Source organism: Rhodnius prolixus, unplaced genomic scaffold (genome assembly GCF_049639745.1).
Source record: "Rhodnius prolixus isolate KJV_2025 unplaced genomic scaffold, Rpr scaffold_11, whole genome shotgun sequence".
NCBI lineage: Eukaryota > Metazoa > Arthropoda > Insecta > Hemiptera > Reduviidae > Rhodnius > Rhodnius prolixus.
The window spans coordinates 13158871-14265226 of NW_027411625.1; the positions used below are offsets into that span (position 1 = coordinate 13158871).

A 1106356-nucleotide genomic window follows, 5' to 3' on the forward strand; every position below is an offset into this window, starting at 1 on the left:
GACATCTTTTGTCTTTAATTGCATAAAATTTTGTAAAAATCTGTTAAGAAGGAAACGGGATATTTAGAGTTAAATTTCGGTTTCGTTTCAAACTGTGAAAACTTCAACTTCAAATATCTCAAAAACTATTCGATGGATTTTGTTTATATATCACTTGTATATGGAGACAACGTTTTTCTATAATTGTATATTAAATTTCGTAAAAATCTGCCGAGTAGTTAAGGAGATATTTAGAGTTGAATTTTCGTTTCGTTTAAAACAGCAAAATCTTTAACTTCAAATATCTCAAAAACTACACGATGGATTATGTTTATATTTCACTTCTATATGGAGACAACTTTTTTCTATAATTGTATAAAATTTCGTAAAAATCTGCCGAGTATCTAACGAGATATTTTCGTTTCGATGGAAGCAGTGAAATCTTTAATTTCAAATATCTCAAAAACTACTCGATGGATTTTGTTTATATTTCACCTGTATATGGAGACATCTTTTGTCTATAATTACATAAAATTTCGTAAAAATCTGTCGAGTAGTTAACGAGATATTTAGAGTTAACTTTTCGTTTCGTTTGAAACAGTGAAATCTTTAACTTCAAATATCTCAATAACTATTTGATGGATTTTGTTTATATTTCACTTGTATATGGAGACATCTTTTGTCTTTAATTGCATAAAATTTTGTAAAAATCTGTTAAGAAGGAAACGAGATATTTTGAGTTAAATTTCGGTTTCGTTTCAAACTGTGAAAACTTTAACTTCAAATATCTCAAAAACTATTCGATGGATTTTGTTTATATATCACTTGTATATGGAGACAACGTTTTTCTATAATTGTATATTAAATTTCGTAAAAATCTGCCGAGTAGTTAAGGAGATATTTAGAGTTGAATTTTCGTTTCGTTTAAAACAGCAAAATCTTTAACTTCAAATATCTCAAAAACTACACGATGGATTATGTTTATATTTCACTTCTATATGGAGACAACTTTTTTCTATAATTGTATAAAATTTCGTAAAAATCTGCCGAGTATCTAACGAGATATTTTCGTTTCGATGGAAGCAGTGAAATCTTTAATTTCAAATATCTCAAAAACTACTCGATGGATTTTGTTTATATTTCACCTGTATATGGAGACATCTTTTGTCTATAATTACATAAAATTTCGTAAAAATCTGTCGAGTAGTTAACGAGATATTTAGAGTTAACTTTTCGTTTCGTTTGAAACAGTGAAATCTTTAACTTCAAATATCTCAATAACTATTTGATGGATTTTGTTTATATTTCACTTGTATATGGAGACATCTTTTGTCTTTAATTGCATAAAATTTTGTAAAAATCTGTTAAGAAGGAAACGAGATATATAGAGTTAAATTTCGGTTTCGTTTCAAACTGTGAAAACTTTAACTTCAAATATCTCAAAAACTATTCGATGGATTTTGTTTATATATCACTTGTATATGGAGACAACGTTTTTCTATAATTGTATATTAAATTTCGTAAAAATCTGCCGAGTAGTTAAGGAGATATTTAGAGTTGAATTTTCGTTTCGTTTAAAACAGCAAAATCTTTAACTTCAAATATCTCAATAACTATTTGATGGATTTTGTTTATATTTCACTTGTATATGGAGACATCTTTTTTCTATAATTGTATAAAATATCGTAAAAATCTGTCGAGTAGTTAACAATAAATTTAGAGTTAAATTTTCAGTTTCAAGAAAATTAGAGTTAAAAACAGTGAAATCTTCAACTTCAAATATCTCAATAACTATTTGATGGATTTTGTTTATATATCACTTGTATATGGAGACAACGTTTTTCTATAATTGTATATTAAATTTCGTAAAAATCTGCCGAGTAGTTAAGGAGATATTTAGAGTTGAATTTTCGTTTCGTTTAAAACAGCAAAATCTTTAACTTCAAATATCTCAAAAACTACACGATGGATTATATTTATATTTCACTTCTATATGGAGACAACTTTTTTCTATAATTGTATAAAATTTCGTAAAAATCTGCCGAGTATCTAACGAGATATTTTCGTTTCGATGGAAGCAGTGAAATCTTTAATTTCAAATATCTCAAAAACTACTCGATGGATTTTGTTTATATTTCACCTGTATATGGAGACATCTTTTGTCTATAATTACATAAAATTTCGTAAAAATCTGTCGAGTAGTTAACGAGATATTTAGAGTTAACTTTTCGTTTCGTTTGAAACAGTGAAATCTTTAACTTCAAATATCTCAATAACTATTTGATGGATTTTGTTTATATTTCACTTGTATATGGAGACATCTTTTGTCTTTAATTGCATAAAATTTTGTAAAAATCTGTTAAGAAGGAAACGAGATATTTAGAGTTAAATTTCGGTTTCGTTTCAAACTGTGAAAACTTCAACTTCAAATATCTCAATAACTATTTGATGGATTTTGTTTATATATCACTTGTATATGGAGACAACGTTTTTCTATAATTGTATATTAAATTTCGTAAAAATCTGCCGAGTAGTTAAGGAGATATATAGAGTTGAATTTTCGTTTCGTTTAAAACAGCAAAATCTTTAACTTCAAATATCTCAAAAACTACACGATGGATTATATTTATATTTCATTTCTATATGGAGACAACTTTTTTCTATAATTGTATAAAATTTCGTAAAAATCTGCCGAGTATCTAACGAGATATTTTCGTTTCGATGGAAGCAGTGAAATCTTTAATTTCAAATATCTCAAAAACTACTCGATGGATTTTGTTTATATTTCACCTGTATATGGAGACATCTTTTGTCTATAATTACATAAAATTTCGTAAAAATCTGTCGAGTAGTTAACGAGATATTTAGAGTTAACTTTTCGTTTCGTTTGAAACAGTGAAATCTTCAACTTCAAATATCTCAATAACTATTTGATGGATTTTGTTTATATATCACTTGTATATGGAGACAACGTTTTTCTATAATTGTATATTAAATTTTGTAAAAATCTGTTAAGAAGGAAACGAGATATTTTGAGTTAAATTTCGGTTTCGTTTCAAACTGTGAAAACTTTAACTTCAAATATCTCAAAAACTACACGATGGATTATATTTATATTTCACTTCTATATGGAGACAACTTTTTTCTATAATTGTATAAAATTTCGTAAAAATCTGCCGAGTATCTAACGAGATATTTTCGTTTCGATGGAAGCAGTGAAATCTTTAATTTCAAATATCTCAAAAACTACTCGATGGATTTTGTTTATATTTCACCTGTATATGGAGACATCTTTTGTCTATAATTACATAAAATTTCGTAAAAATCTGTCGAGTAGTTAACGAGATATTTAGAGTTAACTTTTCGTTTCGTTTGAAACAGTGAAATCTTTAACTTCAAATATCTCAATAACTATTTGATGGATTTTGTTTATATTTCACTTGTATATGGAGACATCTTTTGTCTTTAATTGCATAAAATTTTGTAAAAATCTGTTAAGAAGGAAACGAGATATATAGAGTTAAATTTCGGTTTCGTTTCAAACTGTGAAAACTTTAACTTCAAATATCTCAAAAACTATTCGATGGATTTTGTTTATATATCACTTGTATATGGAGACAACGTTTTTCTATAATTGTATATTAAATTTCGTAAAAATCTGCCGAGTAGTTAAGGAGATATTTAGAGTTGAATTTTCGTTTCGTTTAAAACAGCAAAATCTTTAACTTCAAATATCTCAATAACTATTTGATGGATTTTGTTTATATTTCACTTGTATATGGAGACATCTTTTTTCTATAATTGTATAAAATATCGTAAAAATCTGTCGAGTAGTTAACAATAAATTTAGAGTTAAATTTTCAGTTTCAAGAAAATTAGAGTTAAAAACAGTGAAATCTTCAACTTCAAATATCTCAATAACTATTTGATGGATTTTGTTTATATATCACTTGTATATGGAGACAACGTTTTTCTATAATTGTATATTAAATTTCGTAAAAATCTGCCGAGTAGTTAAGGAGATATTTAGAGTTGAATTTTCGTTTCGTTTAAAACAGCAAAATCTTTAACTTCAAATATCTCAAAAACTACACGATGGATTATATTTATATTTCACTTCTATATGGAGACAACTTTTTTCTATATTTGTATAAAATTTCGTAAAAATCTGCCGAGTATCTAACGAGATATTTTCGTTTCGATGGAAGCAGTGAAATCTTTAATTTCAAATATCTCAAAAACTACTCGATGGATTTTGTTTATATTTCACCTGTATATGGAGACATCTTTTGTCTATAATTACATAAAATTTCGTAAAAATCTGTCGAGTAGTTAACGAGATATTTAGAGTTAACTTTTCGTTTCGTTTGAAACAGTGAAATCTTTAACTTCAAATATCTCAATAACTATTTGATGGATTTTGTTTATATTTCACTTGTATATGGAGACATCTTTTGTCTTTAATTGCATAAAATTTTGTAAAAATCTGTTAAGAAGGAAACGAGATATTTAGAGTTAAATTTCGGTTTCGTTTCAAACTGTGAAAACTTCAACTTCAAATATCTCAAAAACTATTCGATGGATTTTGTTTATATATCACTTGTATATGGAGACAACGTTTTTCTATAATTGTATATTAAATTTCGTAAAAATCTGCCGAGTAGTTAAGGAGATATTTAGAGTTGAATTTTCGTTTCGTTTAAAACAGCAAAATCTTTAACTTCAAATATCTCAAAAACTACACGATGGATTATGTTTATATTTCACTTCTATATGGAGACAACTTTTTTCTATAATTGTATAAAATTTCGTAAAAATCTGCCGAGTATCTAACGAGATATTTTCGTTTCGATGGAAGCAGTGAAATCTTTAATTTCAAATATCTCAAAAACTACTCGATGGATTTTGTTTATATTTCACCTGTATATGGAGACATCTTTTGTCTATAATTACATAAAATTTCGTAAAAATCTGTCGAGTAGTTAACGAGATATTTAGAGTTAACTTTTCGTTTCGTTTGAAACAGTGAAATCTTTAACTTCAAATATCTCAATAACTATTTGATGGATTTTGTTTATATTTCACTTGTATATGGAGACATCTTTTGTCTTTAATTGCATAAAATTTTGTAAAAATCTGTTAAGAAGGAAACGAGATATTTTGAGTTAAATTTCGGTTTCGTTTCAAACTGTGAAAACTTTAACTTCAAATATCTCAAAAACTATTCGATGGATTTTGTTTATATATCACTTGTATATGGAGACAACGTTTTTCTATAATTGTATATTAAATTTCGTAAAAATCTGCCGAGTAGTTAAGGAGATATTTAGAGTTGAATTTTCGTTTCGTTTAAAACAGCAAAATCTTTAACTTCAAATATCTCAAAAACTACACGATGGATTATGTTTATATTTCACTTCTATATGGAGACAACTTTTTTCTATAATTGTATAAAATTTCGTAAAAATCTGCCGAGTATCTAACGAGATATTTTCGTTTCGATGGAAGCAGTGAAATCTTTAATTTCAAATATCTCAAAAACTACTCGATGGATTTTGTTTATATTTCACCTGTATATGGAGACATCTTTTGTCTATAATTACATAAAATTTCGTAAAAATCTGTCGAGTAGTTAACGAGATATTTAGAGTTAACTTTTCGTTTCGTTTGAAACAGTGAAATCTTTAACTTCAAATATCTCAATAACTATTTGATGGATTTTGTTTATATTTCACTTGTATATGGAGACATCTTTTGTCTTTAATTGCATAAAATTTTGTAAAAATCTGTTAAGAAGGAAACGAGATATTTAGAGTTAAATTTCGGTTTCGTTTCAAACTGTGAAAACTTCAACTTCAAATATCTCAATAACTATTTGATGGATTTTGTTTATATATCACTTGTATATGGAGACAACGTTTTTCTATAATTGTATATTAAATTTCGTAAAAATCTGTCCCACGATTGTTTTACAGGGATATTTTTTTTTTTTTTTTTTTTTTTAGCACTACAGCCCGTGAAGAGCCCTGGCCTCTACAGTAATTTTCCTCCATTCCTCTCTCTCTCTCGCCTTTTGGCGCCATCTCCTTACTCCCTGAAGCCGCATATCCTCCTCTATCTCATCCTGCCATCTTCTTCTCGGCCTGCCCTCCTTACGTCTGCCTTCGGGTCGGCCCAAGAACAGCTTCTGCACACTTCTCTCATTGACCATTCTCACAACATGCCCTGCCCAGTCCAGCCTTTTCCCCTTCACTTCCCCTACCAGATCCGGTGACGCGTACAGCTGCTGCAGTTCAGAATTTTTCCTAATCTGCCATGTCCCATTTATCTGTTTTGCTCCGAAAATCCTCCGCAAAATTTTACGTTCCCATATTCGGAGCATATTACATTCACTTTTGTTTAAAATCCACGTTTCACAAGCATAGGTAACAACAGGACGTATAACTGTTTTATAAATTCTGATTTTATGCTTGCGAGAGACAAGTGTTGATTTTAACAATCTATTTAGGGCAAAGTAGCATTTATTTCCGGAAGCAAGCCTATCTTTTATCTCGGTTTTAACCTCTCGCTCCCGTGTAAATATGGCCCCCAAATATTTGAAGGATTTAACATTCTCAAAACTTATCCCATTTACCACTACAGAGGGTCGGTTGCCACATCTATTATCATATTTGGAGGACAGCATATATTTCGTTTTATCGTAATTCAGCTGTAAAACCACCGCTTTGGCACCTTTTTCTAACTGGTCATAACTTTCCTCTAACGCTCTAAATGTTCTGCAAACCAGCACCACATCGTCAGCGTACGCCAAATACTGCATTGACCTCGAAAAAATTGTACCATTTGGGTTTACATCAACGCTGCGAATTACTCTCTCCAACGTAAGGTTGAATAAAATCGTGGACAACACATCCCCTTGCTTCAGTCCTCTGCTGATACTAAATACGTCCGAGAAACCTCCTTGTACTCTCACTGTTGCAGCCGAATTATTTAAGGACATCCGCACCAACCTGATTAGTTTATCGGGGATACCAAAATCCTGAAGTGTCTTATACATTTTTGACCTGTATATACTGTCGTATGCCTGTTTAAAGTCTATAAACAGGTGATGCAAATCTATATTATATTCGTAACATTTTTCGTGCATCAACCTTAACGCAAATATTTGGTCGATAGTTGAGCGGTTCCTACGAAAGCCCGCCTGATAATCTCCCAAAATACTATCTGCGAAACGTGTTAGCCGTTTTGCCACTATCTTTGCCATTACCTTATATACAACCGGTAGCATTGCTATGCCTCTGTAATTTTCGCAAAGGGTCCGGTCTCCTTTTTTAAACAATGGGCATATAATTGCCACGGACCACTCATCTGGCATCTTTTCTTTTTCCCAAACAGCTGCAATTAATTGGAATATTTTCTCACCTACAGTTCACTCCCAAATTTTAACATTTCGGCAGATATTCCATCTTCCCCAGGTGCCTTGTTATTTTTCAGCTCTGCAATTATTTCCTCTAGGGAAGGGATTAGCTATGAGGTTAGCATACTGGACTCCCACGCGGAGGTCCCGGGTTCGAATCCAGCAGCTGACCCTTAGATTTTCTCTTCCTAGGAGCTTCTTACAGCTCACTGTCCGGTGATGGACAGTGTTGTCTGTAACGAGAGAACACTGTCCGGAGGCCGGCAGTGCACTGGAAAAAGCTCCGGGCGCTAATGACCTCAGCTGTTGATGCGCCAAAAAAAAAAAAAAAAAAAAAATTATTTCCTCTACCTCTTCTTTTTCCGGGACCTCCACATAGTCTTCATTATCCTGTCTCTCGTTTTCCGTTACTATGCTATCTCTTACTGTCTCTTCATGTCCCATATTCAGAAGCTCATCAAAATAATCCACCCATCGCTTTCTTACCTCCGTTACATCAGCTATCAACTCTCCATTCCTTCCTTTACAAAACTCTATATCCGGCTGGAATCCTCTTTTCTCTAACTTTATGGCAGTATAAAACTCTTTAATCCTTCCGCATTCACCGTCTTCTTCCATTCTCTTCAACTTTTCTCTTTCAAAAACTCTTTTCTTTTTCCTGCATATTTTTCCGGCTTCTCTGCGCTTTATCCTATATTTCTCTGTAGCGGATCTAGTAGTTTTGGCAATCATGTCTAATCTAGCTTTGTTTCTTTCCTCTATTTTTTCTTTACATTCCTGATCGAACCACTCACTTCTCTGAGCTTTTCCTTTCTTACCTACTGTAGCCTCCACTGCCTTATTAATTGCCTGCTTAATCATTCCCCATACCTCGTTCACATCTATTTCCTGGGATATGGTAGTGGCATTTCGTAAATTCTTTACAGGGATATTAAAGGTTAAAATTTAGAGATTTTCAAATAGGTTCAAATTTCAAACCTTTATATTTGTTTTTGTATTTGTCGAATTTCAATGATTTCTTTACCGAATAACAGAGAAACGTTTTCTCTATTAGCAAGATAAATTGCACTTTTCTAGTACGAATAATTACTGAGATAATGAAGGTTAAGTTTTACAGGATTTCAAATTTCAAACCTCCATATCTCTCTTTTTATTAATCCGATTTCAATGAATTCTTTACCGAATGATAGAGAAACGTTTTCTCTATATCCGCCTATATTGCATTTTTCTTTTATGAATAGTTTCAGGCAGAGCCGGATTTTCCTGTAGGCTATCTAGGCTTCAGCCTAGGGCCTCAAGATCAAGAGGGTCAACTTGTTAGCAAAATTAAAATTACTGTATTTTAAAAACATAATATGTTATATATTAACATTTAACATATTGATGTATATCACAGTAGTGATTTTTTTATTATTTCTCATGTAATTTACAAACTTAAAAATGGGAGGTGAAAGGGCCCTTATAAGTAGAATAACCTAGGGCCTCTTTTCATCTAAATCCGGCCCTGATTAACCCGCTTAATTACAAGACTTTGAGTTCAAGAATATATTTGTTCTACACATTATTCATTTTTTTTATTAATATGAATATACGAAATACGAAAAAAAAAATTTTTTTGAGTGATAACTCAAACATCGGATAAAACTAGCTACAAAAAAAAAAGTTTAATTGTGAAACTGAGATCACGCAACACTTGTAAATACCTAAACAAACCTAAAACTCGCTATCTCAGCACTAAAATCTGAATTTTAATTTGTTTCTACAAGTATTTGTGAACCAATTTATTATCTAGGAACTATGTTGTGTTTATGGAAGTATATAACTATTTATTTATTTTTTTCAATAAATCTGGTAAGATTACAGTGCTTCAAAAATTTAACATGGAGTGAATACAAAATTTTACACAATAAATCTTTTTCAATTTTATTAGAAGCTAAGCGAAGATTATTTTGGCAACAGAATATGAAGAAGGTAAGCTTGAAATTCCTTTAAATTTGTGTACTCTCAACACACATGTAGGTCTCTGACATTTACTGTAACATTTCATCGGGATTTCTGGATGAATAGCGGGCACCACGATAGCCGAGCGGTTAGAAGCGAGGCCCGCAAAACTAATATATTCTGGTGCTTGGCTTGATTACCGGTTTTAGCCTTGGATTTTATTTGTTGGTTATACATATGAGAAATTAATAATCTGCTAAAGATTTATTTTATTTGTGGCGAACAAATTTAAAAAAATCGGTTGACTAAGGTAGCTGAAAACATTTAATTTCTCGTACTCTCTGTAAGAGAAGGTATTGTGATCGTGCAATCATTTGATTTTGAGTTTTGGATGTCCCCTGTTTTTGAAAAAGTGGTTTTTAAAAAGGATCTGAGCGTCTGTCTTTTAGAAAGTATATATACTCCATAATTTAAAAATGGAAAATCTAAGAAATATGTTACAAAAATTAATATGAATTAGTAAAAACTAAACTTTAATGTTCTGAATTTTTCAGTGTGTAATAGATAAAGCGAACTATTTAAATCAAGATTAAAAACTCATTATTACTCATTTATTTCGAAACTGAAGAGCAAACAAAATTACGGACATTTGTATACATGCTACTTGATCTATTTTGTTTTTTTCACTGCACTGCCGGCCTCAGGACAGTGTTATCTCGTTACAGATAATACTGTCCATTAACAGACAGTGAGTTGTAAGAAGCTCCAAGGAAGAGAAAACCTAAGGGCCAGCAACTGGATTCGAACCCGGGATCTCCGCGTTGGAATCCATTATCCGCTAACCATTGAGCTAATCCCCTCCGGACGTAACATAAATAATAAAATAAAGTTATAGAAGGTTTTAAAGTAATTAAAATTAATTTACTCAAATTAATTTATTTAAATTTAATGTAGTAAATTAATTAAAATTACATTAAAAAGGAAAAAAATAAATTCTAAATGATTAGTGAAAGTAAAATAGTTTTACATTCTGAGCTCTATTTAAATTATTGTTATAATACTTATTTTAGGATATTCAATTTTGCATAGTGGGCTCTGAACTTTGTACACGACAGGGCAATGAGAATCGAGACAAGACACTGGTGAGAGTGACTGATTTTTTTTGTAGTTCTCTCTAAAACGGTTTGCCGGTTTTTGTGCTATTTACCATCCTCCATCTTTACCTCTATTTATTCGAGTTAAAGAAAATTAAAGAGAAGAACGTCTCGCAGTTAAGTCTCTTACAGTGCCATACCTTAAATATTTCATTAAGTTTGATTATGAACAGTGCTTTATATCCCGTACAAAGATATCACAAATTTCCAAAGTTAACAGCAATTTTCAGTTTTGTGATTTTTTTGGTTAATATGCACAGAGAAAACTTTGAAAACTGAGGAGTTTTTAAATTTTAATTTTGAGTTTTTCCGGGTTAATTTTCTTTTTGTTTCAAACAAAAGCGCTTTTATTTCATTTATTTTTTGTAATTTCCTATTTCAGTCTAATATTTCGAAATTCTCTTACTCCAAAAATTATCCATTTTGTTAGCAACAATAATAAATAAGCAAAATTATTTATTCGTTTCCAGTAAGTGGCCTTACTGGAAGAGTGTAGGTATTTAATAGACATAGAAAGCAGCACAGCTAGTTAATTTCAGCGTTTTATTCCCCCCCCCCCACTCTATAGGTTTCACTGTTACCTAGGAAATCTTTGGTATGGTGCCCACTCTTTTAATTTAAGTTCATTTTAAGATTTGACTTAGAAATGTATTTATTTCTAGTGACAATTGTACATTAATTCATACATATTTGCCTGCCCTCTATCAGGTGAACTAACGGATTTTCCTAACCACTTGAACCACAATTATTCATTAATTATTTTTCCTTCCTTAAATTCAACGCAGCATATCCATAGTTGCATAGTGTTTTAACCTGAATAATCCAAGATTATTGTGGTGAAGACCTGCTGTGGTTCATTCACCAATATTCTCATTTCTACCTTTTGTTTACTGTAATCTAGAGATGGCCAGCTAACCAGGGGTTTATACCCTCACCAGTTTTGCGGCAATATTGTATTTTCTGTTCCAGATCATCGAGCACAACGAACAAGCTGCTCGGGGCGAACACTCTTATCGATTAGCTCCCAACCATTTGGCCGATCTGCATACTCGCCACTACCACAGGAAGCTGATGGTACTGCGGCCAAGCAGACGCCACTTTCAAGACACATTGCTAGAATTACCGGAACACGAACTGGAGACTCTGCCGCTTACGTTCGACTGGCGAGACCACGGCTTGCTGACTCAGCCGTTGGACCAGCAAGATTGTGGTAGCTGCTATGCCTTTAGCGTTGCTGCAGCCGTCCAGGCTCAGGTAACTCAATCTACTCCCAGCGCACTACTCCCACGCTGAGTTAGAGGACCCTTATAAATAAAACTTACTTTTCAACTCTCAACTACAGTGGTCTATCATTATGCACTTAAAGAAGTTCTGTTTCCCATTAATCAATGTTGGATAATTAGCACATAAAAAACGTAGTGTATGAGTTTTTGCAGTGTAGATCAGAGTTCGCACATAGTCGTACAACTGTAGCACTACCAGCAAAAAATATTTTCTCTTCGGGAAACGAGTACAAGATTATTTTGATACCTAGTAGACCTACTCTTTAAAAAAGTAAAAGAAAGTACCGCTGTGTGCAGATTATGGAATTTCACCGGAAATCTCCGTTTTAGATCCCTTTAGTCAGAAAAAGTAATCTAAACATACAGAGCTATTATTATAATATGAATGCAAGTAAAGCGTCTTTTCTCCCAACAACCTTGTAATAGTTAAAGTTAATTGAAATTAATATTTTCAATAAATTGATAAAATTCTCCCTTTAGTCTGATGCATTAGGTTTTGGTGTGAAGCCAAACGCTAATCCTACAATAATAATCAGCGTTTTAATAATCCTAATTTAGAAAAATAAAGCACAGACTCATACAGCTTGACATATATAATGGAGATACTCTGCAGACTGGTTATTTAATTGCAGCTGTTCAGGAAGAATGGCTCGCTGGAGAACTTGAGTCCTCAGCAGTTAGTGGACTGTTCAGTGCTGGCCGGCAACTACGGCTGTAATGGCGGATCACTGCGGAGCACTGCGCGATATGTTCAGTCGAGTGGTTTGATGCTGGAGTCAGACTACCCCTATCGAGCCAGACAGTCTGCCTGCAAGTTTAATCTACTCAAGCAGCGCGTCCATATCAACTCGTGGCAAATTCTGCCCGCTAGGGATGAATTCGCCTTGCAGGTACCAATCATCCTGGCTTCTAACATTAACTACCATCATTTCTCTGACGAAAAAATGCATTTATTTAATAAAATAAGGCGTTAAAAAAAGACATTTTTCTCAAAAAAATTAAAATAAAACAAAATCTAGCATGAGACTTTCTCTCGCTGCAGTGTGTGCAATTAAATTTTCTAAAACTTAAATTTTTACTAAAAAATAGATGACTTCAGTATTATTGTTATCGTAATAAAATGATTGAAAGAAAGGTAGGTGGTGTCATAGCTCATCCAGAAAGCCACTATATCAGTTTTAACTCTAAAAAAGTTTTAACTAAACATACGACATGCCATGTTTAACTCTTCAAATGAACTGAATCACAGAAAACCCATAAAAATGGTACAAACAATCGCACTTCATCGTACTCGGAATTTTGCAAAAACATTTAACTCATGAATATTACGAGGTGTAAAAACCGAACAATGTACGGCTTTTTACAAAAAAAAAAACCTATCTTCACCTACCTTAGGACCCTGCTTAAATAGTTTCCTGGAAGAATGTTGCAAATAAAAGTATGTAGATACAGTAAAAAATGTTTTAAATGTTAACTTCAGATATGCAAAGAAATCTTTGAGACTACCTCACACTAAAATAGCACATTAGAGGGAAGCCTACCACCAGCCCACTCCAAAAATTTCTTTGAATGACTTTAACGTTCATTGTTCTAGATACTCCATGAGTTTTACAAATCGATTTCTCGAAAGGAGATACCGGCTTCATGCATATCAGCAATTCTTCCCTTTAAAAGTAGGTTTAAGTGTATAACTTGCCTTCCCACCTAGGTGAGAGGTTTCATCACTTGGGGTGCTATAGAAATAGTCGTTCTACCTTTTTACAGAATATCTTGGACAGGTATAGAAGGGACAGAGTGGGTTTGTATTAGAGGGGTTTTACCTGATTGCCGCCTATTTGCTTTCCTTGAACTTACCTAGAGAAGCTGGGTATGGTTTTATAACCTTAAACGTAGAGTGAAGGAAAATGTATCTTACCTGACACCAAACTAATGTATCGAATTCTATTTTCTCGAAAATGAATCCTATAAGTTGGTTTACACTTGGCATACTGATCGCATACAAGGAGAACAATATCTTTTATGTGAATAATTTTCCTAGGGGAATTTGATTAGGGGCCCCTCTTAAAGAGGGGTTGCTGGTTACCCTTAGCTCTAAAGCCCCTTACCAATTATGAAATAAATATTACAGGGATTAAATAAGCCACTGCAATTCTAAATTGGAAGAAAATGGCGTCGTCAGAAAATAATGTTCAGCGTTTTCTTTGGCTTTATCGAAAATGGCTCCTTCTTCACTTTTACTGTTGACAAGACACTAACAACTTTCCCTTACAATTGTTGAGGTTCAAAATCGTAGATTTCTTCGAACTCAGAATTTTGATACATATTTAATTCTTGCCCCCTTAGAATTTCGTACAACGAATTCTTCAATACATTTTTAAAATAGCAGTTATACTTCTTATACCAATTATTACATACGAAGTTTAGAGGTAATTGACGGAACCATATTCGAATAAGTCCCAGAAAGGTGGAAGACATATTCACTAAAGGAGTACTTCTGATTATAGAATTTTCTGTAAGCTCGGAATTTTAACTACAAATTTAACCCTCTTTCCTAATATTCGAGGCACAGAATGGACTGTTGAAATAATACTTTAGAAGGAAGGAACCCATCTCCCACTCCCAGAATTGAGTGCCCTTATTCACATTTTCTGGGAATTTCTTTTTTAGTTCATTTTTTAAAAATAAATTTGCTTAAAAAACAGTAACCGTATAACCGTAAAAGTTAAGCAAAAATCGATGTAGCAATTTTCTACAAGATCTCGAAATAGCGAACAATCCATTCACAGTAAATTCAGTGGCGGATAGCTCACTCATTTAATTCTTCGAGGCCAAGACCGGGAATCGAACCCAGAACCACAATAGATCTTTGCTTTGCGGGCCACGCCAACATTACTACAGCACGCGTACTCAGTTAAAAAAAAGTTTTTTCCATATTAGAAAAACAATCTCAAATAAGTAAAAAGTCATAGTAAAGTAATTGCCTAATGTTTTAGGCAGGCTTTACGTCCAACTACCAATTAGGTGTCGTGGACGGAGGCGACTATCAAACATACTTTACTGTAAATTTCTTTTATTAACCATTAAATAAAATCCAATGCCTATGACCAAGAATCGAACCCAGTACCACAATACATACGTAGCTTTATAGGTCTCGCCTCTAACCGCTCGGCTACCATAGCGCCTAAGTAAAAAGTACTATTTACGACTAGTATTATGGAAATACTCTTTAAGTTTAAGAAAACCTTGTGAGATGGAGTAAGAGATAGTGTGTTTACACGATGTTTTTTTTTAATCTAAAGTAAAAAACAGAATTTTTCTTGTATCAACTAATTTCCACGGCACTGGGAAATCTCATTTAATTCTGTTATCTCAACACTGCAGGCTGCTGTGGTGACTAAAGGCCCAGTTGTTGTCGCCCTCAACGCTTCACCGCAAACCTTCCAACTCTACCACAGTGGTGTCTACGACGATCCCAACTGCCCGGACGATCACTTAAATCATGCCATGTTGCTCATTGGATACACTAAAGATGCATGGATCTTGAAGAACTGGTGGACAAATCGCTGGGGTCATGATGGTTATATGTATCTGCGCAGAGATATTAATCGCTGTGGAGTGGCTGACTATGCCATGATTGTTCAAATTTAATAACTCTGTAAACGGCACTCAGCTAAACCCGCTCTGCAGCAAATCAGATACACTTTGGATATCTGCTTGTAAATCCTATTAGATTATCTCCTTAGCTAAAACTTAGTTTACAAATTTAAATATAAGGGGTTAATAACGACAAAAGGTACCCCAATCAGCAAGAACCTAACATTTCATTCATACTTCAACTCGCGTTTTAGCCAGTTAGAAACTTTCGAAAGAGCATGGTGTTTTATTCAAATTTTGTAACAATAGATATCATTTAATTAATTTTTCAGGATTAAATTTTCAATATTGTTCAGAATTTATTAGATGCCACAGACCCTTATGCTGGCCGGCCAATTTCATGTATAATATAGTCCTTCAGTCAGTTATTTAGGCTGATTTACTCCGGTATAGGGGACAGAATGTTTTTATTCATGCCTTGTGATTATATATTAATATAAAAGTGTTCCATTTTATTAATATAAGATCATCAATATCAAAGATTTCGCAGAATCAAAAATCCAATATTTTGTATTTTTATTTATTTTATTTTTTGTAGGATGCACTTTAATTCCATGTTGGGAAGCTCCACTTCTTCTTGTCAAATATTATCAAAATATGTACATAATTATTAGTTGTAAAAGTTTTAGAAGAGGCTAACTAACACTCCTCTTAAATATGTATAGTGCCAACTCTGCTAAAAGGCACATCTAATAAGATTTCAAATCGAATGACACTTCATTCATGAAAATCGGTTCACGCGATTAGAAACTACGATGTTTACAAAAAAAGTAACCATTTTTGAAAAAGCTGTTTTTCCCATTTTTGGGGATCGTTTTTCTTGTAAACTAATTATTCTGCGTTAAATAAAATAAATAAATAAAAATAGGGGAAAAAATAAGGATAAGCCCTTTATTCTAAAGAAAATTTTGGAATTTTAAGTTATAGGGGAAAAGGGGAAAAAATTGTCAAAGTTGGGTGTTTTTTAACATTATGCTTTTTCGTGCAGTTTTTGTTAACAAGCCCGGATTGTTTTACTCACATCCCCGATTGAATAAGATACTTTTTGAATATACTACTTTCAATATTAAGCCCTCATTAAACACTTTCCCAACTACCCACTGAAAAACAAATGCACGGGCTGGAATAAATCAATACAAATGCACTATTATTTATATCAGATATATATATTTCAACAATGCTGACTAGAAACGTAATAATATTCAACATCAAATTAAACAATTAATAATCATATATTAGACAATAAGAAATACAAATTAATAAACGATATTTGGACCCATTTCCTGGATTCGAAACTTGTTTCTTCCTCAAATTATTCACAAGTTCAGCATAAGGAGTCTGTTTTGAGATTGTGTTTTCGAACCTTTTATGCGTGGGAATCGAAATTTAGAAAAATAAGGCTGGGGCAACCTTTAAAATGTTAAAAAATTTGGTCTTTCGAATCAGGTATGCGGCGGATGACCTTGAGTTCTAACTGGTTGTGTCAAAGGTTCTAAGCAGGGATACAAGTAGCTCTAGCAACACCCCAGGGATTTTAGACCTGCTTTGCATCGATGGCAGTCAGCGAATTGCAATCATCATCCCTTTCCAAATGCCCTCTTTGGGACTAAAATGTCCCGTGTGGGACAATGGGACCAAGATTCTAGACAGGTTATCTAGTACTTCAGTACACTTCTAGAAAAAGTATTTGCTATTGCCCAGGGCTTCTAGTCCTATGGAGCAAAAGCCAATCAGTTGCATTTGGTCCAAACAAAGTGTCCACAGTAACACTTATTGCACGGATCTCCTTCTACTGAACTTTCCTTAAAACTTAAAGTTAAAAAATAAACATATATATTATTTATTTGTATTATAATTATGATAACAATAAATTCATATAACAACAACAATAATTGGGATCATTTTTAGTTACAATAATTTATTTTGTTACAAATTAATAAACTTATTACAAAGTATTCTGCCCTAATTACATGAGGTTGAGTCAATATAAGTAGGAACTGAACTTCTGGACTTTAACCCTCTGGGGAAGCAAGAAACCATTATTGGTGTGATAGCACATCTCATGAAGATCTAAGTAAAAGACTAAAAAGCGACCTGCCTTGGAAGGAGGAAAAAATACTAACATGAGAGAAATTAATTTGATTTAGAAATACAACAAATTTAGAGGAACATAATTCTACATTAACAAGTGAATAACTAACTGCAAAAAATACTCATTATTATTTTTCATTTAAAAGGTAGTTTTGCTGCCCATGTAGCCGAAATTACAGCTAGGATTCTTCGTGGCATGGACTGCACCACTTGCTTTAGTACTTTCTGGAATAAGTACGCAATTTTGCTAAAACATCTAACTTATTAAATTATGTTACTTTACCAGTTATTTTATACTATTCCTCAGAGTGTGCTGCTAGCAGTCATAGGGTGAACATCTATGTGTAATGTGAAATAAATTTATTGTGATTAACCCCAGTTAGAGAAGTTTGTTTTTTGTGAAATTCAGCATAATTATTCTTTAATAGAATCTGCTTTCCGTGAGAAAATTTGGAGAAAAATTATCGAGTGGTTTCGTAATTACGACAGTTTGTTTGAATTGGTTTTATTTAATCCAGTGCATCAGTTACTTTATTTCGGGAGTGGTGGGGATTACATTCACCGTCTCTGTGTGCGTACGTACTTTGATACTGTCTACGAATAGGGTTATTGCATACAAACATTCGTAAATAGCATATTTATTTTGACTAATAATAAAGTAGATTTTGAAAGACATTAATTTAAAACAAGTTAGGGGAAAAATTATTTTAGTAAAGTGTTTTAATATAAAGTGATACTTATTCTGCTTTCCTCTGATTGGATAACCAGGCTTTTTAATAATCTTTTCGTATGTCTAAGAAAGCTGAGAATATATTTAAAAAAGATTCAAGTACACCAAAAAGAGTTAGAAGCTCTCCTGAACTCACAAATAGAGTCTCTAAGAGAACTGTTGTAGAAAATATGGGTTCGCCAAAGGAAGTAACTATTAACTTGGAAACTTTGTCTGCTCTTCTGGATAAAAAAACTCGCGCATTTGGCAACAAAAGAAGATTTTAAGGAGTTACGTGAAGAATATCGTTTAATAAGAGAAGAAAACAAATTATTAAAAGAAAATATTGAGCATTTAAAAGAAGCAAACAGTAGAAATGAAAAACTTTTAGAAGAATTAGACAAAAAAGCTCGTCGAAACAATTTGGTATTCAGCGGTGTTATAAACGCTTTCAAGTCGACTAGTACTTATTCTGAAAATGTTTCAAAATTTTGTGAAGAGCTTCTTCATGTGAAAATTAACGTCGAAAATATTCATGCATTTGCTTTGGGCAATCGACAAACTTCGAACCCTCCTTTATTGGTGACTTTTAGTCGTTTTCATGATAAACTAGCTATTCTTGCCGCCTCAAAGAACCTAAATAATACTGGTTTTGCTATACATCAAGACTTCCCGGATACGACCAGAAAGAAAAGAATGAAACTCTTGTTAGTACGTAAGGAGTTGTCTAGACTTAGCAAAACTCTTAAAGTATCTCTGAGAAGCGATAACTTAATTGTAGAGGGTCATCTTTTCACATAGTGTCAAATGATTGGTCAGTGCTATAAAAATCAGGATGGTCTTCAAAGATTACGTGAAATTACTGGCCTGGATCTTAGCGGTTTTATTTCTGCCGTAACTAAGAATAGCCTTCCTAGGGATTACTTCAGGCAACAACCTACCAGCACTGCACTTGATCCTCCACCGGTATTACCATCTATTCCGATTGTGCGATCATCCTGAGATAGGTCTACATGTTGGAATTCTTCAACAAACTTCAAATCTACTTTTAGTAATTACAGTAATATTATCTTATAATGTTGCAGGCTTAAAAGGTAAAGTAGCCGACTCTTATTTTATGAATTCTCTCACTAATCACCAAGTATTTTGTTTATTTAAATCTTATCTTTTAAAGGATAGTTTCAGTTATTTTTCACAATCTTTCAAAAATTATAAATTAATGGGGATACCTGCAATTAAATCATCTAAATCTAGGCGTCTAATGGGGGGATATTAATTTGTATACGTTCTAATATCTTAGAAAAAGGTTTTAGTTTTGTAAGAGTCAATAAAAGAGTGATAATATCTTTTAGTAAGCAAAATTTTGATATGTTAATAGTTCTAGTACATTTAAATCCTTCGAAATGGCAAGATGATTTCTTCTGTTTATCTAATTTTTTATCTGGAATATCGAATACAAATGTAATTCTTCTAGGTAACTTTAATGTGATTATTTCTGATTCGCAATCTTTGCCTGAAGGCCTAGGACTGTAGACTAAAGCACCTCAATTACTTTTATATATTGTATATATGTATGTTTTGTTTATTTTTCCAGAGAAGAATTGGTAACCTTTTTGAACAACTTACTTTTTATTCTTGTTCTCTGAGTATCTTTTATTTTTCATTTTGTAATTGTTTACTGTTTCTTTGTTTGTTTGTTTTGTTTTCTCTCGCTCTTTCTTTCTCCGTTCTTATTAATGTATCAATAATATTGACATAAATATCTTCGTCATTCATTTATCTGAATTTATTAATTTTTTGTTTTCTATAAGCAGCAACTCCAGCAGACGGCATTTGCCATGCTGTATACCTTTTGTTCTTGTTACATTTGTATAATTGTATTTAGTTATAATATACTATTCCTCAGCTCCATGTGCCTTCTCCTCCTACACACTTCATAAGCAGATCTTGGCAAATCTTAGACGGAGTGAAGGGTGCGGCTCAATGAAGGGGTGTAGTGGAAGAAATTTGATGAAAAATGAATCGCGGGTGGACTAGACAGGTGGAGGTTGTGTTCGCGTTCGTAAGCTACATGACCGTCAGTAATTCATTTTTCACTACTCACCAACCAATATTTGCTTACTACTTTCTTCCCACTCCTAAACATCATACTGCCTTCTTCTCTCACCGGTTCTTTGGCCAAGTAATCTCCCCGGTGATCCAGATTCTGTAGCCCCTCCATTATATTCTTCAAAACATTCTGACTTGATCCGTCATTGTACATGAATGTATGAACACTAATGTTTTTTTAACGAATATTTACTTCTCATGGGCTATTAAATTTTTTTTCTACAGCCCCTAGTGGGCCCTAGTCTCCTCAATGAGCTTCTTCAAAGTTGTCAATCTTTTGCGGTTGCTCTTCAATAACAGAACCCAACAGGATCATCGCATCGTTAGACACACCATTCAGCCACCTGTTTCTGTTTTCCAATAACATCCGCCTCGCTAAACAATTCATAAAGGTCCCGATTTATTTATTCTTTAGTTCCTATCATTTGTTATATAAAATTTAAACAGCTTCCTTTTGATTTTTACTAGCTTAAGGAAAAAGAGGTCAATTCCAATTTAGTTGAACCCTTGGAGCTAGTGAAAAAGGTGAAATATCTCGGAGTGTTACTCTTTTAGAAATTGCCGACATGGACAAAAGTAAAACTTACAGATTGAGCCCTAGGGTAATGCAAAGTGCTAGGCCAAGGGACATTTATGCGGCCATCATTTGGTGAACTGGAATACTATTATAGAGGGACAACAAATTCTTCGTTTACATACAGAGATTTATTTGTTTACCAATGTCAAGAGCAATGAGGATCACGACAACGACGCTATGAAAATGCTACTCAACTTGGGCCCGATAGATCCGGTTATTAAATGAAAAACTATGAAATCACTCTTGAGGATGAATAGCAAGAATGAATGGATCAAAAGTTTTAAAGGCAAGCATGTAGAGATTACTAAGGTCCCTCCAACGTTCATGGACCAGTGAGCTGTCTACAATAAAGAATGTATTTTGTTTTTCCTTAATTTTGTATTTTTTTTTTCTGAGATTACCAAGGTAATCACAAAGGTAGATCTTGTTAAGATCAGCCTTAGATCAGGGAGTAAAAAGAGTTACTTCATAAATAATTATCAAGTAAGGCCTGCTAGACTAAGTAAATCAGGAATCAAATTCTAACTCAGAAAAGTTGATCTGCTTTACGGTCGGATCAAATTAGGAAAGGAAGGATCATACTGGAGCCAGTGAATGGATAAGTGGTAAGAATTTGGAGATAAGTCTACCGACAGGACGTCCGACGACTGTTTTTCTAGCAGAGGTCATAGGGATGCTTGAATGAATATCGTTGAAAATAAATAGAGAACAGGTTAGTGAAGTAATATTTTCCTCTAATGAAGAATTTGGGAATTTTTCTTTTTCGACTTTTTTTAAACCCGAAATCCATGGTATCCATCTCTGACGACTGATGATTGGTTGCACAATTAAAGATTTGAGATTAACAGAAGTGCACATGAGATGATACAACTAAATCTTGAAATAATTTATACAGAAGGTTAAGCCTAAAAACATCCTTCAGATTATTAAGTGGAAGAGGAATGATCAAAGGATTCTAGAGGCACTGATTAACGGTGTTTAACGAGATGTAATTCAATCATAAAGAGATTAAGAGTTTATGGCTCTGATACAGGCAGCACTGACAACCAAGCGGCCTGAATCTGACTCTTGTCGCGTTCCTGAAGAACGGTCGAAGAGTTAATGAACCTACTAGGTATACCCAACTTTCGAACTTCCATCTCATTTTCATGCTCTTGTACCTTAATCTCCTATAGATTATATAAAAAGGTCTCTCACAATCTATTGACTCAGCCTCATTGAAATTCCTACTGTAAGGAGGTACACAAATATGGCTGCTAGGGTTTCTTGAAGCCATTTGCAGAAATGAAATAAACACGAAGTTGCCATATTAATACTTTTCTCTTTTTCGGCTTCTGATATATTCTTTCTACTTGCTTTTATAAGATTCCAAAATGTCCGTAATGACCCACTAAGCTGTGAAGTGTTTTTGCACTAAACATTAGGATATAGAAGAAACATGGTAGCCAGCCAAAGAGCTCAAAGATCAAAGATAAACTAGCATTTCAGCTGACTCAGGAATCTTTCAAGAAATGCCGAAGACATAATGAAAAATGGCCGTCAGGGTGGGATACTATGTGATCTCCAATACGGACCAGAAATACTATATGCTCCAAATATTTCTTGTCTCACGCTCAATCCATGCCCATTTATTTTGAAATACAAATTAAACAAAAATTGGTGTTATACTTTGGGCATGAAAGGACAAAACGGACATTTCAGATCTTTTATGCTTATAATCCTGAAAAATTAAAAACATGAGAACAACAGGTGTACCAGATTTTTTTAAGGAATTATTCCTGGGCTCTTTTGTTTACTGCTGATAATGAGAAGTACTTATTGGTGTCTTATTTTGAAGTCCAGGCCGAGTATAAGAACACTCAATTCTGCTCAGGACCTAGTCTGTTATCAAGAATGGATTTCTAGAAATTCATAGCCTTGATTTTTATGCAGTGATAAAGCGCAGATGACCTTGTGTTACTCAATATATGTCATGGGATTTCCATTCACCCCTAGTTTTAATTAGACTTTCAGTACGTAAAAGGTCCCAATAGATGGTACGTTTGCTATGCGCAAAAGAGTTTCGGTCCTATCTTGGGACCTTCTTTTGGCTTCTTCAGGAAACCAAATTCTCCCCTCAAAAAGTCCAAGCAGTCGTACCCAGATCTATGAACAGACCAGCAGGAAAACGTTCCTTAGAGCCACCGGAATATTTTTAGAAAAGATTATTTAGGTGGAAATGATAAAGCCGGCAAGGATTGAATGTATTCAACGAACTATAAATCCTAAGTCTAAGATGAGTGCGGGGTCGACTTTATTTTGCAGCTTCAAACCGCTAGTGGAAAAAATACTCTTTATTGGAGAAGGGTGACAGTGATTAGGCACTCAGTTTTACTTTTTCTAGAGCTTCAAATAGGATTTGCATAACCTAACAGCAAGGAAGTTCAACTAAACAAAATTACTGTCCTAGTAATCTAGGCATTGCCTTTTGAGGAAATATTTAAACATGGGCAGGGACTAACTGTGGAACCAACAATGGCGAATCGTATCCCCGAAAAGTATTATCTATTGATACAACACACCTTCTATTAAATTGTCTGATTTGAAAGTTATCTTCCATCGCTGCGCATGCGAAAGTAAATGATCAGGTGAAGCAGGATACTAAGGCTTTCCAAAGGGGTCGCAGTGGCATAGGCCTTGAGGCCGCCCTAGTCTAATCTAATCTAATCTAAGAGGCGTGCTCAAGGATCAGTTTCATTATAACATCTAACTGGTAACACACCAGGAAATGGGAGAATAACGCACGCCGGATTCCACTACTCTCACTGCGTGATGTATCGTTGCTTTAACGTGATACGAAATAAAACAAAACAAAACAAATTACCAATGCGTAATCATACGAAACAATGCAACATTTACTGTTACTTTTAATGGTGATAAAATGATATGCTAAAGAGATACATGGCTAATCGACACTATCAATCGACACTACCCTTTATCAGCAGTAGCTTTATTTTGTTTAAATGCCAGAGGTATACCTGTTGTAATTAAAATTTAGAGAGATTGAATTTTTCTTCATCTTTTTTTATGCGCCTAATTATTTTGGAATATTACAAATAAATAAATTTATCCTTTATGATTGTCCATATAAATATATTCATTTGTTTATGTTTAGGAATGTTCAATATGTGGAAAAACCAAAATAACTGAAATAAAAGAAGAACGTAAGGGGCAGATTTGGGAGAAATGTACTCCTGGATGAAGTTATTCACTGGTTCTTGGTTCTTCTCATTGATAACTACGATATGAAGAAGAAATCGTATCATGCTGCTCTTTCTTCTTTCTATTCTACCTGTCATTATCACTAACTAGGGCAAAAATACATCTCCCTTGTTCCTTGCACTTCCCCGTCCTTGCAATGTACAGCGTTTGACTGAGTGCAGGTTTCCGAAAGCGTATGTGCCGACAGGTTTTATTAGATAATTACACAACTGAATTAGTGCAGTAACTGACCAAACCGACTTGAGGATCCAGTTACAGCAAAATATGTTTCCTGTTTACATCCTCAACCTCAACTAGGTTATTATAAGTTAAGTCAAGACTTAAAACTTGTCATGATTCAAAATAATGGAAGCTGCCACATAAGGGCGAACTCTTCTAGCAAAAGAATTTCGGTCTTTCAATTTACAAGAGGACAAGGATTGGACGTCTTCCAAAATCAGCATAGTTGTAATAGCTGTTGAATATATACTATTTGTAATAAGAACTATTTGTTGTTCTACCAAAACCTATCAGAACAGTTCTCTAGGGCAATTAAATTGCGTCGGCAATCATTCACGCACTAGACCCTGACAGTTCTCGATTACTAAAAAGTGCATTTGTATCTTCATCCCTATTAAGCTTCTTGAATAATAGGTGGAAAGTGGAAACAGTTTTCAGAATTCTCATATCAAACCTACCCCCAGAAATTTCTCAAACTAAGTTCTTCTTTTATTTCCTAACTAAAATCATACATATATACATACACGCGCGCATTCACAAACACTCATTACATAAGTAAATCAACAAAAAAATTAAAAATGGCGCATATTTTCTGGAGGACTCCATGTTTTATTTTTTTTACACAATTCTTTTAAAATATCTATCTAAGGAAGTCTTTTAATTCATTCAATTTTATCTTATTTATTAAACTGTCATAAAATCTATAAAATAACCTAATTTTTTTGTTTTGTTATACATTGACGACATACAGTTGTTCTAGAATTACCCACTTATATCTACTATTCTGCTAAAACAAAAACATTTCTAACTCAAGGGACTTAATTAAGGATTAAAACAAAAAATGTTGTGCAGACTACCTCAAAAAATAAAATTTACTTTCCTTAAAATGAAAGTGCAGCATTCTGCAGGATTTATATTGGAATAGTGATGAATGTTACCCTATTCGAATAACAAATAACGAATAAATTGTATTCCTTACTCGCATCTACCTGCAAATAAGGAAGTAATTTAATTCTTTAATTTTATCTTATTTATATACTTTTAGAAAATCGAAAATCTTTATTATTATTATTTTTTTTTTATTATCTGTATTTAAGTTTGTACAAACCGTTACAGAGGTTTACAATCTTTATTATTAAATCTTTATTTCTATTATATATATATATATATATATATATATATATATATATATATATATAATTATTATTATTATTATTACAGAGACCTCATAGAAATTTAACTTTAATATAATTAAACAAAATTAAACCTATTTTTGCCCAGGTTTTCTTTTAATTTAAACAACCTTTCCCTAACACTGACCAATTCATTTTGAACTGGTTGATTTTAAAAGGAACATCCTATTTTTTGAGGGAGTGATGGTCCAAATTGATCAAAATGTAATAAGTAGGATCTAGTAAGGACCAATAATAAAGAAATGTGGTTTAGAGTAAAAATAAGGAAATTAGTTGGTTAAAGGAGAAACTTTTCGCAGGTGAAGCGAGCAAACAAATAATTGATAGAAATTTATTAGTTACTTATTCGAATAATACCCATCACTTATTTTGGTTATACTGCAGTAGAAATTTCAAGGAAAGCTAAGTGTACGCGGAATGGATTTATCTAAGTTTTAAATACCATCTCCTCTGGGTTGAATATCGTGCGTGGGCTTTAGAAGTAAACCCTAGCCTTCTTCAGTATGGACTTAGCTCTCACTCGATTTAAAATGTTTTACAAAGGCTGGTTCCCCTGACAGAACAAGTCTCTTGAACTCTTTAAAAGTTTAAAAGTAAAAAAAAAAAACATTGGATAAGTTACAATCCAAGAAAGGAGAGCTTACAAAGGAGTATGTGGCCAAAGAGTGAGGGTTTTGCACTGAGGATTACAAACTTAGCACTAAAACTAGCTAAGAATTCATTTGTCTCAGAGAATGCTGAAAAAGTACATTCAGTTATGACAGCCCTCAAAAAAGTGTATAGTCCTTCCTAAGCTACATTCATCAACCTGATTCGAGTTTATTAATTATAGACAGAGAGAATTTAATTGGCGGCCCAATATAAAACTGCTTCATGCCGTTCACTGTGTAAGGGTACGCGCTATAACAATATACCCACTGAGAAAAAGTTAGGTTATTATAGTTTGAAAACAGTGCATTTCATGTCAGTTTTAAATATCGTGAACTATGCATGCATCTTTTAACGTCGGCACTCACATGAGCAATTTGGAAAACTTTTTTATTTACACCTTTTAAATAAATTATTTAATTAATGCATGGAGACGATTCATTATTTTAACCAAGGAAAAACACTTGAAGTCCAGGGACAGACGCATGGGGTGGGAGTAAATACTAGTTATCTGCCATGACCTGCAGAATCTTTTGGCTACCACTATACTGAAGAATTGCATAGATAGAGCTCTCACACCTATCTGGACTAAAGTATTTGACCACGCTTTACGGGAGGGAATTGAGCTCATTCCTTGATTGATCTTAAAAGAGTACTTAGTTCTGCATTTGATAAGCGTTAATCGTGACAGGGCTCTACAAGTCTACAATCTTTAACTTAGCTTCCTCCTTTGTTAGCCCTCCTTGGAAAGAGTCTTAGTTTATCGTACACAATAAGATTCTTGATATAAATGCTTTGTCCGGGTAGGTCAGCCACCTCAGATGGAAATAAATTAACCCGAGTTTTTTTGTTTACAATCTGAACAAGACTAATAGTCCGGGTAGGTATTAGCAAAGGCTCTTTGTTGTGATTTCTTCGTTTTAAGACCTGAGTGGATTAATCTTTAAGGGCAGGACTTAATTTCATACATTCATATAGATAGTAATTTTGTTTCAATTATTCTTAATTAATTTTAATTAATCCATTCAAAATAAACAAATCAAAAAATAAAACTCTAATACCACCACAACCAACAAATTTTTGTTCATCGCATGTCTGTGATGTCGTTCTTCGAGCCGAATATCTTGACCAGCTGTGATTCGTAGTCATTGATGTTACGCTGCATGATTTGCATGCATGGGCCGAGCAGTCGTTCGAACGCTTCTACGTCCAAAACTGTAGGACATTTGCTTAAATTAATTTAAAAGTGATTTAATCCTTTGAAAATTGATATTAATTCGGGATAACAAAAGTCTACAGGGCATACTTTTTTTCTTTTTTTTTTTGATAAAGAAGATTTTATATTGCAATCTAGTTTGAGTTGTCACCGGATGGTTGTCACACATGGCGAGGGCACATCAGTCAATCAATAAGGAAAATCGTGGAAAGTTCAACGTTGATAGGTATATGTTTTAAAAACCGGTTAATTCAACTATTCAATTTTTAAAATTTACTACCACTCAACTAAGTTTCTGCAGTTTTCTCGAAACCTTTTTGCACGATTTTCTTTTAACTAGCACACAGCAGACGTATGCTACTTTCACAATATTTCATAAAAATAAATGTGAAATTACTGTTCATAGTATGGCATTTCCTAATGATCTACTAATTTGTAGAGCGCGTCGTCAGCTCATTAATCGTCAACTTCTGTTTAGTTTATTAAGCACAGTATTTTATTCACTACATTATTATTTATTTATAATTTTTATTATTATTGTTACGTGTATGCGTGAGAGATAAAGAGCATAAACACTTACATGCAACTTTAACAGGTCCTATAGCGTATGCAGATGCAGCTCTTGGCTTATGGGTGACTAGCGCCAGTTCACCGAAGTATTCACCCTTCTGGATTCGTTTGATCTGAAAGTAAAGATAAACGGTTAGGTTTAAGGTGTTTGTGCCCTTGGTTTCTCAATATTCACTTGCTACTGATTGCGAAGATCGCGGGTTAAAGTCCAGTTTACTGCTTTTAGTAAACAGTGTGCTTTTCATAATACACACTAGTTGACATTATCTGATTCTGGGTGGCCAGAATAGAACAGTACCGCATCTGGAAAGAGTCTACCGTTGACCAGTTTTTTTTCTAGAAAAAAGTTCGTGCATACCTTTCCTGTACGTTATTGCATATATCGATATATATATATTTTAATTTAAAGCGATGGGCGCAAGGTTACTATATTTATCTTGCTGACGTCCTTTAGAGAAATTAGAAAGGAGTTTGTAAATATTAATAACTTCATTTCATGAACAAAAAATTAAGTTTTTATTGTTTTTTCAGTGTGCTCATGCAAATATGGTGGTATATCCGGTGAACAGAGAAAATATATGAAGTGCCAAATAAATTCTATGCCAAATGTACAAGCAGGGTGTGTAAATATTTTTCCTTAGTTCTCCTTTCAGCAACATACAAAATTCTCTTAACTGCCATCTATAGAAGATTGACATTTCAGGCTGAAATTGTCCTGTACGAATAGCAATGCGGGTTTTGACCTGGAAGATCAACTACCGACCGCACATCACATGCAATAATATTTTTAAAATTATAATTCAATTAAATATTATAGTATAGTTACTATATGTGAAATTCAAATAAAAGACATACTTTGATATTTTTCGTGCACCTTTGATTCATTTTTTTATTTTAATTAATCATTTTGAGGGGGCATTTTTTATATTTACATTTATATTCCTTGGAATCCAAGATTTAGTAATTATTATTTAACTAGTCATGTTAATTCATTTTTTTTCTCTCTCTCTCTCTCTCCCCATACTTGGGTCCACTAAACCACCCGAAAACCCGGAACAAAAACTACTCAGATGTGAAAGTTAAAAACGCATTCTGCACATGCATGCCTTTTAATCCGAGTTGAATCCTACTATTAAATTGTGATGAAATAATTTCAATGTGTTCATTTCGCAGCGTGAAAATATCTTCCACATCCTTCGAGTAAAAGCTTTAATTTAATCATTTATAAGAATTTTATAAAAGCGCTTACATGCCACGCTATAGTGAATTCAAGAGCTGCAATGCCTTAACTGGCATCAGGGCTGCATCTAATAAGCAAGCTCTAGGCGCAGCAAAATGAACTTAATCCATGCAATTTCATCAGGTACTCCCCATCAGGCAAAAATTTTACAACTTATGTAACGATAGTTTAGAAACATTTTAAAAATGTTTAAACAAAGTTTGCTAAATGTTGCTCAGTTGATACAAATAGTATACATCGCCACTGATGCAATCAAGCTTTCCTAAGCTTATAACGCAACGCCAGCAAATTAGAATCCTATGGATTTCTCTTACCTCAACTTCCTTACCGTTATCACCAATAATGGTAATCTTAATGTGTCCATTCTCCACGAAATACATTCCATCGGCAGCATCACCCTGCTTGATTATACAATCACCGTCCTGGTAGGTCTTAGGAATTAGAGCGTCCGCTAAGTTCATGCTTTCGTATGACTGCAAGATGCACAAAGTTAAAATTGCTCAAGTTGGTTTGCCATGTGTATTTCCTCAGTCTATTAAGAAAAAAGGCTTACCTGCAAAGCAGATAACATTGGCACACATTCGATCAACGATTCATACATTTTCCTCTTTTTGAAAGCACTCTTTAGCACGATACGACGAAAGGTTTGTCGATCCATGGCCCATAGTGAACCATCGCTTCCAGCTTTGATTGTAGCCGCTCGAGGCATGTTGTACAGCAACGCTAATTCCCCGAAGCTCCCGTTATTGTAGTATGTGTGGATCAGCTTCTCCTGCTGACTATTATCCAACACGTAAGCATTGTAAATTCCACTGTAAACAACAGAGAGAAACACTGCATTAAGTAAACTGATATCAATTTCGGTACGACTAGCATTTTCGCAGCTGTCATGTTACTAAATGTTTTGAATAATTATAAATGTAGTATGTTGAAAAAGTGAGTTACAATAGTATGAGAGTTACAACTAACCCAATAATAATTACACTTAACTCTTCAGAAGCCCTTACATTGAGTGCTAATGAGGGTTAGGCATAGGGCCTAATCCTCATTTTAATAATTCCTAATTATAGGAATTAAGCTCAAATAACATACATTGAGTAACAAGTTTTTGTAAAATTCTAAAGTGAACACATTGTATGAGTGATGCTAAGATATAGTAGTGTTTGGGTTACAGCTAACTACAAAAATCTAAAATAATGCATTGTAAAGCTGATCCGTCTGAAACATAAAAAAAATTGTAAACTGAACAGGGTGAATCTCAGTGTGTGGGCTACAGCTAAACCAAAAAACAACTACACTCTACGGGTTCCCTTCACTGAATGTACGTATAAGTAATGCCAATTTTTTCAGGCCGGCTTTACCTCCAACTACCAAATTAGGTGTCGTGGTCGGAGGCGATTAGCAAACATACTTTACTATTGAATTTCTCATATCAAACATTAAATAAAATCCAAGGCCTAGACCGGGAATCAAATCCAGTACCGCAATACATATTAACTTTGCAGGTCACGCCTCGAAAAGGTCGGCTACCATGGCGCTTTGAATGTATGTGTGTGAAAGGTCCTGTGTAAAGCTAAAGTAATGTGAATGTTTTGCAGCCTAGTAGCAACTGTTTGTAAGTTAGTAACGTAATGTGTGCGAGTAATAGTAGGCAAGAATTGTGTGTGGGTAGCAGCAAAACCCAAAAAATAGTTACACTTTAAACTACATTCTGCAGGTCCTATTTGGTGCGTATGGTGTAAGTGATAGGTCCTACTGTAAAATGTCTATCATGGGATACATAGACTAAAACAACTTACTTTTGGATCACATAGAAATTATCGCCATCATCTCCTTGTCTAATAATGTATTCACCTTCTTTCACGTCCTTAATAAACATGGCATCTAATACCTCAATGATTTGTTCCTTCAAAAATGAGAGAATGCTAGTTTAGTTTATGAATAAGAAAATGTATACCTGGCTAAAGATTGTCCTAAACTTACCTGATCCAATGATCTAAAAAGTAGGATATTCTTAACACTTTCAGCCAATCTCTGGCGTTGTTCATCAGACTTCGGATATATCTGTGGCTGTACCCAAAAAATCAAATAGTTATATATAAATGACGTCTCAAATAGTTCAGTTACCTAAGTGTAACAAAAATCAGTGCGTTTGTTCTCTTGAAAATATAAAAATTAGTTAGTTTAATCGCGAATAAAGTTAATGCAAGAAATGTACAACGAAATTTGCATTTACAGCTCAAAAAAAGTGGGGGCAACAAAAAAAAAAAGAAGTTTTTCTGCAACATGATAATGTAAAACCCCATACTTCGTCAGACTGCCTCGATATTTAATGAGTTAGATACTCATCTTCTTAATCTTGCTTATAGTCCAGAACTCGCTCCTTTGAACTGTTACTTACTCTGATACATCGCTCATTTTTGACGGCGTAAAAAGTTTACTTCAGAAGAAGAGAAGAAAAGCTGTTGTAATGAATTCTTGGCCAAATTTTACAGTTTTTACAGTTTAGGAAATGAAAGCATGCTGTTACTAAAATACATGTCTCTAAAGAACCTTCTGGAAACAAAGTACTGAATAACTGGCAAAAGCCAGTTTTTTATTGTGCCCAATAAAAAAATGTAATTAACTTAAATTTCTCACGTTAAAATTGTATGTTTAATTATACACATTATTCATTTAATTTAAAACGCTGCAATAACAGAGCATGGTAGAGTAAACAAAACAACACTGATTTTTGCTGCTGACACCAAAAAAAAAAAGCAAGAGACCAATGGTGTGCAATACGGGGCAGTTGGTGCTAGGCTTTGTAGGAATAAAGAAGTGTGAGTTAAGTCACTTCGTCAGATGTTTTTCCCCATTTTTTCCGTGGAGTCAGCACAAGAGTTACAGTAAAGCTTGAAGGTACCTTGAAAGTGATTGAACCAGACGTGAAAAATGAAATAAATTTTCCTAACAAAAACTAAAATAAAATTAAAAAGTTAAGTACACAAATCAGCAAGTACCCAACATTTCATACATACTTTTCTCGTAATTTCAAACAGAAACGTTCGTAAAAGCTTATTTGTTTTATTTAAATTGTTTCTAACTTTTTCCCATGTTTTTTGAACTGATACTAATACTGTTATGCTTTTCTAAATACTTTGGCTTTGAAAATATTTTTCATGAATCCTATACGAGATAATAAGACAAAATATACTTTTGGAAATGGAACTCTACAGCCATGGTAAAGGCAACGTCAACTTCCAAGGGAAGAGCACCCCAAAATCAGAGCCACCGGTCCCCCAACAATGATGACAGTTAAGCGTGGGGCCAACTCCCCCTCATGTAAAAAAAACAAACTATATCAAGGGACCCGCAATACAATGAAAAACGGATGGATATAATTACATTGATCATAGCGAGAAAAAGAAAAATCGGAGAAAGCTAAAAAAGATCTGACCATGGCTACATGGAACGTTAGGACCATGTTTCAACCAGGAAAAAATGAAAGAGAGGGCCAATGAATGTAATAAATTTAATATTGACGAATTTCGAAGATGATCTGTCTAAAATCAGAGAGGCCGAATGTAGGCGAGAAGCTCAAGACAGATACCTGGATTGGAATTGTCACCTTCGATTGTAGGGCCAGTTAAGTAAGTAGAAATCGAGATATTACGATCAACTTTTACTTTTACTTTAGTAAGTAAAAGATTAGTATACTTTATCTTCTAATAACTCCAGTAGTATTGTACATCTACTGACCTACTTATGTACTGTATATGTATTGTATTTATTTCAATTATGAAGATAGTATTAGTCTAAAAATGAGCCAAAACCCATAGAATTCCGTGCGACACGAATCGACATAATTCCTCAAAATTTAGGCAATGTGAAACATAAGATAATTTTATATTCTTTTATTTTTTTTTAATGAGTGACGAGGGTAGCGGTGAGAGAGGTTACATAAATTAATAGTGTGTTAAAGGTAAGTCTGACGCCTCTTAATGAATAATAAGCATCCTAACTTCACAAACATAAAATTGCTAATCACCTTGATAGTGTCATCATCATCCTCTTCCGGGTTGTAAGCTTCCGCAAATACGGATTTTCTGCGGATACTAAACTTTTCAGGTATCATACTTTCTGAAATAGAAAAAATATACATTATTCTAGAATTACAACAGAATCTAGCACTAACACATTACACCACACGGCAGAACACCCTAGAGTAACTGCTGTGAGATCTATCTAGATCTATCACTCACACAGTACACTATATGATAGGAGAACCTGCCGAGAGTAGTTTTTTCAATTTTGGGTTCAGCTGTAATACACATACTATAGTAACAATGCTCACCAACAATCAAACACACACCGTTTAGTTTCATAACCCTACAAACTCTTTTGCGCCAAGACAAATACTCAAAAGACTATTTACTTCGCTCTAGGATCTAGCGCTCACAAAATATTGAACTTCCGCAGAAGTAGTTTAGTGCAACTATTGTAAAATACTTACCTTCTTCTAAAGAGAACGAATCATCAGGTGATGAAGGTCGCACCAATTGTGTAGTTTTAATTTCTTTTAACCTTGAAAAATAATCCAACGCAAAATCCACAACATCGTTTGGCTGTTCCATTAGATAGGTGACAGTAAACTCCAAAAGTAATGTACGGAATTCATCAGGAACCGGAATCTTGCCAATATTTTGCCGATGCATTTTTACGTTTCAAATTTATAAACTTAAAAAACACAACGTAATAAAAACTCAATAATTGGAAAAAATTGAAAACACACTTTAAATTGTAAATCCTGGTGGTTCTTTGAAGCACTGAACTTTCTCTAACTTCGCTTTTTTAAGAATTAAACAACCGACCTACTTACCAGAATATTTTTTCGAAGAAAAATACCTCGAGTTTAATTTTATAAATGTTTTACATGAGAAAATTTTAATTTAAAATTTTTAAAGCTATTATGTATTTTTTTAAACTCCCTATTGAATCGAAAAGAAATAAGTCAGACTTAACAAGATGGCAGGAGAGTTTAGATTTGCTTCTATTTCTGTCAGCTGAGAACTCAGCCTCATCTATGTATGTAAATTCAATCTAAAATCTTATTTTATCAAATAATTTAGAATCGAAAATAATTCAAATATGAATTTATAAATTTCAATCAAGAATTAATTATCAATTAAGTTTTGTTTTAGAATTCTAATTGATATTAATTTAAGGTCTGAATTAATAGTGGCCCCCTCATGTAGTTGATATAAAAATCTGAGTTTCACTCTTTTTAATCTTTGAGAGACGAAAAATTGACATTGTCATATTTAAAATTTACAATAAATACACGTTTTAATAAGTAAAAACATTATATTTTCACTCACATGACTTTCTCTTACATTAATTTCTAATTTTTATTGAACATTGATTGGCTTCAATAACAAAAGATATTGATTGTTACAAATAATGGATTGAAGCAAGCATTCTATGACTTCAACATAGCTAAAGATAAATCTGGCCAATGTATTCAAGAGTATCTTAAAAGATTTAAGGTGATAGTAATATTTATTTACCTGTAGAAAAATACATCTTTTAGCAAGGAGACTGTCTTGCTCATGTACAACGATATACAAAAATCAAATTAAAACCATTACATCCTGAATTGCAGGAAAATAACTAAAATATAGAATAATAATAATTATATATACGTAAATATAAAAACATACTATTTACTTTAATAAAATAAACTGAAAGTTTACAGAACCTATAATTAAAATTGCAAAGAAGTAGGAAAAAAAAAATCATTAAATTCTAATTGACTATGTATACAAATAACACACGTTTTCACTTGCTACTATAGCAATGCTGGAATGCTTGAATAGTGTAAAAAAAAAGATTATTTATTGTGCTAGATAATCACCAACTGATTTACAAATTACGCAATTTTTTGCGGGGTAAACTATATGTATAATGCTGGACATTTATTAGGCGCTACAAGAATCTGGGCATTCAGCAATATTTTATTTATATGCAGCTTAAAATTAACTTAAAGGTTGTTTAAATGTACCTCAGGTAGAATATTTCGGTAGAACACATTAGATCTTGATTCTAAAGCTTTGTTAATGTCCTGATTTTGACAATTATTATTAAATTTGTCTATAAGATTTTCAAAATTATCTTGCGATGCCTTGGAACTCTGTAACAGCCAAACATAGACGCCTTTTTCTATTAAAGAGAATTAGAAATAGCCCAATTAAATGGCACCCTTAAATAATCGAAAAATTCGCAAAACCTCACATAATATATCCTTGGAAAGAATCTGCAGGCATTTTTAATAATTCGCAATAGAGGCTTCAATTTTTGAGGTTCCACATCATCCTAAATTATTGACTTTTATTTTTGTATAACTACTTTACGCACATGACATTTAATGCTGACTATTGTATGCCGAAATCTAGTGGGGAAAGGCGTAAAAGAGTAACTTATGCAGGTGAAACTACTTGGTCAGCCAAAGTAACATGTAGGTGTGACTTAACTCTGTATGGTCATAAGGGCAAGAGTTCGAATTCCAGCTCGTTTCAACATAATCGTGCCAAGAGGATAATAAACGAGGTAAAAATAACGTGAATTCCATTAAACATCTAATTCTGCAATTTCTAGCTTGAAATTTTGACATTCTTTCATTATTTTAAAAAGTATTTTTCTGGCTTTTATTAGTATTCCAGAAACCACCTATCTTGATCTTTTAAAAAGAAAGTATGGCAAAAATTCAATTGGAAGTATTGTTATTTCTCTGCATAGGGTTCTTCATCGACTATTGATTTTTTTTATAGATATATTTTTTTTTAATTCGTTTTTGTTTTACCAACAGTTCGAAGGAGTTGTGATCTCTACTTACCTATTATTATAAAATGTTTTCCAAGCATAAAGCTCAAATCTAGCTAAAAACATAATCTCAAAAAAAGTTTTTACCAAGAAACAAACTAAGCAACTATGATAATAAACGCTCATGTACATGTAAATTCGGTTACAAGTTAGAAATTGGAAATATATTGACAAGGTAAATTTGAATTGAAGTAGGGAGATGATAAGGATATTATCAAAAGTCGAACCAAAGCACAGAAGAAAAGAAAGGGATGGTGTCAGCAGCTCTCTTCCCTCCGTCGACTGGATTCGAAGACCATAGGGATGAAGAGGGGTGATAAGCACCAGTATTCCTTGTATCCATACTACTTCCCCGAGGAAGCCGTAAAGACAGCGAGGGATGAGAAGGGCCATCCCAGCTCGTCAGGTTTTAGATGACGAGACGGTAATGACAAGTTTTCGATGCACCGAAAAAAACAGGCAGTGCGGATTTCCTGCTTTCTTTAGTTTTCCGTGATTCTCAGGAAACCATCCAATTTCCCAAAGTTGATTTTTTTATTAGAAAACTTTACATTTAGCAATTTTTTTCAGAAGGTTTTGCGACGGATAAGGGAGAGGATTATCTAATGTTATGCAGTGTTTAAAGATATTTCGCTAATATTTTGTGTGCACAAAAATCGAAGCAAAACAGTTCTGATTAAGTGAAGTCGTGCTATACCGTCTGATCATTTCCCAGCTTAGCAAATATACGTGCTAAAAGGTTATAGTTTATCACACATCAAGGTTAACATAGATTTCTTAATATAATTATTGTCAATTTTGATTTATTAAAATAAAATAGTTAACAAAAATTAACTTCTACTAGCATTTTTTAAAGAATTTAAATCATATGAATATTAATATGTAAAACAAAGAAATGGAGAACGCTGTCAAGAATGGTTTGGTGGCTAACAAGTGTTTTATACCAAGTATTTGTACAAAAATAAATATTAAGTATAAATTGAAGACAGTTAAAATAATAATAATTTTTTTGTCTACTCAGTTTAAAATTAATAAGATTAAAATAATGAAATGTAAATTCTAGTTCGATTCATACCATATGTGAATAATTTTATACATACGTCAAAAGGTTGTGATGGCAATTGCATTTACCCAGTCACTCCACTAAAGTGAATTACCAACCAACCATCTTGTGTGTAATAAAGAGGTGTAATATATTACAGTAATAAGTGTATTTAATAAATATCCGTTCATTTTTTTTTAATTTATAGTATTTAATTTAGTGGTGTTTATTTATTTTAAATTAATTTATTTTGCCTACAATTTTACAAAAGAAGGCTTTCACTTAGTGTTTTTTTAATACGCCAATTCCATTACACTGTAAAAAGATTAGCAAAATTTATTTATTTTTTTATAAAGTGCGTATATTATTAAATTCTGGGTCATTAGTGTTTATATTCTGTAACATTTTCTCTTTAGAATACCAAAAGTAATGAATCCTGAATAGTAAGTATATGCTTTTTTTTTCTACTTTGTTTCTTGTATTTTTCAGTTAAAAGAAGATTTTACATGTAACCAGTAATAGTTATTCACCTCGAGTAAAAAAATTAAATAAAAACTAACTTGATTATTTGTGACATATTAGTTATAATAACTTGTACACAGTTATTCCCTTCATATTATCCTGATGTGGCCTAGAATTACTTTACTCATAATTTTTACGTTATTTCGTGTCTTTGGGTTAGGAAGAGAAATTAGCCAAACTTTTACAAAATAATGTAATGCTCTTTTGAATAAATCTGTTTAATACTTGCAAATAACATGATCAACGCATGTTTATTATTTCTTTATCAGCTGCCTTCATTGGAAGCAAAATAATTTCTTGAGGCAAATTTCTAAAGGTTGCGATAAATTTTAACAGCCAAAGAGTAACCAAGCGGTGGCGTTTGAGAACAAGGCCAAAAGTTGCCGAAATGTTGCGCGATTTGTCACATTGCAGTACTATAAAACTACTGAGGATTGTGAAACATCTGAGCAAAACATTGAACGTCGGATGTTGCGCGGTTGAGCGTTATTTCTTATCGAGTTGAAGTTTGAACTTTTCTGTACAATGGGAAAAAGGTCCTTGTTATGGAATATTTATGAAATGTGGTTGCATTTGCTTTGGTCGACTTCCGACTTTTATGTATTTATGTACTTTTATATATTTTTAAGTATTTATAGACATTTTTCTTTATCGTCAATAAATTTTCAGTCTATATGCAGAAAAACTTTTGTTGTACATATTTTTTTTAATTTTTGATTAAATTTATTCTTTATTGATCCATTTGAAGTAAAGATTTGTGCATTGTTTGGGCTGCGTACAAGTGGGCTTTTCCCAAATTTGGCTGTGATACGTATGATGTGAATACTCCTTGTAAAAATTAGATTTAGAATTAGAAACGGGATGGGACCTATGCCCCACGGCACCGCAGCCACACGAGGCTTATTATGCCAGCTCCCTTTTGGAGGTAGAAGACGAACCCTCCCCTGCTAAAGAGGTTGAGGACTTTCCCTACTAGTTCTTTTTGCGCTACTATCTCCTGAGAAGTGACCTAAGGTCTCAACGTTCCAAAGGTTTCATAGCGCAACCGCTCGAATGCGACACAATCGAACAATAGGTGAGAGGCCGTCTTCTCCTCTTCCTGACATAATCTGCACACCGGTTCCGATCTAATAAGCCCCACCTTGCGCAGATGCTTCCTGAACCTACCGTGCCCCGTGAATAGGCCTGTTGTCAGACTAATCTGATTTCTTCCCAAACACAGGGTCTCTTTGGTTCTTTGCTTACACAGCCAAGGCATAATAGTCTTGCTGTTTAACCCAGGACACATCATCCAGTTCCTTCGTGAGTACCGCACGAACCGAGCCCCTGGTGATCCCCAGGACATGCTCCGGGCCGATGAAAGGGGTATTAGCTCAATTCCTGGCCAGATGAACAGCCATCTCATTCCCTTCAATCCCCACATGACCCGGCACCCATTCCAGCCGAACTTTACTGTGCCGAGCTAGTAGTTCTAGGGCCTTTCTGCATTCCCAGACCAGGGAAGAGGTAATTCGGGAGGAAAATTAGGGCCTTCAGTGCAGTCTGGCTGTCCTAAAAGATGCAGATTTCCCTATTTCTAGGATCTATCCGCAGGTTTTCCTCAGCACATGTTTTAATCGCAAGAGATCTCTCAATGAGTACCTCTGTTTAACCCCATACACTCCAGTCCCAGTCCGACAGTCCATCTCGGAGCCATCGGTAAACCAAATGCCTACCTTCCGGTACTGCTCCGTCCAGTATAGACGTACTAATACGCCTCCGTTGCCAATTGCACGCCATTCTGTACGCACTGGCCCTTGCCTCTGCCTGAATAACATACTGAAGCGGAGACAACCCCAGCAGTACCTCCAGCGTTGCAGTAAGGGCACTACTAAAGGCCCCCGTAATCATCAGACAGGTCAGTCTCTGCATCCTGGCTAGAGCCTTAATGGCCGTCTGCTGTTCAGTCTTCCTCCACCACACCACTGCACCGTAGGTGATGATAGGTATGACTGTACGTGTATAGAGCCAGTGGGTCATTTTTGGGCTAAGATCCCATGTCTTTCCGTAGGTTCTAGTTATTCCACAAAGAGACTGTTTAGCCTTTAGTGTAAATCAATTTAGATGCTGGAAATTGAGTCTGGTGTCCAGGACAATTCCCAGATACTTAACCTCACCCGACACAGCCAGAGTTTTAAAAAAAAACTGAAGGAGTCCTCTTCTCCTTGTAAAGGGAACCAGAGTTAGGTATTGGCGTTGAATAAGTTCTCGAGTTGATGGTTTTCTTGCCAAATTCTGTATTAAATGCAGCTCGTCTCTTCAACACCCTTTGACACACTACTATCCTCGTCGGCATTCTTCGATTACGAACCTCACTTCGTTACTGCATTTTGTGTCTCGTGATATGTGTGTCACAGTGCTATATACACGGATTTTAGAAGGGCTTTTGATCGAGTTCTGCACTTCTGTTCTCCATCTCCTCGATAGAAAGAGTTGAGTGAAGTGGCGCTCTTGAGTATTTCTATTGGTTTGTTTCGGTTTTGGAGTTCCTCATAAGTTGAATGCGTTGAATTTACTTACACATTTTAAAGGCTGCTAAAATAAGGGCATTGCTTGTATCAAGGGTGATAAGGCAAATTATTTTTGTCGTGTTTATTGGATGCATAGAAAATCATGAATTCTAAACGAACGAGTGACTTCTGGCCTCAACATTTAAAGTGCCATACCTACGTGTACCTATATAAAACCTATTAGAAAATAAAAAAAAATGCTGCACTAGATTCTTATAGTAGAAATGGTAACCTTACACTATTTCCCGAGTACCGTATAATATTAATGATAAGTAGAAGACCTTTTCAGTCTTTAATGATCAACCAAGGCATTTAATTGCATTTATCACGACCTACTGCTTGAAAAATGACGAAATTGGAATGAGAGGGTAGTGCTTTAAGCTAGAAAGCAATAACAGTAAAGGTTGTTACTGTGAAATCAACTATACAAGATTAAATTAATTAAAATTAACTAAGAGTAAAAAGACCAATATAAAATTTGTGAGTCCTGGTTGTTTCTTAGGATTCCTCATTTCGTCTTACCATTTTACCATTGTTTTCCTCAATTTATTTATTTTATAAATTTTCCAGAGTTGTAGACATTGCTAAAAATGAAGTATTCTGGAAAATTTGAGTTTGTAGATATCCTACGCTATCGAATTGCAGGATAGCTGCTAGAAACTGTTCTGTTAAGAGCAATTTTTGGGAAGGAGTTTGGTAGATTTCCTCTAAATTACCGATTCAGTTAAATTTATGGTCTGTGTCTTATTTATTACAAAGAAAGGATAAATGTGTGGCGAAATTCCGAGTTGGAAGTGGCACTCTACTAAACTCACTTTTCACTTTTCTGTGATTTTTTGCCACCTACGATTGTCTCTTAACTTGTCTAACATTAACATGCGTAAAGATAAATAACTTTCATTCATATGTTGCTAGAAAAATGTTTTTAGGACATATCATTTTGGTGTAATGTACAGTTTTTTAATCTAATTAATTAGTAACAGTAATAGTAAAATTTGATTTATTATTCGGATTATGAAACAATTAGAATTTATAAAATTAAAGTTAGAACCTGAAGAATTGTTGTGAGAGTGATTGGACCGATTTATTGTTTAGGAAAATGGTCGTTATTATTTGCCTCCTCCTGACAATAATAGTGTCAATTTTTAAATATGTAATTGTTTTTATTTATAGTGATTACCTGTTCAAATTATTACTCATCGGAGACTCGGGAGTAGGGAAATCTTGCCTGCTGTTAAGATTTGCTGTAAGTATACACTAAATGGTATCTCATGAAAAGATTTGAGTTGAAGCGCTTTAAGTTAATGTAATTTATTTATACCAACAGGACGACACCTATTCTGAAAGTTATATAAGCACAATAGGAGTAGATTTTGTAAGTAGACATTTAAACTAGAATAACTTTAAGCAAGATTCATAAAACTACTGTACAGTTGTGGAACAGTTTGTTCCAGTTTATGTGTCCCATGCTCAGAGCCTCTGCTAAACTTAATTGTGAGAGAGGGGTGGCCTTACCAATCTGATCTGAATTACTTCTTAACGCTTTAACTCTGGTCAATCTCTTAGTGTGGCATTCATGTGCCCCAGCTTTGCCTGTGTGAAACAATCTCACAAGCCCTAAGGCTTGCCATGAGTATTTGAGCTCAGCTTTAGTGTATCAATTTGTTTGTCTCATGCACAGTGCTTCAGCTAAACTTTATTTGGAGCTTTCAGTAATCTAGCCTGAAAACTTTTCTACACTGTAACTAGATATAGTCAATCAGTGTGGCATTGACAGGGGGGACAACATTTCCTGTGTTAGGTTCAAAGGTGAACCTAAGTTTTTGAGCCCCACCTTATGTGTCAGTTTATATTTTTGGCAGTTTCACTAATCTGGTCAGAGTATTCTCTGTACTGTAACTATGTCCTGTAAGACAGTGCGGCATTGTCAGAGGATACATCACTGCCTGTGTGAATACTCGAGTATTCGAATCCCAGGTTCTGAATTGAATATAGGACTGTATCCAGTGTGATGTATTTTTTAATTCTCTCACATCTCTAAACGTTCTTAATATTGACTCTTATTAAACCACTATACCTGCCAGTACTTAAGTTCTGTTATTTTGTCTTTTTAAAAATACTAATAGTTCATGTATTTTTAACCAATTATTATTTTTCAGAAAATTAGAACTATTGATTTGGAAGGCAAAACTATTAAGTTACAAATTGTGAGTTGATTATTTATTAAAATGTGTTAAAGTAATTTTTTTAATAATTGTGATTTTTAATGTGTAGTGCTGACATACGAGGGTCGTTTGAAAAGTCCGTGCAAAAATAAAAACTACTTAATTTTTTGTGGTAAACCTTTTTTATTTTTCAACATAGTCTCCTATTAGGCTTATACACTTCGTCCAACGCTGCTCTAGTTTGTTGATCCCTTCCGAATAATAGGATTTGTCCAAGTCTGAAAAATAGTCATTCGTTTCTGCAATCACCTCCTCGTTTGAATAAAATCTTTTTCCCGCCAGCCATTTCTTCATATTGGGGAACAAATAGTAGTCCGAGGGAGCCAAGTCTGGAGAATAGGGGGGATGTGAAACTAGTTGGAACCCTATTTCCATTAATTTTGCGACCACAACTGCAGATGTGTTGCAGGTGCGTTGTCGTGATGGAAAAGGACTTTTTTGTGGGCCAATCGTGGGCGTTTTTCTTGCAGCTCGGTTTTCAATATGCACCTGTAATAGTTTTACCCTTTTCCAGATAGTCAATGAGGATTATTCCTTGCGAATCACAAAAGACAGTCGCCATAATCTTTCCGGCCGAAGGAACGGTCTTCGCCTTTTTTGGCGCAGATTCCCCCTTGGTAACCCATTGTTTAGATTGTTCTTTGGTCTCAGGAGTGTAGTGATGTATCCATGTTTCATCCACAGTGACGAAACGACGCTTAAAGTCCTGCGGATTCTTCTGGAACAGCTGCAAACCGTCCTTGCAACACTACACACGATTTCGTTTTTGGTCAAGCGTGAGCAATCGCGGCACCCATCTTGCGGATAGCTTTGTCATGTCCAAATGTTGATGCAAAATATTATGTACCCGTTCATTCGAGATGCCCACAGCACTAGCAATCTCACGCACCTTCACTCTTCTGTCATCCATCACCATATCATGGATTTTATCAATGATTTCTGGAGTAGTAACCTCAACAGGGCGTCCAGAACGTTCAGCGTCACTTGTGCCCATATGGCCACTCCGAAAATTTTGAAACCACTTATAAACTGTTCTAATCGAAGGTGCAGAGTCACCATAATGTTTATCAAGCTTCGCTTTAGTCTCCTGAGGCGTTTTGCCTTTCATAAAGTAGTGTTTAATCAACACACGAAATTCTTTTTCGTCCATTTTTTGAAAATCACTCGACTTTCTCGATTCAAACGAATGCCAAACACAAAGAAATAGACCGATCTGGCTGAAACTTGGTGTGTGTTCTTCCAAGAGATGCTACTAACTAAACATAACCTCGATACGCGCCAGTAGTGCTATCTCTCTGACTTTGCTCGGACTTTTCAAACGACCCTCGTAAGTACTTAAACTTGTGTCAAGTGATAATCATTCATAATATCTATGTAGGTATAATATTTGCATGAAATCTACTAGTACATGCTGACTCGGGTTATTAGTTTGCCAGTCTATTTAGTCAAGTCTATCTGCACACGATTTGTTCTGGATTGTAGTGTCACATGTTCTTAAGGGTGTTGAAAACACATTAAACATTCAACATGATTAATTTAGTCCAAGCTACAATAGTGATACAAAAAAAACTGAGTTTGAACTGGACAGTAATTATGACAGCACTACATAAATCAACGACCATTTCTGACTTATCATCACTTGTTTTTTTTGCATTTTTTAGTGGGATACCGCCGGACAGGAACGATTTCGTACTATAACTTCAAGCTACTATAGAGGCGCGCATGGTATTATTGTAGTATACGATTGCACCGATCAGGAGTCCTTTTCAAATTTGAAGCAATGGTTGGAGGAGATTGATAGATACGCGTGTGATAATGTGAACAAGCTACTAGTAGGGAACAAGAGTGATCTGACCACTAAGAAAGTTGTGGATTACGCCACTGCTAAGGTAAGTACACAGTGCTATGTATATTATGTTAAATAGAACTAAAAACTTGCCTCTGAACTACTGAGGTCTAGACTGTGTACAGTGTTAACATATAAATAATATCATGGGGTTCTACAAACTTGTCTCAAAACAGGCCCCACCCAAAATGCAGTGTAAAGATTAACCACCTACAAATGTTGACTGGTGTACCAAGTATAATAAAGAAAACTGCATGCTGTAATGTTCTTCAGGTCAGAGTAATGTACTTACTGACCACTTATACTACAATGACGGGCTTTTGAGATTGACTCCACACTGTAAACTACAGCGTTAAATCTGCAAGGGAAACTGCATACTGTCTAGTACCCCAAAAGCAGTATACTGATTTGTGCACTGATGGGCTCATTAAGCTTATCTGCAGTGTCCGTTGCAGGGTTGAGATCTACCACTATCAAGAGAAACTTGATGTTGTAATTGCTTCAAGTGAGGGCATGCAATGTCAGACATACCACCTGTAAAGTGGGTTCTTTTGTGACTTTTTCATCTGCCCCTAATACCTGGGTAAGGTGTGAATTTCCCGGCTGCGCAAGAGATAGCAATATTTCAATGAACGCACTGAGTTTAAAAAATAGGCATGGTCGTACTTCTCTTGAAGACGATCCACATTAAGCGGCGCCCTAAACTTGATTAAAACATCGAGGAGGTACAAGATAAAGTTCTGGGTAATCGGTGAGTAAACGTGACAGCTCTTACTGTTAGTGTAACAAAAGAAACAATTTTTATTTTAGGAGTTACTCGATATTGAGGTTTCCTTCAACCATATATTTCTTTTAATTTCAGCTTCCAACTGGATCTATCCCGGATATTCTCTTTTCCCAGATCATAACCCTGGACGCCATCTAACCACTTTTTCTTGGGCCTGCTTTTTCTTTTTTTTCGTTCGGCTTCCCAGTCTAGGATCTCTTTAGCCATCCTTCCATTTCCAATCTTTTTTATGGACGTACCATCTAAGTTTCTTTTCCTCCACGTAAAAACGATTGAGAAAATTGTTTGAACAGTATATTGCTAATGCCTTCAAACAAAAAATTATTCATCAATATAAATCTGGCAACTAATGAAGAGAAATGCACGTATCTTAATAGATTATATTTGTGGCAAGCAAACCTATTTCTTTCAACTGCAAGACATCAGAACCTATATGGTTGCGAACTGTGGATCTTGGCGAAAGCAAACTGTGCAATGATATCGGTTAATCCTGGAACAAAGCTAAATGATGAAAGTAAAGGAAACACCGATTACTTGCAAAAAAAGGAAAATTCAAAGTGGAAGTTTAACAGGATTCTAGTAAAAGAGGTTGCTTCCAACAGAGAATAGAAAAAGAATTCAATGAAGATCTGTCAAGTGGAACAAAGCAGATATACATACATACATAATACATATATGTATATATATATATATATTGTAAAATTTTTCCTCAATTTTATTTTAAAAACTGCAACTAGAGTCTTCCACTAGTTAATAAGAACTCAAAGGTTCGCGAATGATAAAACAGACTAAACTTTCCACAAAACTAATTTATTACACAGCACAGGATATAACATTTACTAACAACACGACTATTTACTGAATTAATTCTAAAGTCACAACAGTTAACTGTTTAACAACATAAATTCACAACAAAGACTACTATCAGACTGACTCGACTACTGGACTGGACTGCACTGACTGACTGGAGCCGCTCTTTCGCTTTTTATACTTTCGCTGAATGTTCTGGAATCCACTAGAAACTTACAGTACAAGCTAGGCATGCCAGATCGTATTAGTTCCTTCTGTGCCTCCTCCTACGATAACTCTTCCTAGTGGTTCCCTAGCGAACTAGCGGTTGTAACTTCTTTCAAGAGATGGCGCCAAAGTCACTTCGTTACAATATACAATATTTAATGGAAAAGTTGAAAGTGGCATAAGGTTTTTAGGAATGGAAGAAAGTCGAAATATTGGAAAAAAAGGCGGTCTTCAAATGAATTGCTATAAGAGATAGAAAATAAAAAATTGGCTTATCAGAAATAGCTCACTATGAAAAAAAAAAGATTAGAAGATTCTGTTGACCTGATACGAAGCTTAAATAAAATTATAAGTACAAGAAAAAAACGAAGAATGGGAAGTGTACATGCGCAAATATTAATGCTAAACTTGGATTCCAACAATCAGCAGAAACCTGGTGAGTCCTAAGAGAGAAGAGTAAAAATGTAAAGAAAAAGTTAACCAAGTTAGAATTAAGCTAAAAGATTTGGTAGTTAAACATAAAAAAAAATAATAATCTTGAGACGAACCTGCATTTCAGTCGTTAGCGTACTGAATTCTTACGCGAAGATTCTGGGATTCGAATCCAGTTGCATTGTATTTCACCGAGACAGGGAACTCTTCACCTTGCCGCTAAAGTCTCTTTATTCCAGTTTAGACAAAGTAATTCTGTTTTTTGTTTTTCGTTTTTTCTGTTACAGGAATACGCTGACCATCTAAAGATTCCATTTATTGAAACATCAGCTAAAAACGCCATCAATGTTGAACAAGCATTCTTAACTATGGCAGCAGAAATTAAGAATCGTGTAGGACCGCCTTCTTCAGCCGCAGATTCAACGGCAAATGTAAAGATTGAGCAAGGCAGGCCAATTGAACCTACAAAGTCTGGTTGCTGTTGAATTCACATTATTAAATACTAAAAATCTTTTTAAAACAAAAAAATAAAGAAAATTTCAGTTATGAGAGGTAAAAAAAAGTGATTTAATGATTCAAAACTGCATCCACACGATAAATATTTTGATAATATCTAGCGTTTAGGTTTTTGTTTTTGTTCTTTTTTGTTTATTCAAAAACCTTAAGTAAAAATAACTTGGAAACTTGGACTTTTTAGTGCATGTTGCGATGTGTCCTACTTACAACACTATGCTGGTCCTAGCATTATTCAGTCAAACTAAACCGCTCTAACTTGGTTTGACTACTTGAAGCGATTCTTTCAAATTTAGGGGCAGCTTAGGTAAATATCTACTGGACTCAAGTCAGCTTCAAATTCTCAGTATTCTTCACAGTCTTATTCCCACTTATCGTTTATTTATTTTTTTTTATTATTTTTTTTTTGTGGAGGGATGATAGCCACATTCATGTATGAGTCCCAAAAAATCTAGTTTTTCATTTAAATAAAGGTCTTTTTAGGTTTAATTCTGGTTTTAGGTGTAATGGCCAGATGTGGTACCTGTTATTTCATTAATCGTTCGCAAAACGCTCTTGTAGGTTTCAACCTTTCATGTTTTAGATCCGTAAGCAAAGTTGATCACTAACTAATAAACTCAGCCTCAAAAATTAGCAAGTCTATAAATTTGTGTATAAATGCTTTCAACAAAAAACATGATAATGAGCAGTGGGAGCTCATTAATTGGGGGTTTGTTTTGACTGAAAAATGCTATTTTAAACAATCGTATATCATACTTGAAAGTTTAATTGTATTTTGTATTACAATAAAATAATTGTATTCCAACCCATAGTATTTTAATTTTTTTTTTAGAATAAAGGTAGATTGGTTTATGAAATTAGTAAAATTGTGAGATGATTTGATTTTTGTTTTACCAAAAACAACCTTTCTTTAAAAATAAATTTACGATTGGAAGTTTTTTTTTTCTAAAATTGTTTTTTAAGACTAGTTTTTAAAGAAATTTTAATTGCCTATTTAAAATCTTGGTAAAAGAAAAACTTTTTCGAGAATAATTCCAAATAAGACCCCCTAGCGCCTCTGCCTTTCTGAAGGTGGTACTTTTTGACTAGCAATTTTGGACTAGTCTTTAAAACAATTATTCCATTGAGCACACATTTTTCTGTTTTAAACACAAAATGTATATAAATATGAAATTGTTATTATTGCTATAAATATTATTATTATTGCTAAAACCAAGTAAAAAGTAAGTAAATGCAATTTATTAAACTTGCAAATCGCTTTTTTTTTTTAATTTATTAATTGATAAACTAAATTGTATTAATTTCTACACATTTATTATTATTACTATTATTATTTGATGTATTCGCTTTGTATAGTCCCAATTATGTAATAAAAAACAAAATGAAATAAATACAGTTTTTGATTTGTAATTTTTTTGTTTTGTTTTGTAAGTAACAGAGGTTTATAGTGCAGAAGAGGGAAGTTAAGATTTCACAAACGAGTTCAGGTGTTGCCCAACCGAGCACGTGCATCTGGACGAAGCTGTGAACACATCCCTCACATATTCAATATCGGATTTTGTTTGAAATCATTTCGATAAAAAGATTAATCTTTAAACTTTAAATATAAGAGGCTGGGATAAACATAAGGAATTTAGTGAAAATTCTGACGAAATTAAGAATAACTGGACACATTTTTAAGTTTATAAAAAATTGTTTAATTCGGTCACTATCCTGACCTAATCAAGTGTACATAAGAACTGAAAATATCAAAAAACTGGAAAACCTATTGAGTAAATGGCCATTTCGTTTTGGTTGATTTCGATCAAATCTGTGTGGCACCTCATATTGAAAATTTCTATGATTTCTCGATTATTAATTAAATCGGATAATGGAGAATTAGCTGCTTCTTCCGGCTTTTCAGTGACATTGGTTATTTCACCTAGAGGAAGCAGGAATTAGTATTTAGAGGTAAGTTTCTAGTCTGGTATGAGTCTTACCTAAATTTTGGCCGATATGGGGACGCTTGTGCATTCAGCATTGAGCGACGCGCATTTGGATGCCGTAGCAAAGACCAAGCGGCTCTAGAGAAATGCGACCCTTAGACCTTTCGGGCTGGAAAGGTAGGTTTACAAGTCCATCTTACTAGCCTCATCGTTGGAAGACAAAATTAGCTTTAATTTGTGAGGCTAATGAAGACATTTTATGGTGGAATTTGTTATACTTATCAATACTCGATGGTATGGAAAAGTTTTATTTATATAAATCGGCCGATGCGTTGAAGTTGAAAATAACATAAGCTGGCTTTGTTTTTGGTGAATTACCGAAACTATTGCTATTGAAAAAAACTTTTAGTGCAGTGTTAGTGGGTTACAGCAGAGCTTATTTCTGATGGCCAGTGGGAAAAAGCTTCTGTCCTTGCCCTTGACCTCAGCATTTTAAGGCGATTTTTGCACTTTATTAAAATTGAATCAGATTGCTCTAATTAATTTATCAATTATACAATTTTGGAAATAACGTTTAAACAAGGTTCTCACAATACTTGTACAGCTTTGGTCTGTGTAATTTTAGTGTTGAAACTTAAAAATAACTAAATAATAAAGTTTAATAAAAAACCTAATAATAAATGAAGCTCCAGGCGCCAATAATATGTTGACGCGCCTTAAATCCAAAAAATCAACTATCGAGGTCGACCGGGGAAATAATGAACTAGTGAAACACTGAAAATTTTAAAAAATAGAGATTAGTTGAAATGGGACGAATTATTCGTCTTGAAATATCTACTGTGAATCTTCCGAAGTTATTAAACGATTTTGGGAAAATGTGTTGTACTCTAACGAAAGAAAAATTGCTTAAATTATCAATTGATAAGCAGCAAAAAACTATTGAAGCAATTTGTGGAAATAATATATTCATATTTGACATTAAGGAGCGTATTGGGATAAGTTTTAGGCAATAGTGCAAATAGCTTTGGAGCGGTAGACCATGAAAACTGTAGTAGTGTCCTTTACTACTCAAATAAAAAAAAAAAGAAAGTACTTTACTATATTTTAAGTTAAAAGGTACTACGTCAATAACACCTGAGGATTATGATAAGGATATGAAGAAACGACACAAGGAATTTAGTGAAAATTCGTAAGAAATCAAGAGTAACTGGACTCATTTGTAAGTTTATAAAAAATGGATTAATTCCGTCACGTCCCTGACCTATTTAGAGATGAAGATGGAACTGAGAATAAAGAAGAAACTAGAGCAAAGGAGTTAGAGGCTGCTGAAAGGGAAATGGATAAAGTGTTCCTTCTCCTGGCTGCTCTTGAATGTGAAAGCTCTTGGCTACTAAAAAAAGTAGCAGGATGTCCCCCTACAGGTGCGCAAAAAATGAGGAAGTGCTAATGTTTGGTGTAATTCCATTATATTTACACGCGCGCACACACACACAAAAGGTGATAATGCAAACGGCTGTAGTTACAGAGCTATCTCCGTATTACCAACCACTTATAAAATCATGTCTGGAATATTGTATCAAAGGAAGCTAAGCTCCCTTTGAAAAACTGACAGGTTGTATTATATAAAGCAATACTTGAATTGGGGAATCCATCAATATTAGTGACTCTCTCTGGACTTTAGGTACAGTGAGAGTGAGAACTCGGCGAATTACCTGATGTATTTAGATTTTCCAAAAGGTCGCTTCAAGCAGATGAATTGATACGTCAGGGCCTGACGTACGCCTCAGAATGCTGAACAACAAGAAGAAATGCAGAGCACCTCCTGCTAAAGTTCGAGACAAAAGTCCTCCGAAAGATCTACGGGGAAGTTATGGAGTGAGTGTCAAGTGTAGAAGAGAAGAAAAATACAAGAGTTCAACGACCTATATATAGAAAAGGATACTGCCATTAAAAAAAAAACGGCTGGGCTGGACCTTTGACAAGAATGCAACAAGACGATGCCTCTAAAGAAAATAATAAAAGAAATACTTCATGAGACGGATATAGCTGATGATGCCCGTGTGTAGCTGAGGATGCATACAGGTTGGCAAAGCTGGCCATCTTTGTTAGCGGTGTATAACATTCACGAAACTGGGTTTAATTTTTTAGATAATTATTATTATCATTGTTATTAAACTATTACTTCAAGGTGTAACCTCACTTTTTTTTTTTGTTTAACTGGATTAATCTTCCGTATTTCGTAAATAAATAAATAATTTTTGACATTGTTTTTAGTTGGAGAAAGAAATAATGCTGAGTTTGATGGAACTTTGAAGGAGGGATACATTTCGAACAGGGCCGAATTTAGATGAAGAGAGGCCCTAGGCTATTCCACTTATGAGGCCCTTTCACCTCCCATTTTTAAGTTTGTAAATTACATTTTTATGTTTGTTTATTAGTCATATGCATAGAATTACTCCTTATTTACGGTTCAGTGTTTTAGTGTTCACTGTTTTTAGAATAGTGTAATTTTAATTTTGCTAACAATTTGAGTGTAGGCCCCTCTTGATCTTGAGGCCCTAGGCTGAAGCCTAGTTAGCCTATAGGAAAATCCGGCCCTGATTTTGAATTCCTACTCGATTTGAGAATTATCAATTGAGTAGGTTCAATGCATTAATGGCTATCCCACTACCCACATACATACACACACACACACAAACATACATATATATACACAAAATGACTCTCAGACCTCAAAAATTCGTGAGTTGCAGTTTGAATTTCTTGATCATCCTGCCTGTAGCCCAGACCTTGCTCCTTTGGATTATCACTTATTGCTATCCAGAACTTATTTTTGGGGGTTAAGTTTTACTACGGAAGTAAAGGTGAAAGCAGCTTGTATTGATTCTTTGCTCCCAAAGAACTTCGTAGTACCAAAAGCAGAATTGAATCACTAGCAAAAAGATGAGTAAGTTTAAAAAACAAATCTAATTGTTTAATACTCATTAAAGCAAAGCAGCCAAAAACGGAGCCTTTTAATACCCTTCGTAAAATAGTGGCACATAAACTGATAACTTACAGGATGAGAAGGAAATTAGGGCTAGATAAAAGACATAAGTCTGAGAGTATTTCGAAAAAATATTTATTGGAGAAAGAATTGTAAAAAACATTTATTTAGCCAGTTAACATTCATCATAAATACTGTTTTTTTGTTTTTTTTCTCATTTTTTATAATAATTTTTATATTTAACAAAATTTACATAAAATTCGAAAATTTACAATAATTTTTTTACTTCCAAGGATTCCCAAAATTCAAATTTCTGTATTTGGTTTTATTCCTATAGAATTAGAAAAATCAAATAAAATCGCAAGATCTTTGTGTGGGTCTTTATTTAAAAAGATGATTCAGAGCACATGGTTCGCTGGATTTCTGGATGGCCACAAGTTTTAGTGAGAATTGAGGTAATGAGCCTTTAATAGAAACTTTATTCCAGTCACAGCTATTTCTAGAAACAAAATGAATGAAAGTGTAAGTTGGTTTCTGATTAAGTTAGCGAGCTCACACTTCTCTAGGCTAAAGTACACGGTCACAATTTTTTTAGGAAAATGATGCCACATTCTCAGACTGGATAATCCATCAGTGCTCCTAAATCTGAGTTAATCAATTGGTAATGATTTAGTTAGCTCTTAATGCCCTGTGATTACGGTATATGGTCAGAAAAACCCACACAGACACGTTTCAACCCACATTTATTTTCACAATCATTGTTCCATACAATGAAATGAGAACAAAATAATACACACATATTCGGGAACCCTTGTTCTTTTCATTTGTTCCAAGTTGAGATTTTAAATAGAATTATAAAATTGCACAACCCTTTCAATTTCTTATTAATTATTATTATTATTTATATTATATTTAGATTTTTTATTAATTTTATTCTGATATAATCCCAAAAACGTGAATTGAAATTTTATATAAATGAAAAAACACCCTTTTTTAAAAAACGACAATTATTGAGCTCTAAGAAATGTAAATTTGTCAACCATTCATGTTTTGGAAACTCCATTAAAAAGATTTTTAAACAAAAAAATAAAAATAAATAAATATAAAAACAAGATATTAATATTTATATTTTTGTTATTAAATTTATCACATTGAATACATTATTAATTTAATTTATTCTGAATACATTATTTATTAAATTTTTATATTCTATATATTTTTTTTGTATCCAGTTGGTTTTTTATTATTAAAATTTGTAAAATCTTGTGTTAAGTAATACATACGTTCAAAGAAATATATATATTTTTTTGTAATAAAATTTCCAAAAAATGTATTTATTTATTTTACACACAATTACAAAGTACAACAATTAAGAAAGTACGATCCTTATATAATTTTTTGTTTTGTTTTTATAATTTGTTTACAAGAATTTTATTTTGGTTTTAGTCTTTTAAAAGAAACAAAATTAACAAAATCTAGTACAACGAATATAACCATACAAAAATTAATTCTAGGTACCGGGGGGAGAGAGATCCACACAAAAAGGTTTGGTGCAGAATCAAAAACAGGATGTTGCAACGCATAAAGTGCATTCGACTGGGTAAAAATAAATAAAATCATAATAATAAACCTTCAAAAACTAGAACTTGGGCTTAAAACGGCATTTTAATTACTGTAGCCTTGACACGGTTTATGTCATGTTCGGCGACGTGTAGGTCTAAAAGCACTTCATGCAATGAGTATTAAACAGAGTTTTTATGTCTATCAAAAAAAACATTAAAAAGAGGTATACCTTGGTCACTATCATGCTTATGAAGTGACTGGACAACATCACTAATTCAGGGAACAACTTACTTCATGCTGAGTATTAGGCAGTTGTTTGTAACAGTCTACCATTAACAAACATACAGGCAGGACACTCGTGTATGTATGTAGCAAGATAAGGCCACAAATTCACCTTAATCAGGCAAACATTTCATTATTGTGGCTATTATCAAGTGAAGATACATAAACAGATTACAGATGGGATAATTTCTTGTCTTTAGAATGCACTTTCTTTTAAACACATTGCAACTCCAAAAAAAAAAAAAAAAAAATAGCCCTAATTTCTAAATTTCGTCTTTGCCGTATCGATTTTTTTTTTAATACACTTGGCTTGCAAAAATTGTCCTCTCCATCCAAAAAAATCATCAAAATTTAATCTCCCAATTGATACAATTTTAACTTCTTTTTCATCACTAATGAAAGACAAAAGGTTCTTATAACATTGTTTTTTAATAATGGGGTTTATTTAAATAAATAAAATGACCGTATTTCTAGATCTAAAAAAGTTCCTTGGGATTTTACAAATTCCATACACACCTTCTGATTTTTAACAAATGCGCCTTATATTACTCTTTAGACTGCGTACAGCTGATGAGAACTACACTGTGTTACTTATGAAATCCGAAGACAAGATGTCCTAGGATATGTTCCGGCGTTTTAAAGAAAAAGTATTCATGGCGGCCATCATCTACCGTTTTGATGAGGTCGGGTAATGATGTTTCGACTGCCTGAGAGCATACAAGTACTTGTGTGCTAGCTGCGAAATTCGCCACGCGGTCTAAAGACAGGTAAGCTGGCCATCTCGAAACTGACTGTGAGAAAAGTAAATAGGAGATGTAAGATGTGGCGCATGCAATTTCTCCGCAACAGGATGCCACCACAGTATTTACTTGCATTTTCTTTTAAACAATCAATGTGAAATGCGCTTCTGCAAAATAATAACGAGAAATAAATAATTTACTGGTCGATCAGGTGGACAAATGGTTGGGACCGGTGGTCAAAACTGCATTCCTGACGTTTGGTGCAAGAGAGTAATTTCAGAAACAATCCATGTGGTATTTTTTTTACTATGAAAGAGTAATCTCAAGGGTAAATAGTGACTATTTCCTCCAAAAACGTTTCTACGCCAATAAAAATATTAATATGAAAGAGTAATTCATTAGGGATTCATGGCCATCAATAGATAGAATAACTCAAAAGTGGTCCAGCGTTATCTCACCTTTGGTCAAAATTGCAAAAAAAGTCTCTGAAAAAAAGAATAAAACAGCGCTCAACCATACATCTCCCTATTATAGAAAAACAGATATTTAAGAACTTGATGGTATGCAACTTCTTGTAAACCAACGCTACAAATCAGACAACTCCATCCGTCTACCATTTTTACAGTTCGTGGCACACTTACATCGTGGAAGTTAGCCACAAAGGGCTATAATTCGAACATAAACAACGGGTTTTTTAAATTGATAAACGGCTTTTTTTATGTACCCTACTAAACATTTTTGCTAAAAAAACAAAAAAAACAAAAGTGGGTACAATCTTTTTTTAATCAACAAAAATTACATTAGGACTATTGAGGCTCCTCATTGCCATGACAAAACAGCAAATCTTTTAAAAGTCTAACAAAGTTTCTTTCTTTTTAATTAATAAGTTACAAAATAATCTAAAACACACACATACATACACATACACACTTATGTAAACTTAACAGCAAGTAACAGTATTAACGAAAACCTATTGCACTATAATATATATACATACATATATATATTAAAATTTTCAAAAATCAACCAAAAAAAATATATATATATATTATAATAAACAGCAAACTCTTGGGGAAAAAAAAAAGAAATAAGAAAAGGAGAGATCAGCATGTTAATTAAGAATTGAATTGAATTTTTAGGTTAGATGATTTGTGCTTTATCTCATATGAGTACGTAGTTTTTGTGGTTCCACTAGTGCTGTTGAATGTTTACTACCACAGATTTAAGTCTTCACAGTGAGGGCAAAAACAGAACTCCCTTTAATATCTTTTTTGTACAATCCATGATCCTTTAAGGAGTAGGTCGTACCTCTTAAAAGCAGTCCATAAGCGACCTACACTATTAGAAACGATGTTAGAATCGCTTGCAGTATTTTTCCCCACTTAATACCGTTAACAGGTAGTACAGTGACAGTAGACTATTCATCGGTCAAAGGCTGTAGGCAAGGGGGTGGAATGAATCGAAATGTTGTGAATCGTAGTTGATTCGACCTAAAGAATACGTCGTAGTTAATACAACCTAAAGAAGAAAACTCAGAAACAGAAGAGCACAGCTATGACGACACGGTGTAGAGATATCGAAACAAGCTGGCGGAGATGGTATTGGTTTCCCAATTGGGCTGAAGTCCACTATGGTGCGAGTGTATCCCATAGACAGAATATACTGTCAAACCCAAATTCTTTATATCAACATGCTGTTAGCTCTTTTCCTTTTACAAACAATTTGTACACAGAAATCTTGACATAAAAAAATATTTAAAAATCTGTAATACAAATAAAAATAACGGTATAAAAACAAAAACAAAAAAATAGTAGAATTCGATTTAGTATCACAGGGTAATATACAAATTCTTTACCTAACAAGTATAAAAAAAGTTGTTTTTTTTATACTCAAGTTTTTTGTTGTTTTTTTTAAATGTATAATTATAATTTTAAAGAAGTTATTATTAAAAGCTAAAGAACTGTTACCAACGAAGTTATTCAGGAAGAGTTCTATGAAAATAAATCTCGAGCTCCGCAAACACACGCTCTCACAAATCTCCTTCAGTAACAAAGAGAAATTTTAAAAAACAATTTATCTTTATATATATAATTACAAATTAAAAAATTACAATTAAAAAGATCCTTAAAATACTTATTATTTATATTTATATATATATATGTATACAGCGGGCAGCTCCGCCACGCCCAACCCCTCGTTAATTAATATATACACACCTTCCTGTGTCCCAGATCGCACCTATCTCCACTACTCTCCCTCTTTGCTCTGATTATTATCTAACAACATAATCGTCTTTTAGTAATGTAGGTTTTGTGATCTTAGCCTAAATCCGGGATTGTTTTTTAATTTTTTTAATAATGACTGATAAGTGTATATTTTCAATATATATGTTCTCAAGAATATTTTTTAGAACAGGTCTGTTTTCTCTGTTTTTGGTTTGTATGTGTGTTTTACATTATTTTAGTATACGGTCTGCTTTGTCTCTGAGCCTCTGTGGGTTGTGTATGTATTTTTCAGCAAGGTATTTCAAAAAAGGAACCGAGAATCTCAAAAATATCTGTCACATCACCCAGTGATCTCCCTCACTGTGCGGGTGTTCTTAACCATTTCAAAAATTAATGAAGCTTTCTACACAAAATCTCAAGTGTTTCTGTTAATAGTTTCTCACTCTCTTTCGCAGGTTAGTCTGGGTGTTTAATATGCTACCTAGAAAGTGATAAGCGAAGCATTCTTATCTCTCTCTCTACATCTCAAACATATAGCTTTTCAAAAATATTTATTGAGTAAAGTCTTTGTCTGATTTGGTGTGCGTTTGTAATAAAGGATAACAAAAATGACTGTAGTGGCTTATTTTCTCTGAATTTCAAATTCTTAGTAAATAAAAAATGTTTCTGGCAATGGTCTGTTCTTACTATTTGTTGGCTTGTGTGGTTCTCAACATATCTCAAAAATAAGTACATGTCCTTACTCCCTCTAAATCTTAAATAACTCAGTATTACAAAAATGTTCTAACAATATCGTTTGAGTATGTGTGATTTAACTTATCTCAAAAATGATTAAAGACCTCTATATATCTAAGATAGACAGTACCTCACAAATATGTGTACGACTTTCTCACTTTCTTACTGTGTGTTTTTTTGTTTCAAATCCATATCTCAAAAATTATTGAAAAAGCCGCTCTTCACTACTTATCTAAGATATAACATAGTACCTTGTGAGTATTTGTAGCAGATTGTCTGAGTGTGTGTTTTGTTTTTCAAGTATCAAACACCCAGTACCTCAAAATGAATGAGATCTCTTAAACCCTCTAAATCTGGAAGTCCTACTTTCATAAATAAATGTTCGTTATTACAGTGTATAAAACGTGTTTATGTTGTGCGCTTAAACGTATTATCTCAAAAATATGTGAGCTTTACGTCTGGGTGTGTTTTTGAGTTTTCAACAAATTTTCTCAAAAATTATAATACGTCACTCACTCCCTCTGCATTGACAATTACACAGCACCTCAAAATGTTTTCAACAGTGGTCTCTACTTGTTTCTTTCTCTGTAGGAGTGTTTCAACATAATGCAACATAATTGGGTCTCTCTCTTTGAATCACAAATGTAGAGTATTTCAAAACGACTCACAGATTCTCTCAGAATATCTCTGTAACTATGTGTGAGTTTAGAGGCAATGAAATGAGGTGACTCAACCGTAATACATTTAAAAAAAAACAAAAATAATAAAATAAAAAATTACCAATTGATCTGTCATTCTAAACAGAGTAAATCTTTTAAAAACCCAAAACTGACTGCCATAACATTTATAACTACTAATAAAGTAGTCTTACAACTAACTTTGGCTTTGAATTTGGAGCTCAAAAACGTTTAGGTCTAGCGCCGTATTATAATGATTATTTGATGAACCGTCCCAGAAAAGTGTGGAGATAGAAATGTGTTCTAGTAGGTCTTAAATAGTAGTTATTTTTGGTTCTAGATTTTTTCCAGCTCATGTGTGTAAACATATAAAGATCAAGCTCCAGAAAACACTCTTTTTTGACCTTAATTGTCTTACCTTTGCACTACCCACATTTATATGAGTTCATTTTTTGGGTTATAAAAGTAAAATAAAAAATACATTCATTTTTTTTTCTTTCTTTTTCTTTTATGTTTATCAGAAACTTCCAAAACCAATGTCCATTCTATCTGCTTTAATTCTATCGAACATATGGTTAGAGATATAGCTTGCCTGTGGGTACGTATTTGCATACGGTGGTGCGTATGGGAAATTAGGGCTTGGCACGTGGATATTGTGTGCTGTGGTTGGATAGAAAGCCGGTGTATTTTGGGCATACGCTGTTGGATACTGATATGGATAGGGTAGCCCATTTCTCGGCGAATCCAGCCGACATGGTACGCTGGAAGATTCCAGCTCTACAATTGCCGGCGGTCCCATCATATTGTAAGCTGTAGGTGTTGTATAATTCCCTGTTATGGAGTTCACAGAGAAAGTTGAATTATTTGACTCACTAGTCGTTGATGAACTATTCGCTAAAGATGTCACTGAGAAATTCGTATGCTGTGCTAGATAAGAATTACTTGTGGTTGTATTGTACTGTGGGCTAAAATGTGCTGACCTTGGATAGTCAGATAAGTAAGCTGAATCTTCGGAGTACTGTGAGCCCATATGTTCAGACTCGTTGCTAGTCTGTGCCGGTTCATGATCACCAATGTTGGGAATTTGATCTACTAAGCTTTCCAGTCCTGATAAGCTTTTAGATGAAACGTCTTGGTTTATAGATGTCTTCTGAGGATACCTGACACCTGAGTCTGAATCTGTAGAGAATTCATCGTATTGGTAACTTTTCTTAGACTGTGGGCTTGAGAAATGACAATCATCATCTTTCCTCTCGGGGCTTTTACTAACATCTTCATTCATATTGGCTGGTGGATCGAAATCTGGTGGACCAAGGGTTGGCGAGTCTGGATTGTGTTCTGAAGATATTGCAGCACTAATCTCTGAACTCAGATCAGAGTGTGTAAAGGAGGGAGGCTGCGGTGAATGAGTGTAAGGATTTTGATGATAACTGACTGGCAGAGGTGATTGTGAACTTTGGCTGTAATGCTGTTGTGGATAGATCGGGAACTGCATTGACGGAGACTGAATTGGTGGTGAAAAACAATGACTAGGCGTTGGATTACTGTGCTCTGAAGGTGGTGGTTGGACAATTTCGCTTTCAACTTTAATTTTCTTCGGTCTTCCACGCTTCTTTTTAGGTATACCCGTCTTCTCGTCCAGCTTAATTTTAGGCTCTTCAACTTTCTGTCCGACATTGTTGGCATTCAACGAATTCTGACCTTCGATTTTGATCTTCTTCGGTCGGCCACGTTTCTTCTTCACCTGCAGCACATCGCCAGTCTCGTTATCCCTTTTCACATTACTAATATCAGTTAACTCATTAACTTTACTGTAATTATAGACACCACAACTGTCAGATTTTTCTTCTTTGATTTCAGGTTCAAAGAAATTCTTCAATCTTGAATAAGAAAATACCAATTCCTTGTCATCTATCTCCGAGACTGCACCGTTTAGGTAGTCACGGAATTTCTTTAAAGCAGCGTAAAATGGTACTTTGTCAGCAGCCCTAGGTAGTTGTGCACAACGAGCGCTGGACGATGGCATCACCCACATGTACTGCAACAAAGAGTTAAATGCTTAATGAGCATAAATTAATTAATTCTACCTGACTGTAGAGTATTTATAATAGATAACTAGAGATATCTTCTTTTTTTTCAAGAAGTATTCTGCACTGCCACCAAATAGATTTATAGTGTTCCCACACTGAGCCAGAAAAAGCAACTTATTTAGTAGCACTCCTGGTTTCCTAACAAAGTTCTGTGAAAAGAAATGAGGGTCGGTAGCTAAGAATAAGCGTTCTCTGGTTCCTGCTCTCCCATTTCCTTATAATATTTTCTCTAAATATTCTGAAGAAAGCTCCCCAAAATTAAAGACAGAGGATTCGTGACAGTGTAAAGTCCCATTCTCTAGAAAACTACATAAGCTCTACAGAGACGAAGCCCGAGAAACAATAGGTTGTCGGCAGTTACGATGACACTTGCAGTTTAAAAAGTTAAGTATAAGGGTTAATTAAACGCCAAAAGGTACACAAATCAGATAGTAGTACCCAACATTTCATTCATGCTTAACTTATATAATTTAAGTAATTTTACTGTATTAACTTTTCATTAATATTTTTTAGAATTTATTAGGTGTTACAGACCCTTATGCTGCCCATTTTCATGTAGCACAGCATTTAACTTAGATTGTCTGTAATATCTATTAATCTATAATACAATAATCAAACTGGTCTAGTGGTCAAAAGCGTGGCTTTGTAAGTGGGAGATTCCCAGTTCGAATCCCGGTTATGAGTACTTTTTATTTGTTAGAAAAGTTTTTTTATAGTAACGTATGAGATTCTGGATAGGACTTCGAACCTTAGGAATACCGGAGAAATTAATTAGACTCTCCAGTATGACGCTAGAAGGCACTAGATGTCATATAAAGGTTCAGGGAAAACTGTCCGAAGAACACAGGCCTTAGGCAGGGGGATCCTGTTTCACCCAATTTATTTAATATGGCCCTAGAAATAGCAATAAGAACCATTCGTACTAACCCACACGGGACTATTTATAACCGTCTCACGCAGCGCATGGCTTACGCCGATGATGTGGTTATAACGGCGCATACTATGAACGCCTTAGCTGGAGATTTTCAGGAGTTTGAAGAAGCGGCAAGGAAGCTCCGTTTACAAATAAATGCAGAGAAGGCAGTATATGTGAAAACCGCAAGAGACCCGGGCAAAGAAGAAGATTTCATCGAGTTTAAAACTATAAATTTGCGAGGGTTAAAAGCTTCAAATATTTAGGAGCGTTTGTTACCGAGTAGAATGACGTTAGCTCAGACATTAAGGCGAGAATCGCTACAGGCAATAGATGTTACTTCTCGAATCTCAAAATGTTACGCTTTAAAACGTTATCTACTCATGCAAAGTTACTGGTATGTAAGACAGTGATAAGGCCAATAATAAGTGAGACGTGGGTTTTGACCAGGGAAGACGAGCGGGCCCCAAATGTCTGGGAGAGAAAGATCCTAAGAAAGATTTTTGAAGGAGTGAGATCGGTGGAGGATTAGGTCGAATACAGAGTTGAAAGAACTATACCAGGAACCTGATCTCGTAGTTATTAACTGTGTGTAATTTGTGCTCTTGTATCTCCTGTAAGACGAATTGAAGATTCAAATTTTGTTATAAATCCGTGATTCAAATTTAAACAGTAACCAACTCTAACTTTGTCTTGTTCTATTTTAATGTGCATGAGTATTTAATTACTCAGAATAAAGGGCATCATAAAGATAAATCTGAAGAATAATTTGGAATAGAGATAAATAAGATGTAATTTACATTTTATTGTTAGTAACTATAACAAAAAAATTATTATGAATAAACTGGTGGTTCTATAACACCTAATAAATTCTAAAAAATATAAATGAAAAGTTAATGTAGTAAAATTACTTAAATGATATGACTGAGTACCTTTTGGCGTTTAATCAACCCTTATACTTAACTTTTTAAAAACTGTCAAGTTTTTGTTAAGGAAATTATATAAAAAACATGTCCTCTAATAAGGTACTAATTCTTACCGTATTGGTTCCGTCAACAAGTTCCGGCTGCCTTCCGAAGCTGAAATCCTTTTTGCCAGAGAATACTTCGAAAATCAATTTCCCATTGAACACTGCAATTTTTGGTTTGAATTTTTGTAATTTCTCTAGTAATATCTGACTACCTGAAACACGAAATAGCAAAATGACTAAAACAAAAATACTAGTAAGAGACCGAAAAGCTGGTTGTTGTTACTGAGCGCCTCACTGTGTTATGGACCACAGCAAGTGAAAACACGTTTTATGTGAGAAAATTGCAACTTAAACAGCCTTTAAACCATTATATTCCAAGAATTTGTTTTTTAACTTTGTTGAATGTTTCCTTTAAGGAAGTTGTTAAAAACGTTTACCAATAAGAAATTAAAAATAATAATGTTTTGTATCATTCCAGTGCCACATGATTTGTAATACGAGTACAATAAGTATTGGGATACAAGAAAAATATTCTAATAGAGTGTAAAATATATATATTTATTGAAGAACTAGTCGTGGTAAGAAGATCAACATTCCTGCACGTTTTCACGAATAGACCTTAAATTAACAATTTTATAATTAAAGGTGAGAGGATGTGCAATAATCGACCGTTTGGGAAGGAAACTGCGAAAATGAAGGCGTTTACGATAATGTACTATGTATTTACTATGTAATAATAGTATGTTTACTGGTACAGAAACAATTAACAATTTCTTTTTTTTATTCTGCTTTGATAATTTAGCTTAATTTAAAAGATTAATGAATACGCCTTTTAATCTTTTCATTAACGTTTCAGTAATTCATCACTAACTTTTTTTGTTAATTGTTTGTTTTAATTAAACTTCTCAAAAATAAATATTTCTCGTGTTTTTTTCATTGTATTTCAAGATCCTAAATATGCCATCTTAGAATCGTCCTTTTATGTACTCTTCTGAGTCCTTCATAAATTTTCTGTAAATGGGGAGGAAAAGGAGCAGTTCCCTCACTTCTTGACCGTTAAGAAAAATGCATCTGTTTTTCTTTGTCAGTTCAAGACCAAATTTCTCAGAACCGTAAGTGCTTTCTCACAATGGTTAAAAATATTTTCCTTCTTTACCACTACACCCTCCTAAATCCCATCTAGAACTCGTTCAGAATATGTACCACATTCTTCGACCTTATGCTTAACTCTGTGATAGAGAATAATTTTGAGATATTATGTAAAGTAAGTTAACCCTGGAATTACAACACTAATTGATATTTTTTTTTTATAAAAATGATAGACTTTCCAAAACTTAGCGGTAGTTTTGCGTTGTTGAAGATATTTTACAGCAATCTGACAGTCCCTCTGAAATGCACTCTACCATTTTTAAACAATTCGTAGAACAACCCCTTCGAATCCCACCCAGGGCCTTGCCATTCCTGCTATTATTTATTACTGATTTCAATTCGTTGTGATCGACAGCTTTAGACTATATTGACTTACCTTCTTTGATTTCCTTGCGTGTAAGGTCCGCACTGCCTTTAGTCGCTCGTTCTACCATATTTGTGAATCCGATGCCCACTTTTAATAACTTATAGTCATCGTCCGCGGTCATAGGTTCCGGTGTGAGTCCAGACAGGTATAAACATTTCCCTGCAATAATTATTTTGCCATAAATCACAGGAAAAATTCATAATTAAAGAAATGTCAGAGAGCCTGTAATTATACTTACAAAAATGATTTCCCGGCCCTGCGTAGTGATGCCCTTTGTATGCGGCAAATAACCCTGGATTTATTCCAATCTAAAAAACGGAATTCGAAACGGTGAATATAATTAGAATGAATATTCAGATTGGGCAGCTGAAGAAACTATGAGGTCTCTAGCAGGTGAAGGAGCAGACTGCAACAGTTTTGCTCTTACTTCTGGACTACTAATTAGAGCGGTCAGATCCAACCCAAAACCAAAGGCCTCTCTAGCTATGCTAGACAAGGGTAAATAGGCAAGAAATACACTAAATGGTACTGACCACTAGCAATACTTACTATAACTATATCCAAATTTTGGGTAAGATGATCCGGAAGAGTCCTCTTGGAGACCTCCTCTTCCGGCATGCCGTTAAATCGGTCATGCTTCTTACGTTCCTTTACTATTTTTGCTGTACTAGCATCCTTAATAGTATTTGGTATACAGCTCATTAAACCCTGATAACCCATTCTAAAAAACAAAGAAGATACAAACTCTAGTAAGCTGGCAATACTTTTTATAACTAAGGAAGTTGCATGGGACACTGAAATCTATGACATAGTCTGATATTTACATATAACATATTATAAATATTAATCTTTGGACTGTGAAGTCTATTCTCATAATGATCACTGAAACAGAAAACAATATTTAGCTGATGAAGCTACACTAGGATAACCTCATCAACGAACTACCTAACGTTGGTTAAAAAAATAAATTAATACTTGTGATATTTAAAAAAAAGAGAGTTCCAAAGAGGTCATGAGAAAAACGATAAATATTTCGGAGCCGGAATAGTTTTATTATGACGTCAGAAAAGTACATCAACTGACCTACGGGAAAGGAAATGTGAAGTGGGATAGAAGTTACCGTGTTATGTTTTCGTGAGCTGTGACTTTATCATAAAATTTGTTGATATATTGAGTTTTATTTGCTATAAAGTATATCGATGGTACAATTATATGATATGGATATAACTTGGTAGTCAAGAAGTATATCTCGTTTTGCACCGGCTACCGTGAGATCAGTGGAATGTGATTTAATGATGAACGTAAGTATGATAAGGAAGAGGAATGTAATCTCAACACTTTTCTGTCACAAATAAATACAAAATACTGTTTGCATGTTGTTCTCAAAGATTACCTAAATACATTACAGGACGACGAAAATAAAACACGTATGCGTCATTATTTTTATCCATATAGTTAAAATGACAAATAATTCTAGAAATGCAACGAATGCTACTTTTTACAGGATTTGTTGGCAATCTATGGGCATGGATACATAAATCTAAAATGGAAAACTTTTTTTTGCCAAAAAATATTGAAAATTAAAAAACTTAATTGCAGGACCATTTGGTAACTAATTTTAATGTACTCAATCAACCGACCAGAATCTTTTATCGTCTAGTATTAAGATTCTGTAAATGCAGTGCAAGCAGCTTCGTTCTGTAACAAAAATAATAAAAAGCTACCCAATTCCGATCGACCAACCATTTGCCGGAGCGAGAAAGAAATATTTAAAATCATGCTATGGTAATAGGGAGCGTTTTGTATTTTATTTTATTTCCCACAGAATACCTATCCATCCTACTTTTTCTCTCCTAATTTAACTATCATATCTACACTTTCTCCATTATTTTTTATTTTTTCTGAGTGTTCAATTTGTGTTCTTTAATTTAATTCTTTACTTTAATTTGAAATGCACCATTTTCATTGTTTTGTTATATTTTATATTATATATTACTGATTATTGTTATATTACTCAATAAGATGAAGTGGGGGGAATGAACAGATAATAGAATAAAAAACTATGAAAATTTGTGGTGTCCAAAAAACTGTCCAAAAGAGACAGTTTTAATAATATTCGCAAGGTGCATGCAGAAGGAGATTTGCGCCAACCCAGTATGAGCATGAATAGATGTTCAAAATGTAGGATCCTTTTAGACATTTGCGTTGTAATTAATTTCAATAGGTATTCCCAATTACTCGGATACATTCTTGTGAAATTTTTATACAGGCCACGGACAGATCGAAGCTTTATTTAATTCGCTAAAAAGTTTCTACCTTGTAACTGTTCTCTTCCCAAATACTATTTTTACTTCTACTCACCAAGGTGACATGCTATAATTATTTTGTAAATTAATAATAAATACTCACATAGGAGTTGCACCTAACTGCTGAAGTGTGCACGTATCTGACGTTTTTATGAAAATTATGGGTCAAAATTATGCTGCCGAAAAACTTGTTTCATACAGAATCTTACACACTTGTTATCATCTAACTGATCATGCGACATGTTCATGTAAAAGAAAAATCCAACAAATGAAAACAAGCTGTGCATTGTTTGATCTGGAATGATGTGACACTAATATATTTATCGACACTTCTGTACATGTAAATACGTTTACGTAGTTAAACCTAGTTATGTTTAATTGATTTAATTTTGTAATGCAGATTTTTTCGCTTATTATTGTCTTTTTTCTCTGACTCTAGAAGAAGTAGATTTGCTGGTAGGATATCTGAATGTAGTTTATTTTCAAGTTATTGCCAATTTCAGTCATCATTTTCTTTACTTCTTTATTGGCCAAGCTTTCGACCTATGTACTAGGTTATCTTCAGGGCTTATATTTATCAACAAAATTATGACTTGTTTTACATTGTTGACCTCAAAAGTTAGTGTGTCTTCTGTTTGATAAAGAAGTGTGAAACATCCGGGACAAGTTATGAAGCTTTTATTCTTGGCAAAAAGAAGTTCAACTTACCCGTGTTGCGCATGTCCCATCAACTGTGATACATCCTCAGTTTTAATTTTTTTCTTGCGGCCTCGTTTTTTGGGCGTGTGCTGCAAGGGGGGGCCCGAGGTGACACTCATTGGCTGGCAGCCGTTGCCTACACTAGCTAACGGGTTGCCTCCGTTCAGAGCCGCGGCTGCCTGCTGAGCAGACAAGTGTTGCTGTTGTTGCTGTTCATCGTCCACAAAGGAGTAGGGGTCCTCAGATAAACCGAGGCCACCGGAGTCCAATTTAGAGACGAGCATGTGGTGGTGCGTATGGTGGTGATGATGATGGTGGTGGTGGTGTGGTGGTCCATGGTGCGGTGGTGGCGGGCCGTGGTGCTGTGAGGGCGGGCCGTGCTCCTCCGTGTGTCCTACAGCACCGCCTGCCTACACAACCAAAAATATCTATTCAGCCACCTGAATTGTGAACCAGTCAACATCATGTGATTTCACATATCATGGCTTAAAATTTAACAAGGGAAGCGACTGATGACATCAAATTTGAGCTGCCAGTGATTTTTCGTTTTGTACTATACAGAGAGAAAGCGAAAATGAACACAACCCACGCACACATTAACGCTACAAGTAAATGCGCATAAGCACACAAATACTCATACGATCAGTACAGACTTTTGAATACGAAGACACTACATTGTAAACGCAAATATATTCAGAATGTGTCCATACAGCACCGACTCACATTCATATACGGAAATAATCTCTCTCATGCACACATAAAGAAGCACGGTTACTCACAATGACAAAACAAACTCAACCACAAATATGGGCGCACTCATTATATAAATAGGCGGTCAGTGGGTCACCGTTTGCTTATGCGGGACCCCAAGCAGTTCCTCAAATGAGAGTCCCTAACAATATAATACCTTAATTTGATTAGAGATGACACTGTATCTATCTATTTTTTACAATCAGATTTAAATTTAAAGTATTGTATATTCAAATACTTTTCAAATGCAATTATTATTTTCTAAAAAGTAACGCGGTAAAATAAAATTCTGAGATATGAATTATTTAAAATTACCAGAGTGTAGTCTTAATCCTTACCTTAACGGTTTTCTAAAACGTTACTTATTAACTGCAGTGGAATCCACCTGAATTGGCAGTTGAAGGCCACGACAGCCGCTTGGTTGGCTCATTGCTTTGAGCCGTATCCCCATGAATGCTTGCCAATGAAAGAAGAATCAGCAAATAAAGAATATGAACGCGTCTTTAACTAGTGCAATTAAGGGAGCAGTTAACTAGTGGAGTGATTTCACGTATAACCACCAATACGAGTGGCGTCTATTATAATCTTTTGACTTTCAGCTTATGCTTTAAAACTGAACGCTGTGTATCTGGAAATTAGGAAGTTTTCTGAATTATTTTTAAAAAAGGTTATAAACAGCAAATTATTTTCGAAATAAATGTGGTAGAGGAGACAGGCTCTTTACTACCAGAGCTTCTCAGCTCTGATACCAAAACTTTAGTGTGGGTGACACGTAGAAATTAATGATTAATCTAGGACGCCCGATCTTTAGATTAAGCACCTTTGATGGTAACTGAAGAAGTGAATTCACAATTTCTAAAAAATCGTGCTAAATAAGCGTGTGCAACTCACTCACCCATGAAACTGCTACTGTCGAGCAGCTGGTTATTTTTGTATCATTAATCAAATTATTGCTTGCTACGTGGAGCGGGTGTTTTTTTGGTTTTGCTTATGAGCATGGACCTGAAAGAAAGAGATCCCCAGTTCGAGTCCTGCGTGTAACTAGCTTTTTAATAGATTATATAGAGAGCATAAAATACAGATCCGTAATTAACGTATAATATTTTAAAAAAATGGTTGAACATCTGAAGTTGAATGATGTATCAAAATATTCTAACCCAGAGCGTTAATAAAGCTGTACGTCTCTTTATTATTCGTATTGATAGCTAATAGCTCATCCTATAAAAGTTCAATGAGATTTACATTTGGCTTACATGCTGGCCGCTCCATACATCAAATTGAAACATTTTACAGATAATTGGAAATAATTCTTGCTGATTGTCATCGAGCATTATCGTGCATAAACCAAGATTCACGCCTATCAAACAGCGCAAATAGGATAATAGCCTTTTATCACCAGTCATATCTAAGTTGGACTCTTCTCAAATTTGATAGCATATAAACGCACATAATCTTACCTTTCTCTAAAGACATACCTCAACGGAAACTAAATGAATTATAATCACCTCATTAAAAAAATCTATTTATTGGTAATCTGACATACGTATGACTTTAAAATAAGTACCTCCCCTTTTTTAGACTCGTAAGTAAGTCAGAGTATCAACAGATAATTATATATTCAGGTATACCTGATGGTGCGGCAGGTCCAGGTCGGTAGGTCCGCCCGTCTCGTAGCCGTCATCCTGCCCAGCACCAAGACACTCCTGTTTTACTGCCTCAGGTAGGTACCCAGTAGACAGAACGCTGGCCGCTGGTCCATTGCTGCTCCTGTAGCAGTCTCTGCAACAGACAGTCCACTTAGACCGGGCTTAGCATTAAAAATAATAATAATAAATAACCAGACTGTAGCCTAGGCAAGATTGTTCTAATTATATTAATAAACCTTGGAGGGAAGAGACTATCTGAGTGGTTAGCGTACACTGGATTCTAAAGTGGAGATCTTGGGTTTGAATCCAGCTGCTGGCCCCATAGGTTTTTGCTTCCTAGGAGCTTTTTTAAGCATAAGTCCGGTGCTTGACACAGTTGTCTGTGACGAGAGAACACTTTCTTGGGGCCAACAGTGTACTGAAAAAAGCTTCTGGCTTTTATAAATAACCTCAAATGTTGACGCTTTGAATTAAAAAAAAGATCTCCCATACCTTAACAACTGCCTTTAAATGAAGATGTTACATGTTAGACAGGGCTCTAAATTAATTGTACTAAAATGCTTCCACATCAAACCTACAGTATTTCTCCTAGTTAACTACAAAGTTCCAAGTAAAACTACTAATTCTCAATAGGATGAAAAATTAATGCCAGTTTCAGTCATGATAAACTTTATTATGTCGAGCTTTCGACCAAGGGACTAGGTCATATTCAGGGCTAATTTCCATCTACTGTTTTACATCATTAGAGGGTTGGTGTGTCTTTTGTCTTGTCTGTTCATGGACAAGTCTGTTCAGTCCATGAACGTCCATAACAGACAAGACAGAAAACACACCAACCCTCTAATGATGTTGTTGGAACCCCAACTTCACTTTGCTGCATAATTGAACAGCTACATAATTTTTGTAAATAGGAAGGATATAATTTTTTATATGTATATAGAATTGTTTATTAAAGAAAAATAAAAAAGGAAAAGAGGCAAATAGCCCATTTTAAAAAGTCTTTCTCAAGACTCTGGAATGGCAATGTGGTTCTTTGGACGGTACAGAGATAGCGACGCAGTCGCGACGCCAGGGCGCGGCACGGTCGACTTCGCTATAAAAAGGGCAGAATCGGCCGTGTCTGCATCAGTCTAAGAAAATTTTTCAACTAGAAGACATCCACAATAGCTACCTTAGCTGGAAGATTGCTGACTGGACCTTGCTCTCAAAACCTGGATCTCTGTACCGGCCAAAGGACCTCACTGTCCGGACCAGAACAAAAATCGATCACATAACCCCTGTATTTTGAAGAAAGAAGAAAGAAGGAAGTGCAGCACACAAGTCGCCCAGTTCACCAGCTACGAAGGCAAGCCGAATCACCAGCGCTGCCACAGTGTGAGATACGAGCGAGGACCAGGCCAATTGGTACCGGGGTTTATCGGGGTGCTGGCCACACTGCCGGGGCTCCCAAAGCCGGTTGACTGGTATTAGCGAACGGCCCTTTTCAGGGCCTCTCACATCACTTTTGCTGTGGCCTCGCGCTGGGAGCAAGCCATTCCCGGAGCGGCGCAGTCACTTCAACCAACAGTGTGAACGGCCCTTTTCAGGGCCACCCAACTGTACGGCTACCCCGCTGAGGAGCGCCATAGGCGAGCCAAGCGCCGACATACTTTTTGGGAACGGTCCTTTTCAGGGCCATCCAGTCACTTGTACCTGCGAGCGGTGAGAAGAAGAGCTTGTATACTGGACTTCATCCCTTGGCCGCTTTAGTATACAACAATGTAAAACAGTATATGGAAATTAGCCCTGAATATGACCTAGTCCCTAGGTCGAAAACTCGGCATGATAAAGTTTATCATGTTTGAAACTGGCATTAATTTTTCATCCTATTGAAAATATGATTCAGTCACCAAAAATAATGAACAGTAACTACTAATTCTCTTAAAACTGTTTCTATGACATTGTTTTTACCATAACAAGAATCCAATATTAATTATTTTGTGACCAGGAATTTTAATTCAGACAATTTATACCAGATTCTTAGTACATTTTAGGGCAGTGACTATAAGGCACTAATTAAAATAAAACTATTAATTACCAATTACTGTTTCCTGCCCAAGTATTTTATTTAACTTTCAGTGCTCAGTGTTGCATATACTTGTCTCATTTCAAATCAGCAACAATAGAAAACCACTTAGAAAATAACTAGCACTTACCTAGCACTGTTTAGCTTAATAAGCACATGTCGGTTTATAGGCGGTGCCCAAATATTTTTACAATAATTGCATGCTCAGTCTAGAACAAATCTTGGTTTATATAAAGGCAGCGATGGAACCACTTAAAAAAAGATGTAGTTACTTGGACTGCATATGATAAAACCTTTTCCCAATTAGTTTTATTCGACTAATTTCGAGCATAAAACAATATTATTGGTTTATTTTAATTCGTAGTCACTTTGAATCAAGTAGATATTTTATTACCTCTTTAGTCTTAATGCTAAAATATTTATATTCAACTAATTTTGTTATTCTTGCACAAATCTTGTATCATATAGGAGCAGCGGCAATGAAGAACCACTTGAAGTTCTGTAGTAACATAAGTTAGTGCAGTTTTACAGTTTGTGCCTTAGTATTTTAATTCTAATTACTTGAACAATTCGTGGTTTTTTTGAAGGGCAGTGTCCATACAGATTAACTTTGAAGAGATCTGTATATACGTGCAATGTGTATCTGCATAAGTTGGTACACTTTTATATTATGTACGCAAGTATTTAAATTTATTTTAAATATAATTATTATGCCATAATTTTGGTCATATTAAGGGAGAGAAAACAAAATACTTTGAAGAGAACTAGTAGTTACTTGAAACTGTGTTGCCAAATAGTTTTGTTGTCAGCGTTAAATACTGTTTTTTGCCTACTTTTTTTTGCGCAATAGCATAATGTATCTAATTTTTAGCGCTGTCTTTCCCCAACCTCGGTTCTTATTTAAGGCAGTAAACATAAAAAACCACTTCGAAGAGAGCTAGAAATTACTTGGTACAGTGCACCTGCGTAAGTTATTACGCTTTTAGAGTTCAAATTTTTCGATTCAACCAGTTCTTGCGAATATCTAAAGCAGTCTTGTACACATTTTGGTTAATATTCAAATTAGTGACAACACAAAACCACCTTGAAAACAAACCTGCAGTTACTTGGAACTGTGTGACTACATATTTTAGCGCACTTTTATAGTTTGACTCAAATATTGTTCATCAATTAATTTCGTGCCTAGAATTACACCATTTTTGGTTAATACGAGTATGAATGGTAGTGATCGTACTGAAAGGTATCCAGTAGTTTCTTGGAATCGTGTACCTGCGTAAGTTAGTATCCTTTAATAGTTAATGCTTATTAGCAAGTGCTTTTATTTAACTAATTTCTGCCTATTGTTGCACTAATCTAGTTTCACAATAAAGACAGTGACAATACTAAACCACTTTGAAGACATGTTTTGAAAGTTTTACTTGTAAATGAGTACTTGAAAGGCTTAGTGCCCTTTCGTTGTTTGATCAAGTGATTTAATTTATGTTATCTACGTTCATATCTTTGTTCATATCAAGGGTAGTGACAGTACAGTGCCACTTTGACGACAAGTAGTACTTTTATTTTGAACTTTGTAGCTACATATTTCAATTTCGTTTCGAGTGTTTAATTGAAATTAATTTAAAGTTTAGTTTACTATTGTATGAATCTTGACTTAAATTTGTGGAAAAAAGTACACTAACAAGGCAGGTGCTAGTTTCTGCTTCAAAAGTGAGACATTATTTCTGTATAGTGCGCTAGTAATTGCTTGTAATTTAAGACCCTGTCTTTATTAATCTTGGTTTATATTATCGCCAGTGACATTACGGAATTTTACTATAAACAACTGCTGGTTAGTTAGTTTTTCTTGGGGGGGAGACTGTTATAGTCTCGTTTTCCTGGTTACATATGAATTTAATTCAACTGATATTGTGTCCAGCTTCGTATCAATCTTAGTTTTTACTACGGGCAGAGACAATACAGAACCTCTTTGAACAGACATAGAAGTTACTTGGGTGTAGGTGAATATAAATTTTTTAAAATAATAATGAATTGGAGGCTTGAACGTTTAAAATGCTCAAAGAAAAACTATTTGGAATTTGTTTTAACACCAGCTTGAATAAATCAAAAACTTTTAATTGGGTATCTGTTCTAAGGGAGTGCCTGCAATTATTTGGTTTTCAACACTTACAATCAAGAAGTACTTATGAGGTTGAATATCGTGCAGGGGACTGTTGCTATCCTTTAAATGTCCTCTAATTATTTGTGTGTTGATTGAATGTTGAATAGTGGTTTAACTTTTGATATACCATAGAATTTTGAGTAAAAGTATAACGGTTTATTATACGACAAAACGTACACAAATCAGCAAGTATCCTACATTTCATTCACACTTAAGCTCGACATTTCAGCCTGTTAGAAACTTCAAAAAAGTTTTTGTGTTTTATTTAAATTATTCTGAAGAGATTCCCAATCTTTCTGAAGAGGTTTCTCTTACTACTATTGGAACTTTCGAAAAACATAATATTAATGTTTTGGAATTTTTGTTGAAATATAGTAGATCAGAATCAGCAAATATAGTGAGAGAGGGAAACATAACTGAAATCGAATTCTCTACACCAAATTGATTAATCTATCTTCGTGATAGACAAAAGTCTGAACCCGGTCAGAAATATAATGAACAGGGTGCTACAACAGATAAAATCAGCGATTTTTAGAATTCATTAGTAGTCACAGGCCCTTATGCAGATAGCCATTTTCATTTATAATACATTTAGTGTTCAAATAATAATAAAAAATATATAGAAGCTTCATAAATTGTATCAAGGTAGAATTTTTTATGAACCCTACTCAAAATTAATCTTATTATTTATCTCTGTTATCCTTTTTATTTTAATTCTATGGAATAATCATCACTCTCACGTACATCAGAATAGAAAAGAGAATGTTAGAGATGGTGTTCTGCTATGGTAATAAAACTAAATTTCAGTCTTGAATTCTTTTCACAGCAGTTTACGAGGGCACAACTGTACACAGTGAACAAATAAATACTAGCTTGTAAATATTTCACGCCTAAATGATAATTAAATGCACTCCATCTAATTAAATACTCAGCATGTAAAGTAGTTTGATAATCAAATAATTAGTAAAGTACTTTCATAAAACTTGCCTAAAGAATACTATATTGAAATAAACTAATAAAAATAAATGCAAAATTACTTTTAATGATTAACTTCTTCATAAAGTGTAGTTCCATTCAAATTAATCAAATAATGAACCTACACCTACGATATGTAGTTTCATACTGCTGTACTTAAATTGCTGTTTAATGCGCTTTGCTAAAACAAAAAAAAATTTGTTTTTGTATGGGAAGTTGGCTTCTTTTTTTGTATTATTTTTTATTGTATTCTATATTTAATTCGAGATTTATTTTAATTCAAAGTATAAATAATTAATTTATCTATACATTTCTCTCACAAACAAAATTAAATTTCTAATATTTATAGAAATAAGTCACAAGTTTTATAACTTGTAATATTTAAATAAATATATTAGTAAATAATCTTATATAAAAGAAAATAATGCTTTGAGTTACAAAAAGAAAACAAAGAAAAGTAGAAACATAGTTCAAAGTAGAACAATAGTTTTCTTCAAGTGGTTCTGTATTGTCACTGGCCTTAATAAACCAAGATATATGCAAGACTTGGTGCCACGGCTTACAGCCGATTTGTTTATGTATTATAATTGTGTAAAAAAAAAAAAAAAAATGAAAAATGTCAATTTGTAAATCAAAACAATAAATGGCTATTATTATATGCAAGACTTGAACTATTCGTAAATTAGTTGATGCAGAATACTTGGGCACTGACTTATGTATGTACCTACAAATACTAAACAAATAATAATAAACCTTTATTTGTGTAAAAGATTTTTATACAATAAAAATTATACAAACTTGTTCTTTATACAGAAATTAACATTATTCTTTTTTCCTTTTTTTATTTAAATTATTAATGTTAATAATATTATTGTTTTTATTATTTACACAAAATCAGCCTTGCCGAGGTTTTATTAAGTTGTAACTCAAGAAATTTATGCGTCTTACAATAAACAATTAAGTACAGTAAACAAACAGTATATAAAATAAAAACATTGAAAAAAATCAAATAATAAGCTTTTTTATTTGAATTTATTTTATGAAATTCGTTTGCCCATACTTCGCAAAACACATTCGTCATTCGCTTCCACTCCGTTCTGTCTCCAGCTACCACAGGTCAGGTCGCTCCACCGCAAATCTTTTTCATTTCCCGATCCCAGTCCGTAGTTAGACGGCCTCTTCTTATTTTCCACAACCTAGGAGTCCACTCTATCAGCTTCTTTGCCCACCTTACCTCTCCACTCATAATGTGTCCAGCCCATTTCCACTTCCTTCTCGCCACTTTCTCTATTATGTCCGTCATTTCCGTTATGCTTCTAATCTAAATGTTTCTTTTCCGATGCCTCTTTTTTATGCCCAGCAAACACCTCTCCATTGTTCGTACGGTTATTCTCAATGTATTCATGCTTCCCAGCCATAAGTTATTATGGGCAATACAAGTTTTTCCCAAAGCTTAACCTTTAGCTTCACATCAACTTGGTATCTGAAGAAGTGTTTACGGGCACACATTTTTCTCCAACCTAAAATACATCTTCTGGTTATTTCAGGGAATTGACCTTCCGTACTTATCTTGTGACCGAGATATATGACATTTTCCACTCTCTTTATCTGGATGTTATTCACAACCAGGTCTTCTCGTGGACAGCCAAAAAAGATGTGTTGAGATTTGGACGGCTTTACAGTCAAACCTATCAGTTTACATGGATGCATTATTTCTTAGCCATTTCTTCCAATTCTCTTCCATCTTTAGCAATTAAAACAACGTCATCTCAAAGTCTAAGTAAATCAACCAAGAACCATTCACTCGAATTCCTTTACCAGTCCAATCCAAGTTATCAAAAACTCCCTGAAGAAGCAAAGCAATTTCGGGGAATTTACATCTCCTTGCCTCATCCCTATAAATCTTTAATAATTTTAACTATTCTGTAGTCAGTGTTTTTCTCCTTTAATGTAATGATAATTCCCTCCATTTTCACACAATCAAAAGCCTTATAGAAATCTATAAAAAGTAGGTATATGGGTAAATTGTAAACCTTTGATTTATGAATTAAATGTTTTACTATGAATATGTGATCTACAGTAGAGAACTTTGGTCTAATTTAGCGTTCAGCCTGTTAAATAATATTTTCACTAACATTTTATATGTTATAGAGAAAACACTTATTGGTCTATACTTGGCTAAAAAATTTTTATCGCCGTTCTTAATTAGAATTATTAGCTTGGCTAATGCCCATTGGGTAGGTACCACTGATTTCTCCAGACATTCATTATAAAACTGAATTAGAAAGGACAATACTGTTTTGCCTTCTGCTTCAATTACTTCAGCTGGGATGCCATCCTCCCCTGCTGTTTTGCCATCTTTCATAGATTTTATTGCACGTTCTAGTTCAGTTATTTTTGGTTCCAATTCCTGTTCATTTTCCGGCTCTAACACCGTTGCTGAATAATTAACATCTTTGTCCCTATAGAGGTCAGTAAAATATTCTTTAATCTTTCCTAGAATAAGGTATTTCCTTCTAAGCTCTTCTCCGTTCCTATTAATACTAATTAGCTTATTTTTAATGCTTTTCTTACACTTTAGTTTGCCTGAACCCTGCAATGCCTCCACTATACTATTTATTCTGTTCTCCAATAACTACATTGACAGTTCTTTCCTAATAGTTTTGCGGTTTACTTCTTACACCTTTATCTAGAATATCTGTTACTTCTAACAATGCCTTGTTGAAATCATATAATTTACTTCCTACATTACTATCCAACTTTATGTGCAATCTTTCACTCAATTTGGTTTCGAACTCTTCTTTATTCAAACTTATAAAGGAGGAACTAGATTACCTTGCTCCTACAGATCTGTGATCACTGCCTATATCTAATTAAGTTATTACTACGACATATGTAACTAAATTATTTTTATTTGAAAGTGTACGATCAATTTCGTTTTTTGTTTACCAATTCGGACTTCTCCAAGTCCATTTCTTCTCTGAACTTTTTTGAAAAAAGGATACTAAACAAAATTGTTGGTTAAAAATGATTTGTATTGCTAGCTATTGTTATAACTAAGGAACGGATTTTTATGTATTTAAAAATGCCAAATATTTAATTAAAATATGCATTTATTTTCGTCAATTATGTGGAAAATATGTGATTTTCTTAAAATATTTTCTGGAATATTTAAGTAAAATGGACATTTTTTTAAATGAAAATCGTGAAATGGTGGAATGATTGCATTTTTCGAGAACCTCACAGTTCAAAAGGAATGGCTTTGAATCCACATCAGCATCACTATCAAGTTTTCCAATAACTGCATTGGCAATATACCTGCCCTCAACGTCAGTGGTTTCATCAATTGACACCCAAATCGGTCCATCTTTGATATGTTCTCGAATTTTGGTTAGTGTATCTTTATAGATATCTTCCAGGTAGTTTTTCCTCAGAGCGCTCTCGTCAGGCATTTTTTTCCCAATATAGGTCTCTAAGAATCCTTTGAAATGAGGATTTTTAAGTTTGTGGAAAGGGATATCTGCTCTAACCAAAGCCCGACACAGATCTGTACTCAGAGTAGACTTACTTGATGGAGATGTAAGGAAAGCTTGATAGGACGTCCTCTCTTTCTTTCTGTTTTTATTCTCTATGTGCGATCCGGTGGCAATATGTTGGGTGACTTGGGAACATTGAGAGTAAGAAACGCGCTTGTCACAAGCTGTGCAGTACAAAATGTCTCCATCACTTCGAAAAAGTTCTGCTGGAAACTCGCGAAGATATTTAGCAACCAGTTGTTTGTTTGAGGCCGATGTTCGTGGCATTTCACCCAAAAAAGAATACACTAAGTGACCGAACGAAATAAATTGGACACTTCAACGAACGAGCTGAAAGAACAGACAACGTCAGACAACTTCAAAGAACTAACAAGTGCCCGTCACTGTTTAGCAGCATTCTGTGTAAATTACAATAACCATTGTACCCACTGTGATTCACAGCCCTACAGTCTGTGGTTCACAGTTCCTGTCAACCACCTCCCAATTATGAAAATATGCCCAAAATGAAAAATATGTACATATTTTGATTAAATATGTAGAAATATTTATTTATTTTCATCAAATATGTATAAATATGCGATAACATCCAAATATGTGAAATAAAAGTAGACTCAAACGGCTTAAAAAGTGTCAGTATGAATACTTCTAGTTGTAAAACGTCTGTAAATTGCCTAGAAAAAAATATGTAAATACATACGAATCCGTTCCCTAGTTATAACTATGAGAACAGATTTGTGCAAAATAAAATCCAAAATGATTTCAATTATAATTGATCCCGGGCGCTAATGACCCCAGTAGTCATTGCGCCGTTAATATAAATAAAAATTGGTCCCTCAACTGTAGCATGCACTTCTATAGCCACATAGTTCTAAGAAAAACTACTAGTTCTTTTAAAGTGATCCTGTGTTGTCATTGACTAAATGTAATCCAAGATTTATACAAACCGCACCCTAAATTAGTTGAATTAAATACGTGAACACCATATTTGTGTGTATTGCAGTACACACAAACTGCAAAATAGTTCCAAACAAAACTACTAGTTCTTTCTAAAACCTTCAAAGTACTTCTGCTCTGCTAAAGCTTTCGTGTAGTTCAGTATTATTACTGATTTTAATTTGAATTAAGATTGATACAAGACTAGACCCTAAATTAATCGCAATTAAATGCTTGGGAACCAAAATAAAATAGACACTAAGTTATGCAGATATAAGTTACAACTACTGCCCTTAATATGAATTAAAAAATTGACAGAATTTGCTAGGATTAAAATTCTCAAGCACTAAACTATAATAGGGCACAAATATGTAGTTATTACTTTTCTTTAAAAAAAGTTCTGTTTCGTGGCTACCCATAATATGAACCAAGACATTGGTGCTTGGACACCTAACTATAATAGGGTACTAATAAATGAAGCTAAAAACCACTGCTTTTCTACTAAGTGATTTTGTAATGAAATCTCTTTTAATGTGAATTAAGAATATACTTGACAGGGACTAGTTCAGCTGCTACATAATACATTCAGGTTTGGGCAAGATAAGAATGTTAGGTCATGTAAAATAGATGTATTACAACAGATGGAAATATCGACCAACCATGTGTGATGTACGGCAATAAATCTAAAATGACTAACGTAAGGGGAACAAACTGGGTATGTAGGCCAAAGCAATTCAGAAGTTCTGAAGTTGTAAACTCCCGTCCGAACGAGGGTTGCAAACTTTCAAGGCCATCAATAAACTTACTTGTAGCCTTTATGTTGCCTTCACTGTATCTTATTTAATTCTTATTTATTTTACGCATTTTTTTTTAGCGTTTACCACTTTTTGGGCATAAACTATGCACTACAATGTAAAAAATGGTTTGTACTATTTTCACCCAACAATTTCAAAAATGGTTACTTTAAATGCCCATAGAGCTAACTACTAGGGATAATATTCCGTTATTTTCTGTAAACTGGGTCTAGTAACCCGTCATTTCAATGCCCTTCTTATCAAACCAGCTATTTTAGTAGAAAAATACCTATATTACATTTTTATACAATAATCTTAATTTACATATGTTTTGGTCTCAATTTTCTTTTCTTTTTAAGTTAGGATAATTTTATTTATTTTGTGCGCTTCAACATCATGTCATAATCAGCACATATCTGAAGTTTTAAATTTTTCATTCCATAATGAGACGATTTTTTAATTAATTATTTTCTTAATTAATACCATTCTCTTATGAATAATGAAAGTAGTAGTAAAAATGAACAGTAACACCTATTTTTTCGGACGGACTTCAAGTCCAACTTTATACAATATATAAAATCAAGTTCACTTTCCAATGAAAGTTCCTACTCGTTCATTCACTCGTCATTATACTGACCTGTTCACGTTTCATCCATTAAAATAAAAATTAATGTAAAACATATTGTAACGAAGTGACTGGTGCCATCTTTTGGGAGGAGAAGGAAACTCTAGTTCGTTAGGAAATTACTAGGAAGAGCTAGTATAAGTCGGAATTCTAGACTTGACCAGGGACAGACAAAAATGCCTAGATTATACTGTAAACTTCTGGGGACTCCAGAACATTCTACGACTGTATAAAAACCAAGAGAGAGGCAGTCCAGTAGTCAGTCTTTGAATAGTCATCGAGTAGTCTATGAGCAGTATTTATTGTGAATTTATGAAGTGTTGTAATAAGTGTAACAGTGAACTGTTGTGACTTTAGTGAATTAATTCAGTAAATAATCGTGTTCTAGTAAATGTCATTTACTGTGCTGTGTAATAAATCGGGTTTGTTACAAGGCGTGTTTTATCATTTACGAACCTACTTATTAACTAGTGGTAGTCACTAGTTGCAGTTTGTAATTTTCAAAGAGAAGAGGGAATTTTGCAATATATACACTTACATATTATGCTTTTGATTTACACAGCATTCTGGGCCAAAAGTAGGACAAAGCAGAGGGTCCAGAACGTTTCTGTCTTCATGGCACTGCATCCATTAAGTCCCCAAGTCAACCCCCCTGCGGCGTAGTCTGGGTGCTCGATTTGCTGAGGAGCTTAAGGAGGTTATAATAGCAATCTAGTAGGGTAGTATGTAGAACTACCTACTCAGAGTGAATGGCAAACACCCGAGCCATATACTATACAAAATGTTCACACACTAGAGTCGGACCACACCACAAAATTTAAACTCTAATACAATCACATTCTGTAGAGCCCAATCCAAGGTGTTAGGCGACCCGTGCCGAGGGATGTATTGTTCAAAGGTAACTGTGTCGATAACGGAGTCTCTGGGGCACCGAACGACATTCCAGTATAAATTAAACTTCTTACAAGGTATAGGTGCAGGTTTTTTTTTATAACTTTTCATAAAATAAATAAATAAATAAATAAAAATGCAGAAACATAAGTTTCTACAGGGAGGGAGAGCAAGGTTGAACTAGGAGGCGGTGGATTCCGGCTCGGAAAACGTTTTTTGTGGCTGCTACTTGCACTATCCTTAAAGAAGATACTCTTTAGCGGAGTCGTCTATCGTCTGAGTATCATGCTTAAATCCAACAAGTTCAGTGGTGCTCATCAAAGGCAGAGGGCAAAGAAGAGGTCCGTTGAGACAATGCGTGCTTGGATCCCGAAAAATGTGTGGTGCGAAAAAATGCAGGACATCATCCTGAGGATCTCAAGTTCAAGTCAACTGGGAGAACTGGTTCCTTTGCCTAGCCCAGAAGGTAGGCGAAAGCGAAAACTTCTGGTGCTCTCTCTTCGGCACCCTGGCTATCCAAAAAAAGGCCAAGGTTGGATCGTAGAACTTCCACAGTATGGGTACATGGTATTGCATAGCCGAAATTTCCGACAGACCTCTTGCAAGAACAACAAGTGGCAGAAATTCAACTGGCCATCTTTTATAAAACTGATTGTGAATCCATACCTCAATTCAGAGACAGTTACTTTTTTGGAGGTTTCCTTAATCTCACTTGTCTGAATGAGGCAACGCAACTCTGATTGGAAAAGTGGCCTTTGAACTCTACCTGGTGAATGTCCATTACAGTAGAGGGGCTCTGCTTGGCGAAACAAAAGAAAAATTTGTTTTTTGACCAGGGCGAGTATGTCGTCAGGGACGATATCAAATTTCTAATACCGATATGTTTTAAAGGTCAGACGGAAATGAAGTTTAAATTACTCGTGCGTCAAGTTAGAGAACCTACCACTCCTATTATTCTAATTAGGAGCATAATGTAGCAAAAACGATGAACTTTCAGAGATTAAAGGCATAAAAATTAAAGGAGAAAAAATAAAAACAATAAAAAGATTATGCTCAATCTGTGTAAAATAAGTACTGAGGGAACTCTGTGGTTAGAAAGTTACCAGATTATTCTGTAGAATGGCCTCCTTACAGGAAAAATGTACACAGGGAGCGGCCATTTAACCCGAAACCACTCGGAAGACTTTGTCAGAAGAGGAAAACGGCATCTTATTACCTGTTTGTTTTTGTTCCATTGTGAGGAGACGTTATGAGATATTTAGCCTTTTGTGGCTAGAAGAGATCATATCGTAACAAAGGAAGAAGGGGTGGTTTACCAACAGGACCTTCTAGGAGATGGTACAATTACAGATGCCAATTGCGATGCCTTGGGGAACAGGACTCTCCCTTTGACTCCCAATTAAAACAATTACAATAATACACGTCATTCTTTGGAATCGATCTTTCGGGTATATCAGAAGGAAGTCTCATAGGTCTTGTTGAGAACTTCCACATCATTCGAAACAGAATTAAAAATAGCAAAAAAACTCGGCATCGAAAACCGTAGTTCCAAAACCCGTTCACCACTTATCACTTCCCAGTCGAGATCTCAAAATAGACGAAAACCACTGGTCTTATAACTTTCTTAAACCATTCATGTAAACATCGCTAATTTCATAGAAGGCAACATAACAAGGAAAACTAAAATCTCTGCCAAACTATCTGTGGTGTATACCTTCTTGATAATGCCACGATAAATGGTAGTCATCGTAATGTTTACCTGAATAAACCTGGGAATTAATTCTAATTGCCTTTATTTTATCACTCCTCACCCTAATCTTAATTAAAGAAAAAACAAAAGATGAATGGGCAAGAAATGACAGAATAGCAATACAATACGAGTCGATTATTGAACTCAGTGATTTGGAGGTTCGTTTGTGAATAAATTCCCTTATAAAAAAAAGAAAAGAAACCCAAAGGATTATTCAGGAAATGAATCTTCATGTTCTGTGGTATTGATACACCTTTTCGGCTACCAAGTAAAGTTGTGGTCAAAGAAGAGTAAGAAATTTATTGAAGATGGGAAGCCCCATTGAAGCATCTTCAGTGAAAACGTGCAATAAAATGGTGGCCATGAGTTTACCACATCGTCAGATCAAAAGCAGTGTTTCATATCTTGAATTAGACATTTTATTTGACACAGTTTCTACCAGCAATCACAATGTTTAGGTGGTGTCAAAGGTCAGCGTCTTGTTATTAAAAAACTAGTCACCACCTAGTATAAAGTATAAAGAAAATCCTAAAGAAATTTTGTGTGCAGCAGTCAGTTAGAAAGTTCTTGCCAATACAAGACGTATTATTTTAGTTCGTACCACTAAAAATACAATCCCAGGAGGGACCAATGCTTTAACAATGACGACATTACTGAGGCAATCAAACGAAAGAGAACGCCGCGGAAAGAGGTCGGCTGATGTGTGCTGTTTCACGAAAATGCGACTCCATGGAGCTTAACCATCAGTTCATTTCTTGCAATAATTGAGGACAGTTCTTGCAGCAGTTTGTTTTTTATTAATACGGCATCAGATCACTTAGACGAAATAGAGAAAGTATATGGAGCAAAAGTGTATTACATTGGTGAGAAAGTTCAATCTTGTCAGAAATTTTGTATTAATATTTAAGGGCAACTTAGGATAACTCCCTCAATTTTTCAGATAATCAAGGAACTTTTTTTTCACCTGAGGTAGTTTCTAAAGTGTTCGCTTCAAGTTATCAGACTTAAATGTGTACTCCTAAAAAATAAAATAAAAAAAATAATTGCAACCTTGATTATAGTTAAAAGGAGGTTAGGATCGTCATTGAAGGCAGGACACACTCAATAGTGAGAGGATTACTTTTATGCTTATTGTCTATTTTGTACGAAAACTTTAAAAACAAAAAAGTTACAGAAATTTGAAAGGTTTTATGGTTGGCTTTTAGAAATTACCTGTACAAAATAAGACCGACCGTACTAGACATTAGCCATGGGCCTTAAGAAAATTAAAAAAATAAATGAATTAATTTACTTACACTTTTAAACTTGTAGCTTCTGAAGTTTCTAAACCAGCCCCAAGCAGATTTGTTGCCTCGCGAAAGAGTGTTGCAACTTGCATGATGTTATTCCCTTGGTTTTCTATCAACTATTTAAGTTAAAACCCAGAACCACTTAAATTCTTTTTCTTTTTACTGAACACGAGCTTTACGAAAATTAATTCACTTTTTCTTATAAATAAATATTAATTTAAGACACCACCGAAACTAAATTATTGACACTTCTGAAACATTTTTTTGGATTATACTTTTTCATCACATTTTTTTTTTTTATAAAGTAAACCTTTATTTGCTTCTAAGACGTCCAGACGATGTTATACCATGTTGATATATAAATATATATATATGTATATATATATATATATGTTCGGCCCTTTTATTATATATTTTGTTTAATACTCGATTTATAATCTTACTGGGCACTTCAAGAAACTCACACTGATCCACTAATTATAAAAAAATATTTTTTTTCACCTTACACTACTATTCATTTTCATTATTTTTGTTACACTATATATTTCACCTTATTTTATAAATATGAATCACATTTAAAAAACTGAAAAAAATAAAAAAAATAAAAAAATTAAATAACCACTCAAAAAAATAAAAAAAAAACCTAACTCACTCTCTATTGAAAAAAATTGAGGACTTGTCTTATTTAGTTTTTGGTACACACATCTGAAAAATCAATAAAATGGTTCTGCCATGGCTGACTTGAACTAAAAATATGTTCTCGTATACCAAAGTTTTTTACCAATGTTAAATTTTTTTTTACCAGAAAAAGAATATAAAAGTTTTAAAAATAAAAAAATAGAAATAAAAGTAATACTAATGTAAAAAATATAATAAAGTGTATTCTTAATTTAGTAAGGAGAATACTAAAAAAATTATATCAAACGTTGTCTTGAAGGACCCTCTCCGTAATAAAAACAAATTTTTCCAATTGAGTATAACTGAATTGGAATTGAATTTCAAAAATTCTTATGTCCACTATTCCATTTTTTCTCAGGTTTGGAAGTAATTTTTTTATTGCTAAATTGATTCATATATTATGTTATTATTCTTCCCTTCATAAAAAGAAATCAATCAGGGCTTTTCCTCTAAACCTCAGATGTTTGGTCAATTCATTTCCAGACAGCTCATTTTAACAAACTATGGGCAGTTAGGTTGAGAGTTAATATTTCTTTCTCAAAGAGTGTAGGTCAGAACTTTTAAAAAACTTCGCAATTAATATCAATATCCGCAAAATCAGCAGATGTTGAAAATGTGGTATGCTGGATAATATCGTTAATTTTATCCGTCGCTTAATCTATTTTAAACTGATTAATCTACTCTGATGATGGATGAAAGTCCAAAACCGTTCAGGTATACAATAAACATGGGTGCACCGACGGATAAAATCAACGATATCAGCAAATATCTTATGTCATGTTAAATGAATTTTTTTTTTAGCAATGAAGTGGCGTAATTTCCTACGTGTCGGCCGCGTTGTTTTACCGCTGTGGCGCAGATGTATGAAGAACGGTTCAATTTTTTTGTTAGTCTGTTGTGGAATGCTGGATCCATAATAAAGTCGTAGAAAAAAGTCACAATTTATTGTAACCAATAAAGAAATTCACAATAAAATTTTACTAAAACAAAATTCACATTTTTGGCTAGCAAAGAAAAAATAATTAGAAAAATATTTTTTATTATCACACCTTAAGTATTATAAACAATATTGTAAATGATTTATATCATCGATTATACCTTGGTAATTATGCATCTGTTTTTCAAGCGGAGTTGGCTGCCATTGAGATGGCAGCTACTTTACTCCGCTGGAAGGGATTTGCCGATACTGATATTAGGTTCTTCACGGATAGCCAGGCTGCAATTAAAGCTCTGGCCTCTCCTAGTAAGAACCAAATCCCGGTCAATTCTTGTCATGTTGCTCTCAATTTGTTAGGAGCTCTGAATACTGTTTCGGTTGCTTGGTCCCCTGGCCATTCTGGGATTCCGGGTAACGAACTTGCTGATGAAACAGCAAAGGAAAGAGCTGTGTTGATAACAATGACTCCTCAGCCCATTATCCCTGTATCCTATCGACATTGTAGAACAGAGGTGGAGCAGTGGATTTTGAAAGAACATCGGAAACGGTGGAGATCCCGAGCTGGCTGCCGCCAGGCTAAGGAAATCCTTAGCCTGTCAAAAACGGATATGGTTGGTTTTAGCAGGTCCCGGATCCGCCAGTTGGTTCAGGTGTTGAGTGGACATGCGAATTTAGCGTATCATCTTTTCGAATGCGGTCTTATCCAGTCGCCAATTTGTGCTGGCTGTGGTGAGTCCGATGAAACTGTGCGGCACTTCGTTGAGATGCGTCCAATTTATTCTAAAACTAGATTCCGTAGGGTAAATGTTTCCCTACCGGAATTTGTGGCATCTGGTAATCTTAACGAACTCTCTAGGTTTATTCAGTGCACTGGGCGATTGAGTCGTCATGCTCCCTAGTGTTTTGTTACTATTTTATTAGTTTATTATATTAACATCTGGCAACTTTTAGCCGGATTTGTTTTTAAATCCCGGTATCTCTTATGAGATGAGGGGTGGGCGGGGAACAATGGGCATTTTGGATTGCCTGCGTTCCTTCCCCTTTTTGGTGGAACCGCCCTTTTAATACAATCTAAATACCATCGATTTACTGTCACATTTGATTGGAAACTCTATATATGATGGCGAAAAATTGACTCATTAAAGTGACGATTCTAAAATTTTATTGTGGCATTATCTAGAAGTTGGCTCCTAACCGATTTACCAAATTTAAACTTTCTACGATTGTTTGAATGACAGTAGATACAAACACAAAGCTTTCATTAAAATTTGAGACATATCGATTCTAAAGTATGAATCAAATAAAATTATAGACAAAAGGTCAGTTCCTTGGTGAAGCAGTGAGTTGACTAAATTCAGAAAATAATTAAAAGCAACGCAAATAAAATATCAACTATCTTACAAAACTCAAGTACGAATGGAAGAAACGAAATCTGAATATTACAGAGTTCAGTAAAATTAAACGTTTGAATTCTTAAATAGAAAATAAAATCCTGGAAAGAATTATGTGAACTAACACGTAAAGTTCATCGAGGAACTATATATAGTTCATAAATAAATATATTAAGTACCAACTGGAAAACTTCAGAAATATTAACATTCAGCAATTAACAATGTTAACTTAAGAAATGAGAGGTTCATTCACCAATGGAGTGATAGAGACCCTAGAATTTCTGATGGACAAATTGGTGGCCAGCGACGATGTTGGACGATGATCGAGTACATGAAAATGAGGGTGCAGATCAGTAAACCTTTAGACACGGTGATGTCATATTCACATTAATTGCACAGTGCTAAAAAGGTACCTGGCACTGACGTCTTTACTCTAAAATCTTTTGGAACATAATAAACATATTTCATTTATTTTGTATAGCACTAAAAATACAAAAAATACTTAAAGAGTTGTGTCTGGAAAATTCTAAAAATCATCCCAATAGTTAAACTCTTCTCAAGGAAAGTACTCATTTTAAGAGCTTTAACATTCAAAAATCATAAGTTCTTTTACTAACTAGACAGAGAACTAGAAATAACACCTCAGTTTTCTTAAACGGTGAAAAAGTTCAATCAGTTGATGAGCTTTCAATTTAATGATACAATTGAGTCCTTTTACTTGAGATTTCATAGAGCGGAAATTTCTTTCTGATTTGTGAACGTGCTGAGAAATATCTATTGTGGAGCTACTATTTCTATCCGAAATCCTGGTGGAAAGCACGGATCGATCTGCGTCGTTAAGGGCTTGAAACAAAGTTGTCCTTGTCAGTTATTATTTGTTTGGCTCATTCATTAATGCCTTGAATTTGGCCTGGAAAAATCCAGGATAATAATTTCCACAATCTGTAGTCGCCTTAACTCAAGTGAAAGATGGTTTTATAGATACCGGACAATAGATGGTATTGCCCTTCACAAGAATTTGGGGTTTAACTCCTCAATGATCGCTGCATGTAAAAGGCTGTTGAATAGACATCTAATAATCCATATCTTTATATAGTGGCATATGCAGTTTTACCTTTACGACCTAAGGTCACATGCGCTTCTGTACGTAATATGTGTAAAGAAAGAATTACAAATATACGTTATGACTTTAATTTTAATAAATTTTTGAAATTCTTGCATCTTGCATTTCCAAGTCCGTATTTTTTTTTTTTTGATGATTTAAGGCGCGTCAACATCTAAGGTTATTGGCGCCCGGAGCTTTTTTCAGTGCACTGCCGGCCTCCGGACAGTGTTCTCTCGTTACAGATAACACTGTTCATCACCGGACAGTGAGCTGTAAGAAGCTCCTAAGAAGAGAAAATCTAAGGGTCAGCAGCTGGATTCGGACCTTAAGTCCGTACTAGGAAATTTGATCAGTATTGTAGAACAGGGGTGTCAAACTGGCAGCCCACGGGTCGCATGCGGCCCCCGTGGTAATTTTTTGTGCCCCACGATGTTCTGAAATAAAATGAAATTAGAAAAAATTGTTATGAAGGAAATAGCGCTTCGGAGGAGATCGAGGTAATATACCGTACACACAATTGCCTCGTTAACCCTTTAACTACTGAAGACGAGAATACAGGCCAGTACCTTTCCTGGGGGCCTGTGGGCGTGTATAAACGCGCTAACTCAGTTCTGGCGACGTTTGGAAGCGATATGTCTGCTACTCTATGGCACGTAATGCAAACAGATCCCAATAGCGAAAAGGTTAAAAAGAGCACTCTGGGTTGTGCTGTTATGAATAAAACTATCAAATCAAACTTGTAAATGTGATGTGGCCCGGGTGAATCTTGGCTATTGCACCAAGTGGCCCATGTTTTAATTGAGTTTGACACCCCTGTATGTAGACAATGGAGCCTTGAAGTTTGCGTGGAAAAATCCAGGATATAATTTCCACAATCTATAGACGCCTTAAGTCAAGTGAAAGATTTTTTTATAGATACCGGAAAATAGATGATATTGTCCTACACAAGAATTTGGGGGTTAACTTCTCAATGATTGCTGCATACAAAAGGCAGTTGAACAGTCTTCTAATAAATTAAAATTCTAAATAGTAGATCTTTAACGCTGTAACGCGTTTCATGATTCGTTAAGGTGTTCAGATGTGGGAGCCAGAGAAATTCTAGAGTGCCGAAAGACTATTTTACATACACATAGAATTAAAAGAAATTAAAGTATACTATTGGTATTGCAACTAAAAATTGCTAGAAATTTAGTAAGTATTTTTTGGAGGATAGAGAGAGGAACTTAATTTTTTTTTTTTTTTAATTTTTAAACAGTAAAAGTGAAGCACTGTAACACAGTAAACAAATGTTTTATGGTGGCCAGGTTAGGTCTGTTTTTGGTGTTTACTTCCTTAAAGTATTAACAGAAATTATACTAAGCTTGCGGGTGTATGTGTGTATGAAGTTTTACGTTTTAAATTTGACCGATGGATAAAGCGAACAAAGCGTTGAGAAGGTAACATTTTAAGATTTTATTTTAGATATACATATATCTACTATGTCCAAATAAGGACCCCTTTAGGAAATACAATTTTAGCCATAAATTCCTTAACTCTAATAAATTTGGTGAGTGGCCTACTTACACTTACTTTAACAAGCTCTCTAATGTTCAAACAGCATATGTTTATTTTTTTCTTCAAACCAAGAATATTTACTTATGTTTATTTTGGGGTCCCTATGCTAAAGGTTTTTTTTTAAAATAATAAAACCGCGACACTATTCTGTTAATCTGCTTAAGTATTGTGACCACAATACTAACCAATCAACTGCCTATCCTGTATCACTGGTAAAATGGCACCTATTCACCTCTTTCTGCATCCAGCGCAATACCTTGCCCATCAAGGTCTGGTGGAGCTGAGGTTAGGGAATTTGGTTCGTACCCTTCTGCCTCCTCAGATACAGAGAGCAGTTGATGACCTCCTGGCTAACCTGGCTTGCGAGCCAGAAGAGGCACTTTGAAGGCACAGTACATGCTACACAAGCTGCGTAAAGTGCATTATGTATTTAATAAATTAAGGAATAAGTTTGATCCTTTACATGAAAGATCACTTAAATATGTGGCAGGAGGTTTCCAATTTTTTGGGTAATTAAACGCAACTCTCCCAAAATTACCAAATAATTATTAAACCTTCTTGTTTGTAACAGATGTAATTTTTAGCCATTTTGTGTATGCCTGAGAACATTTAAAGCTCTTAACATTTGATTTTTCTTAGAAAAATCACTCTGAAAACGACTTATTTCCCGATATTAAGAAAAACACTAGCTTTACTACCTTGGCAATATTTTTAGTAGAAAGGGGATGAAAAAATACATAAAAATGACCTATCGCGTGCTCCTCTTTCTCTTTGATAACAAGTTAAAATATTGAAATATGTTTAATAAATACTAGATTTTGAAATGGCCTATCACCTTTAATTTTGAAGATATCTAATTGCGATTTCCGGTTTCTTTCATAACTTTTTATACTCTTTAAAACTGTGTATATGAAAATGGGGGTCAACCGCGAACCCTCACTTTTGGTCGTGCGTCAGCCGCGTATGCGGGCAGGAATCTAAAATCAAGTCACATATTCTGAAACTAGAGGTGGACAACAAATTTTTCCTCTACCGTTTTTTACTCAGATTAACAGTTTAAGCATAAAATGCATTTGAGCCGTCTTAAAATGAACACCCTGTATATATATTTTTATACGCACACCCAAAGCATCCATATTTTTTCTGTCTTTTTTAACTTAACGAATTCTTACTAATAAATACATTTATTTAAACAAATTTACTACATCATTACATGCACCACCAGCACTCACACATATGTATTCAAATATACTGATGTATTCTTACTTCTTTCAGTTATATGATTATATTTCTCATTTTGATTTCCTCATCACCTTTGAAGATTTTTTCAGCAGGACCCCTTCAATATTAATTTTCTTCTTAAAATCTGATGGCGCAGTGCATATTCTCTGAGGAAATGCCGGACTTTTAATGTTTATAAAATAAGACTGTTAATATATAGAATAAGGGATTATCAGTGATGTATTTTTTTCTGTTATGTATTTGTTAAACACAACGGACCACACAAAGGTTACCACATCTGCTTTGTACTTAATATTGTGCTATGGCTGTGCGGCACTTATAGCATTGGTACTTGGCACTCCGGCTGCCCTAGAAAATATTGGGACAGACTGAAATGCTTCTGCACCCCCTTCCATTAATAAGAGTAGTATGGAAGCTTCGGGCAGCAATTACTAGCATCAGATATCCTGCCAAGAACCTTGGCCTTGAGTTCAACGTTTTTTCAAGCAATTACTATTATACAATTTGCTTTGTTTTTCCTCAGAAGTGGCATCCGCTTGAGATCTGTAAAGTCTGGTCACTCTAGCCTGAAGTTGATCATCTCAGACTGGAAGGAGTCGAAGAGTGCGTACAAGTCTTTCATCGCAAATCAGGAGACTGCCTGGTCAGATATGGTTAAGTGGGTTTCTACAGAACATAACCGAGGACTGCGGGAAGTTTTGGACCATGTAGTGCAACTGCAGGGCTTGTGGACCGAATTGCAAACCCAGTTCTTGAGTAAAATAATCTTGCCATTTTTAAGTGTTGTATTAATGTTGAAAATATAGCCCATTAACTAATGAATAAGTTATCTTTAACTCATACCATTTATTGGCTTTGCCATTAAAAACCGCTTGCATTCAGTTAATTAACACTGAAAATTTTTGAGTAAAGTAATCTCAATGATTGCATAAAATTTTTGACAAAGATTGATTTGTTATGGAATAAATCTAAACAAAAATTTAATTTTATCAAACTTTATTTAATCCCTAACTTAGGAATTGAGTGTTTAAATTAAGAGAATGAAGCTTAAAAACTGTTTGGAAAAACAAAAGCTGTGCTTTCTTAAATCGATTAAAGTGCAGTTGTATCCGAATCTCCGAAATTATTAGAAGCACATTTTCAAATATGGATGCATTTGTCGCCTAAAAATCTGATCTAATATTTTTAAATAATGAGAGCAAAGAAGAATTACCTGTCGCAAATTTCAAAATTGAAAATGTGTTTAGGTCCGCAGTGCAGAAAAATATCGCTGTTTTTATCATAACCCGTTATTTTATTGTATCGCTGACCAGATCCAGACTTCCATCCATCATCAGAGGTTGATTAACTGTTCGAAGAGAATTCTACTTCAGCTATTTTTCCTACACTACACTTGCTGACCCTCGTTGTGGAAGACGTTATTGTATTTTAGAAGAAGACCTCATTTATTGACTGGAACTAAAAAAATTATTGCTGGACATACTGTAAGAGAGTTTTCTTGTAATAATCAGATAAGATATTTAAATTAACTTTTAAACCAGACACAAAAGAAGACAGAATAACGTGCCTTCAGCATACCATGTTCAGTCCTTTCTTCAAGAGTTAATTCCAACTCTAGGCTTCTTTTGCCAATATTAACAGATAGTGAGGTAAATTTTGAAAGTATTCTGCGATCGGCTGTACCCAAACATGATCTAGATACGATCATTTAGGAATAGAAGAGCTACTGGAATCTTAGGTCTATGAGAATTCCTTGTCTCTACGTTTTTCTCTTCTAATCACCTTTCTTTTTTGGGTTCACTTCTTCAAAAACTTAAGATAGCCACTGCATTCAATACGCCTTCATAAAAGAACTTTTTAGAGTTAGGAATTACATAATTATAAGCATGCAATATTTTTGCTCTTCTTTCTAGCCTGTTTATAATAATTATATAAAAATATTGTTTTCCGAACTTCTTTGATCACGTTCCGAGATAAAGGAATATAGGTTATCTTTTTGTGTCTAGAGCCTGTACTTGGAACCTTCAGTGATCTTAGAATTTCGCCATTTTCGGCACGTGAGGATTTTTGAAATTCATGGAACTTCTTTGGATAAAACGCCGTTTTTTATTTACATTTAATACATCTACAAGATTCTTGAATACCACAAAAAATAATATATTTTTTGTGCCTATTTTTTTTATAGCTGCATTAAAAAAATATCAACATCAGTTCGAGACTATTCTGGAATCTGAGATGCAGTTAGATAAATCAAGAGCTGCTTTGAGCTGTTTAGAAGTTAGAGAGGCCAAACTATGCAAGGAATTGCGAAAGGCTAGCACGAAATCATCGGTGGACGATCTGAAGCAGATTGAAGACAAACTTGCAGATGTTAAGATGGCGATACAAAATGCTCAAATGGAAGGTGAGTTTTCATATTTTAGTTGGCTTTATTAACACGATAAGTTGGTGGAGAACACTGAACTACACAATCTTTTAAGATCTGTCATGTTTCTCACAAAAACATGTGACTTACCTACACTGTAGTGCAGAGCAACTGACCTTCACCAATTAATAAACTGAAAATTTTATATTTGCAGTGGCGGCGAACACAACTGAAAATGAATCCATCAAAATGCTATTGATGAAAGAGGGTTTAGTAAACCTATCTCAGCAATATTTTGAGTTTGCAGAAAAAGCAGCGATGATATTCAAAGCTCAACGAACTGTGGCGTCTAAATTGCCTGATGCGAATTGCAGCGTACAAGAAATGAAGTTTAATGGTGAGTAAAAAAAATGAAGAAAAAAAGAAATGGTTCAAATTATTTTCTCACAGATTTACACCAAGATAGTGTCACACTAACAAACTGTAACTCAAGGGCACATTGCTGAGAAGTTCTTAACCTCTTTGAAGTTATTATTGGAAGATAAGTGTTTCGTTACATACCAGCACAATTACTCGAGCCTAGCTTTTATCTTCACAAACAACCACTGATAGCTGCGATTTAACCCTTATATTAGCTCACGTTTAATTGTTTAAGGTGCGGAAACGTGTGCTGCTGCTGTGGCCCAAGTGAAAAAAGATTTGAGAAATTACAGCTCAGGACAAAGTAGTGTCCCTGCGGCACCACCCCCATATTACCCACCGACAACTTCTCATTTGTGTGACAGCTCAGAACGTCTAGGAGTGACTTACTTCGAATGTCCACCACGTTATACTAATGTACTTGTGGATGAGATTCCACGGCTTGAACAACCGCCGGATCAACTCCCAAGTTCGCCCCAACAACTAGACCAACAGACACCCTATTACACGTATGTATTCTTCTTCTGTAACTCTGTAAGTTGACGTTGATATTCTTCTTAGGTCTTGAAGCTCCTGAAGCATAAGACTTTTACGAGAACTTCTCAGTCATCTCTATTACCTACAGATCTTTTTAATTTGCTTAGGATTACCAGAATCTTCATTTTTTCCTACTAATTTTCTCCAGGTACCTTTTTCGATCTATCGCTCGTTGTGGATCCCTCTGAGTTCTAATCTAGTGCATTCTTCCCGTCCGGCTACTTTGGGCAGATCCAGCTCCATTTTCATTCCTTTATCTAAAGCTCTATTGGGCTTTGTTTTATCAAAGACCACAAATTTTTATCACATATTTTATTCATGCTACCAAATATTATGGATGCGACGCAAGAATAGATTAATCTATTCAAAGATGCGAGCAAATCTTTGGATTTACTTTTCAGGTCTCACAGGTATGTTGGAGATCTTTAACGTTTTGATTTCCTAAATTGTATTATTGCGGAATATGTTCGTTCTCGATGCCCCTTAGAAGGTAAAACTGTATAAAGGCAGCATTGGCCTGTAAAACTTTCATGTTGTATTTATTGGATCTGGGCCCATACTTTGAGATCGTCCTTAGTACATCAGTTTGTCAGTCACATAGTGCGTCCACACTTAATTTGGGGTCTTCACCACACTATCCTGACCCCTTCTCCTGAGAGTAACTCGAGACACTCTGAAATAGTGGCATAGATAGCCCTTAGGTCAGAGCGGGACCCGAGGATTTGGGTCCGACTTTAGTTATTTTAGTTTGTCACACAGTGTACCTTTTACTTACTTTACACTACCAATTCTTCATCTTTTTCTTTCAGAGATACTTCTGAAACTAGCATTGCTGTAGCATCGTCGTCGCATTACTACGACACTCCACCCGATGGATATGGAAATCTTTCTGCACTGCTACAGCAACTGAGACTGGATCAATGATACAGCTACATAATCTTGCCTAAAGAAAACTTTTACGGAATACTAATCTGTAATCATAATATCTATGCTCATAACAATTTAGGCAGGTTATCCGGTTCTCTAGTAAGTAACCCAGAGCGTCTAGCTCTACTCTGTATTGAAGGCAAAAAGAACAGTATTGCAATCTGCCTCTGAGATTTTTTTTTAGTGTGTCGAGCTCTATTTGAACTACCTTATCACAAACTCAGATTCTTAACTTAACTGAACCTTATTATTTGTAACATCTTTTTAAAGGTTCTATACAGTCATTGATTGTTTCAGTAGTTGACTGTTGTATCTTATTTTACTGCCACCTGTTGGAGCTCTCGCGTATGGCACTGCTTTCAGAAAATTTCTAAGTTAATCTATTTCTCATCATATGTCTTTATTCTTTAGTTCGTGTTGGATGGATAGTGTAAGAGAAGTTGGCAAATATACTTATGGTACTGATGGTCTGTTGAGTTGTATCGCCACAATTCTTCATCTCATTTTTGCCATTTACTCGAGGTAAACCACGTCCTGCTTAACTGAGTCTAGACTTTTCCATCTCGGCAGCAACTAGGCGGACTGCTAGAAAGCCTTATCATTTTCACATGTTGCCTGCCCTGAATCTGCCTTTCTTTCTAAGGTCCGAAGTAAGTATCAAAGTCTTCAGACCAAGAAAATTGAAAGAACATGTCGGAAATTATAATTATAAGTTTATTATAATGTACATATATATATATATATATATATATATATATATATTTTAATTTGTGAGTAAATATTGTATATTTTTTGGAAGTATATCGAAGAGAATTTACCGTGTATTTACCTTTAACTCTTATTGTACTTGCTCTGTTCGTCTTGTTATTTTTATTTGGAAATTAAATTATGCTTCCTTTAAAGGGCTTTAAATTCTACAGATTATATGATATCAACATCTAAACATCCATTTAGATATACACTATGAACTCTTAAAATTATTACAAGGGTTCAGTTCTATACTGACTGATAAGGCTGACTGTAATGGCGCTGAAGATGGTTTAACTAACAATACAATATATGAAGTTCAAACGATGTTGGAAGTAATTATTGTGTAGAATAGTGTTTTATTCATAATAATTTTAATAAATGAAAAATTAAAGAAACATTGAAATATATTCTAGAACACAGGTTACGCAGTCAAAGATTGATAATCAATTTTATTTTATTAATATCTATTGCCGCTGTTTTCTACCTAGAATCCTAACAAACACGCCTATAAATATCGCTGTTTTTTTTCGCGGTAGCACGCTTGTTTTTGAATCCCTGATAGATATAGGACTTTCATCCATCATCATTAAAGATTGATTAATCAGTTTGGTGTTGAGAATTTACTTAAACTATGTTTGCTGTCGCACTACACTTACTGACTGAGAGGAAAATTGAAAAATATGTGTGTTGTTTAAAACTTAACAGTAAAGCATTTTTGTGAAAAAATGGAAATAAAATTAATGAAACTTGTATACGCAGGTAATGTTTTAAAATTGTTAAGTTGTAATTGCATTTTTATTTACACGAGGGGGCATGAATAAGGGAACACTAAATTTACCTAGTTCATTTGCACTCTAAAATAATTATTGTTAAATTAAATATTGATGAATATATGATTCTAGCCCCTTAATAAATAATGCGTAACTAAATGGGCAACATCTTGAAAAGAACATTTTAATTAATAGAGAATATGCAATAGTTTTATTTATTTTATTATTTTTTTGGAAGTATAGTGTTGTGAGAACTCAGTCGTGTCAGTTTTTTTGGTGAGGAATGACTTTAAAGAGCCTGTACGAGTTATATATCCCGATTAGGGATACAGAAACCATCTATACTTCGACGAATAAAATCAGCGACATTACCTATCACTGCGGACCTAGTCACATTTTCAACGCCTTTAAGTGTTATTATATCTACTTTTCGAAGCGTTAAGAACATCTATCGAAATACTACTATTCGAATTTTTTTGACGATGTAAATTTATTTATTTATTTTTGAGGAAAAAAAGAGTCTTGGGTAAACAGAACAAACTGACAACCAGTTGAAGAGAACAACGCCTTCAATGTATTGATACAATAGAGGGCAGATTCAAGGCGCCACGGTAGCCGAGCGGTTAGAGGCGAGACCTGCAAAGTTAATAAGTATTTGTGGTGCTGGGTTCGATTCCCGGTCTAGACTTTGGGTTTTATATAATGGTTAACACGAAAAATTTATAGCAAAGTACGTTTACTATTCGCCCCGTCCACGACACCTCATTGGTAGTTGGACGTAAAGCCCGAAAAGTAGGCATTACTTTACTTTACTTTTTACTAGAGAGCAGATCCACAAGATATTTTAACAGATATGAGGTAGCCGGGTGGAATGTATTTCATGTTCTTTACTGGCAAGATGGCCGTTGATTTAAATATACAATTCAAATGGATAAATTTTTAAAATCTTATCTTAAGAATGTGTGCAGTGTTTTTTTTTTAAAAAAGATAATAAATTTGCTTTAAAGCTTGCTACTGTACTATTTCTATCGTAGGATAGAAATGGTATGGGTAGCCATGCCTGAATCAGCCTAGGTCTCACAAGGGTACAGGACTGTAGAGTTTACTGATGTTTTAAGCGGAATTCATTCCTACTTGTGTGGGAAGTAATCAAAATGCTCTTTACTAACTGCAGTTTTACCTCTAAAAAAAGAAATGCTTCAGAGCTTGGTGAAATTTACCATTCGAAGGAAATGGGAGTCCTATATAACTGAAATTCGTAACAATCGCAATGGGATCCCCCGCATAAGTGTTGCAACGAAACTTTTATAATTGTTAGGATCATTACTGTTAGAGAATACATTACTCTATTTTTATTAGTGTTAACTTGAATAGAGTTCAGATCTCAATATTCCTTTCAAATATTCTGCTTTTGAAAATCAATTAAAGATGAATAAACGTTATCCGCAATGTTTCAATAGATTGAAATCTTCCCATACATTAGTAGAACACGGTTCACGGAAATTAAAAACCTCCACAATGTCTGAGATATGAAGATTGAATAGTACTGGAGTAGGGCCAGGAAAATAGAGAATTAAAGGAGATTTATGAGGAAGAACTGCACGTGGTGGCAGCTATTAAAACTGCTAGATTTCGCTGGTAGGGGCACTTACATCGGGATGGAGAACATTGGACTCCACGTTTATTATATGGTTAACATCTTGGCAAGGCTGGGTTGGTTGCAGGATATAGAGGAGGACAACTAGCGAAAAAAAAGTCGAAAGAAATCACGAAGTAAGCCAAGATTCAATAGTTATAAAGGAAAATATATAAGTATAACGAAAAATATAAGATCTGCTAAAACTGCTTGTATTTACACTTCACCTTTGTTAAAAGCTTACTTTGTTATCTTGAGGACGACAGCTCCTGTAAAAATGAACGTCAATTAGTCCATAAACAAGGATTGCCGTCAGATACCAAACTGTCATCAGAGCCAAGTAATACTAAGAAATAGCAGTTATCAAATCGTAGAGCAGAATTAGGTATTATAACTTATTATAGGACAGTTGTGTGAGGGTAGATTGTCAAAAACTGCTCGAAAAAAGCTAGTATTTAAAAAAACGTTGAAAATATTTCCTCTTGGGCACGTTTGGATGATGCGTTTTCTCAGATTTAAACGAAATTCCAACTCCCCACTTTTGGAGACATTGTCAAAAGCGGTGCGGGTGACTTTTAGACTTTCAAATCCTTCTAGACCAGTTGTCGGCAAACCGCGGTTTGCGAGCCCTTGAGTATAGCTCCTTTCCAAAATACCATGGTGGGTGCGCACGTACAGTACGATTGAATTTTCGTAGACCATCCTCAGAAGTCGGTTTTAAATAAGTGGCGTTAGACGAGGGAGGGTAGGTGAAATAACCATTCTCTCCCGGAACTCAGACTCAGTGCACTCGGTGCCACCCGCTCCGCTATTGCTGCTTACGACAATATGTTCGAAAGTGGGGAGTTGGAAGGGGTCGACCTCAACGAATCTATCTCAATCATATTGAGCAATTATAAGAAGACGTTTAGGTCAGCTTAGGAGTACCCTAATTAAGCTAATAACTATTTTACCTCCTATATAGTTCAAGAACTAATAATATTTGGATCTAAAAAGAAATTGCAATCATTCTTTGGTTCTGTTGACTAATGAGTTTACCGACCACTGTTCTAGACAATCCGGCCCAGAAGACCAAACAAGGTAAGAAATAGGAGCTTCAGTTGTTTCCTTTTTCTTATCAATTTCTTAGTATAGTACTTCTAATTAATGTAGTACGTTAATAATTAATAACAATCGTTGGAGCACTAACTGTGCAGCATTAAGTGGCATTTAATTGAAGGTATAAAAAACAAAAATAAATAAATGAGATGAAAGATACAATATTTTACCAAGATCAAATGCTACCTTATAATAATCACATGTTTTGGTACTAACATGATCCTGAACAACAAGAAAGTTCTGCCACCTGTTTCTTGAAAGCTTCTATTTTAGAAGTTTTGAAGGAAGCTTTGTTTTCATTTTAATCGATGAGAAAAGCGCGACTCGAGGCTTCGAGAAATAAGAGTAGTTGATCATGAGCTCACTACTATGTCATACTTTTTTCTAACCACAGTAATTCTCGACCTTCTGAATAGTTCTCCCTACTTTATGAATTATATATTTAGATCTGGCATTGAAAAGGGAGAGATTGTAACTCCCACCTAATTGAGCGACTTTGGGTTCTCTTTTTTTGTTTATCGACTGTCAAGTCTTCTGTAGGAGTCACCAGTTTTGTTATTATTGAAGAAACTAATACTCAATTATCTGAAACTGAGGAAATTAATTATGTATAATTTTTTTCTTACTGATTTTATTTTCTCTTTCTTCTCTAGGCCTGGTTCAAATAATTTATAGATGATATGATGGTGGAAAGTAGGCTTTGAGGCATTTTCCATCGTTAGCTTCGGAGCTTCAGAAGCGAGCAGTAGATAAAATAAGTAAAATATCCTCTGTTTTATCAAACTTGATTATTCTCTCACCTATTCCTTGAATTCTTGCGTTGCCAAGGTGTGTCATGGAAGTACCTGATCTTAAATTCTGTAATATCGTAATATTACAATAATATAATGAGCGGATCCTCATCTTTGGATCCTATGCAATTTGAAACCTTTTAATTCCTGTTTAAAGATTATATTACTTTTCAAAGAAGCTGAGAAGTTGACACTTTTTGACAAGTGAATTCAGCTATTAATAATCATTTCTACGTACCGTTACATCTACATATGTTATGTACTAGGCTGCTGGTTTTGAAAATAATAAACAACTTACATTTAGCCAGACATGTAAACTAAGTTTCACAATTCAGTACAGATATGGTTCTATTTGGCAGTGTTATTGGATTACTTAAATTCATGACATAGCCACACACACTCAGTTTTAAAAAATCTGGGAATTGTATTTTTCATAGAAAAAGAGAAAAAATTGTCCAAGTTGGTTGTTTTTCTAAGTTACATTATTTGTGCAGTTTTTTACGACCAACCTTTATACAACGTCCCGGACCCGTTCATTAAATGAACAATATGTCGAAACAGTGAAAAATTGGACTTAATATTTTCCCAAAACTTTGCAACTATTAATCTGCAATATTTAGTTTGGATTTCAGACAATATTCCCAAAAAATTAGCTTATTTAACTAAATTTATGGTTTTGACGTGACCAAGTGAAAATATTAAAGTAGTGGTCGGGTTATATAACAATTAATTTCAATTTTCTCTACCCTCAATAATTTTTCTGTTTGTTATATTGTACGTGAACATTACCTCTATTTTAGAAGTTTTGAAGGAAGCTTTGTTTTCACCTGGGTAAATATTTAGCGCTATATAAGTCCTATTTAGTCGTTGTAATTCGTATTTTATTTTTCATGTCATTAAACGAAAAATCGCATTTAAAGTTCTACCTAAAAAAATATCATTTGTGATAATATACATATTTATATTTAAACTCACATCCTTAACTTAAATACCTGTATCTAAATACATTGCTGACTGCAGAATTAATCCGTCAAGGCCGTGGAGCTATAAGGATAATTGTAGGCCTATTAACCGGCCATTGCAGGCTCAGAAAACACATGCATCGCATGGGCCTGGCAGATGATAGCCTTTGTAGGTTCTGTCAGGAAGAGGAGGAAATAGCATTGCACGTGTTGTGTCAGTGTGAGGGGCTGGTCTGGCTAAGGATGTTACTTCTCGGGGAGGAAAAACCAAGGCCTGTGAGCTTTACCCAAGAGTCGCTCTCCAGAGTCTGATTAAACGGACGGGTCTGGAGGCCGAGCTCTAGAGTGGGGGAGCCACAATAGATCCAAAGGGGTCGCAGAGGCGTAGGCCTTAAGGGCCACCCTATTAGAATCTTAATCTAAATACATAAAGGGGTCATACAAATTAAGTTCATTTCAGATTAAACAGGCGTTCAAGAAAATTAAAGAAGTGATTGTTACAAAGAAAATTCTAATGCATTTCGAGACGTTCAAAAAAATATGCTTATTAGTGTAAGCCCATGTTTTCGAGGCATTATTACCTCGTTGATTAGAAGACGTGTCAAAACGACTATAGCTTTATAGCTATATAACGACGTAGAAACTTCCACGGAATAAACCCTTCCGTGATGTCATGAAGACAATGGCTGGAGGCTGACATCAGTTTCTGATTTTTATTGTCTTCATTTTCTTGGCTTGATGAAAAAAGAGGATCTAATAGAAAATGAAAATAAGGGAAGGCGTTAGGTCCGTTGTCGGTGCGATCGATTTGTAAGACGGAGGTTCCTGGTCGATTCCAAACTTACTACCCTTAGACGCTTCTCTTTCCAGAAGCTTCTATTAGTCACTGACAAGTTCCAATATTGCTCGCAAGTACCCGACGCCAAAGATATTGGTGGTAACACGCTTTAATTATAAGAAACTAAAAGTAATAACAAATTTGGGTTTGAAAACTGCCTGGTCGAACTTATAGCCAGACCTAGTGCCATTTTATTACCGCGATTCCGATTCACGTTTCACTTTTTATTTGTTTCATACATATGGAACAGCTGAAAACTCATTGTTTTAGTTCTTTGTTTGTTTACAAAGATTGCAGATATAAGTAAAGGTCATGGAATAATTCCTTATAGTTTCATATATGTACAAATGTAGATACTAGAAAATATCGCTACTCAAAGTGTACGACGAATAGATTTCAGAGAACTTCAAAAGAATTTGTTAGTGCCTCAATATTTTTCATTAGACCCACAAAAAATTAATTCCGTCGTGATTGCACCCCTACATATTTTAGGCACCGCCGCTAATTGTTAAGACCAAAAAATTTAATGAACAATTAATTAAACTCAATATTTTATTTTTTAATTACATTAATTAATAATTTTAAATTAAAAAGAAAATGGGAATTATTATTATTTTGTTTCTAAATTCCAAAGACAGTTGGTTATACACTTGGAATTGATATAAACATTAAAACAAACTCTGGAGGTTACAATTAAACAGGATTCAGAATTTCATGTTAATAAAATTAAAATATTTTAATGAAAAATTAAGTAATAAAACATAAGTGTGTAATTTAAATTTATGAACATGTCTAGTAAGAATTGAACACATACTTTTTTTGAATTACAATTTTATTTAAATTACCTACCATAACTGCAGAGTTTCTTACATCTACATAGGTTATGAAAATTCAGTGATATTTTCTAAAAGTATTTCAGTGTCTTTATTTTGTTTAGAGTACTATTATTAACTCGTGTTAGAATTTTGAGGCATTTATTAGTGATCCTTAATTATTCAAAGAAGATATTAATTTGTAAAATAAATTACAAAAACCATCTTAATTAAAAGTGTTGATACAGTTAAGATATGTAGGAAAATAAGATTAAAAGAAGTTTTTAGGTGTTGAACCTAATAAATAGTCAAAAGAATGGGACGCAAGAAATATAGATGTGGTGAGTAAATTTAGAGTAATTTAAGTTATTAATCATTTCTCTCAATTCAATACTTCGCCCAGGTAAAGAAAAGCTAGATTAAAATTTAACTAGTGAGAGGGACTTGCTATAGCTATACTATACATTCTTTAAAGGGCTGTCGTAGACCGTGTGAATTTGGACTCAATTCGTACACTAAACAAGTAACTATGTACTTATTCCCCGAGCTGTGAGTGCTCACTAACGATTAACCTCATTCAGTTTGAGATTGCCACACTGGACTAAAACTGTTGTATGGACTGTCACGGACTGTGAATGTGTCCCCTCAGTAGCTTCGCACAAAACGTGACTATATACCAGATCAGTGTAAGCTTACTGATCTCTATCCAACAAACCCAACCCAGTTTAAGGTACGTTGTTGAACATGAGTAAACACTTTTTAAGGTCTGCCTTGTAAGGTGGTGTCAATTTGAAAGCAATTCGCTATTAACTTTTTTATTTTTCAGGTACCATGTAAACAGAATGGGATTATTTATAAGTCAAGTTACAATAACATTTTTGATCAGTTGGCTGTTCCGTCCTTGTAATAACATGTCGGTTAAATCGGAATTTCCTGTCGAGAGCACAGGAAATTGTTCAGTGGCAAATATCAAGCGCTTAACTCATTTGGCAATTGATCAAGTTACTTCGAGGGTAAGTATACATAGTTGTTAAGTTATAACTCCTACAAAGTTCATCTTGAGTGCTGTAGGTACCTCCACATTCACACTAGTGACAGGAGAGGTAAACAATAGATTATTTATCGCGCCTACAGATTGTACATATACTTGCCAAGAGTTTTTGCTTTTAGCCAGTTACGTCTGATTTCAGCTGTATGCCAATTACATTTGGGTTTAGTTGTAACCTTCATATTATTGTACACACCTTCACTCACATATTGTATTCACCTTCCAATATTACAAAAACTGTGCGTTAGGGAATTGAGAATTTTAGCTTAACTTTAAAACCTTTAATCCATAACACAAGTAGCAGAATGTAGTAGTGGAGCAACTATTTCTGGATTAAGCTGCAATCTACCCACTATTTTAACTTACCCACACTTTACTACTGTGTTACAGATTTACGTGGGTGGTGTGAACCGACTGGCGCAGTTAAATTCCGCTCTGTCGGTGGAGCAGTGTGTAGTGACAGGTCCACAGGATGACTCCTATCTATGCCATGCTCGCGGCTGTGATACTCCAGACATTCCCATAGTACCAACGGACAATGTGAATAAGATACTAGTAATCGATGCTAAAGGTAGATCGTTGATCGCCTGTGGGTCTGTACTGCAAGGTGCCTGTCACAAGTACATACTCTCTAACATATCCAAAGGTGGAGAATTCTTTCCTAGAGGTAAGTACTAGAACTTTATTAGTGTTTTTAAGTAAAAACTCACTATACTTTATCTTTATGACCAAGTTCTTATAAACTTAAAAATGTTTACTGTATATTTAATTGCTTTCAAAATAGAAGATTCGCTATTCTTAAATGTTTTTTATGGGACTGACATAACACCGTTGTTTCCATTACGATTAGGGTGACGAGACTCCCTGATTTACCCGATACAGTACTGATTTTCGTCTGCTAGCACTAAATATAGAAAGAAAGCAGTTCCAATTAGTCCGGTTTGGCCTCATTAGCTCCGTTGTTATTTGTTATTATTTTTTTTTACCTCTCTTAGAAGGAATTCTTGTTTCCTAGGAGATTTTCGATTTTAAGTTTTCATCAGAACTTCACGTTTTGAAGTCTCCTAAGCACGAAAAATAGTAGTTTTTGCAAATTGGCCTATGTATAGTATTTGTTTTTTCTCAGACCTGTACCTGAAGAGGCCGTTTATTTACACATTTCTCGCACATTGGACACTACAAGTATTGTTGAAACAGACGTTATATAATACAATTATTCAAATAGATTTAGAAGTAGATGTATTAACAGTTTAACTATTCAAATCTTATGTTAAAAACCAAGAAAAATAATGCTGAAAAGGTATGAATTTCATGGAAACAAACAAGTCTACTAACAAGAGAATATATTGATGTGGTAAATAAATTATTCATCTAACTAATGAAATTGATCAGTTCAAAACCAAAATCTGTTTATAAATAAGACCAGAATAAAACATACAAAAAAAACCTAATCAAATTAAAATATAGCGTGATATCAAAAAACATATCAAATTATTGTTACTTGTATTACATAAATTATATGTATGAGGATAGGGAACAAACGAGACTGTTTAACAAGTTGTTAAATTTGAGTTTATGACAAATCGAAAACAATATAATTTATAAGGTGTATAAAAATTGTTCTCTGAGAAGTTGTTGATTGTTTCTGGCCATCCGATACCCTTGAAGGTTGTTAATTGTCCAATGGTCTTTAGTGCCTCTCCAGTAGTCTGCACTCCAGTCTTCTACCAGGTGATGGATTGACTGCGAAGTGTGGCCTTCGCATGGACACTTGTCCTCCTTTATTATTTCCTTAACAAAACTTACAGTTTGAAAAGTTGAGTGTAAAGGTTTATTAAACTGCAAAAGTTATATAAATCAGCCACTATCAACTTTTCATTTATACGTTAGCTTTGTTTTCATTTACATTTTAAGTTTGAAGAAAACTTAACTGTTTAAACTTTGGTAGGAGAAAGTGAAGTTTGTGTTTGCACCAGTTTTTACTTTTCCCATGATACCATACGGAGGTGGCTGCTATCTTCAAAGGACACCTGTAATAATTTTTTCTGTTTTTGTTCTTTGCAGGCATTGCAGCAAATGATGAAAACTCTTCAACATATGCATTTATTGGTCCAGAAAATTATTACAATAATTGGGAACCTTCGAATGTATTGTATGTTGGTACAACGTTCACAAACAACGGTGAATATCGCCACGATGTGCCAGCCATATCCTCCAGAGATCTAAAGAATCTAGATATTGCTGAACTATCATTTTCCAAACAGTCGCTGTTGAGAATCGACGTAAAATATCGGGACCAATTTCTAGTTAACTATATCTACGGATTCAATTCCACGGATTACGCATACTTTGTTATAGTGCAAAAACAATCTCATCTAGCCGGGCAAGAGGAACTAGGATACGTAACCCGACTGGCTAGACTCTGCATTAACGATGCCAATTATGATTCGTACACAGAAATCACGATACATTGTTCTACAAGTAAGTATCGTTTTATGACTAAACATCTACAGTCTTATCATCTACAGAAATGTGGTCATATCTCGTCACAGACAGTGATCAGGCTAAATGCTGTTAAAGTAGATAGATCAAACATTGATCCATCCAATGGAATGGATAATTTATTGAAGGGGATTATTATTATTATTTATGATTTAAGGCGCATCAACATCTGAGGTTATTAGCGCCTGCAGCTTTTTTCAGTGCACTGGCCTCCGGACAGTGTTCACTCGTTACAGACAACACTGTCCATCACCGGACAGTGAGCTGTAAGAAGCTCCTAGGAAGAGAAAATCTAAGGGTCAGCAGCTGGATTCAAACCCGGGACCTCCGCGTGGGAATCCAATACACTAACCGCATAGCTAATCCCTTCCCTTATTATTATTATTAGACTTTGGGCTGGGACTAAGCTCTATGCTATCCAAAACCATTCTGGGCCCGAGTAGATACCTATTCTGAGCAAGAAGTACATACGTCAAAAGGCCGGTCTCGGACTTGAGCAACCTAAGATTCCCTGCTGCTCGAATAAACCGGACAATAACCTTAAGGGAACAACCTGTGCTCTTCTATAGTCAACCTTTTTCAGTAAAAGATCCTGAACCTAATCTCGTTTCTCAAGCAATTCGTCATGGAATGATTCTTACTCTACCTAAAAAAAAAGAAATATATACAGGGTGAACCAGTAAGTATTGTCAATAGGCCTACTACGTGTAGTACATCAAAATTGGAGTTCAATGACGTATTGGCCAAGTTCATATTTTCCTCTGTTCTTGAGTGACGTCACTTTAAAGTTTTTTTTCTAAAATCATTACTTTTTTCCAATAAAAATGTTATTACTCAGAAAGTTTTAGTCCGAATTCGATTCTGATGACATGGTTAGAAAGACAGATAAATTTCCTAAAAATTGACACAATTTTGAAGCATAAATTATTCTCCAAACTGCCTTAATCTTCCACCGGAACCTAGGAAAATAAAAGTAATCGAAATTTTTAAGAAAACTCATTAGGCTCTTATGTGATCATTTTCAGACCTAGGTGCTGGCACTTTTTACAAAAGTTTCCTTGTCTAATGGGCTTTCAAACGGTATATCATTTTCCAGGATTCCTTTTATCTTCGTATGAGAAATTACGTTTGTTTTGCAAGAAAACGTGTTCACGAGCATACAGCAGTGATATTGTATTGTGTTGTTTAATTCATTAAACTCTTGGGGATGGAGCTGTAGTCAATTTTTAAAGTAGATTGTCTTAAAATAAGGTAGTCTAAGGTTACTTATTACACATAAAAAAAAAATAAAAAAAAAAAAAATCTAAACTGAAATGTTAGAATATTTTAAACAAGTGCTATTTTTATAATCGAAGGCTAATTTGCTTAGTTTCAAAATCTAACATTTTGCCAAATATTTCAGTTTAGATTTTTTTTTTTTATGTGTAATAAGTAACCTTAGACTACCTTATTTTAAGACAACCTACTTTAAAAATTGACTACAGCTCCATCCCCAAGAGTTTAATGAATTAAACAACACAATACAATATCACTGCTGTATGCTCGTGAACACGTTTTCTTGCAAAACAAACGTAATTTCTCATACGAAGATAAAAGGAATCCTGGAAAATGATATACCGTTTGAAAGCCCATTAGACAAGGAAACTTTTGTAAAAAGTGCCAGCACCTAGGTCTGAAAATGATCACATAAGAGCCTAATGAGTTTTCTTAAAAATTTCGATTACTTTTATTTTCCTAGGTTCCGGTGGAAGATTAAGGCAGTTTGGAGAATAATTTATGCTTCAAAATGGTGTCAATTTTTAGGAAATTTATCTGTCTTTCTAACCATGTCATCAGAATCGAATTCGGACTAAAACTTTCTGAGTAATAACATTTTTATTGGAAAAAAGTAATGATTTTAGAAAAAAACTTTAAAGTGACGTCACACAAGAACAGAGGAAAATATGAACTTGGCCAATACGTCATTAAACTCCACTTTAGATGTAGTACACGCAGTAGGCCTATTGACAATACTTACTGGTTCACCCTGTATACAGGGTGTTCATTTTAAGACGGCTCAATTGCATTTCATGCTAAAACGGTTAATCTGAGCAAAAAATGGTAGAGGAAAAATTTGTTGCCCGTCACCTCTAGTTTCAGAATATGTGACTTGATTTTAGATTCCTGCCCGCATACGCGGCTGATGCGCGACCAAAAGTGAGGGTTCGCAGTTGACCCCCACTTTCATATACACAGTTTTAAAGAGTATAAAAAGTAATGAAATGCATTTGAGCCGTCTTAAAATGAACACCCTGTATATACATATATTTGACTTACGCTCGATTATTTCTAGTAGTTTCTAGTAGGATCCTAGCAGTAGTCTGTGAAATGACCGTGCCCAACATAATATCATCTTGCTATCAACGCTGTTTGGACAACCAACCAGCAGTTTTATTTGCTGACAACTCATGAACTTGTCCATATGAAGATTTATTGTGTGAGGTGTATACTATTCAGTCAGTATATGCAATGTTTGCCATACATTGGTGATTGCAATGTTTATTGGTGATCTGTTGAGTAATTGGAAAGGGCCGAACTTTTAGCCATACTTAACATTGATAAAAATACTCAAGACGTGTAGTGCCGTTTTCCTTTTCTTTCCGGCAAACCAACATAGGTGAACATTTCATGTGATGTACTTATTCAGTATGCAGTTTTTTTACAGGTAAAATATGCAATACAATTTTGGGCAAACATTCATTGTTCATGCTCAGATGTGAGCCAATCATATTGTTGGAAATTTTTAATTGACAAAGCACCTGGTTCTGTTTGGAAAGTATATTGAGGGGTAACATGAGATAAGACGGATTTTATGAAACATACTTATTACTTACTTTTCTCTAAGTAATTCCAGTAATCATCAACCCAAGCTCACTCGTATAACAACATGCACACTTTAAAACTGCTATGCAATCATTCAATTTGTTTTTTATCAAAGAAAATAGAGAAGTCCAACTTTAAGGCCATTTGAAAATGTAAAAAATTGCTCCTATTTCTATCAATAATAAAAGAAATTACATCATTACAATGAGAGCAGACTTTAAACATGATTTGCGGAAAATAAACTCAATGTAGCCTATATTAAAGAATTGTTTGAATTAAATAGCAATGCATCACCTCCCACCTAAAAAAATTCTATGTATACATAAAAATAATGCCCACAGTAAATGTCTTGCCAATTATGGTGACTTCCGTGAGAGTGTCCAGACTGCAGTCAAAATGCGGCTGGTCATGCAAGCTTCTAAACTATCCAATGCAGTCCAATATAAAGATCTACTACCTTCATAAGTACACAATTTTTTCTGTTGCAGGTAAAAAGAATTACAATCTAGTACAAGATGCTAAACTATCCAGGGCTGGCGAAGAATTAGCTGCAGCACTTGGAATTGACCCGGGTGATCCAATCTTAACTGCAGCATTTTCACCGAGTAAAACGCTTACAAATGAACCAATCGAGTCCTCTGCTCTTTGTATTTACTCGATTGCAGATATTGAAGCGAAATTCAACGAAAATATACACATGTGCTTTAATGGCAGCATCAAGTACAGGAATATGCCTTATATTTCTGGTCTAATTTTGGATGGAAATTGTCCAGAAGCTGGAGTAAGTATAGACAGTGTTTACACTAATAATGAGATGTATAAGATGTCATTATTACCGTCCAGTACGTATTGAATCAATATTTACAGTCGCTCAGATTGACCTTTAATAATCCGTCTGATGACAGCACTTCTAGTAAATACCTACTCTAGTGTGGCTGTTTGTAGATATTTATTAACAACAGCCATGCATAGGCGGATTTATTTAAATACAGAATTTATTTATAAGAAAAAATGACCTAGAGCCTTAAGGATTCAGAACTTAACTCTTACTGTAACTAATTTAACCCTTAATTACTAGGCGCGTGGGAAAGTTTGACATTTACAGCCACGTAGGGTCACATGTGTATTACTTCACCACCTCACTTAATTCGCTTCTTTATTCTTGGTGCGAAAAGTATAATATTGTTCTCAAATAGTTCAATATATATTGTATGGTACTTGATACGAATGTTTGTCGAATAATGCTAATGGTACTTGGTACGAATGTTTGCCTAATAATACTGATACTTGGTACGAATACTAAACTAACGCACTGATGATGTACATGGTACAACTGACTAATTGACAACGCGATGTACATGGTACAACGACTGATTGCAAAATTAACTTATGCACATGGTCCTGAGCACTGGCTAGACGATGTAGATAGTACAACGACTAAGCCTTGACTCCTACTGAAGATTGTTGCAACGTATAGCAACAAGGTACAAAGTTTAATATTTTGGTTAGCTGTTAGGTTGCAAACAGCACTAATTCTAACTTTTGTTGTATTTATTTTATAACTTATTTATTTTAGTACAGTCTATGCTAAAACCTCAAATGTGGCTGCAACACCTACAGTTTAATTAAAAGAAGAAAAAGTAAGGAAATGAAAGAAGAAAGACAAGAAATTCACTTTTGTAAATTAAAAAAAAGCATCTGAAATCTTAACCGAACTTAGAAAAGTAGAGTAAATTTGAAGATGATGATAAAACAGTTACTTAGTAAAAATCAAAAGTGCCTGGGCCATGTTCAGTTAGGCCAATGTCTAGGCAGTATTTTAATACGAGTGAATAAAGGATTATAAAAATGGAAATTAATTTAAGCGAAATAACGGAGTAATAACACTTTTTTGAAAAACAGGTTATTTTAAAAACGCAGGGCTGGATAATGTTGATTTTATCCGTCAGAACAAGCATGTTTATTGTATCCCTGACAAGTTTTGGACTTAAGGTAGATCGTTTCAACATAGTCGAAATCTCTAGACGGAACTGATTAATCTACCTTTGATGATGGATGGACATTCGAAACCGGTCAGGAATATAAAGAAATAAATAGTCTAAATAGTTAACGTGAGTCAAAAAAAAAAAAGGAAAAATTTACGAAAATGCAATCAGCATTTGTTTAATGTTTCGAATGCCTTTGTGTCTTTCCTGGAACTGTGAATGGTTTATGTGTAGTACATGGTTTTATGTTATGAACAATATAGGCTTAATACTGCACTATGATATCCCCCACCGACGAACAATGTATGATATTGGATATATGTATGTTTCCACCTTCTTGCGTATGTTTCAGACTACTGGCAATATATTGAACTTTTGCGAGGTTGGCTTGAAGATTTCTGGCATAGCGCCAATCAAGACAAGCCCAGCTATTATCTACGATTCTGTCTTAATCACGTCCGTAACAGTAAGCATGGCCGAGCGACATACTGTCATCTTTCTAGGGACATCACAAGGATTTATTAAAAAGGTAAACTTTATTTTATTAATACTGTACAATCTAATAGTATAAGCAGCTAAAAAAAATTGTGCTGGGTAATCTAGACACTCAACCACTAAAACCCTTACGTGGATTCAACCTTATCTGTGAATGCTAATCCTTTTTAATACTCCTGAAGAAGACTGCTCGGTGAAGTGCTAGTCCTATAAGTCACACTTAAGTAAGAACGTTCATTGGAACGGACGCACTTCAGTTGAGATATAAAGGAGGTCATAACTCGAGTGCTTTAATTCTAGCCATCACCTTGTTGATTAATACTCTCCTCATCAACTAATAAGAAACACATTTTTTTAAAGAAATTAATATTATTTTCATAAAATAATGAAGTCGTTTTCTGTACGAAAAGTTCGGAATGACATTCTTTTTCATAATTGAACTGACCGGTATAATGGTTGAAAAAAAGTTAAAAGACTCTCAGCTTTGACAATTTTTTTACTCTTTTTTTTAAAAAGATAAATTTCCCAAATTTTGTTTAAAATGTAGGGCATAACCTCACTTATAAGGTGTTTTTTACTCCAACAACGTAGATTTAATAGATATTAAGAAGACAGTTTCTTATGCTGGCCTTTTATCTGTAAAATATTTTTGTGCAATGAAGGAAAGTACTTCATTTTCTTAAGATTGATTTTAAAAGGAGGTATCAAACTGTAAATGCACAGTTTTTTAATGAAACGCTTATAAAAAAAAAAAAAAATGACACTGAAAAATACAAAAGTTTTTTAAAAAAATGCTTACATTAACCTTGCAAACCTACGTAATTAACGAAGTTTATGTTTGTTTGTTTGTTTTATACATCAGATTTAACTGAAAGTATATTAATCAAGCTAAACACCGACGGTTCATCCTTTGATTAAATTGTTTCGATACTCTTTGTCAAGTATATGGCGCTAAAAATAATAGATAATATAATGTAAATCATATAATTTATTATTATTAAATATTAATATAGTTTTATTTAATTTCATTCTTAATTTAGTTACTTATATATATATGTGTGGAATGGAAATCCGTGGAGGCACCCCCGGATAAATTTATTTTATTTAAAATACTAGTTAATGGAAATATTTATATTGATGGCCATGGCGAATATATTCTTTTGTCTATATTAATTTCAAGGCGTGAAATATATCAGATTTAATGTGAGTTTAAGACGGTAAAGGTGTAAAGGCGAGAAAATATATTATTGTATCATCAGTGATTCCTTGTTTTTCTTTCTTTATTTCTTGTTAATTATTATCTACTCTCTTCTTTCCTACATATATATATATATATATATACCCCTTTTTCTCGGTAATTATTGATGATTGAAAAAAAAATTCAAATCGTAACTTCCTTTATTTTTAGAGTAGTATCTAATAATATTATAAAAAAAGAAATTTGCTGCTGATATGCAGGTTAGAGATATTAACTTTTTGTTTTCAAATGGGAACCCCTATTTTTTATTTTGAATTCTAAAAGTACTTTTTTTTTGTGAGAAAAACTGTTTTTGAAAAATTAAAATTGCTTTTGTAGTTCTCAAGTTATGCATGTTTGAACAAAAATAAAAGCATTTTTTTTTACCGCTGTCTGCTGGCATTTTATTAAAAAACCATAAATAATGATTATGGATAAAGCAAAAGGGTCTGTCCAAAGAGCAAAAACAAAAATGCAAGATGAATGTTTACACAAATGCTCTCTTGTTTACTGTTATAATCCCATAAGTTGTAAATCATCAAGAAGCTTGATAAGTGTTTCTGACAAAAAATTTAAAAAAATTCTCTCCATTAAGATTTTGTTCATAAAAGCATGGGCCGATTAATTATATGTATATATATATAAAAAATGCATGACTTGAGAACTACAAAAGCAATTTTAATTTTTAAAAAACAGTTTTTCTCACAAAAAAGTACTTTTAGAATTCATGATAAAAAATAGGGGTTGCCATTTAAAAAAAAAAGTTAGTATCTCTCACCTGCATATCAACAGCGGAATTTCGTTTATTATAATATCATTAGGTACTACTCAAAAAATAAAGGAAGTTACGATTTGAACTTTTTTTTCTATCGTTAATAATTACCGAGAAAAAGGGGGTGAACAACTTAGCCAAAGTTATATGCTCCACCCACTTTTATTTTAAAACGGCGGGAAATTTCAAAAAAATAGAAAACACGTATTTAATCATTTTTAGTCTAGTTTATTTTCAGTGATTGACCCATTTTTTTAAACCCCGATATCTCGAGATACAGCATCCAACTTTTTTTTTAAAAATGGAACGTTATACTTTTTTTGCATATTTTTATAGTACTTGAGCTAAAAAAACAAATAAAGTTCTTTTTAAATCGGTTAGGTTTTTCGAAAGTTAGGTTAGGTTTCGAAAAAATGAAAAACAAATTTCAGTTTAACGTCAAAATTACCTTATTTTTTTTAAAGAAGCTGCTCAAACTTGGCACCATCAACGGATAGGGAAGCCAAAGCTCTGGACTCCCACGCTCTGTGTGTAGCAGCACTTATGGTGGCAAAGTCAAGATCTAGGCAGGCTAGAGTTATTCAACGTTCAGGTGTTTTTTTCTACAAACGTTTGTGTGGAGTTTTAGGAAACCAACTAATCGGCCCATATTTCTACAGTGAGAACATAACTGGTGAAAGGTATCTAACTTTTTTTAAGAGACATTTTGCCAGTTCTGCTTGAAGGTGTTCCTCTACAACGTCGGCTAGATATGTATTTTCAACAAGATGGTTGCCCGGCACATAATGCGAGAGTTGTTCGACGTTGCTTAGACAGAAATTTCCATGAAAAGTGCTTAGGAACTCGTCCGATCCAATGGCCACCTCGATCTCCGGACTTAACCCCAATGGACTATTTTTTTTGTGGGGATATCTAAAAAAAGTGTACAGTAACCTTAATCCCGTGGCTTCAGTCGAAGATCTGGAACGTCGAATAACTCTAGCCTGCCTAGATCTTGACTTTGCCACCATAAGTGCTGCGACATGCAGAGTGTGGGAGTCCAGAGCTTTGGCTTCCCTATCCGTTGATGGTGCCCAGTTTGAACAGCTTTTTTTTTTTCTTTTTTTTTAAAAAAAAAATAAGTTAATTTTGACATTGAACTGAAATTTGTTTTTCATATTTTAAATTACCATAATTTTTGAAAAACCTAACCGATTTAAAAAAAAAATTATTTGTTTTTTTAGGAGCTCAAGTACTATAGAAATATGCAACAAAAAATATAACGTTCCATTTGAAAAACAAAAGTTGGATGCTGTATCTCGAGATACAGGGGTTTAAAAAAATGGGTCAATCACTGAAAATAAACTAGACTAAAAATGATTAAACACGTGTTTTTTATTTTTTCGAAATTTCCCGCCGTTAAAAAAAAAAGTGGGTGGAGCATATAACTTTGGTCACCCTGTATATGTAAAATAAAATAGAAATCACGACAGTAATTGACCAACTTCACCCTTCAGTTTTGATGTGTGTTGATTGTACAGAATAATTAGCATAATAAAGATGTATCACAAGAATAATTTGGAATGGAGTTGAAATAAAGTACTTTTTTAATAAAGGAGGGTTCGCCCTTTGTTTTAAAGAAAATTTGGGAATTTTATCTATTACAGAAAATGAGCAAAAATTTGTCAAAGTTGAGTGTTTTTCAACGTTACGCTTTTTCGTGCACTTTTTGACGATCAGTTTTAATTACCGGACAGTTTTAATTCTAATTTTGACGACGATATACACATTTTATTGTTTTAGCAGAAAAATTATTATGCAAGTAAATGGCCAGCATAACAGTCTGTGTCATCTTATAAATTCGAAAAAATATTAATGAAAATGAAATGCAGTAAAATACTTAAATGACATCAATGAAGTATGAATGAAATGTTGGGTACTTGTTGTTTTTAAGTTTTTGTTAAGGAGATAAAAATAGTGATTGAAACTTTTTGTGATTGATGTTTAAACATTCTTTCTTCAAGTCGGAATAATAATGTGCAATTACTGAGTGATTTATTTATTAAACATTAAATTATTTTGATGAATATAAAATTAAAAGTGTCCGGTAGGACAATTGTATAAGGGTTGACCGACTAAAAGTGCACGAAAAAGCATAACGTTGAAAAACACCCGACTTTAACAATTCTTTCTCTTTTTCTATAAAAGATAAATTCCCAAGTTTTCTTTTGAATATAGAACAAATCCTCCTTTATAACTAACTTTTTTGAAATGACATAGATTAAATAGACTTTCAGAAAAAAGTTGCTGAAAATGACCAAAATCGGCATTTTCAAAATTAGTTTTGTTGTTGATACCTTTTTGTAAACAACGTAGCGCCTAAACGCAAGAACCGATTTTCAAAAAATGAGGTGTCATTCGATTCGGAATATAATGTATATGTGCCTTTTGGGGGTATCGACACTATACATCGAATGGGTGACGAGTTAGCCCCATATACTGGGTCGGAGGAGAGGTCGAAACTAAGGGAGGTGATTCGGCAGCTCAAATACAACAAAAAAATATTCTATTCACTGTGGCCCGATTCTCAATAGTGTCCAAGATATTTGCATTTTTAACTTTTCCTCCTTTCACCAGAAAAACGGCCGTAACATTCTCCTAAAACAAATCTGCTTATTTAAAACGAAAGAGCATTAAATTTTCTATAAACCTGCTTACCCCAGAGCCCCAAAATGATTCTAATAAACAATGAAATTTTCACATTAAAGTCTAAAAAATTCGTTCTCGATATCAGTTATAGAGCTGACATAAAGAGATATAATAGATTAAAATATTAAGGTATTTGAAAACCTGCAAAATTTAACCTTCTGTATCTCAGTAACTATTAGCAACAAAACTTTGTAATTTACATCAGTTATAGAGCTAACTTTTGATAGAATTGATGATAGAATGGTTCTTAAATTGAGAAATCACGTTATAAATTCTAAAGACTTTATTTAAGCAAAACACTAAACACATAAAAGGGCACAATACAAAATACAGTACGTATTACAATTTACACTTAGTTAGAATAAGACTCCATCTTACCGACGCTATGTTCTGGCGGCAATTACTAAAATTTCCCTTTAACAACTTTTCTTTACAAATCGATAAAGAAATCATTCCAAGCGGATTAATACGAAAAGAGATATAAACGTTAGAAATTTGAAAAGCAGACAAATATAAACTCCTATATTCCTATAACTATTATCATTAAAACATCGCGATTGATTCCAGTTATAGTGCTTACTTTTATCTAGAATTCAATAAAGAACTCATTGAAATCTGATCTATACGAAAAGAGATATGTACGTTTGAAACTTGAGGGTATTTGAAAACCTGCAAAATTTAACCGTCCATATCTCGGTAACCATTATCATTAAAACATTGCGATTTACCCTAGTTGTAGAGCCTTCTTTTCCCTGCAATTCGGAAAAGATTTCATTAAAATCTGGAGAATAGAAAGAGAGATATAAACGATTGAAATTTAACTGAATTTGTAAAGCAGCAAAATTTAACCTTCCATATCTCGATAAATGTTATCATTAAAACATCGGGATTCATATCAGCTTTAGATCTTAGATGTCTCTTCCATTCGGTAATGAGATATTGATATCTGATTGATACGAAAAGAGATATAAACGTTTGAAATTTGAAGTTTTTTGAAAACCTGCTTAATTTTTATATCTTCTATATCTTAATAACTATTCCTACTAAAACATTGCAATTTATATTAGTTTTTAAGGGTACTTTTCTCTGTAATTCGGTAAAGATTTCAATAAAATCTGAACAATAGAAAGAGAGATATGAACGATTGAAATTTGAGGGTATTTGAAAACCTGCAAAATTTAACCGTCCATATCTCGGTAACCATTATGATTAAAACATTGCGATTTATCCTAGTTGTAGAGCTCTCTTTTCCCTGCAATTCGGAAAAGATATCATTAAAATCTGATTATTACGAAAACAAATATAAACGTTTGAAATTTTAAAATATTTAAAAACTTGCAAAATTTAACCTTCTATATCTCGGTAACTATTATTACTAAAACATCGCGATTCATACCAGTTATATAGCCCACTTTTCTCTACAATCCGATAAAGAAATCATTAAAATCTGATCAATATGAAAAGTGATATATACGTTTGAAATTTGAAAGTATTTGAAAACCTGCAAAATTTAACCTTCTATATCTCAGTAACTATTAGCAACAAAACTTTGTAATTTACATCAGTTATAGAGCTAACTTTTCTTTACAAATCGATAAAGAAATCACTGAAATCTGATGAATACGAAAAGAGATATAAACGTTTGAAATTTGGAGGTATTTGAAAACTGACCAAATTTAACCTTCTGTATCCCAATAACTATTAACACTAAAACATCGCGATTAATACCATTTATAAAGTTTACTTTTCTCTGCAATTCGATAAAGATTTCAATAATATCTGAAAAATACAAAGAGAGTTATGAACGATTGAAATTTTAAGGGATTTCAAAACCTGAAAAATTTAACCTTCCATATCTCTATAACCAATATTATTAAAACATTGCACTGGCCTCATTGCTGTTTTATGGCTTTTGTTCACCATAAAACTAAATCCACTTATGTGCTTGCTCATTGTGCTGTGTTAAGTTTGATGTAAACTTTTTGTCTGTAGATACTTTTACTGGGGCCTAATTCTGGATTAGAATACAAGCAGATTGAAATTAATCCTGGACAGAAAATCCTACCAGATACTGCGGTATCCCCCAGTGGTGACTACCTTATAGTTCTCTCGCCAAACAAGGTATGTGCTACCATCTTGGTTTTTGGTGCACACGACCAAAAATCTTTGTGAAAACAGATATTTGTTCGTTTCAGATATTTAAAGTGCCAATAGAGGATTGCGGGAGCTACAGTAATTGTTCTTCCTGTCTAGATGCTAAAGACCCTTACTGTGGCTGGTGTTCTCTGGAAAGAAAGTAAGTAAACCATTTTTTACAAGGGATGTTAATGAATAGTGTTTTTAAATCTTACTTAAACATGTGACTACACATTGTAGTCCAGAGGAACACGAGTTCACTCTCCACTAACTTTTAATTCTTGGGAATCGCCTCGAATATTGTGAAAAATAATACTGACGCACATTCACATTTTAATGAGAGGAGCGCGAGAGACACTTTTCAAAACTTATGGGAGACCTGAATACTGATATCTTTGCCCCTGTTTTTGCAGAATTTCTTGTTCTAATTTGATGTGAGAGCAATAGCAAAATTAATAAACAAGCTGATACAAAACAGTAAATTGATTTTCATTTTAATATTTTGAACTCAAGTAATTGTAAATACAAACTAAAAGATCAATAAAAAAGCAATATACTTATTTTTTTTAACGTTTAATATTTGACGGTTTATTTTTTGAACTGTTTCAAACGCTGCTTAGTATTACAATTTCAAACAAATCTGTGGTAGTTTTTTCACCATACAATGCGGGCAATTTCCTTTTATTTCGATTTGTAAGGAAATGACTCCTAATATCTTTGCTCCTTTTTTGCAGAATTAGTTTTTCTAATGTGATGTGAAACGGTTGTTTAATTTTTAGTCATAATCGCTTCATTATTCTTTACGGTCTCCTCGTATTTGTTTTCATTCTCTTCGTTAAAATAATCTTTGCGGAATCAGAGATAGCAGTATTCACCCCTGCTTAAAATATTTGAAATTTCTTCTCCTAAAATATTTGAATAACTTAAATAAACGACACAATCAATAGTGATAGGGCAGTTTGAGTCCAAGAAAATTAGTTCACCGCAGCTGCTAGCACTCCGTTTGCCTAAATAAGGTGCATCTCAAAGCATTTGAGATATGTAAGAGAAAGTCTTGTGAGTTTTCACACCGGATTTTTTTATATGACGGTGAGATCCTTGTTTCATCGTCATAACATCTACAGATGATTCTAAAGTTGACGTATTTATCGAAGTTTTTTTTAGTATTATTCCCTATTCTTTTTAAATTTTATAATAAGGAAGTTATCTTGGGAGGTACCATACGAAATTAATGGATCAAGAGCAATTTAGATTGTACGAATTGAATTTCAGTTGATACCTAGTATCTGCCTGAATACAATGTTTGTTTTGTTGTCACAGATGCACAGTTCGTGGTGCGTGTCAGAAAGCTAGCCAGAGCGCGCCAAGATGGCTATCCTATGGCACTGGTCAACAGTGTATCGACTTCGAACAGATATTGCCAGATCGTATACCCATCACCCAGATGACAACGGTTAGTAATATTTACTTTCTCTTATCTTTTGTAAGAGAATTTGTAAGAGAAAATGTATCTGCATTCTTGCACTTTTTAGGTATGAGTAAGTAGGTTTTTCTTCAATACCAGTCAACTGAAAGTAGCAACTTGACTAAATATTTTTTTTAGTTTTTCGCCTTTTCGAAAACGGCTCCAGCAATTTTCTTCAATTATGTTTAAGCTCTACACACGTATAGATTATCAATTTGTTTGGAACACTTCACCGGTAAAATACAACTTCAGCAGTAAAATACATTTTAGAGACATGTATAGTGAGTGCGACGTTAGGCTTCCTTTCTAAAGTTCCATTTCTCTATAGTACACATTTCCACGTTTATATCAATAAGAATACGATTAATAGCTAGAATTCCAAATTAAAGAAAATCTGTAGACAATAAGAGAGAACCGAAAGACAGTGAGAAAAACCTGTCAGTGGAGCACCCAATAAAATCCTTAAAATAATAAGAATAAAGGCCTTAAGTGTAAAGTAAAATAAATTGTAATTAAACGTAAATGAAGTTCTTGGGAATGCAAGTGGAAATTATTTCAAGCGGGATACTGTTTACTGTTCAGAAATATGGTTTCAATAATATTACAAAACAGGTGATAATTGGTGCTACATTTTTATGAAATAATTTATGTGGCCATATAACACATCAAACCATTAATACTTTTTGTAGGCCCTTCAAAATTAATATTTTTATCAGAGTTCTCCTATGGTGAATAAAGCTAGTGAACGAGAGTTCGGATTCGTACCCTTGGATATGACAATTTGGTTCTTAAAGTAACGCGTGAATTGATTGGTACAGGTTAGGGAGATATTAGTGTCAGCATTTGTGGAAAATGAAAATTTGTGAAACTATCCACATTTATTGCAATATTTGCGTAAGGTCTTGGTATTTGTTTATTTTCATTGTTATTAAAGGCGCATCAACATCTTAGGTAATATGCGCCTGGAGCTCTTTTCAGTGTACAGCCGATCTCCGAAAAGTGTTCTCTCGTTAACAAGACAACTCTGCCCATCACCGGGACAGTGAACTGTAAAAAGTTCCACTCTGCTAATCTCTTCCCTATTTGTTTATTATTTTTTCGTTTCAACTGATGGTTGATACAAGAGTTGTTATACAGCAATTTAATCACATAATGTAATATCGGAACTTGAATATTACACATTGATAACTGAATAGTGTTAACATAATTATTATCAATCGTGAGAAGAAAAAATGGAAAACAACAATTCTTATAATTTCAATTCTTCTAAAAAAAAAAGTGTTATTAATTTTTTTTAATCCAAACTTAGTAGTAAATAGAATACGTTCACATTGGGATCAATATATCAACTTAAAAAAAAATCACTCAAATATCAATTAAAGGTGGGCAGCTGAGTAAAAAGTTTGAGAGTATGTTGTAGAAGTCTGTCACATAGTAAACATGCCTCTTCTGGAGAAAATTCAAAATTCAAACTCCGAGGTGATAACATCTCTCATGATCAAGGGAAAAAGTTGAAGTATGCCTATAAATTGCCTACTGCAATTTAAGTACCGTTCAATACCATTCGAACGAAAACAATTTTGAACTTCACACCAGTTCAGGTATACTAAACTTTGATTTTATCGGAATTCTGGGCTTTACAAAGTTCTTGCCCAATATCATTTAATACTTAATCTTTAATACAAGAAAAGTTAATAGTAGCCACAACAGGGAAGGAATTATCTAGGTGTTTACCATACTATACTCCTTCGCGGAGATCCTGGGTTCGAATCCAGCAGAATCAGATTTTTACTCAGCTTCTTTCAGCTCAGTGTGCAGTAATGGACAGTGTTAACTGTGATGAGAGAGCACTGTCCGGTGGCCGGCCAGCACTTAAAAAACATCGGGCGCCAATGACCTTGGATGTTACTGCGCCTTAAATTAAAAAATAAAAACTAAAAGAATAATAAAACTTATAGGTTTTAGTATTTCAGTGAATTTAGTTAGTATTTAATAGCTTTGTTTATTTTTACACAGGTTTCTCTGACAATTCGCACACTGCCAGAATTACCATCTGGCACTAAATACCGCTGTGTATTCGGTGGTTCAAAACCCGTAGATGCAGGATTGACAGAGACAGGACTTTCCTGTGCCACACCACCGTTGTCTTCGAGGCCAAAAATACCGACAGGATATGATCATATTTACGTCGCCTTGTCCGTGCGTTCTTCGGAGACTAATAAGGATTTTGTGTCTAGAAACTTCGCTTACTATGATTGTTCTGTGCATACTAGATGTACTGACTGTGTAACCTCACAATGGGCATGCAATTGGTGTGTCTACGAGAATAAATGCACTCACAACACAACAAACTGTCAACGAACCGTCATCAGCGGCGAGAACGTAAGATTTTTCTATATTGTTTCTAGCCTTAGAAACTAGACTTCCTAATCATCTTAAAACTCCGGCTAATAAGAACTCCCAGGTATCTGACTTCTTCAATGTTCATAAATATCCCTTCGCTTTCTATTACAATTAGTTTCTGACTACCAATGTGCATTACCTTACTGTTGATCTTAATAAGCTCCACCCTACAATTTCATATTCTACAGTTTTCATTAAAACCACTCCAGGATCCTTCCAAAGTTTACATTTTAAAAAAGAAACGAGTAAATACCTTCGCTGTTAGTCACAAGTGCGGCCAGCCCCTCACAAAAATGGTGTAGTTGTAGTTAATTTTTTTTTCGCCGCATCGAAGCTTGGTCATTAGCGGCAAGTATTTAATTTATATTATTAAACTTACATTTATGGCAACAAAATTTATGCCTCTGTCAAAAATGTCAAACTGCAAGGTTAGAATTGTTTTTAGTAAATAAATGCTCTAAAAATAGAACAACCAAGATATTGCTAAATTTTCTATATAGGTAAATTTTTATCTAGTTTTATTAAAAGTTTTCCTACCCACAATATTTTTATTCTAAAAACTTTTTTCCGATAAATTTTTCAAATAATCCATATCTGGTTGCTTGTGGTCTGACTAACCTTTTAAGCCTTCAACATTTCTTTATTCTTTTGCTATGTGTACGAAAATTAGGGATTGAAACGAACATTCCGTGTTTAATGCTCAATTATAATTTTTAACTTAAAATGTAGGTAAGTTAATAACAATGAAAAAACTTTCTTAGACTGTAGTTGTTTTAATTCCCCATTTTAAATTTCATATACAGTTTTAAATAACAGAGAAATGTTATGATTTACATTTCCAGCAATAAGTTTAACAGGTGAGTGAACAAACTATTTTTGAATCATTAGTTGAAAAACGTCTGAACTAGAAATATTTAAAGGCACACTGTCAAACGGTTATTGAATCATGGTCCTGTCATCTATTGAGAAGTGATTTTTAATTTATTATACTATTATTTTATCGACCTTACGGCAAATTCCTTGTCTTCTTCAGCTATGAATAAAAGAATTATTCAGATATGTTTAAAATAATAATGTTTCCATTTGCAATTTATTAATAAACAAAAAAGAATGTTTAAATATATTTGAAGATATTGTTTATTTAATTATTGCTTATTTAAATACCCTACCATATGTATGTACTTTTTTGTTCAGATTCAGAAAGAAGGCAATAAATTTTCTGAAACGTCGGTAAAAAGGAAGGTTTTTATATTGATAACCGCTCAATATTCATAGAAATAATTAAATAAGTTCTATGGTCTGTAATCATCGGACGTAAATGGTGGGAATTTATTTTGTTAGTAAGATCTGAAAGGATGCTTCCACAGTATCTCAAGTAAGTATATTATATATATATATATCTAACTCTTTATAGATGTTATCACTTACAGAATCCAGCCACTCAAATAGGTAGTCATGGAGTGAACGCGTGTCCAAGATTCTCTAAGTCCAGCAAGGAGTTATTGCTGCCGAATAGGGTAACTAAGGAGATAACCCTGGAAGTAGAGAATATGCCATCGCCGCAAGTCGGCCATTCAGGGTTCCAGTGTATCGTAACGATTGAGGGCGCCAAGATGATGGTACCTGCACGCATGGAACATCAGAAGATTCTATGCGATAAGACCATGGTCAGTTAATTTTTGGTTTCTTAACTCATTTATGAACTTGATACCCATAATTTATGGGAAACAAGAACCCATCCTAGAACCAGAATAGTATAGATAGTGGCATCACTATGTAGCCATGTCTGCAATCGTTTCGTCGAGATCGTTTCTTATGTTCATGTGTACATCCAACTTCTCTTGCCAATATATTTCATAATCGTAGTACTTTGTTTAGTTCGTTGTAGATAGTTATGTAATGGATTTGTTCTCTTTTAAAATATTTTAAGATAGGTTTAGAGGCACACTAAAAGCATAGTGAACCACCTCCTTTATGCTGTCTGTGTGTAGAATGGTATGTTGGATGTTTCCCCAGCAACGTGGACTGGTTCTTCAACGTGGTCATCATCTTCACGAGATCATTTCATAGTACATGTTGCAAATCCAGCCTCTCATTACCATTTGTAACTGTTCACCACTTTGGTTTCTCAAAAGCGTTGAAGATGTTGCTGCTGAACTTTGATTTAAATTTTGCCTGCAGTTTAAGAGAAATTACAACTCATCAAAGTGAATGTGAGAGCTCTGTTATTTTCATTGTCGAACAAGTTTAAATAATCGGAAGTTAGGTGGCTTCTTGCTGGAATAGACCGATTCATAAGTCTAAGCCTGTATAGAGAGCAAGTAATTGACTTTATAAACAAAAAAACTTTATTAGTTTATATATACTTTGTTTAGGTTTAGGTAAAGACAGGCGCAGTATTTTATCAGGTAAATGGTAAAGGTTATTTAAAAAAAAAAAAAAAATCCGAAAAACTTTCGATCGAAGTATTGCTTTGGTATTAATAGGTAAATTTATTTATATTATTAATTCCCAAATATGTATAAAAAGTATCGGATATGCTTTGTTAGTGACACGAGGCCTAGTCTTGTCCCTTTCCTATCCATGTCATTTAACCAGAAACTTTTAACTTCTCCTAACACCCTAGTAGTGTACCAATTATGTTTAATTTTTAGAAAGTTATTAAATTTGTCAAAAATTTATAAAACAAAAGGGAAACTGTGTGAGTCTTTCATAAGAATTTTTTTTGTAATTGTTTTCAGTATACCTATGAGGCAAACACCGGCGAATATACAGCTGAGGTAAGTCTGGTATGGAATCGAAACCACCACGTGGACTCCATGTCGCTGATTCTCTATAAGTGTGATATCCTTGGCTCACATCGCGACCATCCTGACTGTTCGCTCTGCGTGACTAGGCAGGCAAAGTACAACTGTGCTTGGTGTTCATCCACGTGTGACTACGCCCATTCTTGCAAACACTATCCGACGACAGAGTGTCCTAAGCCAAGAATTGACATGGTAGGTAAACCTAAATGGAGCATAGTTTGTCACTGTGTGTTTGAATTTTACTAAGTCAGGCATAAAAAGAAAAAATTAATTTTGTGGGGTAAACAGACATGACAGGATTGACCTTTAGTTCCCAGCCGTCTTTCCTTAGACGCCAATCAGGCTGTATGAAAGCTCGAGTTATAATATCCAGTATAGCTTCTTCCAGCCCTTAAATGCTTTGAAGAAGCAGGTACACATGTCTAACCTTTAGTTCAAGCTGGTTACGATCATGCTCAGTAGATGAAGATCACATTCAAATCCTCTGCTAATCCGTCACAGTCTACGATATCACTGTCTCATAACTATCATCTCAAACGTATTTAAGAAATTATACATAATTTTTCATTATTTAATATTTCTGTAATGGGTTTTTAGAAACATTTTTTCTTAGAAAATAATTGTTTTATTGTAATGGTTAATTAAATAATTGTAGGAAGGTTTAATACAATTAGTATTTATTTTTCCTATCTATTTTTTTTTTTTTCAATATCTATTTAAAATCAACTTTACTCACGCTCCGTTCGGTATATGGAATACGTAAATATATAATTTTTTTTAATACACATATAAACCGTTATTTTTCTTTTCTGTGATTTTCTTTTATTTTAAAGGCTACGGCCCCCTAGGGGATCTTATGTCCAATGTTGGCCCCACTGATGTAAAGCCTAAAGCCCCGCAATAGACAGTCTGATAAAAAAAAGTGTGACTCTTGCTACTGAGTGATCAGTGCTTTCTGGTAAGTAGCATTCTTTAAGCGTGCTTTTCAGTGTCTCAGTGCTTTGCATCGCTCTTTCCGATTTCTCATAAAAGTGCTTAGTTACTTTGTTGGTACACATAGCCGTCTCTTTAAAGTAAGTTGCCCTTGTGAGAAGCAGTATGTGTTAATGAGGAGAACCAGTAACTTGGAACGACTCAGAACTGGTTACTTAAGCAGTTACTTATAGTGATGTTACAGCTAAAAGTTATAAAACAATGAAGTATTTCTGTGATACCGGTTTTCCACTCTAATTTTTAATTCTTTTTTGGTGCATCGACTGCCACGCTCATTAGCGCCAACCCTCTAAATGTAATTATGTTTAATGTTTATTAACATTTTAAGTAACCACATGCATATTATAAAACCTCCCATGTTCATTCGGCAAAAGTGTAGTGTATGTCTGAAACATAGTGGAAGTCAAATTCTCTACACCCCACTGATATATTATATCAACTTCTGATGATAAATAAGAATCCGAAACTGGTTAGAAATGTACTAATTTCCAAATAAATTACTTTTAGAGGTTGCCGCCCAAAATTGTCTATGATTCTTTAATATCCATCCTTGTAATTGTTTGTCACATCAGTTAATTAAACTACTTCATCAATTTTATAGTATTGAATGTTCATTTTATTGGTCCAACTTTGTATTTTACAAATATGTATTGTAAATAAATAAATATTACGCGGCTTTGGCTTCCCATACCTGCTGTCCGAATGGCAGTAGTCCTGCTGTAATAGAAACACCGCCTCATAGACCCAAAAAGACAGGGGTTAGGGGGAGATTAGAGAAGGATTAGTAACTCTACTAATATTCCCTAATTACCTTAAATTTATTAACATTGTTATTTGATTAATTTTTGTAGATAAAACCTTTATCCGGTCCATTGGAAGGTGGCACACTAGTAATCATTGAAGGTTCCAATCTTGGCTTGAAGGAGGAAGATGTTTTGGGTAAAATCCATGTGGGAAACACACCCTGCAATTTGGTGGAGTATGATGTTTCCGTAAGGATCGTCTGCAGAACTGAGGCCACCAAAGAGGAGAAAGTTGCTATGGTTGTTGTCGGAAACCAGGCTGGATTTACAGAATCGGCTGTGCATTTCAGTTACAAGGTATGGGTTATCTGATGCTCTCCAGTTAAAAATTGAAGCATATCTAAGACGGTGGAACTTACCGACTAAAACCTGCTGAATTATACATTTTTTGAAGGCAGTCTGAGGTCTGTGAGCTCAGTAATTAAATCTTCACGAACCTATAAAACAACGATACAGGGCTCACATGGCTCTTTTATTGATTGTGAATATGTTTCACTGTGGAGGTGTCTTTCATGTTTGCAGAACGTGAAAGTGCAGAGCGTCTGGCCGACTAGCGGTCCTTGCAGCGGTGGCACCCAGCTATCCATTTCTGGCCATCACCTAAATATTGGCACCAAAACACAGGTCTTCCTGGACGATCTACCATGTACAGTGAATGCTTCGCAAACCTCTTCATCCAGATTGATGTGTGTCACATCGGCCAGTATCGCCGGACCGAAACATGTCAAACGATTAACGTTAATAATTGACGGAGCAAATCGTACACTGGGGCCTTCCTCGTATGTTTACAAGCCAGACCCTACTGTGAGTTAATTTGCAGGTTTCCCTTTAAGGGAGGATTTTCTAACTTTAAGCCGCGAGCGCCACTTTGCGGACCAATTATTCCATTGTTTTGCCAAATAAATGGCTAAACGCCTAATAAACTATTAACTAATAAAGTAAACAACAACGGCTGAAATAAGATATAAAACTTACCTCACTCTTACGTAGCTTGCAGATATATTTATTAAGTAAGAAATAAAGTGTCTCTAAAGTGTGATAATTTTGTATTCAAATTGGCTGCTTGGTAATGTTGCCAGTAATTTTATACTCAGCTACGGTACTTTTACGGAACACTAACTAGCGATCTTTAGCTAAAGAAATTTAAATTATCTTAATTTCTAATTTATTATGAATTTCTATGGTAATCTTTTTCTTCAGACCATTAAAGGAACATAAGGTTATAGCTAAAATGGTAAGGTCTGAAAATCATTTAAAGCGAAACTTGTTTTATGGATATTATATCAGCAAATGAAGAATCCCTCGTTTTCCAAATATGACGCAGTGAATTCAATTTTTTCTTTATCAATCACATCCGTGACGTTCAGGACAATATAAAATAAAGCTTTTTGCCATCTCTGTTACCAAAGTAGAATACATTTCCAGTAGTCCAGTAGTATACATAACAAAAATAGGGCTTGTATCTAAGCCTAAGCCTAAACAGCATCGAGTAAAACTCCCGGACAATACTACAATCCTCAAGAGTAGTAGATCATCCACAACGCGATGGCATCGCTGGTCTGTAAAGTGGTGAATACAGAAACCTAATTGATTGGAGTGAAATACTTCCTGTGATTCTAGAAGAGAATAAATTCGTTTTAGGTACCATTTCTCGAGGAGTTTCTCTAAGAGTAGAAATCTTCACAATGATATTGTCAGTGAGTTAAAATAAATCTCCTATTTCAGATATGAATTTTCGAATGTTAATGTTAAAATGAAAAAAATATAGGTTCTTAATAATACAGCATACAAGTCAGTCATTTTACGGCACCAAATGACCGTGAGAATTATTGTTTTCAACTACAGATATAAAATTAAAATGCAGATCATAATTATTTTGACAATATTTTATTTAATTTATCATTTTATTTAATGCCTATCCGAATTTTCAACAGCACTAGGCGTCAAAAGTAGAATAAATTTTACAAAATTGTAACGTAACTAAAATATGTGTGACATTAACGCGATGTTCTCTAAACATGAAATTAAATTATTTTCGATATAAATTGTGATAATATTTTAGTGATAATACAATTGAGGCTGGATGTTTTTCCAGATGTTTGTGGTATTCTTGCTGCTAATCTTTTCGAAGAAACATTTTTTTCGGGCGGGTGATTACTGAACTAAACTGACCGAGTCAAAAGCAGTCGAACTAAAAGTTTGGAAAAATAATTTCTATCGCCGTTTGTTCGTTCTTTCGCAAACTAGGAAATATGGTATCATGTTTAATCATACAACATTCCTGATCTCTCTTGGCTGCGATTTTTATACACCGTCGACTTGGGGATACAGAAACACTGACAGCGTAGGAAAACTACTTCGTTAATCTTGTTTCTTTGTGGTTTGTGGCAAATTTACAGTAGTGCAATCTCGCATTCGGTCTTAGTGTTAACTCATTCAAAACTAATTACTGGAATTCCTCTTTCCTCTATTCCCTTCTCACAAAATTGATGATGATATACTGTAGTATGACCGATAATAAAATCATAAGTATTTACTTGCAGGTGTTGGAGATAAAGCCGTTGAAAAGTCCCGTGTCCGGTGGACGCATGATCACCGTGCACGGCACCAACCTCAACACGATACAAAAGCCGCAGATGATCGTGTACTCAGATTCTTCTATAGCCTATATTAACAAGAGTGTAAGTATCGAGCTGCAAGTTGGGACCACTCTTACATTTCGGTACATCGTAACCACTTCAATCGGGAACTGCTGAAGTGGCTGATAATTCTTCCCTTGCTAACACCATACTTCACTTTCTTTATAATTCTCAAGATTATAATGCATACATTTTCTTTAAAATCAACGTACGTATTCAATTTCTTTAATATTATGCAGTTAACAAAGTGTCCAGTAACTAAAACGATACTTTGGAGAGAAGGAACTCTATAACCTATCTTCTCGTTAAACTACCCTAAATTAATTTCTATACAAAATTTATTTAAAGAAAAGTTGGAAGCATGTTCTAGAAAATACCAAAAAAATGAGGCACATTTTCATTTAAGCGGTATTTTTATTTGAGGAAGCGGTGGCTGGATCTGAATGTTAGAGCCCAATTCACTAACCACTAAGCTGAGCTCCTTTATTAGAACAGTTGCATAAGGGTTAATTTATAAGTGATACTATTGTGCATTCCACTAAAAAAGAAATTTTAGAGAACTACAGCTCCCTGTCAGAAGAACCCTGAATCGAATTTTCCTAGAAACATGTTTGAAACAAAAGTGCACATCCAAACTTATGCAATCAGTGCGCGCAGCTTAAAGTAATTGTAGAGTTGTTTTCGAGGAAATTTCAATGTTAAAAAAGCGGGCGGGGGGTAGTTATGAGCGTGGACTTGCAAGTAGGATTGAAACTAGGGTTTACAAAGGAGCTCATTTATTTGCCGCTACTTTCCAATTTTTTTAGAAAAAATGTTAGTAGAAAAGTATGTGCTTTCGTTTAATCTCGTTCCATTAGCCCATCTCTGAACTCTTGTGTCACTACACAAGTAGTAGTCAGCACAAGTAGTAGCTGAGTGGTTAGAGCATTGGTCTCTCACGCGGAGATCCCAGTTCCGAGTCCAGCCACCCTTAGACTTTCTCTTTTTAGTTGCCTTTTGCAGTTAATTTTAGTGTGGATAGTGTTATCTGTTAAACAAATAGATGGATCTTTTTTACCTTTGTTTTAGATAAGTATTTATTAAAATTTTCAATTTGTGCAATTAACTTAACCCGGAAAAGCTGTCTAATATTGATGTATTCTTGAGGTGCTCTAGCTAACATTGGACAGTTATAAATATAGCTAAAACGCGAACTTTTATCCTTGCCAACTATAAAATCTCCTCAGTTGAGAACTCTGTGATATTTAATGTTCCCAAAGTAGTATTAAAATTCAACTGAAGAAACCAGTTATAATTTTACTGGTGCCTCAAATACAGTGCTTAACTCTGAAGTCACGTCCATAGTTAATGCTTTTTTGCCCAGTAGAAATTGTTTTTTGCAAAAAATATGGGCGATTTCGAATTCGAGATAATTGCAGCAATCCCTTATAAATTAATTCTGGATAAAATTTGGAATATGTATCACTATGAAGTTGCAGTGATACATATCTGGAAAACTGTGGACAAACACCTAGACGGCTCCTTTGTTTCCCGTTCTAGGGAATTTCATGCTTGTGCTATTGTAGTTTCTCCATTGTTGAAACTCTGATCTCCAGCCTAACAGGCGAGTTTCTTCATGTTGAGAACTAGCGGATCAGCCTTTACTCTCTTTCATACCTTGAGGTTTCCTAATAACATCCGAAGCTATTGGATCTTATTGGTGTTTTCACAATTATTTCTCGACTCATCTGTTTTAGAAAGCAGAATTTGGTTCTCAAAGCTCAACTTATCCTCTATTTTAGTATGGGTTCCTACGATTACTTGGTACTCATTTGTTCTGAACCTTGCCTGATATTGCCCATTAGTTGTGCGATAACACAAAACTTGAATGAAGCCAAGTCAAAAGCTTTTCGTACGCCAATGTCCGCGTTGTTCTCATCATCCCTAATATAGCTAATTAGGTCATTTGCTGAACTTTTCGCAAATGCTTGACATTATCATCTCTCTGTACTACTTGCATATTTGCATTTAGGTTTAGAGCAATCTTTTCTCACTATTCTCTCATAGAACCATGGTAGGCATGCAGTCCATACCCCATGTTCTCCCCGCGATTTTCATGACTATTTTATGCGCTTTCCAGCAAACAAGTTCTGTATAAGGACGCTAATTCAATTAGTTATTCATTACAACCCATAGAATTTGGAACATTTAATTTCTGCTAAAACGACTTCAATTATAACTTACTATCTATTTTAATCTTAATCTGTTTTTTGGTTGTAATTCTCAAAATTTTCTCGGTACAATTTATTCAAGACTTAGAAAGACTAAGTCATGTTTTGACAGGATGATTTAAGGTGCTTCAGAGTAATGAGGTTTGGTTAAGACAATTCTTTTAAAATTTCTGTGGGGGGATACATCTAAAAAGTGATTCTCTTGAAGTGATTACTCTCTGAACCTTAGTAAAGTTCATCGTTGACTTAATACCGACTTAGCATTTAACTTTATTGTATCCCTAACTGGTTTCAGACTTTCATCCATCATTGGACATAGATTAATCAATTTGATGTTGGATTGTCCATTTCACTTTTGTTTCCTTCTCGCGCTACACTTGCTGACAATGTCTACGACATTATCTAGCACTGCGTTCCTAACCAAATTTTCAAAAATAAAATTGAGTTTGAACAAAAGTTCTTCTAAAGCACTGAAGTAAAATATAAATTAAGTTATTATGATTTCAGTCTTGCACAGTGTTGAACTCCGCACAGATGGAATGTCCATCGCCGGCCGTCAATCTAGAATTCAATCGAGAGCCATCGCGCAATCGCCGATCACTGCCTGGTAAGGTGGCCGACAAACAGTCCAAATTGACGCTGCGAATTGGCTTCATTATGGACGGAGTGCAAGCAGTCCGAGATTTGGACAAGCACTACAAGAATCTACGTTCGCACATTATCTACGTTGAAGACCCTATCTACTTTCAGTTTCCAAATCAGATTAAATTGTACAAGGGCGATACACTTGTCATTGAGGTAAGAATGTGTTTCAGCTACAGTAGTGTTTGGTTTCTAGCCTAACCCCAAAAAATTGCCCTGTAAATCACTCAGTAAACCTCCGTACTTACGTAGATGTTGTTTGAGTGCAATATCTTTTGGAAAACTATGTAAAGTTAGAATAATTTATTGTAGCCTATTGGGCCGCAAAACGCAAATTTGTAGTACATTTAAAAAAATCAATGTTAGTTGCCTTATCACATTGCCATTTCTGCCTTTATGTTGCTCACAGGGAGAGAAGTTGAACTACGCCAGTGATGAGAGCGATGTGAATGTGACCATTGGCACGGGAGGCTGCAATGTGACTTCATTGGCGTATTCGCAGCTGGTATGTTCACCTCCGCAACATCAGCCATTACCCACAGACGAGAAGGCGATTGAAACCAATATTGGTCTACCACTCGTTGTGGTAAGTTGGATTTATTTTTTACGGTGAGATCTTGTCACGATATCTGGAACGAAGTGTATTGTAGTCAGCTGTAACATTTTGGATCCTCAGAAGGAGGCGAAATGGATACTATAACTCTACTTTGACATTTATTAAGACAGCAGGTCTAGAAGTCATAAACTATTTACTTTTTTCACTTTCTATTAACCTACATGGGCCTGGGTCTCTTCAATTACCGTGCTACATTCACTTGGGCCATTTCCTTACATCTATATTTTCAGCTCTTCCTCCATATCGGTTAGCCATATTTTTTTTTTTTTTTTTTTTTTTTTTTTTTATGCTGAGATGTCTAGGTTTCCCTTACAAAAGCCGATGAGGTGATCACTCTGCCGACTTTATTTCTGTGTGACCTAACGAAGTTAGTATTCTTGGAGAAAATCAACAAGTCAACGCCAACGTGAAAGATACGAAGCTCTTTTTGGTTCTCGCCAGATTCTATTTTCTCACACCAATAACAAATTGCACTAGTATTTTTGTTGCCAGGCAAAATTCGTCTTCGCTATATTTACTCCTCTGCAGAATGTAAAAGAAAACTAAATTTTTTTTGTATTCCTCAAGGTCTGGATTCACCTACTGCATGCAAGTAATCTACTTTGTTGCCTTGCTATATAGCGTTATTGCAAATAACTCTTGAGATCAAGTGTCCCAGTTATTTTTCTATCCTAAACCGACAGGTTTTCCACTTCTAGTAAATAATTCCAGACAGTAAAATAAGTCCCATCTCTTGCGATTTCTGGAGGATTTCATGCTTGTACTATTGAAGTTTGTTTGGAGAACTAAGGACTTGCCTATAGTTAGTTATTTATTAGCAACAGATACCGAGCCTAGTAACTAGGTTGGCCACATCTTAGGAATTGTCTAAATCGCCTGCCAAACTTCTACTGTCAAAGTTGTGCTTTATTTGACAGGTGAGAATCGGTGAGAATTTGCGTTTTCCGATTGGCTACCTGCGATACGACATGGTGCACGCTTATACGCTACCACCTGAGGCGATGGCCGGTATTGCTGCCGGAGTTGCGTGCCTTATCTTTCTCTTCATCATTGTTCTGATTGTGTACCGCAGAAAGTCTACACAGGCTGAGCGCGAGTACAAGCGCATACAAATTCAGATGGACACTCTCGAATCTAATGTTAGATCGGAGTGCAAGCAAGGTAATTTAAATCTATGATTTATATTTAACTTTAGCTTTTAGAAATACATTATGCAGCAATCTAACTGCAGCTAGAAGTTAGAATTCATTCATTTTCTTTTAAAAACCAAAATCCCCTATCTTACAAGAAAAAACAAAAGCTTAATATTATAAATCTTAACAAAAAAAGTGATGAATTTGGCCTATTATCTTTACTAATTTTATTTTCTAAATGTTTACTTCTGCAGCTATTTAAAGCATTAAATTCAAATAAAAAATTAAACAAAACATCTTTCTTGTTACTAGAACATAAATTATAAATCTCATTGGACCTTCATAAAGAACATAAATTCCAAATAATCTGTACGATAAATAGTAATGAAGAGAAGCATCTAAAGATGATTTTAATCCAAATTAACTGCGTACAAACACTGAGAAACCTTCTTAGTTAGTCAGCAAGCGTAGTCTTGACAGATGCTTACAAGGTGGAAGTCAAACTCTACATCCAACTGATAAATGTACTTCTGTTTGTGGATGAAAATCCTAAACCGGTCAGAAATAAGGAAAAAATGCGTGGCAAAACAGATGAAATCAGTGATACTATCTAGCACTGGGGATTCAGCCACATTTTCAATAATCCCATTGCAATACTTATAGGTTTACGAATAGTTTACGTGGACAATAAGAGAGACGTCAAGACCAGTTAAAAATCTGCAAACAACCACATCAAAATTGCTTACTCTACAGTTCCTCCTATGAACATTTTCAAGTATAGCACAGTATTTTTTTCTTTGACCCAGCATTTGCAGAGTTACAAACGGATATGACAGATCTAACAGCTGATTTGGAGTCGTCTGGCATCCCTACTCTGGACCATAATGAATACATCATGAAGGTGTTCTTTCCAGGTGTGCGCGACCATCCGATTCTGCACAATCCTAAGGTAAGACTTTGTTTTTTACTTTATCAGAGTAAAGAAGTATATACAAGTGTGTAAAATTTTCGAAAATGTATTTTCTTTGCAAATACAAATACTTTGTATTACTTACTTTGAGGTTCTGTGCTTTCGAAAATTCACAAAAAGCGCAAACTTAATTGGTCATTTTGTACTTTCCGCTTCTAATACCATAGTTTAAGTTGAATTCAAATGTTGCTACAGTACCAGTTTTTAGATAATTTTTGAAGTTTTCTTGATTTTCTTAGTAATGAAACGAAGAAGTTTATTTATGTTTGGGCTACTCAGATAACGCTTTGTTCTAATAAAGTGTACAGATGATTTTGCTCAAGCACCATTTGACCAGCTGTATTTATTTTCGGCCAGTAAATTTACTTTATTTCACACGCTACCACTTCTTTTCTACACGCGTGTTACATGCTATTTTTTTAAGAGAAGTTGGCATAAAACATTCTGGCAGTGGCCTCTTGAAGAAGGATGTTTTACTTCTAAGTGTCTTTTACAAGAAGCCTTTACTTATAGTAAGTGTCCAACGTAAATTTTTAAACCAACTACGTACATAACCTTCTCCTCCGGCATGGTTAATTAATTTTTTTAATTAATTTCGGTTTTTAATTAGATTTCACGCTAATTAAACAGTGTTTTTTCACAGTGTGTTGTGTTTTTCATTTGCTGTAAATCCTTTTTTCAAATAATCAAAGCTCCAATTCATTCCCTTGATGTTCTTGAATTGTAGGTTCGTATCACCGGTCCCACAACTAACTACGATGCAGCCATGTTGCAATTCCAACAATTGATCAACAATAAATTTTTCATTTTGACTTTCATTGAGACTCTGGAAGAACAGGAGTCCTTCAGCATTCGAGACAAGTGAGTACCACACTGTGGTATGTTCTTAAACCTTAAATGGCTTAATCTGTTACTCTAAATTTCTTATTTTTAGAGTGAACGTAGCATCGCTCATCATGGTGGTTTTGATCGACAAGATGGAGTACGCCACAGAAATATTGCGTCACTTGCTGATCAGATTAATAGACAAATCGGTTGGTACTAAACATCCCCAGCTGATGTTGCGACGCACCGAGTCTGTCGTGGAGAAGATGTTGACTAATTGGATGGCACTGTCCATGTACAGGTATGTAAGAGTATTCTTTCTTTATAAGTGATAATGGCTCGATCCATCTTGAGAAGAATCACCTTGATCATCTTGTGTAAATCTCGGCGCCCCCTCCCTGAATCACTTTAGCATTCCTAAGAACCATCTCAGTCAACCCCCAAAACCCTTCAAAGAAACAACTCGGTCATTCCGATTCCCTTTAAAAAAACAGCTCTGTCGAGCTTGAGACTCCATCTTAAACTTCCCACAGAAACATTTCGGACACTCCCAGAATCACTCTCACTTCGGCATCCTTTAAAACTACTTCTGTCACCCTTCGAATTTCCTCACACTAAGGGCACCCTAGAACTTCGTCGGTTACTTTGCAGAATCACCTTCGTTCCCCTTTATATAAGAAACTCTAACTCTAGTTGACATTATCACACCTCCATTGCTTTTTTTTTTTATTAATTTTTTGTCCTTTTCAGGTACGTCAAAGAATACGCTGGAACTCCGCTGTTCCTTCTGTACAAAGCGATTAAACATCAGATAGAAAAAGGACCCGTGGACGCGATCACACATGACGCGAGATATTCCCTTTCTGAGGAGCGACTCTTAAGGGAACAGATTCCGCATTCTGTAGTTGTTAGTATTCACTTTATGAAGTTCAACCATTGCTATGACGTGTGTGGTATGTAAGTCTCAAAATAATGAATGGGGGTTGCAGACTGTGCACGTGGTACAAGACGATGTGGATGAGAAGATTCAGTGCAAAGTGTTGGACTGTGATACAATCAGCCAGGTCAAGCTGAAGATACTTGATGCACTCTACAAGAATACACAATTCTCCCTAAGGCCTTCTATTCATGACGTAGACCTCGGTAAGACTGCCATTTCAGATTTTTTCAAATTTCGCTCAAGCCAACAACTGAAAATGCCGTTTTTACCGAAGTTAACGAAACTTTTATATTTCGATGATCTTTTTTTTTTATTATTATTTACATGTATATATTTTCATATATTTATTTTCGTTTATATCTGATTATCTGTTTATTGATTTAATTTTTGCTTGGCTCTGTCACAGAATGGCGTCATGGACGTGGCGGACATCTTACTTTGCAAGATGAAGATCTCACATCAAAGTCTATTTGCGGTTGGAAACGGCTGAACACTCTGCATCATTATGGTGTGAAAGATTCAGCTGTGATGTCGTTGATTTCTAGAAATTCTGGTAGCTTCAACGGACTCTGCAATCAGCCGTTGCATAATTGTTAGTTTTAGACTTATAACACTTGTAATTTTAGATTTCACTCGCAGCTTTGGCCTACAGTACACTCATGGTCAAGTTTTTAACTGCCTGAAAAGTCATTAAAAGAGTTTCAAAATTGTTCAAAGAATCTTATTCAAAATTCTGTTTTTAGGCACTAGTGACTACATTGACGGACATCGAGTTTATGGCAGCAGTGGTGTTGCACTGAATACAACTCTTGGGATTCGGGAAACCCATGATACAAACAGTTCGACTAGAGTGTATCATCTGGTACGTCCAGTTGACGATCGTCACGGTTTGGTCCAAGAGCGTTCCCACAATGCTATTCCAGAGATCTTCCTCACAAGATTGCTATCCACCAAAGGAACTATCCAGAAATTCGTGGACGATCTGTTTATGACTGTGCTGACGGTAAATTCCGAGTTACCATTGCAGGTGAAATGGTTATTCGACTTATTCGATGACCATGCACGGAGGCACAGCATCTCTGATTCAGAGGTCGTTCACGCCTGGAAGTCCAACAGGTAATTTTTAAGTGTACAATGTGAGGGGGGATTGTAAGTAGGGTGTGGTTACAGCCGTCTCTGCTTGTCTTCCTTATTCATTTGGGTTTGTTTGCAGTTTACCGCTGAGATTTTGGGTGAACTTCATAAAAAATCCAGACTATATGTTCGACATTAATAAGACGACCACTGTGGACTCCTGTCTGTCTGTGATCGCACAAACCTTCATGGATTCCTGTTCGACCAGTGACCATCGTCTTGGCAAGGATTCGCCGTCGAATAAGTTGCTGTTCGCAAAGGATATTCCACACTATAGAGAAATGGTTGCCAGGTGAAGTTTGGACATTGCTCGATATAGACATAGTTGTACTGCCTTGTTAAAAGAATTCCTGAAACTATACGGTTTGGTCCTACTTCCTTTCTTTGACATTGAGATCTTCTGTCTTGTTAAAGGACTTCATAAAACTATACGGTTTAGTCCTAGCTCCTTCCTTTGACATTGACCTTTGCTGTAATGTTTTCAGGTTCTATGCAGATGTGGCCAACTCTTCGCCAGTCACGGATAAGGAACTTAGTGCAGCCATGCATGAACTATCCACAGCGCAAAAAGGTTACTTCCATATTATCTCCGCGCTGAAGGAGTTGTATATTTATGTCACTAAATATAGCGACCAGGTATGTTATATATTACTATGCTTTGTTAAATAGCGCTCTTGCCTTGTGAAAATAATGATAGTGCAAATGATCAGGTTAGATCAGGTTATAGGTGCTTAACAAATATCTTTGCATTGTTTTACGTTATTGATTATTAAAATAAATTATACAAGTATCTGTTGATCGAAAAGCGAGGCACTTCTAACTCGTTTCTTAATTTGTTCATCTTACTTTCAAGGCCTGAAATATATCTCCCGCCCTGAAATTTGTGAACCATTAATGTGCAGTACGAATTGATAAAGCGTAGCCTCCCAACTTATAAATGTCTTGAGCAGCAGTAATTGCTATAGAGCCTTCTATAATTAAAATATTACTTAATGTCACCCCAATTTCAAAATTTAATTAATTCATTTTATAATTAATTACAAAAAAGACGGTCACAACCTAATTTTTTTTTTTTTTTATGATTTAAGGCGCGTCAACATCTCAGGTTATTGGCACCCGGAGCTTTTTTCAGTGCACTGCCGGCCTCTGGACAGTGTTCTCTCGTTACAGACAACACTGTCCATCACCGGACAGTGAGCTGCAAGAAGCTCCTAGAAAGAGAAAAAAATCTAAGGGTCAGCAGCTGGATTCGAACACGGGACCTCCGCGTGGGAGTCCAGTACGCTAACCGCATAGCTAATCCATTCCCTAAATGATATTGTTATGTACTGAAAAGTGAATTCAAGTAATCAGTATTAAGTGACCAACGCTGTTTCATATAAACATTTTATTCAGTTAAATGACAGTAAAACCGCAAATTTATGATGAGGTTGGCTTTATACAAGTTTTCTTGATGAATATGATGATCATTTACATTTGGTGAATGGCGGTAGCAATAATAAGGCACCCAATGCTAGATGCATTGTAGTAATAGGTTCGATTCTCCATCTTGGACAAAATAGAAAAGTAAAAGAGAATTATGGACAATATGCTTTTATTCATAAATTCATGTTATAGAGTTTTTAAGTTTAGTATCATTGTTTGCACAAGAAAGTATAAAAAATGTGGTTTAAACTCCGTATTAGTATGAGTGGTGGCTAAGAGGCGTGGGGGTTTTGGGGGCGAACCATAAAAGTCTCATAAAATGCAATGATTAGTTAGTGATGGAGGAATGAGAAAACAGTAGGTAAGATCTGTTGAACAGTACATTAAATCGAAATGAAAATCGATAAAGTGTTGCTTGCAGGTGACCGATTTTTCCCTAATCATTACATAAACACGCACATATTTTGTAAAACCTACTTTCTCGTACTCAAGGGACCTCAAAAAAGATATTTTCGGTAAAATTGCAATATTACTCGATTGCAATGTTTTTGTTTATGAAGGGTAAGTGAAAGTAAAAATTAACAAATTTACGCGTACTTATCATAAACTGTTACCATGTAAAAGCGAAATCATGTAAAGCAGTACTGTGCCAATTAGGGTATGATAATGATTGAGATGGTTTTGATAATCATCGTTTTGATTGCTTCCATGCAAGAATCAGTTAATGCACGAGTGATTGTGCTGCCTGAGCTGAGGTTATTGATCAGTTAGTTGTACTGGCTGTTGTGCTGACTTTATTTACCCATAAAGTAAACACACGTATTTTATTTTAAAACACACTCTTTCCTCTTTTTTTCCAGATTTATGAGTCACTAGAAACTGACACCATGTGTAAAAAGTTGAATTTAAGTATAAAATTGGAGACTGTAGCTCGAATTCTGGAAGGTGACCGTTCGCCGCCATGCTGACACTAGGCGTCACCTGAATGTGACAGGTGACGAGATTTCTTCAGTTGCTGAGCAGCTACCTCTTCGCAAGCAGAAGGATGCAAACTTCAGCAAGAACATACTCAAAGTTTTTCTAATTTTAATAAAGACAATTTAAGCAAATTGCCAAATTAGGTCATTATCAGCCATAAACCTTTTTAAGGGCAAACCCTAAAGTAAAATTTTAAGGCCTTTTTTCTTTCAAAATTAAGAATCAAATTTGAGTAGCTACATTAAGGCAATTTTAGGGAATAAGAAGTTTTTTATTTCAGGGTCACCTTACAAGTATTTTTGAATTCTAGGGCTAGTTAAGGAGAGCCAACATAAATTCAATTTTCTAAGAGGGCATCGTACAAAACAGTAGTAGGTGGGACCTGTATAAAGCAATTTTTTGTGCAAATAATGGGGTTAAAAATAAAATTAAAAAATAATCATAACACCTTTCAATATAAAGCCGATAACTTATTTCCTTTTAATAATTTGCATTTGTGTTGGAGAAATAGCTCATTGTGATTGATTGTATACCATCTGTTGGATTCGTCAGTCATACATACCTTAGCTTTTCAATAAAAAATAACGTCTACACACCAGTTCCAAGTTTAATGAAATCTCAGATTTTCTTGTGCAAAAAAAGTATGCCATGAAAAAATACCAAATTGATATGAAATACCAAGTTGGGTGAGCTTATTCAGCTTGTAATAAGAAGTTCTATGCCATCAAGTTCTCAGTTTTTACTCGAGCTCTACCTCCCTTAAAAAGTTGGATTGCGATTGACCATAGTTGTATAACGCTGAGCCATATGTAGTATTATTAAAAAATAAAATAAGGTTGAATATAAAGGACGAAATTGAAAGAAGACCCCGGTAACAAATTCGTAATTACTTAACATTTGTAGTTCCAGTAAAAGCATAACATCGTGTGTTTTTCAGATACTCCTTTCTTTCATCAGTCTAAAATTCCGACTGATCAGATTACTCAATGTCAGTAATGTCGAAGATTTATTCTACTTCTGATCCATTATTCTGTCAGATTGGTTACTTAATAGAAGTTGGCAGGATTGCATTGTGGTTATACTTTTTTAATCTCATTTACGCCTTTCCTAGCCTGGAGATGGATAGCAAACTATGTCTATAGACAATGCCACAGACACCAGTACTTGTGCTTGAATTGTTTTAGATTTCAGGTACTACAGCATTGCATTGCTGTCTATATTTGTAGAAACCTAAATATTTTAAATTTAATGTGGTATTTGAAAACATCTGACGTTTGTGCTAGAGGTTTTAAAGTTTATAGAATTTCTAAATTCTGTAATTTTTGTTTTATGTTCCTCTTATTTTTTTTAATTTTAGGTTCTAATCCTCACCCTGTTATCTTACATTCTGTTCAGATCAACTTCTTACAAACTGTTATAAGGCAGGAACTAAACAGTCACTTGAATTATACTGCCCAGATCTTATTCTCTCCTAGAATTCGACATTTTTTATTTATTTATTTTATTTACATGTGATATTTTTTCCTAAATTTATTTTATTTTATATTTATTTTGTAATTTATACTTTCTTCTAATACACATTTTTTTAAGCTTATTTTTTTCTCTGAGATTTTTTATGTTTAATTTTTTTTTTTTAGTTTATACATATTGTAAAGTTTTTCCCCAAAAAAACTTTACTTGCACAACTAATGCCTGCCACTAGTTATTAAATATGTGGGTTTGATTAAATAATAAAACTCGCTAAAGTTGTAAGTAATAACCTGATTTATTCACACATTAACATTAACTAACATTAACATTTACTAGCAACTAACGCTATTCATTACAGTCACCATTTACAACAGTCACAACAGTTTACTGTTACTTACTCACTTCGTAACGCCACAAAACTGTTCCCCGACTGACCACTGGTCCGCACTGCACCGAATTGCACTAGTCTCAGCTACACTAACACAGCTCTACTCATCAACTGACTAATTGCCCAACTAGCTACCACTGAAGCACTCCGCAACACTGACTCTCCAAGACTAACTCATAAACTTGACTAATAACTATAAACTCTAATAACTCCTTAAAACTTGCTTGAAACTTGATTAACACTGACTTCTCCAGCTGTGTCGGCCTCCTTTTAACTGCGTGCCTCCCTCCAACTGGGACTGCCCTCCTCCAACTCTCTGAGCATAAGTTTCCACGCCCTCCTGACGTTCATTGGCTGGAGAAAACATACTGCCACCACCTCAGCTGTGAGCCGCCTCCTCCCATTCTCCGTCTCTCTCCAACTCCGTCTGTCTCACTCTCACCTGTCAATCACAGGCTGGAAAACACATATGCCACCACCCCAACTGAGGCCTTTCTCTTAGCTGGCTTTTACACAGGTCACTAACTCCTTGAACAATCTAGCCCTTTCCTTTCTAGTTCAAGTAAAAACCGGCCCTTTTGTCTTCACAGTGGTGGCCTGTTACCGGCTTTAGTCGCTTAACCCCTAGAACAATCTAGGCCTTTCTTTTCTGCCACAAGTAGATACCGCCCCTTTTGTTTCTGCAGTGGCGGCCTGTTACTGACTTTGGTCGTTCAACCTCTAGAACAATCTAGGCCTTTCTTCTCCGCCCAGGTCAACTTCGTTACAATATAGTATGTATTTTATTATCATTGTTTACATAGTTAGGGTGCAGGGAAAGTTAGTGCGTTCTTCACCGTTCAATTCAGAAATGTTAAAAATGTGGTTAGGTCCGCAGTGTTGAATGATATCGCTGATTTTATCCGTCGTAGAATGCACGTTTTGTGTTGTACCCTTGAACGGCTTTAGGCTTTCATCCAACATCAACGTTTGATTTATCAGTTTGGTGTAAAGAATTTAATTAAACTATTGATGTTTCCGACCTACACTTGCTGACTGTGAGTGGGAAGTTACATGGTGCGTATTGTGTCATTTAAAATGTTAATAAACAGGTAAATATTTTTGTAAAAATAGTGAAATAAAATTTCATAATTAAAACTTTGTATTTAAGGGTCAATAAAACTGTTGCATAATCTCTTCTAATTAATGTTCTCTTTTTAAGATTTTGCCTATTAGCGCATTATTCCTTAAGGTATTAAAATTATCAATATTTAACAGTATATATTTCTTAGTTAAAGTAACTAGGTAATTCAATGTTTTTTGCTTAAATACCGCACCCCTCGTATAAAATACAACTCCAACTGTTTTACTATTTTAAAATATTACTATGCACAATACATGCATAACCCTTAAATACAATCTTTTAATATTGAAATTTTATTTTTGCAAAATGTTTTACCGTTCATTAATATTTTTAAATAATATCACCATAAAAAACCACGTTCACCCAGTCAGCAAGTATAGTGTGATATATATATATATATATAGTGTGAGAAGGAAACATAGTTAAAATAAATTCTCTACACCAAACTCATTAATCAGCCTGATAATGGATAAGGGTACAAAAAACATGCTTGCTACGACGGATATAATCAGCGAAATTTAAAAATGATTTGTTCACTTACAAGATCACTTCTGGAAAAATAGATTACCTAGTAAATTGGGCCATTGAATAGAAGAGACGGTAATAAAAACATGACAGATCTGGGCTGTATGCTAGAAGTCAAATCTTTCGATACTAAACAAGTATCATGTGCTGTGATGTCTTCTTCTGAAAAGAGGGATATTTTTCAACCAAATATGAATGTACTTCCACCACACATGAATACATTCATCGAATTTTCTCATTCTATCTTTGACATGTTGTTTTTTTATTGGGATCGTCCGAAATAACAATTTTTTATCGCATGATAGAACGAAAATCATTTTTGTAGAAGAGTTTATAAACAGACATCAAGATGGCGTGCAATTGCTGGTATATTAATTGAGTAGAATGCTTCTAAGTAATATGCCGGCTGCTCGCTCTTTATGATTGAGGTTGGGGACATCAAATATGATCTTCAAACAGGCGCACTTGAAAAGGTTATGCATGAGAGCGCACCTTCTTGTTACTACGCTCCTTATCAGTTGAAGTGGACTGCTAAATATTTTACGTTTATTTTTTTTAGGAATAAATATGTGGAGTATATATTTTATATACACCTAATAATTTTTTTGGACTTTTTTTTTGCTTAAGCGCGTCCCTATCTGAGGTCATTGGCACCCGAATTCTTTCAGTACCCTGTTGTCTTCCATACAGTGTTCTCTCTTTACAGAACAAATTTTATTTCCAAAAAGTAAGCTGTAAGGCTTCTTAGCAAAAGAAAATCTGAGGGCTGCTAGCTGGATTCAAACCTAAGATCTCCGCGTAGATTCCCTGTGCGCTAACCACTGAACTAATTCCTTCCTTTCCACTTGGTTTGGACTTGTGTTCCAACTTACTTGTAGGTTTGTAATATCTTGCACGGTTAAACTCAATTGAACTGCATAATGATTAAAAAACAAATTTATTGTGGCCACTAATAAAATAAATTTAATCACTGATTACATTACAATTAACCGAGTACATATATAGCTTATTGAAGTTATTATCACTTTAAATCTTTCAATACAAAAAATATCAATCTGAAAATCAATACAAGTATTATTCACATTAAACAACAAATTCATATTATTTTTAGTTTGTTATTAGTCCTGAGTGTGTGAAAATAAGTAATTGAAAAATACCTTTACTATCCTAAATAGTAGTAATTTTTATGAATATAACAGATATAGAACAGTAATTTTAATTTAACGAAAGAAAACTTTAAAAAGTACAAATGACGGACACAAAATGAACACAAGTCGAAAAAAACAAACAAAAATAACGGATATTTCATAAGAAAGTGTTGGTAAACAATTCAAAGATAAAGCTTAAAAAAAAACGCACATACATTTTATGCACTCTAGTATGTTTGTTGCCACTGTTGAGACAGACATGGTTTTCTTTTGGGATCCCCTAAAGTCAACTTCCACAGAAAAATTACAAGAAAAAATAAAACAAAAGTGACACACACACACACACACACATATATATATATATATATATATATATATATATATATATATAAATATTCAATTTTAACAGTAAATATTCAATTTTTAAAGAAAATCGTCGGAAAACTAACAGACAAATAGTTAAGTAAAAGCACCGCTTATAAGTTATATTTGAATTTTAGGACCGAAAATTCATATTTAATTTTATGTATTAAAGCAGAATCTGTTAACTGATAATTTGAGATTTTAGAAGTACTCTCGTAGTCCGATGCAACATACCAAATGGTCCGGCTGAAATTTTATTAATGACAGGAACTGTTAGTGAACGAATACTTGAAATATTTGCCTGAATAAGCTTATTGTTCACATCTTTCCACCGCTGAGAGAATCTTTGCTGTAGCTCTGTTTGCAGATAAAACGAACACTTTAGCTTCTTTTAATCTTCTCACAGTCTTTCAAGAAGTGAATCTACCCCATCTTCCCACAGATTTATTTATCTACTGTATTGTCGCGTTCCAGGCCTATTAAGGTATACACATAATCGGCAATGCCCCGTGAGAAGACACGCAAGCATATACAACCCTAATTTCACTTTACCAAGGCAAGTGTCAGATATTTTTCGGTGAAAATTGTCAAGGCAGTTTTCGTATGGAAGAAAACTCCAGCGCTTCGCTCTGTTGGCTTCCTCCTCCTTCTCGCGCTTTTCCTAAAGGAGCTTGTTGCTGATCCCACTTAGATTCAACGTTAGGCTCCATGAAGGAGGATGCAGTGCCCTACCTCACAAGGGCCTCCCTTTCCCATTTTCCATTACGCCAGAATGTCTTGACTCCCAAAATAGGGTAACTTTATTTTCTTTTACCAGGTCACTGAGTTTGCTATGGCATCACCAAACTATTTGTGAGCTTTAAGGCACAAGATTTCTGTGCTTTAATGGCAGTCTTACTATCGGAAGGATTACTATCTTCTATTACCGATATTTTCTGTCGGGGTTAAACTGAACCTATTGCATAAATTCCGGCTTGGAAGTTATTTACCTTACAACAAGAAATATCTAGTTAAGACCAACAAGAAATATCTAGTTAAGACATATTTATCTAATAATTAATCAATAAAGTTAAAACATTAACATGTAGTAACCTCCCACCTTCTATAACACCACAACTCAGTTTTCATAATGCAAACGTTATAAATTTTTATTATTAGGACGCGAGGACGCCTAAATGTAAAAAGCAGGTATCCCAGACTTCCAACCCCGCTCAAAAATCTAGTCCCAGCTGCCTGTTCATGTCATCCACTAGTCACGGAAATTAAGGGATACGTTTAGGCATAGATATTAGCAGCTACTTTCACTAAAGTTCTGGCAAAGATACACTGTGAATGTGGTTCCAATTTTCGCACAAAAAGACATTTCATTTTTTCTCTAATTCAAATAGGTAACCCACTAAATACTCCCCACAAAACTCGATCACTTTAAGGAACATTGCTGAGTGTAACTTAAGACTAAAAGTAATTGCACTAAGAGTAAGTTGTGTGTGTGTGCGTGCGTGCGTGCTCAGTTCTAGAATGTTGTAGGTATGTTATGAATTCTTTGCCTGAAGGTGATTTGACCGACTTATCCACAGCTGATAGAACAATATGCTTGACATTAATGGCTTCATTAAAAGCTAGACAGAATCAACTAATACTAGCCATCATCAGTTATCAACCGATGATGTGTTTTCGCATTGGGTTTTGATTCATAACTGCACTGTATTTCTTCGGTTCAAATTAAACTGGCTGATAATGATTTCAAATAAAATTAAACATTTTGATAAAAATAATTTTAATAATAATAAATAACACGAAAATTTATGAATAAAATTAAATTTTAAGGCCTCAAAACAATTTTTTACGTATTTAAATTGCCATAAACATACTATTTTATGTAAATATATGTCCACAAAGATAGTCGTATAATTCAATCAATGAAATTTCTCCATTGACTGATGAATAAATTACTTTTTTGTTTTTTTCTACAACATTTCTAAGGATTCATCTCTATTTTTGCTTGAAAAACTCATGGATTCTGTCACTAATAAACTTATTAACATTTTGTAGAATCTAAACTGAGACTAATCACAAAAACGATTTCGCAGACTGCGAATGTGGTTTCAATTTTCGCACAAAAAGGAACATGATTTTTTATTCTAATTCAATATGCGGGCTCACTAAATAAATCCCCACAAAACTCATTCACTTTAAGGTACATCACTGAGTACTAAAATTTATTGCAACAGGGGAAAGTTTTGTGTGTGTGTGCTCAGTTCTAAAATGTTGTAGGAAAAAAACTTTTTTTTTGTAAACTCGAGAATTTAAGTGTTTCTTTACAAATTCTCGGTTCAAGTTGCCACAATTGTCACAACTCTCGAATGAGTGATTAAAAATGCCACTTAACTCGTTTAAATGAATGAAAATAGTTTTTTTTTTAAATTTTGTAGATTATTATTTTTCAGAGATATCTTTTTTTAAGAGAGATTAATAATACATTTTTTAAAAATACAAACTCAAGGGCTAGTAGAATAATATAGGAGCTTTCTGGCACGCTGTTGTTTGTTTGAGTAGATGTGTCAGCATTAGGGTATGAGTTGGACTCGAGCAGAACCCCAGCCTGAGTGAACATTGACAAACGATTGTGCCGGTATCTTCCTATGGAAACTGCTAAAAACATTACTTAGACATATAAACCATAAGCAGAAAAATTATTTCCATCCATTTAAATTTAATTATTAGGTTTACATTCCGTAAAAACATGTACATAAGTTCAAATTGTACACTTATAAATTCTTTTAATGAAGATATTTTGAATATGAGAGATCTAAGATCAAAAATAAGATATACACTGTAGTCTAGAAGAATAAAAACTGCACAGAATTTACAAGTTACAGCAAAGAAAATATGTGTCTGTCCAGCAAGAGTCAGCAAATAGCATTGTGACCAGTGTCAAGGGCTCAGTGAGGCAGACTGACTGGTTATACTGGCTCTTAATTCTAGCTACTAAGCATCAGTTTTGTGTTGCCTACTTACTTTGTCTGATGTGAAGAGCTCAGCGTGGTGGGTGTTCTTACGCTGAGTGGTTCCTGTCTCACACTGCACGCTTAGGGTCAGTTTTTGCTAGCAAACAGCACTAGGTTCAGTAACAAGGACTCAATGTGGATGAGAGGGTTCAGGCAGACTGTAGCTCACTGGTCCACTCTTCACATTTATCAGGGACCTGGGCAGCTTTGCACACTAGTGAAGGACTTCATGACTAATTCTTCTAGTTTTCCACCCCTGCGTTTCTTCTGGTGTTCCTAGAAGCTCATTGACGCACATTTCAGAGTGAGAGGCTTTGAATCACTGTAAATCCCAGTTGTTCATCTTTAGTGTGCGCGGTGACACAATATATATGCAGATTCATTGTAGCCATAACCTGTGAATATTTTCCTGTTGTACGTCTTAAGCCAACGTTATTATACCTTCAGTCTTATTAACAACTTAAATTCGTTGTTCTTGCTGATAATAGGTTTAGTACACTAATTTTGAGCTTGCTTAAACGCAGATACACATATCTTTCATTGCTGTAGTAACACAAACACATCCAAGCAGAGATTTCATCATCAGCTTGCCTCTAATGTTGTCCCGTTATGCCAACTGAAGTTATTCTGCAATAGTCTCAGCCCTTAATAATTTAAGTTCGTATATTTCAGAAATATTTTCACCTACCACTTAGGTTGTTTACTTGAAACTTGAGTATTTCGTCAATTCTTAAGAATATACTGTGATAATATTAAAAGCAAAATATTTATAATAAAAATCTTCTTTTTTTAATATAATTTTATTATTTTGTATGATAATTACAAAAATGTTTTTTAGATTTATTTTTACTTTAAGTTTAAATTTATTTTTTAAAATTTGTGTCTGTAATAAAGTATATGTTCTTTTCTTAAGTACATTACTGGATTTCTTTAATCTACACACTTGAGTAATTTTATCAAAAAGAAAAAATAAATAAAAATAAAATAATATAAAATAAATTAAGAAATAAAAAAAATAGAGATTGTAAATTTTATTTTGTGGTATGTATTTTTTTCAAATTAATCCTGATCCAAAACAAACCTGGAAGGAAACTGAAAATCCTGCAAGGAGATACAAAGAAGTGGCTTTTGAAATTAAAGATTTCAACAGCTCACGCCCATTACAATTAGATCGCATCTTCAACAGTGTGGTCGTGGCTGATAACAATCATAATAATGAGAGAGGATAGGTATAGGGTTTGGAGCAAGGTGGTGGACATTCGCCCAGATTTAGAAAAATCCAGGACACTTCCGGTGATGGATTTCGACCGAAAACGAGTAAGTTATATTGTCACCAGCAACTCGCCTTCATTTTCCAAAACTAGCGTCAAATTTATCGTCAAAATATATATGATTACTTTCTGGGGAAAATAACCCTAGCATATCAAGCAGCAGCAAACGCTTCCACTGTTGTATACTCATCAAGAGTCCCTTAGACCAGAAATTAAAGTTACATTAGCACTGTCATGACGCACTCCTGCCAAAAAACACTTGAACGACTTTCTCTTACTGCAATTTCTCGAGAGTTCTAACTTAATACACTTTTTAAAATCCGAATTTAAAATCAGAATCACCGCTGTAAGGTGCAAACATCTGGCGATTCGTACGAAGAACCTATAAAACGGCATCCTTGGAGAGCAAACCACCGAACTTGATATAATGACGTGTAATCCGCAATCAATCAGCCGGAAAGCGGACCTAGAGAATAGGATTGCCTCAGGAAGTTAGTTCGGGTTATTTCGATAGGAACTGAAAGTTCCCATCCACAGAAGAAAGAATGGACGAGTAAAATAGGGTGAGCGAGTGAAACCGATCCCATCTGGAACCCAGGAGTCGATATCCAGGATACCATACTATTTGACTGTTTACTGTACTCCATATATTTATAGTTTGTTGGAGAGAAACAGCCACTTAAACCTGGCGTTAATATTCGACATAAGAGGTATCGAATTAAGCAGAAACCAACCTGCTGTGAAAACTGACAAAATGATGAATGAGAGTATGATGTTTAGAGAGAGGATTCAAAATGAATAGCCGATTCTTAATTTGCTAATACATATGAATCCTCTGAGTATCTTGACCCTTTTTTTTGACTACAACTTCCGCGTTCGTGACGAGTAAAGGTGGCGGAGATTGAGTGGGGTTCTGTCAGTGACAAGTCATAAGAGCCACAGCATGTAATGCAGTCTAGAAGCTTTTCGTGATACACCCCCTCTGGGTAGGCAGAGATAGAGAGAGAGAGAGAGAGAGCCTGAATGCAACATGTAGTAACACAACACTAGCACGATTTGTTCTGTAAACAAGTATCTGACCAACGATGAGAAATCAGAATGGGGGCCGAAATACTAATACTTCATGAAGCTATAGGTGCAGAATCTAGACACTGTCAACCCATGCTACGCCGCGAACGATTACCATAAGAATGTGCGAAAATAAAAACACAAAGAAAATGTTGGAGCGGATGGACCAGGAAATGATGAGGTGAGAGGGGCTAGTTTAAAAAGGAGAAAATGTCTGGTTTCTTTATTTTGATTGTTTTTCAAAGAAAGATTATTTTGATTTATTTCAAGTTATTTTATTTGTTTTGGGTGTTTTCAAAAGAAGAAGATAAGAAACAAACATTAAACATTATAAACTACATAATATGTATCATAATAGTGAATTGTAAACAGGGAAGGGATTAGCTGACTGGTTAACGAATACTAGATTCCAACGCGTAGGTACCGGGTTCGAATCCAGCTATTGGCCCTTAGATATTTCTGTTCCTAAGGGCTTCTCACACCTCACTGTTAGATGATGACAGTGTAATAGCGTCTATAATGAGATAACACTGTCTGGAGGCCTGCAGTACACTCAAAAAAGCTCTGGACACCAATAACCTCAAATGTTGACGCGTCTCAAAAAATAAAAATTAAAAAACATTATGAAACATGAGCACGGCCACGATATGCGAGAGAAAGGGAATTCGGTGGAGCAACCAGAGACTATTTGTGTGATGACGTATAGAGCAGTCACAAACTAGGAGACCTTTTATTGTAGAGGCCATTCGTTGCAGTGGACTTCACGACTTGAGGTTAGTCGACTCTAAATATCTCTCTCACCCTGCAGTGTTCCTTTTATCCTCCCTGATTAGTTGTAAAATATATGTATTGTTCCAGTAATAATCTATTTATTTTAATCATCCTATTGTGTGAGGGTGTGTGTTTAGGTGGATGTGTGTACGTGGTGTGGGTAGTAGTATGTGAAACAGAAAATGTATCGGAAGACCGAGCTAAAGCTACAGAACCCCTAACAAAATTATTTATTCCATAAGGTTTCCTGATCAGTTTTGATCAATGAGTCTTCGTAACAACGATTCATTGAAAACCTGTGCATTTGATACCTCATGTTACAATAAAAGTTAAATGGAGTGCTACTCTTCACGAGGTATGAAAATGGCCGCATAAGGGCCATTAAAATAAATAATTCCTGCGTTGTTAATTAATCTATGTTTATTCAAGATATAAGAGCATGAACTTCATTGTTGACTTATTTTACTTCAGTGTTTAAAAAGTTGTTACTCCGGAAACAAGGATGTAGCAGTCATAATGAAAGAAAGTGTATCAATACTTTTTTGAGCCACTTTTTCGAATCTATCTATTCATGAGACTTGACTGTATTCATGAGATGAAGTATGATATGAATAAATACTAGTTTAGTGACCGTAAAACATTAAATTAAGGATTCAAATTGGCGAGGAATTGGTCCAAATATAAACAACTCGTCTTTCTGCCAACGTTTCACAAATATATTGCCTTCTTCAAGACGTGGCTATGCGGGTTGCTTGAGTTACAGAAAACTAAGTCCCGTTGGTTTAAGAAAACCAACCCGCATAGCCACGCCCTGTAGAAGGCAATATATTTGTCGAAACGTTGACAAAAAGACAAGTTGTTGCTTTTATTTGGACCGATTCCTCGCCAATTTGAATTTTATGAATGATATGTTGGGTACCTGATGATTTTTATTAATCACAACGCATACTCATCTTTTTAAAATGAAAGTTTCTGTTGAAGAGTCTTACTTAAGGAGTCATAGTTTTATTGTTATTTTAAGTTTTAGCAACTAAAATAAAACAGTTGAGTGGAATTGGTTAAACTGTATATTTCGGTAAATTTTGTTTAAGCAGGTTGGCCAAGCTGTGTAAATTCAAATTAAATGTTAACTTCAAAAGGTTTTGGATCAATAAATTACAGTTACTTCGTTACTTAGTGAATGTACTTCAAGAAGTAAATAAAGTTCTGTAACTACTTATAGCTCTTCGGACTTGCTGGTAAGTGCAAGTGCTTTTGTCGTCGTTTCAGCATTTCATATCAACTTAATGGGTACATGAAATCTGGCATGAACACTCAAATGATGTCTCTTCCCACTTAATAGTCAAATTTTCTTTAAACTTAACAATTTTACAAAATCTTTTTATATATATTGTATAAATAGATTTATTTCAAATATATATAAAATATGTTATAATGTCAAATATATATAAATATATATATATTTGACGGAATTGCGACATCCGTGCTCTTCCTGATTCCCCATAAATAGAAGTAACAGTAGCTACTCAACCAAGTAGTATAAGAGGCAATTGATCTTTAGCTTCAGTAAATAAGTTAGGCTTAGCTTTTTTGGAGGTTGATCAGGGTAATATTGCGGCACTAGTTAGGACATCTCCTCTATTCCTGGCTGCTTGATTTGACTAAAGAACTTGGTGAGAGGCTTCTAGACAAAGAATGTAGGCAGTTTCGCACTCAAGCAATCTAGTGGTTGAAGTCGCAGATAATATATGAAAAATAAAAGTTTTTCCAACTATAAAAATGTAATTCTAATGTTGACTGCATACTTAATGTAGGAATTTTCCGTTCTTGGACGCGATTAAATGGCTTAACTCTTCTACATTTGTTAGAAAAATGAGTCCGTCCGAGTTCTGCGTTCTAAACATCATTCTCTAATCTAAAACAAGGGTAAAAGTTTAGGTTAAATTAAATTCTGTGGTTATAACAAGATACTCAGGGGATCTGTTCTGGCACTCTTTAGGGGCTCTTTCCCTTTGACTGGAGTAGGAGTGACTGAACTTCAAATACTACTCACTGGAGTAGTAGGTGGAACAACCCTCCAGTCCTGTCTGTTTAGACTTGAGTTTGGAGAGAGACTCCTGGGCAAAGCTTGACACACCGAGTTTCATCTTCTCCCAAGAGCTGAACTCTCAGCCTACACCCTTGGCACTGACAGGATAGACTCAGTACCTGAAAGGTCATTTTTTTTTTCTGAAGAACGAATACATTTTGAGGACCATGCGATGCATGTCTTTTCTTATGAGATCTCTTTCGATACGAAGTATTGCAAAGCGGAAGTCTTTCTTATGACGTTTTAAGACTTTTAACAATTAAAGATATAACAATTTAATTGGTAAGTAAAGTTCAATTAATATTCGCTTAAATTTGTATCTATATTCGGGACACTTACAATATAATGAATGAAAATATAGTGTGTACCCTAAAAATTCAGTAAAATTGACATACACAATATAAGTTCACCTTTTTTTAAATAGAAAAACATATACTCGTATATATTACCATCTAGTCCAAGTCAGGTTAACACTCGTAACAGATAATTTTATATTAATAGGAATTATTACTAATTATCAGTAAGAAATAAATAAATGAATACAAAATTATGAATAAAGTTTTAGAATACCAAAATGAAGTCGACAAAGACGCTGAAGAAGAAGGACGAGATACTGGAGCGCATGAACATGATCGACAGTGAGCTGGTCTCTTTCTACGAGTTTTGTGAACACATGGGCTTCACGCCACGCGAAATGGAAGTCATCTGTTCACCATTGCAAGACATCATTTCCAAGCACAATTTTAAGAAACTGTTGAGAGCTATCTTGTTGCTAGGTTGTTTTTTCGGCATTGTTTATGGCTGTACGCAGATTTCAACCTTGGCAGTGCATGCCACGGCTATCGCAAGAATTGCACTGATCGAGGTAATTTTCTCAGCCCTTTTTATAAATTCATCTTATCAACCGGAATTGTTAACTTTGCTGGGCCACACCTGACTCTTATAATGATAGCACATAAGCTAAGCGTTTGTATAGGCGCCTTCACTTCTCTTCGCATAGTGGTGTAATGCCTATTCGTAGTTCCATGTTCACCGTTTGGGCTACATAAAGAAGTCCTGAATAGTTCTTAGTCTCAGAGAACCCACAGTCTCCTTGGAAGTGACATAAATTGAATAAGGAGAAAAACGAAGTGGCCTACTGTGACCACGATCCTTCTGGAACTATGGTATAACCAGCGTTACCCTGGATTAGTGTACGTACGCAAGCCCAATACTGCTTGAGAGGCGCCGTTTCATCGTCCCATCGGGGAGAAATATCGCTTTAACATCTCCCTCCAAACTGCAGAAGACGAGGAGTGGTACCTCTTCCTTAGTAAGGGCAAACCGGAAACGGCCACTATCGTCCAGTCACAATATATTTTTGTCTTCTAAGCCTACTGTACCCATGAATGTATGAGTGGTAAAGCCACTCGTCTTAGTTAAGCAAGTCTACCCGGTACGTCTGCAACAGTTCTCTGAAGAAAATGGACTTGGCAGACCACAAGCAACTCTTTTTTATGCACATTTAGTTTCAAGATCTTGGCTCGTGTGGGATCCACAATTTTTGCTTGGATAACTCTAGCACACTTGCCTATACTCTCCAAAATATGAGTTTTGGGCATTATATGTGTATATTATATTATATACCTATCTACATAGGTGCTAGCTGATGGATGGTTCTAGGGCCGTGGCCATCTGTTCTGAAGTTATATATTGGAGTCATACGATTCGTGTACTTCTAGGATCGAGTCCAATGCAAAATTATATCTTTATCGTTTTGTTTCTATTTTCCAGGTAATGTCACTGTGGGATTGGCGGTATCTGTTCTACGAGACATGCCTAATTGAAAACCCACTCTATGGCGAATACACTCTAACCAAAAATGACTGTGTTGTAAGTACATCATAAGATCCAACTTATAAAATGTTCTCACTTCTGCAAAAACTACACAATTTACATTAACTGGTTTGAGCTGGAAGAATTAGACCACTCTTGTAAAGTGCCCCATTTCAGTTTGTTTGTTTTTTGTTTTTTTTTTTATTGTTCAAAATGAGCGCTGTATGGCATAGGACGTAGGCCAAAGAGACCCCTATCCCACCCAGACGAAACCCAAATTCTAATCTCAGTCTAAATTCAAGCTACCCACACTTGGAATCGTACCCAGTATCACATCTTAGCTTGTGTTTCTTGCCTCCAACCGCTCGGCTACCGTGGCGCCTGGCAATCTCTATGTGTTGATTATATAAAAACTTGTATTTCACTCCCTCCTATTATTTATTAATTGGAATTCATTCATGGCTTCTCCTTTGATGACCACAACTAATTCAGCATCTTCTCAATAGTAGCCGTGGGTGTATTACTCTTGGCTATTTCACTGCTAACCAAATAAACCTCTATATTTTGCTAAGAATTAGGTCTTCCTTGCCTCTAGGATGCCTGGCCAGCATATAACTGAGTGTATATTCCGCGGTCGACCACCGACAGCGCGATCCATTTCATAACTTAGGGCTCAGCCTTTAGGACTTAACCAATACCCTATAAAAATGTCAAAAGATTGTTACTGCGCCGGACTTTATAAGAACATCTGGGATGTAAATATCATGCCATCCCTGGCAAGCCACGCTTGCTTATCTTCAAACTTTTGGCGAAAATCCCATAATTGTATCTCGTACACACCATTCACTACGTGTCGTTTAACAACTTTACTTTGCTGTTTGTATTTATGTTCAGGAATGAAACCCTACATCCTCCTGGTATTTTCTTATTTTTGAATCCAGCGCAATTGGTTTTTTTTCTAGGATTTCTCCAGGAATTAAAGTGAACTATGGACACATCCATACACGTCTTGATTCACCGGTGGTCAGACAAAGTCAGATCATCCAATAATCTCCAAGGATATACTTAAGTACTAACTTTCTACTGGTTATGGTTATATCAATACTTCCCCTCTAATTCTAATTATAAACATATGTTCGCTTCCTCTGTTAAAAATAATTAAAACTTTACTCGCCAGTAAGTCATAATAGTGCCAACAGAATTTTATAAAACTGAGTGTTAACAATCGCTCTCAGACTCTTTTTATTCTCTTTATTAGCCTCTCGATCACAGCATCACTCTTTACACGGTGAGTTGTCGTTAAGAGAGAGACTTCGGACTTATTTAAATAACGAAAGTAGATTGCACTATGTGAGGGTATTATTCCGGTCGAGATGCCAATTGTTACACCTTAATCACAAACCGTTTTCTTCGGACTCGAGCAGACTTTGACTATTTGCAATCGTCATGAAAGAGAGGACGTGTATAATTTTTTTAGCTGTTTGTCCCGCGTAAAATGAGTATCGTTGTACGTGGTTAGGGAAAACCCAATTGTCAAGGAAGGAAATTATTCACTACTTAAGTGGCAACAATTGGTACCATTGGTAGCCAACTGTTCTTTTTAATTTTTGAAATTCGAATATTCTCCAGTTGTTTATTTATACCTGTATAATATTAATCAGGATAAAAAATGTTTGACTATTGCTTTGCATCAAGTGAATTAACTGCGTTAATGTCTCAAAACTTAAATATTGACGTTTTGTTCGCAGACTTGTGAATCCCTGGATACAATAAACATTTTAAACAGTGTAACCTACGATCTGATTCTCGACAACTACTTGAATCGAGACATTCCCGTGATTGTGACAGATGCTATGGATCATTGGCCTGTAATGCTGTCCGATGATTTCTATTTTGATAATATAACTCAGGTAAGTTCAGCGAGGTCTTTAGCAAACATTTTCGAGTTTTATTTCAGAGCTGCCAAAAATTGCAGTTGATTTTTGCAAAAATTGAGGCTGCAGTCCTCAAAACGTGGACGTCATCGATATTAAGCTGCTCTTGAAGCCCAGGACTATTTACTAGAAGACCAGATGTCTATGACATGCGAACTCATTTTAGGCCACACGCATCGACAGAATTCAAATATTTTTCTTTCGCAACAGCCAGAGTTGGGTATCACTCGAGTATATGTGTTGCGTAGCAAAGATACGAAATGAAACATTTAAGGTATTATACATTGTTCCAACTTTGAAATTAGTAAAAAAAAGTTGAGAATTGCACTACAAAAAAGATTAATCTTTGCACATGGCATTTTCTATTTACTCGGTGGACAAAATACCTAATTCCGGAAACGTGCTCGTTAAGTATGTCCATAATATGGTGAACTCGTTATTTGAACAGTTCAGCAAAAGACAACCTTTGCAAGCCTAGAGCAGACAATTAGAATAATTAAGTACCCGGATGTAGTTGTTTACAGTACTTTGAGATTAAATCATTTCCAATGGTAGCAAATTGATGGTGTAGAGATGTTACTAGCAGATTTTCAAGATAGCATTTGGACTCATGTGTTTGCCAGCTCAGGGTCGAAACTTGAAAATCTGGAACGAAATGGTTCGAATAGTGAAGAAGAGTGCAACTATGAAAAAGAAATTTTGAGTTCTTGGCACAGAATACCTGACACTTTTAGCGAAATAAAAAATATAGAGATGGACGGCTTTGTTAACAATGTTTTCATCAATTTAAATGTATAAAATAAATATCAAAAATATAAATCTTTTTTTTTTACTATGGTTGCAAATATCAAAAAATTATGAATATTTCTATATATGACACGGCACCAGAGTTAAGATGGAGTTTTCAAAATTTGGACACGCCGAGCTGAAAAGGTTTGCTATCACTGTCCTAGTGTAACCTTTCCTCGAGTCTATCAATTCTCGCACAGTCATTGTACTCAGGAGGGCAGCAGAATAAACAGGGAGGTGATGAAACAGACTGTAATATGTCTGCTCTGATTGTACATCAATAGAGAGCAAGACTAGAAGTCTAGAGCTACTTACTAAAGCATCAGATATCGCCTAGAACCCTTGCCAGAATGTAGCAATCCTTTCTCAATGCGACGTAGTCTTAAAATGCAACAGGAGATGTGGGCGTCAAGAAAGTAATAGGCAGACTACTATTCATTTGCTCTTAATGCCACCGATAAAGAACAGATCTAGAAGTCCAGGGCTATTTACCTGAACTTCAGATAACCAGCTTAACGTTTGGCCACATGGTAGGGCAGCAGAATGGTAATTGTATTATTTGTACATGTTGCAGTTGTACTACCATGATGAGAAGTTGATTGACTCGGTGCCCTGTGTGCTGACCACCAACCTCCGTATGGGTTCCTCAGATCTGTTCTCATTTCTGAAGATCGTCAGTAATCCGTTGGTGAGTCGCTGGTTTGTGCACTGGTAAGTCTGAAGTGCGGATGTTGAAACTCACTTAACCTCTTACTGCAGTTTTGTTTATTTGTATATGATTCCTGGAGATTTTTGATGTGCCGTGAAACACCTTTTATGAGATATAGATCCTTTTACCGCGCTGACCTTGGTAGGAAAAGACTTGGTGAGAAAATCATTTTGCTGGTCTATGCGTAGAGCCTCTCACGTCCTGATTACTATCTGAAGCACTGACTCTCGTCTGAATGAAACACTGAGTATCTCTATGTTGTTCTGTCCCAGATGATATCAGATCTCTCAAAGTCTCTCAAACTTAAAACGTTCAGTGCACTAGCTCTGATCTCCAGTGAGCTTGAAACTCAGCTCCTTCCCGAAACGAGGCCCAGTAATCTCACCTGAACTCGAAAGGATTCTCTTAAAGGAATTGAAAATGATTGTATTACGATCCTTGTTTTAATACTGCGATTACAGCTCTACCATATGGAAAACTTTTTATGAGTTATTCTTCCACTGTATGGAGCTCTAGAGCTCTTTTTAAAGTAGTGACTCAAAAACTTTGCCATTATTTTTTAATCACATAGCTCTTTCTCTTGGTTTAAGTTTAAACTGAGTCATTCAGCTAAACTAGTTGTAACGGTACCGATCACAATTGATTATTCAATGAGAGAGAGAGAGAGAGAGAGGGGCAGAAAGAACGCATAAAATGGTTTACATCTTAAAATTTAAAACAAATATTCTCTCTGTCTCTAATTTGCAGGCAAAATTGCGATATCCACGCGGTAAAAGCTCTGCGGAAATTCTACCAGCGGCCTTACTTCTTGTCAAACACAATTTCACCCGCTCACTTTAACTGGGTTTTGATGTCTTCTGACTACGGCTCGACCAACTATAAGAAGTTAAGTATAGTTAATGCACACAGCATGAAGGTGATTAATTGATTTAGGTATTAATTTCTATCTTCTTATTCATGCACACAGGTAGAACTAGACTTTGGGCTTATTATGTTGATCCAGCTCAGAGGTAAAGTCAGCTTCCGTCTGGTGCCATATAAACCTTGCAACGAATTTTGTCCCAATTTAACGGGCGATTTGCATCAAGGCGAAATTCGTAAGTTTGTTTTTCTTGCAAAATTCAGCATAGAAGAATCAAAAGTCAGTGTGTGTAATAATACAATGGTTTGCGCTTGTAATATATATTTTCTGAGGTTTCGAAAAGTTATTTTTAGGATTTGACTAATCTGACCTTGAGATTCAGAACAACACAAAAACAAAAATTACAGAAAACTCTAATTTTAGATTTAGTTTAGGTGCCACCACGGGACGCGTCAATAAAAGTATGAACTAAAATTAACCAAACGGAAGTGGCCATGATGTGGAGTAAATGTTTGGTTTTCTGTAATTTTCTAAAAAAAAATGGCTCCAACGATTTTCGTTAAGCATTGGTCTACCAAACACTTGTATTAGGGTGACAGATTGGCTTTCTTTTAAAATTATATACTTACATTTCCTTAACTTAATTTTCTACCCATTCTTTACTTTATTTTTATTACATATTACTTATTTTCCAATTTAATATTGAAATTTCTGTTATTACAGGCTGTAATATGGTGAAGGTAAAATTTATTTTTATTACGGTCATTTAGGTACTCAAATCACTGCTGTTTTCCAATCTTTTTTTGAACACAGCTAAAACAGGACAGACTGTCGAAAGAGCTAATTGAAGCCAGAATAATTGGAAACACTGTAAACGGGAAATATTAACATAAAATAAGATAAATAAATGATACTATGGATGGTCAAATTCAAATCATACAAAGAAACTTTATTGCCAATTTCACCAGAATCTGTCCCAAGATAAAAAGAATCCGAGTACGAGATCCAATTTGTTGTTTATAACTTTGTTAACGTTGGTTACAATATTATTCAGTAAACGTCTATATGAGTATTATGTTCAGGCTGAGTAGAGAAATATCTTTTTGTCTAGGGTTGAAAATGAAGTGACATTCGTTTCCTTCTTCGTTGGTCTAATCGGAAGTTTTTACTCGGGCGGAGCCAGACAGTTTTTCCTAAATAACTTTCTTAATATTGCATTGCAAACGCCAATTTATAACCGTGTTTTACACTAACTGCTTTTGACTCATCTATTCAAAGCTTTGTAACTTCTACAGATACCTTCTGCACTTTAAACCAATATTATTTTTCAACATTTCTGTCTTTGATGCAGTGATCTTTCGCAACTACCTTTGGACCTTGGAATATTTCCCAGGACTGGGCCTCGACAACATTGCGATCTTATCCGAATCCGTCTGGGACCCGAACTCTGTTTGAATAATTAACAATAGAAATAATTGCTATTTCTTATCAGACCACAGTGAAACTGGAAATATTTAATAAAATACATTGGGGGATCAAATCTGAAATATTTTTGTTGTTTTTCTTACCCTACCCAACTCAAGAAGTTCTGTAGTCGATACAAAAATATATTGTATATCTCCTTAAAGAAAACTTGACAGTTTAAACAATAAGTATAAGAACCAGTAAACGAAAAAAGGTACACCAATAGCTAGTACCCAACATTTCAGTAGGAGAGGAGATTCAGAGTAACCTAAAATACAAAATGGCGACTCCCACTCCACATCAGCTACCGAGTCCATGCGATAGTAAGCGTGCAAAAACATCATGCAAAAGTGGAAAATGTAGCCTATTTTAAGAAAGAAAAGTATAATTACTGTCTCTGAATTCTCAAAACCAGGTCAGAGATGGGTAGTACAGATGGAGGTCCTTTAATTTGAAGGTAGAAGTGCCAAAACACCCTATAAAAATATAATTTTGACTTTTTCCAGTATTTTTTAAGCACATACTATACAAAAAATACGACTCTGTCTATCTTTCAGTTTTGCTCATGTAAGTGGTCATTTAAAATCAAAAAATCTTTTTTTCGGAGTTCACGGCCGGAATTTCTATTTTTCATGCATATATTATTAAGTATAGACGAGTCTGACTTTAACAACTAGCTATGCTCTAGTTATGGGTTTACTCACTCCTTTTACGATTAATGCACGCCAAGAGTCCAACTTTTCCCAGTGTTTGCTAAGCAAATGTAATGTAGAATGGATGACTCAGACTTACACCCAACACTGTAGTAAGAGATGGTTTTTCGAAATTAAAACTATCCCTTTCGGGATATCTAGGCCAAAATGCAGGCTATTTTTTAGTGTTTTGAAGCAAATGATATTAAGTAAGGACGACTCAGTCAGTAACATCCATCCCTGCTCTAGTTAGTGGTTTTTAGTGATTAAATCTATTCTTTATTGGACGACATTTTCCAGTGTTTTTCAAGCACGTGATAGATATGTAACGTCTTCTTAGCAACATCCAGCCCTGCTCTGGTAATTCGTAATTAAGATTTAAAATCTCTCTTTTTCGGTTAATCCTGGCCCAGATTCGGATTTTTTCCAATTTTTTTCAAGCAAGTTGCATGAATGTTTACCCTAGATTTTTTTATTATTCTTTAGAAAAAAAAGAATAGTATTTACTTGCTTTAAGAGAAATGCAACTCTTTTATGGTAGCCACGGTAGCCGAACGGTTAAAGGCGAGACCCACAAAGCTGAGATGTATTATGGTATTGCGTTCGATCCCCGGTCTAGGCCTTAGATTTTATTCAATGGTTACTATGTGAATTTAATTGTAAAGTACGTCTGCTAGTCGCCTTCGTACAAGATACCTAATTTGGTAGTTAGTCAAAAAGGCGGCCTGAAAAGATTGGCATTACGTAAAACTGTCCGGTAGGACAGTTGTATAAGGGTTTTTGCTATGTGTGTTTATAGGGTATAATGATGCACTATGACCTTTAACATCTGTTGTGCCTCCCTAACTAGCTAGAGCTACACGTAACCCTTCAACACTTCCTTAAAACCAAGGTATGTAAGAAATTTCAGGATATGAGAGTTTTGAAAGAAAGCGGTGTAGGTCTCGGATACCTTGCTCTAGCGGCGTATATGCTCCTTTTCCCCCCAAAATCTTCCGCAGGTGTTCAGAGAACGACTCCCCCAGCTCATCTCTCACCGAGATGGAAAGGTGAAATAGAAGAACACGTCCATCCCTAAAAAGATTGGTACAAGCCCTCTTACTGCCTCTGCTTGCCTATTTATAGTAAAAGTTTCCGGGCGGAAATAGATTTAGTGAACCTAAAATCGCATACTGTTAGTATGTAAAAACAATTTAATGCATTTCTATTATTTCGTATTTGAAGAAAGTCATGACTACCTAAACCAAATTTCTGAATGGTTTTGTTTTATTTAATTTCTTTTTTAAATATTCTTGATAAATACATCCACGATTCTTTTTAAACTTGGTGTTACTTGACATACAAGTAATAAAGGTTGACGTCTCCAGAAATAAAAAACACTAAAATTTGAAAAACACAATGTTGGTTATTACGCTTACACAATTTAATGGAATGCAAAGACATGTTTAAATACAAAAATAACATTTTAATTCCTCTAAAATAAACCTTTTTCTTTTCTTAATGCTCATTTAAGTTTACAAACTCGAAAAATCTTTTGTTAGCTTGTGTTTCCTAGATAACAGATTTAACAGCCTGCACTATGTGCGGTGAACTGATGCCGTACTTATCGAGCAGTGCTGTTGGAGGTCCACTACGAGGCACTTCTCGCACAGCGAGCCGAAGGACCTTGATGGCGCCTAGATGGCCAACTGCGCCGGCTACCGCTTCGCCAATCCCTCCTGCAAGACACAAAAACAATCTGGCATGTACACTAACAGGATATTCTCTTTTAAATTTTTACAATGATTAATGATGAATTTTTTTCAAATGTTTAGAATGCCTCTAAAAAATATGGAAGTGGTGGGGTGTCAAAAGGTTTCCTCGTTAGGATCAATGTTAAACATGAATTTTGTTGTCAAATTATACAATATACAATTCGTCATTGTATAATAAATTATGCATTTATTTTTGCTTGGTGAGCTGCTTCGCATCCTCACTTCTTGAGTACTGCATTTTTGATCGGTCATTTTTGCAGTCATTTAAGTACAGAGGTTCGAGGTGGTCGCGTATATACGACTCCATTGTTGATCGTAAATTTTTGAAATTCCTCTGCTGCGAAATGCGGTTCGTGGTCCGATATTACCTCCTCGGCAAACCCATACTCGGCTATGAGGTCTCAGAAACTGCCTATGGTGTTTGCACTGGTTATGGCATTCATGAGTATGCTTCAATTCACTTTGAGTATGCAGCTGTTACACCCAAGACGCCTTTTTTCCCATTGTTAAAAATTGAGTATGCACTTTTTCCATGGTCTTGTGCAGGTTGGCTGTAACATTCAGCTAGAAGTGCAGGCTAGAATTCAAATGACGTACTTCAAAGTTTTTGCTTACTTCTTCAAGGTCAGGACCAAACTGACAGTCAAATGGGTATCCGTACTTATTTAAATTAAGAATTATCTATTCACCTGTTTGTATATATTTCTGTCTGAACTCTTTCTCTAGTAAATTTCTCTTCTCCCGCAAGAATTTTTTAGTTTTCTTTATTCACTGTGTGTGCAGTACATGTTATAGCTGCGTACTTGCCATACGCAATTCTATGGGCCCTAAACGCCCTGTGACAGCTCGCCACTTCCCGCCATTATAAAGAAATGTCGCTACAATATGATGTGGAGAGAGATGGTGAGTAAGGAGCGTAAATGAGCTACAAGAACGGTAAAAGAAGAAGTGATGTGCGCTGACTGCAGTAACAAGGACAGGGAGACAACCTTGTCTAGAGAGCACTCTGACTGCTATATAGCATACACGGCCGCACATTGGCATCCTTTTTTTTTCGCAGCCTGTCATTAATCCAGGCTATGTGCAGAATCTTTAAAAATTAAAAAATCGAATAGGCGCAGCAAATACCGCACCAGTTGCTACGCCTATTCGCAAGATGTGTCTCTGCGTCGAAGCTCAACAGCAACAACAGGTACTCTGTTTTGGTTGTCAGTTCAAGACCTCATTTCCTTCGACCCAGTTTCCTCTCAGCGACTAGATACAAACTATAGAAATAAGACGTTCTGTGTAAACTTAAGTTATTAAGAGTGTGATTATTATAAATTTACGTTAGCAATAAGTTTGAGTTATATTGATCTAGCCTAAGTTCTGAATGCCTGCAGTCAATACTGTAACAATCCATCAGCATCTGAGTTGTTGCAAAAAATTGCTCTTAAAAAAGAGGATATATTCTTTATTTATTTTAAAGAAGTGGGAATTTTATCTTTTACAGAAAAAGAAGGAATAACTGTCATAGCCGTTTTTCAACATAACGCTTTTTCGTGCAGTTTCTGATGATTGACCCTTATACTACTATCCGTCCTACTAGACAGTACTAATAGTTAATATATACATAAAGAGGATTACTTTTTTTTAATATGGAATTAATTAACTAATTTATTTTACTTAATTTTGTAATATTAACTATAAGATCTTTTCAGTTTCAACCTATCCTTCTTTCAATTAACCAATCACGCAATTGCGGCCACCCTCAGCGTTAATTAAACATAACGTTACAAAAATTACCCAATCACTGGCTGTAGCCCTGATGTTGTATTAAACGCTTTTAACTTCTTAACTACAACATAAATTGTACGAAGTTTACAAAATCTCCTCTTATTTGCTAGCAGGGAAAGTCCAGATAAGCCACGCACTCACCTTCTTCATAATGGTCCTCAACCACAACCACCCTGTTGTGACACTGTTTGGCATGCTGGATTATGCTACTGACGTCTAGCGGCTTGATGGTGAATAGATCCAACACACGAATGGAGTTGCCTGCGTTGGCAAGTGTGTCGGCTGCCTTTAATGCTTCGTGTAAAGTCACACCAGCTCCAATAACAAGTGCTACATCTGAATCACTGCTGCGCAGGATTTCCGCTTTCCCAATCTAACAAAAAAAAACCGGTGAGAATGTGGGACTTAAAGCCACTCGACTAATCTAAGAACAGTCACAGAAGCCCCAGGTTAATCAGGAATATATATTACTTATCATACCTGGAACTTATGATCGTTGTCGTACAGTATGGCCGTATTTGGTCGTGAAGTTCTAACATAACAGATGCCCTTGGTATTGGCTGCAAACTCTACGGCTCTTTCACAGCTCACAGCATCGCTAGGGTAGAAGACCGTCGAGCCTAGAATTTTTAGAATATGTCTATAATTATCTGACTTATAATCTGAGCTAGAGGTGACTAACTTCCAGGTGGAAGACAACTCCAGCTTTCTTCAGTCTTATTGGTGAAGACTGCAATTCAACTGCTACAACTGTCATCAATGTAATATAGTTCTAGAAACTTTATTAGCACTAGCTATTCTGCTCAGAATCTTACCTTAAAAATCCCTAGTATCCCTCTTGTACGATATCCTGAGTGATCTTACCTGGTACAGCCCTGAACAATGCAATGTCTTCCAGCCCCATCTGACTAGGACCGTCCTCACCAATACTGACGCCACAGTGTGAGCCAACAAAGTTGACATTCGACTGAGAAATGGCGCCCATCCGGATCTACAAAACAGTCTACAGTTAAAATGGACAAAATCATTTACAACTGATGTTTCAACACTTTATTATATAAACCTTTGTGTAGACTTTTTATTCACTTAATGCTATCTTCAAAGGAAATGTTTCGTAATAGAATTTTTTCATAGCACTGCAGATGGCAGCCTGAAAGTCTATGCGAACAAAGAGAAATCGAACTTATGTCAAGAGTTATTAGTTACCTCTAAAATGCAAATCTACGTAAAATTTCGAACCAAATGACACTTCAATCGAGAAAATCGGTGATATATGACGCGTCGATATTTTGAAACGATTACCGTACTTCCTCTCAGTAGGCGTATGATCAGGACGGCGCTTTGTTATATAGGGGACCTAACCCCTTCACCCTGCTAAATTTTATCTATGCCGGACAAGTTTATTAGTAACAATAGTTTCAAAGGGACCAGAGTTTAAAGTTAATTACAACATGATGTGCAACTGCAGGGTGTATCTCTCTCCCTCTATCTCTCTCTCACACCGGAAGCTAGTAAACACAGTGATAATAGACATTTAAGGATGCTCTACCTTACCGATAACTCTTCTCATCATATGACCTAAAGCCTCAATTACATTTGATCCACTCCTACTAGCAATTTTACATCACTATCCCAATCAGTACACCCATATGTATTGTTAATAATAAGGTAAAAGGGTGAATTCTAAGAGCAAGATTTCCCTTGATCAGCATATGCCAGGCGTAAGTTATCAGAGAATACTAGCGATACAGGAAAGAAAACCAGTTTCAGGACGGCTACCATGTGATCACGTTGACAGTAGTTAAGGGAAATGTCAAAATACTTGTTTCATACTAAAATGAGATGTTAAACTTACATGATCAAAAGCCACCATTACAATGCTAAGTTGCCACCTACTCTAAAAAAAATCCATCTAAACGGTGATAAATGAAAACAATAGTTCATCACTAATTCGTTCTGGTTATTACTTTCCACAACTACTCTTACTTGATCAAAAGTCCTGGTAAAGAAGGTTGCAAACGTGGAGACGAATGCTACAGCCCTATTTCTGCAGGTGCAGCCCATCGCTACGCCAACTAGATTCTGTTCGGCGATGAAACATTCCACGTACTGGGCTTTGTTTACCTGTGACAGATTGATCATCTCAGAAATATTCTCGGATAAGACGGAGCTTTTATGTTGATAGGCATTAGAGCGGATCAATTGAAGACAATTTTAAAGTAGTGTGTAGTCACTGACCTCAAAGGTTTAATAACTTACTGTCTTAATTTTCTCCGAATACGTAGAATTCTTAGTGTCACCATCTAGAGCTATCACACGGGCATTTTTGGAAGCCAACTTGATGAGTGCTGTACCGTAAGCCAATCTGGTAGCTACACTATCAGTCTTCTTGTAACAGGGCGGACTGCTGAGATGAATCTTGGTGATGTCCACAGGATCAGCATCCATCGTCATATCCGAAGGAGTGAACTTAATATCACCATTTTTGATCAGTGATCTTAAATGCTGCAAAAGAAAGCTGAGTTTTAGCTCAGCTCCAATAATGTTATCGGAAACTATTTCGAGTTTATGGAGATTTAGTTAGTGACTTCACACTGCTCTGAATTATAGAAGACAGAAGATAATAACTTATTAAACATAGCGTCTGCCAGGAGATGGTCTGTTTCTAATTATGGCTTGATTTTTATTATGAAGGTAATAATATTTTAAATTTACTCTCGTTAATTTTTATTTAATCTACAGTAATCAAGCCAAATGCATACTATGAGGAGTGTGCTTACGAAGTAAAGAAGAACACAAAATAAATAGATTCTCTCAAAGAATTAATGAAATTAAATGGAATGAATAAGGCCTTTGGACAGCCTCCACAGAATGAAAATAAGGACACTAAGTACCTAAAAAGAGGGCTAAGCCACCTCCAACTTCTCAAGTGCTATTATAATAGAAGCAGTACTAAGTAGAAATGAGCTATTATTATTTGTTTAGTTTGAAGCAGGCATCTTTAATTCAATGTTCTATTAAATATTGTCTGTAATATTTGGTCTATACAATTTTTAAACTGGAATTCTCGCCAATACATGGAAGGTATTCTCTCTCGTTTTTATTTATATTATACAGTTAGCACTAGACTACACTACTACATTTTTTTTTTTTGGGCGGACCCCGAGCGCTAGCTCATACCCGCCCCACGTACACACCTCTACCGCTCATCCAAACGTCCACAAAATGCCAACAGCCACAAACAATCATAACAATAATAACAACAACAACAACAAAATTATTAACAATAATCACATAATTACAAACAAATAAAACAAAATAAGATCACACACGCACACACCCAACACAAACTCGAAAAACCGAACAAACCAAACCCCCCAACAACACGCTCCAGCCAACCAACCAGATCCACGGCTTCATCTGCCAACCACCGAGGTCATCCGCCTCTCAAAGGCCGCCTGTGCGAATTCGCGAAAAGCAACAAACGCAGACGCGTTCTCCAGTAACAAGGGGAAAACGTCTCCAGCCACGCAGAACGGGAATCCCACCCTCCGCCACATAATACAGCGAAAATATCATAAGGATCACATTGCATAATAATGTGCTCCGCTGTCTCTGGGTCTCCACAAGCGCAATATGGGTCCGTTGCTAACCCACTTCGAACATTTTGGCGCACAACATACCGTGTCCCGTGACCAATCGTGCAACTGCATATGACTTTTCAGTGGAAACCAGCCGCCTACCTCCGGCAGCGTCATAACTACATCGTTTTTATATGTAATTAAAATTGTGCAACTACCCTCTTATATTATTGATTATTTGCATAACATCTGAACTAGGGTCATCCCTGATTTAACGGCCATTAAGTTTGACCTTTTTATCGTAATAAATGATATTCGGCTCCAGTATCATTCATTTTCAGTTCTCGTTGAAGTTATTTACAGTATTGATTGCGACCATTCCCACCGGTTGTCGCAATTACTCGACTGAAACTAATTCCTTGTCTATGTGATTGCCAAGCGAATTGGCTAACTCATGTTACTCATTAAGCCAACCAAGTACATCAATTTTTAACTTCTTCGATGGTAATGATATAAGGAGTCGGCAATGATAGTATTTTAATATTTTTTTAATTTATTTTATCTGTAATTGTAAAGTAAAAAGTACAATAAATAACTGTTCGTTTAAAAGATTAAAATAAAATGAGACTTTTGTTTTGCGGGAGATTGAAGAGCTTTATATGAATAGCCTATGCAATTTTTCCAGCTCAATAAAATTTTAGCAGATCCACACCTCGGTTCCATACCATAGACCGAATGGCAAGCGAAAAACCTTAAACAAACTGATATCGGCACTTATTTAGAAAGTCGCGAGAGTGTCAGCACTGGCTGATTTCTATCTTCCTGTGTCCTTGCGGCTGCGGTGTGCGTCGGCTATGCCGGGCAACTTTTGCATCCTTTACTGTACTTGTACTATTCACAATTTGCCTGGTGTATATTTATTTTTATACAGGTAGCAAATAAATGAATTTAAAAAAAAAGAAAAAAAATTTAGAAAGTACAGCATATGGCCACATATATTTGCAGACTTGTGGGTGTCAATTACCTTCAAGACTTCAGGAGATTTGTCACCTAAAGGCTTGCCATGCCAGTTTTCCTGATCTTCAATGCCTACAAAATCTTTGCCTTTAAATGTTTTAGCTATGATGGCAGTCGGTTGACCTTTGGTTGTCTTAGCTTTCTCGAACGCCTGTTTGCAGGTTACAAAGAAAAGAAAATAGGTTGTAACTTTACTCACTAAGAACTTTTTTTTTTAACGGGGCTGAAGACTTTTTCTTAATCCTTACCTTAATAAGCTCATTCACATTATGGCCGTCCACAACTAGAGCGTTGAAGCCAAACGCATCCAGTCGCTTCCAATACTTGTCCATGTCATGACCCAGACTAGTCTCTTGAGATTGTCCCAGTCTGTTTACGTCAAATATGACTACGAGATTGTCTAACGAGTAGTAGGATGCAAAATTCAAAGCTTCCCAAATGGAGCCTTCGGCACTTTCACCATCACCAACCAATACATAAACCCTGCCGAGGAAAAAAAAATGATCAAGACTAAGTGCCATTTTTTAGGGAAACTTTCTGGAAGAACTAGGGTAATCTTGGCTTTCAATACTGCAATTCACTGTTCTTGCTTAATAGTTCCTTCAACCTTTTTATTTTTACCCGACGTTAATAGGGTTTCAATATTATATACATATGTAGAATGGCCAAAACAAACACGGCACTTAAGGAGTACTGACATTGACAAGCGCCTTGTCAGAAATAGTGTGGTCACAACCTAGGTGGCTGTCCGAGGTTTGTACAAACCAGATTGAGGACATTTATAACAGATGTATTAGAGGAGGACTGGTTCAGGAATTTGTCCTTAACTGATGTGGGAAGATACGATAAGAGGAATGGTAGATTCTGAGTTGTCGGCAGCTTTAAAAAAAAATAATAATGACTAAAATTGGCATTATTCTTTCTTCCTTCTGGGTAATGAATCAGTCGCCAAAAGCAATGAACAATACTTTTAAGACAAATAACTCTTCTTTAAAAAGTAAATTAGAGAACAAATAAAACTCTACGTCACTTACTTCTCTTCTTATTTCTTAATGAGAATACAGTACTGAAAATCGGGAGTTGAGCATGACAGAAATCACATCTTTTATCAGGAAAAGAAAATTACATTCTGAACTTGAGGCTGCCCAGACTAAATTGGCTGAGATGCAGACAAAACTAATATTAACTATATCAGTAATTTCTTTATTATATTAGTAGTCGTGTAAATTTTAAAAACAAATTTTTAAAAACACAACTGTATTTCTTAAAACTATATTTTGGAGTTTGAGCATTAATTTAGAGAAGTCCAAGATACTAATATTTAGGAAGGGGGGGAGGCTTGCGAAATCGGATAAATGGTACCTTAGTACAGACAATATTGAAGATGTAAATGAGTACAAGTATTTAGGGATTCGTCTCACACCTTCTTTGTCCTTCAGTAAACAAATTGTTAATAAAGTAAGTGAAGTGAAAATGGGTTTGAATACTGTATGGCGGCAGTTCTTGGATAACAAGAACATCTCTTGCCTAAATAAATTACGGATACTTTATTCGGTTAGTAGGAGCATACTCTGTTATGGCGCACAAGTCTGGGGAGGAGAACTGCATAATGAGATTGAGAAAGTGTTGTGATTTTTCATTAAAAAACTATTCAGACTGCCTCAATACACTCCTTCCGCTTTTCTCTATTTAGAAACAAATTTATATCCCATTTTTGTTTATACCATCATTTGATTATATAATTAAAGTCTTTTCTCTATCTGATAATAGACTGCCAAAAATTCTAGCCTTAATAGTAATTAAAAAAGATATTTCTTAGTTGAGAGAGATTAAACATTGGAAAATTTAATTTAAGCATTTCATTAAATTTGGCTAATTGTAATATTATTGAATTATAGCGTAATAGTCTCAATCATATCAGAAAGCGTATTTTAGAAGATTTTAAAGAACAATATTGTCAACAAATTATGAACTGTAATAATTTTCCTCTGCATAGAGAACTAAAATTTAAATTAAATAACCACTATTTATATGATTCCTCATTGTCATTAAATAGTATTAGTTGGATTTTTAAATGTACAGGAGATTATTGAATCTGAACAATAAATATTTTAAGATTGATGGTACCAAGTGTGAGATTTGTGGCTACATTGAAAACGAGGACTTATTTCACTTTTTAGCTGTCTGTCAAGTATTATGCGAAATAAGAAAGAACTGCTTTAATAAATATTTTCTAGCCGCCAGTGAGATACTTGAGTACATTAACGGGAAAGATTGGAGATGTTTATTAAAATATTGTAAACATGCTTATCAACTTAGGACTTAGAATAATTTAAAATAATGTGTCTATAGATTGGTTTCCTTTGTAGAGGGACTTCTATTTGTTCTCTGTTTATTTGAGTCGGAACTAATAATAGCCGAGAAACTATTTTGGTATAAGGAATGCTTGTCGATGTGTAGAATAACTTATGCTTCGAAATGGTATCAATTTTTAGAAAATTTATCTGTCTCTCTAACCGTGTCATCAGAATCGAATTCGGACTAAAACTTTCTGAGTGATAACATTTTTATTGCAAAAAAGTAATGATTTTAGAAAAAAAATTTAAAGTGACATCACTCAAGAACAGTGGAGAATATGAAGTTGGCCAATACGTCATTGAACTCCACTTTAGATGTACTACACACAGTAGGCCTATGGACAATACTTACTGGTTCACCCTGTATAACAGATACTAATAGTTTGTTTTTTATTCAAAATCTAATTAAAATTAGAGGTTCTTTATTTAATTTAAATTACAGAGTTGGCCGTAGTGAAGAAGCTTAAATATGTTTATTGTGCAATTTGCACGAAATAGAAGATATTTTTCATTATATAGCAGTGAGCCCGATTTTGACAGAGTTCAGAAAGACATGTTTTGGTAAAGGCGTATTAGATAAAAATGAATTTATTCACTATACGAACGGTCATAACTGGGAGAAACTGTACAAATATAATGTAACGGCCGGGAAGGAAATACAGAAACTTCTTAATTAATGAATTTAATTTTTAGTTGGATAGAATTTAAATTTTAGTTCGATAGAATTTAATTTTGTTGGTAAGCCATTTTTTATTTTATTTTTTTATTTAGTTATATAAATTATATTTTTATTGAGTAATTGAAATATGTGTTTTTATAATAAGATATAGAACAATTGAGTAGGAGTCAACTTCTGCTGACAGACTTCGATCCATGCAGTAGGTGCTAAGGTTTAAAATTAAATTGTGTTTTTGTAAATTTATTAAAAAAAATTAATAAAGCATATTATTATTATTTGAGTCGGAACTTGTTTTGTTTTTCCTTAATTTCAGTTTTGTATTATTTATTTGTATTTTGCTCCTTTTTATTTGTTTTCGTTGCAATATTTATTGAGTTATCGTGACAGGACTCCACTCTGACAGTCCAAGAAAGACCAAGAGGTGTGGTCTTTAGTTAAAATATAAAATGCATTTAAGTATATATTTAGTTATTGACTTTTACGTAATTTTCTGATTTTATTATTATTACTTAAAACAATAACTCATATGTTTGTATAGTTTTTTAATCAGAATTAGTGTCTTTACCCTTACGTTCTCTACTCACACTACTACTTATTTATTAATTCATCTATCATTCATCCTACTGCTTTATTAGTAAAATGTAAGAATGTAATATAGATTGAACCAAAGCTGAGGCTTTGATCCACTCACCGATACGAAGCATGGTCGAAGTATTTGCCCACGAAGGCCATACCACAACCGACGGACAGTCCTTGTCCGAGAGATCCTGTGCCCACATCAATAAATGACAGTCTAGGCGTAGGATGTCCTTCGAGATCGCTATCTATCTTTCGGAGATTCAACAGCTGCGATTTGGGAAATAAACCAGCTTCTGCCCAGGCTATGAAACAAATAAAATGTAAGTATAATTACCACAAATTCTTGAAAATTTCAATAAAAAAATAAAAAAAACTATTAGGAATTGTACCTGGGATGAAATCTATTAATGTTCTTAACACAAGTCAAAAGTTTTAATGCAATTAAAAAAAAAGAAAAAAAAAGTCATTGCAGAAACATACAAACACACAACACTAAATACAACTTTTTCTTACTGCTACACCATTTTAATGGAATTGGCGACCATTTAGGAAAATGCACTTTCCAAAAATTCTTCTCTCAAAAGCTGCACAATACTTTTTCAGGTACAGTTAAATTACCTGTAAGATTTTCAAAATTAGTCAGTAGTTCTCGCAGTTCTAACATAAAAATACTTATTCACTTCAGGAATCATTATTAATAATTGTATTTAGGATTAATGAGGATTCGGTCAAAATAAAAAACAGCAGCTCATACTTTACACCAGCGTTTTGACAAATTTATTGTCTTTCTCAGGGCGTAACACTCACGCACCACTCAAGGGGCACCCAGTCAGGGAAAAAACTCCAAAAAATAATAGGTTCTATAAAAAATTAAGTCATTACAAAGTGGCAGATCTCTTCGAAAGATTTGCGGAAAGAGCCACCACCCAGCACCATTATTATCCAACTCACCCAGCCCAAACTGAACTTATTAATTAATTATAATTAATAATGGCCAAGTCAAATATCAATTCTCTTTTTACAGGTATCTAGGACAATCAAGTTAGGCATTTAATTAACGCCTAAATTCTTACATAACACATGCCCGAATATTCTGAAAAATATCACTCCTAAGTTTTTCGAACAAAACATAGAACCTAGGTTGTATTTTATCATAGTTTTATTGATTTCTTCGGCCCAATAGATATTCTCTTTCACAAATTCAGTATAAGTTTTTGGACAAAAATGGGTAGGCAGCCTGTTTCGCAATAAATAAAAGGTGATTAGAATATACGTTGGCAATCTAAACAATATTTAATAAAAAACCGGGCGATGAATAAATATGAAAAAATAATAGTTTTCAAATAATATTTATACAAAACTGTCCCAGAGAGGCATCTAAACCATAAATCAAATTTGAACTTCCTCCGTTTTTTTTGCTTTTGAATTATACCGTGTACACTCTCCACAGGCAGAATGACTCGCACCACACCTACAGACCTTTTTTTTTTGGATACAGACTAAATTTGAAAAAGTATCACTTGAAGAGGCAGAATGTAGGAGCAGTGTCTATTGGTAAAGATAGAATGCGTTGCACGAGACAGAATGTTTTAAGGTACACAGTATTGGCTAAAGAAGACTGAATGTGCTACAGGAGAGACAGTGTGTACTAAAGTAAACAGAATCTACTGGAGTAAGGTAAACAGTACATGCTGAAGTAGTATGTGTTTCAGGAAAACGTATGAGATAAAGTAGACAAAGGAGGCAAATTTGCTTCAAGTGGCAATATGTGTTACAGAAAAAAGAATGAGCTAAAGTAGACAGCGTTTGCTAAAAGAGAATGTGGTGATGGGGACAGCATGTGCTCTCTTCGCTAAGTATGTAAGCAAGTGAATTTGTAGCCTCATTACGATCACCAACTCTTACCATGTTGTTGCTTGACCTAATTAGTCAATTATAATTGTATGTTCCAATAAAAAAACTTAGTGTTTGTAGCTTTCAATTTGCAGCTGAAATAAACAGTCAAACGAGCTGAAAAAGAGAGATGAAATAACTAATGCAAAGAATTACTCATAAGAAGAAGAAAAAAATATTAAGTTCTCAAATACCAATAAGAAAGTCTAAGTTTTACGAAATTCGTTTTTTTAGAAAGCACTGCTGACGTAAGATATTGGGTTCAAGGTGAGAGGGCCAACCCATGTCTAATCGAACCCATGAGACTTGTTGCCCAACTCATCTAGTTACATTCACTCCACACCACTCTTATAAAACTGGTAGGCCGAGTAAACTTGGAATTTTGCTACGTGCTTTGGGTTCAATATTTCACAGCTTGCTTTTAATTAAACTGCAATGATGTGAAAAGTAATATGCCTGCCCACCAATATCCTTGTATCACACCCTTTTCTAATAAAATGTTTTAGAGAAACTCATAGCCTTCGCATAAGCAGAGGTTATTTTCAAGAAACTCCAAAAAACTAAAAAACAAAATCTGATGTGAATATTCACATAATTTCTCTAAAATGTTAATGAAATTCTTTTCTTTTTTTTTTTAAATTAGGGATTTGTACCAAAAAGGCAGGTACTTCGATGTTGGACACATTCATTATTATAAAATGGTACTGTTGAAGGAAACCTGATGACATGGCTTCATTAGAAGCTAGAAAATTCAATTATTCTAAGAAAAACTTATAAACCAAAGTGAGAGAGAGGCCTTGAAAATTAAAAACAAAAAGAGGATCTGCACAGTCGTTACGATTCGCTGTTATTCTATCAAATCGGAATTTTTGATAGATATTTTGTACACTTGTAAACTTACCTAAAATATTCTGAATGGATAAGCTCAGTGTTTAGCGTACACGTTCCCAACGCGGAGATCCCGGGTTCGAATCTAGCAGCGGGTCTTCAAGATTTTTTTCTTCCTAGGGGCTTCTTACAGCTCACTGTCCAATGACAGACAGTGTTGTATGTACCAAGTAGATTTTTTTCTTCCTAGGAGCTTCTTCCAACTCACTGTCCGGTGACTGACGTACGGTATGTCAAATGTAAAATGTACCAGTACAGTTAAAGGACCCGGTATTCTTTTTTGCTTCGAAGTTAACTGTTTCTGAAAATTAAGTTCAGTTTATAAAAGCGAACATTTTATTGAAATTTCTAATTCGAAGTACCAAAGATTTCAATAATTTAGGTTCTCTAAAATTTTTATTTGAATCAAAGGTCTGAAGTATTCTAGAATATGGATTCAGTGATTGGTCTCCCTAAACTCACGGGGGAAAAATAAAAAAATAATTTCTAAAATAATTTTAAATTAGGTTTTTTCTATAATTCTCCTATAATATTTCTGGGCAATCAGTTCAACAAAAAAGCAACGGTAGAAGACAGTTATTTCGAGTCTTCTGTAATTCAGGCTGCCACCGAACGGATTCAATTAAACATGCACAGAACTTACACTAGATCTAGTTAGTAGGTTCTAAGGGAACTGTATCCTTCAACAGTATCATTTTTATTATAATGAACATGTATCATGTTGAATTGAACTAAATTTTTAGTATTAATTTTAAGTTCAAAAAATGTTAATTATATAAACTGCGGTAAGAGAAAGCCGTGTAACACTAGATTTTCATTTTTGTTCTTGCCTGATTTTGTAGTTTTTCTTGAAATGACCACTAGGAGAATACCTTGAAACTTCGTAAACAAACATTTAGGCCTATCACTTTTATTTGTACCTATTCTCTAGGAAGAGCTATTTTAAGGTAGGTTCTAGAGGATGTCAAAAATTCAGGTCATCCCTCAAAAGTGACATCCAACATTTATTTGAGAAGACATTTAAATTTGTCAGGCTCTTAACTTTAAGATTATTATTTGTTTGGTCCTGATAATAAGATTAGGTCAACAATGACAGAGGTCAACATTTTTTGACTATCGAAACTTTAAATTTAGTCCCCTCCGTTGAGAAGGCCACGCAGTTATCAGAGTTTAGATAAGCTTGTGCATAGCTCACAGATAAACAGATAATTACAGTAATATACTCCATATTTATCGCCACCAATGTGTCTATCTGGCGAGACTGATACATATATAAAATTCTGACCGCGCTCTCTCTCTCTCCCCTCTGGCTGTACGGTCCACGAAGGACCTTGACCTCCTTTCCCACTCCCTTGACAGTGCTATTCCTACGTAAATCACTAAAAAAAAAAAAATATCCAAATATTTAATTTGGTTTTTCCCCCTTAATAACGAAGTATTACGATAGTACAGATTTTTTTATTTTGAGTTTTCACAGTGAAATAAGTTTTTGCAATTTCCTGGCACAAGCTGGTGCGAAACTATGACTTCCTCTCATTCGAATATCGCACGGAGTGGCGCTATGAAAGTTATACTCGGAATCGGAACTCTTTCATGTATGCATAGTAAGGGCAGCCATCAATGAGTGGGCGCAACATAAGCCGCAGAATGGTGTGTGGTACGCCTCAGTTAGCGAAGGTGAAAGGTTGTCTAGCTACTGCGGTGTTATTCTCTTAATTGGCCACTGAAGACTGAGAACGTGCATCACAGTTCCCTAGTTTTGAGAAAAAGAGAGCAACAATATAGTCTCTGGATTGCGGTAATGTAGAGTTTCTGGCCATCCTCTACACAGTCTAATCAAATCTTCTCAAATGTTTTGAATAATTTACTCAAAAAGAATTCAAAAGTAAGTAGCACTTGTTTTCAACCCAAAAAAAATCATAAAGCGACCTGGGAAACTCCAGATGGGAATCAGATAGATCATACACTGATTGAGAAAAGACCCATGATAGACACTTCGTTAGAAGTTACAGGGGAGCTCAGTATAGTTCAGCTATTTCCTAGTAAGGATAACACACTGGTAGAAGTAGGCCACTAAAACAGAAGAGGAATGCCAGAACTAAGAAATTAACGAAATGTTAATGTTAACTAAGTTTTAAGAGTGGTAAAAAGCAGGCTACAGATTCAAGAGGCTTAGGGCTAAAAGAGCAAAGGGGAATACTTTAAAATTCGGCAGAGCTTCTGCTATTGAGCTATACAGACTCACACACAGGCACACCAATCACCAAAAATAAGCATTAAATAACTAACCCGCATAGAGAATGGGTGCAGCGTGGCCTTTGGAAAGCACGAATCTGTCGCTGCACTCATGCAACGGCTTTGACAGCGTGTAGCGCATCTCATGAAAAAACAGCACGGACATGATTTCCGCTATGGAGGAGCAAGATGTTGGGTGTCTGGAACATAAAGAATACTTGAAGTAGTTAGTTTCTTAGTATAGGCGGGTATGCGAGGCGGCTGTCATGTCTGCTGTCACCATCAAAACTGCTACTCACACCACTCCTCTTACTGCACTTACCAACTATTTGCAAAAATATAGGTCCTGCTTTTTTTCCCCCAATTTTTCTCTAATGAGTTGGAGGAAACTCAGGCCTAAGTAGTTTCTTAGTTTTCATATTCGTGGTGATGAGCACATTTTCAGTTTATCTACTGAACTTAAGTGTAAGCAAAGTAATTACCTGTTTTTTTTCAAGTGGTGCTTCACGTCCAACTACCAATTGGGTATCGTGGACAAGGGCGGAAGCACATTGAAGTTACTACAGTACTAAAACATGAACAAACTTTTCAGTTATTGCTTCACTGAAATTACATTATTGTAGTAAAAGGTCAAAATGCCAATGTAATATGCCTGAATATAAAGGAACTATACGACAAATGGCGATAAGTATGCATTTCCTTCCACGAAAAAACATAGCGAACGAGCCATCCAAAATAACAAATTTTAATCATGTTAAAATTTAATTCAGTCAGGTATGCACGATTTATTTTTCTGAACAGTAGTGCGTAAAGATCGTCTCTCAACTAACTTTAATAACCCGACGAAATCGAAACTTACTTGTTATTGAAACTTATTTGTTTACAAACCGAATTAAGGCCCTGCCCGACTTTTTTCTGTTAAATGCCTTAGAAAGGGAATTCCAGGGTGAGTGTTTCACCTAGATACTTAGAGTAGTTCATAGTTTCTATTTTTATATTTTGAAAGTAACATTTCTCTGCTTTAGCCACTCTACCACCATTCTTAAAGATCACAATCTGAGATGTGTCATAATTTATTTTCAAATTCCAAAGAGCGACATATCCTACACATGAGTTAATCATTCTCTGGAGGGACTGCGGCTCAGAAGCGAGAAGCCTTAAGTCGTATAGTAATACGCACGCATATGCGTATTACTATATAGTAATACGCATATGCACGTATTTTAATTCTCCTTTCCTTATCGATTTAATTCTGTTTTATACCTGACTTCTATTCTCATTATACAATAATAAACTTTGGTCCGGATGTAAAAAGCTATTTAGAGATTTACCCATTTCTGCTATTAGATGGATAGCAAAAACTGTTTGCTATAAGAGTAATAGAAACCTATTAATCAAATTGCCACCTTAAAGCTTAATCCTTAATATTTTTGTAAACAACGTAGCGCCTAAACGCGTGAACCGATTTTCATGAATAAGGTGTCATTCGTTTCTGAATTTTATGTAGATGTGCCTTTTGGGGGTCTCGACGCTGTACATCAAATGGGGGAGGAGTTAGCCCCATATATGTGAGGCCTCTTCTCAAAATTATTATTACTAATAACTCTGAAAATGTTAACCCGATTTTAATAAAATTTGGCAGGATGAAAGGTTTAGGGCACTCCTACGTAACATTTAAACGACGTTCTGCTCTTACCCTTATTAGGGGGAAGTATGGTAATCGTTTCAAATTATCGAAACGTGAACCGATTTTCATGAATAAAGTGTCATTCGAATCGAAATTTTGTACAGATTTGCACTTTAAAAGTCTCGTCGCTATGACTCATAAGGAGGGGAGTTTGCCCCACCCAAGTAAGGCCTTTTCTAATACTATTATTACCAATATTTCTATTACGCTTAGTTCGATTTGGATAAAATTTACCACGAAGAAGTGGTTAAAGCTCCTCTACGTGGCTGTGAAGTGCCACCATGCTCTTACACCTACTAAGAGGAAGTACTGCAATCGTTAAAATTATCAATGAGTGAACCTATTTACATCAATGAATTCGATTCAAAATATTTGCCTTTTAGGGAGAAGTACTGTAATTGCAGTTTATTTTTCTTACTCCTCTTAAAAGGAAGTACTGAAATCGCTTTTTAATTTTGCTATTTACGTACAAATACCTTCCTATTTTATTCAAAACGCTTTCTCTAAAAAATTGTTATTGAGGATAGTTTGGGGGACCGCAACTATAATCATTCTTTAAAAAGATCGCTCCAGTGGTAGTTACGGTTCGGACTTAACACCTTTTTAGGTTATAATGGTAGAATTTATTATTCCAAATTTTAATAAAATCTGTAAAGCAGATATGTAACTTTGCAAAACAGACAAAAAGGAAAATCTATCCAAAAAGTCCAAAAATCTCCTTAACAAAAACTTACAGTTTAAAATGTTAAGTATAAGGGTTGATTAAACGCCAAAAGGTACACAAATCAGCAAGTACCCAACATTTCATTAATACTTCATTAATATTTAAGTAATTTTACTGCATTAAATTTCATTTATTTTTTTGAATTTATTAGAGGTCACAGACCCTTATGCTGGCCAGTTCATTCATAATTTTTTTTTTTTATTGATTTAAATCGCGTCAACATCTGAGGTTATTGGCGCCCGGAGTTTTTTTCAGTGCACTGCCGGCCTCCAGACAGTGTTCTCTCGTTACAGACAACACTGTCCATCACCGGCCAGTGAGCTGTAAGAAGCTCTTAGGAAGAGAAAATCTAAGGGTCAGCAGCTGGATTCGAACCCGGAACCTCCACGTGGGAATCCAATACGCTAACCGCATAGCTAATCCCTTCCCTTAGTTCATTCATAATATTTTATTTTTTGTTATAATTATGATAAAATGTATATTATGTCTTCGTAATTAAATAGGTACTTTATTATAGCTTTATTCCAAATTATTCTTCTGATTTATCTTTATTAGGCCCTTTATTCTGAGTAGTCACATATACATGCATGTTAAAATAGAAAAAGACAAAGTTAGAGTCGGCTACTGTTTAAATTTGAATCACGGATTTAAAACAATATTTCAGTCTAGAATTCTTCTTACCGAAGTATTTGTGAGTACAAATAACGCATAGGTAATATCCAGTAAATTATTCAACAATAATTATTCATTTCTCAATTGTAATTTAATGTAGTCCCTCTAATTTTACTTATAGTAGGTAAAATACTGGTATAATTAGCTGTCATAAAAATATGCATATCTTATATTCCAAATATATAACACTGCGGTAAGAATACCTAGATTGAGAATTGAAGAAAACTATATTATTTGCGATAAAGCCAGATTAATTATTACCTATTATTAAAAACGCTTGACTACTAAATAAAGTAACAATTGCTTTAATCGAATTACGAACTTAAACCGAAGATTTTTATTTAAAAATAAAAATAAATAAATAAAATAAACAAAATCATTGATGAATGTTGGTGCAAGCATTTTTGAAAAAAGTTTTTGAATTTTTTAACCTCATATTTTTTTTTATAAAGTTTTTTTTTTTTAACCTGTGATTAATAGTTTGTTGATTAGATATTACAGTCAATCTAAGAAATAGTGTTCTATTTGAACAAATATTTTGTAGACGAAAATGGCCAGCATAAGGGTCTGTGACCTCTAATAAATTCAAAAAAATAAATGAAATTTAATGCAGTAAAATTACTTAAATATTAATGAAGTATTAATGAAATGTTGGGTACTTGCTGATTTGTGTACCTCTTGGCGTTTAATCAACCCTTATACTTAACATTTTAAACTGTAAGTTTTTGTTAAGGAGATCCTTAATAAATAGAAATGTCATGACGACACCCAGGATCAATGATCAACTTAATTTACTTGTTCTTTTCTCTAGCCATGAACCCCTATTTTATTTCCTCTAGATCGTTTTTATTTAATCGTGAATATTTGCAATTTGATTTGTTTTATTATTATTTTAAAAAAGAAATAATTTTGTTTTTGGAGAATCTAAAATTTTAGTATTTATTTTTATTTTGAATGGATAGCTAATGTATTTTTATTTCCGCTGCTTTTGGTTACGAATGAAATTATTGTTTATATAATTAAGGTTATGTCCTACTCCTGTGTCGTGACTAACACAAGCAGTTAGTTTTAGTTTAATTTAATTTTATTTATTATTTGTATAACTGTATTTTCAACACTTACTTACAATATTCTTGTTTACACGCATAAAGGCAGAAACAAAAAAACATAATTTTATTTCATATTTGACAGCAATTTTGAATCAATTTCTAATAAATTTTCAACTTCATTTCGTTTTCATTAAATTTCGGTGGCGAATGTATTGAACTGACCAAGTAGAAAATTAAATAACATTCAACAATAGTGACTCAATTAGTTTGGTCTTAGTATTTTTTTAGTGATGCATCAAAGTTATCAAATGCGATTCTACAGTTTGTTTGCTGATATACACGAATTCCACTAGTAATCGTTCACAACATGGACACATTTTTTTGAAAGGCATGCATAATGCTCTCCAAATATCATTAGAATATTTATTTTCAATGAAATGTTGTAAATAAGCATAGTCAAAGGAGCTGACTTTTATTATTTATCAAAATTTATATATTATACAACAGAATCGGTCCGGCTCCATCAGTTTTCAAATCCCCCCCCCCCAAAGGAGAACAGGGCGCAACTCCACCTGTGTTTCTTAAGATTAAGTAGATGAAAGTGTGTTCTGCAGGCACGAGATTAGGGACCTTGAACGTCTTAAATTGCCCACAGCAATAGACGCTATCATCAAACTATGAGCATGTACCTCAATTAGGCGTATCAAACTGGTTTAGGTGCAGTCAACAAAATATTAAAAGAACGGGCTTGAGAACCACCACACATCACACCACTTTCTCTTATTTTATTTTTCTAACTTTTCATTCACACAATTTCTCCACTCTTGGATTTTTTTTTTATCTAGTTGCTACAACACCATTTGAGTTCAATGAAATGAATCTGCATGGATGAGATAATTGGCCTCTATTTCTGAACTCATTAATACAACTTTAATTGGTAAAATGTTTGAAATATAAGTGATGGATCTACATGAAATTAGGGTGCATGAAAATTTAAAAAGAATTGTAGCCGTTTTAAAGGAAAAATGACCTCTAGGAGCCCCCACACTACTGTCACTTACTAAATAAATCCTCATGATTCAAACCTTACATTTCCTCCAAACTCCGAATTTCTGAAGCTTATTTAAAACCAAATAAATATAATACATTTGTATAAAACGAACTATTTTTCCTAGAATAATGATTACAATTTAAGGTTCTATGATTACGTAATGTAAATAATAAGTTTAGAGAATTTCTAAACTTTATATACATATATATTAGTGTATACTAATGAGGAAACAATTTTATTTTAATTTAATTATAATTGAGATTTACGAAATAATATAATAAATTTAATGCAAACTTTAGTTTTATGAAATTAAGCGAAGTCAAATCTAATCCAATCCAAACACATACTGCTATTTTTTGTAGCCGATTACTTCATTTCACGGTCAAGTGAGCATTGAACTACTCCGTGCAGACGAAGGCGCCGCAGCGTGCAAAACCGGATCTGTACGCCGGGCCTTTGGTGCAGTGAACATACATATTATATTAAAGCTTACTATCTTTGCAGTAAAATTCAAAGTTTAGAGAAAAGTTAAATACATAAACTGCAGTAAATAAATAAATAAACTCATGTGGTGGACACCGTAGATTTTTCTTTGCTTCTAAGTTCAGGAACGTTAACATCTGAGGTAATGTACCATGAATTACTCTCTATACGCCGCTTCCAAGTTCACTCGTTACAGACAACATTGACCACCACCAGACAGTTACAAGAAAAGCTCCGAGGAAGGGACTAAACCCGATAATCTCCGAGGTCATGAAGTACGGGTAGCTCGATGAAAATTTCGAACGTAAGGAGAATACTTCCGGTGGCATGTGAAAAATTAGCAGTGACGTACTAACTTAATTCTTTACTAGATAAGTTGCAAACTGAATTTGCAAAAAGTTAAAGCATAAAAATGAATAAAAAAAAATTAAAAAGAAAGGGGTTGTAGGGAGAAATGTTAACACACTGTATTGGCTTGTATTTTATTTTTAATGGTTGAGAAGTAATGGCCAAGCCAAATCCAAATTAAGTTTTAAAGAAAGAAAGTTTGTGTTGAAGCTACTAGCAGTACGAAACGCTGAAGAAGTATTAAAGGTGATTTGGGAGAAAATTGCACGCTGCCTCCCGAAGTAGAATCTATCAACATAAAACCGTCAAATTTATACACACTGTGAACTTACCAAAAGTGACGGTGTGGTGCGGCTAATCCGTAAAGATTAATATGCCCATTTACTTTAGAGTTATGCTGACCCCATTCTGACAGCATATACGCCAGAAAATTTTGAAAAGAAACCTAATATGAACCCTTACACTACTTCCAATCTAACAATTTTACACTAATATTGAATTTAACTTAGGGACATAATTTTTCAGAAAATCAAGAAGAAAAAAATTAAACCAATTTACATAATTTCAGAAAATGAGAATTATACTGTAATCTTACAAAATGCCAACTATATACGAATGAAAATGTAAATTAATAATTAAACTTTTCCATTAAGTACTTAGATAATTTAAGATACCCAATAATTGCAAGCAATTAGCGAGCTATTCTGCAATATTAACATTTCACTTTCTGCCGTCAAGGCATTTCTAATAAACCCAAATTTTAAACTGATCGAAAAAGTGAAATAGATTTTCACTCAGGCCCGTGAAACACACTGCATACATAAACATTCTAAGATTAATAAATGTTGATAAAAAAATTGTTTTGAAAGGGCACATTAGAAAGATTTAGCTTTCTGAAATCCCTTAACAACTAATTTATCCAGAAAACTTTTAAAATAAAAATGATAGGAATTTAATAGGGAATTATTATATTAAGTTTAAAGAAAAGAATTACTTCAAAAAAATGAAAAATCGCTCCTCTAAAGACACTGTCAAAACCTTACATCTGTAGCGGAATAGAGCCACAACGGGTACCAAGTTTAAGCTATTTGCGATTTTTTGTTCTTGAAATATTCACTTAAATAACTTAACACAATACACTCTATTCGCTAAAAACAATTTTTTTTTGTTTTCAGGGGACTAAAACATGTACTTTTGATGATAAATCAATTTGGAAGATTACATGACTGCTACACTTTCTCTTACTAGGGGTATGAAAAAATAAATAAATAAAAATACTTTTCGTATTAGGAGGATTAAAATGAGTATTCACTGTGTAAACTAAAACTCTATCTTTATAAATGCAACAAAACATTCACGTCCGTAAGATTCGTTTACTTTCTCATTCTAAGTAAAAACTAATCAAAAATATAATATTAGGAGCAAACATATCAAACCTTCGACCCTGATTTTTCACCAAAATAGTCGATTTCCCATGAGCCCCCTAAAAACGCGTTTTTTAAAATGAAAATGTATGTATTAGAAAAAAACAGAAATAATATGAAACTCAAAACTTTATACTTCGTTTCGGTGCCTCTAAAGGCCTTACCAACAACCTAGAAAATCCATCAACTGGGGTACCAGTTTACAGAATGGGATTTTCTCAAAAACGGTTCTAACAATCCGCACACTCCCAGCATATGTGTAATTACACAATTTTTATCAAGTTTACGGTTTCCACTTTTTTAAGGATTTCCTCGAAAATGGCTCCTACGATTTTCTCTAAGTATTTGGTTTACACATGCTTAGATTTAAACTTTTAGAAAATCATCCATTTTTTATTTTTTAAAATTTAGAATTTCACTAAGAATAAAGTGCGCTTTGATATTCGTAGTTATGAAAGAGGTGTAAATATTCACACCAGATTTTTTTTTTATAGAATTTTCTCGCTAAGACCCAATGGGGTTTCTTTGAACTTTGTGCACTAACTACTGCTACTTTGGTTTAAACCTTTTTTCCAAATAACTATTTTATTCGCGATTCCATGGAATAAGCCGCAGAGTAGTGGTGAACCTGTCACACTGAAAACAACTGAGTCAATATTTGACGGCCAATTTTTTTACTATTTAGTAAACATTTAATTAAGAATAATATGGAGTGCGAGAAAGCAGTCAATACACTATACTTATCAAGAATATTCAGAAAAAAAAGAGAAATGTACAAGCACAGTAAAATGCCGGCATATAATACCGCAATTTGAACATGATCTAATACTTACCCAGATTTGGAGGCATTTGTCGACTCGATTGAGTGTATTCTTAACTTATGTGCCACATCTTCAAGCTCTGACACTGTTAGTTTACCCATTTTTCTTGATTTTTGGGGAACTTAAAAATTAGAATATTTATCAGTACTGCCACGACTAAAATTGTTGCTTAGCGACGTACAACATGTACTGCACACCCACAAGGCAAGCCGGTTGATTATAAGCACTTACATGGACTGCCAATGGCAATGAATTCCAGTGAGGTTAACACAAAACACTAAAAAAAAAATACTTTGATAATAAATTCCGTAGTTTTCACAAGTATTATTATTTTTGAAAAAATGCTTAGTTTATTTATTTGTTCTTAGTTTATGTATCATTTAGTTTTGTATTTAAGTATAACAATAAAACATTTTCTACTGAGGGGGCAAATAAAGTAATTATCTTCTCTGACACCTTAAGATATATTGCGAACAAGTTAAAATCTTAATTAAGTTTTAAGGAAATTCACATTTAAGGTGCTCTAAACACAAAAAAACAAATTACTAATTTTTTTTTTAACTTTTCCTAGAAAAAATGATTTTTTTTTGAGTTCTTGAAGTACTGCAGTTTTAAGTAACCCTTTAATATACCACTTCAGTATAATAAACGGTTTCACCATTTACTCATCTGACCGACTAGAAGGTGTTCAGGAGAAGACCTGGCGACAGTAAAAGTTACTGACAATATGTTCTGTTTAATTACAGAAACTTTAAGATTCGTAGTTACTTCTAAATTATCATTTCACAACAATATAACAGAGAGAAAGTTACAAAGTCATCCCTGGCTTTAAATGAAGCCTGTAAAGTTTTCCTAGACAATAACTTAAGTGCTAAAATCAGGATACTGTAAATCGTTCGGATGTTTGTTTTATTACGCGGCCCTAGTTTGGGGTGGATTTGAATTTGAAGGAGTTAAAAGGCTTATTCGTTTCTTTATATATTATCCATATTTATAAAAAAAAACTGACTGGATATACATTTTTTGCTACTAACTTACTCCTTTGAGTAAAGAGGCAGCTGAATTGTTGCTAGTGTGTAACATGCTGAGCCTGTTTCGTTCGTGTGACTCTACTGTACCAGTCAGGTTTGGAGGACTGGAACCAGCTCTGGCTCGGATCCAAAAGGTTTGGGAACCAAGTTAGCTGTGATGGTGCGCCTTCTGAGCACGCGATTATGCTCTACTACAAGACTGCGTCAGTAGGTCTATTCCTTTTTAAAAACAGATTTTAGATAATCGATGAGCCACGCTGCTCATGTTCTCTAGGATCGATACGAGATCTTAGTGCGCTACCCACGCTTGACAGAATCAGAGCTTCATTACTGCAGAAAACGGTTCCTCAAGGTAACACTTATAGCCTTTTCGCCCCAACAACTATCAATAGTTTTTAAAATTTGTGAGCTCTATTGGTTGTGACTGTTTTGTGTAATATTTTAACTATAATAGAAAATCGGACATTAGTTCAAAATTTAGATTCCTTTTTTTCAGTCAGCATACTCGTATGCGAATTAATGAACCTGTTGTGGCAGTCACTAGTTGCAGCTCTCCAGTATTAATAAGGCTTTACATTAAGGGCTTCTGGTTAAGGCTTGAAGACTTCAATTTACCTTGTATAAAATGCCGAACTGTAAGCTAGACAAACCGTTTAACTTGTAGTCTGTTTCGTTTTGTTCCTAACAAACTCTTTTTGCTCAAGCTATCCCAGAGGTTCCCAATCTTTTTCGGTTTGCGGTTCCCTAAATAATCGGATTTTTTCCGCGGCGCCCTTAATACATAAGATTTTTTTTTAAACTGGTGACTTTCTTGAAAAATTAGAAAACTTCCCTTTTCAAAAGAGATTACCCACTTAACAGCGAAAAATTAAAAACAGATACTCACTATTTTCCTTGGGATAATATAAAAGATCTAATTTCAACTGTTTTGGTAATATCCATATCGAGACGGGACAACCACCATGTGGTTAGGTTAGTTGAAAAATAAATTAAACACGAATTTTAAATTCACAAAAAATTATTGAATGTCCATTGATGATTAACATTATTAAAATTATTAATGGGATGGATGGTCTTGATGTTCACTACACAACTTCTCAAATCTCAAACAATAAAAAATTCGAAAGTTGCTAAATTCTTGGAATTTTGTCAACATACACGATTGTTGGCGCAAAAATTCGAAAATTGGAAATTCCAAGAAAATTGCCGAATTGTTTAATTGAATATTTCGCGGCGCTCCTGGGAGCCGCGGCGCACACTGGGAATACTGAGCTATCCGATGAAAGCTAAGCGTTTTTTTTAGTAATGAACTTTTTCGTCTGCAACTGGCTTCTACTGATTATGCTTGCGACTTTTTGAGTACCTACGCTTTGATGACTGCTCTAGCATGTCATTTTGACTTACAAGAAATTGGTTTAAATGTGTGGGGGACCAAGAACAACTAGCCCTGGCACTCTATCTCATCATAACTACGTCTAGAATGCCATAGCACCCAGACAACAACGACCTTGTTCAGTAACCAATTCTCATCGAGATGTCTAGGCAGTCCCTCAATATCCTCGAATCGAAAGCCAATAGCCACCTGATTTTTGTCAGGTGATTTCAGCAGCGCTAATGAACAGGCTCGCAGTCTCACGCTGGTCTACATGCTGAACATGCAAAATAAAATAGAAATAACAGTTGCACCAACCCAATTTGACAATGCTGCTATGTATTTGGGGCAGGTCTATCTATGATGCATAACTTCTTCATTGTTCTAATAAAATGCCGCATGAACTTTCCTTAAATGGCCTTCTTGGATTTGATCAGGTACAGAAATTAAATTTAAGAAATTATTAGATTTGATTACCAAAAATAACATTTTTAATATTCAAAGATTACAAACTTATTAATTATGAGAAATAATAATAATAAAAAAACAAACAAAAGCTCTCCTTATTTAAAGAGATTTTGGACACACTATTAATAATTTTACTTTACAAATTTTGTCAACATTTTAATAGTTCTATTTACAAATTGTAGTCACTTTTAAATGCTAATTTTACTATATATTAGACAATAGACTAAGAGAGTAATTTGACTAGGAAATTTTACTGATTTTCAATTGTAATTTTGGGAGTGACATGCCGAATTTTATGGGGTGTTAAGGGGATTTAATTTAGGCGCTTAATAAGTACTAAGTCCAATAATCTCATCACTGGGAAATTAAAGCCTATCATGTCTGGGTTTGGAGAAATTTGTAGAATCAGTGAGGGAAAACTGAAGAAACCTTAGAAAGTGTAGGAGCAGACTATTATTATACACCTGTTCTGTGAGCCATCAGCAACAAAGTAAGCCTAGAAGACCTGAGACCCGTTAGATCACCACACATCCTAACTAGAAAACCTTTACCAAAGTCTAGCTTCCTCACACATCACATTAGTGAAGGCCTCACAGTTTTAGAGTAGAGCAGACTGAAATACATCGAAAAAAAGGGCAGCCACATTATATAGGTAATGAGGCGGCAGGTCATCTAGCCAGAAAAGAATTTGAAAAAGCGCTCTCGGAACATGCAACTGTTTGTGGCATCACGAATTTCTCCATGTAGCTGCACTTGTGGATAAGACACTGGAGTAGTGGAGTGGCCTCAGCCCATAGACAAAAGTTCATCGTTAGGTACTTACTCGCCTAGGTATATTATTCAACAAGGCTGGGTAGTCCTTCGATGATTTTAAGCCTCTTATCGGGCCACTGCAAAGTGAAAAAAAAAAAAATATGAGTCGCATGAACCGATAGTATATGTATGAGTTTTGAAAGGAAGAAGAGGGTATTCAGTGAAGAAAAACTCAAGTCTCCCCAGGAGCCTCTCACTAGGCTCTTAAATTGAAGTCAGGAATGAACTAGAGGAAGTACTTTAACTAATGAGTGCCATAATATATCTCTTGCTTTAGATGGCCTGGGCAGATTGTCAACTCCACCACTCTAATCTAATGAATACAGCTGAAATTTATTTAGCTGAAGTTGGAGTTTAAAAAATGGACAATATTCCAAGAATGAGATTGAGGTTATCAGTCTCTAGTATCACTGACATGAGTTTCAAATGTAAATGTAGTACGTTAGTGTACTTATTTGGAAATCTTTATGAGGAAATGTTTTTCTTGCAGGGTCAACATTGCTCTTGTTGGTATTTTTATGTCTTCGGCTCAATAGACTCAAAAGGTCTCACCACACTCCAAAGCATCTTCAAAAATATTACTTATTACTTAAAAATAGTAGACCGAAAGTATTATTTTTTTGAAAACTTCTTGTTAAAGGTAGTAGATATCTGTATCCGGGTGAGCTATCGAGGCTGTTTATTCTAAGGAAATGTTGAAGACAAGCTCCAGGTCTAAGTTATGGATTTTAAATTCCAGGCCTGTTTCTTGTGTTGTTACAATGTTTGACCACGGTAAGAGTCACCCAAAAGTATGTACAGAAAGTCCATTCTTGGTACTCCAGTTGTTTACATTCTCTGGGTTCATAATAGGTATGGGAAGTTCTCTTCAATACTGGAGTCATCTGTAGATGGTGGCGTGTCCAACTGTGGTAGACCCAGGTCTAAATACTCCTGAAAACAATAAAAAAAAACATGATTTTTGCCCGTGTGTAGGTCTATCATTTTGTAAGTGAAAATAAACGTTTACCTTGTTAGCAGTGATAGTGAGTATTCTGTCCAAACCTTCGACTAGCTCGCTAAACAGAGGTCTTTCGTTCGGCTGATAGCACCAACAATCTCGCATCAGCATGTATCTACGATACAGAGACAGTTTTGAGAAGACGCTTGACAAAGTTCTTACATCTTAGAATAGCTGTACAATATTTAATACTACGTGGGCTTAGGTAAACTTAGATTCCATACGTGCACCTAGGCTCTACCCAACGACTAAAGTTCACTATAGTTTTGAGCAGACTTACATCTCCAGCGAGCAACACGGTGGCTTCTCCATCCTGTGTCCGCTTCTCAGTAGTTGGAACAACTTCTCCATACTGGGCACCGAGGGGTATGGAGTACCACCCAGAGTCATGATCTCCCACAGCAGAACTCCGTAGGACCACCTGCAGTCACATACAGTAATATTAAACAAAACAACCAGAATAATCTGCTTTCGATACGATCTGCCACACTCTTGTTTGAGATAAATTCGATTGCTGGAGTTGGAACCTAATGTGTCCGTTAAGGCCAATAATAATTTACATCTGAAATCTATCTTATCTTATATATTAAAGTTAAGAGGTTCATATAAATTAGAAAAAATAAAAGTGTAGATTCTTATGAGGTTGTGCATAAAAACGATCCTTCACTATCCTTTGCTTCTAGAAGTAGCAACCCTCAATTTACATAAAATTATTAACGAAATTAAAAGAGATTGGTAGTTTATGAGAAGGCCAACATGTAAATTCCTTACTCTTATGTATAAGCATTGTTTTAAAAGGGAATTTCAATAACTGTGAGTTAAAAGTTTCATTGCCTAAAATTTTGAAAGCATAAATAAAGTTTGTTTAAATAACTTTGTCTAAAAATTTTCGATTTTGTTGCACATCTAAGTTTACTGTTCTCATTTTAATAAGTGACAGTGACGATTTTTTATTTTATAGATAATATTTTAAATTTAATTTCTAATGTATAAAATATATGTATATATTTCACAAAATTAATTAATTTTCTTTCCTTTTCTAGCGTATTTGTTGTTTTTTCATTGTTAGCATACTACAGTCCTCTGCTTTATTTATTTTTACATTTTTTGTTAACTTGGTTTATGTCAGGTGGAATGATTGCAGCGCAGACTGGAGAGCAGCGATAGAAGGGGAAGGTTGTGTAAAGTACAGAGATATATGTATGATGGTGTAATAAATAAGGTTCTTTGTTATTATCATGAAGTTTTCATTTTCACGTACCCTTAAGTACAACCTACAGCTTATTCTTTTGTTTTTCAATTAATGTTTTAGGTGTTTTTATTTTGCTGATAACGGCATCCTCATACAGTGTGATGGCTATTTGGTTATTTTGTGTAACAAAAAAAGAACACAGGAAATAAAAGATCCCCTTTCCGCACGTTATCATTTACCAGAAATGTCAACCAGTTTCCTCACACAATCCTTTAAATCTTGAGCTTGCAGCCCCAATAAAATTAATGAACTATCATTATTTTTAGAGTTTTTCAATTTTAGCATAGTTTACATCGGTTTCAAGTAATATCTACTAACAATATAATATTAAGACGTAATCTTTTGTAGTCTACACTGTTCCAAATCAGCACTAAGATCTACCACCTCTTCAATTTAAAATTCTAAAATACTTACACATCAGACTGTGTAGTGTAGACCCGATGGAAAAGTGCTTCAGGCGCCATCCACTTGACTGGCAATCGTCCGTCTGTTGTCTTCCTGTAGTAATCGTGGCTATGGATATCGCGTGCCAGACCAAAGTCGGCGATTTTTAACACGTAATTATCGCTGACAAGTACATTACGCGCGGCCAGATCTCTGTGAATGCACTGTGGATAAAAAATTGTAACTATACACTAATAGTACGGTTTAGACTTTAATTGAGCATCCAATTGTCTGACTGAACTGTAGTTAAAGGAGTTGATTATTTAAAACTTACTCTCCTAGACGACAGATAGTCCATGCCTCGAGCCACTTGGTATGCAAACGATACTAGATCTTTCTCAGTGAGGGTTGTGCGATCGCCGAGAGTTTCACCAATTGCCGGTTCATATCCAGATGAAGGTCGATGAGCTCTTAGAAAGTCTCGGAGATTACCATATGGTGCATACTCTACCACAACATATAAAGGACCATCTTGAGTACAGGTGGCCAAGATATTGATAATGTTCCTATGTTTTCCTATCATTTTCATCATTTCCATCTCAGAGACTAAGTCCATCATTTCCGCATCAGTGTGTCCTTCTGAAAGCAGGAAAATTTAAGGTGTGGAATATTTATCTAGAAGATAATGAAATAGACTGCAAAATATCAGCTTTAGTAAGAGATCGTAGGAGGACTAGAAGCAATGGTCTAGTATTCACACTAGGTGAAGACTCAAAGAGGACAGCTTGTGAATCTCTATAACGTGACAGGTCAGATGTGCCGACTGCCCAAAACACTGATTTTTTTTACACAAAGATATCTGGATTAGAAACTTAGCCACTTACTAGCTTTTTTTTTATAAATCTTTCAGTGCTCATTTTAGAGTCACTCGTTCGATTATGCCAATCAGCAGCGCGCCATAAGTCATTGAAATTTAGGCGTAAAAAATAACCTTTAAGCATCTTCACAGCTACCACGGTAGTTATTCCCTGCTGAAGAATACCAGTGGCCTCGGCACGGACCACCTTGCCAAAGGCTCCTTCCCCGAGAGTTTCACCTAAAATAAGCTCACTCCTAGAGAACTCCCAGTCTGAGTCCAAAGGCAACTCGTACTCCGAGGTTAGAGTGTCCAACTTGCTCGTACGAGTCTTTTGTTTCTCAATTTTCACGATGGGCAATAGCTGGAAATGCCAAGCATACATTATAATGTGTATAAAACACGATTTTACTTAATTTTTCAAGATACTACTAGTAAAAGAGTGGGCCACTCACGATACTAACAAGCGGATCTTGCTCGTTGACAAGGCACTGTTTCTCGATTATCACTTTTTTAGTCCATTGCGTAAGTGCGGCCGCTCGTTCAGCCTCAATCGCCAGCAATTTCTTCAACTTCTCCCTGAAAATAATAATCACACTGAAACCTATTCCAAAGCTGGTTCCGTTCTAGAGTTCGGGAAAAAATGCAACAAGCTTCCACGCAAAATAAACTTGTATTCATTAAATGACTATATTCGTCTTTACATGGTCGCAATATGTTCGGAATGTGATATAAAATGCAAAGAAACATCAAGGAAACTCCAACCAAAATTTTAAAAATAATAAATTATTCTGCAGTAATAATTTACTGTATTGTAATTAGTAATACAATTTTAAGAAATATTTAAGATGCACGCCACTAGTGTGTTAGTTCAAATTTATCTAATAAAATGGTGCCACCTGCACTATAATAGGAGAAATAGCTATTTCCTCCACTATAACAGTAATTAGCTGGTAAGTGGATTGCGCAATCGTCTAGATTTAAATTCGAAGGTTATAGTATTCTCGACCCCTGCTGAATGTCAGCGTACAAATGGACTTTCTAGAGGAAAGGAAATACACTACAAGTAGTTACATACCCCGTAATAGAGGATAAATTCATTTGGACGAGCAAAATGGCTTCAGTTTCCTATTAACTTGTACATTTTGGTTCCTTAGCTTGAAGGATCCACTGAGTATTTAGATGTTATTTAGCAGCTAGCTTATCCACTGCTGACAACAATTATAAGTCAAAATAAATTGTTTCATATTCCTATTGGTCCGGTCTTTGGGATTTGCCTACAAGTGATATAGAGGAATCGTTATCTTCCAAACCCTAACTCTTTAGCTATCACCCATGAGCTTACTTGCGAAATTCTTTGCATTATGAGAAATTAATTTCTGAGGTTCCGATATCGATAAAGAATCCGAGTCTTAGCCTTTGAAATAATAACTGAGGATGTCAAATTTTCCCATAACTTCTTAACCTGACTTCACTGAGCCTATACCTGGTGTGAGTTATACAAGACTGACGCTAAGGTACTGTGCAGGATTTAGTGTTCTAACAAGTAAACCTGGGCTTGTATCCTGCTCTACAAGGAGACTAGTGCTTCTAGTCCTGGTATGATCTCTTTTTACAGCAGATACTGGATAATATACATTCCTGGGCAATAATATAATGTCCATGCACTAGCGAAAGTTTTTTGAATTTGTAGGTGACCTGTCTAAGTGAGGTGATTGTAGTACATTAATCCGTGCCAAAGATGGCTTCCATTCCACTCTATGATTCTTGTTTTTACATCTTAAGTATTTTTACGATGATAAAGTAAATGCCCACCAACTACTGACCATCCTGGCTCATTTGCAGAAGACAAATAAGAATGCACAATAATGCATCGGGTACAAATTTGCGTACGTGTACTCAACTTTAAAGGTAAAGGGCTACAAGAGCAGTAACCTCCTCGCCAATACGATGGTATTTAATCTATAAAATTGTAGCATTCAACAATTTTGATGCCTAATTATGAATGAATAATTTTTTAGTTTCTTAAATGAATACGTACTGCTTTCGATCAAAGAAGTTGATAAAATATAAAGAGATTATAAAGATAAGCAGTACCTGCTTACCCTTCAAGAAATATTCACCATATAGTACTAGAATTACCTCTTTAGCTTTCTGAAGACACTCATCATAAAGACCCCCACCAAAAGAATGATAAAAATGAAGACACCAGCCACGATCATGTGGAAGTAGTTCATATTTATAGGCTCGTTCTCTTCCAGCTCTGCAAAAAATACAAATAAAAAAATTAAAATGGAGCGTGAGTTTAAGTCTTACAGTAAAAAACATTTTCTAAACCGTATATTACACTAAAAAATTAAAGGTGTGTTCAAAAATTTTTTATAAAATATTTTAATAAAAATAAATGTTCACTTTGTCTTACAGATTTCGAATTTAAGTTTAAATCTGAAATGAAGGATTACGTATAAATTACTGCCGTTCTGCTATAGCATGTTTTATTAATCGTTTTAGGGAGCAGTAAAATATGAAAATGTAGCTTGGAATAATGTCTACCAAAATCATCTAAGCTGTGGCTAAAAGTTTCTCTGCGGGAAGAGCTTGATTTTTTGTTTTATTTAAGGCGTGTCAACATCTGAGGTTATTGGCACCAGGAGTTTTTGTAAGTTTTTCTCAAAGTGATTTTTGTACCTTTGGGATAGACTTTCCTTTTTTTTTATTCTGCAAAGTAACAAATCTGCTTTACAGACTATCTTACATTTGGAATAAGCAATACTTTCATTATATCCAGATATAGTGTTAAGTTGGAACCATACTACTACTGGAAAGATCTTTTAAAAGAATGCTTAGAGTTGCGGTCTACCAAGAATCAATAAAAACAATTTGCTTGGGAAAACGTTTAGAATAAAATAGGAAGGTATTTGTACGTGTATAGTAAAATTAAACTGCGATTTGAGTACATCCTTTCAAGAGAAGTAAGAAAAATTAAACTGCGATTAAGCTACTTCTTACTAAAAAAGAGAAATTAAATATCAAATACGCACGTTCACAATACTTCCCTTTACAGCTGTAAGAAAAAAATGGTACTTTAATGTAACACATTAATGCACGAACCATTTCTGCCAGCCAAATTTAATCAAAATTGGGCGAAGATTATAGATAATGTTTTAAAACATGCCTTACTTAAGAGGGGCAAATCTCTAACTAATTCTGTAGACATCAATATTTACAAAAGCTTAGAATTTCGCGTAGAATGAAAATTCATTTATGTAAATCGGTTAACGCATCAATAATTTGAACAACTGCGGTACATCCCAAAACTAGGTGTAAGAGAAGGATGGCACATTAATGACAACTAGAAAAACCATAACTCCCAAACAAACTTTGTAGAACTAGGGCTAAAATTTACAATGTAAATAAAATAAATAGTTTTAGAGGGGGCCTTGCTTACATAAAGAAAACGTCTCTCATAAACTGTATTCAACGTCGAGACCGACAACTGCCATATCTTTTAAATACAATTTAACCCTCTATATCTTATTACCTATTATAACAAAAAAATTACAATTTAGAACAACTCGAAGAAAGATATAGCGGTGAGAAATTTGAACGATATACGAAACAAAAATATTTAACCTACTATATCTCAATAATTAGTATTACTAAAATATTGCTATTTATATCAGTTATAGTGTAGAAGTATCTCTACAATTCGGTAAAGAAATCATTAAAATCGGTACGATAGAAAGAGATATAGAGGTATGAAATTTGAACTATTTGCAAAACCTCCAAAATTTAACTTTCTATATCTCAATAACTATTATGACTAAAACATTGAAACTTATACCAGTTATCTAGTTTACTTTTCTCTACAAAGAAGTAAAGAAATCATTAAATTCGTGACGATAGAACGAGAGATATAGCGGGTTGAAATTTGAACGATTTGAGAAACCTAAATATTTAACCTTCCATATCTCCATTACTATCATCACTAAAATATTGCGATTTATACTAGTTGTAGAGCAAACATTTCCCTTCAATTTGGTAAAGAAATCATGAAATTCGTGACGATAGAAAGAGAGATATAGCGCTTTGTAATTTCAATGATTTGCAAAACCCATAAATTTAACCTTAAATATCTCAATAACTATCATGACATGAAACATTGAAATTTATACTAGTTATATAGCATATTTTTCTCTACAATTCAGCAAAGAATTCATTAAAATCGGAACAATAGGAAGAGAGATATAGAGGTTTGAAATTTGCATGAATTGCTAAACCTAATAAATTTAACCTTCTATAGGTGTAGAAGGTTAAATAGATAATAACTTTTGATCTCAATAGATCAATAACTATTATCACTAAAACATTGCTATTCATACCAGTTATAGTGTAGATTTATCTCTACAATTCTGTAAAGAAATCATTAATCTCGAAACGATAGAAATACACATATTGTGGTTTGAAATTTGAATGAATTGCAATACCTCCAAAATTTAACCTTCTAACTCTAATTACCTATCATGACTAGAACATTGCTACTTGTGCCGTTTATAGAGCACACGTTTCTTTATATTTGGGTAAAGAATTCATTGAAATCTGAACAATACGAATAAGAAATATAATCGTTTGAAATTTGTACGAATTTTAAAACCTCCAACATTGAACTTTTTATATCTTTTAAACTATAATCATTGAAACATTATAGTTTATACCAGTTATTGGGTACACATTTCTCTATAATAGGGAAAAGAATTCAATAAATTCTGAAGAATACAAAGATAGTTATACAGGTTTGAAATTTGAAGTAATTTGAAAAACCACTAAAATTTATTATTCTACATCTAATTACCAATGATAACTAGAACATTGCAATTTAAACTATTTGTAGAGCTAACTTTTTTCTACAATTCGGTAAAGAATTCATTGAAATCTAAACAATACGGAGAGTGATATAGAGGAATCGGGCCAGTGCACTAAACGCTTCAATAATGTTCGATAATGTCTTTTATTAGGGCCGGATTTAGATGAAAAGAAGCCCTAGGCTATTCCACTTATAGGACCATTTCACTTTCCATTTTTAAGTTTGTAAATTACATGAGAAACTAAAAAAATCACTACTGTGATATATATCAATATGTTAAATGTTAATATATATAATATGTTATGTTTTTCAAATAGTGTAATATTAATTTTGCTAACAATTTGAATGTAGGCCCCTCTTGATCTTGAGGCCCTAGGCTCAAGCCTAGGCTGAAGCCTAGTTAGCCAATAGGAAAATCCGGCCCTGCCTGAACCTAATCATACTACAAAAATGCAATCTATGTCGGATATAGAGAAAACGTTTCTCTATCATTCGGCAAAGAATTCATTGAAATCTGATTTATAAAAAGAGAGACATCTAGGTTTGAAATTTGAACCCATTTGAAAACCTCTAAACTGTAACTTCAATATCTCTGCAACTATTCTTACTAGAAAAGGGCAATTTATGTTGCTAATAGAGAAAACATTTCTCTGCCAGTCAGTAAAGAAATCAATAAAATTGGAATAATACAAAGAGAGATATGAAGGTTCGAAATTTGACGAAAACGAAAAATAACTCTAAATGCCTCGTTTCCAATTTTTTTTTATTTTTATGAAATTTTACACAATTATAGACAAATGTTGTCTCCACATGCAGGTGAAATATAAACGAAATCCATCGCGTAGTTTTTGAGATATTTGAAATTAAAGATTTTACTGTTTCAAATGAAACGAAAATTTAACTCTAAATATCTCGGTAACTATTCGACAGATTTTTACGAAATTTTATGTAATTATAGAGAAAACATGTCTCCATATACAGGTGAAATATAAACAAAATCTATCGAGTAGTTTACGAGATATTTGAAGTCAAAGATTTCACTGTTTCAAACGAAACCAAACTTTAACTCTAAATATCTCCTTTCCTACTCGATGGATTTTTACGAAATTTTATATAATTATAGACAAAAGTGGTCTCCATGTACAGGTGAAATATAAACAAAATCTATCTAGCAGTTTACGACATATTTGAAGTTAAAGATATCACTGTTTGAAACGAAACCAAATTTTAACTCTAAATATCTCGTTTCCTACTCGACAGACTTTTAAGAAATTGTATAGAATTATAGATAAAACTTGTCTCCATATACAGATATAATATAAACAAAACCTAGCGAGTAGTGTAAGAGATATTTGAAGTTAAAGATTTTACTGTTTCAAACGAAACCAAAATTTACCTCTAAATATCTCGTTTCCTACAAGACAGATTTTTACGAAATTTTATACAATTATAGAGAAACGTTGTCGCCATATATAAGTGAAATATAAACAAAATCTATCAAGCAGTTTTTGAGATATTGGTAGTTAAAGATTTCGTTGTTTTAAACAAAACGAAACTTCAACTCTAAATATCTCGTTTCCTACTCGATGGATTTTCACGACATTTTATACAATTATCGACAAAAGGTGTCTCCATATACAGGTAAAATATAAACAATATCCATCGAGCAGTTTTTGAGATATTTGAAGTTAAAGATTTCACTGTTTCAAACGAAACCAAATTTTAACTCTAAATATCTCGTTTCCTACTCGTTGGATTTTTACGAAATTTTATATAATTATAGACAAAAGTGGTGTCCATGTACAGGTGAAATATAAACAAAATCCATCGAGCAGTTTTTGAGATATTTGAAGTTAAAGATTTCGTAGTTTTAAACGAAACCAAACTTTAACTATAAATATCTCGTTTTCTACTCTATGGATTTTTTCGAAATTTTATATATATTTAGACAAAGGTTGTCTCTATGTACAGGTGAAATATAAACAAAATCCATCGAGCAGTTTTTGAGATATTTGAAGTTAAATATTTAGCTGTTTGAAAAGGAAACGAAAATTTAACACTAAATATCTCAGTTACTATGAGACAGATTTTTACGGAATTTTATACAATTATCGAGAAAAGGTGTCTCCATATACAGGTAAAATATAAACAAAATCCATCGAGCAGTTTTTGAGATATTTGTAGTTAAAGATTTGGTTGTTTTAAACAAAACGAAACTTTAACTCTAAATATCCCGTTTTCTACTCGACAGATTTATAAGATATTTTATACAATTTTAGATAAAACTTGTCTCTATATACAAATATAATATAAACCAAATCTATCGAGTAGTTAACGAGATATTTGAAGTTAAAGATTTCACTGTTTCAAACGAAACCAAACTTTAACTCTAATTATCTCGTTTCCTACTAGACAGATTTTTACGAACTTTTAAACAATTATAGAGAAACGTTGTCGCCATATATAGGTGAATTATATACAAAATCTATCGAGCAGTTTTTGAGATATTTGTAGTTAAAGATTTCACTGTTTCAAACGAAACCAAACTTTAACTCTAAATATCTCGTTTTCTACTCGATGGATTTTTACGAAATTTTATATAATTATAGACAAAAGTGGTCTCCATGTACAGGTGAAATATAGACAAAATCTATCTAGTAGTTTACGAGATATTTGAAGTTAAAGATTTTACTGTTTTAAACGAAACCAAACTTTAACTCTAAATATCTTGTTTCTTACTAGACAGATTTTTATGAATTTTTTTACAATTATAGACAAATGTTCTCTCCAAATACAGCTAAAATATGAAGAAAATCTATCTGGAATCATTTTTCAGGGAAATTAGATGAAGGTTACTTCTGCGAATAGAGGGTGTGTAGGACCAGGTCTTGATTTAGATTAAAAAAGAGGCCCTAGATTATTCCACTTATAAGGCCCTTTCACCTCCTATTTTTAAGTTTGTAAATTACATGAGAAATAATAAAAAATTCACTACTGTGATCAATATGTTAAATGTTAATATATAATATGTTATGTTTTTAGAATAGTGTAATTTTAATTTTGCTAACAATTTGAATGTAGGCGCCTCTTGATCTTGAGGCCCTAGGCTGAAGCCTAGTTAGCCTATAGGAAAATCCGGCCCTGATTTTGATCTATTATTTGCAGTAAAGATTAACTTACTGTTCAGTTTTTATTAGTCAACTTGTTGCAAAGTAGTACAGTCAGGGACAAAATGATAGACACACCTCCAAAAGCATCTTTTATATTTTCCTGAATTTTTCTTTTAAAATTTAATGATTATTTTCTTAATTTATTGTCTTTTGGTATCACACTTTTATTGGCATATTGCGGATAGGTGAAAGTTTGCTTTTATATTCTCAAATATTTGTAAAAAATGAATATTTACGTGGGACAAAAAGATAGACACACTTGTGTTTTTGTTGACTTAATGCTTCAGTTAAATTTTTATTCGCTTTCTAATATAGTGCACAGTCTTTCAATTTTTATACCACATTTTATTATTTCATTTTTGTTAAAAAAATAATTTTTTTTTATAATGGGAAGAAGGAAGTGTTTTAGCGACGAAGAAAGGAGGTTAATCAAATCTCTTTCGGAATCGGGTATGTCTGCCAGAGAAATTGGACGCCAAATAAAGAGGAGTTCCTCGTCAGTGTGTAAATTTTGAAATTCGGAGAACAATATGGCGCTGGGAGGTCAAAAGGCACGCCTTCGGCCTTTCGAAGTGTGAAAAAAGGGTCATTTTAAGAGCTGCCTCAAACTCTACGCTCTCAGCTCGGACAATTGCTGCAAATGTTGCTGTCCACACTAATGTGAAAAATGTAAGGAGGTTTTTAAGGAAGCAAGAGACGTTGGTCAGAAAAAAATTAAGGACGAAACCAGTCTTAACACAAAGGCACAAATTCGGCCGACTAGATTTTGCATCAGAACACATGTCGTGGGTCGCAGAATGGAATAAAGTGATTTTTTCGGATGAAAAAAAAGTTAATTTAGATGGCCCTGATGGATTTCGATATTATTTCCATGATTTAAGGAAAGAAGAGAAATTTTTGTCTAAACGGAAAATGGGTGGTGGATCCATAATGGTGTGGGCACCCATAGGCTTCCTAAATAAGGGCAAAATAACTTTTCTTCCTCGCAGAGTTAACGCCGAGGCATACAAGAACATATTGGAAGAAGCAAAAATTGAGTTTCTCAGGATGGCTGGTGAAAATTATATTTTTCAGCAAGACAACGCTCCAGTTCAAAATGCTCGGACAATAAAAAGTTGGTTCCAAGATCATAACATTGAAAATCTTTCTTGGCCAGCTCTTTCTCCACACCTCAATCTAACTGAAAATCTATGGGGAATCCTATCCAGGAAGGTTTACGACAATGGTCGCCATTTCGACATGTTGAGGAATTGAAAATCGCAATTTTGTCATCTTGGGAAGATATCGGGCAAGAAGAGGTTCAAAAGTTGAACAGAAGTCTTCCAAATAGAATGTTAGAAGTGATACACAACAGAGGAGGCTCAACAAAATATTAAGCGACAGCTGAAACTCCAAAACTGAAGGTGTGTCTATCTTTTTGTCCCACATCAAAGTGATTATTTTAAGTTTATGCTTTACGTATACAAATTGACACATTCATAAATTAATCTGATTTTACTGTTTATTCCTTATTTTAATGTCTGATGCAATATTATCAAAAGTCAGAAATAAATTACAATTGCAAATAAACATTTTCTAAAAGAAATTGTATTTGTGTCTATCATTTTGTCCCGGACTGTACATTAAAAAGGCATTTAAAGAGCATGGTTTATATTTATAGGGAATATGCCGCTGGATCTAACCTATGAATTTTATTCAAACTCCTGATTCGAATCATATTTAACGATAGAAAACATCTATACAGTTTATAAAATTATAGATCGCAAAAAAGTGATGACGAATACTAGAAAATTTTTCAAAAAAAAAGTCTCATAGAACTACGTGCATTAAACGAAAAAATGGTCGAAACCGTTTTTGAGAAAATTTCGTATTACATAAATCCTATCTTACCATCTACTACTGATAGATATGCGCTGGAGTACGTCAGTCCAAGACTGTTTCCTGCCACGCAGGTGTACCAACCTTCGTCATCATATGTGACATTGCTTAAGGTCAGCACTTCAGGATTCGCTGCATTTACCTGAGTAAAAAAAAAAGGTGTTAAGTATATGCTAGAATTCTGAAATTCTCAAGCTATAACTACTTTTCACACAAAAGCAGATCACAATTTCGCTTAAGCGTGCAGGATTTAATGTTAACGTGCGAAATGTGGACGTATTCTTTGTGAAACGTGATACTGAACATACCAAGCTATGAGGCTGAAAGGGAAAATTAGCAGCTTATTAGAGGAGCTACATAAATGCATTCAGCATTCTTTCATTAGCATACAGTCGGCTGAAATAGAGAGGAACTGCTTCTAAAGCTCTCGCAAGCTGGCGAATGACTTTAATCAGAAAAAAAGAATGTTTACTCCTGCAATATCCTCCACAATTGCAGATAATTTGTTAATGGAACGTTTTTAAGGAAACGTTTATTCTAACCTCTCAAACATTGCTCGAACTGGTTATTAGAGTATTGGACCGAATTCTTAAAAATCTAGGCAACTCTTAAAAGAAGTTCAGGTGATGGTTACTAAAATTATTAGTTAGTTTAAGATTTAGTCAATGAGCTTACACTGCTCATAGTGAGACAGACCACATTCACCATCAATGACAGCTCTTAAAACGTATTTTGTCCAGCTCCAGCAGTGTTTCTCAAACTGGGTTGAGTTTGTTAGTGGCAACATGCTAATTTTAAAACCTCAAATATCATGCAGTACAACTGTTATAAATTTGGCCAGAATATACCTTCACCAAGTTAGGCATGTCAGTACGATTTATAAATCCCTTAAACCACTTTACATGTGGGTGCAGGTCTGACAAGACTTTGCAGAAGATCGTGCCTGAGGTTCCGATGCGCAAGGTTAGATTTTTTGGTGCTTCTGTCAGAATTGGTCGGTGGTTCATACGTTCTATAGAAAATAACAATCTGGTGAAAAAACTCTACTTCCTTTTAGTGCGATTAAAACAATAATAAATTTAAGCTAAATATAGATAGATAGTGATTGGGTACAGTTTGGAGCGCTCTTCACTACTATAAGGTTTCCACGAACAGATATCAGAATTTTGTACTGTAAATTACCTCACGTCAGTGCAACATACTAATCTACAATCTAATTGATGGTAACTTGAACCTTGAATTCTAGACCAGCCTTTCTCAACTTTTTTGCTGAGCGACTTAACTTATTTATATCATATTCATACTGCGGCCAATTTTTTATGTTACTATTTCAAGTATAAAATAAAAATGTGTTATATATCACCACGATACTGTATTTATTCGGCTTAACTTAATACTACTTATAATAAACATATAGTTGATATTATATACATATAAGTTCAAAGTTAGTCAATACTTCCGTCATCAGATAAGGCCCTCCAGACATTGACTATGGCTCACAGAATGTCAAAAGTCAATACCGCTACTTGATGGGGTGAACTGCCTCCAAATCCACAAAATATCCTGAGTGATAATTTACCAGTTTTACTAAACTTACCAAATTTTATTAAATTTACCTTAATTTGAACTCTTCCAGATACCACAGAAATGGAAACAAACGATGAAAATCAAATTAATTTGAATAATAACTATTTATTAAAAACTTATTCAAATTATGAACATACATTGCAAGTTAAATATTTAATGGCTTTGTTGCTGTTGCTTATTTGCTATTAATTTATCAATCTTGCTTCTTCAGATGTTACTTACGGTCTATCTTATTAATTAAATAAAATGCCATTTTACAAATTATTAATTAGTCTCTGGACTTGTCCTAAGTTTGTAACTTCTCTTTGTAAAGAACAAAAAATTTGGAAAATCAAATGAGCGTCAGATAGCATTCGCTTACGAAAGAGGAGGGAGTTTTATAGAAAAAAGAAATTTTTTGCCACTAACGGACAAAGAGAGTGCATTTAGTAGAGTGTCTTATCACAGTTTGTTCGGTGAGAGAGGGAGTAGTTTGACGGTCAGGAGCTTGGAGGTGGCTTAGGCAGTCAATATAAACTTCAATATAACAATGTAACTTCGAATATCTAGAAAAGAACTTACATTTTTATATGTTAAAAAATGACTACGTTATCAAACCTACGTGAGCTAAATTGGTTAATACCGTGTTAATAAATTCAGTAATAATTGCTTACTAAACGAAATAAATTTTAGTTTTTTATTTGAAATTTGACCAAATAAAAAAATAGAAGTGTATTCTCGGCAACAGACTCACGTTTAATAAAACGTCACCTTATAATCAGCAAGATACAGTCAAAAATAGATGTTTAAATAGTACCACCTGCGATATCTCTTGTCAAGTAGGGGTACTACATGTATAAGGATAATTAGGTTAGGTAATATCATAAAAGTTAATAAGATATGAGTTAAAAACTCAAGGAAATATGCATTTACAAAATAAATCGTTTTTTTGGGGAACAAAAGCTATAAAAAGAGTACAAAACATTTGCTGATAAAAAATTAAACAACAAACAAACAAAACATTAAAATTTGATTTATCTATTCTTTTAACTGGAAATACTTTCAAAAAAGGCAAAATAATTTTTGTAGAATTATGTAGAAAATTTATGTATTTTTGTAGAAAAAAAAACCGGTAATAAAAATGAATAAAGTGATGTATTCTTTTAATCTTCCTCCTATTTGTGGGAATCAATTGGCTTACTCTAGTCAGACTTGACCCAGATCTCACAAGGATTTATCTCTGGCAAAAATTAATTAATATATCAATTTACCTAAGAAAAAAAATAAAGAAATGTATGAAAGTTTGATGCACTAAAATAAGAAAACACGTATGGCCACTAGTGAAAAGTGACTGTAGACGAGACTAGAACCTTGAACTCTAAGCTACTCCCGTCATTTACTGTGTAAAATCAAACCCATTATTTGCCTGTTATAATTGTACTAATTGCAGAAAGATAGAAGGGTTGCTATTAATGTAGCTTCTAAACATGAGAAACAGTTTAGAAGATAAAATAGACAAACATAAAAGCACCAGATTCCAATATAGTAGATAACTCAAGACTCTTTTTCTGCATGTTGCATCTGCTAACTTATGTGCAATAAAAGAAACAATAAATGATTATAAACTCAAATAATTTCACTAATCCTTCAGAGCGCTAGCATTAAAGAAGCTGATGAGAAAAGATGTGCATAACGTTATAGATAAGTGCATTTTTTGAAACCAGCAGGAAAGTTGAAATTGAGGTTAGGATTGCAGTGCTGGATAATATCGTTGATTTTATCCGTCGCAGAACGCATGTGTTTTATATCACAGACCGGTTTCAGACTTTAATCATCAGAGGTTGATCAGTCAGTTTGGTTTAGAGAATTAGATTTCAACTATGTTTCACACTCAAATTGACAGCAAGTGTGGTGTGAGATGGAAAACATTTGAAATCAAATTCTCTCAACCAAACTGACTAATCTATCTTTGATGGATTAAGTCTGAAACCGTCCAGGTGTACACAAAACATGCGTTCTGCGACAGAAAAAATCAGCGAAAGTAGACAAGTAATCCCAAAAATATTAGTACCATCACGTTTTCTACATGAAATATTGGATAACTGGTAGTAAAAATGGTTTACAGTGCTGATACGCAGAGTTGGGCAAAAATTTAATCAATTAAAAAACAACTGAATTAAACCGAAATTTAATTTTAATCATGATTAAAATTAAAAAATTTAATCGGCCAAAATTAGTTGATTAAAATTAAATTCACTTTTAATTTAATCGGAATTTAATCAATTAAAATTTTTAATCATAACTAAAAATTAAGATTAAAATTAAAATTAAATAATCAGAATTTTAATTGATTGAATTAAATTCCAAATTTAGTTTTAATCACTTTGGACGATTAAATTTTTTAATTTAATCAAAATGTGAGAGATTAAATTTTTAAAACCAAACATTGCCAATGGTTAAACCAGAATCGGACCAATGCATCTTTATTCCGCCTAGCTAGTGCCTCTTCTCTATCAATATTATCTATCCCCATTCCCAAACTTGGCACCTTCATTCTACCAGTCTGGTGTCCCATCTATACCATGTTGGTGACTCTCAAGACTTACATAGGACCACCTTACACTCACATTTAACCATGTTTACCACTCACTAGACTTAGATAGGACCACCTTACACTAACATTTAACCATGTTTACCACTCACTAGACTTAGATAGGACCACCTTACACTCACATTTAACCAAGTTGGCAACTCACTAGACTTAAATAGGACCACCTTACACTCACATTTAACCATGTTTACCACTCACTATACTTAGATAGGACCACCTTACACTCACATTTAACCATGTTTACCACTCCCTAGACTTAGATAAGACCACCTTACACTCACATTTAACCAAGTTGGCAACTCACTAGACTTAGATTGGACCACCTTACACTCACATTTAACCATGTTAGCGACTCACTAGACTTAGATAGGACCACCTTACTCTCACATTTAACCATGTTTACCACTTTTAAATTTTTTGGGTCATGAAATTCTGTAAAATTATGGCCGTTCTATATCTCCCACTGTGAACCACGTATTCGTATGGAATTTTCTTCTCTTGTACACTTTGTTTTTATCAATTATAAACTATAGTTATTTTGTGCACAGATCTATAATTTTATAAGATATAAAGGGTTGAAAATTTTTTGGGTCATGAAATTCTGTAAAATTATGGCCGTACTATATCTCCCACTGTGAACCAGGTATTGGTATGGAATTTTGTTCTCTTGTACACTTTGTTTTTCACAATTATAAACTATAGTTATTTTGTGCACAGATCAAAAAAGGTAGAAGATATAAAAGGTTGAAAATTTTTTGGGTCATGAAATTCTGTAAAATTATGGCCGTACTATATCTCCCACTGTGAACCACGTATTGGTATGGAATTTTGTTCTCTTGTACACTTTGTTTTTCACAATTATAAACTATAGTTATTTTGTGCACCGATCAAAAAAGGTAGAAGATATAAAGGGTTGAAAATTTTTTGGGTCATGAAATTCTGTAAAATTATGGCCGTTCTATATCTCCCACTGAGAACCACGTATTGATATGGAATTTGTTCTCTTGTACACTTTGTTTTTCTCAATTATAAACTATAGTTATTTTGTGCACAGATCAAAAAAGGTAGAAGATATAAAGGGTTGAAAAATTTTTGGGTCATGAAATTCTATAAAATGGTTGCCGTTCTATATCTCTCACTGTGAACCACGTATTGATATGGAATTTTGTTCTCTTGTACACTTTGTTTTTCTCAATTATAAACTGTAGTTATTTTGTGCACAGATCTATAATTTTATAAGATATAAAGAGTTGAAAATTTTTTGGGTCATGAAATTCTGTAAAATTATGGCCGTACTATATCTCCCACTGTGAACCACGTATTAGTATGGAATTTTGTTCTCTTGTACACTTTGTTTTTCTCAATTATAAACTATAGTTATTTTGTGCACAGATCAAAAAAGGTAGAAGATATAAAGGGTTGCAAATTTTTGGGTCATGAAATTCTGTAAAATTATGGCCGTTCTATATCTCCCACTGTGAAACACGTATTGATATGGAATTTTGTTCTCTTATACACTTTGTTTTTCTCAATTATAAACTATAGTTATTTTGTGCACAGATCTAAAAAGGTAGAAGACATAATAGGTTAAAAATTTTTTGGGTCATGAAATTCTGTAAAATGGTTGCCGTTCTATATCTCTCACTGTGAACCACGTATTGATATGGAATTTTGTTCTCTTGTACACATTGTTTTTCTCAATTATAAACTATTGTAATTTTGTGCAAAAATCTAAAAATGTAGACGATATAAAGGGTTGAAAATTTTTTGGGTCATGAAATTCTGTAAAATTTTGGCCGTTCTATATCTCCCACTGAGGCGCCACGATAGCCGAGCGGTTAGAGGCGAGACCTGCAAAGCTAATATGAATTGTGGTACTGGGTTCGATTCCCGGTCTAGAGGCCTTGGATTTTATTTAATGGTTAATAAAAGAAATTTACAGTAAAGTATGTTTGCTAGTCGCCTCCGTCCACGACACCTAATTGGTAGTTGGACGTTAAGCCCCGCCTGAAAAAATAGGCAAAAAAAAAAAAAAAAAAAAAAAAATCTCCCACTGTGAACCACGTATTGGTATGGAATTTTGTTCTCTTGTACACTTTGTTTTCCTCAATTATAAACTATAGTTATTTTGTGCACAGATCTAAAAAGGTAGAAGATATAAAGGGTTAAAAAAATTTTGGGTCATGAAATTCTGTAAAATGGTTGCCGTTCTATATCTCTCACTGTGAACCAAGTATTGATATGGAATTTCGTTCTCTTGTACACTTTGTTTTTCTCAATTAAAAACTATAGTTATTTTGTGCTCAGATCTAAAAAGGTAGAAGATATAAAGGGTTGGAAAGTTTTTGGGTCATGAAATTCTGTAAAATTATGGCCGTACTATATCTCCCACTGTGAACCACGTATTGGTATGGAATTTTGTTCTCTTGTACACATTCTTTTTCTCAATTATAAACTATAGTTATTTTGTGCACAGATCTAAAAAAGTAGAAGATATAATAGGTTAAAAATTTTTTGGTTTATGAAATTCTGTAAATTTTTGGCCATTCTATATATCCCACTGTGAACCACGTATGCGTATGGAATTTTGTTCTCTTATACAATTTGTTTTTCTCAATTATAAACTATAGTTATTTTGTGCACAGATCTAAAAAGGTAGAAGATATAAAGGGTTGAAAATTTTTTTGGTCATGAAATTCTGTAAAATTATGGCCGTTCTATATCTCCCACTGTGAACCACGTATTGATATGGAATTTTGTTCTCTTATACACTTTGTTTTTCTCAATTATAAACTATAGTTATTTTGTGCACAGATCTATAATTTAAGAAGATATAAAGGGTTGAAAATTTTTTTGGTCATGAAATTCTGTAAAATTGTGGCCGTTTTATATCTCCCACTGTGAACACGTATTGGTATGGAATTTTGTTCTCTTGTACCCTTTGTTTTTCTCAATTATAAACTATAGTTATTTTGTGCGCAGATCTATAATTTTAGAAGATATAAAGGGTTGAAAATTTTTTGGGTCATGATATTCTGTAAAATTGTTGCCGTTCTATATCTCTCACTGTGAACCACGTTTTGATATGGAATTTTGTTCTCTTGTACACATTGTTTTTCTCAATTATAAACTATTGTTATTTTGTGCAAAAATCTAAAAATGTAGACGATATAAAGGGTTGAAAATTTTTTGGGTCATGAAATTCTGTAAAATTTTGGCCGTTCTATATCTCCCACTGTGAACCACGTATTGGTATGGAATTTTGTTCTCTTATACACTTTGTTTTCCTCAATTATAAACTATAGTTATTTTGTGCACAGATCTAAAAAGGTAGAAGATATAAAGGGTTAAAAAAATTTTGGGTCATGAAATTCTGTAAAATGGTTGCCGTTCTATATCTCTCACTGTGAACCAAGTATTGATATGGAATTTCGTTCTCTTGTACACTTTGTTTTTCTCAATTATAAACTATAGTTATTTTGTGCTCAGATCTAAAAAGGTAGAAGATATAAAGGGTTGGAAAGTTTTTGGGTCATGAAATTCTGTAAAATTATGGCCGTACTATATCTCCCACTGTGAACCACGTATTGGTATGGAATTTTGTTCTCTTGTACACATTGTTTTTCTCAATTATAAACTACAGTTATTTTGTGCACAGATCTAAAAAGGTAGAAGATATAAAGGGTTGATAATTTTTTGGGTCATGAAATTCTGTAAAATTATGGCCATTCTATATCTCCCACTGAGAACCACGTATTGATATGGAATTTTGTTCTCTTATACACTTTGTTTTTCTCAATTATAAACTATAGTTATTTTGCGCACAGATCTATAATTTAAGAAGATATAAAGGGTTGAAAATTTTTTGGGTCATGAAATTCTGTAAAATTGTGGCCGTTTTATATCTCCCACTGTGAACACGTATTGGTATGGAATTTTGTTCTCTTGTACCCTTTGTTTTTCTCAATTATAAACTATAGTTATTTTGTGTGCAGATCTATAATTTTAGAAGATATAAAGGGTTGAAAATTTTTTGGGTCATGATATTCTGTAAAATTGTGGCCGTTTTATATCTCCCACTGTGTACCACGTATTGGTATGGAATTTTGTTCTCTTGTACACTTTGTTTTTCTCAATTATAAACTATAGTTATTTTGTGCACAGATCTAAAAAGGTAGACGATAAAAAGGGTTGTAAATTTTTTGGGTCATGAAATTCTGTAAAATTGTTGCCGTTCTATATCTCTCACTGTGAACCACGTATTGATATGGAATTTTGTTCTCTTATACACTTTGTTTTTCTCAATTATGAACTATAGTTATTTTGTGCACAGATCTAAAAAGGTAGAAGATATAAAGGGTTGAAATTTTTTTGGGTCATGAAATTCTGTAAATTGTTGCCGTTCTATATCTCCCACAGTGAACCAAGTATTGGTATGGAATTTTGTTTTTTTGTACACATTGTTTTTCTCAATTATAAACTATTGTTATTTTGTGCAAAGATCTAAAAATGTAGACGATATAAAGGGTTGAAAATTTTTTGGGTCATGAAATTCTGTAAAATGGTTGCCGTTCTATATCTCTCACTGTGAACCAAGTATTGATATGGAATTTCGTTCTCTTGTACACTTTGTTTTTCTCAATTATAAACTATAGTTATTTTGTGCTCAGATCTAAAAAGGTAGAAGATATAAAGGGTTGGAAAGTTTTTGGGTCATGAAATTCTGTAAAATTATGGCCGTACTATATCTCCCACTGTGAACCACGTATTGGTATGGAATTTTGTTCTCTTGTACACATTGTTTTTCTCAATTATAAACTACAGTTATTTTGTGCACAGATCTAAAAAGGTAGAAGATATAAAGGGTTGATAATTTTTTGGGTCATGAAATTCTGTAAAATTATGGCCATTCTATATCTCCCACTGAGAACCACGTATTGATATGGAATTTTGTTCTCTTATACACTTTGTTTTTCTCAATTATAAACTATAGTTATTTTACGCACAGATCTAAAAAGGTAGAAGATATAAAGGGTTGAAAATTTTTTTGGTCATGAAATTCTGTAAAATTATGGCCGTTCTATATCTCCCACTGTGAACCACGTATTGATATGGAATTTTGTTCTCTTATACACTTTGTTTTTCTCAATTATAAACTATAGTTATTTTGTGCACAGATCTATAATTTAAGAAGATATAAAGGGTTGAAAATTTTTTGGGTCATGAAATTCTGTAAAATTGTGGCCGTTTTATATCTCCCACTGTGAACACGTATTGGTATGGAATTTTGTTCTCTTGTACCCTTTGTTTTTCTCAATTATAAACTATAGTTATTTTGTGTGCAGATCTATAATTTTAGAAGATATGAAGGGTTGAAAATTTTTTGGGTCATGATATTCTGTAAAATTGTGGCCGTTTTATATCTCCCACTGTGTACCACGTATTGGTATGGAATTTTGTTCTCTTGTACACTTTGTTTTTCTCAATTATAAACTATAGTTATTTTGTGCACAGATCTAAAAAGGTAGACGATAAAAAGGGTTGTAAATTTTTTGGGTCATGAAATTCTGTAAAATTGTTGCCGTTCTATATCTCTCACTGTGAACCACGTATTGATATGGAATTTTGTTCTCTTATACACTTTGTTTTTCTCAATTATGAACTATAGTTATTTTGTGCACAGATCTAAAAAGGTAGAAGATATAAAGGGTTGAAATTTTTTTGGGTCATGAAATTCTGTAAATTGTTGCCGTTCTATATCTCCCACAGTGAACCAAGTATTGGTATGGAATTTTGTTTTTTTGTACACATTGTTTTTCTCAATTATAAACTATTGTTATTTTGTGCAAAGATCTAAAAATGTAGACGATATAAAGGGTTGAAAATTTTTTGGGTCATGAAATTCTGTAAAATTTTGGCCGTTCTATATCTCCCACTGTGAACCACGTATGCGTATGGAATTTTGTTCTCTTATACAATTTGTTTTTCTCAATTATAAACTATAGTTATTTTGTGCACAGATCTAAAAAGGTAGAAGATATAAAGGGTTGAAAATTTTTTGGGTCATGAAATTCTGTAAAATTATGGCCGTTCTATATCTCCCACTGTGAACCACGTATTGATATGGAATTTTGTTCTCTTATACACTTTGTTTTTCTCAATTATAAACTATAGTTATTTTGTGCACAGATCTATAATTTAAGAAGATATAAAGGGTTGAAAATATTTTGGGTCATGAAATTCTGTAAAATTGTGGCCGTTTTATATCTCCCACTGTGAACCACGTATTGGTATGGAATTTTGTTCTCTTGTACACTTTGTTTTTCTTAATTATAAACTATAGTTATTTTGTGCGCAGATCTATAATTTTAGAAGATATAAAGGGTTGAAAATTTTTTGGGTCATGAAATTCTGTAAAATTGTGGCCGTTTTATATCTCCCACTGTGAACCACGTATTGGTATGGAATTTTGTTCTCTTGTACACTTTGTTTTTTTCAATTATAAATTATAGTTATTTTGTGCACAGATCTAAAAAGGTAGAAGATAAAAAAGGTTGTAAATTTTTTGGGTCATGAAATTCTGTAAAATTTTGGCCGTTCTATATCTCCCACTGTGAACCACGTATTGGTATGGAATTTTGTTCTCTTGTACACTTTGTTTTCCTCAATTATAAACTATAGTTATTTTGTGCACAGATCTAAAAAGGTAGAAGATATAAAGGGTTAAAAAAATTTTGGGTCATGAAATTCTGTAAAATGGTTGCCGTTCTATATCTCTCACTGTGAACCAAGTATTGATATGGAATTTCGTTCTCTTGTACACTTTGTTTTTCTCAATTATAAACTATAGTTATTTTGTGCTCAGATCTAAAAAGGTAGAAGATATAAAGGGTTGGAAAGTTTTTGGGTCATGAAATTCTGTAAAATTATGGCCGTACTATATCTCCCACTGTGAACCACGTATTGGTATGGAATTTTGTTCTCTTGTACACATTCTTTTTCTCAATTATAAACTACAGTTATTTTGTGCACAGATCTAAAAAGGTAGAAGATATAAAGGGTTGATAATTTTTTGGGTCATGAAATTCTGTAAAATTATGGCCATTCTATATCTCCCACTGAGAACCACGTATTGATATGGAATTTTGTTCTCTTATACACTTTGTTTTTCTCAATTATAAACTATAGTTATTTTGCGCACAGATCTAAAAAGGTAGAAGATATAAAGGGTTGAAAATTTTTTTGGTCATGAAATTCTGTAAAATTATGGCCGTTCTATATCTCCCACTGTGAACCACGTATTGATATGGAATTTTGTTCTCTTATACACTTTGTTTTTCTCAATTATAAACTATAGTTATTTTGTGCACAGATCTATAATTTAAGAAGATATAAAGGGTTGAAAATTTTTTGGGTCATGAAATTCTGTAAAATTGTGGCCGTTTTATATCTCCCACTGTGAACACGTATTGGTATGGAATTTTGTTCTCTTGTACCCTTTGTTTTTCTCAATTATAAACTATAGTTATTTTGTGTGCAGATCTATAATTTTAGAAGATATAAAGGGTTGAAAATTTTTTGGGTCATGATATTCTGTAAAATTGTGGCCGTTTTATATCTCCCACTGTGTACCACGTATTGGTATGGAATTTTGTTCTCTTGTACACTTTGTTTTTCTCAATTATAAACTATAGTTATTTTGTGCACAGATCTAAAAAGGTAGACGATAAAAAGGGTTGTAAATTTTTTGGGTCATGAAATTCTGTAAAATTGTTGCCGTTCTATATCTCTCACTGTGAACCACGTATTGATATGGAATTTTCTTCTCTTATACACTTTGTTTTTCTCAATTATGAACTATAGTTATTTTGTGCACAGATCTAAAAAGGTAGAAGATATAAAGGGTTGAAATTTTTTTGGGTCATGAAATTCTGTAAATTGTTGCCGTTCTATATCTCCCACAGTGAACCAAGTATTGGTATGGAATTTTGTTTTTTTGTACACATTGTTTTTCTCAATTATAAACTATTGTTATTTTGTGCAAAGATCTAAAAATGTAGACGATATAAAGGGTTGAAAATTTTTTGGGTCATGAAATTCTGTAAAATTTTGGCCGTTCTATATCTCCCACTGTGAACCACGTATGCGTATGGAATTTTGTTCTCTTATACAATTTGTTTTTCTCAATTATAAACTATAGTTATTTTGTGCACAGATCTAAAAAGGTAGAAGATATAAAGGGTTGAAAATTTTTTGGGTCATGAAATTCTGTAAAATTATGGCCGTTCTATATCTCCCACTGTGAACCACGTATTGATATGGAATTTTGTTCTCTTATACACTTTGTTTTTCTCAATTATAAACTATAGTTATTTTGTGCACAGATCTATAATTTAAGAAGATATAAAGGGTTGAAAATATTTTGGGTCATGAAATTCTGTAAAATTGTGGCCGTTTTATATCTCCCACTGTGAACCACGTATTGGTATGGAATTTTGTTCTCTTGTACACTTTGTTTTTCTTAATTATAAACTATAGTTATTTTGTGCGCAGATCTATAATTTTAGAAGATATAAAGGGTTGAAAATTTTTTGGGTCATGAAATTCTGTAAAATTGTGGCCGTTTTATATCTCCCACTGTGAACCACGTATTGGTATGGAATTTTGTTCTCTTGTACACTTTGTTTTTTTCAATTATAAATTATAGTTATTTTGTGCACAGATCTAAAAAGGTAGAAGATAAAAAAGGTTGTAAATTTTTTGGGTCATGAAATTCTGTAAAATTGTTGCCGTTCTATATCTCTCACTGTGAACCACGTATTGATATGGAATTTTGTTCTATTATACACTTTGTTTTTCTCAATTATAAACTATTGTTATTTTGTGCAAAGATCTAAAAATGTAGACGATATAAAGGGTTGAAAATTTTTTGGGTCATGAAATTCTGTAAAATTGTGGTCGTTTTATATCTCCCACTGTGAACCACGTATTAGTATGGAATTTTGTTCTCTTGTACCCTTTGTTTTTCTCAATTATAAACTATAGTTATTTTGTGCGCAGATCTATAATTTTAGAAGATATAAAGGGTTGAAAATTTTTTGGGTCATGAAATTCTGTAAAATTGTGGCCGTTTTATATCTCCCACTGTGTACCACGTATTGGTATGGAATTTTGTTCTCTTGTACACTTTGTTTTTCTCAATTATAAACTATAGTTATTTTGTGCACAGATCTAAAAAGGTAGAAGATATAAAGGGTTGAAAATTTTTTGGGTCATGGAATTCTGTAAAATTATGGCCGTTCTATATCTCCCACTGTGAACCACGTATTGATATGGAATTTTGTTCTCTTATACACTTTGTTTTTCTCAATTATAAACTATAGTTATTTTGTGCACAGATCTATAATTTAAGAAGATATAAAGGGTTGAAAATATTTTGGGTCATGAAATTCTGTAAAATTGTGGCCGTTTTATATCTCCCACTGTGAACCACGTATTGGTATGGAATTTTGTTCTCTTGTACACTTTGTTTTTCTTAATTATAAACTATAGTTATTTTGTGCGCAGATCTATAATTTTAGAAGATATAAAGGGTTGAAAATTTTTTGGGTCATGAAATTCTGTAAAATTGTGGTCGTTTTATATCTCCCACTGTGAACCACGTATTGGTATGGAATTTTGTTCTCTTGTACACTTTGTTTTTTTCAATTATAAATTATAGTTATTTTGTGCACAGATCTAAAAAGGTAGAAGATAAAAAAGGTTGTAAATTTTTTGGGTCATGAAATTCTGTAAAATTGTTGCCGTTCTATATCTCTCACTGTGAACCACGTATTGATATGGAATTTTGTTCTCTTATACACTTTGTTTTTCTCAATTATAAACTATTGTTATTTTGTGCAAAGATCTAAAAATGTAGACGATATAAAGGGTTGAAAATTTTTTGGGTCATGAAATTCTGTAAAATTGTGGTCGTTTTATATCTCCCACTGTGAACCACGTATTAGTATGGAATTTTGTTCTCTTGTACCCTTTGTTTTTCTCAATTATAAACTATAGTTATTTTGTGCGCAGATCTATAATTTTAGAAGATATAAAGGGTTGAAAATTTTTTGGGTCATGAAATTCTGTAAAATTGTGGCCGTTTTATATCTCCCACTGTGTACCACGTATTGGTATGGAATTTTGTTCTCTTGTACACTTTGTTTTTCTCAATTATAAACTATAGTTATTTTGTGCACAGATCTAAAAAAGTAGACGATAAAAAGGGTTGTAAATTTTTTGGGTCATGAAATTCTGTAAAATTGTTGCCGTTCTTTATCTCTCACTGTGAACCACGTATTGATATGGAATTTTGTTCTCTTATACACTTTGTTTTTCTCAATTATGAACTATAGTTATTTTGTGCACAGATCTAAAAAGGTAGAAGATATAAAGGGTTGAAATTTTTTTGGGTCATGAAATTCTGTAAATTGTTGCCGTTCTATATCTCCCACAGTGAACCAAGTATTGGTATGGAATTTAGTTTTTTTGTACACATTGTTTTTCTCAATTATAAACTATTGTTATTTTGTGCAATGATCTAAAAATGTAGACGATATAAAGTGTTGGAAAGTTTTTAGGTCATGAAATTCTGTAAAATTTTGGCCGTACTATATCTCCCACTGTGAACCACGTATTGGTATGGAATTTTGTTCTCTTGTACACATTGTTTTTCTCAATTATAAACTACAGTTATTTTGTGCACAGATCTAAAAAGGTAGAAGATATAAAGGGTTGATAATTTTTTGGGTCATGAAATTCTGTAAAATTATGGCCATTCTATATCTCCCACTGAGAACCACGTATTGATATGGAATTTTGTTCTCTTATACACTTTGTTTTTCTCAATTATAAACTATAGTTATTTTGTGCACAGATCTATAATTTAAGAAGATATAAAGGGTTGAAAATATTTTGGGTCATGAAATTCTGTAAAATTGTGGCCGTTTTATATCTCCCACTGTGAACCACGTATTGGTATGGAATTTTGTTCTCTTGTACACTTTGTTTTTCTCAATTATAAACTATAGATATTTTGTGCACAGATCTAAAAAGGTAGAAGATATAAAGAATTGAAAATGTTTTGGGTCATGAAATTCTGTAAAATTATGTCCGTTCTATATCTCCCACTGAGAACCACGTATTGGTATGTAATTTTGTTCTCTTGTACACTTTTTTTTTCTCAATTATAAACTATAGTTATTTTGTGCACAGATCTAAAAAGGTAGAAGATATAAAGGGTTGGAAAGTTTTTAGGTCATGAAATTCTGTAAAATTTTGGCCGTACTATATCTCCCACTGTGAACCACGTATTGGTATGGAATTTTGTTCTCTTGTACACATTGTTTTTCACAATTATAAACTACAGTTATTTTGTGCACAGATCTAAAAAGGTAGAAGATATAAAGGGTTGATAATTTTTTGGGTCATGAAATTCTGTAAAATTATGGCCATTCTATATCTCCCACTGAGAACCACGTATTGATATGGAATTTTGTTCTCTTATACACTTTGTTTTTCTCAATTATAAACTATAGTTATTTTGTGCACAGATCTATAATTTAAGAAGATATAAAGGGTTGAAAATATTTTGGGTCATGAAATTTTGTAAAATTGTGGCCGTTTTATATCTCCCACTGTGAACCACGTATTGGTATGGAATTTTGTTCTCTTGTACACTTTGTTTTTCTCAATTATAAACTATAGATATTTTGTGCACAGATCTAAAAAGGTAGAAGATATAAAGAATTGAAAATGTTTTGGGTCATGAAATTCTGTAAAATTATGGTCGTTCTATATCTCCCACTGAGAACCACGTATTGGTATGTAATTTTGTTCTCTTGTACACTTTGTTTTTCTCAATTATAAACTATAGTTATTTTGTGCACAGATCTAAAAAGGTAGAAGATATAAAGGGTTGAAAATTTTTTGGGTCATGAAATTCTGTACAATAGTTGCCGTTCTATATCTCCCACTGTGAACCACGTATTGGTATGGAATTTTGTTCTCTTGTACACTTTGTTTTCCTCAATTATAAACTATAGTTATTTTGTGCACAGATCTAAAAAGGTAGAAGATATAAAGGGTTGAAAATTTTTTGGGTCATGAAATTCTGTTAAATTGTGGCCGTTTTATATCTCCCACTGTGAACCACGAATTGGTATGGAATTTTGTTCTCTTGTACCCTTTGTTTTTCTCAATTATAAACTATAGTTATTTTGTGCGCAGATCTATAATTTTAGAAGATTTAAAGGGTTGAAAATTTTTTGGGTCATGAAATTCTGTAAAATTATGGCTGTTCTATATCTCCCACCGTGAACCACGTATTCGTATGAAATTTTGTTCTTTTGTACACTTTGTTTTTCTCAATTATAATCTATAGTTATTTTGTGCACAGATCTAAAAAGGTAGAAGATAAAAAGGGTTGTAAATTTTTTGGGTCATGAAATTCTGTAAAATTGTTGCCGTTCTATATCTCTCACTGTGAACCACGTATTGATATGGAATTTTGTTCTCTTATACACTTTGTTTTTCTCAATTATGAACTATAGTTATTTTGTGCACAGATCTAAAAAGGTAGATGATATAAAGGGTTGAAATTTTTTTGGGTCATGAAATTCTGTAAATTGTTGCCGTTCTATATCTCCCACAGTGAACCAAGTATTGGTATGGAATTTTGTTCTTTTGTACACATTGTTTTTCTCAATTATAAACTATTGTTATTTTGTGCAAAGATCTTATTTATTTATTTATTTATTTATTTATTTGGCTTCAAAATAACAATTTATAGCCAGAGTACAGCTGTTTTACAATGGTTCAGTTAAACACACGAGCAAAAAGAAACAAAATTACAGAAAAGTTTATCTGAATACAAAGTCCCCCTAACGAAACAAACAAATAGCAGTTATTATATTAATCTATTTACTCACTTTTATTTATTAATTATTATTATTAACATGCTTAAGGCAGACTCAACTTCTATTCAACAACCACGGCTCAATTTCCCTTCTCAAGGCTAAACAAACTTTCAAATATAAACAGATAGGCCTAATCTGATCCAAACTGGTACAATTCAGTAGAATGTCTAATTTGTCTAATTCTGAATGTTTCCTTGTCAAATCAAACCTCCGTAAATACTTCAGTCTGTAATAAGTAAAAAAGGCACAATCCAGCAATAGATGTTCAATGGTATCTTTAGCGTTATCTGAACTGCACAGGGCACAATTGTTTTCCGGTTTAAAGTCATATTTTGTGTTATCTATTATTAATCTAGGGAATTTTTTACTCATTAACCGTACCTGACATATGGTCTTTAAAAATCCAAAGGGGATATTTAAATTGAGGTAAGATTGTTCACGGTTAAAGCTACTGACGAACCGGATATAACTATTATATCTAATATTGAAAATTTTGTTAATATCAACACTGATCAGATGGGATTTGTACGCATTTATTAAATCATTCTTAGTTCTATTCACTTCCAAATAATCACCGTTTTGCCACAAATCCAAAGCCCCGATTTTTGCTAAGCATCCCTTAAGAAAATTGCACCAATTAAAGGGTAACTGTTGACAACAAGATGATGCATTGTACAATCTATTATAACATAATTTGGGGATACGGTTATTATCCATTTTAAGTAAAGTTAACCACCAGTTAATCGTCCTTCTAAAAATCTGAAGCTCCAGGTGTGCTCTACCAGTTTCGTATCTCAACAAAGCATCGGGCGTAGATCTGGGCAATTGCAGGAGTGATTTAAAAAACTTTATTTGAACTTTATCCAGACTATTAGAATACGGAAGTGACCAGACCTCTCCACAATACAGCAACACGCTACTAACCATAGAGTCGAATAGCACCTCCTTGGTTTTCCAAGAGTCCGCTCTGCCCTTACACAGTAATTGTCTGATTTTAGCCACAGCAGCCACCCCCAACGACTCACTATGTGCGCTCGCTTTCTTAAATTTACCATTTGCTGTAAAAATTATCCCTAAATATCTAAAGCTCTTTACTATTTCTATTTCTTTTTTATTATAATAAACATTTTTATGCTTGCCCAACTTTGCTCCCCTATGAAAAGGTAAAATTTTTGTTTTATCTATGCTGACATTCGGCAGGTTGGCATTGCAATATTTATTTAAAAGTTCCAATTTAAATTCCACATCTCGCCAAGAATATCCTAAAATGACAATATCGTCCGCGTATAAAAGCATCAAAACGTCATCTTTCTCGTTAATACTGATACCAACTGCTCCATGATTCCTGAAGAACTCAATGATATCGCGTATATATAAGGTGAACAAAAGTGGACTAAGGTTTTCCCCTTGTAGGACCCCCTCTGTAACGTTAAATTCATTTGTTATTTGTCCGTCACATTCAATAAAGAGAGACGCTTCTCTATAGAGGTCTTTAATAACATTAACGGCTTTGCCGTATACAGAAATAGCATTTATTTTTTCCCATAATTTTCCGTGAGAGAGGGAGTCGAAAGCACGCTGGAAATCCACGAAAATCCCAAAGACTTTAGACTTTTTTATACGCAGATGTACGTTCACCAAAGAGGATAACGAAAACACAGCGTCTCTACATCCTCTTTGTTGCCTAAACCCCATCTGCTCCTCGGGGATCAAATTTTTACTCTCAACCCAATCAGTCAATCGCTTATTTAGAATTTTAGTAAATACTTTGACTAAAGTGTTGACCAGAGCAATACCTCTATAATTAGTGGGCTCGAGAGGACAACCTTTTTTAAACATCATTTTAATTTTAATTTTCCCCCAAGACTCGGGCACTTTCTCTCTGGCGAGAATAGTATTAAAAAGATTCAGCACATAGTGCAGCCAGTTTGGAGGTAGCAGCTTATAACACTCATTTATTATTTCATCAGGACCCGAGGCTTTATTAATTTTCAACCCATCAATACTCGCTATTAATTCTTCCAGTGTTATATCATAATCTAAAAATGGATGGTAAGTGACTGTAGTTAAATCTAAAGCAATAGGTTTTTGTTTATAAACACTTACAAGAAAGTTCTGCCATGACTCTATCGTTATAGGACACTTGTGAAAGACTTTATTTTTTAAATTATTTATTACCGCCCAAAAATCTGTATTATTTTTAACATTCCTCAGTTTTAATTTAATATTTTCATAGTGATTAGCCTTAGTAACCGATAAAATTTTCTTATACTTCTTTTTAGATTGAAGATAGTTATTGAGATGTGGTTGTTCAAAATTAAATTTTCTGCATTTCCTTAGTGAATGAGTAACTTCTTTTTTAGCCAAATAACACTCTTTATTAAACCAACATTTATTTATTGTATTATTATTATTATTATTATGCCTGACCCGAACAGTTTTCATACCGGACTTTATCAATGCTTCCGACAATGTATTGTGCAAAGATCTAAAAATGTAGACGATATAAAGGGTTGAAAATTTTTTGGGTCATGAAATTCTGTAAAATTTTGGCCGTTCTATATCTCCCACTGTGAACCACGTATGCGTATGGAATTTTGTTCCCTTATACAATTTGTTTTTCTCAATTATAAACTATAGTTATTTTGTGCACAGATCTAAAAAGGTAGAAGATATAAAGGGTTGAAAATTTTTTGGGTCATGAAATTCTGTAAAATTGTTGCCGTTCTATATCACACTGTGAACCACGTATTGATATGGAATTTTGTTCTCTTATACGCTTTGTTTTTCTCAATTATAAACTATTGTTATTTTGTGCACAGATCTAAAAAGGGTGAAGATATAAAGGGTTGAAAATTTTTTGGGTCATGAAATTCTGTAAAATTATGGCTGTTCTATATCTCCCACCGTGAACCACGTATTCGTATGAAATTTTGTTCTTTTGTACACTTTGTTTTTCTCAATTATAATCTATAGTTATTTTGTGCACAGATCTATAATTTTAGAAGATATAAAGGGTTGAAAATTTTTTGGGTCATGAATTTCTGTAAAATTGTGGCCGTTTTATATCTCCCATTGTGAACTACGTATTGGTATGGAATTTTGTTCTCTTGTACACTTTGTTTTTCTCAATTATAAACTATAGTTATTTTGTGCACAGATCTAAAAAGGTAGAAGATATTAAGGGTTGAAATTTTTTTGGGTCATGAAATTCTGTAAATTGTTGCCGTTCTATATCTCCCACAGTGAACCAAGTATTGGTATGGAATTTTGTTCTTTTGTACACATTGTTTTTCTCAATTATAAACTATTGTTATTTTGTGCAAAGATCTAAAAATGTAGACGATATAAAGGGTTGAAAATTTTTTGGGTCATGAAATTCTGTAATATTATGGCCGTTCTATATCTTCCACTGTGAACCACGTATTCGTATGAAATTTTGTTCTCTTGTACACTTTGTTTTTCTTAATTATAATCTATAGTTATTTTGTGCACAGATCTAAAAAAGTAGAAGATATAAAGGGTTGAAAATTTTTTGGGTCATGAAATTCTGTAAAATTGTTGCCGTTCTATATCACACTGTGAACCACGTATTGATATGGAATTTTGTTCTCTTATACGCTTTGTTTTTCTCAATTATAAACTATTGTTATTTTGTGCACAGATCTAAAAAGGGTGAAGATATAAAGGGTTGAAAATTTTTTGGGTCATGAAATTCTGTAAAATTATGGCTGTTCTATATCTCCCACCGTGAACCACGTATTCGTATGAAATTTTGTTCTTTTGTACACTTTGTTTTTCTCAATTATAATCTATAGTTATTTTGTGCACAGATCTAAAAAGGTAGAAGATAAAAAGGGTTGTAAATTTTTTGGGTCATGAAATTCTGTAAAATTGTTGCCGTTCTATATCTCTCACTGTGAACCACGTATTGATATGGAATTTTGTTCTCTTATACACTTTGTTTTTCTCAATTATGAACTATAGTTATTTTGTGCACAGATCTAAAAAGGTAGATGATATAAAGGGTTGAAATTTTTTTGGGTCATGAAATTCTGTAAATTGTTGCCGTTCTATATCTCCCACAGTGAACCAAGTATTGGTATGGAATTTTGTTCTTTTGTACACATTGTTTTTCTCAATTATAAACTATTGTTATTTTGTGCACAGATCTAAAAAGGTAGAAGATATGAAGGGTTGACAATTTTTTGGGTCATGAAATTCTGTAATATTATGGCCGTTCTATATCTTCCACTGTGAACCACGTATTCGTATGAAATTTTGTTCTCTTGTACACTTTGTTTTTCTTAATTATAATCTATAGTTATTTTGTGCACAGATCTAAAAAAGTAGAAGATATAAAGGGTTGAAAATTTTTTGGGTCATGAAATTCTGTAAAATTGTTGCCGTTCTATATCACACTGTGAACCACGTATTGATATGGAATTTTGTTCTCTTATACGCTTTGTTTTTCTCAATTATAAACTATTGTTATTTTGTGCACAGATCTAAAAAGGGTGAAGATATAAAGGGTTGAAAATTTTTTGGGTCATGAAATTCTGTAAAATTATGGCTGTTCTATATCTCCCACCGTGAACCACGTATTCGTATGAAATTTTGTTCTTTTGTACACTTTGTTTTTCTCAATTATAATCTATAGTTATTTTGTGCACAGATCTAAAAAGGTAGAAGATAAAAAGGGTTGTAAATTTTTTGGGTCATGAATTTCTGTAAAATTGTGGCCGTTTTATATCTCCCATTGTGAACCACGTATTGATATGGAATTTTGTTCTCTTGTACACTTTGTTTTTCTCAATTATAAACTATAGTTATTTTGTGCACAGATCTAAAAAGGTAGAAGATATTAAGGGTTGAAAATTTTTTGGGTCATGAAATTCTGTAAAATTGTTGCCGTTTCATATCTGTCACTGTGAACCTCGTATTGATATGGAATTTTTTGTTCTTTTGTACACATTGTTTTTCTCAATTATAAACTATAGTTATTTTGTGCACGGATCTAAAAAGGTAGAAGATATGAAGGGTTGACAATTTTTTGGGTCATGAAATTCTGTAATATTATGGCCGTTCTATATCTTCCACTGTGAACCACGTATTCGTATGAAATTTTGTTCTCTTGTACACTTTGTTTTTCTTAATTATAATCTATAGTTATTTTGTGCACAGATCTATAATTTTAGATGATATAAAGTAGTGGTTCTTAACCGGTGTTCCGCGAATATGGTCCAAGTGTTCCGCGAAATTTCAATTTTAAATGTATTGAAATTTAGAAACTTAGGAAAGGTACGAAAACAAAAAATTGTTCATTTTTTTTTAATTTTAAGTTCTTGCTAAATACCGAATTTCAAATGATTTAATGTTAGTATTCCGCGAGAAAAATATATACATATAATTGTGTTCCGCGTCTATGAAAAGGTTAAGAACCACTGGTCTAGAGACTCATGAAGAAGTCCAAGTCTACAAAAATTAACCGAAAAGTATTTATTGAAGACGCTCAGAAAAAGGGCCTCGCCAAAACGTGGTTCGAACCATTGGTTGAAAAGCCATAAAAGTGGATGATTAAATTAGTTTTATTAACGATTGAAATTGAACTAATTCGGTGATTAAAATTTAAGTTCAATTTAATTCTCAGATTTAATCATAATTTTTTTAGTTTGATTAAATTAGTTTGATTAACGATTAAATCTGAAATTTAATTGATTAAATAATTGTCATATGATTAAAATTACGATTAAATTCGCCGATTAAATTCTGATTAAAATTAAAAATAAATTCAATCAATTAAAAAATTTAATCAATTAAATTTAGAATTTAATTTTTTTTTTAATCAGTGCCCTCTGCTGATACGTATAAAGGTCAAACTACTAAAGCCAAAAATTTAGTTGGTAGTCGCTTAGATAAAGTGGAATACGATAGCTGGGACAAAAATACCTCTTTGGACCTCTCACAGCCTTAATGCTGAACATTTTTATAAAGCCTTACAGTCAGAATATCCTAAGACACAGGGTCCAGAGGTACTTACATAATGGCGGAATATTATGCTCCAGATATCCAATATATCCCTATACCAACATACATGCAATTCCCGCAAAGAATGTGATTTTAGTTCATAATTCTTTTTCTGCAAATTACATGTAAAACAAAAGTACCAAAAACAGCCTTTGTAAACAAGAGATCTTATTGAGTTATTTAGGGCGGAAGGGAGTTGATGATGCTGTGAGATGGTGGAGCAGTCTACAATACAGCTGCTCTCATCGCCATCAATACAGGCTGGTTTAGAAGCCCTCAAATACTTTCTAGTGCATCAGATATCCTGCCTAGAATCTTGGCAACTTCCTAGCATCAACAACTTCTCACTTAGGGGGCTTTTTATTTTGTTATTGGGGCTAAAAATTAAATTAAGACAGTGCTTTACAAAGGCTGTTCTGCTCTATATAAGTATATATGTATATATAGGCTTGTTTTGGTTTGGTATACCTTTAACTGAGTTCCATTCGGTGGATCCACTTCACTATTGGAGAACGTATGGACTTTGAGCCACTGAATGTGTGGCTCAAGGTCTGAATACAACTGACACTCTAATACTACCGTTGAATTAACTAACGCCGTCCTATTGTGCGGAAATCCTTCCCGAATGTACGGCTTGTGCGGAAATCTCTCTAGCCAAAACAATACACATATGAAAAAAAAAAAACTATGGAGTTCTAACCTGATACCTTATGCAGCATAATATATAGTGTGAGCTCTGGACTAAAGTAAATATTTGGTTACATATAAGGTCTAAAGGGCAAGACTGCATTGTGATGCAAGAGCAAAATCGCCATGAGGTCACAAGTTAAAAAAAGTACAGCCCTTGAAGAGTTTTTAGCCTTTCTCCGGCTAAATGATACAAATACTGTTTAAGTTTATTAGTTGGTGAGCTCACTTCTCTCCGGACTACAGTGAATAGTCACAGTTATGTGTGCGAATTGAGACTACGTCCAAAAGAGTGGACACGACACACTGCTCTGGACTACTGTATATGTTCTAAATATGCTACATGTTTGTACAGAAATCGGTCCTGTGTCAGCCCTTTTAAAAGGGCTTAGTACAGATCCAGGAGTTTCCCTGAACAGAGCCGCTTCGCCTATTAAAAAGAATACAAGTTGTAATTTATTTTGAGAAAATATTTATTTATTAACCTTTATTTCTGATGCACAAGTATAAAACTCATGAAAAGAGTTCACCAACATTAATTTGATTTTTTAATTTGATCTTTTATCAAAATTAGGCGAAAAACTGGCATAAACAAAATTGAATACTTATTTAATAAAACAAAAATATTTTATATTGTATGTTGCCAGAAGATTGCTAAGGCTACTCAATTAAAATAATCATAATCTTACAAGAATGTCTCAATAAATACTATCCAAATATAAAGCCATTTGAAACTCTTATCATCAACTTGATGATACTTTTATTGCAAACCCAGTAGTTGCGACATCTGCTGAACGCAGCTTTCCTTTGTTAAAATTTTTAAAAATCTGTCCTGAGAAATATTATCACCAGAATAACGAGACTGTGCGAAAATCTCACTTCAATCAGTGCATGATTTTGCTGAGAAAAATAATACTAACATGAAGTTTCAGTTCGGATCTTAAATTATAGTTTGTTTTTTTTAAGTGTTCCTTTATTTAAGTACTATGAATTTTTTTGTAGAACCCAAATTTAATTTTTGCACTACATTAAAGTTTTATTTGACAGTACAAAAGTTTCAACATAAATAAATAAATAAACCACGAAAGAGAAAAGTAAGTTAAAAATTAAAGTTCTGATGCAGCAAATAATTTAGTTTATTAGTTAATGAACTCAGGATTAAAGTCTATGACCACGTGCTTTGTATGAGAACTGTGACAATAATAGTCTTTGGCAGCCCTTAAAAAATACTAAAGGCCTGTTCCAAAAATGTGGTTGAGATTTTTACTTAGTGGGGATTAAGTTAGTAATCTCACACTGCTCTACATTACAGTAAGTGGGTATCCACTTAGAATTAAGAGCGTTTTACAGTATTTTTAGTTCAGGTAGGCAATAAATGACTGATGGATTGACTTAATATTTATGCCAGCGATAATTTAGTACTGGACAGCCGCTAGAGAGCCATTTTTTTCATATAATAAACTATTGTTGGTTTTAAAACTGCTATACTACCTTGCACAATCAATTTATACGTGAACTCGATGCAGCCATATTCGTTGCAAACTCGACAAGTATAATTGCCCGAATCCGACGTGACCAAGTCCTCAAACATCATGGAGTATTTGTTGTATCTAATCGACCCTAGATTTCGCTTTGGGGCTGCTCCGTTCTTGTACCACGTAATATTCGGTAGAGGATTCCCTATAAAACAAAACAAATAAATAAATAAAATGAAATAAAAAATGGTAAAACATTATACCGAAACGTTACAAGGAACCTACCCACCCCTCACTTACATGTGCATGTATGTGGTGAAGAACGAAGATTGCAGAAAGCCCTAGGAGCCATTTTCAAGTAAATCTCAAAAAGTTTTGAAAAATCCATTGATTAAAGACGGACTTCTGACTGAACAATTTCCTTCAAACTCGGAATTTTAATGACAACTATAGCCATCTTTATCAGTACATAAGAGATAGAACCGTAGATTTCACAAAAATGATTTTGAAAGGGTATCCATTTATTCAACCCTCCAAATAGTACCCACAATCAAAATTATTCAGAAAAAATATTTCAAATATTAATTGTAGATTTATACAGGGTGATCCATTTAAAACGCACTAATCGCTAATGACTTTTTAGGAAAGCGGAATTCCGAAAAAAACACTATGTAAACTGTATGTTCTTCTTGTCTAGTTTTTAAATTTTCCACCCCCGATGCTGTATCTTCATTTTTGGCGGAGTTACGGGCAAAAACCTGATCGGGGTTTCATAAGGACCACTGGTTTTGACAATGATAATGAAAACTTCATAAAAAACTGTGAAAAATGAAGTTGACCTCGTTTCAATATTAGTCGAGATATTTAAGATCAAAGTTACAATGTTATCTATTCGTGAACGGTTTTCAGTCTTAATTTTCCACCACAAATACACGTTTTAGGAGGTCCTCTGACTGCAAAAAATGTTATTTGTGACGCAAAGAACAAAAATAATAATAATTGAGGATTTTAAAAAATGTAGTGTAATGTAATGGTTGTGGGAAAATCAGGATAAATTTGTTTTATCATCAAATAAAAGCAATCATCACTTTACACTACCAGCTCAATAATAAAGTAATAATAAAATCCTTAATTATTATTATTTTTGTTCTTTGCGTCACAAATAATATTTTTTGCAGTCAGAGGACCTCCAAAAACTTTTATTTGTGGTGGAAAATTAATATTGAAAACCAATATCGAAACGGGACAAACGTCATTTTTCACAATTTTTTATGAAGTTTTCATAATCATTGTCAAAACCAGTGGTCCTTTTGAAACCCAGATCAGGCATCGGGGGTGGAAAATTTGAAAACTAGACCTAGAAAAAATATAGTTTACTTCGTGGGTTTTTTCGGAATTCCGTTTTCCTAAAAAGTTATTAGCGATTGGTGCGTTTTAAATGGATCACCCTGTATATTTTGTTATCATTATACGATGTTTGAATGAAAGATGCCGTTATTGAGATAATCTCGAAATCCTATTCTAATCTGTTGCTAAATGTTTTCAGTGTAGACCTGCATTTCGCTTACACACTTCTGCGGCACTACAGCCTAGCACAGCACGGCCCTTGGCCTCTAACAAGCACTCTCTCCAATCTGGAACAACAGCAGCCCAAGTTTTACTTTTTACCGTAGTCTATTTAAGGGGCTTAGAAAGTCCTGATTTTATTCGGATGCGATAATCAGTATTTTCCTTGGTTGCTTTCACTAGAATTTCGTTTAGCGAGGATCCCTATTCTTCCATTACGATAAAAAATATCATTTGTCCATCTTATCATATGCGGATTTAAAATAAAAAAAACAGGTAATGAATTTCTCTATTCCATACTTTTGTGCTTTCTCCATTAATGAAGTTTCCCATTTTTTATGAATTAGACAAATCACGTTAGTACTACATTCATTCAGAATAGAACTTGTAAGCTACAGTGAGCCTGTAAAGGTTTTTAGGCGATAATTTTGATACAGCTTACCTGTTGATAGACATTTCAACCTCAGCATGTGGCCTGCTGGTTTCACAATAATCTTGTGCATCCGTTCTGGCCTCGTAAACTTTGGCTTGAATTTGGCGTATATATCTAAAATTAAAGCATCATGAATTAGAGTACAACTTACGACTGGATTAATCCTAATGGTCCAATATGTGAAGTGCCAGAGAAGTGTCGGAGCATGTATTGTTAGATAAACCTTAGGGTTTTTTCTTAAGCAATATCTATCCGACACTCTCCTTTTAACACTTAATGAAAAATATTCTCAAAATTTGCAACAATTCTAAAGTAGGTAACTCTACAAATATTTTACCATCAATTTGCAACCAAGCACTGGCAGTACTCATTCCATCTGAGGATTCTACTAAACAAGTATACCATCCTTGATCTTCTATCTTGACGTCATTCAACAGAAGCACTTCGGAATCAGATTCAATAAATTGAGACTGTAACAGTGTCAAAAAATGTCTAAATGTAGCTATAGCACTAGAGAATTAGAAAAAATAGTTGCACTGAAACTACAATAATTACACTCTGTAGGCCCCCTAATGATGTACGTATTTGTAAGAGGGTTAGGTCCTAGTGTAAAGCTAGAATAATCTATTGTGGCTTCCTTCACATTGCGTCGCACTTACTCTGAACTTTTCGATGAGGGTTGTGTTAATGGTTATTATGTTTAATGGTTCATTCTTCAGCCAAGTGACCTTTGTGACGTTGCTCGACTTTACAGTGCACTCAAACGCTGTAGTATCACCAATTTCCAATGTAGCATTAGTAGGAGTCTTCGTAATTATGGGAAGATCTTGCTCAGTATCTAGAAAAGAGTTAACAAAATGCTGAAAAGGTAATTTAGAGGCATACATTAGAAACCATTTTCCCTGAAGGTATTTACATTGCACTGACAGTAAAATAATAATGATACCCTTTAATATTTGTAGATAGTGTAACGAAGTTGACCTGGGCAGAAACGAAAGGCCTAGATTGTTCTAGGGGTTGAGCGACCAAAGTCGGTAACAGGCCACCACTGTGTAAACAAAAGGGCCAGTCTCTACCTGAGGAGAAAAGAAAGGCCTAGATTGTTCTAGGGGTTAAGCGACCAAAGTCGGTAACAGGCCACCACTGTGTTGACAAAAGGGCCGGTCTCTATCTGAACTGAAAAGGAAAGGGCTAGATTGTTTAGTGACCGTAGCCTGTAACGGTCCACCCCTGTGTAAAAGCCAGCTAAGAGAGAGGCCGCAGTTGGGGTGGTGGCATATGTGTTTTCCTAGCCAGTGATTGACAGGTAGGAGTGAGACAAACAATTGGAGGAGGCGGCCCCAGTTGGGGTGGTGGCAGCATGTGTTTTCCTCAGCCAGTGACCGGCCGGTGGGCGTGACACAGACGGAGTGGGGCAGTCACAGTTAAAAGGAGGCAGACACTTTGGAAGTGACAGTTTTAAAGAGTTATTAGAGTTGTTAATCAGTTTTTAATCGAGTTCTAAGAGTTTTACAGTCTTGTAGTTTCTAGTCAGTCAGTGAGTTTTGGAGTTAGTCTTGGGGAGTCAGTGTTGAGACATAGTTAGAGAGAGTCAGTGTTGTGGAGTGCTTCAGTGGTAGCTAGTTGGGCAATTAGTCAGTTGATGAGTAGAGCTGTGTTAGTGCAGCTGAGACTAGTGCAATTCGGTGCAGTGCGGACCAGGGGTCAGTCGTGGAACAGTTTTGTGGCGTTACGTAGTGAGTAAGTAACAGTAAACTGTTGTGACTGTTGTAAATGGTGACTGTTGTAAATGGTGACTGTAATGAATAGCGTTAGTTGCTAGTAAATGTTCATGTTAGTTAATGTTAATGTGTGAATAAATCAGGTTATTACTTACAAATTTAGCGAGTTTTATTATTTATCAAACCCACATATTATTTAAATTAACTAGTGGCAGGCACTAGTTGTAACTGTGAAGTTTTTAGTAAAAGGACAAAAACTTTACAATAGTATATCTGTACATTAAAATAACTTGGGGCTTTATATTCTCCTAATATCAATACTATAACATAAGGATGGGCAGTTTAGAGTACAACGTTATATTTCTCTTCAATATTGTACTCTTTATCAAAAACGTTCAGTTTTAAAAGTTCAGTAAAATTTAGGGTTGATAAAAATAGAGGTGATATCTCCTATTACAATCAATAGAAATTGTGTGGTGAGTGGCAACTTCTACTCTCAACTGAACATAAATATTTTTTAAATAAAATGGTTTTCATAGTCTATAAATCTCATAAATTCTAGAAAATATTAATGAAAATGTAATGCACTAAAATTATTTAAATGATATCAATTGTTAATAATTCCAATTAGTGTAAAATACTAAAGGATAATTACCAAAGTGTGCCATCCGCTAAGAATGTACGGAAAGCATCCGAACAGAGGACCCAAGACCGTTTTAGGTAAAGGTAGAAAACTTGAGAGCACAGGCAGATAAATAAGTGTATCTCATACCCGCAAATTTTTATGCAAGGAGGCGGCACGGACAACATTGTTTCCATAAAAAAAGTCAGGATTTATAGGTTAAAATTAGATTCAACACGATTGCGAAGCTAGAAATTATTGGCATACAAGTATGGGACAGAAGGGTAACATGTGCACAATGGGTGAGATAGATATTCCCGTCAAGTGTATACGATCGCTACGTACAGGTGTTCCAATATATTTATATCTGTTTTTGTAAAAATTTATTTTATTTTTATTTATTACATACTACTTTTGGGGCTTAACCCCTTAGCATGGAGTTTGACATTGAGACCATTTTTGTATAAATTTAAATGAATATTATTTGTAAAATGACAATAAATAAAGACAAATTAATATTACAGGTGGATAATTGGTAAATTGTACTGATTTAGAGCAATTTAGAGAAAAATTCCCTCGAGAAATCACCCAAGCATCAATTTGACATGATCGCAATACTCACCATAGACTGTGATATTAGTGGAATGACTAACACTGCCGTGTGGGTTGCTCGCAACGCAGGTGTAGTTGCCTATGTCATGTTTCGTGACATGAACCAGCACGATGACGCAATCGTCATGTGTGAAAAGCTCACCATTTTTCAACCAAACAATTTTTGGTGTAGGTTTACCTGTGAACCAGAAAACAGGTAGAATTGATTAGTTAGTTTGGTAATGTTTTTTGAGAGAACTGAGAATGTGTTCATAGTCTGCCTCAGCTCTTAACCCTTCAGCTACACGGAGTATTGTCCCACTACCACTATTTTTTAAACTCCCTTCGAATCTTACGATTCTTAATAATAATGCTCAGATTTTTTCTTTTATATGATTCTCTACATTAATATATTTTTTACGTTCTTACTAATTTGTGATACTCTTACAGATAACATCTGGTAACAATCTGGGCCTAATGAAGTGTTTGGCTAGTGTCTTAGCATCTTCAGGTTTCCTATTTTTCTCCTGCCGAAGCCATTTTGCCAGGAAGCTGTTCTGATGCTGCTGATGCGACGACTTCTTACTTCTTGCTTTTTTTTATATATATTCACCCACCGCCTTTCTTTATTCCGCTTTCTAAATCAGAAATATCACTTTCCGAATTAGTTGACACCATTCACCCATTCCCTTTGCGTTTAGCTTATCTTTTCCCATTACTGAGTGATTACCGGATTCATGGGTACATTTTTTTTCTGACTACACGTATTTGATATTTAAAATAATCATTTTCTACTTTAACATCTCATTTCAATCCCTTTTACAAGAAGAAATGTTCAAGTTTATTATGATTATAAAAGAAAACTTTAAAAAAGATTTATATTGATTTAGCCAGAAATAACTGCATCTATTGCCTTAAATTTTTTTTACTATATTCTAAAATTAGTAACAGAAGCTCTTCAAGAAGTAAAAACTGTATTACTTGAGAAATAAGGAGACAAAAGTTATATATATTTGTGCCCAGAGGTTTAGTCTGTTTAGTTTTAACACATATAAGTGTACGTTGCAGATAAAGGATTAAATAAATGTCTAGTTCAGCAATTATTGACAGCCTAGGGAGTGTAGACCAGCTCTTGGATGTGGAGAATTATCGAATTCCACTCTCTGGGCAACATTATATGAGTTACGTGAGAGAATTGAGACACTTTCACTGGCAGTGACAGTCAAGGAGTTCTGCTCCAAAGCTGTTTCACCATACCACTCAGTGTAGTTGTAATTAAAGTACGCACCATTTGTTGAGCATGCTATGGTCACATTCTGGTTCTTCAGTACGGCAATACTATCATGCATTGACTCATAGTTGGCAAAGTATGGCTTAATTTCTGACTCCTGCTCTGAATCCTGTTCATCTTCATCAATCTGTTCAGCATAATCTTCATCCTCTGTGTCATTGTGTTGTGGGTTCATTTTTATGGTTGTTTGCAGCGTTAAATTGTGCCATCTGTTGTCTGGAGTTTTGCATCCATAGTCTGCTTCATCTTTGGTCTTCACTCCGTCTAAGCGTAACCTGTAAGGATTAAGTAATGTAATGTATGCAAAGTGAAACTATGTACATAGTGGAGGATCCTGAATTTTGACGCAGGGCAAATAATTAGCATACTTATGTTCTTGCTCATGTAGCCCTTCTGTAATGTCGAAGCCTTAATACGTTTCATTTACTCTTGTATGCCTTATAGTTTCGTTCTTTCCTGGACCGGCTTTTGAAGTTCCATAAAACTAAAATATTTGCTGAAGATTCCCAAACTGTACGGCCGCATTGCTTCTGGATTGAACTTACACAAAATTTTAACACGTTTCTAATTCTTGAGACCAGGAACCGGAACTTCGTTTCGTTTGTTTTAAAAAAGATCAAGTTTTTCATCCACAATAATGACTAAAGGAAAATATTTACCAAAGAAATGCTAGATTAGATTTATTGGTGTCAATCGAAAGTGTAACTTATGGAAATGAGAGAAAGAACTAGTTAAAGCTGCAGTCTTCCCACGACTCCATAGTTCAGAAGTCCTTTGCATATGGATTTGATCGAAAGAGAATTTTTCCTCTTTTTTAAAAAATTCACACTTGTAACGTTAGATGTACCGCTACTTCTGGGAAGAGAAAGCAATAAGACGGATGAATGAGAGAACGTGCGGTAGGATTTGTGTTGTATAATTAAAATGTATTTCACAGTATCACATATGTTGACACCAATTTCCTTTGGTATTTTGAAATAATGTTTAAAAAGTCAAAAAAAGAATAGAAATATAATAAACTGCTACAGTCTCCTGGAATAAACAAATAAATGTCCAACTCTTCATTACTTATGATTATTCTCAAACACGAATACCCAACTGTCTTTATTGACAAACACTGTACACATAAAATTGTATATTATTTTTATCTACATTATGCAAATCCGAGAAAAAAAAGGAGTTTGAAAGGACATTTAATTTAATTTATTCGGCAGCTAGATTACACTCTAGTATACTCACCACTGATTTGTAATCTTCAACCGTGTTGATTTCAAATTCAACGCTTTGCCATCTTTGTACCAGGCGACTTCTTCTGTGTCGTTAAAATAGCAATTAATCGCCACTTTTTCACCAATTTCTGTCATCACTTCTGTCCAGTTGTCTACATACCAAAATTTTTGAATAAGATGAAATTAATTTTTTGGTGGATTGTAGAAATATAACGAAACATAATATAATAGAAATATAATTTAATGAAATATAATTGCAGAAACAACGGCCCAAATACCCCATTGTGACTGACTATTCTAAGCAATCTTTCAGCCAGCTGTTGGTAGAAAACTGTTTTCCTATCATACGAAAAACTCATACTTGGACAACACAGGGCCATTTTGTTAACTAGAATTCTATTTAGTTGTTGGCCAGTAATTTCAGCCTATAAATCCATTTCTCATCGAATGTCAAATGCTGTGGGCAAAAATGCATTGTGGTGGAGGCTTGTTGATGTGTGTGTTCATACGTTCTATCCCTTAGGTCGTCAACACTTAACTGGCGTCAATCCGAAGAAATTAAAGGATGTAATAGCTACGAGTATATGAGGAGAAGGCAGCGATTCGGACCATTTTTGTTCATAAAACTGCAGTCGCAATTGGTCTGAAAACCGGCAAGAAAAAGGACTTCAAAATGAATCCCAAAATTTATCCTCTTCACCCCTGATAAAAGATCTTTAATTCCGTAGACTTCAGGCAAAATCTAAAGTTTCCAAAGAGTTGACAACCAGTATTCCTTAAAATGAAGGTGTCCACTGAGTCTTCAGCCTTACGCTAGTTCTAGTGGATCCCGTAATTCCCATTACTTTTGTTCTGGATTTTAAATCTCCAGTTTTACCGTAAACATCGCGCTTATGAAATAGGTTTAAAATCAAATGAAATTTGTGTAATTGGAATAATGGTCATTTCTTTTTTGTACACACCACACATTATATTAACAGTAAAATTAAGGTTAATACAGACCATGGATGATGATGTCTCGCGTGGAACAAAGTGCCAGGTAAGTGCCCAAAACTAGCAAGGTCAAAAAGATTTGTACCTGCACCATCTCACCTGTAACTAGCGACTTTAATTAGATTACTGAACATATCGTAACTGGGTGTAACAAAAGTCTTTATATTTTTTCTTTTATTAAGGGTTATCATCTTTACGGCTATTAGCAAAGCATCGGAATTTTAAAGCAGTCACCACTATTACCAGATAATTTAAATCAAATGGACAAATGGAAGACCAAAGCAGGGAACAGCGATAGGAAAAATTTTACGGCTCGAATATAGGTAAATCCCTCCGGCGGGAGTAGAACGCTCACCACCACTACTAATTGTTTAACTTTAATGCAGTTGTTTTTATATTAAACAATGGATTACTTTGTAAGGAATAAACTGTTGTCTTACTTTTAATATTTCATTAAAGTAAAACAGCCAAACAAGCAAAGACTTTTGTTACACTTCAGCAGTTCCTGAGAGATCGTACAGTAGAAATAAATTACTCTTCAACAACTTACGTTTCTAAGAATGCATTAGATTTAGTTTTTAATCAATAATTTAGAAGATTCCCCGAATGCCAGCCGAAGTCACGGCTCACTGACAAACTCGTAACTTGAATTCCTCATTGCCTTCACCAACAGTTCCTTCTTCGGCGCAAAGATAGTCCTAGGAAAATAGAAATAAATATCATTAAAATAAAGTAACCACAGACACCCACGCATATACGTTTACAAATACCTACTAATATTAATCTGCACTAAAGTGAAGCTAAAAATTCCAAGTTAAAGAAAACAAACGACTTTTCTAAAGACATCAGATTTTTTGGACTTCAATCAGAGACCGCTCTAGTTATTGAAAATATAGAGATACAATGGGAGTTAAGCAGAAATTTTTTTTTTTTTAAAGTAAATCTGCAAACGGAAGAAATATACAATAACACTTAGCTCGTAACAGTAAAATAAAACTTATTTCATTTTTAAGACAAACCGTACAGGGGAATCTCTACAAGTAGTATAAAATGGATTCGGGACTGAGTACATTAATACATTAATGTATTAACAGGTACATTAAAGTTATTTGTACAAAATATAGGGAAAGTCTCATTGAAATTTGGAACTAAAGATAAACATCAAAATTAACATAAATCATACATATTTACTATTTCTTTATGGTCCAGCTCACTAAGAGCGTTACACAGATTGTTACGTATTACAAATAGAGTTCTTGAAAGGTTTTGTTAATTAAGTATTGTTGACAACAACCTAAATATATGCCACAGGTGCAAACATAAACAAAATTACTTATTATTATTATTAAAAGTTAAAGAGCTTTTCTGGTGCACTGCCGGCCTCAGTACAGTGTTCTCTCGTTACAGACAACACTGGGCAGTGAGCTGTAAGAAGCTCCTAGAAAGAGAAAATCTAAGGGCCAGCAGCTGGATTCAAACCCAGGATTTGCGAGTGGGAATCCAATTCGCTAACCGCATAGTTAATCCTTCCCTATTACATATTACTTTTATTATTTTTTATTATAATTATATTATTATTATTATTTGTATTATTATATTATTATTATGGGACGAGGAGCAGTATGGCGGATGGACGGCCAGGCTCATCAGAGATATACGAGGTATATCAGAGATATACGAGAGATATCAGAGATATACGAGAGATATCAGAGATATACGAGAGATATACTCGTAAGCATCTAGATAAGGCGGTCGTTCGGAGAAGTAGACTTCTACCTTGCCCAACTCTTGAGTGGGCACGGCCTTTTCAGAGCATACCTCAAGAGGACGGGGAAGGAGGCTCAAGAAGATTGTGTATATTGTCCAGGAGTGAGAGATGACGCCTACCATATACCTTTTTTGAGTGTGAAAGGTAGGGTCGCTCCAGAAGAGATTTGGAGCAGTTAAACGGGCTGGATGAATGTATAATTTCTAAGGACTGAGAGTAATACAATCGGATCTTGTCTTTGATAACCGATGCTTGAGAAGCTGATTTTAAATTTGATCAAGTGACGAACAGTTCTTCAGACTACAAGGCGACCAGATGCAGCTATCGTACTCCATCTGATTTATCTCTCACTAGACCACACTACAAAATTATAAGACATTTGATGTTAATTAAGCTCTGGTGTTTCAAAAAATTAAGCCTTTATTAATGTTCAACGACTAATTACTGAAGTATTCAAAAAAAGTGAGCCGAGAGTCAAAAATGACACCCAAATCTTGTACGAAGACAATCAAAAGCATATTAGAATGACCTTTTTGTACTGGTAAGGCTGAGTTGACACCTGCCAAGCGATATTTGTTAGTTGGATTCACGGAAAGACATTATTATTCCGGTAATGGAGCCAAGTTATATTATCTTCAGAATGGACACATCATTCATATTGCAAACTATTTTTAAATGTTTAAATTAATCCTCTACTAATGTAAGATGTTCCGCGTCTTATCAAATGCAACATCTTTAAAGAAGAATAGTATCAAGGACCGTCGTACGAATTACCATTAATAAAGTAAGAAATAACTAATATGTACTTCCCTTAACAACTAGTTTTGTATCTTTCAGACAATCAGCTAACTAGTCTGAAAAATTACCACGGGACCCGTAAGGTATTAGATATTTATTAATATGATATGATATTTATTATGTTTTGTATATTTGTTTTGGAGGAGATCTCCATACAAATAGAGTTGTTGGTACATTCTACATTTCTCAGGATAATAACACTACGAAAATAACTACGGTTATAATACCGGTTCGATAATAGTGCATTCAAAATCTTGTAATTCCACAAATTCATTTTCTTCTTCTTATCATTGTTATTACACTATTACTTTAACATTATAATAAAACATAAGATTAATTAATTATTTACATCCGAGATATAAAATAAAGTTCAGTTTTAAAATAAGTATCAGCCCTGAAGATGTGCCTAGGTCAAAAGCTTGGAAAACATGAACTTTTTTCTCTTTAGATAAATGAATGCGTCACCAAACATGATTAACAATACTCTACTACATTTACCGCATGAGGGCATGATTGAAAATTGTTTTTAGTTTACTAAGAGAGAATCAAAATTTGCCTCATCATACGCTTTCAATCAGTGTGTTTTTTTTTTTTTTTTTTTTAAAGGTATATATTGGTTTTAAGTTCGACATTAATCAACATGGACTGTTTAGGAAAAGATAGTCATGTGGTTATTTCAATTCAGTTTAGATTAGTTTAGGTAATTTTTGCATTGTTGTGTAGTTTTAAAACCTTTCATGCGAAAGAGATTTGGTGACACCTTGTCCTCGAAACTTTTTGTGATCGTTCCTTGTGAAAATTAGGGAATCACGCTGCTCTCATCACTGAGACAGGGTAGTACGATAGCAAACCGGTTCAATTATTTGTAACTAAACTGAAATAAATTGCATTATAGATCCCAAGTTTAAAGCAAATGAGAATTGAATTTGAAGAATGCTGGGATGCTTGTTAGTAGTTAGTATTCAATTGGATAATGAGCTAGAAGTTGCTGCATAATAGAGCAATCATGGGCAGTTAAGCCCAACTACCAGCATCTAGAAATCCTACTGTCCAATTCATAGACCCGAATTAGATCCCACATAGTAGGATTTAATAAAGCATCTCTCAAATAACAAAGTAATGGGTCATATTTTAATGCGGCTAATTCTTACTTCGGTTAGCAGAATAAATTAAAAAAAAAAAAAAAAAAAAAACTTTGAACTTATATTAAATATTCACTTAGTGGCACCATTTTCGAAAAATCCTGAAACATTCAACAGTCTCTCCGTAAAGTGGCACTTTCAATCAATTTTGACTTCACATTACACCAAATGGCATGTTAGAGAGATGCCAAACCAACTCATTGATTGACTAGAAAATACTTTCAATACGAGTAGGATTTTTCCAGAAAACCATAAATTTTTCAAACTACGCATTTTAAAAGATTTTTAACTGGGGCTAACATCATCCAAATGTTGTCAGCATTCTAAGCTCAATTCATTGTTCTAGAAATTGCAAGTCAGTTTCCGTGTCAGCACGACCCAGAATACCTGATGTGGCCCTCTTTTGTTTAAGTACCTTCCAGTCTGATTAGTCCTAACATTCTGCAGTAAGAATCCCGAGTAAAGTTTAAAGGCCGACGGTTTTTTCTCCAAAATGCCGAACTCTCAGCCACACATGCCCTCCACACTGTATTTCAACACTAAGCGCTGCTAGTCCTGTGCGACGCATCAGCAGATACTCGTCCTAATGGGCTCCAAGCCTTATTATACTAATGTAAACAAAGTATGCAGACTAATTATGAATTACTTTTGCCGTAGGTTTCTCCTCTACGCTATTTGTGCATCTACGTTTTTTAGGCCACTATAGTAATGATATTTAGAAGCATCACTTCTACTTTACGAATCAACTTGTATAATGGGGCGGGTGGGTGTTAGTGCAGTGGTTATGAAGCGAGAATTCGTAATTAAGAGATCCCCAGCTCGAGTCCAGCGTGTAGCTACTTTTTATTTGTCAGAAAAACATTAGTAATAAAGTATGTGCTTCCGCCACCGTCCATGACACCTAATTGGTAGTTGGACGTTAATCCCCGCCTGAAACTTTACTTTTATTAATTTACGACTTTTTTTTTCATCTTGAATAAGTCATTTTAAAAGGGGTTCTGGAGGAATTAGTCACGTCACAATTTTATCCTAAGTACAGTTTTAGTTATTATTACTGTCAAGTAATAACTCAAAGTTCAGAGGAACAAGGTGAGTTATAACTAAGGAACGGATTTTTATATATTTAAAAATGCCAAATATTTAATTAAAATATGCATTTATTTTCGTCAATTATGTGGAAAATATGTGATTTTCTTAAAATATTTTCTGGAATATTTAAGTAAAATGGACATTTTTTTTTATGAAAATGGAATTTTTTTTTTTTTTTGGCAAGTTATAATTATTTATACAAGAAAAGAACATTTTTACAATTTATAATAATTTATTAGGAACAAAATAATTTGTTTTTACAAGTTATAATGATTTATACAACAAAGAACATTTTTACTATTTATAAAAAGATGTGTTAAATTTTCAATTTTGAAAACTTCACTTTTCGAAATTGTTTACAACCACATGAAATTTCAAATGTTGGAACGTTAAGTGACGACGATCTGGGCGTAAGATGGACTTGTAACCACTAAAAGATCGTTCAACATCTAAAGATGTTATAGGTGCCTAGCTGAAAGAAGTTATCTCGTTGGTTGTAAAGGGTACACGATGTTCTGAGGTGACTTCTGTTCCACTGATAATATCAGAAATCTGGCAGATGGTCTCCCACCCTTTGTTCTTGCTCAGTACTTCTACCAGTTTTGATCTGATCAGATCTCCCTTACTCCCAGGTATTCCTTCCACCTTTTCGATGATTTTTTAACGTTGGACACGTTTTCTGTCAGTCGAACATTTTGGGACTCAAGTTGGGTAATGGCTTGTGCAAGAAATACGCAATTGTCAGAAATGAATGCAAGGTCGTTCCTTAAATTAGGTTTCTCGAATAAAGACTTGGCTGTATTTATCGCTTCTACTGCTTCGTCTTCGAGATGTGAAAGGACATTCTTGATTTTATTGTAGTTTTCATAGTAATACTGAGCTGCTTCCAGCCAAGTACCCCATCTTGTCAATATTGGTTCTGCTGGAAGGCACAAGTCTGGATAGAGATCTTTTAGCATTTTAATGCGACTTGGTGCTTTTAAGAACACTTTTTTAACCGAGGAGATTAAGGAATCTACGTCACTGAACAAAGATCGGACAGTTTCTGCTACTCGATGCAAGGCATGAGCAATACACGTCACATGAATTATCTTAGGATAAAATACCTGAATAGATTGCCCAGCCTTGACCATGTTGGGGGCAGCATCAGAGAGAAACAAAAGAACTTTTTCGTTCAAAACTCCACTGGGCCATAGGATATGCATTGAAGCATCGAAGAATCGTGAAATGGTGGAATGATTGCATTTTTCGAGAACCTCACAGTTCAAAAGGAATGGCTTTGAATCCACATCAGCATCACTGTCAAGTTTTCCAATAACTGCATTGGCAATATACCTGCCCTCAACGTCAGTGGTTTCATCAATTGACACCCAAATCGGTCCATCTTTGATATGTTCTCGAATTTTGGTTAGTGTATCTTTATAGATATCTTCCAGGTAGTTTTTCCGCAGAGTGCTGTCGTCAGGCATTTTTTCCCAATATAGGTCTCTAAGAATCCTTTGAAATGAGGATTTTTAAGTTTGTGGAAAGGGATATCTGCTCTAACCAAAGCCCGACACAGATCTGTACTCAGAGTAGACTTACTTGATGATGGAGATGTAAGGAAGGCTTGATAGGACGTCCTCTCTTTCTTTCTGTTTTTATTCTCTATGTGCGATCCGGTGGCAATATGTTGGGTGACTTGGGAACGTTGAGAGCAAGAAACGCGCTTGTCACAAGCTGTGCAGTACAAAATGTCTCCATCACTTCGAAAAAGTTCTGCTGGAAACTCGCGAAGATATTTAGCAACCAGTTGTTTATTTGAGGCCGATGTTCGTGGCATTTCACCCAAAAAAGAATACACTAAGTGACCGAACGAAATGAATTGGACACTTCAACGAACGAGCTGAAAGAACAGACAACGTCAGACAACTTCAAAGAACTAACAAGTGCCCGTCACTGTTTAGCAGCATTCTGTGTAAATTACAATAACCATTGTACCCACTGTGATTCACAGCCCTACAGTCTGTGGTTCACAGTTCCTGTCAACCACCTCCCAATTATGAAAATATGCCCAAAATGAAAAATATGAAAAAATATGTACATATTTTGATTAATTAAATATGTAGAAATATTTATTTATTTTAATCAAATATGTATAAATATGCGATAACATCCAAATATATGAAATAAAAGTAGACTCAAACGGCTTAAAAAGTGTCAGTATGAATACTTCTAGTTGAAAAACGTCTGTAAATTGCCTAGAAAAAAATATGTAAATACATACGAATCCGTTCCCTAGTTATAACTTTGCTGTAAGAGGAGACCATATTTTTGAGTACATCAATGTATCCTTACGTAAAACATGCCCGCAAGCCAGTAATTCTTACTGCTGGTACACAAAATTCTAACTTGACATTCAGGTTGTGTACGTAGTTAAAAGTGGTTAAACATGTGTGTGGCAGATGGCGTCTGCCACGCCAGAGCTGATGAACTTTGGGACTTAGTATTAAGTACGATTCAATTTTATCTGTCTTTTAACAAGATGTCACATGTAGACATATCGCTACTTCAATGATTCATACACAGAATCATTATGAAATTATAATGAAATTTAGTGTGTTTTTAATTTGGGTTTTCTTTTACCTAAACTTCGCTGTTGCGCATCTAGGTTTACAATGAGTTTATTGCGAGTTAATTTTAATTATTTTTTTGTTTTGTTCACTGACAACTACATCTGATGTTGATAATTTATTGTTTTTTTTATTTTTTTTAAGCTTACTTTTATATTTTCGCTACCCCGTATCGCCGTGCTTCTATAAAGCGTCACCGCGGCATTCATGAACCCACAAACACATGTAAGGAATGCTGTGTAACTGAGCACGCACTCAAGAAGTGTGATTAGCGTACTCCCCTTGAAATTACCCCGAAATGGCGGCTCTCGGATTAATAAAAGTAAAAGACTTACACTTACGCAGTTTGCAAGCTACGTTTAAGGAAAATAATTCGTACTGACTTCGAGAACAGAAAAAAAAAAAACGAAAACACGGTTCAGTTGGCAAACTGGCTATTCCTGGTTAGCTGATTTTGATTAATCCTTATTTTATTTAATTTTATTATTATTTTTAAAATTTATGGGGCGACAACTTCTGAGGTTTGTAATGAGCCATCCATTACAAAGAAATGCCCCATCAAAAATATCTCAAATTCTAAAAAATTGGTGTGAACACTCATACGTCTTTTTCGTTCCCCAACTTATAACTCATGGGATGAAAGAAAGTACGAACTCTGTGCTTGTGGTACGCGATGTACAAAGAATTTAGAGAATTTATTCAAATATATTTATTTGAATTTATTTAAAGAATTTATTCAAGTTTAGAATATCTGAGCTGGGCAAAGTTATCAACGACAATCATAATTTACAGACGTAACAAAATATTATAGAGAGTGGACAAACCAAATGTTACAGGAAAAGGTTGTTATAATAAAATATTTTTAACTATATTAAAAACAAAACCTGATTTTTTAAGCTACATTCTGTAATAATTATTAATAAATTATTAGTTAATTGTAGCATTATTATATTATATTGTTGTATAATTCAGAGATCTTAAATGACTGGGCGTTGATCTCGGGATTTCCGATACTTCTTAACGACAAAATCTATTAAACAAACTGATACGTTACTGAATTGGGTTTAATTATCACCTCTTATACATGAAATTAGATCAGTCTGTGAAAAGTAATATAAAACAAAACAATCCAGTTTTTTTAATCATGTATGAGACTTCAAAATTTGTATTCCCTGTAAAAACTGAACATTGAAAATTGGACCTATTGTTATCTCTTTCTGTACAATCTCTTACTCAGTTCAAGAGAAAGTTCTGGTTTATAATTTGTCAGGCCCTAAATTACAAGAGGAAGGACATTCGGCAATGGCCAGAGAGTCTTTTTTTATAAAAACTTTTATAAATTTATAGTGTCTAAAACTATCCAGTTCTCTTTCACTGGGAAATTATAGTTTTGGTTATAGAGGAAATGTTTGTTAGATACAAGTATATCTGTGGGTATTAATAGTCTAGGGTAGTGTGCCAAGATTTGAGGCGTCACCTTGTCTCTGAGGTAGTCGGTATAACTGATGCCTGTATGTGTGAACTTAATTCGCACTCAAGGTCAGCGTATCAGTAATAGTTCTCCTTAATACGAAAATAAATACTAGGGCTAAATCAGACTTGAAAGTACTTCAGCACCAAACTATAATTGTGCACTGGCAGACCAACACAATTTACTCTTCAAAGTCGTTTTTCCATTCTCATTGAATTGTATGTTTTTCACTAACAATTCATTACGTGATTTTCATAATTTGAAAATTTCTACTTTATCCTTAAATTAAAAGCATGAATTTAGTCTAGTCCGAAATTCACGAAATTATTAAGTTTGTACGAATCTTAACACAGCTCACAAGTAGCCGTCAGCATAGTGCTGCTATCTGAGAAAAATGATCACCCGGACTTAGAAACATCACGAGCAGTTTTTTAAACGAATGCATTCAACCTCAGAGGTAGTATTTACATGTTGGAACGCTTTTTTTAAACAAACGCATTTTTGTATTTTGTTTTCCATGAAAGATATTTAAAAACACAATCTGCTTTTGGATTGCATGCGCGTAGAGCAAAAAGTAAAATAAATAAATAAAACCGTCGTGAACATTTCATTTACAAATTTCATGTATAACTTTTGTAGGCTGACTGGCCATCCCCAAGAAGCCTATCAATCTAAACTTACATCCAATGTTTAGGTTACCGAATTATGCATAGAATGCTTACAACGGATAGATTTATGTTTCTGTATATATAGATGTAGGAGAGTTCTCATATAAAGGTTGCGATTTCCTAGTTAATGGATCTGTTCTTCATCAGAATTACACTTCTTAAAGCATATTTTTCTATGCCATTTTCTAGTCACACGTAGTTCGGTATGCCAGTTTTATGTAATACTATAGAATATTTTGAACTTTGTAACAGAAAAGTTTGTTCTGATGTGGAAAATATGCTGTGGGTCAGAATTTAGAATTAGCCCCTGCCTCGTTATGCCGAGAGTCGCTCATAAGTTGCATAGTTTATTTCTCTACTTACATGCAGTTTGGTTATTCAAGTATTTAATTCCAACTGATCTAGCCTAGGGCTAACACTCCTTGGTTCATATTAAGCGAAAATTTCAGTATAAACACCACTAGAAGAACTAGTAGTTAACACTAATATTTTTTTCAAAGTAATTTCCTAAACCCATTAGTTTAGAAAAGAAATCTAAATTCGGCAACTGAATTACCTAAAAATAGTAACCCTAATATTAGAACCAAAAGAGGGATAGTTATTTTACCTCCACGATTTTACTACTTAACGCAGTACTTTTACACTATTCCTGGGACACATGTTAAAGTTCTCTATAAATAGAATTTGTTTTAAGTTGTGGTTTCGAGACTCCACAAAACTTGTTGCATTAAATGAATGGTAAAGAATCGAGACCAACATTTGCAGTCTGAACAGTCATTAAAAGTTTAGACCAGACTTATCAGTATTTCTCTAACTATATTCCCAAGAGTACGTACCATTGGGAAAATTCAGCCTACGACAGCTGTTACATGACTATTGACCAATTTCCTGCAATTTTCCCCACCCTAGTTTAGTTAATTAGTGAGCTCAAACTGCTCAAAGCTACAGTTTATAGTCGTAGAAAATCTCAGGAAATGCTTGTTTACATTGGAACGGAAATAGAATTTCCGGAAGACCAATACATTGGTCAGTTTATGGAAGGCTGCCAACTAACCTTGCCAAAGCTACATAATCACAAACGCCTTAGTAAAAGTAGACATAGCTAGCTTTCTTACAACCAATTAATCTAAGAACTTGGTTGTTACGTGGTGTGATGAAGTTTAGAAAGCAGAAATTAAATTCTACATCCAGTTTTCATCAACTTCTGATGACAGATGAAAGTGTCGAATACTTACCGATGTTACCCAGTACTGCGGACCCGATCAACCCTACTTACGTACTTGGGGAGGTTAGAAATTCTAAATCTTCAGGACAAATAGATCACAACACAAATGTAAACTGGGGACTGGCAGAGGGAATGCTCAAAACTAATCCACGTTTGGATTCATTGTATTCATTCAAAACCCATGGGATTATTAATACAAAATGTATATTTTAAAATTTAATTAAGACTCTTTTGGCGCACCGACAGCAGTCTTTATTAGCGCCTCTCAGCTTCTAGACAATGTACAGGATACTCACAAGCTGGAATGACTCTATGATTTTCCACGTGTTTAAAAAGCGGCCGACACATAATCTTGTCTGGCAAGGTATGATGGAGAGCCAGAAGATGAACAAAATCCACTCCTAGAATTTAGACCAGCGGTGGCCAACCCGCGGCCCGCCATGAATAATCTTATGGCCCGCGAGATTCATCCTAATTTTACCAAATTTGCTTATTATCTCCAATTGGAACTGACTGACTTACGAAGTAATAATGAACTAAAGCACATTTTGGGAACCTCACAATAAAAAATAGATTTTTATAACACTTATGTCAAGAACAATTTTCTAATATGAGAAATCTGGAACAAACAGTTGTGAGCGCATTTGGATCAACGTTCACCTGCAAATCTTTTTTCTCGAAAATGAAATTTACCAAATATAAAGTTATACTGTAAACTTTCAGAAAATATGTACAAATATGGTACTAATTTACCTTTAGAATTGTGAAAAATTGCATCTTTCCAACTGCATTGAATAAGGAGATATACGATGATAACGTTAGGGGGCTCAACATTTCCGTCATGCTAACAAATGAGGCATCGACATCTGGAGCTTTTTCGGCCACCGGATAGTATTTTCTAGTTACTGTGCAGTTACCGCGCAGTGAACTGTAAGAAGCTCCTAGGAAGAGAATATCTAAGGACCAGCAGCTGGACTCGGAACTCGGGTTCTCCGTGTTGGAATCCAGTACGCTAACCATTTAGCTACTAATCTCATCCTTCACTTATTGAGGTTTTAGAACTCTAAATACATTGAAAGGATAATTTAAAGAAGTGCTTACTTCACCCAAACTTGAATTCACTTTTCAGGAAGATTATCTAGAATAAAACGTTTTGAGTATTACCGATTTAAAGAAAACTTTAGAGATTTTTTTTTTGAAAAAAATAAAAGAATCGATTCAACACAGTGGCACTTTAGGTTGGCTGATTTTGTCAAAAAGTTTCATAGCCAAGCTCGGAAATAGTGTACCTGTATCAAATAATACATTTTAACACTACGATTTTTCATGATTAAGTTATGCTGACTACACACAATAAAAGAAAAACTGTTAAAAACACTTTTCTAAAACACTGCAGCATGAATATTTGGTCTTTTCATGGAAATTTTCTTATAATTTAGAATTTATCCTATAAGATAATTGAATATTTCATACTGCATATTCTCGCTACTACAAGAATATGTATTTGCTGCACGTGCTACCGATAGATACTGCATGCTTGATAACTTGGTGGAATGAATATTATATCCAAGTTATTTTCTTTTAAGAATATGAACAGAAGAAGGGATACAAAGCCAGCACGAATTAGTATAGTTGATTACCAACCTTACATTTTCATTATTTCCAGTAATACAATATATCAAGGAAGCATGAAGTAACACTTCTCCCTCAGTCATCATAGAATGAAAATTTTTTAAAAGCTTTAAATCTATAAGCCTAAAATCATGTCGCAGGCCTCATGAAACCTTTTGAATCATCTAAAAAATTACGACTCCAGATTTGTACAGTCATATCTGATGACTGTACAAATGGTGAGAGAGTGCCTCCCAATTTGGATTCTTGGCTGTGAATTTGATACTCACGAATATTGTATAGGTGTTCAAATGTACTATGTACTAAAACTGTACTTTTGTGGGAACTATAACTTCACCCCTTTCTAAAAACTTTGCTTAAACGAAGTACCCGTTTCAAATAAAAGTAATGCGACTATATGATGTATTAAGTAAAAATCTTTAGAAAAAGTTTAGGCAAAAAAAGAAAAGCTAACAACTGAATAGCATGTACAGTTAAAAAGTACTAATATCGATTTTTTTTTTAAATTTGTTAATCCAGTATTCAATTTCAGTAAATATCATGCAGTTAATGAAAGAGTATATTACACAAAAGTGATACCCTTAGAGGTGGCAATCCCTCAACCTTAACATGTCTATAACTGCTTTAAAATATATTTTTTGGGGAAGAATTATTTGAAAATATTTTCGTTGAAAAATCAAAATAAAAAAACATGCAATAGTGCAATTTTCAATCTTACTGGGCACGAGAGAAGTAACAGTAATGGCGGCCAAACAGGCTTTGAAGGGTAAGCTTCCCCACTAACAGCCAAGTAACAAGAAAGGTGTGTATATACTGAGTTGAGATTGAGGTTTTGCCTGAAGGGATAGCAACGCAGGTATACTCCATTTCCGCCCTTTGGCCAGATTTCCTGTACTGGTGATCAGCCCTTCATGACAAGCGAGTCTGGGACTTTCTTACCAACAAAAATAGACCTATCACTTATTGCAATCTCACGGTCTCTTAAACGTAGAATTTTTATTAAATTATTTCGGTAGAACAGCGGTAGCTAAGGCCAACAACCAGTTTACACCAAAAGTACATACTTAAAGGTCCTCGTGAGTTCAAAAAAATTAAATCAAATCAAAAAATAATAATAACAATATAAAGTAATTTGAAATAAATGATGTAGAAATTTAGTACAAGACAGCAACAACAACATTTGAAAGTTTTTCACAGGAGAATTCATGTGAGGACCAAAATAATGCCGTAGTTTGGGGGAAAGGGGAGCAGGCTTCCCTCAAAGTGTCATGCTGAGTAATGTATCACAGCCTGCATAATAAATTGCAACTAAATATTAAGTAAAATTTCAAATCTAAAGAAAATCTGTCAAACGGTAGTCCCACTTAACTAAGTAGTATTCCCAGTTTGTAGAATCTCTACTTTCTTTTTATCCTCATATTAAATAGATATTAATTTCATGCAGATTTTGGTGAGGGAAAAGTCCGTTTTAGAAATTGTTCTATGAGAAAAAAATCAGGTATCTGTCTGTGTAAACATACTTTACTGTCTATTCCCATGTTAACCATTAAAGGCTAAAGGTTTATTCTTACTATTAACCATTAACCAAGGTCAAGACCAGGAATCGAATCCAGTACCACAATACATCTGAGCTTAACGGGCGCCTCTTAAACCTTTCGGTTACTGTTATTCCCTACGTTAATTTTGCAAACAATTTGGGTCTATAAATTTTTACAACGCCTAAAGCTTTTTTTCAGCGCAGTACCGATCTCCGACAGTATTCTTTCGTTACAGACATATTGTCCAACATCGGATGGACTAAGAAGCATGACGGTCTCTTCCTAAGTAGCTCATAAGTAGAGAAAATCTAAGGATTTAAAACCCTGGAATCTCCTCGGGGGGATTTTTTTTTTTGCCCTTTTGTGCTAAATATGTATCTTACCTTATTGGATCTGATTATTTCTAACTCGCTTCTTGAGCTGACCACATACAAGAGATTTCAAACAGAACTTACCAGTCCCTCTACCAACTAATACATTACAGACAAGCGTTAGCCACAAAACTTTGCAAAAAGCTATTTCAACTCTTGTGCTGTCTCACTCGAACTACTACAGATGGATATAATAAACTTCTAACAGCCCTGAATCCTTGAATCAGATTTTTTTTTGTTTATATCGGGGAATATGGCAAATTATCAGATGAAAATACTGCTCATCTTCTATCTTGTTGGAGGCTAAATTGAGAAATTAGAGGAGATTTATTTTTCCTAAGATCTTAATAAATATTTTTCACTCCTGTTTATTTAATTGTCTACCATAATAAAACACATAGGATAGCAAAAATTGATTTTATTTTCTTTCAAATTTACTTAGAGGAATATCCTTCATTCAGACCACCGAAGATCGACTATTCAGTTCACCTTTTGCAGTTTTCAGTAATTGAAAATGGGTTTAGGTCCGCAATACTGGATAAAATCAAAAGGATACATTAATTATCAGGGTTTTCTTTGAACTTGGTTTGAGAAACTTCGTTTTGAAATTTTTTCGTAGAACAATAACTCTACTTGTTCTGAGGAAGTTGTAAGCTACAACTTCTTTAAAAAAAATCAATTTATATTGCATAAATTGAAGCTAACTATATTTTCAGTCTAGATTTGAGGAAACTTACTAAAACTGAGGTAACAGAAACTGCCGTAAGTGTTCACACCAATTTTTTTTATTGTGAAAACTCAAGTTTCCTAGAGAATTCGACATGTTGGCAACACCTACTCTGTATCAGTAAGACAAACTAAAACATGTGATGCGAACACGACTTTCTCATAGTCGCATCATCAAATTGCTTGAAACTTATTGTTTACATTAACCAGATAGATGCTTCAATTAATCATGCTAATAAATATGCATTCAGGCGTTAGAACAGTGCAATATACAGCAATTTCAATGTGAACTTCACATTTCCGTAGGAACTGCGCTCAGTTCCATGAAATATAATTTAAATAAAAGTTATAGAGACGCATGTGTGTAGTGTGTTTTGATTTAAAAAATAAATTGCAAAAAGTGAAAAAATCTATTAAAGTGTCACTTCCAGCCAACTTTCTCAAATTTGGAATTTCAATTACATATTTAATTTCTATAAATATTTTATAGGTGATTCCATAAGTGGTCTGAAAAATAGTTTTATTCGAGAAAATGTTTCAAATAAAAATTCTACATGTATACAAAGTTTGAAGAAACCCTTTTCAAAAAAAAGAGTTCGACAAACAGAAAACTACATTTAGTAAAGTGGTCACTTCCGGTAACCTGCTTGAATAGCTCATTGTCGGCTTCCTACTCTAATTTTCGAAATAATATATTCAGTAAAATCTGGCTTTTATGTAAGCCATTTTTAATCAAAATTTGTGATTTTAATAAAAACATTTAATCCTACATATCGCTCTTCCAGAAGTGTCCTTGTATATATTCATAAAAGTTGAAGATCTACTACTGCGAAGAATGCGCTAAGTTTAAGCGAAAGTAGGATTCATTTGTGAGAAAATTTTAAAAACTTAGAAAAACCTTTAAATGGGTACTTCCAGCAGTAGGATTCCTTAGCTCAGTTACTGTCAAAAACTTACAGCGATTTTTCGTTTCTAGCTGGAAACACATGGAGACCATTTTTTAGGAAAACCAATATCCTCAAGACGGATATTTCTGGTAAAAACTAGATATAAAAAATCACAATTACAGGTACGAAAAAAGTACTAATCCTACATGAGTGTAATTTTGTCTTTCATGTATTTTTAACGATTAATGTTGAATAGAAATTTAAAATAAAGACACAAAAGAAGTTCAATTTTCTTGAAACAAACAAAAAATACCTTTTATTGGACACCTTTGAAGAATTGAAGACCCCAAAAATTGAGTATTCCAATTTCTTCCTTTTTGCCTTTGGATTGACACGAAATTCACCAAATATTTACTGTTTTCTTGATAATTACACACAATAAATTTTTATTTAATTTCACTTCGAGAGGGTTGGTGTAGTGGAGAGTATTTTTGTACTTAATTCTCGATAATACTGAGATCTAAAAGTCGAGTATTTGCTCAGTGAAGTATCGTTTTGCGTAGAACGCGGCTGGATTTCTAATTTAAACTGCGCCAGAGGAATAACGCACGTGGTGGGTAGGGGAAGACCTAAACACATGTGTGGGTATGGTTTGTGTTATTCTTGATTCATACATTAGAGGCATAAACAGGGGGAGGGACTTCTCCCCTAGCCCGATCATTCACGAACTTTAAACCGGACATACACGATGAAAAAATCAGATGTACCCACTCTCAGGACTTCCTCTTGCTACATTTTTTGCTGTTTCATTTCTTTTAAACATAGAATTTGCAGTGAACAGATGGTTTCAATTACATACTCATCCTCCTCAAGCTTTCCTGAACTGGCTCCTCCGGTTAAATTATGGTTATCCAACTCAGAAAATCAGTCAAAATTTTCCTCTCATACATTAAAACTGACTGGTAGAGAGTTGTGCAAGGAGTGTTCCTCAAAAACTGCACGATAAAACGTAACGTTCAAAAACACCCAAATTTGACAACTTTTTTCTTCTTTAATATCTTCTAAATCTTCTATAAAAGATAAAATTCCCCAATCGTCTTTAAAATTTAGAGCGAACACTTCTTTATAACTGTAATGTTTTGCAACAACCCAGATCAATTAGATTTCGAGAAAAACATTGCCGAAAATGGGCAAAAACGGCATTTTCAGAAATTGTTCTTCTTGTTGTTACCTTTATTGTAAACAACGTAGCGCCTAAAAGCGCTAACCGACTTTCACGAATGAGGTGTCATTCGATTTGGAATTTTATGTAGATGTGACTTCAGCAGGGTTTCGATGGTGTACATCAAATGGAAGAGAAGTATGTAAGGCTCCTTCTAAAACTGTTATTACTAATAACTCTGAAAAATCTTAGCCCGATTTTAATAAAATTTGGCAGGATGATGGGGTTTGGACTCCTCTACGTAACTTTAAAGTGACGTTCAACTCTTACACCTACTAACCAGAAGTACTGCTATTATTATCGACGCGTCAACTGACTAAAGGTAATAAAATCTCCTTAACAAAAACTTACACCTTATAAATAAATATATATAAAAATTTGTAAGAAGAAATGAAGTTTAAGGGTTGATTAAATGATAAAAGGTACATAAATCAGCAAGTACCCAACATTTCATTCATATTCAGCTTGTAATTTCAGCAATTTAGAAACGATAAAGCTTATGTGTTTTATTCAAATTTTATAACAATATCATTTAAGTAATTTACTGTATTACATTTTCATTAATATTGTTTAGAATTAATTATAGGGAATGGATTAGCTAAGCGGTTAGCATACTGGACTCCCACGCGGAGGTCCTGGGTTCGAATCCAGCAGCTGACCCTTAGATTTTCTCTTCCTAGGAGCTTCTTACAGCTCACTGTCCGGTAATGGACAATGTTGTCTGTAACGAGAGAACACTGTCCGGAGGCTGGCAGTACACTGGAAAAAGCTCCGAGCGCTAATAACCTCAGCTGTTGATGCGCAAAAAAAAAAAGAAAAAAAAAAAGAATTAATTATATGTCACAGACCCTAATGCTGACCATTTTCATAAACAAAATATATGTTTAGTATATATAGTGTAGCACACCATTTAACTTACATTGTCTAAGATAGCAGGTACTAATTATTAAACTTTAAATCTTAACGAATTCGTCAAATAAGCATACAAAATGGCGGGGAACATTAGGCGAACATGAAACATGGACCCACAATTTTCTTTTATCTACTTCGCATGAAAATAACCATTATTCACAAATTTCCAGTTTACTCTTACATTATTAGTATAGAAAACAAGACATTTAGCAAGAATAAACTTCTACTTTTTATGTTTTAATTAAGAAAATGTTTTATTGCATAATTAGATTCTTCATTAAATACCTAACGGAGGAAAAATTAGTAAAAAATTATACTTTTATTTTTCATAAAAATAATCAGCATTAAAGAATTTCCCAATTGCAGTGAAGAATGTGAGTGTGAAAAGTAGGTTGGTAGAAGAGCCAATCAGAAGCGAGAACTGTTTTTAACCACGCCTATCCTCCCAGTAAGTCACTCCACGCCTTCTTTGGCCCTTAATAAAATGGAAGACCTGCATTTTTCATTTTCTACTTTCTGGCAATACTAATACTTCTGGCAAAAAAAAGTATTACCTAAATAAATATAATAACTTATTGCTACAGAAGAATAGGAGAACATAAATTACACACAGTTAATGACAAATAAATAACTAGTAATAATGATTCATTTATAAATTGTAATTTAATGTAGTCCCTTTAATTGAATACTTGTAAAGAAGGTTCATAATCCAATAATTAGTAAGTACTTTAGCAATTATTGCCTATACTAAAAATATGCGTATCTTGACCTATTTTATAAGTGTATAATAACATTGTGGGTAGAGCATCTAGATTAAGAATGTAATTGAAGAAAATTACATTAAATTTTAATATTAAAAAACTAGATTAATTACGTTTTATTTTTAACGCTTAACGACTTAATAAAGTGAAATAACAATCAGTTCAATCGAAGAATGAACGACGATGTTTACTTACTACTTCTGCTCTAAACTTGCTCTTAAATAAGATATTTAAAAAAAAAATCGGTAATGTATTTTGGTATACGCATGTTTTTAAAAATAATAACGTCATAATAATTATTTTTTCATTAGCATTTTTTTAAAAACCTGAGCATGAATAGTTTGATACCTTTCATTACACTCAATCTAAGTTAAATGGGTGCTACACTTGACTAAACAAATATTTTGTCATTGAAAATGGCCAGCATAAGAGTCGGTGACATCTAAAATTCTAAAAAATAATAATGAAAATTTAATGCAGTAAAATTACTTAGATGATATCAATTGTTATAAAATTTTGGTTAAAACACATCAGCTTTTTCGTACGTTTCTAAATGGCAGAAATTACGAACTGAAATATGAATGAAATCTTTGGTACTAGCTGATTTATGTACTTTTTATCGTTTAATCAACCCTTATACTCAAATTTTTCAAAACGGTAAGTTTCTGGGGATCTTAACATATACAGGTTTTAGAAGCTCTGTCTAAGAAGAAGAACGTTACATAAACATAAACTGTGGTAAGAAAAGGCGTATGAATGTTCACACCTCCAAAATAACCTAGAACAACTCTAGCCTGCCTAGATCTTGACTTCGCCACCATAAGTGCTGTTACAAGCAAACCGTGGGAGTCCGGATTTTTGGCTTGCCTATCCGTTGACCGTGCCCAGTTTGAACAGCTTCTTTAAAAAAAACAACGTAATTTTGACAATATACTGAAATTTGTTTTTTATATTTTAAATTACCGTAACTTTTTAAAAACCTATCCGATTTCAAAATTTTTTGTTTTTTTTAGGAGCTCAAGTACTATAACAATATAATAATAATAATAATAATAATAAAAATAATAATACTTTATTTTTAAAAGTATATAAGTAATTAAATTTTTGGTACAAAAGTATAATATGCAGCCGTCTGCCAGAGTTTACTAATGTTTAAATGAAAAAAAAAATTCTTTCTCAATAAAACAAAGAAAGCTAGACCTAAAAAGATTAAAAATAAAAATGAATAAAATAAATAAATAAATAAAAAGTATAAACATAAAATAATAATAGTGAACTGCTACAAAACAAAAAGAAGAAAACAACTTTTATAACAAATTAAATAAGAAAGTACAAAAACGAAAAAAGTTCAAAATAAATAATACAAAAAAATAAATGAAATGTATATGAAAATAAATTCTAATAAGAATCCACAATCCAGATATACCGAACTCTCCAAGCATGACGAGCATAGCGGATCAATGGGCGAGGATTTACTTGGCCGGATAAATAAGCAATAATTTCATCCCTTGCAAGAGTTCGCTTATTGAAATAAAGAACTCGAAATTCCACCAATAGAGGACACACACCCAGAAAATGATATATCTCTTCGCGGGTATTGAAGTTACAAAAAGAACACATTTCAAGGTCGGAATCTCTCTCAAGCCAAGGTCTACTATAACAATATATTTACAGGGTGTTCATTTTAAGACGGCTCAAATGCATTTCATGCTTAAACGGTTGTTCTGAGCGAAAAATGGCAGAGGAAACATTTGTTGCCTGTCACCTCTAGTTTTAGAATGTGTGACTTGATTTTAGATTCCTGCCCGCATACGCGGCTGACGCGCGACCAAAAGTGAGGGTTCGCAGTTGACCTCCATTTTCATATACAAGTTATAAAGAGTATAAAAAGTAATGAAAGAAACCGGAAACCGCAATTCGATATCTGCAAAATTAAAGATGCTAGGCCATTTCAAAATCTGGTATTTTTAATCATATTTCAATTTTTTTAACTTGTTATCAAAGAGAAAGAAGAGCACGGTCATTTCTATGTATTTTTCCATCCCCTTTCTACTAAAAATATTGCCAAGGCAGTAAAGCTAGTATTTTTCTTAATATCGGGAAATAAGTCGTTTTCCGAGTGATTCTTCTAAGAAAAATCAAATGTTAAGAGCTTTAGATGTTCTCAAGCAAACACAAAGTGGCTAAAAATTAATTTTACATCTGTTACAAACAAGAAGGTTTAATAATTATTTGGCAATTTTGGGAGAGTTGCGTTTAATTACAAAAAAAATTGGTAACCTCCTGCCACATATTTAAGTAATCAATATCTTTCATGTAAAGGATCAAAGTTATTCCTTAATTTATCAAATAATGCACTTTACTCAACTTGTGAAGCATGTACTGTGCCTTCAAAGGTGCCTCTTCAGATACAGAGAGCAGTTGATAACTTCCTGGCTAACCTGGCTTGCGAGTCTGAGGAGGCACCTTTCAAGACAGTTCATGCTGCAAAAGCTTTTTTTTATACTCTTTAAAACTGTGTATATAAAAATGGGGGTCAACTGCGAACCCTCACTTTTGGTCGCCCGACAGCCGCGTATGCGGGCAGGAATGAAGTCACATATTCTGAAACTAGAGGTGACGGGTAACAAATTTTTCCTCTACCTTTTTTCGCTCAGAACAACCGTTTAAACATGAAATGCATTTGAGCCGTCTTAAAATGGAACACCCTGTATATAAATACGTTTCATTTGAAAAAAAGGTTGGATACTGTATTTCGAGATATTGGGGTTTAAAAAAATGGGACAATCACTGAAAATAAACTAGACTAAAAATAATTAAATATGTGTTTTTTATTTTTTCGAAATTTCCCGCCGTTTAAAAAAAAAGTGGGTGGAGCATACAACTCTGGTCACCCTGCATACCTGTATACGTGTGAATTAAATCATAAAGTAAAAACATTTTCGACAAAATCCTTCAAATTCGAAATTTTAGCATCATTTCGATAAGAGCATGTAAAACCGACTAAAACTATTTATAACGTGAGAAAACTGCTTAAATCTTTTCAATAAAATAGCACACTTGCGGGTGTTGGATTTTGGCCGGATAACTTGCTGTCAAATCCTGTGACAGTAACCCACCGGAATATCAATGAGTTTAACTTCCGCCCATTTCTACTTTACAAAAGCAAGTGTTCTTTCTTGAAAGTACAGATTGGATAATTTTTTTTTTTTAAGCTTACCGAAAGTAGTTGGTACACTTGTTCGATTTGCTAATACTCAGCATTTTTTTGAAAAGGCAACAAATCGTTTAAATTTGGTACACCCTCAAGGCACATTAGATTCATTTTATTTAGGGTCCTGGGTAAGAGCGCTTAAACTGCCTTTTCAATATGCTGTAGCGACGTAGCTCCTTTATTACGATCCAGAAGAATTACAATCAAGGTCAAAATTCCGCATTTGAAGCCAATCGGTTATTTGAGACTAAATACTACAGGTAGTGGAACATAAATATTCTTAATAATTATTTCGATATCTCTAAAATATTAAATAAAAACACTATTTTTTAAAAATATTTTTTTCCTATTTCAACAAGTTTTCCTGTCATCTTCAGAGAATTACAAGATTGGTGTACTAAAAATATTATTAAAAATCAAAATTATACGAAGCTTAGATAAAATGGCAAGAGCGAATTTCTAAAATACCATTGTAAATTTCCTGCGATTTTTCATTTTCCTAAAACCATTTTTCCTGACACTTATAAAAAAAAAATCTCAAATTTCAGAAAATTTGCCTGCGATCGCAAAAATATTAAAATCTAACTATATTTCAATTTAATAAAATTCTATACCTACCTCTTGGCTTAGTCCCACTCAAAATCAAACCTTTCGAAATAATTTCGAATTTGAAATCTTTTTGCGCCAGACAGTATACAGAAGCTGGAAACGTTTTATCCACCTCATCACTAACTTCAAGATCACCACCTGACCTCAAAACAATATTTTATTTATTTAATTTTTAATTTATTTTATTTTATTATATATATAATATATATATATATAAATATAATATATATTATTAATATATATATATATATTATATATAATTTATTTTATTTTATTATATATATTATATATAAAAATTATAAAATTGATTTACCTTTTGTAAAAGTTCAGGGATCCTGGTAATAGATTTATGCCACCCCACGAAAATTCATTTTCTTCTAAAAAAATTTTATAAAAGTTTTTTTGAAAAAGTACTTATTCAAAAATTTAAATAAATAGAAGAGGTGAAGAATCTGGTGTAACACGAATTCCTCTTACTGCAATTCTCAAGGTTCAAAATTACAATCTTTTTAACAACATGGAAATTTAATTAGATTAGTGGCTTCTATTCTCTACAGATTCACATTAACACGTTTGTTACAGAGGAAGGTGAGATGCTAGTGCCTTTCAACAGAAAAAAGTGATAGGCCAATGTGCAATGGGTGTGCAAAAACTGAAAAATCGATTAAGTAGTAACCAATGTTTGGAAAATCGAATTTTAGTTATTAATTACACATGAGTTAGAAGCGTATAATATTATGTAATAATAGTTCAGAGACTTATGTTATTACTACATTGGCAGAAGACATCCAACCCAATATGAAATTTGAATTTCAAGTAAGCTCCCTAATTTATGAGTTATACTGATACGGCGCGAATTTCTTGGATTGCAGTTAAGAGAAATGCCCTTTGGCGGATAGTAAAATAAAAAGCCTACTTAGACATCAAAACTTAGGATAGTAGAAATGATTTTGTAAACTTACAATATGGTGTAGAGTTTTTACGCATGCAACAAAGATGGTGCGTAACAATCGCCTGATGAGTACAAATCAGGCGATCATTCCATTGTTCTTGACTGCATTAGTATTCATTGGACGACTCACGTCCGAGTCTTGTGGACTACCTGATCATTGCTGTTAGTTTACTGTACACCACAAATAACACTTGGATAAGTTTCTTCTTTACAAACTTACACCGAACTAAATCTGAACCCGGAGTTTTGTGGTAGTTCTACATATTGTACTGTCTTAGGACAGTTTAGAAGGTTCTACTTCCTTTTAATTACATAACTGGTAGGACTGTACGGTGTAAAGGACTCGCAGGCAGTTTTAAGGCAAACTTAGTTCTCCCTTAAGTTATATGAGGTGTTAGATCTGTACATTTCTCATTAGAGGTGGACCACTTTAGGGGCAAGCTTACACTGATTACAGGTGCTGCTAATGCTTGTGTTAAATTCAACACTGAAAATGACCTTAAATCAGTTCAGTGTCACGCTTTAGTAGCTCTAAATATAGGAGACTATCATTTAAGTTGTTTTCGTATCAGAGTCGTATTCTTAATGTGGAAGATAATTTGTACATTTGAAATTACTTCGAAGCAGTTTAGAGTTTAGCACTGAATGTTCAAGGTAATCTGCACATTGAAAATGTCCTTGAATCAGTAACATTGAAAAGCATTACTATAACACATAAACATCCTAAATGGTTTAAAACCTGATTAAATTTCATTTTGGATCCGTCATTTAAAGTTACCCTTAGTGTATGTGTCCGATTTGTTTATTGAAAGACTTAGAATCATTTAGATAAGTAAGTGGTTAAGTAGAATAAAGCCATTATTTCTAATACAATAATCCTCTGTAGTTTTATAATACTTTTACGAGAACCAAGTAGCACTTTTAATTTTAGAACTATTTTTCTTTAAAATACACCATTCCATATGATTTAATACCACTTAGGTTCAAATATAATCCATCAGCGAGTGAGGGTGGTAGATCTTTATTAAATTGTAACTGTCTTGAGCTATTACAATAGTTTCCTAGTTAGATCATCAAATAGTGCAGGAAAGATCTAAGGAACATTGTAGCGCTGATTAGTGGTCATACACCAATGAATCGCTACTTGTTCAACATATAGGTAAATTCAGTAGGCTCAGGGTCAACAGTGCACAAGGTCGGTGGCGCACTACTTTAGGGAATACCCGCACTTTTTACAATGCAGATTAAGAGGAATTTAGTGTGGAAGCAATAAAAGGGAAAAATTTATAAACCTGTCTCCGACGGCTTTAAGAGGGTACGGTAACGAGACTGAATGTCTAAAATAAACCAGTGAGAGGTTTAAAAGTGAGAGTTAGGGGTTTCCATTGGGTAAGTTAGGGGCCCACAAGTTGCCAAGGTCACCTGATTGGAATAACTAAATCACTTTCATTACTAATTCGCGAAACATGAAGTTGGATTGGTGGTCAAAGTAGTCATGCTTAATGTTGTAATACCTTTCAGAAACAAAAGAAAAAAATCAATAATCCTGGGTAGATCTTCAAATAAAAGTGAAAAGGATAAAACTTGAGATGGTGTGGTTAATGGTTAAATAACTTCATCAATAACGTTTACTGTAATTAGCATTTCATTTCCAGTTAGTTATGTTATGTGTTCTCACATTTGGATTATTGCACTAATATTGGTACTTGGTGCTAATAGTGTTTAATATGATGCAGTTATAACATATAAAGAGACAAAAATCACTGATAAGTTTATACTTTGTCTAAACACCCACAATTCAGAATACAAAGCAGTGAACACAATTCATTCTAAAATACTGTCATATGCTACAAATTACCAATTTTCATATGGCTTTTGACCTGCTATCTACCATCTTTAATGTTGATTATACTTAACACTTTTCCCCTTAAAAATAAAACTTTTTCTTGACTATGAAACACAAAAATCTTAACAAATTAAGTGTTGAGAAAATGATAGATAATAAAAAACATGTAAAAAAAAAACAGTTTAGTCACATAAACCAAAAAAAAAGAAACAATAATCCACCGAAATTTAAAAAAAGTTCATAACTGGTAATAATACCTTTTTTATTTTATTTTTTTACTCTTATTTGAGGCATCAAAATGTCAACGACGACCTTCTCCCTCTAGTTTTAATCTGATTTTGTACATTTTGGAAATAACATTCTCACCTGCTAAGTCACACTCTAACATTACTTTCAGAATTGGTAGAGTTAATGCATGGTCTATCGTAACCTCATCATTTCCAGAGTTATGTAAGGATAACGACAGCGGTTCTTTTCTACTACCCCAAGTAGAGTAACTTCTCCGCAGGTGTAAAAAGCCCTTGTCTAAGCAAACATGTTAGCTACGAGCAGTGAGTGCAAAGCATTTGTGTCCTTAGAAACTTAATAGGCGCCTTGTCGTGAGGCTGATCTCATCGAAATTTCTCCATCGGTTACGAAAAACTTAAAGATTTGAAATTTATTTCTGCCAGGATGCTGTAAGATTATCAGACAGTGTTTATACTTCGTTAGAAGATATTGAAATCATGGCTCAAACAAATCATGTTTTGCTAGATGTCATAAATATGGTAAACCTACTAAAAAAAGAGGTTTACACATGGATAAGAGCCCATGAGGCGTTACAGGGAATGAAAGGGCAGACTATTCAGCCAATTTGAGAAAGGAATCTCTGAACATGTAAGTCCGTCACAGACTGATATCGTGAGGTTACAGTATCAATACTTAAAGGGTGGTAAATAGGGTATTGGATAGATTCGAGTAGCGATATATTTTGTGTAACGAGAACACGAGGTCGTGTCTCTTGGTAGAAGATAACCGTCAGCAGCCTGAGCTTATGCTACCGTTTGTTGTATATCGTTGAGTAGATACGGAACTCAGCTTCTAGAGGGATTAGTATCTGATAAGGCTATAGAGAAAAACACTAAAATCTTAAAAGCACTAGTCTCGAAATCTCTTTAAAAAATTTTCTTCACCTCGAAATTGGAGCCAAAATTTAAAAGAGAATAGAGGAAGTTTTTCTAGAAAGGATGTGCTTATGATCTGGGTGCAAGGTGATACGGGTGTTTCGGAAATGAAGGGATAGGTTGGCCAAATTTGGTCACACTTCTCATTAATGATGACGAACCTGCTTTGGACACATGTCTGTCTAGTCTCCAGGAATAGATGGCTTCACAGCAAAAATCCTTACGGATGAAAAATCCAAATGAAATCCTTACGCTTGTGGGCTGTTACCAATGTAAAATGGTGTCCAAGCGACCTAACAGGGCTCATAGTAAAATAAAGTTTTGAGTGTCACGGTCGTTTCTCAGACTACAGGTTAGATCCCTTAATGGTGGAAGAGCTTCGATTCCTTCCCCTAATGATCATTGTTCTGTCGGCTGTAAAGCTTACGGGGCTCTACTCTGGTCTGGATTGTTGTCCAACACTCGGCTTATGTTGCTGTTGCTTTCTTTGAAGTGCCTAAATGGTACTTCAGATAGCGTAGTGCTTAGTTCCTCCCGACAGAATAATAATAATAATAACTCCTAGTGTACCGTTTCAAGGTTAAATTTTCATTCAATGTTCGCTTTGACAGCTATTAGTGAGCTCAAAACATTTTAAACAAATTCTTTGACCACGCGATTTGGATTAGCTGTTTTCTGTGGTGTCCACAATGCATAGACAGAAATTACCCTGAGTTATTGATTTATTTCCTCTCACTGCCTACAATAACATCGATTTATCGATGAAGGCGTGTTGTGGGATGTGTTTATGCCATCCCTAATTTATTTTATTTTTAATGATTTAAGGCGCGTCAATAGGTTATTGGCGGCCGGAGCTTTTCTCAGTGCACTGCCGGCCTCCGGATAGTGTTCTCTCGATAGGGACATCACTGTCCATCACCGGACAGTGACATAAACTGCACCCTTTGCCCAAGTGGCTATTTTCTTACAAACTAAGTGGTGACTGAGTTGTAGAACTTTCAAAACATTTTCCTGCACACCCTAAAATGAACTAATCCAAGAAAGACATAATACTAAGGATTCTGGATTTCAGGGAGGCGAATAATATGGAGAGAGCCCGTCCTGTAAAGTCAGAAATGTTGTTTATACAAATAATTTTTGAGGTACCAAATTATTTTTATAAATATTATTTTCCAAAACTGAAAAAGCCATTTTATCAAAAGTATATGTAAAGAGAAAGTAATAAATTACCACTTACCTGACCCAATAAAAGAAAAGAAAATTGTTTGGTGAGTTTTTAATTTTTAGTGCCCAACTCGTCTCTGCGTTTGGTTTAATTTTTTTTTTTTTATGCTGCATTTGTTTAAGCCAAAGGAGTTACCAAAAATCTCTCTTGTATCTTCTCTGTGTAGAACTAAGTATACCTAAATTTGTTTTTAGGAGAGGATTCTTTTAATTTTTTAAAATTTAATGCATAGGGTTGGCGGAAAAAAGGGCTTAGGGGGATTTTTTGTTACGGGTTGTCAAGCGTTTCCGAGAAAGGAGTTTTTTAAAATAACTAAATAGTTTTGGAACCAATCCAAAACTCGTTTTGTCACAATAATTAGAAATTTACATTCATGTTTATTATTATTTTTTTTTTTAAAGAAATTTTTGTACAACAAATAGAAATTTCAAAAATTTCTCTTTTACGAAGTGAGGCCAATGGATTTTATTTATTTATTTATTTTTTTATAAAAAAAATATAGTTTTTTCCTTAATTGAAATTGAAATTTTTATTGTTAATCTGTTATTATTATTATTATTATTTGTAATACTGATTATTAATTTTCTTATTTTAGCAATAAGATGTCTCACAAATATATTTTACTTAATTTTGTGTGTGTATAATTTTGGAGACATCTTTTAAATGAAAAATTGATTATTCCCGAAAAGTTAGAAAAACATTTCCTCGCGAAAAAATTTATACATTAAAATTGTTTTTTAATTTCATTTTATTTTAGGTTTAAGAACAAGAAAAAGAAAAAAAAATTTACTAAACTATAAATTTTTATTAAAAGAAGCTTTTTAAGAACCCGGCTGGGCCAGCCTATTGTTTTTAATTTGTCCAGAGAGGGGGGGGGGAGAAAATGAAATTTTGTGAGTGGAAGATTGAAAGTGGTGATGGGAGAGAGAGAAAATTTACAAAATTAGAAAACAGATAAAACGTAATAATACTTATTTATAAATAATTATATAATTTCATAATAAAATCAAACGAATTAAGCATTATAATAGAATGTTTAAGCAAGAACGACCGCTTTTCGATAAAAATAATAATTTGACAATTTTTTTTTCGCTATCCCTATTAACATTGAAAAGCTACAACTAAGAAATCGTAGGGGTCTCTGGTCAAGATGTCACTACTTACCTCTTCAGCTTTTCGTGCTTGTTCCCGTTGTGCGTTGGCAGTTTGTAAATTTTTTAATTTGGCTTGTGCATTTTTTAATGCGCTGAAAAATTCATTATTATGCAATTATTGTAATTTTTACTATTCAGTTGTTACACTCGGATGCCCGAGTATGAAGTATATCAAACTAAAAATTCTCCTTTTGTAGAAGTGTTAAGATCAGACAAGTAAACAATTATATTTCTAGTATCTTTCTCTATTTTGTTTAGATGTTCGCTTTTTTAAGCGCTAAGAAACACAATTCTTTAAATCATTTTTCTCTTTGAAAACTGTTACAATGTTACTTTTAAACATGGGAACAATGTGTGTCCGAAGGTGGGAACAATGTATGTCAGGAAGATGTTGCCCACAAAGTACCTAGTAGCTCACATTCACTGTCCAGCCCTAAAGCACTAGTCTGAGAATAGTGACCACACTACAAGGAATGACAGCACACTAGAAATAGGAAGCCCTACACCTATGGCAAACTATCTGTGGTAGCTTTTCAGATTGTAGTTCTATGGAAAAGATTCTGGGAAAAGCTATCTACATAAGGCTTTACAATAACAACTATTTTCAGCTTCTTCTTACAGATTTCTTGAGTTTATGAGGAACTGGCTCTCATAGAAGAAGAACTGGTCTATGGCGCTGAAATCCTCAATTTTTGTGTCAAAAAATTCTCGACTTGATTTCAACTCATCTGGGACAGAACCAGTAATATAAACTAGATTCTCTCTAAGCTTTTTTCAGATGAATACCCATATTTGAGGCTGCAGACAGTAGAAAGAACGCAAAAGGGTTTGAAAAAAACCTTACCGAGGGATTTTCCTCTAATGTTCTATCCGTAGCTAGTCTTTCCACTATATCAGTCAAGGAGTTTCGAGGCACCCGAGTGAGTGGTTTAAACATTGTTTACATCAAATACTTACTCTTGGAGTTCGCGAATCATCTTGTCTTTCGCGTTGTGTTCTTCTTGGGTCATCTGCATCAACTGGAGAAGACGTTCGGCTTCTTCCTGAGAATGTCGAGCGCTCTCACGACTTGCTTCGACTTCTTTTTTGAGTGCAGCTAGTTCTTCAGCCTCGCCTTTGTCCTCGCTCTAATACCAAACACATACAAAGAGGAAGTGGTCAATAGAATAGACGAGATTTATACTAAGACCTAGTGCTCATGCAAAACTAACTCAATAAAGAAACTTGCATGCAATTTTATTTTTTTTAGGTGAAAACCACCAACTCGTTGCAATAATTTTTGGGTTTCGTAGTTAAATCACACACTACCACTCACACACACACACACGTCATTACTACCTTGTTGACTTGTTCTTTCCGTTTCTTGAGCTTCATCTCGAATTCTATCAAAGCTTTCTCTTTCTCGTCGAGCTGGGTGGCTCGAGTCTCCACGGCCTTCCGTTGATCTTCCAGTTTATGTCGCATCTCCTCATTCTGACGCCTGGTCTCCTCCAGTTGTTTGCGCAGATCCTCGACTTGCTTCTTGAGGGCCATGTCTTCGTTTCTCACCTGACCGCCTCGCTTACTCACCTCGCGTAATTCCATCTGTAAGAAACAAAACAAAAAAAATCGTAGAAATATAGTTCAAGAAATTGCACTAACCTGGGCCAACTCTGTATCAATTAAAAATGCTGTAGAAACGACGGAAATGCTGGTATTGATATTTAAATGGTAACGGGTCTTGCCCCGGACTAGGCCGAGTGCACTTGCAAACTTAATCTAGCTTTATGCTTCCTCAATAGGCACTATAGGACAAATATCTCCTAGGTTCAATAGTATCCAGTTAACACTATGGGTAGGCTAAAGGCAACATCTCTAAAACCTTGTCAGATTGCACCGTAATCGCTAGTATGCAATATGAAACCCCTGGCACTTGGAGATCGCAGAAGAAAAATTAGTAAAAACTGGGGAAAAACGCTGGACTTAATTTTTCTTTTGTCTTTTTATTTTGTTGGTGACAGCTTTTGTGGGTGTTGCTTGCATTGATTCTATAGAGAAGTTAGCCGCTTGGGTGATACACACTAAACCAGTCTTAGCGGTGTTCAGTGGAGGCAGAAGGCGAAAAAAAAGGCCGCGAAGCTGGAGCGTGCTTGAGTCCCGAAAAAAAAGTGGCACCAGGAAGGAGGCCTCTATCGCGGATCCCAAGTCTACTGGGGCACCTAGAACCTCCACTCTAACCAAAGGGATAGCTGTGGCACATACTACAGTGTTACCTGGTTTCTTTCCAATTCCTGGACCAGCATCTCTAACTGAGCCTGTAGCCTCTCGCGTTCTATCGTGCCATTTTTCAGTTCCGCCTGACATCTGTCCAGTTCAGATAACAGTCTCTGTACATCCTTAGCCGCTGAACCTCCAGTCTGCTCTTCCTGCAAAGCTTTCTCTAAATTTTGTACTTTACGCTCCAATTGCTCTCGTTTCTCAAGGTACTCCTTGCGGGTTGCCATCAGTTCTTGTTCTAATACGCTGGCCTGCAAAGAAAGTCAGTGTTTTCTAGGTCGTGTTATTCGCATTGTTGAATGTGTCTGCCCGGTTTGATGAGTAACAAAGAAAGAGAAATGTTTATTATTTTTTATGAAATGCCATACAAAATAAGCGTAGTTTATAATCAGACACGAGGCTTAGAGCAGTCCATGCTGAAACCCTAAACTAGAGAGAGAAGAATATAGGAGACTTTCTGGTCTAACTAAGGAGGAATAACAAGAAGCTTTTTTAGTTACTGAACTTGTCTTGAAACAACATGAGACCAGAGGAGATGGCTAAGATAAGTCCCACAACACTTCTGGGGCCCCAAGGCAGCTGTAGCTGTCACGAAGCAGTTTTGTAACAAGGAATGAAAAATACAGGAATGGGATGTACTTTGAACGGACACCATCTTTTAATAAGGAAAAGGATTTAGGCCAGTTTGGGATATTAGATCTATTTCTTCACGTTGCTAGGATGCAATTACGAGTTCTGATAAGTGTACTGACTGCTAGCCATTAAAAACCAAAAAAGTAAGGAAGGTTAGTTTGGTCTATAATTAAGAAATCGGTTTACCACTGCTTGGTTAATTTCAACAAAACTAGGTTTAATGTGTTCAGTAAAGGCATTCTGCAAAGAGAGAGCCGAATGGATCGCATAATATTGATAATGATTTCCGTGGAGAACCAAATCATTGACAATATTTTTTGATTTTATTCAGCACTGCGGAACTAACCACATTTTCAATATTACTGATGCAATAAAACTGGCAATAGTTTTTGATCACATCGGTTACGATTTGAATCTAAGGGAATAAATTTCATCCTGCATAACAATTTACGGAAATGCAGATTTTTATTACATGATTCTGCAAACAATCACTTTGTTTTCCTTGAGAAAGCTGATGATTAAACAATGAAAAAATTCAAATTTTGAAATATGAAAATTCATTTTTCGGATAAATTTACATTTGAAAATTCTAATAAAAACTTCAAATTAAGAACCTTTCGCCAAAAGTTAGATTCAGAAAAAATCTATATTCTATCTGACAGAATATGTTTTTATTTGATAGAATAGTTTTCATCAAGTTTTAGCAGAAAAACTGTTTCAACACAAACAACATTTGCCTAATTCTCTTGTTGCTTTTCTTTAAAATATAAAAGATCTGAAGTAAAATTATTTAATTTACGCAAAGTAAAGCTATTTCTCGCTTTATTTACATTAAATGTAATAATAAAAATTGTTTTATCCAGTTTAGAAAGCTCGCCTACTCAAGATGCTTACTTGGGACAAATCACATTAATAAGCTCAACTCTCAAGAAATCTCACTTTTTTAGCTAGTTCATTAGTGGAAGCAGTCTGAGCTGAGTGCAGTGATTGTAGCTGTTTTTGCAGCTCATCTGCTCGCTTTTTCTCACTGTCAACGACTCTAGCCCAGTGCGCCATCTCGCTCTCGAAGGCAGCCTTATCCTTGGTAAACTGCAGAGTCTGTGCCTGCAGCTGTTGGTTCAGCTTGTTCAGCTCCTTTTCCTTGGCGTTCAATCCGACCTGGATGGCGGCTACCTCCTGGTCCTTCGTCTGCAGTGCCGCTTGCATGCGACCAACGTCGCGGTCCACACTTTCCCTAGCGCCGGTTTGCCGGCGTTGTTCGGCCTTAAGCCTGGCCACCTCGTCACGTTCTCTCTCCAATCTGCATATCCATCCATGTAACTTAATACACCAAGTTCAATTACAAAAAAAAAAAAAAGAAATAATAAATAAATAAATAATAACAAATAAATAAATAAATAATAAAAATAAAAGTAAATAAAAAAAAATAAAAAAAATATCAGGCAACACTTTAACGTCTCACACGCTTCCCACTTGATGTAGCTGCTTACCGCAGGCACACTCAAGCTCATAATCACACACTCACTCACACTAATTGTAACTTCTCAGAAATTAATGGCAGAATGATTTCAGCAGATTTTGATTTCTTAATTTTTTTTTATGGGCAGATCTTTTGAAAAGGTAGTTTATTTAAGACCGTAAGGGGGCTGAACAAAGTGCCTCACGAGACCCTGAGACCACAGTTCTCAAGACAATCGGCTGAGGGAGTTAAACAGACAGGATGATTTATCTGCAAGTTTGATGACTGATACCAACTGGAACGAAATTGGTAAAGACAGAAAAGCAAAGGTATTAACCTCTTACTAGATTGAAGATGAACGTAAACAGGATTAAACAACGATATCAACCAAGCTATAAACCTATTTCGAAGAGGTCGAAAGGAGCTAGTGGGGATGTGGAACAGGCAAACAAAGAAAAAAAGTAAAAACGGTATTCGAATAGCAACTATTTTCTTAAAAAGGCAAAGCGAATTGTTTCTCTTCTTGTTCTTTTATCAACCCTCCTGCTCATGGCCATCAACAAGGCAACAGTAGTGAAGCATTATTTTTTTTTTTTTTAAGAAACGAAGTCGGGAAACAGTATGATGCTATAACCGTGCACCGAAGACTTCACCAATATCTACATATATAATAGTGTTATTTCTCAACATATGTGGCTTTAACCATTTGTTTCAATTAGATAGAAAACAAATTTAATACATTTTTTACATTAATTGATAGCAAAACCAATATGAGAGATAAGATCTGCAGACATCCACTCGCCCACTGAGAGAGAATGGAAAGCGGATCAAAAATATAAGTAACTATGGATGTAAGGCCTAATTAATTCCTTTCTCTACGGTATCAGCCACCCAATCTTCCTGCAAGCAGCAGTAACTAGTACCTACCTCGACTCCGATTCTTGCAACTCCTTCTGGAAGGTGACCAACATGTCTTGCGACTTTTCCAACTGCAGCACTAGCTGGTCTCGCTCCGCTGTCAGCTGCTTGATATCTGTCTCCAGCGAGCCCAACTGGTGCTCCAGTTTCTCCACTTGCTTTTCACGCTTCTCAACAATCGCAAGCAACTTATCGCGTTCCTTCATTGCCAGATCCAGCTCTCTAATTGCCTGGTCACGTTCATGATTAGCTTTTGACAGTTCTTCTTTCAACCGGAAATCTAAGTCTGTAGTTCTGAGAAAGAAGAAACAATTCAATTTCAGTAACATGTGCTAGGTAAATCTGAATTAGAAACTTTTCAGAACAAGAGGAAAGTCAAGCATGGCTCTGAAGTGCGTACATCTTCCTGCAGTTTAAGGCTGAGCATCTTAAGGCATCATAAAGTCATTGTGCAATGAATGCAGAAAGATTCTTATGAATTTTTCTACCATCTGAGTAGACCCTTCGCTTGTATCATCCCTTGGCTTTTATTCAAAAATTTTCTGCTGATGACTTTAGACTAGAGATTCTCAACCAGTGGGACGTGCCATCCTGAGGAGTACCTTAATATTTATTTAGAGAGGGCATGAAGAAAGGTAAAAACAACTTTTTAATAAACAAATATTTGTTAGATTCACATTTAGTGTTATTACCGTGCGCTTACAGTACAGTAAAATGCGCCCAGCGACTAACTTATTAACAATAACCTTTAGGCCTTCAGTGCAAAACTTTTAATAAGACGGTGGTATTGGGAATTGACAGCTTTAGTTCTATTTTTTTTTTCTTTTGGATTCGTTACATTATGATTATGAATCTCTTTTTTTGGGATGGATGTGCGGAGAGCGCAATAAAAGTTCATTATGGACAAGAAGATAGAAGTACAAAAAAGTAGTGAAACACTCAGGACTGTGAAAAAAGCTCTGGTTGACTGCAAGATGGTGGCAAAAAGATCATAAGACCATCAAGTTCTACAATTTTGTTCTTTCTTAAAGTAGACAGAAGCTGTGTTGTGTGGCCAAACTTGTCTTGTTGGAACAAAGTCTTATTTGCAATTTTGAAAGAAGATGGATAACGCTAGCCACTTTTCAACTGGGTGATGGCCATGATTTTGATCAGTTACTCATTTAAGCCAGAGTGTGAATAGAAGCATTTCAGGTGGATTCTTAAAGAGAAATGGAATATATGTTGTGTTGACGGCCTGTTAAAGAATAAGTTCATACGCCACTATCCACATTTCTTTTTTACATTCCCATAGTCTAGAGGTAGCCAAGTGCACCGGATCTGTAAACAATGCCAGATGCTGCAGCGAGTGCACTGTACTTGTAATTTTGGATTTTTGTCTCAGACATCTAACCGCAAATCTCCGTAATTCACAAGAAGAGGCTAGATGCTGTTTCCAATAAATAAAATGTTTTAAATGCAGCTTCAAAGAAAAACTTACTGTTTATCCAGCAATCTTCTCGTCTGCTGCAATTCTCCCTCAAGCCTCAATTTCTCTTCGGACACTTTATGTATTTCCGATTTAGCCAACTCTAATTTTTCATGCATCCTAGAACATTCTGAGGACATACGGTCGAATTCGATTTGAGCGGCTTCGGTATTCTCTTGATATTTGCCTTAATAAATAAATAAATAAATTAAAAATAAATAAATAATAAATGAAACTGGTAGTACAGTCAACCAACTTTATTAATTCTTCAAATCCTATCAAGAACATTCTACGCAACGGGAATTATTACTAAACGTTAATTTTCTTCCATATAATGTATGTTTACTGCAATAAATTATACTGTTGAAGGAAGCGTAACGTTATAGTTCCCCCAGATTCCCAATAAAATGAATATTTCATGAGAAGAAGTTTCAAACCATACTGGTTAACCCTTTGGTGAATGCCTACATTATAGAAAACTTGAAAGAAGCTTTTCTGTGCATGGCACTACCGTGCACTGATATTCATCCATCAAGGAATTTCAATTGAAAATTTCATATTCATAAATAAGTAATTAATAAATAAATCTGGTGAGACTGTCAACCAACGTTCTCAACAGTATTATAAGCTGGAACGGCTCTTTAGATGAAAGCTTAGGGTAATTGTGAGGAGAATAAAAATCGCAGTGAGGATAGTTTTTGGACGGGTTGAGTTACCGAATAAGGCGCTACGGTAGCCGAGTTTGCCGGCCGCTATCTGAGCAAATCTAAGGTGTATTGTGGTACTGGGTTCGATTCCCGGTTTGGGTTTTAATATTTATTTTTATTTAATATGTTGATAATAAAAATTTATGTGAATTATGAAACCTATTCGCTTTTTTCCCCGAAACCTGATCGGTTGCTGGACGTAAAGCCACGCGTTTACCCCATTTAGTTAATATTATTTATTAGTTAACGTATTTATTAGTTTTACTATGAAAATTATGGAAAATCAAAACTTTAGAAAGAACAATTTGTAGAGAAAACATCTGTTATATGCATGGGATCAAAATTCCGGATACGCGTCTAAGGCAAACAGTAAAACTGACTTTTTTTCTTACCTAGATGCAACTGAGCTTTCTCCAGCTCTCTAAGTAAACGTTTCACCTCCATTTCAGCAGAGTCTCTAGATTGAGACACTTTGTCCAAACGATCTCGCAGGCGATCCATCTCTGAGTCGCTGACGGAAGCAGCTACACCGGCTCTGGCCAGTCGATCATTCTCTGACTGCAATCTCTCCATTTCTCGTTGTACTCTGGCAACCTCATTCTCCGCTTTGTCACGAGCTAATTGCATTTTATCTAGTCGATCTCTAAGTAGGCCGGTCTCTAAGTCTACACCACCTACAATTCATTTTATTTATTTTTTCAATCAGTCTTTTTTCTAACACAGGATTCGTACCAGAAGGAAAGAAAAACGCTTGAATGACGTCGATCTTCCCATGCCAGCTAGTTTTCGGGATAAAAATTCCGAACATCTCGGTGCCATTTCATTTCTCTCTTGATGAGTTTAACCCTAGTACTCTAGGTTTACTATACAAGTGTAAAGTAATAATAATCGCAGTACCATACGAGTCTTGATTTTTTTTTTTTGAAAGGATAAAACTTTAAAATATTTTTTATGTATGCAACATCGATAAATTTAAGGCATTAAAGGATAAATTACATTAGGTAATTGAAATTATAATTATAACAAGCAAAATGCAAATATTTACATTGTGAAAAATCATTTTGCATGATTTTTAATACACTAATACACACTTGCTTATTGCATTATGTACATAAAATATTTGTTTTATTATCTATTATTGATACCAATTAAAGGAAATGAAGGATAAGAAGGTTTTTATATAAGTACCCTTCAATAGTAAACATTTATATATATATATATATATATATATATATATATGTGTGTGTGTGTGTGTGTGTGTGTGTAAAATAATGCCAGCCACCCAAAAACTAAATTAGATAAATATACACCTTTTTCAGAGTTCTAAATTTTCGATCAAAGAGAATTTGGGAAAGCACTTACCTTTACTAGACATATCCGCGCGTAGTCTATCATTTTCTAGTTGCAACTTCTCCTGTCGATCTTTTAACTTCTCACACTCTATGTGCAATCGTTCCATCTCGTCTTGATTCTTGCTCTGGGCGTCCGAGAGTTTGGTGATCTCTGCACGGCTCAAGTCTAATTCTAATTGTACCTGCAAGGCAAGTAATAATTAGAATAGTAAGAAAAATTAAAAAGCAATTCGAAAAAAAGAAATAAAAATAGGAAATATTAGATTGGATGATCACCTATACGATAGATATAGCATAGCTTGGTTATGCTAATGAACTGCCCTAATTAAAATGAACTTCAAAAACGAAGGGATAGTTCGGAAATATTAGCTAGAATGACAAGCAAATTATTTTAATATGACTTTCACCACCGTTATCTGTAGTAGATCAGAAACCAATTCCGATAACTGGACGCGCTTGTAATTATTCATTTAGGTGGGTATAAAAGAAAGTAAAGAAAAAAATTAGGATTGGTTTGCTATTGTCTTTTAGCTGTTCCCAGTCGTTCTTCCATATTGCTTACGCAACGGTCAATATATTCTTCAACCAATGGATTAAAATAATCTTCCGGGATCTCCATGTAGGCACCTTTAACTACATTTAACAACAAAATGACAGCTCACAACACGGCAGTGCCACGAAGATCAATGTTTTAGCAACAAATCATTATCTGCTTATCTTCAGCCCAAGACTGAACGTATGGAAGGGGGCCAAATTTCCTCTCCCACGAACGAGGACAAGTCTCTAGTCTCAATTCGCCAAGCCTAGGTATTCTCTCTTAAAAGGACGTTGTATACTAGTATCAGTAAGTAGCAGCCGCGCCCTTCAGTTGCCTGTTGATCCTTAAATTGCAATTAGAAAAATTTCTTTCTCTAATTTTTCCGAACTCAGTACCCAGTTAAATGTTGTGATTTCACAGAGTTTCTGCATTAGAAAACCTATCATGTTTTGGAAAGTGGCTCTTTGAGTGAGAACTATTTCCTTAGAACAGTATTTGAACAGCTTATTATGCAGCTGCAACCCACATAGTGCTGGGCGCATGACACTAGTTTAGCCCTGCTCTAGTAATTGTCTCGTACTCCAGTAGAACTGGACTTGAGGGTAAATGTAAGACTAGAGTAGAGTTGGACATTCCAAATGGCGGCCACATCATAGTCACCTTTCGAATTAGAGTTACAACCTGTACACTTGACCAATAAATACATCAGATATAAATACATCCCTCAACAATAGCACTCTCAGTCATTCACTTATAACACACTTAAAAAAAAAATCACATAGAATATTAAAAATTGAGAATTGTAATTTATAAATGTTCATACCTCATGTAAGCGTGTCTCAAGTCGTTCGTTGGTTTGACTTAACTTGTCAGCACGCTCTAATTCGTGTTGATATTTTGAGCGTAAATGTTCAGCAGTATCTCTCAGGCGTTCCATCTCCTCTTTGCTTCTCTCCTGTGTATCCTGATATTTACCTGCACGGGCTGCGTAACGTTCAATCTGCATAAAACAAATTACACTGCCTAAATACATCATACCAGACTTTATATTTCATGTTATTTGATAAAAATATTCAAGATCCTTGTTTAAGGAAATACCTATAAAATTGAGAAATATTGAAAAGTTGTTTCAAATAAGTAAGAATTATCTGAGTATTGAATATTTGTTGGATTAAATTTATTTATTAGTCAGTACAGATTTAATTAATGAACTCACACTGTTGTGGAACACAGTATGTGATCCGTTTGTTTGAGAGTTAAACCAAAATTCACAATTAAATTTGCTTAAACGAACCTCTTCCTTAAGACTATCCATTTCAGCATGATATCGTTCCGCTTCCAGTTGTCCTTTGCGGAGTTCAGTTTGCATTTTGTCTTGCTTATCATACAATTTCTCTAACTCCAAGGATAATCTTGCAACCTCTTCCTGGCTCTTCTCATAAGCACTTTGACTCTTAGTCAACTGTGAGTGCGCTCGTTCCAACTCGAACAGCGTTCTGTCGGAGTCTGCCTGTAGCTTGTCACGCTCAGATTGAACCCGTCTCATTTCGATTTGAGTCTTATCGTACCTGTAACCAGATACAAATTTATGTTTCTGGTAGATTTTTGGAATTAAGGTTTTCACAGACATGGGATACTTTAAAGTTCAAGGTATAATTAATCTTGCGTATGCGGTACATTTGCAAGAGCACTCAACAAATCTATTAAAATTTACCTTTCTCGCATCATATCCAAATCTACGGACATTCGATCCATGTCCTCTTTGAACTTATCTTCAGACTCCTTGGTGCGACCCAACTGCAGCATCGCTCGGTCGTAAAGCTCTTGGATTCGCTGGGTTTCATCCTGTGTCTTGCGGACTTCTTCACGAGATTTTGTCTGCAGAATCTGTATTTTCTCCACTTCTAATTCTAAGCGATCTTTTTCGGTTTCAGCCGCTTCTAAACGATTTTGTAGGCGATAAACTTCGCCTTGAGACCTATGAAATAAAAGAGCAAAAGATTTTTTATCAACAAAATTCCCAAATAGAGCACAGTAAGTATCTGCGTTGTAACCCTGATACAATCGCGTCAGAGTGGTGGTGTAATCGTATGAGTATTAACCCTGCGAGGTTCAGAGCTACCTGCCTGTCATACTTCTCCAACATGCGCTCGAATTCCTTGTTGGCTGTGTCCTTATCCTCTAGTGCTTTTTGTAAGACTATCTGATTTTTCTCCAACTTCTCCTTTAGAATTTCGATTTCTGTCAGCATTTCATCCTTTTCTAGCTGTGGAAATAAAAAGAACGAAAATTAATAAGAACCTCTTTTCAATCTATCACTATTTATGACGTTTGAGACACACCGCCCTAAATATCTCTTGAGAGCAATTTCTTACTTGGAATTTTTGCTGTGATTGTGTAGTCTTCTCCCATCTTTCTTTGAAGACTTCTAGCTCGGTCAGCATGTTATCGCGATCACGCTGAGCTTTAGAAAGTTGATTCTGCTGTAGTTCAAGTCGTTCTTGCAATTTTTCACAATCCTCTTGGAAAGTGTCCTTTTCCTTCTGTAATCTGCTCAAGATAATCTGGAACAGACATAAGGATATTGAGTTGGTACTCACTTTGGTAAGTGTCCACAGAACCATAACAAGAATATTTCTTTTACCGCAACTTGCTGTTTTTCTCTAAATAAGACTATCTGTATGTATACCAATAGTTTATAAAATAAATATATTTAAAAACCAATTCTTTGCTCCTTGAAGAGATAGACTGTTTAAGGTGATTTGGTCAAATTTTATCACAACATAAATGTCCAGCCACTGCAGGGAAATGTTTGATTAAGATTATTTGGACAGATCTCGCCACTGAGATGTGACGCACCAAGTAGTTTTGCTGCTTACGAGAGGAAAAACAAACACACCGGCAAGTACCTTCGGCCATAATGGGTTTTTCTGATAAACATATATCGCTACTGATATTGAGACAATCGAGTTTGTTTTGCTATTAATAAGTAGTGAGAATAAACACACCTAGTTTGTAATGTTAGGTCCCCACAGAGTTCGGCAATTTTTTTTAAAGAGGCTAAATGGCCGAATCTTCGAAATGACTAGGCATTGATCCTTACCTGAACTTTTTCATATTTATCCCTCAGTCGATCCGCTTCTAGCTGTACAGTTTCTTTTTCCTTTTGTAATCTAGTCGATTGTCCGAGAGCTTTGTCTAGTTGGGACTGTACATTCTCGAAATCATAATTCTGCTTCTCTTTTTCCATTTGCATCTGCAATAAAGAAAATTATAATGACCGTACATTGTAGTAAAGGTTGTAAGTCTGATTATATTGAACAATGGTTCGACCTCTACGTATCGACTAACCTGGGACTGTGTACATTACAAGCATGTAATCACAGTTAATATTACTTAAAAAATCTGGAGCAGTGTCAAGTGCAAGGCAGTATTTTTGCTTAACATTTCACAGATGTTAGATTTGAGCATTGTAATCAAGGAATTCAAAGAGAAACACTGTTGTAGTTATGTTAATATGACTTACAGCATTTTTTTTTTTTTTTTTTTTTTTTTTTTAGGTACAAGTTTAAAATTCCACTTGTAATACATTAATAGGAATAAATCTGTATTGTACTGACTTATGGCAATTTAGGGTAAAGTTTAAGGCTGCCCATTACAAACGCATACTTACTCTTCTTATTTCTCCAGTCGCCTTGTCCAGTCTTTCCTGCAATTTGTCAACTTCGGACTGAGCTTTGTCCAGAGAGTTCTGCAGTTTTTCTTGCTGCAGTTGCGCTTTACCTAATGTGGCCTGTGTCCGTTCCAGTTCCTCGCGAGATTTTTCGAGCTCTAGTACAGCCTTGTCACGATCCGCATGCATACGGGAAATAGTCGCTTGAGCGCGTTCGTACTCCTCGCGAACGCTTTCCTGTTCAGTTTGGGCATTCTCCAGTTTTGCCTTCAATCTGTAGACCTAAAAGTTTTGGCAATAAAGGGCTTATTAGTCTTATTTAAGGAAATTAAGAAAAAAAAAAAAAGGTTTTAGCAGGCCTAAGTTTTTCAAACAGAAATATGATATTGCTCAAAGTTTTTAGTGCAGAGAGGTTGGAGCAGACCTTAATACTTCTGTTCTGACTGCTACTAAAATTGAACAAGGAAGAAGCATAGGGCTACTTACTTCAGCTCTAGACATCCTGCATGTTCATACCATCCCCCACACAGGGAAGTGTAGATTCACAGGGCAGCTGAAGCATCAGTGGGGCCCAGATAGGGTAGACTGCAATACGTCTGTTTTAACAGCCACTAAGATTGAACTGATGAAGAATCTCAAGGCAACTATTATCTCACCGAGAAAAATGAATAAATTAAATAAACGGCAGAGAGGAAAATATATAGCGCGGTAGAATTTAAAAATTAAATTTTAATGTTTATTTTATTAAAGGCAATAAAATTTTATTTCATGTTGAAATATTATGTTCAATGTATTATTTATTAAATTGAAATAGTTAAAACATCATAGCATGGTAGGGAAAACAAAACACCTTTGATTTGAGTTGCTGACGTAATTAACAAAAAAAAGTGCATGTGATCAGTGTGCGTAAACGTTTTTAAGTAGACAGTAGGTGCGCTTTGCACTTACAGAGATTTCAATAGACTTTTCATCGGCCGTCGCCAGATTTTTCCACTTTTCCTGTGGACTAAGTGCTAAGAAGTCAGATTGAAGCTTCTAGGTATCCGGAAGGGGAATGTAAAAGTGATGGATAGAACGGAGCTGGATTAGAAGCATCGATAACATTAAGAAAGGAAAATGTGCACAATTAACACATACGTATAATTCTCTTTAAAATAATTATTAGGATTTTCCAGAACCGTATGTTTAGATCCGGGAAGGAAAGAATATTGGTTGGAAGAAAGTATTATAATATTTTCTTTTTGTTTCTTATCTTTTTTTTTATTGCATCTTGGATGGGGAAAGATGTGGTCAAATACTAGACAGGATATCTGGCAGTCACGCAAGAAGTCCTATGATTCATCATCTTTTAAATCTTGGTGGTAATCAGAAGTGACTAATTAAGATTTCTCCATCACATTTTAGGTTCATACAAATGCTTCAGCTGCACTTACTTAGTCTACGATGAATTTTGTTAGAAATGGTGTATTTATAAAAAAAATACCAGACAGGAGTTTTGGTGCTCAAATAAGTATCCCTGAACTTGTTCAACTGTTGAATCAAGGTGGCAGTCAGAACTGACTAATTAAGGTCTGCTCCATCTCCTTCTGAGGCCCACTAATGCTTCAGCTGACTGAGTCTACAGTGTCCTGAGCACAGGTTTACCGGCCAGTTAATCAGTGAACAGGAAAGGGTGCAAGAAGAAGAAAAACTTAACAAAATAGTTAAACACTAAAAACAAGCGCCAAGGTAACTTTGAAGTACCCTAATAGGGAAATTAATTATATCAAAGAAATAGTGTTATAAAAAAAAAGTACTGATAAAAAAAAATTGATTTCCAGAGTAGATTTCACCCCATACCAATATTTCCTCAAGTTAGCACCAATTAATTCCCCTCCAAACTGGTGGTCAACCTGCCGACTAAAGTTGTCATAAGAGTAAGATGATAAAAAGATTATTTCGGCGCTTACCTGAGCTTCAGATTTATTTATCGTATGGGATTATTCCAGAACTAGAAACAGGAGGGAAGGAACTTTTATTCACCTAGTTTTTATTCCCTCAAATTTCCTATGAAATGATGTTGATATAGATTACCACTTACTTATAAACTAATGTCAGTTGACAATAATAAACAATTTAAGAGAAGGGATTAGCCAAAGGCTTAAATTGGATATGGTAGGCAACGTCTCAAATTTGATGTGTAAATGATAAATTTATAAATAATAAACATACTATTTTAGTGTGGATTAGAAAATCTAAAAAAAAATATATTAGTAAAGTGAGTAAAGTAGTACTTCCAATTAAGGGGTTATGATCGCTATGTTGCTGTCAAGTTCCCTGGCACTGCCTCATCTATAGGTACAGTTTCAGCTTTCTGTGTACTTTAGTTTTTGAGATATTTTGTTCACACAAATTCATTCATACGAGACCATTTCTAAGAACCACTTTTTTTGGGCTCAGTAGGATTAAAGGAATTTTTAAGAATTTCTTAAATTACATAATACTAGTTACCTGCATAAAAGAAAGTCCAAGAAACTATTAACATTCATTTTTGTTTCTTCCTTTTATTGTTTCAATGAAAGACTTTAAAACATTCTTTATTTTTTAACATTTTTTTTTTCATTTTCTTTGATTAAATTGTGTATAATTTTCTTATTTTATATCATCATTTCAAAGGACATTTTTGGAAATAAAAACTTTGTGAATATTAATTCTTTTACTTCTCTATCCTCTGGAATATTTCTATACGATAAATGAATCCGAATTTTCTGTAAGCGCTGAAATTATGTAAGAAGTTAAAGCTGTAAAGTTTTTTGAAATCTCAGGGCTGAGTGCCAGGTATCCTGTCTGGAATTTGACCACGTCATTTCCGACGCACGGCCGTGTAGACGCATTAAGGGCAGCTGAAGCATTAGTGGGGCCCGAGAAGGTGTTAGTAAGTATGTTCTGACTGCCACCAAGATTGACCAGGTGAAGAAATCTTGGGCTACTTACTTGAACACCAGAGTAATGTAAGTGTGATGATTGACACAGGTTCTTAATGGCGATGTGTGACTCATGATACCGTAAGTCACCTTAATTTCCCACCGCTTGGAGCAGAAACCTTGTTCATGCCTTGTTTGAGTGTGCTGTTGCGGAAGACACTGTACATAAACAATACCGCAGACGGTTAAACAATCTTGTAAGGGAGCTATACATGCAACCTAGTAGGTTTAGACCAAGCAGTGATCTGTTCTTCTGTAGAAGCCGTAGTTCCTAATCAAATGGAATGGTGTACTAAAATCTAAGAGAATCAAGAAGAACTTGCCAGAAACAGTAGCTTTTTAATGGCCTAACAGCTTAAAAAAAACAGTAGGATTAGCACTTAAGGGTATAAAATAAGATTAGTAGAAACCTATTCAACATTAGTGGTGATACATTCATTTTAGAAATTAGGGACATTAGTGACCTTTTGGTTTGAAGGTCCATGGAATCTGTTGGATGGTATTGAGAAGTTGGCTATACAACATTTCTTTGATGCTCTCATAAGAAAGGGAGGTATGAAGTTGCTTTATCCTGGATCGAAGGGTATCCACGATAACCAATAATCGCCTGTTGGCAGAAAAGAGACTGAAACGTTTTATTTCCTGATTTAAGAACGAAAGATACACGCAGAGAACAATAGAATATTCGAAGGATGGTTGAATGATGATTTAAATGAATTTTTTATAAAAGTCAAGATCGATAAATATCGTCTCTTCCAGCCCCCAGACAAATAGCACTTGACAATGATGATAAGATTTTCTTCATTTTTTTAGGCATGGTCATTCAATATTATCTGGAGAATATGTTGAGCAGAGCACTCTTTCCTCTCGGAACGTCGATCTTTTGATGAACAGTTTCTATGTAGACAAATGTCTTATAAGGGCGAATCCCGAAGAAGAAGCTGAACGATTTCGAACGATAAACCACATTCATTGTAAGGGAAACCAAGTTCCACCTTAAAGTACGGGAAAAAAGTTTTGATGTGGTTGAACAAAAGTTTACTTTAGTTTTCGTTCTGATTGGCTCAGACAGAAAGAATTTCTCCGACTATGCAGCCAATATCTGGATATCTGGGCACGACTTTAACAGATGTCAACCAAAAGAGTCATACTGACTGACGCAGAAAATCTTTAACCTTTAGGCTTGAGATGTCCAGTGAACTTAAAACCTAAGCTTTTAATTTTAAATAGTTAGTCTTCCAACTCAGTAGAGTAGAGTAGTAACTCTACCTTTCTTCTGGATGGTACAAAGTTAACACGAATTAAAAAGTCAGCACTAACCTCACTTTGAGAAAAACGAGAGTGGGAAGAATTGTGAGACCACTTCCGAATCTTTCTTATGAAGATAAAAAAAAGTATTTGAACATTATTTAATGTTTTACTATTTCGAAGGAAGTAGGATGTCATATTTCGAGACTTAATTGTAGCGAAGGCGCTAGAAAAATTTAGTAATAGGAAAAGAGTTACGGGAAAAATATTTTGATTTTTATAGATTTTATAAATAATATAATTGAAATACCTTGCACACTAGAAAAACATATTATCATTAATTGAGATTTTTTTTTTTTTTTGTAAATTTCTCCTGAAAAATAAACAGAGTTATTCGTACAACTTTTCATTATTTATTAAATTCATCTTGCTGATTTTCCGATTTCTAATAATTTTGGAAGTTTTAGAGCTGACTGCAATACTTCTGTTCTGACAGCCACTAAGAATTAACAGGAGAATCAATCAAGTCCAGCGCTACTTCCTTAAGCGCCAGATATTGTGTCTGGTATTTGAGTACACTATTTCCCTCACACGGTTGTGTAGAATCAATAAGGCTAGATGAAGCGTTAGTGGGGCCCTAGAAGGTGTTGAGTAGATAGATCTTATTACGTCTGTTACAACTGCCACCAAAATTGAACAGTTTGGCAAGGCGAGGGCTGCTTACTTTAAGCGATAGATATTCTATTTGCTATTGGACCACAATATACTCCTTGGTCTACTTACAGAGTTGTGTAGACTCAGATCAGTTTTAAGAGGGGTCCTAGAAGTTGTTGGGGCAAAGCACAGTGACACACTGTGCAGGCGTTGGAATCTTGAACTATTTACTAGAGCGCCTGTTAATTCTGGAACTTTGCCACATCAATTTCCCTGAAGTCAGGTACAGTATAGACTTTGAAACGGCTGCTGAAGAATTAGTGGGGCCATAGAATGTATTGGAGCAGAGTGCTTGACGTGATCAAGAGTTTTCAGGTGTATGAAACCCTGGTCTACTTAGCATTAAGTATACTTTCTGGAATTAGGCCTCAATATTTTCCCCACGAAGCAGTGCAGTCTCAGAAACGCAACTGTAGAATTTGTGGGCCCTAGGAATTCTTGAAACAGATTTTCACACGTTTGTCGTCAAAATCCAATACATAACTTACCTCCCCTTGTAGTTTCTCAACCTTTTCTTGTGCCCCTGTAGCTTCAGATCTGGCCCGCTCATTGTCCACCTGGGCGACCCTTAATTCTGCTTGCGCCCTGCGTAATTCTGCAGCGGTCTTATCAGCCTTCTCCTGGATTCGATCCAATTCCTGCGAGGTGTTCAACGTGGATCGTCCAAAAGTTGTTTGCGATCTGCATTCAAAACTTTTAATATCATTATCACAAACGCAACATCTATTGGACAGCGAATTTCCGCAAATGAAAACCTTCAGCCCAGGTAGATTGTTTACTCTAGTTGAGAATGTAAACATATTAAAAACACTTAATTGAGTTATTACAAAAGAGTGTAAAAAAAAAATTACTTAACGTCGAAGATTCTTTACTTTATCACAAGTTCTGGTACATTTGCTTTGGAGATGACTTTGTTTAAACTTCAGTGCCATCACATTAATATAGAAAATGTAAATATGGAAGATAATGGCACGTAAGCTTAAACAGTCGCCTGCACCAGCATACTTTTAGAGATAGTATGCAGAGTTAGTATGCTTTGAGGTGGTGGCCTAATGTGGTGCAAGTTCATTTGCCATTAGCTACAATAGGAAAAGTTAAAAGGGTGGATACTCGTAGGTTAACGGTCTGTTGAGGGACAATTACACGTGCAATTATCTGCACTGGAAGAAATTGAAAATTATGGTTGGGGTGGCACTCCATTGTGCGATTTCATTGGTTGCTATCTACAGTAGGAGAAGAAGTATGGAGGCACCATAGATTCATGAATACCACCCATAGAAGTGGTGTAAGTCAAACTTCCAACACCTGGTAGAGGATGTCTAACAACAGCGAGCCAAGCATGGCTCTATTTTTAATATTAATACTGTTCATAACAGTTTACAAAAAACAAAATAAACAAAAAACAGCGCAGAGATTACAGGGCATATAAATGAATAATGACATTGACAAACAATTCTTGGGACTTTAAAGTAAGAGACGTCAATTATTCTGGGCCGTCTGTTTTCATTATTTTGGAAAATATGGTCACTCCAGAAGAGTAGAAACGTTCAAAGCTAAAGATTTCACCTTTCTAATTCGTGACGCAATCGTTCATTCTCTAATTCTAAACGAGTCATACGCTGTTTGGCAGCTTCCCAATCAGCACCCGACCTGCCAACTTCGCTGGCAGCCTTGTCTAGTTCAGCTTTCGATTTTCCTAGTTCCAACTGAGAGCTTTCAAGCTTGGCTTCTAGGCGATCTTTCTCCAACTGTGCTCGATCCATGCGGGCACCTAGTTTTTCAACCTACAAAAATTATATTGGTCAGAATACAACGAGCCAAGCAAGAAAACAGCAAGTAGTACTAGGTGAATGTGATGAGATTAGAGTGGCTGAGAGTTCCTAGGTACCTCTCTTGCTGTGCACTAAATCCGGTCACTTGATATTTTTACCTCACTCTCTAGGGCATGCAACTTCAGCTTGTATTCAGCTATGTCTCTTTCATGAAGCTCCCTCTCTTCTTGGCGTTCCTGTTCTGCTCGATCGCGTTGTTCACGTAACTGACTCATCTGGCGCTCCTTGTCTCCTATCGCTTCTTCCAGACTGGACAGAGCACCTTCTGAACTGCAATGATGCGCTTGCAATGCAGATAGTCTTGCTCGAGCCATATCTACTTGATTGTCCTTTTCCTTTAGCAAATCTTCAAGATTTTCAATCTGTGGGCAGTCAAAATAAAATGTGATATTCTAATTTTAAAAAGTCTAAAATGGTTAGATCAGCTAAGATAATTTCCATCAAACTGACTGAATTTAATAGGTAGGATAGATTAAATTAGTGGGTCATGTGCTTATGGTGAATTTGTACAACGTATTATCACAGCATTTAAAACAATCAAGCTCCAGCGATGTACCGGGTGAGTCAGGAAAATTAGGTTAGCGAGCTCACACACTCAAGACTTATAGTACTTTTTTTTAATTTAAGGCGCATCAACTTCTGTTTCATTGCAGTGCCGTTCTCCGGATACTGTTCTCTCGTTACAGACAACTCTGCCTACCACAAGAAAGTGGGCTCTAAGAAGCTTCTAGGCAAAGAAAAACTAAGGGCTAGCAGATGCATTCGATACGGATCGCCGCATGGGAATCCAGTACGATTACCACTCTGCTAATGTCTTCCCTTCTACTTACAGTACTGTTCACATTTTTTTGAGAAGAACTAAGACGAATTCCCAGATTTTGAAGCGCTTCGTGTAAACACATGTCCGTATATGTGCACAACAAAATTTAAAAACATACACAGTTAAAAAGCCAGTAATGTGACGTGTAATGTTCCGCTTGTTCAGAGAAAAACCGTCACAAACAAATAAGTGCAAAATCTGTCACTTGATGGATGGGTGTTGTCTTTTTTTTAATGGTTTTTAATAGGCGTAATTCAACTTTTAGGAGTACCAACATAATTTCAACTGAATATGGTTCTATAATCAATTTCAATACAACGCAAACTCACCTTCCTTTGCAGAACGTTGATCTTACGGTCCTTGATGTCCATATGGTCTCGCATTTCATTCAGCTCATTAGCCATACGATTTTTCTCCTGTTGAGCTTGCAAAGCCAACTGGGTCTTCTTCTCGATATGTCGATTCTTCTCTTCGAGTCTCTGTCGTAATTCTTCTACCTGAAGATCAGAAAATTGATGGGGTTCCTTAAGTCTGCCATAGTTTAAATGGATATCAGATAAAATTTAATTACACTTTGTTTTCATCTTTAGATTATCCTGTTGAGTCAAATTTAATTTTGTTGAGACGACCTTATTCTAGATTATTACGGAATATCAAGTTTTGATCATTCAGTCATGTTATCAAGTATTTTTGTAATTTCACACATGAGAGCACAGACAGTCATGAAACCGATTGATTTTTATTTTTAAATTTTTTGTCAATCTTTTATTTCTCAGCATGTACAATGTACATATACAAATATTACACTTGTACATGTACTTGTAAAAATATGACAAATTAACAATGACTTTTTTGATGACATATTACACATTTTAATACACATTAAACATGACTTAATAATAGAATTTAGTGTCGTTCAAAATAAAAAGAATAAACGATGAATTAATGATTTTATTGGACTAATTAAAATTAAAAAATAGTAAAAATAAAACTTTGGAAAAATTTAAAGTAGTTAAACTTTTAAATGTCGAGATAGTTTATAAATTTCGTGAAATATTTTCACATTTCACTTTGAACAACTCATTTTAGATAGCCAAGAAGCACCAGTGGTGACCAGGGATCTGTAAGCTTACATAATCTCGTTTAGGAAGATTTCCAAGATCTTAATGTCGACAGCCTTTCTTATATTTACTCCTCTTACGATATATCTATTTCATAATTCTGTAGGTTCATTATTCCTCTAATGGACTGACTAATGTCACTATTGGCTCCCTTTCTAGAAATTGTCATATCGCAACTTATTAACTTCACGTATTACATCAAGAAATTTTTTAATAAATAAATTTAAATCAGAATATTTTGTATTAAATTCGCTTTTTATTTTAATACAGTTGAAATCATAGCACATCCAACAAAATTATTAATTATTTTTCGAACGCATTCTTGAAACTTACTCTGATTAGCTTTAAGAACTGTATATAAGTCATTCAACTTCATTTTTGTTTGGTAAACATACCTAGAAGGAATTTCGAACAAAATGAAATTGGGTTCAGAGTCACTTTTCTATTGAGATGTTTTCCACGTGAGACCCTGTGATACTTAATCATAGTTAAATCTATACTTCTCTGTGCTTCTATTATCTGAAAGTTTGGTTAAGAAGCATCGCATTCATGACAATATTTGATTGGAAGCAACCAGTCCTCCATTGTTTTACCACATTTGTCAGAACATTATTCAACAGAGATTACATCACATTCAAATCTAACGATATTAATGTGAGGCAATTTATTAACATCATCTAATTCTATTAAGCTTGTATTAATAACTAATTTATAGTCAAAATACAGCTAGGCAGCTAAAAATTTTAATCCATTTTTCATTGAACATAATCTCAGAATCCTCATCAGCTTTATTTGCTAATAATACGTTATCTAAATATTTATTTATAAACTATATTCCAGCTCTCTTCCGTTCACTTTGTTTGAAGATTTACTAAGAAATCCAGAGATTTTTATTTTTAATACTATAGGGATCGGTAAATATACCAAGTTTATGTTTTTATCACTACTATTTTAAATTACTAGAGGCTTCTCTTGGCCTCTGAAAATTGTCTTGTAACCATTGAGTTTGATGATGCCTACTCAGTAGCCTATGTTATTCACCATAATCAGTATTTTGTGTCTACAATTTTGTTTTATGTGTAGGGCAGTCAGTACTATTCCAGATGTGCAGATAGGTGAGTGTATAATACTAATACATTATTAAACAGAAACACACATTTTGTACAGACAAACAATAAATAATGAAAGACAACGCCAATATTGCTATGAATGATTCAGCAAGTCGGGGTTCTGCAATAGCTATTTAGTTGCGAAAGTTAATTGTTCAAAAAGTGCGGAAGGGTAAGGATATTAAGACATTTCTAAATAAGCAGAGAGATCTTAGATTCAAGTGGGGAATTACTCACGGAATCGTTATTCGTCCAATTGTTACTTATGAAGAAAAGTAGCTATCATAAGTAATTACTTGCCGTACGTTGACAACCTCAAATATACACCATCTTCCAAGCCTAAACTCCCAAAGTAGTACTTAGGTTGTAAGAATCAATGCCAGGATATTTGGTGTTCTGGGAAGGTAGCCCAGAGCTTCTAAAAGTGTTTCGTTTCGTTGGGAGTTAGAGCAGATTATTGCAATCTGATTGGTCACCTTCTTCAGCTATCTTTCAGACTGTCTCTTGTAAAGAATTCTCCTCTGTGGTCACGATTCTAGGCTGGCATATATAGTGCTCTAATTAACAGCCCAGCGCTCTTAGGTTTGCTCTGCCTTTTTGAAAGTCAGCGCAAATTATTGCAGCCTGTCACAACCTAGAAGCCTATAGCTTCTACAAGTAATCCCTCACCCAGAGTCTACTTGGAAACAAATTCAATATACACAATACTAAAAGCTTATACTAACGTCAGCCTGTAGCATATTATAGTGCTCCTCTTTGGCGCACAGCGACTCCTTCAGCACAGCGATATGCCTCTGATAGTCCTGATGCTGTTCTTCCAGAGTCTTCATCTTTGCGCTCATCGCCAAGATCTCTTGGTCTCGCCTTTGGATCTCCGCTCGAAACTCCTCTAGCTAACATGATGAGCATTGAGTCACCACTTGGACAATTGTATAATCTCCAAAGTTTTAAGTTTTTAAATTGAGCCGGAAAACTAAGGAAAGCTAAATTAATAAACAACTAAAAACGGGAACCCAGAATGTCCTTTAGGATTAGGTGGCCCAACTTTACAGCTTGCATTTTACTAATAGGATCGCTACTTATAGAAGAAAGTCATCTTCTGCCTGATTTTATTCTAAAATTTGTCTTACTATAATGATTTTTTTTTTTTTCTATGATCACTGCCGAGATGTCTAGCGAAATATACACGGAAAATTGGAAGTTGTTAACAATATACTACATACCCTGGCGGGGAGCCAAATCAGAAAAAGAGGAGCGCCAATTAAACGACTTCCCAGTGTCCAAGAGAATCTTCTAAGGGCTGCTCTGGATTACAGTTTATGGTCACTACGCTTTGTACGAGATTTGAGAAAAATTCGCACAGTCTGGAACTGAGTTAGAGGTTGCTCTGGATTACAGTTTATGGTCACTATACTTTGTACGAGATTTGAGAAAAATTCGCACAGCCTGGAACTGAGTTAGAGGCTGCTCTGGATTACAGTTTATGGTCACTACGCTTTCTACAAGATTTGAGCAAAATTCGCACAGTCTGTACTGAGTTAGAAGCTGCTCTTACAGTGTTCCTCAACTGGATGCGATTATTAGTCAGTGAGCTCATACCATCTGACTACTTTATATGGCCACAGTGTAAGAATGTGAGATCATATTCACACATCCAGTGCTTTAAGAGAGTGTTTAGTACTGCTTTAGTGATCTCACTCAAATTAGTTGAGTTTATTAATGGTTATTCTTATTAATAAAACAAGGGAATTCTTTGCTTCGGCTTCTTCGGGGAATTAGAATTTTAAAAGTAAAGCTCTAATTCTCCCTCTTTACATATTTTGGAGGCCCTAACCTTGATGAGAATTACAGAAGCTTTTTTCGGACACAATTGCAAAATATTCTTAACCCTGATTCATTTATCTCCATTGTTCTAGAGAATGATTTGCTGGAAGGAAGTCAAGGGATTACGCGGTGGTTATTCCAAGTCTAAAACTTATTCAAGTTTATTTAATAACAAGTGTTATTATCCTTGATGTGTAAAAAGGTGATACAAAGAATTTTTGTTTGGCGACCTTTGACCCTATACATCTTAATTCCGTTTTTTTAACTTTTCCGTTATTGTATTGTCCTAGAGTTGCGTGATAATACAGAAGCGAACTGGTAGCCGAGTTTAAATTTGATCATGTGACACTTTGAGTCAGTGAATTGTATATAATACATCTATAAATCAGTCTATTGTTATTCTACTGCAACCTTTTTAATAAAATTCTTATTCAATTATTTGGCATCAAGATCTTGAATATCTATTTCATATAGCACAAATTCAGTATGCATATTTTTTTCATTATTTCTCTCCAGCGGCATTGTCCTTTGTTATAAGTTTTCTTCTGTTTTCTAGAAGAGTAGACTTGCTTCAATCATTACTGCCATTTTATTTTGTTTGTACTAGATTATTATTACCATCATTATAAGAGGTTTTTTTACTTATTTTTTCAGGTTTTGTCTATCGATCTTTTAATTAATTTGTACGAGGTTATATCTTGTTTATCGTACGACCAACCTCCAGCAGAGGTTATGCCCCCATGTTGATGCAGTTAATTTAATCATCTTTGTGTATTGATTGTGCCAATAAACTTCCATTCTATTCAGTTCCTTCGCGAAGAAGTAGTGATCAAGTTGTGGGCAACAGTACAATCTAACAATTTTTAGTTTCCATATTTGTTATACACATCTTATTAGAAAGCTAAACTTCTGAATTTTATCGTTGATGTAATATTCTAATTATTAGGAACTGCAACGCTATTAGACATACTGGTTTTTTTATCTTTGACTAATAGTACGACACTTGGTCTGTGGTGCTAGTCCGTTATTCCATTTATGTATGTGCCTGTAGAGTTTCTAGCTTTCATTATTCAGTACAATAGCTGGCTAGTACTTATAATATGACGTGGCTTCTCCGATCGGTTTCTTATTCGAGCTAGTCTCTGATTGATCTGCTTGGCAACATTATTGTACCTAGCTTTACTGCGTTAGCATTTTGAATTATTTCCGTATTATAGTGGCATAATCTACTATTCCAGAATCATAATATGTTTGCCTATTCTGCTGTGCTTTAATTTACCACTGCGGTAATTTATTTTGATTCTAGTGGCCGCTGTTTCTGGGAACCTAGGCGGCACAAACCGACGCCAATGAGCCAACTTGGGTTTTCCAAGTTGCCAGCGTATCTTTCATGTAGGGGCTTACTTCTCCAGGTTTGTTATTTTCCCGCAATAGTTCTGGTTACAAGATCTACACTGGTGCTGATAGAGTGGAGTGTATACAACCCTACATAATGCCTCGCACAGCCCTGATTTGGAAGTACACCCTTAGCGAGCAAGTATAGCCTACAGATTTACAACAATAATGAAACCTCTCCCTCCATTCGGACTGAAGAAGAATGCATTGTTTAATAATTTCCAAGAGTAATTCTGGAAGTGACCAGAAGATAATTCCGAAGAAATTCGTCAAAGACTGGGTTAACTGCTTCAGTAATGTTTTTACTATTCAGCCTATCTTTAAATGTTTGGGATCACTACGTTGTCAGCTGTCTTGTAAGTTTCTTTTTTGTTTTAAAAAAGAGAGTTTTCTTCAGTGGTTTACACCAAAATAGTTATAGGCATTTCCTTTCTCCAGGAAATCTATTTTGACCCACAGGGCTCTCCTGATAAGATGTAAGTGAGAAATTGCTATGATGTATTGAGTATGTCGTACCGACTCTAAATGAGAAAAGTGTAAACCTTCTATGACTCTCCTATATCTGAAATGCATTCTTGGATTTATGAAAAGCGAGATTTATGAAAGTGGATTAATTTGCGAGATAAGATCATAAAGGGCAAAATGAGTCGTCTTGGAAGATTCAATTTTTGTTAACACAAGTTTAGTTATTTATTTTATTTCAACACAATATTTTTACCACAGACTAGTGGGACTTTAATCTTTCAATTGGTCATTGAGGTTTCAAAAAAGGCAACAATATTCGGCTGTGCTTTGTAGAGTTTTAGTGCTTTATTAGTTGGTGGAGATTTAATTGGTGAGCTCACACTGCTCGGATACCAGTATGTGGTCAAAAGTTTGTGTGAGGATCGCTCCCACTTCCGAATGCTCCCTACCGAGGCCTCAGTTGCCCTTATATTTAATGCTATCGAATTTTAATAAAAATAGATTGAGGGAACGCCAAGTGGTAACTTCGTGGGTTGGGACAAACAAAGATAAAAAAAAAAAAAAAATAGAATTCTTCAAAAATAGAGACAATTTGATGGTTTTGGTTGGTTTAATCTCACTATCCTGAACAGCATTAACAATTTTAAATCGATCTAAAGGAAATTTGATTTCTTCACGATCCTCGTAGGGTTGGTAGCATGGAAGCCACTTACTCTTCCAATGTTCTGTCTCTGTGATGTTCAGAAACTAAGCAATAGCTCCCCAGCCAATGTAGTGTACCAGTTGTCTGTTACACAGAAAACCTTAACTTTTTTTTTTTATTGCTTTACCGATATGTCACACAACCAGCGCAGAACCTTCTTAATTTAATTTGGACCTACACCAGTATGGCTTGAGTAGTTTGATGATGCCATAATGAGTAGCATTAAGCCTGTGCATTCTGAGCTGGATCTGGGTATCTAAGCCCAATGTAGGGTACCAGTTTGTATGTCATTTTGCGCACTTCCTAAATTAAAAGTGCCTTCATTAGTCTGCCCTGGGAATTCTTCAGAATGTAGCTCGATAAAGTTCTGACATTGGGCTAGAAACCTCAGTTCGCGAGTAGATCCCGTACAGTAAATTTGGAAGAGTAATGGCTCAGAATTAATTCAAACTGATTGAGCCCCAATATTTTGGGTCATTTAAGACATTATTAGGATAATTTAAGAAATCTAATTTCGCTTAGAAAAATATGAATATGTACAAGTACCAAATAATGAACATTAAGGTAATCATGCAATGATGTTTGACTAAACTACATTGGATGGCTGTGCATGTTGCTCATGTCCTAGTTCATCTAAACTTCCACCCTTTTCTGCATTGATGGCAGTCAGGGCAGCCTGCTTCAATAGCTTCTAGGAATCCGCTAATTCATTAGCTTCTTCAACTGAGTATTCAATGTATGTGGAAAAATATTAATATGGTCAAGGTTCTCCTGCTCTAGATAGTAGCCCAAGTATATATTATAGACATGTTTAGTATTTTTACCAGACTTACTTTGAAAATAAGAGCACTACATCTTCAGCTATATCACCGGAGTCTACAAACCTGGGTGATGAATTTTAGGTTGTAGTCACGGTTCTAAGACAGGAATTCTAGTGTTCGTTCTGCTTAGTAAACCAGAATTTGTGACACGCTGTACTTAATGGATGCCCTAAGCATATTTATTGCAGTCTGCCCCAACACCTTCTGCTACCCAGCTTTCTCATCTCGCACCTGAATCTACAACCCCCTTGTGACGAATGCTAAGGTGAAATAAATATTCTAAGTTAGACATCTGGTATTCTAGTAAGTAGTCCAGAATTTCTAGTCACGCTCTTGCATTGATTGTTCTCTCCCTCTAAAATTGGTTTTACAGTCTGTCCCATGAACTTCTAGTGGCTCTGCAGGTTTGTCATCCACCACCTGAGTCAACAATGCCCTGTGTAAAAAAATGCTAGGATCTAGTTATGAAACTAGGACAAGATATCTGAAGCTCTTGACAGTAAGTAAGATTTCTCGACATGCTCTGCATTGATGGCTATACAGAGCAGATTTATTCCAGTCTATCCCATCGCCTTTGATTCCGTCACAATGTATTTTGATTTTGTAGGATGAAGGGTCAAGGCTTGCATCTGCCAAATGCATTGACTGATCAACCACAACGCAATAAGCCATTATCACAAACATTGTAACATGCAAAGCATAAAAAACATTAAAAAGCAACATACTAAACATAATTAAATAATCAACCATTAAATAATCAAACAATTCACGGTTCTCTTTCTTTGACTGTGTATACTTTTCGGCATTTTTACTGAATGTATTATTTTTTGACCAATTACATTTTATTTTTGATAAATTAAGTTTTTTTTTGTTTTTAAACTGACAGAACACTAGTTTTGCTCTACCATTTGTGGCAGAGTTGTCTGGTCACCTGGATTTATTTTTGTCACCATAGACAGATCTAAGTTTCCTCCCTGAAGAGTGACTTATGACTATCATTGTGAGACTATGGCCAAACCTAGTACTGTCCCCAAACCACAAAACATTTCTTGGGATCCTCACCAGTTGAGCTAGTTACCCATGCGCATTTGGAGGCTCTATGTTAAGAACCAGAAATAAATTCTAGTTTTTTCAAGTGATCAGTCGCATAAGTCCGGGGTTTATCGTCAAAAGAAATAGTATTAGTTTTGTACTGTTATTTGGAGGCAGCCGTAAGTTTGTTTCTGTTAACTGAGGACTGATCTAGATTTAACATAAACACTTGTCCCTAGGGCTATTCTTAGAAATAACCCTAGGAAGAGAAGGCAGATTTAGGTTTGTCACTTGAAGGTAGTCTCAGTTTTTTAAATCACTTTGGACAGTTTTAACTAGATGTGTTTCTTGAGAGTAGACCTGGAGTTCAAACTCCACTTGATAATGTCCTTAAAGAATACTGTCACTTGTGGACGCAGGGAGCAGGCATAGGTTATCCTGTCACCCAGAGATAGACCTAGTTTCGTCTGAAAGAATCCTAATTTATTAATGGCACTTGAGGAGGACAGGCCTAGCTGTGAACAAGCATCCTGAGACTTATTTAGGTGTGCCACTGCCATCTCAACGACTTTTAGGCGCCTTGATAATCATAGTTTTTAGTACCAAATGGGTCAGTATTAATTTTTTTAGGGTTACGTAAAGTGTCAGTTTAGTCAATTCGTATGGGCGCGGATCTAGCCAGGCGCGGGTGTGTCAGTCATCAGTCATATCTTGACAGTCCTAGTTCGAATCGGCACCAAGGTCACTTCTAGGTTTATCACAGTCATTAAGTATAGTTCTGAGTATTGTACTTAAGAGTGGCCTAGATTTTTCTTAAACAATTGGGAACAATAGCAGGTTTGTCATATCACTCAAAGAACCTTCATTTCCGTCCTGGGACGTTCTAGAAATACTTAAAGAAACAGAAGTTTGTCAGCGCTTCATAAGTTCAGACTTAGGTCTCCACCGAATGGTGACAAATTCTTATTGTCCCAAGGTGATAACCCGAGTTACGTGAAATTATCTAGGTTCCTTCCCATGTGACAGTAACAAATGTAGGGTGTTTCATGTATTCTCTCTCGCAGAGTGTCACAGGTTTGTAACTGTCACATGGAGACGCTTCTACATCTGTCACAGTCACCTGGGTGCACGATTGCAATTTGCAATTTACTAGGTCCTGAATCCTCTCCTGCAGTGCCTCAGATCTGCCTGCAGATGGCCCCCATGGCACCCCCAAGTAGTAATACAAAAATGGAGACCTTACTTGCAGTTGTGGACCTTGCACGAAGTGAGTTCCAGATCCAATATACGCTGTACTACTACCAAATCTTGACAGTTCCTCTTTAGCCATTTCCAGCTCTCGGTCTAGCAAGTGCATGGCGCTCTCTAGTGTGTTAATGCGAGCCTGTTTGGTCTCCAAGATGGCCAGTATGGTACTAGCGCCGCCTGAATAATTTATAGCGCCCTCTGAATCCAATATTCCTTTTTCCAATTGTATTTGCAATGCTTTTAGAGTTTCATTGGTTGCTTTTAGCTCCTAGATTGTAAAACAGATTCAGGCCCACAGAGCCATTTATCGGACTGCACTCAGCTAGATTAATTTAGGAGGGGATTAGTCAAGGAAAATTTCTGAAGGCAGTCCTAGGTTCGTCATAGTCGACGGGGAAACCTAGGGTGTGTCGCTGTCTTTGAGGCAGTATTTCTTTTGTCACAGTCACATGAAGGTCAATATTCAGTGTGTAAATGTCATCTACGTGGCTCCTAGGTTTGCTAGGTTAACCTGGACTAGGTAATAGTCCTAGTTTTGTTATTACAATCTAGAGGAAGGCTTAGTTATGACAATGCCAACAAGAAATATCCCTAGTTTGGTCTAGGTTCTTTGGGATTAGTCGGTAGTACGTTACCGTGAGACCTTAGGTTAAGTTAAGAATTTACAGCAGCATTAGAGGGCTGCTTCCAGAGGGACTATCCCACACATCCCAGTTTTACCACTACATCTTGGAGGCAGATTAACTATTATTATTATTATTTTTATTTTTTTTTTATGAATAAACTTAGTTTGTCAATATCACATTAGAGAAGACAAGAAATTTCACAGTTATCTATGGAGATTCTTAAGTTAGTCACAGTGTATAGAAACAGTTCTAGATTTGTCATCTTAACTTGGGTAATGGGCGTTACCTACTAGATTTGACACAGCTAGTGATTTGCCTTGGGTTGTCTAGTAACATGGGGATAGTTCCTAGTTTGTCACATGGAGGCAGTCTTAGGGTTGTCAAGTAATAAGGAAGAAGTAGGTATGTCATGATCACACTAAGACAATTTGTCGTAGTCAACTTTCACAGTCAAAGGAAAAAAATGACAAGATTTTCTCTTACTGACAATGTATTTCCTTTCAAACTTGGGATTCTTACCGAATTAACTATTTCTGCTTTAAGTTAGGAGCTAAGCCTAAAATTGTAAATCACCAGTATCAGTTTACTGAAAAGAACATTTAAAAATTTACGTTTACTATGGGGAAAAGGCTTCAAATAAAAGTGATAGGTCTAAGTTTGCCATGAAATTCCTAAAAGCCCCTCACAACTTTTTCTTACTGCAATTAATACAATAGTTATTTAATTTCCATTCTAACGTTTAGTTTCTTTTAGAATAAATATAGGTGGTGTAGAGAGGATGTAATAGTTATTTCTCTCTGCATACTTAAGCATTCAACACCAATTTAGAGACTTATGAAGATACTCTGATCAAAATCTTTCGAACCAGAAGTAGTCACTTACTTGGAACTTGTTTTGTTCGCGATTAAATCGAAAACAGCTCCATAGATTTTCTGCACTTTTGTATCCTAACTGAAAAGTTATACACAATCACGTTTTTGTGAATATTTTTCCCGGATATTTGATTTTACTCGTATGGCTTCTCTTAGGGCTTGTTTTGAGCACTGGCCAGCAATTACTTAATTACAAAACTGCGCCAATTGTTATTAAATTGATATTAGATTGGTTTGCGCTTTTTGTGACGATGTAACAAGTTATACCAGGAGGTTATAAAAATAAGTTTTTTTCTAATGCACAGTAAACTAAGGTGCAATAAAAGACCGCCTTTTTTCTTTTAATGCCCAAGTAAATGTTGAACTTTACGAATAGCTCTTTAGAAGCTTCCACTATTACCTACAGGTTTAACTTTGCATCATCATTCTATGAAAATATCTATGCGATTTAAAACGTTGATTACTACTTTAAAAAAAGTTTTAAAGTTACTACTTTAAAAGCTTCAGGTGACAGACGTTTTCCACTAAACAATAAACCTTTATCTGCAAACAGCCGCATTTTTCCAGAAGCACTCTATATCCATTTATCCTCCAGCAGCAAGCTAAAGGCCGATTTAAAATGGGTAAATCCTTCTACAAATATTAAGGGACTTTGAATTCATCAAACACATTATAAATGAAAATTTAGTTATGAGTGAAAACAATTGTCATAAATATTTCTTTCATCTGGTTGTATTTATTACACTTCAGAGTTTTATATTACATCATTTTTTATTTTTTATTGATGTATGTATATAATTATTTAATACCTTAATTTTACTTAAAATATTTAATGAAAATATCTAGAATAAGCATCTAATTAGTACCTTTGAAAGCTCCTAGATGGCAGCAGCACCTAAATCCACTCAGGATTTTACGTCGTTTGTAATCTTTTTGAGGAATGTAGGTTAAAAGATGTGATTTAGGTGTGAGTTCGCGACTGAACAGCGGCGGATGAACTGCTGTATTTTTATACTTGGTTTATTTGCGGCATGAGGATAAAAATTTAGAAAGGAAAAGAAAAAGAATTTTATTTTTCGCATTTCCCCTTAAGAATTGAGTAAGAATGGGCAAAAGGAGATTAAAGCAGATTGTCCGCAGGAGTAAGGAAGAGTTTTAGTCTGGGCTTATGTGTGGCTCGCCGTTCTCTTAAAACCAATGAATTTGGTGTGATATCGACTGCTTCATCAGTTTTGAAAGGTCTGGAGTAGTGGAAGAGACTCCTTCGAGTCCAGGGTGATATTGGCTGGTACGACTGAAGTGTAAGAAGCTCCGCTGGCTAAGCTACTCTGGTTGATTCGGCATGCTTCTTCTATTTGAATTACTTATGCCTTTCTTCTTTTCTCCTTTCTTACAATAACGTTAAAAAGCTTTTTTTTTTTGCAATGTTCAACAAAAATTAAACTTTTTATTAAACTGCCCATACTCATTTATTTTGAACGTGAGAAATAATTTTTTGATAACCAGAAAAGACTTAATTTCATAATTTCCATTTTGAACTTAAGTTATTATTCTATTTATTTAGTTATAGAATGAATATTTTCTTTTGTTTTGTTTTTATTTAATAAGTTATTGTATTACTAATATATTTAACTTACTAAACTGCTCAATCGTTAACAAATTTTTTTTTTTTTGTTTAACATTGCAAAAACCGTGCTTTTCAAGATAACCATAAGATAGGAAGGATAAAGATAGGAATAAGTAATTAAAACAGAAGAAGCATGTCGAATCAACCAGAGTAGCTTAGCGAGCAGTCTGTTTTAGTTCTGAAATTGCTGGATTCGCCTCTAGTCTTCTTCAGTTTAAATTTTCTCTCTCATTTTTTCCTCTTTTTTATAGGTAATATTTGCTGCTTTATAATTGATTATTTTATTTTATATCATTTATATTATTACATTATTTTATTATGTTAGAGTTTATCTTATTATTGATGATTTTTAATTATATATATGTATAACTATATATTTTGTTACTACTGCTCATTATCATTAAATATTATGCTTATCAAGTAAAACTGGGCTAATCATTATTTGTAAATAATTCCATTATATCCATTTTCAAGTATTATTAATATTTTTCCTATTATTAATGTGTACTAAACTCTCCTTCTGCTACTAATTATTATTCCCTGAATTATGTTCGTTCCATTTTTAAGCTTGATTCGGGGGGTTTAAACCCTCTCCACTAAGCCAAGCCCAAATGAATTTGTATTTATCCTAGGTTAGGTGGGTTAAAAACATTTGCACTGCTAAAGGAAAGTAGGGAAGTCACCAAGAAGTTTTGAAATAGGATTATGTGAGATAGCGTGAGTCCAGGCTACGTACTCAAAGTTTGAAGTAGCTCTCATCCCTAAACTAGGGAAGGAAGATTATTCACATTCATAAAAAGCTATTTATCTCGCATAATTAGCTTGAAAGGATTGGACGAATTTCTTAAACAGTATCTACTGGAGTGTAATCTTGTTAGTTCTGTGAACAAGTATCAGCATTCCTAACGCAAGGTAAGTCAACGGAAACTGTGCGCAACAGAAACGTTCTTTCAGAAATATATTCTTAGCATGTTTGTTCGACATTCAACATTGTTAATCGATATTTGATGGCATATGGCAAGAAATGGTTTCAGTTAAAAAAAGAGTGGGATCTACAATGAGAAGATGGGTACTCAACGTTCTTAAGATAAGAATTTCTTTAGGTTAGGGAAGAAGAGCTTGAGGTATGTGCCAGACGTGGTTTCCCAAAGGATGAAAGCTTCTCTCCAAACCTCTGGTGTCTGGAGGCAGATGATTAAAGCGCTCTTAGGTACTCTTTACGAAGAAGAGGAATTATGGACTTTAAACCTTACTAGTTTCGGGAGTTACCTTTGAACAAGAGAAAGTGAGAAAATGCCATTGAATGATGTTGAGTGAGAAATGGAATTGCTGGCCAACATTGAGATGTTACAGTCCAGCCCAGTGAAGATCTTTTGACCTTGTCAAAAGTTGAGGGTAAGTAAAAGGAACTGAGTCCGAAAATTTAAAACAGATCACGTTGTAAGAGTCAGACCACGGATTATTTACTCCTCATTTATTTGGTGACCAGGCATCCAACTGGCAAGGAGGACCTGAGTTGTCGGTAGTACCCTCTCGGCTACTATTGAGATAATGCTAAATGTGGCGCCTTCGGATGTGGAATAAAGGGAAAACCATGAAATGAATCCACAGAATTAATAGTAGGAGAGTGTAGATAAGAGTGTTCGAGGCTAACACAAAGATGTCACGAGAATGATAAACGGGATTGACCAAAACCTTTGTCGGACACAATTTGATGGCAAGAAGAGAGATTTTGTTCAGATTTATCAGATATAAAGGGATAGCTCAAGTGATAAGGAGGTAAGGTCTCTAACGATTACGAACTCAAGGATAGTGATTTATTGCACGGATCCAGACAAGAGAGCAGTGACTTTTCAGGAACTGATCTAGGATGTAATATTAGTCTGAGTACTGGGTTAAAGGGGTATTTCTGGGAATGGCGAAGTGGGCTGTTTGCCCAAATAAGGCGCAATTTTTTGTTTCCTTTATTGTCCCCAAACCTCTCATTGGCATGTTTCTTGACACATGCCTGATAACTTCCATAAATGGACGGCTTCGCAGTATTCATGTTTAAGGATGAGCAAGTGTTATCGGCAACCTAAAATCTTGATTGGAGGTTCCTGGAAAGAATGATAGTAAGATAATTTTGTGTCAGTCAAGTCACTTCTCAGACTTCTGGTTGAATCTCTCACTGGGCACTGCGGTTTAAGGAGACTCCTCTACATGAGGTCTCTAATATAGCGAAGGGAACACTTATTCAACTCTTGACGGATTATTTGGGGTGTGAATAGATTAGGACAGGATCTTTTTCCAGAATGGCAGGATTAGTTCCCCTTTGGGATTGTATCTCTCTTTATTCGGGGAGGTATAAACTAAAGGTGGTTCAAGTCCGGTCTAGAAATCTGACCTACTATTCTCTGTGGTAGCTATGTGGCTCAAATGGAGGCTTTCGGTAGTGTAAGGCTTATTTTCTCTTCTAATTTACTCTATGTCTCAATTATTTACGAGAAATATTGATGCTTCGCGTGGAGAGAGCATCAATCATTTTGAGGTGGTTGCTGATATCAAACGATTACATTACTCAAACAGAGCGCATACAGATCGTTTTGGCCCAAAAATATCCTCGTTTGGTTTATTGGTAGGAAACGTATTCCTTACACAAGAAATCACAATTGAAATTCACGACTTACACATTCATAAATAGAAGGAAGATTTGTTTCTCTCTGGTCTTGTACTCTTTAAGTGTTACTCTATCAACTCCATGTTTAACTGTTTACCTGGGAAGCACTCATTTAAATTTAATAAGAGAATCAAGCAAAGGCGATCTTGTAAATTTTGTAGTAATTAAGTTTACACGAGGAAAACGTTTTTTGAGATTCTTTGAGTTCGAAAAAGAATACGAACTGGACGTGGCTATTTTGTTTCATCGGTTTTTATGCTATAGTAGGCCTATCACTTTTATCATCAGTCCTAACAACATTGATAATTTGATTTAGTAGTTTTCTGAGAAGTGCGACACTAACCTTAAAATTTTGTCCCATTATTATAATCTATTTTAAGAATTGCAGTAAGAGAAAGTCGTGTAAGCTTCATATGAAAAAATTCACAAAATAGTAAATGAGGAAATCAACAAATAAAATGAAAAATCATTAAAGAAAGAGAAAAATCAACATAAAGGTGCAGAGAAATGAAAGAATATGGAATTGATTAAATTGAAAATGTGATTAGAAAAACCAATGCCTGGTACACTAAGTATGAGGGGCCCAATACTCGGGCCCATATCTGAATGCCACAAAGGCTGAATGAAATTGACTGACTGACCAGGAGAACTATTTTGGGCAGTTTAGTACTCTCAAATTAAGATTAGAAGGTGCACTGAGTGTACTGACTGAGATTTTGCTCAGTCCCAACTATGAACTTGACAGACTTAAAGCTGCTGACAACAACAATGTGACACTGACAGACTGAGTCCCGAGTATCAGTGCTAAAATGTACTCCGGCCAGAATGGCTCGTGGACGAAAGTGAAAATTAGTAGGATGTGACAGAAAAAACTGAGAGTGCGTGCTTTACAAGGCAACTCAGCAAATAACTACGCTATTCCGAAACAAGAAAAGTGTATTAACAGCCGAGTTCTCTAGGGATACAGAATACGAACCTATACAAATTTGTCATATATATTCTCAAAGTATGCTTATTTCCCCCAAGGCAATGGTTTTTCCCAATTAATAAAAATTGTTTTGCTAACTTAAAAAAAGTAAAATTCAAAAATTGTAAAACTCAAAAACTTTTGTATTGTACTTCGGTTTTGCCACCATTTTTGGGGGAGGGGATTTTTCTCCATTGTATTTCAGAATTCTTAAAAATGAAAAGTAACTGGGACACTTGCGTTTCTTTTTTTTTTATCTGGATTTCCACAAAAAAGTATTTGGGGAATCCATACAAAGTCCGTTTACTACCAACAAAATCGCTTTGCAGAAGTTTTTTAGTCAAAAAAAGAATCCAAAATTAAAAAAAAAAAACTATAATAAAATTCATAAAATACTACATTATGCACAGTATCCTAGGTTAGAAGCTGCAATGTAACGAGAAATCCATTTTCTTCTATAACGTTTGGAATTTTGACAATAGCTATTTTTTCTATTTCTATATTATTCCTTGCTTCCAGCCTACGCTTTTGTCAGCTTTTATCTTAAAAAAAACTCAATTCGACCTAAAATAATAATATGGCCGAGTTGAATGTAGAAATTTAGTCGATTTTAGTTGTACTATTTTTTTATTTTTTTTGTAATTAAGTAAAAAGATGATACCAAATTTTTCTCTTCTGAAATAATTAATGAAGTAGACTGGGGGACTGCTACTGAGGACTAATTCAAAACATTTAGACAGTGAGATAAATTTGAAAAGTAAGGTAGAACTGATGGAGAGCATATCATACACATGTCAAAGGTGGCACGAACCGTTTAAGGACGGTGTTCGCCCAAGAAAATCAACATGCACTTATCGCGTTCTGATCGCTTTTCACTCCAGTCCAACAGAAACTGGGTGGTAGATCGGTAGGTTCAAAGTCTAGTGGTTTCTAATTGCTGTAAATTGATAATTTGGAGATGCAACTTGTTGAATGTCAAGATAGCATCTTTTCAATAAGGGAGTTTTTTTAGAAACACCTTAGCCATTAAAAAAAAAAAAAAGAAAATATCATCTTGGATGAAGAGTTTATCTACCGAATTCAAAGTCTTGAAGAAAATTTTTTGGAGAGTGAATAACAACAAAAATAAATGTTGATTCCGAGTGAAAGAGAAGTTTGCTAGTTGCACGTAATGAGACAAGAAGTAGGTCATAAGAGGCCCGAGTTGCTCACAAAGAAGTATCTGGGAATCCTTTAATAAGCTCGTGAAACTGTAATGTCTTGATTTTTCTATATCCACTTTCCTAACAATTAATATGTTTGAACCAAAAACAACGCGAAAAAACGTCGCCACCTGCTAAAAACTATTTTTACAATGATGCTTGATCTCGTCGACGTCATGTAAAGTATTAATAGCTGAGTAAATAAACCATTTTTGAAAAACACGTGAGGTGGAAAACGCACCGACTTTTTTTTGGCATTCTACGGTAAATTATAACAAATTAGCATTCGAGTCACTTTTAGCACTTACCTGAGAACCTACCGTTCCTTCCAATTTCTAGGATAATCTTTCGAAAGAAGTAAAGGGCCCAAAAAATAATGAAATAAAATATCTACTACAGTATAGGCCATTTTCGGTTGACTCCACCTTAATATGAGGTGTGACAGAGGTACTACCAGAAAATACTAAGTTTGATACTGTTAAATCCAACAGTATTGCAGGCACTGGCGTTTACTGTAAGGATTTTTCTCTCTTTTCTTCTGTTGATCTCGTTGTGACAAATTTTGACGGAGAAGTTAGCTTTGACATTTTAGGCTGCTATCAAAGCCTTAACTGTCGGGAGTAAGCAGATGTCTGTGATGTGATAAAGATTGAGACACTTTTGGAAAAAGGATAAACGATTGTGCTTCATTGGGTGTTGGGTCATTGTGTACTCTAAAGAAACGAGCCGGCCGATGGGTTGGCTCAACAGGGGGCAATACATCATTGTCTTACTCTTGAGCAAAATGCATTATCAAATTACGCCACAAGGATACTCCTGGAAGATCATATTTAGATCAAGCGCAGGGAAAACTGTGGTTCAGCCTTTTAGAAAAGCCATTGCCATCCTCATGAATAGAGCTATATTCAGAAAGTTAACAGAGGAAGACTTCCTCCAGAAGCACTTAGAATTGGAGCAAAAAGGCACACAATTCGCACTTCGATTTATTCAATCTTTTGAGATACTCATAATTGGCACACTAAAACTTCAGAAAGTTAGAATCTTGAGAATCGTAGTGATAGGGAGTCGTTTGAATGTATAGACCAGATGTTTTACTAGATGAGTAGGCCCCGTACTGGAATAGATGATAATCAGGGTATGATATCAGGGATAATCAAGGTCTAGAGACAACCTCAAAATTCGAACAATAACACCGTCGAAGTTCCAACACTAAACATGTAGCATCTTTTTTTCCCTCGAATTATTTTCTTTTCAAGGCTAGCTGGTTCGCTTGATTTAATCCATTGTGTTTGATCATTCGGATTGTGTGAAATAAAATCTAAGCACGTAATAACACGTTTTACGGAAACGTAATTACTAAATTATTATTATTATTATTATTTATTTTATTTTTTTTAAAAAAAAGGTTTTTCAGAAACTTCAAGTGAGCGTGTAATTTACTGGGCAGTGTCTTTGACGTGAAGTGCTTCTGGGAGACTTTATTGAAACCAGACCTGATCAAGGAAATCTTCCTATTCCATGAAATTTAATTTCGGAAGAGGCGTTTTTGTAGAGGCTTTGCCAACTTTGCCCATTTACCTGCTGTAATTGAACCAGTTTGTTTATTTAATTATGTTTCTAGTTGTAAATATTTAGCAAAAAATCTTGTGTGAACACTCGCACGACTTTCTCTTAGTGCCATTCTCAAGGTTCTAACTCATTAATAGTCTTCAAACTAATCTCCTATGAACACTCGCACGACTTTCTCTTAGTACCATTCTCAAGGTTCTAACTCATTAATAGTCTTTAAACTAATCTGCTGTGAACACTCGCACGACTTTCTCTTAGTACCATTCTCAAGGTTCTAACTCATTAATAGTCTTTAAACTAATCTCCTGTGAACACTCGCACGACTTTCTCTTAGTACTATTCTCAAGGTTCTAACTCATTAATAGTCTTTAAACTAATCTCCTGTGAACACTCGCACGACTTTCTCTTAGTACCATTCTCAAGGTTCTAACTCATTAATAGTCTTTAAACTAATCTCCTGTGAACACTCGCACGACTTTCTCTTAGTACCATTCTCAAGGTTCTAACCCATTAATAGTCTTTAAACTAATCTGCTGTGAACACTCACACGACTTTCTCTTAGTGCCATTCTCAAGGTTCTAACTCATTAATAGTCTCACAGACGCTACTGTGGCTTTCAAAGCTGGTCGACCTAGTACGCGCTAATTGTCCTCGATTCACTTCACTGTAGCGTTCACGCTTCTCACTGTCTATAGTAGAACGGCTCAAATCACTTAGTTCCGACGCTGTGAACGTTCCTTTTCACAGCCACATAACGCTAGCTGCTCCTTTTCATTTATTAGCTTGCTACCAGATCAGGTCATTCTCACCAGTTACTAAAAATTGGTATCCTCGAAATGATGACCACCAACAAAATACACTAATTTTGAATATAAGTAAGAGGCAACACTAGAAGAACTACAGTCGCGGAAGTTTCACGGTCATTAAGCGCTTCAGAGAATACATCGTTCGGGTTCTCGCAGGTTGAGGCAAAGAAGCTAAAAACTTTTCCTGACAATCTTCAGAAAAGATTAACTTACTATTGCATAAATACTATTTAGGTAATTTACATTCGTGACTGAAATAATAATTCTCACAGCAATTTTTTTTAACACAGTTTTCTGGTAGAAGTTAGAGTAGGCTCCCCAGTGAGATGACATTTCAAAAAAGTGTATAATATTAGTAAGAAAATTGTATATGATTCAAATTCGGAGTTTTATTAAAATTTATGAGTTAGAAGCTTAAGAAAAGTAGTTAGAAAACGTCGAGCTAATGTGTTTTTTGTTTTTAAAGCAATGATGCAAAATCGCCGCATTTCTTTGGATTCAACTCAGCCATTTAAGATAAAAAAAGTAAGTCACTACCTGACAATGTACTCAAATCCATTCTATACCCCTACTTGCTATATAATCCTCACCACTTGTATTTTCGTAGTTGCTTACACCAACTACCTAAAAACTTTCAACTTTTTTGTTAGTTATAATTATCGTGTGAATTTTTCTTAGTTACAAAATAGAATGTTTACTTTATTTGCAATCAACCACATATTCACACATAAAACATCAGCATTAAGTATAAAATAGCTCAACTAGAACAATGTTTGTCTATGTATTTGGTCAAAAAATAGAATCTTATTCAGACTAGCTGAGTGGTGTAGCACATTTGTCTGGCTTGCTGAAGGTTTCAGGTTCGCATCCAGCATTCTACCCTTAGAATTTTTTATTTTCTCTTACTCGCCTGTGCATTAAGAAGGCGCTAGGCTGCCTCCATTAGGATGCGCCTTAATTAAAAATATACTATACGAACCAAAAAAACTGCACTACCATAAGTATAAAGTTTGAGACCAGGAATGTTTACAACCTGTTCACATTAGCGATGAAATAAATGGGGAAAATGTATGACAAGAATTGAAAGAAGAAATTTCGTCATGTGTTAGCGATACATTGTGCAACGAAACAGCTCATGCTTCCTAGTGGTAACCCAGCTTACTTGTTAGCTAACACCAGAGTATACCTCTCATACAGGCTAGCTGAAGGTCAGATTACAACTCCTCTAGGTTGTTTGCTGGTGGAAGGAAAGGTCTAGCGCTCACAAGCCAATACATACCACAGTGCCTACTGGGTTCAAATAACTACCGCGAAGTCACTGAATCCACATTTTTCTTTCCAATAATAAAAATACATTCTAATATATTACTTTACTTTCTATTTATTTTTTAGGTCTATTATTACTTTAAATAATTAGAATGTGGATGCACGGCGACAGTACTTCTTTGTTCGCTGCACCACCAACAATGGCAAGAGTTTTAAAAACCAGTTTTGATTATGACAGATTTGATTAAAAAAAAGATCATGTTGGTCCTATTGCCCAGCCTCGTGATGCACTTCTTTTTGTTCGTAAGATGTTGTCCAACTTTTCTACATCAAGAACAGGTGAAAGTTTTAAATTTTAAACCCAATGGAACATGAGAGAGGCAGCGCTTAAGACCGTTTCTTTTAATCAACAAAAACACTGAGCTTATCTTCGGCAAGACTAGCATGAAATACCACAGAGGACATCCATCTCATCATGCCCCAATTTGTTGCAGAATGTATATTTCAACCATAGTGACGTAACTTTCCTCTTTGCCATTTTCGTTGCTCATTGAAATTATTTCTAGCTCACGTTAATGTAACTGAGAAACTTTCGGTCTTCTAAAACTTCATTCCTTCTGGTGGTGCATTTGTTCTTAGTTTTTTTTTGCAACGTAAGGTAAGAATAAATAAACTAAAATGAGTAATAAGCTAATTGGCTCCAAATAAACTAGTAATAATAAGAATAATAAGGGTTACATTAAATCCCTTTATTTTTTCCAAAATCTGAATCTGTTTTTAATTATTTTTTTTTTTTTTTAAATTTAAAAGCAAACGATAGGGGGAAGTGCTTTTTTAAAAAATTAATAAATTATTATTATTATTACTAATTGATAGCAAACCTGGGTACTGAAACATAAATCAAACTCTACGTTATTCAACAAATTTTTAAAAAATAAATCAAAGAAAAAAAACAAAAACAAAAAATATATGTATATATGTGCAATAAAATGAAATAAATTCCCAAATAAAAATATATAAAGATATACAAGATGAACTAAAAATGAGTGACAAGTTTCAACCTGCTTTTGTGCCATGGCCTGCATCTGCTGCAACATCTGACGTTCTTCCTCCTTACCTGCAAGCAGAAATGGAATTTATGATACATCTTCAACGGCTATTTTATTTTTAAGAATCATGGGAACTCTCATCAGATACATTATTTATAATTTTACTGAAAAACTGTACTTCCACTTACTAGAATTTACAAACAATAATATTGGGGAAGCGTGACGCTATAGCTGCCCCAGACCACACAACTAAATTCCATATACTATAAAAAACGTTTCAAACCAAAGAGATAGGCTAACCTACCCCCTTTCCACTGTCTGCAATAATCAGAAAATAAAAAATAGAATGCTGAAAAAAGTAAAACGTGTAGTTACAATTCTCAATCTTTGAATTTTTCCAAGTTTTCTCAAAATTCCCCAGGATAATCTATTTATAACGGTCGAACACCATACCATCATTGAAAAAACAATTCCTTAAAGTTGCGTTTCTAGTCTCTTGATTTTGACTAAAACCTTATTAAGGCGGACGTAACAGCTGGGTGAAAAAATTTAATTTCAATTTTCTGCGATTTTTCCTTTTTTTTTATGCTAGCTACATTTTCTGGTGTATTTATGTTGATATTGTAGCTCTCTCAGGAAGAAACACTTTAAAGAATCGATTATTTACTTTTTGAGATTTTTTGAAAATAGCTTTGACGATTTAATACACCCTACGCACAGTCGTGGCACTCCTGAAGATATGAAATATTATTTCAAACATTTTTTTCCATAAAAATTAAATTAGAGGCACTTCTGGGAGAAAGATATTAATAAGCGTGCCTGATTTTTTTTTTTATGTAATTATTGTTGCTTAAAAGGAGTTGACGTAATACAACAAAAACTTGAAGCAATTCAAAGTGGTAAGTGTTCAATGCAAAATTAAATAGTAACAAAAGAAAATACCATAATGTTTAAACAAAAATTATTTTAAATTTTCATTTCTTGGCTATATCAATTTCTGCACAAACTAAATATTTCTTCCTTTTAGTTTTTGTGTTGTACGTTTACAAAACTGCACTGCTAATAATCAATAGATTAATAGATCAACTACAGCACAAAGTTGACTACGAGTTAACACCAGAAATACAACAATACTTATTGTATAAATAAGGAAAGTTACTTTTCACACATCGAGCTCGATGAATGCCTACACGGGCGTAGAGAGTGCAGGGGTAAAGAAGTGTAAACGCCTCCCTAATCCAATAATTCCATAATTATCCAATCCGTTTCCAATAATTCATTATTTTCTAGAATTGTTTTCAGTTCTGAAGACTGACGATAAAGCTATCTGCTGAAGCTTTTTGTGAACTTTTTTTGTAATAAACTCTTACACTTTTTAAACTGTTAAGTTTTCGTTAAAGATGCCAATAATAACTTAAGTAGGCGCTCACATAAGTAGAGGTAACTCCTCTTCCAAATTATTTATGTATATCTTCGACAACATTAAAAGGCATGTCTACATACAATTTTTAATCCAATCATATTTCAATTATAAACATCAGTTTGCGCGATTAGGCGATACTTTGTTTACAATAAGAAATCGAACATTTGATACGATTACAATACTTTCTCCTACTTAGTTGTAAGAGTAGGATGTTACTTTAATGTAGCATAGAGAGGTACCCTAACCCTTTAATCCTCCCAAATTTGATCAGAATCGAGCTAAGATTTGCAGACTTATCAACTGTAATTCTCCCTGTGAAGCTCCCTCTGCTTCACTTATCCTACTTAAAATTTCGATTGAACGATACATTCACGAAAATCAGTTCGCGCAATTGGATTCTACAATGTTGACGATAAATATTACAAGATGAATGGAATTTATAGGACTTTGTTTTCTGGCACAGGATTATTTCGTAGTTTGCATAAAAATATACATTCACAATTTTTCTGAAGATCTTAGCGGTTTCAATAAGGAGTATGTTGAAACGATTCGCAGGAACCTATATTTCCAGTCCGTAAATCTATATAGGTTTCAGTATTGAGTTATATATTAGTCTTCTGTTTGAGATGGTTAGGTTAGAACGTTTATCTAATAGTCTGGAAAGAACTCTGTTCTCGTTACATCAGTTGCTGGTAAATGTATATTAAAAAATCAGTAGAAGTGGTTGAATCAAAACAGGCGCAAGCTAAAATAGGTAAACTTTAAACTTACAACTACTTGGTGTACTCTGCTAGGGTCCAGCACTAAGGGGACACAATTGCCTCTAGAAAATAGGGCCGAAATTGAATCTGAACTAACAAGTAACAGTAGCTCTACACTCTTATGGCGTACTCTACTAGAATCTGAAGGCTAAGACAGTATAACAGGCTGAAGTAAACAGTCGTACTCTACTAGAATCTGAAGTAAACAGTCTATAGAAGATCTACCTTACCCAAAAACCTTGTATGGCGTTCCCTGCAAGAGTTAGAATTTACAAAGGGGACTAAATAGATGCAGCTCTCGATAACACCCAGCATCTGGGGCCGGTTTGGAATCTGAACTAACCAACAGTAGATCTACCACACCCAAATCCCCTATGCGACATTCTCTGCCGAAACTGATCATTCTTAAGAGCACAAATAGATGTAGCTTATTAATATCTCCAGCATCTAGAATCTAGAATCTGAATTTAAGGGATGCAGTAGCTCTGCTTACCCTTACCCCTCCCTATCTGTCGAAACCTTCTAGAATCTGAATTTCTACTAACTTGGTCTACTCACCGACTCCTTTATTCTGCAACATTTCCAGCAGCTTCTTGATACTTTCGTCTCTCGCTTGCAGAGTTTGCTTCTGTGAGTCTATTCTCAGTTCTAGATCCTGCAAAAATCAAAAATTGGAAACTATTACTAGAAAATGGATAGTATGGCTTTACCGTAAAGATTCCAAGTTTATAGAAGATCGCCTGGAGGTCTCTCTGCGACACTAACTAATCACATTTAGGCTTATAACTTTAATTCCCCGGCCAAGAACTGCAGTGGCACAATGGTTCTGGAGACTCTATCATGTTGATCACGAAGACTGCACCACTTTTGTGGTTGCTATTACTGCCATGAGGCGCAATAAGATTTTAAATCTTACTAAACCTAGCAACAATAGCAACTAATACCCATCACCTTCTTTTGTTAACGTAAAGAATTGTTCTTACTCTAGTTAACGATCTTTGTTATCACTTACACCTCATAAATAGTATTGAAATTCTGCGGATTTTCAACGAATAATTAATTTCTGAAAAATAGTTTAGTACGCGCGCCTGTGCGAGTTATTTTTATGAGTGTGTGTAACAAATGGAAGCTCAACACAAGTCAAATCCTCCGAAGCGAGTTATCTATTTTTAATTACTTTCTCTCACTCCTCTAATGAAAAGGTTTTCAAAGCGCACAGACACTAAATTTTGAGTTTTTCCAAATTAGTCTTGTTTGTATCTACGTGAAACCTTGATTCTAACAGATCTCATAAGGAACAAATTTGATATTTCTGTTAGGTGCCGCCAAGGGGTGTAAAGTACCAATTTACTGAATCGAGTTTTAGTATTTTGAGACTTTTCTGAAAACACCCCTTAAAATTGGTATAGAGATTATACACTCATAGATCTACACCTATAATTGGACTAAATGGGATTCAGCAGAATCTATGGCTTTGAATGTGCAAAATTCACAAGTTCATCAGTTGTATCTAAAGCCAACCTGAATAAAGAGGATTAAATCTGTTATTAAAATTTAGAGTTAGAGAACATTTTCAACATGAAGTTATAGAAGAGCAGATCTTTGTTACCATACAATATAATTTTTCGAATAATCTAACTAACAGGAGATTGATACTAGACTTGCTGAATGAACAGTGCTAGTTGCTGAATCAGTTCCATTAAAAACCTAAGAAAAGATCAGTCGCAATAAACACTTGGAAACTAAAGTGTAATACCAGTTATTGACTCTGTTACATCCCTACACGTTTTAATTTTTAACAACATTTAATGTGAAGACGCGTCTATGTGTGCTTTAGTTCGACAGTTTAGACAGATGAACTGTATAGTTTCGTAAGGGACAATAGAGTTGCTGATAGCATTGTCGAGCATATTGTAAAATTGTCACTGTTTTCGCGCTGCTTTGTGTCTATTAGTTCGTAGGAATACACAGTATGTGTTCACAAGGTTTTTGTGAGAGTAGAGGCCATCTTTTACTGTCCAATTCCCCTTAAAAGAGTGTTCAGGCTGGCTTAGCGGAATTCCAAACTGATCGAGTTCATTTTTTTCACTCACAACTTCTAACATCTAAATATACTCGTGCTGGGATGACACCTCCCTTTCTCTCTGCGACTTCGATTACTGTTTCCAAAACAAAATAGAATTTATTAAAGCTCAAAGAAACTGGTTCAAATTCAGCGTAACATGAACCCTTAGGGCATTGTTTATAAACTGTTTGGAAAGAGGAAATCTTTAATAATTTAATACACTTCAAGCTGAATGGGAATGAATGCAGAATCTAGAAGGAATCGGTACAAAAATTTTTAACTAAATTGTCTCCAAGAGACCATGAAGAGCGGGATACAGATACTCAAAAGAAAACTGGCAGATAATAAGGCATATACTGGAAGTTGGGCAGATGATCAGCTTAATATTCATGAAGATCACCTAGTAATGTTTGTAACAATAAATAATGCTTCTGTAATTGGATAAGCTAGAAATTGAAGTTGTTAAGAATTTTTGGATCTGACTTACTGCTCTTATTGTTTACGAAATGTTTCAAAGAGGGAAATTTCCAATCTTTTTGCAGACAGAGTTATCAAAATTGGTACTAATATCGTACGACCGAAATTAGACGGATCCACGTCTTACAGACCAACATCTCTACTCTCGGTAATTGGTAAAATGTTGGAAAAATTCGATCAAGGTATTTTCAATTGGGATTGTTGTCTCACACTACGCATGGCTTTCAAGAACTGCAGAACAATTATTTCAATCAGCCACGTTTTGATTTCAGTACGTGACTTTCAGTAAGTACTTAAATGGAATATTCCTTGATTTTACTGGCGCTTTTGATAATTTATGGTGACCTAGTATCCTCAGGAGAACAACAACCATGACCTACGCCTCCAACCTATGTAAAGTAATTATTAGTTTCATTACATGAAGAAAGGTAGTTATGTAATTATGACTGAGTCGAAAGATGTTGTTCTCACCTTTGGGACCCTTCTTGTAAACAATAGGTTTTGAAGAGCTGCCAGATTGAAGGAGTTGGGATGGTTCTATTTGCAGACGTTCTATCAGTTTTAATTGAAGGAAACTCATATTGAGATTTAGAAAATAAAGAAGCAAGTATTATAATAATGTTGCAATGGACTGAGATTCACAAGTTAGTTAAGCTTAGTCGCATTGAAGTCGAAGAGCATGATATTAAAAGGCAGATTTAGTTCTTCAAGATAGCACTTTTTAAAATTAGATCTGATACAATGTAGTGTGTAGAGCGAAATCCTAACCATAGTTTTAGACGTGAGACCATCATTTACCCAACTAGTGGAATATATCAAGATTAAAATTACAAAATTTGCAGAGCATGTCACCAAGAGAGAACAGATTGGGAAGTTAAATGTTATGCCGAAGCAAATCCGTATAAGGATTCAGTAACTCCATAAGTGACAGCTGGAGTATGATACCATAGATGCGATAAGGTGGCAGTCGACAAACCATAACTTTTTGCGGAGTCTCAATCACAGTTTCTTCCATTTTCTTTAAAGCTACTGTTGCTGTTGCCTGATTAGGAGTGGAAGTCACAATACCAATTGAGCATTCTCAGCTCGTGGATGCTCCCTGTCTTTCCTACAGTAATTTTTATAAAGTGGGTTCTCCCAGTCTGAAAGAAAAATTTTGCTAAAGTAAGAATGCGAACCCAGATGTATCTTTTAAAGTTCAAAAACTGTACACTCTCCCTTTTCCTTCTGTGGTTGCAGCCATTGTTTTCTTCTGTGGAGGAGAAGATTCATACCTGAACTGCATTGCCAGCTATTGTTCCAGTGTGATTCCCTAGTCTATGCCTGGATCACAAGTGATCCCACATTCCTATGTGCTCACAGACTATATTAATAATACATACCTCAGAAGAATGATACTGTGATTTAACAATGTTACAAACTGGTTGATTTTATTAGTTGGTACAATACTTGTTCCCAATATTTTAATATTAATAGTGGGGTACCTTACCTTGATGGTTTCTCTCAGGATTGCGACTTCCCTTGTGAGATGTTCATTCTCTGCATAAAGCACTTCCATCTGCTGTTGCATTTCGAGACTTGGACCACGCATTCTCAGCCGTAGTTCTTCCTCGAGTTGTCTGACCAGCATTGCTTGTTTCTGCAACAGATCAATGTAGGATACGCATTTAGCGAAATCTTCTGCAGACATTGGATCGTTGCGGGCAAGGGGAAGTTTAAAACCGTATGTTTAATAGTAAGAAGAGTATTCAAAAGCATATTTAGTAATATGGCCATTTTTCGGGTCAGCTTATTATTCTTTAGACTCGCGGTGAATTTTGGAACCATACACTTTAATTTAGCAAATGCTGAAAGCTAATGAAATACTCCTTTCGTAGAATACCTTTTCCATTATTTGTCTTTAAATGAAAATTGAGAAGTAAAACAAATATTTTTATACAACACTTTAAAAATTCCTTGCTTTTAACTTAAAACATTTTTTTTTGTCCATTGCGGGCATCTGCCATATTTTCTTCAGCTTTTTAGAATGGGTAATCCTACATTTACAGTCGACATGAAATGATCGCTTCCAATTTTCCCCGATTCGACGAGTACATTTCTTACTTTAACTAACACGCTTGTTAGTACAATAGCATCATCTATTATTGATTTTTCCGTTTTCAATTCTTCAACAGACGCAAAATTATGTGTCTTAATTGGCAAATTTTGTATGACGATGTGCTTTACCTATACGGTTAAGCACTACAGAAATGCTCAGTTCTAACAAAAATGGATTGGATTTGGAACTTTACTATGAGTTGAGAATCCTATAAAGCCCTTTATTCCACCTCCGAACTGCTAAAATTGGTACGTGTATTTGAGGAGTTTTCCACAAACGCGGAATTACCGCAATACTTGTTCTCTCAAATAATAATAGATATGAGGTAGTTATTATTACGATAGTTGACTAGAAGCCCTACGCCATTGCAAGCCAGAAGGTCAATTGAGGTTCCCTCTCGTTAGAGAACCTCTTCCATTCCTGTCTTGTTTAACTAGATTTAGGAGTATGGTGAGGAGCCATCTAAGCCAGAAGTTAAAAGTTTTAAATATTGAATATTTTATTAACAAACGCGTGAATAAAGAAGGCTTATTGTTCAATACAAATCCACCATTTTCGAATTTTATTTACATATTTGCATTCGTATTATTCTCTGATTTATAATCCATTACGTTTTGAAAAAAAAGAAAGTAAAAGTGAGGAATCCATGAATGTTTAACCGCTCCTCAAAATTCCCAAGAATAATCTATTAACCATGGTCGATAACCAAACCATCATTTTTACTTAATTTAATTATTGAGCAATAAAGTCCCAATGAATAGAACCACCTAAGAAGGGCTTAGACAGCGAAGATTGCATATGAAGCGAGCTCAATGATTCCGAATTACATAAATGCGGATTAATTTTCTCTGAGGTGGAATAGACGAATCCCTTGACTTTTTTTTCGAAGATGTGGAGCAGAAAATAATTCAGCGCAGATTTCTCCCCCTTTACCTCAACTCTGCTATAATTCTAAATTTATACCTAATTCTTTAAAAGTCAAATAATACTGCACAAATACAACATCACAACTCCATCTCCAAATCAAAACGAAAAACTGTCTCCCAATTCTTTTTCTGGTTGTATCTTTTCTCTTCAACTTCGTACCATCATCCTACGCTCCTAAAATTGAAACCTTTTCCACCCTTTTGGTCCTCAATATAATTGAACAGTTTAATTTGATTTACCTAGCATTTTCACCTGATCTTTAATAATTATTAATCAATGAATACATTTTGAGAAATAATTTCTCTTAATGTAACTTTATTTTGTATATTTAAGTGCCAACGTGACAAGGCCCACGCGGTTCCTACGATCATCAGAATAGCCGCCCAGATTGTTGTAAGAATGACGCAGTAAGTTTGGGCGAGGAGCTATTGATTAACTTTTTCACGTGCTTCTCGCCTGAAGTGTCCCCCCACCGCTTCTACGACCTGTTGTGAACCAGTCCTTTGTTGGCTGCACTAGAACTAGGCAGGCATTGTGAAATGCCACAAAAGGGTTCGGGTACCGTGAAAATTATGCAGTCAGGCGTCCCAGCCAAGCGTTCTGGCACCTCATTGCCTCTATATCCCGATTGACTGGACACCCAGTCGAGAAAGACCTTATTCTAGCTAAGAATTCTCATGAAGATTTCTAAACAGTCCTACTCTTTCCTGCAACTGACTTCACAGACGATAAGATCGCCTGGCAAACCGGGGAGACGATTCGGGAACTAATTATTCCTCTTACGACGTCAAAAGTAAAGTATTTAGTATCGAGTTGGGTTCTATAAAAAAAGTGAACATGAAGAAACACAATGCGAAAGGACAGAACAGTAAAAATTTGCAAAGAATTTCCACATTTCTCAAACTCCTTGTCCTTGCTTCATACGAGTGCTTCCTTGCGAGTAATCGTAACCACTTTCCTGAAACATTGCATTCTATTTGCATCACCATTTTTCCGTCTTCAATTAGAGGTCTCTGGTCCAAGCAATAAACACAAATTTCTCGAAAACCTTTGACAAGACTTGACTACAGCTTATTGCTTTTGAAACTTGAGGTTTGTTAATACATGCTTCACTGGTTTCTAAGTTTTTCATTCAATCGCCAGCAGGATTAAGTTGATTCATTCTTCTGAATCTCTTTAACAAAAACTTACATTTTAAAAAGTTAAGTATAAGGGTTGATTAAACGCCAAAAGTACGCAAATCAGCAAGTATTTCATTTATATAATTCATTCGTTCTTCAGTTCGTAATTTCAACCAGTTAAAAACATTGGAAAAAGCTAAAAAAGTATTTTATTCAAATTTGTTTGAACTTTTCCCCCATTTTTCTAAATGGATTTCTTTTATTACTATTATTTTCTAAGTGCTTTAACATTCATTCAGAAATAGTTAGAACATTCCAACGCCAAATGTATCAATCCATTGCTTCATAAGCTTTTTCGAACGTTTCTAACTGGCTAAAATTTGAACTGAATGATAAATGAAATGTTGGGTCTCGCCGACTTGGTACCTTTTTGATTTGCCTTCAAGTTTCTTCTTCTTCGTGTTAACTAATTTTTAATAATAAATGTTTGCAATATCTTTTGAGAAAAACTTATTTTTTTTTTCTTACTACATCATCCACAATTTTTATCTAATTTATTGATAAAACTATAAGGGAAAAGTGCATAATTTATTCCCTTCATTTTATTTTCTTGGTCATCAGGTAATTAAATCCGTAATCTTTGTCAATTTTTAATTTTTTTTTTATACATAATTCAGAGACATAACACTACTCTCTTTTCAATGTTAAGAACAATAGTTTTAAGTTAAAATTATTTTCCCTTACTAAATAAGGAAAGTATAGTAAATAATTTACATCTATATCTACAATGTAAGAACAGCTACGATTGGAAATAGATTAACGTAAATAAGCAAATGGGTCAGAAACAAGAGTGCGAACATAAGCATTTTTACTCTTTTACTAACTGTCTACTATAGTAAAAGATGGTATATTATAAATTGTATTGTACAGAATTTCAATTTTAAGTTTTGGTATAAATATTGGTTTCAGATTCGTTGAGTCCTGAAAATAGGTTTTTAAAAATTTTCTGTGTGAGTGTGTTATGTATATATGTATCAAAAACAAGAAGTGAGAGAAAGTCCAATTTTTTTGTTTCATTAGGTGCCAACAAAGTAACGCTACAATAAGGTTTTAATCAAAATCGGCCTGCTGGAAATTTCATTTAATGGTATTTTAAAATTTTCTCGGAAACGGCTCGACTGGTTTTCTTTAAACTTGATGTAGTAATTGTATACATGTAGATCTACAATTTTTAATGAAAATATCTTTCCAGAAAAATTCGTTAAAGGGTATTTTTGAGAGGGGGAGTGGTTAGACATTCTTCTAAAGTGCTATTACTGTTTATTGTACTGCCTTGCTGCCTTGATAAGAATCTACTGTTAGATTAAATTCTTAATTTACAAAAAAAAAAAAAAAAAAAAACAGCTGAACGGAATTCCACCTTACTAGATCTTTCAGATTTTGATATTTTCTCAGAAATGATAAAATATAGGCAATTGAAACATCTTGTAATGATAACAAACATATAAATCTAGAACTATTATTTGAAACATTTTTGCTGAATAATTTTGATTGTGACATCTTGACGGGCGAATGAATAGATACCCTTTCAAAATAATTTTTGTGAAATCTACGGTTCTATCTCTTATGTACTGATAAAGAGGGCTATAGTTGTTATTAAAATTCCGAGTTTGAAGGAAATTGTTCAATCAGAAGTCCGTCTTTAATCAATGGATTTTACAAAACATTTGAGATTTATTCGAAAATGGCTCCTAGGACTTACATATGCTTTATTAGTTGCACTGTAGGGGGTTCCCTGTAATGTTCCACAAACTTTATGGTCAGTCATACAGGTTGGAAATAAATAGAAAATGATTAAAAACTCTTACTTGAAATCTTATACTTATCCTATAAAATTAATGTAACTTCAGCTGCACTTGAAGCTGAATATACTACTACATTTTTGCTATCAATACCATTCCCTAATCTCTCCCTACAATGTTATAAATAACACAAAATAGATAAAGAATTCATATTTTTGGTAAGGCAATGATTTTTCAGTTTACTAATTATTTGCTTATCAAATTACTGTATGCAAATATAAATAATTGCATTTGTACTCATTATTATTATAAGGAGTTATTCATTCAATGAGTATGAAATTCTGCTAGGAATTTGAAAGAATTTCAGGACTGAAATTTCGTTTTAATTTCGTGGTTCAGTTTACAATGGTAGGAGTCCTAAGCTTAACATTCTACTTTGGTATATGATTTCTACTTCGTATGTTTAAGAGAGGAGAGACGACAGTTTCGAAGTGATAATATAAAGAGCACTATATTCAAGATAAATAAGAAAAATAATTTAGATTATAATTATTTAAATTATAAGTAATTTTACCGCATTAATTTTCATTCATATATATTAGTCTTGAGTTCTTACAGCAGAATACGGGAGCACAAATGGCACTTATTTAATAACAATTAAATAACTTCTTGTGATAATAATACATACCTAAATAATAATTAAATTTATTATTTATTGCCTTTAATTGAGTTCCTTACCTTACATTTCACTTTTTAAACTAAGTTTTTGTTGAGGAAACATTTATAAAGAACTATAGTTTTGTTCTTCCCTGCCCAGACCGACTTGTAAAAACCATTGTTTATACAAATTAAATTTTATTGTTAAAAATGATAGACCTATAATTGTGTATATTCTCAATTGATTTACGGGTCGATTTTGGAAAACAGAGTCCTGGTAATTCCACGGAATAGATTTAATATTTAATAAAATCCAGTCAATATTCTCTATCGATTTTATAATATAAACGGCAAGTTAGAAACATGGTCTAGGGTTTAACAAGGGGTAGTCGTTTTCACTTTACATTGTTTTTCCTTTGTTAAGCTTATTGGTCAAAATGTAGGACACCATTTTAATTAATGAGCTAATTAATTATTCCAGGTCCTTCTCATATGACCAGATATCCCATGTATCAGTAAATTTAATTGCTTCTTAATAAGACCATGGAATGGAAGATGTGGCAACCAGAGGGTGCGAGGCCTGGGTCAGGGAGCTGCTGAGCATTCAAATGTTTTATCATTGAGCACATTTACCCCGAACAAACCGTAGCCAAGTTCTGGGACAAGAATTATATTTTGCGTTCATTTGGTGTAAAGAGTATTTTTTTATTTATTCTAAGCTAGCTTCGCACTCTCCTTTGAATACGCAGTTTACAATAAAAGAACATTTTTCTGTTCAGCCTAGCAACATAACTTCTATAAATCAATTTTCACGGGGAAATATTTAAAAATGAGATGGTGACTGATTCATTGATCCAAAGGGAAGAGAGGTTGCCAATTTCATTTTTTCCCCGAGTCACCCAGCAGGTGTCGCAGGTTTTACATACCTTTGACCAACACTAATCTTTGGATCTCCATGACCGCGAACAGCCTCAGATTATGTTTTTTTCTACTGAAGAGGAAGGCCCAATCCTGCCTAGATGCCGAGGCGAAAACTGTGGATTGCCATAGACCACCCAAAGGTCGGCTTCTCTTTTAACATCAAGGGCCTTCTATTCCTTCTCGCCTATAGTCCACGCACGGCAAACACGGATGAAAGGTTACCTCCCTAGAATGAATGTGCGAAAAGGTGAGTGCATTACCTGTGGCCAATGATGACTGCAACCTGTGAGGCCTTCACTCTCTAACAGCAACTATCTGCCCTCCCTGCGAGTTTTTTTTTTTTTTTTTTTTTTACAAAGATTCTATCATTGCTGACTATTATATCGCCATTATGCTGTCCACAAATTAGCACAATGCACAGAAATAGCGAATTTATATTAATGTAAATATAAACTTGCCTTTAATAATAATTATTCCTTTTATTGTTTCCTTCCATTTTTGCACAAACATATTTACAAAATGTATAAAAAATGTTCACAAGAACAGCGTAAATAGTCTTATATCAACAAAATAAAAAAATTAAATAAAAAATTCCATTATATACAAAAAGTATGGGTATATACATATATATACACATTATATAAATATAATCATGAACAAAAACTTACAGATAATTAAGTGTAATGGTTGATTAAACGACACAAGGAACACAAATCACCAAGTACCCAAAATTTCATTCATACTTCAGCTCATAATTTCAGCCAGACACAAACGTACGAAAAAGGTGGACACCTTTATTAGATACATATATAATTGTTTTTCTATTTTTTTCCCTTGTCTTCCGAACTAACTTCGTTTAATACTATTTAGTGTTTCTAAGCACTTTAAGTTCGCCCTTGAACAATGTTTTCATTAATCCTTACAGAAGATATTAATAACGCGTAAAAATCAATTTTTATATAAACTTTATAACAAGTGATATCATTTAAAATATTTTACTGCATTAAATTTGCTCTTATGCTGGTCATTTTCATTTGCAATATATTGTTTGTTAAAATAATAAAAGAATATAACACTATATACCTACTGGCTATTTTAATACATAAAATATTTATATGAAATAGGTCCAAAGTAGATTTATTAGAATACAAAAGTGTAAAAAAGTATGAAGAAGTTCTCGGGGGGTAGTCATTTACAATACTACACAAATACTTCCTCAACATTACCAGCTAATTAGGTAACCAGACGGTTCATAGAAGTATAAAAGAGATTAAACAGATTACAGAATTTCCACTTAACAGAAGAAAGAGAAAGGTGTACACCTTTTTCGTACGTTTGTGTCTGGCTGAAATTATGAGCTGAAGTATGAATGAAATTTTGGGTACTTGGTGATTTGTGTTCCTTGTGTCGTTTAATCAACCATTACACTTAATTATCTGTAAGTTTTTGTTCATGATTATATTTATATAATGTGTATATATATGTATATACCCATACTTCCCGGTAAGAGGGTTATCCCTATATATTTTGTTACCTATACTCTGATTAATACATTTCTTTACGAAATTAATTTAAAAAAAATCTTCTGTTGTCTCAGATACATTATCTTTTTCTGAAGCTGATATATTTCTTGATGAATTTAACAATAAATAGTCTTTCTCTAACACAAAATTTTCCTATCAGCCGATGATATTTTGACAATCCTTCGTCGTGGTAGTTTTTTCAGTTGCTAGATGCATACAAGACAAATTGTAAGTCCTTCCTTATTATCATCTCTGGAATTGTAATCTGCAATCACAACTTACTAAAAAATCCCAGGTTGACCATGTAATTTAGAAGCCGATTCATCAGCTAAAGTTTTTTGTGGCAATTGTAAGGAATTCTTGGGAGGTTGCCGATCTTTGGCTTTGAAATCTTAATTTTCGTAGGAAACAAGAAATATTAGCCCGAGACGAAATGTAAATGAGAGCATAAATGAATTGTGGCATCCTTAATAAATTGAAAAATCAGTAATTATGAAGCAGGATCCACACTGTAAAGAACAAATTGACTTTAGAAACACCATCGCTCTCTGGAAATACCAGCTCTTATGGTTTACCCACGCTTACTTTTTTTTAGTGAGTGGTTTAATACAAAAGGGAAGACAAATTAATGTCAATTTCATTATGTACTTTGCTGAGCTTTCGACCTAAGGATTAGGTCATTTTCAAGGCTGTGGATCCTGTTTGTCAGTAAACATTCACTTTACATAATTCCATAACATACAATTTGGTTTATAAAACATTGTGTTACCTTATACTGATTAACAATCGTAAATTTTATTTACATGTAACTAGTATGAAAATGTGTGTTAACCTAAATGTTTATCTGGTGATGTTTCTTTGGCTGCGACTGAATTGGTATTCCAAGTCAGATCATCAATTAGCCTATTCGATAAACCCACACTTTCATCTTACGAGTAACTGGAAACAAAATGAACTTTTAATCAATATAAGGTAAACATAATTTTTATAAACTATATTTTATGTTATCAAATTATGTGAAATATAATCTTTTTTAGACATAGTATACGTTCCACCACAGCCCTGAAGTTCCGTTGGTCGATAACTTGGCAAAGTGAATAAATACAAATAAGACTAAAGTAGGAAGTAATTTCTCTCCCCATTTAGTGGAACTGTCTACCTAAACTAATAGTTCAACGCAATGTAAATATTTTCCACCTTATAATATTACGATTAACTATAATAACTATGCCTCTATTTTCTCCTAAATCTCGCCGGCGCAATGTAAATGATATTTATCAGATCCATTAACCTTCCACTACTACACCCAATTCGGTGCAATATAAACTATCATCAACAATATAAGATTTAGTAGAACTATTAAACTACCACTAAACTTCCCCCAATACATAACGATGTAAATATTTACCACCTTGAAATATTATAGGGAACTGCAACTATGCCTCTTTACTGTTCTTGGCAAAGTAAAGGTACACCAACTACATAACATTTAGTAGACCTATTATCCAACCACTTAACTGACCCAATTCAGTTCAGTGTAATTTAACGAAACTAGTATAACATTTTTTAAAATTATTATTCCGCCAACAGTGTACAATTAATTTCTGAGCAATGTAAGGTTTACCAACTTAGTTGACCTATTATCCTACAACTAAACTCCACCCATTTCAGTGCAATGTGAAGAATAAACCATATAAAATTTAGTAGACAATTATCCTGCCACTAAACTGCACCTAAGTCAGTGCAATGTAAATATGTACACCTATCAATACTGAAGAGAACTTGACTACGCTGCTCACGTCAGAGCAATGTAAAGGTTGCCAATAATACAACATGCAGTAGAATTATTAACCTGCCTCTGTTCTGCTCTTAAGTCAATAAAATTCAGGTTTATTGTGTAGATAATGTTGAAGGGAACTAAAGCGTTTTCTGTAAACCTGTTGCACATGAAAACTCTCAAAAGTATTCCTACATAAAATCAGGAACTACAACCTTGCTCGCAAGTCGAACAATTACTCACACAGTTTTAAGTGAAAATACTACAGAACTTATGGAACTCGGTATAATATACATTGAATAAAGCGACAATCATTACTCTAAACTGGTTCTTAGTTTGTATAGATCGACCAAATATATAGTAGGGGTACTGAAACCTTGTCCTTAAACTAGATGCAAATGGGTTCACTTTTCAGATCTACCAATTTTAATATAAAATAGAATTACGAAACTAACCTACACATACCTGATTTTCCGAATTGAGCAGTTTAAGCTGGTCATTGATAAGGCTGTACTTTGCGGACTCCTCTTTGCGCAGCGCACGTTCTTTTTTTAGCTCCGGTGACCAAAATGTCTTGATACTATGCATACTTGAACCAAGTTTTTGATTTGTTAATTCTAGTTCTTTCTTTAGATTGGCTAGCTCTCTTTGGAGGTCTGTGTTCTGGGTTTGTAATTCGCCTAGGTAACTACCTTGATGGGTATTCGGTGACTGCCTAGCTGAACGAGGCCCGTATAGGTCATCTTCTAGGTACATATTGCGTTCCATGGATCTTTCGCGTGTGCCAATGCGATCCAGTGAGCGGTCTCTCGGCTCTCGGATTGGCATGAATTCCCGTTCATGATCATTAGCCGTGGTACGATCTAAGGATTGATATCTTACAGTCATTGGGTTCGTAACAGGCCTAGAAGCACTGCGCGATCTATGATGTGAACTGGACTGCCCTATAGAGCGTCCACGATCTTCCATCATAGGGCTAGCCAGTTCATCTTGATAATAGTTCATCTGGTAGCCGCCGGCTGTTGTAGAACTAGTACCAACTGTTTGGCCACCCAATCCATGTTCGCTAGGCGAGCCAGCACGTGTTTTACGACCAACTGGCGAACCCCTTTGTGTAGGGTAATTCCTTGATGGTGACCTGTCCACGGTTGGTAATTCACCTAGACGTCTACCACTTCTTGGTGATCTAGTTCCTGTGGCTGTTGAAGAAGCCGGTGCTCCTGTGGGAATTCCGCCGCCAACAATACCACTTTGACCACTCAAATTTTGCCCATAAGTCTCCCTGGTAGACATATTGGTCCGTTTTGGGTCACGCGGACTAGGCTGAATTCTCTCATTTCTGTGAGCCCTAGGCTACGTGGTGAAGTTGTCCTTCCATTTAAACTCACTGTCCCATTTAACCCTTTAAAAAAATTAAAACAGAAAGGGGTAAAAAAAAATAAAATCACATTTAACCCCTTTATTTAAAGCTTCTAACTGAAAACCCACACAAACCCACTAAAAACTAAACTAAAACTAAAAAATTAAACTAAAATAAAACCCACGGTTTAAAACAAAACAAAAAAAAAATGTGGGTAACGAATCATACCACCCCTAGTTAAGGTTGAACACTGACGAGCAGAGCTTCTTTTTTTTCACACACACTTCGGAACTCATGCGCTGTGGGTTCATTTTAGTGTAAGAGAGACCAAGTCCCCCACTAGTACTACCGCATGGGTCGGCACCTACTTTGGTGTCCGCCAGCACTATCTTGCGAGCGCACCCAAAACAACACATTGTGGATCAATGAAACACGGGCAGACTTTACCAGCAACGAAAGGGCTGCTCTCGGGAACACGCGAGCAAGGACCCAACCCTAAACCTCACTCACATGCACACTCACTCATAACATTATGCACGCGAGAACCCTTTTTCTCTTATTGACTGAAATTTACACCTAAACCCACTTATACACATAAATTTACCGTACAAACAGGGTCATCAGCATGTCTATAAAGTAGTTCTCATGATCAAATACAACGTACTGATTCGTCACCTCTATTAATGATAAATTAAAGTCACCTTTTAACAAAAGAAAATGGAATAAACACACGGCTTTTAATTACCGCAGTTTTTCTTGAAACTTAGAATTTGGCAGTAGCTGTAGTTTGCTTAAAAAATATTTACGTTCACTACACTTAAATGATTCTGTTGAGGGCACAGCTGCCACCTTAGATCCTGTTCTCTAAAAAAATGTTTTAAACCAAAGTACAAGATTTATCTGTTTGAATGAAACCCTATGGCGACCATCTACAGAGATCTCGAAGATATTTATCTACATTCTCACTTCCAATAAATTAACGTTCTTCCAACACGGAATTTAGCCAATGTATTTGGTACCAACCATAAAACAGAATTCGATAAAAAAAATAATAACAAAAAATACATTCCACTTTTGTCAGAAACGTTTTCCCAAGAAAATTGTCTTTGAGGAGTTGTTTGGGGACAGCAACTCTAAGCATCCTTTTAAAATCTCTCCTGAGTTAGGTACAGTTCCGCCGCCCACACAGCATCAACTTATATTAAAAACATTGCTTATACTGAACGTAAAGAAAAATCTGTGAAACGGAAGTGTGGTTTTAGAATTTTCTGGAAAACAGGTTTATTATTTCTAAAATTAGAATGACAATTATGGAAGTATTTATCTTAATTTTATTTGAAACATTACAAGAAAGATTAATTGATTTTAAGATTCTGAAAAAAACCTATGAAATTAATTTCAAAAGTATGCTTGGGTTTCTAGAATGACAGGGCATTAGTAAAAACAATCATGTACATTTATACTTATATATTTAGTATAACAATCAATCATATTAACTGGCGAGAGCAATTGCTTCTTTTAAATTAAACAAATAATTTTATGATAATGGCTACCATCTAATTAATAAATTCTAAACAAAAATTAGTGAAAATTGAATGCAATAAATTTACTTACATGATGTCAATAATTATAAGATTTCTAAAAGTACTATGGAATTATGTATTTTTAATACCTTCAGTGAGGATTCATGAAAATATTGTTCGTAATCAAATATTTAAAGCATTCAGAAAACCCCAAGTGATAAAAGACATCAGTTCAGAAAAATGGGGGAAAAATTAGAAACATTTCTTCCCAAGTGAACATTTCAAAAATGGAGACAATCGAGCGACATGCAGGCAATCTAATCTGTTTGTCAACAAGAGTTCATTTGTTTTAATACTGTACCTAAAAAGATATTCGTATATTTAGCACTGAACAAAGATGTCACGAGTATAAAGATTCAACTGATATTAACAAAAAGATAGCCCTGTACTTTTATAAATACGTATGGCAGTTATTGTACGGCATGGGATTGGAAGGTTAGCGGTTTTGGACTGTCTTCTAATCTATGAGCTTGCTATTATTAGGCGTTTTTTAGAGGCAGCTTGCTATGTTTTCTGTTGAAAGAAGAAAAGTTTTCATTTAGTCAGATTTCTAAAATTAGGACTATAAATTTTTATTTAAAACGTCAAAAATTTATTTTCTACAAACTGTGCAAATTTTAGTTTGTTAAAAAATTTGAATTTAGATAAAACTTGACTTCTCAAAATAAACATACAAGATAATTTTAATTAATTTTTGGCAAAACAAGTTAGTTTATAATTAGATATTTGATATCATATTAAATAGGATCTTCTCTTTTTTCTAGACTTCCTGAAGGCTGATATCCATTTCCTGCCCAAACTGTATAATAATTGAGTGCTTATACAATAAACTTTGTCAAAGAATTCAGATGTTCTACATGATTTTTTTTTTTTAACAGATCTCACTTGCTTCCATTTTATCTATGTTTATTTATTTAGTTAATTATTTCCCTAATAAAATAACTAACTAAAGAAAGCAAATCCATGTATGAAAAATAATCATCGATATAAATAATTAATTTTTTTGGAATTCCTTTTTACGCAGTCAAAAGAAGGGGAAAATTATTCTTTACAAATACTAGAAAATGTGTACAGTAGTATCAATATTTTGATACTAAATCTTTAAAGCTAAATAGAGAAATATCTTTTAGCTTCTTAAAATGCTTCAAATAAGAATACACTTGTTACTCTTTAAAAAAAAAACTAATTCGCCAATCCGTAAACAACAAAAGTTCAAAGCAAAAAAGTACTGACAGGCGTAGAGTTAGAAGGTAGAAGACCTTAGTGGCAATAAATTGAGTGAGAATGTTGTCAAGTATCTTTTGATAGAAGGCCTTTTTCTTCAAACGCAGGCCATATTAACGGCAAGTGAACAAAACTTAGAAAAACTGCTAATTGTAGATGATAAGAGAGTATATACTACCACTAACGCCAAAAGTGGGACAGTCAAGGCCACTTCTTCAGAGATCCGTTAGACAGTCTTTTAGAGCGTCTCAAGCAGTAAATCTTCTGTCAATAAAGCGCAGCCCTCTAAACCTAACGAAGTTCGAGATCTCCTTCCAAGCACAAAAATTGCTGGATCTCTCGGTCATGCTCCAAGAGAAATAGCAGATTTTGCCGGTGCCATTTTACTTTTACGCCGAAAGGTAAGAATGTGCCTAACCTTGGAGTTTCATTTAGAGCTAGAAAAATTGCAAGGCTTGATTGTTGACCAGGCGACCTACACTCCAACCAAATATCGAGTCATCTGCCTATTTAAGAAAAATAATAAGAAACGATTTCTATTTGATATTGGTGCAGATTTATCTGTGTGTCTGCCTTCAGATAAGAACTCAAAGAGCCATATTCGCGGCTAAACGGACTTCAATAACCACAGACGGCGAAAATACTTCCTGTAAAGATGCAAAAGAATTCTACACTTTAAAAAATCAAAATCTGTGTCTGTATCGATTTTTGTTACTGTTAAATTTTATTAAGGAAGGGTTTAGGTCATTGGTTAGCGTACACTGGATTCCAATGTAGGGATCTCAGGTTCAAATCCAGCTGCTGGACCATAAATTCTATTCCCAGAAGCTTCTTACAGCTCACTATCCGGTGATGGACAGTGTTGTCTGTAACTAGAGAACACTGCTAGGAGGCCGGCAGTCACTGAAAAAAGCTCCTGGCCTTAAAACAAAAATCTTCAAATTATTTTTACCTCAGACAATGGGAATCCAAACTCCTCTGCATGACATAAATATCCGAAAAATTCAATGTAGTAGCCAACTCTTTACACTACCATATCTACATAACGCGTTGGTCCGTTACTATTGACAGAGTACACTTCTTTATGACAAATCCTCACTTCCCTCAACTGGTCAGAGATCTAATGTTTTACATTGTGATGGCAGATTATCTAAGAATATGTCGTGGGGACGTGGTTGGCTCCCTCAGAATCTAATCTAAATTTAAGTTCAATTTTTAGATAAGAGAAAGTTTCTATACAGATGTAGGGGAGCTACGCTATCTAATGCTGGACATTTTGAAACATTATAAATAGCCTTCGTTACAAGTAAAATTTTTATAGCGTATCGTATAAAAACTTTTATTTTTCACATATTTTCGGAAATTTTCAATGTCGAAACCCCTTAAGGTCTAAGTAATCAGTTTATTCACCTGCTAATTTTATAACGGGCCCAGCAAGGATAATCAATCACATTCAGTAAAATTCGCTGTTATTAGAAAAGTGTAATAAACTGGTATTTAATTAGTTTATAATTAGATTTTATAGATGCAGTTTGTATTGTAATAATTGGATTGGGATAAAATCGAATGAGGGTTCACACCAGACGTTATATTATATTATGATCCCTGGTTTGTTAGATGCAAGCCTTGAGAAAACATTGACAGAAAACATTTTTTCAAGAGCTACGCACTTCCTGTTATCATTTATAATTAATTTTTCTGTAAATTATTCGCTAAACTATTGCACTAACAACATTATTCTGGATGCGGAGATATTTTCGTAATATTGACGAGAAATAAGTGTTTTATTTTCCAAGACCAACCTCCAAACAATAGAACAATATATTTTTAAAATATATCTGTAAAATTACCGAGAAAAACTTGTTGCATTCAATGTTAAGTTGCAATTATGTGGAACACAATGTTCTTCAGACTTATATTTAAAAAAAAATAGTGAGGGGCCTCGCTGAAAGGTATTAGCTTGTTAAATCTTGAATCTTTTTTATATTTAGGACATAAAAGAGTCAATGTTATTACATGATAGTGAAAGTTTAAATAAAATGTATTTTTCATTTAATATTTGATCGAAATAAATTAAAAACAGAAATAGATATTTATTCACGTAATTCCTAATGGTCAGCACTGAAGATATCACGATTGCATATGGCGAACTGGTGATAGTTCGTCCAGTGGTGCGGTCAGTCCTAATGAGAAGAATGTTAGTTGTGATACCGGTATTGTAGTTTTGTTTAAGATTATAGAAAAGTCAAAGAAACTTGTTAGTTATAAAATATTCTATAATAAAAAGTCTTTAGTGTTAAATCAATTATTTTTTAGTTATTTGGCAATATTCAAGTAAAAGGTTTTTGCGGGAAATAGTGTTTGGAGAAAAGATAGTATATTGGTGAGTTTTAGTTTCTAGTTAGCGAGTAACAAAATATTTTTTTTTTACAGTGATGTTTATAAAAAAACGAATAAAAAATATCGTTTCTATTATAGAAGTCCAATTGATCATAAATCGTTTCTACAAAAGAGTGATGTTTACAACTAGTGCACCGCACTAATTTTGTGTAGAGATCCAGTATGCTTTAACTAGAATAGTAAACACTGTACAGTTACTAAAGCTAACCGTGCTCTTTACAAAGGGGGATGTGTTTTAATCCAGCTCAATACCCGCAGTTTGTTTTAAAATATTAATTGTGGTGATGCGACCTTAGATATGTTGTATGGGAAGCTTCCAAGTTCTGGTGTACTTGCGGCTGAACTGGCGTTGTCTGAAGACTTAGTTTATTATTAATATTGTACTATGTGAAGGGACTAAGCCTAACAATATTTAAAGCCTCTCTGGGCCCTTGGAGGCTGCCTCCGAAGGGAAACTACTTCATACCAAACCAATTCCACAAAAGTCCAGTCTCAAGCTAAAGCCAGTAAAGAGATCAGAAGTACAATGATTTGGTCACTCTCTTACCATCCTCCATACCCAAAATCTCTGTATGACGTAGCTACATTTTTCAATGGAAGATAACTATCTTCCCCTGTTATTCTGCAGTTGTTTACAACTTACCAGTAGCAGCATTGTGTTATCAAAAGTTCCTATACTTAATGGACAAGTATAAACTTGTGTAAAAGTGAAACGTTTTGTACACTATTCTATAATACTTTACAACTTTCATCCTTAGAACGCTCCTTCAGCCTGGAGGTTATTAAGGCACATGTATTTAGTATCTTCATCGCTGTTTGGCTTTCTGATCCGAAACCTATTTGTGCAAGTCCGCTCATCAAAAACACAACATAAAGTTGTAGACTTCGGTTTGGAAACAGGTCTATTCCATAATTAATCTCCTGAGTCAAAGTAGGTGTTTGTCCCAAAATTTTCGAGACCTCACATCTGCGAACAACCTAGGTTAAATAACGGTTTAATTAATCAACGACGCGGTTAGCTCTACTGTAAGAAAAAAAAAAGAAGTGGATGTACGATAATCCTTAACAAGTCTCCTCCACAGGACATATTAGCAACTTATCTTTAATCTAAGTAATATCGCTCTCCTACAAAAGATTAAGTGGAATTACTGATGGTTAAAGTAGGCACCTTGAAAATACGTTGTATTAGAATATAAAGGAGTACATTTGTGATATAAGAATTTCGAACTTTACTAGCGACAACTAGGTAAGAGTATTATTATAACCAAACCTAGCATTATCAGCTTGAGTAAATCGCCGACACAAACTAATAACAAGCAGCAGTAATGTGACGACTTAGTTTTTAAAAAGATTAACTTAGATTTAGAAGAACTTGAAAAAATATTTTGCGTTCAAGCTTGAAGTGTAGATCTTGGTTATTTAGTTTTTTCTCAGGAATATATATGTGGCACGTTGTGGAAGCTTAGCATTTTAGATCTACAACGGTGCCTCTCTTCAATTCTGAACATTAAGGACTTTCCATTAATACATTGCACTTTAACGATATAAGTATTTCAACTTTAAAGTAACAGTACTTTACCTGATCTCCTTCTCTACATTAATACAATTTGCTAACTTTTAAAAACATATTGCGTCTAAAGTAAACGTCAGATGGGTTGTTGCTTAAAAATGAAGTAAAAATATTTTTTTCCATATTGGTCTCGATTAAAAACCTATCTAAGGAGCATTGAATCTGTTGTTCATTTTACACCTTTCTTAAACGCTACGAAGATAGATAAACTTTAATTAAATTATTTCCATATTATACATAAACATAAAGAAGTTCCAATCTCTGAAACACAACCCTCTTACATTGTTTGTTTAGGGTAGAGCAAGGAAACTTTCTAAAATTTTTAATGACGTAATTGAAGATATTATTTGCGCTAGAAAAAGCGGTTTGATTAAAACCTCTATATTTACAATATATTCGAGTTCGCTCCAGTGTTTCAAAATTGTATAAATTTTCAAATGCATAATCTGACCCAAATAATCTGCAGTAGTGTCCACAATGCTAATGCTGCTTTCAACTCCTTTCTCAACAGTTCTTTGGTCATAGACGTGGCATTTCCTATTTATCTTGTAAAGATGCGTACATATATATATTTATGAAACTTATAGAAAATCTTTTACAAATCCATGTTGAGAAACATTGACCTTCAATATTCTCTTGTAGTTCATTTCAGATAATGGACTTTAACAAGAGGACACCAAGAACACTGTCTAAATATATCGTAGTTGTTGAAAATATTGAGATGTTCATGTCTCAGTTTGCTGTAGGCACCACATTGTAAACCACCAGTTGGGCGCTCACTGTGCTGAAAAAACCCTTAGCTAGTTTAAAAAAATTAATACTTTTGGATCAAACACAGTACCATGCGGCCTGTTACACAGTATGTTGTACACAACATTCTGTTGTGTACAGTCAAAATATTTTGCGGTTGTCACACAATCAGCCTTGCGATTAACTGCAAAAAAAAAAAATTGATTTTTTTGGCAGGATGTAACTCAGACATGTGTGCTGTGTTTTCCAATGTTGATCTTATAGTTCTTTTCTTTAGAAATAAGGATGTATGACAGCTGAATTTGGTACTCTTGGCGTTGTATGGACTTAGTGTCTTTTTTAAAAAGGGTGTCGAACATCTATTTGGCTAAAATTCTTTGCAATCGCAGCCCTTTACTCGGTCTTTTTTCAGCTTTAGAAATACATACAAATGTTTTTTTGACTAAATAAGTTGAAAAAAATGTCTTTTTTTTTTGTTGTAGATAAGAGGAATTCGAAAATTTTTGGGATCGTCATGCCTGCTGTTCGAGGAGATGGCATGCGAGGGCTCGCTGTTTTTATATCTGATATTAGGAACTGTAAGTACCATAATGTAAGCCCCATTATTATAACGTTGCTTATCAAGAATCTTGGCATACTTCGAGCATCCGAGCCTAACAGCACAAAGTACTCTATGTTTACACCCAACACTCACACAATAGACAAGATAGTTGAAGAGTACAATTGTTTAGGTTTAGCGAACACAAATGCAACCTGTTCCGAAGAAACTAGTACTGTTTCGAAAGCTGAGCCTCCGAGGCACCAGCTCCATTCTAGGAATCAATAGCCTTTACTGAATAATGTGGGCGAGCTAGTGCATGAAAAAAAGGCATGCCTCACTGACCACTGACCACAGGTGCAGCGCTGAAAAGTACTCAGGCCAGACATCAAGTTTGGAAGGTGCATCTGAGTGTCGCAGTAACTGGTACCCTCTAAGTAAGGGGCTTACAATCCTCACGACCCAGCTCTGAACTTTTCAGATTTAATACTACACATTATGACATGTGTAATTCTTTGTTTCAAAATTTTTCCAGGTAAAAGCAAGGAAGCGGAAGTGAAACGTATCAACAAGGAATTAGCGAACATACGTAGTAAATTCAAAGGCGACAAAACTTTAGATGGTTACCAAAAGAAGAAATATGTATGCAAATTATTGTTTATATTTTTGCTCGGCCATGACATTGACTTCGGTCATATGGAAGCAGTTAACCTGCTGTCCTCCAATAAATACTCAGAAAAGCAAATAGTAAGATACTTGTTGTTAAGAAGTATTGTGATGGAAGAAAGTAAAAAAAAGGTGTTAGATCCGTTGATTGTAAATGACTTGAGACTAGTTTTGTTGAAAATATTAGGTTTTGGTTGCCCTTACTATTGTATAGATAACAGAGCTGTATATTAAACTTACGGGGCAAATTTGTAGTTCCCCTTAAACGTGGTTGCCTTTATTTACTTTCTTACCTGGACAACTTCAGTTATTATTGAACCTTGTAGGGCTTAAAATCTCAATAAATTCTCTATACTTTTTCAGGGGTATCTGTTCATCTCAGTGCTTGTAAATACTAATAGCGATTTGATCAAACTAATAATCCAGAGTATTAAAAATGATCTGTCTTCCAGGTAAGTGAAAATTTAGTGTAGTCACTCCAAAACCTTCTGTGAGCTAGGGAGCTCTCCTAAACTAATCACTCTTACAGACTGTTAGTGATGAACCAAGTTCTTACAGAAAACATGTTTGTGTTTTTACCTTACAGTGCGGAAGAGTTAGTTATCAGGAGGTATCAGGTTTGGGCTTTAAGCTGAGTCAGGAAGACCTCAAAATTCAAAATATTATGAGAACATTGTCTTCATGAAGGAATCATTTTTTTTTTCCAATTTATCCAAAGAGGGGTATTTGAAAACCAAAACAAAGTGTACGGTTCTAACTGAGCAGAGTAGAGATTAACATATCTGCACGGTCATTTAAAAATACATCCACTTCATACGAATGACGCTCTCGATGAATATCATTCAATAACTTCCCGTACACCACAACTTTTTGTTTTCTTAGGTATTTGCTTCAAGACGAGGGTACAGCTGGTTGGAGGAAGGTGATCCCCCCCCCGATCTACTACTAGTACTAGTGGGGCTCTCTAGTTAACTGATTTTAAAATGATAAAAGTCAGTTAAAAAGTTTTTTTTAGACTGTAATTTTTAAATGAGTTGTTTTTGCTTTTACAAAATCTCTAATTAACAAGGTGTAAGTAATTAAAATTTAACTATTTTTTAGCTAGAATATTTAGAAATTTATTTTTAGTGTTACGGTATAGCAGTAGGCAGATTAGTATGTTAGGTAACATTTAGGTGTGGTATATTTTTTGGCAGCTATTGGACACAATCCACCTTACTGCTCACATGTGAGTTGTGTCAGGTAAGAGCTTTATTTCATTTATGAGTGAAACTAACTACTCAACAAATTGTAAATACCTCGTTTGATGAAGAAAAATTAGTAAAACGATGGCGAAACCTCACTTCACCAAGGCGTAGATTTTTTAATGGGTGAAAAAAGTGCGAAATTATTAGAAAAAATTGTGCAGTGATGGATAATAAGTTAATCCCACAAAATAAAGGCGATATGAATAGACTAGAATAACACGTTTCATAAGCTACTGGATGCTTCAAGAACAGGATAATTTAAATACTCAAAATATTTTTTTCATATTGCAATAGATTTAGAGTTAGCCAATAAAAGGAAAAAGTTAATTTTTGGTGGTTTACAAATGACGGAGATGAAGTAAAATCAATACAAGGATTTGTGTACTAACGTTTTAGGAGTAAAGGATGATTTTTACCTAGTTTAAAATTAGACCAAAAGGAAACGAAGAAAGGTTTATATTAGCTGAATTTATGAGTGTTTGGATGTGAACGAAAAATGAAAAATACCAAACAGTACAAAGGAACAAAAATATGGGTTAACACTTCCTACTAGGAAAAGAAAGAAGAAAGTTCTGGCAATTAGACTTCAAATAAAGAGTGTTCAAATAGATGCGAAAATAAAAATGCAAGATGACTGCTTGAAATTAGAATTTAGAAAATTTAGAATTTAGTACTGAAAGCGATCGCAAAAGAGAGTAGTCTATGCGGTATTAAATTAAATAATACTTTTCAGATCTGGTAAAATCTTACTACTTAGGTGGAATTAATTGATTACATTGCGAACTCATCGAGTTAGATTTTTATATTGTAATGGGTGATTCAACATTAATAATTAGGTTTCTAATTTTGAAGTGGTTGTTTACTTATAAAGCAGTTACGCTCAATATATGGCATTATTAAACTTTTCCTTTATTGGTACAATTTGCTCTTCATTACATTTTTGTAATGTACATTTTTGTAAGTTTACACATTTTGGGATAGAAAGGTCTGAATCTAACTATCGGCGTCTGGGATTATGAACTCTAAAATAATGACTAAAAATGAACCATATATTTCAAACGCCTACGTACATCTTGGTCGTTCAAAGCAAGACCGGGAATTGAACCCAGTACTGCAATACTTCTTAGCTTTGCACGTCTCGCCTCTAACTGCGCGGCTACCGTGGCACTTCTTTATAAGATTATAAGTTTTAAAATACAACTTTTTGAAATAAGTTGGCTATTTTGCAAATGTTTTCATTTTATTTCATTGGAGAATTCATTTGATTCCGTTTAATTACTTCATTTTTATTTTATTTTTTATAAAATTATTTTTAGTTCATTTACCTTTCAAGTTACATGTTCTGCTTTTGTGTCATCTAGTACTTTTATCGCTATCGAAAGATTTTACTTACGTAATTACTGTTCTTCTTTGGTTTTGTTCGTATTGTTCTTAAAATGATATAATTATTTCATTTTTGTATTAAAGGCGCGTCATATTCGCTAACCACTCAGCTAATCCCTTCCCTGATATAATTATATTATTATTATTATTATTCTAATTATTATTATTACTATCCCTTTATTTGTATTTTTTTTTATATGATTTAAGGCGCGTCAACATCTAAGGTTATGGGGCCCGGAGCATTTTTCAGTGCACTACCGGCCTCCAGACAGTGTTCTCTCGTAACAGACAACACTGTCCATCTCCGGACAGTGAGCTGTAAGAAGCTCCTGGGAATAGAAAATTTAAGGGTCAGCAGCTGGATTCGAACCCGGGACGCTAACCACATAGCTAATCCCTTCCCTTTTTATTCGTATTATTATTATTTGTCGTAAAATTTACTGAATTTTATTTGAATAAATAATGTTTTTGATTCTTAAATTTCGAATTGTGATTAATTTGAACTGGGAAATGCTAAATCTATACGTCAGCATATATATATATATATATATATATATAGGGTGACCAGAGTTGTATGCTCCACCCACTTTTTTTTTTAAACGGCGGCAAATTTCGAAAAAATAAAAAACACATTTATTCATTTTTAGTCTAGTTTATTTTTAGTGATTGTCCCATTTTTTTAAACCCCTGTATCTCGAGATACAGCATCCAACTTTGTTTTTACAAATTGAACGTTATATTTTTTTTTTGCATATTTATATAGTATGTTCTTATTTTAAAAATTTACTTATACATTCATGTTAAGTTGCCAATAAGTATAAATCCTTGATTCCCGGTTTATAATAGCATTAATTAACTGTTCCATGGCCAGTTCCAATTCGTGCTACCATCGTAAAAGATACAATTCGAACTTTTGAACCGCAACTTTATTTATCCACAAAAAAATAATATGGTTTTATACTAACATTCTGAGTAACTTGCGTTGGCAAGTGTTGTTTGTAATTAAGTTTTTAAGTGAAAAACAACCTCTAAAAATACTAACAAATCAACATCTCATGATGGTTGAAAATCCGAAACCGGTCTAAAACGAGAAAACATCTGTGGTATAAGGGTAAAATTAACAGTAACATTTAGTCAGTTAGCTATTTCTTAAATTAGCTGTATTTTATTTTCAGAAATCCCATTCACGTGAATCTGGCCATGCAGTGTATTGCAAATATTGGCAGTAAAGAGATGGCTGAAGCTTTTGGTTATGATATTCCTAAGCTACTAGTGTCAGGGTGAGTTAGATATTAATTAGTAGTCTATAATAACTAGTAGGCACTACCAGCGGTTCACTACTTCATATGATTTTTCCAGCGACACAATGGACGTTGTTAAACAGTCTGCAGCTTTATGCCTGTTGCGCTTGTTCCGCACCTCGCAGGAGATCATCCCTGGTGGAGAATGGACATCGCGGATAGTGCATCTCCTAAATGATCAACACCTTGGCGTGGTCACAGCAGCTGCATCGTTGATTGATGCTCTTGTCAAAAGGAATCCAGATGAATATAAGGGCTGCATTTCTCTGGCAGTTTCTAGGCTGTCTAGGGTTAGTAATTTTTCGAAATGAATTTGTGGAGTGGCAGAAAAATCTGGTGTGCACTCACGATTTCATCTTACAGAAGCTATTACAATTATTTATTCTAGGCAGTCAAATAAATTCGGAATTCAGTGCTGTTAAAAACATCTATCGCAGTTGAAAACCCGACTTACTGTTTCTCATGAGAAGATATTAATCAACATCTCCTTGCACTGTTCTATGTAGACGCGCATATCTGTTCTGCAATTCATGCGCAATTACCCTTGTTTTACTTTTTATCTTCCACAGTCAGTAGATGTCTGCTTTAGACACTGCCTGCATTACATCAAGTTTATTAGTGTGTAAGGATTCTAAAGGCGTCTGAACTTGTTTAGTTTAGAAATATAGTCATTTTCTTTTTATACACCCTCACTACATCAGTTTGTTGTATTGTTTGTATTTGGTTGCAGATAGTTACCTCTAGTTACACAGATCTGCAAGACTACACCTACTACTTCGTACCAGCTCCTTGGTTGTCCGTTAAACTGCTACGGCTACTGCAGAACTACACGCCACCTGGTGGGTAGACTTAAAATTATAATAAACCATTATTTTGTTATTTAGTTTATTATTGATAAATCCTGATGAAATTGACGACAGTTATGATGTTTGGATTAGAGCTTTGACCATTGCATTGAAGTGAGTCCTTGTGTGTTGCGTACTAGTTTGGAAGCAAACTATTTACATACTTTCCTGCCATTGGCCAAACACACCTAATACGTAACATACAGGATTTAATTTGAACGTACATGTAGTTGTTGTAGGGGGTAAGAAAAGTCTGTGCGCTTTTCACCTTTAATAAGAAAAAGAATGTCTACTCACCCATTTAGCTTATTGCTAGAAATACATGCTTACCATTCAAACATTCCGATTTCACCTGCTTCATAAATATTTTGTCAAAAGAAACATTTTTGATTGGATGGAAAAGGTGGTGATCATAGGGCGCCAAGTACAGAAGCGGTAAAGTAAGCTGGGTCAGGGAGAAACTCAAATTTCAAATCTTTTTGAATGGGTGTTTGATGTGACCTGTTTGGTCTTGCGTTGCCTTGTTGGTTGCAATCGCACCATTTTCAGCGAAAATCAGACTGAAAACGTCCTTCAAGTTTTACCGTACGTCAAGCACAGCATCCATCATTTTTTGTTTTTTATCTGCTCTAATCTAATGTTTTCTCGGATTGTCGAAATCAGTCTAAATTTAATCGCATAATTTGGTAAACTCACGTGCTCGGCTATGAACTTTTTTTGGTGGGTTATGGTAAGTGCGACCTTAATTAGATTTAGTCTACCCACTTCAAGTGTCAGGTGAAAATAATGTATCTTTCCCATTAACAAAACAACTCAATCTGGTTGTCTGGGGAAGAGGTTTCTAGGTGGTAGGGATGGTGTTCTTTTAATCACAGGTAGATAATTGGTTAATAATTACTTTGGCTCTGGGAAGTGAAGTGGCTCTCCAGCCATGCCACGCCCCCAATGATCCCCAGATGTTTTAAGAAGACTCTCCTCAATCAGTAAGAAAAGAAACTCGCCAGAAAAGTACTAGATCTCGCTGATATCACTTAAAACTTTCTCGCAAATCCCTCTCCAGTTATCCCAAAGGTTGTTAGGTTCTAAGGAGGGCACAAACCCTTCCAAACCTAGTAAACCTAGTCCACTTGCCACTTTAGGTTGGCGCACTACTGCTAGACACACATAAAGTTCTACAATTAAAACTAAATACACACACCCACACTGATTTTCTTTTTTACTTGTGTTTGTGCTGTGCAGAGGACCCTGGCGTTCGCGGTCGGCTCAACGAGTGCCTCGAGACTATACTCAACAAAGCGCAGGAGCCACCCAAGTCCAAGAAAGTACAACATTCTAACGCGAAGAATGCTGTCCTGTTCGAAGCGATTAGCTTAATTATACATAATGATAGGTAAGAGTTTTGTGATTTTTTGTTCTTTTGCTCTCTATAAAGGAAGTATTGCCATTCTGACAATTACTGTGACAATTGATTTTTCACTACAATTGCATGTTTTGACTACCCTGACGTTGGAGGAAAGATAACTTTTTCGCGCATTATTTGTTGCTTTAAAGAACCGTGTGAAGAAAACCAGCCGGTAAGTAAAGAAACGGGATGGTCTACCTGTTGGCAGGTAGCAAGGGGTAGGTGGTGAGGGCCTGTACGTTTACAGAAGGTTTTGTTGCCAGTTTAGTTGATACGTTTAAATTACATTAAAAACATTAAACGGCTCTCGCTCAATTCTAGGTGGCATGTGCTTGCTCAACGTTTTTACATCAATAAGTAAACTATCAGCTCTTTATGTAAATAAAGTTTCTATTTACAATAACCTAAAATAACATAAATATCACATAAATAGCTTTAGTAACAGAATCATTAACAGTGTGGAGGTCGTGTAGCGGCTCTTTTTTGATTAGGATCGATATAAATTAATTATCCCTGTAAGCCGCAGGAAATTAATGCCTTAGAAAACTTGAAGACTGCTGACAAAATGGAACGAGGAAGCGAAGTTTGCTTTTGCTCCTGCGGTGAAGGGACTAAAAGGTTCCAGAATGGTCAGGAAAATGGAAGGTGGGTTGCAATGTTTGATACTCGGCGACCAGAGGAAGAAGAAGGAGGATGCGGATGAAGCTCTAAGGGTCAGTCTCGTTAAGTTCGTCAGTGATCTTAGACCAGAAACCGTATTGCAGCTACAGTATAATCTTCTTCAATCATTCAGTCAAGGGATTGAAGTGGTGGCCAGACTAGATAATACTCAGTGAAAAAAATCTTACCGTGTAAAAGTAAGAGCCGTAATGAGAGCTCGGTATAAAAAAGCCTGAACTCCGAGCATGCCAGAATGAAGGCAATTGAAAGTAGGGAGTTTTTTCAATGCTAGCAGATAAGACGTGTCGGTCGCACTTAAGTTTCGTTCAGAATTGTTACAGAAGAAACTTTTCAAAGATCCAGCCGAGGAAGTAATCGAGAAACAAAAGATAACGCTCTATTTAAGCAATTAAGCAATTTCTGCACGAGATTTCTCTTAGAGGGCAGCCTAGTCTTACGGTAATGTAATTTTAAGGAGACCACTGGTGGTGGCCACTGGGTTGACTGAAGTGGCAATTTCTATCGAGGGCGAAAAAGAGGTAGAGTATAGAACTAGGAAAGTTTGCGGTCCAACACCAATTCGAAGAGCTACCGGTTTCTAACAAGGACGATTGCTTGATAGGTCTATTTGACAAGCAAACTAGGAGTGGTGGTAGATACGAAGAAGATTTCTTTTCACCCAATTTCCTAATCAGCGCAAGAACCGGAGAGAAGTGTTGCGGAAGCTTACAATGGTAATTCCTTGTTAAATACAGCACAAAAGAACTATATGCCTCCCACTAATGGAACATTGGTAGAAGTTAGGGTAAAAGAAAAAGTTCTTCAGGTGAATTAATGTTTGATCCAACGTTTCAGCTACGACGCAGAAGCGGGGTGTGGTAGAAGAACAAGTGCAGAAGGAAAGTTCACGCGTTGGCTGTTTGCTAAAAACATAAGGCAAAAAAACAAAAGTTTACGTCAAATAATTTTTTTGTTTCAGTGAACCAAATCTCTTAGTGAGGGCATGCAACCAACTTGGGCAGTTTCTATCCAATCGTGAGACAAATCTCAGATATCTCGCTTTGGAGTCTATGTGTTTGTTAGCCACCTCTGAATTCAGTCACGAAGCAGTCAAGAAGCACCAGGAAGTGGTGATCCTCTCCATGAAGGTAAATACAGACTTTTGCGGTACCCACACACTATTATAGCTCAAAAACGCTCTATCTAGAGTGTTTTCTGTTGCAGATGGAAAAGGATGTCTCTGTACGTCAGCAGGCCGTGGATTTGCTTTACGCCATGTGCGATCGTAGTAATGCTGAAGAAATCGTCCAAGAGATGCTGAACTACTTAGAGACTGCTGATTATTCTATCAGAGAGGAAATGGTAGATACATTTATAAATAAGTAAGGTAAATTAATGCCTATTTTATCAGGCGGGCTTTACGTCCATCAACCAATTAGGTGTCGTGGGCGGAAGTGAATATATATATATATATATACACGGTGTTTATATATATTATATATATACCTTTCAAGCTATTTTTGGAGAGCTATTCAAAGACGGTAGTTTAAACAAGCCTATATTTGTTCCAGGTCCTCAAGGTGGCGATATTAGCTGAAAAATATGCTACCGATTACACTTGGTATGTAGATGTCATATTAAATTTAATCCGTATTGCCGGCGATTATGTCTCAGAGGAAGTTTGGCATCGAGTTATTCAGATCGTTATAAACAGGGATGATGTGCAAGGTTATGCAGCAAAAACTGTGTTTGAGGTTATTGGATTTTTTGTAATTTCTAATTCTAGAGTTGTCATAGTTTGAGATCATGAGCGTCTGTATGGGTTGATGTTAGATTTGTAGATTGCTATAACACACTTGAGGCTCAGATGTCATCCTTAGATGACCTTTATACAATCCTCGGACAATCCTGAGGTGTACAGATTGATATACTTAACTATATATCTGTATTGCAGGCATTGCAAGCACCCGCCTGTCACGAAAACATGGTTAAGGTCGGTGGATATATTTTAGGAGAATTTGGCAATTTAATCGCCGGCGATCAGCGATCGGCGCCGGTAGTCCAGTTCCAGCTTTTACATTCCAAGGTAAGAATCTCTTTTCTAAAGATATTGGTGCATTTTTGAAACTGGAGGCCAGTCATTTTGCATTCAAGATAAACGTATCATCTTATATTATTTGCAGTATCATCTGTGTTCTCCGATGACGCGAGCATTGCTATTGTCCACATACGTGAAATTTGTGAATCTCTTCCCTGAGGTCAAATCGGTAGTTCAAGATGTCTTCAAACAGCACAGCAACCTGCGAAGTGCGGACGCAGAGCTGCAACAACGTGCATCCGAGTACCTGCAACTGAGTATAATTGCGTCTACAGATGTTCTAGTAGGTATTCTTGGAGAAGAATAAAACCTAAGAGTAGAGGGAAAATACCGGATCTGGCGCACCTAAATTGTGCAAGATCGAAACTCCTCCCAATCTGACCAGGTAATCATCGAATTCAACTAAGCTGTAAGCCACACCCATCAGCACCAATCTACCTCCACCTATCATCGAATTTAACGAAGCTGAAATCCGAATCCCCACAATAAAAACAAGAATCGTTCTAAAAGATAATAACCGCCCGTTTCTAAATATCATAAAAGAGAAATAACGTTATCGCAAAATTTTGGATTTTGAAGTAAATTATCCATTTTTGATGTGTACAAGACACGGAAATGACACAATAAATTTGATGTAGAAGGTTAAATTTTTGATATTTCCATCTCAGTTTTGAAATTTGTTCCAAATTCCAACGTTTATATTACTTTTCCTTCTTTTCAGAATTTGATGAAATCTTTACCGAATTGTAGAGAATAGTTAGCTCTATAAGCGGTAGTAATCGCATTGTTCTAGTGTCAATAGAAATTGCGATATGGAAGGTGAAATTTTCAAGGTTTTCGTATACGTTCAAAATTCAAACGTTTATATCTCTTTTCGTCTTTTTCGGAATTTAATAAAATCTTTACCGAAGTCTAGAGAATAGATAGCTCTGTAAATGGTATTATTCGTTCTATTCTAGTGTGAATAGTTATTGTGATATGAAAGGTTAAATTTTGAAGATTTAGTATTCGTTTAAAATTTCAAACTATTATGATTCTTTTCGTAATTATCAGATTCAATGAATATTTCACAGAAATATAGAGAAAAGTTTTCTGTATAGCAGATATTAATGACATTTTTTGTACCTGCAAAAGTAAAAGAGATATGGACGGCTAAATTTTCGATGTTTTCCATCTCAGTTTTGAAATTCGTTCCAAATTCAAACGTTTATATCTCTTTTCCTTCTTTTAGGAGTTTAATGAAATAACTAACGAATTGTAGAGAATAGTTACCTCTATAAGTTGTATTAATCGTACTGTTTTAGTGTCAATAGTAATTTTGATATCGAAGCTTAAATTTTGAAGGTTTCGTATTCGTTCAAAATTTCAAACTCTTATATTTCGTATCGTAATTATCAGATTTCAATAAATTCTCCACCGAAATGTAGATAAATGTTTTCTGTAAAGCTGATATAAATTGCATTTTTCTACCTGTAAATGTAAAGGAGATATGGAAGATTAAATTTTCGATGTTTTCCATCTCAGTTTTGAAATTCGTTCCAAATTCAAACGTTTATATCTCTTTTCCTTCTTTTCAGAATTTACTGTAATTTATATCAGCTTTACAGAAAACATTTATCTACATTTCGGTGAAGAATTCATTGAAATCTAATAATTGCGAAAAGAGATATGAGAATTTGAAATTTTGAAGGAATACGAAAACCTTCAAAATTTAGCCTTCCATATCACAATACCCATCCACAATAGAATAATACGATTAATGCCATTTATTGAGCTAACTATTCTTTACAATTCTGTAAAGATTTCAATAAATTCTGAAAAGAAGGACAAGAGATATACGAGGGTCGTTTGAAAAGTCCGTGCAAAAATAAGAACTACTTAATTTTTTGGGGTAAACGTTTTTTATTTTTCAACATAGTCTCCTTTTAGGCATATACTCTTCGTCCAACGCTGCTCTAGTCTGTTGATCCCTTCCGAATAATAGGATTTGTCCAAGTCTGAAAAATAGCCATTCGTTTCTGCAATCACCTCCTCGTTTGAATAAAATCTTTTTCCCGCCAGCCATTTCTTCATATTGGGGAACAAATAGTAGTCCGAGGGAGCCAAGTCTGGAGAATAGGGGGGATGTGAAACGAGTTGGAACCCTATTTCCATTAATTTTGCGACCACAACTGCTGAGGTGTGAGCTGGTGCGTCGTCGTGATGGAAAAGGACTTATTTGTGGGCCAATCGTGGGCGTTTTTCTTGCAGCTCGGTTTTCAAACGGTCCAATAACGATGAATAATATGCACCTGTAATAGTTTTACCCTTTTCCAGATAGTCGATGAGGATTATTCCTTGCGAATCCCAAAAGACAGTCGCCATAATCTTTCCGGCCGAAGGAACGGTCTTCGCCTTTTTTGGCGCAGATTCCCCCTTGGTAACCCATTGTTTAGATTGTTCTTTGGTCTCTGGAGTGTAGTGATGTATCCATGTTTCATCCACAGTGACGAAACGACGCTTAAAGTCCTGCGGATTCTTCTGGAACAGCTGCAAACCGTCCTTGCAACACTTCACACGATTTCGTTTTTGGTCAAGCGTGAGCAATCGCGGCACCCATCTTGCGGATAGCTTTGTAATGTCCAAATGTTGATGTAAAATATTATGTACCCGTTCATTCGAGATGCCCACAGCACTAGCAATCTCACGCACCTTCACTCTTCTGTCATCCATCACCATATCATGGATTTTATCAATGATTTCTGGAGTAGTAACCTCAACTGGGCGTCCAGAACGTTCAGCGTCACTTGTGCCCATATGGCCACTCCGAAAATTTTGAAACCACTTATAAACTGTTCTAATCGAAGGTGCAGAGTCACCATAATGTTTATCAAGCTTCTCTTTAGTCTCCTGAGGCGTTTTGCCTTTCATAAAGTAGTGTTTAATCAACACACGAAATTCTTTTTCGTCCATTTTTTTAAAATCACTCGACTTCCTCGATTCAAACGAATGCCAAACACAAAGAAATAGACCGATCTGGCTGAAACTTGGTGTGTGTTCTTCCAAGAGATGCTACTAACTAAACATAACCTCGATACGCGCCAGTGGTGCTATCTCTCTGACTTTGCACGGACATTTCAAACGACCCTAGTAAACGTTTGAATTTGGAACGAATACGAAAACTTTCAAAATTTAACCTTCCATATATCAATACCTATCCAAACTAGAACAATGCGGTTAATACCATTTATAGAGCTAACTGTTCTCTACAATTCGGTAAAGATTTAAATAAATTCTGAAAAGAAGGACAAGAGATATAAACATTTGAATTTGGAACGAATTTCAAAACTGAAATGGAAATCATTGAAAATTTAACCTTCTAGATCTCTTTTACTTTTACAGGGAGAAAAATGCAATTTATATCAGCTTTACAGAAAACATGTATCTACTTTTCGGTGAAGAATTCATTGAAATCTGATAATTATGAAAAGAGATATAAGCGTTCGAATTTTTAACGAATAGGAAAACCTTGAAAATTTAACCTTCCATATCACAATAACTATTGAGTCTAGAACAATGCGGTTAATGCCATTTATAGAGCTAACTATTGTCTACAGTTCGGTAAAGATTTCATTAAATTCTGAAAAGAAGGACAAGAGATATAAACGTTAGAATTTGGAAGGAATTTCAAAACTGAGATCGAAAGTATCCAAAATTTAACCTTCTACATCAATATTACTGTGTCATTTCGGTGTCTTGTACACTTCGAATATGGGTAATTTACTTTAAAATCCAAAATTTTGCGATAACGTTATTTCTCTTTTATGATATTTAGAAACGGGCGGTTATTATCTTTTAAAACGATTCCTTTTTTTATTGTGGTGATGCGGATTTGAGCTTCCTCAAATTCGTTTTTAGGTGGGGGTAGATTGGTGCGGATGGGTGTGGCTTACAGCTTAGTTGAATTAGGTGATTATCTGGTCAGATTGGGAGGAGTTTTGATCTTGCACAATTTCGGTGCTCCAGAACCGGCATTTTTCCTCTGCTACTAAGTTCATTTGCTTTTTCCTACCAGAGCTTTGTAGAATACACACATGTTAATTGTGTTGTATGGAGCTTTGAAATCTGTTAAAAGATAGTAATTATGGAGTTGATATTCGCGTTCCTGTTCCAAGTTCATCTTCAATGTTCATACAGTTGTCATTTTTTCTTTCTGTAGCCAAGTTGGTATTCTACTTCGATGTAAGGAAGGTTAATCGAGAGGATTTTATTGATAATTTAACATAATTTAAATTAAAAAATAAATTTTTTATAACTTAATTATAATGTTTTGTTGGTGTTGAAAATTTAGACTATTATAATTGACAATTGTTAGGTAACATTTCTCAGCTATCGGATCCTTCGCATTTATTATTTATCATTAAATTTTCTCGCGCAGAGAAAGTTCATTTCAGAATGAAACCAAAGATAATCCGTATACAGCTAAGGGTGGTTATAAAAGATCTAAGTTTTTTATTTTTATTGTATTAATATGCAATCGCTTAATAATGGTTCACTATTATATTACACTAAATTAAGTAAGAAAGTTCAAGTTTCCGTCACTAGTGATTGAAAGTAGTGATGAAAATGTTTTAATTACTGTTTTGTGCACTACGTTTATTCATTAGTCGTATAAACTAAATAAAGCAATATAAAATTTAATGTATTGTTAAATTTAGTATTTTGTTTAATTCAATAGTAATTTTAATTTAAAATTAAAAAATAAAAACAAAACTCTCTAATTTCTTTAAAATTAAGGGGGCATATCTTTGTTTACAAGTGGTATTTTTCGCAACGATACAGATCAATCAGATATCGAAAAAACGTTGCAAAAATGAGAAAAAACAAGAGTTTCTTTGAACTTGAGTTCTACCAAAAGAGAAATATTTGCTGACTAACTAAATCACTACTATCTAGACAAACCCTACCTCTTTGTGGGACATAGCTGGAGCTAAATAAACATTCGTATTGTATTGCTACCTTAATTATGACATGCATGAGAATATGACCTATTAAAGCTTAATTTTAAATTTGCAATAATATTGTTATTGAGCACAAGTATACGGGACGGAAATCCGGTTACCGGATTTTTAATTTGTTTTCGGATGTTATTTCCTCTAGGCGACAGTATTAGAAGAAATGCCGTCTTTTCCGGAGAGGGAATCATCCATCCTAGCTGTGCTGAAGAAAAAGAAACCAGGACGAGTTCCGGAGAATGAGATCAGACCCGCATTAACCCATAGTGTACCACCGTCGGAGACTACAACAAATCATAATTCTAATACCCATGTGAGCTACCCGTTTAAAGCTTTAGAATAATTTATTGTATCGCTACCTTGTCACACAGTGTTTTTCATTTACATTGTAGGTACCTTCTGTGACTACGAATAGTAATGCAGCGGATCTGCTCGGTTTATCCACGCCTCCTGCATCGACGAATGTTGGAGTTCTGCTAGACGTTCTGGGAGACAACTATAGTTCCAGCAACAATATCACCCCCGCGACAACACAACAAATTCCGACCACACAGCAGACGCAGAATCTATACAATCCAAAAAAGTGAGTGTCCGGTGAGCACAAGATAAAAGTCAACCGGTTTGAGGAACATTATAGGAGTTAAGGAAACCCTAGTTTAAGGACTATCACAATAAATGTCATCTCCGTTCCCTCACACAAAACTTGAGTTCTATCTACAAGAGAAATATGGGCTCACTAACTAAATCTCTACTATCTAAACAAACCCAACCTGTTTGGAAAACATTGCTGTAAATGAATAAACACTCGTTTAGACCATGAATTTTTGTAACAGTTCTCTTTCACTAAACATGTAGTGACTTTATACTGTATAGACTGTGTAGTGGAGAGCGGAGTGAACCCGCTTGTGGGGGCTAGGATAAAGGCACAGCGAAACTGCAGCAATCATATTATTTTTTCACTCGACATTAGCGGTAACTTTCAAAGTAATAAGTACTTGAACATTACATGTCAGTAGCCATCCTCTAGTTTATGGAAAAATAAAAAATTATTGTGTGAAACTATGCTTCTCAGAGTCAGCGACGCGGAGTTTGGTTGATGTGCGCATGCGCACTCTTCTAGATAAAAAGTCAGAACTAGTTGGAAAGAGCACTTAAACGCCCCCAGGGCGGAACCTTTGAGATTTAATTAGGAACGGTTCTAGCGGAAAAGTTGGCTTTTCGACTATGTTAAAAAAGCATTGTCTCCTTTCCGTTTTGCTATGAAGTGATGTAACGTAGCAAAAAAGCGTTTTTAGAATTACTCGTATATAAATACAATTATGAAGAAAAATGAAACAACCAGAGTTCAAAGAAACATTTTGAAAATGTGTTTCGTGTTCACTTTTCTGAAACATCATCTCAAAAATTTTGATTAAAAATTGTGCACTCTTCCTATACCCCACAGAATTACAACCAGTTTGCGAAAATTCCTGAAGTTGGACTAAACGATGTTTTAAGAACTAATAGATGTTAATTGAGTATCGATTTTCACAATAATATTGAATAATGTAGACACACTAGTGTAAAGCAGAGTGAGTTTTCTCTTCTATTATCCAATGAACTCCTTTAGTCAAAAGGAGTATTGCCTGAATTACATTTGCTTTAAGGCTATACCATTTTTTCATTTTCTGTTAATTCCAGATTTGTATGTAAGAATAATGGAGTATTGTTCGAGAATGATCTAATCCAGATTGGTGTCAAATGCGAATTTAGGCAGAATTTAGGAAGACTTGGACTGTTCTACGGGAATAAGACATCTTTCCCTTTACAGGTAGCTATTTTAAGGGCCTTTCGAAGGAATCTTACTCTTACTACAAACACAACTTTTTCTTGATGTAATTATCCGGTTGTATGAAAGTCAGTGCATTTTTCTTCTGAATGCTCAAGCGTACTTTAAACTCCTTAACAAAGTATGTAAAACAACAGTTTCGTATTATCTATTGATACTTGCAGTTTGCTGAAAAAAAAAAAAATAAATAAATACGAAAGTGAATGACTAGAATTTAGAATTTCAGGCTATTTTTCTCATAGCTTAAAAATACTACAGATACAAAACTAATGCCACTACAAATACTGATTACGAAATTAATGACGTATAGTAAAAGGGGAAATCTGATTTTACATGCACTTCTCAGGATGTTTCAAAATGTTTAGAGAGCATAATAAACCTGGGAAGTCTGCTTGGTTGTTTGTTCTCAATCCATAATTTCTTTACTACTGACACTAAAAGTCGAGGCATTTGCAATTGGAAGGAACTAACGCAGATAATTGAATGTAATAAAAAGCATAATAAATAGCAACCTATCAAGTTTATATTGATGTAGTGAATTTTAAAAAATTAAAAAACTTTTAATTTCAATTATTCTAATGCCTTTGATACACTGAAGTTTAGGGTAATCGAAAACCTTAATAACAATTCTTATCAATTTTTTTAATTCAGTCATCATAGTAGTGATCAAGTTGTTTATTACATAGTTAGCACGTAACTGGCCTTTTATTTTTAGCCGTTCGTATTCTACGTGCTAGGAAAAGGTTCAAACACCAGTTCATTAGTTTTTGAGGCAGTCTGATGCGAAGTCGATAGACTAAAGAGAATTAGGACCAGACAATACACGAACCCTATACATTTGTGCTGAATAATGATAGCCCGCCTGTCGAAAACCTACTTGAAATGCACCACTCCTTTAAAGTCTCCCATACGCAAAGGGTTATATTTTTTCGTTTTTTTTTTCTTTAAGCACAGAAAGAGTAGGCTGGCCTAACATAACCTACGGTGTTTATATTGTTTGGAATTGGATTCTATGCCCACTTGTCATCGCAAGTAACAGTTTTGTTTTATCTATAGAAAATCACCGAATTTTTAATAATAGTTTGACACACTGTAATTCTATGTGCCGTTTGATGAGATGATAGAGGGTAATCTTGCAGCTATTAGGCTCAATTCCAATACCTTAAAAAGTCCGTTTATGTAAAGTTAGACTCCTCAACCCTCTTGAAACTTTTCAAATTCTTGGATCAGCTTCCACATATTTTATTAAAACAATTTGGTGGAGGAACCGGCGGTGCCTCGACTTTATCTGACCTCCTTGCAGTGTCCTCCGAAATATTTACTCCAAAGCTGTACTGCACAGATAGACTGTACGATAAAGTTAAAGCACCGTTAACTTTACAAAGTGCAGCTATTGAAGTAAAGTTATTTTTAATTTAATGTTTCAAACATGCCTGAATTCCAAAATTTGATTAATTATTTATTATTATGTTAACGTTAACTTTCCATTTTCTACTAAATGAAATAAAATACGCCAATACTTTTGTTTTACATCCTTTTATAAAGATACCAACCAAACTTATAAAAATTATACTGATTTTTGGCATCTCCTATTGATTTTTTATCAGAAATTTAATTAAAATATTCAAATTTTAGAGTTTTACTGCAGGACTAATAAACGCTAGTGATTGGAACTCCAAATTAAGTCTTCAAATAAAACCAGTCGAGCCGACTTTAGAAGCTGGGGCGCAAATACAGCAGATGGTGAATGTGGAATGTGTTGAAGACTATACTGGTTAGTGAGTTACGTTGGAGGATTTTTTACGACATGTGAAATTAAGCATGAGTGTGGTTGAGAGTTATTGCATCTTCTTGGGCTTTTCACTACTTCGGCGTGAATACTTATTAGATGCAGTCTTTTAGTGTGACAGTGCATAATGAGTGTAGCATTATTTTAAATCTTTGTGCACCAGAGTCACGCCCGATTATAATAGTCATCCAATGTTAAAAATAGTAGCCAATTCTAGAAAACTATTAAATCTATCAAGAACTTTTATGCTAATGTTACTGAGACAGGTGTCAAGGAGCGGTCTGGTTATTGCAGACAAATTTACGGAATGAAAATAAATAATAATAACTACCAAAGGAAAGAATTAGCCCAGTGGTTAGCGTATCTGGATTTAGACGCGGAAATTCCGGGTTCGGATTCAGCTGCTAGCCCTAGGAGCTCATTTTCTTCCTAGAGCTCATTGTCCGGTGATGGACAGTCTGTCTATAACAAGAGAACACTTTCCGGAGACCGGCAATGCACTGAAAAAAGCTCTGGGCGCCAATAACGTCAGATGACGCAAAAAATAAAAAAAGTAACAGCTAGTTCTTCATATTAATATTACAGTTAGACAACCATATTTAATAATGTAGTTCTAAGTAGATACTATGGAAAATATAATAGAAATGGAAATACTAAATCGGAGTAGTTAGGATGGAAGGGTGTTTTTCCAAATGCCCCAAATTCTTTATTAGTGTGCTGAATTTGGAATATCTGGGGGAAGTTGTGCCGTTGGGTACAAGTACTTGTTGTACCTGACTTCCAGCTCATCTTTCTTTCTAGAGCAAATCTGGAGAGTCTGGTTTTCTTAACTTGGGCCAGCAATTTTCAGAACAAGGGAGCAGCGTTCAAAGTTAGTTCGCGTGAGTTGCACTAGGGAGTGGCTAGCCTTAATTAATGATTCCTCGCTGTACCTGTGGTTTGCCAGGGAAATAGTTCCTCGTAACAGAAAGCCTGTTGTAACAAGGTGTTGGACGAAAATAGACTCCTGGGATAGTCTTCTTTAGAACCTCTATGAAGTGTTTGGGATAAATTGGCGCCAGGGAGTGGTAGTGATCCCCACTTCCGGCTCCCACCACCGCTCATTATAAACTTATCTAGAGAACCTGATTGATTTGCTACATCATTTTGGTGCTGTAGGGTAGTCTCACTTGACACTTTCTCCACTCTATTAATTCTTTCTTTGTTACAGACGCACCATCAATGAACATCACATTCATCTATAACAACGTTCCACAGAAACTAGTTATTAAGTTACCAATTTTCATCAATAAATTCTTCGAGCCGACTGAGATGAATGGCGATTCATTCTTTGCAAGATGGAAAAATCTAGGCGGGTATGTAATAAGTAATATTGTGTAATATTAGAAGCTAAACCCAAAATACACTACAATGTATTCAGTATGCGTGTTTCTTTGTGTCTAGTCAAATCTAGAATAGTTTAAAACTAGTGTAATGTGTTGTACGTAGTCTACATGTTTTGTACATTGGCATCTGTTTGCTTTTTAGAAATCCTCAGAAATCTCAACTTATATTCCGAGCTACTCAAGGAATGGATTTGACAGCTACTCGGACCAAGCTTAGCGGATTTGGCATGCAATTACTGGACGGCATCGATCCGAACCCAGACAATTTTGTCTGCGCAGGTATTGTGCACACTAGAGCCCAGCAGATTGGTTGCCTGCTACGGTTGGAGCCGAATCGACAAGCTCAGGTAACTTCTCTGAACGGATTGCTCAAGACACATAGCAAACCTACGTCTCCTTTTTTTATTCGTTCAGGGTACCGCTACCCGAATCTCATACTTAAACAGTTTTTTCTTTAGGATGCTTGTTCGGTTGATTTGCTTGAATCTAAGCGATTGTATTGAATTCGTTTTGATTGTCGAAGTAAAGTCACTATTCATTATTCATTGTAACTGAGTGTGCAAGGTTCGGTTTTAAAGAACGAAGTTTCGCTTTTCGCGGATCTTAAAATAATTGCACATACGTTTGATGATTACAAACAAACATCATATTATAATCATTTTTATACCAGTAGTCTGGAACCTTCTACTTATGTTGTGTCCAACCTATGTTAAAAAACCACTTGCAAGTGAAGCCATTGGACCAAATTTATATTATTTGAAGTTCAAAGTTTGTATTGTTGGAACTAATAATTATCACGCTTCATGCGCAATTCAAGGACGTCAACTCATTTTAAATTTGCAAACTGACTGCTACAATAGACTACCGAAATAAAAAAATAAATTTTTTTTGGTCTATTGTAGCAAGCAATGTGTAAGTATTGATAACTACATGCATTTTATATGGTGCTGAGTCCTGTAGAAGATCAAAAATTCAGTAACAGTTGAGTTCGTAGCGTATTAAAGCGTTTACCATTCCAAGCAATCTGCTTCATTCCTCAGGCCATAAATTATTTATCATTGAAAATATCCTTCAAAGATTGTAGAAAATTGGCATACTGAAAATGAAATTTTTATTGTAAGTAACAAAATACTTAATAATGTGATTTTTATTTGATTTCAGATGTACAGACTGACAGTACGTTCTAGCAAAGAAACTGTATCTCAAGAAGTTTGCGATCTACTCAAAGACCAATTTTAAATACATTAAAAATATATTTAACGTCAACAAACAAAATACATACTGTGTCATAAATAAATTTATGAATTAATAAATCAAACAGAAAAGTTATTCGCATTAAATATATATGCATATATATTTAAATGTTATATATTTCGAATATTGTAAATGTTTAAATGGTGGCCAGCGTTTCTAAATAGGATCTTCGGTAATGAGTAAGTTAATTTCAATTTTCTTAATTCATTTCTGTTGTCTTAGTTTGAGCATAGTAAACAGATCTGCACTAACTAATAAACGGAAATCACATTAAGTATTATTGTTAGTGTAAGGAGGGCGAGACAAGTTAAGGGTAAACGAAAAAAAAAGGAAATTATAGTAAAACGTTTAATTAAAAGTGATTTGCGACATATAAGTGAGAGTAAACACTCTTACGCGAAGCCAACTTTGTCAGCGCCACAGGCCAGACTTTTCCACTTCTTTCAATTGGTTTTGCTCTCCACTCCACTACGCTCTGGTACAGACAGATATGGGCACCTTCCTCCCCTTCGGCGCTTCCCCTTGCATTGCATAGCCACTCATTAAAAAAAAAAAAAGTGTTCCTTTTCGATTTTGTTCCTCTTTAATTCTGCTTTATACATAGAAACTCAAAGGAAGTTTTAAGTTCTTAAGAGCTTCTTCCACTAATTTCCTCCACCATTTCGCCGGTCGACCAGAACTAATTTTTGTTAAATTACACTCAAACAAATTCATTTAAAAGGTGTGTTTCTGTGATCGTTATTATTGTTAATGTCTAAACCACTTTCGCGGCGGTTTCATTATTTATTGTTCACAAACATTTCACTTCTTGTCCCCCTGAAATTTTATAGAAGCCCCAATCACTCCAGATGCGATTATACTAGGTGGGCGCAATGAATATTCTTGTATTAGTTTTTTTTTTTTATGGAAATTTCAGAACCGCTGTCAACTAACAATTACAAAAGCTGCTTCACTACTACTTGCCCTTGTGCTAAATGGAGGTGACACTCGAAATTACATGTGGAGCTACTAATCGGTCGAGTTCTAAGATGGTGGGGCATCCGTCGAGCCCCCGGCTTTTGGAATGTTTAAGCACTGCTCCATTTCGCAAATGTGTACAGCTCGAGTTGCCCGTCTCGAACATGCTCGAGCAAAATGGCCGATAGATTCGCAGCGGAAGCACATTCCTTTGCTAGAGGGTTGAACCAATTCTCTTTCTCTTTCGGCTTGGGCACCCCTTGCAATAGGACATTCTTCCCTCAATACTCGTTTCTAACTGCACTCAGATGTGTTTAAGGACCGTTCCCACCCTGTTTGGGGTACCCAGCTTGAATGCGCACAACCAACGCGTAATCATTCCATTAAGTTACAACCATAGGGAAGATGCCGTTTAACAGGCTCTGGTGGAGCGCACACGTCTAGCAAGTGCACTTCTAGATTCAGGCTGGCACCGGGGATTAATTCATATTGCGGATCTCGTCCCGCTCAACTCATAACCGTAACCTTGAATCCGTCCGGCTATTAGCTTGTTTTCGGTTCTTAACAAAAAATGTTTTTCTGGAGTGGGGTTATTCAAGGTGTATTGAGCTGAAACCCGTAGAATGGCTAACCACCCAGGTGATTGTTTGTCTCAACCAACCAAGTGTTTCTCCTTTTATTTATCACATAGTAAGTAATATTTGTATTTACCTTTAGCAACCCCATTTACCTTATACCAATTGTAATGAGGGCGAGACCAGGCAAACCTAAACTAAATTGTAAACAAAAAAAGTTTTAGTAGAATATAGACTTATAAGATAATTATAACATAAAATTGAAAGTGTAAGAAAATAACTGTTTACAAAAATAAAATGAAATTCAGTACTTCCACAGTGTAGTCGATTTGTCTCTCTGAAAGTTCTCTAAGCTGGCCAAATCAAGTCACTTTTACACGAAGCCTACTTCTTTAGCACCACAGGCCATTCCTGTCTCTCAATTGGTTAGTCTTGCTTCCCACTTCACTGCGCTCTGGTGTAGCTACCCTAGGGGCACCTTTTCTCTCTTCGGCGCTTCCCTTACTTTATTACTTTCAAGTTAGGGCAGATCTAATCACATTTTCAAGCGCTGTGCGTTCTCTATATGGTCTTGATTTTCCACAAAAATCATCTTTGCTCACTAAGAAATAAACACATTCAGTTTTGAGCAACATTGCTAGAGCTGGACTAAAGTCTTTTTTTAACTGTTTTCACAGTAAGTGAATGTTGTCAGGATTCTACTCTAAACAAATGTCCGTATGCTGAATTCGGAACAGTGTGATCCCTTGTAACAGAGTTGCCACTAACTAAAAAATCAGCTTACCTGCATTAAAACGTTGGCTAGAATTATTATTATCAATATTATTATTACTAAAGTCACACCAAAATGTATGCTATTGTGTTAATAAGATTGTAAACAACCGATTTGTATAAATTTATAAGGAAAAGTCATGTTCCTTACTAAATTATAATTTTTTGTTATTTCTATAATTTGTGTTATACTTACAAAGTCATTATATGTTTATTTAATTATTGGTTGTTCAGTTTTTGTCGTAAAAATCATTTTCACTTTCTCTTTGACATTTAAAATATTTCATTATTTCTGTATTTTTGTACATATTCGAATAATTTGACTGTTATCTAATAGATAAATGATGAAATTTTATGTTGACAAAATTTTAAATGGCGACCGTCAGCAAGTTTTACGGTTCCGGCGGACAGACTTTAGTTCGTGAATGAAGTGTGTTAAAAGTCTGTTATTAGTCCCAGATGAACAAAAGGAATGTTTTTTTACGAGTTTTTTTTTTTTTAAAACAAATTTTATGGAACTTATTTTAAAAGTTTATGAAAATTTGCAGTCTCGTTTATCAGCCACAGTAATGAATGTTAGCTGAAGTTCATTTTCTTAGTTCAAGAGATCGCATAATTTCTCCACAAAGTGGATTTATAATATTCGTGTCGCTCTGGAGTTCGACAATACTAAAGCTTGAAAGTTGAGCATTTTAAAGCCAAGTAAAGTATGTTACTCTTCTTGGGAAAGTCCATGGTAAGGCTATTACTACTGCCCCGTCTTGGCGTTTAAATCCTGAGATGGTTTATGACATTTCTGGCTTGTGCCTTTATTTAAATTTTTCTATATTTGAAGAAACTCGGTGCCACCTCACTCAGTAGAATTTTCAGCTTTTAGCGATTTTTCGAAAATGGTGCTATTAAAATGAACATCTGTAACACTGGAGTCTAACTATATTTTATTCAAGTTACAAAAAAAAAATACGTTAACTGCTGCAAAAACCTGCCTTAGAGTTCACACTAGATTTTTTCATTCATTCGTGTTTATTTTTACATTAAGCCGAAACGCAGTTCCAATATGCTCAATCTTGAAGACGCTTGTCCTTAACATTATGACATCCTCGCATCAGGTCCGAGGTAGTGTCTAACAGATCTTGCATCACAGTCATGGGCGCCTCCACGAACAGATACAACACTAAGGCGAGCAAATATGTCAGGAAAATATCACCCATCGACATCCATAACTGCAGAAAATTTATACAAATTTTTACTTAAAATAAGAGAAAGTACATTTCATTCTAAATTTACATTCTTACCAATATAAAAGAGTTATAGTACAGAGGTGTTCGCGCCATTCCAGCCAAATAAAATTGCAACGGTGTATGGACCAGAAGTGCACTATAAGTGAGACCGTTCAGGTACTGGAAGACTTTTAGACCTACAGTCTTCCTACAGATTGCTGCAAAAAATGTCAAGTAGCATTAAGAATATTGTGATGATGGCATTGCACTATGAGTTCCAATTGCGTTACACTTTACCGAAGGCAATATATGCGTCTGCAACAATAACGAATGCAACTGGTACGGCCCACCCAATTCTGTGAAGGGACGCGTAGAGGACATTCTCCCAAAGTCTGTAGTCCCGGCCGGGTATGTAGAATATCCAAGCTCCCAAAATTGAGGAATTCATCATAACTGCCAACAGGGGAACTAGTAACCAAATAAGCAGCTGAAAAATCAATAGTGTCTTATTAAAAGCAATAATCGTAATGATAACAGTCCAATCATAGCTCACTACAGTCAAAAGAAATTGACCGGAAATCGTGCTCCATAAGAAGAACGACATGACCGCCTACTTAATTAATGTGGCGCTGCCAAAGACTCCTGGACTTAAGAGCCCCTGAATCGACATTGTACCAACGAATCTCTTGCCGCTTTTGGTATCCCTTGAACTGAAGTATGACACTTACTATCTACTAGCGCTATCTGGTAGGAAAGATGTTTATTTAAGGGGTACCGGACAGTTTTTCCTAAATAAATTGCATTCTTAACATTGCAGCACAAAAGTTGAAATTTTGCAAATCACAAACTTTCGGAACAAACGATTGACGAAGATAAAATTTGAAATAGTCAAAGAACTAAAAAGTTAACGTCAAGTTGGAGGGCCCACCCCTATTTTTCGCATTAATTATCGCGACGTTTGTGCTGCAGAATTGAGAAAATTTGACAAAAAAGAAAAAGTACCTTCTTTCACTTGATTACATGTGCCACTAAACTGCTTAAATTTCATAGACTGCTCTGCTACAAAATTGTACTCGTATATCTCAATTATGAATATTGTGTTTGTATGTAGTAAGTATAAACAGAGTAAATTAATTCTCTCAAACTGCGTGAACACTCACATGATTTCTCATTTCAACTGTTACAATATTAATTAATTATGACACTTCATTTAAAAAACAAAATATACAAACTTGACGCTAACATAAACAAGTATTTTGCAGCATGGATCCATCTGCTGGTGGAAGGTAAGAAATAAAAAATATAAAGCAAGAAAAAGTAAGTGAAATGCTACTGAAAGAAAACTAAAGAAATGAAGGCGGAATATTGAATTTTTTTATTGATTTTGAGCGATAATGACAAGCATGGTGCACACCTACACTAAACCGTAAATAAGAGATTTTTCAAAATAAGACCTGCAGAAAAAAAGAACGAGTTTTAAAGTGATAACGATGTTTCAACTAAAGAAGTCGCAGTTTTCCAATGATGGTATATTCCGCGACGAAATGAAAATTCCACTCTGATTTTGAAGGCACGGACAGCACATTATTAAATATTCCCTTCTAACTAGGTCACATAGGTTAAACAGAGGAGATTTCAAGCCAGCGGTGCTTAGTTAGGCTTAGTGAGAAGGGTGACATCATTTCCTTTGTGTTAAAAAAAAAACAAAAAACGGATCGTATTAAGTGAAACCATGTCGATATTAATTGAATCTTTCTATCAAATAAAATTTTCAACCAATAATGTATTTAACTAGGCAGATGTGTGAACTATCAATCAGTTGGGCAGTCATAATAGCGCCAGCAGGTGAGTAAAAAATAGTCATACTAAATGATAAGAAGTTATATGTAAATTTAAGTGCAAGTAATTTATAAACGAAGTTTAGGGACAAGTCTAGGACCCATATTTGAGAACATGAACAATCTATTAATGTAGAGGATCTTCCGGTGTGGAATTTTCTTCAAACTCGATTTTAGCAACACACCAAACGCCACTTAATAGAAAACAAGAAATTGGCCCCCGTAGGTTTCAGAAAAACGGAACATTACAGAGAAGCTACCCAGCTCTTTCCCGAAAAGTACTTTTTCAGGAAATATGTTTCAACAAAATGTGAGATATATGTATATGAATTAATTCATCAAGGTAAAGAAACAACAAAAAAAAAATAAACCGTTTTCAAGAGAAACGTAAAAAACTGAAAAATTAATGCAGTAAAGAAAATAAGGTTGTTTGTTATAAATGAGCAGAGTCTCTTATCATTTTTCAGTATAAATATGAATGCAGGTGTATTATACATTCATACATGTATAAGTCACAGCAGCACCTTCCGCTGATGGTTGCGTACCTTTTTTTATATTTTTTGAATTCATAATGCAAATGTATATGTTTCTTTGTTTATTTTTTAAATGTTTAATAAATGGAAGTACTTCATTTATTTTGAGATTTGTACTTTTTATTTTTGGATTTAAATAAAATACTTTACCTACCTACCTAGATCAGTAAGATGACACGTCGGTTAATCAATTTTGACCAAAACCTTATTGTTAAGACCTAAATCAAATATCAAATTTGAACTTAATGCCATTTTCCGTTTTTGGCGAAGGAAGGTTAAGGAAAGGTAAGGAAGTAAGGAAAGTTAAGACAGACAGGTACAACATTTGTAAAAATAGTTTTTTCGTCATGAGTAGATCTCAATTTGAAAATCTGCACGATTAAAATACTTTCCTTACTTTGTAAGACTGATTAGCTCGATCTAGCAGCCACTGTGGATTTATTGCAGCCTACTCCATTATTTTCTAGGACATCACTTAGATGTAATCACTTATACTACAAAGCCCCATTTGAGAAATCGTAGAGTGTGACTAAATTTGTTTTGGCCAAAGTAACTGGTTGACTAATAAGTAGCCCTCAGTACTAAACCTCTCTACGCAATGTATCTTAGACCATAATTGCTAGCGTCCTATAGCTACTGCAGTAAACCTATCTGAGTGATTATATCCCAGACAAGTATTAACCTGGCGGTGTGCCGGTACTTCCGAGATCTCTTCCATTTTTAATATTACCTTAGGAATTTTGGTGTTATTGCGCTTCAGCAGATGATAGATGTAGGCAGCAACCATGCCTATAAGGAACGGCGAGGCCCTCAAATGCGCCTGGAAGTAAGTCTCCGCAAACTCTTGGTTATTTAGATAATAGTCAAATGTTCTGAAAAGAAAATCAGTCTTAAGTAACAAACTTTGCATGCATTCGTCTAAGTTGGCAGGACAGAATACTTACTTCTGGTAAAATAAAGTGGTCCCATCGTAATGTTTCCAATAGACCACTATCCCAGGCATTACGATTGACACTATGGTTAGAACTATCAATAGTAACAGACCAGTTTTTTTAGATCTGTACATCACATAACCAAGAATGGAGCAGATGGCGTAGAACTGCAGGTCGCAGGCCATATACCAAGATGGGATCAGGCACTGGAACAAATTGGAAGTAAACTTTTTCAAAACCAAGTAATAGAAGTAGATTTATACATAGTTATTGCACACTAACACAACAAAACTCGACGGATGTCGATTTGTAATGGTGGTGTTAAAGAATTTAATTAATTTACATATAAGGGGAAGGATGTTTTGGAATGTGGCTAAGATTTCTTTTTGTTTTACTCTGTGTTGCTCTATGTTTCGCGTACTTTTGATGGAGCTTCTGGAAATTTATATTCTGATTTATAATTTATCTCATATCAGCGCTGAAGATATGTTAAAGAGCAAGGGGTATTAAACAGGCAGCCCTGAAGAATTTTCTATGGTCCACGATGTACTGAAATAAAATGAAAATAGAAAAAATTGTTATGAAGAAAATTGCGCTCAGGGGAGATCGAGGCAATACCGTACACATAATTCCTGAGAACCCTTTCACTACTAAAAAACACGTATACACGTGGCCTAGTGCCTTTTCTGGAGGCCAATAAGCCTTTATAAACGCGCTGACTTCTTCCGGCGACGTTTGGAAACCATGTCAATCCAAAAGCGAAAAGGTTAGAAAGAGCATTCTGGAATGTGATGTTATGAATCATACCTATCAAATCAAATTTGTAAATGTGATGTAGCCCGCGTGAATCTTGCCTCTTGCATCAAAACTGATTTTTACTTTTCCTTTCTCTCAAAACTGCTTTTATGGCCAGGGCTAAAATAAACATCAAGATTAGCCATCATTTCGAAAATATAAAGTAAAATACAAGTGATAAACACCGAATCGGCTCCAGTTCGTCTAGATTTCTACTTTTTCTGTCTCTGCCACCCACTTTTATGGCCAGGACTCAAATAAACATAACAAGTAGCCTTCATTTCGAAAAGTAAAAGTATAATACAAGTGAAAAACACCGAATCGGCTCCAGTTCGTCTAGATTTCTACTTTTTCTGCCCTGCCACCAATTTTTATAGCCATTGCTAAAATAAAAACGAGTTTTCTTCATTTTATTTCAATCTATATATTTATTTAGATGTGTTAACACAATATATAAGAACAGCCACTCTCCGGTTCAAGGTATACTTACAGATTTGTTTGGATGGTAGTAGTTGTTGATAAATAGTACGTTAGTCCACCAGTAATTTTGACAGGAAGAATGCCACAAGATGCCTCGGCCGACAGGCCCGGAGTCGAGTTGAGGCGCTAGATACACTACAAAGCCCATCATGAAAGCATAGGCAGGCACCAACCTGAAACAACAATATCTTACGTAAAGCTTAGGCCAGAATCTAATAATTATTACTACGCAGCAACAGTTTCTTAGCTCATTTCACTAAGAAGTAGTCTACTGAAAGACAAGCGAACTAAATAACTTCAATCAGGCAAACACTTCGTAAGTGTGCATATGATTAGTTTAGATTAGTTCTATTTACCGTTATAGCGGACCAAAAACTTCGAATACTTACCTAATCCATCTTCTGAAGATCGATTTCCATACAGAGACTGGTCTGTTTTTCTCGACGTCTGTCAGTATTTTGTAGAAAGTAAGGAATCCAGTGACCTCAAAGAATGTATTTACGATAAGAGCGCCATTCTTAATATAAGTATGCCCTAAATTGCCAATTATCTAAACAAACCAAAATATAGCTGGTTAGCGAAAGCTAAGAACGAGGCTGGCATACTAAAATGTCTGGAGCTACTGGCTTCGATTCACAATCTTCATAGTAGAATTTTTCCAGTACATATATGCTAACCACTGAGCCAATACCTTCCCTTCTCATTATTATTATTATCTTGTAGATCTGCGTATTATACTAACCTAAGAGAAGTTTAAGGTACCGTTCCTCTCAATATTATATTATATGTATATATAGATTAATATTCATAATTAATATTTTATATATATATATATTATATATATATATATATATACAGAGAGAGAGAGAGATTTGTAAATTATAATATGATTGAACGGATTTTGTCCCGCTTCTTATAACGTGCGTTGAGACGGAACATCACGTTTAAGCTACCTTTAATCGCCTTTACCAGTCTCGAGACTTACCAGTTCATTTTCTCGTTGATTGATCATAGGTGTAAACATCGAGATCAACATGCGGTGTCCCAGAATCACCAAGAACATTGTAATCACCTTCAGACCAGAAATTGCTCGGAACTCCTTCGTCTTTTCGGTCGGAAGCAAATTGTTCAAATTAGTCACCATCGAAAATTTGTAGTACCATTTTTCTGAAAGCAAGGAACAGGAAATGTAGGACCATCCCTTTTATTTAAAATTTCAAAACTTAGGGGGGTACCCTGACATGTATTGACTTCTAGCGTAATTTTCGTTCCACTACTAGGGCCTTGGTAAATGGGAGTGTAATATTTTATTTTCTGGATTAAATGTAATTTGCAGTTTTATTTTATTTTAAGAGTTCCGTCATTTAGCGTTAAAAAAACTGAAAATTAGTTTTAAAACATTAAATAAAAGGCGTTTCCCATATTTAAAGACATTTCGTATGAGTCCTGGATCCCTAATTATATAGTTCGATGGGGGCGATGCCTTCACACTACATGACAGCCTCCGTCATACCTTATTCCTGCTATTCCAATGCCCCCAATAGGCTTCACTCAAAACAAAACTAATCAAATCTCCGTACATGTAATTGCACGGATCACATTTTGTTATGTAGATTTATGTTTTCCCTGCACTCATGATATGAGTTGTGGTATTTGTGAAAAAAAAATTCTCAGTTCCAACATGGAACTCGCTAAAAGATAAGTGTAAATATAAATAATAATAATAATAATAATAAAATAAACCTACTCGTTTCCATCAATTTAAAAGCTTCATATAAAATATTTCGAGCTTTTTTTATGAACTCCAGCAACACTTAATGCAGAGAATTTGACTTCCACTGTTTCTGTCTTAACAGCAACACACTTAGTGCAGAAGGTTACCTTTGTATGTTTTTCTTAAAGCGTTAAATTTTGGTGTAGAGAATTAGACCTCAACTATTAACATACTCCACAATTGCTGGCAGGGTGACGGAGATTAGATTGTGTGTTTATTAATGTTTGTTACTTTCACTGTTTATTTACATTTTAACACATATACACCTGTGCACATACCTGTCCTGTACCATACTCTACCCAAACTACTGAATCAACCTCTGATGATAGATTAATTCCGGAACCGGTCAGAAATAGGAAAATCATGAGTGCCAAGGATAAATGCAAAGACAACATTCTAATAATTTATGTTTGCTGTTCGCTAGTATTTTAATTACATAGCAGGAAGCAGGATGTGTTTACAGTGTAAGATTCCACTTACTTCTGTATGCAGAGATGGAGTTTTCTTGCGAGAGATGGTAAATGGTGATCAACACTACACCTGTAATCAGTCCAACTGTGATGACCCTGAAATCAAATTGATGCTAATCAAAATCAAATATTCTGATACAACTATGGACGTCAAATTTTCTCGCTGTTTGGTGAGGTGCCTACTAAGACACCCACCCTGACCTTTGTCCAAACAATATTAAACATGTACTCACAGAAATAAGTGATACCCTAGTGGAGCTTCGAGCGGTGGATCCATCTTGCAGTAGGTATACTTGTCTAGAACTTTCAAGTTGCCCGCTATACCATTTGACTGCAACACTGGCATCAAAGTTGACTTCAGAGAATGCTCAACATCAACAGAGCTGCAGGATGCAGGCACGCAGACGGCCCAATATATCTCGTTCGTTGGGTTCACCCTTGGGTCATTAGTTCTCTGTTAATGAAGCAGATAAAATATCACGTTAGTTACAGTTAGTTAATAACAGTAACGGTTACTTACGTAAGTTAGTTAATAAGTACGAGGTGTGGCTATTAAATAACGAGACTATTGCTGTAAAACATTTTATTTTAAATTTATACATATTTAGTTATTATCACCTTCAATATACAACCCTCCCCTATCCCTACAACGCTCCATGCAAATTTACCATTGTTCGAAACAGTGCTGGAAATCTTTTTCTATGAGTTCCTGCATGACGCGTACCGCTTTTTCTTTCACAGCTTCAACGGACTGAAATCGTGTTCCTTTTAATGCAGATTTGACTTTGGGGAATAGATAAAAGTCACTTGGGGCCAGGTCAGGCGAATAAGGCGGATGGCCTAAAACTGGGATGTTGTACTTGGCTAGAAACTTCTTGACAGACAATGCAGTGTGAGCCGGCGCGCTGTCTTGATGGAGAACCCATGACTTGTTCTTCCACCAATCGGGTCGTTTTTTCCTTACTCTTTCACGGAATTGAGCAAGCACCTCACGGTAGTAATGTTGATTAATTGTAATCGATATTTTCATCCGTTTTGAACGTGGAAGGGCGACCCGGGCGGTCATCATCTCCGACGTCTTCTCGGCCATCTTGGAAACGCTTGAACCACTTAAAAACTCGCGCACGTGATAAACATTCATCGCCATAAACTTCTTTTAATAAAAGATAAGTTTTAGTAGCGGTTTCACCAAGTTTCATGTGAAATTTCATGACAATTCATTGCTCTACTACATGTGTAGTATCATGTGTTCGGCAAAACGAAACTAACATCTCTTACATAAACGACAGTTCCGGTCAGACTGATTTCTCTACAAACACGTGAGGCGCTGCAATCGAAAGAGAAGGCTTTACGCTGCACAGATATTGGTCGGTAGCATAGTTCTTCTGTAGCAGCATCAGTCTCGTTATTTAATAGCCAAACCTCGTACATTTAACGAAAGGTTCTAATTCCCCTTATTTTTAGGTGGTATTTTTTTGAAAATGTATTTATTTATTATTGTGCTTGAGGAGTATGCTTAATGTGGTGGAACCATTTTGATAGGTGTAACTAAGAAGCGTAAATTGGTACTTACTATAAATTCCTGCCACACAGAATTGTTAGGATGTGGTTTTTTGTAGACTTTCATAGATTGCTCCTTAAATTGGGTTGAATTTAGAGAGAACTTCAAGCTAAAGACCAAGTATCGGCCGTAGATGTGGAGCTCGGGCACTGCGAGCTCGGCACACTGGTCCTGACTGCCGAAGTCGTACCGGTTGCCCGACAATAAGCCGCTCAGTCCAGCACTTGACGAGTCCAGCACTGTAACAGGAACAGAAACAGGGGTAGCTGGCAGAAAATTGTAATGCTAATGCTACAGATAAAAGTGTTAAGTTGACCAGAGCGAATTAGAACTTAAATATTTGAATTAGGACTGCAATACTTACTCTGCACGGCCCAGTGAGTTAGATTAGACAGATGCGTACTGTACAGCTGACCATGCGTGGTACACAGTCCTCCCTCCATTGCAAACGGCACATAGGAAGCCATGGTTCTAGCCAGGATCTGAAGTATCCAAGCATGAGCTAACATTTTACACGGTTGGAGCTGTCCAAGAACTTCAAACCACGACTTCTTCGTCACACCCAATTTTAAAATTCTGCTCGAACCATACAGGGATATCAGTGCCCTGTAAATCTATCATAAATGGAGATAAGAAAAATTCATTTTCCCAGTTCTATTAGCTGAATTTATTACTTTTCCTGAGCAATGGAAGACCTGGAACAAATGGTAGTCGATGGATCCAAATGTGGACTGCAGGATGGATGTACAAGAAATTAAACCATCATTTTCTAAAATTCTCCTTGTTTAAATATACCTCCCGCAATTTTTTGAATAAAATTCTATCCAGTTAAGGAGTGGAAAAATCTGGAATTCATGGACCTGCCTCTGTGTTTTCGGCTAGTAAATCCGCTTTCCGATGCATTATACTAATCTTTTGTCAAACCGCTTGTCAGTAATATCATTTAAGTGAAGTAGGCAAGTATGCCTTGCGGTGGCCTCGTAAGTTTGTGTTCTACTATCGTAAATCTCATACTTTTCCCATAGTGTGAAGATGGCCAGCCAACCGCACTGCCAATTTACAGTATTTATTCATTTGATTTGAATCGACAGTTTCCCTAAAATCTCATTAACGTCACACCATGTTCGGTTAAAACAGATTCCTATAAGCTCTGCATCAGCAAGTTTTTTGTTTTTTTTAAGTAAAAATTGGTAGAATTTTTTATAGGGAACAGTGTAAATAACCATCTTCCCGACTTTTTAGTCTCAGTAACGTAAAATACTGACATTATGTAAGAACTTGATCATGATGCTCTAAAAAGGTCCTCAATAGAACTATTATACATGAAAGAAACTTGATATGTAAACAGTCACTCTAAAGTCTAAATTTTAGTGTAATATGACGTACGAGCAAGAGGACTTCTATGGAAAGTGCAGTGATAGTACGTAATCACTTTGAACAGAGCTAGTGGTTTATTATGATTCTTGTCTGTTTCAAGTGATGTAGGATCTGACGTTAATTATACTGGTAGGATAGTAGGTCAGCAGTGGATCTGCTTTAATTGAGAAATATAGAGACACTAATTCTGTTTAACGATTAAGATTTGACTAGATAAATGTCTGCCACCTAAATATATTATGTTGATAATACTATTAGTAAATGTAAGAAAAGAAGGTTATAGGTCTATTGTTACGCAATTAATCTGTTAGCCTTATCTAGCGGATGGCACTGTCTAATTCTTTGGGTTAAAGTAGAAACCTGTTTAGCAAGAACTTTATCTTACTACAAATATCATCGTTTAGAATGTGCGCGGGCGCTTACAGTGTCATAGTGCGTAGCATTATAAAGTTCTGAGTTGGGCATGAGTACTAAAGCCAGATAGTCACTTTGTTTCAGGCACTGTGAAAATACAAATACACCTTTTGTACTTGTGTTCACCAGGGTGATAGTCTATCAGTGGCATTGTCATGAGTACAGTGTTAAGCCTGTGTGGTTCAGAGCTAAGGCCGAGTATTTCTAGAGAATCTAGAAGTGTCTTCAATGCGGAAAGTCAAATCTTTACTTACGTATTTATGGATGTTGTTTAATCACTTACAAAAATGATAAAATTCTTACACTTCTCTGATTCTTTTCACACTTAGTAAAATTTGAATTTTTATATCCTGAATCACTCATAAAACTTGATCATTTTTCTTTTAAATTTCTATTAAAATTCAAGATTGTTATTGGCAAGCTTATTTAAAAGCTCCTACTGCCTAATGAATAAATTAAATTGTGACTCTGAATGTCTCCCTCCTCCGTGAACAGATTGAACTGCATTTTTTGATATCTCCCTACTCAGATCTCTGCTAATGATCATTTAACCCGGATATTAATTAAATAAACATTCATTGAGCCATTGTCTTGGCTATATAAACAAAATAAAAAAAAAAAAAATCAGGGCTAGAATTCATGTGTTCTCTAATTTGTCATGATTCCTTCGCAGTTCCAGAAAAACGCACATCAGACATTTCTTAAATATTGTCATCTCTTGCACTCACTGGAAACGTCAGCTTGGGAGCGCTATCAAATCATTATGACCCTACTTCTCAGAAATTTCACCAAGTAAAGTCACTTCTTATCACATGTCATTAATTCTTGTAGGTGCTAAAAGCGTTTTAAGATGGATTGTTTGAACGCATTCGCAAATAAGCAATGTTCGTGGCCTTTTGAGGTGTAAGTTTATCTGCCACCATCAATCTCCTTTTAATCTTCTCATACCTACAGGATAACTATGATAAATTTTGAAACTTAAGTTGATCTTGAAATGCTCTTCAATTCAAGTTTTATTTTAGTTATATTGTAACAGTTTAGACCTCAATAAATTGGGCTAGGTTTGTTTTGAAGCAATTTAGTGAGTGCGTGTATGAGTGACAGTTCGCTATAAAATAAATGAACATTTGTGGACAGTAAAAGGCAATAATAAATTAAAAGATTAAGGAAAATATTTTTTAGCTTGTGTTTTTTCTGATGTATTAGATGTATTCATTATTATTATTATTTTTTAATAGTATATTTCCGTCTGTTAAAAAGTGATATTTATGTTGTTTTAATTTGTCGTTTATTATACTACGTTTCTTATTTGTGTACTAAGCATAATATTAAATGAATAAATAAGCCATTATAAACAAATAATTGTTATTTGTTAAATTTATACTGTTTTTTAGACCATAAGAGACATTATACTTGAGAACATAAGATGATTTAGAGCAAGAGGAAACAAAAAACATAAGTACAAGTTAACCTATTTATTTAGCCTGTATTTAGCCTATTAACCTGTTTATTTACTTAGCTTACATAAATAACTTATTCTATTTCTTAAGCATTTTATCTACATTCCTAGAGCAAATTGCGATGAGCCAATTTGAGATGGTATCAGGTATATCTTGGAGTGAAGTCAGAGGTGCCTCCACGAATAGATATAGCGCCAGGGCGAGCAAATAAGACAGGAAGATATCGCCCAGCGACATCCAAAACTGCAACAGTATTTTTAATCTTAGCTCGGTAAAGTTTCTCTAATATCGGATATGTTACTAAGTGAAGATTTAGTGAGCTCACTTTGCTCTGGCTTACGGTTCTAACCACTTACCACTAAGAATGAAGAGTAATACATTGAACTTCGTCCCAAACCAGTAAGGTACAACTGTAATGGAGATTGGACCAGAAGTGCACTATAAGTGAGGCCATTCAGATATTGGAAGAGTCGTAAGCCTACAGTTTTCCTGCAGAGCGCTGTAAATTAGAAATATTAATCTTAGGGTGCAACTAAATACTTTTCAAATGATATTGTTCTTACACTCCTGTTAATGAGAACCAAGAATTATGGCGGAAGGCTAGTTCAATTTTATTGAGCTATTTACCAAATGCGGTATACGCTTCTGCTATAATGAGAAATGCAACTGGAATTGCCCATCCTACTCTATATACTGTCACGTATAAGATGTTGGCCCATAGTTTGTAGTCTTGACCAGCAATGTGCAAGCCACAGAAGCTAGAAACTGATGCAGTCATGAGCATTGCCATAGGCACGAAGATCAACCATATCTGAAGCTGCAAAGCAAAAGGCACGTTTATAGTTAATTTAAATGTACACTGTGCGACAAGAACAAGGCTCTACAGATTTATAATAAGGTAATATAAACCGAAACCGTGCGGCCAAAGCCTGGTGGGACGAGGATCGCTGTAGAATAAAGTAAGAGCCGTAAACGACTTACCGGAGTATAAACATACGCCGGTGAACAATTTCATTAGTCTGAACTAAAAATAACCACTCTTTCTTCTTACATGTAAAGCACAGAAAGGAAGTAAACGGTAGCTAGAGTATTGGGTGTAGGTATTGTGTTGTTTGTGGTGGCATGTTTGGTACAGTGGTCATCAGAGCGAACGAGTAAGTGGGAGTTCTTCGTTTCTAGTCCCGTGTGTAGCTACTTATTATTTATTGAAAAAAATATCTATTGAAAAATACGAGCTTCTGTTCTTTGTTCACGAAACTTTTATTTTTAATTTATTTAAGATTACTTTATTTTTTGTTTTTATACTGGGATTCCACAGGGCTAAAGAAGAAGAGAGACTAATCCACTTCCCCCTTCGAAAAATGTAAACATAGGAAAGGTAAAAGAAGTGATAATAGTAATTTTCTATCCCAAAATCGATTGTTTCTTAAAAAGCCAATTATTATGTTCACCTTAGAAATCTAAGGTGTAATCAAAAAACCGAAACCCGCTTGAAGTAAGGGTGCAGCGATTGAAATAGTTGGAGGTAGAAAGATCGGGATTGTCATAAGAAAATTTAATGGGGATTGAACATTGCGATCCCAAGAACAAATAGGAAGAACAGTGTGAGAACTACCTAGAGAAACTTGGGCAGCGATCGTGTGGAGACCAAGCCTCTACTTGCACCTACTGTGCCAGAAGAAGACATAAGAGTTAGTCTCTAAGACCTACCTTGGAGATCTTGACATTGTAGCTTTTCATGAGGTAGTAGACATAAGCGGCCCCCATGCCAATGAGGAAGGGCGACGCTCTTAAATGTGCGTAAAAGTAGGTCTCGACGAATGCCTTGTTACTTAGATACTCTTCGAAGTTTCTGCAAGATCATTGTAGTAAAAATTTTAATGACAAAGTTGTGTAAAAAAACTGCAATTCTATTTCCTTCAAACAGTAAGTCCAGTTGTGAGCATCTTTGAACAGCAAACTGTGTCTTACAGTGTATTAAGAATTTTAAATTACTACTGGAAAAACCAGTGCACAATTTATTAAGTGTGTGGTTTAAGGGCAAGATGAATTTGATCAGCGCACTCCCAAAGTAGGTTTTTGAATATTAAAAATGCTGGTGATACCGGTCTCACAAAAATAAAAACTTAAACAAAAATAGCATTAGGAGGGCTATCATGTTAGAGAGTGAGCAGGCCTCAATTTCAACCCACGAACGCTCTAAATATGGTGTGCTAGCTTAAAAAATATTTATTTGGTAAAATGAAAGTAAAGTAATCGCCTATTTTTTCAGGCGGGGCTTAACGTCCAACTACCATTTACTAGGTGTCGTGAACGGAGGCGACTAGCAAACGTACTTTACTATTCCTCATTTAACCATTAAATAAAATCCAAGGCCAAGACCGGGAATCGAACCCAGTACCACAATGCATATTAGCTTTGCAGGTCTCGCCTCTTAACCCGCTCGGCTACCGTGGCGCCTAAATTTGGTAAAATGAATTTACAAGTTCATGAATAAACATAATTGAAATGAAGCAAACGTAATTAAAATGGAATTACTTCTGCCATACAGGAATCATCCCGAAGGTAACATTCTTAAGAGTAACACTTACTTTTGCTCTATCAAGTTTACTCCTACGAAGTGTTCTTTAAAAGTAACTACGCCTGGAATCACTACAGATATAATAGTTAGAGATGCTAACAGTGACAGACCAACTTTCCGAGATCTGAACATTATGAAACCAAGAAAGGAGCACATGGCGTAGAACTGCAAGTCGCAGGCCATATACCAAGATGGGATCAGGCACTGGAACAAATTGAAAACAAATTTTTTCAAACCCAAGTTATACGCTTAGAATTTATTAGTTATTGCACACACACAACAAAACTTTCTCAATTAAAGAATTCAATTAATTTACATATAAGAGAAAGGATGTTTGGAAATATGGCAATTTTTTTTTTTTTTTTTTTAAAATAGATTTTTCTTGGTGCTCTACGTTTTGGGTACTTCTGATGTCCTTTCCGAAGTGCAAGGAAAAAAGTTTTTAATAAATGTTGCACAGTTACGTATATGTAATAATTATTCTTAGTTTAAAGAAAATCGGAAAAGTTTCTTTAAAGAAAATAAAAAAAACTGACAAACCGAATCAGTAAATTGGCACGTTGCACTCTTGAAATTCTTCAACCTCTTGACTTTTTTCTTCAATTCGTTTTTCTTTGGCATTTCCATAATATATTTCACTCATTTACATAATTTTTTTATAAAACTTTTATGGTTTAAACTAAAAAAAAAACCTAATTTTTAAATTAAATTCGGCCATTACTTAAATCGCGTAGATCCTTTGATAAACTTATGTTTGCATTATCTGGAAGTAAAATAATAGCAAATACAAAATTGTAAGTTGACATTTTTGCTAAAAGGTACAGAAAAATAAGCTGAGTTTTTTTACACCCTCGTATAATTAAATGAATGCATTCACCTGATTCTCTGGATATAAGTAGTTGTTAATAAAGACAAGATGGGTCCACCAATACTGTCGACATGGCGCTGTAGAAATAACATATCTTCCGATAGGTCCAACATCTAGTTGAGGTAATATGTACACTACGAAGCCTAAGATGAAAGCATAAGCGGGTAGGAACCTGGAAAAGCGGAAATATTAAGTGGACCATACAATTTTCTCACACAAAACATATATGAACATTTATAGTAGTCCAGAGCGGAGTATGCTAACTAAATATAACTCTATTGCCCATTATCTCGACGTGTTCGAGGAACATAACTGGAATTTGATTACATTCGTTTTATTGTTGTTTAAGCTGGTAAAAACATTACATACCTGATCCATCGTCTAATGATCCACTTGAATACATTGATGGATTTGTTACTGTCAATATTCTTCAAGATTTTGCAGTTCGTTAGAAATCCAGTCACCACGAAGAACGTATTCACAACTAGGGCACTGTTTGCCAAATATGTACCAGTAATGGTGCCAACTTTCTGAAAATTCAAAAAGAAATTGGTTTATTAATATGAATGGATTTAAGACTGTTAAGCAATACTAATACCAAAGAAAAATCATATAGAAAGAAGGACAGATAGGAATAACAATTTCGAATGGCTACCTAGTGCAGAAATGCTGTTTAATCATGGGTTAGGTAGTGGAAATTAAACTAGTGAGCTCCTTGATATACAAGGAGTATAGGAGTATGTATATAATGGAGTGTATGTACCATTCTTCACGAACTTTTTAGATTCAGTTTCTAATAACATTTGTATACTACTGGAATACAGACTAATTACAGCCATAACAAGATTTTTTAGGATTCTAAATGTACACATTATGATTTAGCCAATGCAAAACATTGAGTACTAAAGTGAATTTTTTTTTGTGTATGAGTTTATCGTAAGGCCAGCACTGTCATATTTTATTTCTGTATGTCCCTTATGCTCAAACTTTATTGCACCTTTAGTTGTTGGTGAAGTTAAAAAATTAAACCATTACCGCATTTCGGCGAATTTTGGTTCTATAATAAGAGAAAATTAGTTGTATTCTACCCGTTCCTCCCTTGCATTAAATTAGCTAAGATAATGCTTAAAAAATTACTTTTTACAGTTAACTCAAGGATATAATTTCATTAATAAGTTTATTTTATCAAATATTTAAAAATACCTTATTTATTACACTCTTTTTATTATATTTCATTTTTTAAATAGTTTGAAAACTATAAAAGTGCCAATAAATAACGCCTAAAATTTCAACTTCCTTTATTAAATTTAGTATAGTAATACGACCATTATTTAGCAATTGCAGCAAATAAACCTTATTAAAACTTGAAAGAAATGCTTCTCACAGGAAAACATACTCTTTAACCTTACTTCTGCACATAAGACTGCATTGTAAATAGATTTAAAGAAAAACTTACGAGTGCCTGAAGTCTTGAGAAAACAAAACACTTTACACGAATGCGTTTATTGGTTGGTGAGCTGACCCTGTTCTGAAGCTACATTTATAGTTTGTAGGCGAATTGAGACTACATTTATAAACTGAGTCATCCCTTTAAGGGCTGAACTCTTTTAAAGTCTTAGTTGTGATCTCTACCACAGTCTGAATGCTCTGGATTAGAGTATTATTGGTGATCCAACATTTATTAAAGAACTCATCACTTACCTGTTGCATTTCTCTTTGGTTGATATAGGGGAGAAATGATGATATCATCACTCGATGACCCATAATGACTAAAAACATGGACAAAACCTTCATGCCGGAAATGGCTCGAAATTCGTCCGTAGGTTCCGTTCGTAGCAAGGTGCCCATGCTGGTCACCATGGAGAATCTGTAGTACCATTTTTCTGAAATCAAAGAAAAAAAAAAATCAAGCGAAAATGATTGGTCTACGTATGTGTAGAGCACAAACAAAAGTTTAAAGAATTAATGTTTAGGGCATTTTCCCTGGCAAAAGTGCTTCAATTCTCTTTTTTCAATGAAAAGTTACACTCACTTCTTTCTTCGCTATTGGCATCTCCTTGCCAGAGATGGTATGTTGTGGCTAATATCACAGCCAAAAACAGTCCAGCTGTGATTAACCTAAAATAAAATTTAAGCCAATAAAAATCAAATGAACATATCTCTTATGTTTACCAAAGTATTTTATATTATTAATCTTTAATCTCTGAATGGTGTAGAATGATGAATTTTTATCAAGTTTCTACATCAAAATGGTCAAAGAGTCGCAAATATATGCAAAGCAGTTAATTTTTTTTTTTAAACATATTTGCACTACCTTATTTTACCCAGTATAAATTTATAAATGTTTAGAATGTTATAAAGCAGGACAACTTCTACCAAATTAGCCAACCGAAAGTGCTTTACTTTACTGACAGATTTTTTTAGTATTTTTGAGTTTTCCTCCTAATTGGCTTTCACAATTTTCTTTCAAATTCGCAACCTCATTGCACACGCGTGGAAGTATAACTTTTTCCCAGAGAAATCTTTCATAAGACAGTTCTGTGATAGAGATGAGGGAGCTCCCTTTAAAGTTTCACTTAACTCTAATGTGCTGGACTTATGTGCAAAAGGCTACTGTTGGAGAGGCGCTTTCCTCTCGCATGGAAGCAGTCCTAGATGGCGGTAACGACGAGGCGAATACAATTTGGCGGATGCAATGTTGCAAGTACATTCTTTTCCATTCCGCCTTATAAATGAATAACGATTTCTTTAAGGGAGTGAAAAGCTCAAGGCAGGCATTTAGTTTAGGAAGCAGACTGGTGTGAGTCATGACGAACTTATATAGATTTAAAATGTTAATTTTTGATCTAACTCGAATTATTTTATTATTTACAGTATTATTATTAAATATTATTTTTAGGGAGACTTTCTTATGGTTACTTTAATGGAATTGAGACTTTTTTCCTTGTCAAAATTAAAACTTTGTTTACTGTGACTTTACTGTCGATCACCGTTCACATAAATTTTGGGTGCCTAACATTCCATGATTTACTGACAAACATTTAGATATAATTTTATTTAAAAAATGCTTTATCCAGCTTTAATCAAAATCGAATGCAAGTTTTTTCCCGCAAATAACCAAAAAACTGTACAATACTAATCATATACTCACAAAAATAAGTAATACCCTGGTGGTACATCGATCGGTTGATCCATCTTGGAGTAGTTAAACCTGTCAGGCACTGTCAGGTTGCTGATTATACCATTTGATTCCAGTACAGGTATCAATGTTGATGTCAGAGAATGTTGGACATCAGCAGAGCTGCAGGATGCCGGTACACAGACGGCCCAATGTATCTCATTCGTTCGGTTGTCATGTCTCTGAAAAAAATGTAAAACATCTAGAGTGAACACTCTTTTACTACAATACTCGAGGCTTAATTTATATATTATTATCTTTCTACTCTAAAATTTAAAACCCATTTTCTTACAGCAGTAAATTGTTTGCAAAACTGTATACACTGAACTGACACCTTAGTTGGAAGCCTACCCCATCCCTATTCAGGGATGGAATTTTAAGAAAAAAAATCATATCCTGGTGAAAAATTAGTTTAGAGGAAAATCGTTCGAAATAATTTTCGAAAAGAGTAAAATTCATTGAGTAAAGTGGTACGCTTAGTTATGGAGTTTTCTAAAAACTCGGAATTATTGTTAAACCTCCTCAAATTTTTCAGTCAAATAAACTTTTTTAAACAATTAATTAAATCAAACCTTTTTCCATGCCATCTACTACCATCAAGTTATGGTATCATAATATAAAAATTATGGTAATTCTGCTATTTAAAACTAGAACTTAAATCTGAACTTAAAATTCGTTTATTACGTTTATGTTACATGTGTGTATTTTTGAAAACATTAGAATTTCTAATTATCATTTTTACGTTGTACTAGTAAGGGAAGGTACTTTTATCCTGCAAATTTGAGATTATGGGAGCTCGCTAGAAAATCCATTTTGAGGTCCCTAGTGTACTGTTTTGGTCAATTTCCAAATTGAAGTAAATTTTTCAGTATTTTGTGATTTTTTCGAAAATGACTCGTGCGGTTTTATTCAAGTTTCGAATATTAATTACAAACATATAACTATACCACTTTTATTTTAAACATTTTTGTAAGAAAATTCAATTGAGAGAGAAAAGGGAGGCCAGATTCTCCCTAAAGTTTTGTAAAGAGATAAGGAGGGTTAAATGTGTTGCTAAAATAGAATCTGGAAGAAATTCCTGCACGAGAAGTGGCCCAACTTTTAATGGCTTCTTCTATTTTTGAAATTTACTTGTGGCTCCTAGGATATCTGTAAACTTCGTATGTGCACCACATACACATATATTTATAGTTTTTACTTTTATCGTTTATTTAAAATAACATTTTTTTCAGAGCAATTTTTGGAAAGTTGTTGAGATAGGCTTTTCTTTAAAGTTTCATTTCAGTTGAAAGTAATTTGTGATACCGTAAAAGTGACAATAATATAAGAAACTGAATACCAAGTTTAGCTTCCGCCATTTCTGTAGCAGAGATATTATTTTCTTGAACAAACATAGCAATTAAGGCATGCATGGTCTCTTAATTAGTAATTGATAGGCACATACCAAAAATTCCTGCCACACAGAACTGCCTGGTTTTGGTTTCTCGTAGGCCGTGGTAGATTGCTCCTTAAATTGCGTAGTATTAAGAGAGAACTTCAAGCTGAAGACCAAGTACCGGCCATAGATGTGGAGCTCGGGCACTGCGAGCTCGGCACACTGATCCTGGTTGCCGAAGTCGTACCGGTTGCCCGACAATATGCCGCTCAGTCCAGCACTTGACGAGTCCAGCACTGAAACAGCAACAGGGGTAGTTGGCAGATAATGGTGATGGTAGAATTATAGTTACAGCTGGTATGTGGATCAGGATGAAATTTGGTTTGAGAGTGATGATGCTGAGAGATAAAGCAATGTGCACTGCAGAACTGCAATACTTACTCTGCACGGCCCAGTGGGTTAGATTAGACAGATGCATACTGTACAGCTGTCCGTGTTTCGTGCAAAGTCCATCCTTAATTGCAAACGGCACATAGGAAGCCATGGTTCTAGCCAGGATTTGGAGTATCCAGGCAGTAGTAGCCACCATTCTGCCCGGTAGGGGCCGTCCGCCGTCCGCCAACTGCAAACCACAACCTTTTTGTCACACCAATATCTTTTGAACAGAAGTTATGCTAGAACCATTTAGACATTTCGGTACCTTACGAAAAGTGTAAAATCAATTCAATAATGTGTACTTCTGGTGCTTTAGGATTTTTCTAAAAACTCGGAATTTTGATTTCAATACTTTTCTCACTTAGGAAGAAATAGTAAAAAAAAAAAATTTTAATTATAAACTGAAGGGCGAAAAAGTGGCCACCCCTTCTTATTTGCATTTGTTTCCAATTATTTCTCATTAATAACTTAACTTAGTTTCACTATAAATAGTATGTATTATGAAACGGATTAAGAATTTTCCTAGACTGGAATTGGGTACAAAATAACAAAATTAAAAAACAAAACTTTTTTGCGGATAAGTAAGCTGACAAATTTTATAATTGAAGTTATTTACCTTTCACTGCTTGTTTGATAAAAATTATGTACCAACTCTCATAGCTATAATTCTACTGATCAATTTAATGTGTTTTGATAGTAGCCGGTTGGTCACAGCATGCTTTCAGTCATATCTAATTACTGCTGGTGTACCAAGTAAAGTACACTAAGTTGGTGTACTAAACCACAGAAGAGAAAAAAGTTGATTTTGCTAAACTCAGTTAGAACGCATGTTGGTAGACAAAATATTTCTTAGATTCAATGAAAAAAAAGTACTCCATCGAGAAAACGCAAATGATACAATTAAGTGAAATATTTGAATTTTAAGTTTCTTGTTGATGCAGCTTACTACCTGGGGCTCTCCTGTAATGTACTGGAGTAATTGTAAGACAAGTTGGCTCCCAAGAGGTTTAAGATTAATTCAAGATTTATTCTTAAGATTAGTTATTTCTTTATTTGAATTGCGTAGAATTAAGAGAAAACTTCAAGCTGAAGACCAAGTACCGGCCATAGATGTGGAGCTCGGGCACTGCGAGCTCGGCACACTGATCCTGGTTGCCGAAGTCGTACCGGTTGCCCGACAATATGCCGCTCAGTCCAGCACTTGACGAGTCCAGCACTGAAACAGCAACAGGGGTAGTTGGCAGATAATGGTGATGGTAGAATTATAGTTACAGCTGGTATGTGGATCAGGATGAAATTTGGTTTGAGAGTGATGATGCTTTGATGGTATCACGACGAGTAGCGGGATTTGTTTTTTGAGAAATATTTCTAATCTCAGGGCGAAAATATTCAGAGTCCTAGTATCGAAGACATGCGACTGATCCGTGGTACACTCTTCAATTACGGCGCTTGGAGTTTTTGGGTTGGAGGGGTTTTTATTAAGGACTAGCGTACGACATATCTAGCCTCTGTAGGACAAAGCAAACGGCACACTTCTGACACAATGAGTCGACCTCATTCTGGTCAGAACTCGAATTAGACTGCCTATGCGACTACATCTGGTCTTAAGTCTACGTAATAAAGGGTAAGATAAGCTCAGAAAAAACCACTTCATGTTGTTTCTCTTTGGAGTGGGTCCAGCCCTGGTTGTTTAATTTAGTTAGTCACTTAGGTTTTTTTAATCAGGTGGTATAGTTATAATTTTCTATCCTTAGTTTTTTTTATTTTGCTGACGTTTCATCCATTTTCAGCTTGATTTTTTGAAAATTTAATGTTATTTCACTTTTTGAACTGAAGTATTTAATAATAAATTAAATACAAAAATTTGGTAAAAAAAAGGAAAAATTTTAAAAATGGAAATAAAAAGTAGTAGAAGTAACCTAACATTTTAATGAATTAAGATTATTTCATTCCAATAGCAAATTACTTTAACTGGCTTTAAACTTTCTTCAATATTTAGGATCCTCTAATGAACGGTTGATTCTAGACTGCCAGTACAATCTCTACCTTAAAGAAGCTTCAGGCATTATTGTTGAGAAAAATGTTTGAAGAACCTGTATTTCATTTTTGTATATTTTTTTATATAAATTTTATATAAATAAAGTTTTTAGTTACGAGGTTAGTAGATTGTTTACTACTGTTGCACAATTTTGTGGAGTTATCCGCTGAGTTAGCGTCTTAGTTTGTTCTGAACTAGAATTATAAAATCTTATGTAACTTTAGTTGAATTGATTCGCAGTTTTCACTTCGTAAAATGGGAAATAATATTGAACCACGTACTTTAATTTTTATTTTTATTAAACTTAGGTGATAGGTACTAAATGTTTTACCATTGTGCTATACGATCACCGGTTCCTCGTAATATCGAGTTATTTCTTTAGCTTCATATAATAAGTGACAAAAAAAATTAGCTTTAATAGACCTTTCCTTGGTTCAATTAGTATCCTTCAAATGCAGGGTAAATTGTTTGTAACCCATTTTGATACTGATTAATATTTTACAAATTGTGAAATTTGTAAATAACATCAATTTTGATAAATTGTAATTAAGTCAATCGACCCAAAAGTGATCTTTCTTTATTTAATTATCTTTCTTTTCTCTGTTTCTTTCTGTTTATCTTTCTTATAATTATCTTTCTTTCTGTTTTGAATATTATGATTTTAATATTCTTTATTATTTTATTATATCATTTAATTTAATATTATTATTTTGTTAGTATTATCAACTATTATTGTTGTTAAATGTTGTATGGAGCATGCAGAAATAATAAAAAAAAAAAAAAAAAAAAAATATTTTACAGATCTTTAATAAACTGTACATGATTCTGAAATTTGTGCGCACTTTAGAGGCATATTCAGTAAAGTAGCCACTTCCACTGATCAACAACATTTTTTAAACTTGAGCAAAATTTTAGGGTCACACAAACATTCTAATTAGTACCGCGGCCACTTCTTCTCTACTTTATCTTTCAACAAACTTGTATCCTACTCTGGGGCCACACATTTAAATTATGGTTTATATTATGGGTTAAAACCGTGCAATGTCCATACAGTAGGGCACTTAAGCAAAGTAAAGTTTATGAGACGCTTTGGGCGTTCTCAAGATGTGTATTTCAGATGATGATTCAGTTTTAATAAAATATCTCCTTAACGCGAAAAAATGTATCATGGAATGGTCAAGGTTTGTTTGTTAAAGGAATGCATAAAAAGACGAAAAGCAAAACCTAAACTTGGTTACCGTTTTGACATCATTATTGCTTCAAATAATGTGTTTTGGCTTACACCCGTCTACCGGAAGTGCGTCTTTAATGAAGCGCATTTTTCAGTTTTTGTAGGTGAATATGTCACAAAATTGGTATCCAATTGGAACTAAAATAATTGAAGAAGAAAGTTTTCTTATGATTCTTCGAATTCAGAAGACCATAAAACGGGTATTTCCGGGTGCAAAAACGATATCTGAAATCTGCGAACTGCGATACTTCCTCTTTAAACTCGTAAAGAAAGTTACATTTGAATTTTAAAAAATATTCAGCTTACTTACTTTATTTTGTAATAAGTTTGACCCTCTGCGTGTTCTTTTTTAATCACTGTAAAATTCTTCAAAAGCTGAACACAATTTTAAAATTATTTTAGTTTGGTGGAAATAAAAAAAAAATTAAAAATTTAAAAACATGAAATCACAAAATGTGTATATTCACATTTCGATAACTATATTATGTGTATTAGGTAAGTTAGTGAGTTAGGAGAGAAATATGATTGTATATAGAGGCACCCCACCAGTATTGTATTAAATGCCCCACTCTGTAACTGTCTTTGGTTTAAACTCTGTCATAATTCCAGTAGTCGTACACACAATCTTCCAACACATTATCCTTAAAGAATGAATTATATTATGTACGTGTAAGAGAAAAAAAAAATGATTGTATAACGTGTTATGTCCAACGGTCCAACGATATAATAACCTGGTATGGACACTTCCACTTACTAGGAGTGATAGAAAAGTCTTGCATTCTTCACCTATCAATTAAAAACTTCGTTGGGACACTCACGTATGAAAAGCTTAGAACTGGAAAAATAGGCCATTACTTCTACCTTCTTAACTAAAACTTAAATAGTTAAATATATGGGTTGATAAAACGACAAAAAATACCAATAATAACTTTTAAGGGGGCCTTACGTACATGTAGAGTGTACAGCACCGATACTACCAAAAGCCACATCTACATGAAATCCCGAATCGAATGACACTTCATTCACAAAAATCGGTTCACGAGTTAAGGCGCTACATTGTTTACAAAAAAAGGTTACAACAACAACAAGGGAGGGGATTACCCAAACGGTTAGCGTATTGGATTCCCGGGTTCGAATCCATCCAGTTTGTCTCTTCCTAGGAGATTCTTACAGCTCACTGTCCGGTGATGGACTGTTTTTTTTTTTTTTTATGATTAAGGCGCGTCAACATCTGAGGTTATTGGCGCCCGGAGCTTTTTTCAGTCCACTACCGGCCTCAGGACAGTATTCTCTCGTTACAGACAACACTGTTCATCACCGGACAGTGAGCAGTAAAAGGCGCCTAGGAAGAGAAAATCTAAGGGTCAGCAGCTGGATTCGAACCCTGGACTGTGTTGTCTGTAACGAGAGAACACTGTCTGGAGGCCGGCAGTGCACTGAAAATAGCTCCGGGTGCCAATGTTGACGCGCCTTAAATCGCAAAAAAAAACAACAATAACGGGCCTTTGCTGAAAATGCTATTTTTTTCTAATTTTCGACAAAAATCTTCACGAGATCTACTTAATCTCTATTGTTGCGAAAATTACACTTATAAATGAAGATATGCGCTATATTTTGAAGAAAAATTGGATATTTTATCTTTTGTAGAAAAAGAGAATAAAATTGTCAAATTTGAGTGTTCCACTTTTTATTGCAGTTCCTAACGATCTACCCTTATACAAACAACTGTCCTGAAACTGTTTAATGATGAACCCATCATGTAAAAAAAAAAGAAACCGGTAATAGCATATCAAATGAATACCTAAAATATGAAAAAGGAAGTCAGCACCATCTAGAAGAACAAAGAACGATAAAAATAAAAAACAAAATTGGTAAGCAGCTGATCAGAAGTAGTAGTCTGCTCAATAGATTTTTAAACTTTTTAGTGATATTTTTCCGAAAATGGTTTCAAAGATTTTCTTTAATAAACCTTTGTGCTACAAGGGATAAAGTCAACGATATTTTCTGTAAACTTTGTCAATACGCCAAATAAAAGCAGGTCTTCTATTAGAAACGCTGTGCAGGAAACATTGAACGAGCTTCTTAGGGTGGTGTAAATTTAATCGTTCATCCTAAGGGCCGTTTCACTAGCATGATCTGTATTTCCGACAGGAAATAGCACTCAATACAAGCTCAAAATAAAACTAAAAATTAGGTAGCAATAATTGTTCAAAACATAAAAGTGCATCATCAATTTACCAGTTGATATAAAGAAAATCAAGGCGCAACGGTAGCCGAGCGGTTAGAGGGATACCTATAAAGCTAATTAAAACTATAAGGTAGGGCAGTTGTATAAGGGTTGATCGTCAAAAAATGCACGAAAAAGCGTAACGTTGAAAAACATCCAACTTCGACAATTTTTTTCTTTTTCTATAAAAGATAAAATTCCCAAATTTTCTTTAAAATATAGGGCAAATCCTCCTTTATGACTTAATTTTTTTTTGCAACAACATAGATTACATAGATTTCGAAAAATACGTTGCTGAAAATGGGCAAAAACGGCATTTTCAGAAAATGTTCTTGTTGTTCTTCTTCTTCTTGTTCTTGTTACTTTTTTTTGTAAACAACGTAGCGCTTAAACGCGCGAACCGATTTTCATGAATGAGTTGTCATTCGATTCGGAATTTTATGTAAAATTATTATTAATAATAACTGTAAATCTTAACCCGATTTTAATAAAATTTGGCAGGGTGAAAGGCTCTCCTACGTACCATTAAAGCGACGTTTTGAATTATATTTCTTGTAACTGGGTGATTGCCCCTATTGTAAATAAATAAATAAACTGCAATTTTCTTTCTATTATCCCTCTTAATGGGTTGTAATTATTCATCACTTAACTCCTCAATATTTCTCCACTCTCCGTCTTCTTCTGACCAACTTGTTAACATCCCCCCATAACTTGTGTCAGTTTTTTTTTTTCATCCTAGATCTTCCAACTAATTATTCCCGATACCTATATATCTAAAAAATCATTGGATGTATAAATTTGTGCCAACCAAGGAACAAAAAGAAAAATCTATCCAAAAGGTACAAAAATCTCCTTAACAAAAACTTCAGTTTTAAAAGTTAAGTATAAGGGTTGATTAAACGCCACAAGGTACACAAATCAGCAAGTACCCAATATTTCATTCATACTTCTAGATTAATTTTTAGAATGTATTAGATGTCCTAATACAGACCTTATGCTGGCCATTTTCATGCATAAAATATTTGTTCAGTAATAAGTAGCACCAATTTAATTTAGATTGTATAGGATTGTATTAAACTATTCATGCACTGGTTTAAACAAAAAAGGTTAATGAAAAATATAATTGTTTTATGTTAAAATTAAAAATGCATATACCAACGTACATACCGATTTTATTTTGTTTTTGTGTTTGACATCTGATTTAAGTGGAAGTTAAGCGCAGCAGAAGGAAGTAAAAAATCGTCGGTTTAAGTTCATTGTTCAATTAAACTGATTGGTACTTGATTTTATACAGTAGTTAAGCATTAATAATAATATGTACTTAATAATTAATCTAGTTTATCAATATTAAATGTTAATGTAGTTTTCTTCAATTACATTGTTAATATAGGTGTTCTCCCCACAATGTTATATATATGTAGTATAAAATAGATATGCACATTTTTAGTTGGTTATAAAACTTCTTTACAATAAGTACTCAATTAAAGGGCTACATTAAATTAAAGTTTGAAAATGAATGAATTATAATTACAAGTATTATTTACTTGTTATTAACTGTGTAATTTGTGCTCACGTAAGACGAATTCAAGACTGAAATTTCGTTTTAACTCCGTAATTCAAATTACAGCAGTAAAAGACCAACTTTCCCTTCTTCTTTTCATTGTGCGAGTGAATGTGATGATTATTTAGAATAAAGATAAATCACAAGAATAATTTGGAATAGAGTTAAAATGAAGTGCCTTTTTAATACTAACTATGATGATGAGATACATCTTTTATTATTATAACAGAAAAATATTTATGGGTGATAAAAGGCCAGCCAGCATAAGGATCTGTGGCATCTAATACATTCTAAAAATTAATCTAGAAGTATGAATTAAATAAAAGGGTACTTGCTGATTTGTGTTCAATGAACCCTTATACTTAACTTTTAAAACTGTAAGTTTTTGTTGAGGAGATATGTATTGTGGTACTGGGATCGATTCCTGGTCTTAGGCCTTGGATTTTATTTAATGGTTAATCAAAGAAATTTATAGTAAAGTCCTCGAAACCTAATTGGTAGTTGGACATAAATCCCGCTTGAAAAAATAGGCAATTACTTTACTTTACTGATGGAAATCATAAACACATGAAAATAATATTGCATTATGCAAACATATGGAAGAGCTTTGTAAAAATTAATCACAGTCCGTAAGTTGTACTTTTAGTGTTACAAAAAAATTAATGAAAATGTAATAAATATTGTCTTTTGGGAACAAAAATTAAATAAAACACAAGGCCAAAGACCGGGAATCGTATCCAGTGCCACAACGCATAAATACATTCACGAGCCCCCCTTTAAAATACGCATAATTTGTCCGTGCTCAAAAATTATGTAATACTTTATAAATAAAAACATTTAAATTAAAAAAAAAAATTTAACATGATCAATTTCTTTTTAACAATCAAAAATTTTTAGGTAAAGAAATTATGACATCACTTCTTTAAAATTCTAAAATTAGTTTTTTAGTGAGACCAAAGATATCTTCTCTACGCATGCGTACAAACTGTACGTAGTTTTCAATTATTATTTTATTTTGTTGGAAAGAAGCTGGTTTTTAACTCTGAGTGTGTGTGTGTTTATTGTACATATTTTGGTTTTTTGAGTTTTTGATTTTAATTTTTCATGAAAAAACAAAATAATTTTTAAAGTTTTAAAATAAGATTCAGTGGCGTAATTTTGTAACTTGCTTGTTACCCACAATAGCAAAGAAAAGTTGTGTTCCTTTGACTTTTTCATTAATCAAAAAGACTATGATAACTGGAAAGTATAAGAAAAAACAGCGAAATTTTTAATTTCAATGTGAGAAGAGATATATATGTATACACAAAGGAATTTTTTTTAGAACTAAGGTTCGTTAAAAATACATATTTTGGGAGCATAAAGTTTACGGTGAACTAATATATTTTGCTGGACGTGAGTTCTTGTACCACCTTAAGGAAACCTACATTATTTATTTTTAAACAATAAAGGGAGATATACTACTTGAAAGGAAACAAATAAGAAGCATCTTTTAAGGTGTTCCTGCATTTTTATTTATAACCATATAATAAAATTCAGTGTAAACACATTAAAAGAAGCAGAATCAACCCCAACCATAAAACTACAATAACTTCTAATGAAGCTTTAAAATTTGTGTGGATACAAAGACAGTGTAAGTACATCTTATTATTACAGCTCATTATCTGAGAGTACTAGCAACATTCTAGTTATTTGAGTTTAAATTTCCAATGACATCCAACTAGATTTACAAGTTAGACTAGTTAGAATCTAGCTGAGAAAAGTATACTTTCCAACTACTTCTAACAAGATTTGGAGATACAGATCCTTTACAACTTGGACTAGTAACATTCTTATTTTTGAATTATACCTTCAGACTACATTAATGTAGAAGCACTATAGCTACAAATTATAATAGTTGGATCTAGTTGATTGAATTATATATTCTAACTACATCCATCCAAATTTACATATATTTTTTGCGCTAGAAACATTTCAGTTTTTAAATTATACCTTCTATTATGATCTATTAGCACTCTAACTCCCTTTACAAGTTAGACTAGATAGAATCTAGTAGATTGAAATACACCTAACTGCATTCATCTGGATTTAGTGACAGTAACCTTTATAACTTGGACTAGCACCATCCGAATTTTGTAATTATACCTTCCAACTACATTAATTTAGTTGTAGAGCCAGTGTTCTCATTAAAAATTGGACAAGCAAAATTGAAGTTGTTGAAGTACGCCTGACAACTATATCAATCTAATTGTAGCTCCCTTTACAACTTAGAGTCAAGTTGATTGAACTATAAGTTCCATTTGTATTAGTCTAATTAGGCGATACTGTTCCCTTTGCACCGTGGACTAGTTACATTATGGTCGATAGAACTGCATCTTCCAACTACATCAATAATTTGTAGCACTACACTACAGCTCTATTTGAAATATAGCTCTTTCCTTTACAACATGGATTAGCAAAGTTCGAATTGTTGAATGCACCTTGTAACTACATCATTTTTTTTACAGCACTACAACTCTACACATTGGACTAGCTACATTCTAATTGTTGATTTACAACGTGGGCGGTTTTATCTGGGATGTTTTTTTACGTTTGCTGAAGGATAAATTTTACTGGTACATTACTGTTGTTCTTCATCAACATTGTTTACTTAGCAATTCTAGTATCACTGTATGACACGGTAGATACACTATAGATTATACTGTGTATGTCATAGAATCAGCAGGAGTCAAGACCCAAGTAGTCTTGGGTCATTCATAGTAGTTACTTTTTTGGGTTTAGCTGGAACTAACTAATACTTTCACTATCACACATAAACTCTCTCTCACTCTCTCTCTTACACACACTGAAGTTGAGTTCACCATTCAAGCGAACAGTGAGAACAAAGAGGGATTCTTTTTGCAATATGATGTTTTATATTTGAGATTACGAATGACGCAGAATTAAATATAGTACAATGGATTCTTTTATTCAATTGTAAGTAAAATTCCATTCGTGACGTAGGTGCGTTCAAGTTGTTCATTATTCATTTTGTTTAACCATTTTTCGTGCAGTTCGAAGTAAAGTTACATGATGATCCGTTTTCTAGGCTGGCTTGACATTTTTAAAAGGTATAGCTAAACTTCCCGATGTACAATGCCTTTTCTGTTTGTAGTGTTAGGAAGAAGAACGCTCTTTTATTTTAAAATTTCCTAAGTTACTTTTATATGCCATAAGTATCTTATCCTCTAAAGTTCTTGTAATTTGTTAGGATGTACTATAAGAACGTAATATTCAAAGTGTTTATCACCTTACCTCTAAACTAACCCCATTCAGTTCAGACCCTATAATCTCCCATCTATATTGAGCAAAGTATAATCTTCCATCTAAACTATTCCCATTCAGTTCAATCCCTATGATCTCCCATCTATATTAAGCAAAGCATAATCTTGCCTCTAAACTTTCACAAATCTTGTACAATCTATAGTTCTATCACTGATTTAATTTTAAATGAAATTATAACATTATGCGCTACATTGTCTTAAGCGCTATGTTCATATCTATCTTATGAACTATATTACAGGGAATCACAACCTTACAACTACATAAAAAATATTGCCATCTAATCAGTCATAGGGATCTATCTCTAAATTAAGGGAACCACTTCATGCCTTTAAGCTGTTCAAGTACAGTACAATCATAACAGTCTTGAGGGAAACACTTGAATCTTAGGACAATAAGTGGTACTAGCCAACTGTTTTACATAGCCTTACCTCAAATATGTTTTGTCCATTATGCGACTTAAAAGTAATAAAATTAGTGAATTACCATACTTCCTCTAAACAGCCCTAACATTTCACTATTTATATAATAGGCGAACTCCTACCATCTCTATAAACTGCCTCAGCACTCTTCCTCTTTAACAACTCTTCCTGTATAACATACAGTAACTAAATTGGTTACTATGTTGATGTTGTTAATTAGGATATTTGTGAAATTAAAATGGATTTTGTTTGACAGACGTCCTGTCAAAAGAATGGGCACATTCCTAGATAAGCCGAAAACAGAGAAACACAATGAGCACGGAGCTGGCAATGGGTTACGGTACGGCGTATCTTCAATGCAAGGCTGGCGAGTGGAGATGGAAGATGCTCATCGAGTGCGGACAGGTCTTGGAGAGAAGCTAGACGATTGGTATGTGGTTTATACAACCATCATGTGTTTAAATAGATATTTTAAGTGTTAGTTTTTAAGTATTTAAAGTTTGTGATTCCTTTTTTGGTATCACCTTTCCCTCCAAGTCCAGTTCTGACATGCGTGTAATGGTGATGTTATTAGATAAGAATGAAGAGATCCTTGCTTTAAACATTGGCGTCATGTGGATAGTCCATCGCTAAAGTAACGAGATCTTAATATTTGTTTCTTCCACGAACTCACAGTCTTGGATTTAATTTAAGGCTGCCAATTCCTGCACCGCGCAAACAAATAAACTGTATCCCATCTATTACAAAACCAGTACAATAAAAAACATTACGTTTTAATTAAATGCTCTAGTAATAGCGTGACTACTTGGTTTTATATCTCATAGCTGGTAGCTTATCGCCTTTTGGAATGTGGTGCCTATGCGAATGATCTGCTTTAATGAGAAACCAGTCTCTTGGAGTGCCTGAAAGATTTATTACTATGCTGTAGGTTATCCACACCGTACTGGATCATAGTTTCATATTCCGGGAAAACTGTACTTTCGGGTAAAGGTGTCTAAAAAGAGATTAGTAATTCTTTAAACTCTTAAACTTTACAGTCATAGTAGATTTCACTTGACGCTCACCTAGAATATAGGAATCGTTACTAACTTCCTTCTTTTCTGATTGCAGGTCCTTCTTCGCTGTGTTCGACGGTCATGCAGGTGGGAGTGTATCCGCCCATTGTGCGCAGGAGTTATTGGACTGTATCGTGTCCTCGGATGAGTTCAAGAAGGAAGATTTCTGTCTGGGTATCCGAACTGGGTTCCTGAAACTAGACAATATACTGCGTGCCAAGCCAGAGTTTGCTTGTGGCATGGACAAAGCAGGTTCTACAGCAGTTTGCGCTTTGGTCTCACCAACTCAAGTGAGTCTTTGATATAAAGAAGATTTTTTCTAGTTATAGGCTCTTTTCTCTCTATTGCTTTTTATGTTAGAATAGAAAAAAACATTCTGAATTCATTCCTTAAGCATTCATATATTTAATTTATGCCTTGTCGTATTATCTTACTTCCGGGGGTTCATTCTCAGTCTACAAAATAATAATAATAAAAATAACTGATAACTTTGCTAATTTTATGTATAAACTAATTACGAACTGTCACTAGTGGTTCGGCATCAAGTTCTATTACTTATAAAACTTCAAATTCTAAGTCTATTGACAATATAGTAGAACAGATCGTTAAGTATGGAAACACTATCCACTTGAATTAAAACTTCCACACTATTTACATTGCCATATTTGAAAATATGTTTTTTTAACAAACTTTTGTACTTTGGATATTCAAAGAAGTGCGTTAAGTTTCCAACTTTTGCAGCTTGCAAATATCACATTAATTATGTGCTCATGTATTTGTATAATACCTACTCCTGTGTAGAAAATTCTATCCTGTTCAGCAGTAATTGGAAACAGTAATTTGGAAAATGTTTCTATAAATTTTGTTATAACTTTGAATTTACGGAGTTCAGTTGTTTTAACTGTGTTATTTAACGCATTAAGTCAGTTTTTAATTTTTTTATCTTAGTTGCAAAACCTTTCATTTATGGATTATAGTGCGTGTGCACTGCATTTACAAGATCAAAATGATCAGCATATTGTTCTAAATAAAACATTTATCTCTTTTTCACATTATTTACAATAGGAGTTACAAAAACGAAGTAGGTGTCATTATATATATAATTAATAGTGCAATTAGACGTCACAAAAATAAATAAAATTAAAAATTAAGTATCATCACTCTCAAAAAAAGTCCTAAACCAATCATTATAATAATCTAAATAAATCGTAAGTTAAATCAACGCATACTTTTATAATTATTTATTTAAATTGTCCGGTAGGACAGTTTTGTAAGGGTTGATCGTCAAAAACTGTACGAAATACGTTATGTTAAAAAAAAAACAAATTTAGCAATTTTGCCCTCTTTTCCTAAAATTTTTAAAAATTAAAATTTCCAAACTTTCAATAAAATAAAAAGCATACCTTCGTTTATAGGTGTAATTTTTTGCTACAACGCGTAAGTAAAGTGTCGCCTTAGTTTAATGTAACACCATGTTATTTCTTTAAAAACAGCTATATTTGCAAAAATTGCCATACTGATTTTCTTAAAGCCAAGAAATTCCAAAAATTGTTAAATTCTCTCAAATTAGCTGTGAAACAGCCAATCTGGCAACCCTGACAAATGTCACTATTTTTTTTTGTTTTTTTTAAAAGTGCTTGTCTGATAGTTTAAGAATAGTTGCTAAGTTAAATTATAGTATAACTTTACGAAATAATATAGGTTAAGTAGTATAGGTTTAGTAACCTACAACCCCTTGCTATTAACAACTCTTTAATTTTTAATTATTTATTTCATAGGTATATATTGCTAACTGTGGGGATTCGCGTGCAGTGATCTGCAGCGGCGGCCGGCCTAGTTTTTCCACGAGAGATCACAAACCAATACTACCGGCCGAAAAGGAACGTATCCAGAATGCCGGCGGCACAGTCATGATCCAGAGGGTGAACGGTTCTTTAGCCGTATCCAGAGCATTGGGTGACTATGAATATAAGAATGTTGAAGGCAGAGGTCCTTGCGAACAGCTTGTCTCGCCGGAACCGGAAATATTTATACAAGTAAGTTGGAGAAGAGCAGCTATTTAGGCTGCTTTTTGGTATGAAACATATCCTCAAATGTGCTCTGTGCTGCAGGACCGCTCGGAGGAAAATGACGAATTTTTGGTACTAGCCTGTGACGGCATCTGGGACGTGATGTCGAACGAGGACGTCTGCGACTATATTCGGTCCCTGTTACTACTCACCGATGACCTAGAAGTAATTACAAACCAAGTTATCGATACTTGCCTGTACAAAGTAAGTATTTAGTGGATTAAATAAATATTAAACAAAAAAAAGTTCAAAAAATCAGGTTTTTGATTGCCTTGTATGAATGCAGTATTTACGATGGCTTGTAATTGACCGTAGTAAAAATTAAGTTTCCAACTGTGGGATTCCAAAGTTTGGATATAACTTAAAGATTATAAAAAACTGCGTTCCAGTTATAATTTCCCATGCAAGTATGCCATAAAGTCGGAAAGAAACGGTAATCCGATTTGGCTAAGTCTGGGTGGGTGAGAAACAAGTTTAATGTCATAAAATTCATAAATATTCTATGTATATATGTTATGTGATATATGTGTGTGTTTGTGTATAACATGCGACTTAATCCCCATCCAACCTCACAAATCTCCCTTCTTTTGAAGAATCATGGGTGTGGTGAATGATTTCTCATCAACGTCACACGTTGGCCGCTCTGAATCTGTCAAAGATATGTACACCTGTGTTAATTTCTTACTGTCTTCCTTCATTTATAATATCTAATCTAATTAAGTTCCATGTTAAAAATAAAGTAATAATAATTTCATAAATTGCTGAAAGAGAAAGTGTATGAGTGTTTCACGCCATGATTATTTTTTCAGGGAAGTAGAGACAATATGAGTATAATATTAGTTACATTTCCCGGAGCCCCTAAACCGTGCCCCCAGGCCATAGCAGAAGATCTTGCACTGAACAAGAAACTAGAACAAATAGTCAGGGGTATTTATCAGCTATTATTTTATTTATTTCTTCATTACTAAATAAATTTACTGAATGCTATTAATTTTCGTACTTCTCCATCATTAGTAATATTTTTTATAATTTTTTTTTTCAGATGTACTAGCTACAAAAGTTGATATAGATTTTGTACAATTACTAGGATTTCTGGGAGACGAAAACATACCGGGACTTCCGCCTGGTGGAGGCCTTAGTGCAAAGTAAGGGAAGCATAACATACATTAACGATTACTTACTTTCACTACCCTTTAATATGAACCAAGATGTATACTTAGTGTTGGCCTTGATCTTCTTCACTCCTTTAAGTGCTTTTCAGACCGGAGAATGTTTTTACAACACTCACACAAAACAGTAACCATATTTTGTGGTCTTTGAGCAAAGTGTGCTCACTAATTATTGAACTTAACTAGATTGTGGAACATTGCCGAAGCTGGACCTAACTCTCTCCTTAAATGCTGTTCAGATTGTGATTATGGTTTCAAAGTCTCTTGCATTTAACACTTTGGTATTAGCCAGATATTAGTAGTACCGAATACTTACGTTTACTTAGCCTCACTAGCTAAATCTTACTAATAAATCAACCTATTAGAGGAACTTGGTCAAGCTGTCCGACCACCCAAATAGCGTTAAATTATTTTGTACTAAATATGGGGACGGATACGGATTAAATGTGGATGTGGTTGATTGCAACAATAGCCTAAATACGTGCATGCGTATTGTTTAAAAATAGCGTCGAAATTAAAATGTTCTTTTCCTGATAAAAATTTGAAAAGAAACTGAAAAACTTCAAAACAAATCAACACTTCTTAAAATTCAATTTAGATGTTTTAATATTATTATGTAACTGTTACCAATATTGTCATATTAAATGTAAAAAGTATATCGGTTTTAACAATAGCAGGACTTAACTTTTTTAATAAATTTTAAAAACCTCTCTGCAATTTCTTTTCTTTCTCTTACCTAGCGCACGAACCATCCTAAAAAAAGTTTTATTTGGAGAGAACTCCACCGCAAGCTATTTCCCACATTTAGCTAGGACATAGAGTAATTTTGTAACTATTTCATTACTCTAATGTTGTTTGTTGTTTGCTTGTTACAGACGTAGTCTTATTGAAGCTGTATACAAAGATGTGTGTCCACAAAATGCTGATAGCGTAAGTTCCCATTGAGGAGTGGGTAATTAAACGACCAATTTAGTATTTAATGTGTAATATTGCCTATTATTTATTTTAAAAAATTACTTGGTTAAATTATGGAATAGATAGAATCTAATACATTTTAGGAATTAGTGGAAGTTTTGTTAGGATTTATTCACTACAGATTGTTAGAGATGTAACATAAGTTTGGATCAACTAAAGCCGATTCACAATAGAATAATATTCTAGCCTGTCACAATAGGCTAGCACCATAAATACACATTACACGAAACTGCAGTGTGTAGTTGGATCTAGGAGGATCTACCTAGCACTCGCCCAGTGCATGTTAGCAGAGGGACCTGTTAAGTTTATTTATTAGGGAATGTACTTGCACTCACACAAATACTATAAGTAGGGGAAGTGCAGAAAGTATTTGCAGCAAGATCTAGCTCATACGGTAGCACGGATTGCAGAGTATAGTTGAAGTAAGATCTAGCACTACTGTATTCAGTCACAGCGGGGAATCTGTTAAGTATAGTTGTTAGAGGATCTAGCGCATGATACATACACAGTAGAAGGGCCATCAGGGTAAGATCTAGCACACATATTCGCAGAACCTGTAGACTTCAGTTTTAGGAGGTTTACTAGCAATGTCACAATGTATACTTGGTGGGGGGGGGGGGAGTCTGATATTATGTAGTTATTGGATCTAGCACACTGCCCTTGAAACTGCACTTAACAGGCACGCAACAGCGTAAGTGCTAGATCCTACAACTATACTTTGCAGCCTCCCGCTATAGTGTATATATGTGAGTGCTGGTAGATCCTCCAATAACTACAATTTGCGGATCCCGCTACATTGTTACTACAAATATTGTTACCAAATCACTTAACTGTTGTAACCTAATAAAATCGGAAACATGAAATAATTTTGTTTCACTAATAAATAATTTAGAAATGATACTAATGTACGCCTAAGTATCAGAGAAAAAACGTATATCTCTGAATACAATAACAAAGTGAAATTTTATTTGCTTAAATAATTAATAAAATTTATCAAATGTTTGGAATTTATTAATATGAATACATGGCGTCCGCCTATACCTGTACGAGTAAAACAGAGAGAGTTATTAGTTAGCCACTATTAGTGCTAAAAGACACGAAGTTAATTTGTTATCCATTTGCTCTGTCGGTTCCATTTTTTTTTTCGAAAGTTCGTAGAAGTGATATTCTTTACCGTTGGAAAACTTGATGGTGTTGAAAAAATTATATTAAAAGCATTATTATGTATAATACTAGGCCTGGGGCAAGTCGATTCTCTTTTCTTGTTTGGAACTGAAAAATATTTGTTTTTATAAACTAGAATGAGAAATTGTGAATAGAATTTTTTGTTTTTTTTTGTTATAAAGTTGAACCAATAAAACATTTCATTCTTGCTGGAATTTTAGTTTCTTAAATTTGAAATATTCCCGTGTATAGGTTTTAGTAAGACTGGTTTGAGATTGCCACACTAAAGACTTTTTTACCATTTGCTTTTTTAAGGAAGCTTCCACTTAGTTTTTTTGTCAGTAATACATATTTTTTTCGTTTTTGTTTTGAAGTAATTATATTAATTTAGTTTTAAGTTAGACGGTAATTGAATATTTAATCACCCGTGTAATATAATTACTTAATAAATAGACAGGTGCGCATTTGCAGACACATTTTGTTTTATTTTATTTATTTCCTGTATTGAGTTTTCTTTTTTTGTTCACAACTTTCCAGAAGTAGTTTCACTGTTGACCACTGGACTTTTTCATGAACACCCTGATGCCCAAATATATCTTTTTTTACTTTTTGGACCACCCCTTCTCCACTAAAGCTACGCCTGTAATGTTCATGTAACTTTTTTAGCGAAGAAAGGTATGGGCCTCGTATTTGGTGCTCTCGATTCAAGAGTTAATTGAAATTTGTGAAGTAAAAAAATAGGGGAAAAAACCTATGTGTAGTTTTAATAAGATCTAGCACCCTCATATTAGCGGACCAGCAAAATTTAAATCTAAGAGAATCTAGCCCTTACTCAATACATCTAACGTAGGAACTGGCGTACTTAATGTCGCGGTAACTGATATATGTTGTTTTTTTACGATGTGAGCTGTGCACGGCACAATTCGATCAACTACAAAAAAAAAAAAAAATTGGAGAAATGCGATAAAATAATCTGCATTGTTTTTTAAAATTTTATTTATAATTTAAATTCATATAAATTTACCATTATCATTCAGGGCCCGCTACTGGCTTTGAGTTGAATTATTGCAACGATTTACATTAGAGCACGGAGTTAATTAAAATGGCTTCTGAAATAAATTATTTATTACGTAAATTTTTTTTGTTGTTTATTGGTTTATCTTTATTGTTTGGGAAATTTATTTTAAATATAAAAAGCTATGATTAATCACTTCAATTTAAGATATTTCAAAAAGTTAATCGATTTGTGCTGTGAACGGCTCATATAGCACTCGAATTGGAATCGGGACCTGCAAAGTATAGCTGTTAGAGGAACTAACTCAAAAAATACATACACATTTGGAGAACCTACGGAGTGTAGTTGTAGCAGGACCTATCTTGTAACACAATACATACCTAGTACACTGACCTGAAGAGTGTAGTTGAAGTGGATCTAGAACTCATGTATACACTCACTACTACTACAATGCATTGAAGATCTACTAGCACTCACACAATACATGTACAACACAGGGACCTTCAAAGTTTACTTGTTGGAGATTGTACTTGCAATCACCCAAATACTAATATTACAAATACAAATATTAGGGGAACTGCAGAAAGTATTTGCAGCAAGATCTAACACATACAGTAGCAGGGACTGCAGAGTATAGTTGAAGTAAGATCTAGCACTACTGAAATAATTCAGTCACAGCGGGGAATCTGTTAAGTATAGTTGTTAGAGGATCTAGCGCGTGATTCATACACAGTAGGAAGGCCATCAGGGTGTAGTTATGGTAAGGTCTAGCACACTTATTCGTGGAACCTGCAGACTTCAGTTGTAGGAAGTCTACTAGCAATCATACAATGTATTTACAGTAGGTGCACCTAGAGTTGAGTAGTAGGTGGAACTACTATGCTAGTAGTACTCACACAGTACAGTGTACTCTCAGTACTGTACTCACACAGTACATCCACAGTAGAGACCCTCACAAAATTTAATAGTTGTTCGATTAAGCACTAATATTAATAAATATGATTAATCTTTTTTGGTGATGACTTTTTTAGTGTTCGATTGGGAAGATAAATTACTGCTAATTTCAGTCTTTTTTTTTTTGTTTTTATTATTATTTTGCTTTATATAATTTGTGGTTTGGTTTTTATCAGAATGAAACTAGCAATAATTATTGCAACAAGTTCAAAGAGACGCGTTAGTCAGTTTAGCGAGATAATATCAAGAATAAATTCAAGATAGATAAAAAACAAAAAACACTCCCACATTCAAAGTCATGATCACTGCTTCCAGGTCCTTGATGTAGTTGTTACTCCCAGTATTCAAAACTTGTTTGCCTTGGACGGTTTAAAAAAAACTCCAGCCAGTTTGCTAGACGTTCGGAAATATGATAAGTGATTTCTGGATTCTGAAAAATCTCTGAATTTGATTTCAAGTGTTATTTGGGCGTAACTTGCTGCTGGAAGTTAGGTGTTCAGTGCAAATTCCAATAATAGGAGTAAGAGAAATTCGTGTGTGTGTTTCACAAAAGATTTTATAAATTAGGATGTTTTGTGATGGTTACGCTGGATGGTTGTGTGAGCACGCTGGCCTCTTGTGTGTTGCAGGAGCAGATCACAGCTATCGAGCACATCCACAACACGCTGCAGGAATTGAGTTTCCTCCGCTTGTGACCGCCGCTTCAATCCTCTTTTAAAATCTTCTTCATTTTTTGGGGGTTTCTGTTTTTACTGACGATGCAAGAAGATAAAATTATTTTTTGAATTGTTAATTAATTAATTATATAATTTAAAAAGGAATTTATTAAATTTTTTTTTCTATCTATATGTTCTTTTCTTTTTTTATTTATTGTGTTTAAATCTATTAATTTGGAATACAAAACTGTCCAAAAAAAAAAAAAAAAAAGAAAACAAAAACTGTGTACTAGTTGTAGTTCGCCCGTCTCCACGGGCTTTTTTTTTTTATCGAAATATATTGGAAGGAAAAGCAAAACTTTTTTTAATTAACAATCAGAACAGAAGTAGATCTGGTTTAACAAATTTAAAACCTTTGTCAGTCTTAAAAAAAAAAATTACTCAACTTTTTATATTTTTTTAAAGAAGTTTTTAAAAACTTACGTACTTAAAATCTCTTTTTCATACAGTTTTTTTTTTTTATAAAAAAGACTGAAATTTTTTTGTTAATTAATTTTATTTTGTACTGTAAACAGATGCGTTATACATATATGACAAATATGTATACATATTTTTTTTTAATATGTGTTGTGAACTGTGTTTCTATAAAATTGTACCCTAAAAAAAAAATGAATAATTCAATAGTCTAAAAAGTAATTTATGAGAATTTATATGTTATGAAATTTGTATTTTAATAGATAGAAATAAACATGATTGTTGTTCGGAACATTAAAAGAATGTCTAGAGAAATATGGTAATGGGTTTGAGAAAGAGAAAGTTATAGAGACTAAGTTAGTTAGTTAGCCGTTGTCTGATAACCTTTCTAAAAAAATTTGGCTGACAGCCTTGTTGGGTTAAACGCAAAAAAAAAGTTTTCCTCTCGATCTGACTTACGATCATCTTTAAATGTGATGTTCACGACATTCAAAAATAATTTCGAGAATATTATTAATACATACATGTTGGCTTACAGTTAACCTGTGGGAAGTAAATAGGTGGGAGGGGAAACCATTTAACGTTAAACTACTATATTATGCAGATATAAAGGTGATAATAAAAGTTTATTATTTCAGTTATTATTAATAAAGTGTCTTCACTAACACGCAATCTACAAAATAGAGTTTAAGCTACGTAGATTAGACAATAGTCACGGTCTTGTAACTTTTGAGAGGTTATCCCTTCTTAAATTTATAATACAGTAATATATATTTGTATATATATGAACACGTTTAAGAAAATAATATGAATACCTAGCAAGTGTTAGAAGATGGAAAACTTGAATCCGAAAAGAATCATATATACATTAAAAATAAGAGGAAGTATTAAAAAAATGAGTTTAAACCAAGTACGTTTCTGGAAAATAAGTAAGGAAGTAATTGACAAAAAAGAAGAAATGTAATTAGAATAATAATAACAATAATAAGTAAATTAACATCAGCAACTCGTGCGTTCCAGCTGCTTCATAATTCACCAGACATACATTTTCTTTTTAAATATTTTTAAACTCTGGTTCAGATAATTATGTGTACTTTTTTTTAGCTTATCGACTGCAATGTTCTTTAGCTTCTATTACCTTTCGTTCAAATGTCAGTTTCTCATTATTTTCTGTGTACGGAGCAGATCGCTATAAAGTGATACTTTTTCTCTATTCTCTTAGTTATTGGGAACATAATTAACTTATTATAAAACGCCTTAATATTTTAATATAGCGATTTCTACTGACCATGATTATCCAGCAAATAGAGCGGGCATATTTTTTTATACCAAGTTAACCGTTCAACTTATTAAAGATGAGATTTAGAGATGGGATAAGAGTAATTTCAATGAGTGGTGGTTGTTTGTGTACAGATATATTTCACTACGAGAAATAATCCTCATCCCACACTATTAATAACATCTCCCAACCTCACTATTAATAACAATATTTTGTTACTGGTAATCAATTACACGAAAAAAATTTGTTTCTAATTTCCCATTTTATTATATATATTTTCTTTTAAGCAATGGATTCCCTTGCCAATCGATTTTTCTCCCATATATAGTTCAGTTTTCTAGCTATGAGCCAACATGTAAACATAAATGTTCCTTTTAATTTTGTTTCCCTTCTACGATGACAGTATAGATTGCTGAAATGTTGAGACATTAAAACAATCAATGTAAGTGTTAAGGTATTAAACCTAACAACACGGCCGATAGCCCACAATTTTTGAAGAGGTGAGAAAAATCATACAAAAATGTTGAGATTGACAAAGGTTTTTAATTTTCCAAACAAGTAAAACTATCTTTTAGTGTTCGTTACAAATCGCAAGCTTCTAATTTACTAGACAAAAGTGTATAAAAAGTATATGCGTTTTCTATCTGAATGCTCTAGCGTACTTAGTAACCAGTTTATGAAAAATCCGATCAGCTGCTTTACCGCCCCCCGAAAAGAAATGGTTTGTGAAAAAAAAGTGATGCTTGCGGTAAAAGTAGGATGGGATTATTCATTTTGAGCTGGCTCCTTAAGGTCGTGTGTTCTCATCCAAACTCATCTTCATTCAGCCGTAACATGTCACGCCGTTTTAATTGGAAAAATGAGTACTTCTCCATTCAACTAGACAAATTTAAGGCTTCCTGCAAAAGTCACACTAAACGTAAGCTCGGTAGAGGAATTAAACTGATAACCATCTTCACTTCCTACTTCTTCCGTAGTAAAATATATAAAAATAAACTAGATAAAAATGTAGTATTTTGCCAAAAAAGATAGATCTCTTGTGGAAATTATTGGCTCCTGATAGTTTTATGTTGTAGCAAGTGTAGTACGTCTCCAGCAGTAAGCTAGTTGAGCAATTTATTTATTAATTGTGAAATGAAAAACATCAGATTTCTGGTAAAAACATCGTGCCTCTTTTAAAGCATGACAAAGTGTAATTTTTGTATGTAAGATGCTAAGGTAAGGCAAAGGACAGTAAGCTATAACAAGCTCCTAGTAAGAAAAATCTGAGGGTTAGCAGTTGGATTCAAACCTGGGATCTCCACGGGGTAATCCAGTAGACTAACCACTGAGCTAATCCCTTTGCTTAATGCATAATAATACATCTAATTATAAACAAAGATATTTAGCTGCCTTCATACATACGAGTACTTTAGACCAGTGCTTCCCAACCTATGCGCCGCGGCACACAACTGTGCCATGGCTACGTAGAAGAAATATGAAATTATAATGGCGTTGCATTAAAATTAATTATAAGTCAAAATAGTATTATAACCTCATATTCCTATAATGAAATAAAACATAGAATGATGCGAGTAAGTATGCACTGAATTAGAGTATACTCGTATAGGGCAACGAATCAAATATACTCTCTGTTACTGTCAGATTATGCGCATTTCGTCAAAAACTTCGTATGTGGTCACATGAAACATAAGCAACTAATTCAGTAGCTATGTTTCGTCGTGCTGTTGAAGTTGATCCTAGCGCAGTTGTGTGACATAGTTATTGAACATTTATCACACTTGGATGAGAAGTTGCAACACTACTTTCCAAGTCTAACTCTTTTTGACAAAGATTGGATTAGAAACCCATTTAATATCCAAGTTGATATGTCTGGCCTACAATTAATGGCAAAGGAACAGTTTATTGACGTTACAGCTGACAGTTCACTACGATTGAAGTTTTTGGAAATTAATTTTGTAGAGTTCTGGATTATGGTTGAAAAAGAATACACATTGATAAGTAGTAAGGCAGTCGGAATACTGCTTCCTTTCAGCGATACTTATCTGTGTGAGAAGGAATTCTCAGCAATGACATTGACCAAAACAAAACACAGAAGGTGTTACGACTTAGAGTGTGCTTGTCAACTGACGTTAACGCTCAAATTGAAACACTTGCACGGTCCTTGCAAAGCCAGCCGCCCCATTAACACACTGTTGGTCACTTGACTAGTAACTGTTAACTAAATTAGTAAAATATGTCATAACTTTCGTTCTTCTTTATTGACTGTTTAGTTTTTGTTACTTTAATCTCATTTAGAGGTGCTTTTAATCTCTTTTAGTTACGGATTTACAATTTTACATGAATTTCAGGCACTTCTTGACATCAATAATGACATTAAAATAAAGAATTTATTTGAATATGATTCATTGCTACATTACTGTATACATGTAGTTAATTGTATTGACAGAGAACGGTATAGACGGGTGAATGATTGGGTTTGTTATTAATGTTACAGCCTGCCACGAGAACTTGTATTTTTGTAGGATTGTAATAGTGTTGTTATTACGACATTAATTGAGCATAATACGTCATTTTAAAATGAAATGGGAGCATTTCAGTTCCAGTGTGCCGTTTACTGTTTGGTATCTGACTAATGTGCCATTACCTGAAAAAGGTTGGGAAGCACCGCTTTAGACAATAATAATAATAATTGAGAGTTATTTTGAGGGAAGGGATTAGCTATGCGGTTAGCGTATTGGATTCCCACGCGGAGGTCCCGGGTTCGAATCCAGCTGCTGACCCTTAGATTTTCTTTTCCTAGGTGCTTCTTACACCTGATGGACAGTGTTGTCTGTAACGAGAGAACACTGCCAGAGGCCGGCAGTGCACTGAAAAAAGCTTCGGGCGCCAATAACCTTAGATGTTGACGCGCCTTAAATCATAAAAAAAAAAACGTAAATCAAGTCGAAATCTCTACTCAAGACTGATGATGGATGAACGTCCAAAACTGGTCAGAGATAAAATAAACATGCCTGCTACGATGTATAAAATCAAATATGTACAAAACATTCTCTTATATTATTTAGCAAATATTTCAGTCTTTCGCTGCAATTCTTTCAGGATTAACCTTTCGGTCCTCCATTCTTTTTTACAGTTCTTGGTGGGCGGTCCGAAATATTTCCGCCCTCCGATTCGGTAGCTTCTAAATTTGGAAACTGAAAGCTGATATTGTTGGCTTAGGGGGACAGGCCTTTTTGCTGCAAGATCGCAGGCCTGTAATTTTCTTCGCTTTACTACCTAAGATAGGTGAACAGGGTAGTGCTCCTTCCGAAGAGACTGTAAGGTGGTTAAAGCACTCTGCGGGAAAGGAGGTGTTGAACCCACCTTAGATTCTTGGTCTCCTAAGAGGGTAGTGGGTAATATGGCTTAGCTAACGGTTAGCTGAGCTCCTTCTGGTGCAGAAAGATTTTGGTAGTAAGACTTCTCCCACCTTGTTATGCTTGCTTTTAATAAAGCCGAAGAGAGGCTCTTCACTGTTCAACGAATGGCGTAGTTGTCCTCAGTTTTTGTGAGAAAGTCATTTCTGATATCTGAAATACGTAAGTTTTAATCTCAACGATTGCTCTTGCTTTCTCATAAGGCAATTGTTGAATAGTTTTAATCGTTTTTTATTTGCATAGGGGACTGAGCCTTTGTTCACATGCCTGTGCTCACCTCTGTTAATAACAAATTTAATTGGTGGGTTGCACTCCGTCCCTTCATGGTAAAACTTTCCTTAGATTGCTTCTAAAACGCTGCACGTTGGGCCATATGTCAAATTTATAACACTTGAAACAAACTTGTCGGCGAGGGTATATAAGGTCTAATTTTTAAATTTATAAAAAGCAGCATCGGTTGTTGTGGATGGTTTCAGCTTATCAAAAATCAACCCTAATAAGAGGTAGAGTCAATTTGCTTTCACCCTAGCCTTCTTTTGATTCTTCTCACTTTTAAAACACCGCCATGCGCTATAGCTTCTTTTATGTCTTTTAACGGACTTTGGAGGAAGTCGTAAAAGCTAAATTACTCCCTGCGACGAATTTAGAAGTCTATGAGGGCTGGTTTCTACATTTACGTCTAAAAACTTCTTAAACCCTAAAATTACTACAGTTTAAGCTCGGGTTTAAGCTTCGATACGATTCGAGCCGTCTTCTTACTCTTAGGTTTTCCAAGCGCATTTTTTACCGTTTTATTTATCATTAAAGAACAAACTTTATTAAAGTTGCCATCCTTGTTGATGATAAATTACTTTGTCCAATTAATTTGAGACCAATTCTGTTTTTTTCTGTGGCGGGGAAGGGGGCGAAAGTTTGCAGTGTAATTGCACACTCTTTCGCTGGGATATTCGCATTGTCAACCCAGACGTCCATATTCTTGCTTTTGTTATTAACTAACGTTTTAAGTCCACGATAGGACGTAGATAAGAGAGGCTATGGAGGGGAAGAATGTTGGGGTTGAAAAGAGCGGAAGGAAGAGTGAGATACGAGCGATTGGAATGGAGTATAAAAAAAAGGATTTGAAAGAGTTGGGATGGCGTTCGTGTTTAAAGAGATTGACTCTTCCAGATTATTTTTGTTTTGGAGAATTATTTTATTACCACCAGAAATCAAGGTAATAACCCATTAGCCCAGCAAAGCCTAGGTAATCAAGGGAAAGCCACTTTACAACTGGAGATCGCCTGGTGTTATGAGGGCACCGTTCGTGACGAACAGGATGGCCGCCGCCTACCAATTCCTAAGCTACCATGCGAAAATTATTTTTCTCTCATTTATGGGATCCAAAATATGTAATTACTGACTCATTTTTGAAAGTTTGGCCCGATCGAAATACCTCCTCTTTGGAGGGGTTCAGATAAAAGTATACATAGCTGAAAATAAAAAATCCGTTGTTTCTAGAAAGTATGTATTACAAAAATTATAATTAAAGAAGGATACCCCTGTTCTGAAATTTAGTCAGTATTAAATGAAATCGAATGCTGGAGCTAATATCGATTCTAAGTATAGCCTAAATAATGGTTATAAGAGCTGTCACACAAGTGTGAACTGAACTGCCATTTTCAGTTGACGGCATCCAAGTGGTTGCGGCTCTGAGTTTTGTGCTGTGATTCCCTATTTATTGTATTATTATTTTTATTTGAATTTAGACTTATCTAGTATAATTATGAGCTGCAATCATATGAAGTCATTTAAAAGTGAATTTGGTTTAGATTCATATGAAACTATAAATGGATTTTTTGTCCACAACCCGAATATATCAGCATATCACCAAGTGAGTAGCTATTTAGACTACGGTAGTAGCTTAAGCGATTTGAATTTAGCTTTTATAGATTGATAATAGAAGTTCAATATCTTCTGGTCAGAAGCATTAAATTTTGGTCAAATTTTTTTTGCTCACTTCATTAACTTGCAGCCTTGGTCTAAAAACCTTATCAGGAAAGACTTCAATAATGTTTATATTAGATAGTGTTTTTTCCATTAACAGAATTACTCCTTAACACTCTCATTTCTTTGACAAGATGTGGCCTATTAACACAAATAAGCAGAGTTGATAGATAAAGGAAGTTTTTTGTCTTTTATGTGGTGAGATAGGGTCATGTCACCTCGAGCAACTTCATATGTTGGGTATGTGCTAGTACGCCGTTGCCAGACGTGCAGGACGGTGCGCTCAAGTTTATTTCGTGGAGCTAACAATGTTACTGAATGTTCTGCCTTGTTTTCCAGGTATTAGCAACATGCTTTGATTGCGACACGTATTGTTGTAACCGTCTACTCGCATGCATGCACTGCATTTACTTCGGATGCCTCAATAAACATGTGTCGGAGCATGCATCGTTCAATAACCATCATCTCTGTAAGTATATTTCTTACCGCTGTGTTTCATGTTACGAATGCACCCTCAGAGATTATAATCCACTTATTTCAAAAAAGATACCTCTTTTTCTTATCTTCTTAAATTATATTTTTAGGTAAATTTATTTTGGTTGAGATAGTGATGGTAACATTAATTTTCTTATTCGTGGTTAAAAGCAATATTCACTAGAACATTGCAATTTTTGTCAGTTACAAAGCAAATCTTTCTCTACAATTCAGTAGAGATTTCATCGAAATCTGAATATTACGAAAAGGGATAAAAGAGTATGAAATTTGAACGAATCTGCAATTGAAATTTGAACCTATTTGAAGACCTTCAAAATTTAACCTTCTACAGGGTGAACCAGTAAGTATTGTCATAGGCCTACTGTGTGTAGTACATCTAAAGTTGAGTTCAATGACGAATTGGCCAACTTCATATTTTCCTCTGTTCTTGAGTGACGTCACTTTAAAGTTTTTTTCTAAAATCATTACTTTTTTCCAATAAAAACGTTATTACTCAAAAAGTTTTAGTCCGAATTCTGTATTCTGATGACACGGTTAGAAAGACAGATAAATTTTCTAAAAATTGATACCATTTTGGAGCATAAGTTATTCTCCAAACAGCCTCAATCTTCCTCCGAATGCTGGAAAAATAATAGTAATCGAAATTTTTAAGAAAACTCATTCGGCCCTTACGTGATCATTATCAGACCTAGGTGCTGGCACTTTTTATATAAGTTTCCTTGTTTAATGGGCTTTCAAACGATGTATTATTTTCCACGATTCCTTTTATCTTCGTATGATAAATTACGTTTGTATTACCAGAAAACGTGTTCACGAGCACTCAACAGTGTTATGGTACGATAGAAAATTTTGAAACCAAAGTAACAGATAAGTGAAGTTTATTTGTAAGGCACCTAGTTGTACTGATTAATACCTAATTCAGATAAAACGATTATCTGTTAGAGGGTTCAAAGGGTGGTTAAGGCTTATTTACATTTTTTTCTTTTTCAACAGTGTATTGCGTGTGAAATTGTAATTTGGAGTAAATACAAACTATATGATTTTTTGTTTATAAAAGTAGTACTTGTTTAAAATATTTCCTAACATTTTCTCAAATATTTCAGAATTTAGATTTTTTTTTTAGTGCAATTTGTAACCTTTGACTTCCTAATTTAAGGACAGCCTACATTAAAATTGACATTGGTCCATCTAAAAGAGTTTTCAATGACTTAAACAACTTGATAAACGAACACTGTTGAGTTCTCGTGAACACGTTTTCTTGTAAAACAAACGTAATTTCTCGTACGAAGATAAAAGGAATCCTGGAAAATAATATACCGTTTGAAAGCCCATTAAACAAGGAAACTTTTATGAAAAGTGCCAGCACCTAGGTTGAATAATGATCACATAAGGGCCTAATGAGTTTTCTTAAAAATTTCGATTACTTTTATTTTTCCAGCATCCGGAGGAAGATTGAGGCTGTTTGGAGAATAATTTATGTTTCGAATCAATTTTTAGAAAATTTATCTGTCTTTCTAACCGTGCCATCAGAATCGAATTCGGACTAAAACTTTCTGAGTAATAACGTTTTTATTGGAAAAAAGTAATGACTTTTGAAAAAACTTTAAAGTGACGTCACTCAAGAACAGTGGAAAATATGAAGTTGGCCAATTCGTCATTGAACTCCATTTTAGATGTACTACACACAGTAGGCTTAAGGAGAATACTTACTGGTTCACCATGTATATCTCATTAATATTATAACTAGAACGTTACTATTTATACCAGTTATATAACAGACGTTCCCAACAATTCGGTATAGAATTCATTAAAAAATAAATATTATGAATAGAGATACAAAGTAATGAAGATTAGAAATTTACAAGAATTACAACACCACCAAAATTTAACCTTATGTACCTCAATAACTATTATCACTAGAACATTGCGATTTATAACAGTTATAGAGCTCATTCTTCTCTACAATTTGGTAAAGATATCAATGAGATCTGAACAATAGGAAACGAGTTATGAAGGTTTGAAATTTGATGGAATTGTAACACCACCAAAAATTAACCTTCTATATATCAATAACTATTATCACTAGAATTTTGCGATTTATGTCATTTATAGAGCTAAGTATTCCCTACAATTTGGTAAAGAATTGATTGAAATCTAATCAATAGGAATCGAGTTATTAAGGTTTGAAATTGGAAGGTATTACACCACCACCAAAATTTAACCTTCAATCTCATTAACTATTAACACTAGAATTTTGCGATTTATGTCATTTATAGAGCTAAGTATTCCCTACAATTTGGTAAAGATTTGATTGAAATCTAATCAATAGGAATCGAGTTATTTAGGTTTGAAATTGGAAGGTATTACAACACCACCAAAATTTAACCTTCAATATCTCATTAACTATTATCACTAGAACCTTGCGATTTATGTCATTTATAGAGCTAAGTATTCCCTACAATTTGGTAAAGATTTGATTGAAATCTAATCAATAGGAATCGAGTTATTTAGGTTTGAAATTAAAAGGTATTACAACACCACCAAAATTTAACCTTCAATATCTCATTAACTATTATCACTAGAACCTTGCGATTTATGTCATTTATAGAGCTAAGTATTCCCTACAATTTGGTAAAGATTTGATTGAAATCTAATCAATAGGAATCGAGTTATTTAGGTTTGAAATTAAAAGGTATTACAACACCACCAAAATTTAACCTTCAATATCTCATTAACTATTATCACTAGAATTTTGCGATTGATGTCATTTATAGAGCTAAGTATTCCCTACAATTTGGTAAAGATTTGATTGAAATCTGTTCAATAGGAATCGAGTTATTAAGGTTTGAAATTGGAAGATATTACAACACCACCAAAATTTAACCTTCAATATCTCATTAACTATTATCACTAGAATTTTGCGATTTATGTCATTTATAAAGCTAAGTATTCCCTACAATTTGGTAAAGATTTGATTGAAATCTAATCAATAGGAATCGAGTTATTTAGGTTTGAAATTGGAAGGTATTACAACACCACCAAAATTTAACCTTCAATATCTCATTAACTATTATCACTAGAACCTTGCGATTTATGTCATTTATAGAGCTAAGTATTCCCTACAATTTGGTAAAGATTTGATTGAAATCTAATCAATAGGAATCGAGTTATTTAGGTTTGAAATTAAAAGGTATTACAACACCACCAAAATTTAACCTTCAATATCTCATTAACTATTATCACTAGAATTTTGCGATTGATGTCTTTTATAGAGCTAAGTATTCCCTACAATTTGGTAAAGATTTGATTGAAATCTGTTCAATAGAAATCGAGTTATTAAGGTTTGAAATTGGAAGGTATTGTAACACCACTAAAATTAAACCTTCTATATCTCTACACTTATTATCGCTAGAACATTTGCATTTATGTCGGTTCCAGAGCTACGTTTTCTCTAAAATTTGGTAAAGGGTTGATTGATATCCATTCGATAGGAATCGAGTTATTAAGGTTAAAGTTATGTTTTACTACATACCATAAAGCAAATATTTTCTGTCAAAAACATTATAATAGATTCATAAATTTTTCGCTATCGAACTATTTTTGGTCTGCTTGTAAATCCACTTCTAATCGGTTATACTTTTGTACAAAAGTATAGTAATTGTATCGCTTAAAGAAGTTCGCTGGTAATGATTAAATGTTTGTGCTTTGGTTTTGAAGGCTGTGGAACTTTATTGGACAAACTTCTTTTTAATTTAACATGTCTTTTATTTTCCAGTTGTAGAACTGTCGAACGGTCATGTTTACTGTAACAATTGTTGTGATTATATACATGATAGCGAAATTGAAAACATTAGCGAAAAACATAGACTGAAGACATTCCGACCTGGAAGTTCGGGCTGGTCATCGTGTCCAGCGTTCAACGGGCCAACAAGGTAACCAGTCAGCTCTGGATTACAAATCTTGTTTCTTAGTTATCTAAATTTTCATTCATATTTCTGCAACTGCGTATTTCAGGTACTTACCTTGGAGACCCTCGACAGCGGACACCAAAGTACTGCAGCAACATCCTAATCGGATCAAAGTTGAACCGTCCTCTAAAGTTGGTAAGTTAAGACGAAGCTTATGATGTTCAGATCTGGAATAAATGACAAGACTTAGTGTATCAATTTGTCTGTCCACATAAAGTGCCTTCTAAACTTTTTTGTTTTTGACAGAGAACGATAACCAACCACATTTTTTTTTTAGGAATGAAAATCAACTTGTAGTTAATAGGATGTACAATTGTCTCTGTGTTTTTCTTTCATTTAGTTAAATATACTGTTTATGTAAACATAGCGTTGGTATTGTACTTTGGCTACTTGATACAGATTACCACTGTTACATTGATTATTCACTGTTCATGTGTAAGAGTATCTACGAGTTTTCTACTATCGTAGTTGAGTTTTGACCGAGTAAGTTGATTTAAAAAAAAATTATCGAGTAAGTGGAATTCGAGCGGTGAAGACGCATTTCGTTAAAAAAGCTTTACAACAATGTGTGCAGGTGAATAAATAGAAAGAAAAGATCAAGTGGCCAATGCTTGGTCAATTTTTGCTGCAAGTATATCATTTTTAATATGAAACAAATAATGCAACGGTATGTTGCTCAATATTTCCTTCCATATTTAATTTGGGGCATTCACCTAATTGCTGCTCGTCACAGTCAGTTTATGCGGCATTGCCTAAAAATGCAGCTTTAAATCTATTTCAGATTAATAGCTGGGCTCTTGAGTTCAATTATTGAACGTTGCACATTGGTTATTTAAAATTTAGACGGAACATTTTTAGTCATTTACATCAAACTAACACCAGTTAGTCGTCAACAAAATGTTTGACAGTAAAGTTGTAAAGTTGACCGTAAGGAGCCCTTATGTTTGGGAGTGGGTTTAAAATAAATTGGAAGATGAAGATTAGGAGTTCATTTATCTAAGGAAAAACAAGAAGTAATATGTTAAATATTGAAAAGTTCTGGTTTTGAGCTGAGAGGCGATGAAGGATTTTACAGCGTCATGCGATTAACTCTAGAAATTTTGATTACCTGTCACCAGTTCCACAAGATAGGTTGGTTGGAGGGAGAAATGAAGAGATTCTAATTTATTAAAACCTGTTATATTGATTTCTTCACAACGTTCTTCCACACATTTTCTACCATATTTGGTTATGCTGCACTGTGTTTACACATGTCTAATTGTAAGTACTTATCGGTGTGCGTTGCGCTATAACGTCAAGATAAACAAAGTGACTAAATATCTGTCTGAACTAACGGTGCTTCACCCACCCTAGTGTACCAACTTGTCTGTCTATCTTGTGAACGTTATTTGGGACAATCACCAGTTGGCCAGAAAAATGTTCGGCATTGAAACTCGTGTAGAGTTTTCAGAGTGAGTTTCCGAGTTGGGCTCGAAAATTTGAGCTTAATTTAATCCATAAAGTAGAGTAATAGTAGTTTTCAGTCGCTTAGAAGGCCTTCAATCTTACTCTGTAAATTTGTTGTGTGTACACAGGAATGCGAGGTATGGTTAACCTAGGATCAACATGCTTTATGAACTGCATCATGCAAGCCTTTCTGCACACACCCATGTTAAGAGATTACTTCTTTACCGATAATCACCAATGTAATGCACGTAAGACTAAGGACTGCTTATTCTGCCATTTCTCCCGTCTTTTTCAGAAAGTAAGTAATGAAGTAATGCTACTACTATACAGTTCATTGTTGAAATGTGGTTAGGATCTCAGTGCTGGGATTCCTGATATTATTCGTCGTAGAAAGCATGTTTCTAGTATCCCAGACAGGCTTCGGACTTTCATTCGACAAATTCTCTTCATCATACTGATTAATCAACCAACCTCTGATGATGGATGAAATTCCGAAACTGGTCAGATATCCCTAAACCATCGGAAATCGGATATCCCTGTGCTACATCGGAAAAATCAACAATAATGAGTTTATATTAAATTTTCGAAATCACGTATTGGTCGAAGAAAATAATTGATTCGAAGCGCCCCGATAACGAAATAAATGGTTTAAGCGCATAGTTTGTATTTATTAAACAAAATATTAAAAAACGAAAGTTCACTGGAAGGCCAAAGAGTTTTTTTTTTTTTTTTATTTGGTCACACCCGTCACTGCTGATACTAAAATTCCGTCCAAAATCCCTTTAACGTCCTGACTATTTTTCCACTTAAATTTCTTCTATTTGCATTCCTTTTGGTATACTTTGTGCTTATATACCGAGCTGCAACTTAATTTGAAATACGAGCCAAATGTTATTTATCGTCTGGGAAAGGGAAACCACACGTTATCCAAAGCCCCATTACCCATTTTGTTAGTGATGCCAAATAAATTTCATTTTAATGAAGATATTTCACATTTAGTAAAAATTATAAGTTAGAAGAACATTTTTAGAATGATAAGAAATACGTGTGATTGTTGAAATCAGATTTTCTTTTTCTCTTGCAGTATTACGCCGATGACAAGTCTACGTTAAGTTTACATGAAATTCTATATTTAGTCTGGCAGAATGACCCAATACTCTCGGGTTATGAACAGAAAGATGCGCACGAATTTTTCATTTCTGCATTAAATCTACTGCATCAGCATTCCACTAATCCGACGCATCAGATGCATTCAGCCAACAATCCGTCCATTATCGATCTAATATTCCATGGCAAAATGCAGTCAGACGTGGTCTGCCAGTCTTGTGCGTAAGTAAACTTCTTTTACTTTTCAATAATGAGTTTTAAATTAAATTTTTATAAACATGGGATTCTAATTTCTTATTAATGTGTAAATAAGTAACATCACTGGAAAAGTATGTTTAGTTTTAGTTTATATTTTATCATAGTAAAATACAAGGGATACCACATCAAAATCGTCCATGTCCAGGATGTCCTGACAATGCGATTGCTGTAACTTTTATATAATTTCAATGAGAATACTTACATAATCTCTTCCAGTTTCTTAGTATAAAAAATTAGTAGGTATTTTAAAAAATATCTTGATAAATTGTTTATTTATTCATTTGAACTTTCTCAACCTGATTACAATATTTGTAGCCCCAAATTTAACTTCCTACATTTTAAAGCTATATCCGATTTATTAAGTAAGTCTTTCTATATTTTTTAGGTGTTTTTTACCGTGATAGCTTTTTTAATTTTTTTTTAGTATTTAGATCATGGTAAACCCTAAATATTTTTATTTAACCCATCCTATTACCTTTCGCTTTTTGAGCATGGATTTCCCGTTTATTTCTTTAAAATGTTTTACTGTTGCTCTATAAGTTCCTCAAACTTGCTGCGTTCATGTTAGCGGGCCCACACTTCTCTGAAACAATGTAAAATAGTCCCGGAATTAAAACTATGTTCACGGACTATAACAGCTTTTAAAATAGCGTAGAATGTTTCTTCTCTTAAAATGCCTCAAGTTTTTTTTTTGTTTTAGAAATGTCTCAAGAAAGATCGAACCATTCTCGGACATATCCTTAGATATACCAGACGGACCGCAGACTGATGCTGATCTCTTCCAATGCCTACATTATTTTACTAGAGTCGAAGTGTTGGGATCTTCTGCAAAGATTCGATGTTCAACTTGTCAGAGTTATCAAGAGTCAACAAAACAATTGACATTTTCCCTGTTACCTGTAGTCATTGTTATCCATCTTAAGGTAATCATACAAATTCATGGTGTAAGGAACTGAAAAATTAAGTTTGTTGAGAGGAAGTGATTCAAGTAGTGAATAGTGCTACTGGTTAGTAATGGTAGTAGGTAGTAGTTAGCTTGGACTAGGCAGTGCATGTAAAGCCTCTTCCTGTTACAGAGGTTTGAACATGTCAACGCAAAGCACAAAAAGAAGTCGCTGTATGTATCATTTCCCATGGAACTGGACATGTCGCCTTTTACTTCCAATCTAAGGAATCAAACGCACTTACATAACAGTTCTCACATGAATGTGGACAACAGGTACGTTGGGCTTGTTCGAGTAATCATGCAGATAGTGCTGCGTACAATTATGCTAGGTCCTTTGTTTTCAGGTATACCCTGTACGCAGTAGTGGTTCATATGGGAGATACTCTAGACACTGGCCACTACTTAGCCTACATCCGACGCACTAAGCACACTTGGTTTAAGTGTACCGATGTGCAGGTAGTTCCTGCGGATACCAGTGAGGTCATGGCTAGTGAAGGGTAAGGCAACTACTTTCTATCCTTGTTTTTCTTCGACCATACAGTAGAATTTCAAATAGTAGTATTTCATCAATGAAGTAAGGTCAAGAGGCATGCTTAATATTTTTCGAATTCCCTTTAATATGAAGGAGTTCTTAAATAATCTAATGTGAAGGAGTTCTTAAATAATCTCGCATAAAGAAAATTTGCCATAGACTGAAAAAGTGTTTAGAATTTTGACCGATAAATTCTCTTCTCGTCACACGACTTATTCGATTTTGGAGGCTGATGTTTGATGAATTGGTTAATAAGTTGGCATGGATGCTAGGTGTAAGTTCAAGCGCTACTACCCTACATCTATTTCCTGTTTTTCTTTTCCAAGTATGGTGATGGCCAACTAACCCAGTCTCATGAAATGTTTTATGAAGGCCGTTCTGAGTCCGCCTTTCTTCCTATTCGTATCACCTATTAAAACTAACGTTGGTCGATGCTTTGCAATCAATGTTACTTTTAAAACACCAGGCACACTCTAGAATCAAGTGTTTTTATTAATAACGGTTGACTGTGAGGATAGGTCATATACATACATCTTGGTGCTGATAATTTATTGTTGCGACAAGATTTGCGCACCGTTCAGTCTAATCTTTCTGACTTGGTGCTGAGTATGAGAAATCATTGTATGTCATTGGATATAAATCGTGCCGTGAGTTCTCAGAACAATACATACCATCTAAATTTATTATTTTCTCTGTTGCAGATATTTACTGTTCTATCACAAGACTATATTGTGCTACAAATGAAGCTATTTTTCTTTTGACTTAAGAAAAAAGTTTATTCAAGTTGAAATCCAGTGTTTGGTTGTTTACCATCAGTGGGAAATTTAAAAAAAAAAAAGAGTTTGGACAGAGTGTTTTATCCTTAATTTAAACTGTGATACATTTTTTTTTTTTTTTTGTGTAGCCAAAAATAAAAAAAGTACTGAATCCTCAATAAGCAATTTGTTCTCCCTTCAACTTTATTGCCTTGTTAAAGTTAAAAAGCTTCTAGAACAAAAAAGCCTTCTTCAAGGAAAAAAAGAAGCTCTTTGAGGCTCTCAAAAAATGAGGTAAAAAAACGCTAGACGCCAGTCTTATCTGGACTATGTTACAGGGTTACAAGGAAATTTATACCAGTTATAAAGCTAACTTTTCTCTTCAATTTGGTAAAGAATTCATTAAAATCAAAACAATGAGAAGACAGATACAAAGGTTTGAAATTTGAACGAATTTGAAAACCACCCAAATTCAACCTTCTATATTTCATTAGTTATCATCAATAGAGCATTGCAATTAATATCAGTTATAGAGCTAACTTCTCTCTACAATTCGGTAAAGAATTCATTGAAATCTGAACAATTCGAAAAGAGATATATGTTAAACGACTGATATTTGACGGAATTTGAAAACCACGAAAATTCAACATTCTATATATATCTCATTACCTATTATCACTAAAACATTGAAATTTGTATCTGTAAGAGCTAACTTTTCTTTTCAATTCGGTAAGGAATTCTGAACCATATGAAAAGTGATACAAATGTTTGAAATTAGAACGAATTTTAAAACCAATAAAATTCAACCTTCTATATATATCTCATTACCTATTATCACTAAAACATTGAAATTTATACCAGTAATATAGCTAACTTTTCTCTTCAATTCGGTAAAGAGTTCATTGAAATCGGAACAATTGGAAAAGAGATATAAACTGGTAATTATACAAAATTCCGAATCGAATGACACCTCATTCATGAAAATCGATCGGTTCGTGCGTTTAGGCGCTATGTTATTTACAAAAAAGGTAAACAAGAACAAGAAAAAGAACATTTTTTTGAAAGTCTTTTTTTTTTTCAACTACTTTTCTCGAAATCTATTGTGGGCTGTTGCAAAAAAAAAAAAATCTTGTAAACGAAGATTTGCCTTATATTTTACACAAAATTTGGGAATTTTATCTTTCCCAAAAAGAAATTGTCTAATTTGGGTGTTTTTCCACGTTACGCTGTTACGTGTACTTTATTACGATCAACCCTTACACAACTGTCCTAAATTTATTAAATTGTATTCAAGAAGCTACTAGCTGTGTAATTAAAGACCTAAATAAATATAGGTACTCTATATACATATGTACATATAATATGCTTGATGACAGTTATCAATCAGTAGAGTTAGTGCTTTTTTTCTACAACTCTATGGGGTTTGGTTTGCAAGATGCCGAAAAATGTAATAAAGTTTGAATAATCTTTCATTCTCCAGAAATCTTTAATTTCAATTTGCTAAATGAGTGATTCGTTGAATCTTCTTTAGAAATGTTCGAAAATAAGCATATTCAATCGTTTCAAAATTGCATCAAATTTACTTGCAAAAAAAAAAAAAATTAAATTAAAAAATAAAAACATTTGAACTTAGCGAAAGGACTAATTTCTGTGACCAATTACCGACTAAAAATGAAGTTATTTTTTTTTTTTTTTTTTTTTTTTTTTGGCGCATCAACAGCTGAGGTCATTAGCGCCCGGAGCTTTTTCCAGTGCACTGCCGGCCTCCGGACAGTGTTCTCTCGTTACAGACAACACTGTCCATCACCGGACAGTGAGCTGTAAGAAGCTCCTAGGAAGAGAAAATCTAAGGGTCAGCTGCTGGATGAATGAAGTTATTGAAGTTTTACATCCTTAATCTTTGATATTTCTCTCAATTGGAAAGCTAGAATTAGCCATTAAGCATATTTCATATGGCTTTTTTTGGACTTGAATTTTGGAGTGTAATGTGGGGTCATTAAATTTCAATTCCAGTGACTCAAACACTACTAAGTTGGTGTTTCTCTTATTTGTAGATATTGATACTGGAGCTTTTGTGACTTGCAAAGCTAAAGATGTATTGTGGTACTGGGTTCCAGGTCTTGGATTTTATTTAATGGTTAAAAAGAGAATTTAATAGTAAAGTATGATTTTGTTACCGACTAAAATTCGGGTAACAAAATTTAGTTATAATTTTAATTTTAAATAATTTAATCTATAAAGCAAATGCAAGCCTAGCATAAGCAATACGTAGTTTTTATGCACAAAACAACAGAATAGAGTAAAGGTGTACTTCGGACTGCTGACGAAGGGAAAAAAAAGCAGAGCGGCATATAGTTACGAGGTGTGAGGGTCAGTGAGCGCTAGAGCTCGGTGCGAGGCACATGGCCACCTTTTCCTGCGGCTAGGCCGGATTTGGACCTCTAATTTTCCTGGTTGGGAAATTAGGGAAGTTCTGGAAAGGAGAGGGCTAGGAGGACAGTGTGAGAGTGTGAGAGCTAGCGTGCGGTGTGAAGGACCGGATTTTTCTGTTTTCTACGGCTAGGCCGGATTAGTATTCCTAATTTTTCCTTATTAGGAAATTAGGAAAAATTGTGTAGCGGGTGAGTTACCAGTGGTAGTAGTAGTGCCGTGGTAAGATACCCCTGAGCAGGGATTGTACGCTACAAAATAAAAAGGGTGAAAAGGGAAGAAGAAAGTGCGAGGAGGACTGCGCTGGAAAGAGCTCTGGAACAGCATCGTGGGGATCCCGAAGAAAGAAGACAGCGGTCACCTCCGTAAATATCACTCTATGAATTACTAACTGAAAAAGAACAACAACCAGGCCTGGGGTAAGTCCCGTTTTGATTCAAACTGTTTCCCGGAGAAGCGTCTGCTGACAGGCTCTGTTTGGACAATCAAAGAACTTTACCTTTTCTTTTAGTAGTTACTAGTTTTATTATTTCGATTCTTTCTTTTGTTGCATGTAATTAATTTGTCTTTGTGGTATTAAGGTTTTCATTTTGAAAAGTATTTCTAGTATTTTTGTGTTAACATTCAGCTTTTATATAAGTTCTAGTTTTTTTTCTGTGTAAGGAAGCTTCCGTAATTAAGGTAATTAGCGTAACGTTCAAACTTGAACAAGTAGACTAGGTTGCATTTGCCATTATTTCTGTTTCTTTGTGCTTAATAGTTTTTAATATACGCATTATATACTCCTACTTGATTGATTCTTTGATTTTCTTCCTGTTCCCCCTTCCCCCGTAGGTTTCGCCGTTTACTACGGAAGTTCATGTTAAAACGGCGTGGCGCCCAAATATAACGCAGGTATATATATATATTTCCAATTTTTATACACTTTATTTTATTTTCTTTTATTTATTTATCTCTGATGCCTACACCTCGGCCCACCCCGTCTCCACTGAAGCTACGCCGGGGTAGCGGAAGTTTAGCGTAACAATTTGTAGTCACCTCCATGCGCGACTCCTAATTTGGTAGTTGGAGGTGAAGCCTGCCAGAAAAAATAGGTGTTACCTACCACCTTAAGTAGTGTGGTATCAGATATCGTTTGTCAAGTATAGCCTTAAGAAGTTAATTGAACTTGCTGTCGCTAGAACGCGCTCAAGTCTTTATTGTAAATCATGTTAATAAAACTTCCGTTGCACAGTTGCATGAAGGTTGAACGTCGAACGTCGCAATTTTTTCTTTTTCGCAGTATAAGGTAAATTTCCCTACTTTTCTTCAGAATTAAGGGCATATGCTTTTTGTAAGCGTATTTTTTTTTAACAACTATCTTCTAAACGTGCGAATCGATTTAATTATTTAATTTTAGGAATATCAAAGCTGTGTATCTTATGGTAGAGGAGTTAACCCCACACATCGGTGGCCTCCTCTAAAACTGTTATTAATTATTAATATTATATAATAAGGTTACTACCTTGTAAATTATAGCCCTATTCTGATGAAATTTGGCAGGAGGAGGAGGTACTAGTTGTGATAAAAATTTTATTAATTAATTTAGAGAATTAAAAAATTATAATACGAAAGGCTGTAGAATCGCAGAGATTAATAACTAGGGAACGGATTCGTATGTATTTACATATTTTTTTCTAGGCAATTTACAGACGTTTTTCAACTAGAAGTATTCATACTGACACTTTTTAAGCCGTTTGAGTCTACTTTTATTTCACATATTTCCACATATTTGGATGTTATCGCATATTTATACATATTTGATTAAAATAAATATTTCTACATATTTAATCAAAATATGTACATATTTTTTCATATTTTTCATTTTGGGCATATTTTCATAATTGGGAGGTGGTTGACAGGAACTGTGATCCACAGACTGTAGGGCTGTGAATCACAGTGGGTACAATGGTTATTGTAATTTACACAGAATGCTGCTAAACAGTGACGGGCACTTGTTAGTTCTTTGAAGTTGTCTGACGTTGTCTGTTCTTTCAGCTCGTTCGTTGAAGTGTCCAATTCATTTCGTTCGGTCACTTAGAGTATTCTTTTTTGGGTGAAATGCCACGAACATCGGCCTCAAACAAACAACTGGTTGCTAAATATCTTCGCGAGTTTCCAGCAGAACTTTTTCGAAGTGATGGAGACATTTTGTACTGCACAGCTTGTGACAAGCGCGTTTCTTGCTTTCAGCGTTCCCAAGTCACCCAACATATTGCCACCGGATCGCACATAGAGAATAAAAACAGAAAGAAAGAGAGGACGTCCTATCAAGCCTTCCTTACATCTCCATCATCAAGTAAGTCTACTCTGAGTACAGATCTGTGTCGGGCTTTGGTTAGAGCAGATATCCCTTTCCACAAACTTAAAAATCCTCATTTCAAAGGTTTCTTAGAGACCTATATTGGGGAAAAAATGCCTGACGAGAGCACTCTGCGGAAGAACTACCTGGAAGATATCTATAAAGATACACTAACCAAAATTCGAGAACATATCAAAGATGGACCGATTTTGGTGTCAATTGATGAAACCACTGACGTTGAGGGCAGGTATATTGCCAATGCAGTTATTGGAAAACTTGACAGTGATGCTGATGTGGATTCAAAGCCATTCCTTTTGAATTGTGAGGTTCTCGAAAAATGCAATCATTCCACCATTTCACGATTCTTCGATGCCTCAATGCATATCCTATGGCCCAGTGGAGTTTTGAACGAAAAAGTTCTTTTGTTTCTCTCTGATGCTGCCTCCAACATGGTCAAGGCTGGGCAATCTATTCAGGTATTTTATCCTAAGATAATTCATGTGACGTGTATTGCTCATGCCTTGCATCGAGTAGCAGAAACTGTCCGATCTTTGTTCAGTGACGTAGATTCCTTAATCTCCTCGGTTAAAAAAGTATTCTTAAAAGCACCAAGTCGCATTAAAATGCTAAAAGATCTCTATCCAGACTTGTGCCTTCCACCAGAACCAATATTGACAAGATGGGGTACTTGGCTGGAAGCAGCTCAGTATTACTATGAAAACTACAATAAAATCAAGAATGAACTTTCACATCTCGAAGACGAAGCAGTAGCGATAAATACAGCCAAGTCTTTATTCGAGAAACCTAATTTAAGGAACGACCTTGCATTCATTTCTGACAATTGCGTATTTCTTGCACAAGCCATTACCCAACTTGAGTCCCAAAATGTTCGACTGACAGAAAACGTGTCCAACGTTAAAAAAGTCATCGAAAAGGTGGAAGGAATATCTGGGAGTAAGGGAGATCTGATCAGATCAAAACTGGTAGAAGTACTGAGCAAGAACAAAGGGTGGGAGACCATCTGCCAGATTTCTGATATTATCAGTGGAACAGAAGTCACCTCAGAACATCGTGTACCCTTTACAACCAACGAGATAACTTCTTTCAGCAAGGCACCTATAACATCTGTAGATGTTGAACGATCTTTTAGTCGTTACAAGTCCATCTTACGCCCAGATCGTCGTCACTTTACGTTCCAACATTTGAAATTTCATGTGGTTGCAAACAATTTCGAAGAGTGAAGTTTTCAAAATTGAAAATTTAACACATCTTTTTAAAAATAGTAAAAATGTTCTTTGTTGTATAAATCATTATAACTTGTAAAAACAAATTATTTTGTTCCTAATAAATTATTATAAATTGTAAAAATGTTCTTTTCTTGTATAAATAATTATAACTTGCCCCCCCCAAAAAAAATTCCATTTTCATAAAAAAAAATGTCCATTTTACTTAAATATTCCAGAAAATATTTTAAGAAAATCACATATTTTCCACATAATTGACGAAAATAAATGCATATTTTAATTAAATATTTGGCATTTTTAAATACATAAAAATCCGTTCCTTATTAATAACAGTCAGACAGCGCAAGGCATAGTACTTCGCCCTATTCTATTATAGCACGGATACGAATGTGTAAGTAAGTTCACTGCCCCGAGCGTATGTAAACGGCCCTGCTAGAATCAGTAATGGGTCTCCTTCCATAAGTATCTGTTTCTTACAAATACCCCACATTTGGAAAAATGATTGAAATGACCATCTCATTTTATGAGATGGATTTCTAAAGAAGAAACCATGACAGATTTCATGAAGCGACATTTTCGAGCATTTTGACACCTGTAAAGCAAACGAAGAACAACGAATTAACAGAAATACTCCCTTGTAATATTACACGAACTATGAGCTACTGTGACATTTCATTTTTAAATATCCTATTAAAAAAAAAAAAAATACATTGTTTAACAAATTATTCCAATAGGGGGCCCTCTAAATAGAGTGCCCATTTTAGGACTAGTTTTTATTAATCGTAAATTATTGAGGGGCAGCCTCCATCAATATAATAAAACAAAAGACCATTAGTTTGGATGATTTTTGCTGCAGAAACTTACATGTTTTTGAAGGTTTAAGTGAAGGCCTAGGTGCACAGGCAGATTGAAAAGTTATTAAAACTACTAATTCAAATTTAAATTTGAAAAGTAATTTACCTAGTTTTATATCTGGAGCAGCAGAATTTCATGAATATTTTCAGTTTACAGAAATTGTAAACTGAAAAATTGAAAAGGGTTTATTATAATTTATTATTGAAATGGAAAATGCCTTCTTGAAAAATATTTTTTTGTAGCACAAGTATTTCTTTTATTTTTTTGGTTAAGCGGCCAATTCAGTTTTATAATTTTTTTTTTTTTAAATTTTAATTTAGCTGATTGTAATTTAGAGAATAATTTATTTTTGGTTTTGTTTTGCATTATTTGTAAAGAATATATTTTATAAGTTATGTTGAATTTAATTTCTTAATTTGGTCTCTCTTGCCAATTCCAACTCCAGAAAATGGTAAATTTCTACTACAACAGTTAACAGCGGACCCAATTAGTTAAGTACCAGTTGTAGAGAGTAAATTGTGTTGATAGGAGAGCCGCAAATCAGCAGAACAACACTCGTTCGTAATTTTATTTTCCCAATTAGCTATTTTCCAGGTTTTTTTTGTTAACTTGTAAATAATAATTTGTTCTAATAATCCCCCAGTTTCAACTTTAGTTTCGCCCATACTTATTCACGTTTTTCTTTTAAAGTACCAACTCCCACTAGCAGCCGACTGAGTACAGCTAAATAGTGCCCTGGATTTTATCATGTGACAGAGTTTCTTAATTCAGTTCAACGTTCCGTTCTGCTCATACTCCTAAAGTATTGTAATCATGCCAAATTTTCGATTTATGTAAATGAATTGTCATTCGATTTTTGAAAACTTTGATACATACATATTAAACATACATTATTAAGAGTTATCCCCTCAAAAGTGAGGCCCCATCCAAAATTATTAATAATAATAATATTAATTTCTTTTTGCCCTCTAATGAAGAAGTACTGTAGTCGCAGTGTGATTACTTTCACTCCTCTTAGGGAGAATACTATATTCGCAGTTTTTTTTTCTCTTACCTCTCTTTAAGAAGAAATGGGAGCATCGCATTCTAAGGGCGATAATGACGCCGCGAAAATTTCTCAACACAGCCTTAGGGATTCACAGAGTACTAGCTCGCAACAACGAAGCCACGATGGGATAAACACCGTAGTAAGGAACTGCTTTAGTCCAGTATATTGAAGTTTTGAAAGAAACTCGATTCGAATTGCTCTCCTGTGTCAGTGGCGATGTAAGAGGGTGCGCCATTTTTTACATTTCAATTGTGTAAAAAATATCCTGGACCCTGTTTTAGAGGTGTAGCGATCTCCTCATGCCATAACGAGAACTATCGATCCTGGTCATGCAGTGCCTGCATCAGTTGGATAAGGAGAGCGGTCCTACGATATTACGAGGATGTATTGGTCCTGCACTATTTTTTAATTAACTTCGCAGGTTTTGTTAGCCAATAGAGCTATCTCTTTGTTTGAGAAAGTGACACACAAATGTATTGCATCGTGCAATACAAATGCATTGACTGTGGTCAGTCTTCCTAAACTTACTGGGAGCTTAAGCCATAAGTTAAAAGTAATTACTAAATGATTAACGTCAGCCGATTTGTTTATTTTCATTACATTTTTGTTTTAAATATTTTTTAGTTTTAGTATTTTGTATTGTTCTAACCTCTGTATAAAAAAAAGCATGAAAGGTATCACAATTCCGAGTTGGAATAATATCAGCGCATAGGTATGACAAAAACAAAGTTAATTAAATTGTACATAAAATTAAATGATACTAATAATTAGATATACTGAAAAGATAAATAGTTATAGAAACTGTCTGATAATAAGAAAATTATAAAGTTTACTGACAATGAATTTCATCCAACGGATTTAAGAAAGATAAAAAATAAAGAATAAACCTTATTACAATACAATCACCAGTAGAAGAAACAAGGTGCCAAAGTGGCCGAGCGGATGCACAGATAATGTGTAACAATTGAATAACTAACTGCAATGAAAGAAAGCAGAATGAGTTCACACCAATTTGTTAACTTCCTAAACTTACTTGTACTCATAATAAATAGGTCTATCATTTTTATTAGGCTCAGTGGGGGAATAGCTGTTAAATAGGAATCGTAGTTTGAAAAAATTTCTGGTGGGTTTAGAGATGTCTATTTTAAATGACCTCTGCAATTTCTTTAAACTTTTCTTGTTGTAACGACTCAGCAAATTAAAGGTTCCCCAGACTTAGGTGGGACAGATATTAAAGTCAGAGTAATGAAGTCCAATCTAAGTTCTTATACAGCGAGAGAGGGAGGAGCGAAGTAACTGGGTCTGTAGGTAGGTTGCGGTGAGGTATTTAATCTATTGACTCTCCAGTTAGCAATGATTTCCCACAGGCATTTCAGCAAGGGGTAGGAAAAAATTTGAGGTCATTTACGGACGCGCTCGTGGGACCTCAAAAGTCCCGCAAAGCTGAAATTAAAATGCACTTCATCATAGAGTCAATTTTGGGCATATTCCTGTACCGCGACACAGCTCTATGGTAATTAAAAGTTGCACAGGATGTAGAGCTCTGTATGCTATCGTCTTGGGGCAGTTTTGAAGGAGAATAACTGCTCTCAATATGATGGCTTACAAACCTTTGGCTGATGTGCCAGATACTAAAATCTTCACCGCCTCCGTTGAAGTGATGGAAATATGTTAAACCCGCTTAAATACTTGTAAGAAAGTCCAGTCTAAATTATTTCTGATAAATTCATATTTATCGTATCATTACGGTCCAGGTAAAATACTTATTAGCATCCTACGAAGCATCGTTTTCAACAGCGAAAGCGAAAAAAACTTTTACAGTTTGTGAGGAACTTGTATTGCCCGTAGTAGTAAAGTATGCAGATGAACTGCGTAAAATTCCATTATCAAATGATACAGTTTGTAAAAGGATTACAGGAATTGTTGAGGACTTGTTTTAACAATTAATGGAAAGAATTGTACAACGCCCAAAATTTGCCATATAGCTTGACGAGTCTACAGACATTCAAGATTCAGCTCAATTGTCAGTATTTGTAGGCTAATCATTAGGTGTTAGGTTATAATGGAGTTGGGAGAAATGTTAACTTTAAAAAGGGGTCGCGGCCGCAAAAAGTTTAAGAAACACTGGTTCAGAGGAATAAATGACAAGGTGGTATGGAAAGGTGGACTTGGTGAAAAGATGGAAAATCTATGAAATAATAATGTATAAAAAAAAAATAGAAAAGAATACACTCCTAAGAATAATGGAAATACATAGAGAGGAAGTAAAATGAAAATGAGTTGAGACCTAGAACCTATAATGTATATCTCTTCATGCCTCTGTTTTCTCCAATATCCCGCTGCTTGCTAGATAGCTAATTAGTTCGGTCACTTCACTTACCTTTGCAGTAATTTAATAAAGCAGCTTCTTTCTTACAAGCTTATTGCAATTAAGAAAAATACCTTCCATTTCTACACACACTCATTTTACACCTTCTTTTTAAGGAATTAAAAGGAAAGAATTATCTATAAAATAAACGAAAACAAAATCAAGAAAATATAATTAATAACTTTAAACAGTATCTCTATTCAAGTTAAAACAAATAATATAATAAAATAAAAGAATAAATAAAATAAACTTATTTGGACTTGACCACAAAACCAAATGAAATTAACTTGAACTATATATATTCTAATAGCAGATTAACATAAAAAATCTGTAACTAAAGGCCCAATAACTAGTTAGTAATTTACAGAGACTACCAGTATTTCTTAAAATAAATAACAAATTTATCAAATCCATATGTTGGTGAGTAATAGAGGACCTGAGAATCGTCAAGATAGGTGATTTCGATTATAAATCAAGATCTTTTTATTTACTTACTCATAAGCAGAGGGCAAAAGAAAAAACGCGTTAACTTTTTGACGTTTCTTACTTAGTTTTATGTTTCTAATATTAGGTAAATTGCAAAAAAGCTCCGGGCGCCAATAACCTCAGTTGTTGACGCGCCTTAAATCATTTAAATAAAAAAAAAACAAAAACCAAACTAAATTGCAAATATTATCAATCGTAGAACGAGTTCTGAACAACAATTTTGAGTTTATTTTGAAATTTTTTCTTAATCATCAGTAGTTCACTTCAGTTTCGCCATCAATGTCATTAGCGTTCCTTTAATTCTTGAAATATTGAATATAAGAATGAAATTGATGGGCAAATGATTAGACTATTGCCGGGGAATTACTCTAAAGTCACAAGCAATATCCACTATCTCAAAGGATATACTGCAGTTATCAATAACCAAGCTTGAGGTTCCTGTCCTTCACTGGTGTTCTCCCGTTCAGAGCTATTATGGACTTCAAAACGATCGGGAACTCTCTCCCATTTCCACATTTTAAGATCTTAAGATTTTCTTTTCAAATTAAATTTAAATTTATCTTTCAAGTATCTCTTGAATCCTCGATACTGGCATTAACTTCCTTTAATAAGTCAAAGAATTGCTGTTAATAAAGTTATATCAGACCTCTGATATAAACTGGTAAAATATAAATTACATGATTACTAATTAAACTTCTTATTAAAATAAAACTGTCTACATTTAGAAAATGAAATGCATGCGAAACAGGCTCATTTTTTACAGCGGTCTTTAAGGATCTATTTTTACGCTTTCTTTCAGAGTAAGTTTTTGATGAGTCATTTTTCACTTGACCACCTTTCTTAAGGCACTCACTGTTCAGTAACAAGTCTTCATCTTTGTAGGCAGCAATTCTTTTTTCTTTATCTCCATTAAAGTTTATTTTCATAGAGCAAATATCCATCTCTGACTCGTATTTGTTATCTACGAGTATAATCCACCGCCATTATTTTTTTTCTTATTTCCATGAATTTTACCTTCTTTTGTCACTAATGGTAAATGAGATTTCGATCAATCCTTATTACTGAACGTTTTAATTTCTTCGCAATCTTCAGAATTGGCTGGATATCTGACTGAGTAACTTCAATAGCAGTACCCGACTTTGTCCAAGATTCTCACCCTATCATCATAAGTTCCTTTACAACTCTAAAGACTTTTCGCATAACTCTTTCACCATATCAACGTAATATTTCTTTTCTTTTAGATCTTGTAAACCAGAAATTACCAGATTTTTCGTGTCAAAATATAACAACTATTATTATTGTTAATAGGGCACAAACCCTAAAGATGATCTAGTCTCTTGGTCAAAACCTTGGCCAACAAATAAATAAAATATTATGACTGAAATTGGCAACAATCTTCCATTTTGATTAATGAATCAATTACCAAAAAAGATGAAAAATCCTGTTTATTTCTATTTTTTAAATGGGTACTTCTTTTTTAAAATGTTTATTTTGTAACAATAAGATTTTCTAACTTTTCATTTGTTTTTTACAGATCCGTTGGAAAGCTTCCCATAAATTTCATTCAGTTGTTTTAAAGATTAGATTTGATTAAGGTTAATGCTTGATTAAGGTGATTTAAGGCTAGCTTGTCTTAGCGTATCTGACAGCTTGATATTGAATGTACTACGAAATCAGTTGTAACTCAACACGTAAAGCTTCATTAACAAGCTCAGGACAATGTGTTCTAGATTTATGGAAGCGCTATATGTCTGAATTGATTCTTAATCAGTATTTGATGGTACTACAGGTAATTAGGACTGGCCGGGACAGTTTGTGGCCAAGTGTAGTGGACTCAGGTAGGAAAGTTTAGCGACTGGTACAATGTACGGTCGTCCAATGGCTATGAATAAAACATATTGTGTCGAGAAAGGGTCGACTGGCTTTGTACGCCAAGTTAGATGGGGTGAGGTTTGTAGGGAGAAGCGTATAGGCTAACTTTTGGAACAACATCTGCCTTGCTAAATTGCCTTCTTCTTGGCACGGGCGAAACAGCGCAAGGACCCCCAGAGGGTAATTGCAAACCGAAAACTATCGCCAACTATTCCCTAATATTACACACGCGCACGTGATTTTCTCTCACTGGCCTTCTAAAAGCTTCAAATCACAAATATATAGTAAATTTAAGTTACTTGCAGGAGATTCGCCGTGGTCTAACTCAATGAGAATGTGTGAGACATGTTAGTTTCCCTAGAATCCTAGGCTGAGATAACTTCTACGTAGAATATTTCTACATGATTTAGGAGGTATAGACAAGAAAATCAGGGTGGTTTCCTGAGCAAATCGTCAAAATCTGAAACAATTTTGTCCCCGAACAGAAAACGGTAAACTCGCCATAGCAGTCTGAGTTGTACTGTTGTAGTGTCCGCACCGAAGTTAGTTATTCTGGAAATTCCAATACAAAGCTGATCTACAAATTATATTAATGCTCTTATTCCACTCCGTAAGAGAAGGTGTTGAAATCGAATAGATTTTTTATTTTGAATTTTCGCAGTAGGTTCAAATTTTATACTTCGATTACATGACAATTAATTTTGATCAAAATCGATCCACCACTTTACTCAATCATTTTTGAAAATTTTTAGAAAACGGATTTTCTATAAACTTTGTATATAATTTGCATACATACCATGATTAGTTGTATTGTAGTTGTATTAGTTGTACTGTGAGGTAGATTCCCTGTAATTTTTCAGTGTAATGTTTTACAAACTTCGTAATGTTGGTACGAATATTTAATATAAATATCATTGTTTGAAAAAAATCTTTGAGTTAGTACCTTGAGAGCAAGGAGAAGTCGTTTGAGTGTTTACATTATCTTATTTTTTCTAGAAGTTTTTTGTTTTTTTTATTTCCGTAACATTTTTGTTCCCCTTTTTTGGGCAAAAAGTGTTCTTTTTAGTTTATTTTTCATTTACTCATACATTGTTTTCGTCTTGTCTTGTTACTGAGAGAGATAAGTGCTCTTTCAACTTTTCCAATCACAGTTTAGGACAAAATGAGGGATAGCAGGTGGATTTTCTACCTGATTTTTAAATGACATATGAATTACAGAGACAAAATATTACAGTAAAAAGGGCTTTAAAAATAGAAAAGGGTGAAATATTGTATATTATAGGAATGAGAACCCATGCTCGTTGCAGCTTATAATTGAAAGCCATAATAAAACTGGAGCTGGCATTTTAGCCAATGGCAATGGATAGATAATCTGTCACCCAAAAAAATCTGATACCTTGGTATTAAGAGTGTAAAGGTAGAACCGAATAACGCTGTCTCAGCAAACAAGCTGATGGACTCCACTGTATAAAAAGAAATGGATGTAACGCTTGTACACCAGATTAATTATTTGTTTGCAAAGAAAGGATGCGATAAGGGAGCGGTTGACACCAAACTGATAGAAGACGAAATTTAAAAGGAGATATAGGGTCGGCACTCTGGAATTTTAGATCCAAGAATAAAACGTTAGGTATTTCGATACAAATCAAAAGAAGTTAATTATTACACAATCTGTTAATTTCAACATTAGAGGGCAAATCTTACCAACAAAATATAGCTAGGTAGCGGTCAATTGCATCAATATGTACAAAGAGCCATTAAGTGAAAGAGTTAAGATGTCATTTTGAGATCCAGTGAGGTCGTGGTAAATGCGGAGGCGAGCTCATACGTGCAAATACTGAATCAACGCTGGAAGCGACATCGTCATGCCTCTAACCTGTATCCCGCGGTAAAAACACAGGCAACATCATTCCCTAAATAAGCTGAAATGAATTTATTTAACACCGATCTACCAATTCAGTGTGGGTTCTAATATATTCTGTGGTGCTTTTCAGAAAACTTCGATGTGCACTCATGCCACTGATGTACTACGATGGTGATTTAAATGTATTGCCAAAAAGCCAATTTTAAATAAATACTTGCAAAATCTCAAAATATAGAAAAAGTTTCTAGACTGCAAAATTTAGGAGGTGTAAAAGAAATGAACACATTGTCTTTTACAACAAAGCGACGATTCTATAGCTCAAGTTACGAAGGAATTCCCTTTGTAATGCTGTAATTCCTACCAATTTTCCACTGGAAAGTAAAAGGAAAATATGCTTAATTAGTTTAGCCGAAAAACCTTTCATGATTTGACCCTTTTTTTCTCGCAGTTTCCATGGCAACACTCTCTGTAGGTTTATCAGTACATGTGTGTTCTGATGCTGATTTTAAAGACTGTATTGGTGCCTCTTTCTAAAGTAGCCCTAAAGAGGTTGAGGTATTTCAGCATGCTACATACATAATGTAATACTGCATTGTATTTGATAAAGAAATTCAGTCGTGTGACAATTATTTATAAAATAATTAAAATTCCAAATGATAACGAAGAGAAATTTTGAAATACTTCACTAACTAGTAAAGTCTAAAGATGCGACAAATTTTCAAAATAAATGAATACGAACTGGGTCGATTGGTTGTCAATTAGCCAATTCCTTCCATTCAATATCGCCGTTCTAATCATCTTGCATCGGCTGCTCTTGAATTGCATGCAGTCGTTGACAATGTGCTCCATAGTCTGACTTTCACCTGCAGCTCAATCACAAGTAGGATGGTTGATTATTTTCAAAAGGTTCAAATAAGTGCTGAACAATGGTTGACTTGAAGGAGGTGTCTTTCCAATGTTACTGTTGCTAACCATGCTTAGTCCAATCTGCCATCATAATGTTATCAATTGCGTAACCGTGTGCCAGCGGTCACTTAAAACAGGAAATGGGTAGACTAGGGTTTCTTGCAACTGTTTGGCCAAACGATCTGATGTGTTCGTTTCCAGCATTGCTTGAATGACCTTTAATCTATTCCAAGTGCAAGTCCTATCCTTGAGCACTATGCAGTTGATCCGAATTCTTTCTGATTCGCTCTAATTATGATTGGTGATTCCTAGAATTTAATAGTGAGTCTAGCGCGACTTTACTATCCAAAATTTGCACTCCATCTGTACTGATATTTGTTGGTTTCCCAGCAGAAATAACCCGGTCTCTAATTTGAGGAGTGATCGATAGGTCTGAAAATGTGGAATTATGCAAAGAGCTAATAGACACTGAGAGTACCAGATTGGTGCTCCAATGGGTTGCCGAATAATTGAGATCCGTTAAAAAATGAACAAGCCGACAGGTGTCAACCTGGGAGCATGCAACCTCAGAATAATATTACCTCAACATATAAGAAAGAGAAAGTCTTTTTACTCTTGCCTGCGGATTTTTTGATCCGTACAGTTTACTGAAAATGGGAATTATATGTGTTGAAGGTGGCCACTTCTATGAACTCGGCGAGGCATTAATTTGCTAATGCTGATTTTGAAAGCATGTTCAATACAGACTAAACTCAGATCCACTTCTAGTTTGGCTGAGTGGATCGTTACCTGTTTTGAAGATTTTATTTCTTTCCACCAATCTATTTGAGACCTATAGCCCTATATCTTGCTATCCCTTGCGTCCTGCAACATCAGAAATCTCTGAATAGCGAGGCATCTTCTTATCAGCAATGGTACTTGTAGTAGATTTAACGACGCCTATACGATGCAGTTGTTTTTGCATTTAATAATGGCATCCTGAAGATGTAGAGAATTTGACTTCCACTTTGTGTCTGTCATACACTGCACTGCTGACTGAGTAAGAACGTTATATGGTATATAACATGTATGGCAAACAAGTCGATCGCGATCACAGCATAAAGAAGACGGAAAGGATACTGAGGATCATTGGATCTTTGCATGGATATACACTAAATTACGATTCCTTGATTCGAAACATGCAGAAACAGGCTTCTCATTAATGATAGGACATTTAAAATAAAATATAAATCTGCATTTTTCTTGTAGTTACTTTTCAATAATTAAATATTATTGATGAGATATTATGTCGATTTAGTTCCCTTTCCACCATTACTACATACGCCTACGTTTGTTGGGGGCCTTAACTACCAATTAGAGGTATCTTGGACAAGGTAAGAAGCACAAACTTAGCTATTAACATTTTTTCTAAGAAATAAAAAGTAGCTACACGCGGTATTTGAACTGGGGACCTCCCATTTACAAATCAACGCTTTATAACCACTATGCCAACACCTACACTTTTTTAAAACCTGCTTTCAGGACTGATAAGGGATAGATAGCTCTGGCTGGACCTAACCGCAGTCAGACACCCTGCGGAAGTCTATCGTGCCTAAACCACATTCAATCGCCATGAGCACTCGGCTGACCTTTGCCTAATTTACCTGCGAGTCCACTAATGCACTCAACAGGGTTGCTGTGAGTAACCATTGCCTTCATTTTCATTTGTTCCGAAAAAAGTAATAGTCTTTGAAATCTCGCGTTAATGCTTATTGTATTGAAGCGGTCGCCGTATTAATTGCTGCTTTATAAAGCAGCTTTTTCTGGTTGCCCTTTTAGTTGGAGAGGATATTAAATTGTTGCGTGCTACGAAAAAGAGGTAGACTGAGGCGAATTGGTGAGGTATTGAATGAAGTTCTGTTAAATGAGACGATACTGATGGGGTTTAACTCCTGTTCTGTGTAAAAGCTACCATCTGTAAGTTGAATCGAGTTGGCTGCCAAAAATCCATGGCTGAATAGAGAGCCATTGTGTTGAAATGAGTATTCTGACGGCAGGCAAAAAACAGTGCACACACACATCGCCAGTCACATTGTGTTTACCTACAACAATAGCAGCCTATTATCTTAGTGTTCAAAAACACTGAGTAAAATACCCAATTATTAAAGAAGGGAAAGAAAGATAAAGTCAGTTTTTGTGAAGATTTGGGCAATTTTTTAAGATAATACTAGGGAAACACATTTTCCGCAATATACGAAATGATTTTTTTGAAACTTAGATCTTGTACTAAAAAGATGGGTGATGTCAAGAAGGTAGGTTTGACGGAAGCGTGACGTCGCAGTTTCCCTATCCCCACTAATCTATATCGACTGAGAGTTTAAGCTGGTAGCGCTTGCTTATACTAGCACATGAAATATTAATTGAAGTTTTAGCGAATGCAATTCAGCAACAAGGAATGCACAAATGCAAGGATTTATTATGTATATATATAGATGTATCATGACTGTGTATTTAGGTACTGTCAGCATCAGAGCACCTAAACATCAAGACATTTGATGTTAGCAATGTAAAACAAATTAAACTATTTAAAAAGCATAAGCGCCGAAGATGACCTGGTCCCAAGGTCGAAAGCTTGGCCAAAACAATTGTGACTGAAATTGGTGATAATCTTCCTACCGTTTGGATTAATGAATCACCAATCAAGGTGAACAATATTTTATAGGATTGAAACAAAATTATGGATAGGACTCTGCACCATAAATAAACCAGATTATTTCCGAATTTTGACACACCGATTTCATAAGTTCCGACTAGAGCTTCATTTACTTGGCATGCCAATCATCTACGTATTTGCGCAAGGATAACTATACACAAATTCAGTGTTGGTATTTTTTTTTTTTTGGATATGTAATGGATTTGTAATAATAGTTGAAACAGAGAACGGATTGTCTGAATGGTAGAGAATGGACTGCCTTGCGATGTGCTCGGTTTCAGTACTTAAGTTTCCCCTTTCTAAGAGTCATGATCAAGTGTACTGAAACAGGCAGTGCACTGAAAAAGTCTCAGTCAAAAAGCGCCAATGGCCTCAGATGTTAGCGCGCCTTTAACTAATCAAAGAAAACCTTCTTCCTGTGAGCCCTCAAATCAAATTTTCTTTTAGGTCTACCTGGGTCAAAACTTTAAAAAATATGCCTAGGAGTCTTGGGTTGGGGTTTTATTGAACGTGTTTCACAGGTAAGGGGTCGATGTCTTTTTAGGCACGCCACCACACTCGCACACATGAGGGTTAAACTGCTTCATTCTGAAAGCACCGTGGAGACATTTCTAGAAGTGTGTGTGTGTTAAAACGAAGGTATTCCTCTTCTACCTTGTAAACAATAGGGTAACCCCCTGCAAAGCATTCAGACAGTAACTTTGTGTGTCTGTTCCTGTCTATGTGTGGTCTTGTAGGTTTGTACTGTTTATTTGCTTGTAGTAGTGCGTATTGTTTGAGTGAGCGAATTGTGTTAGAGTTAGGTGGGTCGCTCTGGGTGGATGGGTTGCTGGTCGGATGGGTTTAGGGTGAAGCACTTTCTGTTGTCGTAAAAAAGAGTGGGGGCAAACTACCGGCAATGGTGGGGAGGAAAATTCAAAGTAGTGGGGGAAAGAACGTGGGTCTTGTGGTGGGGGGCAAAAAGGGAAACAGCTTTAGCAACTGAAAACAGGCAACCGCCAGTCTGTCGCGTGGCTTCAAGCGGTATGCGAGCCAGAGGCTACACCAAGCGAAGCGCAATTTTTATTTTGTTTCTTTCAAACTCGCAATTTTTTTTTATTACATTTTGTCGCCCGATAAATTGTTGATTAATCAATCACATTATCGAGGGACAACATATATTTTATTTTAATTATTTATTTGTTTTATTTTTCTGGCGATTTTGGAATGTGGCGATTGGCAGTGATGCTCATGCTGACTTTTGGCATTTTGGCAGCACAACAGTCAAACGAAGCCGACGATGATACAGGTTTGTATTTATATCTTAAATGTCGTATATTAGGTATTATTATCGTTTATTGTAATTAAGGAAAATGTTGGCCTACACGAATACAACAAACAAACATACCAAGTTAAAAAAAAAACAAATACAACGGAGTCTTCAATTTTTAGACTTATTATAAAGCTGCATTATTATATGGTCTCAGCTTAATGCCGCTTTAATAGCGGTACTTCTGAAGCAGTGGCGAGTTTCGGCTGATTCCTCCTAGAACCACTCTAAAATGAATTTGCCGGAAAATGTTTTAATAAAAAGTGATAATATATACTACATACTGACAGTATGCAAACGGAGTTAAAGTCGTCGGTGCCGTTTTTTCTCTTGAGAGAAAATTGACTCAGTAAAGTGACCAGTTCCGGTACACTGTTTTTGACGGCAAAGATGTTGTCAGGTCTATCAGGTTTGGTACCTCAATCCAATATGCTTCATATTGAGGTGTTTTCTTATAAAGTAAGTGAATATGATCAAAATGTAGAAGGAAAGTTTAAAATATTAAATGTAACGGTTATAGATTTATGCATTAAGTGCTGAGTGCTCGTTATTTATAATGCAGTTTTATCTTTTAATAGAGAAACTTAGAAACAATAATATTGTTAGGTAGTTTCCTGAATTAGTTTATGGCGACTTTATTATTAAATTATGTGCACAAAACATTCTTATATATATATATTTTTTTTTTTTTTGACATTTAATACCGAAATTTTCCATTTTGGACCATTACTTGATTTAACTTACACTTCTAATCTTCTTTCTGTTTGTCTTCCAAAATTTATGCAACTTGACTTGGTTTCCCTTTACAGGAGGAGACATTCAACGTTTGGTTTATAATTCTTGTATTCAGTACCGTACTCCTTTTGTACAATATTAAAACCTTTTAATATTAAAAAATGAAATTAATTGATTTGAACATAAACCAAATATCAAATTTAAAATAAATGCGTTTTTCCGTTTTTCAGTTATGTTAACTAATTTATTTTCTTTTTTTAAATATATCTTTTTCAGACACAGAGGACCACAAAAAAACTTTCTTTTAGGAAAGATCTGACATGACCGCAATTAGGTACAAGTTAGAATAAATTTGTGCCCAGTAAAAATATAATACATGACAATACAGTAATTACATTCAAATTGAAGAAAAAAGGGAAGAAGATTTTGCAAACTAGAGTTACGGAACAAAGTAATTTCAAAATGACAAATAAAATTGAACTAAAATATCTGTAAAAAACCTTAATATTTTCCATTAATTAAATAAGAATATAAAATAATAAAATAATTATTCTACGAATATTAAATGAAGTATAAAGACAATTTTGTTGGTAAAAAAGGCAGACAGTAGTCTATAAACGAACGACATGGTATATAAACAATGCATAAAAATTCATTAACAAAAAAATATCAATCTTCGAATTTGTGAACAGAAATAAGTGAATAAAGATGAAATAAACTTTTAATTGAAATAAACTGACAAACTTTTAATGAATAAATGTATACAAATGAAGGGAAACAAAAAAATAACATTTCATTTCATAATTTTTTTCTGTGGATACATGCAGTTATGCAATAAGTTACTGGAGAATGCCATTTTTTTCCCATTTTAATAATTAATTACATCATCCAGGGAAAGGACAGAAAAATTAAAGTAGTTCTGTCGTTGCTGGATAATCTGCAAAAAAATGAAATATCTTCATTCCCATCTTATTTCTTTTCTTTTTTAAAGGTTTATGATTTAAATTAAGTACAATATCTCTTATTTTAAAAATCTATCTTATGAAATACAATGGATGATCGTCATTAATAATATAATCTTCCAAGTAAAACAGAGTTTGCTATAAAATGGAAGTGTAACTGAATTTGAATTATTTTTTGAAATTGATTTAAAATCATTAGAAAAAGCGTAACTAAGGCAACCAAAAGTATTTTTCCACAGATTAACATTATTTACATTCTCTATCCTTAATTTTACATTGATGTATACATTGTTTACATTTATTCTAAATATAAACCAAAGATTGCTTCTCTTTATAATTTGGAGTGCTAAAATTTTGAAGTATACTATATATAGTCTGGAAAGTGTAATACTTTTAGAGGGAAATTTCAGTGCGATTTCAGTATAAATAAAAATGTGAGAGTGAATTTAGTTTCTAAATGGATAACTGCTGAAGAAGCGAAGGGTGCTTTAAACAATTTTGTAATGAAGAAGTATGAGTCGCTCCACCTGAATGTATCTCCTGTCCCCAGACCTGCGCATCATAAGTTATGACTGATGTGCTTGCTGCATTAAATATTCCAACTTTTGAAGAAAGAGAAATATCTTTATTTTTCTAAAAATTGATTCCAAATGGCGTGCAGACTCATTTTTTTTCTTTTGCCAGATTTTCCTTTAGGTGTACAGTGAAAGAAAATGCAGGAGTAAGCTTTAAATTGAAACATTAATACTTCTTTGCCACCTCCATACTCTCGGATCCCAGTGACCGTTTTTCGTTAAAAAGCTGGCTTGCCACCATTTGTAAAAACGTTTATCTCTGATTTATTTAAATTATTTTTAAACTTCTTATGTTACAATGCTCATTTAAGGAATTTATCATCAATTTCAGTGATGTAAGACATGTAGGATCAGTAGAATATCGTCCTCGTAAGTCAACAACTTAATTTTGCAATTTCCATCTACAGCGACAACTCTTCCATAACGATTGAAATCAGTGGTGCACAAAGAGAAAATGGAGGAGCTCAGCAGCATCTCTGCTTTACACTGGTCTGTTGGAAACTCCGGTAACAGATCCTCTCTTTACGAAAGAGAAACCACCGTATCTCTCAACAAATTTTGAATAAAGGCTTTCAACTTATTTGCGAGAATTTGAGCGCGTAATTTATAAACCTATCAATACTGTCGATTATAAGTAAATACAAACAATATTTATAAATATCTTATTACATTATCGTACAATAATGACATAATTTCTATAAAATAAAATATTTTTTTTTGTTTTAATTTCCAACAATAATATAAACTCAGAATGCAGTGTCAGGTTTTGACTCTGTTCCACTCCAATAGTTTGCCAATCTGTAGAAAACGAAATAGAAAAAAAATTAAATTTACATATGATGAGGAAAATAGGTATATTTAATAATAATAATATTTATTCTTTATTTATTTTTGGCAATGTCCACATAAAAATGGAGTTGACTCGTTATTTAAATAAATAAATACATTTAAGTATTTTAGACTGATTGATTTAGCGACACTGAAGAAGCTTCTGTCAACACATCTTACATCTAATGAACAAACATAAGGAAGTATAAAATAGACTACTTCTCAGGATGTCAAACTACTCACAACTAAAGTTAACAACGATCACCCGGGAGATAGTATTCCCAGTAATTAGAAACCTTCCTAGAAAAGCAAAAGTTACTTTAACATGCTTAAAGCCTCAGTCGCATTGCACTAGTGCCTCCAATATTGGAGAAGTAGGGAAGTAATACCACGGCGTAAACCTTCTGCGTCCTGTAGCCACTGTCCAGAGCTTATTGCTCAATTTCTGAGAGAGAATGCCGAGAAAGTAATACGTGCCCGGCAGCAGAAAGGACTCAATAGACTAAAAATTATCCGAAAACCCCAAATAGGCTTTATGTACAAACACTCCACTGTACGCCAGCTCGCCAGAGTTGCTGACCACATAAAAAAAGAACATACCACTTGCGCTATTAGGTGGTGAGAGTTTGATTCTGTTTGAATTGAAGGACTGTCATACAAAGAGCACGACTATTAGGCCTCTACAAAGTCATGCATTCCTATATCAATCAAACTCTTCCAATACAAAGCACAAAACACATATTCACAAGCGGAGAGTTACGAGCTCCACAAGGTTCTATACCGTCTCCAGGCTTATTCAACATTTACATTAACCTAGCCAATTAAATACATCGCTATAAAACGCTGCCAGCATTAAAACTATCCGGTAGCACACATACATAAGGCTTGACTCAAAAACTGCACGAAATAGCTTATTGTTGAAAATCTTTGACCATTTTTTTCTCTTTTCATATAAAAGTTAAAATTTCCAAATGCTCTTTAAAATATAGGAAATGTCCTCGTTTATAACTTTATTTATTTTATATTATTATTATTTTTTGCGCAGATTAATTAGTTTTCGAGAAAAACGATGCCAAAAATGGACAAAAACGGCATTTATAGAAATTGTTCTTGTTGTTACCTTTTTCGTACACAACGTAGCGCCTAATCGCGTGAACCGATCTTCATGAATGTGGTGCCATTCGATAATCATACTGGCTTCCAGATTGATGACTACAAACAACATAACTTACACGCAAATGGAGGTGACTAACCCAACTTACAATTAGTTCTGATCAACTTAAATCCTAGTCTGCTATTTAGGAGTTATCTTAGACAATAAACTACAAAGAACACTTCAAATCCATGAATAAAAAATCTGGACAAACTATGACTGTGCTACAACCTGAAACGAACTTCTGCATTTAGCCTAAGTATGAAAATGGCCATATACAAAGCTAACTATGCCTAAGCTATTCGACCTAGACCTATCCAAGGCACACGAACTGCAGATAACACAGAATTCCTTGTCTTTCTTAACCTTTGCTACGCCTCTAGTGGGCACTACAGACTCTATATGGACACAATCAAGAGACACATACCACGACTAACCGCTAGATTTCTGACTGAACAATCAAAACACCTAAATATGTTAATCCAAAAATAACTACAACACACGAAAATCAGCCTGGGCTAAAACCAGAACATTCATATACTATAACTGAATGTTGCATTCAGTGCACAAAATTGTAATGCGAGGAAAGTTTTGAGAAGCTGTACAAAGTAACATTTCTGAAGGAAGTAATATAATAAATTTGCAAAATAGTCTACAATTTATTATTTCGCAATTTAACCATTTCCTTACTTAAAACATGAAGTTAGGTTTTTGTCAGACAAATTTTTCTATACGTTACGAAAATTGTAAATTCGTAAGTTACGAAAAACAGAATTGCACGTAAAAAAAACTAAATATTTAAGAAGTTTGCTATAATAATGATAAAACATTAACTTTACATTTCACCAGTACAGCTGAGCGACGGTTGCCTCTATTGGATTCACTTATTTTTATAACTTTTTAGTTTAGTTATTTAATCTATTGTCGCCATTTACAATTAGTTTTTTTTGTGCCAAGTTTCCTCTGAATTTAGCTATTAATTGGTAACAGAATTTTAATATTTAATTCCTATAATAGTCAATTGATTATTTATTTTGAGATTTAATTTTTCTTTATGTTGACGACTCCGCACTGACCACAGAGCTAGGTTTTTCGCCGCGAAGAGTGGCATTAACTTAGTAGCTATAACATGGAATTGAATGCCCTTCTGTAATGACAGCGGCACAAATCTATCGCAATTAGCTCTGAATGAAAGACTGTACTAGCTTTACTAGTCTTATCTACCATGCCTTGGATTCATGTTATCGGCCGAAGTATTGGTGCATTTCGAGGCAATGAATTCCTACCCGAATAACTGCGAAGCGTTCACTTACATAAATTCCGCTTTTTTCGATCTGTCCAAAAGTGAGTGATCCTTACTGGCACTATATTGTATTCTATTTTGTATCTTCTTCTTTTATTGCAGTTGGTCTCCTGTTTTCTTCTTGAATTAGAACTTTGTCGCTTTTGGCCTTTAATTTCTCTGTTCTCTTCTTCGATTAACTTCACTTATTCTCAAATATCCAAATATCGGGTAAACAACTCCCACTTGATACATGCTTGGTGGAGAGTGCATTTTAACGCTAATTTTTAATCAGGAAACTTAATTGTACCACATCTTCTGCGTTCAGCTTGCTCAAGCTAGCTATTGCTGCTTGTATTACCCACCCCATGTCAGCTCCGATGGAAGCACCGGCCGTGACTATTTATGATCATATTGTCTGCTGTGATACAGTACTTTCTAAACTCTATGGACTTAGAGATTGTAATGCTTTCTAAAACAATAAATGCAATATCAATACTTCTTGGGGGACTCTAAATCTCTGAAAAGTCTGTAGGATTAGTATTGAAGGTAAGTTCAATAAAGGTAATTAGGTAAGGATTGGTATTGAAGGTAACTTTTTTTGTTGCTCATTTTTAGATGTTCGAGCATTTTAGAATTTTTAAATTCTTCGTAAAATATTTAATCATCTAGGAAGAAATTATTCTGGGGTGTCAAGTAGCTTCTTCTTCTTTTTATCCACCTATTTCTGTAGATGTGCAGCCTCTAATCTGCGCAAGAAATTGCTCTGTACTTTCATTACGATGGAGTTCGACTTAGAGCACCAACATGAAGCCTCTCTCACCCTGAAATTGAAGTTTTGCATTAACAACACCCACCTGGCAACCTGAGTAACTAAATCTTTCTTTAACACAGTAAATTGAAACGCTTTAAAATCAGCGACTAGCTTGAATTCAACGCCTAATAGAAAGGATCGATTTTCTTTTAGAATTTCCATCACTGCCTACTATATTTCCACGCCGCACCTACGACATTTTTTTTTTGTCTGCAATTTCCCTGCTCTTTTAATACACAGATTTGCCTTCAGTGCCTTTTACTATAGAACAGTACCGAAACTGGCATCTATACATAATTCAGGGTTAGGTCTGGAACAGGAGTTGAAAGCAACTTTCTCTTTTTCTACAAATAGTCAGTTTTATTCTTCAACATTTGGCTTAAAGGCGAAAATAATTTTCTAAAATAACCATTGACTCTCAAAAAAGAAAAAAAAGAAAAAAGTAAGATTCGGAAAATGACCGTAAATAAAACCTATTAAGGAAGTAAAATGGAAGATCGTAAGTTCAAACAAAAGTCATGACTAATTCAAATAGTTGGTTTAATTGCGAATAATTTATTCTGGTGGTTACAGATAACGAATAAAATGAAGTAGAAAATAAAGTTAGTGGCAAGTTGTAATTCATCTTAAGAGAAGTTGTTGTAAGCATGCAGATTTTCTAGTTTTGGTACTTATCATGACTTTTGGTATTTGATGCCTGCGATGAGTCTTTAAAAGTGTTTTTAACATACATGTGCCTGTTTGTGGTATCCAATAGGGCGGCCTTAAACGCCTACAACACCGCAGCCCAATGGATCTATTGTGGCTCCACCGCAACTCAAAATCAACAGTCGCAGATGAAATTTCAGTTATTTATTTATTCAGTATTTATTTCAGTTGAAATTTCGCTTAAGCATTACCAGTTGTAGGTTCCTTCTAAATTACTATGAATTAAATGTAACTGGAACGTTCGTAATTTGGAGAAAATTTGTGAGTTAGAACCTTAAGAGCAGTAGTAAGAGAAAGCCGTGAGGTGTTCACACCAGGGTTTCTAATTATGAATAGTAATAAGCTAAATGAGCTAAATTAGTTAAGGAATTATTTACTGAAATTTAATGGGTAACTAATAGTTTGAGTTATTATTCATATGTATAAGACTGACCTCTCTAACCATCACCAGCTATCTCTCGAGAATAAAGGTCGCTGGCTACGAAATATCCTCAGGTTCGGCTGATCCTCTTTCCGTCTAAATAAATTAAAACAAGTCTCTGTTATGGGAGCAAACTCTCAGCCATTAGGTCCGCACGCCGGTGTTGATGTTTGTTTTTTAGTGAATATCAATAAAAAATAAAAATAAAAAAATATAATTTTTACCTTCAAGTAACTAATTTAGTTGCGGTTATTAATTATTAGTTACAACTACTTTTTGCCAACAGGGAAGCAAGAAATGAGAGCCTCTGCCTTTCCTAACAAGTTACAATATTTTATCTGAGCACTTTACCTCCATTTTACACTTGGCAAAAACTCACTTTTCTGCTACTTTAGAGCAGCCGGCGCTGTTTATTAAGTTGGCTTCAAAGCCTGCTTGAATCAAGCCACAAAATTTTATACCGTTCCATAAGTTTTCTTATGCAAGGAATTTGACAGGTTGTTCGAGCGGTTTGGTTCTAATGCCCAGCAAGTTTCTAGGTAACCAAAATGGTTGTATTTGACGCTCTCGTTTTTTGGCGGACACATTCTGGCTAGATCCCCTTCTCGCCTGAGCGGTAATACCTGAGCTTTCGGATAACGATCCGACGCAGAAAAACTAAAGGTATGGGCCACGATTAAATCCAGGAAAGCGATTCCGATGCAAATAAACATATTATAGTTAGATCGATGCTTAGTAACGACTAAGCCCATTCGTTAAAAGTTCTGACTCCAAATTTTGAAGTACAAATTCGAAGATGCAAAGTTTTTAATTTTCACAGTACACAATTCAAATAAATCTTTGGGAAAGGATTAGCCAAGTGGTTAACGTACAGGATTCCCAAAAAGTGATGCTGGGTAGAAATCAAGCTGCCTTTTATCTCCCTAGGAGCTTCTTACAGCTTATTGCCCGGTGATGGACAGTGTTGTCTGTACTAAGAGAGCTCTCTCCCGGCAGCGCACTGCAATAAAACTCCGGCTGCCGAAAAGCTCAGATAATAAAGAAGACATCTGCAAAATTAAAGTCTATATTTCTTCATAGAACATGGAAATCAAAGTCTTTTATATTTTAGATTATATTTAGTACCTACTTTCCACTGCACCTGTTTGCACGTTAATGCATTCATTTCTCCAACGTAAAAGCCCCGGGTACGCCATTGGTTGGAAGAATGTGCCATCAATGGAAAGTTGGCAGAATTATTTTATTTTATATTTTATCGTCGTCTCTAAGTGAGAGTACGCTTGGTTGTAAGCACGGAGCGCTCCGTCCATGGTCGGCTCAGGGCTGAAGTGACTAAGTGTTTGCAAGATCACAGTTTTATAGACAACTTATACACCCAAATAATATCTCTTGTTTACCCAAGGAGATATGATTTTTCCTGCTGGGTAAAAAATACTGTGTTAGATTTGGCCCTAAACTGTGGGGGCCGAGGGGGCGTCTAAAGCTCCGTTTTCTTGCACTACAGCCTCATAAAATAACGAGGGGCAATCTTGTTTAAGAAAAGAAAACCTCATCACCATATCTTCCTTTTGGAGGCGGGGCCGTATCCCTCTTGGCTAAACACGCCTTATATCGCCTCCATAGGCTCATAAATACGATTGAACTGGGGCCTTCAGCGAGTCAGGTGGGGGGTAAGCCCCATGCCACTCTGGATTTTAAACAAGCAGAAAGCATGCCTGGGCACGCTCCCTGCTTATAGCCACTCTCACTGTGTGTACCTAATTCCCTTCATTCCGCAACCTATAATACCCTATAGGGCACATTTTTCTATATAGCTTTCAATAGGTTGTAACTTTTATGTGACCTCCCTCCAACCGGAACTGCCAAGGGGGAAGTGGTAAAGGAAGCGACTTATAGTCTAGGCTATAAACTATATTTAATATTATATGCTAAGAAAACGGCTCAAGTCAAAGAAAACAAATGGCCATATATTTCAGGTCAGTTTTAAAGTCAAGTCAACCTTACAGATTCTATAACTTTTCTATCGGAAGCCGAATATCAACTCTGGAGCTTGCCTTAAAAGCAGTAAGTGTCATGGACAAGGGAGGAAGCACTTACTTCACTATTAGCATTTTTTCTAGAAGATGAAGAACAGCAACGCGCGGGATTTGAACTGGGGATCTGCCCCACGCTTATTACCACTAGACCAATGGTGTGGAAGCACAGTGTACTGGAACTACGGCACTAAGAGCCAACTGACTTCCTGCAAACTTGTTGTCCACTTACTATTGAATATGTGTTTGAATTGTACAGTGTACTTGAATTGGAATTCTTTACAGATACTGTTGCCCTGATCTTCTTAAAAGTTGCTCTTCCTCCTATAAAAATAATTGCTATATGTGATAAGGTTTGCAATTAGGAACAATTTACATACAGCTAACGCTTAAACTTTTTTACTAATATGTTTTGACAAAATTTTATTTCTGCATGCAATTTTCACAAAAATTCAACAAATAATGCAGCAAGAAAGTTTTGAAGATCATTCAAGCAAGAAGAAAGGAAGAGATTCAGAAGAATTTTGTTTTTCTTTTAAAATAGTTATCCTTTTATTTGGAATTTAAAATCTTTTAAAATTAATTTTTTAATCAAAGTGAAGAAAAAATGAATTAAGCAAGATGAAACGAAGTTGAGAAGAATTTAGCTTTTTATTTGAAATGATAATGATTTTCTTTATAATTCCAAGCGTTTCAAAAGTAAATTTTAAATTTCATTTGAATCGAGAATTTTATTTTCTTAAAAATCAAGCAAAAGCAAGCATGGTTTGACAATTAATTTTTTGTAATTTAACATTTAATAGGGTGATTAAACAAGATGGTTTTTCGGTGAAAAAAACCCGTGGGTTCCAACTCATGTCATTCCCTTCGTTCATGGATTCTCCTAACCAAAGCTAGATAACTGGACTATTTTTGAGCCAAATTTTATCTAGTTCTTGCTAGTAAACTTTCTGAATTTTACCTGTCTCAGTAATTTCAGCATGGTTTTTGGCTATTTGAAGTTGGGCACTACGTCCAAAGACTAATAACAAATACAAAAAACTGTTTATTAACATCAGACGACTGCGAATGGGTTTTAAAACCATGGTACAATTTTATTTGAAAAGAAAAACTTTTTGTTTTAATCACCCTGTTAAAAAGGAAATCTGGTATTTAAATCCTGTTCCAATAAACTGAATCAAAAACATTCAAGCAAGATACGCAGAAGAATTTCTTTTGTAACTGCAGAAGTTTTTCATTTAAAATCGTTTTGTATTCTTTATAATTCAAAATACATAAAATGTAAAGTTTAAATTAAAAATGTTTTCTGAAAATATATGTATATAACAAAATATCAAGAAAAAGAAAGTGTGACTAGATAAATCTTTTAATTATTTAGTAACTTTTAATTTTTTAAATATTATTAATTTATCAGTTATCAGTAAAGATAACTATGGTGAAGCGGAAATGAGGTTGAGACTCGCAATCACCCCAAATCTGGTAACAAGACAGGAAGTCTATTTAGTTCGACGTGAAGGCTGGTGCGTCGGAGGCTCTGTTTTCACTAGTTACCTCTGTACCATTCATTTTTCGGCATGGTCGAAATATTACGGAGGCGTTTCAGAGTGGAAATTGGACAGAGTGGACATTGGGTTATGAATATTAGCAAATATGACCTATTTGTGGGTAAAAACATGCACATCCAATTTGGTGAATCTTCAAGACTGCTACTTCTCTAAGTTCCTGCTAAACGGTCACTATAACGTCTTTGTGACCTTGTCTCTGCGTGGCACGGTCTTCGCTACAACTCTGTGGCACTGTCTCTTCTAGCTCTTCACTGTCATCTGCTACCACTATGTGCCACTGTCTGTGCTAACTCTTTGTCACATTGTACCTGCTACCTCTCCTCAACACCTCACAGAACAGGGGATGAAGGGAGAAACTTGTGCATGGGTAAAGTAGCTACTTCCAGCCAAACATTAGGCTGCACTCAGGGTACACTCAAACTCCATCGTTCAACATTACTGCAATCTGAAGAGCTGATCTGAATCAAAATATGTCAGGCAGCGCCCAGAAGAAAAAGCGAAATACGAGTATACTAGACACAAGCAAATTCAAAATAAAGCAGCTATTTCAATAACTAGTATGAAAGTAGCTGCCACAATTCTTCGGCTACTTATGGATATGTTGGTCTTCCTTGCAAACTGAATGGGTTCGGTCTGAATCGAAGAAAATTTATTAATTTTAACCAAATGTCCCAAAATTGGTTGAGAACTGTATTCCATTATTACGTTTTCTTTTGCCCTTAGTGCATTAATGTGTTGAGTGCATTGATACAATGACATCATTTTCCGCTGCATTGTTCCTCATGCAAAACTTGAATCATAAGATATAATAAAAAATTTATTTGAGACCTTTCTATATTCACCACTTTGGATGGGAAGTTTGATTTTATTTAAATAAACGTCCTGTTCTCGATTGTAAAAATTGGAAATGTGCAAATGAATTCATTGGGTCAAGAAGTCAAATCCAGATGAATACGGTAAAACCATCATCTGGTGGACTACTATCGGGAATCGTTAACCGAACTGATGAAGAGAACGAGGCATTAAAGTATTTGAGAATGCATTTAGATGCATTAGATGGATTAGTCCAGTTAAATGGTCAATGCATTTAAAAGATACCAACAAATACAAATTTCGAAAGCAAATAGTTGGTAAAGTACACGATTGGAAATTGGTTGTCTTGGATTAAAATACTGGATAAATTAGGTGAGTTTTAGTCTGAAAACTTGTTTCTTTATGCATCAAAAAAGTCACTGACGGGTGAGTTTCTTTGTATTTATTTAATAATATAACATGTACGAGTAAATTCTCCAATTTGTGAACAGCTTACTAATTTAATCTATCGTAATGTCTGTTATTAAGCTATCAATGTCATAATCCGCAATAATCCGAATTGCAACTTGCTAATAACTCTGGAAAATTCAGCAAAGTTAGCGTAAGTAATCTATACGGTTCTATACAATTCGCGGTTCACTACGAAAGAGGCCAAAACATCTAAGATATTGACTGAAGCACCTTATACCTGGTCTAAAGACCTAGGCCATATATTCCTCATGGGTCTTTACAGACTCTGGTATGGTCAGGTAACGAAGTAGCAAGACCCTAGGAGAGGATGGTACAGTACGCAATGGATGTACTCTGACTGTCATCATTACAGTACAGACCTTGAAACTCTGGGCATACTAAATCGTGTCAAGAAAACTTGTTCACATCCTCTTCTTGGGATAGTGTAGGCATATAAATAGCAGCTGTGGGTTTGCATCCCTAATCGCAAGTCTAGATCGTTGGGCTACTTTTTAAGCGGCCAGATAAGCTTCTATCTGATGATTTGTAAGTCATCAAAGTGCAGGGTTTACCATAGCGTAGACAATAAGAATACATTGAGGATCATTAGCAACGAATTAAAACTTTCGCCTTTATTCCGCGAGCTCAAAAGTAAGATTAAGATTCGGATTATCGCGGATGTAATCCTTAATTCAAAACTTTTGTAATAGCTCGAAACTTTTTAAATTGTGATTTATCAAATATTCACAAATTATTATTATTTTTGTTGGAAGAGTTAGAATTTACTACAAAAAATGTCTACCATGTTGCTTGTTAAAAAAAGTACCAAAATAATATCAAATAAAAGGATCTGTTACTGCTTTTTCCAGAGTTATTGGTATTGGTGTTAACGAAGATGACAAAATTAAAAAACCGGTTTACCTGTTCTGAGCAAGATTGGTTCATCGGACCCCAAAGTCAGGTGTCAGGTTGTAAAAATCATTATTATATCTTTTATATTTATATTTATATATTTTTTTTTGTAAAATTCTTGAAATTTAGGGTTTTAAAAAGAAAATGTAGTATATAATGGAATGTATTAAAATTGTTTCTCCAGTCTTCATACTCGTACGGCTTACTCTTACCTAAATTTATGTAATTTAATTTTGTTTCAATTGCACTATAATTTACTTCAATAAGATAGATAGATTGCACAAATGGACGCCACCTCATAAGCCTACTCCTCAGAACCGTTGATTTTTCAGAAACCAGAAAAGTGAAACGGATTGCTTCTGATGAATTGAGAGCAGCATGGCAACTGCTTACTGAAGTTGGTTCTTACTTGTCACCTTACGGCTTTGATGGATGCCTGGCTATCCGGGAATAGCCAAATATCCTTTGTAAAGACAAAGGAGAACTGTAGCTGCCATTTCCATGCAGTCAGCTCTGCTTGAAAAACAAGAGTAAAAATTAGATACTTGTGACTTGCTTCACTGCAGTACGATGGTATGTTTAAGGAAGCATGAGGTCACAGAGCCCGCAGAACCCTAAAATAAATATTCTGTGAGAAAAAGCTGCAAACTAAAGTGATAGGCCTAACATACAGAATGTCCAATTAAACCGTTTCTTTTATCCTGGAAAGTTACAGGAGAAAAGGACAAGTGTAGTGCCTATCCGTTGATCTGGTATTCTTAATATTTGGAATTTTAGTGAATTGTTACTCGCTCAAAAATAAAAAATACTGAGTTTACCCTCTCTAAGGATCCCGCTTAGATAAGGATGCATAAAAAAGTGTCTCACATAAAGTTTTAAGATAATCAGAACCATTAAAAAAAATATTGGCGAAGATTGAGAAAAAAAACTGCCCAAAAAGAGGCACTCAGAGACTGTTTTTCTTATATACCTGGAACTTTATTTGTTTGTTCAATTTTTATTAATATAGTACAGGTGATGAAGACGTACATTGTACTAAATGGCAAGTTAGAGAAAGCAAGGCCCTACTCTTCTCCTAAAACTGCTCTTTTGTGAAATTTTCTGGGAAATTATTTCGAATACATCATATATGCAAAGTTCACCATATATACACCATAAAGGAAATCGGAACCGAGTTCGAGAAAAACATAGGAAATTGAAAATTCAGTTCAGTGAGAACTATTGGCGCTTGGTTGTTTCTTTCTAGTTTATTGTAGGTTACTAAACAATTGGTAGCACCTAATACCAAAGTTAAATTGGAATTTTCTGCGATTGTTTTTGAGTTGTACTGACCACAACAAAAAGTCTAAATGTTAATCTCATACTTCTCCACAGACTAAACATCAACAAGCATGCCTCGTCTTCTTCAAGCAGTAATTCATGCTCGAGGAGTGCCAACAAAGTATTAAAAAAAAAAAAGGCAAGTTATTTTAAAAATTCAAAAATACATAAAAAGGTATTCAGTACCATAGATGCCATGAATAGAACTTTATTGCTTTTAGAAATTACATCCTTTAATAGTTTTCCTTGCCCAATTTGAAGCATTTTAGCATGTTGCTTTCACGAATAATAAATATGGTACACAATACAAATACATATGATTTAATAAGGGACATGTAATTTTTGTGAAACAAACGATAAGATTTTCTTGAGTGGAAAAAAATATTAGGAAAATTAGTACAAATTTAAAAAAATCTTCTACATCAGCACAACCGTGAGAAGTGAATAAAGCTGTACAGCTTCAGAGAATGTAGATTTTGTGCAAGAAAGGGAACTGGGTAAATGATTTACATAAAATGTTAAGAAGAGCTGAATACAAACAAGTAGGAACTAAAAACGCCTTAAAACTAACTAATTAGTTTGACTATTGAATGTTTTCTAAGCTCACTTTCAGCTGTTGAGATAGTTGGCAGATCTCTAGGTAATGGTGTACTTAGTTTCCATTACTGCAAAATGTTATACTCTTTTTACTTACAATATATCACTAACAATATTACTACCTAAGAATTGCAGTCTATACTCAGAATAAAGAGAATTCTAGAAAGGTACAGAGAGTTAGGTGAGGCTGGCTACAAAACTATACAAGGAAAATACAAGTCGTTAACATTTCCAACAACGTAGTTTGATCTAATTTCTGCTTGCAACTTACGAACTAACAGTCTGTATTTATTAATATTAGTGAGAAAGTTTGGGTAATGCTCCGCTTTGAAACAGGAGAAACCACAATTAGTTTTACAATTACTGGGGAATATAGATTTGAGTATTCTTTCAATATTCAAACTTAACTTATGGTTTCTCCGTTTTTGTGGGAGGCCGTTCTTATATTGGAACAGATCTCCAGGACTTTGAAAATGAATTGGATCAGCCGATATACCCGATTCCGAACTCTGTAGCCAGTTACCGGACTTGAGATACCCAATTCTGTCAGAATTGCTATCTTCTGCCAGGCCAATGTGTTTATTCAATCTACAATAGTGTGTAAAGAGGTTTACGTTCATCCTGCTTTGCTGAGGAATGCCACGAAATGTGTGGTATCGATTTTGATCTTTCGAAGCAAATGTTTTGTCGGTTTTTAGAAAGACGATTAAAGTTTGTCAATTTCACACATTATAAGATTACATTTTTATGAGTATAAGTTATAACACGCACAATATTTTTGATTAGTTAAATACATATTTTATTTGAGACCAATAAAACTCCACTTGCGCGGCTCGTTTCTGAACTATATCTTGAAGTCTGTCAGCCGGGTTGCTAAGTACAGTACATTAGGTACATCATTCAGCTTCAGTATCAAAATGATTTTGTTCAAATAACTTCGTCTATTAGGATTTATGAGAATATGTACAATTATTTAAGATTAATAATAAAATGAAATAATAATAACCAGAGTGAAAGGAATAAAAGCCGCGATATTTTCTACCCAATCTCATTTTCCAGAAGAACTTTCAATTGAAGCTAATCACGATAATTTTGACAAAATTTTTGAATTACTTTAAAATAACAATAAAGCTCAATAGAAAGTTTTTAGGTTCCATTTTGTAAGTATTTCAAAGGATCCTCATTCTTTGTACATTAGTATGGTGGCCGAACTACGTTCTAGTAAGTGCAGAGTTCAAAAATTAATTAAAATAAATAAAAATTGAAAAAACAATTGGAATTATATGGAATATAACTAAACATTTAGTAAAAATTGTGTGTTCAAAAAAAAAAAAAGTTTGCGTAATTTTTAGGTGAGGAAGAAAAAATGGATTTGTGGGTAGTTGTGAATGCTGTTTCACGCTGAGTATTTTAAGAGATAAACCTGCGTTCAGACGGTGAGATTTGGAAGCGGCTGTACAGCGTTAATAATTCCGTTGGCTGCAATAATGCAAAGCTCAGTAGATGCTAGCCACAGGGGAGAGGGATGGGTCATGCTTCTAAAGTGCTTATATTGGTAGGTTTGTTTATCTTAGTAAAAAGTAGAGTCTGTTACTGAGCAAGGAAATGAGTCACTGGACTGGTTGAAACTGTTCGAGTAGCGGCTAGGTGGTGCGATATTGAAGATGCTTCGCACGTCCATCTGAAATATGGACTCCAGTGTGAGCTGGGGGTGACCCGACCTTGCTCTACTGGGAGCAGAGTATTGTCTACTCTCTGGATTATTACTGTGGGTTAGCGTGGATATATTTGTAGAGTACAGTATTGGCGACCCGTAGTCCTTCATCTCATTCTTATCTCACTTCCATTTCCGGACCTGCCACTGCTTTCCTTAAGCAATCATCAACACTTGCATACCAATATCTAAACAAATTCTTTACGAACTCATAGGACCTAGGAAATAAGGCAAAGTAATGCGAAAAGCTGATGTGAAAAACAGGCCGCTGTAAGCGATCGTGGGGCATAGGGCAGTTCCTAAAATGCCCGTTATTGTTCAAGATGGGCATAGGGCCTAGGCCCAAAATGGCCCACTCAAATAGGGCTCCTTAACTTGACATTTTAATATGATAGTTTGACGAGAAAGACAATTGTACAAATTCTTAACAAAATCTGAAGGTAAGTAACTTTTTTATTCCAATAGTTATTTACCACAAGTTTAATCTGTAAAGCAGTTAATTTTATATGTTATTACACAAGTTCTCTAAAATAATGTGATACCGTTAAAAAAGCGTGGCGTCACAACTCCTCCACCAAAATCAAATTTCAAACTAAATTGCTAAGTTCATACTTTAATGTCCAAGTTCAAATAAAAATAATAAATGACATTCCAACTCGAACTTTTTATCAGTTATCAGTGTTAGATTCCTAAAATACAATGTTATAAAACAAATGTTCAATTGAAAGCAATCAACCTACTTATGTGCATTGCAATTATTAATTTAAACATAGTATTGGAATTAAAACAAAAACTGCTATTAATGAAAGAATCTCTTCAAGAAAGTGGTTTTCCCGTTAGCCGATTTCCATTGTTCAAGTGGTACATTGACTGAAATGGCACATTAGAGCAAAGCTTAACTCCTTCCTCTAGAAGTGCCTTTCAGAGAATTTTTTCTGCAAAAATGTTTCTTATAAAAATTTTAGGCCTCCAATAGCTTAAATGAGTATTCCATGTTTACAATTTTTAATAATTGAAATTGTTTTTGAGAAAAATAATGTGAAAAAAACTGAAAGCTTACTCATGAAAGTGGTTTATGAATTATGCAGACCATGAATATTGGCGGACAGTGAGTGGATCACACTCACTCTTAAAAATCAGTTTGCAATTACAGAAACATACAACGTATACTCAAGTTGTTATTCATATTTTAAAATCGTACATCGTACTGAAGGTGGACATACAGGGAAGCGTGTGGAAAAAGGCAAGGCTCAGACTGAACCAAGCGAAAATCTATAGGCGTAATTTAACCTGAAGGGATCTAATCTCGTCAGAGAGCAAAAATAGGCTGCCTATATTGTCGAATTTCTTTACAGGACATTGTCGACTCGGAGGACACCTGTAGAAGCTGAATTTAAACATGTTAGCTAGCACCTGAAATTTTTGTAGGGAATTGGAGTAGGCTCCAGTGTTCCTCTAAATTCGTACAAAGAAGATTTGGAGGTCCGAACAGTTACCTGGTCCTAGAACTCTTCAAAATTCTGTCACTTCTCAGACATCTCAAATCAGAAGAATGTTGTAAAGTAAGTGGTCTCACTCTGGGACCAGCAGGAGCCACATTAGCTCTTGGAAGGTCGCAGTGAACTATTATCCAAAATAAGTAAATACGACCACTTCTTTAGTATAGTGATTTTCTTCAGACTCGAGTTGAATTTTTAATAGGCCAGCCATTAAATTCTGATTAATCATGTCTGGGGAGAGAAAACTATGCACGCTTGCTACCTGACAGCTGGACCGAACCATAAATCAGCTAGACTCTCCATCTATTTAGCTATATTCTAGAGTCTACTCTTTGCGCTTAGTTTTAAATAAATTGATAAATTATAAATTCGTTTGAGTGTTCACACTACACTTTTATTGTTGTGGTTTTGTGATTGGAGGAGAGGTAGTAGAAGAGGTAGATATGGTTTGGATGGTGGATTAAATTGCCATCATTGCGGTAGCTGGCACTCGCAGATACAGCTATCGTTTTCCCATCAAGACTTGCTTTCTTACCCCCTTTAATAACATCAAGGCAGAGTACATTAGTAGCACCGCTTTTTCTAAGGCTAAATTAATAGCCAACACAGATGTTAGCTGGTCGACGTGCTAGATGTACAATCAGTTCCCAAAAGGCTATGGTTACAGTGGATGCATGTTCTCCAACTAACAACATCAAGCACTTCTTAAATGGAATTTCTGAATTAGGTTACCTAAGGGAGATACAGCAGTGCCTTCAATGATTGTCATAATTACGAGTAATCCAACGGAAGCTACATTATTAGTATTTATTAGTTCAATCAATACTGAAACAAGATTGACAGAAAATGTAGGTATATATCGAGTAGTTGGAGGCTTATTGGGGCATAATGAGAAACGAAAGAGTGTACCAATTGGCTAAAATGGTCATGATTTAAACTTTGATGTAGGTTTAATAAAGTCTTAATATTCTACATGGTGAAAATGTTAATAAAAGGGAGCTTAGAAACATGGGAAAACGATGGTCTGAGTCGAACACCAACGCATTGACGAGAGATTCTCCTGGAACATAAAACATCAATGGAATGACCTGTTTTCATTGTCTTAACCAGTTCGTAACGGGACACGGTCGCACAAGAGAACACCACAACTGATTTAAGATCATTCAATCAAATATATGCCATAGTGATCACTACAGGCGACTGTTGGGAGCTGCAGAAGACTAAGATGAAGGCCAAGAAATACTGCAGTGAGTTTATGAACTTTATCAAACTCATCAATGTCGAAAAGTAACTAATTGTATCTAAAAGTAAACTAATTGTAAGTATTTTAACATCAAAGAAATACAGATTGAAGAACTACGTATTCAATGATGTTAAAAATCTATGTTATTTTATGTTTTTCTCAAATGCGAGTACAAATATACTTTAGTGATCAATTAATTTAATTTCATAATAATGTAGTAAAAAAATCTAACAAAACATACGTCATACATAATAATACAAAATTGTAGTGAAACAGCGAATAAAATGAAAAGCCAATTTCACGACAGCAGGTATTTGAGTTCACCTATTAAATGAAACATGAATTTAAAGAAAACCAATCCCGTCGACCATTGATTTAGATTCACAGAAAACTATCCCGACGTAATAAAAACCAGAGTATTCACTTTATCACAGTATATACAAAAAAAATCCAAACTGAATAAAATAAAATCGGTGAAGACTTGGAAATACCTAGTGTGCACGGAAAATAGCCAAGAAATATAACCACCAAAAATACTGATGGCCTACTAAATCATAGCACCAAAGGCGGGCAACTAAATTACAATAATAGGAAATAATTACTATTATTCCAGTGCAGAATGGTCTAGCAACCCTAAGGCGATTGCAGACATACTCGTGTCTAAACCACACAAATAATATCGCCACTACAGACAGTTCCAGACACGCTTTAGTCGGTTCATGATACACTTCACTAAATTACTTCCTCGCTGTTCCTATCATATTTTACGTTATTATTCTACAGACATTTTTACTAGCTCACCTAGATATAAATAGATCGCTAACTATTCAAACAGACCGAAACACTAATAGATTGCTCATATTGAGAGCTAATATTTTTTTTTATCTCGCTTCTTCTTGCACGTCTTAACACGTAGTATTTTCGTACAGATTTTACAGTTTTAGTCTCAACTACAACTTACTGAAACACTTGTGATTTGCACAAACTAATGTTCAAGTGTGCAAACTGTTCATTGCCCCTAGAAGATTAATAGCAGCAAGTATAACTATGTTCCTGTGATGAGCTACGCTATTTCTATCGGGCAAAAGGCTTTAGCCAGGAACTACAATAGAGATAAACTACTATAAGTTCAGCGTCGGGTGATTCTTAGCATGATTAGAGTCTACAGAAATGTCGCTTTTTTCTGCGTCCAGTAGATATCCAGTTAAAGGAGATGTCCACTGTATACCACCTGGAAAAAGGGCTTATAGAATATCAATCTTCCGGTGCTCTTACCATGTTTGATGTCATCCTGTCGTAGAATCTCAAATTTTCAGCGAATGCAATGGTAATGAAGACGTGTACAGCCTGACTATGTACACTGACGTCAGCGCAGGAGATGAATATGACGTCTTCGCAATCCTCCAGAGCGACTGAGTAGTTCACAAAGAACAGTTTAAACAACCAAGCGGAAGCACTTGCTGCAGACAGAGATTTTTTAAGGTGGAAGGGTCTAAACCAAGATGAAATAAGGTTTTCATAAAGCTGGACACTATGGTAAGCTGTGTGCCTGTTTGATAATAGGAGCAACCTTCTATCTGTCAGAAAAAGCGTGCTTGAGTTGAAACAAAAACAAATTAAACGTCCTTTCAATTGAAAATTCTGGGTAATTAAAAAGGACACTCTGGAACTGTCGAAAATGAAGAGGCGGACCGCGTAGCGAAAGAAGAAATGGACGTAACATACTATCAAATACCGAAGCGTATCTGAAAACAATCTTGTTGAAAAGAAGTTTAGCAAAATGGATCTTGTGCAAAATACAGAGCAAATTGTAGCTGTTGAACTATAAACAGTCTCAATGACTGACAAGACATGGGTTCATATGAGATCTTATTTACGAAGATTTCCTGCTCTACAGAATAGTGCTTATGTGATGATGTCTGTGAGTAAACTGTAGAGCATTTGATGTATAGCTGTGTCCTTCTAGAGCCACTGAGGCGGCCATTAATCTGGAAGGTAACTCTGAAATCCTTTGGCCAGCCAGCCTCTCTTAACTGCCATCATCACTATTCTAAGACGGGTTCTTGTATTCTGCAGGATATTGATTAGAATGTGTTGTTCAGGTTTTTGTTAGTGATCCTGTGCAATCCGTGCGTGTTGGTTGAAAATTGCATGAATTTCCTTTAACTACTTATGCGCATATCTTTACTAATAGTTAATGTTTTATTGATTTCTAGTTCACAAAAAATAATCGTTGGGGGAGACACACTTAGCCGACATGGAAGTAGGCTTGCTATCTGTATATTGGAATCGCCAAACAACTGTCAAACTCCAGTGTCGAACGGCTCTTGTGGGATAAGCGAACGTCTTGTGACTTCACACCAGGTTTTGCATTTTGAGTTGTGCTGGCCGTGCACATTCAAACAGATTTATTTAAGAAACCCCTTCATTTTCAGTAGACCTCGTCACAAAAAAGCTCTTACTCGATCGTATCAAAAGACATTATTCTGCAGGCCTTAACAAATTTAAACATCTATTTATTCACCAATATACTTTTAGAGCAGGTGTGTATTTGAATTCTTGTCGTATACGTAACCAAGTCACCATATTGTCTTATGGTACTTTGCATAGTTCTAATATTTTTAGAAGATTCGCTGATCTTCCTCATGTTTAGTGCTCTCTCTGTATCTTTTCCTTTCACAATATTGGATTATACGAGCCTAGAGAATTGTAATAATTTCCTCTACCTTGCTGTATAAGATTACAGACATTCGCTCCACCAAATCTACGATTCCTTCTCTTTATTTCTAGCGAAGGAAAGTATTATATGATCTTGTCGATCTTTGTATAATTCTGTTTTATATCTGACCGAAATTACAGTCTCTTTATATTTTGAGCAAAGAATTGGTGACTGTTAGAATTATACTTCTATAAATTCTGTAAATGGTGTTGGGGATTAAACTATCGAATCCTCTATGGAAGACAAGAGTATCTCTATTTTACGGAAATGACCTATAAGCGAAGGTTTACCTGGCATACAAGGCTGTCTGGACTTCTACCGATTTTTTTTTTTTGTGGGGATTGTAATCATTACTGAATACTCATACTCAATAAAATGTTAGATTAGATTAGATTAAATTAGGGTGGCCTCAAGGCCTGCGCCACCGCGACCCCTATGGATCTATTGTGGCTCCCTGGCTTTAGAGCTCACCCTCCAGTCCCGTCCGTTTAATCAGACTCTTAATTCTGGAGAGTGGCTCCTGGGTAAAGCTCTCAGGCCTTGGTTTTTCCTCCCCGAGAAGTACGTAACATCCTTAGCCATACGAGCCCCTCACACTGACACAACACGTGCAGTGCCGTTTCCTCCTCTTCCTGACAGAACCTACAAAGGCTATCTTCTGCCAGGCCCATGCGATGCATGTGTTTTCTGAGCCTGCAGTGGCCCGTTAATAGGCCTACAATTCTCCTTATAGCCCCACGGCCTTGACGGATTAATTCTGCGGTCAGCCTCGGCGAATAGCCTCTGATGAACTCCTTCGCCTGTCTCAGCCCAGTGGTGGCAAGCCTTAACACATTTCGAAACCCCAAAGCAGGGTTCCGGGCCAACAAAGTGTCCCGCAGAGCCTTCCCGGGCCAATAAATCTGCCACTTCGTTCCCCTTGTGTCCTGAATGACCTGGTACCCAAACTAGAAAGACCTTATTCTGGTCACTAATTTCCTTCAGGGCACCCAGACAGTCCCAAACCAGCCTTGAATTGACCTGGTAGGAACTAATTGCCCCAATAAAATGTTATAATTACAACTGATTGTAAATACACATGGATTTTACCCTGTACGTTATGTAGTTTAATTTAATGCAATGGGAGAGTGTTCTTTACGATAATAATAATTTATATGAAAATAATTAATTTTCAGTCATTATTTCATTAACTGGTGAGGTCTGAGTTACACTATACGGGAGATACATTATACATAATTAAAAATAATTATAATTATAAATGAAAATGAAGATAATCTATAACCATTTTGCCTATTAATGTTTTTTTACGATCATTATCATACGTAAACACTTACATAAATTTGAGGTTAAAGGCTGAGCACTTGGTCAGTCCAAAGAGTAACATTTCACTTCGATACATTCAACTCTCCAGCGCATTATTGTTTCTAAATTCTTAGTTATGATGCCACTGTGGCCTACAATACTTAAACTTCGAACAATAGATCTCTAATTTTTTTAAATAAATTATAAGTTCGACGAGTCCACCTGTATACATTACATAATGATAAAGGAAATACAAAACAATTGCAACTGCGACTGTAACACTTTTGATTCTACGCTGCATAATGATGCCATATCTACATCTTTATGAACTACACTTATAATTAGGTACTTATTAGATATATGTGATTGATGGTGTAATAGTTACGAAGTGTGGGTATGTTAGTTCGAATACTGTGTGCAGTTTCTACAATATCTAGGAAAAATGTTAATAGTAAAGTATGTGGTTCCATTCACGATTTCTAATTGGTAGGTGGATGCTAATGTTAGATGATTGCTAACTGTTTTTCTTAGATATTTATAATTATAAAGATAATACAGTTCATAAGTACATTTAATGTACTCCTTTGACTATGTCGGTTGTCCGTCTGCATTTCCTTTCCACTTGATTCTGTAGAAATATCTCTTTAGTCTGCCGGTGTCCAGTGCAATGAATTCAGCTCATGCGAATACTTTGATTTTCTTGAAAAAGCTTTCATTTTTAACCAACGTCACTTTATCAATCAATGTCAAGACAACATTGCGAGTGAGTTAAAAATGTATACTGATTGTCATCAGGTTCACTAGCTGGAATAGTAAAAGTCACTTTTTATTTTCTTTATAAACTACTCAAAAGTTGCTAAGGAATTTATAAATAACATCAAATAAAATTAACTTGCACAATGTTTTGATGTTTATCTCGTTATTTTGGCATTCAATATTTGTTTATATTAAGGAATTAATGCACTTGTTAGTCGTACAAAGGTTAATTCATTTTGATAAACCACAAAAACAAACATTGCTAATTTCGTCCTTTAAAATGATTCAGTATTCTAATGCATTTGAAAGTGAATGAACTTTTTTTTTCTTCTCAATTCTAATTTTTCATCATGGAAAGAAGACCTCTAAGTGATAAAAGGGCAAATTTAATTGTCCAGTTTCATTTACAGGGCCTTTCTCAGCTTGAAATTGCTAATGCTTTGAACATTGCGCCAAGTGTTGTTTGCCGAGCATTGCAAAGATACCGCGAGTTTGGAACTGCACAAAGACGCCATGGCGGTGGGAATTTTCGAAGAACCACTGAAAGAGAAGACCGCCTAGTGAGGATGAATGCCCGCAGAAACCCTTTTTTGACCGCCCGACAGTTACAAAATCGTCTTTTTGAATCCTCTGGGACTCAAGTATCTGATCAAACGATTAGAAATCGATTGAGAGAGGTTGGTTTGCGTTCGTATCGCCCAGTTAGAAGGCCCTCTTTGGATACTCGGCACAGAAGAGCAAGATTGGAATGGGTAAACTCTAGGTTGAGGGAGAACCAAAACTGGGAATTTGTATTGTTTAGTGACGAGTCAAGATTCTGTTTATGGAGTGATAGCAGACGTTTGCGAGTGTGGAGAAGGCCAAACACTCGTTTTGAGCCACAATTCATCCAACCGGAACAGCACACCGCGGTGGCGGTGTCATGGTGTGGGGTGGAATTACTCTCAACAATCGTACTGAACTACACATCATTCAGGGCACTTTAAATGGGATCAGATACAGAGATGACATTATTCGGGGGTTTGTCTCAGACTTCCGAGACAATATTGGGCCACAATTTGTTTTTATCGACGACAATGCCCGCCCTCACCGCGCCAGATGTGTTCTTGAAGAAATTCGTCGTCTCGGCATTACCCACTTACCACTGCCAGCACTATCACCAGACCAAAACCCAATAGAGCACATTTGGGAAAATTTACAGAGACGACTAAATAACCATCAGCCCCAACCCTGGAACACCGGAGAGCTTGCTAACGTTTTAACGTTACTATGGGAAGAAATTCCGCAAGAAGAAATAGCTGCCGTTATTTTGAGTATGGCAAACCGTTGTTCAGCTGTTCAGAGAGTAAGAGGAGGCTACACCAGGTACTGAAAAACTATTAATTGGATTAACAAAATAAAAATTGTGGAAAAACCAGTGGAGATGTTTTCCACAATTTGTTAGGCGACACTCACGGCTTTTGTTAAATCGTGTTTTATCTTTGTTTTTAAAAATTTTATTTCTGAAAGATAATGTGATATTAAAAGACAAATGAAGCAACTTTTATTTAAAAGAAAATATAACTCTTTCTGTCTTTTTTTGATCTTTTTATTGCAATTCCTTAGCAACTTTTGAGTAGTTTAGTTTAAAACAACGCCCTCATTGTTAATTTATTTATTTTTTATAATTTATTTCCTTTACAAAAATTAAAAATGTGTAACTGTAACTCAATTTAAGAACTGTTTACGTTGACCTTATTTATTAATTTTTATCTATACATTAATTAAAATAAAATTTAATTAACTGTAATGGTTTAACTGATAACTAATTCTTTTTTTTATTTATCTTTATTAAGATGATAAAAATGATCCTTGGTGCCTATAACAAAATATTTCTAGTTATCTTTGAGAATGAAGTGCTACGTATTACTTCGGGAGCTCCGTGAGTTATACGGAATGAACAAATCCATAGGGAACTGTCGAATCCTCAATAATTACTTTATGAACAGGACAAAACATATGTTTCTAGAGAACCTGCGCACTACAGAGGCTAGACAACACCACCGACACTGGAAGGAATGCAGACCAACGACAGTTGAAACTTAAAATAATAAGAAAATACTTCCAAACATAAAAAATATCTAATTTTAAATTTACACCTTGTATTTGTACATTGTAAGGCAGAAACAACCTGCGTGGGAAATCAAAGATTTTTTTTTCCTTCTTAAAAAAAAAAGTTACTCTCAACTGCAATAACATGTTACTATATAAAAAAGTTATTGATGTTTATCGCTAGCACGAACTTTTTCTGAAAATTCTATATTTTTAACTGCATTGAAAAGTTCAGAGTTGAGTTTGCAACGCAATAATGCTTTACTGTTGATTTAGCCAATCTGCCTCACACTTCAGACCACATGTTATTCATTATTAAGAATCTCCTTTCAGCGGCTGCAGATGTGTCTGGCAGGCTGGAAATTTATTCTATGATTTGTATTTTATAAACTTTTGCGAACAATCTACGGCGTCTATATTTGGCATTTTTCGATTTGTATTAAATAACCGGGTTAAAAAGACACTATGGCCGGACAGTTCTGGTCACTGACACAATGGGACTATATTGCCAATTAAGGTGGCCACACTGCTGGATTACAATCATGAGCTTGGATGATTGGTGCAGTTCTACAGAAAGTACCATGCGTGATTAGAGTAAAGTATTGCTACATTAAGATTTGCTAATATCGGAGGGAATTTTGGATGGTTGAGGTCTTGCAGCGTGACCTGCTACTAACAGTGCTTTGCTAGCAAAAATAATGCGCAGATTTAACTACATTTAGCAAATAGTGATCGTTGATAAAATCCAATGACCTTCCCAAAATGGAACACATCCTCCTTTGCGCCGAGGTGTAACAGCCACAGCCTCCCTCTCTCAATCAAAGGATTAAAGTTAAAATTCAATCATCCACATCGTAATTTAAAAAATGCAATTAAATCTTTCAGAGAAATATCAACTGGATGGGATGCTGGATTTGAAACCTCTAAAGAACAGTTTGGGCCGAATTGGAGAGGGCAGGCTTTCGGGCTGTTGTTAGGCATAACCCTAGGAGGTGCGCGAATGATCCAATATCGGAGAACTGATAGATCAATAGCTATTCCGGGACTACTCTTCTGTGTGTAGTAGTACTTCCGTTCGTGTTGTAGTCTTGAGGGTGGTCAGAGTTAACATCGTTTCCATGTTTCTGTGTTTTTAATTCTTTTCTAAAAACTATTTATTCCTTAATTTTTGGTAGAGCAAAAAGCTTTACAATTGTTGAACAAAATTTTAAAGTTTGGTGAAAACTGACAGAATGAATCGCTAGATATTAAAGTATCATTCTTTTATCGTCCCGTTTACCTAATCTGTAGTTTGGCATTAAGGCCCATCTGGACAATACTCAGAAGAAGTGAGAAGGCTTTCCAACCAGACTGAGTCAGCATAGACCAGGACAAGGCCAGTTACCGTCGAGACCTTTAGTAGGTGAGCCGCTTGCAGATATCTTGATTAGCTGAAGTTTTATCAAATCCAAGTTCAAGATACTCTACTTCTTCATACTGATCCTTATCGCATTTTTGAAAATAGTCTTCGTGTAAGCGGATTTCTAATATATTCAATTTACAGATTATAGATATACGTAGATTACTAATGATACACTAAAGCAATGGTTTTATTAGTGCATTATTGTTCTCTTTTAGTTTTTATAGTGGGTTTATAATTTTATTCCTATTATTGCTATATATTCCAAGTCTAGTTTATATAGTATATCAAGTTAAATTTTATTTCACCAAAAAGAGGAGAGGAAAGTTAATTTGTTTTTATTCAATTTTAATTTCATTATAATTTTCTTACAACTTGTTCACATTTTTATTTATTTATGTAGCCTCAAGTTTATTTTTCATTTATTTCCCCCTTTATTATTTATTTCTTATTTATGAACAAGTGTGTTTACTTTTTCTTTCCACTGTCGATTGCTTGATGAAATTCAAGACTGCGCTATTAAACCAGCCCATTCATGTATTTGTGCTGCCTCTTGATCTTTGTAAGTACGAGGGTCGTTTGAAAAGTCCATGCAAAGTCAGAGAGATAGCACCACTGGCGCGTATCGAGGTTATGTTTAGTTAGTAGCATCTCTTGGAAGAACACACACCAAGTTTCAGCCAGATCGGTCTATTTCTTTGTGTTTGGCATTCGTTTGAATCGAGGAAGTCGAGTGATTTTCAAAAAATGGACGAAAAAGAATTTCGTGTGTTGATTAAACACTACTTTATGAAAGGCAAAACGCCTTAGGAGACTAAAGAGAAGCTTGATAAACATTATGGTGACTCTGCACCTTCGATTAGAACAGTTTATAAGTGGTTTCAAAATTTTCGGAGTGGCCATATGGGCACAAGTGACGCTGAACGTTCTGGACGCCCTGTTGAGGTTACTACTCCAGAAATCATTGATAAAATCCATGATATGGTGATGTATGACAGAAGAGTGAAGGTGCGTGAGATTGCTAGTGCTGTGGGCATCTCGAATGAACGGGTACATAATATTTTGCATCAACATTTGGACATGACAAAGCTATCCGCAAGATGGGTGCCGCGATTGCTCACGCTTGACCAAAAACGAAATCGTGTGAAGTGTTGCAAGGACGGTTTGCAGCTGTTCCAGAAGAATCCGCAGGACTTTAAGCGTCGTTTCGTCACTGTGGATGAAACATGGATACATCACTACACTCCTGAGACCAAAGAACAATCTAAACAATGGGTTACCAAAGGGGAATCTGCGCCAAAAAAGGCGAAGACCGTTCCTTCGGCCGGAAAGATTATGGAGACTGTCTTTTGGGATTCGCAAGGAATAATCCTCATCGACTATCTGGAAAAGGATAAAACTATTACAGGTGCATATTATTCATCGTTATTGGACCGTTTGAAAACCGAGCTGCAAGAAAAACGCCCACGATTGGCCCACAAAAAAGTCCTTTTCCATCACGACAACGCACCAGCTCACACCTCAGCAGTGTGGTCGCAAAATTAATGGAAATAGGGTTCCAACTCGTTTCACATCCCCCCTATTCTCCAGACTTGGCTCCCTCGGACTACTATTTGTTCCCCAATATGAAGAAATGGCTGGCGGGAAAAAGATTTTATTCAAACGAGGAGGTGATTGCAGAAACGAATGGCTATTTTTCAGACTTGGACAAATCCTATTATTCGGAAGGGATCAACAAACTAGAGCCGCGTTGGACGAAGTGTATAAGCCTAAAAGGAGACTATGTTGAAAAATAAAAAAGGTTTACCCCAAAAAATTAAGTAGTTTTTATTTTTGCACGGACTTTTCAAACGACCCTCGTATTGTAATCGGCTATTTCTTCATGCTGTAACCGAAAGCATTAGTTTGGTGCTGCCATTCATAAATAAAGAAGGGAAAAAGTCGTGAGTCAATCTGTATCTCAGCATCGCTCAAAATCGAATAATAGTAGACGGTTCTAATTTGATATTTCGTTTTGGTTCCAGCAAGGGAATTGTAGTAGTAAGCATTTCGTCCATTTTACCATTTTAATGAATCAATTTTTTGAGGGTTTTGGATTTATCTAAAAAATTGCTCCAAAAATTTGCTTTTTAAGTGCGCATTTTAATTAAAACTTTCCCCAAGACAGCTGTATAAGGGTTGATAGTCAAAAACTGAATGGGAAAACATAATGGTAAAAAGCATTAAAAAAAAATAGTGTGTATTCAGATTTATAAGGTTTATTTATTGCTACAACCTAGAACCATAGATTTCGAGAAATACGTTTTGACAACGGCAACAAAAGCGTTTTCAAAAACTCTTGTTACCTTTTTGTACAAAAAAATGGTAGCTCCTCCATTGAGAATGAATTTTTCTAGATATGGTAAATGGTAAAGTTATCTCCGCAAATGGAAATGCATGTACGAAGTTAGAGAAAGTTTTAGGAGAAATTTTCGGGGAAATCTCAAAAAAATTGAACAATCCATTAAGTTAGACGTATTTCCGCTTGAAGGATACTCGGAAATTTAACAACACTGTGATCCCCATTAGCAGTACACATAGAATGGACATTGAGGGATTGTGTTCAACAGTCCTGCCAGAAGTACCCTAATCGGATTGCTCCAGGGAACATATTTCATATAAAAATGGCAGAATTTCTATTTACTGTATGATGGTTCAATGAAATCATAGGGATCGTTTCTGAGAAAGTTTCAGAACACTGGTAATTCTAATCAGTAAAGTGGCGATTTCGGTTTCTCTGAGTTTCTTCAAAGAAGTGCGTCTGTAGTAAACGGCTGTTTTGACATTTCTGGAATTCGCTGGCCAGTAGTCAATGGGATTTGTTTGGACTTGGACAGAAATTTTGACGGCCACTTTTTGTAAACTGGTTTGTTAAGGAATTGACTTTTTCAAAGTGAATATTGATTAACGTTCTGGGGGAGCTGTCACGTCTCGTTTCCATCAACAGCAACATATAATTATATGATTATAATAAATTATAGTGCACAATATCAAGTTAACTATTGTCTTTATTTCAAATCCTAAGTTTTTAGAATATTTAATCGCAAAAATTGTGGTGAGAGGGCAGTCGCTGAATGATGATAACAGGTTTTTGAATTGTAGGTGAAAACGCAGGCGTTTGTTGCATTTCAGTAAAGTTGTAAATTGAATGATCAACGAATTGAAATTAGAGCGATTGAAATGAAAAAGTGATAGGCAGCAATTGAGAGCAATTGAAAATAAAAAGATACGTTAGTGTTGCCGTTAAATACACAATTCAAATACAAATAAATCTTGCGCAGAGAGAAATTGGGTAATTTATTAGAGAGTAATAAATTAGCCACTTTGTGGAGGCTGGTGAAGCCACTGTGTGTTTGTGTCTGTATTTACTAGCCATCATTTGCTCAAACACAATCAATCTATATAAACCCAACCAACCCCTCTACAACCAAACCATTCAGACTTCAAGAGAGTTACCTACTCCATACTTGAAGCTTGTTGGTCTTTTATTTAAAAATGAGACTTGTTTTTAGAAATCAGTCATGAATGGCAACATGCTTTCACTGGAGAAACGTCTTGCTTTGTCCCCTGTTCAGAGGTCGCTTGAGCAGTGTGCGGAGGTCTGAATGACAGCTAAACTCCAAAATGAGAAATCACAGTTCAAACTGTACTATGTTTCGTATAATTATTGTGAAGTAAATTTTGAGGCCAAAAGAAATCTGTTCTCAAGAAGAGGGATTATCAACTTGAAAAGTGTCTAGTTGCATTCCGTTAGTGATTGCTGTTACAAGATTGTTCAATATCGAATAAAATACCGCCAATAAATGACCAATATTTCACAACCAAACTCTAACCGATGTCATTTAAAACTACAACGCTCTAAGAGAGAAAGTTCACAACGAATCAACGGATTTTCCTTTGTTCCGGGCTATTCATTACTGGGACCAAATAGATCATTTGAGTTCCTCTTGGCGCCAGGTAGACTACTTACACTAAAACATCTCTAGGTGATGAAACTGAGAGCACTAGAGAGGAAACTTTTAAGAGAGCGATGAGAATCGGCAATTAAGGATAACAATAGACTGGTGCTAACTCGCCACCCCCTAGTGTCCTCCATAGTTATTCTGATATACTCGCAAGAGGATTCTAGGTTAGACTATGCTCTTACCCAGGCTCTCAACAAAGCCCAAGTTAGGGTGGAGATTCGACAGTTAGGTTCACTTGTGTATGTGCTGCCCAAATTCAGGAACCTAAGCTCTGCAGGAAGTTGGAAGAAGAGAGGGGAGCCCGGTTCACAGTGCAATAACTCTCTGGTGTCCAATGAACCACGGCGTCATTTTGAGATATTTCATGGGAGGATTCTCAAATGAATGTGTTGAGAGTGTTTCAGCAAAGAGAAGTAAACCCCTGGTTATATCCCACGCTCTGCAGAGTTGTAAAATTGCATACATTCAGAGCCTTGAAGTGCTGCCCATTGCACGCAGACTGAGCAGGTGAGGCCTACAATTTTTTGGCGCTGAACTAAGGCACTTACGTGAAATGTTTACTGAATGAAATTAATATTTTATTATAAGAATGTTGTTATTTTCAAATTTTAATCGTCGCGAAATGAATGTGCGAAGGAAAAGGAAACGTACTAATTTCATCCAAAATTAATAACATAGAATAAGAGTACAAACGTGTCTTGCATTCACGGTGAATACCAAGAAAAACAGTCATTTGTTTTATACACCCCTGCACAAAGAAACACTCTACTCGGTCTAAAGATTAATATAATTACATAAGTGGTAGATTTTATACATTGTTCTGCCTTAAGGGAGGCACTTTATGGACATGGGCAGAGGGCGATGTCAATACACTTAAGTTAAATACAGTAATGGAAATCTTAAGGGTTGCATAGACAGTCTACTATATTAAAGCTGCAAAGTATTTAAGGTAGCTCTGCTCTGCCTAGCTAGGAGGTGAAGCTTGCTTGAGTTTGCTTGTAGTGGAACAACACTGCTTGGAGTCTTGTGTGGAGATGGCGGAGGTCAGGACTCTAACTACCGCACCTTGTCCCCTCTAAACAACCCCTCGCCTTTGCCAGACACACTCCTTTACAGTCTGCCCATTTGTACAAAAAGCTGTACCTGTCAGATTCGCTAAGTTAACTCTGGTCGTACTATTTTCTGCTAAATCCATGTTTTGGCCGGCCAAAGGACTTTGCAAGTCCGGGCGCTTTTCTTATTAACTCTAATCAAATATCTAACTATAATTCGGGTAACTTTCACACAGTGAAACAATTTCCAATCGGGTAACTGCCAAAGTAACTTCACAAGTCTAGGAAACTGCATTATACCTAGCTAAGCTTAGGATTGTCATGTGCGTTCTCGACAGGGAATATCTTAATCAGGAGACGGTCATCTTTTCCGCTAGCCAGGCTGCCATTTAAACGACAAATTCATGCTCAGTTAAAACATTTTTCAGTTGCCACAGCAAACTCATTTACTTGGGCTCCCAGAACAAGTTGGTGTTGCAATTAAAAATAAAAAAAAAAAAAATGAAACTGGCAGAACGATGGCAAGGTAGCAAATCGTAACGCCCTTCTGGGACTCGAACTTTTTGATGGGATGATGGAAGGCTTCTAGTTCCAAGTTTAAACAAAACTGTTTCGAAACAACAACAAAATCTATTGAGTAATTCTCTGGACAACTTGTCTTTGAATTTGGACTCGAACTGGGGATTTACTGGTCCGAGCTCATGATCACTTTGTACCAGTCACATTTAAATATCTGCAAATGTAATTTGTGACCCACCCAGCCGTAGCTTTAGAACGGATAGCTCATGTTAATTAGTAAATTTTCAGTTTTGGTAAAAAAAGTGCTCAGGTTAGGATTGGAATAACTATAGAAGTAAAGAAAAGATCTGTCCACGCAAGATTTTCCACTCCTCTTTGCCGGCCCTTATTCTTTATTTAAAAAGATTTTTGAGGTATGGGGTAAGTCCTAAAGATTTGGGTCTTGCAAGTAGAAGAGTTCATCCACAAATATTTTTGTGTCGTGTAAAAGAATGAAGGAAGAAAAAACATACTGAAGTGTGTGTGTGTGTGTGTTTTGGCGAGCACTCATGCAAGAAAACTCCTTTAGATTAGATTTTCTTGGTAGCTGGTGTCATGACGACACTCCAAATATGGCCGAGAAGGGGTGGCCGAGAGAGATGGAAGGAAAAAGGAACTGACCCAGAGGGTTTGGGAGCGGTAGCAGATCAAAGACGCGAGCAGGTTACTCTCTGCCAAGTTATAAACCCTACAAACACATCCTCCCAAGTTCTCTGTGTGTGCTGTGTTCTACGGCCTTCCCCTTCCTAGCTTCAGAATCCAATTTCCACTGATACATTAATTTAGATACGCTCCGTAGAATGTTGTAAGAGAAAAAAAAGCTGGTGTGAACAGAGACACGACATCCTTTTACTGCTGCTCTCAAGCGTCTAACTCACAAATTTTCCGTAATCGCAGAATATTTGAGACACATTTAATACTTAGCAACATTATACAGTTTGTAAAACTGTAACTCACACTCAAATGTAATTTTACAGGGAATCAGGTATTTAATATTATTAAACAAGTGATGAGCCAGTGCAATAAACAGAAATGGCACGTTAGAGAAAAGCTTAATCCACCCTCTCTTTCAGAAGTGTACTTAATCGAATTCCGTTGGAAAAATATTTGATATAAAAGTTATAGATCAATGTATGAACAATTAGCACACCGAAGTTTAAAGAAAATCATCGGAGCATCATCGTCATCATCGCAGTTTTTAGAAAATCTTTAAAAAACTGAAAAATCTATTCAGTGAAATGGTACTTTAAAATGGTTAATCGATTATCTCCAAAACCTTAATGTGCTATCATTTGTTGGTACTTAAGTGAAAATCATATTTCAACTTTCTGAGTTTTGATGTTTTTGAATTATAGTGGATACACACACCACAATAAGTAAAAATAACTTTTTCGAACTCAATGGACCACAAAAAGAATATTTTCGATAAAAATTTCAAAATAAAAATTCTGTCAGGATTGCAATACTTTCTGATAGCTGTGCAAGACCCGCAAAGCTAAGAATTACTGTGGTACCGGGTTCGATCCGATATAGGCCTTGGATTTTATTTAATGGTTAATAAAATGAATTTATAGTAAATATGTTTGCTGGGCACCTTCTCGCCACCTGATAATTAAACGTAAGCCCGCCTAATAGTACAGCCATTACTTTATTTTTCACTTACTTTACTTGAATAAGAAAAAGGAAAAATAACATTGAGAAATCATTTCCTCCCGTGACTTGAAAAAATATTTTTTTAATTAATCCAATAATACTTTATATGAAAAAATATAAATAAATAAAATAATAAATGCTCTTCCAGGCGAGGAGAGAGAGTTTCAGTTCTCCACCTTTGTGTGGTCGCTAGCCATCTTGTTTGCCATTTTGTGGGTGGGACTTGAGACGGCAATGGAGTCGATGATATAATTAGTGGAGCAGTGAAAGGGGATGGTAAGGTAAAGTTAAATTGGGATAAGGAAAGGAAAGGAGCCGGTTGTATGGTAAGTGGTAGGTTGTAGAGGTGTGGCTTATAGATTTATAGTATAGTATGATTGGTTGGTGGGCGTAGCTATGGAGTTGGTGTAGGAGAAATTCTCCAATCTGATAGGTTACTCAAAAAAGTGCTCGTAGCACTATTTTCTATTTTTTAATCAATACTTTTTTTTTTAATTTAAGGCGCGTTAAAATCTGAAGTCAATGGCGCCCAGAGCTATTTCCAATGCACTGCCGGTCTCCGAACATCGTTCTCCAGTTGCAGACAACACTGTCCTCACCAGGCATGAACTGCAAGAAGCTCCTAAGAAAAGGTAATCGAAGAGCCAACAGCTGGATTTGATCCTAGGATTTCCGCGCGGGAATCTAATCTAATCTTCACCCTACCGATAAATATTGTTTACACGTTACCTTGCAAGAGGTCTTAATTAATATTGTAACATTTGCGCATTATATAGTTATAGAAGCAACTCAATTGCTTTTAAAGCTTAAGGTTTAAATGATTATATCTCGAAATTCCGCAGAAAGGAAATACTGATAAAATAGACAATGACCAAAGCACAGTGCTAACATCTTGAAGGTTTATTTAAGGTTACTACGGTCGATTTCGTAATCATTTTTTCCAATTCAACTTCACGGTGTGGCTACTTTCTCTTTATATCATAGAAACGACAATGTGCATCCATAAATCATAGTTTTCTTTCTTGAATATCAGAGTAAGAATTTTCTCCGATAAATTTTTCCGGACCATCTGTCACAATTATGTTTAAAGTGTTTGTCACTTGGAGATTTTTTTATTTATTTATTTTTATTTTAGTAGGAATTGTGGGGAGACGCATGGGGAGGCTCAAATCAATTACTCGGTGAAGACTGCTAGCAGACTGTGTCCAGCACTCACACAGATTTACTCAACTTGCTGACTAGAGGAAAAGTTGGGCATTCTGTGCCAAAACTTACTGCAATGCAAAGGGTGCAGAGAAGTTATGTGTCCAAACTGCTGCTCAGCCACCCACTCTGCTCAGACTGCACTCCTGAGTAACCCTTCTGCCATCAAATCTACTTTCCCAACTAAATTGAGGCCTAAATGGGAGCTGCCGCGTGAGAATCAGGCGCCTGGAGCACAAATATAGTTCAGCGCCTCCTATATGAAATTTAAATTTAAGTAATAAATTTAAAAAATCGTTACAAAAAATAAGTTATTCTATGATTGGTCAGTGGGCGTGGCTTAGGAGATAATGGGAAAAATCTCAAAGTTTGATGATTGGTTGCTTAAAAAGTGCGTCAGTAGCCTTATTTGCTACGACTCCTACCAAACTTATTACAAAGCAGATATCTTCTTTCCTTTAAAAATACGTCATAATGATGTGTATGTGAGAAAGGATAGACAAGAGGGGCTTTAATTGGATAGTATTAGCTTATTTGGAGTAGATATCGTTTTTTCGTGATTGTGGTTTCTCTATACGCATGTTCTACTATATATGAGCTGTTTACAGCACCTACTTATAATTTATCCTTCAATTTCTTGCCTCACAATGGTCAAATTTGTATGTAATTTAGGCCAAATATAGGAAACCTTCTATCTCTACATTTGTAGCCTTAGTAGGTGCAGGACGGATCTTAATGTTACGTAGGGGAGCAGTAACCCCTTCATCCTGCCAAATTTTATCGAAATTGGTCTAATATCTACGCAATTATTAGTAATATTAATTTTAGAGGGGGGCCTTACATGCAGGGATCTAATTTCTCTCGCATTCCATGCACTGCTTTGGGGCCCCCAAAAGGCACATGAAATTCCTATTGGAATGATGCTTTTATCATGAAACTCAACAACGAAGAAGTATAATTTTTTAAAATGCGGTTTTTGCTCATTTTTGGCAACTTTTTTCGCGAAATTTATTAAATCTTCTTTGTTGACAAAAGAAATTACTCTTGTAAACGGGGGTATGCTCTATATGTGAAAGAAAATTTGGGAATTTATATTAATAGAGGAAAAAATTGTCAGTTTTTAAAGACGTTCCACAGAGATGAGACGTCGCATTGAACCTAACTTTTTAAAAGGAATTCTAAATTTGAAGGAACATTTTTTTCGTAAACTAAATATTAGGCATAAGAGGTTTTACTAGTTAGGATTGTAATCTTGGTGACGGCAGACTCCATCCTGCAGGTGGTTCATAGTGCCTCTTGAAGAGGGGGTTGGCTGCTTCCTGCAAGACTGCTGAATTTACAATGAAGTTCTGTACAACTTGATAAAGCTGTACTTTCATCAAGTTTTTAATTGAGGCTTGTTAAAGCTACCTTTTACCTGGATGTATTCAATTATAGCTGAAGATTCTGATCCTTGTCAGTAGTTTGAGAAAGTGCTGTCTCTGTCTTATATGTGATGCAAGTTCCCCCCTATACCTGGTTGACTCTATAATGACGTTAAATTCAGATCAACCGCTAATGCGACTTTACTCGATATTATTTATTTTTCAGTTTTATTGCACGACTTTTTGGAATCGGCTCTAACGTTATTCTTTAAGTTTAGGTAGAGATATCCACTTCTTAATTCAATTCATGCATCGTTCAATTTCTCCCCCGATGTTCTGAGGATGGTAACCTCAAGTTAAGGGGACCAGTTTCTCCAGAGAAGTTTTAGGAAGAGAGGGGAGCTGGTAGTCCCCCTGTTGGCAAAATAAGCCATCCTCCCTGAAATACTCTTCTGGAAATCCTAAGTATTTTCCGGAATAAGTGTTCTACCTAGAATCCTCTTGTAGAAGTCTTTTTCAGCATATCTGGGAAAGACATTGAATAAAGTTAGCATCAAGGGTGGCTACAACCTAGCTGCCAGCACCCACTTTTCTTAAAACTTCGTAGGAAAAAGGGTTATTAGTTTCATCAGCTGGGAGTGCTGTAGGTGAGCGTTTTCGTCGTTGAGAAAATCTGTTTGAGCACGTGTGCTATTCGACGGTTAAGCTACATCCGCAAAGGATAACGCAACTCCAGAACATTCGTGCATTCTCAATGAACCCTTTGAACCGAAAAGACCACATGCTAATACTCGAAATGTTGACGGGCTGATCAGTGATAAATTTAAATTAAGGAAAATAGTTTTTTAAGTTTGATTGGAAAGAGTTTCCATGGGAAGTTAGTTTACCACTGAGCCACTTTCAGGCTGTCGCATCACACTACAGAAAAGTGTGATTTCAAATATCAAGTATTAGTTCACTAGAGCTTGCGCTCATCTCTGCTTGCGAACTATGCAGCAAAAGCCTAGGAGATGTTTAATCACAATTCAATTCAACGTAGCGCATGGGCAAAAGGAACGTGACAATATAAAAAATATAACAAAATAGTAATCCCATTTGCAGTGTATACAATAAAAACAGACACAACTAATGTTACTGTATACAGATGCGCTGTACTCGATACTCCAGGTAAACCTGTAAATACATTACATCCTAAACCCTAAGCTATCCCTAAATGTTCCACATGCAAAATATACACTAGATTCATACAAATAACTCCAGCTATTCCATTCTTTTTGTTAAAGCGCCCATACCCAGGCTTATTTTCCAACAGTGTGTGTGACCATTGTAAGGTAACACACAGAAACAAAGCGCCAGACTTGTAGGTTGCACAGAGTTTAATTAGTCCACATCCATTGCTCTAATTAGACAGAGTTGCCTAAAAAAACTATTAGACTATGCTTTTAATTTCCGGATTTTAGCGACAAAATCGATTGTTATCGATGTGATTATGTTTGTGAGCATGAGAGGTCAGCATTACTAAAAAATTATAAAATCGCCGGAAATAATACTTGATATTTGGCCCAGATCGCAGGTGGAGCGAGAGTAAGGTAGCTGACTAAATAAAGTAAATACGAGTAAAAAACCGGTTAGTGGCCACTTTGCAGAGTCAGTGATAGTGACGCACTCTGAATATCAGTTTTATTTGTTGCAACCATTTCCTTCCCTTGGCCGTGCAATATTCTTCATTCTTAATTAAAAACAATCTAATAAAAACATAAAAGTTAAACAAAAAATGTTTTCCTGAATTTTCCAGCTACACTGTGGAAAGTTTCATTAATTAATAACAGGAAGTTATTAATGTAAGAAAACTGAAATATTTTCCGAGGAAAAACAAAATCAGCGTTCCGAGAAAACGAGTTTTCTTTTATTTTCAATGAAATTAGTTAATAACATCGTTAAATCTTCGCCAGAAATTTTATTAGAAGCAACATTTAAGCAAAAAAGAAATAAAAAACCGGTTTGGGTTGCCTCTTGTTTAGTTCTTGAGTTTCAACTTTTACATTTTATTCAAACTTGAAGCTTTTACTAATTATTAATTGGCATAAATATTGGCTACTTCCGCTGGACGATTTGGACCAAGCCTGTGCCTCCAAGTGGCAGCCGCTTGTTCAGCTTCTTTGACAGGCTGCTCAGTCAGAAAAAAAATTATTGGTAATTATGAAATATTTCTTTTAAGCTTTATCTAAGTTTCCTTTTTCGTATAAAATTGCTCTTTAGGACGCCCAAATTAATGTTAGCTTTAAATTCACTGGAAGAATTTGCGATAATTAGAGAAATAAACCAGCTGACAGAGTTAATGATGGGGAAATAATAGAACATCCTGATGAAGCTCTTAGACTGCTCGAATCCCATTCCACTAAGTACATTTTTACAAAAGGGATCAATCATTACTTCGATGCCTGAAGAAATGTATTGATTTTTTTCTTTTCACGTAGGACAGTCTTTCTTTACTGCCTTATATAAAAAACTATTATAATTATCTAAAATTATTATTATTGTTAAGGTACACAGAGGTCATATGATATGAAGCAGTTGGCAAACACGCCGGCAAACTATTGATAATCTGTAGGCCATAGAGAAGTTCATGGATATAGAAATTTGATTGATCTTGAATAATTAATGGAGTTCGATGGACTTGTTAATTATCTGTAGGAAACTGAGAATGGCAAACATAGAGATGAAAACGCTAAGTGGTTAGTTTGGGAAGCAAGAAAGGACTTTTCTTAGATGGAAATTGCTGATACCACAAAGGTGTGAAACTTTACTTGAATTAGCATGATTAAGTTCTTCAATGATTTTGATCGTTGCTGAAACTGTCCAGAAACTGAAATTTGAGAGATTGAAATTATTGGGAGTTATTGAAAGAAAAAGTATATTTTTATTATTAGTTTTTCAAAATGGTAGCGGAGCGTGGTTCCGACCTACGCATGATAAATGATAAGTCCCGGTGTATTGAATTAGTAGTAATATATACTCAATGTAGATAATTACACCAATTTGACTGGTCTACTCTCGATCAGTTCAACCCAACATTTAAACTGTGTGTTCTATTAAATAAATTACTCAAGTTAAGATCCTTCATAATGAATGAATAATAGTAATAATAATAATAAAGAATTCATGGTCAATCTTTTATCCTTCTAATTGAACCTTAACTACTTTCAATTAAATTTACTTCAAAACACAAACTAATTTTGTTAACCTTTAATGATTCATAGAAGAGAGAAAAATGGAAAATATTTAAATCTTAGGTTATAATTTTCTAAAAGCTGGAAAGAGAAAGTGAGGGAAAAAGCAAAATAGAATTTAAGGTTGGCTAGTAGAAAGTAAAAATAATAAATAAATGGGAGCTGGGAAAGAAGAGAAATACCAGTTCACTGTTAGACAGGAGAATATCACTATTTTTGTAATTTTTGTTTCTTCCATATTCATCTAGGAAGAAATATACTAAGATTGTTCAGGATTTAATTTTTATTTATTTTATTTTGTAGACCTTATATTCAGTTATATATTATTATTTTTTTAGCTATTTCTCTTGCGTTCAAGGAACATTGTGAATTGTTTGTGGCATAATGATGGCATGTAAGAGAAACGGTAACTCCTTTTTTACTTTGTTGTATTATTTAATTATTTTTGTCATCATATATTATGTATTATTATTGCAATTATTTGTGAACTACAGGTATAATTTGATTTATTTTTCTGAACATTAATCATTAAAATTGTTGGTGAAATGAAATCTACAAAACAGAGCCCCCTGTTATATAAAAGTTTACATAAAATACAGTTATTATTTATCTTATCTTATATAGAAAGTTCGTTTCTGATTTATAAGCTCTGGAGAATATTTTAGAAATGTCTGAGCTGCTTGTTGGTAGAAATGATAGGGATAAGTATATATGCAAGATGAACAAAGCTCAGTCAGGCCTGAAACATCACAACAAAGTGCCGGAATAAAAATTAGGCTTTAGAATCTAACCTAAAGGAACAATTTAAAATGAAAGATTTAGACTTAAAAACAAAATGACATGAATTGTAAACTCCAAATAAAGCCTCTACTAGCTTGGAAAAAGCTGTTAAAATTTTCGAGTACTAGGCCTTCAATCGAGAGGATGTTTCAAAAAGCTACGAGTATTGCTCCAGGGCCGACATAAATCGGGTGGGCTCATTGTTTCTTCGTACATGGTAAGCTTCTAAAACAAGTGCTTTTCTAGGTAAATGCTAAGTGGTAAATATGTTTTTCAAACTAGCCACTCTTTCTGAAAGACTAAGCTGATTGGCCACTACTCCACTACCGGTGGGTGGAAGCAGTTAGGGCTCGCTTGCCGACTCAGCTTGAGTGGCCACCACTGCTGAAATAAAATATATAGATTATGTACCCCATTTTCTATTGGGACTTTAACAGAACCTCACAGAAGTCAGTTGAGTTCTAACTGAGATCACTAATTGCAAAAATCATTTATATACTTTGAAAATTACATATTGAATTAATATATTGCAGTCATAAATGAAATTAAACTGAATTAATAGCTTTTATAGAAATAGTATGGTGACAAAATACAACTTAAACATCAGAATCAAAAGGATAGAAGTAAATCCGAAATTAAATCCTATTGTTGTTGAATCCGGTACAGTTTCTAAGCAGCATTCACAGATGCTACTGGTCTATTCATCCTTGAACCGTTCAGTAGATTAACAGCTTCTTCATGCTCTAGTTTCGAGTAGCCGAAATGACTGATTTTGAATCGGTAGCAAGTGTCCTCGTGTTCAGATCTATTGCACGTAACTCTGCTGTATTTAGAATTTAATAACCATGACTTAATTACATTAAAATTAGGGAGACCTGTAGAAAATAGCATTTTATTGAGAAGCTAACTGTGAGAGCTATATGACATCCAACTTACGGCGTTAAGCAGTTAGAAGATCCAGGGCCATCCCGATCATCTGAACCATCGTGGGATCATCTGAATGGAAGGGAGCGGATTAGTGGATGAAAAATGGGCAGATAATTTGCCTTGAATATAATAATAAAATTATTATTATTATTTTACTTGTATTATTTGTTTCACTCAGGAAATGAGAGCCGTGGTTTTTACATTTAATTGCCTGAAAGAACGCTGATAGCAAGGTCTCCTTGAACCCGCGTGCCAAGTAAAATGGTGTGGGTCTCTGTTTAGCGCTCTAAGTGGAGGTAAATCTCTTTTATTTGCATAGCAGGCCTAACCTGGCGACTAGCATGGATACTTCAGTCTTAAAAGTTCCTATCTCAGCTCTAACTTTATAATCAAGTCCACTTTTTTTGGCAAACACACTTAAAAGCCCGTCCACCAAAGCTCATTACCACTCTTTTCCATTCTAATAAAGCTTCTTTGCCCTACTACTTTTCGCCAGCATTCAGACATCTCTTACGCTTATAAGAAGAGAAATATTGTAGAGGAAATGGTTGTCCCTGAATACATGACCGCCCATAACCCATAATACCTCTTTACGGTCTATACCGTGACAAACTAGTACCCATTGGACTCAGATTATTGGGTCCTGATTTGAACTTACACAATTTCACAATGCTTCACTGATTTATTATTTTACTGATTTTAAACAGCGCCTTCCCCACCCCTCCTTTGTACTAAAAAATGAAGGGGCAAAATTTAAACTTTTTTTTTCTTTAAAATTTGTTTTTTATTTCGCAACTAGAATCTACTATACAGGGGGCACTGCAATTAACGCGATAGCCGAGCGGTTAGAGCCTGTAATGTTAATATGGTAGTGGATAATGTACTGTGGTAGTGGATTCGATTCTCGGGCTTGCATTTTATTTCATGGTTAATATGAGACATTTACAGTAAAGTATGTTTGCTAGTCGCCTCCGTCCATTACGCCTAATTTAGTGGTTGGACGTAAAGCCTGTCTGAAAAAGAGGACATTACTCAACTTTTTTATTTTTTTAATTTTACGCGGCATGGTCTGAGGTCAGCCTGGTGAAGGCCTTCATTAAACCATCCGCTCAGTATTTTTTCGATCCTCTATTTCTTTAATGCGTTACTATTTGATACAGAAACAAAAATTTTAAGCCTCGTTATTTACAAGTGCCTTGTTAAGAAATTGCATCACTGAACCTATAGGGCAATAAAAATATAATAAAAGATTTAAATTTTGTCCTTTTATTTTTTAGTAAAAAAGGGGAGAAGCTATTTAAATTCAGTAAAATCATCAAATCAGCAACCAGCAATGCCATCAGTATATACAAATTACTGCATTGAAATTAAATGCAATTTATATACGAGTACATACAATAATTTGTACTAAATCCCCTAAGTTATTTGACCACATTATTATTAATGAAACATTATCTTTTTGGCATGATTTTTGCAGAAATCCCGAGGAAACTTTCTTTTCATGACATCAAGTTTCCGATTGAATTATCACCGCGTATAATTTGTGAAAAATGACGGGAACTTCTGTCTGATTCATTTATCATAACAAGCTGGTAACAAACGTCTACCTCTAACATATAATGGCAATTTGAAATATTTTTAAAATTTGATTATGGGCTCTTTTGGATAGGAATAGGGTACGACGTTTCGTTCTAAAGAGCAATTTTGGTGATACCTCACGGTATTACTACTATATTAAAACTGTCCGGTAGGGCAGTTGTATAAGAGTTGATCGTCAAAAACTGCATGCTAACTGGGAGCATTGAATGTGATGCTAAAATTGAGTTTTAAGAAATGTATATAACCGCAAGTTACGCAATACTGTTACTTAACTATACTGATTATTTTTTTCTTTACCACTCCGAGAGGCTGGGAAGTGCTGGAGGCCCCAAAATTAAGTTAAAGAGGTGCAATGTTTATATGAATTTTAACACCAAAGACTTGAGCTAGCTTGACTGCCTCATTAGTCCATAAACTAGGTCAAATCATTGAGCCAGTGCGGTCTTGTTTCTTAAGTCAAAATAAATTAACCCTTCCAGTCCATACAATATGCTTCAATTGAAACCAACACGTTCATTGGATTCATTTGCAGTTAGTAACTCAATACATACTAAACTCTAGACAGTTATTGACAACTTATCACACTTTACAAGACAAAAGCTAAGCGACCTGCGCTGAAATGTTGATAAAATGGATTACAAGTAGTTGAGTGTAGCGCGCTCCTTACTTATTGAATCTTACATCATCTAACTCATAAGTGCTTTGGCTGAATTCCACTTCATAGTTAAAGCTACATATTAGATAAAAATCTTTGAAAAAAAGTGTTTCAACATAAAGTTTCATACGGTGCATCAAGTTCATTAAAAGGGCTAAATTATAGAACTCTAGCTCAAACCTCAACCTTCACCGCTAAGTAAAAGTAATAATAATGATAATCTAGTAATAATGGTTAATGAGATATAGAAGGAAATTTTGGTAGTTTTCAAATTGAGTCGAATTTCGAACTTTATATTTGATTTCGTATTGTTTAGATTCGAATGAATTCTTTCCTTAATTGCAGAGAAAAGTGAGCTTTATAACTGGTAGAAATAGCATCGTTTAAATGATAATAATTAATGATATACGAGGGTCGTTTGAAAAGTCCGCGCAAAGTCAGAGAGATAGTACCACTGGCGCGTATCGAGGTTATGTTTAGTTAGTAGCATCTCTTGGAAGAACACACACCAAGTTTCAGCCAGATCGGTCTATTTCTTTGTGTTTGGCATTCGTTTGAATCGAGGAAGTCGAGTGATTTTCAAAAAATGGACGAAAAAGAATTTCGTGTGTTGATTAAACACTACTTTATGAAAGGCAAAACGCCTCAGGAGACTAAAGAGAAGCTTGATAAACATTATGGTGACTCTGCACCTTCGATTAGAACGGTTTATAAGTGGTTTCAAAATTTTCGGAGTGGCCATATGGGCACAAGTGACGCTGAACGTTCTGGACGCCCTGTTGAGGTTACTACTCCAGAAATCATTGATAAAATCCATGATATGGTGATGTATGACAGAAGAGTGAAGGTGCGTGAGATTGCTAGTGCTGTGGGCATCTCGAATGAACGGGTACATAATATTTTGCATCAACATTTGGACATGACAAAGCTATCCGCAAGATGGGTGCCGCGATTGCTCACGCTTGACCAAAAACGAAATCGTGTGAAGTGTTGCAAGGACGGTTTGCAGCTGTTCCAGAAGAATCCGCAGGACTTTAAGCGTCGTTTCGTCACTGTGGATGAAACATGGATACATCACTACACTCCTGAGACCAAAGTACAATCTAAACAATGGGTTACCAAGGGGGAATCTGCGCCAAAAAAGGCGAAGACCGTTCCTTCGGCCGGAAAGATTATGGCGACTGTCTTTTGGGATTCGCAAGGAATAATCCTCATCGACTATCTGGAAAAGGGTAAAACTATTACAGGTGCATATTATTCATCGTTATTGGACCGTTTGAAAACTGAGCTGCAAGAAAAACGCCCACGATTAGCCCACAAAAAAGTCCTTTTCCATCACGACAACGCACCAGCTCACACCTCAGCAGTTGTGGTCGCAAAATTAATGGAAATAGAGTTCCAACTCGTTTCACATCCCCCCTATTCTCCAGACTTGGCTCCCTCGGACTACTATTTGCTCCCCAATATGAAGAAATGGCTGGCGGGAAAAAGATTTTATTCAAACGAGGAGGTGATTGCAGAAACGAATGGCTATTTTTCAGACTTGGACAAATCCTATTATTCGGAAGGGATCAACAAACTAGAGCAGCGTTGGACGAAGTGTATAAGCCTAAAAGGAGACTATGTTGAAAAATAAAAAAGGTTTACCCCAAAAAATTAAGTAGTTTTTATTTTTGCACGGACTTTTCAAACGACCCTCGTACAAGGTTAAATTTTTGAAGTTTTGAAAATGCTTCAAAATTCCAACGTTTATATCTATTTTCGTATTGCACTGATTTCAATGAATTCTTTATTGATTTGTAGAGAAAAGTTCGTTCTATAACTGGTATGAGTAGCATCGTTTTAGTGATAATAATTGTTGAGATGCAGAAGGTTAAATTTTTTAGGTTTTAAAATGGCTTCAAATTTCGAACGTTTATATCTCTTTTCGTATTGTTTCGATTTCAATGAATTCTTCATTGATTTGTAAAGAAAATCTCTATATTTAAATGGTATAAGTAGCATTGTTTTGTTAGTAATAGTTAATGAGATCTACAAAGGAAGCATTGTTTTGTAGGTTTTCAAATAGCTTCAAATTTCAAACGTTTATTTCTCATTTCGTATGGCTTCGATTTCAATGAATTCTTTACTGCATTGTATTGTATTATTTACTGAATTGTAGAGAAATGTTTGTTCTACAACTGGTATAAATGGCATCGTTTTAGTGATAATAAATAATTAGATATTGAAGGATTAGTTTTTGAAATTCCTTCAAATTTCAAACGTTTGTAACTCTTTTCGTATTGTTGAGATTTGAATGAATTCATTACTGAATTGTAGAGAAAAGTTCGAAAGGCACGAAAAGTATAGTGAGTGGTTAAAACAATTTGATTAACGATTAAATGAAATTTTGTTCACTAATTAATTGTCATATGATAAAAAGTACGATCAATTTCGCCGATTAAATTCTTTATTAAAATTAAAAATATACTAATGTATTAATATTAATTAAAGATTTTTTGTCATTGCCCATCTCTGGATCTAGTATGGTTTGATCCAATATTTGTGATTGACATTGCCTTCCCAGATGCCGCCAAGTTCTTCAGAACTTGAAGTAAAAAGTTGGACTATAAGATCTCTAGCCGCTGAGATAGACTCCATTTGGAGAGATGTGGAGGGAGTTGATATTGCCCCATTGGTGCAGAAGTCGTTGTTTGCATAGGTATAAACAAGCACGGGATCGGGCGCTTACAGCCGATGTGAAGCAAGCTGCGATACTGCACCCATGAAGAATAATTCGGGAAACTCTGCTGGACGAACACAGGCCATGCAACAAGAGTTCGTCTCCCCTTAATGCCTCCCTTGCCTTGTGTCGCGTTGTATGGTCACATCATTTTTCCGGTCACTTTGGCGAATAAAAAGCTAAATATAATAATTGGCGACTGTTATAATAATCAGGAAATTCCTTAATAACCTAAATTAATCTATTTGAATAACAATGCCGCCTGGTGCTTAAGAGTTAGAATAGATACTAAATATAATGTTGACAGTAAAAAGTTTGCTTGCCTCACGCTATCTTCCCAAAATTTCTACGCCCCGTCAAACGTGCTCAGATTATAGCCAAGACTTCTTCTCCCACGCATATATCTATCCTTCCTGGACATTACTGTCCGTATGGGCCAGGACCTCATTTACAGCAGTTGGTATTAAACAAACATAACTCCATATGAAGAAACAATCTTAAAAATGCATTGGACACAGAAAAAAAGGAGAAATTCTGTATGCTTGAAACTCTTGATTTATTGGGACAAAGTGAGCCAAACTCGGTGGCTATTATCCCTGAAAACCACTGACCAACCAATCACGACCGGAAATTGTCTTCGCTCGGCCAGCCAAGTGAGTTTACATAGACGCACACACTCATTGACAGATCTACATTAGTAGATACAATATATATATATAATTTGTGTGGGTTCTTGTTCGTGTGCATGTGTGCTTACGTACGCGCACACAGATTTGTCGGCATTTGGAATCTCCACTGTTGGACTACCCAGTGAGTTTGTTACACTTGCTCCTATATCATCCCTTCTCGCAAGCTCCTCCTTGCCTCTCCTTGTCGCTCACACGCGCGCGCATAACCACCCGCCGCACTAGAGAGCGTGCTTTGAATCTGCCAGTCGACAGGGGGCAGGTTAGGGCAGCTCTAGACAAATTAATAATAACATAGAAAAAGCAAAATGAAAATTTTATGAAAAAAAAATATAATTTTATAACTGGCACGAAAATAATAATCTGTCAATGCTGGATATTGAAGGGAATAGAGAATGCTGGGTTACTGAAATTCTGTATTCAATTCGGTCCTGCAAATAAACTGATTCCAAACTGCATATGAAATAAATTGCATCACCCAAAAGTAAATTTACAATGTTTGAGAATTCATTTAAATTTAACTAAGCAGTACATTGTTTCTTTGAGAATAATGTCAGGAATTAAAGAGAATGTTTTTGGGTACCAAGATCATATTGGTAAACTTTGTCTTGTCTAGAAGTGGAGTAATATCTTCCGCTAAGTCAAGAACTCCCAAAAGTTACAAGGATTTTGAAATAACAAGAAATATCAGTTTACAAGAAGCAGATATCTCCTTCTCTCTTGCTTGCTTCGAACATTCTGATCTGAGGAAGGCATACTTTCAACGTCATTAGTTAATAGTTTATTATAGTCCATGCTTTGCAGGTTCCAATATGAGATCAGTGTCCACCAATGAGGCCATATAGTCTAAAATTAGTGTTGGGAAGGTTTTTGGGTAAATTTGGTTTGCTGATCGTGGTTACAGCGGCATGGAAATGCGATGAGTTGTTGGTGCAGTACAGTATAAAGAAACAGTGTCATGTATGTTGAAGTATGTAATTTTCCCCTGGTGAATATAAAAATTTCACCATGTGGTTTATTGACCCTAATTCTTCAATTTAAATTTTATTTACACCAGAAGTTTCTGACTTATAAACTAACTGTTACTAATTTCTGTTATAATATATGGGAGAAGGTAAAACTAAATCTTTTGTAACTCTATCATATCTAAACTAAACAATAACTAACAATATAATAGCATTACACCTAACTAAACTTAGTGTCATAAACTTAAAAGGACTACGGCAGATTTTAGATTTCCAGATATGTGGTAGATTGTGAAGTAGAAAATGCATCTCTTCATACAGTACTGAGCTTGCTTGTAAACTGCTCAGCAAGTCAATACAGCAGTGGCAGATAATTTTAACTACATCTTAAATTAACTAAAATTTAAATAAAACTACAATCTTCGACAAATAGAAATTTAAATTCAAGTTAATTATTCATAGTTATTGTAAGCCACCTAATTTGATAGCTGAACGTTATCTGAATATTTCATAATGCTATCAATTTCTTAGCCTGAATTAATAAGCGATTACTTTAACGTTAATAAATCTTGTATACTCGTAATAATTAAATGAAAATATCGCACAAATGTTTTTTAGCTATTAAACTCTGAACAAAAAAAGTCTGGTCTTATTAAAAACTGTCCTGCAGTAAAGCTGCATAAGGGTTGATGGTCAAAAACTACATGAAACGTTGAAAAACATCCAAATTTAACCATTTTTTTTGAAGCACATTTTGTGGATTGAGTGGGACTTTCACGCCGGATAAGATTTCAGCACAAACAACCTCTTCATTTAGAATCTTTGAAACAAAATGCAGATCATTCTTCAGGCTCCTGTCATCAAGGAAGTCCCAATTTGCCGAGTCGTCATTTTTTACCTCTTGAACTTTGGTAAGAGCGGAAAAATTTCTTTTGTAGCTATTCTAATTGCTTTATTTTGCCTGGTGTCCGGATTCTAAATAATGGAGGCATACTCGAGTTTAGACCTGACAAGGCAGCAATAATGGATTTCAGGGCTGTGGAATTCTTTATACTATGGTGTACTGTGAACCAGCACGCCATTCTTGTGCTCCCAAATAAGTCAAATGAATAGATCTAATTACTTACTTAAATTAAGGTTGTATCTTTTCACAAACCAGGTTTTTTTACTGGGAAGATAAATGGAACAATAAAAAAGGAAAATATCACATTACTGGTGTATTCTGGGCAGGCTAAAGTACAATTATACCAAGTCGCGTTGAAATTAGCAACGTATTTTCTTTCTTTTTTTTTAATTTTGAAGCGATTTGCGCATGTATGTGTGGAGGACTTGTGTTTACCGCGATATTATTTCATTTTGAAACTCTGTGTGTGATTTTTTTTTTTTTTTATTTGCATAGGGCGCAGCCAGACAAAGCTAGATAGCTTTGTAGTTCTGTCCAGTTACATACAAACACATACTGACGTGCCCTCTGTCTGAACGCATCGCGCGTCATTCCGACCTAATGGGGACAATTATATGCGTTACGTGAGCTGAATCTCGGTTGGATAAACTTAAAAAAATGTAATTTATACTTTTCAGAGAAATTTTTGGACACTGCAAACTGAATAGCGATGCTTTTTACGCACACATTTCGAACACTTGTTATTGGGTCCGCTGGAACTGAGCGATCAAGGGTAGGTCCTCCCACGACTTTCTCTGTTCCATCCCAAGCTCCTACTTGCACCAACAACTTCCAAAAATATTGAATTTTTAATAACATTGAACACCTTACAGAACTTAACATTACAACGAAATGAGAGAAGCCTACCTCGCCCCTACCGCCGTAAAACTGCCCTAAAATGAGTTTTCCTACATTGGTTACACAAATGGAAGTTTTGATCTACGTGTGTATACTGCATACAATGTTTTGAGAAACCCAAAAGAGTAACAATCTACCTGTTAGGTGATTAGTACCGTCTAAGGAATATTCTTCGAACTCAAAAGTCTACACAACCTCATTCCAAAAAGTGCCCTTAATAGAATTATAGACGGAAAACTTTTCAAATAAAAGTGGGAGTTGTGCATGTTTAAAAGAAAACGTTGAAGCCGTTTTTGGAAAGTGAAGAAAAATTAGCTGGTACTAATTTTCATTTCCCCAATTCTCCACTGACCCTAATCTTAAGCGGTAGTATTACAATTGGTTATCTGGATCTTTCTTAGGTTCTTTCTCTCGCACACCCTAAGCAACTGAAGAAGACACCGAAACCTTTATAAAGAAAGGTCACCTTCGCTGGTAAGATTATATGAAGAGGATGGACTGCCTAAAAGGCTCCTCTATGGTCGACCCAGTGGGGCTGGCCTGAGAGCAAGATCTCGCTTGCTTTGGCTGGACGATCTCCAAGATACTCTCACCAATGATATCTTGCAGAAGCTTGTGGACTAGGCCCGGGTCCTTTAGTTATGTAGAACCCACTTTCTTCCCTGCAAACCATCTTCCAATCAGTTTCCAAGGATCAAAACAGGAAACTGAGCCAGTCAACAACATAAACATTTCGATGGATAGTGTGATACACCAAACTGAGGGTTGCATTCCCCTCTTCCCTTCTGAAGAAGAAACACAGGGGAGATAACTTGAGTAAGAAGAGAAACGTCCGGCGTGTATTCTCTTTTTCTGTGGGTAAGAAAATTGGGCGAGATACTTTATTATCAGGAGAAAATCAGTTTCTTTTTACCAACACTTGTCCTTTCATGTTATCCAAAGAACTTAAAATTGTGCTTGATAAACCAAACTGATTAGGAAGCTGGGTGACTAGATCTGTACCAAATCGTTACCCGCTCAACCAATTAAAATAGTCCCCACAGGCGATTAAATGCCCCTCAAGGTATGATTACCTGTAGAGGCTTTTTAAAAAGTAGCATAAAGGCGTAGAGAAGACGTTTTTGAAGTCAAAAGGAGAAGGCACGGAGGAAAGCTGATTGGTAATGTCTCCTGTTTACTGGCATTCGATAAGCCAAAATCAATTTTCTCCATGGACGCTGCGTTTTATAAGTTAACATTAAGGTCGCACATTAGCTCTGCCATGCGTTAAATGCCAATTTGGACATTCTTATTCAACACTGGAGCTCTAGTCTGCTGATTTGTCCACGAGGAAAATCTTCTTATGAAGAGGAGTGAACTCCGCTAATTCAATTAATCAAGGATCGCTAGAGCGGTCGCGTGCCCTGTTTTTGAGAAAGAAAAAGATATTCCAGGAATGAAGGCCCGCGGACAATTGTTCTGTGACAATGCTAGGTAACTTGAAGTCGTTAGGCTTGTATAATTGCGCAGTGCTATATTTGGTGAGAAAGAGCGCGTCGCAAAGTGAAATTGTACCAACTGGAGCTGAGACGATAAAAGAATTGCAAACCTAGGAGCTATACTCGTATAAGTACCTCAGCATGCAACAATACTTAGGATCTCTACGAGAGAGGTATAAGAAGGTTTCTTGGGGAAATTTAAGATCAAAGCCATTAACACATGCGTAATCCCAGCATTCTCGTACAGTTTAGACGTAAATTTGAAGAGACAGACGTTTATTTGCTAAAACCTCTTCTGAGTATCTGAGGTACTCAAAATTCGAAAATCGCTTACTTTCTCGAAGAATAAGAGAAAGGAATTGATTTATAACTAGGGTTTGGGGTACTTTATTTTTTGTTTTATTTATTTATTAGAGGAGTGGTGGAAATTTATGAGGTTGAAAGTGTGGTGGGCAAATGTTGGTAGTAAACAAGTGGAGCCACTACTGACAATCCAGACAGAGTCCTGCGACCCCGTTCTGTTTGCCCAGCATTAATCACCCAGGATCGATTATTCTCTGCATTATTGCTTTTTCCCCCATCTGCGAGTATCATATTTGTAGGGTTGAGGTGTAGCCGACAATAAGGCAGGCGTCATAAACATTCTCAAAACCGCGATCACCTGTGTTCCTACATTAAGGGCAATTTTACTTGCTTTTACTACTGTAGTAGAGTACTGTAATCATGTTAAAGTTTCAAAATTGCGTTTTTATAGGGAATACTTCAGAGTTCAGATTCCATGAACACTGTTTAGGGTTGATCTCTGTGCATGCGAAATACTTATCACTATTATTTGAAACGTATTCTCAGAATAAATGTTTTTTTATGGGATTCCTCAGGGAACCACAAGCTTCTAAAATACCACTTCTAAACTAGATTCAGTTCCACCGCCTTATTAATAATGTCCGGAGAGTTGAATAAGGACTGATCGCCAAAAAATGCATGAAAAAGCTTGCTGTTGAAAAACCCTTTTTCTATTAAAGATAAAATTTTCTTGGAAGAAAATAAATAGAAGAAAGTCTAAAACCAGATAAAAAAAATAAACATGCGTGCCACGACGGATAAAATCAGCGATAATTATCCAGTACTACCAACCTAACCTCATTTCCAACAGACGTTCTGTTTTTATTCCATTATCGTTTCTGTTACTAAAGTTTTATCCAAAATTCGTCAATCGTTAGTGGGACTCTTTACTAATGCGATAATTAATCAAGAAAAGCATTTACTGGAATTCCAAATGTTCTTGCTTGACTCATGCAGAAAGATATGTATCCATATTCCGAGTAGAGTAGAAAAATAAGTGACTCAGTGTGTGTTATGTTGAGGTGTAACACAGAGAACGCCTGGCACCTCAGATCTATACACTGCCCACCCACAGAAAGTGGTCTCCGCCATCAGCTCGAAAGTTTGATTGCGAATGTCAGCCTGTGTTAGCAAAACAGATCTAATATATTGCCAAAGTTTCAGTCAAGACTTTATAGTTCTACACAGACACAAACACCAACATAACACAGTGGCAGCCCTGTTGTTTACTAAAAGTATATGTGAGGGATCCCATATTCCTTCAACAGATCGTAAACCTTTCGTATATTTTTTCAGGAAGTGGCTCGATATAAGTTACTTTTCTAGACAGAGTAATCAACCGTAATAAGTAGCGACTTAAACATATTATCTGGCAGGAAATGCATTGCATCATGCAGAGCTGAGATTTGCCTCTAGAGTGCTCAGCAAGTAAATAAAAATAGAGCATTGGTAGAGTGGCTGGTTGTTTGTAGGCTCGCTCGTAAATATTAGTAGTATTAGTAATTAGTAGTATTAAGGGGTATTACAACCTTGCCTCTAAACCAGGGGTTCCCAACCTGGGAGTGCGAGACGATATTCCAGAAGGTGCGAGAAAAGTCCAGTTAAATAATAGGATATTATTATTATTCAAATATTTTTCATCTTTTTATTTCTCTTGCACATATTTCAAGGAGATTATTACTTTTGTAAAGTATACTTTCTGTGTTATTTACTCCATGTGTTTGATTTTTTTTTGTTATTTTATCCGCAAAATATAAATTTCAGGGAATGTGAGGTTTGAGTGAAATTTCTTTAGGGGAACGAGGCGAAATAAAGTTGGAAACCACTGCTCTAAAGGGTCCCCTCAGTACAATGTCCAGATCAATGGCTAAGCGGCACTACAACCTTGTCTCTAAAGAGCTCAAAGCAGAAGCGTAGAGGGGTTGCCCTATTGGGCATTAGCAACAAATTAAATAAACTGTGGTATATCAAAAGTTTTTGCCTTTTTGAATGCTCTACTTTATTGAGTAATACAAAATGATACACTTTTTTATTCTTCAAGGAGTAATGTATTGATTAATTTTGATGGCTTAACCCACTGTAAACTCAATTCTTTTTGGGGCCAGATAGGTTCTTTGCAAGCAAAGAAATCAAATACACCTGCTTTCAACGTCACTTAAGTACTACAATTTGTTTAAAGGTCTGAGCTTTATGCAGGAAGAAGTTTTAATAATGCTGTGATATCCTTTTGAGGTAGTCATATGTAAGAACTCTTTTCTGAAGCAGAAGGGTGCACAATTAGATCACATCCTATGACGAGTGGGTGAAGCCATGGGCCCCGACAAAAGAAAGGAGAGGCTTGAAGAGATGGTATAACAAGGTATAACCCACGTAATTAAACTCCTTCAGTATTAGTCAATATTGGAAGAGAATTTGTCAAGTGAAGTGGTAAAGTCGTACGAGAGACTCCACTAGCTCTCCAGGTTGAGTTGTAAATTTAGACAGGACGCTGTAGCAAAGTTGGAAAGAGTTTGTGATGGTGATCGTTGTGTTTGTGTGTATACTTCAACTGTTCACAAAATCGTGAACCCATACGTCTTTCACGGACCAGCTCACTACTAAACCCAAGCTCGCTGGCCGACAAACCAAGATCTTCAAGTCTATCGAACTTTTTCAACTTGTAACAACTCTGTCAAGTGAAACGATTCGTTCTAGAGTTTTAGGTATACGCGGCTTGTACGCAGATAATTCTAAAACTGCGCACCCTAGCGCTTGCCAAAGATCTCGAGTAATCACTCACAATAGTTCTTCTTAACACAGATTACTTAATTGAATTTTGTTGAAACTTAGGCACAACTAAAAGTTAGTTGGCTTTAATTTTGGCAACGACTTAAGTATATATATATATATATATATATATATTTTTTTTTTAACAAACCATGTGCTTAATTTTTTAATGCTTAAATTTCCTAGTTCCTATGTGCTTATGTAATTGTGTATCTTGGGCTTGAGCCTTGGATTGAAGTTCTTCGAGTAATGGGGATTCTTATTTATTCTTGAGGTATTTGTATTGTACAAATTAAAATATTGGTTGAATTGGAATAAATTCAACTAGTTTTTTTCCCTTAAATATCAGAAAAGATATTTCCATATTAATCACATTTCTCTGGTGGGGTGAGATGATTTGGCAGCTCCTCGGATGCTTAGTTGATGAACGAGTAGGACACATTTTATTGCAAGAGAAGTTTGTATTCCTGTAGAAAAGAGGCGCTTCTTCTTTTACCTCCAGAAGTACCCGGTTTAAGGATAGATGCCTCGTCCAAAACTAACTTTATGATTCTCCTGAACTATCCTAGCAGACGAGTTCTTTCTCAACATCATTATTATTTCTCTATTAACCCTAACTACTCTAGTGACAGCAAGCATTGCATCTACCAGATTTCGATTTTAAGCCTTCACATCCGCTAGTGGCCAGTCCCAAAGCGTTTTAAACCTCACTTTTTTAGAACCACAAAAAATCTTAATCAATAATTGTAAACTTTCTTTTATTCAGGCTCATCCATAAACTTAATTCATTCAGAATACTTCAAAAAACATTTAACAGACGAAGACAGATTTACTTTCAGTACAGCAACAGGCAACTTGTAGCATTCATACAGTGAACAGTTCGTAAAAATTTACATCAAAATTTATTAAAATCTAATGAAAATTAAGAACTAAAAACTTGCACAGTGCACAAAAAAAATACGTTTTGCTATCAGGGAAAATTGCAGCAAGTGAACTTGTTATTTTCGCTAAATTACTTTCTTTAATTGATTGTAAGAAAAAACTATATCATAGTAAGTCCACGTCTACGACTTCCGCCAGGGAGAGAACCTGTATTGCAGGTGATTCATCTAAAAGAACAAGACAAATAACGAAAATATACGTATCTATAGGGCTTCAACTAAAAAAACTAGTAAACGTAAAATATCAACCATCTGGTATTGAGAACCTACAACTGAAATATCCAGCAATGGAAGAAGGTACGATCTCTGCAAACGGTACACCTGTCAGGTTATGACGACTACCATCTTCCACCTAGAGCGCCAAAACCGCCTACAGTATTCGTAAAAATGTCGCTAAGTTTGGTCTATTGTAAACTACCGTTGCCCAGTAGGAAGAAAAAAATTGTTCACTTGCGTAATGAGTACTCTTAATAGTAAACGCCAAAACCATTGATGGCTGTGGAACTATCTTCAGATACTTACGAGAATACCAAGCTGGCTTCACATCTTTCGCCTCTCAGGTTGGTCGCTCGCTTTAGAATAGCTAATTTAAATTTTACAGTAAGACAAAGGGCATTTTGCAAAAGAGTTGGGTATCTGGACCACCTGGTGACTTTAAAAAAACGAGAGGCCCGACGAGGTCAAAATTCAAGTGAAAGTGAATTCCCAATACCAAAAACTACTAAACAAATAAAAAGTTTCCTCGGCCTGTTGGGTTATTACAAAAATTTCATAAAAAAGTTTGAATTACTAACTAAGCCATTGACTAAACGACTGAACAAGGGCACAATAAAATATAAAGTATACGGACTGTACAGGCAGCTTCAGCATGTGCAAAACTATTCAAACAAACGGACCTCTTTTACAATACCCGGACTTTATTAAAGAATTTATCCTTACTGCAGACGCTAAGAACGTTGCAATTGGAAAGCCCCTAGACAAGTAGGTGAAACCGACCCACAGCTTACGCTGACCGAACACTAAATGACTTTAATAAAGAGACAATCCTTTCTAGAATTGCAAAAGTATAACTACTTGTTATACTCCATGCGCTACATTTCTGACCCACCTATTTGGTACAACAATTAAATGTATTTTGCAACCGTAAACCATCACAATGGTCCAGACTAATGCGATGGAAATTAAAACGATAAAAGACAAAAATAAATTTGAACAAAAATAAAAATATGTTATAAACCAACAAAGGGAAAAGCTAATCTAAAATAATTAAACCCAAAAACTGATGATTACAATAATATGCTTGGTAGATTGCGATCCGTTAAGATCAGTTCCGAAAATACCTTCCCTAACTAATATGGCTTTACCTGGTAGCGACTAATTAGATCACTTATTATTAATCACTTATCGGGATGCTGCCTGAGCCAGGTTACGTTCATGAATCATTTCTGTTTCCGATTAGTAAGTATCTAATCGATTTCCTGGAGAGTTTGGGAAAAAGTAATTCAACACAAATGAATGAGCAAGTTTAAAATTGGAATTGTCGTTTTGTTTACATATATTACTCCCAACATAAAGCCGCACACGAAAATAAAAAAATGAATAAAACCAAGCTAAATTTCCTCAAATAGCTTAAATTTCCTAATAAAACAAAAGGAAACATCATAAAAGTGGAATGTAAAAGGTTTATCGACAACCGCGCAAACGTACATTTGACATCAATGTCATAGATTTTAACTTCAACCCAATTTTTTTTTGTTTTCCTTTTTAAATGTTTTATAAAAAAAGTCATAAATCTATTTAAATTTTAAATAATCGATGTTTAGCATACTAATAAAATTTATGTGGAACTATAAGTATTTTTCTAACATTTCCCAGACTGATCTGCTTAAGGGTAATTTGGGGGAAGGGTAGAGGCAATCTTGCCGCTAAAAGCCACTTTAGGGTAGTTCAGTTATTCAATTATTTTTGTTTTCCGCCATTTTTGAAAATGCTTCATTATTAAATGAATTCGCTTTAAACTTACGCAATACACACGATGTTTTATCGCTTTTATTTGGAACCACGATGGGTGTGGGCGAATGTTCAAATGCAAAGTTTAGATTAGAGCACCAGATCTATTTGTTGTGGGTGGTTATGTTGGGTCGGAAACCACGGATTGATTGTATGTGTTTTGAATATCTTGTGTAAGGATTCATAAAAACATTGTTCACTGGCGAATGTAAAGTACATACTTAGAAAGCAGTAAGGGCAATCACTTTAGGAAAATAGAGGAAAATTAGAAACAAATTTAAATAAAGCGCAAGTTTTTCCGAACGTTCCTAAGTGGCTGAATTTATTATGACGATAATTATTAAAAAAGAAAAGAACCGCAAATACCAACTTACATTACCGCTTTGTTTTTTGGTGACTTCTGATTCAAGTGCAAGTTTAGTGCAACAGTAGACAGCGAACATCATCAGTTTAAGTTCATTCTGCGATTAAATTCATCGTTATTTCACTTTATCTAGTAGTTTAGCGTTAAAAATAATATTTAATTAATAATTACAATAATTAAATACATTATTAAATTATAATAATAATTATTTTAATATTATATTTTAATGTAGTTTCCTTCTTATTCTTAATTACATTCTTAATCTAGGTGTTCTCCCCACTATGTTAATATACGTAATATAAAATAGATAAAGATACGCATAATTTTTCCGATAGGGTACTATCGTTAAAGTACATTACTAATTATTTGATTATAAAATTTCTTAAGAAGTACTCAATTAAAAAGATTATATTAAATAAAAATTTAGAAATGAATTATTATTAAAAGTATTTATTTATTTGTTATTAATTGTGGGCAATTTTTGCTATCGTATTCTTCTGTAGCAAGAAATTTCTAATTTAATTGAAATTGACCAATATTTTCGTTTGTCAAAAATAATAGAAAGTAGAAAAATAAAAATATAGATCTTCCAATGAGGGCGTGGTGAGACATACTAGGAGTAGGCGTGGTTCAATAAACAGTTCTTGCTTCTAATTGGCTCTTCAACCAACCTACTTTTCACACTACCGTTCTTTACTGTGATTGGCCGATTATATATTGTTAATTATTTATATGATAGATGAAAGTTAATTTTTGTTTACTAATTTTTCCTCCGTAGGTATTTAATGAAGAATCAAATTATGCAATCAAAAACTTTCTCAATAAAAACACAAAAAATAAAAGATTTTTCTTGCTAAATGTCTTGACTTCTGTACTAATAATGTAAGGGAAAATTGGGAAAAATTGTTATTTTCTAGGGAAGTAGGTAAAAGAAAATTGTGGGTCACGTTTCATGTTCACCTACTGTTCCCCACCATTTGTATGTTTATTGGCATAGGGATGTTATTTAATAAGTATTAAAGATTTAGTGATTAATAATTTGATACCACCTACTTCAGTCAACGCAAGTTGAATGGTATGATCAAATATTTTGTGTATGAAAATGTTCAGCATAAGGGACTGTGACATCTAACAAATTCATAGTTTTAGTACTTAGTTCATAGTGTTAATTAATAGCTTTAGAGGGGACCATACATAAATGGGGCTAACTCCTCTTCCAATGCATATGCAGCTTTGAGACTCCCCAAAAGGCATTTTTACTTTTCTTAGGGATGGAAGTTATGTCAGTCTTACGCCGAGCATTTTGAATACCCTGTTCCCAATCATGGTTCATTAAATTCAAAACAGCATTCCTTGCTGACCCGCATTTGGTTTTTATAAATTCAGTTAGTACTCGTATGTCGTTAGGTTCGACACATTCTAAATGTTAATATAATCGGTGTAATGAAAATGATTCAATTTTGAAATTAATTAATTCTATTTCAGAGTTTCAAGATTAGTTGGGAATTTAATAATTGAGGTTATATTTTCTAATTGTTCAAGTAACTTGATTAAAAAACTTCGTGCATAATTGTATAAAGGCAAAATTTAAAAAGTCAAATGTTTGTTAAAAAAGATTGATTAGAAAGCTAAAATATTGTGGGTGTAAGTTAAAATAAGGAACTTGGGCTTTCTCAATTACTCTTTTAATATTAAATTCAAAGGTTTAAAAATTGCTGACTGCGTTGAAAATTTATTATATTATAGCTTTTGATTGTTTATTTATTGGTACTCTGACTTCAGCTCCTCACCACTATCGTCATTGGGGGAATCTCGCTTTAGCTCTTAAACGAGAAGTGTATAAACGACCGAAAATTCGGCACCAACAATTCAAAAAGTTTCATGAGGATCTGTGATAAGTACCGGCGTCATGATTACACTAAAGTGGTTCATTAGAACTTAATAAACCCTTGCTACAATATTTCATTGAATCAGTTTATAGATTTAGACCAATAGAGTGCTGTACTGATGGCAAACAGACAGAATATATATGTTTGAAATGTTTACGATGTTTCATTTTTTAGTCATTCTGACCATACCGACCAACACCCACACGCCATTGTAATACTTCTCTTTGCGAGCGGTAAGGGAAAGTACAAATAAAATACTGTAAATAAATACAATGGAATTTAAATAAAAATACAAATACATAAATACTCTAATTTTATTACCTCGGTGAGAACAATACATCTATCTGCACCAACAGTATTTATTTTTAGTTCTGGAATGTACAATCCCGGACAAAATGGATTTCCCAGTACAATGTTTGCCAATACCCTAAGCTGGTGCACAGAAGAGTGGCTGGTGCTCTAATAGTCGGGGTAGAACTCTGCACAAGTTTAATGCCACTTGACAATGCCACTGCCAGTTCCCGTACGAGTTTAAAGAGCTGAGAATCAGACTGGTGAAGATTGTAAGCAGGTTACCCTAAGCCGAATCTAGCCTAGCACAGAAACTGAAGAGAAAAAACATTATTTTCCTCTTTTATTAATTCAATGTAAAGTAAGTAATGCCTACTTTTTTTTCAGGCGGGCTTTACGTCCAACTACTGATTAGGTGTCGGATAGCAAACATCTTTACTGTAAATTTCTTTTATTAGCCATTAAATAAAATCCAAAGCCTAGACCGGGAAAGTGCTGAATTTAGAATGAGAACTAGCTACCGATTTAGTGCTATTAGAGATGCGCAAATAAATATTTTGAACGTGCACCTTCAAAGTAAAAATGAACTTTTAACTTTGAAAAAATGTACTTTAAACAGAGTTCAATCGTGGCAGCTCAGTCAGAAAGTCTGAGAAATGCGAATTTTAGTGCTTCTGAGGTATTTATTGGAATAAAGGATGTTTAGCAATGGAAGCGACCTCGGAACACTACAATGTCAAATATGATGGACACAATGCTTTTCAACTAAGTGCGGCCCAAAATAGCTATTCGCCTTGCAAAATGGTCCAACAAACTCAAAATGTCTGGAATAGGCACCAAGTTTAGCAGGTGCACTGAGTGTGGTCAGACGTATGGCTAGGGCTCAAATATTGGAGCCCTTCTTCAAATCAATGCCCGAAATAGCCTTCTGTGAGGGCGTGGCCTCTTCCTCATGTTTGGGACTACGGGTAGACGGAAGAACCGTTAATGTACCAAGAGAGATAAACACAAACGCAATTTTTTTTTCTCGTATACTATATAGCTGGCCGTGGAATGAGTTTATGTTGGTGTATCAGTGTTACCAACCAAGGCCAATTATAACTGACAGCGATGTAATTCCCAGACGTAATAATATCACAATAAAGTTGGCAGTACAGTTTCCAGCCCTTTTACAATGGGTGATTGCTACCCTGTAATATGTTTTCTGCTAATATGCTTTCTGCAAGAGTTTTCTGAACCTAATCTATTCCAGGAGAGAATACCACCACAAAATAGATAAATATATTATCTGGTATACATTTTACGGTTTGCCAGTCATATTTCAGTTGAAGTGCTTTTTTTAAATCTTAAAATTGAATCACACTCCACTTGCTGACTCATGAGTCAGAAGAAACTATGCATTGTGGTACTTTTCCTTAGGAAGAAGAAGAGAGGTTACCGAATTCGACTTATAGATTTCAAATTACAATATTTGCAAATATACGCAGAAGAATGACACCAATAACAATTAATATTAATGAACTAATTAAATCAGAGGAACACACAAAGAAATAATCAGGAACAAAACAGCAGAAATCATAGAAGCGAACTGGAAATTAAATAAAATATAGAAAATAGAACAAAGCAAAATGGGATTCATAAATGACTACAACCATAACTAAAAAATTACTTTTTTATACTTTAATATATCTTTTAACTTCTGCGACTTCAAATAATAAAACAAAAATTATTTTGAGGCATTAACAATTTGTAAAGAAATGCCTACTGTTAATCATCCTACCAAATTTTATCAATATCGGGCTAAGATTTACACAGTTATTAGCAATAATAATTTTGGAGTGGCCTTACATAAAGGGGGCAAACTCGTCTCTCATTCGATGCACAGCGTCAAGGACCGCCAAAAGGCACATCTACATAAAATTTCGAATCGAATGACACCTCATTCACGAAAATCGGTTCGCGCGTTTAGCCGCTACGATGTTTACAAAAAACGTAACCACAACAAGATTAATTAATTTTGGAAAATGCCTCTTTGGCCCATTTTTGGCATAGTTTTTCTCGAAAACTAATTAATCTGGGTTGTTGCAAAACAATTACAGTTATAAAGGAGTATTTGCCCTGTCTTATAAAGAAAATTTGGGAATTTTATCTCTTATAGAAAAAGAGAAAAAAACTGTCAAAGTTGTGTGTTTCTCAACGCTTTTTCGTGCACTTTCTGACGATCAACCCTTATACAACTGTCCTACCGGACAGTTTTAATGTATGAAATATTTTTAAGTTACAATCTTAGAAATAATAGTAATTTTACAGCATGATACTGGAAAATATTAATTTTTTCAAGATGACCTCCTGGGCGCACGTGAAATGTGCTGGAAGTGATTGGAACATTGGTAAGAAGTTAAAAATACGATTGAAGTTTACTTATGTAAAATAATTAGATCTGTTATTCCTCTTACCACACTAGAGCAAGTATTATTTCACTTTTATTTGTTGGAAGCCTTAGAAGAACTCGTGTCATTGAATAGGCTTCGCAACGCTTTATATCGTTAGTACCTAATCATGAAAATATCTGATTTTATCCAGAAAATGCGCCACCCAAAAACAAACGATTCCACTTTTGAAACATTCATTAGTTCTAATATGTGTAATATTTTGTGTCATTTTCACTTGTAATAGTAATAAACTTTGTATTGAACATTTATTGTATATTAGAATTAATAATAAAGATAATACTTACAAAATAATAACATTTATGAGATTAGCTTAGCGGATAGAGCAGTGGATTCCCAATTGGAGATCGTGGTTTGAATCCATTTGCCGTCGGAACGTAGCTATCAGCCAAATTCCGCGAGAAAAATATTTGTTACTGTGTGCAATTAAGAGAAAGAAGTGCAATTAGTGCTATAAATAGCACTACTTGTATTCTGGCCAAATCAATAGTTGTATTCTAGTCAGATCTTGCAATTAGTGCCTGAAAGATTTCAATAATTCTTTAATTAAACTCTACGTGCGCCATTGGTATTATCACTACGGTTTATATCTTATACTTACTGAACTCACACATTGACCTTCTTCAGCATGCCTACTTCTGTGAGTAGGTTGCAACATTACACAAGTTCGCTGGAATAAAACGCTACTGACCTAGTACCTGAGTACACTTGTCTCGCACCATGCAGTATCATTTTCATTTTTTTAGATCAGAGATTTAAAAAACGGAAAATCAAAAAGGATTCTCTAAAATGCCGGAATATTTTGCTCTTAATTTTAAGTTATAGTTAATCAAGTTCCTTTCACCAAGTGTGACGTAGCGACTGACTGGATCCGATGAACCTCACTCAAACTACACAAAATTAAAGAAACGATGGTATTTACTAGAGCGTCTATTTGACAGACGTTGCGAATAAAAGGCTCTCCAAGTGGGCAATGAGAATGCTAAAATAAAGGAAATGGTTCAACTTACTTCCTAGGGAACCCCAAAAACCTGGAAAATCAACTGAGATAATTGAATAAAATATATCTTGATTTCTGGTACAAGAACAAAAAGTCAGTGATAACCTAAGGACTAGCCCTTAGATTTTCTCTTGCTAGGAGCGTCTTACAGCTCACTGTTAGGTGATGGGAGTCTGTAACGGAGACTGGCTGTGCACTGGAAAAAGCTCCGGGCGCTAACAAACTCAGATGTTGGCGCGCCTTTAATTAACAAACAAAAGTGGCGAGGGAAGTCTTGTGAGTGTACACACCAGATCTTTTATTCAGAGTAGCCTCAAAACGTGTATTTCCGGTGAATATTAAACATCTGCCATCGCAATACATCCTCTTACTAGGGGTAAGAGAAACTAGGAATAGGTATAAAGCGGTTATTGGCAGGACCCAGCAATTGTCTGGAAGGGACGAGCTTCACCAGTCTCGGATGATTCCAGTCAATATTCTATGCACCGCCGTACTGGCTGATCGGGTTTCAGGTTTGTGCTCCGCTGTTTGTGATAGCAAAACATCCATTAGGCATGCTAAAATATTCTGCTTATAATTTAATTTTAAAGGCAAGTTGGGTGCTCAGAAGGCTGCATGAGGTTTGGTTTGCTAGCGAAGGGGACGGGGTGAGTTGGTTGGGCGGCTAATCTGAGGGTCTGAGTGAAAGACCCGATCTTCCCAGTCTTGCCACCTTATGTTTTGTAAGCAGCAAGGCGTGCCAACATTGTCTTACTTTAAAATCACCAAGGAAGAGAAGACTTGGTCTGCCTCTCCATGTTAGTTAGGGATCTGCTCAATATCTCACAAGAATAATAATAAAAAATTCTTCAATTTCTCAGTATATTTCAATATGGTGGACTGGAACAGCTGTGACCGAAACATTAAATAATTAAACATCATCCCCTAAAGTATAAAATGCTAAATCAAAGTGAACTCAGGAAGAATGATTACAATTTTGAATCATGAATTTTAAATTGTTTATTTTCTGAAGAAGAGTAAAACTATTTGGTAAATTGGGCAATTGTACCACCTTGACGGAACTATCTTAGATACGCTGAAGAAAAGTAGCAGACTTGAGATTGCATTGTTGAGATATTCTGTCAACTCCCGGACCCCCGTTTCTCATCCATCGGTTGAGTAATAATACTGATATGGGAAGATAGGCATAATTAATAATATGCTTACTTTATTAAAAAACAAAAACATGAACATTATATTAACTTCTATTCACAATAACTTTACAAAAAAATCTGAATTTAAGAACAGAAATGAATGTTATTGTACCCTTAGAAATTTCTTACAATTTCAGCAACTATTCCGTGATAAAAGTTCTGTGATAAGTTGATTATTTCAAACCTTGCCTAAATATATATAATGATTTTTATTAAATATATTTCTGATCCTAATAACTTGTACAATGATTTCCTAGTAACTATGAATTGCGATATACTTAAAAATTGTAAGTAAAGAGAGTTCTGTTGGTGGTTTTTTAACCATCAACAGAAACCATGGTTTGATTTAGAGTGTAAATTGAATAACAAAAAATTAAAACTTCTATTTAAAAATGTAAGAATTTCTCCATGTTCTGAGGAAGTATTCCTTTTATATTCGTAACTTAAAAAGCTAAATGATCTTCCCATATCAGTATTATTACTCAACCGATGGATGAGAAACGGGGGTCCGGGAGTTGACAGAATATCTCAACAATGCAATCTCAAGTCTGCTACTTTTCTTCAGCGTATCTAAGATAGTTCCGTCAAGGTGGTACAATTGCCCAATTTACCAAATAGTTTTACTCTTCTTCAGAAAGCACCGTATAAAGTTGTGTAACGCCAATTAAACCTTTTAGCGTTTCATTTTTTATAAAAACCTTTACATCATATCATATGCAAATGTAAGATGTTCTGCGTCACATCAAATGCAACCCAGATCCCTCAAGAAGAAGAGGAGGATTCTATTGTGTTTAAAGATCGTTTCAATTACTTTAATTTATTGTTTCCCAAATTGGGGAAACAAACATTTCCTTATTACAATGTCAATTGCTATTTTCTTGATGACAAGATAATTTAACTTTTACGAAGGTAGTTATGTTATCTGAAAAGTGGTAAGCTGGTTATCAAAGAAAACAATTTCTAATTTTGTTAACGGTGATTCTGGAGATCCACTAGGTTCGCACCCAGCTTTTCTTATACTCCTCTTCTTCTTGAGAGATCTGGGTTGCATTTGATGTGACGCAGAACATCTTACATTTGCATATGATATGATTTATAGGTTTTTACAAAAAATGAAACGCTAAAAGGTTTAATTGGCGTTACACAACTTTATACGGTGCTTTTCTAAGGAAAATTGCAATTTGTTGCAATACCATTTTCAAAGCGTTTTCCTTTTCAGTATGTGCAAATATTCAAGTGAATGTAAAGAAATCTTGAACTTTTGAAGTAACAATTATTGATATTTTGTTACACCATTTAGACCAGGAACTTTATATCCTAAGTTGTAGAAAGAAGGTTGTTAGTACACATAAGTTTCAAACGCAAAAGTAGTCGTATGTTAGAATGGATGATAAATATATTTCAAACTTTTCCTCAATTTTGCTTTTCAAGCCAGGTCGGCACAGTTAATGCCTGAATACCAGCAAAGCTCAAGCACAGAAAATCCACTAAGTCCTTGTTAATTGGAAGTGCAATAATTGGAATGAGGAAAATTCACGTGAGTTGCATATCTAACGCTTTTATCTCAGGAAAGAGCCTCTTTGGTGATTATTTATTTATTATTATTTTTTTTAATTTAAATTAATGGTAGGTCAACATCAGAGGTTAGTGAAGCTTTTTTCCATGTTCTGCCAACCTCCTGACAGTGTTTTCTCGTTACAGACACTGCTATCCATCATTGGACAATGAGCTGTAAGACACTCGTCGAAAGAGAAAATCTAAAGGCTAGTCCTTTGGTTATTATCGATTTTTTGCTTTTGCCTCGGAAACCAAGATGTATTTTATTCAATTAATAATTTACTCTTCTAAAAGAGTTTATTATTATTCTGGAAGGGTTATTTTATTTATTTTTTACTGTCGTTCAGACATCTGTCTTTAAGATAATAAATTTTGAATATTCTAAATAAGTGTAAATAAGAAATGAGACAACTTGGGCGGACGGACTTCGGCCCATGCTAGCCCAAGCTAACTCTACTCTTCATTTCTGTAATGTTTTTACATTTTAATCATTAAGTTGTCGCGCGGACATTTTTTTTTTTTTTTTTTTTTTTGTTCTTAATGTGTTAATATCTTTTCTAATGGGCTGCGCTATCGACATTTTCCTTTTCCAGATAGATGAAGTCAAGATCAGACTCTGTGCGATTTGATATTTATGTGTTTCAATATAATAATTGAATTTGTGTATTTCTAAGCCCAGGCGCCGTTATCTTACTTTATTCTTCTCCTAAGTTTATGCATTTATTGATTTTTGTGTTAATGGTTTTAGTGACTTTATTCTCTGTGAGGACATTTCTACAAATCAAACGAATTCTGTAGACTGTTGGCTGTTTTTTTAACACAGACATAGCATCGTGCTTTTTTTTATTAATTGATCAACTGGCTCTCAGTCTCGTTTTGGATCAGTATTTTTTATGAAAAGGTGCTAATAAATTAATGTAATATGAACAATATTCTTATAAGAAAAAATAATTCAAATTAAAATGGAATTGTTGCTGGGATCATTTTTACCAGTTAATTACATACGCGAAATAAAAAAGATAAATGATAAAGATGAATCTTTTAAAAAAGTAAATTTATTACATTGGTTATACACAAACGGACATCATGGTCGAATTTAAGTAGCTGTAATCGTCTATTTTTCCAGACGGAGCTTAAAGTCCGACTACCAATTAGGGTATCGCGGAGGGGCTTGCAGTCTCATACTTTATTATTAACATTTTACCTACACATAAAAAGTAGCTACACGCTGGACTCGGACTGGGAACGTTCCGCTTGAACTTAATATCTCATAAATAAACGGCTTTCTTTTGCAAAGTGCTCAGACCAGTTTTTGCCCATTTTAATGAAACAACAAAGAGGTACGAATGAGTAAGAAACATCATAACTCGTCAGCCTCACGTTTCATGACTACTCTTTCGACTTCTATTCACAGAGTCTTATGGACAGAAGACAAAATGTTTCTCATTAGGGCTCATTCATTCCTTTTACCACAATTAAGGGTTTGGTCGGGAATTTGGGGTATGTGCTGTACTCAGGTAATCAAACCAAGCAGCTTTAATTTATTCATTTGGCAGTTTTGGTTATTATTTTAAATTTAATAGTTTTTGCGTTAGTTAAATGTAGTTGTAAACCATTATTTCCGCAGCTTTTCTTTATGGAACTTTTTTTAAATAATGTGTTAAAATTAAGTAACAAGCAAAGATCGCTTTATTTCCAATATTTTTTTGGTGACCCCGACGATATAAAACAAATAATATTATGAATAAATATTTTTATAATCTTTGAATGTGGATTAAAATCAAACTTTAATTGAACTATTCAATCGTGAGTACATAACTAACTAAATTTTGTGAGTAATGCCTAACTTATTAATTTAAGACTATTTGCGTGCATATAGTCATAGTAGTTAACTTATGATCACTTCAATAGATTTAATTAATATTTATCTTTAACTATTAATTTTTCGGTTCTTTCCTTACATATGTGCATGTAAAATTCATATTTATCTATTATTTAATGTGTTTTATAGTTTATTTTTATTAATGAGATCCAGAACTAACGATCGTCTCTTTCTGCCATCAAAATATCGATTTTTGCTTAGGCTTTATTTCGAAATTGGACATGATTAGTGTTGGCGTTAAGTGCATTATCAGCTTCCGGCAATAAAGACTCGAAAACGGCCATTTTCAATACATATAGGCCTATCACTTTGGTTATATACTTCTTTTCAGAGATTTCAGAAAGTTGATTTTAATTGAGTTGTTTTGAGGGGAACGAGCAGTGATGACGCGCTGTGCAGTACTCTACTTCACCAACCTTTATGTGATTTTCTATATTTATGAGAAGTGCTTGCTCTCGATCGATTATTATGAATTGTGAGAAAACGTATGAATTTTGCAAAGAGGACAACTTGTTTGACTAGGAAAAGGGTCGGGGAAAAGCGGCCATTGTTGGTGGAAAATTGAGTGAACAGGCAGTGGAGTGTCGTTTGAGACAGCGACAGCAGGCAAGAGGCACAGATTGCAGTGCAAGATGGCCGCCACCTACTTCAGGCACACAAACACATGACATTTGCAATAGTTAAAATGTAACGTATTAAAATGTTTCATTTCAGAACAATGTACGGTCCTTGCAGAGAGAGTTCTCGAATAATGTGCCACCCTAACTTGTTTTCTTTTTCTTTGAAGATAAAAAAAGTGTGATTGTATTTTTTTTGAGGCTTGATTGAAAATGAGACAGTCGCAAATATTAATGGACAGAGCTACCTCTGGAGTCTGGGAATGATCGAGAGGGCTCTGGGCGCCAATTCAAAGGGTCATTGACAGGCTTAAAATAAAAATAATAATTGAAATAAACGTAAAAGCCAGCAGCTGGATTCGAACCCGTGATCTCTGCATTGGAATCCACTCAGCTAATCCTATCCCTGTATCCACCAAATCTTAATTAGATTAAGTGTCCACCAACGTTAAAATCCTAATAAATTATAAATTTTAATAAACAGACCACCTTACCCAGTGCATGTGATTAAAATATTGATTGCACAAACGAGGGAAGTGTACTTTTGAAGCACGAGTACAATTGTTAATTGTTCTTACAAGGCGTAACGTTGCCGAGCGGTCAGAGGAGAGGCATGCATAGCTAAGAGTATTGCAGTACTGGGTTCGATTCCCTGTATAGACTTTGCATTTTATTTAATGGTTAATAAACTATATTTATAGTAAAGTATGTTTGCTATACAGTCGCCTCTTCCATGACATCTAATTGGGTAGCTGAACTTAAAGCCCGCCTGAAAAATAAGCATTACTTTACTTCAACATTCTATTACATTGCATTACATGATTTCGTTGGTGTGATTAATGTAAAAATAAAAACATATCGACAAATAAATCTTTAAGCATACCATTAATTGAGCCCTTAACCGGATAAGGTTTATCCTCTTCATACTATAAATCACAGCCAACTCGATCAAACTTACTATCGATATTATTCAATCAGTAATTTTGACAAAAATGTTGTAATGTTGAAAATAATTATGTTACCGCTGGGTATTGATCAAACTGCCGTCATATCATCAGTACTTCTGACTTCACTTCAATATTTTATCAATATCAAAGGATGTCGGCAATATTATTAATCGTGTAAAGTCACCCAGCTATCTTGATAAGTACGCTCCCAAATACTGACCTTCAACATCGTCCTCTGCGTTCTGCAAGAGTTAACAAAACTGTTGCTGGCATATTTTGGAAGTTTCTGAGCAAACCATTAGATAAGTTTTGCCGATTCGTTCTCTTTTGAAAGAGGGCTTCAGAAGGTAGTACTTTGTTGGTCCTCTGAGATGGTTTGAAGGGTGGGTAGAAGTTCTTTTGCTCCTTTTCTCCTCACCGAGAGAGGATGAACTCCAGAAATGGGTGGAGGAAACCCCTTCTTGGTTAAGGAGGAAACTGGAGCCATTAAGTTCAAGCAGAAACCTTCGGCTTTGCCCACACATAGAACTACATAACTCTGTGTGAAGGCAAGATCTACCCTCTACCACTCACATTGCCTCTTTCTGGTGGTGGAGAATTCCTAGGGGGTAAGAGGGGCTGTTGCGTGGTGAGTTGAAGGAGGTGCCCAAGGCATGGGGGACTGTATAAAGAAAACTGGGGTGCACCAACTCTAACCTCACTAGCCCGAGATCTGTTCTGGCTTGCTTGCCACTTTGCGAAATAATCTTTTGATATAACTCCCCCGGCTTCTTTGCCAAGCCACCAACTCACACAGATACACTCGTGTAAACAGCGCTCTCAACTCCCCTCGCCCCGGCCTTCAAGGCTAAGAACTCTGTTACTTTGCTTCGCGCACAGACCGACCGACTGTAGCTGGCAAGAACTCCAGTTTGAATAACCTAGCAAACATCACTACATCAATACGAATTACTCAATTAACTGTGCTCCGTCTATGGCACACATACAGATAAACTTGTACCAGTTAAACGGCACTTGTTAAAAATGCTAATTCTAAATTTTGAGCTCAACTGTAGATCTGAATATTGTTAGAAACACGCTTCTGTTACACTACCCGCGTAACTATGAACAAAATTTTTAAAAAAACTGTTGTGAATACACACAAATTTCTCTGGCTACTATTCTCAAAGTTAATAATGAAAAAAATGGAAATCTCCCAAGCGGAGAATTCGGGTTCTAATCTAGCTGCTGGCCCCTTAGATTTTTTTCCCCCTAGGAGCTTCTTACTGCTCGATGTTCGGTGATAGATAGTGATGTCTGTAACGAGAGAGCACTGTGGAAAGGCAGTGCACTAAAAAAAGCTCCAGGAGACAATCACCTCAGCTGTCTATGCGCTTTAAATCTTTTAAAAAAGTGAGTGTTATAAGGCTTTAGAACCATTTCTTTGCCTGCCGCTTGTGTGGATATTAGGCACTAGCGTACCAAAATAAAAATAACAAAATCTAATGATAAATACCAGCTAGAACTCGGTACGTTATCATGATTTTAGAAGAGTAAAAGTGGATTTATTGCATAATTTCACAGCTGCAAACATACTGGCATGCAACAAAGCTTAACCGGTGCATAGAACTGCCATTTTTACGGAATGCATCTTGGACAGGAATAATGCGATACGGCTTTTGTGGTTTACGATTATGGTATTGTTACTTATAAAAACTATTCAGGTTGAACCATCACTGTTCGAATAATCAAGCGTGCACAAGAATATTTGGTATTTAATTTCCTACCATTTTCGAAACAAATTTTTGTATTTCACTAAATAAATGCGAATGTCGCAAGATAATACACAAGGTCGCAATAGCAAGAGATTTCAACAAACGAATCGCAGTACATGCGGGCGTTGCAGCGCTCCAAGTACGAATACTCGTAAATACCATGCCACTGATCTATCAACCGTTAGATACTCTCTAGTGTGCATTTAACTTGAAACCGTATTCTTATTGTGCCAGAAAGCTTGTGAAATCTAAAAGTAACTGTGAACTTCTAAAGTTAAGTTGTACATAGTAACTAATACTAAATACAATTTACACTTACGCTACGTTGGTATGAAAAGCGTTACATTTGTTGTGTGAAAGTGTGTCAGCTGTCCTACCCACCCTGTGGCAACGCCAACAAGTCCTTTATTCTGCGCCTAAACGTTCCGTATCTCGCTTTTAATTAAAATGGTAGAATTAATTTCTTTATAAAATAATAATCTGTCTCCATAGCATATATACACATTGAAGAAAAGCGTTAGGTAGTTTCGCATTTTCAGATACTTCTTCGAAAGTTAGCATCCAATTGTGCGGAGCAAACAAAAGTAACAAGGCCCCGAAGGTCTATAATGGCCCCACCTTTTCGTGATGCAGTCTTCACGTGTCTAAACTTACACAGAAAGTTTCAAGTTGGAAATTGTTACTAAATTAGTAAATATTATTGTAAATATGGTTAGGTTCGCAGTGGTGGTTGATTTTATCTGTCAAAGCGATACGAAATCATGAGCCTAGCGGTACTACGGGAAAAGTCAACGATAGTAAATATTAAACTGATTTGTTCACATGTATCATGGAGGTACACGACCAAAAAGATTATAAATTTTTATTTTTGAGTTAGTGTTTACACAGCTTTCTAAAATCCACTTTTTTGGTCTGAAGTGACCTCAAAATGGTATTGCTAAGTACTCTACTAGTTAGAATTTTTCCAGCCCATCGGTCTTCTGCAGGCCGTCTACTCTGTCCAACACCATATGCAATTGTTTTAACAAATAATGAGTTTAATGGTGTGATTATTTTGTGAAATAGTTTTCTTAATAATGACCAAAGAACCCAGTAGGAGCGCCAAATTATTAGTTTGCCCCAGGCGCCATTTCTACTTCACTCTGCCTCTACGTCTTACTAATGGTATAAAAGAGCTACGACTCTGGGCGCTTCTTGGTGAACGGAAGCCGTATTGTTCAAATGATGTACGAGTATTCTTTTCTTAGTTTTTATTCTAAGCTATACTTGCAACTTGCATACTTCGTAAAACTGCACTACTTGGGGCTCTCTGAAGTATCCTCATTTCAGATTGGGGTTAGTCTCAAGTCTCAAATCTGGCTCCTGAGATCTCTTCATTATTGAGCCAGATCTTAGCTGATGACAGTGGTGGGAAGTCGCTCCAGAGCTTAATTCTCCAAGTTTCCTTCTCTTTCTTGATTCTTCTTAACTGTGTGTGACTTAGAAGACCTATGACTGTGTGTCTACAGAGTGGCAGTTCGGCTCAAAGCCACCATCAAACGGTACCATGTTCTTTCTTCCTTGTGTCCGCCAATACTAAAGCCCGATCGTGTAGAGCTAGCCTCTATTTTTAGTCTGCTAAGTGCTGGCGAATAAATTTTGTGCTAAAAAAAAAAGAAGCCATAATTGAGGGACTAGACGAAGGCCCCGCAATATTGAGCTGAAAGGGAGTGAAATCCACTCAGCACAGCCTCCAAGCGCCTAAGGAATGCCAAGTCCCTGGCAACTTTGGAATCTTTTAATTTCTAAGCTTGTTAATTAAGCGAGAAGGAAAATATGCAATAATGCGAGCTGGGGCAACATCCCTCTGCTTCAAGCAGCTTATTATTTGTACACTAGAGAAAGGAATATCCTATTTCTTCTTTCTTTAATCTGTTAATAAAGCAATTCAGCGTCCCTTACAACAGTATTTATACCAAATGTTAGACTAAGTGAGGTGTTAGTATTTAAATATGCTTAAAGCGAAATAATAAATTGTGTACAACAAAGTACATCGTGTTCTATGTTTAATAACAAGTCACTTTTTTGTAAAATAAGATACTGTTGTAAGTTATTGAAAAATGACAGATTTCAGCACAACCTTCATTTGAGCTTGATGCTTGCACAAGCGTCGGCATCAGAAACGCACACCGTGCAAGGACGTCTGATGTAAAAATCTTCAACCCCAAAAGTTAATGCAGGCTTTTCATGGATTTTGCTTTTTCCAACTACAGAAATGATTGCACTTTAACGGGAAGTGGTTTCGTACCATTTTTGGAAATCGTAGCCAAATAGATAATTTGGTTGCACCAATTATACATTTAGGTTGATGGAGGCGACAGATTCATTTTTATTTTTAGCAATCTTTGTTTTAACCGACTTCTTTTCTAAAAAATTAACTTATATTATACATAGTATGTTTAATAATACGTGAGATAAAAAATATTAATTACAGCTATTTGCCTTCGGCTGTTTATCATGGTTCTTATTCCACATCTATTTATCACTAGTGATACCTTAACACCCACACTACATTTTTAATTTTTCTGCCTTAAATTTTCATTAATATTTGGATGTCACAGACTCTTGTGCTCGCAATTTTCATTTATAATTTATTTCTTTTTAAAATAGTATTACGGCTTGTAAATTACAGCTTCAGGACCAGTAAAAATTAAGGAATATTATTTTAAGTATATTCCAATTAATTTTCTTCTTCATCTTTATTATGCTCTTTATTTAAAACATCTGGACAATGATCATACACAAATGCACATTATGATAAAGTTAGATAGACACTAGTGGTGTAATTTGAACCATGGACTTCAAGCAAAATTTCTATTCTGCAGAACAAAAGTACAAATGCGCACAGTTAATAACAAATAGATAACAATTTTAATAATAATTCAAGCATAATGTATACTTAATTAAGTCCTTATAATTAAGTTCTTAATGTGTAAAGTAGTTTGATAATCAAAGTACTTTAATAATAATTCCCAACATAAAATTATGCATATCTTATTGTATATTAGATTTGTATATTGTACATTCTGGGAGGGGGGATGATCGAGGGATAAAGTAATTTAAAAATATAGTATAATTATTATAGCTCAAGTTAATTAGTATTATACATATATATAGATGCACTATCTGGTTTATTAAAATGCACTAAGACTACTATTTTCTGTAGTTTCATTATATTTAATGCTTAAGTGCTTAATAACTGCAGCGGACTGGAAGAACAGTAAACATTTTATTTAATGGTGAATTCAAATTAATCAAAGGTTAAACTTAAATCTACTTGAATGTACTTAAATCTTCAAACTTCTGTACCAAAATAGCATTTACTTCTGATGTCCTGCTGAACAAAGAAGATTTCGTTTATAGTTATTAGTGTTTGCAATTTTTTTTAATAACTAGTTTTGGATTTTTAAGTGCCATATTTATCTTTTTATACACATTAGTGTGTGTATTTAATTGAGATTCATTAAAAACCTGTGCATAAATAGTTTGATATCTCATATTACAATCAATTTGAATGAAATTTGGAGGGCTCTTCTTTAATGAATACTAGTGCATTATAAATGAAAATGGCCAGCATAATAGTGGTTAGTAATATGTTATAAATTCTAAAAAATTTAAATGAAAATGTAATGCTGAAAAAATAAGTAAATGATAGTTGGTATTGAATTGCCAAAAGTACAATGGATGTTTTTGTTTTTGATAGCTTCTGTAAGGATTCGTGAAAACGTGTACCGTAAATGATCGCTATAATGTTAGAGACAAAACGTCCTAATGTAGTGAATTTGGAAGGTAATATGGGCAATTTAGGTAATGTTCAAGATTGACCCCCTGAAAGTAGCTATGATGCAAGCGTGCACAAAAATGAAATATTAGATAATTCGGTAACTGTTCAGAACAAAATGAAACTATCAACTTGTTTTCCGTAGTCAAAAAGTATATACATTTTTGTTGTAATCTATTTCCTATGTAATAATACAATTACGGTTATAAATTATGGCTTATTCCATATTATAGTGCTTCACCAACATTTGTGTCAAAATCCACACAATCATCTATTAATACTCACACAAATTCTATAATTTAATAATACCCATCTTGCCGAATCTGCTTTAAAACAGGGAAGTTAAAGTGCACTTACTTCGTTCTAACTACAAAATTGGTATTTAACTTGTTATATTTCCTACATGTCTAACATGTTGTATGCGATGTTAAAAGACTATACAATCTTATTTTAGAACAGTGTTAAAACAAAAGTTGAACGTCTGAGCAAGTAATCCTCACAAATTGTGATACGCTGTCGCAGAAATAGGAAAATGGAGTTTCAAAAACCACCCCGCAAGGTGTTCCAAAAGTCCTACCTCCCCTTTCACATGCATCACTAACTACATAATAAAATCACAAAGCCCTCCGTCACGTTTAATTTAATCGTCGTCTTCATTAGACACCAGTCTCTCAAATTAAATTAATTTCATGTGATTTGTGTCAAAAGATAGCGGTACATATATGCTGCTGTAAGAGGAGTTTGGAAGGGCTGTGCGCGTTATTTTATCTCTTCACCTTCCAGATAATACAAATGTGCAATTTTTATTTGACTGCATAGGAAAGGCGTTTTGAGGTCTCCAAAAGTGGTTTTATGAATGGTTCTGCATGTTAGCATGTGTGGTGGCTGAAACTAAAACATCTGATGGTTGCAGTCTAAAATAAGAATTAAGTGTTTTACAGCTAACGCATAAATAGAATTTCTAATATTGAAGCAGTGTTTATAAGGGTATCTATAAGGCTCTTCCAAATGTTTTTAATACATCTTAAAAAAAAAAAATCCATTCGTCTTTCTTTTTAGATTGCTATTTTTTCAAAAATATTGTTCCAATTTATCAGGTATTAAAAAATAATTTAAAAGCAGCTGTATACAAGTGGGATAGAGTTACAGAAAATTTTGGTCTATAATTAAGCAAAAAGCTTAAGATGTTACTCTGGATTCTCCAATTCTAGAGTCCCGAGTAACTGCAAAGACGATGGGCAGGATTATGAAAGGTAGAAGTAAAGAAAATTAAACAAAAAAAATCAAAACAAAATAGGAAAATGACATTAATAACAACAAAAAACAAAAGAGATGAAAATTAAATATAAAAATTCATGCACAGAAAAGAAATTTAGGCGTCACCCTGTTGTAAAGCAATAAATGAAAAATAAGAAAATTGGAAAGTGAATGGCGTTACGGCAACAGCAAACGTATTGACTTTTGACTGTAGTGTCGGACAAGAGGTGAGCTCTGCTACCATTATACATACAACGATTTTACTTTTACTGTTTTAACTAACTAATTCGAACAAATCAACTAAAAAAGTATCTAGACGAAAAACGAAACTAAATTCCATGCCTTGGAGATATAATTAACTTGTAAGGATGTAAAATAAAATAATACAAAGAATATTGATAATTGAAAATAATTGAGACAAACTTAAACTAAAAAAGAAAAGAAAAAGGCAAAAGAAGAATGCTTTTCTAATTTCAAGAAAATTCTACAACAAAACAGTGATCAAATTAGAAGTTCTCCAGCTCATTTTTAAGTGCAGTCACATTTTTAATGATAGAAGAAACTTCCAAAATCACTATTAATGGGTTTTCTTTAATAATGAGATCAATAGCCAATAAATGCATAATTTTTACATTTCTGGTACAAAATGTTCAGTTAGAGAACAGCTAAACAGTTAAGTTGTACTCACTGCGTTTCACTTTGGGTAACCATTTCTTCTTGAGTGCCTGGAAGTGCTGGAATTCTCCTTGGTGAGATATCTGGACCATCTTCTTCTCCTTAGCCACACGTACGAGTAGTGGTTCAGTGAAAACGTTACTACCCGAAAAATCCAGCAATGCCGAACCAAAAAACAGTAAATAGTTCCGTTAAACAGCCAAATCTGAAAGACAGAACTACTTTTCTATTAAATAGTATATTCCTATGAATAAATTTCTTTCATCATATAATCGCCATTTATGGCGGTTATAATGAGGTGAATAAATTTTGGAATATAATGAAAACCGGACAGTCTTTTGTTATTTGTATAAAAAACGCGTTTTTTTTTTTTTTATAGACATTTCAAAGTAGTAATAATTTATGTGAAAGTAGAGCGAGTACCAATCGAGGACTGTGGCTGACAGCTCGAAGGACAGCGTCTGTAAGAGAGCCACATATTCTGATCATGTATGACCACCCGCATGGAATACTTATCCAGGTGAGTTATCCGATATCAACTCTGCATTACACAACCCTAGCAATGCTACATGCTGATTCAATCGCTACAGTATTCGGTGTGCCTAAGAAGGGCATTGTCAATACTACATCACTCGCAAAATATAAATCAATTCGAGACCGGACTATCATCAGCTGCTCTCACGATGCTCCATGTGAAGAATTATGTACAATAGATAAGATCGTTAGCTGGGTATCTGATGCTCTCGAAAGTATTCTAGGTCATCTGTTCTAAATGATTTCTTCTAGTCTGAGCAGAATATTGCATTCTACTCCATCACCTTCTATGAGGCAAACGCTTCCTCTGCCCTCACTGAATCTACTAAGAATTCTAGGATTGTCCTGGATCTTTAGTAAGTAGTCCAGAACTTTAATTGTACTTCTGAACTAGAAGATTGCATTCATTCTTAGTTCAGGTATGAAGTCTAGGTCATAAGCGTCTATTGACGGCGACTAAACAATATTCGTAACAACTTTGTAGAGGACCTCAGTGTCTAAATGCATTCTGCGCTTACCTTTAGCTATCATGTGAGAAATATTTTAATAGTTTTAAAATGCTGGAGTTCATCTTTACCGCCTTCAGAAATTCCTTAAGTGTTTTAAGGCTATATTTATGTTACATTTGGTCCGCCCACGCCTTGAATTTGCTTCTCCAGTTTGGACTTCATATTATAAGGCTCAAGTATACAATGTAGGACGAGTACAGCTTCAGTTTCTAAAAACGATTTCCAAGATGAACGGTTTAACATCTGATAGAGTTGATTCTGATGTGTTAGATTCCCTAAATTTTTGGCAAATCTTTCGTCTAGAAGGCCATTAGCAGACCTTATGTTCCTATTCAAATCTATTAATTATCGTATAGATTGTTTTAAGTTGCTCCAATCAATTGATTTCCAATTCCCAGCAACTAATCTCTTTTTCCTAAAACTGCTAGCGGGAACAGTATTGCGAATGAGAATGATATTTTTCAGCCCGCATTGAATAAATCTATAAAGTATGTTACTTTAGACAAACTGATAACAAAATTCCACATTAGTTTTTTGTTGAGATGTATAAAAATTCATTTCCGTAAGTACAATTAGTATAATTCAATTAGTTTAATTTAGTTTTCTAAATGGAAATTACTTAACATTATTATCTATAAAATTATTATAAATAATAATAATGAAATTATTGAGAATGAGAAAATATTTACGTAAATATAAATTTTGGTTTAAATAAAAAAATACACTACTTGTTCCAATGTAGTCATAATCGTATTAATTTCATGTTTACGAAGTTGATATTTCGTGTAATTGGGTTTCCTGCCCATAGGTTTAAATATATATATTTTTAAGCTTAACCAAACCATTATTAGTGAAGCCAAAATATTTGAAATTCAACACGATTTATGAATTATTCTGATTAACTCTGAAGATATGAAGGAGTGTGGGAAATTTAATTCATAACAAGAAGCTTAAACAGCAATTGTGGTCTCTTCACTTGTTTAGAGGTTAACAGGTTTCTGGTTTCCATGTGGTGGGGTGTTACTTGTTTAGGGAAATCGGTATACCACTTCTTAGGTCTCAAATACCACAAACTTCTTGTATAAATAACCAAATATTAAACATACCTCCACTCTATCATAGGTCTGTGTCAGTCTGTGGTATGTGGGATTCTTCTGAATACCCAGTTGGTTTCTCCTAAATTCCCATAATTCTGTGATTTTCCATCTACCACTAAGTGTCGCATTTCATTTTAAATTTGTACAGTTCAAATTACATAACCACGAAACTTCATAAACCCAATACAGAGTGCGCACAAATTCCAATTTATCTTCTAATACTTAATGTTCAGTGGAAATACAAGACTGCAGAATTTGTTGCGTTATTGAGGGCTTTGATCACTGCTTTATTTGATGAATAGTTAGCTCAGGGTGCTACAAAACTACATAAGTTTACTTAAAAAAAAAAAAATAATAAGCTGAAGCTGGAAATCGCATCATTAAAGGCTCTAAATATTAAAGCAGACTGCAGAATAGAGGAATTAGATTTAACTTCTTGAAATTATTTAATTTTTATAGGAATGAATAAGTCTTTTGCGGCAGACCTCGACTCTACCAATTGGTAACTTCTGTCGAAGTTAGTTGAGAATTGATGTTTCTTTGGAACATTTCAATGTTATATTTCCTTGGCTTTTCTTCAGTAGGGACGGGAGGTCTGACTGTCCCACAGACCCTTGGTGACCGAACTATCATCCATATCGCTGCGGCAAAATTCTTAATGTCTGTAGTGACATCCACAGTAAAGGTTGATGCCAGCATATTGGATGAATAAACGGGCCAGTCTCCGCTCCTAATTCGAATCACGGATGCTATAAATTCAGACTTGTGGACTGAACTGGGTACTTCAATTGGCTAATGGTCACTTAGGTAGAGTTCTAGCTCAATAGCTCTGAAATTTCCTGGATACACTTTAGAATGGGTTAGGGCAACTTTGTCCAGTCACATTAAGCTATTATTGTCAATAATCTGTCCAGCGACCTGCCTTGCGTATCACTTGAGAATTAAAGTTTCCCATAATCTAAACTAATACGGGCATCTGAGATAGCAGTTTGCCCCTCCTGTTGGAAATATCTGGTAAGTGTAGACTAATGTGGGTGATCTGCAGCGCTGTCGTTAGGCGAACGGCCACAGTTTGAATATTAGTATTTAAAGTGAGCCGCCTGCTGGAGATGTCCTGTATATTGACGGGAAGACTGCCGTGTGCACTCTTCCTAGAATAGGCTGCACCTTCTTAGAGTAAGTGCCATATCCAGGGCTACGTATAAAATGCACCGGACGTAATTTATTTTCGTGAAGGCGTCAAGGAGTTAGAATTCCGCTACGATACGACGTAATCCTTGCTTGTTCCTGTGGCCTTAATAGTAGCAGTCATCTAATGAAACCTAAGTAACCACACATCGCAGGAGCTCTCCTAAACAGTTAAAACTTCCGTTAACGTATTTTCCATACTGAAAATTATGCATCATAAATAAATTTAAATACCGCAAAATATTGATTCCAAATTCATCATTATTTCTTTTATTAAATTAATGAAATTCCCGAGATGCAATTTTTGCACTTATAACATTATCATTTAAAGCATTTTTTATGTCTTCTTAATGTATTAAACGTTTTATGCAATGAGTAAAAGTTCTTTACGCATTGCATATTTCGGTTGAAAGTGTGAAAGAAGAGTGAAGTTTAATTGAGAAAAAGGTATTCATTGTTTTGACACATATATCTGTTGATTAATTTGATGTTGAAAAGCATTAGCCATCACCGACCATACCGCAATCTTTTGATTAAATTGATTCTTTGTAATTTCCATTAATTCATAAGCAGACAGCACAGAAGATACACCAACCTTATAACAATTTAAAAAAAATTTATTGTCAATAATCCCTGAAGATGACCTAGGCCCCTAGGTCCAAAGCTTGGCAATAAAATAATCATGACTGAATTGGCATTATTCTTTCTTACCTGGATTAATAAATCTGTCACCAAAATCAATGGGCAATACTACATTTTTTTGTCCAGTTACTGCGTAGTTTTATGCAAATCTTCCTTAACATTGTTTGCATCTACAAGAAGCTGACTGCACTGCAGTACTAATGTTTCAAAAATCTGGGGTTTGTAGAACATTGAAAACTTTAGTAAGAGGAGATGTGCAAGTGCTCTCTAGTTTCTTTTTTTTTTTTTTTTTTTAAATTGAATGAAGTCATTTTTTATTGAACAATCCATTATAAAATAAAAGTATTTTTCTAAAGGATCTTTTGACTCAATGTGCTTTGCGAAGTCAATAAATGCATTACAAGGGTTTTAGTCGAGGGAAATTGCTTGCGTAAAATATACAAACAAGCCCGCCTTCTTTCTTTGCATCACAATAATATCGTCTTTTCTTTCTGCACAAAAATAAAACAGCATTATGTTAATTTTAAACTCACTTTGTTTGGCTTGATTTATATAGGATAAACCCATGGGTTTTGCTTTAATTTTTTGCAGCGGATTGACCGAGCAAAAATGAAAGGGTTTCCCAAGGGGGAAGTCCCTTTACCAATGTGTGTGTTCACCAACCATCTGAAAGCAATAAGAAGGAAGCAATAAGTATGCGAGGAGAGATTCTGTACATAACCTAAAACTCAAAGACCCAGTTTTATCACGTAAATCAAATCTCAATAGAAAAGTAGAATGAGTTAATTAGTTAGTTCTTAGAGGACGTTCTTAGCGTCTACAAAGCCCTGAAATGCAAAGCATTGTAGAATGTGAACCAAAAAAATGTAAAGCACTCAAACTTTATCACTTTATATCTCCTTCAAAAATTGAGCTAGAAAGCGGGAATTCTGCATAATTGCAATTGCAAATGAGTTTTATAATTGTTCATAATTTTGCAGAAATTAAACCAATAGGATAGGTGGTACAGCAATTCGAAATATGATAGAAATATAAAGCACCCAAACTTTATCACCTTATACCTCCTTCATATATATATATACAGGGAGAAAGCTGGAATTTTGCACAATAGTAAAGGTAAATGAGTAAATATGTAACTATAAATGTACATATTTTCAGAAAGTTACAGTGTAACTTTATGTTTGGTAAATTTTGTTTCCAAAAAAAAAAAAAACGATTCGCAGGTGAACGTTGATCCAAATGCGCTCACAACTGTTTGTTCCAGATTTCTCATATCAGAAAATTGTTCTTGACATAAGTGTTATAAAAATCTATTTTTGATTGCGAGGTTCCAAAAATGTGTTTTAGTTCATTATTACTTCGTAAGTCAGTCACTTCCAATTGGAGATAATAAGCAAATTTTATAAAATTAGGATGAATCTCCAGGCCCATAAAGTTATGGCGGGCCGCATGTGCCCCGCAGGCTACGAATTGGCCTCCCCTTTTGTGGAAGATGTAGTGATGTTCTCGTGTCCGCAATTCGTGGGTAACGCGGCTAATAACAAGGTAGTTTGTGGAAATAATTCTCTCTGTTCTTAACTAATAATTCTAATACATTTTAAACAATTTCTAATAAGTTTCGTCCACGTGATAATTTCATCTCTAATGACACCGATAATTAGATCTGGGGCTCCATTCCATAGCTATCCAAAGTAAACTAAGTCTAATCAGACAAGACCATCTGCCTATTGTGATACCCAATACAGTTGTAACTACTGGGTGCCACAATAGACCCTATGAGGATGGTTTGGGACCATTTGTGGCTTAGGCTCAATGGCCAACCCTCACGGATTATAAACTAATCTACAAAGGGTCCAAATTATGACCTGTTACGCTTCTATCAGAGCTTGAATTTCTTAAATTGCGCTTTAGTAAAATTTAAAGTTACATTTATATAATAATATATTCATTAAAAAACCTCAACTTTGTATACACTTTCTAAGTGATCTACCCTAAAACCTCTTCACCGGGTGCGCCACTGAGTACTTTGGTAGTAATTAATTTCCAATCGACCACTGGGCATAGAAACATTTGTGGGCAAGATGTCGGGCTCCTTAATACTCGTATTATAGTATATTTACTGACTTAAGAAAAAAGTAGAGGCAAGTTTAATTTCTTCTAAATAAAAATTATGTAAGCTAATAAACCCAAATACAATGAAGAATTTTGGAGACCTTTCTTTCTGCTGTGCCACAATCTCACAATAAAGATGAAGCCTAACCAACATTCGACCTACCAGGTCAAAAATAACACCGTCCTAATTAGTGTAATAACCCCTAGGCAGCAGTTATTAAAATACACAACAGCCATTCGTTATCAATTACCTACTTGTTTTGATAATATCACAATCTAAAAATAAGTTGACCCATGAATTTCTAATGGCATTCAATGACAGCCAATGAAGTAAAATTGGGTTCGCTTGTACCAGGCTCATTGCAAGCGGCAATTTGTAGGACAGTATTTAACAGTCGAACTTACTTTATTATAGATTCATGTACCCTGCAGCTGTTTTTGTGTAATTATATTCACAGGCTGTGCTATTGAAAAACTCGCTATCCCCAATTCGGTATTAAAGCCTTTTAGTATCGACCTCGGTGACACTGGGTGCCAGAGTGTGAATCAGTCTTAAATCGTGACTGCAGTCAGCCTAACTACTCAACTCATTACCTGTACATAGATTCGTTAATGTTGGAACTTTAATTCGAGAAAAATGTGTACCAGTATTATGTCTTATGAAAATATCTAATGTATCAGTTTTTTTTTAATCGGGTTGATTAAAAATGATTGAGATGTATAGTACTGCTTCAAAAATAGTTGAAAAAACCTTAACTAAACGCTGTTCGAAGTTATTTATCTTTACTATCTTTATCCTGAATAATCATCACGGACTTAAAACGAAATTTCAATCTTGAAACAGAAGAATATGATAGCACAAATCGCCCACATTTAATAACCAGTTAAAAGCTATTTGTAGTAATAAACTTTTAACTAATTAATTTCATGATAATTAAATTTAGTCCCTTTAATTATAATAAAATTTCCAAAATTACTTAGGTTTTTTGTTTTTAATATCATATGTTAGGACTCAAGATGCACTGTTCAAAGGCGAATGTTAAAGCACTTAGAAATCCTGAATACGGGTAAGAGAAGTCAGTTCAGATCGATTGGGATAAGTAATCAACAAATTTAATTATGTTTGTTCCGCACGTTTCTATCTAGCTGAAATTATAACTTATGTACGAATGAAATGTTGGGTACTTGCTGATTTGTGTAACTTTTGCCTTTTATTCAACTCTTATACTTAACTTTTTAAACTGGAGTATTTCTTTTAAGGTATCAACATTAATCATTGATACTTGGGCCATAATTATTTAAATGTTTAACTTGCAACGGTCGGCCTAAGGTTTCAATTTTCCATCTTTTTTATGGAGAATCTGGTGTCTTCGTTCCAAATATGATCGCAGAATAACTACGAACATTGGACATAATTTAGGATGTTTGAACACTAATTAGATTCCGTTGGGATTGGCCAGTCAGCGTACGCCACAAAGGGTCCTAAAGCAACCCACAGGATATAGTGTGGCAGCCGCCAGTTAAAGCACCTGTTGGATGACACAATAGACAGATATCCTGTTTGTTTGATTAGACCTGACAATTTGGAATTGGTATTTTGGGTACACCTTGAAAGCTGCTGCAGTTGGAAGTTTTCATTCCGCAGAGATTCAAACTTTGAGCCACAATTTGTGCAGCTAAAGCCCTCCACACTGGCCCAATACGTCTTCTCTTCAGCCTTATTTTTTTTGTCCCAGACAAAGCCTATATAGACTGTCCATTAACTCATACAATGTTTCATTCTGTGTCCAGGCAAATTGTTTTCCTTATGGGCAGCCCCTCCTAGTTCGAATAGTTCTGTATTAAACTTAGCCGTGGCCTAATAACGAACGTTCTAAATATATCAACATAACTTACTTGCTTCATAATAAACTGTAATTTAATATATTTTTGGGTAAGTACTTAAAATATCCTTGAAAATAGTACGAGAAATGGTGTAGCTGATCGCACCAGATTTACCTAGAAAGGTGTAAGTTGGTGACGTATGGTATGTTGAAGGCGGCAGGAGACATGCAGTTTGGTGGGACAGATATTAATCTAGCAGAAAGCTGGCCAGAGTCCTGGATGGACATAAATCATCCTTCCGGTTGTGGTCATTGCTGCAACGTCTTCCTGTCACAGCTCTAATAATATTATAATTTATTTCTGTGTACAAAGTAGTCGCAGAGTGTTGGAATTATAATGTACAAGTTGTACAATTACAGTATATATGTGCCAAATAGAAGAGTAAAACTTGAACGAATCCGAATGCTAATAAAAATAAAATAATTTTAAGAAGTACAAATCGATTGGAAATTAGCTGCAGAACAAAAATACATAAAAAATAAACAGCAAAGTTACATCCAATCACCTATTGAAATAAACTGAATACAAATCAGAATGCACATCTACAAATTAAAAACTTTCTGTTTAATTTTCCTTTCTTATTTTTATTTATTTTTTTAATAGAATGCCTCGAGAATTGCAACAAAAATACAAGTTAAATAAAATAAAGTGTAAATACTATATCCTAATGAGGACTAAATTAAGTATTCGGTTAAGGCTACTTTGTCACAATGAAAATATACTATTTATTGAATGACTATCTTTATTAAATGACTGTACATTATAATAATGACAGTTCCAATTAGTTAATCATTTGACTGACACAGCCTATTTCAAGTTCTGAAAAAGAGGTATTTTTTTTAAATCTGAAAACTTTAGACAGAAAAACTCTTGCCGGAAATTCATTGTAAAAGCAACAGGAAAAAAACTTAACCGTCTTAACTCCTCAGATTGAGAAGAATAGGGGAAGGAAACGGAGCGTGTGGTAAAGGATGTTGCAGGAAAGATATGATTGCAAAATTCTATCATCTTAGCAGAATGAAGCTAGAGGTTAAATCTAGTGTCTAGAATCCCTAGTCAGAAGTATGTGGGAACACTTATTACTATTTAAAGAGTCTACCAAAGTTGATGTGACCAATGTCTTCAACAACCGTAAGATTCTTTTTTATTTTAGTATTATTATTATTACTTGTTTTATAAACGTGTAGATATTAACTGGGAGGTCAGAATAAATGCATAAATTAAAATGAATTATATAAAGCGTAAAAAAACTTCACAATCACTAGTAATCAAAGAATATTAAATTAAAAAAAAGATTAATCTGGGACAAAACACAATGGTAATAATGAACAAATAAAGTCGAAATTGGAAATAAACATAAATAAATGATTAAAAATACAGAAATTCTGGAAATCATTGCTCCAGACAAAAAGAGCGTAATTTACAAATATAATAAAAATAGATATAAATATTCCTCTTCGATTTTTAATATCAATTACGCTGAACTGTGATTTGTTAGCAATATTATTTTACTGAAACTGGCCAAGAAACATTGGTATGAGCTTTTGAAATGCATAAATATCCCTCGTTTTGATTTTATTCACCAGGTAATAAAATGTTATTTGAATAAACTCGTAATTTTATGAAAGCCTTGGCGTTTTCACTCACGGGTTTTGTTTTAATTCACCTGATGAATCACAGTTTCGATTTGTTCAACCAAAAAATGCGTACATTCCATTAAGTGTTTTCCACATTCCAGTCTTTAAAGATTAAACCTTTGAATGTATTCTACAAGATTGATAGCAACACTGTACCTCTGTTTTTGTGGTTGAAAGCTTTAAATTACGAGATGCACTTTAAATAATTAGCAAACACAGTGGTTCTATTCATTGCTAAATTTCCAAGTACTGTCCTGAATCCAATGTCTAGTCGAAAATAGGTTATAAAATTCAAACAGATTTTTATTATTAGCTGCTGATGTTTAGGGGTCTTCAAATTCAATGTTTACAGCCATCTGCGTGTATTAAATTAAGGTTTACTAAGAATAGGAAGAAACTAAATTTTTTCTTCCTATTGGAGTAATGAATCAGTCACCGAAAACAATGAACAATGTTTACTAAGAATATTATTAGAAACCTCCGAATTACTTTAAATTTGGTATGACTTCTGTTTGTGAATGTAGTTGTTGAATGTTAGCAGTGTAAAAAAGTTGTCTAATTCTCTCCAGATATTTTGTTTATTTCTAATGTTGCAGGTAAGTTAAAGTGTCCAGGTTTGGACTTGAGGAGTGGATTTTTAAATTTGCTCGTAAGTACCGTAAGGAAGATTAGATCTTGCCGAACAGAGACCACTATTGCCGAATGGGTATGATGAATGTTAACGAAACCATTTAGTTGGAGTAGGAAATGTGATTCAATGATGGTATAGATTTTGAATGTTTTGTAAGGCTGGTACAGTCCACTTTATGCTACCTACCAAATCGCGTGTCTTACATCTCTCGCAAGTTAATATTTCTCAGTTAATAAATGATATTATGTTAGAGAATTTCATTATTTAATTTCACAAAAACTACAATCAGTCAGTAAGAAACGAACATTACTGAAGTTCCTGAGACTTACATTTTTTTTTTTTTGGTTCTCAGGGTTATGGTGTATAAAATAAAATACACTTTTACTTTTACAAACAAAATTGTTTTTACAAGCAGTCTATTTATTTTGGAATGATTACAAAAAATAAATTATTTCTTACAAAATGTCTTCAAAACAAATTAAATACAACAAAAAACAAATGTTAATATAAAAATTAACCAAAAACGTACTTATTTCTCTTTGAAAACACAGTTTAATTTAACAGAATTAAAGAAAAAATATTGGGTTGTCCGGAAAATAAAGCAGGATTATGGTTTAAAAATAATAAAAATAAAAATTAATGATTTATAACTGTTTTTATTAATCAAAATAGTCTCCATTACTTTCTATACATTTCTGCCAACGTGTGGGTAACTTTTCCATACCCTCTGTATAGAATTTGGAATCCTTAGAATTTAAATTCAGAAAATGCATTTTCTAATGTTCTTTGGTCAATAATTTTTTTATTTTGTAAACAGCGGTCTAGGTGTCAAAAAAAATGGTGACCAGTAGGCGAGAAGTCCGGTGAGTAGAGCGGGTGTAACAGTCTCTTAGCCAAACTCCAACAATTTTCGGCTTGTCAAACGTGAAATACTATGTGGCCGAGCGTTTTCATGCAACAGAATGGACCCCTTTCGATTGACTAAAGATGGCTTCATTATTGCCAATTTATGATGCATTACGTCAATTTGGATTCAATACGATTCGGCATTGACGGTTTCGCCAGGATTCAAAAAGCTTTAATGAATCAGACCAAATGAAGCCCACCAAACAGTAAACACCACCTTTTTTTTTGATGATTTAGGGGCTTTGGAAAATGTCCTGCTGCTTCTCCTTTGTCAAGCCACTGTCCAGAGCATCTGCTGTTGTAGAGGATCCACTTTTCATCGCAAATCACAATTCTGGATAGAAAAGGATCGCTGTTGTTTCGGCAAAGAAATGCAGCACAAATTTCATACCGCTGATCTTTTTGGCGGTCGTTTAATGTGTGAGGAACCCAACTTTCAAGCTTTTTCACCTTCCCAATCGCCTTGAGATGATCATCGACGGTTGATTTGCTGACTTCGAGTTTCCCTGCCAGTTCTCGATCAGTTGTTCTGAGATTTTCTTCCACTTCAGAGAACATCGTCATCAAGAGCAGAACTTCTTCCACGGCCTTCTTTGTCTACAAGGCTCAAGTCTCCCTCTCGAAATCTCTGGAACCACCGTTGAACAGAGCACTCACTTATATGCCTTCGCCCCTAGACATCGTTGATATGTATTTCTGGCCGTTTGGGCCTCGTTCCGGCCGAGTTTGAACTCGAAAAAACAAAATTACGCGAAAATCACGCTTTGACATCTTAGTAAAGACTGAATTATTTCCAAGTAGCAAGAAGTTACAGAGGTAAACAAACACTTTTGTTTGAAAGAGGATTAATAAGTGTTTACAGTTATAAAAGTCAAAAGTCCAACAAACATAAAACAGTTTACTATCTGGTGGGGCATTTTAAAGAAAAAAAAAAATCCTGCATTATTTTCCGGACAACCCAATAGTAACTACCATTTGATTTAATCAATGTGTATTTGATTGGCTCACAGTAAATGTCGCTCTAGATTTCTTTTTTACTTCTCTTTGAAGGTAAATATTTCCTGTTTTAAACTAACAGTAAGCTTTAGAGTAAAGAAATCATATTTGCTTGCAAGATGAAAAACTGTATTGAATAGTAGTGTGTAAGAATCAACAGCATGTTTTAGTGTGTATGTTATTGTCTATATTGCGATTCAGTCAAAATGAGATTGTATAGTGCATTTGCCAGGAGACCGGAGATGATTTACTTTTGTGATGAACACTAATTTGCCTCTATTTAGAAGTAATTAAATGGGGAGTGATTATGGGACGCTACTTAACAACTTCTGTTGCTAATTAAGCCGTTCTCTAGTCTCTGTAGTTACTTGCCTGCATAGAAAATATAAATTACAATAATAAATACAAAAGGAGGTTTGTCGATTGGACCTCTACGGTAGTACCTACTGCACTATGTCAACTTCTTGTCCAGTCCACAGATGGACGTCGCTCAATCATTCTTTGACTTGTACACCAAACAAACGCAAGTTCTTCAGAAAGGGTGGACTTTTCGCTACCTCTTACTACTCAACTTGTAAGAAACGTTCTTGACGAACCTGAATTTCCTAACCATTCCATTTTCTAGAAGAGTTCCAGTGAGGGAAGCGAGACGATCAGAGTTGTCCACTCTCTGCTAATACCCCCGTTTTTTCTCCCCTCTACTACTCCTCTGAGGGTGGCTACCTCTGTGAGCCTTAAAAAGGTTGAACATTTTCTACAAACTGGATGAGTGTACACAGTTTGCCGAGATTTAGTTAGTGAGTCCACACTGAACTGGACTACAGAATGTATTCACCGACACCTAATTGGCAGTTGGACGGAAAGCCCGCTTGAAAAAAAAGGCAATTACTTTACAGTATATAGTCATATGTTTTGTGAAAGAATTGAGACTATATTCAGTTTGTGAGAGCCTTTAAAAACAGTGTGTACAGGTTTTTGTTAGATTTTGAGCCCACTATTAATCAACGCTTCTTCCTCACTACTGCATAATTTTGTAGATTTATTAAGTTCACTATTTCTTGGGGGGCAGAATCAGAAAATAAATAACTTTCTACCGGAAGGGACATTAAAAAAAGCTTCCGCCTTTTGGGTAGCGTGCTTTGGTAGATATGGTAGATTTGCATGGTTAGATGCCGTCAGCAAAGTCTAGCAATAACTCACCTTTTCTAGCTTGGGCAAGGCTTGATGTGGGGCTCAGTCTAGGCCCACACTTATGTCTGTTAATAAGCTAGTATAAAGTTGGCCTCTTTCCCCCTCTCTGAATGGGTTATGTGATAGTGGACAGGTAGCTATTAGATACGGTGTGACTATAGCAGGGGTAGCTTTCTCCGACATCCCCTCAACTGAACACTACGGATCTATGACAAGCAGGGTTCTCTACAGTTAGCTTTGCTCTGGAGTACTCAACAGTTCATATAGATATCTTTTAATCTATATCCCTGTATGTATTAAAATATATGACATTTTAAAAAGGAGTGTACGAGTGAAGTTAAGGAGGCAGTGTTTGACGGCCCAGAAAGTAAAGAAATTAGAGTTTTTGTTTCTAAAAAACTTAAGGATTTTTTTGGAAACAGTTGTGTTGGTAGTTGCGATACATAGATTGTCAATTTGCAGTTTTGTTTTTTTTTGATTTGTGGATAAAATCAAAGCATTGGAAAGGAGATTTTAGTGAACTATAATCTAAAGGTTTTAACAAGAAACTCTGGCACAACTGGTAGTAGACATTTTCGATCACGGCACATTTATTTGCGAATAAGAAGAATGATTAAGTATAGAAAGCAATAACAAATGTGAAATGATAGTCGTACGAATCTCAAATAGATGAATATAGTTACTAAATAGACATCCAAGATGATAAGTAAAATCAGTTGGCTCTTCAATTAAACAACATAAACACAATTTCGACTTCTAAAATGTGACCATACTAGACTGGGAAAAAACTATTACAAACGAAATTTTCTTGAAGTGTGCCACATAATAAAACAAAATAATACAGTCAACTATAGGACAGACACGTCTAATTTAGCTACATGTTATAACTTTATCAGTAAGAAATAAAAATTATATTTTCCAATTATAGGTAATGTATTACACAATCAATAGCTTAACAATTATTGCTGTATCTTGGTTCAATTTGCTATATTGAATTTATATATTGATCATTTGGTTTGTCTGTACTCTTCTCAATTAAGTAAGTGTTGGTTTATGGTTTTTCCTATGTTGTCATTGATGTATTAAAATTTTTCCGAATTCTAGCATATGAACCGCCAAAGCTTTAAGCTTATATGTTAAAATTTCTAGTCTAGTCTCTTGTCAAAACAAACATTGTTATTATTCCATTGTATTTGTCTAATCACTTTATAGTATTATCTAGTCATTAACAGAATAAGCCATGTAAGTACCGTTAAATCTGGGTATATACTCCATTCTATGGTTCTTACTTTTTCTGTAACTCTACCAACCCGCATAGCCACGCAAGTTCTAATGGTTCTAATTTTTTCATCATCATTATTATTATTTTTTGAAAAGGTGCGTGCGCAACATCGAAAGTCCTTTGCACCTAAACTATATTAGAGAATAGACACTTTACTATACAACCTAATCTACACTAACATATGTTATAATCTAGTCAAAACTGACCAATTGATTGCCCTAACCCTTCTTTCCTTCTAACCTAACCAATGTTAGGGTAGAGTACTAGATATTCTTCGCACCCCATACAGGTCTAACCTGAATTTTAAAATCATCTATTTACACAAATTTTATACACCCGCTCATACACTCATCCTAAGTACATTCGACCTAATAAATACATACATCCCAATAAATACATTCACCCTAATAATTAAATTCATCCTAATAAATTCATATATACTAATAAATTCATTCATTTTAATAATTACATTCAACCTAATAAATACAAACATCCTAATAATTACATCCATCCTACTAAATACATACATACTAATAAATACATTCATCCTAGTAAATACATTCCTATATATACATTGAGTGGAGTACTCTATATTCCTCTCACTCATTTACAATCCTAAACCTATTTACATTCACGCAACCCATTCATACGCGTGCCAGGGTGCCAATCCCGACACAGATCCACCCGTCCTACAAAGCAGTGACTCCCGACAAAAAGTGCAGTAAAGAAGTCCTGAGGAACAAGAAGACAGATGAGTTTCATTTATTATAGTTTTTAATAAGATGTATTTATATTCCTGAGTTTCAATATTCTAATTGGTGTATTATTTATTTGTAATTTTCAGGCCAAGAAGAATCAAATTCGCAGGAAAACCACAGTAAAAAAACAAATGAAACTGAGAGCAAAAACACAAAACCTTCTCGGGCAAGAGCTCGTACCAAACTCCCCATTGCTGATATATTTTGGGCCTGCCGGGGCTTTCACCCAGATCAAATACGACCAGCTAGACCGTCTACAGAAAAATGGAAAGCGCTTGGCCGACCTTATCACCGAAATCAAAGAAATGTCCTTCGCTCTGAGATTCAAATATTCAGAAAGAGAAATTGTGGATAATGTATTGGAGGGCTTACATCCAAGCGAGAGGGCACGTTTAGTTTTCGCTCAACGATTTTCAAATTTCCATGAATTGGACGAGCTGTATATTCTTACACAGAATATACAGTTTGCAGATACTGAAAGGGAAACCCGTCTCAGTTTCAATTCTACGCGAAGAGGGTCTCAATCTATTGCCCAACAAGTGAAATAGTCCCAAAGAAACAGTAAAAATAGAAGGTTCAGACGTTTTGATTGTGAGGAAGAGAATCATATTCGTCCAAGTAGTACAAAAGTAAGTGCGACAGGGAGTGTTTCAAAAAACGAGTTAAGGTGGCGTTGTGCACCCTCAGTCTTTGGGTATTCTTTTGTTGTAAAAGAATACCGGAGGATTGAGGGTCAACGTTCGGAAGACCAAGGCTGAAACAAGGAAAAGAAATAGAAGTAAAAATGATAAGAAAATATCAGCAATGACATCTACAGGGAACAAGTCGCCAGTCATTCTAGCGGAATTCGGAAAGTGCAGCTATTTGGCGTTAGCTGACTCCGGTTCAGCTAGAAATATAAACTCTTCAGAAGTTTTTGAGGTCCACCAACAAAATCGACATATCAAGAGCTGTGCCACATCTGATATACAATGATACACTGCTACAGAACAACCGTTGGTAATTAGAAAGGAGATCGAGGTGAAAATGAAGATTCAGGGGTTTTCTTGGGAGTTTCAAGTTTTTGGGTGCGTTGCAGCTAAATGTGTCCGCTATCCTGGGAGCGGATTTCATTAGCCGTAAAGGTCTTATTTTAGATATCCCACAGAGTTTAGGTTATTTTAAATTCCCAAAAAACTCAATAAGGCATTTTACAGAGTGCTTACGATCTACGAACTCTACATTTATGGAGGTCTAAGATGAAAAAGAAAAGGGCGGGCAGCTTAACATAGAGCATTTGAAAGGCAGAGAGTTAACGTTTACAGCTCTAGTGACATTGGTACCCTTAGTTGAGAAAATTAAGAAACTTTTTACATTAAGAAAATTTATTTGCCATAAAAATGACTAAAACCATGATATCGCGACTGATGAGATGGGTATTTGGTACATTGCATCCGGCCTATGCTTCATATAAAGCTGTCAGAACAAAAGATATAACAGAATATTTGAAATGGATGATGTATTGGATAGTAATCGCCCTGTACACTTGCGCCGAAACTTTCACTGATGTTTTCTTCAGCTTTTGGTTCCCTTTCTACTACGAGATGAAAGTGGCCCTGGTCCTCTGACTGTTCCCTCTAGCCACTAAAGGATCTGGGTTTCTTTACGGGAACTTCGTCCACCCAGCCCTGCAAAGAAGAGAATCTGAGATCGACGAGATGCTAAGCCATGCCAAGGAGAAGGGCTACAACACAGTGCTCAGTATCGGTTCCAAGGGAGTCACCTCCACCTTTGTCCACCTGCAGACCACTGTGCGGGGAGGAGCGGTCTTGCAGAACATATAAAAAAAATTTACAGTTTAACAGATTTGTCCCCAAATGTTATGTCTGCATACAATTCTGATACTGGCTAATGTGCGTACAGGACATAAGTAAGTAACGTAATCAACCAGAAATAAAGGAATGCTGGGATATAAACGAATTTATAAAAACTTTTATGAACGCAATAGACTTCAATCGTTTTTTAGTGAAAACTGCAAATTGAAAATCTAGGCTTAAATTGTCTAAGTAATAAGGAAAAGTAATTGTGTAAAAGAATGAGAGAATAGGTGGCATGTGACGATTCAGTCATGGAATGTTGCTTTTGCATTAATAACGTAGGAAGCCATATTGGAAAGCTATTAAAATTGATTAAAAGTTCTATGTATAAAATAAATCTTGAATATAAAATCGAAAGGTGAAATTGAGCTGCAATTGGAGGAAGCACACTGGAGAATATACGCTGGCGTCCAGATTGTCCTGATAGGTCTCTGCTGATTCCAAGCAAAGCCATCTGAATCTGCAAAAATAATTTTTATCACAGGGAATTATAATTACAATTTTAATACCAAACATCACTAGGCCTAGAAACATTATATTCCATCGTATCAACAAATGTAATTCATCAATCTACGAGATATAGACTAGAAAACACAGTTTTGTCATTTGACAGAACTATGACTTATATTCGGCACTGTAAAATTCTCAACTAACCTGTAAACAATCATTCTGGCGATAAAACTTTTCTCTCTTCCAGCAGAACCATTTGTCCTCTACTGGGCGCAGACCTGATCTGGTGTGCTCACTCATTCTCCTCCCCGCATGGCGGTCTGCACTGAAAGATGCGTAGGTAACTCCCTTGGAACCGATACTGAGCACTGTGTTGTAGCCCTTCTCCTTGGCATGGCTTAGCATCTCGTCGATCTCAGATTCTCTTCTTTGCAGGGCTGGGTGGACGAAGTTCCCGTAAAGAAACCCAGATCCTTTAGTGGCTAGAGGGAACAGTCAGAGGACCAGGGCCACTTTCATCTCGTAGTAGAAAGGGAACCAAAAGCTGAAGAAAACATCAGTGAAAGTTTCGGCGCAAGTGTACAGGGCGATTACTATCCAATACATCATCCATTTCAAATATTCTGTTATATCTTTTGTTCTGACAGCTTTATATGAGGCATAGGCCGGATGCAATGTACCAAATACCCATCTCATCGGTCGCGATATCATGGTTTTAGTCATTTTTATGGCAAATAAATTTTCCTAATGTAAAAAGTTTCTTAATTTTCTCAACTAAGGGTACCAATGTCACTAGAGCTGTAAACGTTAACTCTCTGCCTTTCAAATGCTCTATGTTAAGCTGCCCGCCCTTTTCTTTTTCATCTTAGACCTCCATAAATGTAGAGTTCGTAGATCGTAAGCACTCTGTAAAATGCCTTATTGAGTTTTTTGGGAATTTAAAATAACCTAAACTCTGTGGGATATCTAAAATAAGACCTTTACGGCTAATGAAATCCGCTCCCAGGATAGCGGACACATTTAGCTGCAACGCACCCAAAAACTTGAAACTCCCAAGAAAACCCCTGAATCTTCATTTTCACCTCGATCTCCTTTCTAATTACCAACGGTTGTTCTGTAGCAGTGTATCATTGTATATCAGATGTGGCACAGCTCTTGATATGTCGATTTTGTTGGTGGACCTCAAAAACTTCTGAAGAGTTTATATTTCTAGCTGAACCGGAGTCAGCTAACGCCAAATAGCTGCACTTTCCGAATTCCGCTAGAATGACTGGCGACTTGTTCCCTGTAGATGTCATTGCTGATATTTTCTTATCATTTTTACTTCTATTTCTTTTCCTTGTTTCAGCCTTGGTCTTCCGAACGTTGACCCTCAATCCTCCGGTATTCTTTTACAACAAAAGAATACCCAAAGACTGAGGGTGCACAACGCCACCTTAACTCGTTTTTTAAAACACTCCCTGTCGCACTTACTTTTGTACTACTTGGACGAATATGATTCTCTTCCTCACAATCAAAACGTCTGAACCTTCTATTTTTACTGTTTCTTTGGGACTATTTCACTTGTTGGGCAATAGATTGAGACCCTCTTCGCGTAGAATTGAAACTGAGACGGGTTTCCCTTTCAGTATCTGCAAACTGTATATTCTGTGAAAGAATATACAGCTCGTCCAATTCATGGAAATTTGAAAATCGTTGAGCGAAAACTAAACGTGCCCTCTCGCTTGGATTTAAGCCCTCCAATACATTATCCACAATTTCTCTTTCTGAATATTTGAATCTCAGAGCGAAGGACATTTCTTTGATTTCGGTGATAAGGTCGGCCAAGCGCTTTCCATTTTTCTGTAGACGGTCTAGCTGGTCGTATTTGATCTGGGTGAAAGCCCCGGCAGGCCCAAAATGTATCAGCAAGTCTATTTGGTACTGATCTAGATTCGTACTTTTACCGATTGCCTGCACGGTCCTTTCACTTAGGGCCCCTTTGTATATGACAGAATCACTTGCAAAAGCTGTGTATCCGTGAAGTCTCCCCTCAGCTTTTGATGAATTTTAATAATTTAATCTCATTTAGTCCATCCGATTGCTGAAGTTTTTCCAACATACCTTTGATTGGATTTTCATTTTGTTAAAAGTATTAAATGGCAACGCTTCTTTCTGCACATTTCTTTGGGCAGACAGGTAGTGTGGGTTGACTGGAGACTCTTGGTTCTTTAGATGTTCAACGATCTCCCCAGAATATTGTCGAAGCTTTTTCAACATTTATAGCTCAGAACTATTGCAGTTTTTACCCACGCTTCTATTTTCTGCTTTAATGTTGAAATCGCCTGCTTCGAAACTTTTAGTTTCTCTTTATTACTAATTGATCTTGCTTCTAACTTTTCAGATCTCTTTGTTAAACGCTCAAACCTGGCCAATAATTTATCAGACCCTTTCGTTGTACGTTTAGTTTTCGCTTCATCGAGAGAACTCAATAAACGTTTAAATTGTTCAGTAAAGTAAAGTAATTGCCTATTTTTTCAGGCGGGCTTTACGTCCAACTACCAATCTGGTGTCGTGGACGGAGGCGACTAGCAAACATACTTTACTGTTAATTTCTTTAATTAACCTTTAAATAAAATCCAGGGCCTAAGACCGGGATTCGAACCCAGTACCACAATGCATATTAGCTTTGCAGGTCTCGCCTCTTAACCGCTCGGCTACCGTGGCGCCCATTTAAACTGTTCATTTAGCAACAATTTCGCTTCCAAATGTTTCGATTGCTATTCTTCTCTTTTCGATAGGCAGCCTATTAGAAAATACAAAAAACCTTTATTTATAAATGTTACTTAAGTAAATATTCATTTTTTTTTAAGTAAGACTAAAGCAGTTTGCCTTAAAAAAAAAAAATACAAAAAATATTAGAAACTTGAAAATAAATGTGTGCTCTTTCATGTTACGAAACTGAAACATAGAACGGAAACATAACATTAATAACTTCCGTTAAAAAAGAAGTGAAATCACAAAGAAAGAAAAAGTAATAAAATAAAATAGTAATAATTTGGAAATCAGTAATTGAATTCTTAAACAAGGCTGAAACTAAACTTCCATGCCAGCCTGACAAAGCTAATCAACTTTGTGCAAATATTCAAATCACTCGAGCAGTCTATTGCAAACTGTGCTGATACGGATTTCTCTCTCAGAAATCTTAGGATTTCTACAGGATTGGGCACTTACACAAGAAGTGTTACAAATCCTATCTACTATTTAGATTCATATCGCACAATTTTCTTTATGACTAGCTTTATAAATCTATGGTACATAGTTTAGATGGTGTATTTATATTGGTTATGTTCACTTCTTAGTGTTAAAAAAAAAAAATCCTCTCAGATCAGAGTCGTAGGATCAACTTTAAAAAAATTAATCTTTAACAATCTCCCACAAAGAGCCGTCATATTATATTTGATATATGCATTCCACACCTATTGATATAGTTCGTAATCCGCCAGAGATTTACTGGATAGAGTTTTTTCAATCCCTTAGCGAATGCTTCAAATGTTTTAGGATTTATGTTCGAGAAGGCAATAGTCCAGTTAAATGAAGTGATATTGGACGCTTATCGGATAAATGCTCTGAAAAGCTTGGTCACAACGGCTCAAGACAGTTTGGTGGCATAATCACGAATGAGGGCATTATTAAATAAAACCGTTTGCAATCCACCTACTAGTGCAAAATTTAGTGAATTTATAATGTTTTCATTAACATACAATTTTAACTGAACCCAGGTTTATCGTGTTTATCGCAAGCATGATTAATTAAGGCCGTTTTCAATCCACACAGTAGTTACTCTTGGATCCATGCTAAAAAGAAGTTTGACCCTCTTCCTCTTAGTATTTTCTGGGAGGTCCAATGTACAGCACAATCGTTATTTTTTCAAATATTTTAGTGCATCTAAGCTTATGCTGTTGACGAATGAAAGATATGAAGAGATTTGTTGGAAGAAATAGTAAAGCATGTGTGTTAATAGCAACATTAAATAGAACTATTGTATGTACTTCCTTTTAAATCTCTGAAAATGAAATTATTATCACGAGATTAATTCTTCCAATTTTTCGATGTCTATAATTTTTCAAGTTTGCAATTTAAAGTGAATTCAATATATGAGAATGACTAAAACAGTCTCGCGCTCTTTAACACTTATTAATGACAATAATTTCAAATCCAACAAATTTGTCGATGAATTTACAATTCTCTGGATTCTATTAAATCTCATAGAGAATTAATTAATTTCAAATCTAATTGAATTAAGATAGGATTTTGTTGTTGGTCTTGTAAAGGAGTTACATAAGGAAGGTTGGAACCATGCTTGTTGGCAGAATCAGGAGATTTAAGATATCGATTTAGATTCTCTTGGAAGGTTCTACATCTCTTCAGAGTTTTTTTTTTTTTAATATTTGAGATTAGAGACTGATTGATTCACTTATAAATACAATACCCTTAAGAGTTCAGCACGAAAATATTGCCACAGAAAACTGAAAATGTTTCAGTCGGATAAAAGTTTGTTTAAATTTAACTTAATAATATTTATAGTTCGCTGTAGCAATTTAGAAGTGTGTAGCTACTTATCACAATATTATTACTTATGAAAGGATACTGAAAGCGTTCAAAAGTTATATTTTATTGGATTGTAAACAAAACTGAATAATATCTGCCGAAAAAATGCAACAAACAAAGCCCCTCACCTTTCCTGCACTCTTACACAGATAAAACTTATGAAAAACCTCAGGAATTAAACTCAATTAAAAACAAAGTCGATCTAAAGTCTAATGATGTGACATTGCCTCCTACATGCAGCTTATTCATGCAATAATACATGTCAGTTCAGAGGAAACTGCATCTTTCATTTAAAGAAATCATTGTTTTGTAATATTTCTAATTTCTGGAGAAAACCTAATAGATAGGTTTATATTTGTACCACCTAACTTCTTCAAATGCAAGATGTAGCTTCTATGTTAAGGGGTAGCAATGCGGCCCTGTAAAGCGCGCTATGTTGATAAAAATTTACACGATTCGCCTTTATTAATGGAACTGAATTTTTCGTGTTTGTAGGAAAATCGACTTAAGCACGGCTGAGATGGCGGATAGAAGTTTTGAAGTTAGCAGAGTCAGTATTTTGTTGATGGTAGAAGGGCGCCTCCGTTACTGGATGAGGCAGCTTGTCTGCATTAACTAGGCGTTGGAGAGTCAGCAACATTTGAGCACTGGTTGGCAACGACAATTTCAAGTAGCTCGAGTTGGCCGAATAAGGGTTATTTCAATTTAGATGGTCCAAACTCAATTACACAAATACCTAGATTTAAAATTGGAATTGAATAGATTCGAATACATTAGGCCGTGCTTGTCTCGCTCCATACAGACAGGCGTCCTCCTATTGCCAACCCTGAACAATTCTGCCTCCACTGCTACCCTCACGCACACACAGAACGATCCCCAGTCAAGTTTATATCTACCCAATAGTCAATTTTGGGCTTATGAAACGTAACGCAGAAAATTGAGCTTCTAGTCGGAGGCGTCATTATTACAACTGGAGTGGCGGTGCTGAGACAATTCCAATCCAATTGCCGCCACCAAGCACACCCCCAAACACTCACACTATCACGTTGTCATGTATATTTCTTTTTACCATAAAGTAAAAAAACAAAAACAAAAAAATTATTAAACTCATAGAGACTTTACCCAAGACAAGAGTAAGTAGAATTGTGCAAGAAATGTGTTCTTTAAAGACAATTTAATTTCCGACTTGCCTTACTAGATTTTCTTGAAATTAAAACTTGTAGTTCCTTAGTAAATGGATATTAATTTGCATTTTGTGATATTAAAAACATGTGGTACATTTAGACTCAGCAAATAATGGGGTACGTAAGAGAAAAATCCGGGTGAACGCTCGCAACGTTTTATTTTTTTACTTTTTCTTAGAGCTATTTAGGTAAAAGTGATAAAGAATTTCCATTTGTGGTTTTTAGCCGGAAATGTCCGCTCTCAAATAGCCTGGATAAAAAAAAAAATGGTTTTTACCAATTAGTTTCAGTGTGTGTAATTTTGTATCTAAACTAACCTTTTTAATTTACGGACATAAGTCAAATAACAATGAATATTGTTAAACTTAAAAATTAAATTAAACTCAGAAAAACCTTTAAATCTATACAGTTACGTATAATATGGATTAAATTCTATTTTAGGCAACTTTATAGGCACCATAACGAGCACAGCTAAAGAAATAATTTATAATTTGCATATACAACGCGCAATAACTATAATAAGAATACAATACAAATGATGAAGTAATAACCAATGATGAATCAAAAGTTGATTTTAATTAAATCCAGTCAAATTAAATTAATAATTAAACCTAAATAAAATATAAATTCTCTATTTTACATAAAAACAAGCGACAAGTTAATTAGGTGATGTGATTTTGCCTTTAAAACAGGAAACTGCGTGGATATAGTCCGACATTTTATAGAGAGTTATTATTTAAAGCTATAACACGCATTACGATGCATTAATGGCGCTTCAGATTAGATAAATGGAAAGTTTCAATCGATCTCCAAAGACGTGAAGGAACAGTGAATGAGAGTTCGCTTAATGGAGGCAGACGGAAAGTGTAAATAATTGTATATTACTTAAAACCACAAAAAGAGATCAGTATAATGTTGTCGTTTAGCCTTTATGATTGGTAAACTAAACAGAAATCGGATGGATACTTCTAAATAAAGATCGATGATGTTCACAATTTAAGCGATTATACGAAGAAATCGATTTTGTATCCTTTGTAATGCTGTACGGCGCACAATGTTTAGATTCCAGACTGGAGAGCAATATTCCAGGCGAACAGAACAGAAGCTTCACAACCTGACCATTTTAAAAATCTTCTGTATTTTTCAGAAAAAAACCGAGCAGTTTTAAAGTTTCGTTCACCGTAATATTCTACTCTCCTTAACAAAAACTTATAGTTTAAAAAGTTAAGTGTAAGGGTTGATTAAACGACAAAAGGTATAAAAATCAGCAAGTACCTATCATTTCATTAATACTTCAACTCTTACTTCGACTGTGTAATGTCCAGACTCCTGCGAGTGCCTAAAGGAAGGCTGACGCGCATTTTAACACCCTCGGCCATATCGGGGCAATCGCCCAAAGAGGACCTTGAGAAGTTAATTTGGAGGATTGGCTAATGGTCATACAGGACATAACTAAGTGACGTAAACAACCTGAAATCAAAATATGCTAGCTCCACACACAACTGTAAAAACTTTTATGAACGCAGAAGATTTGAATCGTTTTTTAGTGAAAACTACGAATTGAAAATCTACGCTTAAAATGTCTAAGTAATAAGGAAAAGTAATTGTGTAAAAGAATGAGAGAATAGGTGGCATGTGACGATTCAGTAATGAAAAGTTGCTTTTGCATTAGTAAGGTTGGAAGCCATTTTGGAAAGCTATCAAAATAGATTAAAAGTTCTATGTTTAAACGAAATCTTGACGATAAAATTGCTGGATGTGTTCAGATTTTTTCGCCTACTAATTAGTATATGAGGTAATTACATATGTAGAAGTTTGGTATAAATTAGGCAACAGCAAGTGACCATGTGTGCAAATACATTGTGCTGCAATTAGAGGAAGCCCGCTGGAGAATATACGTTGGCGGCCATATTGCCCTGATAGGTCCCTGGCTAATACTAAATTCCAAGCAAAGCCACCTGAGTCTGCAACAATAATTTTTATTACAGAGAATTATAATTACAATTTTAATACCAAACAACACTAGGCCTTGAAACATTATATTCCCTGGTATCAACAAATGTAATCAATTACACTATACCTCTACGAGATATAGATTAGAAAACACAGTTTCTGTCATTTGATAGAATTATGTGCGGCGCTGTAAAATTCTCAACTAACCTGCAAACTATCATTCTGGGTGATAAAACTTTTCGCTCTTCCTGCAGAACCATTTGTCCTGTTCTCGGCGCAGACCAGATCCGGGATGTGCTAATTTTCCTCTAACTAGTAAACAAATTCAACTGCGTGATATGGCCTGTGTACAATACTGTCCTGCGTTCTAACCTCTAAAATTAATATTAGTCAACACTTTATAAATCTTAACCCTATTTTGGTAAAGTTTATGTTAAACTGCGACAATAATTTGCCGCTTCAACAGTTATATTTTACATGTCCATGTGTGATTTATAATATGTACAATATTTTTATTAATTTTTAAAATAAATTGTTGAAAAATGAAATAGTGGTTCTCACATTACACTCTGCCCGAAAAATGCAGTTGCTCTGAAAAACTGAAGTTACTATATGTGCACTTAAAAAACAGCAAAACCTCACAAAACAAGAACCTGATACATCTTGTAACCTTCCTCTGTCAAACCTCGCATTATCGATAGTAGTTGTTACTTTTTTAGTGGTTAGCCCCTCCGCTACAACTTGTACCACGAGCTAATACCACTATACCACTACTGAAATCATAACAAAACTTATCTACCAACTGGTAGCTTGGTTGCTTCAGTCGTCACTGTGTATACAATGAACCCCTTCTAGTACTTCCTCTAAACTTGTATTATCTACAACACAGCAATGACTTCATGGACTCGAGGAAATCACATCACCTGCCATGTTGACATGGATTTCTTTAAACAAGTGTTTTCGTCCATTTGAGGATGTGTGTGTGTGTGTGTGTATTATACTTTTTTTGACGTTATTATCAAACCACTAAGTTTACAAGTGTTATCTTATCCTAACCTAGCCACTGATATCGTTCTACTGCTTCTTTTGTTACTGCAATGCTTTGCTATATTAGGTTGGAACCTCGAGTTTGTTTCTGACAAGCAGTTGTTTATTATTTTAAATTATTTAGTATTTCTATTCAAATGTATTTTACAAAAAAATATTCCTGTATTTAAAATAGATTACGTAAATATTATTTTAGAGGTTTTTCTCATTTTCGGGTCTACACTTTCGGACTTCTTGGAATTCATTTCGAATTTCGGTCGAAACCGTGATATCAGAAATTATTTCTTTATCCATAACAGTCATCAATTGAAAATGTTAGATTGGTAATATCGATATCGCTAACTCATTCGCCACAGTACGTTTGCAAGGAAGTCATGCAGTTATTAATGATTACTGATGTATGCGGTTTTTCTCGTAAATTATGAAATTATAAGAACCATAAATAAAATTAGCAGTCTATAATAGCATCGGTGACGTCACGCCGTAAAATAGCTATTCCTTTCATCTTCAATACCTCCTCCCCAAATTAATATCAACAAGGTAAAATGTAAAGATTCTTAGCACGAATTAGAGGTATTATTTGGTATGGAAAAAGTCACCTCAGACAAAACGCTGAATGGCGGTAAAATTAGCACAGAACTATTGAGGAAGAAAAAGAGAATAACTTATTCCGTCTCTCCACCTATTTGAATGGAAAATAGGAATTTCTGAGATGGCACCGAAGAGACTGGGTTTGCACTAGCTTTTCTGGCTACTCACGTTTCACTCCCATAGACCTCAATAGGACTTAAAATTGATTTATAGATTAACAACTTGGCCGCCTTCGATAATCCTTTAAGGCGAAGCACTCTCTGAAAGGACCAGAAGCTCCTATTACCGGCAGAAATCTTGACTTGTATTTTTTTGAGCAATGACAAGAGCGACCTTGGTATTAAAAGCTGTCGATGCAATCATAATTATGCAAGAAACGTTTCCGACTACAGACCGCATTTTTACCAATAATTCAAATTATCTAAAAGATCCTGCCAGTGAGGCCTTGATTCACACTATATTGACAACATTTTCAACATACGCTAAATGTGAAATAAATCTATTGTAAACTTACTTGGACTGCTACATGCAGCCCAGCACTGATGGCCATGTTTTTCCACGAAACACTTTCAACTATAGATTCCCAAAAAGACCGGAGAGTTAGTTTCAGATGTCTCTTAAAAACAAATTTCTTTCTGGGAAAAATTAAGAAAAACCATCAAAACATTTCTGAGATAATCGCATCATTTTAGGCCGCTTCATTGAAATATGAGAAGCGAATGGTAATAAAACGAAATACCAATTTCCAGGTTTTTGGAGATTTAACTGTTGTCATGAAAATGTCTTAGTTTGTCTTCTACGTCATATTACTATCCCTAAAAGTTTTGAACAAGAACTGATTTGCCCGAATAGATCAGAGCTATCATTTAGTATGAGTGGGTGTGGTGACCTGATCACCACTCCTTAGAGTTCCATGTAGCTTCGCCCTATACAACCATTACAATAAAGGTTCCAAGTCTCAGTGAATAAGGTAGGTTTTCCAGGCATCCTAATGACAGTAAAAGGTTCAGTAATGGAGGATAAAAGTAAATTTAGATAGTTAAAAGAAAAAAAAGTTGTGTTTGAGGAGTATGGTGAGACGAAGCGGGGGCGGTAGCTGAGTAATGCAGCTAGTTAGTGTCGACAGGACAGCCCCAGGCTTGCTCCCGTTACCCCAAATCGAAGAGAAAATGGTGCCAACTCTCCTTACTCCAATAACTACAATTTAATTGACAAGTTTTGACTCACCTTGAATTTTACTGCCTTCAGTTGTCCTTTCCAAATTCAACGCTCTCACGACTTTCTCTACCGCAATTTACTGATTAAATTTGCTAGATTCTTAAACATTTGCACTAAAAGAATGGTTGGCTATAATACTCTTACTTGCTTCTATACAGTTATTATTATTAACCCTTCATTGATATATGTTTTAGTACAAAAGTAAGAAGAACGGGTGATATAACTTTAAACTAAAGACTACTTCTTGGTCGACTGACTGTCAGAGGAGTCTTCAATACAATACAATTACAAATAAATGAAACACAAAATTATTCTACTAAACTAAAGAGTTTCTGATTGTTTGGACAATCTTGATAATAATATATAAGTAACCAATGTTTCATTTAAAAGGTAACCAGAAAATACTAAGACAAAATACATGAAAATTAATATAAAATAGAAAGAAATAGTTATAAACGTCAAACAAATTATTCGCCAGGGTAAAAGTTGACAGAAAAACCAGTCTTTACCATTTAAATATGTCATTTTCTCTTCTCCGTTAATTGTTCATTCGTGAGTCATTTCGCTCTTACACCAGACAATCTTGGGTAGCTTGTGCGATAAAGTGATTAGTTTTATTATCTGCAATACAGTAATAATACTGCTGAAAGAAGCGTCACATCACAACTCCCTCAGAAGTACAGAAAAAATTATTTTTTGCCTGAGGAAACGTTCTACACAAAATGATATAACTATTGTAACATGGTAATGTGCGACTCCAAAAGGAAGCCCTTTAGTATTTGCCCTAGAAAATTACAGATAGCCCATTTGTATGATCGCACCTCCAACTCGGAAAAGGTTAGACATTTCTTACTCATAAATAAGATGCAGCTGTTGCAACCGTACAATATATTGTTTCTCTCCCAACCTAATTTCAAGCAAAATTTTGAAATAAAAGTAATTGTTCTGACTAATAAAGAGATTTGTCACTAATAAAGTAGTAATTGAAACTTTCTATTTAAAGCTTAAATAAAATCGTTGGGGTAATATATTCTAATATAAAAGGTTAATAACTAAAAAAAGTAATTTACTAAATGACTCTTTCGTTCGACCGATTTTCCACATGTTAATTCTTATTACTAAAATATGATTCAGTTGGTGAGGATGTACATATCATTGAAATGGTACTTTAGAGACAGACTAATTCCCGTCCTCAAAAATGTCCTTCCACTAATACCCAAACAGTCACAGCCATAGAACAATAGTCTGCTAACTTTTGAAGTTAACGCATAGCTTTTAAACCATCTAAAATGTAAAAGTACAGTTTAAATTATCTAATCATTACCTAATTAGCAATGCTAATTAATCATTATAAGTCCTGAAAATAACCTTGCCCATTGGTAGGAAGCTTGACAAAAGTAAATGAATAAATAAGGAATTGGCAACAATTTCTCTTCTGCCGGATATATCAATCTGAATCAATGAAAAATAGATGAACAGTATTGTATGATAACACTAATAGGCAAATAGAAGCAATTAGTACACCAAGATTACAGAAAATCGTTCCAGCCTTTATTGCAGCATCCCGTCTTTCTTTATGCAGGCACTTCTAGTTTGCTGCGCCTTGGTTGGCGCCGAAAAAGAAACCTAAAGGCGCTGATATTTCAGTAGAAAGTTATCTTCTCAAAGAACTCATCCTTCTGGGTTTAGCTCCAGGCTCATGGCATTCGCGGAGTACGCAGTTTAAAAACTAACGCAACAATTTATTTTTACTATAATCTATGAAAAACTAGTGAGAGGAAGTGGTAAATCGTTACATAATGAAGTGCCAGAGAGAATACACCCAATCTGCACCGAAAGCGGATTCTCCGAGACAAATTATTCAAATAAAAGCTATAAAGTAAAAGCTCAAATAAAAGATCTACGTGCATAAAATGTAAACATAGAGTTGAGGGAAGATCTTTAAAAAAGTGAAAAATCCACACAGTAAAGGCACTTACGGTTTCTTGGAACACGCACTTTTATCAACTAATTTAATCCTCCTTTATAATATACAAGGATTAGGGCCGTACCTTACTTCTCAAGTAGCAGCCTACCTCCTCTTTAAAATAAATAAAAAGATAGACGACTAAATCAAACAAGCTTTGCCTAAAAAATAAAATAACTTGAAGGTAATACAATGTACTCTACAAAAATACATAAATAATGTTAAAAACACTATTATTCAATTAGAATCTAGTTAGTTTACTCCCTTTCACAAGCTAAATAGAATTCCTGAAAAAATATTTTTAAAAAAGTAACCTACCTGCACTTTTTGACCAAGTTAAAAGAAATTATTAGCAGTCAAGTGCAAGGAATACAAAAAATCCTGGATTTCGATGGCCAAGTTACAATACTGGTCCCCTGGTGGATCCAAATCAATTATATTGTTTCATCCTTCTGTTTCTTTTCGTTTTTGACATGTTTTGTAAAAAAAAAAAAAAAAAAAAAAAAAAAAAACAAGATTTTGTGAGAACTACCCTTACAAACTCTTTGAGGTGGCCTCAAAATTAAGTGAAAACTTAATTTATAAAATTATAGTTGTAATATACCTTACTGGAGCAAGATACAGAAAACTTTTTACGACATGAATCGTGTAACTATTTTTTATTTTCTTATAAAAAATGTTGAAAGTAACGTATGAGCTTCCGCCCTCGTCCACGACACCTAATTGGTAATTGGACATTAAGCCCCGCCTGAAAAAAAGAAGTAGGCGATTACTTTGCAAGGATTTTAGAAGATTCTGGAAAAGTTGGACGGCAATGCTCCCTCCAAAAATGTATTTATTTCTCTTCCTTTTCGTAAGAAAAGTTCTTTTATTTTGGAGAAAAATTTGTTTCGTAAAAATTTTAAGTTCCAAGAAAACTACGCAAACAGCGGTAAGAAAAAGTCCTGTGAGTGTTCACGCCAGAACTTTATTATCATCGCCTAGAACCTCACCTGGTCTAGAAAAATTCAAATTTTAAACCTTGTGAACTATATTCCTAGTGGAAAACCCAAAAAATTCTTATCGCGCACATTGCATTTAACTTTTTTAAAATAACAGTTTCCATTCTCTGAGAAATAGGTTTGCATATAGCGGTGTTATAAAATGTGATAAGATATGCCGGGGCCTCTCTTGGTAGGTTGGAGCCAGGAATGGCAAGGCAGTTTTGTCTGAGGGGGGAACGAAAACGTGCCTTATCGTTAAGTTCTATCCAGACCTGTACAGAATCCTGCTAGTCTCTGAACAAATTAGTTCAGAATGCCTCATCTATACCTACAATTTTACCCCAAGTGTCGTAAATTTAAAAGAGCCAAACAAAAAAAAATTGTAGGAGGGGTACTCAGGCACTGGAATAGTGTGTGCAACTTAGGGTAGGGGTGAAGTTGAGTGCAGTGGCCTGCGATTGCAAGGTCACCGAGCCAGGCGTTAACAATAAAATATTATGTATAAACGCCTCTTGTGAGTCCAGCATCCCATTTCTCTTGAAAGTACGGTCCTTTTACCTGAACAATATTTACGAACATTAAATCTGTTGTTAACTGTATGTGTTGAAGTAAATGACCGAGAATGCAATTTCTTCAATGTATGCACTTGCCCTCACCTCTCGTTTGAATAAATTGCATCATGCAAATTATAGAGTTTGACTTTTCAAAGAAATCCAATTCTTCTAAAATTTGCATCATACCAATCCTTTGCAGAAACCTTCTAAAAAGGAGCGGAGTATTTTAATAATCGTAGTGCCCAGACTCACTTTAAGTCTAGAGCATTCTGCTTCAAATTTAGCTAATCATTCCGTTGCATTTTGTTTTTTTAATTTTCCCACAATAACTTTTTTTTTCGACTTCACGCAACTTTACCTCATCAGTAAAAGTTAATTTAGCTTCTAATTCGTTTATTTTATCCAATATAAAAATTTCTTGTTCACTTGAACTTTATTTGAGCATATTTCTGTCGTTAGATTGTATTCTTATCGCGGTAGATTTTTACAACAGAGGTTAGGTTATCTTCAACGAAATACCTTTTTATTAAGCATTCATCAACTTTAACATCCACTTTACGATAACCATTAATTAGTTTTATCGCTGCTATTTATTGTTAACTTTATAGTACCTTATGGTGTTTTTTTTTTAAATTTTGGTACTCACTTGGGAGTCTAAACCAAAAAGAATTACCTTCTGAAATTCCTATTTTCTTCTTTAATCATCAACTCCTTCGTCAAAGTCTAGTAATTTAATTTTTGTAAGTCTGTTTTCAACAGATTTTATTATTCTGAAAAGAATGCAATTTTATAAATAAATGAAACAAAAAGAAATACAATACGATACATAAATAATTAAATTACCAGTTAATTCTTAATCGTCACTGAAAAATAAGTAAGTACTGAACAATATGTAAACTCAATACAATAAACGAATGCCAACAAAGTGAATCAGCAATGTACCTTCCTTCCAGGACTGTAACCTAACCTTGAGTTGGTGTAGGGCTGTCGTCAGCACCATCTGATGGCACTTTTTGTATACATTCCACAGTCCTGAATATGACCTAGTCTTGAAAAAAAGTAAATAAAAAATTACGACCGAAATTGGCCATCATTTTTCTTCCTTTTGCATTAATAAATCAGTCGCCTAAAGCAATGAACAATACTCTACTATTATAACTAATACTTCGACACAGAGAGTAGGTGAAGGTTAAATTCAATTGGAGTGATAGATGTAAACAGGTATTTAATTAAATGTGGATTTTATATGATTAATATCACGAGCAGACAATAAATCTATATCATCACATAAATTTAAAACATTATTTTGCCTAAGACCCAGAAACTTAAAAAGAATTAATAATAAGCTCAGATTGGTGCAGTTGAATGGCTCTAGCTAGATAATAATGGATTGGATAAACGAGATGAATCATCAAGCCATGTTACCTTTGGTAAGTTATAATCCTACCTAATCCGCCATAAACAGAAAAATGAGTCGACAGTGCGAGTATTCAGTATTTTGTGCAAAATTTGGCCAAGGTAGTGATTTGGAGGAGAGTAGCGTTACATCTCTGAGGAAGGTAAAGGTAGACCTGGTTGTTTAGAGGGCCAAAATTCCCGGAATATTTAAAACAAAAGTCTATAAGAGCGATAATTAGCGCTAAGAAGCTCATCTTCTCTGACGCTAAAGGAAGATTTGTTGAAAATCTTTTAGAAGTGTTTTGTTCCGTTCCGTACTTAAAGGGAAACCGTTATTTTCCTTCCATCTTTTTTAATCAGACCACCGAAGAGAGCTGAGCCAGTAGGAGAGAGAATCGTGAAAGAATACAAGCAAATGCTAAAAGAATATGAAATTGAATTTTACAAAATTACTTCTAATAACTTCTAATCGTCATGCTACAGAACATCAGAATAGAGTATGGAAATTGGAGAACGTGTGCAAAGTTGTACCGCCAATAATAATAAAAAAATGTACTCCTTAGAGTTGATCGAAAACGAAGCAACATCTATAATTAAATTAGTAAATTATAGAAGAACTAGTAGAAAGGGAAAGTTAAAGATAAGTAATAGTCCGCCAATAATCAGTTGATCAGACATTACAAGACAAAATCATATTGTTCCAACTGGGAACAAAGATTTTTGCCAATGTCAGTCATTTGTTTTATTGCCAAGCTTTCGATTTAGGCCCTAAGTCATCTTCAGGGCTACAAAATGTGAACCATATTTTACAGAAACAGATTACAATATACACTTATTTGGGACATAAGAAATTGTTTACAAAATTATTTACCTTGTTAACGATTGTAATTAGTTTTATTAACGCCCACAATGTAAGACTGAAATACACAATGTAATGAAGGACTGAAATACCCTTCCCTTTAGATTAATGAATCAGTCACTAACAAATATGAACAATATTCTACAATATTGTTAAAATGCTTCATTAAAACTTCAATGCTCATTATTCTGTGGCATGCTTTATCCGTTATTGCCAATAAGATCAGCCTAGAGTATTTGTTATGAAACAAAAAAGCAGATGTAGCTTTTAAAACCAGTCATTTATGTTAATATCGCCGGGTATTACACAATTAGGGCAATATTAATAAAAAATACCATCCCCTATAAAGAAGTTACAAGCGATTTTAAAATAAGCAATGTGTTGTGTATCGCTGTTTCTATTCAAGGTAGAAAGAACATAAATACGCTGTCTGTAGTGTCCCATTAAACAATATTCAACTGAGAAGAAATTGAGTTTCTCGTTTTTCACTTCTACAATATTGGCAGGGGATTTTAATCAATTAAATTTATATTTAATGATTACGGGTATTAATGAAGGAATCTATTTAGCCTCATCCCAGGAAACCCAAAGCCAAGCGATGAAGCTAAATAGATTTGCGATCGGGCCCTTAAACAAACTAAAAGGTGTAGAGCACGAGTATTTGGGTATCAGTTTTAGTGTACCCGTTTGTCTATTTCCACTTATTAAGCTAATGTCCATTGCTATCATACTACCTGGATGGAGGCTCCACGGTAGTCGAGCGGTTAGAGACGAGGCCTGTAAAGCTAATATGTGGTACTAGGTTCGATTCCCGGTCTTAGGCCTTGGATTTTATTTAATGGTTAATAAAAGAAATTTACAGTAAAGTATGTTTGCTAGTCGCCTCTAATCATCTAATTGAAACCTCATTGGTAGTTGGACGTAAAGCCCTCCTGAAAAAATAGGCAATTACTTACTTACTTACCTTTACTACCTGAATCAGATGTAGTGGCGTCAGTGTGGAGACAAGGGATAGTAGCTTTGTAAGTGGATGTCAAAGCCCTTCTCACTAACTTGATGATTGTAGATTGAAAATCCCTCTTCTAAACGGGCATGTTATTTCGACCGCTGAATTCACTGATACTATCTGTGAACCATGTGATCAAATAATTTGGGTTCCTCACGAGTGATTTCCTACAGTAGTGCAATTTTTTGTTTTGATCTAGTATTTAAGAGGAACAAGAATCAGCTGGTAACTGGTTTTTTGGAAGTAATGTAATTTAAATCTCTTACTTTAAAGTTTCTTTAAGTTATTTAGATTTGCAAAACAGAGTGGATTGTGTGTGCATTACAAGCAGGAAATCAGCATAAATTTCGGTAGGAAAAAAGGCTCACAGAGTGTGATACCACTTTGCTGCTCCATGACAGTAAGGCTTTGGCAACCAAGTTAAGTCTGTCTAAAGATAAATAAATACCCATCAAAATGAAAGAGTCGAAATCCTTCCTAATGCGTTGCCCTTGGCTTAACTTTTCCAGAAGGACCTGTACTCCTCAAAATAACCACTCTGTCTACTGAGTGTGTGTCTACTCAAAGAAAACAAAAAAAATAAACGGAAAATCGACAGAACTTTGGTAGTTTTGGTGTAAGAATAAAGTTCATGTCAAGTCACCAGGTAGACCAGTCAAAACCGGCGGTGAGGCCACTTCAGGGTCGAGTGTTCCAGTTTCTTTTTCAGGTAAAAATGTTGCAGTTATGTTGGTCAGTTTGTAAGGTGCAGACCCTCAGCACGTATTGGACTAAAAGAAATGGGTGCCACTTGGGAATGTGACAACAAAGTTTTGGTCTAACCGACCAACCGAACGTGTTTTACTCAAGATTTTTCACTTTTTACGGCTTTTTCATATTCAGATTTCCTTTAAATATTACGTATATTAGGAACTGTAACTTTTTACTGCTATTGCTTGCTGGTCTCATTGTGGTACTGAACTTAGTAAAATAATTTTATATTTCAATCAATGTTTTATGCACTAATGTGTACTCGTACTTAATTAGTAACTACAATTTTAAAAGTTGTATGCATCCTATGTTCTTATTAGCTTGGAATGAGACTAACCTTAGAATATTATAAACTTCCACGTTCAGTGGCATTGAAAGAGTATTTATTAGTGGTTACACTTGGTAACAATATAACATGTAATGAAACTGAATTAAAGTAATAAAGAACAGATAAGGGCTCAGACAATATCCTAACACTTACAAAACAATTTATTAAAGATGATAAAGTTTTAGAATAATAATAATAATACTAAAACAAAAAAGAAAATGAAAGAATATTCAGTCCTAGATTAAAATAAGAACGATTAACTTCGAAAAATCTGAAACTAAAAATTAAGATCAATTAAAAATTCACCTTATGAATATTTAAATAGATAGTTTACTTACGAATAGTTCCAAGAAAGGAATGTAAAGTAGTTCAAGACAAAAACAATTTTTTGGAAAAGTGTTAAAACAAAATATGAGACCAGACTTCATTCAGTGCTGCCTTGATAAAGGCAGAAGGCGAATATAATTCCTTCAAAAATTGTTGACTGAACTAGGATATCGAACAGCCTCACAACTTCTCTTTTTTACCCTTAAAATGTATAATATTGAAGTCAACATTTTGTAAACATTCTAGATTTGATTTTTTTTTTTCCTTTTTTGAAAACTTTAAGTTCCTGCTTGATTCAGGGGAGCGCCCCATCTCGCTAACCTCACACTGTCATATAAGTAGAAAATTAGTAAAAGTAATAAATTAACTGTCATAAAAGTAATAAATAAAATAAATATGGGGTATCTTGGTTCCCACATGAGATCATAGCTGCTATCAATGATTCCTAACGTTTAAATTTCTTTTTCTTTTTTTATTGTGCTGCATTAATTCACACAATAAACAGTAAAATGTTCTGAATGAATTCCACAAATAGATTCATAACATTTATAATTCAAAAAGTAGGTATTGTGATTACATAATGCATCCTAAATTGACCGTCCAGTAAGCTAAGTAAACACAGATCTGAAACATCGCACGAAATTAAGGTTATTTCTGACGCTAGCTAACAAGTTTCCCTGTGGCAGATCTGTACGTTGTACTGGCTGGCAACTTATGACGCAAGGTTTTTGCAGTTTTCCTGAGGTAGAACACATCGTACTAAAGCTGAGACATCAGACACAATTTTTCACTCCCCCTTGACAAAAACTTACAGTTTAAAAATTAAAGTACAAGGTTGATTAAATGACAAAAGGTACACAAATCAGCCAGTACTCAACATTTCAATAATACTTCACCTCGTAATTTCAGCCACTTAGAAACGAACGAATAAGCTTTTGTATTTTATCCTGTATGATTATTGAAAAGATTAACGAAGCCAATGTTAAAGTACTTAGAAAGCCCCAATAGCAGTAAGAGCAATCATTTCAGGAAAATAGAGGAAAAGGAGAAACAAATTTAAATAAAGCCCAAGTTTTTCCGAACATTTCTTTAAGTGGCTGAAATTACAAGCTGAAGTATGAATGAAAAACTCGCTGATTTTTGTACCTTTTAGCGTTTAAGCAAGTCTGGAAATCCTACGAATGCTATCAATGCTATCTCTCTCCACCAGCAGTTAACCATACATCACAAGCTTTTGTAGGAAATTAATCACTTCATTCTTTTTCCCCAGAGTTCATGATGGTTGAATTGATCAGCGTCATTAGGAACAATATATAGTGTGACGAGTTCTGGTAGAGTTAGTATTTTTACCGCGAAGTCCGTAAGACTGTAGGTTTAAAACTCAGCGCCAGTTGTTTTAAGTGACATCGGCTAACAAGTTAAGCAAGCATTGATAGCAGCCACCGTGGAGAAGTGGTGACAGTGGAAGGTGGCTAAGTGACCTCTAGTCACACCCACAAGCCCAATTGTCTCATCGCCAAACTCACGACAGACACGGCTGACGAAACTCCACAGTGTAAAACTTGTTGCTTCAAAAAAAAACAAAAAAACCTTTAGGGCTAGTCATGCTTTTTGGAATCATTAAATTTCTATTAAAAACTAAAAGAAAAACAATAGACTGAACTATGAATAAAGTTAACCCAACATAAAGAAAAACTGCAATAACTGATTGTGTTGGTAAAAAAGATGTGATTGCGACCTTTAGACAGAAAGTTCAGAGCAGTCTTGATGTGACATTAAAGCTTTTGAATCAATTTCAAGCAAGAATACTGGTGCAATCGCCGCAGAACTGGCAGTATTTAAAGATACGGTTTGCTGGTGACCACGAGCCTCATGATCGAAATTTCATTTTCAGATTTTAGAATATCCTGCTAAGTCAAGGCACATGCTTAATGTAGATTCCTCTTTATTACTTGTTGTACTTGCTGTACAGCAGAGTTGGGCAAAAATTTATTCAATTAAAAAACAATTGAATTAAACCGAAATTTAATTTTAATTATGATTAAAATTAAAAAATTTTATCGGCCAAAATTAGTTGATTAAAATTAAATTCACTTTTAATTTAATCGGAATTTAATCAATTAAAATTTTAAATCATAACTAAAAATTAAGATTAACATTAAAATTAAATAATTATAATTTTAATTCATTGAATTAAATTCCAAATTTAGTTTTAATCACTTTGGACGATTAACTTTTTTAATTTAATCAAAATTTGGGAGATTAAATTTTTAAAACCAAACATTGCCAATGGTTAAACCAGAATCGGACCAATGCATCTTTATTCCGGCTAGCTGGTGCCTCTTCTCTATCAATATTATCACCTTTCCCAAACTTGGCACCATCATTCTACCAGTCTGGTGTCTCACCTGTACTATGTTGGTGACTCTCAAGACTTATTTATATAGGACCACAAAATAACTATAGTTCTTAATTGAGAAAAACAAAGTGTATAAGAGAAAAAAATACCATACCAATACGTGGTTCACAGTGGGACATTTAGAACGGTCATAATTTTACAGAATTTCATGACCCAAAAAATTTTCAACCCTTTATATCTTCTACATTTATAGATCTGTGCACAAAATAACTATAGTTTTTAATTGAGAAAAACAAAGTGTATAAGAGAAAAAAAAACCATACCAATACGTGGTTCACAGTGGGAGATTTAGAACGGTCATAATTTTACAGAATTTCATGACCCAAAAAATTTTCAACCCGTTATATCTTCTACATTTATAGATCTGTGCACAAAATAAGTATAGATTATAATTGAGAAAAACAAAGTGTATAAGAGAACATAATTCCATACCAATACGTGGTACACAGTGGGAGATATAGAACGGCCATAATTTTACAGAATTTCATGACCCAAAAAATTTTCAACCCTTTATATCTTCTACATTTATAAATCTGTGCACAAAATAACTATTGATTATAATTGAGAAAAACAAAGTGTATAAGAGAACAAAATTCCATACCAATACGTGGTTCACAGTGGGAGATATAGAACGGCCATAATTTTACAGAATTTCATGACCCAAAAAATTTTTAACCCGTTATATCTTCTACATTTATAGATCTGTGCACAAAATAACTATAGATTATAATTGAGAAAAACAAAGTGTATAAGAGAACAAAATTCCATACCAATACGTGGTTCACAGTGGGAGATATAGAACGGTCATAATTTTACAGAATTTCATGACCCAAAAAATTTTGAACCCGTTATATCTTCTACATTTATAGATCTGTGCACAAAATAAGTATAGATTATAATTGAGAAAAACAAAGTGTATAAGAGAACAAAATTCCATACCAATACATGGTTCACAGTGGGAGATATAGAACGGCCATAATTTTACAGAATTTCATGACCCAAAAAATTTTCAACCCGTTATATCTTCTACATTTATAGATCTGTGCACAAAATAACTATAGATTATAATTGAGAAAAACAAAGTGTATAAGAGAACAAAATTCCATACCAATACGTGGTTCACAGTGGGAGATATAGAACGGTCATAATTTTACAGAATTTCATGACCCAAAAAATTTTCAACCCTTTATATCTTCTACATTTATAGATCTGTGCACAAAATAAGTATAGATTATAATTGAGAAAAACAAAGTGTATAAGAGAAAAAAATACCATACCAATACGTGGTTCACAGTGGGAGATTTAGAACGGTCATAATTTTACAGAATTTCATGACCCAAAAAATTTTCAACCCGTTATATCTTCTACATTTATAGATCTGTGCACAAAATAAGTATAGATTATAATTGAGAAAAACAAAGTGTATAAGAGAACAAAATTCCATACCAATACGTGGTACACAGTGGGAGATATAGAACGGCCATAATTTTACAGAATTTCATGACCCAAAAAATTTTCAACCCTTTATATCTTCTACATTTATAGATCTGTGCACAAAATAACTATAGATTATAATTGAGAAAAACAAAGTGTATAAGAGAACAAAATTCCATACCAATACGTGGTTCACAGTGGGAGATATACAACGGCCATAATTTTACAGAATTTCATGACCCAAAAAATTTTGAACCCGTTATATCTTCTACATTTATAGATCTGTGCACAAAATAACTATAGATTATAATTGAGAAAAACAAAGTGTATAAGAGAACAAAATTCCATACCAATACGTGGTTCACAGTGGGAGATATAGAACGGCCATAATTTTACAGAATTTCATGACCCAAAAAATTTTAAACCCGTTATATCTTCTACATTTATAGATCTGTGCACAAAATAACTATAGATTATAAGTGAGAAAAACAAAGTGTATAAGAGAACAAAATTCCATACCAATACGTGGTTCACAGTGGGAGATATAGAACGGTCATAATTTTACAGAATTTCATGACCCAAAAAATTTTCAACCCTTTATATCTTCTACATTTATAGATCTGTGCACAAAATAACTATAGTTTTTAATTGAGAAAAACAAAGTGTATAAGAGAAAAAAATACCATACCAATACGTGGTTCACAGTGGGAGATTTAGAACGGTCATAATTTTACAGAATTTCATGACCCAAAAAATTTTCAACACGTTATATCTTCTACATTTATAGATCTGTGCACAAAATAAGTATAGATTATAATTGAGAAAAACAAAGTGTATAAGAGAAAAAAATACCATATCAATACGTGGTTCACAGTGGGAGATTTAGAATGGTCACAATTTTACAGAATTTCATGACCCAAAAAATTTTCAACCCTTTTATATCTTCTACATTTATAGATCTGTGCACAAAATAACTATAGTTCTTAATTGAGAAAAACAAAGTGTATAAGAGGAAAAAATACCATACCAATACGTGGTTCACAGTGGGAGATTTAGAACGGTCATAATTTTACAGAATTTCATGACCCAAAAAATTTTCAACCCGTTATATCTTCTACATTTATAGATCTGTGCACAAAATAACTATAGATTATAATTGAGAAAAACAAAGTGTATAAGAGAACAAAATTCCATAGCAATACGTGGTTCACAGTGGGAGATATAGAACGGTCATAATTTTACAGAATTTCATGACCCAAAAAATTTTCAACCCTTTATATCTTCTACATTTATAGATCTGTGCACAAAATAACTATAGTTTTTAATTGAGAAAAACAAAGTGTATAAGAGAAAAAAATACCATACCAATACGTGGTTCACAGTGGGAGATTTAGAACGGTCATAATTTTACAGAATTTCATGACCCAAAAAATTTTCAACCCGTTATATCTTCTACATTTATAAATCTGTGCACAAAATAACTATAGATTATAATTGAGAAAAACAAAGTGTATAAGAGAACAAAATTCCATACCAATACGTGGTTCACAGTGGGAGATATAGAACGGCCCTAATTTTACAGAATTTCATGACCCAAAAAATTTTCAACCCGTTATATCTTCTACATTTATAGATCTGTGCACAAAATAACTATAGATTATAATTGAGAAAAACAGAGTGTATAAGAGAACAAAATTCCATACCAATACGTGGTTCACAATGGGAGATATAGAACGGTCATAATTTTACAGAATTTCATGACCCAAAAAATTTTCAACCCTTTATATCTTCTACATTTATAGATCTGTGCACAAAATAACTATAGTTTTTAATTGAGAAGAACAAAGTGTATAAGAGAAAAAACTACCATACCAATACGTGGTTCACAGTGGGAGATTTAGAATGGTCATAATTTTACAGAATTTCATGACCCAAAAAATTTTCAACCCTTTATATCTTCTACATTTATAGATCTGTGCACAAAATAAGTATAGATTATAATTGAGAAAAACAAAGTGTATAAGAGAACATAATTCCATACCAATACGTGGTACACAGTGGGAGATATAGAACGGCCATAATTTTACAGAATTTCAAGACCCAATAAATTTTCAACCCGTTATATCTTCTACATTTATAGATCTGTGCACAAAATAACTATAGATTATAATTGAGAAAAACAATGTGTATAGAGAACAAATTTCCATACCAATACGTGGTTCACAGTGGGAAATATAGAACGGTCATAATTTTACAGAATTTCATGACCCAAAAAATTTTCAACCCGTTATATCTTCTACATTTATAGATCTGTGCACAAAATAACTATAGATTATAATTGAGAAAAACAAAGTGTATAAGAGAACAAAATTCCATACCAATACGTGGTTCACAGTGGGAGATATAGAACGGTCATAATTTTACAGAATTTCATGACCCAAAAAATTTTGAACCCGTTATATCTTCTACATTTATAGATCTGTGCACAAAATAAGTATAGATTATAATTGAGAAAAACAAAGTGTATAAGAGAACAAAATTCCATACCAATACATGGTTCACAGTGGGAGATATAGAACGGCCATAATTTTACAGAATTTCATGACCCAAAAAATTTTCAACCCGTTATATCTTCTACATTTATAGATCTGTGCACAAAATAACTATAGATTATAATTGAGAAAAACAAAGTGTATAAGAGAACAAAATTCCATACCAATACGTGGTTCACAGTGGGAGATATAGAACGGTCATAATTTTACAGAATTTCATGACCCAAAAAATTTTCAACCCTTTATATCTTCTACATTTATAGATCTGTGCACAAAATAAGTATAGATTATAATTGAGAAAAACAAAGTGTATAAGAGAAAAAAATACCATACCAATACGTGGTTCACAGTGGGAGATTTAGAACGGTCATAATTTTACAGAATTTCATGACCCAAAAAATTTTCAACCCGTTATATCTTCTACATTTATAGATCTGTGCACAAAATAAGTATAGATTATAATTGAGAAAAACAAAGTGTATAAGAGAACATAATTCCATACCAATACGTGGTACACAGTGGGAGATATAGAACGGCCATAATTTTACAGAATTTCATGACCCAAAAAATTTTCAACCCTTTATATCTTCTACATTTATAGATCTGTGCACAAAATAACTATAGATTATAATTGAGAAAAACAAAGTGTATAAGAGAACAAAATTCCATACCAATACGTGGTTCACAGTGGGAGATATACAACGGCCATAATTTTACAGAATTTCATGACCCAAAAAATTTTGAACCCGTTATATCTTCTACATTTATAGATCTGTGCACAAAATAACTATAGATTATAATTGAGAAAAACAAAGTGTATAAGAGAACAAAATTCCATACCAATACGTGGTTCACAGTGGGAGATATAGAACGGCCATAATTTTACAGAATTTCATGACCCAAAAAATTTTAAACCCGTTATATCTTCTACATTTATAGATCTGTGCACAAAATAACTATAGATTATAAGTGAGAAAAACAAAGTGTATAAGAGAACAAAATTCCATACCAATACGTGGTTCACAGTGGGAGATATAGAACGGTCATAATTTTACAGAATTTCATGACCCAAAAAATTTTCAACCCTTTATATCTTCTACATTTATAGATCTGTGCACAAAATAACTATAGTTTTTAATTGAGAAAAACAAAGTGTATAAGAGAAAAAAATACCATACCAATACGTGGTTCACAGTGGGAGATTTAGAACGGTCATAATTTTACAGAATTTCATGACCCAAAAAATTTTCAACACGTTATATCTTCTACATTTATAGATCTGTGCACAAAATAAGTATAGATTATAATTGAGAAAAACAAAGTGTATAAGAGAAAAAAATACCATATCAATACGTGGTTCACAGTGGGAGATTTAGAATGGTCACAATTTTACAGAATTTCATGACCCAAAAAATTTTCAACCCTTTTATATCTTCTACATTTATAGATCTGTGCACAAAATAACTATAGTTCTTAATTGAGAAAAACAAAGTGTATAAGAGGAAAAAATACCATACCAATACGTGGTTCACAGTGGGAGATTTAGAACGGTCATAATTTTACAGAATTTCATGACCCAAAAAATTTTCAACCCGTTATATCTTCTACATTTATAGATCTGTGCACAAAATAACTATAGATTATAATTGAGAAAAACAAAGTGTATAAGAGAACAAAATTCCATAGCAATACGTGGTTCACAGTGGGAGATATAGAACGGTCATAATTTTACAGAATTTCATGACCCAAAAAATTTTCAACCCTTTATATCTTCTACATTTATAGATCTGTGCACAAAATAACTATAGTTTTTAATTGAGAAAAACAAAGTGTATAAGAGAAAAAAATACCATACCAATACGTGGTTCACAGTGGGAGATTTAGAACGGTCATAATTTTACAGAATTTCATGACCCAAAAAATTTTCAACCCGTTATATCTTCTACATTTATAAATCTGTGCACAAAATAACTATAGATTATAATTGAGAAAAACAAAGTGTATAAGAGAACAAAATTCCATACCAATACGTGGTTCACAGTGGGAGATATAGAACGGCCCTAATTTTACAGAATTTCATGACCCAAAAAATTTTCAACCCGTTATATCTTCTACATTTATAGATCTGTGCACAAAATAACTATAGATTATAATTGAGAAAAACAGAGTGTATAAGAGAACAAAATTCCATACCAATACGTGGTTCACAATGGGAGATATAGAACGGTCATAATTTTACAGAATTTCATGACCCAAAAAATTTTCAACCCTTTATATCTTCTACATTTATAGATCTGTGCACAAAATAACTATAGATTTTAATTGAGAAGAACAAAGTGTATAAGAGAAAAAACTACCATACCAATACGTGGTTCACAGTGGGAGATTTAGAATGGTCATAATTTTACAGAATTTCATGACCCAAAAAATTTTCAACCCTTTATATCTTCTACATTTATAGATCTGTGCACAAAATAAGTATAGATTATAATTGAGAAAAACAAAGTGTATAAGAGAACATAATTCCATACCAATACGTGGTACACAGTGGGAGATATAGAACGGCCATAATTTTACAGAATTTCAAGACCCAAAAAATTTTCAACCCGTTATATCTTCTACATTTATAGATCTGTGCACAAAATAACTATAGATTATAATTGAGAAAAACAATGTGTATAGAGAACAAAATTCCATACCAATACGTGGTTCACAGTGGGAGATATAGAACGGTCATAATTTTACAGAATTTCATGACCCAAAAAATTTTCAACCCTTTATATCTTCTACATTTATAGATCTGTGCACAAAATAACTATAGTTTTTAATTGAGAAAAACAAAGTGTATAAGAGAAAAAAATACCATACCAATACGTGGTTCACAGTGGGAGATTTAGAACGGTCATAATTTTACAGAATTTCATGACCCAAAAAATTTTCAACACGTTATATCTTCTACATTTATAGATCTGTGCACAAAATAAGTATAGATTATAATTGAGAAAAACAAAGTGTATAAGAGAAAAAAATACCATATCAATACGTGGTTCACAGTGGGAGATTTAGAATGGTCACAATTTTACAGAATTTCATGACCCAAAAAATTTTCAACCCTTTTATATCTTCTACATTTATAGATCTGTGCACAAAATAACTATAGTTCTTAATTGAGAAAAACAAAGTGTATAAGAGGAAAAAATACCATACCAATACGTGGTTCACAGTGGGAGATTTAGAACGGTCATAATTTTACAGAATTTCATGACCCAAAAAATTTTCAACCCGTTATATCTTCTACATTTATAGATCTGTGCACAAAATAACTATAGATTATAATTGAGAAAAACAAAGTGTATAAGAGAACAAAATTCCATAGCAATACGTGGTTCACAGTGGGAGATATAGAACGGTCATAATTTTACAGAATTTCATGACCCAAAAAATTTTCAACCCTTTATATCTTCTACATTTATAGATCTGTGCACAAAATAACTATAGTTTTTAATTGAGAAAAACAAAGTGTATAAGAGAAAAAAATACCATACCAATACGTGGTTCACAGTGGGAGATTTAGAACGGTCATAATTTTACAGAATTTCATGACCCAAAAAATTTTCAACCCGTTATATCTTCTACATTTATAAATCTGTGCACAAAATAACTATAGATTATAATTGAGAAAAACAAAGTGTATAAGAGAACAAAATTCCATACCAATACGTGGTTCACAGTGGGAGATATAGAACGGCCCTAATTTTACAGAATTTCATGACCCAAAAAATTTTCAACCCGTTATATCTTCTACATTTATAGATCTGTGCACAAAATAACTATAGATTATAATTGAGAAAAACAGAGTGTATAAGAGAACAAAATTCCATACCAATACGTGGTTCACAATGGGAGATATAGAACGGTCATAATTTTACAGAATTTCATGACCCAAAAAATTTTCAACCCTTTATATCTTCTACATTTATAGATCTGTGCACAAAATAACTATAGTTTTTAATTGAGAAGAACAAAGTGTATAAGAGAAAAAACTACCATACCAATACGTGGTTCACAGTGGGAGATTTAGAATGGTCATAATTTTACAGAATTTCATGACCCAAAAAATTTTCAACCCTTTATATCTTCTACATTTATAGATCTGTGCACAAAATAAGTATAGATTATAATTGAGAAAAACAAAGTGTATAAGAGAACATAATTCCATACCAATACGTGGTACACAGTGGGAGATATAGAACGGCCATAATTTTACAGAATTTCAAGACCCAAAAAATTTTCAACCCGTTATATCTTCTACATTTATAGATCTGTGCACAAAATAACTATAGATTATAATTGAGAAAAACAATGTGTATAGAGAACAAATTTCCATACCAATACGTGGTTCACAGTGGGAAATATAGAACGGTCATAATTTTACAGAATTTCATGACCCAAAAAATTTTGAACCCGTTATATCTTCTACATTTATAGATCTGTGCACAAAATAAGTATAGATTATAATTGAGGAAAACAAAGTGTATAAAAGAACAAAATTCCATACCAATACGTGGTTCACAGTGGGAGATATAGAACGGCCATAATTTTACAGAATTTCATGACCCAAAAAATTTTCAACCCTTTATATCTTCTACATTTATAAATCTGTGCACAAAATAACTATAGATTATAATTGAGAAAAACAAAGTGTATAAGAGAACAAAATTCCATACCAATACGTGGTTCACAGTGGGAGATATAGAACGGCCATAATTTTACAGAATTTCATGACCCAAAAAATTTTTAACCCTTTATATCTTCTACATTTATAAATCTGTGCACAAAATAACTATAGATTATAATTGAGAAAAACAAAGTGTATAAGAGAACAAAATTCCATACCAATACGTGGTTCACAGTGGGAGATATAGAACGGTCATAATTTTACAGAATTTTATGACCCAAAAAATTTTCAACCCTTTATATCTTCTACATTTATAGATCTGTGCACAAAATAACTATTGTTTTTAATTGAGAAAAACAAAGTGTATAAGAGTAAAAATTGCCATACCAATACGTGGTTCACAGTGGGAGATATAGAACGGTCATAATTTTACAGAATTTCATGACCCAAAAAATTTTCAACCCTTTATAACTTCTACATTTATAGATCTGTGCACAAAACAACTATTGTTTTTAATTGGGAAAAACAAAGTGTATAAGAGTAAAAATTGCCATACCAATACGTGGTTCACAGTGGGAGATATAGAACGGTCATAATTTTACAGAATTTCATGACCCAAAAAATTTTCAACCCTTTATATCTTCTACATTTATAGATCTGTGCACAAAATAACTATTGTTTTTAATTGAGAAAAACAAAGTGTATAAGAGTAAAAATTGCCATACCAATACGTGGTTCACAGTGGGAGATATAGAACGGTCATAATTTTACAGAATTTCATGACCCAAAAAATTTTCAACCCTTTATATCTTCTACATTTATAAATCTGTGCACAAAATAACTATAGATTATAATTGAGAAAAACAAAGTGTATAAGAGAACAAAATTCCATACCAATACGTGGTTCACAGTGGGAGATATAGAACGGCCCTAATTTTACAGAATTTCATGACCCAAAAAATTTTCAACCCGTTATATCTTCTACATTTATAGATCTGTGCACAAAATAACTATAGATTATAATTGAGAAAAACAGAGTGTATAAGAGAACAAAATTCCATACCAATACGTGGTTCACAGTGGGAGATATAGAACGGTCATAATTTTACAGAATTTCATGACCCAAAAAATTTTCAACCCTTTATATCTTCTACATTTATAGATCTGTGCACAAAATAACTATAGTTTTTAATTGAGAAGAACAAAGTGTATAAGAGAAAAAACTACCATACCAATACGTGGTTCACAGTGGGAGATTTAGAATGGTCATAATTTTACAGAATTTCATGACCCAAAAAATTTTCAACCCTTTATATCTTCTACATTTATAGATCTGTGCACAAAATAAGTATAGATTATAATTGAGAAAAACAAAGTGTATAAGAGAACATAATTCCATACCAATACGTGGTACACAGTGGGAGATATAGAACGGCCATAATTTTACAGAATTTCAAGACCCAAAAAATTTTCAACCCGTTATATCTTCTACATTTATAGATCTGTGCACAAAATAACTATAGATTATAATTGAGAAAAACAATGTGTATAGAGAACAAATTTCCATACCAATACGTGGTTCACAGTGGGAAATATAGAACGGTCATAATTTTACAGAATTTCATGACCCAAAAAATTTTGAACCCGTTATATCTTCTACATTTATAGATCTGTGCACAAAATAAGTATAGATTATAATTGAGGAAAACAAAGTGTATAAAAGAACAAAATTCCATACCAATACGTGGTTCACAGTGGGAGATATAGAACGGCCATAATTTTACAGAATTTCATGACCCAAAAAATTTTCAACCCTTTATATCTTCTACATTTATAAATCTGTGCACAAAATAACTATAGATTATAATTGAGAAAAACAAAGTGTATAAGAGAACAAAATTCCATACCAATACGTGGTTCACAGTGGGAGATATAGAACGGCCATAATTTTACAGAATTTCATGACCCAAAAAATTTTCAACCCTTTATATCTTCTACATTTATAGATCTGAGCACAAAATAACTATTGTTTTTAATTGAGAAAAACAAAGTGTATAAGAGTAAAAATTGCCATTTCAATACGTGGTTCACAGTGGGAGATATAGAACGGTCATAATTTTACAGAATTTCATGACCCAAAAAATTTTCAACCCTTTATATCTTCTACATTTATAGATCTGTGCACAAAATAACTATTGTTTTTAATTGAGAAAAACAAAGTGTATAAGAGTAAAAATTGCCATACCAATACGTGGTTCACAGTGGGAGATATAGAACGGTCATAATTTTACAGAATTTCATGACCCAAAAAATTTTCAACCCTTTATATCTTCTACATTTATAGATCTGTGCACAAATTAACTATAGTTTTTAATTGAGAAAAACAACGTGTATAAGAGAACAAAATTCCATACCAATACGTGGTTCACAGTGGGAGATATAGAACGGTCATAATTTTACAGAATTTCATGACCCAAAAAATTTTCAACCCTTTATATCAGTGGTTCTTAACCTTTCATAGACGCGGAGCACAATTATATGTATATATTTTTCTTGCGGAACCCTAACTTTAAATAATTTGAAATTCGGTATTTTGCAAGAACTTAAAATTAAATTCAAATTAAAAAAAGGAACAATTTTTTGTTTTCGTATCTTTCCTAAGTTTCTAAATTTCAATACATTTAAAATTGAAATTTCGCGGAACACGTCTAGAGACTCGTGAAGAAGTCCAAGTCTACAAAAATTAACCGAAAAGTATTTATTGAAGACGCTTAGAAAAATGGCCTCGCCAAAACGTGGTTCGAACCATTGGTTGAAATGCCATAAAAGTGGATGATTAAATTAGTTTGATTAACGATTGAAATTGAACTAATTCGGTGATTAAAATTAAAGTTCAATTTTATTCTCAGATTTTATCATAATTTTTTTAGTTTGATTAAATTAGTGTGATTAACGATTAATTCTGAAATTTAATTGATTAAATAATTGTCATATGATTAAAATTACGATTAAATTCGCCGATTAAATTCTGATTAAAATTAAAAATAAATTTAATCAATTAAAAAATTTAATCAATTAAATTTAGAATTAAATTTTTTTTTAATCAGTGCCCAACTCTGCTGTACAGTTACAAAATTCTTAAATAAAGGAAAAAATTATCCTGCATGCAATCAGGATAATTTCATCCGCAAAACGCGAGTTATCAACATAGAGACTCAATTCTTTAAGCCTCTATCCTACTAGTGGAATTTTCTAAACACTTACTCTAAGATGCAGTTAAATAAATAAGCTGAATGAGGAGCTCCTTGCTTTACTCCTCTTTGTAATGGAAAACAAGAGGCATCTTTTGTAATGTTACTCCGGCCTTCCTGTTTCTGTGCCAATAGCTTAGCAGTCTCGCTCTTGTACAGGCTTCTCTAGATGGCACACGCTTAATTAACCCCGTATCACGAACCTATTCAAATCACCCATTGTATGGTGAGTTTTTCCCACCAATGCTTTTCTATATATATCTGCTTACTTCTACACTCATATCCTCAGATTGAGTCTGCACGTGATCCACACAGGTCCCTTGAATCCGAAGAAAACGTGGCTCTTAGCCAAAAAATCACCTGAAAGATCGTTTGCTGATTTTGTCGTTAGAAGATCTTAGTGTAGCTAATACAAGTGTTTGCTACAGTCTTTGCTTAGCAAGTCCAAAGTAATAAGGAAAGAGTATAAGATGTTTCACTATTTGCGAGGTTGATGGGGGTTAGTTTGCGAGGAGGATGAGGTCTGGGTTTTTACAGCTTCCCAACATCATGGACTGACGCTTCAACCCAAACTACCAGCACCACTACGCCAACACACTCTACAAACTCTTAATGCCAGTTTCTCCTTTTGTTTCTAACAGAGTACAGCTGTAAAACCAAAAAGTAGTTTCACTTCTTACAAAGTAATCCCATTTATTTGCCTTTTACAACTGAAACCAATATTCATGCTCTAACTTACTACAATTACACACTCTCAGCTAAAGTAAAAACAGACGAATAGAAGACTGGCGAGAAAGTAAAAGGAGAAAATATAGTGGAAAGCAGGCGTACCACTATCACAGCCGTCTCTTGCGTCATTCTCTGCAGACTTCAACTTTACTTTCTCTTCCTGCAGTTTTTCAGTTTCGGATTTTCACCTGAAATACAGATTGGAAAAGCCCTGGCTACAATCGTTTTTAAAGATGGATTGTTTTCAGGAAGTAATAACTACCTTAATTAAAAAATTGATAGGCGTAGAATATTTAAATGTAGAGTTTAGGTCTGATCCCAAAACCCAAAATAAGCGACTATGAGAAATAAATGCAGTCTGTTAAACTTTAGAGGCGGTCAAATGGCACCTTTTTTTCCATTTTCACAGATTCGCTGGCCGAAGTGTCGTTACTCCCAGTCTAACTATACATGTGTAGGTGAGTACGCGTGTTGAAGAACTAACACAGCGAGTATCCCTGCAGAATGGAAGAAAGCTAGACACTGAACCCTATTGTAGGAACAGGACAGTGTTTTCAACCCTGCTGGCTTACATCACTATCTGGCTGAACACACCACTTCACGAAAACCCAGCACTGTCTTCTTGTTGCGGCTGATAAGACACGGCTGTTGTACGCCAGCCGGGGATTGTCCTGGAAGCAAGTCTAATGAGTCTCAGACAGAATACCAGACGAAATTTTAGCTGGACATGTACCTTCCCCTCTTGCGCAACACACAGAACCGTGCTTCTTACTGAAAAGTACTATTGGGGGAGAATGTAGATGTGCCTTTTGGGGGTCTCGATGTTGTACGTTTTACGGTAGAGGAGTTAGCCCCACACATGTGAGACACTCCTTATAAATAAATATTAACATCTCTCTTAATTTGGTCCGATTATGATAAAAGTGACATCTTGCTCTTATATCTACTGAGAGGAAGTATTGCGTTCGCAGTTTACTTTCGCTTACCTCTTTCAATAAGAAGTGCTGCAATCTCAACACAATTTTTGCATTCATTTTTATTAATATATTTTAGAATTTATTTGATGTCAGAGACCGTTATGCTAACCATTTCTATTCATTGAATATTTTAGCTCAGTTAAGAGTAGCACTCGCCACTCGCTCTAGAACAATCTTTTCGGTCTAATTACTGTAGTCCTGCCCACCTGCATACACTAGTGCTAAACTTACACACTAGTATTATTTACAGAAGTATTAGGATATATTCAAATAATCGTCTATTATAAATCTTAGTTTTACTCAGTTTATTATTATTTGGGTTAGTAGCAAAAGAATTGAGATAGGAGTGAACGACGTTAGCGCTGTGGGCTCCGCTGGCACCAGACCCAGAGTGGTAACTCACTGCTACACCGCCTCTGAACAACTCTTCCGCCTCCACCGGCTACTCACCGACTGCCACAAGGTCTTACACATGTGGCTGCTTACGCCCTCTAGTCCGACGCTCATTCGAGCCGCTATCACGAGACCTCCCCATTACCCTTCTAACCTCCTCGCAAGCAATCCAGGATAAACAACGAGTACGATATTAAAATTTCTTTTAAATAAATAAACCTTTATCTTTAACAAAAATAAAATAAATAAACGATTTGTCTTTAACCTAACAAAATATTACGTCTTCACTATAATACTACATGTTACATGCGGTTGATCGGTCCAACATCTCCAAAAGTTGCGAGATATCAGACACTAATTATCCCTAACAAAACATCCGTTTAACTGTTCCAAGCATTTTAACATTAAACTGTTGATTAAACGATTTAAGTAATACAAATCAGCATCTACCCAACATTTCCATTATATATTGCAGAATTTCAGCCAGTAGAACCGTCCGAAAAAAGTGATGCATTTTTTTTTTCAGATTTTCACTTGTCCTTCAGTGCAACTATCAGTTACTAACAATGAATCCAGATGCCCAACTTAGCAGGCAGAGTTCAAATTATATCTTTTAGAATTTATAAACATGCATTTTGCGAGCACAATTTTTTTTTAAAAAAAAAAAGCCTTATCAAGTAACTTTTTTTTACTTAAACAAATTTAGAATTCCTTCGGGCAGTTAATTTATCAACTGTAGAATTAGAATTTCACAATTCTCACAATTTCTGATTGTGTAGTGTATTTTGTAGGACATGTGTGTCAGGAATTTTAATGTACTTTAATTTTATTTTAAATGAAAAATGTATGCCAAACTCTATGTGAAATGCCTTCAGCATAAGTACCATATTTTATTTTTATTATTATTGCTTTATTATTAACTTTTCTAACAGATAAAAAGTAGACAAATGAAAACAAACAAATAAAAGATTATAAAATTCGAACTGGGGATCTCCCCCTAACAAATCCACGCTTCATAACTATCACACCAAACCCTAAATGGGTACCTTTGACCTTGGATATAACCTATTGCAGGTCTACCTTTGTTAAATCATGATCAGAGAGTAGTGGGTGATCGCTCATCCTTGTACGGTTTAATAGTCGCAAAATATTGAAGCATAACATCTGTACCGTACAGCTTCTATTTTAAAAAAACTCAATCACATAAACAGTATTACGAGAAAGACGTGAGACCACACCAGATTTTTGCTACAATAGAACTTCCACCTTTTTGAGTTTAATGAAGCTCTTTACAGCAAGTCCTATATCCAGCTTAATAAATCTGAGAGTAAGTTTAGTAGCTTTATTCACCATAATTCAAAAAACTTCCCATTACTTCTCACACAAAAAAAGGGGAAAAAACTTTCTGTAGGCAGGTTATATTGATTCTCATAATTTCTCACAGACTATGTGCAGCTCTGAAATTTACACTGGCGTGGCAGGGCGCTACTTTACCCCTAAACAAAAACCACTTGCCCGCAATGCAACAAACACCCCTTTTAAATAATAATGCCCCTTCATTGTCTCTTAATTCACCCAAACTTGCTTTATACAATCTTTATTTACATTGCCACAAAAGAGTACAATGTAACCCACCAGCTACCTAGATCATTTTAAGGAAATATGTAAGTAAATTACATTTTGCACTTGCATATTTCAAATACACTATAATCATAAAGGATTATTATTAATTGTCGTGCTTAAACTTTAAATGTTTAATAGTTTATGGACCTTGAATAAAATAACAAATAAATCGAGGCATTGCACAACCACACTAAAAATTTAAAATAATTAAGAAGAACTACATTATTGTGTTTTATTCTGTGCTAAGCAGAATACCTATCACTAAGCTAATATAAAGAGAACTACATTATTGTGTTTTATTCTGTGCTAAGCAGAATACCTATCACTAAGCTAATATAAAGAGAACTACATTATTGTGTTTTATTCTGTGCTAAGCAGAATACCTATCACTAAGCTAATATAAAGAGAACTACATTATTGTGTTTTATTCTGTGCTAAGCAGAATACCTATCACTAAGCTAATATAAAGAGAACTACATTATTGTGTTTTATTCTGTGCTAAGCAGAATACCTATCACTAAGCTAATATAAAGAGAACTACATTATTGTGTTTTATTCTGTGCTAAGCAGAATACCTATCACTAAGCTAATATAAAGAGAACTACATTATTGTGTTTTATTCTGTGCTAAGCAGAATACCTATCACTAAGCTAATATAAAGAGAACTACATTATTGTGTTTTATTCTGTGCTAAGCAGAATACCTATCACTAAGCTAATATAAAGAGAACTACATTATTGTGTTTTATTCTGTGCTAAGCAGAATACCTATCACTAAGCTAATATAAAGAGAACTACATTATTGTGTTTTATTCTGTGCTAAGCAGAATACCTATCACTAAGCTAATATAAAGAGAACTACATTATTGTGTTTTATTCTGTGCTAAGCAGAATACCTATCACTAAGCTAATATAAAGAGAACTACACAATTGTAATCTATTCCGTCCTACGTAAGGACAATGTAGCCAGTTAGAACCTAAATAATATTAGGAGGACTGTGTTTTATTCAGTGGTAACTACAATGCACCTAATTGCGATCTAGATAATATTATAGGAATTAGGAAAATAAATTCTATTCTGTACTAATTGACTACAATGTAGAAACCTTCCACCTAGATAATATTAGGAGAACTACATATTTGCATTTCATTCTTTCAAAAAAAAATAAAAACACTAAGTAGCCATCTGACCTAGATAATATGAAGTAAACTAACAATTGTATTTAAATCAGTGCTGTGTTACAATGTAGCTACTGCATGGATATTATTTGAAAATAGCCGGTGTATTCTACTTTATTCAAAAGGCGCCCGCCGAGCTACCTTTAACCTAGATAAACTACAGGATTGCACTCTATTCTGTAGTAAATGCAATGCAGCTGCCCACCACTAAGATAATCCTAAATAAACTACATAATTGTAATCCATTCTGACCAAATAAGTACAACCTAAATTATGTGAGGATTTCCTGAAAATGTTCATTCTTATTTTGTCCTGAGTAATAATTAAGGTACCTACCAACTACATAATTTTAATAAAAGTGTCGAAACTAATTCTATTCTGTAATGAGTAATTACATTGCACCTACCTCTTCCTAAATATTATTTATAAAATTTAGATATTAGGTTAAAGATTAGCTCAGGTTGTTAAATTATTAAAGCAGGGAACCCGATCAGCCCTTGGCAGAAAAATGGAGCCAATTATTGTTTAGGTAGATGCAAGATAATGTAGATGGAAGTATTGTACTAATGCTGGCCTAAAACCGTACTGTATATCCCCTTTATTTAAAACATTTTCTCGCCAGTATTTGCACTCCCAAAAATCCCAACAATGTTAGAACATTATAAAGTTGAATCTGATATAAACCTTGTTTATATGATGGTGAGGTCTTTTGTCCGCTATGCTAACTGCCGTTTGTTGAAGATCTTCATCATTTTATGACGGAGTGTTCTGTTTTGGCTTAAGTTTGGTCTCAAGTATTTTGGATATATCTTCTGTACAATGTAAAATTAGATGGTCCTAATTGGTAGACTGTAAATAAATTTGTGAGCTTTGCATATGATTACAGAAATAAGAATGGTGTCAAATTGCAGAATATTGCTCAATGTTCTCATGACCATCATTAAAACCTTACTATTATTATTTCCGTTCAGGTCTTCATTAGGTTTATTGTATGCTCTTTGTACGAACAAGATCTGATATTGTTTACTGCATGCACTGCATACTCTTTAGTTATTTACGGCCTTGTAGGAGCATGGTGTAACCATGTAATACTGTCATTTGTAAACTGTTTGATTGTATTAAAATATTTAAATAAATGAAATAATATTAAGGAATCTACAAATTGTATTTAAATCATTGCTGTGTGTACAACAATGTAGCTAAACTATCACTAACAACCTCTATTTTGGGCAAAAAAAAAGTTCAACGAGCTACCTTTAACCTAGATAATATTTGGGGTACTGCGGGACTGCACTCTATTCTGCGGTAGGTATAATGCTGCTAATTACGATCTAGATACTTGGAGAAACTACAGATTTGTAATCCATTCCGTCTTAAGGTACTTCAGTGCAGCTACCTACAGCCTAAATAATATTAGAGAAGCTGCAGAATTTTTATTCTTTTTGTCCTGAGTACAATGTAGATCTAGCACTTAGAAAATAGTAAGAGATCCGCTATTCTCAGTGACACAACTCAGCTACAAATCACCTAGATAATATTAGAGGAACTGCAGGATTGTTCTCTATTCTGTTGTAAGTATAATGAAGCTGCTAGTCACTTAGAAGATATTAAGAGTACTGAGTAAAAAGTTGAGCTCAGTGTTTAGCGTATACTGGCTTAAACGCGGAGATCTTGGGTTGGAATCCAGCTGAGATTTTCTCTTCCTAGGAGCTACTTACGGCTCACTGTTTTCTGTTGGGCAGTAGCTTAAACTTATCTTTTCTTCAATCAGGATGCTTAATTATTTTCGATAAATCAGTGAAGTTCCGCATAGACTACAATCAACTCCTTTCAACTTATCAACTTCAATATTCCGTCTTATAGTACCTCATCAACGCTCCTTGTTCTAATAACTACACATACTTTGCTCCCGTTAGTTTTCAGAGAGTTTAAAATAATATTTTCACATTTTACTTTTATAATTTTTAGATTTTATTTCATTAACTATTTATTTTGTTTTACATTTTACAAGACTGTTGTATACAAATTCATTTTATTTTGAAGTACAAGTTTATACTCGTATTATTTCACTTTGCTTTCCAACTATTTTATAATTTATTAGGCTTTTATCTGTATTAGTAAATAAATGTTATTCATTACTCCGAAATCATATTTTCAACAACGAATATTCATTGAAGTCCTGACGTTTTTAAAAAAGAAAACATAGTTATTTGCGGGAATCCATTTGTTTTTCAATCGGAACATTCATCTCGAAAACGAGACGGATAGCCACACAGGATATGTACTATTATTTTAGTTAGTTCTCTTGTATTTATTTTTTTATCTTTATTATTTGTTTGGAAGTTCTGATGAACTTTACAGACACAATCAATACGTCCGTGTAAAACTAATTCTGAACTTTTGATCAATCTCGACCAATCTAATTTTCAAATAAAAGAATCCGGACAAGTAGTAATAGGGGAATGTAATCTGGAGCAGTTAGAGGCTTGTTCTTCTACTAAATTCAGTCCTTTTTCTATCCTTAGTATAAAAAGCCCTAAATTGTCAAATCGTTCGCTGTTTCTTCTTCACACACGCAAAGCTGATCGTGCGACTTACTGTATGCCAAATAGTTGAGAAATTCGCTAGCTGGTGTTGGCACCTCCCCAACGTATTAACGTACGAGTATTGCATACGGTGGTATCTTCCACTCTGTGCAAATCCATTCAATGAAATTACCACTTCTGGTTTGATGCTTATTTTCCGTATTCAAGGCATCTCAAAACAAGGATTTCTAATGAAAACTCAAATTTGGAAAAATTCACGAACAAAGGAAACGAATAATACGTACATCTAAATTGCAGTGTTGCCATACTAACTTTTTACAAAATCAATATGTAAAATACATTATACAAAGCATAATAACAAAGCATATTATAGAATGACACAGTAGAAGCTAATGGCTTTACAGCTTTGTACCCGGGCTTTGGGTTTACCAAGCTATAAACACCCCACTCTTCTTTTTTTAACACTGGCGCTCAAATTTCAATAATAATTACGGGAGACTTGTTTTAATAAAGGATTTAATTTAAATACTACAATATTGTTGGAAGCGACGGACGGCAACTTTTCATTCACTCCGTGCAGGTGACTATCAAAGCTTTTATTGCCCCATTAAGGTATCTAGATGGTTTGCTCAATTAGCTTCATAAAACTGTGCTGCCTACATGCCAAATGCTCCAATTTAATTTGGAAGTTTTGCTGAGCGACATACAAACTGGTACACCACTAAGGTACAGAACCACGGACCCAGCTCTGGCTTAATGCTGCTATGCTGACAATGCTACACTGCATCGGGGTATATTTTGTAATTGATTGTGATTATGAAGTAGCACCTTAGTAACACCTTATTGATATTAGGTTTTAAATTTCTCTAAGAAAATTCGGCTGCCATGTTAATATTTACTCCAGGTGCAGTTCGACGGCCATCAGTGTTCATAGAAAAGGTTGCTCACACTCTGCCATTCGTTACTAAACAATTTTTTTTTTTAATCCATACAGAAGATATTAAACCTATATAAAAAATCCATTTCCTTTTTGGAAATTTAATATCAGTGGTTATCAAATAAATAATTCTATAGTATTTCATTTTCATTATTATATTTTTTTTTATCTAAAAAATACTTATGCCGGCCATTTTCATTTATAAAATATTTCTGTCCATTGATCAATTTAATCCAATATAAACCATTAGGATTATAAGTTATTCCAGGTATCAAACTAATAATACATAGATTTTTAATGAAACGCTCGTTAAAAACAAATACATAAAGATCACCTACATTTATACAAATTGTATTAATTATTTATTTAGATTCCTTTTTAAAACCAAATTTTATTCAAAACAGACACAATATGCGCTTATGTCGGAGAGATGTTCCAGTAACAGATTCAAGTAACGAATGATCTAATTTTATTCAATACAGTTTATTCTGGTAAGTTGCCCTTGTGGTTTACAGATTTTCGAGAATAGAACCAAGTACTTTAATGCATCTTGGCTTTGCGGTTTACGTCTCTAACCGCTCAGTTACCGCGGTATGTAAGAGATATCTAAGTGAAATTAATTCTGTCTTTTAAGCTTTAGAGGCGATCAAATAGTTAGAAACACCGTTTTTCATTTTCACAGATTCGTTGGCCGAATACAGTAACAATCTAACCAATTCGAGAAACATCACTAAAACCTAGATGTCGCATTGGCAATGGCATCTGCACCGAATCGGTTGACGCTCTCATCCAGATATGATTGAGATAAATGGAGTTCAAAAACACGTGACCGATTAGAGGACATAAACGGTTTGAATCTCCCCACGTGGAGAATAATTTATACTTGGCTCCAGGCGCTCAATGGCACTGACTACGGACAAACAGAATTAATGTAACGTTGATAAAGATCACATATAATCGATAAATTTACTGATACAAACTGATTCTTGATTGTCCAATTTTTCTAGTTATATCCAAAGAATATTACATGCTGAGGTCGACAAATCAGTAACAGATATTAACATAGTAGATTCGAGAAATGAAGCCCTAAAAACACAATTGGGACCAAAGATGTCCGTCCTGAAGGAGATATACCTCTTAGGTGTGGCAGGCAGAACGTTACAGCACTTATTTACTTGTGTTAAAATTTTGGAGATGAGGTTTATGTAAAGTTATTCCATTGGAGGATGGTTCTTCTGCCCTTTGATCATAAATTAGGAAAGGAGTGAGCCTGAATTGAGGCAAATATACGGTTCCCCGCTAAGTCTACAAACTTAGACATTCATTTAGATTCAGAGATATATACGAGCTTATTGCAACCAGCCTAAAACTTTCAAGTAATTTGAATTATTAATCTAGCGCAGCAATGCTACCCACTTACCGGTGAACAGCTCGCAGGGCCAGCTTTTATACTTCCGTTTCCCCCAACAGCAAGTTTGAATAATTAGCCGAGGTGTGCAACAAAGTAAAAACTCACCCTCTAATAGCTAATATCGAAGCCGAATTCGGACCCATTCTTGGACACGCACATCTAGAAGTGAAAAACACCTATTGGGGCTATAGTTACAGTTGCTCAGGATGAGATCTACGGATGGGTGTAACTCAGTCAGGTAGCGACCTCCGTGTTCTTCACTCATTTGAAACTACTTCTAGAAGTATGCAGCACCTTTATATGTAGGGAAAGCTATAATTACCCAATCATCTGAGAAGATTTTTTTAATTAAAAATTAGATTTTTTATGATTTGACATTATTTTTTATACTTTTTACTTAGGTAGAAGGGCAATGAAGCTCCTTGAATTTGAAAATGTGGTTAGTTCAGGCGGACTGAATATCTTTGATTTTACGTTCGAAAACCAAACTTTGTTCACCAGTTTAATAAGAATCGGGGTAAGACTAACGCGTTATTAGTAATAATTATACATTATTAATAGTTGGAGCTTCATATAACTTCTTCTCGAATCTATGTACAACATCGAATTTCTAATCGATAGAAAACTGGTTCACGCGATTATGCGTCACATTATTTCCAAAAAAGATAACAAGAAAATTTTCGGGAAATGTCGTTTTTTTCAGATTTATAGCAACATTTTCTTCTGAATCTGTTAGATTTACTTTGCAGCGATAAGTTTATACCAGTACTTGCCCTTTATTTTAAAGAAAATTTGGGAAATTTACCATTCATAAAAAAAGAGGAAAAAGTAGTCAAATTAAGAAATTTTTGACATTTTTTGTATAGTTTTGACAATCAGTCCTTATACGACTGTTCTAATGGTCCTTTTTAAACAACTTTAGGGAATGTATTGTAATATTCACTTGTGGATTACATTAAAAGAGGAATTGCGCTTGGCTTGTACAGTCCTGAAACAATACTTACTGTCGCCAGAACGTGTGCGTGGGCCTGACAGAGGGTAAAGCAGGGGTGAAATGTGCGATATTAATACACTACTCCGCTGTAATTAATTTTATGGGCATCACTTTGATTCTAAGCTTAGCACACATACGCACACATACAAACGCGCGTACCCAGTCCCAGTAATTTCCGTTAATGAAGTTTTCCGTTAGCGAGGAAATGAACACGTTAGGGGAACTTCCGTGTCAAAGAAGGGCATGAGCGTATAGAATTCGTCACCCTCTTGTACGTCACAACTTGTGACGTCCCAAATTCTTCCACTTTGACGCACAATATCTTCTTTTTGATAGTTTTCTTCATTGTGTTAGTGTGCCAGTGTGGAACATTACTTTCTCTTACTCCTTGCAAGTGGAAGTATCGTTATTAGTTCTTTTTTCCGGAAATACACGTTTTGTGGAGTCTTGTGTAGGAAACACAAGTGTTTAAAAAAAAAAAAAAAATCAAAGAGTACCTGTGCACCTGGGCAAACTCAACCTGAAGAAAGCAGTCACTATAATTTAGAAATCAGATGGCCGACACCTAGCAAGGCAAGATATGGGGGCAGAAATCTCTTGGACAAGCTCAAAGAATTGGAGTATAAGTCTGCAGTTAGATCAGACTTTTTTATCTTGTGAAAATTTGTCAGGGCTACTGCGAAGTAACCGCTAAACTGAACGAGAAAATAAATGGATGGAAAAATTTAGAGGAATGTGAAAAAAATGAAATTAAATATTTCTTTAGAAAAACTAGTGGGGTTAATCTAATTACAAACACTTCCTCGTGAAACCCTAAAGATCTCCTCACTGAAATCAAAACCTGGGTGCTGAATATACAAATTTTGTTGCAGTATAATTCCAAAATTAGTTGCATCATTCTATTAAACAAATCTTGAATTTACCAGATTTCTAAAATTACTAATTTGCACTTAGTATGTATAACGAACGTTTAATACTCAAAATGTAGGCGGTAAATTTGTACATTGTACTGACATGAAGCGCAATAAAGGTAGCTTGCAATTCTCTGTAACACTGGACATTTTTATGTTGTAGATCTGTAAATTGCCCTGGTATCTTATACATGTAGCTGGTAGATCTGTACATTGTACTATTTGGAGAAGTTAAAAGACGTGGTTGTAGTTTTCTTTAATGTAGTTCCTAGAGAGAGCGCATTGTGTGAGCCGAAAAAGGGTGAGTGTGCGCCAGGTAAGGGCAGGTAATCAAAATAAGAGAATAATTCAAAGCGGATCAGAGTAAGATTGGAAACAGATGTTTCTAATGATCTCTTAGAAGGAAAGTCTCTCAGACAAAGAACTTTTTAATAGGATTTTGGCTGAGTGGTTTGCAAATTGAATCGAGCTCTCATTATGTCTCAATGAATGGCCAATATAAATTAAGCAGTTCAACTCTCCGCACCGTCCTAATCCGTACATTTATTTCTGCGTTTGGGAAATATATACACAGATATATAGATTATTCGAATACATAAATATTGATTGTTTTAAAATGGTATTTGAGTGACCGAAAGGGTGTGAATCTGTGCCAGTGGTCCTGCATAATTTTTGCATAAAGCTCTTAAGCTTGTTGAAGACATGATTAGAGATCTACCATGCTGAATAATATTTATGATTTCATATGTCATAGCATGCCTGTTCATACGATTGGCTCTGAAATTGTAGTAACAGTCAGTTAGTGTAGGGTCAACGGGCTGACGTTTTTATAAGTGGAAGTCAAAGTTCTCTGCACATATCTGGTGATTCAATCTCTGAAGATGAAAGGATCACAAAAAAACAGGCGGATGAAATAATGTTAGGGAACTGATCGGAAACTAATTGTAAGAAAACCAGAGAAGCTAAAAAAATGTATCGAAATATGTTGTGTCGAAAATGATGATAAGTAGAGAGGATTTGGGGGTTCTGGCGCACCTAAAATACAAAATGGCGGCCATCCCTCCCCTCCCACCCCCTCCCCTAACCCTACCAATCATCGATTTCGACGAGGGTTTAAGCCACGCCCCCTACCCCCACCCCACCTTATTGACCAATCATCGAACTCGACGAGGGCTTTAGGCCACGCCCCTTCCCCCACTCCACCATTTTAATCGACCAATCAGCGAATTCGATGACACCCCTTTTACCCCCACTCCTTCCCCCACCCTTATTAATTGACCAATCAGCGAATTCGACGACACCTCATTACCCCCACCCTAGCCCTACTCCTATCACATGACACCTACCTTTACCCCCTCCACTCCCACCACCCCTAGGTCGTCGTATTCGTTGGCCTCCTAAGCTCCTCCTACAAGATGGCGTCTCTTCTAACAGCTGTAGTACACAAGATGGCGGACCTCGTACCATCTGATGACCACAAGATGGTGGACCTCATACCTCCACCCCCCTCGCCCATTGATAGACAGGAGGGGATTTTTTTTTTTTTAATTATTTTTACTTACCTGGGATTCGATCCTACAACCTTCGTACTGGTAGACACGTCATCTGCACCAGTCGGCCACAGTGGTAGTCTCGCTTACTCTAGTTTTGAATGTTCTCTTATGTTTTAACTTGGAATTATTTTTTAAAAAATCTAACCCCCCTCACCAAGAATTTTTTTTTTTTATTTAAATTACCCCCACTATCACAAAAATATTGAAAAATTAAAATGGATAACCTCACTTTAGGTAATAGAAAAAACTATTTACTTACCCCCTCCACCTGGACTGCTTCCGCTGCTGATGACGCGACCTACACTCACTGAAAACTAAACCCGAACTGACACTTGGACTGCGATACTAGCATTAACCCCCCACCACAATTACGTCACACTCTAACTAGCCAATAGAATTGCATCTTTTTTTCCAAATGATTACCTCTCTGGACAGGTCTCTGTAGCAAGCCCCCCCCCTTTCCCTTCCACATCTTTTATCATACCTGTTAATTTATATATATGCCAACATAGCTGAACATGCTCCAACAAGTCTGGACATGTAGCCAGCTGTTTAAACAGGCAAGTAAAAATAATGATGACACATACCATTGTCATATCCTCAACGAGCACAAACATGCTCCAACAAGTCTGGACATGTAGCCAGCTGCCTCTTTCGCTTTAACCGTTTTTTTTTTTTGTTATTATGAAGTTAAAAGTAAATTGAACTTTGAACTTTCATATATCTTATTATTATTTCCGTTTACCAACTATACAAACCTGTATGAACATATCATCGGTGTAGTCTCAATATGTGTGATTACCTGAACATGCTCCAACAAGTCCGGACATGTAGCCAGCTGCCTCATTCGCTTTAACCGTTTTATTATTTCCGTTTACCAACTATACAAACCTGTATGAACATATCATCGGTGTAGTCTCAATATGTGTGATTACCTGAACATGCTCCAACAAGTCTGGACATGTAGCCAGCTGCCTCATTCGCTTTAACCGTTTTTTGTTATTATGAAGTTAAAAGTAAATTGAACTTTGAACTTATTAATAAAATATATATAAGTTTTAATTTACTTTTCTTTATTTATAAGTGTATAAAGTAAAAATAAGAATGAACAAACATTAATTAAAACATTTTATTTTTATTTAAAGGAAGTATACAAGTAAAATAATAACATTTATTTCACAGTATAAATTTTATTTAAATTCTATGTCATATCTTCCATTATTAAAGCCTTTGTACATTATTAACAGTTTTTTCTTTGATTGTTGGTAATCTTCCACCATTTCATCAGTTATCACTGCCGCAAATCTGCGTGGAAGGAAGATCCTCGTTGGGTAGTCCATTGTCGGGCCAATATAATGTAAATGGGCAACGATGGCATCTCCAAATTTAGTGTTGATTCTTTCGAATTGCTTCACTTCGTATGAGTATCCGGTTCTTAGATCTGATAATTTGCCAATGCCCACAGACCTTGTATTCACATCATTTAAAAAGCTTGCCAACTTAGACATCTAAAAGAAGAATATTATATGAAAGTATCACATCATTATCAATATATTGTTTCAATAAAAAAAAGTATTATTACTTACCTTTGAAGTATGAAGTTAACCTCTCGAGCTGTGGGCAACGAATGACGAATTACCTTACAAGCTTCACTACTCTACCGTTACGGATGTCCCCCCCCACTCTATGACGTCACTTATAGTTAGCCAATAGAATTGCGCGCTTGTCTTCCCTCTCTCTCTCTTGCAAGTGTCTCTCTCTCTATAAGGTGAATCATACCTCCCACCTTTGATGCAGGACTCAACCTGTCCGTTAACTTCATATATGTTTCTTAGAAAAAACAATATTTTTGAAACTGAACTTTGCCCTTATTAGCTTTTATTGCTTTATAAATAATAAAACTTTGAATGTTTGTAGACTTAAAAACTTACTTTTTAAAAAATGTAAACACGCTTGCACAACATGTTTGTACAGCCAAGTAAAAAATAATGATGACTCATACCATTGTCATATCCTCAACGTGCAAAAGCTGCAGCTTAGTTTTTTCTTCTTTTTTTTTAACTAAATAAATTTTGTATATGCGCCCCTCTTAGTTCGGCTTCCGCCTTAAGCTTCCTCACCACGTCAAGGTGGAGGTCATCGAGGAAGTTTTTATTTTTTTTTACTTTTTTTATTTTTTTTAAATAATTTTATAATAATAAAAGGAATACTTGAAAAATAAAGCAATAATTTAATTTAATACATTTATTCAAATAAAACTTTAAAAGATACATATACCTCAGAAAAATATATAAAAACTTAAAAATCAACTTCAAATACAAATAAAATATTTAATTTCTAATTAGTACATTAAAGTGAAATAAATAAGAAATGTTTTGCTATCGAATCAGTTTATTTTAATGGTTGTTGGAATTTTAGCTGCCTTGCATCAATCGCATTCATACATTGTACAGAATCTGCACAAATCCATTCATGGTTTACGGGGATTTTACACCCCGCCAGTGACCAACATTCAGGTTTGTGTGCAACTCAATGCATTCGCCAGTGACCACATTCGTTCTTCAAGGCAAAAATATTTCCGTCTCATTCCAACCAAATTTACTGTTGAGCCAGCAATTGATGGCTTTAATTCGATATTGCGTACATTTCTCTTTACAAGTATTGTGTATAATACACTGATTTCCTGCTGTTTCTAATGAATCAAGTTTTGGACAGTCATAATCTTCTAAATTAATTACACAACAACTGTACAGATTTTGTAAAAGAAATCTTTTCTTTTCATAACCCTTAACAAACACAAATTTATAATTACAATCAATAAACTTGAAAATATCTCTAATCATTTCATATTCAATATCCCCGTCATTCCACTTAATTTTATGATAATAATTTTCTAACCAATAATTGGTTCTTCTACTTTTTTCACATTGTTTATGTTGGACAGGTGGCTTGAATATCCAGTGTCTGACTGATTGAAAATTATAGTCTAATAGAGAAAGCTCTTTAACAATATAACCTCCTACACTGTCTACAAAGCACTGGAAGTCAGCTATCAGCACGCCTGTCTGAGCCATACTGAACACTGAACTAGCTCTTCAAGCCTTCTTATACCATACGACGTACAATACCTGTTAGAGGATTATATTCTACCACCCTGTCGTGAATAATAAGGCAATAAGCAGTGGTGTTGGGCGGGAACATTTCTTTTGATTCAAATTCCAATCTAACATCTACCGGGCCACATTTGATAGATTCACACTGTTTAGAACAATCTATTACAATTAAGGGTGTTTTCTCTTTAAAATTTTGTAAAGAACTTAGAGGATACATTTGTTCTCCATAATATGACATTTGAAAGGAAGCATACATATGATATAGAATGGCAAAACGGTTAGAGGAAAAATCTACATTCAAATCGCCGTATGGGAAAGCTTTACAATTAAGATTAAGTTTTACATTTGAAATAGAACAGTGGTCAAAGTGACTAGCGTTGCTTTCCACATTATTAGCACGTCCGGTCTGAAAAGCTAGAATGATATATCGGGGCTTTTCCATTTGACTAGAAGTCTTTACTGACCAGATTTGCCTCTGAGTGGCCGGCAACAAAGGGTAATCATAGAGTTCCCAACTTCTAAAACTTAGAGCAAATACCTTAGCAGATTTAAGATGACGCATAAGAGCCAATCTCTGATGTTCGTTGACTGTTACATAGGGCAGCATCCAGCAAAGCTTCACCATTTCAATTTTACACCTCTCCACCGCTTGTTCTTCATTCAATCTGTTGAATTTATAGGCATTTCCATCTTGTCTGCTTCTAACAAGTATCAATTCTTGTTTAACATTAATCACAATTTTCTGGTAATCTTCACAAAATCCCAGCAGCGATGATAGCGGAATGCATAAATTAAAACATCCTTCTGCTGAAGTGATGTTGAGAGCATCGCTTTGAGGATAGCACCAGCCCCAGTTTGTAATATACTGACAGCCTGCCTTAAGCGAAGCCAACCCTTTAAGTGTACAAGCTATTCCTGGGTTTTTTACTCGATCTATTTCAACTCCACTTAGTTCGTATCTTATTTCATCAAATAGAAATGCAAAAGCATTATTGGTCAATTTGGATGAAACAGGAACTGCAGAGCCGTCTTCCTTTAAAAACTTGCCTTCCAAGTAGAGCAAACTTTGACTGGGTAGCGTATATAGATCTTGATGTTGTACACTAATGCGTATTTCATCGCCTGGCAGTAGTTTTGAAGAAGCATATGGGTGATGGGAATGCAATTCTATGCACTCGATTGAATTGTCAAACTGACATTTCTCTTCCAAATCTAAGACTTCCATGATGACGATAGAACGTAGTAACCTGCAGACTGAAGAAATCGAATACTACTGTTGGTCAGCGATGTTCGCTCGGCAACTGTTCTCACTGGAATGATGCTCTTTTTCTCCGCAACTGTCCTTTTATCGCCTCTTCTAAAGTCTAACCCCATCTCCGTCTAGTGATCAAATGGCCAACTTCAGTTGTGAGCCTCTCTTTTATAAGACATCCAGCAGGAAGAGTAGACAAAGCTGGCCGCAGTTGTTAGTGCCAACTTTCTGATACTGCTTCCTGTTCCATGAAATTCGACTTCCCTTTACATATCGGACAAATTCAGCAGGGGGATTGGCACCACTGCTATCGAAGAATTGAACATATTCTCCTCTCTTCTTGTAACAAACCCAGTGAGTACCACTGCCAACACTGCTATCCAAATTAAAAATGGCTCGTTCATTTTTCCAAGGTTTCTTTGGAAATTCATCAATCATGAATACTCCTCTGAAATGAGGAATTTTATTTGATTTCGCCAACTTAATTAGATCAAAATTACTTAACCGCAGGCGAGGTAGCGTATCCAGCATTCGTTTAGCTTTTCCACTCAGTTTTGAAGATTTGCCACCCATTCGTCTAGGAGTGGGGATGATTCTCTTCTTTTTCTTCTTATCTTTAGCACGTCTCATGATAAACTAAAACGTTGTTAGTTGTTTCTGGCTTTATATATGAACATTTTTAACATTCTCCCAACTGTTGTGTGAATTATCTAAGCCCAACCATTTCACCAAAATTCTATCACCTTTCCGTTTAATAACCTTCTCCACTAGGTAACTGTCGGGATGTTTGGCCAGCTGCAGTTCCTCTTGATAGAAACCTCCAGCAATCATTTGCCCCTTATAATCTTTCAGATGATAGGTGATCGGTATGGTATTTTTCACTTCAGCAACTTTAAATATTTCTGTAGACCATGAAGGGCAGTAGCCTTTAGCAAATTGAGCTTTATATTTGGATATGCGTACATGATCACCAGCTTTGAACTTGGGAATGCTGGCATTTTTCAAAGTTTTCTTCGCATATACTTCACGTAACAGCTGTTCTTCTATTTCTTTTCCCCGTACTGAAGCCGGCGTCATTTTGATAGTTCTGTGTTTAGTGTTATTATATTTGTTCACTAGCGATTTAATGCCGGTTAGCCATTCGTACGATCCTTGGAGACTAAATTTTTTCCACATTGCCGCTTTCAGAGTACGATTGAATCTCTCCACTATTGAAGCTTTTAAGTTACTATAGGTAGAGTAGTGATTTATACCGTTCACGTTCATCAGCTTGCCAAATATCTTGTTGTAAAACTCTTTTCCATTATCCGTTTGCAAATTGTTTGGCTTCCGATCGGCTAATACTTTCTCGAATGCTTGACTCACTTCCAGGGCTGACTTATTCTTCAGAGGGATCGCCCATGCATATTTGGAGAAACAATCAATCACGGTCAACAGATATTTATGACCTTTATTGAATCTAGCGTAGGGTATTAGTTCCACCAGGTCGGCTTGCCATAGGTCATCTAAGCCCTTTAGAAGAACTGCTCTTCTCTTGAACACTCTTCTTGCTGGTCTATGCAACTCGTTTACAATCTGTTCCTTAACAGAGGCCATGATGAAATGAAGCTTGCTCATGACCACACTACGCTATTATACCTCCATCTCTCAGCTGGGCTTCAATACTTTTTATTTCCGCGCTGGCATTGTTGGTGCCAAGTAACCTTCTTAATCGATCTACAAGCATGTTAGGATCTACATATCCGGCACCTCTTTTTGTTGAAAACAATTTTGAAATCACATTCTTGTATTTCATGTTTGTGTTCAGAACTTTAATTGGTCCGGAAGGGCTGTGCCCTTCTCTATGAGCGTTCGTCTGTTGCAGTATGCTCTTATAATTGATATAATCCGTCTTTTTCACCATAGACAAGTTTGGATTTGTCAAGAATAATAACTCGAAAAGACCTGGCGTGCCGAAATAGGTATTATCACCAACGGATAGAATATCTTTGCTGATGGAGACCACTGAGTCACCAATACTAAATCTCCGGCCGTCATAAACTACACCATATATCATATCCAAGTCCTTGGTCTCATTTTTAATAAATTTTTTGATATATTTTGAGGACATTTCTCCAACTTCCTTCAAATATTTTGCTGAAATTTCCTTCCCTTCGGGAGTTTGTGCTTGTTCTCGTACCTCTTGAAGCGGGCTGGTTGCTTCAGCAGAAGCAGAAGAAGATAACTTTAGAACTTCCGGTCGCTTTGGGGTTGAAAGTTCTTCATGCCATGTTTTTGTAAATCTTGACGGCGGTGTTGTAGCCGATTCCAGCCTCAGAAATTTTAGTCTCTTTGGAGGTGGAAGGGGTGTTTCACAAGTAGCTACTTCCGGTTTAGGAGATTCTTTTAATTCAAGTGGTGGCTTTTCCTGCTTTTCCACCAATGCTTTCAATGGACTCAATAAAGGTTGATATTTCATTTTCAAATATTCATCGGTCTCTTCTCTGTTTCTCTTCAATAAATTACACTTTTCTTGAATCGCCTTTCTGGTTTCGATTATTTCACGCATTACAACGTCACTAGTTGACCCCTCCATGGCTCAATGAACAATGATCTTCAAGTACATAGTTAAGGTATTATATAGGCTTCGAAACCTTTTCGATACCTTCCCTCAGTAATCTGTCTATCTTTGTCCAACACTAGAAAACCATATCTATTTTCTTTCCAACACCAGTGGCAAATTTTTCTAAAAGTTTGGAATTCCATGTCGGAATTGATATGGTCATCGTAAATTCTTCTCAAATTTAATTCATCTTGCCGAAAGAGTATTAGGAAATTTGCATTTTCTCTTACTAAGTGCTTAGGAACTCTAGTATAACTTTGACTTAGATAAAATATATCAACTCCGCTGTGGCGCCCCATACAAAAATAGGCTCTTACATTATCTTGCTTGTCACATGCTATATCATCGAAAATAATTATTGAATTTGGCAGGGCCTCTTTAGGTGGGGGAACTTGAGAATTGTCTTCAAATTCAAAGTACCCAATATCTTTTAAAGGTTCTAAAATTTGAGCTAACTTCCGGTACTTGGGCTGTTGTAATGACTTTGCAAACAAATATATATTTTCACATCTCAACCCCTTTGGATCGTATATTAAGCTCAACATCAGGTTAGTTTTCCCACAATTAGACGGTCCACATATTAAACATCTAATGGAATTTGGGAAAAGCGGACCGTGTTTGGAACATTTCTTGGAAGAGGCCCTGTCGTCAAGGTTTTGCACGGAGAGGGTGTGATGTTGCTTTATCAAGCGCATGATGGGAACTAATAAGGAACGCTCTCTCGCTTCTGTATATATATATAACTAAGCTATGTACATGGCACAGGAAATCTATCTACACTGCATTCACACACCCGCCACCAACATTCACACATCCTATTTACATAAAATAAAATAACTAAAACTAAAATACCCACCACCTTTTTTTTTTATTTATTAATTTTTTTATTATTTTTTTTTTATTTTAATAAACTATTAATTAGAAAAAACTTAATACTATATACTAATAATAAATAGAAAAAATATTTACAAAAATACGTTTAAAAAAAATTAATAAATAAAGATTGACTAGAACAAAAAAAAAAAAAAAGACCTACTCTAAACAAGGTAACCATGTACATAGTATATGAAATATATATATTTACAAAAAATCCACAACTTTACACAGGCAAGTCCGCTATGGTAAAGTGGCCATGGGCGAGAGTATGTACACGATCGACTAGATGGCGTTTGTCGTCGTGGGGCGAAAGGGATACTTTTCTCTGTTCGACGGAAAAGAGTTTATGTTCTTTAGAAATTATTGTTCTAAACGTGGTTGTAAACTCTTTTCCCTCGAACAGGGCAGCCATATAATCATCAAAGGTGATTTTTTTATCTACGGCTGCCTTCTTTATCCCTTTCGCCCGCTTCTTCTCTAGGCCGCGGATGCGTACTGCGTACATCTTTGAGCGGAGGCCCACAAATTCAGAGACAGGCTCTCCACTGGCTTCATCCTTGAACTTCCCCAACACCTTCTTGTTTCTATTGTTTTTACATGGATGTCCGTCTGGGTAGTCGCTGGTGTCAAATTCGTCCATCATTGTAGTTATGTCCTCGTAAAAGTCTTTCGTCTTTACTAAGTACATGAGGCTGTCAGTGTCTGTATATAACAATTTTAGTTTGTCAGGTCCGTATTTTGTCAGCATTGTAGCGTAGTGAAAGTCATACATCCGGACTTTGGACAGATCAAGAATGGCCATCCCAACATAGATTGGTTTGTTCATCGTGATCTGTTCAAAGTCCAGATGTACAGCAGTCAGCGTCTCAGAGTAGATCGTCCTGTCTTTAAAAGTAGGTTTCGCTATAAGTTTCCGTATTCTACGTTCGTCAGTTACTAGTTCTATTTTTGTTCGTTTTCGTACGTCCTCCATGAATTTGCCAAATACTGCGTTGTTCATTAGTTTGTAGAAGTCTTTGTCAAAGTCGTTGGTCGCCTGTTGTCTCATTTGGGTGTTGAGGTCGATGTAGGGACGAAGCCAACGGGACTGCTTGAATCGCAGCGCTCTATGTACGCGTACCAACCGCAGACCTAAACCCATAGCCTGCCTCAAGTTGACGAAGTGAACAACGTATTTCTCCCTGTTTGTCAATGAAGCCAACAATTTCTTATTAACCTGTCCCGGAGGCACCCTATTCTCCGGGAGAAGGGGGAAATCGTTGTGCAGTTCGTGCAACTCGGCCGGATACTCAATATCGGCTTCGACAATATACCCGAAGGGACCATCTTCCTGCATATTGCCCCAGTCTAGAGTATCCGGATCTGATACCCATTCGAAATCCCCGTAAGGAAGCGGATTTGACATTGCCCACCCGTACAAATTATTTGCATCTAGGTAGGCAATGTAGCTAGATTCCTTATGGGGATCTCGATCTGGGTACAGATAAGCATTGTCAGCTTTACCATAGCGAAGACTGCACTGGCAAATGCCACCCCTAATACCCCGCTCAACCATCAGGAGCTGGTCATAATCAGTGAGTAGATCTAACTGTACCCCTGTACACTTCAGCATGGCATCCCAAGCCAGTCCTGGGGCCGTGAAATACCAGGCAGGGTCCAGCGAATATGCTCTTATGCACACATCTCTGAAATTTTCAAAGATGTCACATAAGAGCATTACGTCTACCTTAAGGTAGAGTTCGCTGTACCCCCCTAGGGTACTAATTTCAAAGGCCTCCCAAACTGACTGGGCATGCTGATAGTCTTCGTCCGAGATGTGGCATTCATTAAGGGTGCTGTAGAATGCCTCCTTAGGGGGTAGAACCGTCTCCCTAAGTTTCTCGAACGAATCTGTGTAGTCATAGGGGTACACTCCTTTTCTTACGACCAGATCCATCTTGTCGGCGGGGAAGAATTTGCCCGTGTCTATAAATTTATTGTTGGGCAAATTCTTGGACAACCTATCTAAGCTAGAAGACATGAAACGGAAGGTGTCCACAAATCTGACGGTTAGAGCGCCCACTTGCTTGCTAAATGAAATGTATTTCTCTTCGCTGTTGGGGATGACGTCAATGCGACTTGAGTCATACCCCAACTGGCGAACAATAAAGTGGGCGTCATAGCCGCTCAGATTGTGGAGGAAAACGGGAAGGAAACGAGGAGTGCGGTAGAGGATATTGCAGGAATTGTGAGCAGGACCACGATACACACCAGTGATGTGATCGTGATCCGCCACTTTAGGATCGGTTCTGTTGAAGGGAAGATTACAGAGGTGACATTTTGGGGACCGTTTAAAGCCTTCCAACTGAGATGGTGTCAGGGGTAGCATTGGCCGCTTAATGGAGTACACCAGAGCCACCTTCTCGGCCACCGCCTTTATGTAAGCCATAAATTTCTCTGCGGAATCTTCACCCGTATAGATGTAAGGTTCCGCAGGAAAATCGGCAGGAAGGCAGTGGCGTATGTCTTCTGCAACTTTTACATAAGTGCAGAAACTCATAGGAAGGTGGCTCTGGTAGGGTGTTGTGTATGACCGACCCACATTGTTTCTGTTTGTATCAATTTTTTTTAAAATTGCCTCAAAATCAGCATAAACGACGAAGGGAACCCTCATTTGATTTTGTATTTTTGTGAAAGATATTTTTGGAGGGGTCCCATCGTCGTTACATTCTGGCAATACAATCCGGGTCGGTCTATTTACTCCACAATACTCCATATGTTCCCTAACCCGCTCAGCGATGCTTTCACCATCCATGTTGAAATGGGTAAAGCACCGCTTGCAAACGTGTACCCTATCTTTGTGTTTTGTTATTTGACTGACGACTAATCTATCAAAATCTTTAATATAAGTGTAATGACTTCGGCCATTCTCTAAAGTCAGGAGAAGGAGATCGCGATGGTCCTCCTTCTCCTGCTTTACCACTTTTAGAGGGTACACGTTTCCTTTCTCTCCAAGGGTGAAAACATTTATCGTGATGTTGTTGTACTTTTCAAATTTTTTCACCTCATGGAGAGGAGTGGGGAAGGAAATGCAGTCAAAATTGTACCTGTGCTCAAGATTAGCATATTTACTAACGCGTTGTGGATCCTTTGTGATGAAGCGAGAAAGAATCGCGTACTGAAAACACCGGTCATCCGTATTTTGAACATTAATAACAGCCTTCTTGTTGGCAATGTGAGGAGGAAGGGGAATGAAGCTGGAGCCACCGAGAGGGGTAAATTTATTTACTTTTAAGAGGACTCCGTCGAACTCTTTTAGGCACCAGCCGCTCCCCTTTAGTGTAGACTCCTCCATCTCTACTATAATCTTCTTGAAGCTCTCATTAAGAGAATCGTCGATGGAGGAGTCTTCATAAATTACTTTGTTCTTAGTCTTGAAGGCGCGATCACAAGTTTCACCTTTGATGTTTTCAAAGGTTGCCTCCAAGACCAAGTTATATTTGAGGGGAGAATCGCTGTCTGCCATTACTTCCTGAAGCAGACGACGCAATGTTTCTATCTGACCTGTTAGAAATTCCATTGCATCGACTGCCCCGGAACTTGGAAGGAAAAAAGTTCGAAGAGTCCTCCCAAAGGCTGACTCCACTTCGTATAAATGGCCTTGAGCTGCCTCAATACGAGCTCGTTTTGCCATGACTGGTGTTTCAGTACCGCAGCGTCGCAAATGAGCAAGCATCGTTTTTCGAGAAGAATACCTTTCTCTACAATTCGGGCATTGACGAGATTGCTCATTTGCGGCGCAAGCACGTTCATGACGTTCCTTATAGTCCCCCCGTAAAAACATTTTTGCACAATACTGACACTCCATTATTATTAAAATAGTGAGAGACACAAAATAATAAATACAAATATATATATATTTATAAAGCGCGAATATTTAAAAATTACTAATAAAAATTAATAAGAATATAAACTAGACTAAGATATTACTAATTAAATATATACAAAAAATAAAATTAACTATACAGAATGAAATTTAAAATTGAAAACTTAGAAAAAATGAAATATAAAAAAAGTGAAATAATACGAATATATATATATTTGTTGAAAAATAATAAAAAAAGTACTTACAGTTCAAAGAAGGCAAGATGCTGGAAAAGCTGTTGACACTAAGAACACTAAACACTCTATGACCGCAGCCGAATTCGGAGCGACTTTTATATCATCAGAAGAATCGATTATGATAATCGATTATTAGTAAAAACACGAAATGCCATTGGCTAACAATAAGTGACGTCATGCCCAAGGGTGGGAGACATCAGTTAGTTACTGACCAATTCAAACAGGGCAAGCTCAGACATGCAAGTTGAGCAATATTAAGCCACATACAAATTATGTGATAAATAAAAAAAAGGAAATTAAAACTTATTTATATTTTATTAAAAAGTTCAAAGTTCAATTTACTTTTAACTTCATAATAACAAAAAAAAAAAACGGTTAAAGCGAAAGAGGCAGCTGGCTACATGTCCAGACTTGTTGGAGCATGTTCAGGTAATCACACATATTGATACTACACCGATGATATGTTCATACAGGTTTGTATAGTTGGTAAACGGAAATAATAATAAGATATATGAAAGTTCAAAGTTCAATTTACTTTTAACTTCATAATAACAAAAAAAAAAAAACGGTTAAAGCGAAAGAGGCAGCTGGCTACATGTCCAGACTTGTTGGAGCATGTTTGTGCTCGTTGAGGATATGACAATGGTATGTGTCATCATTATTTTTACTTGCCTGTTTAAACAGCTGGCTACATGTCCAGACTTGTTGGAGCATGTTCAGCTATGTTGGCATATATATAAATTAACAGGTATGATAAAAGATGTGGAAGGGAAAGGGGGGGGGGCTTGCTACAGAGACCTGTCCAGAGAGGTAATCATTTGGAAAAAAAGATGCAATTCTATTGGCTAGTTAGAGTGTGACGTAATTGTGGTGGGGGGTTAATGCTAGTATCGCAGTCCAAGTGTCAGTTCGGGTTTAGTTTTCAGTGAGTGTAGGTCGCGTCATCAGCAGCGGAAGCAGTCCAGGTGGAGGGGGTAAGTAAATAGTTTTTTCTATTACCTAAAGTGAGGTTATCCATTTTAATTTTTCAATATTTTTGTGATAGTGGGGGTAATTTAAATAAAAAAAAAAATTCTTGGTGAGGGGGGTTAGATTTTTTAAAAAATAATTCCAAGTTAAAACATAAGAGAACATTCAAAACTAGAGTAAGCGAGACTACCACTGTGGCCGACTGGTGCAGATGACGTGTCTACCAGTACGAAGGTTGTAGGATCGAATCCCAGGTAAGTAAAAATAATTAAAAAAAAAAAAATCCCCTCCTGTCTATCAATGGGCGAGGGGGGTGGAGGTATGAGGTCCACCATCTTGTGGTCATCAGATGGTACGAGGTCCGCCATCTTGTGTACTACAGCTGTTAGAAGAGACGCCATCTTGTAGGAGGAGCTTAGGAGGCCAACGAATACGACGACCTAGGGGTGGTGGGAGTGGAGGGGGTAAAGGTAGGTGTCATGTGATAGGAGTAGGGCTAGGGTGGGGGTAATGAGGTGTCGTCGAATTCGCTGATTGGTCAATTAATAAGGGTGGGGGAAGGAGTGGGGGTAAAAGGGGTGTCATCGAATTCGCTGATTGGTCGATTAAAATGGTGGAGTGGGGGAAGGGGCGTGGCCTAAAGCCCTCGTCGAGTTCGATGATTGGTCAATAAGGTGGGGTGGGGGTAGGGGGCGTGGCTTAAACCCTCGTCGAAATCGATGATTGGTAGGGTTAGGGGAGGGGGTGGGAGGGGAGGGGATGGCCGCCATTTTGTATTTTAGGTGCGCCAGAACCCCCAAATCCTCTCTACTTATTTAATTTTTAAGCTCTAAAATTATAGAGCTTATAGAGCTCTTTTTTAATAAAAGGCAAAACGACATCATCATCTTATGAAAAATTAATTTCATTTTTCCCAATTAGTGTGATAAATTTGTTTTAGCTCTAATCCTTCTAGCAGTTATTGAAAATTTTACGCAAAGTCGCGAAGCGTTAAAAAAAATAAAATGAACCCATTTTTTTCTGAAAAGGATTAGGGTTTATTTGCGCTTTAAGCTGCAGAACCCAACCTGGCCATTTCAATCTAGTACACCCTCTTTATACGCTCAAGAGTTCAAACCTCAGATTTAGTTGTCTTGTGGGTAGGATAGAAGCTGTTGATAGCTGTATGCTCGCAAGGGCCAGTGGGAGGTGCCCGGCGCATGATATAGGGAAGCTTTAGCCTGCAGGCCGACTCCTAGAAACGTTAAATCAAGTCCCATAATAGGCAACTTGTCAAAATCACATTTGATAGAATGATTTAGATGACCAAAGCTAGTTTGGAGGGGGAAGGTAATGTAGAAGTTTCCTTTTCTATAACTTTTAATTCTCAGCTGCGCTTTGTCTGGACAGATCCTTAACTTCCCGCCATTTTGAATTGCTAACACTCACACGACTTTCAATTTGGCAAATTCTGTAATTTAACTTCCTTTAAAATTTGAATTCGTACTGAAGAGATAGCTTTTATGAATATTTTCCATAAAACGTTGTAAAATCGTGGATCCAAGGTTTTCCAATTTCCCCTAAAAGTTGTAAATCTTAAAAGCAGTGTTATGCCTAATGCACGCTTTGCCCAAGTCGTCAAAACCTTTCTGAACTGTCGAACCTTTGGTGAACTGATATTCTCTCTGTCATAATTTTAGTTAGATATTCACTCAACCTTTGCCTTTTTCTATTTCATGTGCGCGAATGTGATGATTGTTCAAAATAAGGAGCAAAGTAAAGACAAATAATAAGGATAATTTGAATGTGGTTAAAATAAAGTTCAAAACTATTAACTCATGTTAGTAATCTGTACAAGATCTACCACATATAAAACAGTTATTAAGCTTATAATAAAGGTAAAGTAATCGCCTATTTTTTCAAGCGGGCTTAACGTCCAACTACGAATTTTGTCTACCAAATAAAAATTAGTCTTAAGCGGGATTCGAAATGGGGATCTCCCACTTACAAAGCCATGCTCTTGACCACTAGACCAAAACCCGCCCGTAGCTTATACTCATCTATTATTACTAAAAAAGAATGAGTATATCTAATTTTTAAAGAAGTCATTCGTAACAAAGGTGAGCTAACAACCACTTTTGATAGAATATACAAATTTATTTATTATTATTATTATTATTATTATTATTATTATTATTATTATTATTTTAAATCCTAGTTAACCGGAATTTTGGTGACTAGATTTGAATAGGTTTCTGAAGATTGGTCGATTCCCTGACTATTCACTATTTTGAAACCAGTTTTATGAGGGAGCTCTAATTATTTTTTGCCCTGCAATTTGTTTTGTTGGTGTGGGATATTTCGTGAAAAGAGCAGGTATCCATTTTGGCTTTTCTCGATTGCTGGGAAAGCGCAAGTTAGGCTAATATTGGCTGAAATAGTTTTACACACTATATATACCTATATAGTTAGCTACAAACTGTATACATATTAAAGGTTTTGTGTGTGAGTTAGATACTGTAGTACCTCCCGAACGTTAGGTAATGCAGAAATTTAGGTCGTAGCTACGACACAGAACGTGGTAATAGGGACAGCGTACCCCTTAAGATTGTCCAATTCGTACAGAGTAGTTTTACCAGTGCTTGGGGCTTCCACCCGGACACCACAATATACTGTATACATGTCCTAAGGGTATATATATATATAGGTGAATTCATTCTAAGGAAGCCGGTAGAAGGCGCGTGTGTGTGGCACGTCTAGCATTGAATAGGGCAACTCCTAGTTCCTCTGTTATTGTGCTCAGCGTAGGTAGTTTAGACGACTACCAGGTAGTTACCACTGCTTCAGTTCGGGACCACGACTTCCTCTACGTCACCAGTTAGATTCTCCCCTTTCCAAGCACAAAATAGATCCCATACTCTGTGCCTCTTCCATTTATTGTCCAGGTACCTGCATGTCCCAAACTATTAAACTAACAAAAAACTTCTGACTTCACATCAAAAGAACCACCTAAGAATAGCTCAGCAAAAAGCGTTTGTTTGGGATATGCTAAAAATATCTGGTCATAGCCTCACAGAATTTTCTCATTCTACAATTGTTAAACTTGGAATATTTACTGAATGTTAGCGTATAATGGATTAAGTAAGGCAAAGTAATGCTTCTCTTTTCTGGCGGTCATTACGTCCAATAACCAACTTTGGTGACAAGGACGGAGGCTTGAGTAAACAAACATACTAGTCTGAATTCTCATATTAACCAGTGAATAAAATCCAAGGGTTAGACCGGGAATCGAAACCTGTACCACAATAACAGTAGCTTTGCAGACCTCGCCTCTAACCACTTGGCTACCGTAGTGTAGTAAACAAAAAATGCGTAGAAGGCTAAAGCAGTTCATTTGTATCTGTAAGCTTAACAAGCGATAGTGCTGCTTCTCCTTACTCTAGAGGAAACCATGAAAGGTAAAAAACTGCCTTTAATTAAGACTATACTAATTGATAAATAATTGCGTGAATTAATTGCCGGTAGGCATATCAAACTGTCCAAATTATAATCAAAAAAGTAGAAAATTTGTGAACAATCATGGCGCTGAATTAATTATTCATTTATTGTGAATATGTGGATAATTTGCGCATGAATTCGCTCACTATGGCGCTGACACATCAACTGAATTATCTATATTATTTGGTTTCCTGCAATTTTAATGTGCTTATTATTATTGTAAATGGTAGTGATATGGCCTGGGACGAATTGTTCACTGAGAGTGTAAATAATATAATTTCGTTAATTGAAATGATTGTTACATCGCATTTAAAGTGGTTGTTACTTTGCATAACATATGTATTCTACAATAATTTACAGGATACACGAATTATATTGAATATATGGTGACAGTTAGCCTGTAGATTTTTTTTTGCGATCTGATTTTAAAAGAGAATTGTAGTGATAAATTTAACCCAACCAGATTCTTTTACTCGATTCCTCTTTTATTATTATTATTATATTATACATGATTATTATAATAATAACCCTGTTTATTTACGTTATAATAGCAATAAATACAATTTGATATTATTTAAGAGGGACATTAGTCTTTAATAGTTAAGTCTAATCAAAGGTCTGATACACATTGTATACGTTTATACGTTGAATACAGTTCAGTTACAATCAACTTTTCATGTACACCAATTCTTATCGATCACATTACAACAGCTACAAAAGAGAGCGTTTCCTGCCATGTATATTTTATGTATATAATTGTATAAATCTTATTTTGTGATTAGAATTGATCGTACGCTGGTTATGGAGTCCATTACACCAAAGTTGTAGTTTAAGAGGGCAGTAATTACTGTACCTTACCACTCCAACGTCATATTCGCCACAGCACATGAAAGCGATTTAATAAAATGTATAAAGAAGGATAAGTAAATTAAATGAAAATTAGCTAAGAGAAAGTGTTTGAGAGATGAGAATGTAAATCAAGAGATAGAAAGAGAAATGTTAGTGACTACCCCTCATACAGTTATTCAATGATTGTTGTTTGTAATACAGCACGTTACTTACAATGAAATTATTTGATAAATTTTCATTTATTTTAAGAAAAGCCCATAAAAAAAGAATTAGATTTATTTAAAAAAAGCATTATTTTTAGAAATTTTTCTGTGAACTGTGCCGACACTCAGTCTGAGTTAATGCATAAAATTTGATCAAATTTCGCTTTATAGTTCTCTTGGTTAGCGGCTTACAATACCATTGCTATTATTGTGAAGACACCAGCAAGTTATTGAATAAATCGCTGGTCAAACAGAAAGAAGAATGAATTTTCTTTTTAAAAATGGATTTGGTAAAGCCTTAAAGTTCATCTCTGCCTTAGCAATGAAGAATACAGAATTCATATTTTAGGCAATCCCCATTTTTTTTAGAAAACAGCCAACATTTCTCTGAAGCATAAAGGGCATAAAAAATGGGTTGATGAATGCTTAGCTCTGTTTGGCTTGTATTATGGTAACCAATCGTCGCCCTAGTAGTTGGACAATTTTAGTGTTCAGATTATTGTTAAGAGATACGACAGCAAAGCTTGAAAATGGCCTTCTTTGGAAGCGCAGTATGCAGCGTGTAATAGAACCGTAGGCTGATAAGAGACGCTGAAGGCGTATTGTGTTAACTGTGGCATATCGTTTAACCCCAAATGTGGTGTGTTGGTGGTTGGTAGCGATGAAAACGCAAAGTGTGTTTGTATTGTCAAATAATATCCTACTGGAGGACGGATTGGCTTGTTATTATAATATCTGGCGTTGTGTCGTCACAGTTTTGTCTCTGTCTATCAACCCGTTAAGATCTCCATGGATTCTATTATTATGGGGTTTTGGGAATCAAAATTGTGTGCCGTTGTCACTCTGAATGGAGGGTGTACAGCGAAGCCAGGATGTGTACAGACGGATAATCTGCAAATGTAAACGAGCTTAGCTTGCTTTAGTTTATCACCTCTTGCAATCTCTTCAACCGCTATAAAACCCCCGCTATCTATTAGCTTGATAAACCCACTCTCGCTAAATCTAAAGGAGGCTTATTATAATATCTTATTCGACTTGTGCATTCCTCACTCTTCGCTATTGTTCACAAAGGAAATGTTCAAAGCTTGGTGTTACCCAGTTCAAATAAAAGCTGACAATGTAGACTGAAAATGAGGCAATTTATAAATTAAATCTCTGGTGTGCACCCCAAAAAGTTGAAAATCAATAAAATTAAATTTAAATGAAATTAAATTTTCTGAAAATTTGAAATTTTGCATTAAGGCAGTTGACTCTAATGTTAGACATGACGTAATAATATGCTTCTGTTAAAGGAAGTTACACGTTCCCATCGAAAACAAATTCAAACCAAAGTGATAGGCCTATTAGAAGTTTCGTCAGGTTCAAACGAAACCCGTTGGCGAATGTCTAGAAAAATTAAAACCCCCCCAAAAAGGGGTCCCCTTACAGAAGCACTTTTGGCGGGCTGATTTGCACCTAACTCGGTAGTTCGTTTACTACCGATATTACTTACTTAGTCCCCGCCTCATCTTCCTTGTAGAGGCCAGTAAGTTTCTTGTAATCTGTTTGATTTCGGAGATGTGGGTAACTGGCCCACAGTCCCCTAGTGTAATGGAAGGATTGCCTCCTTTAGGCCTCTACACTTGCCCTGAGCACCTTCAGAGTTTTCTAGGCCGTTAAACTCCTACTTCCTGAAACTGTCTGATGGCCAGACCCATTCAGGTTGGGGCACTGTTGATCGTTTACATTACGCAGGGGGCACCACGAGCAGGGGATCAACTTCACCCTCCTTATAAATTACATGCTCATAAATACTATACAGGTTTTACCTTTTTGTTGAAAAAACAAGCAAAGGCTAAAAAATGAATTATCTCTAATAACTTTCGCGGGATTGATCGATCTTCTGTAATTTTGGATTCACTAAACTGGTCTTTTGGTTGCTGAATTAGTACAGTAAATAACAAAAGCTTATTATTGATTGCAGTGTTGACAAACATTGAGTTTAGACAAACATGTGTATTCAAAGAAATGATTTATTTTAAGGGATTATTTTATTTTCGTATGATTCAGAAAATGAGGTACTTTAGTTAAATAATGGACTCCCCGCTGGTTTGGCAGGATAATGGAGCCGTTAGGTGGTGGTCAAATCCTTGGTTAGGTAGGGTTCCATTGTCCTGGAGCATACATCAGGTTTTCGGGTGAAGGGAGCAGAAGTTCAAAGGTTCAAAGAGTTGGTTACAATATTGTATTATTCTGAAACAGTATTGCTTCTAACTGAGCTTTAGGAATGAGTATCGGAATACGTTATCTTTATTCTATCCACCCTATATTTCTCCAGCATTACCTCGCAGGGAAATTTGTAAAGGACGGTTTTTGAGATTTCAAGTGCAGCTTGACCTAGATAGAGAGCCTGGACAAAGAGTCGTTCAGCCTTCGCCGTACGGAACACCGTCTAGATTCTCATAATCTCTCTTCAGATCGAGGCAATTAGGCTTTATAATTTGTTTCATTAACCGCTTTTCTTAGTAAACCAATTTAAACTTTATCCATTTGCGAACTTTTTCCAAAATATGCATCATTGTATAATTTGTATTGATTCTCCTCAAAATTATTTGCAGCCATCTTTCTCATAACGGTATTTAATTTAAGATAGTGTTGAAGCCCTGGGGGCTTTTTAATTCTGATATCTCAGTGAATTCTAACTGCAGGCCATCACTTGGAGATTGAGATCATGTAGTGTGTAACATAGTTCTGCGCACATGTGCTACCTGTAGAATCACGCCTCTCCTTTGGTGCTCTCATTAGTGATGAAGTTTTGCCTTTTAAAGCCGGTATTTACAGAGTTTGGTCGAGCATTATCCCTCAGGTCAAGCATCAAGTTTGCAACTTAGTCTCACGTTCAGTCGTGCCAAGCTTGAATATGTGCGAAATTTTAAGTTCTTGAACGATTTCAGCTACACTTTATTAAAACTTTTTACATTGGCCCATTCAGTTCATAATTGTTCCTCCATACTGAAACTGCCGCAGATCTTTGGTTTATATTTATTGTACTTCTCCACTTCTATTGTCTTAATGTACTAGCTCTATTTGCTTTCCGATTGTCTCGCATTGTGGCTATCCAAGTGATAAGGAAAAAGTTCGTCCTTGGAAGAAGGACGCTGGGTAGAACTGGTACAGAAATACTCTGCTGAATTTGGTTTTTCATTGGCAAGTTAAAATGAACAGCAATCACAGTTATGAACATTAATTGCCATAATCCAGAGTACCTATTTCTAAGCAGATTCAGAACGCTGAAGAGGAATCGATAAAATTATCTGGTACACTTTCAACCAATACGCATGTATACATTTAAATTTGGCAAGAAATAAATTTTATTATTTATATTATTGTATAGTGGTGTTATTGTATTATATTGATACCAACTATCCTTACAATTAGCAGTAAGAAAACTATGTGTGAGTGTGAACACCAGATTAGTTCTATCGATAAAGATGGCAGCACTCTGTGACACAACCAACTAAAATTTAAGTAGTAGTTAAGAAAGAAATGTCATTGATTATTATAAATGATGGCGAAGGATTTTCATCAGCATTAGAGAAGGTCCTGATTAAATTGTGAAATATGTAGTCATAGTGTTTTGGTAGACACTACAAGGTTGGTAGGGTGGCGATTAGAAAAGAGGCATGAACTGAATGTAAGCGATGGGAGAGGAGTGCAGGGGGCTCCGGAAAGGACCGAACCGTGATCGAGTCAGATGGATTGCTGAGTGGTGGTATGTTGACATGAATGGATCACTTAAACCCAGATCGGGGCCTATGTAACGTCCATACACCTGCAGCTGTAGTGAGGGATACCCTAATGTCTTTTCCTCTAGCACAAATACAATGCTTTTTAGCAACCCTTCAGGAAAAAACCAGAACCCTAGCATTCACTAAACGATCTCTCCATCAAAATCTACCTAAAATTTCATTCCACTGGAAGAGCAGGAAACACCGCTCAATAATTTGCTGGTAGTATCCACTACACTTTCAGCTGGGCTAAATAGATGTGCGATTTATTCACTAACATTCCTTGTTGCAACTAGCCAATTCAGCAATAGGATCTAAGATTAATTTTCGATTACAGTTCATTGTTTTTGGTGACTGATTCACAGAATAATGCCAATTTCAGTCCCGGTCAAAAACTCGGCAAAATGAAAAAAACTAATGACTGAAATTGGCATTATTCTCTTTTTTCCCGCTGGATTAATTTTCAAGTTAAATGCAATTTCTGTTACTTTATGTCAAACCTGCCATGACTACTGTACTTTTTGTAAGCACCCATTCTGTAATCTATATTTTTTCGTAATATTAAATAAAATCCAAGGCTAAGTTCGGGAATTGAATACAATACTACTTAGCTTTGCGGTCCACACTTTTGATGGCCAACAGTGTTAGGAAACTGACCTGGGTATTCCATGAAGTTCTTGTGAATTTTAAATGAAAACAAAATTTGAAAAATTAACACGATCGCAACATTTGCTCTGCTGAGCTACGGAAGTTAGTAAGAAATGGTACTTCAAATTAAAAGTCGTACACTGAAGTAGAAGGGTGGCTTAAAGCAAATTAGTAAATTCCAGAGGATGAGGAGAAGGCGAACTAAGACAGGACCTAGAGCGGTACTTCGCTACAACTAATTGGAGACACCATTCACTAAAATCCTAGCAAAGTCCTGTGCTTACGTAACAGCATGTTCAATTAAAGCAAACCTCGCGTGTACCAACCATATATATTTTAAACTGCTTCCTTAGAGCGCTGGCGTAACCTCACCCAGCATAGGCAGAGGGGCCGCAAGACTTTAATATGCTCCAATGCTCCATAATGCCCCAAGTATTCTGTTATTAAATTTAATTAATCAGACACCACACAATACGCAACTCTACAGCGAGTAAATAATACTAATCTAGTTGCGAAACACTCGTTAACCCCGACAGACAAAAACACTCAGATGGCTCCAGAAAGGAATATTTGTGAATAATCCACAGTACTATGTTAGCGCAGCTCAAAGTTTAGACTGTAGAAGGTGGTTTCCACAGTAAAGCCGGCCTCCGGACAGTTATAGAGACTCTTTACAGACAACACTGTCCATCACCGGACAATGAGAAGTAAGAAGCGCCTGGGAAGAGAAAATCTAAGGGCCAGCAACTAGATTGGAACTAGATCTTCGCATGGTGACCCACATAACCACTGAGGTAATCCCTTCCCTATATTAGTTATTATATCATTGTTTACTTTTGTATACTCTTCATCTGTTCTCTTACAGACAGGCTTTAAAGCTGTCAATGTTAAGAAATGAAGAAATGACAATTACACAAAGTAAATAAAAAAAATTCAGCGCTAATTGATAGGGTTTCATTCACTGACTATTCAGCCATCCCTTCCCTAAAAAAGAGATTGGAGATTATGCAAAACGGATGCCTCAGAGGGTTCTTTAAAGCGAAGTAAGAAGGTAACAGCGACGTATCCGATCCACAGTCCTGATGTAACATTGGTTATCGGGCTGAAGGCATGAAACATACTATACAATACACCTGCAGTATAACTAAGTATAGTTTAACTTATCAAAATCTACGCGTTGGAAGTAGATTAAAGGGAGAATGATTCATGTTATTTGCTGGAATATCTGGAAACGTAGAGCCAGTGTATTAACCTGCACTAACTTAGAGTAGAGAAACGGAGGAGTAAATACTTGTCTACCGGTTTGAAATTATTCATTGCCTCGCACCAGCTCCTTATCTACTCGCGCACTTCACCGGAGTTCGTTTTCTCAGCATTTACTTACTTAGATGGCAACCAAGTCCAGCAAAGGCTTCAAGTATTATTTCACTATCTATCTCTTTTACCACGGTTTTTAACTTTCTGTGCTGGTGGTATTAAAAGGCCAAAATTTCAAACATTTCTTACAGAAGGGCTTGCTCTATATAGGTGAGGCCTTCACTAAAATTGTTATTAATTATAACTGTCAATCCTAATCCGATTCTGATCAAAAATATGCAGAATTAATTCTGTTTTCATTTTTCTACGCAATTTTAATGTACCATCCTGCTCTTACATCTTATTCTCATCTTATTATGAGAATGTATGCAGTCCTTTCAAATGCGAATCGCGACCGACTTTCATTCATTGAAATGGTTTATAAGAAAATACGTTAGAAGAACAATGCCAGTTGGATTAGGCTAAAAGTTAAAAATCCAAAAAAGAAATCGGCTGAAATTAGTCACACTTTTCTGATGCAAAGTTCTGGTATTGATTCAAGGCTGTTGCCCTGTTTTCTTTGTTTTCCTCTACCCTCCGGACAGAAACCCTAAACTTGTTGGATAAACCCTTTTTAACCGTACCAAACACTAACTAACTTCACTTTTTTTAAGAATTTTTAAATTATTTCCAATTTCTGGGTTCTTACGTGTTTTGCCTGGTATTGTTGTCATTACTGTTCTAATGGTTTCCCTTAAAAACAAATAAAAATTTTCAAAAAGTAGGTCTATTCTTTCTAAATCTTTATTCAGAAAATTTCAGTAGTTGGTACCTGAAAAGTGCCTGTTTTTCTGGATTACATGGGGTAATCTAGTTCCTTAACCCCATGGCACTGCAGTTGGAAATTAGTGCTATCTCAACAAGAACCAGTGCTCTACCCTGGCGATATGATTTCCTTTGGTCTCGAGGATACCAATTAGCTCCTACAGCTGAGCCCCATCACTTTAAGTAAACTTTTTTTTAGAGAACTCTGATTTTGATGGTGTACTGGAAAATCCGTAAATTCCCGTCAAGCCCCGCCTGAAAAAATGGGCACTTGCATTACTGTAGCTGTGAACCTGTATAATATTGAAACTAACTAATCTTTTATTAAGCGCTACATTTGAACAGAATTTAATCAAGAGACAGTCATGTGAGTGTTACACAAGTTTAATCTTTTATTTCTCTTTTTATAATTTGAGAAGTTTACTTTCTCGCCTTATCTGCGTACATTTGGAGGGCGCACTGCACAGTAGTGTGTATGTGATGGTGTGTAGCGCAATGAAGAGTGAGAAACGTTGAAGCACAGAACTCCACCCCAACCCGTACTGGCGCAATCTACACAACAATACACTGAATTAACATAAACGCCCTGACTACAAGAGCAACCGTGATGTGCTGTAGATAGGGGCTGTCTTAGTGCCGCTGAGACCTCGAGACCTTCCAATCTCTGGGTGATTGATAATAGAAGTACACTAGGGCGTTTGGTGGACTTACCGCTGCTAATATTATCACGAATATGTAACCAACATTTTGAAATTATTTAAAGAGAAAATGAATATCTCTAAGGTTGTAGATGTATACACGCTCTGTTTTGGAGCACTTGGTCTGTAGTTTCCAAATGTGGTCTTTTATTCATTCATTTATTTTTGGTATTGATCCTCTTTATGCCTGCAGTTCCTAAGCAATGCTGCGTCCTTCTGAGTCTATTACCTACAATCTCTCTGTTTCTGCCATATGATACTTATTTCTGCTTTCTGGTGTATTCATTTGTGTTTGAAGCATTAGTGTAACACATTGACTCTAGTCAACGATACTTCCAAAAATATTAACCGAGTACTATTTCAGACAATTATTCTTAACCCTAGCGATATTGGTGGAAATAATCTTCCTTCAACGCCTCATCTTCTTCTATTTTAAATATAGCAGAAGGCTGCTTCTCCTGAGGTTGTCTTAACCAAGCAGGTTCCTCCTCGCAACGAGGTTTAAAGATATTTATAATTACTGCCTCTACTGGGTAAATCTACGGTATTTAATTCACATTTCACCGCAAATTTTTGTCACTAAATTTCCTTCCTAACGAAAACTCTCCATTTTTTCTCTCTCCGTATCCACACCATGATAATGGTGGAGTCACTCTAAACATACACAACAGAAAGCTCTATTAGTTCTTTACTTATAGAGGTAGCTGACCTAACACCTGTAATGGCCGCCATTAATTATAGTTAGTTAGACGAGTTATAGTTAGAACACTACAGTTTTTTTCCCCCTCTCATCGGTGACATTCTGGACTTAGCCCCAATAAATTTTAAAGTAACAGTTGTTTCGTTTTCTAACCTTAGAAGTGCTACCTACTGTCGCGAACGCAACCTATCTTCGGCAAAGACTTCTCATTCCAACTAGATTCTGTACTAGTTTTCCAGTCATCTCTTATTTACTTAGGAGTAGATATTGTTGGTAAATTCCATTTTAGTCTTTTTGGACATTTCTTTTTTTGTAACACTACGCAGCGGTAGTGAGCCCTGAGTAGTGATTTAAACAGAAATCAAAATCAAGTTCTCTATAAACAGGGAAATTAATAGAGTTTTGAATTTTTCCCAAGCAGGTTTCCTGAAATTTGCATTAATTCAATTATGGAACATTTCCATAATTTAAAATTGTTACAGTTTTTATAATTTAATGTTTCATCCATTTTAATTTTTCTTTTTCTTTTACATACAACTTATATATGAATAATATTGGGCTTAATATATCTGCCTGTTTGGCACCCGCTGTAGGAATAAATTCCATCGAAGTGGAATTAGTTCCGACGTGAATGCGACATTTCTAGTATAAACTTTGTATTCTTTCTATAAGAGCTCTGTGTATATTTCCCCTTCTTAAAGTTTCCCATAAATACGTCCTAGAACTTTATAAAAAGTTCCACATGAATCGATATAGCATAGATGATTTTCCTTATTGCACTAAATTGTTTCTTCAACATTTTGTCTGGTCGTGAATGCGTGGTCGTGAGTTCTTCGATTTGTACCACTTGCTTTGTCAATTTTGTTTTAAGGATTCTTCCTTTTCCGAGTAATGAAATTCCCCTTTGATTAGCACATTCTCTGTTATTTCCTTGTTTACATGCAGGTACTATAACTGAGAGTTCCCAATCCTTCGGAGTCCCCCGCTTATTCCAAGCTAGTTCAATTACTTTATAAACATTTCTTTTGCTCCTTCTCCAATATGACTTAGCATTTCTGGTTCAATTTTATTATGACCTACAGACTTTTCTAATTTCATTTCAGTGAGTGCTTGAAATATTACTTCTCTTTCTACCCACTCATCATCTTCATCAGTCTTAATGTCATTTACCCTTTGGCCACCTAAGTATATAGTATCTCGTGTATCCACATTTAGGCAGCTGAGATGAGGTGTCTAAAAAAATTGAAGAGAAAAGCTAGACCCGAGAGTTAGCATTCCACAAGAAGGACCAAACTGAACGTGAAGTCAGCTGAGGAAGTGGTAGAACGAAATAGACTACAAGGATGTAGACATCTGCTACTGAAGAACCGCACTCTACGCACCGCTAGGGCAGCATATGAAACCCAGGTCGAGAAACAGAGAGAAAGAGAATGACCGAGGTTAAAATGAAGAGGCCAGAATCCGTAATAACTTTTCCAAATTCAAAATAGCTTGGAAAAACCGATGGGAATTAGTGCAGAACAGGAGCAAATAGTCTAGGCTTTGTTAGAGGGAACCTTAGACTATCTAGGCTGTGTTAGAGGGGACCTTATACTGTCTAGGCTTTGTTAGAGAGAACCTTAGACTGTCTAGGCTATGTTAGGGGGAGCCTTAGACTGCCTAGGCTGTGTTAGAGGGAACCTTAGACTATCTCGGCTGTGTTAGAGGGAACATTAGACTGTCTAGGCGGTAAAGAAGATAGAAGAAAAGCGAAACTGCAATTTTGCCTTTGAACGTCCAACACATTAGAATGTCCATATCTACAATCTTCATAATACATTTTGCTTCTGAATTCCCCACGTCCTAATGTACACAAATACCATCTGTATGGCGTTAAGTGATGGATATTAAAAGAATTATGGGAATTTCTAGTTGTGTGCAAGCATTCTGTCCGGGTATTACGTGGACGATAATTCAGTCCAACAAACGGTCGGCCATATTGTGAGTTATTGCAATGATTTAATAACAGTACAAAAAGTTTTTGGGCTATGCAGATGTTACCTCAGTTGTGTTCGGGATTGTGAATTTGTTAAAACCCCCGTGGGTGTACAGACTCACGGCGGGGGTTCACAACCCCTTCTCTGATCAGATTGGAAAGATCTACCACACTGCCATGAATGGGCCACACTGTGGGATAACAGTGTTTGCAACCTTTTCCCCCTGTAAAACCACCTCACTCACCTCACGTCCATCCCTGTATGTGCACAACCTGGGGCATATAAATCCCCACCATATAAATACAACGCTACCGTTGCCAACCTAATTACCTTCCAATAATGCCAACTACCCATTAAATAATAGGGAGTGCTAGAAAATAAATAAAAAAATACTATATTTCTAATAAAGAAGTAGCAAAGAATTAAACTGTGGTCATTTCCCTGATGGTTATAGATTACGGTTCCATAAAAAAGAACATGAAAAAACACACCATAAAAAACAGAGTACGCAGAAAAAGAAATGGGAAACCCAGTAAATAACAAAAAGAACACTACAAGCTCATATCTCGACCATTGCTATTCTTCGGTTCTGAAGTTGCATCCTTTCTGGTCCTGATTAGTATGAATCCCTCCTTAAAAGATTTAGGGAATTTGCAACCAAACCAGTTCTGACGGAGTGTTACGGTTTCTCATGCTATCAAAATATTTATTCCCTTTTGATTTTCTTACACAATGAGAGTGTGCGCCTTTACTTTTTTACAGATTTACCACAGCAAAATCCTTAGAGCTATAAATGGACCTTTTTTACGGAAACGGAGTGCGTCGACTATGAAGAGTTCGAGACCTCTACGGTTAACTTGGGAACCTTTATTTAAAAAAGTAGACTCCGATGGCTGAGTCACACGAAGAGGACGCCAGCTGATCGATTTATGTATTGGAAACTCTGGAGGAAGAAGGAATACTATAAGGCCTAGGCTTGACTGTGTGGAAGAGGGCGTGAGATAGATAGGCGTAAGGAGGTGGAGGGTGAATGCACTGGACAGAAGTGATTGGTATTTTCTGATCGGGGAGGCCTTGGTCCCTGGAGCAGTGCAGCGTCGATCAGTTAGTTCTTTTAACTATAGATATTTCCAAAAGTTGTGCACTCCGGATAGAATATTACCCTTGCTAGATTGAGGGTTGACTTCAATGTTCTTACATATTCACCAACTCTGAATGTCATTTTATTAATTATAAATAATGTTCTTTATTTTGTCAATGGCAAGCAGTATCTCTCCAACTTATTTTAATGATTAATCATTAAAAATTTCTTTTTGAGAATTGAAATCTTCTCCAAAAATTATGAGGCAGTTAAAAAATCGAGTTCTTAGATTCTCAACATTGAATATTTACGTTAACACCAATTTTGAACTGAAAGATGAAGAACGCTCTGATCTTTTTTATTACCTAATAAAAGGCTTGAAGCAATCTTTGTTATAGCAAATTGTGTACTGGCGATGTATATGTTTTATGTAAGTATATAATATACAGTAGACGTCAAGGTTGCAGCGTGTATTGTGCGGAAGCGGACCCTAGGCGGATCTACTGACTTGGATGGGCATCGGCCCGGAACTAACGAACTTCCCAGTGCCTCTGACACAGAATTATCCAGCCTATCCACTGGATACACTAAACCTTGCCGCATTTATTACAGAAGGCATTTTCTCAACCTAAAATACATAATTCAGAAATTATAGCTTCAAATAAAAAAAAAAAAAATCGGGAACACTTAAACGAGTTCTCTTACTAATTATATCAATTCTAATTGTACCTACAATTTATTAGAATTTTCTAATAAAACTGAATTTGACTTGACTTGATTCGTTATCGGTAGAGCCTGTCTCAATTACAAGCAGCTAAGTAAACTAATGGTAACTTCCTACCATCTACAGCGCCACTATAAAATGTCTTCAAGTTATATGTATCGCCTTCAAAAACTGAAAATAATTTCGGACAGAAAATTAGAACAAATAAAAGCGATGAACGAATAACATTTCAAGTTTAATAAATATCCTTCAATCCAATTTGAAAAGTATGTAAATAATAAATTCAGAAAACCTATTTTGTAAAGTCGCTTTTCTGATCAACCGATTTTTTCCAAAAATGAAATTCTAGCAGGACTTTTTGGATAAATAGTACACAAACTTTAAAGAAAATTTTAGCTAAAATAATCAAAAGAATTTATAAATAGGTGGTTTAAATTACTAGGTATGCCTAATTATAGACTGTAAATTTGTTACAATAAGCAGAAATTTCACTGGTGACAAGTAGATGGATTTAATTGGTGTCACAAGTAAGAGACCTCCTATCTGAAAGAGACTGCTCCAGACCTTATTCATGGTCTCTCACCACTCTCCCAACGTTTACCCACCCTTTTAAGTATTCTTCTATAAAACAGAATATTTTCCACGCAAATATTTATTTAGTTCAAATTTGAACATTATTTTGGAAGGACCAAAATATTTAATATTTTTGCAGTCATATGTAATGGCCTTTTTTCCGTTTTGGTTTACGATGTGTACATAACTCGCACAAATTTCGTTTGCGTGTTTTTCTATAATGGAATTGAAGATCCAACCGCTGCCAGTTGTGGTGTGCACTGTGTGACAGTGTTTGATAGTAGTAGATGGATTTGTGGCTATTATCAAATAGACGCTAGCTGCTAATTATCGAAAGCAAAAATAGATGGAAATTAGAAGTTCTGTTCAACTAATACAATGGCTAGCATTCAACTTAAATATACGAGAGATATATCAGTTGAAACTATGGAAGACTAACTCTACAAATAATATTAAGAAAAGTCTGAACAAAACGGCTTATAGAAGATTGACTCGTGAAGAGCGGTTGAATTTGTAGCTGTCTGATTGGGGCAACCAGGAGGCTGCCGAGTGAATGATCTGGGGCTTCTGTTCTGACCCTACCTGCTTCCTCTTCTGTGCCCGTTTTCTATATTTATTGCACTTCTTAAATTCTGCTGGTTGAGAATTTTACTTCTGTTGCCACTACATAGACCTATGATCTTAGCGCCTTAAGTGCGCTACTTTGCGTTTTTTTTTAGGGATTTATCATCTAATTATGTTGTTAAGGGGAACGAATAAGCCTTGCCCTCTATTATGGTCTATATTAGAACAATGTACGGATCTACCTCCTTTTCAGAAAATCTTCAGCCTTGATATTTTTAAATTCAGTATTATAGTTCTAATTCCTAGATTAAGGGGAACTGCGAAATTGTTTCTAAGGTGGCCACAAGTATGTCCTGATTTAGGCTGCTTCCGATATAATTTATGAGAACTCAAAATCATGCCTCTAATGACCTCCCAGTTGGTTTACTGTACACATCTACTTCTTTATTAGGGGATCCTAAAGTCAAGTTAGGATTTTGTCATTCAGGTACACGTACAATGTGCAAATCAACCACGATTTTAATTTCTAGAGAAAACGAGCAGCCTCTAAAATGTTACGTCTTTAGAATCTGCAGATCTCCATCTACATCAATATGAATTATAACCTTGTCCATGAAATTGTCCATGCCTATAAAATATAAAGATTTACCATTGCTTCATAAATTTGAAAGTTAAATTCGAAACTCTTCTTAAGTTCAAAGAAAACCATGATAATCACCTAACTCATAAACGTTACATTTATTCTATTTTTATTTTTGTATAAATCTTATGCAGATCATATTAGATCTTTACATTAAATTTTGTTGGTTAAGTGTGTAATTTGCCACATGAGTTTGTTAGAAGATTTTAAACTTCAAAATGTGGTCGGATGAAACGTTCCTTGCTTCTGACAAAGTTAAAATAATGTGTAATAAGGAGTTAACGAGTGTTGATAGTGCACGGTGCGGATGGAACAGTTTTGGAAGTGAGGACACCGTTACAGAGGGCGGGCTAAGCAAAGAATAAACAAAGCGTAAACAAACTACCTTTGACTTGAGTAGGAGACTTCTCAAGTCGTCTGTAAAGTTAAAGTAACGCCAACAGGATGGGGGCAGCAAAAGGGCCCCCGAAAGCTGTATACAAACCTAAGGCCCTAATAAGGTAAACGAATAATCTACCCCTAAGAACAAGGTAAAACTCAACACAAGCTAAGTACAACACAGAAGCGATTACCGCTTCTACTTCCCTAATACTTATATACAATATTAACTAAATTACGTAACGGTGTAGGGAAATGTCAACAGATAAGAAGGTAAAATGTACGGAAAACAGTTCGTCTTGAAGCACACCCAAATAACACTTCACCAAATTACAAAAAGAACATCCCAACTCAGGATTAGTTAATAAATTGTTACTATATTATATAATTACTCATGAATTAGATACTAAATTGTGCCCGCCACTGCCAAAAGAATATGTCCGCAGTTCACAGACACAATCATTGACACACTCACAGAAATTGTCTATTCCCTAAAAGAAATACTTGATAAGAAATGTGATTTATTAGTCAAGCAATCCTAGGTACTAAATCGTGCACCGCCAAAATTTCGCGTGACTATATAAATTACATTGTGTAGTATTGTTCATCGTTTTTGGTTCATTAATCCAAAGGGAAGAAACAATATTGTCAATGCCAGTCATAATTTTTTATTTTCTGCCAAGCTTTCGTCCTGGGTACTAGGTCATCTTCAGGGCTGTGCAACGTATTTTATAGAGGAGTTGTAATATACATTAATTTGATATAAAAAATAGTTTAAAAAATAAAATAAAATTACTCACCTTACGCTAATAACAATGTAAAAATATTGTATTTCTTTTTTCTTCTTTTTCCATGGCATCGATGTTACCCTCACAGCCAGCATATCGATTTGTCTGTGTATAAAATCGCATGTGAATAAATAAATTGTTTAAATGTAAACCAATTACTGTATTAATCCATTTCTACGTCATCCAAATGAATTTACCGTAAATATTTCAATTCTATATTCTAAATTTTTATGACTGTATTATAAAACCATATAATAAATTATACACATTACTATTTTTGCTGCTCAAGATTCAAATATAATTGAAATGGGAAGTTATCTCTTTATATAAATGATTAAATAGTTAGTATAACGTTATGGAATTTTATTTTATATGTACAAATATTGGAGTACATCTGTGAATGTATGTGAGATAGTTCTGTAAAACTGTTCATCAACAGTTTACTTCTGCCAATAATTAGCAGAGAGGACCTTTACCGATAGATGGCAAAGTTTACCGCATATTGGACTTGGTTTCGACAATAATTTGATCAAGTAACGATCGGCTAACATTTGCCTTCTAACCGACAACGGCATTAATATTGTAATTGTTGATAGCAAAAGGTAGATAGTTGATGAAGTTACAGAAAAATTTACTTGGCTAGTTCCAAAAGAAAATATTCTGAACAAATTACACACTTCGGCGTTGGTCTAGCTCACATAGCTTCCTCCAAAATACACTCTGCTTCTAAAGTTTTTCTTGGCAAGATCCAGGTTAGGAGTTTCTGAGTTACCAACATCTTACAGGGCTCAGATTCAGATAGTTTGTTATCTAAATTTTAAACTTAATACTCATTAACAGAAAGTATATTTACATAAATTCCTGAAATTTGGGCTCGCCTTGCATTAACTGTATTCAGAAAGTAATTCAGCGAATAAGGCCAGCGCCTATGTGCGAATAAAACTGCTCTTAAACACACTTCTTGTATTAATAGATTTAGTTGTGTATTAACAAAAGCATATTTAGAATTTTTGATAGCTAAAAAAATTGAAGTTCGGTTCTGATGAGTTGCAGTTGTGCGCTAACAACAAGAAAAGTATTTTGTTTCATATTTTATTTAAATGTAATGTCTTAAGTAGCTTCAAAATTAAATATTTAAACAGGAGCATTATTAAGGAAAACAAGCCGAGTCATTTAAAAAACTTGTTACTAATTAATGAAGAATAAAAAAATAAGTAGCTGTTATTTAGTTTCGTTTTTAATGTACACAACTGAGGAAAACTTTTGTTTTATTTACCTTGTATGTACAGCTTACCCTACATTTTTGTTTTGATTTTTTAGCCATTGAAGTTGAAGTTTGTGTATTGTGCTAAACCACAACAAATTCCAACTCCTAGATACAGGATTGTGTGAGCCCAAAACCTAAATAAATAATTATACAAAATAATAATAATTATGAAAGAGATATATTGCTGGCTTAACACCCTTTCTTGCCAAGGACTGGACTTCTAACCAGCGATGCTAGTCAGCACGGGGTAGATTGTTCATTCTTTTTTAGCAAACCTCCACAGTTTTTTTGGTTGAAGCCTCTCGCTTGGAGTTCGTCCCCGCCACTTCTTTTCTGCAGCTGCATAACCCATCAACCTATTATTTTGGTTCACTCAGTCACCATCAGTTGTTCATTATTTATCAATAGATAGATAGAAAAATACTGTATTTAGTTTTTTATACAAAACATTACAGGGGTTCTGTAACAACAGAAATAAAAAAAAACAGAACATATTTACTCAAAACAAAAACAAAAAAATTGATACTGCTATGAAACAAACTGTAAACAAAACTTTTAAAAATGAAAATGAAGAAAATTATACTTAATATGCCAATATAATAATATCCGTATAATATGTATATATAATGATTATCTTAAATTTATTTTTATTATATAATATTTAATGTTATCCTAGGCATCTACAACTACCCATCAAACCCATCATGTTTCACTCATTTATCACAAATGCTCTAAGTTTTAGAGCGCCAGTAACGTAATAGTAGAGATGATCCAACTGTTTCTCAGAGGCAACGGTCAACAAGCTAACCAATCCTTGGCCATCATTTACACTATCCGTCACATACCGTTCTAGGTAGTGATTCCTAATAGGAGAGTAAAGAGGGCAATGGATTAAGAAGTGTTCCAGCGTTTCATTGGCATTCAAATTACACAATGTACATAATGATAGAGCATCAATAGCATGGTATCCACCATTGCTGTACCATATTCTAATAGATTTGTCACTTGCTAATCTCAACTGACTCACTACTCGAAGTTTGTCAATCGCAGTTCTAAATCCCAAATATTTTTCAATAAATCCCAAGCTACTGATATTTCTATAGATAGTGTTATCATTATATTACAAATTTCAAAAAACCATAAAAACAATATCTTTTTATTTAGAAAACGGGAAGTAACCTAATTGTAAAATATACCAGTATTTTTTAATTTTAATTGCTTATTTATATTTATCTAAAAACACTAAAAAATAATATGAAGCTTCGGGTGGATCTAATACGTACAGGTGTTAGCGCCCTGTCATGTATAATGGTAATTCCACCTTTAATGAAGAATAAGATTTGGGATAATTAGACTTAAGAAAAAACAAGATTAATTGGTAGGATTTTGACCTTGTCACAGTATGGAGTTGGTCAGCTAACCTTGGCCAGTGACTTGTATTTGGAAAGACTTTAAAAGTTGAGGACACTTCTTTCAAATTAGAAAAACGCCTTATTTATTTTAATAATGTATGATTCGGAAGTTGTGCCCTAATGTCTGCAAGAGTCGGGACTTGGACTGAACGTGCTCTTCTGGAGCGAGGGTAATATTGAGGCTATGCCAAACTTGAAGCGTGGCAGTTGAAGCAGCCTCGTCTCGTTAGCAACTCGCCTGTCTAAACGACTTGCCTCGGCCGTAAATACTACCTCACCTTCTTGTCAACACTGTCTCAAAGCTCTCAGTACGTGACGCCACAGCTGTTCCCAACTCCAGCATAAAACACAATGTCCTCTGAGAAAAGATTGTCCTCAAAGCTCCAAGTCACACATTATCACAGGCATTACTGAATCTTGATGAAAAAAAAAACATACACCGTAATCCAAACGCAAGAAATCTGCTGAATTTTCTTATTAGTTGTATTAATTATTAGTTATTTGCTAAAGTGATTTGTTAGGAAAGGAGTTGGCTGGAACAATCATTACAATGCAAAAACAATAAAAATATGAATTAAGTTGTCGATGCGCCGGGGAAAAAAAGATTAACAATAACAAGAAAAAGAATTAGAATAACATTAAACATTACATATTCACAATAATATTATGAATTAATAATATTAAGTGATGAAACTCTCCATAAATAACATAAATTCTGTTGTAAGTTGCTCAAAGTAGCAGTTAACAAGCTCAAAACATGAGGATGAGTGAATAAGCTTTAGTAACAATCAAAAAGTAAAATAGAAATCACCTTTAACAAAACAAAAGTAGATTACAAAGTCCGAGATCGGAATCTATTTATACTTGAATATAAGAAAAGTAGACTCATCAGATTATTTTGCTTGTCTTCTTGTTCTTTTCTCATTCCATCGCCTTCTCCTACTTTAAGAAACATCTGATGATATCAAGAAGCCAGAAAGAAACACGCAGCTGGAGACGAACCAACGACCTGGTGCTGACAAACATTAAACGTGATATTAAAGTTAGTTTTATTAAAGTCTCGATTAGGAGAAGCTTTCTTAAACTTTGAGATACTATAGGAAGTCAATGAAGAAAGCTTCTCGAATTGTTCCAGGGTTTCTAAATTGCTAGACAGTTAGTATGTAAAATGGTCACACAATACAAAGTGCACAATGATGTCAAAGATAGCCGGACAAAAACGGTAACCTTTCTCTGAGACAAATATGTATTAAAGGCCTTGATCATAAATCTCTTGGACATAACACTCAGTTGGCAAACCGTTTTGATATTCCAAAAGAACTCTCAGAAGCAAATACTGTCGAGACCTTGCGTGCTGATATTTTGGTACAAACTGCTGAAGCTTAAGGGAATCACTACATCTTTAGGCTTTAAGTGTTTGGACAACCTCTCCTACAATTTACTGACGTTAATTTTTGATATTAACATCCTCAGACCCCCAAACATCTTGAGCATCTAGCAAATAATGCAGGATAATGGCCCAACCGAGAGGGATCTTACTATTTAGTAAAAACACCTGACCTATAATTGAAGCATTTAGCACTTTTATGCAGCGATTGTAATCTTCAGCAGCTATTTTATGAGAAAAGCTGTGGGGTGAACTACGATACTTTAATAAGATATGGTGGGAGGTTATATTCCTGCAGTCTGTGGAGACAGCATGCCTACAGTATCGAAAGAAGCCTGCCGAACATTCATCAATACCAACTTTTATGTTTGCGATAACTACAACCTTCAATCTACAAATCTAGTAGTCCAGGCAGTAATGGACAATTCTGGTCTGAATTCAGAAAATAAAACTTATTAATACTATTGTTTCCTAAATCGATATTTATTGAAGTTAATATAATTAGTTAACCCTCCATTCTACCGACATGCAGCGCATTTCTGCACATGGACTTGCTTTAGAAACCATGACGTCTATATTCTCCACATATAAATTGACACTTTTGACATATTAGTTTTGAAATATTTAACAACTCCAAAAGGACGGATTATTACCATCTAATGAAGGGATATACGTAAGCCTGTCATTTTTTGTTTATTCTCAATTTAATTTAATTTTTGATATTGTTTTGAGAGATCCTGATCTATACTGAAGTGTTTCATTTATTTTTTAAAAGTATGAATACTTTTTATATTATTGGTGAGATTGCGGCTCTCCTTTGCCGCATATACTAAAAGGTATGTGCAAACATTCAGCGTCTAAAATGCCCCTAACATCCAGCAACGCGTGAAGATTTATACTGTCGTTAATGTCATTTCAATATAATGTACGAGCCTAACTCTAACACTCATAGAAGTAGGATTAAATGCGCTGCAGAAATTTCGAGTTTAAAAAGAAAGATTCCACCGGAAGTACAATTTTATTGAATTTATTTATTTTTTTTAATGTTATTTTCTAAAATTCCTGTTAACATTATAAACATGTAGATCTATAATTTGTATTTGAAACACTACCATAAAAACTCCATTCAGAATATTATTTTTCGATCTTTAAATAATAACGGACAAAGTGATCCTTACGCCGGGACCTGTCAAAACGGAACAGCCCTAGTTAAAACAGGACGTGTGGTGAGCCTAATTATAAAGGAATATCTACGCATTGACAATACTTTGTAAAACAAAAAAAGAAGCTATACCGACTCAAACAAAGCAACAATTCGTTACTATGGAACCAAGGCTGCAAATACTTGTGTGTATATTGAACACATTGTGCCCTAGCTAAGTAGAAATCAGGAAGGGCAGCGCCCTAGAATTCATAATCTCCAAAATAATCCAGATCATTAATCCACCACACTAGGCCGCTTGCAACACAACCAAAAATTCCTTCTATGTTTCTAAAAGCAAGTTATTTATCTAGAAATTTCCTTCACACAAAATTTCAAAATTGACATTTTATGGCATACAAACTTCTAGCAGTATTTTGTGAGACAAAGAAGTATTTAAATATAAGCATTGGGACCACCAGAAAAGGTTTCGAATAAAAATGGAAGGTGTCTAGTTGCTGGTGAACAGCGATTTCGAATTAGAAATTAACCGTGAATGCAGTACTTCCTCTTGCAATAAAAATTAAATTGCTTCTTCCCAAAAGGGTAAAGAGAGATCAAACTGCGATAGGGCACGATTGCAATAATTCCCTGCCACTTCTGGTTCCTGCCAAATTTTATTAAAATATGGCATTTAAAATATTAACATGTACCTTAAATCTCAATTAAGTATTGCTAATTATTATTGCATGTTCAAGTTTGTGTGTGACTGTGAATGTAAGAGTATTTGTGTTGAGAATTTCGTCCAGTCTTCTAGACACAGGCGTCGTCCTTGCTCTAAAAGATTAAGAAAGTTTAAATTGTAACTGGCATTATCAACAGAATTGTGAAAGCGTTGTAACCTCCCTGCTGTACGCTGGAATAGAAGTACAGTAAGAGAAATAACAAGAATTAAAAGTAAGAAAAAGCTGAACTGTAGAATTTTATTGCGGAGCAAGAAGAAGTTGGAATGCGCAGTAGACGTGGCCTGCTAATAGATGGAAATTCTGTCTCACAGATACAGGCAACGTACTCTGCACCCCTTGTCATCCAGTTTAATGCCTGTATTAAAGTTGCCAAGTCCCAACACACTCATTTTCCTAACGCAAACCCAATCTGATGCGAGTAACAACGCTAACTCTGAGTCTTAAATAGGCTATGTAGAGTAATTCTGAACACACCTAGTCCAGTTTGAAATAGTAATACGATGGAGAGTGCAATCTAAAGGCATTTGGTCCCTTGCCTGCGTAGGTCACTTGCCTGTCGTAGATAGCATTTTCTCTAATTGCAATCATAAAAATACTAATCGATAAATATGCTTGACAAGAAGCACTATTTCAGATCAGTTTTGCTAAAAATATTTAAAATAAAGTGGCAACTAGTTTCAAGATGTCTTAAAAGACAGTGGCCTCGCGATCTCCTCTCTGACGACGAGAGTCCATAGGTAGTAAAATGATGTTGAAGGGTTGCCACTGGGTAACTTCTCCACTCGGAGTGTGTTGAGGACATGATTGCAACTAAATAAACTTTTTTTTTTTTTAAGTTTTTAATAAACGTTAAAAATGGTTGTTACGATGCAATGAGCGTATTAAGTCGAAATCTAAAAAATCGATTCAGTTCTTCCGATTGTCAGATTTTAGGACAAAACTTTCCCTAACTAATTGCCACTTCACTTAGTGGCTTCTAAGCGAAACATTATTTTTGGATTTTCTGTAATTTTTTTGTATTTTTCGGTGGATGCCAACACACCTATTTGTAAAAAGAAATTTCCCTTACTAAAGATAACATTACAAGGTCCATACGCAGACTCTCTCCAGAGATATTTCAGAACAGGCATCCTACTACATGGGCGGAGATTATTTAAAGTTGTAAACTGCAATAATAACCAAGCCAGCATTTTGATAGCTGTGTAACAAACCCACACTTTCTGTATGAGTTAAAACTCTGTTTTATCCCTATGTAAACTCACACCGGCTCTATGCTCATTAAGTTAGAGTTGTGTGTGTTCGAAGATAAAGCGGTTCGGTTCGCAGCTATGAGATAATGGGACTACTGAACTTCCCTGTAGTATTCCACTTGACTCACACGGACACTAAGTCAATAATAACTCACAGCATTCAAGTCTCAGTGGTGAGTAAAATCTTGACTCTATTTAGCTCACCTAGAATTTAACAAATGCCAGTACGTTCTCCACTCAGCCAAATCTGGTTTAAACCACACGACATTCTCTTTATGTAGTTTTAGTAATTAAATCCTCTTTCCACCCAGAATTTGTGCGAAAAAGGTGATTGAGTTTGTGTGTCTGTGCATTCAAAATACTAGAATAGATGAAATGAATAATAATATTATTTAATTGAAAGTAGAGATACGTCAGAAGCTTCGCCAAAACCACTGTTCTCAAGCAAAATCTTAAACCAAAGTAGTAACATGAGTTATCTCCTAAGTTTAACGGAAAATCTTTGGTGATACCCTAGACTTGATAATTGCTTGAATAAGTGGTACCAGACAGTCGCCATTCCTGTGCACTGTTATTCTTCCAACCCAGATTTTTGGCCTTCAACACATTTTGTGGTTGTAAGACCGTACCAGAAATAGAACGGTAGAAGTAGAATGCCCAACCAGCCTTCTTTCCAAGAAAAATTGAATTTTCCTGAAAAATGTTTAAGTAAGAGTTATTCTTCGAAATGTCTTATTGACGTCACTATCACAATTACATTTATGTGAATAAAAATAAACATATAGTGAAGGGCTAACAGGCGACGCTGTAGAGGTTCAAAATAAATCAATTGGGATATTAAAGACTTAATTGGTGAAATCACAATTGGCACTTTTAGCTACTCTAACAGACCCCAGTGATGCAGATTACTGAGCACTTACAATTCTTTCTAGAGGTAGCCCAGTTCTTTAACCACCTTCACCGTAGTTATTCGGGAAACTTAGGAAAAGAGTGAATCTAGCAATGTATGCAGAATGCTTTGTTTGGAAGACATAACTAACAGATTGCCACGTGCGGTGAAACTCATCAACGATTTCTGTGCCAAAAGAAAAACCAAAATTAAAACCAAAACCAAAGCTATTGTGTTTTTAAGAGAAAGGCCGGATTAATAAAGATAAGATGTCCATCCACAAACTTTTTCCGATGTTAAATTGGAACTCTGAAAATTGATGTTAATGTATGGTTAATCAGGCTGATGCTTGCTTTTGCTTGGCCTGCTTAGAACCACACAAACCAACTTACATTCATTTCAAGCGAATCAATTTTCAAGCTCAATTCAAAACCTAAGGCTTGCAACTGATTCTTCAAGTTGCACTTGCCAAAGAATCGGCCAAATCTTTCCTTTTAAATACCATCAATAGCTCAAATAATACGGGCCAATAATAAAGGATGGCCTTAAGTGTGTTTTCTCTAAGGGAATTTACTTTCCCTAATCAATCTTGTGCTGAACTTGTGATTCTAATTAATAAAACATGTGTAACATAAAAAAATAAACAATATTGTCTGGTATTTGGGGTGTAGGTATATTCTCATAAATTAAAATTGAATTTATTCTATATTGACCCAGTTCATGCAAATTTGTACTGCATGAGTTGTTTAAAAACAATTTTTACACTCGGAACAAAAGTTGGCGCTTTCATTGGCAGTTCTTACTTTCTTCCTCTCCTCTTACAGTTCTTGGGGGACGCGTTACTGTCCATTATGTACTGATTAGAATCAATACATAACGGCAGATAGATCCGCCAATTCTTTTGCAGCCACGTTCTTGGCAAATTAACGTGTTTACTTCATCAGATTTTATTAGCACCACTCTGAAATTTCCCAAACATACATGCCTTCATTGAGATAATACTCAATAATATAATATTTCTAGGTTGGATTATTTTGATGATTATCTTGCCTAAATGTCCAGTATTTTTAACGAATGCAACCATTGGTCATCTACTGGATTTTCTCTTGCACTGTAGCTTGATATAATTTTCTGTTTTCCTTTTTGCTGTCAGCTGGATTCGAATCTGGGATAGCAGTAATGCTGGTTCGCCCGACACTAAAGAGACCGCAATGCGCTGGCATTTACAACGAAAAGATGTCAGTCAGTTAAACCATGCACCAACTGTACATGACTGTGAGAGACTGAAGTTTTACCAGACTTGTCGTAATAAGAACAGCACAAGCCTAGAACAGACTCAGAGGGCAGATCATTCTGAAATTAGAGTGAACTGTGAACTGAAGTGCAACAAGTCTGTACACTCACCAACATAAGTTAATGGAAAAATAAAATTCTATTGTTGTTCAGTTAAATGAAATTGTACTTTTTTGCTAAACGTAAAAACCTTTCCTTAAATAACTAGTTTCTAAATTAAATTGAAAGAGAAAAAATAAAATGGATTAGTTCCTCATTTTTTAAAATAAATTTGAAAAATTGCCCTCCATTGTGCATGGAGATTGTGCCACAGCTAACCCACGCTGATAAACACAAATAATTTTTCACCCTTGAAAATTATTATACCTTTTATTCATTAATTTAATTTATTAATCTATTTCCTGTAAAGAAGTAAATATGTGGATATTTTTAGACCAGCACTGCACGCAGTTTAGGAAAAAATATCGATTGCCGGCACACTTATCTCAGTATGTGGCCTGCGTGGGGCTAGAGCCAACCAATCCAACCATGCGATCTCTCCTTTTAAAAAACACACCACATACAGATCACACGGTTAGTAGATCTATAGTAGCGGAGGGCAGATTAAAGAAAAGTAGTTCTTCACCTTGCCATTGTCCAGGGACAGATCTGTTCATAACGGCAGTTCAAGATTCTACTTCTTGTATTAATATACGTAATAAGTTAGGTGCTTTTTATTGTAGCGACGTGCGTTTTTTGTAGAGCAAAGGTTGCCGTACCTCGAGGTAGATCTAATATAATAACTGATTTGGGACTACTATGGACCGATGATTCCGCTTAATTCATGCTGAAGATCTATTTTATTCTACTGCATTGTGACTACTTTATTTATGTTCAACACACGGCTTACGAAAATCTCTAGTAAAGTCTCTAGCGTTTCATTATACATTAAAAAACTATATTTTTATAAAGAACATAATAAGATTATATAAGATAAAACGTATGTAAAACGTATAAAATATTTAATAATTTAGTGCAACTGTATCCATAAAGTTTTAAGAAATAAAAAGTTTCCAGTTATTAATAGGATGAAAAAATGAATGCCACTTTCAGTCATTATAAACTTTATTATGCCGAGCTTTCGACCTAGGGACTAGGACATCTTCGAGGCTAATTTACAGTATACTGTTTTACATAATTAGAGAGTTGGTGTGTCTTCTGTCTTGTCTGTTCATGGACTGAATGTTAACAGACAAGACAGAAGACACACCAACTCTCTAATTATGTAAAACAGTATACTGTAAATTAGCCTTGAAGATGACCTAGTCCCTAGGTCGAAAGCTCGGCATAATAAAGTTTATAATGACTGAAAGTGGCATTCATTTTTTCATCCTATTGAAACTATGAATCAGTCACCAAAAAGAATGAACAGTAGTTTCGAGTTATGTTAGATAATTTTTAATTTCCTATATTTAAAAATAGGTTATGGTTAACCGACAAATAGTAAATTGCATCAATGAAATAAAGAACAATCTTCATTTGTTTTGATCGTCATAAGCGAAGAGTAGAGAAACAGAAGGAAGGTAATTTACGAAAATACTGAATAAAAGCAGAGAAAGTTATGCATCTTGGGGTAGTGCAGGGTACACCATGATAGGCCGAGAGTGGTAGTTTTTTACTCTAACAATTTGCAAATGATCATACAAGTATATAAGAGAGAAATTATCCCCAAATTCCCCCAACTTTCAATTAGGAAATCCAACAAATACTTGGAGTAGTCCATATAAAGTCTCCAACTCAATTGAAACGAACTCAAATGTAACTAATAGATAGTGTGGAAAGAACTTTCGAGAAGTCGGACTGCCTTTATTGATAGTTTGGCAGCAAGAATGGAGTTATATTGTCAGTAATTATTGCTTTGAAAATATTTGGAATTCATGAAACAATAGGTACGAGATAACAATCTGTCGAGTAGGAAACTAGATATTTAGAGTTAAATTTCTGTTTCATTTGAAACAGTGAAATTTTTAATTTCAAATATCTCGTAAACTACTCGATAGATTTCGTTTATAATTTATCTGTATATTGAGACATGTTTTGTCTATAATTGTATAAAATTTCGTAAAAATCTATCCAGTGGGAAACGGGATATTTAGAGTTAAATTTTGGTTTCATTTAAAACAGTGATAAATTTAACTTCAAATATCTCGTAAACTACCGGATAGATTTTGTTTATATTCCCTCTGTATTTGGAGACATCTTTTGTCTATAATTGTATAAAATTTCGTAAATATTTGTCGAGTAGGAAACGTGATATTGAGAGTTAAATTTCGGTTTCATTTGAAACAGTGAAATAATTTATTTCAAATATCTCGTAAACTCCTCGATAGATTTTGTTTGTATTTTATCTGTATATGGGGACATCTTTTGTTTATAATTGTATAAAATTTCGTAAAAATCTGTCGACTAGGAAACGAGATATTTAGAGTTAAATTTCGGTTTCATTTGAAATAGTGAAATCTTTAACTTCAAATATCTCGTAAACTACTCGATAGATATTGTTTATATTTTATCTGTATATGGGGACATCTTTTGTCCATAATTGTATAAAATTTCGTAAAAATCTGTCGAGTAGGAAACGAGATATTTAGAGTTAAATTTCGGTTTCATCTGAAATAGTGAAATTTTTAATTTCAAATATCTCGTAAACTACTCGATAGATTTTGTTTGTATTTTATCTGTATATGGGGACATCTTTTGTCTTTGCGTGGGGCATGCTCCTTTACTAAAGACACTCAGCAAAGAGACCTATATAAATGCAAATCTACATCACTTTTTAAACCAATTATCAATTTATTGAAGAAAATTTTGTTCTGGGAACGAAAATTTTAAATGATTGCAAAACATCTCCTTAATGAGTGTAACGTCGCTTTAATGGTATGTAAGGGAGCTCTAACCCTTTCATCCTGCAAAATTTTGTGAATATCGGGCTAAGATTTACAAAATTATTAGTAATAATAATTTTGGAGGGGCCTCACTTACATGGGGCTGGCTAACTTCTCTCCTAATTTATTTACATCGCCGTGACCCCCAAAATGCACATGTACATAAATTTACGAATCGAATGACACCTCAAAAGGTAACAAGAAGAAGAAGAAGATTTTTTGAAAATGCCGTTTTTGCTCATTTTCGGCAACTTTTTTCTCGAAACCTATTAGATCTGGGTTTTTGCAACAAAATTACAGTTATAAAGGTGGGTTTGCCCTATATTTTAAAGAAAATTTGGGAATTTTATCGTTTATAGAAAAAGAGAAAAAAATTGTCAAAGTTGGGTGTTTTTAACGTTACGCTTTTTGGTGCAGTTTTTGGCGATCAACCCTTATACAACTGTCTTACCGGACAGTTTTAATTAGAAATAAAAAATTTGGAATGAGTGCAGAATTTTGTTTAAAGCTTTTAAATTTCCAAAAGTTTTTAGAACTGACTGAAATACTTTTATTGTCTGAAAACATACATTTTTCATAACTCAGTTAGACTACATTATTGATTATTTTGAGCAGTTTTTTTTACTAATAAGTAGCTAACTCTTCGGAAAAACAAGTAAAATACCACTTTTTTTCTTAAACACTTTAGGAACATTTACGTTATTAGATATTTTAAAACAGAATAAGATTTGTCGAATACTACATCTATAACCGGATATTTATGGAACAAAATAACCAATCTATTGAACAGTGAGAATATTGTATATGTTCGTGTGAAGCATAGTAGAAGTTATAATGATTAGAGACACTCTGTTCAGAACAGTTAATAATTTTAGAAGAGGTAGTAACATCACATTAAATAACAATTGCAGGTTGATGGAAGTCTACAATGAATAAGAAATCAGTGCAAGCGTTTACAGATTTCTAATCAATATTTGTAAATACTAAATCCAAATCACATTGCACTAATTGAGATGACAATTAATTTGGCGTAGATTATGGAATGAACTTAAATCCATGATCGCATCAGCTAATGTTGATGTTGGAAAATGGTACATCCGAAGTTTTGTAAAAATTTTGCCGATTATAATCGCTACAAAAATATTACCTGAGTATGACAGAAAGAACCTTCACCCACAGCAGTTAGCTAACAGTTTTTGTTTGCATCAGGCGGAATATAAACTCCACTGAGTAGAACTTTACCACCATGAATATTTATATTAAAAAGATTACTTCCAAATTAGTTAACGAGGTTTTGAGTTCGAAAGACTGGAATCTATTACTACACCAATTAATACACCTCCTCCTCTTTTATACTCTTTGGCACTTACACTACCATCTCTGCGACACAGAATAGACATGGAGTAACTTTACTCAAACATTACTTACATTATCACACAACCATGTCTCTATTAGTATAATTGATTTCTTTATGATTAACACTATTAAATTATGGGGAGTTGGAAGTCCACATGAGTTTGGATATTAAATGTATATTCCATACCAGCACTTATCTTTTAGGTAGTAGATGTGTGCAAGACAGTACAATGTATAGGCATATGACCTATTTATTGTGCTTTAAAAAAACGCCATGTGGTGTGGTTTTGTTTTTAAATTGGAGAGATTTGTGCAGTTTGATCTCTATAGAAGCACACAGATTAAGGAAGAGAAGCTGTCTCTGTACAATGGTGACATCTTTCTTTTTCGTTAAATCAGTGACAGAGCAGAACTGATACTGTGTGAAGTGGGAAATGGGACACCAGACAGTGCTGGCACAGCTGTGAGGCTGAACTGCCTAAATAAGGCGATCACGTTTGATGGGACCGTATCGCTCAAGCGGGGCCTATCTACGTTCCAGCTTGCCACGCTGAGTAAAGCTACATTTGTAACTACTAAAGCCAATCTCACAACCACGCGCGCAAAGAGCTAGAACATATCCTGCGTTGCTTACAAGCGCTCTCATTTATCAAAATCTTGAATTTGTGCCCACATACATCTCCTGGAAAGACCTTATAACAGGAACGCACTCCATCAAGATTTAATTGGCAATTTGGGAGAATGTTTCTTTGCTGAATCTACAAGCGCACGTCTCTCTTTCACAGCAATTGCCAAGTTCGAACTCGGATCAAACTTTAATCTTTTGCAGCATGTTAGTTGGCTTGAACGTGACACAGTTCTCTACTAAGTAGGGTCCTTGTGTAACATCCTCGCACAACCCAGTAATCTCCTAATTGGAGTTTTCACGAAAAAAAAATATATTTCTCAACCGCTACTCCATTCATAGCAAAATTTTCTTGTACTTTTATTTCTTTTTCGCCCACATTGGTAACATTTAACTACACCTGATTGTGGGACAATATTTACTGGAAGGACTTCTTTTATTTCCGCGATCTTTTGACATTGTATACGAAATTAACGTGCAATGTTGTCCATCAACAGCTCAAATGCCGAAGTTTTTCAGAAACTCTCTTCTCATGATTTGCACATTCTTGCTGAATTTGTAAATAATAAAAGAATTTGAGGGAAGGGATTAGCTATGCGGTTAGCGTGTTGGATTCCCACGCGGAGGTCTCGGGTTCGAATCCAGCTGCTGACCCTTAGATTTTCTCTTCCTAGGAGCTTCTTACAGTCACTGTCCGGTGATGGACAGTGTTGTCTGTAACGAGAGAACACTGTCCGAAGGCCGGCAGTGCACTGAAAAAAGCTCCGGGCGCTAATAACCTTAGATGTTGACGCGCCTTAAATCATTTAAAAAATAAAATAAATAAATAAAAGAATTTATTGTCCTTATATTGAACGTATCAAAAGCACTGCTAGAGGCTACTTTTTGGTATTTCTGTTGTTGTCATAGGCAATTTTTATCTACAATACCAACCAATACTTTGTAAAAGATTAAAATTTCCGTCGTCCAACGTTAGGTATTGAGAGGGAACAAAATCTCGATTACAATTATTGTTAAATGATTCAAAAACTTAAGTAATTTTTGTGAGTTTATCTATTTTCGTGCTCTTGCCCATCGGAGTAATTATCAAACTTTAAAAATCAAAAGTACTTCAATAAGAATCTGAATCTGTTATACGACATCAACAAGTTATCCTCCTCGTGTTCCAATTCAGTTAACTACCTCAATAAATCTTCAGGTTTATAACTTGGTAAAGATTGCATATTATGTAGAAATTAACTAAAATTAGCATGTTTGTATTAAATAAAAAGTAATTGAAGAAAAAAACATGTACTACAGTGGTAGACATTAAAAGAGCAACCTTACCTGGTGTTCTACAATTGTATTACAACCAAGTATTTAGACGATTCCTGCAAATTACCTCTCTAATATCATGCAACAAATAAACTGTAATATCAGGAAGATATTCAGGAGAGGAACTGCAAAATATAAAGTCGTGCTGCTTCCCCTTCCTTACTAAAAGAAAAATAAATCGATTTTTTCAAGGGCGTGTAAAAAACAGTAGAACAGGTTAGCATTGGAGTGTTAAATGGGCCAAAACAGGGATTTCAGAAATCGTTATTCTCCTTGTTCCCTTTAAACAAGTAGCGCCAAATTCGAAAAACAGATTTTCATGAGTAGAGATTATCATTAGATTTGAAATTTAATGTAGAAGTGCCTACAAGATGTTTCAACGCTGGACATCCTACGAGAACTTAGCTACCTACTAAAATTATTTTTATTAATAACTGAGCAAATCTTAACCCGATTGAGCTAATCCTCAAGAGGATGAATCTGTTTGTACCTTGTGCAGTTATCGGCCAGTGTATTTGAAAATTACCGTAGATTTTATAAGTTTTAGGCCTATTATTAACAAAATTGCAGTTTCCCTTATTCTATATAGTAGATTTTTACATCGGTAATGAACATTGGTTTCTCTAGAGCCACGCATGAAGTTGCTAGTTTTTACAAGAACGAATATACCTAAAATCGTTTACCCTACCATATTGGTTATCTAGCTTGAGAAGGTATTATAACACTATAGTTTACTGCATTGGCTGAAGTATAACGCTGCCCTTATTCCGTGACTACCACACATAAAGTACTCAATATAGCTGCCTTGCAATGAATTGTAAATCATATATACAAAGTAGGAGAACCTATAGTGGAGGGAGGGAAATGCTACCAAATTAACCCTCTATAATTGTGTTATTTTCTGCACAACTTAGATGGTGTGAACAACTAATAACTTAAAATAAAACTTTTTAGTGTAAAAACTCTCACTCGACGAATTACCGACTTGTAATTCTCAATTTGGTGGCGTGAAGGGGCGCTGGTACAAAAATGGCTACCTAATTTGATTTAAGTGGCTGTTTAAAGCCATTAATGGAGCAAAATAATTGGCAATATTTTTTTTCTACTCATGCTCATGTACGTAGTATGTGTATGTCCATGCAACTCAAAAACGGAAGCGTGCTAAAAGGTCAAGATTTGGTATTCTGAACAGAAACCGCCACTAAATTTGGTTAAAACCAGCGAGAGAAAAAATTGCCAGTTTACTGTGGCGATGATGCATGTTTGGCGACTTTATAGCGCAGCGGACCAATTAGAGATTTTCTTTTAAAGTAAATTCTGCAAATTAGCTATCCATAATTAAACAAATCTAAATGAGCGATGTGGTTCACTCTGACGCAGTGGTGTAATTCCAGAAACAATTTAAGGGTGTAAATGGGAACACAGTAGGCTGCATTTTATTCCTATTTAACATGAGCATCTTTTAGTTTCTAATGTTGCTAATCATTTCTCATGATTAGCACAGTCCTCCACCCTGTAGTGGGCAGAATAATTTATTAAATCTCAGTCTGTATACAGTTCTATAGATGAAGGTGACACACACCCGCATATTTAGTGAGAAATTGTTGACCTTGCCATACTTATATTATTGTGTTTAAGGCAATCATTTGGCCTGTAAATATAAAATTCATTTTTACCGCTATTCACAACTGCAAGTGTGATCCTTCATGACTTGGCTAGAAACCTCTTGCCTTACATACTAATCAGAAAAGATCTATTACTAAGTAATAATTAATTAAAACTGTCCGGTAGGACAGTTGTATAAGGGTTGATCGTCAAAAACTGCACGAAAAAGCGTAACGTTGAAAAACACCCAACTTTGACAATTTTTTTCTCTTTTTCTATAAAAGATAAAATTCCCAAATTTTCTTTAAAATAAAGGGCAAACCCTCCTTTATAACTGTAATTTTTTTGCAACAACCCAGATCTAATAGGTTTCGAGAAAAAAGTTGCCAAAAATAAGCAAAAACCGCTTTTTCAAAAAATGTTCTTGTTCTTGTTGTTCTTGTTGTTCTTGTTGTTCTTGTTGTTCTTGTTGTTCTTGTTGTTACCTTTTTTGTAAACAACGTAGCGCCTAAACGCGCAAACCGATTTTCATGAATGAGGTGTCATTCGATTCGGAATTTTATGTAGATGTTACATAAAAGTGAAACATAAGTTTACGTAGTTTGCTAATTTGTTTGTGAACGTGGAGATGCGAACCCACCATGAATTACACAAGCATCTCCATTGGCTTGCGAGGCAGAAGAATTCCGGTAAGGTTAAATCCGACTGTTTGCGGGTCGTAGAGTGAGATGTCGGCAGCTTTACAGCCTCCCTGTCGCCTTCATCCATGCAGCCTGGACGTCTTCACATGACAAACTATTCCTGCTTCTCTTATAAGCCGTTTCTATTTCACTTACAATCCTTAATTTCCTTATTTTTATTTACAATCAAGTTTAATTTCTGTTTTCTGATAACTCTGTTAATACTCTATTTTTCAAAAGATTTTCTCAAAAGCTATCAAATCTGCATTGTTGCAAAATTAACACTAATTTCACATGCATGCTCGTAAAAATTTTGGGACCTACCGATTCGATGTAATAACTTTTAAGTCGTAAAAACAGAAATGAAAGTTATGTGCAGGCTTCTTAGTTGATGGTATATTACGAATTTGTGCGAAACACTTGCTTCTTGCTACCTTAGCAATGCAGTTTTTGTTAACTGAATGCTGAGGCAAGGATTCTTTGTTATTTAATTTTTTGAGTTGCAGGTTGTTTCCATAAAATAACTTTTGTGGAACGAAAATTTGCATTGGGTTTTATTACAAGCTAGCAAACTGTCTCCACAAACTTGAGAATAGGTTAGGCCTTTGTGTTACCCGAGAGGATAAACAACATACAGATTTCTCGTGGAGATGCTACATTTTGTAAGGTGAAGGCTGGGGGTTTGGAATGGGGCTACACCATGATTCAACATCTTTTGTGGCGGAGATCCCATATTATAACTAATTGTTTACTAAGTCAGTATGTTTTTGTTATATGAGGGTATAGAATGGGAATATAATGCTTAAAGCTTAGAGAGAGGTGCTTTAGAAGCTTGGCAACGCGGGGCTTATCATAAGAAGAAGTTTACTTCCACTCTTTGGCCTATCACACCATCCTTGTAGAACAATGGGCCACGTCTTTGTAAAAGCGGGTTTGGCCCCCATGCTATAGGGAGACTACGCCAAACTCACCTCATCCCAAACAAGCAGAAGACACTGTGAACCGGTTACGCCCTTGTCATATGAATATCCATCGCCCCTACTCCAGTCCGCTTAGACCATACCCAAACTATCACCTGCAACTCCTTATTCTTATCCCATCCCTTTGTAGGAAAAGGTTGAGGAGAGATATAAGGCAAAACTTTAGTCAACCCTTAAAGCAAACCAATTTAGCAAACTAAATTTCAACAAGAACAAGACTGGTTCTGACCAGATCAGAAGTATGTGTTGGCAACAAAATTTAGAAAGTAGACTGGAGAATTATTGCAGTTGGGATATTTCCACAACCATAGAGCAGCTACTTCTAATAAAGAATTAAAGAAGTAAAGTAAAGAAAGTAATGGCTAATTTTTTCAGGCGGGGCCTAAACGTCCCACTACCAATTAGGTGTCGAGGACGGAGGCGACTAGCAAACATACCTTACTATTAGGTATTTTTTCTAACAAATAAAAAGTAGTCATACGCAGCCATGACTGTTTTATTCCGACAAAATTTTCCAATCTAATCAAAATTAAGCATATCATAATTAAAATAAAACATATTCTGCAATTATTCATAAACCGTAGTTGATAGTAAACCATAATATAGATATTCAAAAAATTTATTTTTTTTCTTTCATAATTTCATTCTTTATTAAATACCTATGGAGGAAAAAATAGTGAAAAAATTCTAGAGTACCTTTTTAACAAGAATATATTGCCTAAAAAGTCATAATGGTGGACGATAGAAGTGGTATGTGGGCGTGTAATTGACTGTGGTTTATCCCCACCTCTCTATGTTTCTATTGGCCAGTATACACGCCCACTAGACCGTTTTGCGATCCGCCATTAGGATTTTTAATCCTTAATATTTCAGGTAAAACAATAGTTTAGAATTTTTTTACTATTTTTCCCTCTACAGGTATTTCATAAAGAATCAACTTATGTAATAAAAATATATACAACAATAATTAATGATTTTTTTTTCATTTTGTGGTTTTTCAGCCTGTTTTTATATAGAACCTAATGTATACAATCATATCCAAATATGAACTTAAATCGACTTATAGCCTAATCATTAAGTGTTAGGATATAAAGAGGTCGGTAAGAAATGTTTACTTAAAAAAGGGGTCGCGGTCTCATAAAGTTTAAGAAGCACTGATTTAAATAATTGATAAGTATTAATTATACTTGTTTAGTTTCAACTATGGGTAGAACAGAGTACTTTGTGTACCAATTAACGGTACGTCTAAGCTAATCAGAGGTTAGTGAAGTAACGTAGCCCAAATTTTTCCAGAGCATAAAGTTGGGCTTAGTGATGAGATATTCCAAAGTGGTTGGTTGCAAGGTGTTAAGCGTACCAGAAAGACTGCAGGTAATGATTAGAAGAAATGCTTACCGTGGTGTGGCTTTGCAACGAATAGATCCCACGCAGGAGACTCCCGAAAGCTACTTAAAAGAAGTAAGCGAGTTGTTTTCGGTCCTGACCGGCCCGGATTTGAGGATCAATTTGGTTGGTGCTAAGGGTGGATAGGAGGGTGGTGCCCCCACACGGTATGGCCCCACATTTAGCTGTAGTTGGGTGGGAATGGATGAACCCACACTGTGACTATCATTTTTTAAAAGACATCAGAAAACCCACACCAAACATCTAAAGCGAACCATTACTCTAACACCTCACCAAACCAACCCTCATAAAACTAAACAACCATTAATTATGGTGGCTAGATTTATTGCAAATATTTGTATAGGGCAACAGTCTACCTCTCTTGTCAGCCCTTAGCCCTAGTACTTTATAACGCATTATTATACCTAACCTATATCTTACACCACAGTAAACGTGTTATCTACTTACAGACACTTCTCATCTCTCTCACACACACATCTATCTCAGTGTATCCCGCAAGACACCTTCTATTATATTCCCAGTCTGGGGGTGTACAAGCCAGATTGATAGATGGGTAAGGTAAAAATTTTATTTAAATTAAATAACCGCCCAGAATTAACAGCATTCGTTTGCAATAAAGAGAAGCTAAAAATTGAAAATCTGCGCTAAAATTAATATATAAGCCCAGAAATTATCGCTGACTCAGAGTGAGCGTGTGTCGTGTGAAAGCTAATTAAAGTCTAACTCACAACCCACATGGATTACTCAACCTCTGATGATGGGAGAATGTCCAAAACCGGTCAGGGACACAATAAACATGCCTGCTGAGACGGATGAAATCAGCGATGTTTGATCATTGTTGGCAATTTACTCAATTCACTCTCCCCCTCTAGAAACAGGTGAAATAAATAGGCTTCATGATTGCTCCTAGGTGCGTTAAGAGTTTGAAAATTATCCAGCCAACTGTTCACGTGCATTTTGTCATATTGAATTGAATTCAAACTGAATAACTTAACTCCTTCCTAAACTCTATTATTTCTCCAAATCTCTGCAACACATCTGCAAATTAAGAGATTATTTCTAGCGAGTAATTGTGTTTCTTGTTCTTTATAGTTTGTTGATAATTATTTTCAAACAATTAGTGATCACTTGTTAGATCAGAATTGTTTATATCTTTCCTACGGCTTAAACCAACGTCTAATCTATCGCTTCATAATCATAAGTATTTAATACAACCAAGGATTATAATTTGGTTGAGATTATTTTTATAAGTTAGTTTCTTCACAGTGCTACTTACTGACCTGTAAAACGCCAATAAGAATGATTTAAGAAATGCAACTGATTTAGTGGAAGGGCAAAAGAGAAGTTAGTGGAGGGGAACTTGTCAATACTTGAACAGTCGAGAACTGGCGTCGTACTGCTCCATATCTGAGGAGGCCCAAACTTTTGGTTCAAAGCAGGAAATACCAATCAAGTGCTCTTGAAGCTCTTCTATGAAGCAACTGGTTAGAGGCTTTGGGACTGTTTTATAAATTAAACATCTGCAATTCTAGCAACACCAAACTCAAGAAGAAATCCACATTAATTCGACTTAACAAGTAGCAACTTCACCCAAACTTAGGCGAGAGAACTTTCGATCCATGAATAATTTACCGATCCACCAATAACCTTTTGCGGAGACCGAAATATATACCAGCATTACGGCCAAATTAGTAGCAAACTATTCTTGTATGTTTGCAACATAGCTTGCTCTAATTTCCAGCCTTCATTAAGAAAGAACTGATTCTATGGCCTTATCTTACAACAAAGGCGTACCTGCTTCGCCAACACGCATGGTAATTATGATTTAGACATTTCCTACTTAAGAATTGATCTTTAAAAGCTCACGAAAAAGCTTCTCTTTTACTACCATAGATAGAATTCTCAAATTATCTTTAAAGTAAATGACATATCTTTTTTTCTAAATTTAATTTTTCCCATAAGGCAGCTGAGATAAAAGTGTCTGGAACATGTGGCTGTCCATTGAACTCGTCTGTGAATTGAGATAAATTTATTTCTCGCACGTGGAATCTTGATGAGTCTGGCTGTCTGTACTCAGCAAATTAGCTTGAAGATGATTCCGCTTGGTATTGTTGAACAGTATCAGCCGATGTAAGGAACCCTCTTTCAAATTTATGAACTAAATTCATAAGCAGCAAGCATATCCAGAAATTGGTCGTTGCTGGTCTGCAGGTTACAAACATGCCCCTAGACAACAGTATTTGGTTAGCATCAGTTTCATTTAGTCTACCCTGTTCATTCATGGTTTGATAATCTTGAACCAACGCGAGGGTAGGGAAGCTATGAGAAGATATGGATTTTATTGTCTATGAGATATAACTAATAAAATAATAAAAAAGTATTCGTTGGTGCAATAGCATTAAAAGAACAGAGAAAGGAAATATCAAAAAACGGAAATAAATTAGAGAGGGTTGATTCAAGTTTTAAAAATTGATGGACGGTATTAATGAACCAACCTGCACTCTGTCGGATGTTGATAGAATTAGGTAACAGAATTTCACATTTTATAAAAAGTACTTTTAAGTTAAGTTGAGATGATCATAATTTGGTCAAGTGAACTTTGATACTTAAAGTAACGAACATAACGAGCTTAGACTGATAAAGCCAAAATCATACTGCATATTAATTATTTCATGAAATAAAATGTTAAATTTAAATTACAACTTTTGGAAAATAAATAATTTATTACAATATTAAGGATATTCTAGACAAATACAAGAATCAAGTTTTATAAATTATGTGTTAATGATTATTTCAATTTAAACTTAAATGTTGTTATTGATTTAATAAAATGCGAGACATACATATAACGCTTAACTAAAGCAATTTAAAGTGATTAAACACTTAATGATAGAGATGATGTAACAATTTTTGTGATATAATGGTGCATAAATTCAGTACGTATTAAATTGCACAGATAATGTTCACCTTCATCCAAAAAACAATGGGTTTGTCCCAAATGTTCAGTGGTTCTGTGGAAGCTTGTCCCCTTCACATCGGGGGATCTCATACTGTACTCTCTTGTCTCTATTCATCATCTCAGAGAGCCAAACGCTCACCCCTCAAGCAATCATCAGAAAAGAGGTAAGTGTAACCTATATTTCGCTATCTCAAGCTGCCATCTTTTACATTGCATAATTGGGCCCGTTTGCGGAAGCTTCCTGCACCCTCACCTAGACATTTCCGTTCAATCTCCGGACCGGATGTGAAATCTATTTTTGAACTTCAAAAGAACCTTATCTTTGTATCCCTGAAATTTAATACATATGTATACGCTAAATTTTAAGTAACATTATATCACAAAAATTGTTACATTTAAGAAACTTAAAAATTTTTTTTTTGTAATTTTTAAAATATTTAATTCAGCTGTATAAAAGATGATCGCCAAAAACTGCACGTTGAAAAACACCCAATTTTGACAATATTTTTCTTGTTTTCTACATAAGATAAAATTCCCAAATTTTCTTCATAATACAGGGCGGATCCTCCTTTATACCTGTAATTTTTTTGGAACAACCTAAATCTAATAGATGTTAATTATGGAAAAAGTTGCCGAAAATGAGCAAAAACGGCATTTTCAAAAATTGTTGTTCTTCTTGCTGTTGCCGTTTTTGAAAAAGAACGTAGTGCATAAACGCGCGAACCAATTTTCATGAATGAAGTGCCATTCGATTTGGAATTTCATGTACATGTGCCTTATGAGGGTCTCGACGCTGTGTCCCTTATGAATACAAGTTTGCAAGTAAGGCCCCCTCAAAAAGTATAATTTCTAATATTTCTACTTGGCTTAGTCCTATTTTAATAAAATGTAGAACCAAGAAGTGGTTAATGCTCTTCTACGTGCATCTAAAGTTTCATTGTAATTCACTCAAATTTCAAACCTTTGTATCACTCTTCGTATTGTTCAGAACCAATGAATTCTTTGCTGAATTGTAGAGAAAAATAAGCTCTACAACTGGTACAAATTTCAATGTTTTTGTGATAATTGTTAATGAGATTATTGAATGTTTTCAAATTCGTTTATATTTCAAACCTTTCATGCTCTGCTAGGTAAGCCCAAAAAATCTGATGATTCCTAAAAGAACTCTAGCAAAGGAATTTCAGTGCGTAACTTTTTCAACTGCAGCCTTTATCATTAATTAATGGAATCCAAACTGCAGAAAAAGTAAATACTCCTTACGAACTTTAGGGGGGCAAACCTTTTGTCATGGATTCTGAGTTTTTTGATGTACTGCTTTTTGTTTCCCAGCAACTTAGAAAGGAATTACATGCTAGGAGTCATTGGTCACTCTCCAGGCATATATTGATTATGGAAGATCATTGACTCTGTGTGCTAACACGTAAGTTTGACATAACAAACAAACTATAAGCTAAACTGCTACCTGGAAATAATGCGAAAACTCCAGAATTGAAACATAGAGGAGAAATTTATAAAGTAATTGAAGTTTTTTATCGAGTAGAAAGATAAAATAACAAAGATCTTCACTTGGTAAAAAAAAAATAGAGAATAAAGGAAAAATCATATGACCAAAGAGTTGAGAAGATAACGTTACAGATTTTGATGAGAAAGACATTACCTTTGCTCTACAAAGTGCAGTCGACCGAAGATGTACTCACAAAGTTTGACAAAATTGATATAACAGGAGACAAACATCCGTGGTTGCAAAAAAAAGAAAAAGAAAAAAAGAAGGTTGACAGTAATGGAAGAAAATGATAAGTGTAAAGATGAGAATTGCGAAGTTGATTATACGCATGGTGTACCCAACTGTCACGGCAGTTGACTATTAAGGTTTTAACTCATACATTTCCTTGGTAACATGGTATCGTTTGTAAAACTTTAAGACTGAAATGACCTCTTGTTGGGAATCGTGCAACAGCCCATCAGCAGTTCTGGCATAAATCGAATTAATATAGAAATACATTTCTATGAAAAGGTTTAATCTGTGTGCATGATGAATAATACGGTGTTTAAGCAAATTGAAAGAGCCATGTTGGCAAAAATACCATAAAGTGAACTATCTATTAGGCAAAGGGGTACTTGCTGTTGAGATATTTCTTTTAAAGTCAGAAGTTTGGTAACACATTTAATTCTTCTTAAAAGTATACAAGATGTAAACGTACATCATACGAGAATGGGACTTAAGACGGATTCTAGGAACACCTCATTCCTACACGCAATACGCATTTCTCCTCCAATGTAGTAATTTACTACAAAAATTACTTCAACAGCGTCAATTTGCGCAAAAGATTGAAGGCGTAACAATAATTATTGTACGCTGTACGAAATTTTTGTCCAAAAGCCTGCTTCTTCTTACTTTATAAAAAACAATAAATTCTTTGCTATATCTTTAACATAAAAAACATTTCTTATGATGCAATCAAATATCATATTTTTGTCAGATAAATCCCTTGATATTACCAGCAGCATACCCTTCAACTGAAGCTCCATTTTTGGCCACCGAAATTTTGCGAGATCTACTTGTCAGCAAAATATTTGTCCACCATAGCTTAGTGTTGTTTAGACCTGAACTATCTGCGTATCTTCCATCCACTTTTGAACGAGTATTGCCTCTCTTTTTCATTCTGTACATCTTCGACTAAAGTAAAAGCCCGAATGTAATTTTCCTTTCTTCTTCTTTGACTCCATCCTCTGAAGCTATTGTTGAATTTCTTAAATTTAAATTGTCTATTTCGACGCTGGAATTGTTCTTGTCTTTCTCACCAGATGAATAACTCATGAAGACTATTCTGTTTTGTTTTCATTTTTATTCTTTCCTCTCCCCGAATAGCTTATCCTTCACAAAATCTAATCTTAAATTTTCTACACTTTCTAGAGCCATCAAGATATTATCATAAGCTCATAGCATTGATGGTAATAAATAATTTCCTTTCTATCCTTCCGTTTGTTTATTTTATTGCCACCCAACGTTTGCCAGGCATTTCATTATATTTCTAAAAATCTAAGGATTCGAATCCGGGATCTCCGCATGGAATGCCAAACGCTAAGCTAATCTCTTTGTTCTTTAAATATTATTTAATAACTAATATAAAATTATTAAAACGGCTTCTGCATGGAAGTCCACGATTAAGTACTTTACTCCGTAATAGCTTGAATTTCGCTTATGTCAGTTATTAACCGTGCGTGTATTTATTAGGTTGGATGTTATGTTGCAATAAGAGGGCAAGATAAGATTAGTTGTTGGTATTATTTAATATAAAGGGATGTATGCGTGAATGACGTGAGGAGAATCAATGCTGACCGTGGCAACTTCTGATCATTTCTCGCACATTGTAAATATGTAAATACTGTAAATAATAGGGAACCACTAGAATTAGGACTGGGTAGGCCATGTTGCGCTAAGTACCGTAAATAGATTTTAGTGGCTTTATGTGGGCAACGATATAATCCTCTACCATCTTACCATCTTAAGATTAGCAACTAAATCTCAACTCCAGTAACAATACGTTCTTTGACAGAATGAAGTAGCGGCTTCCAAGTAAACACACTGAATATGGATCTATAAATAATCACGTTTATCGATTTATACATCAGACATAAATTGTGTATATTTGTTTGTAAGTAAGTATACATACTGTTTACCGTAAAGCTAGGCTTTAAAATATCACAAAGCTGACTGGTACCAATTCTGAATTGGATAGGACTCAATACAATATCTTTTAGCTATGCCCAGGGGAAAAAATTGCCATTGCTAGTTAATAATTACTAATCTTAGATCACTTCTGTAATAAGACCCACTCAAATCACATATTTTAAGAAATATGATTTTAAAATAACCCAAAAATCATAAATAACGCTTGTTAAAAATCATTAAATAACTTTTTTCCCCCGACTGTAGTATCCTCTCGTTGGTAATAATTTATGTGACATCTCTTTTTTCTCTGCAATATTGAAAAGATAATTGAGTATCCTATTCCAAAAATTTAGATTCACGGTTAAAGGATTCAGTTTTCTCCTTGGAATTCGAGAAAAAGGATGTAATCATGTTTCGGCTCTCGATTGTTAACAGGAATATTTTAAACGATCAGCCCCGCTAATTCTTAATCGAAAATTTGTAATCTTCCGTCTCGAAATAGAATAAACAATTTATAACTGCATATAACAAATAGTACTGAATGTAATATCAGGTAATGAAAAGAATTTTTTTTCCTTTTGCAACATGTTTTTATTTAAAGCTAGATTTATCTTTTCCAACCCACTGTTGAATTTTTTCTCTCAGAAAAAGCATTAAGTTATGTTGCAAATATTACTGCATTTTATTTGATATCACTATTGTTGTTATTTGAAAAATTTAAGAGTAATTAAAAAAGAGAGAAGCTGTGGCAGTAATAACAACCAAAACCAGAATATGTAATTATTTTTTAATTTATACAAGTTTTAGATATATCACATAGCTAGCTATTTTCTTTGTAGGTTGCTCTGACTTTTGTTCCATTTAGCAAATTTGTCTAATTAGCTGTAATACTACCTTTACGGTTTTCCAACTCTTCCAGCAGGCAGGTCCTAGCCTGCTCAATAACGTTTTTCAACCTTCTCTGTTTTGTGCTACTGCTTTCCAGTTGCGAGTACCTAATTGTACCTAGCATAGGTACCTAATTCTACACAGCATCGCTGGAGACACAATCCTACCACCACAGTTTCGGCCTACCGATTTCTCTTGAGCCATCTATTGCTGTCTCGAGTATTTTTTCTTAGTAACTCTCTTTCTATCATTCTTACGACGTGACCCGCCCATCTTAATCTATTTAGCTTTTTTTTAAAGCTCACTATATCTGATTTCCCAAACTGTTCAAATAAGTCCTGATTTTTCTTTCTTCTCCAAACCTCTTCTTCCTTCAGAGGTTCAAAGATCCTTCGAAGAACTTTCCTTTCAAAAATCACGAATTTTTTAATTTTTTTGGGGGGGTCCACAAAAGTTATTCTTTTCTTGAAAAGACAAATGTATCGAACTCTATAATCGAATTTACTCTAAAACATGTCTGATGATCCCCAATTATTTACCAGTACTCATGCATATTATTTCAATAAAACAGGCAAATATGCACTCTGGAGGTAAAACGTCATGCTCTTTTATCCTCATCTGCTTTCCCATTGTTTGGATGTGTCTTTAGACGCTGCCAAAACCTCACACATCGAGCATCAGTACTTTTTGTAATTGAAGCACGGATGGCTCGCAAAAATGATCCATTTGATGTGGAACAATTAATGGAACATAGTAAAGGGACAAAGTAAGTAATGATTGCTACGTAGGGGTTATTTAGGGATGAATTATAAGAGGGTGATGCGATATCTTGTAGAAAATCTAGATTAGCATCCCCTCCACGGGTATATGCACCCACGAGCGTAATATGAGGTTTTTCATTGACGTCAGCAGCCTAGTGTTATTTATTGCCACACTAACAAATACTCTAACATTTTTTTTCAACACAAATGTTCTTTGTCTTTAAGTTCTAAGAGCGACGATAAGTTTATCTCTCTATTAATGATATCTGCTGGATTCGCGCCAGCAGTTTTAGCCCTTTCATTTGTGGCGATTTTAATCATCACTCTGATTGAGTTTATTGAGTGTGAATATCATCGTTCACACACACATTTTCTATTACTGTGTCTTTCTTACCAATTATATTGTTGGCAAATTTACCACCTAGTAACTCTGTGGTGGTAGATCTACACTTCGCAATGAATTGGTAGCGGTTTGGAAGCAAACTTCCGCATAAACTATTTGCATTTGATTAATTTTTTTTCCTCCTAGTTTCATTGTTCAGCTTGACACCTCTAACGTGCATTCTAATGAAATTACTTATCTTACTATTACGACGACTGAAACAGAAAATTTGTTTTGATTTATAAATGAAGGGTTATTCGATTAGAAATTTTATGTAGATGTGCCTTTCGGTGTCCCTACGAGGGAAAGGGTTAGCTTCTCAAGTTAATTATTGGCAATAATTTCACAAATGTTAGTCCGATTCTGATTATTAAATTAGTCGCAGTAGCAGTCAATTTCCACAAATACTAGTCTTGAACATTTTCGTACCCACTTGGCTTAGGCACATTAAAGGTAATTCCTAATTATGGAAGTGCCGCTCTAGTCAGTTCTCTGGCGAAAATATTTACAAAAAGTACCAAGCATTTATTTATTTGAAGAGTAGTCGGGTTAAGAGGTGCTCTTCAGCTGTATTGATAATTTGTTTGCCCATTTTCTGTCATTAACTTGAACATAAACAGGAACAGCTGATAGGTGTTGGGAGTCGATATATGCCGTGTACCTCACTCTTAAATCATTTTAAACTTTAAGAAAATTCGTACCCTCTGGGGGATAATTCAAAAATTATTAACATCTTACGTATTGTGGTTTATAAAGAGATGCCACAACCATCGTAAAGCATTCAATGTATTTTATGAAGCCATTGGTGTAACGGGGGAACCATGCCACCCTTACTCTTTTATACCCTCTTTATATTTATATTCGACATTCTTTAGACAACCAAGGCACGAAAGATTTGAATGTGACTTTAGTTGACATTATGTTTCTATTCGCCGATGATAATGTAATTTTAGCTGAATACTGGGCAGATGCTCAGACGAGGATACGCATAGTAGGAAATTACTTTATTCAAAATATTTTTTGTTTTTTGTTGTAGAATTATCGGATGGCTTACTAAAAAGACAGTTTTAGTCCAATCCAAAATTTAAATTTTGGGAAGGTTTTTGATTGGTTGTCCATCTGTGAGGCAGTGTAACCACTAGCGCGCAGTTTCCATCAGGACAGTTGGCTCAACGGCTACATAGCTTGAACTTATCAATGGGTAAACCCTATCAATGGGTTTACTATAGCCAGGCGGGTATATCCTAAGTCAAAAAGTGAGCAAAAATCTTTACATTTCTTGGTTGGTAACAGTAGTACTCGCTGAGCCAACTTGAAGCTCTCTAAGTGGCCATTTGCTGTTGGCTTCTTTCTTCATTTTGTTTCTTTTTTAAAAAAAAAATCTTGATTTTAGCAAGCACCATACAAAAGGTCTCATTAGGAATCTCCGTGAATAACTGAAAATTTTTTATAAAATGAGAATAGGTTCGCAACACAACATTGCACTTTAAATAGAATAAATTTAAGAGCTGTCAAAGAAAGAATAACAGAATTTATCTTAACAATAAATAGCCTGAATGTTTTGCCAACGTTAACTATTGTTACGTTCATGCAACAAGGACAGTCAATGTTCGGCCAGAATATACCGTCAGCAAAAACCTTGAGGGTCACTGTTTACTTCTACGCTTAGAACTCTTAGTAACTCTAAATTATCGTTGTTCAAACTTGTTTTTATAGTTTTATTTTTGTATTATTGAGCGGTTGTATTGACGCCATGTTGAGCGGCGGCATTTGTGATATTAAATCACGAATGGCGGTGCGCTTAGGCAATGAAAGATTTTAAAATTGGTTGAAAGGGTACTCTAATACACACTTACTTTTACAGAATTAGTAATAAAAATGGAAAAGACATAACTGAAAGTTCTGGGCCAAATTAATTAATTAAAATGGCCACCACTCGATTGAATCCACTCACACATTCGTACGTGAACTTAACACTCATTCATTTCATCCACATACATTTCATAATTCTAACATCACTACAATTTTGCTTCCTTAGCCTAAGGTTAATAATTATTCAATTCGAGATGTGGGCAGTACAGTTTGCAGTCAATATTAGTTCAATTAATCACACTGATGAGGCGGCGGTAAGAGAGGTTGGACACAGTTAGTACCTGAATTAGATGGAATTAAGCTGTTTGCCTGGGTGGTCAGTCGTTCGAGGCTTTAGCTCTTCAGCATGAAATTCGACCAGCTGTGTGTGCACCGGTAATTGCTGTTGCTTATTAAAACTGGCTCTTATTATCACCAAATAAGATCCTTATTCCAAACATTCGATCGCCGATTTATTGCTGGAGAAGATTTCAATGTCAAGCACCCGCAATGATTCTCCCTGATTACCCTTGTTTGTAAGCATCATCAAGTCCTGGCGAAATATCATCCTACAGAACTTTTAGTCCTCTCACAGAGATTCCAAAGACCATCGCAAAACTTAACCAATAACAAATCCAGATTTTGTGCAAGCGAAAGCACACTATATGCACTAATTGCCTCTTGGTGCAAAAAATGAAATCACTTGACGCGCATCAGTCACAGAGAAATACAGAACGCCACTAAAGTACGCTACTTCTGTACTGATACAGCCAAACTTACATGGAACCCACAAACGTGACTGAAAAGACAAGAATTGAACAGAATTATGGACAATACGATAACAGTTTGGCCGGAGATCACTTACGAATGTAACCAACTCCTTACAAAACACTTCTGCTACCAATTTGGACATGTGCAGCCGAACTGTGGGGCTTTGCGAAAGCATCTAACACTCAGAGGACAAATACTAACTACGTCCACTTATCCTGAAGATTTTCCGCGTCGCTTAAACCGATGTTGGCCGCGTGACCTCTTAAACATCTAGGCTACCGATTACCATCCGGAGAGATCCAGCACTGGCTGACTCCTCTTACTCAATACACCTCTCTTGAGTTTGCTACCATCTTTCAAAGACAGTGTTTACAATTGTTAGTAACTCCTATACCGATTTATTTAACCCTCCATAGTTTTTTTTTTTTTTTTTTTTTTGGCGCATCAACAGCTGAGGTCATTAGCGCCCGGAGCTTTTTCCAGTGCACTGCCGGCCTCCGGACAGTGTTCTCTCGTTACAGACAACACTGTCCATCACCGGACAGTGAGCTGTAAGAAGCTCCTAGGAAGAGAAAATCTAAGGGTCAGCTGCTGGATTCGAACCCGGGACCTCCGCGTGGGAGTCCAGTATGCTAACCTCATAGCTAATCCCTTCCCTCCTCCATAGTTTTAAACCATCTTTAATGAAAACTAAAAATTTAACTAAGGTATTCAAAAGGATTAATTAGTCATTCAAGTGCCATTTCCCCCCACCATTTTTGAGGAATAGATATATATTTATATATATAATTTAGGCGCACGGTAGCCGAGCGGGTTAAGAGGCGAGACCTGCAAAGCTAATATGCATTGTGGTACTGGGTTCGATTCCCGGTTTTGGCCTTGGATTTTATTTAATGGTTAAATGAGAAATAGTAAAGTACGTTTGCTATTCGCCTCCGTCCACGACACCTAGTAAATGGTAGTTGGACGTTAAGCCCCGCCTGAAAAAATAGGCGATTACTTTACTTTACTTTATATATAATTTTCCATATACCATACCGGTCAAGGAGGCTAAATACCAAGTAGGCGCTTTTTTACATTTCATAATTTTGTATATTTTCGTAACCTTTATAGAATCACTGGTTTTAAGAATATTGACCTTCAGTTTATATTTATAACAAAATATCTCTAATTGATTGAGTGCACTTTGTTAGCCAATAGTCTCAGTTAATAATTCTTATCAAAACCTATTAAGCATGGGACAGTGTATACATTCATTTTTTAAGCACTCAATCAATTTATGGAGACACAAATTAAAGAGTGTTGAAGATAGAATATAACCCTGTCTGACTCCTATATTGGACGTAAAAAGTCCAAAACTTCATCTACCTCAATTTAATATTTAAATTTTGGTAACCTATTGTATTGCGAAGATAATTATATTTATAACACATAACTCAAACAATCTCTTGCATAAAAAATTTTAATCGAGGGTGTCAAACGCTATCTAAGTCAACAAATACAACATAGAGCTGCGTAATTTAAATCTATATTACAAAATTGAACAATGCTCCAAATATAAACGTCGAGTTGGATTTGAAAACCTAATTGAATCATTTTTAAAGAATTATATATTATATGTATTCCTTAAGGGTGCGTTCCACTAAGTGCTCTCAACGATCAAAATGTACCGTCAGCCGTTCCACATGACGACCGCGGTCGTTGTGGTCGTGGCGAAAACGTCATTATAAGTCTGTAATTTAGGACATTTTTTTGCGACATTACTTTGGCTGTACCACCAAAACTGTTGGTTCCTAAACCAAATGAAGGAGATTACTTCGCTTCTAGACACACACTGCTCGGACCGTTCCAGTAACTTTAGAAAGGAGTACATGAGCTTGGAAAGTTGGTTCGATTCTCTGTCAGACCCAAGCACATTTGACGCCACGTCGTGCGGATTCATGCACAAACGCCCAAAGTACCAAAGTACGCCCAAAGTACCAAAGTACGCCCAAGTGAATTAGGCGTGTCCCTCTCGAACGCCACTCAACACCTATTACCGCCATTCATTTTGCTGCATACCGGCGGTGACCTGATTACATTGGATGTAACCCTTCACTACTCAGACAGAACGAATAGATTTCGTTTTGGCGGAAAAATTGTACTTCTGATGTTTTTCTGTTTAACGGCTGTGCGGAATTTCCTCTAAGCTCAGTAGTGTACCCACTGGGAACAGAATGGATAGCTCAACTGTTTGGCTTCTAGTCTAATGGTAAAAAATTAATTTCAACTTTAAAAATACGGTGCTGTGAGTGCGCGCGTGAAAGTATGCAGGCACCTGTGGAATGTGGGATATGCTTGTATGTCAGTTAAAGTGGAATTCAAGTTCACTCCAGCTCTGGCATTGCTTCAAAATGTATTCTCGGATTCTTTATATGTATTCCTACGTATTTTTATTTATCTTTATCTATTCTATTTATTTTACTATTTTTAGTGGAAAAATAAATAAAAGAAAACATTTATTTTTAAAAAAGAAAAGTAAGAGGTGGGGTTTTCCAGTTTGCAATACAAACGCTGTCGAGGTTATGCCCTTTATTTTAGTGAAAATTTTGGAATTTTAAACAAAGATTCGGTAAAAAAAGAGTTTTTCGTTCCGTTTTCGACGATCAAACCTTGAACACAATAAAAATTAACTATTTAATTGATGCTAATTAAAGATAAGAGACACACATGCACGTTGTTCGTATACAGATACCGTACATTCACAAACAAAGCGCATACAACATAATCAAACATACGAATAAACATAAACCCACCATATACTATACACACACTTATGCAGAAACAATCGTTTGCACATATTCACTGTGTGTAAGTGTGTGGTATTGATGGACGTATGATTACCTCGCAACCTATCAACAACACGGAAAATCCCAATTTAATATATCGCTTAGATGTTACCACCGATAATAAGGATAACAAGATTTGGGGAAAATATGTTATCCGATTCAAAATAAGTTTTTTGAGTTTGTCCCAAAAGCGGCTTCAACGAACTACTTTGATTCAGATGTACTAACGGTAAGTCTATATTAAAACTGTCCGGTAGGACAGTTGTATAAGGGTTGATCGTCAAAAACTGCACGAAAAAGCGTAACGTTGAAAAACACCCAACTTTGACAATTTTTTTCTCTTTTTCTATAAAAGATAAAATTCCCAAATTTTCTTTAAAATATAGGGCAAACCCTCCTTTATAGCTGTAATTTTTTTGCAACAACCCAGATCTAATAGGTTTTGAGAAAAAAGTTGCCGAAAATGAGCAAAAACTGCAATTTCAGAAATTGTTGTTGTTGTTGTTCTTCTTCTTCTTCTTGTTGTTGTTGTTGTTGTTGTTACCTTTTTTGTAAACTGCGTAGCGCCTAAACACGTGAACCGATTTTCATGAATGAGGTGTCATTCGATTCAGAATTTTATGTAGATGTGCCTTTTGGGGGTTTCGACGCTGTACATAGAATAGGAGAGGAGTTAGCCCCCTTTATGTAAGGCCCCCTCCAAAATTATTATTACTAATTACTCTGTAAATCTTAGCCCGATTTTGATATAATTTGGTAGGATGATAGAGTTAGGGCTCCTCTACGTAACATTAAAGCGGCGATCAGCTCTTACACTTGTTAAGGGAAAGTATAGCAATCGTTTCAAATTATCGACACGTGAACCGATTGTCATGAATGAAGTGTCATTCGAATCGAAATTTTGTACAGATTTGCACTTTAAAAGTCTGAACGCTGTGCCTCATAAGGAGGGGAGTTTGCCCCACCCAAGTAAGGCCCTTTCTAAAACTATTATTACCAATATTTCTATAACGCTTAGTCCGATTTTGATAAAATTCAGCTCGAATAAGTTGTTAAAGCTCCTCTACTTGGCTGTGAAGGGCCATCAAGCTCTTGCACCTACTAAGAGGAAGTACTGCAATCGTTAAAATTATCAATGGGTGAACCTATTTACATTAATGAATCGTAAATCTTTGCCTTTTAGGGAGAAGTACTGTAATCGCAGTTTATTTTTCTTACTCCTCTTAAGAGGAAGTACTGAAATCGCAGTTTAATTTTGCTTTTTACGTACAAATACCTTCCTATTTTATTCAAAACGCTTTCTCAAAAAAATTGTTATTGAGGATGGCAACTATAATCATTCTTTAAAAAGATCTCTCCAATGGTAGTTACAGTTCCGACTTAACACCTTATCAGGTTATAATGATAGAATTGCTTATTCTAAATTTTAAAAAAAATCTGTGAAACAGATAAGTAACTTTGTAAAATAGACAAAAATGAAAATCTATCCAAAAGGTACAAAAATCTCTTTAACAAAAACTTACAGTTTAAAATGTTAAGTATAAGGGTTGATTAAACGCCAAAAGGTACACAAATCAGCAAGTACCCAACATTTCATTCATGCTTAGCTGATATAATTTAAGTAATTTTGCTGCATTAACTTTTTCTTCACATTTTTTTAGAAATTATTAGATGTCACAGACCCTTATGCTGGCTAGATCATTCATAATATTATTTTGTTATAATCATGATAAAATGTATATTATATCTTCGTTTTTAAATATAGGTACTTTATTTTAACTCCATTTCAAATTATTCTTTGGATTTATCTTTAATACGCCCTTTATTTTTAGTAGTCACATATACATTCATGTTAAAGTAGAGAAAAACAAAGTTAGAGTCGGCTACTGTTTAAATTTGAATCACGGATTTAACAGAATATTTCAGTCTTGAATTCGTCTTACCGAAATATTCGTGAGCACAAATAACTCACAGTTAATAACAGTAGATTATTCAACAATTATTCATTTCTCAATAAATTGTAATTTAATTTAGTCTCCCTAATTTTACTTATAGTAAAATACTGGAATAATTAGCTGTCCTAAAAATATGCATATCTTATTTATTTTATATTACATATATATAACATTGTGAGAAGAACACCTAGATTGAGAATGTAATTGAAGAAAACTATATTATTTGCGATAAAGCCAGGTAATTATTACCTATTATTATAAACGTTTGACTACTACATAAAATAACAATTACTTTAATCGAAGAATGAACTTAAACCGACGATTTAAAAAAATAAATAAAATAAAATAAACAAAATCATTGATGTATGTTGATATAAGCATTTTTTAAAAAAAGGTTTTGAATTTTTTAGCCTCATAATTTTTTTTTATTTTTTATAACGTTTTTCTTTTTCACCTGTAATTAATAGTTTGATTATTATAAATAACTAGATATTACAGTCAATCTACAGTGCTACTTGAACAAATATTTTGTAGATGAAAATGGCCAGCATAAGGGTCTGTGACATCTAATAATTTCTAAAAAAATGTGAAGAAAAAGTTAATGCAGCAAAATTACTTAAATTATATCAGCTAAGCATGAATGAAATGTTGGGTACTTGCTGATTTGTGTACCTTTTGGCGTTTAATCAACCCTTATACTTAACATTTTAAACTGTAAGTTTTTGTTAAAGTTTATTATTTGCAATATTCAGGGAAATTCGGTAATTCTGAGTCTAAGCATTTCTGAGAAAAGTAGTTAAGCATCCCTCTGAAGTGTTATAAAAATAATAATGTAAAAACACACTGTCACCTGTATAAAATTAGTAAGCATAAAATGTTGGAAATTTTCAAATTTAAAGAAAATCGTCGGGCCGAAAGTGACATTTCATTATTTTGAGATTTCATCCTCATATCGTGCTCTCATGTTTAACCAGAAGTTATAAGCAGAGCTAGATAGCGTTCTTGAGATGGACCATTGTTAAATTAAGCATGCAAAATCCCTGAATTTGTAAATCAAGCCGTTCATCCTTCAAATTCACAAGCACAAACTGGCAGGAAAGGGTGGCTAAGGGTTGGTAAACAGTGAGAGTACGATGAAAAAACGCGCTGACTTCTATTACGTCGTACTAAAAAAATAAAAACCTGCCCTTGTGTTGGTGCGAAATCCTCCATTTGATACGCTCGAATCGTACACACTATACTGATACGGGCAGAAGGAAATGCTACTTGCAAAATAGAGGGTTCCGCCCTCTAGAGGATTGTAGCCCCAGGACGCCTGGGTCTACACCCCCGGCCAGTCACTCTTGGAGCTAGTGTTTGAGTATGTGTATACACCCATCTTCTTATTTCCGTGGTTCTCTCTACACCCATAACCCACAGGAGAGTTACCCACACTTCACTTTCTACCGTGGGTTCACTTATTGCTTTCTTTTTTTTTATATTATTTAGTACCCAGAGGATTTGAGTTGGCAATGGCAGAACCTGTATTGAGTTCTTGCAAAGCCAGCATTGGTAAACATGTGAATCCTGTTCAGAGCCAAACCAAATAGCGCACAACTCTAGTATTCATGGCACACAAACTTCCTCGCACTCCAGTTCACCCAGCAGACAATCAGCGGGCATTTTTAATCGAGACTGACGTATCTGTTGGTTTGACCTTGTGGCGTGATTCTCATTGTAGGCCAAAACTTGATTCCTTTAGAATCTGCTCGTTCCAGATGGTGGTGCATTAGTCTTCTAGTTAATTTCCTCTGAACCGAAAATGAGCGCCATGCGAGATGAATAACTATTCTGCTGAGATTTGACGTGGTAGTGCCCATTTCCGATTTAGTGGTTTCCCAAATTAGATTTGGCTATCTCTTGGTTTAAAACAGAATTGATGGAAGGGAATTCGACAGCTGCGGTTTCCGAAATATTTCATCCCTTAATTATTAGTTTATTGCACTTTATTAGTGCAAATGTTCCCATATTAAGCGCCTCAATTAGTGAGAGACGCTAAAGCAGCCTGTACCCCAATGTTTCTTCGAAACTTAATTTTGAAACTATTTGTATTCTTAAATTCTTAAATGTCAGCAGTAAGTAAGTATTAATAATTTTTGATGTTTAAGAAGAAACAGTGTAATATTTTGTAAAAACACGAAATAATAATGGAACATAAGAAATGATGTAGTGAACTTCTTATCAATAATTTCATCCGTCTAGCGGCTTGTTTTCTTTTACTCTGTCCAATTCCGTATTTTCATCAGTTTCTGAAAAGTTTATTAAAGTACGGAATCAGTCAGAGTAAAAGAAAACAACATTCTAGAGGGATGAAATTATTGGAAAAAGTGTATTTCTTCTAAATAAAGAAACTTAGTTATTTTCTTCATCGGGATCAAATGCCACCAGGAACACTTGGCTTTTCATTATTGGTTTTTAAGTTACCATGAAAATCATTAAAATGAGGATAACAACTGCTAAATATCTGTTTTCTTTTCAATAGTTATTGTCATTGGCCAAACCGGAATTGTAAATTTTTTCAACTCTCCTTGTTTAGTGCACCCTTAAGGAAACCGCTCGTTGTACCTTGTCTATTTTGCCACCACCTCACGAGCCTCAATAAAAATTATACTCCTTGGATACCTGTTTTTTAAATAATGAATAAACTCTTGCCTTTCCTAAAGAACTAAAGTCAAAAAACAAAATTCTGAAATTCAATTACCTTTAAATGATTCTTCTTATCAATTGAATCCGATCATTAAAATGATTGCTGTTTAATCGAGATTTCTTTTTCTCTATGACTCATGATTAGTCACATTTCACCAAAATTGTGGTTAATCCTCTCTTTTAGAGGTACTAAGAGGATAAGATTGCAGCAAGCTCTGATGGGGAATTAGCAACATGTGTTTGATAGGCTGAGTGAATACAACGTTGAATGAAATGCAAACAAGTGCGAATTACTCCAAACTTCCATCAACCTGCTAGGATTTCGTTTAGATAGCCAAGGTGTCCTTCACCTCCATACCATTTTAAGGCCAATAATTTGAAAGATCTCCAAAAAAAATGTTACTAAATTAAAATTAATTTTGGGATTATTAAACTTTTACATGAGCTTGCTCCAATGTCAACAGATTTGCATATTTGACCAAATATGAAATTTAAATGCAAAACTACCAACCTTCCGATATCGAAGTGGCCAAAAATGATGTATTCCATACGTTGGCGTTTGCCGGTCTTCGAAATATCTGACAGATACATCTGGGTTCCTGGACTGTTCAAACTAAGAACACGAAAATATGTGATCGAGAAGTATGAAATCAGTAACTAAATCTCTTGCTAATTAAATTCTTTGGGGTGATTTCATCTGGAGTAGCAAGCTTCTAAATTGCCTGTTTTCTGTGGTGTCTTGAGACTTGGGTATAAGTTTGAATATTGGTAGCTGTGTGCGTTTACACTAGGTATAAGGGTTTAGTGCGAGGCGGTTGGTAGATGGAACTAAGACACAGCCAAAGTGGCTAGTAGTGGCTAGTATGCTCTGGTCCTAGACTGTAATCACCTCCCAGAATAGCACTTACCTTTTAAATGGTACACATTAATGGCACAGCGGAAATACACTTCTACACTTTTCGGTCTATGTTCAGATCGTTTCCACGTTAGTCGTTGTTCTAGTCTGGTTTAAAACCTATTGTCAACTTCCGGTAATATTGTTGAACAAACCTGAGTAGCTACTGCGTGATTATGTGAAGTAGTTGCTAAGTAACCGTGTTCAAGCACTGATTTCCGTACAACTCAAAACGCCATTAAGTTGTTATGCGTGAATATAACAGATTCCTGCAAACTAGATACTTTTACTTAGTGCGTGGCTTAGCGTCCGAAGGGCGTGTCCTACACTGCTCCCACAGAATTCTACTAAACACACTTATTTCCTAAGTGATGTAAGAAACCAAAGTAAAAATAGGCCTAACATACGTAATGTCCAAGTTCAAATCAAAGCTTTTCGCGACCTTTGCAGAAATATAAATCTAGACTACATACTTGCAGCATGTGGCGTTGCCAGTGTGTCCACAATAGATTACTGTTTGACTGAAAAGTTTTTAGCTCCCTGCAAACGTAGTGCCCATCCGCAATATATGTGAATCTAAATTCTATTCCACAAAACAAATGCAGACACATGAGGCTTGAGCATATCTTACCTTAGTTCAAAGCGAAGATAAAATGTTTTTTGTAACTTTCCTTCAGTTAATCAAGATTATTATTTCATAGTCTAAAGCCATTGTTTCAAACACATTGCATATAATTCTTTTATTGTAAGCAAATTATATTAATGAAAATAAAAATACTTTGTAACATTATCAATTGTGGGTATCAGGTTACCCATTGCCGTTGGGTGTAATCGAAAAAACTCCTTTATATTTATTATTTTTATTATATATTATTATTTATTTATTTATTTTTTTTTTAAATTTAAGGCGTATAAACATCGGAAGTTACTGGCATCCGGAGCATCTTTCAGTGCACTGTCGGCCTTCGGGCAGTGTTCTCTCGTTACAGAAACACCAAACAGCGAACAAGTTGTAATGAGACTACATTTTTACAAGATGTTCTCACCATTTTCTTTTCTATTTTTAAATCCGTTTTTATTGAAACATTTCTTGTCTCTAATTCATATTTCCTTGGTATTATCTAGGGGCAAACCAACCCCACAATTATCCCTCATTTTACCTTAAACTTTTGACATAAAAAGTTTAAACAGTGCTTACCTTTTAGAGTAACGCGACAAGAAGAAGAAGAAGTAAAAGCAAAAAGAAATTAGAGGAAGAAAAATTAACGGAGCACTTATAAATATTATGAGTAAATTAAGAATAAACTAAAAAGAACATTTCTTATGTAAAAACAAAAAACATAATGTATTTCTTTAATTTTGAAGATGAAACGAGAGAGAAATAAAAGGAGAAATAGGAAATGAAGAAACGCTCTTGAACGACCAAAATCAAAAGAGAAAGGAAAGCAGAAAATTCACTTCAAAAAGGAGAAAGAAGTGGAGGAGAAAAAGAAACAGAAAAGTTCTTGAGGAAAGAAGTATTAAAATGAATTAAAGTAAATTTGTAGTAGCGTAGCCCTAAGTAGGGCTTTTGTAAAGAACTGGCCGCATTCTACAACACTAGAATTGAGTGAGAAGGATTCATTTGAATGTGTACATAACGTGTGTTGAATTGACAATTGATTAATAACTTTTCCTCAGACAATATTGATTTTAGTGGTGTACTAGAGATGATGTTAAATTGTTTTATCTCAAAAAAAATAAAATAACATATAATACTTATAACACAAAGGAAGTGAATATGTATAATGTTCTAGTTGGTGATCATTTTGGTATAAATTCCACGTTTCAGAAATATTTGATCGGTAAAAGAAAGTCGTGTGAGTGTTCACTCCAGATTTCTAGATTTATTTTCTCCAAAATCCAATTTGAGGCTCTTCTCTTAAAGTATTTAATATGTCCACTCTAACGAGATAATGGCTGTCCTCATCTAAATAAACCGAGTGTTTAAGCAGCTTCAAATTAAAACTGTCCGGTAGGACAGTTGTATAAGGGTTGATCGTCAAAAACTGCACGAAAAAGCGTAACGTTGAAAAACACCCAACTTTGACAATTTTTTTCTCTTTTTCTATAAAAGATAAAATTCCCAAATTTTTTTTAAAATAAAGGGCAAATCCTCCTTTATGACTGTAATTTTTTTTGCAACAACCCAGATCTAAAAGATTTCGATAAAAAAGTTGCCGAAAATGTGCAAAAACCGCTTTTTCAAAAAATGTTCTTGTTCTTGTTCTTCTTGTTGTTGTTCTTCTTCTTCTTGTTACCTTTTTTGTAAACAACGTAGCGCCTAAACGCGCGAACCGATATTCATGAATGAGGTGTCATTCGATTCAGTATTTTATGTAGATGTGCCTTTTGGGGGTCCCGACGCTGTACATCGAATGGGAGAGGAGTTAGCCCCCTTTATGTAAGGCCCCCTCCAAAATTATTATTACTAATTACTCTGTAAATCTTGGCCCGATTTTGATAAAATTTGGTAGGATGATAGAGTTAGGGCTCCCCTACGTAACATTAATGCGGCGATCAGCTCTTACACTTGTTAAGGGGAAGTATAGCAATCGTTTCAAATTATCGACACGTGAACCGATTTTTATGAATGAAGTGTCATTCGAATCGAAATTTTATTAAACGCCAAAAGGTACACAAATCAGCAGTTCCCAACATTTTATTAATACTTCATTGATATAATTTAAGTAATTTTACTGCATTAACTTTTCCTTCACATTTTTTAGAATTTATTAGATGTCACAGACGCTTATGCTGGCCATTTTCGTCTACAAAATATTTACTCAAGTAGCACACCATTTAACTTAGATTGACTGTAATATCTATTTATCTATAATAATCAAACTATTAATCACAGGTGAAAAAGAAAACGTTATAAAAAATATAAAAAAAATAAGAGGCTAAAAAATTCATAAACTTTTTTTACATCAATGATTTTATGCATTTATTTTTATTTTTAAATAAAAATCATTGGTTTAAGTTCATTCTTCGATTAAAGTAATTGTTATTTTATGTTGTAGTCAAACGTTTGTAATAATAAGTAATAAATAATCTGGCTTTATCGCAAATAATATAGTTTTCTTCAATTACATTCTCAATCTAGGTGTTCTTCCCACAATGTTATATATATGTAATATAAAATAAAGAAAATAAAGATATGCATATTTTTAGGACAGCTAATTATTCCAGTATTTTACCATAAGTAAAATTAGGGGGACTAAATTAAATTACAATTGAGAAATGAGTAAATATTGTTGAATAATCTACTTGTTATTAAATGTATGTTATTTGTGCTCACGAATATTTCGGTAAGACGAATTTAAGACTGAAATATTGTTTTGAATCCTCCGTGATTGAAATTTAAAAAGTGGCCGACTCTAACTTTGTTTTTTTCTACTTTAACATGCATGTATATGTGACTACTCAGAATAATTCATCACTCATTTTATCATAATTATAATAAAAAAATATTATGAATGAACTGGCCAGCATAAGGGTCTGTGACATCTAATAAATTCTAAAAAATGTGAAGGAAAAGTTAATGCAGTAAAATTACTTAAATTATATCAATGAAGTATTAATAAAATATTGGGAACTGCTGATTTGTGTACCTTTTGGCGTTTAATCAACCCTTATACTTAACTTTTAAAACTGTAAGTTTTTGTTAAGGAGATTTTTGTACCTTTTGGATAGATTTTCCTTTTTGTCTATTTGCAAAGTTACGTCTGCTTTACAGATTTTTTAAAATTTGGAATAAGCTATTCTATCATTATAACCTGATAAGGTGTTAAATCGGAACCGTAACTACCACTGGAGAGATCTTTTTAAAGAATGATTATAGTTGCGGTCCCCAAACCATCCTCAATAACCATTTTTTTGAGAAAGCGTTTTGAATAAAATAGGAAGGTATTTGTACGTAAATAGCAAAATTAAACTGCGATTTCAGTACTTCCTTTTAAGAGGAGCAAGAAAAATAAACTGCGATTACAGTACTTCTCCCTAAAAGGCAAAGATTTTGAATCGAACGACAATTCATTGATGTAAATCGGTTCACTCATTGATAATTTTAACGATTGCAGTACTTCCTCTTAGTAGGTGTAAGAGCATGATGGCACTTCACAGCCACGTAGAGGAGCTTTAACCACTTATTTGAGCTAAATTTTATCAAAATCGGACTAAGCTTTGTAGAAATATTGGTAATAATAGTTTTAGAAAGGGCCTTATTTGGGTGGGGCGAACTCCCCTCCTTATGAGGCATAGCGTCGAGACTTTTAAAGTACAAATCAGTACAAAATTTCGATTCGAATGACACTTCATTCATGAAAATCGGTTCACGTGTCGATAATTTGAAACGATTGCTATACTTCCCCTTAACAAGTGTAAGAGCAGATCGTCGCTTTATTGTTAGGTAGGGGAGCCCTAACCCTATCATCCTACCAAATTTTATCAAAATCGGGCCAAGATTTACAGAGTAATTAGTAATAATAATTTTGGAGGGGGCCTTACATAAAGGGGGCTAACTCCTCTCCCATTCGATGTGCAGGGCCGAGACCCCCAAAAGGCACATCTACATAAAATTCCGAATCGAATGACACCTCATTCATGAAAATCGGTTCACGCGTTTAGGCGCTACGTTGTTTACAAAAAAGGTAACAAGAACAAGAACAACAACAACAACAACAACAACAACAACAACAAGAAGAACAAGAACAAGAACATTTTTTGAAAAAGCCGTTTTTGCTCATTTTCGGCAACTTTTTTCTCAAAACCTATTAGATCTGGGTGGTTGCAAAAAAATTACAGTTATAAAGGAGGATTTGCCCTATATTATAAAGAAAATTTGGGAATTTTATCTTTTATAGAAAAATAGAAAAAAATTGTCAAAGTTGGGTGTTTTTCAACGTTACACTTTTTCGTGCAGTTTTTGATGGTCAACCCTTATACAACTGTCCTACCGGACAGTTTTAATACAGATTTGCACTTTAAAAGTCTCGGCACCGTGCCTCATAAGGAGGGGAGTTTGCCCCACCCAAATAAGGCCCTTTCTAAAACTATTATTACCAATATTTCTATAACGCTTAGTCCGATTTTGATAAAATTCAGCTCGAATAAGTGGTTATAGCTCCTCTACGTTGCTGATTCTCTTGCTCCTACTAAGAGGAAGTACTGCAATCGTTTAAATTATCAATGAGTGAACCGATTTAAATCAATGAATTGTTCGATTAAAAAATCTTTGCCTCTTTGCCTTTTAGGGAGAAGTACTGCAATCCTAGTTTAATTTTCTTACTCCTCTTAAAAGGAAGTACTGAAATCGCAGTTTAATTTTGCTATTTACGTACAAATACCTTCCTATGTTATTCAAAACGCTTTCTCAAAAAAATTGTTATTGAGGATGGCAACTATAATCATTCTTTAAAAAGATTTCTCCAGTGGTAGTTACGATTCCGACTTAACACCTTATCAGGTTATAATGATAGAATAGCTTATTCCAAATTTAAAAAATCTGTAAAGCAGATATGTAAGTTTGCAAAATGGACAAAAAGGAAAATCTATCCAAAAGGTACAAAAATCTCCTTAACAATTTTTGTTTAACCCTTATACTTAACATTTTAAACTGTAAGTTTTTGTTAAGGAGTTCAGTCAAATTTTCAAATAATAATATACATGACAAACTGAAGGACCAAGTCATGACCATTTGCAAGACTGCAGCTGCCCAATTGTATTTTTTATTTTGAATATTTAGGGTCGCACATTACCAGTAATGAACAGATCCAAGGGGTTGGGGGGAAAAAAGTTCTCTGAAGAAGATCTGTCCGAATTATGTGCAACGACATTGCACAATAGCATCTTTCTAGCTTTATTTATGCTATAAAAACTGCATATTTTTAAATTTTAAGTTGGTCCTAGTGCAAGACTCTGGATTGCGTTGAGCAAATAGCCCGGCAATGATGTTTTCACTTTCAACAGTCACTGTTTACTATTTCTCAGAAACTGCATATTAATTTTCCCCGAAAAATGGTTTGTGAAATTGCACTTTAGGAATAACATTGAAGTTGGAGGTACTTAAATGCTTTAAATTTGTTTGATGCCATGTAGATGGTAGAACCATACTTTGTTCTGACGTGGCACATTAGAGTAACACTAATGGTTTCCGGGTAACCCCTCGAAACATCAATCTTCGACTAAAAGCGACAAAATAAGCGGACAGTTTAATGAGTATGATAGTGTGCGAAAGATACCTGAACTTCTTCTTTATTTAAATAAAATAATACAAATTATATTTTTTTTTTTTTTTCCTTAAAATCTCAATTTAATCTATAATCTTATCATCATACATATTTATTGAAGTATTGACATATTTATACATATAACATCGTTCAAAATTGTCTACGGGGTCAATCCCCATACAATTATTATTTACAATGTGTGTAGTTCTGTTATAAATTAGAAGAATAAAAATAAATTAAAGATCAACTTAAAATGAAACAACAAAGTAAAAGGTAAATCTTATTTGTAATAAAAAACAATAATAAATTTATATTGTATTTCCCTTTGGTATTATAAATAATATTAATTTTTAACATAATTAAATTACATATTACATAATAATTACTATTTTTGAGCTAATTGTTTAAGTTAATTACTATTTTACAAGTTTGATTTTATTGTTTTCTACATAAATATTTATTATTATTATTATTTTCATTCTCATTATTTATGTTGTTGTTCTGTAAATTATTAAGGCTCTTAATTTGAGTACATTACTCACATACAAACAAATTAATTTTAGAGCAGATACAGTTTTCGGATTAAGCAATTTGTCCATCCAGTTCTCCTCGTTGTTGAAGTTATAAGATTCTCTGATTGACTGATACATGGGGCATTTGAGAAAAATATGATACAAGTCCTCCATTTCATTTAATTTGCAAAACTTACACTGAATCTGAGGATCAATATTATGTACGGTATCTTGGTCAGTAATTTTAATAAAGTATTTGCTACGTAGAAGTGCGGAGTTGTGCTATTAATCTGGTGTAGGAGATAGATTGGTTGAGAGCTAGGTAAGGTTGAAATGTCAAGTTAGAATTAAATATTGAACGGTAATATAGGCTAAATGTGGAATTGAATAAATAATTTTGGTCTGTTGCAGTTAAGTAGTTCTGGTATCTGTCTAAAATTTGGGGTATGATAGTTTTTAAATGAACCCAATCCTCAACAAAAATTTCCTTTATTTTTCAATTTCAATTGGACCAGACAATTCAAAATAAAAACACTATCTAAACAACCTCTTTTTTTACGGAAACCCGACTGACTTTCCGGTATTAGCTGACATTCCTCCGCCCATAAACTCAAGCGATTTGCTACAATTTGATTAAAAATTTTTTGAAAACAATTAACCAGGGAAATACTCCTATAATTTTCGGGCAAATTTCAATACAAATTATATTAAAAATATGTTATTTTCGATTGAAATTGCTTAAACTATTTTTGAAAAAATCGCATTTGAAAACACAAAATAATCGGAAGCGACATTATTAAGAAATAATTAAATTAATATTCGGAGTTTTTCAAAACCGATATTTGCGGCGAAAATACAATATGGAAAATTTGAATGACAGGAGTGCTTCCTTTTGCCATTGCTAAGAGAAAGGAACAAACCAGTTCTGCATGGAACGTATAATTGCTACCGGGACACTTAATAGTTTAGCTTAGTATAGTTCATGAATACTGAGAATTATATTATAATTGCAATAAGCGAAAGTTTGTAGTGTAACTCACACGTGCACACATGTGGTATGATAGGTCAATGGGTACGTGATTATTACTGAACAGGGAGTCCATTAGAAACCCATGGGTACTTAATCAGAGTCTGTGGGCTCACCATGTATAATGCAGTCTAAATACTAGACTGTAAATTCGGCGAACCCATTATATTACATCCAGTACTGTAATATAGTGTTAGATATGTATTTATGAAATACATGTTGAATCCCAATATTAGGGCTCGAACTATAAATTAATGGTTCAAATTGATAGTTTACCAATGCAGTATGTTGTAATTATTCCTAACAGTAGTAGTAATGTGGCGGGTCTGGCACGCTTTACAAAACTTTCTTATTGTGAACACGAATTATAATTATAATCAGACATGGATGAGGTTGGAATGATGTCAGAGCCTCGAAAGAAAGCACCGCACTGCCTGAAAAAATCGCCAAAGTCAGGGGGAAAAAAAGTTCAGTACATTCGCATCAGTTTGTCCCGATTTGGCAATTTGTTTTTTCAAATTCGGAATTTGGACGGAAAAAAAAAATTCGTTTAAATAAGTTATTTATTGAGCTGTACAAAAACGCATAAATTTAACAAACAATACTACGTCAATTGAATTTGCCGTAAGACTCCCTAAAGAAGGTATCTTTAACGCCCGATATCCCTTACTGCAATTCATGTAATTACAATTTCTAACTTAAATACACAATCTGTATTCTCGGGAAATTATTGGAAATTTAAGCCCAGTTTACTAAAGCATTAATAGCTCTGCTGAGAATGACAGCTAACGCTGTTAACTATTTTATAAAAGGTGATTGTTTGTATAGAGAGCAGCATTGCGCTATTGATGATTTGCAGCATATAGAAGAAGATGTTTGTTTAAATATTTTAATTCTGATTAGAGAACTCTGATAGTCTGTAAGATCTAATTATATTGGAAACCTGTTCAAAATACTATAATCTCTACTATTTTGTAGAAGCATCTGTACAAATGAAAAAAAAAAAAAAATCATCTATCGTCTCTAAATTTAATGTAATTTCGTTTTCATCCGCATGTTTATTGGATCGCTCACCGTTTAATTTCCACCGAAACCAGTCAGCGATAGAATAAACATGCGAACTACGATGGGTAAAATCAACGATATATCCAACACTGCCAACCTAACCACATTGGTAATGTAATTTCACAGAGCTAATCATTATTATGTATTTTCCTAACCTGTTTTCTTCTGTTGCAATTTTAATACATTTTTTTTGTTGATTTTTTTTATTACAATAATTACATAAAATTTATATAATTATGATGTAATTTTATTCAAGCTAACAATCTTCTATTTTATATAGTTGTTTACATCAAGGCATTTTCAGTTAGGAGACAAATGTTACCTATTTAATTTTTCAACTTTGGTGTTACATATGGAAAAACACAACTGATTTGTAACTACATGTTCACTGCAAATAAAATTATGTTTGAAATAAGCATGGACTCGGAGTAAAAATCAAATCAAATCAAAGTGCTAGGCCTAACATGAGTGATGTCCAAATGAAATCCTCAGGCGAATGCCTAGAAAATTACCCTAAACTCAAGAAAAATGTTCTTAACAGTCGCACTAATGGGGGATTGATATTTTTGTAGTTTATACATTTTTCACTCATAAATATTATGAATAATAAGATTCCTGTAAGAGTTATAAAATAAAAGATAAGAAATAAAAACCAGTCGGAGTGCGTTTTGCGTGTTCTATTGTGTTTACAAGTTGAAAGATAGATCTTGGCATCATTTAAAATTGTGGCTACTGAACCACCATTTGTAAAGAACCACTTCCGTTCATCTCCCTCTAATTTAGAATTTGGTTACACATTGCATTTTAATCAGAAAAAAAATACACAAAACAGGAGCGGGCTGCTGGCCACTTGATCTATGGTAGCCTGGCTAGCAACCAGTTCAGTCAACATTCAGATAAAAAGACAATCGAATTTTTTAACGGTGTAAAAATATTATTAATACCTCGAGCTCTTTGAGAGCATGAAGATGTCGAAGAACTAATGCCCAAACCGTTTAAGCAGTGTTAACTTTGGCCCAAAAAGCAGAAAACAATCTTTCTTCAACAGTAGCCCAGGATCTACAAAATCAGACGTTTGAACCTAGCAGAAAAAACTGCATCTGTGACATTAATTGTCCTCATATTGGAAGCATTTAAATAATTATTTCAAAATGAGGCGGGTGTTGGTCTAGTGGACAAGAGCGTGGCTTTGTAAGTGGGAGATCTCCAGTTCGAATCCCGCGAATGACTACTTTTTATTTGTTAGAAAAAATTGTTTATAGTAAATTATGAGCTTCTGCTCCCGTCCACATCACCTAATTGGTATTTTTAAAATAGGCGATTACTCTACTTTACTACTTATTTCAACATTATAAATACAATATAAATTTATACAAAAATAAACTCAATTGAATTACTTGATAAATTAACTAAGTAAAAGCGTTTGAATAATTTTATTTGAATTTTACATATTATTTCCTATTTTATTTGTTTAACGTAATGTTAATTCTTGGCAAACATAATGGAATAGAAATTCATTTTAGAGTCTGTACTAACATATAATGGAAATCCAAAAACATTAACGCAATGTTTAATTAATGTAGAAGACCTATATACAACACTTAACACATTACAATAACCCCTTGGCAAAATCTGACACAAATAGTCTTTATGAACATTAAAAGTGAAATAATAGGAAAAACTAATGAACATTAAGAAATATTAAATTCGGTAATTTGGAAAACTTTAAGGCACATTTAATAAAAGTTTTTCGGATATTATTATTTTAATAAATAAACAAAAAGCAGCATTTTTTGACACAGCAACCCTAATAAAAACGCATTTGTTAATTTAATTAAAGCAAACGAAAAATTCAATCTGTTCATAGCGAAGGTAAATCTAATGAAAGGAACGGGGTGCAAATAAAGAATTTTTAATTTGATTAAAAGAAAATTTAGTTACCCAACACGAAGTAAGTTCATTACAAGATCCCTTAAGAAACAATTTAGCGTTGTCGAAGGACACTAATATACTTAGAACAGTTACTTATAAACGATTTCCAACAGCTTCAACATAGAAAATACTTTAAGCAAAATAATTTCTCAAACAAAAAAAGAACACACCCCGTTATACTAAGACACAATTCCCTAGCCAAACAAATAATGCCCAAAAATAATACAATGGTTCAACGCCAACAACCAATACAGCAAACCTACACCAAAGTCTGAATAAGCAAGTAACCTCTCGTGGAGACCCACTTGAAACCAGACAACAAAATTTACGATTCCAATTAAGATTTAACTATTCTACCCTACAGACTGTTCACTTTCCTAAATACCGAAACCATAATTTTACAAAAGAATTCTTTAACAATGAAAACAATCCAGACAATATTCCAGCTGAGTATTATTATTTAAACCAATTTAAAGACATTGAAGCACCGGCAGAAAATGGCGAACAAAGAGGAACACAAAATAGCAGCTCTTTTATTGGAGAACCTCGAATGAAAATTAAAAATAAAAAAATCTTAAAAATGCAATGGGAAAATGTTAAATACAACACTTAACAGTGAAACAAGAACGCTGAAACAGAAATAATTAAATGATGTCCTGACCATCTAAACAAACAAGAAAGAACAGAACTATTCAAAGTAATATCTCTCTCACAGACACATTCGATTAAACATGAAATAAAAACTGCTGATGTATGTGAAGTCACGCTGATGCCCTCAACTCTATTTCTTCAAGGGCATAATACGCTGGACTAATCTTAAAAAAGGAGTAGCTTGAATTGGAGATTTTGAGTCACAGGATGGTTTTGGCCAAACCCACATTCTAGAAATCAGTTCTAATCAGTGAGATATTGGAACAAAACGAATAACTACTACAAATACCAAGTTTGGAGGAAATGCCGAGTTTAAAATTGCAGCCATTGCCGCAAGTGCGTAATAGGGCCAAGGATGCATGAGAGAGTTGCAAGCATAATGAATTTAAAATAACTCTTAAATAGGTAGGCCCGTTGGTTATGAAGGGCTGGAGGAGTGGCGCCCTCTGGCGCCAGAGTAAATGCATCAAGCCGCTGTTTATTATTCATGGCAGATCGCATTAAAATATTTAACCAAATTAAGGCTTCTAATATCAGGCAAAGCCTCCAGTACGAAGGCGGCACAGAAAGTGCTTCAAGCAGGTAAATATGGAACTTCATCCTACCTCCTCTTCAACAGTCAGCAAAAACATTTTTATATGAAGACCGTAACCCTGTCTGAGGCGGCACTATCTGGACACTCGGGCGAATAGGCAACTATCACTTTCTCTGTTACCTCCATTTTGCGGCAATCGTCCTGGTAGAAACACGAAATGTGACTTCTGTATGTCTATACGCTCAATTCTCAAAACTTCTGGAGCGATCTTGCAATGGCCACATTGTCCACAGTTCCCTACCATTTTGCAGTAGTTATCCTAGTAAAAATATGAAATATGGCTTCACGTCTGTATGTTGTATTTGCTGAACGCTTGAGCGAACTTACATCTGTCTATCACTTGCTCGCGGCTTTCCCTTTTAGTTCCATTTTGTTGCAATCATCCTAATAAAAATACGAAATACAACTGCTCGTCTGAACGTTGTGTGTTCGCTGAACGCTTGAGCGAACTTGCAACTGTCCATCACTTGCTCACTGCTTCCCCTTTTACTTCTATTCTGGGTTTTTTTTAAAAAAAAAAAATTCTTTATCAACTGAAAAGGTAATTACTGTTTGACATCGAAGAAAGTAAACCCATTTCATTAAAGAATAGGGTTTGAATAGGGAATGGAGCTTTGCGGAACTTCAGAATTAGTACTTTTTACCTCTCCACTTCAATGTTCCTTCTCATTTCACCTAGAATCCCCTGACTGCCATTCCTCCATTCCCTAATACAATAACCTCTAGTACTAAGGCTTATCTTGGATAATACAAACTCTCTTATTGAAGATATCTTCCAGTTAAGAGTTAATCGCAAACATTTCGCAACTTCTTTATTGTCTTTTAAGTTTGTTCTCACTCACACTACCTTGCGCATAAATAATACTTATCAACTTATTTTATGTTTGTACCAGTGTCATATATTTTATGTTTTGTTATTAGCAATAATTGTTTTATGTTCGTTTTATGTTTACCTGCAGTTCAAATCAACATTTTAATGGGGTTTTCACGTGTATTGTTTATAAACAAGAGATCAATTTTCAAATAGTCCTTGTCCAAACGACTTAATTTTTTGGAAACCAAGAAAAACTGTCCAATAATTGTTTAAGCAATTTTTTTTAAAGATTTTCTTCTATGATAAAATCTTTAAAGGATAAAGATTATTAGGAAGTAATTGAAATTCAGATTTCACTAGCTAGGTGTCGTGGACGGTGGCGAATAACAAACATTCTTTACTGGTACATTCTCATAACCATTAAATAAAATCCAAGGTTAAGAGACTGGGAATCGAACCCTAAACTCAAATACATCTAATTTTTGCAGAAAATTTATCCAAAAGATACCAAAATCTCTCAAACAAATACTTACCGTTTAAAAAGTTAAATATAAGGATTGATTAAACGACAAAAAGTACACAAATCAGCAGGTACCCAACATGTCATTCAAGACATTACTCAAGATCCTTTCGGAATCAAACATAAATCTATTTCGTAAAATCCGCACTTCCGCTTAGGTGAATTTTGATTTTAAATTGGTTTATTTTATTAAATATTTAACCTAAAATTCTCAGCCAGAAGAAGAAATCTCAGCAGATTACAATACAGTAGCATTAAATCTTGTTCCGTATTGTTTGAGAAGTAGATTTAGAAGTAAAGTTATGGTGTGGTTGCGCCGAAAGAAATCTCTTACCTGGCAGATTATCAGTGAATTCCCAACCCTCGTCAGCTTCTGGGACGAACGCAAGCCGACTTAGTAATGAGGGCACAAGTTCTCAATCAAAGTCGCAAACCTACCAACACCATAAACAAACCCATTCATGTTTTACGAAAAGAACCCCTAATACGGGCACTTGTTTCACATAAAACAATCGGTGGGACGGCTCATGTTGTTAAAAAAAAAAAACGCTCGCCAAATAACTATTACAAGAATGCATTTAATTTATAGTTACTGGTTCGAAACCAGTATTAGCCCATTTAAACCAAAATTATTGGCAAAATGCAATATGATGTATTGTGGTAATTTCAATTCCCAGTCTAGGTCTTGGATTTATTAATGGTTAATATGAGAAAATAACAGTAAAGTAGGTTTGCTTGTCGCTACCGACCATGATGCCTAATTTAGTAGATGGACGTAAAACACGCCTTTAAAAAATTGACATTACTTTATTAGCAAAATACTAAACCTTTTTTCTGTAGTTTAAAGGTTCAAGAAAAACGCATTATTTTTGTTACAAAATTTAATAATTAAATTATATATTTACTTCTAAACATATTTATATTTATTAATAGATACACTGGAACAATATAACCTTTCTTTTAGGTAAACGTACATTTTCAGAATATGTAGGTGGCCCTATTAATTTTTTAAAAAAAGTGCTATTTTTACCGCAAGATAAATGATCGCAGTGTCCATAACTGAGTGTATAAACACACTCTCAACACACACATGTGTAAAGTTACTTCAGAAAGTTTTTAAAATTAAACTCGGCTTCTAGCGAATTATTTTCCGGCGTTGCATTCTGTCGCCGGCGAATGGACTTCCCTTGTGAACATATAGTACAGTATCATTTGTCAAATAATCTTCCTCAGATTTCCCTTGTTTTTTTTTTATCGCCATTTTGACATGGTCGCTTTACACAGTGTTCCTTTCTAATTTCTCTTACACCTCGTCAAAATAAAATATTGTAATCGTGCAGTTTTTCAATTTTGAATTTTCACTAGAAATTTGAGATGCATTATCACGAAAAGATGGTTTGTAAGTGGGTACGCGCGGGTGAGAGTGTTTACCCATGGATTGAACCGCTTTTCTAGTCGGCTTTAACGATTTTATCCAAACGTGGTATAATAATTCCTCCCGTAAACATTTTTAATTTTTATTTGCAACTTATTTGAAAAAGTTTTTTGTACAATTTTACTCCTGCTTTAAGTAGGCAGCCTCTTGTACTACATCTAAACGCATGACTTCAACTTGCGTTTATCTGATGCACAGAAAACGTAAAAACTCCCAACTTGGCCTTGAGGAAGTAGAAATTTCAACAGCAATCAAAGGGTGTTCGCGCACTGTCTAAAGCTTAACATCAGTCCACGAATTTTGTCAATTCCCGTCATGATGTTAAAACAGTCCTACTCAAGGCTGAACAGACTTCTTAGGATTGCTGTCTGGGAATATCACGATTCAGGAATTATCTATTCCTCGCCTTATTATCTTTAATGGCGGTTTTCATGGCACTGTTATACTCAAGCAAGCTAAGAGCTCTTACCGCACTCTCCTGCGAGGTCTTTATCCGAATTCAAGACCTGACATAAGACCTGTCATGTATTTTCATATCTATCAAGGAAACTTTTGCTGCAATGAGTTTCTGAGTTTCGACAGAAGAGAAAACTCCGCCCAAAAAATGGTACAAGTCCTCTGGAGCAAGGAAAGCCTCTAAAGCCAGTTCCATATTTGATTCACATGAAATCAATATTAAGGCCAGAGATTTCTCTAAATCGGTGACCACGTGAGTAACTTTCTGTGGCAATCCATCATCAAACAGTCAAATATGGCCCCCTTTTGTATGCGGAGTTTTAGTTCCAGTTGGTCTTTATGTTTGATTTCACGCATTTATTTATTTTCCCCAGAACATTCTGAAATAAAGTAAGCAATAGCAGAGAGATCAGTCATAGTGAAGTTGGCGAAATTAAACGTTGGAGTGACAAGGCAATGTGCCGCGAACCAGTGCTGGTGTCTGGCGTCCAGTTCGAACACTAAACGCGCTGCTTTCTGTAGTTTGCTGACTTTGGTGTGCCTCTAGAATTCCATTTTATTGTCTTCTTCCGCCTTCAAATGACTTGAATCTCATTGAATATACATTGTTCAAACAGCGAATATGTTGGTCTATTACCTTTATTCGAAACATTTTTGTAATGTGAAGCTCCAGTCCAGCCGAAGAAGGGCTTTCTTAAGTCTTCTGTGATTTCAGTCGCCAAAAGGTTTCATTCGAATTTGTCCTTTGGCTAATCACTTTGATTTGCAACTTTCCCTCAGATCTTGAGGGAGCTGTCACGTCCCTTCGACAATATTATTCTTTATTATGTAAAATTGAAGTCATGCGATGGAATCATATGTAGATTCATTTCAATCTCAGTAATTAGTATGGGTTTCGTTGATTTTTATCTGTCGTGACACACTAGTTTACTGTATCCTGGACCGGTTTGGGACTTTCAGCCATTGTCAGAGGTAAAATAATGTTTGGTGTAGAGATTTCTACTTCATTTGCGTTACTACACATGCTGACTCCGGAGTCAATAAACATGCGATGGATAAAACCAAAGATATTACCAGCATCAACCACAAGAAAACTTATGATTCCGCAGTATTAAACGTCTTTAGTAAGTATATTACATGCACGATTAAAATACATTCATAGGCTGAGGATGATATAGTAACACATGATCGGTGGTAAGATAAACTGTGAGGCTCACCAAATGTTCCTAATTGTGAGAATGGAAGGAGTACAACTCACTTTTCTTTATAAACCCCAGTTATTTAGGGAAAAGTTTTGAAGAAATAAGAAGTAAAGAAATAATTATTAGAAATGATATTTCTCAGATGGGCGTTTTACTTGAAGAAATAAGGGGCGTGGCAGAGAGCGCTGTCAGGAAGAAATGTGTTACTTTTTGCTATTTAGCCAATTATGAAGTTATAGGAAGAGAAGGTTTTTCTTTTTTGGAGTTGGGAGAAGAAAGTTAGGATGGCACAGGAGAGCTGTATTCATAACTGTATGGACCCGAGGAGTAGAGCCGTCGCGACCCTGACAGTGCTGCACTCTCTAATCACCCAATTGCCGCAAAAACTATCCCCACTCCTTTAATTTAATATCCCCACCATTCTACAGCTCTATTCGCACTGTTGTTCCACCTTAACAGGTATTTTTAACGGTTTGTTCTCTGACAGAACTGCCACAGTCAGAGGAAAAAGGTCTACTTAATTAACTCTATTATATCTAATCTGCATGAATTGAAATTATAATATAAAATTTATTCAAATACATCATTTCAACATCAAATTCCGCAAGTATATTTGCTCAAATCTAAGAACCAATGATCATAAGTCTTATTATCTTGTCAAACTATTCATAGGGAATATGTGATTTGAGTTAACCCGAATAAGAAACAAAAAGTTTTAGTTTCTGGTTTGCATGTGATTGTCCAAATTGGTTGTGACATTCGCAAGACTATTGACACTTGGGCCTGTCCTGTTGTCCTCTGTAGTTGTATTAGTACCCTGTACGCACTATACACCTTATTGGACTATTTTCTCTTCAAAAAACTATCAATTTAAAGAATATCAAGTACTTCAACAATTTCCAATCAACAAACCGATTTGTGGAAGCCCACTCCACTATCACCAATCTTATCACCTCTTAACAGCACGGAATCAATCCTTTTCATTAGAGATCTCAGGTCTATTTCTCCAAGGTTTTAAAATGGCCCTTTATTGCTTATTGCTCCTGAAACTTTTTGCTTTCGTTGCTACTTGAGTGTTTGTTGCTATGTATATCAGCTTTTTAAACAATCGCTAACAAATAAGTCTATTCATTTTTATGAACACCTCAGAACTTTGGAGCATTTTTTTTCTACTTTAATTATTAGTTTTCATTTCTACAGTCGCTTAGGGCACTCATGTGTCCTATTATTCCTATCCATCAGCTATTCGAGAGCAAACTGAAAGCTGCAGACTTATTTTCACTCCTTTTGTGATTAACGTAAGCATAACCTTGGGGTTTTGAATTTTAAAGTTTTGTTGTTACTTTTTCCCAGAAAATTATCTTCGTCCTTTTCAATCACCATAATTAAATGCTACACGGCGTATGGATGGGTTCTAGATTACCATTCCATCTTCAAACTGGTACAATATATAAACTAGCGTACAAAGTGAAGAGAATCTTATGGAGAATGCAGGGTATTGCCGCTGGGAGAAATGGAATTGAACTCTTTATTAAATTGACATCGCCATTGCAATTATGTTTTTAACTACCAAGAAAATTTTGCTCACAAGTGGAAGTGTAAACATTACTTCTTTCAGTTTTTAATTTGTTTTTTGCCGGTAGTTAGAGTAAAGGTTGGGTTGGAAGGTTTCAGTCTTGCGACGGGGGGTGAAACAGAGTTGTCATTCTGCGTGAAAGTGCGAGCTACATCCACCAGGAACGCTCCTTGCCCATCACGCAGTCCAAACAAAGTATAAACTGTATTACTGCGCGTCCCATGTAACAAGCACAAACCTACCTTCAGTCTTAACAATAAAAAAATATGACTGCGACAGGCGGGACGTGGCTACAAGTTGCAAGCAACCATTTCTTTCCTTGCCAGGGCGACACAATAAAAACGGTAGCGCTCAAACTTATCGAGCTGCACTTATCGTTATTCTGTAATAGAGAAACTCGCTGCTTCTCGCCCGCGCTTCTTTTCTCTTCTTCTCTTTAAATACTTGGAGTTTTTATTTTAGTGTGTTCATAAAGTGACAGGTGTAATAAAAACTGTACTATTACTTGTCGGTCCGGGGCCTCTTTCTCAGTGTGGGTAGACATTTCTCTTACTGCAAAATCTTAAAGTTGCTGCCTTAAAATTTATTATAGGTTCACTGTAATAATAAAACGCAGGCATAATTTGAGGCCAACAACTGCAGAACCTCGCTCTGGCTTCAGACAATCTTCCTTAAAAAAGTTTTAAACAAAAATGATAGGCCTGTATATGAAAGTTTTAAAAAAGTGTCTAGTTTTCCAAATAAAATCTGGCAATTTAAAGAAATGCGGGATAAGCGGGCTGGGGCATGCACATATACTGTGAAAACGATTCTATAAGAATAAAAACGCAATGGTTTTTGAAGTTTTGTTCCATTCAAAGAGAAATTAAGAAAAATAGGAATTCAGTCTATAGTCGTGTGAAACGCGCGATTTATTCCACCATAATCCGTTGGCATCGGGACTCAGCCTGTTCAAGGAGTGAATACATCGTGCTCTGTCCCTACCTTTCCCCAATTGCTGCGTTGACATCATCTGCCCCCAAAAAACTCTGTCCTTTCTCTCAGCATCAAGCCAACCCTGGAAGCTTCCTTCCGCGCCTTACTCATCAGCACTTGGAAAAACCTGGCTTCGATAGACTCGCATTACAGAGCCAGGTACAATTCATGAGTTCTCTTTACTGTAACACACAGCTAACTGAATGCAAGATGCAGAACGAACTGAGCTCGCTCCAGTTAGACCCTGCTAACAAGATTATTATCACTCACAGTTGCTTAAGTAAGGAGCTTTAGTAAGGATCGAATAACTAAACCCATGTTTGACATAGTGATTCCAACTTCTAAAACATTTAGAACGCTTCAACTCTATCTTAGACATCTTGATGAATGTTTTCAAAAAATGGATTATAAAAATAAACACAGTATCACCTTCAATCTTCGGTGGCTACTTTCCTTCAGAGCTTCTAAATGATAGAATCCTTCCTTTGGTTGATAAATTGCTCAACTTGGGAATCTATTTTGGTAAAAGACCTATTTGGAATTTACATACTAAACTCAAGGAGCAGGAACTAAACCGGCGATACGAACTGCTCTCACTTGACAAACGTTCCCATCTTACTGTAGATATTAGAGTTCTCTTTGCACTATAATTGAGTTGCGGCCTAAGTAAGTTAGTAGAATTGATTTGTCCTGTTCTAGTGTACATCTTGGTTCTTATTAAGCGAATTCAGGGCGTACTGAGAGGCAGATCACTGTTCAAATATGTGAGTGTTCTATTGTCGGGACAGACAATGGATTGCAAATCTTGTTTCATTTTTTTAATTTTTTGATCGAAATTTAAAGTATTATTTTTTTCCCTTGTAAATGTGTTTAATAAGGAGGCCTGTAATAGAGTGACTAAACAGTTGGTGGTACTGAATATATATTAGAATGTTGGCAGCCATGAAGGATGAGGTTGCAACACAAGATAACTGGTGTTCTAGCAACAGGTTGCGCTTGAACTGTTGTTGGTCATAGAGACAATGTGTGCGTTTGTAGGTTTGTGTGCATGTAGTTGCACAGCGTGCGTACACACACCATCACACCTGTTAACAACTTTGGTCCGTGTGGCATTGGAGCGCCCTTAGTCCACTCCCCCTTCGCTCTCAACTTTTCAGAGTACAATCAATGCAAAACGCTCAGTCATCGTATTATTGGTTCCTGCCCTTCACAACGCCCTGGGTCCTGCTTAATTAACCCTACTTTTTAATTATAATTTAAATTATTTACATGTCATCTATTCGGCCATGTTGTTTTTTCAACCCTATTTTTTCATTTATTAATTTTTTTAATTATAAAACATGGTTGCCACTAATTTATAACCATGTAATTTAGTTAAAAAACACAGACACTGAGGAGGGCTAATTTTCCTTTTGGTTTCTCTCTTCGTTTACTGCCGGCAATAATATTTACCCTTTGTTAATTGGAAATATATTTCAGAGGATCCCTGAAGAAGAAAACAAGTACTTTTCATCTCAGTAATTGGTTCTTCGGTGTGTTGTCAAGGAAGTAAAACCTTGAACTCTAGTTTGCAGGACAAAATAAATCGCAGTAGGACATACTCGGTTAACACACTCCTATTGATTCCTCGGACATCCTTCTAGAGAATGTGAGCTGAATCGCGATATCTTTTCTGTGTTTTAAAACTAACTTTATATTCAGAGTAGCTGTAAAACGGCTACAATAGCTTTTCTGCGCATTTTCCCTAACTTCTCTAGCATAATCCTGTACTTTTTATTTCAAACAAATTCTCTGAAAGAATTATTTTGGGGGAGCACTGAGATCTGATCAATGGGGCAATATACCCGCGTTGGCACTGAGTGAAAGTCAAAAATTTGAAAGTTGTCGCTGATGATAGCCTAAAAGATGTAACAGTGTTTAGTTGAGTTTTCGAACTAAAACGGAGAGAATTTATTCTGTTGAAGGTAAAAGCAATTTGTCAGCAGGGATTTAGAAATTGGGAATACGGTGAAGATGGCCTGTCACTGTCTGGAGCGAAGGGTACTTTTAGACATCTTGGAAACGGTGTATAATCTTAGACAGACCGTTGTAGCGTAACAACGTGAGAGGCATCCGGTACTCTATCGCTAACACACTAGGTCACTGCTCTAGCTGGCAGACCTACTGGGGCATGCACTGTCGCATCGAGCACATACGCGTCCCACAATGATTCCTCCACCACAGCTGTGCTCTCAGCAGAAGCGTGCATATAAAGGCAGGAGGCGGTGATGGTAGGGTGTTTGGGCGTCTCGACAGCTGCAGCTCAGCACCCCGGTCTGCTCTCATCACCGGATGACTCCAGTTACTCATCACGCTTCTCTACAGCTGATATTCTACACTTCTACACCTCATCGAGCTAGCAAGCAGTATCTAAAACTTCTTTAGCAGATCTTGCATAATACCTGATAATGGCTTCTCATTTCAGAGAAAGCCTAGCGAACAATCTCATCTTAATATCTCTCACATTCCTCAAGTACATGCCTCACCAGCAAAGTCACCTTGCAGCTCGCATTCTCTAGAAGGTTGTCCAAAGAATCAACAGGCGTGTGTTAATCGAGGATGTCCTGGCCAGTAACACTTCCTTCCCTTCTAGTTCAGCGCCAAGCAGTGGAGTATCTTTAATTTGCCTTTGCTTATTTTGTACAGTTAGCGCCACACATTTCTCTCCTTAGTTATCTTTGTGCACGTCTAAAAGTTACTTAGGAGCGCGCGGAGTGCATGTGAGATAAATCATTTTTCCGCTCATGTATGGTAATAATGATTGTAATAATAATAATAATAATAATAATAATAATAATAATAATAATAATAATAATACGTAATAATAATGTTCATGATTGTAATAATTGCAGTCATTGAAATCCCTACACCAAACATTTTTCAAGGTCTCCTTGAATATAGCTGTGTAGTATAACAGAATTGTGGTTTGTGATATTGCAAGCAGTTTGAGACCGGCTAGGTCTACTTGGGGTCTCGCTCATGCTGCTCTAAGTTTATAAATTTGGTTTGTGACTCCGCTGGGATATGAGTTTTTTTATTCCAAGGTGTATATATTTCAGGATAAGGATGAGTAAAGAATGGTTACGCTACTGCATCGAAACGACCCCCGTGTACTTACTGCCAACCTGGAAGACATTAACCACTGGGGAATTTAATTTCTTTTTTCTGTCTTTCATTAAATTTTACTGAAGTTGAATTCCAGTCTTCTCTATTCCCAGCCTGATTTCCATTAGGACAGAAATACACTTCACGGTTAGTCAGCGAGTGAATAGAATTGCTCAAACGGAGAGAAATCGGTGGACACTTCAGACACTTCATTACTGTGGTGTGCCCCAGTTACACCTTTACTTTGTTGCACTCGTGTCAGTTAGAAACCTAAATTCGTTTATAATTTTTCTTTAGAAGGAAGAAATACAATTGCATTGATTTTTCAATTTTGTGATCCCGAAAATAGTCGCTTTCGTCCTCCATTAAGTTCTCTATACTACGTGTACAATATCTCTCATCGCTATTCACTAACTACAACTCAAATTCAGTTACCATTGCTTTATTTATATATAAGGAGGAATAAACCTGCATGTACCCTTATGCAACGTACCGTTGTCTCGGGGAAGCCACGAAGAAAACAGAAGTGAAAGTGGCTGCAGAACCACTTCCCTTTTGAAATAAATGAACGTTGGAAAAGATAGAGCTGGTTTTTCCCACCAATATATTGTTGGTAAATTAAGGTATTAGAAGCCTACAGTAGCTGTGTATAACAGTATGTTGGTTTTTGCTAGCCTTCAAAAACAGTACAAAATTTTATTGCAGAAATGAAATAAATAAATAAATGTATTTTCATATTATGTATCTAAACACAAAAAAATCATTTGTTGAAAACCTATTGGTTTATATTCAGTAAGGGCAAACCCCGGAGTTCTATTTTGGGTTAACCACAGAACCTTCACAGCCCTTAAAAAACTACTAGGGTGACCCTACGCTTAGGTCCGTTCATTATTATTCTTACCCTTATCACTTGTAGAATAGCGTCTTTGTCTTTGCAACTTATAAACATGTCCTGTTTGAGCTTTACGTGCCTTCTATAGCAATCCTAACTTCTTGTGCCAAGAACGGCCGTTTTTGTCTGAGAATTGTGTTTCTACAGTTTAATTTTACGCGAAATTAATTATAATTCATTTTGTGAAGCCATTTTCGTCTTAAATAAACTTCTTTTGGGGCAGTTTAATATTCTAGGCTTTTCTTTCAGACTCTTTGAATTTATACGCCAGCATTTACTCATTTTATCTGCTCAAACGTCAGTATTTTTTCCCTTTTTATTCTTCAATTTATTCTTTTCCTGTAATAAACAACGGCGTTGGACAGTTAGGACAAAGTAACCATTAATCCACTTCTATTCATCAACGTTATTAGGCAAGTCGCAATCTTTTCTCTGTCTTTTAAGATCATTTAAGAATGGGAGCGTCAGTAAATCGGCAGAGAATTTCGGATTGGAATGACGGGAATTGGAAGAACCCCATAAGTCCAGATAGGACTTATAATTGCTGTATCAGTTCTTAGCTTTGTGAAGATAGTTTAAGCAATTTGAATTCAGGCAACAAGCTACCAGTGTTTGAGTATTTACTCAGTTTACTTAACAAATTATTGCACCTTCTTGTACTGGAATTCTGCAATCACTAATCTGGCAACCAGCCACTTTTAGACACAAACTAGTTCAACGTACTGTTGATTCAAGATGTCTAACTACATTATTATGGTAGCTTGTTAACTATTGCTAGTCTCATTTTGCTTTCTGTTGACCCATTTATTGAATAACATTTATTTTATTTAGCCCTACGCAGCCATTGTGTGTACAATTACATAGATGCACAAATTTTGTATTATACGATATATTAAAACAAAACCTTAATCTTTCTCATAAAGTATTCGTAATTTTTTTTTTTTTAAGTTTAATACGATAAAAGCTATTTTCCGAAATTGTCAATTATTATTTTTTAATTGAGATTTTACTTAATCGTAAGAAGATTTATTTATATTCGGCAGTGGATGGTGCAGAGTTTCAATTAAGAGAGAAAAAATGGGAAAACAAGGAAGTTAAGAGTAAAACACAATGATGCGTTCTTAAAAACAGAAAATTTGCTATAATAGTCTACCAACAACTCTGTAATGAGTAAACAACTTTATCTGGGAAAACGTTTTGGAAAGTTCACATAACCCGCAAATTAATTTAATACACTCAGATATTTTACTCACATGTACCTAACCATGACTTTATCTATTTGTTGACGTTAATTAATAGTTGAAGCAATTTTTTTCACCAATGGGTTCACTAGACCGGTTTGGCTCTTTCAAGAACCCAACAGACCTCTTTGTGTTTTGTTCTCTTCTGTTAAACTGAACACTGTAAACAACAAATTTTATGGGAATTGAGGGAGATGTCTAGTGGAAAAAAAATAAGTTTCTTTTTGCAACATTGAAAACAACTATCACTTAGTAAACATTCCAAGTGTAAAGGAAATTTGAGAATGTCACTAGCAGAGTGAGGTTTAGGGAAATTATAGTTAAGTATATGAAGTTATCTAGTTGTGGGATAGTCCAGGTCCCTTGGTATTAGTAATGTGCTAGATGAATGGAGCTGTAGGGTCTCTCGAGGTTAAGGGTCGGTCATTGGGGAACCGCATATTATGCTCACTCGATTCGTGAACTTTAAACGAGCCCTCTGTCCGTGTAGCTGCATGACTCTAGCACCTCCCGCCGCTCAATATTGTTTAAAATGGACCCACTAGTCTTGTGGCTGTCTATTCTAGTCACATTGTCACACTACCGTCGGCTGGTACACAGTGCAGCTGATGTAGCCTGAATAGAGCAAGGGAAATCCGGGCGGTGACTCCTCACTCCCGGACCCTTGGCCAATCCTCACGCACACGAAGAACAAATAATAAGAGTAACAATAATAATGATAACAGGGTGGTGGAATAACTAGGACTCAGATAAGTACAAACTTATATTCAACACAAAAAATAGCATACAATCTCACAAAAATAAACTAAGGATCCTTCACCTAACTTAGTACGGACTAACCATTTGTTTACATATAAAGTAAACTAAACATACACAAAAAATTAAACGCAAAATGAATCTAGTGCCCCAGAAGGTTGGTTAATAATGATTTTAGTTTGTAATGGATAATCATCCTGGCAGTTCCTGGTAGTTTAGACCACAAAACACAAGAGTACCAACCTACTTCCGCCGCTGGTTCACGGTTGGTTGTGGCTCGAGCCGGGGGTTCGGTCTCTCGATCTTCCAGTGGAGGCGTTAGTGGCGGGTCCGCCGATTGTCAAGACTCGATATATTTCTTATCCAGCTGGTATGCAGGCGCTCTCTCTCTATTATGAATTATTATTACTATTACTCTAAAGACGCCGCGTAAATTTTGGAATACACCGACGGAAAAAGTAAGGATACCCCTAAGAAAATAATGCAGAAATAATAATTTTTCACTGATGTAGGATTACTTTTCTTGTTCCTTGTTTCTCCTCCCATTTTTCGTATTACATCTAATTGTTAAGATTGGTAATCCTTAAACGTTCTATTTAGTTTAACTGTGGGCTGGCGAAGCGAGGGGCCGAGGCAATCAGTTGTATTTGGTGGAAGAATAATAGTTACCATTGCCAACGTATGATAAGGCCAGCCAAGTGGTGTGATAAAGTTCTGTCGATATAAAGGGACTTTCGGAGGGTGTGCGGGTCGTGGACATAATACCCCATCTTCATCATGGCAAATGGATGTCGGACTTCCTTGATTGCCTTATCCTAGAAATTGTCTTGCATTAGTGCCTGTAATTCTTCCGAATCCCCATTGGGTTTCAGTTAAGGAGAATTGCTTCATTCTCCAACAAAGGGGCTAACGCATTCTCAGAAGTATGTATGTATGTATACATACTGACTCACAAACAGACTCAGCAACCTTCAAGGAACTTCGAAAATTTAGAATTGGTAAAATATTTGTCTACAAGTAATGTTAGTGTGCAGTATTATTTGCATTATGCATCTACAACCAACGTAGCGTAAACAGATCAAGTTTGATGAAAAAATAAATAACATTTACCATCTTATAAGTGTATTAATATTATTTTGCGATACTTACAGGTGAAAAAGTAGGAGATAAAAAATATTTTTAGTTCTTTTGAAGTGCACTAATTTGAAAGCGACCTCCTTCCTACACGCGGGGTCGCTTGTGAACGCTCGACCAGCCGCTGTATCGCTATCTTTAGACCAGTACCTATTCGACAGTAAAAAAAAAAAAAAAAAAACATTATAAAAAGAAATTTGATCCACCATTCGCCATCGTTAGAAATGAATGCGATCTGGACCAAACGGATGCGCGCGGCAACATTCCTCCCTCTTCGATTTCCTTATTTTCTTTGAATTTTAAGCTGCGCCCTTAATATGCACAAAGTTGCTTTCGATAATCCGCTGACAGAGTGTGGATTAGATTAATCAAAGTGCCTCTCTACTCAAAATATTTTTCAGTATTTTGGAATTTCCTAGTAAAAGGGTGCATCGTTTTTTCGAAGCGTAGTTCTACTAGCGTTTACAGATAGCACGTCTCAGTGTGAAGGTTATGTTTAAATTTTTGAGGACATCACTTATATTTTTCATCTTCAAAATCGCTGTAAAGTGAAGATTTGTGTGTGTGGACGGATTGGTATGTAGGATGTGTAGATGACGAAAAGTAAGGGACCAAGGATATTTTCCTGCAGGATTCATGCTGCAAAAGGATAGTAAGAGGACAAGGAGTTACCAACACTCATGGCCAAGTATCGGTGCGAGATGTTGAGGAAGGTAAGATATGTACCTGAGCTTCAAGACATCTATGTGGTGTCCAATGCTAAATATATCTTGTAAAGAAGAATATGAAAAATAAAGAGTCACTTGTTATTCTTGTACAGGTTAGATTGTCTGAGTTGGCAAATTTGTATTCGGATGAGAGTGGATAGCTGAATTTTAGCGTCATCAAAGAACGATGAGAGGAAACGGATAAAATCGGACATTCATAAACCCAAACTTGGTAACGGTGAGAAGTTGCTGATTTTATTTGAGAAGCAATATATTTCTTTTTGGGGACATCAAACATTGGACATGCCAGAAAATTTAGATAAGTTTGTAAATAAACGAATGAAGTTTACATAAATTACAATAAGATTGGTTGGGAAATGGCTACGTAATTGTCTTCAAAAAAACATTTTCGGCACATTCGCAGTTGACCAGTTATTCTCTGAGTTGAAGATGCAGTGGCGCTCTGTTAGAAGTTTCTTTTTTAGACCATAGTTGGAGAGGAAGGCATTAAACTGAACAGAGGCTGGGTGTAATGGACTGAGCGTCAGGGTATACTAACTACTCTCAAAGCAATTTTATTCAAACTGTATACTAATTAAAATTAAGTTTGAATATATTTAAACTGTATGCTGATAACAATTGAACTGTGCGCTAAATTATTCTGATAATTGTTTTTTTTTATTATACACAAGGAATTTTTGGCGCTATTTCATCACCTCTTAGAAGAGGTCTGCTATCAGGAATCTCTTATAACTAATCAGGAAGGAAGTTGTTATGGATCAATCGAGATGTACTATTCCGTGGAAAGATAACAGTTGCACCAAGTCTGTTCCTTTCATAACTACGCATTTCCTTATTACTCACACATCCCAGCAATCTTATTTTGCTAGCCTTCCTTTAGTAAACACTGCATACCATATCCTTTAAAAACCTCGATTTTTCTAAATTTATGCATTACATTTATTACTGTTATTTCCATTTAAAAAAGTCTGAATTTTAAGGATGCTTTTAAATTAAATTTATACCTTTCAAATTTAACCTTTTATCTAAAGTAGGTAATTTTAAGTGCTTTATAGTAATTTAGTAATCTATTCTTTGTAAATATTTTTAACGTTTTGTTTATTGTTTCGTTGATGGTATCATAAAATCTTGGATAAGCAGGTCATTGTCTCCTGAACCCATTAATGCAAAGCTGTTTGTGGTGAGAAAGCCTGAATATCGCAATGGTAGAGTGTGCACTACCAGCTTCAACTCTGACGTGAAAGAACTAAGAAAGATACATAACCATTTCAACGGTGCGTTTAAACGAAATATTTGACCTCGAGAAAAGATACTCTTACATGGGAAACAATAAACACAACTGAGATAACTGTAGAGCCTTTTTTAGCGAAAGATGTTGTAAAAACCGAATTGTGCTTGTTAAAACGCGGGCAACGTATTGCCTTTCTAAAAGACTTCAAACGATTGGAAGGGAATTAGAATGTGTCTAATAGAATTAAATGGCTTTGTGTATTAATTGATGACGAAGGTATGTGCAAGATAGTTCTTCTTAAAAAGGTGTGACTGCCCATTCAGTGGAAGCTTGGTCGGATTGTGGAGCTGCACCCAGGCGCTGATGGCATCGCCTGACTAGCCACAAAAAATTTCTAAAGGCTCGTTAAGCCACCTCTTTGAAAAATCTAGCTTCAAGAGGGTGAGATGGTGAGGATTTGAAATACCCGCCATTAGTGGCACTGCGAGAAGTTTTTTTACTAATTACAGTTGAACTTGACATTTAAATCTACTAATAACAATTGAACTGTACATTAATCTAGACTGATTATCATTTTTTGTATTCCTAAATCACCCTGTATGTAGTGATAGGCCCTTAATTGCAAATATTTTTCAGTAAAACTAAGTTAACTAATGTAATAGTGTTTGAGGAGATGTTGGTTGTAGATGTTGATGGATAAATAACACTTTTAGTATCGGTATAAGACTTTGTATATTTATATGACTGACTGCCAAGGACTGTATACTTTACACTACAAGAACAGAACAGACTGACTGACGTGGCTAAACGATGTGTACAACTCAAGTGTAAGACTTTGAACAGAATATCAGAATCCCTTTTTGACTTTCCTCTCGTTCTTATATACATTCACCGAGCCTCCCTTCTCTGTGTGCCGAGGGGGCTGTCTCTCTCTCTCTGGCTAGAGTGGGTGAGTGGTGGGGTTTCACTACCCCTACGCTAGAGTGGATGAGTGGTGGGGTTTCACTACCCTTACACTAATATTTCTAATATGTTTGGACTGCGGTAAATTAAGTGTCGCTTGGAAATGGAGTTGTTTCCGAGTATTGGAAAAGAAAGCATGAGCGGGCAAAATATTTTTTTGTTTCAAAACTGATCTTAGTGTGCTCGAACTTGTTTGATTTGAAACGCTTTCTGTATTTGCCAGTTTTTGTGCAAATTGCCTACCACTTAGTCCAGCTAAAACACTATAGATAGGGCTCAAATTTGAGTGAACGGCCGAGTTTATATCACTTGTTTTTACATTTTTCTCCAAACGATTCATGTTTCCCTGAATTTGCAGTCCATACCAAAAAAGTTTTTAATTGTGTGGGCCAGTTATGGATGCATTTTTTCATTTATATCTTTGTCTATAATAATCAGTATTCCTAAAAACTTTTTAAGATGTCCAAATTTCTCTTATTAATCTGGTACGTACTGGTATTTACTTAATTGTTAATATTTACATGTATTACATGTTGTATAGCAAATTTCACTGGTCTGAAATACAGGAATAAAGTACAAAGGATAACCTAAAAAAAATATAAAGGGTCAGAAAAATACAAAAAATTGGGTACATAATTTTATTTTACATTTTATCAGTACCTATTTTAATGGAATAAACTTATTACATAAGTACGTCGTTTGTAATATAAAATAATGTTAACAAAAGATTTTTATACTAAATATCTTTGTGTCTTTGGATGTTGTGGCTTTGCCAGTATTTGTATAAAGTCCTAAAATAAATATATATCTATTCATAATGTAAGAATAGCGGACTTCTTTCTTTGTAGAATTAAGGTAAATGGCAAAAGAATGCCATTAAGAAAAATTTGTCAACGAAAATGAAATGAAAAAAAGATAGGAGAGCGGAGAAACTTGGGTTTGTGTATTGAACACCATCGCAGCCAGCCTGGCCCACAGTAATTCGAAAATCAATCGATTTCTTTTCTTTTTTTAAAAAGTAATTATTTTTTTATACACTCCATTAATAATTGCAGTTGGAGAAAATGGTGTGGGGTTCACAAATATTTCACTCCTGGACTGCTGTGAAATGGTTGGTTTGAAAACTGCGCTGGCCACTTTAATGGTCTCATTAGAGTAGGAGCGTCGTGTGGCCTAGCATTGGATAGCTAATTAAATTCTAGCACATTATTAGCCGTGATCAAGCACAGTCGCAGCTGGCCAGGTCATAATCACATAGGGTGCTGGAATTAGGGACTGGCCAGTTACGACACCGGATAAACGGGATGGGTAATATCCCTTGATTTATACTCTGATTATGCTCAGCTACTGGAGCTGTATTGAATAATTTCACAGCAGATCGGCAACTTTACAAGCTGCTATTGCGATCGCTTGGAACACAGCTTTGACTCAAAACTAATAGATGTTTCAAATGGCGTTATTTTATTCGTCACAAAATCTAAAAAAACTATTTTAAAATTGACATAGAGGGTCTCCAAATAGAGGGCCAGGATGTGGATGTTGATGGCAGGATTACTAAACGAAGTTACATTTCCTTGCTGTTTGTTAAAGCATGATTTGCAATCGTAACCCATTTGCCTTACTGAGTATTTATCGTAAATTCCTTGGAATGAAATTTCTTTGGAGGATTTGAGAGTGGTGTACCACTGGTCATTCAGTCAAACTTCCCTTAGGGGGCAAACTGACGAGCGATATTTGGAATGCAAAGAGAGGCAGCTGCCAAAGGCACTTCTAGGGGCAGTTGGTGACAGAGGTTTGGTGTTTCACAGCAATTTACGGTGTCGTACCGCTTTTAAAATGTACGCCTCTAACATGAATTAAATGATAGTACGAGTTTTGACCTCGTACTTGGTCGTGTTCACATCGTCTCCACGTATTTTGTGATTTTTCAAGTGGTTAATATTGAGTTTTTTGAACGAAAATTTGCAGAGTTTTAGTGAAAGTTACGAACATTATTTGTGCGAAAAATTAAACGAATCTATAGAGTAGTTGTTTGATTATAGTGAAAAATAAAATAATAACGATTGGTTTGAGCAATACATACACTTGGTTATTATTTGTAACAGTGTGTTACTAAGTGGGGTGGGCTGGAGGTGTGGAACATTGATAGCACAGGTAATGCTTCTGAACTGTATTTCTTTATAACATTCTGTGTATAACTCTTGGACCTTTTTTATAAATAATTTTCCACTATACATTAATTAAAGTATATTAGTTAAATTTTTAAATAAAAATCCCTAAAAGTTCTTATGTCTAAATCTTTAAAGGATTATTTTGAAGAGATAGAAAATAAAACACCAGTGAGTTCTGACAAGAGAGAAAATAAAACACCAGTGAGTTCTGACAAGAGGAAAGCTAAACGATCGCGCTCTTCACCAGGTTATTCTGAAGCTCAAAGATCTAAGAAAGGAAGAGCCAAAATTTTGGGAAAGGAGATGGATGAGCAAGTTGGAACAATGTCTCTTAAAGAACTTCTAGTTGAAATGAGCAATCTAATTGACTCGAAGAATCTTGCTAGTAAAAAAGATATTGAAGTTGTAAAAAAGGAGTTATGTGAAATAAAAAAAGAAAATTTAAATTTAAAAGACGAAGTTGTATTATTAAGAGTGGAAATGAAGAAAAGGGATGTTAAACTGGAAATGGTGGAAAATTTTACCAAGAGAAATAATTTAATATTCAAAGGTTTAACAGTAGAAAAAGGCGCAGAAAAGAGTACAATTGAAAAATTTTGCGATAGTAAGAAAACGGTAATGGAAATATTAAAAAAATCAGGGAAGTTAAAGGGTACGGGGTACTACATAGACAGAGACTTTGCCTGGCAAACAAGAATGAAGAGGAAAAATATGTTTCTGTTTAGAAAAGAACTCCTGCAGAAAAATCCAAACTTGAAGGTGCGTATCTTGACCGACAGTATGTTAATTGAGGGGAAGAGATTCAACTGTGATGATACAGGGTCACTAAGAGCCATCTGTGAAGAGGACGAGACATGGTTACAGCAACTAATGGAAAGGAAATGAGAAGAATTAGTCTGTCAGGTATATACAACTGGTGAAGAAAATCCTGATTGTAAGTTATGTAATATTTTGTCATATAATGTAGCGGGGCTCAAAAATAAGGTAAAAGATAATTTTTTTATTAACTTTGTGTGCAAATATGATATTATCATTTTATTAGAAACATTTATTGAAGAGAAAGATTTTGCTTTATATAAGGATAGTTTTCTTGATTATAATTTATTCTGGTGCCCAGCAGTAAGAACATCTTCTTTTGGTAGGGCTTCTGGGGGAAAAGTAATAGGTGTAAAAAAGGGAAATGAAAATTTACAAATAAAGTTATTACAAAATTGGGTATCAGTTAAAATAACTACTAGTGATAGAGTTGTATTTTTAATGCCAATATATGTAAATTGTTCTAATTGGGAAGAAGAGTATGATGAGTTAGAGAACTTTCTAAATAATAATAATGATTTATCATTTATTTTGATTGGGGACTGGAATGGGAGAATTGGAATTAATCAAGGTACTTTAGATGAAACTGATAAACTGGTTGATAATGTTGTATTAGGTAGAAATTCAAAGGACAAAAACAAAGATGGCAAAGGCACTAAGTTGTTAAAATTATGGGCGGATAACAATCTCATTGTGTTAAATGGAAGAGTGAAGGGTGACATGGGTGGAGAATTTACTTTTTTGGGTAGTAGAGGTAATTCTGTAATTGACTATGCTGTAATTGACCTTGGGATTCTGAGTATTGTAAATAGTTTTGAGGTGCTCGCGGAGAACTTTTCAGACCATATGCCAATTTCTTTGACAATTTACATAAAAGAAAGACAGTTAGAGGAAAAAGTACTGCCCTTAATTCCTGCTTTTAATTGGTCAAAAAATGATAGATTAACTTTTCAGAATAAATTAAATTCATATTTAAGTGATTCAAATAATATACAAAATAGAATAGTAGATTTAGATTTTATCAGAAGTGCGGTAAAGTTTTGTGCAGAAACCAAAAGAAATAACGCTGTCTTTAATAAATATAGTTTGAAAAATAAAAAACCGTGGTTTAATTATAACTGTCAGAAATTAAGAAATAAGACCTTTGCTCTTTTAAACCTGTTTAGGAGGTGTAATAGTGATTTAGTAAAAAACCAATACAGAGAAATCAATAAAAAATACAAAAGTTATATACAGAAGGCACGCCAAGAATATTACATTAAAATTAGTAAAAATTTTACAGAAGTAAATGATACCAAATCATTTTGGAAAATGGTTAAAAAATTTAAAAAGGGCAATTTTCAGTATGCCCCACAAATTAAAGCAACAGAATGGGTTGAATATTTCCGGTTGCTCTTCAATCCACCAATCATATGTGATCGAATGCTATTTGTAGAACCACGTTATGAAGATGAATACTTGGACTCTCCAATTGAATTACCTGAATTAGAACAAGTTTTACATAAAGCTAAAAATAATAAAGCCCCGGGGCTTGACAGAATTACGTATGAATATTATAAAAATGCACCTTATTCATTTTTGAAATTAATAGTAGAAGCTTTTAATAATCTAAAACAGAACGGAAATTTACCGGATAATTGTAAAACATCTATAGTTTTTCCATTATATAAAAAAGGAGATCGGGATTTGATTACTAATTACAGAGGTATATCATTCATAGATACAATAATGAAGTTGTATACCGGGATATTGACAAATAGATTGACGGAATGGCTAGAGAATGGCGGCCGGTTGTACGAAGGGCAGTGCGGTTTTAGGAGACGATACTCAACAATGGACAATTTGTTTACTCTAACAAATATTATTCAATATTACATTCAAGATAAAAATAAAAGAGTCTATTGTTTTTTAATTGATTTCAGAGCTGCTTTTGATTCGGTAGATCGCTATTCACTTTTCATAAAACTGTTTAATCTGGGGGTATCCGCCAAATTCGTAAATGCAATAAAAGCATTATATGAACAAACAAATGCAGTAGTTTGGCTGAAAAAAGGAGTATCTGACTCATTTAACACAAATGTGGGTGTAAAGCAAGGTTGCCTCTTGAGCCCCTTATTATTTTCTATTTATTTAAACGATTTAGCTGAATATGTTGGCGGTGGCTTAAAGGTTGGAAATATTAAAATTGGCACCCTTCTGTTCGCGGATGATGTAGTGTTAATTGCTGATCACCCGTTTATTATGAAAGAAATGATAAAAAAGCTAGAAATGTATTCAGATTTATGGAATTTAACTGTAAGTATGAAAAAATCTAAAATGATGGTGTTTAAAAAGAATACAGGAAAATTAAAAAGAATTGAGAGGTGGTACTTTAGAGGAGAACCTGTAGAAATTGTAAATAATTATAAGTATTTGGGGATAACGCTAACGCCACAACTGAGATATACAAACTACTTAAATGAAAAATATAAAGCGGCGAAAAAAGCCATTAATTGTATTTGGTCTGGCATTTTTATGAATGATTATATACCATTTTCAAAAAAACTGCAAATTTTCGATTCAATAGTTTTGGCATCTATGTGCTATGGTTGTCAGATATGGGGATACAATATTTACGAACAGTTGGAAAAAATTCAAAGGTTCTTTTTAAAGAAAATACTCAGGATCCCAAGTGTCACTCCTAATTATGTTTTATACTTAGAAACTGGAAAGGATTTGCTTTTTTACAAAGTCTTTCAGCTACATGTTAAGTATATATTAAAAATATGTGATTATGATGATAAAAGGTTTCCGAAAATTGTGGCTAAATTAATTATTAGGGAGAAAGTGTCATGGTTTGGTGAGTGGCTGAATTTAGCAAATAAATATAAATGTAATATAGACAGTCCTTTCATTTCTAAAAGCAGATGGGAAAAACAAATAGATGATATTGTTGAAATAATGAAAAAATCTTTTCATCAGGAATTTATTACAAAAGCTCAACAATCGCAATACCATAAATTATACCAAGAACTACTACCCATAGAAAATAATCACTATATTAATAATAAAAAAATAGATTTTATTAGAACAATAGTTAAAGTTAAAGGAGAACTCCTAAACCTAAATTATAAACCGTGGTTATCAGATAGGGTCTACCTATGTTCACTCTGTAATAAGAAAGAATTCGAGGATACTGTACATTTTATGACTGCCTGTCCAACGCTAGGTTTTATCAGAAAAGCATTTTTTGAAAGGTCTGTAATAACAAAAGAAGAATTAATCCGAGTTTTAAAATCCGATCAACTCAGTAGTATATATATGTATACAAAAAATGCTTTAGAGTACAGAAATTGGTTGGTAGAGCAGTTCAATTATTGAGTGTACGTTGGTGTGTGTGTTCGTTTGTGAGTGTATGTGTTGTACTGGATTGTATATAATTAAACAAAATAAATATGTTCATTTAGGAAAAAAAAAACAAAACAAAGAAAGGTCAAATTCCTGGCAGACGGTTGTTTGCAACCATTGTCAGATTGCTTTATATTCTTTAAGAAATATAATTTTGAGTTTAATAAGTTAAAAGAGTTTATTTTGTAATTTAATTTGTAAAAGTTTCTTTTTTTATGTAAATAAAGCATATTCATTCATTCATTCAAATGATAGTACAGAAAATTGTATATGATCGCCTTTAGAAATAGCAAATCAAAAATGTTAAGGCGATGAAATATTTTTTTACCCAGTCTACTGTCCGGTATTGACTCCAAAAATTTAATTCGGTGTCAGAGTGACAATTTTGAATATCAATGAAAAGCTATTGGCATTTCCTGTTTGTTCAACTTTGGCAATTTGAAAAAAAAGTTTATGTTGTGCATTGTTCCTGGATGTGCAGTAGTGAGAGACTGGTCAGGAATTCGTTGCCATTGAAATCTCCAAGAATGTTGGACTTGACTGATTTTATTTAAAAAAAAAATGACCAGGATTTTGCGGGAAAGCCAAGGAATCCAAAAGCAGACAAAAGATGTGATTCCTCACAACCAATCGCAGTGAACTTTATTTTCATTAACTACTACATTAACTTCATTCATAAAAAGTTATGAATGACTGATTTATTTTTATAAAAAGCGGTCATTTTTTCGTAGCATCGATAATACGGAAATATTAAATTCCCAACTATGAGACCAAGTTGTATTTCACAACTTACTCGAGTGGGGCATATCATTTACTGGTAACAAACTATGAGTAGCGCTACAGCTTTGTGAATTCCAGTTACTTTTGATAAGCGCAGACAAATTTATAACTGTAAGTAGCTTTGGCTGCAAGTGGAAGAGTACTATAGCTGTCACCTGCTAGTTGTGGTTAACTCTGACAAATCACTCTGTTGATGGAAAGCGTTGAGTTTATATGGAGCAAAAACAAGTCCAATTTGTCTGTACTTACTAGAAAAATGAAGCTGGCGCGGAATCGGTTACGCCCCAGGCCTCTAGAATCCCCTTACTCCTTTAAATGAGCTCTGCACTCAGAATAATTCTTAGTCTGCTTCAGCCATTATCAGAGGTTGATTCGTCAGTTGTTTCTTTTTAATTTACGGCACGTTAACATGAGAGGTCATTGCCTTGTAGACTTTATTAGTGCACTGCCTATCTCAGGACAGTGTTCTCTCGTTATAGGTAACACTGTCCATCACCGGAAACAGGATCCTAGCAAGAAAAAATCTAGAAGCATGCAGCGGAATTTGCTCCAAAAACATAGAGGAATTTTTCTTTAATATTACGAGTAGTAGTAGATCTTGCATTGTTTTCACTCTTTGTACTAACGCAATTGTAAAATAGTGTAAAGGCCTTTTCCACTTCTAAATTAATACTTCTCTCTGAGTGTTGCCATTAAAATATTTTATACAAGGTCCTGGTTAGACCTGTACTGACTTATGTAGCTTCTTGTTGGAGTGCAACATGCGAGACTAACTTAGAGATTGCAAAGGGTGCAAAACAAGTTCTTTAAGGTTTGCCATTGATTCTCCCTATATATAACCTATTACAAGCGTGCAATATGTGAGAGACTTATTGAAGGTGATTTGTATTTCAAAATGCCACACTTGGTGTAAATCCACCAATTAGTAATTAGAGCTAATTATGAAGTAAATGGGCCCCAAAATAATAGACGAAATAAACATTTATTTTGTTTACCAATATAATTTGGTAAAATTGAAACTGGGTTGTTTGTATTTGTTCGCGGCAGTAAAACTAAATCTCAAGAAAAATGCAATAAATAACCAACTGGAAGAGGAATAGAGGAAATAGGTTGGTACACTTGCGTGCAATATGTATGTACGCATTTAAATTTGACGTTAAATAGATTTTATGATAGTTACGTGGGAAGTGACGAACACTTGGGGAGGTCGTCTCCCCCTAGAGCTGGCCCTGCATGACAGCGAGCGCCACTGTGCAACTGAACACACACCACAATCCGGGTATCCGGTTGGAATGTAGCCTTCCTACAGTAACCAGGTTCTGCTGTGGGTGAGGTTTTTTCCTTTGAATCTCGTAGGGGCTGTCAACATTCTTTAGAGGAGTCCCCTCTTTAAAAGTGGACATTGAACTTAACCTTCTTTCTTTGCCCTCATCCTCCCAACTTGTCCCTCAATCCCACTTCCCCCACGCCTCAGCCTAACCTTCCGACCCTCTCTAATCCTACACTCCTTCTCTGCGAATCAAAACTTTGGTAGCCGACCAAGGCATGGACAAGGACATCTTGAATGGAAAATCATTATCAGGCTAGCATGTCGCGCCCTGCAACCAACCAGACTTCCTTTCCCACTAAGTAAGCAAGCTAAGGGCGGCGACAAAATAAATGAAGGATGCAAATTTATTGACTTGGAAGAAGATAATTTGAATCTTTTTTTTCGTTAAGGAGAAGGATGGAGCATTCACAAATTAATGTTAATGGCTGCTCTTTACGTATTGAGGCCGACAACCGCGCCCAAGCCGAGGCAGTCTTAAAATTGAAAAGTTAACTGAATGCAGAAAAGAAAAGTCCGCACAAGAGTTTGAACTTCTAAATATACCTGCGGAGAGGTGACCTGAAGAACCTGTCCTGCTGAAAGGAGTTCTTAAACTCCCACAATACCAGTTTGGGGGCTACTAGAACTGCGAGGTAGAACTTTGGGCGAGATATTTGACAATGCCAACATGATGCTCCTCAACAGAGTCGAGCCAGCCACGAAAATATTTCATACAAACTTGGACATGAACTAATCTCTAGGAACTTCTTCTTAGCAAATTTTATTTCAGAGGAATCTTGAAGAATTGTGATGTCCCGCTTCCATCAAACAATAGCGAACGCGTGCAATACTGAAGTTTGCAGAAAACCGAACTACTCACAATGCGCTTAGAGGAACTAACTATGAAGTGCCAGCAGATGTTTGGCAATGTAACGTAAAACAACGCAGACTTTTGTTACACCTTAATAAGAGTTAACGAGTAAATGCTGTACAAACTTCTGACAAAGAGAAGTGAATTTGAGTTAATTAGTGGGTTATTTGAGTTACGCTGACAGGTTCATTGGCCAGTTGGTTAGTGGTACTTGGGGCAGTTTGAGTTTACTAAAAAGTTTAAATCAGCGAGCTGGGACCTGCAGAAATGCTGAATATGAACAAAAACATATTAAAGTTTCAACCCACCCGGCCCGCTCGGCCCGTAGTTCCTTCAATTATTATTTTAATTAATGCCCAAATCAATTAACCCCATTAAATTTAATGTAAATATTATAAGGCCAGCCCAGCAGTGCTCTGCTCAGAGCTGCGAGCTTTGATCACATAGCGTTATTAATTTGGCCATTCCCCTCCCTGTTAATTGTTTGTTTATATTCATTGTTTTATTTACCGACATATTTTATTATACAATTCTGTTTAATTTACTTCTCATTTACAATTACTCCTCTCCATCTGTATAGCTTATTTTCCTACAACTTGAAAATTCTAGTAAATACCTCAGTTTAGCCTTTTTTGATCATTAAAAAGCGTAAAAAAATCGCAGTTAATTAAAAAAAATCAGTCAGTTTTGTAACAAGAAATAATACTGGAACTTAAAAGTGTTCAAAATACGTAACCTCAAAGAAGGAACATCAACTGTAAACAGCAAAATAATCTAGATTATTTATAATTTAAATTGGAAATTTGTGAAAAGTAAAAGAAAGTAAACAATGACAAAATTGGATGGAGAAATTACACATACATTAAATTTCAATTAACCATAATGAAGTAAGGTATGAATGAATGAATTCATCCGCTCCACTGAATTCTCTATGAAGAGATTTTATTCTGTTTAAAGGAAGGCCACTTCTCAAGATCAAAGGAGAAAAATCTTGCTGTTTAAAGATTATGGTACACTAGATCATTCATTACAATTATTATTGCAATTTTCTTAATTTATTAATTTAAGATCATTGATCTCAATTTTTGTATTTATTCCTTGTGTAAAACATTCCAAAATGAACTTCAAAGCATTTTTTGAAGTCATCTTTTCCTTAAACACCAACACAATCAATAATCTTTACCTCAAGCATAATAGACTTAACACAAAATTACAAGAAGTTATTTCTTTAAAGTGTAGGTAAGGTACTCGTATTCCTAGGAACACGTTTTACTTTAACCCGTCCAATCCAAGTCAGAATTAAAGATTTAACAGCAAGCAACTAATGTGAAAAGAGTGTGCCCAGTAGAACTGATTTCATTTGCCGAAGTAAATGAAAATTACTGGGCTTACATCAGATGTATCTGCCAAGATTTGACTTCAGCACTATCATAGAATAAATGTTTGGATGCCCCTATGTAAGCATTCATGGAAAATAGGGAATAATGTAGAGCTAATATGAGGAGTGTAGTGCTGAAATCGATTCCAAAACTGGGACTTGCATTGCATTTAATTTCGTCGTGAAACATGCTAGCTATCAATTTTACTTGCTTATTGTAGGCCACTATTTCATCTCCACAACAGGTTGTCGTGTTTCATTAAAATAAGATAATTTCATTGGGGTTAGAAGAGCCGCAATATCCCTCTGGGTCGCGGTGACATACGCTTTCTGGCCAACCCACGTAGAATCTAATTTAATAAGGTAGTTCTAAATGAGCCAGGAAACTTATTTAACTCCAAAAAAAAATACCTCCTAAACAAGGAATATATAAAATTTGTTGCAGCTAATGCTGAACTGTAATGATCTGATCTTTTTACTTGCCATTCCTTTAAAAAGAAAGTATTGTGACCGAGCTGATTAAGAAGTTTTGAGTACCAATGAGAGCTATCACAAATTCGTCTCCATGTATCCAGAGCAACTATATGCATAAGATTTTCTTCTAACTGGAGCAGCATCAAAACTCAATTCATGCAGTCATTACGTGTATTCTTTGAATTCAAATGTTTTTTTTTAAGTATATATTTTCCTCATGTTTTAGGTGTTACATGAGGAATTTAGATTAATAGATTTTGGGAAAACTTATGGGAAATCTATTGCCCATGTGAATTTTAGGTAATACTTAGATTTTGAGGAAAATGGAATTTTGAAAGATCAAAAACATTTTTGTTTGTAATGTTATGAAGTCAGTTATGTACAAAATGTTAGCAATGTAGTTATTTTTTTGTTTTAATTTTGTTTAGATCAGTTTTCGTTTGTTTGAAGTCGGAGTGTCATTTAAAAAGTTACCCACTTTTTGTTCGTAGTCTGCTTTTGTCATTACAACAGTTTTTTCCCTCCTATCAGCATTGGTAATTATGATATTTTAAAAATTTACATTTCAAAACAATGAATATAAAGTTTGTTTTATACCATATAGCAGTTCACAAATAGTACAAAAACATTTTGGACCTTAAAATTTCTATCAATTAATCAAAGATTAATTAAAAGTACGAACACTACTAAAAATGAATGAAATCTACAAAAATATAGTTGTTAGTGCGCAACACATGGGTTGCTATTTTTGAATAAGTATTGAACATATGGGTTTTATTTTAGAACAACTATCATATGATTTAGGTATGTGTTAAGAACTTTATTAGTATTCAGTTTGTAGTTAAGATGGTATTTGGTTTTGGGTTTTGGATCTGGAGAAGCAGACAAATGTGGTAAATGTCATATTTATTGTTAATTTGATAGCATATATTATTCATATAAGTACCAAAATATTTATTGTTTATAGAAACGAGTTACGAGTTGCGAGTTGTGAGTTCTGAGTTGAGAATTGTTTGGTTGAATAAACTCCGTTGCACAGAATCCTGTTGTTTTGATCTGGATCCAAATACAATAGTGTCTTTTTTACCTCTAATGATATTAGTTAGATTTCTTGTGAAATAAACTTAAAAACTTCTCCCAGTGTATAATCTAAGTATTATCGCCACCATGAAGAATCCCGTCAGTGTTATGTATTTCCTTAGTATCTCTGTCAATTTTTGCGGCACAGGACGCTGTAACAGATCGCAAGCAAAAACGCAGCACTAACGATGTGCAAAAAATAGGAGGTGGGCACCCCAACTTGACCTTAAATTCCTCTTCGTCCATCATCAGCGCATAATAGGCGCTGCAATATTAAGATAGTTATTTAGGAGAAAGTGGCAAGCCTGTAAATTCCAACAAAACGCTCTGCAGAACAGGCACCTTAAGTGGACAACAAGTTTCTCTTTAATTAAGCATCGAACGTGAAAAATATTTCTCTTGCAACTTTCCATTTTTAATAAACTGCAATTTTTCACTTTCAACTGCATAAAATTAAATAAATATAACTCTTGATTACTTTCTAAGGTTTGTTATTTTAATACGGATATATTAAACTTTATAAAAAACTTAACATTATCACTGATAAATTGGAAGGAAGTGGGACTCTAAGCAGTCTTATTGTACTGAACATCCGTTTTCCTCATTAATTCATTGGTACAAGGTACTCAGCTTAATTAATTATGTGACAGGAAACGGATATAAGCTTTCAGGAAATGCAGAAGGAAAGCAGATCCAATTTAATATGATTACAGATATTTAAATAAAAACGAACTAGCCAATTTCTTTTTACTTTTATGCTAATTTTAGGAAGTTAAGTTTTATCAAAATTCAAACTTTCTAAAAGAACCTAAAATTGGCAAACAGTTCTTTACAAGTTTTGACATCTTATGAAACATAAATATAGTTAAAAGAAAATCTGAGTAATTGAAAACTCCCCCCCCCAAAAAAAAAAACTGTAAGAAGGGGCCTCTAAGAAGGGAAGTGCCCCTAAAAACGCCTCAAGTTCCTAGATTTTAGGCAGTCCCAAAATTTTTCTATTAAACCTATTTTCATAGCGGGTGAGGACCAATGTTTTGTTAACAACGAAATAGCAATATTATAAAGCTAACATCTTTATTATGTTCAATGCTAGTAATAAAGAGTCTATTGTCATTTGCATAGTGTTTAAGCTGTCTTTCAAAAAATGTTTAGAAGTTACTCGTGCAGAGACCGTTTTCCCTGAATAATTTCCATATCGTAGCACAAGCTCAAAATTTTGAAATCAGCAACAAAAAAAAAAGGAACGCTTTCTTGACGTTAAATTGGGGGGGCCCACTTTAATATCTTTCTCAATTCTGCAGCACATATCGTAATATGCACGAAATCGAAATAAAAAATTATAGTTGGTCACTCAAACTTGGCGCTCGTGAATTTGTTTAAAAAATAAAATAATAAGGAGGAATTAGAATTCGTTTAGACTCTCGTCCGCCATGTAAGAGAAGCTATTATCCAATATCAACATTAAAACTGTCCGGTAGGACAGTTGTATAAGGGTTGATAGTCAAAAACTGCACGAAAAACGTATCGTTGCAAAACACCCAACTTTGACTTAGTATGAGATCTCATCTAAATGAAGCAGTGATAAATACTTTGCTAAACATGAGACTTCTAGTTACTGGATGCAACACATGAAGGTTCTGTTTTATGATGTTTGCAATTACCATTTGGTTGGTAGAAAAGAAACGGATTACCATTTGGACTGGGAAATGTTTAACAGAATGACAACATACGTACACTTTTGATGGCTTGAAGAGAGTGGTAACAAACCAAGACGATATCCTTATTTGGCACGATTCTAAACTTCAGACAGCAGAAAGGATTAAATCACCCAAAATTTAAATATAGATTTATATAAAATTATCTATCAGATTTTTTATTTTTTCTAATTATTCGAAAATGATTTTCTTTAGACATTGTGTATGCACTATGCACATTATACGTAGGAATGCATGAGTCGGAGGAAGTTGATTAATTGCAACAATGCTTGTGCGCGCGCGTACGTTGGCTGTGTAAAACAGGGTGAGCATAAAAGTGTTCGGAATGAGAGAATATATGAATTTAGGCTACTGCTGGCTGGTTGTCTATGATAATTGCAACGCTACCGGCAGACGAACGCTATTTAGAGTTCTTGTCCGGCCCTAATGGGCTAATCAAACTTTTATGTAGCCCTTAGCGACCTAGCTGGTATTTCGTGGCCCCACTAATGTATTCAATACCTTTTTTTTTTTATTCCCGCCCACTTTCCTGGCCCTTTTACCTCACCCACAACATCCCCAGCCTGCAGCATTCTAAAGGAATAATGCGGGAAACCCATTTTATTCCACTCTCCCGCGTTTTAAATAAAAAATGGAACAAAAGGGAATTTATAATTATTTCTCTTACTCATCTTTTCCCAAAAAGCCAGGGGAATATTGCAAATCAGCGTACTTGGCAGCCATCTTGTTTGCTGCAATATTAATTATCACTTTTCTGCTACCTGTGTGAATGTACTGTTTTTTTTTTTTTTGCAAATTTTTGCAAAATATCTGTTCTTAGTTTGTGGGCAAACCAATGCTTTCAACCTAAAGTGTGCACTTTTATTTAGCGAATCCTCTTTCTTCTAATGCAAGCTTTCCCAAAGATTCAAGTCTGGAAATTTAGTTTGGTCCTGGGCGCTGTCTATCCTTAAATTCAGTCGACCTGACACCCGAGTTGGGCATTTTGTAATTGATTTCAGATTACCCGCTTACTGTAATCGGGATTAGCGCCGCTACTGTGTGCTTTATAAAGCTAAGCCATAAATTCTTGAATTTAATTATGTCTCCATTCTGAGTCGGTGGAGGTCGCTGTATCAGAGAGGGTTTTACAAGGGCATATAGCGAGCCCCTTGCGCTTTTCAATGTGCCTTTCATATATATTGTTGATTGTATTACCGCTCTTGTTTCTTTACGCCTTGCAGAGAACAAAGATAAAGATCTTGTTCAATATTCCATGCAGATGACATGGTGTTACCCTCTCTGACTGCTCATAAAAATCTAAACTTGTTGAAGTAACAATATGTTCAGAGTTGTCCCACTGTAAACCAAGAAAAAACGTTTACCATGGGTCTTTTCTAAAGGAAGAAATCTGTTAAACGCTAAAGCCATCAGATACGGTTCTCACAACATCAGGTATTCTAAAAGTTTTACTTACCTGGGTGTTATACTTTCTTACTTATTTGGCACTCATATACCGTCAGGTTTAGGAATTTTGTCACAAGGAGCGCCAGTTCTCCATTTCTCGCCACACTCATGGCCTTAAGACTATTCCACTCTTCAGAATATCTTTCCAGCTAACTTTTTTTCTACTGCGGGGTCTTCTTCCAGCGCTCTTGTTCCATTATCTATTTCGACGAAATTACTTTAAACAAGTGAACATAAAAATGCTACTCGCTTAAGCTGTAACTACGTTTATGTTAAGAGATATACTGGATGCGTTCAAAACTTCCTTTTCCTCTCGAAAGATAGAAATCTGTACTTAGAAGGTGCAAGTATGACAATTGGAAGACAAAATCTAATCTGTACGATTCATTTTCAAAAGTTCATTGCTTTATCTTTCTGAAATTTGTGAAGCTTAGTAGAGTGATGTATTGAGAGAGGTGGTGTTCGTTTGAATGCAATTAAGCCCTCCTAGATTGATAGCTTGATAACATTTTGTCTCGCTAGAATCCGGAAGAGTAGTCACAGAATTAAAAATGATGTTGGAATGGTGACGATTGCTGCTACTTCAGATATCGCACACTCCGATACAAACAATAGCAGTTACTTGACCAGTTTTTGATTAGATATTATTTCTGAGTAATCTTGAGTTATGGTCAGTTCTCTGGACTTCCAAAACTTAAGGTTTTACACAGTACCTTAGGTTGCTGGAATAAAGTAATTTTAGGATACCATTCAATTGGGTGCTACGTCTAAAAAGATATTTAAATTGTACTGGTGCTGATTTTGTTTGGCAAGTTCAAAGTGAGGAAGATAAAAATAATGCTTTACTGGAATATTTAAAAAATAATTTATTTAGTTTGGATGAAGAATCTATATATTGAACAGCCGATATAATCTCCATTATAGAACTCTCTGAAGCTTTAAGTTCAGTGAACTTTATCTTCACTCAAGTTATTTTATTCACATTGTAGACGTGAATATAAACAATTTGAAAATCATTGCTCAACGGCGTTCAGCCTATAAGAGAAAATGTATCATATAAAAGCAAAGTAAAGTAATGCCTATTTTTCAGGTAGGTTTTACGTCCAACTATCAAATTAGGTGTCGTCGTAGGCAACTAGCAAACATACTTTACTGTAAATCTCTCATTGCAACTATTACATAAAATAGAAAGCGAAGACCGGGAAACCAACCCACTAACCAACAATACATCTTAGCTTTTCAGGCTAAAAAGGCTTTGCCTCTAACCACTCGGCTACCATGGCGTCTAAATATGTCATGTATTTAATCAGGAAGAATTATCTGTTTAACAAAACTTGTATAATCTCATTCAGTGAAGGTACCAGATGCCATAATGCGGCTCACAGAAGATTGTTTGTAAATGAGAACTGAAGTATGAAAGTGAAAAACAGAATTTCGCAAATTTACTCGCTTTATGGAGTCTGATTATAAATACAAAATAAATGGTACGTTTCATGCTGCCTTTATATATTTAAAAACAAAAAATGTTTTAATTTAATTTTGTGCACATTCAGTTCTCTGTTTCATTTATGTTTATTTTCTTTTCGTTTTTTTTTTTAACAAGTGTCACTTTTATACCCATTTTAAGGAAATTTATTTTATTATTATTTTCTTTGATACATTGTATCAGGGCGCCTTTTTTAGCTTAGATTTCAGTTTGAATCTATTCTTTGTGTTTTCTTTATAGTTAACTTTTCTTTTGTCCTCGATCTGTTCTGTCTCCTTTTTTCAATTCATTTTTGCTTCTTTCAGACCAAATTTATTTTAATAGGTTTTTAGTTCCATTTGTATTGTGCTTTTATACTATTTATTTAGGTTACAATTTTAGTGAAGATGTCGACTACCCTCTGCATACCAGTATGCAGTTGTATGTTATATTGTGAATAAATAAATGTAATAAATTTTCTTTTAAACCAGCCAGATATGTACTGGTAAATTTATTAAACCCACTTTGTTCTATTCGATCAACCTTGTTTCATCTCTCTATGTTCATGTTCTGGCACTATACTACGGCTTCAGTCTGCTTTGAACCAGACCTCCCACTTCTGTTTAGCCATGATAGAATGAACATTATTCTAATCGTTACTGGAGAGGATAGCATCCAGCTGCTGACCCTTAGGGTACGTTCACAACGGAGCTGTGAGCATAGATGATAGCGGAGATGATAGAATAACCTAGTACATTCTTATGTGAGTGTGCACAACGAAGCTTCGACTAGTGACTCTATACGCGCTGCTATAAACTAGCATAGATGATAGAATTGAATTTTTCATTTTTCTGCTAGCTGAACTCCAGTATCGGAGCTTCAAAATGGACGTCGAAAAATTATTTAGTGCTGTCTTTACTCATTATTTTTGGTTATTATTTTATTATTTACTTTTAAACAATATTTTGTTTTTTAAATCGTGCTTACATTTATTTTTATGCGTATTTATTTGTTGTTTTTTTTCAATAAAATCATTACTTACCTAAAGTAATCACTAGTTTTTCTTCTATGGTTATAGGATTTCCATGACAATTTTTCCAAAGTTTTCTTAATTTTGACCTTACTTTTTCTAAAATATTGTCGAATGTGGGTGGACCCATTCTCACATATTCAAAAAAACGATCCGGATAATTTCTAAGTTCCTTATATAAATTGCGAAATTCACCCGAAGTACTTCGTTTTTTATTTATGGGATGTACATGATATTTTCTAAAGCGTTTTTTCTTTAAAATATTCCATTTTTACTTAAACAAAATTTACAATCACAAAGTTAAGATATTTAATCACATTCCATTTGGCAGACCCACTAAGCGCCATTTGGGAAATATCACTTTCATAAATTTAATATCAAAGAAAAAAAGAATCTAAGAAATTCTTCATCAAGTTCAAAAGAAAAATTACTATTCCTTCACTACTATGTTCTACCTCATGTGGCTTTAGCAATCCATTATTGATGAATTATGGATCATAAAAAGACTCCGAAAGTTTAATTAAATATTATGTTATCATTAATTAATGCTTTAGGTAAAAGTAGATTGCTTGGTTTTTATAGTTTACTCTTATTCTTTTACATATCATCTTTTCGTTTAGATTATTATTAAAACTATCCGGTTGACTAACCAATATAAACCAATATGTTTAAACTGTAGGTTATAGTGAAAATATTTAATGAGATATAGAGAGTTAAATTTTAGTGCTAAAGAAAAATAAATATTCAAGGTTGAATTTTAGTGGTTTGGAAATTGGTTCAAATTTCAAACCTTTGTATCTCTCTTGGTATTGTTCCGATTTAAATGAATTTTTTACCGAATTGTAGAGAAAAGTAAGCTCTAAAACTGGTATGAATTTCAATGTTATAGTGATAATAGTTGTTGAGATATCCATGGTTGAATTTTGGTGGTTTTGAAATTGGTTCAAATTTCCAACCTTTGTATCTCTCTTCGTATTATTCAGATTTAGATGATTTCTTTACTGAATTGTAGAGAAAAGTTAGCTTTATAACTGGTGTAAATTTCAATGTTTTAGTGGTCATAGTTAATGAGATATTCAAGGTGGAATTTTGGTGGTTCTGAAAGTGGTTCAAATTTGAACTAATCAGATGTACCGGTGGGCGATGGTAACAAGTATTCGATATGGAATTTTCACCTGTAATATCCGTTTTAGGAGGTCCTCCACAAAGGGATTACTACAAATTGGCCTGAATGCGCATGTGTGTACAGTCAGCCTAACTCTGGAACGAAAAATCGCGGCAAGTTAGATTTCCGGTCTTGATCCTGGATTTGAATGCGATAATTAGCTTTTGAACAAGCCTTTGTGATTAGTAATGCCGTTTTGCTGAATAAATTTTTAGTTTTTTAGGAAATCGGTTTCCATGATTTCGTTCAAATAGTTCTTCTAAAACTTTCATGCTGAGATTTTGTTATGCTTTAAACAAATTTTTAGAACGTAACCGGTTAAATAAATAAAAACATTTTTCCCGTAATTTCGATTGAGAACACTTTTATGTGGGAATTAGTTGGGATTGTATTGAATGTACCGTTACAGAGTAATTCATGGACTTATCAGAAACTGAACACGTTCAATAAAATTTAGATGATTCTTCGCCAATTTTACGACTAAGAGAGATTCATGCGAGGAGTGAGAGAATTTAGAGCAAATATTCTCAATCCAATTTTGTGAGAAATTCAGAAGAGAAATCTTTTGGAATAAAGTAAAAAGTTACAGAAACAAGGCAGAGAACTTCATGAAGTGGCAGTTTGCAATGAAGTCGTCGCACTTATTTTCGAGCAGCAAACTTAATTACGGACTTATTAATTAGCAAATTGTTTAATTACAGCAAACTTAGTGTATGTCTGTGTAATGGTGAGGCAGCGTCACGGACACACAAACACACATAAGGGAATGGGCCAAGTCTTCTTAGAGCACAGTTCTAAGCACCGATATCTACCCAATAAAGTTCAACAACCAAAAACACAAGCAAGTTTTGGTAAAAAGCGATATCGACAGCAGAATTGCGTGTGAATTCCAACTTCCCTCGCAAGATGCCGCTCAGTGTACACTTGAAAACTTACAACTTCTTATCAACATTTCCTCCAAACAAGCGCATATTTATAAATTACGTTTTTGTTTCATTCTGAGAGAAGATGGTGCATTGTCCGTTAGGTCAATTATTTAACGGTTTGTCGTCAAAAAGTGTACGAAAACACTTAGTTGGAAAACACCCCCTTTTTCTGTGAAAGATAAAATTCTGAAACTTTCTTAAATATTTAGAGTATATCCACGTTTTACAAGAATAATTTTTCGCATCAAAGTGGATCAAATAGATTACGGAAAAGAAACCAAAAAAATGGGCAAAAATAGTATTCCGAAATTGATGTTGTTGATGTTTCGTAAAAAAAGTAGCGCCAAAAAGTGCGCGAACTGATTTTCATAAATGAAATATGATTAGATTTAAAATTTTAAGTAGTCATGCCTTTTGAGGTTGTCGAAGCTGTACATACATTAGGAGAGGAGTTAGCCCCATATAGGTTAGGCCCTCTAAAACTAGAAAATAGGTAAAAAGCTAGTAATAAAATAAATCTAAATTAAGCGAGGGGCGATTGTTATTCTTAATTGAATGAACATGGCCTCATAAGAATTTGTAATCGATAATAAATTATAAAAAAATTTAATTAAATGTAATGCAGTGAAATTACTTAAATGATATCAATTATAACATTTCCAGGAATTTTTGTGTGTTTTTAATACTTGTATCTTTTGTAAGGATTCATGAAAACGTAGTTCAAATGTGAATTCTAAAGAACATGGCAAACTTCCCCAATAGCAGTAAAAGAAATCAGTTCAGAAGGATCGTAAAAAAATGGAAACTAATTTAAATAAAACACATCAGCTTTTTCAAACGTTTCTAACAGCATGAACTGGCGAGCTGAAGTATGAATGAATGTTGGGTACATGCTGATTTGTGGCCCTTTTGTCATTTAATCAACCAAAGTGAATAGATAAAAATATAACAATGAAACCCGACACTGCTGAGGTGGTAGAAAGAATATGATAGACAAAAAATAACATTAAACGTTCTGTGAGCTGTTGGAGGATTAGAAGGAAAGATTTCATGAATGGCCCCGACGAAAATTTACCATTGATCAGAACTAATGTTCCAGACGGGGACTGTGTACGATGGTCCCGTCTGGAGGTTTCACGGATGGTTCCAGAATGGATGAAAGATGTGGTGCATCGTGTCAGGAGAGCTATTACCGAGTCACTGGGTGAGTGGACAACTAACTGCATGTCTGAGGCCTCAGCATACAATAAGTAACCATTCTTCCTTGTATTTCGGGTAAACGGGTACGAAATCAGCTTCAAATTATCTTTGTATTTGCTCGCATAGTGAAACTGTACTGAACGCTCTCAATTCTTGTAACTTCAACTCGAAATGGAGCCGGAATGTTCTGGGAGCAGGAACTGTCTTTGCTACCAAATAAGTAAATACAGATGACGGATGTGTACCATGAGACGGGGTTGATGTTAGGCGACTCTCTAATGAATCTTAATTTCAGACAATCGCAAATTGTTTGGTTACAGATTATCTATAGCTGGAGACCATTTACAATTAATAACTCCATTATTAAGAACAAATCATTTCATAATAGTAATATTATGTCCAACTAGAACAAGACTTACATAAACTAGAAAATACTTATATAAACTAGGTTGACATTTATAGTAAATGGCAGCACTAGACTGTGAGTCAATTTTGAAGTGTTTTTACAGCTTGTACGACCTTTCCAGTATTACAAAAGGTTTAGAGATACGCTCACGTACGTGTGTATGTGATAAATCCAGCTTTAGAAAATACTCAAACCATCATAACAACCAGGATCAAACGAATTCTGAGATTCCCGCCAGTACAATGTACAATACTACCACCTACATAATAGCTTGCACGAAATAAAATTGCGTTTCTATCTTTAAAATGAGAATGCGATGTCTGGGCTGGGTCACGGGGTTCCATACTTTCATTACAAAGTATGTTTCCCTTGACGAATGCGGTCATGTATGGTCTTAGTGAACGATTACTCTCATTCGACCAGAAGAATATTTTTCAGCCAGAGTGTGAGTGACCTAGCTGAGCAAAAAAAGATCACATGTAATCGCAAGACCGTCAGCAACCAGCTTTCAATTAGTTGGTGATGGATTTGAAATACGTACAACACGCTAAAGGGAATGAAGGATCTAGCGACATGTTTGGATCGCCTTGTATCGCTGGCTTTGAAGGTGATGATGATACCGTGATGGAGACGAAAAAAAAGTTGTAATTGCCAAATAGATGCTGCTAGTAGGGCAAACACGAATTTACTGGTATTCAAATATATTCAAATTTAGTTATTATACACAGGCACTGTTTAATGGCACACAGTATGTATCATTTGAACATGTTCATTTATAATGACTACTTGGGGAAATGAATTTAAGATATTTGATGTGAGTGTTAAAGCAAAAATTATGTCGTTAATTTATTTAGAGCATACCAGAATAACTAGATCTCCTAATTGTTCCCAATTCAAGATTTAGATAAGGCGGTATAGGTTTAAATTTAAAATTCTCTGAGCGTAACGTTATTGTAAATAGTAATCAAATAATTTCTAGACAGAACAGCGCCTGACGTAGTAGCTATTATGTAAGGATTATGGCTTTACGGGAATTAGAATGATAGATTCAATACTAATCTGTCCTACTATTCTAGATAATCGTCGGAATATTACGTCCTTATTACAAAAAAGAAACTCTAGACGAATCATTTAAAAAGCCTGGTTAGTTAATTAATTATTTAAATACGTAAAAAAATCTGTATTCAATAGACAATTAATAAAACAAACAATATAAACAATTACTGTATTCTAAGTAATGAACACATATGTCACGAATATTGTATTTCGGAAAACGAATGTTTTATTTCCAAAATAGTCACATATTGTAAACGATGAGCCTACTTGGGAAATGTAGATTTATCAGTTTTTTAATACTGAATTTAAAGATGGTAAATTTAAATTTAATTAGTAAAACAGCTAATTTAAATTTGTTCCAATATAAATCACTGCGTTGTAAGGGAAAAAATAATCTTATACACCTGGATCTGACAGATATTTTAAATAAAATGTGTAAAATTTTATATTTTTTTATGATCAGAGGGAAAAATTCTCAAAGTTGGTTGTTTTTCAACATTACGTTATTGTATGCAGTTTTTGACCCTTGCTGGGCAGTTAGAATTAACGCAAGATAGAGCGTACTGAAATAAACAGTACATCCAACAAATAAAGGAAGAACAAAGATTTTTGTGAAAGCCCAGTAATACTAAAGGAAATGGCAATCTTAAGCGGACTTCTGAATGGCACCCAAGTTAGTATAATGTACATATCTACCACCTATATAATAATATTATGGGGTACATTGGCGTAGCCCCAGGTTGTTCTAGGACTTTACTTTTACCTAAAAACTTTTTGGTCATATGCCAACCAGCGAGACCTTCCTACCTTGTAGTGATTAACGTTTGAATCGATAAGCACACTACGTTTTGCCCAAGGTGGCTGTGTACGTGGAAGCTACAAGGTAGACCTCGCTTCCTTTAAGCACCTAACGCACACACGCTAACCCCGATGTGTATGTGCGTGTACCTGTGTGGGGACCTTGTAAAAACAGCATTTGACCATTAGAATGGATTTCGCTTATCAGTGAGTTCTTAAAGTTGGGTCCTCGCCCTGGGACTGCCATCGCCATTATATATTTATATAAAAAAACACTTATTACCCATTGATTTGTCTCCACTTTTGTGAAAAAGATTTGTTTAGCAAGGTAAGTAATATTCCTCAGACTTGGACGTTTTACATGGTTGACTGCAGTGTTAATCTTCAGCTTTACTTTAGTAGCAAATCAATTTATCCTAAACAAATGTTTTAAATATTATGGCGTAAACTACCTTTCTACCAGCGGTTGGAGCCCTCTCTCATATCATTCTTGGCTTTTTCAGCAACCTTGGCAATTTATCGCCATACTTAATTCACAGTTACTATATAGAAATTAAAAAGGTCAAATTCTCAAAAATGGCACTTATCGATCTCGCAAACAATCGAAAAATCAAGAAAAATGTTTCTTGCGAAGCAGACATGAGTATTTAGCGTAATTAGTTTAAGTTGTTAACTCGATTGAGTTTCTGAAAATTCCATTTTCTCACAACTCGAATTTTGCACATTTTATAAGAGATAGACTAAAGGACATTTTGGACTAATTACCTCCTCCTCAGAACTGTCTTAATTGATCTTTTGGAAGTAATGATTTCAATAAAGTTATAGATGTAGTAAAAGAGCGTAATAATAATAGTTTATTGCCGACATTTTACAAACCACACATGAACCAACTAATAGTCCCTTAAACCGTCCGAGGAGTTTTCAATTACGAAAATTCTATTTTATTGTTAATATTCTCATTCTTGTAAAAAAACAAAAACACACAGGCAGTTGAACAAGAATATGTAAATGCCAAACTAGGTAAATGTTTAAAACTTTCAGGCGTGCAATTCAGATAATCTGAACACAGACCTGAAGAAAACCAAATAGGAGCCTGGGTACCATTGAAAGGAACAACCATAGTAATCAATCACTATAACCAATCAAGTTTAAGTGCATCAACACTCAGGTACATCCATACATTATAAGGAATAAAGCAATAGGTTTTATTTCATATTTCCTTCATTCTGTTCTTTGTCAGCTGTATGTACAACATATAAACGACGTAGCAACTAAACGCGTCACCGATTTTTTTAAGGGTAAGGTATTTGAAATTTCAAATACACTTTTTTTCAAATGTATCTCTCTGGCTGAAATTATGAGCTGAAATGTTGGGTACTAGCTAATTTGTGTAACTTTTGCCGTTTAATAAACCCTTACACGTAACTTTTTAAACTGTAAGTTTTGGTTAAGGAGTAGAGTAGAAGAAATAATTATAAATCCGCTGGATAGTGATCTAGCGTGCACTAGCTTCCCCGCACTGTGCATATCAACCTAATGCTTACAGGCTGTGCAGATTACTATGAGTTTCTCAAAGTTAGAAATTTAGAGAGTTTAATAAAAATCGGGAATATTTTTATAAATATTGTGTATGATAACTCAACCTGCCATTTTCAAGTGGAAGCAAAGTAAATCTTCTCTTTAGAAGATATAAATAATGAGCAGACTCAAAGGGAGGCGAGCTTTACGTTACGGATTTATCATTGCATAACATCAGTGGATTATAAAGTGAAAAGTGCTACGTGAGGGGATAGCGTGGAAAGATGATTTCAAAGTGTTGGAAAATAAACTTGATTTTTGCTAGAGGAAAGTAAAGTTCTAAAAAGAAAATAGAGGAGTTAAAGAGTAAGGAAAAGAGGAAGAACGATGTTATTGGAAATCTGATGAATAAAAGCAAGCAAAGAATTTAATATTTAGAGGCGTAAAAGGAAGTTTGAATGATGATAATGTCAAGGTGGTGAAGGTTGCTTTACAGGTAAATAACATTGAAATCGTTTAAGCTTATAGTTCGAACTGGCAGGACATTATTTGAGCAGAAATTTATTTTTTAAAAAATTCAAGAAGTTTTTCAAAAATTAAAGGGACTAGGCTTTATAATTAAGAGACATCTTTCTGGCAGGACAAGAAGAAGATGTAGCAGTTTATGGAGAATCAGAGGAAAGTTGAAGGAATCAAACCAAGTTACTACTATCCAGCTCAGAAATACATATATCCTACATTTTCAAAAGGAAGAAATTTAATCGCGATCTTGAGGCTGGTTTGAAATGTAAAGTTGAAGATATTTTGGATACATTAGCTTCAGTGATGAACGCTCACTTCTCGAAAGATGATTTTCATAGTTTTAGGTAAAATTTGGAAACGATAACCTAAGAGAAAAGCAGTGAGATGAAGGAACACTAGACACTGCGGCGAGGAAGAGGATCGACTATAATGAATCTCTGGGGATTAGGCTATTGAGGAACACAACAGGCACACTGTTATGGCAGTGTTTATGGTCATCTTACTGGCGAGGCACCCGAGTTTTTAAGCTAATCATTAAAAAGTTGAGTGCCTTCTCAATAGCTGCAACATTACTGCCGGTTGTATTGGTGACATCATGCCTCAGTCTGCAGTAGGCCATCCAAAAAAACCTCTAATCATTCGAATTGATACTGTGTAGGCAATAAATACAAGGTAGAATCACCCGTGCTATTGTTAAGTATAGATGAAACGCTTTAAAGATGGCGCTAAGTTATTGGAAAGGACGAGCGCCTGCAGAGATGCCTGTCTCGAATAACGAGAAGGCTTAGTTTCCACTTTTTACTAATTGTTTCTTACAGAGCGGGCAGTGTATCGAATTTCATTGTTCGATTCCTAAGGTTGCCCGTACATAGCTATATTAACTGTGATCAAAGATGACGGTGTCTGTTTAGAAGTTATTACTTAATTAATTTAATTAAGTAGCAACCAACTTTCTGCGAATTACTTAATGCAACCTCTACGTATTGCTAATAATCAATAATATATAAGAAATAATTACCTATTTCAAGAACTTCTACCTAACTTCTTAATCCACGGAAGGGAATATTCGTCAAATTTTGTAACGGAAAAATTATAGATTTTGAGAATGCTATCCACAAAATGTTTATTGCGCGCAGTAGAAAAACCAAATGAAAAAATCTCGGAAACACATGCTACTTCCACTTACCGCAATTTACAGAATTTAAAATTGTATTATTATTATTTTTGCTAAGATAGGAGTTGTGTTTTGTCTTTGTTACTGTGCACATCGTGTGCTGTTTTAGTTGATTTCTAAGTGGTTTCTAGGCTGATTTGATTCACGATTTTTGGCAGACGTATTTATTAAAGGATATTCTGTGCACTTGTGAAATTTAGTGAAATTCTGACGAGCGGTTTTCAAGATATTAATTAAAATTAATTTTCATATTAATAAAATTATCAGTGGACTGTGGGGAGACAGTGGCAGTGTTTATTTGAGAAGTTCTGTTTGTATGTCTCGCTCTATACTAAAGTTCAAGTTAGTATCATCTTTTTAGATTTGCAGCCATTTACGCACTGAAGGTATATACGAGGTGTGTTCAAAAAGTAACGGGAATTTTCGTTTTTTGAAAAAAATATTTATTTATTCATCTACATTAATATTGTCGCCTTCAAAGTAGTCCCCATCGCATACAATACACTTGTGCCAGCGCTTTTTCCAATCCTCGAAACACTTCTGAAACTCGATCTTTGTGATAGCTTTCAGCTCTTTCAGCGATTCGCTTTTAATGTCATCTATGCTTGTAAAACGACGGCCTTTTAATGTTCTCTTTATGTTTGGAAATAGAAAAAAGTCACATGGAGCCATGTCTGGCGAATATGGAGGCTGGGGCATCGTTAAAGTTTTGTTTTTGGCCAAAAATTCACGAACAAGCAATGAAGTGTGAGCAGGTGCATTATCGTGGTGCAAAATCCATGAATTGTTTTGCCACAAATCCGGGCGTTTTTTTCGGATTGCTTCACGCAAACGGCGTTGAACTTGTAGGTAGTACTCCTTATTGATTGTTTGACCTTGTGGCAAGAATTCATGATGCACTATGCCATTAAAATCGAAGAACACAGTGAGCATAACCTTCACATTCGACCGCACTTGTCGAGCCTTTTTCGGTCTTGGCGATCCAGAATGCCTCCACTGGGACGATTGAGCCTTAGTTTCGACATCATATCCGTAAACCCATGTTTCGTCACCTGTTATAACACGTTTCAGTAGATCCGCATCGTTGTCGACTTCATTGAGTGACTCTTGAGCAACTTCCATTCTCCGCTGTTTTTGTTCGAAATTCAACAATTTTGGAACAAATTTTGCTGCCACACGTTTCATACCCAAAACATCCGAAAAAATTTCATGGCATGAGCCAATTGATATGGCAACATCATCAGCGACTTCTCTGATTGTGATTCGGCGATCGTTCATAACCATTTCTTTCACTTTTTTCACGTTTTCATCGGTTGTTGATGTGCTTGGACGTCCAGGTCGTTCGTCATCTTCAACGTTTTCGCGGCCATCTTGGAAACGCTTATACCACTCGTAAATCCTTGTTTTACTCATAGCAGACTCACCATATGCCTTTATTAACATTTCACACACTTTATTTCATTTTTTACGCAAAATTTAATACAAATTCTTTGATCCATTTTTTTTAACAAACAAAAATCGCTAAGCTCGAAAAACACGTCTAACCTTAACGGCTGCCACTTAAGAAGTAAACAATGAATATTACTGAAAATTTTATCGTACTTCAGGGGCATGTGTACCAACATAATAAAAAAAAAAATTTTACAATCAGACTCTCCAAACCCGCGAAATTTAAAAATTCCCGTTACTTTTTGAACACACCTCGTATATATATTATCTTTTCTACTAAAATGGGCACCAACGATAGTAATGATAAATTTGAAATACTTCTTGGAGAAATTGGCCAGATAAATCAAATTTTAAATACCATTCAGCAAAGGTTTTCTGAGTTAAAAATAGAAAATCAAGGTCTCTCAACCAGTATTAGTAGTTTAAAGACTGAGATAAAATCTGATTTTAATAGTCTGAAAAATGATTTGAAAATTTTAAATGTTAAAAGTGATAAATTAAGGAAAGAAAATGTGATGTTTGAAAAAAAATTAATCTATTTGAATTCTTTAATGGTTGATTATGAACAGTTTCGTTATGGTAATAGAGTCAGATTGACCAACATTTCTTACTCTGAAAATGAAAATCTCCTCTGTATTATTAAAGCTATTGGTGAATTTATTGGTTGCTCTATTGATGAAAATGATTTGGACTTCTTCTATCGTTTAAAAAGGAAGATTTTTATGCCAAATCCGCCTATTATTTTAAAATTTGTAAGAAGAGATCTGAAAAATAATTTTTTTAAATTATTTTGGGTGAAAAAAGAATTAATTAATACTAAAATTTTGTCTGGTATTAGTGAGGCGACTTTGAAGCGAATATATATTTCTGACGATATGGGTTCGGAAACTTACAGATTATTCAGTAAAGCAAAGGAGCTGCAGAAATCTGGTAAAGTAAAATACTGTTGGTCCAGAAATGGTAAAATATTGATTCGAAAAGAAGAAGGTCTAAAAGTTGTGTTAATCAAGAGCGAAAGTGATCTGATGAAATATGGGTATGAAGTTCCAGTTGACTTAGAAGATGGATCTTCCTTAGCAACTGGAGAAGATACAGAAACTGAAGATGTTTTGACTTCTCAAGGGATCGACAAATCAGCCAAAAAGAGAAAACTTAAGAAATCACAATCTGGTCGAATTTTGGGGTTTCTGAAACCAAAGGTGCCTCCTTTAACGGCTACCAGTTGTGCTCAAGATTTATCTACTCCCCCTCCAAAAAAGTAGACTCTGTTAATAGAAATTTTGTGTCAAAAATTAATGTATTATTCAGTTACTAAATCATGAAATTATAAATGTAAATGATCTTTATTTTGAAGTTTTTGTATTTTATTCTGTTATAAATTTATGTATGTGTATTTATTTTTATGTGGGTGAATTAATTATTATTTTAATGTTTATTATTTTTTCTTTCGTTTGGTTATCATGTTTATTAAGGGGATTTATTTTATTTCTCCTTATTACTGATTTTAGGCGGAAGCTTTATATTCTTTTAATCATTATAGCTGTTTTCAATTTACTAATTTTCTTCAATACTGTTTATGATTTATTGTTTTTTTTCAGTTTTGTATGCTTTTTATTTATTTATTTTCTTTAGTGTGAATTTGTGCACAACTCCATGCTTATTTACAATTGTAATTAAAGCAATAAATAAAATTATTATTATTATTATTATATTTTTGCTAAGATATGCTGGATTTCTTTATTGTTTAAATAGGAGGATTCCATTTTTTTGTCTTTTATTAAGGACACTGAAGTATTTTTTATTTTCTGTTTTATTTGTACCATTTTTGTTTATCTTTCGCCATATGAAATCACGTTCTCATGTTAGAATTAAAATTTTATTTTCTTCTATATCTTCTTCTTTTTAATAATTATGTATTTAGTTCTAATACTTTATAACCTCCGTTTTATTCTAGTTATATTTTAGAATATAATTTCCCTTTGCAATTTTCTTGAGCTCATATGTATATTCGATTTACTTATTTATTTTTTGTATTTGTCGAGTCCTCAAACTGTTTATCTTTATACGTTAGACCAATTGTTTAAATAAATAAAATAAAATATACGTTCAGTTTAAAAGTAAAATTCTAATTTGAAGATGTATAATATATTTTTACAAGGGGAGCAGTTTTCATTGATTTGAAAGAATTTACTAGAAAGAAAACATTTATTTACATGAACGCTTTATTAGGATGAGTGCAATTTTTGCAGAAAGGAGTAGGAAATGTTTTGTCTTGATTTGCGAAGTGCAACCGTAAAGGCGCTAATGACGCTAATAAAGACCGTTGGTGCGCTGAAAAAAAGAAATAATTGCATAAGAGTTTTACCAATAATAAAGTAGCTTTATGTATGTGCAATGAATTGCAGCAATTATACAATCAATAATTATTTTTTTAACAGTTGAAAAAAATAATTATTCAATTCTGTTTATATTCGGTTGAATCGACTCCTTTTGTATGCAGACTTCTCCGAAACAAACAACATAAATAATTCATAATAATGGTGATATTGCTGGATGTTGTTAGGGGCCAGTTCAATAATTCCAATCACACTGCTAAGATATTTGTCTGACAGTTGTGTGAAGTAGTTTGAACTAAATGCCTGGATTTGTAGCTGCCAACTTGGAGCTACAGTGATTCCAACAGGTTGGATAGTTTAGTTTCAGTTGCTAGTTGCTAGTTCAGTTTGTGGACAGTAAATCCTAGTTATTGGTGCCTCAGTGTAGGTCCACTGCCTCACAGAATCAGCTGAAACATGTTTTTTTGAGAAAGCGCTGTTTTCATAGAGATTTACAAGAAATTCTGCTTCTTATGTTTACAAACACCGTATTATTCTTTATGCAGTATGCTTCCCCACACTGTGCCAGTCGGATCAAAGTCAGCGTTCCTTCCACCATACGAAGTTTAAAATTAAGAAATAAATAATTCTTTCTACATAAGGAGACATAGCGTTAATTTTTGAAACTTTACAAACAAAGAATTTCGTATTACAACATGGTCCAAATACCCAATATATTCAACAGAGAATAAACGTATATTTTAAATTAAGGCGCGTCGCTATATCATGGGCACCCGCAGCGTTTGCTTTGGGTATTGCAGGCCTTCGGTGAGTGTTCTTTCTTAACAGTAACATTACCTATCACCGGACAGTTAGCTATGAGAAGCTTCTAGAGACAAAACAGGCTAAAGGTACAATAAACACGTACTCCCAAGTATTTTGCGCCTTTCGTAGGTAAAGGGAACTATTCCACCGGAATATATAATTGTTACTGGTGCTCGAAATACGTTCGGTGGAAAAATTTGAACAATCTTTTAAACGTTGTTCAGAAAAACAAATAAAATTTATTTCGAGGGCACTCTTGCCCCCGAAAGGGTTTCATCGTTGCCCCCTTTCTCGCTACAGCCAGGAGCGCAATTTGTTTGGCGCGCGGCTTAAACCCTACGCACATGTTACTTGTGACAGTGGGTAAATTAAAAGAAGCTTCATTCCACGGTTTTTTTTCTATATAAGATTTAAAAAAAAAATAGAGACGAGTAAGTAACTACAGTTAATGGAGGCAGTAGTATGAGCACAAATGTCTGATAACGTTTAAAGTTTATGTATTATCAATACAAAGTATTTTAAGTGCTTCCCTGCAATTGTTTCTATTTTAATGATGTCCCATTAGCTCTTGATTGGTTATGAGAATTGTAATAAAGAAATAAATGTTCATGTTTTTGTTCTTTTAAAGGAGGGAGATGTTTTGTATATGGGCTGTTGTGCGTGGTTAGTTGTTACTTGTTCTTGTAACATTTCACCTGCAGTTAAATTTCAAATTATTCTATTTTATTTATTTCTTCTCAGTACTTCATTTAAGGAATGGACGAAATACTAATTACTTCAGTATTATTACTTGTGTGACTATTCCTAGTGATTAATGCTACTCTTCTGTGTGGGATTAATTTTTAAAAATAAAATTAATTGACTGCTGAACATAACTAAGGCAAAACGCGACATACCCTATAGACGAACGCAACCTAATATTTAAAACTTACGTAATCGAAGAGATCAAAACCAGTTATTAAAATCCAAAAATAAAATGTGGGGAACGCCATTATCCCTACAACAACTTACACATTCTCGACATTAACAAAATAAAATTCGATGTACACAAGAAAACCAAAAACAGCAAAACAATTATCTAGGATTTTTAGGACTTCTACGTTACTACAAACGTTACAAAACACATCTTTGAAATTATGAAACCGCTGATCAAAATACTAAAAAGGGCAATAGACTTTTAGTATTGAAATGTAGAATACCTGAATAAATGCTAAACATAATATGCCACAGGCTAAATGTCCAATTACAGTAACATAGTATTGCTTTCTATTAAAGAGTCAATTTTGTAGTATCCAGACTTCAGAAAACCTTTTTCATTAACTACGGACGCTAGTAATTTTGCAAATAGTACAATACTGTCATGGAGACAAAAATACGGACCTATCTATCGCTTACGCAATAGGATACTAATGAGCAGAAACTAACTTACCTACAATACAGAAAGAACTTCCTGCCATTGTTGAACAACTTCTGTAATTAATGAAATTTCTCATTGGTCCATTTTCAGTCACGGATCGCCACGATTTTAGTCATAGAAATTATTTGTACGCTGATTTTTAAGGGCTGTTAATGTTAATTTGTTTATACATATAATTTGTGAAAGTTTAATAAGTGCAATGCAAGGAATAGCAAATACGAGTAACAAAAAGACCGTATTCAAAGAAGCAGTGGGAGGCAGGAATGATGCTAATCCGGTTAGTATAATACTTGTCCATATTGATAGCTGCAGACTTGCAAACAATTAATGTAGAAAAAACTAGAATTAAAATAATTAAAGCAGAAAACATTACCAGACTTAAAAGCAAAACTAGGCTTGTTCTACACGAAGGATCTCTATAATCCTAGGGAAGATTGAAAACGTAGATCTGCTAGTTTGCAATAGTTTCACTCAGACGAGAAGTAATAGGAAGTAAAAATAATAAGTAAACACTGCGGTGGAGGAATGCCAGATACAAATAAATCTGAAATAAGAGGTGTGACAGAGATTTGAAGAGGTTTAGGGACCAATCATACAGTCTGTCACAACTGCCTGACATCTGTCAGGTGGTAGTACTCAGTCTGAGAGGGAATCTAGCGGAACACCCACTATTACTCTTTCGCTAGACATGGTACATTCAAGACTCAATAGTCACACGTGACATAGCCACACATTGAGGGCGCTGTATGCTACCACTCCTAATGTTGTTTCAAATCCATCCATTTCCCTATTATCTCAGGAAAGTTCTGTTAAATAACAAAAATGAAGAAAAATAATCCTTGGAATTTTGAATTTGCTTTCAGTATCTCCTCAACAAAAACTTACAGTTTAAAAAGTTAAGTATAAGGGTTGATTATACGCCAAAAGGTTCACAAATCAGCAAGTACCCAACATTTCATTCATACTTCAACTCGCTACATTGTTTACAAAAAAGGTAACAACAAGAAGAACAAGAACCATTTTTGAAGATGACGTTCGTTGCCACTCACTTTTGTTAAATCTTTTAATCCAATCTATTAAATCTATGTTGTTGCAAATCATTACACTTATAAATGAGGACATGCTCCTTTTCTAAAGAAAGTTTCGGAATTTTATCTTTTACAAGGAATTTTGGTGTTTTTCAACGTTACGCTTTTTCGTGCAGTTTTTGACGTTCTACAGTTCAAACTATTTTAAAAAAATTAGAAGACACACCATAAAGGGCGGGCTTATCACTTCAATTTCCTGAGAGCATTCACTTCGGGTGATTCCGCAGAGGACGTAGAGAGGGGAGAGTACAGCTCTTCTCTAAATTGCCGTTAGATGTAAGGTGATGCATTCTTCAACAATAGGAAAATTCCCAGTTTAAAGAAAAGTCAATTACGTAATTGGCTGCAGATGAATGTCGTGCGTGGGTCCACAGTTGATTTGTTTCCTTTATGAATTGCAGTTGGAGATGGATGGCGGCTTGTCTGTGCTTGTTTCTCAGTTAGTACTTGAAAGAGAATTTCTACACAAGTTTGTTGACTTTAATATTTGTTATTTTGTCCGGGACCTTTAAGCTGGTCTGCACAAATGGTGTTTACATCTTCTGGACGGAAACTTGGATCAGTACCATTGTGAGAGAGACTGCTCTGTCACATATATCCCAAAGTGGTATAATCGATCCCACAGGACAACTTAGTTGTTTTCAGTACTTTTAAGTAGTTGGCGCAAAAACTATTGTCTGAAGACTTTGTAAACTTTGTTGTGGAGTTTGTGTCTGCAACGACAGGGCGTTTTTCAAAGCAGGTTGAGTTAAACTTTTAGTTTCAAAATCACAAACGATGCGGTTGGTTGTTTATTTATAACTTGTTTTATTTATTATTTTATTGGTATTTGGTTTAGCTTCGTAAAAATTATTTTTTATTTGGTGTCAACCTGGGAACGGGCCCCCTGCCCGTACTCTTTCCATCACAGAGAAATACTTTCCTAGGTTTTATCCATGCCCTATCTTATTTTTTGTGGAAGAATATTTGTTATAGATTACGAGAAAACAGAGAAGCTCTAATTAAATAATAATAATAAAAATTACTAATTTTTAAAATTACCAAAATTAAACTCCTAACATCTCGATTCATGTAATATGGAATTCTGGGTATTTTTGCACATTTCTAGGCTATCTCCACAATTGATAGAAATGTCAACATTCTAGTTGCAACATTAAAGGAGATTTAAGAAGATACAAATGTCATGAAGAGGTATTTGTTGATCTCTATGCAAATACCTCTACAAACTTGTCTTAATCTACACTTTTATTTAAACAATTTTGTTCAATTTTCTTATGATTTTTTCGTCTACATGTTGTTGTGTTCTTTTTCTTTAGGACGAATCTCTTTCAATGTTTTGATTTCTATCACGCATACATATATGATATATTCATTCATCCTGCTGCGAGAAACATACATCAAAAGCTTGAGAGCTCACTTATATTTCTTCTGTTTTGTCTTTCTTAATAGCACTGTTATTCTTATATTTCAAAATAATATTTACAACTTTCTGTAGAGACAACTGACTTTCAATAATTCTTAAATTCCCGAAGTGTTAGTCAGCGCAATAGGAGTGCAGTTCCTGAGTTGTCCGTGTCGTTTTTCCAGTGTGCTTTCTTCTTTGAAACTTTTACTTCTGCAACAAAAGAAGAAATCGTCAACATGAGATTATTAAATATTTTTAACATTTACTTGTTACAATGTTGACATGGCCAATGCAGTTAATTGCACTCACTTAGGGCTTTTTTAATCTAAACACTGAAAATGTAACACATTACCACATTTACTACTACAAAGAAATAAACAGTTTCTAACATATCTACACTTAAACAGGTCATGCATTTAAAAGCGTTTGCACGGTTTTGTTTGGGCGTTTGAAACAAGGTTTATATTGTTGTTTGATATGGTCGGAATACAATCCACAATATTTGGCTTGTAGGATTTTGTGGTTTTGGTATGTGTTTTTGAGGTTTCGTTGGTGAGAGAGAAGGTTTTTACAGTATTTGTTTATTATGTTTCGGGTGGTTTAGTTTGTGTGGCTCGGTCGGGTGGAGGCTTGATATGTGTTGGTGTATTTGTTAAATCGCCTTTTTTTGCTTTCAGACTGAAGTGTTGAATTGCACCCCTTGTCTTTATCTCTCTCTAATGCAAACATTCGCAGCCGTTAGCTTGGAGTATTAATGACCCTCCCAGTTAGCAGACCCACCTGCATACACTCACGCACCCATTGCCAATCCCCTGGACCTAATATTATCAATGGCTTTATTCTCGTTGGATTGGAGAGAAACGCTACTGACATCCTCGTCCGCATACCAGTAGCCCTAGTTGTAACGCTCACGAATTATTCCCTACGTTTCGCCCACTCCTTTGAATCATTTTTTATTTTTATTTTTTTATGAAATAAATAATTATAACAATTATTATAATTTTTATTCAGTCGAAAAACTATAGTAAATCTTTCTTTTGCAATTTTGAGATCCTTTACAAAGGTACCTCAGTCAATACATTATATTTTTCTACCACCATTGAAGGAAGCTTGTGTCTAAAGAGCTTTATTCTTAAATATTATGTGTTACAAGCGTACAATGAACTGAAACCGTTCTTAAAAGTTGAGCTTAACTTCACTACTTCCAAAGAATTGTAGACTTTCTACTGCAGTTTCTAGCTTTTAAATTATGCTGGGCAGGCACATTAAAAGACAGGTAACCGCAATCAGTTATTTGCAGTGAGAATCAACACTAGTGCAACACTGCTGAGGATAAACAATAAACCCAATTGGTGGAATTGGAGTGCTGGATTTGAAGTCCGCTTCAAAGTTATTTTGGGAGAAAGGTCTCTTGTCTAAATCTTTTACAAAATTCATATTTGATTTGACTTAATTAGTAAAAATGCTTGTTCCACTGAATTACCATGAGCCACTCTGTAGGTTAATTAAATACTTAGGCGTTCTCTGTCTGCATGCTTGGGCTGATTAGTTAGCTTTAGCTCTACTTTCACCGAGTCTAATTCTCAAATATGGAATCCTTCCTCAATTAAGACCTAAATAAAGTTTGCCTTAACTATCTGCTGCTCTTCTTCATTTAAATTCAATTTCTTCATTCCCGAGAGGGCAACATTTCTAAAAGGAGTTGACTACTTATTCTTTTATTCTAATATATAGTCGATCAACTACTAAAAACACAGTACATTCCAAAACAAAGGATAGAATAAACAAAGTAGCTAAATTACAGAAAATAACCTATATATTTTATTTTGATCAAAAAATTGATAAATATGAAGTAAACAGTGCAAAAATAAAATAGCCCATTGTGAGTAGAATCTCCTTGGACAGTGAACTGTTTCGGAAGATTGGGAATCGCTATACATATTGCTTATTAGTCTGTACTCTTTTAATAAAATCCAACGATAAAGCATGAGAAATGGGGTCCAAAACTGTCTTGAAATCGGTAAAGATACAGAAGGTTTTTCAGTTAATCAATTCATCAGTTGCACATTAATCGCATAAGGCAAAATAAAAACTGAGTCCCGACATTCTCATTGCCACTTAAAACCTAACAGTTCGACAGCCAACATATTTTGCTCTTACTGAACCAGAAATAAATAAATGAAATGTCTATGAAATATTATTTAACATCGAGATCCCACTCACTCTGAGAGTGAGACGAATCCTCAGTCTTTTTATGGATTAATTTCATTTTGTGCCACATTTTCGGGAACTTCTCTTACTTCCAAATTCTATTGAATAAATTCAATACATAATGAAGCAAAACAGAAGCGAGATGTTTATAACATTCATTAGTCAAACAGGAATACGAACGATAATAAAATAGAGGCCTTGGTGTTCATGCCATAACTTACGCTTCGTAAGAGTTCCTCCTACTCGGAACTGAGTAATTGCGAGTCCCAGCACGGGATGGAAGAAGGCAAGAACCGTGAACTTGTTATGGAGCAAGGACAATTTAATTTTGTATAAAATCGTTCCCAATCTCTTAAAGTGTTGAGTATATTACTAAAAATAAAAAACATATATGCAAGTTTCATTTAATAACGAAATAATATTTTGTAACTTTCAAATTTTCAGTGTCCAAAAGTTTAAATTTTTTGAGTTAATGATAAGTTCAGCGGCACCCCACCAAACTTCATTCTAAATGGCCCCAAGAGACTGTTGCTGAAAGATAGGCGCGGGAAAAGTTCTGTGATGAAGCCACTCCCTCCACGATCTCCAAGATCAGTCGGAGTGGCTGCTTTCCGGATATTAACCACACTACCAACTGCTTACAAGCACATCCATGTCACTAACTCGGATGTCTGTTCTCTTGCCATTACAACAGATTGTATACTGATCACCTCTATTCATGCAACACGCTAGCTACAAGGGCAGCATTCGAACTATATTAAAACAACAATCTCCCCTTCACTGCGGCGTGGCGTAGAATCGCCATTTTGATAAGGCGCACATAGGATATTAATAACAAAGAATAACTTACTGTCCTAATCCGTATACGAGGATCGTTTGAAAAGTCCGTGCAAAGTCAGAGAGATAGCACTACTGGCGCGTATCGAGGTTATGTTTAGTTAGTAGCATCTCTTGGAAGAACACACACCAAGTTTCAGCCAGATCGGTCTATTTCTTTGTGTTTGGCATTCGTTTGAATCGAGGAAGTCGAGTGATTTTCTCACGCTTGACCAAAAACGAAATCGTGTGAAGTGTTGCAAGGACGGTTTGCAGCTGTTCCAGAAGAATCCGCAGGACTTTAAGCGTCGTTTCGTCACTGTGGATGAAACATGGATACATCACTACACTCCTGAGACCAAAGAACAATCTAAACAATGGGTTACCAAGGGGGAATCTGCGCCAAAAAAGGCGAAGACCGTTCCTTCGGCCGGAAAGATTATGGCGACTGTCTTTTGGGATTCGCAAGGAATAATCCTCATCGACTATCTGGAAAAGGGTAAAACTATTACAGGTGCATATATTCATCGTTATTGGACCGTTTGAAAACCGAGCTGCAAGAAAAACACCCACGATTCGCCCACAAAAAAGTCCTTTTCCATCACGACAACGCACCAGCTCACACCTCAGCAGTTGTGGTCGCAAAATTAATGGAAACAGGGTTCCAACTCGTTTCATATCCCCCCTATTCTCCAGACTTGGCTCCCTCGGACTACTATTTGTTCCCCAATATGAAGAAATGGCTGGCGGGAAAAAGATTTTATTCAAACGAGGAGGTGATTGCTGAAACGAATGGCTATTTTTCAGATTTGGACAAATCCTATTATTCGGAAGGGATCAACAAACTAGAGCAGCGTTGGACGAAGTGTATAAGCCTAAAAGGAGACTATGTTGAAAAATAAAAAAGGTTTACCCCAAAAAATTAAGTAGTTTTTATTTTTGCACGGACTTTTCAAACGACCCTCGTATAATATTTATAATGTAAAAATCCGATATGTATATCACTGCAGAAGTGGATCAGAATATCAAAAGCGGGCGTTGTACTTGGACTACTGTTCTGCACTATCTGCCAGGATCTCTATCAGTCGTCCCCGGTATGAGCATGGACACTATCTCCTTTCTTTGAATATCCTTGTAGTGAGAGAAAGAAATTCGACATCCATGATGGAATCTGTTGGGAGACAGAACAATCCTTAATTCCTTCCCTGACCCTCTGTAAATGTTTTTGAAGCGAAATTCGGTATGGGAATAGAAACAAAGTCGTCCCCTGCAGATCATCAAGTTGTGAACGTACGAAGCGTTGTTGCAGAATGCATATACAGCGAACATTTCAAGTTTAAAAAGATTTGTCTATGTTAAAACTTAAAAAACAGCTGCGAGAAGAAGGCGCTTGAGGGTCACACCAGAAATGGGGCTAAGTATGGGAGTTATAGCGCAGTAATGAATGTAATGGCGGAGAGGGCAGTTTGCCCATCCAGTGGCGTGCCCGCAGTGCCTAACCTGTTTTTAAGTCTATTGAAAGACCGCCATGTCTATAATTCCTAATTTAAATTTCATATGGCTGGAAGCGGTTACTGGCCCACTTGCTGCATACATTACCCACCCTGGCGTGCACCTTCCTCTCTATAAGCTGGCTTCGCAATCTTCAGATCGAACTGTCGCCTCGCAGCCACTTATACCTCCCTCCGCTCTCCTTCTTCAACTCTTACCACATTGCACATATATTACCCATCCACATTGCTCTAGCACAGAATTCCACACAACTCACGGACCACCTATTCAAAGCAAACTCTGCCTCCCCCAATATTGACTTTTTTTTGTCTTGGAAGAGATGTGATAGATACAAAAAGTGGAAATATCAAGATTTTGAGTTTGAGTTTGAAGTGTTGCTATGATGTTGCTTCACATCATTTTAGTTCATTCAGGTGTACGCAAGGATTACTACACATTATATTCGCTGCCTTAAAAAGCTCTTATTGCAGGTGTGAAAGCGACCTTATATATCCAAAAATACTGTGCTCAATGCGATGCTGAATTGATCAGATTTTTTTGTATTTCGCAGTTTGGCTTTAAAAACATGTCGAGAGTGAAAACCATTTGTAAAGTGTATGCATACATAAATGAGGCCAACTTCTCTTTATAGGAAGAACGATACAACATCGAGGCCTCCAAAGGCAGATCTGTATAAAATTCCGAATCGCATGACACCATCTTTTATAGGGGGAAAAAATTGATGAAGTGGGTATTTTTCAACGTTAAGTTTTTTCTGCAGATTTTGACGATTAACTCTTATACAAATGTCCTACTGCATAGTTTTAATAATATTATTTATTCTGTTTGTCACCCCTACAATTAGAGGTAATTTTTAAAATACTAATGTGTTAAGGTTAAATACGAAGCTCTTTTTGAAATGAATAATCTATTTCTAGTAAAATAACATATAAGGTTGGCGATGATGGTAAAAGCGAGAAAATCCAGAAAAATAGAGGGAACGGTAGCAGTGGTGAAACCTTCCTTATAATAAAAATCTTTTTCATTCAAATTTGGTGCCTTTGATGAAGGCAGAGAGTCCTGTAACTATTACATAGAGAGCTTGTTTGTATTTTCTAGTGTAATTCTTATTGTATATTTAAGGATGTGCCACTCCATAATACTGAATTAAGCAGGCCAAATGCTCAGCGACCCTCCGCCATATCTCTCTGCTTGAGCAACCGAGCAGTTCAACAGTAGAACCGAGGTATTTTAAGTATCTTACTTGTTTACTTTCGACGTCGTCTATAACCACCGTATCCCGGACTGTTGACTTACATTCGCATTTCGAGTTATTAATCTTAATTCCTGACCTGTCTAACTTTTGCACCGGTCTCTTACACATCAATGACATGTCTCCTGTGCCCTTTACGATTACGACTTATCATCTGCAATGGAAGAAAAAGAATGAAAGATAATCTAATTACCTAGCTTGATACAACTCTGTTAACAATTCTAGAAGTGTACGTCCTGATATATTTTATTTTACTTTTATCATGATTACTGTCGCGTTTCAACATAATTGTCCTTTTCTAAACGATCTAAACATACTATATACGGTAAATGTAAAGAATAGCGCCCGGAGGTGTGGCCTAATTCGAAGTGATTCTGATTCGCTGTTACTATATAACCCGCCATATTCAAATATAAATATAAAACTATTTCTTTATTTTATATTTACATTTAAATCTGGCGGGTTATATGGTAACAGCGAATCAGAATCACTTCGAATTATTTATTTAAGACTGAAAAAAAAATTCGTGGGGGGCTGTGCCCACAATCTCCATGCACACCTCTCTATAAAAACTTCGCCAGTCACACACAGATACTCTACTCAAGCTCAATTCAAAACAAACATCATGTTGCGTCCTCTTTTGTACAAAAAACTCAGTCATCAACAGCACATCAATCAAAGTAATCTTACTTCTTTCAAACCAGGAACCCTTACGCACACTTCTCAGATCGTGAGAAGGGGTCGAATACACTCGGCACCTCCATTCATACTTATCAATTGCACTATTTTGTTTACTCAATTTCATATCACATCCACACTTCGGGCATACATATCTTCTACCAATTAAAGCAACATCCATACAAAATTGCAAAACTTTCATTTCTCCATCCTCACTCATATTACATTCATGCTTTAAGAAGTAGAAGAACTCTAAATTCAAAACACTCATTTTAATGGAGTTTCAAAAAATAGGCACCTACAAAGTAACAAAACTTGCTGAAAACGTTGCACATGTAGCCACTGGCGGGAACTGATAATACATTGAAAAGGAAGCAGTTACTGTGCAGTAAGTGTACTTCGCATGCGCGCTAAATGTAAATTGGTAAGAAGTTCAAAAAATTATATACAGTACATTAGCGGGAAGTTGAGAAATTTAAAAAGAATATTTTGAACATTGGCGGGAAGTAGTTTAAAAAGTCAACGGTAAGTGTGCTGTACTGCGCATGCCCTAAAAATAAACAGGCCACACCTCCGGGCGCTATTCTTTACATTAGCCCTATATACTTATAAATTTTGCATATTAACCATTAAATAAAATCCAATATTCCGGGGAACGAACCCAGTACCATAACACCTCTAAGTTTTGCGGCCATGCCTCGAACGTTCTATTACCTTGGCGACTTACGATTTAAATATAAATATATTTACATATAGTATATATATGTATACATCCAATGCCCGCTCTTGGCAACATGGCCACTTGACGCTGCGTATCTCATTAAAGGATTGGTTGCTGCTCCATTTTACCATATTGTTCGATTACTGTCATAGATGCAGCGAGCGTGTTGCATACATAGAGATAATCAGCGTATTTTCAGCGACATAGAGGACAGAACTCTAAGTGTCATCGATGTGACACAAGACCGTAGACAATAAACTGGAGCCCGTAGTCTTAGGTCCTAGGAGAATTAGAGTGTCATGTTTTTAAGTACACTCAGCTCAGCTTCAAAGCCATCACCAATTGCAAGGCTGTATTTTTCAGTAAGTTTCTGGACGCGAGACAGAGGAGTGGTTTGGGTTTCCAGGTGAGCTGCCACAGTAGAATAACCCAGCTAGAAGTCTATGAACATGTTTGTTTCGCTCTCAGAAATTTAGGACATATTTATGTCTGCTTGTTTGAAGTGGCTTGACACCTGCTTGAATTTCCATAGGGACCGACTTCACTCCCGCCACTTATTGTTCTAAGGGCGGCATTTTACACGAGGTCTAGCTTCTTTAAACAATTGTCCCTTGCACATGCCATGACCTCATTTCCATATTCTAGTAAGGGAAATGAAATGTAATAAAAGTTTATTTACAAGATAAAAGCATAGTTACAAATCATAAGAGAAGGAGGTTTCAGGCTACAGTGCCTATGTACACTTCACATGAATACTATTTACATAGATAGTAATAACCGTATACTACAAACTAAGGAGGAAAAAATACCTTAGCCTACTTAGGAGAGTTATTAAAGCAAAATGCGCTTTAGCCTTTTATGCTTATATTTTTCGTAATCAAATGAACTTGAGCTACAATTAACAATACACTGTTTATGAGGTACGGTCAGTGTGCACTGCAGGCGTCCATGACTCAATTAATCTTTAGCGTTTATTGGACTCTTTCTAACTTCCCGTTATAGGTGCTGTAGGTATTTTACAGCGGCTCCACGTAACGTTACGGGACATATATATAGGTAATACATTAGTTACTTGTTAAGAAAGTATAGGCTTGGTTGCTATTTAATAGTGGAAATAGGCTGCACATAATGTCGAAGGATTTATGTGTTTGGTGAATGCCAGCAATGAGTCTATCACCAGCACCAGGTATTTCTTTACTCCTTGCAGTTTGAACGAAATTTATTGTCAGTTTGAACGAACAAAGGAACTTCTACGTGTGAAGGCCATTATTTGGTATTATTTCCATTCGGTGAACTATTAAAAACTTTTGTCCGAAGCTATTATTTAATGTTTTGCTATTGCATCAGTTGTGGAAGAAGGCCATATCGTCAGCGAACTGGGAACACACCTGGAGGCGGGCTCCAGGTTCCTTTGAACTAAGTACCTCAACCAAATTAATGTCAAATTAAGTACCACTGTGTATAAAACGCTGAATTTTCTACTTAATAAATAATCCATGACAAAGAATATTAGGTTTCTCCGAAAGCTGTTCTCAGTTAATTTATAGATGAGGTACCATTGTACCAGACACAATCGAACGCCTTTATACATCTATAAAGCCATCTCTGTTCAGATTGAAGTTGTGCTCTATTAAGCCTATATCCATTGTAACTTTGCAGCAATCGAGTGTTTTGGTAGGAAACTAAACTGGTAGCAAGATAGTAGGTTATTACTGTCAATAAGTGAGCTTCTTAATACACTTTTCTCACTCATCTTCGACTAAGAAGAAGACAAATCAGCCGACAGATGCAAGCGGGTTCTTTACCAGCTTTAGCAGTAACAATAATTTCCACTCATCAGGAAAGGAATGTACATAATTTTGTATGTAAATAATTCCTTCTAAGTCAGAGGATTGGTTATTGCGTAATTTGATTATTTTCATTATTTTTTTTTGGTGATGTTAAGATGCAATCATGTTGAAGGTGAAAGTTAAGTGTGAAATAATTTTTAGTGACTGAATTTACTTTAAGGGTGAATGTAGGAACATCTAAAATTCAGTGTGCATTTTTAAAAGAAGTTTAAAGAAGTTAATGTGAAAGCCTTGTGTCAAGAACTGTATGCATAATTACCAAGATTTGAAGGCTGATAACAATGTGTAGATTGTTATTTAATGATAATGGAGGAAAAACCAAAGATGTGGTGCGCATGGTTTTTTTCGATAAATTTGTATAACTTTAAATCATAGGGCCTTGCCGCAAAATTAGAGTTTGTACTTGAAAGTGAGGCAAATCAAAAGAATTTAACATATCTGAATTGTTGGCTTAGAATCAGGTTTACTCACTTAACCTCTTTGTAGTTGTGATATGTTTATGAAGAATGTTGTGAAGAATTACAGCTTTCGTGATTTGCAGTGCTGGAACTTCACAGGTCGCACAAACTGCTGGGGTTCTTCATTCTTTAGTTAAATGGTCACCAGAACGCTTGAGAAATTTTGGTTTACGGTTTGGTTTGTTATGTGGTTGAAGACTGAGATCTACTGTTTTATTGCAGAAAAGTTTTTGTAGCGCTCCCTTGAGATGATAAATCTTTTTATTAGCTTCATCTTTAATTATTAGCTTGTAGTCGAAAGTTACAGTTAGCAGTGTTTTATTATTTTGTTGCTTTTTTCGAAACACTTTGGTTGCTAGAATATTTCTATCATCTAAATCATCAATTATTTCTTCCCACATTACGTTAGGAAGTTTTTCTGAGCCTAAATTTGTTGATTTCGCCTTGGTGTGCTGGTAGAAATATTCTAGCAACTAAAGCCACTTCGCAAGAATGTAGTTATAGTAATTTTACCACTTCGTCAAAAACATAAGCCTGTCGCCTCTGCATTTAATCTAGAATTCTTTTTTTACATGCAACTTCTAAGTTTTGAAGAGCTTCTGAATAATTTGTAATATAATACTACAAAGGTGTTACATTATTTTCAGCAGTAAATGTTTTATATAATTACCATCGGGCTTGGCAGAACTCTCTTCATCCTTGGTTTCCTAATCAAAAAGAGGTTTATAATTATTGCCAGTACTGTCATTTCGAATGTACTAGCGCTAGCTTTAAACTTTTCCCCTTGCGTCTTCACTTCATTAGTTTTATCTGAGTTTAGTTTTATCCTCAGATGTTGACGCGCCTTAAATCATAAAAAATTAATTAAATTAGTTTTATCAGTCGTAATTATTGTTGGTGTAATGCCACTATGTGCCATTTTACTTTTGGAACAATTAAGAAATTGTTATAAAAAAATTAAAATTAACCGCAGCTTATCGTTGCTATCGAAATTTATTTCATGGAGATTCTCGAATTTGGAAATTGTGGAAACCTTCAGCATGACCGCAATACCCGAGGCCTACTTCTGTTGAGGAAAAAGTTTGCCAAACCTGTTAGAGTATAATCCTTTAATTTAACTTTAGCTGGACCACTTCGTAACTTATATGCATTTCAAGTTAGACAATTTTTTCCTGCCACTTACTAGGGTAAGAGAAAGTAATGTGAGAGCAAGGGAATGAGGAGGTACACAGACAGCGCGGCTCGTTAAAGGCAGTTGGTATTTTACATTTTGCGATAAAGTTTCTATTCGGCTCTTTCTATTCCAGATTTAAATCGACTCATGTAATTCAATGCTTGAAAATGAATTCAGTGTTGTAATGAGAGGGTGTGTGAGTGTGATGCAGACTTCTTTTCTCCCCCGGGGCGGCGCTTTGCCCTTCGAAGCGGTGGTCCACTGGGATTGAGTGTTAAAATAGTTTAAATGTAAATGCTTTTTCCAAAGCAACGCCGGGATGTAATGAAAGAGCTTTGCTCTAGACAAGGTCGCAAAGTTTGGCGGCCTTGCAGTTTCAGCCACCAGACAGCACTGTGCATCACACTAGATTACACCATTTTTTTTTTTATTTTAATTTAAGGCGCGCCAACATCTGAGGTTATTAGCGCCCGGAATATTTTTACAGTGCTTTGCCAACCTCTGGACAGTGTCATTGTGGTTGTTAGCGCAAACTTTCTGTCACCTGTCAGATACATCATTCAAACCAATTTTTCTTACTTTAATGATTAAAATAAAAGCCTGAAATGAATTTTCTTGGAAAAAGAATGCAAATAAAAATAGTAGATCTAAATGATCAGTATTTGACTGTCAATCGTAGAGGTCGGACTCCCTTGCGGTTTAAATATAAATGACTACCAGCTATCACAAAAGCTGCACATCGCTGATTTCATAAAATTATTTATTTTCTTTCTTAATTCGTTTTTCCAATTTTAATTTTTAACAAATTAAAAAGTAATATTTATTACTTTTTCCCTCTTTAGTTCCTCACATGCACAGGAACTACACAGAATAATATACTTGGGAGAGGAGTCACTGAAACGAATATATAACTTAAAAAGTGAACTTGAGACAGTTTTATTGGCGTATAAAAACATAAATACACATAATGCAGCTTCTTCTATCTCGCTGAACCTGGTCTCACTGCCTCCTCCACTCAGTAGCTTCTTAGTTGCTTGGCCTTCTCAATTTCGCTAAGAGAATTGTTTATTATTTTTTTTATTTTAAAGTTTTTTATTATTAATTGAAGGCCTATGTGCCTGACATTTTACTGGAAAGACAAGGAATATAATCCTTGGAGTGTACACTGAATTTGCAGGCGGGGATATGCCTCGCTGGATTTCATTATTGACATTTTTCATTAATAACATTACTTTCACTTTTAGAAATTTTCTTACACTCTGAACTTTCATTTCACCAACTTGGTTCCCCCACTACTAAGAGAATGAAGGTGCAGAGTGTGGGAAAGCTCTAAAAGTGGAGGTAGTGAGGAACCTACAGAGGGTTAACAGTGCAGTGGGAAGCTGCCAAAAGTAAAGTGTCGAGCTACCAACTTGGTGAAATGAAGGTGTAGTGGTGAGAAATTTGAATTCACCGTGACAGTGAGATGAATGAGCATTTTTTGAGAAAAGTGGTCCTAAGTGCCTATATTTGGTTTATAGTCTTACCTTGTGTAAAAAAAGGTTTAGTTTGCCTTGAAAAAAATGAACTTTAATTGAAGAAAGGTTTCTTGAAGATCATCTAATTAGTGTCAAAAAAGGAATCTGAAATCATTCAGATTTTGCTGAAATATCAAAAAGGTTTGATATAAATGTAAAAAAGTTTAATTTGATTTTAAAAAAAGTTTGATTTTTTTGAAAAACTTTTAATTTGGATGCAAAAACTTTTAATTTTAATTTAAAAAAAAAATGGTATTTTGTTGAAAAAAGGTTTTATTTAGCTGAAAAAAAAAAAAAAATTAATTTGCTTGAAAAAAGATCAATATGACTATAAAATGCTATACCTACAAAGTTGATTGATCTGGTTTGAACAGCGGGTTCCAAACTTTCTGAATCGTGGCCCCACTTCGTGTTCATTATAAATTGTCGCGCCCCCTAGCATTTGTTTTACACTTCAATTTTATAAATTATGTCCTTACATTGCAATTCATTTATTGGATCACACAACAGTGATCTATTTTTTGTAATGGTCAGCGTAATGTATAAATATAGCTTTTATTTATTATTTCGTTAACAAAAACTTGCAGTTTAAAAAGTTAAATATAAGAGTTGAATAAATGACAAAAGGTACACAAATCATCAAATCATTCATACTTCAGCTGGTAATTTCAGCCATTTAGAAACGTTCGAAAAAGCTTATATGTTTTATTTAAATTGTTTTCCAGGTTTTTTGTCCACCTTCTGAACTGATTTCTCTTACTGCTATTGGGACTTACCGAGTAGTTTAACATTCTCCAGTGTACAATATTCTCATGAATCCATGATGATATATAAACAAAATCAGACAATAAAAGTATCAAATTAAAGTAATGACTATTTTTTTCATGCTGGCTATACATCCAGCTACCCCAAATCAGATGGAGGTGGCTAGCAAACATATCTTAGCATTGCAGGCCTTACCTTTCGGCTACCATGGCGCTTTAAATAGTTCACATTAATAATAATTTCAGTGGTGCTTCTAATTTGTAGGTGGAACACCTCTCTCAAAGTACATATGTAGAGCGTTGAGAAATCCAAAAAGGCACTTAACATAATGCTCAGTGGTTTGAAGGCATACCTACTTTCAATTAAATTTACGTTTCTTCATGAAATAAATGGTTACGAAAATTTTTCTTTGATAAAAGCAATTATATTTTTCATTAATTGTTATTTTAAATTACATTTACATTTGTTTATAAATCAAACGTAATGTAATATTTTGGGGTTAGTTTTATTGTCGCCTACAAAGTTTGAATAAATTATTTTCTGTTTTACTTTCAAATCGAAAAATATCTGTTAGAAGCTGTTGTAATAAAAGAAGGTCGTGTGAGTGTATATACCAGATGCTGGTTACTCTCTATAGCATTATCAAGTAAGAGTCTCTCAAATTGCCTAGGCTTTCTAACAATATACCGCTTCGGTCGATTACTTCCAGGTAGTTCTTGCCTTCTTTTATTTCGCTGTTCTCTTTTTAATGTAATTGCATTTTTACCTGATAGTATAAAAAGGTAAACACTACAGCAATTAAAAAGTGTTTGGATGCAATAAAACGACCATGTTTATTATTACTGCTTTTAATTACACTTGCGCTAATTATTTGTCGGTTGGATCCGTTTACAGCCTGCCTGAAGGTGGCCTTTCAGATTTTCTTGCTACCAGAACTATTTTTATTTTTACCTCCTTGTTGCTATAGAGCACCCATTAAAGTGGCCAAGTATTTACTGTGCGCAAACTTTGGGAAAAGTGCGGGTTATAAAAGAAAAGGAGAGGGAAATCCTCCCAGCCTCACTTCTTTGCGGGAAAACTCCCAACACCTATCTCCTTCACATTATAACCTGCACTTACATTTATTAAAACCAAGTTCCAAAAATCATTGAATACCTAATTAATTCGTGTTGTTCACGAATCTGTTTTTATTTTTATGACTTGTGTTCATTATATTGTTTCGATCAACTCTACCTCTGATTAATGTCAGTTTAAACATAGTTCGAATTCGATTGCTCAGACTTGTTCTCGTTTGTTGGGTGAAATGGTGGAAAATGAGCTTTCCGTGACTCCAGGGCATTATTGAAAAAGGACCGAAACAGCCAATAAAATCAAACTTGTAATTAAGGTAGTAATGTAAATACATTGGTACTCTCTTTTTTTGTAATTGTACATATTTAGTTATAAAGTTTATTTATCTATCCGTTTCAATTTATTGCCTTTTTTAAAACCATCCCTCCGAAGAGCAGAAAATAAGGCGCTTGAAAGAAGTATTCTACACCTTAACACCTGAATCCATAGAACTTGGCCAATAATCCAAAAACAATGAAAAAATCGTTTAATAGAATAAGTGAAGGGGCCTCACTTCTGAGTGCTATCACCTAAAAGAGCCTAAAAACACTCCGGTCCACTTCGCCGTCGAGACTGGATCATAATATGATCTTTTTAGCCCATGGATTAATTTGGACGAAATGCCAAGATTGAGGAGTTTCAATAGTAAGACTCTTCGGTGAACACCATCAAAGAAGGCAAAGAAATCAATAAAGAAACAATAGAGCTCCTATTCTCACACATTTAGCTTTACAAAGTTCATTACAGCAAACAGGTTAAGTCTCGCTCAACAAGCCTAACTGTAAGAATTTCGTGTCATTGTCATTTAAAACTTCATCTTTAGAATTTCTGGAGGCAGTACATTTGATGTTTACACTCACAAAGTGATGGGGGATGCGCCCATAAAACAGTGGATTGATAGCAGAATGCTGTCATGTGCATCTTCACATTCCGGTTTGCCATCGTCATCAGAAAATTCTAACTTAGATTTGCTCCAGTTCTTCTTCTTCAGAATAAATAGATAGTTCTATAAAGTTCAGAGCTTTCTACATTAACCGACATTTTTAGTACATTAAATTAAACATGTTATTTTTGGAAATTTAAAAGAAACTCCTCAGAATTAATGTACTGTCTCCGATTCAGCTTCCCACAGACACATAGCTCCCCCCAAGGCTTTATCTACTGTAATATTAAAAAAAAAAAAAATATGTATAAGTATATACAATTAAAAGTGTACAGAGTAATGTAGCACTTGTGTTTACCTTACTTTCAAATTGGGAATTGTTTTACTTATTCAAATTAATAAAATGCAGATAACGAAAGTGTACATCAGACGGAAATAGCACGTTAAAGAGATTAATGGTTTTTGAGCCCCTCAGGGGTCCTTAATATTGTATTGCCTTTGAGAAGTTCGTATTGGAAGTGTGTGCGATGGCAGTAGCTGCCGTTTCGATGGGAAGAGGAAGTCCTTCAACAGTATTGTGAGAGCGAAGCAACATTAGTCCTGTGTGCACAAGAACGTGCAGTTTCCGGCGTGTCTGTTCAGAACAGCCAGCTTGCAGCTGACAATGGAACCGAGCTAGATACTAGTTGATTGTTGACGGGGTCGATTCCTTATCAACTCTCCGCTCCGAGCGACTTCTGTGTTTGCCGACGCCCTATCTTTCCGCTATCACTGGAGCTTCCTTTGTGCCGCCTGGCAAAAACCAACTCAACTCTATTTATTCTAACTTTCTCTCCCAGAGTGTGAAAAACCAGGCCCAGATGATCGTGGCTGATTTTTCGAATTTTCATTGCAAAAAGTTCGTTCACAAAAAAAACCGCTTATCACTCACCAGACTTTCTTATCTCAGTCTGTATGGACCATTGTTCATACTTTGAATGCTTACTACATATTCTGTTATTCTTCGTCTGTAAGAGGGAGCAAAGAATGCAGCGGAAGTAGCTCTCTAAATGGCCGTGACCTCTTATCTCCCTTAATTCACCTTAAATTCACCTTTCACTAAAACAAACTAGGCAGCGTTTTATAACTAGTAATGTACCGTATGAAACTAGTAACTCTGTTGTCTTCTATAGCAAGCTATTGCATGTTACATATGTTTTATTACATATATAAATCTTTTCCAATTTCTCTCTGAAAAAAAGAAGAAATATATTATATTATATAGTCGGCACTAACAATGCTGTGAGACTGCAGAGACTCCTGGCAACTGAAAGAACCCTAGCTTTCACTTACCAAAAATCTATTTTATTTTACTATTTATAAAAGAATTTAATCATACATAATTTGTGGTAACTGCAATTATATAATTCAATTTTCTACTCCAAACTGATTGATCAACATCTGTAAATGGATAAAGTAAGAAACCGGTCAGGATACCGAAAGCACGCGCTTAATAATTACCGATATTATCTAGCACTGCGAACCTAACCACATTTTCATCAAAAATAATCTCTCCTCTTTTAATTGGTTTACTTTTAATTATTTATGAACTATTGGCTATGATAATCTGAGTCCCTTTTTGGCTATATACAATAAATATGTCATTTTAGTTTAGGAATCATTAAATTACGCTGGATACTGAAAGTGTCATAAACTCATCGTTCAGAATCACATTACAGACTGACAAGTTCGTTCGCATGCCAGAAAAAATATATTAAAAATATAATACAAAAAATTAAGACTTTTGGCTCAAATACAATTATTTTAAATAAAAAAAAAGGCCGAGATTACTGGCCAGCGGACCTGTTTAATTTTTCCCTCATATTAATCTGTTTAATTTTTACACTTCTTGAAGTCTAAATTGTCCAATTACCTACCTAATCTTCAGTGGGTAACCTTATTGTCCAATTTTAGAGTTTATCTTCTAAATTATTGAAACTATTGCATGAAAAATTTAATATTGCACACTTGAAGTAAGTTTTTTAGTTCCCACGTTAAGTATCCCACTCGCCACGCTAGTGTGGATAAGGCGAAACCAGGACTCAGCGAGGGACAACTCAACTTCTCAGTCTTGACAACAAATAACTATTTATAATTCCAACATTAGCATCCTAGCTTTGTTGAATGTCAGGCAAAGTTTAGTTCCAGCAAGATATATCCACTTGAACCTCTTTTATTAAGTTAGAGTTTTTATTAAAGTTAACTCACTTTCCCGAGTTTAAGGAAGAAAATAAAAAAATTCACCAGGAAATGGTGGAAAGGTGAACATAAATTGTGTAGTTTATTTTTCTTAAACTTGGGATCTTTGGTAACAAAGGATACTGTCAACATGAACTATGGGGCAGCTAAGATGGCCCCCACTGCTAATTCTTTGCGGCCATTTTTTCAGAATTTTTTAATGAATTACGTTCCTTTTTAATTATACATTACGGAGAGTTATTCAGTACCCCGTGAGAACGGAACAGTGGTGGGGGAACTGTGGAAAACATTAAGAATAGTAGGGTGAGTTTCGCTGACTAGCGCACTTGCAAGACTCGGCCACAATGGAGTCTTAAATAGCCTGCCTCGCTTCTAACTTCGCAGCAAGTCTCTATGCCAAGTTGGGCAAACCTTCGGCTAGTTTCTTGAGTTTTTTGAGGGCGATGTTTGCTGAACATGGTACCCTCTGCGTTAAGTAAATGATCAATATTCGTTGTCAAGCTGCCCAAAATATATTGGGCGGGGAACTGTAAAATGGCAAAAATTTCTGCAAAAAAACCAGATTTTTTTTTTTTTAAACAGCTCCAATTTTCTTCAAATATAGTGTCATAATTGCTTATGGTTAATGGAAATTAATAAATTTAATCCATTTAATTAATTGATTTACAAGTCCTAAGGCTGCTAATATTAAGAGATTACTTTTTATTATTATTTTTGCGCATCGAAATTTGATGTCAATGTCAAGCCTTTTCCTTTGCATTCCCGAGAGATCTCTACATCACCAGATAGGTGAGCTGCAAGAGCGCCCAAAGTGAGTCCTACGCAATTCAATTCAATAGACAAACTTGGCTCGAACCCCGGCAATCATTTGCATTAATGTCTGAGCTAATCCCCGTTTTTCTGTTATTATTATTTTATTAATTTTTTGCATTTTCTTCAGTTGCAGGTAAGCACGGGTTGCCAAGACAACAGGGTAGATTGCAGATTCATCAATCCGTAGTACTTTTGAAATCTGCTCATCATCGCCATGTGCACTCTTAGGTAATTATTTAAATCTATTGATAGAATTTTAGATATAGGTTCATTAAGGAGGAATTCAAAATGCATTCAGAGAACTATCTGTCTTTTTGACTAGGTGAGTGCACTCATATTGACGGTCTCCTTACTATAATAGTAACAGATTTAGCTCATAACAGATTCATGTTAGAGGGTACATCAGAAAATATTCAATGAATTTTATTTATGTAGGTGGATGTAAACTAAATAAGTTCTGTCCAAAATAAATCATTTGCAATTAACTCTTTTATCTAAAAATTTATACAAGACTTAGTACAAAGTTGGGGATGTGTTATTTTATTATATATTAGAAAATATATCACATCTCCCTTCTTGAGTAACTGGAATTTTAAAAAGTGAAATTTCAATTTAAAAATCAAATCGAATCGTAACGAATTAAAAACAGATCAGAATGAAGAGTATGACATCAAATTAGTGCAGTTAAAGACACTACTTCTTATAAGTTATTGCTAAATTAATTTATTCAAAAAATAATTTAAATTATTGATTATTAAAATATTTAATTTTGAAATTAATAATTTTGTTTTTGGTTGATGTCTCTTCAATCTGGTTAGGTGATAAGTAGAGCTGTGGTGATGTCTTTGTCAGTGAAGCTCCACTATTTTAAAGATTAATGAAACAGGTCTTTTAAAGTTGCAAAATCCTTCCCCATTACCGTTTAGTAGTTTGTGGATTGAATGCCACATTCATGGCCATCTGCTTCGTCCTTCTTGTTCTTATTTGCCATTACTGCGAGAAATTGCTCAACATCAATACTTAATTGATGTTTCCTTCTTGATTTAGTCAATTTCTTTTCTTCTATTCTTAGTCTAGGGAACCTCCTGGTTTTAAGCAGTGTTGACCCGTGTTTTACGGATGCATATATGCTTCTATGGTACTGCCTTTCTCCTTATCCATTCTTTGGTTGTATGCACTTTACGTGGTTGTTCATCGCGTAACTTCAAAAAGGCTTTGCTTCCTCTGAAGCTCAAACTTTATGTTTCAATTGCACTGCTTAGATTTTCCACCTTAGTTTTTGGAAACACCAGTTGACATTAGACTGTTGTTAATCTTGGTAAATTATTCCTGACAAAAAAAAATATCTCTAAAAAAAGTACTATTATACTTTAAAATTTGAAGCAAGGTGAGAGTAAAATTTCGTAGTACTACAAAATTCAGTTATTCATTTATTTAAACCTTAAACTTAGAACTGAATGTGAGAGATATTTATAAAATAGTCAGGTTTGGAAAAAGAGTTTCAGTTAATTGCCTAGTTAAATTAGCAAGATGGAGTTTCTGAAGGGAGCAAAAAGATTTAAAGGAAGGAAGTTAGCAATTTCAAATGATTATTCCTTTGAAGAAAGGGGCCTGAACAAAACTAATAACTCCTACGCACAAAGTAAGATACTACGAGTCCAAAGCTTTCTTGCAAGGTGTTAAACTTCAAATTCATTAGAGTTACTTAGAGCAAACTCAACAGATTGATCAGGAAGGTGAATCAAGTAGAGACTCGATAACTATCATTGATGTGGAAAAATCAGATAAAAAAGCAAATCGTTTTGAAAAAAAAAAGGAATACTCAGAAGAATTAATAAAAGTGCTTAAAAAGTGTTACCAAAAAGTGAAAGTCCTTTATTGAAATGAATTGATAGGAGGGATTCAGCCGGAAGTTGTACACTATGGGAAAATGGAAAGGAGAAAAAAGTGCTTCAGAGCCATTATTTTCTCCATAAGAATAGAAATGCTCCGTTCAGCGCTCTGTAGACTTAGTAATTTCATTTTAGAACGTCAAGGGTTTTTAAAAACTGCTTTTGTTACAATGTTTAAATAAATCAATGCGACATTATTTGTTTTTGTGAATGCTAATTAACAGCAGTTCTTACCTTCTATCTTGAGTGAATTTTACAAGTCTGCTTTTTATGCCGCTTTAAAAGAGAAAGTGCAAGGCCTGCTAATGGCGGACTTACGATACTATCAAGGACAGGTAGCAATTTTTATTATATATTTAAGGCGCATCAAAACCTAAGGCGCCCGGAGCTTTCTACAGTATGCTGCCGGCCTGCGGACTGACAAACTGTCCACCACCGGACAGTGAGCTATAAGAAGCTCCTAGGAAGAGAAAATCTAAGGGTCTGCAGCTGGACTCGAACGCGTGATCTCCACGTGGGAATCCAGTACGCTAGCCACTCAGCTAATTCCATCTCTCGATAGGTAGTTTAATCATTTTCCTGGCCGTTAACATTAGTCTTACAAGTACCATGTACGATATGTTGGCCACCGGCTTAAAGTTTCTCTACTTTATATGTATTAAATAGAAAAGGGATTATGAGAATGACTTTGTTTACATATTCAATAGCAATAGAAACTCTGTAACTTTTATTCAAACTGGAGTGCGCTTGAAACCGTTGAAGAGTTAAGTTCATCAGAATTCTCTCCTCAGTTTTATCCCTTTTTTCCATTATTCAAGTTTTTTTTTTTGTATTAACAGACATATTTCGTTTTTCTTTATTTTAGTGCAGATAGTTTTATTTAATTAATTCTTTTTTTTAAATAAATATTGTAAATAGTTGTGAAATAATAGTTTAATTAGAAGTACAGAACCGTTAAAACTGAGAGTGCAGACACTATTGTCAAGTATGCAAATCTCTGATTATCTACCTAGTGTTCTTGAAAGTATGATGTGGTGGAGAAACTGCCCTACCATTGCATTTCGGCTCATCTTAAGTACTGCCCTGATAGGGGTATGAACACTCAAGAAAGATATGATGCTGGTTAATTGATATTATTGTTTTAAGATATGCAGCTAGCTATGGTTAGCAGTGGCACTGGACACGGGTGAGTGACTCTGCTGCTTTTTATTTCAAAATAAGCAAATTTGTGGCATCGGGTCGGAACCGATCCAATCTTGATGCGCCCAACGGGGAAATTCACCTGTGGCTTGGTGTTCTGTCAGAACTACTGACTGTGGTCTCAACTCGCAGACTAGGTATTGACCGTTTACTACATTTCCGTATGAGTATGATCTCATTGGCCGGTCTTTCTAGTCCCTCCAGGGCTCCAGTATTATTATTTGGCAAGGTGTAGGTTTACGTGTTCTAACCGAGAATACCTCCCTACATTTGAGATAAGTATCTCTAGCTGTGTTAATAACAAAACGGAGATTTGCCTTTGCGTGACCCACCCTAATTACCTATTCCGTCCCTAATATTATTCCCGCATAGATCACATCTGACCTGTACTCGTACCATACGGCACAAATTTATGAGTTCAAAAATAAATTCTAATGTAAGAGCGACCTTCACTTACTGCATTTGCTACTAACATACATATCTGTCATTGCACTATAACGGAAACTGTCAGTCAGAGATTAAGTCAAGCTTTAGATTAGTCAAGTCGACAATGGTGTACAAAATTAGATCTGAAGTTGGAAAGACTTAAGCTACAGCCATTGACACTGACTCTCCTTTTAATAATAGCAAAGACAATAATGTTGCACTCATTACCTTAATATGGATGATATAATGCTTGCCAATAATGGAAGATGCTGTACCCATAATCTCTGTTAGGTTTAGAATAAAGAGGCAGTTTTAGACAGCATAAAATACAATAATTAATACACTTAGCACACAAACCCATTATTTAATAATGGTATAATCAATTGTCTGTATATTACGAGTATAATAGTCAGTGCATATAACATATTATATTATATAGTCTCAGAATTGACTTGCTCGTAGTTCTTTTACCCCTTATTTCAAGTATTATACGTACTTATCAGATAAAAGATTAAGTTATTTCCTGTTCTAACTTGTAAGTAGTTCTTATATAAATGGTCTGTGACGTTTCTGCGCAGGTTGTATGATTACACAAGTGTTGTAGTGATATTAGCAGAAACGGGCTTGGAATGTTTGGACGTTAATTGTTGCCTTATTGGAGGGTTGTGGTGATTAGGAAGGCAGATATGAGCCATGGATGAAGCCACAAGTTGGAAGCCGCCACGAATTACTCTTCCCCCCACTGCATCATTCGCCCAAAACACTCAAACAACGAACAATCAATTCTCTCACTGGAACCTACTGAAATTCCATTGTCTACTAAATTATTCCAGTAAAATAGTAAATTATCAAAACTCTGGCCAGAGAATCCAGGCTAGACAAAACTACAATTCGGTACAGAGTACCACGCAATTCAGGGTGCAGAAGGGAAGATGTCCAGAAATTGAACTTAATATTAGTCAGAGCATAGAAGCCAACAGTAAATATTCAGAATTCAACGCTCCTACCAAAACTTTATACTAATACCAGAGTAACACTAAGATCTGCTGTTACTTCACCTTGTTAAATTCTAAAATTGTAAAAGAGGTACACAAGCTGTCTAATAAATGGTCAGTAAATTACGCCGTTAGTGCAATGTGCAAATCTACATTTTTATTTCAAGCGATCCGCAAGTATATACAACAATTGTATTTTAGTTTTTTTTAGGTGCATCGACTCCCATGGCCATTAGCGCCATGCATTGGAAACCATGCCTATTTCTCCAGCCCTATTTATACCCTGAGAAACAGGCCATCAATAGTATATTGGAGAAGCGATTGAATATTGAAGACAACCATCCTTTAAGTACGAATTTATTGAGTATCGAGAAGGTAATTTCCTAATTTGAAGCAAGTGGAAATAATGTGAGCTCTGCCCGAATAAGTATTGTTCACTCCATTAAATTTATGAGTTGTAATAGATATGTAACTAAGATTTGTTTTAATGTTGCGTTTAAGATAAATTGATAGACTGTGGTGGACACGATGGTCAGTCATGAATATTATTAATCTTCCCCTAGTCTGATAATAATTGGACCTATGGATTTTTGTGTCTAAGTTTACATATGACAACTAAATTATATGTACGATTATATGTATCGGAATTGTAATCTAATAGAAATTATTACATTATAATCCCTGAGAAATGGAAATATTAATAATTACTATAGAATTGTTACTGTTGCATGTTCCATTGTAATTATTTTTTACTCACGTGAGTCATATCGACGAAATCACGGGAAACTCAAACTTCGGACTCAGATGAACTACTACATACAAGTAGGTTTAAACTGGATTTCGCCGTTCAAATCATTATTAGTAAGTTTATTTACCGTTCAGTCTAACCATCCTGATTTAGTATTGAGAATGAGAAATAATCGTTTTCTTCAGGAGAAACTCTTACCCTAATTCTCAAAATAGAAATAGTTATCTACTCGTATTATCGTCACTGAACTGATCCCCTCACTTAAAATTATTATTAAGAACAATTGTATATCTTGGCTCTATTCTGATTAAATGTGGCTGCATAAAAGGTGTATGTTAACATTTAAGTACCATCCTAATCTTACACCTAAGAGGAAGCATTGCAATCGTATCAAATATTCGATTTCTTATTGCATCTAACATAGCGTCTAAATGCACGAACTGATATTATATCACAACTTTAATTAGATGTGCCTTTTACGGGTCTCGATGTCGTACATAAATGAGAAGAGCAATTGATCTCACATTATTGAGGGTAAGCTCAATAGGTAGCGCTCTGGATTTTCACGTGGAGATCCCGGATTTAAATCCAGCTGTTGGGTAATTATAATAACCTTGTACATCTTATATCCCCATCTAATAAAATGAAATTGAAAGAAGAAGATTCAGGTTCCCTAATTTCAACGTGTTGCCCTGCTCTCAATCCTACTAAGTATACTCCTTTCTGAGAAGAAGTGTATAGTATTCACAGTTCACACTCATACGGTAAAATAGTAAATGGCCAATATCTTGCAAAAATCTTGAGACAATATCTTGTGCGAATTGAGACCGCGTACAACAGTTCCTGACAGACTTCAAGTCGAGACAAGTTGAAATTTTGGCTAGACGATACAAAGGCAATAAAGGATTCGCTCAGACAACTTTTATGTTAATCTTAACAAAAACTTACAGTTTAAAATGTAAAGTATAAGAGTTGAATTAACAGCAAAATGGTACACAAATCAGCAAGTATCCGACATTTCAGTCATACTTCAGCTCGCAATTTCAGCCAGTTAATAACGTTCAAAAAGCTCATGTGTTTTATTCAAATTTGGTTCTACTTTTTCCCTTCTACTAAACTGATTTCTCTTACTACGATCAGGGCTTTCTGAGTACTGTAACGTTCGCCAGTGAACAGTTTTCATGAATCCTTGCAGAAGATATTCAAAACAAATAAACCTTCATTTTACTTTTGGAAATGATACTAATCGATATTTTTTAATTAATTTTAATGCAAATCATTTTCATAATATTTTATGGAATTTATTAGATATCACAGACTCTTTAGCTGGCCAATTTGATGTATATTTTTTTACAGTGAAGAGTAAAACTCCTCATTTATCCAAAATATATTTTAATATTAGACATCAAATTTTTAATGCGTGGGTTTTCAATGAAACACTATATAACTTATGCCAAAAATACAAAACACATTTTTAAAAAATGCTCAACCTTATACTACAAAAAACACCAAAACACATCACCATTTTTTTTCTTTTTTTAAATTTTTGTTTGGACATCAGATTTAAGAACATGTTTAGTACAGTATTGATCTTAAAATTGTTTTTGAGATTGTTTCTGTGTTTCAATAGAATTTATCTGTTTCATTATATTGTGAATTGATTAAAAGTTCTTTAATTCACTCTCAATCATAATTTTTCCTAAAATATTTGGCATCTCTTGCGGTATGTTTATGATTTTATTTATTATTATTCTGGCTAGCTGTTGTATGAGTTTATTTGGGCGACTAGGGACTTCGGGATGTGCCCTCAGGTTAGGTGCTGTGGAATTTATGGACACGGATTTGTGTGCTTCATTGTTAGGTGTGATAAATGTGACTGCTGTAATGGCGATCTTGATTTGTTGTTTGAATCGTGTTCTCGGATCGTTCTTGAGTTGTGCGTGTCCGTTTTTGTAGATTAAGTCTAGCGTTTTGTTTACATTGTCTGAATATGTTAAAATTATCGTAGAATTACCTTTGTTCGCTTTTGATACTATGACTGCTATTGTTAACTGCGGTTCCAACCACAATTTTAGCATTTTCTCGTTTACTTTCGTTTTTGCCGTTCTTCAATTTTCATAATTTTTTTTCTTTCTTTAAATTTCTCCTAATTTTCTTTTCAACACTCTACAGTTCATTGCTAAAAATTCCTTCAGGAAGTCAAGCAGATTAAAATATGCCTGTACTCCTAGTGATAGTTGCCTTTTAGAGATTCTATCGCTTTCTCAAAGCTTATTGCTTCTAATGTTCATGGTTTCATAGGCTCCTTTCTTCCTCTGTTCATTTTGTGTAAGTAATTTTAAGACTGAAGATGGGCTGACTTTGGTGTCTGAAATGTCTCATAAAGTAACGGAAAAAAAAATGTTTTTACAGAAATTTATATCGTTATTTGAGTGTACCAGTTGGAGTGAAATGCCCAAATTTTATTATATTAACAACAATGTCTTACCTTTCTGATCCTCTGGTCTTCACAAGTCAGCAGCAATTAGAAATTATATTATTCTATTAGCTGTTAGGAATTAAGCTTAACCATTAAGAAGAAGTGGTCAAAGTTAATAAGAGCAGTCAAGATTTGGCAGCAAATATGTCATTACAAGGTCATCCCAATCCTGTTTATTTGAGGTCAACGTAAATTTTGATGAAATAATCTGGTTTACAGGTATTGATTTTCTCTTGCCGCAGTTTCGTAATTACTTTATTTTAATTTTGAATGTAACTAAAACGATGGGATAAACGTGCTGTATACTAGAAACATATTGGATGAAGGTTGGTAAGTTGTTAAGGGAGATAGTAAACCTGGGTAAGAAGGCCAGCATATGATGCTAGGTGTACTGGTTTTAAGGAAACATTTGTAAGGATTAATCAGGTTCAAGTTGCCTTTAATTCAGAACTAAGACCAAATACCCACTTTATGCTACTCTGCTAAGACCTAATTCCCTACTGCATTCTACTTCGCTAAGACCAAATACTCTACTGTATGCTACTCCGCTAAGACTAAATACCCTACTGTATGCTACTCCGCTAAGACCAAATACCCTACTGTATGCTACTCCGCTAAGACCAAATACCCTACTGTACTATGCTCTAATACTTTAGCTCTGCTTCTACTAGAATCCAACGCGCCAACCGAACCATCAGTGGCTCCATCATTTCCTTCGAGACCGACCGCTGGCTTACGTGCAACCATAACGTTGTTCCTTCTTTTGTATTCCCCACGTCTTACTTATCTCACATCTCATTTATCTATTTTTGTATTTGAAAAGATTGTAAATTTCTAAATAAAAAACAAAAAATCCTTATCTAATTATAATTTAAGGTTCATTTAAAAACAAACTAATTCTTGTAATAAACAAAAGAATAAATTTTATGCGAAACAAGTACTTGATTTTTGTTTCAAATTTTAAGTCATTTTAAATTGGGTTTTGTGGGGAACTGTACTTCAGAATTTTCACTCCCCTGATGTACTGTGCGGGTCTAACACCTGTATAATGTAATCTAAAATTGCCGCTATTCTATCGAAAAAGATCATCCTTCTATTTGTTGATATAATTTTACAGCTGACGCGTACATTTTTCGAAGCTTTAATTTAATTATTAGTTTAGGGCTTAATCCGGGCTTAATTTGTGTGGAGTATAGCTTACTCTGGCAAGGCTTGGCTCTTGCTTATTTATTTAAACTCTGGGTGCCCAATCTATCAAGCAAAGAATTGAGTGAGAGGAGCTCCGCTTGAGCTTAGGCCCCTTCCAGCTACCCCAGGCGGATTTAACAAATAATTAACGCTTCCTTACAGAAGGGTAGGTATTATAACCCCATAGGAAGCAAGGTAATAGCACTTCCCCATCTCCACCAGTCAAATGCATGCATCCGTTCTTTTTATTTATTTATTTATTTTTTTAATTTCTCTGAGTGTGGCCAAGTGAAGTATGTAATTTGTACTCATTTAGTGGCACTATTAGCCACAGACGGCCAAAGATATTCGTTCGGTCCATTACTGTTCAGCCTTCTGATTCAGAAACTCAACCAGCTCGTATAGAAAGGTCCCAAGTAAAAACTTGCTCAGTGTTTTCTTAAATTTTCCATACTAAAGTTTTCTAATTCTACGCGTAATGTTGTTACATATTTTGGCCGACAATAAGTTTGGGACAATTAAAAAGCCCGTTAATCCCTTGTATACACTTACTACAACTATATATTCTAGTGAATTCTAGTGACATAGTCCTAAAAAAGCAATTTCTATTCGACTTAGGTCATATATCATCAAAAGGAGATAACCTTCGTTCCCCTTCTTTAGGAGTAAGAACAGGATAGAATTTTGAGCTTGAGGACTGGTAAATTATTATTATTATTTATGTATCTTAAGGCGCGTCAACATATGAGGTCAGTGGCGTCCGAGGTTTTTTTAATGTAGTGCCAGCTTAGGAACTGTTACTTTACAGATCTCACTTTGCACCCATGTAAAGAAGAGGCACATCTCTGTAAAAGTTCGAATCCGAAAGGCATTTCATTCATAAAAATTGGTTATTTTCTATTTACCTATTTCCTCCAAACAGGCTTAAATCAGGCGTGCTAACATAAATTTCACTTTCCACCATTAAATAAAATTCAAGGTCAAAACTGGGAATCAAATCTAGTACCACAATAGCTCTCAGCATAGATTCAGTACGGAGGCGATGGTGTCTAAAATGTAATAAATGTTGTAGTGAATCTAAATTTGACTAGATAGAATACTCTACAAGGAGTGATTGAGTGCAGACTAGATCAAGGTTCCACCAACCTAGTCTAGCTAACAACTCTGAAAATATTTGTTAGTCTGTTCTCCTAAATCAAACGGGAAATATAGTGTCGATCGGTGTAGCCAGCCAGTTTATAAGATGTTGAGATAAAGTTGACAGTTAGAGATAGAAAACCCGGCTCTTCACATTGCAGTCATCAGACAAGCACACGATACATTGTATCTTTAGGCGGCCATGTTTCCAGATATGGTACGAATATAGAAACTTATTTAATGATTGACGTATCAAAAACTAGTGTTCAACAGAATGTAATTGTATAATATTAAGAAGAACTTTAAGCAAGCAGTCAATGTAAATCCAAATAAGTTCAGTTAGCTAATCGCGCCTTCAAAGCCACAGTTTCTACACGCGTATTCCAATTTGGGTTAAAGCGATTATTGATAAGATGATGGAAGTTAATTTCGGTCCAGCAGTCCTATGAACTTAAGAAACCTCCAAAATGTAACCTTGAATATCTCATAAACAATTATCACTAAAACATTGAAACTAAAACCAGTTATGTAGCTAACTTTTCTCTGCAATTTGGTAAAGAATTCATTACATTTATATCAATACAAAAAGAGATATAGAGGTTTGAAATTTGAACGATTTACAAAACCTCCAAAATTTAACCTTCTACGAGTATATCTTATGAACTATTATGACCAAAATATTGATATATATGCTAGTTATAAAGCTCACTTTTCTCTACAATTCGGTGTAGAATTCATTAAAATTGGAACAATAGAACGAGAGATTTAGAGGCTCATAATTTGAACGATTTACGAAACGGTCAAAATTTAAACTACTATTTCTAATTACCTATTGCAACTAGAACATTGCAATTCATGCCAATTATAAAGCTAACTTTTGTCCACAGTTCGGTAAAGAATTCATTTAAATCTGAACAATACGGTGTGAGATATAAAGGTTTAAAATTTGAACGAATTTGAAAGAGGCACAGCTTCGAGACTTCTAAAATGCAAGTCTATTCAAAACTTTGATTCGAATGACACGTCATTAATGAAAATCGGTACACCGGTCGATAATTTGAAGCGTTTGCAATAGTTCTCCTAGGTTTATGAGTGGAACGTTGCTTTAACATTACGTAGGGGAGCCCCTTACTCTTTCATCCTGTTATTAGCAATAATTTTGAAGGGGCTGTACATACATGTGGCTAACTTCTCTCCTTTTTTGATGTACAGCATCAAGACCCCAAAAGGGGCACCTACAATATATTTCGTTATTCGTGAATATCGATTCACGCGTTGGGCGCTACGTTGTTTACAAATAAGGTAAGAACATTTTTTCAAATAGCCGTTTTTTCTCATTTTCGGCAACTTTTTTCTGGAAATCTATTAAATCTGAGTCGTTGCAAAAAAATAAAGTTATAAAGGAGAATTTGCCCGATATTATAAAGAAAATTTTGAAATTTTATAGAAAAAGAGAAAAAATTATCAAAGTTTGGTTTTTTCAACGTTAACTTTTTCGTCACTTTTTGACGATCAACCATTATGCAACTGCCCTACCGGACACTTTTTATACAACTTATTGTTATTAAGGAGATAAAAATAAACAATGTAGCTTCATTAAATTATGTAGAATTATTCTGTTTATTGTTTTGAAAAGCGAGGCTACAAGGAGCTAGCCTTGGTTCCTGGACTAAACTATACTTGAAGGATCATTAATCATGCTTTCAACATCAGGGACACCCTCATAAGATGACTGTGGTATGTTGTCCTCTCTGGCCAGCACTCGACATATGCGCAGTCCCTCTTGTTCCAAAAAGGAATTATAATCAATTGTAATACACAATTAAAAAGTAAATAATATAGGATGAGCGGCCAAATGTCTGCTATGAAAAACTCAGGTCTGTTAAAGTTGGTCCAGTTAAAGTTTAGAAGATTTTACATTTTGGAATTTGAGGCATTATCTACTAGTGGGCTATTAGAGTCTTCGCCATTTCGGAACAGCTGCTATTGTAGATAACCGTGGCCTTGCAATCATCACGAACTCGCCACTAATTGCTCTTGAATGAATCGTCTTGCGAGTTCTTCCAGTTCTCCTCGCCTTCCGTTCTTTTTATCTGATCCGTTATCGTATTCCTAAGAAGTCCTCATATGATTATTCCTTTTGCGGCATCGGGGGGTGTTCTTTTTTCATCACCATGGGTAAACAATCAGCCTCTTCTTTGCCGTGCATTCCACAGTATCTAGCTATCCACTAGGATGTAACCTCGGCTCAGAGTCTCCTAGGCTACTAAAATAAAAATAAATGTTGGTAAAGTTTATAGTGTGAATTGACTACATTGTTTATAAACATGTTATTGGGAGGCATATTCTTGTATTTAGCGACAAACTGAAATATATTATTGTGTTAACAGTGACACTTGAACCGGTAAACGCTGTGTTGGGTAAGCGAGCTGAACTTCCTTGCAACATAGAGCCAAGTCATCGTGAAGACAGACTGTACATGGTGCTCTGGTTCAAAGAAGGGGCATCCAAACCACTGTACAGGTAAGCAACTTCTAAATTCTTTCACCTGCATTACGAACAAATTTGATCAGGGTCACAGAGAAAAAACGTTAATGCTGTTAGTAAGTGTTCTTACATCGTACTCGTAGTTACTATGCAGGGAGTGTAGTAGTTTGTTGGCCCAAGTTTATTTAAATGTAACAGAAGTAGATCTATTGTCGAATATCTTTCATCAAATTATGAAGGAATGATAGGTGAGAATAAGAGAATTAGCAGTTACAGTGCAGTCTACCTACAAAGATAGACCCACGCACGCACCAAAACAGAGCGAGGGGGCCAATTCGTAAAGACGTTTTCGTTCTGAAGGGAATCAAAATTGAAATCTTGGGTGATAAATCAAAATGGGAAATCTGGCTGATCGCTATCTTGCTACTCACGAGGAGTGGGAGGAAGGAAGCAAGCAACTATTGGGGCAAGCAGCGGAAGTCCACGCTAAGAGATATCTCACTTGGATATTTTAAGATTGGCCATTTTAGGAAATGTAGAGACGGTGCGAGCTGGCCACGATGCAGCTGAGCACAGGGCGCTGCCAAACAGTACATGCCAGGGAACTGGGTTTGCAAGTTATCGAGGGGCATCTAAATGTAAACGTGCGCAGAATTTGTCTTGTGTGTGTGAAGCGGCATTAATTAGAAACCGCCGCATGCTGAGTCTGCCCCCAGTCAGTTCTCATGCCGCCTCTGCCGGATTCACACCCCTCCCAACTAATGCCCTCTCTCTGTGATATTTCATTAAAACTATGATATGTGTCTCTAAAAGTCTAGCGCATTTCTAAAATCTCTAATGTTCTCAACTAAAATAATCATTCCAGCAATTAGAACTGCACTACATTCTCTTACACAAATGATTGCCATTCAAGAAATGTAATTACTTATTCTTACTCTACTTAGTAAGAGAAGTATTGTAATCGTGCTGATTCTTTGAGATTTTACCAGAAATCTTCATTTTGAGGTACGAAAAAACCCAACAGTACGAAATACAATATTTTCTCTTTTTATAAAATTGAAAAACTACAAACTTGTGAGTGTAAACATACTCGTGTAAAAGCAAAAATCACTGAAAGTTCAAATTTCATATTTCGATTAGGCTTCATCAGAATACACTGATGTAACTATTTTCTCCTCGGAGCACTAATTACAACGCAGATCTACTACTTATACTTCAAACATTTTTGACAAGTGAATCAATTTTGTATAAATAGCCATTTGTGTGGAATCTAGTCTTTTGTGTATCCCTGTCATCCTAACAGTTACTTGATATTCCGTCCATAATTCATATTACATGCATATCTGAAACTATTTCAACTCATAAACTAATTAAAACTTATTTCTCTTAAGATGTGGCTGAAGACTTGCTAACTAAACAAAACAATAATAGCGTAACAATGACATGGCTTATGCAAAACATTTACTAAACATAATATAACAAAGTTTGGCACTTGAAGGAGCCACAATAGATCGCTTAGATCGTAGTGTATTTGACTTTACAGTCACTGCCAAACAAATCTTAATCTAGAAAGCGAACACATTATATAATTAACTAAACTTTGTTGATATACTCAAAAACACTTTCCGATCTATTGCAAGACAATCGCAATATTCACGATTGGCCAATTCAGAACAATGGATTAATGTATTTATAGTAAATGTATTTATATTTATATACAATTGTGCATACCCAAAAGGCGTGGTCAATGTTATAAATAATAGCACTAAAATTAATGGTTGTGCAATATGTCAAGTGATCAAAAATGTGTCAGACCCGACCATTACTCTGGGTCGATACCGACCTCGTCAAAGAAACTCCTGGATGTCTTTGGTACCGTCCATTTCGCCCCTGATAGACTGTTAACAGAAAAGTCCCCTTATTTCCCTCTAAATGTTTCGTTATAAAACGGGAAATTTATTTATTTCAGAGGATATATTTTACCCTAGCTTGTTTTCCCCACATCTGCTTTTACTGCCTGTTCGCGATTATTGATTTCTTATCAAATTGTAGGATCAAGGATCAAAGCCGAATCATCACATTAACATGCACACTATTGAACAGCACTGCTGCACTTCCTCCAAATCGTCTAGCACATAATTAATGCATGGTTGACTGTCGCGTTGGAGTTGAAGTGTTTTACTGTTTCATTCTTATAATGTTTTCCATAAAATTTAGAGTTGAAATAATAATATTGGTGTTGGGAAAAGTCAAACAAATAAATAAGCAATGATAAAATATTTTTATATTTACAATTAATGTATTTTGTATATACTTTTTTTTTTCTTTTTTTCCGGCGCATCGACGTCTATGGTCATTAACGCTTACTTTTTATGTTATTTATTTATTATCTACTTTTTACACAAATTTTATTATTTTTAAACAATATTATTATTTGTTTATACAAATTTATTTTTTAAAACAATATTTTATTTTATGTTTACAATGTTAAATTGTTTCCCTAAAAGAGAGTTTATAGTAAAGTATGAGCTTCCGCCCTCGTCCACGACGCCTAATTGGACATTAAGCCCCGCCTGAAAAAAATAGGCGATTACTTTACTTTGATTTTAAGATACTTAAAACAATTATTATTTAAGGTAATTGAGTGGGCTCTCTAGAAACTCTAAGTAGAATTATAGCTATCTAATTTTCAGATGCTCTAAGAAATCGGCGAAACTGACTTAATGATTCTATTCTTGCACTTAAAATAATTATCCACGACCATTGAAGAGGATTACAAAAAGAAATTTAAAAAAACGCACCCACACTTAACTGGCGTGAAAACTAAACTACTGCATCTCATATTGATATTAAAGGAAGTAAACAGTGGCTGACTGTTGGAATGTACGCCTAAATTCGACAATATATCCGCCACCTGCACTGAATCTAAACGACATGGGAAAAGAATTACACTATCCACAACAAGTAAGTTTACACGCACGAAACCTTCACACTCTACTTTCCTTAACCTAGAAAGTGATTTCAATTTGGAAAAAAATGATAAAGAAGACGTTTTTAGTATAAAGACGAATTGGAATACAAATTACTAACTAATCCAACTTTTCTAATCTAGAAGTTAATTAGAAAATAGAGGATTGAATTTCCGACATACCAAGAATCGACTAAAGTTACACGGCGTTAATGTCTACGAAACGAAAGAATTATCGGTTTCTTTGAAGCAAGTAAGCCTTTATATAGGGGAAATCGCGCATCGCATGAACCGAAACCACTCTTTCTTGCTGCTAGTATGAAATCTAGATCTGATGGGAGACATAAGACCAAAATGACATGACAGTGCCAAATGGGGGAGGGGGGAATGGGGAGTTATGTGTCATTTTTTCTGGAGAAACGAAGGAGCATTCAAAAGGAATTGCTAGCCGATGTCATTTTCTGTGAATTCTCAATTGTAAAATACAGTAGCGATTTGTGGTGTGACACAGACCGAAGGTTGTGATTGTGGTAGGGGTAGGAAGTTAGAGAGATGGTGTCGCTTGCAAACACTGCCGAAAGCCTAATGTACATTGTCTTAAGCCGGTGGGCCGCCTCACGCCCCTCCAGTTGCCACACTGCAGCACATCTCTAGTGTAGCCTATTACGTCCTAATGGCTATGCTAATTCGCAGACTCCATTGTTAGCTGAACAGACAATCCTGCGAGGGGATTTACCCTCTAGGTAAACTAAACTACTCGTCTCAAACTATCACAACTAAAACTATCCGCACTCGTCACAATTATTTAAAACTTGCACTTTTTTACTTTATCGCTCTTAAGGATGGTGTTGACCTCCGAGTGCGAACATTAATGCGGAATTCATCCACATTCTTGTTGCTTGTGATCGTACCCAGTTGGTGTTTTAGCGCAAATACACGTTCTCGACGTCCCTGTCGAAGCTATAAATTTTGCAATTTGGACTTTGGTCTGTGCATGACTGGGACCATTATTCCGTTCAGTACTTTTGGATAGTAAAATGCTACGAAGAATTTTGACAAGCAAAAAATTTCTGTTCTAAAAACAAAAAGTGATCATTTTAAATTTATGTAAAGTAGAAGCATTCCTTATGATTACCACGGTGAAATAAAGGGAATCAATGCGCCAAGATAACCATGCTGAGCGGTTAGAAGCGAGGTCCGCAACTAAGACGTATTGTGGTGCTAGGTTCGAATTCTCGTTATACGTTATTCAATAGTTAACGGGAAAACTTTATAGTATTTTACGTATGCTAGTCGTTTCCGTCCGCGACACCTAGTTAGGTAGTTGGATGTAAAGCCCGCCTAAAAAAAGGCAAAGGGAGTCAGAGATCCTTAGCTACCACAAACATTGACATACCTCTTAAGATTCATAATAACAAAATTTACCTACAGTGAAAGACGGTTCAGATCGGGTCGAGTTTCTATTTTTTTTACTTGAAAACAATGGGTTTTTTTGCGATGTTTCTTAAACAAAACTTGAAGAATGTTCGCAAATTATCAGACAACTGAAAAGTTAAAATGTTAACTACTTTACTCAATACATAAAGTCAATTATACAACTTCTGATTAAAAAAAAAATGGACAGTTATTCACAATATATTCAATAAATTTAGGTAAGTACATTAAGGCGACGGCAGGGCGAGTGCAGTCAGGGCCTCTAAACCGAAGTATATTGACAATATAATATTTTTACATTATTATAAAGTTGTGTATCTTCTGCCCTTTCTGCTTATGAACTGAGTGTGTGCACAAAACCAACAACACAAACATAAACTGTAAGCAAAGAGCGAAGCTGATATCAGCGTCCTGAAACATAACCAATTACACTCCTACAATCAGAGAAACAAAGTGCACAGACCTTTCTTATACCATAGATGCACTGTGTAATGTACAGTTACAGTATTTTTTGAAAGCCTGTTTGTGTTGTGACAGCACGCCCGCAGTATCGCTTCTTAAATCTTTCTCCTTTTACCATTTCCTCTTTAGAACAAATCTTTTCTGGCCGCTTAATTAATTTACATTTAGCACAATTGCTGTTCATTTGCTATTCTTGAAGTGTGGTGCCGCTCTCTGAAACAATACAACCAACATGGCGTCCGTACAGTCCAAACTCTGTGCCTAGCTAGTAAATTAACTTGCCCAATGTATACAAGGCTGTGGCACAAGTCCATGTCTCTAACTCATTTACCTAACTAATTACAATTCAAACCTTGTAGCACAGAAACAGCATTTCAGAGATTTTCTTCTTTTATTTGATTGCACCACTTGCAGTGAACAGGGGCTGCGACAAAGGCGTAATACTCTTCAGTTATGGAAGAAAACTTTCTCCATTTTAAAATATCTATCCGTGGCAAAGCTGGAAGGGAGTCTAAGAGCCTCAGGTTTCCCAAAGTAAATATAAAGAAAACATTTTTATTAATTAATATACTTTAATATTTCAAATTTAATGCTTTAATATTTTTTATTTAAGTTGTTCAGATGCTCGCAAAAATTAAATATTAAATTGAATAAATTAAATATTAAACTTCAGTTTTAATTCCGTCGTTAATTTAATTCGTCTGCTATACTTTTCTTTCTTTTTTTAGATGATTCACTCTTTGACTGAAACCCGACAACAAACGCAGTGCGAATACGGAAACTAAACTGCGCCAAAATTATCTGCCCACATTCTTGTTCTCTTCTGCTTATCCTGTTTTTTTTTTTCAATAAGCTTGTTGTGTTCGAGTTCTGCGAACTTGCCTGCCCTCCAAGTTGCGGTTGCAAAATCTTCCTGATTTCAATCATTGAAAATCTTCTTTGATTAAAATCGCCAAATGGGTCGTTTTTTATTCTCTACCTTTCTACCAAGTCTACGTCCGGTATCACTGGGTTGATTTTTTATCTATATTTTGTGGAACACATTTTTTTTTTAATATGCTCGCAGTTTTATATAGTAATAATTGAAACTTAAATACGGAAAAATTGGAGCGCCCATTAAGCTCAAGATCGTAGGTACAATTTTTGGTTGCGTTGTGGTTTCAATGTGAGCCTAAAAATTAACCAGTTGGAATATAATAATACAAATACGAAGAATGTTTTCATTAATTGCTTAATAATAGGAGAGGCATTTAATAGTTTCACTGTAAAAAACACATTTGACCTGACACATTCAAATTGGATCTTTGAGCACTTCTGGCCTGAGTACTTCTTAGCACGGTTTGTTGCCGCTGTCAGTGGGCTTGAGACAGCTCCAAACTGAATGAAACGTTAATAGCAAGGAATAGAGAAGGACAGTGGAACTGGGATATTTGCCCAGTTTCTCTAAAATAGTAACTAGCCCAGACAATAGTTTAACGCACTCCTTCCTACATCCCTCTACTGATCTCTGCGTTGTCAAGAACCTTTTTCTCTCTACCAGTTTTACACAATTCATGGAAGGTTATAGCAGTGTTATTTTTCTTTTAGTAGTGCCGCTTGTGAAGAAGGTTCTGCAGTTTTTTTCTTGCCAAACTTCTCCATTATTCAGAGACACACTGCTACCACTACTGAGCTTCGATTTATGAAGTTTGGTCAGTACGACAAGTGAACAAGGTTATCCAACCTCGCTCAAACCTAGTCCTCTGAACACTATCACAACCAGTAGTTCATTGGGTTGGTAACAGGAGTGCACGCTCTATTATAGTTTGGCGGCCGAAAATATTATTTTAGTTCCTAAGAACTGTATTAACAAAAACATCCAGTTTAAAATGTAGAGTGTCAGGTTGATTAAACAATCTCTATATTTGAAGTGTCGCTATCGTTTATGTCTCCTTACGTTCACAGATAAATGAAACAGGTGATATTTATTTTATTTTGGTGTTACCAATAAAATTACTAAAAGTAAAGTAATACCTTTATTTTCAAGCGGGCTTTCGTCCATCTACCAAATTAGGGTCGTAGACTAGACGTAGGCGACTAGCAAACATACTAAAATAAAATCCAAGGTCTAGTCAGGGAATCGAACCCACTATATCAACAATTCAGCTTAGTTTTGCAGGTCTCGTCTCTAACCGCTCGGCAGCCGTGGTGCCTATAAGATGATAATAACGTAACAGTGTGATTGTTGTATATAACAGAGTTACTTAAATTTTTATTTATTTGATTTAGCATGCATGAAACTGGCCTTATGGTGAATTGGTGATTAAGAGTGTCTAGATAACTGGCTTTATTTTATCTTGAATAATGAATAAAGCGTTGGATCCCTTAGGCACCAAACTAAGGCATCCAAATGTACAAAAATCAGCAAGTAACTACATACCATTCGTGTTTTCTTTTTGTCGCTCCTAATTTCATACAGATAGAAATGTTCCAAAATTCTTATGATTTTATCTCATTTTCGCCACCCTCCTTTTTTACTGATTTCTCACTGTTCACCTAGATTCGTCTTACAAATTTTAGGACAGAGTTTACTGTTTTAGGCGTGAGATGCACTAATACGGTTGTTTGAATGATTTACCGTGTAGAAAACTTTTGGTACATGAAAGTGCTTACAACGGTCTGTGATTGTCTGGTATAAGACCCGCATAAGTTGGCAATGTTTGCTTAGTGAGGGTACCTTATCAGACCCACTGCCGTCCCAAATCAACATGGATTCTTCCAAAGCAGGTCTGTTTAATCTCTTTCTTTTTTCTTTCACTCAGAAAATGCAATTTGTTTAAGCACATAATGGAAAGTTAAAAAACAAAAACCTTCTGGTTTGAAAACTTCATGATTTAAGTGAAAGGCTTAACATATGACGTTAAGTCCGGGATTAATTGAAAGTCTTTGGCAACCAACTGGACAAAACTGGAAAAAGGGTCGGTACCTTCCAATCCGGAATTTTGATTAAGTTTTTTACGTTTACAAAATAGTAAGTATATAATATTATGCAGGGTAATATATATATATATATACAGTATAAATCTCCTTTACAAGAACTTACAGTTTAAAAAGTTAAGTACTCGTATAAGGGTTAATTAAACGACAAAAGGTACACAAATCAGCAAGTACCCCACATTTCATTCTCACTCCAGCTCGTAATTTCAGCCATTTACAAAAACGTTCGAAAAGCTACTGATTTTATTTTAATTTGTATACGTAAGTTTTACTTTAATATTTACGTTTGAACAATGTTTTCATGAATCCTTACAGTAGATACATTTTTACGTTGCAGTTTTTGAAATTTTATGACAATCTGTATCATGTAAGCATATTTTTACTGCATGTTTATTAATGTTTATTTAGAATTTATAAGGTGTCTCAGACCCTTATGCTGGCCATTTTTTTCTATAAAATACTTTTGGCAAATATTGATATCAATAACAATATTGATAACTATAACAATACAAAGGTTTTTAATGAAACGGTATAACAAACTTAAAAATTCAAAAAAAAATGCTCTCAACAACATCCATTAAAAATATTTTTTGGAAAAATAGAAAAACATTGTCAAACTTAGGTGTGCTTTTTCGCGCAGCTTGGGGCGATCAACCTTTATGCAACTATTTTACCAGTTTTAGCGACTGGTCATTTTAGAGTTTAACTTCACCCTTTCTTAAATGTTTCCAATATAAGTATACCTAAGTCTACTCAGCGTGTGTACAAAGTTTGAAAAAATGGAAACATTTTGGAAAAACTCGCTACAAATAGAGAAATCTGTTAGTGAAATGGCACTTTTATTCACACCGTTTTCCAACTAAACTTGCCATTTTTACAACTGATATAATGATAGTATTTTTTAGGTTTAGGACTGCCACTGGTCAACGACCATCGGGGTAGTAGGTCATGCAGACCGACAGGCGTTACGTGGATTATAAATAATAATAGACCATACAGCTTTGAGCGGTTACAATTTGTAACAAAAAACTGAAAATATGCAAGAAACAGAAAGAAAAATTATATATTCACGAAAGAAGAGAAAAGTCGATTTAAGTTTACAAAAAAAGAATAAATTAAATGAATGAACAAAAATGAATAAATAACCAGAAAGGTCTGCTAAATATTCCAAAAAAGTTAAAGTAAATAAACAAAAAAAAAAATCATGCTTTAAACAAAAAATGAATTGAATGAATCAATTCAAAAAAATAAAGATCAGCTCAATAAATAAAATAATTAATTTTTAACATATTTTGTCGGAATTTATTAGCATTCCTACAATAATTTATAACTACAATTTAGTTTACAATTACAATAAATATGTATGTTTGATTAAAATATGCGGCTGATTAAAACTTTTTTTAAAAAAGAATCTTTGAGACTTCTCCACTTCTTCAAACTTATTTCCTTCCCACAATACCGTCCTTGTATTAAATCTATTCCTCTTTACGGAATAAGGATCATCGCGATTGCTCATAAAATAATTCTGCATATGTACCCTTAATCTAAAATTCCCGTTCAATGATTAAAATAAAAATTATACAAGTAGAACTACTGAACGCACTAAGTGTATAACGTTAAAAGAAAACTGTAGCAAGGAAGTACCCCAAAAGTGGAACATTCATTCTGATCAGTGGTACTGTTGGTTGAGGAACTCCTAAGAATTTTAGCGACTCATTTAACCTTAAAAGTTTCAAATGATATATCTCTGCATTAAAAAATGTTTCAGATAAACATTGTAGATCTATTTGAGTGCAATGTGTGTATCTTGTTAAAAATAAATAAAAAGTAGGAGCTGGTTTCAAGAAAATCTCAAAATATAGAACAATCGATTTTGCGTCTCTTCGTGGCACCCAAATGAATATCGAATTTGACTTTTCTACAATTTTTCTTTTTTGAATTACAATGAATATGTAATCACAAGTACGTGGTACATGTATGTAAATTTCCTTAAGTATTTAAGGTACTGGAGTCTGGCATTCCAGCTCTTTAATTTGAAAGTACAGTTTTTTCGTACCCGGGACCTCCAAACGCCTAATTCCACTGAAAATTTAAAATTGAAAATCTGTCCGAATGCAATACTCTCGGCATAGAGTGAGAGCAAGTAATTCTAAAGTGTTCACTCTGAGGGTGAAAAATTAATGTAAAATATTTTTGGATTATCATAATGTTTTAAAGAAGTTAAGCCATGTAGAGGTTAAGGATAGATCTAAAGGTCCTTGAGTTGGGGGTAGGAAGAGCTGTGTGCTCGCCACTCAATACCAGTCCACGCCCAAGGTTGCCCCTTTAATTTCAAATTACACTTGCAAATTTTATGTCCTGCTGGTTGGTTAGATTTTAAGGCAAAAGTCAATTGCCTGGGAGCAGGGGTTACGGAGGAATGGCTTTGGCCAACTTAGAGCATGACGGCTTTGGTGTATGCCTAAGAAAAAGTAGTGATAAAGTGGGGAAGGGGCAAGACTCCCCAGAAACCTTAGCCCCTCCGCCAAGTCAGCACAAGCTGGGCCACAAGACGTAAACTCAAGCTTAAAAGACGTTTAAGAGTGGGGTTAAGAAAATTATAAGGTAGGAAGTCAAGACACTCTTCTGTGGCTACATCTGCGTGTGCGGCCAAAGTTAGCAAAACCTTGCCTGTGGGTGGTGGAACGCACTGAGACACCCGCACTCAGTATGACGATGATAATGTACTCTGTCAAGAGCCCACACACCAGTGATGTCTCTCTCTGCTATGTTTACAATTCTAGACAACCAACCATCAGCAGATGCAGATGCAGTAACAATAGAAACGTTTTCACTTGTTCTAATTATACTAAAGCAAGAAAGTGTTGCGATGTCAAATTTTCGTTATTCATTTATACAGAAAATTTCCATTTTGAGAAGCACGTTGAGAAAAAAAATCATACTGAGCGAATTTCAGACCCAGTGCCAATGTTATCAACAGTGAAATCACTAAAAAATAAAGTTTTAATTGTCATGATTTTTCTTATTCTACAGATTCGACGTCAGAGGTCGTCCATTCAATGACGCTATACTATGGTCTGACGTTGCATTCTTCGGACCGCGAGCGTTCTTCGTGACGGGCAAGAGGCCGGATGCAGCGCTCCAAGTGCAGTCTGTGGAGCTGAAGGATGCTGGAGTGTACAGATGTCGGGTTGACTTCAGGAACTCCCCTACACGCAACTTCCAAGTCAAGTTAACGGTTGTTGGTAGGCAGCTTCTAACTCCACAAATACTCACAGATTTCCAACAGCAATGCCCTACAGATAAAGTTATTAACACACAATCCATCTTCAACTGCTGCTACATTACAATTCAATCGAAAATTTAATTCCTGTAACATTGAAGTTTACTGAACGGACATTGGCCATAACTAACCAGGTTTTTGCCAGTATCTGGAAAACTGAGGCGAAGTTAATGAATTTATTTTCCCGTGATTTTTTCGAAAATAGCTCCATTAATTTCCTTTAACTTAGTTTAAAAATAACTTACATCTAGGTCTATCAAATTTATAAAAAACATGACTTTGGAAAAGTGATTTTAGAAGGATTCTGGGTTCTGAAAGGAAATGGTGTGATGTGACTATACACCATTAACCTAACAGATGCATAATGTCAGTAACACCTGCCACTCTCACTACCCTTTAAACCTGTAAATTAAGAACAATGATTTTATGAGAGGGGGTGAGGAAAAGCTGAGATGTCACGGTGTATTGCAAATAAAAAAACTACATGTTATAATAATAAAATTTATTAAAACTTATTAAGCATAAATGTGAATTTTCCTACCAAAAAAGAAATTGAAGAAAATGTTAATTTATTGGATATAAAAGAATCCATTTTTAATGGATAACAGGTTGTCCCCTAGTAATATGGCCACTGTATAACAGTTACAAAAATATATACACAAATCGCGAACCACCAAATCAGATTTTACCAATTATATGAGGTATTATTAATTTACCAAGATTTTTACTTGTGTTCCACGCCAACTCACACATAAAGAACGTAATGAATAAATAGAAATTTGTAAATTGTACTTTTCTTTCTTCCTTTGGCACAACAGCCCTTACTTGTCATACATTAACATTAAATCCTAGGTAGGTTTCACCATGGGCAGCCACCTTCGCCGATGTAGGTGAATTTTACTAATTATTTTTTGGTATTTTTATTTTTTGTTCATTCTTTAAACAACCTACACTACTTATGCAGTCTAAGCTGTCCATTGGTACTGATCATTCTAGCAATGAAATAAAAATTACATTTATATAATTATATATTTTTTCTGGGGGCGGTAAAGTAACAGAGCTCGAGCACATAAAACAAGGAAGTGAAGTGATTGATGCGATTCTCTCTTAGCGGTAGAACAGAACTCTATTGTAGGCCATGGGTGAGATTGTGGTAAGCGGTCACACCAGATTTTATGAATTCTGCGGGAATTATTTTGCAAGACAATTGATTTCTCGGAACGAGAGTTCTTCTATGTCCAGAAAAGTGAGTGTTGGCATTAGATTTGTTCCCGATTCTAGAGAGATCCTTTTTATTAAAAGACGTTTGTCTTGACGCTTTCATTTTTAGTCACTTGGTTGAAATAGTAGAAGCCTTTAATGATCGCTAGGATATAGCTTTGTGACAGTGCGACACTTAGTCTAATGAGGTCCTTCCTTGCTCGATCCTTTCATCTATCTGCGACTTGTTTCATTGCAAAAAGGGTTTTTCAATTCCTTTTTTATTGAAAACAGATGAAAAGTTGCGATTAGTTGTCAGCTATTCTGCCTCGCGCTCTTACTGTCCTCCACTGCAAATAGCTGAGTAATGGCTCTGCTAGAGTAAGTATTACGATGGGCTTTAACTTTCTAGAAATGACCGCTTTTCTAATTAGCGCCACGGTTAGAAATAAAATCCCTGATCCTTCTTAGAAATGGTTCTTCTAGCCTAGGTGGAATATAAAAACAAGGTGGCAACTTCTATTGTTCTAGACATAATTGACCCTATTTCAAGGAAAATGCCACTGAAAGTGTTTATAATACTTTTTTTATTTTTTTTTAACCTACGCCTTCACGGTCAATGGCTACTTCGGCCATGCTACGTCTGGCAGCCCAATATAAAATATTAGTTGGCATGAAAAGATTATATAGCAATACCTTAATTACAGCCTAATGAAAATACAATATATTTGGCAACCTTGCGGGCCCATTTAGCACTTCGTACGTTAAAGACATTCGAAAGAATAATTAAGTCGTGAGTAGTATGAGGTTGGAAAGATTAGACAAATTACCTCAGAGTGCGAGATTAGAAAACCAAGTCAACAATGCAAAGCAAAACCAAACAGCCCAACCTTCAGTTACTAATTTGTGTTTTTATATGAAGTTTAATAATGATAAAAATTATCTTGGGCAAAAATCATTTATAATTAGAGATATATATTATGTTTTACATTTTCCAATTTTCCATTAAACGCTTATTTGTTTTAAATATGTTTTTATTTTTATTATTAACCTCATGTTAATAATAAATATGTTTTCCCTTTGGAAAATTCTCCAGTAATGCTAAAATTAATGATGAAAATTAAATATTTTAATATTGTGATGCATAACAGCCAAAAGATTACATTACACGTTATAATATTAGTTAGCTTACAAATTCTGTTTCTTTCCCATCCATATTTCATGAGAGGTTTTCCGTCCAAACTTGATGGACATCGATTCTTTAAATAGTTGCTGGTACAGATTACGTCAACCTAAAAGTTGGGAGGTAGATTGGACTTCGTGATTAGACATCTTGCCATGGCTGGCAAAGTTCTTTATTTCTTTCTCATACCTTGTTCTGCTGTGGAGTGTAGGGAAGAGTTAATTTTCTCTTGATTCATTTTCTTCTTTGAAGAAACCTTCAAAATGTTTGTTCGTACCGTTGTTACACAGAAGGCATATTATTCCTTTACCCTTCTTAGTCACTATTAAAGTAATTCTATGAATGCTGGCCATACTTAACGTTTAATTTGCAAATTGAGCCCTCTCTCCATTTTGATTAATTAACAATGACGATAAACTATATTGCTTTTCCGAGCGAGTCCACATATTTCTGAGAGGATAATATCGAGCGTTCAACCTTTCTGGCTGTTTTCAATATCTAAGGTACAGTAGTTTTAAAGTAGCTCAATATTACAGAGACGTACATATATTTGACAGTAAATGAAAAGATAGAAAAAATCCTCGGTAAATGCACATTGCAAATGGTACAAATCTGATTACAACAATACGTATCATATTATTATTTGAAGACAATTTATTTATGTACTGATTGGAAGAAAATCTCATTTGGGTTATCAGTCAGGTAATACGAAATGACATTCTGATATTTTTCATACTCCTAGAGGCCACTGGCTAACAGGGAAGCGTGTTGAAAATTCTACTGTATTCAAGAAGTTGTCTAACTTGTTCCAGTAAATTATCTCTTATAGAGCAAACAACATTTTTAATCGACAAGTTGTTATTACAACTAAGTTCCTTAAGTTTGATATCAATACCAGATTCCAGCAGAACATAAATCAACTAAGAAAAATAATTATGTTATGGACCAGCCTCAGATAGCACATGTAAAAATGTAGAAGCATTTTAACGCAAATACGTGGCAACCTTTTATTTTTCAAGCAGTTAATGTTTTAACTCAACGTATTAAAACTTTACTTTAGTGGAGAAGAACGTGTATGAGGAATAACAAATTCAATTCTAATTAAGTAATCAAGAGTATTCTTTAGTAACTGAAGTATTCTTTTATAAAAGTTAACATGAGCTCTTTCTAATAGATTTATATATATCTTAAACTCGATAAAGTTGCTTTATATAGCACAACACTCATACCTAGAGCGTTAAACAAGCTATAGAACTACAGTTATCAGGTTTTGTCTCGACTAAAATAAAAATTACAGATATAGCTGGAACATTTGCTTTAATAACAATAGTCTCTAAAAAGACAGAAAATTTATTAAATTAGACCTTTAAATTAACAAAATGCTCCAACTCTTACGATTGGTACCATCATACTTATAATCATACTATGCTTATATCCATTTTTTTTTAATTCTGCCTTAATGAAAAACCATAACTTTAGACTTTGCAATATTAACATTATGGCAATTTAATTCACTATAATTTCTCAAACTAGCCAAATTGTGGTTTAATTCCAAGCTGGATTCACCAACAATAACCATATCATCTGCGTACAAAAGATAACATTAAGTCAACATAGCCTTCAATATTTAACACTACTCGCTTAATTGTCACGGCAATATTTGATTATATTAGCGAGGATTCAGTAAAAAAAAAAAAACAAAATACAGCAACCCAGTTTTTACGTCAACGTCTCGACAAATTTATTGTCTTCCCTGGGCGTTAGGTGAGTTGGTTGTGAGTTACACTCGTCCTGCTTCTCTTAGTTATAAGGTAAGTTGGGATAGTTTTCTTTTTTTATAGGTAGGCTAGTTGATGATGTATTCTAGTTAGGTACTAAAGCCATTGGCTAGATAATGGAGTTGTAAGCTTAGGTTAATGGAGATTTAGGAAAAAGAAAAAGAAATAAGGTAGACATTGACTTTTCATTAATATTTTTTAGAATTTATTATATGCCACAGATCCTTATGCTGGCCAATTTAATTTATATGATTGGTCAGTGAAGAGAACCATTCTCCAACCTACTTAGATTGATTGTAATTAAGGTACTTAACTATTATGCACAGGTTTTTAATGAAATGCTATTAAAAACTTATACTATTTATTTTTCTTATATTTCTTTCTTGAGTTACGGTGATAAATATTAAAACTGTCCGCTATGCAGTTGTATATGGGTTGTATACATACGCACCAATTCAGAAAATTACAAATTTTCGTACGTACAGAAAATGATTCGTCAAATCGTTTATTTTCTGTGAAAATTCAATATTTAACATCAGCCTATTACAATGCCATTGTCTTACGAAGAGTAAAAATTAGACTATAATTAGGCCATGGAGTACTACCCTGTGCACACAGCTCTAGCCGATAACCACTTTCTTGCCATAGTTAACTATACCTTTCCGTTGGAGTGGTAATCAATACAGCAAGAGAGTGCGATTTATAAAAATTTCTGTGTTGTTTTAGTGCCCCCACATCAACTATTGATATACGACAACGCTGGCCGAGAATTACTGGACATGGTTGGGCCACTCACCGAAGACTCCGAGTTGGTGTTGATCTGCGAGGTGCGAGGAGGTAGGTTTCAGTATTTGAGGTAATCGTAGACTCCAGTATGTGTAATGCTAATAACTGTTCGCAGGTACGTATCTAAAAACAAAATATTTCCAGGTGAGCCCAGGCCGATGGTGAGTTGGTTTGTCAACGACAAGTTGGTTGACGGATTCGTAGACACCGAAGGTTCCAGTGTAGTGACCAATAAGCTTAAAGTTACTCGATTGAGGCGAGCACATCTGAACACATCCTACCGATGTGAGGCAACCAACACTAACCTTATTCCGCCAACGGAACGCACAGTCCGTCTAGAAATGAACCGTGAGTTTGAGTAATATCAAGGGGTGTTGGACGACCCAAAGATTTAGTGCTACAACCCACACAGAGGCAAACTGTAGCTCACTTGTGCAAGCTGCCTCGCAGGGTCAATGATTCTGTAACCAAACCTCTATCATTTAAATTTACCCACTTCAACGGTATGTCTCAGACTGTGAAGGTAGTCTCAATTCCGTTACATATCTGCTGCAGCCCAGAGCAGCATGAGCTCAAACTCCACTAATAAACTCAACTAGTTTGAGGAACATTGATGGAGCAGGGCTGAACTCTCTAATAGACTGTCATCACACTTTGTATCACAGCGCTAAGTATCGTGGAATTAGGTAAGCAAGAACACGTTTTAATGAATGTTTTCTTAAATTTTCTAGTGCGGCCAGAGAGCGTGGAAATCTTAGAAAAGCCTACATCGCTGATTGCAGACCAAGAATACTCGTTGACTTGCTTTGCGAAAGGATCTCGACCACAAGCCGAATTGACATGGGTCAAGGAAAATCGCCGATTTAGGCGTGGCAATGTAAGAACTAATGATCCGGTTTTCCAATTTATGAATACTTTAATGTTCTGATCATTCATCGGTGTTTGTGCGTGTGAACGAATGTTCAAAAAGCTGGAGACAGGACTCCAGAACTTGTGTAGGTACTACACTGCGTATCATCCGGTTCGGGTCGAAATCCTTTCTACCAGAATGCGACTTTGCTAAATTCGTTGCTTGCAAACATAGTTTCAGTATTTTTCTGATAAAAGTTCCACTGCAGATACTGTGTAAATTTTGTACACATATAAATGCTAATTATTCAGTAATAAGCAGAAAGTAAACTAATGTACCCATATAAAGGCCTATCACTTGTAGTCTAAACGGCGTTTGGAGGGGGGACTCTCGGCAGAATGCAACCATTTCTGTGCCAAGAGAGAACCAAGAAATAATAATAAAATTAATTTAACGTCAAAGTTACATATGTGCATAATACTGCATGAAAGTGTACCAGCTTATATCCTCTATTCCGCTTCCAGTTGGCTCTTTATTGCATTTCTCTTGAGGTTTAGTTTTACTGATGGGAACAAATACAAAAACCCAGCTCTAATTGTATCAAATTATATTGGTGAACAAAATAAATGTTTATTTCGTCTATTATTTTCGGGCCCATTTACTTCATAATTAGCTCTAATTACTAATTGGTGGATTTACACCAAGTGTGGCATTTTGAAATACAAATCACCTTCAATAAGTCTCTCACATATTGCACGCTTGTAATAGGTTATATCTCGGGAGAATCAATGGCAAACCTTAAAGAACTTGTTTTGCACCCTTTGCAATCTCTAAGTTAGTCTCGCATGTTGCACTCCAACAAGAAGCTACATAAGTCAGTACAGGTCTAACCAGGACCTTGTATAAAATATTTTAATGGCAACACTCAGAGAGAAGTATTAATTTAGAAGTGGAAAAGGCCTTTACACTATTTTACAATTGCGTTAGTACAAAGAGTGAAAACAATGCAAGATCTACTACTACTCGTAATATTAAAGAAAAATAAAAAATCCTCTAGATACCCCTGTCCGTACAAGTTACAGTTCTATCTCTGGTATTAATTGGATTCCAAACATGTCAATAGACTCCAAAGCAAAGCAGTGCACAGATATCTTGCCTCCAAGCACTCTTCTAAAGAGCCCAGGTAGTTACATGTAGATATATCACCTACGAAATACGAGAAATGTTCAGAGAACTAACTATATCAAAGGGAGCTGCATGTATGCCTGTAACGTGCCCAAAGTAAGTACAGGTTGTTCATCTGTATAATATTAAGAAGAACCACATGCAAACCTCCGAAGACCCAAAGTCACTTCGTTCAAATCTACCACCTAATTGAATCTTAAATTAGTACTGCCTGCTTTGATGGCGATCGCTAGAGCTTATGCTAAAAAAAGTGGCGTCTCTCTTCCTCAAGCAACGTCTATTAAAAATGGATTTTCTTTTGAAAACAAAAGTCGCTAAAAATGCAACAGGGTTACAATATTTTCAGTTACTAATAAGACTAAGTTATAAAAATATTTCGAGGTTTTCCAATAACTACAAGTAATTTAAACTATTTTTAAAACGGAGGCGTAAAACGATTTTTCAAAATTCAAGATTTTGAGTTCTGGATTTTTTTTTTGTGTAGCGTCAATTTAAGGCGCGTCACCATCAGTTTATTGGCACCTGGAGCTTTTTTTAGTGCACTGCCCGCTTCCGGACAGTGTTCCCTCGTTGCAGACAACACTGACCATAACCGGACCGTGAGCTGTAAGAAGCTCCTAGAAAGAGAAAATCTAAGAGCCAGCAGCTGGATTTGACTCCGTGATCTCCATGTTGAAATCCATTATTCACTTAAAACTCAGTTGAATTGAGTTCTTAATGTTGTTTTCTGAAATATATTGTTTTTTACAGGCAAAACCATGGTCGAACGAAACAGTCGTCAGTAGTACCTTAGTCTTTATGCCAGCTCCTGAAGACAACGGATATCTGCTAAAATGCCAAGCACTTAATCCAAGCATACCTCTGGCACCGCTACAAGACAGCTTCCTCCTCAACGTTGTCTGTAAGCACAACTACGTTCTGATCGTTTTTTAAGAAAAGAGAGCATAATGTCTTCTGAATGTTCAACGTACTTTTTGCCGTTTACTAAGTCTCCGATAACTAGCCATCCTTTTTGACGTGAAAACGATTTCAAAACTCACTTGTGGGTATCATTTATGGGGTAAATTCTGAGATTTCAAGGGAAAACCTTTTCCTTAATAGTTAGAATATATATATATATATATATATATATATAAGTATATTAATCTAAAATTACAAAGCATCTTCACATAAATTTACTCTTTTATTTATTAAATGAAGGATGAAATTCTAATTCGACAGAATAATTGTGTTGAATGATGATATCAAAACTGGTGGAAGAAAGTAGTTAGCATCCCGGCGGGCAGATATGTACCATTCTCTCCATATTCATCAATAATTCCATATTCTACTTGTCTTATTGGAATTTCAAGAAAATCTTCTGACAAAGAGTCATCAATATCAGATTTTTCATTTTCATTATCTTTAAATTTTTCTTCCTCCATTACCTTATCATCCTTTATACATACTCTATCCTTAAAGAAAGGAAAAAATAAATGCTTATTCTTTTAATACTAAATATTTAAACAATTCGAATATCCTATGTAGCCCAATAATAATTTTAGATGCATCCAAAAAACCGTTTTTTTTTTGTTTTTTTTTTGCCATTGCTAAATAATGGGACCATTATTACACCAAATTGTGAGAAGAATTTTAAATCCCTCTTTTGTGCACTACTGCTATGTATGTTTAATTAGTTTGTTTTGAGATTTACATAAATTTAAAGTAACATAATTTTATATACATAATAAGTATACAAATATAGATATATTTAAATTAATAGCATGTTAAATTTAAAATGTCTGCTCTTCTAGAACCCATTTATTTTGTAAACGAAGCTGGTGACCCTTCTAGATTTCCTAGAATCAAACTTTAGCGGATGTTTCATTCAAAGCTTTGCTTCTTAGAACAGATTTACTGCTATTAAAGTGCACCTGTGCACTATAAAAGTGTTTTAAATTCTGTTGCAGATTCGCCACTAGTGTCACTCCAGCTGGGCACATCGCTGAAGCCACACCAGATAAAGGAAGGCGATGACGTTTACTTCGAGTGTAACGTGCGAGCAAATCCAGTCCAGCATAAAATCTCGTGGTATCACAATGTGAGTGAACCTTGCCATATTTCTAGTATTTTAGATTATGCTCATTGGGAGCCTAACGCCAGAAAATTTATTTACAAGTTTGTTAGGCTAGCGGCCACGGATCCTACTTTCATTTTTTATTCACCGCTGTCTTCAGTTAATAAATGTCTTTCCTAAAGTTTAAGATAAACATACAGATTCGTAAAATTAGCACCTTTTGGCTGCACAGGAAACAAGGAATCCCTGTTCGAATCTAATACACATAAATATTGCGATCTTGCAGATTTTCGATTTTCGTACCTACCAGAAATACACAAACTAATCAATATGCCGTGCGTGGTAATCACAACCAAAGACGTACAATTTTAGACAATTTAAATTTTATTGTTGAGGTGTACAATCAGGTATCCAAAAAATCAGACTTAGGGCAACAACTGAGTTAGATCGATTTTTCAGGAATAAACATTTATATTTCGAGTTTAAAGACAGAGTACTTAAATATAAACCAATCAAAATTATTTCAACCTTATTTTTCAGCAACTATCGATTTTTAGGAGTGATTCTTAGGGGAGCGGCAGCTGACAGGTCCCTTCGGCAGAACGAAGAATGCTCCAGAATTCTTTAGCAACATTGGACTATAGACATATAGTAAGTTTAGAGGGCTTTGGGCTGAAGGTTATGAGTGTGCGCGCGCGTAATGTTTTACAAAGAGATATTCCCCACTGCTGAAGCAATACGTGCAGACAGAACACAGGAAGCCTAGACGGTGTACTAACGTGCCACAAGGGACACATTCTTCCAGTCTCACCACAATAACAGTTATTATCTACAGCCCAAACAAAGAGGGCCCAACTGCGAAGTATAAGGAATCGCCTCGCAGGGGATTTTAGCTAGGGCTCTCCAGAGACTGTTCCCATCCTCAAAACCCAACACTTACAACTACCAATGATAGATAATACATCGAAAAATTGAACTCTATCTTACACCGTACCAGTATTTTCCTATGCAGGAATCTGAATAAACTATAATTATTTAGAGACCTAATTAGTTTAGTTCAACTAATTTAGCTTTATCAGTAAGTGTGCACAAGTATGTTAGTGCACTATTATAGTTTTGATTTTGCCCTGACTTTAAAGCTTGGTTCATTTCAAAAGAGAATCTCAGAACTCTGGGAGAGATCAATCAGTTTAATGTGCAGGTGTGTTATTCCAAAAGGTATGACTCCCGATTCTGAGCCAATCTAACAGTAAAAAATAAGCAAATCATTTTTAGGTTAGTATCGAAGCTTTCACCTATTTTGCTTAGTGAACTAGCTTTGTTTATTGCTTCCAACATAAGTAAACGCTCTAATATTATAACTATATATATATATATATATATATACTGTATCATCTGTCAACTGATTTCGATTAATAAATTCTCTAAGCCGGCGTAAAAATTGAAGAAATCAGGACAAGCTACCATAACAGTAAGTAAACTAATTTCTTTCCGTGCCCCTATATTTCCAATCAAATTATTTGTGATAATGGCGGAGAATTTAATCGTTCCATAGTTTTAAAAGTAAATCGTATTCACGGTTTTTATTTTAATAAAAAATAATTGTTTCGAAGTAGAATGACAGTAGGTGCAACACTATCGTAAAATTTCGACTCTATGTAGTCAATGATTTCAGTTTGAAGATGGAGTATACAAAAAAATTGCCAATTTTTGATTCCACAACCAAAGGTAAATTAATAACTACGACAAATTTATGGGTGGAGTGGACATTATTGGTAGTCAGAAAAGACTACTTACTTCGTCGGGGCGCTTCGTGCCTCGGTCACTAAACATTGACAATGTCACCTCTGAGTTATTCATTCCTCTTCATTGAGTCATTCATTCTTCGACATGGGTCCTTATGATTGGAAAAGCTGATCAAAAGTTAGTTTGTAGTTTTCCTGAATCCAAATATATCAACTTACCTCTACAAACCCTGTGTTTATTTTGTGAGCGTTTTACAGATGTCAATATTGTATTGTTAGGCTGAAAATCCCGCAGGGACCATAAGATCCCTGAAGAAGTGGGTTATCCATTTTCTCTATTGGTAAAAATGGCAATTTAGAGGGAAGTCAACTCCAATTCTTCCCATAAAACTATCCTCAGAGACAAAACAAGACAGCGCACTCGTGTCATACGGCTTAGAATATAAGAAATTTGTACTTCTCTCTGGTCCAACTATAGCCAAGACATGACATCCTTTGATTACCAGTTCATGATTTACTTTTAACTGACAAACAATGCGAACAAGTCATCCAGTCTCAAAGGCTTTCCTATATTTTTCAACTCCTTAAGTTTAAATCCTCCATCCATTCCCGTAACACTAGATCTCGCTCATCTGATCTCTATATTCCCTCTCACCGTACCTCATCCTTTGACAAGTCCTTCCTAATACGTGCTACCTCTCTCCGGAACTCCTTGCCTTCATCTGTCCGCCATGCTCCTATTCTATCTTTAAATCCCGTCTATTCAGTTATCTCCTTTCTATTCAGCTTCCTCCGAAATTCTAATTGTTTTAATTTATTTCCTTAATTTCTGCTGTTATTTTTATTTTCACCTTTTGTCAATACTTATTTATTTATTTATTTTCTTTTAAACACAGGCCAAACTGTTAAGGCCTCTATTTGTTCCTGTATTTATTCTTAGGGGACAATTGTCCCAGAATAATAAATTTCTTTTCTATTTCTATTTCTACAAATGTACAGCAGATGAAAACTAGATGTTCGGAATTAGTTGCCTGTAAAGATAGCAGCAGGTATGGAATTCTTGGCATAACTTTTACAAAAGATGGTTTATTTTTTTTATTTTAAATAAAAAACGGATCAATAATCCAATTTACAGAAACAATAATAATAATAACAACATAAATAATACAAATAGTTCTGTCTATACATTATTTTTCCTATTGTACTATTATTCCTACAATAAACGTGACAAGTGCTTTAAAAAACCATATTTAGTTGTACATGAAAACGCTCTTACTTTTCTCTTTCCGAAGGTGAATTTATTGAGTTCCTTATATTCAAATAGTGTTTTTGGAAATTGGTCTTATCAGGGTCAATGTGATGAGAAACTGATACCTTATATTTATTGTCTTTAGAGTGTATCAGATGGAGTTCAAAATCAGAAGTCTAGGCCGATCACATTTTTTTTACAAAAATAAAAATAAATCAATTGTGATTATATAAACTAATCTGTCTTCGAGATCAGCCACAATTATTATTAATGAAAAAAGAGATTGCTTTGAATTGGATTATGAGACATGTCGTGACATACAGACTGGCCACGCGAGATACTACATTATCTACCAAGCCTATCGCTTGTGTAGTTATTTTTTCTACCCCGTGATTGTGGCTCGTCAAATCTGGAAATCATGCTTGCATTGATCTGAAACAAAGAGTTTTGGCTCATGAAGGCTACGACGCAACTCCATCTTAGATGCAAATCAAATTTAAAAAAAAAAATGAAATAAAGACACTCAGTATGTTGAAAACAATTGTAAAAGAATTAACATTTTAATAACTTTTTAATAATTTGAATCAAAGAAGGGACCTTGCGAATACCTCAGACCCCTAAACGTTTTGCTGCATTCTGTAGAAATGCGCCCGCGGGCAATGGCTAATACGAAATCATTACTTTCTACTAGAGAAGTGTGACTAGGTTGAGCACATCAAAATTTTCCTGGAAAGATCTATAAAACAAGACCTGTTCAACCAATCTTCTCGGCAAAAAAAGAAAGGTCGAGCGGAAAAAGATTAGACCACAGCTAAAGGGCACACCTCTTAAAGAAGCATTTACATAGACTTGGACTTTCAGTTAAACTCAACTTTCTAATATTTTGAATTCCACCCGAAGCCTTTATGTTTTAAGAAGTATTTCTAAATTTACTGCGCACTTCACGTCACCCTTACGCCATCCCAAACCAGTTCAAGGTTTTTTTGGCTGAAACCTATTAAAGCATTAAAATATTAACTCCTAGACAGTAATAAACAAACGACATAGCAGAATTTTGCCGGATTAGTTCAGGTACGTTCATAGTCAATTTTTGTAGTGAATTCAGTCGAAGTAGTGATAAATTACCCAAATATATAGTAAACGGTAATTTTTGGCACCAATGAAAGTGGCTGCAAACTTCTAAATACGTAGTCACCAGATGTAATAAAAGCTGTGGCACTTTTTATGTTACAGAGTGATCTAATTACCCAGAATATGTCGACCGGTGTATTGTTCAGCACGAAAAGTCTAGTGCTGCAAGGAGTCACCCGGCAGAATGCGGGAGCTTACCATTGTATTGCGGCCAATACCCGAGGACAGACTTCCAGTCAACCAGTCAACCTTCGCATACAATGTAAACTCAAAACCCAATAATCCTTTCAGTTTCTAAATACTGAAGTATTCTAGAAAACTATCTACTGGAAATGTTCAATATGCTCATCATTAAAAATGACAAAATTCTTTTTACTCTAGATTCCCCATTTTGTGTGTTGACTGAACCAATGATCGTTGGAGCATCGTTGCACGAAGCGGTCAAGGTGAATTGTCTCGTCTCTGCAGACCCTGCTGACGTCACATTCACCTGGCAATTCAACAACAGTGGCGAGAGCTTTCAGGTGCCTTCTTACAGGTAAATAAACACAACCGTCCATCACTGAACCCACCATTAATAATCTTAACCAACAGGACTATGCCAATCGTGTTGATTAATGTTTTAAGGGTTGTTCCGATTGAGAATGCAGTTTCAACCTTCAGATGAAGCATGTAACCATTTAGTGTAGTTCAGTGTGAACTTGTTACGATGGGAGTTGGTTCCAAAGCAGTAAATCCTGGGCTCGAACTCCAATTTTGGTTATTTTTTATTCTAACCAGCTTTAGTCTCACGCGGAAGTCCCGGGTTCGAATCCAGCTGCTGACCCTTAGATTTTCTCTTCCTAGGAGCTTCTTACAGCTCACTGTCCGGTGATGGATAGTGTTGTCTGTAAAGAGAGAATACTGTCCGGAGGCCGGCAGTGCACTGGAAAAAGCTCCGGGCGCTAATAACCTCAGCTGTTGATGCGCCAAAAAAAAATAAAATAAATAATAAAAAAACAGCTTAAGAAATTTTTTTCTTTTGCTCGTGTTAAACTAAACAATATTAAGGGCTAGAAAATTCTGTGTGAATGTGCTCTCACATCTCTTGCACAAATCATATATTGAATTTTGTATAAAATTTAATTTGTTCCAGATACACAAGTGTAAACAGTACAGTGAGTGAATTTGTGTACACTCCAACCTCAGAGAAGGACTATGGGACTCTGGCTTGTTGGGCTACGAACAGTATAGGCAAGCAGTCTGAACCTTGCACATTTCAGCTGGTACCTGCTTGTAAGTAATTTCACATAATATGGTTTACACGAAAAAATGACCGATTTAGAATAAAAAATACATTTTTAATAACCTGTGGTGGATGTTTTATTACCTGTCCACAGCTGTGGTGCAAATAAAGAAAAAGACGACTGTAGTCCATGTTTCTTTCAACGCTCTTGAATCTCCCTTGCTCATCTGCCTAACATTTAGAAAAAAAAAATTTACTCTCCCGTTATTCAGTTTACCCGTGCAAAAGAAGTTTGCAAACAAATAAATGGCAGTCAAAGGACGCTAGGCATGGTGTACAGACTGGCTGTAAAGGATGTCAGTGACAGTAGTTTCATGCCTCATAGCAATATTGTGTTCTGGCATTTTGACATGATTGAGAACCAATTTTAGCTGGACGGATGGCAGACAACCATTTTTTAAAGAAGCACGATGTCATCATCTTAAATTTTATGTCTCTTTAAATTGAAGGGAAGTGTGAGGTCGAGCGTATCTTACTAAAACAAAAGATATTTGTTAAGTTGACCCATGTTAGAATGTGCCAGGCCATTCATTGTATTGAGTATTTCTATAGATTCGAGGTTGGGACATTGGCCACGAGTGGACACCTGACCAGCCCAATATAAATCCTAACTCTCACACTGATTTGTCTTAAACCTACCAGTCCCGTTAAGTTCGTTCGAGACAGGTTTATGAACTTTTCCCTCTGTATTACCTCCACTTTGAATACCCTCAATGTCCACTTTAAAATTCCTCGCAGTAATGCACCACTGACTCAATGCATTTTTTATTCCATCTGTTGACTTTCATATTCATCAAGTAGCGAGCCAATGATGCAAATCCAGTAATCAGCGCTACAATGTTCCTCAGGTCTTTCCTACTCTATTTGATGATCTCGAAAAAATCTTTAGGCTAAAGTTTCTTTATAAATCTCTTCGATTTGGCCAAAGAGTTAAATTGGTGCCATGTTATGACCATTTCTTGTTATTCCCACTCTCTGATTGGTAATACCCACTCTCTCAATGGTTCTGCGTCTTCGAAGAGTTGAAAAATCCTACCTTCGCCTGCTAGTCTGTCGTAGTGGAAGTGGCTCACTACTTTCTTTTGACCTAGTTCATTGAGTCTTCTTCCACATTCCTTCACCATCTTTGATGAACTCTTTGATTTTTCCAGGGCCTTCCAAGCAGCCTATCTTAGAAAATTCTTACTTTACTAACCTGGTGTTCTCGAGTAGCCGCCAGCAAGCAACTCTCTAGGATCGCCATGACTTCTGTCTGAAAAACTGCACCAGCGCCCCTACGGTAGCCTAACCCCCACATCCTTACCTTCAATCCACACACCAGCTCCTGAGAGACTTCCGTTTTTCTGTCAGTGAAAGAGATCAAGTTTCTCAACTCAATATCTTCATGCTCAAATTTTGTATTCACTGTTTCTCAAAAACCAGATCCCTCGCTTTTCAATTGCCTCTAAAAATATAAGCACAGGCCTTTTCCGACTCCAGAAAATTATATCCCCTAGTCCTTCACAAGAGTTTGCACGTTCGTTATTACGGACTCACTGGAAGAACTGTTTTTTGCATACTTTCTTTTCAGATAAAGACCCGTCAGTTGTGTTTGAAATTATTTTCATCCAAATTGATTTTAAGGAGTGGTTCTGTGACAACATACTTCCACAAAATGTCTTAAATACTATTCAAGCCTAGCATCTTTAATCAAAAATTCGTAGTTTAAAGAAAACCTTGAAAATTGAAGTCGGAGGAGGTGTTTGAGTGATTCACTCCAGTTCTATGATTTTATACTGTTTTTGGGCTTGATAAAGACATCGTATTTGTCAAAACGTTGGCTTAAAGTTAAAAAAAAAAAACTATACTTTTGGGAAAACCGCTTCGACCGTAAAACAATGCAAGAACCGGAGTTGTATTCAGGGCCATAGAAATCGAGGTGTTAGTGCAATTTCCCTCTCTTTCTCAGTGAAGCTAGATGTAAGGTGTTCCTCTATAGCCATCACTGGATACTACTGTGTATTAACTAACAAAAACACAATAATTGTCAACAAATTGTATTAACTTATAAATTAAATAAAAATCATACTTAAGCCAATTTCTGTTTCAGCGAAACCTTCACCATTGCATAATTGTACTCTGAGATCGACTGTGAACACCACTGGAGACTGGCTCGAGGTACTACTTAACACTGTTTACTACTAAATATATATTCATGTATGTCTTGATGAGTGACTAGCCATAAATTTTGATCCAGGTGGGCAATTTAAAACCGTGTACTTTACAAATTTTTACTCATTAGTCATTATTTTCCCTAAAAAAAAAATAGATCCAGGATTAATTGAATTCCAACATCTTGCTTTTTCATGAATTGCTGAAAAAACTGGCCAAGAAAAAAGCAATGAAAAAACTGCTTAAACTACAAATGCAGGACTTAATATCACCGACCACAATGTGGGTTTTAGCAATATTCATCTGGATTGGAATTCCAAATAAAAAGATTTTTTTACACAACATAAACTTTTGGGGATCAGAACGGTATATTTTCAATTACAGATTTTTTGTGCACAAGTACAAGGTGACAAATACATATGCGTAAAATAAATGAATACAAATAACTACTGCCGGGCATCCTACCAATACATATTACTGATATTAGCCTACTTCCACCACTCTGTTCAATTTAAATTACAACTGCAAGAACAGCCCTCCAAGGGGCCTCTGCAACAATCTCTCTCTTACTATTTCTCCACTCTTTCTTTATATAAGAGCGATATTCTGCTGGAAGACATAAATCTAAACCATTGTTTTCTGTTACGTCAGTAATAATTTTTTTGATGTTAGTTCAAATAAAACTCTCGGTGTTCGGTCGCGATCGGGGACGTTCGGCCAGTTCGGCTGGCTATGACTTCGCGCTGGTCAGCCCATCGCCCGCGCGCGTACTGACGTTCGCCTCCGCTGGTTGGACTTTCAGCTTTTCGTGTATATTTAAAACCTTATTCTTATTCTCTGAAGCTTTGTATATATTTTACCTTAGTTTCTATGTTATTCTATGCCATTCTCACGCTACCCAACTACCCCCTCTACCTTCTCTTAGACCATAGGGTCACCTCCTTATCTATTGAGGGAGTCCACTACTGACCAGCGTCCTGTACGGTGCTTGGTCTGCTGTATGTGCCTTTGAGCCTGCTGGTTTTACTGTGCTTCTTACCGCTTCTCTACGCTGCTACGCTTCGCTTCCGCCTGGGTGGTATACACGTACCATCACTCGATTGACATCCAGGGACATCACCCCAATAATTCTACTCTTCGCGGGCCACTCCGTGGACCCGCTTCCGGTGCAAGGTTCGTTCTCTCCTTACGCCTTTCCTGAGATTTCTCTCTTCCTCCACGCTACGCTTAACCATCAGACTAGTATATACAGTTACTATTTCCGCTTTCCTTCTAGACGCATATACATGTACTATTTCCGCTTTGCTTAGAGACGCTATACCTCTACCATATCCGCTGTCCTGGCATTCGCCCTTATACCTCTAGCACTGCGCTTCAGGAGCTTCACTTCCGGCCGCAAGGGTAAGTGTTACTCATTCCTACCTCTGCTCTACTCTCTATATATATTTGCATGTATTCAAGTGTGACCTATTCACGATTATTGTAACCCGCTTCGTCACTTCCGGTTTTATCCGCTGGCGCATAGCGCCCCGCCTAACGCTACGCTTTGGGGTGTCAACGTCCACGCGCTGACACTCGGACATCGTAGAAGGGTTTTACTAACTAACAGTCGGTGTGTGGCTTGCTCGAGCGTAAATTGATGAACAATACTGTTAGCTGCCATGCAGCTTTGTGTTTACCTCCTTCGAAGTTTTCTTGTGCCGGTGTGCACTAATCACTAGAGACACAATCACATAAACTAATAGTGAATAGATATGTGATTGCTACTTCCTCTGCAGGTAGAGTGTATGGCAGGATATGACGGAGGATTGACGCAGACATTTTACTTGGAAGCCGTGGACACAGCTACATCTGTATCTTGCCTCAACACATCCTCCACAGATACTCCTGTGTTCCGGCTAGAGGTAGGCTCCTTGATGCGTGGGGGTACACCTTCAACTACGGTACAACTAGTCATGTATGCAGCCAACCAAAAGGGCCGCTCCGAACAGGTCGTACTAGAAGATATTGCAATCAGAGATGCTGAGAAGAGAACAGGTGAGTGACTCAGTTAGCCAATTGAAGAAAGTTTTACTTATCAGGTGTGTCCCAATTGAAATATGCTAAAGAATATAGTTTGTGAAAAACCCTCTCCTGATTTAGACTAATTTCTCTTTTACATAATATGTTAATATGTTTTATGAAGTGGATGAGAGTCTCATGATATTGATTGCTGCCTGGGCTCATCCTGTCGAGTTAGTAATAATTATATAAAAAGTCCAAGAGAAATAATGTAACTTTTACTAACTTTAATTGGTTACTTGCTAATCAAACGTAGAAGTGAAGTGAACTATAAAAAGCACACTCGCCAAGTGTGGGCAAGTTCCCAGCTTAGGATAGTTTTATTTCAACTTATAAAAACATTTATAAATGCTAACATAAACACATGAAACACTACAAAAGTACAATTTCTCTACAATTACTAATTACGAGTGTAGACGGGTACGCCACACAGGGCCAGCTGTAGATCAAAATTTGTTTTTTTTGTCGACAGTTACCTGTTCTCAACCGAAAGTAACATCAGCCAGCACTATCCAAGCACTACTATCCAGATCCATTTACTCGGCTGTTAAAGACTGTCACAAAATAGTTTACTTCAAACTTTTCAATAAATTAAGATTCAGCTATTATAAAATTAACATTTTAAAATATACTACTCCTAGTAATAAGTATTTACAATACATACACAATTGCATTTTTAGATCTGTTTAAATTAATGATTATTTCAAGTAGTTGTTAATGAACCTACTTTTTGAGTTTGTTCATAGTTCTTCTAATATTAAACAAACAAGAAGTCACTCACCTAACGTAGAAAATATTCATGAGCGATTTTCTTGGAAATTCACACCTTAAGACTCGAACTCGACACACCAATATCTTCAGAATTTTAATTCTTTGGTTGATTACAGAATGGGTAAGTAGGAGTGGAAGCTTTGCTGGAAGTTCGATGGCAGTATTGCTCGGCGTAGCTCTACTAGGATTTGCCGTAACTCTGCTGACGTTGACCATCTGCCTTGTTAGGCGTCGAACGTCTCGCTTAAGTCGTACTAGTTTGGCGCCGGCCAAACAAATCGAGGTCACGCATGGACATGACCAACGTTACGTTGTGGCTTATCAACTGAAACCAGAAGCGAAACCGAAACAACCAGATATACTCAACAGAGGTGTGTAAAGGCCTTAGAAGTAAATGAAATCCAGTAGTATTATTTTATGCCGTTATATTAAATTACCCGCATTGAATTCAGTTACAGGAGACCCATACGAGACCGATGTACCAGCAGTCTCTTATAGTGGTCCTGGAGTAACAGCCACTTTCGTAAGTAACCCGTACAACTAATTTGGTAGTTTTACAGTACAGAGATGATGACTTGTGATTCCCCGCCAGTTGCTAAACAAGCAAGCTAGCAGAGCGAATCAAATCATTTTCCTTCTTTAAGGCGATTAAACCTATCTTCAATCAAGTTTAAATCTAATTTAATCAAATGAAATAACTTGTCAGTTAGTTATACCGGTCACACAAATAAACCTTACTCTTAATGAATATAACTCATGTACCAGTCGAATTAACGTCACTGTTACTAAAAACTCTTAAAAAATTAATCATTAATAATGAATCCTTTGGAAATCGTTAGAATTATTTATCAATCAAATAAAACCCCTGTACAATCAAATTTTGCCTCAAGTAACCAATTAATAAATTGAAATAATTAATTTTTAAAGTCGGAAGTTTTAGCTTGCACTGCTATAGATTGATTATCTAAATCTTGATTGTTATGTTAAGCTTCTCTTTTAATATTTACTTAGTATACGGTTTCGATTTTGTGCAGATGTCGCCTTGCGAGAACGCCAGCTCGTTAGCAAGCAGTCCTACAGCGCCCACGACAACGGACGACAGCAAGCACAACGTACTGAATTCGCAGCACCTGTTCTCGACGTCAATACCCGGACCGGAGAGTTGTGTCTGACTTCATCGTAGCACATTAGCAGCCATCTCAAAGCTATTAATACTTGTGTTGTGAAAATGAAAGAGAGAACTTCTCCACTGGAGAGCGAGAGAGAAACAATTCCCCTCAAAAACTTGAGACTTCGAGAAGGATTAATCTCCTGCAGCGTTGACCGAGAAATTCCTTAAAGGAATCTACTCCCCAGCCCCCTATTCTTAAGTACTCCCCACAAGCCCAACTTTCTAGTAATTATTTTTTGATAAAAATAAAAAATTGATTTGGGGCCATGTATGATTTTGTTCAAAAAGTCAACAATCTTAAAAATTAACGCAGGTTAAGTCAAATTAATTCTATTTTCTTTGGCTGCAAAACGTCGAAGTTGTCAGTTTTTTAAAGATGCTGTCATATGGAGTGTGCGATGAGGATACTCAGGCCATGAGTTTGAACCGGAGCGGAAAAATAAATTACTTAGGTCAGGATGGCAGTTAAAATACAATCAGGTGAGCCTGGCCTTAGGAATTTCCAAGTGTTTTTAATTTTGAAATAGCAAATATGTTGAGGTCAGGTCATTTTTGAGACCTCGCTTGTCTGTGGCAGTCTTCCGGCAGGAACTAATTGTCTTGAAAGTTCCTTGGACAGATCTTCTGTCTACTCTCGGCTAAACCAAACAGGCTTTACTCTCTCAGGCCTACATTGCCCGGTCAGTAGAACCTTAAAGTTCCTCGTTCCCGTTAAGCATTCTGCCTTATTGTGAGGTGAGTCCACCTATAGAATTCCTTAGCCTGTTTTTGCCATAGTGAATTTCACCATCTAGGCCTCATATTTGCTCAATGTTCCCTGAACGTTTTGTCGATGCCTAGGTTCCGTCGTTTTTCATAGTCTACTTACCCTCATAATAAGTGAACTCATTTGAGGGGACTGAACACATCCACATAAACCTTAACTTTGAGGCCCTTAAATGCCATTATTTAACCTTGGTAAACAACTCTTTTCTGAAAATTCCGTGTTAGAAACAACTCATGGCACAATTATAGCTACAATCTTTATTTGGAAAAGTAGAGTTTATTCCGGAGTAGTGCAGTTACTTGGGAGTGGAGTTACTAGGGCTGTGACTTTCAGCCTCAACTCTTTATGTCACTAAACTGCTTTATATTGCAGAGTACTGTTCAACTTTTTTGGCGACTGATTCATCGATCCAAAGGGAAAAAGATTACGGACAATTTGAATCATCATTTTAAATTATAGTTATTTATAAATTATATATATACACGAATTATTAAAAAATCATGACTGAAATTGGCAATAATCTTTCTTTCCCTAAACTGCTTTACTTTAAAATACTCCAAAAAAGTCATCTAAGGGCTGAATCTCACATAGTCCTTCCAACCTAGTGAGGCAAGGTTATGCCTTTTTTTGATTGGACTTTCTCAGTATGGTTAGAATTCCGGGAAAGCCTCGTGAGTTCAAGTTAGCCCGCAACCATCAATCAGGAACTTCTACACAGTGAGGCTCTTAAAAAACAAATAGCTTCTGGAATCACTGTGGTTCAAAAATGAAGAAACAATAGAGATAAACCACTAATCAAAAAGGAGTGTCCGATATTCTTATTATTTTTTCTCAGAACATGATTAGGAGATATACTGTCGATCATGATTGGAGGGCGCTCATCACTGTAGCAAAAAATAACGCCACCCAATCACCCACAGACAGTAAAAATAAACCGTAAATTGTAAATACTAATTGTTATATTGTGAATTTAAAGAAATTTTAATGGTGTTTTATTATGTTAATTTGTTTCTAAGTTGGAAGAAAAAGACAAAAATTAAGAAAGCAGTAGTGCCAACATGAATTCTATTTGTAATAAATTATTGTAATAAGAAAATTTTTGTGTTGATAACAACTTTGTAAGGATATATTAATAGGAAGTAAAAGGGAGAAAATTAATATATTTGTATAAAAGTAATAGGCAATAAATATTACACTATTTAGGAAGCGTTAATTCATTGATTCGGATTCGGTCATTTTGTTGGGCCCTCATGATCTAGACTGGAACTTCTAGTATTAAGACCTCACATCTTCCATCTGACAACACTTTTTATGCCTAAATTTATCCTTCTGAATTGTTCAAATTTATTCTATTAGAGACATCCCGTTAATCAATATCCAGCCGGCCTTACCGATCTGCCTCGTGAAGCTTCCAGTTTCAAGAAGTCAGGCAACCAAGTACGATTTTCGTATTTTCGCCAAACGGTCTCAACTCCTTGACCACGCCTAGCCTTCATGCCTTATTGTTTACTAGAGAAATCTCTAATATGTCTGTAAAAACCAGGCATGATTAAATCCTCACCTTTATTTATAAGAGCTTCTATAAACCTTTCTTTTTTTTTTTTTTGCCTCAACGGAACATTAATTCTTAAAATCTAGCTCGGCTGACTATCTTCTAAACCTTCTACACTAGTATTAACTTCTTTCTCCCCTGAAACCTCCTCATCAGGCGACACATAATTCTTTGTACCGTGGTCAAAACACACAAATTCGTGGCAATAATACTTGCCGTATCGTCCGCCGACATTCCTACAGATACATCAGCAAACCTCTGCACTTCTCGAATCTTACCACAACTCAGCCCTTTTTCCAGACTTCCCATTCGCGAAGCCTCTTTAACTTTTTGCAGTCTCCTTATCTGCCAAAAGCTAGTATGCGAAAAACTTTTATAATTTCAAAAGGGAACAATTTAATCACCTCATCAGCCCACTTTATTTGGCCGAATGTGGCCATGCTTTAGTTACTAAAACCAAGCATTTAGTTATAAAAGAGGAATTACTCACACAATTCCAGTAGCTAATTAAAATTCAGCTTAGTAATTCAATACTTTTTACATATTTCAATGTTTACTAGTAATGATAGTCCATTAAGTAATCTTGAATTGATCTCATTTCTGAATTATTGTTAACTTTGATCGGTTATTATTCATCAACACAAACATAGAGGAAAAAATAAATAAATAAACTGAAACAGGTATGTTTATTCATCATATATTTCGAGTTATTTCATACACAATAAATCAACTGTACACAATTAATCACATCGCACAAGTTCTTAAGCATTTCTTACACGGAGAGTAAATTAAAACAGCAGCAAGAATAAATAAGCATCAAGCACACTGCTTTACAGATATTTCATTTACAATGCCTCACAACTACGTCCACTGAATGTAACCTCCTCCTTGTCGTGTACCTCACATATCGATGTACATTCGTTAATCGATATCATCTACTTATCGAGCGCTATCTATGTAAATGGGTAGCCAGTAAGTCAAATCTCAGTTCTCTGCACAAATAAAGAGGGATACTTGAGCATTTTACTTCAAAATTCAGCTTCTTGTTTAACTGCACGTATCAAGTGCCGTATAATGTAATTCTTGATCTCTTATCAAAAACGTCATTACATTATTTATCTGTAATATTATCGACTTTCCGAGTTTAGGTTTTTAGTAACATGTTAGCAAGTTCCGATCAGAAAATGTCAATAGCAGCTTCTTTTCCTTCGTTTTACTTCCGTTTTGTTACATGTTTTAAATTACGTCTTAAATTGCCAAAGTGTAAATAAAATTTAGTAATTTAACTTTAGTTGTGAATTATATTTCAAGAAATTTTTGTGTTTGAAAGTTATATGTTTAATTAAAAAGAGTATTTGTGGAAGTAATAGGTTAACTTGTGAATTTGTGCATTTAACATTAATGCGCTATCATTGCGGGCATGTCCTGTGAAAACCTGAAAATCAAAAATCTGTATGGTTGCAATACTTGTGGTTTTCGAAGGGTTGAAATAAATACAAGAAAAAAGTTATAAGATGAACAGTTGAAAGATTAATAAGATTTTTGTAAACATTAAAGTATATATCTGTTTTGTAAGTTACGAAAGTGGTTACATTAGTTCCTAAAAAGGCAGAAATTCCCTAATCCAAATTGAATTAACGCTCCTAAAGAAATCATTGTTCATTAGTACAGTTCAACACAAACAAAAAATTACTAGCAAAATAAAAAGTGAATTTTAGGATGTAAATTGTAGATAAGAAATGGGACAAAGCAGTTTTCCAATATTTTCTCAAAGAGGCTGGAAAATTCACTTATAAATTAATCAATATGTTTGTTAATTAATAATGAATTTTAAATTGATTAATTTTATCTCAATAAGTTAATTGTGTTAAATTGTTTGTAAGTTATTAGTCAATACAATGTGTACTATGTACAGAAAAAAGTAGTAAAAATGTGAAGAGTTTGATTTTTAGAACCCAACCGCAGACATTAATGAATAACTGTATGGTGATATATATTGTGAAAGAGAAATAGTTCAGTTTAAGAAGAGTGTAGCTTCACATTTGAAGAGTTTATCAGTGAACTAATTGCTTTTGAACTGAAAATGGATGGCTGCTCAGGTTATTTAAAGTTTGGTAAGTAGAAAGTTTGAATTGATTAAACTATGGACCGAAAAGAACTGGGATTGCAGAATCAATTAGCTAACGATGTTGAGGCCATCTATATGTAAGTATTAATATACATATGTAAGTATTAATCCAATGAGGTAAGTGTATCATTTAAAACAGGATTCTGTTCTGTAAAGGCTATTTCGAGCTAATCATACTGTCTCGAGACGTGGTTTCCAGCAATTCTTTTAATACCAATAAATACGATGCAAGTTCAGCATATTTAACTGGCCCATTAGAAAAGAGTCTAAAGCTCTTTGGGGCCTGAAAGTTCATATGAACCATGTTGCCAACCATTCTTGGTCAGTTTCAATCAATTTCTCTTCGATGAAAATTTTATAAATCTACCAAAACTGAGGTAGACTGCATTTGTATAGAAATGTACTTTCGCCAGTAAAGTTCTAAATAAATAACGTAATAATTAATAAGAATGCGTTGATTTATAGTTTATAAAGTAAACCAGTTTTTTCAGGTGGGGCAAAATGTCCAACTATCGTTTTCAATTATTTATACATATATCTATACTTCTAAAGTAAGAATTAGCTCACCTATTAACTAGAGTTCATTAAATTCCTGGAAGTTTTAAGTCTTACAAACTTACTGTTTTGTGCCCTGTGCCTACAAAGAACATTATTTTCTTCTTTTAAGCTTTGCTGGTTATAACCAAAAGTTCCGGAGTGTTGGCATTACATTTATGTGGAAAAATTAGCGGGAATACTCACAGATTTTGACTCAAATGTTTATTTTTGGTGACTGGATAATTGATCTATGTTTTGAAAATTAAACTACCTTCAGTTATCCATATTACGTTCGCGGCTTACTGCTAAAGCAATAAATGAAAAATTTATTTGATTTCTGTTCGAAAGTAATTTATTTTTGAATAATTGAAGATTATCTAACAAACTTCTTTCCTTACTTGGCCGAACTTTACCAAAGTGGAATTTTTTTAAGTAGTCTATAGGCCCCTCACTGATAATTTAAAAATTTTGATGTAAAACATTCTGATTACTCTTAACCTGAAATCGTTCCTAGTTATGATAAAATTAATTATTTCTGTAAACAATTGTTTTAAACAAAATAATAGGCTAAAACATAAGCTACGTAGGGGAAATTTAAACTAAATTTGTTCATTCACTTTTCTCGCAGGACTGTTTAAAAAGAAGCTAAACCATTAGCTCAGTCAATGTCAATACCCAGGAGGTTGTAATGTTGTTGCCGATAGTTTATTGTGGTTGTTGTTAGTAATTTCGATAAAATGGGAAGTGTTCGAGAACATTGGTCTCATGTTTCTGGAATGGTTTTATATAAGTAAATTAAGTAAGAGATATTTTTAAAATATCTCTCAAAAATGGCAACTCAGAAACCTGTTGAATGGGTTTCAGCTTTGATCACCAGATTCGAAGAACAGGTAAGTTACAGCTTTTAGCTGGTTAAAGAGAGGTTCATTGGGCTACTTAAGTTTTAGTTGTGTGAAAATGAGAGTAAATCGTTCGTAATTTTCTCTAGCACTAAGAAACCTATTGCTTGCTTGTAACTGTGTCCGTGCAACTTATTATGAAAGAAACCAAAAAGGTGGCAAACGCCGTCCCCATATCTATTCTACATATTGATTTAGATGTCTTGATGTGTTTTGAGTGCCAGTGAGGGTGCTAGCGAACTCTTAATGAAATCTGATTGACTGCCACTACCAAGAATGGCACGGCATTAGTGTGGAGCTCCTTATCTTCAATACTGATAATTGCTGTGACAAATATAACTTTATTCTTCTTTATAAGAATATGTAGTCACAGTTTGAGTTTATTTAAATTCAATTTTCTGCGCTTCTGAAGACTAGAGATCCTTTGTTGTGGTCATTTCCTTATGTGCTTTTTCATCTCTTCTAAGGATGGTATGGTATCGCTTCCTACATACCTTACAGCTCCGTGGATGCTTGCATTGAATTGTATTGTGACCACATCTTAAACCCGCTGCTAACCTAATTTCTGAATACCAGTTATGTTTAGAAAGCGTAGCAAATCGTTCACATAGTAAAGAACGCAAAGAAAGGTTTGCCAGTAAGAGGTAAGACTTTTATTTGGAGGATAGAAGAGTTTCTTTTTGATATTAACTCCTCTTGTTTGGTACTTTTGTTTAAAAAAAAAAAATCTTCTCTTGCTCCTTTGATCCTACAATTGTTCTTCCAAGAATCACGTGAATGTTTAAAGCGATGTCGTTTTAGAAGAAACGTCCATTGCAGTTTCAGTGGGTTCGTCTTCCTTTGTTTAGATTTCCCAGCTATATGCGGTACTTGGATCCAATTTTGTGAGTATTACACACAACATTAGGGTACTTCATCCAACGACTAGTTCACCTAATTTCTTTGGATCGTGTCGTAGAAACGTGTTGATGATCCAATCTTCAAGCAAGCTTCAGTATGGGCCTTAACAATAAGCCCAATAAGCCGTTAGTTATGAAATCTCTCTTTAATTTGAGACCAAGCAAAATTCCCTGAAGTAACTATGATTTCTTAAAGTACCATCTATAATTCATGAATGTAAGTAATGAAATTTGTGCATCTTACTTTAGACCGTTAGAGTTGTAAATCGTGTCTAGAAAAACGGATATCTGTGCATCTACTTTCCGGTAATTGTGTGCATTTGTTCTACTTTACAGTTACCATGCAAAGCTGGCCCGCAGACCACACATTCTCGAGTAAACGAAGAACAAAACCAATCCTGTCTAATTGAAATTAGCAGATACAGATTCTCTCTAGTCATCTCAGGACTTACAAAAATCTTACAACGTGTCAATGAGACAGTCAGTTTGTTTATTAAAAAAATCTTCTCACTAATAATTTGGGGCCCGAATTAATTTAATAACTACTGTTTTTAATTTTAGTATTTGTCTGTGATCAACGTGCCTAGACCACATGGCATTGAAATCGAACGGAATTGTTATGAGTCTTTGCTCATCGTGTTGGATACTCTGGAGCAGTGTCTCTCCTACTTACCTAAAGACACTGCTCGCTACGATGAAGCTATGAATGTGAAACTGTTATTAAGGGAACTGTGTCAGTTCATAGGTGAGAGCATGACTTTATGTGCCAGCAAGACATCATATAATTGGTCAAGTTATATAAATTGCTGTAAGAAAAGTGGTGCAAATAGTTTCCAGATCATGTTAATTTTTCGTTTCAGATCCTAGTGACAATCCAAATGCTATGCATTTAAAAAATTTAGCGACTAAAGTCTTATTTGCTTTGAGTTTGAATTTCTTCAATGCAGTTTTTAATAGGATTTCAGCTAGGTAAGTAAGTTTTGCACTTGGCCATTACCCCTTGAGAAATTACAAGATTAAAGCCTTACCTAGATTGTGAAAAATTATATGGCATGGTTTTATCACATATATAATTTTAAACCTACCTAAATGTGATGCCATGAAATTTGAAGGTTTTTCAATAAACTCATGAAGGAGCTGGAACGATATTTGAGCAATTTAAAGGTCTGGCAAACAATGTTGAACCTTGATTGTTTTTCCTCTCAGTATATAATCCAAATCTGTTGGTTCCGCATTTGTCCCTCTAGCGTTGCACACCATCCGCACTGTACTTAAGGTGCAATTCACACTCGTGTGGCATAACTCTGCCTTCTTTTATACTTTTGTAACTCCTCATTATTATAGATAGGTTAAGGTAACGCGATTTTGGTCTCTTATATTGAGCATAAACATAGGTTTAAAAAATAAATTTGTAAAGCGGATCAAGGAAAGGAAATAATAAGATTATTGGACGCTAATAACACTAGTTGATGCGCCAGAAAGAAAAAATAAAGTAAAATAATAATGATATTTTTAATTATAGAAGGTAAACATATATTTCCCATAATCTTAGAGTTAATAAGTAAAACTGGAAAACATGCCACAGACCCTATTTCCCGCTCCTGCTCCACCATTTTCTCCTACCAACTAATAGTTCCCTCGCTGCTTTTATGTGAAGGTATGTATGTACAAATAAAATAAAAAAAGTAAAATTATAGTTCTATGCCAAAATAATAAATGTTAATAAAATCTAAATAAAGAAAATAATTACTGAAAATCCAAACCCTGGAAAAATATCGAAAAATAAAAAAACAATACTGCAAATTAACGTCGAGTTATGTAAAGTAAACACAAATTTGTGATGTTGGGAAAAGTGTTAGCTGCTGATCTCGAAAGTTGGATACTCTTCTCTCTTAAAATGCCATTTCAGTGTGTGAGATACCTTTATCCATTTTAGTGTATATTATCAAGAGGATAATTGTGTTGCTTGAATTGAAAGATAAAAGAAAATTTTTCGACATTAAGTACGACTGTACAGAGTTGATTATTTTTTTTTAGATTTTCTTCAAAATAGTTCCTACTATTTTCTTTTAACTTCTTATAAGCTTACATACATATATGTAATTGTATAGCTTTGGTATCTAAGTATACATAGGTTATGGGAAGTTTTCTTTCTGAAGTGTCATTTCTGTTTAATGAATGGTTTCACAAGTTTTATAATGTTATTAAAAACTAATAATGTTTTAAAAATTCAAAAATAAAGACAGTTAAAGAGTTAGAACTTTTAATGTAGCAAGAGCAAGTCGTGCGGGAGTATTCACCAAATTCTTATCCTACCTGTCTGTACTGAAGCCAAGTGGCTTTCAAATTTTCAAATTATTTTTTGAGAATTTAATTATAGCAAATTGATTATATTTCCAATTAACCCAATTGTAGGTTGCAAGAATTGAGTTCCTGCAATGAGGAGAACCCAGACTATACGGATATTGAGTTAATTCAATACATCAACGTGGATGTAATCAAGCTTACAAAATTGTTAAATGGTTTGTATTCATTGAATGAAGTATTGACAGTATTTGAAGTATATGTATATAATATTTTGAATATGTGCAGGTATGATTTAACATGTCCGTGGCCGCTGAAGATTTGTTTTCGTTTGTAGTTCAATGTCAGTTGCTTTTGTGTCTACTGTGAGGAAAGTTTGATGTTCAAGCTTTTTGTTGTTGTAGCCCCCATGTTTTCCCAGTTTTTTTAAGAATATATAATAAAAATTATGAAAAATGCGTATAAATTGACAAAACAGAATAAATGAATAAAGTCATAGTTGAAAAGAAAGAGAGGGAGGGAAAAATAGAAATGTTAAAAAGATGAAATTATTAGGCTAAAGAATATGTAAATTATTTAGGACCGCCTAGCCATAGACATGGACTTGAGTAGTCCACCAGAATCTTCTTGGTTAAAGTGGGTAGACTCTTCACTCTGACTTGACTCTGATACACACTGACACCTGGTCAGTGAAGAACAACCCATGGACTCTATGTTGCTGTTTTCCAAATTGTTCTGAACTTCCTCTTATAAAAGAATACGCACATTTCTCTTTTTGCTTGAAGTACTTTCAATGTCGGAAAGATCAATGTCATGCTCAAAGATGCCGGAACGTACGTACAGAGGTCAACCAAAGGAAGATCATTAGTCTATATATATTATTTAGATCTTTATTGCTTATAATAATGGATTAGTTGTAGGAAATGATTTAAAATAGGACCTTGCCTGTATTCCAAACAACAAGCTTAATTGGTTTGACTAAGGAAGAATAATATTAATTTAATGTCTCTTCTTGTTCAAGAAACTATATCCAAGTTTAAATCGCTGAAGAAGTCAGTACACCAAGTGCTTATGGTATCGTTAGAGCGAGCCATCTGGAATTGGATGGACACCTACCCCGAAGAGTTCGCCGATGTGCAGGTACCTTGTTGTTTTTTCTCACATTAGTGAGAGTAAACGTTGAAATCGAGTAAGTGACCTAGCTATTATAAGAAGACTTATAGCTTTGCCTCTAAATTGTCCGTTATTACATTATATAGATCCATCTCCTATGTATTAATTTTATGGGTGTGAATTGTAACTTTAAAGATATTTTCCGGACCATAGGGACCTCAGATTTCAGGCTTAAATCCATTTGACAACATCTCAATACTTCTCTTTTTTATAATGAGAGAAGCTCAAAATTCACAATTTTAAGAAAAGTATTAGTGATATTTGCTCTGCTTGTTAATGTTGCGCCATTTTATACCCTGTTAGGTTCACCTCCGATAAGGCATGAAATTAATAGAAATGGTAAATGTGATACTTCGGCGATACATTGCTAAATGGAAGTGATAGAGAAGGACAATATTATTTTTGTGGTGCAATGACTTCTGGCCATATATCTTTGTTTCTTCTTTCACTTTATTTCACCCAATTTGGGAACGCAGACAATCTATTTACCCTTATAGCGTCCAACTAAAGTTGACCAGCATGGTTTTGTGGAGCCTCAGGTATTTGGATTATTAAAATAAAATTTCATCTCTTTTATTTCAATTTTAACGTCTTAACCAAATTATGTAGTTTTATAAAAACGTATTTTCTTTAAAGCTTTATTGGAGGTATATTGGTTTTAGTAGAGATGTACTCGGATACTTGTTTAAAAACTCATTTATTCCCTAACCACCACCTTTAATAGGGTACCACTTTTCTTTGAATTGACACCAGAACGCTTCTCAACCAGTTTTTCAAATCTTCCTCAAACTGCCAGTTTTGGTAATCTGTGTTATTTCTTAAAATCTTTACTATCCAATGGCTCGGGATTTTGTGTTGCTGTATCAAAAGACATCGGCTCTTGTCGCCAGATTGTTAGTCTCATGGTTGTTGGATGCTTCCTTTTTAAGCTTTTATATCCTTTATCGGTAGGTGCTCTCTGATATAATGGAAGCTCCATTATTTTCCCTTGCACTCCTTTTAAACTACAATACTTATTAGTAGGTTTTTTCTTTAATTTACTCTAGTGTAGTTTTGTTAACTTATTCTATACAAAACTCATCTATATGCTCAAAAATATTAAAATCTCAAATGTTCACATTAATGAATTTTTACTTCAGCAAAAATCGAACGATGAGTTGGCAAAGTGTGCGGACTCCTTGTTCGACATCCTAGACCAGGCAGCTGATAACAAGAAGTGCAGAGTTTCCTCGTGGCCGCTGCAGATGATGCTGCTAATATTATCACCGGTAAGTAGGTATCTCGGAGTTCGTGGTAGCCTAAACGTGCATATTGTGCAGCGAAAGCCTAAAGTCGCTGTATAAAACAGCTTGCTGCACTTCTTCATTTTATTACTTCATTTTCTACGACTTTAACCCAGTTTGAAGCCAATTTTATGCCCATCTCATACCCATACTGTCTGCAGGAAAAATGCTCCAAACTATCCGTTTTCACCTGCTCATTATTTTCTCTAAGCAAAAAGTGGGCCTTAGGGGGAAAAATTTAGTTATTAAGTTGTGCCTGGTCTAGAGACATTGTAAGATTGGTAAAAGAGGAACTAGAAATTCAAAACTATCTATCTACTTATCCAGTTTTACATGAGGTAAAAACCTTTGTGACTTTCTCTTCGAAACTTATTTTTACGATTAACCGAAGAACGATATTTTTTAGACAAATCGGAGTTTACACGTCTTGTATACTCCCATGTCCGAAATTAATACATTATTGATCGCGTCATATAGCTCAAGATGAAACAATTTTCACCGGGAAGATAGATATTTTACAAACTTCAAGTCGTGCTTTGATTTACATGAAAATCAACATAAGTCTCATACAATTCAACAAGTTAAAAAAAAAGCTGTAAAATTATTTAAATGGTTTCAATTGCTATAAAATTTCCAAAAACGAAGGATTTTTTTGTTGCAAAGGCGAATGTTAGTTAAAGTACTTAGAAAACCCTAATAGTGATATAAGGAATCAGTTTACAAGAGTAGGGTAAACAAAGTAGAAATTACTTTAATTAAATATGTGAACCGTTTCTAACTGGCTGAAATGACGAGATGATGAAGTGTTAGGTACTTAGTGTACCTATTGTCATTTAATCAGCCCTTATACTTAACTTTTTTAAAAGAATTAATTTCAAAAGTTGTTTAAGAGTTAATTATAGTTAATACTTTACTTAGGTGGGTGTGCATGAATTCTTCAGTTTGAATCTTTTTTGACCATTTACATTTCTGTTTTAATTTTGCAAATAAATATATTTTCATTCATTTATAAGGTTTGTGTAGTGAAATTTGAACCCACTTATAAAGCTTCTGTCGATTGTTAATTACATTACCTGACTCAGAGATTTTGACTGGGAAAAGTCTGACAGCTCTATTGACGTGGCTAAATCGGCTTGTGGTGGTGGAAATCAGGAATCAACCGCAAATGATTGATTTCTTTATCTTTTTCGCAGCGTATATTCGAGGAAATATTGAACGCAGATGTCGGAGCCCCCTGCTCGCCAAGACACTCCAGGAAAAAACAGTTCGTAGAGTCTGTGAAGCGTTCGATCGGGCCACACACCACCAGCAAACAACTGACAGAAGCAGCGGCGGTCACCTGTGTTAAGCTGTGCAAGGCAAGCACATACATCAGTCGCAATGCTGTCAACGTTGCATTCACTCTCGTACAAAATATTATCTCTGATCTTAAGGTAATAGTCATTTTACTTTTCCTTACTGCTTTCTGTATACATGCTTCTAATGGGCCCTGTTTTTGCAGGCACTCCTATTCAATCCAACCAAACCGTTCCCCCGTAGCGGACAGAACCTACTTCTACACGACATCGAGCTGATGATCGACTGCTTCGTGTCCTGCTTCCGCATCAAGCCGCACAACAATGAGGCGCTGAAGGTATGCCTCAATCCTCACGTTCCTTGTACTTACCACTACGTGCTGGTCAGCTCTTTGTACAGGTAAGTTGTGATTTTGTGCCACCTTTTGAGTCTTCAGTCTCACTAATTTCTAACATTCGTCCTCTTGCAGAATCATCACACAGCCCAGATTGAGCTGGTGGCCGCAGATCGACTTGGTGTACACCAAGTCATCCGAACTGCGTTCTATGTTCACGGACACTCTGAACAAAGTGACTCAGGGTTACATCTCGCACACTCCACTCAGGATGATTCAGGTAAGAGTTCTAGTTACACACTCAAGCAAGTCATTTATTTACTAAGTAATTTCTCAATCATACTGCCGTTTTCAGTAATTTTTGAAAATAAAGATTATCATTTATATTAAAACGACTAAAATTGCGTTTATTATATCCATTAAACCCATTTTTCAATCAATTTGAACCATTTCTTTGTTAATTGAATATGCTAAATATCAAGAAACATTTATTATAATTTTTCTCTTTTAATATTTTTTTGTTCCAAAAAGTCTTCGTTCTAATATAATATATAATTGACCCAGAGATTGAAAATCGGAAGTAATTATTGTATTGTTGTTGTTATTATTATAAAATCTGTTCAACAAGTAACAATTCGTTTATGTAATTTCTAATTCGTATTTTAAATTGTAAATCCGGAATCTTGAGAATGAACACAAGTCTAAACGGCTTCAGAAAACACTTCATTATAGTTAGGAAAATAAGAAATACCTACCGGGAGAGGAACTCAAACTCAAGTTTTGCGGCAGCGTGTACTTTAAATAGAAGATACTTTGAGATTTTAAAAATAGCTTGTTTTGAAATGACATGATTTTTCTAGTCACTGACGATGAAGAGCAAGGATTCGACAACCAAGTTCAAGGAGAGAAGCGAGGAATCACCTGGCTACAAGGTGTTGTTGCTCTGGATGGTTCGCCTTATTCATGCAGATCCAATGCTCATGTTGAATGTCAGTGAAATATCATGTACAGCTTAGATTTATGTTTGCTTTATTTCAAGAAGTAATTATCAAGCTTAAAACCACTCAGTTAATATCTTGCCTACAGAATCAAGGCAAAGCCGGGCATGAGATACAAAGCTCCACGCTAGAATTGATCAACGGCCTCGTGAGTTTGGTGCATCAGCCAACCATGCATGATATTGCGCATGAAGCTATGGAAGCTTTACTCGTACTGCATCAACCGGAAAAAATTGAAGTTTGGAATCCTGAAGCACCCATAAACACATTTTGGGATGTAAGGTAGACTTTAATTTTTTTAAGACAGTAGAGGCTTAGTCTGTTTCTCTCTCTCCCTCCTCTTTTTGGAGTGTGTATTTTATTTAGCTCTTGATTCTACATATTCCATTTTGCAATATTAATAGCATTTTAGTTATGACTTAACGTAATAATATATTATACAAAAATTGTATGGATATAATGTGATTATTAGCAATTGACAAACGGCCGCACTAACAATTCGCAAAGAGAAAATTAGAAAAAGTCAAAAAGAAAATCAAAAAGTGTTAGCTTATTTCCTTGAACACTTTTTAATTTTGCATATCCGTGGCAAAATGTTAAAATAAAAACTTTTAAAAGCTTGTTACATATAAAAATTAGTGGTCTCTCTAACTTGAGATAGGGAACCCACTTTGTTTCCTTAATAATTCTCTTAAATGAAAAAGTGGTTAGGTCCACAATGCTGGATATGGCGCTAAGCTGCTCTCAATTGATGCAGCGACTATCCATTCCAATCTTGAGGTGGTATCAAATAATGCCCCACAAAATCTACTCAAATACAAGCATTTTCCATTTCTCCCGTCGTTGCACGCATGTTTATTGTATCCCTGACCGGTGGAGAAACACTCAGTCAACAATGTAGTGCTAGACGGTAATGTAAGTGAAGTCGAAATCTCTACTCCAAACTGAAGAAACTACCTCTGATGATGGATGGAAGTCCAAAACCGGTCAGGGATACTATAGGCATGTGTGCTACGGCGGATAAAATTAAAATTCTCTCAATTTTGTGGCAAAAACTAATTTTGCAGATCAACCGAAAAAATCTCCAAAAAACAGAGGTGACCATGCCTACTTGGCGTACGGTGATTTATGTTTGTGTTTTGGAGAGAGTGAGAGGGTGATGGTGGGGGGAGAGAAAGCAGAGCAGTCTGCAGTTCATCTAAGACATTGGTTCTGATTGCGACCAGTTTAGAGTTGATCTTGATGCTCTGGGATACTTAACTAGAGTCTGGAGTTTCAAAAGAAAATCTTCAGATGCCTGATTGGTGGTAGACCAACTAATATACTATTTTGATTTCAGTTCTCAGGTGCTGTTCTCTATTTCTCAAAAGTTAATACAACATCAAATTGTCAACTACACGGACATCTTGAAGTGGCTAAGGGAAATTTTGGTGTGCCGCAATGAGTTTCTGTCGCATCACAAGGACTATGCAAATGTTGGTAGCCATATTGCCATCTGCAAACAGGCCCACATCAAGTTAGAGGTATTATGCAGTTCGTAAGTACAAGTTACCGTAAGTGTGCTGTACGTATGGAGTGAATATTAGAAAACAGCCCTTAGTTTTTGACTGTTGTATACAAACTGGAACTGTGGAAACAAATGGTAGTCAAATGTCGTTATGTCTGGATTATACGTTTACCGATCTCGGCTAAACTCTTTATTACTTAGACGAACTTCGTAATATGCGTGGTTTGCTGCTTCAAGTAGTGGGCGATCAGACAGTCAAATAGAGGAGTTTGGCCGAGCGTTATCTTGCTGGAATAAATTTTGTTTGCGACTGAACAATCCTGGATTACATTGGGCCTTTTGGAATAAAAATTCGGCGAGTTTTTGGCAGTAAACTGCAACAAATGCAGTTTAATCGCGAAGATATTCCTAGTACTTACACATTTATGTTCCAGCAAACTCATAACATTCAATTTTTCTTAAATTGCCCTCTTCCATCTCGATGTTTGGCCGGAGATCCAACTACTTATTTTATTTTTATTTTTTGCTTCAAATTGATCAGTAGTCACGTCATTTTACGTGAAAATATATTTTCGTAAAAGCACTTGTCAGATGGTTAAGAGAAGTTGGCGTCGTGGTGGCCACCTTATGCCATAGAACGCACTGTCTCAAGTTATATGAGTTGGTGTAAAATGAGGAACCACTCAAGAAATACTGGCACTTACTTGTTAACTCAACTTCAGCTATTGGATATGGCGCTAAGCTGCTCTCAACTGATGCAGCGACTATCCAGTCCTAGCTTGAGGTGGTATCAAATAATACCCCACAAAATCTACTCAAATACAAGCATTGCTTCTGTAGACTGGATGCAACCGCTCGGGCTAACGCAAGAAAAATGTTTTTAAAGGAAATTCTCTTAAAGGCTGCCTAATTGTACCTTTTCTCGTCCACTCTCAGACTTATCTCTTCCCAACTAAAACCTCACTTTCGTTTATTTCTAATATTCTTGGCTTTTAGCAGCAAATTAGTCTATTCTTGAAGAACGTTCAGTTGTTCTCAATACATATCCATTATTTAAACTTTCTGGCTTTTGGGCAAATTGACATCGATAGCATAAAAGTTGTGTTATCTTATAATAGAAAATGAACTGTAATTTCTCGAGTTGATCATTATCAATGCAGATACCTAGAGATTACATTGTTAATGTACACAGTTTGTTTTGCCGAAAAAGATTACTGCTGGGGTTGTTTGTAGTCTATATAAGCTAAAGCAGGTATTTATAGGTGGATGAAGTAACTTAGGTCTTATAGGCAAGCAATTTATTTCTGTAACGGAAATTTCCCAACTTCTGTCGGACAGAAAAGTCAACCCTTAGACTTATCTGCATGAAGCTCATTGCGAGAATGCTAAAAATAAACTCAGCTTCTTTCCAAGATGCACAATCCGAAGAATATACCGCGATCGTTTCAGATGCCAGTTCTGAATATGCATAATTCAATATTACTTAGGCAAACTTATAAACAAATATGCGTGATTGGCTGCTTTCTAAATTGTCAATTTCGCAGGTGTGAAGAGGTAACGAAAGGGGAACCTTTTCCCCTCTGCATCGATTAAGCAAAAATATGTTCGGCAGTTCGATAAAAAAATGACTGAAATGCTGGTGTCGAGAGTAGAATAAAAAAAATAAAATTATATATAATTGGAACACCAAACCCTTCACAGACACTATTTTCATTCCCAGGTGGTGTTCTTCATGTACCTGTGGAGTATCGATATCGAGGCCGTGCTGATCGCCATGAGTTGTTTCCGATTGCTTTGCGAGGAAGCAGACATTCGCTGCACATCCGAAGAGATCACTGTCACGGCGCTTCTTCCCAACTACCATCTCTACCAAGACTTGGCACAAGCTTCAACCATACTCACTACTGGTATGTGTTCATACACAAAGTTTTGCAAATCTCATGATTATGTCCATATTAGCATTAATTCCTTTGTTGCCTTCAAAATTTAGCTTGCGGGGATTCCCGATTGTATTATCGAGAACAAAATCATGGTAAGTGTTTCACATAGTATGTAAAATTTGAAGTACTCTGATATAAAATTTGGAGTACTCTAAAACGATTTCTTCTCCAAATCTCTAACTTCAAGCTCGTCACTAATTAAGCGGATCTGTGTCAGTATAGTGCTCAATCTACCACATACATAATATTAAGGGGAGCTTCAACGTAGAAATGAAATGAAAACAACTTTATTCTGGATCAGATAGGCTCCCTATGAATGAAAACCAAGTACAAAAAAGTGGCCTAATCAGGCTGACAAAAATGAATAATTAAAAACATTTCTTTATTAAAAAAATCTTAAAAAAATAAAAATAACTAAAGGTAAATTATCGTATCAAAACATACTTATGTATTAAATATTATATGATTGAATATTATGAACGTCTAAGTATAAAAAGGATTAAATTTGAATAGAAATACAATATAAATTTTTTTTTTTATAATTTATTAAGGGGTTATAGGCAGTCAGAGGCGCCAAAAAAGTCATTTTTTCAATTTTTTTGGGGGGGGGGAAAACGTGTTTACTTTTTTATTCGGGAACTTTTGCGTCATATCAGTCCATGTTTAAAGAACTTATTGTAATTTTTTCGTTACAAATTAATAATAATTGTACTAATGGCGAATATTTTAATGCAACACGTCAAAAAAATGCAACCCTCTCGTGGACATGATATCTTGAGACTGGGTCATCTGAAATCAAAATTTCGAAAAGATTTCGTTAGTAGATGACTTTATCTCGTACTTGAACGAAGGATTTAGAAAAAAATTGAATTTTTAATTTTTGGGACAACTTTAAAGTTCGAGTCACGATTTTCACTAAAAAAAATTGACCATTTTATGTTTGTAAAACAAGTTCTATTCATTGAAAAAAAAAATCCTTCGTCCAAGTACGATTTTAATATGTGTAAAAGAAATACGTAAAATTTCAAAATGATCGGTGAAGTAGATTTTGAGATATCGTGTTCACCGACTTTGAAAACGTAGTTTTGAGAAAAACGCGTTTAAAGTTTTCAGCGGTTAAAGGTTTGCGAATAAAACCTGGATAATCTTTTTTTCAACTTACACAGTGTCATCGATTCCAGGCCCATAAAATAAGTCCTCCACGTCTTCCAAAATGTCCAAGTTTTCCGATTTCTGCTGTCTGCGTAGGATTCTTGCCTCCCGCGTAGCAAGTTGAGCTCTGTGCTCAGCGATGGTAATTCGAACGGTCGGGGCTTGTAAACACTTTCACTCTTACAATTTTGCTCGGATCGATTTGAAATTTTAGGACAACATTCCTGAGATACTAAACTTTAATATAAAAAAATAAAAATAAAAAATCGATTTTTCAAATTTCTGACTGCCTATAACCCCTTAAGTTCTCTACAATCTGTATATACATATATAAAATAAGTAAATCAGAAGTACTAAGATCAATTGGCACGTGAAGATATAAATTTAAGGAAAATTCAAGAGTTGCAGAAATGGCAAGCTAGAATTGGAAGGGATAATGATAGAGGCGAGTTTTGAAAACTGATAGAGAAGGGAGGTGACGAATGTGAACAGGTAAAGAGTTCCAAAGTGAAATGGCACAAAAGGATTGGTCATTAGGCTGCTGTCCTATGGGAAGAAATATAAAGGTTAGGAAGGACGAAAGCAGGTATGTCGGCAGTGTACAGAGGATTTAAAGTATGGTCTTTAAGATTTAGAAGCGAAGGCCCAAGGAAGTAAGGTGGTGGAATGCAGGAAAGATCAGATTAAAGATATGTATGACTGGGTGATCCCTTCTCTGGAGATCCTGAAGATGAAATGTACAAAACAGTTCATTGAACGCTTTAGATTGCCTTCGAGGACTCCAGAGAGGCCCACTCAAGCCTGACTCCTATAATCCAAATTGGAGGAAATTAGAAGACGAGCAGTTGGCAGGTATTTTGGGGAAGAAGATGACGGAGCTAATTCAAAATTTTAAGGGCAAGGATGAACCGTTCGGATAATTGAGCAAAGTGGTTCTTCAGAAAAGTTACTGATAAAATATTACTCCAAGATTATTGATGAATTGAAAAGCGAGGATTGGAAGGAGGTCAAGGAACAGATTGGGAAGCTTGACAATTTTGAGCGAGAGTAATGAACCTTGTGAAACTCCAGAGAGAACAGAGAGAGGTGGATACGGGGGCACAAAAGGTAAGGTGACACACTGGGACGATAGGAGAGAAACGATTGTAACAACAGGAAGATACTATTGAAAAGTGGTGAATTTTGGAACTTATTAATGAGAATATTGTGATTAACGGAATCTATGGCTTTTGAATAATCAAGAAAGATAAGAATAAAGAGTTGTTTTTGAACCACAGAAAATTGTAAGTCATGAAGAGATTTTAAGAAGTGCGGAGTTGGTAGAGAATGTAGTACGGAAGCCGGATTGAAAGGAATTAAGGATGTTACTATTTTCAATGAAATTAGGAAGTTGTGACTAAACGAGGTGTTTGAGGAGATGGACAGGACACTTTGCATCTGAATTGTCCCAAGATGTGACATTAAAGATTGACTACCTATGCTAAGGGTGACTGTAATCATGCTAATCGAGTTTTTCAAAGTCATTGCTCAGTGCAGTATTCTGACTGGTCTGCTATTAACTAAATAATTTTGGGGGGAATAAGAACCTTAATCATGTCGTATGTTTTGGCTTTTTGCATATCCTCTCTATTTTTTCTGTTTGCAGGACGCGCCGCTCTTCAGAAGCGCATCATGGCACTGCTGAGAAAAATTGAACATTGTGTCAACGGTGTTCAGCCGGTAATGTAATTTATCAGCTCTTAGGTATTGGTAGTGGGATACCCAGATGAAAATTAACCCACATTAAAAGGTCAATCTACAGCATTATCCAGTATTGGATGATTTTTTTTTTGCGCTCACTAGTAGTCATTAATGTATAATATAAGTGGACTTAGTTTAATTTTTGAAGTTTTAAATCCTGATAATATTGTATAAACCATTTGATTTGGTAATGATGTGAATAAACCGGTTTTGTACCAGTGTTATAAAAGTAAGTAACTCTAGCTTGTAAGATTTGTTACTTGAAAAGTAACAATAAGTAAGTCCTGTAAAAACATATAAACTCTAGGTAAGAAAATCTTTAAAACTTTTTTAAATTTTTTATTTTGCAAAATATTTTTTACAAATTAATATCTCCAATTTGTGACTTTTTTAGTGGAAATCAAATTATATTTCATGATTTTACTAAAAGTTGAAATAAACGTAAAGAAGCTGTTGTGATGAAAAATTATAAACTCAAAATATTTTTGTGCCTTAAAAATGAAAATGTATCGTAATAATGAGATGTTCCACCACGTTTTTTAATCACCTCCAACAGTCTTTTGGGGACACTTGGTGCCATGTTTGTCAAAGTGCTGTCTGGGATATCTTCCCAAGATTGTGTGATCCTTTCTTTAAGTTCTATGTTTTGGATCTCTGGTTTCTGAAGGTCATAAACATCCCTAGCCAAGGTTCCCCACAAGTTTTCTAAGGGGTTAAGTTCCGGACTAAGTGCTGGCCAATCCTATACTTTGAGCCCATAATCCACAAACCATTGTTTTGTGGACCGTGCTTTGGTCGTGCTAGTAATAATTAAAGCCATCCGGGCCGTCGAGATTAAATTTTTTTTCATCGCTGAAAATTACACTCGACCAAATTTGACTATTCTGAATGCGTTTTTCCGCATACTGTAACCGTTGTTGTCCGTGGTGTTTTTTAAGTTGCGGTTTTCTTAAAACTTTACAATATTTTAAATATCTGGTTTCAGCTATCCACTTGCGCACTAAATTGGCATCACACCCCAGGTTGAATCGTTTCACGATCTGGGCAGAGGAAGCACAGGTTTTCGAAATTTTTCTTAAAGCAGCACGTTTCACAGAACTGGAAAATTTAGGATGTCTTCTTATCTTTTCGGAAATTCTCCGGACCTGAATTTAAAAAAAAATTAACTGCACCCTGGGAACAGTTTAATTCACAAGCGATTTTCCTTTGTGTCAGCCCAGCTCTTTTTAAATCCAATATTCTTTGTTGCTCAATTTCGGTTAATTGAGTTCTTCGCGGCATTATTTTAGAACGTTGGGGAACTTTATTTAACGTGAACATCACTGTTTAATAAATATTAACTGTAAAGAATTGATTTCTTACAAAAAATTATAAAAATAAACATGGATTAATCCTTTGAGTTTATATTTATTAACAACGTAAACAAGGTTAGTTTACAAGTTTTGTGATTATTGCATTATCAAGTATAGTAATACTTTTAGAGGTTTAGAGGTTCATCTAATAATCTTTTTTTTATTTAAAATAATTGTTTTAAATGCTATGAAATTTTTTCTGATTTTAAATATTTTCAATTCTATCTACTGAGTTTGTACTTTTTCACAGAACTGTATATGAGCTTGTCCGATGGTCGCTGACCATGGCCTTGCGTTTGTTGCAATTACTTGATCCATTAAAATAAAACTAAAAAGGTTTAAAAAGTAATAATAAATATTGTTCCGTACATAATCTTTAGGCTTGGGAGGAAACATTCCGAAACTGGGAGATGCTGACGAAGATACTTACGATGTATCCGAAAACGAAACTTGAAGACGGCCAGACAGAGCCATTTCACCGGACAGCTGGTAAGAGAAGGGCCTCGCATCAAAACTCGGACCATGAACTTGAGGTACTTACTCTCTTACGATAAACTAAAGAATTGCCATAAATAAATCAACATATGTGTATGATAAAAAATAAACAGCACTTTTCTGTTTATGAAATAAATCCTTCAATCCCAATCCAATGCACACAAAAATGGCTACACAACACTACAAACATAAGTATACCCAATGAAGTAGGTTACTTACTGAGTCTAGGCCCCAAATTTGCTCTACCCCCTAACAAAATTCCTGTCACGGACTTCATAAAAGACGCTGAATACATCATCAGCGACTCACCTTTGGACGAAAACATGAAAAACATCATTAGAGGAAAAACTACATATATCGTTACCAACAGCACTCAAAAACATACAAAACAAAACCTAACGCATATCAAACCACAACAAATAAAGAAAACAAAACAATTCCTTAAAGACAACCCCAATATTATAATCACCAACGCTGACAAAGGACAAAAAACAGTAGTAATGACAAAAGCAGACTACTAACAAAAAATGGACAACTTATTGAGCGATACTGACACTTACAAAAAAATTAGAACTGATCCAACCAACAAAATTCAAACAAAAAACAACTACATTGCAAACGTTCTATACAAAACTGACTGCATACAATTACACACGAAAATGACTCTTACTACCTACCTCCAAAAATCTATGGTTTACCCAAGATTCACAAAGGAACAGACTTCCCACTACGACCCATCGTATCATGCATAAATTCTTCCACCATCAATCTATCCAAATTCCTCATAAAACACCTAACACCAATACGTAACCATCAATACTACATCAGGAACTCTTTTGAGTTCATAGTCCATACCACCGTATCATCAGACTACCACCTCATAACATTAGACGTAATCTCCCTTTTTACGAACATACCAGCTTCCAAAGCAATAGAAATTATTCTTAATAAATGGGATTCCCACATCAAACAAATCACAAAAATGGACAAACAAACTTTTACAGACATCCTTCAATTTTGCATTAACACATCCTATTTCTCTTACCAGAACAATTTTTATGAACAGATAAAAATACTAGCGATGGGAAACCCCTTATCGCTGGTTATTGCAGAGATAGTATTAGACGACCTTTTCGACCAAATTACAACTAACCACCCACACATTTACTTTGCCAAAAAATACGTAGATGATACAATTCTATGCATTAATACCACAAAAACACAAGAAATGCTTGCACTTTTCAACAACTATCACCCCTCCATACAATTCACAATGGAACAAGAAACCAACATCCAAATTCATTTTCTTGACCTTCTGCTCATAAGAACAGATACAGGACAAATTAACACAAAACACTACACAAAACCTACATACTCAAGCCGTCTCCTTAATTTTTACTCCAACCAACCCCTATTTCAAAAAACCAACTGCGCAAACAATTTCATCTCACGCAACCTAAAACTTACATCAACCCAATATCATCAGGACATAATAGAAAGGTCAAAAACAGTTCTTCAACTCAACAACTACCCCCTCAAACACATTAACCACGCCATCAAATCATACTACGAAAAAACCAATCCAACCAACTCATCAAGAACAACAAACTTACAAACACACAACGGCACCAACCTATCCATAGAACCCAAAAAATATGCCTCACTACCATATGTACAACTATTCACAAAAAAATTAAAAACATTACTACAGAACACGACAAACCCAATCATACAAAAAACACCAACAACTCAAAAAGACAATTTTTTTCGAAGCTAAAAGACCAGACTGAAAAGGACAAACAATCAAATCCTATATACGAAATTGAATGTAAAGACTGTCACAAAAAATATATAGGCGAAACATCACAGTATTTAAAAAAAAAGACTACCAACACTCTTACGACACAAAACTAAAAAAGAACACAACAGCACTTTCCTTACACAGCACAGATAATCATCACACTTTCGATTTTCCAAACACAAAGATACTTAAATCAGAAACCAACACACAAAAAAGGAAAGTGCTAGAAATGATATACACATCTAAGACAGAAAACAGTTTAAATTTCAAAACAGACTCGAATAATTTAAACAACATACACGCAAACTTACTACAAAATACTTGACAATTGGCAACACTGACTTCCACACAACCTAACACATATCACACACAGACCGATCACACTCAGTCCATGAACAGACAAGACAGAAGACACACCAACCCTGTAAAGTAAAAATATTACTTTGTAAACTAGGTAAATAATTTTTGTAAATTTCATTATATTATACATATTCATTTTATTAGAATCATTGTTAACAATCTGAAAACATGTTCCACAGTCCTGAAGATGACCTAGTCCCTTGGTCGAAAGCTCGGCAGAATAAATATATCACGACTGAAATGGCAATTATTTTTTCATCCTATTAGATTAAGATAGATTAAACTAGGGCGGCCTCAAGGCCTACGCCACTGCGACCCCTTTGGATCTATTGTGGCTCCCCTCACTCTAAAGCTCACCCTCCAAACCTGTCCTTTTAATCAGACTCTTGATGCTGGAGAGCGGCTTTTGGGTAAAGCTCACAGGCCTTGGTTTTTCCTCCCCGAGAAGTAACATCCTTAGCCTTCACTGCTGTTAATATAATTTTATTTTCTGAAAAACTCTCTGATCCCAACTGGTGGTTTATTTTTGCCTGTCCAGAAAAGGAAAGTTGTTTTGTTTTTTCTTTGCATACAAAAAAAAAAGGCGTTTCCACGCTAACGCTTTTTTCTAACACATTCCTCTGTCTCTTCTTCACCCACCTATATTGCCTCTGTTAGCCTTACCTTACGCTAAATCTTTCTAATCTTAATTCCTGAAATATTTATTCCTATAACTATCCTCAGCACTACTTACCCTTAGTCTACAACTAAAACTAAAAAATTAGGTTTTTTGCAGGAAAGGAAAGAAAAAAAGACATGCTAAAGCCTCTAATGTAAAATATCTTTTTATTTTCTTCACAAAATTATGTGATAGGAGGTGGCTAATTAGATACTGTTCGTGGATATTTTGGAAAAGTGATTCAAAGAGAGCTTGAGATTAAAAAAAAAAAAACAAACAAACAAACAAAACAAAAGGCAGAATAATACATACTTTTACGTACTATGGATTACAGGACCAGATCAACGAGTGGGCCAACATGACTGGCTTTCTATGCGCTCTAGGCGGCGTCTGTTTGCAGAGAAAGTCACCTGTGAGGCCCATCCCAAACCTGGTTGACCCAAGGAAAGTGGCAATCTTGAACAACCCGAGTCAGGAAATCCAGTATTGTCCTGTCACTGAGTGAGTTTAAACTTTAATATTTCGTTTCGCATCTACAACTTCGTAGAAAGGTGTTTTTTGTTTTTTTTTTCTCTCTCTCTCTCAGTTATATATCAGTAAAAGATAAGGTAAGTTAAGTTACGATCTATCGCTCACTGCCCAAAATGAGAAAATGAAAGGAGATCCTACAAAAAATAAATACATAAATTCTCCATTGATTGGATTTCATTCCAGAATATGTCTTTTACTTGCAGATTCATTGGCCACTTGTTACGATTGCTGGTGTGCAACAACGAGAAGTTCGGCACCAACATCCAAAAGCATGTGAAGGAGTTAGTCGGGCACGAAATGTCAGCCGCGCTCTATCCCAATCTCTTCGAACAGATTAAGGCCGTTGTAGAGAAGTTCTTTGACCAGCAAGGGCAGGTACTTTTAGTCTAACCTAACAAAGTTGATGTTACTAACAGTCAGTTCGCTCTAGAATGGCCAGAACCCTGGCCACATCATATATACCTTATATAATACAGGTAATAGGTGTAGGCTTTCTACCAGCTCATTCTGCATATTTGAAGAAGACTAGATTGTAGGAAGGCTTTTAGACAAGGTATCTAGTTCCCTACTTAGCCTGCTTAGACCTAAGTAGACTTGCTTTATATTGATGACATTCAGAACGGACGTACTGCAGAAGGTGCTATTTTTACACCCTGCAGCTAGTTTACTTGTCTAAATTTGCTCAGCCATATGTGAATCTATTTCCAGGTGATAGTGACGGATATCAATACACTCTTCATTGAACACATCATATTCATCATGAAAAACGTGTTGGACTGCAAGAGCGAGCAGCCGGCTGAGCATCTCGGCGTGACTAGCATCGAGGGGATGATGCTAGCCACAGTCAGGTAGGAATGTGTGTATACGTGTGAAGAAGAGCAAGGTCATTTTGTGATCTTGAACTCGAGTCAAACATTCAGTCTTAGTTACACAACTAGGCTACATAAATGTGACATTTAGTGAAATTTGTACAGTTGCTGTAAATGTGAACACATGTAATATTTACCTACTGAGTTATGATCATATTAACTATTGACTAGAGTTCTCGGTAAATTTGCTTTTGATGTTATTGACTTAAACCAACATATTTATACCAGCGCACTTTTAGGTTACAAAAATATTTATTATTTGTTCTTCATAACCGTAATTGGTTATTTTTTTTTTTCTCTGACTAGTCTGTGTAAAATGACTATTTTTTCACCCAATAATCTAGTGTTTCATGAGGTCTCACTTTCACTACATTGGAGAAGGGAAAAACAATTAAAAAGAGCGTGTTTAAGAACAAATAATCATAAACTTTAAGAGCGGGTCAGTAGAGTAGTGTTGCAATTGCGGGGCTATGGAGGAGAGAAGAAGAATAAAAGTTGACTAATCTGTAATTGGAGTGACCACTCCGCATTACCTCGCATTGTTCATTTTGGACTGCCTGCGTTCCTTCCCCTTTTTGGTGGAACCGCATTAGCTCGGTCAACCTTATAATGAGCAATTATATCAAATTCAAATCATAATTTTTGTCAAATCAATATCGCACTGGCCTTACTTCTTATATATACTATATATAAATAACACTGTTTCGTAGTTGAAGGTTGGGCTCTTATTTAGTCCAAAGAGTATCGTTTCACAAACTTAATTCAGCATTTAACTCAATTAGCTACATTGTTACTGTACAATACTTAAATTTGATCTCTCTTCTGGTAGTACAGCTCTCTCTCTCCACAGTTACTAAGTTTCAAAAAAATTCTTTAAAAAAAACTAATTCTTATTGTTACTCCTAAGGAACAATGCATTTATTATTTATGTAAATTGTAGGCTAAGGAACTTCGTATCCTACGTTCATGATTACTAACACCACACCTAAATTCATATTTTTGTTTTTTACTTGTATAAGTTGTACTTTGCCCCATTGTTGCAGGTACGTGCGTCACTTGGACATGACGGTGCATGCACTGCACATCAAGACCAAACTGTGCCAGCTGGTGGAGTCCATGATGAAGCGCCGGGACGACTTGGCGTTCAGGCAGGAGATGAAGTTTCGCAACAAATTAGTGGAGTATCTCACTGACTGGGTGATGGGCACCTCACATCAAATTGCACCACCTGGTTCGGGCGATGTATCTGTAATCACCAGGTAATCCTATTACTTGGTTTGCATGCAACGTGCATTATTTTGCTGGCGAGATGTTCCTCAGAGTTTCTTCGTCTGAACATATGGTGATATCGGATAACTATTAGTTTGACGGGGTGGCCATATCGAAGTCCCTCAGCGGTCCAGAAGTAACTACTGGTGAGACATTTGATACTCGCTTCCAGGCGTGGACAGCCTTCCTTGCAGTTATCATTATGAATGAGAACTGTAGGTTTTCGATAGTTGGTTCCATCCAAAATGCGATTCGGGCCCAACCAGGTTGTTAGTGAGATGCTGTGGGTTCTCTCATAGTCCTTTCTCTGGCACCTAGTTTGTCGGCTCCCAACTAGGAGTAGTAGTTTAATGCTTCACACGTTGTGATTTAGTGAGAAATCTCTTTAAAATGGGGCTGGTGCCTGTTCTTTTCTGTAGAATTTGAGAGTCGGTGGAGGAAACGCCCATCCATCCATTATGACAGATTATTTAAGGTGCGTGAAAGCTAAATTTTAGATCATTAGCCGAAATAGGTTGACAACGGAGGAGCTTAGGCTGTTTCCTATTAAAATTATTGCTCCATTTGATTGGACTGTTTGAACTTTAGGTGGCTCAAGCCTAAAAAAAAAAAATTTCGCCAGCTCGGTGTACTGCTATTTTATTTATTTATTTATTTGTGGGGAGGGGTAGCTTTGTAGGCTATTAGATCGTATTAGGTTTTTTTCTTCTCAGAGGAATAATTATTATAATTATTATTATAATAATAATAGAAAAAGGATTAGCTATGTGGAAATTGGATTCCCACGCGGAGATCCTGGGTTCGAATCCATCTGCCGGCCCTTAGATTTTCTTTCCTAGTAGTTTCTTATAGCTCACTTTCTGGTGATAGGCAGTGTTGTTTGTAACGAAAGAACACTGGCTTGAGGCCGGCAGTGCTCTGGAAAAAGCACCGGGCGTAAATAAGCTTTTATGCTAGCATGCCTTAAAAAATAAATATTAAATAAATAATCCTGATGCTAATTTCGTGTTGAAGAGACCTGGACCAAGCTTGTATGGAAGCCGTGGCTGCTCTACTTCGAGGACTCCCCCTTCAGCCGGAAGAATCCGACAGAGGCGATCTTATGGAAGCTAAAAGTCAACTCTTTCTCAAGTATGAATTTCTATTTATACATTGTATAGTGAAATCACCTATTCTAATTTCTTGTTCTCTTCAAACTTTCTTACAGCATTGCGTTGTGGCATTACACCATAAACTTAAAATAACAGTAAAGCATACTAATTTACTTTAATTAACCATTTAAACAAAACTGAGAGATTCCACATATGTGTGGTCCAAAATTATCTATAAAATTTATTGCGAACAATCCCCTACTTTTTACCACTTGTTAAATCAGTTGTTCAGTGACATTTATGAAAAAAATGTATGAAGGAAATTGGTTGCCACTTGTGTGTGCTCTAACCTTTGCCATTTACCCTCAGTCATGAATGATTTTTTTGACGATAGTCGCCTCTCAAAAGCAGTTATAATAGAGTTGTCAATGAGCCGCTAGAGCGTGCCCATTGTCAAAAACCCGGTAGGATCGCTTCATTTTACACAGACTTCCGGAAAGTGAACTACCAGTAACGGTGCTTGCCTGATATCGAATATGACTTGCTTGCAAGATAGGCTTCAGGAATCAAGTATTTATCTTGACGCTTAGCTTCGAAAACCGTTGACTATTAAGGACACCGTTAAAGAAAGTGATAAGTTTAAGGCATTAAGTGTTCCAACAAAGGCAATATCAATTCATGAGGGTGCCAAAAAGATATTTTATATAACATGTAGCTTGTGTATTTTTTTAGATATTTCACCTTGTTCATGAACTTACTAAACGACTGCAGTGATGCCCAGGACGTGGAGAAAGATGTCTCGAGGCAGCGTGTATCTGACGGCAAGTTGACTACGCTGAGGAACGCCACAATCCAGGCCATGTCTAACCTGCTATCAGCGAACATTGACAGCGGTCTTATGCACAGTATTGGTGAGTGTGTTTCGGTTTTTATTTTTGCTTCCAGTTTGTTAAAGGATACACATTTGGTAGGCATTTTATTAGAGGGGTATTTAGGCCTTTTTGTAATTCGTTTAATGGGGTATCACGAAAATTGTTCGGGTCAAAAATCCAAAAGCATGGATGCGTTTTGCAGTGTACACTTAAGGTCCATAATAATTAACGATTTGTTTGGTTTTACGATGTCGAAATAAAGTGAATTTTGGCTTGCGTAAATTATCATTCTGCATGGAATTATCTACGAAAATTTGAGATTATTTTATTTTTTTTATCGAACCGTTATTTTTAAAAAGGTTTTTGAATAAGACAGCATTAATTTTAGTCAACAGTTTTACATCAAGTGATAATTATCTCTTGAACTTAATTTGTGCAACTTACATTATTGATAAAACACACAATTTCTATACTGTTAAACTTGCATATATACGTATATTTATAATGCAATAATTTTTATTTAAATATTAAATTTAATTATTTAAGGCAAGAGAGTTATGGGTATATTTGTTAAGTTAGGTATGGTATTAACCCATGTGAATATTACTCAACAATGGTCGTCATTTCCAGACTAAAGATGATTCTGTAGTAATTGGTGTTATAGTTATATCGTAAACCGGGAAGAGAGTGAGATGTAATCTGAGGCATTTTAGTAATCTTTGAAATATATTAAACTGGTACAGTGATGTCAGTATTATTTTAGGGGGGATTTAAATGCCAGAATAGGTTATTTAAAACTGCTAGAAGGATTCTCTTGATAATAATCTTTATCGTTCATTTATTTGTTTTACTTTAATGGCAACGGGTATGAGTTGGCTGTAATGCAGCAGGTTTGATATGGTATAATCCCTTATACTGCTCAAGAAAAGTAATCTATTTAACTCCTTTTCTAAGGGTTTTGTTGTACTGCAAATGATATTGAGCAAGCATGGAACACTTAAGGGGCTGCCATCTTTTTCAGACATATTACGGTTTTACGTCCTGGGATTGTTCTCCTTTAATAAGTGTCAAAAAACTTAAAAGTGAGGAAAATACTTTGTAAGAAGTTTTTGTTAGTCTGTTTGCGTTTTATCTGTTCTGTTTATAGCTCTACATTGTTATTGACTAATTTTCGCTCCTGTTGGCATAGGAAACCAAAACATCAAAGCCCAATCGAGATCAAATAATGGAATGTCTTCCTTTTCGAAATCTCACATGATTAGCTTTTTTTTACCATCTCCATGTTTCACCCAAACTTTAGCCATTCAGATTTCACCAGATATTTGATTTCTGTTGCCAGATCTGGGCTACAACAGAGACCTGCAGACGCGAGCTGCCTTCATGGAGGTTTTGACAAAAATTTTGCAGCAGGGTACGGAATTCGACACACTAGCAGAGACGGTGCTGGCCGACCGATTCGAGCAATTGGTCCAGCTGGTTACCATGATCAGCGACAAGGGCGAGCTGCCCATCGCCATGGCGTTAGCCAACGTAGTCACCACCGCCCAGATGGTATCTTTCTTTAATACTTTTAAATCTGACAAAAAGTGTGTTATAATGCTGGAAAAAAAGCTGGATATGCTGCGGTTATTTTTCTTTCCGAGTAACTTAGTAACAGGAAATAGTGAATCGTGTCAAATTTTTTATTTGAGGTCCCTGGAATCCCAAAAAGTGTTTTTTTAGTAAATAGTCTATGAGTGTTTGTGTATATGTTTGTTTAATTAATTTTAGGACAGGATAGGGTGGATTTCGTGCCAAAGCGAATTACATTATATACTGTATAATCGTGAGAATTAAAAGTGTTGCTAAAATTCCGGCTCTAAAGAAAATCGCTTGAGCAAAAAAGTGAAACTTTTGAACAATTTATTTTTATCCCCATATAGTTTTTTTGGATAAAGAGCCATTGCTTTTGTTTTTTTTTTTTTTTTAAATTATTTTCATGCACATTGATATTATGAAGGGTTTTAGATTGACAGGGCTTCCATCGTTATTCATTTTAATATAGTAATATAGTTGTGAAGCGAAATAACTGTTATGATTGCGAAATCACAGTAAAAATTGCATGTTAGAAAATGATTTAAAAAATTGCAGTCTGAGGATGTCCAATATTATTAAAATTCTATATAGTAGTTTTGTTACCGTTTTACCTAACATTGAATGACTATTCCAAAATTTTCTTAATAAATTCATTTCTCCATCGAGAAGATGGCAATATGCATTTAGGTGAAGGCTTTTGGTGTAAATATGCACCACTATCCTATTTCTTACCTTTCTCACTGTCTGGAGATGGCCAGCTATCCGTGAATTTCAACACAGGCAGTTTTGTAGTAAGCGCTATTTGTACTAGAATTTGACTGGGACAGTTTCTGGAAAAGCTTAGTTTGTCCACTCTAATTAATATTTGATGTACATGTTATAAATTCTTGGTATCTATAATTGCAGGACGAACTAGCTCGAGTGTTCGTAACGTTGTTCGATGCCAAACACTTGTTGTCGCCACTTCTCTGGAATATGTTCTACCGCGAGGTTGAAGTGTCAGACTGTATGCAGACACTTTTCAGAGGCAACTCCTTGGGCTCCAAAATCATGGCTTTCTGTTTCAAGATCTATGGCGGAATGTACCTGCAGAACCTGCTAGAACCCCACATCCGGCCACTGATCGAAGGCACATCACCTTCTTTAGAGGTGGATCCTGCCAGGTGGGACTTGATTATAGTTTATAAACCGAACTTTTTTACCAGGTTGCTTTATTAAGCTCGGAGATAAAGAATATCTTCCTCTGTGTTTGGCTTCATGGTTTTTAATCACCTTCATAAATATTAACATCTAATATTCTGCTCTAAAAAATTTTCAGACTGGATGCTTCTGAGGACATTGAGAAAAATCGACAAAATCTGATCCAATTGACCCAGAAAGTCTTTGAGTCAATCGTCTCTTCAGTGGACAGGTTGGTAGACATGTGTGGTCAAATGCATAATTCTTACAGAATTGATAAATGGGTCCTACCATGGCTGGGGACTGGTTAAAGATTAAATGGAACATATTTTTATTGACTCTGCTGGGTTGCTAATCAGGGTGCATTTTATTTTAGAAATAAGGCACTACGGTAGCCGAGCGGTTAGAGGCGAGACCTGCAAAGCTAATATGTATTGTGGTAATGGGTTCGATTCCCGGTCTAGGCCTTGGGTTTTATTTAATGTTTAATATGGGAACTTTATAGTAAAGTATGTTTGCTAGTTGCCTCCGTCCACGATACCTAATTGGTAGTTGGACGTAGAGTCTTCCTGAAAAATTAGGCATTACTTTACTTTGAATTTTAGAAATTATTTCTGAATAGTTTTAATTGCGAGTTGTGTTTAATAAAAGCTTGTAAAACGAGCTAATAAAGTCTGTTTATTATTGTATGTAAAGGGTTTTTGCAAACGGATAGCTCAAATCAAGTTCAATTTCTCCGTTTGTGAACTTAATGCAATAAAAAGAGCTCACCTAATCATCTCGTATGGCGAATAGACCGCATTCAGTACAGATTTGTTGTAGATCAATTGAGTACCGTATGTTACTTACTTATCATAAACATAGTAGGCCAGAAGTTTTAAACTTGACCTAATATTCTACAAACAGGGCATAATTAATTAGGGTTGCACCGTAAGAAGTATCTTGAAAAGTTTTAGCAAAACGTAATCTGTAATTTGAGGCTTCTTTCATTTGTTCTTTGTCTCGGTTTAACAAGGACTGCTATTTTTTTACAGATTTCCGCCACAGTTACGCAGTATGTGTCACTGTTTATACCAAGTGCTGAGCAAACGATTTCCACAAGTGCCGCAGATCAACATTGGCGCCGTTGGCACTGTCATATTTCTCCGGTTTATAAATCCAGCGATTGGTAAGTGCAGCAGACTTCTGAAATGCTAACTTGTCTATTAATAAATCAGTAAATAAAGTAATTACATTAAACTAAAGTAATTAAATAAACCAAAATACAAATCAATTTACAATATTGTAAGATCTCAATAAATTCTCCTCTATTGCACGGAAAAGAATTAAGTTTAAATCTGAGCTTACTGAAAGGAACGTATGAGCTCCAGTAAAACTTAATTTTTTTTAATTTTTTTTTTTTTAAGAAATGTATTGAGCTTTCCTATCGAGCGATATGAACTTAATGACCCTCAACTCAATGACCCTTCACTGGAGAACAGTTCTAAGTGAAGGAGGAACTGGTGTCACATAGACAGTTTTTAAATTGCTTATAGTTCCTAGTTAGAAAACTTAACATTTTGTATACCTTATTTGTAATTTAATCTGCATGATATTTAAAATCCAAATCATAATAGAAATTTATACCAAAGCCAAAAAATTCTAACTAAGATACAATAAATGAACAATAAGTCAATACAATAAGTAAACAATGCAATAATGCTTATGGTAGGTAATTATTTGGCACGTGGATGTGTGTAGAGTTTATTACAGTGACTTCTAGAAACAATATTATTTAAAGCACGTTAAAGAACTTTAAAATCTTCTGAACACTAATTGTTTTGTAAATTTTTAAATCATCAGCAAAAAGTAAGAAACACTATTTAGGGCATTTTTGAGATTATTAACAAATATCAAGAAGAAAAGTGTTCCTAAGGATATAATAATTTAATCCCCTACCCGAATTTCCTTTTAATTTAGATAATAGGAGAAGTTTTTAATAGTTCAAATAGAATAAAATCCTCAATTGTATTAGGGTTAGAAAGTGCTGAGTTCGTAAAGTAATCCACTTCTTACTTATATAATTCATTTGCTTGCAATTTAAAAAGCAAGACAATAAATCAAGCAAGATTTAAATAAAATAGATAATAGGTAATTCTAAAGATAAATTTAAATTTTAATATCCAGAATATTCTAAAGCCGATGCTGGCAGCGGAGTGCTTTCATTCCAGGTAATTTGCTTGCGGCCGGGCGTGTCTCATGCCCCTTCCACTTCACTCTTGTTTACAATATATAATATTAAGGAGAACTGAGCCTGGTCTTTGAATCCTAACGTTAGTACAATGTACTGATTTACCACCTACGTAAAATTGAAGGGAATTACTACCCTAAGCATGCCTCTTAAGTGCTCAAGTCAACACAACGTATGATAATTCTAGGAACGGTAGTCCCGACATAACAGTAAGCTTACCTAGCTGAAGTGTTGTTTGAATGCTGAAGTGTCACCTTAGTGGTATCTTCTTTCAGTCTCGCCGCAGGAAATGGGCATCGTGAATAAGACGGTTCCGCAGTCCGTGAAGCGGGGCTTGATGCTTATGTCCAAGATTCTGCAAAACATAGCCAATCATGTGGAATTCAGTAAGGAACAACATATGATCCACTTCAATGATTTCCTCAGGTCTAACTTCGAGATCGCCAGGAGGTAATGTTCCTACTCCTTAAGAAAGTTACTGCTAAATTGTGGATGTCTAGTAAAGAATAAACTGATTTTACACTATTATTTGCTTTACAGATTTTTCATACAGATTGCCTCTGACTGTGAGACTGAAGATCAAACTTCACATTCCATGTCGTTCATCAGCGATTCCAACGTGCTGGCACTGCACCGACTGCTCTGGAACCATCAGGAGCGTATCGGCGACTATTTGTCCAGCAGTCGAGACCATAAGGCAGTCGGCCGTAGACCATTTGACAAGATGGCTACACTTCTAGCATATCTGGGCCCACCCGAGCACAAACCCATTGACTCACAGTGAGTAGTTTGGGTTTTAACGAGTAAGGTTACTCTTTGAATGAAGTGTATGCAAATGATTTGTTCAGCTTTTCAAGATCTTTTAGAAGCAGTGCGCTTGTCTGTTTTATCACCTACGACATTTCTACGCCAATTTCGAGCTTCTGACTTGAAACCGAGCTTTATTAAATATTCTTAATGCAAACACGTATAACTGACAGTGCATGAATTAAGGCTAAGTCCTAGTCCATCTCTCAATTGGCTTTTCTAATTGGTGAATATCCCCTAAAAGAAATATTATTAATTACGAAGTAAATAAATAAAACATATAAGTAAAAGCTTTAAAATTTATAAACGTTTAAAAAACATAAATGATCTGAACCTTACAAACAAAACAAATATATTGTAAATAAAGGTGAAGTTAATTAGACGAAGTTAATAAACGGTTGCCTTCATTTTAAAAGTGTAAGATCTTTTTAATACATTTTTTTTACCACTAGCACAAGGCGGTAGAGTTAGCCTGACCTGATGGGGCGATCACCGTTTCATATATATATATATATATATATCTTGAGACCCGCCTTCCTATTCTCTAGGAGTAGTATTCTTACATTTTATAACTTTCAAACTAAACGTTGCATTGGGTTCACTGTAAGTCGCTGAAATGGTTTATGGAAGCTTGGGTCATTATTCACTTATTCACCAGGTGAATAAGTTCAATTATTGGTAATCGGGTTACCGTGGGCCGCCTTACCCATGGGACTAGCCAGCTTAGTTTTCTCGGAATAATTAAAAACAGTACCACGCCCAGAGTAACGCGGTCCTTGAATAGCTGAGAGTTCTGGCTTGTGAGGCCTAATGCCTTCAAGCATTTCTCAGGAGACTGAATAAAACAGGTATGATAGAGAAAATATTCTCTGGTGGAGCCACAAATTCTTAGGTAGTGATTCTCAAACTAGCCAACCTATTCACAATCTATCGCATCTTTTTCCAGATGCTTTGATGTTTTTGAAATGAGCTACGAAATTCAAATCTGCTGTTACAGCTTGCTGTTCTCATCGTACCCAAGATGGGGCTCCATCGAGATGTCGGGCAACAACTTCGAGGAGATCATGGTGAAGCACAACATGCATGAGAAGGAGGAGTTCAAGAGCATAAAGTCGCTGAACATCTTTTACCAGGCGGGCACCTCCAAAGCTGGACATCCTGTCTTCTATTACATCGCCAGACGATACAAGTATGTGTGCTTTACAGCACTAGTGCTCTTTTTCGAAATTTTCGTGATGGATTTTGTCTGATTATCTGTTTGAAAGGATCGGCGAGACAAACGGTGACTTGCTCATTTATCATGTGATCCTGACACTGAAGCCATTCTGCCATGCACCTTTTGAAATTGTAGTAGATTTCACGCACACATGTTCAGATAATCGATTTAGGTAAGAGCCAGCTTTTCACATAGTGTCATATTTTTGCCCTTTTGCCAAATGTTGCAAATGAGTTTGATATTTTCAGCCCGCATTGGAATATTTATTATGTCTACGGCAGACAAACTAATTACGAACTGTCGTAATGATCCTTTTATATTTCAGTTAGCAGTTTTTGACATCAGTCCTCTTACAACTGCTCTATCAGACCGTTTTAATTGTGTGTATACAAATTTTGTTCGTTAATATAATTAGTCTAGTACTGTTTTCTAATTAAAAATGACATATTATTGTACATAATAATCATGAAATTTTAGAGAAAATATGTGAAAATAAATTATGTATTAATGAAATACTTATTACTGTATTCATTTAATCGTAAATGTACCATTACCAATTCGATAACACCTGTAAATGGGTGTCCCGCTAGTGTGTATAAATAATAAATAAACAAGTAAAATAATTAATCAAGGGTAATAAGTTTTGTTGAATTTAATTTTCTTGATGTGAAAGAATTTGGGAGTTACATTGTTTTTCCTTGCAGAACTGATTTTCTGCAGAAATGGTTTCACGTGCTACCGGATATGGCGTATACCAATATCCACGCAGCCTACATCTACAACTGCAACAGTTGGGTGCGCGAGTATACCAAGTACCACGATCGCATTCTCGCCTCTATCAAGGTAAAAGAAACAATAACAATTTTTTATTGTCAAAAACATCAGATAATGCATAGACAACGTCGATAAAAGCAAATATTTAATATTGGATGCGTGGTTAGGTCCACTACCAAGACCAAGACGAAAACAGTAACACCCAACATATTCGCTATTTTACTTACACTTACACTTTTACTTAGGGTTCAAAACCGACTTAGGACTAACCAAGTACATATAATGCCCAGAGCGGGAGAAAAATCGATCCACATAAAAAGAACACTTCCGCTCATACACAAGCAACAAAACAGACAAATCACGCCAACTACCTCATCAGAAACCATCACCAACCGGATAGCATCACAACACAATGACGCTGTTACATACATGAAGAAATAGAAGACTATGAACATCTTAGTAAGAATAAAAATTCACATATAAACTTTGTAACCTCCCTCTTACAGTCAGCAAGTGTAGATGAAGGAGTATAGTTCAAATCATATTCTCACACCAACTGATTTAACAATTTCTGGTGATGCATAAAAATCCGAAACCGATCAGGATTTAAAAAAAAAAAACATAGGGGACTACGACGAATAAAAACAGAGATACATATTCATTACAGTAAATATGTGTAAATAAATTTTTAAAAAAATATAAAAATTCTTTTACATCATATATAGAAATAGTCGAATTTTGTTTGAGGCCTTTTTTAAAATGTTTATTATTGCTGAATCGTCTCTTTTAATTAATATATAAGAACTGAAGCTGTGGGTGGTCTTTATTAGTCTGGTATATGGTAATGGACACTCCTAAGCTGTTAGCAAAAAAAATAAATAATAAAATAAAACTGGCACAGTCTACAGATCTTGAAACCCTGGGCTGCAGCAGGCTCTCTGAATCTTATACAATTTTTTTCTGTAGTTGCCTCGTTGCGAGAACCCCAGAAAAGTATTCCATATCTTGGGAACCATACTTCCAGGCTTTAGTTTCCTAAGAAGGAAAAACACCCTATTCAGCTTGTAGAGGAACTCCACAATATGTGCTAAAAAGATAATCTTACTATCCAAAGTTACGCTGAGAAATCTTTAAAGTTGTCTTTAAAGAGCTTTTTTACGAAAATCAGAGAAAGTACTTTTTGAAAAATTTATTTTCTTTTTTATTTCTCCGTTTCTAACTCTTTCAAGCCTTGATATTCGTCACTTATTCAAGGTCCAAGTCTCAGCGGTATATAGTAGTATGCTTTGTATTAATCTACTATATATTGTCTTTTTTGATACTGCTTAGAATATGGCCGCTCATAATACGGGTTTCAGGTGCCGATTGCTCTTGATTGGCTTAAATTTTTTTTTACATCATTTTTATTCGAAGCATTTACTGAAACAGAGCCCAAGTATTTAAATTGCTCAACCCTTGAAATTTTTATATATTTTATAGTAAGGTCTACTATGCTTGTTCTCGACATAAACTCACTGTGAAGTTTATTTTTCTTATTATTGTTATTGTTATCACCGAATGTAAGCTCTTAAGTTAGTACTCTTACTGTTATGGAATTTGTAATTAAAATAGTCCTCTCTCTCTCACACACACACACACCCACTCACTAATTTTAACTTCTTTATAAAGAAGTAGTAGGCAAGTAGCCTGTTTTATTGTTTATCTATTTATTTTTGCTTAAAATGATGATTAAGGTATTTTATAAATTATTCTATTGATTTATGATAGTTTAGAAAGAATCCAAGTTGTAAATTTATTTTGCTTATTCTACTCTATGTTTGGGTTGCAATGTTGTAAGTTGTCTAAAACAATATTAATAAAATATATAATTAAATTTACAATCGACAGTTGGGAAGTTTTATTAAATAACCGATTGATGAAATTGAAATATCAAAGACAGCAAAGTAGTCAGTAAACTTTTTTTTGGAAAAAAAAAACTTATTGTTGGGCTCATGTGGCCACATCTAAAACATTCGGTATCAAGAGATCTAAAAACGTAGATTTCCATTAAAACTGAAAGTCTGTATTTTTTTTTTTTTTTTGTAGGGTATCCGCAAACTGATATTTATTGAGACGCCCAACAAGATCAACGACTACATCGATCCGGATCAGCAAAAGTTGCCCGGCGCTACGCTGTCGCTGGACGAGGATCTTAAGGTGTTCAACAATGCGCTCAAATTGTCCAACAAGGACACTAAAGTAGCCATCAAGGTATGCCCGAGCCTAATGGCATGTATAATGTGCTGAATGAGTAAAATGCTGGGTTTAGTTTTGTAATATTCAACTTTGTAAACTGCAGGTTGGTCCAACAGCTATACAGATCACCTCAGCCGAGAAGACCAAAGTGTTGTCGCACTCAGTGCTTCTAAATGATGTTTACTATGCTTCTGAGATCGACGAAGTCTGTCTGGTGGACGACAATCAGTTCACACTGACAATCGCTAATGAATCTGGCCCGCTGTCCTTCATACACAACGACTGTGACAGTATCGTTCAAGCCATCATACATATCAGGAATAGGTGGGAACTATCACAGCCGGTAAGAGTCTGTATATTTTCGAAAAATGAATTTACTATAGCAACTAAAATGGAATGATAATGTTAGCTTTCACTGTTGTTGTCTGCTTGTAGGATTCTGTAACAGTCCACCAGAAGATCCGGCCGAAGGACGTACCAGGCACACTGCTGAACATGGCGCTGCTGAATCTTGGCTCTTCAGACCCTAGTTTGCGCACTGCCGCCTACAACCAGCTTTGCGCCTTAACTGCCACCTTCGATCTGAAGATCGAAGGACAGCTGCTGGAGACCTCAGGTAAGTTTACATTTTAAACCACCCTTTAGTATGTCTCTATTCAGTACAGTGTACAATCTATCAACTATATAAATTAAGTGAAGAGCTAACTTAAGCAACCTGTAAACTGTTCCGAGTCTGTCTATCCCGTATACAATAGTTATGGAAACTTTTATTGATCTTTGTGAAATTTCACCAGAGTTGATTCCTTTAATTAAATCCCTTAAAATAGATATTACGATCACATGCCTTTAAATGTTTCTCTAGTAAGATTAAGAAGTCGCCCGCTGTTTTTCTTTCTTTACCAATTGAATTAGATGACAGACTTAATGCTGAGAGTATGAGGTTAAATAATGTTAATTTCAACAAACTTCTTGCCCTTGTGGTCGACTTAGTTGTGATTTCACCTACACCAGAAGAAGTACAATGAATAATAAATTCCTGGTTATTTATTGTAATCGGTAGAATTAAATAAATAAATAAAAAAAAGACTGCGTGTGGCGTAACAAGATTTTAAATTGGCTTCTGAAAACGTGATGCTGAACAAACATTGAAAAATCGCTTCTTTTTTTATTTTTTAATAGCCTTGAAGGTGAATTTTAAAAAGTAGGGCGCCAAGTACAACGGAAAGATACCCTTAAGATGGTAATTGTGTACATTTTTATTTAGGTATTGGTGGAGTGTTTGCGCAGAATTACACAAGAACTAAACATCTCAGTAAGTCCAAATTTTAAATCTGGTTTAGGTGCCGCCGTTAGACACAACAATAACCTTTTAGGCTAAAGCAGCCAGCCTGCTGCTGAAGGGCTACTTTACTAAACCGATTTTTAAGTCTATTAAGATTTTTTCATAAACTGCTTTCACGATTTTCTTAAACTTGTTATACTTATTACTCGATTATACAACTAGTATTTCATAATGTTTCATCAATTCAATATTAATGAAATTTAAAAATGTTATCAAAATTCCAAATCGTGGAAACTGCACTGGTCGGTACTACCATTTCACTGAAAATATTTAGTTTTCAGCGATTTTGTTAAAACTAGCGAACTAGTACTATATTTAAGTTAGTGAAATAATATTTAAGTAAACTAATTTTTTGTATAAATTGAATTACCTAAACTGCTTAAGAGAGAATCGTATGATTTTTTTTTTATGTAGGGCTTTGCATTCCATCAAACAATACAATCTTCATCAAGTCGGTTAGCGAGAAACTGGCCACTAACGAACCTCACCTTACTTTGGAGTTTCTTGAGGAGTGTATCCAAGGGTTTCGAGTGTCCAACATTGAGTTGAAGCATCTATGCTTGGAATACATGACACCTTGGCTAGCCAATCTAGTAAAGTAAGTTTCAGGATCTAGTTGTGAAGATTGTCGTTACTCTTTTACCTGTATTCATGTTTAGGGGTGTACCGGATTGTTTCTTCCAGATTTTGTAAACAGTCGGACGAGACCAAGCGCCAGCAGAAGGTGGGTCAGATCCTGGAGAAGCTGATCTCGCTTACTGTCCAAGAAGTGGAGATGTACCCATCGATTCAGGCTAAAATATGGGGTTCCATTGGTCAGGTAATCTATTTATTTTCACAGGTCATTATGGGTTGCAGAATCATTTTAATCGCACTCTAATAATGGCGGATGGACTAGCCATTTTCATACGTCTCAGAAAGGCCTACCAATGTAGTTTGACTTATAAGTGGATTTCCAGCGCTGTAGAAAGTAGCCCACAGCGCTGGAAATCCACTTATAAGTCAAACTTCATTGGCATTCTATGTGTTGATGCCAATCAGAGTAGTTTTTTTTGCAGGCAGTACCATCATCATAGCCAATTTAGATCCTAACCTTTTTCTGCTAGCTATCTTAGCTATCTCCACTTGACTAAAAGCCTGACACTCAGCATAGGGACGCGATAAATTAAAACTAGTCCACTTACTCACATCTAATCCGCGAAAAATCTTAACCAGTCTAAATCTCCGTATTTGTCTGCAGGTTCCTGAGCTGATCGACATGGTACTTGACAGCTTCATCAACCGCTCCAGCGATGGCGGCTTGACGAACCCGGTGGTGGAGGTTCTAGCCGACACGGCGGTAGCCCTAGCTTCAGCCAATGTCCAGCTTGTTTCCAAAAAAATTATTGGACGACTATGTAGGGTAAGTTGTATGTCTAGGTTATATCCGATTTCTGTCCATGCATTATGCATGGTCACTACCTTTGTACGCCTTACAGGTGCTGGACAAGACTTGTACATCACCAACTGCACTGCTGGAGAACCACGTGCTTTGGGACGATATTGCCATCCTTGCTAGATATCTGCTGATGTTGTCCTTCAACAACTGTCTGGACGTGGCCAGACACCTGCCCTTTCTCTTCCATGTAGTCACTTTCCTTGTGTGCTCCGGATCAACAAGTATGCGCGCCTCTATGCATGGTCTAGTCATCAATATCATACATTCTCTCTGCACGTGCACCAAACCGACCTTCTCAGGTTAGTATTGATTTTACATTGTCAGTGTTCATTTTACATGTAAAAAAAGTTTAATGCTATCAAGTTTTTCAATTGTGTCATCTTTAAATCTGATGGGAAGTGGCTTGAGCGCTATGCTGGAACAAAATGTTTCGGATAGACAAAAGCTGGTTTTTCGAATATAGTTCCACAAGATTGTCGGATGTTGAGTCCAAAGGTAGTCCTTTTTTTTTTTAATTGACTATTTGACAGCCGAACGCCAGCTTACGCGAGATCTAATTATTAGCCCCTGACCCAGTGGTTTCGGGCAAAAATTAACTTCTCGGCACATCTTACCATTTCTTTATGAATTGTTTAGAAGAAGTTATATATGTTTAAGTGGGGAATGCCTAAAGTACCATACAGTCTTCTGGTGCACGTGCAAGAGCTCACGTGTAGCTGGTTCAGAACTGCTGAATCTATGGATCAGTCTAAACCCTTGACCAAGCACTTATTTTATACGCACATGTCATCTTCTGTATAGTGTTTTGAATCAGATCTGAGTAGTCGGTGCAGTAACGGCTTCTTTCCCCAATAATTCATTAATTTTGGACACGTTTGTTTTTGCCGTATTCATTTCGGCTCGTGTCGCAATATTCCACACTCACTTTCTGCACTTGTATACTAATAACTGTCTTAAAAAAATACTCGAGTTTCTTCATTCAACTCGGCCAATTCTTAGCTTAGCTATTTTGTTAAGATAATCAAGCAAACTGGAAGTAGTAGCAGTCCATTTTAGCTACTTATTAGGACGATTGGTATCCAGTTCTAAGTATGATTCATCACTAAGGAAAAAATGTAGACTTAGTTTTAGTATGGTATAATATGGTGTTTTTAAACATCTGACATATGTACTACTAGAGTTTTTGTAAACCCTTCGAGTTTCCTGCTTTATGAATTTTCCATCTGCTTGCAGAGGAAGCTCAGAGAGTGTTGCGGCTAAGCTTGGACGAGTTTTCTTTGCAGAAGTTCTATCTTCTGTTTGGCATCAGCAAGGTCAAGTCTGCAGCCGTAACTGCGTTTCGCTCCAGTTATAGACACCCTAACGAAGGAAGGTAAATTCTAAGTCATAGACCAACCTTCGCAAAAATCTGGACTGATTGGTTCAAACCTATTGCCGAAAGAGGTTGTCCACTTAGCGATCTGTTCTTAAGACTGTTGAAAAAGAAGCAGAATACACCTCTTTTCAGTTATTATCTCTAGATCTCTTATTTTCATTTTTAGACTGCAATCGGAGCGATACTTCTCTGGTATGCTGCCCGGTCGAGAAAAAATCTCATTGACCTCACTTGAAGTCATTACGGATGCACTTCTAGAAATCATGGAGGTAAGAAGAACAGCGTTTTCTAATTTCTAAATTAGAAACGTACGTAAGACCTTAAATGATCTCTGTTCGAAGTGCGACTTGGCCCTTAATTTTGTTCCAGGCTTGCATGAGGGGCATTCCTGACTGTGATTGGCTGCAAACGTGGACCTCGCTAGCTAAGAGTTTTGCATTTTGCCACAATCCTGCGCTGCAGCCAAGAGCGTTAATTGTTTTCGGCTGCATCTGTAAGTATTACAATCTCTATTGTGTAAAGCACTCATAGTTACTAAATAATAGTTCTTTATCCTTTGAAGAATTAGGCAGTTTTGTTAAGCTATGAACAAGCAAAAATTAATTAATGCCCAAAAGATGAATTTTGTTCAAGTGAAAGTTTAAAAATAAAAATGAAAAGGATGTTGATTAGAAAAGAAAAAGACTCTCAGTGAAGTTTTTCTCAGTTGTATCAATTACTTAAAGAGAGAGAGGGTATAAAAAAAATAACTGTACTAAGGATTGTAACTACTAATGCAGAAGTCACTTCGTCCAGAAGAACAGATTGAATATTCTTTGCATACATACCTGAGCCCTGAAAACTTAAGAATTACAATCAAAATACATATGTAGATGGTGGTAGGTACATATTATATATTATGATTCATATATCTAAATAAATAGACATTTATTTGTACATAAATGTTTGTTTTTGTTATTATTGCTCTTTTTAATATTTGTTATCAAACAGCGTTTGTTGAACAAGTTTTTTTTTTTTTTTTTTTTTTTTTTATCTCTTGTACAAACCACAACGTAAAGAAATCAACCATCTGTTTTGCCTGGTAGCATCTAAACATACATAGAAAGACTATTGTCCAAAACTCAAAACTAAAAAAAGTATGCATTTCTACTATAGAAAGAAAAAAGTAAAAAATATCGTTCATTTAGGTCTTACTTGCATTAGTTGAAGGATAAGTTTTTTTAGCGTAGAATGTTCAGTCTTATTTTTGTTGCCAGCAAAAAGTGTGACAGATCAGGACATCAAGCAGTTGTTGCGCATACTGGTGAAGGCACTAGAGAGCTTCAATGATCTTGTACTTCTGGAAGCGTTGGTGATGTGTCTAACAAGGCTGCAGCCCCTGCTTCGACCGGTGAGTAAACCGATAATACTGAATTATGGATGTCGCACATCACTTTCTCCTACTACAAGACAAGGTCAAATCGCAGGTTTGAATTCTTACTTTTCACGTTCATATATCATCTCCAAATGTTTAGAACCTGCGCAGCTCGTAGAAACAGTCAGTGCCTCCACCTCCTTCTTCATTATATCAAACACATTCTGAGAAATAACATTTCTTACTTTCTTGTAATATGTGTAAAAAAAAAAAATCGTTTGAGTAGGTATGTAGAAGAAAATATATTCTTTAATGCTTCTGTTGGTAGGAGTCTCCGATACATAAGTTTCTTTTCTGGGTTGGAGTATCGGTGCTGCAGTTGGATCAGCTGTCCCTGTACGCTTCAGGATTGGCACTTCTCGAACAGAATTTGCATACACTCGACTCGCAGGGTATCTTCGACGAAAAGGTTAGTTGGCATACTTGACACACGATTAGCAGAGAGTGGTGTGTGTGTTCGGAGGCAGGTTGTCGTACAGTAATTCAATCAGTGATTGGAAGTCAGAATAAATCAATCAGAATTCCGAAATGATTTGCTGCTCAGTTGGACTAGCGTTAAGATGTATTTTCAGAAATTTGGGACCAGTAACCTACAAAATCATCAGTTTTTCCAAAAAAAGCATCCGCAGGGTGCTTCAGCAAGGTTCAACAGAATCCACAAAGATTTAGCGCACTTCGTTCTATGTTCTACACTTTCCCTCTTCAGTGGAAACTTCATAATAATAATTATTTATAGAATTATTCATAGAATAATTATTTGTTGTTTTTGCCCACAGCCTTTGGAATCCGTGATGATGGCCACCAGAGAACCATTGGAATGGCATTTTAAACAGTTGGATCATGCAGTTGGTTTAAGTTTCAAAGGCAAGTTTAAAGGTTCTGTTAAGTTTTGAGAGCGAGTTAGAACATCTAAACAGGAAAAGATAGTGAATGCTATCCGTACCATTAGGTGAGACAATTGAAGAAGCTGAAAGCACCGCTCCTGCCTTAATAGGACTTCCTTTGTCTGTCTATAGCGAATTTCCACTTTGCTCTGGTTGGACATCTGCTGAAAGGATTCCGACATCCGACGCCAACCACTGTGTCGCGAACAGCAAGAGTATTGACTTCACTGTTGGGAATCATCGCCAAGCCGAGTAAACGAGATAAATTTGAGGTTACGCCAGAAAGTGTAGCTTATCTAGCAGGTAAGCTAATTTTATTCTACGCTTTTTGGAGTGCAAGAAAAGTCATTGAGTTTGTTCTAATTTTCTAATTAGTTTGTTCAAGTGCTGTTTACCTAATGAATGCACTAATAGTTTTTCGTTAGGTCCGGTTTTGCTGGTACTTGCACGAAGCAGTTTAATGCTCACGTCTGGTGAAAAACCGAAACCAGTCGCCAAATATGGCGGTCTATTTTTTAGATTTGGTTAGGTTAGACGTGATTTGATTTCGGTTTATACGAGTACAATTTAATAATAATTGTACTATACAATAGATTATATATTATAAAGATCCATTCATATATGCAGACCCTGGACGTGCCATTCCTTACCATGGTATGGTTTGAGCACAGTAAATAGTATGTTTTAGCATTTATGAAAATTAGCATTTTCATGTATGATGAAAATACATTTTTCGAATATTTTAAGATTTTTTGTAATTTTCGGGATTTCTTGGAAGCTGTTGACGGCAAATATGTTGTAAGTACTGCGTCAACAAACATAGGATCACAATTTGTTTAATTATTGAAAGTATTTTCAATTGTATTAATGGCTATAGTAGATGTCGCTTATAATTTTATCTAGTTTGATTAGAAGCATACTGAAAAAAACGCATTTTTTAAACTCAAACTGTAGAAAAACATTAGCTTTGAAATCTTTCTGTGTACCAGAAGATAAAAACCTACCTGGGACTCAATTATCAAAGCTAAGTGTATAGATACGAGTAATTAGTGAATTTTTGGTTAACAAATGGGTTCAGGTTTGAGTTGTAGGTTTTGATAAACGCACAACCGAATCATAGTTGCTGGTAATTTAATTCTGTATAGTTTTAATAGCCTAGGTAAAGATATCTTGTATTTTATTTAGCTTTGGTTGCTGTTTCTGAAGAGGTTCGTAGCCGGTGCCATATTAAACATGTGGTTTCAAGAGCTGAAGCCGCTTTCGGACATCTTCTACCTCAGGTATATGAACATTTGAATATAAATAATTAATAATAATTAATTAGTACAGCAATAACAATAATAATAATAGTTAACGTGCTGTAAGAGAAAATCGTGAGTGTTTTGTCTTCAGGAGATTTCATTTGTTTTAGTTAATACCGAATGTCAGTGAGCATGGCAGACACGAGTTATCGTTCTCGAGTGGCCACTGTCACCGCCAGAAATCGTGGGATTTATTGGATCAGTCATTTTCCAGCCAAAATCGCATTGCCAAGCAGGTAAGCCGAACAGTGTAAAAAAAAAGAACCCTTAAGAACAACTATCTAAAACTCCTTAAATAAGCAAAGAAATCCAGTGCTGCACAATAGTTGTTTTACATCAATTACTTGACAACTTATACATAATTACTGGCTTATAAGTATTTTACAGCATAAATATCTGAGGTGGACTGACTGAAATTAATTAGAACAGCGATATATATATATATATATATACGTGTATTAGTTCTGTTAGGTTGCCACGGTAGCCGAGCGGCCTGCAAAGAGAGACCTGCAAAGCTAATATCAATTCCCGGTCTTAGGCCTTGGATTTTATTTAATGGTTAATAAAAGAAATTTACAGTAAAGTATGTTTGCTAGTCGCCTCCATCCTCGACTCCTAATTGGTAGTTGAACGTTAAGCCCCGCCTGAAAAATAGGCGATACTACTAGTTCTGTAGCGCCATAACATAAATAATCGTAAAATGACACCAAAATTATTAGTGCAATCACTGGATTTAAAGAATGGTAATATCTTTCCCAACTGTTCATATCGATAATGTTTGGATAAGATTTGTTTTTGTTGTGGGGGGGGCGATCTTGCATCTCGCCAGAAATCATTAGAACCCTTTCGAGTGATCATAGGTTGTCCTAATGTGTGTAAAGTATTTGTCTTTTGATTAAAATAAAGTTATTCGATAATTACAAGTACGATATTTCGTACATTTTTTCAGAAATTTATTATTTACAAAAGTCTTCAGTAAAAACAATCTTTGTTTACATTATAGACATTTTATTTTTTTCTTTCAAGATAATAATGACATTTCTCTCTGCTAAATTAACTAACATGTTCTCTGACCCCGGCACAAATAAGTCCGATATTCGGATATAATTTACAGATGTAAAATTTAAAATTCATCCCGGCTACTGGATATTTAGAAAAAATAATCACGCTCTCCTGCTGAATTTTAAGCAGTTTATTGATGTTGCTAAATATATTGCTTTGGTAAATATATCCCATCTAAATTATTTGAGGGGAAATAAAATTTGAAAAAATTGGAATAGTGATTGGATTCGCAAAGCTAGAAAATATCAAGGGTTTTACCAATCATAGCATGGCTATTCTGGAACTCTCTGACTGGTTTCGGATTTTCTTTCAACATTAGGGGTGAGAATCAGTTTTTTGTAGATAATTTTTATTTCCACTTCCAACGTTTCTGACAAATATTAATAAGGAATCAAAACTGTCACTCTATCTCCTACGATGGATAAAAATCCGGAACCAGTCAGAACCGGTCGCATGCTTTGAAATCAGAATTTTAATTAAAACTGTCCGGTAGGACAGTTGTATAAGGGTTGACCATCAAAAACTGCACGAAAAAGTGTAACGTTGAAAAACACCCAACTTTGACAATTTTTTTCTATTTTTCTATAAAAGATAAAATTCCCAAATTTTCTTTATAATATAGGGCAAATCCTCCTTTATAACTGTAATTTTTTTGCAACCACCCAGATCTAATAGGTTTCGAGAAAAAAGTTGCCGAAAATGAGCAAAAACGGCTTTTTCAAAAAATGTTCTTGTTCTTCTTCTTCTTCTTGTTCTTGTTACCTTTTTTGTAAACAACGTAGCGCCTAAACGCGTGAACCGATTTTCATGAATGAGGTGTCATTCGATTCGGAATTTTATGTAGATGTGCCTTTTGGGGGTCTCGGCCCTGTACATCGAATGGGAGAGGAGTTAGCCCCCTTTATGTAAGGCCCCCTCCAAAATTATTATTACTAATTACTCTGTAAATCTTGGCCCGATTTTGATAAAATTTGGTAGGATGATAGGGTTAGGGCTTCCCTACCTAACAATAAAGCGACGATCTGCTCTTACACTTGTTAAGGGGAAGTATAGCAATCGTTTCAAATTATCGACACGTGAACCGATTTTCATGAATGAAGTGTCATTCGAATCGAAATTTTGTACAGATTTGTACTTTAAAAGTCTCGACGCTATGCCTCATAAGGAGGGGAGTTCGCCCCACCCAAATAAGGCCCTTTCTAAAACTATTATTACCAATATTTCTACAAAGCTTAGTCCGATTTTGATAAAATTTAGCTCAAATAAGTGGTTAAAGCTCCTCTACGTGGCTGTGAAGTGCCATCATGCTCTTACACCTACTAAGAGGAAGTACTGCAATCGTTAAAATTATCAATGAGTGAACCGATTTACATCAATGAATTGTCGTTCGATTCAAAATCTTTGCCTTTTAGGGAGAAGTACTGTAATCGCAGTTTATTTTTCTTGCTCCTCTTAAAAGGAAGTACTGAAATCGCAGTTTAATTTTGCTATTTACGTACAAATACCTTCCTATTTTATTCAAAACGCTTTCTCAAAAAAATGGTTATTGAGGATGGTTTGGGGACCGCAACTATAATCATTCTTTAAAAAGATCTCTCCAGTGGTAGTTACGGTTCCGATTTAACACCTTATCAGGTTATAATGATAGAATAGCTTATTCCAAATTTTAAAAAATCTGTAAAGCAGACGTAACTTTGCAAATAGACAAAAAGGAAAATCTATCCAAAAGGTACAAAAATCTCCTTAACAAAAACTTACAGTTTTAAAAGTTAAGTATAAGGGTTGATTAAACGCCAAAAGGTACACAAATCAGCAGTTCCCAACATTTCATTAATACTTCATTGATATAATTTAAGTAATTTTACTGCATTAACTTTTCCTTCACATTTTTTAGAATTTATTAGATGTCACAGACCCTTATGCTGGCCAGTTCATTCTTAATATTTTTTTATTATAATTATGATAAAATGAGTGATGAATTATTCTGAGTAGTCACATATACATGCATGTTAAAGTAGAAAAAAACAAAGTTAGAGTCGGCCACTTTTTAAATTTCAATCACGGAGGATTCAAAACAATATTTCAGTCTTAAATTCGTCTTACCGAAATATTCGTGAGCACAAATAACATACATTTAATAACAAGTAGATTATTCAACAATATTTACTCATTTCTCAATTGTAATTTAATTTAGTCCCCCTAATTTTACTTATGGTAAAATACTGGAATAATTAGCTGTCCTAAAAATATGCATATCTTTATTTTCTTTATTTTATATTACATATATATAACATTGTGGGAAGAACACCTAGATTGAGAATGTAATTGAAGAAAACTATATTATTTGCGATAAAGCCAGATTATTTATTACTTATTATTACAAACGTTTGACTACAACATAAAATAACAATTACTTTAATCGAAGAATGAACTTAAACCAATGATTTTTATTTAAAAATAAAAATAAATGCATAAAATCATTGATGTAAAAAAAGTTTATGAATTTTTTAGCCTCTTATTTTTTTTATATTTTTTATAACGTTTTCTTTTTCACCTGTGATTAATAGTTTGATTATTATAGATAAATAGATATTACAGTCAATCTAAGTTAAATGGTGTGCTACTTGAGTAAATATTTTGTAGACGAAAATGGCCAGCATAAGGGTCTGTGACATCTAATAAATTCTAAAAAATGTGAAGGAAAAGTTAATGCAGTAAAATTACTTAAATTATATCAATGAAGTATTAATGAAATGTTGGGAACTGCTGATTTGTGTACCTTTTGGCGTTTAATCAACCCTTATACTTAACTTTTAAAACTGTAAGTTTTTGTTAAGGAGTACTTATCTGGATTTTGTATTTTTGTTTGTAACAGGCGACTAGTCAGCTGCAAGGTGGATCTAACGGTGCTGCCTGTGATTCAAGTGCCTCAGCATCTACTAGTAACAAGGGTTGGCACTCATTGGACCTCGGCTCGCAGATGCCAGTGTTGCAAACCTCAAGACAACTATTTCGCACTAAGCGGTCATCATCCGTGCCGTCGCCTAACAGCAGCGATTCGAATGACTCTCAAAAGGTTAGGCAAGTCTCCAGTTTTAAAAAAATATTTGTTCTTAAAATATATATAAAAAAATATTTGTTCTTAAAATATATATATCCACGTTTCTACTTAGATATTTGGGCTTGTTTCGTTTTTTCAATACATTTAGAGAATGTAAAATACGCGTGGAAAATGCACTTGGTACAGAGTATTGCCACTCTTTATAGTCCAGTCAGCATTCTGTAAAGTCCGTTCTTCTGCGCCAAGATCCGTTTTCAACTGTTAAACAATTTTAAAAATGCGAGCAGGTGAAAAGAGTATGTTTGGAGCTTTACTATAAAGAAAGTTTTACAACTGGTAGGTTATTTACAAACTATTTTGTAATTGAATTGTGAAAATCTGTTTTTTCAAGAATATTACAAGGATTTCTGTTTAATGACCCAGTACCATAAAAATATTATGGCCAATTTCATCTAGCATGAGATTCTTCGTTCTCCTCAGAATCGCAGTACGAGGGTATCCGTCTCGAATGAAAACAACGTACTTTTGGACCCAGAAGTGTTGACCGATCCGACAATCCAGGCTCTGGTGTTGACAGTGGTGGCGACTCTGGTAAAGTACACGACAGATGAAGCGGAGACACGGATTCTCTACCAATATCTGGCTGAGGCATCTGTAGTGTTCGCCAAAGTATTTCCCGTCATGTATGTAGATGTTCTGAAATTCTAAAATGGATGGTTCTGTTTTTGTAATAATAGAACTAAAAAACCAAAAAAAAACGCAATAAATGTTCTTCCTTATACTTGTAGTCACTCGTTACTGGACGCCAAGTTGACAAGTTTGCTCTCAACCTGCCACGACCAAATCTTGCTCAGCTCCGTTCAGGCCATCATACAAAACATGATCGCCTGTGAGGATACTAGCCTACAGCAACTGCATTTCCTCCAATCTTGCGGATTTGGCGGGTTGTGGCGTTTTGCTGGACCCTTCACTAAGGTAAGATCAGTGAAACATTTATAGTTGATATTTAGGGAACTATAACCATTCTCTACTGTGTCCCATGCCTGTGTAATGTATACATCTACTACAAAGGGTATCTACTATCTTGCCACCAAAGAAGCCCTATTCAATTTTCAAAATGTGAAAATATTTGCATCGAAAGTACAACAAAACTTATCAATATCAGTTACGAGAAGAATGAGGTTTACTATAGAATACATTGAACAGGCTCAAAAAACTGAGTGTTCGAAAATTTTTGGGAACGACGTGATTATTAACAATAACGAATTATTTCTGTTTTTTAAAACAATGCAATAGTGTGTGGTACTTGAATTTTTACGTATATTGTACACTGAAGTTGGTCTTTGAACAGCATACATTTATTGTGTTTTAGTTCATACCAACGTTTAGTGTTTATTGTAAAACATACATCTTTTCAATGCTACAAAAGTGTTTTTTTATTTTATTCCGAACTCCTAATTAAGTTTACTGTACATCACTGCAATATAGCTGTAAGAAGCCCCTAAAAAAAAATTATGAGACATCAGCTGGATTCGAACCAGAGGCCTGGAATCCAGTTCACTAACCACTTAGCCAATCCCTTCCCTAAAATTCTAAAATATTAGTTTTAATTTTAATTTAACATATTAAAAGCTTAAAATTATTGTGCACTTATAAAATATATAGAACAAGAGGAAATGCAATCTTACCGTAAACTGTTCCCAAATACAATATTCAGAACTGAAACTACACTAACGAGGTATACAACCTTGCCTCTCATGCCTAACATCTGTAATAAGGAGCAATGTATATATGCTTCTATGCTGCCCCATCAGTACAAAGTACAGGTATCAGATCAGTGTAGGTATTGAATTCAATTAATATTAAATGAAACTATAAAATTAATGGTCCTTCAAGCAAGCCTCTGATATATTGTTAGTCCGTTTAGTGTGCAGATCTACGATCTCATGTAATACATGGAATCAATTAGCAAGTGTTATGGCGGGGATAATAGAGATAGGAAGGTTATAAACGCGAGAAAAGGTTTTTTGTATTGTTTGAGTACTGTATGCAATTTGTATTGTGTATTTGTTTCGTCTTTTAAATAAAGATTTTGTCAAGTATTACGTATTATTTGGTATTATTTGGCATAATAATATAACAGCAAGTTTTAATTGCATTTGGGTGCTTGGGTTGTATTAATCTGTTACAGTGTAACTGTACGGCGGAGAGTGCTGAACACTTCGTCAACTGTCTGGAGGCGATGGTAGAGATGTGCATGCCGATGGAGGAAGGTGAGCAGGATATCGCGCAATATCCATCCATGCTGAGCGTGTCTTCTAATATGAACCTCTCATCCTCTCTGTCCAGTCTAACATTGGGCTCGCCCACTGATAAAGGTAAATCTCGCTGGAGAGTTGCTATTGCCATGTAACTTACTTGCTCAGTGTTAAACATCTCTTCTGCTGAGTTCACAAGGTATAATGTGCTCTGCTGACTTAGATTGTCGACCCTGCTATAGGAAGTGCTGACTCTAAGGATTGATCACGCTTTGGTCAAACTTATGTTCCAAACTCCCCTACCCTCTTTAAATTGTTTGAACCAAACCTGAGCAGTTTTTATAGAAACAGAGCTCCCTCTTCTACATCATTAACTAGAAGATGTTTTATGGTGAAAAAGTCTTAGGCTCACAAGATTTGTACTTCTCTTACCCTTTAATGGTCCATATTAAATAGTAAGTATAAAGTAAAGTAAAGTAATCGTCTATTTTTCCAGGCGGGGCTTAACGTCCAACTAATTAGGTGTCGTGGACGGGGGCGGAAGCTCATACTTTACTATACACAATTTTTTCTAGCCAATAAAAAGTAGTCATACGCGGGAAGCAGAGGTTCAAATAAGGATTACTGGGACATAAAAGTGTGACGAATTACTCTGGTTCTCTTTACTCAAGTACACAGATACTTCCCGAACCTTTAATTGGGTACCTAGTCGGCTCAAGTTCTTCCTCTTAAAAGGGACGAGAGAAGTTAAACTCAATTATAGTAATTTCCCTAAAGAGAGTTAAAGAAAATATAACTGCGATCACAGTGCTTCTTCTCAAGAGGAAAAGGAGAAATTAATAATAATAATTTTAGAGGGGTCCTAACATTTCGTGGAGCGAATTCCCCCCCTTCTATAGTATTCGCAGAGTCGTGACACATCTAATCAATTCTGAATGCAATGGCTCGTCATTCATGAAAATCGGTTCAGACATCGATAGTTGGAAAAAATTGAATACTTAGTTACAAAAAAAGGTAAAAAGGAGATCAGCAATTTCTTTCTTTCTTTTTTCTATTTTAGGCAACATTTTTTTCGAAACCTATTTGATCTACGACGTTGCGAAAAATTATTTTATAAACGAGGAATGCCCTTCAATTTACTAAAAATTTTGAATTTTATCCTAAAAAATAAAAAAAATTGTAATAGTAGGGTGTTTTACAGTACTCTTTTCGACGATCAACTTTTACTCAATTGTCTTTCCGGACAGTTTTAATATTGTTGCTTGAAGAGAATTTGTGAGTTAGAACCTTGAGATAAGAGAAAGAAGTGTGTATAAAATCAGATTTTTTATTTATTTGCAAATTTTATGGTGTGTATTCTGTTGCAGAACCTCTGATGGAAGGAGATACCAGTATGGGACGCAGTACTTTCAGCAAGTGTCGGCCATCTTGCAAGAAGATGGCGACTGAATGAGACTCACTGCGGCTGCTCACGTCTACCAATTTCAGCCTGAACTGGTTGTGAGCAGACCTCTGAACTACTACGGTCTTCCGCCTATTTTTTATGACTAGATTGTACTACTTGAGACCAAGTCTTTGACTGAGGATTCCACATCTCTTGGAACTAGCTCAACTACGAGAATTTCAAGCTGTACTAAAAATTGTAGCTAAATGACTTGCTTTACCTTGCTGCATTAAATCATAGTCGATGTGGTTATCTCTGATCTCATATCTTTATTTAATAAATGGAATATCTCAATTAACTTTTATTTAATAGTTGTAAGCTCTTTCTGTGGTGAGCTGTAAAATCAAGTAAAAGGTATTTGTAAACAAATACGTTCCGAAAATATTGCAACACCTAGAAAGAGTAAAGTTGCAGGTTTGAAATTGCAGTGTATAAGCCTTTAAATTACTTCTGCAATTTTTTGGCATTTAGTAAATAAATAGTAAGATTTTTTACTTACAAAAATTCGTTATTATGTAAAATTTGAGCATCACAAGTGGCTAAACATAAGTCTATCTCTACTTCTTCTTCTGTGGTTTCCTGGTTAAGGTTCAGCAAGGACTGAATTTCAGCGATCTATAATGTATTGCTCTATGTGATTGCATCTCCTATCTCTGCGTGGTGCTGAACTGTTCTCTCTGTAAGTAATATACTCTTGCTAGGCACGTATTAAAATTGTCTGTGCTAAAATATAGCTCTCTATTGTAAGATTGTCCTTGTTTATCTTTTATGCTTACTTATGCTAAAATGTTGCTCTCTAGAATAGATTTCCGGATTCTGTGCCCTTTTAGTTTTTCATATATCTAGTCTCTTCTAAAATGATCGCTTTAGCTAATAATATAATTATAAAATCTTAAGTCAAAGACCGAGCAGAGCTGAATTGCCTAGGCGTATATTCCTGAACTGAGCTAGGAAATTTGAGTTTTGATAAAATGCAACCAAAAGAAGAAATTGTGTGCCAATTTATAAATAATTTTTTTTTTCTACACTTTTATATTTATATTCCTACATCTTCTGTCTAGTTATTTTGTTATTTTTAAAGACCCCTCAAGTACTTTTGAAGGTGACTGGGTTTTTTTTATTTAGGCCCAGGTCCTGAGAGCCATGCTGCTATTTACATGCAGTAATTTTACTCGCCCTAAGTTATGGATATCCAATTATCTATTGTCTGGAGAGTCTTATTTCAAGGCTTAGACCTGTTATTGTCGATCACTTTGAAAGCCTAGGATTCTTCTTCTAAACGACTAATGCGAACAAGCAGTTGAATCGTTTCTAGTAAGTTCGTTTAAGGATCCCCAACTAACTATAGCTACAGAATAATATAAGCCACAGGACACTTGTGAAAAATAAGGGGCCACAGAAACTGCCGAGAGGGCCATGAAATATTATTAAAAACTCTGAATAGGTGCAGTCTAAAGTACACTAAAACTACCGCCGTAGAACTCTAAGAAATTCTTATAGATTTACTCCGTGATTCCTTTCTCCAAATACTACAAAAGAACCCCTTCAAGTTTTTGGATATTCTGGAAAAAACAGAAAAAATGGAGTCCTTTCAATGAAAACAGTTTTTTCCACATTAGTTTTCGGAGTAGCTAATAAATAAAATTGGCTTCAGTAACTTACTTATTTATTGTCAATAAATACTTGAGCAAAAACAGATTATGCCTTTATTATTCTTTCGTTTAATTGCGGCGCTGTGAAAGAGTGGTGCAATTCGACTTTGTTCCCGATTGGCGAGCTGTATCTGAACTCTATTCAGCACAATTGTATATGCTTAATGCTGCCTAAAGTATCTCTATGTAGTCCTCAGGAAATGTTCTTCTGCAGATACTGCTGAATAGCCCAAACCCCACTCCTCGGAGGGTCGCTTATCCTTGGCTCATTTTTTCAGGCTAAACATTTCACTACGAAAGTAGTAGTGAAAGCATGTTATATTAAATTATTTGCCTCTAAAGTTACAGAGTTAATTTTCTGGCACAAAGTGAATTATAATTTTGAAAAATAAACAGGTGTCTTATTTTTTACTCATTAAAGTAAAGCAGCCAAAATCGTGAAAGCTTGGTAAGATCGTGGGGACCTTCGATTGCACAGCAAATTTCAATCGGAAATAGAAAACCTGACTTCCGTTCATTCCAAGACTCCCATTGAGTTCAAAATTTTAATTACATTATTATAGAAAATAAAAATGTAAAATAAAAGATGAAACGTGAGCAAAATAATCAATTTCTAAGAATCTTACAAATTGTTTGATTCCAATTGTTTCGATGTTCTTGAATATTTAACGGTAGCCATCATCGCATATGCGTATTGGGCCGTTTATGTATATTAATGAAAACTCCAAAGGTTTTTAGGCAAAGTATTAAATAAAGTTTATTGTAAATAAGTAATTGGTATTATTTTATTATTATTTTTTTTTTTTTTATTTTTTGCTGACAACACCCTCAAAGTTATAGAAAATGTTTTAAAATTTTATTAATAACCTAATTATTAATGGATTTCATGCATATATTTAGCCCTGAATGTCCGAAATTTTTGGGGGAAAAAAGCAAACAAACAAAGAAAAACAAAAAATAAAACATTCAGACCGAAAAGAAGATTAACCCCAAAAATTTGTATAGGAATTCCTGATCTAGTTTATCTAGAAAATCACGGAAACATCAACACAATTTTTGACTTGAGAGGTGTAAAAACATATGTTTACGTGTTACTTACTGAAGCAAAGGTACTTACTTACAAATGACTTAATTATGGCTTAAGAATAAAGACAATATTTTTATATTATATTTAAGGCGCGTCAACATCTGAGCTTATTGCTGCCCGGAACTTTTTTCATGCACTGCCGGCCTTTGGACAGTGTTCTTTCGTAACAGGCAACACTGTCCATCACCGAACAGAGAGCTGTAAAAAGCTCCCAGGAAGAGAAAATCTAAGGGCTAGCAGCTGTATTCCAACCCGAGGACTCCGCGTTGGAATTCAGTATTCGCTAATCACTCAGCTAATCCTTCCCTAATGAAGACTATTATAATATAAAACATAACAGATTATTGTTTTTGCAAGAGGCGTTGCAGGTACAATCGAGGAACAAGTCGTAATTCCTGCCCGGGTCGCCCAGACTTCTATGTTCCACTCCGCTACTTTTCCAACATAGAAGTAAAATAAAAGTTAAAGTTGGCCCTGCAACAAATAAGTTGATATGAAAATAAAGTGATGGTTCTGAACTCAGAAGTCTGAGAATTGATACCGAGAATATTCTCAGACAGCTGTGAGGCCTGCCTTAAACGTTTGCTTTATTTTCGTGCTCTGCGATCTAGCAAAACAGGAAAGTTCAGAGCAGAACCGTTGTCGTAGTGTATGTGGGTTGCTTGGTCCACATTCACTTACATATTCTATTCTATTGGGTCAGGTAAAATCTCTCTAGAACAAACGTTGTACAAACCTACGTAAAATCTCCGAAATTTTAGTGGTTCCTTGATCGGTACAGCTCAGCTCCGCAATGGACTGCAGAAACAGAATGTACTGAGACTGAAATTTCTCATCCAGCTGGTAAATAGTCTTAGCAAAACTGTCGCCCGATATGTTTAGATCTAGTTCAGATATCGTCTGTAATACAAAATAGAAGAAAAAAAAATAGTTATATACTATTATGAAAATAATAAATTACTAATATATACTATCATTGCATGCACAAGGAGGTTACGAGCAAGTGCTATCTCCAGGGTAGGAAAACTAAACAGCAAACCAAGGCCAATTTCATTAGAAAGTCAGCAAGGAACTCCATCGCCTACGAAATCTACGATTAGACCATAATAAGACGAACACATTAAATTCAAGGCATTAGGCAGTGTTTGTTCTACCTACCATTAAGAAATTACAACCTGCACTCTCATAATCAGTGGCAAGTCACTTAATCAAACAAAGACTTCATTACTCACGGTATTAGCCAGTATGTATTTTTTTATTTGTCTAACATTAAGTCAACTACAACCTAGGTACACCCATGCCAGTGTTGAGATATATCAAAATTACCTTAATCTGTCTATTCTAACACACTTCTATCTAGTGTGTGTTTGTTCTATCTGCATTAAACCAACTACAACCTGGACTTTCACATGACAGAGGCGAAATCTGTCCGAGTAACCTCAATTAGACAAACACTTCATTACTGAGGGTATTAACCAGTACGTTTTTACTATTTTCTATTTAGAGTTTGTCAGTTTAGAGCTTAACCAAACCTATAATTATTTTGGGTATTGGCCAATATAAAGCCTTTGATTAGGACCCACGTCATTACGGCGAGTGTTGGATGATTAAGTTTGGATAGAGCTGTTGTTGTACCATTAATGGACAACACTAACACAGTAATTAATTACTGTTTCATTGCGTAAATGTAAAATACTAAATACATGCACTAAAAATTATTTTTAACAGCTAAAATTTTTGAAATAATCTTAAACATTTAGAAGAACAAAATCATGAAGCGAAACATTAACATTTGAGAAACTTCAATCTGCTACTTTTATCTGCTTGTGCGGATAAAAAACACGATGCATTATTTATTACGTCATTTGAGGGTGGATAGGAAATTTTAATTATTGAGGGTGTTAATAAATGAGCGGTGAGGAAACGACAAAGCAGTCCTCAAATACATCAATGAACCATTACCCCAAAATTGGTAGTAGACTCAGCCATTTCTGATACATCTGTTAAGCTGCTAGAAAACTCAGCCTCTTTCTGAGCCTTGCGCGTCATCTTAAAACACAGAACAGACAATTAACACTCAGAAATTACACTCATACTGCAATTATTACAATTGTAAGTTAGCTAAGTCCTCTTAAAACTAAATGTTCAAGTGTATGTGGTCTAGAATTGTAGTTACAACTTGACTCAGTTTCGTTGATTATTTGGGTATTGAAGAATGGTGTTATGAATTGCTCTTTCAAGAATTTAACAATTGTTTGAAGAATCCTGTTTTGTGAGATAACTGCCAATCGTTTGATCGAGATGAATGATTTCTTTACAGTCTCAGAAACGATATGAACGTGGATCAATGTGAGGATACACAAAATGTTGGTCTTGATGTTTCCATCTTAACTGACATAATTCCATCTTGATATGTGGTTAAATATATGGTTCATTTGTATGTGTTCTGTAATTAACTTACCTTTGATTAGAATTACCCTCTCTTATATGTATTTTTTATGTAAGTAACCACAGCACTTTCCTTACATAGCACAGAAAATCATCACACTTTCGGTTTCCCAAAAACAAAGATACTTAAATCAGAAACTAACATAAAAAAAAAAGAAAAGTGCAAGAAATGATATGCATATCAAAGACAGGAAACAGTCTAATTTTCAAAACTGACACGAACAATTTAAACAACCTATACGCCAACTTACTACGTAATACTTGACAATTGGCAACATTGACCTTCTCACAACCAAATACATAAAACCGATCACACTCAGTCCATGAACAGACAAGACAGAAAACACACCAACCTTTAGTGATGTAAAATATTCATTGTCAATTAGGTAAACAATTTTGTAAATTACATTACATTATACACATTCATTTTAAAATAATTATTGTTACTACACTGTAAGTATGTTCCACAGTCTGAAGATGACCTAGTCCCTAGGTCGAAAGCTCGGCATAATAAAAAAATACAAAATATGACTGTAATTGGCAGTTATTTTTTCATACTATTAAAACAATGAATAAGTAACCAAAAATAATGAACAGTAATTTTTATGTAAGTTTACTTAATCAAGTTTTACACTGAGGCAGTTCACAAAATCACTCATATCGTTTTCTTCAGAAACCAAAAACGCTACTGAAATGCGGATTCTGATGGTAAACTTCATTAAACAGTTTACCGAAGAAATTCATCAGGAGAGCGCAGTAGAAAACTTAGAGACCGACACTATTTCGCTAATAAAAGAGATTCGTGGATCCCATAACATGGGGAGAATAACACAACCACAGGCATGTAATACCAGTATTGCAGAACTTTTGAAAAATACGCATCTGCTGCTGAAATGAGACCACTTTTTTGTCAGAAGTCTACTTGCACAGCACGACCTTTAAGCACTGCAGATTTGCGAAGAGGCATCTTTTAGCATCTACACAGTTTTAGCTATCAGGATTCGTGGATCAAGAATTAGTATTGTATTGTATTCCAGCGCTACTTTTGGGCAAACGTGAATGCTGCACCTGCATTTCCCACCAGAACACAAAATTCAACATCACACCATTTTCCTCTGGGGATTTTCGCTCCAAGTTCGAACACATCCTCTACCATATCATCTGACCATATATCATCCATATCCATTTCTGAAGTGTGTACTTCAAAAATATCATGGCCTCTATTGTCGCAGATACCAATTAGTGAGCTTGTTCATTATAACGGGCCGAGGACATCACTTTGAGTACGATTGTTTCAACAACTAGTAAGCATTAGATGTTGTTAAACAACAACTCACTAGTCAATTACGACTCAGCCACCAAAGGTCTTAACGATTAAGGAGCATCTTATCCTTTTTCTGACGATACGGTACGCAAACCTTAGGCTCCGGCTTACACATAATTAGTGTTAGAAAAAAGTGACAAAACAATTCGACTATCAATTGGAGCGAAAACGTTTCAATAGACCGACTCAACCAGCTTTCAAGAGCAAGCAAGATACTAAAATTTTCACGACCACCATATTATGAAATGATGAGACAAGCAGCAATAGAGGAAGGAGAAAGAAACACAAGAACAAATTTTCCATGTTAAGTTTCAGGCGTACAGATTCCATCCATTATTTCTTTAATATGATTATTAAGGGAGGAATTAGCTAAATGGTTAGCATACAGGATCATGGGTTCAAATCCGGCTACCAGCACTTAGATTATCTTTTTCTTGGATATTCTTACAGCTACTGTCCGATGATGAACAGTGTAGTCTGTAATAGAACATTTCCGGAGGCACTGGCGCCAGTGACCTCAGATGATGACGCGCGTAAAATTAATACTTTCAGTTGGATCTGACTTTTACTAATAATGGATCTACGAGGTCCTCCCAAAAAGAAATGTCGTTATTGAGTCACAGTTGACACTCACTCAGATCCTCTTTAATATAAGCAATTTCTAAAAAACACTTTCGCACCAGAAGACACAGAAAATGGATATCCAATTTAAGGGCAAATTCGAAAATTTCGTTACTAACAACAATAAAGGTTACAAAATCCTTGCAGATGGCCAGCAGCGATTTGAACATCGGGAATAGTAAAGCGTTTGTTAGAAGGCAGTCGTTCATACATTTGTCTAGAAATCGCTTATGGATGGCAATCAAATCGTCAATTGATTTCACCTAAAACAAGAAACCAAACAAACAAGGCTTACTCATAAAGCAAGATGTGGGAACCAATAATTGTACTAAGAATAGCATTGTAGGATAGAAGCCGTCTTTCTTCGATTTACTTCGAAAACTCAAACTTACCTTGTTAGTGACAAAAGGACCATTATGTACATTACTAGAACTGCACGGACCAGTCACCTGAGGACAAACAAGTCAGCATTATAGGAAAGAATGAAATTCTTAGCTAATTACATTAGTAGGCACTCGGCTGACACTGCTGAAACACATATTGACGTGTACTCAGCTGATGACAAGCTGGTCTCATCCTCTTAATCCAAGGAAACACTTATGCTGTGGGTGTTAGCTCCAAGTGCCTTTCGAATCGGTGGCAAGAAGAGGTTTTATAATTTTGTTATCCAGGAACAAAGATGCAACATTACTAGGCATATAGTCCGACAGGATAGATGATCACTGATTGGGTACCATTAAAAAAGTGAAAAAAAAGTGTTGATGGTGTATTAACTGTGATAGGCATCAATGATAGAGCGTTCTTTAAAGGAAGAGGATCCTACAGATTCTTACTCTTTGTTTTGGCCATTGATATTGCGCCAGTCTGAGGTTTAATTTACTTACATTCCAGAGGGGGCATGGATCATTTAGCAAAAAGCTAATAGAGTAGCTTGGAGTATAATCGAAGATGTATGTGACAATTGAGGACTGAGAACATTCATTTCAAACTCTACAACATTACCCAAATCACACTTCTGACCTAACACAAGAACAGTTATTATTGGATGATTAGGAAATAACTTTGCGAGTTTTATAATTATAGCCGTGTAGCGGATATTGTTTCAGAACTCATTTAGAGAGCCTTAAACATGGTCGATAAGGGATGTTTGAATGAGAGGGACTGTACCCAAAAGGCTAAGGTTGCCCACTTACACGGCGTAAGAACCTGCAAAGTTTAGAGGAGCGTAGAAATAGTTTTTTTTTCCATGCAGGCCAAGTACATAGGAGTCATATTGAAGAATTAACATGAAATCATCACCTAATTAATATTAACACACAAGGCCCGAGTCCCCCTTGGTAGGCGTAAAAGCCAAGGATGGTCTTCACCAATATGGCAGACCAATGGCGTCCTACCACGTCACTGGTAGACGAAGCCCTTACTTAATGGCATTCAAAGGTATGCTTGCTTGAGCGGGACAGGAGCCATGGACCGCACCCAGGGGCCAAGGAGGTTTTTTTACATCTTCCATCACTTTACATATACATCCATTAGGACGGCCAGAAGATTCGAGTGCATGCTTCTACTCACCAGCCATTGCAGATCAAACAATGCATTGCATAGGCTTGACAGAAGATAACCTGCAGTATTGTCAGGGGAAACATAAAACCTCAAAGCACATATTTTAAAGTGATCATTGGTTACGCTCAGGATTTCAAAATCCATGCCTTCATACTTTGCCTAGGCGTACTCTCTAGTTTAACATACAAGCTTGTTAGGGTGTTCTAACTAGTGCGCTTCAACAATAGACCCTCTGGGTTAAGCTAGATGACAACAGGTAAGCCTACTGTGCCAGCTAGATGATCTGGATGCCACACATGTTATGAGCGAGAATGTCCGGCTCTTTGCCGACGGTAATAAAATACTGTCATTAGAACACAGACTAATTACTTGGCAGTAAGGCTTTTACAACAGCGGCGAGCACAGGTAAAAAAGTCTCTGTCAGCGTGGTAGTCTCACCTTCTTTAGCTCCAGCTGGAACTCAATCCAGTTAGGCTCGATTGCTTCCTCCATCATGTAGTATTGCATGTTCTGGATGAAGTAGATCATTTTGTGACGCAGTGCGAACGCTCCACTGTACTGATGCATCTGATCGGGTGGCAACTTTCGCAAACGTTGATCCAAAATCCAGACTCTATACATTACACACATACATAGGTTTATAAATAATAAATATTTAAAATCATACGGCACTTTAAAAAATAAATATTAAATTATATGTTCTGGATAATCATTTATTGTGGTTTATACGCAATCGTCGTTTGGAAGCCAAATGGAGGTGTACATTATTACGTTAGTGATTATTTTTAAGCAGAAGTAAGAAGATCTTTGTTATCAATAAATTAAATTGTAATAAATAAATAAAAATAGTTTCTCTAGAAACCTTTCATTGCATTATTAATAAAATCCTTTTATTGAGATAAGAATCCTAGACATTAGGGACCCTCTTGGAAAGGAATTTGATTAATTGCAAACGGTGATTAAGTATAAAGAAGTTACTGTAAAATATGGGGACTTCAAAGAAAAAAAAAATTAAGGTGAGAAAAGTAATGAAGTTTGAGAGGAGAAAAAAAAATGAGGTGGAATTGGGTTTGGCATTTCAGTGTAATGTACGGTTTTAAAAACTGTATAATGTTGGTGAGTATTAATTACGGCACAAATTTTCCTAGAGTGAAGAATATTTATGAGTTAGAATTTTGAGAATAGTAAAATAAAGTTGTGTGAATGTTCCCAGAGATTTTGTTTTTATTTTAACATTAGAAAATGGCGCTAATGACCCTTCAGCCAAAAAAAAAAATTGAAGACATTCAAGTTTACTAATTTTATAGTCTTCGTCCATGCCGTCATCTTGTACCGCCAATCCAATGGGAGGAGATCCACACCCCACTCTGTGATGGACAAAGTTGTCTGTAACGAGAGAACGCTGTCCGGAAAAAAGCTCAGGGGGCCATGACCTCAGTTGATGAGGCGCCTTAAATTAAATAATAATAATAAAACAAAATACAAATCTTCTGTAATTTCAAATTGCTCAAAAATAAAAAATGTAACTCCCTTGAAGCTGAATTAGAATTTCTAAAATTATAAAAATAATAATAATCATAATCATAATAAATTAAAAAAAACAAACAAATTTTTAGTGAACGAAAAATATCTAGGAACACCATATAACAAATATAGAAATAAACTACTGTTTGGACATTTCTGTAGTAAATGAGATATACACCATATTTGCAAGGTAATCTTACTTTGACAGTAACCTCTCCACATGTTTACAGTAGAATAATAGGCGAAATATCATCTGGTAGCAAGAGATGATTCTGGCGTTGAAGATTAGCGAAATCGGCCAGCGACATGCCATATTCAGCGTAAAACACTCGAATCCAGACAGACTGGTATTTAATTCAATAGATTTTTGACCTAAAACAGGAAGAAAAAGAGTCAATATTTAGAAAAAAAAAATGATGGGCCTAAAGGAGTGTTATAAGTGCCCAGAGGAACACAGTGCGCAGATTTACCACTTATACATTTTTTAGAGGAACTCTAACCTCATCTCTAAATTTCCACAAGTATGCGCACAGTAAATTTCCACAAATATCGCCAGTATAATTATGAGAAATGACATTCTTGCACCTAAACTGCTCATCACTTCAATGTACAGAACTTCACCAATACATTTAGGAACCTTCAATTTGTACTTCAAATTATCCCAATCAGTACAATGTAGTGAGCAGCCAATAATTGTCCCAATAACATTCGGAGTGGGGTTAAAAATTACAATTTTTAAACTTTGTTGCTTGTGTTTCGTTTTCTTTGTTTAAAATGTAATAAGCGACGAGCAAGAGCCAATAAAACCTGGGAGAGAAGTAAAGTATTAAGAGGAATGTACTTTAGTAGGGTGTTGTATGGTGATAGTATGTCACTCTGATATTTTGTTAAGTGAAAATCCTCCTTACTTTAAAACTGAGTTTTAAGCTGGAGTGAGTTTTAGGGCTTCTATTAATTCTGACATGTTAAAAAGACCTTACAACGGCCTGTTTAGAATTCAGGGTGAAAGCAAAATCAAATTGACTCAACATACAAGATTCCTCGTTGGATGCAACGGATAATATCTTGGAGACCTGGTAGCAGAGATCTTGTGGCTGCAAGACAATATTGAGATCGTCTCTTATCGAATCTTCAACGCCTCGAATTGCCATATCAACCAGTGTCTGCATTCTTGATGGGATGATGTCCTTGATGGGCTTGCACAGTTCATCGTCACAGGTGTCCAGAATCTGCGCTATGAACTCTCCTTGTTGGATCAAAAGGTACTTTCTCATAAAGCTAAAACATTTTTTTTTTTTTTTTTTGTGAATTCAGAAATGAAATCTCGAAACCATTGTTTATTTTATGTTTATTGTTTACTCATTAGTAAAAGTAAATAATAAATTAATGTCTATTTTTTCAGGCTTTACGTCAAACTCCCAAATCAGGTATCTTGGACGGAGGCGACTACCAAAAGTACTTTACTACAAATTTCTTTTGTTAACCATTAAATAAAATTCAAGGCCTAGACCGGGAATTGAACCCAGTACCACAGTATATCTTAGCTTTGCGGGTCTCGCCTATAACCGCGCAGTTATCGTGGCGCCTTCGAAACATGATATGGATCATTCACATTGCTTACGTAAAACGTTCCAAAAGTTGATACTCTTCTAGCATGTGTGTGAGCAAATAAGAACTGGAGTGAATGTACGCTCTACTGATTACATCTAGGTATTTAGATGGCCTCGAGGAATAACTAATAGCCTCAACTCTAGCTAGATTTAACTTCCTGTCGTGTGAAACTGAAAATAAAATTAGAATATACTAAGTCAAAGTAAACTAATTGGGTGAATTAAAACAAATAAAAAAATGGTGTGAACACTCACACGAGATTCTCTTGCCACAATTTAATAGAGTTAATAAATACAGTATAAATAACTAATATATACAACACAAAATATTAATAACACAAAATAAAGACTTTTTTTCTTCTTCTTCCTTTGGCATTAATGTATTATCATCATACAGCTATAATTTCTAATGTGACGCCAGACTGATAGAACCGACCGGTTCTTTCATTCACGAATCTAACTAACGCACTCATAAAAATAAATAAAAATACACTAATAAATACATCTGCACAAATAACTGCGACCTAACGCGATACATTCATACCAGACTAGCATACCAACATTCATACTTAAGGGTGGTACACGCGATATTCCGTCACACCCCTGTGAACTTAACCTAAAAAATACACCTAAGAGATAGATACTATAATATTATATACAAGTTGTGGGATGGTGTACTTGTTATTCCAACCATAACCGAAGCACCTAAACCTGACTCATTCGCTCACCTTTCATACTTGCAGACATCCAACTTTAAACACAAGCATACTGCAAATAAACAGGCTAAACATTACAAATGGGTATGTCCAATAAAATATGTTTAAAAAAATATGTTTTTGTACAGCAAAATTATTGAAACTATAATGCGCTGTTTTCTAAACGTTTAACGTTATCTCTTAACTCAAATGGAAAGGAAATCAATAATAAACTAAAAGAATACCTAAGTAATTCAAACCGAAAATAATCCCTGCGTTTGCAAATAAACTCTACATAATTCTTTAGAATATAAATAATCTCAATAAACTCTGAATAATTAGAAGATATTTTATCACTATGAAGAAACACCGTTTTCATCTCTGGAACGGCAATCCAACAACTCACTTTCGAGGAACTTCATCTCATTTCTTTGATTTTATCTGTTGTAGCACGCATGTGTTTATTGTATCCCTACAAATTTTAGAGTATCGCCCACTGTCAGAGGTGATTAATAGTTTGATGTAGAGATTTCGACTTCACTTATGTTTCAAATAAGAACACTTCTAGGAGGTAGATCTGTAGACTTCCCCTAAAGTGAAATTTCACTGTAATATGTGATTTATATGTCTTATTAAAGGATGCTAATGCAAAAATTGTCTTTAAACTTAGTATGTACTTGACACACTCATTGCTCTGTGACTTGATCGCATTAATGCTTCCAGAAAAATTAATTTTAGGCGTTTCTGGAGGAAGAAGGATATTTAGCATTCTTCCACAGTGTCGTTTCAGTATTATCTTTTATAACAGTTTAATGATATGGAGAATCAAGTATTTTTAAATAATACAGTACCTAGAGGTTTATAGTGAGAGAAACGTTAGAGTTTGCACCAGGTTTTTATTTTTTGCAAAAAATTTGTTAAGTGATAAAATTAAGAGAAAGGAACTTCCAAATACGTGATAAAAAATATATATATTGTTTTACATTGAAAAACGAGAATTTTTTTTTATCATTTATAGTAATAATGTGAGCACTCACCACCCTCCTTAATGACATTTAGGTATGCGCCAGACTTAAATATTTCATTTGTAGCGGACTCTAAAAAGGAAGGTATATGCACCTTCTTTAGATGGTAACGCTTCTCCCAGAAATCTGAGCTGTGACTGCACGATGCTCTCGGCTTCTCAGTGATCATGAACTACAAGAAATATAATTTCTAATCAAGTTAAATTAAGTTTGAGGTTGAACTATGAAATAGAAAAAAAAAGGAATAATATGGCCTGATCACAAATAGTCGGGCCAAGCAGAGCACTAACACGCTTATTTCTGTACAATGTGCAATAACAGACTGTGCCTGACTTTCAGACCCTCTTCCAATAACTAAAGATGGACTAGAATGATTCCGAACTTACCTCCTCAAATGGATCAAATATGATACCATTGAAAATCCATTCCTTTATGGATTGGAAATATGGCGCTGATGCGTTCTTGGTTAAATATTTCAGTAGGCTATGACTGGCCGGTGGTTCCATGTAGGCAATCGTTAGGCGATGCAGGTACGACAGTGTAGCAGCTCCACGTAGTTCTTGCTGAAACCAGAAAATGATGTTACAAATGTAAGTTTCTAGCATGTAAATGTCTGGCAGCAGTTCTGTTACTGCTAGGCAGTAAAAATAGAGGCTAATATCTACGCCAAAACATGTTTAGCTGATTAGGTTACACCTCTCCACACATATGAGAATGTCTAGGTTTAGATAAGTCTCTTATTTGCCTTAGTTTTCAAGATCTTCATAAAACATGCAAGCACCAATGTAACATACATACGACAGTGACATGCTCGGCAATTTCGCACAATAGTTCCAATGTGCTGATCGTATCTTGTATGTGGAAGTACAACTCCTGTAGACTCAAACCCCTAGTGATGTACACATCTTGCAGGTCCACGACGAAACTCTGCGAACAAATAGTAAACGAACACTTAATTACTAACATTGTCAGATAGGCTCTTTGCATGCCCCCTTGCAAATTGCCTTAAGAGTTCTAGATGCAGTATAACCGTCTTGATACACCAAGTCTGAACTGAACGCCACGTGTGTGAGTTTACATCTAAGCAACAAGTACTAAAGTGTATGGGTACTCTGCGCTTTTTTCCTCACGTTTCTAAAAATTCTTTTAATCGCCTATTTAGTATACAGCCAATTATTACTTTTCATAATTTGAACTTATCTTAGCCCTTCCCATAAGAGTCAACTACGGCCAGGGAGAAATTCAACGCTTAAATCTTTTATTAATCAGCATCTTTGACATGACATTAAATTCTTCAAAGAGAAATCATTTTCATTAAAAATAGAGTAGCAAGTTTTAGCTAATACAGAGTGAAGCGGCTTAGTTTAGTTAATTTTTTATTTCTCTGCAATTTGGTTACTAAATCATGATATTCCGAGTAGGGCCAGAAAATTTTAGCTTCTTTGTCACACAATTTATTAATCCTTTGCGTGTGTTTGCTGGGCCAGAGTATACTCAATATGACGCGATTGATTGAATTCCTGCATATGATTAGACATTTTTTAAAGATTTTTTCATAGATGTACACTAGAAAACAGGTAGCTATAAAGGAACTGCCAATAAAATCATTTTTATCAGCAAAAAGTACTTGAAAACTTCGGAGTAAAGGAAGCAGAGACATTTATTCATTAGTTGTCACACAGCAGTAGCTGCAAGAAATATACTAGTATATATATTATATAGTCCTAGTATATAGCTCAGGAACGCTTACAGCCCTGAAGAAGTGGCTAGCCCACTTCCAACTGCAGGAAATATCAAGGTAGCTTAAAATCCGTGTCACACCTTATATGCCTCCAGAGTCATGTCCATGGCGAAGCCAAGAGCCTGATTTACTCGGCCTGCATTAAGGAACCTGTTGTCTTCTATGAAACGACATAGCTGCGAGTAGCATGTACCCACTACCAGGCACTTCTCACACAAATTGTGCAGCTTAGGATCTGCAACATCAAATTGTCATGAATCATAGTAAGTCTGTCAATAATGTATTGTCATGTATTCAACAGTAAGTTTATGAGATTGTAAGTCGGGTCAATAGATTTGAGTCCTAATCATAGTGTTCCTGTTTAGCTGTCATATAAAGCACCCTCAAAATTAAATTTGAGGCCTTCACCAGTTTAGCGTGACTGCTTCTTAGCTCTTGAGCGCAGTCTTGTCATGTTGTCATCACTTGAGTGAACTGACGTACCTAGTCCTGGTATTATTCTAAATATCCGCTTAGCATGCTTGTGAGGTAAGGAATCGGCCAATATGTAGTCAGTGTTGCTGCCCAGGAAGCAGGGAAGTAAATCTCCGACCAACTTGTGTTCTTGGCTCATGGCAGGTACACTGTCCGCTGAAACTAACACAGCTAGCATTAAACTTTTTTGTTGAAGGTAGGTTTTTATAAATTTTTAATTAATTCTCATAGTGACATAGCAAGTAGATTACGATAAAATTATCAGGCTAAGACTGAAATTTTAAAAGAAAAATATATTTTATCAAGAATATTGAGACATTCTGTGCAATAATATGATTAATTCTAATTGAGTAGTTTTATTAATGTTCTGGCAACATATCGAAAAAACATTTTACAACTTCATAAAAGGCTATTCTAATTAAGTATATGTCTAACTAATTACATTCAGACACTGGTCATGACTTTTTGAGACGAATTTGAATTGAAAGTTTTAGAAATTTGACATCTTGGTGTTAATATTTTATGAAAACGATTTTGGGGCGTTTTTTTTTTTAAATTTTCAGTACTCTTGACAACACCAAACTGATTTTTTGTTTGTTTTTGTCATACTTTCAACTGAAAATAGCTTTTATTATAAATATAAAATATTATTACAATTATAATTAGCCACTGAGAAAAAATTCTGTGTTGTCATTTTCGTGACTTTTATGGGATTCGTTTTGCGACAAGTCACTATGAAAGAGTACTTCAAGATGGAAGTTCTTTGATTTATATTAACAGCTTTTTCGATATCAGAAATGTCTGAATCGTTTGACAGGCAGCTGAGGCCTAGCAATGATTATAACATTTACGTCAATAAATTTTTTGAGAACTATACTACTTTTCCTACTACACACCTCTTTTTCCTAGATGTATCAATATTCTTGGTTTCTGCAGTGTTTCTCTGTTAAACTACCCTAATTACCTAGCACAGGGGTCGGCAAATGCGGCTCTTTTATCCAAATTGTGTGGCTCTCCAGCCTGTCCAAAATAAATTATATATTTTAATTTTATTGAAACAAATGAAAATTTCATTTATTAAAGTAAAGATATTTTTTCATAAAGAATTTTAAATGTGATAGGTTAGAAATTGAATAGAATTATGTTATAATGAAGTACGTAATTATATAAGTCTGCCCCCTTTTCATTTTAACAAGTTTAGTTATTATTTATTTGTTTACTTACTTTGCAATATATGAAAATAAATATATAAAACATTTAAATGTTATTGAATATCATAAAAACAAATGATCTACAGAGTTTTTTACACTATCATCCCTACGACTCTTGGTAAGATTTATTAAAATTATTTAAGAAAAATGGGTCTCTACTTGAAATAAGTTGCCGACCCCTGACCTAGCATAATAAAATATGTATTTGCAGGGAACTTTGGAAAAAGAAGGATTTTCTATGTCGTTGGTTATTATTTGAACGTGCGAATTTTCTTTGCCTTCTTTAATGTCCATAGTTCGGTTACTTTCTGCTTATATTAGATGACACTGGTGAACATGTTTTGATTGTTGTGAATCAACTTATACCTATGACACCCATCATAAGTATTTTTTCACCTGGGCTTTTTTCTTAAATTAAATTCATTATGAAATTACTAATGAATGTTGCAGAATAAATTTTTAAATCAGGATTTCCACTTGTTAATAAACGAAACATTTTCTGCTCAGTCACAATAAAATCTAAATATCAATTGTGTTCCGGCAGTAATAGGATTGGTATGCAGAAAATTTAGTGATTTTATTCACAATTTTTTCCACAACTTCACTGGCAGTTTTGTTTTCTTCTTGTTTATTCCTCTCTGATTTTGAATTATTCCTGTTTAAACATTTTCGGCTGAGTGCACAACTAGATCCTAACGTACAGCTCCTACAAAATTTCTCTGAAGAGAATCATTCAAAAAACATGAGACCATAGACGATAGCCCAGCTAACTAACACTATTATGCTTACCAGTTACAAGTGCAGCGCTCTCAAAGTAATCTGAACTTAAATTGGGTCTACATTCCCGCCAGTCAATAAGCTCGTTAACACTTTTCAACTTAAAAAATATCTTTCTCTCCTTATTACCTTTAGCCTTTTTGATCTCTTTCCCTAATCGATCACAGTACTGGAAATAGAAGGATCATATACAGTATAAACTAAGAAAAGTCCACAATTACATGCAATCACAGTTGTAGTTCATGCCTATCAAAAAGCCTAACCTCTGGCAGTTGATCTGGCGTCAGACAGGACATCGCAGAAGCTTTGCTCTCTGAGTTAAGACAAATGATATCTACTAAGTTTAAACAGTAACATAACTGAAATTTCTTCGGCAGCTGATTTTGAGTTTAGAAATTTTCGATTTTATTTTAAAGACATCGATACAGCAATATTGTTGGAAATGCTATTGGTTGTTTTTTGGCTTGGGTAGCTAATGTGTAATAAGCACGATTCAAAACAAATAAGTTTTGTGATCTGTGAAATACACTCAACTTTCTATGAAGGTCTGTTAAGAACTCCAAGTGTGCCCCTTCCACTAAAAAAAAATCTGAGAATATCTCTCTACTTATAGTTAATTTAGTAACTAATAGTAATATAGTAACTTATAATCAAGTTTCTTTGAAGTTTAAATTTTAAATGTGTTATATGACCTTATTTTTATCAAAGGAATCTACGTGCCAGATAGGAAAATTCTACCAATAAAGTATCCCAATACTTTGATAAGATCACAATTTAACTTCTTTTCACTATACCAAATATGTTTTTTTTTTTTTTTTTTACAGAATTTAAGACAAATACAAAGAGAGATATAAAGGTTTGAAATTTGACCCCATTTGAAAACCTCTAAAATTTAACCTTCAATATCTCTGTACCTATTCCTACTAGAAAAGTGCAATTTATGTTGCTAATAGAGAAAACATTTCTCTGTCATTCGGTAAAGAAATCATCAGAATTGGACAAAAACAAAGAGAAATATAAAGCTTCCAAATTTGGCGAAACCAAAAATTAATTCTAAATGTCTCATTCCCTGCTGGACAGATTATTACGAAATTAAATACAAATATAGACAAAAGTTGCCTCCATATACAGATGAAATATAAACAAAAATCATCGAACAGTTTTTGAGATATTTGAAGTTAAATATTTCACAGTTTCAAACGAAACGAAAATTTAACTCTAAATATCTCGGTAACTCCTCGATAGATTTTTACGAAATTTTATACAATTATAGACAAAAGTTGTCTCCATATACAGGTAAAATATAAACAAAATCCAGCGAGTAGTTTTTGAGATATTTGATGTTAAAAATTTCGCTGATTCAAACGAAACCAAATTTCATCTCTAAATATCTCATTTCCTGCTCGTCAGATTTTAACGTAAATTTTATACAAATATAGACAAAAGTTGTCTCCATATACAGGTGAAATATAAACGAAATCCATCGAGTAGTTTTTAAGATATTTGAAGTTAAAGATTTCGCTGTTTCAAACGAAACGAAAATTTAATTATAAATATCTCGTTAACTACTCGACAGATTTAAAAATCTTATTTTCTGCTCGACATATTTTTACGAAATTTTAAACAAATATAGACAAAAATTGTCTCCATATACAAGTGAAACATAAACGAAATCCATCGAGTAGTTTTTTAGATATTTAAAGTTAGAGATTCCGCTGTTTCAAACGAAACCCAATTTCAACTCTAAATATCTCATTTCCTACTCAACAGATATTTATGAAATTGTATACAAATATCGACAAACGTTGTCTCCATATACAGGTGAAATATAAATAAAATCCATCGAGCAGTTTTTGAGATATTTGAAGTTAAATATTTCACTGTTTCAAACGAAACCAAATTTACACTCTAAATACCTCGTTAACTAATCGATAGATCCTTACGAAATTTTATACAATTGTAGACAAAAGTTGTCTCCATATACAGATGAAACATAAACGAAATCCATTGAGTAGTTTTTTAGAGATTTGAAGTTAAAGATTCCGCTGTTTCAAACGAAACCCAATTTCAACTCTAAATATCTCATTTCCTGCTCGACAGATTTTTACGAAATTGTATACAAATATAGACAAAAGTTGTCTCCATATACAGGTGAAACATAAACGAAATATATCGAGTAGTTTTTGAGATTATTGAAGTTAAAGGTTTCATTGTTTCAAAAGAAACGAAAATATAACTCTAAATATCTCGGTAACTCCTCAAAAGATTTTTACGAAATTTTATAAAATTATAGACAGAAGTTGTCTCCATATACAGGTGAAATATTACCAAAATCCATCGAGCAGTTTTTGAGATATTTGAAGTTAATAATTTCACTGTTTCAAGCGAAACGAAAATTTAACTCTAAATATCTCTTTAACTACTCGATAGATTTTTACGAACTTTTATATTACTATAGACAGAAGTTGTCTCCATATACAGGTGAAACATAAACGAAATCCATCGTGTAGTTTTTTAGATATTTGCAGTTAAAGATTTCGCTGTTTTAAACGAAACCAAACTTTAACTCTTAATATCTCGTTAACTACTCTACAGATTTTTACGAAATTTTATACAATTGTAGACAAAAGTTGTCTCCATATACAGATGAAACATAAACGAAATCCATTGAGTAGTTTTTTAGAGATTTGAAGTTAAAGATTCCGCTGTTTCAAACGAAACCCAATTTCAACTCTAAATATCTCATTTCCTGCTCGACAGATTTTTACGAAATTGTATACAAATATAGACAAAAGTTGTCTCCATATACAGGTGAAACATAAACGAAATATATCGAGTAGTTTTTTAGATATTTGATGTTAAACATTTCGCTGTTTCAAACAAAACGAAAATTTAACTCTAAATATCTCGTTAACTACTCGATAGATTTTTTACGAAATTATATACAATTATAGTCAAAAGTTGTCTCCATATACGGGTGAAATTTAAACAAAATCCATCGAGCAGTTTTTGAGATTATTGAAGTTAAAGGTTTCATTGTTTCAAAAGAAACGAAAATATAACTCTAAATATCTCGGTAACTCCTCAAAAGATTTTTACGAAATTTTATAAAATTATAGACAGAAGTTGTCTCCATATACAGGTGAAATATTACCAAAATCCATCGAGCAGTTTTTGAGATATTTGAAGTTAATAATTTCACTGTTTCAAGCGAAACGAAAATTTAACTCTAAATATCTCTTTAACTACTCGATAGATTTTTACGAACTTTTATATTACTATAGACAGAAGTTGTCTCCATATACAGGTGAAACATAAACGAAATCCATCGTGTAGTTTTTTAGATATTTGCAGTTAAAGATTTCGCTGTTTTAAACGAAACCAAACTTTAACTCTTAATATCTCGTTAACTACTCTACAGATTTTTACGAAATTTTATACAATTGTAGACAAAAGTTGTCTCCATATACAGATGAAACATAAACGAAATCCATAGAGTAGTTTTTTAGATATTTGAAGTTAAAGATTCCGCTATTTCAAACGAAACCCAATTTCAACTCTAAATATCTCATTTCCTGCTCGACAGATTTTCACGAACTTTTATACAAATATAGACAAAAGTTGTCTCCATATACAGGTGAAATATAAACAAAATCCATCGAGCAGTTTTTGAGATTTTTGAAGTTAAAGATTCCGCTATTTCAAACGAAACCCAATTTCAACTCTAAATATCTCATTTCCTGCTCGACAGATTTTCACGAACTTTTATACAAATATAGACAAAAGTTGTCTCCAAATACAGGTGAAATATAAACGAAATCCATCGAGTAGTTTTTGAGATATTTGAAGTTTAAGATCAGGTTTTCTCTCTCTCTCTCTCTCTCTCGAACACGGCTCCTACGATTTTTTTAAAGTCACCTCGCATACGAGATCTGTAACTTTTATCTGGAACCATTTTCCAGGGAAATTAGATTAAGGTTAGTTCTTCGAAAAGAGGGTGTGTAAGACCAGGGCTTGATTTGGATGACGAGTGGCCCTAGGCTATTCCACTTATAAGGCCCTTTCACCTCCCATTTTTAAGTTTGTAAATTACATGAGAAATAATAAAAAAATCACTACTGTGATATACATCAATATGTTAAATGTTAATATATAATATGTTATGTTTTAAAAATAGTGTAATTTTAATGCTGCTAACAATTTGAATGTAGGCCCCTCTTGATCTTGAGGCCCTAGGCTGAAGCCTAGTTAGCCTATAGGAAAATCTGGCCCTGACTACAGCCTTTGGCTCTACCACTGCAACAAGTTTCTGTTGACTACTCTTATTGAGTTAGCTGATAGGTCAGTGGCATGTGTTATAGGTGATGTATATATTACATACATCTACGTATATGTATTGTTTTAATAATTTTAAATTATTAAATCCTAAATCTTCTTCCCAAAATGTAATATATATGTGTATTATAACACTGCTACAGAAATAGGTGGTGAGAGGGAAAATACAATAATTTGCTGTACATTCTAGCTAATATTTCCTTCGTTTATGATGTTTCATTTCCAAATTAGGGTGAAATAATATGTATATATTAAATAAGCTCACCATCAAATAGATCCAGCAATGGTCTGGTTTAAGGACTGTAAAACCGGAAATTACTCATTTATCTCCCCAAATAAGAGTATTTTTCCTCCTTTACAAGTGTATTTGCACTTCTACCTTCTACATAAGGTGAGTCACATTGTACTAAACAGAACTGGTCTGGTTTTGGGACTTAAAGAATGATATGCAGCTTAATCACTGTAAATAGGCGAAATATTCCTTTTTCACTTGGTATCTTTGCACATGTAATTTGGTTTTTGGTAACTCTATTTGTACTACCAGCACTGGTATGATTTTAGGACATCAAAGACGGAAATTACACTTACGTTTTTCTAAAAAGCGTGATTTTTCACATTTACATGATTAGCGTGACTCTATTTGTATTATTCAGCACTGGTCGGATTTTCAGACTTCGGAAACGGAAATTACACTTTTATGTCTATTAATAGCTGCAATTTTTTCATATAATTAATATTTATCTCAATTTCCTTCGTTTTAAAATTAAAATTAGCAAGAATTTATATGTATAAGTTAAATAGTCTTGCATACGTCTTATAGCAAAATACGAGAGCACAAATTGCACACATTTATTAACAAATAAATAATACTTGTAATTAGAATTCATTCATTTTCAAATTTTAATTTCATGTAGTCCCTCCCTTTAATTGAGTACTTGTTGTAAAGTAGTATTATAACCAAATAAAAATATACATATCTTTATCTGTTTTATATTACACATATACTCCTGTAACATTGATGACAATGATTAGAATGTAATTGAAGGGAACTACATTAACATTTACTAGATTACCTATTATTACGCGTAATTACTATATAAAGTAATGTACCAATCAGTTTAATTGAACAATGAACTTAAACTGACGGTATTAACTGTGTTTCTTATTTCTCCAGCCGCCACGGTGAATGACCGCATGCAGGGCCGGATTTTCCTATAGGCTAACTAGGTTTCAGCCGAGGGCCTCAAGATCAAGAGGGGCCTACATTCAAATTGTTAGAAAAATTAAAATTACGCAAAATTTTATTTTCGTAGTCAAAGATTTTCATTATTTGAATTTTGTTTTTTTGTAAATGTTGTGTGTTATGTTTGAATAGTTATTTAACATATTGATATATATCACAGTACTGACATATTTTATTATCTCTCATGTAATTACAAACTTAAAAATGGAAGGTGAAAGGGCCTCATAAGTGGAATAGCCTACGGCAGTGATGGCGAACCTTTGTCTGTGCTGACACGCGAGCTCATTTTTAGTGACAAGCATCTTCAAAGATAAAAAATTTCATAATTCAAATATTTGTCTCTCATAACGGCCAGAGTTGGTTATTAATAATATTATTACTTACGTTAATATAATTTAATTCTGAATTGTTCAATTATATTTAAAACTGTCCGGTAGGACAGTTGTATAAGGGTTGATCGTCAAAATATATAAATATTACTTGATTTCTATGTTAAGTGTCAATGAAATATGGCAAACAAGTCTCTAAATGTAAATCATTGGTTTCATAATTTGGGTTTTTGTATTTTAAATGGCATTAAACAAATAACAAAATTATAAATATTTCTATTTTTTTTAGTCTTTACTTTTGTTATGTGTGACACGCCACGAAAATTATGTTTCGATTTTTCAAAATTTTGACACACTGAGCTCAAAAGGTTCGCCATCACTGGCCTAGGGCCTCTTTTCATCTAAATCCGGCCCTGACCGTAAGTACATCGTCAGCCAGCGGCGAGGGAGAAAGCGCTCATCCACATGACCTTGTGCAGAGTAAGCAAGAAAATGGTAGGGGATTGACACTTACGTCAGACATTATCCATTCGGACGATCGCATACACTTCGTTAGACTTCGTAAACATATCCATCTTTGTCGATGGTTAGCCTCTGAAGGTTTGTCATAAATATAAGGGAACTGTGCCTGCATATTGAGTTCAGCTATTCCCTGTTAGTTTGACTCTTTGGATAAGAAAAACTCATGCCTTTAAGCTCACTTGTAACCCAGCAGACTGCCTCTCTCTAAACAATTTAGTCCAAACAAATAGACGGGAGTAGAGAGGTTCACTAGAGGGTATCAAAACTAGCTTCCTGGGTCGTGGTGGCTGACTGGCTAAACTCACGGAACATAATTTAATCAATACTTACATCTAGTTCTTAGATTAGAGAATTATATTTAGATTACAGCTGCCGACGGATCCATGTTTTTATATTAATTAGGAAGAGTTAAATAGAATAGATTAAATTATGGCGGTCTCAAGGCCTACGCTACTGCGACCCCTTAGGATCTATTGTGGCTCTATTAGGAAGAGTTAATTTAATCAGTCACAGGGCTGAAGCTTCCTGTACCTTACGATTACTTTTTAATCGTATTCTTGGAAAAACTTTTATTTTTTTCAGTCACGATCCGAGAATCTCAAACCATTCCCAGGCATTGCTGCTGATGTAGCTTTGGCTGCCCTAGACATAATATATACATACAAAGACACTAAATGCCTAAATGTAAATATAAAACAGTGTTGGTTTAACATAAGTATGTACATATGTGCATTGATTTTCAAGGGCAGCAAATATCTTAAGTTAACAAAAGTAAAATGGGGTACAGATATGGTACCCCATTATATATTAACAGTGTTGTTAGAGTAAGAGACTGTCTTAGGAAAGTTTATCGGAGTTCAACAAGCAGTACCTCCATTTTTGCCAGGACTAGGTGTTAACCAGCTTTCCCAGAGGACCTTGTTAACAGATATCTGATTCGCAGACAAGGTTATATAACCTCCCAATAAATCTATACAATAGTTATTAAACAATATCTAACTGATAGCGATCGTGTGTATACAATAACTAGACACGATTGTGTGCGTGCGTTTTTTTTTTTCTCTGGTTTCCTGTATTGCTGTGATATATGAACGGAGAAGAATCTGTCGCATATATTTAATACATTGGCAACACTGGCCCAACTATTTCCGGCAAAAAAGCTAGATTTAAAGACTTTTTTTTATTCCAGTCAAGATTTACAATGTTTTTTCCGTGTGGCTTACTCGCTTGTATCTTACTGTTAACTTACTGTTCAGCTTGTGTAAGTAAAATTTATTTCTACTATGCATATTGTTATCAAATTTTCAGATTTTGAGTTTATGCCTAGAATAAGTGTTTCGAGGTCTCTTGAGATTGAATATTTGGGGGGGGGCTGGAAATTAGACTGCCTGTTTGTCAAATAAATAAAAATAAAAAACTCAAATGCCGGGTACTACTTCAGATTTCGACCATAACTTAGCGAACAATCCCAACTAAAAATACCTTTGAAGTGTTTCTGAGTATCAATTTCAGTATAAAATAGATAACATTTTTTTAGTCTTACACAAAGATATCAACAAAAAATACATTCATTTAAATCGGTTCATGCATAGATAGTCTTAAACAATTGCAATACTTCCTCTTAGAAAGTGTATGAGCTGGATGGCAATTGCCACATAGGGAAGCTCTAACCATTACTTCCAGCCAAATTCATTAAATCTGGCTGAGAATTACAGAATTATTACTAAAAATAATTTTAGTAATGAACGTGTTGACTGTACCTGATATATGTATAACAGGTTAGTACTTGGAAAAATTATTATCTGGCTTATAACAATTACACCTAGAGGTTTGGATAACCCCGAAAAGTTATTAATGTAAGAGATGGCACACTAGGAACCCTCCCTCCTCCTAGACAACTAAGTTAATGATTCAAGAGGGGATATGTGGAACCATTGTTCGATACAACCTTGCTAGTCAAGGATCTGCGTCGGATGCGCATTAGTTCACTGGAACATCTGCCATCCCATGTAATATGTTCGAGAAGAAACGGAAATTAGGGGCGCTAATGACTTTGGCTGTCAATGCGCCCCCAAAAAATAAAATAATAATAACTTTAGAGAAGGATTAGTTATGCGGTTAGCTAACTTAGCGGGTTAGTTAGTTCCCACGCGGAGGACCAGGGTTCGAATTCGGCTGCTGACGATTTTTTCTTTCTAGGAGCTTCTTACAGCTAATGTGCGGTGATGGACAGTGTTGTCTGTACCGAGAGAACACTGTCCTGAGGCCAGCAGTGCACAGAAAAAGCTCCGAGTGCCCATAACCTCAGATGTTGACGCGCCTTAAATAATTTAAATAAATAAATAAAAATAATTTTAGAGAGGGCCTTGAATATGTGGGGCCAACTCCTCTTCTACAAAATGTCTGTCGTCGAAACCCCAAAAATCAAATGACACCAATTTTGGTATTGAAACTTTAAGCAAAGGTTTTTTATTGAATTGAAATTCAATTTTTTAAAAGTTTTTATAAGTTTTCTTGTTTTAATTAGCATGTCGTTCAGCAAATACTGTCAGGACCTCAGTCGAAAGTGAAAAAGCAAATAATTTATAATACATTATTAGGCCAAATATCCAATAGCTTTACTTTTGTTTTGTTTGTGCGTGTGTGTGTGTCTGTTAATAAGTAACTTAAATTTAGAAATACCAATTCATTGTTGTTCCTCTTTGAACCATCCTATCTATTCCTCAAGTTCTTAGAAGTATCGATCCTTATTTAATGTTCCCAGTAATGCAATGAATGAGATTGCCAGAGGCCGACAATGGAAGCAATTATTAAAGATTCTGTTCGCTATAATCTCCCTAGAACAATGCCTTCTGAACGCATTTCTCCAATTCAGTCATATCCTTAGTAGAATCGCTTTAATTGTTTACCTATCTGTAAATGAACTCAATTCAAAATCCCATTACCACCCACATATTATAGAAGGATACAGGGAGCTGAGTTTTTCAATTTTTTAATATTGCAGGAATATGACGTGGAGGTCCTGGAGATAAAACCTTGCAAAGGAGTGAAGAACGAATTAGAGGTGCAAAACCCTGGCGTCGAGCTCAATGACGCGTGCAATATCGTACCCAAGGGATGTCTTCTTCTGAAAGATCCATGCAACAGCCTTGAGGTAAGTCTGAATATTTGCCAGCGATTGCAAACTAATGAGTTTTCACAGCTGAAGATGTTTAATAGGGACCGTGAAAGGAAGAACAACTCACAGATGAGAAACTTGAAACAGTGAAGACACCCACTGTTTATTCAATATAGGTTAGAAAAAGTTGTTTATTGTAAAGTATGACTTCTGCTCCCGTCCCTAATTGGTAGTTGCACGTTAAGCCCCGCCTAAAAAAAATAGGCGATTACTTTACTTTATAGGTTGTACAAGAGACCCCCTCCCAAAAATTTTCCCTAATCAGAAAATCAGAAGCTTTAAGACAGCTGTGTGTAGGATATAGTTCCATACACTTTGACTGCAAAGTGCACCAGATTAGTAATTCTAGTTTCTGAAAGCTCGCCACTATCTCGCCCAGCATGCCACCCTAACACACTTCTCCACTAAAACCATATCCGAAGTAGACTGGCTTTACCAGCTTATTCTGACAAATTCAATTCTCCATGAATAATTCTCTTGCTCGACAGATATAGAAGTGCTAAAGCCTGCTCAGAGTAGATTTTACAAAATATGGTACTGATTTTGCGGATCTAATAAAAAAAAAGACAGACTGAGAACGGCCATCACGTGACTTGGATGAGTCGGTTTAGCAGGAAGCTACCGAATCCAAAATCCAAGCCGGCGGTCTATAAGAAAGTTTTCTAGAAGATGTAATACGCATCAACTTACACCTCAACAAGTCGCACCACAAAGCATATTTACAAAGTACTCTTTAAAAATTCATATGGCATGAGCTCCTATAAAAGAATAGTGACATATTCTGAGAAACTGATTTACTGTTAGAAATTACTGAATCAGCTGATTGAATGTATGCTTAGAATGTATTGGCACAGCGTTATCTAAAAGTTGAAACTAGAATTCACTAAGTTTTTGACTTTTATGTCAAGGAATGGTGTGAACGAAGATACTAAGCTGGCAGAAAGATAAAAATAATTACAGTCAATAGGTTTCATTTCTAGCATTAATTTAATAAAAGATAATGAATTTAACTCACTTTTACAAAAAGTAATAAACAAAATAAGGCCATTTCTTAGATACAACCTATGTATTTGTAAGCAGTAAGAACTAAGGCTACATAGTTTTAGTAGATCAACTGATTATTTTATGACTTTTAGGTAAACTACAAATGTTTCCTGGGCGCGTCACCGCTCCCAGTACTACAGGGTAAGAAGCAGGCTTGCAACATGGAAGTTACCAAAGATACAAAAATAAAGTGTCCCACAAAAAAGGTAGGTTGATCTTAAAAATAGCCACCAAGAGGCGTGGCCTCTACATTGATTGTTTAATTTCTAATCTAGTAAGCGTATGTAATGTTTAATTTGGAATTAGTCATTTGTTTCTAGCGCAGTGTTTGTTCTAAGCATCATATGTTGTAAGTACAGTTACTGGTTTTGTGGCAATTTGGTGTGAGTAGCTCCCGCTAGTGTGCCGTGCTTTAATGTCTTTTTTTGCGATGAGTTCCATAAAAAGGCATCTACCAAGAAGGACCGTCATACATTCCGAACACATTCCGTTTTCACTACACGAGACATTACTTCCGATTCTTTTTGGCCTAATCAGCCACTCTATCCATCGCCTATTCTAGGATTTCTTTCACCTCGTTAATGTCATTCCCTGCTAAATAAATTATCGAGGACATCAACTTAAAGAGATATTTTTAGAGGTTCTTCTAAAAAACAGTGAATAACGATATCTGTGGATTCGATTTTTCAGGAAATACTGGTACGAAAGTACTGACCCCAGGCACTCAGCAATATTTCACTTTAATTTCAGAAGAATGTAAAAATATATGTTGGTAATATAAAGTAATTTGTACAAATTTTAATCTATTTTTATTAATAGTTGTACAATATTTCTCAACTCTGTATTCACTTTACCAAATTTGGTACCTCTTAACAAGCATTATAATAAATTTCTCAAGTACTGTATTTTCTCTTTATCAACGGGACACATCCTTACAAACAAGATTGAGACATTGCATGTTTCTCAAACACTGCACATTTATTGTTCCAACTGTGCACTTATTACAAAGCAATTAAACCAATTTCTTCTTCTAATGAAATATTTTTCTCATTTCATTTTTAACTACACGTTCCTCAAAAACATTGCAACTATATGCCCCATGACGACTTAACTTCTATATAATCCAGGGTATCTAAAGCCTGTTGCTGGCAAGGATATGGGAGAATATGAGGCATGTTAGCTCACGGATGAGTTCTGTTTCCAGAAAATTATGGCCTACAGAAACTTAACAGTTTAGTGAGCAAACCTTTCTTAAAGTGCAAGTTAGAAGCACATGTATTTTTTCTATTTTATCATATGAGATTTTGCTGTTATCAGAATGAGAAGTTTTGCGCGCAAAAGGACTGGAGTTTTTCGGTGCCAAAAAAAGCCTTGGACACGGCAGCCGCAGGTGGGGTTATCAAGGTTAGAGGCGAACTCAAGACTAACCATGGTATATCCTGCTTTGAAGGAGCTGGAAAAGTGGTCAAGAAGAAATAATCTAAAAAACAAAAAATAATTATTGTAATTTTAATAATGTATCACTCCATATGAATAAAACTTACATATACCAGAATGGAAATGATTACCTGTAAATCTATTATTTGTATCAGCAACTTTATGTCACTATGTTCAAAATTATTAACAACAGTGATAAAAAAAAACGTTGAAAGAAGAAGCTTAGGCAGATATCTTATGAGTAGGTGAGGTTTCATAGGAAGTCACATCCAGAGCACAATTACAGGTTCACTTAATATATTTAGATTTGGCAGAATCAGTTCCGTTAGCAGACTATTACAGCCTTAAAAGAAATTTAAAAGAAGAATTGTGGCGCATGTATTTACACCTATGTAAATAGGTCATCCTACAGTTTACATTCCAACTTGCCTCAAACAATCCAATCACAATTACTCTAATTACTCCCTGTGGAACTATCAGGGCCCCACAATGGTTTGAACTTGCACTTTCACCTTAACAGGTCGCTACCGTAATGTATGTCTATTGAAGTGTTTCATAACAAACCATGCACAAATGCAGAATTGAAGGTTGTAAACACATGTTTAGCGAACCATTTCCATTCTAAAAGAAATGTAAAGAAGGCTTGGACTCGCAATGTAACAGGACTCTACCACAATGAATCCCTGTCTACTGGTCTTAATCTAAGGATTATTGCAGCGCATGCTCCAGAATTCACTGTTTTTAGAAAATTTATTTGTAGGTTGAACATGTAGTTATTTTATTTTTATTTTTTAATGTTCTAAGGCGCGTCAACATCTAAGGTTAGGGAAAAAGGGAGCTTTTTTCAGTGCTCTCTCGTTACAGACAACACTGTCCATCACCGGACAGTGAGCTGTAAGAAGCTCTTAGGAAGAGAAAATCTAAGGGTCGGCAGCCGGATTCAAACCCGGGACCTCCGCGGGGGAATCCAATACGCTAACCGCACAGCTAATCTCTTCCCTTAACACATATGGTTATTAACTGTTGGTTTAAGTTAGCACAAATTTAGGAAATAGAAAACAGAAATCAAGTAAGTTTATGTCCAGTTGATTAATCTCTTTAACAAAAACTTTCAGTTTAAAAAGTTAAGGGTTAATTGAACGACGAAAGGTAAGTAAAGCAGCATTTCATCCATACTTCTGATGGTAACTTCAGCCAGTTAGAAACATTGGAAAATACTTATGTATTTTATTTAAATTTGTTTCTCCTTTTCCTCTATTTTCCTGAAGTGATTGCTCTTTAAGTACTTGAACCTTCCCAATGAACAATGTTTTTATAAATCCTTACACAAGATATTCAAAACACACAAAAAACCAAGGTACTTTTGGAAATTTTATAACAATTGATATCATTTAAGTAATTTTGCTGCATTAAATTTTCATTAATATTTTTTAGACTTTATTGGTGGGTACACTCTTATGCGGGCCATTTCATTATCTAATTAAAAGTGTAACAAGAAAGTATTAATACTTTTTGAATTGATGTACAAGAAAGATAGAAAAAATCTATTTTGTTAGTCGTGGATAAAATTGTTTAATATTAAAGCGTTGTCTTGACAATTGTGTGTTGTAAATTTAAATGAATAAAATCCAAGTTTATATTAGTTCGCAAAAGGTTTAAATTTTGACTTCCAAAATTGAATTTTCAATTTTCTTATAGTTTTGATTGTCAGAATCGTCAGTACAACTTTCGCTGGTACTTCTTCAACTCAAGAAAATTTAAAGGTGAGTAGTTTATTTATTTGATAATAAAACCAACGTTAATGTTGAGCTTTTAGTAAATGAAATATTCTTAGTGCACTCTGAAGAAAGTGCACAAAAAATTTATGAATTAAGGTTTTTATAACCAATCATGATCGGCCGAAGTCTAATATAAGCGGCCCCGGCTAAGATAGTTTCCCTACTATCACCTCTACATCATCCCCCTACACATTACTAACCCCTTCATGGGTATAATTATCATTTATTTTTACACCCAAGAACTGCCTTTGTAGCATTAAAACAAATAAAATTAGTGACGTAAATGTGAACGAAAAGTTTAATAAAAATTTAGAGTATTACTTTTTTAAAGAACTCTGCACGGAACATTTTCATGAAAATCGGTTCACGCGTTTAGACGCGACGTTGTTGACAAAAAATGAACAGCAACGATAAGAAAAACAAGAACAATTTTTGAAGATGCCGTTTTTGTCCATTTTGGCTTAGTTTTTCTCGAAATTTGTGAGATCCACGTTGTTGAAAAAATGACATTTATTTATAAACGTGGCTATGCCCTCAATTAAAAAAAAAAATTGGGAATTGTATCCTATATAGAAAAAGAGAAAAAAAATTGTCTAAGTTGGTTGAATTTCAACACTACGTTTTTCATGCGGTTTTTGACGTTTTCTTACCAGACAGTTTTTAATACAAAGCAGATCAATAGCCTTACGAGTCACTGGCTTCAAAATATCCTTTTTGTACTTTACCTAATCCAAGTTACTCTCACATGGAGAATAGTAAACTAAAGAACGTGACAACTAAAAAAGCGATGGCCTAAACATCAGTACACTGCTCCGATTGTCATCAATACAGAAAATTTCTAGAAGTTTAAGGCTACTTACAAATCAGCAAATATCCCGCCTAGAAGTTTGGAAACATACTTAGTATTCCTTAGCTGTTACATTAAAGCATGGATGGCCAACCAGGGACCGCAGGCTGCATGTGGCCCGCCTTAAATCATTTCACGGATAGAGAGATTCACCCTAATTCTACAAAATTTGTTTATTATCTCTAAACAAAACTGATTTACTTACAATGTAATAATCAACTAGACTACTTTGAATTATTATAAAACTATAGGAGGGAAGACAAAAAGGTTAGAAATTTGAACGAAATTGAAAAACATAAAAATTCAACCTTACATACCTCATTAAATGTTATCACTAAAACATTGCAATTTATACCAGTCATAGAGCTAACTTTCCCCTACAATTAGGTAAAAAATTTATTAAAATCTAAACAATAGGAAAAAAGTATTAAATTTAAACGAATTTGAAAACTACTAAAATTCAACCTTCAATATTTCCATTAACTATTAATACTAAAACATTGAAATTTGAATCAGTTACAGAGCACACGTTTCTGTACAATTCAGTAAACAATTCATTTAAATTTAAACTATACGAGGAGAGCTACAATGGTTAGAAATTTGAACGAAATTAAAAAACATCAAAATTCAAACTTCTGTATCTCATTACTGTAACTATTATCACTAAAACATTGTAATTTGAACCAGTTATAAAGCTAGCTTTTCTCTACAATTTGGTAAAGAATTCATTAAAATCTAAACAATACGAGTGGAGATACAAAGGTTTGAATTCTGAACGAATTTGAAAACCACTAAATTTCAACCTCCTATACCTCATTAACTATTAAAAGAAACAGAATGAAATTTGAACCAGTCACAGAGCTAACTTTTTTCTATAATTGCGTAAAGAGTTCATTGAAATCTAAACAATAAGAGGAGAGATACAAAGGTTTGAAATTTGAACGAACTTGAAAACTACAAAAATGCTTTCTCTCTCTCTAAATAATCTTTTTTTTTTTGCAGCCGAAAACCTTCTTTGTACAATGGAATTCGATCAATATTTCCACTATTTAACAAAAAAAATCGTGAAAATACTCTGCAATGAGGATTTAAAACCAGAGGATCTATCCAAGAACCCAGAAGACTTTAAGGTTATTCTCACAAGGTTAAAAAACCTAATGAGCAAGAGGGAAAGGGCGAACAATGATGTTTGCAAATATGTTTGCAGGTAAAGTAGCAGGTTTTCGTTCATTTAAATCAGGTAGTTGCTTTGAAGCGACTTGAAAGACTTACACACCAGCTGTTTAGGCACATTGGATAGAGTAGCATGCATACAGTAAAAATTCTCTATTCATTAAAATACTCCAGGTGGGTAAGACACTTTTTTCACCTTACATTTCAACATATTTATTTATTTTCTCGACTATTCGGCGGAAAAATATAGCTCAACTACTAGAGCATCGCGAACTCGCTGTTCAAGTTGAACGGGGTGAATCATTGTAATTATTCATCAAAAATCACTCCCACCCTATCCACTTTACCACTTTACTTTACTTTGCTCCTACGCGTCTTTCTACTTAGACATTAAATCTAAAAACGTTAGTAAAACAAAATTATTAACATTTTAATACCGTTTCAATTTTCCAACCATAAGTGCCCTAAATACCATTTCCCTGGGAAAATATCCCTCAAAAATGTCGAGCCTAAATATAAAGTTTCAGCTTCCTACGATTTTAGTTTTTGAGATATTTTGTTACACAAGGACCATGGCGGCTGAAGAAATTAGTAAAACAGTTAATACCGTCAGCTAGACATTTATTAGGTTTACTTTTAATGCTTAGACTGAAGAAGCCACAAACATTAAAGTTACTATCTACTCCACCCTATAATCACAACTCAAAGAGGCACAATAGAAAAAGAAGTAGAAGGTGCAGTTTTGGAGGAAATCCTATTAAACTGAAAAATGTATTCATTAGTTGGTTTTCACAGCGTCGCTTGGAGCCGGTTCATCCAATGTGCCATATTCTTCCCGTATCTAATTGCTTGTAGTGCTTCCAAGATGTGGATGCACACAAAATGATTACATTACTACAATTATTACATAAATGTATTTTGAAAAGTAAGCAGTGTAACGGTTTTGAAACCAAACTAATTTTTACCTTACTGCAAATAAATAGTGCGATTCCTCTGCCATGAGAAACCTCATTCGAAATATTCTGGCGCAAGCATGACTTCTTCTGAACTTTGAAGATGAGATTGGGGCTAATATTGAGCTCGGTTCTCTGTCATTTGTCTTGATTTAGAACTTTAGCATTATCACGTTTTAGAGCTTGTTTTCTCAGAATGGCACATCATCTATTTAGTTTTTCCTGTATGTTGCAGTCGTTTAATAGAAGATTTTGGTGAGACGAAGAGATTACCATCTGGCAGCCGATCAGAGCCGGACATTAATCGATTTTATCGCGCTCTCGAGACCGTGAAGGCCAACGGATATTTCAGAAGATTTTTCAGGTTTCCACATAACCGCAACCAATTTAATGTGCCTAAAGTATGGTCCTCGCCGAAGCTGATGGTAAGCTGTAACTCATTATGTGGTGTGACGTTTTTGAGGCACTGTGATCGCCCTAATTCGAGGGGTAGTCTGTCTATCGGTTTGAATTGCAATGGGATTGTTGAATTTAAAGAAAAGCAAGGAGGGGCTTCTTAGTTTTGCCGAGTTGTAAGAGATCCATTGTGATTCAACCAGTAGAGTGTTTATTGAGGCTCTATTTTAAATCTTTCAAAAACATAATTGGATATCTAGAAGTCCTAATTATAGCTTTATTAGTACAGTGTTTCCAGATCAGCTACCAATCCACTTAAACCTCAGTTAAATCTTTACTTATCTCAGAACCTCAGTTTATAGGCATTTGAAGGTTTCTTCAAGTACGCGAAACTTAGCCCACAATATAGTGAGCTACTTTCCGAGGGCCATCGAATCCTCAGAATCGTGGCTCCGCCCAGTCCGTCTTGCTACTTAGCAGGAATAAGAAAAGAAGAAATGAGTGACATTTTTGTCTTTGGCAACTATCTATTCTAGACTTCCAGGCAATCAGCAACAGGATATGTATATTTAGGACAATTCATTAATTTTTTTTATCTATATAAAATATTTAGGTGGCGGGGAACATTCACTAACTCTATCTCCTGATGCAGGTTTGCTGCATTTTCCTCCTATTTTTTGCACTTAGTTTGCAATAAGCACATATGAAAAGTGAACTTTTTCCATGGATAAAGTTGCCAGATTGGTCTACATTTTTGTATTCTAGCGCTGAGTTCGTCAAAAATAGTTATTTAGCGCACTATTGAGAAAAGTGCATTATCGCACACAAGTTTTAATAACGCCCTTACAAGCGTAGCGAGTGTTGCATCTAGAACAATACTGTGAAAGTACTTCTAAGAGTTCAATATTACATTTTTTTTAGTCGTTTCAATTAGTCAAAAGATGGACTCTAAACTTAGACAAAAAGTCTTTCCGCTGGAGGTAAGGCAGGATCTTTGCAGAAAAAACACGCATCTTTGACAATTTTGTCCTCTTTTCCTAAGGATGAATTCATATCTGTTTTTAAACTGATTTCTAGTTTCATACAGCCATGCTAAACGTGCGCTTAAATCTGACTTTCTAAAAAACGAAAATAATTTTGTTTAAGTAAATATGTTGCATATTTTTAAAAGCGTGTTTTGATTTTTTACAGAGTAATAATTTTTTATTTTTTAATCATTTAATAGCTATTTTCAATCTAACAAAATTAAATGGTGAGTTCTACTTTTAACTGAACAAAAATATTGTCTACATGAAAATGACCAGCATAAGGGTCAGTGACCTAATGAAAAGTATTATTGAAATTTAGTGCAATAAAAATTTTCAAAATTACAATGGATTTTTCAATTTTTAACATCTTCAGTGTGGATTCATGAAAACTTCTTTTATAGGAGCCACGCTATTCACTGTTTGCACAGGTCGATAAGATGGTGCGCAAAAAAACGATAGCCGTGCCAGTGATTTTAGCGAAAGAGAATTCCACAATATCGCTAGCTGTTGGTGACCATCTTTTCAGCGAACAGTTACCAAAAGGAATTGTCGATCAGTTTACAGTTTTCAACAAAGAGGACTTGAATTTCTTAATGACGGCGCCAAAAGTATTCGCTGAAAAATTACTGGGTATGGTTTTAACTTAGTATAATATAAGATACTATCAAAGTTGAGCTCTAGCAGATAATCTCTACCTTTCTGGATCTTATCTGGAGCTTTTTTCGAACTTTTTTAACCGAAAGTATCTTTCGAAAAGCTCTGTATAAGTTATTCCCCACAAGTTAGCGCCTCCAAATAAAGGCACTTGGCGAAATTCTGAATTAGACTAATATCAAAATTTGAACTCCACTAACCTTCAGATATAAGGTATTAGTTACTGTCCAAGTATGAACTCTTCCATTGGGAGCCCTCAAGGCAATATTTATTTAACGTTACGAGTCTTTACATACAGGAAGTTGATCTTAGAAGGTCAGATTATTAAGTCTATTCCTCTTCAATTTTATTCTTCCATATTTTTTCAGAAAAGTATATGAAATATAGCTGTGCACTAGTCTCATGATAAGAACCGGAGGTTATGATCTTTGTGTATACGTGCCAGGCCGTACCAAACGCTTTCTCTACACCTGTTAGTCAAGATGATCCATAAAATTTTCATGAATTTGGACAACCAGTCTGTTAAATGACCTGTAGTTGGAATGTTTCTTCTAAAACCCAAGCTATTGATTAATTAGTAGGTTTAACCTCAGATGTTGATGCGCTTTAGAGCAAAAAGGTACTCCAGGCGGTATGGTACTCCACTTTGATAGCCTTCAGATTGCTTTTTAATCATTCAAGTTGCCAGGATTGAATATAATTCTATTATATTTTTAATTTATTCTTAAATCCACCTTTATGTGCTCTTTAAATGATTTCAGATTTTTGCTATCATTGTCTATAGCACAATCGTAATTGGTGGCTTTTTTTCAGTTTCGTTTTTGGTTTACTTCTACTCTTCTAGCTCGTTCGATTAGACAAAACCTCGTATTTATTTTCTGGGTCAATGTTGTACTTATTTTTATTTTTATCCTCTCTTAAAACACAGTCAACAGTTTTCCAAGCAATAATTTCATTGATCATTTTAATAGATTCAGATAAGTGTGTGTTAGGAAGTAAATTAAAAGAAAATACAACCACGTTCTTGATGAAAGCACTGTAAACTTAACTCTCATAAAGTGAGATGGCAACTGAGAAAATCCTGATATTCTAGATCCCAAATGTAAACTACCCCATTAAGAAAATACTGATATAAACTAGTGTCAAATTTAAGTTCTACTTACTGGAAGTCTCTTCAGTTGTTCCTTTATAAAGTGCTTTTCAAATATGAGTTTTCAATTCAATTCAATTTATTTATTTGTTATAGGGGTAGCCCCCATACAAAGGAGCGTGGTGGTGTTAAGATACAGATTAATGGCATACAATTATAAACAAACCAAAAATTGAAAATTACAAATACAGAATTAATAAATAAAGTTACATATAAGTTTTTATACTACCATTCATATTTATATTGAAAGAAAATGCCTTAATTTCAAAATGGATGTCACATATTTATACAAAACCTGAGCTGAATCAACAGTGTCTGGGTTCAACAATTTTTCAATATGTTCCCCTACGTTATCAGAATAGTAATAATACTCTAATAAATAAATAATAAATATGAGTTTTACGAAGAGTCATTTGAAAGAATCCTGATATTGTCCATAGATAGTGTCCATATATGAACTTGTGCATCCAAGATTCACCATAAATGAGCGTTGATGTAACCTGGTGTCTAATTTGAACTCTTTCCGTCTATAACTGATATTATTGGCGTGAATCTCTTGGTTCCAGGTATCATCTTAAAGAAAATCTCTGTGAAAGATTCAGTGCGCAGATATACCATCGACTTGATGATGTCATGCCTGAATTATGCGCAGAACCATAATTACAATCAAGCCCAAGTTGGCATCAGTTTGTCAGCATTTTTAATAGCGCATTATCATTTTCTAAGGCATAGATATGACGATTATGGCGACATTTTCGAAACGTTTTTTATCAATTTTGCTTATATGAATTTTCAGGTATGTTTACATGTGCAACCGTCAGATTCTTAGATGGTAAAATTGACCGCCGCCGCAAATATTAGACGAGTTTTAACTATTAAGAGTGACTGTTGTATAAATGCAACGCATCTGCTGGAATACAATCAGTTTAAAACAGGCCTAGAAGCCTGGCTGCTTGCAAAAGCTCATCAGTTTTACAGTCTTCACAGAATATTTTCTGACTTAGCAGTCAGAAAACTCAGTAAATAGAGTGTGAATCGAGACAGAGCGCTCTACCTTTAGTGCTATGCAGTCTACTGTTGAGTCATGAACAGTAAATTACATTTTCTTCTTTTTTTCAGGCAGAAAAGGCTTTTCATCGCGCATTTAACTTTCCTCAAACACGTGATCTCATACGCTGTTTCATCAAACTGTACATGCAACAATTGCCGTTGATTACATCTTTGTTGCATGAAACCAAAGGTTTGCTTATAGCGGATTTAGAAACTAATGAGAAAGCTAATACAACCTCGCAGGCCGTTGGAGCTTCAAAAGCCGACCGTGACAACACTGAATGGAATCTCCTTTACCATCTGCCTACAATCCTGAATTTTGACCCTAATAGGTTTGCAAAATTCAAGAAAAATATTAAAAGGATCAAGGTAAGGTTATCACTTTACAATAATTATTAATAGAGAGATTTAGCATGGATAGAATGCCTCTGATTCTAAAGTATGGAAACCATGAGAACGTACCTGTGATGTGAAGAAATGACGTAAAGCTTACCAAGCAGTAGTGGCCACATCAAATCCATACTAGACTAGGTCATCCTTGAAGTAGGAGAAGTGAGTTCCTTTGCGTCTCATCCTTATCCACTTAAAGATTTCAATTAATTTATTTATATTTGCAAGCGAGTTATTGAACAGAATCACACACAGCTGGCCTTAGACGCACCTAAGTACTGTATCATTATAGTTTCCTGTAATTTGACATCATACAAAATACTACTTTCCTTTCCCTTTGCATTTTCTAGAAATATATATATTATATTATACTTACTAAAGCACAACATATAACCTTGCTCTAGAACCTTTTGAATCGTGCTTTCAAGGTATGTCTTGAACAACTAATACTCTGAGTTATGTTCTTTAATATATTAATTACAGCGATTGCCTTTTGCAGTTAGAACAAGAAACCAAGCGTCTTGATTATCTAGAACTAAGGCAGAAGCCTAGATCAAAACCGAAACTAGATTTGCGTAAAATGGAGGAGAAGAACTATGAATACTTCATACAGGTGTTTTGCGCTTTTCTCAACAACATCGAACTTCTGAACAACGCAAAATTTGAACCCTTAAACAGGTTTGTACTCATTTATGAACGCTTATGTGCTTCTTTTGCGAAGAAACATCGCATTTAATAATTAGGAATCTAGAAATGTGGTTGTAGTGTAATATTGTGTCGTTTATTGATCTGTACATCGTGCTGAATTCTAGACCCTTTATAGACTGTAGTTGCATTGAATATTGGCTTTTCTGATCGTTGTACTGACTGGCAGTATAAAGCTGTACTTCCCTTTAATGTTCTTAGGTAGATCTGTACTCTGCTCTGACTGGCACTTTAAAGCCGTGATTGCATTCATTTTATGAATTTAAAACATAGTGCTGTAGAACAAGATCTCAACCATTGTGTTACTTGGGGATTATTTCGTTACCATTCAGCAATGGGCTTAACGGGCGATTGAGTAGACAACTTATTGACACGTCGAATTTCACTCATTACTTAATTTTCTCTGAATAACACTTTAGAAACTGCTCTGACCTCTTCTTGAAAAAAAGACTTTATCTCACTTTATTCAAAGACTTTATATTGGAACTGGAAGCCCAAATAACTACTGAAAAACGTAAGACCTGTACACCAGGAATGAAAGATACTGTCAGTTAAGTCATTCGCCGTTAGATTGAAAAGTATTGGACTAATGACGGATACTTGAGAGAATCCTTGTTTTGTCTGTCTATAACGCGTTTGTTTTCAGTCAGAAGAACAAGAAAATACTTTAAACTCAGCATCTTCGCCCCAAGTCAATTTCCATACCTTATCAAAAGTTGCTTACGGCCATTGTACTTTGTTTCCTTTGGAACCCATCTTCGCTTCGTGTGTCATGTTCTACTGTATAGCACTTCTTTCTAAAACCAGCATGTCAACTAGTAACTATAGATTTTTTTCCCTCCTAAAATTGCTTACCTGATAGCTATGTGCCCAACAAGCTTGCAAATGACCCTTGTCATGAGATTAAACGATAACTATTCAGATTTCAGAAATCCGACTTAATATTAAAAGATGAAACCACCAGTATAATGTCATGTACCAAACTGTGCGAACACTATCCTTATCATTACCAGAGAATGTTCACTAAATTATTGAAAAAGTTCAAGCTAATTGGGCCGGATGTTGAAGAGGACATTTTGTCGGACGAGGAATGTATAAATGAAGACTTATTCACCCTGATTCAGGATCCACCTGTGTACGAAAATATATTGAGATCTGGGTAAGTAATTTTATTAAAATTAATAAATTTTGGGGAAAGAGAGCATGGGAGAACTGGGAATCTAAGATATCCGGAAAATAATGTCAGAGGGCAATGATAGATGATGAGCAATTAGGATGTTAGGTTCTCACCTCACAGGATAGTGATGTCATGGTTTCGAAACCATCTCCTCTAGATTACTGAACAGTTTCTTTTCTCCCTCAATAATGATGGGGTTGCCACATATCCTCAACGCTGTTAGAAAAATAAAGACACCTATTCTTTACTGGAGTAGCGAAGCAGTGTTTCGGCTGAAGCAGCTTTTTGAAGGAGACTAATACGTCAGAATTTCAGAGACAACCGAAATGTTTTGCGGCTCAAAATAAAGGAGAATCAACTAAGAAGATACATAAATATCCTAGTAGTTATTAATCTTAAATTGATTACCAAATAAGAAGCCTAAGTTATTGAAAACACATTAAAAAATCAATGTAAAAAGGCTATAATAGCAATAGAAGATAATGAAATTAAATCAATATTAGTAAAAAATAATTATATTAAAAGAAAAAGCTCAGGAAAGTATTGTTAGTGATTATCATGTAATAATCGTTACTAAGAAGGAATCGGAACTTCTTTTGAGTTTATTCCGTCGTTAAGGTTTAATAAAAAGGCTATAATAGCAATAGAAGATAATGAAATTAAATCAATATTAGTAAAAAATAATTATATTAAAAGAAAAAGCTCAGGAAAGTATTGTTAGTGATTATCATGTAATAATCGTTACTAAGAAGGAATCGGAACTTTTTATTCCGTCGTTAAGGTTTAATAAAAAGGCTATACTTTACTATTGTAATGCTCTGGCTCTTTTCGGTTATTTTGTTTTTTAAAAAATTAACAAACGCTGTCTTTCTATGGAGCTCGTAAACGCTCAGAGTACGATTTATATATTTATCATAAATAGTGACCAAATCTTATTGGGCCAACGAAACGTGAGCGAGGTATGCTATAAACAGGATGGGTCTCGCTGAAGAATAAAGCGGAAATAATGCAGAGAAATTTGCAGTGCAAGCCGATGAAGTCGGGAGATCTTGTTTCAACTCTGGCGTTCTTGAATGCCTCAGGGCTGAGGTGAGGCTCAACAAAGTCATTATCTGTTTTTCAACAAGGCACTAATGCATCGTCATATTTGCAGGTTCTTCGATCCAAAGAAGAAGACAATCAACTACTTGCATCTCCACAATTTGACTCTCCTACTCGATGAGATCCACACCAACGAGTATATCTGTCCGGAGAAAAAGCTGGAGGTGTATGAAAACCTTAAGAGTCACTTTCACAACTTTCACAAAAGGCGCTACGTGCTTCCGACCGAATGGTGCGAACCAACCAACTACTGTGAACTGCTGGACTTTGAGACCGACCGTCCGGAATGTGAGTTGACAAAAATTTTCATTTTTCTCAGCCAGACATATGACAACTCCTTATGAATTATTTCCATTGTCAGAGGTAAATCTGCTACCACCCTACTCGTACAGAGTAAACTGTGTTGCAACCAATACTAGGCAGAGCCTATCTTGAACAAAATACATTTGCAGCCACGTTTTCGTTTATGAGAAATTAACCATCTAATCCAATGAAATTATAAAGGCTAATCTCTTTATAATGCATGTAACAGATTTCAATTATTTAGATTAGATTAGCATAATTTATCACTGGCTTTCAGTCTGAGTAGGTACACTCCGCACAGTACTGGTGGATTACATCAGTCTCTGTCGGCGCCGTTGTACTTACATGCTACTAAAACCGATGTTCGATCTTCCAGCTGCTCCTTTTTGAGAACGGTATACTATCCCGACCACCTCCTCTCTCCCCCAAAGATGAATGGGAAACCAAATACCAAATCGTTTTCAATCCAACGTTTAATATTGGCCTATGATTGCCTATAGCTGGGCATTTAAGGATTAAATTCTTAACAAAAACTTATAGTTTAAAAAGTTAAGTATAAGGGTTGATTAAATGACAGTAGGTACACAAATCACTGTGTCCAACATTTCATTCATACTTTAACTCGTAATTTCAGCCATTTACAAACGTTCGAAAAAGCTTATTTGTTTTATTCAAATTTTATAACAATATCATTCAAGTAATTTACTGCATTAAATTTTCATTAATATTTTTAGAATTTATTAGATGTCGCAGACCCGTTTGCTAACCCGTTTAAAAAATATTTGTTCAGTAATGTGTAGCACCCATTTAAATTATTATTAAATAACATTACTAATTATGTGATTATAAAACTTCTTTAAAGTACCCCAATTAAAGGGAACTATATTAAATTATTATTTTACAATTAATTATTATTACAAGCAGTTATTTATATGTTTATTAACTATATACAATTTACGCTCTCGTATCCATCTAGAAAAACATTCTTAATATCAATAAAATTGGTTAATACTTTCGTTTGTCAAAAGTATGGAAGTAGAAAAATATAAATCTTCCATTTTATTACGCCAAAGACATACTCGGGGTAGGCAGTTCTCAACCAACCTAATCTTCAGACTTCCATTCTTCACTGCAGTTAGCCAATTCTTTATTGCCAATTATTTTTATGAAAAATTAAAATTTAATTTGTTTGTAGGTACTTATTTTTCCTCCGTAGGTATTTAATGAAGTATCAAATTATGCTATAAAAAAAATAATCTGTAAAAACAAAAAAAATTAAAGATTTTTTCTAGCTTCATGTTTTGTTTTCTATACTAATGTAAGGGTCGACAAAAAATTTGGAATAATGGTAATTTTCTTCCGAAGTAGGTAAAAGTAATTTGTGAGTCATGTTTCATCTATTGTTCCCCCGCCATTTTGAAGTTTACTTTCATAGGGCTGTTATTAAATGATTTTTAATGATTTAATGATTAATAGTTACTTTAATTAAAAGTTAGAGTAATAATTAATAGATACCTTTTATTAAAATCAATCTAAATTAAATAAATGTTTCACATTACTGAACTGGGATGGAACTTACCAGCCACAGCCGTGTAAATAGGAGAACGCCTTATTCCGTTCGGCCGTTCTAACCTTTCAACCAGAAACCAATTGGCATGACATATATAAAATGTTGCAGGGGAAGAAGAAGACTTCTTCATGAAGAACTTTTATAACTACTACATAGGTTACGAGCCGGTGGACGGTCTCTTTACCGATTATTACACCAGGAACGACTTATTAACTTACCCTAACTTCCTCGTCGAGCAGCTCATCATAGAGAACAACTTGAAGATCTGCGATCACTACTTAGACACCACTTTTGACAACATCAAAAACGTCAAGTTCAAAAAGAAGAAGCACCAACTGCGTTTCAGAAAGCTGGAGTACTCTTCAGACGAGTGCGTGGAAAAGCAGCTGAACAAGTTCAAGATTCTGCTCTCGAACAAGAAAAAAATTGATCTTTTCAAGCTGAACATGCTAAATAACATGTATAACACGATAAATGAACACAAGTATTTCGATCGCAAAGAGATCGAAAAGAAGCAATCAGTTCAACCGGACATAGAGGAGTACATCGTACAGTTTAATAGCAAACTTAACATTCGACCTGATCGGGACAACCTACAGCTCTTCGGGGAGTTTCTCGAGTTGGACGAATTGAGCGAGTCAAAACTGGAAAATTGCGAGGAACTGCTAGAAGACGAACTTTGTGAGGAGGAAGTGAGCGAACCAGAACTGGAGAACTGCGAGGAACTGCTAGAAGAAGAATTCTGCCGAGAAGAATCGTGCCGCCAGGACGTTGATGATGTAGAACTGCTGCTGATGGACGTCCTGGCCAACATGTATTACCCGAAAAAAGAGATTAGCCAGTTCGTTATCTTAGAGCGACCTGAGACCGAGTTATACTCCTACAGGCACCCGCAGGACATGTGGCTTTACAAGGAGAAAAGCAAGCTGCAAGAAATGCAATTCTATAAACTCAATGATTATCGCACCTTCAACTCTCAGGCATTAGATAAGTTTTACTGCGACATGGATGACTTGGACATTAACGAGAAGGCACTGGCAGACGTAAGCGCACCGAACAAAACAGACGACTTATACTACTACGAACACAAGACTCGTGAGGAAAAAAACAAGAGATGTTGCAACAGTGTATGTTTCCAAGATGAGTATCTCAGCAAAGACCCTTCGAATAGAGATTATCTTTTCAACAAAGTGAGCTCTACACTATTTATGTTATTTTAATACATCAGCCTAACCTTTCAACCCTAAATAAAACTAGGATTTCTATTCCTGCTCTACAATGATGACAGACAGAACAGGTGCTTGTTTTTTTTCGGCAGACACCATTCTAAGCTTTCAGCTTCTTTTACAATGCCAATGTAGAGATCCTAGGCTACCTAAAGGGCTATCTTATTTGTTAAGTAGCCAAAGGCTATAGTCTCATTCTGTATTTATGGTCTGTCGATATCAGATTAATTCTACCAATTTCGAAAGTCTCTCAAGGGAGGACAGTTAAGAGGCTTTCGAAATTGGTAGAGTAGGCTACTATTAACCTGATCTGGACAGACCATAAATTCAGAGTGAAACTATAGCCCTCGAAGACACAAGAGAAGACCCTACAGTTTCATACCCTTATTGATGACTGGAAGTGCAGTTGTTCTGCTCCAACTCAAATCAGCCAGTCTAAGCCATCAGGTCCCCACTTGAATCAATGGTACTCTATGGCTAGGATTTGAGAAAAGGTTCTAACTAGGATGTCTGAAGCACTAGTAAGTAGCCTAAGGCTTCTGCTCCTCCTCTGTTTTGGTTGAAATCCATCAAAATGTGTTGCAATCTGCTCTATCACCTTCTAGGGTTCATCAACGGCTTATGATCTATTTATAAGATGACTATTTTTGCAGGTCCCAAAACGTGGACTAGAAGAAGACTTCAGGAACAACGTGATCACATGGATCTTCGTAGACGTTGAACGTTACCCAGAAACTTTACTCGACCAGAAATTAAGCAAGAAAACACGTAAATTAATGCGGAAAAATAAGGTAGATACTTTAATAGAAAACTTAGTCTACTGTAAATGATAAAGAAGAAGTATGGCACCAACAAAAATACTATACGTTCTTACGATTTTGCAGAAGCATAAAAATATCCGATCCTGTCAAAAACAAAACTTGATTCCCAAAAAATGTATGAAACCTACAACCATGAAAGGCACCAAAGAAGATTTCAATCTAATCACGTGTGAGTATCTTATACACATAATTTCTTTAATAAGGTGCCAAGTAAAGTTCAAGTGTAGTCATGTACGAAATTCTAGTGAAAATAGAGTTGGTTGCACCAAGAAACGTGCGCTGCTACTAAAGATTACTTGACAGACATCTTTTGGTAAATAAGAACAATCATCATAATCAGACCAACACTAAATTATTTCAAATGAGTGAGTGAGTGTACTCCATAAGCAGAAATACAGAATACGTTTCATTTCTTTTATAATTTTTTTTCCAAATTGCCATCAAATGGCAATACACTTCATTACTGGAATGGGTTAGTCAATGCTTTAGTACATACACCATTTGCAGAATTACCGTCTGACTCATAGTTCAGATTTTGTTTTTTTCTAAATTTTGCGGCACGACGACATTTAGCAGATTGACGGCTTAAAAACCAATTTTGGCTGATCGACGAAGTGCAAAACATTTTCATTATTCCGAGGTTACCATTTCAACTTGACGGAAGGCTTAATCCGAACGACACTACCTTAATGATTACAACATGAATTGCCCTTACAGATTAATGCAGATCCAGAGAAAGTGAATATTTTTTTTTTATCCTACGCCATGGTCGCTGGCTACTTCGGCCATGCGACTGCGTGCAGCCCAATATAAATCAGATTTGCAGCAGTTGCTGCTACGTACATCCAGCAGAGATATGCAGTCGTCTAAATGCGAGGCAGTCATAAGTTCTAATCTGCATAACGGGCATATTGGTGATCCAGCAACACCAATGCGATGTAAATGGGACTGTAAATAGTCATGAACCGTTTTCATCCGAAACAACGCCACCTCTATCCTACGTGGAAGGTTTATGGGAACACGATCCGCCGGATTTAACAATGAGCCCCAGATTTTGCCCTCCGCTTTCCCTTTCAGCATTTCTTGTAGTTTTCCCAATATGTGATCCTTAATATTCTTCTTTGCTGTAAGGTACTTAATCGCGTTTTCGGGCTGTACCTTTTGGGCACTTAGTTTTGCAAGTTTGTTGGCTTCCTCGTTACCTTGTAGTGAATATTGAATGTGGCTTCTAAAAGAATAAAGTCTCTGGTATATTTAAACAACTGTCAGGTTTTACTGGCGGGTAAAATATAAAAAAAATAATTAGCCATTGTGATTAATTCAATAAATTTATCTCAATTCAGTAACTAAAATTTTCTCGTTGCTGAAATAGGATATAGAAATTTTAAAGAAACAGATCCAAGTGGTTACATGGATTACCATCTTGATATATATTTAGTTTTTGAGATATTTTGTTCACACAAGGACCATTTTCTGCAAACCACTTTTTCGGACTCATGGAACCTCAAAACGGATATTTCAAACTCAAAATCTGCATGAATAAGAGTATTGATGTATCTGTTTTGGTACGCATTACCTAAGTATTAACACTTTCACAGAAGTGCATACTTCTATCAAAGAATAGACTAAACTGAAAATTTAAAAACTTGAAATTCAAAACTTAACCTCAATATTATTTATGCTAGTTTAGAGAAGTTGATATAATTCATGAATAATTGATGTAATATACATACATATTCGTTTGTTGCCGTGCACTTTCATTCGTGCTGTTGTTACTCATATATTGTATGGGAGCGCACAGCCAGAGAAAATTTATTATAAATGATACCAAAGTCTAAACACTCTCATGATTTACAGCAAAGTCAATTTAGCATCTAAAAGCACTAGGCAACCAGTGCTATTAACAAATCTCCAGCCTGGGCGTTGCTTTCACTGGTATCGTTTTATTTGAATCTGCATAACAACAGCTGTAAGTTCTTTTTATAACAAATTTTATCTTTGTGTCTACAGGCCTTGGCTTTCCTAAAAAACTACCAGACAAATTCTATCTAGCACTACAAGCTTATGAGATTGCTAAGCTCAAGGACAAAGTGATACGCCAACTGTTCGAAGCACCAAAGGAATGCAGACCCCTAAAAAAAACTAGATCGCTGCCTACAATATGCTATCGTTTCACTGCAGAAAGCGTGCGATTGCCGGTTAGATGTTACTCTTTGGAAACCTTTATTCTACCAAAAATTACCATTAAGGATGAACTAAATAAATGCAGACTAAAGAAGGAATCGTTAAAAAAAACAGAATTTGAAAAAAGCTATTGTAGACTGAAAGATTTGGTTGAGGTTACCAGTAATCAGTATTCTAATTCATCAATAGAAGCTAAACCGAATACTGAAAATGATAGTTGGTCTAATATGAATTTTAAACTTAAAAAACAATTATTGTTCAATGAAATATTAGTTCGTGATGAGAATCTATTTAAGATTAAAAATTTGAAAACATTTTTACAACATATTTCTTTTGATAAGACAAATTTGGACTACAAAGAATTTTGGGAAAATTATCAGAAAAATTATGATTCAAATTTTATTGAAATTCAAAAAATTGCTAAAAAACAAAAAATTCCAAGAAAACCATTGTACTTTACTAAAAGTGCGGATAAATTAATACAACAAAGTGATGTTTTAAAAAAGAAGTTAGAAGCACTCAAGATGAAATTAGAAAAACCGATATGTGTAAGAGCTGATAAGAAGAATATGTTACTAAATAGAAATGAAAATTATAAAATCAATTTTGAATTAAATGATGCAATTTTAGAAAAAGAATTTAAAGATCTGTGCAACGAGAATAAAGAAGCTGACAGCATATCACCTTTGAAATCCTTAAAAGGTACACATCCGACTCCACCAGTAGTCAATAAACAAAATTTTTACGAACAAGAAATCGATAAAAACATACTAAAGATACTATCCAATGAACCTACAGTAGAAATAAAGAAAGATCATTTATCGCAAACTAAACTGGAAAAAGCGTTGGGTAGTTATACAAGAAATATTCTAAATCCAAAAACCGAAAAAAATATTTTTATAAAACCAAAAATGTTCAATCGATTGTACCAAAATATTAAATCGTCGGTGGTGAAAACGAAACTAAAAACCGAAATTCAACAACATTATGCAAATATTAAGAAAATCTTACGTGAATACGTAGATAATGTTATTAAATCTTACGAGAAATTAATGAACCCACTACTAAACATTAGAAGTGTACCGGTTTTAAATAAATCTGTGGAGAAATTTAAATTACCAATGAAACCAATCAAAGAAGATAAATCAAAAATCACTGCAGAATCTTCAAAGTTAGATGAAAAAAAGAAGCACTTGAAAGAGAAATCAACAAAAGCTAAGGTTGAATCAAAGAAGAAATATTTAGAGATGAAATCTATGAAAAGAACGCATAGTTTACGTCGAGAAAAACTACACAAGATCGCCCTCAAACTGGATTCCTCTAAATCTATCCTTTTCAGATCGGAGACAAACATGTTGTCGTTGAAGAATTTGGAACGTGAACCCTCTAAATCGAACGTTTGGTGGATTAGTCAGGTAGAGGAGAATCAATGTAAGCCGCCGCAACTGCCGGCAGAGCCGGGGTTATTTTCGGAGCCACACGATGGACTTAGATGTGACGAGGTAGCGCAGATGTTCGGCTATAGGACTACTATGTCGCCTGAGCAAGTTCTATGGGTGAGAGAACTACCCTAATTTACTTATTCATATGCTATTAGCACTTTTAGAAAAATGTACTTAATCTACCACCTGGACTAACATCACAATTTCCTGCAGTCCTCACAGTTTTAAATTACAAATTGTGCAGTCTTAGAATGGTTACTAAATTTGGCTGGTGACAATGAGTGAGTCGCCAACTTTTACACTGTAATTAAACTAAACTTAATAGATAATCCTGACATCTAACTCCTCTATAACGATGTGACATAGTGAAATGTTTGAAATAAAAGTGATGTGCCTATTTATTTGGTATGTGAGCTTTAAGTACTTCGTTCTAGCCGTTTTCGATAAAACCGCAAAAACATAAAAAAATAATAATCAAAAAAGTCTGGTAGGAATCCACACAACTTACAGGGTCAGTTTTTCTACTTCACGAACAGGATCCTCACAACCTGAGATGGCTCTATGATGTTCCTCCTGTTTGGCGTCCGACACAATATCTTGCAAGGTATGATGGTTTGCTATGTGATTAAACAGATTCCACCACACTTTCTTCCGTAGTCCATAGCTCCAGTCGACAGAGGGAAGATAATAAGTTGAAATACTATGATAAATATCTCAATGTTTCTATCAATTATCGTGTACGCAACCAGTTTATTTATCCACTCTGTAGTTGTAAAATTGGTATTGGTGACGAGCTTCGTCTAATATAAGGACTTACACATTTTATATTTTCATTTATTATCTGAGGATATTTAAACATATTGGTGTAGAGATTTCGAATTTTCCTTCCCCTGCTATCTGTACTAATCCTAGTAGGATCTGAAGTGTAGTATTTTTATATATATGCCTAAACTCCTCAAAATACTCTAATCCTAAAAACAAACTAGGTACACTCATTCATGCGTTAATTGTCTGACGACGTTCGAACTGTAATATTTCTTTTTCCTCCAACTCCGTATCGGTATTCCTAAGTTGTTGAGTTTGGGTAAGATTTTGCATTAAGATCGGACACAGATTGTTTGTAATAAAACGGTAGGATAGTAATATTGTAAGGGTTGATCGTCAAAAACACAAAAAGCTAATGATGAAAAACAGGGAAAACCTTAATGCTCAGTAAGACAAATAACCCCGCTATGTACCGTATTATTGTGGGCTGCTACCTCGGCAACAGAAACTAGTTCGCTTTCTAGTCTATAGTAAGGTGCATGATTCATTGCAATATCAGCTTGGGTTTGCTTTTACTTTACCAGGGGGATGTACTATTGACTCCAGCACTTGTGAACGTGATCAAAAAGGGCTACCAGGTAGATATCGACTTCGCCGAAGAGGGTCTGCCTGCAAAGTGTTTCCAGAAAGGCAACCAGATGTTAGCTTATGACCTACAGAATATGGACCGCTACGGTGCTTACCGCTCCAAGCGTTACCTGGTGAGTCTAGAAATTAATTTGAAAAGCACAGTAGCTTTTTCTTTTATCAACTCTTATTATTGACTGTGTAAACTAAAAGTTCTTGTGACAAGACAGTACAATAAACAGGGATGACACTTTCAAGGAGAGCGCAACCACTCCCCCAGGAGTTTCCATCATCGAATTTTCCTGGAAATTTTTTTCAAATAAATGTTACTAATGTACATATACAATTAGTACTAAGTTTTTAAAATTAGGAAAAATTGAAATTCTTGATTGCATCATGCGTTATATGTTGTGTATATAAATAAATAAAATCAGAAAAAAAATAACATGAACACTTTAGCAACGGATAGTACTTAAAAAAAGGCTACTGGGATGCGCAAGTATCTGGAAAGATTCTAAAGTTTAACTGTAGAAAGCCAATAAATATATGAATAAATATATTATTTTGTTTTACAGCTGATACCGATTCAGCAGGGCAACGAGAACATGCTGATCCTGCAGATGTACCCGTCCTGGATGAAGTACGTTCGTGAATGCGAACGCACACAACAAGTGCCGGAAGGTAAGATCGTTGTTGCCATCAAGCCGCCAAAGCTCACTGATTCTCAAGAAAGCCTGCCTGAGTTAAAGTAAGTTTCTTACTCATTGTGTCTATGTCATTGTGCTAGCTTGTAAACAAAGTTTGCATTTTTTATCTTTCTATTCCTAAATAGTAGTTGTACCCACTTATTATTCTCATTATTTATAAAACAGCTAGTGGAAATAAAGGATATCATTTTCAAAAACTTGAAGCAATATGGTAGTAATCAGAGGATGTCCTGATTCAAAATCAAGTGTACCATCACTGCGTACTTAAAGCGAGTGGTCCAGTGTAGTGGTTATGAGCGTAGACTTTAATTGGGAGATCCCATGTGCAGTTAATTGTTATTTGCTAGAAAAAATGTTAATATTAATTACTACAATAAATTATCATGTAGGCATGAATTATTGGTAGAAGTAGTTATTAAAACTGTCCGGTAGAACAGTTGTTTATAGGTTGATCTTCAAAAACTGCCCAAAAAAGGGTAATGTTGAAGAACACCCGACTTTGACAATTCTTTTTCTCTTTTCTACTAAGTTAAAATTCCTAATTTAAATACCCTACTTTACATTTTTCACTTGAAGATTAAATTCTCACATTTTCTTCAAAATAAAGGGCATAGTTTCGTCTTTATGTGCATTTTTTTACAACGCAGATCAGATTTTGAGAAAAACTTTAAAAATAAGGAAAAACGTAGTTTTCAGAAATTTATTAATTTTTTTGGTGCGTTGCCGGCCTCCGGACAGTGTTTTCTCCTTACAGGCAACAGTGTCAATCACCGGACAGTGAGCTGTTAGGAATATATCTAGTGTAAATTTTTCCTAACTCATCAAAAACTTCTGGGTTAGTGTGGGGTTTTTCTTTGGCTTCAACTTCTGTCAATTCAGAAAACTAGTAACCTTCTTTGCAACTTAGGTTAATGACTTACCAGAAATTAAAATGGAAATTAATCACTGACGATCATGGATTATCGTCAAACTACCCTCTTTAATTTCACTTTACTCGCCTTTTTATTGTTTATTTCATTACCTCGTCACTATATCCAGGACAATTTTTTTCTTAAGAGCCAAATTACTGTAGTCAATAGTCAAAATAGACAAGTGGACAATTTAACTATTTTTTGTCTTCAGAAAGGACATTTTTGCACCATGGTGGTAATATTATACGAGTGTTCACATTAGCAGGTTTTACTGTATAATATCTTCGATTTTATCCGACGATGCATGCATATTTCTCGTATTCCTGACCGGTTTCTGACTTTCTTCTATTATCAGAGTTAATCAGTTTAGTGCAGAGATTTTGACTTCATTTACGTCACCGTCTCGCACTACACTTGCTGAGTGAGTGAGTGAGGTTACATGTTGTGTTTGTGTGTTATTCAAAATGGTAGAATCGTAAAACATTCTAAAACTTCACTTACTATGTACAGTTTGACCTTCATAATGTTCAAGCTGTTCCATCATTGCGAAATAATTTTCTTTCAGAAGAACTCAATAGGGACGCCAAATCGTTAATTTTTTATTCTTCCTTTGCATTCTTTTCTTAACCTTGGATTTCTCGAATCTTTTTTTCAGTTCATATGTGACACTAAACATGGCGGAGGCGCTGCGCGAGGAAAACGAGGACTTAATGGTTAAACGGGTCAAGGCGTCCTTCAATTTGTATGAGGGATACCCTGAAATTCCTGAGGATTTGGTAAGTTAGTCAATCTTACATAATCACTAGATACTGTCTGTTAATAATAACAAAAACCCTTCAATTCACCATTTGGGTATACCTCCACCTCAGTTCCTGAACAGCCACATCTAAGTTATATTTTACAAGTTCCAGCTTAAAATTTCTGCTTCTTAGCTCTCTACAAACTTCTTACATTCCGATTGGCGAAGTTTAATCCATACTCGTGCCTAGGTCGTAGCTTAAAGTGAAGCTTTTCTGTTCAGAAACGATTCAAACCATAAGCTTGCCCTCAAAAAAGTAAGTCGTGATCTCCTTACGAAATTTATAACAACTTAGTACTGACTAAAAACCTACAGTTGATACTAAGACAATTCAGAAATATGTTACCACTAACATATTTTAATAGAGCATTAAAAGATAATAGAAGCTAGCGATGTGGTTTCATGACCGGACTGCGTCATGGTAGTGCTCGACTTATTTTAGCACCCCATAAAATAATGTCAATATTTTGACGAAAAACTTTCAACTTTACCAACTTTGGTACCCCACTACCCTAGTAATTTTAGAACTTTACACACATTCTGAATACTTCCAAGTTGGTACACTCTACCCTAATAATTCTATAAATTTTCTCACAACAGTAGCTTCATCCCGCTTACTTGGACCCCATTATAACGTCAATGTAAAATGAAAACTAAAATTGATGTGGCAGAGGCATACTAAGTTGGAATAATGAAGACGCATGTCAAAGAGTGAGAAAAAAAAAGTAACTAGCTAAAACAGCTACATCAGTTCTCAGTTCAGCTAGTGAAGACTGCTTGAAGGTGTAATGTGTGAAAAAAGGCCTACTATTGATGGTAATAGAGTACCATGTTGGCTGGATGAATGTAGTACGTGAAAAAACTTATAAAATTTTGGGTAGTGGATTACCGATTTGGTGGGATTAAGATGTGAGAGAAAAGAACCAATAGCGAAGGTAATAGGTCAAAAATTGGTGGAATGTGTTTGAGCAATGTGCTAAAATTGATAGCATTATAGTACCAAGTCGGTGGAATGACGTTGCAATGTATGATTGTATCGGAAAAAAGTGATGGTAGTAGAGTACTAAGTTGTTGAGATGAAAGTGCTGTGTGTAAAGTCACACCTTTTATTTATTTAAGATTTTTGTGATTTACTAAATCATAGTACGAATTACTGAACGACGTTTGAACTTGTGAAATGATTATACTTAGATGAAGGTTATCTTAAATACTGGCTCTTCTACATTTTATAGATTTGTGTCTCCATCTGTTTTTTTTTTTAACTGGTAAAGTAAAAATAGCTTTAGTCTATTTGTCTGACTTGACTACTGTGATATAAAAAATCTGCTTTTGAGGGATGAACGTCTTTCTATTCTATTTTCACAATGTGCAGAAGATTATCAGTATACGAATAATCTAATGGTTCAATTTCTCTAGTTTGTTTGCTTGTAAAAGTCCCTGTGCGCATGCGTCTGATGTTCAGTAAAATATTAAAAAAAAAAATATCCGACAGCATTATTGTTCCTTATACAATATATTCATATCCGATCAAGCTTTATCTTCAACATGAACAATGCACTTGTTATTGACTTTTAATGGATTCTCTTTGGAGAGGGGTAAACCTTACTGAAGAACTTACCAATTCTTTTTTTGCAGGATTCCCGTTACTACTGGGAGAACGATCCACTTGACAGACTCTTGCAGAAGATTGAATTCAAAAATGTCAAAGAGAAGTGGATTAGAGAACTAAAACGAAACATAGTAAAACAGTATATTTTAAACAAACCCGACTCTTGGCAGATAGAATTCGACGAAGAATCTGATATTGACCTTTACAAGTTGTTTAGTGAACCGAAATTCTTCCCTACGAAAGATATAGATGTAATGTCGAGTGATTTACGCAAAAAGAAACGTAATAAAAAGAACAAACGTACTAAAAGACCCATTACTCGTGGTAAAGGGAAGGATGACACTTCATCAACTGCATCTAAAGCATCATCTTCAGCTTCCCGTGGGCTAGAAAATCGTGAGGTCACTGTTGAAAGAAGACTTAAAGATGCTAGTGATAAGAATAACATTGGAATCATGAAGAAAAAGTCGAAGGAAATGAAAGAAGCTGACTTTAGACTTATTCTGGAAGGACTGCACTATTTCAAGCATAGAAACAAATATCTACCTTTCAATAGGCTGAAAAAGATGGACATCGAAAGTGACGAAGCCAATCTGGAAACCGTTATTAAGGACAAGAAGAAATTCGAGCACTTTATCAGAAACATTGCCAAAACCTTTAAGATACCAATATTCCTGGACAAATGGAAGACGAAAAGATTTGAAAAATTTGGACCAGTTTACAAGTATGACATACTCACTAAAGAGTTGAGGCAAAGATATAAATCAGAGGAAATTGACCTGGAAGGATTTGATGACTTCAAAACTGAATATTCCAATGTGAATGACCTCTTTAAGATATTTTTTTTTATAGTGAGCAGCGACAGCGAGGATTCCGAACGTGAAAATGAGCAATATTGTGTACGAAGAAGTCATATTGCAAAATTAGAGACAAAGTTAGAATGTGAATTTGATATCATCAAATACATTGATGCAATCGATGAAAAACTGATTGATGAATTTTATGAGTTGAATTGTGATGATTATTCCTGGGAGGAGGTCATTAATAAATATTTGAAGATCAAAGAAGAACTAAAGGAGAATTTGAATAAAACACAGTTAAGCGCTTGTGAAGAGCTCAAACTGTGGAAAATTTACGAAAGATATTCTAGACGAACATCGACTATCCAGGACAGGGACGAACCTTCTGAACACACCTGCGAGGAACCCTCGAAAACAAAAAATAATCATACGAAATGTGAAACGGAAAAACGTAAAAAGTTAACAATAGATATATTTAGAAAGTCTAGTATATTGAACAAATTTCAAGAGATTATCAAAACAAGAACCACCATGAAAGATCATCTTCAAGTGAAATCCAAAGAGATTATAAAACACACCGGAAAAACAGCGGAACCAAAGAGCTTTATCAAACAGTCCAAACCGATCACAACTCGCAAGACGCAGAAGAAAGAATCGTTGGCGGCAAAGCATCCACTGATGAAAAAGCGAAGGCAGTATCGCCAGAACCTACTGCAGCTAATCACGCAGCATGATCAGTTGTACCAGATGTTGACCATCGAGAACCAGAAGCTGCGCGGATTAACCCATAGCTTTTTTAAAGATAAGAATGATACATAAAAGGCCAGATACAATTTACCTAACCAGAATAGAAAGTTTGACCAACTACGTGAGTTATTGCCTGAGAGTTGTGAGCGCCTCAAGCGAAATAACCTCAAAGAGGGTCAATTGGAAAAAACTTGTTCAACATACAAGATCTGCCCAGCAATTTCTAAAAAATAAATTTGTATCATATTCTGCGTTTTAATTCTTCAGAATACGCTTCCACGACGTGTAGAATTAGAAGTGTTAAAAAATGACTGTGCATCAAACAGTATGTACATAAGTATCATTATATATATATATATATCATTATATATATATATATATCATTATATATATATATATATCTTACTTTTCTACTCAATAGGTTGGATTATGTGCATCGTATAGTATTTGCATATGTATCATTTTGTAACTGTCCTGTCATTTCTTCAATAAGTTAGTAGGGAAGGGATTAGCTATGAGGTTAGCATACTGGACTCCCACGCGGAGGTCCCGGGTTCGAATCCAGCTGCTGACCCTTAGATTTTTTTCTTCCTAGGAGCTTCTTACAGCTCACTGTCCGGTGATGGACAGTGTTGTCTGTAACGAGAGAACACTGTCCGGAGGCCGGCAGTGCACTGAAAAAAGCTCCGGGCGCCAATAACCTTAGATGTTGACGCGCCTTAAATCATTAAAAAAAAAAAAATAAGTTAGATAGGGTAGGTTAGGTTAGGGTAAATAAGGTTAGGACAAGTTATGCTAGAGTTAAGAGCTTGTTTACGTGGGGCAAACTCTCCTTCTAACATAAACTATGATAGGGTCGAGAGCCCGAAAATTACTTAAAATTTCGAATCGAATGACTATTCATTCCTGACAGTAGGTTCACGCGTAGATAATGATTGCAGTATTTCCCCTATAGGGGTTTTTGTCACTTAAGGAAGAAGCTGCACTTGTCCCTGACAAGTTTTATCGAAATCGGGCTTAGATTTACAGAGATATTAGTAATAATTTTAGATGAGGCCTCACTTACATGGTTCTAACTCCCTTAATTTATGTACAGGGCCTAGAACCCCAAAAGGCAGATCTACATAAAATTCCACATTGAATGATTTCATTTATGAAAATCGATTCACTTGTTAAGGATACGTTGTTTCCAAAAAAAGTAGAAGAACAAAAACATTGTCTAAAACCTCCGTTTTTGTCCTTTTTCGGCAACTTTTTTCTCGAAATCTGTGTTGTTCCAAAAAATCACACTTATAAACAAGGATTTACCCTGTCATTGAAATAAAAATTGGAAATCGTATATTTTTTTTAATAGAAGATAAGGAAAAAAATGTCACAGTTGTTTGTTTTTCGACATTACGCTTTTTCGCGAATGTTATGGATCAACTCCTTTACTCAAGTTTTCTACCGAACAGTTTCAATATAAATTGAGTTTTGAAAGTGGTTTATAGGCTTTTTTTTATTGTCTTGACAGGATTGACAGTGTTGTGGTTAAACCTTCAGAAACTCGACGCTGTGGGGAACATACTATGGTAACAATCCCTAAGTCGATTTACCTACATTAAGAATAGGTTCTACAACAGAAAGGATAATAGCTTTGATTTTTTTTTAAGTGCAATTTTTAACCTTTGACTTCCTTATTTTAAGACAATCTACTTTAAAAATTGACTATTGTTCCATCTAAAAGAGTTTTCAATGAATTAAACAACTTGATAACTAACATGTTGAGTGCTCGTGAACACGTTTTCTTGTAAAACTAACGTAATTTCTCATACGAAGATAAAAGGAATCCTGGAAAATGATATACACCTAGTGCCAGCACCTAGGTCTGATAATGATCACGTAAGGGCCTAATGAGTTTTCTTAAAAATTTCGATTACTTTTATTTTTCCAGCATTCGGAGGAAGATTGAGGCCGTTTGGAGAATAACTTATACTTCGAAATGGTATCAAGTTTTAGAAAATTTATCTGTCTTTCTAACCGTGTCATCAGAATCGAATTCGGACTAAAACTTTCTAAGTAATAACATTTTTATAGGAAAAAAGTAATATTAGAAAAAAAAAAATTAAAGTGACGTCACTCAAGGACAGTGGAAAATATGAAGTTGGCCAATACGTCATTGATGTACTATTTTAGATGTACTACACACAGTAGGCCTATGGACAATACTTACTGGTTCACCCTGTATATATCCAAATCAAGTAATATTAAATTTTTAACTTACGATTTAATTGCTGCCTTAACTTTTATAATTATTATTACAAGTTAAGTGTCAATACAAAGTGACAAGTCAAAAAATTATTGATGTTTGAATTTAGTTAATTTTTATTTATTTTTCTCTCTACAATGCATTCTTTTATAAGCGTCAAAACTAGATTGTTGTTGTAATGTTGTATATTTGTTGATTTGAATAAAAATTCTTACAATTATGAACAAATTATATATAATTATCTACAATTATGAACAAATTATATATAATTATCTACAATATAGTCTGGTGTGGTAAGTTAATCATAATAATAGCCATTATTCTCAAATCAAAATTAAATTATTCCACAAACAAATAAAATTAAACCCTGGTGTGCGTGAAAAATATAAACGATGATTACTGTTGTAATTTCAAATTTCTAATTGACAAAATTTTCTTTAAACTATGAACTTTGACTTCAATGATAAGTGCTAAGAAGAAGTGTTTATTACGATCGTGTTAAAAATTGTATGTCCTTCGCTTACTAGTTAACATATTCTTTTTCTTCTAATTTGAGCTTAGGTTTGTTGGGTGTAAGTGAACACGTTTTTCTTTATTTGCCGAATGTTTAGGAACAGTTAACGATGTTTAGTTAACATCTTCAATGGTCGCTATATGAAGGAAACTACTTGAAAGAAATATGATGCATGTCGATGTTACTAAATTCAGGTGGTAGATTTATACACTATTTGATAGGGTTCGTTAAAAGCATAGGTGGATGCAGTTACTCCTTTAAACCCCTCAAACAAAAATTCAATGTTCCGGGGAGGAAAGATGACACGATCGCAATAATTCTCTAGTGTTAACAAATGTGATCTCTAATACTGTAACGGTCCCTTGAAAATAGCCTAGTGAAAAAACTTTTCATAAAGTAAACAATTAAAAAAAACACAAGCTACAATTTTATGTTATTATGTACACTAAGTTGAAATTTGAAACTTTTTTTTAATCAACAGCATTTTGTTTAATAAGTTTGCTTTATTGTCAATAAATGTTGTAATTTGAAAATATTTTTTGCATATTTTTTAGAACAACCCTGCATGTTAGCTTAAAAAAACACTCGTAAATAAAGGCAGTTGGTTTTATAAGCAAGAGGTGTATGGTTGGGGAATCTTCAAAGAATACAAGCATTTAATGACGGTTAAAATCAATGTAATCTGCCTGTCATGGTATTTATAAACGGCCGAAATGGTGTATTATTCCCAACATCGATTCAATCTTATTTAATGTGATGAAACTAGAACGAATAGATAAGCTTCTTATATATTTTTTGAGAGAGAGTTGACTTTACTAAACTTTGATATGGGCGTTACTCTGTAAATTTTGGGGCCAAAGCAAAATGCGATTTCCGCAACACTTTCAAGTGGATGTGGGGGATTGGTGGAACTATTCATTAGGAAGCTGGTTGCTGTCGACAGTGCGATTATATTGGAACTTAGAATTGGTTGAAAATATATTCACCTTATGCATAACCTAATTTTTTATCAACCTTTCGTCACGTAAAAATTCTTCAGTAATCGAATTTATGATTTTTGAGCTTCCCCCTGATCGAGTTTACATGCCAGACCAAGTATCCTCTGATTACCATCTTAAAAAAAAAAAAAAAAAAAAAAAAAAAAAAAAAAAAAAAAAAAAAAAAAAAAAAATCCTTTGAACCTTCTGATTCTCCTAATTCTAAGCAAAGAGATACAATTATAGCAAAAACAATAAAACGTTTGATCGTAGTTGCAAAAGCTTCCCGACCAATTTTGTGGAATCTAATCCGTTCTCTTTGCATGTGGAAAAAAAAAACACTGAGGACTTGTGAAAACAGATGCAGGTTTTAGAATCAGGATAACACAAGAAGTAGGTGGGGTCTAGACGAATTCAGAAATTGTGACATACATAAAGGACTACTTAAACATGGAAGGAAGGCACAAGGGACCTAAAGAAGACTCATATCCTGATGGAAGGACTCGGGACACCCAAGGCTGAGATCAACAAGATCTTCGTAGTTAGAAAAGGGCGGCGAAAGATCTTGAGGATGCAAGACTATAAATAGCTGATAGTACTCAAGATCACCACAGAATATTCCACCATTCGACCGTAATCTTAGTATGGGATGCTGTAGCTGTACCTAAAAGGGCATGTCAAGTCTCAGCTACCAACCGTATTTGACTTTTGAGATATTCTATTCACATACAGACTTCGTAATTGCTATAAAGATTTTATTTGAAGAATCGTTTATTTCGTTTGACAGCATCTGTACATATTTATTCAAGCCACGCATTATTATAAAAGTATATTTTTATTGATCGAAAATTTTAATACCAAATAATGTAAAAATTACAACCAGTTTTTTCCCGATGAAAAATATTTTGTGAAAGTTCGGTACGAGTGAGAAACTTACTAATCCTAATAGAAGACAAGTGGCTGGTCAGCGTTCTTCTGTAGGTACCTCGTTAATGTTAAGTAATGTCTTTACGCTAAGGTGTTCATTACTAGAGTGTTAACAGTGAAGTAAGTTGAACATTTTAAACGCTTAGTAGACTCGAAGAAACCCTCTAATAACCAAACATTGCTTTTAATTACTTCGCCTGGAAACATGCTGTTTGCTCCTCCAAAATCCAAGTGGCGAACGTTTCATTAAAAGAAGTGTCACCTACGACGAAAAGTGCATTTACTGGCGCTATTCCTAACTCATCAGGACAGTGGATAGTCCGAGGCCAGCCTGCTCAATCGGTCGCAAGGGATGTCAATTAGAAAAGAAAACAATGCCGTCACTTTTTTGGAATATTAAAGGTGTAATCCACTATGAGTTTGTTCCGGAAGGACGTTCTGTCGATTCTGAACTTTATTCGGAACAGCTGCAACAAATGCAATAAGTTTTGGAGAGGCGATACCCGGCTTTGGTTAATAGGAAGAAAGTTTTGATGCAGCAGGCCAACGCCCGGCCACACACTTCCCGACACGCGAAGCAAAAACTTGCTGAAATGGATGCCATCGAATTTCTACCGCACCCACCCTATAGCCCTGGATCTTGCGCCTTGGGACTTATATCTTTTCCGAGCAGTGGCTCAATTTCTCAAGGGGAAAACATTTCAGACATAGGAGGAGGTAAAAATTGGGGAGAAGACTTACCAGTCGAAACTCAAAGAATGGTACCGGCAGGGAATCGAACAGCTGGCTTTTAGATGGCAACTAACCATAGAAAATAATGGATTGTACTTCGAAAATTAGAAGAAATTTGATGTAAGAAAAAGAAAATCCATTTTAACCCTTGAAATGGTCATTTTTTTTTACTCACCCCTATAAAATGCTCCATTTTTTTTCCACGCACCAAGTTGCTTCGTTAACTCCCTATAAAAGTATTCCTTTAAAAGGAGTGAGAGATGTAAGTTTCTTAATAGTTACATTCTAAATAAATTAAAAATAAAGTAAACTAATCGCCTATTTATTCAGGCGGGGCTTAACATCCAATTACCAATTTCTAAATAAATTAAACACAAACAGAAGTTCATATCATTAATTATACAAATGAATTATAAAATGGATTAATTAATTATTTTATAGATTTTATTTTATTACTGTTTTAGAAAAAAGTTAGAAGGGTTTAAATGGACAAAAATTTGAATAATCTAAACCTCCGATCACAAAAAGATTTTTAACAAAGTAAAATTAATAATAGATCACAAACTTTCCTGGGACTCCCAAATTAAAACTAATACTAGATCTTTATTAATGTTTATTTATTTATTTTTTTTTTACAAGAAACAAATTAATAAAAAATGTTTTCAACATTTTTCTTTACTAAATACAATTCTAAAAGAAGCAAAACTTTAGAATGATTGTTTTGTTGTTGCTGCTTCAATAACTTTATACAGGGAGTCTAGAAACTGTAAGTCTAATCTCAGCAAACCATCGTATATTATTATAAAATAATATAAACAGCTCTTTTGAAAATGTAGGTCTGGCCGCTAAAAGCCGTTTTGTGAAGTAAAGCCCGGGTGATTCCGGCCATAACAACTAGCAAACCGTACGTCCTCTTCTCAGGCCTAATGACGTATCTTCTTCTAATTTATGGATTGCTGCTAACAAGCAGAGCTCTGAGCGCTAGCATTGTATCCCCTCTTGTTTATCACCTGATTTTTCTTCTCTAGTCTTCTGTCATAACCTTTTTCTTTTCCTGATCCCAATCCCATACGGAGGGTTGAGAGAAGAGCTATCAAATCATATTCCGTTCAGACAAATATGTACAAGGTACTAACTTACAAACCATCCACATTTTAAACTAGGTGACGAGAAAAAAAATCAGTTCCTTAATAGAAATTTTTCTATTTACAAGTTTTTGCAGAAAAATTCAGTGAGCTAACAATTATCTATCCGTCCAAATCAGCCTTCTACAACCAGAGGCCCATAAGACGCCACTAAGTTTCGTGGGAAACTGTTTGGAAATTGAAAGAGGTTTCGTAGCGATTAAAAATTTTGTCTGAAAACAAGGCAAATCGCCGAAACTTAAATATCAGCTGGGTGCAAGCTCTAAGCGGTTTCAGATTCAGAAATGCGGCAGTGTATTGCTCGCCTAAATTTAGAACCTCCAGAAGAAATGAATCGCAATTAAATAAAATAAAATAAAGCATAAATGTAAGGAAGGAATCCACCAGGAAGTGTTAAATGCAATAGAATGCTTAAGTAGAAGATTACAACTTTCAGTCAACCTTTTAAAACAACTCTAGTTCCCTTCACCAAGAGAAGAGGAAGAGCATTTTATATCATGCTAAAGTTTATATTGGCGAATCTCTCAAACGTCTGTTAAGAAAAAAGTATCGGCGTTCTTGGAACCAAGGGTACTGTTCATACAGCACTTAATTAATGGCTTTGAAAAGAGCACAAATCATGGAAGAATTGATTCCAGGAATAAAACACAAAATAAGATTTACGCTCGATCTGTGTAAGTAAAATCAAGATCGAAAATACTCTGATGAAGTTAGGTAGAAAACAGATCATTCTTGAGGCAATTGGTAACAAGTAAGAAATTAGAAGATGTAGATTATAATAAAAACTACTATAACCGATTTGGGAGTGGTAAGAAGTTAGTGGGATGAAGATTGTGACTGAGAGGAAACTTATAGGATAAAGTAAAATACATTACTTAAGAGCAGTAACAGATCAACATCATGTTTTCATGTGTTTATCAGCATGATAGATGGTGTTGAAAGGCACCATTAAATGTAAAAAATTAAATACAGAAAAAAAGAGAGGATAGTAAGGAAAAAACATAATATTTCTGAAATTAGAAATAAATATAAAACAATTATGAGAGAATAGGCGTGAGTACATGAATGCGCTATCAGTGAAAGTAAAATTGTGAACTATATAGATTAAAGTCAGCTAATTTTGCACGGCTTTAACCGGATTTTCTTCATATTTAATTATAGATTTAGTGCAAGGCATAAATTGTTGCAGACCGATAATACCGAAAAAAGGTTTGACTAGAAAGAAATTAGAAAATAGCTGAATAGAGATTAAACAAATGTCAAAGATAAGTGTATTAACATTTCTGTTCTTTTCAATTTTCCACATTAATACATATTTTTCAAAATAATTACTTAACTAATTGAGTTTATGCACAGTAGTGGAAAAGTTATAAATTTCAGATTTCGACTGAGAAATGTTTAGGTTTCTTTCTTTTAATGTTTATATTTAATTTAGATTTTCCCAAATAAAAAGGCTTTCTTGAAATATCAACAGTAATAATTTTTTTTTTAGTTACTTTCTGAAGAATCCCAAGCTTTCCTTTAATAAATGGTATTTAAAACAATTTCAATTGCATTTTCTCCTATCGAAGGTGATAACTTCCAGGTACGATATTATAATTATAGTAAAACAGTGGAGGCAGAAAAGCAGGAGAATGAGTTTAATATGATTTCTTTTGTATGTACTAAATTTTCTTAGAGGAAAATTAAAATACTTAAAAGTAAAACAAGTCTACCCTAGTGTCTACTGTGGGGGTGCTGCTAAAAAACATTGTTGGAGCAACTGTCGTACAGCAAAAGCAATTAGTTGTCATATACCTAAAGCGGCCAAAGGAGGTAGGGGAATAGTATAATATATCTGAGAGGAAGTAAGAGAAAAGACTTCAAAAACAGAAAGGCAAGAACAAGTGATCCAGACTGGCACATGGTAGAAAAAGTGGAAAGGCACCTCAAGATAAGTGTATGAGGTTACACCAAATAAGACAATTAGGAAAACATATAACTGAAGAAAATAGTAGTTTGACAATGTATACAGCAAAGAAAGAAGCTTCAATTTTTCCGAAGCAATACCAATTATAATCTAACCTAAAACCTAAAATATTGTACAAAAATCTGTTGTTCAACACTCAAACATCTTTCTCTTACTGTAATTAACTTTGCATATCACGTAGGGTTACTGCAATAAAAAAATAATGTTTTAGAAAGTTTGACGTCACAGTTCTTCGGAACGCCACTTAATGTTCTCTGAAAAAAATAACCAAAAAAAAGAAATAGGCCTAACATACGCGTGTACTTTGAATACGAAACTTCAAATGAAATCTGTAGATGTCTGCTGGAAAACCACCATTCTATTATCTGTTATTTTTCCAACTCAGGTTTTACAATAAATGATAGACATTAATATTCTGTATACAGCTGCCGGCCCTCAGATTTGCTGTTCCTAGGAGCTTCTGACAGAGCTCACTGTCCCGGTGATGGTTAGTGTTGTGTTTAATGAGAGAACACTGCCCGGAGGCCTAAACGAAGAGCACTTGTAGTTCAAAGAAAATAATTGGATCTGGCACTAATGGCTTCAACAACGATGCGCAAAAAAATCAAAATCTGTAAAGTAAAAAGTCAATTTTTTAAATTCGGAACTTGAGAAACAAGTTTGACTTTTATTAGTACACACGTGTTAGAACCGTACAATTTACAGAAATGACACATTGAAAAACAAAATTGATGCAATAAAAGCACTCTACCGCTGATGGCCTATGGCGACCAAGTGTAAATGCAAGTAAATAATTTCTGTTGATACTTCTATACAGATATTATTATTTATTATTTATTTATTTGTTTTGTGCAATCACATACAAACAAAAATATGATGAAAGTGGATTGTAATTATAAATCTAGACAATTATGTAGACCTAGTAAACCTTGGTTCGACCAAGAATGTCTTGTTGCTAAACGCAATACGAGAAAGGCATTAAGGCAAAGTAAAAAGCATCAGTTTAATGAAAAATATGTTTCCGATTTTCTTTCAGCCAAAAAAGATATTCATCGTTAATGATAGAGAAAAAAGGCTTTATGAAGTTGCCTTTTCTGAGATTTTATCTTCTGTAAAAGATTCGGGGGAATTTTGGAGTCTGTTGAAGAGATTCAGGAAAAAACAGTACATACCAATCCTATTCCTAACTATTTCCGAATGGGAGTGTTTTTTTTTTCTTTTTATTCTTCTAAACAAATTGATAATAACTTATTCTTTGATATCTTAAATCCTATTCTCGACGATTGTGCTTCGCTTGCGAAAATAGAAAATGCAATTGCAAGCCGTGCATCTGGTAAGTCTTGCGGCATCGACGGTATACAATACGAATTTTTTAAAAATCTCCCCCCGAATTGGCTAATCTATATAAATTGTCTTTTTGATAAAATAATTGAATCTAGTACCACCCCTGATAATTGGTCCATTTTTCTCAATATACTTTTTTTAAAAAAAGTGCAATAAAATGAATCCAGAGAACTACTATAGGCCGATATCACTTGCTAATACAATTTTGAAAATTTTTACCCACATACTCTGTAAGAGATTGGTTGGTTGGGCTGAACAAGCAAATATTTTTCCGGAATGTCAATCAGGCTTTAGATCAGGAAGAAGTTGCGCTGATAATCTGTTCACACTGTCACTAAGCAGCATAAATCTGAGTATTAAGAAGAAAGTAATATACGCGATTTTTGTTGATTTTAAGCGCGCCTTCGATACTATAGACCACCAATTATTATGGCAAAAATTATATTTTCTCGGGGTTAGTGGCAGGTTTATTAATTTAATTAAACAACTTTATGATAAAGCCTCTATTATTTTAAATATTAATTCTTGTCTATCAAACCCTATATCTATATCGCAAGGAGTTCTCCAAGGAGAAATATTGAGTCCAGTTCTTTTTTTACATTTCATCTTTAATACTGAGCACTTTTTTAGACAAAATGGTATGGCAGGCATCAGATTAAATCAATTTATAGATATATGGATATTATTGTTCGCAGATGATTTAGTAATAATAGCTGATTCTTTTAGTGATACTCGCAATAAATTAAAAATTCTTAATGACTATTGCTCAACTAATAAACTTGAAGTAAATATTATTAAAACCAAAATAGTAAAATTTCATAGAGGAAGGCCAAAAAGAGATAATAATTTATATTTTAACAATAGGCTAATTGAAATGACGCCAAATTACAATTATCTAGGTGCTTCTTTTTCATCTTCTGGCCTACTTAATAAAACAGCCGAACAAGCAATATCTAGGGCGAACTCCGCTTCTGGTGCTTCTTCTTTGAGTACTTGCTGTAAAGCTAAGATGATCACCTGGAACCCTAGGGAGCGTCTGTTCAATTTAGTAGTTGTGCCCTCTCTGCTGTATGGTTCAGAAGTTTGGAGACTGAGATATGCGGATAGTTTAGAAAAAGCCCGCATTAATTATTATAAGAGACTCCTTTTGTTGGCGAAAAGTATACCTAATTATGTAACAAGGTTGGAGACTGGTACAACTCATATAATAATGAATATTTTGAAAAGGGCTCTCAACTGGCTTTTAAAATTGTTAAGCATGAATGGAAATAGATATCCAAAAGCTTGCCTTGAGCAACTCAGGAACTACGCCAAGGTTCTTAAAGTTCATAATTTACCTAAATATATTTGGTTCTCTCAGCTTTCTATTTTGTTGCAGAGTGTAGATCAAGCAAATGTCTTGTCTATAAAAGTTCCCGTTGTTTTTAAGAAAATAATCTCTACAGTACTATCCAAATATGAACTTTATTTAAAGAACTTAGATATTGAATCTCTCAATAACTCCAATTTTAGTCTCTACTATATGACTACAGTTTGCAAACTCAAAAATACCTTCTACATAAAGTACCGTTAGCAGTAACAAGAGTATTTGCACAATTAAGAGCAGCAGGTCAATATAGTATTTCATTAAACATCAGTAACAATAAGTATATAATCAATCCAAAAATTTTCTGTCAATTTTGTGATTTGAAGATTTGCCACATATATTGTTTATTTGTCCAGCGTATTTCTCAATTAGACAGAAATATTTAGAAAGATGTTCTTTTTGTATGTACTCTCTGTTAGGTTCAAATGATAAATTTATTATGAATCATGTTTTTAGTTATTTAAAAGAATGTCTGAGAAGAAGAGCCCAACTTTATTGATTTAAATTGTATTTTGCCTATTTAATCGTAATTTTATGTTATCTTATAATTTATTCAATTTTATTTATATTTTTTATTACTATTTACTTTATGAAAGTTTCTTTCTTAACTTATTATGTTTTTTTGGAAGTATTAGTTTACTTTTGTATTAATTAGCTCAACTCTTTGTATGTGATTGCACTTCTATACAGATATGAATAATAGCTATTATCAATCAATCTAGAAGTTTTAGATGTACATTTATTAAATGTAAATGAAGTTTTAAAAACTTGTTGCGAGCCATTTTTGAAAAAATCCACAACTAAGAATTTGTACTAAATGTTTAGATGCTTTCAAAATATGGAATCGGTTCGCGATGAAACGGCATTTAATTTGAAAGAATCGCATCTAGCTTCCCTGACTTATTAATATACAGGGTGTTCATTTTAAAACGGCTCAAATGCATTTCATGCTTAAGCGGTTGTTCTGAGCGAAAAATGGTAGAGGAAAAATTTGTTGCCCGTCACCTCTAGTTTCAGAATATGTGACTTGATTTTAGATTCCTGCCCGCATACGCGGCTGACGCGCGACCAAAAGTGAGGGTTCACAGTTGACCCCCCATTTTCATATATACAGTTTTAAAGAGTATAAAAATTAATGAAAGAAACCGGAAACCGCAATTCGATATCTTCAAAATTAAAGGTGCTAGGCCATTTCAAAATCTGGTATTTTTAATCATATTTCAATTTTTTTAACTTGTTATCAAAGAGAAAGAAGAGCACGCGATAGGTCATTTTTATGAATTTTTTCATCCCCTTTCTACTAAAAATATTGTTAAGGCAGTAAAGCTAGTATTTTTCTTAATATCGGGAAAAAAGTAGTTTTCCAGGAGATTTTTCTAAGAAAAATCAAATGTTAAAAGCTTTAGATGTTCTCAAGCATACACAAAATGGCTAAAAATTAATTTTTCACCTATTACAAGCAAAAAGATTAAATAATTATTTGGTAATTTTGGTAGAGTTGCGTTTAATAACCAAAAAAATTGGAAACCTCTAGCCACATATTTAAGTGATCAATATCTTTCATGTAAAGGATCAAAGTTATTCCTTAATTTACCAAATAATGCACTTTACTCAACTTGTGAAGCATGAACTGTGCCTTTAAAGGTGCCTCCTCAGACACAGAGAGCAGTTGATAACCTCCTAGCTAACCTGGCTTGCGAGTCTGAGGAGGCACCTTTCAAGACACAGTTCATGCTGAAAAAGCTGCAAAAGTGCATTATTTGATAAATTAAGGAATAAGATTGATCCTTTACATGAAAGATATTGACCACTTAAATATGTGGCAGGAGGTTTCCAATTTTTTTGGTAATTAAACGCAACTCTCCCAAAATTACCAAATAATTATTAAACTTTCTTGTTTGTAACAGATGTAAAATTATTTTTTAGCCATTTTGGGTATGTTTGAGAACATCTAAAGCTCTTAACATTTGATTTTTCTTAGAAAAATCACTCGGAAAACGACTTATTTCCCGATATTAAGAAAAATACTAGCTTTACGGCCTTGGCAATATTTTTAGTGGAAAGGGGATGAAAAAATACATAAAAATGACCTATCGCGTGCTCTTCTTTCTCTTTGATAACAAGTTAAAAAAATTGAAATATGATTAAAAATACCAGATTTTGAAATGGCCTAGCACCTTTAATTTTTAAAATATCGAATTGCGGTTTCCGGTTTCTTTCATAACTTTTTATTCTCTTTAAAACTGTGTATATGAAAATGGGGGTAAACTGCGAACCCTTACTTTTGGTCAGCGTCAGCCGCGTATGCGGGCAGGAATCTAAAATCAAGTCACATATTCTGAAACTAGAGGTAACGGGCAACAAATTTTTCCTCTACCATTTTTTGCTCAGATTAACCGTTTAAGCATGAAATGCATTTGAGCCGTCTTAAAATGAACACCCTGTACATAAACAAAACTGTTTAAATAAAAATAACAGTAGATAGTGCATGAGGTTCAAAATTTATATTTCCGATGAAAGCTAATTCTTAAATACCTGTCAAGATTGCAAAGCTTCCACTTAAGGGGGTAACAGAGAGTAAAAGAGACCACTACATTAATTAAAACTGTCATCGTTTAAATTTTTTTATTCGTATCACAATTAATTAGATTTCTGAGAGCTTCCAGACCTATATTTTAACAAAAGCATTAAGAATTATGAGTTGGGAATTTTCCCGAAAACTGAACTCACCAGTTGGACAGAAGCTCAACTTTAGCTACAGGACTCCCTATGCTACATAAAATAAAAAATAATTTAAAAAAAAAAAAATTAAAATATGTTGGGACATCTAGACCAGTCTGCGTTTTCTTTGCAGGTCCAATAATCCCCCTTGAATACATGCACTATGTTGCCCGTAATGGGCTCCGTTTCTTTCTTGAACCAAACTGGCTCGTAGGGTGGGTATGGCTGACCTGAAAGAAAAAATGAAAATTATTTATTTATAGATGCTATCGTAGTAAATTAACAAGGTGTAATGTTAGTAGTGTCCCTATAAAAAAAAATTCACCTATAGGTTTCATCTAATAAGCAAACTGCTCAAAATATAGCCCATTCAAATATTTTGTATTCATAACTTGAATCTGAGTTTAAACCATTCTTTGACCTTTCCTCCCTAGGAGTTATCAATAGAAAAGAAAAATCCAAAACTGTTTTCCCTATTTCCGCACCTGTAATTGTTTTACCAGGTAAAATGGGACTACAGAATGAAAATATGATAGGTCATCCAGGCTGTTAGTTGGGTTAAGGAAAAGCTGGAAATGCAAATATTTCCTAGGATTTACTATGGACGTTTTTAGACGGGTCTTCTTCTTTAGTGTTCTGAACGAGTCTTCTTTTTCGACTGACCAAAGAGGGACACTTTAAGCTGAAAAGGAGTGTGAGCGTACTGGTCCAGAGATTGAGACAATATGACCTGAACTAATAACCACTCCCTCTAAATTTTTGTGTCAGATCTGAATAATCCATATAGAATTTAGAAGAAAGATTATTTAGATTATTATTATTTAGAAAAAATAATCCATGTAGAAGAACTTTCACTCTACCCTTCGATAATTTCGGATGCGAGATCACAGCCTTTTACAAAACATCCATGTAATTTCGCCGGATTTTTTTTTTTTAATGATTTTAATTATTAATTTATATATACTCGTGTATATATATATATATATATATATATATATATATATATATATATATATATATATTAAATATATATATATATCTAACAACGTAGTCCTTATTTTAACGGTTTTATAAGCAAAATCAAACAAACTAAAGTAAATAGGCTATTGGTGACAAACATTGTTAGTAAGCAGCATAAATAGATCTGAGGAATAAGGAGAAATGGAGCAGACTTTCTTACACCAAATAAAATAAACTTAAATAGCCAAATTTAATAAGAGCTAATTAAATACCTCCTGAAGTGGCTTGCTCCGCGGAACTCTCCCGCTGCCTGCGGGCAGCCCTTTGTTTTTCTTCTAACTCTATTTTAACGGCGTTCGCTTCATCCCACTTTCCTTCTTCCATTAAACGTTGATCTGGACGATTTCTAGAATCGGTCGGCGCCACACCATCTTCTTGTTCGTTCATTTGACAGGCCAATACTGTGAAGTTATAATATTTATCACAATCCGGGCTGAAAAAAAAAAATAATAATAAAATAAAAAAGTATTTATCATAAAATCAATTTAATTAAAAGTAAATAAATAAAAATGGTGATGAATTTTATTTTTCAAAATTAGGGGGTAAATTAGAAACACAACGGATTTCTTGATTGAACTTTTATGAAAACTAAAATTAATAATTAATAAATGCACTCCCTTAAAACACAATCCATCATTTTTTTTTAGTACTCATCTTTTGACGTGGTTTTGAATCCCTTGCCGACAGATATCTAAGCTTAAATTTAAAAACTAAGAGTTCTTGAACTGCTGCTGTAAATTTTTCGAATGGTCGCCCACGAATGAAATTGTCCGTAACCAGAACAAATAATGATCCTACATTAGCGTGAAAAACTCAATTCCAAGTCCCGCTTTAGAATTGTATGCTTTAGAATTCAGATGAATAAGTTATTATGTAAAATGCTGATGGAACAGAACTAGTTTTTTGTTTACTAAATTAGGGAATCAACATTTTGCCATCTGAGATAAATTCTTAATAGATAATTCCCTCTAATTCTCAACTGATACATAAAATAACTTTTTCTTCCCAGATTGACCAAGTTTTCTAATGAACATTCATTTTTCATAGCTAGTAAGAATTAGATTGTTGAAACAAATCATCCAGTGGATTTTCAAGACGTTCCCGGAAATTTTATAAATGATGCTGAGCTTTATGCTGGAGACAGCTCATGAAGAACCAAGTCTAAACAGTATTATTGTATTTTGCGAAAGTACCGGATTATAGTAGAATGGGGCAGCTCAGTAAAATGACAGTAGACGGATACTTATGTTAGGTACAGTCTCCATAGCTTTGGCCAAAACGAATATTCCTACTACTTATGTTCTACTTGAACCAGTCTTTGTTAAGAAGCTATTATCCCAAACTTGAATTCTAGAAACGAATGTTGAGATCATGGTTTCCACAGTACCTCTTCTCTTCCAACTTCACAAATTTTTCTGTTTGCTTCGCCTGAAAAACCTCCTTTTTTCCAATGATGTAAGAATAGCTAAACTTTCTTAAAGTAAATAATTTTGAACATGAAAATTTAAACAATACTGAGCAATCAGAATTGGAAATACAAATGTTCAAGAACATTTATCAATCATGAATGAACATACAGTTTTTAGTAAGTTAAGTTAGGCTTAGAACAGTTGTGATCCTTCTCGTAGACTGACTTTTTTGTTGATTCACAATCTACTATTTGCCTTAACATCGATAACACGCACGAATAATGTTTTGCGAAGCAGGGCAAAACTCAGCGACTAATATTATTTATTTATTGCTTATAAGGGACAATATACTACTACAGTTATGGTTTGGTTACAACGCTTACACATTTAAATATACAAAAAAAAAATTACATCTCTTAAAATTAGAAAGCCAATTTACAGAAAATATGATAGCTTGGTTCTTGAAAAATGAAGAAGAAATAATAATAAAGTCTGAGAGATTACACTTAAATAAAATTGGTAACCTAGATACAAAGACGAAAAATAAAATTACATGAAAACAATCTGAATAATAGTGAGTAAATGAAATAATGATTGCTACTGTGAGATTACACATAACTTAGATTTAATTATTTTAAAGACATGCCATATATTATAGATGAATAAATTTTTAATCCTATATTTGAAATTTATTTTTTATATTAAACTGCGCTCGGACCAGAATTCATTCTAGATGCGAATAGATAGCGGGCGAAACATGGTTTGAACTGAAATGTGTTGTTATATCATAATATTAACGTTTAAATTGAGATGATCTGGTCAGAATGAAGTTTCTTAAAAAGAGTACAGTTGAAATGTAAACGTAATATAATTTAATTTGCTGTTTTGATTTGGGATTTAATATTGTGTTCGGCCACTGCTCTCTCATATTACGAACTTTAAAATGTCTTACTGACTGGTAGAAAAAGCATTCGACTAGAATGTGGTCGATGTCTTCCAATACATTTAACGAGCAAAGTTTACAATTCAATTTGGGTTAATTTTCTGAGTCATGGATCTGGAGGAAATTTTGATAAAGTAGTTACCGAAGGTTCTGACTTGAGCAAACAATCTGGTAAACTGAAAAGGTACGTTATATGATAAATAGAACGGTACAGCTACAGAAGAATTGAGGATTTTGTAAGAATAGCAATTGTGAACGCTTGTTTAAATTTAAATTTAAAGCCATTGAAGTTAAATTTAAACAAGCGTTCACAATTCAAGGCCTTGTCATATTCAATTTCTGATTGACCTATTCTGTCTAAAATGGCTTTTAGTTGTGAGACCAAATTGTACTTTGTGTTGGGATCACAAATACAGCGTAATTTGCTAAAACATAATTTTGGATCACTAAAGTTATTCATACTTAGTAAACATACCAACCAATTTAAAGTTTATTTTAAAATGGTATATATAATTCACAGCTAGATGAACCGTCACTTATCTAATTAAGTAATTAGGCGTATTTTTGGAGAGTTGGAGATATCTCTTATAGAAAAAAAGAGATGCTTTTTCCAGCTGTTCCGTATATCTCAGGCCCCAAATCTGAGTTCCCTACAAAAGTACACTTGAAATAGGGCTTCATTAAGTTTTCTTTTTGATTTCCACGGAGAGACTTTAGAGTTATAGCAGAGATTAAGCATGTTTCCGGCTGCAATAAACGCTTTTGAGCAAGCTTGGCTCGCTGCCTTATCGAATACTACTTAATTAGAAAACAAAATGCCTAGATAGTTAAATTAACTTACCGTTCCTACATTCGAATTGTAGTAAGAAAATTTTAAAATTTTCCTGGGCCGTCCCTTTTGAAATTTAACAATATTTGTTTTATTTATATTCATCTTTAATGAATTGGCGTCTGAGAATTTTTTTAAAAGAGATAATTTAAGTGGCCCATCTCGAGGGCAATCGGCAAATATTATTAGGTCGTCTGCAAAGAGCAAGAGGAGTATGTCACGATCTGGGGAAACCCTGACTGACCATTTTCGCTGAAAAATCGTTTAATTTCACACAAAAAAAGGCTGAAGAGGAGTTGACTAACCGGGCCCCCATGCAGAACACCTTCGGAGATATCAAACGGTTTCGACTTAGCGACTAATATCTTTAGGCTCGAATGTCGAATGTTCCAGTGGATTCCTAGCAACTATAGGATAAAGAGGAACGACGAGGCTGACCGTCTGGCTAAAGAAGGTACCTTACAGGATAGCCCTACAGAATATGGTACTAAAAGAAGAGACATTCTTGGCGAAACAACATAGGTGATGCCAACTTGCTCTTCTCAAGAAATATAACCTTCGTGGCTTGCTACAGATCCATGATTACTAACAGGCTCATCTCTTACAAATTGGAATATGAATCCCTTGAGAATCCGCTGGTGGTTTCACCCTAATTCTGCTTTAGTTTTGAGCAGGCAAACTCCTTGCATCTTAAAACGCACTGCTTCATAACTCAAAGTGGTTGAATACCACGATCAAATCAGTACCATATAGGGACTATAGACCTAGAAACTGATTTCTACCAGGGCTGGTTCTGGATAGTTCTGCCCGAGTGCAAGGCTGACCTTATCAGCTAGCAGAATACTCTATTCCTCGGATAATTACAAAGGGTTAAGCACATTTTTATAAGACTGTGTTAACTCGATCCAACTTCATACGGGGTTGTGACACAAAACTTCTTTTTAATAACTAACAATTATGCTTTTCAAAACCTCGTAATCTTTGAATATTACTGAAGATGTTTGAATACGATCTCCTGGTTAGAAATCTTAGAAAGTTGGAGGCGCGTACTGTGTTCTTTAAACGCCCTATCAGGTAGATAATGTTCAACTAGAGGTTAGAAAATCCAGCTTTCCAGTAGTTCCTCAAAATAGCAGACCTTAGAGTATAGCAAAAGGTAACAAGTAATACTATCAGAAACATTGCTTACGGTGGAGACTGCCTTTCCCAAGCCACTGTATACGGCCCAGTTTTATAAATAGGATTGTCGTGTGTTCCTTCTATGCTCGTTACCGGAGCTACTTCTATCTTGGTATCCCACGTCCCACTCACTATCCAACTCACTTTGCCATCTTTGTCCATCACACAACCTTTCACCTAAAACAAAATCGCCCAGCTTAAGTTAAGAAAGCCTGTAAAGTGTTCTTTCCTTCAGTCCCTGGACTGTACATTCTGCATATACCACTATACATTAATGACAAGTAATTTATGTCAATCTGTAAAAAAATTATTATTATCCTTATTTGAAGAATAATATAGGATGAATAATTTAAAAACTAACTAAATGTCATACACAACAAACTTTGTCTACGCTAACACATATAAAACAATACGGTGTCACCACTCGCAAGAGTTCTTTTACAAATCTCAAAGTTTACTTTAAAGTTAGAATTTTTACTGAAGGTTAGTTCATTTTAATTAAAGAAATTCTAAGGCAAGCAGACGAGATTCAAACTTCCGATCAGGTTTTTTTTCAAGTCGGAATTTAAGCTACACATCTATTTCCATTGATGTTAGACGGGTGATTACACCGTAAAATCAAGTATAGTGTACCTTAGATGGAAGCCTACCATTACTTGCTAAAATTAGGGTTTCTGAAAATGGTTTCACATTTTAAGTGTCAAGAGACCTTTCATTAACAATAGTTATTATACTAAGTTTAAATAAAACAGCTGAAATTCGAGAAAACTGTAAAAGTCCTCGAGAAACATACGCATTTCCGGCAAAGCCATTATCATCAAGTTTGGAATTTTAGCAATGCATTTAAACCTCACTATTACATGAATAATTTAACCACATAATAAACTGAAATAGCACATTCAGGAAGAAAGTCCAGTCACCAAAAGTGCTCGGAAAAATGTATTTAATAAAAGTTGTAGGTATATCTACTGTGAGTAAAAATTATTTTAATATTTTCAATATAAATTTAATGTTTTCCTCCGGTTTTGTTGAAAACATCCAAAAACTAACTGGTCTAAAGAAAGAAAAGGAAACTACGTAATGAACATATAACATGTTTCAACAAAATCGTACAATAATTCCCAAAAAGTGATAATATTTTGAAAAATGGAACTCCTCATCGATAGATTTTGACTGCTAGCCACATTGGCAGCTCTTGTGTCACCTAAACATCAAATTTGAAATTTTTACTGTTTTACTTTTTCAAGAAGAAACATCAATAAATGAATAAGAAATTTTGGATTCTCATATATTTTTTTCTTTATTAAATGTACAAAACACTTAAATTTTTTTTATTAGAAAACATCTAGCTCTCACTACCGTTTTTTCAATCTCGAATGCGCCCACGCCAAAATAAGGTTGGGGTATACACCACACTCAGCCCGAAAGGTAAACATCATTTCTGTGTGTCCGAGGAGGCCCTATTTCAGGTGAAAACTTAAGATCGAATTTCTGCACGATTGTAAAAAACTATCTTACAAGGTAAATGTACGTAAAAAACAGAAATTATAAATATCTCTTACCTTCCGCTGGGTATCGCGGTTAAAATAACTGTAGGGGATGTAGCTGAGACGACATTTGGAACCATCAGTGTGATTTACAATGTCCATGTCTCCGTGCTGGTCCACCCATAGTTTGCCTACTATAATATTATGCACCGTTGTGGTCACTTTCCGCCATGTATAATGACTACCTGCAAAATATAAATCACTATATTGTAATGGTAAAAGTTTGGATCTCTCACGACTTTTTCGTAATGAATGGCGTATCTATAATCTTATAAATATAACAGTTAATTACGGTTCTTGGACGATGAGTATTTTTCTGTTACTATATAACTAAATAAACAAATATTTAATTTTGTAAACATTTAAAAAAAGACACCATTATTAAATATAACATTTAACTAAAAAGAAAAAAAAAATACATATTCGCCATTCGGTCTCTCAAGAGAGCTCACCGAAAAAAGTTATTACGTTAAATAAGTCAAAAACTGAAATTTTGGAGTTACGATAATTTGGTTCTGGCATAGCAACATACAGGTATAAACTAAGAGTCATTGAATTCTTTTCAAGCAATAGAGTGGACTTCAATGAATCTGATGAACTAATCCATCTTGACCGAAACCTAACAAACTAGCACTTAGAGGAACTCAAAACATGTTTTCTACTGAATGCTCAAATTTGAAAATATTTACCGATGCAATAATTCTTAATATGAAAACTATGTGTAAGTTTTTTTTCAGATATTTTGAGAAATATACACGAATACGGTGATGAATTACCAATTTCTAAAAACGGATACGATCAGAACAAAGGTGTTTTATACTTCCACAAAAATGATGCTAAAAATGGTATATATTAACAAAATATAAATTAAATTCAAAACTTTTCTATAATTATTTTGCATACCAGATGTGTGAAACTGTAAGTGCGCAGTTCCAAGCGGGATAACTTGTAAATATTTGCCCCTAAATTTTGAAGACATTGTAAACTCTTGCCAACAGGTCCAGTTTTTCCCTTCGCAATGCTGTGCAACCATTGGAGGATGGTGAGATACCTTCAACACATTAAAAAAAAAAAAGGATGAAAAAATAAATTCAAAATTAGATAAATGAAGTTCGGTAAGGAAGATGGTTCTTTCCAAGACCAGAACTCTATACCAGCATTCAAAACTTTCTTCCACACACTTCTAAACGACGAGAAAAAATATCATTGTACTAAGAGAAAAAAATAAGGATCAGTGTAGATCCAGTACGTTACCTGTTCGGATATCAACTTCCATCCGTAGTCATCCCTTCTATCACATTCAAATGTTTCACCTAGAAGAGGATTGAAAGGTTTGCCCGTCCTGTTGGATGTTGTCGAGTAACTAGAGATGGTGAATGCTGCCACATGCGCCAACTGTTCCTGCGTGTCTGTAAGTGTAGCCGCATAATCCAGGATATCTGAATACTCGTAATCTTCTGCCAAACGTTGCAACATAGACAAAGGCTCCGAAAAATTGACCTTTACAAGTAAAGACCGAAATTATAAATTATAGTGGCTGTTTAGGAGCATAAAATTTTATTAATTATACCATTACCTCAGAATTTTTAGTATTTGCTAAAAGAATTTTACATATTCATTCGTATTATGAAGGTACGACATAATTTTTGTTACTTAATCCCCTAAAAATCTCTTAAGATTCTAACAAAAATGATATCATTGGACTAATTAAGTATAGCAAAGAGATACAATTTATACTTCACACTCGGAATTCCGAAATTTAACTGTACTAATACGAAATAGCCCGCTGAGACTTGGCGTCACAAACTGGATGGCTGCCGCACAAAATAGGGATGCCTGGCGGAGGCTTATTCAGGAGGCCCAGACTCATTAGTGGGTTGTTGCGCCATTTAAGTAAGTAAGTAATACTTTTAAGTTAGGTTTAGAATAGGATTAAGATCAGCTTTAAGCTAGCATAACTTTAGTTCAATTGGTGGGCTGTACTATACACTTAGAACCAAATATAGGGATAGTTTATGCTTCCTCACTATAAACAATATATGTATATTTCTTAAGTGCCACGTACCGGCATTGGTATCTTGGAAAGTTCCTTGCCAATACAATTCTTCATAATACTCCATAAATTTAGCGGATAATCAGGTTTGTTGGGAACTCTGGTCCTTCGTTGTCGCTTGCTGGTGTTCTTGTTTATAGATGTTGCAACCTGCATTCTAGTCTGCAATTAACAACTTTGAGTAGACTGAGACCTTAATGATTTTGAAATGTAGGAAGTTGTGTTTTGTCTTTGTTACTGTGCACATCGTGTGCTGTTTTAATTGATTTCTAAGTGGTTTCTAGGCTGATTTGATTCACGATTTTTGGCAGACGTGTTTATTAAAGGATATTCTGTGCACTTGTGAAATTTAGTGAAATTCTGACGAGCAGTTTTAAAGATATTAATTAAAATTAATTTTCATATTAATAAAATTATCAGTGGACTGTAGGAACTTGGTGGTGGGGAGACAGTGGCAGTGTTTATTAGAGAAGAAGTTTTGTTTGTCTGTCTCGCCCTATTCTAAAGTTCAAGTTAGTATCATCTTTTTAGATTTGCAGCCATTTACGCACTGAAGGTATATATATATTATCTTTTCTACTAAAATGGGCACCAACGATAGTAATGATAAATTTGAAATACTTCTTGGAGAAATTGGCCAGATAAATCAAATTTTAAATACCATTCAGCAAAGGTTTTCTGAGTTAAAAATAGAAAATCAAGGTCTCTCAACCAGTATTAGTAGTTTAAAGACTGAGATAAAATCTGATTTTAATAGTCTGAAAAATGATTTGAAAATTTTAAATGTTAAAAGTGATAAATTAAGGAAAGAAAATGTGATGTTTGAAAAAAAATTAATCTATTTGAATTCTTTAATGGTTGATTATGAACAGTTTCGTTATGGTAATAGAGTCAGATTGACCAACATTTCTTACTCTGAAAATGAAAATCTCCTCTGTATTATTAAAGCTATTGGTGAATTTATTGGTTGCTCTATTGATGAAAATGATTTGGACTTCTTCTATCGTTTAAAAAGGAAGATTTTTATGCCAAATCCGCCTATTATTTTAAAATTTGTAAGAAGAGATCTGAAAAATAATTTTTTTAAATTATTTTGGGTGAAAAAAGAATTAATTAATACTAAAATTTTGTCTGGTATTAGTGAGGCGACTTTGAAGCGAATATATATTTCTGACGATATGGGTTCGGAAACTTACAGATTATTCAGTAAAGCAAAGGAGCTGCAGAAATCTGGTAAAGTAAAATACTGTTGGTCCAGAAATGGTAAAATATTGATTCGAAAAGAAGAAGGTCTAAAAGTTGTGTTAATCAAGAGCGAAAGTGATCTGATGAAATATGGGTATGAAGTTCCAGTTGACTTAGAAGATGGATCTTCCTTAGCAACTGGAGAAGATACAGAAACTGAAGATGTTTTGACTTCTCAAGGGATCGACAAATCAGCCAAAAAGAGAAAACTTAAGAAATCACAATCTGGTCGAATTTTGGGGTTTCTGAAACCAAAGGTGCCTCCTTTAACGGCTACCAGTTGTGCTCAAGATTTATCTACTCCCCCTCCAAAAAAGTAGACTCTGTTAATAGAAATTTTGTGTCAAAAATTAATGTATTATTCAGTTACTAAATCATGAAATTATAAATGTAAATGATCTTTATTTTGAAGTTTTTGTATTTTATTCTGTTATAAATTTATGTATGTGTATTTATTTTTATGTGGGTGAATTAATTATTATTTTAATGTTTATTATTTTTTCTTTCGTTTGGTTATCATGTTTATTAAGGGGATTTATTTTATTTCTCCTTATTACTGATTTTAGGCGGAAGCTTTATATTCTTTTAATCATTATAGCTGTTTTCAATTTATTAATTTTCTTCAATACTGTTTATGATTTATTGTTTTTTTTCAGTTTTGTATGCTTTTTATTTATTTATTTTCTTTAGTGTGAATTTATACACAACTCCATGCTTATTTACAATTGTAATTAAAGCAATAAAAAAATTATATTATTATTTTGAAATGTAGATAGTGAAGCTTAGATTTATAAATTGGGTCAAGAAGCATCCTCTACCAACACTTCAACTTCTGTTAGAAGCAAACTTAAACTGATGACTCAAAAACTGATTTTTCAGTAAAATGCTTGAACAAAAAAATTCTAGTGGGAATACTCACAAGACTTTATAAATTTCTTACTACTATTCTCAAGTTTTTTCACACTCATTAATTTTTACAAAAAATTTGGCTTCACCTAAGGTTACATTATTAAAAGAGCTTTTAAGGGAAGCAAAAACTTCACAGAAACCTTACCTAAAATTAATTTTTACGTTTTTCATTTTGTCAGTTTTAATATATACATATTAACTATATAGTATATTATATAGTTTTATAATTAATGTTAAAAATAATTATACCGCATTTTAAGAGCTTTACTTTTATAAATATTTTTCTTACATTATTCATCTGTTAAAATTTCTAGCTGAAAGTGTTTTTCTTAATCTGACCGAAGTCTGACAAGCTATTACTCCAATTTACTCAACAAGGGTCAAAATATTTTAGCCTTCTCCGCTCCACTCTTGTTTTTTCGGTATTAAGTTAAATATTTACCATCATTCTGGATTGGCTAATTAGAATTTTAAATATGAATAATGGTTTTTCAGTGTCTTATCTTCTTTATTTTCATTAAACTTATTCTGGTCTGGTAATGAGATTATATTTTCTTAACTTTTATGGAAGCTGTTAATTTATATCGCTAAGGAAAGTAAATTTATTATTTGGTATTTCCCTTATTGTTGTTTCATATTGCTAATTGCACTTTATTTTTTATTATATCAGCTTTTTCTAGCTGTTTATTCTCACACTTTTGAAAGTGTCCTATTTTACATAAGAAAAAAACCTTAATATTTTCTACGTAAATATTAACTATATCTAAACCGACTATTTCTTTAAATTATTAATTTAAAAAATACAAAATACTTGAAACTATCCAGAATTACTTACTGAATTGGAAATTAACTTATCCTGAGGGTCTCCGGGTATCACAACTACTTCTGTTTCACCAGCATCTTCAATTTCGCTGCTAGATTCTGATGCTTCACCTCTATTTTCAAGTTCCTGCGAGGAAAAAAGAAAAGAAGTTAGGTTAGGTACTATGAGAATGGCGGTGAAAGTTTTTATCTGATATGAACACTCACACGACTTTCTCTTAGTGTAATTATAATTAATTATATTAATGTAATTCTGATTCGACTAATTTATGACTCAGATGATTTTAGCAACTAGAAATAATACTGGGGAAATTACTATAAGAATTAAATTGGATTGAGAATATATCCATGATGAGCAATCTTCCTCCACTGCAGAGAAGGTGTAACGACGATATAACATTCACTCCTTCCATACAGCACCCATAAAGCACACATAAAATCATTCTTTACGGAAAGATGTTTAAAATAAAAGTGATGACGGCATGCCAAGGTCATCATCACTTTCGTAAGAACCATTTTAGAAAAAATAGCATAAAACTTTCTAAAAAATACATTTAGTAAAATGGCACTTTCGTTTAACGGACTTTTCCAAAAACTTTGCTTTTAAAGCGTCAATAGTCTCTTAAAAGGGATATAGCTCGTTTAAACGTTCTGCTATTTTTTGTTTTTGGCCATCACTGATCAGTTAACTGAAGTTCTTTTAAAGAAGAAAGTGTCTGAGACCATCAGTCTGGACTCGATTACAACTTATGTCGCTATCCAAACGCTCTAGTACTCATCCTCAGGATTTTATCAAATTAATAGAATAAAAAACTTTGTCATTTTTCAAGTCTTATTCACTTTATTGACCTCTGGACTCTGTTTATTTTCAAAACTTAGCAAAGGGAGCGGCATTTTATTTCTTTACCTTCAAAAGAATATTCTTTAAATAATATTTAAACACGGATTGCTCAGCTCGGTTTTATCTTATGTTTTTTCAATACGACTGAAGAATATAAAAGTGATTTTAAGCCAATTATGAAAAGGGAATGTTGTGCAGCAGATACAAACAAGAAAATTTGTGAAATAGAAGAGGAAGACGATCTGAATGAACTATGTACTCCTTAGATTCAAAATTTCAATAGTGAATCCAACAACAAAGACAGGAAAGAAGACAGGTAAACTTTCATTGGTAGATGTGAATACTCTCACCAATATGTCAAGATCTGCACCAAGCAAAATAACCCACAACTATCACCTGAAAAAATGCCCCCAACTACTGTAATTTAGCATTCTCACAACATCGGTAGAGAAAAAGAAGGTACAAAGTTCTTCAAGAATTTTATAACGTAAGCCATCGTTTAGAATCTTTCTGAGAAATTTTTAAAATCCAATGAATTGTTTTATCAATCGAATTGAGTGCGATGAAAATTGGACCCTGGCATAATTCAGGTCAAGTAGCCAGTATTCAAGTCATGCTCATGTCGTTTATAATTTATAATTTTTTTTTTTTATTTTTTTATCTGAGAAAATTACTAATTGAATTAAATCAATAAAATTTCAAGGTTAACGTCATTTTTTACTCACATTATAACCTAAAGTGCGTGAATAGATCCTTTTTAAAAAGTACCTTTTTATGTAACGTGTGGGAAGAGCACTTTCTCTGACAATTTGGAATTTTTATAATAAAATTAGGAGTTGCGTCTGAAGAATTCACAGTTTCTTCACATTCATAAAATTCCGTACTATCTTCATCATCATCTGATGGTGAATTGGCTGGAAAATTAATTAAACATTAAATATTGTCAGTGACAAGAGATGAACATAAATAAAATTACAAGTTCCCTGCACAGAAAATATTTTAATTCATGGCTGACACTACCATAAATTTCTATTAGAAAAGTTCAATCAAGGCTGACTCTGGTTTAACGCAGCTGTGCTCTCGCCTTTTCCAGCTCTTACGAGTATACTTCTTCCAATCAAACTAATTCCTCACTGGGCAATTTTACCTTATTTTTATACAATAATAATAATTGCTTTCAGGAACTTTCAATTCCCCTGACCAGAAAATTAAAAACAGTACCCCAGTACTGTTTTTCCCCAAAGGGAAGGGATTAGCTATGCGGTTAGCGTACTGGACTCCCACGCGGAGGTCCCGGGTTCGAATCCAGCTGCTGACCCTTAGATTTTCTCTTCCTAGGAGCTTCTTACAGCTCACTGTCCGGTGATGGACAGTGTTGTCTGTAACGAGAGAACACTGTCTGGAGGCCGGGAGTGCACTGAAAAAAGCTCCGGGCGCCAATAACCTAAGATGTTGACGCGCCTTAAATCATTAAAAAAAAAAGTACCCCAGTCAAACCGATAGAAAAGCACCAACACTTTCGTGAAAGACTCTTTCAGAACTACTATTTTTTTTCTCTCTCAGCGTATCTTATATATCCGCTCGCAGTGCCGATCTCTTGTTTGTTATGGTTTGTGATGTTCTGCTGTTGTACATTTGACTATTAATTAGTCCCTGTTAATTACTATTACTAATAAACTAACAAGTAACATAACAAATAATATAACATTAGGCACGCTACTATTCTTTTCAATTTAATTTGGCACTAATTATTTATTTAAAAATATTAATTGGAAACTTTGCAATAAATTTAATGTGGGCAATTTCTATCGGTAACATTTTCATCTCCTCCATTACAAAGATTCTACACAAACTGTGTCCCCTTCAAATGGTCAGTTGTACTTTAAAGTTTTTTTTTAGTAAGCCATTTCTGTATCTTACGATATATATTCGTAAATTTATAGTGTACTGTGACGAAACAACTGTACAGCTCCATGCTGCTTTAGAAGATGTACAAAGACCTTGATTAGCGAAACGCTCCGCATAGTTCGATCAATTAATAGTCGTGATACAAACTTATAAAGTAAAACAAGGTAAATGCCATTTTGTGAGGTTGATGAAACTAAGAAAGGCTCTCAAGTCAAATCTAACAATAAGTAATTCATGTCCTCTAAGCAGAACTCGCAGCCATCTTCATTATATGAATAATATAAAATGAACTTTTATCTTTCATCTAAAAATCAACACGGACAATGGATATTGCTAACTTTTCTTTAAAAAAAATCCACTCTGACGTTCTCTACAATTAAATACTTTCATGTTATGCTAAACACAATTGCAATACAAAAACATTTTCGGGTACTTCCAGAAAACGAATTTCAGTAAAAGTTTATTTCTGTCATTTCTGTTAGTTTATTCGAGCAAGATTTCAAGAGAGAAACAAAATTATGGTTTGAATGGCCTCTGAACTGCTGTCAAATCCACTCTACGGTCCAAACTTAGTTCGCTCCAGCCGACTACTTGATTCCAGTTTATAACACACTGCGGAAAAAGCAGAGGAATTGTGCAAGTACAGGAGCTTAAGAAAACAGATGGCTGTTGTGTGGTTCATGTCGATGTCATGAAGCTCGGGCTTCATTTAAAATAGAGAAGTAATTAAAAATAATTTATCTACCAAGCACAATACATTTGTATGGAAAAAAGTAGTCACTAAAAATTAATAAAAGCAGGATTTTTTGTAAAAAATATTTTTGGTAAGCTTAAACTTTGGTCCCATATACATATATAAGAAAGTCAGAATTAATCATTAACTCCGTTTAAAACTGGTTTGAGTTGCATAACCTAGTTTATAACGTAAAGGCAGCGTTTTAGTTTCATAACAACCAAACTTACTAAAATAATGTATTTATTTTGGTAATGTTTGCCCATTACCCGTTTAATGCGAAGATAGAAAAACAAAAAACAAAAACAAAACAAATAATGACTGCAATTACCTGAGATTTAAAAGAAATTATTTTCTAGTAATTCCCAAAAAATTTTAATACTGCTTTCAAAAGACAAAAGCAATATAAAAACAAAACTATACAAAAAACAAGGTTAGTTATAAGCACAATTAGTGAAGCACAAGTGAGTGGTGTAGAGGTACAAAAATAAAAATATAATATACATATGTAAATATGTAGTAAGGTTTGTATTATCCGTACATATAGTTTTTCAATAAAACACCACGGATAGAAAAAAATTCAAATTCACGATGGATGGAATTCATTAAGTTAAAACCAAATTTAAAATAATAATAATAAAAACTTGCTCGGCTTGGTCAGGCGATGACCTTTTGCTGCTTGCTCTAGAAGGCTGTGTTGTCTGGCCAACTGTTCTACCATTTCTTCCAATCTAAGTTTTTGACTTCGCTCGTGTTGTAAAATTTTTTGCCATTTTCTGGCTTGTGCCTGAGCTAGATTTTGATATTCTGAACAAGTCTGAAAATTACATTTAATAAAAAAATAAATTATACTTCTAAAAATTTGATTTTTATGTTTATTCATCAACCGTTTAAAAAAATGTTATGTTTGTCATATTTTGAATTTTGTTTTATTAATTGTACTGTACAAAAATTAAAAATAAAATTGTTACAGAGAAAATAACACCTGTTCTGGTTTTATGAGGGTGCGCTGAATAAAAAAAATGACTTTTTAAATCATTTAATTTATAACTGGCTCATCTTTTCGAGATTCACTCACAACGGAATATAGGCAAATCAATAATAATAATAATTACACAAAAACTGATCGAAACAATTCTATTAACACTGGCTGTTGAGAGTGATAAAAAATTATATTGAAGACCAAAGCTATTAAAAAAAAAAAAATCCCTGTAAATATTGCAAGAAAATCAAGTTGTACACATAAAAAAAGTAAATGGAATCGTTTGCCTACTTTTTCATTCGAATTACCATGATTGTGGCAGAGGTGTTATACTAAATAAACCCGAAAATGAAAATAATCATTCAACTGCAATGCAAGTTTTATTTCCTTTTTTCCTTGTTTCGGATACTAATACGTACATGCTGGCCTCACAATCATTTATTTACTTTAATAGAAAATCGTTTAAAAAAAATGATTTTATCAGATGTAGATAGAACATCTGATTCAACCAATTACGGTATACGCGCATCTGTTAAAGTTTTCAATAGAAAATGGGATACGACTGAAATAATAAATATATAGATAGATTCCTGAAGATCAAATAGAACAACTTTTTTATGCATACAACTTTAATGTAATACAGTGACTTTTTTCTCAATGGTTTATTTCAAAATGCTCTCATTCAAAACCCAATAAGGGAAGATATTTGTTTAGTGGTTATCGTACTGGATTCCCAGGCGGACATCCCGGGTTTGAATCCAGCCGTTGAGTTGTTAACACTATTAAAAAAATATATAAAAATCTCAAAACTAAGAAACAGAATTATTTATTAATTTTTAGTTGTTACTGCTTTTCCAACCATTTATAGATGTGTGATGAACGTCTCTTTTTTTTAATGGGCGCGTAAAAATCCAGAACGGATATTATGTCCAGTGCAACTAGACCCGTTTATTTTTATTTATTATTTTTTGTTTTACTTCCTAGACTGAAAAAATACTGCGATCATGTCAAATATTAGTAAAAACTTTATTCTTAAAGTCAGAAGTTAATAAAATCGTATAAGAAATTTTTGGAGAAATTTTAGAAAGATTTCCATTGTTTACTAATCTTTTCCACATTTTTCGTTTTACAAATTCAAATGGGCGCAAATTACCTTCTTTTGGAAGAAGTGGATTAATTTATTCGCTGGCTGGGCAGCTTTGGAATGTGTCAACTTTGAATTCGAAAGTTTATAGTGACCACGGACCCCGATTGGAAGCAGCACCATACGGAGATTCTACACCATTGACAAGAGAAGGTATTCGGCACATAACTTTTATTTGAAAGGTATGTCCGAGGAAAATTCATTTTTGAGTGAATTGAAAAAGAAGAGTGTGATCAGACATCACTCTAATGTATTCCACTTCAATATATTAAACGATTTGACGATGTATATACTGTTTATGAAAATAATTTTTAACGAACATTAACTACTCGATAAATGCCAATCACTTTTGTTAAAACGGATCAAAATCTCACACAATCACTCTTACTACAATTCTTAACGTTCCAACATTTACTGTATTTGCTCGACACTTTTGCCCTAGAAACTTTCTAAAATCTACGTTTTCTTAAAACGTTACAAGCCAAGGTTGTAGGCCTATAAATGTACACTTACTATAACACGCTTAAAAAAAAAAAAAAAAAAAAATATTGGTATCTTTAAAGTGAGTATCGCAAAATAAATAAAAACATCGGTAATAATGGACTTAGAGTCAAGTGATATCAAACTCTGAATCTAAGGAATAAATTCGATTCTTAATAGTATTATGCAAATGGAATCATAAAATGCATTGAAATGAGCTTCACTTTTTTATAATCTTTTTTAAAAAATTTATTGAAACCTTATTGTTAAGATGCCCCTGGATCCGAAAAGTGATATGAAATTCACTTTTTTGTAACAATAGAAAACTCAACCATGAGTAATTGAAAAGAAAAATCTGGAATGAACAGTTAATAACTTTTCTCTTCGTATTACATAATCACATTCTCTTGAAATATAAAGTTTGTACTGAAAAGGTACTTGACCAAATTGTTATGTGTTTCATTTTAATAAAACGGCATTGTTAAAAGTGTGAAACAGCTATCCAAGAAGCCCACTGAAATCAATATTCTCGAGTAAAAATATTCAATTATGTTAGCTAGCCAAAAAACACGTTATATTCAAGTTCAAATGCAAATCTTTCAGGCGACTTCCTAGAAAATGACAAACTCGAAAAAGTCGTTTTTACAGACATATTTCCGTAGGAATGAAATTCTTAAAAATCGGAATTCAGGTTAGACAGTTTACACTCATATACATTATACAAATATTAGAAACTTGCAATTAGCAGAAACGCATTTTAAAGCATAGCACCTCTCCCTAAGAATTCCGCGTAATAAAGTTTCCAGGGAAAATGTTTTCTAAAAAAAATTATAACCTACAAAATAAATGCAACTACTATACTGAGTTTGAAGGAAATCGTTGAAACCATTTTCAAGAAAAATCCAAAAATCTGAAAAATCAATTCTTTAAAGCGGCACTTTCGGTTGGCTTTTATCGAAAAGCTTTTTGTTGAATCCCATGGATGAAACTTAAATCATAAATAGAATTTGAAGTTACTGCGATTTTACATTTATGAGTAATGCTGATCATACACATATACAGACTCACACACCCACAGGTTTATATATATCTCAACAATTCGAAAAAATCGTACCTCAAATTGTGCATTTCCGGTAAAAACTCAAAATTTAAAATCTTCACGATCGCAGTACTTTCTCTTTTAAGGAATAAGATGAAGTAAAAATGAAAAAGTAATATGAGTTTAGAAACTTTTGCTGAACAACATACATTTATCATGGCGTTCGAAGTAATCCTAAAAAGTGTGGCTCGTTCGTTTATCGTTTTAATCTTAGCTGATACATCTTGGGCGGAATCTACACTTTCCAGTTCTGACAGTGATCTTTGCAACGCTGTACCATGCTTGTTTATTAATTCGTTACAAGTATGAATATCTTCTAAATGGCTTGCTAAATTTTTCATTATAGAAGTGATTTCACATTTCTGATCACCGTCGAAATCTTCTTCTTCCTCTTCTGAAATTAAAATACTACGCTAACATACATAACTTCTCTCTAAGTTGAAAAAAAAACTAGAGGAGAAATACACTCGAGTGCAAAGAAAAGACTGGGGTGTTTGGAGATTGGGAATAGAAATGGGCCAATAAGCTCTTAAAATTTAAATCATTTCCAGCCGAGATATATTTACATTAGATAGGCAAAACACTATCTGGGATCTCTAGCTTTCCTTCGATGAAAAATACTGACAGAATCATTTTAACGTTATAATTAGTTTAACTTGGAAACAACGAAGCTAAGTCGGTGGTGTCGTTGGAAGAAGTATAACTGATACATTGAGTGACACTATGCGAACCCAGTCGAAAACTGAGGATCGTACAACGCTAAATAGAGAGTGTCTGGTATTATCAACTGTAGACCTGGATGAAGATAAAGGTTTCAAGATTATTTCATAGAACTGTGTTTGGACTAAGAACTTCCCATCTACTGCCAAACCACTCCCACCTCCTTCATGATGATTCATTAAGTTTCATGGTAAAGTTAAGCTGAGCAAATGAACTTGTACGAAAAACAATGAACGAAGCTAGCCCACAATTTTTTAGCCACAGTTAGGTGCGATAAATACCTATGTTCTGTTCAGACCATAAGATAGGAGATAATCAATTCTATTTCTTGAATAACCTCTTACGAAGTCAATTAAAGACTAGTAATGGGGCTGCTATGGCCTTCTCACCAACCTTAACGCATTTACCACTTATTAAAATGCCTAATAAGTGCCACCATTAGAACATAGTTGCCCAATAAGTCTGCTACGAATAACGCCAAGAAGGCTAAAGGCAGGGGAATAAGTTCATGAACAGATAATCAAGTAAATTTACAACAGAATCACTTTATATAGATCTGTTGGCCACTTTAATGACCATATATTTGTAATATCTGGTGGGCCTAGAAGGTGTAGGTTTTGTGAGGAACATGAAATGACACTGTTATAATGAGACAGCGCAAAGGGCTTTTTCGCAGAGGGTTCAACTTTTTAGAAAATACAAAATTATGCCTTCAAGCTTTACCCAAAATAATCTCTTCTCTAGACTCTTAAGTTTAATCAAACAGACTAAAGGAAGTGCACTACGATGTAGGTGTAACCACAGTAGACTCCACAGAATATTATCTAAGATTCCTTCCAACTTCTTCGCAAGATTCTTAGCAATTCAAGTTAGCAAATAGACCATGCAAATAAAAAATAATCGCTAATTTACAATAATTTTTTATTTTATTCTATTTGAGCTCACTAGAAACAACTAACCAATTGTTCTGGGCTTCTAATTTAGCACGAACAGCACAAATGGTTTTCATTCAATTTAGAAAAAACAGTCAATTTCCAAGATGAGTTAGTAATGGGCATCTCAAACAATGTTTTTTGCAATCGAGTGTATTTTTATTAGCTCCTAACTATTCAAATTGTTGGTGGCGGCTCTATTTAAGTAACCCAAACCAAATCATTAGGAAAAAAAAAAAAAAAAGCTGTACAATACAGCTCTTACGGATACCTGGGTAATCTATTGTAAGAACTAAATACTTGACTGGATTGATAAATGCACAAGAACTGGACCAAAGACTAAGAAAGAGTCATAGGGAGTAGCAAAGAGTTGGGCTCAAGACAATCGTTTCCACCGCAGCGATGTCTTGAACTTCTGTTGTTGAAAGCTAACAGCGTTACAAAGGGTTCACAAGTTTCACATCAGTAGATTTCATTTAATCGATGAGTAAGATAAAAGAATTTTTTTTTTTATTCTAAACAAATATTCAACTTAATAAAAAGTATTTTACAACTTTGATCTATGATTTGAAAGAGAGATAGATTGCATAACTCATGCGCGTACTGTATAAACATATTTTGCTGATACAATTTTTTTTTTTGTCACAATTCCCTCACTGGCCAGACTTGTGTGAGTGACCCTCACAGATTTTTCAGCAAACGTCCATCGCTCTTTAGCAAGTCCGTGCTTTAAGTGAAGAAGTTATAAAAAAAAGTGGTGTATAGTTTATAAAGGTTAGAACAAACGTAAAGTGTTAAAACATTGGACATTTTATTGTTCACAAAAGGTTTGAACAAATATTTAGAAAATTAAATACTAATGCATTTTAGATACTATTTAGAGAAGTAGCTCCATTCTACACTTGTTTAAAAGTATTATCAGCTATTTCACGTGACATGACTATCTGATTGACACTAAGCATATCTGATTGAAAATTTATTTAAAACTTACTTAATTGATTATTACTTAAGTTTTGTTAGATATGATACTTAAGTTTCTGATGACCCTCAAGCTGTTACATGATGAAAATGATTAGTGGCAAGCGAAAAAGGTGCATCAAAATCAATTTTAGCAAGCTAGAGCCAAATATGGCTCCAAAAATCTCAAAAATACTAAGTGCGAGATGCAGTGTAAATTACACTTACGTATTATAACATACGGAGAGCCACTCTGTTAGTTTTTAAATATGAAAGGTAAGTAAATAGAACTTTGTTATATTCGACCCTGCAAAGCTCTATTCTTTTCGTTGTTCCACATATTTCTATTCAAAATAAACTACCCCTTGTTATAATAAAAGTAACGAGGAACTCGTGACTGTCAAATTAAATTGGAAGGTGCACAAACTAGTATCCTACAATATTGCTGGAGACAAAAATTCTTGGGCCCAGCACTGAACTTCTCGCTGGGGCTTAACTCAGTATACATAACAATGTCTCTTCACACACTGACAGACACAAACTGTGGCCGAGTTACAGTCTATAGGAATACTTGTTCAGGCCGATCAAGAACCTAAATTAATAAGGAAGTGGGAAGTTGTGTGATCAAACCAACTGGTATACAACGTATGATTGGGGGCACAAATACTAGGGTCTAGCTCTGAACAGGCCTAATACAGCTCACCCCCGTAGTAAACGAAGCTAAAATTCGGGGAGCTAGGGCCGGGGAATCGGCACCCAATACTTAAGAGCCATTATTGAACACATGTTGACATCGAATTACCAATTAACTATGTTGCACACAAGCAAAGTAAATGTATCGCTCAAGAGTCACAAACCACTACCGTCTAAAATCTTAAAAATCTACTATGACATCAATCTACGCCCAGAGTAAACCAAAACTGAGGCGAAAAGACTATCATAAGAGCATATCCTACATCAAAAGCTATGCGAGCTGAAGGTGGAACCAGTTCTTGGCATTCTCTCTCACAGAACAACTATTAAACAAAGCTTCGGCAAGACTTTCTTGCTTCTAGTTCTTACTTCGGACTAAAGCGTGGACCTTCACAGTCAGGCATCACTGTGTTGTAGAAGCCTGCTCAAGGCTCAAGAAAATAGGCACAATAAGGCAGCAGACCAATTGGCCCGGAAGGCTTTATGAAGTTTTCACATCTCGAATTCAACCGTGGATTGTACAATGCCTCGCTAGTTCGAACATCAAATAAATGACAGGTGTAGCCCAACCTTACTGCGGCATTATTACAACGCTAAACCCTCACCTGGATAGTCTATAGGAGTTTAGGTTTTTCAGGAGGAAGAGGAAATGGCTTTGCATATAATGGGTCAATGCGAAAAAAAAATTATACGCCTTCATACTTTGTCCAAAAGCCCCTCATCAGATTCCTAATTAAACAGAAGTAGTGCTTTAACTTTCTTAGGCTTTGTGGTTAGCTCTAATTTAATGAGTCTAATCTTTTACATGAATGGATTCAAAATGACTGAAGCGCCAGCAGTTCTCTGAGCAGAATGACCAAATTTATTGCTGCAAAAGTTTAATAACTTTCTCATATCTTAAAATTATCTTCTGAGTGACTTTGTATTCTCTCTTACACATAAAAACTTGCATGCGTGCACATTGCAACACAACTATTTTAATTAATAAAAACCTGATTCTAGAGCGCGAATTGCCTTCGCTTTGGCCAGTTCCAGTGCGGTCACCCATCGCTGACGTTCTACCTCATTTGAAGCTTTTATATGAAATGTCTGCGTACCACCGTTGGATATCACAAACATACAAGAATCTTCTGTATGGATAAGTGCACCTTGCAGTGAAATAGTACCGCGGCAAGTATGGGACATTTCTGCTTGGTTCCTGCAACAAATAAAAATAATAATCAGAATACACGCTAAAAATAACTAATAGGAATAACGACACAACTCTACCTTAATGCAATTCTAACTTTAAAAATTAGAAAATAATTGGCGCATACAAAGGCGTAAAAAATTCAAAATAACAAAAACAATGTTTACACCCTCCCCTATCTAAAATCCCCAGTATTGCCTTAAAATAAATTTTCCTAGAAAAAAGGTTCAAACAAAAGTTATAGCCTTTTGAGTTTACTATGCACTGAGCTTTATAAAATCAGTCGAAGCGGTTTTTTATAGCCTGCATTATAAATATACTATTGGGTTATTGGTAATGCCACCCACGAATTCTGGCCCAGAAATAATAAACACAAAATTTATCTGGTTTAATGAGCATAAAGATTTATGTTAGCAGGACAGCGAGATGTCAGATTCACTATGTGGACATACTTTTGAAGAACTATCATTTATTTTACAAATTTTATTTCAAGAAAATCTAAACTGGAGTACAACCACGGTCAAGCATCCCAAGTTATATTAAGAACTATTTTCATCTCGCAGCAATTATTACATTATTAGTGATAATTTAGATTTTTTAAGCATGTTCTTAAAAATAAGAGATGTGCAACTCAGCTTCAATTACAATGTAAAAGGGTCTAAAGTTGTTGATACGTGTTCACTATTATAAAGCATTATTATTAACTTACTTACTTCTCGGTTGTACATTACTTACTGATAAGTCCCACAAACATATACTTCCTGCAAAAACTAAAATTTCGAAAATACGACACTATTCACAATTCTAAAGGTAAACTAACCTGTAATAAGATAGCATTCCATTTGATAGCACGAACCATCTTCTTTGATAACCTTTCAAATAATTTGTCCATTTAAATAGCCAACCCATCATCTCTGCTTCCGAGTGGTTTTTGTTGTCAGACATCTTGCCCGGCTGAACCGCATTAACAAATTCTGAAAGAAAATTTAAATACTAGTATTTAAAAATTTCTACTTTAATTCTAAAATTACTTGTAATTCGATTAAAAATAAATTCAGTTACTTGTAAATTTACTCAATGTTTTCTTAAATTATAATTTCCTCTTCTTCGTATTATCTGAGATTCACAGAAGTACGAAAAAATCAGGACAGTTTTTATTTAAGGCTAGATTGCGAAATAAGTACGTCAAAATGAACACAAAAACAAAAAATATATTTCCAACAAGCCTAAATACATTTGTCATTCTTATTCGTGAGTGGGGAACAAAACCCTACTCTATCCAAGTCCCTCTCCCCTAAGAAAGACAATAGCAGCAACCGATCTAAATGAAAACCCAATCCCAGGCCTGAGCCACAGCCTATATATGTATATTACAAATTATCTAATACTAATAAAGCTTGGAAACAATGAATCGGTCAAAGCTCAAATTATTTTTTCCGAATATCTACCTTTCTCATTGTATTAAAGCTAGCATTGAATTTTGTTTATTCATTTTAAAAGTTACTTTTAATAGATAAATAAAACTTTTTAAAAACTTACCTAAATTTTTATCACCAATTTAAGAATGTATCTTCTAAAATGTATTCTTAGTTGATATCCTAATCAATCTTGACTCCTTACATACTCATTTTTTACAAACTGAAGTTAAACATACAAAATATATATATATATACACTAAACAAAAGAAATAATATTGCAATCATCCCTACAAAAAATATTTAAATGTATGTATTACTGAAATTACATGAATAAATAAGGCAAAATTTTAGTACAGTGAGATAGTACTTTACGCTAATAATACGTATGCTACATGTGAGATAAGACTAATAGCAGAACTAGATTGCTATTCTTCAAATGTGTACATCAAGTCAAATCATCACAAAACCATGTGTTAACCCTTCATTTAATCACCTGACCTACTAAATTACCAATATTTTATCAAAACCAACGTTAATACATTTTTTAACGGTTAAAATATAATTATTCTGTGAAATCATTTAGTTGTTATTACTATTATTATTAATTAAATAGGAATTTTATTTTATTTATGTCTACCATATGTAAAATGGCGCCAAGTTCAATCTACTATAATCTAAATACTCAATTTTGTCAAAAGGTAGCACAAAAAAAGTATACTCACAGAATGTGCTAATTCTATATTTAATGTAGGTGCTACCTGTGAGGTTTCAAAAACTCGGAGTCCTTTACATTATACCCACTTAATACAAATTACTCTCAATAATAATTGTACGTTCTCCCGCCCCTTGTATGAGGGATTACTCACTGCAATAGGCAGATTTTTTTATTTTAATTTTCTCAAACATTAAAATATTTAAGAAAATCTCTGGTATGCCTCTAGATACACTCCATTGCGAGTGAAATTCGCGGTGGGATGCCGCAAACCTCATGCCTACCTTATGAAATATATAAATATAGAATTTGTTTCTCAATAAACTTTTAAATATTATTTCTTTAGAAATGATTGATTTTTTAATTTGTGCTTTTCTTTAAAACATCTAACATTAATAAATGAATGGGATATTTTCAAATGATTGTTAATAGGCCATCCGTGGTTTTTAGCAAACACTGGCAGCTGTAAATTGAGTGTGGCGCGCGTATGTGTGCAGGAATGTTTGGTGTTGTGTGGGATTGTAAATGTTATCGTTAATTGTCGTGTTGTATGTGCAATTAAAAACATGTTACAGTTAAGTATCGATAGATACAATCTACCGGTGTTATACACCAATTCCTTGAATTTGGATATACACTGAATGAAGAAGACCAGGAAAGCAAATTAAAGTTTAGTATACAAAGAAAAAAACCAAAAACAAAACTCCTGTTAGCAAAGATGTTTGAGTTGAATATATACAAAGATTGGGTTTGATGATGTCTTTGCCGAGAACCCGTTCACTTGTTAATAATACAGTAACAATATCACCTAAAGATGGATTTACTGAACCAGAAGTTGATGGTACAGTTAAAAGTATGACATTAGATGATCTAACCACTACTCAATCATCAAAAATTATCAACGGTTCATTAAATAAAACTGGGCAGAATAATCACAATAACGCAAATAGTGGTGAAATTAATGGTATACAATGTATAAAAAACGGTTCAAATAAAGCGAAAAGAAGAGGTCCAATTGGTCCGAATGAAGCATTAAGACATTATAGTTCTGTATTAACATCGTATGAATTGCACGAAATATTATCCTTTTCAGAAATCTATTTCCTTGGACATAAGGCTAAAAAAAGAACTGGTGTAATAGGAGGCCCAAATAATTGCAATTATGACAACGAACAAGGCTCATATATTCACATAGTACATGACCATGTAGCTTATAGATACGAGGTATTCCATATTTATTTTTTAATGTTACATATTTGGTTTTAATTAATTTAAAGCCTATGCTACATTTAAATGATACAGTTACTTAAAAACACGTGTTTTTTTTCTTTTAAATAAATTAACTCCATAAAACTAATTTCTAATAGGATGTAAAAAAAGTCACCTTTTTTCGTAATAATATTGTACATATTTTTTTTAATTTTTGGTTGGTTGTAAAAGAAGGTCCAATGGCCATGAAGTTCTTCAGTTTATCGTCTTTAGTCAGACAGAAGGTTTCTGTGTGATCGAGTGTTGTATTTCACCTGAACAAAAACTTTGTCTCAGGTTTGACGTAAACTAGGGTAACGCTCAATAATCTTTGCTGTCTAACTTGTTTAGTGAAGGTCCAGGAACTTATAGAAAGTCTGTAGGGAACAAATGCATGACCATTGTTTTCATTTTTATTATTATTAGTAGATGTGGAAGAATAAAACACAATGATGTCCGAAACCTCTGTGGAGTGATGGTAACGATGATTGCTGAGTTAAAGCGAGTATTTTTAGACGCTCAGATGGGTTAAGAATGTTAAGGGGAAGTAGTCTAAGCTCATCCATCTTTAACCTGTTCCCAATAAAGATCGTGAACCTAATTTCCTCACACCCCAAACATTCGGGTCTCTAATTAGATGGGTTTCTCCTTTACAATTTAACAACTATTCCAAATGGAGCTTATTCATAGGCATTATGTAGTAGTATCTCCTTTAATACAGAGCCCATTACGGGAACCAATTAGTGTTCTAAGAGACGTTCATAAAAAACACGTAATTATCTTACAGCCTTGTTCAGACAGCTAATCATCATACAGTATTACAATTGGTACCACCGTTACCTTGATCCAAAACATTGTCTCGGCATCGTACACAGTTTAGGAAAGACGTTTGCTCTACGTAAGTAAGGCCCTCTAAAACTATTAATACTAATAACTCTGTAAATCTTGGCCCGATTTTGATAAAGTTTGGCAGGAAGAAGTGATTCTCAACGTGATATTAAAGGGTCATCCTACTCTTAACCTACTAAGAGATGTGCTGCAATCGTTCAAATTGACACGGGAAGTGTAGAGTGAGACGCTAATTTAGATGAAATCAAATTCCTTACACCAAACAGGTGTATCAACCTCAGATGATTGATGAAAATCTGAAAACAGTCAGGGTACATTAAACATGCATGCTAGACAGTTGAAATCATTGATATTATCCTTCACTGCCGACTTGGCCATATTCTGAATAGAACTTTCCTATCTGCTGGATTAAAACGAACGCGTGTGGTGAGGACTGTATCCGAAAAGGGTTCTCAAAACTCCCGATTTCTGTAAGGGTAAAGGGAAATAACATAGAGATAGGACAATGCCTATTCATTATCTAGCCCTAATATTTCTATTAATAGGTGTATTTTTTTTTCAGGTTCTTAAAGTAATTGGTAAAGGTTCATTTGGACAAGTTGTTAAAGCTTATGACCATAAAACCCATGAATTCTGTGCACTAAAGATGGTTCGCAATGAGAAACGATTCCACCGGCAAGCGCAAGAAGAAATCCGAATATTAGACCACTTGCGCAAACAGGACAAAGAGAACACCATGAACATTATACATATGTTCGACAATTTTACATTTAGAAATCATATTTGCATCACATTTGAACTATTGTCAATTAATTTATATGAATTAATTAAAAAGAATAAATTCCAAGGATTTAGCTTACAACTTGTCCGTCGTTTTTCACATTCGCTTTTACAATGTTTAGATGCATTGTACAAGAATAAGATAATACATTGTGATATGAAACCAGAAAATGTTCTGATCAAACAGCCAGGCAGGAGTGGAATTAAGGTTAGTTCTTTACTGAAATTTTTCAACAACAAAATCTGAAGTCACGTCTTTTTCTTACTGTAAATATTGCTTTCTTTTAAGAAAGTACTGCACTGCGATCGAGCAGATTTTGAATTTTGGGTTAACTGCGGAAAGACTCGTCTTTGTAACTTTCTGATATCAAAAAAAAGTTGTTTGTTGTTTTTTTTTTTTTCAGCTGTAGTACACCCTGCTCTGAGGTTATACTTGTGCAAATAATGATGATGATAATAATAGATGCATTCACTTTATTTCTATTGCACAACAATGTTGAATAAATGTTACTTAAAATTACAGATTATAATTAAATTAAGGTAATTTTAAAACGGTTAAAAAAAATCACTATAAAGAAGAACTGTAAGCTATTATCGTCAATTGAATTATTGAAGCAGTCAAAGTAGCTGATTAACGGGCACACGGAGGTCAACCAGGGTTTTCCTTGTATAGTGATACATTTCACAACATTCGAAGAGAGGACATTTGTAAATTATATGCTACCAGGGTTCAGCAGCTTCCTAAACGCACTGACATTCTTCGCTTGCGTTTTAAACCAATGAAAGTGTGATCTATTTTTACCCTGAAAAGAAGAACCATTATTTACTTGTGAGAATCTTAATGTCTGTGGAGCCTGCAGTGCACGCTAGGAAAGTACGAGGGTAGTTTGAAAAGTCCGTGCAAAAATAAAAACTACTTAATTTTTTGGGGTAAACCTTTTTTATTTTACAACATAGTTTCCTTTTAGGCTTATACACTTCGTCCAACGCTGCTCTAGTTTGTTGATCCCTTCCGAATAATAGGATTTGTCTAAGTCTTAAAAATAGCCATTCGTTTCTGCAATCACCTCCTCGTTTGAATAAAATCTTTTTCCCGCCAGCCATTTCTTCATATTAGGGAACAAATAGTAGTCCTAGGGAGCCAAGTCTGGAGAATAGGGGGGATGTGAAACGAGTTGGAACCCTATTTACATTAATTTTGCGACCACAACTGCTGAGGTGTGAGCTGGTGCGTTGTCGTGATGGAAAAGGACTTTTTTGTGGGCCAATCGTGGGCGTTTTTCTTGCAGCTCGGTTTTCAAACGGTCCAATAACGATGAATAATATGCACCTGTAATAGTTTTACCCTTTTCCAGATAGTCGATGAGGATTATTCCTTGCGAATCCCAAAAGACAGTCGCCATAATCTTTCCGGCCGAAGGAACGGTCTTCGCCTTTTTTGGCGCAGATTCCCCCTTGGTAAACCATTGTTTAGATTGTTCTTTGGTCTCAGGAGTGTAGTGATGTATCCATGTTTCATCCACAGTGACGAAACGACGCTTAAAGTCCTGCGGATTCTTCTGGAACAGCTGCAAACCGTCCTTGCAACACTTCACACGATTTCGTTTTTGGTCAAGCGTGAGCAATCACGGCACCCATCTTGCGGATAGCTTTGTCATGTCTAAATGTTGATCAAAATATTATGTACCCGTTCATTCGAGATGCCCACAGCACTAGCAATCTCACGCACCTTCACTCTTCTGTCATCCATCACCATATCATGGATTTTATCAATGATTTCTGGAGTAGTAACCTCAACAGGGCGTCCAGAACGTTCAGCGTCACTTGTGCCCATATGGCCACTCCGAAAATTTTGAAACCACTTATAAACTGTTCTAATCGAAGGTGCAGAGTCACCATAATGTTTATCAAGCTTCTCTTTAGTCTCCTGAGGCGTTTTGCCTTTCATAAAGTAGTGTTTAATCAACACACGAAATTCTTTTTCGTCCATTTTTTGAAAATCACTCGACTTCCTCGATTCAAACGAATGCCAAACACAAAGAAATAGACCGATCTGGCTGAAACTTGGTGTGTGTTCTTCCAAGAGATGCTACTAACTAAACATAACCTCGATACGCGCCAGTGGTGCTGTCTCTCTGACTTTGCACGGACTTTTTAAACGACCCTCGTACTTGTTGATCATTTAGCCTCTTTTGTTTCTCTCAGTTTTTCCATTTCAAGCTCTGTTCTCTAGCCATCCTATCTACATTACCTTTCGATACCTTGTCACTGGTATCTCCTAATCCATTGCAGCATCCTTAGTAACTTGATTACCATAATGCCTTGTATATGCCTTATTCCATCTCAATTCATCTTTACAGCCTAGTTCTTAGTATTATAATTTTTTCAGCGTTGCATTGTGGTTTCGATGATCAGTTATTAGTGAGAGGGAAACTTCACGCCCTCGGTATTTATTAGTGTATGCTCGTTTGTTGACAGAATATTTATAAAACGAAAAAATACGGGGATCTAAATCTAAACTTTACATTACTTTGGGTAAATTAAACGAGTTGCTAAAATTCTGGTTTCGAAAAAGTTCCCTTAAAAGGAAATACTGAAGATTTTTTTCACCTTTTGAGATTTTTTTTTAAAATGGCTCCGAAGATTTTACTCAAACTTCCTGTTTACATTTAATGCACGTAAATTTATAACCTTTAATTGATTAATTTTTATAGAATTCGTGTTAGAGCTGTTCGAGGGTTGAATGTGAGTATTACTTCTAAAATTTCATGAAAATGTAATGTACGTATTTATAAACTGTACAATGTGAGTAGGAGTTTGTTTGAAAGTTCCGAATTTGAAGAAAAAGTATAGGTTAGAGCTTCAAAAAGTTTTGTAAGAGAAAATTGTGAGAAAGTAGTCTCCCCAGATTTTGTATTATTTTGTTTGTGTTTCCTTACGTATGTTTTATTGGAAACGGCTGCAACAATTTTTTTAACAATTCATTACATTTCACCCACATTTTTGTTAATCGCCTTTGTTGAACAATTTTTGAGGGAAGTCATTTTAGAAAGAGTGAGGAGCTGGCATTGCATATTTTTCTTAATTAGTTTTAATATTGAAATCAACTGAAATTTAATACAAATTCAAGTTTAAAGAAAATATAGAAGTTAGAACTTCGAGAATAATAGTAAGAAAAACTCGTGTGAGTGTTTCAAACTAGATTTGCATACTTGACTTGACCATAGATGTTACTGTCTAATGTACATAATTTTTTTATTTATCAGGTAATTGATTTTGGTTCATCATGTTACGCTCATCAAAGGGTCTATACGTACATTCAGTCAAGATTTTACCGAGCTCCGGAAGTGATACTTGGCGCAAGGTATGGTACACCAATAGACATGTGGTCGTTAGGATGTATCCTAGCTGAACTCCTCACAGGATTCCCATTGCTTCCTGGTGAAGACGAGGCTGACCAATTGGCTTGTATCATAGAACTACTTGGCATGCCACCACAGAAACTTCTGGATTCAGCTAAAAGGGCCAAGAATTTTATTAGTTCTAAAGGTGTTTATTCATTTTATGTATCTTCAGTCTATAAGTGCAAAACTGAAAGTGGGCTAACTGCAGTCTGGTTTTAACTTTCGTAGCACTTGCTGAATCAACATGTTTAGTGCATGATGGAAACGTAGTTGAAGTTGATTTTTCCAAGCCACACTGATTAGTTAATCTCTGAAGATAGATGAAATTCCGAAAACGGCAAAGAATACAAAAAATGTGCGTGCTACACGGATAAAATCAGCTATATTAACCAGCCCTGCGGACCTAACTATATTTTTTATCTACAAATAATTTACTGTCCAATGGATCTTGTAAAAAAGTCGCGTGTTTTCTGCTATAAATGTTTCATCACGGTCCCCAATTGATATGTTATGCTTTTACAAACAATTTATTGACACTAGGCACATATCAGAAATTTTGCTTTTCTTATTGTATATCCTAGCCAAATGCGGGTTGCGGTGCCGGAACTCTTTACTTGATCATTTCTTCATAAAATGTTTTGTAGAAAGATACCATCGTATCCGTCGCAAGGAGCGTTTACCGTTAAATGCAGTGGGCATATTCTAACATGTATGTTGAAAAGCAAATTACCTTAGAAAGAATAATTTATCAATTATATATAGCCTTTAGTATCTCATATATGCACTCGTAAGTTTTTAATAAATAAACTAAATAAATAGTGAAAGCCAATGTTCATTTCTTTAAGAACATAAAATTACTTTTTTTGGCTTTTTTTTTATTATATTTGCATTTTTTATTTATTATCTTTGAGGATAATATTCATTTTGCAATTTTTCTCAAAATTGCTTCAATGATTTTTCTTTTGGTAGAAAGATGGTTTATAAGAAGCAATTATGAAATCTAAATGAGACGCAGTTTGAAAATTAAAGACTTCTTAAAGAATATTTTTTTCCTATTATCTGTCCTAGGTTTGCCTAGGTATTGTAAAGCAACGACATTACCTGACGGTTCAACTGTACTGAGTGGCGGCGTTTCCAGACGAGGGAAACATCGCGGTCCACCCGGTTCCGTTGAATTACGTACTGCACTTAAAGGCTGTGATGACCCATTATTCGTAGATTTCGTTAGGCGGTGCTTAGATTGGGATCCGGATACAAGGATGACCCCAGCGTCAGCACTGAGACACGGCTGGTTGAGAAGACGACTTCCTAGACTACCCACCGCCGATTCTAATTCGGTAAGCTTTTATTTTTCGTAATATTTTATTGTATCAAATGTTCTTTTTTGTTTTCTAAATTGTGCCAGAACAATAATAATGCTCCTAAATCCGCCCAAGCTCTGTTCATGGAACATATTGTAACCTAACTGTTCCTCCTTACTGAAAATTCGCCGTATAATTTTACTCCGCCCAAGTATTGTAAATTGGCTACTTTTTTTTTTTCTTAATAAGTTATGGGAAAGTGGTGCAGAGATTTTAGAAACCTTTTCGGCAATAATTTTTGTTTTTTGTGCTCAAATTAATCTCAGGCTCTACAAATAATTTTAAACCTCATTGACATTTAAACGCCTCAACCCTTTCATTCGGATTCTTAAAAACTACTGTACTCTTGCATTTCACGGGGTGTAAAATTTTATCTTGTGAGGTTCAAAGCTCGTCCGCCTGTTTAAGCTCGGACCTACCGTACTGTTTGTCCAACTTAATTTATTCTTCATCAGTGCTAGTAATTCTTAGGACGTAAGTCTAAAAATTGTATCTGTAATTGTAACTCTGTAACTATTTGTGTCCATTAGAGTGTTGTTAGAAGATGTCAAGTAGTACTGACTACAGTATGACTGTGAGCTTTAGAGCAGGCTTGATATTTGAAACCCAGCCATATTGTGTGTAGCAGTTTATCACAAATACATCTTCCAACTTAATTTTGGGATTTCACTTATCTCTTGAGTACTTCTGTAAATTTTAATTCAAAATGTTTGTCTCTAACGTTCGAAGAGGCGTGCAGCTTTGGCGAGTTATGCTGAGTTGTTAGGTACAGAGATTTTGACGAACACTGCATTTTCTCAGCATCATCCAAGCCTAGTTTACACACCTAAAACGTGTCAGCTGTACATTAATCTGGAAGGTAGTTCAGAATTAAATAACAAATTCAATGAATTATGATAAAGACTTATAGAACTGACTGGAAGGAACAAAAAAGTTCACATTTTTATATTATTATTTCATAACTCTAAATTCTGAATGATTCTTTACGTGAACTTTTCACTTAATAAAATTTATTTCAATTGTATTTTTAGGAGGAATCATTTAATTTAAATTTGTTGTCTTAGAGTAGTCTCCAAATTTGGTTATCGCCGGAATAAATATTGCGATTTATACATGGAATTCGAACCCATATTTCTAGCACAAAAGAGATGCCATTCACTGAGCTGGACAAGGGCGCTAGTTATCCTCTTTCTCATTTATTCTGTATAGATGTAATTTAAAAGCGTCCAAGGATTTTCAACCTTCTTATAGATTCTGGATTTTCACCTCAGTATCGGGGTCTCTTTTCCACATTTAGTCCACCTAAACGCAGACATTTAATAGAAGATTTGCAAAGATTTATATGTCTGGGATTAACGTTATGCAACATGATACACCTTCGTATTTTTATCCATTTTAGGGCACTATTCATCATTTTTGGAACGCAGCCTGAATTTGATGTGTACCTAGGGGGAAGCATTCAGTAGATAATTTTCCAGTCGCAACCAAATTGAGGATACTATTTTGTCTTATGTGAGTCTCTGTCTAGGAATTGGTTCTAGATTGATCGTCTGCGCTTTCTCCACATACTTTTGCACTCAAGGTACCATTGTACAATACCTCTATGACAACATTAGATTCAAAGTTGAAATCTAGTTCTTCACGTTTTAACTATAAACTTTTAAATGAAAACGTGCTAGGCACAAGTTTGGCTTCGCGATGTTACTGTTCTTACCGTTAATCAAAACCTAAAAGCATCACATATATTTCATCATAACATCCATTTACAGGTTACCCAAAAGGATAGTGTATTATGAGAAACTACTCGATTTAGCTTCTTGATTTTCCACAGGTAAACACATTGTGACCTTAAAGCAACTACATTGTAGTACAACTAAATCTTATTTTAACACATTCGCACTTTTACTTTCGTTACCTTATTAGGCCCGGGTTTTCTGATGTACTAAAATAATTGAATACTAGCTTGTTACAAAAGTTATTTTGCGCGTAAAAAAACAGTTTTTTTTTCACCCTACATTGAAACTTATTTTTGAAAAATAATAATTTAATCTTGAAATTTTGAAAGAATATAAAGTAAAGTAATGCCTATTTTGCCAGGCGGGCTTTACGTTGACTAAATTATGAAAGAATATAATGTATTATAATTTACAGTAACAGATTATATTTCAGCATTGGTACAGGCAAAGGGGATACGAAGAATATTTAGTACTTCATCCCGCAGATTGTGTGTGTGTTTTCGTTTTTTATTTAGTCCTTAATTTGATAGTATGTCCCAAATACAAAAATTAAATGCTATGTAAATACATAGTGACAAAAAGTAAAAAAGTAAAGTAATGCCTGTTTTTTCAGGTGGGCTTTACGTCCAACCACCAATCAGGTGTCGTGGACGGAGGCAGCTAGCAAACATACTTTACTACAAAGTTCTCGCATTAAACATTAAACAAAAATCCAAGGCATAAACCGGGAATCGAACCCTGTACATTACTTATTTGTTTGCAGGTCTCGCCTCTAACCGCTCGGTTACCGTGGCGCCTACAATTGTGACAGTTTGAAAATTAAATTAACCAATGAAGAAATTATAAATAATAATATAATAATAATGCTTTATTACATAATAAAATAATAGATACATAAGTAAAGTATTTCTACACATTCTACGGCATGAAAAACCTCTGCCGGAGGTTGATAATGAAGGAGAGAGAGAAGAAATAAAAATAAAAAGAAAGAAGAAAAAATAGTAACTCTATCTTACAGATTACATTTAAAAAATAGAGTAAGACATAATAATACAATCATATTTACTATTATTTTACATTAAATCTGAAATTATAAATATTATTTGGTATAATTAGAAAATATTTTATTACAAAATAAAACAAATTAAATAATAAAAGAAACGGAAATATGTTCAAATAAATTATATTTAAAAGTTATAAAATTAAAAACAAAAGAAAAATTTGAATTAGATTGACTACAAAAACAAAAGATTGTTCATAAGTGCCTCAAAAAATTTCTCTTATTGCAACTAATTCTTTAAGAGGTGGACATGAAATATCAATGGTAAGCAGGGGTCTGATCAGTTTAGCTCTCTTTTTTTCTTAGAACGGACATTCGAAAAGAACATGGCCCCACGTCTGTTCCGAATTAGATTCAAAGGAGCACACTTCTGAATCCATAGCCTTGAATCTTTTTCGGTACGCCTGTTTTTTCTTTTTTCATTTTTTCCCCGGAAAGAATTTAGGTACTGTCATACTATTTTAAATTCCCGGAAATATTCTTGTAATTACTGTGGAAAAATAGTTTTTGTTTGAGCTTCTTTTAAAATTGCTGCTTTGATGGGTTCCCTCCTTTGCAGACTAGCCGCTCTTTTTCCTCATTTTGAGGTAACTGTAAGTTAAGAAGCGCCCACCAGTGATTGAAAGAGCGGTGTCCTGAAAGGCACATTTAGCAAATATGTCTATCATTGAGCACTTCTATAACTCAAATAATTGACTCCGCCGCAAACATTCATTGAACAGGTTCACAATTGACTGGGGCAGGCCTAAAATACCAAACGTATACCTTCAAAACATATGTTGATTGTGACCGTCTTCTTCTGAGATTTTCTTTATTTACAGTAAACGAATCAATAAGTGTGAGTCAGTAAATGTGTGCTTTAATTGCATGGAGACACATGTCTCTAAACTATATACAGTCAATATAGTTAAGTGGTAGCCTAAGTTAGTGATGTACATAATTGTGGTTGGGCGTGTATGTGTATAATAGTTGTTCATAGTACAATTAGAGTTTGTATATATTTGTGGGTGATCATGTAGATATCAAATTGCGTGCGTAAATAGGGCGGGCTAAGAATGTCAATAGTAGTTAATGGTGTGGTAGAGTAGTGATGAATTATGCAAATTTTCTTTAGTGAGTAAACCACAAACAATCTAAATCGCCAGAAATCCACGTCTAAGTAAATATTCCGCTGATTTCATTTCGCTCTTTTAAAAATAATAAAAAAATCTGTTTTATCATAGAAATTAAAAAATCTTTATAGGAGTTGTGGCTCATAACTATCCCGTTGCTCAGTTTTCAATCGCAGTAGCACGAAATAGTAAGAATATAAACACACTTCGGTGATGGACAGTTGTCTGGAACGAAAGCGCATTGTCTGGAGAATGGCAATGCATTAAAAAAGCTTCGGGCGCAAATGACCACAGATGTTGATGTATTAAATTAACATAAATAAATTTTAAGTCTTTAAATGTTAAGAAGATAACTTGAGTGTTTCAAAATCAATTTTATTTACTAGCGACAGATACTTTTTTCGTCAATGATCGTAAGAGAGTTGCCTTGAAAAACGTATAAATGAAAACAAAAAATTTAGTTCTTGATATCACATGACTTTAATTAACAATTAAGCAAAAGAAAAGAAAAACAATTTTAATATAATATTACAGGGCGCTAATAACCTTGGCTGTTGATGCACTAAGATATAAAAGTAAAAAATAATTTAACAATAATGAAGAAATAAAATCAGAATTAAGTTTTATGAACAAACAAAGTTTACCAATACTTACTTTAAAAAACGCAATGTTTCTCATTTTTTGCCATTTAGAAAGAAAGTTTTCTCGTCGTTTATTCCGTATGCTCCAGGTTGGAGGAAATGACGAGACCTGGTCATCCGCAAAATGTGTGTATACGATTTTAACATTGATTTCACTTCACACCCAAACGTACTATATCTCCCTGCACCTTCTCACCGTCAATGTCTTGTTAAAGAATATTTGACGTAATTACATAATTTTTTTTTGTCCCCATTGAGATCATTTACTACTTAAGTTAATGTAAATAAACTGAAAGTTACAATAATTTTTTATTTTTTATTAAAACCGTCCGGTAGGACAGTTGTATAAGGGTTGATTTTGACACACAATGCTTAAACAAATGCAACAGTTAGCATCTATTACCTCACTTTAAAGGTCTCCATATTTTTGCTTGCACGACAACCGTATTGTAACAAGCAGGTATTTAAAGAAAGCCAAATTAAAAGACTCTTATGACAGGTGGGGACCCGCACACCTACTTGCTCTGGTGCAGTGGGTACAAGCAGTGCCGGAGCGCCTCCCGTCACCAATACCAACACGCTAGGCGCAACAAATAAATTTCGAGTTCAGGTATTTGGTTTTTTAAAAATGTATTTATGTTTTTAAATTTGAATTTAAAGTGAAATTTCTCTCTCCCTTCTTGCCACAAGAATATTTTACTAAGGCCTGTACTCCCTATCTTGATCGTAATTTCAAAGTACTTTTTCCCTTTAAAAAAAATTGTTGGAGGGCTGAAGGAAGTGATAAATAATATGAAAAGGGCCAGGCCGGAAAAATATGCAGAATAAAGTGAGGACTTCCCAGTTTTATTTGTTAATTTCTTTTTAACCCTCGCATTACAGCCACCAGAAGAACATTGTCTTGATGAATGAATATTCCCTCGTTCTTGTAGAAATCTGGTTTGATTATTGCAGTTTTTCACCACATAATTTCTGCGTTTTCGTAGATTTCCGAGTTTTCTCCTAAAATATTTTGAAGAAAAATGTTAAGGCATTTTCTGAGTAAGGTCCGCATAATTTTAAAAAAACGTAAAATCACAAAATGTTCAAATTTGATATTTTGCCTTGAGATAGATACCCTGGCTTCTGTCAGTGGGTTCTTGTTCGCCGGGCAGAATTGCCAAAAGGGGCTTGTGTGTCATCTCTTGTAGATCTGGTGGGAGAAACCTTCCGTTAAGGCCCAGGATTTTCCCAATACGTTTTTTTTGTATTATCTCCTTTGGCCATTAAATACCAGAGTGCTCATATTGCAATCAGTATAATAGAACTTTTAACTCATTAGGGGCACTTAGCCTGATGGTGGGTCATGGTCGCTAGGCTCATGGTCAAGGACGCAGTAGTGTGTGATTTTGCAGATTAGAATTTTTCCTAATTTTTTTCTGATAAACGTTTTGGAATTTTCTCGGAAAGAATTCTCGAAAGTCGTGTAAGCGTTTCATATCAAATCTTTGCTCTTAATCCATTTTTACCTTTTCCTTTATGGAGATGGCGATCTTAAGAATTTGCAAGTTCGTCACCAACTACACAAACACTCGTACTCTAGGATTTGACTTTACATCCTTGTAAAGATTTATTAGCTTCACGTAATAGCCGTCTTAAACCTGTCTTGTCTTCTTCTAAGGTCGTTTCGCCACTGCTATTATTTTGATTCCAATACCGGGAAGTGCCCATTGATTGAGGACATTATCGTCGATTTCACACAAGTTCTGAAGTTACAAAAATTTGTTTATATGTATATACGCCATATTAAAAATGTAATTTTAAACCTTTTTTGTAAATTTAATCTTTTTTATTTGCAGGTGACAGATGACCGCGCTAGCACCATCCATTCACGGCACACTAATGTTCCCGCCAAACTGCCACATATTGCAAATTCACTCACTCTGACGTAGCACTATTCTTAAATTGTATTTATTAAAGTTTTTATTTTAAAATTTTTAATTTATTTTTTTGGTAATTGAATGTGAACAATAGTTAAGAGAAAAATTTCCAATGAAATTTATCTACTCTTAGCATCTTATTTAAAAATTACCAAAAAAAAATTTAATTTTCAATTAGGAAATTTGTATAAGTTGCGGAATCAGTTTCAAAATAAAATAGGTAATTTCTTTCTTTTTTTAAAAAATCTTTTTTTTTTTTATGCAAATCATGGAGTTAACAATTTTCGAATTTCCAGGTACCTTTGTTACTTTATTTTTATTTAAAATATGGCAATCAATTTTTTATTAAAAATACCTTAAATTATTCTGTGTGCAAATATTTCTTGTGTTTTTGTGGCTTTAAATGAATTTATTAGTATTATTTTTATGTATGTATATATTTTTTCATTTTAATTTATTTGCCATTATAGTTGCATTATTCTTTTGTTTTTATGAAACTGAGGACGAGTAAAAAAAAAGTACTTAAAACTCTAATCTCTAACAGAGTGTAGGTCTTGATAAAAAATCCAGTGTTTTATGCATATAATTGCTAAACGGTTCGGCACAGATGCATGCCTTCTTCATTGACTCTGGTACAGTAAAAGGTAGCATGCGTGGAGGGGATATGAGGTTATCATAAGATTATAAAGACCACCACCTGATTAGGTGACTGCGATTTTAAATTTAAGGACACCCTAGAATAATGGGCGATTTCAGAAAGACCTTTCTGCTGGCTTATAGAAACCTATGGCTTCGAAACCTGGAAGCTGTCGAGAACAAACCGAGAAATTAGAGAAATGGAAAAGCAAGAGGCCTGAAGTTTCTATTACCACTGGATACCCCTGGAGGAAAAGATGCTTCTTGGAGTTTATAGGTTCAAATGACTAGTCGATGTTGAGTATGGCCTGAACACCTTTGAAAAAATGAGGTGGAGAACAATGGGAAGAGGCAGGGATAAGTGGGAAGTTCTGGTGACTAAGGCTGTGGTCCTTCATGTGCTTTTACAGAAAAGCCCAGAAGTATTTACGAAGAAAATTTCAAAATCAATACACGTGTACTAAAGATGTCTGAATCAGTTATATGTAGAACATTCAAATACATTACAGCCAAATGTACAATCTTATTAAAATAAATCAAATTGGTATGGCAACAGCCGCCATTGCAAACATCTGATTATAATATTTGTACTTAGCAATGCCTCTTTAGAAGGTGCACATCCGTGGCGCAACGTGTGACAGTCATATGACAATAGAATGTTTCAATACCTCCATCCTACGAAACAAAAGTTCAAAATATTGTAAAGTTTTTCTTGTCCTTTTACTAAGAAAGAATTTTACTTACACAACTAATGCCTGCCACTAGTTATTTTAATAATATGTGGGTTTGCTTAAATAATAAAACTCGCTAAATTTGTAAGTAATAACCTGATTTATTCACACATTAACATTAACTAACATGAACATTTACTAGCAACTAACGCTATTCATTACAGTCACCATTTACAACAGTCACAACAGTTTACTGTTACTTACTCACTACGTAACGCCACAAAACTGTTCCACGACTGACCCCTGGTCAGAGAATTGCACCGAATTGCACTAGTCTCAGCTGCACTAACACAGCTCTACTCATCAACTGACTAATTGCCCAACTAGCTACCACTGAAGCACTCCACAACACTGACTCTCTCTAACTATGTCTCAACACTGACTCTCCAAGACTAACTCCAAAACTCACTGACTGACTAGAAACTACAAGACTGTAAAACTCTTAGAACTCGATTAAAAACTGATTAACAACTTAAAAACTCCTTAAAACTGACTTCTCCAGCTGTGTCTGCCTCCTTTTAACTGCGTGCCTCCCTCCAACTGGGACTGCCCTCCTCCAACTCTCTGAGCATAAGTTTCCACGCCCTCCTGACGTTCATTGGTTGGAGAAAACATACTGCCACCACCTCAGCTGGGGCCGCCCTCCTCCTACTCTCTGTCTCGCTCCTACCTGTCAATCACTGGCTGGGAAAACACATATGCCACCATCCCAACTGAGGCCTTTCTCTTAGCTGGCTTTTACACAGGTCACTAACTCCTTGAACAATCTAGCCCTTTCCTTTCTAGTTCAGGTAGAGACCGGCCCTTTTGTCTACACAGTGGTGGCCTGATACCGACTTTGGTCGCTTAACCCCTAGAACAATCTAGGCCTTTCTTCTCTGCCACAGGTAGATACCGCCTTTTTTGTTTATGCAGTGGCGGCCTGTTACTGACTTTGGTCGTTCAACCTCTAGAACAATCTAGGCCTTTCTTCTCCGCCCAGGTCAACTTCGTTACAATATTTAAGGACAAAAGGAGTGATGAACAAATTCAAAATTAAAAAACAAAAATTACCTAAAGAGATTATTGTCGGGTTAAATTGAAGAGCAATAATTTTGTTCTCCACAGTGCAATTTATTGGAAAGTTTCACTTTCTCTTATTAAGAAAACGGAAAAGAAAAAAGCGTACTGTTGTATCGTGTCACGTAAACTAAATTTTAAATTTTATCATTCCCATTTTTTGGGTTTTGAGTTATTACACATTAACAAACAGACAGGCGCGCACGAGATCAAAAGTTTAATTTTAAATAGTAGTTTCACTTGATTGATTCGCATCAGTAGGTTACTGTCAGATCCTATGGAGGAATGCAATTGGAATGTCAAGCTTGAGCTTTGTGCGATTTTTTTTATTTTTTTTATTTATTTTTTATTTTGAGGGGGAGTGATCACATAAATAAACACCCAATTCTTTAAAGAAAACACTTTTTTGGATTAGTTGGGCTTAATACATATATTTCTAGTGTAAAATGGATTTTTGCAATTTGACACGATGGCAATACTTCTTGTATATAGAAGTGGGAGTAAAAGAAAGTAAAAACAAATTGAAAACCTGATACGTCGACTGGTCAGATGTAGTTGAATTTTTCGAATCCGGTCCACTTAAAATTCCCAGCATCCTGTGACCCCACATTACATTGTATACATTTCTTGTAAAACACTCTAGTTTCATTGATATAGTGGTGATTATATAAACAGTTTTTTTAATATTGATAAAAGAAAAAAAAGAAGAAAAAAAAAAAGAGCCTCATTATTGGTTTGCCCCGGGTTCCAATTTTACCTTACTCTGATGACCCTGTGTTCACACCAATTTTTTTTGGTTTAAGCTATTTGGTAACACTGTGGAGAAAAATTGTTGAAGCTTCCTAATTTAGATTAACTGCAAAGCACAATATGTACAGATAATCATGTTGACTGGCAAGATAAGAAATTGTACAAGGTTTTTTTTTTAGTGTGTGTATGTTTATAATAAATGAAAAGGCAAATGAATTTTTGAATCTCATAATGGGTATTACTTGCAGCTCAGAGGATATTGTTGCTGCATTTAGTGCCCTAATGTTATGTCCTAAAACTAATTTTTCAAAAAAGTATGACCGTTATTCTATGAAAATTCAATTTTTCAGTTACTTACACCATTATTTTATTTTTATAAAACCTATTGCGATTAACCGTTGTGAGTTATCTTTCTGCTAGTGGTTAGAGTTCCACTGATACCAGTCCTTGAGTTTGTTATTCCTGTATATCAGTTCAAGTCGTTGAATGTATTAAATTTTCACGCGATGAAAAAAATGCGATTGACCGGAAACTATTTGCTAAGTTTTGGGTAAGTGTTAAAGTCAACTTTTTGCTTAGTATTGAAAGAGAAGTGTTTGGTTTTTCTAAATCCCCTGCGGAAATGTCATTTGAGTGTTATCCAACCTGAAGTGCACAAGTACTTGAACTGGAATTGATAGTTTCCCGTCAAGATTCATTAACGTCACATTATGGTCGCTCGGATTTTGTCTTTCTTCTAAGGTCGTATTATCGCGGTTCTCTTTTTAAACCAACAACAGGCAGTATCTCTTCAAGAACATCTTCCTTTTCGATTTCACGCGCACATGCAGCTTCGACAGCTAAACTGTTTTTCCCAGTGTAAGTTGATGAGGGTATTACTGTTCATTATTTTTGGTGACTGATTCATTAATTCAATAGGATGAAAAAATAAATGCTAATTTTAACCTAGGGCTAGGTTGAAAGCTCGGCTTTTAAGATTGTTGGAAAAGGCTTTTATTTTTTCATCCTATTAATGAGAGGATATTTGCAAAGACACTCTTCAGAATCCAATGATTAATGTAATCAGATTTTTGTAAATATCAGAGGTATGTGGGTGGTTCCCCCCCCCCCCCAGTTTCTTTACCAAGAAAAATGGTCATTTTTTGTGTATATACTCACTACTACCCTGGATTGTACTAGTATAAGAATGTGCTTAAGTTTGAGCCAGTGGGGCTACATAACAAGAAATCTACGTTAGCACTTCATATGAGAAAACGTGCCTTATCCATTTGCCCAGTACAAGCAAACCAAGGAGAGTTGTTCTCGATGCTGAATTAAAAGTTTCAGTATTAAGTTACTACTTAACTCACACCCATCTTCATTCGGTCTTTTTTGAAAGACCTTTTTTTCATCTGCACGTTTAACTTGTGGAGAAATTGAGGTCAATTACCTCAGTTTTGAAACAGTATCTTAACATCCGTAGCTCAGTGAAATCATCATAACCCTGCTATAATTACTCCCTTTCAGCATCACAGTCCATTATCCTACTAGGATTGCAATGTCAATCCCTCAATGATATGTTCGGGTAGATTCTGCCTTCTTCCAACAATAAAGATTAGTTTGGGCATGACGTTAATGTTGTAAACTTATTGTAACATTTAAGAAAATTAGTTGAACATTCATTTTTCATACAAAGAAGTAAAAACGGTAGATCACTTTTTGCAAACAGTTCTCTTCAGAGAATTTCAACTTTTGAAGAGTTTACTGCCTCATTTTACTTTCTTAACTCCACAGTTTGTTCTGTTAAGAACAAAAACAATCTTAAATGTTAATGGAACTAGTGGTACTCAACCTTAAGGAAGTAAAAAATGAATAAAAAAAAAATAAGAAAAACAAGAAATTTAAAGAAAGTTTTCACAGATATCTCCAATAACCACATATTTGACATCATACTCATATCTTGTAATTCAGTTACATTGTCTCTTTATTTATTGAGTTCAACTCAGGTTAAAATGAAGTCAAATATTGAAAAAATTTGCATCATCAAAATGTGACAATCAATTAAAATACCTCATTAAATATTTTTCACTAAAAGATTTATCATATAAAATTTGTTTTTAAATGTTAAAAATTTACCTCATAGAAAATCTAAGTGAAATAGGAAAAAGTTCTGTCTTTTTTTTTTGTGACATTGTACAGGGTTTTACGTATATTTTAGAATACTTTTTCAAACAAGCATACTTTTTTTTGTCATAAAAACCAAATAGTACGAAGGTGTATAAAATAATTTGCGAGTTAAAAATTTGAGTTTACTTCTTGAATAAATATAAAGTGGTGGCAGTATGCAGTGGTTCCTTCAAATAAATGAAGGCAAAATATTAATGCCTGAGGTCGGGCAGTCATGACCACCCTCCGTAGCACATAAAATCATAGATTATCAACGTCATTTATTCTTTTGAGTTCAAAACCCGGTTGTGCATTAAAAAAAAAAAAAAAAATTAGTAAATATGATTGGCGTTTTTAAAGAAAATCGAAGCAGCGGTTTTCGAGAAAAATCCAAAGAAAGTCTATTCAGTAAAGTTATGTTTCAGCTCAAATAAATCCGCGCCAGTTTTGAAATTGAAATTTTGTGATGAAAAATCTATTGTAACAAGTTTTATTTATACTTTTGCGAGTAACAAGCTTTGATAAAAATTAAGTTGAAGGTATAGATGGCTCTTTCTCAGATAAAAATAAAGTCAGTAATAATGTGCCATTTGTCTGGCATTAAAAATTTATATATATATATATATATTTACAATTACAAAGAATAACGATTTTTTTTTTCAAACACAGGATTTCCAGTATGCATTAACGCTTAATGTTGTAATACCCAATGTTTTTGGAAAATGTGTCAAATTAAATGTGTAGGATGGTGGATGTTGTACGTGTTTAAGGATACCTTAGAGCAATTCGCGAAAAAATGTCCAATAAAACGCACTTGTGGTTGACGGTTTTCTGTCGAAACTTAAGAATCGGCAGTTATAACAGTTTCAAAACAAAATATCTACTTGAGCTTTCTACAGTTTTTAGTTCTTGATATACTTATGTTCACACAAATGCACAGTTCTGTTTTGGGTGTTTGTGTTTTTATAGGACCGTAAAACCTCTCATTACGAAAATTTGTCATTTTTTCAATACTTTGTCTTACTGGCATTAAGAAAACGTGAAACTATCGAAGTGAATGAAATATTTCTAACAGAGTGGCAGTACATCGGAGATAATGATCATCCCGAGGAAAGCCTGAAGGTTGAAACCTTTGATTAATAAAGTTTTTTTTTCTGATCATTAAGAAAGTTACTAATTTTTTTCACTTGATCCATTATAGAGTTCTTTAACCTGCAGCGATTCATTATGACAAATATTAACATGCAGTTAATGAAAATCTCTTCAAATTATTTGATGCATCCCCGTTAGGGACGTCTGGCTATTAAACCAGTTGGTGAGTCTAATAGCTAATTTACTTTACTGTTAAATTTTTCATATTAACGTTAAATAAAAATTCAAATCCTTGATTTGGGAATTGATCTCAGCACCATATAATATACTTTAGCTTGACGGGATCTGCCTCTTATCACTTAGCTGTTGACTTTGCGTCTTTATTGGTTCAGAACTTTTTTTTTAAAAAAAAAGAAGGTTTTTATTTAAAATACTCTCATGTTTACACTAACAAGACTTCCATTCACTGCAATTATAACAATTCTAACTCTCAAGTTTTTTTTTTTTTTTTTTTTTTTTTTTTTTTTTTTTTTTTTTTTTAGTTTCAACTAAGAGAGTAGTACCTACTGCTCGTACTTGTAAGTTTTCTGGCTTAGATTTAAGGGTTAATTTGACTGTGCGAGCCCGTTACGCCCTCTTATCAAATTAAACGTTTCCACAAATTTATGTTGACAGAAGCAGATGGCAAGCCAAATTTAATGAAAATCGGTGGAAGCGTTTTCAACGAAATTGAGAAACCTATTTTAGTCAACAGATTTTTTTCAAATTTGGATCTCTAGGCATGCATTTTAAGGATTTTTAATAATAGGCGGTTGAACCGTAAATTAAGCTGACGTAGTATGTTAAAGAAGCGTTAAATTATAATTTCCTGAGAATTCCCAAGATTTAATTTGCTAAAGAAAATGGTTAATGTAATCGGCATTTTTTAGATAAATTAAGAAAATCGTGTGGGGAAGTTTGAAGAAATGGTGAAAAATTATAAAATGTATTAGTCAAGTTCTTTTCTGTTTTAATTGGATTTTGGCAGAAACGGTATTAACAGAATCGTCAAAAGTATCAAAACGGAATAGCAAGTTTCGACACTTATTCACATAGATGCCCCATCAAAATTTTCTTCATATTCATGGGATCTAAAAATATTTCCTCTGCCTACATGTAAATGAAAATAAAAATTACCAAAATATAATGACCTAATCAATTTTTTTTTTTAAAGACTACCTTTATATTCATTATTCGTTCACTTGCTCAAACTTACGAATAAATTAAATAAAAATAAATCAAATAAATTTTCTCTTATACATATTACCTCAAAAATGAACCGATTTTTGCTTACATTAATCGTTTCTTGAACCAACCTAATACCTCATTTTGAACAATTCACAACCACTTTACTCTTCCGAAAAACCTCATTCGAAGAACTTATTACATTTTAAACAGTCTAGGCCATTAGTTCCACCGTTAAAAATTAAGGAATCATATTTGCAAAAATACGTTTAATTTAGTTTAAAGGCGGTATGTAACTAAAAAAAAAAATGTCGTTTTATCTATAAAAAAAATCAATTTTTTTGTTACCTTATTTGTAATTTATAGTGCGTCAGCATCTGAGATTATTGACGCCCGTAACTTTTTTCAGCCAAACATAATAAATAACTGTAATTTTCTGTCAAAATTGGAGGACAACTTCACTGATTACGACCACTTTTACATGGACGGATCTAAGAGTGCGGATGGCGTGGGATGCTCAATCTATCACCTACAGTCGGACACAATGTTGCAATACAAACTTAACCATACTGCCTAAATATTTACAGCTGAACTGATAGCTATAAACAAATGTTTATATAATATTCGGTCTACCGACACCAAACACTCTCTCATCATGAGAGATAGTAAAAGCGTTCTTCAGAAATTGAGGCGTTCTGGTAATGACCCTTCCTTCCTGGTCCTGGATACGATAAATATGATAAAGAAGTTAATTGCCAATGGCGGATCAGTCTGGTTGATTTGGGTGAAGGGTCATTGTGGGCTATTGGGAAATGAAAAAGCTGATTCTGGAGCAAAAAAGGCCATTTTATTTCAGTCTCCATATTTAAATACATTGTCTCCATCCGATATTAAAAACTACCTTAAAAAAATATGCTACCAAAAGTGGGATGAAAGTTATACAAGATCTTCAGCACTAAAAGGTAAATTCTACCGATCCATAGAAACTGGTGTACCGCTAAAACCTTGGTACAATAATTACTCTGAAAATAGAAAATTCTACACCATAATAATCAGGCTCAGATTTAATCACAACTACTCTCCACACCACCTAGCCCGCATAGGGATCACCATAGACACAACCTGCTCCTGTGATCATGAATCCATAGCCGACTCCAACCACTTAATATTGGCCTGCAAGAAATACACACGTGGTAGGGATCAACTGTGGAGGGCGATAGTACGGACTGACTGCCCACTACCACCAAACTTACACACCATCTTGATACACAACAATGACGACATATACTTGGACTTGTACACATACATAAAGACGAACAACATCACACTGTAATAGTCAATAACACACACACACACACACAACTGTTTTTCTTACGTAAAAAAAAGAAGCACAATAATAATAAACAAATAAAATAAATAAATAAAAAAGGACACACAATGGAAAAAGATAAAACACATTAATAAATAAACAAAAACAAAGATATACTAATTAAAATTATGTAGAAATAAATATCAAAATCACGGTTGCCGGCCAAATAGTCAAAAGCAGAATAACAATAATAATGGCTATCTGCCTTAGTACAGAAGGCCACAAAAAAAAAAAAAAACTTTTTTCAGGGCGCGTCGGCCTTCGGACAGTGTTCTTTCGTTGTTGTAGGCAACACTGTCCATCACCCGCAGTGAACTGTGAGAAGCTCTTTGGAAGAGATAATCTAAGAGTTAACTGCTGGGATCGAACTCGGGATCTCTGCGTGGGGATTCCGTAGGTTAAGAATACAAAAGGATTGCACTAAAGTTTCAACTACGGAGAAGTTATTTAATTTTCTTCTGCAAATAAAGTATACCATGGTGCAAAACAAATGTTAGATGGAGTTAGGCCACGAAATACGGAGGGTATAAAAGAAGTTTAATGCAATCAAGTTCTTTGATTCTCTCTAGTCTGATAGGTATGAGTCAATTTCGTTTTGCTGGAACGTATCCTATTTGTGATTTAATAGGAGGATGCTCTATCATTTTTTTAGTTAAGTTGTATTAGTTGATAGTAAAAATCGGACTTCATGAGAAGTCCAACGGGAATCGGCTTCATGATCAATTTCTTTTCAAGAAACTTTCCACACCTTTAGCACAAGCTGCCTTCTTGTACCAACCGGAAATGCATTTGACAATTATCTGATGATCAGATGATTCTAAGACCTCAGAATTATCTGATCTGTCTGAGGATATCAGTGAACCTACTTCTCATCACGTAACACTATTCTTTTGTAGAAAGTCATATCGGATGAATTTTTGTAGAAGATAAGTTTGTAAAAAAATTATTCGCTGATGGCCTGTTCTGAAGGAAAGTATTTGGGGCTCTGTTGTAATTATTCAGCCCGCTTGTATAATTGCATCAGAATTACATGATGACTTCGTAGATCTGTCTTTTTTCTATGTCCTGCCTACTATTAATTTTATAAAGCAATGTCGGGTTGTACCCGACGAAATCCTCTTCATTCATAATAAAGTGATTTTTTTTTAAATATATAAACTGCTTTTTCTAGTGGTATCGTAAAATTACATATATGTATGAGAAGCTATCATAGTTCCTAAAACTTTTCCGAAATAGAACTGACTATTTGAAGGGATCCCCACTATTTATTGAGACTCTAAAAAGTAGAAAGATTAATATAAAATGGTTTTAAAACATCAGATGTATGTGCATAGGTTTTGAAGGTCATAGATTATCTTAAGATAAAAAATCTATTATAATATATACAATATATATATATATATATATTATATATATATATATATAAATCCCACCTCTTACAAAAAAAAAAAAAAGGATATAATGCAAGAATTAAGAAGTTTGAAGAAATCTGTTCAAGTTAGCATTTTTTTGTTAAAATGATTTTTAAAAAATTGTGTATTTTTAATAAGTACTTCCCACACCGATTTAAAATTAAATCTATTATTATATTCTACTTTGTAAGGTTTACAAGTGATCACTATAGAACAATCAACATGTTCCTTATTTGTGTTATTTTAACTCGGTAAAGTTTAATTTCGCAATCTCAAATTTCAATTATATATTTTTAATTTCTGTATTAATTTTTAATTTATTTTTATTATATTAAGCAAAGGATCTGATTTTTTTTTAAATTTAATTCGTATTTTATTAGAGATTAATAATTATTTAAAATTAGCTACTACCACAAAAATTGAACAAATTTGGTATACAATTGTAAATACACAGGCGCCATCATGTCTTATTTTTTTGCAACTTTGTTCGTAAAAGAAGTAATTATTTGATATACAATTTAATTTATTGACTGATATAATTGATTCTCTGATCTCATGTAGTTTGTTTTGTTTTATTGTTTTTTAAGTTCGTATTTTCATTTTCTTGGCATATATATATGTGTTATATATTGCCAGACTTTTGTAAATATGTGTAATGTTGTAATGATTATTATAAACTTATAAGAAACAAAAAACTTGACCTAAAAAATAATTAATTTAAAATAAAATACAAAACATAAAAACATAGATTTAATCATAAATTTGAATTGGGTGTGACAATTTCTCTCTCTCTCTCTGAATGCTTAAGCGTTTTAGTTACTGTTTTATTATTCTCTTAAATAATTCGATACCACTTTAACCGTTCTTAGGTATACGAAAGACGCCAGCATTCTCTGACTTTGACCATTATTTTGGTCTCTTTGAATCCGATTCATTTTTTGTCAGTTAAACCATAAATGTTACCCTCACTGGTCATTACCTGATTTGGATATCCATTTTACAGCGTATTATTCATGTGACCGAACCATTTTCTCTCTCCAATTTCAATATTACAATTGAACGAAGGGGGTGGCAGAGTAGGCCTTTCTGAACTGATTCTTGAGCAGCAGGAAGGATTCTTTAAAGCTGCCGAAGAAACTTTGGTTCATACTGTTGCAGACTGTACTCGCAGATCTATCTGTGAAAATCTCTCTTTTTTTTTTTTTCTTTTTTGCTTTAAGATAATTAAAGATAATTTATTACTTGTGATCAAAAATGGATTAATTTTGTTAATCTGAATAAGAAAACTCAAATGGCTAGAGCTTTCCGACAAGCTGTTCCCATAAACCCGAAAAGAAAGATTTGAAAAAAAAAAATGATTTTACGAATTGGAGTTAACATAGATGTCATCATTTTGAGCTGGTTCTATCTAACGATCGGTCTGCGATTACGTCTAAACTTTATCTACTAAACAACGTGTGCACTTCGTTTTGGCTGAAACATATCCTTTTGTTAAGTGGGACAAGTGCAATTTTCCAAGAGACGAAGCAAGCATTTTCAGCTCACACCTAACGTCCTCGTAATAGAATAACTTGAATTTTGAGATTTCTCTGTCACACTTTTAAATACAGAACTGGCATGCTGGAATAACAGCCTCTTCCATACCACAGTCCTCCTTCTAGCAAAATTTCATTATGGAGAAGACGAAAACGGATGTCTGTGTTTTGACTCCCAAGATATCTGTTGGTGTGGAAAGGGCCTGGTATTTAGCTTACATAAGTTCAGGTTATAGAAATAATGGCTCATAGTTGGAGCACCATGCGTTTAGTACGTGAGGGAACCTATTCATTTTAACTTACTAGGTGAAAAACCCAACTTGGTTACACCCAACCGAGTGTTTTGGTAGTTCAAATTTATGATTTTTATAATTTTGTGCTGGTATAAACATTGCCATGTACACTCATTAGCTCGCCACAAAGTATACACCAATCAGCTTAGATTTTTGAAGCACTTCATGCTACAGATAGCGATATGTTTTTTAAATTAGACTTAAGGCAGAACTAAAACCCACACTACGTTATCTTACTACATTATGACAACAATAATTAACCAATTTTCTTAAACTAAGAGAAAAATGGACTCTTCGTGAAATATAGCTGGAGTGGAATTTAGTAGTGGAATTTGTGAATCTAACTCAGTTCATATAAGGAATGCTCACTTTCTTCCACTTTTCCAGCTACTAAAAATAATTCAATTCTTTATCGAATTAAAAGGGAACACTCATTCCCCTAAGCATTCTTACACAAAATTATTCTTACAGAAAAACTGTTTCAAATAAAAAATGAATGGTTTGTATTACTGCAGTTTTGACCTTTATCTCAGACAAAAGCCTTGGAAAACAAAACAAAAAAATAGTACGAACCTGTGGGCTTAAGGCACGGAGACCTGGCGTCTTCTATCCTCTTCAACCTGGTATTGCAAATGGCAACGCGAAAATGCATGATTAATCCTGGAGGCAACCTATGTAACAGGATGTCTTGACTATTTGATCTACGTAGATTTGTAGCTATTATTACGAGGTCAAAGGCTGCGCTTAGAGAAGCTTTTTTGGAGTTGGCTGAAGGTGAGGTCAGTTATGGTATGCAGATTAATGAGAAGAAGACCAAGTACATGGTCACAATTCGGCGAGCAAGATTTTTTAGAGAAGTAATCGCGGATAGCGCCGGTTTAAGGGCGTTAACAAACCTCACTAACAAACGTGAGAAAGTAGAATAGCGGCCAGAAATAGGTGTCTGGGAGCGCTAAGACGAACATTCTATAATAGAGCCCTTTCAAGAAAGACCAAATTGACGATCTACATGTCAGTCCTTAGACCCGTTGTAATGTACGGCTCGAAATCATGGGCGCTGAGGCATGCAGACGAATCGAAATTGAACCGCTGAGAAAGAAAGGTATTGAGGGCGGTCTATAGACCAGTGTGCCAAGGTGGAGTCTGGAGGTGCCGAAAAAAATTAAAGAGATTTGTACGGCTAAGAGGATTTAGTGTCTGTCGTCAAGCAGGGAAGGTTGCGTTGAGTGGGACATAGGATGGAGAAAGAAAGAAAGAAAGAAATACGTTTATTAATGTCCTGGGACATTAGTCCCTTAAGGACAACAAAAAGTATATACATAAATTTAATAAACTAAAATTTCTCTTCTGAGTTGCTGCCAAATTAATATTTACAATATATACAGAGTAAAACAAAAAGATAAAAAATAAAACTAAAATTCCATTTCCGTTTTAAATATATACACAAATAAATACATAAATAAAAATGTTAACTTAAAAGAAAAGAATAGGTCTACTGCTTACAATATAATAATTATATAATGATAATAGTAACATTAATAACAATAATATCAATAATAATAGTAATAGTGATAGTGATAATAAGTAGAAGAAAACATGACAAAATAAAGATAATAATTGGAACAAAGAAGTAATAATAGTAATGATAATAATAACTTTAATAATAAATCACTGATTTAGATAACTTTTGATAAGATGTTCGTATAAATGAGGTTTAAACGTATTGACAGACTTTGCACGCAAACCAATCGGAAGTGAGTTCCATAACCTGCAAGCTTTTAAATAAAAAGAATTTTGATAGGTTGCAGTCCTAGGTGTGGGCGTGTACAACTTTGTATCCACTTGTCGAGTGGAGAGAGAGAGAGAGAGAGCACTACCACAACGAGCGCTGGAGGTAGTAGACTGAGGGGAAGTCCAAGGCTGCGTTGGATGTGCGATGTGGAGGAGGATCTCTAGCAACAACTGAACGTAAGACAGTGGAGAAGAAAAGCTCTAGATAGAGAGGCTTGCGGTCGGGTACTGGCGGAGGCCAAGGTCCTACATGGGCCGTAGAGCCCCCCACACGACTTCTTCTTACCGCAGTTTAGTAAATTTTCTTTAAACTTACAATTTGTATCTAGAGCATCATTTCAGAATCTCATAGTTTTAAAAATTGTACTTTATAAAAAGAATCATTTGAATTCTATTTATTAAGAGATAGGCCTCGATAGCTTGTTTTTTATTTATTTTATGCCGAACTTTTTGGAGCAGGTGTGTGGGCATGCCAGCCATATCAAATTCTGATAAGAAAGCATGCTTTGTGAGAGGAATATGATTCATTTAGAGCAGGGGTTCCCAAACTACGGCCCGCGGGCCACATACGGCCCCCGCCGCACTTCCGGAAGGGGCATCCCTTTCGTTGGTGGTCAGTGAGAGGAACACTATATGTGGCGGTGCCGCAAAGCGCTGCGTCGCTCATGTACAGTACTACTTCCGATGACGCGGGATGCACGCGTCACGGCTCCGAAAACAGTGTAAAATAACAGCAGAAGTAGGAAGAAAGGCAAAGCACTAAACCGCACATTGACCATCTCATTAGCCAAAAGCAGTTTCATAATTCCCACAGAAATACTGGGCAGTTTGTTGATTTAAATTTACTTATTCTTAATTTGAAATTTTGTATTTGTTCCCGTTTTGTTTTTTTTACTTTAAAATAGTTTGTTTTATAGTCCGGCCCTCCAACGGTCTGAGGGACAGTGAACTAGCCCCCTGTGTAAAAAGTTTTGGGACCCCTGATTTAGAGATTGTCCTCTGCGGAGTTTAATGGCGGTTGAAGTTATCAACTATCCAAAAAAACAGATTTCAAATCATAAAGAACAGAAATGCATTGTCAATAACCTAGAGAAATAATATATATATATATATATATATATAAAATCGTGCGATTTCATTAAATATTGTAACGAAATGACTTCGGTGCCATCTCTTGAAAGAAGATAGAACCTCTAGTTTGCTAGGTAACTACTAGGAAGAGCTATTATAGGAGCTGGCCTAGAAGGAACTAGTACGATCTGGCATGCCAGAACATTCTTCGAGAGTATAGAAAACGAAAGAGCAGAGAGGCAGTCAAGTCCAGGGCAGTGCAGTCCAGTAGTCAGGCTGAATCTTTGAGCAGTCTTTATTGTGAATTTATATGTTTAACAGTGAACTGTTGTGACTTTAGAATTAGTTCAGTAAATAATCGTGATGTTGGTAAATGTTATTTACTTTGCTGTGTAATAAATCAGGTTTGTTAAAAGTTGAGCGTGTTTTATCATTAACGAACCTATTTATTAACTAGTGGCAGTCACTAATTGCAGTTTTCTAAAAGAGAAAAATTTTACAATATGTTTTTCACTTTTATTATTGCTCTGAACACTTACTCAAATGAGTTGCTTTAAAGTTTGAATTCACCCTAAATACATGTAGGCTTATCACTTGTATTTCAAATTTTATTGGGAAAAGTCATTTTAAAAGCGATCTAAGGGATTTAGCATTTCAAGGTTCCCAATAAGTACCGTTGTTTAGCACTAAACTTAATAATGTTGAAACTAACTAGTAATTGGAAACAGTCCAAGGTAGAAGAAAAAGTTGATTTTATCCCTCACAGCACGTATGATGGATGGAAACCCGATTTCGGTCAGAAATAAAAACGTGCCTGTTTATTGAACGATGGAAATCAATGATATTATGTAGCACTGCGGATCCCAAAAGTTTTGATTGAACTCAAGGAGAATGCAGCGGTGTAGGAGGCTTCTTGGGCCAACAAGAAGCGAGTACATACATTGGGACTCAGTAAAGCAGCGAAAGAAACCCTCCACTTCTACTGCACAGCTGTTTACATAGCTCTCATGAGTCACTCAAGCCTGCCTAATGAAGCAAAAAGAAGTGGTGGAGAGCCGCCTTGCTAGGAAGATTTAAGAGAAGCCCAGGGAAATTGATTTTTTTTTGTTTGAAAAAAAATGACGTCGCTGAAACGAAATCAAATAAATAACCAGCTCGTTGACAAAAAGCTTCAAGGTCTGTATGTGGCTAGCTTAACCCATGGATTTAACTAATGGATATGGTGAGGGAAAATAGGTCATATGCATGCTATTTCTAAGTCGCGCCTTCAAAATGATTATTCGGAAAATAGCTGCATAATGCTGCCTCTCCTACTAGAATTGATGTCCTTTGAGAAAATTAAACAGTTCTTCTCTCTAAATACTCAAGAAACTTAGTTTGTCAAAATGTTTACAAGAATACTTTTTTACTTACGCCGTTTACCTCGTTAACAGCTTATCTGTTTTTGGAGGATGTTTGCTGCAAACATTCAACTTTTTTCAGATCTGGTTAAAACTAAGGTGAATTGGGAGTGTCTCACTCAACTATAAATCGCCACCTGCGAGTAATGGTTTCTTGTAAATGACTTTTTCAAAATCAATTCATCCAACTCGTGGTGAAAAGTGGGTTTACTTCTACAATCCGAGCAAATAGATAAAATAAAATGAATTAAATCAGGCCCTCGAAGAATTAGGTCTCCCGAAGAAAAGAATTCTACGCATAAATTTGGGCTGACCTTCCCACCTGGTGGAACTAGAACCACAGCGTCGTTAATTTTGAGTGGGTTTAGTAGTTCACTAACGGTCGTGCGATTGCCTGCCAACTACTCAGCTAGAAACGCGTAAAGTCCGCATTGACTGAAAAATATGCCTATGAAAATAAAATAAATTCTGAGATAAAGGAAGGCCACTTATATATGTCAAATATCCTCAGTAATGGCAGCAAGCTTTAAAAATTAGTAAACAAACCATTTTTGAATTCTAAGGAGAAAAATACAGACTTTATTACACCCTGAGATTATTGAGAACTTCAATTGTAACCAATTGAATCTGGTGTGCTTTCATTGTAGATTTGCATTACTAACAAACTAGTATAATTTTTTATTTTATTGCAACAGCTTTAGTTTTACATTGCTATTTACAAAATGAAAGACAATTTATACTTAACTCATTCTATGGAATCAATTCAGTTTAAATCAACTAAATCCTTGTTTTTTAAATCGATCTTTCATGAATCTATCGATTGCTGCAGTCTCGAGACTGTCAGTTATGGTTGGAAAGTAGACTATCAGAGGCAAGAAGCGCATGTGAGCTAACCAAGTGAATAAGTAATCCACCTTGAGTTTATATAAGTAGTTGTGATCTACTTTCTCGGTGCAAATTACAAGTTTAACAATTCTTCTGATCGCTTATCAGGTATTTATACATTATTTACATTTGCTAAAATTTCTCATTTTATTGTTGCTGTTGAAATTTGTTTATTTCGGTAAGCATACCAGTGATGACGGAAGTCTTTGCATTTTTACCTTCAATTAAAAAAAAAACTTTTGTACACAAATTATTTAGTTAGAATTATATGCCCCAATTTTCTACTACTTTTACACAGCAGTGTGTCAACAACTTCATACCTTCTGGTATTCTAAGTGAAGATAAAAAGTAAAATCTTTTATTTTTTAGGCCGTTTGACATGTTTTAGGCCTTGCGTTGTCTTCCATTGACCAAAGAGGGTCATTTTTCTTGTCAAGAAGAGTAATCAAAAAAGGAATAGTAAATGGATTCCTAGCTGAGTAGAGGGAAACCAGCTTGTATCTTCTTTCCAATTAAGTTGGTGGGCCACATCTAATCCATCGTTTCCGTTTATTCGGATTATGTGAAATCTGCCGATTTTCATCGCATATAATAATTCGTTTGCCCAATCACTTAACATTGGGGCTGTCTTGAAGATAGACAGATTTGTCCGGTTTATGAGTTGATGTTAATGCTACGGCTGCTTCTGGAAATATCGCCGCTTGTTTGCCGATAGCTCATTAGGATTAAGAGGGACCCGTCTTATTACCGTTTCTAATCCCGTCTAACTGGAAGAGCACTCAACTGGTGCCGCAATTGGTGTGGTTCACGTGGCGTGGCTTTCGGGCTAATGCCCATGGAACTAATCTAATGATACTGGTACTCATTTAACATTAACGAGGATTAAATAAGTTGCTGAAATTCCAAGATAGAAGAAAGTGCATTTTGGGAACGCCAATTTAGCAGGTTCTGTTTCAAGTTTTCTGCTAATTTCTCGGAAAACAATGTAGTTCTAATCGAGTTCTGAATCGTCTGAAAGTTCAAAGAATATTTGTCACAATTATGAAAATTGAAGTTAAAGAAAGCCGTGTGAGTGTAATCTCAGATTTTCTGTGAAGTCAATCCGAACAAAATCGCTTGGATTTCTAAATGTAGCTCGGCAGTTTTTGAATACCATAGAGTTTCATTAGATGATACATGCCAAATCTTGAGATAACATGGGTAGCTAATTGGGATCATCTAAGGGAAGAAATTGCACTTGGCCACAGGTGGGCTTGTTTCCCCCAAAAGAGGTTCCATTAGAGAACTATTGGTTAACAGTTCAATGTACGCTTGTGGATTATGAGAAAGCGGGAAAGAAAAATGCGCAGACTTTTTTAACATCCTAGTATGTATTTTGTACCTATTGCTTTTCCTGTAAAAAAAAAAAGTTTACTTTGCAGTAGAAATGACTACGAATAAAGCGTGCGAAGCTGTATTAAAAGATGTATTAACGAAAGTAGAAGAGGAAATAGATGACGAGTTAGAGAGATTAAATGATATAGAAACACTTAGGAAAGAACGCTTGCGTGCTTTAAAAGAAGAAGCAAAACAACAAGAACTGTGGAAAGCAAATGTAATGTATCACTTTATTTGTGAAAAATTACCTTCCCTTACCCGGCATAAGAGTGAATGTTGCTATCGTACAGATAGACAGTGTTTTTATTTATACAATTACAAAATACAATATAAGTTTATATATATATATATATATACAGGGTGATCCATTTAAAACGCACCAATCGCTAATAACTTTTTAGGAAAGCGGAATTTCGAAAAAACTCACAAAGTAAACTATATGTTTTTTTTTTGTCTAGTTTTCAAATTTCCACCCCCGTTGCTGTATCTTCATTTTTGGCGGAGTTACGGCTTTAAACCTGTTTGGGGTTTCATAAGGACCACTGGTTTTAATAATGATTATGAAAAATACATGAAAAATGACGTTGATCCCGTTTCGATATCCCTAATATTAGTCGAGATATTTAAGATCAATTACAATTTTATCTATTCGTGAAGGGTTTTCAATATTAATTTTCCACCACAAATACAAGTTTTGGGAGGTCCTCTGGCTGCAAAAAATGTTTTTGGTGACGCAAAGTAAAAATAATAATAATAATAATAATAAGGGAAGGGGAAGGGATTAGCTATGAGGTTAGCATGCTGGACTCCCACGCGGAGGTCCCGGGTTCGAATCCAGCAGCTGACCCTTAGATTTTCTCTTCCTAGGAGCTTCTTACAGCTCACTGTCCGGTGATGGACAGTGTTGTCTGTAACGAGAGAACACTGTCCGGAGGCCGGCAGTGCACTGGAAAAAGCTCCGGGCGCTAATGACCTCAGCTGTTGATGCGCCAAAAAAAAAAAAAAAAAAAAAAAAAAATAATAATAATAATAATAATAATAATAATAATAATTGAAGATAAATTTGTTTTAACATCAAATAAAAGCAATCATCACATCATTTGAATCCACCCAGTATGCAAGACTTCTTGACCTATGATTCCGGTAAGAATAAGTTGCCAGAGATGGGCGGGTGTTGGTCTAGAGGTCAAGAGCGTGACTTTGTAAGTGAGAGATCCCCAGTTCAAATCCCGCGCATGATTACACTTTATTAAAAAAAGTGTTATGATTTTTTAAGTAATAAGAGTAACTGCATGAGGCTCGGTATTGAGCAAATTTATAGGAAATTTAATGCTCTTTCGTTTGGAATAAGCAGATTTGTTGTAGGATAAAGGATAGAAAAGGTACGGCCGTTTTTATGGTGAAAAACGCGAATTTCGACGGAGAAGTTAAAAATGCAAATATCTTGGACACTATTGAGAATCGGGCCAAAGGGAATAGAATATTTTTTGTTGCATTTGAACTGCTCAATCATCTCCAGAAGTTTCGACCACTCCTCCGCATACACCCTGTATATGTACATCTATTTTGTTATGTTCTTTGACCATTATCTTATGAGTTGTTTTAAAAGTGTGGTTGGCTGAGTGCCGTAGCGTGCAGTGTACGGATGTTATTGATGTTTCCCATTATTCTGCATCTCTCGTTTTGTTTCATTCTTTTCTCCAAATGCTGCAAAGCCCGTCTTGTACACATGTCATTGTAGTTAAGTTTAGGTAATAAACAGATCTGTTTGTTGGTTGGGTTCTTTGATTTTAGGATATTCAACATTTATTGACTGATTCAAATGATATATGCTGAAGTGTGTGTAATGAATAATGAAGTTATTTCTGTTTCCTTAGGGACATGGAACGTACTCTGAAATAGAGGAGAAACAGTTATTTGACGTATGCAGGGCCAGTGCAAATGTTATCTTACACTTCTATAATGGATGCTGTGAAGAATGCAAAGTTATGGACTATCATTTAGCATTATTAGCTAGAAAACATATCGAGAGCAAGTTTATTAAAATCAACTCTGAGAAGTCCCCATTCCTTAAAGGTTTGTTTGTATGCACATTCTTCTAGGGTCAGAGACGAGCCGTCTAGGTAAGCGGTGCCTATCCTAAACAGAATATCCAAATTTTCATTCTTGGGCGAAATATGCATCCAATCCAACAAAATTACGAAGATTTATCTGAATAACGTGCATAAAATATGTGCACAAAAAATTTCCTTTCTAGATTTGGTCGCATAATTTGCCTTTGCCTGACAAACGTAGTATTTCGGCATTGTTGCTTTACGCATTGTATTTCTGTAATTTACATGTTGCATGCAGTTAGTCTATAAATTCTAGGCAGTATTTAAAGATTTGTCTTAATCATTCCATATTTTGCTTTTTTTTTCTTTATTTTTAGCAATATTTATTAAATAGGATCATGTATATGTATATGAGCCATATGAATTCCGGTAGATGGTTTTTCCACTTTGTAATTTTTTGTTTTCTTATGTATGTACTTACAAGTAGTGTTAATATATATTAGTTAGTAAAAATACTATTGCTGGTTAATCACTGGCAAAGCTTTTAATGATATTTCTTTTTAGTCTTGAGAGTTCATTGCCGAATTTTTATTTTAAGCAGCTTCTATAACTTTATACAAATTATTTGAGGGACCTCTTATTTGTAAATCCAGGGAGACTAAAAATCGAATTTGCTGTTCCAGGTAGGCTGGGGATTACAATTTTTCCGACTTTGGTGATAATCAAAGATAATAAGACAGAAGGCAGGATTGCAGGGCTGGCCAAACTAGGAAATGTAATTAACTTCAATACTGAACTATTAGAGTGGCGAATAGCTCAATTTGGTGCTATCAGGTAACTAACTATAAATACACTGACGAATGTCCAACAGAAAATATTTAAAACTCATAATATTAAAATATGTGAAACACTCACATTAATATCTCTTACTGTAGTCCCATGTTTACTTAAATGGTTTTTGTAAATGGCTTAAATTCGAAAACCCACCTATCACTTTTGTGGCAATTGTCCTGCATTATTTTATATTCCAAGATTTTTTTTGTTTTGTTATAGATAAACTTTATCAAAAAAGTACTATCTTAAGTAAACCACTAGATGGTTCTTTAGCATCCCATATAGGGTCAAAGAACATTTAAAAGAATTACTGGGTTTCAAAGTTAGAAGAAAAAAGAATTTGAATAAAAAAGGAATTTTGAAGAGAGAACAATTTACTAAGTACATTTTTGAATTTTAAAACATTATTTACTTTTCTTGAAAACGGCTGCATCGATTTTATCTAAACTTGGTATCATAATTTACTTTTCTGTGATACCTTATTTTTAAAAAAGGGTTTCCTTAAAAAAAAAGATTTTAGTTGGGTTCTAGGTGGAGAAGAATCTACGCCGTTGAGAATCGCATGATTGTAGATGTTAACGGGTCGAGGTCTTGCATTTTACTCGCATATACCTGTTAAGGATCTAACTATATCACAACCACGTCCGCATTACATTTGAAAAAATCGAAAACTTAAAGAATACTTATCATTTTTACTTTTGATAATTACAGTAAGATGAGTGTTATCACTAACATTAAATAAAACAAACAAATTAAATACCTGTTTCCAGGTATGTTGGTGATTTGAACACTCCACCAGAAGTTGAAAGAAGATCAGTACTGGTGGCTAAAAGAGGATCAGTTCGCCAAAGACATGACGACAATGAGAGTGATGATGAATTCTGCGATTAGCAAAAGTTTTTTTTAAATAAATTAACTTTTCTAATTGCATTACAAAAATTAAAAATCTAAATTAATTCAAACATTTTGAATAAAAGTTGTTGCGCATTCCACTTTAACTTAGCTTCAAATGGCAAACTAATTTATTACCAAATTAAATATAAACTGTTTATAACTAATAAGGTATATTTCATTACTAAGTAAGTCATTAAAAATAAAAAGTATTGCTAAATATTTCTGTTTTAATTTCATTTGTATTTTAATTTTTTTTTGTTTTTTTCATTTTAACTATTAGTAAATCCTTCAGTTTAAATGCTAAGGATTGTAGGCAGCGAAAAGATGCTTCAAAACCATAAGCAAAACCGCTTAATTCTAATGAAAATTATAATTTACTACTCTGATTCGATTACTTTTTAAACAAACAGCACCAACCTAGACCACAGCTAAGGTAATCGAAAAATGTTCCTGAATAGCACGTAATTTTCGAAGATGCTCTAGATAATGATTTTTCAGCATTCTCGTGGGACTAGGTAGAAAGTAATTATAGGAGCCCATGTGCCAAAAGTGGACACCGTGGGCCATATGAGGCGCCTCGGTAGCCGAGCGGTTAGATGCGAGATCTGTGAAGCCAATATGTATTCTGTTATTGGGCTCGATTCCCGATCTTAGGCCTTGGATTTTATTTAATGTTTAATTAAAGAAATTTACAGTAAAGTACGTTTGCTAGTCGCTCCGTCCCCGACATCTAATGGTAGTTGGACGTAAAGCCCGCTAGAAAAAATAGGCTATTACTTTATATATATGTAAAATAGTAATCTGTGGAGGCACCCCATGCATAAATTTATTTTATTTAAATATCATTTGATATAAATATTTTATTAAGATGGCAATTGCTAAGAAATTCTTTTGTCTGTATTACCCAAGGCGTTTTTTCATCAGATTTATTGTGTACGTAAAACAAGAAGGTATAAGGGTGTTAAGGGCGTTTAAGAAATATATTATTGACAGTTTTTTTTTTTTTATATTTTTTATTTCCTGCTCTTCTTTTCTACATATATATAGCTGCGACTCGCCGCGCTAATACTACCCAGGAAGTGTGATTTCAATTTCAAGGTTAATCCTTCGTTCAAAACATATAAACCAACTTTTCTAGAAAAATGGTTTACATAAAGTAAAGCTACTTTAACAAGTTTAATGCAAATCACTGAAGTCTTTTTAAAAAAGAACCAAAGCTTCAAATTAGGTCCTCAAAATAGCACTTCCAGTTATCAGAATTTTTGACCAAATTTAGAATATCAACCGTGCTTTTAATAATGTAGACGCAGAGATCCACAAAAGCTATATCCACATAAAATTTCAAGTCGAATGACAATTCTTTCATGTAAATAGGTTCACGCGCCTATAATCTAAACGAATGCAGGACTTCCCTTAGTAGGTGTAAGAGCACGATGGCACATTAATGTCACGTAGAATAGCTGTGGCCACTTCATCCTGGCAAACTTATCAAAATCGGCCCAAGATTTACCGAGTTATTAATATTAATAGTTATAGAGGGGAGTCTTACTTACGTAGGGCAAACTTTTCTTCTAAACTGTGTTCCGGCGTCGAGACCTACTACAGTCATATCTACATAAAATTTCAAATTAAATGACAATTCATGAAAATCGGTTCAAGCGTCGATAATTTGAAAGATTGAAATACTTCCCTTTAGTACGAATAAGAGAGCAAGATGGCACTTTAACGTTTCCCTTACATAAATAGGCCATATAATGTACAGCATCGAGACCACCAAGAGGCACATCTACATAAAATTCCGAATCGAATGACACCTCATTTAAAAAAATTGGTTCTTGCGTTTAGGGGCTACATTGTTTACAAAAAAGGTAACAAGAACAATTATTGCAAAATGCCGTTTTTGTCCCTTTTTGGCATCGTATTTCTCGAAAACTAACTAATCTACGTTATTGCAAAAAAAAAAAAAATAAAATACAGCTATAAACGAGGAAATGCCATTTATTTTAGAGAAAATTTGGGAATTTTATAGAAAAAGAGAAAAAATTGTCAAAGTTAGATGTTTTTGAACGTTACGATTTTTCGTACAGTTTTTGACGATCAACCCTTATACAACTGTCCTACCGGACAGTTTTAATTACTTAATGATATCTCACAGAACAGTAACTTGTCCTAATCTAAAGGTGAATCCTTAAGAATGTGCAAGCAACACCATTAACGAAACAAAATACCAAATCTGAGCATTCTGCGACTTTTCGTTTTTTAGATGGTCTGTTAAGAGATAGACACACACATACATACTGACCATGCGCTAAAAACATTTTTCGTGTTATCTTACCTCAAAACGTGTATTTCAGGTGAAAACTTATTTTATAAAATTTGTCACGATCACAATACTCTTACTAAAGGCAAAGTAAAAAACCGTCACTATTTGTAAACATTCACTCCATTATGTAATTAGCGGAATAGTCAATTTTTCAGAAGAGCTTTTTAGAAGCAAGCTTGAATAGGCAGTCCCTCAACGAAAATTCAGTTTTCTAAGGAAACTGTTATTTACTTTGGAGTGGGGGAAGCAGCGACAACATCTAAACAGAATATCCTGCGCTTCCTGCAAAATTTTTCATTTTTGTTAAAATGCACATTTCTTCGTGAGGATGTGATTATGATTCAAAATTAAATAAATTAATCTAAAAAAAAAAAATATGGGTGTTTATGAAACACCTAAGCAAAAAATAATAACTAAAATTTTTATTCCTCTAAGTTATACAAGAAACAATCAATCTGTCTCTTTTTCGACTGATTAATCAATTTTTTAATTATTTCGTCTAGGTGCGAATTTCCTTCGAGGAGGGTCTCTATGTTGTAGAAACTTTCACCAAGCCGGTGGTCTGTCACACGATCTTGAGTAAAATTGTATGTGCGAACTTTGTCAGATCGGGCGCTCGTGCCTACCTGCAATTAAAAGAAGAAGAAAAAAATTAATGCTTCTTGTCTACAAACTGCATAATAATGTAACCTTTACGTAATTAATCGGATATAACAAAAAGTCATTCCCTCCTTTTTTGTGGAATGCTGAGGAAGGGGAGGGGCGAAATAACCTGAATCAGGTCCAGATAGAATAACTAATATGGTTCAAGATCTGTACTCGTATTGGCGGCACTTACAGGTCACTTTTGGCCAGTTCCGCAACTGAATACCTATTACACAAATAATTGCCGGATGTCTGGCAAAAACTGAATTGAGAATAGCTCCCGAATTCGCCGCGGTGAAGATACTGCTTTCGTGTACATGACGGAGGGGGCGGTCTATCTGATCAATTTAGCGTGCCCCTTGCATCTAACCTTGAGTAGAAGCACAGTGAAAAGATTAGAATTACAGAAGTATATAATTAACCTGAAATCTTCTTGAATTACGCAGTTCATCTTCCTGTAATCTCATATGATGCTCATACAATTTGTTTCTCAGTTTCTGCATAGCACTTTGTCTGTTTTTAATTTGCGAGCGATCCTCCTGACATTCCACAACTATATCTGACAGAAATAAATACATTATAACTGTAATGGATGAATTTTCGAAAGTTTAATAATTGCGGAGAGAGAAAGTTTTTGTTAGTCACACATAGATCAATAAAACAGTTATTCTGCTACCTCTACAGGAAATTACGTCGTACAGAAAGAGGAAAGACTGCTTACTTGACGGAGTATGGATGATTCTGATTGCGCTTTCAGTCTTATTTACATGTTGGCCACCAGCTCCGCTCGATCTAAATGTCTCTACCTTGATGTCCTTCTCGTCTATGCTGCATTCATACTGCAAAGTTAAAGTTGAGTAAGTTTAGGTATCTCGACTATTATTAGATCAAGCTTTTTAAGTCCTTCAATTTGAAGGAGAGTCATTGGAAGCGGCAATAAAAGTTATTTACTTCGGTCGGGTGGGGTAAGACTGCTACTGTGACTGTGCTGGTATGTAGACGGCCAGATTTCTCAGTCAGTGGTACTCTCTGCACCCGATGAACTCCGCTTTCGTAGCGTAAATATTTCAATACTTGATGCCCATCTACCTGAATCGTTCCATGTCTTAAACCCCCTAAAAACAAAAAATAAATATACTTGGTTTAAAATAAACACTGATTCAGAAAATCCTGAGTATTTAGGATGAGAGATGTCATGGGTTAGCAATAAAAAGCGATTAATCTCCGCGGCAAATTGCCTTCTAGGTAAAGTAAGAGGAATTTAATCCTACTTCTACAGGCAAGATTTAACTTAACAATCATATATCGAAGACATGAAGTCCGCTTCATATCTACAACTACAATACCCAACCTTTACTTTTTTTGTGGATAATTACCGAATTTAAGTTTTAGAAGACCTCTGGGTAGTTGGTTTGGAAGAAAATGTAAGGAAGCTTTACAATAACTGTAAGCTACGCCATTGACGGTCGATTAATTGGAAACAGAACAGTCTCAAGAGATTGCTAGGCCTTAGATTTTCACTAAGAGCTTCTTACAGTTCACTGTACAGTGATTGACAGCGTTGTTTGTAACGAGAGAACACTGTCCGGAGGCCGGCAATTCGCTGATAAAAGCTCCGGGAGCCAATAATTTCAGATGTTGATGCGCCTCAAATTCAAAAAATTAGGCAAAGTTGAACGCTAAGTTTCATGCCGCGCTAGGAAAGATTCCTAATCAGAGGACCTTAGTTCCTTATTACAAAAGCAGCAACGTTATGTAAAGCTAAAACACTTACCCAATTCTGATTTATCTTGGTGTACAATAAATGGATCCCAGTTTTTGTATCGAACGTACTTAACATACATGTCAAATAAGGTCTTGGTAAAGAGCATGGCCTCCTTACCACCAATGCCAGATTTTACTTCCAATATGATGCTGTCTGTATCACAGTCGCTTGAAACTAGTCCATCGATAAGCTGAAAACATTAATATGATTAAACGATGGCTGAGCTATTTTTTAGCGAACCAAAATTATTTTTGTCGATTCGAAATGTGGTCATCGAAATATTAAGCATCGGGTAATATAATTGACCTATTAACCGGGAGTGTTAATCGCCCGCAATTTTAATTGAACAATTAAAAAATAAATTAATCCTCGAAATATAGATAATATAAATATAATTAATTATTTTGAGCCTACAATTCGATCTTTTCTGACACAAAGAGCTATCTTTGCAGGCAAAAAATTCCGAACATCTCGCATTCGTTTCCTGCGAATTTGTAAATTTGTTATTAGATCCAAAGCGAGACGTAGTGGAAGAGCTAGTAATCATAATTTGCCAAGTTTTCTGGTCCAAGCTGGCCAGGGCGGAATTCAAAATTCTAATTTTAAGATTTCTGAAAACGTTTTATGCAGCATAAACGGCCAAAGAGGGGTATTTTTCTTCAGCCAAAACCAAAGAAGTTTACAAGGTCAGTTGAGCAAAAAGCAGCTCAAAAATGATACGCTATCTGCTTTCACTTTTCGCAACAGCAACACTTTTTTGTGATACACTACGGACCCACTTGTAGCTTAAGTACAACTTCTTTTCTAGGGAGGCGCCGACTCTAGATTAGATTAGACATGGATACCTCCTGGGACACCCAAATCCCGGAGGAATTGGCTAGTCCACTCCCGTTTAAAGTGAAGTATGTTCTTCCTATGTTTGCTCTGGTACCAGCTAATAATAATAACTATTATTATTATTATCATTATTATAGACTAATTAATCTACTGAACCCCTTACTTTATCAGTAATTATTTCCAAGTCCTGTTCCAGCTTCTCTTTTTCTTGTTTGACTAAGTTCAACCATTCTTTTGATGATTCTGTGCAATCTAGCGTAAGCCCGTGTTGTCCTATTTGAATGATTAAAGAACAACATAAAAAGTTCTACACAAATTATTTTAAATATATCACAATATCATTCTTTAAATGTATTTAAAATGGATGTAATTAAAAAAAAAGTTCGTAATTAAAAATCAATTTTTTATTTATACTCACAATACAACCAATGTTCCGCAAAGCTGAGGTAGATTGTAGTACTGATTTTAATTAACAGTACTGGCCTTTGACTTTATAATAAAAAGAAGTTTATAGTAAAGTAAGTTGGGTATCTGCCTCCGTCCACGACCTTAATTGGTAGCTGGATGTAAAACCAGCCTGAATAATAATACAATCATTGGGCCATGTTATTAATGTTCTTATTCAACGAAGTAGTTTGTTAAGTCAATAGAACTTTTTTTGTGATTGACTAAAACGGGAATAACGCAAAACCGTTTTTGAGTAAAAACTGAAAGTACATCGGGAGCAATTTCGAGATGAATTATTCCCTCACATGGAAAGCGGATTACTTAGTAGCCCGGTGGTCTTGCAAGCCGGAGGTCTCGGGTTGTCCAGGCGTGCTACCATTATATTTTTCATGCCCAGGAGCTTCTCTTGGAAGCTCACTTGTCGGGTAATGTACTGAAAAGGATGCAGACGATATTGACCGAATACGTTGACGCACCTTAAAAGTTACGGATACGCACAAGTATCCATTCCATCTACTGGCCACCTTTCTCGGCCAGGGAAGAGCAACCAGGGGAAGTAAGCTGACAAAATAATGAAATTACATTTGTGCCGATGAGGATATACTTACTAAAAAAAAATAGGTTCATTGAAAATTTTCAAGCGTTTGAATTAACGACAAATATTCAATATTTATATGTAACAACAGCAAGTATGTTTAATCGGCCAGCTACCGTTGTGTGTCGAGGTATGTTGTGGTCTTTCTCAGAATGCTGAAAGTGCGCACTACATCTCTGATGGACGAACAGTAAAGCCTTTGGCAGAGCCTTTTTTGACCGATTAAGAAAGGATCAATCTCTTTTGAGACTTGGAAGTGCTTATAGTTCTTTATTAGTACATTTAAACTTCCCTATTCAAAACTAAAGCTTCTATTCTGCTTCTAGGTTCTCAAAATGGTAATAACTTGCGAATGAAGCTTTTCTTTTAATTTACCAACTTCATAACTAACACATGCTAATATGTAAAATGCGTGACAGAAAAATGCAGCATTAAATGACTGCAATAAGGGAAACCATAGTGGGAATTATTTAATCTTCAAGTTATGGTTTATCTTTGAAAACCTTACATGAAAGGAATAAAATACATAGGAATTAGTATTTATTAGATTTTCTCTTCCAAGAATCTGCTTATAGCTCATTCTCAGGTTATGGAAAGAGCTGACTGTAAAACACATCCGGAGGCTAAAAGTGCATCGAAAAAAGCTCCATACATAATTTTGAATCGTTACTTTAGATGGAACCCAAAATGTTTCCTGCATTAAAACTATTTACATTAATGTTAAAATGAAGTGTGAAAGTTTCATCCTGTAAAGTTAATTCTTTTATACAAGCATTTACAAGAATTTACTAAGGAATACAAGAAAACAGCAGAAGACTCAAATGCCTAAATTTTGGACAATTTAGTTCTAAGTGAAAAAGATGGTCAAACATTTGGGTGCAACCATAAACCAGAACTGTCACGGAAGACAATAGAACATGAGTAGCTGAGGCAAATACGTGGCTAATAATGAAAGCTGGTATTTCCCAGTGAAGAAAAATTGGCCTTGAAGGGTTGTAATGCTAAAGCTATGGAGCTGAGATTAATCGAGATGGATGCTCAAGGTAAAATAAGATTGTCTTCTTTCTAAGATGAAGAATTCAAAGAACTCGACTACCATGGCTCTAGAATATGAAAGCGGTTTTGGTTAGGACTGGACGCGTAAATGGAGATAGATAGCTGCCAATTTTAAGGTTTTCGTAGAATTAAATTCAAAAAGAAGTACAAACTTGACAGTTTTTTTTAAAGATTCAAATTTTACTTTTTTTTTTAAATGTTAAGTTGAACGAATATGGACAGGAAAATTCTGTACAATCTGAAAGTACATCCCACTATCAAATAATGCTCAATTATAAACTATACAACGAACTGAAAATAATTCTAAAAAGTCACTGACTTAAAGAGAAAAGCTAAACTCGGGCTAAAATAGGCATTTTACAAATTTAAAAAGACATCATAAAACTTTAAATTACATGAAAACTTAACATTATAATTCTCAGTCGAAATGCTTTGGTAGTAGGAATATAATTTTTTGCTATATACATAGTCTTAATACAATTTTGTAATGTCAAATTCGTTCGATTTAATAAATGATTAGAACTTACCATCATCCAATGCGTTCAAGTTATTTATAAGATTTCTACGCTCTGAACATAATCTTAATAATTGTGAATTTGGCAGTTGATTTGTATACCCAGTTGGGAATCTATTTAATTCAATTTCAATTTTCTTAAAGTAATTATCCAATTTTTTATCCCTTATAATATTAAAATTAATCTTCTCCTTAGAGAAGCTCTTGTAATTGCATATAGAATGCCAAATTGTTCTATTATTCGTACATTCAGGACGGTAACATTTGTTTAAGGTACAAGTGACGAAATTTTTTGAAAATTTTCTAAACATGTTTTATAATAAGTTATAAAAGTTAAATAAATTAGAAATAACACTAATTACCCACCAACTGACACTTTAAAATTGTGTAACCTAAAATAAGGTAATAAAAAATATCTCGATTGAATCCGTATTTGATTCCAGTGCATCGATCATGACAGTGTATTACGGATATTCTGGAGAAGCAACGCCTCTCTCTGAGTTGGTAAAATTATACTAGGGAGTTACAAAAGTATTATGTTTATCTCCTGACAAAAAATTTGTGTATTCTCATCTGTTTATCTATTAACCCATCCCTCAGGGGCATTTATCAATGCGTCATACTATATAAACAACCATTTCTGTAGGCTATAAAAAAAAGTCCTTCTTTAACAAACTCTGTATTAGTTTTTTTGGAGAGCACCACGTAAAAAGTGGGCCCCAGAGTGGAAGAGTTGGTTATTACACGTGTAAGTGTGGTCTGTATAGGAATTATGTCTGTATTAGGAATATCCTAAATTACAACTTTCTGAATGTTGATTGAGCACATGCAACGTGACGTCGAAGACTTGCCATGTCATAGGATTATTCTTTTTTTTCATCAAAAGGCCATTTTTCAACTAAAATGGACTGAACCCGTTTAACAGCCGAGTTAGGATGTAATCGTACGACTGGCAGGTTTTAGCTCAGATAATGAATTATGCTGTCGTTGCTTTCTGTTTGCGCGGGTACAGCTGATTGCCGTGATCTTATCAACTTCGATCGAAATCCACTTTCCATTGGAGGCAATAACTGATACAACGAAAGTAACTGTGAAAACAGGTTGAAGTTGACGAAAGGACTGTTATTACATAAGTTGTAGCTCTTCTCAGCATTAGGCTGCTCGAAAGTAGCTGGGCATAATTGATTTGATAAAAAAATACCAAACTCCCTGTTTTTTGAATTGCTGCAAGCATTCCTTTCTGCAGCTGGCATCAATGAGTCCTCAAGTGCTTGAGGAATCAATGGTAGATTCGCCCTGATTTACGATTTTTTTAGGGTGTAAAAAGTATCAACTGTAAGTTAGGTCAATAAACTTTTTGCAAACAATACAGAAACGGTTGAGAATTGAAGCAGCGCGAAAATATTTAATTCTAATCAATCGCAAAATTGTTGTAACAAGATAAAGCCCAGTTACACCTTACTTTTGATTAAAGCTAGAGATAGAGGAGGGATAGAGAGACATTAAAACTTGATGGCATTATCTCTTTCATCCACCCTGTAGTCAAGATTTAACTCCAATCGATTACTTTTCTTTTTTAATTCGTGGTACACTCTTTGTGAGGATAATTTAATAACCAAGTCTAAAGTTGAAACTACAGTGGTAGTGTCCCTTTAAGATGTAAGAAGGTTGGGTGAACAGTAAATTGATGGCAGCCATCTTGCAACTTCAGGGTCCATCGCCTCAAATTTATTTACAACTTTTTACATACAATTTAATGTAGTAGGTTGACAATCAATGAAATAAATACAAATATAAAAATATTAATATATGTAATCGACATAACCAAACTTTGCTCAATAATTACTTTTGCAGGGTGTTCGACAGATTGCCCAAATATAATGGATGACTCTTTGCAAAGGATTTAAGTGTTGGCTATTATCATTTTCAGTTAAATTCTCCACTGAGGCGATAATCTGTTCCAAGTTTGTTGTGACAACATGTAATGGCGGTGCCACGGCCGGGCACAGTTCTATTGTGTTGGGAGGTATCCTAGAAGCCAATATCGCACAATGTCTGGACCGGGATCTTATGTTGGCATCCACTGGCACGGCGAATCTGTAAGGCTACAACGTAAATGAACAATTTACCTTATGCAGGCTTATTACTAATATCATACTTTCTTTATTCTTTCAAACATGAAGTATTGATTTTGACCAGATCTTCAATTTGAAGTATAAATATATATGAGCTATAGGAGCCGATTAAATCTAGGATAGCAGCAGGCAATACATATCTTTTCGCTTTAATGTTCTGTCACGGAATGCTAAAATTAGTTGTATAGAAGAACAATAAAACAGTTGGTTGAACAACAGGTTTGAAATTAAAATCTAAATCTCCTTGGACAAAGCACATGTTATGGTCCTGAGGGATTAGAAAACTTATGTATTTTATCATTACAAAATTTGATTTCTGAGATACAGAATGACTTTCTCTCAACAGGATCTTTTAATGGTAAACCTTTCCCATATTGAAATTACTTTGTCAAAACTCACGTTAAAAGTAATTTTCTTGAAAATCTAAGTCGCTGTAAGAGAGTTAAATATACAGAGTGATTCAGGGTTACACTGAAAATATGAATTTAGGATCTCAAAACAAGAAAAAAAATTCTTTTGAAGGTATGCCCGTTAATACTTTGTTTATGAGATATTCACGTCTAAAGATTTTAGAACGAATCAGAAATTGATTGTATAACAGCTAAAATCACCTTGTGTCTCAAACTGCACACACCAATATTGACATTTTACGGAATAATACCATCTGGAATTTGCACTGTGGACTTTCTAAATAATAACTCTTTCTCAATAACTTTCTTCAGTTTGACGCTTTTACAGAGTATGTATCATTATGCATCGCATTTATTCTAACAGTGAATATGCCGGTATGGTGTTTGTGTATGGTTTTTGCAATGCTGCCCGTCGTGAATTTTCCGTGTCGATTTCCGAATAAAAAATTACCATACAATACTATCTTTAGGTCCACATTTCAACGTCTTAGCACATTTGCTTTAATGCCATGTGCTGATGGAGCTCTTGCCCCTTTATGAAATGAAAGGAGTGCGCAATATTACAATAGTTTGATCATAATCCGTCTGTCAGTGTACGAAGAGCTACAGCTCAATTAGTACATATTACGCCAACTATAGTAAAGAGAACTCTCTCTGAAGATGGACGTCACCCATAGCATTATCAACGGGTACGACATTTATTACCTCAAGAATTTTGTCTAAGAAATTTTTACGATTGGTGTTTAAATCAAGTTGATCTTAAGCCACAATTTTCGCGTCATATTCTCTAGACGGATGAAGCTACACTCACAAGAAATGTTCAACCAAAAAACTTATCATCTCTGGATGCTCGAAAATCCTCATGCAATTCGTGAGCACCATTTTCAGGGAGTTTTAGTGATATTAGACAATATTTTAATTGGACCGCATTTCTTACCACCTAGGCTTAATGCGGGCACATTTCTGCAGTTTCTTAGTAATGATTATTATATTTTGATTGAAGTTGTTCCGCTTCAACTCAGAAGGAACTCATGGTTTCAATTTGATGGTTGTCCAGCACATTGCAGGAGAGGTCCACTAAAGTTGCTAAATCAAGATTATCCCAATCGATGGACTGGCTGAGCAGGACCGACGGCTTAGCCTGCTTGCTATCCAGATCTGACACCAATGGATTGTTTTTGTTTGGGGTGCCAATAAAGGAAAAGTCTATGAAATGCTGGTCAATGATCTTAATTCTTTAAGAAGAAGAGTAATTGAATCAATAACAGCAATCCAGTACCGTTCGGCTACTGCTGCTATGGAAGAAAGATACCGATACCTCATTTTCTTTATTATTTATTTATTTATTTACTTTTAATTGTTTAATTAATTTTCTATTAATAAAGTAGTTGGAAGACACTATTAATTTTTTTTTATTATAACCTACCTAATAATAATTCATAAAATCGAAATCTTTATACGTGAGTATCTCATATACAAAGCGTTAACGGGCATACCTTTATAGGATTTTTTTTTTCTTCTTTTGAGTTCCTAAATTCATATTTTCAGTTAGGACACAACCCTGAAACACCCTGTATACAGGGTGTATACGGAGAAGTGGTCGAAACTTCGGGAGGTGATTCAGCAGCTCAAATGCATCCAAAAATATTCTATTCACTATGGCCTGATTCTCAATAGTGTCCAAGATATTTGCATTTTTAACTTTTCCGTCGATATTCGCGTCAATACAGAGCCTCAAAACATTTCTTATAACAATGAAATTTTTACTTTAATGTCTAAAAAATTCGTTCTCGATGATTTTTGTCAAACTTTTCAACTGTATTTATTCAATGATTAATGAATCAAGGAGTCACATAATTTCAGAAAAAGTTGTGCATTTATTGAGCTTCAAAACCATATGGATGTTTTTGATTTTTAATAAAACCCTACCCCGAACTGAGGGGTGTAAATGCAGAAAACTGGGATTTTGCGTAACCGACTTTTCCCTACTAATTTACTCAAATGTCTATTTTTGGAGAAGGAACAAAAAGAAAAGTAACCATTTTAGTTTTTAACAATTATTATTTAATAAAACAGAAGTAAAAAATAAAGTATCAATAAAACACAGTAGTAAAAAAGTACAGTAGGGAAGTGCCTAGCTAAAATTGCTACAAAAATTGTTCGAACTACTCGAACAAGGAAGTGGGAAAGAATTGTGACAAATTTTTAGTTTCTTGACGACAATTGTTTGTGCGACATATTTTAACGACATAATGGAGTTTTTTTTCATCAAAGTTAATTAATAATAATTCAAAACGAATAAATTTTTGGAGAAGGAACAAAAAGAAAATAACCATTTTATTTTTGAATTATTATTAATTAACTTTGATGAAAAAAACCTCCATTATGTCATTAAAATATTTTGCACAAACAATTGTAGGCAACTACTGCGTTTTATTGCTACTTTATTTTTTACTTCCGTTTTATAAAATAATAATTGTTAAAAACTAAAATGATTACTTTTCTTTTTGTTCCTTCTCCAAAAATTGATATTTGAGTTAATTAGTAGTAAAAAGTTGGTTACGCAAAATCCCAGTTTTCTGCATTACACCCCTCTGTTCCGGATAGGGTTTTATTAAAAACCAAAAAAATCCGTGTGGTCTTGAAGCTCAATAAATGCACTTTTTCTGAAATTATGTGACTCCTTGATTCATTAATCACTGAATAAATACAGTTGAAAATTTTAACAAAAATCATTGAGAACGATTTTTTTAGACATTAAAGTAAAAATTTCATTGTTATAAGAAAAATTTTGAGGCTATGGATTAAGCATATTTATAGGAAATTTAATGCTCTTTCGTTTGGAACAACGGTCGTTTTTATGATGAAAAACGCGAATATCGACGGATAAGTTAAAAATGCAAATATCTTGGTCACTAATGAGAATCGGGTGAATAGAATATTTTTTGTTGTATCTGAGCTGCTGAATCACCTCCCGACGTTTCGACCACTCCTCTGTATACACCCTGTATATGACCATAATCAATACTTCCTCTCAAAGTGCGATAAAAGTATTAAAAGTATTTTTTAAATGTTTAAACACTTTTGAGAACTGTACAAACCACTGGTACACATAATTCTTCAGACCAAACTTTCAGCAAGTTGCCACAAATTAGTAATATTGCCCCTGGCAAATATCCTACTGTTACCCACTTTTTACACTGCAAAACCTGAAAATATATTTATATAAATTTCACGAAAACAAAATCCAGGAAAAGGGAAATATACAGAAAAGTTTCAAAAATTAATAAAAATAGACTGTTACATCACAGTTACATCTTTTATCGTTAGCAGGGATGTAAGGAATTTTAATACTAAAATAGCTATTGCACTATACTACAATTACAGTGAACCTGACAAAAATACTTCGAAAGTGATGTTTCCAAGAAAAATGGTTTCGATAAAAATAATTGAACTACATGCATTTAGTAAATACGAAGTTGTAAATAAGGCCATTGGAGACGTAACAAGAAAAAAACTAAAAACTTAAAAATCGGTTCTGTAAAGTAGCCTTATATGGACGAGCAAGAGCAACACTTCAGCATTAGATAAAGTTACGGTACTTAAATCAAGTTACTAATAATAATAATAATAATAATAAAAACAATATTAATAATAATAATAATAATAACCTGTAAACCACTCTCTGCATCTTGAGCCACTAGAACAAACATTCCAATTTCAGTCTTCTCTGTTGAGAACTTCTCATCGCAAAGTATACAGTCATCTGTTGGTGGATAGTATATCACTTGAAATAACGATTCATCGTCATCTTTCAACAATTTATCATGCACATTACGAAAGTGTTTCGGCGAAATTCCTGGCCAAGATAAAGAAATAAAAAAATGAGTTTAAGATAAACTGCACACTTGAAAAAATATTGTTAAATTGTACTAAAAAATTTTTTACCAATTCCTATAGCGATGAATTGCATCAAAGTACTGGCCAACGATTTAAAATCATCCAGCAAACTTTCGAATTGGTTTAAACCATTTATATTGTTGATAAAACTTGTTGGCATCGGATCTTTCCCGTTGGACTTGACATTGTAGACATGTTTGTAGTCGAGTAATTGACCAGGTCTACAATAAGTAATAACTCTTAATTTGCCGTTTTTCGTTTAAAAATAATAAATATATAAACCTTAAAGTCTAATATGTATTATCGTATACATAAATTTTTTATAGCCAATTTCAGTCATTTTTATTTTTGTGAAAGTTTTTGACCTAGGCCTGGGTCATCTTCAGGGGTTATACTGTTGAAAATTATATTTTTTTTTTTTTTTATGGATATCTGTAAGGTTGGTGTGTCGTCTGTTCTATCTGTTTTTGTACTCTGTTTATGTGTAGAGTAAATAAACAGACAGGAAAGAAAATACACCAATCTTATACATTATTATACTTACTTAATATTGTAATTATATAAGATAAAAACAATATTGTAATTGTCAACAGCATAAGCCCTGAAGATGGCCTAGTTCTAGGTCAAAAACGTTCACAAAAATAAAATAATGACTGAAATAGGCAATATTCTTTCTCTTTCTTCCTTTTGGGTTAATGAATCAGTTGCCAAAAACGAACAACAAAACGCTAAATTTTGTATGGTATTTTATTATTTTTTTGTATTGACATTCAAAATATAGTCCATGAAATTAACAGTAAAAAAAGAGCAACTAACGCCTGTTTTTTTTCAGGCAGGCTTCACGCCCAACTACCGAATTATATTAACTTTTGTAAACCAGATGTTGCAAGCCTCATTGATAAAATTCCTGGATTTGGACAAAAAATTCTTTCATATTTGTTTTAACTTTGGATAAGTTTAAACTTTTCAGTCGTAAAAAAGAGTTTGATAAGTAGAAAACAAACGACAATCGGATTAAACTAAGACTGGATTGAAGACTAACAGTGAAGGTGTAAAAGTAGTTGTAAGAATTTTTTTTTTTTTTAATTCGGGAGGTTAGTAGCCGAACATTAATTTACTGAAACAAAACTTGCTTGCGATTGCTGGAGAGCACTACAGTACATATATTTAGTATTTGGGTAGAAATTCATGGAAAGTCTATCAGAAACGAATTCATGATACGAAGCTTTTTTTCTCATTGTTCTCTTATCCAACCAGAAATGCCATTCGACCAGAGAACCTAGCATTAGACTTCCTGATTCAGGATTTTGCCAGTAAATCCAATTTTCGTCACTCGTTACTATTTTTCTGCACAGTAGTACGGTATGACAGATGGATTTAAAAAAAAAATATATGGCAAGTACTCATTCTTCTGGCAGCTTTTTATAAGTCATGCCCCACTAGCTTATTTCCCTTTTTTACTTTTTCCTGTGTACGGATATGGCCAGCTATTGTTGTTTGTAGACCCAACCAGTTCTGCTAAAAGTGCACGGGAACTTGTGGTTGAAGTAACTTAACAGCTTTCTCTTAAGCCTCATTAACGCTTATTTGATGACCACCCTATGCTAATTTTTCTAAAATTTAAAAAATTAAATTTTAACTATTAAAATTTAAAACTAACGCCGGGTAGTGTATCTCCGGATATCATGGACTTCATTCCTACTGACGAACAATAATTGTAACGCTAGGCATTCCTTAATCAAGAACCGGTTCTCTTTTGATTTCTCATTCAACTCCCTCCCATAGCTTCAGCAGCAGCCCACTATGTTTTACCAGTCACTCCACAGCGTCTAAATATAAATGTAATAACGAATTTATAATCATCAACCGCATTTGGATAGATTTAAAGGACCTTCTGTTAAAAAACGGTCATTTGTTTTTACACATACCATTATTATTTTTTGATAATCAAATGTTATTTACAATTCTAGTAGAATTGCCAGATACACTAGCGCTCGTATTGGCAAAATGAGAACCCTAATATGTGAAAGTGTCATTTCATTCTCTTTTCAATAACTATTTGTAATGAAAGAACTAAGTACTTTTAGGTTGAATGTCAAATTTTGTTTAGTAATACCAGTACATTTTAGGCCCAGGCGGATGGTAACCGCTTGTCTCCAATGAATCCTTCACACCTTCGAATTCTTTTCTATTATTTTCTGGTAGACTGCTGAAATAATCTAACTTACGATAAGCTTGCTGAAGCTGTAATCAAAAAATAATCATGCTTAAAAAAAAAAAATCACAAAATCCCGAAAACAAGCAGATCTAATTTTTTAAGCATAACAAGGAATATCTTTAGATAGTAATAGATAATAATCATAAACAACCATTCTTAATGTCCTTCCAAAGCATGCACTAATGTACATGTTATAATACGCTATTGATTATATTTAACTTTGTTAATTTTGTGATGATGAAAGATTTAAATTATACTTAAGATGTGAAAACAGAACCATGTTTATTTGAAGTATAGGTTTATTAACTTTTACTAAATTTCTTGTTTTTCGTTTATTATTCGCGGGTATAAAACCACTGGTGTAAAGCAGTTATTTATGTTTTGTTAGGGGTATTAGGGGAAGAAATGAGATTGTAAACAGTTACAAAGTTGAATTCATTCATTGAGAAAAACTGTTCACAAAATGTGTACACTACACAAAAGCGGAACCACTCGTTTATTGTTTGATTTGGATGAAAAATAATGTCGTCATTTAATCAAACTTAAAAGTTTCTAGTATCCTGTACCTTCTAGAAGAGCATACCCTAGTGGTGGTTTTAGAAGAAAGCTGAAGTTATGAATTTATTATGACCTTATAGAACTGACTATTCCGTATTCAACAATTTTCTAAAAAAAACGGCTCCAAAAATTGTCTATGTAAAGTAAAGTAAAGTAATCGCCTATTTTTTCAGGCGGGGCTTAACGTCCAACTACCAATGAGGTGTCGTGGACGGAGGCGACTAGCAAACATACTTCATTGTAAATTTATTTTATTAACCATTAAATAAAATCCAAGGCATAAAAGACCGGGAATCGAACCCAGTACCACAATACATATTAGTTATACTGAAAAACTGTCTATGTTTAGTATACATAATGCTTACATGTTGATGTATAGATTTTATTTGAAACATCTTACCAAGAAACCTCATTTTAGGGACGTTTAGAAGCAGAGGTTTCTCTCTTTTAAAAGTTAATTTTAGTGTAATGTATGGATCTGTCACTTAAAATTCAAAAACTTGCAGGAATTACTTCTGTGACGAAAATAATGCGACCGCGAATACAAAAGTTATTCCAGTTTTCCACGAATTTTCCGAAAACCACTCTTGTTTATAAATTTCGGGTAACAACCAATCATCTAAAAAGCTACAGATTGAAAATTTTTACGAGGAAAATTTTGTTTTAGGTATTTTCGAGGGAAGAGGTACTTGGGACTTCCCTCTTTAGAGGTGCTTTAGCACCATTTCAGTAAATTGTACTGTTTTAATCAGCAATATTATCTAAACTACTGTACCTTCTAGGTACAGCAAGTCAACATACTACATATGTATATTGAAGAAATTGAAGTTATTAATTATTAAAAAATTGAAGTCGTTTGATCGGGACTGTACATCTGTTAATAGATTTTTTGTTTCAAGTTTTCATATCCTTTTACTCAGATAAAATCCTAGCTTTTGTTTGTTTCCAAAAATATTCTTTTAAGAGGAATTCAACTTTGACGACTTGGGTCCATCAAACACACTGTTTTACTATAGCGAAACCTATTAAAGTCAACTTACAGCTTAATACATTTTCGAAGTTTAAAGGAATTTAAACAACTCCAAACTTAACGTTGAGATTAATAGTAAGAGTATGTAGTATGAGTATTTACAACAGATTTTTGGTAATTTTGATTTGTTCTTAAGGTTATTATTTTAAGTGGCTATATAAAAGATAACAGTAATGTTATTTAAGTTATTTTTTATCTACAATGTCTACAATTATTTAGGGCAATGTACATTGGCCTCAGAATAATGGCCAACCGAAGCTACTTCTCACACTTAAGTTCTTTTCCAACAAAATCATGCTTACTCATGCATAAGCACCGTCAAAATGCTTCCATTTAAACATATAAGCTAATTGGGCTTGACAAGTAATGAGACTGAATTTTAATCCTCACTTTACATCAGCGAAGCAAGAATATATGATTATCTAGTAGCTATATGATTAACTAGTATCGATTAGGCATGTCTATCGTATCTCTCACAGTGTCTACTCCCATACATCTTCAGAGCCAGATTAATCAATTTGATGTAGAGAATTCGACTTTATTTATGTTACCGTCTCACCCTACACTTGCTGACTGAGTTATTTCTCCAGATGTTAGAGGTCTACTCGAGAAGGGGACGCATTTAAACATAAACATATATTTGATTTCCTAGCAGAAATATGTTGGAATCATTTTTGGAAATAACGAATTAAGCTTCCTTACAGAAATACTGACTATATATTATAATTTAATTTTCATTCTTTCCTTAGTTGCAGGTTTTTCCTTCTTTTTCCCCCGCATTCCAATCCTCCTCACCTAACTTTTCTCTTTCTTCACTAGATTAGAAGGTTGAAATGTATAATGTATTATAATACATATTTATTCTATTCATTCTTTCCTCTCAACTTATGAGAGTGAGGAAAGACTGGTATCGTATTAAAATATCTGTTGAAATTTCTCGTAAAAATTAAAATACAATTAATAGACTAATCAATAGATTAATGAATTGATAGACAAACTTTTAGACTAAAAAAATAAGAGCAACCGCAAAAGTTTTTAATTTAAAAAGTCCGTCTAATCTAGATTTCCTAATACCTTTCCAAAAATTTCCGAAAGCAAACAGCTTTTGAATTAGAAGTTTATATTTTATAATAGGCTATTATTTATTTGACTAGTACAGTTTTATTAACCAATTTGTGCTTACTAACTGTAAAATAGTGCACGACACTGTGCTATGAAGTAGTTAATTGAAGTTTGTTTCGCCAGTTCAGGATAGGCAATTACTGATCACCAGAGTGACAAAATTTTAAGGATCCGCAGACAAAACGTGTTTATAGTTAACATTATATTGGACTTCAGATAAAGCTTTTGTCAAACGGAATATGGTATCTTTAAGAAGGCACATTTACAAAAGCCTGCGTAGTGTAATCTTCCCGTACGGCAAAAAAAAAAGTTCCAATAAGGCCGCGCGATGTTCCAACTTTTTTATTTTTTTGTTACAAATAAACGGGCAAAATAATCACTTGACAAACAACCAAACGCTAAAGTTATATAGAGACAGATTTTTAAAACAGTTAAAAAATATTTTAAAAAAAGAAAGAAGTATGATATGGAACTTTTTTTGTTCAGGAAAGTACAAACGTCTCCCATAACATAATGATTTCAAGATCACGCCAGTTAGTGGTTGTGGAGGACCAAGTTTCAACATGTTCTGCAGGAAGGACGCTGTAAACTGAGGTAAAAAATCTAGTCTCGTTACAAAATTGTCAGACCTGTATTTCGAATTCAAAGCAAAGTTAACAAATTAAACCAGTTAATAAAACTTAAACCAGATCTAACCTCGTAATAAAAATGAATTATTCCGCCACCACAAGCGATATTTATTTTGATATATTTCTTTTCTTTTTTTTTTTTTAAATTAAAAATGGCACCTTCATTTCAGTAATACCATGGTTGACTAAGAGTGCTAGACCGGTATCAACCAGGGCTTTGTACAACTTGTGCGCCGACTGTCGGGTACATGCCTTTATCGGCCAAACATCTCGGTGACCTGCCAAAACAGAGTAAGAAATTGCCAATGATATAAAATGTACGGTCAGAAATTAAATCTGATAGTTCCAGAAATATGCCAACAGACGGTTAGGTGTAAATTGTAAGGCACAAATTCAAGTCGTGCTATAAAACAAGACCCGACGTATGGTGCAATATCAAACCGAGATTATTAACAATAGGAAGTTTGTTTGTTTAAAAAAGTATTTTGGGATCTTGGGTAAATATAGTTTAAATTCGAATTCCCAAGATACAAATTCCATTCTTTGTAGCAAAAAAATTATGGTTAATAACTAAGGAACGGATTTTTATGTATTTAAAAATGCCAAATATTTAATTAAAATATGCATTTATTTTCGTCAATTATGTGGAAAATATGTGATTTTCTTAAAATATTTTCTGAAATATTTAAGTAAAATGGACATTTTTTTTTATGAAAATGGATTTTTTTTTGGGGGGGGGGCAAGTTATAATTATTTATACAAGAAAAGAACATTTTTACAATTTATAATAATTTATTAGGAACAAAATAATTTGTTTTTACAAGTTATAATGATTTATACAACAAAGAACATTTTTACTATTCATAAAAAGATGTGTTAAATTTTCAATTTTGAAAACTTCTCTCTTCGAAATTGTTTGCAACCACATGAAATTTCAAATGTTAGAACGTAAAGTGACGACGATCTGGGCGTAAGATGGACTTGTAACGACTAAAAGATCGTTCAACATCTACAGATGTTATAGGTGCCTTGCTGAAAGAAGTTATCTCGTTGGTTGTAAAGGGTACACGATGTTCTGAAGTGACTTCTGTTCCACTGATAATATCAGAAATCTTGCAGATGGTCTCCCACCCTTTGTTCTTGCTCAGTACTTCTACCAGTTTTGATCTGATCAGATCTCCCTTACTCCCAAGAAAAAGTTCTGCTGGAAACTTGCGAAGATATTTAGCAACCAGTTGTTTGTTTGAGGCCGATGTTCGTGGCATTTCACCCAAAAAAGAATACACTAAGTGACCGAACGAAATGAATTGGACACTTCAACGAACGAGCTGAAAGAACAGACAACGTCAGACAACTTCAAAGAACTAATAAGTGCCCGTCACTGTTTAGCAGCATTCTGTGTAAATTACAACAACCATTGCCCACTGTGATTCACAGCCCTACAGTCTGTGGTTCACAGTTCCTGTCAACCACCTCCCAATTATGAAAATATGCCCAAAATGAAAAATATGAAAAAATATGTACATATTTTGATTAAATATGTAGAAATATTTATTTATTTTAATCAAATATGTATAAATATGCGATAACATCCAAATATGTGGAAATATGTGAAATAAAAGTAGACTCAAACGGCTTAAAAAGTGTCAGTATGAATACTTCTAGTTGAAAAACGTCTGTAAATTGCCTAAAAAAAATATGTAAATACATACGAATCCGTTCCTTATTAATAACTAAAACCTTGAATTGAGGGTGTGAAATTTTAACAAACATTCACTGGCAAAAATTACTTTTAAATTACAGATAAAGCCTAGTATTTAGAGAGATCAATAATTTTAGTTTAACAAATACTTACTTATGTAGGCCATATCAATAATAGGTATTGCATTGTTGTTTATTAAAGTTGAACTCATTTTTGGCACATATGTAATTATTTATTTAATTCATTATTCAAAAAAATAATACTGAAAAATAATAAGAAATAAAAAAAGTGGGTGTATCACTAGAAACTAAACCTCAAAGGTTTCAACGATAATCTAAATCTTATCAGCAAATTGAAGAGGTACATTTTTACGATATTTACAATTTGTAGTTGATAACCTGCTCTTGAACAACCTTCTAGCAGTGATTTTTACTAAAATCTGTTTTAAATTGAACTATGGCAGCTCCTCTTTTCATTTCCTAAATTAATTATCGTTTTCCTTAGCGTAGTTTAATTTTAAGTGTTTAATAATGCCAAAGTATAAATCCAGTATTTATTTTGAAACAACGTGTCACTTTATACGTTTTTTCTGGTATGGTACTAATAAGGCGTTTTTTTTTAAAAAAATTGGTTTCTATTTCTGTACCCGAGTTATATTATCATTATCTTAGAACAAGTGGTAGATTTAGATTGACTGAAGCACAAAAAAAAACAGTGCATATCTCCCCCAAAAAGCTTACTAAAAAAATCTGCTGTGCCCGCCCACACGACTTTCATGTGATTTTCGAGGTGCTGATTCATTCGAGCTACACTCCAACTTACGCTTCGAAATGCTAATCGAATTTTTTACTAGAAACATATAATATTTTGATATTAATAGTTTAGAGAAAATCGTAGGAGAGTTAGGAACTCTCTAATGATGTAAAACAGTATATTGTAAATTAGCCCTGAAGATGACCTAGTCCATTGCAGAGATATTTCCCGAAAAAATGATAGACAAGTCAATTCCGGAAGTTGTACTCACAGTTTTGGAAATTTTATTTTTTTCGGTATTAAGCAAGACATTAACCAACCCCGTTTGTAATAGAAGACAGACAGAACCGTACATCTTACAAAAAATGTACTTTAGTTAGAAGAATACCCATTACTTCTCCCCGGAGTCCCCTTGCCCCTTGATCGAATTGTTCTTGAAAAATTTCCTAAATAAAATTTGTAATCTACAATAGTGTAGTGAAGATAAAAAGCGCTTAAATAATATTGTTGGAGTTAACTTTAAGAAAGATGGAACTTCAGTGGCTGAATTTTTATTTAACTCAGAATTTTAGCAACATATGCAACTGTCCTAAATAATATGTACGACACAAAATCATAAGTTATATAGAGTCTAGTCCTTTAAAGGAAAGCCTTACTTACACCTCTCTCCAAAAAGTGGTCTTGATAGAATTTGCTTGCCAAAATGTTTTAAATAAAAGATTAAACCCATCATGAGTACAATAGATGTACACAGTTTGAAGAAAATAGTCGGAGCCACATTCGTGAACATTTAGAAAAAGTAAAAAAATCCATTTTTTAAGAAGAGGTTCTGGTAAGGAATTTTTGATCACTACGTTTAGTCATTACTTAGGTGGAGCCCAAACTACATATTAAGTTAAGCTTCCTGCGTTTCTAGAATTTGGATATTTGGTCAACACAAGAATTTTCTGTTATCTTCCATTTTCGGTTTTTTCTTGGTCCATTTTTGAACGGGGCTAAGGAATTTTTAAAAAGAAATATATAAAATAAAAAACTTTTATTTACAAATATAACAAATTTTATGTACATTTATATTCCAATTCTTAGTTAATCATTTTCCAAATTAAAGAACCTCTAAGGGCACTTAAGACTAAGAAAATTGTCCAGTAATACCAGAAAAAGATGATCAGGGAATTTAAATTTGACTTTAGAATAATATATTTGGTAGGAAAGAGATAATCTGAGTGATCAGCAAATACTGGATTCCTGGGTTCGAATCCAGCTACTAGCAGTTAGATTTTCTCTTCCTAGGAGCTTCTTACAGTCCACTGTCCGGTGATGGACAGTGTTGTCTGCAATGAGAGAACACCATCCGGATGCCGACATTGCGCTGAAAAAAGCTCCGGGCGCCAATTACTTCAGTTGTTGACGCGCCTTAAAAAAAAAGTCTAAAGTTTATTAAAACGCAACTGAGCAAGGAAATTTTTTTAAATCGAGTAACCTCTGATCATTAGTCACGAAAGTTACGAAGGACATTTATCTTTGGAAAGCGACTAAGACCTACTCTACCCTAAGTCAGTTTATGTCCCTATGTAGATAACATCGAAACTACAAAAACCAAGTCTAGGACAAAAATCCAGATGCCATCTAAGATTCACCGATCCCCGAACAAATCCAGAAAATAGCCTCAAGGTACAAGTGAAACTCACAAGAAGGGAACCTGTTTCGTTCCGAAAACCTAGTTTTCTCACAATCCAAACAATTCGTTGATGATCTACGAATTAGGTTGGGAGTGACTTTATTATATTGAGATATCTCCTTATACCAGTGACTATTAAAGTATCCAAGCAGGCGGATGGAAGATGACTATTCCAGGAAACTACACATGAATTCGGCATGAATAAATCTGCCTTTTTAATTTCCCAAAATACCCATAAGATCGGCACCGTGATTACAGATTTCAGTTCGCCGTGATGGTGCGATAGGTGATGATGAATGCTTCGGAAACTGCGTTTGTGGTTTTTTTACCTTATTAATGCAGTGACCTAAAATAGCCTGACTTTCTATACTCGACTCAGCCATATTTTAAGTGATAGTTACATAATGTGATAAAATATAAACTGGAAGTAATACTTAAAAGGAGTACTACTACTAAGCAGAACAAAGTCCGTTTGGGAATTAACAGATAAGAACGCTAAGACTCTCGATTCGTCCAATTGTCTGACATACCATATGGTAACCAACCTTTTCAAGACTACTTTATATTTTTAATCCAAGTGTGTACTTATTTACACTATCTACGATCTTGAATGGGACCAAATCTTTTAAGTAACTACTCACAGCAATATAAGAATTTTTTCTCAGAATGAAAGATCCTGTTTTGAACCCCTTATTGAAGCTTTCATAAAGCTAGTAAGAAGAAAGACCATGTGAAGATGAAACATCACTCAAATTATAAATACATATAAGGAACTAAAAATAAGATTTTAAATAATTTATAATTTTTTGTAATAATTTTATAGATGCTGACTCAGGCGAAAAGTAAATGATTTCTAAACTGAACGCAAAACATTAAACAACTCATTTATCCATATAACAAGAATTGAACAATAAAAACTAAAAACGAAAATAATTCATCTATAAAACTCACCTATCACTATATTTTTCTTTTTACCTTTTAACGAAGTGTTTTTCCTAGTTTGTAATTAAGTAATACATAAATTTAATTGCTATATTTTTAGAACAGTATTTACAGTTAATTCTAGATAAATTAAAAAAAAAAATCACCGTTGAATACTGCGACAAAATTTTTTTGTTTTTTGTACTGTTATGTGTAGATTACAGAATGAGTCTAGGTACTCATTAAACTTAAACTAATGCTCATTAAAACAAAATTTCAAGTAGAGAACTGTTTGCATTAGACATGCCACAACAGTACATGGAACCTTGATCTCTTTATCAATGATTTATCTTAGATAACCTCACTCGCATCCAGTCACACAGTGTGGTGACGTTTTTATTATCTTTATATTATTATTACGGTAATACGGGGCAATCCCAGTTCCCCAGAAACTGCAGCTAAAGAGGCTTATTGCACCATCCCCTTGAAAGTTATAGTAGATCGAGCCTCCCTGTTTGACGAGGTCCAGGGTCCTATCCACAAGTCTTTTTGCAACATGATCTCTTTTGGTCTCAATATGCCTGCAACCTAACGATTGCGAAGCCGACATATAGGGATACCATTTCCTCCTCTTCCTGACACTAGTATAAGTAGAAGTCAATTTTCTACACTATCCTGATGGAATTAATTTCGGAAGAGGATGAAAATCAGGAGTTGGTGAAAAGCTAAGTTAACAAATCAGATTTCTTTAACAGTATAAAATCCTTTTCATTGATTAGTTGAAATAAATAATTTTTTCTTAATTGTCCCCTATAATGATACTTGTAGTAACTTTTTGAGATCCATAAAGCACAGGTAAGATATATATTCAATTACTTCCTAAGCGCAAATTGATGAATCCGCATCTCTTTTTTGAGTAGCACTCACTGCATAGGAACACTCAAAGATTCCATGAGATTTGATCTCAGTCAAGGAGTCACGTAAGAGGTCACACCCAATCAGATGAAATGTCACTTACAACCATGTCTTCAACTTTATCCATTCATTAATGTTTAATTTGAAAATAAATTTCTTAATGTTGCAAGTTTAGCATCTGGAGCAGTTTGGCCGAGTTGTGGTCTCGTACGAAGAAGTAGAGGTTACCAATTCATTGTGTGACAGTCACAGTGTAGGTAGGGTACTGATTATATAACTTCGTTGTTGTTTTTATGATTATTTAAGATCATCTGAGATTACTAAGCAAGGTTTACATTATTCAGGTAAACGAATGGACGGCACGAGAAAGGTCGATAGCTTGTGTGTAAGCCCCCTGGAAACTCGTCAGATAATTCCAAAATTCTCATACAGTTCTCTTAATAGCCAGAGTTGAATTAGTCCATTTTGAGTAACTGTGGAGATTTGTCTTTTTCTTAGATAAGTTCTCAATCACACATCATCGAACAGATTTGTTTTTTAGTTTTACATTTTTCTCTTAATTATATCAGTTTTCATGCCTCCAAGTGTACCTGTATGCATAAAACGCCAGAATAGGCATGGTATTTTGCACGAAGATAGTTAACCACATTTGGAAATTTAAACATGGCAATAGAATTACAGAAATAATTGGTAATTTTAACAAATTATGTACAAAGATCTGCATATTTAATGAGATGGTAGCTAGAAAGTCTAATTGCTTTGGTGGACAATTCAGTAATCGTCTGGTGAATTCAAAAAACGCTTTCGGATTCATTGTAGGTACGATGGGCCACATACCCACTAGTAGAGCTGAACACATAGCGCGAAAGTTCTCAGGTGGGTCATCTATGCCTGGCTTAAATATCTGCCTAGCCAGTTCTTGACATGCAACTGACGTGCAGCGCTCACATCCGCTGAATAAGTTAAATCTGTAATTATATAACCAAACAAAATCAATGTTATTCACCTGCGATATAACAACTTTTCTGCCTTCTTCCAACAACACTATCACACGGAAGGTGAAACTTTCAATGAAAATGTTTAGGATTTTATATTTTTCTTTAAAGCAAACAATAAGCAAAAAAATAAATTTACTACTTATGTTCTGTAAATATGTTTAATAATAACAAATTCCCTGCAGGGGTTGAATCCAACGTGGTAGAGTTTTCTCATTGTCAGGGATAATTGAATGAAATAAGAAATTAAGGGAGACCTAATAATTCGTTTTATTTTCGCGCCCGAGAGTATAAGGGCAGGGAGGCAAAAATGTTTATAAAGATGGTAATTAGTCTGATTAGAATGATTAATCACATTTGATGATCGTGTTCCTGGATCCTTTTTTGAGCTTGAAAGGACAGTCGGCAACGACAATTGCGTCTGAAAACAATGTGATCAGAATCTTTTTTGATAATTTCTAAATAAAACTTACTTATCTTGAATACCAATTAAATGGCCAATAACCTTCCAGAAGTGTATTAGGGGCTTCATGTCTGTTGACAATCCTAGTTTCTCTCTGCTGACAATGGCTATGCCAATAAAACCGAACTGGGTTAACGCCAAATCTCGCTGCGTGATACTGCCAGCCGTCTTCGCAGCGTGATCATGCATCTTCCTCACCACAGCTATGGATTGACGTCCTCTAATTAAAATATTTAATATAAGAAAATTGATGCCATGGGTCAACATTGGGCGATATGATTAAACATTTGTTGTGAACACTCTCACATTCTTCCTCTTACTGCAATTTTAATTTATAGTTTTTAAACTCAAAACTTTACACGTTGCGCCCTACAAATACGCACTAGGATATTAATAATTAAATTCAGTTCGGTAATATATTTTGTGATTGAGTTCATAAAAGCTAGCTCACTTTATTTTTCCCCTCGGACTTTCACAAACACCTCCCACCATCGACAAAGTTAAACCTATTAAATTAAACCTTATTAACAGATTTCCTTCAAATATTTAATAACACTTACTTAGAGTTTGGATTCCTGAGGTCGGATTCGTACCAACTTATCATATGTACCACTGTCTCGTAATACCTGAAATAGTTATTGATGAATGAAATTAATGGGCTATATAAACAAAATAGTCGTTTTATCTGCTAAAATAAAATATGGACATTAAAATCCATCCACATACATCTGATATTTACATTGTATTATATCAATCTTTTGACTGGTAGTGTTCTACATATGTCATGTTGCCTTCATAGCATTTTTACGGAAACCATGTCTTACTCCTTTTACAATCATCCTACATCAAAGAGATAATAACAATATGATTTTTTGTTAAAAAAATATTTTTTTACTCACCTAATTATATTTCATGTAAAAAAATAATTAGCTATATAGTATTATCCAAAAGACATATTGTTTTCGCACTCTGATATCTTATGTCTGGACATTCTAATAAAGCTGAAGGTACCTCTTGTAAGCTGAGGCCGGTGTGGAAGACTTTTTTGTATTGCTAAGCACTGACAAGATTGTGGGAACGGCAAGCAGTGCTGTTAATCCACTCAAGGCAGCCACAAACATATTGAAAAGGTTGTCCTTAAAGTACTCCTGTCCTCTAAAAGAGAAGGAAATTTTGTTGTTAGGAAGAGAGATATCCAGATTCTGGCTAGCTTTTTATCAGTGACGCATTGTACAAAAATTCCTTTGCCCGCAGCCATTCTATATGCAGTTTAATTTTAATTTTGGACGAAACAGTATTCATTCATTTCTAAACAAGTAGAAAGTATTCTCTAGGCACTTCGTTAGACGCTTTTATTTAACCAGAGCTCAAATGAATAAAAAAGCTGTCATGCGTAGCCTCTGTTCCCAGTGAAATTAAGAGCAGTATTATTAACATATTTAAGGTCACTCACTAACCAAAGGCATTAGGTGCGAAAAAATAGTACGCAAGCAAAACTTTTTTTGAGGCAGCAGCATACTTCTGATAAAAAATCTGCTACGCCATCTTGTAAACAGAGCAATTTTTATTTATTTTCTGAAATATATTCTCTTTTAATCTCTACTAACAATAGTTGAGTGTATATTGGCTTGAAACCTCAATTTTTATTTTTTCATTTTTACTTTTATTTTTATGTTCATATATAAACAAAGTCTTATGAATAATTATTTATTTTAAGAATTATCCCATAGTTGGGTGTGAATTCTATTGTTATTCCAAATTTTCTTAGTAATTAGTGTTTAGAGTATTGTTCTTGCGAATTGATACAACGCGGCAAGGTCACTGCTTTATTTAGCTGCATTCTTTAATTTCCATTTGAAAAACCTTTTTATATTCGTACCTTAATTTAATATGATTAAAAATGAACGTCCAATTCCCGATCTAAAGGACTTAAAAAATAAACATTTAATCTATTGTTCGGAAATTTAATCTGATCAATATGCATAAAAGTTCGTTGCTGCGCAATTAGGGACTCGATAAGCAACTGTTTTGAGTCTTCCATTTGAGCATGTAGTTTCAAGCAGAACGTCTCTTTTCTCTATAATCAAACAGAACGCTAGGTCATTTTTAAAAAAGTCGATACTAAACGATAGGCGATAAATGCCAACACATACATCAGATATCTGAACTCCTTAACTCTACTTAACCCTTTTGTACGATAGGCGTCTGGCCTTGTCAAGAAGAGCTTAGAAAGGAGCAAGAAGAAAATATAACCAAGCTCTGAATAACTTTTGCTAAGCTAAGGCAGGAGAAGAGTTTTCTGGGCAACTACTTCCGGAAGAGATCAGAAGCACCTCAGTCTAAATGAAAATAGGCTACGCATACTAACGTGCTTCCTTCCTGGCCTTGTCGAATCAGAGGGCACCTGAAATATCTGGGCTCAGAAGGTCCTACACATTCTGTAGGGAGTAGAAAGAGATACCATTTAACGTAACTTCTGTCTGACTGTTATGCCATCACCCAGAGAAGATCTAGAAACTGAGTAGGCGTCAGATCCTGAGATTTCTAAGGTACCTTAATATTGGAGGGGTTGTCTTATCTAGCAATAGACAGTCGCAGTGCACGTAACTTATAAAAACGTCATTTGCCTTTTAATGTAATTTTGGGGTTAAAAAAAAAATAATAAGTCACGGGATTTAGAAATCATAGAAGACCTAAATTTTCGTCCGTTAGTGAAATCTTACGAAAGTAAACGGTTGTAAATTGCGTGCTTTGGGACTAAATTACGGCCACTGCCCAAGATTATGAAAAGCCGAAGGTGGCCAAACCAAACCAAGCAGAATGCTGGTTCACTTACTTGCACATCATTTGGTGATCGTACCATGAAGGTAATAGGACTGGCCCACGCTCCAGACAAACTTCGCCACCATTCTCTAGAATATTGTTGCACAGCAGTCTGCCCTTAGTCAAGGCGGCTTCATCATTGCTGCAACAGATTTCCGTTTCGCCATTGGTTGCTGCAATTTCATCTGCAACAATAGTTTCACTTATTAAAACTGTCCGGTAGGACAGTTGTATAAGGGTTGATCGTCAAAAACTGCACGAAAAAGCGTAACGTTGAAAAACACCCAACTTTGACAATTTTTTTCTCTTTTTCTATTAAAGATAAAATTCTCAAATTTCTTTTAAAATTTAGGGCAATTCCTCCTTTATAATTGTATTTTTTTTGGCAAAACCCAGATTTAATATATTACGAGAAAAAAGTTGCTGAATATGAACAAAAACGGCATTTTCAAAAATTGGTCTTGTTGTTGTTGTTGTTGTTGTTACCTTTTTTGTAAACTGCGTAGCGCCTAAACGCGCGAACCGATTTTCATGAATGAGGTGTCATTCGATTCGGAATTTTATGTAGATGTGCCTTTTGGGGGTCTCGACGCTGTACATCGAATGGGAGAGGAGTTAGCCCCCTTTATGTAAGGACCCCTCCAAAATTATTATTACTAATTACTCTGTAAATCTTGGCCCGATTATGATAAAATTTGGTAGGATGATAGGGTTTAAGGCTCCCCTACGTAACATCAGAGCGACGTTCAGCTCTTACACTTTTTAAGGGGAAGTACAGCAATCGTTTTAAATTATCGACTTTCATGACCGATTTTCATGAATGAAGTGTCATTCGAATCGAAATTTTGTTCAGATTTGCACTTTTAAACCCTCGACGCTATTGCCTCATAAGGAGGGGAGTTTCCCCCTCCCAAGTAAGGCCCTTTCTAAAACTATTATTACCAATATTTCTAAAACACTTAGTCCGATTTTGATAAAATTTAGCACGAAGAAGTGGTTAAAGCTCCTCTACGTGGCTGTGAAGTGCCATCATGCTCTTACACCTACTAAGAGAAAGTATTGCAATCGTTTAAATTATCAATGAGTGAACCGATTTAAATCAATGAATTGTCGTTCGATTAAAAAATCTTTGCCTCTTTGCCTAGAAGTACTGCAATCGCAGTTTATTTTTCTTACTTCTCTTAAAAGGAAGTACTGAAAACGCAGTTTAATTTTGCTATTTACGTACAAATACCTTCCTATTTTATTCAAAACGTTTTCTCAAAAAAAAATTGTTATTGAGGATGGTTTGGGCACCGCAACTATAATCATTTTTTAAAAAGATCTCTCCAGTAGTAGTTACGGTTCCGACTTAACACCTTATCAGTTTATAATGATAGAATTGCTTATTCCAAATTTTAAAAAAATCTAATCTGTAAAGCAGATATGTAACTTTGCAGAATAGACAAAAAGGAAAATCTGTCCAAAAGGTACAAAAATCTCCTTAACAAAAACTTACAGTTTAAAAAGTTAAGTATAAGGGTTGATTGAACGCCAAAAGGTACACAAATTAGCAAGTACCCAAAATTTCATTTATACTTCATTGATATTATTTAAGTATTTTTACTGCATTAATTTTCATTCATATTTCTTAAAATTTATTAGATGTCACAGACCCTTATGCTGGCCAGTTCATTCATTATATTTTTTTTGTTATAATTTTGATAAAATGTATAATATATCTTCGTTATTAAATAGGTACTTTATTTTAACTCTATTACAAATTATTCTTCTGATTTATCTTTAATACGCCCTTTATTTTGAGTAGTCACATATACATGCATGTTAAAGTAGAAAAAGACAGTTAGAGTCGGCTACTGTTTAAATTTGAATCAATATTTTTGGATTTAAAACAATATTTCAATCTTGAATTCGTCTTACCGAAATATTCGTGAGCACAAATAACACACAGTTAATAACAAGTAGATTATTCAACAATAATTATTCATTTCTCAATTGTAATTTAATTTAATCCCCCTAATTTTACTTATAGTAAAATACTGGAATAATTATCTGTCCTAAATATATGCATATCTTATTTTTTTTATATTACACATATACAACATTGTGGGAAGAAAACTTAGATTGAGAATGTAATTGAAGAAAACTATATTATTTACGATAAAGCCAGATTAATTTATTATCTATTATTATAAACGTTTGACTACTACATAAAATGACAATTACTTTAATCGAAGAATGAACTTAAACCGACGATTTTTATTTAAAAATACAAATAAATAAATAAAATAAACAAAATCATATGTTGGTGTGAACATTTTTTAAAAAAGTATTTGAATTTTTTAGCCTCATTTTTTTTTATTTTTTATAACGTTTTTCTTTCTAACCTGTAATTAATAGTTTGATTGTTATATATAAAATAGATATTATAGTCAATCTACAGTGCTACTTGAACAAATATTTTGTAGATGAAAATGGCCAGCATAAGGGTCTGTGACATCTAATAAATTCTAAAAAATGTGAAGGAAAAGTTAATGCAGTAAAATTACTTAAATTATATCAATGAAGTATTAATGAAATGTTGGGAACTGCTGATTTGAGTACCTTTTGGCGTTCAATCAACCCTTATACTTAACTTTTTAAACTGTAAGTTTTTGTTAAGGAGATTAGATCCTAGGCCTTCAGCCAAGCAAAAATTTTACTTTTTTTAAACAGCCATTGCTATTTCAAATTCCACTTTAATTTTCCTTCGAATTTTTTAAAAAACATCTCGAATCTTTCAGGGTTGATCTTCAGTTTATACTAATTTCTAAATAAAATGAATTCCATAAATGTGAGATAATTAACAATACGCACTTTAACATTTACAACATTGGTTATGGAAAAATCATTTCCTTGTGTGTAACTCAATACAGTCATAATCATTAGGAGTCTAGAGCTGTCCAAGTTAAATTTACATAATCTAAAAGTGTCTAAAAAGCTAGACAAAAAATAAAATAAATTCTTAGAAATAAAAACCGAAAGTAGATAATAGAAATAAAACTTAAATCTAATTTTCTAATGATTATTATGAGATTTGAAAAGTTATAAGGGAAATTTAGGGTATAATTAAGGAAGAAGACACGTGACATATGTGGGAATGATTCAATTTCTGAAAAGGTGAATAAATAATTGTTATTTTCCTGCAATGCGTATCCAACCATGCATTCAACTTTTTTCTACTGAAACGGGAGTTCACTTGGATAACTTTCTAAAAAGAAGTATTACATTTAATTAATAAATTGCTCCAAGATTTTTGTAATTTTATGAAATTCATTTATTGCAAAATAATAATGTATTTTACTAATTATACATAGGTATATTAGAAAAATTCTCACCTCATTGGTGACCACATAAAATCGGGACATTCTATTCAAATCGGGACACTTTTTCAAACCGGCAGAGAGTGTGAAAAACAGGACGTGTCCCGGCTAATCTGGGACTACTGGCCGCCTTTTTTAACACGAAGAAAACTTAAAATTGGAATACTTTATATTTCATAGAACAACAGATTAGACAGGAAGTGTTTTATTTTATTTATGGTCAATATCCTCTCAACCGGAAGTAAGGCTTTTTAACTATGAAAATCTAAATAAAGGTTTTCACCTTAACACAATGCAGATGTAATTAACCATCACATTCTAGTCTATCACTTTGGTTGGAGCCCTTTTCAAGCGGATAAATTCAAGATGGAATTGAATGGCTTTTATGGATCACCTGAAAGTTGATGTCACTGAAGTGTTTAAAAAAGGGGGGTTCTGAAGCTTTGCAATCAATATGCGCGGTTAAAAATTGCCAAAATTGTTAGGCCTAATTAAATAGTTGCAGTATTCATTGGTAATAAAGTTTACAGAACTCATCAAAGTGAAATTAATAAAATTCAATCTTTAAAACTCGTAAAAAGAACAAGTTACGCTAGAGACTGTATTTTGGCGAGCTACCAAATACTAAATCTGGATTTTGAGCTCTTAAAAAAACTCTGGTGTGAACGCTCAGAACTTTCTCTTACTGCAATTATTATGCTCTAATATGAAAAGTGACCTTCAAATACTGATTTTTACAAGAAATGTCTTAAGTATAGAAAAGAGTTGATAACCCTAAATCATACTTGCAGGTAAGTAGAGTACTGCTACACTACCATGCTCTGTCGCCATCAAATTCGGTGGTATGGTTTCAATTTTATAGTTAAATCTATTAACATTGTACAGACGGTGGAATCGTAAATCACAACGAAGTGACATTTTACAGTAGTGCTTTATGTCGCAGTTACCTGAGAAACCTTCACCCAATCAGTTTCTTGTTGAAATTGTTAAAAATAAAATTGATAGCTATTTAAGTAGCATAAAAGTACAAAAATCGTTGTAGCTTTTTCAAGGAAATCGCTGGTTAGGTTAGTTGTATTCAGTTCTGGTAGATAAAATTCAGCCGAAACCGAGCAATAGAAGCTTGAACGGAATAAACTGAACCTATTCATTGGTTTACATGTTCTTTCAACAAAGATAATAGACGCATAAAAACATTTCATATCCCTCGTAAGAGAATGCATCCGAGAAATTTTCAATTTGGAATTCTCACCGGAAACTATATGTTTTGAGGTCACACACACACATAAAAGTGACAAAAGTGTGTGTGGTCAGCATAAAAAAGAAAACAAAAAGAAGTATCTCAAAATTTGGGAGTCTGTTTCTTTTTAATGTTTTACCAAATTTGACAATAAGCTTTTGCACATGATCACCCAACGAGAAGTGCGACTTTACAATTCAGTAAAGTCAAAATCAATTCTGATTTTGTCAGTCTATTTGAGATTTTTTTTTAACTTTGTACGCCCACTATGTAAAAAAAATACGTCTATCACTATTATTAGAAACATTTTTCTAGGAAATTTGATTACTTTGGACAGAGTAAAAGTTGAGTGTCTAAAAAGCCGTTTATTGCACAGTTGTAACACCTATAAAATATTTTGAATTTGTAATTCACGGATAAACCTGTGTTGCATATGTGGAACTGCCCGTTTTCTCTAATGACAATCGCTTCGGTGTATCATTGGGGAACATATGACATAACTGAGTTAGATTTATTACTTTGGTTTGTAACTTTTTAAAACGATTTTAGTGGGAAACTGTGCCAGGGCGCTCCCGTCCGTGAAGAATAAATTTGTTGTAGGAAATTTGAAACCAATTACGATTTCAGTACGAATTTAAAAATTTCGAAAATTTGATTACTTAAACTGTTGTGAGGAAAAGTGGTTGTAGAGTTTACACTGCATTTTCTGCATTCAGTGCACCCCGAAACAGCATTTCAAAAATATGACATTTTAACTGTTGCTTACAGTTTTTTTTTTTTTAAAGGATTTACTTAAATTTAATATTCTGGAAAAAATAAAAAATGACTTACCAGTAGATTTCTGGAAATGTTGATTGTACATTGTTGTGCGAACGACTGAACGGACGGACAGAGAACTTGAGTTAGTAGCTCCCTCTACCGTTACGTAACCGAATTCTACACCAACAAATCTACTTTCACCTTTCGAAAGATCCTGCTTTTTATTAGAACATAACTTTGAAGGGTACTTTAGCTTGGCTTCTTATTTATTTCCTAGAGTCTCACTTTTGATTTAAAATCATTAATAGCGTTAAAATAAACAACCGATAAATAACTGAGGAAATATTAAATAATTACAGAGAAATATCACTTAAAGTCACAATTCCTGAGATTATCAAACCCTCTTTAGAGAAAACCCAAAATACTCAGACGGCTTTTTCGAGCAGCCATAATTTTGAACTTATCCGAAATAGCAATAAAAATGTAAAACGTACGTGAGTTTAGGAGCCTCTAGGAACATCGTTAAGATTTACTGGTTGAAATCCACTCAAAAATAAACATGAAAAATTTATGAACACCTAACATGCACTGCTTCCTCGCGCCCAGTGACTAACACATTTTTATCCGTCTCAGCCTCTCAACGATTACTGGAAACTGAAGTGTTGAAAGCCCTCATCAGTACATAACTGAGTTAGAAAAGTCTTGTTTCACGATATCAAAGTATTTGGAGCGAAATAGACTGCAGACCGACGATTAAAGTTTGTATGTTTTTAGAAGTTCTTATGATTTTATCATTATTCTTTTTTCTTTTTTTATAAAATTATTATATTGTACAAATAACTTTAAAATATTAAGTTGAAGATACGTGCGAGCAGACTACTATTGAAGCTTTGACTCTTCTTCAAGCTTTACTCTGTGAAACGCAAATATAAAAAAAGATGCTAACCCTAAATTACACTTTCTCTTAAGAAGAATTGATGAGTTCTTAAGAATTAAATTGGATGAAAATAGCATGCCTGTAGGTTTTCTCAGTTTTCCGCGATGATCACGTAAACCAATTCACTGTTTACTTAAAACGCCAATAAACTTGGAAACTATTGGCGTGAAAATCGATATTAGGAGGGTTTAGGAAAGAGATCTCAATAACATTGCTACTTCTGTGCGTTGTAATGTTACACTTACCAATACTTATTTCTGCGAATTCATTGAGCTCCTAAAATTTCGAATTCACAAAAATACCGACAATATGTCCTTCGCGAGTGTTGCAATTATATGCAGAGAATTGTGTTTCACATAAGTAATAATAGTAATAAAAGAAACCCACTAAATCTGTTGCAAATCTGTTTAGCCTGTTTTGATAGAACGTAAATAAACTTGAAAGCTCTGTTGTGAAATGGCACTTTCTGTCAGATTTCCTCGAGAATGTAGTATTCTAGCAATGCTGTACCTAATCCCTGAAGTTCGTCATAGCTCGAAGCACAGTATCTTGGTTCGAAGAGCCACTTTAGAGATTAACATGTGCAAAAGCATTTCCATAAGCATCTCAAAACAATTTTGTGAGTTGTGAGCAAAATTGATAGGTCTTGATGTGCATATAAGAAGTTTTAGGATAACCGGTGCAGCTATTTTCGAAAGAATACGCAAAAGTCAGAACTTGAGAATTGTAGTAAGATGAAGTAATAATCGATGTTTATTTCGTGAGAGATAACAATCGATTAACGTTACACATTTTAGGCGGTAGGGTATGAGTTTTCAAAAAAACCTTTAAGGCGAAAAATCGATCGGCGATTGCGTTTTGTCTACCCTCCTTAACTAACAGAGTATGCGCTGTGAACTCAATTTTGTTCACTTCAGACCTTACTTTAACAATTATTAAAACTTAATAAATACACATCGTAGTTTGTTTGATTTAATTTTTATCTATTTCTTCTTTTTTAAAAAAATAAGTGTGAAAAGTGTTGTTTTGTATTTTGATATTTTTTTGTTCTGAAATTTTAATAAATCGTGCAAAATTGTAAAAAGTTTTTTTTTTGTAATAATAACTCTTATTTTCGAAGAAAGTTTAGCAGAATAATATAATTGAACTTATTTAAAAAAATACAAACCAAAAAAAATCATTCAAATGATCAAATATTTACAAATTCATTGCAAAGTGCGAGATCTACCCTGTGAATTAAGTTTTCCTACGAATTTAAAATGGCTTTACCAAGATACCAAATGCAAAAACTTTGTTAATTTAGCCAAATCCAAGGTAAGAAACAAGAACTTATTAGCTTTTTTTAAGCGCGAGGTTTTTTTTTGTTATAAAAAAAAACTGATTACCTAAATTACTGATTTTAAAAATCGAGCTCCTGTGAGTCCACAGAAAATTGTGTAATTTTGGAATTCGCTTGCAGTTTGCATGTATTTTATGTATATGTGTGCGTATAATTGTGGGAGTTTGTATGTTGGTTTTGTGTAGTAATGTAACACAAAAAGGAAAACCTCTATAAATGCTCAAATTTGAAAACGGGCCATGAACAAATAAGATCTAGGTCAAAATCTTTTAGGCAACTGGAAAGCGCGTGCCTATTTTACTGAATCGTATTTTTTTCATCATATTTTGAAATTTTTATCGAAAAATTGGGCTCTCCAATTTATGCTTCATAACCTACTCTGTACTTTATATTAAGCTAATAATGTACATGTACAATATGGGCAGTGCTTTTTGTTCACAGTAATCCACAAAAATGCAAGAAGATACACGAGCAAAATTATACCTAACTTACAATTTTAAATTTAAAATGATCTTTATTAATGCTGAATTTCAAAATGTATTAAATTTTTAATATTACATTATTTTGTGATTGTGCTTAATGTAAAAATAAAAACCTACCGTTAAACTCAGAGCAGTAGGGCCCAAAATAGTGACTGAAATTTGAAATGGAAATTCGCACTTCCTTCCTGAATTTAGTGTTATAATAGGTCCGCTATTTAGTGATTGCACATTACTTTCAAAGGACTGTACTAATTATGTTATTCTATTGTTGCAGAATCAGAAAAGAAATGATGTGTGGGTTGACAAGTGTCAGCACTAGGCGGTCCTTCGGATTCTATCAGTGGCCGATTCTTAAATTGGTAAGTGGAAGGAAATGGATGGTGTTTCACAAAGGAGTGTGACTTTTTTACGGAAGGGCACGTGTTCATAGAGAGAATTTTTTAAGCGTATTGTGTGAACCGTCCAACGAGTCCAACAAGTATTCGCCATAGTGTATCCAGGAATGCAGTACCTACCCTCGTATTCTCATTATATTTTATTAATTTGTGGTTAAATTAGCACATTGGTAAATAATGCCACTTCATGAGGTACGGATCACTATTTATTTCTTCAGATTTACTTCATATTTGCCTTCATTAAATAATGACAAAAGATGGCCTAAAATGTTTTGAAAATTATTGTCATTATGATTCCATTTGAGGCGAATGTAGCACTCGCATACAAATGTGTACAACTTGCAGCTAGTATTAGAAGATTTGATGACGGCACTACTATTTGTTGACATCATTGCCTGAGTGTGCTTCAGCTAAGGAGTATTTCCACTACTAGCTCTTATTTTAGAACATTCGCTGTATCATTGCTGCTGACGTCAGTAAAGGCCTTAAGATATTAGCTGAGACGTCACCTGGCTGTATTCAATAGCATATTTGACGGAACTAATTGTTAATTTAACCGGAAATATAGTTCAGTTTTGTAATTTTGATTGCATTGTTTAGCTGCAGCAGATATATTTAATTCCGTTTTTCCTAATTCTGATCAAACACATGCAACTTTCCTTTATTGACAATTTACAAAGTAATAATCGATCCATTTTCTTAAACATAGAACTTTTACGAAAATACAGTTAGTTGGCTTCTTTAATATGCAGGCTAATTAGGGGTGGACCAAACATTAAGCTTAAATACTCCAACTGAATTTACTAATGACGGTTGAATAGATAATTTGTCAAGTGCTATCCATACACAATTTAAACAAGACATTTCCCAATAGTATGAATAGATAGATAGGTACAGATATAAACTTTATTATAAAATATATACATTACTTACAGACATAATGAAGCAGTATTTACATTATAGTACTGTGTTGTCTGGAGGTTCTTGATGTTACCATTGCAAGTAAAGCTCCAGGCGGAACAAGCGTAAAGTAACATCAACCTGATGACCATTTTTTAGAGAAGCAGTTTGTTCTTTACATCTTCGAGTCTCGTGAGAAGTAGTTTTGTAGATTATCAGAATTGACTTTGTCCTAAACGTGAGTAGAGAAGATTAGTTTGTTGCCCGAAGTTAAGCCGAGGTACTTGACGTGGCTAGAATAGTATGAATAATTCTAAATATCTAAGATTATATTAAGAGTTAGATTAAGATGGGTCAACCTTTCATTATGTAACTGATAACAAGCCTTTATATTGTAAGATTAGTACTATCATGAAATTAACGGGCAAGTTACTTAAGCTAAATTTCTTGGTGAGTAGGAATGAAAGTCAATACAGATTCTGTTCTGTAATACTGGTGATTAGAATATACAGAAATTTCATAGAGCTGTGTCCTATATTGCAGGAGAGTCCTGTAGGTGTACCCATAGAAGAAGTTATCATATATTTAAACGAACAAATGAAAGGAAAAAATCTTTACAAAATGTACTGTTACAGCGCAGATCTTTTTTAATAAATGAGCTTAATTTTTAATTTTGGTTTAATTTTCTGTTTAAAAGTTAGTATATTTCATTTTGTATTGAAATTTATTTCTGGGAATTCATTAAAATCCAGCTAACTTTTAATTCTACTTAAAAGTAAAGGAAAATTCAGTAAATTAAATACAACAATTTTTGTCAGAACTTATTTGATTAACTAATTCTAGATTTATCTAAATTTACTGCATTTATCTCTTGTTTACTGCAGTCAACTCGTCAGATGGACCTTGAGTCCACGTCTACGTGTTATTGTTTATTTCTCCTTGAATAACAATGTATATTTCCTTTAATAAAACACTTATATGGTTATTTTTAACCATTAATCAAATGCTTAAGGACATAATCAAGTTAAGAGGCACCACAGAAATTTTGCAGAAACATTGCCGAAATTACAATTTACAATATTTCAGTTTTCCAGAATGTGTCTTTTCAGATTAAATTATTAAAACTGTCCGGTAGAGCAGTTGTATAAGGGTTGATCGTCAAATAGTATTGCAATTATAATTGCAATTGAGTCCTTTGTAACACAAACGTTGCTTCCCTGCAGATAGGGCGTAAGATGTCTGGATTCTAGGGGGTACGTATTAGAACTAAAAAATATTCATTTTTAACAAAAATATGTCCCCAATTATTTTCATCTCAAGGCAGGGCGATATCCGCTATAGGTCCAAATTTTTAGAAAAATTATAAACCTCAGGAATAAACTGCGACATCTCTCGCCTCAGAGACCTATTAATTCCTATTTTAAGAAGTTTTTTTAGAGCAAGCCCATGTTATAATTCTCCAGATTATAATTGGGTAACACAAATTCTGAGAATTGGGAACTCTAATCCTTTTTTATAGTTTCTTTAGGCCAGAATAATCTGGTCTCTGCAAAAACTGAAAAACTATACATTGAGTTTTGAAATTGAAAGAGTCATCAATCCTGCATATCTTCCCCTTTATATTCATGGTTATATTTACAGTAAGATTTATAGTTTCTAATGTTTTAAATTAGAGTCATACCTGAGACTCCTCACTAATTTCAACTCACGGTAGCAAACTAAGAGTAATAAACAAAAGTCTAATTTGACTGAATATTGAGAGAATTTTTATTCCTTTTATGTGACAGAGGAGTAAGTTATGTTGCTAGCATGTAGTTATTGTCTAAGCACTTGTTTTGTTTACTTTGCGTGCAGTCTAAAACTGTGAGGAAGTTACAAGTTACATTGTTAGAAATGTAAGTATAGACGATATTCTGAAATACATACTAATAAACGAAGAAATAATTTATACAATAAGAAGCTAGATAATGCTCCTTTATTCCTCTTCACCTGCAACTCTTCCCATTGTTTATTTTTATTGTGTTTTTAACTGAATTACTTCAGCTCTCTTATCTGTTATTTCTACATTATTAAAATTATTCTTTTAAACTGTGTATTTTACTCACCTATTGCGATAAATGAATGAATAAATGATTTTATTTACAAAATACATAAATACCCATGGATTTATATATATATAAGCGTACAATGGTTTTTGCCGTCTGTTGAGTTGCCTAATTACGTAAGTTTAAGTTTATTTTACTATTATTTACATTTTTCTTTTTACTTTCTCTTACTCAAAAAAAATGGTCTTTACAAATTTAGAGTTTTGAAATTTGATCTTTGCTTTAGGTGGCACAAAAGGATCCGATAATAAGCTACCCAGAAGTGCCACTTTACAGTTTTTTAAATTTATTAAAGCCAAAACGGCTCCATTCATTTTTGTTGTATTTTAGTGTTAAGGGCCCTTCCGGGGAGATAGTGTGTGAAGTGCTGTGATTAATGTGCCAGTTCAGAGATTTCTTTTTGATGGATTCGACCAAAACCTGTCTGTAACGACAATATAGACAAAAACAAAACTCAGTATCAATCAATAGTAGTTTTATTGGTCGGTATGGCTACCATAACAATAATAATTGGAATTTGGAACCAAATCCCAAATTTGAAGATAATCTGTTGACTGGAAGTGATAGATTTTTAGTTTTTAGCAAACAGTTTCGTTTATGGTTCCAACGATTTTTTTTTAAATTCTGTGTAAACCCTTTAAACATTACTTTGATACATATGGGTGTCATTTGCAGTTGGACATAAAGTACATAAAGAAGGTCTTCAGGTCGGTTTGAAGTTTGTTTTTAGGGAATAGGGTATTAGTGCGTTTCTTTATGCAACTGTGGTGTTATACCTCTAAAGTCAACTATCTTAGTGTAAATTTTTAAGTTTTAAGAAAACATGTGATTTGCTGTAAGAGAAAGATGTGTGAGCGTTCACACCAGATTTTTTAAGATAAAAAATGACATTATTTGTGTCTCAATAGTTATTATCTCTTCACTTAAAGCAGTGTACGTTACTCATGAATGTATTGTACTGAGCAGGATAAGCAGCCGTTGCTAAAGGTCTTAATAAAAGTAATACAGTGGGCCTCTGGCTGTAGCTCCAAATGGCTATGTTGCAGACGAGCAGGTGATGTCTTGAGGAGGCTAGCGATGGTGGACAGGGAGGCTCGGTGTATCGCACTCGAGCAGGCCTACGTGCATGAGGTGTACGAGGAGATGGGCGCCGGTCTGGACCAGCCGCCCTGGCCCAGGGTCACCCACTTCCTTAACCAGCTGGAGATGGGCGCCATCGTCTGCGATGTTGGTAAGTAATACTGGCAATGTCTTGTACTGTAATTTATTTCTTGTATTCCTAACACAACCATCGAGTCCAAATTTGTTTTAAATCCACTTCTGCATTGATATGAAAAAATATCGACCTCTTAGTAGCGTAAGTTTATGTAACAGTCTATCAAACTCCCGCCCAAAATTCTGCCAACTTCTTTAAAATATTGTGTTTTAGGTTGTGGAAGTGGAAAGTATCTAAGCGTAAACCCATTCGCCTTCAATATAGGGGTGGACAGATGCGCTCGTCTAGTTGAGGCCGCCAGCATGGAGCAAAATGAGGTGACGTCGTTATTATATTTCTTTCACACAGAATAATGCTGGAAGTATACAACTGGGAATAATACGCAAGTTTGTTTCCTCTTGAAACCGGAATATTGTTGTAGTATGTATCCGGCATCTAATGTAAGAATTGTCATTGATCGATGACAATCGAATATTCTTTCTCACAAAAGAGAATTCACGCCTGTGGATGATAGGACAAAATTAAGGGTTATCCTAAACACCTTTAGCTTTCACATTTATTTCCTTACATAAGAAAGCTGCATGTACTTACGGATTTTGTTAAAAATTGATGACAAGTTCTCACTAATAGTGACCGCCATTGCTGTATTAGATATACTAATCCTTTTCTAATAATACTAAGATGTAATCTATTATGTGGAAACGGGCAAGTCCGTTAAGCACTTCTGCCCCAATAGTTTGCAGCCTTCACCTTCCAGCACGTTGGCTGGTTTAGAACTTACAATAAGGTGTGGTGTATCCATTATTGGGCTATTAGCGCCTCGCTAGTTACTATAAGTAGTATTTCTCGCAGAAATCGGACATTTCCTTAGTTGAAAGAAACGCCATCGTTATACGTTCCATGTATCCTTAGTCAACTCTACCTTTTGCTGCAGAATGTTTCGCTCCATTATTGTGGTGTCATGAAAACCGATTTCTGTCTCTCTCACAGGATATCACTCCTGATATCATTATTTAAAAACTTATATTGTGATTGATATCACGGCAGAAACAACCATAAACTCAGTCCATACATCTCCTTCAGTTTATGGCAATTTCTAATCATTCCCCCCCGCACTTATGTTCATCAAGAGGGATTTTGGAAGTTTCTTCATAGCAATATAGCATAATGAAATTAGTAATTTTTACAGCCAATTATCTTTGTACACATTAAAATTCAATTATAAAATTCTCAGGTACTACTATGTGATAATCTATCACTGCCGTTCAAGGACGAGAGTTTCGATGCCGTTCTCTCGACGGCTGTAGTACATCATTTTGCCACATCAGAAAGGAGGATTGGCGCGATCAAAGAATTGGCAAGGGTCCTGAAAATTGGCGGAAGATTGGTTATCACAGTATGGGCTATGGAACAGCGTCGTAGAAAGGTAAATAGAAGTGGTGTGTCTTTTTTGGTTTGCTATATGTAGGGATATACTCTGTTGAGCTTACACGATGTCTGTAATGTAGAATTAAACATAAGGGAGCACAACAGTCCTATTTAACATATAAAACATTCAAATATTAAATCAGGATATAACAAACGTCTGAAAACATATGTGAATAAACTGAACACATAACACGCCGTTGCATCAAAGCAGAGACACTGAAAAAGCGTATTCCATACTGAAATGTCGATAATTATGTTTGTAACTGCATTCAAAATACACATTGCATAAAAGAAAACTCAACGAAAAAACCAAGCAAATTTTATTTGACTATTTACAGTTCGAGTCGCAAGATGTGCTGGTTCCGTGGCATAGGTCGCAGAATCTGAGCGCTCATTCCTTAGAGATCACACCCACAACGGCCAGCAGTGAGGAAGAACAGACTTACCACCATTCTAGCCAAACTAGCCGATCCAGAAAGCACGATTCTGGCCAGTCGATCAGGTGAATCTTGCAAAAATTTTCGTAACTTGGAAACTTACGAACATTATAGAACATTTTTCGTGATAAGTTTTGAGGAATCTGGTCTGAATAAATGTCGATTTTTCTAACTATCTTAACATATATGATAAAATCAGGTATAAAAACCAGTAAAGAACAATACTCCACAAATTCGCTTTACAAGTGTTGTGAAGTTTGATTCTTAGAAACACTACAAATCCATTTACTAACCTGGAATCCATGCTGTAGTTGATCCAGAGTGTCCGATCGGGAGAGGTAATCTATAAAGTGAGCGGAATGTCCGGTGATACGGTAAGAGCGACCCACTTTCAGTATTATTGCCAATATCCTTTAATTTTATAATTTTAATTATATCAACTTATAATTTAGAGGTACTAATTATTTATCGGCAGTTTGATCTACCGAGAGTTTAAATTGTCAAATTTATTGAATTAATAATATAAATAATGATTTGATCGTTCAGGGAATGATTTGCGAGAAGAGAAAAAACGAAACTATAGTGTAATAACGGCAATAATTAACATTTTTTATCATCAATGTAAAACACATCTGTTCACATAATTACTTTCTTCTTTGAGTAGACCTTAGAATGATATGCAAATTCAATCAAAAGGTTCGAAAGAGCGATGACCAAGTTAAAAAAAAGTTATGTTAAGAAAAAAATTGTATTTTTCTGATAGAATATAGCTAGCTACGCATTGAAAGCTTAATTTTCAGTAAGTGGGTGGACATTTATGTGAATGTGAGAAATGTATGCCTTCTATTTCAGTGTTTCAATTTCCATATAATTTTTTTTTTTTTTTTATAATGGAAGCTTTTATTTGAAAAGTATTTACCAGAGTAACGGTGGTTTAGTAAGTAAGAGGCGGACTTCTCTGTCTGAACTCTATTGTACACCTTGGAAGAAGAGAGATATTGTGCTATGTAACTCCTGAACGAAAGAGAATGTCTTTCATTTTGTAGCCGAGTACACAATGCTAACTGAAATAAGAGTTCTTTGGTTGGGTCATCGCTCTTTAACGAAACCGCAATTCCTCTGTCTTCTTAATCAGTCGAGTCTTATTAAGTATGCACACTAAGCATGGCACTATCACTATGATCATATATAACACTTCGCCTTCTAATCCTTATTAAGACTCATGCACCTATAATACTTTCCATTCTTTCTTTTCGCTTTTTCTTTTTTCATTTTATTTCTATTCAAATATTTATTTTATTTTTCGTATGAATTTAATGATTGTATAATTCTTTGTTTTTTCGACCTTCGGTAGATGGATTTAAAATTCATGCCGCATAATAACAATGGTTACTTATAAAACAATTATTTGGAACCAATTAATTTTCATCAGTATAGTTAAAATGTTGTTTCCAGTTTTGAGGGACAATAGGACCCTTTGTCCCCTTTTCAATCGCGCCTGATTTCGTACGAATCTTACAAATTTTTTAATGATCTTGGGTCTCGTACGTTCTGCCGCTGTTACTGCCTGACACCCGCCTAGTCAAAGTACCATATTGGGCTGCAATATGACAATGGCAAAATATAAGTCTTCTGGCACTTCTTCTAATAACACCACTAGTAAAAAGGTTTCCAAAACATTTACGTTAGACATTTAATGTTTTTGATTGCAGGGATAATAGCAGCCGCAGCAGTCGGTGCAAGAAGAAAGAAGTCGTACCATCTCCCAGTAGTTCTTCCTTGTCTAGTCCCAATGAAACTTGCTATAGTTTCGTTAGAAGAGCGCTTAAAGTAAGCTGGATGTGCAGTCTGATTAGAGCTAACAGAGAGAATAAAATTTGCTCTGATTATTATTATTATCATTATTGTTATTTCCTAGAAATTAGCTGGCGTGAAAAAGAGCGGAGGCCGCAACAAGCCCTGCTTTCTAGACTCTTGGAGTTCCTGCACCAGTAGCGACCTTCCTCCTAAGAGGTAATCACGAAGATTTGCGATGTGTAACAAAAACCTGCATTTTTTTTCTGAATGCTCAAGTTGAACTGTTTCAGTTTATCAACAGTTCCTTATTAAGCAAAACTTTTGCTTTCAGTTAAAGCTCCTTTCTTCTTAAGCGATGAATAGCGATTTCAAAAATGACTTAGATATCGTTTTTATCCTTTAAAGAATTGTCCACTTATGCAAGGTTAGAATAAAACTAAATTTATCGTGGCGCCTAGTTGGGTATTTTTGAATTATAAGATGATAAACGTAAACACTAATGAACAAAAAAAGAAAATTGCCTTTTTAAAGCCAAGATTATTTTTTTTAATACTTATATATTCATTTATTGAATACAGGTATGATCCCGAAGGCTGCGAGGACATAGAAGACCTACCGATAGAACTGAGGCGGCTGGAGGACGAGCAGGAGGCGCCCGGTAGAGAAGTATGTCCTCCACCAACCACTGCTGACAGACTAAGCACGCACAAATCCAAAAGTCTGTCGGATATAGCGATCACAACTTTAAAGTAGGCATCTGGTTATTGAAGATTAATGTAACAATATATTTGAACAGATTAACTTCTCAAAAACTAAAGTGATGGCGGTGGGAATCCCAAATTTTATTATATAATTGACCTCAATGATTTAGTGGGATTTGGGAGTAAATGAAATACTTTTCCTTTATGTAAACTCATTAATTAATCAATACATTATCCTTGCTAACCCACTCTCTTGGACAGAATAGATAAAGGGAATTTCATACACATTAACAAAACTTTAAACCAGTTAAAAATAATAAACCAAGTCTGTTTTCATATTTCTGTATCTCACTAATTTCTGCACTCGCGCTTCCACATCTTAAATGAAAAATAAATAAAGGTCTCTAAAAGTTTTTTGAACTTCTTATGGTTAATTGTTTTTCCCTCTAGTTTTTTTATTTATTTATTTCTATATTATACAAAGTAGCATGTTACAGAAAGAGTTAGCCTTTTATTATACTACAACAATATAGATACAAAAATAATTAAAATAAACAAACTTAATCTGAAATTAAACATAATAAAACTGTAGGTGAATTTAAAAAGAAAAAGGAAAGTGAGTCAATAATACATAAACTGTTCTTTTCTTTTGCTCATATTCAAAAGGAAACAAAATAAGAGGTAGCTCAGGGAAACAACATCAACGTATAATAATAAACAGAAACCAAGGCAGTACAAAATCACAAATTATTCGTTCGCATTACCGATTAAAATAACATTGTAGATCTAGTGAGCACAGACTGGACATTACTCTTGTAGCAAAGCACTTCGTAGTCTCATTGCATTATGAAAAAAGTTATACACATTAAATACTTGAGTTTTATTTTCACATACAAGTATGTTTATTAAATTAGTGTCTGAAGAACTAGTAAGGTATTTATTTCTATATAAACTGTAGTAGGGGCATTTTAAAAATATGTGCTCGAGAGATTCCTCGCTTGCTCTGCATAATTTACAAGATTCAGATAATTCTACGCTGTACGTTTTTTTTTTTTGTATAAATGGTACATTTTTTAGCTGCACTATTCCTGAGTTGGCTGAACACTCTGACAGCTTCCAAACAAATATCATAAAACAAGTAATAGTTCTCGTATTTTGCGTGCAGGATTTCTTTATACAAAGAACAATACGAGGAAGAATCTCTAGGTCATTTGAAATTTATGGTTAATTGTAGTGTAAAGCTGTATCACCATTGTTTGTAATTTCTTTTTATAACTTTGATTCTATAGGAGTTTTGGATTAGTTGGGACGACCGACTTACATCGATAGTTTAATTTTATTGAATTAAATTTTTATAATATAATCGGTATTAATTTATTGTTTTAATTTTATAGCCGAGTAGTAAGATCACAGTCCAGCGTGCCAACACTAGGCGCTGAAGAAGCTGCGCTGGACAATGACCCTGAAGCCAACACGATGCTGGATCATTCAAATCTACGCCTGGTTAAACAGAAAAAGTCAATTGTTGACATGGACGTGCATAGCGAGGAACGTGACAAAGCCATGGACATGAAAGATATGGTGAAATCGCTTCCAGAATTCAAAGTTACATCTTACAGCGGTCGTAGAGATGTTGTTAAACAAAGTTCGATGAACGAGGAATTCATGTCAGCTGAACGCTTACGAGAGAAGGCCAGAGTACAGCAGAATATTCAGAAACAGGCATCTTTGAATGACGAACTGATTTGTAATAGGTAAGTGTCCATGAGAATAGTACTTTTAAGCTTTACATTTATGTGAAGTTTTCTCGTGCAAAGAAAGTGTACCATAGATCAAAACAAAAATCACGATTGCAATACTACTAAGCAGAAGAATTAATTGCTATATACTAAGAGAAAATAGAAGTGGTAATCGGAGCTAAATCTTGTCTATGGAGCGGGTGTAAAAAAGCACAAGATGAAATCTGATCCTCACAAGTTTAATAATAATACACATTTATTGAATGAAGCAAACACATCAATAAATTAAAATACGTGTGGTATTAAAGGCATGATGACATAAGCAGTCTGCTTGAGTTCTTTGCAATAATTTTGGTTTAAACTGAAAAATATAAATGAAATAAAAAAATATATTAGAGTTTTATAAAATAATATATTAGAGAAGATAAAATAAAACTCTAATTCAATAACAAGTAAATTAAGGGGACATAATATGAACACTCAAATATTTGAAAGACCTCACACTTTTCTTGCTGTTCCTTTAGCCCTCATTGACTTGGTGACTGTATGCTGCTGCACCTTTTTCCAACTCCGTGAGCTGTTTTTAAAGGTGCTGCTGATTTCACAATTAGAGCGACATCAACGGCAAAACTTCATCAATCTTTAGTAGATGCTGGCTCCGCCACTTAGTAAATGTTATACACAACATTATTACTACTATACTAACAGCATGGGCGAAGCGAGTTTTCTTTCTCAAACAGACGCTTACTGAGAATTCCTTCGTGCTCATTTTGAACCTACATCTGTTAGACTGTGCCCTTAGTTCGTAGTAACTATTCTAATCACCTTTGCAAAGAATTCTTTCAAAAGAGTAATTATATAGAATATTGTGTTTGTAAACATCAGACGTAAGTTGATGGGTCATGTCATGGAACTCATGAAACTTGGATTTTTTTTTTTAACTGTTAAAATTTTCTTTGTAATTTATTTATCTATTTATTTTTAGAAACAAAACGTTAGACTCAATGAAGGACGTACTGTTTTCAACGTCCACCTCCAAAAGGTTTCAACTGATCAAGAACGGTCTGACTAGGAAGATAAAAAATTCTACGACTAATATTGAGAAAGTTGCGGGCATTAAGAACGGATTTGTGAGAATTTTGCAAGGATTGACAAATACCGAGATGACCATACCATTGCCGGATCCTCACCAACTGCCGGCTTCCGAGTTCCAAAACAAGATGGAGCAGGTTGAAAGGAGTCATTCAAGGTACCTTGCTTTGTCCTTGATTTTTTTTTTTTTCTGTAATTGAGGTGCACTCTGCTTAAAAAGCTCCAACTAGTTTTTTTTACCTCCATATGGTATAAATTACAATCATAGATGTATTATTTTTACTTGAAACATTTTAATGCAAACAGTCATTATATGGGGGTTCTGATGGAGAGAGGACATTAGAATTTCTTCCACTAAAGTCAATTCAGTATTTTGTAGGGTTGTAACACCAGTATACTATTAAAGGAAATAGAATATCACAAAAACGAAAAGTCTCATAAAGATTAAAGTTGTATGAGCTTCACAAACTAATTTTTTAATTTTCTTTTCCACAGAGAAGACGGTTCAGATTCATCTAAAGACAGTAGCTTGCAGAGTGATACAAGCGTTGATTCTGAAGACAGTTTTGCATCGGTTATTTTCGTTCCAAAATGTGAACATATTGAATCTACAAAAACATCGCCCACTTTGCAATCATCACCAGGCTCACCACAACCAACATCACCAAAAATCAAACTACCACCTAGCATTGTATCTCCAAAGATGCGCAGTTTCAGTATGGGTATATCATCATTGCCTACATCGCCAAAATTGAAGCATGCAATGGCCGTGATATCCACTACTCAAACACCTACATCGCCGAAACTGGTCTGCTACCCAAAACCGAATTCACCAAGGCTTTACCATCAGGCTTCATTTCCAATGTCTTCGCCGGTCACAACAACTTCAGGGAATCGTGTACCAATCAAAATGATTTCCCAAGAGACTGTTTATCCGCAGTCAGCTCCACCAAATAGTTCAGCTAAAACTTTTCATACCTATCTACCACATATAACCAGTAAATCATTTGAACAGAAAATCACCAAGAATGATTATTTTACACAGTTAGATACCATCAGTAAGAAAGAGGATGAATGTGCTAAAAAAGACGAAGAAAAAGGAGAACTACTCCCCGAATCAGAGCTACCGGAATCGTCTAATTTCCCTGATAAATCTGTAACACTGATTACGACCAATGAAATCGCCACAAATGAGAAAACAAGAGTTGTGTGCGATTTTATAGCACGTAAGTTAATTTACTTATCTACAAAATACTGGACTGTTGGACAAGTTTTGAATGAAAATTGTCCTTTTATTATTAGGAAGCGCTGACGTAGTAGGATAAAAAAAACTTTTTTTTCATCCTGATCTTCAGATTGGAAGAAAAGTGTCTTTCTGTAAGTTTTGATGTTCTCAATAGCAATTATTGTGTTCAAGAAGTTTGACAGTAATTTTTTTTAATTTTTTGTTACCGGTTATTCATAACGTAAGGGAAGGGGCATTCTTGTTTAGTTCAGTAGACATTGGGTCGTTGTACGGTTTTTTGAGTTGGTTGTTGTTCTTGTGGAGTGGAATAAAAGTCACTCAGCTCTAACAATCTGGATTACCATAATTCAAACAGATGACCTTAGTACGAAAAAAAAAAAATGTTAGGATTGCGGTGTTGATATGGCTTTATGGAAAGCTGTCGTGTCAAATCCAACCTCAAATATTTTCCACTTGCTACAGAAGTGGAAGGGTCTAAATTTATGATCATTTAGCCAACTCTATTTCCTGAATTATTTGATATCAAAGGTTGTCAAACCATCAAGATGTTAAATATATATTTCTTTAATATACATAAATATAAAATACGCTCCATTTATTTTAAAACTTCGAAGTAAATAAAGTTAATTATAGTTTTATTAAACATTAATTATATAAATTAATTTATATTTATAAACAGTAACTAACCCCAAAGATTTTACAGCATTAGGAAGTAATTGTTTATGTACCTTTTTCTTAATCTATTTAACTTTTTATGTAACTATTTATCTAGCTAGCGGCAGTTCAAGTATGAAGGCACAGTTCCCGTTATTAAGGCGTTCTGCCGGCATGTTTGGTAGACGGTCCCCAGTCTCTAAGTCTGTGCCGCGATTATTTTCCCTAGAGATCTTCAATCCAGAAACAGACGATATGGACAGCGACTCGAGTGGTCTGTCATCACCAGATTCAACAAGTTCCGTCATTTCAATAAAAAATGGTGAAGAATCACCAGAAGGTAAAACCAAAAACTAATAATATTAGTATAATTGCCATAGTTAATGACAAATAATTTGAAATTTGACTCCTAGTTAGAGGACTCAAGATAAAGTCGTACTGGCTTCCCTTGCATTTTTTTGTATCGACAATACAATGTCGGCTGTGTTTCAGAAGGCTATGGGTGGCAATGACATTATTTATTGACGCGTCTGAAATAAAATAATAATAATGTTGCCGCTGGAATAGACATAAATGTGGTCTCAAATGCAAATCAACAGCTACAGATAAGATGAAAAGTGCTTTATGGTACGTTTCACGTTTCCTTGAACACGATGGACATGAATCCAGAGTATTCAGAGTACATACGATTTAAAAGGGAGCATTTTTTTTTTTTTTTTTTTTTTTTCAGAAAATTATGAGTATTATTGCCAAGTATAGCCAAGTAATCATGACAAAGGTGTTCCTCAAACATTGTTGTTAGTAAGATAGGGACTGCTTTAAGAAGACTGCAGTATGTAAAAGTAGGATTAGCAAGGAAAGAATATTTTGCCAGAAACAATAAATTTGCCCGAAGCAATGCCAATATTAGTATAGAATTAATTTCAGGGGAGTTGTAGAAAGCCTACGCTACAAGGTTTATTGTGAAACATACTGGTTGGACCTCCATTCCTGTCGGTTTAATTAACGTAGACTGATGAAGGCCTCCTGCGAAAAATGTGAAGGATGAGTTTTTCTTCTACGAAGAGCCAAACTATAAGTTTACTATGCACGCTAAGCCCCTTAATTATAATGGTGCTAGTTCAGTATACAATACTGACTTGAGGCTTTAGAGTGCTGTTTAAGGTTGCAGTTCCCCGTAATACTATGTCATTGTTAAATCTAAGAAAGTTGGTAGAAAATGAGTAAATTTCAACTATGTTACTTGTATGAGAAGTAAGAGAGAGTCGCACGTATATTTCTCGTCCAGCTTTGCATTTATCTATAACTGGCATGGTTAATGTGCAAACAATACCACAAAACAATAAATAAATAAATATCTCTGAATGGATTCAGGTGAAGAAGTTGACCTGGACGATAAGACTGAAAAGGAGTGCCTTAAAAGAACCTCAGGAGTCGGCGCAGAACTATCTCCTGACACCGTTAGCACAGATAACCCAGAAATACTTCTAGATTTAACAGAAACCTCTACAGAAGACACGCCACCGTCGTGCGGAACTAGACTGTCACCGCTTCTTGAAGCGGTTGCAGGTGTCGCTACTACGTTAGAACATACTGTTGATAAGGTAAGTCACAATCCAAACCTGGTAATTTGGCCATTTTATTCTACTCAGTAGAGTTTTCCTGGGATAGTTTTTCAAATAGATGTAATTATTTTCTAAAGCAATTGTAAAGTTCTTCTGGCTGTGCCAAAAAATAAGAAGAGAGCGACAGTGGTTTTTTAGGCCCAAACCATTTAATAATAATAATTTTTTTTTACGGAGGGGAAAAAATGCATTATGCATCATCGTGGAGAAATGCCCACGATATGGGGACCCACTAAAAAACCCACTTCTCAAACAGGCACAAAAACCCACCCTGGAACCACTTACGCATTACTTCAAGGTGGTGCCTCATAATAGCCTATACGAGCTCCTACCGGCCTTTATTCGACTCTCTGTTACGACAGGAGCAGACGGAAGTCCAGCTCCTGTTTCTTCCTTTTTGATATTACCTCAACAAAAGTAAATAATAATAATGGGTTCTAATGACCATAGACGTCAATGCGCCGGCGGAAAATAATAATAATATTAATAATATGGTAATAATAATAATAATACTATTTATTTACAAAATTAAAGAAATATATAAATAAGTATTTTACGGCATGGATTGAAATCCGTCTGCCAGAATGTCCCGAGCCATTTTAGCTGCCACTAAGCGATTTTGTGAAAGATAAATTTAAAATTGGACAATAAGAGAGTTGGATGACACAGGAAATGCTGTTTCCAGGCTAAAAGTATCTTCCCTCTCTGTGGGGTACAATTAAGTGGAGTGCTGGCTGGGCACTAACCGTTTGCACAAATTCGGAAGGACGGTAAGTCCTGAGCGTTAAAATTATGTTAAAAGAGTGGGGCAACGGTGTAAATGTTTTCAATAATGGAGACACAGGTCCTTAAGAGAATGGTTGAGAGGGTTTGGAGCTCAAAGATATCTTGAGGCGATTTGGTCGACATGCTTACAGAAGGTTGCTTCTCGGTTGAGGGCGCTTGATACGTTTTTGTTTCTGGGAAGAATAGGAATGAGAAAAATGAAAGCCATATAAGCTCAGTGGTCGCACCGTTCAGGAGCCCAAGTAAATATGATAATTGAACTTCAGTATCCTTCTAGTCAGATTATGAACTCTATGAAAATCTATTGTGCAGGTAATCCAGTCTAATCCCTACGCTAAGGGAAGGCAGCTGTCTCTGATGGGCAATTCATCAGTTCACGATAAGTTGATTATCAAGAAATCTCTTTGGTAAGTATTTTGTCGAACGTACAGAGTTATTTTTCGAATGTATGACAAAAATCTTTGGGTCGATATTGGCAAAATAAACTATCTGCCTCAACTTTTTAATTTTTTTTTCCAGATTGCATTATATACTTAAGAGAATAATAAGTTTATAAGGCCCAGAACCACAAAATACTGTGTTCAATAAATATCTTCTTCAAATTTTCGGCATCCCTGAAACTTTTTTCCAAACTTTTTGAGGTACTCTGACAGTCCCAAGGGTATACCATTTGAGTATGGGATACTAACTACAAAGACTGTATTCACATTAATCTTCTTTTTTTTTCAGAAAACATTGATTTTAATAGATTTTTGGAGAAGCAGTGAGTGATACTTTCATCAACAGTATCTTTTATGAATTAAAATTGTCCGGTAGGACAGTTGTGTAAGAGTTGATCGTCAAAAAGTGCACGAAAAAGCATATCGTTGAAAAAAAAAAAAAAAATTTGATAAATATTTTTTTCACTATAGAAGATGAAATTCCCTAATTTTCTGAATAATATGCGGCAAATCCTCCTTTATAATTGTAATTTATTAGCAACAACCCAGATCTAAAAGATTACGAGAAAACGGTTGGCAAAAATGGACAAAAACAGCATTTTCACAAAATATTCTGGTTGTAGTTGTTGTTGTCCTTCTTCTAACAAAGTTTCAATGACAGTAGTTATTTTAAATATAGAAGATTAAATTTTAGAATTTTCCAAACTGTTGAAATTTCCAACCACTATATCTCTCTTCGTATTGTTTCTATATTAATGATTTCTTTACCAAATTATGGAGAAAAGTCTACTCTATAACTAGTATAGATAGCAATGTTTCAGTCATAATAGTTATTGAAATATAGACGGGTAGATTTTGGAGGTTTTGTAAAATGTTCAAATTTCAAACCTCTATATCTCGTTTCGTTTGAAACAGTGAAATGTTTAACATCAATTATCTCGAAAACTACTCAATAGATTTCGTTTATATTTTACCTGTATATGGAGAGAACTATAGTCTATAATTGTAGAAAATTTCGTAAAATCTGTCGATTAGGAAACGAGATATTTGGAGTTAAATTTTGGCATTGTTTGAAACATTGAAATCTTTAACATCAATTATCTCGAAAACTACTCGATAGATTTTGTTTATATTTTACCTGTATATGGAGAGGACTATTGTCTATAATTGTATAAAATGTAGTAAAAATCTATCGAGTAGAAAACGAGATATTTGGAGTTAAATTTTTGTTTCCTTTGAAACAGTGAAATCATTAACATCAATTATCTCGAAAACTACTCAATAGATTTTGTTTATATTTTTTCTGTATATGGAGAGAACTATTGTCTATAATTACATTAAATTTCGTAAAAATCTGTCGATTAGGTAACGAGATATTTAGAGTTCAATTTTCGTTTCGTTTGAAACCGTGAATTCTTTATCATCAATTATCACGAAAACTAGTCGATAGATTTTTTTATATTTTACCTGTATATGGAGAGAACTATTGTCTATAATTGTATTAAATTTCGTAAAACTCTGTCGACTAGGAAACGAGACATTTAGACTATAACTTTACCCTATAACTGGCATTAATAGCAATGTCTTAGTTGTAATATTGTAGTTTTCGAGTAATGAAAAGTTTAAATTTTGGAGATTTTGCAAACCGCTCAAAATTAAAACCTCTATATCTCAGTTCCTTCCTTTCCAATTTTAATTATTTCTGTACCAAATTATAGACAAAACCGTACTCTATAACTCGCATTAATGTTTTAGTCATAATAGTTATTGAGATAGAGAAGGTTAAATTTTGGAGGTTTAGCAAACTGTTTAAATTTAAAACGTCTATATCTCAATTCCTACCTTTCCGATTTAATGATTTCTTTATCAAATTGTAGAGAAATGTCTACTCTATAATTGGCATAAATAGCAATGTTTTAGTGTTAATAGTCATTGAGATATTGCAGGATAAATTTTGGAGGTTTTGCTAATTTGTGGTTGGGGGAAATCTGCAGGCAACACGCTGGATTTACACCCCTGTGGAAAACTAATCCTGTCCTTATATCTCAAAAAATTATATAATGTATATTTCTATTGTGTGATTTAAAGGGACGAAAAAAGCGGAGACCTGAACGACAAGAAAGCTCAAGCAAAAAATGTGACAGCGCAGGAACCTCCATCGACCATGAGGTGGGATGAGGAATGTAGACAACATCTGGCTGAGTTTGCTGAAAAATTAAGTGAAAATCTCCTTGCTGAAATTGACAGGTAACTACTCATTTCTTTTACTTTAGTATTTGTAAGTTTTCTACCCTGTTATGTGCCTTTCTGTGGAATCAAGTGGTGATCAGAGGGAGCAGGAAGAGAGATAGACTAGGTCTGAGAAAACAAAATTTTAAGGTGGGATTACGTCTGCTTGAAGAAGCTGGTACAGGTAATTGGGCATGCCTGAACTACAACTGTTGAAACAATGTATTTCCTGTATTTCATGGATTTGGCGAAGCAACTTCTTTTTAAAGATTTTACCGCATAACTTCAGCTGGTTATTTTTTAAATTTTCCAGACCTTTCGATAGATGATACAAACATTGACTGGAAGTATTAGGGTGGAAGAAGAAAGTTGGTTAGTTAGAAGTTTACTTTAGGAATCCTTTAGGGTCGGTAAAAAATAAGATATAAAAGGCACCAACTTATCATACTGGTAATTTCAATTAAATAAAGTCATTTGAGAAATAGGCGATTACTTTACGTTACGTTACTAATGTCTTGTGAGTGATTCAATTCAGAGTCCTTATTGCATAGAATAAGATTTTGTTGATCGCCTTGTGGATGTTGCAGGTACTGGGAGGAGAGGGGCACGGCAGTGGTGTGCGGGAGCAGTCTGGGTGCCGCTACTCCAGTGTTGCCTAACTTGCCAAAAGAGGATCCATATTTGTTCCGTTTGAGCGAAGAGCTGGATAACCTGACCCGACTATCTTTAGCTCTTCAAACGCAAAGCCAGCAACGATTCAAAGGTGAAGGCGCCAGTATTGAGGAGAAACATGTTGAGGCAGATTACGGAGACCTCGTGCTTGTCCTTCCTCCGAATAAGGAGAAATGGCAGGCTATAGGAGGTAAACTAAAATGATATTTCAGGCTTTCGCGATCGTCTTGCCTTGCAAAACAACTGCCTAGGCTGTTTTTCCTAGGAAATCGATACAGGCATGAGTTTTTTTTTATATCTCTCTCTCAATGGCACTACAACCCAGTTTGTTGGGTCCTGGCCTCCTCGATCTTACTCCGCCAGTCGTCATTCAATATCATGAGATATTATGTCCAAGTTCAAATATCCAGTTCAATTTTAGTGCTTTTTAGTACACTATTCTATCTTACAGTATATATATTATACTAGCCCACCAAACCGATCAAATACACTTAAACATATACAACTTCATAAAATCCATTAATATTAAACTATAGACACACCATCTTCTCCATAAACCCGATACAAAATATACAATATGAACAATAAAATAAAATTAAAAATAATGATAAAACAATAACAACAGTTGTTGTATAATGTTAATAACAGCCACTATATAATGTTACCCCAATGCTACCCTATAACTTAAATATTACTTTTTAAGCAACATAACCCTTGGCTGTTTGCTAAGAACGTAAGGCCAAAAATAAATATATCACAGAAATAGCATTTAGCAGCCAAAACTGTGATTTCCTACGCGAAATTGATGGGTTTTCAGTCAGGCACAGGGTAGTCATCATAGAACGACGATGAGGGCTTTACGCTGTTACTGCCGAATGAAATCTAACTCACAAGTACTTTTGCAATTACTTCCGTTAGCTGCCAACATACTGTGAGAAAGTTGGAAAAATAATTTAGGATGAATGGATGTTGGAAATACTGCAAATTTGAATGTTGCCGAACGGCACATTCTACCACTCAATTTGAGGAAAAAAGAACTGCCAGAAACTAACAACAACTAGTTAGAAGTTTAAAAACAAAAATGCCCAACGATATGCGTACTTTGGACAATCTCAGATAAGCTTTGTTCCATCAAGATTTGTTTTGAGAAGCACATACCTTCCAATTAAAAAATAATGAACTTGATGCCAACCAGAAACTGAGGTCTAACCAACTGCAAGGGCATCTAATAGCAACAGATCCTACAGGACAGAAAGATAGCATAGATCAATCAAACCCAGTGGACTATATTTTTAACATTATTAAAATAAATTCTGTCTAAAAAACTAAGTTTTACGTCCCACTATTAATGCAATAGTGCAAGTAATAAAATTTTAAAAATGAGGTTAGGTACGCAGTGCTTGATAAAATTAAGTAAATAAAAGAATTTAAATCGTACCACAAATTCGAAGTCTGAAGAAATATATGAGATAGAATTAAGTGAATTGCAGTAAGAGTGTTGTTGAGTGTTCATACCTCATTTATTCAATAAAAGTTGTTTTGCACCAGGTATCGGGAAATCTCTGGACATAGACAGTATGGAAGCTACAACAGAAGGCCACAGCTCTTGTGCGAATTCGTGTAAAAGTGCAATATTAGAAGCTAGCAAAATATGGACTGAAGATGCGATTACTACTGAACCATCTACAACTGAAAATTTAAGGTAAGTTTTGAAATACTTTTTATTTTTTTAAATATAACAAAAAATATTCTTTAAGTACGTTCCTCTTTTGGTTTTAGAAAACTATCTATCCCAACAGAATTAAGTGATCCAGAGCCAATTCAACGATTACCAACCTCCACGCCATTTTTTGAATCCATTGACCCGGTAGACATATCAGAGAAAGCGCTGGGCATGGCTAGTGAGGACGTCCATTCGTTACATGGTGTGGAGACTGTTGAGTTTCCTAATTCCTCGAGTGTGTCATCAATGAAACCAGGTAATTATAATGCTTATAACTCAATCAATGTTTTATCTATCATGAAGCTGCATCTTTGTTTACTATGTTTATCAACTTTACTTTCCACCGCTTGTATCAGTTTATCTTACCGGGAGCTTTTATAGCTTACTCTCTGGTTAAGTCCGAAGAGTTTATCGAAAAAGGCTCCGGGCGCCAATGACCTCAAAACGAATATTTTCAATAAAAACAAAATTAGAAAATCTACAGGATCTGGTGTGCATTTTCAATTTCAAAAATTTGACGCTTCTTAGTAGAAGGGAGCGAAAGTGTAAATGAATTTTTTGAGTTGAATTTAAGTTTAAATTGTTATCAGCTTGAGTAAATTAAGAAGCTAAGAAGTAATAACATTCATAAATCTTAGCCGAAAGTTTACTAAAACCCTTCAAATAAATATAACGTCCCTTTAATTTTTAAAATAGTTTATTTGAATTTTCAATAGATTTGTATAAGTAGTGGCTTATATTCCCTGAATACAGGCCGGCATGTCTATCCTTTTTTCTGAATGATGTAGGAATTAGTAGGTATTCATGTTTTTTTTTTTTTATGACATTTATAAATGTTGGCCAAATGTTTATCAAACCCACCTTTAATAAATGTAATGTCCTTTCAATTTTTAAAATTGCCGGCTAGAATTTCCTTTAAATTTGATTCTATGTCCGGAAGAATAGTTCCAGTTCGATTTCTCGGAACGGGATCTGCTTCATGCACACCGACAATGCTTCCCGTTTCGATCTTCAGTGTTGCTTAGAGGAAGTTCAATCCTCTAGTTTCTCATAAACTTCTAGATTAGAAAAGTTTGATCGAAAAATCTTCGAAAAAAAGTAATTTGTAATCCAATTCGATTTTATACTAAAAACGTCTTCTTTATCATTTTTTCCAAATTGAAATCATGAAGGTAGCGTGAGAAGGTTTCATGCGTGTAAACTTACTCGTACTTGTTGTGGTTAGTGTAATTCTTTTCCCATGTCGTTTAGATTCAGTGCAGGTGGCGGGTATATTGTCGAATTAAGACATATGCGCAGGTCCGAATTCAAGCGCCGCCGATTTATCAATCAAAGAAGTGCTGATAAACGGGATATTATAATTTTGAACTGTCATAGCTTAAAGCGCAAAACTGACATCCTTTAATAAACGCCACTACCTCTTTAGAATCCAGTTTTTAAGAAATTTACTTATGCGGAAAATGTATAAAGGAGGGTTTTTTTGGAGTTGTTTGCCTGCAAAGATAGCTGCTTCTATCAGAAGGGCATGATTTTGTTGGCTCCACATGTATTCAACTTAATGAAAGAGAAATGTAAAGTGAAAAAGATACTTTTATACGCCCTAATATTTGTTATGTACTTTACCAATTTTGCAAATATTTTGACTATATTTTAGCCAATTACTTGCATTTTTATTTATTTATTATTATTTATTTTGGAACAGGACAGTCAACGGATTCGTCAGAGTCTGGTGAATACACTGAGAGTACGAAAGACTCTCGTCCTCAAACCAGCCTCAACGCTAGTCAACACTGTTTGCCTCATGTATCCAATTTACGTCCCACCAATTCATTGGAAAGTTCAGACGCTGGTGATGTATCCGAACGTACATGTTCAGATATTTCTGTACAGAACACTGGTTCAGCTATAAAGACACCAAGTACAACATCATTTGCATCCGATAAAGCTTCGGATTGTTCGAAAGATGCACGGTACGCGGACAGGAGAATGGCACGATGCGATGGGCGTTCATCATCTGAGGTAAGCAGTGCTTTATTTTTTTAATATACGGTTTAACGGTGACCAAGTTAGCTGATCGATTATGGAGACGTGTGCTGCAAAGCTAAGATGTATTGTACTGCTGGGTTCGATACCCGGACATAAGATTTAATATACTTTTACTTTTGTGAGTTCTTCAAAGGTAACTGTCAGAAACAAGAACAAGAAATCGGTATGTACGTTGGTATGTGCATTTTGAATTTTTAACGTCAAAACAATGATATTTTTCATTAACATAAAGAAAAAAAAACATGAGTAGTTTAATACCTCCTATTATAATCAATCTACATTAAATGGGTGCTACACTTTACTGAACTAATGTTTTGTATTTGAAAATGGCCAGCACAAGGGTCTGTGACTTCTAATACATTCTAAAAAATATGATACTGGAAGTATCAATCAAATGTTGAGCATTTGCTGATTTATGTACCTTTTGTCGTTTAATCAACCCTTATACTTCACTTTTAAAACTGTAAGTTTTTGTTAAGAAGTTTGATAATGATATGAAGTATTGTAAATTGACTCATTCTGTAGTTGCTCCGCTTTTGTAACTTAACTGCGTTGGTCATTAGCGCCAAACTTCACTGTTGTTATGTCTTTCAACTTTCAATTTCAATTAGTAGTCTATAAATGAATAGAAAAACTCGTTAAATATCTTGAAAACACTATTTATTTATTTTTTTGTATTTTTAAAGGTCATTCCATAGTCTTTTATTACTCTAAATAGTTTATAATTGGCTTAGTTTTATCCCATTGCAAATTCTGCTGAAGACATTGATCATTTCAGTCACGAACGTTTTAGTTCGGGAAGGCTCTGGAAGAAGTAAAATACAATAATTCCATTATTCTTGAACGACCCTTTTAATATATTCTTTGTTTGTAGTTGAATTACACTTCCTTGTAAATTTTCCGTCTTCGACGTTACGAGGTAGGGAAAAAAGAAAGCTAATAAGAACATTTTCTGAAACTTAAAAAACATCGACTTCAAAGGATTTTAATAGGATTTCATTTACGCATTCATCAACTTCGACAAAATCAAACTTATAGCTGGCTTAAAATGATGGCTCGTGTATCTGAACATCACATTACTATTGACATTCTCAAGTGTACATAAAATTTTTTAGTTGGAGTTAGAATCACTGCTGTAAGAAGAGAAGGGTATTTAGGGCACGCCAAAGTTCCTGGCTTCGAGTCCAGCAGTCTGTTCTTCTATTTTCTCTTCATAGCACCCCCTTACAAGAAAATTGTGGAATCTTTCTGACCATCATTTTTCTTTTCTTTTTTCATGATAATAGGAAATGCCTGCCGATCGTACAAGTATGAACAAACTTGTCCGTCAGCGTGCCTCTACTCAGGAACCAGAAATGCTGACAAAAACCCAGAGTCTAGAAACTTCATTAAGCTGTTCGACGTCGCAAGATTCTCTACTCTCAGACAATGGGGGAGGGGCAATTACTTTTCACAGGTGAATTATTTTTAATCATAAATGAATTCCCCAAACCATTTTTTATTATACGTTACGAATTGTTTATTATTAATGTTAAAAATATAACCCTTTACTATTGATAGTTGAATCACAACGGAGTTTTTCTGCTGCACAGACGAAAATGTAAATAAAAATCAATGCTATCCAATTCAATTTTTTTGTTTAGATTGACGAGAACTTTTCTATAGTTTGTGGCCTTGCATTATGTTGGTGGGACAAAACTAGTTTGCGATTGAACTCAACTAATAACGCTGAGCAATTTTTAGCTACTTGCCAGAATTCATGGAATTGGAGACGAATTCATGATGAATTACTCTATATTTCCATTAAACTGGTTCATATAATGTATATTAACTTTTTCTTAAATTGATGCTCTTGTAACAACCGGAAATGCCGTTGGGCCATAATCCAACAAATGATCACCTTTTTCGCCTTTAAATCCACGTCTCATCATAAATCACTAAGCATATCAGGTGGATTTTTAAGAGAAGTGACGAATCTGCTCGCAGCCTGATAAGACATGAGTTCTTATCCTACACCTCTTTTTTGCCCTTCCCATAGAATAGAAATGCAGCTAACGGGTTCTGTAAATAACTGTCATTTCTGCAGCATGTGCACAAGTAAGTACTTGCCATAAGTATGGCGCTTCATTCTCGATGGAGCTTCTTTAGTCAGAAAAGCTGCAGGTAGAGAAAACATGTGAACAAAGCTTTTAAAAAAATAACAAAATATTTTTGCATGCTTTTTTCAAGAGCTAACAAAATGCCTGTAACTGTTGCAGATACTACCATGTGTTCAAGGAGGGCGAACTTGACCAGCTGATCGAGACCTATGTAGATAACTTACACATCATCTCCTCGTATTATGACCACGCCAACTGGTGTGTTGTTGCCGAAAAAGTCCAAGTATGGACAATATAGAATTTATTTTTCATGGGACTTAATTTCTTCATAGTTAAGTTATATTTCTTTAAAGAAAATATATTTAAACACAGTCATTCAGAACAAAAACCAATTGTAAATCTTGTGTGAAACCTGAAAATTTGTAGGTTGTCATCCGTTGCAGCCACGTTTACTGGTCAAAATAACCTTGATACTTACATTATTTTTGGGCTTTTACAGAACTATAAATTTTAACAGTACTATAAATTTACAGTACTATAATAATCAGGATGCTCCATAGATGGTTAGGAAACTGCCAGTGTGGACTTAGTAATGCAATGTCTAATTGAGATATTTATTTATTTTTTTTACTACAAATTTTGGCTCAACTTTGTTGCGTTATTTTTCATTATTATCGATTAAAGTCTTTTTCCTAGAAATAAAACCCTTTAATTTTCCAAATTAGTCTCAATGTGTCTTTATTATCTTCTCTTTTTTTTTGGGGGGGGGGGGTCAAAATTTACATTATGACATCTTGTAGTAAATTAATAATTGTAATTTAAATTATAATTTATTTAAATAATTCATGATTACGTTAATTTCTATCTAATAGTATTATCTATCTATTTATTTATTTATTTTTAAGATTTTAACATTATACGTAAAAATACTTATTCTTTGTATTCTGTTATTTAGTTTTTAATTATTTTGTTAGGTGCATCAACATCTAAGGCACTAAGAAGTGAAAATTTTAATTTAAGAGGAAATCTAAGGGTCGGTGCCTTTTTTTAGCATTGAATTTGCTGAAGGTTCAGTTACTTTCCATTTGTGAGCGCCACCATCCATCCAATAGAGCAACCCAAGGAAAACAGTTGTGCAAAATTGCAGTTCCTTTTATGCGGAATTATGAATTTTGAATTAACTGTTCTGTTTGACACGGGGAAGTAACTTGTTTTGAAGAGTAACGTTGAAAAGTGTAATGATGCACTTCCCGATAAACACCTCAAAAGAAAAATCAATATCCCTGAATAAATAACAGAGTTAGGCCTATTTGCGTCCCTAAAGTGAACGAAGTTTAAAGAAAACCATTGGATCCTTTATCGTACCAGTTAATTTACCTTTCTGGATTGGCATTTGGCCAATTTCCGAAGTCAGATTTGGACCAAACCAGAAAAAGTTACAGCTATTTGCAAATTTTCATTTTTTATAAATTTAAAATAAAAGAAGATAATTATACCTATTGAACGAACAAATAAATAAAATGTTTAGTGAATTCTCCTGAAAAAAGGCTTTAGGCGCGCCTACTACCGGATTAAAAAAAAAGGTACAGAATTCAGTAAATGGTTCTTAGTTATTTATTACATATCAGTAATGAATTTAAATTACTTCCTTTGTGTAATTAGGAAGTAATATTATGTTTATTTCTGAAAAAAAATTGAAAATTGTTTGAAATAATGTATTCATAATAACTTATTATTATTAATACATTATTTTGTTTAATATTAGTAGTAGTATGTTCAATTTTAGCAGCAGCAAGTTGACATAATGTAAGTACTGAAATGATCAAAAGAGATTAATCGACCAATATTTATTGTATTTAGCATAACTGGTTACAAAAGTAAGTAAATCATTTACATATGGACATTATTAGTGTATACGACAGTTATTTTATAATAGATATCATTATCTTTAGTGGAAGAACCATCACTCGAAATCATGAAATACATTTTATAAATCGAGACTTCAGAATAACTCCTGATCAATATTGAAATACATTCGATCATAAACAGTGTTGAACATAATCTTCCTTAAAACAATGTAACTGTCACAATCGTCCCTCACATCATTTTTTCTCACACAGGGCCTTATCTTCCACTAGATCACATGGTGTATAAAGACCAAATTCTAAAATTAACGTTTGTATTACATTCATCTGTGGTAAAGTAGGAGGCCGCTCTCTTAGCTGCTCTCCCTCCAACGTTAGTAACTTGGAAACCTTGGTAACATATTTTGGTAACTTTTCTATACCTGTTCTATACCTATGTAACTGTGACTAAATTGTGTAAAGTTTTCACTGAAATAACTGGAATCACTTTATTAAATAATACAAGAAAGATACAAGAAAATAATACAAGTGTAAGGTACAGATCAAAATATCAGATAGTATCTTGCCAGCGTTCAGAAAATAAGGGTTGCGAGCACACTTGGTTGTGTGACTAAAGTTGTGTAAATTGGCGATCTAAAGCAGGAATAGGTAAATCTCATTAATGGCTATCCGATTAAAAGTGTTTAGAATGAAGCCGACCAAAACAATTTAATTGTAGCAGTACCTATGTTAAAAACCGTGTTCGTTTTGGATATATTTATTAATAATTACATTGACTTTTATAATTTTGACTAGGTGGTAATTATTTACTTTCTTGTGTTATTTTGTAGTTTTCTTTTCAATATTAAGATAAAAATAATCGTTCCATTCTTAAAAAAAATCTTTAAAACACTCAAAACATGAATTAGAAACGCCAGAAAAATAATCCGCTGAACAAATTAATAAATCAAAAAATATTCTTTAAAAACATTCCATTATATTTACGACCAGCAAAAGATTCAATGATATAAAAAAATATATGTAAAAATAGAAGTTTAATTGTGCTGTGTAAAATTAAATTGTTGGTGCCGATTAATTATCTCATTAAAATTTGAAGTTTACTCGCTGATGGCAGGGAGTAATAATTATTTTAATCCGTTATTCGTGTCCTTGAATTTTTTTAAATATTTTGAAGAACATGAATGACTCGGAGAACTGTAAGGAGAGGCCATTATTTCTTTCTTTCCGCCTAGAATTTTGAGCTTGAAACTTTAATTTTTACATTAAAATCTCATTTTCACGGCGGGCCAGATTAGATGTCTTCATTGTCGGATTTTCCCCCTCATATAAACTGCCTTTTTTAAAGAAAGATTATTGAGAAAAACATTTTTTTGATGCTCTTGAACAGGAGTTTCTGAAAATGTTTAGACACAGAAAGTAATGAATTAAAACAGACAAAAATGTTAGGGACGCTAGTTGAAAAGCTGGATAAAAAAAAAAAATTATTGATAAAAACTGTAATTTAAGAAAATCACGCGAAATATGTATTTAAAAATAATATTGATTTTGTGTAAAGTATAACTATCAGTCCAAGAACAGGACTGCCAGCTGCATAATCATAAGGAAAAATTCAGCCATTAGTGTGCCTCTAATGAGCTAACTCTGTACAATATACTGAACTACAGATATATATTTTTATTATATTGTGCGAAACTGAAACGTTAAGTTTTCCACCGTAGTACTACAGTAAGTGTAGTACTTATTAACCCTTAGCCTCCATCTAGAAATTAATTATTCCGAATCAATGCGTCCAAATTCTCCTCTCTACTGTAGTTATTCTATCAATTATAAGGGACACAACTCAGTTAGAAAATTTTATTTCAGTGTTTATAAATTATTCCAAGAACTAAGGACTTCAGTTATATAATTATGATATTCCTCCATTAATCTCGCACAAAGGGACCAGACTGTTTAACCACATCAATAATTTCTTGCAAAACTCCTTTGCAATTTGGACAAAATCATATACTGTAACGTTCTGAAGCTGGTATAAGTTCCTGTTGGTAGACATTTCAGATAAACTTGGTCAATTTAAGTAACAAAAACTGGATCGATTATAAAACTTTAGATAATTTATATGATCAAACTTTAAATCAGCCGAGTGCTGATGGGGGAAAAAACAAACAAACAAACAAAAACATTGACTTAAGTAAAAATTTAGTTTAGTAAATACTTCAAATAAGTCACTGTAAACAAGTTATCTTCATTAAGTTCGTGTGCAAAATTTTTTGAGGGGTACTTATGAGATGGAAAAAGTTATTAACAAGAAGACTACTCAAAAACATTTTATTTTATTTCTTCCCTATGTTTTAATAAATTTATTAAAACTTTTCTCTGATCATAAAATAGTTATTTCTTTTTTAATTTGAAGAAGAGCCAGTAAATAAAATATAAAACTACAATTAAATATAGCACAACCTTCATCAAAATAAATGAAGATATTATGGGATATTGTGTATATAAACTTTAAAGATATATATCTATTTAATTCAAATAAATTTAAATTAAAAATAAAAAAAAAAGTATTATAGATTTTTCTGCGATTTGATATTTCTTATACTATGAACTGAAAATAAATTATTTCCAAGAAGGAAACTCAAAAGAAAAATAATATACAGAATGTTTTTTAAAAAGCATGCTCTCTGAATCTCATTATTAATTTAACTTTTTAAAATTGTTCCATTATTCACTATAAAAAAATAAAATCAAATTTTCTGGAATAAATAAAATGGAAAAAAACTACTACATTCAAAGAAAAATAAGTACATTTTCAATAATCTATTTGTATCAAAAAATATAAACAAAAATTTTAACAAAAACAGAATTGTGTATTTTACTTATTCCTATTTTTTCTGTTGAAAAAGAAATGAACACATTTATTCTCTCAAATCCTGTGCTCAGGAGATTGAGTAAGTCATGATTGTGCTCCAAATTAGCAAAAGATTGTAGTAGATTCTATGGCCTTGCCCAGTATTATAAATCTCTTCTAGGCCTATAGTTAAGGAAAGAGCAGACAAGTTATCTAGGATGGGGTCCTCGATGCTCTTTTGTGGACAATAGCCATGACAGTGGAAATAAAACTGGAGAACTTTGGAATTAGAGAAACATTAAAGGGACACGGTAGAGTGACTACAGGCTAAATGGTTTTAGGCAGCAAAACAAGATGTATCTTCCAGAGCAGGTTCTAATCCATCCATTTATAAATATTAACCTCGTTCCACATTGAACAATATCTATTCGTATGTGAAGTAGATGAACTTATCGGGCCTTTGACAATGTACCACTCTTTCATGATGGAGTCATTAGTTTTTCTTATCTTCTTCAAAAAGAGATTGCTCTACCCTTTCAAACTTAAGAGGCACTTCGTTTAATTATATAATCAATAAATTATATATGTTTTTTGCTTGGTGGGCTGACTGAATGGGATTTAGCAAAGTACTTAAAGATTTGAAACTGGATTTAAAAAGCTTTATTCGGTAGTTGATAACATTTACGCTTGTGAGTTTAATAAGCTTAATCTGTCGTGAAGCGGCGGAAAATCTGTTCGTGTTTTATTCATTTATTTTTGTATTATATATATATTTTTTTAAATTTGTTACTATCCATCAATACTCACTCTCTTACCCACAACTGAATTATCTAAATCACAAAGATAATGTCAAACAGTGGTTAGTGTATGGGTGAAACAGTTTCGATATAAATATAGGTATTAAATGGAGTTGCCAGCTCAGTCCGCTTTCCTACTCATTGTTCATTAATGTTACTAAGATTTCTAGAAAAGGATAACAAGGGGAAAAGGATGGAAAATGGGTACCGTTCTGGCAGGTTACGTTATGAAGCGGGTCTTAAAGCCGTCTGAGAGGCGCCTCTTTAGTGTTACTCAGAGTCAAGTCATATCAACAATGAGCACTATCAGGCCCAAAAAGTCTATTCAACTGCCTGCACTTGGATTATCTCATAGGATACCCTAACAAATGTCCCGGCGTTAGCACTTATAGCCTATCCTATCTAAATTCTTTTCCAGCAAAATAACTCCTGAGGTGTCAAATTCGTAGAATATGAATATGAATTAGCAAAAGATTAATATTTTAATTCAATATTATTCGTAGAATGAAAGGTGTTTCGTCAGACATTCGTAGAATATGATGGCATTTGACTTAATTTTGCGCACCAAACTTAGTTTATCAGCCTAGCAATTATTTTTCAGTCCATCGACATTTTCTTTGAGGGAGAAAACTTTACAACTTCACGCCAAACCCAAGAAATGGCATGAGAAGGAATGGACTTTTTACATGCTGTTCAGGACACTGTTTTACAGACTGTGATATCTGATTTTCTTAGTTGTGAGAGGTTTCGGAACTGCATTTCAACAAGGATTGGTATCTGCTCGGTTAATCAACCAAGCACCAAATTATTGTCACCTAACCTCAAATTGGTGCTTGAAATTTTTTAAGTGGCTTTAGAAAGTTTATTAAAACATGACATTGTATTAGTATGTATACTAGGTTTTCTGTGGCAAATTAGACCCTTGGGTCGCAATGGTGACAGTTTTCTGGCCCCCTGAGTGCTATGTCATACATCTAAGAAAATGCAAGAGCTGTTTCTTGCTTAAAGGTTTTGGATCGCCTAGGGATTGCTCTCCTCCACGGACGATTAGTATTGTTGCTACTGAAATTTTATCGTATCTCCAAACTATTATAGACCAACGTTTTATAACTTCAAAAACCACATAATTAATTTAATAAAATTATTTTAATGAGTGTTTTTTTTTTAAATAAATCTCCAATATTTACAGAAAAGTTTTTATATTTTGAATATTTATACATACAAATTGAAATAATAAAAAACTTGGCACAGAATCTCGGTACTCGTATTATATATAAATTGGGAACAAAAATAAGTAAAAAAATAACCACTAATCAGTATAAATATTACTTTAAGTTTTTAATAATAAATTATTCTCAGTCTTTTAGGTTTTTTTTTAATTCAATATTTTCAAAATTGAATCTATTGTCTAGCTTGAGTTTTCCATTGATATACTGGTTTCAAAACTCTTGTTTCATGAAGTAATAGAAAATAAAAAATTAAAATTTATTACAACATAATTTAAAGAATAAAATACGAAATTTGACACAGCCAGAGTACACTGACAAACAAAAATAAATGTTCAAAATGTAAGTATTCAGAAAGTTTGCAACATTCATTTTATATTTTTACTTTTGTAATTGTAGTAAGGGGAGTGTTATATTCGTTTCAATATTTCAAAATTGAATTTTCATTGGAGGTTATAAATATTTTGAGTTTTTATTTGCACACACATGTTTTTGTGCACACAATATCTCGCTTACGAAAAATTGCAGGAATCTCAAATATTGCAATGTGTATTATAACTGATATCGTTTCTGAAATTCTTAAGATTTTCCGATTTTCTTTAACTTCTCACACTATATTTACCCACCTGAACATTATTCTGTAATTAGATTTTTTTTTGTACAAGTGGTGCAAGAGCATTCCTTCCCTAAGACAACTACGTCAGAATAATGTTCGGTAAGCAACTTCTTTTTTTTTTCTAACACATAACTGGCCCATATTTGTATTCAAGTATTAAACTTTTTCGTACTCAACTTTACCTCTTACTAGAAGTGAGAAATAGTAAAAAAATTAAATAAATAAATAAATACAAAATTGTATGGTTAACTAGGGCCTTTTAAAAATTCTGGAGCGATCTTTTTCGATGTCTAAATTTAAGATTAGGCAGCCAACTGTGAATATTAAGCAAATGCGAGAACCTAATAAATCTTGACATTATATTAGACGGGTGGCAAATGTGTTAAAATGTGCCTGCTGAAGTAGAAATTACAATACAATAGTAGGTTCATTGCACAGAAAAGAAAGCAAGCCATAACAAAATAAACAAAACTAATTATATTAATTCATTTTTTTTTTTTTCTTCTGGTCCAAATCCAAGTCCTTGTCGAAATATTTCATAAATACAAAATTTTAGGCCGTTTAATTACATTTTATTTTGAATTAATATTTTTGAAATTAAAGATTTTTTTTTTTAGATTAAATTTAGTTACACTGTATTTGTAATTTTAAAATTATAGTCACAATACTTTCCATAACAATTGTCACAATCTTTATACGAGAAAAAAATCCTTAGGGAATATTTTTTGGTCAGCGATTGTGAACATTGTATAAAGATATAACTAATGGAGAATTAAGGAACGCATTAACCCGAGAGTAAAAAAGCTCTATCTTTCACTTATACTCTGAAGAATAACATTTAAAGTTACAGTTCACCTATAAAGGAATCTCTCAAAGTGAATTTTTATTTTGTTTCAAGCTTACGGTTTCCTGAATACTATACTGATGTCACATTGTATGTCCGTGATAGAATGGAGGCATGCTTAAGGTTTTCAGTTCCTTTTTAGGAGAGAGATTTGTTCACAACACTAATGGTGTTTTTTTTATTTTGGGAATCTTTTGTTTTAAGCTGGAAAAAATATCGCTCGTTAGTTCATAGAAAAAGATTTAAACTTTGAAATTTTAGCATCTCCTTGACCCAGCTTACAGTCTATATCTGTTATTTTCTGATTATCACATCTTAAATAAATTGTTGGCTCATAGAAGGTTGAGTTTATCGTAAACAACGGTATAAATTTCCAGCAGTAAGCTTAATAGATGAGCAAACAACGCAATGTAATGTAAAACGAAGACTTTTGTTACCTCGCTACTTTAAGAACTTTACATTTAAATGTACTAACATATGTGGAGAATTAACTCAAATTCAGAATATTGTGGATGATGGAAAAGAAATACAAAATTTTCACAATTTGAAAGACTAAAGTAAATCCTTAAAAAAATATATATATACAAATACAGTTTCACTAAATATATCTTTGCATAGATTATATAACAAATATATAATTATAAGATCACACAGAAATATATCGCACAATACACACGGTCTTTTTAAAAAGAAAATTGCTTAAGTTCTTAGTCTTAAAAGTTCTGTCAGATTATATTCTTATTTTTTATTTTTTGAAACCAATACCTTATTTAAATATATTTTTATTTACCTTATATAAAAAGTATTCTTTATTTATTTTAATTTTTGTAATGAACCCTGTATTTTTTTTAATTTATTTTATTTTTAAATTCCTTATTCTAGTTATATTTTTGAGATTAGAATAGAAAAATATACAATCAAATACACAAAAGCTTTGAAGTAAGTCGACTGGTTAATTATGAATAAATCTTTTTTAAAAATATATAGATATGTTTGTATTTAATATTTTATGTAACAGGTGAGCCCGGAATGTTAAAGAATTGAGTTGTTTGCAATCTCTCAGCTTGGTCCAACTCAGATAGCCTACTTTTAAAGTTTTTTTGGTCATCAGAAAAAAAAAATCATTAGGGATGAAAGTTTGAAATGAAGACAGTTTGGCTCGTTAAACTCTTTAGGAAGTTACCTCAATAGAATGTGGTCAATGAAAAGCCGAAACCGAATTGGCCCGGAAAGGTTCAATTAAAATCATTGGGCCTTTCTGCGCCGTACTAAGAGCAAAAACGAAATCTTTATGATATGGGAATTCTTTGTGAATCTTAGTTATTCTACTTCTCAGAAATTCACTCCAGAGATCATTATCTACGATCCAGCATTAATTATAGTACATTCTATCTAACGGTGTAAAATCTGTCTCTAATATTTAACTTCAGTTTAACTTTTTAATAATTCTTAGCAAGTTTAACTTTTTCTGAACATGCTATGGAGAAATGCTGTATTGCTAATACTAACCTTCTTTGCTGAATGCAGTTTACAACCTTATTCCTAATAGCACTACTAGATAGAACAGATCTTGTTCAACCGAACAGGCTTACTCCAAAACACCGACTGTACCTAGGCATGGAAGAGTGGGGCTCCACGCTTAAAAGAAGTGTACTACAATAATTTTATTTCAGAAAATATTTATTTTGTAGCCTACGTATTATTTGTCTTGAAACAGAGTAAGTTATAGAAAACGGCTTAAAACTTCGTTCAGGAATAGTACGAAAAATTACACCTAGTTCATTTAATTAACCGTTTAAAATTACTGTGAAAAATTAAGTTAAAAAATTTTTGTTTTTATGTATGTATTTTTTAAATTACTTTCCGGTCGTTTATTTATTTTTGTATTATTTTTTCTAAACATTTAATTTTGTTACACAAACTATTCTGTATCAAAATTTTTCTCACAATCATAAAAATTTTATTTCGATTTCATAATATCTTTCGACAAACCAAAAATTATTATATTATCTTTCAATAAGAGAAAAATGAAAGATAATTATGAGGGCTCCGAATTTACCCAAGGACTCATAACGCTATGGGGCCCAAAAATGACATACCTAAATTTTCGAACTTCATTATCTAAGCAATAGAACTCCATCAGACCAGCTGCGATACAAATAATAGTAAATAAAGTAATTTGTCTAACCCAAAGCGAGTCAGTAAGAATCCCCATGAAAGTTACTCAAAGACACCCCTAAAATTAACCCGATGACCACAAAATAAAGCAAGCTATCGCAGCAAATAAATAAATCTGTAACAGTGTACTCCAAAAAGCTTAATAAAGAAATAAAGTTTAATTATTTGGATTGCATGAATGTCCTTAACCTTAAGTTCACCTGTGTTTCATACTTTTTAAATCTTTTAATAATTAAAAAATTAGGTTGGTAGTTGTCTATTTTTAATATCTTTACAAAAAAAAAAAAAGAAAAGAAAACAGGCTTTGGCTTCACATTCGGCCAAATTTTGCTGCTTTTGATGTCTGTAAACAGTAAAGATAAGAAATAGTTGCTACAAAATTTGAGAACAATTTAATTAAAGTTAACAACACATTTTTGAGCTGCACAATCTATAAGTTACTGAAAAAACATAAAATTTTAAGCAATGCTGGATAAAAAAATAAAAGATACAGTTTTGTAAAATAAAATACAAAATTATATTTTGTCAACTAGCGATTAAATTTTTAAATACTGGAATTTATGCTTGCAAGATTTTTTTTGTTTAAACCACTCTTTATTTTTACGTTAAATATTTTAGTTTTTCTGCAACAGTTAAAACTCATATTAAAGGGTATAAAAATCTTTCCTTTTTTCTTTTTTTTTTTTACTTGAAAACAATTTAATGGGCATGTCCATATACACATGATTCACGTTTAACAAAGATATATCAGACCTTCGTCAAATAATAGTTCTATTGTGAACATTTTTAAAAATCCATGATTATGTCTTATCATTAGAGTATTTTGACATTGCTGAACAAAGAACTTAGTACAGCTGAAGCTAAATTGATGGGTTTCAGACTGGTTCAAAGAGGAAACATGTAAGTTTTATGAGACTTCTCAGGAAGCTGTCCATCAAAGCTAGATAAAAGTAATCGCAAACTTGCTACAGAAACGGTAGGGTCATAGAAAATAATAATCCTAACGCACGTGAACAATTGTTGGATTGGAAAAAGAAATCCGGAAAAGAGAGATAATTTGTTTAAAAGTCATTCGGAACTTCAAAGGCGTAATTTAACAAGAATTCTAGTCGATGTACTCTTCATGAATACCGGACTCTTAGCAGCTAGATTCAATTTTGCTAAAACATTATCCAGCTTAATTGTTTACGAAAAAAAGTGTTGATAACAGTAATAATAAGGGATTTTATAAATGGAAAAGTAGATCTGAATGAATGATATAAATGTTTGAAAAATGAAATCACTATGTGTTTGTCTTTATTCTTTTATGTGTAAAAAATAAAATAAAATATAAAGAACTATTTCATTCAACTATTTTTTTGGGAGGAAGAATGTTTACTTTATTTAACTGTTGCAGAAAAAAAAGAATATATAACCACTAGTGCTCTTAACGCGACTACGACGCGCTTGTAAAAACATGCTCGAGGTCAGTCAAGGCTGCGTGCCTACATAAGTATTTCTACCAACCTATTAATTCCCTGATTCCCCTACAGCCTCACGAAGTACAATCATTCTTATATCTTCGTTTTGGATACTAAAAAAAAATTAAAGTGTAAAATGAGTCACACTTACAACAAATTTTTGTACTCAACTTATCTGGAATGTAAATTTGGTTTTCTTAAAAGAGATTTGTTTCGTTTCTGAGCTTATTTTCTTTTGTTTTTAAAATTATTATTGTCTTATTATTATTTATATATAGCGCATTTGTGGAAGAATAAGTTTTTTTAGTTATACAGCACTTATTTTACTGATTAGCTAATAAACAGGTTAATTGCAAGTTATCGTAGGGTTGCCAGTTCATCCTAGATGTGCATTGGGGACTTTAAGGACGTACGAAGCAGAAATAACCTATGCATTCTATTAACAAGAAGGTGTGGTCGTAAGAAATAATTTCGGAAACTTCAGGAAAAAGTTTGTCTGTGAATTTAAAAAGTACCATCAGAGTGTGCCTCAGGTATTGGCCCTGGAAGACGATGGATAAATGTTGTCAGAAAAGAACAGTAATAAGTAAAATGTTTAATGAAGCAGTCTGGGGAATCTATAGGATACAGAAGCATGTGCTCGCCAATTAACGCTGGCATAAAAGAGTGAATTATACCAGCCACAGACAGAGAGAAGAACCTGGCTACTATTTGGGACACATTTTAGACTGAGTGCTCACCACGACTATTTCAGTGAGCATTTGGCTTAAATTGCCACTTGACAGAATGCTATTGGTCCTAGAGGTAAAAATGACTAAAATACGAACCACTTTGCCGAATACCAGGCTTTAACTCTACAACGCCGGGACTAAAATCCTAAAGCCGCTGGGGCAGATTTATGCAAGGATCCAAGAAACGAAAAGACTAAAATGCCAACAGTTAGCGTTGAATTGAAAAGCCTATGAAAACTCTGAAATGTTTGTCAATTGTAGAAGTTTTTATCAATTTCAAATATCCTCACTTAGTAGACCAGTTTCCTTTTTTTTTTTTTTTTTTTGCAAGGGCTGAAGACTGCATTATGTTAAGAACTTTGTTTTCTGCCAATGACGAATGCAAAAGGAGAGTTTAGTCACGGACTGAAGATTGTTTCAGTCAAGGATTGAAGATAAATTAATGGCCAAGATTGAAAACGAATATTCTGTCAATAAAGGCTGATCAAAGATGAGTTAATGTCCACGATTCTGAAATGCTAGATTTAAAAATTACTAAAGATAACGTTTTAAGAAAGCGTTCTTTCCTAGTACCGAACATGAGTAGACGTTCTGTTCTTTCTCTCAAGGGTTCTAAACCATCCAATCTTTGGATGAAGAGGCAAATTATGAGAAAAAGTAACTTATAGTAGTTACTTTTTAGATAGTTGGTCATTTATAATGCCACATATTTCTCGACAAACATCTTTCTGTAAAAGTTTTTATTTTTCTTTTTAATGTGTAATGCTGCCCCAGATAACGAGTAAACCTTTAATCATAGTTAAGGGTTTGCTAGCAAAAGTTTTTTAAGAAAATCGTAAAAAAGAGGAATGCCTGTTTGTTTTTGAACTGACTGTTTTGATTTTTCATTCTTAAAAATAACTCGCAATTTCTTTTCTGTTAAATTACCACTAAATTTCTGTTTTTTTAAATTCGTCATATAATTAAAACAAAAAAAAATCATTATTAATAACCTACTTCCTTTATTTCCTTCACACATATTTTCCCAAAACAAAATATATTTATTTACATTCTCTTCACAAAAAATGTAAAAAATAAGAGTTTAAGGATACATAATAATATTAATTAATAAAAAATGTTAAAAATATCTTCTTAAAAAAAATATATTTTAAAAATAATTAAAAAATGACTAAAACCGAAATATTTTGTTCATTTTTATTTCGGTTCAAAAATACCCGTAATCGTGAAAACATTTGGTTTCTGTTTCTTTCAAATCTCAAGACAACACCACAATAAAAATATAATTTTGCAATTTTTTTATTACTTTTTTTTATGGTGGTGAACAACTGTCAGACCATTCTGAGTCCAGTTCATCTTCATCGTCCTCTGAATCACCTATACTCGAAGAATTATTGTTATTATTGTAGTTGTTATTAATATTATCATTATTATTGTTTATATGTTTCAATGGGTTGTTGTTGCAATGTTTTATTGACAAGTCTTCTGGTTCAGTCTGTTCAGGGAGGTCGAGAGCTGAGAGCGGATGATGGGTCAGTACGAGAGGCTCTCTTACGACTCTACGTACTGAACACGGTTTACGATGTCTGATTGGTTTGGCCAGTTCTTCGCCTTCTTTTGTGCATCTGTTAATAAAATTAAATAATTAAAATCGAAAAGACAAACATTTTAAAAACTTTCGGCTGGCCTTAGCTCATGTATATATATTTAGCCAACACCATATTGTGATGGGTTGTACACATCCTTAGTTACCTTCCAATTGAGGACCTTCCATCCGCGTTTTAATGATAAATGAATTGAGATTAAATTAAAATTCCTAATCTAAAGATTAATTTGATATAAAAACAAGTCTTGCATTCGTGGAGGATATTAATTGAGGCGTTAGATTCTCACAATAAACCGATGGACTAAACAATTACGAGTATACTCACCTATGATGTGCCAAGTGATGTCTTCTTCTAAACTTTGCCCCGCATGGTCCACACGAGAAGGGTTTTTCACCACGATGTATCAGCGCATGCGCTTTCAGTTGATTTGAATCAGAAAACTTAGATGTACACTGGGTGCAAGCGTAGGGCCGTTCTCCGGTGTGTACCCTTAGGTGTCTTCGTAAATTTGCGACTTGTACGAAATTTCTATCACAGTGTGGACAGCTGTAAGGTTTTTCGCCAGTGTGCAAACGCATGTGCGTTTTCAAATGGTGATCTCTTGTGAATCTGCAAAAAAAATGTAGCGATCTATAAAAATACCACTACATAGTACACTATACACAATATAATCGGAGTGGTTTGCAAGAAAGTCTTGAATACTAAAGAAAAATCTTCAAGAAATTACATTTCCGGTCAAAGTGCTTTTCTTCAAATCCTCATTATTATCAACTCATTTAATGCGCATTAAAATTAAATAAATGATAAGCACATACTTTACACAAAAATGGCACTTTAAATAGAAGCGTAATCATTCCTTTCTCATAAGTGATTTAAATATTTCCGGTTGAATATTTCCAAAAAAGTTCTAAAAGTGAGCAAACTGTACCAAGTTTAAAGCAAACATATGAGCCATTTTTTAAGAAATCTCAGAAAACTGTAAAGTGGTATATTACGTTAACATTTTCCTTTATTAAGAGACCTCAAAACGTGCATTTCAAATGAAAAATCAAAATTTAACATGGTCTCAATTATTGGCGAATTAGTATTTTAAAAAAAGTAAACTTTAATACCACTGAAAAATTATACAAAAAATATTTTTAGTCAGAATGCTTAGCTCATTGTTTCTTCCATACGCCGCTAGGATGCGTAAGCTACCTTAGTTCTCTCCGGGTATGACAAGGCTACCGAACTTGCCTGCAATAATACTGATAGAAAAAAATTTCAATAAAACCGACCGAAACAAAGTTATAAAAAATTAAATTTGCTAAAGTACATAAGCATTTTTCGCTAGCTCCTTTACAGAAATATTTTGCACTGAAATCTGTGGTTGTACATCCTAAAAAAAGTTTTGTATAAATTTATATGAAATTATAAAACGATCACCCAATTTGCTTGGAAAATAATTTCCTCAGTAAAAATAGCTTTTTGTACTTTACCGTGCAAATCGAAAATTTATTTATTTCAACGTAAAATTAAAATGCTAGAACAGAATTTAAGTTGTTAGCTTCCTCCAAGTCCGACGAATGGCCAACAAAGAATTGTCTTTTTGACTACCTCTCAGAAATTGATACGCTACTTTTGTTTGAATTGAATTGTTTAGTGTCACGTAAACTAGGAAACAGTCTAGTTGATTTTTTAACGGCCAGGATTACAAATGTAATTCATCTCTTTTGAAGCAGGGAGGAATTCAACTTCTGCATAAAAAAAAAAAATTGACTTTTTGTTAATAATTCTATCCAACTACCTCTGTTCTTTTCTTTTTATCTTTTTTGGTTACCCATGTTTTTTTTCCGGCGCATCGGCAACTTGGTCATTAGCGCCGGTTGCCCATGTTATTTGTACGTTTGCTTATACCAAGTTAATGATTCTTTTAGGCTTGTACGAATTCAGAGATGGTTTCGATGATTTCAGGTATTTGAACTCACTCCCAACTTGATTTCAGCACTTATTGTATGGTTACAATCTCCTTCAAGCCTAGAATTTTTGCCAATTGTTCAGTAGCCTTCAATGCTATAATAGATGCACTAAAATAAAGCCATATTTATAAGAAAAGCGTGACACAACTCCCATAAGATCTCTTTCTAAAATGACTTCCAGTCAACATAATGTTAGTAAAAGTGATAATATATTGTTAGTAAATATATTGTGCACAAACATATTACAAAGTTGGTCAAGTATTCGCACCCCCCAATCAAAGAAGAGCGACAGATCTATGTTTATGTATGTAATAAGTATACCAAGTTTAAAAATAATAATTTTGGAGGCATTTCTAAGAAAATCGCGAAAAAGTGATTAATTGATCAGTAAAAGTAACACTTGAGATTGTTAAATTTTGGTCTAAAATCGTAGTGCCGGAAACGACAAAACCAAAACAATGTATCATGTTTGAGTTTTGTCGGCCTATGCGTTTTTGAGATATTTGGTTAAAACAAAGATATCCATACTATTGTGGCGCAAAAAAATATTCAATGTTGCGGCACGTGAATGCTTTACTGACCTTTTGTGACACTGATGGCATTCGAAAGGCTTTTCGCCGGTGTGGGTTCGTTCGTGATTTTGCAGCACATGCTTGTAGCCGAACGAATGGTTACACACCCTGCACACGAACAGTCGTCCAACTTTATTAGTTTTATCGTCATTTGGTGGCGGTGTTTGCTGAGGAGTCTGCTGCTGTTGACCGACTTGTTGAATCTGTTGATGACGTTTGCTAAGAATCGTCTGTTGATTATTGCTAGCAGTTGCTGCAGCCCACAGTTGTTGCAATGGTACGGTAGCCTGCGACAACAGACTAGTGTTCAGTCCAAGAGAGTTTAGCACATTTCTATCAGTCGCCAACAATCCTAGACTGAATACTGGTTCTCGCCTAGCCATAGTTGCACCATTTGCTCTTCTATTCACTAACGTTATATCTTCCTTCATTGCTTCGTGGCCAGCCAACGAAAAATTCGTTTCTTTTTTAAATACTACTTTTCTGATTTCGGCACTCTATAAATCACATAATTCTTTATACGAAAATTCTATCATTTCAAGTTTTTTTGCGATCCCAACAGTCTTCATTACTTAGCTCTTAACTAGTTCGGAAATGTAGCACCACTACGACTTGCTGCAAAAATATCAACAAAAAACAAATATAATTATAACATTAGACTTTGCAATTATAATCAGATGTGAAAATTCACGTGGCATTCTCTTGTTTTTCGACATTGAATTTTTGTCAATAATTAGTTGGCTTTTCATGCAAATTATTTCAAACAAAATCTTCATCTAAGTAGAAGGTTACAAATGAATAAAGAAATTCGTTTAATAGATTTACTCTTCTACCAAACTCGATCTTAGCACATTATTAGTAATATATGGATGGAAATTTAATTTAATGAAATGGCACTCTAGAAAGAGGCCTACCCCACCCATTTTCCGTAACGGCCAATTTTCCGGAAAATATTTCAATCAGAAGTTATGGTTAAAAAAAAAGTAAGTGAAAAATCGATGTATTAAACTGGTAATATTGCAACACGAACTTTCGTAGGACATAAATTGTAATTTCATTGAAATGCATCTAGTAAAAGAGATAGGCCTGAGATGTGTGTGAGTTTAAATAAAAACAGGCGGTTTAATTGGAAAATAGTCAACTTTCTACTAATTCTCTGAAAACTGAAAAATCTTATGAGTAAAATGGTTTTCGGTTAAGCTAATTTTGTTCAAATCTGAAATTAGACATATTGGATTCCGGATTTCCCAGTGAGTCTGAATGGTTACTATCTCGCAAGTTCCTAATTTCCTCATTTAGGATGTCTCTTTAGAAAAGTTTCAAATGAATCTTCAGAGAGAGGCTCTTCATAGGACACTAGGAAGTGATTATCTCTGACTATCGGCTCACCTCTCTTCCATCAACTTCCCCTGGAGAGCTTATTCCCTTAAGCAGGGCAACTTTAGAAGACCAGGATAGCGTCAGGAGGTTATGGCGAGAGTTATACCAGGGTGTCCCTAATTACCGGTTACCACTTCTCCTCCTCAAACTTCTCTAGAGGCCCTGGGAGGGTTGGTTCATCACCTGGATGGTGGTCTCCTCACCTGGCACCACTTGGGAGCTCAAAGGAATAAAAAAAAAAAAAAGAAAGAAAAAGCTATATCAAGTTTTTAGAAATTTGTTGGAGTTGTTTTAAAGAAAAACAAAAACCGAAAAACTCAAAATGGCGCCACTATTTGGTTCAACTAAATTTCAACATTACAATTTTTCGTTTCTAAGTTATGCTGGCAACATTACAACAGACACATGCGCACGCGGGACAATTTGCAAACACCACAAAGCCGATAATCGAAAATCTGCACGAATGCAACACTATTCCTGTTAGTTATAAAGTAATGTAAATGTAAAAATGTAATAATTCTTAAAACTACCACTAAAGTTGTAACCAAGAGCAGGTAAAAATATTTTCATCGCCACAAACAGATCTTGTCTGGGGTATGATAAGTGAGGACTTGAGACAACTTTGAGGAGTTGGTGATCACCTTCAGCAAGCCAGGGACTCATCCTCAAAAGCATCGTTCATTGACGGCATTATCACGTAGTACATATTGCAAAGCTTGACGAAATAACGCATTATTAAACTACTTAAATTTAAGTCATTTTTTCCCCCTTTTAAATTAACTGCTTAGGCTTAGGTGGCTCTCTCTGATTCCAGAGCCACGGGGAATAGAGCCTGTCCCGAGACCAATAATTAATATAATAATAGGTTTCTGTGACAGAAAGTTTTAAGCCTGTAGTATTCATTCTTCTGGCTGAAATGTATTCGAAATTTCTCTGAGATGCCAGCAGTTAGTCGAAAGTGTCTCTTACTGAATATATTTGTCAGTTTTTGAGATTTTTTTCAAAAAAAGCTCTGGTTGGCTATTGACCTTGAGAATTTGCTATCCTGGACACCATTTATCTTAGTAAATTCCCTCCCCTCGAAATGGACTTTCTGGATTCACCATTGACACAGGGTATCTCAAAATTTTAATGTCTTTTGAAAAATCAATGTCAGAAATTTGAAATGATCTCAAATACTTCTTACTTGCAATAATATAAGCAAAATTAATGTTTTGTAAATTAGAATTAGGGCCATGTCTGATTGTTAGTTGCAGTCTGAGAACGGAAGTGCTATTCTTGGAGAGGGTGAGACTAGCGCAGTTCCTGAAGCGACTGATGACGAAATAGGGTCCAGTCAGCAGAAGATGGGGTGTTGGGAATTCATTAACTAACGGCCCAATCAGAAAATAGCAATGTTACACCCAAAAATCACCCCTAACAAAACCTTGTATTGCCCACTGGCTCATCGATTTAGGGAAACGGCAGTTTCCATGAGTAAAGTAAAAACACAAGTACCACCATCATTCCACAAAACTCACAAAATGGTTGACTGTTGAATTGTTGATATTCTGACATCTCCTGAAAAAAGAATCTGAACACTTTCTCCATTATATTTTGCGTGTGTGTGAAAAAATATCCCAAAAAGATGAAGTTGCATACAGCCGAGCCGACTTGGGTCCCGCCAGAGGATCTGAAATTAACTTAGCGATCAAGATTTCTCGACTGGAACTTCACTGAGATTCTCTCTACACCCTGAGTAATCTAATGTGAAAGATAGAGTGGGTGTATCTGGGAAAGAAAATTCATATTAAGGTGGCTCTGATGAGGTTTGTTGGTAACTTTACCTCTAATGGTTCATTTCATTTGAACAAAAATGTATGGACTAGAATCGCGAAACATGTAGTAAGAATATAGTCTGTCCATGCCAGGGAAGATGATAGACTTATTCGAGGGTTAAAGTTTGGGTAAGTCCAAATACATGAAAGCCTATCACTTTTATTTGATACATTAAACCAGGAAAAGTCATTTTATACCAATTCTAGCGGAAATAGTAAGTCACAATTCTTTCATAAGTTCCGTTTTATTATAGGGAAAATTTACATTAAAACGAGCAAACATTTACTAAACATTCGAATGTATTTACAACTTGCATTGTATTGAAAAAGCCCTTTCCTGATTTTTATTGCATTTTTACGATACAAAAATTTTATTGCCAAATTTTATACAAAGAATTTCATTAAAATTCAGCAAATTTTGATGCGGTCTTCAACAAAAAACAATATATATCCGCAAAAATTCAAATTTCAGCAATTACCTTAAAATTTCGTAGATAAAATTAAATTCATCTTTAAGATACTAGTAATATTTGGAAAGTAGAAGAAATATCGGTGGCCTCAATATTGGTGGGAATTGAAGAAAAGCTATGATAAACTGTCATAAGAAACTTCAGTCTAAAGCACCGCTAGAAATCCTTAAAACAATTTTCATCGAAAAATATAACTAATAAAAGCAATAGGTCTTTTTTTTGTGGTTGTGGTCTAAGAATTTGGTCTGCTTATTTTGCAGGCGAGCTTTACGTCCACCTGTTAAATGGCAAGCAGCGACTTGCAAACGTACTTTAGGATCCAGTTATAAATCCAATTCGAAAATTCTGCACTTGTGTCGGGAAAAGCCTGGTGTGAAAAAAGAAGATTTGAGAAAACAGTAAATCTTTGAAGCCATATTTTTAGAAAATCGCTGAAAATTGAATGATATCTTCCGTTTAATGAATATTTTTCAAAATCGAAATTTTGGCGACACATTAAACACTAATAATTCAAGTATTTTTGATAAAGGAGTACATTACACTTACATGATACTTTAAAGAGAAACTTGACCACCCCATTCCCCAAATTCCTCTTGATAGAATTTTCTTGGGAAAATAAAGAAATAATAAAATAAACAGTAAATACGAAGTTTTAAAAAAACATCGTAGGAGTCATTTTTAAGAAAACTCAGAAAATGAAAAATCCATCAGGAAAGTGGCACTCTCGGATGTGGAATGTTCTTCATTCTTGGAATTGTGGCAACACATTTTTAATCTTACATTTAAGTAAAGCATAAATTTACTAAGTGCATAATTTGGAAATGGTACTTGGGACGAAGGTCTGACCATTCCACGCTCTTAGAAATAACTAAGAGAATCGAAACTTGCAGAAACAATTTTTCTAACAAAGTTTGAAGATCTAAACTTTGCCATGAACATGAAAAGTTCAAAGAAAATTGTGGGACCTAAACCTAGGGTAGGGATTAGCTGAGTGGTTAGCGAATTACTGGCGTCTTAACGCGGAGGTCCCGGGCTCGAATCCAGTTTCTAGCCCTTAGATTTTCTCTTCCTAGGAGCTTCTCGCTGGATGAACAATGTTGTCTGTAACGAGAGAATACTCTCCGGAGGCCGGCAGTACGTTGAAAAAAGCTCCGGGCGCCAATAACCTCAGATGTTACCGGCTCTAAATTAAAACAAAATTGTAGGGCATATCTTTCGAGACAAATCTGACCCTCGGCAAATTTAAATTCTGTCAACATTATACATACGATAAACAAAAAAATTGGAATGTATAATTTTTTATTCTTGCTGACCCGTGCGTACACCTAGAAACCAGAATTACTCTAACGAGTGCAGTACGTGTAATATGGAGCATGCTGGATCTAGAGATACTAATGGGCAAACAAGAGATTGGCACAGAAACAATTTCAAACAGTTTGGTGTGAATCCATACCCGATTTCTCCTTACCTTGCATACCCAAATTCCCCAATTCATTCACAGAGTCTTATTGTTAGGTCCACTAGTAGCGTCCAAAAAATTGAAATTTCTGTGATTTTTCCATTTTTATCATGGGAGTATTTTAGAGCTATAGTCAGGGGAAAGTAGAGTTTCATTATGTGTAATGTATGGTCGTGACACCTGTGTAACATTAATAGCATTTTATGTGTAAGTAGAATTCCAGATTTGAATCAAATGTGCAGAGCGAAAGTGCATCTTTGCCGAATAGATTTTCATATCTTTTAACCATTTTTTTCGCAAATATATCAAATGATTTTTAATTCAACTTTTTATCTCCACCACTTACATTTTAGGTCTATTTTGTTTTTTTAATTTCAGTCGCTCTAAAACGTGAGGTTAACGGTGCACGGAGCTTTTTTAAGTGCCTCCGCCGGACAGTGAGCTGTAAAAAGCTCCTAGAAAAAGAAAATCTAAAGGTCAGCAGCTGGATTCGAACCCGGGACCTCCAGTATTCACTAACCGCATAGCTAATTTCTTCCCATTCTACGCCTATTTCTTTTATTTGTACAATTTTTCCAATAAACTTTATTTCCTGGGATTTCTGTGGGAAGACGAGGTTCAGTTGAGCTCCTCTCCTCTAAGAAGGCGCGTCAGTATTTCGGACGTTTTTAACTTCTATAAAATATTTATAAACCTTAAACATCATTCCAAAACTCCAAGGAACTGTAGTTGGTAGAATCTGAGTGCTCAGGAAGTGCGATGGTAGATCATGGTTTTTTCGATGTTCCTGTACATGCCAGACGGCAAAGAGATTTAGTTGTACTAGCAATAAAGGTACGTTAGGCCCTCCAATCTTTTTCTCCGGGAATATTGTCTCTAATGGGATCCTGGGCAAGCTTTGACGTCATGTTTCCTTCAATAGTTCTGCTTTACGGTAATATGGGTGTAATATTGAAAACAACAATTTTTCTACCGCTAATTCTAAGTTTCATGGAAATTTAACTATGTAGATGGCGTTTAAAGAGAGACGACATGTAAATGTTCAAATTAGGATTATTAAAATTCATTTTATTTATAAATAATTGCGATGTATGATAATTTTCCAAATTGTTTTTACCAAAAAATACTTCTTCATAGTTCCCTGATATGATGAAAAAACCATTAACACAAGAATTCTCTCTTTCTTTCAGTGAATATCACAAGAGCAAAAACAAGTATTCCGTTTAGGGAAACTTGCCTCTAATGTGCCACTCCAGTGTACTGAACATATCAACATCGCGCAACATCAATGAGTTAGGCCTCAAGGAAGAAAAATCAAGCAACCAGCATCAGTTCCGGTCAATCAATTTCCTTCAAATTCCCGACATGTTAGCCAAAATTTTTATTGTTAATATTATGTACAAGTGTCGTGAAGTGACACAAACAGGAAAGCCTTAGAGTCACCTCTCTCGACAAAATCCCACTAAAATTTGTAGACCCACACATTCATGCAAAAAAGTATGAACAGTTTAAACAATTCAAAGAGGAATTTTCGAGAAATCCAAAAAAAAAAACGGAAACTCTATTGAGTAACCAATTGAGAAGACCAACTTCCGGTGCGCTAACTGTTTCTTAAGAAATCTCATTGTCAGCTCTCTCCTAAACTACAGTAAAACAAAATAACAAATAAAATTCAACAATTTTCAAGTTCAATTATTTCTACAATTTTGAACTATTCACATTTGCTGCCACAAAATATGTAAGTGTTTATCAATCTCTTCATTTTCTGGACACTTTAAAAAATAAGAATTTTTTAAAGAAAAACTGTTTTTTCAAACATCTACCAACTAAAAAAAAGATAAACAAATTCCTTACCTTTGAAAGTTCATTACGCTAAAAGGATAGAAATAAATAATAAACACTACAATCAAAAACTAGTTAAACACAAGAAATAGAAACAAAATTAAACCGCGAATTACTTTATCATTGGTAAGTTAGATAATAACGATATTAGCGGGCCACCACTACACTGATAAAGATTTGCAAGAGAGATGTTGCTGGAATCACTGGCCAAATTCATCTAAAAGTTGTTCGGGAGGAAAGATTTGACGGGAATCTTTTTTGGGGAAAAAACTCTTTTTTCCTAGTGATTATGATTAAGAAGGGTTTTGGTTACGCCCGGGGGTGGGGTAAAGGTTTGGGTTAGTTTTAACCCCCACTATTTTTTTGGGGAGGCTATAAACTATCGGGGAAATGTAGTTAAAGTAGTGTTGTATTGGCAATAGTAGGGATGTGGGCAAGTTGCCGAATGAAGTTGGACTCGTCGGTTTCCCCTTCCTGGTTGTAAACAGAACTTTACCCCCACCTAGAGGCCAGAACTAACCTGCCCGTTACCTTCCTACTCACACACATTTCCTTTCCACATTTTCACTATGTTTTAACCTATTTTTGTTACTGCTACTTTAGAAAAAAAACAACCCTCAGTATTCCGGTAAACCGGGACGCGTGCCTTCTACTTTTTTATGTATATGTGCGTACGTGTGAGTAGATGACGGAAGCCTCGTGCACACCCTGTCATTATTGAGTGTAGGCCTACCAATCACACACACGCACGCTACTCGTGCGCTCCTTAACTCGTTTAAACCCTCTCTTGCGGAACGAACTTTTTTTTTTTGCTTTTTCTATATATTTTTTATAGACACTAGGCGCGTGCACTTTCAACTAATGCAAGGATAAACTATACGCCTTAATGCTCTCCCTGCAGTTAAATAATAGAAAAAAAAGTGTAACTACAAATTAACTAAATACGGTTAACTTCTATTATTAGTGTACTATGATCGTGCCAAAAACTGTTTTTCTGGAAAAAATTACGAGTTTTTCAGCAGGGAGTAGCGATTTTTTCAAAATGAAAAATACCTCTTAACGAATATCTCTCTTGCTAGCATAAAGCTCGTTCGAAATTTGTCTTGAAGAAAGGTAAATCAACTCAGCCAATTTCAAAAGCTTTTATTTTTATCGGTACATAATAAGCTACACGCGAGGCGAATGGGTAGAAGAGATGTTCTTCGTGCAGAAGGACAAATAGGGTCGTACAAAGCGTGAGGTCAGGATATTTTTGCTTTCAACTGCCATCAAAGGGAAAACGTCAAATTACTTAAATAAATTGATTTCATTTTGAAAACACTGGAAATACATGACTCGTCTACATATTAGCTTTTCTATTGAGAATGAATTATTTAGCGGATGGTACGTGGTCTCTAGGTTTTTGATAATGCAGGGTATGTCCCTGAAGTGTGTTTTAATGAATATACTACATTCTTCTTAATCTTGTATTTCTGAAATGCTTTAGGAACAGTGTAAATTCGGAGCATCGGAACTATTGAAGTGGGTAGTAAACGCTAATGTACAAATCAATACTAAAACCTATTTGGACTTAACGACTAGAACTATGGAGTTCTCCAAACCACTCTGTCCAATATACTTTAAAACGGACTAAATTTACACAGTATTGAGGACAGCATTGCTACTAAGCAAGGATAAACTATGCCCCTTAATGCAGGTTCTGCTCGCTCTAAAGGTTTAGGAAACTTTCTTGTTTAATGTTTCGAAAGGATGGCGCTAAGTTAAAGGGAGAAATCTTCCATGCCCGATTCTGCATTAAATTACGAAAAAGTGTCCGATGCATGCACTTGCAGTTGATCCGATGTTTTGATGTACAATATTTGTGTATAATGAAGGATTTGGCTCTTAATTCTTACTTGCCAAAATTACATATACCCATTTTCATCTGTAGTACCTATTTAAATGGTAATAAATCTATTGGAAACGTCCAAGTAACAATAGAATTAATTTAAAGTAATAAAAATAATGGTGGAGAAGATTGTTACCAATAGAAGACATGAGTTTTTTTATTTGATTTAATGCCCAAACTTTGAACTTGGGAACAATTACGTATATATATATACAGGGTGACCAAAGTTATATGCTCCACCCACTTTTTTTTTAACGGCGGGAAATTTCGAAAAAATAAAAAACACGTATTTAATCATTTTTAGTCTAGTTTATTTTTAGTGATTGACCCATTTTTTTAAACCCCTGTATCTCGAGATACAGCATCCAACTTTTGTTTTTCAAATGGGACGTTATATTTTTTGTTGCATATTTTTATAGTATTTGAGCTTCTAAAAAAACAAAAAAACATTTTTTGAAATCGGTTAGGTTTTTCAAAAGTTATGGTAATTTAAAATATGAAAAACAAATTTCAGTTTATTGTCAAAATTACTTATTTTATTAAAAAAAATCCGTTCAAAATGGGCACAATCAACGGATAGGCAAGCCAAAACTCTGGACTCCCACGCTTTGCTTGTAGCAGCACTTGTGGTGGCGAAGTCAAGATCTAGGCAGGCTAGAGTTATTCGTCGTTTCAGATCATCGATTGAAGCCACGGGATTAAGGATACTTTACACTTTATTTTTTAGGTATCCTCACAAAAAATAGTCCATTTGGGTTAAGTCCAGAGATCGAGGTGGCCATTGGATGGGACAATGAGTCACTGAAAATAAACTAGACTAAAAATTATTAAATACGTGTTTTTTATTTTTTCGAAATTTCCCGCCGTTAAAAAAAAAGTGGGTGGAGCATATAACTTTGGTCACCCTGTATATATTACATTTTTAACATTAAAACGTTACTGGTAAATAACCTCAATGCAAAACTAATTACAATTGTTATAGATAACATATAAGCCCTTTAGTTGACCTAGTATCTAGATCAAATCCTGGTTATAAAACAAATAAGTAAACAAAAAATTATGATTGAAATCGGCAATAATCTTTCTACCCTTTAAGTTAAGACTCGACTACGTTTATGAGGATCGCTTAAAAATTTTGAAGTTGGACATATTCACATTACCCATAAGTAAAATTCAAAATTTCAACGATTTTTCTTCTTGTTTTAACATACGAGATGGGTAGTTGGGTTCTTCCAGATAGACAGAAGCGCGGACAAATTTGCTAAGAACACTTTGTCTAACTCAGGATTACTCAATTATAATATCTCCTCTTACGAGGAGGATATGACTATCTTCCTTTTATCAGGGAGATGAACCATAGTAAGAATAATTCAAAGTTACATATGAGAAGATTTAAAATTGTGTTAAAATAATTGTAGAGCAGTTTTGAGGAAATCAAAGAAGGCATAATGTGGGAAAGTTAGAACTGCATGGGTTTATGAAAAGGTTGGAGTTCGAAATCTATTACGCGAAACTTGGCGAGTTTATTGCAACCCTGAAGCGGAAGGTATTAGGATGTCTGTGTGTGTAGAACTGACAGTGTGTAAAGCTTTACAAATGACACAGGTATTGGGCTGCACCCCTAGCTGCATTAGGGGTCAGGTAGCGTCCAATACACTTTCCCAGACCTTGTCCACCGGCCTTCACAAATAATACTGAATATGCAATATGCTCTAACCCTAACATTTCTCATATTTGGCAACACAACTATTACACAAAAGGAAGGCTAAACCTTGAGAAACTAACTTAAACACAGACACAGGCAAAGATAGACGGTATTCTCTCAGGTCTACGGAAAAATAGACAATTGTATTTTTAAAAAGAAGCAGACTTACAATGAATTACGTCAATATATTACACATTAGAGGCATGTGTCTGTCAATAAGTCCCACAATTCCTGCGTAAAGTAATTTGATTATTCATTATTTCTTGGCTTTTTATTTTGAATTATCAGGTCCTTCAAACTAAAGTTATTATAATAATAACGAGTGCAGCCTGATTTGTACGAAATCAACAGCAGCATTTTAAAAAAGTGTATAAAAAAAAATTATCTATTAATTCTAATGAGTAGATTTCTGTGGTTACAGAAATTAATTCGGCTGGATCCTTTTAATGAACCGCTTATTGTTATTGATTTAAACTTTTGTTGTGAACAAGACATAAAATTTTCTAATCAACTGTATGAAGTCCACTTTCAAATAAAAAAACCTATATAATTATCCTTGATATTTGCGAGAATAATATAGATCCAAAAGATAAAAACCTATGTGGAAATCGGTGAACAAGGTTTTTTGAATAGGAACCGATTTTGGACTTCATTTAAATCCCTTGAATCCAAAGTTAGGATCGTTTTAATTATTCCCATGGGATTCAGTTCAAGTTTCCGTTTTGATCGTTTATACTCTAGAGTTTAAATTCTCTTAAACTTGAGGGAATAAATAAAGGTAGCGTGGCCACTGATGTGGTCTCCATTCTTCCCAAAAAAGTAGCGATGTCCGCACAAGCCAAATACTGAACAGTGCGATTAAGTGATTCGATTTTGTATCTATTTTATTGATCGCTTATTCGTCAAAGTTAGACTTAACGAGATCATCCACTTGGATAAGACCTCTGCTTTGGAAATCCCGCAATCACCCATATCCTAATTTTTGCAGTCGAGTTAAACAAACATTTCTACAAAGTTTATTGAAACTTTGCAATGATTACAAAAATTCCTTCAGCACACTAACAATCTTAGGTTGTCACATATTTTTACTTGAATTCAAGTAATAGGCGGTGAACGCTTGCACCATTTGCATGGGCCTATGGTCTTTGATGGGCCTATTTTTTTCGGACATAGGCCTGATAGTTACACACTAGCGTTTCCGCGAAGTTAGCAAATGTCTCAGGTACTAATTTGGCTAATTGCACAATACTAGGGTAGCTTATATAATTTCTTAACATCTTTCATCAAAATTGGACATATTGCAATCAGCCATTTTGCATATGTTTTTCCTAAATCTGCGAGCTCAAAGAACTTTCCATTCAGCAGCTCATTGCCTAATTTTAACAATTCGGCTACTGTCCAGTTATACCTTAAAGCTTAATTATATTTAGAATGATAATTATTTCTACCAATCCCTCATTGTTAGGATGCTACCATTTGATAACTCTAGATTTTCTATTGTCCCTTCATTATATTTTGATTCAAAGCTTTATTTTAATCTGAATTCATAGATCATACGCTAAATAATAATATATAATTAGAAAGTATAATAGACAAGAAATGCAGTGACCTCGGATGGTTTCATGCAATGACAGGGCGCAGCGAAAACTAGGCTTTAATCGTGAAATGCAGAATACTGATTTTACCATATTGAATTGCTCTATCCAAAACTCCTCATATCAATCTTCCCCCTTACATTGATGACGAGGTATATGCAGTTCATCATGAGAAACAAACCTTGCATTCCAAAAACATCAAAACATTGCATTTAAGTTCAAACTTTTACCAGACGTTTGCAAAGTTATCGCTATACTTGTTACTGAACACAGACCCAAATTAACAAATTAGACCTTGGCTTAATTTTGGAAGACAAACTAACGTTTTCTACTTTCGTTTAGGACAAATTCAATCCTGGGAAACCGAATAAAATAAACTTTTTCTCTTTATTCTCACGAGACTGGAATATGAGCAAACTTCCCCTCAAAGAGTCATCTGTCCGATGCTATTCGACGCCTGCTCTACCTGACCATCCAAAAACAACCTAATAGTAACATCAAGAAACTCCAGGCAACTCAGACAAAAATTCCTCAGAATTACGTCTTACTTTCCTAGACCGTCCGCAACAACTCCTCTCCACTCTAGATTCTCATCCCAACCCACCTTAAGTGTAGTCGGATATCTCCGTTTTCTTTCCTTGCAAATTCAACAATTTAACTGGATTTGAACACATGTTATTCCACTTGATTGGACACGAATTCGACTGTCTCTAACTGCAGTTGTCTAAAAATATAGACAACGAGGCATTTGATTGCATTAAATCCTTTTAAAGTGAATGTTAGATGTATTTAAATAATATGGACGAGTAGTATTTCATCAGAAGAATCTTTTGAAATTTGCCTTGATACAAAATTCAGTATACGCTACTGAAGAAGAAGTAGGATGTATCAAATTACAATAACTACGCTAACGAGAAAGTTTAATGTGAATTTTCTATTTTTGTTTAAAATTCTATTTTGCAAAAGATTGCATTAAAAAAAAAATACGGATACCAACTGGCGTAACCAGTGGTGGAGCCCTTTGTTAGTTCCAGGTAGCCAGAGATAATATCCCCGTGGAAGCGAACATTTTTTTTTTGCCCTGTTATTCACAGGCCAGATCTCCACTGACCCTTGCCCGGGCTGGACCGTACTAGAGGTTGCGTACATTTGGTTCATTCTGCACACATAATGTTCCAAGGAAGCCTTCTATCAACACAAAAAAATTCAGCCCTATTTTTACTTTTGTATAAAAGGTTTAGAGAAAGACCGAATGCAGAGATAGAAAAAGAAGGAAAACACTCTAAATAACATGGTTTGTATTGTATTTGAAAGAGCCAGGCTCCAGTAAAATGGGTAAAGATTACGTTAAACGAACTCAAAGGGGGATGAGGTAGCAACTGACCAGGTTCACAAACTATATTACCTGCTTCTCTATTAATGACCAGCTAAAAACATTTCGCTGGCCATCGGAATACTGTTTACTCAATGTTAGTATACTGATAGTGCAAGCCTGATGTTCTCAAAACGCAAACACTAATGCCTAGAATTTTTAATCAATGCTGGCTCTATTTTTTATGTGCTAGTCATGCTCAAGGAGGCGGTACCACATCTCATTTGTCACAAATAAGTCCATATTATAAAACCACTTTCAATCTCTAAACTATTTTATAGAAAATAACCACAATATAATTTTATAATGCTTTACGACTTTGTTCCTATAAAATTTATTTTAACTTCTAAAGAACTGAAACCAACAGTTTAATGTAAATAATTTAATTTTAACCTTACTTGAACGAAATGAAGAGATTTATTACAATTTAAATAGTACAGTTGAATAATGGGTTTATCAAGCGTGCTGCCACCTTTATAGTTTGACTCGTTAAACTATTTACATCACATTTATGTGTTTGTTTAAATTGTATAACACTAATTTCAGGAAACCTTTTGTGGTTGCAAAAAATTACACTTATAAACGAGAATATGTCCTTTATTTAATTGAAAAATTGAAAATTTTATCTTTTATAGGAAAAGATAAAAAGAGTCAAATTTAGGTATTTTTCAATTTCACAAAATTTTTGTGCAGTTTTTGACAATCTAGCCTTATATGCAATTTGGCCACCTGACAGTTTTGACATTGAAATGGCATTTTAGAGAAGGACATTTTCTCAGAAAAATTGACAGTCATAAGTCTTTAATTTAAACTTGGGCATAACATAGTCTGGCTTTTCACATTGGTTTTGAATTCTTTTTTGAGGATAATAATTTTTTCGAGATTCTGTGAAAGCTGCGTCGTCACACCTTCGTCAGAATCTTTTTTTTTTTTACCGTAAAGAATAATAATATTGAAGGCAACTATCTTTTTAGTAAAAAATTTAGAAAACAAAAATTGAACGTAAAATGCAAAAAAAAGAAAGCCCATTGTGTTCAGCATGACTTTTTTTACATAATTATTTCAAATAGATTAATTTAAGTTATTTTGTATGTTCGAGTTTATTATGGTTGGGCAGAGGCATGAATAGGACTGGTTACGTAGAAATATGGAAACTCGACTAGGGGGTGTAGTTCAGAACTGATACTTTGCCATAAAAACTACGAGGGAGCAGAGTCTGCAGCTGCCAACAGTCACTTCCGCAAACCTCTCTGACAAGAACAGGACCCTCGGCTCTTTTTTCTGCCATTCCAACACTCATGTTTTTACCCCAAAAGTATAGTCACTCTCTTGCCAGGTCGTTCAATACACCGCTTCCTTCCATAATATGGAATAATCTATAATTTCCATTACTATTAACCTAAAACAAAAACCCTACGCCGGCTATAATTTTCAAATTTAGCCCGCAGTAATGTTTGTAGTTACTATATTGCAGTCAAAATTTTAGCTCTATATGTACTTTAGGAAAAAAGGTATGGACCTTTTGAAGTTCAGTCATTCTGAAGTGATGTACTCGAATTTAGACCGAATTCTTCAAATATCTGTTTCACTTGATTGGTGTACTTCACTGACTATAACATTAAGGTTAAGCAAAGTAAGTATCTCATTCAATTTCAGATCCATCCGTTAAGTAGGAAAGAAAAATATCGGCCATAATGTGTGTAGCTACTCTGGAAAGAAGATAACTCTAAGTTACACTTAATTCCCACAAATAGTTTTTCTCGTATTCTAACGAAATTTAGAATAAAACTAATAATTGGCTGCTATGTTCATATTTAGCACTCATATAGCGTTCGACATTAACTATATTTCTATCAAATACATCTATAGTTCAGTTGAGAAAAGAATTGAGACCTTTTGAAGTTGAGCCGCTCTCAAATTATGCTAACTCTGTTTCACCGAATTTATCGAACACCAGTTCGAGATTGCTGTAAAAGAACTATTCTAGCTGAAAAACAGTGCGTTTAGTTAAGTCTAGTTTTGCCTAAACGTTTCAGCTTCATACCTCTTTGAATGTTGAGCGATTTAACGACATGGAAATTTGCATTCTGTTCTCTTGGGATAGGAGATCCAAGATTGAGCGACTGGTTGGCCTTTATTCAAACCATCACTTCCTAGATGTATTGAAATAGCCCAAGCTGTGTACCACTACGGTTGTAAAATCCTTTTATATTCACTATAGTAGGAAGGAATTGATTGTATCCAATTGTTGGAAACGATTGATTTTTTTCCCTGTAGTATTGTAGAATTTTTAGTAAAATATTGAAAGACTGTGAGTATGTAGGTTGGGCTTGAAAGCTACGGTCCCTCTAGTTCCATTGTGCATGTTTTTAGGACAGAATTGTGGAAGGTTTTTCATAGAAAAACACCCTCTTTTGTGACAGCTGTACCTCCTCCTTTCCAGCCTTGGACCTAAACTTCCTCTTGCATAATCATGGCTAGTTCTTTGTCGTAATGTTTTTAGAATCGTCTATTTTCCCGATACCAATCCCTCATAGACTAATATTACCATATCCTCTAAAATAGAATAATAGAATATCACCCTCCTTTTTCGCTACCCGTTATATAAAATCCACAAAAACTAATTCACATTTCCCTTAACAGCTATCCCATCCTATAGAAAACGGCCATTTTTCACATTTACATATTTCTACGTTAGATATACAAACAGTAAATACAGACTAACTCAACTTTGAACTGTGGTCCACACCTTTTTTACTAAACGTGTAGAAATTCTAAAATCTTTGCCGAAATATTGTAATTAAACTGCTCATAAATTTACATTTTTTCAGGAATTAATATTTTTAAAATTTAGAAACTTCATTCTGCATTAAAATCTTCATCTTCACCCAGACACCCCTCTTATCACCATTTATATCAGTAGAATTTATGCAGTAAAGAGTACTTCCGTTTTACAAATTCGGCATTAATTATATACTTAATACCTATTAATATTTTATAAATGACAAGACTGCTAATCATACTTACTGTTAAGGGAAGTTTTTACCTTTACTCCAGTAATGTCTCAAGAAGCTATTTGTTTGGAACATTCATTGATAAAGTTTAGATCTACAACTGTACAATGAGGAGACGACATTTAAAGAAAATCCTTTCAAGCCATTATCGATGAAAAGAAAAGATTAAGTTAATTGGCACTTCCGGTAGGCTACTTTGGTCCAAAGATGATCGCCGGATCTAATCATCACAACGAATCAAAATAGCAAATTTGAATTATCCCCGATTTTCTGATCAAATACATTCACAGATAGATGCATACTAATCAGAAAAAAAATACTTTTTTGAAAATTGAATTTTGAGGGACCTCAAACAATGAAAACTCGAACCTCAAAAATCAGCACCAGCTCCTTTTCTTTTCTCTTAAAACGAGAGAGAAAATACACAAATGGCCACAGTAAACCCGCGGCCCGTATGTGGCAAACCTTGAATAATTTTAAGGCCCGCGATATTCAATCATAATTTTACAAAGTTTGTTCATTCTGTTCTAATGGAAATCATAGTTACAATGTAATAATGAACTAAAACACATCTTTGTAATATCAGAATCAAAAAATAGATTTTCATAACACCTTGTCACAAAAGAAATTTTTTCTAATTTGAGTAATCTGGAACAAAAAGTTGTGAGCGCGTTTGGATTTGCTTTCACCTGCGAATCGTTTTTTCGAAAATGAAATTTACCAAACATTAATCAACTTGAACTTAACGGATAAAAATCTGCATTATCAATTACGTTGTGCAAATAAGCGCATTGCGATCTACTTGCAAGAGATGAGTGAATGAGAAACAAATATCTCACTAATTAAATATTATTCAACCACCTTATAATTGGCATTATTATATTATTTACATATGTTTATATAGATTAATAATTATAATAATTATAGATTAATAATAAAAACAATAATAATAATTAATTCTGTTGGGAATTTTCACTGCTAAAAGTTTTTGTAGTCGCATCGATCTAATAGATATAATAATTTTATAAGCTGTCCGCAGGCTTATAATGAATTTCTGAAGTGGCCCGCAAGATCTTTTGGGTTGGCCACCCTGGATTAAACCATTCCTCTTCAGAGCGCTTGCGAGTTGATCTAAGGTTTCAGGGAAGCGCAAATGTAATTAACTAAAACAGAAGATTATCCCAAGCATGTCCGAAACGAATTTTTTGAATTAAGGACTAGCAATTATCTCAAAAAGAGATTGTAGTTATTGAAGGACTTAAACTGGTGGTAACAAGTAAAAACAATCGCTGTGAGAACCAATATTACTGTAATGTATAAAATAGACTAACTATTAATAAATCTGAGAGTCCATTTTGGTCAATAAGTAATAATGGTGAGCTATTCTATGAGTTCTAGTAAAAAAATAATTCAAAATATTTTGAAATTTAAAAAATTGAATTCTAAAAATTTCCTAGATCATATATTTGCTATAATGTTCATATTTAGCTCAGGCTTGGAGTGTGTAGACATTGAACCTGCAATTCCTGCTGAAAAGAAGATACGAAACATCCATCGTTAAGCCACTTCCAAATGAACAACTGAAGCTAACTCTAACTTAGACTTATATCCTTGTTCTTCTTTCAACTTTTCCGTTAAAAAAGTAAACTTTTATTTAGCTATAATTTTTGTAATTAGCCTCATGTAGGAGTGTGCAAGTTGTTCACATGGACCACCTAAATCATTTCTACTATTTCATTGCAGCGAAACCCATCTGAATTACACTTCATTTGGAAGTGGCTCAAAGTTCGACCGTATCTTCTTTCCCACTAGAAATTTAGATTCATATGAATATCGTCTATACACTCCATTTCTGTGCTAAATATGAATATTATAGCAATGCAAGGTTTAGGAATTTCTTACAATTGAATGGCATCATCTGCCTGTTTTTAAGTAGGCAAAAGGGGCTGTTTTTCACCCTCAAATAATGGAAATAAGGGTTGGTGCCGGTGGGTGTGTAATGAAGGGCGGATTCTTTTTGAATGCAAGGTAAAAAAAACAGAAAAGAAAAGAAATGAAGGCCTCTTCTCCCTTTGCAAAATTACGTAGGTTTGGCAGAAAAAGTAAAAAAAATACGGTGAAGTGGAGAGGGCGGCTTGTTCTTGAATTGACCACCACTGCTGAGTGCATAACCTGCATTTGGGGAAACCTTTGCAGCGAGGTAACCTTCTCCTTCTGTAGTGTTCGACGGGGTAGGTGGAAAGAAGTGGGATTCCACCCTCTCTGACAGTTCTCAACCACGTCCTTATCCACTTCTTTCTTACGATTTTATAAATCCAATTCTTGACAGTTCCACTGAACAATAACAAGCAATTAGCTCATTCTTCCCTATTCACCTCATAATGAATACATTTTTCTTCAAATGAATATCAGGCGGAGTCACTGCCAAGAAGTTGTAGTAAGCTGTCAACTTCAGGCACACCTTAAAAAAGTATTTATTAAAAAGTTAACCTAGTGTGAAACCGTTAAGGCTACGTTTTCTGCCTGCAATTCCCACAATTTAAAATTGAGCTATAGTGCTGGTGTTTAGCACGGAGTGTATAGAGTGGAGTACGCTCGGTTAAAAAGCATGAAGGAAGACAATGCACTGTAGCTTACAGCTGCATACATACTAAACTGCACCACCTAGAAGCGACAATCTTAGAGTTGATTACTTTCCCAAGAGCGTCCACTTCTAGAGTAATTTCTCTGCTACTATCAAATCAGGATATCTATACTCGAAGCTCAAAAGAATGATGGCAGTCCAAACGAGGCACAATCTCTCAAAAGAGAGATGCCTTCTTCTCAGTAGAAGAAATCCTTAAGCAATAATTACAATTAATTAAACAATTTTAATATAAAATTGAATTTTACTTAAGCATAGTTTTACATGACTGATAGCAAGTGATCCTGAATATCACTTTTGTCGCTTAATTTAATCAAACTAAAGAGAGGTGCAAAGGGGCTGGGGGTGGAGATTAGTTAACTATAATCAGAGTAACTGAATCATTCCTAGCACAATGAGAGAATTTTCAAAAGAATTGATCGAGTCCTCTCATTAATAGTAGATACCAGGAGAAAACATTGCATTTTAAACATCTCTCCATGTCAGAAAGCTGGTTCAAGGGCGTAAGAACTCTGCCAGACTAAAGCAGACGATCCATGGAAGACGATTACAGTCCACATTCAAAAATCTAATCTTCTTGGGGAAGAAATGTTAAATTATTATTATTATTATTATTATTATTATTATTATTATTATTATTATTATTATTATTATTATTATTATTATTATTATTTGGAATTCAATGAAATCTGTGAGGCAGGTTTGAATTTAATTGAATCTAATAAAAATTCTAGTTAAAAAAACAAGATTGAATAAAAATTGTTGAGTTATGTATGTATACCTGCTTACGCTCACCTCAAAATAGTATTTACGACTGACAAAACTCAATTTTGGAAGTCTGATCAAATTGCAAAGTACTACAATCGGAAAATGATAATCTATCCCCTTCGTGACAGGTTTCAACAGCTTGGTTAAGAGAATTATAACCTGCCAACGTCTTGGGGCTTTTTTCTAATTATTTCAAATGGTCCAATTTTATTAAACTATCCATCTAAAATAATTTATTTTTACTGGCTATAATAATTTTGAAAAAAAAAATGTTTAACAGAAAAAAAAAATAAATAAAAACAGAACTTTATTTTAATGTAGTTGTCAATGTTCTACACGTTTCGTTTCATCAAATTTCTAATTTTTACAAATAAAAAGTTGGATTCAGTATAATGAAATAGTAATTTTGTGGCAAGCCCAGCGTCCCAGCATCCCTTAAAATCAGGTTTCACGTAAAAATCTCAAAGAATCTTAATGAAAAGTGGTCATCCCTATCACAATCAGGCGCGGATCAGGGACAGGCCATATTTGGGCATCCGTTCTTCCCAGAACTGGTATTTTGTTTTTTTCATTTTGATGAAAATAAAGTGAAATGCGTTTACTTAGTACACATTAGATAATTCCCTTGCTCTTCTCGGCTTTGTACTTCCAAATTAAAGTACGTATTCTAAATCCAGCTCATTAATTTCTGAGGTAGTCTGACACGAAGATCAAAGTTCGGAAATCTCTTCTTACCCGATAGAAGTGAAAGTAAAAATGCCATTTAAAAGTAAGAAACTACTCTACCACCTTACAAAGCTCTAAGAGTGAACAAGTTACCTTTAAATAAAGAGTCATAAAGTAACAAAGAAGGAATATTTGAAAATATAGTAAACCCTTTCTATGCACAATAACCTGGAAAAGGATTAACTTCCTTCCTGTGAGGACGTCATAAAACCAAACAGAGCGTCAACAACACTGTCGGCACGTTTTAAAATCAGCCATGCTTTTGAAAGGATTATCGTAACGTACTGTTGACAATGCAACATTTTGTATGTACTCGAAAGTCTACAAATTTTGTACCATGTGTACAAAGAAGACAGTGATAAATGCACGCATGCCTTCATATCTAAGCGAGTATTTTATTTATTTTCGACTAAAATATTATTTTACTTTATTTCAATCCACTCATGCATTACCGGGAGCTTAGGTTCATTTCTGCACGTGAACTGTCCAACAAAACGAATGTGCAATAAATGTTATAACAGACTATCTCTTTATTATAAAGACAAACTTACGGAGGTTAGTTGCAGAAATTATAAAAGCTGTATTCGTTGCCTAATACAAGATTTTTCAAACACTGTGGACGCATTCTGCGAGCTGGCTTATGAATCGAAATGCCAGCCAGACGCTCTGGGCAGTCAACCTCACTATTTCACACTTTAATTCGTTTCTACGTTGTTGGAAATATTCTGTAAATGAAAAAAATTCTGCTGAATAAGGTATCGCCTTAAGTTGCTTGATGCCCTTCTTCAATCACACAAATATTCCATGTTGGTTCTGACATACAAGACATGCAGGAAACACCTCTTTGGATTAGCAAGATATTCAATATGTCTCCTTATAGTGGCACCCGAGACTTTTTCATTGTCGATTCTGCCCAGAGGTTCGCCTAAGATTATATAGTCTGACAAAGTAGAGCTTCTTTTACGACAATAATTGCATGGCCTTTAAATGTATTTAATCAAGCACATTATTATGACTGCAGCTTTCTACCACTCGGACTGGAAGAGCGTTTTGAAAAATTTTAAATCATAAGCGGTTGCCAGCTCTTCAATTTCGTGAATGAATATTATACAGAGACCCTAAGACACCTGCCAAATGGAACATTGAGAGTTCCATTCTCGCAATATCTTCTGGCCTCAAGTGAGTCAGCGAAGCCGACTGAATTCCTCCAATATCTGTTTTAATTTATTCAATCCCCGCGGTAGCAAGATTGTGCAAATTTAGCACGAATATAGGAGAGTGTTGTTCGTTATATTTCTGTCCAAAAAGTTTTTGAGATCTAATAGTTTTAAAGGAAAAGGAAGTTAAGAGTTTCTTGTTGCAAGACTAGGGTAGCGAACTGACCATATGTGGTGAAGTTCAGGTCAAAATGGCCGCCGATGTTGCGTTTCTCTATTTTTGTGTGGTGACGAAGAGGGGTACCCAGCACACTGACCGTCACACAATTAAGGGGGCTGACCCCTCGTGAGGGATAATTGCAAAGGGTAACCCCCTCTTCCAACAGAAGACAGACCATTGTTGCGTATTTTTACCAGAATCTATGGCACTAAACATTTACTTCCCTCTTTGTCTGAATAGTCATAAAAGTTAGACTTGGGTGCAAAACCTATCTATTTTACTATTCAAATTTTTACTATTTCAAAACATTTTTCAAAATAAGTAGAACTTTTTATTGATTCTGTTTTCATTTTTTTATTTATGACAGGTTAGGTATGCAAAGCAAACATTTTTAGCAAATGTTTTTTTATTATTATTAACAATGCAAACATTGTCCAGGATTCGACATATCTTCTCAGTTTGTTAAATTTATGTGATTTTTGCTTTTGAAAGGCAGACGCTTTCCGCTAAAAAAAATCCCTTCCCGGAAGTGAATGGTTTCATAGTTTTGAGTGAAGATGCACGTAACATTGTCAAAGTAGTATAAAGTATGTTTTAAACGATAATATTTAAATACGCTCTCGTATTTTAAATATATAATATTTTGCTTATTATTATTCTCTGATACACGGGGAAGATTCGCGGAACAGGCTTTGAGAAACTCAGCTTCAATTTCTTAGACAATATTGATACTCTAAGAGTGAAAGAGTTCTAAGAAAGTCGAGACTTCATGTTTCCTTTGATAGTACCATTTCATTATAATGTACATGTATAATTAAAGGGTCAACTTTTTTTTAGTTCACATCCTGTTACATAAAAATGTTACGTAAATTGTCATGGACATAACTTGATAAATGTTAGTACCTGATCTCGGAGTATGCAAGTGCTTATAGAAACTTTACTTTTCCTAAAAGGGTATGACACTTCCGGCACAACTCCAAATTTTAGAACCTAATTTCATTTTCACTGATATTGCGCAGGTGATGGAAGATAAGATAGTACCGTACATTTATGTGAAACGACCTAGTACTGCTCTCTGAGAACTGCGCTAAAATGAATTCTTCTGGACTGTCGCTAAGTTAAAGAACAAACAACTGAAATGGTCTGGAGAACATTGAATATAGCCTTTGGTGCCCTCGCAATTCCAGTCATGACACTTTCTTCAAGCTCGGAATTTCTGCAACAGTAATTTAATCTTCTTCAATGATTATGGAAGTGATAGATTCCTTACACTAAAACGGAACATTAGAGGAATGCTTCAGTAAGTTAAATTTTTACAAGCTCTTTATTGATTTCTGGAAAAATATTACAAATAATAGTGTTGGTTTGAAGCAAAATCGATAATGCCATTTTCCGGGAAAACAGATGCATCGACACTGTAACTTATTTATTTATTATTTACAGGGGGCAACTCCTGGTTACCAAGGGAATGCAGCCAACTAAATTCAGCAAAACTGCACATTCTGATGATCGATTCTTCTTGATCCCAATAGCAGCTATGCAGAATTTCACTCAAACTTCAAAGATCCTGTTTGAGTCCTGCAGGACACACGGCTTGACAGGCACACAAATTAATTTGTAAAAACTGGTGGAAACTCAAAATCGACAAACGATCGCAATAACTCCTAACAAACGAGCAGTAAGAGAAATCCCAAAAAATAGAGGATTGGCTGGGTAAGTGAGAGCAGATTTAGGGTTGCTATGGGAGAGCGTGGATTCCAGTAAACGCAATGGCCGGCCTCCATGGCAACCCGACCCGACGCGACCATTTCCCTTCAGACACCCTAATAAGACTCCTTAATCAAGGCAGCTAACGAATCAGCAGCCAGCATTAACAAGTCCCCAATCTAATTAAAATATCACTCGACCAAAGCAAACTTGTTACCACGATCCTACCAAAAAAATAACCTCAGTTACAAGACAAAAATATAAAAATATCTATGTGTAGGTGATGTATACAAGTTGGGCGCAAATCACAGGGCGTCTCGACAACATTTCCAAGGAATGAAAAACCTTTTCAATTTAATTGGCCACATTTCCCAAAGAGGTGGCTAGAATTGCTAGACCACAATATGGACACAGCCTACCTGTACAAACAAGAATTTTATTGTTGGGTGCGTTACAGAACCAGGATCGTATGCTCTATTGGAGATGAGTAGATTAGAATTATTTATACAATGGCTGCCGGAAGAATGCTCCTTTAGGTTGAGGAATTTTCTTTTAAACCGGAATTTTAACGATACAATTGCGTAGTTATTAACTGAATGCCTATCACTTTTATTTGAAGAATTTTACCAGGAATGCAATAACTTTCAGTTTCAATGTAAATTAATGGGATTAAAAAGAAAAGTTGGGAGAATGTCAAATCTATGGTAAGAGCGATTTCCAGAGAACGAGTTTCAAGTTTTTGTGATTTCCTAACCAACCTCCAAAGAGTTTCATAAAGTAAGTTATTTGGTTTTGAACCTTTATTTAGTTGATTGTTCTATGGATTACGTGACATCAAACTTCTTTAAAATTTGTCGATAACAAAACTGTTTTACACAATGACGCAAAATTTAAGACTCCCATTCTGGGTTAAACTTGCTTATTTATTTTTAAACAGTTGTGTATTAGTCTATTTTCTTTTCATTCAGATTTAGTTAATTAATTGTTTATGGTTATATTAAATAATTTATTGTTACTATCTCTGTTTATTTGTTCATTTTACAATAAAATCTTTAATTTTGGTGCATTAAATTTTATGGTTATTTGCAAGTCAGTGTACAAATTTAAATATTCTTGTTAAGTTGTTAACAGATATTATCTCATAAATAGTTTTATATTATTATAGCTTATCTTATAAACATTACTCTGTTGAAAGGAAATGGGTAATTTTTTTGGAGCAGTCAATAATATTACGCACAATAACTTTTACTTGAATATGTGAATATAAACTAAACCTTTAAGCCCTGATGATGAAATAAAGCTATAGCTACATACATATGGTATAATTCGAAATTAAGGCATAAAGTTGTTCAAAAACTAGCCAAAATTCAAGATTCCTCAAAAAGATAATATCTACGAATTTGAGTTTTCGAGAAAATTGAATTCACTGATGGTAGAAATTCTAAAAAGTATCAAACTCTTTTCTTGCAGCACTTCAGAATTAAGGTATTAGAAGTATGACTGGACATGAATCAGTTAGACCTAGTGTAACAGTAATGATGTGGCGATGTTGTGAATAGTGGTCTAATAAGAATGGAGTTACGTTATGAAGACAAGTGTAGGCTTTTGCCCTCATGTGAATTTCTACCAGATGTGGTATTTCTGTTGGTAAGGAGTTCCCAAAGTGTTAAGGGCCGATAGGCAGAGGGAGTTACTGTAGGCGGCTATACAACACCTAATGTACCCACAAACACACTGGAAAAGGGAAACCTTCAGAGTAATGCTTAGTTTTTGCCCTCCTTTTCAAACAGTACGCCACAGAAATCTGTCCAGGTACAAAGACCCTGTCGCTGCTTCCTTATGCAATTATTACATTAACTGCACAACTTTTCTCACGGCTACCGAAATATCTATGTATACACACATACACACTCTCAGAGGCCAGCTGTCGCACCGAAGTACGCAATCTTGCATCGAAATCGAAATCTAGGGGGTATAATCATACGACCTTCTCATTACGGCAATACCCATTTTATATGCAATTGCCTGCATATATACTCACATATTTACTAACTGTTCATTAAAAAAAAACAATAAATACTGGAATATTAGGCGCCACGGTAGCCGAGCGGTTAAGAGGCGAGACCTGCAAAGCTAATGTGCATTGTGGTACTGGGTTGCAAGTTTTTGAATTTAAAGTGACAGATCCATACATTACACTAAAATTAACTTTTAAAAGAGAGAAACCTCTGCTTCTAAACGTCCCTAAAATGAGGTTTCTTGGTAAGATGTTTCAAATAAAATCTATACATCAACATGTAAGCATTATGTATACTATACATAGACAGTTTTTCAGTAAAACTAATATGTATTGTGGTACTGGGTTCGATTCCCGGTCTTATGCCTTGGATTTTATTTAAAGGTTAAAAAAAGAGATTTACAGTAAAGTATGTTTGCTAGTCGCCTCCGTCCACGACACCTAATTGGTAGTTGGACGTAAAGCCCGCCTGAAAAAATAGGCAATTACTTTACTTTACTATTAAGCGCCACGATAGCCGTGCGGTTAGTGGCGAGACCTGCGAAGCTAATATATATTGTGGTACTGGGTTCTATTCCCGAACTAGGCCTTGGATTTTATTTAATGTTGTATGGGAACTTCGTAGTAATGTTTGCTAGTTGCCTCCGTCCACGACACCTGATTGGTAGTTGGACGTAAAGCCCGTCTTGAAAAATATGCATTACTTTTACAGGAATATTAGTGAAATATACGTTTACAATACGATATCGGAAATCTCACAAGATTGCTATACTTCACCTTAAAAGGAATAAGAGCAGGTTGACACATTGAACTTAAGTAGAGAAACCGTATCCTTTTTATCCTGCCAAATTGCTTCAGAATCAGGCTAAGACTTACGGAGTTATTATAAATAATCATTTTTAGAGAGTAAGGCCTTACACAAGTGGGGCTATCTCCACCCCATATAATTGTACATCGTAGAAACCCCCAAAATGACACCTCATTCATTGCGCTTGGGCGCTGTACAAAAAAAAAAAAAGAAAAAAGAAAAATGAGACCAAGAAAAACAATACGTGAAAACGCCATTTTTGCTCATTTTTGAATTTTTTTTTTTTATAAATCTAATTAATTTATTTATACTATTACTACTATAAACTACATAAATCCTATTACTAAGCAGTAATAATAGTAAAATTACTATTATAAACCAGAATGTGTATTTCATTACGTTACGCTTTTTCGTACAAGTACTCGAAGATCAATCCTTACATAACTACCCTTCCGAACCAATTTAGTAATAATAATATTCTACTAATAGTAAAAATCTGTGCTAATAAGTCAAAAAAACAAATTAATCCAAATTGACTTACCAAAAAACTCTTTACTTATGTGAGTTCTAAAGTAAAATGAGTGTAATAACCTATTTATTTAAGTAGTGTTCTGACATATTTAATGTTTTATTTAAAGCGGCTGGAAAATATCGTACTTAATCGAAATATTGTTACCAACGAACATAAGTTGGGTTGAATAGTAGTTTTTACTTAATAAAAACAGGTTTAGGCATCTATTGCACGAACGAGATTGGAGCAATTCAGGAAAATCTATGTGATTAAAGATAATTTTGAAGAGGAACATAAGATGTACTATCATTTTTCTAGAGAAAAGTAGAATAGCCAAATTTAAGGAATCTTTCACTCAGAGCAATAATAACCACCTTCTCGTTGTTAACACAATTCCAATTTTATGAGTAATTAGCTTAAACATATAAAATATAAAAGTAATAATCAGTTTCGCTCATGCAAACAAAATGGCCGAGACAGAATACAGTACTTCAGACTTCTTATTTAGTCTACGGGGCGGGGCGGTCTAGTGGTTATGAGCGTGGCTTTGTAAGTGGAGACCCAGTTGGAATCCTGCGTATAGCTACTCATTATTTCTTAGAAAAAAATGTTTATAGCAAAGTACTAGCTCTAGGCATCCTCGACTAGGATACCTAATTGGTAGCTGAAAAAATAGCCTTTAAATAAAATTCTTTATTTAAATTACGCTGGTGAAAACTTTTTGACTCAAAATGTCTCATTACATGGCTAGTAACTTGAAATGCTTCTATCATATTAACCACAAAAACTATTCGTAAGCTTATCCACCGAAATCAAACTTAAAAGAAAAACAAGTTGAATAAGATTCATCTACAAATAAGCAATAGATACTGTCATCAAGTTTAGCAAGTAAGGAATAGAACGACTGAAACTAATTTTATTAGTAGCGAATTTATGAAGACGAATACTAACTTCAGCGACGGCATAGTTTTACGCCAAACTATAGGCAGCCGATCTTGCCAAAAAGTCGTGAAAAAAAACAAATTATAAAAGTTCAGTCGCATTCAGCTTGCTAAAACTACAACTCACAATGTTTGTTGTTATGTTTCCTCTATAACAAAAGACAAGATGTCGGATTTAGTGGCACTAAAAGAAACGTGTTTACAGCGCGTTTCTTAAATTTTATACTAACTTTTTTTCATTTAAAAGCAAAAAAATTCATAACAAGACTAGGCAACGTCTCCAAATCATCTGAACTGTATCGTATGTGACTCTCATAATCTAGGCAAGTTTATGGTACCCCGTAGTATGGTTTATGTGGGTTTTACTTCCAATTCCAGGACTAGTTTGAAAAGAACTGGTGGTAAAGAAATCATCTTTCAAAAGCCGAGTATCACGGGAACTCATTGCGCTTTGAACAGTTCCAGTGTTTTCTTCAACAATGAAAATATTTTTTAAAAAATTATTTTTTACGACTTTTTAGGCGAATGATTAATATAAACTAGACTTAGTTCAAATAACTAGATGGATAGATGGGAGGTGCAGTGGTGCTCTGAAGAAGACATCAGCGGAACACCTGACTGTCTGTGATAACGCCACGAGCGAGTAACAATGCCTGTCTGTAGATCTACCCATTGCTACTCCTAACTACCCTTAAAAAAGCCACCCCTCGTACAGAGTAAAAAAAAACTCTTACAAGGACAAACATACACAAGACGAACACACACATAAAAAATTATTGCCAGGGCTTCAGCTGGGTTCGCCCCCGCCAAGGACCCTACCCTACACACACCAGCGTATATATAAAAAAGACTCACCGCTATTGATTTTTTTTTGCTCACTAAGACGGAAGGACGGAACTCAGAAGGGAGCAAGTTAGGGTGAAAAAAAACAGTAATTGTGATGAGGGTGCGAGCTGAAGCAAGTTGTGGCTCGTGCCGAGCCGACAGACGAGCACGCTCAGTCCGGCATCTTCCAAAAATTAACCCTTAAAAATTAACATTAAAAAAGGAATCTATTGTGAACAACCTTATGACGCTCTGTTATTCACTCATTCTAATTCCGATTCCCTGAACTTTTCATTAAATATATTTTTTATTAAATTTTACTTGCCTTTGATATAAGTACACTAAAATCAAAGGACTTATGAAGGAAACGTGACGTCACAGAACCCTGCCTAGAATTTCCGACTCAGGTGACCACAAATATATACTTCAGGTGAAAAACACGATACAGGACGTCCTGTAACCTTAGGGTTGTAGAATAGCATTTTCAAACAACCCACATATATTGGAGATAGACTAGGGATCATCTTCATTTCCTCGGACAGCTAGGTTTTCTTACTAGGCTATCAAGTTCTAAGAAGTTAGCTAAAGATAAAAGCTTAGATATAGTGACGAGAATTGGTAGCCTAAATAAAATCTTTTTCGTCTTGGTGTCCGGAAATGCAACGTAGGCAGATTGCTTGGCCCGGAAAACCACTAAAGGAGTTACCGCAGTATCTGAACCCATAGGTGGCATTGCAAAATGAATCATAAGTGTAGCCATCGAAAAATGAGTTCACGATAAGTTGAAGGACTTAGCAGATGGAAATGCTGAGACATTTTTTTTTGTAATAAAAACTCTATTCCGGGACATGGGTATATTAAGAATTGTAGCAAATGCTGAAAATTGTGGCCTAACCTGGTTGGCAAAAAATTAAATGATTGTCCTACAATCGAAATTCAAAAAATGCAATTACTTTACCTTTCCCCAGAAAGTAAAAAATTGTAAAAATTATTGTTTCAAAATGAAAAATACATTTTATCTAATTATATAGCAATAAACTCAAAAGGAATGAAAAATGGCCAGCTGGATGAGGAAGAGAGGAGTGGGTTTTAAAAACATTGAGTGAAGAGGCATGACACTGGATAACGGAAAGAAGATCTAAACAAGAGTGGCAAATAAAGGATTTATTGTATAAGTGAGGCCGGGATTGAATTGAATTGTAGCAATTGAATGATGATGGACGGAATTTATAGAAAAGTCAACTTATCGCCCCGTTTAACTGTTGATGTTAGAATCTCTAGGATTTCGAAAATATATCTTTAAAAACGGTTATCAACGCTCAGAGAACCCCTAAGAGATAAACCAGACACCCATAATAAAAATTGTGGAAAAGACAAGCAGTTAGTGAGTTTTTGGAAATGGATGCTTATGGACCTTCTAGATATTGGAGCAACTGAGATAGCTGTTCACTCCAAGTTTAATGGCGAGAGTAAACTAAATTGAAAATGATCAAGCATTATATGGATTAAAAGAAGGGTTTAAAACCGATCAGTATGGCTGTTGTAATTTGCTTTTTTACGAGGTACTCGCCTAAATTTACAATGGTATTTCTTCAACTAGGACTCCAACTAGGCCAGCGGTCATTCGGATGATCGTACGTCTCTTGTCGATCCATTGAAAAAGGCCATGGCAGCGGATACGTGTAGGAAGAAGATGAAAAGGCACTGCAAGTAAGTTGTCAATACAGAGGTCTTAAAACGCTCAGGATTCGGCTCATTGGTGAAAGAATCTCATGTCTCCATTCTCTGCCCAGGAGCCTCTCACCAAACTACTCAATTTAATTAAACAAACAAGACTGGACGGAGTGCCACAACATACCCAATGGGTCACGGCGGCATTAGCTTATTGACCAACCCCTGTGAAAGGTAATCCTCACAAGGGTATGCACATACAGATAAGCTTTTCGCATTCCGGGGGACCAGAAAAACAAGCATTTTCACTGAAAACAACTTCGGAACTTTTAGTCACGATCTCAAAACTTGCTGTAACTAGGAGTGATATAGCATATTTCCGATCAATCAAATAACTTCAAAATGGAAACTTTAGCATTTTGGTAACAGATTTTGTTCTTATATTGCACCAGATAGGCATACAATATACATTTTTTGGTACTTTAGTGGTATACTTAACTTCATATCTTGCTAGAGTCACTTTCCCAAAAACTGTCTCAAACGAAACTTGTTCACGTGTGTCTACTGTTAATAGGAATCAACAGTTCTAGAATAGGAAAGGTAAATTTATTTGAAAAAAAAGTATATAAACATATTTTAATTCTGTTGAGGAAGTATTGTTACCGAAAGGACCCCTTTACTTAATTTATTATTATTATTATTAATATTATTATTATTGTTGTTGTTGAAAACAGCTCCAGTGAGTTTTCTAAAACTTTTGGGTATGTTAATTGTACACATGGAAATCTTTAACTTACATTTGAAACATCTCAGAACCTTCGTTTAGGGCACTTCTATAAAAAGGGTCTTAGAGGAGGTTATTAGGCTGCTTCTAACGTGCCTTTGCAATGTAATGGACGGTCTCAACACCTTGAAAAATTTTACTTGTACTATGTAAGTCAAGTTCCAATACTTCATTGACCGCAAATTCAACTTTAAAATAACGAATTTTATTTACTTGCTAAAAGTTTAGACAAGCTTAGATTCTGCAGCTTAAAATTAGGATTGTAAATTATTTTTTGCAACTTAGATCTTATTTGTGAAGCTTTACACTGAAAAGTAGATTTTAATATTGCTATACATATTCATTGTAATAAAAATGATTTAGTTAAAAGGTGCGAAATCCCATTTAGACTAATAAAATTTTTCCATAAAAACTTTCCAAATAAACGTGATGACGCTAACAGCGGTTGTGCCCAATTTTAAATGAAACCCGTCAATGAAGGTTTAGAAAATTTACTGGAAACTTGAAAAAGCCATCCGTTCGCCGACCTGGTACACTCATATTCAACCCACTCGAAATGGTTGGTTAGACTTTCGTACTCATAAATATCATACAGGTGTCAGAATCGGAGTGCACTCTGAAACTGCACTTTAAAAAAGAGTTTATCTTCTTCCCCAAGTTTGCTGGAAAATATAGAAGTGAAGTCGTGTTCAGTATGGTGTATACAGACTTAAAGAAAAATCATTGCAACCGCTACCCGAAGAATTACTGGAAACTATTGAATAAAGGCGATCGACTGAGTGACCTCACATGTTGAACTATGCAAATGATGACGTCATATAGAGGCACTTGGGAAAGCATGTTCTCAACATTGCCCTTATATGCATATTTTTCTAGCAATGTGTTTTTAATAAAAGTTACTGATGTAAATGCAATTGGGGCCCTATTTTTTTTTTTTTTTTTTTAAAGGTAGTAATCCAATGTTGGTGCTAAAAATAAATCTCAAATTTGAATTTTTACGATTTTTTGCACTTTGAACTAAGAATACTATTTAGATAGACACAATATATAGACTAATTTGTGAAAACCACTTAACGAACCACATAACGGATACTTGCGGCGCAAACTCGAAATAGAAAATCTGCAGGAGCGACAAACTTCCTGTAACGAGCGGTAAAAGAAAGCAAGCATGATTATTATTTAGTCATTAGAAATCTTGTCCATTCGTCATTTTATTTTATAAATCACAAATGTCTATATAACCTGCCTGTTTGGTATAACATAACTTGAATATAGTTGTCAAAATCGTGGGTGGACTAAATTGTGAATAGTTCATTATAATTAATAGAATTTTTGTGGGAAGCTTGTCGTCCAAGAAACGATTTTCATTGTGAGATTAAAAAAGAAAAAGAGGTTTCCTTTATCTCAGCACTCGTACCAAATTTCCTAAAAAGAAATTAAGGGATGTTCACTACTGTTCAATAAAATTGCCTCCACCTCAGAACTTTGCCCACATTGTAGTCCGTATCGTGTACTGTAATTTTTTACTTATGTAATTACAGACAATCACACAGACACAAGCACAATTTTAGTAGAAATAAACAAACAGCTCTTCGGATCCAGAGTACAGGACTCCCACCCGGAGATTCTAGCTTGTTCTTAAATCCTTGCAGCTCGTGACATTTCACTGTCCAGTGATTGACAGTGAGGTCTGTCCGGAGGCCGGCAGTGCACTGAATAAGCTCCAGGCGCCGATCATCTCAGATGTTGACGCGTCTTTAATTAAAAAGAAAACGTAATAATAAATAAATAAATAAATGAATAAAATTAAACAAACAAAACATGCTACATCCATCTTAATTAGGTCGAAGTCTAGGTGAAATCGAAAACAAAATAATAGACAAGTAGACAAAGCAAGCTTTTATAGATGTATTCTTACCAGAAGAATACACCAGGGTGCCAACAAGTTGAACCTGGTACAGAGGGAAAGTTACAACGAACTGGAACTCATGAGCCAGACAACAACAAAATGATAAATGTCAAATCAATTGCCGATCGAAAACGTTTTTAATTTCTATATAAATCCAAAAGAAACACCAGTAAATGTCATTTCATGGACATTTAGGATTTACCTAGACCGTTTTAAAATACCAGAAGGGGACAGATGTACTTGCAATGAACAGACAGCGTCATCTATCCAGAATCTTAAAGAAGACTAAACTCTAGGAGAACTGCAGAATGTGTACTGTGATTCAAGAAGCTTCCACTACATGGATGAGATGACCTTGGAATAAACTATTGGGTGAAGAACTGTTGATGTCTTTTTCAAAATTTTTCAGTTTTATAGACCGACAAATTGTCATTTATTTATTTAAGGCGCGTCAACATCCGACGTTAATTGCGCCCCTAGCTTTTTCCAATGCACTGCCGGTCTCCGGACGTACATCACAGTTCATCATCAAAAAGTGAGCTGAAAGAAGCTATTATTAACGAGAGAAAATCTAAGGGCCAGCATCTGAATTCAAACCCAGTATCTCCGCATCCAGTTCACTTAGCTAATCTCTTCACTCTTATTCAGTTGCTGAAGTGTAAATTAATTTGGAAACAAAATGTTAACTGTTTTCCCTGTTGTTGATTTGAATTAGTAAATTTTAAGTAACCCACATAATTTACTAGTACTAGAAGCGGTTTTTGGTCAGGGTTTCTGGCCTGGCGACAAGAAGAACAAAAAGCATAAGAAACTAATCAAATTTTAATTTCGAAAATGACACTCGATTGCAATTATCTATTTAAGAAAAATAAGAGAAAGGGACAATAAAATGATACTCAGGATAATAATTCTTAATATTTACTTACTTGCGTAAAAAAATCGTGTTCTAGCGGGAAACGTATTTGTAGCATAACCTGGACGGAAAAATTTGTGGGGAGTGTACACTGAGACTGGACTGTTATAAGAGTGTAGTGTTGTGAAAGGGGGCGGCGCCAATCTGCCCCCACTCCTGCACCGCCTCCAAGCCACCCTCTGTGAAAGCTAGTATTTCTTTAATTAATGTCCCTGCAAATATTCAAAATATTTTGTCACTTCTTCTTAGATCACTCACTCAAGCAAAATCTGGAACACTATTACCAGAGCTTACATTGTCCAGGTTTCTCTAAATATAGCTTAGATAGCAGTTATATACATCTTCTTTCCGGTGATATTTTTGTCTTTGGCAAAGAGAGGAAAGTATCTTCTTGTGACTTCTAATGCAAAGGAACTTCTAGATGGACTTCTCTACTCGCAAAGCAAACCCATGGGGGTCATTCACAATATCTAGCCCCCTTAAATGATCTTAGAGGTAATCATGGCCGTTCTGAAACAGCTCTTCTGGGTTTCATTCTAGATTCTTCCTCAAGAGTTTAACAGGGGTTTCCATCGCTTTTATTTTGCTCACTCAGTCGCTGAATAGAGGACAATACTTCTGTTTCCAACCATATCAAGCAGCATATCTGTGTTGATATGGAAATATTTGGCTGACTCATTACCTTACTTCTCTTCAACAGAAGGTCTGCAACTTCATCTCAACTAGTACGCATTAGGCAGGGTTATCCACTTTATCTTCCTGCCTTCTTGAATCTTCTAAGACAGCAGGCAGTTTTTCTCTAAGGAGAAGAGTTTTGGGCTTCTTTGGGCTAGCTGCATGACATCATGATTGTGTCAGAATCACTACCTGATCCAATGCTTATCTTTTAATATTTTTAATTCCTCAGAAATTCTGTGAATAAAAGGCAAGGTTTCTCAACCCACAAAGTGGCGACACACTGAGTCACTTTTGGCTGCGGTGCCTGAGGTACAGGACCCCACTCCGTCCAATTATAATCCGAAGATTTATTGACTCTAGCTCTAGCCTCAAAATTTAATCACCTCTCGTTTCTACGCTATCACCTCCTGGTCCCAAAGTACCCAAAAACACAATAGAATATAAGACGCCGCTTCCTCCTTTTGTCATAATCTAGACCCAAAATTGAATTTGGATAAGCACTAATGTTTGGATCATGCGGCCAGTTACTGGCTGGGTTCGGGCGTAGGGCAATTAAATTTCTTTAATTACCTAAATATTTCATCCTATTGGATTAATGATTCACCATCTATGAGAACAATCAACAGTAAATATTTTATCATCATATTAATCTCATATTAAAAGGAAATCAAGTTCTTTTTCACTTTTTCCATTATTTGTATAGAACATTTATCATAAATTATAATAAAATTATTTGTATTGATTGATCGTATCTATGAATCTTTGGATGATTTAGCCAATTCTGTAGACGGAAGTGGACTAGCCACTGGTACAGAAATCTTAGAATAACTCCGATTTAACATCCGAAACAATATAAGGTACATAGGGCCTGCAGAGATGGTTGATGGGCGCAATTATGTTTAGCAAAGCCGGCGTTTGAAGAATATCGGTCCTTCGGAAGTCTTACTGCACATTATGAAGGAAGCGGAAGAATACAGTAGACATAGATATATTTTTATTGGGTCCAATTCCTCTTCTAAGAGGAAGGACTCCATTCGGCTTGAGTTTTTATTAGAAATACACGCTCCGAGGACTTCCGAATATGAAAACGTGTTCTTTCATTCTTTCTTGTTGGGTGCGTCTGTCTGTTCGATTGCCTCAATTGTCGTCAGCACAACTCAAAATATTAAAAACCGTGTTGTGCTGAAATTTGATATTTTATTTCAAACATTTAACAGAAAAAAAAGTATACTTTAGGGCTGGCTTACCTTAAAGTAGGCTCCAATTATGTCCACTGTATGATATTAGTAGGAATTAAATTTCTAAACCAAAATCCACATTTCAAGAAAATCGTTTGTACCAGAAATGCCGATTTGGAAATATTAATTTTCAAAGATTTTATCAAATACAGCATGCTTGTTCTATAACATGCGGATAAATTTTGAATTTTTATCAATTTTATCGTAGATAGAGATCGGTTTTGTGTAGAAAATTTTCAACTCCTCTCCCAAGATTTTTTTTTTTTCATTTCAGTACAATATTCTCTGCAAAATTCTGATACTACATCTCTGATGATGGCTGAAAAACCTTAACCAATTAGAATGTTCGAAAACAAGGATGTTATTAATTGCAAAAGCCTTTGATATTGCCTGGCATTGCGGTTTCAACCACATACTCAATATTGACATCAGTGAGGTTCCAGGGGGAGCTGTTACGTCAAGCTCCATTCAACACTATCATTAAATGACCATTGTGAAGCTAATCAATATTTATAATGTAGAAACCAACTATCTTTTGATCTAAATTCTAAATTCTAAATTTCAATAAAATTTAATTAGATAAAAGTGGTGTGAGTTATTATTATTATTATTGCTATTATGGCTACAATGTTAATATTTAGCATACGTTTAGTTCTTGTAGAATATTTCTGATAAATTCCAGCTCCGCATAATCAGCAGGTAGAAGCTTAAGTTCTGCCATTTTCCAAAGCATGGCAAGTCGGAAAGGAAGCGACTAGGTGATAAAATTAAGACCAGCGCTAAGTAATGAACGGAACTCAGGATGCGACCCTTTAACTATCGACCGAAGATTTTTCATGAGGGAAGTTAGAAATCCGCACCCTAAGGGTTGTGTTTTTTTTCTATATCCTCACCCCCAGGGAGCCGAAAGGGTGCGCTAAGGGTTGCTATGGAGATAGCAATCCACCCCCTCAACAACTTTTTCAAGAACTCACCGCCGCAAGTACGATTCCCAAGCTACCTAAGACAAAAAAAGTTTTTCTTCTTTTTGTTTTGCTCATGGAATTTCCTCATTGTGCATTCATTTGCCCCCACCATTACTACCACCTTCTCGTAATTCCTCTCATTGTCAGTCTGTCCTACAATGTCACCATAACTTCAAATTTGGTATTTGGTTTAAATTCAACCATGAGACCTATCAATAATATTTTTGCTCAAAATCAGGCACCAAGGTTTTCATTTTTTTAAATTTTTTCGAAAATGGCTCCCATATTTTTCTTTAAACTTCGTATACTAACTCTTATGGTGGTACCCATTTGAAGTATATAGTTTCAGTTTCCTGTAATTTTAATTTTTGGGCTACATTCATGGACTTATACACTTGCCTGGTATTTTCTAAAAACACGTTTTTCGGTCTCAAGGGACCACAAAACAATCATTTCCAGCAAAAAAAAATCATATTCAGAGATAGTAAACGTTTTCGCGAATAATCTGTGTGTGACAGAGAGAAAACAATGTCACAAAGAACGGAAATCGAAGTTGGTATGCATTCTGTTTCTGGTACTGTATTGTTTCCTGAAGTTTAGCCTAATCTTCCACCGGAAGTGCTAGCTTTAGTTTTGGAATTTTACAAGTTTGCCTATGTAATATTCTAACAAATGGTTCCAATGATTGTTCAGGCTATGTTCTGTAAAAAAACAAAAAAGCCCTTTCATTGTTATTTGTAACATTTCACAGGATTTTTTTTTTTTTAGAGGGTTTAGGGTTTCTTCAAGAACTGTAGTAATCTTAAGTATCCCTCCAAAATGCCAAGTGAAAAGAACAATGTACAGTTTTACCAGTTGAGTACTATAGACCCATTTAAAGCAGGATAGAATACAACAATAGGGTCTTCTGTAATCTTGAAGTTACGGACTGCAATTGGTAACCAGCTCTTATTATTACTTCTTAACCATGCAGATTTGCAAGTTTGCGTTTAGAGGGACTGTAAGTTCCAAAAACTTGCTTCTCAAATTTTTTCTGAGAAACAGAATATCATCTTAACCAATGGCGGCTCGTGCTTTTTGCCTAGTTGCACAACCCTCAATTAAAAATCTTAAGCAAAATTTGGTAATATTTCATCACAACATTATTAATAAACTATATGCATCAATGTTTTATATTTGTTCAGCTTTAAGTAGGAAATCTGTAAGTTGCTTATGAAATAAAAAAAAACTTCTATTCGGGGACAATTTTATTTGACAACTTAGTTTGTGCAGGGCATTCGTCACATTCTGGTACACAAGTATTACCTTCGAAATTTCTGTAAGGTCCGAACCTTACATAGTATTAATTTTAGAGCATTCTGGGAGAAGGATATATCGGTACCCTCTGTAGCACCAATTTAGTTAAGTATTCAGATCTATCACTTAAATAATATTTATAAAAATTCAATTCCGAGTTTGAAGTAACCTAAACAAAAGTGCGAATTGCCCACAACTTTATTCAGTTTTCCGCGATTTGCACGAAAATCACTTCCGCAATTTGACAAACTGACAGCTTAAACTCCGCGCTATAACTTTTGAACGTTTTTTTGGGGGAAAATATTTTCTAGGTTGTGGTACCTCGGTGTACCTCTAAGGAACCATTTCAGGGAACTGTTTGGTTTTACTATCTATGTATATGTGATTAGTTAAAATTCAATATGTTGCTAAAGTTTGGTGTTTGAAGGTAGACAGAAACGTGAAGGTTTTCCTTAACTTCAATCACTCCTCGTCTTTAGAAAAAAAGCTCTTTTTTTTCGTGAAAATTTATTATAAAAGGACTTCTTGGAATGAAACCACTTTTCCTTCAAAATTTTCGTTTTGTTACACTGGACTGTATTAAAGGTAACTAATATCTGCTAAATGATTCTACTTTGAAGAAAATTCAGATTAGCTTCTTACAGTAGAAAGTAGTCTATAAATAGGCGCCTACAGACAAACATGTAAGTTTCGCAATCTAGTGGCTGCTTTGCTAAGCAATTCTAAATCTCAGTAGGAAGATAGCTGCCTTCTAGCGGTGAGTTCCGGAAACATAGTTACAACTACCTCTGCCATCTTGTGAGGAATCCTAAAACCATTACCGACTTAATTTTTCTAAAAGATTTTTTAATAAATTAGATTAATTTCTAAGCGTTACTAGTCTCTCTTATGCAGAGGGCACTACTCTGGTGTGATTAGTAACTTACTAGATACGAGTATGAGTTCAGGTTCGTACTACCCCTTAGAGTCTTATTAAAATCCACTGTACCAGCCGTCTCTAAAATGCTGCCCTCACTGACCATTAAACTCAAAATTTTTCTTCCCGCAGACAACCGCAAAAAGAAATGATTTAAATACAATAAGGTATTAATTCTTTTCCGTGTATGCAAGTTTAGTGGTTTATAATAATAATAATATTCAGTGGTTTATTTGGAAAAAAAAAGCTTTTTGATTGAAAAAATAAGAGTAAAAATATGTGTGTAATGTGGCCACAAAATTAAAGAAATATGTCAGGCCTCACTCGTGGAACCTAAACTGTATTTTTATCTGCACGAATAAAAGTCTTTCTAAACAAAACAAAAAAAAATTAAGGCAGGTTACGGGAAGGCAAAAAAAAAATCAGATTAATTTTACCGTCATTGTTTTTTAAATTAATTGAAATAAAATATAATACAAAAACAAACATTACATTGCACAATTTAAAAGCTCATTATTCAAAATAAGACAATTTATGATAACATTGGGTCCAGTTTTTGGAAAAAAACATCATGACAATTGTTACAGTTGTTTAAAACTTTACAATTATTTGTTTGGGTCGTTGAAATTTTTAAGGAATGTTGTTTATCTGACATGACAGTAAGTACTAGTGGAGTGTTTGTATATATAACGCAGTCGCATTAGGTTGATTTATACATTATATGAGACGTAATACTGTGAGAAAATCGAAATACTGATTACTTAATTTTTAAGACAATTCTTTTAAATGAATTTAAATTTTCATTTAAAAGAATTGTTTAATAACAAGATTGCTAACTATGTAATGTATAAATACCTTTTTTGTACTTGTAAATGTGTCTTCTGCTCATATAAATAATATTATTATAATTATTTAAGAGTTCAACAAAATAAATTGAATTCACACTATGTGTCTTTACTCACATGTGATTTAAGGAGATTAAACTTACATATCTACTTTTGATTGAAATAATTTGTCACATTATTACACGGGTGCAAAAAAATTAAAAAAATGGTGTGCCAGCTTTCGGGTTTACTTCTTTTTGTGCGCAATTTGAACTTAGTTTGTTGATTAGTTACTTAAATTCACTTATATTTTATATATGCCTAGACGCCAAATGTTTCAGCACAGAGGGTACCTTTTTCAGTGACTGTTCTGTAATGAGTTGCAATGTTTATTGAGATTTATACTGAACATACACCGCAATTAGATATCAAAGTACAAGATCAACTCCTACATACTTCATTTATTAGACACTATTACAACACATAAATGCCACTGGGTCCAATATTCAGGGTTGTGAAAGATGACTTAGTCCCTAGGTCGAAAGCTCGGCGAAATAAAAAATCATGACTAAAAATGGCATTATTCTTTTCTTCTTACTGAATTAATTAATCAGTCACAAAAAACAATGAACAAAAATCATAAAGTAAACATCCCAAAAATTACATTAAAAAAATAAAATAAATAAATTTCTTTTAATCGTTACAATTAAAAAGGCCTTATCACTGCAAGCAACAGGCAATAAATCCGCTCCAGTAAAATTAATTCTGTGCCTTATAAATTTATTATAAAGATTTAATTTTAAAAATAATAATTAATTACATAAAAAAAAGTATTTTAGTAATGATTTCAAATTTTTTCCATGTTTCTTGACATAAACAGAAGGCGGATGTTTGGTCATAAGGCTAAATATGTGTAACATTTTAATTCCTTGAGGTCGCTCAAGTGCATTAACAGAGTATTCAAAATTGTTAACAAGAAAGTAACATCTTGGTTCCTGATCTGACGTTCAATCCTTTGTTAACTCTGTATTTTAGGTATCCCTCTTCGGTCCCAAAACGATTCACTGATCTGTATAAAGTATTATACCTGGCGTTACAAACACTGTCGACAGATACACGATTGTCTACTTATCTAATATACTTGCCAAAGATTTCCTAATTTCAAAAGCTTCCGGACTAATCCATAAATTCTCTGCATCAATAGCTTTTAAAATGGACTTAAGTTGAAAAGCCCAATTCTAGTCATTCAAACCATTACCTTTATTATCTAAAACTGCTGTAAACAGGCATACGGATAACGTTCTTAGAAAATTTCAATAACTCACCATGTAAGCATGCTCTTAAAAAAACTTGGCTGCGAATGTCAAATTCAATTCTTACAACACATAAGTTTAAACAAATATAACAGTAATCCCTATTTTTTCAAGAGGGGCTCAATGTCCAACTATCAAATTACGTGTCGTGGACAAGCGAGGAAGCTCATACTTTACTATTAACATTTTAAAAAGAAAAATTAGCTACAAGCGCGATTCGGACTGAAGATCTCCCACTTACAAATGTACGCTTCAAAACCAACACCCATCCCTAATTCTAATAAAACTATGCGATGTACTTTTCGGTAATATAATTTGTTGAACAAGTACAGTTTCAACTTGACCTAAATAACGAATATAAATATAATATATTGATCTCAATATAGAATATATTTCCCACACATTAAATTAATGTTGCCTGGTTTTAAGAGTAAAAGTTCAACGGTAAAAAAAAGAAGAAAAACAATGTCTATTTTTCAGGCGGACATTATCTCCAAATGTTAAATTAGGTGCCGTGGACGGTGGTGACTAGCTAACGTACTTTAATGTACATTTTTTTCTTCTTTTTTTTTTTTAAAAAAAAACTATTAAATAAAATCCAAGGCCTAGACCGGGAATCGACCCTAGTACAATACATATTAGCTTAAAAGGTCTCGCCTCTAACCTCTCGGCTATAACGGCGCTTAAAATTCTGCACTCGCCGAGCTCCTAATATATAATGTGTGACGTGAGCCTGGTGTTTCACCTCAGTATACACTTAAAGCAATCAACGTTTCAGGATATATTCCCAGCTTTCTGGCTTAGAGGAGTAGAATCGATCTTAGAAATATAATTAATTGATCATTGGTCATAATGAGTTGGGTTTAAGAAGTCTGAGTCTGTGAAGTGATATTCGTCACGATTTGAGATAAAGAATAAATAATCAACAATTAAAAAAAATTAACAATCTAAGATTTCATCTTTATCACCACCGATAGCTTTCCAGTAGGCGAGCACAACATCTTCAGCAAACTTCTTGCGCTGTTCGCTTGGCATCGAGCTGGCCCTCTCCTTCATCATTGGCAGCTGGCTGAAGAGATCACAAAAATCTGTCGCCTCATCATTAAATAGTTCTTCTAAAAACACAAAAATGCCTTTTACAACGAATCTGATGTAAACAATCTCACGACTTTCTTTATTCCAATTATTCCAATTCTAATTGACAAATTATTTGCAAATACTGAATTTTACTGAATAAATAGTTATCCTTATCTAAGTAGCAGGTTGGCTTTCTCATATATTACCTTTGTATTTATGTAAGTAAATTTGTGTTTACACTACCCACTACTTTACAGTACCATCCACAAAGTCGCAAATATGTTTTCAAGCTAAAGCTGGTATGACCAAATTTCTAAGAAGAAAGAAAATCAATACACCGAAAGCGCAATTTTAAAGAAAGGCTTTGTCTTTAATTTACTATGGATTCGCCAGTAGATTCATTTGAAGCTGATCTAAAGGCGTACTTAAGCATAAATGTCAGCTTGGCTAGTAATTTTTTCTTAATAGTTTGGTTCAGAGGGAATGTGTCTACTCCTATAATCATTATAATTAATTTGATCTCTTTTTTCTTGTTATTCAAAGCTACAATAAAACTCAATTATATTCGTAAATTATGGTAAGAAAAAGTCATGTGAGTGTTCATACGAGATTCTTTTCATGAGAAAGTAAAGTGAAGCTGTCGAATATTGGCGAAAACTGTTCGAAAACGATCTTAATTTGATAAAGAATTTCTTGAAAATTGAGAATATATACATATATATATTTTTTTTTTTTTTTGAATAATTTGTTAGCATTTTTTCTCAATATTTATGTCAGTTAAATATTATTTCTAATATTGCAAAATATGTTATTAAAATATTACAAAATAATAAAAGATTTGGAAACATAAGTGAAAGGTATTGAAGCACCATTGTTAATACGCTTTGACCAGCCATAAATCGTTTTCATTGGACGGGGCGTGATTACCCTAAAGGTGGACATGACCCGCCCACTGTCTGCAGCCGTACTAGAATGTGATTGGCCAATACTTTAAACTTAATAATTTCAATGAAATAAGTAATTTAATTTTTTTTTTCAACATTTCTCCCATAGGTATTTGATAAACTTTCGATTTAAGCAAGAAAAAAAAATCCCTTTAAAAATACTATAAATAATATTTCTTTTGGAATAATGCTTTATGCTTTACACAATTATCGTTAACAGAAACAAAAAACTTGAGAATTTTTATCGTTTAATCGTGAAATAGATAAAAGAGAAATGGGCATATTGTAGACTTGTAAGCCGCCATTACATGGACTGTAAGCTTAATTTATACTCCATCCAGTGGAGAACTCTAGTGGCAATTCCTGTAAACATAAAAGCAGTTTCTACTTCACTTTAACCATGTCGACGACTCACTAGACTTATATAGGACTATCCTACACTCACATTTAACATATTTTTTACCGCATTACATGTCACCTATTAGTCTATTATTTTGTCAATCTATCTACTAAACATTTCAGCTACTTCTTTTTCACCTTTGCTATTCCTCTTTGGAGGAACCTCGTTTTATAGAACGCTCACGTAAGGCTACATTAATCAGTTAATTTGTGGGTAATTGTTTTGGTCTTATATGCATAATGTATTCACATTACACTAATTCTCACTTGATGTTACACTGAACCAATCTCAGATTGACTTGCCACTTACAAAGTAGGCGAATACTTCTTTAATGTAACCTGATTCATCTTTTTGAACCGACTTGGTTACACAATGCTGATAGAAAGGATGTTTTATTCCTCATTTATCAGTGTTTTTCGTGAGCTCGTAACACTTTGCAAGTTAAAAGTATTATTTTGACTTCTCCAGTACACTATTTATTATGGATATTTGTATTACAGATATAAATGACAAAAATCATATTTGTATTGGTAGAATGAAGGGACCGAGGTTAAGAAAAGTGATATTGATGTAGATGAGGCATTAGATTGTTAGAGTTTGAACATTTGCCTCAATAATTTCTCTTAGCAGTCATAAAAAAAATAAAATAAAATATTCATTACTAGTAATTTACCTGGAGTGGGTTCTATATTATCCAGCATCCTTCTACTTCGGAAAGAGTCGTCACCTTCTTCTTCTCGACTTCTGGAGGAATTCTCTCCCTTGTATTCTAATAAACATAAGCCTAAAATTATTATTCCGTAATATTCCTATAAAAACTAAGTGGAAAATTTTGAAAAGTATTATTAAAAGATTGAGGGGATCAGATAATTGTACTTGATGGCTGACGAAACACTCCATGTTCAGTTTTTATAGTGTACACATACTTTTTATAGTTTTCCTTTTCTCTTTCTTAAGAGTATTAGTTCAACGCCTTATTTTCTCTTTATACCTTCTGTTACTGTAAAATGTAGGAAACAACCCTCAATAAAAATATTAATACCAGTTCCGAAATTTTAGAGCATCAACTGTGGTACGTTTTGCATTCTTATAAAAAGTTAGCTAAAAAATGGAAACGGTATAAGAAAATGCCCTCCTACAAAGTATGTCAGTCCGTAACTACCACCCACAAATAAACCAGTTAAAAGAAGTCACTGAAATAAAACAATAAATGATTAAAACATGAATATTAAATCATTAAATGATTTAACACAAAATAAGATAACGTAAAAATGTCATTGACATTATTAAAATGGGTCGAAACAAAATCAAAGTTCTTTACAAAGGCCGTCCACACCCCCCCCCCCCACGAATTTTGAGTTTCTTCATGACACAGCTTACAATCAGATCTGACACCCTTTATAACCACCTCTAAAATAGTGTATCATGGGGAGGGCACAAATGAATTAGCAATTTCGAACGTCAATACCTGCTTCATCATCTGACATCCTTGTTGATAAATTTGACTCATGATCTGTAACAGTACTTTTACAGAATCCACCATGCCAAAGACCGGCCATTGTTGTAGGGTCTCTTCTCTCTGTAGTAATGAAAAAAATATGCACATGTATTTCACAGAAATAAAATCATTACCAAGACAGTAAAACTATACAGTAAACTGAATACCATTACCTTTTAATACTAAATTCGGCCAAACATGAGCATGCAAAGCCTGTATGATTCTATCAACACCGCAAGTTTCTATAAAATCTTGTTCACTATCCCATTCTTCGTCGATCAACGGCTCCAATTCTATCAACTCAAATCCTTCCTTGACGCACCATTCTTGTACTTTGACAAGAAATTCATTCGAAAAAAAACAAAAATATCATAAAATGTATTTTTTCAACCAAAAATACAAATTAATCTATTAAACCAAAAGTTTAAGAAACCTTTAAATTTTGTAAGAATAGAATTGGAAGAATCATGACATCGATTACATACAAGGATCTTAACTTCCGCCTCGTATTCCTCTAAGAACGACATCCACTCATTTACTGGTTCAAGACCTCTTGCCTGAGAACAAGGGAAAAACGATACGATACAATAACACGTGCCTGGGTGAAACGTGACTTTAGAGAAAAAATTAAGGTTGCAGAACCACTTAACATTTGAAGTACTGTTTAACATCTTACAACCATAACAATTCCCCGTAATATGAGGTGGGGTGAATTTTACTGACGGAACACTTTCAATTTAATTGGGTGGTAGATCTGTATTGTCACATTTGGTGGTGTAGCGACTCATTTTAAAAAATGCTTGAGATTGTAGTCCCCAACAAAAACATATTAGATCTTCGTATATTAATGACCTGGCTCGTCATGTTTAAAAGTGCAATTCCTTTATGTATTATATACATAAGGATGGATTTGTTCTTTATACCGAATTTACGTAATACTATAATGAGTTTTATAATTATTATGACAGAGACAGTTTAGGTAGAAGTTTTATTATAAAGTTGTAGATCTGTATATTGTACTGACGAGATACTTTAGAAGAAGAGTCAAACTATAAGTTCCTCTTAATATTAAGAGGTGGCATACGTGTACATTGTACTCACAGGGAACGTTTTTAAATTATGCTTACGGTTGTTGCAGTTGCCCTTAACAAATGTATGTTTGTGTATTTTACTGAAAAGATTTTAGAGGCGAGCTTAATGTTGCACTTCCTGAAAAAACTCCCTAAAAACAAACAAAAACAATTTCTGAAAATGTAAGTGTTAGATCTGTACATTATAAACGAAGCTAGAGCGACACTTGCAAATAATGCCCACTTAGGGAGTTAAGATATTTTAACTGTTCAAAATAAGATTGTTGAAAGGTTACAAGAAAAGTACAATCTTTACTGATAACTTAATTTGAACTGCCAAATAATGAGAATTATTTTATTTTTTTGGCAGTCCATTCATTCTATTTAGTGGAAAAATTGGACTCACCGATTGTGGTTCAAAAAAGATAACAACACCTTCAACAGATGAAGCAAATTCTGGCGTTGACAAACTTCTATCTTGTTTGCTACATAATCGAACATCAGCTTCATAATATTTAGTATTTATATGCCAATTGTATATGTTCATGTCTTCACATTGTTGACTAGAGGGTAGGTCGCCCAATATTACTGGCAAAATATAAAAAATACATTATACTAAAGAAATATAACCAACTCAAAAATAAAAAAAGAAGTTATTCACATTTGATTATATTCTGTGGATTTTCATCACAGGAGCTCACAAATAAAACAGATGGTAATAAATCTACCATGATGTGTAATTTTACAATTATCTTTTAAGAAATTAAAGCCATCTTATCTGGTTAACCTTTGTTGCTGAGCCCTAAGTAAGAGGAGAGGTTAACAAGTTGTCCAGGCTTGTGTGGTCGATTCAAATCACATCGATATATCACAAATAGATAAAACATATCTACCAATGTACATACATGGAGAAAAATAATTATTTTATTCTTTTTTAAAGCTGTAACATTTATGTTTTATTATCATTATTAAATTAGTACCACATTCTAATAGAGCCAGACGTCATCTATAGTTTTCTTCAGTTATTCATTTCTTGAGCTTTTGCCTTCCATCGTCGAACTCACAGGAGCAATAGGTTGTCCTCGACATTATGTGCCCCCAGCAATCATGGTCTCGGATAAGGCGAGAGCTACCCGGGTATCCATAAAGAAGTTTCCAAGGCAACATATGTATCTTCGCTCATTCTTTCCTCATGGACTATCCATTGAAGACGACCTTTCGTTATAACAGTGATTATGTCTTGCTCCTTATCGAGCTTATGCAGCTAATTATTTCTCTTTAGTCCCATTCAGATCTTTGGTAAAATATTTTTCTTATATTTTACTCACTTTTTATTTTCTCTAACTCTTCGTACGAAAGAAAATATTGTAATCGTTTTGAGGTTCCCTGGGTATGAAAAAAGTGTTTTTACAAAATAGTCTGTGTATGTGTCCTTTCTGCTGTTTGTATGTTTCTGTGTATTTACTATCTTAGCAAAAATATAATATTAATAACAATCAAATGTGGATTTGATTTTTGTCGAATTTTCAAATTGAAGAAATCAGTTGAACAAAAGTAGACCAATTTACTGAATAGATTTCTCATTATTCTTATATTTTTCACAAACTCCTCATATTACTTTATTCTAATTTATTACATCTTATCTACAACGTAGATCCCCTACCCCTAAAAATTGATATAGGATACTTCTGAGATTCTGGGAGAAGGATTGTTAGATTCGCTTCAAAGCGCCATTTTCGGGTAATGTACGTTATTATCTCTGTTAAGATTTAAATGTGTTGCAAAAATTCTGAGTCTGAAGAAAATTTATGAATCTCTTTCTCCTATACAATTTACCTTGAGAATCGGTAAATTTTCAAAATTGAGTTTTCGTGACAAAAGCAAGTTTTGAGGTACCTGAAAATTAAAAGAAAGGTTTTGTGTTTTATCACCGTATGCATACTTATGTGTGATATGCAAACTGGAAATCTCAAAAACCTTAAACTCGATATTCCAATTTCTACTTTTTGTAGCTGCCAACTCTAAAATTTTAGCGAAAAGAAGTTGTTCAAAAGTGCGACTTCATTAAAACTTTTTTTTTCGAAAATGGTTCAACAATTCAACAATAAAAGAATTCTCTCTCACCTTTTCCTTTTCACCTCATTGCTACATATTGACTACCGTCAAGTCAGTGTATATAATTTTATTCGTTCATTCTCTGGTGTATTCTAGAAGGTAGTTATACTTTGGTTTGAAGTCTGATTGCTCTCAACTTGCTGAAGGATGAGCAGTGAAGGTGCTCTGATTCGTCAATGTTGATCTATTCTTTCATTTTAGCCAGAAACATGTAACTACAACCCCTTCCAACTATATTTATGGTTGTACAATTTTTATGCGTAGTTTTGAGAACATTTGTAAATACAGAATTTTAATAATTACAGACAGAGAAAGTTGGTGTGTGATTGTTCAGATTTTTTAAAAAGCTTGCCTTAATCCACCACTAAAGTCTCTCCAGCTTTTAGAGCATTCTATCGGCTAGAATGGCTACTATGCACCCCACTCAAAATAAAAGAATTCTCACCTTTTCCTTTTCACTTCATTGCCACATATTGACTACCGTCAAGTCAGTGTATATGATTTTATTCGTTCATTTATTTAACTAATTTAATGTATTACTACATTGTTATAAAAAAAAAGGTGAAGTTTTAACAATAAAATGAACACAGTTACGGTTAAATGATTTCAAGTGCAACTTGTTTTGATCAGTGAGTGTTATGACCCAAAATATTTCACATTATGGGTTCAAAAGTTGAATACATAGATTCAACACATATCTACGCTACAAATTATGTTAGAAATTCCAAAGCGATCGGTGTACTATGGGGTATTTTCACAATTTGTTATGCAATTATAATAATTGTAGCTTTTGTAACGCCAGAATGGTTTGGTGACACTGTACACTCAGAATATCCAGCACGTTTTGGTATTTGGAAGATATGTTATTATGGGAATAATAATCTCGGGTTATTAGAAGATTGTCAAGGAACTTTAGATGATATAAAATCGATTATAAATTTACCATTTAAAATTTCAACAATATTGTACAGTTTATCCATCATAATCGCTATGATTACGATATTAATTATGCTACTATTTCTATTCTTCACGTCAACTACTATATTTAAAACTTGCGCCTGGTTGCAGATTATTTCAGGTAATGATTCACAAACTACTATTTCTTGTAATTGAAATAAATTTAAATGTAACTGAGCTTTGGCTTACCATGTCATCTTGGAATTTTCAACAAAATTTCTCAAAATAGTCCTAAAAAAATGTCAGAGTCTATTAATTTTACAAAATTCGGTTCTCTACAATTTTGTCTCTATTCATTGTCTATCTCCGATACTAGTAGTCTGTCGAAAACTGTCAAAGATATAAATTCCTGAAAAAATTAATTTCTCCAATTTTGATTCTTTGTATTAGTTATCACAGAATTATTACTGAACAAGATTCGCAATTTTTTATTTTTAATAAAATTAAAACCAACAATGTCTTATAGCTGTGTTTTTTCTTAAGCGATATCTCTGTTGTAGGATACAATAATCTCATATTAAACGTCAAACAAAGTAAATTCCGATAAATCTGATTCCTTTCATTTTTATTTCTATGCAGCCTTATCGGTCAGATGATATTGAATAAGAAATAAGCTAATATTCTTATATATTCATAGAATCACCCAGGAAAGTTTAGGGGATGACACGCACAAATATATACTAAAAAATAAAAGTTTCTCATTAATATGATATAAACATTTAATTATCAAACTCCTTATTTAGACAATTCGATATTTAAAACAAGATTATTTGTTTAATCCTCCTACATCTGTTAAGAAACGTGAATCTATTTGTTGTCTGCATTCTTAACATAAATCTCGTCTAAAAATTGGACAAAAGTTAAGATTAAATCAGATTCCGTGGAGTTTGGCAGCTAGCCTATGCCCACCGCACTAAGGGTATCAATTGTGGCTTCCTCTAGGTAATTGGCTTCGAAATGCTTAACGCCGAGTTTGACCATTTTGCTGCTTTATTTGATATTGTGGACCAAATTTAATTGAACTGTACCTTTTACTTCTTAGTGAAGGCTTTGAAAGAAAGATTGAAATTTGTTAACAGTATATCGTAGGTTGTATAAGGATGTTTCGTCATCTACTTTATGCTAATCAAACTCTCGAAATCAATAAATGCCTACAAAGGAGTCTTTTTTTTAATTGGTTCTGCTTTTTTTGTTTTCAATCTTATACTTGAGTGTGGCAGTTGATTAATAATTTCATTTTACGATATTATATTTCTAATTTAGCAACGTTCAAACTGTATTTTGTTTTTCGGTCTAATGTATTTATTTTTTAGCCCTACAGTCCTGGCCTCTCCCCTTCTGATATACCCAGCTTTGAAATATACTCCTCAACTTCATCAATCCTTCTTCTTCTTGGTATACCTACTTTCCTTCACCCATCGAGTTTGTTTCTATGAAACTTACTAGCTACCCTATCCATGCGCTCTACATTTCTCGCCAGTCAAGTCTTTTTCTTTTAACTTCTGCTACTGGGTAAGTAATTGCAATCACACAAATTTTAATTTTGAGTTTTCCCTGGCCGAAATTCGAATGAGAGTCGGTTGACCATTAATACTAATTAATCGATTTCTTCCATTTGCATCTTCCTTTTTTGGTGAGAAATTCCTTTACCAATTGTAAACTGCAAGGTACCAACAAAAACTGGAATATGGCGACAGATTTCTTGTCTTCCGGATGGTAAAGATTTAGTAAATTAAATGAACTCTTTAAGTTGATTCAAAGTACTCGGAGACTGAAACACCAAGTCTCCTAGTTTACCTTCCTCTTGGTCCATAGTTTGCGGTACTTTATAATCATCAAGCTTCCATTAATTGGATTTCTATCTAATACTCCAGTACCTCCTTAAAAGGTGAACAGAGTATAGTGAGTATAACTGCAAAACAGAAGTGTTAGCACTCCTTCCTTTAGAATGCCGTCCGTCGTCTATACAATCATTATCATTTGGGCTTATATTTATTCCATCCATATGTTGTTGCTGTAGATTAAATCCGTTACTAGAATTCCGAATTTGCTGAAAATCCGCAGAATATTGTTACAACGAAAGAACGATGAAAATTGGAGCAAGAGAGGTAGTTTTGAGAATTGTTTCAACTGAGTTTTTGACTTGTTAGCTATATTAAGGGCAAACTATTATTTAGTGAAAATTACAATTTAAAGAAAATGTAAAAGTTTGTTGGCTTGTGGAGAACTGAAGTGAGAAATACGCGAGTGTTCACACGTTTTTAACTTTAACTGTTTGAATTAAATTTACATGAATTTAACGTTATCTTCTTTAGAGTTATTCATATCGAATAATTACAATGGAAATTAATTGCAGTATATTTAATTTTCTAGAAGTGTGATCCTTTACAATGTTATATTATTAATATTAAAAAAGATATGGACCGGTGAAAGCAAAAAAGAACAACTGTATTGTTACACTCTCGCTGTTGGAACTTCAATAACTAGGTGTTCCACATACCGTTCAAGGAGCTACAAAGTAACGGTGCCTACCAAGTATCTATCCCTACCTCCTGCACTGTTGTCAATTCAATAGTTTGTTTTTATGAATTGCACTTCTTGGCAACCTTGTATTTATTTTTTGTTTTATTTTACATAAAAAGTGCATTTTAAACGAATTTTGGTCGCATAATGTTAATTTTTTCTAAAATTATTTCGATTTTTCTAAGCTTGTAAATGCAGATCATAGTTTTGTCAATGGTCCAACAAATTCTTCAAAACTCCTTGTTTAAACCGCGTTTTATGTAAACCTTTTCCAACCAAAAATAAAAACAACATTGGTAGGCAAATATATGGAAAAAGTTGTTTTTAAATACCTAGTGTGTACGCTAGCATGATTTTCTATTACCGTGGCTTTCTTTGGATTTCTAGCAACACCTTAATCCTCAGCAAAATTATGTTGGTGGTAAAATCGTAGAATACAGAAAAAACAAAATTAGCATTTAGAGAGAGGCCATCACATCACCCTCCTACCAGGACGCTCTTAATATCACACAGACACACACACACAATAACAACTGGTGTGTCCTCAGAAAGGTAGTTGGCATTCCAAATTTGAAGATTTAGCTGAATAGGTTTATGGGAAATTTTCGAAAACTTGAAAAACCATACTGATTTCGCACTTCTGTTAAATCTATTTATTCAAAACCGGAATTCCAGCCTTTTATCAAATCAGATTATGATTATATTACTTATAGATCCATACATTTCTACTAAAGCTTAAAACTAGAAAATATTGGTGAAGACTATTGAAAATGTGGTTAGGTTGGCAATGTTGGATAATGTAGCTGACTTTATCCCTCGTACTACGAATGTTTATTGTATCCCTGAATGATTTCGGTTTTCCTTCCATTGTTGATGAAGTCAGTGATGTTTAAGCTACTCTTACTTTCTCCTCCTTTTCAGAAAGAGAACATTGATTTCAATCAAATTCTCAAAAATTGAGTTTTACTGGAATAGCATGTTTTGATATTACTTTTTTAGAATCAGTCTAAAAATAACTCTTTCAAGACAAGTTTTGATCTATATGCAGTTCATCTTAGGGCTTAGATTTATGGTTAATACATGTTCGTGTTCTGTAAAAGTTATTGCACAAAGTATTACTCAAGGCAATAAAAACTGTTGATTATCTACAAATGAAAATAAATAACAATGAAAAAATTGTATATCTACAAATCTAGCTCTGATGATAAACTAAATATAGTTGGAAACGTTAATGTAAAGAGTAGTTATTTCTAAACTAACCAAAAATCCAGATTACACAGAAATAATGTCTAAACTGGTCAAGAACTGCCCCCATATTTGGAAGCACCCCGAGCAGGGAAAAAATGTTTTAACCGTATGCGCCAAAATGAAATTCGATGTGTGTCCACTTGCTATAAAAATTGGGTGTACATTAACAACCCATTCAAACTGTGGACTATGCCTGGCTTGTAGGAATAGGCCAGTCTTCCAGTGCCTTGTAGTATGAGGTTCGTGAAATAGACCCTCTCCTCTGGAACTCTGAAGGAGCGGTGCAGTTCGAGTTGGTGTTTTCTGATGGACGAACAGTTTTTTAAAATTACCGGTTAGATTTTCAGTTTACGCACCTGTTATTATTATTATTATTAATCCCTTAAGCCCTTCATTTCTATTTCATATTTATTTATTTATCTAAGGCTCTAAGAGGGCACCTGACCCAACCTGTTTGTCCTTACAACGCGTATCGACGAAATCTCAGTTTGACAAAAAGGACAGTAATAGTGAATATAGGTACAATACCATCTGTGAGCAAAAGCTAAAATTCGATTTTTCAGATATTCCATTCATAACACAAATTCACATGTAGACTATGTGTTAAAATCGTTAAAAATGTGTCAAAAAAGTTCTTTCTTTAGTGGGAATTCAATTTCAGAAATTTTGAAAAAATGCAATAGATACTCTTGTTAGAAGTGAGGGATTGTTTTAAATATAAAAGTTAGTTAGTTAGTTATAAGGGATTGTCGTTTCTAATGAATATGAAATTATCGAACTGACCTTGATTATTGCACAGCTAGCACAACTATCAAGTCTCAATAGTTCAGGCTATAATTATTAACTATTTTAATCTTCAATGTCGAAAGCCTTATATACTTGCTTGTGCTCTTCGTTAGATAGTATTGCAATATGCACATGTTTTATTTAGAATTTTTTAGGGAAGGGATTAGCTATGCGGTCAGTGAATACTGGAGGTCCTGGGTTCGTATCCAGCTGCTGACCCTTAGATTTTCTCTTCTTAGGAGCTTCTCAGAGCTCAGTGATCGGTGATGGGCAGTGTTGTTTGTAACGGTAGAACACTGTCCTCCGGAAGCCGTCAGTGCACTGAAAAAAGCTCTGAGCGCCAATAACCTCAGATGTTGATGCGTGTTTAAAAAAAATAATAAATTCAAACTTTGAAATTCTCTACATGGAAAAATAATATACTCATTGGTGTGGGTTTTTGCTGTAACTCAAAAATATAAGTTTAGGTGCCCCCACAGGACAATAAGTTTTAACTAGAAACCCCAATTTACTATTTATTTTTTACTTTGTTGATGTTTTCTTTTTACTTACTATACTCACATGTATATGTAGTCCAGTCATTTGTATTTCTCACATTATCCAGGAAAACGTTGCTCCTTATAGGTCCCCTCTTTAATTGAATCCATTGTTCGGTTCTAAAACAAGACGCCAACTCTTATTGCCTCAGGATTCTAGTCGCCAAAAACCAGTGAGCAAAGACATGAAAATTTTTAAACTAGAATCGCAATAATTTCAGTAAAACAAATCCATGTACGAGTTCAATTCTGAAATTTTTACATAATGAGTTTCAGTACAGTCTACCCACCTTGGGAACCTTCTGTAGAACAATAGAGTTGAGTCTTGTCTACAGAGATGAGTACTTACTTTACTGACCCAGTTTATAATTTATTTTGTACTCTTTCCTAATGCTTTGAATTAATAATAATGTTATTTGCTAGTTTTAATTATACTAATGTAGAATTATTGTCTTATTTTAAAAACTTCATTAAAGATACAATAGAAGGTTTTTTCTCAAATAATTATTACATTAACAACTTTGTATTATACTTACTAACAAAATCACCTTCAGGTACCTACTTCCTAATATTTAAAAAAACAATATTTTCAATCTTACTCTATAGTACTTGAATTAACAAAATAACTAAACTGAACTATTATAATCTGTATTGACCATATAGCTTTCAAATTTTTACTTTTAAATGCTAAATGTTTTGAAAATATTATCAGCATCTATATTTTCCAGTCCCACATCTCGGCCATCCTACTCTGAATTCGCCTCCTCCTCTCCTATCTCCTACGCTTCCATTATCTTTTACTTATAATTTCACACGCGAATTTTCTTTCCACATCGTTATCAATTTTTTTTCTTCCATCAGCATTTCCGGGTTTAATGCCGTAAGCTTTCTCTTTCTTTCAGAGTCATGAATTAATCCTTCTTTACTTCTTTTTTTAATGAACTCTTCTAGTTAACTGTCCCGCTTCTTGACCTCATTTGTCTTTATTTCTTTTAGCAGCATTGTTTGTTTAAGATTGTAGAAGTCTCTTCTTTTAATAATACTGTACTTATTTCTTCTGTAATTTCTGTAATCATGTCTATAGGCCAATATGTCTTCCCCATAAATTTAATATTTTGATTATTTTATTTTTTTGTTTTTGTTTTCTACCTTGTTCTTTTGCTCTTGATACCTCTTGATCTCTACTGAATTTTGATTTTACCGATACTGAAACTGCAGACCAAAAGTCTTCAAAGTATTCCACACCAGATTAGAAAATAATCATTCCCTTCGAAATATATTATATATATATGTGTGTGTGTGTATTTTGAATAAATTGCTATATATGCAAGGAAAAATTAATTAGATTGCAGCACTGGAATGTCTGCAAGGGCCAGGAACTACGTTTTGTTTGAGTTAATGGCACAGTCTGAAATCAAACGGCCATCTCTGCTAAATGTCGTCATAACATCAGCGGCTTAGCATTTCTAACTTTTGTCTTTTCTTGGCTTGTACGTGGTTTCATTAGAGCTGCTCTATGCATCGTCAGCCACTCATACAAAGATGTGTATTTCTATTGCCGCTAAAGTACTTTAAGCAAGCTAGTATTTCGCAATGTGTGATGGAATTAATCAAAACGAAGAACAAGCTTTTAATAATTTTGCAATTGATTGATTTAGCCGACCTCTAAAAATATCAATTTGTTGTTCTTCTTTACTTAATATTTAGTTTCTGTAACGCGTTGTATAACATCGCATCGTGTTTTATTTCAAGACAAACTCCACAAAATTAATTATAAATAATGAAATTAGTTCTCAAAAAATTGTGTTATACAGATTTTTTCGTGTCGTTGAAAGATAAATGTTACTTTTTGATAAATAGTGAATCTTCCTAGAAATCGGAAACAGTAACATAAATTTTAAGTATAACCTGTGCGTTGGTCCCCACAAATCAGTCAAGGAAATGAATGTGATCTGGCGCGAACCCCCTTTCATAAATGCTTCAAACACTAATTCTGTATTTATTCATGTTTTTCTTGCACATATTTCCGCATGTGGAAATAGGTAAAATGATAAATGAAGTACTTGAAATAAAATAAAACTGTTATTAAACATTTTAATATGTCCTCAATAACGGAACAGGTTTTAGTACCCTACTGCAATATGTAATATGCAACGGGGGACCCCTTAAATTTCATTTTCATTTAAAATGACCTTGATAATATGTTCGACGAGCGCATTGCGTTTGCTAAGACTTCCGTAGATAACCTCATTTTTAGCTCCACTCTTCTTGCGGTAGAAAACTACTAATGTGAACAGTAAAGCTGAGTCCACTTTCCCTCTACGATCGTATGCAAGAATAGACCTGAGTACATCCCAAACTAGAGTTCTAAATATGAAAAAGTAGGCAGTTTTATTCGTACTTTATTTTGGTCTAGTGTAGATATATAGAGCGCATAATGCAAAACAGAGTAACGGACAAAGCAGTTGCATTTCTGTACTGAATAAGTTAATACATCACTCAACCTAGAAGCTTATAGGTAAGCTTCTATTGTTGTAATAGCTTTGTTATTAATATAATGGTGTCATTTTCAGGGGTGTGTTTGGTAGCTGGAGTGGCAGTCTATCCCGCAGGATGGGATTCCGACGTAGTCCGGCGAACATGCGGCCAGTCGGCTGCCAAGTATGTCTTGGGAGACTGCTCGCTCAGGTGGTCATTCTTGTTGGCCGTAATTGGTTGCTTGGATGCTTTCATATTAGCCACTCTGGCTTTTATTTTAGCCACCAGGCATGTCAAACTACAGCCTGAGCCGACCTACACTGCTAATGGTTCACTCTATAAAGGTAATCAAATATTTATTGAATGCGACACTTAATCTAGCTGACCGTCGCCTCTAGTTACAACTTCAATTTGGGTGCAGTCCAAATATCGTTATGAGGAAACGAAAACGTTTTTATTGTCTATTGGAGAATTCGAGAACTAGATTTGAATATGTGACTTAAAAGTAAATACTAAAATATTCTGCGTTTTTATCTCAATCTTTTAAATAGCTGGCTTCTCCGTAGCATCGGTATAAATGAAGACCAACGTCATCAAGTTCTTAAATTTTTGCTGAATCTGACTTGAGTTATGTGACCAAGTTTGAGCTTGCTCAAACAGAATTTATTTTTGATAATAATTTTATTTAGTTTAGCAATAAAGGTGAGAATTCAGAAAGAAAGTGTTGATGAATATTCTTCATAATTCTTCAGCAAATACACAGCTTTTTCTCAAACTTTCCTCCATGATTAGGAAGCGGAAGCTCTGTAAGGCGGCGACCAACTGCCGCAGGATTGTGATCAGTAAATACATTTCTCATCTACATTTCACTTTTCTTTTCTAGAATCGCACGTCAGTGAATGATTTTTTTAAAGAGAAGTTACTAGCTTTCATATCGTCGCTATTATTTTGTTTTTATTTTTTGGAACTAGTGATGGCCAGTACAAAGTGAACTGATTTTCTCAGTGGGACACTACAGAGTCTAATGATTAATACAATACCGTGTTTCTAGTCGTATGTATGGGTTTTAATGTAGTCCACAGAACTTATTTTGTTTCACAATATATAAAGTAAAGTAATGCCTATTTTTTCAGGCGGGCTTTCGTCCAACTTCCAATTAACATACGTGTCGTGGACGGAGGCGACTAGCAAACATACTTTACTGTAAATTTTTTTTATTAACCATTAAATAAAATCCAAGGCCTAAGACCGGGAATCGAACCCAGTACCACAATACACATTAGCTTTACAGGTCTCGCCTCTGACCGCTCGGCTACCGTGGCGCATATATATGTATATAATCAATAGTTTATATGAATGCAAATAAATTTAATTAATTTAATTGTGCAGGCGAAGTGAATGGTGGGTTCATGGGCGACGCACATTCAATGGCCGGCTCCAGAAAGTCCTTGAATCTGCATCCAGTGCTGCTGATGCCACAACCTGGAGAAATGGACTGCTACTCCGAATTCTCTAATAGAACTGGTCGTTCAAAATCTTCAGCTTTCAGAAATGACTATTCCTCTTCTATGCATAATTTTCAACTATGACGTTCCATTTTTTATTTTATTTTTTTTTTTTTAATGAAAGAAGAAAGGATCAATTTTTTTTGTATAATTTATGTAAAAAGCAGAATTTATTAAATTTGATTTATATTTAATTTTGTTAATGTAATTAAGTTAGAGCTTTAGCTCAAATGTATACCTTTCATAATTATTGTAAAATATTAAGAAAACATTAGGGGTACCTCAGAAACTCAATCTCAGATACCCCTCACCCAAATTCAAAAATCTGTCGTGAACACTCACATAACATTCTTTCACTGTAATCTTCTTAGTTAAACTTTCAAACTTTCTTTAGACTTGAAACTTTTACTAAATGTTAGCTGTATTTTCAGTTCTTTTCGGGTTATTAGCCGTTGTGAAAAAGTTAGAGAATGGAGATTTTATTATTAGATTGCGGGATTTTTTAATCTTCTAACAAAGCCTTTTCTGAATGGAGTGATACAGAATGTATCAGTTGAACTAGGCGTATGAACAGTTTTTGTTGTAAATGGGTTCAGAACCAGGTCGTTCGATACGGCCAGTACTAAGTACTACTTCTTGTACAGATCTAATGTCCTCAAACTGGGCACATGACATGCCAATTCTCCTAAAACCTCATTTAAAATAATTGTTCTTGTTAACCAAGCAAAATTGGTACGTATGTATTTAGGGGGAAAAGAATCTCAAGAAAAATTGTTGGCTGTTTGCTTAGAAGTAAACCCTTAATATCGGCTCTTCTTGGTAGCTATTAGTGCGTGAAATAATCCGACTTAAACTATCTGCAATTTTCTGATTCAGGGGGACCTCAAAATTTGTATTTCTGACCTGAACGTAATCAATCGCATTTACTTCTTCTTACCATCAGTAAGAAACAAAAATCAAATTATATTTTAAATTTATAATATATTTTAAGAATACCAAAAATTAGATTTTAAGGTGTTCATGTCCTGTTAAATTTGATTGTTATTAAAATAAATTTTATGAATCAATATAAATATACATTTATAATATTTTAATATTACAAATTCAGTTGTTCTGAGAAGAAAATATTTAATTGATATTTTTAAATTTTTAATTAATTATTATTTTTATAACTATATGTGAAAAAAATTTCTTACACCTTGTTTATAGAATTAAAAGTTTGATAAAAACTTCCCTAATTTGTTAAATATGTGAATTATTAATTATTAAAATTGGTTAAAAAAAAAGAAAATATAATTATTTCCCTAATCAATTAGTTTTAATTCAAGAAGAATGTAACATAAAAACAATAATCTTAATTTGAATTCACTCTCGACAGCCCCACGTTCGCTGTGTTACTTTTTTTATTCCTGGTATTAATATTAAAACCGATTTAATGTGACGCTTTGGTTTTTACAGCACACTGGCTCAAAAAACGTCAGCACAGTGTGCCCCCAGTGGGTAGGTCCAACTTCTCTGTTTATATGTGATAAGAAGTTAGAAAAGCATCTCTTACCTTCGTTCGGACTACGTTGCAATCGCGCAAAATTTGATGACTTCAGTAATATGAATTTTGATTTTAAAGATACTATTATTGAAAAAAAATCGCTGGAAACTAAAACAAATCTAATTAGTAAATGGAACGTTCGATTAGAAAGCCAATTTTATTCAAATGTATAATTTGAGTTACGTATTTAATTCTTATAATTATTAGGTGGTAAGTCCGTACATTACACTGAAATAACAATTACAGGGAAGTCTAACTACCTCTCTCGCTCAAAAGTGCCCTTAATCAGATTTTCCCGGGAAAATGTTTCAAGTAAAAGTTGAAGAACTGCTTATATAAATAAGTAGACTAAGTTTAAAGAAAGTTCTAGAAGCCATTTTTGAGAAAATCTCAAAAAATTACAACATTCATCCAGAAAAGTATCACTTCCAATAGAATGATTTGGCCTAAAAGCTTATTGTCAGCTTCGATAGTGGGAAGTAAATAAGGTATTCAATTTGAACATCTGCGATTTTTTCAATTTTGAGTTATGTTGATCACAACTACACAAAACAGACCGAGATACATACAGACTAATCTGTAACCATTAAATTGGACTCAGAGGACCCCCACTGATATTTCTGGTGAAAAAACAAATATTTGGTTTGATGGGAACACTTTTTACTTAGTAAACGAAAGTAATAAATCATAATTCTACTTCAATGAATTCATATTAGTATGTTTTTTTTTCTTTTGTGCTAGCCAGGATTTTCTTCCACCTTAAGATATTGTTTCATCAACTCAGTAAAGCGAATTTGTCTTCAGTTTCATTTACGTAATGACACTTTTTATCTCTGATTTGTATTCTACAGTAAGCATCCATACCCAAACCCCTTTTATCTATCAAGACACAGTTCATTCTGAGAAGCTCATCTCTCAAGGAGTGAGTTTTCCCCCCTAGATTTTCTTCTTCATTCCTGAACCTCATGAGCATTTGATTAATCTTTATTTTAAAACG

At 34.6% G+C, this 1106356-nt stretch overlaps 30 protein-coding genes and 5 long non-coding RNA genes across 90 annotated transcripts; 17 read left to right on the plus strand and 18 right to left on the minus strand.

Moving 5' to 3' along the window:
* The first annotated feature begins 9159 nt into the window (after nucleotides 1–9159).
* Nucleotides 9160–28858, plus strand: LOC141459229 (cathepsin K-like). 2 transcript variants are annotated; one of them, XM_074138047.1, is made up of 5 exons: nucleotides 9160–9247; nucleotides 9327–9367; nucleotides 11461–11745; nucleotides 12407–12664; nucleotides 28553–28858. In XM_074138047.1, exons 1-5 carry the CDS (start codon nucleotides 9205–9207, stop codon nucleotides 28601–28603), a joined length of 678 nt encoding a protein of 225 aa, XP_073994148.1. In that variant the 5' UTR covers nucleotides 9160–9204; the 3' UTR covers nucleotides 28604–28858. The 2 variants fall into 2 exon arrangements, with proteins under 2 accessions (XP_073994148.1, XP_073994147.1); XM_074138046.1 differs by lacking the exon at nucleotides 28553–28858 and adding an exon at nucleotides 15156–17097.
* Nucleotides 16574–34310, minus strand: Pka-R2 (cAMP-dependent protein kinase type II regulatory subunit). Of its 2 annotated transcripts, none has more exons than XM_074138043.1 (8): nucleotides 33757–34310; nucleotides 33292–33383; nucleotides 31245–31331; nucleotides 31061–31167; nucleotides 29815–30073; nucleotides 29576–29734; nucleotides 28032–28134; nucleotides 16574–27450 (listed from the first exon to the last, which is right to left on the minus strand). In XM_074138043.1, the coding sequence occupies exons 1-8, from the start codon at nucleotides 33956–33958 to the stop codon at nucleotides 27320–27322; spliced, it is 1140 nt and encodes a 379-aa protein (XP_073994144.1). In that variant the 5' UTR covers nucleotides 33959–34310; the 3' UTR covers nucleotides 16574–27319. The 2 variants fall into 2 exon arrangements, with proteins under 2 accessions (XP_073994144.1, XP_073994145.1); XM_074138044.1 differs by lacking the exon at nucleotides 33757–34310 and adding an exon at nucleotides 33598–33643.
* Nucleotides 34311–37256: 2946 nt separating this feature from the next.
* Nucleotides 37257–48465, plus strand: Rab1 (RAS oncogene family member Rab1). The gene is made up of 6 exons (XM_074138048.1): nucleotides 37257–37607; nucleotides 41409–41481; nucleotides 41563–41610; nucleotides 42395–42442; nucleotides 44122–44349; nucleotides 46830–48465. The coding sequence occupies exons 1-6, from the start codon at nucleotides 37594–37596 to the stop codon at nucleotides 47025–47027; spliced, it is 609 nt and encodes a 202-aa protein (XP_073994149.1). The 5' UTR covers nucleotides 37257–37593; the 3' UTR covers nucleotides 47028–48465.
* Nucleotides 48466–52077: 3612 nt separating this feature from the next.
* On the minus strand, nucleotides 52078–84825 carry LOC141459227 (uncharacterized). The gene is made up of 8 exons (XM_074138042.1): nucleotides 84101–84825; nucleotides 69061–69211; nucleotides 66692–67092; nucleotides 64227–64398; nucleotides 63916–63985; nucleotides 63687–63836; nucleotides 62231–62373; nucleotides 52078–60226 (listed from the first exon to the last, which is right to left on the minus strand). The coding sequence occupies exons 1-8, from the start codon at nucleotides 84181–84183 to the stop codon at nucleotides 58706–58708; spliced, it is 2691 nt and encodes an 896-aa protein (XP_073994143.1). The 5' UTR covers nucleotides 84184–84825; the 3' UTR covers nucleotides 52078–58705.
* Nucleotides 84826–89472: 4647 nt separating this feature from the next.
* LOC141459232 (uncharacterized) lies at nucleotides 89473–95717 on the plus strand. Its single transcript, XM_074138049.1, has 6 exons — nucleotides 89473–89641; nucleotides 91525–91757; nucleotides 93187–93405; nucleotides 93581–93763; nucleotides 94022–94295; nucleotides 95133–95717. Exons 1-6 carry the CDS (start codon nucleotides 89613–89615, stop codon nucleotides 95245–95247), a joined length of 1053 nt encoding a protein of 350 aa, XP_073994150.1. The 5' UTR covers nucleotides 89473–89612; the 3' UTR covers nucleotides 95248–95717.
* Nucleotides 95718–103108: 7391 nt separating this feature from the next.
* On the plus strand, nucleotides 103109–141368 carry PlexB (plexin B). Of its 3 annotated transcripts, none has more exons than XM_074137749.1 (29): nucleotides 103109–103248; nucleotides 103489–103637; nucleotides 103734–103920; nucleotides 104346–104622; nucleotides 106020–106436; nucleotides 109808–110100; nucleotides 111657–111833; nucleotides 118489–118617; nucleotides 118692–118792; nucleotides 119953–120085; nucleotides 122114–122479; nucleotides 123931–124167; nucleotides 125242–125499; nucleotides 127152–127400; nucleotides 127626–127907; nucleotides 129647–129784; nucleotides 132460–132750; nucleotides 133004–133180; nucleotides 134128–134371; nucleotides 135150–135292; nucleotides 136041–136174; nucleotides 136248–136439; nucleotides 136889–137045; nucleotides 137128–137281; nucleotides 137485–137670; nucleotides 137822–138194; nucleotides 138292–138504; nucleotides 138698–138848; nucleotides 140498–141368. In XM_074137749.1, the coding sequence occupies exons 2-29, from the start codon at nucleotides 103543–103545 to the stop codon at nucleotides 140603–140605; spliced, it is 5862 nt and encodes a 1953-aa protein (XP_073993850.1). In that variant the 5' UTR covers nucleotides 103109–103248; nucleotides 103489–103542; the 3' UTR covers nucleotides 140606–141368. The 3 variants fall into 3 exon arrangements, with proteins under 3 accessions (XP_073993850.1, XP_073993849.1, XP_073993851.1); XM_074137748.1 differs by having other exon boundaries at nucleotides 103110–103248; nucleotides 103383–103637; XM_074137750.1 differs by lacking the exon at nucleotides 103489–103637 and having other exon boundaries at nucleotides 103112–103248.
* A 10245-nt stretch (nucleotides 141369–151613) lies between these two features.
* Nucleotides 151614–161495, plus strand: LOC141459125 (uncharacterized). Of its 2 annotated transcripts, none has more exons than XM_074137759.1 (8): nucleotides 151614–151752; nucleotides 154399–154704; nucleotides 155613–155711; nucleotides 157403–157564; nucleotides 158952–159088; nucleotides 159834–159976; nucleotides 160058–160183; nucleotides 161300–161495. In XM_074137759.1, exons 2-8 carry the CDS (start codon nucleotides 154414–154416, stop codon nucleotides 161401–161403), a joined length of 1062 nt encoding a protein of 353 aa, XP_073993860.1. In that variant the 5' UTR covers nucleotides 151614–151752; nucleotides 154399–154413; the 3' UTR covers nucleotides 161404–161495. The 2 variants fall into 2 exon arrangements, with proteins under 2 accessions (XP_073993860.1, XP_073993861.1); XM_074137760.1 differs by lacking the exon at nucleotides 151614–151752 and adding an exon at nucleotides 152737–152988.
* A 1993-nt stretch (nucleotides 161496–163488) lies between these two features.
* LOC141459124 (transketolase-like protein 2) lies at nucleotides 163489–188342 on the minus strand. Of its 2 annotated transcripts, XM_074137757.1 has the most exons (12): nucleotides 188161–188342; nucleotides 187135–187399; nucleotides 178918–179063; nucleotides 173960–174149; nucleotides 170481–170715; nucleotides 170240–170383; nucleotides 167894–168139; nucleotides 167621–167758; nucleotides 166499–166625; nucleotides 166115–166254; nucleotides 165776–166007; nucleotides 163489–163822 (listed from the first exon to the last, which is right to left on the minus strand). In XM_074137757.1, the coding sequence occupies exons 2-12, from the start codon at nucleotides 187221–187223 to the stop codon at nucleotides 163656–163658; spliced, it is 1854 nt and encodes a 617-aa protein (XP_073993858.1). In that variant the 5' UTR covers nucleotides 187224–187399; nucleotides 188161–188342; the 3' UTR covers nucleotides 163489–163655. The 2 variants fall into 2 exon arrangements, with proteins under 2 accessions (XP_073993858.1, XP_073993859.1); XM_074137758.1 differs by lacking the exons at nucleotides 178918–179063; nucleotides 188161–188342 and having other exon boundaries at nucleotides 187135–187298.
* Nucleotides 184545–193039, plus strand: LOC141459127 (uncharacterized). Its single transcript, XR_012461387.1, has 3 exons — nucleotides 184545–184671; nucleotides 186053–186127; nucleotides 192936–193039. It is a non-coding gene; the product is annotated as an uncharacterized lncRNA (long non-coding RNA).
* LOC141459123 (fibroblast growth factor receptor homolog 1-like) lies at nucleotides 190295–254498 on the minus strand. 5 transcript variants are annotated; one of them, XM_074137756.1, is made up of 20 exons: nucleotides 254222–254498; nucleotides 238532–238679; nucleotides 237991–238080; nucleotides 236999–237140; nucleotides 235757–236034; nucleotides 234500–234667; nucleotides 232194–232372; nucleotides 231872–232004; nucleotides 231544–231648; nucleotides 229552–229740; nucleotides 205059–205222; nucleotides 204223–204352; nucleotides 196441–196561; nucleotides 194763–194877; nucleotides 194434–194662; nucleotides 193777–194081; nucleotides 193473–193666; nucleotides 192087–192227; nucleotides 191816–191921; nucleotides 190295–191739 (listed from the first exon to the last, which is right to left on the minus strand). In XM_074137756.1, the coding sequence occupies exons 3-20, from the start codon at nucleotides 238073–238075 to the stop codon at nucleotides 191650–191652; spliced, it is 2874 nt and encodes a 957-aa protein (XP_073993857.1). In that variant the 5' UTR covers nucleotides 238076–238080; nucleotides 238532–238679; nucleotides 254222–254498; the 3' UTR covers nucleotides 190295–191649. The 5 variants fall into 5 exon arrangements, with proteins under 5 accessions (XP_073993857.1, XP_073993856.1, XP_073993854.1 ...); XM_074137755.1 differs by having other exon boundaries at nucleotides 194754–194877; XM_074137753.1 differs by lacking the exon at nucleotides 205059–205222 and adding an exon at nucleotides 227842–228023.
* A 6135-nt stretch (nucleotides 254499–260633) lies between these two features.
* On the minus strand, nucleotides 260634–261725 carry LOC141459126 (uncharacterized). The gene is made up of 3 exons (XR_012461386.1): nucleotides 261589–261725; nucleotides 260940–261003; nucleotides 260634–260764 (listed from the first exon to the last, which is right to left on the minus strand). It is a non-coding gene; the product is annotated as an uncharacterized lncRNA (long non-coding RNA).
* Nucleotides 261726–266542: 4817 nt separating this feature from the next.
* On the minus strand, nucleotides 266543–326904 carry brp (ELKS/RAB6-interacting/CAST family member bruchpilot). Of its 6 annotated transcripts, none has more exons than XM_074137744.1 (27): nucleotides 325926–326904; nucleotides 316124–316273; nucleotides 312651–312747; nucleotides 309921–309976; nucleotides 297261–297533; nucleotides 290503–290670; nucleotides 287877–288044; nucleotides 286826–287089; nucleotides 286462–286679; nucleotides 285384–285576; nucleotides 279971–280252; nucleotides 279401–279553; nucleotides 278673–278861; nucleotides 278424–278563; nucleotides 278012–278275; nucleotides 277592–277865; nucleotides 277121–277297; nucleotides 275770–275941; nucleotides 274800–275081; nucleotides 273713–273887; nucleotides 272242–272526; nucleotides 270795–271155; nucleotides 269219–269473; nucleotides 268305–268550; nucleotides 267924–268093; nucleotides 266977–267058; nucleotides 266543–266655 (listed from the first exon to the last, which is right to left on the minus strand). In XM_074137744.1, the coding sequence occupies exons 1-27, from the start codon at nucleotides 326751–326753 to the stop codon at nucleotides 266620–266622; spliced, it is 5958 nt and encodes a 1985-aa protein (XP_073993845.1). In that variant the 5' UTR covers nucleotides 326754–326904; the 3' UTR covers nucleotides 266543–266619. The 6 variants fall into 6 exon arrangements, 5 of the variants coding, with proteins under 5 accessions (XP_073993845.1, XP_073993844.1, XP_073993847.1 ...); XM_074137743.1 differs by having other exon boundaries at nucleotides 285384–285588; XM_074137746.1 differs by lacking the exon at nucleotides 297261–297533.
* Nucleotides 326905–331760: 4856 nt separating this feature from the next.
* AP-2alpha (adaptor protein complex 2, subunit alpha) lies at nucleotides 331761–358260 on the plus strand. Of its 2 annotated transcripts, XR_012461388.1 has the most exons (21): nucleotides 331761–332010; nucleotides 334830–334925; nucleotides 335421–335632; nucleotides 335915–336003; nucleotides 339357–339461; nucleotides 339541–339772; nucleotides 340213–340321; nucleotides 341567–341717; nucleotides 343369–343537; nucleotides 343614–343751; nucleotides 343961–344143; nucleotides 344344–344475; nucleotides 344573–344770; nucleotides 349627–349794; nucleotides 349874–350064; nucleotides 351162–351291; nucleotides 352945–353083; nucleotides 354309–354453; nucleotides 354626–354830; nucleotides 355645–355916; nucleotides 357947–358260. XR_012461388.1 is itself a non-coding variant. In XM_074137761.1 (20 exons), exons 2-20 carry the CDS (start codon nucleotides 334862–334864, stop codon nucleotides 355720–355722), a joined length of 2838 nt encoding a protein of 945 aa, XP_073993862.1. In that variant the 5' UTR covers nucleotides 331761–332010; nucleotides 334830–334861; the 3' UTR covers nucleotides 355723–358260. The 2 variants fall into 2 exon arrangements, 1 of the variants encoding a protein (XP_073993862.1); XM_074137761.1 differs by having other exon boundaries at nucleotides 355645–358260.
* On the minus strand, nucleotides 357267–370216 carry LOC141459129 (nose resistant to fluoxetine protein 6-like). Of its 6 annotated transcripts, none has more exons than XM_074137763.1 (13): nucleotides 369738–370213; nucleotides 368008–368257; nucleotides 367656–367882; nucleotides 366316–366536; nucleotides 366093–366178; nucleotides 364824–365005; nucleotides 364228–364388; nucleotides 363849–364011; nucleotides 362576–362769; nucleotides 362362–362503; nucleotides 359558–359747; nucleotides 359336–359478; nucleotides 357267–359263 (listed from the first exon to the last, which is right to left on the minus strand). In XM_074137763.1, exons 1-13 carry the CDS (start codon nucleotides 369795–369797, stop codon nucleotides 359102–359104), a joined length of 2181 nt encoding a protein of 726 aa, XP_073993864.1. In that variant the 5' UTR covers nucleotides 369798–370213; the 3' UTR covers nucleotides 357267–359101. The 6 variants fall into 6 exon arrangements, with proteins under 6 accessions (XP_073993864.1, XP_073993867.1, XP_073993868.1 ...); XM_074137766.1 differs by having other exon boundaries at nucleotides 368008–368338; nucleotides 369738–370212; XM_074137767.1 differs by having other exon boundaries at nucleotides 369718–370212.
* Nucleotides 370217–370782: 566 nt separating this feature from the next.
* Nucleotides 370783–383116, minus strand: LOC141459130 (nose resistant to fluoxetine protein 6-like). The gene is made up of 13 exons (XM_074137769.1): nucleotides 382911–383116; nucleotides 379338–379518; nucleotides 378966–379192; nucleotides 377495–377703; nucleotides 376376–376461; nucleotides 376045–376226; nucleotides 374713–374873; nucleotides 374353–374515; nucleotides 373486–373679; nucleotides 372605–372746; nucleotides 371522–371711; nucleotides 371251–371393; nucleotides 370783–371137 (listed from the first exon to the last, which is right to left on the minus strand). Exons 2-13 carry the CDS (start codon nucleotides 379483–379485, stop codon nucleotides 370973–370975), a joined length of 2010 nt encoding a protein of 669 aa, XP_073993870.1. The 5' UTR covers nucleotides 379486–379518; nucleotides 382911–383116; the 3' UTR covers nucleotides 370783–370972.
* Nucleotides 383117–387408: 4292 nt separating this feature from the next.
* On the plus strand, nucleotides 387409–399378 carry LOC141459537 (protein phosphatase 1B-like). 4 transcript variants are annotated; one of them, XM_074138733.1, is made up of 9 exons: nucleotides 387409–388021; nucleotides 390388–390561; nucleotides 391242–391476; nucleotides 392965–393222; nucleotides 393298–393459; nucleotides 394065–394182; nucleotides 394298–394400; nucleotides 395300–395407; nucleotides 399162–399378. In XM_074138733.1, exons 2-8 carry the CDS (start codon nucleotides 390404–390406, stop codon nucleotides 395367–395369), a joined length of 1104 nt encoding a protein of 367 aa, XP_073994834.1. In that variant the 5' UTR covers nucleotides 387409–388021; nucleotides 390388–390403; the 3' UTR covers nucleotides 395370–395407; nucleotides 399162–399378. The 4 variants fall into 4 exon arrangements, with proteins under 4 accessions (XP_073994834.1, XP_073994835.1, XP_073994832.1 ...); XM_074138734.1 differs by having other exon boundaries at nucleotides 395300–395376; XM_074138731.1 differs by having other exon boundaries at nucleotides 395300–395354.
* Nucleotides 399379–405980: 6602 nt separating this feature from the next.
* On the plus strand, nucleotides 405981–416032 carry LOC141459148 (ubiquitin carboxyl-terminal hydrolase nonstop-like). Its single transcript, XM_074137821.1, has 10 exons — nucleotides 405981–406230; nucleotides 406683–406812; nucleotides 410614–410770; nucleotides 410853–410941; nucleotides 412381–412550; nucleotides 413337–413581; nucleotides 414318–414540; nucleotides 414694–414836; nucleotides 414908–415060; nucleotides 415797–416032. Exons 1-10 carry the CDS (start codon nucleotides 406123–406125, stop codon nucleotides 415837–415839), a joined length of 1461 nt encoding a protein of 486 aa, XP_073993922.1. The 5' UTR covers nucleotides 405981–406122; the 3' UTR covers nucleotides 415840–416032.
* A 3426-nt stretch (nucleotides 416033–419458) lies between these two features.
* Nucleotides 419459–780058, plus strand: LOC141459131 (nephrin-like). 7 transcript variants are annotated; one of them, XM_074137773.1, is made up of 20 exons: nucleotides 419499–419568; nucleotides 432786–432941; nucleotides 435179–435244; nucleotides 448474–448572; nucleotides 732052–732152; nucleotides 744380–744512; nucleotides 755350–755561; nucleotides 760487–760597; nucleotides 760691–760894; nucleotides 761278–761423; nucleotides 763332–763482; nucleotides 764531–764661; nucleotides 768865–769024; nucleotides 769144–769300; nucleotides 769898–770037; nucleotides 772137–772204; nucleotides 773977–774235; nucleotides 775147–775401; nucleotides 775483–775553; nucleotides 776065–780058. In XM_074137773.1, the coding sequence occupies exons 6-20, from the start codon at nucleotides 744469–744471 to the stop codon at nucleotides 776200–776202; spliced, it is 2247 nt and encodes a 748-aa protein (XP_073993874.1). In that variant the 5' UTR covers nucleotides 419499–419568; nucleotides 432786–432941; nucleotides 435179–435244; nucleotides 448474–448572; nucleotides 732052–732152; nucleotides 744380–744468; the 3' UTR covers nucleotides 776203–780058. The 7 variants fall into 7 exon arrangements, with proteins under 7 accessions (XP_073993873.1, XP_073993875.1, XP_073993874.1 ...); XM_074137772.1 differs by lacking the exon at nucleotides 432786–432941 and having other exon boundaries at nucleotides 419459–419568; nucleotides 444750–448572; XM_074137774.1 differs by lacking the exon at nucleotides 432786–432941 and having other exon boundaries at nucleotides 419459–419568.
* Nucleotides 524422–532479, minus strand: LOC141459578 (uncharacterized). Its single transcript, XR_012461516.1, has 2 exons — nucleotides 531466–532479; nucleotides 524422–531271 (listed from the first exon to the last, which is right to left on the minus strand). It is a non-coding gene; the product is annotated as an uncharacterized lncRNA (long non-coding RNA).
* A 1780-nt stretch (nucleotides 780059–781838) lies between the features above and the next one.
* Nucleotides 781839–834028, plus strand: Nf1 (neurofibromin 1). 4 transcript variants are annotated; one of them, XM_074138293.1, is made up of 53 exons: nucleotides 781839–782074; nucleotides 783319–783462; nucleotides 783544–783727; nucleotides 783843–783951; nucleotides 785398–785504; nucleotides 786308–786426; nucleotides 787599–787727; nucleotides 788936–789175; nucleotides 789244–789437; nucleotides 789508–789652; nucleotides 790233–790361; nucleotides 790441–790652; nucleotides 791710–791893; nucleotides 793598–793784; nucleotides 793868–793909; nucleotides 796615–796688; nucleotides 798442–798594; nucleotides 801710–801876; nucleotides 802110–802281; nucleotides 802615–802754; nucleotides 803819–804034; nucleotides 805059–805175; nucleotides 805868–806046; nucleotides 807347–807558; nucleotides 808489–808745; nucleotides 808901–808993; nucleotides 809796–809929; nucleotides 811267–811441; nucleotides 811532–811771; nucleotides 812796–812987; nucleotides 813064–813186; nucleotides 813719–813857; nucleotides 815874–816038; nucleotides 816127–816366; nucleotides 816459–816639; nucleotides 817780–817963; nucleotides 818050–818185; nucleotides 818606–818767; nucleotides 818844–819102; nucleotides 820037–820175; nucleotides 820345–820447; nucleotides 820548–820671; nucleotides 821435–821568; nucleotides 821861–822001; nucleotides 822369–822456; nucleotides 822609–822779; nucleotides 823662–823756; nucleotides 823888–824013; nucleotides 827715–827915; nucleotides 828381–828583; nucleotides 828689–828875; nucleotides 830092–830278; nucleotides 831526–834028. In XM_074138293.1, the coding sequence occupies exons 1-53, from the start codon at nucleotides 782015–782017 to the stop codon at nucleotides 831609–831611; spliced, it is 8280 nt and encodes a 2759-aa protein (XP_073994394.1). In that variant the 5' UTR covers nucleotides 781839–782014; the 3' UTR covers nucleotides 831612–834028. The 4 variants fall into 4 exon arrangements, with proteins under 4 accessions (XP_073994394.1, XP_073994395.1, XP_073994396.1 ...); XM_074138294.1 differs by having other exon boundaries at nucleotides 790459–790652; XM_074138295.1 differs by lacking the exon at nucleotides 793868–793909.
* Nucleotides 807924–811343, minus strand: LOC141459337 (uncharacterized). Its single transcript, XR_012461444.1, has 2 exons — nucleotides 811211–811343; nucleotides 807924–811099 (listed from the first exon to the last, which is right to left on the minus strand). It is a non-coding gene; the product is annotated as an uncharacterized lncRNA (long non-coding RNA).
* LOC141459334 (gamma-tubulin complex component 2-like) lies at nucleotides 834011–864100 on the minus strand. Of its 12 annotated transcripts, XM_074138307.1 has the most exons (17): nucleotides 849364–849503; nucleotides 849160–849280; nucleotides 848260–848383; nucleotides 847373–847525; nucleotides 846970–847124; nucleotides 845947–846075; nucleotides 845535–845711; nucleotides 845161–845320; nucleotides 843440–843599; nucleotides 842852–843096; nucleotides 842019–842190; nucleotides 840733–840907; nucleotides 839127–839183; nucleotides 838854–838997; nucleotides 836304–836390; nucleotides 835082–835241; nucleotides 834011–834815 (listed from the first exon to the last, which is right to left on the minus strand). In XM_074138307.1, exons 4-17 carry the CDS (start codon nucleotides 847500–847502, stop codon nucleotides 834661–834663), a joined length of 2106 nt encoding a protein of 701 aa, XP_073994408.1. In that variant the 5' UTR covers nucleotides 847503–847525; nucleotides 848260–848383; nucleotides 849160–849280; nucleotides 849364–849503; the 3' UTR covers nucleotides 834011–834660. The 12 variants fall into 12 exon arrangements, with proteins under 12 accessions (XP_073994408.1, XP_073994404.1, XP_073994400.1 ...); XM_074138303.1 differs by lacking the exons at nucleotides 848260–848383; nucleotides 849160–849280 and adding an exon at nucleotides 849615–849768 and having other exon boundaries at nucleotides 849481–849520; XM_074138299.1 differs by lacking the exons at nucleotides 848260–848383; nucleotides 849160–849280 and adding an exon at nucleotides 849615–849767 and having other exon boundaries at nucleotides 849364–849520.
* Nucleotides 856881–861563, plus strand: LOC141459335 (uncharacterized). Its single transcript, XM_074138313.1, has 4 exons — nucleotides 856881–857041; nucleotides 858785–858934; nucleotides 860095–860208; nucleotides 861320–861563. Exons 1-4 carry the CDS (start codon nucleotides 856982–856984, stop codon nucleotides 861479–861481), a joined length of 486 nt encoding a protein of 161 aa, XP_073994414.1. The 5' UTR covers nucleotides 856881–856981; the 3' UTR covers nucleotides 861482–861563.
* LOC141459333 (uncharacterized) lies at nucleotides 863036–892226 on the plus strand. 2 transcript variants are annotated; one of them, XM_074138297.1, is made up of 17 exons: nucleotides 863036–863202; nucleotides 865067–865271; nucleotides 866426–866615; nucleotides 868016–868244; nucleotides 869985–870214; nucleotides 870538–870837; nucleotides 871358–871536; nucleotides 872486–872722; nucleotides 873894–874129; nucleotides 875823–876904; nucleotides 877594–877731; nucleotides 877825–877930; nucleotides 879772–881501; nucleotides 882737–882913; nucleotides 883355–883527; nucleotides 885053–885173; nucleotides 886832–892226. In XM_074138297.1, exons 2-17 carry the CDS (start codon nucleotides 865087–865089, stop codon nucleotides 888422–888424), a joined length of 6906 nt encoding a protein of 2301 aa, XP_073994398.1. In that variant the 5' UTR covers nucleotides 863036–863202; nucleotides 865067–865086; the 3' UTR covers nucleotides 888425–892226. The 2 variants fall into 2 exon arrangements, with proteins under 2 accessions (XP_073994398.1, XP_073994399.1); XM_074138298.1 differs by lacking the exon at nucleotides 882737–882913.
* Nucleotides 892227–902173: 9947 nt separating this feature from the next.
* Osbp (oxysterol binding protein) lies at nucleotides 902174–927847 on the minus strand. Of its 6 annotated transcripts, none has more exons than XM_074138190.1 (15): nucleotides 927715–927847; nucleotides 927469–927634; nucleotides 926750–926903; nucleotides 925733–925938; nucleotides 921588–921832; nucleotides 918382–918550; nucleotides 915861–916006; nucleotides 914265–914378; nucleotides 911288–911437; nucleotides 910477–910722; nucleotides 910126–910273; nucleotides 909238–909407; nucleotides 907686–907852; nucleotides 903528–903748; nucleotides 902174–902525 (listed from the first exon to the last, which is right to left on the minus strand). In XM_074138190.1, exons 3-15 carry the CDS (start codon nucleotides 926872–926874, stop codon nucleotides 902383–902385), a joined length of 2250 nt encoding a protein of 749 aa, XP_073994291.1. In that variant the 5' UTR covers nucleotides 926875–926903; nucleotides 927469–927634; nucleotides 927715–927847; the 3' UTR covers nucleotides 902174–902382. The 6 variants fall into 6 exon arrangements, with proteins under 6 accessions (XP_073994291.1, XP_073994292.1, XP_073994293.1 ...); XM_074138191.1 differs by having other exon boundaries at nucleotides 927469–927567; nucleotides 927674–927804; XM_074138192.1 differs by having other exon boundaries at nucleotides 927469–927567; nucleotides 927715–927753.
* Nucleotides 927848–928527: 680 nt separating this feature from the next.
* On the plus strand, nucleotides 928528–942414 carry Dyrk3 (Dual-specificity tyrosine phosphorylation-regulated kinase 3). 2 transcript variants are annotated; one of them, XM_074138196.1, is made up of 6 exons: nucleotides 928528–929283; nucleotides 930719–931144; nucleotides 934203–934485; nucleotides 935409–935677; nucleotides 940750–940860; nucleotides 942089–942414. In XM_074138196.1, exons 1-6 carry the CDS (start codon nucleotides 928813–928815, stop codon nucleotides 942179–942181), a joined length of 1653 nt encoding a protein of 550 aa, XP_073994297.1. In that variant the 5' UTR covers nucleotides 928528–928812; the 3' UTR covers nucleotides 942182–942414. The 2 variants fall into 2 exon arrangements, with proteins under 2 accessions (XP_073994297.1, XP_073994298.1); XM_074138197.1 differs by lacking the exon at nucleotides 940750–940860.
* Nucleotides 942415–943266: 852 nt separating this feature from the next.
* Nucleotides 943267–950294, minus strand: LOC141459299 (uncharacterized). The gene is made up of 2 exons (XR_012461434.1): nucleotides 950155–950294; nucleotides 943267–943480 (listed from the first exon to the last, which is right to left on the minus strand). It is a non-coding gene; the product is annotated as an uncharacterized lncRNA (long non-coding RNA).
* A 9228-nt stretch (nucleotides 950295–959522) lies between these two features.
* Nucleotides 959523–964940, plus strand: LOC141459298 (thioredoxin domain-containing protein 9). 2 transcript variants are annotated; one of them, XM_074138200.1, is made up of 5 exons: nucleotides 959523–959670; nucleotides 960984–961156; nucleotides 962817–963015; nucleotides 963677–963827; nucleotides 964598–964940. In XM_074138200.1, the coding sequence occupies exons 2-5, from the start codon at nucleotides 960989–960991 to the stop codon at nucleotides 964716–964718; spliced, it is 639 nt and encodes a 212-aa protein (XP_073994301.1). In that variant the 5' UTR covers nucleotides 959523–959670; nucleotides 960984–960988; the 3' UTR covers nucleotides 964719–964940. The 2 variants fall into 2 exon arrangements, with proteins under 2 accessions (XP_073994301.1, XP_073994302.1); XM_074138201.1 differs by having other exon boundaries at nucleotides 959529–959670; nucleotides 960987–961156.
* A 2511-nt stretch (nucleotides 964941–967451) lies between these two features.
* On the minus strand, nucleotides 967452–973314 carry mRF1 (mitochondrial translation release factor 1). Its single transcript, XM_074138198.1, has 7 exons — nucleotides 972917–973314; nucleotides 970455–970564; nucleotides 969464–969644; nucleotides 968641–968804; nucleotides 968411–968528; nucleotides 968112–968248; nucleotides 967452–967670 (listed from the first exon to the last, which is right to left on the minus strand). The coding sequence occupies exons 1-7, from the start codon at nucleotides 973212–973214 to the stop codon at nucleotides 967467–967469; spliced, it is 1212 nt and encodes a 403-aa protein (XP_073994299.1). The 5' UTR covers nucleotides 973215–973314; the 3' UTR covers nucleotides 967452–967466.
* Nucleotides 973315–974602: 1288 nt separating this feature from the next.
* LOC141459297 (uncharacterized) lies at nucleotides 974603–987017 on the minus strand. Its single transcript, XM_074138199.1, has 7 exons — nucleotides 986761–987017; nucleotides 985065–985183; nucleotides 981471–981592; nucleotides 979397–979569; nucleotides 979120–979307; nucleotides 978550–978657; nucleotides 974603–975008 (listed from the first exon to the last, which is right to left on the minus strand). Exons 1-7 carry the CDS (start codon nucleotides 986816–986818, stop codon nucleotides 974739–974741), a joined length of 1038 nt encoding a protein of 345 aa, XP_073994300.1. The 5' UTR covers nucleotides 986819–987017; the 3' UTR covers nucleotides 974603–974738.
* Nucleotides 987018–988381: 1364 nt separating this feature from the next.
* LOC141459110 (uncharacterized) lies at nucleotides 988382–1001289 on the minus strand. Its single transcript, XM_074137712.1, has 6 exons — nucleotides 1000589–1001289; nucleotides 995169–995340; nucleotides 993344–993487; nucleotides 992893–992958; nucleotides 992343–992552; nucleotides 988382–991842 (listed from the first exon to the last, which is right to left on the minus strand). The coding sequence occupies exons 1-6, from the start codon at nucleotides 1000617–1000619 to the stop codon at nucleotides 991440–991442; spliced, it is 1026 nt and encodes a 341-aa protein (XP_073993813.1). The 5' UTR covers nucleotides 1000620–1001289; the 3' UTR covers nucleotides 988382–991439.
* Nucleotides 1001290–1002627: 1338 nt separating this feature from the next.
* fid (class I SAM-dependent methyltransferase fire dancer) lies at nucleotides 1002628–1029042 on the plus strand. Of its 2 annotated transcripts, none has more exons than XM_074138203.1 (22): nucleotides 1002628–1002767; nucleotides 1003549–1003633; nucleotides 1007721–1007905; nucleotides 1008104–1008207; nucleotides 1009125–1009316; nucleotides 1009657–1009820; nucleotides 1011468–1011585; nucleotides 1011674–1011768; nucleotides 1012131–1012301; nucleotides 1013648–1014007; nucleotides 1014978–1015241; nucleotides 1015580–1016310; nucleotides 1017103–1017324; nucleotides 1018359–1018588; nucleotides 1019708–1019802; nucleotides 1021924–1022082; nucleotides 1022652–1022926; nucleotides 1024285–1024438; nucleotides 1024516–1024715; nucleotides 1026162–1026478; nucleotides 1027792–1027961; nucleotides 1028764–1029042. In XM_074138203.1, exons 3-22 carry the CDS (start codon nucleotides 1007752–1007754, stop codon nucleotides 1028900–1028902), a joined length of 4314 nt encoding a protein of 1437 aa, XP_073994304.1. In that variant the 5' UTR covers nucleotides 1002628–1002767; nucleotides 1003549–1003633; nucleotides 1007721–1007751; the 3' UTR covers nucleotides 1028903–1029042. The 2 variants fall into 2 exon arrangements, with proteins under 2 accessions (XP_073994304.1, XP_073994305.1); XM_074138204.1 differs by having other exon boundaries at nucleotides 1022652–1022827.
* A 6321-nt stretch (nucleotides 1029043–1035363) lies between these two features.
* On the minus strand, nucleotides 1035364–1079739 carry LOC141459356 (uncharacterized). Its single transcript, XM_074138363.1, has 4 exons — nucleotides 1079460–1079739; nucleotides 1045313–1045918; nucleotides 1043098–1043382; nucleotides 1035364–1042791 (listed from the first exon to the last, which is right to left on the minus strand). The coding sequence occupies exons 2-4, from the start codon at nucleotides 1045732–1045734 to the stop codon at nucleotides 1042479–1042481; spliced, it is 1020 nt and encodes a 339-aa protein (XP_073994464.1). The 5' UTR covers nucleotides 1045735–1045918; nucleotides 1079460–1079739; the 3' UTR covers nucleotides 1035364–1042478.
* Nucleotides 1079740–1086367: 6628 nt separating this feature from the next.
* LOC141459563 (alpha- and gamma-adaptin-binding protein p34-like) lies at nucleotides 1086368–1092495 on the minus strand. 3 transcript variants are annotated; one of them, XR_012461512.1, is made up of 9 exons: nucleotides 1092327–1092495; nucleotides 1092072–1092253; nucleotides 1091029–1091152; nucleotides 1090769–1090927; nucleotides 1090566–1090676; nucleotides 1089771–1089866; nucleotides 1087648–1087791; nucleotides 1086509–1086639; nucleotides 1086368–1086432 (listed from the first exon to the last, which is right to left on the minus strand). XR_012461512.1 is itself a non-coding variant. In XM_074138784.1 (8 exons), the coding sequence occupies exons 1-8, from the start codon at nucleotides 1092394–1092396 to the stop codon at nucleotides 1086602–1086604; spliced, it is 924 nt and encodes a 307-aa protein (XP_073994885.1). In that variant the 5' UTR covers nucleotides 1092397–1092495; the 3' UTR covers nucleotides 1086368–1086601. The 3 variants fall into 3 exon arrangements, 2 of the variants coding, with proteins under 2 accessions (XP_073994885.1, XP_073994886.1); XM_074138784.1 differs by having other exon boundaries at nucleotides 1086368–1086639; XM_074138785.1 differs by lacking the exons at nucleotides 1086368–1086432; nucleotides 1086509–1086639 and having other exon boundaries at nucleotides 1086721–1087791; nucleotides 1092327–1092494.
* Nucleotides 1092496–1094242: 1747 nt separating this feature from the next.
* On the plus strand, nucleotides 1094243–1104562 carry Tmhs (Tetraspan membrane protein in hair cell stereocilia). Its single transcript, XM_074137666.1, has 3 exons — nucleotides 1094243–1094858; nucleotides 1102404–1102652; nucleotides 1103698–1104562. The coding sequence occupies exons 1-3, from the start codon at nucleotides 1094441–1094443 to the stop codon at nucleotides 1103895–1103897; spliced, it is 867 nt and encodes a 288-aa protein (XP_073993767.1). The 5' UTR covers nucleotides 1094243–1094440; the 3' UTR covers nucleotides 1103898–1104562.
* Nucleotides 1104563–1106356: the final 1794 nt, after the last annotated feature.

Coding starts and splice junctions, on each gene's coding strand:
- LOC141459229 (XM_074138046.1), top strand. CDS start 9,205: ATGGAAGTATATAACTATTTATTTATTTTTTTCAATAAATCTG. Junction 9,248..9,326: donor TATTTTTTTCAATAAATCTG/GTAAGATTACAG, acceptor CAATTTTATTAG/AAGCTAAGCGAAGATTATTT. Junction 12,665..15,155: donor GGGATGAATTCGCCTTGCAG/GTACCAATCATC, acceptor TCAACACTGCAG/GCTGCTGTGGTGACTAAAGG.
- Pka-R2 (XM_074138043.1), bottom strand. CDS start 33,958: ATGCATCGGCAAAATATTGGCAAGATTCCGGTTCCTGATGAATTCCGT. Junction 33,384..33,756: donor TTCGTTCTCTTTAGAAGAAG/GTAAGTATTTTA, acceptor TTTCTATTTCAG/AAAGTATGATACCTGAAAAG. Junction 31,332..33,291: donor ATGATGATGACACTATCAAG/GTGATTAGCAAT, acceptor TTTTGGGTACAG/CCACAGATATATCCGAAGTC.
- Rab1 (XM_074138048.1), top strand. Junction 41,611..42,394: donor GCACAATAGGAGTAGATTTT/GTAAGTAGACAT, acceptor ATTATTTTTCAG/AAAATTAGAACTATTGATTT. Junction 44,350..46,829: donor TGGATTACGCCACTGCTAAG/GTAAGTACACAG, acceptor TTTCTGTTACAG/GAATACGCTGACCATCTAAA.
- LOC141459227 (XM_074138042.1), bottom strand. CDS start 84,183: ATGCAAGTTGCAACACTCTTTCGCGAGGCAACAAATCTGCTTGGGGCT. Junction 67,093..69,060: donor TGGACCTGCCGCACCATCAG/GTATACCTGAAT, acceptor TTGGTTGTGTAG/GCAGGCGGTGCTGTAGGACA. Junction 60,227..62,230: donor TTGTTGACGGAACCAATACG/GTAAGAATTAGT, acceptor TCTTTGTTGCAG/TACATGTGGGTGATGCCATC.
- LOC141459232 (XM_074138049.1), top strand. CDS start 89,613: ATGGATAAAGCGAACAAAGCGTTGAGAAG. Junction 91,758..93,186: donor ATTGCAAACCCAGTTCTTGA/GTAAAATAATCT, acceptor TTTTTTTTATAG/CTGCATTAAAAAAATATCAA. Junction 94,296..95,132: donor CAACAGACACCCTATTACAC/GTATGTATTCTT, acceptor TTTTTCTTTCAG/AGATACTTCTGAAACTAGCA.
- PlexB (XM_074137749.1), top strand. CDS start 103,543: ATGTGTCCCCTCAGTAGCTTCGCACAAAACGTGACTATATACCAGATC. Junction 132,751..133,003: donor GCGATACACTTGTCATTGAG/GTAAGAATGTGT, acceptor TGTTGCTCACAG/GGAGAGAAGTTGAACTACGC. Junction 137,282..137,484: donor TATTCATGACGTAGACCTCG/GTAAGACTGCCA, acceptor GCTCTGTCACAG/AATGGCGTCATGGACGTGGC.
- LOC141459125 (XM_074137759.1), top strand. CDS start 154,414: ATGAAGTCGACAAAGACGCTGAAGAAGAAGGACGAGATACTGGAGCGC. Junction 155,712..157,402: donor TAACCAAAAATGACTGTGTT/GTAAGTACATCA, acceptor TTTTGTTCGCAG/ACTTGTGAATCCCTGGATAC. Junction 160,184..161,299: donor TTTGCATCAAGGCGAAATTC/GTAAGTTTGTTT, acceptor TCTTTGATGCAG/TGATCTTTCGCAACTACCTT.
- LOC141459124 (XM_074137757.1), bottom strand. CDS start 187,223: ATGGGTAAACTAACAGTGTCAGAGCTTGAAGATGTGGCACATAAGTTA. Junction 168,140..170,239: donor AATCTCCTGAAGTCTTGAAG/GTAATTGACACC, acceptor TTTCTTTTGCAG/CATTTAAGATCACTGATCAA. Junction 166,008..166,114: donor ACAACGATCATAAGTTCCAG/GTATGATAAGTA, acceptor TTTTTTTGTTAG/ATTGGGAAAGCGGAAATCCT.
- LOC141459123 (XM_074137751.1), bottom strand. CDS start 238,075: ATGGTGCAGGTACAAATCTTTTTGACCTTGCTAGTTTTGGGCACTTAC. Junction 231,649..231,871: donor TGCTTGGTTGCAAATTGATG/GTAAAATATTTG, acceptor CTTTAATTTTAG/ATATATACGCCAAATTCAAG. Junction 196,562..204,222: donor ATATCTATCAGTAGTAGATG/GTAAGATAGGAT, acceptor TATTTTTTGCAG/AGCTGGAAGAGAACGAGCCT.
- brp (XM_074137743.1), bottom strand. CDS start 326,753: ATGTCTACCAGGGAGACTTATGGGCAAAATTTGAGTGGTCAAAGTGGT. Junction 269,474..270,794: donor CTAATGAACTAGCTAAAAAA/GTGAGATTTCTT, acceptor CTTTCTTTGCAG/GCCAGCGTATTAGAACAAGA. Junction 268,094..268,304: donor GGAAAGAACAAGTCAACAAG/GTAGTAATGACG, acceptor GTTTGGTATTAG/AGCGAGGACAAAGGCGAGGC.
- AP-2alpha (XM_074137761.1), top strand. CDS start 334,862: ATGCCTGCTGTTCGAGGAGATGGCATGCGAGGGCTCGCTGTTTTTATA. Junction 334,926..335,420: donor TATATCTGATATTAGGAACT/GTAAGTACCATA, acceptor AAATTTTTCCAG/GTAAAAGCAAGGAAGCGGAA. Junction 344,476..344,572: donor TCCAGCTTTTACATTCCAAG/GTAAGAATCTCT, acceptor TATTATTTGCAG/TATCATCTGTGTTCTCCGAT.
- LOC141459129 (XM_074137763.1), bottom strand. CDS start 369,797: ATGAGTGATTCAGGATATAAAAATTCAAATTTTACTAAGTGTGAAAAG. Junction 367,883..368,007: donor AACTCACTGGGCCGTGCAGA/GTAAGTATTGCA, acceptor TTCCTGTTACAG/TGCTGGACTCGTCAAGTGCT. Junction 366,537..367,655: donor CTGTGTGGCAGGAATTTATA/GTAAGTACCAAT, acceptor CTTCATTAACAG/AGAACTAATGACCCAAGGGT.
- LOC141459130 (XM_074137769.1), bottom strand. CDS start 379,485: ATGGTGGCTACTACTGCCTGGATACTCCAAATCCTGGCTAGAACCATG. Junction 376,462..377,494: donor CCAGGGTATTACTTATTTTT/GTGAGTATATGA, acceptor ATTTTATTTTAG/GTTAATCACAGCTGGACTGT. Junction 371,394..371,521: donor AGAAGCGTATACCGCATTTG/GTAAATAGCTCA, acceptor TCTAATTTACAG/CGCTCTGCAGGAAAACTGTA.
- LOC141459537 (XM_074138731.1), top strand. CDS start 390,404: ATGGGCACATTCCTAGATAAGCCGAAAACAGAGAAACACAATGAGCAC. Junction 391,477..392,964: donor CTTTGGTCTCACCAACTCAA/GTGAGTCTTTGA, acceptor TTTATTTCATAG/GTATATATTGCTAACTGTGG. Junction 393,460..394,064: donor TCGATACTTGCCTGTACAAA/GTAAGTATTTAG, acceptor TTATTTTTTCAG/GGAAGTAGAGACAATATGAG.
- LOC141459148 (XM_074137821.1), top strand. CDS start 406,123: ATGAGCTGCAATCATATGAAGTCATTTAAAAGTGAATTTGGTTTAGAT. Junction 406,813..410,613: donor GTTCAATAACCATCATCTCT/GTAAGTATATTT, acceptor TTTATTTTCCAG/TTGTAGAACTGTCGAACGGT. Junction 414,837..414,907: donor CACATGAATGTGGACAACAG/GTACGTTGGGCT, acceptor CTTTGTTTTCAG/GTATACCCTGTACGCAGTAG.
- LOC141459131 (XM_074137772.1), top strand. CDS start 744,469: ATGGTGCTCTGGTTCAAAGAAGGGGCATCCAAACCACTGTACAG. Junction 769,301..769,897: donor TTTCAGGTGCCTTCTTACAG/GTAAATAAACAC, acceptor AATTTGTTCCAG/ATACACAAGTGTAAACAGTA. Junction 775,554..776,064: donor CTGGAGTAACAGCCACTTTC/GTAAGTAACCCG, acceptor GATTTTGTGCAG/ATGTCGCCTTGCGAGAACGC.
- Nf1 (XM_074138293.1), top strand. CDS start 782,015: ATGGCAACTCAGAAACCTGTTGAATGGGTTTCAGCTTTGATCACCAGA. Junction 802,755..803,818: donor ATGATGCTAGCCACAGTCAG/GTAGGAATGTGT, acceptor CCATTGTTGCAG/GTACGTGCGTCACTTGGACA. Junction 807,559..808,488: donor TAGTCACCACCGCCCAGATG/GTATCTTTCTTT, acceptor CTATAATTGCAG/GACGAACTAGCTCGAGTGTT.
- LOC141459334 (XM_074138299.1), bottom strand. CDS start 849,647: ATGTCCTGTCTGACGCCAGATCAACTGCCAGAG. Junction 849,521..849,614: donor CGCCAGATCAACTGCCAGAG/GTTAGGCTTTTT, acceptor TTCTATTTCCAG/TACTGTGATCGATTAGGGAA. Junction 847,125..847,372: donor TAGAATAATACCAGGACTAG/GTACGTCAGTTC, acceptor TTGATGTTGCAG/ATCCTAAGCTGCACAATTTG.
- LOC141459335 (XM_074138313.1), top strand. CDS start 856,982: ATGTTTTTTCCGTGTGGCTTACTCGCTTGTATCTTACTGTTAACTTAC. Junction 858,935..860,094: donor ATCCATGCAACAGCCTTGAG/GTAAGTCTGAAT, acceptor TATGACTTTTAG/GTAAACTACAAATGTTTCCT. Junction 860,209..861,319: donor TAAAGTGTCCCACAAAAAAG/GTAGGTTGATCT, acceptor TGCTGTTATCAG/AATGAGAAGTTTTGCGCGCA.
- LOC141459333 (XM_074138297.1), top strand. CDS start 865,087: ATGGAATTCGATCAATATTTCCACTATTTAACAAAAAAAATCGTGAAA. Junction 877,732..877,824: donor AATTAATGCGGAAAAATAAG/GTAGATACTTTA, acceptor ACGATTTTGCAG/AAGCATAAAAATATCCGATC. Junction 885,174..886,831: donor CTGAAATTCCTGAGGATTTG/GTAAGTTAGTCA, acceptor CTTTTTTTGCAG/GATTCCCGTTACTACTGGGA.
- Osbp (XM_074138190.1), bottom strand. CDS start 926,874: ATGTCTGACAACAAAAACCACTCGGAAGCAGAGATGATGGGTTGGCTA. Junction 916,007..918,381: donor TCATCGCCTGACCAAGCCGA/GCAAGTTTTTAT, acceptor TTAATTTTCCAG/CCAATTCACCATCAGATGAT. Junction 910,723..911,287: donor TTTCCAAGATACCAATGCCG/GTACGTGGCACT, acceptor TTACTTGTAAAG/GTCAATTTTTCGGAGCCTTT.
- Dyrk3 (XM_074138196.1), top strand. CDS start 928,813: ATGATGTCTTTGCCGAGAACCCGTTCACTTGTTAATAATACAGTAACA. Junction 929,284..930,718: donor ATGTAGCTTATAGATACGAG/GTATTCCATATT, acceptor TTTTTTTTTCAG/GTTCTTAAAGTAATTGGTAA. Junction 934,486..935,408: donor GAATTTTATTAGTTCTAAAG/GTGTTTATTCAT, acceptor TATCTGTCCTAG/GTTTGCCTAGGTATTGTAAA.
- LOC141459298 (XM_074138200.1), top strand. CDS start 960,989: ATGACTACGAATAAAGCGTGCGAAGCTGTATTAAAAGATGTATTAACG. Junction 963,016..963,676: donor GAAGTCCCCATTCCTTAAAG/GTTTGTTTGTAT, acceptor TTGCTGTTCCAG/GTAGGCTGGGGATTACAATT. Junction 963,828..964,597: donor GCTCAATTTGGTGCTATCAG/GTAACTAACTAT, acceptor ACCTGTTTCCAG/GTATGTTGGTGATTTGAACA.
- mRF1 (XM_074138198.1), bottom strand. CDS start 973,214: ATGTTTAGAAAATTTTCAAAAAATTTCGTCACTTGTACCTTAAACAAA. Junction 969,645..970,454: donor TGGAAATAATTACTGATAAA/GTAAGGGGTTCA, acceptor TAATGTTTTCAG/CTTATCGATGGACTAGTTTC. Junction 968,529..968,640: donor TCTTACCCCACCCGACCGAA/GTAAATAACTTT, acceptor TTAACTTTGCAG/TATGAATGCAGCATAGACGA.
- LOC141459297 (XM_074138199.1), bottom strand. CDS start 986,818: ATGAGTTCAACTTTAATAAACAACAATGCAATACCTATTATTGATATG. Junction 985,184..986,760: donor TATTGATATGGCCTACATAA/GTAAGTATTTGT, acceptor CTGTTTTGGCAG/GTCACCGAGATGTTTGGCCG. Junction 979,308..979,396: donor ATTCATCGCTATAGGAATTG/GTAAAAAATTTT, acceptor TATCTTGGCCAG/GAATTTCGCCGAAACACTTT.
- LOC141459110 (XM_074137712.1), bottom strand. CDS start 1,000,619: ATGTACAATCAACATTTCCAGAAATCTACTG. Junction 995,341..1,000,588: donor ACATTTCCAGAAATCTACTG/GTAAGTCATTTT, acceptor CTATTGTTGCAG/ATGAAATTGCAGCAACCAAT. Junction 992,959..993,343: donor CCGGCCTCAGCTTACAAGAG/GTACCTTCAGCT, acceptor TAACTATTTCAG/GTATTACGAGACAGTGGTAC.
- fid (XM_074138203.1), top strand. CDS start 1,007,752: ATGGTGGACAGGGAGGCTCGGTGTATCGCACTCGAGCAGGCCTACGTG. Junction 1,009,317..1,009,656: donor TGGAACAGCGTCGTAGAAAG/GTAAATAGAAGT, acceptor GACTATTTACAG/TTCGAGTCGCAAGATGTGCT. Junction 1,012,302..1,013,647: donor ATAGCGATCACAACTTTAAA/GTAGGCATCTGG, acceptor TTAATTTTATAG/CCGAGTAGTAAGATCACAGT.
- LOC141459356 (XM_074138363.1), bottom strand. CDS start 1,045,734: ATGAAGGAAGATATAACGTTAGTGAATAGAAGAGCAAATGGTGCAACT. Junction 1,043,383..1,045,312: donor TGCCATCAGTGTCACAAAAG/GTCAGTAAAGCA, acceptor TTTTTTTTGCAG/ATTCACAAGAGATCACCATT. Junction 1,042,792..1,043,097: donor CATCACTTGGCACATCATAG/GTGAGTATACTC, acceptor TTTTATTAACAG/ATGCACAAAAGAAGGCGAAG.
- LOC141459563 (XM_074138784.1), bottom strand. CDS start 1,092,396: ATGGTAGATTTATTACCATCTGTTTTATTTGTGAGCTCCTGTGATGAA. Junction 1,092,254..1,092,326: donor TCCACAGAATATAATCAAAT/GTGAATAACTTC, acceptor ATATTTTGCCAG/TAATATTGGGCGACCTACCC. Junction 1,091,153..1,092,071: donor TCTTTTTTGAACCACAATCG/GTGAGTCCAATT, acceptor CCTTGTTCTCAG/GCAAGAGGTCTTGAACCAGT.
- Tmhs (XM_074137666.1), top strand. CDS start 1,094,441: ATGGGTTCAAAAGTTGAATACATAGATTCAACACATATCTACGCTACA. Junction 1,094,859..1,102,403: donor CTGGTTGCAGATTATTTCAG/GTAATGATTCAC, acceptor TGTCATTTTCAG/GGGTGTGTTTGGTAGCTGGA. Junction 1,102,653..1,103,697: donor TAATGGTTCACTCTATAAAG/GTAATCAAATAT, acceptor TTAATTGTGCAG/GCGAAGTGAATGGTGGGTTC.